This window comes from Anas acuta, chromosome 2 (genome assembly GCF_963932015.1).
Source record: "Anas acuta chromosome 2, bAnaAcu1.1, whole genome shotgun sequence".
Lineage (NCBI taxonomy): Eukaryota > Metazoa > Chordata > Aves > Anseriformes > Anatidae > Anas > Anas acuta.
In genome coordinates this window covers 9,626,891-10,780,323 of record NC_088980.1, presented here as the reverse complement: position 1 = coordinate 10,780,323, position 1,153,433 = coordinate 9,626,891, and the positions used below count along the sequence as shown (strand labels likewise).

The following is a 1,153,433-nucleotide window of genomic DNA, read 5'->3' as shown; positions in this document are numbered from 1 at the left end:
TGCAATTATTTAACCTTGGAATAAAATACTGAATATAGTATACAGGTATATTCAAAACTATTCTGTTGGTGCACTAATAACAATACTTCACTTACAATTTTTAATATGTTTGTAATTTTGAAATACTATGGGCCTGCCATTTTAAGCAATAGTGTATTTTAAATTCAAATTATATGTCTCTATACTTTCACAGCAGAAACTTTTGTACTTCAGTGTGGAGGGGAAAATGAGAGATCGGAAAAAAAAAAAAATCGAAGAGTCTTTTGTATACAAAACTCTCAATAACAACGCTTTGGATTTATCTGCGTGGTAGAGCTATAGGTCAAGCTCTGACGGGATGTTACCAAAGCTGTGTGGCCTAAAATTAGATGCCATGAGCTTTAGCTTGGGTTCATGGACGTGTCACAGTGCCTCACCAGTGTGCCTGCTGTCATCTGCCAACAAGACTAAAAGATCCTGTTTGTCTCAGGGGGAAAGAAAACAAAACAGGGACATAAAAAACAATATGAATGAAATATTATTAAAACGTAAGAAACGTCAGCCCCAAGGACTGTACAGTTCTATGATTCAAATAAGTTCCCCCTTTAATAACTTGTATATTTAAAGAAATTGATTGCAGCCATCTTGTATCGATGCATATCAAATCAACTGCAACTGCATGTGTTATGACTTTAGATACTCGATGAAACAGCATAGCTAGAACAAGTAGCTATTTACTCTTCCTGAAACACGAATAACACTAGAAATCCACTATGCAGTTATTTAGTCACCACTAAAACACATCTCTTCGCATGAATTCAATATTCATGGCTTAGTTAATAAATAAATAATAAAACAAACAGAGTTCAGACTTGCCCAATTAGCTCAATGACAGACAGTGGTTTAAACAGATAATAAAGCTATGTTTAAAGCCCAGAATTGGATATACTGAAAAAAAAAGAAATGGCCCAACACAGCCCTGCTCTCCAAGAGCGATGCACGCAGACAGGCCTCTGAAATCAAAGAGCTCTGTGTGCCATAAGGGTTCACACGTTCAGCCAGAGGCCACAGTGTTTATTATACCATGCATGGCCACTCCAGCACCTATCAGCCCACTTCCAGTTACATACATTACATTTAGAAAGTAAGGCTTTTTGGGGAAACATTTCTTTTCCATGGTTTGAAGACAGATGTGAGTTGTACAAAAAAAAAAAAAAAAAAAAGTTTGAAACATTTATTCTTCACTTTGTATAGATTGCAAGATACAATTTCACCACTACTGAATCTGCATCTTTGTAATGCACTGAAAATTATTTAAAACTTATTTTCAGGAACGTAAGGGTTAACTTATTAAGAAATTCCTGCAAAACAGAATCATGACCTCATCTTATAAACTACCTATTTTGCAAGCTGTATTCTCCCAACTGGCAGATTAAACCTTAGAACAATAACCCAATTATGAGCTAAATTTACATTCAACTGATCGAAAATCATCCAGAACCTGACAAGAACAATCTTTGTTCACAACATTTACCACAAGCGACTCTGACAGACCAAAATGTACGAGCTACATAAAAGATGACGTAGGCTGCACTGCCCAGCTACCAAGGGCACCACGCTCCAAGTACTATGTAAGTACTATGGGAGTGCTCACCACATCCTGAGACTTTTAAAAAGTAAACGTACACACATATGGCCAGTGATTTTAAACAGCTCAGCATTTTGTGAACCGGGTTTATCAGTGGTATGTGAGCCACACATACTTTGGATAGATTAATTTTGTTTATAGTTCGACTTAGTACTTGTAACAACCTACATCAGGGATAAAAGACTTATTTTGCTTATATTTACGCTGCTCTGAATGTAGCTAAAAACCCTTCAACTAGTTCAAAAAGAAAATCAGAAGTCCCCATAACACATCTGCTATTAGAACACTGTTCCTCTTTCAGGACTTTTATCCTGAAGAGATTTCACTGTCTGAAGTCCTTACAAACTTTGAGAGCTAAACGCTCTGTGAAACCGTGGAAGGCAGTAACTAGGAAAACTAGTTAGTTGTATCCAAGATTCGTGAACTCACAACTGGAGTTGGATAGCCAATTCCAAAACAATTCTGATTCTGGAATTCTCCCTGATTTTCAAGTTGTGTGGAACACTGGAATTTTGTAACAAATTAGACAATGCAGACAATTACAGATAGGTTTAGATACCTAAAATTAAGAAAACATCTTCAAATTTTGTCTTTTATCTACTTGAGCATTTCATCCTAATTCAGAGACAGCAGCTAGCACAGTTCAGAGGTCCCCATGATACAATTCACTGATAGAAATGCAGAACAGCCTAAGTGAAGCCCACACCACTTCCAGGTGAGTTTCAGGCCAGTTTCATTGTCCATTCACCTCATTTTCTTTTCCAGAAGCACCATGCCCGCACCCAGCAGGCTGCACATCTCAGCAAAGTGGAAATACTGAACACATTTCACAGCCTTTCACTGGCTCATTTGCTCTTGAGACGATGTTAGGCTGAAAAGATGAGCCAGGCTTTTTTCCCCACGGAAACCTCAAGTTCTCCCTAAAAGTTCTTTCTTCTTTCTGCTCCAAGGGCAATTGGGATCTGCAGACCTGAACACTAGCTGCATACAGACCTTCTCCTACCTCCAAACAGAATGGACACAGCACCAGACCACAGCAAACAACCCAGCAGTTATGTATGTTGTCAGCATAGTGATTACAGCCATGAAATTCTTGTTATTTCATTAGTGTTCAATTTTTCCTGAAGCGTTAGGAAATATTGCTTTAGCTCACAATACGTAAGACAAACCACTAAGAACTTTGGTTTATGGGAACCAAACTTTTTATTTTTTAAATTTGCATTTAAAAATAGTATCTGTAAATGCTTGTTTAGATAAGAAAAAAAATACACCAGTTTAACTGCAATGGAGGACATTTCTAGCCCCCTGCACTTCTTGTTCACAATGGCATCAAAGTGATCACACTCCAACTTACTACACTCAGTAGTGTAGTACATTAACAAACAGTGTGTGAAGGTAGAAAAACTCAACCAGGTGTAATTTTGTTAGCAGGGCTAAACTCCTGTATTCTGATACGTGAAGTACATCCATAAACTAGAATGAATGAGCCAATTTAAATTGGCTTACTAACACAGAGAAAAAAAAATCATGGACAGAATTAGCTTGATTCTTTTCACTTCTTCACAGAAAGCACTTCTCTGTCAAATTAGCGTGACAAAGCTCCGAAGTGTGGAATGGGAACATTCTCCTAGCTCACCAGCAAAATCTTAAGACCCTCACCCAACATCCACACACTCAGAATTCCCCTTATTGCTGACTTCATCACTAGGTAACTTCCATCACGCTATCCGGCTCATTAGAAAACTCATTTTTCTATGGGTAAAGGAGTTTTCCAGGAGACCCCCTCTGTCCTTTAGGGGCTAAAACTGACACCAAGTATAAGTTGCAGGTGCCTCTCCATGACTGTAGAGACTACTGACCCATGGGACAGTCAATCAAGATAGCAACTCGTTTCCCCATTCATAAAACCAAACTCAATCAGAAAGATGAGGTGATCTCTGCAGTACTACCTACCCCTATCCTGTTCTCCATTAAAATATCTGGTCAAGACAGAAAAGGGTTGTTTAGGAATGGGAAAGCTGGCATTAACCAAAAATCCACAACAGGAATTATTGGGAGAATACGCCGCTCACTTTTATATAAAACAGCAGTCAGCAAGCAGTCTACTTCCCTAAAGGCTTTCTGTAGCATGCTCAGAATGGTTGATAAGAGAATTATGAGGAAAAAAAAAAAAAAAGGCGTGGAGAGATGCCAGGTCCTTCATGCTGAAGGATGAGGGACTAGAAGTACCCAAGGGACTGCAACCCGAACCATGCACTGGCATTTCCACTCCCACTCTACCCCCCCACACCTGTCTCAGTGATCACCCTGAAGAATTAAACGATTCCCTACAAAGAATAGCAACGAAATTGGGGAAATAAAAGAAAAACAAAAACAAACAAAGACAAAACCCACTATCACTAAGACAAAAAAGCATTTTCTGCATTTGTCCCCTTCCACTGCATAAGATCTTTCAAAACTACTTTACAACAAACAGCATTGCTCCTACAATACAAAGATTGTGGTAAATGATCCCAAGACATTAAAATACCAAATTATGCAATTATGAAACCAACCAGCACCAAATTAAAGAGTTTTCCAGCCCTTTTCCTCTCTTCGAGCCACCCCTCGCTCCAGTTCTTCCAGCTTGCAAAGTTCTGCTTGCCACATTTGCAGAAATAAATAAATAAATAAAACAAATTCCAAAATTAAGCTCGCCGTTTTCAGGGTAAGCCCCGAAAGATGTGCAAAGTTTCTCCAGTCTGTAACATCAATATTTTAGGGGAGGATTTTTTTTTCTGAAACGTAGGGAAGGTGAGGGAGGCACAGAAAGGCTCCCCGTCATCCCTACCAGAGGAAACTCCCCCCCATGTATGCTTTTATCCTTTCTTCGTGAAAGAAAGGAGCTAAGATAGGCCTCTGGGCAATCCCTGAGGTTGGAGATGATGAAGGACAACGCCTCAGAAAGTGCACAGACCGGAGTTATGTGCGGAGACACGGCTTGGAGGGGCGGGGAGCGGGGGGGAAAGTAAGACAAAAAAAAATTAATAATAATAAAAAAACACATCGCCGAAAGGCTCAGCAGTCTGGGCTTTCCTAAAACCCGACCTCCGAGCCCCGGAGGTCCCTTTCATGCGAGGGGGGAGCGAGTCAACTATTCCTGGAGGGTGCAGGAGGCGCCCCCCGCACGACCCCTTCCTCACCCCGGCCCCGGGCAGCCCGAGGGCCGGCACGGCCGAGGACAGAGGACGAAGCCCCCCCGCAGCTGGGGAAGCCGGAGGCCACCCCCAACCTGCCCTCCCGGCGGGGCAGAGCCGGGCTTTAAGGCCGTCCCCGCCGCGGGGGTGGCGCAGCCCGGCCGGGGGCGGAGGGCCGGGCCCGGGAGCTCGCCCCCCAGCCCCGTCCCTCTCGCTGCCCGCCGCGGGGAAGGGGAGTTATGGCCCCGCTCCCGGCCTGCGGGGAGCCGCCGTCTCCCCTCTGCGGAGGAGGCTCGGCGCTGTCGAGCAGCTGCCATTACTCGGGCCGAGACCCAAGCAGACATTCCCCCCCCCCCCCCATACACACACACACACACCCCACCAAACCCCAGCGAGGAAACGCGGGGGCGGCGGGGGAGAAGCGAGAGAAAGGAAAAAAAAAAAAAAAAAAAAGGAGGAGGGGGAGAAAAGCGGGGAGCAAAGCTTGTTGAGAACACAGCCGGGGGGGCGGCGGGGCCGAGGCCGGGCTGCGCCACACCCCGCTCGGCCTCGCCTCTCACGCGAGTCCCCGGCTCCCCCGCGCCCTGCAGGCCCGGCGGAGCGCTGAGGGCAGCGTCTCCCCCCGGGGGGCCCCTTGGCCACCCCACCGCCTCCTCACGCCCCGACCCGATCCCGGCCCGTGCTGAAAGTCTGGCGAAACCGCCGCGGCTTTTTTTTTTTTTTTTCCAAGCCGAAAGCCGGCCGGGGAAGGCGTGTAGGGACAAAAATAATCGCCGTTAATAATCACACGCGCCCCGCCGCCGGCCCCCCTCTTCTCGATTTCCAAGCGGGCTGCGAGATGATCCTTCCCACTCCAAAAAAATAATATATATATATACATATATATAAAAATCCCGCCTTCCGTCCCCGTCGCCCCCCCCACGCTCCCCCCCCCCGCAGCCCCACACATTTTATTATTAAGTATAATTGCTCCCCCCTCCCCATATGCTCCCCCACGGGGCAGGATTGCCCCCTCCCCTCGTGCCCAGCCCTTCCCCTGTCCCCTCTCCCCCATCTCCTTGGAACAGTGTGTACATGATTTTGTAGTTTTTTTAAGGCGCCATGTTTATAATCCTCCATCATATTAAAAAAAAATCCACCCAGCATGAGACACGGTGTCTCTCGCACCCCAAAGCCAGGGAGGCAGACAGAGAAATATCCACAGGGCTGTAAATTCAACCCCCCCTCCCGCACACACACCCCTCCTCCCCAGACTTAAAAGTCTCTCTCACCTTGTGCTGCTGCCGCTGCTTCTGCTGCTGCAGGGGGGGAGAAGTTAAGCCAGGGGAAACTTTTCAATCCCTTCCCCAGGCCGCTGCTGCCTCCTCCTTCCACATATTTTTCCCCTCAGAGTTTTATTGTGTCTGAATTTTCTCTCTCTCTCTCCTCTTCTGTCTGTCCACAGTTCAGGTTTCTGGGGTAAACAGGGTTTAGGATGGTGCTAGGGATATTTGGGAGAAGGAGAACTCTAGTGGTGTCTGCTGGAGTTGCTGTTTGTTTCTTTTATTATTTTTTTTTAATAATACATTTGAAACGGATCTTTAACTATTTATTATATATGTATTTTATCACACTCTTAGATCTGGATCCTCTCTTATTGCAGAAGAAAAAATTACCAGTTATCTGACCTCTTAACGTGAAATCCAGTTTGGAGAAATACCATAAAATATTTTTAAAAGTGGATACACACCTTGGGCAGCAGAAACTAAAGCATATAGAAGCAGTGTTCTGTCCCAGAATTGGCTATGTGTTCCAATTATGGGTCCACACTTTCACTGCAGGATTAGAAAATCTAGGTAATACGAAACTGTAGAGGCATATATATATATATATATATATATATATGTATGTATGTAAGTAGCAGGAAAACATGTACTTTCAATCCTATTTTTACATAGACTATGAGATAAATATTAATTATTCATAAATGTCTAAGCAAATGAATTCTAAAGTTTCTGAAATACTCAAGGAATTAAATAATGGAACAGTAACATATTTTATAATTGATTAAACTCGACTAGCACTGTGACATACTTTATTAAAATACACTATAAGTTTAATCCTGTAAAATTTATGCATGCAAATAATTTTACTCACCTGAGTAGTCACTAGTATTGTTAAAATAATTTTGGAATACTAATAATGAAAAAGTTGCATCCATTCTGCCTGTTCAGTCAAATAATTTAACAAAATTTACACTCTGAACAGTGAAGGTTTCTCTAGTGTGTTTAGTAAATAAAATTTTTAGTAGTGTCTAAAACCACATTTTGTTTGAGACTGCTACATCAGGACTTCACCTCCACTTTAAAAAAATAAAATGCAAATAAGAGCTTGTTGAATGGCAGTGATAAAGCTTTACTTATGTTGTGTATTTAAATATGAAAGAACATTTTACATTATCTAAAATAAATAGGAAAGAAAGTGCTGGTAATTGTTTTCAAAGGGTACTTGAGGGGTTGGGCAGATACCAAACGGTGATACTATAGTTTATTAACTGCATGATATTGCTTTCATTAATAAAAAGTAAATTAGATTTACAGGCAATTTTTTAAGTAAGAAGGACACTCAGGAAGAGATTTAGTGTCAGTGTAATTACAAAAAGGCTACCTTACGTTAAGCATTTAGTTGTGATGTTTGGCTCAGATTTTGTTAAGACTTGTAATTTTCAAAAGACGCTTGATTGAAATATATGCCAAGTTTCCATGGGATATTGGTGGCTTGGCCGCCTTAAGTTCCTTTGAAACCTGCTCTACACAAATAGTATCTGAGCTATATTTATATACGAAGAAAAATGTTTGGGTCCTTATCATTTCTACAGTTTCCACCATTCAGTCAAGCTGGCAGGTCTGCTCAAGCGGGTGTGTTTTAGGCATTCCAATTTTTGCAACCAGAAGCAAAGAGGAGAGAAGCCTACCCAGCAGCATACAGAACCGTCTTTAATTCTTCAGCTAAACCAGCCAGATACCCCATACAACTGGGTTGGCTGGGGGGATTCTTTGGCATACATCCAAGACAAAGCTCCAATTCCACTCTCTGGTTCTTTAGTGAGAAGATTTATTACTCTGACACAGTGCCTTCTCCTTACCTATGCAAATATTTACTTAAGGCAGAAGTTCAGCTATCTTCAGTATAAAAAGGTTTTAGCCCTTTATCTCTCAGGTCCCATAGAGAGCTGTCAAATAAATATTTAGGCCGCAGTTTCATGAATGCGGAAGCATATGCAGGATTGAATCCTTATGGTTTGCCTTACCTTACAGTGTTTTTTTTTTTTTTTTTTTCCTGGAATCCACTGCTTGCCAACAATTTGTTGTAGTTAACGTATTTGTAAAGGGTAGTCTGGACCGTCTCCAAATATTTGTTTCAGGATACAAATATTTGATTTTGTAAAGAACAAGGTATCCTAAAGCAAACATTTAGGGAGTGTCTACAACCATAACTACTTTACCTTGTGTGAGCTGATGGGCAGTGAATTAAATCGACTGGAGAGAAACAGGCATGTAGTTTATATACGGGTGTTGGTGGGCCTTGTTTTGAAATGCTTTGACATCCTCTTTAGATCCCCCAGCTAACCATTTTCATTATATCACCTTTGTGATGCATATTGAAGGATAAAAATGAGGCATTTTCCAATTGTTTTCTTTTTCACTGCATTGGAAAGACTTTTTTATGCTCATTAAGATAAAGAATTGAAGTCGCTCCAGCTGGTCTTGGTTAGCTTCAGTTCTTGCATTTATCAGCGTTTAGTTTGCTATCTCCTACCCACGCTTCGCAGAGCCCTTTTGGCCATTAACTTTCCATCGGCAAAGCGAGCGAAGAGCTTTAAACAGTTAACGCGCAACTCCACCACGAAGCCGTGCAGGCTGAGACAGGCAGACAATAGGAAGGAAATCCCACCCTCCCACAGCACTGGGCAGCAGCATGTTTCCTCATAGGCGCTGGGAAATGTTTGTTAATACAAACGCTGGATTGGGGCCGTCTCCAGCCCCCCCTCCCCAGGGCGAGGATTGGCTGCTGAAGCGGGTGAGAGGCGAAGGGAGGCTGGGGGAAATTCAGGCATTTCCTTCCCTCCTCAGCCTCGAAGGTCCCTGGAAAGGACGAACGCGGAGCTGGGTGTCTGAAGCTGGACAGGCTCGTCTCAGGCTGAAGGAGCTCAGTTTGGGAACGAGTTTACCCATCAAAACCCAATAGCTCGTAGTGTAATCGTAAGGAGTCCAGACATCAATCTCTTTTCTTACTTGGTTGTGGGAAAAGAAAATGCACCACTACTGCAGTGTTAGAAAGCAAACACAATAAAGTTGCTTCCTTTCAAGTAAAAGTGCATACAATAGAAATATATCAGGCTGCACGTGTGCTATACACTTTTGCCAGTTAAATGCTGGTCAGGTCTTCTGTAGTGTCATTGTCGGTATTGTTTCACTCGTAGGCAGTATTGGAGGGTAGGAGAAGAAGCCGAGGAAAGCAGCAGCACAGTTTTGCCAGCACGTGTGTCCAGCCTAAGAGTGTCATTTGCTGCAGTGAGTTAAAGGGGTCCTTGGACAGGTTCATGGAAAAGAAATTCACTGCAGGTTGGAGCCACACAATCCACATGGCTTGGGATGTTCCTGAGCTGAAAGCCGTTGGAAGCTACTCTTGTGGGCACAAATACGTATGTGCCTGGCTGGTGCTTGTGTTCCCAAGGTCTCTTCTTATGGCTAGTACATGTTCTGGGCACAAGAAGACTGCTGCTGCCCGCAGTTTCCTTTTAAACACTACTATTCCTTTTCAAGAGATCATTTTGCTTTCAGTGTTAGTACTGGACAATGCTACCATGTGTGGATAGGACCTTTTATTCATACCTCACTTCTTTTTTTTGCCATGCTCTTTGTTCAGTGATACAACAAACGTGAGTGAAAAGAAGTCGACCATAGCTGGAGGGTTCCAGACACCAGGCTCGGCACTGTGAAAATGTTGAATGCTGCACTTGATAGAGCAGGGGGTGTTGTGTCCTGCCAGCACAGGACCTCTGCTAGGCTAATGAATGCGCAGCCCAACCTTCTCCTCCAGCACTTTCTACCATCTTCCTGAACCAAAGCCACCCATTAGGTGCTCAGATCTTTGTAGGAGAGCTGCCTCTTGCAGATGGTGCCAGCCCACTTTAGTGTGTGCTCAGCTCCCAGCCACACTCAAACAAACAGAGCTTAAATGTGTTTCCGGAGAGGCAGGTCTGTGCTGTGTTGTGATCGGAGAAGTATTAATGCAGCAAATTAGTGTAAATTTTTCATCAGAACAAAGCTTAGCAACATAGTTTTCTTTGCAGTAAAAATCTCAGCAATGCATTTTATTTAGGAAGTTGGGGGGAAGGGAACAAAACCTTAATAACAACAGACTCAGGAAATCCACTGAGCTGAAAACAGTTGGAGGATGGGAGAGTCATAGGGAGAAGCTTATGCTGTTCCTTTTTTCTCCCTGGGCATCAAAAAGAAAAGAGCAGCCTCCGGAGGAGGACACAGAGAAGAGGACCCCCAGCAATGTCTGCTGTCCTCTGAAGCTATCCCAGGATAACGCATGGTGCTGGCCTTGCAAAATTGATATGATGAAGAATGAAGTGGACCCTGCAGCAGCCAGGATCCTCTCTTTTTGGCTTCCTTTTCCTGGCTTTGCCCTTGGCCATGCAGACTGGCTGTCCAATGCTTTCTAGGTGTGACTCTTGGAGCTTGATGAGGAATTCTGTGACTCAGTGGGACACAAGAAAGGAAGAGTGTTAATATAAAGGTGGGGGGGGAGGGGGAAGTACAGGAATAATTTCAAAAAGATCTTCTGGAGGAGTGAGAACCTAGGGTGTTTGTTGATGACAGTACTTGATGGAGAGGTGAACCTTAGTCTGACTTTGTATGGCCAGTCTTTTATTCGTATGAGAACCTTGTAGGTATTATCACTGGTAATAATTCAGAGAGAAAAGCCTGGCAAGTGTAGATGTAGATTAAGATACAAAATGCATTTTTTTTTTCACTGTGTTCACTCCTTAGATTTTCATGCACAGCTGGGAATAGTGGTTTATCCTAAAAAGTTTACCTGTGAGTAAACTGACATATGTTTATGACATATGACACGACACGTGTTTATGCCAGCATTATGCTTCATGAAAACTGCATGCCTGATTCAGCATACAGTCTGCCAAAGGAAACTTATCTCAATATTTTTTCACTAATTCAAAACAACAGAGTGAGTTTGTACTGGTTTCATACTTTGTGTCATCTGGCTACTGTATTTTAGATTCAGGAGCAGGTGCTATAACATGTGACATGAAAAAAAGCTTTAATGTATGCCTCAAAGTGTATACTGAATTTATCTCACACAGGTTTGTCTATTCTTGGTGTAATATCTAACATAATTTATTTATGTGCAAAATAAGTGCACAAAAATGAAATTTGATATTAGAGTGAAAAGGAGTCAAATAGGATCTACTCTTATTTTATGAGGATGCAGTGACTGGAGATGTAGCATGCCAGAAAAACAGCTATCACTATGAGGAAATACGTGATATATTTTGTTACTAAAAGAAATTATAAACCTGGAGTTTTTAAGGAAGGAGACACGAGTGTTGCAACTGCAGAGAAATTAGAATTTCATTGTGCATCAAATTAAATGCCAACATTGCCAATAATAAAAAAAAATATCTTCTATTCTAGGTAAGTGGGGTCTCCCATTGCCAGACAGTGAAAAAACCTGTGTACAGGAGCTATTACAGCGTGCATTAGGAGCATGCAGAGACTGCAAAGTGCCCACAAGAGTCAGTTCATGACAAGCCAGGCTTGATCGAGTTTGGTCCAGCACTGGCTTTGAGCTAATTATTGCAGGGTTACTCTGTCTCTACCCCGTGCTTCAAAGCCTTCCCTGTTCAAAGTTGGCTTGTTAGCCCCGACACAGTGCTGGACCCAAGCTGGTGCATCCTTGCATGTGGCACTTCACTGGGATTAACAAGCCTTTCCAGTAAACACAATTCTGCGGTGTATAGAGCTGAGACATCCAAATGTTTCTGAAAGAGATAATGTGTTATCACTAGTACTGAACTGAAGCTAATAAGCCTTCTTGGACCCAAGCTGATCATATGCAGAGCTACCCAGCTGTGGCTCTGTACAGCTTTTTCCCAAGCTCCAATTTCCAGGAACTCAGTGTTTTGCATGGCATTAGCTCCAGCCTCAGACAGCTTATTAGCCACTTGTGATGCTACGCAAAAGTGGTAAAATTGTTTCTGGAACAGAACCGTTCTCGAATCTAACACATTGCCTGAGCTAAAGATCCCTTCCAGACTGAAGCTGGCCTGGCATGGAGCCATGATGATGTGTTTGCAGCTTTGATGTAGCCTGATGTCATCTGCAGCTTGAATAAACCTCCTTGAGATATCACTGATTGGCTGTATGGGATAGTCATAATTAATAGCAACATTTGTGTTGGTTTTGAACCATTATGATCAAGATGAAAGCTAATGTAGGGAAATAAATAATTAAATAACACACAGACAAAACTACATTTGTCATTCTGTGGTTCTGACTCCTTATTTGAAAGCATCTTTTATAATCCAGAGTTTAAGATAATATGATGGGTAAGATAAATTAGTTCTGATCCACTATCACCAATTTAATTTGCAAGAAAGAAGCAAGAATTTGCCAGGAAGAAGCTCAATAATTTGAGCAGGTGCGAGGAAATGCTTGCTCAAAACCAATCATAATATTCAAGTCTAATTTTCCTATTACTAACAACCTTCTTACACTGACAGAATTGAAAGAGAATGTCATGACAAGTAACCAAAGTGGAACTTAAAATGCGACTCTTTGAAAAGATAGGATTTGAAAAGAGTGCTGGGACAAATAGATTATATATTGTTTGATCTTAAATGCAATGCAGGGCAAGTAATATGTACAAGAATTAATAGATACTATTTATGTACTTTCCTATTTATCTTACCCAATAGCTGCATTACATTCAGCAGATGCCACTGCAATCACTAAGAAGAAATATTAAAACAGGAATTTAATAACATCCTATTAACTTTAATAACAAGAATGTGTTTTTTTAACTTATCTCCTATATTAACCAGGCATAGTATACAAAAGTCATGGTTAGCTATTAAGAGGTTATATAGAGAACAGTTACCATTGAACCGGTGACTTCGAATATCCCCAATTGCTGAATTTAAAAAGTTCCATTTTCTCTATCTTGAAAACATAAATTAAAAACAAAAACAAAACAAAAACAAACAAACAAAAACAGAGATTTTGCCATGCTGAACAAAAGATTGTGTGTATCACATAAAAAGTGTGTGTCACTCATGGTAATCTTGATAATCCATTTTGTGTTCTATACCTGCAAGTAATAAATCCTTCATGCTGAGAAATTACCCCACATATTTTATTTCCAGTATTTGCATGTTTTATAGCCTCTGCTTACTACTGGACTACTGCCACTTTTGTTTATTTGTTCACATAAAAGGATAGATTTATCTCTAGCCCTAACCCATTACAGTCCTTGGCTGTAGGTTATAATACTTTTCATCTCAATTATTTATGTGGATGTCATAGATGACAACTTTTAGATGACAATGATTATCACATTCATTTAGGAAATAATTGCCTTTGTTAAACTTTCTCAAGTTGCCTTTGAGAAGCTTAACACAGCATCAAGGTATTGGCACAGGCATACAGCCATCTGTGTCTCCTTCTTTCTCTCAGATGTCTCTAAAGGTCTAAAGAATCCTGCTAAGGTGCAAGTTATTTTTTTTTTAATTTTATTTTTATTTTTTAATCAACAACAATAGCAACATTTCAAGTTAGGAAATATGTACTATACTTCTCTGAAGACTGTGGCTCAAAAGCAGAATACTGAATCCAACATATTTGTCTCCCTGGACTATCTCTACCATTTAATATTTCCCTCATCAAATATAGATGGATTGTTCCAAGGGAACAAGCTGTAGCCACCAATCCTGCAAGCACTTTTTTTCATGCTTCTAACTTAAAAAACATATTTAAAACTATTTAGTTTTGTGTGTACAAAATGCTCCCATTTCCTTCATTCAAGCTTTGAAGCTTATCATTATATGCAAAATTGCTAATGGAGGAGCAGAGCCTATGGAGCCCACTGAAGTCTCTGGAAAGACTCCCACTGAATTCAGTAGCCCTGGGATCAGGACTTGGATAACTTTTTTTTTATTCTGGACCAAGAAGGATTTCCAAATCGCTGGAATCCGAAATAATTTTTCTTCTGATTCCTTCCCATTTCCCCTGTATCTCTGTTGTATGTGATATAGTTGTACAGCTCTTAAGACATTTTTTGTCTCATCTCAGCTCCTCTCAAAATTGCAGAAACACTACTGTTAGACTAGTAGAAATACTTTGCATTGCATAAGATCAAACTAAACATGAAGTGCTGGTACCATATTTGAGTCTAAGCAAATTCTGTTACTTTTTAAGCAAGAATAAAACACAGTGGTAGTTCTGAAATCTCTGGATGACACAAACACAAAAATTGTGGAATGACAATAACAGAATTGTGTTTGAAAACTGTCCTCTTATGTAACATTCTGTATTTTAAAATTAAATTCATAGTGCTTGAGAACAGGGCAAATCTACACACAGCAAAGCTTATGGTTATATATATATTTTATTTATTTATTTATTTATTTATTTATTTATTTATTTATTTTTTTCTGGACCAATTTATTCCTCGTGTCCATAAGAAAATTTTGCAGAGATTTTAAACAAAACATTGTATCACATATTTTCCTGAACAGGTGACAATTTACTTACAAAGTTGTATTTGCTTCCTAGTACTGCACACTGATCATGTAAGGTGGGAGTGAACACCTTATATATGAGGAAGAAACAAGGTAGTGCATGTCTTCTGGAAATCAAGGACAGTGATGAACAGGTAATGGAAAATATTAGGAGAGGAAAAAACAAACAAACACACAGAAACACCAAGAACTCTTAAGACCAAAACAAAAGTTTTTTTTTTTATTATTATTTTTATTATTATTTTTTTGTTTGTTTGTTTTTTCAAACAGCCAAAAGACTTTTTTCCACAAACTTTATATAGATGTAGGGATACACGAAGAAACAAATTAACACTTTGTGTCAAGTGGGAAGTACCATCCGATGTATATGAATATCATGTTCAATCAAGAGTTACAAGAGTAAAATATTTCTTCTCATGGGAGTTTCAGTGACTAGAGGATGAACTCAAAGTATTTTTCTGGTAGTGGCATGGCTGCTATGTGCTTTAATATATGTGAATTCTGAGGTAAAGTATCCCAAATTTGTAAATTTGTGTCCACATTTGTGTAGTAAGTCCACCCAGATGGACAGAGTGCTAACTTCTCTTGCCTTTTCATTACAACAGTGGAAGCATTCAAGTCTTCCCGATGGTAAAAAAAAAAAAAAAAAAAAAGATAAAATATAACAGAGTTATGCATCCAGTTCATCCAGTTCTAAAATGTGAAGTCCAGGAGGAAAAAGATATAATCTGCAGAACTCCTACAGAATATTAATTGTATTGTAAAATTGTGCTATTTGCAATCATTTTCATATTTTCATTCAGTCCCTGTGGAATTCCCAGGCTCAAGGAAAGTGGGGAGGTGTGAGCAATTGCCTTGCCATGAAGTAATGGTGGCAGTTTGTCTGAACGTCTTCCCAGAAACAAAGTATAATGAGAAGATGTACCTTCTGAGGTTTGGGTAATATTACTAGATCACTTGACGCAATACAGACTGACAAAATTCTGCTCTTGAATTCTAGCTTAGTGTTCCTGGGAGTGTGAAAGTCAAACCTGAGCACAATTTGTATGACAGCAATGTAATTCATTATCCTTCTAGGAATAGCTGATCAAGTATGATACTGAAAATTATATATATATAAAAAAAAAAAAAAATTAAAACGGGGAAGCTCACAAGCTCACCAGAAGTGTTGTAAAAAGATTCTTCCAACTTTCCTGACAGGTGACCTCATATTATTTAAAAAAATAAAATAAATAATTCTTCCTTTCAGACCCAAGGAATACAGATCACAGTAATAAGGCTAGAGAATCTATGTTGTGGCTCAATAGTTTAGTAACTCCAAAAGGACCTGGCATTCGTGGATAACTAGTTGAACATGAACTTGTGTAGTTAATGAAAGAGAATATTATTGCAATAAATACAGTAAAATGGATTAGAGGAAGAGTAAGAAGATGAAATTAGAAACTAAAACCCTTTACTGTATTTGAGTTGGAAGTCTATAGAAATGCTGTTACACTATTGACTTAAGGTTTAGATGGTGTCCGTAGTCACTGATGAGAAACTAAATGAATTTGTTGTAGCTGAGGCTTCAAAAAGAGGTAGTGAAAAGCAGAATGCCTTCTACAAAATCTTTGATAAAAGCTGGGGTTACTATTTTGATCATACCAAAAACATTATGTCTGTGTTAGTAAATAAAATTATTTCCCAGTTTTCTAGCCCTGAAACCAACTGACACATCATGGCTTACATTCAGATTCCTAAACTGTGTCACCTCCAAAAAACGATGTTCTCATCTGAACAGCCCACTAGGAATTTTGTCTGGCTTGTACTGTTCCTGAGTTCTGCTTTTCCTTTTTTCCTTTTTCCTTTTTTCCCTTTTTTCCTTTTTTCCTTTTTTTCCTTTTTTCCTTTTTTCCTTTTTTCCTTTTTTCCTTTTTTCCTTTTTTCTTTTTCTCTCTTCTCTTCTCTTCTCTTCTCTTCTCTTCTCTTCTCTTCTCTTCTCTTCTCTTCTCTTCTCTTCTCTTCTCTTCTCTTCTCTTCTCTTCTCTTCTCTTCTCTTCTCTTCTCTTCTCTTCTCTTCTCTTCTCTTCTCTTCTCTTCTCTTCTCTTCTCTTCTCTTCTCTTCTCTTCTCTTCTCTTCTCTTCTCTTCTCTTCTCTTCTCTTCTCTTCTCTTCTCTCTTCTCTTCTCTTCTCTTCTCTTCTCTTCTCTTCTCTTCTCTTCTCTTCTCATGTTAACCATTTAAAAAAATTAGTGACCATGTACTTGGACCTTAGCACTTAGTTTGTCAATATATAGACATTGTTTCTTATTTATATATAAGTATATATAATATTCTGATTTATGCAATTTTATGTGAGCTCAATTCTTAATCCAGAATAAGTTGATTCACAGACCACCCTGAAATCAAAGCAAATTTCCTGTAACTATTGCCTTAAACAACTAAGCTTGTTACTGCTAACGCTAGCGAACTACAAAGCAACTACAAATAGAGCAAGCAATAAGAGGGTGATCTGAATGTACTAGTAGGAACTACTTAAACAAGTTTTCTTAACTTGTCAAGACATGTTTAAGTTAGCAAGAAACAATGATATCTGAAAAATTTATTTAAGCATAATTATACAGCCTTCCTTCATTAACAACATTAGAGATGTTAAAATATAAAATTAAGTTTCATAAGTGAGAAAAGTTGATATAACCTAAAGTTCCTTAAACCTCTTTTTTTTTTTTTTTTTTTCCTTTAGAAGAACATTATCATAAAAACTGGAAAAAAAATCTGGTCTGTAGTAATAACAACCTCTATCACATATTTATTTTTGTCCCTGTCAGATGTTAAAAAGGGCTAGATAGAATTGTTTAAACTTTCTTTTTTTTTTTTTTTTTAGAACTGCACTGGAAAGGAAGCAGGTATGACAGATTTCATGCAAGAAGCTAGAGATTTTTAAATTGAGGCTTATGATAAAAATACTTGCTGTGATTATGTAGTATTCCTCCTGTGGTCCTATGAAATAGAGAGTAATAGCGAAACTGTACTGCTGTTTGTCGTATTCAAACTGTAATAACCACTAACACCCACTGAAAGATTACTGTAAGCCACATCATGCATGTGGCTTACAAGAACATATTTATGAATTTTTCAGTTTAACAATAGAAGACAGATCATATTGATTATTTCTTTACACAGAAGTATTACTCATCGCTTCCTATTCCACAGTTTCTTTTGGGAAAAATATTTTTTTGTCACTGTCTAAATACTCAGTGAGAAGGCACAACAAATTAATATTACTGGATTTCATGATCAGGGCAATGGGAAAATCTGATCCCCAACAACTCGGTCTGAACATATCACATAAGTGTATATCCATCTGACATTTATTAAATTCATAAAGGCTGTACTACTTAGGTGTCTAAATAAAGGTATAAAATTTGAATTTAAGAAATCACAGATAAATTTTGTCCAGGAACTAAGATGTCAAGCCCCTAAACATGATATATAGGTAGAGACTAAGAAAATTCAAGTGACAATGAGTTTCTAAAATGTTTTCTACTACCTGATGAGAACCACGGGTAAATGTTTAGAATTTTGAAAGCTCTTTGCAAAATGTAGTAAGAGTCCCTGCCATGCCAAAATTTGTAAGCATAACTCTGAGAGTCAAAAAAAAAAAAGAATCATGTATGATTCCTTATGCTTTCATATTCCCATGTCATCTGTAGTGTTGGACCCTCTGTGAAGCTGCATTCTATATCCCTGAATTCAGAGGGACTTTGAAGCCACTTTGAAGTTAAGAAAATTTAGGTTGAGTGAGGCCTTTAGAAAGGCTGTTCTATTTCTTTTGTTTACATTGAAACCTAGCAAAATGCTGTCATAGTTTTGCAGGAATTTTTTACAGGAATGCATACGAAAGAGAAATAGGAGCCCACTTTTAATATTTTATAGAAGTGATTTAACACAGCAGAACAGGAAACTTCTTTTTTTCTTTCTTGCAGACCCAATAAATCATTCCAGTTCTCCTAAGCTCCAAAGTTTGTTGAATTTCTGAGTTGTAAATGAGCTGGGGCCTACTTCTTACCTTTGGAAGTTTTTGTAACTGCTTGAATGAATGTGAGAAGCAATAAACCACTCTATGCCATAGTAAGAGCCTAATCTGTATTCCAGTGAAGCTGTGTGGAGAGAGTCCTCTGACTCACACAGTGGGAGAAGAGATCACAAGGCATATACAGAACTTAGCCCATGAGGTATGAGAACAGGGGAGTGAGTATTTAAGAAGAAAACATAGATATGCCAATGTTTAGACATAATAGCATTCATTTTCAATCTGCTATGGAGTGATATTGGTGGCAGCCAGGAAGGTGAGGACAAAAAAGTCCTGAAAGCCTGCTCAGCTATAGATCAGCAACTGCAGAGTAGACAGAAGTACACAAGGAAAAAGAAAGATCAGTAGAGTAACGTGTGCTTTTTTTATATTTTTTTTTCTCCCAACAACTTACTTCCCTTAATATATACTTATTCCATTTCATTTCTTATCGTTATTACTATTCAAAGTGTTCCTTTAACTTCATTGACCATGTGAGTCTTCCATCACACAGGCCTTAGGTGGACAATCAGTTCTGGGGGTCTAGATCTTTTACAGAAAACACTGTATATTTGTGAGAAATGTAAAACAGATGCCTTGCAGGCAAACAAATATGATTCACCAAACCTCTTTGCTTGAGTTTGATAGGAAGAAAATCACAAGACTTTCACTCAAGAACAGCTAAAAGTAAACTTTTTTTTTTTTTTTTTTTTTTTAAGAAGCTCTTTAAAAAGAAGGAGCACTTCAGAGAATAAGGACAAACAGAGCTCATTGCCATAGTTATGTCCTTAAAGCACGGGGTGCTCCTAGTGAATGTCGTCTAAGATATCCTCCTAGCTGGCTCTGAAGTATGACTAACTGTCACCAGGTCTACATTTGAAACAAATGTTTGGTATGTCCTCTTGAGTCACTGAAAATAGAAATCTGGCCTGATTATGCTCTCTGTGAATGGCTGCATACTTTTCTATCACAATGAGTAGGGTTTTTTTTTTCATTTTAAGATGTTGTGGTTTAGCCCCAGCAGGCAGCTGAGCACCACAGAACTGTTTTCTCACTCCCCTGCACTGGGGTGGGGAAGAGAACCAGAATGGTAGATGTGAGGAAACTCCTGCGTTGAGATAAAGACAATTTAACAGGTAAAGCAAAAACTGCTCCCACAAGCAAAGCAAAGCAAGGAATTTATTGACTACTTCTCAGCAGCAGCAGATGTTTAGCTATTTCTAGGAAAGCAGGGTCCATCACATGTAAGTTACTTGGGAAGACAAGTACCATCACTCCGAACATTCCCCCTTCCTCCTTCTCTCCTCACAGATTTTGTTGCTGATCATAACATGCTACAACATGCCAGCTTCCTTGCTGGCAGGGCAGTGTGAGAGGCATAGAAGGCCTTGACACTGTAAATGAAGGCCTTGACACTGCTCAGCAACCACTAAAACATCCCTGTGTTCTCAGTGCTGTTTTTCATCATAAATCCAAACTACAGCACCATGCAAGCTACTGTGAAGAAAATTAATTTTATTCCAGCCAAAGCCAGTACATGAGATTATGCTATTATAATTCACCATACAACTCAAATCCATTAAAAATGGTATTCAGCAGCATCTTCACTACCTGGGCTATTTGCAGTGAGGATCAGACACCAGTGGCTTCTCTGATATCCTTGGCAAAGACCAGAGCGTGACTCCTCCATCTGTGTTACAGCTCAGTGTGGGACTAGGTTGCTAACCAAGGAGAGCAGCTCCTAGTGATGTTCTCTGTTTAAAGGCCTTTTGAATTAATTCTTTAAAAAATCTTTGTTGAAAAGTTCTTTAGAAGTTCGTTAAATTTGTTGCCACCCAGGGCATACTCAACATTTTCTTCTTCAGCCACCATTCACCTTGGGAACATGAAGGTGAGAACAATGTGATTTAATTTTGCTGGTTGGAGATTTAAATATTGAAGAAAATTGCTGCTCCTCCAGTATTGAAATAGCTTCAACTGATGGCAATATATTCATTTTGAAGTAGATTCTATTTTAAATGTTCTTATCTAAAATAAATTTAACTATTCCAGAAAGACAGCAGGAAAAAAAAAAAAAAAGGAAAAAGAAGAAAAACCACCAGCAACGCGAATTTGTATTTTTGAAAGAGTGAAGTTTTCTGTAGCAATACTTATATAAAAACTAATACATAATAAGAGATTGCAGGAGGTGATGAAGGGGGACTTTAGGAGGAGATAAGAAAGGAGACACTCAGAATTGCAGTTATGAAAGCTTTGCAATAGAGAAGGACTTCAGACTTCAAAGATGGAAACAGAACATAAAGTTTTTAAACAGCCTGAGATATTGCCGAATGTATACTCCATCCACTTAATAGACATATCTAAATGTAAATGAGAAGGAAATCAATTCTTGATATGGATACTAACACATGCACATCAGGATATATGAGTTTACCATCTATGAATGCATCATTTAACATGCATCATTCAATGCAAAAGAAAGAAAGAAAGAAACAAACAAACAAAACCCTAGCTGCACCTTAATTGCATGGGCATCTTCAAAAACTACTCATTTTTCCTATTGATTTTCATTACAACTGAAGTTATAAAAATAAGATGGTCACTATGTGGTTTGAATATTTGTTTCTTATACCTCATAGAGATGTACAGTCTCTGTAAGATTATTTTTCCTGTCTTTGAAAGAACATAGAAGAGTTAAGGACTATTTGAAATTTCTTCTCAGGCCAACAGACTGCTTATCCTGCAAGCTACTATTAACTACAGTGCAATGATCTTACCCTCTGTCTTGAAAATGTGGCTTGTTTTTTTTTTTTCTTTTTCTTTTTTTTTTTTTTTCAGTTTCTTCCATACTAGATGTACTAGGTCAGTTGATGGTACAGATGGGAGTCAAGTAATCAAGGGCAATCCAGATACAATGACAATGTGGCTGAGAATGTGAAAGCACCTATTGAACTTGCCAGTGTGGCTTACAGACTCCGAATTGTCTCAGGTCTGGTGATCTGAAAGATCATTGCTCATCTTGTGTTCCTTCATGGCATTTTCTTCTGCCTACTTTGCTGGAGCAGCATGTTTCCAGCGTTACACCTCACAGAAAAGAATTCAGAACTTGCTCAGCAGAGGAGTCCGGTTTCTGCAGCCTGCTGCTGATGGACTGAAAAATACAAGTTTTTGAAAGCATGTTGCAATGTAAGAATTTCTTTGTATATGATTATTTGGAGATGGAATGGGGCATATACTGAGGGTTCATTCAAATCATTTATTTGCTAATAACTACGGTTTAATTATTTAGCTTCCCACATGCCAAACAATGGGCATACTAGTATATTTCAAATAAATGTTTTCTATTTTTAAATAGTCATTTGGAAAATATTAAGAAGCAAGAGAAAGCAAAGTACAAAATGGATAAATGATTCAAACACTGTGTTTTCCAGCTTGAGATAAATATCAGATAACAAACCCAGGCCCAAAGGGGATGTGTTGGCAATCAATTCTTCTGCTCAGCCAGACATTCATAAATATGATTTATTTCAATTATGTGCTCTTCAATAAATGTCTGAATCTTTGTTTATAACTCTTGATTTGCCAAAATGTTTTGCTAGGAATTTAGAGGATGAGAATATATGGTAAGAACTACTTTGACCATCTGCTAAAGGAGAAAACTTGACATTTTTTTGAAGAAACATGCATTTCTTTCTGAAAAAATATTGTGAAAGACTGCTTATGGCATGGTCAAGGATCAAAAGAAACCTAAAACATATTTTAGCCTACTCTATATGTAGGCGAGTAGATAAAATAGTTTTTTGTTTTTTTTTTTAAAATTATTAGTAATACTATTATTTTAATAGCATAACAAGATTATAGGGAAGTAACAGTGAGTTTCAGTAATCTTCCACTACCTTTACTTAGACAAGTGATACAGTTGGAAGAAAGTCTTCCTGACATTTCATTTCTTTACCACAGTAGTTTGTTATCACAAAAGCAGGCTGGTTTGTGCACAAAAGAGACACGTCATTTCAGAACTTTTTGGAAAAAAAAAAAAAAATGGAAGTTATTTTATGTTAAGCAAATTATAAACAAGCAGGAACATGAATTTTTGGCACATATTAGCAAGTCGAACTCCAAGAAACTTGCCGATTCCTATTCACAACGGTCCCTGTAAATATTCTTGTCTTTTCGTTGGCTTCAGTTCATTTTACTACAGTGACAGCTAGGAGTTATGTGTTATTTTAAATCTCCAAAACCATAAAGGGATTAGGCCCACATTGTACTAAATTCTTTGAGGATATATAGAAAAATGCTCTTCCTCCCTGAAGATCTTACTCTATTGTCTTTAGGGTCAGACACAGGAAAGGCAGAGAGAAAAGGTTTAATATGTACATAGAAATATTAATTAAGCAACTTTTGTATTAGATTTTAATTGGATTATGCTGAATTATATTTGAAGTATTCTTATCATTTCATTATTTTGTTACACAATGGTTTCTTTTCCAACTGCTTTTTGGGTACTTCCTCCCCTTTTTCACTCTTGCTTTCCCTTACAAATACAAAATCCTAACTGTTCTTTTCACCCTTGTTTCCTACGGAAATGAGACATGATCCCATTTAGTTTGTGTGAGAGAGAGGACAGGAGAGAAATAAATCATTGTTACAAGTTTTGTGTAAGTATATGGTAAAATGGGTAGAGCCTAATAAAGGGAGTACAGTACCCTTTATTACACGTTGGAGCAATGTTTTTACAAAAGGCCACAGGAAGCAGCTCTGCTGAACGTCAAACTGCTTGTGCATACTGATAAACTTCTACTCTTCTGGCACTTTGTTTCAGCATATAATATATATTTGTAGTTTTAATGATCATTTATACATCTATCTAGCTGTTTAAAGATGCAGTTTACTACTCTGCACAAAGAACTATGACATCTAAATATGCAGTAGGACAGAATTATTATAATTCTCTGTTCCTTAAAATTTAGAACACCCTATTTTCCTTAGCAAATAGTTCAACAAGAGATTAATCAGAAATGAAGGACAAAGAATAATATTTGATAAATATTACTTGTAGAAAATCACCAAAAGTGGTAAAAAAAACCACATAATTGCATGCAATCCAAATAATTGTAACAGGTATATTGCCAGGGCTATTACTGATACTTAATTGTGATTGCATACAGGCATATATTACACCTTTCTGTGTCACCTTTGATTGTTCAATCTGTTGTGTCTGCAAACAATACCATCCCCGTTGTTCTACAGAGATAAGAATCTACAAAGCACCCTTCTGTTGGCACTTCAGTGAGCTTGGAAACAATAATAGCTTTTGAGAAGACACATCTATCATGACTATTTTGTACATGTTTGACTGTCCAGACTGCAAAAAAATATTGAAAATATTGAAAGTTAACTACAGATTTTATAGGAAAAATTATGTGTTATGTATTATATATATAATGCCTGACTTGGCTTAGCTTAGAGGAATTATAATCAATTTTCCGGTGAAGACATTTCAGTGTTACACTTTTGAGAAGCTTTTATTAATCAGAAGCCCTTAGGCACATCCTATATGAAGTTCTGGCATGAAATGGTATGCTTTCAGCTACACTTCTGCTATTCAGCTGAGTCTAGTATGTAATGCTTTTCTCATCTCACTCTCATATAATTATGTTTATAGAACTGAAAGCACAATGGGAGAGCAATAAAGCTTGGATGTTGATGGAAGTGGAGCACAACCACTTGACATCTTTCTTCCTGAGAAGCTACAATGCATGGACAAACATATCAACCAGCACCTTTGGTATGGTTAGTGTATGAAATGCTTTTGTCTCAAAGAATATCTAATAGTGATCAATTTTTACTTAGCCTCTTATCCATAGGATGAACAAGGCATATACAGTCGGTGTTTTGCTGGTAGATAGATGGACTCTTCTTTCTGGTGACTTCAAATAATGGCACCTTGAGATTTTTATTGACTAAACTCTCTGAACATTAAATCCCTTCTAAGTGTCATAAAAGGGACATCTGAAAATTAGGATAGCCCTGTCAGTGTGCTGACATGTATGTTCTGAAATAATGAAGTTGCCCAGTTGAAAACCTGCCTTTGTTCCCATTTAAATCAATGGTAAAAATCTTACTGATTTAAATAGGAACAACAACAACAAGAAAATTGATGTATTTTTCATCTGAGATTTGCAAGAGTTTTGCTTGTTCAGCATTTTGAACTATTCTCTACTTGAGTTATGCTCACAGGAATTATTTTTTAAATATAGGAAAATACAAAATCCAAAGCTTTCTTTCAAGCCTTAGTCCGCATATTCCCAGGGATTTTAATGCTCTCTCTTTTTAGCAAGTTACATGTATAAATCTGTAAGAAACTGAACATTAAAAAATTCAGGATATTTATATGTTGTCTGATATGAGACAGCTATGCATATATAGAAAATGGAGACATACCACGTTTGTTATTTATAATTTAAGTCCTGTGAGCAATTTTTCAGAGGAACCTCATTATTTCTATGAAGAAAGGCTCAGCTGGCATCGAATCTCTATTGGTTATTAGGATTAAGAACAAAATTAAAACAGTGAATCCTCTTATAATAGGGCCAGATCCTCAGAAAGTATAAATGATAAGAGCTCAATGTAAGTAAAGCAGGCTATGATGGTTTACATCAGTTTTGGATTCGACCTTCTCCCCAGAAAATTATTTCTCTGAAGATCATACTTCCTATATTTGTCTTACTTTGTGCCTGGCAGAGAATTAATTAACACATAATTGCTTTGGTGAACTCAGGATAAAACTTCTCTGTTCAAGAACTCTATTCATTTACTGATTAACTTGCTTCATGGCTGAGTTAGTCCTGCAGGGTCATGCTGTACTAATGACCAGAGCACAGGAACATTGTCAAGCCAATGAGGACGAGGTAGGCTTGGCGGCATTTCAGGTTCTGTTCAATTAATCACTGAAATTTCAGGAGCTTTGGGGACAGAGTTGAAAAGTAAGTGGAAGAGCAAGTACGTGAAGAATTAGATTCATATCCCAGACGGAGGGAGTGGGAGGGAGACCTTACTGGATGAGGCTCAAAGAGGCATCAAACAGAAATGTGGGGAAATATATATATTTTTTTTTTAAATGCAAAAAAAATAAATATGTTACTGATGATTTTTCAGAGGATTGTGATTTTTTAACTGTTATTTAATTTTATTATTTTTCTTCCCGATCTTTGCTTGACTGTGCAATCTTTATGTTTGTGTGGCTACTTGCATACATACAGACCATGCATACATAAAAACTGGTAAGATCTAGCTTAGATCTCTTTTAAAAATTTCCACTTTCTTTTCACAGTCCAGATTTTCTGCCACAACATGCTATTATATGTGACTGAAAAATTGCTGTGTTTACGACCCCAAACTTGATAATTCTTGGTAAGGGCATTGAGAATTGCAGATGTTTAATAGCTCACATTCTCAAAGAAAGATACGTTCTCTGTGATTCCAACTCCCATTAGCACTATTGAGATAATGGCATGTGCAATGGAAGGAAAACAGGCTGCTCAAGGATTACAGGAGACCATGTTTTTTTCATAATCTCTTCAGTTATTGATTTTTTTTTTTATTTTTATTTTTTTAAAGTAACACTTCAGCTAAAACCTTTCAGCAGGTGGTGTAACATGCCAGATTCAGGTAGTTTAAGGCAAAAGCTGGATTTCGTGAAATTAGACAGAATCTTCCTAATCTTGTATTTCTGACTAACCATTTTAGACTGCTAAGCACTGTTGTTTCACGTGAATTGAAACTGAATTACAGATATCTTTTTTTTTTTTTTCCCTGAAAAATCCAGGTGATATTTTTCCCAGGGGAAAAATATTTTAGCTTTAGTTAATTAAGTCAACTAAGATGCAATTAAATTCTATTGAAAGCTGAACTCTATTTTTGTTTTTCACATCAATTAATAGATCGGGTAAAAGCTGCACCTAGGAACTTATGTTGACCTGCAAAGTCATGTCAAGGTTGCAGACTGTCTGAACTTGAGTTACACCTTATGTTATTTAGCTTGACTTCATAACTTATTATGAGAAGTTATTCTATAAGTTATTTTATTCTTGCAAAGATGAGACATTAGTGCTTCAGTTTTTCAGTCTCTAGAATCTGCTTAGTATTTCGATTTAATTTTGAAAGTGAGAAGTGAGACTAAATTAATTATGTTTGCTCAGCTTTCAGAGTGCTGGTCAAAAGGTTCCACAGAGAAAATCAATAAAGGTAGGAGTTGCTAATAAACTGAAATTCGGCACTGGATATCAAATACTATAAGGACAGTACAATTACGATTGTGCTGTACAAATTGTGAGGACAATTTTGATCATTTTTAAAATGAGAATATTGCAACAGTGTTAGATTATATATAATGGCAGATGAAGGGATTTTATTTAAAATAGAGTAAGTTTTCAGGAAAAAAAAAAGAAAGAAAGAAAGAAGAAAAAAAGGAAACTAAAGGAAATGAAGGGAAGGGAAGGGAAGGGAAGGGAAGGGAAGGGAAGGCAAGGCAAGGCAAGGCAAGGCAAGGCAAGGCAAGGCAAGGCAAGGCAAAGGCAAAGGCAGGCTGTTTTTTTGTTTTTGTTTTTGTTTGTTTGTTTGTGTGTTTGTTTTGTATTTTTTGACCATTTGCTAAAGTCTAAGCCTCATATTCCAGAGACAAAAATTCCACTATACTGCACATCTGGACTCTGATATTCTGTATATTATCGCAGAACATTTCTGCAGGAATTTCTCAATATTTCTCTGTGAACTGGTTACTATGGTTTAAAATCCTACCAAATTCCATCTAACAATACTAAAAACATACATGAGATCAAAAGTTGAAGACTATTTCTTCAACTATTTATCTTCTTGAACATCTTTTTCCCAAATAATGAGGAGATATGCTCTCTTACCCATAGGAGACAGAGTTCTCCATTAAGAAATACAAGTCTTTGTTAGATTTTTAACCTACCAAAGCAGATAACACATCATGTAAAAAACTCCTCTCTGTTTCTGAGTTAGCTGAAATGCAGTCAAATGTTGTAAGACATTTGTTGTAAGACCATGCATTGATTCTAGTTAACATTTATAGATTACAAAATTAAGTTTTTGAAAAAGATTCAGATATGTGGCTGTGCTGTCTATCAGACAAACTAATTTAGGTAGTATAAACCTTGCAACAAGCCTTGAGAAAAATGACTGATGTTACAGTGATACAATATTGACTAAAAAGATGTCTGAGAGTTGTTCTTTAATTTGCTACATCATTAATGCATTGTTGTCTTTGCACAGTGAGGATGGCATTCATCTAACTAAAGGCTGGTTTACTTTGAGCTAGTTACCTCAGTCTGTGGAGAAGTAATTACTTTTGTCAGTATGGTCTAGGTAGAAATTAATCTTTTTCTCCAGGTAGATAGCTGAAATATATCAGAAGAATGGCATCCCACAGTACCCTTTAACCTATAAAGAGACTCTGGAGTGACTAGTTTAGTTATGAGTGGCTACGCTATTGATGTCTGAAGTTGGGTAAGATGAATACCATACATCAATCTTGAATATTATTTTCTTATTTTGAGGTATTCTCTACTGAAAGTATAGGACTTTGTATGTGACTATATGTTCCTTATTTTACAGCCAAATGACATCAAGAGACCAATGGTTTTCTAGATTTCTGGGAAAGTGGGAAAAGACAAATCCCAAACTCTGCCATAGCAGATATTAGCCTACCTTTTTATAGTGCTGCAATGAAGAGTCACACAACTCAGGTCTGCAAAAATTTACATCAGGAAAAGGTGGACACTGTATGTACAACCAGTAAAAGTATAGTTGATTTTACAAATTAATTATATCAATATAGCTGGAAATTTTATAGCCACATACATGTACGAAGTATAGTTAAGATCAGTAGAAAAGTCTTTTTTTCTTTCTTCATTTTAAAGGTATGTTTTCCACCATTTTAGGTCTCAAAATAAAGATATCACAAATCATTAAAATAAAGAGGAAATAATTTTCTATTTGCAACTCATTAAGGGAGGGAGACTTCTGTATTAATTATCCAGACTGACCTTCCAAATGGGACTGTGAAGAAGCAATAAATGGTCAGTCCTCTGCTATTCACCCACCCTTCCCTCCCCAGTTCTGTTTAGCAATCTGCCATCCCTCCACTTGAGTTTCTGGGATGGGACAGTACATACTGCTGACTGTCTTACGGCAGAGCACCTCTAGGTCTTTCTGGCAATGGAAAAAAAGAAGTTATTCAGAGAAAGCAGCAGCAGCTGTAGAACAGCTGCTTACACCAGCACAGCAAGTTACATATATAATAACTTGGAGAACTCCAGGTGAACAGATGAAAGAATCTGATTTTTGAGTGTATCAGTTTGCCCTTGCAGGTAATTTGGCTGATTCAGAATAGAGGCATACAGTCCTGTGGAGTGAAATAGCTTGGAAGTTAGCAGCTGCTGCAATAGGCTATAGATTTTTGGCTTGAGTAATCTCATAAACTGGTTTTATCTTTGCCGTTAGAATTATTATTATTATTATTATTATTAATTTTATTTTATCTAAAGCGTCTCAAATCCCAGATGTGCTGAGGTTTTGCTGAAAAATTTGAAACAGGTTACTATTATTTGAATCTGAATGAGAAGTTGATAGAGAGCCTTTCCCATGGCTTACGTTACAGTAAGAATAGTAGCCTCAGGTTATACTCCCTCTCCTGGCTTCCAGCCAACACCACTTTAAGGTTTTAGTGGTACTTTTCAAAACAGTCTAAGACTCAGGCCCCTCACCTTCATTAAGAAGGAAGTTATTATATTTCAAACTATTAAATTAGAAATGTGCCATTAGAACAATACAGAGCGTGAGACTAGCATCAGAGAGCTGGAAGTAAAGCATTTGCAGCTAGAAAAGTCCAAAGAAACTTCCAAGAGATCTGTTGAACATAGGGGCCTGATCTTTTATGAGAAAAGCAGCACTCTGAAAGATCCTTTTCAGCAAATGAAAGGCATTTAAGTCTTCAAATTCTGCCAGCTTTGCCCTGTCAAAAGACAAAACAAACCAAAAAGTTAAATGGCTTTTTTTTTTTTTCTTTTAATTGGCATGGCTTTTTAAAAATTAATTTACTGTTCCCAGACTGGACCCTTGTCTGAAATGGGATATGGAGACCTGTGAAGACTATGTGACAGTTATTGTTATTGAATTTCTTTGAGAAATGTTCAAAATTGCAGTGATTCATGAAGTTCCAAAATTCCAGAGGAATAAATTAAAAGTAATGAAGGACATGTGGCTAATTAGCAGGCTGACCACAGGAAGTAATTTTCAGAAGCATGTTACTGGAAATTGCTTGTAAGCAATATTTAAAAATACTTTTCTATTTAAAATACCAACACTTTTCTATATAAAATACTAACACTTTACTAATACTTACTATTTAAAATACTCCATCTGTTACATTTAACAATCTGGAGTGCACAAATTTTACCTTTGTCTGTCACAAGATGGCACTGTATGAACATACATTGTATTTGCACACTGCCTGTTTCCCTTGCCACACAATGCTCCACAAACCCATCCTTCAGCTCCTGACAGTGTCATCGCTGTCTCCCTGAGGGGTTTTTGTCCACGGATGTGCATTCTGGCTGAGAGCAGGCTGCCAAGGCCTCCCTTGGAATTAATGCTGAACAAGGTGTGGGGAGCTCTGCTCCATGCTCACAACATGTCCAATGTGAGTACAGGGTCTCACCAACTGCCCATACGATTGAGGGATGGCGTAATGGATGTACACAAAGTCTGTATGAAATTCAGTGTTCTTGCAATAAAGACTCTGCCCAGCACATCATCCCACATTTCTAGAGTCCAGATCTTTAGGAAGCTCTCTGGAGCTCTCCAGATCTTTAGGAAGCTCCAGATCTTTAGGAAGTTCTCTGGTAACAGATAATCTGTTACCTGCTGAGAAGTGTCTTCATTTCATGGTAGGGATGGCCATGGCACAGGGTACCTTAGCATCCTGAGCCTGCTAATGAGTTGTAAAACAGGCAGTTGAAAAGAGCATGGCCAAGTGAAAAGTGCTGTGTGAAAGCCCCCATGCTGCACAGAGTCCATTTACATTCTCCCATCATGTTACTAAGGGGCAATGGTGAAACCCTAAAAGACAGCTCCTCTAGAAGTTTTAATGGTCAAGGAGGTTGAAAGCTTCTGACACCACCAGCCTGAAATGACAGTAGGTCTGCTTTGGAGGCAGTGGAGTGTTCTAACACAAGGTACAAACATGTCTTGGGGTACACCAGAGCCTTGCCAATGGGTATGCTTTGGAGTCCGTGGAGTGGCATGAGGTACAGATGTGTCACCAGATCATGTCTGGGCATACCAGGCTTTCTTAAAGGCCACTTTTTAATCTCTGGAATTTTAAGCAGCATTGAGAGTGGCTTTTAAATGGCTTGGTGCTGGAGCCATGTTCGATGGCACTAAGCTGTTGTGCTATCCTATAGTAGCTGCAATGCTCCTGTGTGCCAGGGGCAGCCTCCTTATCTTGGGGGTGAAGTGGATTTGCCCACAGGCTTTTGTGAGGGATCCAACCTTAGAGGATGACTCTACCCCTGTGTTAATGATGATAGCAATTTTTTTTGTCTCAACATCTGAGCAGCTCAGGGTGCCTGTACATCAGGAATAGTGGGACCTTTGTGGTGGTGCCAGAGGAATGTGGTGGCCACATGTGAATATGCTCACTCTGGACGACAGCACAGACTGTTTTGTAACCAGCATGCAGGTTTCCTTTTGGGAATATCTAGCTCAATATCCAGATATGTTATGTAGCATTGTTAACAATGACCCAGGTGCCAGGGAAAAAAGGGTGGTAAGTCAAACTGATAGCATAGCTGCACCGTGACACTGAGTGTACTCATGCAAGCAATATATCTCATTTGAGACAGCACAAACATTCTTTTTGTTTAATTTCCCATCCTTCCTTTGACTAATTAAACTGAGAATTTTACACTCTACATATTTATTAAATAACTTTATAACATCTACTCTATATGCTAATATTTATTTTGTTTTAAAAGTGCTTTTGTAGTGCAAAGAATTATCATTTTATGCTAATTGTGCCTTGTATGGACAATGTTTAGTTGCTGGCCCATGTGCAGTGGAATAAGTGCTTGTTTACTCCTATGCTTTTTGTACTTTTAGGCTGTAAATCTTAGTTTGCCCAGGAATGTTTCTGGGCCCTGGACAACCATTATCTATCACATAAGCTGTCTTCACGTTCTCTAGCAGGAGCTTTGCCTGTCACTGTAGCATTTTCCTTACTCAGACCTTGCACAAGGACCATTTGTGGTGAGGACCAGACAGGGACCAGCTCAGATAAACATTTTCTAGCAGCCATTTATTTTGGAGAGTAGGACAGTTTGCTACATGGCTCCTTGCCCCTGGGCTCCATGCTCAGCTGGGCTCAGCTGGGATAGACACTGCCTAGTGACTACTATTTCTAGACCCTCACCCCAGTGAGGGGTGAATATCTTTCCTTGACTTCTGAAGAACATCTGTTGTCTGAACCTTATGGACATAATTTATTCATCTTATTTCTCATTTTATTAGAGGAAGGGACCTCTAGAGACCATCTTATCCATCCACCAGCCAAAAGCCAGGCCATAGATTAGGTTTACCAGAGCACTGTCTAGCCAAGGAATATTTCCAGCAAAGGAGATTCCACCACTTCTCTGGGCTGCCTATACCAGTGTTTAATTCTTCTCAGGATGATTTTTTTTTTCTCCTTAAATCCACATGAAATTTCCCATGGAACAACTTGTGCTTGTTGTCTGTTGTCCTGTTACTGTGCATCCTAGAGAAGATCTAGGATGAGCTTTTATCTTAGGAAGGATGAGAAGCTTCTCTACAACTACCTGTAAGGTATTGGAAGAGGGCAGCAAGGTAGAAGCTCAATTTCGGAGGGAGGTGGACACCCACCACTTCCAACAGATTTCTGTGTGGCACCCTGTTAGCTCTCTATACATATAAATATGTCTTTCTCTATATATAAATGCTCTGTATTTCATAAAGGTTTTCCGAATCCATTACATTCTGTTAAGATGCATGTCAGAGGATGTTAGAAATGCCTGAAAATGACAGACTCAGAGCCCACACCTATTGATGGGAGCTGAACCTGATTTAAATTCTGCATCTTTTTAAGTCTGAGTGTCTATCACAATTTCAAAAGAGCTTGGCGTTTGAGTCACTCCTCTCTCTTTCTGAGGTTTGAAATCCTAATATGAGCTGTAAACAGTATGCAACGTTTCATTGTGAGCACTCAAATATTATTTAATTGCATTTGGTTATCCTGTCAATGCTGGTCCTGCATGTTCTGAATTTTTCCAGTGTATCACTGAGATCAGCAGTTAATCACAAAAATAAATCAGACCTTACTGTTTAGCTTTTTTCTGTGTTCCTCTGCTTTCTGTGGGAAATCGTTGTCACCAAGCTAGTTATTCTTTTGCAGTTACTTTTCAATGATTAGCTGCACTGAATTCTTCATAAAATCCTTTTCAAGTGAAGAATCATGTAAAACTAATAATGCACTTAAATAGTATAACAAATCTTAAGCACAGAAGCAACAAGGTCAATACATTTCTCCCATAATTCTCTTTTTGTTTCCCTCTTCTTGGAGCTGAGGTCATCAGGATAAAGCATTTATATCCTTGTTGCAATCTAGGAGCTCTGCAATAGAGGCAGGAGTGATACCATCAGATTTTCCAAGGAGCTTCATTGTGGCCATTTATCACAGTCAGATCTTTGAGTCAAGTGCAAAAAATGTAGGAAACTAAGGTTATATCAGTTCTCCAAGAAGGATTAAAAGAATCCCAAATAGAAAGAAAAAAAGCAGAAAAAGAAAAACACATTATTTTCCTCTAGCATGCTGAAACTTTATCTAAGTTTGCAGCCAAGATGAGAATATTTTCCATGGAGAAAAAGGATAAAAAGCAGAATGAAAAATGCAATATATGCTGAATCTTTTTTCCCTGAAAATGTGCAATCCAGTTTCCTGGTAGTGATGTTATGAAGTTTGTAGCTGACATTAACTTAATTTCCACACTCTTTTGGGAAGATGTTGCAAAGGAGGAGGGTTGTTTGGGAAAGTAGTCTAAAGCATTTGGGGCCCCTATGCTATTCCTGCGTGCTCTAATTTTTTTATTTATTTTTTATTTTTCTAGATTTTTTAGAGCCTCAAGACAAAATATCCCACTAACCCCAAATTTAGAGCAAGCATTACTATGACACAAACGAGTTATTTCTACAGCTTAATGCTTACTGATAGCCACGTCACATATTAAAAAAATGTTATTATAACCCTGAAGTCAAACCAACTCTAAGAACAAAACATGCTCTGTATACGGGGGTCCTCAGTGTCAGGCTCCTTGTTTGAAGGGCTAACAGGTGCATCTCATATGATTAAGAAGACTTTTTATTCCCCAGCTATTTACAACACAAATCTTGGTTGTGGAGAACACTTGGTGAAAGCCTTACAAGAACGAAGACCATGCTGCAAGTAAGCATGACGTTTATTATCATTGAATTTTGTGTACAGATCTGCTTAGGTATTTCCCTTGCTAACCGTCAAGACAGAGCTATTGTCTCATAGATGAAGTGTTGACACAGTAAAAAATCACCTTCACTTACCTGTAGGTTTTTCTGAGATACAGAGATGCTGAAGAGGGCAGGCAGTACATTTTGGGACACCCAAAGTCCTCAAGTTTTCATGTAGCTCTCAGAACAGTTTATTTATTTATTTATTTATTTATCTTTTCTTCCCTCCTGCTGAAAACTGCCTATTTTTTCTGCTGAAGAAACTCCGCAAAGGTGTTTGGAAAAATAGAGCAACACTTAATATCATTTAGTTCACATGAAATAAAATCTAAGCTCAAATTTGTTTGTTTCACTTACTACATATTCAAATAAAATTCCCAAAACAGAATAAATTACACTTGTGTATACTTTCACTGTGAAAATAGAAAGTACCTTTGCAGGAGCCAAGTCCTTATAAGTTAAACCTTTGCTTTTATGAAGGCTGTAGAGTTAAGCTCTAACCACACAGAGACCTGATCAGTACAAGTGCTAACAGTTTAAATACTTTTTCTTTTTGCAGATATCCCTTCAGTTAACAGGGTTGAAATTCTGGCCTTGCTCAAATCAGTGAAAAAACTGTTAACACCTGTGGGCCCAGAAGATTGTTCAAAGAATTTTTTTCATACTAGCAAACTCTTTCCAAGTTGAAGAAACTTTTAGAATATGACTATGTGGTGGATTTCTGTAAACCCAGGGAGGGTTTAAAACAAGAAAAATGTCTGCAAGATGCATGCTGTTAAGTGTGCAGCAGGAGTGCTCAGCACGCAGCAGTGGCATTCATCATAGTCAGACACACTCTTTGAAATCATATGCTCCCAGCAGATTAGTGAGAGTTTTAATCTCAAAAGACAAATCTGGCCCACAATTGAATTCACAGGGCATTGCATTCCTCACGCATGAGTATATGAAAACCCTGTAAGCTCACAGCTGCACTGCAAAGGACTTCACAGCGGTATCTGTGTGTCCTCCTTGCACAGACATTGTGCCAAACCCTGGATTTCACCCCTTGTACTTTCAGAATATATTTACTGGTTTTGGTCCTGAATGTTCGGGCTTACCCAGCAATAATAGACAAGTACCAGATTTCTTTTAGAGGGGAAAAGTGGCAACAGGTGATAATCACTGTTGAGGTAAAGATTTCCACCAATGCTCAGCTCCTAGGAGCATAAACACAGTTTTGAAAAACAGTCCTTGTTCTGTCCTGATGACTGGCAAGACAAATACACTGCTTTCTATAAAATGTTTTGCTCTGATTTGCTTCTACGTAAATCTGAGGTTACTTGGTAGAAACACTCCACCAGTGTGAAGTATGAACACCGATGAATTAGTGAATGTTTGAAAAGGTAAAATTCCTAACATTGTTGTTGCAGTGATTTTGTGTACCATATATCTTTTATTTATTACCCCCCCCCCTTTTTTTTTTTTTGTGTGTGTGTGTGTGTGTGTGTGTGTGTGTGCAGCCTGGAGAAATGCAATGTTAATGGCACGCTTATGTCAGACTTATTTTTCTAAATGAATACTAAGAATGTTTAAGAGTTCACATAATCCATCTCTAAAAAGGACATTTAACTAATCTTTCTCATTTAATATATATACAGAAACTAGACAGGTTTTCACCCATAAACCTCCTTGGCATAAAACTAGCAACAGCAACTTTGCCAGCAATCCATTTTATAAATATTCTGCTCAAACATCTTAGACATGTTCTTTTTCTGGAACTTTAATATTCTGGAGGTAATAAGCTTACACCTTGGAAGCAGCTGACAGTTTGTAAACCCAAGCGATCATGAGTGCAGAAGCCAAAATATTTCTTGTCATAATACATCAGGTCAACTTGTAAGAAGATATTGTTTGTTTGTGTTTCAAACAGTTGCTACTTGGGTGATTTATTCCAGCTGCTTCAGAAACCAGGATACAAACAATGTCCTGTCTGACAATGAGCTGATGTTGGTTAAAACACGGCTTTATTAGTATAAGTTTATTTGCTCATATCTTTGGGTTTGGGTTTGGTTGGAAGAAGTTTAGTGATTTTTTTTTTCCCTTTGGTTTCTTCATAATTATTTTCTTGCTTTCCTGGGCAGTGCAAACAGCACAGTTTTAGAGAGGACATTGAAACAGCTATTTTTGTGGTATTCCTGCCCTGATAGTCCTCATTATCATTAAGTTTCATGAGTGAAAATAAATGATTCTAATAACTGTGGACTTCTCCCAGCCATACTGCTTCTTCAGAAGATAATGGCTGTCTTTTTCAAACTGTCTCCCTGGCAGAATAATGATCTGCTGGGCAGAAGAATGATGGGGCTACATCTCCTCCCTCACCTCCCTCCACACCATGCATCAATTCCTTTACAAAAAATCTCATGTATGTGCTGTCTCAAAGCACATTGCCTTTTGCTGTTTCTGCAAACTTTGGTGCACTGCAGGCCTTCCTAGAAACAACAGTAGCTGAAAAATTATTATTATTATTATTTTAAGTTTAGTTACAATTCTAAAACAAGAAGTAACAAAGAAAAAAGGTTTAAAAGCAAAAGTATGGTATTAACTAGATATAAATATATCTGCTGATAATGGCACTTTTAAGGGTGTTTTCCAGTCTATTGCTTGCTGGAATATTCTGGAAGATTGCTGCTGGAGCATTCAAAGAGACCAGGAGAACTCTCTGAAATGTACCTACACCTTTGGACTCAGACTCTTATAGTCTGTTAGGCTATAGACAATCTATTATATATTTTGTAGCAATCATCATACCTATAGCTGTGTTTACACACAATCTGGGAAAACCAAAGCCGTATAAACAGATGTGAGAGCAACACATAGCAAATAATAACATACACGCTCTGATCCTTCCATTTATTCCCTCCTGGTCCTCAGTGAGTCCTACAGCCGCTAAGCCATGTGAGGGGAAGGAGCACTCACGTTGCATGGGGAGGGAGCAGCTGTTCTCATGGCTTTCAGCAGGCGAACGCATATGTCTTGAATTACCCTTCTGGAACACAGGGGACATGAAAAAAGAGCCTGGATTTGTCCCCGAGCCTGGGATCTGGTGGGACCTCTTGGGATGAGGAGTCTAAATTTGTAGCCAAAGCATTCGCTGTTTCCCATCACATCGGCAAGCAAGTTTACAAGTAGAAGAGTGCAGCACTGCCTGGCTGCTCCAGGGAGGTAGCGGCGAGCCTGACACAGGCTGACAGTGAGCCCTGCACTGAAAAAAGAGCCCTGCATCACCCGAAAAACAGGGGAATGCAGATCTGGATGTAAATGTTATGACTTCGGCTCATTTTTCAGATAAATAGTGCATTTAGCAGCTGTGTTCCTTTTTGTGTTAGCGCACATGTATTGCAGTTTTAGGGCACTGAATTATTCAATTAACATGCAGATGGCAAACAATACGAGTTATGCAATAGAGAATCTTAGTTTAAATGTAAAGCCTAATAAAAAAATCTAGTAAAGCTATTTGCAGATTCAGAGCGCTATATTATTATGTCCTCCAGCAAAGTGTATACAAATCCAGGCACTGAAAATAAACTAAAACAAGCAGAGCCTGAGAGCTACAAATTCATATGTTGTGACATGTGCGAAGGATGTATATTATACTTCAGCGCTCTAATACCTTAACACTGCCAAATTTGTTCTAAGCCAGAGTATCTATAGATAGAAATAGAAATACTGTATACAGAGACAAAAAAGCACTGGTATCTAGAAAATGAAGCAAAACTCTTTTTTCTTGAAATGCCAAATCAAAGATAAAGTGTTTTTTGAAAGGAATTACTCAATATCTTGATAACACAAGAGGACAGAGGAATATGGAAATATACTTCCCTGTAAGGAAACCTTTTGATTAACCCTGGTCATGTGTAGAGCTTGCTAAAGGGAAAGCTGAAGTAGTAGATGCCTTTTCAAAAATGTTTCTAGATTTTTTTGAAGTTGTGGCCTGGATAGACAGAATTTACCCCTTTCATTACGTATGAAGAAAAACAAACCTCTTTGTTTTGAAGACTTGTATCCTACCACAAAGACTTGTGTTTTGGCCATCCAGTATTCCTGGGCCATCTGTTTCATCGCATTTGCAGGACCTATGTTTTTGTTAACCCTCTTTTTGCTCTTTCTGATACAGATAAACACACAAGATAAGGTCTAGAGGTTCCTAAAGTAGTTCCTATGGTTTTGGTGCTTTGCCATGCTGCATTGCTGCATTTAGGCTCTCTGCTCAGTTGTATTGAGACTATTAAATGATGAAATAAATTTTGATGAAGTCAATTGATTGTTACTGAGGTAGATACCCATTGTGCGTAGAGTTGATTATCTTTTGCTATAGTGTACAACAGTGTTTGTTTCTTCACTTCTGCAGACAATTTTTTTGCAACCTCATTGTGGGTGCGTACCAGAAGGCAGGCCCTATCACAAAGAACTGAACTGGATGTATTTTATTTCTGCCTGCAGTTTGAACCCTCCAGCAGCATTTAATACCTTCTCATACATATCCATTCAATTTTTGTCATCTGCCTGAAGGCAATCCATCTAATACCTGATAATTGCTTTGCTCATTTGTGGTATCTGTGCTAAAAAATTTACTTTTGGCAGTTGTGAGGTCTACCTCTGTCCAATGGGTTCATGTTCTTCCCTTGCCCAAAGGAATACTTATGCAATTTTAAAAAGAAAGATGTGAAGCTTTATAAAGCTTTAGTCCCGTCATTGAACCATACTTCTGGGTCCTTGGTCTCTGTTAGTTTGGTATAGAAGAAATTAATATCCACAGTGTTGTTAATTCAAGCAACTCCTCAGTTGCCTTTCAAGAATGCAGCCTTTCTAGCAAACAGACTTTTTTGACAGTTAGTTACTATAACATTTATCCTTCATTTCAAGTACAAATAAATGAATTATTTCCAGGAACCCAGAAGAAGTACTTTTCCTTTTAAAAAATTTCAAAATGTTTGGGAAGATAAAATTCCATTAAATGTGTGAGTCTTTGAAGACAAACCAGGGCACATAATCTTTCCAGGGCATGCTGTACTCCTACGGTTTATGATAACAGTGTTGAAGTAAGCTCTCAGAGCCAAATTCTTGCTTGTGTGCTGAAGTTTGGAAATGCTAGTCTGACAGAGAAAACCCTGGAAAGGGGACTTTGAATGTCTGGGTATGCAGTGGTGGTAGTGACAGCTGCTGTGGGAGCCCTAATTATGGCTCAAGCACTGCAGAAAGCCAAAGTAAAAATGTTGTCATCCCCTCACAGTAGGGAAAATGCAAAATACAAGACACAAAAGGCTGATTCAGAGCTAACTACTAAATGGAATTACCCCTAGGAAAGGTTAACTGTCTTGTCTTGTGAGGTTTTTCTGCAAGGACATTCCTAGTTTGAACTGCTTTACAATCATCCTTTCCTAACATAGAAACAACAAGGTGTCAGCTTTCACTTTCTCTTTTTTTGAAAATAAATTGTGGTTGTCACATTTCTGGTAAAATGTTTGCTCTGCTAGGTATAATTCCTTGTGATAACTTAAGCCTTTTTCTATCTTTGGGGAAAAATAAGGTGTTGCTGGGATGCTAATTCAAGTACTTGGTTGGAATTTAAGAACACCTTGAAATAAAATGACCAGCCATGGTTAGAAAAATCACTGGTATTTAGTTCTTGGCTACCTGGGGAAATATAGCTCCATATCCATTCCTACTGGCATATGCTAACTTGTTTTAGTTTTAAACTGTTATCATTAGATGAAATAGAGTGTGTCAGGCCTTAAACATTCCTGATAATAGGACATGGCAGTTTGTCATTTAGGACAGAAATAACTACTGCTTCACAGTCAGAATTCATTACTGTCAGAGTAGATCCTGGTTTTAGTTACCATGTACATGACTGACCACATGCTATGTCCTCTTTGTTTTTGTGAAGGGTTGTATGTATGTAATAAACACACTTAAGGTAAGAACTTCATGCTCAGTCCTTACAGGGGTTACCACGCATGGTGAAAAGGCATGAGAACTCTGACAAGTTTATGAATGAAAGCCAAAACGTTCATAGTTGCCAGTCTAAAGTCAGATTGAATCTTTTTTTAATCTGTATAGTTAGTGAAATGACTGAGGTCATTGCTTTTCCAGATATTTAATAAATTGAAGAGTTAGGTTCAGAATCTGTAGTTGAACTTGGCCTGTTTATATTTCTGAACCTTCACTGAGATCCTTAGTGATTTTCAGATACGGGAGATGACCTTAACTCTTAACTTAACCTATATTTTTCCTGACTTTTGGTTGTAAATTTATTATCAGTGGAACTGAAAATACCAAATCAACAGCTAGAACTGCATAAGTTAATTGTTAATTTATTTCTTTACCAACCAAATTCATGAATACAATGTACAAGCCTAATATGCTTGGATGTCCAGGACCAGAACAGCAGCCCACAAATATGTCAACATTACATTGTAAGGAACCAAAACACTTGTTGAGATCTGATGAGAAATTTTCTAATTAGTGTATTATATTGGAAGATAACTACTAACAGCCCTGTGCTCTGCATGAGCTGTCAGAAGGTCCCATAGCTCTGGGAGCTGGAGAAATAATAATAATGTAACATTACCAAGTTCCACTTATTTATTCAGTCCTGGAAGGAGCAGATCAGCAGAACAGCTTCCTCACAATCTGTTGACATCATGGAAAACTAAACTTGAGCAAGAAAAATGAAGAGGGTACCTAGCCTAGTAAGCAAAGGATCATAATGAAATTCGGGAGAGAGCCAAACACAACGCCAACTCCTACGGACAAGAACAAATCTCTCAAAGTGGGAACAAAAGGCTGCCCGCAGTAGTTTTTGTTCAAAATCTGCAAAAGGCTCTGGTAAACTGTGCTTCAGAGATCCTCAAATGTCCTGTGTGCTAAAATTTTGGCCTGACATTTCAGTTATTGCAGAAATAGTCCTCTAGGTAAACAGATGCCTTGGTCCTGCTGTGATCCACACCAGCAGGTGCCTACATTTATCCATCAAAGACCAGGTCTTTAAAGTTTTCTTCTAGCATCCCAATACACAGCAGTGTGCCTGAACCCAGCACAACACATGGATGCTGCCTCTGTATTCTCTTCAGAAGAGGGGCAGAGGATACACCACCATCTGCCTTTTCATAATGACCTTGTTGGTTCCACAGACTAACCAAGAAACCTTGGATGCTGTGTGGTAGGGATTGCCCATAGCCTGCCCAAATCACCAGGCCATGGGAAAAACTTCACAACACAACTTTCCCCTTAAAATTGACCCATGGTATAATCTCAAACACCAGAAATGCACAATAAAAGGAAAACAAAATGAGTAAACTGACTCTAGCCTCCTTTTGAGGGAATGTTTGGCCTTACGGTTCTTTTTGCAGTAGTTATTTTTGTGTTTCCTAGTCACCGTATTTTTTATATAGTGCTGATTGCATGTAAAATGCATGAGCTAAGATGCTGGCAGTGAGTAGCGCCAAAGTGTTTGCTCTCTGGTGAGGCTGCTTCTGGCTTCCTATTGATTTTTACATTCTGCTGAGATTATATAGGGATTAATTAACCCTTATTAATATTTCTTGGTTTGTCTCACCAAACTGAGACGAAAGGAAGTTACAACCTTACTTAGAAAATGTGCAGTAGACTGAGCATTATTTATTTCTAAAACAGGCAAAGCATTTTTTGCTAAGCAAACCTTGGCAGCAGTTACCATCCTTTAAAGCATTCCACCTATTTGGCAGAACAAGACAAGGAACAGATGTAAAACCTACCAGTTTGGTGAAAGCTCTAAGGGAAAAAAAAAAAATAAAAACCAACAAGTCAAACCTGTTTTTAATCCAAATCTTTTAATGTATATATTTGTATATATTGCATGGTACACACAAATAGTTTTGCTTTTCATTTCTATGTGCATTTTGATAGATTTCTAACATCATGTAAGTCTTGAAGAGCTTACAAACTTCTGGGGGTTTGATATCTTTTCAAAATTGTTCGCTCTAACAAAATCTTCCTTAAACTCCCTGATCACTCAAATTAAGGTATTACGGGACATGATCTCATTCTAATGAACTATTTTAGCATTGTTAAAAGCAATTCCTACTTCTGTTACGCATTTCTAGACCTCCCAGAAGCCAAATTATTTCCAAGTTGTGCTTCTTTATTCAACACAATCTTTGCACTCTCTATACCTCTTTCCTTCTGATTTCTTTCAATAATTTCCTATTGTCTAGCTCTAAGCACTGTTTGTGGAACACCCTCCAAGGGACTTAATTCTTCTCAGTCACTGAACATCGACCTTTAGGAAGGTTCCACTCTTCCCATTGACTGTGCAGACCAGCCTCTGGCTCTCTTAAACCATCCTCTGACTCCAGCCACCTAATTTTTAGGCACTGCAAGACCTAAATTGGAAGCACACAAGCTCCAGAGTTTCTCCTTGTCCATAGTATTTGTAAGATGGCAATCATTTACCTGTGTTATTTTAAGGGGTGTTAAAGTGTTAACGCTGATAATGTTAATGTGTTGTTTGTGAAGTGCTTGCAGATGTGTAAGACTAGATCTAGAGGGCTCTGCTACACACCATGAAAATTTTGTGGCCAATTATTTAGCGTTAAACTATGTGATGATTATATTGGACAATCCAGGTTGTGGAAAGCAGTCTGTGTAACAGAGGGAGCTTTGAGTGCAAATTGTATTTACCACCTTGAATAAAAGTTGCATATTTTCTGCTGCTTACTTCGGACACTCAGCAAAGGAGTAAAAATCTGAATATGGAGTGTTTACTACTGGAGTGAAACACTGATGAGAAATTCGCTTCTAGAAGCTAGGCTAGTATGGTTTCATGGTTTACACTTGGCTGAAGCATGTAAGCAGAAGCCATTTAGTCCTGAGTAATGCACATATATCTCTGTGATTCTGGTGTCATTTTTTGCTTTGTAACTATGCAGAAGATTTAGTTATGTGGGAAGTTATGAGAGAAAACAGCTGTCTGGCACACATGATGGCTTATCTTAAAGTGGGAGAATCAAAGTAAAACTTGCGGTGTTTGACATTCAGATGTATTAAGCCTGCTGTTATCCAGAGGTCAAAAAGATATTTATAGATTAACTGGTGTTAAAGAAAATATTAACTATTTACAAACTTAGGATACATTCAGGAAAAAAGGAAAAAAACACTTCTGTAGCCTATTTCTAAGGCATTATTTTATCCCTTGTTTAATGAAAAGACATAAGTTTACTTTTTCCTCTTTTGTTAGTTTCAATAGAAAGACAAAATGCGCACTTAACCAGAATACTAGTGTTTATGTGAGGGTGAAATCCCCACACGCTGACTCTTCAAATGCAGGATTTACAAGTGCCTATATAGTACATTATCAATCCTTCAGCATTATCCAAGGTTAATCAGTTTTTTTGTTTTGTTTTTTTTTTGTTTTGTTTTTCCTGCTAGTTATGTGGAAAACTGTAGCGACTTGAATGCCACTGTACAGGAATTCATGAGAGATGGTGACTTTTAAACAATATTTAATGGATAAAATTTTAATAAGTTATCATCCTTTTTAGGATTACTAGAGGAGTGCAAAGGTGCAGAACATCCTTGAGACAGGAGCTCAATAGAAAATTCCCTGTTCAGCTAGTTAGTTGTAAAGACAAAAGATCTTGCATTTGAAGTAGCTGTGTTGTATACATCTTCTATTTGATATATTTTGTCAGTAGCATAATCACAAGGAGATAGGATTAAATATTCTAAACTGAGTGGAGCATGTTCAGAGCATATTTATATAACAGCCCTTAGTTTCTGGTGAAATGGAGCTCTGGAGACATGGATGGAACGTGCAAGGCCCTGGAGGGATTCAGGTCCCGGGATGCTTTAGAAGAAACACCCTGAATTTCAGTTATCCCAAATGGCATTGTATTCCAATAAGACACTTCTGCAGAAAAGTTGCTGGCTTTTTTTTTTTTTAATTATTATTTATATTTTTAGAAATGCATTGAACTTTTAGATAATAAAAGAGCTGAAGGTATGGAAAAGCATTACAGATTTCATGCATATTGCCAGATAGTTCTGAAATGAAAAGGCAGCTACAGCTGTTTGCCCAGGATACCCAAAAGGTGCGGGTTACCTCTTTTATGGCTGCTCTAACTATGCACTTCAATAATAGCCGCATGATGGCAGAAGAGAACAGACATCTGCAGACACAACTTGACAGCCTGACTTATGAGAAGCGGCAAGTTTTGATATTTCTGTAAAGTATTTTCTATATTTATCTACTAAAATATATAAACATCTGGAAGTATTTAAATATGTAGCATAAAATATATGTCCATAGTGAATGTGTATATATATGTATAGTATGCATTTAGAAATATATATTTCTGGTAAGTATGAGGAAAATTGATTTGGTTTTAAATTTTGATTGGCCCTACTAGAAACCTGAGAAAGGCAGATATATAAAAATAATTGACTCATATTTACCTCTCATTTCTACAATGCTAAAGATTGAAGAAACTACTTACATTAATAAGTTGGCAGCGGTTTCTTCAGTCTTTAGTATGGTACAGATAGAAAGCTGTGATTAAGTGAGTCTAGGAAAACTATGAAATGTGGAAAAGTATGTAATTTTAAGAGCTTCCATGGTAAGGGAAACTCCAATTTCACTAACTTTTGTCATCTTGTATTAAGTAACTGGAAGAAGCAACAAGTTCCAGTCACTTCAAGCAAGAGTAAAAAATTAACTTTGTTGTTAACAATCTACATAGTTATGCTGAATACATTATGCATACCAATCTTTAAAATCTCCCAGCCTCTCTAATTCAAAACGATCTCAGACATGTGATGTATTTTTATAGTCAGCCTTGTAAAAATTACTTTTCTTGGTTGTATGTCTGGAAAGTGTCAACAACATTGTAGGCACTAAACCAGCTGATAGTAATTACTGGGAAAAAAAAAAAAAAAAGAAATGGGAGCAAAATTAACAAATGAATTATATGAGGAAAATTAAAAGAAACTTAATTGAGGAAAAGGCTACGAACCACTTCCCCAGAAATCCTACTGCCAGCTTGCCATCTCATTCATTGTACAACACCAAGTAAATCTAATGTTTCTGTTTCTCATTGTCATGAGGATTAATTAGTGAGTGGTTGCACAACACTTGGAAGAAAACCAGGAAATACTGAGCATTGTTATGATGAAGTTGAAGCTCCTTGATTTGACGTGGGTGCATAAGTGGATGGTCTCTTCAGTGCAAACTGCAGAGAAGTGATACTTTCACAGTGGCTGATTTCTGATTGCAGCTGCATATTTAAACTAAGTAAAAAAATGTAATTAGTGTTTTAATTAGATCGTTATTAAATGTAAGACACAGGTTGAATCAGGTAGCTATCTTCTGTTGCTTTGTGGGGTGTGCTGTTGGTCTAGAGCAAGACAGCTGTAATAGAAACAGCAAGAACTCATCTGTGTAGTTTCAATGCTGTGGTACCTGCACTGCAGGGTAAGTAATAACGGCTGCATCCCCACAGGTGCTTAATTACACACAGGAAGGAGGGAAAATATGGTGCAAATATCAGCAACCTGAGGCTAAGCTCTGTTTTCTGCAGTGCTGTTTGAAAGTGAGAATAACTCGATACGTATGTGCCCATATCCCGTTCTCAGCCTCCAGCCTGGAGGTCATGTTGGGGTGCAGTGTGCTGCCCCAGCCCTGTGTTGTTAACAATCCCTGTCCTCTGCTTTCCACAGGGAGAAAGCCAGCCCTTCTGGCAGGCTCCAGTGACATACAGAGCAGGGGACTAGGTTTGCAGGGGGTACCCTCAAATATCTCCACTCAGAAGCTTGATGTAGCCCACAGTTTTCAAAGCAATCCACCAAGCAGTTCACTTTTCCCTTTTTTTCCAAGCTCCACTGTTCAGAAGAAGCACAGATGAAACACTGTTTGAGCCAGCTTTGCCTGAGACAACAGAGGCATTTCTTTCTCTTTTTCTCCCTCTTTCTGTACCCAGTGCTCTCCCATGTTCATATGCTCATCTGATGCTACTTTCAGGAGCAAATTTGCACGCTTTAATACTGGGAACTTGTGTACAACTTAATATGGGGATTTCTTTCTGAATCCCTGACCCCACCTAGAGATGGAGGGAGTTGAGTCAAATTTCTTTACTGCAAGTGTTGTGCAGCATTGGAATAGGCTGCCCAGTGAAGTGGTTGAGTCACCATCCCTGGAAGTCTTCAAGAAATGTGTGGATGTAGAAGTCAGTAGCATGATTTAGTGGTGGACTTTAGTACTAGGTTAAAGTTTGGACTAGATGATCTTAGAGGTCTTTTCCAACCTGAATGATTCTGACTTGTTTTGGAAGATCCATGTGGTTTCTCACACTGGGGCTCATGGCAAAGGTTTTCTAAAAAGGGCTTTTTTGTTCATGTCTCCAAGTTTCTCTGCATCAGACATCTGACCTCCACCTGCCACGATAAGTCTGCTACATTACAGTGGGACTCACAAAATTATGTCTAAGCCAGTGCTGCCATTCCTTCTTTCTGCACCCCAGCCCCAGAAATTCTAGTGAGATAAATGAGTGAAACCTCGTGCAAGTGGCTCTACCAGCACCTGCACAATTATGTCTGTGAATAAATGGCCACCCTTGTTAGAAGCTCACAATCTGCTCTCTCTGCCAATTCTGTATTGTGGTATAGTATTACTACTGTTGTGGCTTTGATTTCCTCTGTAGTCTTTCATGCAAGCAATTGAAACAGGAAAAAAAAAAAAAAAGAAAAGAAAATCCAGAAATGACTAAAATCAATTGCCATGCAACCCTCGTCTAGATTAATCCCTTGCAAACTAACCAGATCTCCTGACTACAATACCAGTATAAACGCTGTCACTTCATTAAAAAAAAATCCATAATAAATACTAATTTTCAAACTTTAATTTGTCATTAGAGAATGAAGTGATTACTTACACTCTGGCTTCATTAAAGCTTAATTTTGTGGTTCCAGCTGCCTGCCCACCACCACCTCATCCATGGCTAAGTAGATTTGCCTTGGTGGAATTAGGAACAAGAGTAATTTTGTAATCTGGTTGTTTAACACTAGCTGAAAAGGATTATCCAGCCGGATTTTTATTTTTAAAGAATCTGATTCCCAGGGCAAATCTAATCACCTGAGGGGGGAAACCTACATCATTTAGTTGCCTGACATTTGGCCTTTCAACCAGCAAATAGCAGCTACCTGTGGCGACACTGGCAAACTTGACACAGCGTCTCCTTTCTGCAGATGGATCCTTTTTTTCTGGAATTCAGTCAATGAGATTGAATTATTTTAATTTGATGCAGCAAGAACTGTTCTGTGCCAAAGTCTGTGCCAAGTTCTACCATCACCTGAGGTTTTAACAATCTTAGTGACAAAAATGTTTGTGTTTGTAATCTAAGAGCTGTTAATGAAACATGATTGTAATGTGTAGTCTTAATGAGTTTCTTAAAAAACACAGGATAAGGGAAACCAGGGTGTTGGAAGAATATTTAAGTTCATGGAGGAAGCATATGGAAACCCATTTTGTTTGGTAAGCACAATCATATCAAAATATAATTAAAAAGGTACTGGAAACCTTTTTAAAGAATTGTATTAACTTCAGAGTTAATCAGTTACATGAGCTTGGGCAGGCCCCAGCTCGGGAGCCTGAGTCAGTGGTTAGGGGAGCTAGGGATGCTTAAGTCAGGCAATGACCAAGCAGGCAAGAGGATTTGGGTTGTAAGTCTGCCTTAACTTTTGTGCTTGAAGACATACAGCAAGCCTGGTTAGGAAAGATCAATTTGTCTCTAAAATTAATTATAAGTAATTAATTAATTTCTTCCTAAAAGAAAATATGTTGTGAGTCAAAACACATTGCTTGGTTCTTTGCTTCTTTGTTTAAAAAATAATCATACTTCTGACTGTCATCAGTACAGCAATATTCATAATCGAAAGTGACGGTCTGAATTCATTCGTGGGTCATATGAATATACTGTGCACATCGACGAAAATTATGAAAGAAATAATCTGGATAGAAGTGGTTTTCTGAAATTTGATGGCAGCAATCACACTTAATCTGGACAGCTGCTGCTTTGCTGCTGCCATGGGATGTGGTAGTTGCTTCCCTTCTGAGGGCACAAGATAAAAGAAAGCATTCAGTATCACTGATCAAAATGTTAAGTTTGACAGCTTCTGTAAAGATGCCCTGTCAGAGCCTGTCAGTAACAGGGTAAGATAATCTGGGGCACAAGCCAATAAGACAAAAATGGAAAAGAGAAGACGAAAAGCAGGCTCAGTCCTGATATCTAGGAGACTATTTGGTTCTATATACATTACCACAGTGATGTCTGCACACAATTTATCTGTTAAAGCAGGCATTGTTTTTTTTTTTTGACAACTTTAATATCTAAACAGATATTCAGATTAAGCTGTGTCTTTTAAATTTCCGATGAATTATTTATCAGATTTAGCTGCTTTTCACTGTCTCTATGCATTTATTTTCTTCTATTACTAAAACTGTTACAGTCTCTGAATCTAATATGATTTTATAGTTTTTCCACCTTTCAGTTAATGGCAACTTTTTTTTTTTTTTCTTTAATAAATCCAAATTTGGTTCAGAGGAGCCTTTTTTAGTTTGAAATTGATGTTTAATCTAAATGTGCTGTGAAACAGAATCCACAATGATCTTGAAAAACTCACAGTCATACTCTTGCTAGAGGTATCCTGCAGAGACAGGAAAGCCAAAAGAACAGAATATTTATTTATGTATGTATTTATTTTATTGTCTATGCTTCTGGATTTGTGTTCAATTTAGGAGAGTGAAGTGTTTCTCTAGGTGTTTCTCTAGGTGTATAGGCTTCTAGCTTCCATTGGACTGGACCTTTGAAAGCATCCAACAGTGTGTTATCATACCAACTTGCATGTTCAAAATATAATCAAATTCAACTTTCCCAGTAGTCAACCTGGAAATCTAAAGTGGGGTTTAAGACCTGGACAAAATACAGTTCTTGAACCACATGTGCCTGGGTTCACATAAGGCAATGGTTCCCTGCTATTTAAAATCCTCGTGGGGTCTTGGGGGTGACAATGGAGGTTCTTCTGCTCTTCTTCTGGCAGCTGGAGGAGCCCTTCACAGGGCAGATGTCCCAGATGGTGATGTGGCAAGGCTCTGTCTTGTCGCTGCTGCTTGTCTCCCTTCCCCACCCCTGCAAAGGCAGAGGGGAGACTCCTACATGTAGTCACCCTCCTGGAGAGCAGATTAATTGCACTCTTGGTTGCAATTAAGAATTAGGTAACCTGCTTTGTGAGGCTAGTGGAGTTGTTCCAAATTCACAGTTTATAAGGGATACCAGAAGTTGGACCTCTAATTTTCAAAAAAAATAGTTATTTGAACTGTAGTCTGCATGTTACTGCATTGGCATGACAGCTTGATACTGGTAAAGCTGGTATTTTTTTTGCAAAGGTGTCATGAGAACAACAACTGACTGAAATTCAGATATTCACTGTTAGGCTATAAATTTGTGGGATTTTTTAGTGTTACTTTGTATTACCTTTTGCTTGAACAAACACTTGCACATGATGAATTTTGACAGAATCTGTGAGGATATTATGAAAAGCAAAAATTATTTACCTCTCACGGCCGACAGAGTAATGATCCTTCTCTCTGTGCTGAATTCAGCACTGTGAATTCAGTCTCTTGTGCTTCTGTTCTAGCTGGGAATCAAAACAACACAGTGGCTTTCCAGCCCAAGCAGTTCTGGCAGGGAGCTCTTCGCAGGGTTTTCTGTGGGAAATCCGTGGGAATCCGTGCAATCTCAGCAAGCATTTGGCAGATGTGAAGTCAGTGCCATGCTCTGCTCCTTCTGCTGTTCCACCACGCTCTGAAAGGTGGGTGTCAGGAGTGGAAATTTAGAAGATGATATGTCTGCAATCTTAATAAAAAGTAGGGTAATGTTTTACTGCTGTTTTTAAGATATAATATACCAGTATTTTCATATAAAGAGAATACATGTGCTAAGCTGGAAACCTCAGTATCCAGGTCAGTGAAGTTATATAAATGAGTGTCTGGTGTTGCTGGTTCTTGACAAGATAACTGTGGAGACCAGTAGTAGAGAGTCACCTTTGTTGCCAGTAGTTTCTTAGTGAGGTAGTCATCCTGGCCTGGAAGATGCTACTTATTCTATTGCCTTTTCATGCCTTAAGTAACCTTCTTGTGCCTCTGCAGGGAAGTAATTTAGAGGAGACACAGAGCAGAACATTTTAACTTTGCAAGGTGAGTTTAATCAACAAAGAGAGATTTAAAAAAACAAGGGGGGGGATGTCTTCTTTTGATCATTCCATATAAAGTTTGTTGACATTTAAAATTGAAAGTTAGTCCTCTAAAAGCAACCACTATGAACCTCCCTGAAGTCTTACTGGGACTTCTCACTTCCTCCAGCTCAGTAATACACTGGCAGGTACCTGGCACTGTTACTCACAGGGCAGAATCAAATCTGGCTGCCATGGAAAAGTATTGATATAGCAAGAGAGAATGACTTTTACATTGCCTCTAATAGCCAATAATAGCTACTTAATTGTCTTATCTATTTTTAAATACAAAAGCACATCTACCTAAGAAAGAAAAACAGCTGACGTTCCTCCTGTACATCCATTACTGTATGCTCTGAGTTGCCTTTATTCATAGCAACCTGAGATCACACTGCCTATGATTTAAATGAAAAGAAATGCCTAAATGTAGCCCTTGGAGTCATTTCAGACTGACCTCTTTCTGTGTGGTGAGGACATCATTTTGTGATCCAGATTTATGTGAGGTGTGATTGCAGCCAGAAAACAGCAGCTTGGCCACAAGTTTTCAAAAGCAGTCAGTGATGGGAGATTTTTTAGAGCCTGAGCAAATTCAAGCTGCTTTAATGGGACCTGCTTTTCCAGAGCTCACATTTGTTTGTCTTCAGTGATGTGAAGGTGCCCAGCTTCACACTCCCAAAATTCACAGGGTGGTTGAGGTTGAAAGGCACCTCTGGAGGTCATCTGGTCCAACCCCAGTTTGAAGCACTCCTCAACAATTTTCAGACTGTTGAGATGATAGAAATTGGACCTTGTTTTCATATCTTAAGTTGCCTTGAAGGTGCAACTTTGGCTCCTAAGCTACACAGTAATTTTGAACATTTTCATGCCCTGCTCTCCTGCGAGGAGGTGGAACAGCAAAGGCACGTCACCGTGGATCAGAATGTATCTCCCTACAGAGGAACACGTGCATCTGAGTCTCACTTGGGCTGAACTGGTCTGTGCTAAAGACTGCTTCCAAATGACTGCTGTAAATAGCTCTTAGTTACTGGGGCCAAAGAGGACCTCCATATGGCATTTCCGAGTTGCATCATTTCCTTGTGCTCCACTTGCTGTTGGGATGTAGCAGCACGGCAGCTCCTAGGTGATGCTCCAGACTTTTAATGGCACTCAGCACCATGCACAGTGTTGTCTTCATGTTTCTTATTTGTTTCAGCTTGTCAAACCCCCGCAGGAAGAAACTGGAAGAAAAAAAGCTTTTGACACTTGGGTCTAATGCACTTTGTTTCTCCTTCTGAAAAGTAAATATTTGTGTAACAATCTACAGAACTCAACCATCTACAGAAAACAACCATCAAAATCTTGTCTACTCTACTTTGACAATACTCCAAACTAGAATTATGGATAAAACATCTGTCCAGGAAAATACCACCAAAAATTCAAGCCTGAAATATAGCTGTAGAGTACATAGCTGTACCTGTTGTGCTGCTGGTGAGAAAGTTTCAGGGGACACAGCAACCACAGTGGTGCTGGGCAGCTGTCGCTGTCCCTCCTGTGAGCAGCATGTTCCCGATGCCACACTGTGCTCCTGTGTTTACTCCAGTTCAACTCCTTAGTTTGCAGAGCCTGGCTTTTTCCCAGCCTCGTCCCTGCCCTTGGAAGGCTCCAGCAGGTCTCTGACCTCCAACTACCTTTTCTGGGCTATTTATAGCACGCCACCTAGGGAACATAAATGCAACAGATATGTACATCAATATTTTGAAGAATGACTTTGATTTTTATTTACATTCATGGTAGTTCAGTAAGTCATCTGGCATCAGTTGGACTCTTCTAATCAGGCTCCCTTTGCACCACATTTATCATATTGCCTACTCCAGTTCTGTTTTCCTTTTTCTTTTCCTTGCCATTCCTGATTCACTCTGTGCTCCAGTTTTCCATTCAGCTGTCTCCTTTGTTTGGAAAAAATGTAGCCCAGGGTATATTCTTTCTTCAGAGTCATTTGTTACTAGGAAATATGCATACAGATCAGTTGGAAAGTAGACCCCAGGTCTGTCTTAGTATGCTCATTTGACTTCTTTCAATGTCCTGTGTACAGGATGTCTTTCTTGTAGATGCTGTATGGTCTTTTGTTTCAACACCTCGATTGTTGTGCACTTTGCTCATCCTCAGTTCATTTCCAGCCTTGCCGTTCTGCTTTGTTTCATGTGTCTGCACTTCTTGCCCTTTCATCTGCCCTTCCAGATACAAATTTTCGGTTATATCTGACTTCGTTTTTTGACTATTCCAACTTCTCAGACAGTCTCCTCTAGTTTGATTCCAGACTCTGAATACTGCATGTGTAAAAATGAGGAAATACTCAAAGGAGTAGATGCAAAGGGAGCGAAGGACCCTTTACTGTTATTTTTTATTTTTTTTACTGCCTAGTAATAAAAAGTGAAAAATAATACTGTACATATATATAGCATTAATAACAGTATGTCATCATTATCTCAAATTTTACTGTGCCCTTATAAAAAAGTATATGCTTCCACTGTGCTGTGAGGCACTATAATAGACTCCATATTCAGTTCTTGTTTTTTATAGCCTGTGAATAGTACATAATGCCTCTCTTCACAGATAGATGCATTCTGCAAGCATTTAAGTGCTTAACTGGTGGATTCACTTGTACCATGCTCAGCCAGTATCCTGTTTGTACAGAAGTAAAGCTCAGTGATGCATTCGCCAGTATTTAGAAAGTCACCAGAGAATAATATTTAACCACTCTGACTGGCTTCATTTCTACAGCTGGAACTCCTTGATATTGAAAAAATAATATTTTTCTTCCTTCAGCTAACAACTAATTTATGAAACTCTAAGTTGTGGTTCTTGCGCTGACACAAAGAATCTGCTACCAGCTACTGCAGCCGCTGAAATAGGGGATACACGTCAGGCGCCTACTCTGTTCTCCTCTCCAGAATTCCAAATGCCCTAAAACTCTAAACATAAAGATTTGTCATTTCAGATGCTCATGCATGACATAAGGGATTATGATTTATTCTCCTACTGTCGATTAGGTAGGTTTTAAGTATTTTTGGCTACTATTCAGTGGAAATGTTTAAATAATGAAGAAATTAGGATGGCAAGTACCCGAAGCTCTGTGTTCTTTATACAGCCTCACAAACTGCTGTATCACACCTCATTTTGATCTGCAGAAATTAGATATTGCACCATGGGTACTCCACAAATGTCTCACAGAGATGGCAACATTTAACACAAAAAACATAATAAACAGCCAGGGTATCTGACTAAGCTAAATCTACTACAGTCAATTGGAATAGTAAAGCTAACTATTTGGCAACTTGCTGGTGGTTGGATGTAACACCAAATCTACTGTTTTGGGCTAAAAAGAAAAAAAGAAAAAAAAAGAAAGAAAGAAAGAAAAAAGGCATAAATAATACAGAACCCAAAGGAATCAAAGGACTGGATTTTCTTAAGTGTCATAGTACAGTGCTTATGGCTTTCTTCTTTCCAAAATATCAAAATAACATACTAAAATTCTGTTTCACCTGTGTAATCTATGTTTTAAAATGTTAAAAAGACACTAATAAGGTATGGAAAGAATTCTATAGGCTATGTTGACACCTGCAAGTAGTGTAGACACTGAGAGCAGATAAGTAACGTAAACTTATACCACACACACTTCACTAGGTTTTGAGTTGGGCTGAACTGCCCCTGTGGTTTGGAGCCCAAAAGTGTGCTTGGAGTCACCTTCTGGTTTCATTGAAAGGAAAGTCTTTATGCTCTCAGAGATCTTCGTGTGAAGTGAATAGAATTACAGGAAGTGGTAACAAAGCACCATTCTGATCTGGATTAAAATACTAACATGTGTGTGATCTTAGTCATAGAAATTCACTGGACCTTCTTGTAAAATAAACCATCATAGACTATTCTTGCTGTAATTGGACCTATTTTCTCTCTAAATGTAGTATCTTGCTATTCAGTGGCTTGAGCAGAAACTTGTACCTTTGTGAATTTAAATTGCTGTTTTGTAGAAGGTGTAAAATGTACATGCTTTGCTTCATCCCATGTCAGCCCTCAGAATAAGTTTAAAATGTCTACTTATGCAGGATGAATGCTTCCCTAGGAGCAACTGTAAAAAATGTGTGTTTTTGAAAGTTTGTGGAGCCTGTATAGTCAGTCCGATCTTGCAGTGATCTCTGAGCCATCCAGGAAGTCCAAGCTTGTGCACCTGCTTTACCTGCATTAGCACATTATTAGACCCTGACAATGGGTGGCACATCCTGGCCCATACTGGTCCATACTGCTAACTGGAACCAGTCTTTCCTGTCCTTGGACCTGCATCTACACCTTGCCTAGGAGAGTGCTGAGCCAAAACCATGCTGCTAATTTAACGCCCTAGCCTTGTTAGCTATGTCTCTATTGCTAATGAAGCAGGGCCAGGGGATAGGACCCCAGCACTGCATTTCTCCCAAACACTGTGCTGTAAAGATTGGCCTGGCATGACTACAGCTTCTCACAACTATTTCCATGCACTGTGTAGGATGTAATTCAGACCAGAGCAACTCCCTACTAAGGGGACTGGATGCAGCTCGTAGTAGCTCTCTGATAGGTGGCAGAGAACTGAACTGGTCCCTCAGAGCCAGAAATGTGCTGTGCTATTTACTGCTGTAGATGTACCAGTTATTTTACACACATAGACATAACCTCAGTGACCTGTTCTATTTAGTGCTTTCTGCTAGGCTGCTGTGAGTAGCAGCCCTCATGCAAATGGAAATTCGTCAAAATGAGAAAGCATCCTGCTCCCCAGTCAGGCCAGAAGAACACAATAAGGTACGGTACATCCACATTTGTTTTCCTTTAACCACCTCTTCCCTAGCCCAGCACTCACTCTCCCCTTCAGATTTCAAGCCTTCACAGGAATGTTCTTCCATCATTGCGACCAGCATTTTGGGGATAGCTAACCTCAACTTTAGCTCTCCTGCATGGGACAGCCATGGTCCAGGGATAAAGGTGGTTGTGTGCTGGTGGAGAGGAGCACATGGGGGGAGCTGGAATACTCTGGAATACTGAGGGAGCTCCTTCAACTGGCAGGGCTACCACGACACACTGCCTTAAATTGTTGCCCTGGAACATCCCATAATTACTGTCTGCAATGTTGATGTCCACTGGGGAACTTTGTTTTCTAGCCAGCAGTTCATTTGCAAAGAGGGGATATGGGACAGGAGGAGGGAGAACATGTGCTTGCACCTGCAGCAGCAGTGATACCTCTTCTACCTTCTCCCACTGGTAGGAGACTGAACTGCTGCAAGCTTTTATTAGCAGACCTTAATCTTCTTTCAGTTTTCTAATAGTTCCCACAGTGGTTGTACCTCAGGGCATAGCACACACTGATCTGCACTGGTTTTATTTAGAAGAACAACCTTTTCTTCCCCTGTGGAGTCCCTCTTTTCCCTCTTATCTCCGTTCAGAAAGAAACAGGGACCAGGAAAATGCAGGAAAACAAAGTGTGACTGAAATTAATGCTCAGAGTTGCTGAGAAAAACAAATACTTCCAGACTCTATTAAATGCATTATTTATTTCTCTAGAAAGCTGAATTTGATGAAGTCTCAAGTTCCATCATCTTTAAAGTGTTTTGCTCAATTCCCCAGCGAGGACAGAAAATGGCCAGAACACGAGGCTGGTTTGAAAAGCTAGCAGAGCATGTCTGCTGCTCAGAGCACAAGTTCCCACTTCTCCCCTGCTTCAGAGGGAAGAGACCAGCGTCCTTTCCAGCCATGTCACAGCCCTGACTCGCTGGAAGTTTCTTGGAAAGCAAGTCCCAGTTCTGTTTGTTCGTACAAGTGACCATTGCGCAATGCTCTGGCAATAGAGTTAATAATGCATTTCTTTACTATTTTTTCTCATTGTGCTGTTTTCTCTATTATCCTTTTGTCAGCTGTTTTGCTTTTTAGTCATCCTTCAAAATCTGGACATATTGTTCTTAGTTTTCCTGTGAGTGCATGTTTTAGGTTCTCCTTACGGGAAACGTGACTGTTACTCCAATTTGTTTTCCTGACAAACTGAAGTAGTGTCTCTGCACATCTTCACTGCTATAAATTAAAATCACTGGCTGCATTAAAATCATTTTATTCTATTTTATGCCTTTTGTTTCTGATCTAACACTAGACCATACTTTTATCTCATTATAAGACTTATGCACCTTCAATCAAACCTGATTCTAATGACTAAATTGCAGTTTTAAATCTAAATGTTAGTTAAATTCAAACTGATTTTTCCTCTTCATTTTCTTCTTCCATTTAGTTCAACACATGCCCTGCAATTGGCCTGTGGGATCTGTTATTCCTCTATGTGCCTCAGCTGAGCAGAGGTGACAGGTACTCCCAAATGGTAGTTTTACCTTATAGGGAAATACAGTCTAGAAAAACATTTTATATTTTATTTTATTTTATTTTATTTTATTTTATTTTATTTTATTTTATTTTATTTTATTTTATTTTATTTTATTTTATTTTATTTTATTTTATTTTATTTTATTTTATTTTATTTTATTTTATTTTATTTTATTTTATTTTCACCTCTGCTTGAAACCTAAATTGGATTCATAGAGATCACCAACAAGTTCCAAGGCTACCAATATGAGATGTAGCTACCCCACAAGGTTTATTTTACTATTTTAATTCTTTGCCTCTGGAAAAAGAAATATGTTTCTGTAAATCTGAAATATTTTATCTGATTGGTTGTTTGTTTTTTATCCCCCAGCAAGCCCGGGTGGTTGGTCACTTTGGCTGAAGGACTGAGACTCTGGTGTTTGGGACTGATTCACTGAGTCAAATGTTCTTGACAAACTCTTTGGGGTAGTGTCAGGCCAATTTACAATCAATTGCTACAGACAGTAAGAAGCAGCTGCTTCCCATCCTCTTCTTTTCATTCACCGTTCAAGACAATTTTGGCTAAAGCAGGAAAAATTGTAGGATGCCCATTAACATGCATTACTTTATTTAGCATCTGTATTTTACTCCTCTTTCATTTGTTTCTAAACTCATCTTCATCTGCTGAGCCAAGAACAAATGTAAAAAGTACAAAATCTGGTGAGGCAGCAATGACTGGCAAGTGACTGAAGGGGACAAGTGAAAGAATTTGTTTCACAGATTTTCATCTCATCACTGACATCAGACAAACCATCCATGACTCTCCGTGCACCACTTAGAAGAAGAATGTTTTGAAACCATGTTTCTAAAAATTATTTTAATTTTCCATTGTGTCTAAAACAGTGACAGTCAATGTTCAATTCAGTTGCCTTCACTTAGGTGTGTAGTGACATCTGGGATGCCCTGGACCCGCTTGGCTCCAGAAGGGCATGGTTATCCCCACAGGTCTTCCCAGCCCCGTGCAGGTGACTTGGGTGTCCAAAACCCATAATAGAGTGACTGCTGGGCAACTGAATTGAATGCTGAGAGATTTGTACCTAGGGACAGAACCTGACCACCTGTTGAGAATGCAGTATGAATGTAATATTCAGACACTTAACATTGTTTAATCTGAAAATAAAGTGAACAATAATTATTTTTTAATTTATAGTTCACTGTTTTTTAATCTTAAGATGAGATTTAGGCATAGTCTTGTGATGACTTTGATGGCTTGTTGGATGACTTCTCCTTGCCCTGTCTTCCCCATGTTTCCAGCCAACAGCTGACGCTAGAGTCAGCTACTAGATGTTTTCCTGATTTTGGAAGATTTGGTGTGATGCTGGTGCTGCTCAGGAGCATTCTGCCCCAGAGACTGTTAAACCGAATTGTTGCGTTCAGCTGAAGGTGTCCTGTGGGCCATAAAGCCTGCTGTGTCAATGTGCTCCTCTGCATAAAGCAGCATGGTCCCTCCTGCAGGTCTTTCTCTGGGACAGCGGTCATCAGCACCTCCCTGATGGATGTGGTGAATTTCCTGAAGAAAATCACCCTGCTGTTCCCACATCCCTCACCATTTCTGAATTAACTGTGCTGATCGGGATGTTAGGAAGGATCTGACTGTGTCCTAGGAAAAAACATATGAAGGTTACTTTTACTTGCACAGTAAATAGGAAGTGAAAAGATTAAAAAATTGTGCCCTCTTTCTGTCACAAACATCTGAAGTTTAAGCATCGTTTCTTCTGAGTTTGTACGTTCTGCAAAGCTAAGGCAGGATTTTAAAAGAAGGTCCCAAGCCCTCATCATGAACCAAACACTCTTCCTCTTTCTGTCTGATGAGAAGGTAAATTTGCTCATTCTTCCACAATGATCTTATGTATGGAGAAGCAAAACAAAACAAAACAACAACAAAACAAAAGACCACCTGTGAATTACTCAAGGCCTTCACCTTTCTTGTGGGTGCCAAAATGCTGCTCTCAAATCTATATTTTACACAGAATGAGATTCTTTTCCAAAGAACATGTCAATACTGACCTATGGCACTTGAAATTGTTAGCATTCTTTCCAAAGAAGTCTAGATCTATGAATGATTTCTTGTAATAACACACAGAAATAGCTACATCTCTTTTGAAGCTAACAAGGAGCCCCCCCAAACTGCAAAGTGAATCCCACTCCAAAGTATTCAAATAACAAACGTCCCATTTTCAGCTGGAGCCCAAGATATACATACATTATGTTGCCTATTTTCTAGACCACACATTTTTATCACTGATCAAAGCTTAGTATCTAGGTTTATTTTAGTCTTTCACAGAAACAGGATGAAAGCTCTAGATCATTACTTCTTTCTGCTTTTATTTACTGGAAAATATTTCATAACACTTTTAGAGATTAAGGTTTGGTAACACTTTATTTTAGCTGTCTTATTATTTTAATTTATATGGTGTTCTCAGTACTAACAGAGATCATAACAAATACCTTTGGAGCTGAAGTGGGTGGTATATGCACACTAATGGAGAGCCAGCTATAGATATTTCTATTACTTTCCTGTTTAAACTTTTACACTGATTTTGAAGGCTCAAATAAATGAATCTGGAGATGTTTATATTTTTGGTGATCGGTCAAACTGGCCATGGAAAAATGGCAGTGTAAGAAAATTTAACAAAGGCTGAAATGGGAGGAACATGAGGTCTAGCTGTAAATAAAATATTGATAGGGTGGTGATTCTTCAGCTATCTTGAGAAATACAGGTCATGTATATTTATTGGATGACTTGTCATTTTCTTTGCTTTCCATGTTCTTTTTATAGGCTAGCAATGCAGCTGTATCTGAGCCTGTATAGTAAGTGTGCAGTAGGAAGAATGACCTCAGCACAGTGTGATGTTTAGAACAGTTGTACACTCTGTTTTTTTTTTTTTTTTTTTTGTTTTTAATTATAATTTTATTATTATTTTTATTTTTAAGAAGGCTGTGGGAATGAGATGTTCAATTTTCAAGGAATTTCAACTATATTTGTCATAAGCAAAATGCCTTAGCTGTGAGCAGGTCTTCAAGGGCTTTAAAAGTCTCCCATTTTGCTGAGAACATATCCTATCAACAGGAACGGTTCAACAGGCAGGAGGGAAAAAAGAAAGGCAAATGTTCTTATTTAAAGGAGAAAGACATGTGGAGGAAACCTATCCAGAGGAAAAAAACAGAAGGAGTTCTGAATCTCTGACCTCAAAGAAGGAGAAAAAAAAAATGAGGGGAAAAAAAAAAAAGCTAAAAATATCACAGGAATCCTTGTTTAAGCAACCTAAGGTCTATTACATAACTGTAAATCCTGGCAATGAGTAGTGTGCAGGCACAAAGTACTCCTCCAGCACTGCAATCCATCTGAGTTTAAAGAGTATTCTATTTCCATTTATGTCCAGGTGTAGTAGTGTTATCCCTGACACCAGAAACTGAGATTAAATAAGTGTATACCGCATTGACTTGGACTTCCGTGGGTGAAAGGCAGTTCACAGAAACAGAGGGAATTTCTCTAGAAATCATTAATTCCTATAATTGTTCCTACTAAACATTCCTAAGAGAAACTTTATCCTCGATATATTTTGGAAAATGTGATGTTCTAGAGATTGATATCTTTTCTGGGACAGTGAATATGGTATATGGTAAGTGGATTGCTGGAAGGTGATTGAAGTAACCTGAGATGTCCCTGCATGATGGGACACTCTGGGAGACAAAAGCTCTAGTGAAGTAGACAGCATTACATCAGATTAAAGATATTTTTTTTTTAGAGATGATTTTTTAGAGAAGTTTTTTAACGCTTTTGCAGGTTTCTGGAAGAAATTATTCAATGCAGGGGAGTGAAGATTATCTGTGAAAGCCACTGAAAGTCGTCTGCTCTCTTTCTTCCCAGCTCTTGGGGAGAGCAGAACTGTCCTGTTCTGCCAGAAATGTTCTCCTGAGGTTTCCAGTTCTTTAAAACATTAATTTCCTGCTGTGGAGTGGCAGATGCATGAGATAGGAGACTATCTCTGCCCTAAGGCCCAGTTGGCAAGATTTGAAATTGTCTCTCCCTCCCATAATTACAGATCTCTGTTCACTCAAGATCAGTCTGGATGTGAGCATCATTTTTTCCTGTCCTCACCATGAGGTGTAAAGGCCTGCAGGATCAATTAAGGAGATCTGACCCAGCCGGTTCTCTGCCACTGTGGTAGCCAGAGGTATTTTGGTGTCTCCTGTTACCTTTGTTGCATGTCTCTTAATTAAGAAGAGAATTTCAATCCTTAATATATTCAAAACTTCAGTGAAAAGTGCTATACAAGTAGTCAGACTAACAGATAGAACAGCTACTTGTAGTCTGAAGTTGCATAAAATTTTATGAGTTTTTGAAGATTAACTGAGGGATAAGCAGCACAGTTCGTCCTCCCTGAGACCTCACCCGCTCTGCAGAAAAGGACAGATAACAATCAGGCATAACTCAGCATCATGTAAGACAGGGAGTTCACTGTGGATTAAAACTTAATCCTTTTAATAGAAGCTTTAAGTCCCTGTCTCAAACTTTAAGTTGTAAGTAAGAAGTTTTTAGTTTTCATTGAATAACTTTTCCTCTTAGCCATGGGTTAGTCAAGTCTATCCCAAGGTGGTAAGAACAGACAAAAAAACACACATCAACAACAAAAAAAGGGAGCTCCTCATCCATATTTAGGCAGCTAATAAGTGTCCTTGCTCGGAGCTGTGCTGCACACTTGAAGATGTGCCCAGTAGTGTAGGACCCACAACAGATGCTGATGATTATTGACATTCACTTTTAGCCAAACACGAACCACCCAGCTGACAGCTGCACCGGTAATTTGCTGGTAGCCTCAGAGAGGTCGAGGAGCTGTACAGAATTTAGTAACCACCCCTTCTCTTGGTATGGCACACAGCCAGGGGAAGTTGTAGAGTCCAATATGCAATCATCATAGAGAGAGCAGTAGGATCACAGAATCAAAACGGATGATTAAAGGCTCAAGCAGACAATTTAGTTAGGTCGTATTTATGCATTAGAGGAGCTGACAACTGTAGGGGGACTAATTACGGGACTCCTGGTCACAGCATCCTTTAGGAAAACTAAGATTTCTCTTGGGAAAGGAATCAAAAACCCAATGAAATATTCAGTGCTGCATCTCCTAATGTTTGCTGTCTGGCAACAAAATTTCACAATGTTTTGATGGACACCTAAATTGCTATGCCTTAAGTAAATATTAAGTGGGACAAATAAAGGGATTTAGAGCCACTGCAAGCTTTATCAGCCAAACTTAGAGCGTCAGATGAAATTATTTCTCTGTTGCACACAGGTGCTCAATTCAAGACTTTTCTCAGTTGCCTCTGAGAATTTTTATGTTGCACAGTACATATTTACCTTCTGCTGTCCAAAGTGTGGACTTCCCATACCTAGTGTCCTGAATCAGTTCCATAGACAAATTTTTGGACCTGTGATGACTCAGACTCCAATAAATTTTATTTACAGACATTCTCAGCAGGACAACTGGAGTCCAGAGTGTGCTACAAGGAGAAACATTTTTAGAACACCTTACAAACTTTGCTTGGGACTGATACACCACAGTATGTTTTATATATACAGATATACATCTTAGCGGTAAATTCAGTTATCTAGGCAGAGATAAAATACTTTTATTTCAAAGGTGATCTGAATTTTGATGCTTTGTTAATGGGTGGCATATAATACCAGACCAATGCAAGACTACCTTTTTTTCACTCAGGGCCTAGAAAAATTCCAATGTTAGCTCCATTTGCAATGCTACCACAATGCACAGTGTGATCTTTCCACTCCTTTGAGAAATAATTTAATGGGTTCAGCTTCGTAAGGATCATGATGCCATTTCCAGTCATTTATGTAGCTACCTAGAAACTAATTATATCATACGTCAAAAATGGAGAGGTTACTTGGCTAAAGTGGCAAGGTTTGGTAATGTAGTAGGTAACTAGACAGAGTGACTGCAATGCACTGGAAATTCAGGAATTTTGAATTGCTTTGGAAACGACAATGAGAAGTAAATAATTCTGATTAAAAAAAATGTGAGTGAGTAATAATTAATGAAAGCTGGTAGAAGCATAGCATGGGTAGGAGCTACAGACCTGTTTTTTCTCAACCTTCAAAGTCACTACTTGGAAAACTGCAGAGGTGACCTGTGAAGGTTTTGTGTATGCACTATGGCATACATGTAGCAAACAGGTTGTATTTTCACCATTAAAAGATAAATGGTTTAAGTAATCCCTTTGGCAATCACGTATTGTATTAATGAAGTCATAGATGAAAGAAAAACATGAAAATGTCTGCAGCCAGTGGAATGGGCCAAACCCACTGCTTTAGAAACAGCATGTGGATAGATATTTCTTGACACTTCAGTTCTCTTATCTCTATTCTGGGAAATTCATCTACTGATGTATTGGGAGCACTACTTTCTGGTGTTTATATTAGCAGGTAAGTACATTTTATTCCAGTCATGCATTCCAAGATACAGTATTAGAGTCGTTCATACTAATCTTATGTTTAGAGGCAGAATTTTCTTCATCCTGCCTAGAGTGTTCCCATATTGAGACTCAGAATCATGATAATAATCAAAAACAAACAAATAAACAAAGAAAATAACCTACTTGTTAGGCCAAAATAGACATAATGGAAGAGAAGGAACTGCAAACAGCTTTAGGAACAGATGCATGTGGCTGCTTAACAGAGTAACCCCAGTTAATAGTTTGTGTTATGGTTTGTGAAGTGCTTTAGAATCCTTCAAAACTTGAATAATGGCAAATTGCCATTAAACACAGTTATGACAAAGCTAACAAGTTGCCTTCATAAAACATTATGAAATGGATAGCTTAGCTTCCGTGGCTAGAAGGGGCTTAAATAATAGAGGCAGAGGGCATGTAGTTCAGAGGAGGGGAATTTCTTGGCTTTTTTTTCTGCATCTGAATTGAAGATTTGAGCATTTCCTTTATTCAGAGTATTGGCAGGTGTGTAGTGCCTTTTGTTGCTCTGCATGACCTAAATAATGCTGGGCATTGCTTTTGCATGGCTGGCTCTAATGCACAAACACTCAAGTGTACAAAAGTTTTCATGAAAGGGCTAAAATATAACCTGACACTTGTACAACAAAAACTGTAATGCCTGTAGTCCTCAGTGGGAACATACCACTAAAACTTCAGCAAACTAATCAACCAAGAGCAGCGTTATTGAAAAAAATGAATCTGCTTGCTGGGTCTTGCCAGTCATGTTGACAGAGGAGAGAGGCAGGAGCAGTTTGTCTTTGAGAGAGAATGAAAATAAAAGTGACTGTTGGATTTGTTTGCACATGTTGTTAGCAGAACAACTTAGCAGTAAAAAGTACTTAGCAGGAAAAAAAATGCTTTTCATGTCTATTTTATCATTTATTAGTGTTTTTATATAGAAAACCTCTTAAGCTCCATAAGATAACACTAATGAATTAAAATAAATACGTGCAAGTTTCACAGTTTGTTCTCGTCCAATGTATATTTTTGCTTTCTGATGAGAAAACAGTGTAATTCTCCCTGAGAGCCGCAGACGTGGTCACTTCATACAGCTGACAGTGTTTGTTATACAATATGAAGAATCACTGTGCTACTACATGAATGTGATGAACTTCCCCAGCACTGAAGTGTGTTCTAGTGTGGTGATTATCAGAAGTTTTATTTTGTGGGCTTGACTGTATCAATTTTCTCTTTTGCCCTCCTTCTTTCACCACCTCTCCCTATCCCATCCTCTTCTTTGGAAGGCTGTTCATCTTGCTAATGTTCTCGTGTTTGGGAGTCACTGTGCACCATACTGCTGGGCACACCAAAATCATAGGTCCTTGTGACTACCGAGGGAGAAACTCAAAGATAGTGAAATTTTGGTATTTTGGTGCAAACTGACCTAGGAAAAGCATCCACAGGCAGACAAATGATTTTGTGAAAAATATTCTGGGTGCAAATACTAAAGAAATAAGGTTAAAAGAGAAAGGAAAAGGAAAGACTACATTGAAAAATAAAATAATCAGGCTTGGAATCTACAGAAGGATCCATCTACCTGCTTAAGTAATCAATTTTCTCCTGCACTGAGACTTCTCATGAACATAAATAAAATATGCAAATTCTCTATATAGTCAATAGAGAGAGAAAGATGATGCTAAGGTTTGATGACAGAAGGAGACCCCATGTTGCCTATGGAAGGCATCTGCATCCCCTCCCTGTGCTGTCAGCCTGAGCCTCCTTGGGGCTCACCCACCACACTGTTCTGGGACTGCTTTAGGTTTGTTGTGGTGCTCAAAGCAGTGAGGGTACTGAGTTACAGCCCACCTAAACAAAAGTCTCACCCTTTTTTTCCTCAAAAGGTCACGTTAAACTGACCACATTATGCTGATGATTTTTTATGCTGATGATTTAGGTGATAACAATGTTGTTATCACCTAAAATACTATACAAAATATATCATCACATGCTTAAGAGAAGAAACTAATTTCTCACTGTTAAAGTTTTTAAAACATACCTTTATGCTTCACCCTTCTTAACATTACACCTGTAAAACTCAACAGGTGTACTGATGTGAAACAAACACCTCTGAGTTTTAAAAAATACCTTATTTAGGAAGCTGAAATTCTTGTGTAGCCACCTGTGTGTAGACACACTACTTCTGCTAACACAGACAGAGCTAAAGCTAGCAAAGGCTTCAGAGACAAGATGCAATGATATAGGGATATATATTATTTAAAAATTGCATGGTTGTTATTTCAGTGGGGATATACCACAACTCATACTGGCTTGATCTAGTAAATACTAGCAAACACTCTTTGTAGAGTGAAAGTGTTAGCAGCGTTTTACTTCATTTCTCATGGTGCTTGTAATTCTCCTTTCAAAGAAGGAAAAAAGAAAAAAGCAAGCAAAGTCTTATGAAAAAAAGGTATGAAAGAAAGATATTCTGTCTTATGCTATTAAATAAGTTCCTGCAAACCCATGAGCTCAATTCTTGTTCAGCTTTCAAATAGATGTTATCTTCTTTAAAAATGATCATATCCCAAATGCAGTAATTTTAAGTGCACATTCACTGTGTAGTCCAACACTTCTTGGGTTTAAAGTCACATTTTATTACAAGCCAGAACAACAGCATCTTGAAACAACATGTGGATATTCTTTGGAATGGGGACAGAATAACAGATATCCTTGGTCCCAGATGAACAGCAAGGAAGAAAAGTAATTTTCCTTTTCTCTCTTTCTGCTTTTCCTTATCATATGTGTGAATGCATATCTAATTTTCCCATGCAACAAAGCACTTCTTCCACAGGACAGGTCACAATTCTCGTCTATCTTCTGACCTAGTGATTTAGGGCTCTATGGAAGAAGTGGGTTCAGATGTCCTGTCAGAGAAGTGTTCCTTCACCTCCCACCCTGCAGTATGGACACTCCTTCCCCACAGCTGAGTATTGCACGAGTCCAGCTGGGTTGGGGTTTTCACAGCAGGACTTCCAGATCAGACCTCAGGAGGGATTTGGGATGTTTTCAAGGCTTTGTGATCAGCTAAACGCCTAATTGCTCAGCACTTGAGACATATTGTTCTGGGCATGGACAAAGCACATATGGGCTTTCTGGCCACGCAGGTTTTGGAAACTAGGCAATTTAGTTCCAAAAATTTCCTTGGTTAGAACTAGGAAATTTAAGGGTTATGTTGCCTCAAAGGGGATGTGGCATCTGAACTGAGACATAGACGTATTCCATTTTAGCAAGGGGACTGGTCCTTTATATAGACCTGTCTGAGAGGCTTCTGTATGGCATTTTAATTTAAATTGTGTGTAGGGCTTGCAAATAACAGTAAGTCCCTCCTGGAAATGCCCTGCCACACTGCCTCTGGCACAGGTGAAGTGAGCCACACCGTGAAATAATTTGGTTGAGCTGTATATACGGAGAGAAGCCAGGTCTCCTTCTCTTTCTCTCTCTTACCCTATTTTGCCTCTGCTCTCTCATTTTGTCATTCATGACTGATAAATCTGGCAGACAGGGAAGAAACTGAATTTTTGTTATTATCAGCTTGAAAGAATATAAACTTTCGCAATTCTCTTGTGTAAATGCTGTGCAGCTGTTTGACGGTCTGACTGTCAAGGACCAAAAAGATATTTTAAAGCTTGGACTTTTGCAAACAATGTACTTCTGATTGCTTTTCAGTCAGCTCAGAGGCAGCCTGGTTGTCGAGATGGGCTGACTCTGCCATTCAGGCTGCTTTAAACAGAGAAGCAATGATCAGAGCAAAATGGAAGCCGGTGTTCAGTGAGGAACCCAAATGCAAGGAGAGGATGCAGAAGCACCTCAAGGTTTACCTCCATGCTGTGGGGTGCTAGAAAGCAAGTAGGACAATGGAGTAACACTTTTCAGAGTCTGTACTTTGGTAGTTTAGTCGTTCTATAGGGTTGGAGACTTCTAAATTCATATATAACAGATAAATGTTGTTGAAGCCTTTTTTATATAAAATATGGTGACACTGTGAAAAGAGATGAATGGGGAAGAAAATCAGGTACTCCAGTCTGGAATAGCAAGGGAGAGAAAAGTCACACCTCACTGGGTTAAGAAACACATTTTAAATAGGTTTTTCAGGCTTTAATATGGAGTTAGAGGAATTTCTGGAAATGATCCTGGATGAACTTACCCCGATCCTTTTTCATCCTTCATGAATATGCTGGTAGGCTTTGCTACCCTTGTGTTTCCTAGCTGGTACTCCGGGGTTTTCCCAGTCCTAAGACTGAGCCAGGTAGGCAGCCCTTGCCTGATTCCCACCCAAATGATCTGAAGAGTCCAGTTCATGTTTCCGCAACGAACTTTTCTCTCAGATCATAGAGCAATTGTCTGCTTTCCCACTCATACTGCTGATCTCAGCATCAGCTGAAGAGTTTTTGGAGTGCTAGAGAAAGTGCTGATAAGCAAATGGGGGCATGTTGATGTGAGTAGAGAGAATGACATTTGTTTTAAGAGGATATGATTTGTTTAAGTGGATTTACCTCTTGAGGTCATCTGTCAGATTTTAAAAATACCATTTGCAAATTCTTCAAATGATACTTTTAAAGCATAAATACCGTTGCACTGAGTTTATGACCACAGTGCTGGGAATTAAACAAGCCCTTTGATTTCCATCAGTTTGGCTGGCCTGATCTTTCTCTAAACCCTTTCCCTGACACAGAGAGAAATGCTGGAATTCTTACATTAAAAATTAAACAAAAATCCTATTATATTTTATTTATTTTGAATTGGAGGTGAGAGGATGGGGACTATTGCATATTATGGTTCATGCTTCCAGTGTCAGAAAAATTATGTCACTTTTCAGCAAAGCAGAATTCTTTGGCTTCAAAATGCCAGTTGTAATTAGACCTTTCCTTTTAAAAGAAATTCCCAGTGTGTGTAGGCAAGATCAGCTGCTTTCTTTGTGTGAATTCTCAGATTGCAGAGCCACTTTCCCTCTGTCTGATTTCCTTTGAAAAGGCCTATTTCTTTAGACTGAATTCATCCATTTCCATTGTAAATGTGGTACAAAACATAATTACTTTATAAGAGCTGAAAACTTGGAATGGCTATATTTAGAAGGCAGAAGCCTTAGGATCATTGTCAGCTTGTGAAAGGTTATGACTATGTTACTGTGATGTCAGACAAACACAAAGGAATATTGTCATGTACTTTAAAAAACAACTGTGAATCTAATCCTGCATTACGGTAGCACTCGTGGGTCCCAAATTAAATCAGTAAAAGTGGCTTAATATTTTCCTCTTCGTTTTCAAAAGTTAGAAAGATACTTAAAAGGTTTCTATCTATCAGTTCTCAGTTGTGGAGCATAATCTGAGGCAGATGAGGTAAAAGGAGTTTTTTGTTTGTTGGTTTGAATTAGCAGGAATGGCAAGAAAAGATGATAGAAATAGCAGTGGGGACCCTTGAAAGAGAAGAAAGAAGAGAAATCAGAGGGTGGTCTGAGGGACTAGAGGCAGAGGGGAAAACACAGGCACAGCAGTGAGAAGAAAACTGGGGATGCAGCCTGAGCGGTGGAATATAATTAGAGGCAAAGAATTAGGGACTTTCGTAAGCTGTCACAACAGATAGAAAAGCACTAAAATATTTGGAAAAGGGGGGAGAAAAATGTAAATCAAAATGTGAAGGAGGTAAATCAGAGGGGTAATGGGGGGATCCCGCAGAGAGCAAACAGTTTTGTCAGTGGAAGGGACCTGAACCTGCTGGCAGAAAAGCTGCAAAGGTGAGAGCAGCTACAGAATAAAAGGAGGAATGCTGGGAGCTGAATACAGAGCTGAGCGATGGCTGGCGTGGGCTTGGCAAGAAAAAATAATGTCAGACGTTTCAAACTTCCTTCTGCAGCTCTGTGAATGAGTGAGAAGCAGAAGATTCCCTGTCTGTGCCTGTAATAATGCTTTTGACAATGCTTTATAGAACATTTTCACAAGCATGCTTTGAAAATAAGTTTCTAAATAGAACTTCGATAGGCTGAGGTGTAAAACAGTCTGAGAATAAGTACTCTGCACTGATAATCAAGGGAGATGCTTCAGAGCCTGTCCTTGTTAGCTGTGGCAGGATGGAAAGCAAGAATACTAATTAAACATACAGAGGATGTGAAGCTGTGAGGAGCTACCAGGAGGTTATGTAATATGATCCGAATTATGGAAGAAGAAAGGAGAGAAAAAAACATCATAGGAAAAAAAAAGCCCCCAAATTAGGACACGTTTTAATGAGAATAAATCCTGGTGCGCACATTTTAGGTAGGTATAATGAGCTACCATGCAGGAAAGAACAGATCTAGAGATCTAGAGATTCAGCCAGTTTTCTTCTCTCCTTTTCTTCAAATTGACTTTTACTCCTTGATTTTTCCCAGCGCTGACTGAGCACGATGGTTTCACCATCCACTGACGTGACCTGATACCACCGTCTTCCGATTACGGTACTAGAGGTAGAAGGTCTAAAAGTCAGTTTCAACCATTTTCTCTTGCAAAATTCACTTCCTCTGGAAAACAAGGCAATGAAAGAATTATTAGAAATCCCAGAAGCAAAGTCAGAATTGTGAAGCTTCACTAAGCATACTCTTACGAACATGCATTTAATAGTCTAAGTTTTTTGGTAAATCAATCTGACAGCTTTACTCAGCAGTGCAGTTTTTCTTAAAAGTTGAGTTACAATTTTTGAGTCTTTGTTTCTATGTAAAAGTTCAATTGTTCTAATGATCAGAAGATACCTCACCCTCTTTCACCTGACAGAGATTAGCAATGCCCCTCTAACACCTCTTCAAGTCCTGTTGATGTGGGTTGAAAAAATGTGTTTGCCTGGTGGCAGTTTAACTTAAATTCATGTGTAAGGATGGGCTTCACTCTCCAAGGACAAGATTTCTCTTTAGATGCTATCTTTCCGCGGCAAATCTCTGTGCCTAGAAGCCCTGAGAAGCACTGCAGATTCCTCCCGAGGCAGCTCAGTCCCCAGGATTTCTCATCTTGCTGCCAAGATAAGGTTTGACTTGGATTGAAAATGACCTCATGCCACTAACCTCATGCAGTCTTGACAAGGTTTTATATGCCAACCTGAATGGGGATCCAGGTGCCAGAGCCAGACCCCATCCTGATAGGTATTTGCATTGAAGAACAACAAAACCAAATCATTTTAAACCACCGAAAATCATAAAGTTCTGCACATAACAACCCATGCACATAACATCCCTCTGCAGTGCTTTTGTCATCTATAGAAATCATTGTTCTGAAATTTAATACCTAATCCTTTAAGAGTGAATCTTAATTATTGTACCCTATGCCCAGAGGACAATTGTCTCCAAAGTCCATCCACTGCCTGCTGCTTGTCTTTAACCTACAAACTTTGCCTTGCGCCCCTGGGAAGTTTCTGAACATTTTCCTATAGGTCAATGAAGGGTGTAAGTAAATTAGTATTTCCCTGACAGTTGGTTATACCACCAAAAACAACAACAAAATCAATAAAATAAAATAATAAGAAGAAAACAATAATTAAGTGGCTTGGGTTTTTATGCAAGTTTTTGGCATTTGTCTCCGGAAGAGACAGGAGAGTATGTCTATGAACCACTACTCTTAGTTGATAGATATTATTAGCTCTTATGTATCCTTTTCTCCATGAATGAAACCAGGGAACAAAGATTGAAATACAAAACAAACAAACAAACAAACAAAATACAGGGAATAAAGCACTTGACACTAACAGGACACCTTCCTACTGACAGTTCTGTAAAACCACTGACGTGTTTTTTTTTTTCTTTCTTTTTTTTTTTTTTTTCTTGAATGTTGACAGACAGGTCTAGTTATCTTTTAAATAAAACTTAAAAATAGATGTGTTAATGTATACACTCAGAAATGCAAATTTCATTAGGAAAATGGAAGTATGAATTCTTCAAATAATCTACTTATTTATTTGTAAAAACCTTTGCATGCTGTGTTCCCCTTAATGACTACTAAAGACTTTTTTTTTTTTTTTTTTTTTTTTTTTTTTTTTTAAGCAAAAACAGTAGGGGAAGGTGGATGAGCTCCCATATGTAGATTGCACATTCCTCATATGGGCAATTTACAGTTTACAAAGAAGAGTGCAAAAAGCACCACTGGGTACAGATGCATGTGTATTAAATCCAAATTCTATGTTAACAAAATGACTATTTAAAGCCCTTTATTTCTGCTGGGCTTTTACCGAGCAAAAAGCAGTTGACAACTGTGGACAAAAGCCCTGAGCGCTTTGTGTTTGTCTAACTGCCTCTTTAGTGGATGTATTAGGAAATCAGAAGCACAAGAAAAATTCAAGTTGCTTCAGGCTTTTGTGTTGAAAATTCTTTAACCAGAGACCTTATCCGACCTTCACAACACATGCATCTTTCATTAACCTGATAATAATACTGTCAGGTTTGTTTTAGGACAAAGAAACAATAAGAGGAAGGACTTAAGAGCAAGTAACTCATTAAGACTCATTCCTTATTAGACCCCTCATCTCCACAGGCAACATTTACCAAGTTCTGTAGTGACTCATCCCCAATATTTTCACAATTGTGAAGAGATATTCTCTGCTTAACTTTATTTTAGCATCTGTATAGATTACTTTTTTCTTCTGATTGTTCTTTATTTTCTCATAGTCCATTATCTTTATTAGTTAAACTTAAAATAATTGCTTTATTGATATCATATGTAGGGGTAAGTCAATAGTACCATCAGCTGAATTCCAGGTTACTGTTGAAGTCTGTACGTGAAATGGATGTGATTGAAAAATCTGTAGTGAATAACCCCTTTCCTATTTATTCTTTGGGAATTCACTTGTCATTCATAAGAGTCACAGATGGCTCTTTGACTAGAGTCAATGGTCTAAATAAGGTGTGTTGGAAAGAAAAATTAATAGGTAAAAGAAAAGCACTTCGCTAAACAAATTAATTGTGCATCAGCGATGAAATCTGTTTTTTTTTTTTTTTTTTTCCAGCTCCTGCAGAAAAAAACAAGCCTCTTAATTTGGATGATGATCTCCAGGTTATGATGGACCAAGAGTCTAGAAATGTTAGTTCGTTTTTCCCCTGTATGAATGAGAGTTGGAGGAGTGAACAGATGCTGACCTCTACTCCTCCCTCCATTGTCAGGAGACATTTTTAACCAAATATCTTTAATGTTACAGGTGAGAGGTGGAAAGTTCATAGTCAGCCTTGAGAAAGACAAGTACTAAGACAATAGTAAATTGCATATGATACTGGACTATGAATAATATTTTATGATACAGATGTTATGCACTACATATAAACTGAAAAGTTCTCTTGTTTGATCTAAAGAACTTACATTGTTTTTCATCATACAAATGAATGAATGTATGGAAAACAAGAGTTTTCCATTATGAATGAATGGTTTTCCATACATCGTTCCAACCTATTTTTTTTTTCCATAGGTAGGTGTGAACAAAAGCCTTGTAATTAGTGGATTTTAAAGGGAAACCTTAAAGCTTTTAGAAAAACTACAAATCAAGAAGGGATGTTACTGCAGTTTTTGTCTTCTTCAGGTTTATTCCTGAGAATTTGCAGCTGTTGAGGTGTTTTGTCATTTGAGCTCTAGTTTTTGCATGTGGATATTCCCTGCCTGAAAAGGCAGGGAAATGTGAGGATTATGTTCAGATCTGTGGAATGGTCCCAGTGTAAGAAAAAAAGTAAAAGAACTGGGGCTGGTCAGTACGGAAAAACATTTCTAAAAAAGCATATGAAATCAGGAAGGGCATGTAGAAAAATAGGAAATTGGTTTTTAGTTGCATTAATGCCCCTTAATTCATGTACTATGAGATGACAGATTCAGCATGTACAAAGAAGTGCTGTGGATTTTTTTTTTCTACATAATATGACTGTCACAAAGCTACAAATGCCTAAAGAGCAAAAATCAGTGAGACAAACGTCTCAAATGCAAGCCATGCCTTTTGATGGCACAGAAAAATCTGAGTCAACAAGTTCCAAAACCGCAACATGTTTTGAAGGCAGGAGAGCACAACACTGGAGCATGCACTTTATGCCTGCCCCTGTTCCCACAGTCATTCCTTGGCATGTGCTGTCAATAGCAACTGGCCTCAAGGTGCTGAGCTAGATGAGTCATGGAGGCATTATAGGATCATAGAATATCATAAGGATATCATGAGGATATCAAGTCCAACTCCTGGCACCACACAGGTCTACCCAAAAATTCTCATGTTCTTACTGTGTGCACTGTGTGACATATAATTTACATCTGCATCCAGATGTATGAATGTATGAATCCAGACTATAGATACCTTCTGTTCTGAAGTTGGTAAGGCATGTCTGGAGCATACACAGATTTCCAGAGAAAAACCTCAAATCTCGGCAGACTGTAGAGCCCAAAGAAGTGGAGTCTCTGCCCCATAAGGGTGACAGGCAGTTCCCTCTGTCCCCTTTCCTGTCTCTCTTCTTTCCTTTCAAGTTGATTTCAAGACTTTAGAAGGATCACAGAGACTGAAGAAGTAAACTATTTTCTGAGCCATTACTGGAGCTTTGCAGTAAATCACATTCTCCACGACAGAACTTTTAATGTCAGGATTTATTAACTTGGAGGTCTTTTACCTGACACACAGATCATCCAGTGTCAGGAGCTCTTGAAGAAGGTCATTAGTTGTAAATAATAAGTTATTTTATTGAGATGCCACAAAAACACCTCAGTTAAAGTATGTTTAAAGTTAATTAACATTTAAAATCTAAAACAGAATAAAGTATCCAGCTTCTCATGCAGGCCATGTGGGAACGGCAAAAAAGGCAGCTGGCTGATCTCTGGACCAGAGGAAGAGAACATGAACATCCACAGCATTGCTCTGAACCATACTGTGGCAATTTCCAAACCAGCACCGTTTGAGGCTGAGAAGAAAGGCATCCAGCATTCGCCTCTCTCAGTGTGACTGCCTTTCACATGGGGCCTTGAAAGGAACAGGAAGGCTGTGTTCCAAAACAGAGCCCTTCCTACAAGGCAGATGGCTAGAGGGATCACATGCATTTGTATTGTCCCTGTGGGTTGCTTAGTTCTGTGCCTAGAGCAAGTCAGTTTCAAGAAAAAAAAAAAAAAAAAAGAAAAAATATAGAAAGAAAGTGACCTGGTGGTTACCTGTCTTGGGGCTTCTCTCAGTCTCCTGGCAGCTATGTACCACTATATCCTGTGATATAGTCCAGGTGATAATAGAGCTGTATTCTTCTTGAAAACCGTTATTTACCATAATTTAAAACACAATTGAAAGTCCAATAAAAAACATTTCTGTAGAAAGAAGATAAACAAGCAATCTCCTTTTTCAAGGCTGCATCTTAAACTTTTTGTCCATCTATTTTCTCTTTAAACAGCTGCATGTGACCTGAAGGAAACCCTGCTCATCTGGGGTGGCTGCACCTGTGGTGGAGAAAGCAAGGAACCTCCAGGGCAAGCTGGGGTGGGGGCTGCAGTGCTGAAACCAGAGACTGCCTCTCTGCTTTGTGAGATGAGGGCAGAGAGCAGACAGAGAGTAGAGAGATGCTGCCAAATGGTGAGGAGCATGCCGGGTCCCATGCAGCCAAGGCAGTCTCCATCACCACCTCACAGCTCTTAGAGACAGCCTCGTTGGGGTGCTTTGGTGAGAAGCACGCTGGTGCAAATGAAGGACTACACATACTTCCTCAGCTAGTTTTTTAGAACCATCTTGTGTCAGGATGTTGGTACCTGAGGGTGGGTCATCCCAAGCACGTGCAGAGGTGCCTTGGGGCTGGCTCCCTTTAATGCCATGCCTCTCCTGGGGCAGCAGCCCTGATGCAGCCCTCTCCTCTTGGAGCCGCATCCAGCCATCCTTGGTGTGGGGATCGGGGGTCAGGGCTCACAGGTGCTCCTGGGAGGGGAAAGGGGGATGCTGCAGCTTTGCAGATGCCTCTTTGCTTTTTAGGATTAACAGAGTAGAAAAACACTATAACAGATCATGAAAACCATTACAGGAAAATTAATCTTTTTCCTCTCTATCGCAGATGTAATCATGTAAAGTGCCATCTATCTAGATTAAATTCACCAAAAAAAACCCTGTGCTTTTAAAATGCAGCAATATCCCCAGTTGCTATACCCTGAAATCAACTCCTTCAGATAGGGCAGGCACTTAACATTGGGAGCTGTGTTACCTCTCCTCACAGCAAACTCCTCCAAGTTCTGCTTTCTTCTAGGAGGGTTCCCAGCACAACAGATGATTTCTTCGTGTGCTTCACACAGGTTTGAATCATGGTAAAAACAGCAAAATGGTCAGATTACACTTACCAGGTGGTTTATAATGTATGTCTTTTGCTACTCTGTGGGATTGCATTTTGCTTTTTTTGTGCTCATAAGGGAAAGAGTGGAAAAGAAAAAGGGAAGTTGTGATTTCTTTGGAGGTTTTTGTCACTTTTTTTCCCCCAAAAAAACTAAAGTTAATAGTGTTATCATTAGGTGGCATTTGGCAGGGGTACTGTACAAACCTTGTTTCAGACGTTAGATGACTGAACAATTTACAGCATCCTTACCATGGGTCCAAGATGCTGAATTCCTCATGCAAGGTGCCACATTGGACAGCTCATGGTTGCAGGGATTTCTTGGCAGCACCTCTCAGAAACAACCCCTCTCATTCTTCCAGACCCTCATCTCCTGCTACACAAATGCTCTTGGAAAGTAACTCCAGCAGCCTGCTACAGTTGTGATACAGCATTATGTATGGCGCTCTGGGTTTTGACAGCAGAAAAGATCTCCTTTAACAGAAACCAGACGTGCCAGTATCAGTCCACAGATGTAACACAAATATGATTATCTGAGGATTCCCACAGTACTGAAAAGTGACTGCTTCCCATGCTACCCCAGAAAAGACTTCCTTACTTTCCATGCTGACAAAATCCTGGAATGCAACGCCTACTCTGCTGAGATGAGCAATCACATGAATTTGCTCTGAAAATTAAGTTATACAGCAACTCCTAAGCATGATCTTGTGCCTAGTGTAAAATTTGTGGGCTTGTTACATCTCTTGTAAACTCAAATATTCCATATAAAAAATATGCTAATTTATACTTCTATTTATTAAAGTCATGCTCATCTTTTTAGACAACGAAAGTTTAAGAGCAGCTATTTAATTTAGCCTTGGTGGAAGTTTTTTGTGGATCAGACAGTAATATTCAACCTCTTTGTAAAGGGTTTTCCATGTGGGTATTTGTATAATTTTACTGAAAAAGTACGTATTTTTCAGGATTCTCTAAACCAAAGGCGTGTGTGACTTAAGGAAGCATTTCTGACTGCAGTGGGGCTGTGACCACTTACCATGGCAAGGGGCTGGTCCTCAGTCCCCAGGTTGGAGTCAGAACCCTTGTGAAGACTCCATCAGAGGCAGTTTAGTAATGGGGAGGTTGAAAATAATGTTAGGCATAGCTCCTATAGTTACAGCCTGCATCCTGATCTAAGGGACACTCCATTTTCTCTTTTTCAGGATGCATATTTTTGTGATGCTATCAGAACAGCAGATAAGCCACACCTCTTTTACCTGCTGGAAAACAACCCACGAGAAATAGATATCACCTCTATGCAAACTTGCAGCAGGTTTTCTGTTGTAATTCTTAAAGGAAGCCAAATCTTCATTGCCAGACTTATTTCTGCAGAGCTGACAAATGAAAATAGAATGCAAGGAAACCACAATCTGTATGATATCTGCTTTTTATCAACCTCTCTTCCCTTTAGCTCCTTTTCTGAATGGGAAACAGCAGAATGGAAATCAAATGTAAAAGAAAATACATAAATGCAACATGGGAAAAATATCTTTTACAAATATTTAGAATAGTGTTTATTTTATGGCTTCAATTCTTGGTAAAAATAGCCCCCAAAACTGAGTGCATGTGGAAAAAATGCAAACTGTGCTCTGTGTCTTCAAAATATAATTGTGTTAATGCCACATACAAAGTCAAAGCAGCACACTTTGAGGGGAAAAAAAAAAAAAAAGGATTTCCTGGTGGAAATATAATGGGTAGCACAAGCCTAAAACAGAGTAAATGCTTTCACGTCAGGTCCCATTTTCATACAGTCCTGATACCACAACGGGTTCAACAGTTGCCTGTCATATTTGCCTACTGATACTGTTTTCACAATTGCAGATTGCTTGCCACTTCTGCAAACACCAGGTTAAGGTATTTTGTGAAATCTGCCCTAGATGCTCCATCAAGGCCTCCACGTAGAGGCAAGCACCCACTTAGCTGGTTTCAGTCTCTCAGGACATGGGGGGATGCGCTGCACGTTCAGCCTCTGGCTGTAATGAGAGCAGTGGTTGTCTGTCACTCCGGTAGGAAATACCTTTTTTCTCTTTGGTTCTAATTCTGAATGCACAAAGAAGTCCTCAGAAATGAAAAAAGCTATCTTCAAATCCATTTGCAAAATAAGTACATCTGCGTATAGTGGGAAGGGGGTGCCCTCAGGAGGGTGGGCTCTCCCCAGCATATCCTGCTTGCCTGTCCTAAGATATGCAACAATTGACACACAAAACATTTTTAAAACATGCCACTGCTTACTGAAATATTGGTTATGTTCTGTTTAATCCTTTCAGCATTCTTTTTTTGGCCTTTCTTTTTTTCCTTTGCTGCCTTTCCATGGAAACATAACACAGCCTATTGTTTTGTTTAATTTTTGTCATTTGCTTTTCTTCTATTGACCTCCTCTAATATGTGTCTGATTCTATTTTTTTTCAGACAAGCTAATGATTCAGGAAGAGGAAAGACATTTTCAGGGCGGCTCGAATATAAATGATAAACTGTAAGTCACATTTGTTTGCACATGGATAGTATTTGTGGTTTCACACTGTTCCAAAGCAGGGGCTCTGCTTCCAAGATCTGGCTGGGTAGTTGGCCTGTTATTTATCAATGTCCCAAGCAGATGATTTCTGGATGATTTACAGGGCCGTCATCACACTCTTACATGCAGGCCGAACTGATCCTGCTGCTTGTGAAATACTTAAAGTTGTTAGAAATAAATAAAAAAGACAAGAAATTTTCATCAAATAAAACTGTTGTTAAATGCCTTTCAATGTTAGCCATAAATTGTCTGTAATTAAAGCCCAGATTAATTTTCCCAGCCTTCCCATTCTACATGGTTTGCATGCAGCTGCAATCCCAACCTGTCCTCAAATCACAGTGAGGTGATTACTCCAATGATTGTCGACTTCTCAGAGTGAGAAAAGATCTGCAGAGATAATAACATCTTCCAAGGTGTACAGGACAGCTTAACTTCATTATTCCAATGGGATTAATCCAGACAGTAGCCTAAACTCCAAAATATTCCAGGAGCCTATTCCTCCTTTGGTTTAGAAACTAGGTTAGCAGAGCCCCAAGGTAGGGATGACACTACCAGGGAAGAGCTTTCTGTATCTCAGGAAGCCTCTCCAGGGTTCTCCTCTTTGGTTTACGGAAGTGAATGGCCTAATCTGATGCTGTGCTTGGAAACACAAATTGATCCTAAAAACCACAGAGCTGTCTGCCTTCTTACTTCATGTGCTTAAAAAATCCGAATTGCATCTCTGTAGTATGGTGGGGAAGTTATCTGTGGTCTATTTAGGAACATTTTATGATTAAAGGATAGGAAATGATTATTTTTACTTCGATCAGTTAAACCGCTCACATTGCACTGCGGTCACAAAGTCTGTGACCTGAGAAAGTTTGCCAAGTTCCATGACATATCTTTCAGTACAACCAAATCATATATTAACCAGTCTTGGGTTACTTTATTTTCCTTTTCTGAGCTGTGGGAAGCTAAAAGAGAATCTGTGAGTGTTATTATTACTGCTACATTCACTTATTTCATTCACTGAGCCTGGGCATCAGCCCTGTGTTAACAAGAGTCAATAAATATTCTTTAAATCCCTTGCCAGGGTTTCTAAGCTGTATTTACTGCTATATTTACTGTTTATTTATGTGATTAATTTATATAGATATTTCAGAGAGGATTCAATCCTAGAATATGTTGAGAAGTACGTTCAAATATATTTGTTGGTAAAGATGAAGTGGAAACATGGTGGATTATTCAAAAGCAAATAAGCTGCTTTTCTACCAATTTCTTCATGGCTTTTATTGTCTGTAAGTAATGTAGGTGTTATCTGAAGGGAGCATGGTAAAGAAAAAAGGTCTAATTTTACTAAGAGGTGAACTGGCCAAGGTCAGCCATCTGCCCCTGCAGTAGGAGGCTTTTGTCAAGCTGAAAATTGCTCCTTTTAACTATGTCTTTGAATATCTCATATGCAGTCATCAACACAAAACAGAGGAAAAAAGACAATTCTTTTTGACTCTTGATTACATTTGAAACCTAGTTCTTTCAGTAAATTATTTAATCTAGTTTTTGATAAACAGAAAACTAAAACCAGTAATCTCCTCTTTCTTTACCTAAATATAGCAGTGGCTTAAAAAATGTAGGGAATGAAACTTCATTGTACTTCTTCTGTGATACATCCAGATGGAGGGCTACGTTGATTCAATTTTCATAAGGACAAGACTCCTAACCAGACCTGCCGCATTTTTTTCTCCTTTCTTGCTCTGTTTTCCAGATGCTATATTCTACCCTGGCAGTATGGCCATTTCCTGTCAGACAAGCACAGCAAAAGGAGGAAAACAAATGCAAAATTTCCTATTGAGTGATTCAATTCACCTGGAATAACATTTGAAATAATAAGAGCAGTCTTCCATTAACAAAGTCCTGTGCACACTATTTAAAATGTGTGCTGTGGAATTGCAGCCCTGTCTGCTTGGAAAGGTAAATGAAAACTTTCCAGAAAAATAATGGTTATCCTACCTAGAGGGCACTGACTTAAAAAAGAAAAAAAAAAAAAAAAAAAAAAGCTCAAGTTAAAATACCCCAGGGACTTATAGCAGTCATATCTAATATCAAAAAGGACTAATTTACAGGTTATTTACCACAAACAAATTAACAAACAAAAACAACAATTGTTTCAGTGCCCACTGTTACTGCATTATGCAGTGTCCTGTTTCCCAGGGTCCTGTCAGCTATGCCTAGAGGATAATAAACGTTGATTCTTTCATAAAGTTGCATAGAATTCTGTGCTTTCCATTTGTTTGAAAATTTCTGAGTAAAAAAATAAATCAGATAAGTTCTGGTATTAAGCTCTTAAAAATAAATGTCCTGAATCAGGTCTCACTGAATATTCTGTTTCTGACTGAAACACTGATTCATGTTAAAAAAAATTGATCATTAAAGAGCACATTATTTGGTCAAATGCTACAAGGTCAAACTGTTATATGTGCTATTACTGCCTGTATAAAAGGTAGCAAAGAAGGTGAATACGCATTCATTCCTTTTGGTGTTTTTTGTTTGTTTTATTGTTGTTTGTTTATTTTCCTGTAAATGGTCTCAAATAGTAATTTTCATAGGTTTAGTTCAGCCAATACTCCCATTGTAACCACTGCAATAACTGGTTTAATATGGGCATGTGTATGGGTGTGTGAGCAACCAAACATACTGAACCATACCTCTTGTATTCCCAACGATTTCCACTTTACTTTTTAACACAAATAATGGCAAACATCTCCCATGAGGCCTAAAGAAGGGACTCAGCACAGCAAGCCAAATAATGACACGTCTTTTTTTTTTTTTTCTTTTCTTTTTTTTCCATGAAAACTGGGCAGTGTTTTTCTGGCCATGAAGTCTGACTGAAATAGACAATATGTTTCTGGATTCACATATAATCTGCTACAACCGTGGGGTGCCAACTCGGGCTCTACTCAGAGGCTAATTACAAATGTGTTTGTAAAAAGAAACACCCCCATTAAATACAGGATGACTATAGATAAGAACAATTGAATGAATGGGGCACAACAAACCAAGACTTGCCACTTGCCTCATCTTATTGTTGTAGTTTGGTGTATTCTTATAGTTTTGGGGTCTGTTTTTGCATGGTGGGAAGGTTTCCAGTGCTTGGATCTGGGACTGGGGACTTGAAAATCATCGTTTAATCCAGGCCCAATTTTTTCTGGTTCCTTGCTTCAGTGATGGTATATCATGCAAAGGAGCTTAGGTGCAATTCAGGTGTCTATGAGTTCCTGAGAGGGCTACCAAGAAACCACCTAACTCCTGAGATCTTTTGGTTGCTGAAGGCATCCTCAAGTTTTGCCCAGTGGAGCCCTCACATGTAAAAGTGTTTTTGCCACTGGAGAGATAAAAGGTCTTTCCCTACTAGATGTCAGTCTAATATTTATTCAATTGGCACATAACATCCAAGCACCAGAGGGCTTTTGTAGATAGCTCCCTATCTGAAATTAATGTGAACTCAGTCCTGACCTGCAGGAATAAGCTATTAATGATTCAAAGCAGAATTGGGGCTCAAGCTCAAATTCAAATCCCTTCAGTCTCCTGGGCACTATTTTTTCCAAGGGGTTGCAGTGCTGATACACAAGAGAAGAAACAGTAATCACCAAGCAGCATTTCTGAAGGAGGTTAAAATTATCTAAGGTATGTTTTCTCTTCATAACTGATGTCCTCAGGTTACTGCTACACTAGGAGGTTCTTCACAGTACGTCCATGTATCCACTTGAGGACATTTCCCCAGCTAACCTGGCAGCTCAACTCAGTGTTGGGCTAATTTCTCTGGATTCAAACTGGTTCTCAGCATCCAGGGAACTTAATCAGATTTCAATACCTGTACACGAATAATAAGATCAACAAAAAGTATAACAAGAGTATGGGATAGTAATTACACTATAAAAATTACATTTAATCTTAGTTGGGTTTTTTTGTTTGTTTGTTTGTTTTTTTTTTTTTTCAGAGCTACTAGATTCACAAGGTTGTTTTCAATTTCAAATAATCATAATTGATTTCCCTCTTTGAAAATTATTGTTTGTCTTATCAGAACCAAATTAACCTTTAAATTCTTTGACATTATGCACATTTCTACACCTCTTAAAGCACTGATATTCACATTATTGCCCACACCCACTGAATATAATGCTAAATTTGAGAACGTGGAGTTTGTATTTGTGATTAAAAAACAACAACAACAACAACAAAAGGAGAAAAAATATCAAAACAACAACAAAAACACCAAACCTTTGTAGAATCCTAGAATCCTAGAATGGTTTAAGTTGGAAAGAACCTTTAAGCCCATCCAGTTCTAACCCCCTTGCTATGGGCAGGGACACTTCCCACTAGACCAAGATGCCCAAAGCCCCATTCAGCCCGGCCTTGGGCACTGCCAGGGGTGGGGCAGCCACAGCTCCTCTGGGCAGCCTGTGTCAGTGTACTGATAGTAAACTCTTTACTCATAGTAAAGAGTTTCTTAAAGCTAACCTAAACCTACTCTCTTTCAGTTTAAAGTCATCACTCCTTGTCCTATCACCACACCCCCTGACACAGAGTCCCTCCCCAGCTTTTCCTGTAGGCCCCCTTTAGGCCCTGTCAGGCCACTGTGAGGTCTCCCCAGAGCCTTCTTTTCTCCAGGTTGAACAACCCCAGCTCCCTCAGCCTGTCTTTGTAGGAGAAGCCTCCAGACACCTGATGATCCTCATGGACCTCCTTTGGACTTGCTCCAAGTGCATGTCCTACTTGTGTTGGGATCCCCAGAGCTGAACACAGCACTCTAGGTTATCATTACTTACCTCCACTTAAGGGCTCAGAAAGGTTACTGTAAGGAAAAATCTAAACAAGTTAAATCTGAAAATGGCATCCAGTGTACTAGGGCAACTGTAAACCTACTCTACCATGAAAACATGCAATGGCCCTATTATCATGACAGGAGCATTTTATTATTCTTACTTTTTAGCTTATGTATTTCAGAAGAAGTGAATATTTCCTCTTTGTGAGTTTCCTTCCAGGAAAACACATGGTTATTTTAGTTCTATATTTTTCTGCCTTACATTTGTTGCCTTAATATGTTTCAGTTTCTTTTAAAATTAATTTTATTTAATTTCTTCTTTATAGCAGCCTTCATCTTATAACCACTTCAGTTTATCATCTCTGCTTCATTTGTAGAGGAGAACAGGACACCTCATTGTTTTGAATTCATCTTGTTTTCAAGAGTAAGTCTTGAGATAAAGTGGAAATAACAAGGTTGAAAGCATCATTACACCTGTATGCATTGCAGAACTAAAGGAAAGAGAAATAACTATAGGAAAGAGAAATAACTACTGTCTACTTGGTAATCAGACCTTTCCAAGTAGCACAGGTGGAGAAATAAAACAGATTTAGCAAGGCATAGAAATTTTGAAGTAGACAGAGGGAGGAGTGTTCTTGAGCACTCAGTCTAAGTCTTACTCTGTCTTTTTCCTTTTACTCTATTACTAATCTTTTTTGATTAGTTGAACTAGCACTTGGAACAGTTGGAGCTAGCTAAGATTTATTTTTTTTTCCATCATCCAGTTCACCTTCAATTAGCTCATTTTACTAGCCGTGTTCAGCTTTTGTTCACCACGGAAGTAGCACCTTAATGATCATGTGTGAGGATCGCTTTATATTCTTCAGAACCTGCTGCTGCCCAGAATTTGTAACACAAGAGGGAATTGAAACTCCAGCTCCCCCAGCTAAGGTTGGATGACAGCTTTTGCACAGATTTTACGAAATAACACTTAGAGACTCTACTGTGTAACAAAGGCCATTTGTCCACTTAAGAAACACTTTAAAAGCATCTGTCACTACCTTTGTTTTGCCTCAATGCACTATGCACTAAAAGCTTTATTTCCACAAGGGAAATTATTTTAGAAAATCCACCTGCAAAATGTCCTTATACCTCCAAGATAACTGGAGAATATTCACAGGAGCTTTTTGTTGTTATTGGATTTAGTTAATTAAGAATGCAATATAAACCCAAGTAAAAATAATTAAATAAACAAGCGGGGTTTCCTTTCCTTCCCTTGTGCCTGACAGTCATATTAATACATAAATATCCTTTCCCTTATTGCCTATTGTCTTACAACAAATCATTTATACTTTTAAAACTGTTCTGTAAATTGACAGTCTCTTATGCTCTGCAAGGGCAAGTTGTTTTCTGCTGGGAAAAGAAATAAGTATAAATAAATCAATTACGGCATAATATAGATGCTTCATGAACATGTTGGTCAAAATCTTCATGTCTGATGGATATTTCTAGTAGAAAAATTCTCTGCAATCTGACATATTTGCTGAGCTGGAGGAGCTAATGTCTACTAGAATGCACATGCTGATGTTGTAGGCTCTATACAGAAAAATAAATAAATAAATAAATAAATAAATAAATAAAATCAGAAACATGGTTAAAGCCCTGAAAACTTGGAATCTAACCAAGAGGCAGCAGATCAATAAAATTCAGATAAGTACATGACAACAAGGGTTAGGATGGTGATTCCATAAAATTACCAAAATAACCAAAGGGCTGTTGAATCATAGTGGAAAAGGAAAGTTTAGGAAAGAGTTTGAAGATAAATTGATACGTTTTGCACATATTTGTAAGAGGCTGCTCTCAAACATAAGCTGCAGCTGGAAAGAAAGCACAAAGCTGCTATTTGAAAATCTGGCCAGGTACAGGCTAGCTACATCCTCTGAACAATGACTGAAGTTGTCTTCAGAGGCAAACCAGAGGAAAAAAAAAAAAAAAAAATATATATATATATATATATATATTACTGGCTGGGAAGGTTCTCAAATGCCTTTCTTAGATATGACAGAGACAAGGAACTGCACAGAGAGACAGAAAGAGACTAGTGGCATTGATAAACAGACTTGAAAAATTATCCTTGCAGAGGTGTTCTGGGTATATATGCAAGACAAGGGACTTATTCAGGCCCAAGAAAAGCATGTTATATTCATGAGATAAGAACATGATGACAATCACAGAATTATCACAGATTATCACAGAATCATAGAATGGCTTGGGTTGGAAGGGATCTCAAATATCATCTAGTTCCAATCACCCTGCCGTAGGCAGGGATGCCACCCACTAGGTCAGGTTGTTCAGGGCCTCATCTTACCTGGTCTTGAACACCTTTAGGGATGGGCATCCATAGCTTCTCTGGGCAACCTGTACCAGTGCCTCACCACTCTCTGAGTGAAAAATTTACTCCTAAAATCTAGTCTAAATCTCCTCTCTTTGAGTTTAAAACAGATCCCCCTCATCCTGTCATTATCTGATTAAGCAAAGAGTTGCTCCCCATCTTTTTTATAAGTCCCCTTCAAGTACTGAAATATTAGCTGAGTGAATGAATCAGAAATGGTGTATTTAGAGATGTCTGACAGAAAGACACTGTAAGACTTAGACTGAGTGCTCAAGAACATGAAGGTCAGGCTATGGTCTTGTGTAACCAAATGCTTGAAATGTCTGTCCACAAGAACAAGCAGAAAAATACCAGAGAGAATATTAGTTTTAAATTAGCTATGTTGAACCTAAGCATCTACAAAGTGTTAGAGATAGGCTAGGATTTTAGTCTGGAAAAAAAGAGTAAATTTAATCTCACCTACATTTATATAGCTACAATGCAGATATTACCCTTTACAGTAAACAAAAACAAGGAGATTTAGGATATCATTCAGGTGTCTTATCTTAAGAGATTCTTTTTAGCAGTAGGATGATGTGAATCCTACAGGTCCTTGAATATTATTGGCTTGATTTTCAGGCTACACAGAGAGCCTGCGTTTGTTGATTCAGAAATATCTACATTTATAGATATGAATCCCATCTATAGGGACAGAATACAGGCGTAGAAGTCAGGCATAGGAAGAAGGGAAGAATTTATGTTTGTAGATGACATTTACTTAGATAAGATGTACACAGAAAATACAGCTGTAGGGAATCCCCAGAAGGGGATGGAAAAGGACAAGGATTCACAGAAGAACTTAACTGAATGAACAGTTAGAAAGGTAGGAGGGTTTATTTACTGAAGTCAGTAACTAGAGATTAAGGAAAAACACAGGAAAGAGGACAAGATGTGGTGAGATGAGCATAAAGGGAAAAACATATCAGAATTTGTCAGCTTTCTCTTGGAATGTATAAATGAGGATAAGGAAGCATAAGGAAGATTTGAGGAATGGGTCAAGTTTCTGAGCAAATTCTTTAGGTTTTCCAGAGCTCAGTCTCCATACCTGTAAAATGGGACCACAGCAAATACTGTATCCTGAATCATATTGCAGAGCATGGAGATACTCTTCCTGGAGGCGACAGACAGCAGCAGCCAGAGCCATTCTGGGTCCTTAGCAGAACTTTCTAATTCATTTTGCTTCTTATTGCACTGCCCCAGCTGCTCTGTCACGATGAACCAATGTACTCTGTTTCCTTCAAGGCCACATTTTGTAGCGTGCGATGCTTCTTGATGAAATATAATATGGCAAGGCAAAATTTGATTCATTCACTTTATGCCATAGTTCACATATGGTGCACATGAGCAATCATGTTTCCATGAAGGTTCTCCTCATTTTGTTTCTTTTCCATCCTTCCTGTCTCTCATGTCTTCTATCTCTGCCTTTAGGGCAACAGCCTAAAAAGGAAAAATTGCTTAACTGTTCACTGGATGGAGTTAAAAAAGCCTGAAAAGGATGAGCTGGATGATATTACAGTTACACAAGGAATAAAACCGGTTAGGGCAAATTGTTGCCCATATATTACTATTCTGGAACGTAGACGTCACAAGCAATGAGGAAAGATTTTCCAGTAGGAAAAACTAAGCTACTGAGCTTGAAACAAGCAGCGCAGATTAGGAATCAGGATTCTCTTCTTTTCAGCATAATTGATATATTGAAATGAGGTTTTATAGCAATGACAGTTGCTGTTTCAAATGCGTATCCCACCATTCATTTCTGAATTTCCTGGGTGGGAGGCATTGATGGTTTTGTTCCATTTTTAACACACAGCACTATTATTTAGTAACAGTGTCATTCTCACTGCAAGATGATAAAAACTTTCAGTTTCAGTCTGATCCAGGCACTTAAGCAAACAGGTCTTTCTGTATTATGGGAGGAATGAAAAATTCAGAGCAAAACTACAGGTACGCCTCAAATTTGTGAAATCTCAGACTTTAAGTAGAAGTCTGATGTTGGTTCTTCTCTGCTAAAAATAACATGCTGTTGGCTGTAAGCCTGCTTGGCAGGGGACCTTTGAGGGCCTTCAGTTTTGAAACTCTCTTCAGGTGTTGATCGTCACCTTCTACCCTTTTGGCAAAAAAATATGCAGGGAAATTGAAGTTTAGGCTAAAAAGATTCAAAGAATTTCAGTAAGTTTATTCATATATGCAGCTTCATTAAAACTTCAGAAAACAATTTAAAAGAATCCTTGTAACTTCAGGGGTTACATTTGCAGTGTATTTTAATTCCAACAAGGTTCATGAGTCTCTTAAAATAGAAATCCTAGTTTTCCTTCTTTAGTTCAACAGTGAAAGTTCTGGTTGGATTACGGCTGGTAACATAGGCACTGATAAGAGAGTTTTCAGGCAATGTTAAGACTCAGAGGTTTAGATTTTCTCCTAAAATGGACTACTCAGGATACAAATACTTCCAAGCTTTTTGAAAATGTCAGTGAAAACAATAATATTTTTTGAAATTAAACCTGTTTCTGCCATGCTGGATACACATACCTCAGAGAATCACACAAATGCATGAGAACTACAGACTGACCTACATCAATTTGTGCTCTAAGATGAGGGCATAATTTGCTTTGAAAGCCAAAATGCATTTCTTTTCATACTCACAACTACTCATGCCATAAAGCAAGCTAATTTCAAAATGTTTTCCTAATTATAAAGCAACATCACAATAGCACTTTCCTCCAGATTTTTTCTGTATTATATTATACAACACTGGATTATTTACATTTCTACATAAAATATCCAAACACCTTTGAATCCAGGGGTGCGGAAATGGAATGCTAATATTTAGTACATTTAACTTTTTTTTTTTTTTCCCTAATACTTTATAGTTCATTTGCATTAATGCACCTTTGTGAGATTATAAATAAACGATGTTATTACACGCACATTGTTATTGTATGTACAATAATGTGTGGCATAGGAGGATAAAATACCACAATAAACTACACTTTGCTATAAATAAGATTCCTTTCTTTTGTGTAGCCTTTGCCTTCTTTGGATTTTTGTGTAGGTTGGTTGCAGTGGTCCTGAGGTTTTTAACCGCTCTTTCAGTGCAGAAGTAGCATGTTTGGGAGCAGAGCTGAACATGCACTGTACAGGGATAATATGGATAATAAAAACTAGTTCACTGGCTATTGTTTACCTCCTCTTTGCATTGCAATATAAAGAAATCTGTCTGAATTAGTTGATTATAGAATGACTTTGATCTGTTGTTACGGTGCACCCATCAGAAATGAAAGGCAGTGGTAGGATTGCTGTATGCTGTGTACTTTCTTTAGAAACAGAGTAGCTTTAAAGACATTGTGCAGGTTGTGGCTGCTGGAGTATTGCATGCAAATCTGCCCCCCTATGTACTGGCATCAAACCCTATGAGATTGATTCAGTGCAATGGAATTTAAAGCTTCAGAGCTACTAGGAAAAACAAACCCCTTCTTCATGCAAGGTGGGTTTGGAGGAGCGTGTACTGAGCAGCATGCTCCTTGCCCACTTGCCTGCAGTAGAGAGATGGATGGGCCCCTGTCCTCCAGGAGACAGGGGCTTAATGCAGAGGCTGTGCATTGGGTAGCTCTGTGTCCTGATAACCGACTCACCTCCCAGATTTAATTTGAAATAGATTTTGTTTGCATCATTCAGTTCCTTAACTTATTTGATCTCAGGGGAATCAACTATTGATTCATATATAAAATATCTCCAAGAAATGGATTATTGAGCAGTAGGGTAATAACTCAATAATATTCTCATTAAGATGGCAGTTTTAATTCACAAATATAAATTTTGTCTTCGGCCTAAGGTTCTATAGGTCAATTTGTGGGAGAACCTGGTCTTGGCACAGCCAGTCTGGTTTCATAACAACAACAATGAAAAAAGTTATTGCCAAATAAAATGTAACTTGAAAGCTCTGAGTATCTTATAAATAGTATAGATGGTTTTTGCATCTAAGAAAGATCATAATACTAGATATATTAAGCCTCTAGGTTCACTAATACCTGTGATTAGATGCAAATATCTACTTATAATTGGATTTAACTGGAAAGAGTGGAAAGAGTGTTTTTCCAGATGCACAACAGTTTAAATAATTCAAGGACAGAGGAAGATGCAGTTACGTGAATAATAGATAAATCAGCAGACTATGAGGAAAAGATCTAAAATAAAACTGGCTATCTGGAAAACCCTGTTCAGTGACAGGGGAGACAATTTTGATGACTCAGAGGTTGCCTATCTTAAAAAATTAAGTGAAATAGCTGTTTAAGAAAATAGTGCTTTGTGGGTTTACATTGAAATAGCTATTCTGACTATTCCACCACATTTTCAAATATAAACAAGTCTTGACTCCTGAAGTATTTATACGTTTGGCTGCTGGTGCTTATTTTAAGTTGATGTTTGCAAAAGTTGGATGACTTCAATGATTAATAATAGTGTAAGAGTCTGGAAAACTATAGCCATCCCAAATATTTCTGTGTAGTACATTTACCTTATTAGCACTGTGCTCTCTGCAGTAAAGGTGTCAGTACAGGAGATCAGACAATAACAATATTCTTGTTATTAAGAAGGTAAAATAAAATAATTACTTTTTATGTTATAGACATTCCTAGCAGGAGTCTAGCTTAATCATGCATGTTCACACCTCTGAATAATGTTGCTGTTACATACTGAGATACCTGATAATAGAGAGGAGGTTTGTGTGTTCTGTAATGTTGCTGGATACCAGCTTGGGGACCTGCTAGTGCTGGCCTACTGTTATGCTGCTACTCAATATGGTTGATATTGAAGGAAATGCTGGGAAATGTAGGTATGAATATGAGAAAAATGTGAGTGAAGGATTTTTTTGATTCTCCATCCAATAAAACTAAAGTTCTTTGAACTATTATCCCAATTCTGCTGGAAGGAGCCATGTAAAATAAGGCTTACCTGCATAAAGGTTGCACTGGCAGGCAAAAGCCCGAAGTGTTTGGGTTGGAAAGGCCGGAAAATTTGGTCATGCATTTTCATCAGTCTCCCCCCAACACACACTACTCACAGCAATTAGTATGGTGATTCATATTAGTTAGTCACTACTTTAGTGAATCAGTCCAAATTGTTCTCTCCTCTAAGTGTGTCTCGGAAAACTCCTTATTCTTTATGTAGTTTTGTAGGTATATTTATCCAGACATCAATCAGGTAGCCGAATACCGATTCTTGTGGGACATTACCAGTCAATTTCTCTCTCCTTAATGAATTATTTATAATTTTCCATTGTCAATAGTTCACAAACCAGTTTCTGATTGGGCTAATTGTGTTGTTGTCTAAGCCAAATTGATTTAATTTTCTCCCTAGACTATCATATGCTAACTTATCAAATGCTTGTTTGAAATCCAAGTATATCCATGGCACTACCTCACTTTGGTTTTCTGCCTAAAAAACTATCAAGCTTGTCTGGCCAGCTTTATTTTTAGTGTTTCCATGTAGTTTTGTTTCCATAACAAATGTCCCATCTATAGACTAGATAGTGAGTGTCACACAGGGCCTGCGAGGGCTCTGGGACACCTTGTTATGTTACCAAGCTTTGCTTAGACGTTCACCCAGGCCATGAGAGGGGGTGCAAGGACTGCTCTCCTGAAAGTCCTCTGAAAGGGAAGGACAAAGAATAAAGAAAAAGCAGGGCTGGCTATGGTCCATACTCAAGCTAGCAAACCTAAATAGACAATAAATGATTCTATAGAAACAGGAACAGAAAGACATTCCCACTGCACAATGGGAAGGCAGCAAGAAAATTAGGATTGAGAATATCAGAGGCACACCAAACCGTTACAGGGTATGGTGGTTATGACACACTGCCAATTGCTATGAATGAAGACATCATTCAAGACAGGATCTATTCCTCTTGTTTCCTAAATTCACAACACCACACAATTTCAGCTGGCTCACCAGAGGGGCAGGTAGCACTTGCATCCATCCAGACAAGCTTCCCACTCTGCACACTCACATTCACTGATGTAGATCCTGGTGGCACACCACTGCCAGCAGGCGCTACAGGATCCCCTGGAGACTGGACACAACCCCTGGCAAGGCAAGTTGTATTAGCTCTGCTGTGGTCCAAGCCCACATGATGTGATGTTTACTTCAAGATAACCTGAAACTTCAACTGAACCAAGAATGAATGCTGAGGCTGGATGGCTTCAACTTGGTCTATCAAAAAATTCAGGTTTCACTTGAGGTAAAGCAAAGGTTTCCTTCATGAAACTTTATGCTTTTGGGAAAAATAGTATATACACAGTGACTTTTGCTACTACAAGTGCACAATACAATAAACTGGCACTCTAAAGTAAGGGAGGGTTTTGTTATCAGATCGGTAGAAAGTAATTTAAAACTGTATTCCAGTACAATCCTGGGTTCCATATCTGACTAAGTCTTTCTGACAAACCCTTTAAATAGGAACCAAACACCATATGAATTATGTTCAAAGAATGCTTTGTGTATTGAAGAATGTTACAGTTGTCATAGATCATAGAATCACAGAATGGTTTGGGTTGGAAGGGACTTTAAAGATCATCTAATCCCACCCCCCTGCCATGGGCAGGGACCCGTCCCACCAGCCCAGGCTGCCATAGCCCCATCCAGCCTGGCCTTGGGCACTGCCAGGAATGGGGCATCCACAGCTTCTCTGGGCAGCCTGGGCCTGGACCTTACCACGATCATGGTAAAGAGTTTCTTCCTTAAGTCTAACCTAAACATACCCTATTTTTGTTTAAAGCCATCACTCCTTGTCCTATCACTACACCCACTGACAAAGAGTCCCTCCTCAACTTTCCTGGCCCCCTTTATGTACTGGAGGGCTGCCATCAGATGAGGGTCTGTCTTACAAGAAAGGATCTGAATAAATACAGGTGGTTAACTGCAGGAGACAGGTCCCAGTTGGGAATCCCAAAGTAGCTGTTGGGGATCACACTGTTGGGGAACAGCAAAAGTTAACTGCTCCACATGAACTTCATGTGTTGTGAAGGGGATCCTGAATTTTGAATTCCTCTAGAGTTGGGGTCATTTCCAGCTTAATTCTCTTTCAATTTTTTTCATAGCTGAATAGTGGATAAACAAACAAAATTGGTTTTGTTACCTACGTTATAACTTGCCATATACTTCCACATTGTTGTTTGTTCCACTCTACTTCATCATCTTTACATTTTAGAAGAAGTCAATGTTTGTACTGAAAAAGATATGCTGTGATTATGTCTAAGCAGTAACATTGAGCATTCTTACGTGACTACCAGTAGAATGCTTCAACCGGACAACTGTTTTCTGCTGCCTTCCAAGGATGTGCTCTCTTAATGTTTCAGCTACCCCATAATTTTTTCCCATAGTTGTAATACTTGAGCAGAGACAAAGGTGAATCACAATTTTCAGACACAGAAACACCTGTGACACCTCAGACATTTATGTAAATGAAAATTTCAATGTGCAGAATTATCTAGCAGGAGTTAACATCTATGATATGCTTACAAGAACTATTTCAAGTGAAGAGTAATCAAGCATGGTTTTGTAATCCTCCTCTAACTCAGCTTCTGTTTAACAAAATTTGTACTGTCCAAGCTGTGCCTTTATATCTGTACTTTCTGTTATTAGCTCTTCTTGCTATGACTTCTACCTTTTATTATGTTTGAAAGCTACTTTTTTCAGACTGCTAGTGAGAAGCCATGGGTCAGACACATTTATATACAAAAGCACCACGTGTGGGATGGATAACGGCAATGAAATTAGCATGAAAATCGTTTAGTCTGAAAGAGTAAAATTACATCTATTGTGCTCTCAAGGAGACAATGCATGAAGTACTAAGGGAAGGGTTATAATCAGATACTTTGATTAGGCTTGTGAAGAGAAATACAAAATGCCTCTATTATGAGTACCCATTCCCACAGTCATAGGCAATTTTCATATTTAAGTTTTCAAACAAACAAACAAAACAAAATAACAACCCCTCCCCACCTTCCTCTTCTAGATTATGAGAACGAGTAGTACCAACTCAGGTCGTGCTTTTTTTCCAATACTTGTAGCAAGCTAAGGATCAACATTTTGGCAGTAAATTTTGGCTTAGACTAAACATACAAAATCTTGGTGGCTTTACTGGAATTCTTCAGTCTTTAAAGCAGATCTGGAAAGACTAAAAAGTAGAAAACGAATGTAATTTTTTTTCAGATATGCAATTCTATCTGTCTGTAGTCAAGCTGAGAATTTAGATATGTCAAATAAATTTATGCAATTATTTGGCTATCCATTCCTTTGCCCTCCCCCCCACCACTTTTTTTTTTTATTTTATTTTGACACGAAAGACCTTTCTATTCCCAACCTGCCCTGAAGTACCACTGAGTTATTTCAAAAACAAAACCCCTTTTTCCAGAAAACTGCTTTCCCTCAAAATGTATGAAGCTGTGCTATCTCTTGGGTCCATTAAATCTCTTTCTGGGTGAAAGCTCAGCAACTAACTCAAGACAGACTCTGCATTTTTTCAACATGTCCAGAGGCTGACTACAACTTGAAGGTTCCAGTGAAAGTGACAGTACTCAATTCTGGAGCACTACTGGCTCTCTTCTGAACATTGCAGAACATGGAAAACCATTGCTTTGCAAAGAAAAATCAAATTTACCTTGAAACTGAAAAGTTGGAGCTAAGCAGCCATGACCAAATTGGGAGTTATATTCTGAATTTTCTAGTTTTGAGACTCATTAGAAATGCTTATTACAAACAGATTGCATTTCCCTTCTAAATAATACTTTGGTGTCTGGCTGCTAAATAAAAATCTGTGTAATTTCTCTGATAATCTACTCTTAAAATACCCCCTAGTTTGGAAAATTCAAGTGCTCCAGGTCTTGAATATCTTGAAGATAAAATGAGAAAATACAAGCTTTCTAGTAACTTCTAATATTGTATTTTTCATGCTTTTTTTTTATTATTTTTTTTTATAAGTTAGAAAAGTGGACTTTTCTTGTTTTGTGCTGTATAGAATAAAACCATTTGCCAGTTTATTGCAGGGCTGATTCAAACATAATCTATAATTAGGATTATTATTATTTTTTTAACTTTATTTCTTCTGTGAATAATACCCAGCTGATCCAGCTTGCCAGGTAATTCAAATAAAAAGTAGTGCCCCTTGTTCTGCCATTTAGAAGAATGAAACTACCTAAGCAACTGTTAGGTATAATTGCATTGAACAGCTTGATTGCAAAGAATGTTAGTCCACTGCTTTCTGTTTTGTTAAACCTCATTGCTAGGGGCCTACAACCAGATTTACATGCTTACAATGATGGATGGACAGCAGATGAAATTTCAGCAGCCATGGCCTTGTCCTTCCTTTGTAGGACTCTACAACTGGAAAAATCACATTGGGAATGTATAGATAACATTCTTACATACATTATGTTAAAACTAAAGCTTGCTTGGCTGAAATGTTTGATGCAAAGCTTGGTTTGGCTTAATATAGAACTAATCAAGGCTTCATCTTGATCTGACCTAAAAAAAATAATAATAATAAATCACTATCTTTTTCACAATCAGCTCTACTGGCAGTAGACAATTATGCTTTCTTTCACTTGCAAAAATGTGTATTTATAGTGTACCAGATAACTGTGCACTGGATATATTCTTGGAAGCAAAGATAAAGTCCTCACTTTTCTGCACAAATAATCTGGTTTTGAAAAGCTTATTATGCAAAAATGATGTTAACAAGTATGCTGCAGTAATTTCCATCAGCAATACCATTGTAACTTATCAGGTAAACAGGAGTTTACAATGCCACTGACATCTTCATCTTTGTGGTTTTCAAAAGGTCCATTTTGACCTCAAAGTGTTACTCTTGACTAAAACAACAACCTATCTTTGGGTTTTGAAAAGTCTTCAGAAACTGAAGAAAATTTTCCTCTAAACCAAGACATCCTTCTCAAGTCATGAGTCTGTTTTTTTTTTTCTGTCCATTCACTATAAACAGATAATCTCCTTCAAATGTGGTTGATTGGACTGGAAAACAAAGTCTTTGCAGGCTCTGCAATTGTTAATTTCAACTGCCAGGGGAGCAAAAGAACTGAAAGGTTTGCTGCTTTGAGAGTTTTATTTCTTTTGAAGCTTCTTTACACAATAAACCATCACTAAATTTTCTTGCTGGCAGAAAAAAAACATTTAAACTACAAAATGATTTTTTGTCCTATATTATACTGCAGCAGTCAGGAGCTAACTGTGCTTATATATGCTACTAAGCACTCATTCATATGGACAGCATAGTATTCAAAACTATGAAATATTTTATAATAACATAGTTATGGCAATGGTTTTGTTTTTCTTTCTGACAGTGGAACTATTCTCTGCTTAAAAGCTTTAATTTCTTATGCAGGAGGGAATTTCTCCAGGGAAAATCACACACATTAGTTAGAGGGAAGGAAAAACTTGTACTCATAAATTTTAATGTGTAATTTATTTGCTTGTTTCTGTGGATTAGTCGGAAGAAAAATGTGAAGGGCAAAAGCCAGTATGGTTTGATTAATGGTCAAAAAGGCATTTCAGGGATTAGGAATCTGGATGAATTTTTTAAAGGCATTTGGAGTTCTAGGAAGGCTTTTCTAAATGTTTTATCTTAAAACAATACTTTACCTTTGTAAATTGCATAATTATCATTCTTACCATACGGTGAACATAACTGAATTTAAGAAGCCTCATTCCAGTTTTACTTTCTCTCATTTAACTCTATTCAGTCTATGGCAATGTATGCTTATCATGTACTGGAGTAGATGAAAACTGATCACTTAGAGATAAGAAAAACAAAAACATGTACTACTAACCCCTAGTTCATATCAACAATATAGTACTAAAAAAAGTTATAAAATATTTGAAAATAACATGGTTATGGGAATGGTACTTCTGCCATCTACCTCTGTTTATAACAACTAGCTAGGTCTCTAGCTAGAAGGAAAGTAAGATTTACCTCTAAATTCAAACTAAAGCATATGTTTTAATATAGAATTGGAAACATTGGTTATTCCTGTGAAGTAGAGATTAATGTTTACTTTGCAGGCTTAAGCACAACTTGACAGTGAGGATATGCAGTAAGGCTCTACTGGAAACTAAATCCTGATTGTTAGTACACCAGGCATGTCACCTCTTACCGGCACACACTCCTGTTTACAAAAGTTATATTTTTAATATTGTTAAAGATAAGTAAAAATGTACTTTCAAGGACATTGAAAGAATAATTAAAGAAATATTTAATGTCTTACTGTGTCTCATTCCTTCCTATAATAGCATCTAAGTCTAAATCTGTGTGAAACTTTTTGAGGACTTGAAAAAGTAAAATAAAATAAAAAGAAACAAAGAAATAAAAAGCAAGAAAAAGTAAATCTGAACTAAACAAAAAATAAAGGCAAGAAATTTTCCAGTTTTCAAATAAACTTCGACCTCATCTTGTTTAGATAAGCCTACAGCAAACTGGCTAATGAGGAACTTCAAACCCAGTGGCTGGGAAAACAACCAGAAATACATGTACAAATATAGCATGAGTTTCCAAAACAGAATGATGCATAGATGTCTGAATTGTTTCTGGTAGAGGCCCATGAATTATATCTGTTTTCTCATGAAGATATTCATAAAGTAAATTTGGACTTCTCCCAACAGAACTATCAGGTACCATATACATATAGGAAAAAATGGACATGAATATCTGGATATCCAGATCATTGGAACTAAATATAACAAGCTATATGTGGTAAGGAGATAAAATAAAAGAAAAAAAAATCCCCAAAAGTAAAACAGAACTGACCACAATGGACCAAGAATAGTGCCATTTATTGCAGCAATTTCAAACTGAAGCAAAAATTTGAGATGCAGAAAGTCTTTACTTATCACAAGATATCATCTTGAAGCCTTTCCTCTATGACAGTATCATAAATTCTAGAAAAAATACCGTCTAAATACAAGAGTAATCCCCTCATGTATGTAAATGAGAATATACAGACCTTTATCAACAGAACTAGCCAATATAACCATTCATTTCTCAAAAACGTTTTCAAAAACTTCAACAAAACCACAACTCTTCAATGTGAAGCAAAATCAATAAAAAACACATAAATAGAAGCAGTACAGAAAAATCCAAGAGGATTTACATGAGTTATAAGGAAATTGATACAACTGTTGGAAGAGATGGTAGTAAATAACAAGATTTGCTATATTCATCTATACTATTCTAAGTTATAATGGCTAAATAAATTATGAAGCTCAAACTGTGAAAAGATCAACAAGAGAATTAATAAACCAAATATGCTATGAAAACATCTTTAAGAGAATAAAGACAAAGCTTATCAAGAACAGGGTAGATTTTAACCTGTTTTCAAACACATTTTCAGCCGTAGAACACAAATCAAAGATTCATCAAATAGGAGTGAATATTTAAAATGCACACTGCAGATTTTAATATCAGAGACATTCTCTCAACATAGTGTTTAGCATTGAATTTGTAAGATTTGGAGATGAAGTCAAGACAGATAAAATGTGAACAGAATAGTCTGACAGCAGAACATTGCTTGTGTTTTGCTAATGATACAGTTCTTTTATAAGACAATCAGCTAGCAGACAAACAAAATAGAAGTTTTAATCATTAAAAAAAAAAAAAAAGATGGTCTAATAAGCAGTCATAAAAAAGCAATACTGAGCATACTGAGCACCCAATATTTTCTAATTTTGGCTTTCCATTAGAGGGCAATGAATATTAAGAGAACTTGCTTTCATGTACCTTATTTGTAACACGCAGATGCAAAGAATAATCAGATAACCATGATATTATGAATTGGGAAGTCAGATGCATTATTCATTAAATCAAATGAAATTTTGTCTCTGCAAATTTAGGAACTCAAGATCGCACTAATCTTTGTTTCAAATATATTATTTCAACATTTATGTATGATTGACTCCACAAATTTAAAAGTAAATGCCTCAGGAAAATAGTAAATACTGAACATAAATGAATTTGCAACAGAAGTGTAGACTTATCCAAAAGCACTAATTTCAGTATGTGCTAAGAATTAGGCACTGGAGATATTATAACAAGTGTATCAATACCTGACAGAAAATATGGAGAAGAGCAAAGCAATTTGTGGTACAGCAATGTGCAGGGGAAACTTACAGAATATCAAGGGGATGAAGAAATGGGAATAGAAAAGCTGTTTATTTCTAGCTCTCATCTGATTGTATGGGAGAATCAAGATGGAGACAAACCATTGACAATTTTGACACTCAGATCTTTGCACTGTTTTTGTTACATTTCATGCCACAGGGAAAACTAATTTCTGAAAGAAACTATTACTTCTCACAAAATCTCTCATTATATATTTGAAGTTGTTGTTGTTTTTCATGAATGTAGTTTCCTTTCACTTTTCTATCAGAAATACTGACCTTGGGTATTTCAAACCTGCATTTATAAGGCTGATGATGCTGGCAGAATGAATCACACATGCTTACATTTCCAATTTCATTCATATGTCTTTTGAATTGTGTCTTTTTTACACATCATATCCTGAATTTAGACCTTGGAAAATTGAATTGCTGGTTGAATTATAGTGCTAAGTAGCACTTTAGAATGCCCACAGAAAGTTCTTAGCCTCTTCTATTGGCAATATGCAGTACTAATTTTTGAAAGTCATTAGGATTAGATTATCCTTCTGAGGAACTATTTTTTGAAATGAAGAGCTCATTCTTCCTCCCTTCTACCTGCAGATATTCATACGCAACCCAGAAGACTTGCTTTTGTTGCCAACCACTAGTGTCCAAGCCCCACAATCACACTCAGCTAGTGGGTGGAAATCAGTTAGGGTATGCAGATGCCATTGCAGAATTGGCCTTGCAGGTAACATACTGGGCAGGGTAATTTCTAGGCACAAATTCTCTAAAACTGCCATGGGTCCACAACTTACTTCTGCCCTAAAGCCCTGAAAAAAAAATACAGTCATTGCTGCATTGACCATTGGGTATGTGGCAGGAGGTAGGGGTTCTGGTAACCCCTTCTCCTTTCCCCAGAAGCAGTAGTAACCTTTTCTGTTACTGGCAGGGAGCTCTCCATTTCTGCATTTTATCAGTCCCTTGGTCTGACTTGGATTATCTCATGCTTTCTTCCCTTTCTTTTTCAGCAGAAATGGCCAGGTCTGAGAGTCCCTCAGTTTGGGAGCAGGAGAATGAAAATGAAGTGGTGTCTACACTCTGGAGAGGCTCTGATCTGGTACTACAGACTGAAAGTATGTCTGTACATATAGTGTGGATGAGCTGAAGACCTGGGTTTCGTCAGTATGGGTTTCATCAGTATGGGTTTCGCCAGCCACATTAAAAGCCTGCTGGAGTATGCCCTTCTAAAATGATTTCCAGCCTGGAGAAAGTTTATGTCCAGACAGGTCAGAGAAGTAACAGAAGAGCTTCAGAAAGTCCCATCAATCTATAAGAACATAGCACCCAGGATAATTTTCTCCGTAATTTCCAGGGGCTGAGACTGGACTAACAGATCTGTAGTTTCCTGGGTCTTGTTTTTGTACACTTCTCGTAGATCAACAGGCTAGCTTCCAGGCAGCAGGAATCTCCACAGATTCCCATGATTTTTGGTAAATTGTTGAAAGGGGTTCATATAACATCCACTAATTCCTTCAGTACTCTGGGGTTAACCCCATCAGGCACCATAGATTTATGAACATTCATCTGATAAAATTGGCCCGTTACAATTTTGGTGACCACAAATAGAAAATCACTTCTCCTCCATGGTCATGGTCCTCCAAATCAGAGGAAGATCTATCATTGATATTAAAAGTTGAGGCAAAAAAAGGCATTATATGCCACTGTTTTTTCCTCATCCCTACTTGTTTGGTGACCATCTTCATCAAGTATCACTCTAATATTTTCCTTAGATCTCCTCTTGCTGTTGACATGCTTTAAAAAGCCTTTTTTGTTGTTGTTGTTGTTGTCTGTCTGATACCACAATGGCTACCATCAACTCAAGTTGAGCTTTGGCTTTTCTTGTTTTCTCCCTACAAATGTGAACTGCAGCTCTGTGATCTCATTGAGGCCTGACCTTGCTTCCAGAGATCATATGTCTTTTTTTTCTGCCCAAGTTTCAATAGGAGTTCCCTGTTCAGCCAAGCTGGTCCTCTGCCCTGCTTGCTTATGCAGGAGTAAATCCAAGGTGGTATCACTGCCTCTGCTGCAGTCACTCAAACATTATATGTGAATAAGCCCTGAGTCTAGAGCTGAGACAGAATCAGTTGAACACACTGACTGGCATGCCAAAGAGATTGTTTCCACTTTCTTTCAGGGGTTTTGTGTCTTTACATTACTGTTATCGGCCCTAAGTGCATCAGTTCTTGCTCTGCTAATGAAGAAAGTAGTCTAGTGTTTTACTTTGTGCTGGAAAAGTCTATGGAATAACTATAAATATATACTCTGCTCCAAGGCTAAGTTCCTTCTGAATGTAATTAGTCTTGAAAAATGTGGAAATTCCTGTGGTTTTAGACCGTAAATATGTCAGGATACATCCTTTATTTCACTTTGTTCCATGTGGCTTGAATATGAATGGATTGTTTTTTGATTCTTCCTTTTTCCAATCTGGAAAGACATGATATTAATTAATTTATTTATTTGACTGAAAATTCATTTTCACATTCTTGATATTTCAGTGTTTATGATTGAGGTCATCATAAAGGGCACCTTTGAGATGTTCTTCTTTCATCCTAATAGCTTTTATTTATTTATTTATTTATTTTAATTTTGATGTGAAAACATCCCTTTTAGTTGAGTGAATTCCATTATTTCTATTGTCTTTTCTGTTAGGCTTCTTTAAAGTGAAGTGAGGGAGAAGGAATTGAAAAGAAGAAATGGCCACAATTCAGCTGGAAAAAAAATATTTACAACAGTATTGTTGAGCTACCATGACTGTATCTACCATATTTCTATCATAATGTGTTTATAATTTCCTGAATGGCCTGTGCAGTTCTCACAAAGATTGTGGCCTATGTCACTTATGGTCCTAAGAGATAAACAAGTCAATCTTTTTCCCTCAACTGCAACCTTTTCTTTCATGTATTATTTTAGATATTATAGATTAGGAAAAGGAGAAAGGAAATAGCTTGTTTCAGATACATTACTTTTAAGAACAAATCTGGATCTAAGTTACAATTCCAGAAAAGAAAATCTTACATCAGAGCACATATTCTAGATCTGTATGAGGTAATTAAAATAAGAATAAGGTCTTACATTTTTTTTTTTTTAACGAGATTATTTCATCCAAAGTAAGATTCTTATTTAAAATAAGAATATCTCATCCAAAACTTTGTTACATGCTCCAGAACTGAACGTTCACAGAAGATTAGAAACAAATTTGTGTTCACATTGCTTTGGAAATCAAATCATGTAGATTTGGGCCATTTCTTATGACCATCATATGGAACTTCCTTTTTTTTAGCAAAAAATCTGCAAAAGGACTGTCTTAAAAATTAACATCCTTGCTTTTCAGAAAAAAAATAATCTATTACATTGATTACATAGATTACAATATTTTTAATTACAGACTTGAGTTCATAGGGTCAAAGGAGTCTAGAAAACATTCTGCTCTACTAAGAAAAACTATGAGGTCCTAGTCAAGAAAGCAAACCTGCTGGTAGGACCTCATTGACATTTAGATGTTTTTTGCTTGTACAGAATCATGTGCAGGAACTGGGCCTTGATAAGTATAGGATGGCGTTCAAGAATGCTCTCACATCTAAGTAGATAAATACTACATTCAGGACCAAAAAATAAACAATAAAATTCAGTACACTAAATATCTGTTTCTGAGAGTGCTGAGTAGATGTGCTTTAAGCATATTCCCATATCAATCTTATACTTCAGCGGGGAGACTATCTCTTGTGTGTAATATGACTTTGACAATAATAGAGGAGACTAAACAATAACAAAAGAAAAGGGGAAGTAATTTTTTTCAGAGGTGCCAGCTCTGGAGCCAGCATGGAGCATTTCTCATGATGAATCGGTTAGCTGGGCACAAACAAGCAACTAAACAAGCTAAAGTTAGTAATAGGCAGCCACAGGCTGAAAGCTTGCCCAGTTTCTGAAGAGTGGGAAGATGAAAGACAGCAGAAACTTTATTCATGCTCTGTGTGTTTGTGTTTCCCTCAGAGTGGGTTGTGAAGAGTGTTAAGAGGAAGAAATCTATTCATACATCCTATATTGTCTGCAATCTTGTAGTCATTCTGTTTACAGTCTGGACAGTTGGCCACAGTCAAGAGCTGTAGCGGTTTCTTTTGTCTCCTGTGTGTCCCAGAACTCTGACTTTCTGCATTTGCATCAACATGCCAAGTTCTGTGATCTTCTTGTAAACCTTCTTCAAACAAAATTTTTGTTATGCAACTCAAAGCATAGCACCCAAATGTTGTTTACTTGCTGGAAGTGCAAGAAAACTCTGTGCATGTTCTCTTCAGTTTATATCACGGTAATTCAGAATAAAATTCAGCCCATGTTTTTGGTACTTCTTGTGCTTATTTTTTCGTGCTTTTGGCGAGGTACATCATATTTTGTTTAGATAATGCAGTCTTGGTAACAGAAGATGTTGCTTCATCTCTTTGCTGTTAAAAGTTGGTGGTGTATGGGGATTTGAATATTGCAGGATTTACTATGAAGCATTACTGGATTTGTAGAGAACTGGCTACATTGCTTCTCTAATAATGATTGCCAAGAGTTTTAACATCCTCTTCAAAAGTATTGAAATTTCACTGTAGTGGTCCCTCCCTAAGAGCAAAGGTCTGAGTTATATAATTTCTTGCCTGGTCAGAGATTTTGTGAGTCCTGAGGCACAGAGCCCCATGTGCTGGAAGAAAACAGCCCAAGGGGAGTGTAACAACACCAGATGCCCATGGTCTTTATACTCACAGGATAGGAAAGAAAAAAAATATTGAGAATTTGCTTCAATCTTTCTTCCTTACACACAGGACATAAGTAGCAGTATAGCTGTGGTTGGGTGCATGGACATCTGAGTTATTTGTATTAATGCCATTGTTGCAGTTTGTGAATCCTTTTCCTTCTTTTTCTTTTGCAGATGGGAAGTGTGCTCCCCTAAACGTAACTTAACGAGAAGATGAAAATCTTCTTTCCCATGCAACACAGTCAGTATAAGATAGAGAATCCAGTCCTTTTCTCACTGCAGAACTACTCAGATTTACATTAGCATTGTCCCTGGAAAAGATTTTGGAGTGGTTAGAGAATCCCTGATTTTTTAGTCAAATTTTAGTCAAATATAGATCCAGATATGCCTAACACATCATATTTTCTTTATTTTCCACTGTCAGAAATGGAATTTTGCTTCATTTACTTGTATGTCTGCTCCTTCTTGCTGTGTTTCTCATTTGAGGTAACATTCCCATATAGAAAAAAAATCTGTTTTTATCCAAAGTACCTAGATTTATGTATAGGCTTTTTTTATATATATTTAAAAATAGGAGAATAGCACACACAAATCCTCTGACTGCACTATAAATGGGAATTGTCCACAAGTAATGTCAGAACCACAACCTAGATACCAACTGCATAGACCATTGGTGTTCTTAGTATAGTTTTGTGCAACTAAACTAAAATTTCTGCATGAAACCATTATTTTCATTATCTCTGTAACTGACGCAACTTATTTCTTTCTTCATATTAAAATATTTTTGTTACAAAAACTCTTTGAGTCTTCAGATTGAAGATTTCTTCTCAGAAAGAATAGGTTAAATCTTTGTAATCAGGCAGTATAGGTATTTCTTTTTAAATCCATCAAAATATTACCCAGAATGTGTGAAGTATTTTTAAAATAAGCAGTGTAAAATTAAATTCATTTAGTAATCACCATTTGAAATGTATGTAGCACGTCTAAACACCATCTACCAATAATGATGAAACAAAAACAAGTCCTGAAGAGGACTTCTTTCACTTAAATATCCCAGACAGCTGGAATGAATTCTTTCTTCCCAAGTCCCTGTTACTATAAACTGCTGGTAGAAGGGGACCAATAGCTCTGTTCTGATACTTCCTTCTTAGGTGAAGTGACTCCAATTTAAGAATTATAAATTCAAAGAAATATTGGAGGAAAAAACAACAACAACACAAGCAAAAAACAACAACAACAAAAAACAGAAGTTCTGTAACTCCTGGCATTTGTGTGCCTTCCCACAAGTAAAATTATGCTTTGGATAATAAATGTGCCTATAAATATCAGGTAGTTATGGGAATTTTTAAAGTTTGTATGCTGCTGGAAGGGTAAACAGAGACTGCCAGTGCTAACAGGATGGTCCTCTTCTCCTTAAAAAAAAATAAAAAAATAAATTAGTCTATTCACACACAAAACATTGTAGGGGACAACATTTAAGAATTAAATAAAATAGAAATTGGATCAAAGTGATATGCTTAACACATTGGGTAGATTTTAGTAGTGAACAAAAACTGTAGCCCACCAGACCCTGTGAAATCCTGAATGCTCTACACTGAAGTTCCTTCTCACCATATAGCAAAATATAACAACCTTCAATGGAAATTAAATTTTTACCTCAGTTTCAAATGGCTATTTTTTTTACCCAACTGGCCTGTTGGAATTATTTCTTCACAGCTTCCAGGATAAGTTAACTTTCAGAAACTTAAGCTTACATCTAAAGATTTAGGAACTTAAGAGTTACATGCTTTATCTGATTTGGTGCTGTTAGATGCTTCAGACTGCTAAAGCCTTGCCTTGAACATGGACCACTACACTTACCCTTGCTCTGCACCCGAGGTTACCCTGCTCTTGTCATACTCATCAGACACCTCTAGCAAACTAAAAGCAAAATGAGGCTACATGAGAAACACAACCCACCTTGCAGTACTTTTCTCTGAGCTGTACAAAGGCTCCACTATATTCCCAAGTTCTATGGTCTGTAACCATCCATTGAAGAGGAATGTGTTGTTTTCTCTTTTTTGGACTCAGTAAAACATTTTTTCCTCTCTAAACATAAGCATGATTTCCCTATTTTTACACTATTGTACTTAAGACCACAGAGTTCTAAGTGAGAAAAGGAAATTAATGTATGTCTTAAGCTTAACAGCTCTGCACCCATCTCTTCAGAGAACTCCCTCAGCACAAAGCTTCAAATTGTTCTGGAGATGGGCTGTGCTCAAAACTGTTCCAGTTGTACCTATTCCAACATGCAGAAAACAGGATGCAAGAAAATAACATACTTTTATTTGACCAAAATGACCTGGAAAAAATGACAGACTATGGGATCAAGGTGACACTGTCAAAACGGGTCACTGTAGCAAGGACATTTACATTTCACCTGTTTGGTACAGTTTAATCATATAATCAGTTAAGTTTGAACCAGGACAGTGTTGTGATGGCATTTAAAAGCTTGTGAAAAGAAGGCAAAAAAGAATACTTGCCTGTAGTTTTTGTTCTGGCTGACATCTCTGGGACTGGGTCATCGAAAGGCCTCAAGGTCTCCCACGGGATTGCTTTCAGGGAAGGAAAAGCTGAGTATGGAGTATGGTCTGCTGGAGAAACGTCTATGCTACATGTGAAGGGATGGACAGTCGATATAGGGTACAAAAAACAGGAGAGAGAACAGAGGTGGGAGATAGCAAAAGATGCAGGGAGCAAATGCGTTCAGAAATGTATTGCAGAAATTGTAATTGTAACAAGGCTTTCCCAGGGACCAAGGGAGATTTTGAAGTGTTTGTTGCTATCCAGTAGCAACTAAACTTTCCAGACTCAGTAAAAGCTTGGAGGAAAAAAACCTGTACTGCAGGTATAGGAGGGAAAACTGGTTTCAATACATTTTTATTACCATTTTATACTATCTTCCAAATCAGAATTCAAACCATTTAATGTCACCTTGTTTTAGTTTGTATTCTATTAAAAGTTTATATTTGTCTGTAAAACTCCCTAAATTATTATTAGCATAGTCATAGCTTTCAGGACCAAGGACTCGCAGTTCTACCTCCAAAACCTGAAGAACTTTGAATGCCACCAAATCAACCATTACTACATATTTTGTTATGAGAAGACTGAGAAAATACCATCAGATGTCAAGGAATTTCCTCAACAATTACTTAACTATTAGAAACAAATAGGAACAATTCCTATCACTCTCCGAATTTGTCTAGTCTAGTGTGACTTAGAAATCCTTATGCCAAGTCATCTTTTCTCTTTGTTTAACAGAAAACATCTTCATTTTCACAGAGACCAGCAAAGATAAATAGCATTTTCACTCACCTTCCTCGGTGAACACGAATCTTATCCAGGGATCAGGGGAAATATTAAAAGAAGTCTATTGTCTCAGTGTTTGCTATGTGTAATTGGCAGCTAAATAAGGGAAACTGGAGTAATCTGACACTCTGCTCAAGGCATATATTCAAGAGGATTGCTCCTCTCCAAGAAGGATTACACAAACATACACACATACATTTTTTCCATTCACATTCCTTGGTTCATAAGATGATGAGGGTAGGGCTGTCATACGACATCGAAGTTACTGAGGGCAAGCACTAGGTTCAGTGAGATGATTTCTTTTTGTCTTCTCTCAGATCCATGACATGTATGTGCAATACCAAGGGTATGGCTCTAAATTTTCACTTACACAAAATCAATCTGCATACCTGCAGCCAAGAAACATCATCTCTGCAGCATGAATGCACTGCCATTTGCTGGTATCCAGTGTTTAACTCTTACAGAGTAAGAGTATAGTCTTCATTGACAGCTTAATAAAAAATAGAAAAAATAGTGCTAAAAATAGTGCTTTTTAATAGAAATATATATATATATTCTGATATATTATGAGATATTATGAAATAGGTATTTGAATGGAGAAATATTGTTTTACTCCTGCGCTATCTGCAGAAACTTCCCTAATGTAGGGATGGGTCCTGTTCTTGTAGCATTGCAACAAAAAGAATATCCCTTATGCCAAGGAAAAGGTGGGATAAATGTTGCCAACAATGATAATCTAGGGTATCCTCTTTTTGATGGCAAATTAGTAAACTGAGCTCCTGTGCACAAAAAGTAGGAGGATGCCAGACTTCACATGTTTTTCAAAATCCTGGAGTTGGAGATGAGTTTTCTTCTCAGCTTTTGACTTGTTTTTCACTCACAGTGACTACAGGTGTGACTACTACCCTGAAAGTGGTAGTAGTCCTCTGGCTGTATCAGGCTTCATTAAAGTTAAATCCAATTTCTAATTGAAGTATAACTGATGTATTTAAATATGACTCACTACATTTGGGCAGAATTAGCATGGAAATCAGCTTATTTGCATTTTCCAGACTACATGAAAGTCAGTAGACAAGAACGCTATTTCCACAGAGATTCTTAAGCTAAATGAACATTTTAGTCAGCATCTTCATTAATATAGTATTCAAAATGTTATTTCTTAGACTGTCTTTCAGTTATTACACAATATTCTGATTTCATTTATATGTGTAGTGACACAAATTCTGTTAATGTCAGTTGTAGTTCACTCATTACAATTATCGTATAATACTCTTCTCATATTCAACACAAAGAAGTGGAGGAACTATTAATTTTTCTAAAATAATTAAATTGCTATTAAAATATAATAAAGATAAGAAAATTAAACAAATTTTCTTATGAGTCTGACTGAAAATTAAACTCAAAAAAATAAATGACTACCAACATCTGTGTTTTTTTTTTTTTTTTTTTTTTTTTTTTCTGTTGTTGCTGTTTGTTTTTTAAAATAAACTTATTTTAAAAATAAAGCATTTTGCTGGTGCCATGACAATTTTGTACATCTGTCACATTAGGAGCAACTCCAAGCACTTAAAGAAATGAATAATTAAGGATATAATAATTTTTATGCCACCCACATAATTGTCACTTTGTAACAGAACGCTGCATAAAACAATAGACTTGGAATGGATTCCTCTGCTGCGGAAATATCAGTGCTGACTTCCACCTCAAGGCTACCTTTGCCTCCCATCAACCCTTCTCATGAGCCTAAAATCAGTAGATTTCACACTAAAACCAATGGGAAAACTCTTAGTGATTCTAAAATGGCTCAAAAATAAAGATCTCTTCATAGACAAAAGATGGGATCTAGCCTGTAATTTATATCCATTCCTTTTCGAAGTTTGAAGTAGCAATTTTAAGTCTTGATTAAAAGCAAAGCAAACCAAAAATCTAGTGGGCTAGTTCAAAATGCTATTGCAGTTAAAAAAAAAAAAAATAAAAAAAAGAAATTATGAAAGTAGATAAAATAATTCTCAAGAAGCACATAAGAACCAGCATGGTCAATACATCCCAAAAGCTTCTACTGCTCATTTGTTTTAATGTTTTGCCAAACTGCTTTGGTAAAACTGTACTTTAGGAGAAAATTTAAGGGTTAACCCAAGACTAAGCCACAGACACTTTGCTATATTCAAGCCTCTTGGAGGATTGAAGAATATCTGTTTTGTAGAAAAGAATCTGAAAAAAAATTTCTTCAAAATATATTCTGCCTCCTTCCCCTACCCCAATTTTCAAAAAAAAACACATTAGTTTTCATTGTTAAAGAAGACCAACTTTGTATCTTTTGGCACGACCAAAGGGATGGTTACATCTTGCACATAACATCTCTGAGAGCTGCCAAACCTTGTAAGGACAGAAAATCCAATGACTGGGAGCATTATTTGTTTGACTGACTTTGAAGAACTCAATGATCCGTGAGCAGACAGAGACAAAAGATTCATTTGCAAGGTAGAGCCGTGGGTATGTGGGGCTCTTCTGAGTACTTCGCTGCAGGCCCAGCTAGCCCAGCACATACAGCTGAGAATCTGCAGCCTATTTTCCAGCTTCTAAATAGGGAGAGACTTGGGACCTGATCCAAATCTCAGTGAAGTCAATGGGCATCTTTCCACTGATTCCAATGGACTTTGAACTGGGCTCTTTGTTCTGAACACTGCTAGTAAGCAAAGCTCTGAGAACATATTATGAGTGCTTGCTTTACTGAGCCTCTTTAGGGAAAAAACTCGTTTGTAAGATGTAGCTATGTGCATGTGAGTGTGGTTGTGTATATAAATTATATAGAAACAGGAAAATAGCATTTTCATAAGCAAACCGCTTTCCTTAAATGACTCCCTCCTGCCCAGCTATTTTTGACTGAAAGTGCTATAAACAGAGCAGGACAGATATTTGTGTCATTCAGACACGGATTTCTCTTGGGCCAGTGTGAGATCAAACAGAATTAAGTCTCCTCTTGAGTGAGACATGGGAGATGTCTTGGTCTCACCACATGTGCACGCAGCCTAAGCTTTCCTTGACTCTGTTATTTCTGTTGCCATCCTTTCACATCTATTTGACATCACCCTTATTGGCCCTGCATTCCCTCCCCACTTCCAAATGGCCTGTGGGTCTTTGTCCTTCCTCCCTCTCCTCCACTGCTGCACCCAAATCCCACCCATCCTTCATAAAATACTGCCTATATCCTGAATAAACTGTCTCTGTTACTCTAGGGCAAACCTTAATGATTTGGAAGAGGAAAAAAAAAAAAATCCAATGAGAATTTGCTGTTAATTCTCAATTAATTTCCATTGAATCTGACCATGACTCTGTTTTAGCTGTATCTGCAGTGGAAGAACTTTGCAAATGCGGGCTTAACCTTGGACACACAGACAACTCTTCCTTTCACTGCGACGCCCCCTTGATTCTCTTCTTGTCTAATCAATTTTTGCTCAACTATGCAAAGGGACAGTTTGAGGATTTTGCACCAGCTTTGCTCAGAAAATCATTTTACTATGCCATAAAAAAGGAAGAGAAACACAGGCAATGTATGATGAGAACAGGTCCCCAGATCTGCTGCTGTGCAAGCAGTGCTAGCCTGCTCGTGTTTGGCATGGTAGGACACACTTAGCTAGTGGGCAGCTACAATGTTAGCTGCAAATAGGCAAGTTCTGAGTTGTAACTTAAAAGGAGAAGATTGTGTTTTAGCATGAGTTTTAGCTGTAGAAAATCATGCAGTGCTCTCCATCAAGCTGTTTCCCATTCTATCATGACATTTTGGCTTGCTAAACTGTTTTTCTTTCGGGCCTGGACAGAGCAGTGATGAATGACACAGGGCCTCATTTATTAAAACCTTGTCCTTGACACTTTAGCATTACACAAGTGACTAAAAAGAGAGGGCAGAGCTACAGACTGCTGTCATACTGTTCGTGGTCCATTCTGTTCTTCTTGATAATCAGTTGTAGATACATGACTGAGTGTGATAGGTATGACTATATTGCAGACTGATTCTCAGTATTAGAAGCCTTTGTTAAGGTCTTCCATACCAGAATTAACTCAAGCAAGAGTACCACAACTCTACTGATTAGGCAGCCACTCACCTGCTCAAAATGTGGGAGCAAAAGCTCACTTTTGTACTAGATTCAGGGATTTAGGGTTTATTTTCAGGTTGGGGTAGAGGAGAGGTGGAAGTGGGCTGGACTTTCCTTATAACCATGTCAGTCATTTCTGTAATATAAATTTTGTTTGTTCTTTAAAGCCACCTCACGGAAAAAGCTCTTTATTGACAACATTACCTGAGAGAAACCTGGATCCAGCTAAAGGCAATGGGAGTTTTTCCATTAAAGTTATTGTGACCAGTGTTGCACTTCAAGGATTGTAGATGTCTTACAACACTGTTGGATCTGTTCTTGCTCTATCTGATCAGCCTTTTCCTGCTAGGGAAAATATATGAGCTAAAGCACTGACCTCTTCAGTACCAGTGCCTTTTCAGCTTTCAAGCAAGACATGAAATACAAAAAAGATCTAATTTCTCACCTTCTGGACGACCTCTCAGCCCTGTCTGAAAAGTAATGATATAGAAGATTGAAGAATTTTCTTTTTTTTCCATTTTTTTTTTTGTTCTTCACAGGTAGCTTTGCTTATTGCCTGAAAAACAATTTTCAGTTGTTGAATGAAACCACAGCATGGACACTCTCAATGGTGACTTCGAGACTTCTGCTTTGGGGCAAGAATTTTCTTACATTAAGGCTCACAGGAATATTCAACATTGATTCTTAGCAGGTGACTAAATAATAAGCATAAGTCCAATGTGTCATCTCTGGTGGCTCTAGAAATGCATGCAGTGCACACGAATTAGGCAGCTATCATATCAGGACTGAGAACCACAAAAAATTCTGAATAGTTCTCAAAACTATTCAAATCCCTTTTATCTGCTAAATTGGGTTGGACAGTCTTGTGAGAACTGTTATTTTTTATGATTTTTTTTTTTTTAGTCCTTTCTGCTTCTCTATAAGCTGTAAATAGCCTGAGAAAAGGCTTTCTCATAGTATTTCAGTTATTCCCATTCTAGTCCCAAGAGACCTGGGCCAGTGTGAAAACAAAAATGGAAAATAATTTTTAAAATTGCCTAAAATCTTGAAGTTGAAAGAGAGGCTCATGATGAATGGGTTGAGGAAAGAGGACTCAAGTAGATGGTGAAGCCAGTAATTTGATCTGAGATGACTTCCTAAACATAGGAAATTAGCGTGACTGTTGACAAGACCATAAAAATGCAAGAACAGCTCTGCTCAGACCAAAGACTTGTCTAGCCTGGTATCTGACCAGCAGCAGATGCCAAGTTAAGAGTACAAGAACAACACAAGCACATATTCATACTTCCCTAGGGCTGCTTCCAGTGGCTCATGTTTTACGGCTTTCTCAAACTGGTGATGGCACCCCAGTGCTGAGCACTGATTGTTCAGGAGATTGTTTGTGCAGTCCCTTCCCATGGGGTGCAGGGAGACTACAATTGCTACATATCTTCTTTCTACCTCCAAATTCACCACCCACCTACCAGCAGCTTTCCTGCTTTTCAGCAAGCAACACCTCCTAGTCTGGACTTTTCTTTCCACGTACAGCAGACCGTTCACAGGGCATGAGCATCTTATCAGCAAAGTACTTACACCCAGGTAGGAAACAATTTCAAAACTACTGATGGGAGGGAGGGAAGGGTGGATGGAAAAATGGGAGATCAACCTCCCTCCTGGTGACTGCTACTGTTAACTACAGCTAATTTCTCCCTGTATTCAGGTCCCATCTCCTGTGAACAAAAGCAGAGTAGAGCTCCGTCTCCCAGGAGACAGGCACCAACACAGAAAGAGGCAGCTTCTGCAATCCAGAGGCAGGTTTACCTGTCAGGAAAGTATTTAGTCAGGCACATGTGTGTGTTTCCCATGAACACACTGTCCCCCTCGGTGTCTGTCAGCACAGATCCTGGGGCGAGGAAACATCACCCGAGGACAGCAGTGCATCTGTGCCCAGGGCTGAGGGCCACATGCTAAGTGGAAAATGGCAGAGAGCATCATGTTAATAACAAATCCCAATGTCACAAGAAGCAATTACAGTCTTTTAAATCAGGATTAAGCTTCATAAGGCAGAGAGGAAGGGAGGAGACCACTTGATCTCGATCCATTTTTTTATTATTGAAACATGTTTATGACCATGTAATATATCTGCATATTCTAAAAGGTTCTGCTACCACTAAAACAGAAATCACAGAATGTCCTGTCATTTAAAAGGAGGCAACATTTAACTCACTAGGGTCAGAAGTGTACTTTCTACTCTGATAGGTCAAGTGGTCCCCTTGCAAATAATGGTATGGGAAAGGGCTCCGTTCGTTTTAGCATTAAAGTGGATGAAAGAGAATATATAGCCATAAGAGGTACTACTTCTGACTTTGCATAGCTGACTGAAGAAGGTAAGGCCAGCAGTATTAAGAAACTGAATAAACCCCATGGCATTTATAAAATCCTGCTCAGCAACACAGCAGGGTGTAGGAATATTCTCCTTACAGACAAATTGTCCTTCCTTTAATGGCTAGGCAGCTGGCCAGCAGGGATTACTAACCTCATTAATATCTCATGTTTAGTTCTAGCTTATAAATAGAGCTGCAATTATGCATGTACATGGTCTATGCAACTAAGTGTTCTTATCATTGTTTCCCTTCTGTCCTCTTCTCCAGTCTCTCCATTTATTTTATTTGTTTATTGTGTCTGAATTTAGACTGTAAGCTCTACAGGTCAGAAACATTTGTTTGTACAGTTAGCGTGATAAGATGATCCTGTTCTGACTGGAGTTGTTGTAATGTGAATATAATACAAATGCTGCTAATTTGTTAATGTTGTTAATTTGTATGACAAAATCCTTTTACAGATATTTTTCCAGCAAAGGAATAAGTATTCTGTTTAGCATTATCTGGATTAGAGCACTGGAGACTCAGGCCAGAAGCTACAGCACACTCTCTTTTTTCCTCTTACATTAATACAATAAAAGTTATTAATAACTTTTAATAATATATAGCAATTGCATATTAAGTAATAATTTCCATTATCAACTTTTCTCTGAATTTGATCTGCAATTGCAGATGATTGGGGTTGTTCAAAAGAACACTTCCTAATGAGTAAATGACTTGCAGAAAGAAATAATCCAATGCTAACAGTAGCTACAGATGAACATAATTCTCCCTGTTTACAGACTGTTGTTGGACTCTTCATCATTTCATGTTGTAGATGAAATATTATGATGACTGTGCTGCAGAAAAGTAGTTACATAAACATCTTGTAGCTGTGAATTTATAACAGGAAAAAATTTACACTGGTCGGTAAAGCTCAGCTGCCTTGATTTCCATTATAGTATCATAATGCAACCCCGAGATTTTGCAGAAATTTCTTGATATATTCCATATTAATATTTCACAGCATCTGAAAATGTCTTTTCTTTTTTTCTTCTTACAAAATGGTATTCAAGACATAGTCTGCAATTACTGAAGCAGCAACCAACAACCTCTACCAGCCAGTAATCCAGCAAATCAGTTTTTTTTTTTTTTGAAAGATGGATTAATACAGCCTGATGTTGTGATAATTAGTCTTGCAACAAACCCATCTCATGTTACTTAACAATAGCTATTTAGTTCTCCTTTTGCCAGCTTGTCTTTTTCCTACATCCCTACTTTTGATTTCAGACAGGCTGTGTGAGTGAAATTTTGGGTCCAGCTAACACGTCTTCATATTAACCTTCACTTAGGAAAAAAAAAAAAAAAAAAAGAAAGAAAACACATCAGCTGTGTCTGTACAAATAGCTTGGTCTATTCTTGAACTCCAGAAAGTGTTTTAAAATTATTTTGTATCACAGAATCACACAGAATCACAGAATTGTCTAGGTTGGAAAAGACCTCAAGATCATCGAGTCCAACCTCTGACCTAACACTAACAAGTCCTCCACTAAACCATATCGCTAAGTTCAACATATCCTTTCATATAAGTCAGCAGTTCACTTAAAACTTGAGTCCATCACTTCAGCTCTCCTCTCTGGTATTAATGAGCCAGTGATGAAGACTGGAGGCTTAGCTGGCCACATGGATGTGAAAAGCAGTCAGCATGGGAAGTGCCCATTTGTGATTGACACCATGTGCATGTAGTCCTGCTCCTCTGCATCCTCCTTCCCTTCCATCCCTGACTGCACATTCACTCCAGGGCTCAGGACTATGACAGGCAGTGAGAAAAAGCACTTGAAATCCTGTTGGTTTGCACCTGGAGCTGAAAAAGGAGCATAGCTGGAGGTATGTGCCTGGCAAACTGAGTTCACTGCCATAGCACAGATTTGATGACAATGGTTTGAATCCCAGAAAATATCAACTAGAAAAGAGTGAAAACAAAGGAGAGCTCTCTGTGCAAGACCCCTGAAACAGCAAAATGCCTGCTTTCTTGAAGGCCTTAAGGATGTTGGTTTTCCAGATTCAATATGGAAAACCCTATTTTGCTCATTTTTTTAGCTGCCATCTAGTCTGGGTTCACTACCACAATCTTCAAAAGCCACTGACCTTGTTCTATCATTTAATTAATAAATTTATGCATAACTTTAAAGCTCATAATATCTAGACTGCAATATTTTTGTGTTATTTTATTCTTTTTAAACAAGGTGCTTACTGTTTCCAGTTCTCTGCAACTCACTAATATCAAATGAAACAAGAGTACCTGCAAAGTAAATAAAGCAACTATTGTTTTGTAATACTCTCAGGACAGTACCAGCACTTTCCATGGTCTGCAATTATTAGCTGTTTAATAAAAAGTCCAAATATACTGCAACTTTGCTTGTTAAAAGCCGACCAATGTCATGATAATAAGGCTAATGTGGCATTAAAAAAAATAAATAAAAAAAAAGCCCACAACTATATATTATTCCAGAAGAGATTAATGCAGTCAGAATTGACCAATGTTGACTAGCATTTTCCATTTAATACTCTGTCTGAGGTTCCCTGCAACATTTTGCTTATAATAATTTCACATTAAAACAATCCTCTGCTGAGAAGTTAGGGAACTCCTGTGGTTTGGAGGATTGTCCTGGCTTCATTCCTAAGTAAATCTTCCAAAATTTGAGCACGTTGCAAAGTTCTGAAAAATCATTCAGCAGAAGAAGCTTGCAAGTATTTCATAGCTAGGTAACTCTCCCGAGATTTTATTTGTACTCAGAATGCTGTACAGCTTGAGTTCCGCCTGCACAGCTTGAGTTCTTCTTTCTTTGCAATTGCTCTTTTCTCTTGATGGTGCTGAAACCATTATGAAAGTTTCACTGCTCTCTCAATATGCCTGCTATAGGGATGAAAAAGTAATGGCACGGGAGCAGGGGACAGAGGGTCTGTATGAGAGAGGAAACTGGAGAAACAGAGGAAAAATTGTTCAGGGCATAATATAAATATGATTCATTGTTAGCAAAAACTGGAATCCTGAATATATGCCAGAAGAGCATGCTGAAACCCATGACAAGCACTTATCAGCAGGATATCTCCCTATGGCATATGCAAGGATGTTATTTTCCCTTTGTGACAACTTGCAATGACATCCAAAATTAATCTAAGTAATGTAATGGTTGAAAAAATAAGCTTTTAAAAGAAGAAATACAACAAGATGTGCATAGGTGTCACGTGCATAAGTGTTATGGTGAGGTCCAGGAGATCTACATCTTGGTGATCTTCCACATCACTAGTCTGGGAGCACGTACCCATGCACCTGTGGTGGCTGTAGAGCATAGTGGACACAGAGGAGAGGTCAAGAATATCTGTCTTTTGGTCTGGTTATATCCTGTTTATAACTCTGTCCACAAAGTTCCCTTCCCCTGATCTTTTTAAATCATTATTATCACGGATAGCTCTGTCTTGGGGCTTCCCAGGCTCATCATGCTAAAGAGGGAAAGATCCTCTTATCATACAACATTTATGTTGGTTTCTTCTCAATTTGACTGCTTACGTTCTGATAAGACAAGGTCTACAGATCATTCAGGGATTATTTGTTATATTTATCACAGGAACATTTTGGCCAAAAGGTCCTCCCAGACCTTTCTTATGCCACCTGTGAAGCCAGAGCCCTGTGAACTGAACAAGGACAATCAAGGAAGGGCTTTTGTAACAAACTACTTGCTGAGGGTGCCAGCTGTAAAACGACTGCTGTACACTGGAGGTGTGGGTCTGCCAACATCTATTTGCTATTTTTCTCCTTGATAGTGGGTTGTCTTGTCTTTCTCTGTCCAGTTCAGTTTCATGTGAGGAAACAAGCCATTGTTTTGAGCTGAAGGCTGAACTAGAAGCAAAAGGAGGCTTGAGCTAGGACCGAGGAGATCTGTCCTAGATAGTATAGCAAAGGTTTATCTCCCAGATATACACCCCACATACATAAAAAGCTCATGGAGAGTTGTCTGACTGCTGTCACCAGGGGGGCATGCAAGGTGCTGATGTGTTTTGTTGTCTTTAGCCTGGCATAGAGGCATCCTGCAGGAGGTGGCATCCAGTACCTAGAAGATGATAGCCATTAGTCATGCTGGTAGTCTTGGCCTGAGGACATTGTGTGTGAGAGGAGTTTTTGCCATGCTTTCTTTCAAAAGAGCTGAGACTCTAGTTGTGGACAGGCACTTGGAAGTAGAAGGGAAAATAAGTATCACAGAGGCTGAAGTTCAGCCAGGCTTCCCTCTCTCTTTGCTACAAAAGACTGGATGATCACGCCAAATGCAAAGTTGATTTCACTGGCACTGCTTGGAGCACTGTCACCAAAGTGTCTTAAAATTGCAATATGTAGGCTGCTAGGAAGTACTGAAAGAAGTCCTAAGCAATTAGACCCCAAACATTTCAGCCTGGAACACGAAATTAGGTAGTTAGCTTTTGGCCTTCATCTCTAGGTTCCTACAAAGGGCTAATAATAATTCCTCTCACCTCAGCTGGGTGCTATGAAAATTAATCCATTACATTTGTGAAGTATCCAAATACTCTGAGTGCACAGAACAGCTGTTGAGAAAATTGACAAATCTCTGTTCTGAGTAGGGTTTGGATAGCGCGAATTAAGTAAGATCTCTAAGGTCACATACTGAATAAAAATAAAAGGAAATGTTATATATCCATGCACTGAATGAGGCAGAGATCTGGGGAAAAATATAATCACATAATAATAGTCTGAATTGCAGTGCACACACCAGAAGGCCAAAAACAAGTTACAGACAAACTCAAGTCTTCCATTTAGAAAGTTCTGAATACTTGCCTTTACCACTGTGGTGCATCCATCTTCTTCCTTCCTTCCTTCCTCCCTCCCTTCCTCCCTTCCTCCCTTCCTTTCTCCCATTTCTTTCCCTTTTTCATTCTCTTTTAGAATATCATTTTTGAATGCAATACATTTTCTGTCACCATGAAAGTGACTTTTAGAGAGAAAATACTTCCAGGCATCTCAAATTCACTGGATTTTTCCCAGCCTTTTAGATCCTGATAGCATCCAGATCTTGTATAGCATTCAAAGACAGCTAATTAAAAAATCAGTATCTTCAGATGTTTCTGCTCTAATGCACCGAGCATGTGACTCTCATCCTTAATGTGTGCTGGGATCCAGCAGAACTTGGATCAAGGACTCAGAGAACAATAAACCAAAGTGACAGTTAAAGTTTGTTGGTTTATGTTTGTAAGAGGAATAAAATTCCTAAACCAACAAGAGATTTTGGGTAAGTGATCCATACAGCTACATTTAATGGCTTAGAGAATGTTTTAAAATTATAGTTGCAAATCATTGCACAGTGCTGATGGGCAAGGTGAGGAAAGACTTAGATAATACTGAGGTATGGGATGAAAACCAAGCTTGTAGGTTCTCTGCCCTGCAGCAACACAGGCAAAGAACATCTCATCCCTCATCTCAGGGACCTGAGCAGCAAAAACACTGCCTGCCCTTAGTGTTAACAGGTATATACACAGTGTGTACTTGGCTTGTGATCTTGGACAAGTCATTTCTTTTTGCCCGCAGTTCTTGAAAGTACATGTTTGAGCAGCACCTAACAGCATGGAGCCCAGGGCTAGAGCTGTCCCTGAAGGTGCCACAGTAACACAACTCCTTATTAACACTCGGGCTGTGCTGAATCTTTACAAATGTTTGGCAGCATTTGCAAAACACTAGTTATGCTTCCTACATATTGAAGGTTTCCATGTGTTTTAAAGTCACAGCAGAGGAAGAACCACACACTGAAGGAGCTGGTGGGAGCTTAGCAGTTCTGCAAATCTGATTGCTTTTATTTCAATGATTACAAGCTCGCCTTGTCCCGTCTTCTTCCTACGTATTTTTGTGAGCACTTTGTGAGAAAATTAATGTTGGCACCATAACTAAAAGTCAGGTTAATATGTTATAAAAACAGAATGGAATATTATTACTGTGCAGTCTGACCTCCTGTATAGGCAACTAAAATTCTCTGTCTGATTCCTTTACCAAGTCTCAGCTCAGCTACAGCAGTTATTTCAGGAAAAAAAAAAAAAAGAAATCTCATCAGTTCAACATCTGTCTTTGTTTAAGGATATCTACCCTATTGCTAAATAAGCTACTTAGTAGATGGCTATTAGTATAGGTCAGAAAATACTTTTTCCAGCAACAAAGGAATTTGAGAGTGGGGGTAGTATCCAACTTGGAAAAGCCAGCAAAAAGTTATCAAGGAAATGCATTTCAAGTAAATTTAACTTTCATTTTTTTTCTGTAAGCACCTGGTTGAATTACAACGTCCTCACTCAACTCACAGAAAAAAAAAAATGCGAATTGCAACAAAAATCCAGTTTCAGGCTGGTAATTTGATGATTATACCAAAGGTAAAATATTTTCTATGTGAACATTTATATTCAAAATTTTGTGAAAAACAGAAACATGGTGAAAAAAAAAAAATATATAGTATATAACTATCCAAGGTAGATGCTCAAAATAAAGTTGAAGGCGTATATTCTTAGAGCAGTATAAATTAATTGTCTCATTCTAAAAAGGTGGTATCTGGAAAATTATTTTTGGTCTATTTAATTTTTCCTTTTTTTTTTTTTTTTTTTTGAAGTGGACTTTTGTATGCAATAAAGTATACTGAGGACAGAGATTTTTGCATTCAAGTATGAACCCCCAAAATTCATGCCACCTTATTTAACACAGAAAGATACTAAGTTCCCAGAAGTTTTATGAAAATGAAAGCTGGATCAAACAAGGAAAAGCTCTATCAAACCATCAGTCCCCACATAGGAGAAGAATGCAATCATACTTCAGGCCTTGCTACAAAGAGGACAGAAATGTTAGAAATGTTTTAACCATGGGAAAATTGTCAGTGGGAACCTTACCTTATTAGGCACTGATGAATTCGCTCCTCCCTCAAGATTTTTCTTCCATGGGAGTTCCCTGCACTCATGTTCTCACTTAAAGCTAAACACAAATCCTTAAAAAATAAATAAAATAAAATAAAATAAAATAAAATAAAATAAAATAAAATAAAATAAAATAAAATAAAATAAAATCTATATCTCTTTTATTCTAATATGGGCAGACTGTAAAGTCTGCCTAGAAAAATGAGTAGAATAGTGACATTCCCCAGATCAGAAGTGACACCTCAAGGACTAAAGCAGTGAAATCTGAGTTATTCAGAATAGAAAGGACTTGCTCTCAGGCTAACTAAAATGTTTGGGGTTTTCATGCCTCTTTATTATTCCCTATTTAACTTCCAAAACTGACTAACCCTTTTAAATTTGTTTGGCGTCCCATTTAAAAAGAAGGTATTAAGAACGTACATTAAACACCTCTAATTCCCCAAAATATGATCCAACAAAATAAGGTAAGGGTTGATATTTATGGGGGTTTCTAAAGTAACAGGAAAAGAAAGACAGACAAACAAAATCACCCATCAGCCTTCTATTGAAATACCTATTTTTACAAATGACAGATAACAGATCTATATCAGCAGTGTGATCACAAAGGGCTCACAGACTTAGGAAACCATATATATATATATATATACACATATATATATATATTTTTTTTTTTTCCCAGACTGACTTTAAATGAGAGGGCTTCAAATTTTCAGACAAGTATCTCCAAATAAAACTCTTCATCTTAAATCTTAGTATGCACATTCATGAGAGATGATAAATTTTCTTACTTTAATGTCTGAGACCCAGCTGACATACAATTTACAGGCTATAACCAAACAGATGTTTTTCTCCATGGTCAGTAAATGAAAAAATATTATAAAGAAAAGTGTATACAAATGTTACCCTAAAATGAAAATGTCAAAGTAATGCTCTAAGAATTGGAACTATGAAAACAATTTTATTATTATTTTGAGGCCAATTGATGTGAAACTGAAAGCACCTTAACCAAAATTATGTTGACACAGTATTGCAACAAATTTATGTCATCTTCTTGACCTACTAGTTTTAATTCACCTTGTTTTCCTATGTTTATGCATCTTGGGACAGCACATTTGGGAAAGCGGTGGAGAATACTTTACAAGCTGGAGTGGGAAGTGGAGAATATCTTATGCACCAAGTTCATTCCCTTGTGTGTCTATGTATATGCAATGAAGTAAAGAAATAAAAGGCTGGACATGAGAAATACTATGGTCTCATTTTGGAAGATGCTAAAAAAAAAGTTTACTTTTTGCTTGATTAGCAATTGGAGTAGACAAAGAGAAGAATTGACTATTTCCTGCCCTAGTGGTTGGAATTACAGTAATTATGTTTGGTCATATTTTCCTCAGTATTTTGAGCATATGCCACAATTTAGTCTCAAGGAAATTTCAAGACCATCTCTTCATTTTATTCAGCCTTGGAGACTGAAGTCTTAAGGCTCTGGAGAGTGGAATTCACCCCCTGGCCTACAGACTGACCTCATGAAAGCTGCATCATCTCCCAGTGACTTTTAACATGGGAAATGACAAATGTTCACTCCCTAAAAATACACTTTTTCTGAGAGTTGGGCTTAAACCCCATCAGGTAAAGAAAGACTGTGCTAGCCTGCAAGCTAACTTGATACTGTAATTGCAAGGCTCTGGAGCTAAATGATAATTGTTCTTCTCGGTGGACTTTATGAAGGTGGCTATGTCCGAGGGAGGTCCAAGAGATGAAACCTCACAATGTGCTGGCCTGAGCCACAGAGCCCCATTGCATGGGATGGGGAGACAGGGAAGCCTTTGCTCACAGATCTGTCTTCAGTGTTTTTCATAGGTTGGTTTGGGCTGCCCCCACTCACAGTGTTTGTGGTTGCATTTCTGAGATGTGAAAAAATCCCACATTCACTTTTCAGGCTCTGGGGATAAGAGGCTATTAATACATAATAATACTGATTAATGGATAGAGACAGGTCATGCACAAGTCTCTGAGAAACTACCAGACAGATGTTTGTAACTGGGAACAAAGAACTCATGAGGCAAGGTTTGACTCAGGATGAATAGGAACATCTACAAGAAGAAAGAACCTTATAGAGGTCTGTAAATAGTATGAAAGCTTGGATTTGATATAATAGAAGACGTTGCATTGGAGGTATTTAGAAATTAGAATGACTTGATCAAAACTTTTGGCATGGCAGCAAAGACCTGTGCTAACACTCAGGAATGTATTTAATTTTCTTTGACCTGATACATAATTATATGTTTTTAAATCTGGGGGAGAAATTCTCCATCTTCTGTTTGTGGATGGAACTGGTTTACAGCTGTTTATCTGATTTGTTTATAATTCAGTAGGAAGGATTTGGAAATTAGATTTATCTTTCAGAGAAAGTTATTATAGAGGAATGAAGCAGTTTGGAACAGAAATAATAAACAAGGATATGTATTCATCTCAGCAATACTGACCTTGCAGGAAATTAATTTTTATTTCTGTTTCTGGGTAATTCCAGAGAAAACTTTGCTAAATAATACACAGTTTGTTACTGAAGTACATTTTAAAAGTATAAATATTTGGAGCTAACTAAACAGTTTGACCATTTGTATTAGGACCAAGTCCAGCTTTGTGGTGTTAAGGCTGCTTCACCTTGTAGCACCTTTTTAGGATGGAGTCCTAAAGCATAGCCAAAGTCTAGAAACACTGTCAAAAGCTTTTTCAAACCACAGTCTTCCAGGAACATGAACACGAGCTGGAAATATACCAATTCTTCTCATCTAGCAGTCTGCTAGTACCAGGATTGAGCCCAGAGTTTTCAAAACACATTTTTCTTTTGTCCATTAGCAATTGGGGTTGAGTCTTACAGCACTCTTCCTTTTTAAAACATTTGTTTTAGCCATTCCTTGGACAATATTTTTTTAAAAAATATTTTTAAATATTTTTGCAAGTTTGTTTTTAATTTAAATAATAAATAAAATAAAATAAAATAAAATAAAATAAAATAAAATAAAATAAAATAAAATAAAATAAAATAAAATAACTTGTGGGAGAAATCTGGATAGTCTTTAGAGAGAATCCAATCAAAACTAGCCATACTATCATAGTGAATATAAAAAAAAATAATAAATGAAATAACGTATTTTCATATATCTTAAGATGACCCTGACATACAGTGCTTCTATAGGAACAGTTAGCACCTTACTCATATTTACCTAACAAGATTCAAGTAAATAGCCCTTCCTGTGTGCACACAAACTTTTCTAAAACACCCCATACCCCACTTTTCTGCATTAGCCATATCAGCTCAAACTTGTGTGCAATGTTAAGGTCTGTGAAGAAGTATCCCAAGTTCCCACACCAATATGGAAGTGATTGGCTCATTCTGTCAAGCTACTTATTAATCACTGTAGGAAACTACATGTTCCCAAGTAACTCGTTTGGTCTTGCTAACCAGTAACTTCCCAGTTATTAGTAGAGTAACAACAAGCTCTCTAAGGATGACATTCACAGACTGTTCTAAATCACCGTTGACATTCATTTGAGGATAGCTCTCCTTTGGGAGACAACTTTTATGGATATGTTTACATAGACACTCATGTTCTTAAGCCAGAGGCTTTTCAGTCCTAGCAGTACCTGTAAAAGATGTTCCTCTTTTGAATGTCCTACACCTGAGCTGGGAGGAAACCTAAGCGTGCTTCTGACTGCAGCATTACGCATCAGAGACTCATGGAAATTTATTACTTTTTCCCTTTGTAGCTTTGCAAAACAGTGTATTGGTTTCCCCTTCAAGAGTCATATTGCTTTTTTTTTTTTCTTTATGTTCCGCTTGTTTTTTGTTCCATGATTTTGCAATGTTCAGCCTGTGTAAGGTGTTGTGTTAAAGGGAAATTCCGTGTGATTATTTTGCTTAGGAGAACATGATATAGTACATAAATACCACATTCATGCTGCTGAGAACTAATAAAAGCATCTTGGAAGATCTTTCGGTTCTGCTTCTTGACAGAGGTGAGCCATGCTGCAGACACTAACTGATTGCTAATGCAAATTTTGTTTTGGGAGCAGTGAGTTATTGTGGTCATTACTGATATGTTACAAGTCTTTGGAGCTCCTGTTCTGAAATATTACGTTAAACATCAAGCATAAGACTCCTAGACTTTTTGAGGTATATTTTACCTGATTCATTTATGGAATAAGTGGTGTAAGAATCAATTTATTTGCCAAATAAAATATCAACTAAAATGGATCTTTCTCTGCTTGCTAGGTTGGGAACACAGTGTACCATGGGTTTGGCTAATACATATTGGTAGTTGCTGTTTCTGCCCTTTAAAAAATACTTTGAGGTCAATATGATTGCAGCTTTCAATTTCTTACAATTATGTGGACACCAGAAATTCATTAAAAAATAAAATAAAATGGCAAATATAATATCATTAAAATATGAATAATTTTGACTGCCAACACAAAACAAATGTGCACTTCGAACTAGTAAGCAAGGTGATTATTAATGGGCGCACACTTACACAGCATGTGAAAATCCAAAGAGAAAATTAAAACTAAAACAAAAATGAAAAAATAATAAAAAAATAAAAGGTTGAGTTCTGATGTTGGCTGCCCTTCTGTTCTTTGTTTCTTTATCTGTTTTCAGTTTCTTCCTACATATTTTGGGCAGAGCTGTAGAGGAGTTAAAAATACAGGGATTAATTCCATCACTTGTTCAGCTCCCAGGAAATCACAGCTAATCCCAGATCCTGTACAGCTGCAGGTTACCAAGGAGGATTCTGGAGAAGGAATTTTGTCCTTCTCTTACTGTTTCCTACTTGCCAAAAAACTACTTGCAAAAGATACATTTGCTAATTCAAAATGCTAGAAAACGAAATCTAATGCCAATAGGACTTCCATACTAATCCAACACCCTGTCCAGAACAGTGGATAACAGCGGGGAATGTAAGGAAGAATGTCAGAACAGGACAAAGACGGTTGGTATTTCGTAAGTATTCCCTCAGAATCAAGTGATTTGTGTTTCCTAATCTGAAGGAAACATCTTTGTATTTAACCTTCTGTGGGTTGTTCTTCTATTATTTCTTTTTAATGTTTAATCTGTATAAACATTTACCAACCCTAACATCATCTTTAAGGGTCCATTCATTGTCTATGTACTGTGTGGGGAAAAAAAAAAAAATCCCCCTTGCTTGTCTATAGCTTGATAGTTTAATTTCATGCCCCCTAGTCTTGTATTGAGAGAGAGTACCAGCAATCTTTCAGTATTTGTCTTCATGCCACCTGTTTTTCTCCCCTGGAATATTGTTTAAAATTTGTGCCATATTAACTTACTGCTAATCTTCCACATCAAAGAAGGTTTAAGTGAGAAATTGCATGCTATTGTTAGCAGCTCAGTTCTTTCACTTGCAAATTTCTTTAGGATCCTTTGGGGATAATGTCAGCCCTGGCAGTTATGGTTCTTTTTATGTATTTGTTCCATAACTTCTACCAAATTTTTACTGAATCATTGCTTACAAGCAAGGCTCTGCTAAGGGCTCTCTAGACTCATCTGGTGAGATCACAGGTGTAAAAAATCTATTCGATTTTTCTTTTATAGCTTATCTTTTTAAAAATGTTGATGTACTTTGATCCTCTATTTGTTATACTGATGCTCTGGCAGGCTTGCTGCTTCTGAAGTGTTTGGAAAAGATTTTAACTATTAGTGTTGATACAATTTTCTGAGTGATAGAGAAGAACCAGAGAACACCAACACTTTAGGAAGCAACAGGGAAATATCTGTGAATTGTCCCAAAGGAATTAGAGAGGGCTGTTCTAAAAAGGTGATGAGGCCAACAGACCAGCTGAAGTTCTTCTACACCAATTCAGGCAGTTTGGGAAACAATGGGAGGAGCTGGAAACCACCACAGTTGGAAACTATGACTTAATTGCTATCACAGAAATGTGGTGGGATGAAACACATGCTGGAATATTGCAATCACAAGCAACAAGTTTTTCAAAAAAGACAGGCAGTGAAGGAGGGGCAGGGATTTTGCCCTCTATTTTAAGAACTGGATAGATTGTGAAGAGCTGCCTCTGAGAAACAGACACAAACAGGCCCAGAGCTTGTGGGTAAAAATTAAGGATCAAACCAACCACTTAGTGGTTGGGGTCTACTACAGGCCACCTGATCAAGGGGAGCCTGTTGACAAGGCCTTCTGGCATCACCTACAAGAAGCATCACACTCACACTCTCATTGTGACGGGGTATTTCAACCACCTGGATGTCTGCTGAGAAAGCCACATAGCAAACTGTAGGCCAGGTTGGACAGGGCGTTGGTCAACTTAATCTAGTCAGTGGCATCCCTGCCCATGGCAGGGAGGTATGAACTAGATGATCTTTAAGGTCCCTTCCAACCCAAGCCATTCTATGATGCCATGTCTCTGATTCATTTGGAAGTTCATCTTCAGTTCTATTCTGCTTTTTCAAGTGCAATCTGCCAATAGGTTTTCCTCATTTGGGCACAGTTTCAGCTTTTGGGAGGTTCTATTTTTTTTCTTCTAATAACCTCCCCAACTCTTCTGTACAGCCATACCAGATTTCTTTTTGTCTTTCTATAATTGAACACTTGCCCTATAGAGAGTCTTTATATATTTTCCTTGTTGCTTGCCACAGTTTTGCCCTTTGACCACCCCTTTTATTGAGCTTCCTCCCCTGTATGTAATTTTTATTGTTTAAAACAAGAATAACAAGAGTGGCATTTTTGATTATGTAGCTCCTGTCACAATTCAAAATGACACCAACATCTAGGACTTTCCCAGAGTCATCACTAATCTTTTAACTCCTGAGGCTTAAGGGCAACATACTCCATAGAAACTGTATGACTGTTGAGAATACTAAAAATATTTTCATACTTTGTCAGTCCATAAACATTTAATGCAACTCATCATTCTATGACCAATCATCTATTTCTTCAACTTTGTGTTAACTCCGTGAATTTGATTTTTCCCTAATGCATCCTTTCTGCAGTGTCATGTCTGCATCTTTTTTTCCCAACAACATTAACATAATCAATGCACTCAGACCTTGGCAGAATGGCAAACCCTTCATATCCAAGAGTAGCTACAGAAAAGTAGAACATACAATTCATTTTCAGAAAAACTTTTTTTTTTTTTTTTTTTCTCTCTCCAGAAATAGCAGAAAGGAACTTGAAATTAAGGGTTTCAAATTTAATTAGGTAAGTGACCTCTATGAGCAATATATTCAAAATGAAATAGTATTAAACTGACTGTGGCTACTGTGGTCAAATTGTAGCTGCTGGGCATTTTGAAATCCAGATATTCACCATATATTGCATTCCCCTGGTAAGTTAGCATCATGGCTTGACAAGTTGAAGTTGGTTAATGACCTTAACAAGCTGCTGAGGAAAACAAGAGTGAAATTACTACCATATGCTATCTAGTGTTCAGTTAGAACAAGGTGGATAGAGAGCAGTGCAGAAAGGCCGGAAGACAAAACAATAAACAGTGAGAACACGAGTAGATGATACTTTGAATCTGAGCCCTGTAATTCATCGTCATATTGCAACCAAAATGCAAGTCAATGACACAGGGCAATGAATAGTAGTTAAGGCACAGAATTGTACCAAAGACTTACAGGATGTGAAAGCTGGGAGCTCTTTCACTAACACAAAAGAGGTAAAATAAATAACATCAACATGTAAGCTTAACATTGCATGAAAGCTGGTGTTAGCATTTGATCTTACAGTCTTTCATGTCTTCCTGTGCCGCTGTGGACTGAGATACTTCTAGTGAGTAGATGCAGTTATTTCAAGCATAATGTAATTTGGAGCTCATTTACTTTAGAGCAGTCCATGCAATCAAAGCTTTGCGATGAAAGCTGTTTTTCAAATAAAAAATATCAACATTAAGGGTTTCTTACTAGTTGGCATATGCAAATGCATTAAGAAAAAGGGGAAAAATGTGGAATGACTAGGAAGGGAATGCATGCACTGTGTATGTGATTGCTCTGCTCTGTTTGGACAGAACTTTAACATCACAATCCAGCCTTAAAAAGAAACAAACAAACAAACAAAAAAAAAAAAACAACTTGAAAATCTCCCCAATTTTTCATAATCATCATCTAGGACATTCTGAGCTTGTTCCTTTGTTTTGGTTTCTTGTCTCAACTGCTTTGTGCCCCGTGTCATCTCTAACAATTGTGCAAGGAATATGTTAAATACCGTCAAATTTGGAAAAACAGCTCATTACATCCACTCCAGTCATTTTGCTAAAACGTAAATCACCACATAAGGTGCAAAGCAATAAAGTCTGAGCTCCATTGTACTTCCATAGCCTGACCTTAATATTAAGTCCTGAGACTGGTGAGTCAGTTTCTGTCTGGTATTTTGACATTTGCCTCTCACTAATCATTCTGCACAATTCCATTAAAAACAGTATATATTAAAGCATGAAAATTGCATCTCTTAGGATTAATTTATAAGTTTCCAACCCAAAACACCATTGTGATTGGGGAAAAACTGAACTGACATTTCAGTTCTGGAGATTCGGTCAGCTAATTGCTGACATATATAGTTAATGCATATCATTGCTCAATATAGAAGATGTCCCACACTACAGCAGTCAAAAGATACTTTAAAAAGGAGGAGAGTGTTTGCCATTATTTCTCTGATGATCATAAAGCCACTCAACTCAAAAAGAGCAGGGTGGTTTATAGAATTTTTAGGTTTGAGCAGAATTTACATGGTTCCATAGCCAAGTGCTTGGTTTTGCTCCCAGATGAAGTCAATGGGATTGCTGCCATCGATCTCAAGGTAAACAGGATTGGGCCTCAAATGCGGGGCTAAAGGGAGCAGGACGAGGCTTGGTTTCTCCTGAGGGTTCAATGATTCCAGTCTGAGCTTCCTCAATACCCATTGCAGCTACCCAATCCCAAGGACATTCAGAGTCAGAGCAAGAGATTTTGAAGTTAGATTCTCAGGTTTTCATTGGCATTTGGTGAAGAAAGATTCAGGGAATATGGGGCAAGATTCAGCTCATGTACGTACATTTCTCAAGCAAAATGTAAGCATCTAGGGCTTACACACACTTCATTAAATTTACTGAAAGCCGTATTTTATGTAATATCTACATTTTGTGTAATACTTCTGTAATAAATGCATTTTCCCAAGAAGTGAAAAATGTGTGTGTCCGGGGCCATGTAAACCTAGACTCAACAACTAGATGTCCAGTCCACCAGGCTCTGCTGACTGATGTCCTCCACGTGTCCTGAAGCCGGGCCATTATGCAGCCACAAATGTGGCCAGGAAAAGACCAGATAAAAAGGGTTGCCGTCACCTGGGTGTCAGGAAGTCCTGGTCCCTGTTTCTGTTTTCTTAAACTAGTGCTGTAATAAAATCAGGACTATCAGTGGGCACATATTTGTGGGGGTGGCTGTTATTTTCTATCCATCTGTTTTTAACAACTTTAAAACCAGTTAGCCTGTCTCAGCCTGAGAGAAAGTATCAAAGATGTAATTTTCATGGAAACAGATGACCAAATAGGAAAGAGGCTTATCTGTCACCACCACCGAGTGACAGAGAATAGCACAATCTCAACCCTTCTCCAGCCACACTCTTAGTCACAACAATAGCCTTGATTCAAGTTGGACCAAGTTGGACCAAGTTGGACATGGAAACGAAGTCTTCAGCAAACCTTACACTGCTACACCACAACAGTTCATATCTACTTCTTCCTACTTTAATGTTATTTTCTGTTTTTCAGGGTGTTTTTTTGTTATTATTTTTATTTTTTATTTTTTTTAGGAATGAGTTCTGTTCAAGTAGGCCTTTGTTCTTCACAAAGCCTTCTAGATCCTGAATGGACAAAGGCACGCAATCTCTACAGAATGACAGAGCACACATCTGCTCCTAATATTTCATTTTGTGGACAGATCCCTGCTTACCTGAATGCCTATCTTTCTTCACCCACTAACACTGGCAGTCTGTGTCACAAATACCCTGACTCTTCCTGCTTTTTAGATGCTTACTGTTTAACTTGGACACCTGAAGTGGGTGGTATTGATTTTGTCTGTAGAACATTCCTGTGGATTACAAGGGTTTGCTTTGTCAACATATATTTCTCTCATCCTCATATTACATGGGAAAATTTCTCATATGACCTTCATTAATCCATTCCTGATTAGAATGTCATTCAACTCATACTGCTCTGGACTATTAGGCTGTGCTTACTACCATATGCTATTGAATTTTTCTCTTAATGGAGACTGCAATTTTAGACTTTTTAAAAGTTTGGTTACACTAAAGATGAAATTTCTCCTTTTATATCTCCTGGGTAGACTTGAGCTAAGCATTAGAAATCACAAACCATATTGATGATGACACTGAAATCTCATATCTCTTCTTTCTAAAATTCTTGCTTTTTGTATTAGGCTGATGGTTAGTTGAAATTTTTGACAGAATGGTGTTCTGAATTCCTAAAGCATGCTGAGCTTCAGTTTTCTTCCTGGAGTAAGAGAAAAAAAAAAAAATAAATTCATGTCCTAAACAACGTTCTTTCTCTATTCTAAAGATACAAAAAAAAAAAAAAACAAACAAACAAAAAAAAAAAAACAAGAATCAAAACAACCTCAAACTGTAACTTACTCTAACTGAATATTCACTACATAGTTGTATGGTTCTATTCCAAGATTTTAAAGTCATGCAAAATAGCACTCAATCTTTTAACTATACCAATGTTATTTCTTCCCTTCTTCCTTTACCAAGATTAAGGATGGCCTGGATTTTTCATCCTTTTTCTATCATCCTTTAGTACATTTTCCCTCTTGCTGGAGAAGAGCCCAGTATAAGGTTCCTGTTACAAATACACCCAGATTAACAAAAAATGAAAATCCAGATCCAACTCTTGTCAACTGACCTTAAATTTGCTTTGTTTTGAAGGTGACAAAGAATAAAATTCCTCAGAAGGTAGAGGTTGGTACACTTCTTTTCCTCTCTAGCAAAATTTATGCTGCTTTTGAAAAACTCCAAAAGGAAAATTTTATCCCAATGCTTAATATTTGCATTTCTGCCCAAAATAGTCATCATATTTTATATTTGTGATGGAAAATAGAAATTTTCCACAAAGGCAGACGCTTTATATAGAAAATCAATTTGTCTCTGCAAAAAGCCAAAGAATCCAGCAGTCAATTTTCAAAACATTTGGGGAGGGTTTGCTTACCACAGAATAGCACAGGGGCTTAGGAAAGACCTCTAGAAAAGCTTGATCTACTGATGCACAGAGCTTACAAAGTCCTTTTCACTGGCTGATCAAGTTCTATCCTACAAACCGATTTCTTTCTTTGCCATTGCTGTTAAAATATTTGTACTGAACAGCTACCTGGATATAAATCCCTACGTTTACTCTCACCTAGGTTAATCCACCTGCTTTTCTGCCATATTTTCTTTAGCCTATATAATTCATTTTATTTCCTTTTATCTCAGTTTATATTTTAGCAGTTTACTGAACCAAGCTTTCTCTAAAATTCTTGTCTTAATTTCTTTGCTCTGCACCTGCTGAATTCATCTGCCTTGACCATGGATTGCTAAAATTACACACAACACTCTTGACGAGATATGAACGGTCCTTTGTGTGTCAACTAGCTTCATTACTTTTCTAACTCTACAGCAATTATCACTCCTATATGTCCTAAGATCACATTTATTTTTCACAGCCATGTCACACTAATACTCATATTTGCCACACACGGACTTGTACATTTGTGTACATTTGTACACACACAAATGCACTTTAGCTTGTAGAGGAAACACTTGTTCATTGTTCTTTAGCACATGACCTTCCATTCTGCTCTATTAAATTTCCAACTTTTTTGTAGTACTTCATTTTCAGGTGATCCAGTTCCATAAGATACCCAGATCCTGCTTTCTATTTCTTGAATCACTAGAGATTTATTTTTTTTTGTCAGAATGAAAATCATTACTGTTATTAACAAAATAGGACCCCTGCCTGATCTCTGAGGAAATTCACTGCTATTTCTTTTTATCCACCTATTTACGTATCTGCATTATTTGCCAGGTTCATTTTACCCCATTTAAGCCATATAACAAATTTTAAAGCTCCATCATTTCAGTTTTAACTAGCTATTTCTATGACACTGTATCAAATGATTCACTGACAGCTATTGAGACTAAGTCTGATGCATTTTCTTTGCATAGATTATATGTCTTAGTAAAGTATGTGATTCTGTTTTTCATTTGTCTTCCCTTCTGTACTTACTCTTCTTTACAGTTCTATAGCCATGTTTGCCATTTTATCAGTTCTTTTTTCCTGCAGTTTTTGAGTTTTTTTAGGTTTGTCTGTAGGGCTTGCTGGCATTAAAACAACCCTAAAACCAAGAGGGGCAATTTTCCTTTCATTGTATTAGTATATAAAATACTTGTAATTTTCAGAAATATAAATACTTAATTACTTCATGTCCAACAGAGGGCTCAAAAATCATTGATCAAACCTGAAACTTTGTAGTAAATCACAGCTGATATGGCATTAGTCAAGAATTTTCTAGCCATATATATATGTCATATAATCAAATTATTTATATTTAATTCATAAATTTAAAATATCAGATTCTCTGTTTTTTCTCTGTCCATGTTAATGAACAGAATATGCATTAATTTAATGCATTCAATAGGTATTTATGAAAGGACCTGCCTATAAGGGAAATAGGAAAATCTGAATACCCTGGTCACAAAATTGGAAAATCTTCTGAAGAGACCTTCTCTCGTTCTTTTGAAATCACAGAAGACTTGAGAGTCTTACAAATTCTAGGGAGAGAGGATGAAATTGCATACTTTACACTAACTATTATAGATGACACTCTAAGTCTTCCGTGAACAGTGTCCCTGTCTTCAGACTGAAGACTTCATTGTTACAGACATCTTAATCAAGCCAATTTAAAGTATATGAGTTCTTAACGTAGCAAAAAGAAAAGGCTTATATATATATATATATATATATATATATATATATATATATATATATATATATATGTAACTTCTCTGTCTTCTCTGTCTTTAGGAATATATTTTTAGTAGCCAAGATACTTGCAAATTATAGCAAGATTACTCTGAAGACTTCTTTATATCATTATTTTGCTGGTTAGTTATTTGCACTGTTTGGATATATTTGGCATGTATTGGACAGTTGGTAAACTGTCATTTTGCAGGCCATTGATAAAATAAAAAATCAGTTCATGGAGGTATTTGAACATTACCACTAACAGGCACAATCCCAGCTATAGCCTTAAGCTACTCTTCATGCCTAGAAACAGAAGGGCACTGTTGGTGATATTGAACTGGAAGACAATTAAAAAGCTGAAATTACACTTAAGCCTTTCCTTAGAAAACTTCCTCTCTAAATCATGCTGCTCCTTTGTCTAAGAAACAAGAGTAGAGTTCAAGAGATTAGGTAGACAGAAGATGACCAGTAATGACGGCAAAAGTTCAAAATAGCTAGGATGACTTTTTGAACATGAACATCTGCTGGAGGTGTAGATGAAACTCACTGATTAATGTTTCTTCTGTTCATTCAGAGAATTTGTACATCACATTCACCTCTGAATGCAACTGAATGCATTTGGTACTGATGGGTCATCTGAAGCAACACTGATGCTTCTCATAAGATGGCTTTTTAGCCAACAGTCCCCTGGAGCTTGGCAAGGTTTGAATTCCCACTGGCACAAGCTGAACACAAATCGCTTGACCCACTCAGGCATACATACATAGAAAAGGCACCTTTTCTGTTGTGCTTTGATCTGATCATTGAACCAGGCTCAATAATAGCATACATTAACAGTTCAAGAAAAATTACCAAGGTTAAAAATTGGGGGAACTTTCATTTTCTTCAATACGACAGATCCAAACAGCATGTACATTAAAGGCAGAAGCAAACCTCCCCTTTTTCATGGAAACCCTCTCTAAAGTCTATTTCTATTGCTGATGAAATTTTCCTGTAAACATCTGGATTGCATAAAAACAAGCAAACAAACAAAAATAATAATAAAAAAAAGCAAGATAACTGTAGAGTGAATCTTTGGGAGATTAGAAATATCTCATGAAGGCTTAGTGTTAAGAGCACTCCTTTTGCACTTTGACTTAGTACTGTGTTCTGCACGAAGTGAAAGAAAAAGATCTCTTTAAGGTCTAGAAAGGACTGGAAACATGTAAAATAACTTGAGCAACTAAAGAGATAACCAGCTCTGAAAGTGGCATGTTATCTAAGACAGCTTGTATACATGCCTTGAGGAAAATCCTTCTAAGTTTTTCATGCTGTATTTCTGGCAACTGTGTGTTATGAATTCGGTAAACAATAATTGTTAGATGATTGAAGAAAATAAAAACTTTTAAACAATGGAAGCAACGGTTTTTAGTCTTTATACACATGACAAGAGCATGATTTGTGGATAGAATGGAAACTGTCAAAACATCTTGAACTCCACAAACAACATAAATAAAGATTCAGCTCAATGGGGCTGATGTCATTGCTTCAATATGGAAAGCTGTCAGCTTCTCCATGTGCCTGACAAAAATCAGCTACTTGTTGCCTACACCATGTATTAGAGGTTTCTGAAGAAACAGCTGGCCAGGCAGAACAGAAAGTACTTGTCATGGATAACTACTGACATGGATCTTTCCTATAAAGTTATACTTTTCCAACATCTGGAACTGGAGCAAACCTTTCAGCTCCTCCAAGTGTTAGGGGAGCATAGAGCTTGCAGGAACTTGGCATTGCTTGTCAATGGGTCTGTTACCTGATGCTGAACTTTCCATTATCACTTCACTGCCCCCTCTGTAACACCTGTGCCCTGCTGATTCCAAGGAATAACCATTTCAGTCAAACTTCTCCACAAACTCTTTTGTAAATTCTCTCCCCTTTTTTTGGAATTCATACTTTTCCTCCACGTCTGTGCAGTCTGTGCCTAGAGGATACCTCCACAACCTCCACAGAATATCTCTTTATTCTTTCCTCCAAATTCACTAGTTCATTCTTGGAAATGATATCAAATCTACACCAACTATCTAAATTTATATGCCCCCTTGCTTCCGTCATAATGCTCTCCAGTCTTTGTTGCATAAGTGTATCAGACTAATTTTTATATATCTCCATACACAAGTTTAAGTTTCTTTTTGTTCTTTATTTTTTCCTTCAACAACTGGCACTGAATGGTGCTATGTTTAAGTAAAAAGAATTCTAACCATATTTTCTGGGCTTCATCTGTGAATGATTTATATTCTCTTCAGGAAAAAAAAAAAAAAAAGGCACTCATCTGTATCTAAACAAAATCTTAGTATTTGATGCATCTCTTTCATCTGTTGTCTCTTTCATGTCAAAGAGTCATCATTAGGAATAGTGACAGAAGTAATAACCATCATTATGGTTGTTGTTGTTGATGGTTGGGAAATATCTGATAATTTTTCTTTTTGTCCAAAAACGCTGATTCTTTGAAAACAAAACATGACAAAAGTCTTACTCCGGAAAACCTTCTGACAGAATGTATATAAGTTCCAAAAATTCTTTGCTAGTTCTGGGACATGGGGACTGCCTTATACCCAAGATATGAGTTTCTGTCATTCAACAAAAGGAGTAATGATGACAGTTCCCAAGACTGTTTCTACACAGAACGTTAACACTAATTTGTTAATTGGTTTCCCAGGCTACTCAGCTTCAGCAGCCTAATGAATCATTTGCTCAAAGAATCAAACACTGGGATTTGGTGTCTGGCATCCCTTGTGTCCTCAGCTGCTGGGGGAGTCCAGCTGGTGGACAGTCTGCCTGATAGCTCCTCTACACAGGGACTGCCGTTGGGTTTACTGCTGTACGTGAAGTATCTGAAGAGCCTTGACACACAGAAAATTCAGAGTGACTGCATTTAATGACTGCTTTCTTAGCCATTCATCGCAAAGTTCAAGAAATAACTTCTAAAGAAAGAGGTAGTAAGGATTTTCCAAAACCTTGAAATAATAAGACATCAGATTCCTGTGACAGGGAAAAAAATGGAGAAATTGTTTTGAGATTGCTATTTTGGAAAGCCCTATAGATCTTAAGAAAGTGCTAAGAGCATCCCCAGTCAGCATGTGTCAGCAACCAGGAGCCCAAAGGGGAACCCTGGACACCGGTCTCAGGAACTGAGGGGATGCAACGTGCAATTCTTCATTTCCAAGAGGTTTGATCTAAGAGTCTGCCCTGGAGTCTGAGAGTTAGCGGCATACCCGGGTTCTCCTCCGACCCAGCTGTTTAGGAGTAGGTGCAATCTGACATATCAGTTCATCTGTCTCGTACAGAACAAAGTCAATCTGAAGGGGTACAATTTTCTGCTATAATGAAAATATTTTCATTACTTGATCTTACGCCATCCTAGAAGAAGTTTTTATTTCTACATTAATATGTCCCTCTGCTCTCAGCATGCGGGTCATAACACTGCTCATTACAGTTTGTAGTGTTTCTTTTTAATGATATCGCAGAGGTTATAATCAGATCTTTGTTCTTAAAATATGAAGGGAATTTTCTCAAATACATTAAAAAAATATGAAAATTCTCTTCAGGTTTGTCCCAGGAGTGTCTTTGTCTTTTCTTATAGCTGATTATTTTGGGTGGCATAAGACTATTTAGAAGTCTTATGTTGCCTACTCAGTCCCTTTCAATATACACCACTGAAATTACAGCACATGTGAGACAGCAGAAAGATAAATCTAATTTATTCTCATTCTCAGCTAAAAGCCAGCGCATGAACTCTGCTTTTTCTGTGACAATAGACAGGGATTAACACGATTCTCACTTCATTATATATTGCAAATGCCTTGTGAGGCAAAAGCAAGATCTACACCCAGTACAAACCGCCCGGCAATCTTACAAAGTTGCCTTAAAACATTGTGCCTCGAAAAAAAAACAGCTAGGTGGCACGAAAGGTTTTGCTGATCTGCCCAGGGGTCTCTTGTCCGACCCCACCCCACCGTGTAGGCTTGTGTGTGCGTGTCTCCTCCGGGGGCACCGCGCCCGATCGCCTCGGTGCTTTGACAGGCAGCAGGGACCCCAAAATCCCAAAGCTGGCACCGGTGCCCCGGCACACCGTCGGGACGGGCACCCGGGAGCCTCAAAAAGAAGCCTGAGAGGGCTTCTCGGGCTCCTGGAGGCTGGCAGCGAGGGCCGAGCGCTGCCCACAGCCCCACGGCGGCGACCTGAGGGGCGGCGGGGGCGACCCGCACCTCATGGGGGGGAGCGGGAGCGGCGGCGAGGGGGAGGAGGAGAAAAGGCAGCGGCGGAGAGGGGCTGAGGAGAGAAGCGGGAGGGAAGCGAGCCGGGGCGTAGAGGAGGAGCTGAGAAGAGACGGGCAGGGACTCGGCGGGGCCGGGAGCTGACGGCCGCCGGAGCGGGCGGCGGCGGGGGCAGGTGCGGGAGCTGCCTTCAGCCGCAGGGCGGCGGCCGCCCGCGGGGCGGGGGGCTCGGCTCGGCGCCCCCGGGCAGCGGCGGCCCCCGGGCCCTATGGTGCCGCGGCGGGACCCGGCTCCTGCTCGCCGCCTTCCGAGGGGGCAAGCGGAGCCCAACGGCGCTTGGCTGGCATGAGGAACCTGCCGATCCTCCTCCTCCTCCTCCTCTGCTGGAGCCTGGGGCCGGTAAGTCACCCTGCGGCGGGAGGGCAACGCTCGCCCCTCGCTCCGCACCTCCAGCCCCGTCTGCCCCGCTCCTGTCCCGGAGCCGCCCGTGGCGGTTCCCTCGCAGCTTCCCCCCGTCCCCCCGAGGGGGGCTCCGAGGCAGCCGTAGCAGGTGCGAGAGACCTCGGCTGGGCAAACTGTCTCCGGGCGGGAGATACGCGACTTGTCCCGCTGTAACTGCAGAACGGCGAGCGTCCCCCACTTCTCAACAGGGATTTGGGGCTCCTCAGCCCCGCCGGCACCCCGGCAGGTGGCGGTGCCGGGGGGACCCCGCGCCCCCGGCCGCTCCTCAGGGGCCGGGACGGCTCCGCCCCGGCCGAGCGGGGCTGAGGGGAGCGGGCGGCGGCGGCTGGGGCTTGTTCCCGGGGGTTGGGGCTTGTTCCTGGTTATTGGGGCTTGTTCCCGGTGGCTGTGGGTTGTTCACGGTTTTTTTTTGTTACTTCGGCTGTCCCTGAAAACTGTTTCACTGAGAGTTTCCACAGACACCGCAGAGCATTGCCGTGGTACGGTCTGGAGGGTCATTAGCAATTGTAATACGTGCACGGATAATTCCTCTGTGATAGTAACATAAAAAAAGCATTCAGAATATTAAAATAGTTTCTTTTAAGGTATCTTCCTTCCACATCTGTATATTTTTAAGTGTTTCTTCAGTTGTAAGAAACTTCAGTTTCTTTCAGTCTTTAAAAGTACAATGTCTCCAAAAACATGACCTCAAACAATAAAAATCTACCCTCTGAATCTAACCGCTTTGTTACTGTAAATTTAAAATCTGAGACCATTTCCAACAAGAGTTGGGAAAACATGCTGAAGGTAAATGTAAACTACTTGTCAAACGAAATGTTTTTGCCGACCAATTGCTATTCTGGGTGCCTTAAAGGTTTTTCATCCACTAAGAATGCTGAGAGACTCTTCAGCTGGATTTCCAAGTCCCTGTGTACCTTTATAGTGCACACTACAGTGCACACAGGTCAGTAATCACTACTTACAAAGAATAACCTACACTTGGTAAAGCAGAAGGAAAGACAGAGACGCGTATCTGGCCGGCCCTGAAGGGTGGTGAGTGCCCTCAAAATTCACTTTGGGGTTCTTGATGTGTTTTGGGACACCATCAGTGCCACACAGTCTTGAGCCCTAAATCTTTTTAGCTGAAGAAAACTGGGCTGTGTATTGGAACAAAGTATGTTACAGTTTGGCATGCATCCCGTGTCTGAAAAGTAATGTTGCATTACCTTAGGGTACTACCAAATTTATGTTCTTGAAGTAATCTTCAATATTAGATCACCAGTAGTGGGAAAGTTGTGGTTCTTTTCTAAGTACTTATTTTGTAAATTTCATTCAGGGCAGTAGCTGCTTTGATTTACTCCTCATTTATTTAACATTGCCATTAACTGGAATCCACCCTTCCAACACCCATTAATTCTCATACTTTTTGATGAGTAAGAGGTCTACAGTCAGCTAGTGAATGCTTGCAATTGACAAAATAACATTTTTTTAAATTATTATTTTATTTATTTATTTATTTATTTTACAAAATCTGTTATGTGGAAGGAAAATGCAGTAAAAGTCATTATGTTTACATTTATTCTAAGTAGGAGCTATCTGTAAAGCACATAATACATAACAATATGCTGTTATTTTCAGTTTAACTCTGAACTTTCTATGGTAACAGCTAGGAATCCTAATTTAAGTTAAGGATTTGTAAAAATTCCTTTAAAAAAATACCTGTCCAGCTTATAATTTAAATGGTCAAAATACGGGAAATGGAAGTAAGGTTCTGTTTTCATAGATGATGAAATGACAAATTCTGAGGAGAAGAGACAGATTTTTGGAGTTTCTGTAGCATCTTCTGCTGTTATCTTACGGTTAAGCTATGTTGTGCTTATGGTTATCATGGTGTATTTTTAAAAGCTGTGCAACTGGCTTGCCCACAGGGAGCCTGTGGAGTAACCTGGCTGTCAGTCCTAACTCCGAATTCCAGGTTCCCAATCACAGCTTCGTTAAGTATTGCAATTTTGAAAAATAGTGTCTGATGAACCAGAGACTACTAGCAGATCCTGCTATTAAATGTCTCCCCGAAAAAATAAGAGACGTCACCCTTTTCTTTGTAACTTAAAGTGTGAGAATGACTGAAGAATAGCATATTAATGTTTTATTTCATTATGATCTCTGTGAATCCCACTGATATCAGCACAGCTTCCTAGTGTCTTGTTTCTCTCCCCATCTATATCCCTGTCTCTTCCCGTGGACATAAGTAAATGGGGGCAGGGCCGTAAGTGAGTAAAGGCAATATTGTGTTCATTTAAATTTTTTATTTTTTTTTTCTCCTGTGTAGGACTTGCTTGAATCAAATAATCATGTTCTGAGGCCTTCATGATATAAAATATACATGGTGGAAAAGGGATGAAAATCAAAATTTACCACGTCAAAGATAATGCAGTTTGATTTGTTTTTATGTTCTGTGTTTACTTTGTTGCTTCAGTTTAACTCATTGTTTTGTTGGAGGAAGAAAGTATTGGCAAATGCACTACAAAGTTAAATATTTTCTTGTAAATGACAGTTAGCCTTAGAATGCTGCAGGCAGGAATTAGTGTATGCTCTAGTGCATTATTTTAACCTTTTGTTTTGAAAAGTCAGTGCGTGAGAAGCTAAAATGGGCACCGTTTGTGTGCATAAAATGTTGAGCACATACTTAGGCAAAAATAGTATCAGTTTAACTTGTGGATTTTGTTATTGGTAGTTGGATTCTTTATAAAGCATTTTAATTCATGTCTCAAGACTCTGGCCCATTTGTTAATTTGACACAGGTGAATGGTGTCCATCCAGAATGCAGATTTCATTTGGAGATTCACAAGGAGGAAACAAGGTGCATGGAACTTCTAAAGAATGCCAAACCAGTGGACTACAAAGGTAAGAAAAGATGAGCTGTAACGTCGAGACAACTGAGTACTGAGGTTTTTTTCCCTTTACCTTCTTTGCTAGCTCAATTGCAGTTGTCATATTTCTTTGTATTGTGCTTATAATTTCTATGTATTTTAAAATGCATTAAAAAAAAAAAAGCTTTAAAAAGCTTTTTGCCTTAAAATTACAGCCACAGCAAACATGTGGTGAGAGGTGTGCTGGGCTAGGCATGCTAGATGGGAGAAAATTCGCACTGATGTTTTAGGGTGTTGCTGCTACTATTTTTCACAGACAGAGAAGCTGCAGGGTGGTGATGATAGGGCCAGCAGAAAGAGCAAGTCTGAGAAAAGTTGAAAGCCTTGGATCCAAGTGTCTCATTCCAAGTGTCTTACTGGTTGAAAGTAAAATACTTGTGGCAGGAATGATCTCTGAGCAATGTTTTAGACATGAGATCAGATTCACCTGCATAAGGCCACAGTCATGCAAAGGAAAAATTGGACACTAGTGTTACATTCAGAAAATTAATTTACTCTGTTACGGTAGCATTTTTATCTTCTGTCTAGATAGAAAGAAATATACAGGTGCAGATACAGCTGACAGGAATTTGACAGAGGAAAAAAAAAGAGAGAGAAGAGGAGAATGTATGTATATATGTATTATTATTTTTTTTAATTTTATTTTAAATTTTCCTAGATTTCCCTGCTACAGTTTCATGTGAGTACAATATAATCTTGTCAAAAACAAACAAATGGAAAAGTATGACAGTTTTCTTTTAAGCTGGTGCTGTGGATAAAGCCATTTGTTCAGCAAGAAAAATGTGAAGGTGACAGATAAATCCAGCTAGAAAATGAAAAGCAAATCTGTAACATTAGTGTATGTAGGATGCCAGGAACTTGGTTAAGTTGGTCTTTTTAGGAAAGTTAGAATCTGTATTTATTACATTTGTGTATTAGTGGTTTTTGTTTGTTTGTTTGTTTGTTTTTTGTTTTTGTTTTAACTGCCAAAGGTACTAATGTTTTGTAATTAGTTATATTTTGTAAGCCATATGCCAGAATTTGTGAGCAGACAGCAGTCTCTATGTCCCTCCCAGTGAAAAGGTAAAAGTGCTTCTTGGAGTGCTTCATTTGTATATGTTACTTGCCCAACACTCCTCTGGTAACATGCAGAATATTGAAGGAAAGGTGGATTCTCAGTGAGATGTACAAAAAATGGAACGAAAATTTAGACCTAAGGGCACATTTTGGGATTCAGAAGAAAATATTGATTCTTGCAGAGTAATGTCACATCTGAAACTAATCATTAACTTTCTGTTGTCAAATGCTTTTCAAGTGGTTGGAAGGATTTCACTTCAAATTAGTTGAAATTTCTCATTGCTGTCCTGCATTTTGCTGTTGTAGTGCTGTTACATATCATCTCAGAATAACTTGGTTCCTTGCAAGACCGCAACTCTTGCAGTGCAGTATTTTTTCCTTGGCTGAATTAAGTGATATGTAGTATATTTGCTTTTCCATAATCTATCCATTTTGAATAGTCTCTGAAGATGATTGTGATACATCAAGGACCTGCCATCTGCAGTGCCCTTTGAGCATAAACAAAAGTCCCAAATCATAATCCCTTCTCCACCTCTTTTCTTGATTTGAATTTGTAAATCCCTCAGTGCACATTCTAATACCAATCTGTATGCAATGATTAAAAGGATCATCATCAGTTTGTATTTTACTATCATTTCTCATTTTGATTAATCCAGATCAGTAATTAGAAAGATGATAATAAGTGATTCTCTTCCAAGCAAATTCTTAATGGAATAATTTATTTACATTTAGATTTTTTTATTTATATGAGTGATAAGAGAGATGTCTGTCACATAGATAATACCAGTGTGAAGCCATATGGAGAAATAATTACTAGCCTAGCTTAATGAATTAAATTATGAATTAGTAAATTCACTATTAGCTATTACCAGGCTTTGAAAGTGAAGTTTTCTTCAAGATGTGTTTTTGTGATTCAGATGCTGGGCTGCTCTAAGGATATCTTTGTCATGCATGCCAGTTTTATTTTGGGTTTCCTTGGTGAAGAGGTTTTCTGGCAATATTTCCTTCAAAGCCTCTTCTCACTGGAAGAGTGGGGTTTCCTGAAGACAAAATGCTGTGTAAGAACTTTATAACCTGGAAGCAGACAGTGTCTTTGATGCTGTTGATTTAGCCGTGCAGGTAGAGATAAAAGAGCAGTGGAAGAATTTATGAATTTAACTGAATGCATGACTGAAACAAACGGAATATTCCATTTTGTAGGAGACTGTAATAAAGCCTGTATGGTAATAAACTTTATGTTTAATGTTACAGGAGAATTTATCCTATGCTTCATGTTATAGATACCTTTACCAACAACCTGTCCAGAAGAGCCTGTGTTAAAAATATTTTTACTAAAATATTAATGTGTCCTTATTTTCCAAATAAAATCTCTGAATTCATACTAAGATATAAGGAGTATTTTGAACAGAGACATGCAGATTTTCACAGCGATACTCTGGCTGCTAATAAAGAAGAGTTACTAATGAAAATTGGCAAGCTGGAACTAGTCCAAGCTCTAGCTGCACACCTAAAACTTGTATTGCTCTTGAAACATAATTCATTACAATAAATCCACAAAACCCACTTCACTTTTTCCTGAACAGGAAAGACAGTTATACAACCCTTGTCACACTTTTCTGACTTCAGTATATGATACCTGCCTGACAAAAGTTACAGTGAAATCCAAGATCCTGTCTAGAATTTGGAAATGCAGGTTTACTGGAGATGTTATCAAAATCAGTGGGAATTTTTCCATTAACTTCTTGAGAACCCATGAAGCCTTCACATCTCTGTGTAACATGCTCCAGAATTTGACTGTCATGCACAGTTAATGAGTTTTGGATGGTCCGAAGTTCATAGGACAGGAAGTTTGTCCCTTTGGCCTAAATAGCAACTACATGTGGAATACTGTATGTGTACTAATACTTCGCATCTCTGTGCTAGGAATACATAAAGGAAAGATTTAATGATGACTGTGGGTTGTTGTTTTTTGTGTTTTTTTTTGACACCATAAAACAATGTTATAGTCATCATGAGCTGCTTTATAAAGTGCTGAAGAGTTACTTCACTGCATAATTTCCGTAGTGTGCCTAAAATGATTGGTGATGAAGTCCATGGAGGACCTGCTTGCTTCATGGTTTAATAAAGCAATAGTGGGTTTTGCAAGGAAACACTGCATAAATACTGTGTAAAAATCCTCTGAACAATGTTAAGGATGTATTAAAAGCACATGACTTTCTCATTTGCACCCTTTGGGGGAATTTCAGGCATTAGCCTTACTTCCATAGTGGAGAGTATTACACTCCATTTAAGGAAAAAGACACTCTCCAAGGATCCATGGCAGTGCCTTCGTTTGTGTAGTGATCGTGATCTTAGCAAATCTAGTTGTTTATTTTATGTAGACAGCATTAGCTTCCATCCACATTTGTTTTCTCCTTCTATAATTTGACATGAAAGGTATGGATGCACCTGAGCTTGAAGCCTAAGAGGCCTCTGGGTGTTGCTGTCCTGCTTTTGAAGGGCAGAATAATTCCATTCTAAGTTGCCCATAACTTATGGGCTTTGAGGTTCATATGAGAAAACACTATTTCATATTTTACATTCTACCCATGACTTATGTTCTCACACACACACACACAAAAAGATCCCAATACAAATGATTACAAATGCACAAAAATACTCTGTCAGTTTCTGTCTTTGCTCAGTATTTATAATTTTACCTTTATAGAACAATTGATTAATTTCTGTTCACCTTTAAATGAAAACTGAAATCTTATAATCAACAATGTTGAAACTCAGTTATTAGGCTTTATGAAAGAGTTTTACAATAAAAAGTTATAAAATGATTTCAGTATGAACAAATGAAGTCAATTAAAAAAAAAATAAAACATTTTGGCTTGAGTGGCTACACAGTTAAATAAATCTTTTCATTTCTTGCTTTCCAAAATATTTTTTGTGAGACCCATATGCCAGACAATGTATTTATTTTTACATATGACATCTTAACTTTGGGGAAAGGATGTAGATGGAAAGAAAAATGTCTTTGGAAAGAATTTCATAAACCTTTCAAAGAGCAGCTTCTTAATGCCCCTAGTAATGGGACATTAAAATGGACAGGACTACCAAAATGATATGTTCACTTATTCATAAATTTAAAGCAAGAGGAAGCAATGTTACTGTATAATCTAATCTCCTGAATTACACTGCCAGAATTTCCCTCAGTGATTGCAGCACCAAATTTCTCTGAAGGCTGTTCACAATGATGGGATTCAAATATTGGTTAAAAATTAGTTTGTCTAACAAATCTCTGCTGTTAAGGTTATTTCTACAGTTAGGTGCCTATCGTGTATTCCAAACCCACACATATACACACATACATATGTCTGAAGGACTAACTGTGAGTGTAAGTATAGCAGCCTGAAGATCACTTTCTCCTCCACATCAGCAAATGAGAGATGTACACAAAGCTGGATGAGGTCTTTCTTCTGCTGCATGAAAAGGAACCTCCTCAAGGTTCCCTCTTTCTTAATCCTCCCAATCTCATCAAGGTCTTTAATCAGTTAATGTTTTTTTTTTGCAGCTGTTCTCTCTGTAAGATGAGTCAATAGTTTAGACTGCAGCACTGCTTAGAGTTATCTGAGGTGGCATTAAAAGTGGAGTTTAAAGATAGGGGGACCAAGGAACTTCCTTTCACACAGCACCAGTAAGCTCTTGTCAGGACAACTTTTATGAGCTGTGTTGCTGCTTTTCTAGCTGTGGAAAAGGCATGCTGCTAAATTTTGGTTCATGCCTTTTTTTTTTTTTTCTTTTTTAAATATTTAAGAAGCTGAGGGGACTGTTTTCAATGTTTGGTTATTTGTGGCTTCCTTTAATCAGAGTGTTAATGAAACCATATAAAACACTGTCAACATGTGGGCTTTGGTGTAAGATCTTAATTATCTGAGAGCAGAAGACGGAGTGAGCTGGCTAGTCTTTTAAGGAGCTGGGCCACAGGTGAGAAAGCACCTTGAATGAAATGAGGTATGGGAAGTGTAGTTGCCTATGGAAAACTAATCAACGTGAAAAAAATGGTGAAGACCAAGAAAATGTCCTGGTCAGCCTCATTTCAAATCTCACATCATGAAGCTACTAAGAGTGATATTCTACAATTTTGAAGGTCTAAAATTTCTATGCCTCCAAAAGGTTATTAAAGAAATTAATCAGTGTATATTAACAAACAGCATTTGGAACCCTGAAGAAATTACTTATATAACCATAAAATAAGTTATTATAGCTTTTGGAAGATTCTGAAAGAAACACCAGACACACATTGTTTTGAATTCAAGTCTTGATAGAGACAGCTTTGACCATGACAGTCTACTCTCCATGACATCCAAAGTTTAAATGCCATGAAGAAACAGTCCTGAATGCACTAAAAAAATGCCAACTAATAAAGAAAATAGCACATGAGAAGTAATCCACAGAAATGTATAGTAACAGCACCTTACACAGACTTTTAATTTTTTGTGAATTCTGTAAGAAAAGGGGACTGATATTTAATGATATTTTCTTAAGAATGGACAGCATGTCTGAATTGGGGCAAGACAAAGGAGAACATAGCTCTTACAGTTTTGCCTATACATGTGAGTATTTTTTTAGTATAGGACAATATTCATACAAAAACACATGCTGTTGTCTCCAAGAAACATTTTAAGTAATTAGACAGCAAGATTTACTTGGTAGAAAATTTGAATGGAAATGTATTTTCTTTTTCAGAGCTTTTTTTTTTTTTTTTTAAAAAAAAACGTTTAGCTCAAAATTTCTGTATTTCATTACAGTATGAATTACAATATGTAAATTACCTTAAAACTAAAATTGACTTACATACTTTTGATATTCTGGTGGGAAACTGTTCTTCAGAAAGGAGCTATTGTATTTCTGAAATTTCTTAATTTAGTGAAACCCAGTAATCCCCCAGAAGCCCCAGTAGCAACATTTTTGCCATTCCTAGTAATAGGACTGGCTTTTAAAAATCTATAAACAGAAAACATTTTAGTTGGATATGAAATAAAGCCTATTGTATTTTTCATTTTGTTTGACTAGTTAAATCTGGTGTATACTGTATAACATCCATAAATTCTACTTGGTGTGTGTGAGTCATTTTAGTTGGTCAATAATTAAAAAATGTTTATATTCATGTTTCCTCAGTGTTTGTGCCTGATCAGAGGCTGTATACACTCTGCATGGTTTCACAACAGTGCTATAGTTCAGCATAGGCATTATGGGGCTACTTCTGGACAGTTTTGCAGCTCCTGTCCTCATGTACACAGGAGCACAGGCCACCAGCTCCTGGGGCCTGTCCCACCCACAGCCAGGGAGCAGAGCAGGCTGGGGCCATTGGGCACCTCCTTGGGGCATCAGCCGTTGGGTGAGGGTCAGGTTCAAGCCTTTTACAGAGAATCAGGGTTGGACACAGCCACAGGATGGCTGGGCAGGACCATAGGGGTGGATCAGAGCCCAGGCTAAGGCAGGCACAGGCATTGGTGAGGAAGCTGAAGACAGACCATAGCGCAGCTGAAGGTGAGCCCAGAACTGAGGTTAGATGGGAAGGGGGAGCAGGGCAGTCCCCAGGTGATGCTGGTCAGGGACATTAAGGCCTATTGGAGTGTTCAGGGTCTGGACAAACAGATGCAAATAACTTCAGCAAAGTAGCTCGGAGCAGTGGTACTTTTGTACCTTGTCTTATTATTACCACTTTAAGCAGTTCTGCTGTGTTTTCTTTGCCCAATTTGCTAACTCATTTTTTCTTGAGCTCCTCCTTTTCCTTTCTTTCTTATGTGAAATTGCAGAAAAAACGTCTGTAGTTTCTATATATTCATAATGTTTCAGTCTTGCAGTTTCTATATGTTCATAAATTCTCATGCAGCCTAAATTACATGCTGCAGTGTTCAGACCTACAGTCTAGAAAAGATTGCCCGTAAGAGGTGAGTTTGCTTTTGCTTTGTCAAGTTAAGTACAAAAATCAAAATGTTTCCTGTTTGCAAAATAAACCATAGACTACCTGACAACTTCCTGGCAGATTTTCTTTCATTTTGTTTCATGTATCACGCACGCTTAGTTTAAAAAAATGGTAAACTTCTCCTTGAATTGGCATTTTTTAAATACAAATGCAAAGTGCCACCTAGTGGTCAATATATGGGTAAGGTGCGTATATAAACAAAATTTTCCAGTATAAACCCTCTGTTACGTATTTTTACAAGTGAAGAAGCAGACATAGGTGAGCAAACTTGTAGCTCACAGACTGGATGTCAGCAGGATGATGAATGTGGTGGCGATACATAAGCTGAAAAAGAAAAGAGAAACAAAATGATGCTTATAGTCTGTTATATTTCCTTTCGCTATGAATTATCTGCAAATACATCACAAGCACTAAAGACCAAACATTCAAATAAGTAAGTAATCTCTTTTCAACTAACTAAGAATATCATCTGGAGGAACAGGGGCGAGCATCAGTGTAGCCAAGCTTATGAGCGAGTCATTGAACAAAGATTTTCTGGGAAGATGGATTGTTTGCTTGGATAGAGTGACTCACCAGGGAAGTAACTGATGGACATGAAGAGGATGAAAAGAGTTTATGTGTAGGGTGCAGAAGAGTTCTTCTAGGCGTCACAGAAATAGGGATGAAGAACCCTTTTTTTACCCTTTTTTTTTCTTTTTCCTTTGCTAGCCTTATTAATAGGTAAAGTAGGAGGTAAAGAGAATGGCAGTAGAGATACTCAGAAAAGTTAGGGAGCCATGGTAGAGCAGCAAGCTGAGTTGATTTTTCTATGTGTAAATATCAAGGTGAAAGTACAAAAACATTCAAGGCTTGAGAATTTATTACAGCTGTATACAAACACAGAGACTAAATCCATGAATGAGCATAATTATTATTTTTTTTAAATGAACGTAAATATAATTTTGGATACTTAGAATAAAATAAACATTTTTGGTTAAATGTGTTAAATATAGAAAATTGCAGGGACTATATGAAATAAACATTGGAACATTTTACTTTTTGACATTTTCTAATAAGCTTTTAAAAATATTACAGCAATTATTGATAGAATACTTATTATAACTAAGGCATAATACCTTACTTAAAGATATTCATTTAAATGTTTTGTATAAGAATTACTTAATATCCTTTGAAGGCAGTAGGAATCAGGTTTATGTATGTGGGAGATAGGTGAAACTTCCAGAGAATGAGCGTACCGAATGATTTTCTGAAATGTCGAAGTGATGAATAACAGTCCAGAAATCCTAACACTGACTGAATAAATGTCTTGACAGAGTAGTACAGAGTGAGTATAGAAAGCAATCAATCAAGCTAGATATTCTATGTACAGAGACACATTAAACCTAGACCTTATCTCGCCTTCATTTTCCAACAGTATAGATATTTGCAGCACTCTAGGGAGCTCTACAGCCACTGGGGAAAACCAGTCAATTGTAGGGAGCGATCAATCTGGCCTATTTTCATGTGTCTCAGAACAGGGTGAATTGTGTTTTGTCACCTTCTGACAATATTTTATGTTTTTGTGTTAACTGTAAAAGGAGACCATGGTGGCTAAAGAGCAGTATCTGCTTGAAGTCTTGTGAATCCCACCTAGGTCTCCAGGTGTGACACATCTTGAATTTCCAAGATCAGTGGGAAACTAATTGCTATTTTCAATTGTGCATGGTTAAGCTTATGCTATACAGTAGATGGATGTTGTTGGGGTGGAAGAGACAAACTCATGCAAGTGTATGAACTTGTTAATCGTATCCCACCTCTGCAGAACAGGTACATTTTGCTAAGAGAAGAAAATGATATATGACTGCAATCTTGTCAAAACTATGTAGTAATAGGAGGGGGAAATGAGGAAAAGTGTAAGCTGAGAGACCATAAAAGTGCATATTGTTTAACAGTTGTACTTTCAGCAGTCTCTGTCAGCACAGAGTTCAGTAACACCAGAATTTCAGCTTTCATCCATAGACCAGTTTTCAGAAACACACTGTAGTCATTCAGTAAATATAAATGCCTCCAGGACATTTCAGCAGTTTTCTCGGATTTCCTGTACAATAATAAATAAGCCAGTAAATATGCATAAATCGAGACCTAATGTTCTTGGAATTCTGATGACAGCCACTCAGGTTTCACTTTCATGATTGCTGATGAATTTGAATGTAGGGTGGGTTTTTTTGTTGTTGTTGTTGTTGTTTTTTTTTTCAGAAATACATCTTTTGTGTTATTTCATCTATTTGATTTAAGGAGTATGAAAATGTCATTCTTTTCTCTGGGGTATATACCTGTAAAGTCCTAGGATACTGGGGAAAAAACGGGGTAAAAAGTATCTTCCCTGGAAATTTTTTGTGACTTGTAATGTTTTGAACATCAAAAACTTGTATATCATTTTATTTCCTTCAAGGTAGCTTCAAGATCTGTTGCAAATTGTATTGATGATTTTGGTTGGAATAGGACTTGGACTTCCATATTTCTATATGATATTTTATGTAAGTGAGCTTGAATAAGAATTGGGGTGCAAGGCAGATACTAATGGAGCTCTGAAGTCCACATTGTTCAGCTGCCTTTTTAGCAAAGCCTTAATCCAGTCCATATAGTCGCATGGCATCAATTTGTAAAGGCTTCTGAACAGTTTGCAGGTTGCTGTATCAAATTCACCATCTTACAGAGTATGTGGTAAATAGAAGAGAAAATTTGTGAAAGTCATCAGCTTTTATGGCCGGCATGAACACTTCATGACTCATCTCAGCTCTCACTTGTTACTGAAAATGGGGATGAACTAAAAAGGTCTGAAGTCGCACAAGATGCTAATTATTCTTGTGTACTCCAGGATTTGTTTATGCTGGCTCAAGCAGTGCATCCATCCAAGCCAAACGAGTTTCATTTTGCCACTATAGTTCTGAGTGCTGGCAGACGAAGAAAATAGTTTCTTTGTCTTTCTGATTACTTCTGTGTGATGTTGTCGACATTATTTCTGGCTTAAAATCAATTGGAAAGGAAGCATGACCTGAATTGGCTAGGGTTAGCATTCTTTTACTTTGCATAAGCCCTGGTGTTACATCATAGAGAGTATGACTTAATTTTAAACTCAGAAAGCACCTAAGCATGTTTAAGTCCCATTGACTTCAAAGGGTATCAAGATGACTTGCTCAGATTTAAAGTTCATATTTTAAATTACATACAGACGGCCAAGTCAGCATGGCCTCAGAGCCATGTGTTAGTGTATTACTAACACTAAAAAAAAAAAAAAAAAAAAAAAGGCTACAAGTGCCAGAGGGAGTTTAAGGTAAACAGATAAAACACAGGATAGATAAAACTCATGAGCCAATTCTTAATGAAATGTGTGAATGAACTGTAGGGGGCAGATACACTAAAAAGCACACATGCTTCGTGCTTATGAAGAGAAAAAGAAGGTGATTTTGGAGTTCAAAGAATCAGGTTGCACTGTCAGTCAGTTGTTAAAAACGCTCATTCAAGAGGTAAGAGTGAGTTGTCCACAGGAACAGGAACTTCTCAGCAGACTTTGGAATACAGATGGAATACTCTTACAGTTCCTAGTCCTAAGTCCTTACCCTAAGGTAAGGTTAAAAGAAGTCAGATATATTGGCCTAGGAGTCCAGAGTTACTAAAGGAACCAAAGCAATTAGTCCATTTTGAAGAAACTGGAAAACTTGACAAACCAAGGTTAGACACAAAGAATTAAGCGGACAAGGGATCAGTTAGAACAAATGCAAATACTTAGGGTCTGGATTCTGCAACTGAATTAATAACTTCAGAATCTCTTGGGAAGAAATAAACATTTTTAGGATTAAATTGCTATGAACTCTATTAGGTATCTGTTTTAGAAATATATAAATTTAAACATGGGTCAGCAGTGCACCCTTAGGAAGATGAGGTTTACTTGTATACAGTGCTGCATTAGCAACCTAGTAGATCAATGGAAACAACTATTTGGCAGTTTTGAGGCCAAATACGTCTGGGCTCCATTTCTGGGGTCCTGTGTACAGGAAAGACATAAATTGGTTCAGCAGAGGGCACACAGATGACACCGAAATATGTGGCATATGAGGACTGACTGAAAGCTGTCAGTTTGGAGAAGAGTTATCTAATTGCTGTTTTCGTCTATGTAACGGGCTTACAGGGAAAATGGAACCAGGTTCCAGGTTCTTCTTGGAGGTGCACAGAAAAAAAAAAAAAGAAAAGAAACCCAAACATCAATGAAAACAATCTGTAGCAAGGGAAATCCTAGTTAGATGCATGGCAAAATTCTTCACAGAGTAGTCAAACACTGGGCTGGGTTACCCAGACAGGTTGTGATATCTCCATCTTTGGAGATTTTTGACACTTAACTGGAAACACCACTGACTAATCTGATACAAGTTTAAAGTTGGCCCAGTTTCATATTGACCTTGACTAAAGGTCAATTATTCCGTGATTCAATGAGTTATACCTTAGGTTCCACTAATTATATTCACTGAATCACCACTAATAATAAAGAGAGCCTGAGGTGGCTAGTGTATTGCAGATGTCTGCATTTAGTGAAGTAAATCTTAATATTCAATGTGCTGACAAATGGGAAAACTGCTATTGTGAAGGGGCCCAAAAGTCCAGGTGGCAGTATAAGTCATAATGTTTGGTTAATAAGTTGAGAATAATCATATGGAAATTTGTGTCCTGAAATTCTTGTTCAGTAACTTTCCACACCTTGAAAAGGAGGTGTGATATTGAGCCGGGAGCCTCAAGTGGTTTTGTTCACCAGCTATAAGTAATGTGGGAAGAACAGTGCAAAAGTGTCAGTTGTGTGAAACACAGCCAGTGGGAACTGCGTGACTGTGAAAGGCCTTTCTCAAATATTGAGATGCCTTTTGACAACCACAGCCTAATTTAGTAGAGCATACTATTAATCTTCTACTACTACATCTTCTTTTAATAATGAAGAATGAGGATAACCTAAACTCCTTTTTTTTTCCAAGCTGTGAAGAGTTTTCTTGCTCTTTTAACTGTAAGGAAGAAGCAAAGTTTAGTGTACCTGCCCAAGTGAAGTTTACTCAGAGATTGACTTAGAAAATAGCCCCATCTCCTGGAGCTCACTTCATAAATATTCATGCATAATACGCAGAGACACAGAAGGACCTGGCCTAAGCAATTGTCATTGCTTGGATCTTCTGGTCTTACTAACATGGGTATATGGGATGTTGAGAAAAGCTTTGCTATTTCTGAGGTTGCATCAGAACAAGGATTCCTCCTGTTGTCTAACAAGGACGAGGATTGTTTCTTGACCTCTTTCCACTTCCTGTAATTAAAAGAAGCCTCCTATCAGGACAGTTTTCCCAATATAATAAAACATAAAATAAAGTCATGGAGAGGAAGAGGTGGAGAGAGTGAAAGAGCATGTACTTCCAGGAAGAAAACAGTGGGCATGTCTGGCCAGTTGAACATACTTCAGGACCAGACCTACTCTAAGGACAGTGGATGAATCTGTATGCTCAGCTCCATATACTACTGGAGGACATCCTGGGTGCTCAGTGCCATCCTGCAGCCTACTGCATAAGCAAAAACACGTAGTAAAGCTGCCTACAAGTAGTCTGTAGCAGTGAGGCAATACAGAAGGTGGGAGGTGGCATAATCGAGAAACATTTCTTCCCCGTCCTCTTACCTGCCCATCAGCTGCCACTAACAACACTTAGTCAATAATGCTATTTGACTATGACAAGTATTAATGCATTATAAAAGAGAGAAATAGCATCTTCTTTATTACAAATTGCATAAAAGGTGACAGTGGCAGGATGTAGGGGAGGACCTAACTTAGAAAGGAAACTTACCTGTGTTTCTGGACCCTCAGCTGAAATAAATACACAAAAGCATTCTTTGTTTGATTCTCTGTTACTTAGTTTTGGAGAGATGATTTTGTGAGTCCATACACATTGTTCCAAGAATTCTCCAGTAATGATGTAGTCATGATATCTGTGTTGCTGAGTTCAACAAATTACTTAAATATTTCTTTGTGATTATCAGTTTGTCTGTTAATGCAAATTAAAAAGTTCATTAAACAGTGATTAAGAGAGTCTCAAAATTTTGGATTGCCTGTAAACTATATTAATACTCAGAAGTTGCTTGTTACATTTTTTTATCGTATCTTAGCATTATGCCATCAAAATAACATAGTTTTGATGAGACATTTTGCAAACAAGTATATTAACTGACTTAAAAGAAGCTGGTTAATCAGCAGACTTATGATTCCCTTGAAAATCTCATAGAAAATATTATCTTTGCCTATTTCTTTAAATAGTCTAAACTTTCTTGAGCTATTTATCCAAAGCTTCTACCAAGTCTTACCTATATACAGGATATATACAGTAGGGTGGTTTGAACCAAACTGAGCTTTCATGTCTGTTATTAATGTTTTTGTTACAGGATGTGTTGGAGTTTGGGATAACATCACTTGTTGGCGTCCTGCAAAGATTGGAGAGACTGTCACTGTCCCTTGCCCAAAAGTATTTAGTTTTTATTCTGGAAAACCAGGTATTTCGTTTTAAGGTTTACTCTCATGCTTACTCTCTATGTAAAGTTTGGACATTTGATATTTAACAACTCTTAGTATCTTGTATTACAATAACATTTTCTTTTTCTTATCTAAACTCTTCACAATGTTTTAAACTCTATCTCACTTGGGCATCAGGACAGAAAGGTCATTTCCTTTTTATCATTTGCCATAATTTGTCTTATACACAGCTTTTTTTTTCATAGCCACCTGTTTACTGCTTGCTTGTGGAACTAATAGGGTGATTTTTTTAGAGGTGCCTGTTCAATTAAGAGGTCTTTTAAAATCTTGTAATTCTGTAATTTCAGAGAAGGAAGACAGCAAACATCTTGCATGGGTGATTCAATTATGGCCTAATTAAGTATCTCAGCACCTTTATAATTTTCTTATGTTCTACAATATATTGTTTATTTAATTTGTATACAGAACATTGCAACTTCACTTGATTCTTATGACAGGAAATTATCAAAATATCTTTAAATGAGAAATCTAAATCTTTTTATTTATCTAGACTACTGAGATGTATTTTTTTTTTCCTGGGAGGAAATTTAAATTCTTCTACAAAAATATCTGGAGTACTTTATTATTCATAGAATTCTTCCAAGTTACGTGTAGACTTTTTTAATACCATCAATTCTTTATATGATTTCGTAATTTAAACTGGGAATTTAAAAAAGTAGTTGTCATCTTTACAGCTCTTGGAGAACCAGCTCTTAATTTCTTCTGTGATGATCAGAATTATAGTTTAAGCATATCACACAATTCTCTACTGAACATTTAATGACTTCACCTTGAATGACTGTTTGCTATAAAAGCAGTCATATTATCGTATAGTGCTTCTGTATTACATAACAATGTACATATATGAATATCAGGTAGTTATTCAGTGAAGTTTCATATTAAAATGTATGTGTCAAGTAACATCATAGGCTTTAAGTTTGGTTGTTGTCTGAAATATTAATTGCATAGAAAGATGGTACAGAAATACCCAATGCCTTCCATAGAACTTGGCCTAACTATTTAAGTTAGATGGCCTTAAAATACTTACAGAAGAAAATACTATAGCATATTGCATACATAGTCTTTTTCTTGCAAAAATAGCTTTGACATAGTTTGTGGTTCTGTTAACGTGTTCCCCTGCTCTGCCTGATCAGAGAATCTTCATGTACTTTTAAAATGAAAACTCTTCAGAATGTATAAATAGGTTACATTTTCTTTAAAAAATGTCATGTCTATGCCAAACTGCAGAAGTGGTTCTGTAGTTTGAGAAGATACTGTGGGTTGAGGTCAAGGTCTAGTTACAAGCTAGAGAGATTTTGTAGTTTGTTGGTCAACCCTTTGGTAGGATATTTACAACTTTCTGCTGAAGACTTTATACAAAGAAGAAATTCCAGTAACCAATGAGCAAGATAAAAATCACAAAGGTTTTAGTTTGGAGTGTATATAAACACATTTAGTTATTTTTGGACAAAGCTGATCTGTGACACATAAAATTGTTCCTGGGTGATGGAAAACAGACTTCTCTATATCAGTTAAAGACCAGTAGTAACCTCCAAACCATAGCAATATGTTGTTATAAATTCAAGCATCATAGATATAAAAATTTCTCTAGGAAAGGTGAAGGGAAGTAGCTCAAGATTTAACATTGTAAGGATGTTATAATAATTTTAATGACTGTTCTGTACTTTGACATCAGACTCTTCAGTTTTCTATTTAAGCTGTTCCATACTATATACACATTAGCACATATTTGTTAGAGTAAGGAGTAGTATCATGGGTTGTCCCAATTTCATTTGAGTGATTTTACAGGGGAAAAGAGTCAACTTCTCAGTTCCAATCAAAAGCTTGGTTTGAAATAAACTGTTCAAAATTACTTTCTAACTATACTTGCACATTTCCTGTACCTTCCATAACTACATTGTTTCAGTGTTTGCTTCAAAGGATGAGATTCAAGATATGTATTTATTTCATTGTTCTTCAACGTATCACCAAATTTGGCATTTAGAATGCATTACCAACTCTACCAAAATTTGCTGTAGCAGTAATTTTTCACCTTAATATTTAAGAACTTTAATAACTCATAAGTTCATTTGTTACTGCCTTCTCAAGAAAGCTTAAATAGGAGTTCAGAACAATTTTCTACCAGATTACCTCATCTACAAATTAGCCCTTCTATAGAGTGAGCTGAAAGCCTTCATTCAGTATACTTTAGACAAAATAAATTTCAGAGTTTTGCAGATGTCATAGAAATAGCTATTATACCAGAGCAGAAGCCTGCAATCACAGCTTGGAATTGCTTTTGTTTTTCTTCAGTGCAAAGGCAACTCAGAATAACATTAAAAGCCAAAGTAAAATTAATGAAGAGTACATGAGAGGAAATGGCTGAGTATGCAGGGGAGCTAGGAAATAGAGCACGTTAGCTCTATTCTGTTATTTACAGAAGATGACAACATTAGATTGATTAACAGTTGACAATGAGCAGACTTTTGAGTCCTCCTGATTTAAACTCTCGAATTTTGCTTTTCAGGAAATATTAGCAAAAATTGTACGAGTAATGGATGGTCAGATATTTTTCCTGACATCTTCAGTACTTGTGGATATAATGACTATGAGGATGAGTATAAGGTAGGAAAAACATTCTTTCTATTCATTTAGATGCTGGTGTTCAAAAGAAACATAGTCTGCTTCCAAATAATTCACATTTTGCTCTATCAGAATTAATGGAATTCTGTAGATGTTTTTGGTAACATCAGTTGCCATATGCTTGGATTTCAAAGACAAAGACAAAAACAGAAATGTAGAACTCATTGACCGCTTGAAACTCAAGACTATAAACAGGTGTTAATTTCAGTAACACCTGTATCTGTAACACCATGGGTCTGTATTTCTGTTACTGCAGTGTTACTGGGCTTGTGAAGAGTGTATTTTGCATTGTGTTATTTCTAGATATTTCTATTAAAACCCTAATAAAGTAATAATCTGTTGATAATATATGTACCACTTGATCACTTGTGTGAGTTTAAGTTATCAGATTTACGTTGGACTTCAGATTGCGTTAGTGAATAGAAATGGTTCAAAAAGCTATTGAGATATCATAAATACAGCAAAAATGGAAACCTTAATTTGTTCAATTTGTAAAACTATTCCTTGTTTTCTGTTGTTGAGGGTAGTGCTTTTTCCATCTTACCTACCTTCTATTGGTTTGTCTGGTGAGACTAGCAGTGCAAGATTTTGTTTACAGGCATGAGCTCACAGTAGAACTTTTGTTATCATGAACAGATGAAGTCATCTCATGAATACTTTGCTAGTTGTTTTTTTCTGAATTGTAGTATGTGTGAAACAACTCTAGCAGACCTCTTCCAGCTGTTTTGCAGAGGTGTTCTGGTTTCTAGCTAAGATATGCAGTTCTTGTCATCTCTTTCTGTATTTAAAAGCCCTTCCAGCACTATAGTTGAAAACAGGTAATAAAGAAAATAGTTAGAATATGTTGCTTTACTGTCCTTTCTGTAGACACGTTCCAAAACATCAGTGTCATCTGATAGCAGTTACGTGTTACAAGCAAAAACTGCTGTTTTAAAACACTATAATCATCTGAAACATTGTCATATGGTGGCAAAATTGGTCAAGACGTAAAAAAATCAAATTAACAAATGATATTATTTCAAGTGGTGAGATTTACTTAATTAGCAGAAGAAGGAAGTAGTATGAATTGAAAAACAGTTTTTGTTTTACGTATTTGTTGGTAATTTGAAGTAGTAATTTGAAATGCAAGTACTGAAAATTTGAATGAAAATTGAAATGCAAGTCATTTGAAATGACTGTACTTGCAGGAATTAACCTAGAGAAACCGGAAATAGGAATTAGTAGTGACATTTGAATAAGCCTGATAAAGAGCAAATAATAAACCAACAAGGAAGAAAAAAAGAAGAAATATGGAAAGCAGGTACAGAAAAAAAAAACAAAACATTAGCAACAGCACAATGGAGAGAATATCCTAGACATCTACCATACATACTATATGACATGAGCACATAGCATGTTGCAGGGATGGAAAGTGGAAAATGCATTTCAAGCAACATGGCCTGAGGGTCTTTGTCCTCTTTTTTCACATACCGGTGTCATTGCTCTGAGAATATTCTTTCCTGACTATCATAAGCTGGTTATTTCGGTGAGACATGGCAATAACTCTTTTTCAACCTCAATTTGACAAGTCAAAAGTAAATATTTATATAATGGTGCTGGCTTGCCACAGGGCAGGTTGTTCCTGTGCAAATACTATATTTTAATGCAAATATGCAACTGTCATAGGGCTGTTTGGTTGGTTTTGGTAGCTAAAGAAAGGATGAAATTATCAGAATATAATCTGAAAAGGGAAACAGGAAAGCATATGTTTAAATCCATCTCGTTGTGGGAGGAAATATAAATAATGATAGTATCTTTCAGTAGATTTCAGAGATTTCAGGAGGCATTCAAATGCCAACTGTTACACAAAAAGGAGATATTTTCTTCTATTTGAGTCTTAGAGCTCAGTGGTAGCACCTCAAAACAAAATGTTTTTCCTCAACATTAGTCATTTGCATTTGAACTGCATAACATTTCATTTGCATTTGACCTAGAATTTCAACAAAAAGAGTTAAAAATTAAATCCTAAGTCTTCAGGTACAAAATACTTTGGACAAAAAAATTTTACGTGACAATATGCTTTGCAGGCAATGTATGAGGTTACTCTCAGAGTTACAGTAACTAAGGCCATAATGTTTTAGGAAAGGTGGCAAAATACTTCTCTTATTGTTTTATTTAATTATTGTATTTAATTGTCTTAAATTTTATTTTGTATGCTTTCTCTGAAGAAAATGTTTGGAGAGGAGATAGAAACTCTCTTTGCAGGTTGCTGCCTGTAACTTCACTGCTGAATGAATTTCCATTAGATATCCAATTAAGTATTTATTCTGGTCTTTTACATATTTTAACTATTTATTCTGTATTTTTATGGTCTTTTAGGATACGGAGTTATATCTCTAACTTCAAAATATATATGTATATTTCTATAAATATGTGTGTAAAGTATGTATAGTTCCATACATATTTTATATTTATTTAAATATATGTGCATGTATGCACACACACATGTATATGTATCTCCAGATACACCCCTGTTTCAAGCAATTTTGAATATTATGGAAGAGGTTGAGAGAAAGACATTGGCAAACAAATATTGAAGAGGTGATTAATTCATAGGTACTGAATTTTCAGACTGAAAGTGCACTGAAATGAGAAAGTTTAAATAAGATACTGAAAGCAGGTCACCCATTATTTCTCTGCCAAGGTCACCGGTACTGTTCAGGGTATGAAAAATATCACTGTTTCCACAGTTCTCATTGATTTTAGTCAGAGTTAAAGCATTCAATTTTTATTCCATGTCAAATGGTATTTTAGCAGATTCTATAAAAAGAAAATATTTGCATAACATTTTGAAATTAACAATAAGTTGCTGATGCAGAATCCTTAAATAGAATGTTTTATTTGATATTAGATCTTAGTTTAGTAGTCTTCAGTGCTTGTCTGTATTTATAGACTACTTTGGCAAGTGTGACTGAACAATTGTCATCACATAAGATCGTGTATTTAAACCTTTATTATATACTTCCAATCTCGTTCCTATAAGAAAATTAAATGCTGCTAACCTTCAAGATCATGTTTTAGCTTCATCCCAGTCGTTTGAATAAGTATCTTCTTTTTTTCCTTGTGTATTTCTGTTGAGCTCGTGGCTCCACAATGGCAAAATGAGTGAATTGATTTGACCATGCTAGAAAAATATGTCAAGGTGTGTTAACCCAACCTAAGTCTTGTTGCAACCTTTTTTTTTTTCATGTGAACATATTTTGACATCTTTTATCTATGAGTATTAGCTGTCCTCATAGGGTATTAGACTCTCTGCATTACTAAAACAAGGCAAGATGCATGGTGAATGTAAAGGACTGAAATATGTACACTTTATTTAAAGTACTGAGTGGGTCGGTCAATACAGTTTATCTAATTTTAGTCTAAATTGGCCCAAGGTTTATTAAATCACACACCATACAATAAATACAATTCACAGGCTGTGTGATTTGAATACTTGGGTCATATGAAGAGAAAGATCCTCAGTGCTATTACACATGAGGATACTGTTGCGGCTTGAGTATAAGTGGAAGCATTGTTGCTGAAAGAAATATCCTCCTGTTTGGCAAGTTGCCTGAAGCAACCACTCTTAGGCTGCTGTCATAATATCCTAGGTGTGTTCCTCGAGGTACACAACCCAAGACAGTTGGAGTCATGGCAGCGAGGTCAGGTTTGTCTGACTTGGACAAACTCTGTCTTGAATTTCTGTAGCTACCTTTAGAAAACAGATCAATTACTACTATCCATGAAGTGCATCATTGCCCTAGATCATTTGTCCCAAATCTAAATTGAATGCTTCCCTCTCAAGAAAATGTAATGCAGGTTGCTGTCTATCAATGCTATTTTGTGTGCTTGTGAGTCATGCTATTGTTATTTACATCACATTCTGCATTTTTCATTACTTTTTCATAAGATGCAATTAAGAGATCAGTATACCTTAAAATAAATACAAAATCTTCTTCTACTGGCTCAAAGTGAGAAGGACTGGGCTTGAATATAATCTGATATTCTCTTCTGTGGGAGTACAGTGGAAATTTAATTTATTAATTGCAGATTGCCCACAGACTCTGCAAAATGTCTGTACATACTGAGAATGTTCACATACACAGGTATACATATACTGGTATATATTTACACAGGACAGTAATGAGGTTTTTGTGTTGTTAAAATTGTCATCTCCTTTATGATTTGAACTTTGAATGAGATGAAATTCTTATTAAACAGCTAAAATTAATCTCTATTTTTAATAGGTACTTTAAGCATTGCTGGTCTCTTCTTTTCTTGGATGATATTTAGGCTTAAAGTGAACTGAAAGAGAACCATGTTGAAAAAGGGATATCATTAATTTGTTATATAAAGATGGTTAAATACTGAGGAATACAAATTTTATTAGATATATTTTTAGTAAATTCTGTTCCGTGCCATGTCAACTAAAAATGTGTGCCTAATAATAAGTAAGTAAATTGTACATAACATATCATCAATTTCTTTATTTCAGTATATATTTGCACTCTCATATTATGTGCTACAAGTGTTTAGAAATGGCTACTGTGTTGTTGAAGTTAATTTTACAAAAGGAAGGAACTTTTTTTTTTTTTGGTAATATTTATATTTACATTTGCTTGTTTCAGTATTTCTAATGCACTGAACTAATTTACGAGGCCCAAATAATTTTATATTGATTGTGCAGTTTAAGGTTTTCTGATACATTCTTCCAATATCAATATTTGAATACTGTGGAATGTACTCTGACACCTATATTATAAAAATGTGAGAGCTCATATTTTATTATAATTGCAAAAATCACATTTTTGAATACTAGACTATTACGTACAGTATTACAGGAATACACTGGACCCCAGAATAAACAAAATAGCATAATCTGTGATGATAATGATCATACTTCAGTAGTGATATTTTAGTAGTTGTATATTTTAGTAGTTACAATTTTTGATGAAATAAATAGGGAGGTTTGTGTTCATCTTTTATGTCAATAGTAATATCTGGTCAATAGTGAAACTCCTTTGGACAAAGAATCCAGTCCTATACCTCACTTCATTCGACACGTTTTTAGCACACCTCTCACCCCTAGAGGTCCTTCCAAACCAAGGCTGACGTGGAAAGATCCCCTGGGTAACTGTAACCTTTACTAGGAAGTTTCTGCACTGTGTCTGTTCTATAAGCAAAGAGTACTTCTGTCTCCTAAACTTAATAAAAATAACATGAAACTAACTTTGAAGGATGCATTAGCAGAAAAAGTTGTCCATTCTAAGTAAACAAGAGTGTATAAGAACAAATCTTACCAAAAATGTATGGCAAGTTACACAAATTACACAAATTTGTAATAAACCAAGTTATTTTTATGTGTAGTGTTTTCATATACTTGTAAAACCTATTAAAATTAGTTAGCCAAAAAAAAAAAAAAAGTCTAAACTTCTTAGTATTAGGTCTTTATTGTCTCGAAAATTGTTAGACATAATGTAAATGTTTCCATACAATTGTGAAAATCATAAGCTACTGTTTTTTGTAGTGCCTAACCACCAACTGAGTTGGTTTACTGGTTGTAATTTGAGTATTTTCCTCAAAACACAAAAATTAAATTGCTGAATTTCAGTTTTAGAATCAGTATTGCTCAAATAACCATGTGAATATTTTGCATGGCCACCTATTCTTAATCACATTACAAAAATGCTATTTTTGTTACACATGCAGAAATTTTCATGTCATTTCAATTTCATAATTGTCATTTCAATTTCATATGCATGCTTTAAATCAGTTTATGATTTGAATGGAGTTACAAATTCTGAAGAGGGGTTGATATTTTATCTTTGTTAATATCTTTCAAAAATATATATATAATTTAGTTTTAAATCCTGGATTGGTCAGTGTATACCTTTGTACTCATTTTACTTCTGTAAGTCTAATTTTTTTAATTAAGTGTAGAGGTTAAGCTGAAGTTTAACTATGGCAGACTATGGCTGACACAAAATAGTGAATAAGGAATAAAATATGCCCAGATTACATGAAAGAGATTAATTTTCCCTTGCTATCAGATTTTGTATTATTTTGTCTGTTTGTTTTGCAATAATACAATATGAAGAGTCTGTTTCTAAATTGTACAATGTAAAATATAGAGTAGTGACAAATATTTAATAGTTATATCTAGGTCAGTAATTTATTTTTCTGTATTTTGACTGCCACAACACAATGTGGATTTTCATCTTTTTTTAAAAATATATATTAAATTCATAATTTCAGAACATCATTTCCTTTTTTTTCTGAGTCTGTAAGAGTTACATAGGTCTTACAGGCATAGTAAGACACTTCTATTTACTCTCATACAGAAAATTTAAGGAGTAAGATTACATCCATTCTGATATTGAACCTGGTAAAGTACTTCATGCTAATCAGCTAAATATTTTACTTGTTTTTGCAAATCTTAACACACAAATTCAAATAATTATAAATTTTGAAATAACAGATTCAAGATCTATTTGCATTAGCTTAGCTTTGTAATAGTTTGAGAAGCAAGCATATCTTTTGATCAGTAGAAAATCATATAATACTTGACCAGTAAAATGACCTGAAAGAAGGAATGTGCTCATTCACCACATTTTCAAGTGTAGAATAGATTTACCTAAAAATCTGTGCATTGTGTGCTAGTATGTTGTATGATAAAATTATTTCTATTGTGTAATCGTTCTTTATTTGCTTGTACTTAGTTTGAACAAAATGGCCATGGTCAGTGTTATGGTAATGTGAAAGTACTGATTAGCTGTCTGCTCCTTCAATGTTGACTTATACCTCCATGTAGCTATTTCGTATTTGTTCATTTGGCAGGTGGATGGCCAGCAGATAGATTCAGTCCTACTGGCACTGAAAACTAAACTAAAAGTACACAGGATTCTTGTTTTAGTTTTAGTCAGAGTTTTTGTTGTAGGGGTCATGTGTGTGTACAGAATGCCAGAAACGTTATTTTGAATAATGTATGTTTTTTTCTTCTGCAGGAAGACATCCTCTTCCTACTGGGTAGAAGTGACAGGAGTCATTTTACATCCAAACTGCCTGACAGTTACTGTCAAGCTGAGTATGTACCTAGAGGTTAAATTAGAGGCACTATTACATCAGTGTGGCTGGATATCTGATGTTTTGTTAGAAAGTTCATGTGGGGTTTCATCCTTTCTTCATTTAATAATTCTGAACTCAGATAAAAGTAAGATAAGTCCAATTTCAAAAGATTTGGTCAAAGGATTTTCTCTGAAATATATTAAGATTTTTCAAGACAGTACAGAGGTAACTTCTATCAGAGAAATTCTGATAGAAGAATGAAACAAGTCCAGCTTTGTCTTTGGGCATGTTTCAATCAACCAAACACTATTTAGATTGGATAGAAGGAAAAAATCCTTTACCACAAGAGTGGTGAAACACAGGAACAGGCTGCCCAGAGAAGCTGTGGATGAACCATCATGGGAAGTGTTCAAAGTCAGGTTGGACTGGGTGTTGAGAAACCTGTTCTAGTGAAAGCTATCTGTGCCCATGGAAGGGGAGTTGGACTTGGTGATTTTTAAGGTCCCCTCCAACCATTCTAAGACTCTTTGATTCTATGATTCAAACCACAACTACTTTCTTTACACCAAATTAAAAACACTCTCTTATTATAGTCTAATGGCTGAAAAATATTTAAAGTAACATTTTCAGTTCTGTATTCTCAAAACCTGTCATGTAAGTTTGTTCATAGACTGCAAAGACTTTTGTAAGCTTATGCGGCTGAATGCAATTTATATACATACATGTACATCCACAGTTGGTGTTATTATACAATAAACCAGCTCCCAGCTTGAATTATGGGGTTTTACAATGTCTTCAAAATCTGACAAGATGAAGGACCTTTCCATTTTCAAATCCTATGAATACAGTGAATATAACTGATATAATTCCATCTGCTTCAATAGGTGACTTGTAGTGTATAAATGGAGGGTGTGAGGAGAATGTTAATGTAATGGCTCAGATGTTTCTTACTATAGAATCACCCACCAAATTTCGTAGAATCATTTACTTTGGAAAAGACCTCTAAGCTCATCCAGTCCAGCTGTTAACCTAGCACTGCCAAGTCTACCACTGAACCATGTCCCTAAGCACCAGATATACACGTCTTTTGAATACCTCCAGGGATTGTGTCTCAACTGGGCAACCTGTCCCAGTGGCTCACAACTCTTTCAGTGCAGAATATTTCCTCATATCCAATCTAAACCTTCCTTGGCACAACTCAAGGCCATTTCTTCTTGTCCTATCACTTGTTGCCTTGGAGAAGAGTCCAATCCCACCCCACTACAACCTCCTTTGAGGTAGTTGTAGAGGGCAGTAAGGTCTCCTCTGAGTCTCCTTTCTCTAGTCTAAATAACTCCAGTTCCCTCATCTGCCCCTTGTAAGACTTATCCTCTAGACCCTTCATTAGCTTCCTTGCCTTTCTTTGGACACACTCCAGCACCTCGATGTCCTTTGCGTAATGAGGGGTCCAAAACTGAGCAGAGTATTCACGGTGTGGCCTCACCAGAGCTGAGTACAGGGGGACAAACTCTTCCTGAGTGATGCTGCTGGCCACACCATTTCTGATACAAGCTAGTATGCTGTTGGCCTTCTTGGCCACCTGAGCACACTGCTGGCTGTTGACCAATACCCCCAGGTTCTTCGATGCAGCTTTCCAGACACTCTGTCCCAGCCTGCAGCGTTGCATGGGGTTGTTGTGCCCCAAGTACAGGACCTAACACTTAGCCTTGTTGAACCTCATACAGTTGGCCTTGGCCCATTGATACTTTTGTAGAGGCTTCTTGCCCTCAAGAAGATCAGCACTCCAATGTAACTTGGTTTCATCTGCGAACCTATCCCTATCTTCCAGTTCAGAGGGCTGAGTTCAGAGAACAACTGGTCTTACTACTAAAGTCTGAGGGCAAAGAAGGCATTAAGTAGCTCAGCCTTTTCCTCATCTCTCGTCACTGTGTTTCCCCCCACATCCAATAATTGACTGAGATTCTCCTTAGTCCTCCTTTTCTCATTTATGTATTTATAAAAATGTGTTTTTTTTATTGTCCTTAGCAGCAGAAGTCAGATTGTGTTTAAGCTTGGCCTTTGCTGCTTCTAATTTTCTCTCTGCACAGCCTGGTGACCTCTTTGTAGTCCTCCTGAGTAGTCCTCTCCTTCTTCCACATTTCATAAATATTCTGTTCTTTTCTTTTCTTTTCTTCCCAAGCTCTAGCCAAAGATCTCTGTTCAGCCAGGCTGTTCTTCTTCCCTTCTGGCTCATCTTTCAGCACATGGGGACAGCGTGCTCCTGTGCTGTTAGGAGTTCATCCTTTAAGAGTGTCCAGCTTTCCTGGACTCCTCTGCCCTTCAGGAGTGCCTTCCAAGGTATTCTCCTTCCCCCCTCCCAATTTTCCAAGAAATTTCTAAGGACTGAGATCACCTCGGTAACAAGTTGATAATAGCTGAGCCAGGAGAGAACCGGAGTAAAGGACATGGGAATCCCGTTTTTCCTTCAGGGGTTTTCTTGACCATTCACCATTTGCTTTAGCAGATTATTTACTACTGATTTTGGAAATTCACTATATAAATAACAGTAGTGTCAGAAATGCTGTTAGACAAATTTGTATTGAATTCTGAGACAGCCTGTAAATCTGTTTAAACTGCTTTCATTCTCTTTCAGTGTTCGTGAACAATCTTAATAGGAATATCCTTCATTTTTTTCTTACTATATTATTGCTATTGCCCATTCATTTAATGCCTTTGCAAAATTGCAGCAGCCAAAGTTGGGTAACGTGGCAACATGATAGATCATAGTCTGGACCAGCCAGCTGAAAGCAGACCTGAAAGGAACAATTTGTCCATTTAACCAAGAGCACGCAGGGGTTATGAATTAGATATCAACTCTCCAGGAAATTATGGAAATATTACTGTGGACAGCTCAGTCAAGAACTCCATACAGTGGAGTTTACTTCATTGGTAAAAACAGCAGATAGTATTTTATTCCTAAGGTATGGAGGCCATGAGGTAAAAAATATCTTTCAATGACATTATTCTCTCACTATCTACCTATTTAAGTTTAGATTCACAGCTCAGGAAATAGAGGGCACAAGTCAGAAAGGCAAGTTATATGGTGAGTTAATAAGAGGCAACATAGCTCTAAGACATTGATTGTAAGGTAAAAAATGTGTTAGAGAAGGGATTTTAACTTTTGTAGAAGTTTTCATCAAAACTTTTATTTACACAAATGTAACATAGGGATGCTATTAAGAAGGAACAAATTTGAAATGGACATCCTGTTTGGTTTTTTTTGACACGCTCTAAAATCATTCTGCAGTATTGTCTTCTGCAAGAAGCTCTTTAAGAGAAAAGGACAGGATATGTTGAACAAAAATAACATCTGAAGATTATAATATCTAGAATTGGGATGTGTTCATGTTCTCTGTGTGAAGAACTCTGCTCATTGTAGATCTGTTGCGAATGACAAGTCCTTTCACCGATGTCTTACTCTGAATAAATGTAAATAGTAACAGAAGAAAGGAATTAAAAATATGGAGTCTCAAACTCTGGCTATGCTTTCATCAGTTAAACTTTGGTTTTGAACTAAGTTGAATTGAAGAACATTGTCTGATTTGATTTAAATCAGGTTTACTTGAACTACTTTAGCATCTAACTGATTTATAAAATATACATAGTATATGTGCATACACAGCTTTATATACATATTAAAATTCTTATATATTGTAAGAATGGTGCAACAGAATATAAAAATCCATAATTTTTATATATTTCTATTTCAAAAGATTATTTATTTAAAGCACACCTTAATCAGTAGCTACTGACACCTGATCTGTAGGTAAATTTCATTTAAAAAAAAGTCTCCTCTCTTACTTCTCTGTAATATCTCTGTACCAAACACTACTGTTTTCTCTTTCATTATTTTTCAGTAACTTTGAGATACATGCTCATTGTGTTACATGCTGGTATTGCTATAGGATTGTGTGTAGTTACCAACAATAATAATATTGGTAACATAAGGACACATCACAAAACTGATATTTCTGAATAGTAAACAAAAAAATACACACTTTTATGTGACTAAGATTTAAAACTGACAAACTTCATCTGACTACATTGTACAATGTACGCACCTGCATTTATTCCAGACAGCCCATGCCTGTCAAAATAGACCAAGTCTTTGGAGCCTGGATGCAAATCATCTCCTCCTAATTTCTTTGAATCATCATGAGCACAGTGAAGAACATGAATCATAGCATAGAAGAGTTTGTTCTCCTCCACTGACTCCCTCTCTCTGAGGAGAGAGAATGACTAGTTCTGTTGAGCTGCCTACCCTTTAGAAGGATTAGATACCATCATTATATGGATTAAGCTAAAGGAGAGCTACATTATTCATTTCACCTAGTCACTGGTAGTTACTTGAAAATTTTTCAAAGAATATATTAGGGTTGTTGCTTTCATGATATTATTACTGAGAAAACGTATCTGAAATTCTGTGGGAGTTGAACCTCAGTTGCTAAAACTTCCAAACAGAAGAAAAACAAATGCTAAACTTCAAATGTTTGCATTTAAAACAAGATAGGGAAAAAATATATCTATATGTATATAAAGGAAAAAAAATCTTAAATAAAGAGCCAAAGTTGTGTAATATTTTAGTGCCTGATGGAAGGCCAACAATGTCAATGGCGAAACTCCTGAGACAGTCATATTGACTAAATGTAGACACCTATCATCTGCATCTGCTCTAGTCTTTCTAGGTTCCCTTTGTACTTAATGAAGAAGTAGGTGTTTTTATCTCACTATCCCTCTAAATTATTTTAGATGTCTCTTGTAGGACAAGATGAATAACACTGCTGCTTCTATGCCTAGCTTATAATGAGAAAATTGGTACCTAGTTCAGATGAACTAACCTTTGCAAAATTCAGCAGCTTAAGTGCGTCTGTTGCATTCAACAGATGTAACAGTAGCAGATGCATTACTGCATCTGTTATTTCACTGTACTATCCAGCACTTTATTCTAACTTATTTTGAGGAAGTAAACAGAAACTGTACATTCCTGGGCATGGAAAATACTTACAGGGAAGTGAAATTGCTTTTCCTAAGATCGATTTTATAGGGATCTCCAAAAAATTATGCCATAAGAAAAAAAAATCTTAGTTGAATTGCATAAAGCAGATAAATGTCAGTGCTTTTACTCAGTGTAATGGAATCCCTTGTGATTCCAAGAACAGGGAAAGGAAAAGATATATTGAGTTCAAATTGTTCTCGACATGGAGTAACTCAGAACATATAAGCAGAATTGAAGGTTTCCCATGGGAACAGTGGTCTGACTACAATTTCCCAATAATGAGTTCTGGTCCAGAATCATTCCTATAAACTTCTTGGTGCATGCCATCTAAGGAATGGAGTGACCTTGGGTCATTCGTGTCTGTAAATCAGTCGATTATGTGTTCTTTATTTATGTAAGTATACAAGGTTCTGTGTCTAGGGTGGCAATGAAGGGAAGAAACGAATGTAGGAGCAGTGCAAGTCATTCTGAAGTGAAGATGGGCAAAGATATGGAAAAAGTGAGCAAAGGCACTGCAGACTAAACATAGATATAAATGTGATATACTTGGCACCAAACAATTTACATATTTCCCAAGCAAATACTTCCAAGCCAAGACAAAAATTAAGGAGAATATACTATCTCTCTCTAGATCTGGTATGCTTAGGCCTTTTAAAATATTATTAACATCATAAAAATGCAATACACAGATGAGATTTAAATGATAACAGAAGTGGTGTCTGTTTTGCAAGCAATGGGCTTGTTGAATAGCAAATATTGCATCAGGAGAAATGATCCAAAGACAAGAGATCTGTTCTTTTCCATTCAAAATAGAACCCAAATGTGAAAACTTTCACTGTATATGGTAGCTTTTTTTTTTTTTTTTTTTTTTTTTTTTTTTTTATAAATCTGGTGGAAACTGACTATGTTCAGAACATCAGGTCTTGTGCTGGAAAAAGTTTCTTGTGTCTTTCAGTCTTGTCCATATCTGCCACATTGAATTCTTTCCAGTCATTTACATAAGCTTACTTTCCATGTATTTTAAAAACTGGAAGGCTGAAATCCAACTTGCAAATCAGAATTCCTAAAGTTAGATATTTATTTGAGATGTAGCTGACTAATCACTAGTGTGTGGAAACAGGGCTTAATGTGTTTGCCTAAACATCTAGCGTCATTTTATACACCACTTCCATTCCAGCAAAGAGGCCCTTTGTCATATCTACCATGCAGATGTCTTAGATGCCATGGGGCATTTCAAGCGGTACTAGTTGACTACATTTAGGCAAGTACATACGTAATTACATTAGTGGGATTGTGCTGACCAGAAGGTAATGTCTACTTAAGAATGAACTGAATGTCTCTCTTGGCTGCATTTTTTTTTCAGGTCTTGTTTCTGTAATCAGTATCTCTGGCTGCAGAAGGAGAGCTAGTATGTGTGTTGCTATGCAAGTCAGAAAAGCCGGGTAAACATGATGACATTAAATATTGCAAGTGGGACTGTGGCAGATGAGAGTAGATCTCCATCCTGTCTCACTTGGTAATAAATTATCCATGATTACTGACAAAGCTGTTCTTATCTCGTACTGATCTGAAATCAGCTAGTGCTAGATCTGGCATGCTCGTTTCAGTGTAAATAATTTTGGCATTTTATTTATTCTGACCAGCAAAAATGTAATTTAATAATGGTTTTCTTATTGCTTAGATATTTCATAGCTAGAAGATTGTTATTCTCTATTTGTTTTTCCTTTATGAATTTGAAAGGAGACTGATTATCAATGAACTGTGGTATTCTGAACTGGTCAGTAAAGTGCATACTTCTGACTAAATATGATTTAAGACATTAAACATTAAGGTGCTGATATAGCTTACCAGAATTTTCTTACATCATTCTGTGTGATAGTAAGACGTAGTATGCTTGTGTCTGTGTCTGTTATGAAGCCTGGATTAGTCACTCAGAACAATAAAGATGTGTACCCAAAGAACAGTCTTTGAAATCCACTCCCTGTAGAAGTGATAATCCTTTGTGTCAATTAATAGTAAAAGATGTTATGACTCATTTTTGAGAAATTAATGTTATATTCAGTGTCAAGCAAAAGCCAAATACCTGAGTAATGGGTTCTCAAAAAAAGTGAAACATTCAAGAATAGCTACATCCTACTATTGAAAGGAAATGCGTAAGATGAAATTACTTAGAGTTGCTGGACTATTTGATCACTCAAGTAAACGTTGGATAAGTAGTCATTAGCAACAGAATTATATAAACAAAATTGCTAGTATCTTTATTGCAAATACATGTATTTAATTAATTTAAATATTCTTATGGCTCCTTACATCAAAATAGCAATGAAAAGTGCATGCTGTGTACCTAGGCTTTAGTAAAGCTTTTGACAGTTCCTCACATCATTCTCCCAGAGTAACTGGCTGCTCATGGCTTGGACAGGTGTATACTTTGCTGGGTAAAGAACTTTGGCCAGGTTCAGAGAGTGAATGGAGTTAAATCTAGTTGCAGACCCTTCACAACTGGTGTGCCCCAAGGCTCAGTATTAGGCCCAGTTCTCTCCAAGGCATCCTATCCAGAAGGATCTGGATAGGATGGATCGATGGGACGAGGCCAACTGTATGAGGTTCAACAAGACATCGAGGTGCTGGAGCATGTCTAAAGCAGGACAACGATGCTTATGAAGGGTCTAGAGAGCAAGTCTTACAAGGGGCAGATGAGGGAACTGGGGTCATTCATTAGCCTAGAGAAAAGGAGGCTCAGGAGAGACCTTATTGCCCTCTACAACTACCTCAAAGGAGGTTGTAGTGGGGTGGGATTGGACTCTTCTCCAAGGCAACAAGTGATAGGACAAGAAGAAATGGCCTTGAGTTGTGCCAAGGAAGGTTTAGATTGGATATGAGGAAATATTCTGCACTGAAAGAGTTGTGAGCCACTGGGACAGGTTGCCCAGTTGAGACACAATCCCTGGAGGTATTCAAAAGACGTGTATATCTGGTGCTTAGGGACATGGTTCAGTGGTAGACTTGGCAGTGCTAGGTTAACAGCTGGACTGGATGAGCTTAGAGGTCTTTGCCAACCTAACTTATTCTAGGATTCTCTATATTTGCAGAGTTGTTCACAGAATCTGCAGAAAAGGGGTTCAAGGCCTAATATAAATATCAGCAATGAGAAAGTCAACACGAGAGTTTTTGAATCAAGTGAGGAGGTAAAGGAAGGTTCTAGAGAGAACTAATCTTAAGTCTGGACAGTAGAGACCATGGTACTTAGAGAGGTATACATTTGAGTCAGCTGAGTCATCTGTTTAACAGCAAATGCATGAGCTGGCACATATCAAACTCACAAACTTATCTTGGAGTTATTTCTACTGCTTAGCCAGGCAGACCTAAGACTGTCTTTGGAGCAGTTCTTATAACCAATTCACAGAACTACTCCACTACTGTGCAGCAGAAAGGGACCTTACAGCTTTTTTAAGATTTTCTAGCACAGTGAAAAACCTGAATGAGAGTGAAGAAGACATTTTCACTGGGCCAGGACACAATTTACATCAGAAGTCCTGGTTTATGTGATTACCTTTTGAAGACTATTAGCAAATACCATTTACAGGAAGACAATGTTTGTTTGTTTTAAAGCTACTTGGTTAAGCATTGGTTAAGCTACTTGGTAGTTCCCAGTACAAGAAGAGAGCATTTTAAAGTTGTCCCTATGTCCACTCTTACCAGATTTTTCATGCATGCCTTTAGCACACCTGGAGAGACCCTGACTCTACTATTAAAGCACTCCTGTTTAGCTGAACATCATTGTTAGTAAAAGGGTATCTCTGCTATATTTTTTTTTCCTGAGAAAGAGAACAATAAAAATTTCCAGTCAGTATTTAAATAACACAGATTTATTGTCATTGCAACTTCTTTTGCAAATGACATTTATCTCCCTCAAATTACCAATATTTACATAGTGGACGTTAAGTTTTGATTTAGAGACCCTTCTGATTTCTGTTTGTACATTCTGTAGAAATGTGTTTTAATGGGGCCTCCAAATGCCAACAAGATGATAACAAATAGAACATATTGTGGTTCTGCTGTGCATTGTTTCCAAACTTCACAGACTACATTTGCAACTCCTGATCTGCACAAGATCAGGATTTTTATTTTTTTCCCAGAATACTGACGACGGGGATATAAGGCTGCCAAATTAAGTAATTTATTGAAACATCCTTTCTTTGTGATTTTGCAGAGCAGGTCAGGTTGAATAGGTGAAATAGGGTGCCCAATGTGTTTGTAACATTCCTGCTGCCATGATCTGTAGTAGTTGCTGCTGAGAAACTATTACATGATTACCATAAAATTGCCTGGAGATTGTCTGATGTTCCTTTTCCTATGATAAAAGTCGAATTAAAGAAGCACAGCAGTGCTCATGAGTAGTTGTCTCTAGGCATAGTTTTCAGAGCTGTCCAAAAATGAGCCAAATTGGAGAATATAATACTGCCGTTTTAGCAGGGAATTGAAGGGCAGTTCAGAACTGATTTTGTGTGAAATCATGTTGATTTTGGAAAAAACAAACAAACAAACAAACAAAAAAAACCACAGACACAAATTTAGAATTATCCTAGAGAACTACCTTAGAAATAACTTCAAGAAACACTGAAGTCCTATTTAGCAAACATGGGATTCATGTCGAAAGAAAGGAACTTTTTCAGGCATCCATCTAAGTGCGAGCTGGTAGTCTGTGAGTAGCTACACTAGAATTAGTCATTGTGGGGCTTCTCAGTAGAAATATATCCAGTGAAGTCCATATTGACTGCTTATATGGTTAAAGTAAGAGCTTCATAGAAAGCTTTTGAGACACTACACCATCTTAAATGTTAATGTTTGCAGTATTGACGCCTAATGTTAGGTGAAATTGAGCCTATATTTTATGCCTGCGGAGTCCATAGGAAGTCAGTGGGGCTCTCCATATATGCTGCAGACTTGTTATAGGGTCAAGTCCTAGAGAGAGCAATAAAATAATACTTTATCTTTTACTATTTTAACCAGTCAGGGACCCTCTCCCCCTATTCCCCTATTCCCCTCTCTCTCCCCCCCCCTTTTATAGCAATATTTATTGTTCAGGATTTTAACTGAAAAACTTTATTATGGTCATTCTAGTTACACTGGAATCTTCAGTAAGTCTCTATTTTTGTATTTACTGTGCAGTAAATGAATATTACATAAAGCATACAAAGCGTTATAATGTCAGGAATGCTGTCAAAAAGGTCATTATCTTCCTTCTCTAATTTAAAAAAGAGATTTTTGTTTTCTGTGGTACCTTGCATACCACTTCTAGCTCCTAACAAGCGTGACAGTTGCAATGAACAGTCTTCAGAACTACTGCAGTTAATCTGTTTTCCTTGTTTTTGTCCTTTAACCACAACTTGTAGTTCCAAGTTTCTTAATTTCATTTAACACATTTCATTTAGTCTTGTTCACGATCTGTATAATATTTGTTAAATGAATGTCCAGCTAATTTCAGCATGAATCGAAGTTGCTGAAGTTGCCTCTTCACTCAGCCTTTTAAATTTTATAAAAATAAATATATTAAGTGATTTACTTTTACTTTTGCTAACTCAGTTTATTTAAAGGTATTGCTTTCTCGCTGCTTTTTACAGACATTGCTTTAGAAGCTGGATGTTATAACTGTGTGCAATAAATATTGAAATTCTGTCTGTTTTACACAGCACGTTCTACACTGCTATTAAAAACAATTTCAGAATAATAAAGAACTCAACAGTTTTAATATTTTATTTAGCTTCAGTTGAAAACAATCTCAGTCTAATGACTTCATTGTAGGCACAAATGAAGTAGCTGCTTAATTCTGAGGTATTTAACATTACGTGATGTTGTCATTCAGAATGGGATTTAATATAGTATGTAGCTGGCAAATTTACACATAACTTCAGTTAATCAACAGACTGTGCTTCACTCTGCTTTTCCTCAGTTGAAAGAATTCCTTTCCAGGTTATAGCAAAGAACTTAACTAAATAAGGAAAGGGTTGTTTGGGTGACAAGTATTTGAACATATGGATTACAAAATTAATGGGATTTAGACCTGTCTTTAAAATTAAGCTCATGTATAAATGCATTACTAAGCACACTGGAGCAGAAGGACAGAGAGATTGTCTTTTTGGAGATGATACATTCCTTCAAACTGTGGCTCATTCTTCATTTCAGTTGTTTATGGAAGTTTTAAAATCTCATACTTTCTTTGACCTCACTGACATGGAATAATCAGCTGAAATTGCACCAGTTTGTGCGTCTGAGTTCCTGAGGCTGAATTTTCTGCAGATGTCAATTGGCTTGTTCTGCTGGATTGCAAAAATATGATGGAATAATGTAAGACATTCTCATCACATTCTGTAGAGCAAAGAATGAAAACAATGCTATTTATTTAGTCTCCAGGTGTATTTAATGGCAAATTATATAATTTCAGTCAATTCTGCATGTCAGTAAGTACTTTCTGCATATATGTATTTCTGTGCAGGTCAACTTCTATGTAAGGGTGAAGGCAATTTATACCCTTGGACACAGCGTATCTCTGATTGCTCTTACAACAGGAAGTATAATTCTTTGCCTTTTCAGGTATGTATTTTTCATGAGCAAATATGAACAATGGTAAGGCAGTTTTAATTGTCATTTGATAACTGATTGCTCTGATTTTTAGAAAATGCATTTTTACATTTTTTCTCAAACAGCTGACAGTAATGTGATGCTAACGTGATTTTTGCTAGCATATTAATCACATTAAAAATGTCAAAGCACTTAACAAATGCACAGACATCACAGCCTATGTAAAAAAAGAATATTCATTTAGGAGTGGGCTTATGAAGTATTTTTTCTTTGATTTTAAAAATTTATACCACAAATTGGTCTTGAAAATTAGGAGGTTGCTAGTCTTAACACCAGACAAGTGGGCAGCCATCCTTTTCAGAAGCTTCTGAGTTATCTCCAGGGGTACTGTAACTGAAGGTAATCATTAATTTGTCCAAGAGAAGTTGCAAGGGTGTGGGTGATTGTGCTGAAGGATAGTGTTGAGTGTACAATGTTTTCTTTTGACAGTGTTGGGAAAGGCAGTTGTTTGTATTGTTTTTGCCTTATTTCTGGGAGTTTTCTGAGATGGAAAGGAATCCCCAAGTGGCAAAATAAAGAGCAAAATCTTATTATTGATATCATAGCTGTTCTCACTTTCTCTGCCTTCATGCCTCTATGTTTCACTTCTGTCTAGTAGAATAACTTTTATATTCTCCATTATTAACCTCATACAACTTTTCAGTTCCACTCTGCACTAAGAAGAACAAGCAAATACGTCTCTCAGATTAGCAGGAAAAAAAGTGAATGTAATTTGTAGATGGCTTAATGTTTGTTTGACAGAGCCTCAGTCCTCCAATAAACTGTTCCTATGCCATGTTCTGTAAATCTTTCAAGCTAACATAAAATTTTTTCAATATTTAAATATTCAGAGATGATTACGAGTGGATACATGACCTATGATTATCTTTTGGAATATCTTTAAAAAAAAAAAAAAAAAAGAGTCATTCATAGTTATCTTTGGTTTCTACTACCAAACACCACAGGCAAATCATGCATTTTCAAAACTGCTAAAACCTAATAACACATTGAAGACATTATATTATAGGCATATGAATGTTGCCCATCTCCAGAAGTCAGTTGTAACAAATAGATCAAGAATTTCACAGGTTCACTCATGACTGCAACTTTACAATTTAAATATTCAAGCTGAGATCTCCCAATCTCTCTGTTGGGTCAGTGGAAAGACAGTTTTTTTCAGGGCTTCATAAGGTCTTCTAAGTCTCACCCTGAAGTTGTCTGTTTCTTTTGATTACCTGCATGGAATCTAGGGGTATTAGACTCCTAATCCATCTAGACTCCTAGATAATTAGGAACCCAAATAAACTGTAAAAATACCCCTGTTTTGGTTTACCAAGCAAGTAGCGGAGGGACAGTTCTTGTGTAAGACTGCAGCTAAAGCAATTGTAAAGTAACAATGAGAGAAATGAATGCAAGGGGCTACGTGTGTATGTCTGTGCACATCTCTGACACATTTTAGGATATCCCACACATTTTCTTTTTTTTTCTAGGGACAGAGACTGGAAAATTTGGATGTTTCTCTAAGGTTTAACTTTTTACTACTCAGCTATTTACACCTCCAACCCAAAAAGCATACTTTACCCTGACAGGTCCCAGGGTTCTTTATAGACAACGTCAATATTGAGTTTGTTAAGATCGTTCACTCACTGCTGAGATATATTCACCTCTGAATGTAACCTGCAAACTTTCACCTTGCTATGTGTAAAAAGCAGACCAAAGAACAACTTCTCTAAGTGAAACTATCTAAAGGAGATTTGGTAGTTAAGTAGTGAGTTAAAAAGTTGTTAAAGCAGTAAAGTTGTAAAAATCCTGACTTCTTGCAGCAGGATTAGGATTTGAACTCTGGATATTACCAAACCTAGAGATAATGAAAATTGTGCATTGCTGGATTTGTATGTGTGTGCTTCAAATTATACTGCATGTAATCCCAAATATGTGCAGTATTATTTTGTGAAAGAACATGGAGTGATGTGGAATTTAATTTAATTGTAGGCTGTGTGTTCATGACAAAGAAGTGGAAATTCTTTTTTAGGTATTACTGCTTTACTTCTGCACTCCACTATAAATTGCTATGTGTTGTCTGGCAAAGCAGATTCAGCCTTAGGGCTTTGCGGTTTAGAGCATCAGCTTAAAGTACCAGCTATTTTAAACACATGAAAGGCAGAACTGTTAGGTGTTGAAAGGTGTTTGTGGTTTTTTTTTGGTGGAAGTTTCCATGCGGTTGTAATATCCTGTTTTACATTTATTCGAAAGATGGTTGCCACTTTACTAGATTTTAATTTTTATAGAAATGGTATATAGGCTCCCATTATTAATATAAAGGACAGGTTTAGAAGCATTGTAAAAGAAAAGGATCTTATCTCTGGCTGATCTTCTAATCTCAGAACAAAGACATACTATCTGAATATCTCAGAATACCTTGCTTGACTAAACTGGCAGCATTTTTCAAGTTACCACAGTGTCACTCCCCACATAATCCTCTGTGTACTTACTATGATTAAAGCTAACTGTAAATTTTCTGGCACAATACTTTTCTCTTGGAGGTTGCCAATTTGTCAGGCACACTCTCATTTCTATAAATATGTTATGAATATCAAAAGTAATAATTTTGATTGAGTCAAGGGAAGTGCCTTTACCATTCTTAGAATGCATGTTTCTTCATTTTGAATGTCTGAATTTTAACATGTCATAAAGTTTTAGAAAAGTGGAAACAAAACAATTGATTTGAAAAGAAGTATTTTTCAGATATTTTAAAACATTGGTTTGTTTCAACTCAGAGTGAAAACAAATTGTAGAATAGCATATTTCTGCCTAACACTGAAATTCTGGTTACCTTAATATACTTTCTTCAGGGTAACTCCTGTATAGCAAAACCTTACCAAAAGCGTGTCAGTTTTTCTAATATGTGTTTATTAGCAAGGAGAAAAATATCAATCTCAGTCATTTTTATAAGATGTGCTCCCATGCATTAACTGTCAGCATTCCTCACATGACATTTTTCTATCATAACTCAGCCTTATCACAGGAAAAGAGGATAGCACCTTTTGTTTCACTGCTAAAAAACAGCATTTTTTTGTTATTCTGAATCATAATACCTAACCCTAATTAAAGAAACTTTCTTGCCCACTGCCTCCAAAATGTTGACAGCCTTTTATAGATCTAACATTTATAATTTCCTGTACTGAAAGGGATGAAGAACTAATAATCTAAGTTAGTCATTCATGAGAAGTACTTTCTCCCACTCGCATCTTGCACATATCTTTGAGTCCTATAGGAACATGTGATACAGTCCAGAGTAATAGTGGTATTTCAGTTTTTCTCAGAACCATTTTCAGCAAAGGATACATACAGCCACAGAAATCACTGATTTTTTAACAACTGATATAAATTTAGCCTGGTATTATGTCCTTTGCCAAAACGTAGGCTAGCAAGATGGATCTATTATTTATTTCCCAATGCTCATTGTAACTGTGCTTCCTTTAGTCATTTCAGAATGCATTATTCAGTGTTCTGTACAAATCAAAACCTGAAGACTGCTTGGAAGCTGACATCACACACCACAATGACTAGCCATAGCATCCTATTGCATCTGCATTACAGAATCACACAGAATTACAGAATTTTCTAGGTTGGAAGAGACCTCAAGATCATCGAGTCCAACCTATGACCTAACACTAACAGTCCCCACTAAACCATATCCCTAAGCTCTACATCTAAACGTCTTTTGAAGACTTCCAGGGATGGTGACTCCACCACCTCCCTGGGCAGCCCGTTCCAATGCCTCACAACCCTTTCAGTAAAGAAATTCTTCCTAACATCTAACCTAAAACTCCCCTGGCGTAACTTTAGCCCATTCCCCCTCGTCCTGTCACCAGGCACATGGGAGAACAGGCCAACCCCCACCTCTCCACAGCCTCCTTTAATGTACTTATACAGAGCAATAAGGTCACCCCTGAGCCTCCTCTTCTCTAGGCTGAACAGGCCCAGCTCCTTCAGCCGCTCCTCGTAGGACTTGCTCTCCAGGCCCCTCACCAGCTTCGTCGCCCTTCTTTGGACCCGCTCAAGCACCTCGATGTCCTTCTTGTAGCGAGGGGCCCAAAACTGAACATTCTTTCATTTGTGACTTTCTTTCATTCTTTCATTCTTTCATTTTCATTCACATTGTGAACATTCTTTCATTGTTCGTACTTGCTAAAATGCCCTGGCTTTATTACTGATGTAGTTCAAGGCTCTGGTTTTGACCAAAAAAAAAAAAAATCTTAGCAGTTTGGTTTCTGGCCATTTGCTAAAACAAATATCTGTAAAATGGGAAGATCTTGAAAGGAGTGTGTCTTAAGTGAAATGCCCTTGGCTTCTAACTCACTCCTCCTGAGCACCCATTCACTTACTTGGAAGGTTTAATTTGTCATTTGTTTGTAAGGCTTTTGCATGGCTGCTGGACTAAAGAAGCAAAGCTTTATGTCTCACTGGACAGGAAGGATAGGCCATCTAACGCTTTGCATGTATTTTTAATTGTTCTGCATAGACTCACATAGTAGGATAAAAAAAAAAGCATTATATAGTGAAATAAAAGAGTTAAAAAAAGTAAAAAATTAAACCAGAAGAAAATAGAAGGGAGCACTTCTGAAATGTTTCCAGGCCAGTCAATGTTTCATTTGCAAGAAAGCGAGTGCACACACAGAAGGATATGATAACCTATGTCTACTGTCAACTTACGTTAAAACACCACAGTGATCTTTTGGTCTGTGATACTGAAAAGGTGTAAGAGAAACTTTATTTGTATATTTTGGACAGCACATAATGATGATGGTGATGATAAAAGAAAACAACAAGGCAGTACTGACAATATGACAAAGAAAGAAAGGGTAGGCTCTTAAGGTTCCTATATACTAAGAAACAACCAGAGAGTAACACAAGCGTGTTCAAGAGCCTTTCTGTCTTGAAATCTAAAATGCCTGTTTTTGAATTTCTTAGGAAACTTCACTGTACTCGGAACTACATCCATCTGAACCTGTTCCTCTCCTTCATTCTAAGAGCAATCTCTGTTTTAGTCAAGGATGATATTCTCTATTCCAGCTCCAACACTGCTCCCTGTGCAGAGGATCAAACCTCATGGGTAATAAACCTTATTTACTACCTGGTATAATACTGTTGTGTCGCTAAATTTTCCTCCTGGGTCCTTGTAAATATTCAGAAATACTGAGTTGTCTGTGTAGACAGTTCTGCGGAGGATATAATGACCAGTCAAGAGGTCTATTAGAAGTAACCAGAGAAATAAGAAGTTATTGTTGGTTTGCATGTCCATGTACGGACAGCAGGTCAATCTGCCAAAAAAAAGTCACAACCTGCTATAGCTGAGAATAAATATAACCACTGCATTAATCCTGGGAGATTTTAAGATTAAGAGTGCCATCAGATGGGAAGGGTGAAAGGCAGCTTGTCTGGAAGTGTTCCTGCAGCTATATCAGGCATCCAGCAACTGGGCAAATATCAGTGGAGGTAAAGAAAAAGGAAGGAGGAGTTTTCTTTATACTTTATTTGCAGGAGTTACCTTTAACAAGTCCTTTGTACTTTCTGAATAAGACAGAATTGCTGTGGCCTGCATTCCCAAGTGTACTGGGTCTGGATGGGATGGAGTTAACTTTCCCCACAGGAGCCCACACAGGACTGTGCTTTGCACTTGCAGCTGGAAAGGTGTTGATACAGCACCACTCTTTGGGCTGTCGCTGAGCTGTGCTGGTACAGCATCAAGGCTGTTTCTCCAAACCCTGGCCACAAAGGCCAGTAAGACAGGGCTTACTTAAGAGGTGGAGAGGGGACATATCAGGGACAGCTGGCCTAAACTGACTGACAGGATATTCCATATGATGTCAGGGTCAGCAATAAAAGCTGTGGGAAAAGGAGAAGGGGGAGCTCTTGCCAGGAAAGCATTTGTCTTCCCCAGGCTACCACTATGCGTATTGAGGCCCTACCTCCCAAGAAGTGGCTGAATATCACTCACTGATGGGAAGTAGAGAATATGTTTTTTTCTGCTTTTGCATCCATGTGGCCTTTTTTTCCCCCATTAAACTACTCCTATCTCAAACTCACAAATTGGTCTCAACCCCATCCAGAGGAGCAGGAGCAAGAGAGTGTCTGTGTGGTAATGAGCTGCTTGTCAGTGTTAAACCACAACAGCAAGATAGTGTGTTTACTGCGTTTTCATGCACAAGGGTTAGTGTGTTTCACACACAACGGCAAATCGGAGGTCTTGCTGCTAAAAGACTGGCGACCATATAATATTCCCCATTCTTTACCTCCTTTGTTTCAGCAAAAGAACCCTACACATATTGCTGAATAACTTCAAAATTAATTTACTAGAGTTTAAGCTTTTGAAAATAAAATGGATGGAAGATGTTTTATACCGATGAAACCACATTATCCCAAAGAGTAAAGTCCTTAGCAGTGACTACCAAGCTGTATGTATGAATCAGTAATCTGGGAGCTTTCCAGTGAAGAAGAAACTGCTTTGGATTAGTAGGCCCAAAGTGGGCAATGTAGTTAGGCAGACTGCCAGGGGGAGTAAACCATTGTTAGGTTATCTCTCTTCAATGAGAGATAGACTGTTCAGCATCTAGAAATGTGCCTGATACAGGATTAACTGCAGGAGGAAGGGAAAATATTTTAACACAGGGTTCTGGTATGTAAGTCAAGTATATAATACAGGAGAGTATGTGTGGTAAATCTGTAGTGGAATTTTGAAGGGATTTACAAAAAATTTAGACATTCACTGCCAATCTGTTGGCAAGCAGCCATAAACATCGAAACAAATTTTAACTTGCATTTTAAAATGCTTAATGTTCTCCGTGTTATATTTTCTGGCCCAATACTGGTCTGCAATGGATATCCCTTCCATGCATACAAAGTCTGGAGCTAAAGTTACTTTTACCAAACAAGATGACCGAACTAAGCTGTTTCTCTGGGTTTCTGTCTTTCTCACTGGGCAACTTATCTCAGGAGAGCTTTCTCAGGACATACCTGTCTCTATAAGCTGTAGAAGGGGCAAGTAGGTGTCTAGCTTACACCAGAAGCCTTACTTTTAGGCAGCTAACATTGGGTGAGATGAATTCAAGACTTTGGACTCCTCTTTAGTTGTCTGAATATGGACATATATACAGGCACATAGTGTTACTGGGGATGCAGTGAGTTGTCCAAGACACCACACGGGGCTGATGGATACAAAGAAGTCTCTGGGAGACCCATGCCATTGTGGACCAGTAGCTGGAGGCTGGGGTACCTGAGAGCATTTCACTCAACAGACACCTGTTTAGACAGTGGAATCAATCACTAAAGGAGCATGTTACTTAGGTATTTGATGTACTTGGAATTTTAACAGAAACAGTGCAGGTATGAAGGGTATTTAAAGTGGGGAAAAGAATAAAGCAGGCAGAAAATAGAAGAAAATAAAAAATTTATTTAGTCCATTTTGTTTAGTCTGTTACATTCACCATATCATCACATTTCTCAGCTCAGTCTCAGCAGGAGCATTTTTATGTTCAATTCACACATCCCAGATTCCTGCTGGGAAGTGCCAAAGTAGCAGCAGCCAGCACTGTGGAACATCAGCAGAGCAGAAATCTGAAAATTAATTCTGAAGAGCAGCACAGAGACTATTAAGTATGGTGGGACTTCATTTTATGATACATGTTTATGTGTCTTGTTAATTAAGAAACACTAAAGCATTTTATAAAGAGAAAATTTTTAAAAGTCCATTCAGATTTTTTTTTCTAAGTCTGCTTAGAGGATTCAGCATATGAAATTATTCTTTGCACTCAGTTTTCAGTTTAGCCTTTAAAAACTAATAAAGCAATTGCTTTGTTAATTTTTACTGTTAGGAAGACAGATGAAATTTTAATGTATTTATTAGCCACCTGGTGGACAATCACTTAATCTAATAGCCATTTATTAACTATTGAAAATGTGTGCTTTTTTTTCCTTAGAATTCAATTTCTTTTTATATATATACTGTAACACTTAAAATGTCTCAATTTGCTTGACTGAGGGAAAATAATTTCTACTGAACCTGGGACTAGCTTTACACAGAGAGTTAAGATGTGTAGGATATATTAATAACAGAATTACACAGCATCTTTCCTGCAAAAACTTTTACACCCTGTTTTCACGTTTCAGGTGGGCTGCAAGGCTATTTTGGTATTTTTTCAGTATGGCGTTATGGCAAACTTTTACTGGCTATTAGTTGAAGGACTTTACCTCCACATCCTCCTTGTGCTAATATTCTCCCCTAACAGACACTTCACAGTCTATCTGCTGATTGGATGGGGTAAGAACTTAAGCATCTTCCAATTATATATATATATAATGTGTGTATTAGTCAAATTCAGTATTTCATACCAAGCATTCATGCAGTTTCTGTTGGATGACTTTGGTCTGTGGGCATGAGCTCTTGGGTACATTAGTTCTTCTGTTCAGCTCCAGTGTAGGTACAGCCACTGTGGCATGGAGGAGAGTGGGCACAAAACCTCCATGCTCATCCCTCTAGTTTCTGCAGACCTGTAAATGCTAGCTTGCTTCTTGACTGGCTCCGACCTCTGCCAATCTGCACTCCCTGACAACACTCATGGGTTGTTCAGGGTGTAGGACTACCACCACATAACATTATGATTCAGGCTGTCCTAATTTAGCAGGGGGGAGAGGAAGTTTAGTTGCACAGCAACAGGCTACTTGCCTTTTACAAAAGCACAATAATATTTTCCATCTGTTTCTAAATACATGTTCCATTCACTTACAGAAAGTGCAATGATATATATATGGAGCAGTTTAAAGCTTCCAGTAATAAGTGGTCATAAAACATTAGGTATTGCTTGGAAATGAGAATAAACCAGTGTGGGAATGGTTATTTATGAAATGATTTACTCTTTGGTTTTATATTGTAGTCCTTGCAAATACATTGGGAATGTCTAATTTGTATCTATATCCTTATAGGTCACTTGGACACCTTGAAAGAAATCTAAGATACATGCTTTGTGTATTAGTGGTTATAGCTACATTTTTATAAGAAATATGCTCACTTCCCCACAGTATTTGAAACACATTGCTTACATCATATAGCTCATCAGATGGGCCTCTCCCTCCATTCACTAAACTGTTTTCTATATGCTGCGTATTTGGGAAATAGATGCTTACTAGCAAGATGGACTTACTTTCTTATGATTGTTCTCTAAACCTCTTTTTTTCTTTTTTCTTTTTTTTTTCTTTAGGAATTCCTACCATATTCATTATTACATGGACAGTGACACGGATTATTTTAGAGGACACTGGGTAAGTATGTCAGGGAGGGAAAGCTTACAGCCTCCATCAAGACTAGACCATGTTAGTCTTGCCTTGGATCTGGTGCTGTTCATCCTAAAGTAGTTTGCTGTTCTGAAGGAGACAAACACAGAACTTGAAATTTCAAAAATGACAGTAAAGGGACAGGTGTTTAGGAGCTCTTTGACATGTAGCCTATACTTCCTGTTTATTTGGAAATGCTAAGGGCGGGAGTGGGCAGAGAAGGTTATTACTAATGTTACCCCTTGAAACCCACATGTAGAGCTATCTGCCTTGGAGGTCAAACTACTTAAAATAGCAGTGGGGGTCCTTGAGTTCAGTGCTGTCATACAGTGTCGTAAGTTGCTGGGCATCCTAATTTGCTAACTAGCAATGCAAAAGATTGAAATCTAGGGTTTTTTTGGTATATCTAAAATATATTCCCAGAAAAGAAGCAATGTAATGTAAAAGTGTATGTAATGTAATGTAATTGTAAAGCAATGTAATGTAAGATGCATGTATTCAGGTAAAACTGTCACTAACTAGAGCTAAGCCTGGCTCTCGGCATGTGAAGGCAAGCTGAGATACGAGTTTTGTAGGAAGATCAGACTTCCTTCTTCTAGCCCCAAAGAATGGGAGAGCTTTCTTAGTTAGTGGTGCAAATGGTTTTCACTCTCACGTTTTTTGGATTTGTATTATATTTTTCAATTGATTTTTTTTTTTTTATACTGAAAAATCATGTCCTAAATAATTTCTAAGTTTTCCTTGCAAGACCATGTAGACTGTAGGCTAACTCCTTTCTCCTTCATTGTTACTATCATAGTTAGAGGAACTCTGAAGGGTATTGCTGTTGCTTCTAATTAGTCTTTAAGAGTATTTATTCTCAGAGTACTCAGACCAAAATTGTTGAGCTGACAGGGAAAATTAATTTTTCATTTTTTCAAACAAAGTTTCAGGTTCAGTCTCATATTTTCCTAAACCAGTTCCAGCCATCTGCAACCTAAATATCCCACGAGGAAATTATGTCATTTAAATTGTATCTGTCAGTTGCTTTAGATCTTCCTGCTACCTAGAGGCTATTGTTAAGTGCTTACTGTAGAAGTATCCTGACTCAAAGTGAAACTAAGCTTACTTTCCCTAAAGGCCAATGATCTCCATAATTTCTAATGGCTCATGGTGTTTCAGCTGATTTGAATATGTGTATTGAAAACAGGGAAACAAAAAGTAAACACAGAAAAAAAAATACCAAATTCTAGGCTAGAACATTTTTTAGTGCTCTTTGATTTGTATATACCAAATACTTCTCTTCATAGGTCATGCTTGCCAGATGTTATTAGTGTCAACACCATTCTCCCTCTTTTTTTTTGTAGTTGCTGGGATACAAATGAGCATGGTGGTCCCTGGTGGGTTATACGAATACCAATTTTAATTTCTATTATAGTAAGTAAACTTTGAAGCATGAATTATATATCAGTTCAGCATTGTGCAGCACATATAGCCATTATTCTTTACTGCTGGTTACAGACAGGCCAGAATTCTGTTTTAATGAAAAGAAATTGCACTGTAGGAGACAAGTTAAACAGATGCCAGGGCCATTAAAATTTGTTGCCTTCAAAATTTATCTGCCTCCTATTAAATGCTTTTATTTGTATGTTGTTCTTTCTTTAACATCCCTTCTGTTTATGAGCCTGGGGGAAGCAAAAATCTAATTACACTTTTCAATGAAATGCAGATTTGATTTTGCTTGTAAATAGATAGCCCTGCAACTAAGAATCTGATATTATTGCAGCCATAAAAAAATATAGCTGTATATATCTTTCTTTAATTGGTAGTCTACTGAAATACATAATGAACATGAAATATTTGCAAAAGAATACTATCTGAGAATGTTTCATGGAGCTTTTCATATGTGGAGCTCATTAGAATTACTGGAGTAGCATAACAAAATTCCTGTTCATTGTGATGATTGTGTGATTAAATTTGGGCATAATAATCTATTGTTTATGTCCATTTCTGAAAATAGTCACAGTGCAAATTAATTCATTTCAGATACACATGCTTTGTTTTTAACATTTCAGTCAGAAAGTTAAGGCGTTATTAGATTATACAAGATTTCAAGAGTCCAAACTAGTCCAGCGTTTATACTTGGGCTTTCCTTTCAGTCTGGTCCTTTTGAAATAATTTTGGGAGAACTTCCTAGAATTTTCATCAGAGTGAATTCTACAGTCTTTAAAGAGAAACAGAGTACATATATGTGTAAAATGGCATGAGGTAAGGACTCCTAGAAAAGACGTTTTATTATACAGGTAATAGGTGTGCAACAGAATTACAGCATGAAAAGGATACGTGTACCTCAGAGGAGCTGGAGGATGGGGTATGATGCAGAGAAAAGAAAATATACTCAAAGATGAAAGCAAAACAAACCACCTGGTGTTTACAGAAAGATAAAAGCCTGTTCTCTGGAGGTTCTATTTAAACAGCTATCTGGTAGACAAGATGAGACTTCATGTGCCAGAAAGCAGCGCATTTCCAAAGAAATACTAGATCAAGAGACATAAGTTATCCAAGTCTTCATTGGCAGACTTGAACTCCAGCTGAATCTTAGCATAGACTAGTAAACGCATCAGGCGTTAAGAAAATGGAGTACTAACTGGTCAGTCAGCAAAAGTCCAGTGTATCATAAAACATGGACCCTAATCACGGAGGTGAAGGAACAGCCTTGCTCCATTTTTATACTGATTCTCTTACTGCTATCATACAATGGGATTGTATGCAGAATGCATACAACATGCAGAAACATTTTGCAAATGACCTTTTCTGGTTTGCCAGATGCACATGTTTAGAATCTGCTGTTGCCTTCCAGAGATGTCTTTTGTCTTAAGTGGAATGTTTTAGGGATGAGAGCAGCTAAAGATGGCCAAGTGATTCTGCAACATTATGTACTATGTGAAACCACTTAGTTCTCTGATTAGATGAGTCTCCAGAAGATATGATAATTTTCACATTTTGCTTTTAGGAAGTTAAGCTGTGAAAGGAGAATTCAGAAGTACAGGGAGTTATATAAAGTAGTGACACTCACCCTTTCCTGCTGGATAAGTAACATATCTTGTTGGAGCATCAACCTGCAGACATCACATTTGTTGTGGCATCTAGGATGCCTTGCAAGTTTACTGTTGTACTGCTGTGCAGAGTGCATTCATAGAGTAAAAGTAGCTAGTGAAATGTCATGTAAAATTAGTCATTGATGAATGAAAATACTGCATACATGGGAAAATTGTATTCATTATATATAAGTGTTTTCAGTTACAGAATCACAGAATTGAAGGGGTTGGAAGGGACCTCGAAAGATCGTCGGGTCCAACTCCCCTTTACCTTTAAGAAAAAATAAAATATGAAGATAAAAGTATTTGAATCGGTGCTGCCTCCCATTCAAAAATTAAAATAGATCATTGCAAGTTCTTTGAATAGGAGTTGTGAAAGTCATGACATTTCTGAAAGTATGATGTGCCAATGTCATGCTCACACAGAGCCTTCAGTCTGTTCTTGAGAATGTAGAAGGATTGGAAAACTTAGCATAGTGAAAAGAATGATGAGTAACAAATGGTTTCATTATTAGAAAGGACAAAGACTTGTAATTAGTCAATTAGATGGACAAAGCAGGATTCTGAGAGAAGCTGGATTTCAGGAAAATAAAGGAGAGTAGAACACAGGAGTTGAAAACCGTTACAGATTGTCTTGTGCAATGGCATGGAAGAAAAACACAGAGAATGGGTGATCCTGAAAATCTTTAAGATAGGAAAAAGGGTAAAGAAAAAACAGTAGAACAGAGCCTTTTTGTGAAGATAATGCCATGAATATACTTTTGAAAGGAGGAGGAAATCAAATAGGGAGCAGTATGTTAACTGCATTTGATTTACCTGGAAGTCCACTTTGTCTTCATGCCATATTCACTCTTTTCCATTGACTTCTCTGTTACCTTCAAACATTTTCACTGGTTAGAAGACTGTATTATATCTATACTGTTATCACCCTACAATAAATAGTTTGGTGAGAGCGAGTTCTGAAGTCAGTTCTCAAAGTGGGAATGGCTTCAGTTAATGCAGTGTGTCAGAAGCCTTCCCTGGCATCTCATTCTGACAATATTGGCTTGAGAAAAGTTAGCTGGCAGGTTTCCATGCATCATGCTGTACACATTTCAAAGTTGTTTAATTGGAGATGACTATTCCAGACAGTTAATTTGGAGTACCACCCATTTGGCAAATGCTTCCACAGCTGCCTTCTCCATACTTCTACTACAATAAACTTCTTTCATTTGAGAAAGAGTGGTGTTCAGGTGGAAACAGTACTTACTCAGGTGGAAACATTACTTCAAAGTATCTGAAAAATGTTCATCTCACATTGCAGCTAGTGTGATAGACTAAATATCAAGAGCAATATGAAGATAGTTTAAATGATGCATGCTCAGGTCATGTTTTTAGACTCAAAAACTCGCAAGTCAGCAAGTAAAAAAGGGAATCAGCAGCATCTTGGTGTTATTCCAACAAAGAGGCATCATTTTTCATCACTCTTGCAGTTTCTCTGCATTCACATTATTTTCTTTTATACTGGTCTTAGATACTCATTTAACAATATACATATTATATTCTAGTTAAAGATGTCATGCTCAGAGGATCTTCACAAAATCACAGAATGGCTGAGGTTGGAAGGGACCTCTGGAAGTCCTCTGGTCCAACCCCCTGCTCAAGCAGGGCCACCCAAAGCTGCTTGCCCATGTCCAGGTGGCTTTTGAAGATCTCCTCTCTGGGAAACTTGTGTCAGTGCTTGGTTACCCTCAGTAAAAACAAGTTAAAACGTTTTCTGATACTAGGGTGGAACCTCCTGTGTTTCAGTCTGTACCCACGGTCTCTTGTCTTGTCGTTTTACAGGGCTGAAAAGCTGCAATACTAAAAGTGAAACTTTAGGGCGCTGCTTGTTTCATATTTCATTGAAACATATTATTCTAGATCAGATGTATATTTCAAAGGATTTTAACAAATGATTTATTCAATGATAATCTTACATAAATTAAATTGCTGCACTGCAGTAAGGCAGTGGCAGTTGCAACTTTTAGATCCCAAAACCCAGTGTCCTCTGGCTGGATTTACAAGGTCATTAGTGTCAAGGAGTCTTACAAACTCCAAACAAGAACGCATGTTTTTCATTAATCCAAAACCGTGTTTACAGAGAGAAAGAGACATATTTGAAAACAGATGTAAAGGTAGTACATAAATGACAGTCAAGAATGTGAGTCACCTGTGTCTAGTTTGGCAGCTGATGTGATGCCTCAGAATCCAAAGGAATAACAGTTGTACTCGGATGACTATTTCAGTAGAAAATAGGGAGACCTGTCAAGAACAATAAGTTATTCTGCTTCTGTGCAAATGCAGAGTAAAGATTTTTTTTCCTATTTTCTCCTATTTTGTGGCTAACATATATACAATGAAGTGGAAGCTCTCTCCTTGTTCATAAATACTAGCTCCAGTGCAAGTACCATACCAAATGTATCTCCACTGATCTGTACACTATGCTGTGATATGTAATTATGTAGATAAAATCAGCAAGAATACTGGCTGCTACCTATTACTTTTATAAGAGACTTTAATCAAGTACAACTTGAAATTTGTCTTCCTCCTGAATAAGGTGTGTTTACTTCATTAAAGGCCTTCATTAAAGGCCTATATTTTCTAACGTCTTCTTTTTTATTTTTCTTTTTCGAAAATACTGAAGTTTCCCAGCTTTTTATTTAATCCCTGTCAGTTTCTGTCACTTCACATTACCTGTCATTTCAAACAAAGTATAAAGTACAGGGGGATATGCAGTTGTTACTATCACAGTTCATTTATTAACATCACAAATTGTACTGGGTATTTCAGAGAAGACACAAAAAGTCATTCAACTTGAAAACTTGGTGAACACAAGATGCAAGAAGCCAACAAAGATACTATGGGAATGAGATTTAGGATTTACTGAATTTGTATCTTGAATGTTCTAGACTGATCAGGACTTGGTCATAATGTTTATAATGAAATGCCTCCGTTCTCCTTCTATGAAAGAAGACAATACTACTGTTCCATCTCAGAGAACTGTTATGAGACTAAAATCTTCAACAGCAAGGATTCAGTTTCTTCATTCATCAGTGATCATCAGTACCCAAGGCAGACAGATATGTGAGAAGCCCTCTCCATGATTGATGGGAGTGGGCAGATCACTTATGCAGCGAACTTCTCTTCCCCTAATCCAGACAGAAAATAATAAAAATTAAGATGAGAGGCAAGAGAGGGTCAAAACTATATAGGACTTGTGTTGTCCTTTGGGCTTCCAGTTGTGAATCCACATGAAAATTTAGGGCAATGCTTGATGGCACCAGATCACATCCCACATCCCATCCTGCCAAGAAATCTGTTTTGAGACTAACTGAGATTTTGGAAGAAGGTCACTGCTGACAACTAGGTCTTTGAAAGGCTTTAGCCAGCCAGACCGGAACTGGTAGCCATGTAGAGGTGCACTGGACATAACAAAGCTAGTGAGGCAGAAAACAGACAATAGGTTTGACAGTGTAGAGCTTAACATGTTCTGGCAGGAGGTATAAAACACTCACTGCTGAGTTGATTAGTCTGACTTGATAAGCATTTCTTTGTGCTGCGTATGGAATGGAGAAGTCAGAAATCACTGTTCTATTTGTTTTCTTTGCAGTTGAATTTTATACTTTTCATCAGTATTATAAGAATCTTACTGCAGAAGTTAAGATCTCCAGATGTTGGAGGAAATGACCAGTCACAGTACAAGTGAGTCATATTTTTAGACATTACATACAGAACCAAAATAATCTCGGTAAGATTTACCTGTTAGCAGCCATTGCCATGATACTACAACTACATTTAATTCAGGAGTAACTACTTTTAAATGTGGTTTAATAAAAATCTTAACATTATGTTGAAGTAGAGTTTAATTTTTTTTCAAATACCAAATTCAGTAAAAAAAAAAAAAAATGCAATTTCATGAAGGCCAAGAAACTACTCTTGAATTTGAGTTTAATTCCATGAATAATATGCTTATGCAAGAAATATGAGGAGTATTATCTTTCATTTAATGTATATCTGTTATATTTCAAGATCAAAAAAAGTTTTTGGAAGATCAGAATTTATTGCTTCAATCTAATTTAAAACATATTTTTTTTTCCATTTCCAAAATACATTTTAATACTTACATATATTTTAAGAGCTGGAAGGAAGTTATGTTGTTCTCAGAAATAAAAAAAAAAAAAAGAAATAGCGTCTTTGATTTAAAATAGTGTCTTTGTTTTTCCAGAGTTAACAAAAAAAGAAAAAACACTTTCTGATTTAGATCGACATGATTTCTGTTTAGGCTTTCTTTTTTTGTGTTCTGATTTCATCATTTAATCCTAACATCTATTATTTCCACAGCTTTAGAATCACAGAATTTTGGGGGGTAGTTTAAATACATTGCTAAAATTGGATTTTTTCTTTGTTATATTACCATATCAGCTATTATTATTTATTATAGTAGCTGCTGAATACTGTAACCTGTAATTGAGATTCTGTTTTACTAGGTCTTACTTGAAAGCCCAGATATAGACTCCGAATTGGCACTTTTTGACACTAATATGATGTTTCAGTGACAAAAAGTAAGATGAATGCTGAAAATTCAAAACCATACAAGTATCATTTAGAAATGGGCTCCTGGATAATACCTCTCCTCTTTAGTTAAAAAATACTGAATCCCTGTTCTAAAACAGCAAAGATCATAGTGTGCTACAGTAAAGGATAACTTTAAAGCCAAGAGGACATTTTTTGTTTTACAATGTGTGACACATTTAAATGTAAAAAGAATTTTAATGCATCAAGAAGATGCTACTAGATAGGCAGAAGGCTGTGCTTCACGGATCTACACAGTTCCTTTTTTTGTGTGTTTGTTGATTGAATTAATTGAACATCTGGGAGAGTTAAATCAACCTAAAGGAAATTATGCAGTCACCACAGCATTATTTAACACAATGACATATATACATATATACATATATACATACAGGCAGGAAATCTACTCAAGTTTACTTTTTGTGACACAAACTTTTCTTTGTTTCCCTGTGGTATTTACGAATTTTACGAAAATGAGGCATTTTCTAGCTATCATTATCATTGTGTCCCATTATTTTTGACAGTTTACTGTAGTGCGTGTAATAGCAACCTTGTCCTTCATTGTTAGGCCTGTGAATTCTTTGCTTTTAGCAATTGATTGCCTGATTAAGTTTGGATTGGATGGTCTTTAGCAGATACCCATGGGAACAGTAGATTAACCTCCTCAAGAAATAGTGCTTCTACAGATCAAATTAAAGGTCGAGGAGGCTCATTTTTCAAAATGCAAATGCACTTTCTAAAATATAAAGAAGAATAATGCTATTTTTGCCTGGTTCTTTCCTTCACTAAAATGTAAATGAAGTATACAGGAAGTTATATCACCTAGACAAAAATTATTTAAATAAGAATGAATCAGAAGTGAAAGATGAGTTTAAAACAAATACTACTCATTTCAAGTTTTTCTTCCCTTTCTGTGTCCCATTTCCTTATACCTGGTTCTGTCCTTTTCATTGCTTATTTTACTTTTGCAGTGGGATGGGTTAAGTTGAAATAAAATCAGGAAAATCAGGGAAAACAGGAAAATTGGTGACATCATCATCTTCAGTTGTAAATGAATTTCTTCTGCCACAGAAACCCTGTTGGTCCCACTTACTGGTATCTCCTTTAAGTGTGAGGGTTTTACTATTCTTGAGAAACTTTGCTGTCAGAACTGATTATTTCCACATAAACAGATGCATTCTGGGACACTTTATGCAAAGGAAGTAAAAAAAATAAAATAAATAAATAAATAAAACTGCTTGTGACACTGTGACTTTTTTCTATTAAAATAGGTGAAATCACAGCAGCTTCCTTTATTTGTTGAATCTGGTTATATTCATAAAAACAGTGATGAATTCTGGGACTCAACATTACAATTTCTTGAATTTCATCCGATACCAGACATCCGTAATCATGCATGACTGGTCCTGTATAATCTATAAAACTGATGTTATTAGAGTGAATTGAGTGACAGATAAGGGATAATTAGCAACTCAGCATCTCAGTGGATTCACAGGCAGTTTGTCAAAACTGCCCAGTTTAATAATTTAAAGTTCTTAACTTCAGTAGTGTCTCGTGTTAAATTGTATTACAGAATTGATGACGTTACAATGATTCATGGGTATATGCTTCATACCATCAGTATAGTTATGAGGTTTTAGAAATTGGGGATAAATCTGAAATTTCTGATGAAAATTTCACAGCTGAGATTATTCTGGATTGCATCTTTGAGGTATTGTTTCCATATTGTTCATATGAAATGTACAGGCAAACCTTACAGTCGCAAATGTAAAGGAAATAAAAATATTAATTTCAAATAACCCTTTATGCCAAATAGAAAATGTCCCAAAAGGCCTAATCACAGCTCATGATGCTTTGTCAAACATGGTCCTAAGGAACAGAATCATAGAATCATAGAGTCACAGAATGGTTTGGGTTGGAAGGGACCTTAAAGACCATCTAAATGCAAGCCCAGAGGCTGTCCAGAGGTCAACAGAAAAAGGGTCTTCTGGTTTAGAAAGGCCTTGCAGCTTTTTACCAGCTTTTGGAAGACTGCAAGATTCGCAAGATCAAATATGGCATGGAACTGCACACATTAATTTATAATGTTACTGTGTGGCTAATCTCATAGTAAGCTTGAAAGGAAAAAAAAATCAATAAATGACACTAACTCATAAGTGTCATTTTGTTTATAAAACTGAAGTTATATGAGGTTTATTGAAACGACATTGCATCAGCTTCTTATGTTAGTAAAATAACAATTTATCACTAAACTCGTTTTCTTTCTTTATTTATTTTTCTGTTTTATTTAACCAGGAGACTTGCAAAATCCACATTGTTGCTTATTCCATTATTTGGAGTTCACTACACAGTGTTTGCTCTGTTTCCTGAACGCACTTCCGGCACTTACAAAATAATCTTTGAGTTGTGTTTGGGATCTTTTCAGGTAAATTTTAAGGTTTTTATTCAAGATTTATTGACTTAGGTTAATACTGCATACTAACTAATTGTCTGTTTCCAGGGATTGATTGTTGCAGTCCTGTATTGTTTTTTGAACAGTGAGGTAAGTCTCACCTTTCCTACTGAGGATATAAGCTATTTTTTTCAATAAATGTGTAAGTGTCCCAACAATTACATTCTATATAACATGAAGCTGATTTAGCAGATGTTTGCATTCCTGTTTATAGAATATACGTTTCTGTGCAATGGGAGAAATTAGTGTGTTTGGGTGGAGACTTAAGAGCCATTTGAAATCTAATTCCTTGCAAATTGAGGTATTAGTGAGGGCATCTTTATTTGGTGTGAACTAATTCTAGCCTTTGTACAAGTAATGTGTATTGTGCAAGTGAGGTGCAACAAGACTAGAAAATCATCCAAAACCAGAAATATCTTTTAGTAGGTATTTAGGGGTAATTTGAGAGAATCTAACTCCAGCACAGCAGCAGGTTTTCAGATGTGCTCGGCATGTAGCAGCTTTTCTCATCTTGACTAAGGAAGACGGAAGGAATTCCTGTTGATTCCTTCCTTGTTCCAGCCACTTTTTAAGGTACAATATATATTAAACAGCATTCAGTTTATGACAGGAGGAATCTGTCTGAATAAAGACACTTGCTTGCACAGGGAATTGACATACAGGTCTCCTGAGCACTAGTTTGGTCTTTGGTATTCATGAGATGCCTGATTTGGGCCTAATAACTTGATTTGGTTTTAAGTACAAGTGATTAATAACTAGCTAGTATTTTAATAAAAGCCACTGTGGCAGCACAAGTGATGCAAATCTGATTTTGAAAGTGGCCCTGGGGCTTCTCACAGACAGTGTAGGCACAGCCTTCTCAATTTTGTAAAACCTGTTTAGAAGCTGTTCCCAGAGCTCCCCATCTGATAGCCAATAAACGTGCAAAAGTTCCTCACATAGAAAGGATGTTTTCAGCCCATCTTGTGCATTGACTTTTTAACACAGGTACAAGGAGAGCTGAAAAGAAAATGGCGGAGTTTGTGCTGGAAGCAGACAGCAGGCAGAGATTACAGACTCCACAGCTCTTCAATTTCTCGAAATGGATCAGAAAGTGTATCTCAGCTCCACCGGAATTCAAGGGCTCAGTCATTTATGCAGACAGAGACCACCATGATCTAAGTCAACTACGTCCCCCCAAACATGCAAAAACCGTGGGTTATATCATTTGTTATATGCAGCTTGATGTGGTATTTTCTAAAATGTAAAATTTAGTGCTTTGCTTTTCTACATGTTGGTATTTGGGAAATTGGTTTGTGCAGCCAACCAGGTAATAACATAAACACCTGCCCCATGCATGTTTCCTGCTTTTTTTTTCTTTTCTTTTCTTTTTTTTTTTATGACTTTCACATTAATTCTGATGTTCTCTTGCCATTTACTAGCCATAACTATACAAAAACTCATTTGCTGTAATGGTCCCTTTTCCCTCCAACCAGTCTATGAGACAGATGTGTGGGATCCCATTCAATGCAGACTACTTTGGTACATGTTGAAAAGGTTATGATGGGAAGCAGGAAAATTTCTTACATTATATTTATACTTGCGGTAGCATTTATTTCCTTAAGGACCAGGAAATTCCTTCCTAATTATGGAAAACAAAAGAAAAATGTAAGGCTATAATTAACTACACTGAGACTTTAATGTGCTAATCTAGGAAATAATTAACATCATACAGAAAGGAAAAAAAAAAAAAAGAAAGAAAAAAAAAAAGAAGAGCAGTGCTTCTTGGCTAATTGTATGAATTTCAAAGATGATGTTCCACAGAGTTTGATTCCTATCCTGTTGTCCCTTCTGAAAGTGGCTGGTTTTTATGTTTTGGTGCAGAAAGTAGGACTACCTTTACAGTCCACACAGAAATGGCTACTGTAATAGTTTTGATTAAAACATCAGCATTTGCCAATAGTGCTGTTGTAATCACCAGTTGTACTCTTCTGTTTAAAATCAAAGAGATTTGTGTTGATCTTTTATTAAACAATTTTCTGAAGAGGTGCTTTATTGCTAGAGCAGTCTGGCATAGGACAAATAGCCTTGGATCACATTACCCATTGGAAGTATCATTTTTATATAATAGTTTCATTGAAGTATATCTCTAGAACTACATACTTGGCAGCTAAAACAAGGAATATTGTAATAAAGATATAACTCCCATTTAAGGAATAATACAAGTTTTTTAAGCTTAATACTATTCTTTATCTATCTAAGCTGATTCAGTCCTGCCCATGACTCCAGCAAAAATAAATAAATAAATAATCACAATCCATAAAAAATACTATAAAGGGCATAAATAGAAGGAATTCTTAACAACACCAAACCTCTTATGTTGCCACTTTCTAAAAGAAGGTGTAGAACTGATAAGTTCTTAGAAATACACATGGAACATTTGCAGTCTTAAAAGAAATAAACCCAGTGATGTTTACTTCTCATGTCACGCTTCACCATGTCCACTCTAAGTAACAAGTGGGAATAATGTACATTTGCATGAGTACCTCTGATTGATAAAAGCAATTCCACTGATATTTCGGATAATGGATCATAGGGAGCCAGCAGAATCCAAGGTCAATAATATTGCCAGGGAAGGGGAAGAATGACAGCAAGAGTATGTCTTGGCAGTCATACACGTACACTCCTGAACATACTAACAAGACTGAGAATATTGTTGGCAGCCATTAAAATGTCTGTACACCTCTTGCTCTGATTTAATTTAGCTATTTATCTGTCAAACACAATTTATTTTTGATGGGGTTACCCTGGAGTGATACATTGTTATGTCAGATCAAGGAGAGTAAATGCTCCGTGACTGTCCCATGGGCTGCACTCATGAGTGTTGCATGACACCAACCTCCATGTAATAGGTATTGTCTGGTATTCTAGGTATATCTAGGTATTGTTACACAATAATCAGTAGATGAGTTGTTACTTTGCCAAATTTGACTTTAAAGAAGCTAGCAATCACCTTCAGTTAATCAGAGTGTTATAGACTGTCACTTGGTGAGATATGAAATTCTGGAGTGAATTAGGCTGCCTAATGGCAATCCTACAGAGTCAAAAGATCCCCTTCACCTGTATTCAAACCACATATATTCATATTCCCAAACGCTTTAGTCTCAGAAACAGCTACTAACCTTTAGGCTTTCTTCCTGGATCTCTAAAGAACTTTATCAACAAACTCCGCAAGTATATGAAGACATGTTTGATCTCTGGGGACTGCTCTTGTACCTCAATCTACACACTTCAGGCTTCTTTGAATGAAGTGTCATTGGGACTGCTCAGCTCCCTGAGATTTGAAACGCACATTGTACTTTTTTTTTTTCCTGGAATTCCTAGAGTGGACAGGTGCACCCACCTGACAAGCATTCAAACACACTTATTGTTACGTTCAAAGGAGGTTCTTTGTGTTGACACAGAGAAAGAAAAACATTATAGATATAGGGACTTAAAGCATCAGTTCCATCAGTCTATACTGCAAGATGCATCACCAATGATATGTATTTAGAATTCATTGTATCCTAGAGAGAACTATCTCTATAAAAGCCCAGAAGGCGCTGTGCTTACTTCACTTTACTTCCAGAAAATTCTGATCTGCAAATAACCTTATGCAAAGTTCCAGCATCAACCCAATCATTATGGGATCTGCTTGACTTCCAGCTGCCTTTTCACACACATGTACACAGTATATTAAAATTTATGCACAAACTGAAAACCAGTTGATGAATCTAGTACTTGATCAGTGTTTTGCATCTTTACAATGCAAAGAAACAAGATAGATTCTCATGGCTTCATTTTTCATTTGATGTTGCACAAAACTGGAGTTAAATGGTCCTGCTTTGTGCTGTGGTACTCTGAGGTCAAAAGGAAAATACCATTCAGCCCTCTGTCATCCCTAAACATAATTCTTAGGCAGGTATGTGTTTTGCTCACATGGCCTTGTCACTTAGTTCTCCTGCTCATCATTATTCCTTTATTGCCTTTCTCCCTTTGGTGGAAGGGTCCAAACTGAGTCATAAAGTCTTCAGAGCAGGAAAACTATTTGTTTGTTTGTTTGTGCCCATTAAAAAGCCATTGACCGGCTTTGAATGGTGGCACCATTCATTCTAAGTGATTTGTATCAGCATTATCTGCTGATGATCCATGAGGAACAGTGACAGATTACTCTTCAGTTGCTAACCGTGAACAAAATCCAAATATACAGAGAGTTGACCTAAATTTTCCTTTTCAGAATCGACGATTTCATCTAGGTGCTTGATAAACTCAGGTGAGATTCATCTGTCCTGGTTTAGGTATCTAAAAGGTATATATCTTTTTCTGAGCTAAAGACTCTTTTTTAAAGTGCCTTCTGTAGTCTTCATAGAGAAATAGGCACTAGTTGTAAATGCTTCATCCTTTGTTCAGTTGCTCAAGCACGTAAACTAAACCACCTTTTTCTCTGTACTTACTATACAATGAGAATAGAATAGAATAGAATAGAATAGAATAGAATAGAATAGAATAGAATAGAATAGAATAGAATAGAATAGAATAGAACAGAACAGAACAGAACAGAACAGAACTTATATTTCTCACTTCACATCTACAGTTAGGTTAAACAGAGCTCTCCAGAAGAGGCCATTCAGTTACGTTGATAGTAGATGATACCTAAATACTGATTTTTAAGCTAAATAACTTGGTTGGTCAAAGTTATCTTTCAAAAATGTGATTCTAAAGTTCAAGCAATGGAGGATCCCTCAGTTCATTTGGTGGGATGTCCCTGTGGTTGACTGCCTTACATGATAAAACCAATGGCCTTCTGTCTTGTTTTGATTTGCCTGGCTTCAACTTTCAGTTGTTTCCTGTATTATGTTAGGTGTTTGGCTTTTTGTCTTTTGTAGAGGGGTCATACACCAAAACAAAGTGCTCTTGAATACCAGAAATTTTCTTTAAGTGAAGTCTTTTGAATCATTGCTGAAATCAAGTCTTAATTCCCCAAGAAACTAAACATGTAAAATCTCTAAAACCCTGACTGCAAGGCATTTTCTCATTTTTTTCCTGTTTCTCTTCTGTGCCACATTCAATTTGTCATGGTTTCAGCCACAAGAAGGTGGAAGTATTGCAGTATATCCCTTCAGGAGTGCACACACCATTGACCACATTTCTCGCTCCCACTTGCAGTTCACCTGGTCATACCATTACAATCTGTGTATAGTCATTTCAGCTGCTGACCAGGAACCGGTTAATGGTATAAAGTGAAAACATTACTGGCCATTTTTTTTTTTTTTCTGTATATAGTAATAACTTGTTTAAAATATGTTGACCTTGGAGTCTGGCTTAGGTGCAGTAATGTGCTTTGCAAAATAAGCTTAGGATTGTGGAAAGCATCCTTTTAGCCACTGAGAGCTGTGATGGCTTTCATGACATTTTGAGTTAGACATATTTAAGTAAGTACTCCATTCTGGAGTTCACATGAGCCCAACAGATTGCACCCGACCAGGGTGGTGATGAGTGCTGCACATAGCCAGCTGAGGAACTGCTCAGTTTAAGCATATGTTGGAACTGTACTTTAGTGGCAGTAACTTACTGATGGCAAAAGGTGAGAAAACACTTTACAAAAATCATTCTAGAGTCAAGTCAGAGGCAGCCTGCCCATCTGAGCATTGACTCCACATCCTGATACACCCCAAGACTGGCTTCCCTCTGCCTTTAACATGATGAAGGGGAAAGAAAGAATCAGAGCCTCAGCAAACTGGAGAATGTCTGACTGCTTATGAAATAAGGCATTGCTGAGTGCACGGGTCTCACACTCCAAGTGTTCAGAATGAGATGAGTCATTGCCATTATTTGTCTCCTATTTTTGTGAGTCCTAAAAAACTTTTCCTGTTGACTTTCGATTTGTCCATTTTAGCAGTGATCGTGAGTAAAGTCCAACTCACTTTCCACAGGTTTTGTTCAGACATCTTTAAAAAAAAATAAGCATTAAATATGCCTGATTAAAAAGTACAACTGGCAAGTAACCTGCAGAGAAGGCTTCTGTGTATGTAAGGGTTATTGCCTGAGCAATTGCTGTCTGCGATAACAGGAAGACCTTTTACTAATGAAGTACCTTCACACTACCATGAGTGCCTATATAAGCTGTGGGCTGTCAGTACGACCCTGATATAACCAAATAGCAGAAGTTAGTACACAGTGCTATTCTGTTGAGTAAAAAAAAAAAAAAAAAGTATTGAATAAAAAAAGTATGGAATTAATGATGATGATAATAAATTCTGATCTGTTATAGGATTACATCAACACAACATTTAAAAGAGCATTTTTTTATATGGTTTAACCATTCTGTGTTGAACCTGGTTCTGCCCAGCATGTAGTTAAATCTAAGTTGGTAACACTTCCATTGTCAGCTAAACCAGTGACTGAAATGTCCCAAACACCTTTATTTCCCAAAGCACTGTAGTAAATTTCTTATAACCTGCAGCTTTTTTTCTCCTGGAGCATCAATATGAGCATTGTTTTGAAATTCTCTTTTGTTGTCTTCATAACTTTTTATCTGTCAAGTTCAGTAAAAATTAAAGATGATGTAAATGAATGTGATTATTTTTTACAAATTGTACAGACTATGATGTTGTATAGATTAATGTGTGTAAATAGATTTCATACTGTAATTCACCATACATTTCCTCTGATTTTGCTTTTTTGTTCTTTTTTGTTTTCGGTTTTTAATGTCACATACCTAACAGCCTTTTCTGTGATGTTGTATATAAAGCTGTGAACAAATAAGCGTTTACATCTTTATGCTATCAGTGATAACAGTAGTTAATAACACATAATGGACTGAAGAGGAATCAGAGAATAAAAATTTTAAAGGTTTTGCACAGAACTTCTCTTATTTCTTTCAAGGCATATAATGATGCAGTTTTCTCCCTGATTCAGAGGGTCAGGGCCATGCTGAAAGATGTGCATTTAAAAAAAAAATCAGTCCCTACCCAAGATACACCACTGAAGAATACATAGCTTCATGGAACATGGGTGTGCTTACATGGATGTCAGAATGTCACACGCATACAGCATAGGTGAATGTCAACACCTGGATGGCTGGCAGCTATTCTTACCCTACTCCATCTTGCTTAAATGCATTGTCCAGATATCTTTCAGAAGTACGGCTTAATGGACCTAGAACAAACATAAAGCTGGGAATTTCTTCTATAGGAATGCTATGTATCATGTATTTCTTCCCTAGAAGACATGTATCCATATATCTACAATGTGTAATTTTTTTGGAAACTAGATGTGCTCAGAAACCATGTTTTCACAGCTGAAAATGGTGTTCTGCCCTTGGTAGCCAAGGGTTCCTCAGCAATATATTTGAAACTGATATATATATATATATATATATATATATTTTTTTTTTTTTTTTTTTTTTTTTTGCATGGGAAATGAAATGCCAAGGCAGCTCCTGCCATGGGAACGAGATGCATAGAAGGGGTTCACAGGAGCGAGACTCACAGTGGTGTGGGCCAGGAAGGGAGGTGAGCACACACCGAAGAAGCTGTGCCATGGGAGAAGCAGGGTGCCCCACAGGACAGTGCATCCCTTGGGGCAGCAATGCCCAGCAGGGACAAACAATGGAGAGCTGGTTTGCTGTCCCTGATGGATCAGGGAGTCTGGCTCCTTCTATGTGTATCTATAGGCATCGCAGAAGTTATGTCACCAGTAGGGGTCTTCCAACACTTTGAGAGAGCTAAGATCTCTCTATCCCAGCTCATGTGTGTGCCTTTGTGTGCTGAGTGTCAGTTTGAACCTTTTTACACTCAATTACATGACTGCAAAGTACTTCAGTGCCCTTGCTCACACGTCCTCTCTCCCCAGCTGCTAAATCAGGTGGCCCCAGAGCCACATCACCTTGATGTCTACAGGTGAGCTACTTTTAGGGCTGATGAGCCTGGATGGGCAGGAGAGCCAGGGTGCTGGTGAGCAGAGGCGGCCAGCAACAAGACATCATTTTCCTACCAGTGTAGGCAAGCTTTCCATGGCAGGCCAGAGTCCTGTCAGATGCAAAACCTGAAAGTTTTTACACTTTTGATGTTGTCAGACCCCCATAGCTAGAGAAATGGATGTCCCCAGAAAATAATTATTCTCCCTTATTCTCCCTTTTTCTGTATCAGCATATCAGGGAGAGAATAAGGGAGACTTCACTCAAGAAGCAGCTCCAAGAATCAAGCACTTCTGTTACAACTTCTACGTGCTCATGAAAGGCAGTACTAGCTGCAGGAGTCCTTACCAGTTTTGTAACCAACCACTGCCTTGCAGGCAGGCTTGGATAAAGCACAAAGCTCCCACTTTCAGCTGATTGTACTAAGCAGCTTCTAACTGGGGCTTTTGAAAAGCTAGAGGAGGTCAGTGCCTGGGATGGTGAAGCAGTAAGAAAGTCTGGCTGCCTTTCTCTCCTCCCCATCAAGCAGCTGAACCTCAGAACCACAGCAGACAACCCCAGGAGCCCTGACGGCCTGTGCTCAGGAAAAGCAGTGTTCTATCCCCAAAGCTGCTGGTTTCTGTACAAGGGCAGGGCCCATGTATTACCTCCCTACAACACTGCGCTCCAAGTGGAGGCTGGGGGGAAGTTCCTGGCAGAGGAGAGGTCATCCCGGTATCCAAGGGGGAATGAAATAAAATGGTTCCTAATAATTAAGTTCTATTATGCATTTTAACACCCTCATCTTCCCCTACTAATGTAGGCTGGGATGTGTAGTGAGCTAGCTGACATGCAATTTAGGTTGAACAATCATCTCAAATAATAATAGGGAAGTATATATTGTACCAAACTGGTTATAGATTTTTCACACAGGCAAAATAAATATTTTTCTAGAGATATCCTAGAGAATATAATCAATGCCCTGGGTTATTCAATTTAATATGAATATGGGATTTGGAAAACAAAATTGAAATGAAGAGCCAAGCTCTATGTTGAAGTCCTTCTGCATTTCTGAGCTGGTGTCTTTGTAATTGAGACTGCTTTTCAACTGAAGCCTGCTGAGCTGTGAAATTCTCTGTTCATAAAGGCTTTATTTAGCAATAGCCCCCAGCCACTGCTTATCCCTGGTTTCCTGCTTACATTCTTCACCTGCTCTTAATTATTGCCTTGGGCTTTGGCTGCCTGTCTCTGTGGGATATGAAAAATACTTCACAAATAATGAAGGAATCAATAATCATGTTTATAACAATATAATTAATAATGGATTGTGAATACGGGGTATATTTTGTTATGTAGAGCTGTATTCATGAGAAGTAATTTGAAAATTAAAATATAATCTAAGTATTATAGAAAATGGTGCTGTAGAGAGTGATTGTGTCTTAGCCAGGTGATGAATTAGACATTTTAATCATTCCTGCAGATTCTAGCTTCTGTTGTTCAGGTAAGTATCCAAACCATATGGCCTCTGTTAAAAAACACTTAACTTGACCTTATTACTCAACAATAAAAACATGACGAAAAATACTCTTTTCCTCAAAAACACAACATCTTTAAAGAATCATTTTCATGATTTTTCCTGTAAAGACCATAACATCCTGTTTCTTGAATAGGGACAACAATTTATCAACTTAGATGCCTGAACATACCCTTTTGAGTTGTAACATATGGAATTAATATTGTTAAAATAAGTTCAAAACAATCCTTTAAAAGCCCAACATGTACATTGTTCAGTCTGTAGCTCTGGTTACTTGTCCTGATGCCCCTAGTATGAGCTGATTCTAGCTTGGAAGACACAGACAGTAGTGACTTTTTATCATGTAGGTCTAATTCGTTTCTATCTAACTTTAAATATCTCAGTTAAGCATTCTATTTATAAATCTAAATTTTTGCTGAATGCAAAGCCAAAAATCCCGTGGTCCTGCCTCTGGGATAGCACAGGTCTTGCCCCAAGGCAGGGCTGCATGAAGGACCTGCCTGATGCCTGCAGTGGGGAGAGTCCTGTCCCCATGATGTGTTCAGCAAACTCTGGCACTGATCCTGCCCCTCAGACACACATTTCACTTTCTTTGGCAGTCTGACAGGGCTGTGCTATAGATATGTTGAGGTTTTCCAATTCTTCCAGCTGCGTGTAAAATCTGAGTTTTAATTTAAGCTGAATGATCGCTAGTTTTATTGTCATACTCCCATGACATCCAGTTTTTTACTTTGCAACCCTCTCTAGCTTCACTGCAGTGAAATATTGAATTTACAGTAATGCTTTGAAACAACTCAGTGAGAAGGGGGAGGGGTTTATTTAGAATGATTAATACTGAATTGTTCTTGGATGCACAAATGCAGGAGGATCTTTTGGTTTGTTTTTGGTTCTGCTACCTATGCAAAGTTCCCTAGAAAGTTAGCTGTTGACTGGCATCCCATAACCTGGGCTTGGAAATTAGAAAAGTATTTGCAATCACCATAAGACAGGCTTTGGAAAAGCATAGTGGCATCTAAGAAAAAATCCACTTTTAGTTATCTATTTATATGACTTAGAGGAATAATGTGGTATGAGTCTAAAATGGTGGAGCATTCAACCGCATGACCCATGCACATATACTTCCCCTTATATGACTACAGGATCTTAACTGCATGAATATGTGTGATATTTTGGAAAGAAATCAGAGAAGTTAGAAAAAAGTTACAAACTTTTCCAAATCACAGAAAAAATACTTTTTTTTTTTTTTTTTTTAATACTTTGTCATTTGCTGTAAGATGCTATTTCAGACCCTGGTTTCAGCTGTAGATTCAGTCTGACATGGCTCCATCGTGCCTGGGTGAACAGACAGCACTGTTGATGTAGATAATTTGGAAGAAAATGTGAGTACTATAAAGAGATTTTTAGTCTTAGATCATCTTCTCCCTCTATTGTGCTCTATATTCATCCCTAGCTTAGAAAAGTTCTTCCAATTACCTATTCATATACTGATCCATGAATAGTACAACTGCACTTCTATATATGTTCCCAAAATGTCTGTGATGAATAGTTTATTTCCTCTGAGTTGCAATTATTCCTCTCAGCATTTGTCAATGTTTTTGAGTAGTTTTTAACTTTTCTCATCTAATGTGTCATCAGGTTTAAAATTAAAAAAAATAAATAGCGGTTTCTTTGGACAATCTGGATACTTGAGTGTTTGGTTGGCTTATAAGTTGGAAAGGGGCTTCTGACTTTCAAAACTAACTTGCAGTTGACTGCTTAAGGACATTTTTAAAATTTAGATCCACTCCAAACAATAAATTAAAAGAAAAACATACAGATTGGTTTTTGAGAGTTTGAGAAAAAAAAAGAAAAAAGATATGAATATGTGGAATGAATGGGGTCAAAACTAGGTTCTTACCTAATGGCAATAAGATTTTATGGTAGGAAGATGGAAGAACTAACGGAAGCCTGGTATGGGGGACCACATGTAGTAGGAGATGGATGGAAAAGGGGTTGTGATAGGAAGTCAAGAGTTTTGCTGAAGAACATATTTGAGTCAATCCTATTTGAAGAATTATGTTTTCTGTGAATCCCATCAGTCAGTTTGTCTAACTTAAAGACTTTAATAAATTACCCATTGGAATGAAACCAAAAGAACATGTGCCCCATGGACCATAAGGTTTTATCACTTTAAGTCTTCAATTTTGAACTACTGCTCTACTGTATCTGCTGGAGGTGTATAGGTGACAGCATGGTACCAGTTAGGAATTTTTTCCTACAAAAGAACATTTTCTTAAACCCATTCAAATATCTAGTCTAGCATATTTCTAGCTTTAAACCTACATTTAAAAAAAACTCCCAACACATCAGTGGATCCTAAGGAGCTCAGCCAGGGTATTGCTGATCATGAGTTTAGAGCAACGGTGCATTTTCTTCCCATACTTATGTTTCATGGTTTCAGCTATACAAATTACATATGATCTTGAGAATCCATTCCTAATAGTAACCTATCATATAGCATGTTTGTAATTCTGTTTTTGCACTTTCACATGACACAGTTTATTCTTTTGCAATACTATGAATATTTTATGAAGTTTTGCAATTTTCCCTTGACCTTATACTAGTTATATATTAGTTATTTGCCAGCATTAGTTTGCACCTTGTTACTGTCTCTGGATACAGTTTTCAGAATCATTATGGCAGGAGAACAAGAACAGAGCTACAGCTGAGATGACACAGTCATGAGACCTCTCAGAGAAGGAAGCGGATGAACATTAAACTAGAGGCCCAATACCAAGGCTGGAAGACCAACATCTATGACCATGCTGCCAGGAAGAGCCTTGAGCACCCATATGGCCATGGCCAGAGACAGGTGGATATGAGCAGAGCTTCCCACAGAGGTGTCTGAACCCCCTTCCCAATATTCTCGGTGTTGAAATAAATCAACATCCCACTAGAAGAACATAAGGGGATGGCTTGGATCAGCTGCAGCAGTGTTGTCTAAGGGAGTTATTTGGTAGGCTTCAGTTTACTTATTTCAGTGGATGACTTTAAGGGACAGCAATATTATCTGGGGCCGTTGTACAGCAGTGAAGACAGCTCTGACCTTGCAGGATGACCTCCAGTGTGGATTCCAGCGAGGTCTCTGGCTCATACATCAGAAGGTCTCACTATCATAGCTCAAGATTTCTGTTTATTTTTTCAGATATCTTCTTGCAAATGTTTGTTTTGACTCCTGACATGGTGTGTCAAGTACTGAGGTCACTGTTAATTATGGATCTGATGTATGTTTTGAGAATATGACAGGAGTTACTCAAATCAAGATAGCTTTTATCATAGTTAATTAATAAGAACTTGACAGATTTGCTGTAGCACTACTTGGAACAGTTTGAAATAGATGGAAATAGATTCTAGCAGGCCAATAAACCATGTTTCAGTGGAAGGAGAAAGTTTGAATAAACTAACAGTGTCAGATGTTGAAGACATAGGACGCAGTGCTATTCATGAGACATAAGAATGACCAGCCAATTGCACAGGGGCCAGTAGGCCAGATTTTGTTTCTTCTTGTCTTCATGAAAAATAACTCTGCATTCTCTTCTAACTGAAATTCAACTCACATTGAACAAGCAAACAGTTATGAAGGTCCATCATTGCACCGAGCCTGTCTGAATTTAAGAAGAGATTGGACTGTGCACTTAGTCACATGGTCTGAACTTTTGGGTAGACCTGTGCGGTGTCAAGAGTTGGACTGATGATCCTTAAGGGTCCCTTCCAACTCAGGATATTCTATGATTCTATGATCTAGGTCGCAGTATCACTTACCTTTCTCTAAAATTCATCCATTGCAATGTAGATGAGGAATTCAGGCAAGTGGAGACATAAGCCCACTAGATTTTCCTTGTAAACCCAAATGAAAACCTATTTTTAATATTTTGTTGTTGTTGTTCTGAATGGATTATAAGAACAGCAGACTATGTAACTACTTGAACAGCTGAGTAATTCTGAATGACATTTACAGTGATTCCTGTTTCTTCCTACAGCCTTGTTTTTCATACACACTTTCTTTCATCTTTTCTCCCCCACATTGCAATATTGTTTCTGATTTATTACACACTGTTTTAGTAGCAAATTAATGAAACACAGAGATGATGACTAGACTTTAAAAAAAGATAGGATGGTGATCTCTGTTATAGAATTAGCACAGAAGTTTCTGTGCAATTAATGATTATACTGGAGAATTGTAAAGCATATTTAAAGTACTTAAGGATTTCTAGCACATCTCACACCATCCAAATGAGATAATTATTGTTAAAGTCATGTCACTGACTGGGAAAAGTAAAAAAGCTAAAACTTGGACTTTTCCAAACTCAACTACAATAACAATGATTGAAAAACAAAGGTTGCCTACAGAAAAAAAATAATGTTCCATAAATAGACACAAAGACAACTATGTGGATTTACATGATAGGGCTGACATTCTATTTGTCTGCATAATGTCAGATTCTCATAAACTTACTTCAAATACCCTCTGACTCCAAGAGTCATTCAATTGGATTCTATGAGATGACCCTGCAAAGGGAAGTAATCAATATAAAGTGATAATACAGACTGCAAATATCTGTTATAAACTGAGTTACAATGTATATGCCTGCTAGTTTTCAATACTTCTGGTCTCACTATTGCTCTGCATTGCTCCATGCTGCTTTGCTGCACACCAAGAGATTTTCTTGCTGTTGCTGATCATCGGAGGATGATTCTTACCCTCCCCCAGCCCCTAAAGTAGCAATTTCCAGGCAGCTTATGCAGTTGAAAGCACTGTGATACACCAATGCTTCCCCTCCTCCCCTTAACACCCCCCTCCCCAGGATTTCCACTGCCAGAGGAATGGAAAGCTTCCTTGCACATCAAATTTCTCAGACTCTACTGTTTCCTAAACATTACAGGTTTGCAAAAATGGACAGAATTACAAAATAGTAGTAGATATTATTTAATAATAAAATCTTCCTTGGTTGTTTTCATCCCGCTTTCCACCAAAGTGGAATTAATTCTGTGATGTTAGGATGAATTTTTCCTTGTTATTTTTGTCCAAAGCAGCAGCTGCTTACCACCTCCCTTTGCTTTTCTCCCTCTGTAAGGACTGAACACCAAAGCAAATATTCTCCTCGGTTGCCCACCCAAACTATAAAGCCTTGCTGTGCCCATTTGTCGGCTACAGAACCTTGCTTTTGTGTTTCTTGCAGTTGCATATGAACACCTTATGATACTTCTTTTTCTGTAAGGGAAAAATTTCTCCTTGTAATTTTGTAATATTGCCTGTTTTATACTTTTATTCACATATTTCTGCTTTCATCTGTCATGTCCTTCTGAACAAGCTCTAGTAAAACCTTATGCATCATCTTGTGATAATTTTAAATGTGTTTTTTTTTTTTTTTTCAGGTTTTTTTTTTTTTTTCTTCCCCAGATTCAAAGCATTTTTCTCCCTGTTCTCCCTGTGAGTCTGTAAAAAGATCTAAGGTGGTGGAAGTGGAACAAAGCTACATAATTTGACTAATATCCCCTTCCCTAATACACAGTGTTTAGGAGCCCGTTCCATTCATATACCATTCCATTCATTAATAAACCATGAAGCATATTGCCAGTACTTGTGGGTTCCAATTCACAGTATTTACTTCTGAGGGTGATTTGCAGAATTTAAATAATGCAGCATGTACCTTGCATAGCAAGCTCTGTGTGACTTTGTACAAGGAAGAGCAGTTTAATTCTGCATGATTTTCTGTGAAGAAGCATAGCTTGCTTCTGAATGTAGCTGGAAACAGCAACTGAACTGTTTTTGTTGGAAAGTTGTGATCAGGCAGTAAATTAAGCAATCAAACTGTTTTAATTTTGTTACTTCAGGGGTTTTCAATTCACATCATTTGCTAGATTATTTTCACTGAAATGCAGCTTACACCTAAGGGATTGGTTTCTTTCTCTCTCCTGGAAACCAGCAGCAGATAACTGGTGCAGAGCAATCTTATTTTTCAGGTCCTGGTCCAGCAGGCAAGGGAAGGGGATCTAACTATTTTAGCATAGACACAAGGTGTGCTGGTTAAGTGGTCTGGCCTTCTGTCTCTGATCTTCTGCCTCCCTGCATAATTATCCCAAAAGAAAATCAGCCTGCAAAATATGCTGATTTTTAGCATAGAGAAGTTTCCCAGCTCTGTTTCACCATGCCACCCCACAAACGGTTTTTTTGGCACACTGAGAGTTGGTGCAGGCAAAGAAATAGGGATGGAAGTGGGAAAAATGGGTCAGAGGCTGCTTAAACCAGAAAGAAACACTTGTCAGGCTGCACTCATGCATGGGAAGGTCTACAGCCTTTCAGAAGTGTTAGAGGTTGAGTTTTATTACAGCAGGAGCAATCAGTAAAGTGTGAATCACAGAATCACAGACTATTTGAGGTTGGAAGGGACCTCTGGAGGCCATCTGGTCCAACCTCCCAGCTCCAGCAAGGCCATCTAGAGCAAGGCACTCAGGTCCTTATCCAGATGGCATTTGAGTGTCTCCAAGGAAGGAGACTCCACAGCCTCTCTGTGTGACCTGTGCCACACAGTAAAGTGCTTTCTGATGTTCAGATGGAACCTTCTGTGTTCCAGGTTGTGCCCATTGATTCTTTCCCTGGCACTGGGCACCACTGAAAAGAGCTTGGCTCCATTCTCTTTGCATCCTCCTTTCACGTATTTATAGACATTGATGAGATCCCCCCTGAGCCTCCTCTTGTCCAGCCTGAACAGCACCAGCTCTCTCAGCCTCTCCCCACAGGAGAGACGCTCCAGCCCCTGCATCATCTTTGTGGCCCTTTGTCGGACTCTTTCCAGTGTGTCCTCATGGTAGGGAGCCCAGAACTGGACACAGGATTGCAAGTGCAGCCTCACCAGTGCTGAGTAGAAGGGATCACCTCTCTCGACCTTCTTGCCATCTTTTGCCTAACACAGTCCAGGATACCAGTGGCCTTCTTTCTAGTTCAACTTCATGCCCACCAGGAACCAGAGGTTCTTCTCTGCCAGGCTGCCTTCCACCAGGGTGGCTACCAACCTGTGCTGGAACATGGTGCTTTCCTCCCTAGGTGCAGGACTTTGCACTTCCCCTTGCTGAAGTTCATGGGGTTCCTTTCAGCCCTTTTGTCCAGCCTGCCCAGGTCCCTCTGGACGCCACCATGACACTGGTGTTTCAGACACTCCTCCCAGTCTTGTGTCATCTACAGCCTTGCTGCGAGTACGCTCTGCTCCACTGATCAGATCATTAATGAAGATGTTAAACAGGACTGGATCCAGCATTGACCCCTCGGGTACACTGCTGGTTACCGGCTTCCAACTAGATTTTGTGCCACTGATCCTCACCCTCTAAGCTCAGCCATTTTAGCCAGTTTTCCTGACATGAACATAGGGAAATTTTAGGACTGAAGAGTGAATGAAAAGAGAACTCAAATAAAATTAATTTTACCAGGTGAAAGATAAGATTATGCCAATATGTCATGTTTAAAAATCTGCAGTGCATGAATCATTTAGACTCCTACCAAGAAACAGATTAAGCTCCAAGTGTAGACACCCTGCTACACACGGCAATGAAATATAATTTATATTAATCTTTTGCAGCTCTATACTATCTCAAATAAATGTGTCAAAGTCCTTGAAAGATTTCAGTTAATAAATTCTCCCAGTTTATTAGCTTGATAGAACAAATCGTGTTTTTCCTCGGAGGAAAATTGAATATTTCAAGTCTGCTCAGTTGATACAGGAAGCCTGTGGCAGTCCAGGATACAATCCAGACCTTCTGAATCCCAGCCCTGCTATGTAGCTATGAATTCAGCTTTCCTTAGACTTGGCTTCCTTTGGGTCACATCCCTTAGTCTGAAAAAATGTCCCTGTCCCTCCCCTCCCTCCAAAAGAGCTTTAATCCAAAAAAAAGATAAAGGGTATGATTTTGGTGTGCATTTAGGCACTTTTGGTGAAAATTTACATGGAGACAACTCTCAAATTTACCAGCAGATATCCTGGATTGGCACTGATAAAGAAGAGAACACAAAAACTTCAAGAACAGACATTTTGTAAAGTTTGAAGTCGTCATGTTGTAGGGTTGAATGTAAAGTGCACTAGAATGAATCAGACTGTCACTAACACAATCTACTGTCTTTCTGGATCACAACAAAGTCAAACCAGACATTTTTCTGCCAATTCTTTCCTCTTTTAGAAATATGTGCAAGTTTGCTAGACACTTTAGAGACTGCCCTGGGCTATTCCTATGATATCATTCTGGAGAAGATAGTCTTTGCAATGTGATTTTCTTGAGTTAAAACTTCTTATTCCCTGTTCCCCCCTTATCTGCTATCAGAGTATCAGTATGACTGACTATCTCAAACCCTGCATTATTCAGAGCTTGGAAAAAAAAGCATGACAGTAACATTGATATGTATCCTGCAGTCCAGACAGCAGCCACTCCAGGGTATTCTCCATATTAGGTTTCTTGATATTTATATTTCATTTTACTTATTTATTTTTAAAATGTTAATTGGTCTAGCTTATCTTCTACTAAAGCTTGATTTTGTGTTTAAGATTTAGTATTTTCATGACATGGTTCTTTTAAATAAAAGGTCTAGGCAGATCCTGGGTGACTCATAGTCCTACTGTGCTTTGTCAACACCTTTTAAAGTTAAAATGAATCTTTAAAACAGATTACTACGGTCGTATAATCACCTCTTATTTCTACCAAAAACACGTTACCAAACACTTTCTGGGGCTGCAGGTTCTTCTTCAGAGTAACAATGGCAGTTCATGGTCTGTGGTGTGACTATTACAGCACAGTCTTTATTACTTTTTCATTTTCATACAAAAATAGAAAAGTGGTTGGAAAAGATCTCTGTGCTACTGGCCCAGTGTTCCTCTCAGGGGTAAACTGTTGCCACCCTGGCTGATGACAGCTTAGGCTTTGTTCAGCCAAGCTTTGAAGCCTCCAAGGAAGGTAAAATATTTGATAGCAGCCCTTTGCTCAACAGGCATCCATTTCACATCATTACATTTAACTTATTTCTAACATTTCGGTTCCCAAGGGCCCTGTAAGTATATTTCCATTACACAACAAATCTCTGTATAAGGATGTTTTTTCTTGATTTTGTGCCATCAGCAGGTTCCATCAGTAAAATCCTATATTTTTGGACAAAAGTTGAGACTTTTATGTCTCTCACTGCTAAAAAGATCAGCCTCAAGACTGATTACCAAGGAATTCCTCTGGTATCTCCCTCTACCCCAAGAAGTATTGCCTGACATTTCATCTTGTTTTCTACACAGCTTAGTCTAATCCTCATCTTTTCTTTTTCTCTGTCTAACTAACATTTTTAAAGGGTCACATACTAAATGCTTTGAATTAATTGAAGTATATATAGCTCTCTTTTTGCCTAAGATATCAGCTTCTATCAAACAGGGATAAGAGATTTTCCAACACAGTTAACTGTGGCAAACTCATATCTGATTTCCTCCCATTTTCTATTTAGTCTGCTTTTTTCTTAAAAAAAGTTGTTTAAAGCTATTCTCCAGACATATGAAACGGATTTGGTGCTATGGACTATTGACATCTTGTTAGAGAACTAAAAGACCCGAGTGCCAGTGAGTGATATGAACTGATAGCTGGCATCTTTAATGGTGAGTAACACCCTGACAGTGAACTGACTCCTGTGCAACCAGTTTAATGCAGCCCAAATCTATTTCTCAGAAACTTCTGTCCTAGGTACCGGTAACTATTCAAATGACTGGAAATTAATTTCTGAGTTTCTTTTCTGGCCAGAAAGGAGTTGTTCAGGGGATTTATAGCCCCAAGTTATTGTTTACAGAAACCAGCAAACAAGTCCCTGAAATGTATTATTGTGAATGAGAGCAGAGTTGTTTTACCATTTCTCATGCAGCTATGGCAACAGGAGCATTTTGCTGGAATACTTGAAGCGTGTCAATACATCTGACCCTGTGAGCTGTGCACCAGTTATTTCATATGGTCAAGAGCCATGAGTAATATTCCACATATGCTGGATAACTAAAAAGAAGAGGATCTCAAAAATTATATATAAAAGACCCCTCTGAAACCATGGATCTTCCTTCAGGGTCCCGTGACAACATCATGATGCAGCTGGCTCATTTTCACCCCAAAGGCACCCCAAAGGCTGATTTATCTACCAGCCCTCCAGGCAGTCCCATGGGACCCATCTCCCAGGACCTCCTTTGTCTTACTGGACCTAGCGCCTTTTTTCCTGTTGGCCACAGCTGACCTTTGCAGTTGTACTGGACTGGAAGCACGGTACAGAAGACCTGGCAAGCTGTCTGTGAAAGTGATGCGTTGCAGCCTGGGGAAAGCAGGAACTCATCATTAAATACGTGGTAAATAATGACCTATTAATAAAGAACAAGGATGGAAGCAGAATAGCTTGAAAATTCATGAGCATTTTGAAATAGCAGGAGCCAGGTTACCCAGCATCTGAAGTACATTTAAATTCCTGTAAATGTTGTGGATCAATGATAACTAAACTGCACACTGGAAGGAAACTGATGATATAAAAAGTAATGTGAAAAGCCAGAAATGAACATTAGTAATTTTCTTCATAAAAAGCAAGTTTCCATGACTCATTCGTATACTATCAATTACATGTGTTTAGAGGCTGAGTTTTAAGATTAAAATAGTCAACTAAATTTAACTATGCCATTATCTTTATGTTCTTACAGAAATGTTTTGCCCTGACAATTGCAGAATACAGCCAACTGATTGTAAGAATAGGTTATGACGGCATTTACTGCTTATATAAATGTGTGGACAGGGTTGAGAGATTTTTTCCATTCTTTTAAATATTTGTTTGTCAAGGTGAAACTGTTTAATTCACATCTCATAAGGGTTTTATTTTTGCAGATGCATTTCAATTTATTCATAACGATGCTACGAATGTGCAATGTGAACTAACTTTCCTAATATCCTGGATGGCAATATATTTACAGGTATTTACCTGCTCATGTTAGGCCTGATGATTTTTACCTCTTCAGCCTTAGCCTACGTTCACATGGAAGTAATTTCTTTGAGAATAAGAACACAAATGCCATAATCTATCAGTCCAGAGATAAGTCTACACGATTAGTCTGTCTGGCAGGAACTTGTGGTGGCTGTAGGGGGACTGTGATAGGAAAGAAAATAAAAACTATAGATAAAGTAACTCTTTCCTGCTTGTGTTCTCACAGTTTGCTATTAGTAGCCTGGCAATATTCTAAGCCATAACTTAATATTCATTGCTAGGTCTGTCCTCCATGAATTAGTCTCAACACAACTGTATATTTTTGATTTCTACAGCATCCTCTAAGATCAAATTCTAGAATTTGTTTATGTGTCTCAAAAAAAAAAATCTTTTTATTTTAATGTTGTAACCAAATAATTTAATTCAGTATTCCTTAAGTTTACTATTATAAAGAAATTATGAATAATGCTTCCTTTGTTTTCTTATTTGTGAGCTTACTCTTTGGTACCTCTCTACAGACATCACTATTCTAAATGAGAAAGTGCTGGGCCGTTTAATCTGTCCTGATATGAAAAATGTTTTGTCCCTCTGATCATGTTCTTCTCTCTTTTAATCTTCTATTTTCTGTCTCTGCTACAGACAGCTGCACATAACAATAAAGAAGTGGGTGTACCATTGATTTCTACAGTGTGATAATATGTTAAGAAATACATATAAATGGATCTTAAAGATCCTTATTTAATATTGTCTTTTACTTCTGATGACCTTTGAGCACCAAGCCACCATTTCCACAAAACCATATAAAGGAAGCTTTCTGAGTGGATATAACTCACATTCATGTGGTTATAGCTATGTATACATACACCTACGGGTTTTATTCTCCATCTGCATTACTTTGTCAGGAGTAGCTGACAAAAATCACTTCCCAAACAAAACTGTCTTAAAACAAAATGAAGCTCAAAAAATAAATTTCTGAATCCCATCTGTAATTTATTTGATTTCTTCTTTTCAGAATACTCTACCTTGAAAGCCTCCTATCACGGAAATCCTATGGATTTACCTGAAATATTTGAGCAAAAAAGAATTGCTGAACACGAACGTGAATCCTTCTCATAGCAGAATTTTCTTTCCTGTAACTTTTAGTCTCTCTTTTCCTCATATGGCACAGCAGGAGTATTTTGAGTTGATTATAATCAGTTGAAAACAGAACATTAAAAAAAAAAAAAAAAAGAATTTAATATCCATTTCTTCCCATTTCTATCTGTAGATGAGCCTCTAGCTTTTTTTCCTCACATGGTTCTACCTGTCTTAGGAAATACTGCAATTACACTCAAGTAAAATCAAAGCAGCCCTTAATTAAACTAATTTGATACCTAAGGAAATGGAAAAAGAAAAACCCAGTAACTAAAAAGTTACTTCAAATTTTTGGTATGGCTGTACCAAAAAAAACACTTGTAACAGAATGTCTCTTCCTTCAACAGAAATGTTTTTCTCTAAATGAATAAAACCACATAAATATTAATTCTCAAATATTAGCCGTAAATTCTTTTCACTAATAGTCAAGATCAGAAACAGTTGAGAGATAGTGAGAGGAATTTCAGCTAAAAGCAAATATTACTTATTAGTTTATCATGCACTATCTAAACAGTTTATAAAATGGGAAAAGGTGAACAGTATCATGGAATTTAAGTTAATTAATTAAGTTAGATGAATAAAAATAATCTAAGGAAGGAATTTGTGAGTGAGATGCATATTAAATGGTTAGGTATTTAAAACCTAACAGAAATACTACTATTTTCCTCTTTATGTGATTATTAACAATAGGTAATAACAGAAGGTTAATATGTCTTCTCTTCAGGAACATATCAGAGCCTCAGTCAAGATTTCCCCATCTTAGCATAATTGAATACCGCAGTTGCTTCCCTCCTCTGCCAAGTCCTGGAGTGTTCTGGGCAGTAGCTACCTTTGGAACCATTGAACTGCAAGAGCCAGCACAGATGTGGGTGAGGAGATACCTCTTTAATCACTGTTTTCTCTAGCCAGTATCCATCTTGCCAAGTCCTCCCCATGTCTGCTTTAATAATGAAAATGTGTTCATAGAATAGCTTGGGTTGGAAGGGACCTTAAAGACTATTCATTTCTAACCCCCTGCCATGGGCAGGGATGCTATACACTAGATCAGGTTTCTCAGGGCCTCATCCAGCCTGGCCTTGGACACCTTCAGGAATGGGGTATCCACAGCTTCTCTAGGCAACCTGTTCCAGTGCCTCACCACCCTCTGAGTGAAGAATTTCCTCCTAACTTCTGATCTAAATCTCCTCTCTTTTAGTTTAAAAACATTCTCACTTGTCCTCTCCTTGTCTGATTGAGCAAAAAGTTGCTTTCCATATATAAAAAAGTTTATAACCCCCCCCTTTAAGTACTGAAAGGCTTCAATGAGGTCTTCCCAGAGCCTTCTCTTCTCCAGGCTGAACATCTCCAGATCTCTCAGCCTGTCTTCATAGGAGAGGTACTCTAGCCCTTTGATCAACTTCACAGCCCTCCTCTGGACTCGCTCTAACAGCCCCACATCCTTCTTGTGCTGGGAGCCCCAGATCTGGAAGCAGAACTCCAAGTGGGGCCTCACAAGGGCAGAGCAGAGGGGGATAATCACCTCCCTTGACCTCCTACCCGCTCCTCAGAATGCAGTTGGCCTTCTGGGTTGCAAAATGCACGCTGCTGGCTCATGTCATGCTTACCAGAACCCCCAAGTCCTTCTCTTCAGGGCTGCTCTCAATGAGTTCTTCTTCCAGTCTGTACTTGTGTCTGGGATTGCCCTGACCCAGGTGCAACACCTTGCACTTGGGCTTGTTGAAACTCATTAGGTTCACATGGGCCCACTTATCTAGCTTGTCCATGTGTTTTTTGTTTTGTTTTGTTTTGTTTTTATGTAAAGGCTGTCTTTGCCCTTTCTTAAAAACTGTAGGTACTTTCCTAGCTATTTTTTCCTGTATCTAATATTGATTTGATGGTCATTCCAACATGTACTTCATATGGCTACTCTGACTTTGGCTTTTTCATAATTGCTGTGCACCTGTAATTGTGATACTTTATGTTTTCAGAACTCATGAAAAACAAACCTGGAAGGATAAAAATGCTATTTTTTCAACAGGAGAACTAGAGGAAGAGGGAATACAAATTTTACTTTCACTTTATTATATAGTTGGTTTAACAGTTTATAGAACTTTATTGGTGGGCACTTCCATCATTTTTTGCTTGTGTTTAACTTTTTGCTCCCTATTTTGCCATTGCACCTAAAGCAATCTGACTTTTAACAAGACAAGATTTTAGTACTATATACTCAAATGACTCCAAATTCTCTGACACAAAACATTCTATTTCATTTTCTGTGTTCTTACAATAAACATTTATTTCAAAAGCCACAATTTAAGAAGAAAATGAGTTGTTTTTCTCTAGAGTATTCTCCAGTCTATAGTCATGCAAAATGCTGTGCATACACAGACTTTGTCTTCCTGCCAGTGTTATGACTAAAGGTTTCTTTTGCACATTCCCCAGTCTAATTTCTTTTTCAAGTTTCATTATAATTCAGATCTTTAACTCAATCCATTCTATGCTTATAAAGCACTTCCCCTAGGTGTGAGAGAGGGAGAAGGTTATTTGCACCATATCATGGCAACAGCTATACTGCTTTATTTTCACTGGGTCTTCACTAACTTGTAATGGCTTTTTACAAGGAAGGTTGAATCAGAATAAAACCTTTATTAAGAAAGGAAAATGATGTACAATAATGAGTTAACGTGCTTCTTAAAGATAGTATGCATGGCACTTGGGCCAGCATCTCCCACAGGCAGCATATCTTCTGTGCACTCCCTGAAGGATCTGAGTTTATATCACAATATTTTCATGGAATTGTTTTGTTATTAGGTTCATCTCAAAAAGAAATGATTTGCTACTATCCATGATGCACATCTGTGATTTTCTCTACACTAGATGATTCTATTCTGCCTTTTCCAGAGTGATAGAAAATCCTCAAAGCAACTTGAAAATGGCAGATTTAATTTCTCTTTTAGTCACTTGACTTTCTGAGCTACTTCTTCCATTCCTGCGGGGTTCTGCAGTGGCTGATTTATTTGTGAAACAAATCTGACTGTTGCACAGATGTCTTAGATAAAATGTGGTTGTCTGGAATTTATCTGGCACACTTGACGGTCTTGTTCATGTTTAATTTTATTTTATTTTATTTTTTTTTTAAGAAAAGGGAAGAAAAGAAAAAGAAAAGAAAAAGAAAATAGAAAAAGAAAAAAGTCTTTAAATCTTGAAAAATGTCATGGAAACACACTGCCTCTTCCCACCTGCCCCTGCAGGCCTGGGCTGCAGGCAGGGCCAGGGCAGTGCAGAATGGCGGCTCCCTTTTGGGCCATAGGCCATGGAGGCTGTCCACAAGGCAACAGGGCCTGGCCTGGAAGCCAGAGCCCCCATCCAGGAGCAAAGCAGCCAAGGGGCACCAGGGGCAGCCCTAGCTTCAGACATCCCCCTCCCTAGGGACGGGGAGGGCCCAGGGAAAGGACTGCCTGCAGCACTAAGCCGTGGCAGCCAAAATATTAATATGGGGACACCCTCAGGGCCATGACAGCCTGTTTTTACAGGATTTACTAAAGGATTACACTTGAACAATGCCAGATAATAAATTTCACTCTTAATATAAATTATTTGTAGCTTTCTTCATTAAGAACCACTCACATCATTCAAGGCCCATTCTCACTTGCCCGTTAATCATGCATTATGCACAGAGCAACAGTTCCCATGCACGGGTTTGCTTGATGAAGGTTTCCATCAAAATGCAACAAGCTTGTGAATGTATTCTCAGCAGAGGCTTGTCTATGAACATTAGTATGCGGTTACTCCAAAGCAAATCTATGAAATACCTCATCTGCTAAGTACTTCAGTGAACTGAGTCAAGGCATAAATTGTCACAGTAAATAAATCCATTCAGATAAATCCAAATCTGCCTGCTCTGACAATTTTTAAACAAAGCCTGTATTTGTGCAGTGTCTTGCAGTCTGTGGTTTTGCTTGGCGTGTACCATTTGTAGAGTAGGCAATTAAATTGCTTCACAGAGTCTCAAAATCTGCCCAACGAGTTTCAAACAAAGCTTAGTTTTATGATCATTTCATATCTCAGCATTAATAAAATTACTGTGAGGTTAAACACCAAGAAAAAAAAAAAAAAAAACATGTAATTTTTCAAAATTATTTAATCATCTGCCTGAGGAAAACAACCAGAATATATGGATTGTTAATCTCACATTCAATAGCTCATACTTAAACTGATGCATCCTCAGCAATAAAAGTCCACGTGAAACATATCAGTCTGTAGGGACACCAGTGATAACCAATGACGACGATCTATGCAATGCCAGCTGAGTTGCTGCCGGGTTGCTACAAACCTCTTTAAGTTAATTTAATGGCCCAATATTCCTGGTTCAGTGTTTTCAGTGAATTAGTATTGAATTAGTTCAAGTTACAAGGAAGTGCTTCAGAAGCCAAGCAGCGTAAGATAATTACCATTATGTGCTGACAGGATAATCTTATTTTTTTCATAGGCCTTGACTAAGCAAATCACTTATTTGCCTGCTTATCTGGCAAAACATTTATATTCGACTGAGAATCCCATACAGATGCAGCATGTGCCTGAGATACAGTATGACCGGTCATCACCTGTTTTTCATGAGATTTAAATAGACTTTGGATCAAGTCCCAGACTGCAGTGGTCTAGTTCCATACAACACTCTCTTAACTGATAAGAACCTGAAAAGGTCCTGAAACTTTATTTTATAAGCAATACGTTATTCAACAGAGTGAAGGGAGGGCATACAACACAGGTTAAATATTATTGAGTTACTTCTTGGTCCTGCAAAATATTATATTACTAAAAATGTTATCGGCTATTGATTCTCTTTACCACTTCTTTGGGCTCACAGTTTGATACTAAATGCAATACTCAAAAAACATGTGAAATGTTCTTTGGGCACAAATGTTCAGTGTACATGTCACTCAAGCTGTGATTTTTTCAAGCCAACTAAGTCAGCTCATAGCTATAATACACACTCATGTGTGCTAGTGCACAGTTTACATATGCAAATATCCACTTGCATAGCTTACATGACTTAAGGTTGAGGGCCTTTGAGAATGTCACCTTCAGGGAGTCTAAAATGAGAGAAAATTCAGAGAGCTGCAGAGTGACATCTAGAGCTTTTCACTAATAGCAACTGTGCTCTCATGTTACTACTACAGTCAACGCAAGAGTTATTTCCTTTATTATTCCTCATAAGATATATTGCTCACACAATACCGAATATGCGTGAAAGAAACAAAGTCATTTCACACAGCAGTTGTTTAAGTGTCCTTTTATTTAATCTTGATAAGAAATATAACCCACATGCTATTGCTGCTGAATTCAATTGATTTTGTTTATTTGTCTGTTCATTTTGCTGCTTTTATGTTTGAGGTTTTTGACATAACAGAGAGAGGTGAGATGTGCCATTGAGTGTTCTTTGATAAAACAGCACTGACCTACATATATTGTAAGGATCACTATACAAAGAATATCAGAAGCTCATTTCCTCCAAGTTTTGTTTAATAAGTTATTTGAAAATATTTGATATATTGTGGGTAAGGGTTTATATGTATGTGAAATGATTCTTTATTCAGTTCCGATCATTTGTATCCACTCTCTGAGGCTGTTTGTCAGCTTATATTAACATCTACACTAGTGTTTTTTTATATCTTAGTTTTTTGTTTTTTTTTTTTAATAATAATTTGATATAAATTATAATCGTATTTAATTAATAATTTGGGGGGAAAACAGACCTTTTTATATTAGTTTCTGCAGAATGGACTTCGACCAAATAAGATGGGCAGTATAGTTTAATGCACTGTACTTATACCTAATGTTAAATGCCTTTTGGTTAATATGCTAACAAGCACTCCATGTAGCCTTAAAACAGTGACAAAGATAAGAACCTTGTATCCATAGCAGCAATTCACAGTAACCAGTCTCTATTTCTACATATTGTCTGTTGTAAGGAAACTGCTTAAAAGGTTCTGATCATCAGGGGGGAAAGAAACTAATATCCCACTTGCTGCTTTTGTTAATAGAAAAGTGGACTGATTAATCATTAAAGAAGGACAAAATGTAATATATTTTGTGGGAACAATGGTGCTATCAGTAAGAACAACACAAAGGGCACCTACACAAGTAAAAAATCCATGCTAAAGTGTATTTGGGATAAAATTCAAGACTGAATTCCTAACAGTTTTCAAATATATGAACGTTTTTCAGTTTTCTATCTTCCGTGTATGTGTTTTGAGGTAAAAAGAACATATTCTACTGACTCTTAAACCAAATTTCTTTAACTTTGAGTGATATTTATTCTCTCATTAAAGGAGTGTTTTTGCCCTGCAAAGTGACTGTGTTTTAATTACTTTATTCAGCTTTCCATCTTACTCAACTGTTCAGTCCCAGAAGCACATTTCAATATCATACTATTAATCATAGAATCATAGAATCATTCAGGTTGGAAAAGACCTTTAAGATCATCTAGATCATCCAACCTTTAACCTAGTTCTGACAAAGTAGGTTAAAGCCTAGTACTGTGTCTTTTGGTTTTGTCTTTTCATTATTTCTTGCAATTAGATACAGTGTTCTATGACTATCTCTACAATGGCAGACAAAGCACACAAAAACCGCAGGCACCAAGAGAAGAAGCAGAAGGTATGCCGAGGTAGTGACTGATAGCACAAGTATCTGTGTTGTTGATTTAGTTCTTAAGGTCAGAATCATGAAGATAGGTCAATATTCCCTTTATTCTTTAATCTAAAATACAGATTAGGGTGTCAGTCACCTTCGAACAACTACTTTCAAAGAGCCATCTAGAGACACAGAGAATCAGCTTTTCTTGTTCTCTACAAGGGAATTTCATCATTTCCTTTTGCAAGGCATTAGCAAAGTAATTAAAATTATTAATTTAATAATTTATAATGAATGATTAATTGTTATTCATTATTTAATCCAGTCTCCAGTCCCAATTCCTGCTGGTACTCATGTTTTTCATGCTAAAGACCACTGAGTGAGGATGGTGGTTGTAACCATACCCCAGAGAGACTACTCATCAACAAGAAACACTGGTTCAAGACCCCCTCTTTCCATTTCAGTGTAATGGCTCAGCATCACTAGGAAGGATAAAGGGTTGCCTAAATTTGTAGTCTGGCATTAACCTTTAAGCGAGAGAATGACAGCATTTAGGTACATGTATGTGGCTGAATTATCTAAATAATTGTTTAAAGGAAAACAAGTCAATGCTGTACTGTCCTGGTTTCAGTTAGGACAGAGAAGCAGTGTTTAGCTGCCGGCTGGGTTAAACTACAACATGTACAAAATAGGTTCTCGGTGTTGTGTAGTTAGAGCTCTTTTTGTAGTTGGCCAGCAACAGAAATGACAGAAATATTATGCCTGCAGGACTGTCTCCTTTTTGTTGTCCTCATGAAAACAGGAAGCCATGGGACCATCTTTGTTTTCATGGGACATTATAGATCTTCAAGAAATTCCATGTTTATCAGTTCCTTGGACAATTACATCCTTGTTGAGTACTTCTACACTGAGGACCAACATGTTCTTGAGCAATGACATCTGCAGTTGGATAGAATAGCCACTGGAGCAAGTCACTGGATTTAGAGTAGGTACTAGCTTGATACATTCACCTTCTTTCCTAGAAACCTTAGGATCTGGAGTCTGTAAAGCATGGAAGCAGGTCAGGGATACCTATTCCTTATACTGATCTGGTTCATGCTTATGGGATGTGTTTAAATCCTAGCAGCCTGGGAAAAGTTCAAATTATCTATGTGAAAAGATAATGTCAGTAAGTTTACAATGGAATAGATATATCTCAGTTGCAATATTCTCTGGGAAAGCACTTCAAAGAGCTAATTCCTGGAAGAAGCATGAAGTCATAGGCGATAAATCCAGCTAATGTTTATAAAATATGTAGAGTTTTGAAACTACTGAATAAAATACACTCACAGAAAATCATACAGAAAGAAGACCTTTTGTCCTTGGCCTTATAGGTTTTTGGCAGTCAAAATAAAACACAGGGTGAGAGACACTCCTACTGTACCAAAGGCAGGAGGTGAACATTTCAGCAGTGTGGGAGTGGGCTGTCCAGAGTCATGGCTATGATACAGAGCAAGGAGATTAATTGTTTGTTTATTCTGAAGCTCATAGAACTTTTCACTGGTCCTAAGTGGCTCATTATGTACCAGGTCCTTGCTGAAGATGAAGATATGTTTCTTAATATCCTGAAAATGACAGTCCAGTTTCATCACCAAGCAAGTCATGTCTGCCAGTGAAGTGTAACTTCTCAGCAACTTTGTTGATCAAGCCCTTTGGCAAGGCAAGGAGTCTGGCACTGTGATCATGAAGAGACATAAATATCTCATATCTCAGATGCCAGAAGATGACTGGAACCCCAGAGAAAAACTCATCCTTATGGATACATAGGTATCACTGATGACATGAAGACACTTCAGAGAAGAGAGCAGCTGAGAAGATGTATACTAAATCACATAAATAAATAAATAGATAAGAAGACTGATGGAATGTTACTTGCAGCATACCATCAGTGACTTTGTTTCACTGGACTCCAATCTGTGTGTACAGTGGGTTGCGCCACTCCCAACCCTGGCACTTTTTTTCCCAAAGGACAACGAACAGCCAATTCATGCTCTTTGTGATTCAGGACGCTCCACACTTAGCTGCAAAGTTGTAGCCCATATGCTAGAGTGATGTGATAAAGTCTAGTATCCGTACTAAAGTAACAATATTTCAAATATTGTTTCCATGAGCAGCTACAGAAGCACCAACCTTTAAGTTCCTGATGCAGAATGTTGTTCTACTTCTAGTTACATATGTGTGTATATATATGTATTCATACATATGTGTGTGTATAGTATATATGTGTATTCAAAATATCCAATTTACAAACTGCCGTGGAAAAACACTGCATACAACAGCTGGTTTCTTAATTTCTTTTTGTTTGGTAAAATATCTATTTAAATAGAGTAAAGCCTCTTTAGTTGCAATTTATTCAAGATAAAAACAAGTTGCAGCATCGTCTCAATTATGGAAATATTCATAAAATAATGCAGCATCTTCAGCTGGAAAAGAGTTGAAACTAATAATTAATTGTATTTAAGTGAAGGGCCACATAGAGGATTTTACTTTGGACTTTTACATAGAAAAGAGGAAAAATAAACAAAAAAAATCGAAGGAAAGGGAAACTCAGTATACAGCTCACAGTTCAAGAATATTTTCTGCAGTAATCAGTGATAAATGCTTCTTCAGAGATATCTACCTCTGCAGGAGGGAAAAATCTAATGAAATATATGCTGCTGTACAGAAAATTAACCAGTGAGATAATTCATCGAGAAGAGAACACGGTGTATATAAAAATGAGTCAGCATACAGATACATCAACGCTGTGATGTTGGAATTAGCATAAATATGCAAGAAGAGAAAGAGATTTTTTCGGTGATAGCCACACTGAACTTAAAACAAAACAAAATAAAAATTGAAACAAATCTGGAAGATCAGGACTTTTGTTCTAGTTCTAGAGGGTACTGCCTTGTCATATTTTAATCTTAATTTGTCCTACTTAATTTGAATGTTTTTGTAAATAAATCATAGAATCAGGGTGTCAATAGAAGAGAACCCCAGCCTGCTGTAAGAAACCTCAAGAAATCTACTGCTTTGCAACCTCTGTTCTCAAGGATTATCTGAGTCTAAACTGTTACTTCAGCATTGTTGTGGCAGGAAGACTGAAGGACCCCTCCTGATAAACCTTGATAAACCATTTTTTGAGGCATATTACCTCATCTCTACTAAAAATCTTCCATTAACACAGTTAGGTTCACACAGTCATCTGGCAACATGCTTAGCAGCTAGAAATTTTTTCTTTTTATTTGGTGGTGGTCAAGATCTTTCAGACTATCAGTCACCTGATAAACTATTTTCTGGTATAATGGAGATAGGAGTTTACACTCAGACATGTCTATTTGCCATTAAATTACATTTAAAGACTCCAGTGTACAGTTCATTTGTTCTGCATTTTGAATTTTTATAGAAATTCCATGCAGCAACTGCAGTAGAAGAAATGGAAAATACTTCTTAAATCATGCCATATTCTCATCTCATAATATTTCCAAGGACATCAGAGTTCTACTTGCTTTTTAACATCTTACAAAGAGAGGAAAAAAGAGAACAAGTGATATAATCTTAAATTCCTCTCTGCTTAATTACTTTCACTGACATTTACATGGCAATATTTTTCACATATTTCAGTTTCCTAAATAAAGGAGTGTTCGAGAAAAATGGTTAAATAATCATTAGATCATTATTACCATCCAAAGAAAAAGCATTTAAAATGTCATTGAACTTCATATCCCATAAATAAAGCACTCAGAGATGGAGTACAGTTTTATGAGGGCCAAGCAGTATTTTGCATTAGTATGCTTTTCTCACAAAGAAATGTAAAAGGATAGCCCTGCTGCAGTCAGAGAGATAGCCTCATCTTTTGTAGGAATATGTTCTGTATCACTGCCATGACTTGACTACTCCCTAATTTAAACTAAACTACTGTCAGTGCCTTCTTAATGGCTGGTCTCTATTTGTTATACTTTATAGCTTGCTCTTGGATGTAGCAAACATAGCATATATCTCCCAGCACAGCTGAAGTAATACAACACTTAACAGACAGTCTTCCAGAGCACATAATGCAAAGTATACAGTTCTGTAGCCATGAGATGGGAACACATTTCGTCTTTTGGTTGCTTTACTGACTTCGGAGGATTTCTCTTCCGAGTTAGAGCTCAGCACCACCAACCCATGCACTGGCTTCTCTGCTCCAAAGATGCTCTGTGCATGTGCTCTTTCATGCTCATGTGGAGATTGTTTACAGTCACGTTGATTATCAAGTCAGCAGATTATACTCTTTTGTAAGGAGTTGCTCCATTGGGTAGCATTCACTATCATTTCACAGAATCACAGAATTGTAATGTTAAACTCTAATTTCTATATTGCACTCTTCCTCTGCTTTTTCTGTCATATACTTACTTAAAGAGATGGTACAGGAAAAAGAAAAAGCATTTAAAATGCTTTTGAGGAGATGATAGTTTACAACATTTTTCATGGTTGGTGGTAGAAAGCAATGAGAAATTCAAGTTTATGTATTCTGCACACCAGAGAGCACTAAGGTGCTTCTGCATTACCAGTGAGAGCAGAGCAAATTTCCGTGCTCTGTCTCTGCCACTGTCCCCTTGTGTTGCTGGCTGCTCTCCCTGATGCAGGGTCTATGCTGGGATCACTTTGCTCCATACTCAGGCTTGCTCTCAGTGGTTTTGGCAAACTCAGCTGTGAGCTTCTCCTTCCAGCTCTGAGTGCATAAACCCAAGCCCAACCTGCCAAGAAGAACATGCAGAAGTATCCTTCAGGATGCCCTGGGTCTCAGGTGCCCAGGACCCTGGGCCTGAACCTGATTGTGTTTTTGCATGGTCATAGTGTGAATGGCAAATGAAGCTGAATTTTAAACTGGCTTTTCAACCATACTCTTAACCAATAGTGTAAATATATGGGAGAGAAAAGGAGCGTAGAGGTCTGAGTAATGTGATGTCCACAAGATTTATTCAGTTTGGAATGAGACAGCATTTAAGAAAGCTTTTTCAGAATTATCCTAATTTCCCTGAAAAGTTTTAAATTTTATTTGCCCTTCATCCACTGACACGATAATTACTTGGGATGGACTATCAAAAGTTGAGCACTGAATTTTAGAGTGCTCCTTCCTCATGAACATCACTGCATCAATCCTAACAGCACGCTCCGGTGTCATTAAGGACAACTGGCTGAGCAAGAAGTGACTGTTCTGCCTAGTAGCAAATCTTCCATTTCCTTTGTTATCCAGACAGCTTCTTTCCACAGTGGCCAAGAACTGTGTGTTCAGTCACTCTGTTCAGTCATGAGCACACAGTGCAGGCCTGCAGGAAGGGGAAGATGCATATTTTATGCTGCAAGCCAGCACAATGTCTCACACACTTTAAAACAAGCACTTCCTATTTCATAACTTCGGCCAATTCCACAGCTGGAGAGTGCTTCTGTCCCATTACACATAAGCCTCTTTCGCATATTTCAAAGTCTCAGTCCTACAGCAGTATTTCTGTACTTAAAGGGAAATGAAAATTTCCTTCATGCTATCAGCAATCTCAAACTAAATGTCTTTCTTGGCAGGCAGCTGTGGAGACTAAGTGCTAATCCAGAGAGGGAAGGATATATCTCTTGCTCCAGTTACATATTCTAATAATCAGAGAAAATCTGCCCTCATCTTGAACAGCAATTACTCTTTGGGAGGACGCTGTGTTTGTGTTCAATTTTCCTCGCTGCTTTGTTATACCAGGTGTCACATCAGCTCCCAGCTGCCCAGTGAAGCTAGGTACAGATGTGAGCCCAGTCACCCTGTGGACTATTGGAAGACATTCAGATATTAAAATGGAGAGATGTTGCATTTCAGTCTGTCTTTGAAGCCTATGATACCTGAAAGATATTTAGGGTAGAAAATAAATCAGGATTAAATGGTCGCCAACGAGACTGGTCCTTTTTCCAAAGCAGGAGCCGAATAATACCACCGGGCCAAACTAATGCCAGGGAAGCTTCTTGCTGGACTGGAACAGTAAGAAGACAAAGGAAAAAACAGGATAGGTATTTTAGTAATCATCTTTTAAATTATAATAAATTAAGTGGTACTGGCAGTGGATCTATCTGTGACAGATTTGCTTTGGTCTGTACTCAGTGAGAGTAGTGATGGGAATAAATAATGGCATTTTGAAATAATTTTATTTTCAGTGCAAGTCATTCTGCTTTTCATTCCCTTTATACAGCTTAATTTATGTAATGGATTTGTTGCTGTAGAACAGCACTTTGTTCTGGACATTTCACTTAATGCCCTAGACGAATGGGAAAATGTTTAGAGGAGAGAAATAAAATAACAAAATATATAACATTCATTAACATCTTCGAAAAAGCTGGAAAAATTACCTTTATTTGTTGTAGCATAATAGTCTTCATACACATGCAGGGGTTGTTACAGAGTAAGATAATTCACAGTTTCCCATTTCCAACAATGTAGAACCAGATGGAATCAATTTCATTTGCAGTCATAGGAGATTGGTTTAGGAAAGCATGTGTGCTGCAGGAACTGATAAAGCCTAGAGCAGATCACCAAGGGAGATGAAAGAATCTCCAACACGTGAATATACATTAAGATACATGTCTTGGATTATACGTTATGTGTATCTTTTAGATATACATCTGCTAAAGATGTGCTTCTTACAGAAGCAGAGCGGGGTAATGGAAGAGCAGGCCTTTCCCATTCTTTCTATTCATAATTTATTTGAATTTATAACAGGGTATCTCAGAAGAGAGTCCAGCCCACTCAGCAGGTAACATGATAAGTAAATAATAAAACCTCTAGGGAAGATCACTAGCTCTCACTCTCGAGCAGTACCAGTGTCTAGACAGATGTTGAGAAATCCTCTTGCTTTTCTTCAAGCAAGTTTAAGGAGACATGAAAAGGTTGCCTATTCTGTATCTCCCTGAAACTAAAATTTACTCTAATCACAGCCCACTCCTTCAGTTCCTATGAAATTAGTGCTGATAGATGGGTTGAGAAGGGCTCTTCCTAAGCTGATGGGACTGACACATCCCTTGGTATCCCAGCTGAAGACGCCAGCTTGGACAGCAGTGGTCATGTCATGGAGTAGAAATGCACCTTCAGGGTAACGACTCTTCTTTAGATGGTGTGAGGTTATCTCACAAATTTCAAATTGAAATCTTACCATCATTGGCCTTGATGGGAAATTTTCCACTATCTTCAGCAGAAACAAGGTTTTCTTCTCACATCTGGGCTGGATACCTTTCAGACTGGAGAATGTTTAGCTGTGAACCATCTGCAATAACTCCAACATTTTCAGCTGTGGGAACACAACCTTGCGTTAAACTAATTGGATAATCTGAAATTCTGGAGTCTGTAAAAGCTTATCTGACTAGACATGGTACTTATGAAGTACTTTCATTGCTTGAGAAAAACAATACTGGGCCCTTACACCATACCACCAGGTTCTTGTTTTGAACGTAGCCAGATACCAACTTTTGCAAGTAGTGACTGAATTTGGAATAACTTCAGGAAGTTAGCAAGAGCTAAAAAGCCCTGGAGATCTGCCTTAGCTCCCTTATTAGCCCATCATGTGCTCATGAAAATTATGCAGTAGCTCCATGCAGGTCTTTGTACTTCTCACATCTCCTCCCCTTTTTAGCACCTGCAGCTCTGCACTGTTGGATCACTGCTGCCAAAATACTCAGCCTGAGGCTTATCCACCCCTATATCCAGCCAAGATGCATCTGCTGAAATAGTAATGCAAGGTACCACACTTACCATCACCACACAACTGTCTGCCTTATATACGTGAACTGATGGTTCATGGCAGTTTCCCTCAGGTATGATGTTTGATCAACCCTCAGTGCAAAACGTGCTGCCTGGCACTAAGTATGCCATTATCCTTTAATTCTTTACCAGGCTGCCTTTTCAGGATTTTTCAGGATTTTTACATACAGTGGTACAAACCTTAATCACTCTCCTTTTCCATTACTTACCCTCATGTATTGAGATCTTCATAGCCTTTAGACTTTAAAGAGAGATGTTCAAGAGGTTAGTGTATCTATCTCCACTTCAATTGCTACAGACAATGTAACAAGAGTCCCCATATACTATTTACAAATTACTGTTTTAAAAATTTGAGGCACAGACATTGTTTTTGAGGTATGAGATGCTATTTTTGTAATTAAATATTATAAATCTTCAGAGGTCAGCTTGGCAAGATAGTGCCTGGATGATGTAAATCACTAAAAGTAATACATGAAATCAAGTTAAGCAAATTAAGGTGAAATTGTAAACATCTCTTCGACAGACAAAAACAACTATCAAGGGCTCTAGTAGATATTCCCATGCTGGAACAACGTAGCAGGAGCAGAAATTGAGCAAATTTAATAGGAAGTATTGCTGCTGATGTCAGTTAGCAACAATAAATCTAAGAAACCTTGATAAAAGTATTTTGAAAATAGCCAAACACAATAGAGTACTACAGAATGGATTTTTAATTTAAAAAACAATTACTGCACTTTTGAATTGTAAAGGAAAAAATAAAAATAAAATAAAATAAGGTCCTAAAGAAATATCTTGATATCTTTCAGGACATATACAAAGTATGAGGTCACCTGGTTCTTAATCAAAAGCTGAGAAGACCTGAAAAAAATGCAAACCTACACAGCAAAATTTAAACTAGCCTCCCTCTCTCTTTGCTGTAACAAGAAAAAAAAATAGAATCGGCAAAAGGAAAATTTATTGCAACTGTACACCCCATGGTTTCACATTTCTCTGCTTGACCTTGCTGTATTTTCCTCTGGGATGTCCTGTAATCATCAGAAGCTGGGCTACAACCACTTTGTGCTGCTCCATCTCCAAAGAGCTGCTGAGCCAGCACTTGCTTTTTGCTTATGTTAATTGCAAGATAAAATGAATTAGCTGAAACCACCTGACTTGTCTCAGCACATTTGGGACAGTCCAAGAGTATGTAAACAATCAGTTAAAGGAGCTGAAACTTGCTTTGCTGCTTGCAGTTGGGGATGTAATGTGAACAGTTCCTCCGATGCGAGGGCGCCCACATGCTCAGTGTTTATGACTAGCTGTACTTGTTTGAAAAGAGACAAATGCTTAGGTTATTTTTCATCTGTAAGCTGCTTTGTTTTTAAGTGGTATTTTTAACCCTGAGTACTGCCCATCTGTGAGAGCTGAGCAGTATTGTTTCTTCTGGGAACAGTCCATGCAAACTGCCACCACAGCTCCTAGCAGTAGTACAATGAGAGGCTTACCAGAAGACTTTAGCTTGGTCAGAATTATACAGATTTGCTGACCCTGATCTGTTTTGTTATGCTGAAAGAGCCAGATTTGCACCAAGACTGTGGTCTCCTTACTGTCCATGCAAAGTATCTTCTGGCTCATGCTCAGGCTCCTCTCTGGCACAGGCCAGAGAGCCCAAGGAGGGGAAATGCAGCTGGAACTGGAGGCTGGAGCTGTCAGCAATTCCTGCTCTACGTGTGGGATGGATATGATCAGTGACCAATGTACAAAAGCAGCTATACTCTCTTGAGGGGAGAGAACAACCAAGGCCATCTAGCAGAGATCCCGGAGAGCAGCTCTTGAGCAGTGGAGAACAAGCAACTGTTCAGCCATGTCCTGCAGCACAGATTTGTTTTCAAGCGTATGCTTAAATCCACCCTTAGTCAACTAAGTTTACATTTACCAAGGGTTTGGTGAATCTTTATCTGGATTCATGCCAAGAGAGGCAGCTTGCCTCTGAGGGCTCAGAAGGAGTTGGAGAAAAATGTGTTCTGCCTTCCTTCTACCCAAACGACTTTTTATGCAGACTGATGCACTGTGCTTTAAAAATGTGACTGAAGTGCAGCGCAGAGCAAGCCTAGCCAAGCACTGATTGTGACACCCTAGTACTAATGTGCAGACATTCAGGATTTAGTAATTTTTCAAATTGTAATGATAATCAGTTGTTACAACAACAAAAAAAATACCTGAAATGGTATTTGTGTTCAACTTGGCATTTGCACAGTGGACATCATTGTATATATATATATATATATATATATATATATTTGTGCGTATGTATGTGCATCTGTTGTGTGTAAACCACACACAGAACTGACAGCCAAAGCAAATGAGGCTTAACTTCACTCCCTGACTCTACAATGATTTCATCCTCAGTAGCTTGTGTTGAGCTCCTTCATTTTTTCTTCCTCCTATAGTATTGCTAGTCTTCAAAGACAGCTGATGGGATGATGATCTTTGCTTGCATATTTTGGGTATTTCTGTTCTTCCATAGGAGCACACAGCATCATGTGCCAGTTACCTGGTCCCTGGGAGTGTGTATGATGGAGGAAGAAGATGGACAGATTGTGCAGATACCAGTGAGGAGCAGGAGCACCATAGTGTGTTTGTAATAGAAAATGTCAAAAGACATTTAAAAGGATGCTTCATTTCAGCTTGTACTGCAGGGTGGTTAAAGAGACAGAGCTGAAAAGGAGTGGGCTGGTCTATGCCTTGTTTTCAGCAGAGGGAAGAATTTCAGCTCTCGGCAGCATATCATGCATCATTAAGGCTGTGTGATAGGTAGGTGCAGCAAAACTGTGGCCAGGATGGTGATGACATGAGCAAAATCATTTCATTTATGACTTCAGGCTGTCAGCAAGTACCATCCCCAGAGAGATGAGCAAATGCCACGTTCACCAGCAGCAAATCATGTACTTTCATCTGAACTTACAAAGCACTCACTCTGTTTAACCCCATTTTCCCAAAGGAAAAAAAACATTTCTGAGTTTTGATGGGCCTAAATTCTGACCCACACACATGAGTAACCCACATGACCAGGATTTGTATGTGAGAAGTGAGGCTAGCTGAAATTTAGCAACCACTCTGTAAAAGTGACTTCATTTCCCTTGATCAGCTCCAGAAATGGTCCCCCATCAGCAATCACCAAGTGCAGGCCCTGTCTCTGTGGGACACCACTCTCTGTCCCTTACACAGAAGTTTTAGAGAAAGGCATAAATCATGATCTCACTGATGTAGATGAAAATCTTTGGAACTGACTTCAAATTGTACTTCTGGATTTCAGAAGTCTTTCCAGTGTGACCTATACAGTCACTCTCTCTGCTGCATTAGCAGAAAAAAAAAAAAAAAAAAAAAAAAAAAAAAAGACTCCCTTTCATCCATCTCTCAGAAATCTTGTACCCAAATTAGTCTGAATTTGGGATAACACATATTTCCTAGGAGCTTTGTGGAGTAGAGGGTACATTAACCTCTGTGCAACAACCATATGCTAGTCCCGACTTTTAGTTTCTCTCCATGTTGATGTTCACTGAGACAATTATTATCTCTGTTTTCCAGCCTGTCCAAAGCTGTTAAGTAGAATTCTGACAATTTAGGGCCACATCCTCATTATTCTTGGTGTTATCTTGTCCTTTTGGTTTCCATTAAGGTATTGAAAAATGCAATAAATGTAATTTGTTATTAAAATATTGTCCATGTTTATTAGAGTTTCACAAATGCAACCTGGCCTCTGGATTGGGGACTCTGATTTTACCCATCCTAAGATGAGAGAGCTTTCCATGGTGAAGAGACGTGAGGGGACAGTTCATCCTCTCTTAAAAGAGGTGTTGAAGATACCTCCTTCTTCCTTGCTCCATTTAACAGGATCAGGATTTCTGCAGGATCTTCTGTAAAGATCATTTTTGCAGTGCTTTGTTCCACCTGGGAGAGGAATGGCTCCAAGTGGCAGGGTTCCACCTATGAGCAAGTGAGAGAAACCAAGGGAATTGTGTTATGCTACTCTAATATTACCAAAAAAATAGGCTTTTTGCTGACAGATGAAGTTAGAAGCCAGCTGTCTAGTCCTGTGTGTCTTCCCTGTAGCAGTGTTTTTAAAAGGGAGAGATTTATAGAACTAATAACGCGAAGCAAGGCTTTAAATTTTATTGTGTAGATATGAATTTATTTCACTCTTCTGCAAAACTTTGGAAAGCTGTGAGCTGATTTTAGCCTTGCTAAAAAGGGGAAAAAAAGAGAACAGTCTTTTCCTGCATGCAGAGAGATGAGCTGCAGCCTCAGCACACCTCCTCTCAGGGGCCAGGGACCTTGGACCCCTCTCCCAAAATGAGCCCTTCCTCTGCCAAATCCAACAGAGACACCAGACACTTTGCAAGGATCATAAGCTAAAAAGGACTGCTTCAGTCAATGCAAGTGTAACTGCTACTGCTTTTCACCCTCCGGACCCATCTGGAAATGTGCGCATAGCTGTAAATAATGCCGTTGTTGCTGGAAAGAGCCTGTGCTGGAGGCAGTCACCGTCACTCAGGCACAACTTGCAGTAGCCTGGCAGCAGTCCAGCATCGTCATCTGGGACTCACACCTCACATGGACTGGGAGCCAGGCAGACCTCCAGCTTACACCCTGCACTGTTTGCCTGAACACATTTATTTTTAGAAAAAGCCATAAAGAGACTGGCTTGTTATTAAAAGAATAAGATTTAAAAAAAAAAATAGAAGAGCTAGAGCATTTCAATCTGTATATTTTCCAAGCTAAAATTCTCTTCTCAGGTCCTGACCCCTTCCTATTCTATACTGGATGGCAGGCAAGCGATTCTTAGCTTATTCTATTTACTTAGCTGAAGGAGCAGTGCATTATAAAGAGAACAGTAATTTTTACCCTATCAGAATATCAGCAACATATATTTTAGAATATTATTATTTATTGAAGAATATTACCACTTATGCATGCACTTTACCTGTATTTTTCATAATTTGCTGCATAATTCCTCCTCGACGGGTCTAGTTAATAGAGGATGATTTCCACCTCCTCCTCAGGAAGGGCACTACCCTGAAAAGCCTCATATCTTTTCCAGCAGCGAAGACACACAGGCAGAGCTAGTGCTGTCCAAAATCCGAGGATGCCCCACGGGGCAGTGTAGTACCAGACGGTACCTTCCATGCCGATTGAATGAGAAAAGGTCTATAAGATCTGCTGTAATGACAGCCATTGGACTCTGGCTCTGCATTACATTTTTACAGCTATGTCAATGCTTTTGATCTTTTATCAACATTTTAACAAATGGGAATGCTGCAAACAGAGCCAAATTCATAGAATCGTAGGACCATTAAGGTTGGAAAAGACCTCCAAGATCATCTGGCTCAACCATCCCCCTACCACCAATGTCACACACTAAGCCATGTCCCTCAGCACTATGCTCAACCTTTCCTTCAACACCCCCGGGGACGGTGATGCCACCACCTCCCTGGGCAACCTGTCCCAATGCCTGACTGCTCTTTCTGAGAAGAAATGTCTCCTCATTTCCAACCTGGACCTCTCTTGGTGCAGCTTGAGGCTATTCCCTCTGGTCCTATTGCTAGTTACCTGTGAGAAGAGGCCAACCCTCAGCTCCCCACAGATTTCTTTCAGGTATTTGTAAATAGCAATAAGGTCTCCCCTGAGCCTCCTCTTCTCCAGATGAACCCACCCCAGTTCCTTCAGCCGCTAGAATTATTCCTTAGTCCCATTAAGTGCCTAGGCCTGATATCTGTGTCGTCTCCATAACGTACGCATCTCCTGAGGCTGTGAGGCTGAGCGGACAACATCCAGTCTCTCACGAGGCACCTACTGCTTACTGTTCAAGCTGAAAGGAGCACAGCAGGAGCACTCCTGTGGTCCAGCAGTAGTCTGTACCAGCCTTCATGCAGTGCCACTAGGCATTTGTTGGTGAAAAACGAGCAAGAGTACGTTCTGAACTTCAGACTTCCAAGCTTTGTTCAGTGCCCCATGTGCAAAAGACCTTAGCTAGCTGTAGTTTCAGGCATGAGGCACTGCCAAGTCACAGCAGACTGATGTGGGACATAGCTCCTGCTCCAGAGCCGGGTGCTTGGGAGTTTGATTTGGGCCTAGAGTTGGGTGCCTGCAGCCTGCAGGCAAAGCAGGCAGGTCCGGGGGGCCTGAAAGAGACCATTGAGTGATACCAGACTCTGGGTGGAGGTAGGTGAGTCTCAGGCTCCAAGTATTTTTTCTCTTGACCAAAGGACCAGCGATATCTCAGGTTCCTAATTTGTTGGTAAGTTCATCAGCATCAGAGCTAAAACTCAAAGGGATGAAACACCCCATGTGCTTCACACAGCAAGAAAGCTCCAGATTCCCACTCCAGCCTGCCTGCCTTCCCCGCCAGCCCACTATATAAGGATCACACCCCATCACTGGTCCTTCTCTTGTCACCACTTATGTCCAGGTAAACAAGTGTCACTTTGATGAACAGCACAATTCTTATCACCGTTACTTTTCTAACTACTGCCAACTACCCAGCGAATGTAGCAGGCAGGCTGTTACAGCGCTGTCATTTATGGCACTATTATTCTTCTCTGAAGATTGTTTTCAGCACCCTCAGCATAAATCTTTGTAGCCAACACTTTTAGACTGAGCTCTAATAAAATGCTGGAGACCTCAAGGCTTGACAAACAGTGTCTCTGCCAGGGATTTTATTTTCTTATGAACTGACTCTCTTTAAAAATAAAAATGTGTTTTATGGCCTGATTTCAGGGAGAAGTGAGTATCAACCACACTCTACTAACTGGAATAAAGGCTGTTGTCTTGAGACATTGCTGATGTCTCCATGGCTAGCATGCATTACATTATCAGTGCTGAGAAGGAGAAGACTATGAGATATTGTATTTGTGGTTGTGAAAATGGCAGAAAACTAAAACACACACAAAAAAAAATATTGGGCATCGTCAGCTTAACATTTAGAAAATTCTGGAATTGATGGTGATTCATAGTGAGACATGGATTTGTTATCTTTGGAGTTGAGTATTGAAAAAATACTGATTTTCTTTTGTGGAATTTGGCAGCAGGCTGAAAGCCCCAGCTTTACACCTAGGTGGACAAAACCCACAGAACCATCCATGTGTCACTGGCATATCAGAAATGTAAGCTCAGAGAGAGATTGCTTTATTTGTCTCTTTTTATATCATCATAAAGGTTTTACCTCAAAAATGTTGCATCATCCAGATTCTCGGTAATAGTTTTTCTGGGTAACATATTTATTTACATATTTTTATGGAGGCCAAAGAAACAGGCATTGAAATAACCAAGATCCAAAATAGTGCCAGCATGGATTATTGTCACTGTTGCTGTATGGGAGAGGAAGCCCTCTAATACCCTTGTTGTAGAGGGTTTCAGACAGTCTGCTTGTGAGCTTGTTTGGAGGATTCTGTGGAAAGGCACCTGCCAGATTTTGGGCCAGCCTGATGGGTAGGGTGGTGGTATCCAAGGTGCTGGCACAACGAGGTGGCAGGGGGAGAGAATGATAGGATGAAACTAAAAAAAATGTTGTAAGACTATGAGTGTGAACAATGAGGACTGCTGTCCAGTTGAGAGCATGACAGCCCAAAATGATATGCTGAGGAATTAGACATAATTTCCCATGCTGCTGGAGCAAACAAATATATGAAATATATTTGAAATATATAAAATTACAATGCATGCTCCAGAGAGGAACGGTGAACAGCCAGTCTGCCTGCAGAAAGAGGGGTCAGAAAAGGTTAATGTGATGATGTAAGAGGTTTCTTCTTTTGCTGTGTCCCTCATCTTGCACACTGCCTATCAAGACAAATCTTGCCCAGATCCCAGCCCTTTCCTGAGCTCCTGCCTTTTCAAGGCTACCAACATCCATCCATGCATCCTGATGCATCAGTGCCTCACACTTTGATTCATCCCCAGCATTCATACAGAACTACAGCAGGATAGAGCTGCTAGAATTTTATACTTATCTTCATTTATCTGTAAGTATTTTATAGTTATCTTCTGTAGATACACAAGTATTTACACTACTGGTGTACATCCATGCAGCGGCATAGCTGTGTTGCTCTAAAATGTCTAGTTAATTATTTTCACAGGATCATAACTGTGTGGTCAACATGAAAATGTTGATTCAATCAGCAGGGATGACTGTGGTGTTCCGTATAAAGCATTTTTAAGGCAGCTGTTTCTGTGCTGTTTGAGCATTAAATACAGTACATGAAATTTCAGCAGCCCCTTGCAAGGCTGCTGAGCAGTCATGGCAGTTAGGGGTTGAAAACATAGTCAGTACTTTCATTCAAACGATGCTCAAAACTTTACAAGACAAATGGAAAACAAATGCTAGTAAATCCATGTTTTTTAATGCAAGAACCACCACTGCAGTCTGTTTAGTCTACACATATGTCAAGACAAATTTCAGTAAACTCCAAAGCTCTCCATGGGCAGCTTTTCACATTTGGATATATTTGCCTATTCTTTATGTAACGGGCATCAAATATTTACCCTTTCCTTCCATCCTTTCTTTCTTCCTTCCTTCCTTCATTCCTTCCTGTTGATGATTTTATTCTATACTAGAAACGTATGTTTAAACAAAATGTTAGGTGATGCTATTGCTACTATTGCAAATTGATATATAAATGTGCTATAATGCAAACAGCCTTTGTAACAATCATGGTACTTTTGACTACATTTTTAAGGTGTCACAGTGATTGCTAAGTAGGCCATTATGGATGTTCAAGTTTTAAGAATTTATTGATTTAAATTATGTATGTTAATGTACCTATCAAAGTTACAAATGTAGTTTGCAGCAAACTACTTATAAGATATGAATGATAAGCCATAAATAATAACTGTCTGTAAATTAAATTACTCGATTATGCTGCAAAGATGCACTTTAATTTGGAACAGAAAATTACTTTAAAGTGATTTCAGCAGTTAATTCTTTTAGGATAGAAGAGCTTTATGAGGAATAGTCTTAAGTCAAGCATCAAACTTTCTGACAGTGCCCACTAACCTGGTTCATTGGGTGTTGCTGTGACCAGAATACAATGGATGTGACAGACTGACAAAATAATCAGTGAGGACATTTAGGCCAAAATACAGAAGTGCTTTAAATCAAAGTCAATAATGTTTTTGTGATGGGAACAACTGTGGGTATCAGCTAGTGCTAAGCTGATGAAGAGGTGAAATGAGTTAATTTTGGAAGAAGATGAAGACCTGTTTTCTCTAAAGGAGTTACAAATACCTTGGAATTTTAGAACGTGCACACAAAAAAATGTATTAAAAAAAAAAAAACACACAACACTATAGTAGGATTTAACTCGAGTCTCTGAAATACAAGCTGAGCAGAAATGCAATGCTTAAGCACTATTCCCATCATGTCTTACATTGCTAGCATAGTAGATTGGATTCTGGATGAATTTCAGTAGATGGAATAACCAAAAATAACTTACCAAACATGGACTTCTGTACTTGAAAATTGCATTGGTAGTTTGTATGTACCTAAATGGAAAGGGAAGAGGTTATGGAAAAGTATTGGAGAGCTAGTGTTCAAGGGTCAGAGAGCCTTTTCTGTATGCTCCAAGTAAATTACTGCATCTGCCTTAACATCAGAGCGTAAACCTCAGGGCTGTTAAGGCACAAAGTAACTGCTCAAGGCTTATCTGGAGCTCAAGGCAACAGTAGCAGTGCTGTATATCCATAAGTAAACTCCTTCTCAAACCTTCTTGGCCCAAAGGACTCTTAAATACTTGCTGGGGCTTGTTGATCCTTTGGGGATTGTTGTTTCACTCAGCTTTATCTGTCCAGTGTGACAACATTCACCACATTCGTGAGCTTCTCCTTTAGAGTCGCCGTTAACACTCACTAAGCAAGGGCAAAACATTGCAATGATTCATTTCAGCTGGATGGGTAATCAGATTTCTAGTTACAGAATGACAGCAAAGAGGCACATAAATAAAATATATTTTAAAAATCCCATTTTATGTCTAAGATCAGAGTATATTTCTAGTTGTTCAGTGCTTTGTTGTTGTTGTTGTTGTTTTAATCCAGTATCTCTAAGCGTCCCAGCTATTATAACTATGTTTCAGAGCCATTTCAGGGCCAATCTGTACTGAAGCCCTGCTGCTCTGATTATTATGCCCTTTTTGATTTTTCTTTTTCCCTCTGCTCTTGTCAATGCAAATGCTGGAAGATGATGTGATGGTGCATCAGAAGATGCTGAAGTATTTAACAGCATTTCAAGTAAAAGCACTGTCCTTTGATCACTCGGTCTGATACTATAAAAAATCGTTCAACATTAAGAATTTTTTAGTACATTTTGATTTCTCTTCTACAGGATCCAGTTGGGAGACATCACTTCTGCAGAGGAACTAATCTGGAGTTTGGAAAGCTTCACCAAGTTTTGCTGGGTGTCTGAATGGAGATGCTCAGTCTTGGCACCCCCAGGGTGCAATCCTCAGGCCACCAGTTAAAACGTCTTCCAGAGTGATTTTGATGCAAACACCCCCAATCTGTGTCTGCTTTTTATTCTGTTCCTGGGACACAGTAACACCAGTTCCCTCCCCTCTCACACCGCACAGAATCCATGTATCATAATGCAGTCTGTCAGAGGCATGATGGAGGTAAGGTAAAAAAGATTTCAAATACACTCACACAAGCGAAGATCTTTATGAAATATATGTACCTCCTAGTCTTGCCTTGCTGTTTCATTTCATTTGGATCATGTCACTTCTAGCCAAAATTTTACACAGCCATCCTTGAAGATCAGACATTAATGATCCTCAGGGAGAGCATGCACCACATCCTCACTCAGTTGCTGAAAGATGCAAGTTATAGAAATATTACAGATAACTCCGATATCAAGAACTGCATAAACCTGACACTGCAGATTTTCCCCCTGTCAGCTGCCAGCTTTTTCAACCCAATTAAGACCTATTTGCTAGATATGCCTGTAGAGTTTTGGTACCAGTTTCAGCACAAGCTGGGGTACAGCTGAAGGGCAGAGCAGCAGAGTTGCGCAGCCCTTTCTGAGGCAGTGCCGATTGTGCTGCACTGCAGGATTACATATTTTGTCTCTAATTGTGCTCTGCAGCTTTCCACAACTAACTTTTTTATTGCAAAGCTGGTGCCTTGCATCTGTCATTTGAGAGCTGGAGATAAAATATAGCTATAATGAGCATCCTAGTCTGTCACACTCATGATGGGTTTGGGAGAGAGGATTCTAGATCTCCATTGACATAGATGAAGGCATTTATGAGATTTACAGAGACTAATCTTCCTTCAGTATCTCTTCATTACAGCTGAAACATGTCAATTGGATCATGTCATAAAAAGCTCTGAGAAACATCATGGAGGAACATTTTTCTCCCTCTTTGAAATACATCACCATAAAGTCCATTATGTTGGGGCACTGTAGGAGCATGCTGAGTCCTAAATCTGTCTCATCTCACTGTTACATGTATGGGACATCTCTCACTTGGCAGACTCCAACAGTCACTGACCCTGGTCCAGGACTCAGGTAAGGGCAAGCTTGTCCATGGCAGGAGGTAATGACGACCACACAGCAGGTGCAGCTGATGTTTACAAAGCAGCTCTTCAGAATTAGGACCTGATTTTTTCAATAATAAATAAATAAATAAATAAGTATTAAAAAAAAAAAAAAAAAGAGAAAAAAGAGAGAGAGAGAGGTGATATATAAGCAGAGTGCAGGTATAGAGGTTTTAGATCTCTAAATTTGATCTCCAGTTTACTTAAATTTAGATATAAGCTATCTAAGTTTTAGATACAGGAAAGTGTGTGTGTGTGTGTATAAAAATATATTATTTAGTTACCATTTATATTTAACTTCCATTGATCAGTATTTCCCATATTCCTTTCTCACTTCAGTATTTCAGCAGTATATTTGAAAGTGAGTCTTAAAAAGATAACTATATCTTGTCTTTGGTTCTCTCATAGGAATTGCATGATGTCACTGTTCTTCATTATTTTCACTTTCAAAGATCAATGCTGATCAATACCAATCAATAAACTGTGTTTTTTCTAACAATTTCCCAGTAATTTCCCAGTGCCAGTTTAATCCAATAGTTGCCAGCTGCTAAAATATTACTTTTACTTGCTCTGATATTGTAATTTCCATCTGAAAAGATTTAAAAATGGTCATATTATGGAATAAATAAATATCATTTACATGAAAAAGATGCCTGCTGAGGCATGATTAATAAAAACTGAATTACTGTCTTCTATGAAGTCAAAGATAATCTGTTCCTTTCCACAGCATCATAGCTTTTCCACTGCATAATACAGAGGACTGATTCCCATCACAGGCTCTACCAACCCTCCTCTAACTAGCTCAGGCTTGGATATCCGTTTGTTTTTATTTTTGCACTTTGAAATGGAACATCTCTCTGGAGACATTCAAAACCAAAACACTAAAAGGGCACACACTTATTGTTGTCAAAATGACAAATCTGTGTAAAGTCAGTCAAGCAGCCAGCAGCTCAAAGACAGCCCATCCTCTGACAGATGAGGCTTACCGAGTACACCAACAGCTATGCCAAAGGAGTGATTGATAGGAGTCACAAGAACCTGGAGCTTGTCTCTTCCTGAGTTTTGCGCGGATTTGTATCCTGTAACTTGCAAGCCCATAGTTTCCACTGGATTACTGGGCATTTGCTCTTTTTCAGGTTCTCTGTAAGGATGGTAACCCCTTCACTCACCTCAGTTTGTCCTGCCCTACCTGTAACACTCCTTTGTTACTGCTCTGCTTTGGAAATCTTCAGTTCTAAAGGAAAGGTACCTTCCGCGTGTCTTTGGGGAGATCAAACATGGATTGCTATTGCCATGTCAGCTACAGCCTGGTTGACCTACCATATCACTTGCCTTATTCCAAACCTAAATATGGAATCTGTATTTTAAAGGGTAACAATATATTCCTTCACTGACCTTTCCTGCAGTCAAATAGACTACAATGACACTGTGCCAGTGTCGAAACTCTCAGGCTCTTCTTGAGGCTAATTTCTACACACATCTGTTTCCTTATCTAAACAAGTGTCCTTGCAGCAGGGTCAGATGCAATTCATTGGTATTCCCAGGTGTGACCATCACAGAAAGCACCATTGTACTACTGGGCAAGTTGAAAGTGAGCCAATGTTTGAGCCTAAATTCTGCTCTAAATACAACTAATCTCAACATAAAGATGGATGATGAGAATTTGGAAGAGTTTCTCTATGAGGAGTCATTAATACACAGGGACAGTATGGGAAATAAACCTTTCTCTATTTACCTGCCAGCCAGTTTCCCATTTCAGATCACACAAGGTCTAGGACACAATGAATGAAATGATCACAGAATCACAGATTCACAGAACTGTAGGGGTTGGAAGAGACCTCAAAAGATCATTGGGTCCAACCCCCCTGCCAAAGCAGGTTCCTCAGAGCAGGCTGCCCAGGTAGGCGTCCAGACAGGCCTTGAATATCTCCAGAGAAGGAGACTCCACAACCTCCCTAAGCAGCCTGTCCCAATGCTTTGTCACCCTCACCGTGAAGTTCTTTTGCATGTCAGTGCAGAACTCCCTGTGCTCTAACTTGCAGCCATTGCCCCTTGTCCTATCCCCACAAACCACTGAGAAGAGGTTGGCTACATCCTTCTGTCCCCCACCCCTCAGATATTTATATACATTGAGGAGATCCCCTCTCAGTCTTCTCTTCTCCAGAATGATCAGAAGATCAAATGATCAGCCAGTAGGCTTAAAAGAGTGGTGTTTATTTATACAGTGTAATTATTTGGTGGAATACATTACCACATTTTTTTGGAGGCCAAAAAAAAAAAAAAGTTTTAAAAAAGCTATTAGATGAATTAATGGGAAAAAATGCCTTCCTTTCACTTAAACACTGTGATCTGTTACCATCTGAGTCAGAAAATTCCTATGCCATGGATTGCCAGAAGCTTGGAAGACACACCATACTTGGAAGAAAAATATCATAGTGTGCTTCCTGTGTTATTCTGTATTTCTTTCTTCAGCACTTGCTATTGGCACATGTGGACGGGATGAGACTGATCTGTTGTCTAAATATGGCAACTTTCATATATGGATAGGTTTTAAAAAGACCTTAAACTTCATGGACCAATGAAGACACTAAACAGCTGGGGTGTTTGGCTGATTTTTTTCTTTTTTTTTTTTTAAGACAGGGATGAAAGGATATGAAATGTAGAACACTGTGCAATCCCTATCTTTGTAAAATATGAAATGAATGTGAATTGGAGCTTTAACAAATGTAAACTACTAGTCTTTGAAATTGTGGGTAGGTGGTTTTCATTTCTGTTTGCACAACAGGGACTCCATGCAGTCCTGATGTTAGTAGTGATGTCTTTGTTTAATGAAATGACCTCTCTGAACAGCCAAAATGCTAAGTATTGAGCAGGTAAACTGAAAGCCAAGGAAACTCAGGGAATATACAGTACTGCAGAGTCTTTCTGTAACCTAGGTTCTAGGCTCGAACCCCAACAATTCCAGCAAAGGAATTTCATTATACTCAGTGCAAATTCTATCTTTTTGGATGAATTAATCTTTAAATGAGGCCCTTTGACACTGTCCTCTAATGTGAAAAATAGTTGGATATCTAAAGTAACCTTAGTAATCATTAATCTTCCAAGTGAGGGTTCGAAGGGTGGTTTCACATTTATTTTTTGTCATTATTCTACTTCTCTGGAATTAATCAGTCTGCCCTTTGGCTCAACTGCATGGGCTTGAAGAGTATCGTGTTACCCTTGCAAATAAATGCAGCAATCAACAAAAATCCCTTCCACCCAAATCACATAAGCTCTGTGGGACAGGGTGTTTTCCTGGTCGCTTATTTCAACAGCACAACAGAACTTGACTCCTGACTGGTTGTCAAAGATGATTTTAGATGAGGAAAGTTTATTAACTTTTTCTCTTAATTCTTTCCCTTTAAGGTACAGCATTTGAAGTCTGCAGTACCAAGCAGGGTCACGGTAATTTAAGTCTTTAAGTAGCTCAGTGTAAGAGTTCATTGTTTGACTTTGCTCTTTGAAGACAATAGCAAATACCTGATTATGGACTATCCTTTCTCTAAGCCTCTGGAAGAGTTTCTCTGTGTCTCTAAACAGCACAGACATTTTACTTAGGCCTCCATTCTTCTGTCTCTTAGAAGACCCAAGTGAATTAAAGATGTGGCTTTTAAAATACACATCTAACCAGCTGCTGTGTTACATCTTTTTTCTGTAACAGACACACACACACACACACACACACACACACACACAAAAAAAAAAAAAAAAAAAAAAAAAAAACAAAACAAAACAAAAAAACCTGCAGTTTGAATTTGAAGCAAGTTATGAAACCCCTGATGTGCAACAACTGTGGTTTGGACGAGCTGAATGGTTTCGCCTAGTCACAAGACAAGCAACAGAAAAGAGAAATGGCAGTGAAATTATCAGCTGGTGAGCTCCTGGCAGAACTCCTGGCTATGAGGAAAGACCTCTTAAGAAAACTGTAGCCATGCTGCATTAGAAAACTAATAATATATGCTAACTGCTCTTAATTTATTGCAGTAAACCTAGTCAGCAGCAACAGATTGTCTGTCCTGTGCATGGGATTAATTTCCAATGAGGCTGTTATATTTCAGACTCCAAAAAGCAAAAACCACTTGACATCTGGGAGGAAAAAGGCAACAAATATATTATAAAATTTAATGAATCCAATAGAAGTAAGGGTTCAGCTAAAGGTGAAAAATAATCATGCTATAAATGTCAATGGGTAGTATGGACTATTACAAAATTACTTTATTCCTGCTTTTACTAGGATATCATCACTATTTTCAACTGGGTTGCACCAGCACAAAATGCAAAGAGAGCACTTAGGCCTCTTTAATTTATAAATATGATATAAATTATTTTAAGCTCAGATTCAGTCAGTTTAAAGGCACAATGTCAAAAAGTTTCAACTAGATCTACGACCCATATATATTTTTCTAAACATGTACAAGTGTTGGTGCTTTTATTAGTCTGCATGTGACACTGTCAGTAACCCATATGAAGACAAAAGTTCAGATTTCTTTGCACTCAAATGAAACCCCTTGATTTTACTGAAGAATCACACTGAAGAATACCTCTGCCTGTCTGGTCTGATCCCTTCATATCTATCTAAAGCCAGTTTAACTCAGAACCACGTTGCACTAAGCCACCGAGATTGATAAACCATATTTTGAGAAGAAAATATGTTTCTGGTTACAAATGAAAAATGTGTACACAGCGCAGGCCCCCGAGTGCCTGAATTAGCATCATCACAGAGGACAAGAAGGCACAATTACATCTGTGTTTCATATGTTCCCTTGTCGTCCCAAAAGCGGATTTGATGGAAAGCAGGACACTCGGAGCTGGCCTTATCTTGCTGCAAACGCTCGGGCGCACCGAGGTCGCGCTGAACGGCAGCCAGGCAGGAGCAGCTGTGGATAACCTCTTCCCTCCCTGGCTGGGGCCAGTGCTCCTCAGAACATGGGAAATGCTGAGGGGTGGAAATGAAATCCAGATCTTTTAGACCTCCTCATTCCTCATACGCGTTAAATATCTTAATAACATAGGTATGTGACAGTTCTCAGTGTTTACCATAACCCCCTCACATCCAGGGCAGAGAAGGATCTCCAGGTGCAGATGCAGTACCTCAGCAGTGAGGTGGGGAGAGACCAACCAGAGTCCCAGGTTAGCAGAGACCGACCTCACACACACCAGTCCTTTTCATGTTGTGCAGCTCAATTCATTCTGAGCATTTTACTGGATTTACAAACTATTTTCTTCAACACTTGTTCAGAGATTTTTTTTCCACCTAAAACACCTTTAAATTACAGAAAAATGATTGAGTGCTTTTACCTCTCTCGAGTGTTACAGTCACCAGCATCCAACCGTATTACTGTTGGCTGTCCAGGAGAAAATAATTTAGCTTCTGAAAGCAAACAGAGAGGAAAGAGCATGTGTCTGGGAATGCAGGAGAGCAATCAGTGCCTATAAACACATGTATATGAAAACAGGAAAAATAAAGACCTGCTGGGAGAAATTTACTTCGTATTACTTTCCACAGTCTTTATAGAAGAAATATAATCTATGTATAGAAAAAATTCCATTGATTTCTACTGGCTTCAATTAAGTCTATGTGGTGTATAAAAATAAATAAATAAATTCATTATGGACTGGTTCACTATTGCATCTTGTCAGACACGGAGGAAGTCTGCATTGCAGCTGCCAATGCACTATCTGCTCTGGAGGTAAAAATCCCCAGCTCCTGGGGTACCAGCTATTAAAACCCTTCCAACAGTCCAAGATCTCAGGTGATCTGATTGATGGGCATCTTTTCATTACCGGTACAGTGGGCATGTTACCAGTGGCTGTAGAACATAGAAAAGAAAAGCTGGATGAATCACAGCATTTGTGGGGAGGGAAAGGCTGTGAAAAACCTTACAAGGAAGGAAGGGGACATCTCTTCCTCTCCCTAGCCATAGTCAATTTCTATTTGCATAAATGCATTTGCTGACTTCTTGAAAAATAAATAATGCTGGACAGGACTTGTATTTAAATAGCTCCAGTGTCCAGCTCCAGACATTTCATGTAGCACTAAATATAGAAAAAGATGAATAACTCCGCATGCTACTTGGTTTTCACATAGTGGCACCCAAATCACCACTTACCATGTTGTAACATCAAGATGTAGGGCCTTCCACACCAGTTTGAATAATATGACATCAGGAATTAGGGTGATATATTTTCCAACAATATACTTTCTGAAACCTTTAGGAACTGCTGGTAGAAGAGAAGTTAGCTGATTTTTTTTGCCTTCTTCCTTTTTATGACCTAGCAGGCTCAGAAACACACGGACAAAGAAGCATTTGTATGTAAATAGATAACTGAAAAGGTTGATTGGAAATTAAGTTAGCAATGAAAATATGGCTCATTAGCTATTTTCCGGACCCAGTATCTTGGTAAATTTTCCTTGTTTGCATGCCACTGCACATGCTACTGATGGCCAAACTCTGGTCACTTCCTGACTATGTGAATCCTACAGATAGGCCTATTCCAACAGCCTGTGTCATTCAATGAACCTTTAGATTTGCCTGCTTTAACCCAGACAATTTCTACACCTAGAATAAACATAGATTTCCATCTCCCTCTGGAAAATAAATAAACAAATAAATAAATAAAAACAATAAATCTGCCTCTAAAAAGAATAACTATTTTTATGATTTATCTGTGTTCTGATGAAATTTTTCCAGCTATTAGAATATTTTGCCTTTGCTATGGAAGCTGCAATGCTCCTGTGACTTTCAACACAACTCAGCTAAATGACAGCCACGATTAATTAAAGCAAAATTGCATTTGGTAGGATGGTCACCTTCGGTACAATTAAAAATAAGTGTTCTGGTACAAAAGAAGAGCCATTCTATTTCTGTTCTCCCAAGCTCTACTGCAAATATAGGCTGACAGATTAATAAAAGCATTTCTCAACAGTTGTAAAAAATCAGCCATCTGATTCAGGAATTTTGTTCCTCAGCTAACTTCTTATTTAGCTACTGAAAACTTCATTTTCCCATCTGTGAGATGACAAAATCCAATGAAAACAATATTAATATTTATGTTCTAAATAGAAAAGGCTTTCAAAGCATGTTCATAAAGTGGAAAATAAGAGCAGAAGTTTATCCAAAACTTTCTGGCATCTTGCATATTTAAAATTTTTCAGCCTTGCTGCCAAGATTTGCTGGCGTAAGATCAAGATGTGATATTTTATAAAAGTTATTAATATGGGTGGATAGTGATTCAGCTTTTATATCATTAAAATGATAAGTTTCTATTATATGGGTCAGTTAATTTTAACCATGCTTGATTCTGTAAAAAACACATATTCCAAAATTGCCCAAAGGTGATATATATATTATTAAGACTACTTTAAATGCTTCCCAATACCAGTTTTTACCTCCTAAATCAAGGTCATAGAATCACAGAATGGTTTGGGTTGGAAGGGACCTTACATATCACTTAAAGACCATACGGTCCCAAACCCCTGCCACGGGCAGGGCCCCCTCCCACCAGCCCAGGCTGCCCCCAGCCCCATCCAGCCTGGCCTTGGGCACTGCCAGGGATGAGGCAGCCACAGCTCCTTTGGGCAGCCTGGGCAGCCTCACTACCTTCATAGTAAAGAATTTCTTCCTAATATCTAATCTAAATCTTCCCCCTTTTAGTTTAAAGCCATTCCCCCTTGTCCTATCCACTCCCTGGCAGAGTCCCTCCCCAGCTCTCCTGCAGCCCCCTTTAGGCCCTGGCAAGCCGCTGTGAGGTCGTCCTGGGGCCTTCTCTCCAGGCTGAACAACCCCAACTCCCCCAGCCTGGCTCCACAGCAGAGGTGCTCCAGACACCAGATCATCCTGGTGGCCTCCTCTGGACCCACTCCAACCAGTACACGTTCTTCTGGTGCCCCAGAGATGAGCACAGGCTCCAGGTGGGGTCTCACAAGAGCAGAGCAGTGGGGGACAATCCCCTCCCTCGCCCTGCTGCCCACACTGCTGTTGGCGCAGCCCAGGACACGGTTGGCTTTCTGGGCTGCAGGCACACATCGCTGGCTTGTGTTGAGCTTCTCATGAACCCCTGGTCCTTTCTCCTCTGGGCTGCTGTCAATCCATTTTCTGCCCAGCCTGGATCTGAGCTTGGATCATTCAGTAGAATGTGTACACATATGTACACATATCAGAGCTGCCAGGAAAAACGCTGTAAATGTAAAAACACTTTGGAATCAACAGTGGATGTGTTTTCTTTCATATACAGCTTTTCATTTTTAATTAATCACTTTTTTACTTGCTTCTGAAACACAAGAAAAATCCAATACCTTGTGCTAGCAATATTTATTTCACAATCATTCAAAGTAGGTGATGGAAAATTAAGTGGTTTTCTGTTTGAAACAAATAGTAGGTGCTTACGCATGGAATACTTTCATTCTCTTACAGCATAACAGTACTTCCTACTTTTCTGATCATATTCATGGTCAAAAATGCTTGCATCAATAAGCCCCATTGCTAGGTTACATGCAGTGCCAGTCTAATGGTCTGCATTTACTCAGTGGGAAAATGAGCAAAAAAGCAGCAACTTCCATACATTTTTTCTCACGTTCTCAAGACATTGGCCAATAATATGACTGTATCCTGTGTTGGCCATTGCCAGCACAGGATACAGTCATATTATTACTTCAGTTTGAAGTTTAAGGGAGAAATATGGTCTTTTAGGCAAGAAACATTGGCTCAGTGTGGGAACTGACTTGCACTCAAGTCTCCGGCATAAACTATTTGGATCTTCTAGCATACCTACGAACTGTTCGGAGCTAGTGCCAGATACTTCTGTATGAAGGTAACCACTGTTCTTTCCTTTTTGCATACAGGAGAAGGAAAAGGAAGAGGGAGAGGATGACTGCTTACATCACAGGACAGAAGAAAACCCAACCCATTGTTTACATTTTCCATGAACAGAAGACTCTTCAGTACAAAAAATCAGGATGGTAAGCACTGAAAGTGATGAAATGATAACAAGTAACAGTTTCTCTCAGAAGACCAGTATAATTTCAACGCTTTATTTTGACCTTAAATTGGGTGGGTGGGAGAAGGGCAGTGGTTCCATGCATGTGGGTATGAGAGCGAGATGGAGAGAGATTTGTGTATGGGTCCTAGTAGTCATGTTCTGATACCCTATTGCAAAAAATACCTACCATTTGCTCTCATTTGCTCGCTGAATTATTAAAGTTATTCTAGTTTAACTTTTAGTGCCACTGATCCACACATATACTGCAGCTGTGAAGACAGACCTATCCACCTGAAAGCACCAAACCTAAAACTGAGAACATGATACCTTCCACACTGCAACTGTTGAGGTTACTTCAATAAGATATTTGAAAGGAAGCAATATAAACATATTATATACAGGCATTTAAAAATATTCCCCATCATCTCTCTCCAACATATTTTAGGGGTTGATGAAGCAGTACTTCATCTGGCCCTCTGGATTGTGGCTGCTGCTTTTGAGAGGGGAATGTGCAAAAGAACACAATTTAATTCCCTAAGTGATGTGCACTGTTTATGTAAGGCACTCTTCCTTTACTGCAGTGACTTGGCACCATCATGTGGCCACTCTGAGTCTACTCACTTTAAGTAACATTTTACATAGAAAACACTTTGCTAGGAATCAATTAAAATATACAAATGATTTCAGTCTACTTTAGAAGGAGAAAGTACATAGCTTAAGTATACATACACTAAATTCTGAATGCATTAGAACATTTTTTTCCCATTTGTCCTTTTTTTAAATTGGAAGTTGTTAGGCTACAAAACTTAAAGGTATTTTCTGTGCTTGTTCAAATGATGTTCAAAACTTAGAATAACATTACAGACAACTATCCTCTGCCTCAGTACAAGAGCTTTGAAATGATTTACAGCATTAAACAGGTCAGTGTTTTCTGTTTTACATCAGAAATCACATTAGAATTTCAGTAAGTGTCATAAGCACATTACTTCTAGTGTTTGATCCAAACTATATATCAGGACAACTTGAGCTTTCAGGTATTCCTTTTGTAGTGCCCCAGGGACAAAATCAGGAGTCAAATCATTTTTTTCATGAAATGGAAATTTGTTTACCTGATGTTTCAAGGTAGATATAAGAAATCTTTACCAAGCATTAGTGTTGTAAAGGCCCAGAGATACAAGTTGCAATACATTCATGTTGCTTACACAGGAGCACAGTTTTATGCTAACCAGAGAAAGGTTCGCTATTATTTATTTCTGAGTAGAATAATGAAAAACAGTAGTATAATTTATAGGAATATATTTCCAATATTTTTTTTTGAAAATATACATATTTAGAATTCTTTCAATAAGGAAAGAATTTCATCATTTTTTTGAGCACTATAAGCAAAATTTGGTTCTGTCATTTTTTAAGATAAAATATATTTTTTCATCTGAAACAATATACAGATTTTCTTTAAAATATATACAAGTTATATACAAATACAAAACTATACTACAAATCTTTTAATTGCGGTAAAAAAAATCATAAATATTTTGCAGTAATAAACCCACACAGATATCCTGCTTCTAAAAGGACTGCAACAAAATCAAATCTAGCTTTTCAGATTCCTCAGGCTGAGGTAATGCCCACTTCTTCTTTACACATTGAACATCTATCTGTCCAGAGTCCTTGGCCAGCACAACTCCTAACAATCCATTTGTTTTTTCTGGTTCTCCAAGCAGAGCCATAGTTACAACTCTGAAATCAAAAGAAGGGAGGAGGGTAAGTGGGTTGAGACAAAATTAATAGAAAATGGTCTTTTCAAATGTGTTTTTAGCAAGTTACTTATAGTTAACTGATTCTTCCTTTTCTGCTTATCATCATAGTGTACTTCTCCCTTTCAAGTCCCAGCATTTAGCTTTTAACCAGTCACAACCATTTAATGTTTTAATAAGAGGAAGTTCTGCCCCTGTTCACAGATTCCATCATCATTTTCTAATCATGACTCAAAGTTATTTCAAGCTTGTAAAAATGAACTGGATACTTTTTATGGTATTTCCTAAACTGTACAGTATAACAACTTAAAAAATGTATTACTTTCTCCCAAAACTAGCAACACTTCGCTATAGCTTGCAAAACTGCAACGACAATTTTTACTTAGAAGGATTGTCACCAAGACTAACTTAAGCCTAGGGAAGACAGACGCTCCCAGCAAGGCACCCAGCAGGGAGAAAGGAAAATCCTCAATTCAGAAAGGTTAATTCAGAAACTTCAATTCTCAATCGATCTACAGGATACTCAGTTTTCTACACTGACTACAGGAACAGCATTGTGTGACTGCCATGTTGTTAGTCTTGGTGAATATATGCTAGCCAAAAATGTTGTTTACTTTGTGACAATAAACATATTTATATTGGTAAACACATGGTAATATGGGCATTTTAAAATATTCTCCAACATATCTTGAACATTTATGGGGTTGATCCTGATTCAGAAAAGTTATCTTTGAGCTTAAGCAGTCCAGTGATTTTAGTGGGAACAAAATTTTTCTCTACAGATAAACAGCAAGTTGTCCACATACAGACATCCATCCATCCATCCCGCTGATAACACCATTTCTGAGTTCGATTTATACTAACATTATTTCTTGTCAGATTATATAATACATAATCTGAAATTACACTTGCTGTGGTGTCTCTGTCAAGCAATTAAAAAAATACAGTTAGAAAAGCAAATTGTAATTCACATTTTATGTTAAGCAAAAAATTCCCCACCCCAAATGCTAACCAAAATGTCAATGATAATATTATTAATATTTTGTTAAAAATACAGTAGTGTAATGTACTCACTTCTCTGATGGAATAGTTTGCTTTGCCACAGGCAACAGATCATTTTCCAGGAGATCCCAAATATAAATATTAGACAATGCATCCAGGACAAAAAACACTGCGGGTCTTGTTAAAGCCCACTGCAGGGCAATAATTGGCTGGCCATTTGTGCTGTCATTCCACTGCATGAGGGGATACTCTGATGTCATTTGGTGTAATCTAATACTTCCATCTGAACAGCCAACCTGTATCATAGGGAAAAAAAAAAATATTTCCTGGGAGGAAGACAAACTAAGCAGGATAGAAACTACAAATCAATTATTGAAAACACCAGGCAGAAAAATACTAAAAATACTAACCTGTAGGAGTCAGTATCATACTAAATAAATGCATTTGGAAAAAAGGAAAGAACTTCCACAGTGTAAGTGAAAGTTCAGACTCCGCACATGGTGACACAAAATACATATCCAATAGCCAAACACGTTTATTTTATACCTCAGGCAATCCCAATGTAAACCATAGCATATTTAGACATTATTTAAGAGAGGATCAAGTACAAGCATATGCAGGTCTAGGTGTTTAGAAAATCCTACCAGAGCTAGAGCCAATTTATGTTGAATTAACTTTGAAAAGGCAGACAATTAAAATACTGTGTGTCAATTTGAACTGCAGAGGCTAGATGTGAAGATAACTGTTCACATGTAGGATGCATATGCTGCCAGGCATACACCGAGAGCTTGTCAGCAGGCTGGCTGCAAAACCATGAAGTGGAGAGGGAAGTATGGCATGGAATACCCACAGCTGCTCCACAGACATTTCTTTCACAGATATCTTGTCTCCAAAATGATTATGTCACTAAGAGATATGTGATAAGAGTGAGAAACAGCTGAAGTTTAACTCACAGCAGAAAACCTGCTAGCAATGCTGAATTTCAGTAAATCGGAGTAAGTTACAAAGTTAATGGCTGCAGCAAGACTAACATTTGTTTCTGTGAGCCAGATCCTCCATCTTTCACATATCCAAAGTCACATCAGGACATAATATGTTTGTTACCCTTCATTTCAGTTTGGAATTAGTGTGGTAAATCAACGATCACATCTAGTTAAATACATCAAATTGGAAAATTTTCCTCCATAGGTGGAGGATTCCATAAAAATGAAACTTATATTAATTTAAAGTGTTTTCATACCAAAAAAAGTGACTTTCCAAAAGGGAAGAAATCAATTGCATTGACACATATTGATCTTATTCCACTCTTCTGGGGTCTGAATAGCTTTGGAAGAACTTTTAAATCATGTCTTGTACCATGGCCTATTAGACCCTACAAAAAACACAAGGAAAAAGAATTAAAACAAACAAACAAAAAACACAACTACATTATCAATATTAGAAATTCATAATTCAAAAGTTAAAACTTAAATATTTCACACAGCAGCTACCTTAAAAGGTCCTTAATAGCTAATAAAAGACTGTAGCAATATTTTCAAATTACAAATTTTACATATAGTTTTCTGGTAAAAATCCAAGTAAATGGGACAGCATTCGGAAAAAAATAATGAGATGAATTGTAGCATATTACTCACAATGTTTGTTCCAACAATGAAATGATTAGGATCAGAAGACAGAAATTTAATAGTCAGTGCTTGGGGTGTTCTCAGGCGCACATCTTTTGGGAAAAGGCTATGAAAAACATAAAGGTAAAAGGAAACAAAAATGTACAGGAATTTTCTCCTGAAGACATGCAACTACATTACAGAAACTCTTAATAGTTCTAGGAAAAGCGTGCATTAAAAAAAAAATATATATATATATATATATATATATATATATCATTAAATAGATAACAGTAACTTAACAAAGTATAGGAAAAATTAGCTTTATAAGATACACGTATATCACATGTGTAAAATAAAAATTAACTTTATGAGATACACAAGCCCAAAGGCTTGTTTTCTTACCTGCTATTCAATTCCATAGTAGAACTATGTACTAACTTCACTTTCCCTCCAGGAATTAAACCTAAAATTGTATAAAATAATTATTTAAATTGAATTAAGAACTTTGCATTAAGAAAGCACTATCAGCAAATTAAAACCTAAGCTAATAAATGTAAGGATACTGCACAGTAAAATTGCTTCTTGCAGAAATAGCTTTGATACATAAGAATCCTAAATCATTTGAACTCTTTATTTCAGAATTCAAATCTAAAGAGTTGAAATATTTGAAAGAAATCAAAGAAAGAGGACAGAAAAAGTGAAATATGTGAACTCAATTATGTTTCAGTTCTTCAGTATGCACATAAGATCATGCAATATCACTATATAAAACCTAATTCTATCAATGGTGAAAATGCACATTTATGTCACTTGGATCCTTAACCATGAACTATGGTAATAAGAAATGGTAATAATGCTTCCATAAAGTTATTCCATGCTACTTGTTAGTAGAGAATAGCGTAATGATTAAAATTATGAAAACCCAAGAACTTTTTGCAGATGAAAAGAAAACGAATGCTAGCAAAAGCAAAGTTGTGTCCAACACATCACCACAGCCTAGCTTTAAAATACACCTCTCCGCAGACGTACATATCCAAATCTGGTAACTCAACATAGACAGACAAGGCACAGGAGATTATAAAATATAAAACTGATCAATAATTCTATTTTTTTAGCATTGCTTCATTGTTTATATTTGCATTCAAAAATGGATCTGGATTTTATTGACAGCCTTTTCCAGCTAAGTAGGTCTAAGTTTGTTCCAAGAAAAAAGAACAAAAGTTATTCAGATGACTCAACAAAGATTGAGTGGACTTGCTTCTTACCATTTTGACAGAATCTTTTTTCTAATAACGTACCTTGATCAGAAGAGAATTTCCAGGATAATTATCAAAATGGAGATGTATGTAACAAAAACATTATAAGAAATTTGGTTAAAACTGAAAAAAAGAACAAGTGTACCAAGTATGACATAAAATCTTGTACTCCTTAAAAAAAAAAAAAAAAAAAAAAAAAAAAGCTGTTGAGCATACAGGTATCTGCTTTGATGTTCTAAGAAATGTGGTTGCCTGTGGTAGGCAGCAATTGCCAGTGCAGAATTAGCAGATAAGATTCAGATTGCAGCGAAGACAAGGCTCATGATACCTAACCTACAACCCAAAATAGGAGATATATGTCCTATTCAGGATGGATCTTTTTCTCAACAATTTTGTCCTCTTCTAGACCATTTGATGTCAACACTAATTCTTCCTCCTCCTTAGGAACTTCATCATCTCAAAATCCATGCACTTTATCCTATCTCTACTATACAGTACTTACCTAAATCAGTTTGTGAACCAGATAAATCCACTTTCTTTAATTCTACAACTACCTGAAAAGTCAATAATCAACATTAATAAAAAAATAAGTATTTACCAGACTTTAAAGTTTTTTTTAACTACCTGTAATAATGTATGACATACCCATCTAAATATTCCTTTAGAGTTAAGTCTAACATTACAATGATTGCAGGTAGACTCTCTATCCTCTGTCAACGTCTGCAATGCTAAAAACAGTTGCATGTGCCTGCTGGAAATTCCCTACTGGAAGCAGAAAATGGGAAGTCACCCTCTATACTTAATTGCTCGCTGACAAATTTTTGGTTTGATTGGCAACCAAAAAAAAAAAACAGCCTAAATCCGCCAAGTAAGGAATTATAACATATTTCCTGTGTTTTTCACCACCTTTCCATGAACTCCAATTGAAAGTCTGTTTGGCTCAAACCCACTGCTACTAAAGTTACTTAGAGCTTTAAGGGACTTAACTAGTGCTACAGAAGGGAAATACTTTTATCCCCTTAATATTCACGTATCTATTCAGTTCCTCAAGCAAGATAACTTGTATGTGAAAAACAGGTTCGGGGGTACCTGGGCCAAAGCTTCATTAGAAAAACAGAAGACTGAAAACACCTGATAGAAAGAAGAGCTGTCAGGACAGTATTTAAGAGCAGGTGACCTGGTGCTTACCTGCCTGTCATATTTTAGGCAGGGTTATCTTATCCACAGATTTTCACATTTTGCCTCTTGAACATTTATTTAATATAATTACAAATATGACTTCTCACAGTACAGTCTCTGAAACCACTGTGATTCAAATAAAATGAAGTAGATGGGTGGAAGAGGACCGTGGTCTGTTATTTAATTATTAGAAATATTTGAACATGCTGAACTACCATTTGCATGTTTTCATGAATTCATGCACCTGTTAACAGTTTCACCTAAAGAAAACATCCTGGCATTAGGGAGTCAGGTCAAAGATTTTGAAGAGAATTCCAATAATATGGCTAGCATTGCTGTACTTTTCAGGGAGGAAATTCTCATCGGAAATCCAAGATTTGTGCTGCTGTATTTCAAGTAGTATTTTATTATTCCAACATGTAACACCCTCTTTTCATACATATATTACTCACCCACATATTGAGGATTCCATTTTCATCCATTGAAGCTATCTGAAATGGAGGGCCTGACATTTCTATGGAAGGAACAGTAACAGTAACAACTCATATTCATACACTGACCTTCATCCTGAGCGATATCAAAGGTTTTTAAACATTTGCTAGATTAATATGTTCTCTAAAAGTTTTGTGTTCCTCTTAGCTACATAAAGCACCCTAATTCTACCAAATAAGAAAAAGGCATGAAACTAGTGTGTTCAGTTTCACCTACAGGAAAGGCAGATGATCTGTCCATGTCTTTTAAAGTATCTAGATTTTGCTTGGACTTCGGAACAGAACTTAAGATGTAATACATGTAAATGAAATCTAGTAAAACCTGCAACGTGTAGAACATTTCTTTGGACAATTATGGTTTTCAAAATGAAAATCTGCAATGGCATTAATGACCTTACCTCTAGCACACTGACTAAGAATTTGGAGGCATGAGTATGAAAGTTTCTTTGCAAAGGTTGGTCATAAGAAAATTTAGGCAAAAGACACGGCAAGACCCATCAATGACAGTCACACATTTTATGTGCTGTCAGATACACACAAATTGCTGCACAGATAACAGATAGGGTTTCTGGACATTACAGTAAGACTAGGACTTTTCTAAAGGTAGTTTTTGAGTGGTAACTTATTTTATCACGGAAGAAGAAAATATCTTAAAAAGAGACATTTTAACAAACAAGAACACTTATCAGATGTGAAATTGCACTGAATGAACATTTAATGAAAATGAGAACAGTAAGTAAATGTGAATGTTTTTTGTAATTGATACTACATAGAACTTAGAAGCCAGAATGCAACTATAAACTGGAATTTGGCTATGATATATTTGTTTTACTGGATACTAAAGAAAGATTGAGACTGATCCTTGCACAGCAGTTTACATACCCTCCTGATAAGAAAGGCTTGAGAGTCCATACTTCTGATCAGTGCAGAGAGAGGTTGAGACAGGTTCCACTGCTACTATAGGAGAGGTGTGGTTTACTGAGTTTAGAACACCATCTGCAATAAAGAATAATTAAAAGTAAACAGTATAGTATTTTCATGAAAAACAACAAAACCCTACTCACTTACTAGCTTATAGGAGAATGATGATTACAAAAATGTGCAAGTAATGAACTTCACGAGTTTGTTTGTAAAAGTCTCAAGTATATATTGCAAACTCTTTCCTAAATTAACAAACCACTACTAGACAAATCAATGTTTCACCTTCTGTTTCTACTTTTCATTTTCCAAATTACTGCCGCATCATTTATGCCACTGTACAATGTATTTCATTAAAATTTGCCATTTCAGAGCTAGCATGAAGACAGCTATGTTAATTTCATGCTCCACCAGTAACAGAGGAAAAACTAAATCACTGCTTAATAAACAGGAAAGACAAAATTGAAGGAAAATGGCTTTTATAAAGTGTTATTTAACAGACAGTAGTTATCCTGAAACAAACAGTTCACCATGAAAAAGTATGCATTTACCCTTTAATAACATTTTAAAATAAATGTGTATTTAGAGCTATTTCAATATGTATTCTTTGTCAGTTACTCCTGACTTCTGGATTTGCACACTGAGGTTAATCTTATTTAAGCCTAAAGGAATAACGCTTCCTAAGAATACAGCATTAAAATCTGCTTACTTATTTAAGCAACTACATGATATTGTAAACATGCATATGACAACTAGCCCACTGTGCAACACAAGACCAAATGTCTTCAATCTACTAAAAGAAATTTAATGTCCATCAACAATCAGCTAATGTTTGCTTTAACATGACTACTGCAATTAAATATGTTTGTGAACAGAAGTTTTGTGCATGTACGTGTTTGTGTGTCCTTGTGTCCCATGTGTACTCTTTTGTCTCCTCAACCAAAGAAAAGGAAACTTAAATAAATAGAGGGTCTCATTTTGCAATCATAAAATTATTTAAAAAAAAAAAAAAAAAGGAAGAGAAAAAACACACCTTTATTGTTACGTGTAATTCTTCATTCAAGGGCACAAGTAAAATGGCACCAATTTACAAATAAGATTGAGATGAATCAAGGGTCAAATTGGTGGAATGTACACCTCGTTCCCAGTCTCTCAACATACAACTACATATATATTGAAAACTTCAGTAAGATTAATGACTTGCTCCTCTATTTAAATTTGCACTGAAAAGCAATGATAATAAGCATAAAGACCCATTTATTTCCATCAGATTCATAAACTGAGAATCTCATACACCAATTCCATGCAGAGTTAAGTATTTAGGATTGGGTCTACTAGCATGTCAGTCACATGCTGTAAATAAAGTTATGTAGCTTTTGAATTTGTCACCTACGGATTATAAAGAAAAAGTTTAGAAAAACTTTTGGATCATAGACTATGGGACCAAAGGTGTAGAAAAAAGGAAATACAATAACAAGAAAATGTCAAGAGATGAAAAGTCACCCACAAACACTTCTGAAAAATAAGTTTTCTTCTGGCTTCCCAATATGTAAGTAACTCTAACTTAGCTTGTATCTAAATAATGAAACAAATGACTACCACATTATTTTTTCTTTCTGTGGTGCTATATTAGGAACCTTGAAGGAGCATGCCATGACTCTCGATTGGCACCAATGTTAGAGATTTTACTCATATGACAAGTCAGATGACAGAAAAGCGTATGGCAAAGTTTTGGTCCAACATGAGATTAATACCAGAGAGCTACCAGGCCACAAAGTTTAGTCACAGCTTCAGAATCCCTTCAACAGAAGACTAGAAGTAATGGACTTTTGACTATAGGAGTTAGAATTCAACTTAGTCCATTACATAAGTTACCTCTGACACTCAGCCTACACTACTTGTTTGCAATGGTGTGATTCCCCAGAATTACTTGTACATGTATATCCTAAACAAATACTGGGTTATACATAGCTGCAATAATTGATAAACTGCCAATAAACAAGCGTAAACCCGATTCAACATTTAGATTATCTACATAGAATTCAGAAGTGATAAAGTTACATGGGTAATTTTCAGAAATGCACAAGGGTTAGCTTCAAAGCAAAGATTGAGATAATGGTATCTACATATAAATCAGCTGTAAAAGATCTGTAAGCGAACTAAATCTAATCTATACGATCTATCCAGTTAATCATACATAGATATCTACATTAGGGTGAGATGAATAGCTTTCTAGATCCTATGGAGTAGTATTGCACTGATTTTAACAGAAGTTATGCATGTATATGCTTTACATATCTCACATGAAGAAACATCAACGTTAAGGTGACAATTTGCACAGATTGTGACCTTTAAATGGTGTTTGAAAAAACTATGTGTTTTACAGTCTTAAATTACTTTGATTTTTTTAAATCAAAATTAATATGTAGGTTTAAATGTAGACTAAAAAAAGAAACAGACTATATTAAGGCAAATAATGATGAAAATTGGTATATCTAGTGGTTTCGGATGAGGTAGTAGATGAGTATTGCATTTTAACATTACAACACCCATTGGGTTCTATATCTGGTTCATCTCCCAATTCTCATTGCTCGATGCATATTTTAACTGGCTAACATTTCTTTACAGCTATTATTGATTAGTATCTTTTACTAGACTAAATATCATATCTGAACTGCCTAAACTAGACTACTGAGAATCAGTGTTAGTAGAATTTGTAGTGGAATTGTTTCACTGCCCACAAAGTGACTAATCAGAATGCATTCAGTCTCAGAATGATACTAACCAGTGGAAAAAGTCGGAACTCTAAATGTCCAGTCAGTTTCACCAAATGTCATATGAGGGTGAATTCTTGAGTCTTCTCGAAGATCCCACACCAACAATGAACCATCTATTGTTCCAGCAAAAACTAATGTTGTTCTACTGGGGCTAAAGCAGCAACATGACACCTGTTGAGTAGGAAAAATATACATGGTTGATATTATGAAAAAGACTAATTTTTGATAAGCTTGAAATATGTTCTTCCTAGGCATGCCAAACCAGGAAAAAAAAAAACAGATTTCAGGTGTTTGCTGCAGAAGGACGATTTACTCAAAAGAGTAGCAAGAAGTCCTGACAACATCTGATCCGTGAAATGGAGTCAACATTAAAACAACAACAAAAATAAAACTTTCTCTAAATTCTAGTGTTAGAGCATAAAATTGAATGAGGTTAGTACTCTGCACACTAGGCTTAAATGTGTTTTTAGAAGATGCCATATCTTACAGCAAGACAAATATATATGTATGTGTATATACATGCATACACACACAAATAATAAAGTAATTTACTCAATAATGGGTGACTACACAATGTTTTTAAGACATACCTCTGAGTCACATATTAAAACTTTCTGAGGGCTGGATGGCTGCCAGACATTCCAAACACATATGATGCTCTTTCTTTTCAGTAAAGCAACATCTGCTTTTTCAGGTAATCCATGAACAGAAAGTAGTGCCTGCCTCTGAACCTGAGACACATATAGGCAGGATATTTTCCGGTCTAAACCATTGAAAAAAAAAAATCAAGAAAACAAATAAAAAATTAAATTCATTGCAGATGAAAAACCATAATTAGCTGCTATAGCAACAAACAAAGAACCTAATACATAATTATGAAGAATATTTCTGTTAACAGTAGATTGCTTTTGAAGCTATACAAGAAAAGAGGAGGGACTACAGAATGAATCCAACAAAATTAGAAGTAAAGTAGAAAGTAAAAAGGAATAGATTCAGGAAGTGAATAGTCTGATTATTCTGGGCATAAGCAAGCCAATAAAGAAGTCTGACCTGATGTCACTATATACACAGAAAATTAAGCTAAGTCTCCAATAGGAAACAGCACAGGCCAGGCTTCTGGTTCATCTCATGTGTTCATGTTAGGATATGTATGTTTTCGTATTATAATAGATCTTCCTCACACAATTACAGATGTGTTATTTTTCGTTTCTCTTTTCATCTGAACTGCCACTGTTTATATGGGAAAGATACAGCTGCGGTTCAGATATATCAGGCGATATTCAAAGCCCCATTCGATGGCCTTGCTTTATTTGTAACTTTGGCCCTATTTTCAGCCTGAGAAACCTAGGTGATACTTTGTGGGATGGATCTTCAGCAACCAGGGCAAGAAAATATATGCAGGACACCCTGATATCATGCTAATCACTGGCTATACTTCTGATTCCACAACAGCTAGGATGCTCTGATGTAACCCATTTGAAACCATTCTGCACCAAGTTACAGCAAGATTAGAACAATTAAAACAGAAGTGAGCTTTATGTCATATACCCTGATATGTGCTGTTTGCAGTTCAGTTATGACAAAGAGCATGGTAGTTAGTGTAAGGAAGAGTTCACACTATATACTAAAAGGTGTATAATAAAGTTCCCTTACCATGGAGGAATGGCTGGTTAGTATTTAACTGGAAACAGCTATCACTAATAGACAGACTGGTTTGTCGAGATCTTAGTTTCCACCTGGGCTGTGTTGCAACTTGATCTTCCTCTAGCAAAACAGCAATCACCTTTCAAACATAATTACATTTACAGAAGTAAAAGGGTCGTCTTATCTTTCAGCTTTGCTACTTCTAGCTTTCAAAAGTATGTGGATGAATTTAATAAACCTTTATCAACTTTTTTTTTTTATTAATTTTATACTTTTGCAAATACAGCTTAACACAGACATAAAAGTTGCATAGCTCTGGTTCCATGCCTTTGAAGAGATATAAATCTCACTGATAATGAGTATTATTTAAGTAATTTATTTAAATTAGTCAGAACAACTACTGGGAGTGATCTATCACATGGTATAGTACACTTGCACACAACTCACAAAAGATATAAAGTACATAAGTGTACCTGGCCAGCAGACCGAAGGAAATTTGCTAATCTTTGTGAATCAATTTTAGGTGTCAGAGCTCCATTGGCTGACATCTCCTGGCTTTTTATGGGACCTAAGAAAAAACACAACAAAAAACAAACTTGAAGCTTGATTCAAAATGGAATCGATTAAGAAAACCATGAGAAAAATGTAATTTTTAAACAAGAGGAGAGTGAAGGAATCAACCCCTCTTCAGTAATTACAGTACTGAATAACATGTTCTGATGGGGAATCATACCCACTGCCAACAGAAACAGAAATCCAGGAGGAGGAAACTATTTCTGCCACTTATTCCCCACCCTCTTCCACCAGGGGTTTCAGAATGCCAAACTGCAAGCTGATACAACACAGCCTGCCATGATACAAATTCTGACATTAGGAGGATTCAAAAGAGAAAGCTTAAGTGCATACATCCATAATTGACTAAGATTAAAACATTCTTTACCTCCAGATACAAGGGCACCTTCTCCTGGATGCTGTGTCCACTTCTCCAATGTCTCAACTTCCTCAGTCTGAACGTCTCTCTCAAGATTGTCCTCATTACACTGAACATATGCCTAAAATATAAAGACATAACAATATGGGTAAAGACAAAGTGATATGGGTAACACAGTGAAGAATGACAGCACATAATTGAACAGAATTTAAATACTTATTTTAAAATTGATGTGCTCAACCTCTTCTATTTGTAAATTCAGACCTAAGCATGCTGACACAGTGTATCCATTCTGTGAATGCATATTTAACCACATTTTGCACAAGAGTACTAGCCCTACTGAAAAAATACACAACTTCTCCCATTACATGTAAAGACAAAACCTAGAGTACCAGGGACAGTGAGCCACAAACATACAGAAACTTCTTTATAAAATGGGGAAGGCAAACAAGAAATTCCTTTTCTAATACAGAAAGGAAATGGTGTATCTAGCCCAAAAAACTTTGATATTATTGCTTTATTGAAATGATTTCACATGAAACATAACTATTTATTAATAAGCTATCCTATTAGTTTAGTAGCTTTGTTTTGCAAAGAAAACTGTTTTCCAAAACAATAAAAAGCACTTATGGGATTTAAATATTACTATGTATGTTACTCACTTGTTTAGTGTTCATTTTACCATAATTTCTAATATACATGTCATACTCATTTACAGGAGGCAAATCCAATAATGAAAAAGTAACTGAGAAGTCCAGATCAATTAGTGGGAGAAGTTCTGCGATCCGTTTTCTGTAGAAAGCATTATAAGAAAGAAACACAAAGATAGTTAAGACCAAGTATGTTTTATTCCACAGGAAAAACAACTTGATATTGTACAGTACCGCCTATTTAAAAATCCATTGATCTATCTGAAATACTATTGTTCCACTTGTATGGATGTGTGGATAATGAAAAAATAATCAATCTCTGTCACAATTTCCACAATAAATTATCAATTTTAATGTCATAAAACTGTTGAAGATAATATTTCAAGAGTTGAATTATAGATGTCTGTTTACAAGTTAATCCTGTGCTCTTGCCATAATACAGACATCTAGCCAATGCGGAAATTTTTCTTGACTTCTGTCTCTCTCTTCCACTTTCAGATTTTTCTAATACACTTAGTACAAATACAATCCAAACACAATTATAGGTCTGTACCAAATACATATCTAAACAGTCTTTCAGATGCATATTTTAATTGCAATTTCTTCTCAGTAAGACAAGTCCTTAAAAAGGGAATAGACTAGAGCAACGTGAACTGGAATTGCTCCTCCAGTGGTTTAGGCTGGATTTCTCTGTATACATACAGGAAATTTTCCCATCTCCTTTTTGGTACTAAACTATATATATTGCATTGTCTTATCCATGTTATTATTTTTACTTCTTCACACCATTCATACACTTCATACACTACTTTTTCACAACTATTGTGGGAACAGATTGCTGAGATATAATTCAGACTCATGCATGTTGCTTCCTAGTTACAAATCTTAATGACACATTCAGACAAATTCATACATTAAAGGAATAAGCCTTATAATTATACTTACAAGTACAGAGTGCCACAGCTCATTTATGGGATCTTTTCAGTCTATTAATTGGTAGCAATGTATTAGCACAGTATTAAACTCCACAAACCCTTCACAAGCTATGTTGTTAGCATGTAGAGAAAGTTATATACATAGTTATCTAAGATAGGTTCTATACAGTGGTGCTCTATACATTCGTGTGAAAGGCATTTGAATCAGACTATGATTGGTGGATTCACTCTATTGAACTTCAGTAGTCTGAAGTTATTTATCTGAACTGCTTGCCCATATTTCCTCCACAATCAGGAGAGGGAGTGACAAACATTTCAGAAGGCAATTCTTCACAGAGAGGTCTTCCTGAATTTCCTAATCTTTATCCACTATGTAAAGAGAAAGCCTAGGCAATGAACTCGCATAAAATCTAGGCATATAAATTTAAGCAAGATGAGTTAGCCTAGACAATAACATTTCCCTTATGTGAAGATCAGCCACTGATGAACAGCCACAAAGCAATGAAATCTAGTATTAACAATAAAACTGAATGTTCTTGGTTTTATGCATCCATTTGATTTAACTGAAAATCAGAGAGACATATGAAGCTCCATATAAATCAGGAACTCCTGGAAAGTTCCAGAAGAAACAGGCATCAATTTGTTTCTTTAAAACAGATATGTCTTAGAAGTCTGAAATCTAGATCAATTTTAAATCAGTAATAACATGTTTTTACACCAACTGGTGTTATCCCTAAAAGGGAATATGCTATTTTGGCAACAGTATATACCTATCTTGAATATTTCAAGAAATTGTAGTTCTGCAGAGTCCCAAGAACAGCTAAAAGGCTCTTTAGTATTGCAAATCGGTATCTAATTAAGTGACTGATGAAACATACAGAGAAACAACAATGCTAGCAACTCATTCTGTAATGAAATGCTACACAAACTAATATGCAGATAAATCTCCATTGTAAAATGACATATAGAAAGCCTACTTAACTAATTACTTTTAGGTTATAAAATTATATTTTGACTCTAAAACCCACAAGTTTGGAAACTTCATATATTTCAAATATGAAAAAATGACAAATCACATATTGAGGTGACATTTTATATGGATTATTTAAAACACACTTACTTCTGCTTACTAGCCACACTTCTGCTACTTTGTCGCTGATTTGCCTTTTCAAAATCCATGAATATTCCACAAAACGGGTTTCTGGCAGGAGGATATTGCCCTTCTGTGATATTATAAAATGTTGTTAGTGTTATAATTCACACTTTACACTGCACTAAAATGTAAAGAAGCAAGTACAAAAAGCAACAGATTTATTACCACAAAGCTACCAAAAAATTTACTTTGCACATTACACAACCTCTAGCACACTATCAGTACAGTAAGCTTTTTAACTTTAATGATGAGACAGTCTTTTTCCCTTATTTTGGTCCTTTAGCAGTCAATCAAGATGATTGACAACTGTAATTTTCATTTTTAGAAGACTTTGATGCAGAAAGTGACTCTTCCTTTCTTCTGTCATTAGCAGGTCGCTTGTTACCCTGTATACAGTAAAATGCCCTACGACCAATTTAAAAATTGTATTAAATTCACACACACTACACCAGGTACATACGACACCTGAAGTCATCTCTACAGCTACCAGAGAACCTCATCAACAGAAATATAACTGATGCCCTTGAATGAATAAGCAAAACATTGGAAACTGTTGTTTTAAAAGCAGCAGTTAATAGAGTAAGTCCAGCATCTGATGTTGTCTTGATTTTACTTGCTGTCCTGGCTAGATCGTAGCCAATTGACCTTAATATCTAACTTCCATCCAGGACTGATGATGTTTCACTACCTTTGAGGAAGATTGCTTTTATTAGGTAGCATTTTTAAAGTGCTCTTAACCTTCCAAAATCATTATTAGAATGATCAATAAACATTTTCACTAAAACAAATCAAAACTTTGTCAAAAAAAATTGTTGTGTAATTTGCAGTACAGCAGTAAGTGCTATAGCTCAGAATATATATTCTCTCTATATATTCTAATATATTATTTATTAGAATTCTATACTGTTTATTAGATCTAGAGTTTCAACTCTGTTACTGATTCCACATGTTTATTAGAAAAATAATAAGAATAGAGAAATCTGCAAGAAAAAATCCATATTGCAATAGAGTGGTTCTGACTTGCAATGACAACTTAACTGAAAATGTATTAATGTTGTAAAGACTTAGAGAAACTCCATGCTATATTCTTCCATCACTGTGTTAGTTCTGCTTTACTATATAATAACTGGAGTACAAACCTAAGATTCTTTTTGCACAATTTGTACTGCCATTCACATGAATAGAGAGTGCAAAGGGGAACCAGAGACGCAATTCATTTAATAAACAGAATGGGCACTCAGCGGTATCAGATCAACTGAATGTAAAACTGCAATTTCACAGTCACTTTTCAGAGAAAAACCCTGCATCTTAAAAGTAACATAAAACTACACATTTAAGTAGTAGATATATTTTTCTCACTTTCACAACCAGAGCAGTGGCTTCAACCTTGCTTAAAAGAAGGCCAATTAACGTCACCAGAAGACCCAAACTGCCTAGCACTCCTCCAGTTTTCAAAATCCAAACTCTCTCATTCTCCTTTTAACCAAAGTAAGACATATGAAACGTTAGTCTGTAAATTTTTATACTTCACATTTTAAACGATTAGTAATGCCTCTGAATCATTCTTTAGCAATGTGAAAAGTTACAGCACTTACCCACAAACCCAAGTGACTCATCCAAAGGACCAGATTTCTGCATTTGAGCAGACTTCCAGAAGAAGGGGCATGTTTACTCATAAGTTTTATATGTTATTCATACATTTGATAAAAAAAAAAAGACTGGTGCCTAGTCACATACCCGTGATTGGTTCCTCTTTTTCATTTTTGATTTTCTTTGGCAGCGAAATAGAAATTCTATCATTTTCTGCATTAATTGCTCTTTGAATTTCTTCAATTTCTGATGTTTTGGAAAAAGGAATCTCTTCTAGTTTTTCTTTTGCGTCTCCTTCTTCACCACTTTTGTCTTCATCATCATCATCAAAATCATCTTCATAATCCTTTAGAAGCAATAGTACTAATAAACATGGATTGCAGATATTGTATTTTTCAGAATCTTTTTAACAAATTATGAAATGCACTAAAAGTAAAACAAAAGTATCATACAGATGGCTACAAACCCTCTGACTGAAAGGCACTTGAAAATAACCATTTGATATAAAAACAATAATGTGTTGATTGTGTGGCAATTTTAACTGAGAAAAGAAAATCCCCCAACGTTGCCCTTCACTGCCCAAAATAGACATTTTTTTTTTTAGTATCCTAAAGTAGGAACTATATGTTCAGGTGAGTTACGTGTTCTTTAAAGAAAGAACATAATGGTGTTCAGCAGAATAAATGATTCAGAGACATATAAAGTTATTTGCTAGTTTAAATTCAAGTTGCCCTTCAACGGCACTCTCAAATTTACATAACTTCCATTCTACCTGCTTGCAAGTGCATGCTTAGACACATGCTTTAATAATTCTCTGGAGCACAGCTAAGACAATCCGTCTCATGCTGAAGTAAGCATCTGACAAATGAAAAGAAGAAGCCTAAAAGTGCTTTCTTCTCTCCACTGAATGCAAAGGGAATGTAATTAATGTCTCAATGGCAGACATCACACATAACCAAAGTGGAGATGAATTCTACTTTGGCTGAACAAAAATGACAATGTCATTGGTTCAGCTAGCAATGAAAGCTCACTCTGCAAACTCTTCTATCTCAACTTTAAAGTAAACAAAAGAGAGCTAAAAATGGGAATCCAATTAAACAAATTAGTGAAGGGATTGCCATGCATCAATACCTTTTCCAAAGTTTTTTTTTCAATGAAAAGTAATGAGGCTTTTTCTCTCTAATTAAATTGATAATTTGATGCCATTATTTAAAATACTCAGCATTTTTCACAGTAAACTATTTAAATAATTTAAATCCGGCAAGATAGAAAAAGAATTTTATGAAGACTTCAACAAAAGAGAAAGTTCCCAATCTTCAATGAAATCTAAGTATATAGCAGAGAGTTTCAACATAACAGTGTATTTACATATTATTTAGTTAGACACGTTAAGGTCACTGTTATCCAGAAAATAAAACTAAAAACCATGCAACAACCTGTAGTTTTCATTTCTATTAATAAAATTAACCATTATTTTGATTCCTAAGAATTATTTTAAAAAGGACAATTGTATGTTTTTACTTACTTCAAAATCATCTTCATAATTTTCTGAGAAGTTATCAAATCCTGTGTCTGATTTATAGATGTGTGTATCTTTAATTTCCTAAACAAAAGTAATAAATGAAACTGTTATATAATCTTATCAAGAATTAGGTTTTTAATCTCCTAAATCTTAGCATATAGACTAATAGTTGTTCTATTTCTGAAATATATTTCTACATTTTCACAAAAATATGCAACAAATTCAGTTTAGAAATACAAAAAAGGTGTATTAGTGATTATTACTGATGTAAAATAATAATTTAAGATGACAACGGAGAACTCAGCTCTACACTGGGAGGAACAACTGCTTTCCCCACCTGTAATTTTATCAGAAAAGACACAAAAACTGATTTGTTGCCTATAAATTCAATAGTATACAGCAGCTTTCACGATAGTGTAACAGCAAAATAATACTGTTGAATTTTTGAGGGGATTACACCAAAATATCTATCTCTACACCTAAATAATACCAAGGGACTCTATCTGATAATAAAAGAGTGCAGATGTTGGAACCAGGAAAACAGATACATGGATGCAATGAGAAAATAAGTTTTATACATAAATAAATTTGTTAACATTGAATTATCTACTACTATTTTCTTGCAATACGATTTATGGCATCCCTGAAATAACTTCAAAGAAGCTGTCTTTCACTAACTTATTGATTAAAATAACATCAGGTAATTACCCTAACATGATCAAAAAATAAAGAGCTTAAACAATACACAATAAATAAAGAGCTTAAACAATATCAAATCCTTACTCATCCTTTTCCTTCAATAGTCTCCTCCAAGTAATAAATTAAATTATCTACATGCAAGTGATTTCAACAGACTTCAAAACAAAAATAAATGTGAGGTTTTATGAAAATTATCCAGAAGCACCTATTATTTCCTTCTTCATTTATAATCCAAGGATAGCAGCTAGTTGTCAAACACCAAGTTAGGCACACATTTGATCCTTTCGTGACTGTTCAAGAGCTTTCTGTCTCAGATAATAGGCTTCAGTCTAGAAATCCATTATCTTTCCACTCCCTGCCAGGACCAGAAATCAGAAACTCATGAAATTCATTGTGGTTATTTCAGCAATTTGACTAGCTCAACACCTGCAATCCTATTCTATCAACTGCAACTACAGCATGATAATAGCCATCTACTTTTCACAGAATGTAGTGCCTTCCTCTCCTAAGCAACAGAGACATTATGCAAGTGTAAGCAGCTAACATGGATATCTTGTTTTTCAGAATCTGATATCAGACTCCTAGCACTACAGTACTTCAGTCATTCTGGTTGCCACTTTGAGTCATTTCCCAGATCAGTCTTGGGATCAAGAATAGATTATATTTGTCAGGTTGACCATCTGGGCAAAACTGGCCAAAATTGGGCAAGATTTCCCCAATTACTTTTGTCTGTGAGGTTGCAGGTACCCAGCAGTAACTAGCTTATATGGAAATGTTTTTTTTCCTTACTCCATTTAGTGAAAATAAACGTAGTAATACACATATAAATATATTTATATTCTTTGTTACACTAACATCTCTGAATCTTTGTATACAGAGCTTTCATGTTTATTAACGCATATGTTTATAACACTGCATCTTTTGCACATGTAGTTTTTAAATAGCAGAAGCCTCCAACTGTCAGTAGTTGTCAAAATACTACTGTCCTCCTAAGAACCTCTTAAGTTCCCATAGGAAATCAGAATCACCCTACCACAGCTAGGTTCCTACTTTAAAAGGCCTGTGGAGAATATACTGTCAACACAAAGCAAGATGAGGAAGACAAGCTGGACTACCTAAATGACTCTGGCATTTGGAGTAACAAATAGTTTAAAAAAAAAAAAAAAAAAAAAAAAAAAAGGGCAAACCCATAGAATTTGACAATTATTCCTTTTGAGTTAGCTCCCAAGTAAGCATCTCATCCTCCTGGTTTGCCTCCCATTGGCAATGAAGAAACAGAAGTTAACAGAAAAGAAATCCAAACTCCTTATTTTTCCCCACAAATTACAGAGGCAATTTAGGGAAATTTAGGTTCTCAGCAGACAACTCATGCCTAAAGGTGAGCTGAATCTGGACCTCAGCTGTTGGAAGCAACAGAGGAAGAGAACAGTTTGAATGTATTAGTCACCACAGGGATAAGAGCCAAGCCATTCAAATTAAGTCAAAGAATACATCAGAAGGCTTCTTTTAGGAACATGTAAGTATTTATGTCACGTACAGTATTACGTGAAGCACTGATGAAAAGTCAGAGTTCAAGTCTGGCCACCCATATTCAAGAAAAATCAATGCAAATTGAAATAAGGAGCTGCTACGATGATGAAAGGAATAAAGAATTTGGCTTGTAAAGGTCAGCAAAATTAAGTCGGAGAAAGAACAAACTTGCTTCCTACAAACTCATAGGGGAAGAAAACCCTAAAAAAGTATTTGAACTAATGCTAGCCCTAAAGTAATAATACTAGAAACATATTGGAAATTAGAAGGAAAGAATAACAGAGGTCTTAGATCAGCCTTGAAATAGACATATTCATGGCATGAAAGCTAATACAAGTTAGTATGTTTTTGAAAGATAAATGGCTGGAGGATATATGAAAGATAACTGCCCACAGCACAAGAATACAGAAAAATATGTCTTCAGTAGGTACTAAGGCATTTTCTAAGATCAGGACCACAATCCTACAACATTCCAAGAGAATTTGGGCTTTTTGAGGATGGTTACAAACAGTTCAAAATACATATTTTTAATTTTTTTTTTTTATAATAAAGTTAGGTTGTGTCTGCACAGACTAGTCCAAATTAACACAAATCTTGCCTTCTACACTTGCTGAAAACCTAGGTAAGTAACAATTTTTAATAACTTTCCATTTACAAAAATACTTTCCTCTCTTTTGGCAACTGTTTTAAGTAACAGATACAAACTACATTGTAACTGCATTTTATTTGGCTTGCACTACATTTTATTTGCCTATGTCAGCTGTTTATAAAAATAAATGATATAATATAGGTATGTGTACATCTTTTATATTACTTATGTCTGAACTCTTCCCACCTACTGAGAATTACTTTTCATGTGTAGAAGATACTGAAATAAAGTTGAGTAGATAGCTACCTTTAATGCTTGGCAAATTTATACAGAATAAATTTGTTTTCTAATGCTGTATCCATAAAGAGAGACTAATAGATATCTGAAGCTCAATCAATACACATAAACATTATTTTATCTTAGAATATCATCGTATTGAAATACTTATTGTAACTGTCATTAATTGCAAGAAAATCACAACATTCTAAGATTGAAAAAAACAAATAGTTTTACCTCTTGCCTTGTGTCCCTTCTCTCTTTTTCACTGATTTTTCCTTTATCTTTTGCAGTCCTATTGAAAAAGATAATGTAAATTTCATTTGTTAACTCAGAAGAAAGCACTGGGGCTATTTTGTTTGCTTTCTTTAAGAAAAAAATGTTGTTTTTTCCTGAAAATTAAAAAAAATGAAAATTTCAAAAAACATCTGTTTCTACAAATAATTTTTATAGATCTGTTTATGGTATAAAATGATAATGAAAAAAGCAAGTGATTAATCAGCCAAGAATCAAAAAAAAAAACTTGTTCAAGTGTAACGCCTATAATTGCATCAATACAAAAGAAAAATTAAAGAGAAAAAAATTTGAAACCTACACATCATTGAGTTTTATCAATATCTGCAGCCAACTGTAGATCAAGATCAGACTGGTGTAATATGCTCTAAAGTTGTAAATCAGACTGACATTCAAACCTGGTGTTTCATTGAGGGGTTCTATTTATGAGGACAATGCAATCAGGGCCAGAGAGGAGGAGCAAATCAGCAACCACCTCTGCTCTGTAGCGATTTGTTTGATTATTTCAGAAGCTGAGTATCAGACTTCAAGAAGGGAGCATTCTGAGTTCTTAAGAAGTGAGTGAGAGGTCATATATACTGGTGTTTGGACAGATGATTGAACATGAAAAAGCAACAATAAAAATTTGCTGGACACTGAACTGGGAGTTAGGAACATTCCTATATGCTATAATGCCATTCAGAAATAGCTAACTCCTTTTTACCAGCTATGCACAGCCAGTGTCTACCCCACAGCACCCCATCAGCAACAGCTGCAAAATACAACCTTCTGTAGTCTATGCTGCTTGACACAGCTGAGTGTTGCTGCTAGGAAGCATCCCAACGTAGAGGGTTTATTTCGGTTTTCTTTTTACAGGAATATACTTCCACAACGTAAACTGACTAACACTGAAGTGATTTGTCCCATTCTTAAGAAACTGTAATTATACTTAGCCAACAGCAGTAGGGACTTCACTGTCTCTGTCAGTGTCCCCAGACACCAGCATGGCTGTCTTCTATTGAGCTAGGAAGCTAAACTAGGATTCAGGAACAAGAATTGTGACTGATGAAATACAGAGAGTTATACTTCAGAAAGCTGTATAGGAATTTCACAAGGCCGAAACATTAAAGAATGCAAAGAGAACTAGAATGTACAGAAAACTTTTAAAAGAGATTTTCCATTTGCTAATTAAAAAAATGGAAACATTACCCTAAAATTTACTCTTCCTAATCAGGACAACCTCAACCTTCGCCTTTTACAACAACTAGATATCATCCAGTGGAGCAGCTAAGTAGAGATACTCAAATTGAAGTAAACAGTTGAAGAGGGTCCTACACAGCTTGTCATGAACCATACATTTGTCCACATGACTGCATAATGAATTTCACATGGTAGAGCATTGCATTTCTATCTCCCAAACTAAGTGCCTAAATAAACATACCTGTAGTTTGCAAGAACTGCAAAATATCTAGTACCACCCTGGTGTAGAAAAAAAAAAAAAGGAATAAAAATATACACATTTTTAAATAAATCCTCTTGGAGGAAAAGCCATTATGAGGTTATTATGAGATATTATGAGTTCATGCTTAATGTTTCAGTTGTGACTGTATCTTAGTAGATTGCCATATAATACACATTTATTTTAAATCTCTTTACCTTACATGCTGATGGCTCATTTTTTCTTTTTGTTGATTCTCCTCCTCTTTTTTGTAGTCACTGTTCTGTAAAAGAAGTCACACATTCACAATTTTTATAGGATATCTTCATGTCACTGTATTAGTAACAATGGCTAAAGAATGCTCTGGGCCCACTGTAAACTGCTTGTCCACACATGAATTGTTAGCCCAGTTACTGGTCCAGTTTTGCCACAGGCCAAATTTCCTCTCTCATTCTAATACAATGAGAACTTACAGAAAACAGTAACATTTCCAAGTTTCTGATTAAATCTCTATGATACATTGTAATGCTCTGTATTTATATATAAAATATATTTAATGGCTTCAGAAGTCAAGACAACAAACAAATATAAAGGGCTCTACACTCATGTGCCTAATTGTGAGTTAGACGTACGTGTTCCCTTTATAAGAAACATCAAAATAGCCTTTAAAAAAATCCTTATTTTTTTCAGGCAGTCACTACATTTTAATGGACCTTTAGCCTAATCTCTACTTCACAGTGTTAATGAAAATTTTCAAAGTCATAGCAATCAAGAATTTTATGAAAAAATAAACTTCTAACATACATAAGTTTCCCATTTAGATTTCACAGGTGGAATCAGCTCTGGTTTAGGACACTTAAATGCATATGTAGTATGTTCACCTACAACCTTAGCCTCAAATTTCAGAAAATGTTGACATACGATCCCAGTATTTTCATTAATAACAATATATCAACAATTAGAGTGATAAGTTAATGTATTTTAGCGTTAAAAAACTAACCCTAAGATCATGCTTCTTTCTTTCATTTTCTCCACTTTTTACTCTTTTATTAGCTTCTGTTGGATGTCGTCTGTCTCCATGGGAATATCCTTCTTTAGCTCCTTTTGACTTGTACTTTTCTTCCTCTTCCTTGTCATAAGGTTTATGACTTCTCTCTTTTGAAAGCCTCTCTTTTCCTGACCTAAAATAATGTTCTTGTTTTTCCCTGTATCTCCTCTTTTCTTCTTTATCCAGCTCTTGATCTTTCTGCAACTTGTGTCCCCGTTCACCTTCTTCAACTTCAATTGCTAAAAATTTGTCAATGCCCTTTTTGGTATTGTTATCCTGCAATGAGAAAAATAACATTAAAGAGTTAGAAAGTTCTACAAGACTGTTTTACAAATCCATCATTTTAATGGTCAAAAATAGACAGATTTGTTAAATACCAAATCTCTTTCTGACAGCGTGGATCTTCCAGCCAAATTTTTTATCAAATATAATAGCGAAGCAACTAACAACTTATCACATCACTTGAGATTCTGAATAGTTCTTCAGAAACACTGCTCAGTCGGCTACAGAAAAGTCTTTGGATTACATAATCTTTACACACTAATTTAATTCTTTATTTACTAGGTGATCTATCATAAAATGGGATGCATACTTACCAATATCCTTGTAATATATATAGCAGAAGGAAAAATTTGATGAAGCTATACAAAAATAAAGCTGTTTGCTATCCAAATTTCATTTTACTTTTTTTTTTTTTTTAAAAAAAAAGGGAGTAAATATTTCCTTAAATCAGAATGGTTCAGATATATTTTGTTATGTATTTTGTACACTTGTGAGAACCTTACTATACATGGCAATCTTGAATTTCTAGACTGGGGTCTGATTTCTTCATTATTTTGCAATTTTATCTCATTTCATTACAAAACACTTAATTCCTTTCTCTTTCTTTACCTTCTTTTCTGCATGTCTTCTTTCTCGCTCTTCATCTCTTATTTTCTCCTCTTCTGAAAAATATATATAAAAATTAATGAGCAGACTTTATTATATTCAAACTCTGTACGTAATTAGCTCCAGACTAGAAAAGAGCATTTCAGGGATATTGATTTCTAAAACATAATAGCTTTCTACAATAACAGATTGTTCATTTGAAATTCTCTCTCCAAAACTGGCTATTCCTGTTTCCTTCCTGGTGAACCCATCTGCTTTAAATTGTCTTTTGTAATGGTAAGAGAAATGACACATGCTACTAACTTCAGCAATAACCCTGCAACTTTGGGATTCAAACTGATCACTCAGTAGACAACGCCTGGGCAGAAAGGTACTTATTCTTTTCAAGTCAACTGACCAACAATAGCAGTGAAATTCACTATCTCTTCAGAGGAAAGGAAACCAGCATCAACATTCAAAAAAGCACCAAAATAAAACTAAGTTATGACAGGATTCTGTAAGGATTTATATTTCAGTAGTTACTCCAACCTGCCTGTGTTCATCCTCTCTGTACAGCTGCACAGTACTTCTACCTAAATATCAAATATTTCAAAGTAAAAGAGCAACACAAAGCAACATACCCAAACGATGTCTGCTTTTTTCTCTTTTTCTATAATGTTCTTTCTCTCCTCCTTCAGATGGTTTCAGATTATTTTGCAGGTCTGTTTGCTTTATCTCATGTCTTTTATGCTTTTTATCATGTTCTCTATCACTCTCCCTGTCTTTATCTTTCGGTACACTGTATCTTTCCTTATCCAAACTTGGCTCTCGAAGCTTATCTCGGTGTCTCTCTCTGTCACGTTCTCTGTGATGTTCTTTTCCCCTTTCTCTCTCTCTCATTTTATCTTTGTCTCTTTCAACAGATTTAAATATCTCTCTCTCTCTTGTTCTTTCCTTGCTCTTCCCTCTGTCTTTGCGTTCATCTTTATGAGTGCCTGTGTCATCAACAGCCTTCTCTTTCTGCAGTTGCTTTTCTCTGTGCTTTTTGTCTTCATTTTGACCCTTCAGTTGTGATGCCTGGAGTACAAATAATAATAATAATAATAATAATAATATATTAATTTAGCAATCTATTTAGATATAACATATACACGTGAAAAAAAATCAATTTCTGGGTTGCTAACTGAATTTAATTTCCTTAGCTGTATTAAAATACTGATATATCTCTAGGCTTACTTTGTACATAAAATTGCTAACACCATGTCTGTAATTCATTGTAAAGAGAACTAGTAAGTGAGATTCATAAGCTGCATTTTCAATGTCTGTGGAAAGAATTTGGTAAAACAAATAGTGTAGAACTGTGCATCCCGCTTAGAGTTAGGTCAAAAAATTACTATCTTAAAGCTGTTAGCTCATGTAGACAGAAACTATGCCATCTTGTAAAATACGTAACAGAAATAAAGAGCAATGATAGATAACTGGGCATCCCATAACTGCCTTTAGAATAGAAGATTTGCTTTTACTTGAAGAGAAGGAAAAAAACAGCATATAAAAGTTGTGAAAGAAAATTTTTGGCCTAGATCCCATGATGATGCTACTATTCCTATCTTTATTTTTATTTTTAACATTATAACAGATTATATTTGAACCTTCTTGAATCAAGTACCAAAACTCCCACTAGTTTCACTACATCCATGATTTCAGCTATTTTTTTAATGCAGAACAAACAGAACTTTCTTTGATTGCAGTCAACGAGTACACTGAATTAAACTTTATCCATCTGTTTCACAGAAATGAAAGCCCAACCACACTACTTCAGTTGGAACCAAAACATTGTCTCAAATTTGTTTGCTCTACCCTATTTGGAAGTAGAAGAAATGTTACTGAGTATCTAAAAAGTACAAAGTACTTATACTGTAGCACTGGCATTGAAGCAATGGGGAGCTTTGAAATGTAATTGGCAGAAAGCTAGGTAGACAAGATGAACAAGTAGAGTATCTTTTATCAAAGAATTAACGGGGATCTGCATACGACACAGAAAGAAATATATATGTTGGAAAACACCTCTTAAAAAATGCAGCACAAAATGAATATGAATGGTGTTACTAACTGGTGACTGAATGCATATTTGGCCAGATGCCTTTGGAGAAAGCAATTAACCAGTTTAAAAGCATGTGACAAACATAACAGATAATAACAGCAATTACAATATATAATATGCATGTAGGAAACTGAGTAAGTACAGCTTAGATTTGGGCAGTGGGCAAGTCAGATACCACTGTTTTATTTGGCCACTCTTTCTGAGAAGAAACGTCTCCTCATTTCCAACCTGAACCTCCCCTGGCACAACTTGAGGCCATTCCCTCTAGTCCTATCAACAGTTATCTGCGAGAAGAGGCCGACCCCCAGCTCCCACAACTTCCTTTCAGGTAGTTGTAGAGAGCAATGAGGTCTCCCCTGAGCCTCCTCTTCCCCAACCTAAACACCCCCAGTTCCCTCAGCCGTTCCTCACAGGACTTGTGCTCCAGGCCCTTCACCAGCTTCGTGTCCCTTCTCTGGACATGCTCAAGGGCCTTGATGTCCTTCTTGTATAGAGGGGCCCAAAGCTGAACACAGCACTCGAGATGCGGTCTCACCAAAGCACAGTATAGGGGGACAATCACCTCCCTGGTCCTGCTGGCCACACTATATCTGACACAAGCCAGGATGCCATTCTTGGCCACCTGGGCACCCTGCCAGCTCATGTTCACGCGAGCATCAGTCAGCACCCCCTGATCCTTTCCCTCTGCACAGCTTTCCAGACACTCTGCCCCAAGCCTGTAGCACTGCGTGGTATTGTTGTGGCCAAAGTGCAGGACCCAGCACTTAGCCATGTTAAACCTCATTCCACTGGCCTCTGCCCGCTGACACAACCCATCCAGGTCCCTCTGCAGGGCCTCTCTACTCTCCAGCAGATAGACACTTATCCCCAACTTGGTGTCATCTGCAAACTTACTTAGGATACACTCAATTCCCTCATCCAAATCATCAATAAAGATATTAAAGAGGATGGACAAGGCATAGTGTCTGGTGGAACAAGTCTTCATGTTTGCTAATCTTCTCTGTTTAGACTGTCAATAAGTGACAGTTGCGCCAAGGGAGATTTAGGTTGGAAATTAGGAGACATTTCTTCTCAGAAAGAGTAGATAGGCATTAAAATGGGTTGGCCAGGGAGGTGGTGGCATCACAGTCCCTGGGAGTGATCAAGGAAAGGTTGGGCATGGTGCTTAGGGACATGGTTTAGTGGGTGACATTGGTAGTAGGGTGATGGTTGGACCAGATGATCTTGGAGGTCTTTTCCAGCCATAATGATTCTGTGATTTCTGTAAGGTAACTTAGCATCAAACATAATAAATATAAAATAAAATTACCCTAAGATGTTTCTTAAGTTCTTCTGATTTCCAAGTATCTTCTTTGGTTCTTCTCTAGAACAGAAAAGACAGCAGAAGGCAGTAATCAATTTGCAGTGAAAAATCATTTAACAAAGAATATTTTTTCAAAGGAAAGGATCAAGCTATATATGGCAAGTAGTACGGTATCCTATATAAAATCCCAAACATATAATGCATGATTGTTATTTTTTTTAGGTACATATCAGAAAACAAAGTAAGAACATTAATGATGCTAATAGCCTAAAAAGAGCATAGTCAGTAGATATTAGATAAGGCAGTTTGAGATTTATTTTAAAACAGAACAAAAAAAATGTAGCCAACATTTAGACTTGATTTTCCAGTGCCCAAAAAGGTACATCTGCCACTTTTCTGAGGTCAACAATTTTCATCTCACTACCACCACCAGAATATGATGCTTTTTATATATGATGATTTCCTACTTCATTCCTTGCTTTTGCAGAAGACTAACAAATAGAGAGGGACCCTTTTTAAAGTTTGAAGAAATGTAATACCTTTGAGAGCACTGTCCCTCCGTCAGTAAGTACAAAAGTGTCAGAGGAATTGCTGTACATACAGAAATAAATGTTTAGGACAAACTTTAAAAAGATTTATCTAAATTGCTCACCTGGCTACTAACTTAAAAGTCCCCATACACTCATTTAAATCCAAAATAAGATTAGTTATTTAAGCCACACTGAGGTTTAACTCAATTCATGCACCTGAGAACACAGGGAGCTCATTAGCAGATATTAAGTGCCACAATTTTGTGAACTCAAGAAGTTCTATGAAACAATTTGACTTTTAAACATCTGTCCCCTAAACTAAAGATCAAGCCTTATGAAGTCAGCAAACTAAGCATCCTCACTACCTCAGAGAACCTCTTTAAGACACCAAGAGGGGGCTCTTCACTCATAACCTAGAAAGACTAGAGTTTTTCAGAACTTAATCTTACATTCTGTTTAAAATGTTATTCTTATCATTGTTAAGAATGTATGATTCTCTTTAACTATGATTCTAAAGAAAAAGAAACAAAAGCAGTATGATGTATTTCTGCAGTCTTAAAGCCAGAGAAAAGTGCTTTATTCTTCACATGTAAATATTTCTCTCTCTCATTTCCAATTTGAGTTACCTATCTGAGAGCTCTCAAATTGGTAAACAGCATGAGTGAGAGCCTTGATTTGACAGAATAGAAACTACAGAAGGAGGCTTTCTCAAACAGTGTGGCTGTACAAATGCCTCTGGATCTTTGGGGGTCTTAAAACATGCCAGCACACCTGAAACAACATTAGATCAAAGTTTAGCATTCCATCACAATTCACTAACCCATCTCTTTTCAATAAAGAGGTTTGTGATGCACCACAGGTAGTGAAACGGTGTCAAAATGAAAGCCTTTAGAGTGCATCCAATGTAATGAAGCGTCACAAACTTTGCCATGCTTTTTTTCACAGCACTTTGTTCTGTAGGCTCACTAATTAATTAACTGTAAAATCCAGACTGAAAATAATAGTAATAATAAAAGTGATTTTCTAAATTATCTTTTCTAAAAATTATACCATGATTTATATATTTGTTTACTTTTTTTTTTGTAAAAATGTTCATGATTTTTCCAAAAAAAGTGATACGATACCATTGCTGTTCCAAGGGAAGATGTAACATAATTGCACACCAATACAATGTAGCAGTTGTTTTTTGTTTGTTTGTTTTTTTCTTTCCTTTTATTTTGGAGCTCTATGAACTTTTCACAACACAACAGCACCATGCAAAAGTTATGTGAGTCCCTAAAGCACCAAACCTCAGCAGTTACAGAAGTAGCGGCTACCTAAGGTTTTTCGTCTACGATCTGAATCAGGAACAGCTTTGGGAGTTTTCATCAACAACCAGATCCCTTCAGCAGGGAGGTCTGTGCCTGATGCAGCCACCCCAACGAGAAGAGTTATTCCCCTAATGGAATAACCCTTATTCCTCAGGGCATGCACGGAATAAGGGCTTCCTCATGCCACGTAGGTGACAGTTTCATCGTTGCGGTGACAAAACCGGGAGACTTGAGCCCCAGGGCAGCAGCAGAAGAGCTGAGGCCGCCAGCTGGCTGCACCCCTTCACCCTCAGGGCCGAGCCGGACGAGGAACGGCCTCGACCAGCAGCGGAGGATCCCGGCTGCCGCCCCCGCCTCCTCCCCTCAGGCTGCGGGCCCTCCTGAGGGGCACGGGGGCGAGGCGGGACGGCCCCACCGCGGTCCCCTCACGCCGCTCCCGCAGCCCCGCTGGCCGGCCGCTCACCTTATCGCCCTCCATGGCGAGGGGGAGCCGCGTCCCACCGCCACCGGGAGGGCACGAAACGGCAGCGGGAGGGCGTCCGGGCTCGCCTAGCGACCGGCGGCGGTGGGCTGGGCGGGGAGGGAGCGGGGAGCCCGCCCCGGAGCGGGCGGTGCTACGGCCGCACGGCGTAAAGGGAAAGGAAAGGGAGGGCGGTGTAAAATGGCGGCCGGTGCGCCCCTCAGCCTCGGCGTGAGGAGAAACGGTGGCACCGCAGCGGCACGTGTAAAGAGCTGCAAATGTAAAATGATAATAATCGTATAAATAGCTTCGGAGTTGTTTTCTGCAGCAGGGAGTAAGGGACGGCCTGCGGGGAAGGCGGGCGCTGCTTGCACGGCGAATATTTGTACCCTGTCAACGTGCTGCTCGATTTAACGGGCTGACTAAAAACTCCCCTGGGCGCTTGAAGTTTGTTTGTTTGTTTTCTTTTTAGTGGGACAAAAAAATAAAGTTGTAATTGCATGAAAAGGGGGAGTGAGTTTACTGAAGTATTTGCTATTAACATTTGTAGAAAGCTGCTTACCGAGGGGAAAAAGAAAAGGCATTTTGGCATGTGAGAAACAATCGTGAAGTTCAACAGGAGTTGTCATTAGACTTCAGAGATAAAATTTAACCCTGAGTTCTTGACCTTAAATAGTCACTTGGCAAGTATATACAGTGCGGTACATCCTTGTATGCAGATTTCTCCTATCCATGCTTCCTTGCTTCATAACATAAATTAAAAAGGCTGTAAAGTTATCTCTCTGTCTGGAATATGAAGTATTTTCCTTTATCATGTATCACTAAAGCAAATTAAGCAATTAGGATAAAAACAATGATATTTAAAAAGAAAATAAAAGACATTATGGCTTTTAAGAGCTATATTGCACTAAGCGTCTATGAATACTAAACTATTTATAAACATTCATATGAATAATTTAGCTGTCTGGCAGAACAATAATAACCCATAAGCATTTTTTATATCTTTTTCCCTGAAAAAGCAGAAATGTGTGTACAAATCATCCTGGATTAATTCCAAGAGCTTTTTAGCCAAGGTGGTGAAGTGTTACAAGTGCATGGAACTATGCATCTGCTGAGTAAAGCATATTCTGCACATGTGATGTCCTCCATACAGAAGCTGAAGGACAAAAACTACCTACAAGTACTCTAATTCAACTTATTTTTAATAACAATACAGCAAGCACATATTAATAAAACTAGTAAATGTGACAGCAATACCAAAGACTGGACAGAACAAAATACCTTTTTTTTTTTTTTTTTTTTTTTTCAAATTCTGGATGTACCATCTACTTCTTTAGAGTGTGCATATGTGTTAGATACCAAAACAAACAAACAAACAAAATAACAGTTTTGGCTGCCAGTAGCTTTTTATTCCCCCTACCAGAGTATACTAGTCAAGTAGCTCTATGACAAGAAAAATCACAGATGTGGGAAGGCACCACTAGAGGGACTGTGCAGAATTTTCCAAAGCTTAAAGCCAGTGATCAAACAAGCTTAACTGCTGCATGAGAACGCAAGTTGGAGGAACACCTGTGGAACAACAGAGCTAAAATTTGTGCATGTCTTTGTTTTTCCATCATTTATCAAAATAAATGATATTTTATCACCAATCTAGTGAGGAAAAAAAAAAAAGAAAAATATGAATATGTCAGTAGTTCTACTGTTTTTCTAAAAATGGGTATTAGAGTCATGTGAACACATGCAAAAAAAAAAAAAAAAAAAAAAAAAAAGAAAGACATGCATCTGTTCTATCACTATATAGCATAAAAGGATGCCCTACTTTCTCTTGGAAAGAAAAAGGTGTTGTAAGCTAGGCCTTTGGTAGCCCTGAGAATTTTAGTAAGATTGTAGGTAGTACATGCTTTTGTATTTTGTGGCTTGTTCTTCACCTGCATTATCTGAAAAACAGGAATACATAATAACAGCTTTTAATACTTCATAATAATGCGTTATTATTTGTCTTGGATGTTCCTCTAATCCTATGATGCAATATCGCTTTTTTCTCCATCTGTGTATGAACTTACATACCACAGAATTACAACAAAAAAAAATATGAGAAATATGTACTCTCATGGGGAAAACATGTCAACCCTACACTGTATTTAAAAATGATCATTCCTTTACTTAAAAATAATTAATTAAATAAATAAATGTTTTGTATGAAGAAAGAGACTTACCAGGATCTAGGCTTTGTAGCTTTCCCCCCTCCCCCCCCCCCCCCTTTTCTGTTGAATTCTGAATTTCTGGTGAATTCTGAGATTCACCAATTTCTGCTGAAGATAAGAAGAAAACTCAAATACTATCATCAGTATAGGCGCATAAGTGATCTCTCACAAAGTGTTCAAAATGGTTTTGGTAGTCATTCCTCCAGACCCATAAACAGAAACAGCAAAAACGCAGATCTCTGAAGTGACCTATGTGCCTTGAGTTTTGAGCCATAATTTGTAAGAGGCCTGTTAGGGGGACAACAACAACAACAACCACAAACAAAAAAACAAATGATGATTAAGGTGAAAACTTAAGAACATATACGTCTAACAATAAATATTTGAGCATCTTATCATTAGTAGAATTCATGCATTCAGTGAAAATGAAGGCAGATTGGGTTATATCAGAGATACATGGGTTTGTTCCAAACAACAGAAGCTCTATATACTGATGGTAGAGTCTTCTAACTCATTCTCTGCTACATATTAGATAATTTGAAGCAGGTAGAGAATATTCATGCTATATGCTAGATGATCTGAAGCAGGTTGAGACAGCAGGACAAAATCAAACCCAGAAGTACACTTAAATAAAAATATGTTTTCCATTAATAATTCCTTTTTATTTTTTTTAAAGCTAAAACTCCTATCTGTGTAAACATTCTCATATTTCTATTCATAGTTAAAGATTTCTATTCGGTAGTTAAAAATCTGTAGAGAAAAGCTGCATACTGAAACAAAGCTGTTGACTAAAATAAGGTCAAATCAAGTAAGTATCAAATACTGGTCTTCAGGAAGAATAAGTGTTAATCTGGAAGCAACAATTAAAATTGCTTCCAAAACATATTTTGTTGTGTGAAATCCAAAGAAGTTGGGGGAAACCTAGATTTTTCTTTTTCACCATATGAACTAAAATTTGCCAATTTTTCTCATTCCTACCATTCCCCCCCCCAAATAAATAAATAAATAAATAAATAAAGATTTATAAACAAGATCTTTCTAGGAAGCTGTTTTCAAATATAGTATTGGTACTTACTGGTTAAAAGGCATCACAGCAAACTACTGTAATCCCAGGTTTTACTCCAATGGAAGCTATTGAGTTTTAACGAAATAAAGAAGGAATCCTACAAAAAGGGGGAACAAACAAAAATGACTAAGAATGTGTGTAAAGGAACATTGTAATCAAAAAGTATTAATTAAAATTCTAAGGAGGCAACGGGCCTACAAAGCAGGATATGAAAAGAATAAATATTATCTGAGATAAACGTGATCAGCTCTGTAGCTGATATAATTCACTATAGGATACTTAAGGAAAAGCCAGAGTGATCTCTGTGGTATAAGTACTACAAGTGTTCTTGACATGTTCAAGAAGACAGCTATTGTAAGTATCAAAAAACCAGCAGGATCAGGAAATATGTGAATTAGCTTAACAAACTGAAGTTTCTGGATCAAATTATTCAGCAATTTGCCAACACCAACAAAAATAAAAATAAAAATAAAAAAATAAATAAAAGAATAAACAAATAACTTCTGTTGATAACATTGTATCAAGTACTCTAAGAGAGTGACTTTAACTTAACCCTCAAGCAGCAGATTTTGTATCTTAACAAGACTCTTTTGTCTCTATTATAATAATGGTATGCTAATTTTATACCACCCAGTTTCTTCACCAAAATACTGCGTGAGGCCAAGTTGGTTATCTACAGTTCTAAGAAGTCAGCTGTAACCTCTTTATCAGAACTTTCTCTTGATGTTACAGATAAATGCTTTCAAATCAATATCACAAGATCTCGCTTTTGTTTTCCTATTTGACTGGCGCTGTATCACTCACCTTTAATTCTAATTAATCAGACTTCTGTATCGACTAATTCATCAGTCTGGCCAGGATCAATGCTAGGTTGTCAGGCCTACAATTATGTGTTCGTCATACCAAATGCTACTACAAGATTCATTTTTTTTTTTTTCTACTGTGCTTCTCTGATATATTATTATTGACTGTATGGGGTACTCTACCAGTTCTATATCCAGCTCATTTGCAGAACGCACACCGAGACGTAAAGGACAGCAGAATAAAATGTTGCATATGGTGAAGTGTTAGTTGGCATAACATCATGTTAATTCAATCACTTTTTTTTTCTCATATTTTGAATTTTAATTTTGGTTTGTGGTACAGTAATATCCTGATTCTGATACTGTGAAGCTAAATAGGGAAGTAAAATGGAGCAATGGAGTCCAAAACCTATAATGAAGGGATTGAAAAAATGAGAAAATCATGACAGTATTTGCAGTAATTGAAGGAGCCATCAAAGAATATGACCACTTGTACTAGGTGTTACTCAACCTTAGAACTGAAAAATTCACAAGAAAGTTTATATCAGCAAAACACGTATTTAGGAATCGAGTAAATGCAAACAGACAACACAAAACCACACAGACAAACAACCCACAGCCACATTTACAGTAGTTTGATATTATTGGGATCCAAATGGGTCACAGTCATACTCGATATCCCCAGTTTAAAAAAAAAAAAAAAAAAGCTTTTATAGAGTATTATGCTGCCCTGCAGTTTCCTAGCCATTTGGGAGGTGTTGCCAGCAGGTCAAGGGAGGTGATCCTCCCCCTCTACTCAGCCCTGGTGGTGCCACACCTGGAGTCTTGTGTCCAGTTCTGGGCTCCCCAGTACCAGCGGGACATAGAACTACTGGAGCAAGTCCAGAGGAGGGCTTCGAAGATCAGAGGATTGGAGCACCTGACGTACAAGGACAGGCTGAGAGAACTGGGCCTGGTTAGCCTGGAAAAGAGAAGACTGAGGGAAGATCTCATTGATATATATAAATATCTGAGGAGAGGGTGTTGAGAGGTTGGAGCTGGTCTCTCTTCAGTTGTGCCCAGCAACAGGACAGGAGGCAACGGGCACAAACTGAAGCACAGGAGGTTCTGGCTCAATGTGAGGGAGCACTTCAGAGGTCCCTTCCAACCTCACCCACTCTGGATTCTGTGTATCTATGGCCATTTATTTTTCCTCGAGTCATCCATTGTGTTTAAGTGCAGGCATGAAGGGAATTTGGAAAGATGATACAAGAACAACGCAATCAGGTACCAAGATCTGGACTGTTTCCAGTTTTGCTGTACAATACTGGCCAAACAGCTTTATCTTTTGTGCCATTTCCTTTCTGACTTTCCATTTCTCTTGATAATTGAGATGAGATTGTTTTCATTTTTTAAGGATGTGAAACTAACATAGCTTCCCTGTTTGTCATTTATTTTTTTCATAACTTTTTAGCCTATGGACTAAATTTGCTCTCCCCTGCCTGTCTCAGAGCTCTGCAACTTTTGTGAAAGTTGGCTGAAGAAAGGAGAAAGAGCCCTGACTGCCCCACTGAGTGGAAGGTTGGGCACTTATGTCCAGATGAATAATACTGATAATACTCAGCACATAAATGCTGAGATTAATCAACAAGGGTGTACCAGCAAACTGATAAGCAAGGAGAAGCAACAGCTGCCCCTCCCAAAATTGGTGGGGTTATGTTATTGACAAGATAAAGGAATGATAGGAGGAAGGTGTGTGAAGCAAGCATATCTATAAAGGGACATAGGATGCAAACCTGTGGAAAATCAGGATTTATTAGTTCTGCAGAGCAGGACTTGTGTAATCCCAAGAGTCTGGATTGTCGGTACCACCCCGGGTACTCCTATATATTGACAAAATGACAAAGGAAGCAGCTTTATCTAAGGATGTGTGAGTAAAACTTCAGGCGGCACCTGTTGTAACTCAGGCGTGGAGTGACCAACCCCTGGCTCTCCCAAGCCGTGTATCAGCCCATCTTTTAATAACATCCCTCAACAGCAAGCAAAGGAAAATGTGAAGCTTTCCACGGAAGGGTGTAACAGGTGGAAACCTGTCAACCACACGCGTGGCTACAGAGAGAGGGGAGAAGCCGCGGCGTGTCTGTGAGGAGGCACGAAGCAGCGCCCAGGTGCCCGCCATCGCCTGCCCCCTCACAGAGCTCCGCCACCGAGCGGGAGCCGGGAAGCGACGGGGGAGTCCCCTCACGGCCCGGCTCTTCCTCGGGCAGGCCCGGGGCGGTGGAGAGGGAACCTCGGGGCCGCCCGGGATTGCGGGAGGCGGCGGCCACAGGAGTGGAAGGGGGCGGCCGGCGCCTCCCCGCGGCTGGGGCCGGGCCGGGCCGAACGCGGAAGCGGGCGGCGGCTGGTGTCGGTGCGCGGCCAGCGGGGCCGGGCGCAGGATGCGAGGAGGAGGAGGAGGAGGAGGAGGAGCAGCGGGAGGAGCGGCAGCAGTCGGAGGAACCGCCGCTGCGGCAGCATGAGCGGGGCCGCGGCGAAGCAGCCCCCCGGAGCGGGGTCCGCGGACAAGGCGACGGCGGCCGCCGGGGACTCGGTGCCGGAGCCGCCGCCGCCGTCGCTGCTGAGCGTGGACGTGACGGGTTTGGTGTCGCAGTTCGCCAGGAGCTTCGTGCTCATCTTCCCCGTCTACGTGCTGGGCTACCTGGGGCTGAGCTTCAGCTGGGTGCTCATCGCCCTGTGCGGGCTCTTCTGGATCCGCAGGCACCGCGGCGGCAAAACCTCCCGCCTGGGCCGGGCTCTCGCCTTCCTGGAGGACGAGGAGGAGGCGGTGCGGCTCAGCGTCTCCTCGGCGGATCTGCCCGCCTGGGTGAGTGCCCAACAACGCCCTTCGGCGCTTCCGAGGGAGCAGCCGAGCCCCGCGGCCGGCCTGGGGCCCGCCGGTGGCCGCCTCCTCCTCCTCCCCGGGCCGCTGCAGGCCCGTAGCTGGAAGGGAGGAGGCGAGGAGATGCCGGCGTTGGGGTGCCCGGCCCCGCTCCGCCAGCCTCCCTCGGGACCCGGGACCGTCCCTCCGCCGCGGTGGCCTGGCCCCGCCGCCGCCTCCCGGCCCGTTAGCGCCTGAGGCGGCCGCCCTGCCGTGCCCTGACCGCCGCCGCGGCCCGGGTTTCCCTGGCAGAAATAAACTTTACCTCAGGCTTTGGGTTGCCTTTTTAATTATTTTGTATTTTTTTTCCCCCTCGGATGTCAGCGACGCCCGCCTTTGGGACGTCCCGAGGTCTCTGCGATGTCTTGTGACTGGGGAGAAAGGTTTTCTTTTTTTTTCTTGAAAAGTTGAGAGCAAAGGCTGACAAAACCAGCGTCTTAACGGCTTTAAATAAAGTGTTACTTAATAGGCAATGACAGAAAAATGAGGTGGGATTCTTGGCTGGTTTCAGTGTGAGGGGAGGACTAAGGTGAGGGCGCTCAGGTGGCCGTATTTGAGCATCGCTGTGGTTGGCTTTAAAAGGTTTTCTTCGAAAGTGGAACATTCCTGTGAAAGTTTGGGGCTTTCTAATAAATATTTACAGCTAGCTGAAGCTCAGCTTCACAGCTGGCTACTAGCTCTTTGTAATTTTTACCTGTGGCGTTAAATTTCTTTAAACACAGCTAACAGCCAGCCACCCAGCAGCGCTCATCAAGGCCTCGGGTGTCCTGTTCTGCTGGGGTAATCGGCTGTGAGGAGCTTGGTGCTGTCTTAGTCTCCACATCAGAAGTCTTGGGGATTTCTGCTGAATCTTTCCATGGGATTTTGTTGCTGCCTGTTCTCTGCTCGGTGATAGCCATGCATGTCTCTGCAGGGTGCTCTGTGTGCCTGTGCACTAGGCAGGCTTGCAATGTTCAGTATGTAAGTTGCGGTCTTCTTGTCATCAAATTGTACCTGATGTGACCCATCCCAGCTCTAACAAGGAAGTTATGTGAGTTGAAGACATTCAGAGTGAATATAGGGTATAGGTGTGAAATGGGAGGTTTCTTACTTCTGTTTTCTTGTGTCTTTTATCCTAGTTCTTTTTTTTACAAGATCGTGGTAAACATGGGAACTGTGTATAAAAGAGATAAGGTGATTTTACAGCTTGAAGCTGAGATGCGAGTCTTAAATAAAGTGTCCAATAGCTCTTACGTTAGCTCTATGGTTTCTTTTTTTTCCTGTTACCATGCAGTCATATAATGGAAACGTTCTGATTTGACGCATTTAAAATAAATTAATTGAACCTGGGTTTGTTGTGAGGGTTGTGTAAGTAACTATGTGCCAGTAACTAGGCAGTGGATACTCCAGCTTAGTGCTGTGTGTAAACTCTAAATTGTAATTAGTTACCTTTGATAAAATAGCAATTAATTCTTGCATGGAATTGGCCAAATACCTACAAATTTAGAAAGGGGCCTCTCGACTTGAATGTATGCTGTGGGCAGAAATTCATAGAGAGAAATGAGTGCTGGCTGCAAGCACCTGCATATCATAGTGCTGTCAGAAAGCAATTGATCAGTATGCAGTGTTTCCCTGAAGGTGTGACTGTCTGATACATCAGTTGGCAGTTGTATTGTAAATCACTCTTTCCTTTTTCTTTTTTGCCCCCCTCTTTAATCATATTGTTAAATCTTAAAGGTCTTGTTTCTTTTCCTTCTGCTAACTGTTTTCTATATTCTGGAAGTATCATGCATCCAAATAAATGTAGCTTCCAGACTGAATGCAGCCTGGAAAACAGAAGTCCAATCAAAAGTGTTTTTTGTCTGCTCTTATAGTCATTAAGCTTCTAATTATTCTTTTTGCTATCTGTGTAACTTGTCTCGGACAATGGCTATTCTCTTTCCTTCTCTTTTCTATTTGTTATCCTAGAGTATCACAAATTTCAATCATTTTGTGTAAGACAGTGTATGGAGCCTGATATCTCTTACTATTGATTTGTTACTGTTGTTCCAGTTTATCTGTCTAATATGAGCTCCAAACTAGTGTGTGCTCTTTTGGTTTCTGATCATGGAAATAGAGTTAAAATGCAGCACTGTCCTACTCAAGTAAGTTAAAATATAGGGCATTTTATATTCTTCAGGGACTGAAATTGAGATGTAGTGAGCTGTTTTTTTCAATTAATATTACCTAACATCCCAAACACTTGCTGCTTCTTTTTTTTTTTCTATTGTTATTGGAAAAGAATCTCAGGTGAGCAGCAATGTATGTAAGGTGTGATTTTTATTAGTTTTTCATTTTATTTTTTCTCATACCTGCATTAGGAGTGATTACTGCATAAGCCATTTATCTCAGTAATATTTCACTGACTTACTTATTTTTAAGAAAGTGGTTATTGCAGGAGTAATGTGTTAAGATTTGTCCTGTGACTATGCTTAGTAATGATTTGCAAGTAATACTGTTGTGCTATCACACTACAGTTAGTAATGTTAATTATTAGTTTCCTAAAAAGATTTAATTTTTCCATAACCAGATGGTTATATGATAAGAACATTCTGTTCTGTGAAAGGAATGAATTCAACATGAATATAAGTCATTTGAAATGTAAATACTCCGTTATTTAAAATATTATGCTTAAAGATCACATGCTAGAACACAGAAACTGCGGGAAGCAATTTTTCTTCTCTGTTCCTTGCACTTTGTATTACTAATACAAGTGGATGGGGTCAAGAAATAGTTTGTTCACTGTCGTAATAAGATCTGTACTCATAGGCCTGCTAACGTGTAGTTATAGCTCTGCTGCATGTTTGGGAGCTGTCACTGGTTGTATGGGGTAGGAGGGAGGAGAGTTGGGCGCTTTTCCAAGTCATTTGAATTAGGCAACAGAATTTACAATGCAAAATGACTGGAGATCAAAATGGTCTTTAAATAAAGTCAGTGTTTCCCCTGTCTTAGCAACGTTTCATACACTATATGTATTTTATACTGGAATAAATGTAAGTAAGATGCAAACATATATAAGGAAAGCAGCAATTAAGAATCCTTACTTTGAATAGCGAAGGTAGGAAACCAGCACTGAAACTTTAAAGGCAAGGAAGGCATCATGTTGCTTTAGATGATGAAATTCCATTGCTGTTTTAGAAATAGAAGTGGAGTAACCAATTTACTTCATTCTTTCTCAAAACAACCAAAAAAGTTACCTCATTTTGCCATTTTAGGGGATTTGGGGTTGTTTTATGTTACTTTCCTGATATATTTGCAGTTACTGTTCAGTGTTGTTTTGGATAAGTAAAATTTACTCCTCTTTTCTTCAAAGTAGAGATAAAAGGCCATGCTGACTTTTTTCCCCCGGATTAATTGTAAATTTGGCCTTGTACCAGGGCCTGTATCTGTGCAGTCTGTCAGCAGTCAGCAGGAGACCAAAATAGGAACAAATCTTAGCGGTTTTAGATAATTGATTCTGAAAACATGTTTGGACATTTTTTTTGTTTCTATTTCCATTTATTATATTATACAGAAACTGAAGTAGTGTACATCTTTGTAGTAAAATTAGTGTCATATTAATATATTGATTACAAATTTGTGATAGTATTTTGTGTCCTATAGACGTGAGCTTCTGCTGTAGTTTGGGGTGATTTTTATGGTGGCATTACTGATTTTCTTATCTACCTTAAGGTAAAGGAAAAAACCTGCCCAAACTGAGATAAACGTGTGACTAGTCACCTGTTCAACTAAGGTGATATACAGTGGTAAAGGAACTTGATACTTACTCCTCTTGGGAAGTGGTATGAAATTCTTGTGCTCAGGTAGTATTTTGAATTGCTGTACCATCGCTACACCTGTAGGGAAGATACTTGTGTGTACTGTTTCTGGTAGATGCTGATGTACAGCTCCAGTAATCCATGAATTACCAACCCAGGATTAGATGAGTGTTTTTGCAGTGGTCCAGCAAAGTATGGCTTCTGTGGTAATTGCATACTTGTTAGCTGAGTGTTGGATTGAATGTTGAACAAACCCCTAGTGTTTAAAGGATCACAGACTGTTCTGGGTAAAAGTAGGCTTTGGAACATGTTTGAGAAAGGAAACTATGATTTGTAACTATGAGATGATTTGTATTTAATCATGTGTATACTTTTTTTTTTTAAAACCCTTCTATGAGCTTCTTGTAAAATACTGCAGTTATGTGGTTAGGGGAATGAAGATTCTAGTAGTTACTGATATTAGGAAGGCGGACCCAGTATGTTCGTGGAAGAAGAACAGTTAAGCAGGTCTAAGTGCAGAGTCATATCCTGTACTGAGTTGCATCTGCAGTGTATAGAGGATCGAGGTGGTGGTGCTCTTACATGTATTTGATATGACAGCTTGAGTGTTGTAAAATCAAACCTGTGAACTGGATCTTAGAGTGATAATTGAAGACAGGAAGCTTCAAAGACTCTGTACTGATGGCTGCTGAATATGTACTCAGTAACCCTGATAAGCAAAAGGACTTCTGCAATGCTAACTTGTTTTTTAATTTCCATAGAACAAAAAGAGCTTGCTCTCAACTTATAACTTCAGTTAATGCTGTTAGCTATGTGAATTATAGGTATGTTTTAGTATGCTGCATAAAAACTCAAAATGGAGGATATGAGACATTGTTACACATCTCATCCTTTCCCCAAACATTAGTTGAGAAAGTTAGATCCAATAGAAAAATGACTTCCATGTCTATCTCCTTAATGCTAAGCTGCATCTAATCAGTTTCGATGGTGAGTGCTGCAGATGGCCATATCCTTTGGGCTGCCAGCCTGCATCTGGAAAGCATGAAACAGCGTGAGTGAGGATGGAGTAATAACTTGTGAGTACTGAACAACTGAAGTCCACATCCTTCTGCCTGACGCATGCTTGTGACAACTGCCTTCTGTTCTAGATGCCTGATAGTGTATGTATACACACATGTACTGTATGGTTTAGTGGTTGTGGATTTTCTTTTTTTTTTTTTTTTTTTGGAAGAAGTTTAATTTGGTTCAGTATTACTTCTTGTACCTCAGAAGGTAACCTGGGTGACTTTCTAAGAGTACACCATAGATAAGAGGCATGTGTACGATGGTGCTAGGAATGGAGAACCAGTGTGGGGTGGGGAGGGGACGGGACACTTCTGTTTGACATTGATGATATCTTCTGTTTCTCAAATAAAGTTTTCAAATTTACTGTATGAAAATGATGCTGAACTGGTTTCTGTCTCATACTGCTTTCTGTCACGTAGTAATGGGGTAAGCATCATTGTATGATTCATGCAGAAAGATCCTTTTCCAGAGTGTTTATGGTAGAAAACCATGTGATGAGCTGATGTTTATCAACATATCAAATTACTGTAGAAGAAAAATATTGACCTGAAAATATTAGTATGCTTTTGAACTGTTTTTAGGTACAACAGACATTCTAACTGTCTGTGTATAATGGAATTTTTTTCAATATAACAAGGTGATGCTATCCAACAATTATCAGTGACTTTTGTGATGTGCTGTTTGTCTGAGTAACTGAAGTTCTGTGCCTTTTTATTTTGTTTAAATTTTACTTTCACTTTGGTCTGCCAGGGTTGTTTCCATGCCAGAATAGTCTTTGAATACAGGGGTGGGGCCACCTTGAGCCATATTTGAATAGGTAGGAGTCATAAAGATCTTGTCAGTAAAGACTGAAGCTTTGGGGGGGGGGGGGGAGGGGGGGAAGGAAGGCTAGAGTAACAGTCATCCTTTTCTGCCTCTTCCACAAGCTGCTTCTGGCTTTAGAGAAGAATTTACTGCTTCTCAAGACTGTTGGCACATCACAGAGTGTAGCTGGATATGCATTCTAAATTATATTTTTATTTTTATCTTTTTGCATGTGAGAGCCTGCTGGAAAATAGGAAGATGAATCAAGGTTATTATCAAAACATTTTCATAGTAGTTTACAGTAATGACAGCCTGCTGTAGAAATTTTAAGCATTCAAAACAATTCTTTGGAGTCTTGTTCTTGTATTTTAAAATGAAAGAACAGGTAGCATTTTGTTTTTAGTAAGATAAAAATCTTTGTCTTAAATAATTTGCTTTATATTGCAGTTTATTTTCCATTTATCCAGCTGTTGCTAATTATAGCACAGAAAAAGCTTTCTAATTGCTGAAATTGCCTCGAGTGTAACTTTTTGTAGCTTTGCAGCAATTTCTTGCTGACCATATGCCTGAATATGAGGTATGGGTTTATGGAAGCTGTTCTCAAAATGTGTTTTGAAATGAGGTTTTAAAAGAATGCTGCTTTTTAAATATCCCCTGTAGTGTCTGAAAGGTGGTTTGGTAGAGCTTTAAGTAGTGTATCAGATTCTGAAAGCAATGGTTAATGATTATAAACTGACCTGTGTCACTGATTTGGTGCGTTTCAGCATGTAAACTCAAAGGAATCAATAACAAAAAAAGAGTATGGTCCTTCTGGAAGAGTTACATAAACAAGAGATTTTTGTATTAGACTGATAATGTAGGTAGAGAGTTGTTCCGAACATTTTCAGTCTATGAAGTCTCATCTTTCTCTTTATTTTTTTTTATTCTCAGACAATATAAATTAAATCTGATACTCTTCTTTCCTGTGGAATATGGGAATGGTCACCCCAACAGCCAAACTTAAATCCTTGTCTTTGGGTGGTGTGTGTGAGCACTTAATGAAAATAAAAGATGAGGTACTCAAGTGTGAGTAAGAACAGTGGGAAGGAGTATTTTGGTAAGAAGGGGGTGTGTCTTAGCTTTAAACAGCTGTTTGAATTAAGTAGGTTATGAAACTGAACTACTTAGGTCTAACATCATTTGTATAACTTTCGGATTGTATGGCACTTTGATATTTCTGGTTAAGATTTCTATGAGGTGAATAAGGGAAGTATTCTTTAAAGTAAAGAAAGAAGATGTTAGATGGGGAAGAATCAAATCAAGAATTTGCTAAAAGTGGCCACCTGTGCAATGGTTGAAGCTGGTTGCCAGCGTGGTGTGATTGACAGTCTATGTGGTTTTCCAGGATGGCTTGAACTCACCCAGGACCCTTTTCAGTCCCCTGTGCCATACGCTAAATGCTTTTCTCATTTTGCAGCAAAAGACGAGAGGATCAAGACAGCAGTCGCTTTTCTTATGCAGTCTTAATACCTTTTGTGAGGAAGATTTGATTTCTCACTGGATGGGAGTAAAGTTCTGTTGGGGCAAGCAGGGAAGGATGACAGTGTGACTGAAGATGTACGTGACGTTTTGTTTTGGAAAATAAGGATGCAATTTAATTTTTTCTTTCTGGCATTTCCCAACTTTTCTGTGTTCTGATTCCATGAATGTCATTTTCTGTCACTTCTTCACTATGCTTCTAATGTAAAATTTGTGACTAAAACGATCCAGTCGCAAAACGGATCATTGTTGTGGCTGGATATTGGGGCTGTTCAAACTTGTCGCATGAGCTAATGGAGTAACTGGTAGCACTAATAGATTTCCTCTCCATTGACTTCAATTAGTCCAGATTAAACTTGCTTTGTAAGGAAGCTTCATTACAAAGGTGAGTTTCAAGAATCAGAATTGTAGAATCACAGAACAGTTTGGGTTGGAAGGGACCTTACAGATCACCCAGTTCCAGCCCCCTGCCATGGGCAGGGACACCTCCCACCAGGTCAGGTTGCCCAAAGCCCACTGTGTCCCTTACTGGTTTTTGAGGGCCTGCGTTCAGCATGTATGTCGTGCTAAATCCATTCCATTTGCCTCATCTCAAGATACTTTGCATCGATCTTTTTCTTGTTTTCAGGTGAGCTGTGTCCTGTCTCTTCTTGAGTCCCATTGGGGTGTTGTTTTAGGAGGGGAGATGCTCCTCAGCCTTTTTGCAGTCATTTGATCCCCATGCCCAGCCCAATTTTTATTCCCACATAGCTTCTACCAAGCTCCATGTACCAGTCTTTGTTGGACTTGCAGAGCTCTTGTTTTCTTTGCAGTTTAAATGGTGCAGCCTCTTGACAGTTCTGTTCCATTTATGTGTTCCCTGTGATCTTAAAAGAAGAAAGTGAGAATTTTCAAGCTTCTTCCCATTAAAGATTTATATATGTTCTTATGAGAAAGGAACCAGCATCATGAAGTCTTATTTGTAAGCAAAGTCCTGCTTTCCTCCGTGTTTCGATAAGCTTACTGCAGAGAGAATCAGGGAGACCAGTAGTTAAAGTGAATGATGCTGCAGTTTCCAAAGTAAAAGTGCGCTCCTGCCAAAATTTTAGCTGTTTTACACCCAGGTGCGTTTCCCCCTGCCTTCCTGTGCCATCATTAGCATTTACCTGGCCAGCTAATCACAGGCTTTGTCAGGTTGGATGGACCTTTGAGCAACCTGGGCTGGTGGGAGGTGTCCCTGCCCATGGCAAGGGGGTGGAACTGGGTGGGCTTTCAGGTCCCTCCCAACCCAAACCATTCTGTGATTCTACAAAGCCTGTGGTCAGTTTTGATGTGAAATGAAGCAATGCCTTTCGTGAGAAGACCCTCAGCAGGGAGTGGCAAGTAACCCTGCTGAGATACCTTTGATGGGAAGCACAGTGTGAACCTGAGCAGTTTATAATGCCGAGCTGCACATCCAGCTTCTCTGATAACATTGAAACAGGCCTGTTAACATACCTAATTATCAAACATATAAACCCTAAGTACTTTGAGCCAACTTCAAAGCCAGCCCCGTTTTTAGTGGGTGGTTGGATCAGATGAGCTCCAGAGGTCCTTTCCAACATGTTATTCTCTGATTGTTTTTGTTTTAAGCTATCATTTAATTAGCTTTCAGTCTCCAGCTGCGGCTTACAACTAGTAAGAAACCTTTTCTGCATAAAGCACCAGTATTTACTTAACTATTAAGTGTACCAGCAACAAAAGTAGATGATGGCTATCTTTAGAGAGAGGTTCTGTGGGAGGCAGTGAGACTTTTGAAGTCATTCAGATGCCTGTCAGCTAAATAGCTAGAATTAAGGCTCTGTGCAGCAAATTGCTAAAACACAGCATTTTCCACTGGAACTCCAGTTATATAAATAACCTTTCAGAGAGGAGCGTTCCTGCGTGAGTCACTGCACCAAGTTTTGTCTGCTACACTCTGATGTGACTACAGGACTCTCGTCAGCGCTTGGAAACCTGAAGCAGGGCTAACGGTTTTCAGCCGAAGCAGCCCAGGATTCTGCCTCAGGAAGTTGTTACTAGAAATACGAAACTAGATTTACTTGGCTGAAAATAGCCGTCACATGATGGACGGGCATTACATTGTCATTTGGCTGTCCTTATCATATAGCAGCCTGGGTCAAGTTTACGTTAGGTCAAAAGCAGGCTCTTTCTCCTGAGAGGTTTGTGTTTGTGAGTTAAATTGCACACCTTTTTTATGTCTGTTTTAATGAAGACTTGAATTAGAGAGTTCAGTACAGGCTCAAGCCCTGTTGTTTTCATAACCTTTGTTTGCATTCCTTCTGATAGATACCGGCTCACGTGAATTATCCAGATGGACTGAAATAGCTGCTTTGGGGAAGGTTTGGAAGATTAACATGTGAAATTCAAAATGTATTCCCAGCCTGTTGTCTGTCAGTATCCCATCACTGTCTGTTTTAAAGGGCAGGTGGGAGGAAAGCAGGTGAAACTGCCTAGAAGTGCAGTGCCTTCCTGCTTTGTTTTTAAAAGTAACCACAGGATATGCTTAAGTGTGAAGGTGCCCATAAATCCTGAAGTGTTCTGGTTTGAATTAACCCTGCAGTATTACCATCCACTCTTCTGTTCTTAAAAGTTGTACGTGTTCAGTTAGGAATAGCTTACTGGGAAAAAATGGCTCGTGGGAAGGAAGAAAACTCAGGTGGAGCTTAGCAGCTGAGGAACCTCTTAGTTTGGTATTTATGCACTGTTACTTCTTTGTATTACGTCGTTCTTTAAACCTTATTTCAGCTCTGCGTACCTCAGTATAAAACAATGTGTGCTTTCCCGGCTGCCGTTTCTCACACAGCATACTCTGCGGGCTGCTAAGCCTTGAAATCCAACAGTGAGTAAGTTTACAACTTTACATCCAAAATCCCAACGAGAACTGGTGTGGCATTCCTCTGCAGGGAAGAGTTTTACGAGACAGGCTCTGAGGTGTTTGTGCAGCCTTACAGAGCGAGCCCTCGGGGCTTGTTGGGAGTTAGCACGTTTCACCCGTTTGCATGTTTCCAAGCAGACTGTCATTACCGCAGTGAATATATATTTCATTTGAAGAAATACCTTCTAATTTCTTTCCTTTCCCTCCACCCAGGCTGTTGATGGATCCGGTTAGTCGTTGAACTAGGATGCTAACTGCTCTTGTGTGCGTGGCTAGGAAGTTGTCTTAGCCTAGTAATCAGGTTTATGGTGCTGACTAACTATATATATTTTAAACTACCGTGTTCCTCACCCAATTACTTTCCTCCTAAAATACTTGGAACTGGAAAGAGAACGCTTTTCCACCCACCCACCCTCTGCCAGTTAAATGTCAAATAGCAGCCAGGAAATAAGGGAATTTTTCCATGCGGTAGGGAGGTGGGGGGGGGGGGGGGGAATCAGGGCTCTGGCTTTTGAGCTGTATGTGGTACAAGAATATCTGATAGCGATAAATCAGGTGATTGATTAGGTATGGCTGATAAATTAGATTAAAATGTAGTTGTTTCTCTGTCTCTATTTGCTCGTGGTAGTCTTCATCCCAGTTTATCTTTTAGGGAAAGTATTTGAGCTTTGGAATGTGTCTTTTTTTCCCCCCTCGTCTTTGTACGGTGTGTTAGGTATGAGCACTGTGGTGATGTGAACGTGCTTCAATTGTCCGTGCTGCTTTGATAACATCACTCTTCTTACTTCTGTCTTGATCATTTAAGTCTTTATTGTGATAATTAGCTCCCTGCTAGATTTGGCTATGCATAAAGCATTTTAAAGAGCTGTGCATAGTAAGTGTTTGTGTTATTTTTGGTCTTACAGACGTATGGTAATTGAAAACTTCTGCCAACAGTTGTGTTTTTCCAGTTCCTTTGTGTTAGGTTGAACTTGTCTGCGAATTTTTTTCCAGTACGTGTCCTACCTTTTACGAGTTCTCCAAAGTGTATTTGTGAATAACAAAATGTTACCAAGCTGTTCACTTGGTTACTTTGATGTACTGAAAACCTCCCCAATGAATTATTTTTCCTTTCTAGTTCGCTAGAGCAATCCATAGAACCATGGATTTGTTTTGGAAAATAGCGTTTTGTTTGTTTGCTTGTTTACAAATCATTTTCTCATATAAGAACAAAAACCTCAATCAACAACCTTAATTTTAATGTATGAGAGATGAAAAACTACAAAAATGTTATTTTAAAGCAGGGATTCAGGATTTCCCTTCCAGCACACGTGTGTTGTTTTTAGTGTACCTGCTTCCTATGTACTAAGCTTTCTGGTTTTGTGGTGCTGCTGGAAGGGAAGTCTGTACTAGTAACACCACAACAGTGCTTCTGACAAAGCTGTCGGTGGAAGTGGAGATACCTGAAAGTAGGTATCTTTATTATTTTTTTTGTTTCCCGCTTCTTCCTAGGGCTTTTTATGTGATGTCTGGGGAGAGCCTGCACATATCATTCCATTATGCAGAACTGGGGAGGGATTGTAGTGGGCAGTGAGCGGCTATAGGACCTGCTGGACAATTTTTAAAGATTTACCCTGGAAATGGGTAACAGGAAACCTGTTATGCGATACCAGGGAGCAGTGGTTGTTCTTCCTTGAAGACATCCAGACTTTCATCTTCATTTCAAGTGAATCTGGTATTTGAGATGTAGAATATTTGGCAGCTTTTTTCTTCCGGTGAGAAGTGGAGGCGTTTCTGCTTGAAGCGAAGCTCTCCTGAAGGGATGGAGATGATGGTAGCTTTTCCTTGAAGTTGCTCTAAAGCACTTATCCTTGACTGTAATGACATTGATTCACATCTGTGTCCTCACAGTGCAAACAAGAAAACTGTAGAACACCACTTCAACTTTGACTCCTTGAAAAGCAATAGAAATGTATCCACTTGCCAGAGAGAGATTATTCCTTATTCCTAAAATTAATAGGTTTTAAGTTCTTGACAAATCACTTTGGAATTTCTTCTCTGAAGTTCTGGTTCTTGATTCCAACGGAGTTCTGAGATTCCAACGGAGCTCTGAGATTAGGTGTAACCCTGGAGAAGTTAGAAGGTTGCTTACTTCTTTGCTTGAGGCTTGCGCTGCTTGGGGCAATGATCTTCCTTTTTTGTCAGTCTGTCATTTTGTGGGTTTTGCTGTTCCAGTCTCTTCCAACATTTGAAGTGATGAACTCCAGCTCCACTTTCTGCTGCTGTGATTGTTTGCATTCCCGTCTGTCCTACTGTAGCAAACGCAATGTCTAAGGAAGACAGTTATGCTGCAGTGTCCCACTGAGTAAGAGAAATGGAAAAAATCTCTGAGTTGGGGTAGCTCAGATCAGTTAACGACATAGGATTTGGCATGTCACTATTTTAACAGAAAGTAACTTTATTGAGCTTCTGAGGACAAAAAAGAACATTGAGACATGGAAATACATATCTCAAAGATGGTGTTAATTTTTTCCACTGTCCTTTACAAGACACTTGATTGAGGACTTCTACATAGGTCTACATAGGCAAACAAATCTTAACAATGTAGTTAAGAGGAAAAAAAAATCAACTTAGTTGAAACAAAAATCATCTGTAGGTGAATGGTAAGCTGGCTGACTATTTGATGTCCTAATAATTTTTCAAATATAGTGATCAGAGTCTGGGCTGTATTGGATGCAACAAATCATCTGGCAACTGGAATGGTGCATTTTGATTGAGCATCCCTTTTAGAGTGAAAAGAAATACAATATTTGCCTTTTTTTTTTTTTGGCTACTTGGAAAAGTCTATCAAATTCTTCAAGATAACTTTTTCAAGTTGAAATGGTATAGCTGCAAATTAACTACTATTTATGCAGATATCTGAAAGTAACTGTGGTATTTTACTCGGGGTTTGAAGCTGTTTTAACTGTCATCGCTGCATTCTAAATTCAAGTGGTATCTTGTGCAAGAAAGCTATTACATGCGATTAAGAGCTGGATACAGCCCATAAACTGCTGAAAATACCTATTAATCATACGGGGCTGGGATTCAGGCCTAAAACAACACAATCAGCAGTAAAAGCTGTAAAAAAAAACAATTGATTAGTACAAATAATGACGTTTGCTATTGCAGAGTGAAATGTAGGTTCATCCTGCTGAATTTGGGCACCAAATCTGAGAGGTGCAAGCCTTTTTCTGCCATCTGTCTTCAGTCAGTGGGAAGGAGTGAGTTGAATTTTTTGCACAAGGTCCCTTTTCTCTGTATAATGAGAATCTCTGTAAAACAAAAATGTAGAGTAACGAGGTCAAAACTCCATTGCTACTTTTTACCTGCCTAAAATTAGGAAAGAGTGCTGTGGGCCACAGTTATTAGATTTTAATTAATATATAAAGTAAATATTCTACAACAGAACTTTTTTTTTAAAAAAAAAAAAAGATTGGTATGGTACAGAAGCCTCTGTTGTAAATCTGCTGAGAGTTTAGGAGATAAGAATGGTTGGGCTGCGGATAGATACTACTCCCTGCACATGCACAAACGTAACCTCCTTCAAGAAAAGCCCAGATTAAGGAATGTTCTGCTTAGGGGCAATCCAATTAAGTGCTGTAGTTATTCTGTCACTGTCATGTGCATGATTCCCTGAAGCTAGATTTTAGTGAACTGATGGGCTAGGTGGTTGATTCTTGTCAGCTCCGACTGTTGTCTTTAACTGATAGAAACTTCTTCCCACTCATAGAACTGAAATTCACTTTGGTTTTAGGCATTAGACATTTGGTTTCCATTCAGAACTAGAATTTGTTTAACCGAAATTTAGACATAAATCAGTATTCATTTGAGATTTTCTTTATGATCAATACAGGCATCTCCAGAGGACTCTATCTGCCCCTGGGGGAAGTGTTTCAAGATGCCAGGTGTGTATCTCCAGAGGTCCTTCTCTCTGTTAATGATAAAGCAGGTGTAGGTTGACTAGATGTCTGTTGGACATCTAAAAGATAGAAATCTTAAAAAATTAGCGCAGAATAAATCATCCTAGTGATCACCAATATTTGAATCTTTAAAATTGGAAACCTTTGAAATTGCTGTGAGCTGTACTTAGGAGAAACGTTGCCGAGAGGTAAAAGGAGTCTTCCTGGCACGGAGCTGCAACCAGGATCTAGTGGGCGCGATCTGATTACCGCATTGTAGCCGTACAACGTGCAAACATCCAAGGTGGGACCACAGATAGAGATCGAAATGCAGAAATGGAGAGCTTAAGTGTCAGTTAGAAGTGACTCAGTCTTTAAAAATCCCATTGTGTGCCTCTTGTTATGATTCAATTGCAGTCGGTGTGCTTACAAAGTGACTTGCTGCTGTCACCAAGTAAAGCAGTAGTAGTTTATGTTGACCACTTTTACTGCCAAATTGTGAAGCGGAAGATTACAGACTGTTTGTAGCGGTAGAGCTTAGGATAAAGGGTATTCAAGAGATCCCTGAATGCTTGGGTTATCTGAAGGATTGATGATAATCAGCAGTATGAGGGAAGAGCTAACAGCTCTGTGCTGCGTTCATATAAGGAAAAACGTATCCAACTTTTTTTTTTCCTCCACTCTCTTGCTTCCTCTCCCTGCTGTCTGAACACCCAACAACTCCAGCAGTCTAATGCCAGAATGTCCCCTCTCTGTGTCCAAGACAACACCAAATCTTAGTCACTCCCCTGCTTGCTACCCAGGGTTTGTTTGGAGGGCAGGAACTGCCTTTAGACCAGTGCTGGTTACCTGGGGTATACCCGCAGCTGTAAGCACTTGCTGTGCAGGAGCCGTGGCTGTGTGTACAGAAACAACTTTCTGTGGTTCACGTCAGTGCTCATGCTTGATTGGGCCTGGTACCTGGAAGTAAACCAGTGTTGTTCTTGAAAATCTTGGCTGTATACTCAAGAGGGCAGTTATTTCACAGTTTAAAGTTCCACTGAAGGCTGGTTCTGTAACAGCTTCAGTAAATCTACAGCCTATTCTCTCTAAAAATTGATGTCTTACTCTCTAAATACATGCAAATAAAATAAGCATCATGAATTTATATTAAAACTAGAGAAATGAAAATGAAGTATCCTTCAAGAAATACATTTCTAAATGTTAAGCTTCCTGAACAGGAGGAGGCAGATTCTTTTTTTTTTTTTTTGCATTTTTTAATATCTTTTTTTTTTTAGTATTGCTTTAAAAATAGCCGGGCTTAGAAAGAACACTTGCATTATTATTTATTTTTTTTAGATTTTTGTGATTACTTTCTTCCCCTGTTTTTGTGATGGAGGAATTCATAACAGAGGCTGAAGAATGTTTTGGCAGAGAGCGTTGCAAGACAACTGTTTTGAAAGATGGCATCGCTGCTGGTTTGCAGCCATGAGAGAGAGCATCTGTGTCCACGGGAAGCTGGAATCTCAGGGGATGTTATCTGGAACCAGGGCCCGCAGGAATTTAGTAGGGTAAAGCATTGCCAGCTGACGACTGGGGTTTTTGCTTTATTTAGTCATTTATACATGTATTTTTGTGTTTTCTACTGATTCCTTAAAAGATGTTGTCATCTTGGAATCTACTTGCGAATAATTTAAAAAAAAAAAAAAAAATGTCAAATGTTGATTTTTAAACTCCAAATTTCCTACCCGTAGCAATATTTTGTTCTCCTTGGTTTTGTTGACTTGTAAAGACTTGCAGGGAAGGTCAAGTGACTGGAGAAATGCTGCTGTGTACACAAGTCAAAGGATCAACGGGACATTCGAATACTTAGGAGTGTTTTAACTATAATATTGCAACACGCTGTAGTGCCTTGGAGAAAAGGTACTGTGTGCCCATTGGTGTCCATGTACTAGAAGGGCTTGGTCAGCTGTTTGGTAAGTGACAGACTGAAAGCAAGCTTTGCCCTCCTGCTTATTCTGTGTGTGGTCTGGAACAGCAGCTCTTAGAAGGCTTAAACCCTGTTTATTTCAAATTGTACTTCAATGAAAATTGAGTTTGGTGTCAAAGTTAACAAACTTAAGTCTCAGTGCTGGCTGTCAGTCTGTTTTTGTCTATTTTTAATGTAATTATTTGTCATAGACAGTCTCCCCATTCCATGCCCATGCCTTGTTCCCACCTGCAGAAGGATTCTTCCCGCAGCAGTTTTTGCAGCGTAGAAATTGCAGAATTCCTAGAATTTGTATGAGTTGGGTGGCTTCCTTCCTTTGGTTCAGGATTTTACTTATTTTCCTAATGCCACAGTAATGAAATTTAATTGCGTTTAGATCTGAAAACCCTACTGCTTCTGACCTTCCCACACTATCTTTCTGTTGGATGCTGTGTGACTGACTATGGGTCTTGTGGCAGACGTGCAGCTTGGTGGGTGTAAATGTGCAGATGCCACATGCACCGGTTCAGTGTGCAAAACCAGTGTGGTGCTTTTCACCAGTGGATGTGTTTTTCAGTGGTTTCACCTAGAGCCAAAACAGTAAGGCTGGTGTATGAGGATAACAGTTAATCATCTGGGTGGCAGGCTGGGTTTTGGCTCCACCGTGCAGCTCAGACACACGATGTCACACACCTGAGCTTAGAAAAACTTGGTCTGGCAGGGCATGCTTCAGTCTTTCCTTAGCAACCCGAGCTACCCAAACCACACCGAGGCTGTTGTTCCTCCTCTGTGCTGAGCAATGGCAGCAAACCCCATGGTGTTGGGGTGGGGTTTATAACCAGAAATAGCACAGTGATGCCTGCGATTGCACTGAGTTGGAATTCAATGGTCAGAGCGTCTTCCAGTTGCGTATTTCATTGGTTTCCTGTTTTCAGCACGGTCCTGCCACGAGGGTTACTCAGCCCCTGCAGAATCTGTGAGTATATTCAGGGAGGGGTAGCATCACAGTGCTGCTTTTGTTCCTTTCCCTTGAACATCAGTTGTGGTCGCTGGGTGAGCTGGGCCTTTGATCTCACCTGGTGCAGGAGTCCTTATGTTAAGTGGTGCCAGGGAAGCGTGGGATGTGTTTTGAGTGTCTTTTTCTAAGAAATAGCAGTGTGTTGTGCTGAAATACAGTCTGCTGGGGTGGGAGGTTGGGGACACAACACAAAATAGGGAGAACTGATGTTAGGAATTGTAGTGCATCCGCTTTTAGGTAATCTGACATGAAAACGGTTGAGCTTTCTATAAGACCCAGTACAGAAATATGCAAATAACACTTCCTTTCTGTGTCTGTGACTTTCTAAAGAAATTTGCTTGGACTTCCGAATGTTTCAGAACTTGTTTGGGCAAGCTTTTTGCCCTTTCTGGATCAAATGGTAGTGTTACCAGTGAGCATGTTGTAACTGATTTGTGGAGTGGGTGGTGTACTTAAAGCAATGAAGGAAAGAAAGGAACACAGACAGCAAAGAGCCCGCTAAGTGTCAGAGGGCTCTGGTGGGTGGCTGATGAAGTGCTTGAACCCAAGAGCAAGAAAGATACACGTATCCATGTAAGCTGGCAATGCCACGCCTGGTGCTGTCAAGTTATCTCAGGTTTTCCTCCCTGCTAATTTTTATTGCTATGTTAACTGAGACCCAAATAATGTGTTCACGTTGTTATAATGTTCTGCTTTCTGTCACTTCCTTAGTATAGCTTTAGAGTTTTGGAGAGTTTATCACAGAGTATTTGCAGGTTCAACAACACTGCCACACATCGCCTATAAAGTAAAAGGCATACGGACAGATTTTATGTCGTAAGCTTGTAGTGGTGCAGGTAAAAATGATACAGGGGGATTTCAAAATGTCCATTATACTTTGAATGACTGTTAAAAAATATGCTTTAATACGAAGAATAAACTGGCTAGATGTACTGGATGAAGTACAGGATGTAGGATGTTGCACACTTTTGCTTCTGTTATGAGTCAGTCAAAACATGAGTTTGCATTTATACCTTTTTTTTTTCCAGTTTAAAAACTGAATAATTAGCATATTCTACAGACTTGTTTGACTTCTCAGGATGCAGGTTAACCCAGCTTGAATTTGCATGCTCTGATACTGTTTAGCTTGAATACTGCACAAAAATGGAAGTTCTCCCTTTTGCTCGTTTGTTTGTTGCAAACCCAGGTTTGCAGTTTGCTCATCCACAAACCAGTAACATTGAAGTGGTCAATATTTGTCAGAGTTCACTTAGTTTTTTTTTTTTTTGAGGTTTCATGCCAAGATGTGCACATTGAGTCAAGAAGATAATTGTACTCTTCAGTAATTAGCAGCTGGTAAGCCAGTTAAATAACAGGAAAGGAAATTAAATTTCCGTGCCAAGGAGGGCACTGGGTCTTGCGGAAGATGGTCAGTAATTCTTGAACACTTTTTTCTGAAAATTGTTGTCCATATTAATCTGCACGGAAGGCCTGCACGGTCTCATTAGAGATCAGCTGTATAATTTACTGAGTGTTAACGGGGTAAGTTCTCCCTTGCGAAGGAACCTTAAGTGTAATGAGTCAGAGCTCCTGACTGCAGGGGTTAGTTAGGAAGGTGGGTGGTGTGTCAGTGAAGTAAGACAAAATTTTCACTGCTTTAGTCTGTTAAGAGTGGTTGGCAATTTGGTGCAGAGCCCAGCGCTTCTTTTCGTAGCTGTAGACAACTCAAAGGACATGAAGTTGTGCTGCCACACTGGTTGTATAAGGCAGTTTGAAAGCTAATATTTAGCAATCCGAAGAGGAAAATTTTTCTTCCGTTGCTCATTAAGGCAGCAAAACACTCTGGTATGCAGCAGCATCCTTGGGAACATGTCTGGATTCCCTAGGGAACTGAAAAGGCATTTGTCATGTAGGCTTAGACATACAAAAGATGTTCCTGAAATGTGACAAGTTGAAAAGAAGGTGTTAATACCTTTATAAAACTTACAAAGCCTGAAAGCTAAAATTTCAAGGTAATTAAGCTTGCTAGGGAAAGGAGGAAGAGGAGTGAAATGACATCTAACAGGATAAAGTAGGCAACATGTCAAGATGTAGGACTGTGCAGCGCTTCAGGTAGCAGAATTCAACAAGAGCCCTTACAGCTGCTGTTCATGCTGCACCCTTCTCAGCCTCACCTTTTAAAACCTGGGTTTCTGCTGCTAGCAGTGATTGCAAAGCTTGTGGGAATCCGGAGATGTGCTAACGGGGGCTGTCGTGCAATGCCCTGCCCTGTAACTACTGCTTACGCCAGATGTCTGTAACCTGGTGTGACAGCAAGGCTTGGAGTGTAAATCCAGCTTTTGGTGGTTTTGTTCATGTGGAGGGTCGTGCTGTTCAGTTCTTTATTTAACTGTGCTTGTCCTGGACTGTCACTGGACATTGGCATCTAAAATATAACTTAGAGAGGTGAATGTTCCATGCAGGTGAGATGGGCAAAAGGCACTGTGTTGTTCTAGCAGCTGAGAACAAGCTCTGGCTTTCTGACCACTTAAGCAGTGGAGGTCACAGCTCTGCTGTAAATGTGTCTAGGAAGTGATCAAGATGGCAAACCCAAGAGCTGGTGTTGCCTCCCTTTATTAAGAAGTGCTCGATATCACTTCTGTAGCAAGTGGCAGTTTCCAAGAACAGTAAATGTTTTGTTTCAACCACTAGATGATGGATGCCTTGAACTGTTCTTGTTACGAATCTTCTGCTCTCCCTAAACTTGGGGATTGATTTTGGTGAGTCCTTGTTCTTGATGGTTTTTGATTAAGGGGTGTAATGGGAGGGTTGGCTCTTGGCAGGTCTGCAGGCCAGGTGTCAGGGGGGTGAACACACGGGGTCTGTTAGGTCTCTGTGCATATTGAACCTAACCAGGCTTCTAGCCCATGCTTTGTGACTGTATCCAGTGATTTCCTGAGTGCTTTTAAATTGAAATCCCTTTACATGAATATAATGGAATTTTTATTATTAGATTAGATTTTTAAAATGAAAATAAAATGCTTGCCGTCTAACTATGAGAAGTATAACTTAATTTTCCCAGTCTGTTTTTATTCTGATGGTTTTTGTTCATTTGGCTGGTTTTTGGCCTTCCTGGCCCAGTCCAAATAGATCACTGCAAACTTAGGATCCTTTTCCAGCTGAAAGTAGAAAAGAAATTTGAATACAGCGAAAGTGAAAAGTGATACGAGGTCCTCTGAAATTACAGTGGGAATGAAACAGTTAGCTGGTGGTCTTCATCTCGATATTGAAGTCTGATTTCTGGTACCTGGTACTGTCTGCTGGCACTAGAAGGTGCTTCTGAAATGAGGCTGCAGTAGATCAGTCGGTGCTGGAGGACTGACGGCTCAAAGCTTTCTATCTGTAAAGAGGTGCACTGCAACTGGGGATGAACAGGCGGAGGGAAGCTGCGTGGCTCCTCTGGCAGCAGCAGTCTGCTCTGTGGGTTGGGTGGCTTTTGCACGCAGATATGACAGACCCATGCTGTTTGAAAGGAAATTGTGTTAAAAAGAGCGGCACAGCAAGGGTATAGCATTTGCTTTGTGTGTTCTGGAAGCTACTGAGGCTGAGTTTTTAGGCTGAACGGCGTTCCTCCACTTGGGCTTGCAGAGGCTGAGTGTCAGGCTAGAAGTAGGATTTCCCAGTTTCCTTGCTAGCAGACTACTGTTCTGTCATTTTTCCAGAGCAGCTGCTTAGAATGCTTATCCCGGAGGATTTTATTATGGCAAGCTGCTGCTAAATAGGAGGGCTCTGGGTAACTTTGTCTTGCAGCACGCTCGCTCCATCCCTTTGTACTTGAATGCAAAAATAGCAGCACTTAAGCAAATTTTATTTAGTTTTCATGCTGGTGAGTCAAATTGATGAAAAGTTATGTAGTTCTCAACAAGCCTTGCTGCCAGTATGAGTGAAGCATGTTTAATAGATGCTGAAGTGAGAGGTATGCGTGATGAAAACTGAACTTGGGCTTTGTGCTGCCTCAGCGTCCTTCAGTTCTCAATTGTAAGACCGGCTTCTAGGCGACCATATCAGTTGTATCAGGGCACCAGAGCTTTTCTTTGCAAATAACAGCATCATTTTGAGTTTTCAAAGACAGCGTTTGTCGTTGCAGCTAGGTGGAACATCCAGATAGCAAAGAGCTGCAGGATTGTCAGCTTTCTGAGTGTGATTCCCACTGCCTTCAGCAATGAGAGGGGCTGGGCTGGGGAAACAGGACGGCATTCTCAATTAGTCAGATGCTCATAATTGGTATTTTTTTAATATTGAAACAAACTGGAATCCTTGTACTACTTAAATGAGAAGATTGTGTACTTTTGTAATCGCTGAGGAAAAAAGAATATACATGTAGGCACTTTGTGCATTTAAAGACATTAAGTATTTTCAATTTAATTTAATGTTCTAATTCTAGCACAGCAGAAAGTTTGGGTGTGCGACCCCTCTCTATAGTTTGGGCCTCAGTGAAATTCAGCAGTGTGTGTATAGGTAGCAACAACTGTGCTGCAGCCTCTTGCAGCATTTTAGGAAGACTTGTTTTATGCCACAAAACCAGCCTATACACTGCTAATCGTTTTCCTTGTTTTCCAGATATAATACGCAGAAATAAATGTCAGAAAGTTTCCATTAGGAACTATCAGGATATTTATCCCATCTCTGTGAGCTACTGTTAATTTCAATCTTAAGCGGGCCAACATTAGGACTTTATTTAGACATTAAGAAGAAGAGGAGAGGAGCAAAGGTGACAGGAGGCTGCAGTGCAATGCAACTTTCTTACACCATTTAAGGTATAAGTTCAGTTCCAATATTTGAGGGATATCACTTTTGTTATAGTAGCTTTACCGTGTTACTATTTAAATCCAAAAGCGTTGAAAATCTGTTTCAGCCTTTCTACTAGAGCCAACCTCTTTTGTGTGTAATTGCCACGTTGTTGAAAGGATTACTTCTTCACCTTGGTGCTCACAGGGACTCCAGGGAACAACACAGCAGGCGTTGCACTGGAAAGCTTGTGCTGAGCAGAGCTCTGTAGCTTGTTGTGGCAGCTCCTAGGACTTGCTGAACTGACAGCAGCAGCTCACGTGGGATGACGATGTTTGTGCCGGTAGGACGTGGTAGGAACATTTGATGTGATACCAAGTATGTGTGTCTAATCCCGCTCTCATCTCATAGGTGCAGAGCTGACTCAAAGGGCATGTAATTCTTTTTTTTTTTTTAATAGGTTTATTTTGTTTTCCAACTTGTTGTCCAAGCATTTCAATGGCTCACATTCCAGTTTATAAATAAATACAATCCTTAACCTTGCTTGGCATTGTGACTGCTTCCTCCATTTAGATAAGTTTCCATTTTTCTAATATTTCCACTTTACTTTCAGGTTTTTACAATGCTCAGAGAGCCATAGCAATCGATCCTAGGGCCCTTCCCCCACTCCTTTAGATTTTCAGATGTTTGAGTTTTGGGTACAGGCAATTACTGTCAAAACCTGTGCTGCTTACTTTACATAGGTTTTAGTTTTAGGATGTGGTTAGTCTTACTGATTTACATAGGCCTTTTTAATTAGAGTTCTGAGGAGTACCCTGTGGGCTGTGACAGTGTATATGACAGAACTGATTTCCTATATTCAGCCGGCTTCTGGATCTCCCAGATGTTTCTGTTGAAAGCCTTTCCATATGCAACACACGCCCAATGATTCTCAATAAAGTTGTTTCAAGGGTCCTTGCCTAATTCCCAGACTGACAGCTTACAGCATTTATAATACTGAATATGAATTTTGCTGTGCAAAGGCTAGTAATTTTGATATATTTAAGACTGCAAACACAGAATCCATGCCAAAGCATGCTGAACAGCAACAAACTGTGATTGCCAGAAAGTAATGGAAACAGCAGTTGTTTGTTAATTTAGTCAGCAAGTGCCTGTGGTTAATTGCAGTGCTTTCAAGAACACTAATTATTAACTATTTCAGCTTCTTTCAGGAATACTGACTCCAGCAGTTCTGCAACAGCGGATGTTTAGTGAGGTTTTTTTTCCTTGTAATTCAGAAGATAAGGGAGCTGCAGCATTTCTGGGGTTGAAAAAGATAAAATTTCCAGAATAACAGTGGAGGTGAATTACTGGGAAGAGAAGATGGAGACAGACAGTGTCAGAGGAGGCAGACCTGGCTGCTCTGCCTTCCAGCTCACCCTCATTTTACTTTAAATTTACTTAGAATTACTTTACTTCTCATTGGAAAAGAGTGGTTGTTCCCAGTCTATGTTTGAGGAGCAGCAGTATTTTCATGTTGTGTGGAGCAGCAGCAGATTATATTATATTATATTATATATTATACTTTTAATTCTCTCGGTGCTGGGATTCCTTTTCTTTGATTCTTTTACCAAATTTCTCCAGTGAATTTGAGTTGAAAGTGCAATGAGCTTAGACAAACTAATCTGACAGTTATAATTCAAAGGTTCACATAATTTTAGTATTTTTTCCATGCAATTTAGCTTTAGGCTAAGTTTAAGTAACTGCTTATGCTGTACTTTCAGGAGGTGTTTTAAAGCAGCAAAGTTGCACTTCTGTTCTGAGCATCCTTTAGGATGCTCTCCCTCCACTGATGATGCATGAAGGACCTATGAAGACAAGTTGGGATACTTTTTAAGTTTTAATGTTTAATCTGGACAGCCATGGTTTTGATACAGAAGGGTTTTTGTTTGCAGTTTAACTTTCCAAAGTAAGCAGAAGGGATGGGTATCTCATTGGAGAGACATTTTTTTTTTAAGTAACTGGAAAGCTGTTCAAGAATACTTAGTTATATTGAAACTATATAAAGGATCTTGGTTATGTTGTGTGACCAGGTAATAAAACTAAATGTGACTAGGCAAGCGTCTTTTGGATCTTCAGCTGGAGCAACAAATAATTAAGTGCTGTACAGATGGAAGGAACCAGATATAAATGAAGTAATGTGGACTCAGACAGGCATCTTTTAAATGTAGCTAATACAACACATTATTTTTACTGGAGTCTAAATTTCTACCTGTAATCCTTGAGGTAAAATACAAGGAGGGAAAAAATAGCTACAACATCATAGGATAGTTTTTTTAAAACAAAAAACAAAACAAAACAAAAAAACACACCACAATTCTGAATTGCTTTTATTGCTCTTTTTTTTTTCTACGTTGCTGTAATACGCTGTTCATGGAAAAAAATGATTGGTTTATGTTGATATTCTCTGGCTTAGAACTAAGAATTATATCTAAGGCATCAATATTATTCTTTGTGCTTTAAAACTCAGTTTGTTCCCCTTTAACTTGTGCAGCTGTAGGAGTAAACTGGGTTTATGTAGTCCTAACCTAAGCAGTAGGAGCACAATGGGTGTTGCATGCTAAAGGACAAGTAACTATTAATATGTCAAAAATTAAGAGTTGAGCCTTGTTAAGGTGTAACAAAGCCTGTAACGTAGATAAAGAAAATTCCAAAATAATAAATTTGTGTCAGTGGCCTCTTGGTTCCTTCCAAAACTGTTATTTTGTGTAATTCAGGACAGAAAGGGAAGGGTGCTTGGTGGGTACAAGAGGAAGATGCTGCTGCCTCTATCGCAGGTGCGTTGAGTGTCAGCTGTGTGCGTAGCATCCTTTGTGTGGCCTGTGCTTTAACCTTAAATCTGGGCAGCAAATTGGAATGAATTACATGTGGGGGTCCAACATCATGCTTCAGAGATGAGTAATTACTGCAAATTAGCACATTTGCTGTCCGCAGATTCAGCAGGCAAATGTTTTAGGAAAGACACCAAAATGTTGCTTATTAGCAGTAGGACTGGTGCAGTGTTGGTTCTTTTTCTTCCTTTGACTTTTTGACCACTGGAAGCAACTCGAGAATCCTGGGAGACAAAAGTTGGGCATAATCTTCATTCAACTGTAATTTCATGTACATATGGTAACCAAGTCATTGAAAATGTGAAAATGTAAAGTACTTTTCTAAGAAAGCAAGAAACATCCTCTAAATACAGACATCTGACATCCTACTCACCATAATTTTCTAGGAATTTAATTCTAAATAAAAAGAAGTGATAATACGGTTCTGAAACCACTCAACTTTTAATAATTGTTTGTTTTTTTTGCTATCACTAAGGGATAGAATTTCTTATAAAAATAAATCCTGCTGATGAGGGTTGTTGCAGTCAGAAGCAGATGCTGTTGATCATTCTTGTGCCACTTGTAGTGGGTTTGGTAGATCTGTGATACACTTGTAAAAAGTTGTTTAGAGAAATAACTGACAATATTGATTCAGGGTCTAATCCTCCAGCAGAGCTAAAACGCGTGTGGTTAGTAGAAATTAAGGAGTGCTCTGAAGATACCTTGAGCATACTCAAGAATATGGTGGTGCTCATCATTAATGCAAGAATTCAATAAAAATTTAACTCAAATTATTAAGGGGGCTTGCTTTCAAATTCTGGTACTTCAAACTTTAGTTGTAGAAGTGTGTATCTAACTTACTGTTCTCATTTGAGATGTGTATGTAATAAAAATAACCAGTAGGCATTGCTGTTAAAACCAGTAGTACAGTCTGCTGTGCTATGAAGAGATGAAGACTTTGCAGATCAGTTAAGCAGAGACATTGCTTCGCAAAAGTTGGTAGATGTAGGTCACAGTTTTTTCGTGTGCTCAGAGGCTTTTTGTGCTTCACAAGTGTGATCTGCATCCTGTCATTGAAGCTGTTCACAGCTTAAAAAAAAAAAAGCATAGGTCTGCTTCAGCTGAACTACTTCAATTTTTTACCTCTCTTTTGTATGTGGAGTATGTAAGGCTACTAACCATGCTTTCCTTCTGTGTCTAGAAAGCTGCAGTTGTTTTTCCAGCTTTTAATTGGCATTTTATGTTGTGATGGGTGCTTTCATCCACTATATCTCATCATTCTCTTTTCTCTCGCTGACTTCTGCAGTTGCTTAAAAAAATAAATTAGTGAAAATGGAGGGCTGTTGGTAGAACTTCCATCCGTATACCTGAGCTTCAGCTTCACTGAATAAATATTTCTAACCATAATTTATTGATATTGCAAAAGATCTGGAACAAATGGAAGAAGTGCAGTCAAAAACTTTGCAGTCATGTATGTAATCTTAGAAACCCTTGAAACATGAGAGGTAAATTTTGTTGACATCTTGGACTAGCTGTGTCAGCTATGCTTATTTTTTTTAGTTTGTTTCTAGTGTTAAAGCAATACGTTATTCCAGATGTCACTATTAAATATATTCTTGGACTTGCGCTTATGTAGTTCAAAAATGAACTCATATTTTATTTCCTTGAATTCTAATATTCTTGTCAAGAATGCTGAGTACTTAATGTGTTGTTTGCTAGTATATACCGCTCATATGAAGATCAATAAACTTTTCTGTATTATAAATGACTGGACATGATTAACTAAAACATGTTTTATATTTGTATTAATTTTTCATTTTTTTAGGTCCATTTTCCAGATACAGAGAGAGCAGAATGGCTTAACAAGGTAAGGGTAGTAATTAGCACTGCATTCAAAAAAAAAAAACAAAAAAAAACACATAGTGGAGGAGATAGGAGGATCTGAGTTAAAATAAATAAATAAATAAAACAGTGGGGAAGAATCTGAGAACAGGATTGTTTTAACTTTTATGCTCTGTATACATTTGAAGTTTCTACTTGTTGATTCAGTCAGCCATGAGACGTAATTATCATGATTCTATTTTCATGATGTTGAGATTGCGTGTGATTTTTGGACAATGACTTTAGATGACATTAAAATAATGACAGCTATAATTGCATGGAAGTCATACCAGCTGTAAACACAGTTTTTTATATTCTCTTTATCTGGGATGCTTTCCAGTTACTGTAGGTTCCTGACCTACAATCTAAAAATAAACCAATTTTGCAGTTTTGATTTGTAACTGTAATAATAGAAGGTACAGATCTATGTAGCTTGGGTATTTTAAAATACTTTTCATTCAAAGAGCAAAGAAGAACAAGTTAGAAAATAACAAATAATGCAAATAGACGTAACCCTCATCACCCTTCTTTCTAGTGTTCAGCATGTGCAGACTGCATTGAATTAATGTGATAAAAGGCAAGATTTCTCAATATTACGTTCTTTCCTCTTCCTGTGGTTGGCTTGTGCAGGTGTGTAAAACACACAATAATTGAGATAAGTCCAGATAGCTTTTTTGTATGTTAAGTATATGTAAATGTATGTTAAAAGTTAGTACTTCTTATGTCTGTAATGAACTGTCTAGAGATCTGGTGTGTTCAAAACATTTCTTAACATCAGCCTTTAAAAATATTTTTGATTATGTTTGAAGTTGTGTTCAATGTAGAGTTTTCCTTTTTTTTTTTTTTTGTTTCCTTAGACTGTAAAACAGATGTGGCCTTTTATCTGCCAATTTATTGAGAAGCTCTTCCGGGAGACCATAGAACCAGCAGTAAGAGGAGCAAACAACCACCTCAGCACCTTTAGTTTTACAAAGATTGATATTGGTCATCAGGTCAGTTTCTGCTGAAGTTTAAGAGGCTCTACTTTATGTACCATTTTCATGTATCTTGTTTAAATCTACAAAAAAACATTTCTCAATGACACTTGGTGGTAAGCCTGATTCTGGTTTCTGTTGTAACATTAAAATAAAAATGTGTTAGGCTTTTTTTAACACTGTTTGGGGTTCTTTTCCCTGCTGTGTCTTCCGTAGAAATCTGCTGGAGAATAAGAGGGAAGACTCAAAGTAAAGTAATTCCTAGTCATGTGAAGAGCACATAGCAATGTGATTTTAATACTGTTCATTAAGTGAGCAGGAAACACTATATCCTTTTCTTATCAGAAGATCCAAGTGCAGTTACTTTGTCTTTTAACAAAATTGCTTTTCAGCATGTGATGTATGGAGTCCAGTCACAAGGCTGCTGGCTCAGCTTTTTCCAGGGCTGCATATAAGAATTTCAGGGGACAGATAGGTGTGTTCACCTGCTGTTCATTCCCATGAAAGAAAGGGTCGTGGTATATAACTCTCACATGCCTGTAGAAGAGCCTGTTTGACCAGTCCAAGCTAAGAATAAGTTCACGTTATTTGCAATAGGTTGGGCAGTACTTATTCTTACTTGTGTGAACCAAAATTTTACTTTTTGAGATTATTTTTTTAAAAAGTCGCACAAAGTACTTCACTTTTTTTTTTCTTTTTTTTTTTTTTGTGGAGATTATGGACTATTTTCCATCCATTCTGACCAAATTCCCCCAAGGAGTAGTTGTTTAGTTGCACAGGGAGGTGACAGATTGCTTTGTCTGAGTGTCAGATGTGCTCTAGTATAGAGAAATCAGATGTGTATTGACTGGGGGGGAAGGAAGGAGAATAGAAGCTTGATAATAAATCTTTGGTAAATCTTGAAATCTAGCAGTCTAAACCCAGTCTAAATTGCCAGAAGGGTTGTGATTGAGTGGATGCTTTTGATTGTTTAGAGCTGAACTGATAGAGTTGCTTCTTTAATAATGCTTAATGCCTTTTAATAATGCTTATAATAAATGTCTAACTTGTTTACCTTTGGACATGAATATTTGTTTATTCGCCTTTATTTCTAATTTAAGAGTTTGATATGATGTATACAGCAGAAGCATCCAACTTTAATTTGCTTCATTTTTTTCAGCCGCTGAGGATAAATGGTGTAAAAGTGTACACTGAAAATGTGGACAAAAGGCAGATCATTTTGGATCTTCAAATCAGGTAGTCTTTATTTTCATATTGCAGCTGCGTCCACACTTTAGAATACGTGCCTTGTTTGATTGGGCAGTTATGCTGGGGTGAGAGGAAAATAATTGTTTTGGTGCACAAATATAGTTACCTCTAATTGATTGCATATGAATGGAGGAAGGAACTGCATGCTGTAAATAGAATTAATTTGGGGGAAGTAGTGTATCAACTCAGTGTGTGACTGTACCATTAAACTAACATTTTTTAATTAAAAACAAAAACTTCCTAGAGCTAAAGCATGACCTTTTTGTGTTTTTTTTTTTTTTTGTATATTTTTAATGCAATAAAACTTTGCCATCGGGTTTAGTCTAATCTAAAATTTCAGATATAAGATGTTCAGGTATTTTTGTCTTTTCTGAGTTACTTAGATTCTTCATAAACACACTCTGATAAACAGAATGATAGCTGCTGAAGTAACTTGTGCTCATACCACCAACTGAAGTAAATCTATGTATTATATAATGCTCAGCAGCTTCAGGTTTCTTTGCCCTTTCCTCGTGACCCCTTTTATATAGGTTTATAAATAGATCTAGCCAGTGCTTGCCAAAGTCTTTCTCAACACTGTATCTGCAGTTACAGAGTTTTTTTGAAAGCATACCCCGTGAATCCAGCAGCATTTGTGTATTTAGCAGTCATAGATATATCTTACAGTGACTACTTTTGCCTTTTTGTAGCTTGTGGAAAGACTATGTTTGTCAGTCAGTTGATAATCCATCCAACTGCCTTCTGCATTTCTTTCTGCTTCCCTGGCAGTAACCAGCAGGATGATTGGTCCTCTCAGCCCGTTTTCCAAAATCAGTTCTGAACTTTGAACTTGGTTATTCTTAATTTTGATTTATCTAAATCCCAACTATGTTGAAGATTATAGGCTTCTTTATCTAAGATGGGCCTCAGAGCGCTAAGATCTAAATTGGCTGCTGCATACTTTCCTGGATTTTAGAGCTGGGAGGCTGATGACCTCTGCAAGCAGGGGCCAATGTCTTTGAGTTGAATCACTTTGTATCTGTAGGAAGAAGAGAGCTATCCACATCAGGGCTAGGTGGTGTTGGGCAAAATACAAGCAGGATTTTTTCTAGAGAGTGTTTCATTGGACGGATGCTGTTAGTAGTACTGAAAGAAAAAATTCTTCAGTTTTCTCTTTCCTAAAAATTTGTAAAAATTAAATATCAGGATCACATTTGCAAAAAAGTTTAACCATTTAAAAACTATTTAGTTAGAATTTAACTAAACTAACTATTAAATAATATGGAGACCTTCTAAAAAACAAATGGAGACCTTCTAAAAATAATGAAGATAGTCCCAAATACAGAATCACAGATCACCGTAATCTGGGAAATAGTGCTATTCTTAGTTATTTTATTTTTTTTCTCTGGATATCTCCTGTTGGCTACATTGACCACATGCTTCTGGTCTGATTGAATACAGCTGTTCCTGTATTCATACAATACTGTCCTCATTAAATAGTAATCTATCTCTGTGATCTGTACAGGGGTCACACACATTTCTCAGATATTATGATCTGAATGTACAGAATTTGCTTACTAAATGAGTCTTCAAGTTGTATGTTATGTTACAGTGGAATATTCTGTACTACATTGACTGTTGATGGACCCAGCCAAGTATCTTAGCAGATAATGTCATCTTTAACTTTATTACAGGGTTGAAAGTTGTTGACTTTGTATCCTCAACTGCAGTTTATTATTCTTTTACTTCAGTTGGTAGCCATGTTATTGTGGATTTTTCAAATGAACGTATTAATACCCAGTGTTCATTACACAAATAACTTGAGTTAACCTTTCTGCTCTCATTATCATGTTGTCATATAATTTTATATAGATAGAAAGATATAGATAGAAATTACATTGTTTTAAATTGTGAATTAAAAAATTTAAACCTATTTTTAAACTGTACAGTCACTCTACATTCTTTCCAGAGAAAGCAGTAGTCACTTTCCTTTCATATAGACCTCTGTCATTATGTCATCTACCAGTTCCCCAAACTGGACACTTAAAATAGTCTGAAATAAATCCCAATGTTGCACATTACAAGAATGTTTTGGAACTATTGTTTACTTCTGTTTAAAGGCTTGATAAGATTTGCATTTGTTTGACTTCACATAGATGGCATCATCACACATGGAGCGCAGGAGACTGCAGATGCTTTGAATAAAGGATGTCATGAATGCAGTAACTCTTCGTTTTGTTTTCTTTTGATTGCACCTGTTGGTTGTTGGGGGAAAGGGGCGGGGTCCTACCCTCCTGCTTATGTTGTGAGAGTAATTTATTTTATCTTGAGTTGATCTTTAAGCCATGAGAAGAGCAACTCCATCTTTTTGTTATTTCCCAGACATTTCCATAATAAGATTTCACCAGACTCCTAAAAATGTCTGAACAGTTTTTCACTGTACAAGTTACTGGAAAATAAGAAGCCTTTTGAGAATTCAAAATTAATACAGTTCTGCAACTAGCATACCTTACATGACAATCAATAGTAAGGAAAAGATTTCAAACTTGAAAATGTAATTCAGCAGAGCTATTCGGCATATGAAGTCCCACCAGTATCAATTTGTAACCTCTGCAAATATTATTTAAAACAAAAGAAGTTTCCACAGTTAGGTTATAAAACTAACCAATTCAGCTTTCAGGACTGAAGTGTATCAGTTCTAGGATTTCTCAAGCAATTGATCTTGATGCAGCTTTTAATAACACAACACTGTTCTCATGCTTTTGTTTATAGCTGTTTGGGCTTCTAAGGATAAGCTTGGAAGAACAGTAAACTACCTACCTGTTTTTATTAGCAGATAGCAGATTAAAAATATAAAAATAAAAATTCACCCAACTACTACAAGAAATTGAGGAATAGTAGTGCTAGATGATTGAATTAAAGCTCAAAAGGGAATAGGAAATCTTGCAGTTGCTCCAAGAGACAGAAGTTTAACTTGCAGAAGCCTTGCTTCTACTGCAGGATCTGGAAAAAGATCCCCTGTAGAGGAAAAATCTCTTTTCAACAGCGTCTGGCCTCACTTAAGCTGCTTTATCTCCTCTCTTAGTTCCTTATTTCATTTTCTTTAATTAGGCAGCCTATTCAGGAAGCTTTTCAGATTTCATTTGTCCTTTCCTTATAACCCATATCTTCATAGGTAGCCTTCTTCTCCAGCCAGTAGGTACAGCTCCTAGTTTGTTCTCGTCTCTCATTCTGTAGAATCATTGACAATACTAATTTCCTTGTGAAATGTCACAAGCTGTCATCCTACGTTCCTTGTTAAATCTCAGAATTAGTTTGTTTCTAGACGTAATATACCTCACTGTGGTGGTTTTACCTGGCTGGGCAGCTGAACTCCACCACAACCTCTCACTCCCCTTCCTCACAGGGAAAGGGGGAGAAAATATTATGAAAAATGGGGTCAAGGGTTGAGATAAGGACAGGGAGATCACTCAATAATTATTGTCACAGGCAGAATAGACTTGTGTAGGGAAAATAATGTAATGTATTGCCTATAACTAGCAGACTATGGAACAGTGAGAACTAGAAGAAAACTAAAAACACGTAACCCCATCCACCTTGTTTGCCTTGCTCTGCCCTGGCTGGTGGCCCAGGGGCTGTGGTCAGTCCCTGAGGCTTAGTCCTGCTTCTCCCTCATGGTCCCTCTCTGCCCCTGCTCCACACGAGGTCCCTCCTACGGGATGCCATCCTTCCTGAACTGAGCCGGTGGGGGCTGCCTACAGGCAGCAGCTCTTCAAGAACTGCTTCCACACAGCTCTGTACCATGGGGTCCATCCCCCAGGAGCAAACTGCTCCAGCAGGGGTCCCCCACAGGTGGCAGCTCCCCCCAGACCCCTGCTCCTGTGTGGGCTCCTCTTCATGAGCTGCAGCTCCAGCCCAGGGCCTGCTCCTGCGGGGGCTCTCCATGGGCTGCAGCCTCCTCCAGGCCACATCCACCTGCTCCACCGGGGGCTCCTCCACCCATGGGGGGGCTGCAGCGTGGAGATCTGCTCCATGTAGGACCCATGGGCTGCAGAGGGACAGCCTGCTCCACCAGGGGCCTCTCCACAGGTCGCAGGGGAACTGCTGCTGCCTGGAGCACCTCCTGCCCTCCTTCTGCACTTGGGGTCTGCAGGGCTGCTTCTCACCCCTCTCTCCCAGCTGCTGTTGTACAGTTTTTTTTCCCTTTCTTAAATCTGCTCTCACAGAGGTGCAAACAACGTTGCTTACTGGCTCAGCTCTAGCCTAGCCACTGACAGGTCCCTTTGGAGTGGGTTGAAACTGGCTCTGATCTGACATGGGGCAGCTGCTGGGCTCTGCTCAGAGGCTACCCCTGCAGCCTCATGCTCCCAAACCCTTGCCATGTAAACCCAATACACTCGCAGCATCTGCAGTTCTAGGAGAAGATTCACTCAGCTCTCTGCTGATATGCATTTGACCTGTATGGAGCTTCAGGGAATGCAGCAGCTAAAACCTGAGTCTGTGTTCTGTGCAGTTAATTTTTGAGCCTTATCACATGCGCCAAATAGTTGGGGATTTTATGATCTTCTACAAATCTCTCCCTGATATGTAGGCCAGCATGTGCACAATCTTAATCCTCTGACCCAGTAAGGGGTGCTGCCCAAAATGGGATGCAAGAACTCTTCAAGGGAGAACTTTAATTGTTTTAATATGTTGTTTTCTTGTTTCCTTCCCTCTCCCTTCAGAAGGGGCTTGATTCTGTTTTGGTTTAAGCCTTGCTCAGTGAATTCATCCAGGTCAGCATGTCCAGCTTATTGAGTTTCTAAATATGACTGTTATAGCAAGTCTTTGAATAATTCAGACAACTTTCGATTTGTAGCAAAATAACAGCCTCTGTATAGTGCTTCTCATGGTTACACTAGGTGAAAGTGGGTTTAGGAGCACATAGTGTCGATGAGACTTGAATAATAGTTTTCCTGAAATGGAATATGAATTGCGTGTCCATTATTTCCCTCAAATAAGGCTACACCTGTGTTTTGTCTTATGCATACTTCTGGAGATAACATACTTTTTTGTATTAATTTCTGAGTGTTTTGATGATAGTGGTGATATCTTGAGGGGCATGTCTTTTTTTTTTTTTTAAACTATCTTGACTTTATGTTTTAATGTTGGCATGCATTTTTATATGTAGACAGATGCAAAGTATTGCCATATGCAGAGTAAAACTAACACTATTGCAGTTTAGTCTATAAAAATGAAATATTCTCCATGTTTGTTTTTTTTTAGTTTTGTTGGAAACTGTGAAATTGACTTGGAGATCAAGAGATACTTCTGCAGAGCTGGTGTGAAAAGTATACAGGTGAAGTTCACTATTTTTCCTTTTTTATTTTGATAGCCAGTCATCACTGAATTGTCATTTGCTGATGAAATCATTGCCAAACTACACCAGTAATTTTGTAATTTTGTTACTTGCTGTTTTTTTTCACAATTGCATAATATTGATATTATGTAAACTTCAGTGACATGACTTAACTGAAAGGGTACATTTTTAAATCAGAACCATTTTCTGCTGGAGAAGATAGACATCATTTCACATCAAGCCAGTGCAAGCGTATGTGTGAGATGTAGGTTCATGAGGGGAATCGTGGACCTTAAAATGCTTTTTTATTTAATATCCCAGTGTTAGATGCGATTACTAGTTTTAGGTAGTGGCGCTCTTACCTTTTGGTAATGTTTCACAAGTTTCCTTGAATTTCTGGTGACAGATCTATCTAACATGGAGAAAAAATGTATGTTTTTTTTTTTTGTCTTGAGATGCCTATAAGCATGTACCTACTTTTCTTCTAATACGTATGGATTCTACTGTTTTGTTTGGTACCATATTTGTTTATGTTGAACTATGTAATTAATCTACTTTGTATTTTTAGCAAAATTACTACTGATGTGACATAGTATCATGTAGATGAATGAAATGAGTTTGTAAGTCCAATTGTTTAGAACCTGTGTAATTTTTTTTTGATTTGGATGGTGTGATGATATAAACAGATATCAAAAATTCTTCCATACTCAGGAACTTCATGAATTAGTAGTGTGAGGATTGCCAGTGAAAAGATTTTGTTTAAAACTCAAACTAAAGTAAATTCTATTGCCTTTTTTCTTTCCTCTCCTTCTCTAGATCCATGGTACTATGAGAGTTATCCTGGAACCACTGATTGGAGACATGCCTCTAATTGGAGCACTATCACTTTTTTTCCTTAGGAAACCTGTAAGTACGATTATCTCTGTTTTTGGTCATTTTAGATTGTTGATGATAATAGTCACTAAATGATGGAGTAAGAATTAAGCAGCAAAAGGAAAGAACTTGGGAAATCACTATTATTTGGTTGAGCTTAATTTCTCAGAAAAATAGTGGAACACATTTTATGAATGCTAGAAGAAAACAAGGTGAATAATAATTACGTTGAAATTATGAAGTGTGTTGTCAGAGCTGTCAAATTTTCCTTACAAGACTTATGATTAAGAGAAGAGCAATAGGTACTGTCTAGGTGATTTGTAAGAAAGCTTTTGATGCTGTTCCCCCTGACAGTCTGCTAGGTAGCATGGTCTGTGTTAAAATTCCACAAGATCTGTGCAGTTGTTTGGAAAACTGTGACAGCACTACTCACCACAAATTAAAGTCAGAGTGGATGTATTGAGATTACCTACTCTACTGGTTAAAGTTTTTATCTTAGATAGCAGGTAGGTGATTTCCATTACATTTACCAGAGACCAAAGTATGAAAACAGGTGAAGCCCAGAGATGGAATTGGCATTCAAGTCAATTGTGACAGTAGCAGAAGTTGGAGGGGGAGAATACGTCACGTAATTCAGTTGGAAGAAGTGCTGGGCCAAAGTGCCTGTTTGAGCAGGAATAATAGCCAAGGCTGAGCCAGCAGTGTCTTGCTAGTTATAAAATGCCATAGCTAGACCAGGATGTGTAAACAAGAGGAGAGCCTGCAAGACATGTTCTGTTTCAAGTATGGCATTTCAGCAAAGATATTAACCAACTGGAGAGTATCCAAAGTAGGGAGGTGAGAATTAAGTTGATCGTCAAGGACAGACCAAAAGAATGGGAATTGTTTAGTTTAGAGAAGACTGAGGAGAACATATTCTTAAAAGATGTGAAGGGCTGTTACAGAAAAGCAGCACACAATGTTTTCTGCATATCCATGGCAGATAGGATAACAAATAATCGCAGCAAGGAAGATTCAGGATGGACAAGTGGAGTAAGGGAAAGCCTGAGTGGTAGTGCTAGTGAGGGACTGCAGTAGGCTGCCTAGAGACATTTTGAATCTCTGATGTCTTTTAAGAACAGATTGGATTTGCATCCATTAGGACTTACACATACGTATAACCCTTAACACTTCACAAGGTTCTGATAAGGATGTTGTCCCCCAGCCTGTTGGCAATACTTTGCCTAATGCAGCCCAGAATACCGTTAGCCTTCTTTGTTGCAAGGGCATGGTGTCCACCCTGTGTCCAACAGGAACCACAGGTCCTTTTCTGCCAGGCTGCTTTTGTAGTCCCCAGCAGGGTGCATAGGGCTGTTGCTCCCCAGGTTCCGGACTTTGTACTTTTTTGAACTTCATGAGATTCCTGTCAGCCTGTTTCTCCAGCCCATCAAATACCCTCTGGGTAGCAACACAACACTCTGGTGTATCCGCCACTCTCCCCAGTTTTGTGTCATCTGCAAAACTTGTTGAGCATACACTCTGCCCCATTATCCAGGTTGCTAATGAGAATGTTAAACAGGGCTAAACCCAGGTACCAGTAAGAGGGGTTAACAGCAATTAGGAACATAATGGAAATTCTTATTATATGCAGACTTCTTTAAAGAAAAGAATTGTTTCCATCTATGATTCAGAAGTATACATTCCATTGTATACATTCCATGTGTCTCAGATATGTTCTAATTACACTGTAAAAATCATGTCAACATTTAACAATTTCAGACTATGCCAGGTCATACATTGCAAGTATATGGGTTTAGGCACTTTGAAACAGTCTCAGACTGATCACCTTGGTTTCCTCATCAGTCTGCAACTTTGAAACGTTGATCTAGTTTTGAAGGTGTTAAGGGATGTGCGTGTATTCTTTACTTGAATAACATCAGAAATCATGCTTTATTCCCATTCTTTCAACAATTATTTTGAGCAAAAGTCCTCTGGTAACTTTTTGCTGACTTAATGGAAAGATGGGCTTCTGAGAGTGTTCAGGTATGGTATAACAAAACCTTTCTAGTGCTGGTTTCTTCTTTCATGTGGCTTGTTTCATCTCTGTAGCGAAACCATGTTTGCTTGGGTAGGGGGAATATAGACTGAAGTCTCAGTAAAACGTGTATGAGATAGGAAGTGGTTTGCAGATAATTTAGTGAGCTCTTTCGTAGAAGTGAAGTACTTCATGCCAAACTGATAAAAACATCATTGCTCTTATTTGGAGAGAATTGGGCACCAAATTTCAATTTCCACACGTTTCTTTGAAGTGGGTCTAAACATTAGGGAGACGTCTGCTTAGTTTTGTCTCATTTTTATCCTCTGACATGAGCAGTATGGGTTTAGGGCATCTGTTAATGTTCATGTTTACATTGGCAAAATAAGCAGGGCCATGAAAAGGATTTGAACAATGCATTACAACAGTCTGCACTTTGTAGTCCTTAGCATTTTTATTCCCCTGCTCTTATTTCGCTGCTCCCTGCTTTTATTTTGCTGTTTAGTGCTCTCCCAAACAACTTCCAGACTCAGTACAGCACACAGTTTGTTACAGGGACTATGCAATGGGCAAGTTAAATACAAACAATCTTTTCTGGGGGAGCAGGGAGAAGAGTTTAGCTGTGTGATCACAGGCTTTATTTCTTATCTATGGGGTTAAGAATGATCCATGACCTGTTCTTAATGTTGTCAGTGTGGCTTGTGTCATCTCTCTGTTCTGTTTTGACTTCACCAAGATGGAAGCCAGCATGTGCTCCTCCTGCAGACAGAAGCCTTTCTCCTGGCACACTCCGTGCCTGAGCCATGACAATATTATTATGTATTATGTCTGGACTGCTTCCTTAAAGTATGCCCTGCAGCTATTGCTTCTTTATTGCTTTCTAGGGGAGAGGTAGGAAAACTCACACAGTAGCATAGCCCTAAAGGAAGAGACCAACAACTGGCGTGCTTGTTGTCCCAAATATTTCCTCTGTTTCCCCCTCTCAGCATCATCCTCCAATAGCTTTTGTCCTAACCTTTCATTCTTGGTACTTTCAGGACCTCTCCAGTTGCATTTTAGCTGCAGTAAATGTTTCCATCCCTCACCCATTCTAAGGTCTACACAACTGTGAAGTGCTCATCTCAATCAACCTGCAACTTAGCTAGTAAACTGAAAGTATAGCAAATGAAACACCTCTCATTTGTAGTCAGTAGCTTGCTGAACAAGTGACTTCGGGAAAAACTTTGTCCAGAGTAATTTCGGTTTTAGTCCTACCCCTGTGCCATCTTAATACGGGTCTGGTTGACTTAGTGGTACAAAAAAGGATGAGAAATAGACTAAACTACTAAAATTAAAAAGCACCTCCCCGCCCCCCACCCCCCACCCCCCCCAAAAAAAAAAAAAAAGTTACAAAATTATTGGAAGTATTTTCACCCTACTTCTGTTTAAAAACTAAGCTTGGTGGTCAAGTTTCAAGCAAACCTAAAGTACAGAAAATGTATCTGGAAGCAACTTATTCCATGGTTTTAGGTTATACACAGCTCTTCAGGTTTTTTTCCCAAGCAGATTTCTTTCCACCCTCCAGTGTACTTTCTTGGTATTTGTTTTTCTGACTTCTGTAGAAAAATGTAAAATAGGGCTTATTATAGCAGTACCCAAATTCTGTCACCTTACTAGAGAGCAAGTGGCTGCAGCCAAGAAAAGCTTTTCTTCAGTTTTTCTGTTAGCAGGGATGAGGAATTAGTTGGCAGCTAGCCGGAGATTTTGTCCGCATATTTTCCAGTCTAAAGTAACTGGCAACAATTCCACTTGCTCTGTATCATCTGTTTGCTGGCCTTAATGACTATATAAGGCAACACTGCCTAAATTAATAGTTCTGAACGTGCTTGTTTAATGAGTTTGCCAGTATCATATTTCCAAGTAATTCATGGGGCTTTTGATGCTGCGAGATTTATTTATTACTTTGCATAAACTTTTAAAATGCTGTATTTTGCTCTTGTTTTTGTGAAGGTATTAAAAATTTCATCAGCTTATAAAGTATGCCCAAATTTGTAAGACATCTCAAGAGAGAGAAATATGTGCATTCCTAACGTTTTTAAGTTTTCTTTTAAATCCATGAGCTTCCATGCTAGAGAAGTTAGTGCTGTGTAAATGGCTAAGGTCTTTCACAAGGTCTTTTTCATGACTTCTCATTATGTTAGTACAATGTATATTTAGCATATGTTCTCTTTCTCAAAGTGTAGTTATCTTTCAGCTTTAGAACAAATTATCACATAGTTAATGAATCTGATTTTTTTTTTTCATTTATAGAAAAGTATATGGCTTTTACAGCTGTACTGTGAATTGGTAATTTTCAAAAGCTTGTTTAGTGACATACTTAATATTGAAAACCAGTTCTAACCCAGTCCTTTTCTCTTTAAAAAAACAAAAAAAACACCTTCTAGCCACACCCCACCCTCTCCTTTCCCCCAAAAAACACTACCACCACCAAAAAAAAAAAAAAGCACAGCAAATCATAATACTATTGTTCTAAAAAAAGGATGGAAAGTAAGATGCCTTCCAGGAAAAGTGGGCAATTATTCCAAAGCACTTATTTTTATATTCACACTTTGCCCTTCACTTGCCAAATCAAGCTGTGCTCTGCACTCTTTACAGATTGATTCTGTCCTGTCGTTGTGCTTGATGTAATATTGTTTTATTGTTTCATTTATTATTGGCTGTCTTTGGAAAATTCACTGCTGGATGTGAGTTTCAAAATCATTAGTAATGATGAAAGTTAGACTCTAAAGGAATCCTTGCACCAAAAAGTACTCTGTAGTGAGATGCCTGAAAAAAATAATTATGAAGTGGTTATGTAGAATAAAGAAAAATATTGTTTGGTTTGCTCTCAGTTGATCAAAAAAGCCTTCAGGATGTTTAGGACTATGGGTATTTTCACTTCTTAACCTCTTTAAAGGGCCTTGTGGAACACCTGGATAAATTGTGGAGTGTAGGTACTGCTACAATATGTATATATTTAAATTACTCATGTTACTCTTGATTATAAAGTGAAAATCATTTGCCCTGTTACACTGAATGCGTATAATTTGCTCTAACATTTATTTATTTATCTATTTATTTATTTATTTTTAATTTTAAAGGCAGTGGGATGGTTTCATGACTGTTTTAAATAATTCAATGTTGCTGCGTCCACAATACCTTAGTCTCCTCTCCCTATGCCCTCCTTCCTTTCATTATTAGTGTCTTCCTTTTACCAGTATTGAAACTTCAGATCCTGAAGGAAGCTGGCTCAGGGAGGTGAGCACACAGAATATTAAACACAGCAAGAAGTGACTAGTTTCTTGTTTTGTGTCTTTTAGCACCTTGACCTGTCTCGCTAAGGAGTCAGTGTGCCCATACTAGTGTGAGGGTTTGAGCAAAAATGCAGGAGTGGTAGAAGGATAGAAAACAGTAGAAAGTAGAGGCAATCAGCTTGAATTGTAACTTCAAGTAGATGACACTAAGAAGAATAGCAAGGTGTGTAGGATTCTTGTAGGACGAACCATGAAACTTCTTTTGGTCACTTTCATTCAAACGTTCTGCCGTCTTCCCCCCAATGTACACCTTATCTGTGTAGCTATTCTCTTGCTTAAATCTTTAGATAGTTACAACTGAAAAACCTACTGCTGGTAAACACAGTTCCTGTGCAAAGATAGACATCTGTTTCTTAGAACAGTGATGAAAACCAGTGTAATTTCCACTTTGTGACATTGTATGATCTAGCCATGCTTGAGAGACTGAGTTTATCGTCTGTTTACTGGGGAAATGCACTGGGGAATGTCATTTATTAAATTATTACAGTAATATTGCAGTTTTGCAGTACAGTGGTAGTGGGCTGTGTTCTGCTAATGCAGACAAATTTTACTGTATTCCTGCATTAATTATTAACAAATAATAGAAGAGGGCATGTTACTTTCCTTCTTATAATAAATTTCTGAGAAAAAATACAACTTAGCACTGGAGTTGTATCACTGGCGGGGCTGAAATTTGCTCTGTGGAAACCTTCCACTTCCATAATGTGACTAGCAGGAAGCTTTCCATCAGCATTTTAAAATACTTCGTGGCTTTTCTTCTGAGAATTAGTAGAGCTTTTGGCAGCCAGTAAAGCCACAACTCTGGCAGTGTTTAGAGGCTGCCTTTTGTATGTGATGAGCTATTGCAGTGGCACTGTATATTATGTATTCCACTGTATTCTGTATTCTAGTACATTTGTTTCGATTTGTAAAGGCTGTTGATCTTCACTTTATTTTAGGAGGATTGTCCTATTACCATTGGTTTAAACATCTATGAATATCAGAACTATTCTTGTCTATTACTTACCCTGTCTGTTACCCTGGTACTTGTTCTCTGTTGCATACAACACATTTAGGGATTTATCAAACTTGTTAATGTAGTAGCAGATTGATGTAGAGCTTTATGTGGTTACTGTGACATCTGCAAGGTTTTTTTTTTTTTTTTTTTTTTTTTTTTTTTAACAGAATTTAGATAACACCTGTTTATTCATTTGCGTTGTTTTGCTTCATCCACACTTAGGTATGCACCTTGCACATTAGATGCTCTTGAACTCCTTCACAGTCTCCTGAAATAGCAAAAGTAGCAAATTCCTTTGTTGTTTTTCTGGTTCTTTTTACTGTCACTTTTCCAGATGATTAATAAGCATTATGTGTAACCAATTCATCCCATCTCTCACATGTAGAGAATATCTGGGAACTTTCCATTTCTGTTTTCTAAAGCTGTCTCTGGAGTAGGCTTTAGAAGCTTTCCACTTTTCGTGGTGCTTCTGCCCCTGTGTTGTCTAGGTGAATTCCCAAACCAGTGGGTTTGAGGACTCCTCACCCCCACACCAGGCATGCTTTAAAGCCTCAAATACTGCAGATAGATGTCAGGAAGGAAAACAAAGGAAATTTCAGTAAGTATTTAGAACTCAGCTTATGATGGATTTTCTACTCTTATTATATGGTATATGGCATGGTTATGCATGATGTCCAATCTTGCTTGAATGTTCGATTAATAAACTCTAAAGTTATATAACCAATTGATCACACCTTAAGTCAGCCAGGGTTTTAAGGTACCCCAAAAACAGTTTTAACCCTTGAGTTTTCTTAAAACACAAAATAGGTGGGGTACTTTTCAAACAGATCCCAGCTTTAATATTGAGTCAGTCAAATAGTAAAGTTTAAAAACTTGCTAGGAGTGTTTTTCCATTTGGGGTCCTTGCCACCTTGCACGAAGGGAGGAGAAGCTGTCAGATCACTGCCCTGGCCGTGTAGCATCCTGCCTCTGCAGGCCTTCCACTGCTCCTTGTGTGAGTCCGTCGAGCAGGGAGATGTCATTTCTGACTACTGACTTAGTGCTGCCTTGATTGGACATCCAGGGACCTTTCTTTCCTTTGTCTCATCTACCCTCCTGGGCAGATGCACTGCAAGGTCATCACATAAATAGGCCTTTGTGTGTGGTACGAAAATTTGGTTGGACCAAATGTTTAAACATAGACATTTTTTGTTAAGGAAATACCGATTGCAATAACAAAGTCACCTAACCCTGTGAGTACAAGTACATCTAATCAGTTTGTTGAATGTCTGTTGGACAATCACTGGCTCCCCACATAAGGATTTTATGTTCCTTTTTCTTTCCTCCAGCTTGTGTAATAAAACATTTACAGGAAAAAGAAGGATTTGTGTCCTGGTACGAGTGTACTTTCAGGTGTATTGCATTAGTCTTCCGTATAGCCTAGATAAGACACAGATTTCTTGGTTTTCATGGAAGAAACATTTTCTCCCCACTGCTGTGAGCTGAGGAAGAATTGAAAGAAGTTTGAGTAACATGATAAATGTACTAATTAATTGGGAACCTGAACGGCTGTCTGAAATCCTGCCCTAGGCTGGTTTGCTGTCTGGTAGCAGTCTGTCTGTTTGCAACGCATCTCACCTCTCTGTTGCAGTGAGTTATGGAAAGACACCACGCTGTTTCTGGCTCCTGGCAGAGTTTCACCCGGTGACAAATTCTGCATGCAGTCTTTCCAGTGCCCTGCTCGTTCTGCTGCAGCGAACCAGCTGGCATCCCTTGAATCTAGCTAAACCAAGAGAATTATGCATTGCTTAAAGTACTGACAGAGAAGGAAATGATATTGCTCAGCTATTTTGGATGCTTAGAGGCCAGACGTTTTTCTGATTGTTTAAGTATGGATTTTTCTGTATGCAGTACTTCATAAAACAATTGATTAACTGGCAGTCTTCCTTGTTCCCTTTTCCTCTGTAGGGCACTTTAGGTTAGCGATGATCCTTTAGCTTGCTATTAAAACCACAAGTTTTAGGGGTTCTTCTTCCTCTCCCACAAGTTATGGGATGTAGAATGAAAAGCCTTGTTACTTGGCTGTGACTGGCAGGCCTTCATCGTGCATACCAAGCAGTGCTGTAAATTTGACTACTTTCTTCTTTCTTCATTGGGTGTTTCTGTTGTCAGTGCTCATCCATGTAGTACTGCAGATAAAAGCTTCTCTGCCTGAATTTGGTGTTGCTTTTTGGAAAACTCTTCTTTTTGTGCATTACAAAATGTGTATCTTATGCTGGAGAGTGATTGTGTTTGGAAGGCAAAAGTGTAAACCAAGGTTTTAAGAGGAATTAACATGAAGGAAAAACAAACAAAGTGCATCTGTCACTAACAGCTGTAGATTAAGATCAGAGAGCAGCTTGTTTTACTACAGTGATGTCAGGTGTATTTCCAATTACTGCTGGTCTCTTCAGGTAGAACTGGAAAGGACGCACAGTACCGGGAAATGTAGCAAGTCTTGTCCAGAAGTGGAGTTTACCTTCAAAGCCCAAATAGTTAAAGCTTGATTTATGCCAGGAGTTCGAAGGCTTATATCCCTTCCAAAACATTTCATGGCTTAAGATTTATTTGCAAAGCTCTTCTATTAATCCTATAAAGTGCTTAACCTTAGTAATGTTTTTGACTTTCCTAGCTCCAGCTTTGAATGGAAAAGGAATTGTCTTCAACAGTTCGGAAATTGACCTGATTTTTGCTTTTTGTAATTGTTCCTGTACAATGAAAGGATGATTAGAAGTTTCTGATTAATACTTACTGCTTTTCTTCTCTAAATGCCCACTATTATTAGCAAACGTTTTTCAGTTTCTTTGAATGTGTAAATTTCACATGCTTTGTGGCTTAATGGAGGCTAAGAACCAATGACATTGAACTGGTTGCAGTGCTTTTGAGAAGAGGTGTGTAATAATCAAACTATTGATAATGAGGTTGTACCATAGGAATGATTGTGTTTTATATGCTATGATGAAACCCTACAGAATGCTTTTTAGTCAAACTAATTGAAAATCTCTCCATTCTCAATGATATCTCTTAGGTTCTTTACTTTGTTCTGAGCAGTGGCTGTTAATACAGAGAGCACTATTATAAATGTTTCAGCCTAATGTAGGAGATGTTTCTCAATGCTGAATTTCAGCATGCATTATGTTGCTCAATTCAGTTAAGCCTCTTTAGGTGACAGTGAGGGACTTTGCCTTGTTAACTGCTGTACGCAAATGCCAAATGAAACATGAAAAAAATCAAAAGGAAATGCAAAGAATTTCTATTTATTCTGAAAATATCAGTAAGTAAAGCTGTTAAATACAGGTATGTGTGATGCAGGTATGCTTTAGAATAAAGGACTACTTTATGGAGTATATTTTCCTTCTACTTTGCTTATGAATAATGAAGAAAAGAAAAGGAATGAATCTTGCAACAAAATGGATTCCTTGTCTTAAAACAGTATAACATCGCTTCTTCCAGAGTCTTGCTACACTGCATAAATTTTCTAAGTGAGACATAATGTAATGTTAAATAATTAAGGAGTAGCCATCTAACACTAATTGCTTATACCATGGAGATGAGCAAATAGATGATAACTGATTACCCTGTGTTTATAAAAGTTGGGATTTTAGAGGTATTCCAACCTATAAGTAATGACACTTGTAATTACAATTTCTAGTGTCCAAAAATTAATTACTTTATCACAGAACTTGTTTTTGGAAAGCTACCCTTTACCATCTGCTCATGCAATTTGGTCAGTAGAGTTTGTATTACATTCAGACAATATCTTTCCTCATAATGTTATTTCATTTACCTCTACTGTTGGTGTGCATCTGGAAGCACGAACTTGGAAGTTCAGGTTTATATTAGATAATATCTGATATTATGTTTCTGCTTTGTCCTGCAAGGTAATTACCATACACAGAAGCAAGTAAATAAGTGAGAGGATGTCTTTGGAGCATACTAGTTATAAAGACAAAAATAACTTAATTATGAAATGTAATTACCACCAGGCAAATAAAAGTTTTCAGATTCAATTTCTCCAACTGTGTATTTCTCTAGTGATGTAACAGCTAAAAAATAAGTGATACTGGCAAATAATGCATATTTTTTTAATTTTACTTTTTAGTACAATATCTTTTTGATGAAACTTGCAAAATGTGGCTTTAGAAATTTCTTAAAAATGGACCTAAGCTTTTATAGTAGCACTGATTCTGTAGTATCTTATTGGAAAGCTACTGCTATTTCTAAAGGTAAAGGAAGAATGTTATTCATAGTTAAGAGGTGTCTAAAACTTTACATTTCTGTACTGCTTCTATTTTGCTGTGGACACTTTGGGAAAGTGTTATTGGGGTTTGAGGCAGAACAATAAAACTGGTTTTTTTTGGTTGTTGTTTTTTGTTTTTTGTTTTTTTTTTAATTGCTGTCTCACTTTCGTAATTTTTGTATCTGTTGAGATACTGAACATAGCTCCTGGGCAAAAATCACTATAGGAAATGGATGGATAAAGGAAATACTTCATAATTGGGAAGGGAAAAAGGGAGGACAGAAAGGCCCATTTTTCTTCTCTTACCCTATAATTAAATACATACATCTGGCTGAAATTTCTTGTTTACTGCATTTCAACCCACACAATATAAAATTATGTGAAGAAACAAAATGAATTGAATAGAACTTAATAATGAAATTTTGCTGTCATTTTGAGAGCTGTTCCCTTCTGTCTGATTATGTAATGACAGAATGAAAAATGGATTTGACATTCATTCTTTTGCAGTCTGGGAAACTTCAAGGGTTTAGAAAAATTGCATTTAATGGAAGCAAATAGATAAATTGCAATGATCTGGATAACCTTGTAGTTATTTAGTCCTAAGTGCCTCAGTTTCTAAATGTTAAACTAAGTCACATTTTAGTTGATGGAGGTGGAGTGAAAGCTGCTTTGGATCATTCTCCAGAGATTAAGGTAGATGTCTGTATTAGAGAAGACGTTCTTGCATCTCTGTGTAGTCAGAAGAGAGACAGAGTTTTAATATGGTAAAAGGAGGTTAAAACAAATTTGAAGGCATTTTCTGAATGGCTACCAGTAGAGCAAGTGCTAAATATTAAGCATATATTGGAACCTGTGGGTTTATTCACCCTTCTCAACAGCATAGTTTGGAAGGCACTAATCTTATAGCCTGGGTGTTACCAGATGCAATTTTTTCTCTTGTAGTAGGTTTGTGGAATCACAGAATGTCTGGAGGTCACCCTCTCCAATCTCCCTGCTTGAGCAAAGCCACCTCGAGGTAGTTGCCCAGGGCCATGTCCAGGTGGGTTTTGAAGCTCCCAAGGATGGAGACTTGACAACCTCTCTGGGCAACACTGCCAGTGCTCTTGTCAGCCAGTAAAAAAGTGCTTCCTGATGCTTAGAGGGAACCTCCTGTGTTCCAGTTTCTGCCCATTGCCTCTTGTCCTGTCACTGGGCACTGCTGGAAAAAGCCTGGCTCTGTCCTCTCTGCACGCTTCAGGCATTGATATTGATAAGGTCCCCTCTAAGCCTCCTCTAAGCTCAACAGTCCCAGCTATCTCAGCTTTTCCAAATCCCTTTTCAAGTCCCTTAATCATCTTCTTGGTCCCCTGTTGGACTCTTTCCAGCATGTTCATAGAATCCTAGAATGGTTTGGGTTGGAAGGGACCTTAAAGGACATCTAATTCCAACCACCTGGCCATGGTCAGGGACACCTCCCACTAGACCAGTTTGCTCAAAACCCCATCCAGCCTGGCCTTGAACACCTCCAGGAATGGGGCATCCACAGCTTCTCTGAGCAAACTGTGCCAGTGCCTCACCACCCTCTGAGTGAAGAATTTCCTCCTAATACCTAATCTAAATCTACTCTTCTTTAGCTTAAAACTGTTACTCCGTGTCCTATCAGTACACCCCCTGACAAAGACTCCCTCCCCAACTTTCTTGTAGGCCTGTAGGCCACCTTTAGGTATTGGAAGGCCACTGTAGGGTCTCCCTGGAGCCTTCTACAGGCTGAACAACCCCAGCTCCCTCAGCCTGACTTAGCAGGAGAGGGGCTCCAGCCCCTTGATAATCGTTGTGGCTGTCCTCTGGACTCAACCCACCAGATCCATGTCATTCATGTGCTGTGGGCGCCAGAGCTGAATGCAGCACTCCCAGTGGGGTCTCACGAGAGCAGAGCAGAGGGGGACAATCCCCTCCCTCACCCTGCTGTCCACATTGCTTTTGATACAGCCCAGGACACAGTTGGCTGTTGGGTCTGCAAGTGGACATTGCCAGCTCATGTTGAGCTTCTTATCCACCAACACCCCTAGGACTTTCTCCTCAGGGCTGCTCTCAATCCATTCCCCACCCAGCCTGTATTTCTGTTTGGGATTACCCCAGCCCAGGTGCAGGACCTTGCACTTGGCCTTGTTGAACCTCATGAGGTTCTCACAGGCCTTTCTCAAGCTAGTCCAGTTCCTTCTGGAAAATGTCTCTCATGTACTGGGGAACCCAGAACTGGGCACAGTGCTTGGGGTGTGGTGTGACTGAATAGAAGGGAGGGATCACCACCATGACCTGCTGGCAATATGGCATCTAATGTGGCCCAGGATACCATTACCCTTCATTGCAGCAATGGCACATCGCTGGCTCATGTAGGTTCTTGCAGTACATCCCATGATATAGCTTGTCTTTTACTGTGGAATATTCAGGCATTAAATCTTAATACTTTTCCATTAAAGAGAGGATAATGATTATGAGCAAATGTATTTTTTTTTCTCCCAAATTATCTGTTACAGGTAGGCTAAGTGCTTCATAGATAACATTGTTGAAATATTTGGCCACTATTACAAAAGTACATTAAGTAACAGTGCACCTTATGTAAGTAAGCGTATTATGTGTTATCTTTAGTCTAAGTATTCATAAACTATTAATAGATCCTTTATGAAGAATGGTATGTGCTGGTTTTTAAGTAGAAAAAGAATGTGAGGAGATTCTTTTTGCTAGTTTATAGAAAGATGAAACATAATTTCTTGCAGAAATCTGTTTTGTTTCAGCATTTAACTGGACCACCATGATTACTTTCTCAACTGAGGAATATCAAAATACTTTTTTTTTTTTTTTTCATGCAACCTTTCATTGTTCTTCTGGGTTACTTGGATTTGGAAGCATGGTGTTAGTTAAATGGGTTCGGCTTTGTTGCATATATTCAATTAAATTTTATGCAATTAATATAAAGCTTTTAGTGAAAAAGAAAAGAAGCAAGCTTGGTTCTATTAGTTTTCTTATCTAGAATGAGAAGATTATAGGACTGAAAAGGATATTAGAATTTAGTTGTTAATGCCAACAGCACTGAAACAGAGTAAGTACCTTTACAGCGTTTTTATGTCTAACATTTAGATAAAGATCTTCACTGAAGGAAGTGTATATGATGTAGCAATGAATTATGCCTAGTAATTATTTTTGAGGACTTTTCTCACTTCAATATCTAATCATTTTGATACTTTTCTATACTGCGCTAATGGTAGAATGGATTTGTCTTTTTGTCATTGATAACAGCCTCCTTTGTGATTGCAAACTATTGTCAGGTCCTCGTTTGGCCTTCTTAATCACAGTCCTTCATTCTTTCTGTTGCTCATGTCTTCTAGATCTCTTTATGCTTCTTTTGATGCAGCCCAGGATATGGTTGGCTTTCTGGGCTGCAGGCACGCGCTGCTGGCTCGTATTCAGTTTTTTGACAACCAGTACCCCAAATCCTTCTCCACAGGGCTGTTCTCAATCCACATACCACCTAGGCTGTATTCATGTTAGTAACTGCTCATCTATACCAGATCTGTGGTGAATACACTCTTGAACAGAATCACATTTCATCATTTGATGTTTGCATAAAGTAGTTAACTACATACTTATGTATGTTGGAGTGTGCATGTGTATATTTATTTATTTACATTGAAGAACAAGGATGGATTAGAGGATGGTGGGTTGTCTTCCTTATCCTATTTTAAAAACTATCACAAATTATTTGGAGTGGAAGAGGTTTTAGGTTGCTGTTTAAAAAATTCCTGGAAACTGGTTATTAGCCTTCCACTGATCAGAATCTTTAGTCATCAGATTCATTTCCTCAGTGTTGTGAATTCGTGAATTCTAAGTTGCTTTTCTGTTTCTTTTTCTTTTCCTTTTTTTTTTTTTTATTTTTTATTTTTCCTCTGTAATTCACAGCTTTTAGAAATTAACTGGACTGGACTGACCAATCTTCTGGATGTTCCAGGGCTGAAGTGAGTATATGTAAAGCAGTATTTGATACTTCATTCCCCCCATCCCCAACCCCCATAAAGCCATAATAAAACCAAGCTAAATCATTTTAGGTTGAATGTCTCGGATCAGTTATCTTTTAATTTAGAAATAAGCAAGATTGTTCAATATGGAAAAGGTAATGATTATGTGTGTAAGTAAATGTATGTCAAAAGTATATCTAGCAGATCTTCCTAAAAATATTTTGAAAAGATAGTTTTTAATCTGCTTTTTTTAGTGTTCTCAGCCTTTGCAGATTTCCAGATTCTTGTGAATATCCTATGTGCCATCTAGGACAGCAGAAAGATAAAGAGCCTTATTTTTCAGGCTGGAGTGTTCGTAATATCTTGGCTTATGACTTTGTATGCCAATAAATCTCTAGTTGCTTGTGTAAAGATAGTAAGAAATACCTTAAGAGTATGATAAAGTTAAATAAACTTTCTAATCTTTTTGTGTGCTTAAAGATTTCAATTTATTATGTGAGGATCAAATGGAGTAGCAGAAACATTGACCATATATAGTTAGGGAAAATGCTTGGCTTATTCAGAGCTTTTCAAAATACTAAATGGTAAAACCACAAATGAAATAGCAGAAGTACAGGGGAAAACATTCTTTTTAAATTATTTTTTAGCATTGCAGTGCTGAAAAGATTAGATCCATGAGTATCTAAATAATTGTCAAAGTTGTAATAGTTACTCGAGGGCTTTTTAATATTGAGGCAGTGGCTAAGGGGATAATAAATGGATCTGATACACACTTGGGTTTTGCGACTAGCCCTTTTATTCGATCCCAGACTCTCAAGAGTTAGTAGATTCCAGATTTATTTTGATCGTCTCAAACCAAGAGATGGAATTTAGGTATTAAATTAATCTTGCAGTGCTCAGTTGCATGACTGAAGTGGTTCCTGCTTTGCTGAGACATGGGAGGTCGTTGCATGGAATCCCAGTTGAGCAGCTTGAAATTAGAACTTATATGAAGTAGGTTAATGGCTGCAAGAATCGCTTATGTTTCAAGCCTGCTTAACACTGTCTCTGAGGAAAGAGGTTTTCTTGACGAGTGAGAAAATGGCTTCCAAAATACAGCTCCTGAGTAATAATTTGCTCTTTTGAGGTAACACTAATAAATTTACATTTAGTACTTAAGCTTACAAGGCTCTTGAGATTCATACCATGCCTGACAGGAAACACCAAAACCTCAAATGTAAACAAAGTCTCATTAAGTGTCTCAAGTTTACGGTTTCCACAGCAACTAAGCTTGGCCACATATGTGTATAATAGGGCCGTCTAGATGTGGTATGGTTCCTATAGTAACCGTAACTGGGGTGACTCATGCTCTGCCTTGCCACTAGATTTCTTCAGTGCTGTATTTGTTTTTCTTATCTGTATGGATAGGCTATATATTTGGGTATGACAACTTGACATACTGTTGTTATAAACAGTGATGAACACGAGATGGCTGCTGCCACGGGTACCTTTCACGGCCTGTGGCTGCTGGCTACACATTACTTACTTGTACTTTGTAAATGTCTCCTACTAAATGAATTTGATGCAGTTGCTGCTGGAAGCTTGGTAACAACTTCCATTGTTCTTTCTATACAACTCCATGAGGAAAAGGACAAGAATATAATTCATATTCTGTTGTTAGTATAGCTCACAAGAGGAGTCAAATTCAAGTCTCTGTACGAGGAGGATCCAGGTTGTGTAAATACTCAAGTCACATCAGGAGGGGATGTGGAGGACAGGAAGATGAATTCTATTATGGCTGGTTGAGATATACTAAAAGTGCTCTGTGCAGTCAGATCTGTGCCATTTCTGCACTATGAGTAGAAGACAATACAGTAAGAAAATACACAGCTGCCTTTTCTGCCCCTAAAAATTAGAGAGCTCTAACTAGAGAGTAGTATAACTGAGTAGGTAACTGCTTGTTATTTTTCTGCAGTGAAGTTGTGTTTTTGAAGACACTGTAATAAACTGCCTCAAGCATTTTACTTTTCTATCGTTTTCATGAACTGAAAAAATAATTGTACTGGATACCAACAAGTGAAACAGCTTAAGACTACGTAATTAACCAAGAACTTTTACATCAACATAAAGATTTAAATAGATACCACTGTCACTATTGCTTGACCATTTATTTGCCTATCTTTTCCATAGGTCACACTTCTTGGTTTAAGTAATAAAATAATAATAATAAAAAAAATATTTTTACCTTGTATTTATAAAGAATAATTTTCAGCTGAGAGTACCCCACTTGGCTAATATTTGGTTAGATAAGTTTTAGACATCTGGAAGGTGTCATGTTGTTATTTAAAATTCACTTAATTCATAATTTACAAGCTTCAGTGTTCTTTTCCAGGATGTTCCGTGTTTTTAAAGAGTGAGTATCTACTACCTCGTATGAATCCAGTTTCTCTCTGTAAAATTCTGTGGAATTCCTTGAATGCCAGTTCATTTTTCATATTAATTTCTCTGATGTTTTAGCAAAATTCAAGTGTTCGTGTTGGCACAACATGACTGACCTTCAGAATCCCAGAGTGGGATTTTGGTCCTAGCAGAAATGATTGTGAATCCTCCAAGTGGCTGGATTGTGTTGCTTCAGGCTGTTTTTGTCTTATTTAGGGAGGCCTTCAGTAGCTCCCTTTGAATGTGAATTAATCTCTGATCCTTTTGCTAGGCTGGGATAGGTATATTTATGTCAGTAGCTTATTTCATAATGTATGTGATAACTATTTACAAGAACACAATAACTTTTCTTTCAAGGTAGCTTTGGTACCTTTGCCTGCTTGTTGTTCTCTGACCTGGGTCATGTAGAATGATTAATCGAAAACACTGTCTTCGAGCATGCACTTTACTGAATGTAAAGGCAGAGCTTTCTCTTCTTATTGGGTAGGCAAACTAACAAAAGCAGGAACAAAGTTTCTGATGTTTGATAGCTATCTGTTGGAGACTTGTAATCAGATTTGTATTTTGAAAAGTATGCTTGTTGCTGGTATAGCTATTAGCACCTCAGCTTTTCCTTTTTTCTTTTTTTTTTTATCTTCTTTCAGTTTTTCAAGACTGTTTGAGATGTTTATCTTAAAGCTTTGATTCAACCCTAAAAAAATAATGGGAGCTGTCTTCTCGGCTCATGTCAGAGAATGTTTGGCATTCATAACTTGAAAACAAGACATTCGGCAAAACTGAACTGAGGAAGTTTGAAAAGCACCATGTGTTACAGTGATAACTAAAGGAAGCTATTTATTTTCAAAAATATGATTATCTTGTGGTAGTTGTTTTAAGAAGTACTGAAACTGTAAATCTGTAGGGATTAGCATTCCTGTAGAATAAAAATCTTTGTAAATATGACCGGATAAACTCTGCAAGAAGGGAAAGGGAATGAAGACTCCTATCTAGGACAAATTTAAACAAATTAAATTTAACAAATTAACTTGAGAAGAAACTTTGCCTATATGTAATGTGTTAGCATAATCCACTGACACTTTCAGAGAATAAACATGTGCCTGGGTAGCCCTGTCTTGATGTAACCTTGAGTTTCCTCTGTTCCTGTTGTATTGGATGCCATTAAAAGCTAGCAAATGGTTTTACAGTAGATGTGTTTAAGAAAACTAGTGTCACAGATCTAAGCGACCAGTAAATGTTTTTTATGAAAACTCTTGCTCCCCTCTACCTCCCCCCAAATCAACTTTTTATACAACCTAAAGATTTGTAAGCAAATAAATTAAGTAGTCTGTTATAGTCAATTCACTGAATGTAAAGCGACTGTCTATAGGAGTTGACCAAATGACATACTGGCTCTTCTAAAAGACATTGGTACTGGCAGTTGCATCAGTAGAGTTGTTTTTTTCCAGTCAGCAGTAATGTTACATTTTGAGGTCAATAGCAAGTTTTCTTCCCTTCAGGCTGTACTATTCTTTCCTTTTTCCTTCAGGCTGTACTATTCTTTCCTTTTTTTTTTTTTTTTTTTGAGTAATATTCCTAGCAAATCCTGTTCTGTTACAGTTTAGCACTCAGAGCTAAGATGGTAAGTATTTGAGGTTAACTGGTAATACTCCACCCATTACAGTTCAGTCTGTAATCACAGGCTCCAGTTGTTGTCACACCATTATGCCTTTACTTTGCTATGTTTTGTTTGAAGGCTGAAACCTCTCATTATGGGCAAAAATTGCTCAAGAATCTTTTTTTCATCTTTTTTTTTTTTTTTGGTAGAAATTCTGCATAGCACATCTCAGATCTTTTGTTTAGCTCGTGACCAACCATCTAACGAAGATAAATTTTCACTTAGGAGTTTGAACTGCTTCACTGCTGCAGAAGTTTCAGTGAAGTATTTTAGTGAGAGAGATTTCATGCAGACAGCTCCCTTGCGTGTTTACCCGTATAAACTAGAGACCAGGCTGCTGCGTATGAGTTAAGTGAAAAGTGCAGCTTCACAGGCTGTAATCCTGAGTTGTCCTCGCCCATTCTAGTGGGTACATTTGTGGTGAAGAAGGACCACCAAGGGGAGGCAGGCTCTACAGGCTGCAAGTCTCTGACATGAAAAAAATATAAAATGGGCCAGGTTGTATTTAATGGGTTAATTCTGTTACCCTTCTCTACCATAATGTTTTTATTAAATGAAAATGTAACATATATTACTTATAATGTAATGTAAATTTATTATATATATACTGTATAAATATGCTAGCTGCTTGAGTCAGATCTACTCTCAGCTGCAGATTCAGTCATAGAAAAGCTTCACAAGGTGATTACTTACAAGTGCTTAATCTGAAAAAATGCATGCAGTAATCAAACATATTATCTGCATCTGAATTTCATAAAGACTGTAAAAGGAGAATCTTAAAGGAAGTGTACTTAGGTGGAGAACTCATTTATCCCTGGAATGTTTTCACCAGCTTTAGCAAGAGTGCACCTGCAGTTCAGAACACCTCGAGTACTTTTCATCATTTTCTCTCTGAGCCTTTCTAGATACTGCCAACCTCTCCCTGGATCCTCATCTTCAGTGAATTATTCCACTCCTATTCTGTCTTCTGCCAGTGTGTTTGTCTGACAGTGTCCTGATCTGTTCTCAGTTCAGACCCAAACTGGGTGAACCCTTAGCTTAGGAAATGTTAGGAGGTTGGGTTATTTAGTGATTCATTACCACTATGATTGTACCGCCACTCCCTTTTTACGAGCACAAAACCTGTTTTACTTCCCTAGGCTATATTTTACTCGTCCACAGAGCATGCTTCCTTTGTGTTTCTGTTTAAATGACAGTTCTTCTAGCTCCAGAGGACAACTTGCTTCATAACAATACAGCAGCAGTTAGCCAAACTTTCAGGGACAGTTAAGTCATTACTGAAATATAAAAGTAGGTTAACAGTTAACATCTGCTTGGTTATATGCAATGCAGGCAAGAAGACTTATGCAATAGCCCTTTACCCTGGGTGGCTTTGAAAAGGCGAGGGGGAACTTGGGAGAACTTTTATATTCCCGTCCTTGGTTTGTGTTATTCACATATCAGCTGCTTCCACCTGGTGGCCATTTTGGCAAGAATCCTTTATTAAAAAAATAAAAAAGTTAAAAAAAAAAAAGTTTTTAAGAATAGATTTGGTTTCTACACCCCTCAAGAAAGGCAAATGTTTGTCCATTTAGGTTGTTAAGCAGCAAAAGATGTAAGTGGTAGCTGTTAACAAATAGCAGTGCTATGAGAATGTAGACATTTGTTTTCTGTTCTGCATTGTTTTCCCTCAAGACATGTTTACCTTATTCTAAAAGTGGCAATAAATACTCTTAGCTTCTAAATGTGATTGGAAAATCTACATTAATACTTAGATTTATTTCAGTGGGATTTTTATGTTTTAGAAAAAGGGATCTCAAGTGTTAATATGGTTTTCCATAAAGTTTCATGCTTGAGCTGCCTCAGTATGTTAGTGTGACATAATGTGTTTATTTCCCATGAAGTAACTGAGTATTGTTTTCTCTAACAGTGGCTTATCGGATACAATAATATTGGATATAATATCCAACTACCTGGTCCTCCCAAATAGAATTACTGTTCCCCTTGTCAGTGAAGTGCAGATTGCTCAGTTGCGGTTTCCTATACCAAAGGTATGTGTGTTTCTGTTAATAGTAAAAGTTTGGCATTTAATTTTGTTGTTGTAGTAATTGTCTGAGGTATGCACATCTGTATGAATTTCTAAATATAGCTATTGCAGTAGTAGAGGTTACAATGAAACTGTTCGCTTTAAATAACCCCATTTATAAATAATTTTATGGAGTTTGATAATAACACTGAGAAGGACTTTTTTTGTTTTGTTATAATCTTTCACATATTACCTGTAAAGCATAGTTCAACTGTATGTATTAAAAATTATGTAACATGTTTTATATTATTACTGCAAAACATGCTGTTTACTTGAAAGTTGTTACTACTTAGTGCTACTTTGTTCCAGTAGCATGGCATTTCTTGATATAACTAGTATGTTTCTGATTACTGATGACTATTTTTTCTTCAAGAATTTCTCTGAGTCTTGGGTGTTTTGTGTGATATCTCTTGATCCACTGTGTGTCAAAACCAAGTTTCATCTTAAGGAAACTGCAGTGGAAATTATAAAACATATATTACATGAACTGTCATGGCATGGAAACTTTCAGATTACTACATAAACTCATTCTTTCCTTTTTCAGGGTGTTCTAAGGATACACTTTATTGAAGCTCAGGACCTGGAGGGTAAAGATACCTACCTAAAAGGGATTGTTAAAGGAAAGTCAGATCCTTATGGAATCATCCGTGTAGGCAACCAGATTTTCCAAAGCAAGGTCATCAAAGAAAATCTCAATCCAAAATGGAATGAAGTTTATGAGGTATAATCAATAGAAACGTGTTTTGCATTTTGTAGTGTGGTCATCTAGAATTTATTTTCCTCAAGAAAGTCTCCAGAGTATTTTCTTTAGTAACTTTTTGATATTTCCCTCTGGAAGTCCAAAGGTCTGTAACAAACAGCAATTCTCCATTGATGTATGTGACTTTGTTTAGACATAGCAACAGTAATTCTGAAAAGTTGTCTCTTAATACCGACATGAACAGAAAAAAAAAAAAAACTGAAAAGCTTTTATGCTTGCTCAACTCATAAAATCACATGTTTTTGCTTGCTGATATGTGTTAATACACAAAGACACTGCTGTTTCAGTGTTTTATTGTTACTGTGCCATTTGACAAAGCCAGTCAGTTTTACCATAGACAATGCTGTCTTACTCTACTTCCAGGCCTTAGTATATGAACATCCAGGACAGGAGCTAGAGATTGAGCTGTTTGATGAAGACCCAGATAAAGATGACTTCCTTGGAAGGTAAATGTTACGGAGAAAATGTGTGTAGATAGTGAAAAGAGATTAAATATTTTGATGTAACTTTTTAATTTAATTTAATTTAATTTTATTTTATTACACTTGTATTTCTGCTGTGTTACTGCATTTATAAATTACTTTTCAAATTTTGCTATTAAGTAGTTTCCTAATTCCTTGGACTCTACATGTATGAAAACAAATTTGTATTAAAATGTGCTGTATGTATTTATACACATGTATGTTTTCATATTCATTAAAAAAAATAAGGTAAGTGTTGTGGATACCCAGAAAAGGGTGTTTTAATTTTTTATGAATTGCACTGTACCTGCTTTAATATTCTTAAGCTAGCATTGAATCTTAAAGATACATTAACTTCATCTGAAGAAATAATTATAAATGTGTATTTTCCTCATGAGAGTATTTTTTTTAACTGGTTAGCTCAGTTTATTTTTCCTCTACGAGGTGATCTTAGCAATCTGGTTAAAGAAAAAGTATTGCTATAATGCTTTCGCAAACATTACTCACTCTTAGATTCCATAGGCCTACCTTTAGTGTTTACCCATAAGCATTTCAGGGTTTTAGTCAGCTTCTTTCACCAGTAATTTGTCACCTTTATTTCTTGCAGAGTTTGGAGCTTCCCATTGTTGCTTTCCATACAGAGTAGAACTCCCTTATCTTTCCAGCTCCTTCTCTCTTAACAGGAGCAACAGTACCTACTTCTCTTCTCATTTAAATAAAGAAGTAGGTAGTACTAAGGCTTCTTTTCTTTGCACTTCCCTAATCTTATATTGAAGTGGTGGGGGGGAAGAGTGGCAACTTGATCATAATATGTATACTAGTACTAGTAAAACAAAGGCAAGACAAATGTTCATACACCAGCATGCATTTGTCTGCAGTATTTAATTTTTAGCAGATTCCCTGGTACACTTTTGGTTTGTGCAAACTAGTGCTCTGTCAGACAATTCTAAAGCATGAATTTGGTCATAACATATGTCCAGGGGCTAATTCCAGTGGGTAGTTTGGATGTGGTCATGGTTTTGAGAGCTTAGTCATATGTGTAAGAGCTGTATTTTGCCAGTTGCCCTCATAGCTACAAAATGGGCACTAGTACAGGCATATTTTCTATCATCCTGCGTTCCACCCTGGCTCAGACATTTTCTCTCTACTTCTTTCTCACTTAGGGGCTAAAAGAATAGTATTGTTTTGCTCTTTTGCTATCAGTGGAAACGTGGATACCAGCAAGCACAGGGTGGGATTTGAGCTCTGTGTTTGGCTTTTCGCTTCCTGTCTAAAGCACTTTTTTTTTGTTTTGTTTTGTTGTTGTTTGTTTTGTTTTCTTTTTTTCCTAGTTTGATGATAGATTTAATTGAAGTTGAAAAGGAACGACTTCTAGATGAGGTAAGCGTTGGGTAAGTTCTGGTTTAAAAAGCAAAACAAAACAAAAAGCAAACCAAAAAATGCAACAAAACATGATGTACATTTAGTTGTTCTCACATTTTTTCCTGAAGATAGTTCCTGAATAATCTTAACGATAGTGAAATAGATCCCTTGATGAATAATGCAGTGGTTTAAAGGATAGCTGAACTGTTGAATGAAGCCATTCTTCTTCTGCCATTGGGTTTTAAGCTCACTAGTATGTGAATGCAAAAAATGGTGACTTAAGTATTTGGTAAGGGATTTTTCTTCCATGAGAATAGTTATTTGCCTGGATTAACTACTTTTAGACTTTAATTAAACTAATGTAGAGGAAAGTGGAAGTTTTATCCTACATAAAACAGCAATGTTATTAGTGATGTTATGTATTAGTTTGATGTATTAGTAATGTATTAGTTTGTATTTGCAGAACAGCTTTAAAGAACTCAAAGAATTCTCTTGATGTTTTAAAAATGCCTTCACAGGACAACATAGAGGTCTGCATCGGTGGTTTTGTATGACAGAACTGAATAGTTATACATTGTTGTAAAATTTAGTGTGATACAGGACATTTCAAACAATAAATTAGATCTCTTTAGTTTATACAAATTCCAGCTCTAATAGATCTCTAGTGTGTTCTAAAATTTCCTAAATTTCCTGAAGAGCCGATTGCGGTTATGTATTTCTCTGATGTCAGATTATTTCACACTACTTTGCTTAACTTTTAGTGGTTTACTTTGGATGAAGTGTCCAAAGGAAAATTGCATTTAAAACTGGAGTGGCTCACATTGATGCCAACGGCAGAAAACCTAGACAAGGTATTGAAAGAACACATTAATTTTCTCCTAATCTTCCCCCCCCCCCTTTTTTTTTTTTTGTGTGTGTGCACATTTTAAAATGTAAGTGATTTAATTCTTTAGCTGTAGTGAATTTGGATAAACCTCTAACTTTATTCCAAGCTGTCTGTCTTTAGAAATCTCAAATGAGCCATACCTGTCAACGTACTTCTGTGGCATGGGATTTTTAAAATGCTTTTTCCTTCTTTTTCTTTTCTCATAATGTTATGGTTTGAGAATATCAGCCAACATTTCTCAGTATGGTTACTCACAATATGGTTTTTATTTAGGTGCTAACTAGCATTAGAGCTGATAAAGACCAAGCCAATGATGGACTTTCTTCTGCATTACTTATTCTCTATTTGGACTCAGCAAGAAACCTGCCTGTAAGTTATATTCTCATGGATGCCCTTTTCTCATAGGTATCTCTTGCTTACTTCCAGCATGTCTTGCTTGGTAGTATGGCACACTGCTTCACTAACACACCTTAAGCCATGTGTTCTATTCTTTCTCTTTTTTTCAAAATGTGTAATGTAAGGTCCATATTTCTAGTAGTATGGTAATATATTTATATAATTAATAAAACATTACTCTTAAATCAGTGTGATTTTTTCTTTAAAGAATGCTCCTTTCCTGGACTTGAAAGGCTGCATGTTTTTATTATGCAGTGTTTTCCATAAATAGTATGGGATCAGCATGGGGAATTATAAGAACTAACTGGGAAAAGGCCTACTTCCTTGAATTCAGGTAAACTTGCTTGCTTTGGTTTAGGATATCTGTGGTAGATTTGAAGGAAATGAAGTCCTCAACATGAAATTTATGGCGTGCGGTTGATGTTACAGTGGCAGAATATTTGTATGAGATTTCTGTCAGGTTGGCGTTTGGAGTAATGTTTATTTGCCTGTGTAAAACGCACATAAAACATGTTTCTGTCGTTATATGGATTATACTATGGCAGTGTGAAGTAATTTGTCTGTGGTGAGCACAAACTGTATTTAGTTTATTTCAGCTTAGCAGTGTTCTGTTCATGGTTGAAATTATGGCAGTAATAAAGTAAACCCCACCATAAATAGATAGGGGAAGCATTGAATTTTTCCATTTTTTAGCATTGCTATTAGGTGAGAAATTCTGGGAGTGATGGCTAAGATACTAATCAAAGATGGAAGTTTTCAGGCCTCATATTTTTTTGCATTTTGCAAATTTGTCCACTCACCTTAAATTTCAGTTAAAATAAAATACTGCATTGAAGTGTAACAAATCGAATCACAGTAGCCTGAACAATTTACATCACCAACTAGTGATTTCATTTAGTAAATAGTCTGTTCTAGCATGTACAGAGCAGTGCTTGAAAGAAGTATTATGGGAGATTTTAAAAGCTAAAGAGATGTACCTCATTTGGAATAGTCTTTTATTATCTTCTTAACCTCACTCTATTGAATTTGGGGGAACTCTGTAAATTAGCAGAGAGAGTAAAATTACTCTAATACAGAGTAAACATAAATAGAATAGAATTATGGCATGCTTAATATTAGTTTCATAATACTGCAACACACAAAAATGTGTCTGCCTTCTGTTTTGTGTGCTAGATTAAATTGAACTCACGTCTTTATTTTTTTGTTAAACTACTGGATTTTACTTAAATGAAGCTCTAAAAGTTTGTTAAAATATACTGAAGCCTCTTAATTAAAAAAGGAATAATTTATACTTCTCTCATCCACCATCTCCTAACAATCCCCTAAGTTTTTCCTTGCAATCTTGCTTTTCTGTTTTACAATAGTTTATCTAGGAAATATGTAGAGGCTTTGTCATAAGTTTTAGTTTGTTCCCTTCCTATTTTAAATATTCTTTAGCATTGTCTCCCTCCCTTACAGAGGTTAAGCTGCAAACTTTTTTTTTTACCTACTTTTGGAGATGGTATTTTTGTTTCAGTGTTTCAGTCAGTACTTCTGATCAGTAGATCTCTAAACTGTAGGGCCTGGAAAGGGGAAGGAAGTTCCTTGCCCAAAGCTGACTACTTAGCTACAGAATCCCAAATTTCTTATTGCTATTTTGTTTACGGTATAGCATTGCATGCGTAGTGTTGGGGAATAAGGATGGTCACAGCATGGAACCCGTTTATCCCTTTGTTTTTCTTGTTCTGCCAGCCCATAAAAGTAGTTGCTACAAATAACTCAGTATTTAATTGCAAGTCATTCTCTGTCCGGTAATGTGCTAAAGAATATGATAGAAACTAGCATTGAACACTTGAAAATTCCAAGCTTACAACAATAATAAATACAATACTGTTTTAAATTCAAATTGTCCAGGAACAGATAGGAAAAGGCATTACAATTGGGTTGGAGGGAAAATACCATGGGAGGACAGCTTCTTGTGGCAGGACTGAAAGGATTTTTATAGATTCTGTAATGACAATAATTAGATCCTGTAAGGGAATTCCTACACAAAATACAGAAAATTATAGTGAATATAGCTCTTTTTATGTCCATTTGGTTGTGATATGGAACAACAATTACAAGATTAAACATAGGCTAAACAGGCTAGCTTCTCAAGTTGTGTTCATATTCACTGATAGGGTTGCTGTAGTGTAATAGTAAAATTAATTACTTTTTTTGGATTGTTTATATTTATGGGGAACAAAAGGTTAAAAGACAACAAAGTCTCACTTAGAATTATGCTATTTATTAATAGTTTTTGAAGACTTGTCCACTGCTTTTATGTTAAAACTGAAATATTTTCTGGATGAATAAGAACTTTTTATTGCCTTCAAAATGGATTTTTTTTTTAAGTTATTGCTGATCACTGATACATTTTAGATTTAGCATCGGCCTTATTTTGTTTGAGTTACAGTGGATAGCCCTATCAGACTTTTTTTTTTTTTTTTCACAAATGCATTGTAGTTGTGAGCTTGTGAGCATTAGCATGATTTATCAGAAATATGTTTTATGTGAAATAGAAATGGTTTAGAAGTCAGGTCTCTAAACTTAGTTGGAACTGCCATATAAATCCGAACTACCAAGAATAAACCAGGAAAGTTGTGTTAATATATTTCAATAATTAATTAATAAAAAAGCAAAAAAAAAAATCAAGTTGCCGTGCTACAGAAAGTTGTTTAACTGTTGGAACTGTTCATAATGACAAATATTTTTGTTATCTGCTGTTTTCTCTGGAATCCTTTGACTGTCTTCTTTAACTTTCTTGTGTAGTAAAGCTGCTTATGCATTCATTCTGCCACAATCCCATCACTCTGCTTTCTCCTTCCATTTCCATCTTCCTAAGAGTATCTACGAGGGAAACTTTGGGTGTGGATACTTAAAAGAGAGGAGAGCATCGGGACTAGTCTTTTGTGAAAACACTACCTCACTCTATAGAGCACTATTTGTGAGTTCTCTGGTGTTATTTGTATTGTACCTTTTATCTGCCAGAGTGTGGATTAGTGCTACTAAAGCCACTCACTCTAGTGGATTGAGAGCATGCAATTTGTTTTGCTGCATGGTTTCAACAAGTGTGCATTGTTTTTTTGTGCTATTTTTCTTGCATTTTAAAGGCTATTTAAATTTCATTGATCAGCATATCATTGGGTAAGTAATTAACCTTTCATGATAAAAACCCAAGATAAGTTTGTTGTAAAAGCTCTTACATTTAACTTAAATTGGTGATTCATTGAGAAACAAAATGAATACTATACTGGCACCCTGGGTGCTGGCAATTGTTGGCTTTTATTGCAAAGGAAAGAAAATGTAATAAATACTACAGCCAGCATCTCAGAATCTTTAATGGTGATGCACTCAACATTTCTAAGAACTTGCAACCTTTCCACACAGGTTCAAGTATTGAGCTAAAAATGGGTGTGATTCTTTGTGCATCCCAAACTATAAATTCCCTTGTAAATTCTGTTTCACTCCATGATGCTCCTTGTTTTGCAAATTCCCAAGCTCCTTTTTTTTTTCTTTTCTTTTTTTTTTCTCCAAATTAGTCTGTAGTCAGGAAAATCCAGGCTAAGGATCAAAAAGTTATAAAAAGTTAATATTTTTGCTTTAAGTTAGTGATAGGAGATTATTGCAAACTAATGAGCCTCTGAATACTTACACCTAAGTCTGTAAACACAACCTTGGTATTCCCAGAAAGAATAGGAGTCTGTTCAGAATAAGAACTCTTTTGCCAGGGAGGTTGTTATGCCAGTGCAGATTGTGCAGATTTAATTTGTAGCTGGCTGCTTTTCATTTGTATCATAAACCTTGATTTGAAAACACTCTTCCTCCTTCTCCCTCCAATAAACCAACAAAACTAAATCATTTTCTTGGTCTTTTCAGTTAGTTTCTTTGTAGGGATTCATTTTCCAGTATCAAAAAACTTTGCATCTACTAACTGAATCGAATAAAATTTAATGACTAAGATACACAGTTCTTAATCATAGATACTTATATTTTTGGAGAAACTGCATGGTTTAGTTCTCTTGGTGCTAAAACTGATAAGTAGTTGCTGTTTTAATTATAAAAACTATAGATATATCATTTAACAAAAAAAAAGTTTGATAAAAGTGTAGACTTGATGTCATTGTTAGAACATTTAATCTAGATATGACAGCACCTAATGAGACACAAAACAAAACTTTCCAAATCCATGAAGCTATTTGCAAGTCAGGGTGGAACTGTTTTAAGATAGCCATGTTTGGGTTTCCTTCAACAACACTGTCAGCTGGCTTGTTCTGCAGTTGCTGTTGGGTACCAGTCTTGCAGCAAGCAAAGGGACAATTTATGGCTGGAAGGTAGGAGAGAGGAGAGGACTGTCATAGCCTAGAGATAACAGTTGTAGAACTGCCCATCATTTTAAATGTCTTATGCACACACCTCTAAGTTCAGGTATCTAACTGACATGTCTGAGTTCTTTTGGGGGTTTGTGGATGTGTTTGGTGGCTGTTAAAAAGGGCTTTTACTTCATTTGCAGGAGAGGAACAAACAAAGCCCTGAATGCTCAGATTCTTTCTGGTTGTTTGTATTGACTGCTGGAAACCTAGATTCATGGCACCTAATTCAGACATTTACCCATCTAAATCTGATTTATCTTAAGGATTATGAACTGTGCTCTTAGTATAATTTCTAGAAGTACATAATACTAGTTTTATGATATATTGTCATATATATACATATTAATTTAGTGTGTATATATATATATATAACATCTAAATTATCTGTATTTTAAATCAGCTCTTCCAGGTCAGTCACTGTCTTCTGGTTATCAGCTGAGAGATTTAGAAACTTCTAAAGCACCATTTGAAGCCCAAGAAAAAAGTTAGTGAGTTAACATAAGTAATGAGTTGCACACCACAGCGTATCAAAATAGCATTTGGCTTAATAATAAAACAGCTTGTTAGGTGCCATATAACTTATGGCCTTGCTATACTAGGATTTACTGCAAAAGTCATTAGCGAGTACTAACCAGAAGTTGGATTTATTTCATTGTGTTAGTTGTCGGTATTACTCTTGGATAACTGTCCCCTTTTCATGTAACTCAGAGATGCTCAGAACCATAGCAAGACAACTCTGTAATCCAAGACAAGACCTTTTCTTTTTTTTTATTGAATACTCCAATTTCTTCTCCTAGTGTCCTCCCTCCCAGCCTTTCAGCCACCTTCCTCATGGACCTGCAGCTCCTTCCCTTGAAACCTGAAGTCTGGCTTAAACATATTTGCCCCAGCTGGTATCCCTGTTGGCCTTCCTTGCTATGATTCCAGAGGAATTGAAACTTGTGCAATAGCCAGGAATCATTGGTTGCCTACCTTTATAATTGATGACAGAGGTTTGTTTTGGGCTTTTAAAACCCCTTGAAACAATAACACAGGGGAAAAATTGTGTATTGAATTTGCAGGTAAAATGCAAGGGAAGGATGGCCAGTAAGTTTGAGGGGCAGTTTATAAATTAAAATGATCCTGATGATCTGCACGTATGATCTGAAAAATTAGGTGCTTTTCAAAAGAGGACATGTTATCCCATATTAACATGGGGTAAGAAGAGCTGTCTGACAGGAATAGATCTGTAGTCATGCTGTATGTTACAAAACATAAATACCAATTTGAGTATAGAAAGGAGTGTAGCCTCTAAGATGTGTGGACTAATCCGCCTGTTCTGCTTTGACATTAGTAAGGCCCTGATTTTGGACACAGCTATTGAGGATGGAGACCAACTATAATGAATCTGGAGGGCAGCAGTGATGATAATGAGTAAGCTAGAAAACATGACCGGCAGAGAAAGAGTAACAACAACGCGCTGAGCGTTAGGAGAAAAAAATGAGGAAGGAACGGACACAAGACTGCTGCAAAGAGTTTTTCATGTTCATCAGAGAACAAAAAGCTTAAATTCCAGCAAGGAACATACCAGTAGGGCTTTAAAAAGCCTTTGAATGATAAGGAGAGTTAAACGTTTTCATCAATGTGTCTGGGGATATTGTGCAGTCTCTGTGTTTGAAGGTCTTAAGTACAATAATCTTAGACCTTAACATATCTAAATAAGTACTTTTGGAAGACTGCTTAATTTTATTTTACAAAAAAATATATATACATATTTATTTATTTAAAAAAGCCAAGCTTCTTCCTCTCTCCCAATTTCATTATATTGTATGTTCCTTCTGAAACAGGAATGTCAAAACTTAACGCTAGGGATCTTGTCACACAGGCTGGCCAATATATGGATGTGACATCCCCAAAGAAAATGTAAAAAAAAGTATTTCTGCATGAAGCTTAAAATCTTTTTTAAATTTTTAGTCCCTTCTGAGTTTATTTCATTAAAGCATTTCTTTTGGCAGAGCATTAATTATCTTGTTTTCTGTTCATCATCCAGCATGTTTACAAAAGCCACTATGCAATTATTTTTTTGCCATATATTACAGCTTTTAAAGCAAAATTCTCCCTTTAAATAGAAATATGTGCTTGTAAAAAAGCCAGACATAAGTATACTGCTTTGAAATAGGTTTTATGTCAAAAATATATTTCCTGAAATTACCTCTTTTGCCTTGAATGCCATCAAAAATTTTCCATGGTATTTTTGTAATTAACGCGTGTCACTTAAAGAACAATCTATTGTTAGTAAAATAAAATGCAAAACTTTGCTTAGTTAATGGAAAATAGGTGTTTTGTTTTGTTTGAACTATATCAGTTCAAACTCCTCCTGTTAGTTTACTTGCATGTCTTTAACTGAGTAAAGTATATTTATTTCTAGACAGCATGCAGTCTTTTATATCATTCATCTGGTTAAGAGTCTCAAACAACTAAAATTTTTATAATAATCTATGTCTTGTTAATGCTTCGAGCATAGTAATTCCTCCTACAAAAGTGTTCCTTCACATAACCATTTGATTTACCACAGAAGCTTCTATGTTGGGAAAATATATGCAGCCAAATTTTAAAAAGGTTAATATAGAAGGTAGTGCTTAGGACAGCAAGCTCTCAATACAACCTGTTTTATGAAGGTTCTTTATTACTATAAAAGAGCTGATAAGGAGAGCTGATAAGAGTATTGAAAGGGTGTACCTCAGTTTAAAAGCAGAATACAAACATTCAGAGAGGATATGGGGGAAAAAAAGCTTTGTCCATTTTTATTTATTTATTTTTGTTTGTTTGTTTTAGTGATCCCATCATTGTTTTGTTTGAAAGATTTGTGTGGTCTTTTTTTTTTTTTTTTTGGTCCTACGTTTTCATGTAAAAATTAATTAACCTAATGAAATTGCTTCATTGCATGACTTTACTAACCCTTCCTGTGTTCATTCTCTCCTGACTTAAAAGCATAATCCATTAGAATTTAACCCTGATGGCTTGAAGAAGGCTGCTGTTCAGAAAGCCCTAAAGGTAAAACTAATATAGTTGTCCATTTAAGGTCACAACAGTAATTGGAAGTGCACAAATGCCTGCAACACTTTCCTTGCAACAGTGAATGGAATTTCTTATGCCAGATCTATATTTAGTGCAATTCAGTTTTATTTACCATCTGATTTCAAGAAATGGTCAAGATGCTGGTAAAATTCCATGGTGTGTGGTAATCTGAATTTTAAATCAGTCAAGTAGAGCATTGGCTGCTTTAGAAGTCCAAAATAAATTAATCCTGAGAACTAGTGTGAAGAAGTATTTAAAGAACAAAGCCGACATGAAAGCTAAGACATCTTTTACATACTGATACTTTACTGCTCAACTCTGAATGACTAGCCAACAAATTCAATGTCTTACGTATTTTTGAATTAATCATTTTTCTGTTAGATGTTTTTGGAAGCTTTTACATCTTTTATATGAAAGCTGAATAAATTCAGCCCAGCCTTTTGATACAGAAGACTTCAAGTTGACTGGCAAACTTGGAAGGCATAAACCAAGTTCTCAGCTGGAGGAACTTGGACAATAGGCAGGCTATAGTAGACTGAATATCCTGTCAACAGCAAAGTGGCAGATGTTAGGGGTGTGTTACTGTCTATTTAGCATGAATTATTATTATTTATATTTATGTATGAGAATAAGCAACAGGGTCTTTTTGCAAACTAGTGAAGTTTCTTCATTTTATGAAAAAAGGGAGCTTTAGACACCTTTTTATGGGTGAAGAAAAAATGAAACAAATTTCTCTTACCATTTTTCCCACCATCAGCTGGAATGTAATCTGACTTTCTTTGTATTCCTTAGACCTTGTAGGCTGTTGTCTTTGATTAAGGCTATATACCTTTTATTAGAAATCACAAAAGAAAGGCAGCATTCATCCAAGAAAGGAGTGATTTCTACCAGCTTTTTTTTCTAGAGGAAACTATTGTTAATAAGCAGTGTGTCACAGTGTCACATTAAAATCAACTAATATTAGTAGAAGTATGATGTCAAAAACATAAGTTCAGATCCAAAATTACCTTAAAATACACTCATTCTTAATTTAAAAAAAAAAAAATTATTTGAATTATTTGTGACCTTACATGCATAAAGTAGATTTTAACTAACTTTCTGTTTACAGTTTCCTACAGGTAGAACTCAAAGTATATTAACTATGCATACTGTACTGTCTAGGCCTTTTAAACTGCATTAACACCTACTTGAGATGATTAACTTTCATGTCTAACTTTTCTTTCTGACAATTTTTTTAGTTAATTTAAAATTTTTGAAAAAATATGTTATTGGGAATGTTCCTTTGTGTATGTAATTTGTTTCTAAACTGATGTTTATTTTCACAGTTTGATGTAATGCTATACAGCTGGTGAGCAAGGCTCAGATATGGCAGATGGTTGATTCTCTAGTAAAGAGTATTTGTTAAACTGTAGAAATATACATCAGGTACATCATAGTGAATCTTCTTTCTCCCCAGACTGAAAGTGGGGAATATCAATGTTCTGTTATTACATCTAGCTTAATAATAATACTGCCATGTAAATAAAGTGAACTTTCTGAGTTTGTGTTTTTTCCATATCTTCCATCTATATGCCTTACTCATTTTGCAATTTTAACTATGCTTCATAGCTTTGGGCGTTGTTGTATACTCATTAAAGGATTTGCACCTTTTCAGTTTCATCCAAAGAAAACAGAAAGGAGTCTAAAATTCCTGCTTATTTCTAATGTTTTGTTTTAGTTTACATAGGGAAGTTGGACACCTTCACGTTAATGTGTTCACCAGCCACTAGCCAGTCTGCCATTCCAGCCTGTTGAATAAAATGCTGAGAATAATAGATAGTCATACAGTAGAATGCAAATTAATTGTATTTTTAAGATGCAGACATTTAAGTTTCAGAGGAGACATTTAGGAGAAGAGTTTAGTCTGAAGACAAAGTTTTTGCTTTTTCTTTACCAGTCAGGAAAGAAAATAAACAGCAATCCCAACCCACTTGTTTTGCTGTCAGTTGGACACAAGGCACAGGAAAGTAAGGTAAGTTCCTGCTCTCTGTACCTGTCTCTGTCTACAGACATTTGGTAGCACTTTGTGGTTGGTATTGGCTATGAAGCCCTTGAGCACATCCACTGCTCTAAAAGTTATCACCAGAACTGAAATTTCCAGTGAGGACCCAAGTATTGAATGGGTTCTTAATTCAAGATGTCTGTGAGTAGAGACCAGATTTGTAAATGTCCTTTCATAGTAGGTTCTGATCTGCAGCTGGGATTCCTGCCACAGTGGTTGTGTAACACTGTGAGCAAAACACAGGCTTCAAAACACTGATCAGGATTTGAAAATGCATAGACAGAAATGTCTAGGTTGGAGAAGCTCATCTGGTTCAACCTTCAGTTTAAAGTAGGACCTTTGATTAACCAAAGTGCTTTGTAACTGTCATGGGTATTTCCAGCAGAGGAAATTCTACCACTTCTACAGGCATCCTATTTCAATGTTTTATTGTTTTCATGGTGAAGAATTTTATGTATATGAAAAATAAGAATTTCCCCTGAAGCAGCTGGTGGCTATTGCCTCTTGTCCTGCCATTATGTATCCTTGTCAATGGGTACCTCCACCTGGTCTATAACTACTTTTCAGATATTAGATTAGATCCCCCCTCCACTGCCTTGACAAGAGCTTTATTAGACAAACATATTTTACAATTTGTCTGCTTCCTGTTCTTTCTGTTCTCTGACTTCAGATTCGATACAAGACCAATGAACCAGTATGGGAGGAAAACTTTACTTTCTTTGTACACAACCCCAAAAGACAAGATCTTGAAGTTGAGGTACACTGTCTCACTCTTTAGATACCTTTCTTTTTTAAGACATTTCAGTAGCAATGTTTAGATGTTATAGGCTGTTATGACATAACTATTATATTGTGGACACCATTACAGTTATACTTAAATTGTTTTTTAATACTAGGCTATGAAATGTTATTAAAAGTAAAAAAAAAAAAAATTATATCCAGTCTTTCAGTAGAACATGCTTGATGACTTATATTTAAATACATAAACTATGAGAAGAAAAGTAATTTTTGATGTCTGTTTTGAATCTTAAGTCTTCTCAATTGCTAGCAGAAATACCATTACGTATGGCTGATTTTGTTACCTTTCTCATACTGAGGAAGTCTTTGCTTTGTCCAAATACCATATCCCCTTACACTGCTGAAATGTTATCCATGTAGTAAATGAGGGCTGTCCTAGTTGCTATTTCTCTAACAGTTATGGGAACTCATTTTTGCACAGGCCATTCGGAAACCACAGATATTTTGATCAGGGATCAACTAGATATATATTGTAGATGTCGGTGTAGTTGGTTAGTTGTCTTGCTGTGGTTGTCTTGTTAGTATGTCTTGCTGTAGAGGATAGGGATGAAGAAAGTAGGCATGAACTATATTTGCTATTTTCTCCTTCAGTGTAAAGTAGTTTTATGATCAGGGAAGCTTGATTGAAGAACTATCTATGTTCCTTGTGCTTTTGTGTTTTTCTTTTTAAATAAAACTGTCATTTCATTTTCTTTCTGTGAATTTTTACAAAGTAGATGACAACAACATTACTTATTTTCTGTGTTCCTTCAGGTGAGGGATGAACAGCACCAGTGTTCTCTGGGGAACCTCAAACTGCCTCTAAGTCAGTTGCTAGAGAGTGAAGATTTAACTATGCATCAGCGGTTCCACCTGAGCAACTCTGGTCCAAACAGCACTATATACATGAAGATTGCACTCAGGGTACTCTTAAAACATTCCACATTGTAAACACATGAAAGTGTATTTAAGACTATTATGATTTCTGGTCCTTTGTCTTTATGAAGAAGATGGTACCTTTCCTTGGCTGTCTGTCACAATGCCTGGTGTCCTTAGGCCAGCAGTGCTACCAAGTACACAAAGATATTCTCTAATTCAAATACATTCTATTTCAAAACCAGAAATTCTTGGAACAAAATAGTAATCTGCTTTAATTAAGACTGAGTTTCCCCTTGTTTTTAGGCTTGGAAACTGTATTGAATCTGAATTCCTGCTAGTCTTTTATGAATTAATCTTGATTTTACAGTCACTGTAAGATCACTGAAATCATTACCTTGCAGAAATGGAACAGAGGTCATCATGGTCAAAAAAAAAAAAAAAAAGGTTTACGCAGAAAGGAAGTACCTTCATAGTACTAGAAAAATTCAGACCAACTTTCAAGTACATTGGAGACTTCATCAAAAACCTTGCATGCTTGAAAGTTGGTTTTTGTTTTCCCCCAGGTAATTTCTTTGGCATAATACATCAGGGCACCTCTTTGGAACACTTCTGTTAATTTCTGTTATTTGTTCTTTTCTATGGCACTTTATGTAATATATTTGTAATATGAAACTATTTCCTATTGTAAATGAGTGTGACCAAAATTTTTGGTCCTGGTTTACTGTCTTAATTTAACAACTTGTCACTAAGTACTCTCTGTGAAAACAAATATATTCCTCTTTTTTGTAGTATAGTAATATTGTATGTATTTTAACTGTATCTAGGTCCTTTCTCTTGAAAAGCAAGCAAGATCTCCAGATCATCAACACTCAGCCCAAGTAAAAAGGCCGTCTGTTTCCAAAGATGCGAGAAAATCATCTTTCAAGCCTCAGGTTCCTGTCTCGCCACCACTTGATTCAAACAAACCTGTTCCATCCTCCCCAGTGACTGACAGTGATAAAAAGACAGATGTGGCTGAAAAAAGTCAGCCTCCCAATGCCAGTCCTCAGTGGCCAACAGATCTCAGCCGAAGTTCTTCGAGTCTTCATGCCTCTAACTTCAATTATTCTCCCAGCCACCTCTCAGTCAAGGAACCAACTCCTAGCATAGCCTCAGACATATCTCTGCCCATTGCTACACAGGAGCTACGGCAAAGACTACGACAACTTGAAAAGTATGATGTTAATTACTTGTTTTGCAATGCATCTAAGTTCCTTTATAACAAATGTTATGCAGCCAAAGAAATAGCTCAATTTGCATTTCAGTAATATTTTTCCTGTTGCAGATTGAGCCTGGAATTAGAAAATCAGCCTTTGAACTTTCTGCTTCCTCTTGGTACCTCAGTTAGACAGATTTTGCAATTAGAAGTTACTACACCATTGTTGTGATCTTCAAGATAAAGTCCACCTTGCTCTCATTACTGCACTGACTATGTAGTGCTGAAAAGAGTGGAATGGTGAGAAGGAAGGATTTGTGTTGGTAAAACATTAGTCACACTCATGCCAGTAGTTGCTTGTTTCACCACTGAATCATATTAGCATTAAGCCAATTTAAGCTGACTATAGCTGGTCTTCTTCATAAATTACACAGAGGGATAGTTGACTATAAAGAATGCCAAGTGACTGGTCAGTTGTTATTCAATTAATGAGGATTGCTGCAACTATGATTTCTTAAATTCTCTATTTTTTTTTACTTACCTCAAAGGGCAGCTATAATTACCAGTAAAGGTAGCAGAGCAGCTATCCTACTCTGAATAGGAGAACAGAAGCCATTAGATCCCTGTTTAAGTTGGAAGCTTCTCTATGAATCTAAGTAGATTCATAGAGAAAGACAGAGAGTACTTTGAGGAGTATGACTCAGTCTTTTATATAACGTTTGTTTTAAGGAATTAAAGACCATGGTTTAATCTGCTGTTGACTGTCTCTTCAATCTATACAAACCTATCTGCTTCTGTGCTCCAGTTCCCTATTTATATTTAGGGTACTTTGTTGGTTTGTCTTCATTTTGTCAGTCTCTCTTTTAGCCCAAAACTGGGTTAGACTTAATTATGATAAATGTTGAAATACTACTTATTATTTAACACACAAATTTAATACTTCATTATTTGCCAAGAGTGGTAAAGCTATGGCTAAGGAGGTCCTTTATTGCAAGCCCCATGTATTTAGGTACTCTGACCTTTATTCTTCTTATTTTTTTTAGTAAGAAAATACTGAACAGAAATATTTCATTCTAGCCTATTGATCAATGGCCTAAACTATGAGAAACTGATGAAGATTTGAAACTGATGTGAAGATTTCACATTTGTGTTCTCTCTTCTTTCACGTTGGTGCAGTGACAGTTGAAATAGATAATACAATATTTCTGGAAATACTGTTCTGAAATACTTAATGAATTTCAGTTGGATCTTACTGTAAACATGTTATTTAAAAGCGTATAATATTCTGCTTTTTCACCACAGCGGAACAACTTTGGGGCAGTCTCCATTAGGACAGATACAGCTAACAATTCGTCATAGTTCACAAAGAAACAAACTGATTGTGGTAGTGCATTCCTGCAGGTGAGGATAAGACACCAAATTTTATTTTTAGTTCTTGATATATGACTTTGTCATATCTTGACATACCCTCTTAAACTGTTTGATTGCATGGATGGTCTTCATTACTTTTAAAATGACTGTAATTATTTGTAAATACAAAATCATACAGAGCTAGACTTACAACAGAATCGGTTAAAACTGAAGATTTCGCTGTGTTTTTTCCTTTGCCTATATCAGATTTTAGATTGAAATGGTATGTAGATTTCTATCAGAAGGGTCTAAAATCTTTATCTAAGAGCCTGACTTTTTCATGGAATGACAAAAAGCATGATTTTTGGAAAGCCACATGCAAGCATTGAATTGGAATTCAAGAAACATTAAGTTTCCAGCTCTGCTGTCTACTTACCATTTATCTGACCTTGTACAAGTTACTCCTTAGAAGTTTTTAGATTTTTTTCCACTGTTTTATGTATTAGAATGTAGCCAATATGTAGCCATACTTTGTGCAGGATATCCCACAACTGATTTATGTAAGGATTCTAAAATACAGTTGTCACAAAGATGCAGATGATTCTCAAACGGGTGTTATGTTTCTAGAAATATTTTTCAACAAGTTTGATACTTCATGCATGGGAAACATCAAAGATATGTATGTGGTGATGAAGTGAACTTTGTTTAAATATAGAGTGCTAAATTAAGGGATAGTAGTGTGGACGCATGCTTAGCAATGTCTCATTTATTTTCTAAAAATGTTTTTCCTTGTTCTTCACTGGTCACAGAAATCTAATAGCATTTTCTGAAGAAGGATCCGATCCATATGTTCGAATGTATTTATTGCCTGATAAGAGAAGATCAGGAAGAAGAAAAACACATGTATCAAAGAAGACCTTAAACCCAGTGTTTGATCAAATGTATGTTCTAAACTGTGTGTAGTAGTTCTATATCATGTAATTATAAAGCTGCCAAACCAAGGTTTCTCAGCTTACCTGAATGGGTGAGTTGTTGAAACTCCCAGTTGTCACCACCAGACTTGCTCATACCTTTCTCTTCCTCTACAAATAGCTCTTTCCATCCTTCTGTTACCTGTTTTCACTATAACCCTTCTTACTCTGTCACCAGCCACTCCTCTCTTCTGCCTTATCCCATGTTGCATTGTGTTTGTGTGAGTAGCTAAGAAGCAGCATGCACTTCTGGGGCAGCTGGTTGGAACATGAGTGCCTTTTGGTTGGCCAGCGTGGCTGGTATTGCCAATGTAGCCTTCTTGACAAGAAGCATGTAGATGTAGATTCTGACTGGCCAGTTTGTTGGCTTGTCTCCTCTGTAGGACTGGCCAGACAGTGTTTGTACATGATCAAATTGCTCCGTCAATCTACTTTGTGGTACTTCTCAGCATCCAGTGAGTCAGGAACTTTCCATGTGGATTAAATCTTGACCAACAGGTTGGGATTTGTGCAAGCTTGTGCAGAATTTCATTGCATACAGATCCTTATCTTTGTACTCAGCTTTCTGATGATGGTTTCACTCAGATGCATACCTCTTCCTCCCTTACCCATCACTTCTCAATAACAAAGAGCATTCTCTATAGATAGGAAATTAGTTTGGGGAAAAAAAAAAAAAACACTTCAGAACATTCTGTCCAAGGAAATCTGTAAATTGTTAGTTAGAGGCTCTGGTAGATACACGTGGTAGTGCAGCTCGCTCCTGTTTATCCCAGGATTTGTTCTTCTGTGCAAAGCAGTAAAGCTGGTTAAGAACTGTAGTGACAAACAGATGTAGGTTGTGGTGCAATCCTGCCCTTACTTTCTGTAAGTTTCAGATCTAGCAAACAAAATTAATTCTTTTTTAAATGTTGATAGTTTCCTTGGTGTGAAAATGAGCTCTGGTTCTAGAGGAATGAAGATCAAGACTGATCAGTCTTTCCCTTCTTGAGAATAGTGGTGCTGAGCTGTCAAGATAGTAGGATTCTTCACTCTCTTCTCTGTAGAGTCACTGATTGGCCTTTTCTTTGTTTTGTTTGTTTGTTGTCTTTAGCAATGGGACAGAAGTATCAAATGTTTGATGTTGATTTGGTATTAACATTGATCAAAGTATAGAAGAAAAATTTTAGGCAAAACTTTGGGATTTTTTCTCTCATCATTTATCTCAAGGCTTTTCGGATTTGTTTGGGGAGGGGCATAATTTGGTTTAGATTTGAATTGCTGTTTTGCTGTAGGAACTGAACTTGCACTTCAGGTACAACATTCTCCCTAAAGCTTCACTTTTTTTCTGTCAGATTTGATTTCAGTGTTTCCCTCCCTGAAGTACAGAGAAGAACACTAGATGTAGCAGTAAAGAACAGTGGTGGTTTCTTGTCCAAAGATAAAGGGCTGCTTGGCAAAGTAAGTTGAAAATAAGCAAATTCCTTTTGTACTGTATGTTGTTATATAAAGATTAAAATTCACTTGTGATATGAGCTTGTTAGTGTTGACTGACATAGCTGATTCAGGTAGGAAGCTTTCAAAAATTATAGATGGCTTAGATGTCAGGCTTCAGTAAAGGAAGGAATGAAGTGCTAAGGATGAGAGGACCTATATCAGACTGTGAGGTAGTAATCTTTTCTAAAGAATGGTAAGTTCTGAGGCTGGCAGTAAAAAAAAAAAAAAAGGTAATAATAACCCTGCATGTCTGATTTATTAATTATACAGTCAGAGAAACTAAACAACAGCCAGTAGAAAACTACTGGTATCTCAGGAAATGGTCTGGCAAAATTGCTGGTCTTAAACACAGGTGGTTCAGACATCTTATTTGCAGCAGCAGCGAGAGCTTTTGCATTATGTCAAACCTAAAGGACAAGAAAAATTACACATTTATGCTTAGTAATTAAAATTCAAGAAAATCCACGAAAAATAACTACTGGAGGCATTCCTAATGCCAGAACCAGCTACTGTGTTTATACCTTCACTGTTCAACAGGCACTCATTAAATCACTCTGTTTCCTACACGTAGGAACAGTGTATTCTTACACCCATGCAGATTGCCATATTCAAACTCTGTAAAGAGGATGACCATGGTTCTAATCTCTCTCAGTTTATGGCAAATGGTGTGTTCTTAATTTTCCTGTTTACAAGGACATCTGTTAGCATAAATACATCATTTGACTGCCATATCCTTTGTTCAGAAGTTATGCTTGTGACTGCACCAGTTTAAGGGTGCAGATTTTTAGGTTAAAACTAGCAGTTTGAAACTGTATTACAAGCCTACGGATAGAAGTTAGCTATGATGGCAGGATTGTAAAACATGTTGTTTATTAATAGTATTATTTATCCTGTAGTTGACAGGATTGTCAAATTTAGTCTTTAAAAGACGTTGAATGAAAGAAACAAGGTGTTAATCACTAATTTCAACTTTCCACAGGTATTGATACCTCTGGCATCTGAAGAACTTGCTAAAGGCTGGACCCAGTGGTAAGTATATTTCCTTTATTAATAATAATATTGCATACTAATAACTTGTATGTTATTAGTGTTAATAATATATGCTAAATGTAAAAACGTTTTCCTTTGTTCTCTTTGTTTTCAGGTATGACTTAACAGAGGATGGTACAAGACCACATGGTGCAAGCTAGGCCCATGGAAACTGGGAATTCCTGACACATACCTTTGCCAACCTTTATATATTTTTTAAGCATTGTTCTCACAGATGTACCAATATTATTTTTATAGCTTTACCAATTTAGTTGTTAGACACATCCCCAATAATTTTATAACACTTGGTCATTTTATGTAGACATACAGTTTCTCATTGTTAAATTTTGTATTTTAATTTGCTCAACAATTTTCCATGTTACTGTCATGTGCAATCGTAAAGTAACCTTTTGTGTTTAAGTTCATCTTTATGGTGGTTATACTTATTAGAAAGTGAAAAGATGTTTCCTGCCTTGTTTTATATCTCACCAAGCTATACTGTACCATGTAAATATATACTATTTTTTTATATAATTCTTTCATGCCGGTTTGAATTAAGAAGAAAATTAGATAAAGGATATAGATATTTTCTTCTAAATGCATGTTAATTTCTTCAAATGAATCTCTTTTGTCTTTGCAGCACAATGGTCTTAATGTTAATCATTTTGTGATATTCTTCAAAAACAAACTGCAGAAAAATGTTTTTACTTTATTGTGCTTCTGGCCCAGTGTGGCAACTTTAAAATGTACAAAACATTAACATTTTAGTATTTATATATAAATGTATTATTGGAAAATCATGCTATAGAATATTATAAACAGAAATGAGAATTCTATAAATATTGTATAAAGAGAGGTCCATGAATCACAATTTATAAATTTGAGTTTTCATTTAATGGAGTAAACATTACAAACAGTACAGTTTGTTATGCAGGTTCACTTGGGTTTTGTTATTTATTCCTGTACTCTACAGTACTGAACACGTGACCCTTTGAAGGCACGAGGACATGGATTTTACTGTATTATAAACAAATCTCTATTTAGAACTGTCCTGTCTGCCTTGTTTCACCGATAAGGAATACAAATCGGCTTGCAATGTAAGTTCATACAGTAGGCATACATACAAAACATACGTTCTTTTTATTATAGAATACTGTGCTAAATAGTTTATTATTCTATACCTTCCGTAATACTACAATGGAACACCAATATGTAAGAAAGTGTGAAACTGAGTTGAAAGTGACTGTCTTTACAGTTGCCTCATTGCTACTTAGCATGTTTGGTGCATGAAGAAAATGCACATCAGTGATCCACACAGCTTTCTTGAGAAATAATGGCGTTCTACTGAAGCATTGCCATAGTCTGCTGCAAGATCAGTAGTGATACTCAAACTGATAAAAGTAGACAGTTGCAAGTTGAAGGGAGAGTATCAGCCTCAACAGCTGAGCTCACAGCTCTAGTTTTATGAATTATGGGGTGTTTTTGTATCCTGAACTGATTTTTCTTTTGCTGGTAAGTTTTCTCAGACTGTTATTAAAAAATAAATAAAAATGTGCATTATGAATCCAAGAGAACAGTTGAGCTCTTTCAGAGCCAACAGCCTCATTCTTGGATAAGTATGCAATTAGACAGAAGAAGTACATTATTTAGCTAAGATTCTAGAATGATCTCTCAGCCAAGAACGAATTTTAAAGCATAACAATAAACTCCTGAAATTAGCTTTATTGTAAAATTACTGACGGAACCTTAATTCTAGATGTAGAATATGCCTACATTACTAGATGTACCAAAGTGCCTACCATAGATGTAGCTTTTTGTCTTTTTCAAGTTTAAGAATTGACTTATTTCAGTTTGTCAAAATTCAATTTAACATTTCTCACACAGATGTGACACACACATACACCTCTATACAGTGATAGCCTTCTTATTGCCACATTTTGTATGAGACAATCTTTGCAAACAAACCTATGTTGAAGATTTTGCTGCTGTTTTTCTGTGGGACTGGGCAATAGAGAGGGGTTCTTTGTAAGAAATGTTTCTGTTTGAAGGCTTCACTTTATATCAGATTGTATGAGTGTCTATATACATATACACTCATCTGTTCATCTAAAATATATATATTATGAAACAGATTTTCTTTGCTAGATCTCTGTTAAAATGCTAGGAATGAAAAAACAATTATTGTTAATGCAGTGGAAATACAAAAAGCAAAAGGTGTTTTAAGAAAGAGGTGTGCATGCAGTAGTTCAGCACTTTTGAACCAAGGTCTTTTGCCTTGGTTCAGCCAGAGATGGAAGGACTTTTGCACTACATCTTAGCCAGTGACTCAGCAGAATCTGATCCCAAGCATGCAGATAAGCAGTTAGACTGATACAGTGCTTCAAGTCTTAAGTGAGGTCTGGGGACTGATGTTGGAAGTCTGCACTTGAACAAAAAGAGCGCATATTTTGTCTTCTGAAGTCTCCAGAGGAAAAGATGCTGTGTTTGGGTAAACACAAGATGATACCACAAAGTGAGGAACTGAATAAATTGTATTGGACAGGTTTTGAAAAAAGCTCAGGACCCCCCATTAGGGATAGATTCTTAAGAGAAGTGCAGTTCCTATTTAGGAATCTGAAATGGAGAGAATGTAATTCAGCAACAATGCAAATTCCATAATTCCAATTGGCAGGTAGCAGTCATGGATGCCACACTATTTAGAAATGTTTAGGAGAGTGAATCTGGATCAGAATAAGATTGCCTATTGTTGGTAGTGGAAGCAAACCTTTGTATCGTAGTTACCAGGTTCTGAGTGTTCTGTTTGTATGGAAGTAGCAAGGACAAACACCACTTTTCCTCTGGGCAAAAATTGCACTTCATTATCAAGTCAATGTATTCAGTATCAACTGATAGCTTTTCATGTAGTTCTTGTTTATCCTGTGCCTTAAAATACGAACATATGAAGATGTTTAAGAAATGGCTAAAATGAGCTTTGTTACTTGTATGTATCAACCACAGTCTCTAGTATTGAAACTGTTTTTAGGATTACTCTGCTTCACTGACATGAAAACCAGCTCTCTTTTACCGCAGTGATCCAGCCCAAACTCAAATCAGCATGCATATCAATCAAGTTTGGGTTAAAAGAATTTTAGTTTTGTCTTGAATCCTTTATCAGAGCTGCAGCTAATGGTGAGAGTTGAAATGAGAACAAAGGGTAATCAATTTTGTACAGATTGCCTTTTTTGCTCATGTAATTCTACATTATGATGCATGTATTCAATAAATGGTTCATATGGAAGTCAGTGTCTTGCTTCCCTCTACACACACCCTGTTTTTTTCTCTTTTGTATTTCCTGTCTGAATTTGTAATCTAAGCGAATTTTATCCTGTTAAAATAGCCACATGTTCCAACTACTGCAACCTAGGTGGCCTTGCTGTGAGGTGTACAGGCAGATTTTGGGGTTTTATGTGAGAGAAAGTGGAGTGAGAAGTACAGGATGAATCCCTGAACTGGGGAATTCCATGCTTGTTGGTTTGGAACAGGTTCACACATAAATTGAACAAAGAGCATATTAAATCTTTTTTCTTTTTTTTTTTTTTCTCTTAAAATAATCAATTGAACAATTTCTTACAATTCTAGCACATGCTAATTGTAATGAAATATGTTTTCAAATGCACCTGGAACTTAAATACTTATAATACCCCTTCCCTTAAACAGCTAAAACATGTCTATCCATAGATAAAAACTGCAGATGTCCGTAACCTGGGCACTGTTGTATTTTGAAGGAACCCCACAGGATACACGTTATTGGTGCTAACTACAAAATTACAAGGTTTGTGTTGTAGAAGGGTGTTTTGGAGGAGGTATCTTCCTTTGTAGCAGAATAAATGGCTTCTGTTGATCAAAGGGAGGACGAATTTAGATCCAAATCAAACCTTCCCTTCAGGTGGTAACTGGACCCGCACTTGCAAAGTGTGCTGCCTGTGTTCATGAGAACTTGTCAGTGTACAACAGTCCAAATGGGCTTGGTTACTGACCTGATGGGCTCAGCCATACCTAGACTTTTTCTTAATATTGGTTGCAATGTGTAAACCGTTTTGGACCATCCTCTAGTTTCCATCTTGTCAATATTGTTACCAATACAGTTATTTCAGCTAAGAGCTGAACAAAAAATTAGTTTGTGATTAGTGTGATTTCTGCTTTAATTATTTTAATTATGTGTATTTCCACCCCCAGACAAACTCTGAATGTTGGATGGCAACTTGGACATTTGGTAGAAAGAACCAAAACTTCAGATGGTCCCCAGACCTATTTGTGGCTGTAGCTGGCTGCTGAGGGATTTGAGCTATTTCATGACAAGTATTGTTTTTATACACCTTAACAAAGTGTCTACCTTTATCATTGTGCGCTCTTCTGCTAATTTCTAAGGCTTATTGTCAGGCTTTCATCAATATTCTCTGCCATCTTCTGAAATACATTATCTGCAAATTGCAAAGCAGCTGAAGTAAGAAACCCACTTGTATTTCTATAAGTGCTATGTCGTGAGCTTAGCTGCCAGATTAGATGGCAGCTCTGGGAGCAAAGTTCGCTCATCTGTATTCATGTGGTAGGGGTGATGCTCTCTGTTCTCACCATCTGCAGGGAATACTGCTTGCCAGTCACCTACAGTGGGATCCAATTTGAGCAGACTGCTGCATATCTGTTTCCTTAGATGCAACTGAAGTGAAGCCAACCTGTCTCCTTTTGTTCCTGTGAGCGCTCAGTAGCCATACACTTCACTGCAAAGGAGTTAAGAGCTAACAGGGACCATTCTTCCCTTTAACTTCCATACAGAAACAGGTATGAGGACGCAAAGCCAGTCAAGATGCCATCCTTATACTGGGGCTGTACATGCCCACATCCCAGGGGACCACAGCTGGGGTGATTCTTGGCATGGGGACAATGGGACCGTGGGACCCACTCCTGCCAGAACCTGATAACCCAACTGCCCCCACTGATGGCTGTGCAGCCTGAGAGGTGACGTACATAAGAAAGTCACGAAGTCCCAGCATCCTGGCTGTCCTGTGACTTCATTTACCAGTGCGTAGTGAGAACCTGTTGTGTAACTGTGTGGATCAACTTGTGTTTTATTTATTTATTTATTTATTTATTTATTTTGTTTTGTTTAATGGAATTGTTGTAAGCAGAAGTTTGAACTAGATGACATGTGGAGGTCCCTTCCAGCATGAATTATTCTATAACTCTTGAGTATATTTTTTCATGTTAAGTAAATGCATTTTTGGTCCCATGCAGCATATCCTCATGGGCATTTTGCTGCCTGACCCCAAGCTCTCAGAGATGGGCTTGGAACAACACTGGCTGAGCACAAAAACAGGGAAAAGTTGCAATCTTTGATAATTGAGTGTGTAAAAATTATTTAGTAATTAAAAATGTTATGTATAGAATTTGAGCTATAACATAGATAATTCTAGCAAAATGACAGTTGTCTCTGGGTACTGAATGAAAATTACTGATTTTACTGGTTAACTGGGGAGAGATCCCTAAAATAAAGAAAAAAAGAAAAGAAAAAAAAGTGCTCACATTTAATGGTCATTGTTTCCAACACTGAATTTCAGAAGTGCTTTTTTTGTTTTGTTTTTAATTCAAGTGGATTTGAAAGCTAACGTGTTATTCGACAGACACTCAGAGACTGATAACTGGAGCTTTGTGCAGATTAATAATTTAATAAATACTCTGCAAGTCAGTTCCATGCAGCATTCAGCATGGGAGAAATACTTTCACCAACACTCCAGGTATTTTGTGTGCTTTTCAGTTGCTATCTAGAAGTTTAGTTCAAGTTACCAGGTTTCAGTGTTTTCAACCTAGAATTGATAAGGCTCTTTATCTGGTTTGGCTTGAATCAAACTATTCTCTAAGCTAAAGTAAACATGATAACCAGTGAGCAGGTGCTCTGTTGTGACTTTCAATTCAGAGCTTAGTTGGATAAATGTGACAGACTCTGACAGCAGCATCCAAATGAAGAACTTTTTTTTTTAAGGCATGTCGCTCATACAGGTGATGAAAAATGAAATAAAATGTAATTAAGTGAAAATGAGTTCATGGAAATGGTTGTGACTCATGGACTGGTATTTGTGGCAATGCTAAATCTTCATGTTTCATTAGGTAAATCATTAATATGCAGGTAAAGTGAGTTGGAATTGAAGCCTTAAGATACTAAGAGAGATTTCTGAAACGGTTGTAAATCCTCAGAGTCTTATGTAACTTTGCTCTACATCATAGCTTTCATTGTATTTAACATGCTCTTTCTAGTTCAGATTATTGGGAATGAAAATAATACTTATTTTTTAACATTGAATTTGCTTATAAAACATTTTAGTTTTGCTTGACTTTCACAATGAGACACTAAAGTTTTGGGATTTATGCACATAGTGCATTTTTTTTTCTTTCTTTTTTTTCTCCTGTAGACACCTTTATATTCCACTAGATGGTAGTGCAGATCCTATTCTGAAATCTGCTGCCTGTTCACTTTGTTTCTTGCACAGCAGTTAAGTGGTGTGGATCCCTGGTATCTTTGGAAGTGGAGCCTGAAGTCAACGTTGCTGAAAAGCAGTGAAAAATGGGCATACACCCCAATGTGCTCTGCTTTCCTTCTTTACTCTGAGGCACAGAACTGAGTTTCATAATGGGGTTAATAGCATGGGCATTCATTTTGCCAAAACATTTTTATAAAGGCATCTGCTCATCAGGCACTTGGAAATAAAACAACTGGTCCATGATTTGAGGAAGCATGAAACTTCTGGAAGATTCAGGTTCTACATTCTCCAAAATCTAGTATACATCTGTGTCAGCAATTCAGATAGGTGTTTCATGCCCTGTAAATTTAGCTGCCCTGTAAAATTGGAGTTGATTATATTACTCCCTAGAGGAGTTGACACAACTCTAAAGGGAGACAGAAGTCAAATTACAGTTTAAGACATGGGAAAGGTTCTTGACCAGCATATTTAAACATTATTACACTTTAAGTATGTATTTCTACTGTTAGCTCAAGAATGAGGCTAGGAACTCAGGATGTCCAACAGTAAAATCCATCATGCAATAATACCATAAACAGGGAAAAATGGGCAAAGACAAGGCTGTACTAGAAAAATATTATGAAACAATTTTCCTTTGCTTAAGGACACGATCAGAAAATACATGCCAAATGACATAGTCACCAGGTCTTGTGATGCTAGATCTGTCTGATACACAGACCAGGAATAATTGACAGGTATGTCTAAATCTGTGAGCACTTCCAAGAGCCTGACTCCAAACATAACCCCAGATAACACTGCACTGAGCAAGTATTACCCTCCCTTAATTCCCTATTTATTTGTTTGTGAATGAAGGAAACTGGGCATGCAGTCTGCAAGAAAAATAGTACAATGGGCTTTGGTTAGGTTCCTGATCTGGATCAGGAACACGGGCAATAGTTGTGTCTCAGCCTTGACAAAGCCAACAATTATGTGAGAGACAAATAAATGCTGGTGGGTTCTACAGCCAAGGTAAAGTAGTTTGCCACAATAATACCTACACACACATATTTGCACATATATGTATATATATTTATAAAAGCAACTATAAACAAATCATGTCCATTCTGATATACAATGTACTCATGTTTCATACTAGACAGATGGAACAGAGAGAATCTCCTATCTCTGATGCCTCTCTATACAGTATTTTTATACTTCTGAAACAGTTCTTTTCTTTATCCATAAAGTCTAAAATAGCTGAAAGGAGACGGAACCCTTACAAGAGCTGTAGGTCTCTTATAATTCAGAATGTTGCATTTCATAGGGTTAAAGTAGTCTAGACATGGCAGATGTGACTGGTGACTGGAGTGTTTTGCATCTGAAACAAGTGACTAAGTGTACTCATCGATACATAATATTCTGAAGATGCTCATGACTTTATGCTATAAAATTCTGTAGTTATGAATACTAATACTTCTTTTGTTTACAGCAAGATGGATATAGCCACACAAATACTGACATGATAGTTTCTTTTTGTGGGCGTTTAATAGCATTTCAGAAATCTCTTTTAATTTTGATGGTACTAATATTTAATGGAGTAAAATTATCATGATTTAAAACACTGCCTTTAATGAAACAGGTCTAAAAGTAAGAGCATAATAATAACTATTTGATCATAACGCATCATAATAAAGCAAAATAAATAAAGTTGCACTGTTTTCACAGCTGAAACTCATCTTGGTGTGAACGTGCAAGTCACCCAGCAGTACCAGTAAGATCCCACAGGGTGGCACTTCAGTACTTAAAGAGCATCGCGAGCTACTCCAGGGAGTGGCTTTTAAGAAAAGCTTTTGCATTCCCTGGGCGCATTTTATTTCCGTATTTTTGTTCCAGTTAACAAGTATCTTTTTTTTTTATTTTTTATTATCTGTAGTGAATGTTTTCTTATTTTTTTTCTACTTAATCTCTTAAACTCACAAATTGTTCCATGTTAATATTAATAATTTAAGGTAAATAAGCAGTTTCATGGTCTAATCACGCCACCGTTGAAAACTGTCAGTTGCCCCCGAATAAAGGTTGGGATGATTGGCAGTATTACCTTCAGGCAAGGGGAGATCTGGAGAAGTGGAATAGTGTGAAACTTCATCTCTCTCCCATGCTGTTCAGATTATTTATCAAAGTATGAGAAGATCAAAAAAAAAAAAAAAAAAAGGAAATGAATGCATGTAAATTATTAACAGTGTGCCCCAGAGGATAAGCAGATTCATGGATACTGTATTAACTATAACAAATTATATATTCAAATGGAAAGAAACAGAAGTGAATTGTAAAAGGTTAGTAGATAATGTGTACAATAATCTCATCAGAAATTATCATCTAGAAAAAATGTTGCAAATAGGAAAAAATAAATAAATAAATGCCAAGAAAGCATCTGACACTCAGGGCACTGCCTGTTTGTTTATTTTTACAAGTATTTATAGTGTAGACTCATACAGGTTAAAATGGAATATTTGATACAGTCCAACCTATGATATTCTTGTGAGAGACATTTGTAATTGAGATCTCTCATACAGGCTACCAACAAGAATAAAGACTAGTTTATGAAGTGGTAGCACAAAAGCAAATCTTTATTTGCTGTTGCTCAGCAACCATGTGTGGAAGGCCCATTTTTCATTTTTGCCTTAACTTGACTTGACAGGAAAATGATAATAAATACGAGATTATTATCAAAGGGTATAGATTATTTTGAACAGATGAACAGACATGTCAGAAAGAGGCATGTTATTTGGTACTTGTGAACGGGGGAACATTAGAGAAACTGAAAATAGGGTTATAGCTTCATTACTAGCTTGCAGTTCATGCACGATTCTTGAAGAAAAAAAAAACAAAAAAAAAAAACTACAAAACCCTATTCTGCCTCTCTTAGTTTCTCCACCTAGTTCTTTAAAATGAATCATACAGTGTTATTCAGTCTGTTGTTACCTATGTTAACTTTTAGTTTCAATACTATGAAAAAATCCTTCTGTGGTTGCTATGCAACACAAATTATAAGCTAAAATATGTTTTAGTTCATTTGCTAAATGGATATGTGCCTGACTAAATAAATAGTAGCCAGGTGATTAACGTAGCATCTAATTAAAAGACTAATCAAGGTATTAATGAAATATTCAGACCACACAAGAAACATGATAAACAAATCCATCAGTTTGGATCTAAAATGTCAAAGATTCTTAATATATGCAAAAAGAGTAGACATTAGCACAATGTAGAAATGTCAGTTTTCATACTTTTCTATTTGCTTTTGCTATTCTCCAAGTGTGATAATTGCTCATACAACTTATTTCGAGCAAACCACTTCACAATCTTTTTGCAGTTAGCTGAATCTTAAGAAAAAAAAAAAGTCAGGTCTTTGGGATCTGAAACAAACCTAATCCTTGAACCTTCTCTATAGTAGAGCAGCAAAATGCTTCCTTCTTTTGGTATTCTGTCCCTGGGAGGCAATGTTTTCACAGGGTGGGGATTAAGGTTGGGCACAGATTTGTCTCTCCAGGGACCCTTCTCTGTGGCTGCCAGGAGGTTGGTTGATGTTGGTAATTTGCTGGATTGCCTCTTCCACACTTCAAAGGAGACAGGCCTTTGTACAGATGCAAAACGATGTGAAGAGGTACGTGCTTCTTCGGATTCAGGTAGAGACAAAGAGTGGCACTGAACTGCCTGTGCACAAAAGACAGGTTATTTTTGTTGCTCAAGAAAATGAATTTCTTGGCTTCTAACTCCTTCTGCTTTATTGTTCCTTGGGTACACGATCATCTTGATTACCACTTGTAAGTAACACAACCCATTCGCCAACTCCTAGAGCAATTTCTATGTGGCAAATATTTGGGTTAAAATCAAGTTATTCCAAAAGTTTCTCATATTAGTCACCTGTTAAATTTTTTAACCAATACAAAATAGCAGTAACTATGGGATAATCCTATAATAACCTATTTTTTCATCCTATAGTCTTCAAACTATGTAAAAACAAACATATAGTTTACTTTAAAAATGTAACAGGAAAAGTCTGTAATTCAAATATATACGGCATAAAATGTTCCAGTCTTAATTTTGAATATAAACTAATACCGCGAGAGAGAGTAATATCAAAGAAAATTCCATGTTAAAAATTAAATATTAACAGAATACATAAACACTACTTTTAAAAAGGGAATTTGTGCATATAATATTAAATTTGAACAGAATTAGATCACATAAAAAACAAACAAAAACACAACAACAATCCAGGAAAGTCCAGTGAGATGTAAGAATTTATATGGAAATTGTTGGGTTTTTGTTTGTGAAGAAAAGCAGCATATGCTGTACTACTGTCAGACAGAAAGTAAACAATTTCAGGCAAGCATCTCCTCCGAACAGCTAACAACACTGAAAAATATTGAGAAGTGTTATGCTACTGCAAATGCAAAATTGAAAGATAGAAGTTAAGCCCTTAACAAGACATATTGACTCTTCTTGGTTTGTAGAGGAGCTCAAGCAAATGGAACAGGGAATTTTACAAAATTTGAAACCTGCTTATGTTTAATTCAAGAAATTGAGTCCAACTATTTCTGCTCACTATAAAAAAAAAAAAAGTTATCAAAGTGTAAATATCATCTAGCCTACACAGTTTCCTGTGGCAAGCAGCTTGGTTAGGTCTTCATCATTTTGGATGAAGAATATGTAATGCATGTATTGTTTGCCGTGACTGAGATTAAATGTGTAGCTGTCAACACTAGCAACAGGAACATTCTTGGGGGAAAAAGTCACCAAAGTAATCAGCTGGCTGTTGCAGGCTTTGTGTGTTGACAGAATTTTTTTTTTTTTGCAAGAACACTATATCTGTGTTACCAGAGATCCATGGATGAAGACATGCTGTTTCTTGGGCACGTTTCTTACTTAGGCTCCATTTTGTATTTAGGCTGTTTCTTATACATGAACTTAACTCAATGTGTACTGTCCCAGTCTGAAGTCATCAAGACTTAAGAGCTACAGGAAGACAGAAGTGTCTTCTGTATGTAGATTTACTCCATTTGCCCCTTCCAGGTAATTGGCTGGACAGTAATTGACTGGATGAGCTCATAGAATCATAGATTGGCTGAGATTGGAAGGGATCTTAAGGATCATCTAGTTCCAACCCCCTGCCATGGGCAGGGATCCCACCCACTGGATGCTCAGGGGCCATCCAACCTGGTCTTAGACACCTCCAGGGATGGGGCATCCACAGCTTCTCTGGGCAGCCTGTGCCAGTGCCTCACCACCCTCTGAGTGAAGAATTTCCTCCTAACCTCTAATCTAAATCTTGCCTCTTCTAGTTTAAAACCATTCCCTCTTGTTCTGTCATTACCTGATTGAGCAAAAAGTTGCTCTCCAACTTTTTTATATCACCCCATTAAGTATTGAAAAACTGCAATGAGGTCACCCCAGACCCTTCTCCAGGCTGAACACCCCCAGCTCTAACATCTCTTTATAGAAGTGCTCCAGCCCCTTGATAAACTTTGTGGCCCTCCTCTGGACCCGCTCCACAGCCCCACATCCTTCTTGTGCTGAGGGGCCCCAAACCTGGACGCAGCACACCAAGTGGGGCCTCACAAGGGCAGAGCAGAGGGGGACAATCACCTCCCTCCCCTGCTGGCCATCCCTCTGTCAATGCAGCCCAGGATGCAGTTGGCAAGCACAGACTGCTGGCTCATGTTGAGCTTTTTGTTCAGCAGCACCCCCTAAGACCTTCTCTTCAGGGCTGCTCAATGAGTTCTTCTCCCAGTCTTTGCTCATGTCTGGGATTGCCCTGACCCAGGTGCAGCACCTTGCATTTAGATGTCTTGAACCTCATTAGGTTCACACAGGCCCACTTTTCTGGCTTGTCCAGCTCCTTCTGGATGGCATCCCTTCCTTCTGGTGTATCAACTGCACCACTTAACTTGGTGTCATCTGCAAACTTGCTGAGGGTGCACTCGATCCCACTGTCTATATCATTGATAAAGATATTAAACAGCAGGTCTCAAGACAAGTGAGCATTTATTGTAAGGTGAAAACAGTATAGCACCATTTCTGCGTAGCCAAGTTTAAAACAGAGCAGAGTAGCCTATATTGGGCTGTCCAGCCGCGTCCATTAGCAGGACTGTGTAACCCAGCTCATCTCCCCACCTCCCCTGATCCCACCATGACCCCAGCCCCGCCGCCACATTCCTCAGCCTCCAAAACCCCACCCAGGAACGAGAAAGAAGCCAAACACGCATATTTCGTTTCTCTTTTTGCTTTAATCTCCTGGATTTCACACACACAACCCCCCTTCCACAACAGGGCAGTGCCCCTGCCCGCCATGGCAGCGCAGACTCTCAGCCCGCCCTGACGGGCGTGAGGGGGAGAAGGAAGCGGCGCTGCTCTCGCGAGACGCGAGCTCGGCACCGCCCGCCCGCCCGCGCCCAACGGCCGCCGCGGGACGATTCGAACCCGGCAGCGGAGCGCGCGCGGCGGGGCCCGGCCCGGCGGCGCCTCAGCGTGAGCGGGGCCGTGCCCGGTGTCCCCCGGCCCCGTGTCCCCCATCCCCTGCCCCTCTGGCCCCACAACCTGCCCTGCGTGGGACAGCGGAACCGGTAAGGGCGAAGCGGGGCTGTCAGGAGCAGGGGGAGCGCTGAGGGGAGGAGGTGGAGTCCCTGGTGCCAGCCCGTCTCCCGGGGTCGTCGCTTGACAAGGGAAAAGGGGAGAAAGTTGTGGTGGTTTGGTGCCCGTCAGAGCTCTTCGGGCGGGTGGACGTTGCCGGCTGGAGTTTCGGCCATGTAGATGCCCTGCTTAGCAATGCTCGTGGTGGGAACGCTGTCCTTGTTAAAAAGTGGAAGTGTCAACCAAAACATTCTTCTAAATCTGCTTTTCACGCTTTCTCAGTCAATCTAAAGTGAATTAACACATACAGGTAAGGCAGCCTAGTACAGTTACAAATCTAAATATTGATTTTGGTAATTGTAATGATCTCGGGGGACATATTTTGCTCACAACCACGTAGATAAAGCTGTACATAAATATATGCTTATGTACCATTCACTGAGACCATAAGTAATTATGTTTTGAGACATAATACTTTTCTCTAACTTCATATGTTTCTTTTTCTTTTCTTTATAAAGCAAGGTGAAACAAGACCACAATGAAACGTGAAGAGTTTTTGCAAGTTGTGTCTAAAGAGTCGATTGAAGACTTCTTGCGTTTTACTCAGACTCCCGTAAGTCAGCCATGGTACACATACCTGACTAATAAGATCTAAAGTCTGCTGTCAGTGCACAGGTTTTTGTGGCATGGGGACAGAAACTATTTTTCTGGTATCTGCAAAGGTGCAAGAATAATTGTCATAGGAAAGAACTTCCTATGACACTTAATGGAACATATAAAAAGGTGTGGAATCTGAAATTTCGCTGTGACAGCCCAGTTGATATTCCTAAGAGTTGGTTGTTCCATGTGCAGTTTGCATTTTTAAGATAATGATTTATACTATGGTAATACTAAAAAAAAAAAAAAAAAAAAAAGTTAACCTTTGAAAGTGTCACTGGAAAGTGTCACTGTCTTGCTGTGTAAGGAATATGAGCTAATACACAAACACAGCAGAGGAATGCTTCGCTAGTGCTTATTCATTCATCTGATAGTTTAGGTTGTATACTTGTTCTTTAGTCCATGTGTAATCGTACTTGGTAGTTCTTGCTACCATTGAACGTCTTAGAGATGTGAGCGATTGCTGGCTGTAAATGCAACGTGGAGAGAAGCATGAGGAAGAAGAAAACAAATACACTGAAATTCACTAATTAAAAGTTCAGCGTCACTTCTTTTATATGATATTTCACTTAAAAAATTGCATTGTGGTGTTTGCTGCTAAGCTTCGATCTGCTGTGAAGACAACCTGTTTCTCCTAATCATCTTCTGCTAGCCTTAGTAAATGGTATTGTCAGGTTAGTTTCTTAAGCTTTCTCTGTAGCAGCCTTTCTATTCTTTTATTATAAACCAGGTATTACAAAGAGGGTGTCTTCAGGTTAGTTCTGCTTTGCTATATTGAAAGCTAGAGATGTGGGATGTTTTTGTTTTTAAGAATTAATTTTAGTTTCACACCTTTGAGGATCTTGTCATATAATGTCTCTACTTTTTTATTTTTTATTTTTTTAAGCTGGGAATCTTTTTCTTATTCTGTTTTTCTTGTCTTCATTTTCTCAGCATCTGTACCTAGCTACCTACCTTTTATCATCCTAATTTAGATGTTAAAAAAGATCTGTGTTATTTTATTAGTAAGACTATTCCGTTTCAATTGATGTCACTTGGTTTGGGTTTTTGCCAATCTAATCAGTATTTTGTTAATGTTACCTGTATCAGGATAGAGTAAGTTGATCAATTCATCTCTGTGTACATAGAGATGCAACGAATATACTAATATAGCCTAGATATTAAATCTCTCATTTCTATAGTAGAGGTCATGTACCATGTAATGAGCCTAGGCTTGTTTGTTTCCCAAACATCACTGAACCTATTTTTCTAAGTAATTTGCTGTTTTTTTATTTGCACTCTTGTGTGTAATTATAGATGACAGCAATATGACAGATTGCCATCATTTGAAATCTCCTTCCCATTTTTTCCCAAATCTAAACACTTTATTAAGAAACTGTTCCATGTAGGATAACATACAGTACTTCCAAGGTTTTGTTTTTGTTGACTTTGGTGATCTTGTTTCTGCCACCTTCATCTCATCCACTGATCTATCTTAATATATCTTCATCTTTTTAGATTTAAAAATGTATTATTTCATCCTTAGGTTTTTCATCACTAATGCATAGGAGTTATCTTGCAAGAGATTTCAGCTGCATGTCTTTATGAAACTTGATGCCTTTACCAAAGGAGGGCCAACCCTTTCTTATTTTATAGAAGTTCCTGGTTGGCTTATTTCTTTGCCACAATTTACTAGTCTGTATCCTTTTTGTTTCTAGACTGCAGTTCCACTCCCATCAGCCTAACTCTTGCCAGTATTTCTGGAAACTGTGTATCAGCAGCTGTAGTGAGTAGATTGGTTAAAACTGTCTTCGTGATTTCATAGCGTAAGGAAATTTGACTTTCCAGATTACTTTTTGATTGTTAAAGAGACCTGGGTTACACTGTTCATTTTCCTTCCAAACCTTTGGTGATGAAGGGTGTTTAACCACATCTTATCTTAGGATGAGGACCCTCACTTTAGGATCTTTGTTGAGAAATTCTTGACTGATTTTCTGAAGGAGGCTGTGGTAGTATATTCTGTCCTTTGGAAGTGTATGTGTATGGCATGCTTTTTATAGTTTTCATGTTATATTATGCTTTGCTTTTTCTATCTATTTAGTGCTGTAGCCTCAGAATTTACCTTTTAAAGGTTTTTTTCACGTTCTGTTCTTAGCGTTGCTACTTCTTCAAATGTCTCTCATTTCTCCCCTCTCCTGCTTTAATTTTCCTTTTCCATCTTCTCATTGCTTTGTTTCATTCAAAGCTTTCAAAGCCAGGGTTTTGATACTTTCCCTTTGTGATTTCCTTTGAACTTTTCACACTTCTTTGTTTTTAGAAGATTGCTATTCTATATTATGGTGCTATTTATCAAAGTCGTTATCAGGCGCTGTTAAATTTCTCCACTAAGTCCTGTTCCAATTCAAGAAAGCACAGTATTTCTTAGAGAGGAGAGCATGAATCACAGATATGACTAGCATACAATGGCATCCTTTTCCCTCAAAGGTTTTGTAATAATTCTATCATATCATCCCAGAGAAAGATCAGAAAGCTCTAGTCTTATTATGGATCTGTTCTTTTTGTTCAAAACGGTACAATCTTAATATCCTGTCTTCTGGGTTTGTTTGAAGTGGAGGGCTGAAGAACTCCCTGTGCAGCCTTTGGTTTATTGTATTTGTTTCCAACTGTAGAATAGAATAGAAATTCTGCTATAAATATGTAAAAGGATCTTTTTTCTCATGGCCTTCTGGGAACCTTCTAATACTCACTGCTGCTTCTTTCATTATTTCCAATTTTTCTTTTTACCTTCAACATTTTTCTTTCTGAATCTTCTTTTTTAATGCATCTGCAAACTAAAAATATTTTTATTACTGGATCATGGCCATTTTGCCTCTTTTCTCCAAAGCATTCTTAATCCTATAAACCTTCACTTCAGTATTGCAAATTACATTTCAAAAATTACCAGTACTTCCTTTTGGCTGTGTCTGCTTATTTTTCTAGTCTGTTTTTCCTTCTTGCCTTTTCTCTGCGTGTTCCCTTTCCTAGCAGGCTGCCCACCCTTTTTTCATGCTAACAAGCTCTTTGCATCTCTAAGGTGGATTCTTCCAGTTTCTTTCACTGAAATCATTCAGATCAGTCTCCTAGTAAAATGGATTTTTCCATGTAAAACATCCTTAAAGTAATTAAGTACATCATTTAAGTAAGTCCAAAGAGTCCTGTATCTCAGAAAAACTCCCTCCCACCCTCTGAATGGATCTACAAGGCTAAAGAAGAGAGTTTGATATGGTGACCACTGACTCAACTGACTAAATTCCAGACTTGTCTCTTACTAATCATGGCTTCCCGTTCAGTAGAGCTTAAGAGGCTGGGAACTGTAGGGTTGATGTTACTTTTGATAGAGGGGATTTAAAATAGTGCAGTATGCACAGCACTGCTTTATGCAGTTTGTGCTCCAAAATCTGTAGTGCTGCCCTCCTGACTCTTACGTTTCAAGTCCTTGCATGAGGTTTTCCTTTCAACAGCTGTCATCAAACTATATTTAAGATAGCAAAGATGTGATCAGTGAATGTAATTTCATGTGGTTGTTAGCTTCTTACCTGAGGATATGGAGTTGTCTTCATTAGGAAAGAAGTGTTTGGAACATGAGAGACAGAATTGGTGTTGCAGAGGGATGATTTATGCTTAGTAATGTTGCTATGAAGAGCTAAGGACTAAAGTCTTTAAAAAGCCACCCTTGTATCATGATAAAGTTAAGCAGCAGAAATTTCACGTGCTATTTTTAAAGAAATAAATCTTATGGAAGGCTTTTTGTCTCTGTAACTGCGAAGGAATGGGAAGTAATCCTTTATGTCAAGAAAGGTGTTAATTTTAGGAAATGAAATAATGAAAAATAAGCTTCAACACTGATGTGGAATTGTGATATCTTCTGACCACAGAAAAATACGCTCGAACCTTTCGACTTGAATGAACTACTTCAAGAATTGCCAAGAAAACAAAAAGAAGTACTATGGGAGAAGCTGACACACCTATTGAAAGAGACCCTGGTGGAGAAACCTGTGGAAACATGGCAGATGACTGGAGATGATGAAAATAATGATTGCATGGATGTTGACATAGTTCCAGAAATGGTAACAATATTGTAAAACAGCAATATGATAGCTATTTCATATTCCCTTGGGAAATAAAATGGAATATTTTCATAGCATCTCGAAACATGGAAAGGTTATCAAAGTCACTTCCAGACATCTCCTTACCATGTTCATAACAGACCTTTTAATTACTGTGCATGGATTAAGCTGAAGTTATGATTGGACTACACTATAAGAGATTATATCTGCTGATGATTTTGATTATAAAAGATGGGTCATGGTTTGGTCAAAACTTGAGTGGTTGTTTTGTATGTTTTATTTCAGTAAACAAATGCTGATCTCCGATGTGCCTTAAATATCTGGCATATACTATAAAAAATCACTACCTGTTTTAATATGTCAGTTTATTGAATTAAGACTGTGAAATCTAGCTTTCAGTGCTCCTCCCCCAGATTATATTTGGTTTATACAGAATTATCCTAACTCTGACCCTCATTTACTGCTTCTGCACTGCAGTTCATGAACTCTCTAGAATACTGTTGGGAAAGGTTTATTTAATTTTGGAAGGAAAAAAAGAAGTTCAGTGTGGAAATAATTTGGGAGACCTAGAGGCTTGTAGGAAATCATCATTTGTGCAGAGACCTCACCTACAAGTAGACACATTTACCCTGGATTTAAAGGAATCAGGAAATCTTGCATTTACACAAGACCCTTTCTAGCTCTGGAATGGGTGTCTGTCTGAGTTGTTTTGTTGCAGATGAAGTTTTTTTTATGGAGGAGTGGATAAATATATACAGTCAGAAAGTTACCGACTGGCTAGACCTGAAAGCTTTTCTAAAATTTTTTGTAAAGGATGTACTTTAAAAACTGTGCTTTGCCTCTTCTTGATAGACTTTAGGTGCCAGTATACTCTTTGTTCAAAATAGAAGCTTAATAGCAACTCGGCTTTGCTCTCTGTTGCTAAGGTTGATTTCTTGTCATAATTTTCTTCTGAATATAAATAAACCACAGAATTGTTTCCTCGACATTGCTTTCTTTCAGAAACAAACTGTAGCTGTGATCCAAGGAGTGACAGCTGTCGTTACTGCTTCCATACCCGTAGTGGATGAAACTGTAAACTACAAAGTTCTTTTAGAATGTGCTTTCATATTGAATGGTGCGTACTTGTCTGTTATACTGTACATCATTACACTGGCTTTTAGCAGATGGGTGTACTAGGCTTTTTGTTTGACCTGAGTGGTCTATGGAAAAGAAATTTCAAGGACAGAGCTGCTACTGATGTAAGTTCTAATTTATGAAACAAACTTAAGGGAGCATTAAAAATCAGTTACACAACCTAAAACTTGGAACTTAAATAGTTTTCCTTCCCCCCATCTGTTCAACCAACTTTACTTATTCTGTGGCTTATAGAATTTTGAAGGCAAAATGAGATTCTACTGCTACTGATCCAAAAACTCGGCCAAAACCTTAAAATTAACAAAGCTGCCTAAATACCCACAGTAAGAATAAGCTGTTAAGACGTGTAAATGTGACAACAGCTGGTATAGACTGAGAGATACACTTAGTGTACTAAGAGACTAGCATTTTACATGGATAATATCATTCATTGCAATAAATAATTACTTTATTCCTGTTGTAGGTATTCTTCCTGCATTACCTGAATCTGAAAAAAACCTACAGGGTGCCATCCAACATATGTGTGAAATGTGGTGGGAAAAAGGACTGGAAGGGAAGGAGCAGCTAGGGAAAACTGTATTTATTATGTTGCTAAGAAAAAGCCTGAATAAAGCTGCTACGGTATGTGAAGATATATTGAATTTTAAATTATTAGTGAATATTCTCAGGAAGAATCTCTCCACAATACACTTCTTTCAATTTATTTTCACTGTCTTAGTGCTTCCCAGTTAATGAAACCTATGATACCATATTTGTTACAAGTTGTCTTTTTGGGCTTGCTTGCATAAACCACATTACTTTCCCTGGAATGAACTTTAAAGATTTTTTTGGCATCAGTTTTACAAGAGAACAGTTTGTTTTACAACCATTTATTTTTCTTCACTCATTTGTAAAGGCCAGTGACAAAGGTTTGAGTAGCAATTGGCTGTTTTTTAATTCAGGTTTTAAGTAGTATGCTCAGTGACTCATAAGAGACTTCTTAAGTGGAAAGCGTCCTTTTCTGTTCCTCTTTATTTGTCTACAAATATTATTTCTAGCTTATTTCTCAATTGATGGACTGATTTTTTTTTCATGTCTTTTGCACTAACCCAATAAGTATCTCCCTTACTTGTTCCTTCCCTTTGTTTTTCCCTGTTAACTGCTTTCATCGTTTAAAGATTTAGAAGTAGAATGATGCAGTTTGCATCTGTTTTGCATGAAATACCAGCTTTCTGTATTTGAGCATGTCTTCCATTGCTGGAAGTCAGTATTTCTGCAGTTACACATTTTTGAAATCTTTTCCCAATTATAGTGGTGAAAATCAATTAATGTTCATAATTTTGCAGTCTGAAAACCTTCTATCTGTAACAGTGAATTTCAAATTCATCATTTTAAATTCTTTAAATAATTCTTCACATTAAAGGTATATCACTATAACATGTTTTTTTTTTTTTTCCTCTGTCAGGGTGCAGATGTAGTTCGTCTCTGGAATCTACATCAGACGCTATTGTACTTTGATTATGATTCAGAGGACAGTAATGAAGTCAAGGACTTGTTACTTGAGTGCTTTATGAGTGTAAGACACATTAAAAAAGAAGAGGTAAGCAAATTTTTTGTTCTTTGCTTTTCTTCTGTCAGTGGGCTTTTATTACTCTTAACAGTTTTGCATTAAGCCTTTTGACTGATAAGTTCTGACATACAGTCAACGATGCTGGGGCTGTTATCAGACTTCTTGCTATTTTTTCTGTCTCCGAATAGGAATGCTTTTGATTATTGAAAATCAAATGTTTTTGATTTTGGAGTGGTTTATTTTGTTTTTCAAAAGTTTAATGCAGGAGGGAGGTGAAATATCATTTGCTCTTCCTAATTTTTCTTCTGACTTGTCCTAAGTAAGTAATGTTGCTAAGCATTAATTACAGATTTACTGAGTTTGAGGTTGGACAGCACCCCGGAGATCATCTTGTGTAATACCCCTGCTCAAGGCAGTCAGCTCAAGAAGGTTGCTTAGGGTCATATCCAGTTGCATTTCTGAACATCTTCAAGGATGGAGACCTTATAGTCTCTCTGGCAACTTGTTACAGTATTAACAAAAACCTATTTAAAATAATTTCCTGTATTTCATCTTGTGCCTTTTGCATCTTATCCTGTCACTGAATACCACTAAGAACACACTCAATCTGGTGTGCTAGCTGGTTGTTTTACCACAGTGCTTTGTGGTTTTGAATCACCTGCAAAATTGCTGAGCATGTACTTTTATGTCACTAATGAATATGTTAAACAGTGTTATTCCAGTATTGTAGAGCAGTTTGGGTTGGAAGGGATCTTACAGATGATCTAATTTCACACCCCTGCCATAGGCAGGGATGCTACCCACTAGATCAGGTTGCTGAAAGCCCCATCCAGCCTGACCTTGAACACCTCCAGGGATGGGGCAGCCACAGCTTCTCTGGGCAACCTGTGCCTCACCACCCTCTGAGTGAAGAATTTTGTCCTTATATGTAATCTAAACCTTTGTCAACTCTTTGTCAACCGCACCACACAGCTTGGTGTCATCAGCAAACTTGCTGAGGGTGCACTCACTCCCCCTGTCCCTGTCACCAACAAAGATGTTAAGCAGCGCCAGTCCCAGTACTGACCCTTGAGGAACACCACTGTTACTGATCTCCACCTGGACATTGAGCCATTGACTGCAACTCTTTGAGTGTGACCATCCATCCAGTTGATGCTCTGGGGTACACTACTTGTGTCTATTTGCCCAGAGGACTTCATGTTCTGACCTAAAGTTCAAACATGTGCAGAGTAATGCATGTGTCATCTTCTGAAAATGCTACTGCAGGACAGGTTTTTCTGTTTTTTTTTTTTTTTTTTTTTTTTTCTGTCCTCATCTTCCATTTGGAAAATGTCTAACCAGCCTTAGTGCTGTGGTTAAGTGTTGCTACATTCAGGGAAGCTTTTTTATTTTTTTAATCATCCCAGGAGCCTTTTCTGGTCAGTGCAGTATTTTGCCATCACTTATTTCACCTTTGCAATTTCTTCAGTGATCAGTCTAATGGGAGTCTTACTTTGGTAGAAAGCTAATTCTTATTCCTCTATATGCCTCGCAGGTCGCTTTCCATGCTTGAGGAACCTACTTTCTAGTCCACAATACAAGGGGAAGCAAAACCCATCCTGGAAGACTCTGAGATAGAGTTCAGTTAAATTGTGTCTGCAACCAATTTAGGCATCTATGTGGGAGCCAAATCACTTCAAGTCCTGGGAAGGATTTAATTGTTTAAGCATAAGTAAACAACCAATGCTACATTAAATGACCTAAGTTCTTTCAGACATCCATGTGGGGCTGTCATGTAAAACATCTGTCATAGATCTCTGCTTTCTGGAAAACCACCTGAATGTTTAAAATTGTTTTGTATTTAGGCAGTACCAAACTGCCCCAGTCAATGGAGTCAACAGAACATTTCATCTTCATAAAGCAGTTACTTGACAACCGATCACCTGAATCGCTCTTCAGGCAATTAATATTCTGGAGACTTAAACATCCAAATTTAGATGTCTCAGTTTGTCAGCTGCAGCTCAATTACGATATGTGAACTGCCTATATAGTTTTAGAACAGTGACTGGGTTTTCTGTAGCTCTGCAGACAGAAGATTTAGTGTCTTGAAATTCACAGTACAAAAAACATTTTAATGTTGCTGTGAAACTACTGTGCTTCAGTTGCAAATCCTTCTGTTTCGGGATTTTGCATCCTGAGTACGGTTTTAGTGCCACCCCAGCTCATGCATATTCACTAGTCGTCCTGTCTGGTCACTTTGCTAATGATAGGTTTCTTGTAGCAACACATCTAACACACCCTCAGCATCTCTGCCGTACCTTTTTCTTAACTTCTGTGTCTAAAATGCTAATAGTGGTAGCTAATATCAGCATGATGTCTGAATTGCCTATCAGGGCTCATGTTCCCTTAAAGATTTATCACTTGCAGGCTTGTTCTACAGTTCATAACATAAGTATTCCTCGTTCTTTTTGGAGTGTGCATCTATGGGTATAACTCCATCGCAGCTTAATGAGATGTAATTCCAGTTGCAATGATCCCGTGTTACCATGGGCTAGCATTCCTATTTTCCTCTCTGCAGCATGAATGCTCATGCAGCTATGTGATGAGTTCATTCAAAGAGGTAGCTGATCAGTTTTCTTCCTAGGAAGATTGTCAGCTAGATAAATTGCTTTGAGTGGTTTATCATATGCAAAGATGAAGAGAATGGGAGGGCCAGGAATATGGTATCCTGACTTTTAGACCAGACTAGACTGATACAGAATTGCACATTTATGCTTCATTGCAAGATCAGGGAGTTTAGTTTTTCTGCCTTCCATGACCGTGCTTTTCACCGCGAAGTAATATTTCTTGAAGGCTTATTTTAAGACTGCATTACTGGAGTGAGCCTCTGAATTTATCTCTGTGCAATTTATGAAGCCGTTCTTGTTCAGGTGAGATTTCCAATCAACTGGAGAGCCCTGCATAGCATCTATTACTTTGTTTTAAAGGTAGGCCTGTTCTCTTGTCTTCATTGCTAGCCACGTGTGTGTAAATGCAAGTGCCAAAGTCACAAAGTATATTATGGCTGCAAGCACAGCAGTATGAGTTGCTCTGCACCATGTTGATGGGCTAACCCCAAAGATGGCAAGTTCACAGTCTTATCGCCTACCACTGGTTTACCTCTCAGGATACCGAGGATGCTGATGGCGCTAATCAATTCAGATCCGTTGATCACAAGTGGCAGGTTTGATTAGAGTCATTCGCTATTGTTCTCATGATCAGGGTCAATCTGTTGAGATCAAAGGAAAAAGGAATTGGACAGAGTTGAATACAAATTTCTATTGGATGCTTTCCTTGCTTCAGGAGGTTCAAAGGTGCCTTTTCTTTATCTTTTGAGAAGAGTTTGAATATGGCCTAACCTTTGCCTTGTTGAGGTAGGAGCTGTAGGTCATGACTCCCTTGACTTTTCAGTTTGACAAGGATGTTGATGGGAGAGTGTACCACTGGGACTCCAGTATATGTGTTAGACCACCAAAGCTGGAGATGAGTGGCTCTTTTTATTTTTATCTGGTGTTTTTCATTCTTGGTAGCATCTCGTTTGACAACAGAAAGGATTCTATCAGACTTGTCAACAAGAATCATGACACTGTATTTAGCTTTTTAGGTCTTGATTTTAATGATCGTCTGTATTTACTTCTTGACTTGCAGGCATTTAACTCATCATTTCCACTAAAGCAGTTTCTGCCTATATACTTCCTTCCCTCTGTCTTTAATCTATAATGTTGTAGGTGCCTGGCATTATCAGCCTTGTTCAAGCCTCTGTTTTCTCATTGGTCTCGACATAACTGTTAGTTATGCTCTGAGTGGAAGAGTCTTTGAGCTTTGTTACTTCATCTTATGAGTGTTCCTGCTTTATTTTGTCTAGAAAAGTACAAAGGACCTTTGCAATTGTCTGACTTGCTCTTATGTATGATCAGACTTCTCAGAGTCTCAGAAGCTGGGTACTTTCACTCCAGGATGGCACAGAGCTAGGCTGCCTGTACAGATATACTATGAGGTTCTAGCTCCATTGGCAGCTCTTGCTGAGTCCAGAAGAGCAAGATTTTATTTCCTATCTCCACAACCTTCCACTCCCTTTTCTTGCAAAATGTTTTCTTATTTAGTAAAGTTGTTGTTACTACTTCTAATTTGCTAAAAGGAAAGAAAACCTAATTCAGAAAAAAAAAAATTATTCTGCTTTTACGAATTAAGGCATCTCCGGGAGGCTGGCAATATTACCTTCAATGAGACAATATGAAAGGAATTGTCCTCGCTAATCACAGCATTTATTTTCCTCAGTGGCCCAGCTGTTCTGTGCTTTTGTTCAAAATTATTTCTGCATCTAATGCTGGAAGAGTCGTGTTATTTTAGCTGTAGCTTCACCAGCAGTACAGTGTCATCCCAAAATGATGCTGCACTTGACAGAGCTCTGATGACCCTTGATGTGAGGGTCCTGAGCTGCACAGTCCCTTATCATTATAGAATACTAGCTGAAGTCAGTCCAGAACAGATTGGACACTGGAAAAGAAGACAGGCAGATACACAATCCAGCAGAGTAACAGCAATACTTGAACTAGGTTTAAAAATTAAGAATCTATATTTACTGCTGAAGTGGCTCTTAAACTGGGTGTTCCTCTAGGGTCTGAATTCCATTTTGTATTGCTTTGTTTACTTTTTTGTTTTTACTCCCTCTCCCTCTACCAACAGGGAAGAAGATTCTTGAGCTTTTTGTTCAGCTGGAATGTCAACTTCATTAAAATGATACATGGAACTGTTAAAAACCAATTACAGTTTTTTCCAAGGTATGCATCACAGCTACAGTTCTTAATGATCTTTAGGAGCTTGGCTAAAATTTTTTTTGTCTCAAGCTAAAAAACCTAGTATGTTGATTAAAAAATATATCAGCATCCAGAGACCTTCAAATCTGCTGAATATAAGTACCGTATTGTTTCAACAATTTCATTTAATTGTCGCTTTGTACATGCCTGTATATACAATTATAGGTGTAGCAAAGTGCTTTTTTAGCAATAGCTAAAGCAAATGATTTTTACTTAAAATGCACTGCATTACTTGCAAAGTTGGTGTTAGAGAACTGCAGGTCTGTTCCTGCTTCTGCAAGATGTTGTTATTTTTCCTGTTAACAACCTCTGATTTAGTATGGTAAGATTCTAACGAGAGATGGTCTAAATAAGAAATAACTTGTAGGATCATAGCCTGAGAACTTGATTGATGGGTGAAAAGCATGGATTTTTTTCCTTTGATTATTCAGAGAAATGTTACATAGGTTATTCTTTGAATTAAAATCAGAGGTTTTCTAATGCTTTCAGTTAAAATAATTTGTGTATGCATTTGTAAACAAGTTAAGGCATTCATTAAGAGATTAAATTATCTGTGCTGAATTTTGACTTTCCTACTGTAAGCAATTTTTTTATGAGTGTTTGAGTTCGTTAATTGACAATTAACTTTGTTTTTCTGTAATTATCAGTGTAGACTTTCAAGATATTTACTTCCTCTAAAAGTAATGTTCATTCACAGAATTAAGAATAGTAATGGTACTAAGCAAAAACTTTGTTATTACTTTTATGAGGTGTACGTAGGATGCTTGTTTGACAGTGTTTCCCATATGTTAATGCAGGTCCTTAATGGAATACATTTCAGAAGTTTACTTCAGAGCATGGAAGAAGGTGTCAGGAGAAGCTTTAAAGGTATTACTGTGCTTGAAATTTTGTTTGGATAACTCTATTTTAACATGGGGAGATTATATGAATTTTCAACCTAGGAAAGGTTCCTAAGCAAGCCTTGAGGAGTACTTTCCATAAGGAAATGGCCTCTTCTACATTGCCAAGGAATAAGCAAGTCATGCTATGAATGTTTGGCCACTGTGATTGGCTTGGTTGTACTTAAGCTTCTTTAATTCTGCTGCTGAAATGTTGTTTTATACAACTGTGCACGTTAATGTATTTTTTTTTGTAAATGCAGGAGTTACCTGAGTTACTGAAGCATTTACTCAGTGTGTGCTGGGCTACATATTTGATATCTTAAATATTTACCAAGTTTTTGTAGATTTCCATGGGAATGATCAAAAGTGTAATTACAGCACCACAGCAAAGCCCCAGTCAAATTTCCACTCCACTGCTTATTACTGTTTTCTTGTGTGTTAACAGTAGCATGTATGTGTTTTTACTGTAGATACTTGAACATAATTGTATTCAGGATTTCATGCATCATGGAATTCATCTTCCCAGGAGCTCTTCTGTTCATTCTAAAGTTAGAGAGGTAAGATCCTGTAAAGCATGACATGATCTAGTAGCATCAAACTCAGATCATAAGCATAAAGTAGAAATTTTCCATTTCCTACTGAAATACTGTACCGGATCTGTCTGGGATGGAAATAATTTTGTTCATAGCAGCCATAGCTATGAACAGCCACATATGCACAGCCACATATGATGCTGTGGTTTGGTTGTTCTAAAACAGTGAACACACACCCAAGTTTTAGCTGTTGCTGAGCAGTGCTTGCATGCTGTCCAGGCTGTCTTTTTTCCCAACTCTGTCTCCCTAGCAAGTAGGCTGAGGGTGAGCAAGAAGTTGGAAGGGGACACAGCTGACCCAAATTGACCAGAGGTCTATTACATTCCCTGTAGTGCCGTGCTCAGCAATAAGAACTGAGGGAAGGGGGATTTTGAGGAGGTAGTAGCCATTGCTTGGAGACTGGCAGGGCATTGGTCTGGTAGTGGAAAGTGAGTGATCGCATTGGCATCACTTTTTTTCTTTTCTGAATCCCTCTTTCATTCACTTATTAAACTGTCTTTATCTCGACCCACAAGTGTTCTTACGTTTGTTCTTTTCCTCATTGCACCAGGAGGGGAGTGAGTGGGCAGTTGTGTAGTGCTTAGCTGGAGACTGGGTCAACCCACAGTACTTACCTGAAAAGTAGTATCTGTCTTTCAGAATATTATTAGAACAAATTTTAAGAGGAATTTGCTTATAGTTTGGCAACAGATTTCCCTGTGAAAGTTGAATAAGTAGCTTTTAAAGACAAGGCACTCATATCTGATCTATACCTTCTCACTTCCTGTGCTTTCCCCCAAATATGTAGAAGCTAGAGTGTACAGTATGTGCAGTAAACAGCTTGATATACCAGTATATTTATCCTATCTCATATCTAGTGGGTTCCCTTGTCCTCTGACCCAATGTATTTCAGGTAAATATAGCAAGCTAGCATAAGCATCCGATGTTTTATCATTACAAGACATGTTCAGCTGTTAAGGCACAGAAGTGTAGGCGTTAACTAACGTATCTGTTACCAACTATTGGTAGCATTGTATCAAGAAAACATACAAGTCTGTGTGCCACAGTTTTTTTCCCCTACTGTTGGTTAGCATTATGCTAGTGATGTTGTGTAAAAAGGCAAAAAGGGACTAAGTATGTGGTCCAGCAAGCGTAACCAGTTTTGGTTGCCCCCAGGGAAATGAAATGCCTAATAATTTGAGAGCAAAAACTGTTTTAAACAGTTTTACAGACTGTGTAAGGTCTTTCATTCACAGTAAGCTGTGACTATACCTTCCATGAATTTGACTTGTTGATGCTCTTGTTTCAAAATTATTTACAGAACGTGCTTTTTTTTTTTTTTTTAAACTTCACGTTTTTATTATTAGCCACTACTTGGAATACAGTGCTCAGAATCACTGTATTTGTTTTTTGCTTTTGATCTAAACTAAAACATTACAGAAACAACAGACTATTTTATATATATGTAACTATATATATAAATAACAGAGATTATTATTTAAAAATAACAACAGAGAATGAGTGACCATTCAGCAACTTCATAGTCTGTTGGTGAGTAGGAGCTCAGTGAGTATTTTTTAGGAACTTAAGCCAGAATGCTTACTTTTATCTAAGGTTATCAATGTTCAGTGGTAACACCAAATCCACATACGAGCAGGGGGAAGTCCTGTTTCCCTACCGTGTTTAGTCATGGCTACACAGCTCTGCCCAGAATTGCTTCTTTTGCAATGTTGATGCAGTGAAAATAGTTTTTCATTTTCTAGTATAAGTTCCAGATTTTTCCAAGAATATGAAAATAAAGTCATGTCAAAAGCTATATTGGGAATGTATGGTATTAAACAAACAGGTTTTACAAAGTTCAAGGTTAGAATTTTGATGGAGTAGGATTTTGACAGGGTGTTTCATTTTATTGAGAATCAGAGAAGCATATGATCTGGAAAGAGGACGGTGATGTAAATAAATGCCTTGAATTGTAGGGGTGGTCATGAGTCTTGGAATAAATTTGTAATGATGCCCATTCTTTTTCAGTATGCAAGAATTTAATTTAAAATGATCCCGTTAGAGTACAGTAGTTCCTGTAACAAATAATAGCACCAACAAAATACAGTTATTTGCTTGAACAATGTTTAGGCTACGTTATTGAAAGAACAGTAGATTTACAAAAAAAACAAAAAGGGGGGGGGCAACAGGTCCAACCCTCCATCATGAATTTAAATTTCTGATTATAAAAAGTCTGTCAAATACCTGACGTTCGCTGTTCTCCTAATGAAATCTATTGCAATACAGTAGTGATTTGCCATTAATTCTGGCATGATTAGATTAGTCTTTCTTGAATACAAATTATAGTCACGTAGCCTCTTGTAAATAACATCATGTCTTTACTTAAATTCATCTGAAAGTCAGGAAAAAGTATTCTTCCACTATAGCATTGTTTCTGTAAAACCGATTCACAGACTTCCCAGTCTAGCTGTAGTTGGGATTACCTGAATTAGTCAGGCTTGACACTGAAAGGGCCTTCTTTTCAAAACGCCCAGTGTATGCATATCATACAAACATACCAAACTACATGATGTCCTTTTTCCCTGGTCTGCTACTTTACTTCTTTGCCTGCATAGTTTAGGTATAGTAGCGGTTTAGGTAACTAAGCACTGTGGTACTTCTTGATTTTCATCAGTGCCTATATGTTTATTACATCTGTAGATTTTTATTTGGATAATTCTATTTAACAAATAGCATTTCTTAACATAGAAATGGGTTTGTTTATTTGCAGTTGATAATTACATTGTTGCAACGTATTTCTGCCAGTTAGTTTAAACAAATTACAAGTTTTTTACTTTAATAAAAAAAAAGGTTGCAGCAAAGTTGACTCTGTAGCCATGCTTGCCATTCTTATGTGTAGATCTCTATACAGGCTTATTGAATCAATAAATAATGGTGTTTACTAGATTCATTTTTTTATGATTTTTGTGACTAATAAAATATAGGGTCAGTTGATGTGTCTAGTTATATCATGTCCCTTACTTAGTATGGAAAATTCATTGGTCTTAAGTAAACGATGAGGTAACTCCTCACCACTGCACACTCCCTTTCTTAAATGTATATAGCAGTGTACAAAATATTTGTGGTCTTTTTGTTTTTGTCAGATGCTGAGTTACTTTCATAAACAAAGTAAAGTTCGCCAAGGAGTTGAAGAAATGCTCTATCGATTGTACCAACCTATTCTTTGGAGAGCACTGAGGGTAATTATCCTTTTCAGAATATAAGGCTACCTTTCTCCAGCTATCAAGTTTTGGATCCCTCCCATGTGTCTTTTTTTAATATTATACGTGTGTGTGTATATATTTTATATATATATATATATATATAATATATATTAATGTTATATGTGTGTGTATATATATATATATATACACACATACATAATTTTCATACTACTAATGGTTCCATCACTAGAACAAAGGCTTTTTAGTTTGTTTGTCTTTTTTTGTCGTTATTTTTTTCCCTGTTGTGTTTTACATTGACAGCTTCTATGTAAGGAATAAAGAACTTTTAACTGAGAAGTTAACAGACGTATCAAGTAGGTCATAGAGAATTTGCTTTAATATGGCAAAATAGTCCAACTATTGTGAACATAGACTTCAAAAAGGTACAGGGAGGATCTTCAAAAATTGAATACAGCAATTATATGAATCATGTAATGATTCAGTACAAGGAAAGATTCTGCATTCCAGATGATTCAATACCGTACTTGTGATAGGTGAAAGGAAATATTATGTGACTGAACATCAAAATTTGGGTGTTGATTTTTGGTTAGGCCTCTGTCTTGCTTTTGTATAGCTAATATTTCTCATAGTGCTGCCGAAGTATTTACCATTTTTAGAGAACCATTGCTGTGACTCAGAAACACCAGTGCTTTAAGATACAGAACTTAGACTGGAAGCTTATAGTTGTTCCTAGCAGTGTGGATTCCTCTCCCAAGCTTGAAATGTCAGTTTAATTTTAGATAACCAGTTTGATGCTCCTATTTTAGCCAGTGTATAAACCCCTAATTTAATATAGTGAGGAACAAATCTTGTTCTGGAACACTGGTTATATAAAAGAAAGAACTCATAAAGGGGCCTCTTTACCACTCCTTCTTGCAAAAAGAACTTCAGTTGTAACAATAAGTGTTCTAGAGCTGTTCATTTTGAAACTACTTGTATTCCTCTCTAAGCCTTTAAACTGAGAATGGATGTTTGTTATACATATTTCTGTTTTTCCTAATTGTTTGTTTTGCAGATACTTAGGACAAGCTTACTTTGTGGCTTTTATTTACACGCATTTATAGCCTTTATGCAACCTTAATCTTAATATACCTTTTTGTAATATAAACCCTTATGTAACTTCTTCATTTGTATTCACATGTTTATTATGAAAAGTAATCCTTACGTGCTAAGATAGCAGAAACAGTTGTGCAGTGGTTGGTTGTTCTTTAACTAGAAAGTGTATGTTTATTGTGAGATAAGTAGTGATCAAGCTATTTTGTAACAAACTCAAAAAATCAAGAACTGTTCCTCCAGGAAGTCAAGCTGTTCAAGAAAGTGATTTCTTTAAAGGGGTGTTTTTAATTTTTTTTTTTATCATCATACACTTTAAAACTAACTAACTGGTGAAAAATACTGTTTTAAATAATGGGAAGTGAATTTCAGGAGTTGTAACATCAGATGAAACTCACAAGAAAGCTCTGAAAACAAACTGAACAAAAAATGAAAATGCTGCTTAAAAAGATTCTGTCAGTTCTTCAAAGTAGTACGGGCATAGACGTAAAGATTTAAAAAAAAAAATCACTTGAATAACTGAAGGCTCCTCTTAAGTTGAAGAGTCACTGTGACATAAAATAGTCCTAGGTTCTACCCAGGATCTACACTATTAAATTGAAGGCATTTTTTCTATTAAGAACTTGAATATGCAAGGACATTAGGGATAAATTCCAATTAATTGAAGGAAGGAATTTAAAATGTGGATACCCAGTTCAGAATTAAAATGAGCTTAATGGAATTCAGTGTGATGTAGTTTATCAAAACTTACTTTTTGGAATGGTCATGGTAGACAATATCTAGCTTTTTTTTTTTTTTTTTTTTTTTTTTTTTTTAAAAAAAAGGAGGGTTTAAGTTCAGTTTCATATGAAATATTAGGGTAAAGAACTATTTCACCCTTAATTCACATACTAACTTGTTCCTCACCAGAAACCCTCAATACAGACAAGCTTGTAGTTGAAAGATTTTCTGCATCTTTATAGGACTTTATTAAGATTTATCATCTTTCCACTTTTAGCCTGTTTATATTATCCATGATAAAATCAAGTAAAGCACAAATCCTTAACTAAATAATGTATAGATGGACTTTACTTGGACAGTATTAAATTTAGAATTGCTCTTAATTTTGTTGGCCTTTTAAAACTTTGTTGGCTTTTTTCTTTTTTTTCTACCTGGAGATGAGACAACTCCCTCTGCACCCCCAATGAGGATCAATTCAGAAGAGAAATAGAAAATAAATTATAAATAAAGTAATTGTGATTTCCTGGTTTTACGTGGCATTAACTTCTTTAGTTCTAAATATTACATGGTTATACTTTTTTTTTTCTCATCCCTGCCTTTTGTCTGAATATTCTTATGACAAGGGAGGAAGAAAATTGAATAATTATAGCAGGACGTTCCCTGAACTATCTAGTATCTTGTTCCAAAGATTAAGCCTACTTTGCTTGTTTCATAAGATTCTATGTATGCTTTTTTTTTTTTTAATTGGACCCAAAATCTGAACAGAATTTTTCCTTCTCTCTTGCTTCTAAGAGAAGTGAGCACAGGCTTTTATCAAAGACTACTGTCTTTGATAAATAAAATATTCTCTTGTAGTTATATTTCAGGTTTCTTCCTGAGATGCACTGAGTTTCATCTTTTTCTTCATTTCCTTGACTGCTTGGTGTTTACTACTCTTTATGAGCCCACAGGGCCAATTATTTTTCACCAGTTGTCTAAATATACAGTTATTTCATTTTTCTTTACATTTGGGGCTCTACAGCCAGCAAAACGTGTAGTGTAACACCCTGAAAATGGTTACAAATGGTAAAACGTCTGAGAGTTATGAGGCTTGCTTTAGAATTTTGATGAGCTGACTGCAACTCAAAAAACACAGTCCTACTACTTACGTGCATAGATGCAGAACTGAATATATTTACATTGTATAAGTTATCATCTAGGCTTGTTGGTACTTAGTTTCTGAATGCTGTTTTCTTGAAGAAATAGGCTTGAGCTTTTCAATTAAATTACCTTTCTCTGTGTAAACTTAATAGTTAAAGCTTTGCTTGAATTGCAGATTCCTGTATTCCAAAGAGCAGCTTTAAGTATGCCCAAGTATGTGTGTCAGGTGACCAAGAGAAATCCTAACTGCTTTTAATTTATTCAGCGTTACAGAAAGCAGAAGGGCTCATGACTCTTCAGGATCATTAAAGTTGATAATGTTTTGAGAGCTTATTGTACTACTAGCTTGGGATTTACTGAATGGGTAGAAATGTAAAGTGCAAAAAAATCATGTTACTATAACTTCTTCCATATATATAAAAGCTAATCTCTTCCGCCTACTTCATTAGAAATATGTGATTGCCAGAAGTGTTTAGAGAGCCATATTTCCTAGGGTATGCTTTTTAATACTAATAATTTGGTAATACTGTACTTACCAAAAATATACTTTTTCCTTCATTCTAACAGGCTAGAAACCCAGAAGTTCGATCAAATGCAGCATTTTTGTTTATTGATGCTTTTCCTATTCGTGATCCTAGTTTTAATGTTGAAGAGATGGACAACGAAATACAGAAACAATTTGAAGAACTTTTTGTAAGTTTTAATTAAGCTGAAATGCTGAAAACTAACTAAAATTAAGCATTGATAAAATTAAAATGTATGGAATTTTAGGATAGTATTCACAGGGAAATACTGAGATGCAGAAAATACAAAATTAGGCTAATATTTTAATTTTCTGTAATATGTTGACAACAGACAACGTTGTACCATTTTTGACTCTGAAAAGGAAATATTTGACGTTGTTACTCATTAACCTGTGAATGAAGAATGCTCTTGAAAGACTAGATGCATAAGTAATGATGGTGATCCTTACTTAACCTAGGATTGGTGGAGAGTGCTTTACATTTATTTAATAAGGATTCAATAGAAGTTTAGTACTGTATTAATAAATATTTCTGAAAAGAAGTAAAGAAAAATAATCTGTCATATAGCAGCGGATTTGCAATAATGCATGTACTCACATTTTTCTTTTGTTTGTTACAGAATCTCTTAGAAGATCCTTATCCAGTTGTCCGTTCTACAGGGATACTTGGAGTTAGTCAGATAACATCCAAATACTGGGAGATGATTCCTCCACCAATTGTTGCTGATCTTTTAAAAAAAATAATTATAGAGCTGGCATGTGATGTAACATCTGCTGATGTTCGATGCTCTGTTTTTAAAGTAAGTCTTTTTTCTAAATGTAAAATCATGATTATCGTTTCTAGATTTCACCTGGAGCAAAGGTTTCTAGGATAGGCCACTTTTAGTCAAGGATGCTGCTTATTCAAGCAAAATGACAGAAGCAATAAAGTTCCTAGTACAAGCAAATTCTGCGCACGTTTTTATAAGTCACATAAGACCAAACAAAATGTTTTCTAGAATGGTGACTGGCTTTATGAATCCCAATCACTTTGCATTTCTAGTCTGATATTCTTTGTATGTTGTTTGGACCTGGTAACTTCATCGTTTTAGCTATTAGAAGTTATGCTTAGTATGCAGGTCGGTTCTGGTACATTTCTGCGTCACTAGTTTTAACATATCCCTAGAGAAACTCCCAAAGTTGTATTTCCACTTAAAATTTTGTGCATGTGTCAATTAATTGTTAATTTGGAGCTATCTTTGTGTTAATCCACACTTACTCCACTACAGCGGAGCTTTATACTGAATAAACAGAAAGTGCTGAGTCAAAAGGAGCTCAGCAAATAAAGACTAATTATTAATCTGAAATCAGCAGAGTTTAGGGAGCTATTATTGCTGCCACAGAAAGTATTTGACATTGTGTCCTTAGAAGGCAAGACTATGGCCTCAGCATAGATCTGAAGCTGCTTCACCTGAAATGAGCTCACAGAACATGGTTCGCTGGAAATTTGATGTACCTTTTGTTAAAGAATACAACAGGAAAAATATGCATGCACAGGATGCCCCTGCATAATTTAACCTTAGAAGTGTCATGGTCCGGTTCAGCAATTTTTAGCTACATCTTTTTTGTAAATCTACTCTTTAAAATTTGTATTTAGCATAATGATTTTTTCTTGCAGTGCCTACCGATAACTTTGGACAACAAACTAAGTCACCCATTACTGGAGCAGCTCTTGCCAGCACTTAAACTCAGCCTTCATGACAATTCAGAGAAAGTGCGAGTGGCCTTTGTTGATATGCTGCTGAAAATCAAAGCTACTAAGGCAGCTAAGGTAGGATAAGTGTTGCTTCATAGGTAGCAGACAGGAAATAAAATCAAAGTATTTATTTTAATAATAACTGTACCTTTGAGACTACTGCAGTCATCATTGAAAGAAAAAAAATACATATTTAATGTAGTAACACTCTTAATTTCAGGTTTTCCCTTCCTTATATCATTAAGCATGTAACTGATAGTTTATTTCTAAGACTTGTGGATTCTGTTGCTATTAATCTGTCTTAAAGCATCCATTTTAAAGATTGTGATCCAAATGTAAGTGGTAGTATGGAAGTACTTCTTATTAATGATTTTGTGAATTCTACTGAAATTATGGTGTTCATGAAGAATCCTTTAAAAATGATATATCGATTTTTTTTATTTTTTTTACTTTTTTTTTTAATTGAGGCTGCTCCTGATGAACTTGCAAGCTCTCTACAGTTGTTCCTCTAGGATGAGATAACCATAGGTGATAATGCTGTGTCTGGATATCGCTGTGGCAAAGATTTTGTAGACATAGTGGAAAAGTTGGCTTCTTGATTGAGCCAAATAAACTCTTGTTCTCTTCTGTCCCACATTTTTTCGCTTGTTCTGGATTATTATTATTTGGAGTAGGTCCAGCAGACTTCTCTGTGCTTACTACTTTTTACTCAGTGGTGGTATCGCAACAATTCCACAATATTGTTTTCTCAGGGAGTTTGTCTTCCCTGCCCTCTTGTGGCCGTGCCATGGTAGGACAGTCAGAACAGCCACAGCTGCTTAGCTCAAGGCAGGACTCTTTCACCTAAAATGCTTGATGCCTTTACTGAATTGCTTTCTTACTTTTTATTTACCTATTTTTATAATTTTTATTTGCCTTTTGTGGGTGGGCATGTCCTCCAGCATTTTGTTTCCTTTCATAGAGATTTTAAACAACTGTGTTCTGCCGTGGACTCTTATTATATAGGGCAATAATCTCTGCTGTTAATGGTTTACTAGCGTCAATTTTATATTTTATTTTAATCATGGTTTTGTCTCTCGTTGAGCCTAGTTATTAGGAAGTGCCTCTCTTGTTCTATGCAAATGCATGCTGTAGTCATGTGTATGAATCTCGGTTGTTCGTGACAGAATTAACCTTTGAATAAATGCTCCGTCTGTCAGAATTTTAAGGCTTCAATACTCCAGAAACACATCCCCCCAGAACATGAGAATTACCTACTTGCCAAATGTGTGCATTCCAGCTTTGATCACAAGACCTCAGAGACATTATATTAAGACGAGACCACCTCAGTACCTTCCAAATTTCCCCAAATAGGCCCAAAACACAGGATAAAGGGGAGGCCATTTCAGAATAGAGGGTTTTCAGCTTTTTGTTTGCTGGCTTTGGTTTACAATAAGGATGTAAATGCACAGCGGCAGATAGTGAATTTTAAGTCTGCAGACTTTGCTTTTATAATGTCAGCTTGCTGATCCAAGTAGGATTTAAAGGACTGACATCTACAGTCACAATTTGATCCATTAGTATCAGTTATCAGATCAAAAGATCAGATTCTATTTTTATAGTAAAATAGTATTTTTTTAACCTGCATAGTAAAATATGAACAAGCTTAATTTTAAGTTATATTCAATCTCAAAGATGCGCTAAATAAAATTTTTATGTTGTTGATTTGTGTATAGTCTTTTCAAAACACAGAAAGGAAGTCTTGTGCTTCTGTTAAATGTATAAGAAATTCTTGTTTAAAAGTTATTTCTCATTCAGTGTGAAAGTTCAAGCAAACAATTTTTTTGGCTTTCCTGAATTATTATGAATATACCATAAAACACAGAGGAAAAATATAATTTGCAACTGCAGGTGTAAAATTATTAGGGACTTTTTCTTAGTTGTTATTTGTTCTTCAGGCATATTGGAAAACTTCCATCCACTCTGCTTTGTTTTTACATAGTAAAAGACTTGTGTCTTCTAAAAAAGAAAAAGGGATCAGGTTTATGTATTAAAAAAATTACAGTAAATGTTTGTTTTGTCACTAACTTACTATTTATTTAAAACCTGTAATGTACATCTCTCTGAAGTCCTGAGATTACTTCAGTGTGTATTCCAAACACTTTCTTTTTATGGTAATTTTAGTAGAAATGCCCATAGTTAGGAATCCCAAGGGAATTAGCTGCTGCAGCTATTTTTACTCAAGAGTATAATAATATTTTTCAATGCCAAGAAATCCTAAATTGTGGTTTTAGGGAGTTTTTTGGGTCGCTTTTTTTTTTATGTGGAAGTGCACAGTATAACTAATTCAAGATATTTTCACAAAAGTGGCAAATGTGAGTAGTGTTATGGCTCGCATAACAAGTTGTTTGTTCTTTTTGAATTTCATAGCCTTCAATTACTGCTTTACAAATAAGCTAGAACTCTGCTAATGGTGGGGATGCAATGAACATTTGGGATACCTTTTGGAAAGGGTCTTGCTTTATACAGGTTTCTAGGACATACTAGCATGACATACTTTTAAGTCCTTTGGTCCTACTTTGTTCCATGCTGAAAATACAAAACATGACATATAACAACAAACAATTATCTTTTGTGGTGATATCTTTTTAGAATAAATAATTCCTTCCCATATATGTGAAATTCAATTAGCTTTTCAGTTGTGTTGAGCTGGAATTGCCTGAACTAGGATTTTACCTGTCTATCAGAGGTACCAGGAGTTTTAGAGGAGCATCAGAACAAGAAAGTAGCATTGTTAAAGCACTACACGACTTGAAGTATATCCTGGTATTTTGGTAAAATTAAAAATACTTACGCTTTTCAGGTAAATGCTATTCATATTTGTTGAGAATTTTGATGCAAACTACAGTAAATGTGACTGTTTTCCTTTTTCTTTTTCCAGTTACTTTAATGTATTTTCTCATTTTTTAAAGTTTTGGAAAATCTGTCCTATGGAGCATCTTCTGGCTCGCCTTGAAGTTGATTCACGGCCTGTGTCACGACGCATAGTGAACCTCTTATTCAACTCTTTCTTCCCCATTAACCAGCCTGAGTATGTGTGGTGTGAGCGCTGTGTTACTTTAATCCAGATGAATTCGGCAGCAGCTAGAAAGTTCTATCAGTATGCTTATGAATATACTGCCCCCACCAATATAGGTAAGGCACAAACCATTTGGAAATACCAAAACCACACAATGTAATTGCTTTTCAAAATTTCTTACCTCACACTGACGCATTGTTGGTAGCTCTTTTGGGGTTTAGTATATTACTTCATATGTTTTTGTGTTTTTGACACCAGCAATAAACTCTGACAACTGTCATAAGCCTTTTCTACAGTAAACTTTTTGTTTTTGCTCTTCGATGTTGTACTGTGTGCATAACCAATATTGTTATTTGGTGTCTCTTTCCATTTCTCCTTCCATGTACTGTAAAACTGTCTAAATCAATATATATTTATCATGCAAAAACAGTGAAGTAAAATAGCTGATGTCTCGGGGGATTTGAGATCTCTATGTAGAAGTTTCTATAAGAAGTGAGAAATATTTATGTCTGATAATCTGATACTCTTAAGGCTTTCAGTGACAAATATATGTACTGTAGAGATTTTATAAAAGTGTTATTGAACCAAGTAAGATTGGGAAAAAAGATGTTTCAGATGAATTTTGGTGCTATAAAAACAAAGTAGTCAGCATGGGGTGACTTGGGTAAAATAAAGCCATTGCCCCTTGACTGATCATATTACTGTAGTAGGGTACTTTTGAAATACCCTGTTATGGTATTTCAGCTTGTCATACTTTCACCAGAGTAAGCATAACCTTTTCACTTAGATCTAAAGATGAGATCCGCATTAAGCAGTGCAATCGTTTGGCTACTGTGTCTTTTATAAATAATTGGAATGTACATTGGAAGAAATGGGGTTTTAGACATCATTCATTAAATTAATAGCTCTGCCAGATGAACGTAGGAGTTGTGGGAGCTTCCTCTGATCCTGATTTGACTTTTTTTTGAGTAGACATTTTTAACAATGAAATTAAAGAACCTTGTGATAATGTTGCCATTTCTTTATATTTGAGTATATAAAATATTTGTCCATTTTTCCGTTTTTGTTTACCAGGAAATTTGACATCTTTTTTTCCAGCTCTTTCTGGTTCTGTTACCTGCTTTTCAGAACCTAGCATTGTACTTAGAAGCATTTACTAACAATGTTCTTCAGGAATAGTAGAGATCTCATTTATTCTTCTTATACTTAAATGTAGCTAAACTGATGCTAACAATTCGGCGCTGCTTAAATGCCTGCATCCAGAAAGCAACAAAAGAGAGTCTTCATGATGATGATGATGAAGATGAAGAAACTGAGAAGGAGAGCATAAGTGTAAGAAAGTCCACTTTATGATAAGTTTTGGTATCTTTGTGGTGCTTAATTTCAGATATAGGCAGTTAATGATATAACAGAAATCTGAAGAAAAGCAATTGAACATCTGTGTAATTAGAAGGGGAAAACCACTATCATGGGGTTTTCATGCCCTGCAAAAACAGAAACTTGGTGAAGTGTGTAGAATAAGATAGACAGAATGTGGCGTATACTCGAATATTTCTTTAATTCCACTATTTAAAATAAGTTTGCTAGATTTTGCAATTAAATATTTTCCCCAAAAATAATGTAGTAAGATGAATGGAGTTAGAGGTTATGAATGAATCATGGAGTTGCTATTTTTGCAATAAACACCACACCTTTTTGAAATGAATGCAAATTTTCAATGTTTTTGAAACCTTATTTTAACAAATTTGTGTTTTAGTATATAATAGGTAACATCATTTGAGTGTTTTTATTTCAGATGTTCAATGATGTGTTATCAGTAAATGATGTGGCAAGCATGGCCAGTTTATTGGAGATTGTAGTAATTCTCTGGAGAAGTATTCGCAAAGCACTAGATCACAATGAAGGTGCCAAAGATTATGCCATCAGAAAATTTGCTTCGGTACTTCCTGAGTATTTAAAAGTATTTAAGGCAAGTCTCCTTGATGGATTTAATTGTTCTTGTGTTATTCTTAAGATTGGGATATTTTGACATTGGCTAATATCATCATCCTGTAGTGCATTTGGAAGCCTGGTCTAGTGGAAGTGTTTGTTTTTTTTTGCTTACAGCTTTTGCAGTGAAGTTTACTGAGTTATGCTGGTTGTTATACTTAGCAACATTCAAGTCAGTTTTAGATAATCAGGGAGTGGAAAACAGTTCAGTTCTACATAATATTCTGCAGTACAGATAGACCAAATATCTTTCTACCCTGAAAGCATTTGGAAGTTGTCAAATCTTTTCTGCTGGAGGATGTAACATCCCTCTTGATAGGTACTGATGAGCAGACAAGATATCCAGCTTTAGCAAGTGACTTCTTGACTTTGATGTGAGTAAGCAGCTTGGATCCAAAAAGACTCGTCATCAGGGGCTTATTTTCTAAAAGACTACAGATTGAGGCAAAAATTCTTTCCTGAAAAGCTAGATATTTTTTTTAAACACATTATTTTTAAAAATAATCTTTAAAAGGTTTCAGCTCTTCAAATGTCTAAATAGGTAATAATTTCATTTGATTGTATTCATAAAGCTTGGACAACAGATACACTATTTTTATTTTGAAAAGTTTCTCACATAGACTGGCTTTTATGTAATGTAATTGAGACTATGTAGTGGTCTATACTTTGTATTATGATGTGCTGTAACAACCTGTAGTGTATTTCTACGTTACTATTACTATTTAAGCACCTTTTTTTTTTTTTTTTTTTTTTTTTTTACAGTTGCCTTTAAAAAAAATTCTGATTTGAATGAATACTTGTTTGAGGCACTAGTTACTTGAGAAGAGTTAGGTGGTGTCATAATTGTGAAATTAAATAACAGCTGCTTCTTGGAAAAGTGTAAGCTAGAGCTGTTATTTCTTTTGCAATGGTTTATTATCTAATGGAGCCATAATTTTTGGTGGTTGTTCTGATAGTTTGTTGGAAAGCTAAATGATAAAATAGTTGATAATTGATCTCCAACAATATGAATCAGAAGTTTCAGACTGTGAGCCATGTGTTGTTAGGATTTTTTTTCCACTTCCATTTATAATGAAAAGAATAAAATCTTCAGTTTGAGATAATTTAATCATAATGAGTACTCTCTTTAATTTTCCATGTATGACAGTACACATACATCATATCATGCACTTTTTTGTATTGTAGGATGACCGTTGCATGACTCCGTTGGTTATTCTTGCATCCTTTATGCCCCCTGCTGCTATTCCTACTTTCAGGTACTATCTTTCAATCCAAAATGTGAATGACAAAAACTCTCTTGCTGACTGTTTTTGTTAATTTTTCACAAGCTGACATGTGGAATGACCGTGTTTATAAATTAATCCACTAAATAAATTTGCAGAGTTAGTTAGTAAAATCTATGTGGTATGTTTTTTTGGTATTATATTGATTGATTATCTTTGGGTTATTTCTGCACTAATGGCTGTCAAGCTAACATATCTTTTTCCTTTTTTTTTTTTTTTTTTCCTTTCCTTCTTCTAAGCTGTGGTGTGATCTCCAAACTCAGAAATGTTGACAGTGGAGCTGACGAAAGCAAATACTCTACCCTGATAGACTGCGTGTGTCACTGGGGACAAGTAGGACACATTATGGAATTAGCCGGTGATTGGTTGTCAGACATGTTAACCCCAAGAAAGGTGTGCATACATCAAGGAGTTATAAGAATACATAAATTTATTGTGCTTTTTTTTTCTTAAGAAAGAGCTTCTTCAATGCTATGTTTTCCTCCTTCAGAATTAAAATACTAACATCATTGTACTGGTTTTGTGCTTCATCCTCATTTAGAGTCTTAAAACATCTGAACGACGAGTACGTATCCATGTAACACAGGAATCAAAGCCAGAATTAGCGCTTGATTACATTGAATATTTACTGACTCATCCTGTTAATCGTGGTTGCCTACTCTCTGCACCTAAAAAGAAGCTGAGCCAGCTTTTCAAAATTTTGAGAGCTGCAAAGGTATTGTACCTTTAAAGAATGCTTATAAAAGAGTGCTTCATATCATAACATATATTGTCTTAATCAAGTTAAACTTCTGCAACAATAAATAAATAAGCTTCACTTCTACCTTCTCCTTTATAAAAAGGTTTTCCTTTTTATTTGTACTTCAGACAAATATTTGAATCTAGAAGTACATTAGTTCAAAATTGTTTATAGGTGGCAGATTTTAACTGCCTTATTGTTTTTAGGTGTCTTCAACTTTTGTGATCTAGTGTTGAGCATTTTTAAGAGACCTGACTTTTGCAATGTACGGAATAGTCTGAAAATCCATTCTAGTGTTGCAAAATGAAAGTGAAACTATTCCTTTTCATTTTATTGTGTTTTTTTTTTTCTTACTTTAAAATATTTTGTTTAAAGTTGTTGAGAAAAAGAGAATAAACGTTTGAAAGGAATTTCTGGAAAATCTAATGTAAACTGTAATATTTCAGGAAGTTCTTGACTCAATTCTGAAAGCAACCGATGCAAGTTCTGTTGGCTGCAATCAAACAACTGCCTTAAGAGCCTTCAGCCTATGTTGCAGGTTGAGTATTCATCTTCAAAACCAGGTATGGTTATATCTTTTCAGAATAACGTTTCGCAGTAGCTGGAGTTACAGCTGGCAGTATAAGGAAATACCAAAAGAATTGAAATTAGAAAAATTATAAACTTCTATTGTGTTTTGTTTATTTTTTTTCAGTTTTCTGAAGACGGAAAAGATTACCTGTCAATTCTGAAGGAGACAGGTGATTGGATAGAAAGTCAAGTTGTACCTTGTTTGCTAGCAACTGATCAAGAGGACAGCATTTCAAAACAGAGTAATGTTTCTCAATTAATTATCCAGGTTAGAGGTCTCTTATTGGATTGACTACAGCTTGATTTATAAGTTGTATATGTGGCAATTTTATGTGGCATAATAAAGTGGAGCTTTTGGATCACAACAGAAGATGACTTAAAGGGCAAGGAAAGTGGTGTGATTGTGAGAGACAGGATTTAGATCTAATAATATTTGCTTGCTTGTTTCTTTCCTTCCTTCCTAAATTTTGCACTTGCTGTCATGGGCAGGGACTCATTGGAGGGTCACTGTATTTAGACTGCTCGTTTGTTGAGACCATATCATGACATTCCAGCATGTCTCTTCGTGTCATGTGGGATTACCAAAGCATTGTAACTCGGTTATTCTTGGTGCCAAGATTTTCCTTTTTCCTTTAGTACAGCCATCAGAGTGTTCCTTCAGTTCCTAGGGACAAAGAAAGGGTTTTGGATCATCCCACAGGCTTTTTGTCTCTTGACAATATTGTTCTGTATTCCTTATCTTCAATTACCCTTCACAGAAAACATTTGATTAGATAATGCTTAAGCTAGTTTTGAATAGTCTTCTGTTATATTTCCCTGATGTATTACTTAACCCAGTGTGGATTTTACCATTGAGCTATGGTTCTTTTCAGATTTTGATCAAGGGAAAGATTTGGACTAACTTTAATTGCAATCCGTGTCCTTGAGTGACTCAACTAACCTGAACATAGGCTGGTTAGAAATTCCCTATCCTGTCTGCATTAGTATTCTAGTCTTACCATGTAACGTGTGTGTCTGTGCAGGAAAATGCTCTTTTGCTATGCCCTTTTTAATTTTGCAATTCAAGATTGTTAGAGAGGTCATAATGTGCCTGGGTAAATGCTCAGTGTCAGTGCCTCTGATCTAGAGCCTGAGTGAAAAAGACAGAGGATTTACTGCTTTTTGAGAAATATTTTTCTTTGGAAGAAAGAGCAAAGTGTTTGGAACAGTCTTTGGGACTCCTGCTTATCAAAGGTTGAGAACATATCTGGTGCACCTACTCTGAGTTACTTTCAAATTTAGTCGAGAACACAGGATTGTGTTAAAAATGGAAACAAGAAACAAAGGGATGTATTCTTTAACAATAACACTGGTCTGCTCTTATACACTGCATTTGACCTTTTACATGTTATAGCTGGTGTCAAAAATGAAAATGATGCTACTTCTGTATTCCTGTCCATACATAGGAGTGTCCCAGAACATAAAAATATATATCAGGATTTTTATACCTATATAATAACCTTGTGCGGTAGCGCATTTACCACTGGATCCCATCATTTGCATTTTTAAGTACATTTGTCCACTAAGTAATATTTTTACCTTCAAGAAAGGATAGACAGATGCTTATTCTGCTGGACTGTGGAGCTATGAACTACCTCTGTCGAGGAAAAGCTGATGTCCTGTGAGGCAGGAATTCCTAATACACGTATTACTTTTTCTCTTCTGCAATGTGAAAGTGAAAATGGATAAACACCTATGAGTTTATACGTATTAATCTCTCGTAATAATGTCTTACAAAATGCTAGTACTGTGAAGCTTTCTTTGAAGACTTTCCCCCATCCCATCCCTTATCTAATTTCAATATGTAAAAGATAATTAAACGATTCCTTTGATTTGATATTTTTACTACTTTTAACTACTACTGAACTGTTGCTTTAAACATATATATATTTTTTCTTTCCTGATATATTTTTGCATCTCTTTTCCAGGACTACCTGACAGTGTGTAAAGATCTAATAATGGTTGGCCTTGGAAATCTTAAATTTCAAGCATACCTTTTAGATATAGCACTGGCAGTTATACAAACAGGTATGGTATTTTGTGCTAATGTTAGCACCTCTATACATGCTTAGATTACTTTTTTTGTATTAACAGAACTGTTGCTATTTGCATTTTGGAGTCTGTTTCTCAAAACATGGTATTTACAGATTATGTTAGCATCAATAATCAATGTCAGAAGTAACAGCAGCTTTTCAGAAAATGGAAAACTGCAAGCAGAGAAGCAGTCCAGAGTCAGGGCACTCTTGATAACTAACGTTTCTTACTTACTGTTACATTTTAGTTACTGCTGTTTGATATACAAATTATATACATATACACATTATAGATATATATATATATGTTAATAATAAAGGCCAGGCTGGATGGGGCTTTTGGCAGCCTGGTCTGGTGAGATGTGTCCCTGCCTATGGCAGGGGTGTTGGAATTAGATGATCTTTAATATCCCTTCAAACCCAAACCACTCTGTGATTCTGTGTGTAGAACAAAAATTATTATCAGTATGCCTTTGGAGACAACATTGTAGCACTATTTAAGTAGTGCTCCTGAAGAAATCTACAATCTTAATTTCTATGCTTCAATAATTTTTGGAAGGGACACTGGGTTTATACTTGAAATATTGATTGAACTGTATGAAAATTTCAGCTAAAGGTGCTCAGAAACTAAATGTGTTGTCGAGGCTTGGAAACTATAGCTGTTTATGGTATATAGCAGAGTTTTCATTCTGAGCTTGTACCTGGAGAATCTCTCATAACAATTTTCATACTGTGGTATTCATCTCTTTCTCTAGAGAGAGGTGGCTTTTGTACTCCAGTGTTACTCTGTGTTCTAAAAGAAATTACTGAAGCTTCTTTGACTCAAAACACTGAGACACATGAAGTGGAAAGTCTTCTCCATGCTGTACAGACTGTCTTCCAGAAAATTTTAGAATGTGTCTCATGCAGACTCAAGAAACAGCCGGAAGAAGGGATTCAGGTATTATGCTTAAAATTTTCTACCTACCTCTAGATGAATTCATACTTTTTACTCAAATGTGAAGTGGTGTTACACTTGGGTACTTTGAGGTTATTGTCCCATTCAACATATAATTAGATTTTTGGTTATTTTTTCTAATATTATTCTATGTTTTCTCATTTCCAGTGTGTTTTTTTTTTTTTTTTCTTAAAACTGTTATTGGTCTTGTAGCAACAGAAAAACTAGTAAAATAAAGAACAAGGCATTCTCTTGCAACTGTTCTTGAACTACCCTAGTACTCGTAGATTATTAACCTTATCTGCAATGAAAATGAATTTTCTCATTCCAGAGCAAAGAATTTAATTGTATATGTTATGATCTTGGCAGAGGGAAAAAAAAAAAAACTATATTAAAAACCTATATTATTTATATTATTTATTTGTTTCAGTTTCAGCTTCAATATACGGGTCATGTCCCAGAGTTCTTCTGACTGCCCTATCTTCTCAGAAAAGTTAGCTTGTATTTTTTAACAGAGACTATATAGTAGTGAGACAGGTGGATAACTGGCAAATACGATTATCTGCTTTCCAGGACTTCTGAAAAAAAGTTCTTTTTTGGTTCAACTGTTGTTTTGTTTGTTTCTTTCAAACTTATGAGCAAACTTTCCATGCATTGCTGATTTCCTCTCTGATCCCTGGTGAATGAAATACCACAATAGCTTTCAAGGCGTGATCTGCACTTTGCAGAAAACGGTTTGCTGAATATTTTAATTATACTCAAGCAATCTCAAACAGCAGTTTTTCTTCTGTTTTAGTTAATTCGCTCTATTCAAATGCCTCTTGGAGAATTCATATATGCAGTCCAGTACTGGCGTTCATCTTGCCCAGCAGTTCACCAAGGTGTGCTCTCTACTCTCCTAGATGCAATAATAGTGGAGATAAATTATGCGTTACAAAAGGTAAAGTTAATGCTGACTCTTTTTTACACTGACTTCTTAAACTTAATGTTAGAATAACAGAACTGCATTCAGAAAGTGTGTTTTTTCTACTGCAGATGATGATTTTGTGTGTTTTGGCATGGAACAAACAGGAAACTTTACCATTGCCATACTATTCAGAACCTGATACCAAAAAGACCTAACACAGGGAATCAGGGAATTGCTGTTATCTAGGTTATATTTAGAAATGATGTATGCATACTTAAACTTGGAGACAAAAAAGACATTAATTTCTGTGTAGTGTGCTATGCCTTTACAAATAGTAACTAGTAATAAATATTTCCCTTGGTACAAATGCTATTTATTTGTTTTAGTTTTAGCCTTTCTAATTTAAAATCGTTTTGTTAATTTGGACTACGCATTTTTTGGTTTAAGGGTGCTCAAAGAATATGTGTGAATGTTTCTTTAATTATTTAAGGATATGTCTTGGTTAGCATAATCACTGAAGTATAGATTTGCCAGGATATTTTCTGCAAACGTATAGTTCTTAATTTGCAGAAGTTGATTGGTTTCTTTTTTTTAGGCTTCCAGTGAAGGAGACTTAACTATACCAAAGACTGTTTCAGACCTTCCACCTCTTTCAAGCAGTTTAATGACCATAATTATGAAGACAGTTAATGTGGTCAGGTAAATGTTTCTCCATTAATTTGTCCAATGCAAAAGCCTTTGACATTACAGAATCCGATGCAAACTTGTAATTTGTGGACAAGCAATTGTTTTGCACCAGATTCTGCAGTGTCTGTTATGTTTTCAGTTACTAATGACTCAGTCTTGTGTACTTTTAATTTCACTTACTTTTAATTTTAATTTTAAATTTTAATTTAAAACTTTTAATTTCAGTCCCCCTACCAGTGATAATATTGTCACTTAGCAGTATCTGACAGTTCAGCAAATGTCCTTTTCTTTAGTAGGAAACTATCTGTGTAGGAACCAATTACTTACCTCTCTTATATATGTGTATTCCGAAATAGCTTCTTGTTCTGAAATATTCTTATTTTATCTCTGCTTGTAGGCTCTTGTGACTCCTGTGGTGGTAGGCAGCTTGTGATTCCTGTGCTGGGGAGGCAGCTGTGCTGTCTCTGCAGTGAGTCTTATTACAGGTTAATACTATTACAAAGTTCCTTCATGGAACTAAAGACTGTGCTTACTAAAGTAAGTAGTGTGGTAACAAAGTGAAAACTCCAGGCAGAATACTATCAGTCAGCAATTTAAGGGTGATATGAAATGGAATTGACACTTGGTCAGTTTATTCCACAATGATACAATAAAGCTATACAATACACCAGCAGCTTCATGAATACTGATTTCAGAGCTTAAAGTGGTGTCATCGTTCTCTGATCTTTGTAGAAGCTCAAACTTTGCTTCAAAATTTTATTCACTGAATCATTAGTGGAGATTGGTTATTTTGTTAATGACATACTTAAGGGCTCTATTGTGCTGAAATACTAAAAGGAAGAGCCATTAAATTTGAAACTGTCTTGAAAATGTTCACCCTTGCATTTGACTAGAGAAACAGACCACTTTCTTGACTCCGTTCTTTCATTTCTCTTAATATATTCTCCTCAAATATTTATGAAGTTCCCTGGTAATACTATCGTCTCTTGCTAAAAGTGAAGATCTTAAGACGCGTTTTTGCATCTTAACATTTGATTGTATTGTTAGTGTTTATCTCAAGGTTCACAATGAAAAGTTGTTAGTGTGTCCATGCTTTTGATATCTAAAATGTAGTTGGAAAGTGTTTCAGGGCTATATTCAGCTATAAATGTTCTTCAGTGCTGCTTCTGAAATTGGAAACGTTTCCATTTTGTTTCTATGACATACATGTTTTAGACTAAAATATCAACTTAACTCCAGGTTCTAATTAAGCTACAAATAGAAATAGATTTAAGGGCATGAGTTGTTACTAATAATACACTGGAGTCATATAAATATATTTTAAACTTCAGTAGCAATTGAAATTAGAAACTTCACTACAAATTGCATAAGTTAAATTCCAGTAAATCTAGTACCTTTTTCAGATTATCCTTCCTAAAGTACTCCACAAGCTCTTCATTTCTCATAAAAACTTATTCTGTGTACAAATTTTTTCTTCCCAAACAATTTACCATTCTACTAACTCAAATGTTCTTATAGTTCTAGGGGAAGCATGCAATTTTCAGCCACCCTGTAACTATCCTTTATCCTGCATGGTATCTTTAAAGCTATGGTGGCAGGGTAACATAGTCACAAGCTTGTTGTTTTCTGTTCTGTTTTGGGGGAAATATTATTTATTAAGTATATTTCCTTTGTTTTTTCTTTAGGTCATTTTTAAATGAATTAATGGAATGCATTCTCTCCAAAGAAGTTGAAGAGATTTTTAGTCTTACAGCTATGGTCTGCATTGTGATTATAATTAAAGGTCAGTCAAACTCTTTTTGTACGATAATTTTTCTTTTTTTGCTATGCTGCTCTTTAAAAGCCAAGTTCTTATACAATTCAACAGGCACTTTTCCTCATCCTGTTAAGTTACCATTTTTCTAAAGAATTTAAGGACATATCACTTGTACATGATGTTGTTAAGCTTAGGAGTTTCAGTCTTTGCAGTGAATTTAAAAATACATCTATCTGCTAATTCATATGGTCCATCTCCTTATTCTGCTTTGCTGAAACACGCAGTAATTAATCCAGGGCAGTGAAAATCTGATGTCATATATGTCATATCTAATCTTTAATTGAAGAATCTTTAGTGTTAAAAAGATAGTCTATGAAAATACACAAGTTTATTTTTTGATAAAGCATTATTTTTGTCCAACTTTTCAACGTAATCATATTTCAAATAGGTAAGCACAGAGCTTCACTTCTAAAGGATATTGCACCTGTCATTCAAAGAAAGCTGATAACATACAAGGAAACTGCCACAGAAGAATCTAGCAATACAGAAAGGTAAATGTGCTACGGGAAATGAACACTAAACTCCCCTATACCCTCTCTGCAGTAAATGGCTGTGTTCTATACTTAGGTAATACAGTTGGAGCATTCTGAATGATTGCAAGGTTTAAAATAGTGAGTAAAAATCTTGAGATATTGAGCTCAGCACAGTATTAAATTTCCTGCCAGTACATTTGCTGTGATTGTAATCTTTACATATTTTGGGGTGGATTTTTTTTGCATTTAATTTGAATGCATTATGACTTCATCCTGTTGTATCGTGGATCTCAAACTCAGTTTTGTTTGCAGCAGGTGTAGGACAAACCAAGTAGTCTATTTAAGGTTTCTTATAAGTAGAAGATTTTTCTCATGGCTCTTGGTAGTAGGTGTATCGATGAACACATGCAGATGTTAAACATTTAAGTGAATATAACAGTGACTTTCAAACCTTTCCACAGTTGATTTTATTTTGGTCATTTTTAAAATTTCTGTTTTACATGTGGTTGACTTTTAGATTTTTTGGGATGATTTTTTTGGGTGGTTTCTTGAATGTTACTGACTAAGTTGCATTTGCAAGCATTTATTGCAGACCCGCCTCAGGCAGACAGTTATGAATGATTTAGCCTCAAGTGTTTCAGAATTGTTCAAGTCTAAAATAAAATTTTAACATTTGATCTCTGCCTTGTTTATTGAACTGCCTGTGGAAATAGAAAACATGCGGTGTAGACCTTAAGAAGCACAAACAGACTGAAGAAAAGACTACTGGAATTTAAATAATGTAACACATTTTTAAGTACTTCAGAAACTAAGTTACAGTTCCCTATGTCTCCTGGTTGGTAGGGTTAGTAACTGAGAAGGGTAGGCACGCTGCAGGAAGGATAACTGATTTCTTTACATAATGTTTTTTTCTCTCTCTCCTACTCTTGAATAACAAAACAGATAACTTATTTTGTGGAAAATAGTTCTCCAAGATATTCAACAAATTGGTATAGGGATAACTAGATAAAGAACCAATTGGTTATGGACACTCATCCATACCTAAAGGAGCTAGCAATGCACCACGTCCTGAACAGGAGGAGGCTGTTGAAATCAATCAATAAATAATTCATAATTTTATTTAACCATTTCATGAATGGCCCTTCAAACATAAACACACCACATTCTTCTGGTGGATCATTGGCCTGAGGCACGTTGCTTTGTGACAAGACAGAGACCTTCCTCAGCTCTGCTGTGACTGAACTGGTGTCCCTCATTTAAAGTTAATACTAAACTTATGAGAAGCTACTGTATGAAAAAGCAGGTGATTTATCGAGGGGACCACATAGGCTCTATTTCTTTCTATTCAAATCCTTAGAATTTGCACTTGAGTTCTGTCAAGAAGCCCAACAGCTACACTACCTTGTTCTGGCAGTGGTAGAACTTTTAAAGGGCTGTGCAGTAAATATACATTTAGATGTGATTCAGAAGTGCAGGAAGTACAGCAGTAGCTTTTTTGCTAACAAAACACTTGCTCATTTAAATCTGCTATTATATCAGAGCCTAAGGGGTGTTATGTAGTTCTTTAAATGATATATATAATCTTAAGGAGTAGACCAGAAAGTTTTGTGATATGATCTACCTCAGTTATATGCAATCAAAACAAACAAATTTAATAAAAAAAAAAAGAAGTAAAAATAAATAAATAAATAAAATTCAACCCATTATTCCCTATTCTGTTTGACCTAAGTAACCAGAAAACAGAAATATTGCTATCCAGATTTTAAGAGTGACTTCTGCAGAGGACATTGTGTTTGTGTAACATAAAATTGATAAAAACAAAAATAAATAAGTAGATAAATAATCACTGCATAGTTAGATTTCTAAACCTTCATCAAAGTGACTCTGCTTCCTGGGTGGCTTGTTGTAATTAGTTACTGGGCTGTCAACAAAGCTCTTTTGGTTGGGACTTAGCTTAGAAACAAAATCAAGCAAAAATAAACTATTTTTTTCATTGAGTCATTTAGTGCTGCGTTGCCAAGTGTTCTACCAGAATATTTTTAAAAATGATAATTATGATCTGGAAAAGAAAGGTGAACAGCAGAGTATCATGATTCGGTTATGCAATTCTTTTAATCAAGACAGTGGCTGAGAATTTAAAGCAAATCTTAACATGATTAAATAAATAGGTGCATTAAAATGAATAATTGCTACCACTTGAGTGCACTACTGACTATAAATTCCAGTAAGAACACAGATAATTGCTTTGTGGATCTATATGAACATCTCTGCCCAGTGAACAGGGACAAATCATCCTACAAGCTGGGACAGATGAAGAGCATAAGATGCTACACAGTGCTTTAATTCTGTGATATATGAATGACTCCCTTTGTATCATACAAAAACAAGAGATAGCTGTAGATAAAATTAAAAGGTTAGGAATATGAGCATGATGGTGAGAAGTATTTGTAACCCAAATTAGAATTACAGTATGCTAACAAAACTCTGCAGAGCTGTGTGATTGTTTCTGATCTTGGGAGGATTATAGAATTCAAGAACTCCCACAAATATGTTGTGAGGTTAGTGGGTTTTTTCCTCCCTTCTCGCCCCAATTCATGTAGGAAAAGGTTAAGAGGAAGTTCTTTAATGATTAGATTTTCCTTGATTAATTATTAGTGTATTTGTGTTAAATTTGATTACTTATTAGTGCCTTTCTCAGATAGGTGTTCTGCTGGGACAGGCTGGGCTGCTACTGTCTGAAGACACTTATTTTTAGTGCTCTAGTACTAGCGTGCTAATGTATAGCTAAAAGGTGATTATATACAGTCTGAAATGTGCACTGTTGTTTGTAAATGATTTTATCATTGTCTTTTTCCACTCTACTTAGCAAGCCCCTAAATGTTAATTATGGTATGCTGCAAGTTAGATGTCAGATAATTGCTTTGACCATAATCTTGAAAGGCACAATGTTGCACTGATGCATGCTAAAACATATTACTGTGTTTTTAATTCATACTTTAAGGTATTATTGCTGCTTACTTCTGAATACATTACCTCACAGCAACTCTGATGGATTATTTCTTTTTAATACCCAGGTATACCACGAAACAGTGATATTCTTTAATTTCCCAAGAGACTTGGCATTCTGTGCCAGCATCTTAAATTTAACGTAGCAGTCATCTATTACATATTAGCAACGAAATAAATAAGTAAAACTCCCATCCGGTGGAGTACTTAAAATGCTGCCATTAAACAAGGAGTTGTTATACTAATTTAGAAGCAAAATTTTTCATTGTAATTTAGACTTTCCTCTTCAAGCTGAGCTAGCAGTTTAAAAAGGCCCTGTGGGTCTAAAGTTGCTGCTCATCGCACTTTAAAATTCTGGACAGCATATTGTATATTGAGAGAATTTCCTCAAGAGTAATGCCACAGACATTAATTTAGTTTATAAAATGCAAGTATTTATTTCTAGAAAAAAAAAAAAGCTACTAAAGCTTCCAGTGCAGTGATTTGGAGGCTAGAGAAGTATTCCATGGTCTGTGAAACAAACGTGCTATAAAATAACACCTTTTAACACCTTGATATTCTGTATTTAATTAGCATCTTAGTAGGTAGTCACTAGAATTTAAACTGAGCTACTGGATGTGCTGAAAGATATTTCTTAATATTATCATTTAAGTAGCTTCCAAAACTCTTTATTGCGCTCTCATTGCATCTATAAATACTGATTCTTGCATTGTTTTGGGACATAACTTTGTGTATGGCTTGTCTGCCTCCTATCAGCACGTTTACTATAGTGGTACCTAGTAAAATTAACTTAAATTTGTTTGGGGAGGCTTACGGTTATGTTGAATCATAGCTTACTGTCTGCAGCTTGACCAGTGTGGTGTTGATAAATGGATCAACTTTACAGAAGTATTATTCTGTTAGCCTTAGATTGTAATAAAATAAAAATTATACAAAGTAACATTGTATATATGACCACTGTGGTCATATACAATTATTAATTATGACAATAATTAACTAATTATTAAAATGAGATACAAAATTAGGACACTAGGTTATTTTGTCTGTAGAGATTCATTATGTCTTGAAGACTGTTAGCATTATAGAGGAAGAGTATGTGACACAACTGTGGCAGTCTGAATTCAGGAAGACCTGGCATCAAATACACTGTTAAGAAAATATGGCTTCTTGTTGTATTTATAGTCTTGGTGTCTCCTTGATGAATGCCCTAACTCAGCATGATTAATGTCTGACTAACCTTGCTTATTCCAGGCCATCGGTATAGGACTGTAATTAAAAAAAAAAAAAAAAAAAAAAAAAAAAAAAAAAAAAAAAAAAAAGAGCGAGAGAGAAATACAGGTGGCAGAATCTTTTACAAAAATAACATGAAGAATAAACTTTATAGTGCTTTACGATGAAATAATAAAATAATATTTTGGCAGAAGACCACAGTCGTTCTGTCTTTTGAGGATGTCTTAGAGCAGTATTAGGAGAAGTTGTGTGAGAATGCACCTGCAAAGGCTCGGTGAGTGACAATTTCTGGGAGTGCAAGAAAATAAAAAGGGCCTTCCAAATGGAAATTTCAAAGCTGACCTTTGAGACCATTTAGGGAGTAATGTGAAACAAAAGAGTAAGAAAGTGACTAAGATGGATCTAGAAGCAGCTGAAGCATGTAGTTAATAAGGATAAGACAGAAAGCTCAGGCTTGGAAAAAAATTACTGAGTTGAGAAGAAAAATTATGAAGACCGAAGAATGAGGGTGAAAGAAAAAAAGTAGAAGACTGAAAAACAGCTTATTATAAACTAGCAGTAAAGGATTTGACCATGTTTTAAAAGATGTAAAATGTTGTGAAAATGCCGTGAAGAAAATGAGTTGTGCTTTTAAATACACATGAAATACAGATGATTAAATATTTGAAAATGTGCTTGAATTCACGTAGTAAATTGAACTGATTTTCTCTAGATTTCAGGAGAGCTAGAAATGGTCAGTAGAAAAATGGGTAAGTTGAAGAAAAACAACTATTTCAAAACTAACTTTGTAAAGGCAGATATGGAATAACTTGTCAAAGAAATCTCTTAGATTTCTCTTAGACTCAAATAGCTGAGGATTGATCTTAGTATGAGCATGTCTAATCCTGTTTTGCATTCTTTTATGCAGTTTCAGAATCCTTTATGAATCATCTCTGAAAATTTTGGATGAACTTTTGAATCCTTGACCACATGGAAGCTTTTGTCATGAAAATTAAAGGAAGGAAGATGAACTGTGTTAAAAAGCATAATATTATCTTGTAAATTTATTAAGAGTTCTATTTTCTGTTACTCTGTACATTTAAAGCAGGCAAAATGTACAAAAGTGTGTATAGAAATCATGTAGTAAAGATTCTCAAAGACTCATAAGGAGGTTGTTTTGTATCAAACTGTCATATATGGGGGGAAGTAAAAAAAAAAAAAGTATTTTTGTTTTTATAAAACAAATAATAATTGTATATTCTCATTCCTTGAGGTAGCACATAGCCTCAGACATGGAGAAAATTATAAAGCCTATTCCTAGATGTTACAGAAGTCATTTTGAGACACATGAAGGACAAAATAGCAATTGGGTATTGCCAACATGTATTCACTCGGAGCGAATTCTTCCTGACCAACCTCATTTCATTTCCTGCTGTGAACAAAGGGAGAGCAGAGGATGTCACCTTTTCTGTTCTTCGCAGGACTTTTCACCAAGGCTTACGTAGTATTTTTGTAACCAAATTGGAGGGAGATGGGCTGTATGGATGATCTACAAGAAGGGTGGAAAACTGGTTGGACAATCAGACTTGAAGAATAAGTGTGCTACAGTGTCATACTGATGATTAGTGGCATTCTTTAGGGCAGATGCTGTTGCCAGTGCTATTTAACATCTTAATTAAATGCCTGGGCAATGGAATGAAATGCTGCCTCAGTCGGTTGGCAGATGACACCCGTGTGGGGGCAGTGGTTGATATTTTTGAGGGGAAGGGTTGTCTGATTCAGTGGAATCCTGACAAGCTGGACATAAGGAACAACAAATCTCAACGTTCAACTTAGACATGCACAAAGTCCTTCACCTGTAGTGGACTAATTCTATATATCAGCATCAGCAAGTGCAGAAGAGCAACATTACTGTTTTCCTCTACATGAGGAGGATTAAGAAAAGACTGCTTAGAGGTACGCATCAAGAAAACATGAGGCAGCAGACACACTGCAGCAAGAAAAGTACTTCTTGGACATATGAAAGAAAAAAGGATGAAAGCGAACAGAAACTGAAAGTGGAACAGGTTTACCAGAAAGACTGTGGAAGATCCTTCCTTGGAGATGAGGAGAACTTGACTGACAAGGCCTTGACGAGCATGACAGAATTTTGAAATTACCCTGTCTGATCTGGAGGTTGGACTATATTATCTTCTGAGCTTCCTTCCAGTTTAATTGCTGTACATTTGGCTATTTTTATAAATTAATACTGCAGGTAGCATAGACATGTAGGCCAGTTACCTAACTTTTTAATGTGAACAGACGCTTTCCTAAAACTAGTCATACAATGCTGATTGCAGAATGTTATTTTGCCTTAACTGAGGCATCTATAAATTACATGTCTAAGTTCATAATGCTGTTTGCTTTTTTACCTATTTTAGAAGTGGATCTAGTAGGTGTCCCCAGGAAAATGAGTCAACCAAAGACCATAAAGGTAGTATACAAGGACTAGCTTAAACTTGGATATCTAACGCTTAATTATCTTCAAAATGGGGCAGGATGCTTTGCATTTAGTATCTATATAAATGGCTCATTGAGATCTCCAATGTTACAGAGTGGCACTGACACAGAAATTAGCAAATTTAGCTAAATTAAGACAGGCTCTTTATTCTTGATTAGGATCTGTGCATAGTGCTGTACCCCCATCTATCAGGCATCTTTCTGTGGTAGGAGTTGGTAACCTTTTTAGTGCATAAAATTTCACTCCTAGACAGAAGCTTATTTAGCTGAAATGTTGATATTTAAAAATAATCAAATCCTGAATAAACAACTGTCAGGCTTTACAACAGGCAAGTCAGTATGGATATGTGAATTCCAGAAGATTTACTTTATCCATGATGGTAGCCTGAGCCAAAAAGTCTAATGCTGCCCCAGCAGGTAGCTGTAGATCTGCCAACTGTTTATCTATCAACATCTTTCTAAAAACTGTGTTCTTTGGCCTTCAGTCTTCTACATCTGTTAACAGGCAGGTGTTCCGGTAATGACCTTTTAAATCTTCTGATTATACAAATTAGTTAATGAATATGTAAATCACTTTCGTTTTTTTCTGCTTCTCAATCTTTCATTGTTTTCTCATATTAAATTAGAAGAGAATTTAAGTTACTGCCTTTTTTCCCTTGGTCTATAGCGCTGCTTTTTCAGTTTCCACTTTTTATGGAGTACCTGTTACAGACCCAATATCCCAGAGCCTGAAAGAAATAAAGGTAACTACCAACATCAGAAATAGACTGATTTCTTCTGAAGAACTTAAGAGGTGACATTGTAAGGGAAGGTAAGAAAACTTAGAGATTAACTTTTGTCCGTATTCTATCATGGCTGATACTCAAGTGGTTCTCAAGGGTGTTGAAATTGTTCTGTGGTGGCAGTGGAGCTGGTGTAGAGATCTCAGCCCGAGATCCAGTCCGGCTGTATTATAACTCCTCTGATAGATGAAAAACCACGGGCTTTCTGCAACACAATCAATGATGTTCTTTCTTTGAATTCTGTGAGCCAAAGTCTGTCAAGTGCTTTCTCCTTGGGTCTTTCTGGTAAATCTCGCAACAATATAAGAAGGTTTTACTTGGTGTTCTCATTGCAAACTAAGTCTTGCCAAAATGTTGAATCCTTGTATTTATCTTTTATATATATATATATATATATATATAAATAAATAAATAGTATATTTCTTAAGCTGAATTACCTTTTTGAAGCCTGTAAATCAGATTTGTTTTATCTTACTGATTAAAAGTGCCTTTGAAGTGCTGTTGGGGGAGAAGGATTGGTCTTTGCTTCTTGTTATGGAACAACTGATAATCAGAGTAGATTTGGTTCGCTGTGCTCTCCAACCTGTATGTCAGAGAAGTTCCCACAGTTTTGGAACAGACCCACTGAGATCTGTTCCAAGTTGAACTTAACTAATAAAACTGTTTGAAATATGAACAAGATAAAACCTTTCTAAGACAACCTTTTAGCAATTTGCACTGGCAATCACTGTTAATGTATATGTATAACTGCCTGAAGAATAAATTTTCTAGTCAAAGTTGTACCTGTAAATGGCATGTCTGGAGCTCTCCTCTTCATGCACATATATCCGGTTTAAATATTACTGAAGAAACCAATAGCTTTAGACTAATTGTGTCTGTTTTAAGCTCAATCTCTTTTTGTAAAGGGTCTGGTCCCTTTTTTGATGACAAGGTTCTTTTGCTGTTTTCTGACTGGGAAGCAAAGTCCAGCAGTCTTACATCTATGACAGCTTCAAATCGTGAGCTAAAGAAATGCCAGGAGAAGTCCTCTCGCTTCTTCCTTAGCTAAGAAATGTCTGCAAGTTCGGATCCAACTACACAAACTTTGTGGCTTGCCAAGGAAAAGGAAAAAATTCTGCCTTGGCCTCTTGATGTTTACTCAGCTGTACATCACTGTGCATTCAAACTCACGTATGCTGCTGCTACCAAGTGCTACATGATTTTAATTATGTTCTAATTGTAGCTTCAATTTACTTAGAAGTCAGTGGGATTTTTTTTTACTAAGTCATGCTGTTCGGCATAGATTTGTCCCTAGTCCTCCAGTACCAGTGTGTCGTTTGTCTACTTGCACATCAAGGTCCTAGAAAAGCTGCACCAATTACACATCCATTAGCACTGAGGAAGCTCTAATGGTGGAAATTCACCTTCTGCTCTGTTAGTCAGCATTTTTTCAAAGCAGTGTCACAGTGGTAGTTCTGGCACGTTCTTACTGCTTATGACTGTAGGAAGTAGAAGCTGTTACCAACTTTTTTCTCCACTATGATTTACCAGAGGACCACCGTAGTCTGTTTGTTTGTTTGTTTGTTTGTTTGTTTGTTTGTTTGTTTATTTTTTAGTACTTTTCGCCTCTTCTGTTCAATCACTTTCTCACCCGCCTTACTATTCCTGGAATAATCCTTGTTCTGGTTTTAATAATTTTTACATGCTGCAGTAACAGATGCTTTGCTGTAAAGCCTAACGTTTTAAGTATGTATATCTTTGCTGGAAAGGTACATGAATTCTGTATGGCCGTATGCCTACATCCAAGAACACAGAGGACAGAGCCAGCCCAGCCTCCTTTCGTGCTCTTTGCATATGTACTGCCATGTGCTTCTCTGTCTTTTGGGGCACTTATTAAACACCCAACTGTTTGTGCTGTTCATGTGAATGAAGAATATTAATTTGGCATTTTTTTTCCCTTTGTTTCTTAATATAAAAATCCGTACTTACTAATTGCCTAAATTGGTACCTGAGTACCAGCTGACTATCAAGAAATGTCAGCTTCCTGCGCTGACCTTTTGGCAATCTTGCTGTGCTTATTAAAAAAGGCACGTATTAGCAACTTCATTTTCTCAGAATAGCAGCTGAAGTAAAAATGCAGCATCTGTAAGAAGGTACAAATCCAATTAGACCAATCTAAGAGTACTTAAAAAAAAAAAAAAAAAAAAAAAAAAAGAAAAGAAAAAAGTGACTCTGGTTCCTGCACCAGGCTATCTAAGGCCAGCATGCCCCAAGTCACCCACTGACTGCTCCACGAAGGGAAAAGCTCCTTTTGCTGTGGGGGCTCTTTTTGCTCCCCGAATGACAAAAGCAGTGCCCTTTCTTACACTGTTCTCTGGGATCGCACGCTCCTAGTACACAGTATATAGAAAATGATTTTGCTTGTGGTATTTCTTCACACCAAAAGAAGTTCCAAGGGTTGTCGTTTATTTAGTAAGTGACCATCTTTAGTAACAAAACTAGTTCCCTTTCTCTCTTCTTCTGTCCCTGGGTTCCTTTTGATGGACTGCTGCTCTTGACCTGCAGGACGGCTGTTTTTGTGGGGCTGTAAAATTCTTCTTTTACAGTGAACGCTGTTTCCATCAGCTGCTTTTAGTCAGTCACCAGGCCTAGCAGTTGAATTAGCCCATGTACAAGAGCTATAAGGGGAACGTTCAGTTTGATGACCACACATTTCAGTCCATCCACACTGGATCCTTGCAACAACATCCAAATTTAAGGACAGTAGCAAGAACATCTGAGACTTATGCTGCATGGCATACTAGAGGTATATGACCCAATAATCTCATTTTTAAACAAAAAAGCAACAACAAAAAAAGTGGGGGTATTAACTTTTGGTGCTTATAGGGCTTTGTTTGTTTGTTTACTTGTTCAGATGTCTGCTCTTGTCAGAATTTAGAAAGTTTAGGTTATGTGAAGACTGAAAAGGAAGAAATGTAAAACCAGTCAGTTCGCAAGGAAATCAAGACCTGTTTGATGCAAGGAACTGAGAGAGCTCACGGAGGGATCTGATTACAGCCCTCCCAGTTCCCTGATTTGATCTGCGCGGGCATAGACAGCAATATTTGGCTCCCGAGCCATCCATCACAAGTCAGCCTGCCTCGGGGTAATTCTTATCTTCCTGGTGAAGATCACAGCCTTCAACTGCCCTGAGCAGCATGCTGAGAGCCGGGAACCCAGCTTGCAGTTTTTAATTTACCAGTGTATCACGATCCGTTGATTGAATGCTTGAAAGCGAACTCGTTTCAATGGGATCAAATATTAGAAAGCGCTGCTCTATCTGATGGGGTTCTCCTATGCAATTAGCACAGTGGAACAGGCGTCATGCTTTTGGCTCCTGAAATATGTTAAATTTGTGGAACTATATATATTATGGAAACAATTTTATTTATTTTTAACAGTGTTGAAGGGGAAGAGGAGAATTCTTTCTTCACAAACCTACAACAAAGACCATCTTCTTCCCTTTACCTCTTACACTTCCTGCGGCAGTTCCAGTTTAGGATATCTCTTTTACTTCTAATTTTATTCACCTCCTAAGGAAAATAGCAGTTACAAGTTAATTTTTGTCTTAGTATCCTTTCAAACCATGTTTAACCCTTGCTAGTGGCATATTGTACCTCTGCCACCTTTTCACTGTGATATTCCATTCTTCATCAGTAGTATAGGGGATTTTATGACAGAATACTAAAATATCTGTCAGAAAACTCAAAGCAGGAACCTTTTTCATCTGCCTCGTGAATCAGTTGGAGAAATTCCCCTGCTGCAAGGTGGCATTCCCCTTTCTGCTCCAGGCTTCTTTCCAGCACAGTGGGCCCAGGCCAGGTCAGGACTCGACGTGGTTCTTAGTGCTGTGCCCAGGGCCCTGTGAGGGAGAAATTCACCCCCAAAATCCTACCTCTGAGCCTTCCCTGCCCCTCTGCGTGGCTGCCAGTGCTCAGCCCCAGCTCTGGGCCCCTGTTTTTCAATAAGCGAGGAGCTGCCAACCCCTCCATAAATTTCTCACTGAATGTTAGGATGGCACAAGAAAACACAAAGTTTAAATATTATGATTTTTGCCATAGTGGCCTGCTTTTTCAAAGTTTGTTGTGACTCCTTGGCTTTACTGAGAGCAATGGATCAACGTTTATTAACATTGCATTAGAAAATAAATCTGTATGATTCAACCTGCCCAGTCATACGCAGTGGAAGCTCCATTATACAGAGCAGGAAAGTTCATGAGAAATGCTCAGCCTAGGAGGAAGATTCCCTTGAGAAGTCAAGTAAGTGTTTTTGTTTGGTCTGTGATGCTCCACCAGAACACTCTGAACCATAACAGAGAGCAAAGGGAAGGCTTTTTAGAGCAGTGATTCAGAACAGGAAAAGAGCATCCTGTCTCTTCTATTATTCAACTTATAATAGTTGCACCAAAACCTATGAATATTCTTAACGTAATCTTGTGCTTACAAAGACACGATGTAATTTCAGTGGAGCCCAAACAATGTTCCTTTACCCAGCTGCCATTACCATGAACTTTCCCTACTTTTTTTTTCAGGTCACAGCAAATCCTCAGTAGCCTTCCTTTAAAAGAAACACCTCATAAGCAATGGGCTTGTGCTTTGAGACACCAGAATGCCCTGAGCAAGAATTTCTAACATTTTTACACTAGAAACTATGCACTTTATTCATTTATTTATTTATGCTACTCAAAATAACCCATCTTAGCAAGAATTAAGCTATAAAACCAAAGTGAAAATGAGCTGAGTTCAGTCCTTGCTCCATTCTAAGTTGCTATCAAACACACTCAATTCTAGATTTGCTCCCAGAAATTTTCTCAGTAATACTCTGTGTTTATAGCTGTACAACAGCTATAGCAAATATTTTGGTCTTTAGCAGAGGAATATTTTACAGATAGGACAGAGAGATGAGCTTAGCCCAATGAGTCTTCAGCAATGAGCAGCCCAAGAGGGAGATGCTGAAGAAAGAAGTGGAGAGGAGCACAAGTGGCTTTGTTTGCTGTCCCTCGCTTCCTCATCATCACAGCACAGGGCTGGAAAATGCAAGCACCACGCTGGGTGCTTTGTGAAACCAGATCCTGCTATGCAGTACCTGACAGCACAGCGTGGAGCTCTCCTAGAAATGAAAAGTCAGGCACTCAACAGTCAGGAGACACCAAAATGAAGATGTGCCTGGCTTTAACCTCACCTTTGAGTGAGATTATGTTGGAAGTCATTGTATTTTTAGTTACAATAAGACAAGCTACTTATTCTACATGAACTTCCCTCCTCAGATCTCACTCTGTCTCTGCTCTGTGGATGATTCAAACCCCTCACTGTTGACAACAGGGTAAAGGTGCTTTTTCTCCCCTCATTGTTCAACACACAGCTCTACACCTAACCTGCTGCATGCCATCCGTACCAGCACTGAGGACAAAGCTGTTAACTTCCACGGTGACATTACTCTGGCACTTTGCACCGCAGCCCCAGATTTTCACAATGATTCATTTGCTTTGCCAGCTCCCCGTAGGTTTCCTTGTTGCCATTTTACAAATGTATAGTGAGACTAAGTTAATTTTTTTTCTGTGAATTTTGGGAACTCAGTATGAGATGCCACATTGTATAGCACTTCCTACCTTAAAGCACAGCTCTCACCTGCCTTCAGCAGCAGCTGAGCACTAAGCACCCTCTGAATCAGGCCGCGGTCAGACAACGTGAGGTGCACGCAACCACAGATGCCCAGGGGGAGCACAGCAATTCCTTGGGGCACCAGGCCCCTGTGCTAATGATTCAGCCACGATTTTCTCCTCATGCTCTTACTTTCCCCCGAACTATATGTCTCTAATTTCAACTGATGTGGCAAAGACAGCCATCCTGTTTAGCAAGCCACCCAAATTCCCCAAAGCTGGAAGCTGGAGGAGTGCCATGGCTAAAAAATATAGGAATTAGTAGCTGAACAGGAGAGAACTTCATAGCTGTGTGGTTGTCCAAGATGTCCTGTTCCTTCATACTCCACTGATCTTCTTCCTCCTGCTAAGGGAGGTCATTAACTGAGGGAGGGTATGGGATGCGCTCAAGGGGGAAGCACAGGTAGACTCCAACGATGCTGTCAGCCAAAAGAAGCCTACAGGACATAGGTCCCGCATTTATCACGTAAGTCATCTTGTCATGCAACACAGGAATTAAGAGGTCTGAAAACAACAATACTGTAAGAACAAGCCCTGTGGATTGCAGCACAGATACTGAACAAAGCGACATTACACAGTCTTTATCTCTCCAGTTGTCAGGACCCTTTGGTTAATTTCCAAGTAATTCTTATTTTTCTTGCAGCTGTTGACATCTTACAATAGGCTGCTATTTTCCTTCAGCCAAAATAACCAATTCTTGTTATTCAGCTGATTTTTCAGCAACTGGAAACTTGTTTTTGCCCTTCAGAAATAGGATGCGTCTCTGTAAGAGTTATACATATTTGGATTAATATTGCCTAACACCGTCAGGTTATAGATGCGCGTATGTTCATTCATAACTTAAATCTTAAAAAAAATCTAGCAGTTACTAGAAAATGAGTGGCAGTCACATTTTCTCAAATTTGGAGGCTATTTCTGAATACATATATCCTACACAACAACTATTTTTAGGTTGTGACTTCAACAGTCATAACTGAATGTCTTTCCTTTCTTTCTTAATTTACATTTTGATAATACACCCATCTTAATTTACCTGGTGATTGATGAATCAGGAAAGCAAAACTTTACATAATCTTAACTATGCTAACAAAATCTCAGATCATTTCAAGATGAAAGTTCCTTATCCTTCCATCACTGCCTTGCTTTGAGAAGCATCTCAGTCCCATAGGCTTCTTTTATGATTTTTTTTTTATAAAGTTTTTTTTTTGTTATTATTATTATTTTATTTTGTTATTATTATTTTTTATAAAGTTTTCTCCTGTTCAGCTACCCACTCATGTATTTTTAGCCACAGTACTCCTCCAGCTTCCACCTTGGTAGAGCTACGGGTCTATTCTTTCAGGATGACGAGGTGCATTAATCTCATTCATCTTTTAATTTAGCACCTGAGGAATAGATTTCTCAGGGGATTAGTTATAGGTTGTAAAATCCATTCACCAAATTTCATACTTTACAGATCACAGTGCAGATGGGTAAAAACAGATTTTTTTTTTTTTTACTGTTTCTGACCTCCCTCCCATGGAGCATCTCAGAGCTCCTAATGCATTTAAAAATGTGGCTCCCTCTTGACATTTGAAATCTGTTCGGAGCAATGGCAACCAAATGTAATCCTGGATCACACACCTAGGGGTTTCAACCTGTTCTTCAAGGAACAAGAATCCATTCACAGAGAAACATCTGAAGTCTAATCATTTAATCTGGATATACCATCTTGATATGCTCAGATGGTAATTTTTTCAGATGTGCTAAGTGCTCTACACACCCATGGAAATCATTAGGAATTCAGGTGGGTTTAACTTGGAAATTTGTCTCCACTGACTTCTGGACAGGCCAGCCATGGCGTTTAGCCTCTGTATTGATTTGAGCTGATGGTGGGCATTAGCAAGAGCCAAAGCTTTTCTGATTTAAGGAGTTTTGGCTCTAGTGCATGTCTGTGACCTGTGCTGGTGCTCACCGAGGCCGTCCCTCCCCCAGTGAAGCACAAGATCCTTTCACAGCCTGACACTGGATGCACAGATTTCAGAGTCTGGATTCATGTTTTTGTAGCCCCACCTTGAGACACCGGAGGGCTGCTCTGCACCGGGTTGGGATATCCATACACTGCTGCTTGCAGGTGCTTCGTTCTACCTTTTCCTTCATTCCCACCACATGGATATCAGGTGCTGCCACAGCACCCCATTTGATGTAGATACTGGCAGAAGTGCTATTTGAACAAGTCAGCTAGAATTGTAAATGTACATCAAATAAATTTGGGTTCAGTCCAGACCTACCTTTACAGAATCTGCTCTCTGCTGCCTCCCTAGCAAACAACATTGTGGATTTTTTTCACACAGACCCAAAGTACCACGCACACTGAAGTGGCTGGGCTGGTACCAAGAGTTCCTACAGTTTTAGAAACCAACTCAAAATGCACTAACCTAAGCAAGCACTCACAGAAATGTTTAGGGCTTCAGTTAATGTAAGTCACATTTATAGTTTTCAGTTAATGTAAGTCACATCTCCTGCTATTCTCACAGGTAATTTCAATTTTCTCTCTAGCTGCATTTCCTCTCTCGGGCCCTGAAGACTCCATTTTAGGCTCCTTTCCAGCTGCTCTTTCCAGCAGCACATAAAAACCATTATCATTCTGTTACAGCACAGGGAATAAAAGACCAGCTCACAGCTTCCCAGTCATAACTAAAATCAACCTACTTTTTTTTTCTTCCTTTTCCAAAAAAACTCTGTCAGTCATCCAGTTGCACAGTTCTTGAAGATTTTTCCTTCTGGCTCCGTATTGAACTCCTGTTTCTCAGTGATGCAGAAATACCTCGAGTAAAACTTCTAACGTGCTCCAGAGTAAAGCCATTTTCTAATACTGTTTTAGAAGCAAGGAAAGCTTTAAAATAGCTGAAATCAACAGTACATTAAAACATTGTTCCTAGATACAACTGAATTGCTGTGATATTTATAAAATGAATCCCACCACAATCTTCTGTCAATGGAGACTATTTTATCTAACTACATACAATATGCAGAAAGAGCATTCATTTAGTATTATTCATTGGGTGATACCACTGCATTTTTTTCCTTACTGTCTTTAAAAAAGTTTTCCATTCTTCCCAAACATGAGGGAAAATGTGGTTTGGGTTTGTAATTATATAACAAATACTTGGTCACCCTGTCCCAGACTGCTCAGAGGTATCCCAGAGCCAAATGACCTGCAATAAGGTACAGAGTAAGTATAGAAACCACTGTGTACTCATCTGATGGCAATATCTGACATCTTCTACACCCTGCAAGTGCTGGATTCAGTGAGAATTCATTTAAAAATCTCTCAGACTTTGCTAGTTTTATAGATATGAAATCAATCTAACACTGATGATCAGTGATCTCTGTACTGGATGCTAAGATCCTTTCAAGTACTTTTAGTAATACCATGAAATATTCAGTACCTGAGAAACAGAGACCACAATCACTGCTGATATGACCTGAGGCAGGATTTGCAGGATAAAGTTCTTCGTTCTTAACTGTTTTAAAATATTCAAAATAAATGCTACATATTAAATACTAGCCTGCTTGAATCCAGTATTTTTAAAATGTGTATGTGGAACAAATACGTGAGACACAGCTAGATAAACATGCACAGACTTTTTCGACATCCCTGAATAAAAAAAGCTACTTGTAAGCGCATGGTGCAACATTACTGGTTATTTTCTGGATACTTTCAGTCCCAAGAGCTATTACAGCCTCCACAATACAGTTGCAATAAAATGAAAACACTATATATATATATTTAATCTGGTCTGTTTCAACTTTCCATCAATAACATTGAATAATTAAAATGTCAATTGCAAGGATTTGAACGTGTGACCAGTACCTCAGTCACTGTCCAAATAATGTCTTTGTCAGATTGTCCTGAACAGGGTCCAGAGCTTGTCAGCCTCCTAAAGCAGTTTATGGATGCTCACACCCTTAATATGCCAAGTGGCAATTGTACCATTTCTCTTGTATTACTCATGGTCCTCCAAGTTGTGGCTCCATTGATGGTTTTTCTATTTTCATTTTTCACAGGTCTCTGAAAGAAGTTCTTAAGTCACAACAAGATGCAGGAGGATTACTGCAGCTCAACCAGCTCTCTAAGCCCTGAAACCAGTACAGAAGGTATCCGAGAATACATGTGCAGTGCCAAGCCTCTAAAGAGCTCCATTTGGGTCCATACAGAAGATCTGCAATGAAATCTGTGCACAGACACCATTAAGACTCTTGTATGACAAAGGGTTAAATAACTGTCTTTATAGAAGATGTTATTCAGCTAAATCATCTCACTGCACTTATTTCTGACGTTAATAGTATTTAACATTTTTCATGTAAAGTCTGAGAATATTTTACCTACATTCTCAAGAAGCATTAAATGTACACAGTAAAAGAGTCTAAATGCTGTCTTGTCTGGGCATGGATATAGCATAAGCCTTTCTATCTCCTTCTCTCCTCATTCGCCGCCAAGACATCTTAAAGCTGTGCCAAGATATCTAGGTTACTGAATCTTAGATAAACTGCCTGATAGATATTGTTCCCTGTGGATTTTGGACCCATTAACAGGACAAATGATCTGCAATTAACCCACTCAGAGGCCTTGATGGGGCGGGGGGAAGAGAGGGGAAGGGGCGGCAAGGGGAAGAAAAAATTAATAAGGTAATTTTAATGTCTTTCTTTTAAAAAAAAAAAAAAAAAAAGGTGTGTTTTTCTATGCAGGTCTTAAGCGTAGCTGGAATTGACCTTTTGTTCAGGCTCTTTATACTTGGATAAACTGACAAACAGCTCTGTGATCCTGAGACAGAGCATGCAGTTGTACCGTGCACAAATACATGTGTACTATTCCTATGATCCCACAGATATATCTGTGCTTGTGTATACATAATTCCTGGCTGTAAATAAAAAACAGGTCTGCAAAAGTTCACAGACATGACCTCACTACCTGAGTACATGGAGAAATTCAGATGCTACCTTTGTGTTTTCTATTCCTCATACTTAGCTTTTATTATTTTAATCCTGTTTACTACATTTTACTCACATCACTTAATTGCTTATAAGCATGTAGAGAGGGTGGTCAGGCACTGGAACAGGCTCCCCAGGGAAGTGGTCATGGCACCAAGCTGCAGGAGTTCAAGAAGCATTTGGACAATGTTTTCAGACATTCAGGTCTGGGATCTGATTTTATTTTTAATTTTATTTTTTTGGGGTGGTCCTTTGGGGACTCAGGAGTTGGACTCAGTGATCCTTGTGGATCCTTTCCAACTCAGATATGCTATGAATCTATGTAACTATTATGAGTATTTTTTCTTTGTGTATTTTTTTATACCCAAATCATTCTCTGGCAGTGCTCTACTTTAAATGAATCATGTATTTATCTACATTTATCTACCACCATCCAGTTTTTTGTTCATGTAATCTTGGTACCGTTTCTTCTTACATTTCTAAAAGCTCTATCATTAACTCAGCTTCTTCCATGCTAAACCACCTCTGCTACCAACGGCCTTTCTAACCTGTTTGCTTTTAATAACAGCATTGAATGGCCCAGTGAAAGAGAGAGACAGGGAAAAAGCGAGAGAGTGACCTTCTTAGTGTTAGGTCACCTCTTTGAATCAAACAGAGAAAACGTGAACATTTAAGATCTCATGCCGGGCAGGTGTCCTGGCTACCAGGCAATTTGTCATTCTGGGATCATTCTCAGAAAAATCCCCTTCCGAGTGGAAGTTTGCTTAAACCACATATGTTTCTCATGAAAAGCCTTAGTCAGACAACACAGCATTTTCAACCAGCAAAGTGTTGAAAACCTTCTGTTCAGCTGTGGTTACCATGGATAAGGATGCAAATCTCTCATATGTATAAAACCATATAGATTACCCAGCTCTCCTTTCACTTTGCCTGCCACATTTTTTTTTTTTTTTTACACCTGTAAGGGAATAATAGACTCAGCTCCAGCAATTAAGGACATGATAAACTTTAATGTTATTCACTGTGCTGAAATTTTCAGAGCTGTAATTCCCAACACCATCCTCCCATATAGTCTCTCATTCACCTCCAGACACATTGCCAATGGAGAGCTGACACTCTCACCTCCTAGTGACCATTCAGTGTCTTTACCAGTTTAGAACCCCTTACCAAATAAATATAAATATGTCCTTACAGAAATAACTTACTGATGCACTCTTCTATTCCTTTTTCAAAACTGTCAAGTCCTGAAGTTTTATTAGAGCCCCACAGCATCCCTGACTTCAAGAATGGAGTTTCATTTTTTCCTAGTCTTTCTAGTAATTTTCCCAAATGACTTACACCCTTCAGGATTTCTTCTTCCACAGTTCTGAAACCCATGGAAAACACCAGAATAAAAACCACAATCAAAACAACCTCATAAAGCCTGTTAGGCCTAAGCTCAGATGCTTAATTTATTATACAGGCTATTAAAAACCTTGGCACTGAGAAATGTCTTGAGAAAAAGATTGTGAACCGGCAAGTAACCTGCATGTGTCATAACATATTTACGCTGTAATTCTGTTATTCATCTAATTTACACAGAGACTGAAGGCTTGCAGTTTTTACCCATGTCATTAATCAAACTCATTTTATGTAATCCTACTGACTTCAATCTGTCTGTTCCCAGAGCTTTAAAACAGGACTGTGTATCCTTCCTAGGTGCAGCCTACTATAAAACCATAAAATACAGCCAGGCAGGGAATACTTCAGACTTGCCAGTCCTGAGAACTGCTACTTGAGTTATTTCCAAATGCCCCATTCACCTACCAATTGACTCTTTACTCTTTTCTTGACACCTTGCTCCTGCCTTTCCTAACCTCGTGTACTCAAGGATTTCTTCCTGGCTTTACCGAATGCCCTTTCTCTCTTAATTTTTCACATTGCTTCACATGCATTTGAACAAATGTTATTATTTTGCTAATCCCCTGTACAAAGTGGCTACGAGTATTTTAATTTCCTTTTAAAATCCGCATAGTATTTGACCATAAATTCACAGGAGCTATGCAAATCGTTTGATGCAGAGCTGCAATGACTTCCAATAATACCACTATTTTGTATTTTGATGAACAACTTGTTCTCTCGGTGTGCCTGCCATTTGCTCCTTTCTTACCTTCAGTTGTTTTGCAGTTCTCTGCTAATTCAAATGACCTTTTTCCTTGTTCCTACTACTAGCTTTTAAAGCCAGATGGTTTGCATAACCCATGAGAATATACTAATTTATGTTTCAGCGCTTTCATTTCTCATCTTGTCCTTTCCATATAATGCTTTTCCCCCCTTTTTTTGCCTCTACCCTTTCAGTGCTCAGATTTCTTTTGGAATCGTTTAAATTGATTTCCTGAGGTAAAGAACATTTGGCTTAAAGGGACCTTTTGGGTTCATGAAACCACCCCCAGGCAAGGTGTAAGCAAGCATGTAACAGACCTCAAGGACAGAAATGCTTCAAAACATCACCCATCCCTTTTGAAAACCTTGGGCCAGCACCCAGCAACTAGCGTCCATATATTTTTTTTGAAATTTCTGTTTTCTGAATCAAATATTGTTCTTGATTGAAGCCAAGATGCTAGCCTTACCCACCCAGCAAAGGAGGGGACTTTGCACTAAGCTCTAGAAACCATGGCTCTTCCCTAGCATAGAGGTTCATGCTATTCCCTGAGTAAAACAGGAGTCTGCAACTGTTCATCAGGGCACCAAGAGCTGTAAAAGCCCTGTTTGGGCCCTGCAGACCTCCATGCAACCCTGTACCCAGAGCCTGGGGCAAGGCTTGCCCCTGGGCCACCAGCTTTGGCCTAACCACCTCATGGTCCCAGCTGTGGTGGCTGGATGCCATGTGTTGATCCAGGTCCAGCTGCCACTTTTGTGAGCAAGGAAGAAGAGCTGGTGGGAAAGTGGCCGCAGAAAGCCCTTCAGCCACCCCATGCTTTTCCAGGATCGGTTTGTACTGTAGGCTTTCTTAATTTTCTGGTCTTTGGCAAAGTCGTTTCATGTATTACAAATTTTAATCCTTTAAAGTACCTTTGTGTGTGTCTGTCATGACTCTGACTAAAGTCACGGATGAAGTTTGTCAGAGAGTAAAGAGCTGTTTACCTCAAGTATGAAGACGTTTGGAAGAATCTGAACTTCAGCAGCAAGAGAGGAATTAGGCAGATGGATGTTGGGGTGACGGAGGGGGCTGGGACCCAGTCATCCCTCACAGCAACACAGAGCTGGGTGTCCTGTCCAAACACAGATCTCCTGCCAGCAAACACAGCAGCTGCACTGGGGACTGCAAATTGCTGCGTTGAAGACTCAGTATGTGACACTGAGAGTTTGTGAATGAAGAGGCGGTCAATCACAGAAAAATTATAGAATCAGTAAGGTTGGAAGAGACCTCCACGATCATCTGGTCCAACCATCCCCCTGCCACCAATGTCACCACTAAACGATGTCCCCAAGCACCACGTCCTTGATCACCCCCAGGGACGGTGACTCCACCACCTCCCTGGGCAACCTGTCCCAATGCCTGACTGCTCTTTCTGAGAAGAAATGTCTCCTCATTTCCAACCTGAACCTTCCCTGGCACAACTTGAGCCCATTCCCTCTGGTCCTGTCACTGTCTACCTGTGAGAAGAGGCTGACCCCCAGCTCCCCACACCTTCCTTTCAGGTAATTGTAGAGGGCAATAAGGTCTCCCTGAGCCTCCTCTGCTCCAGACTAAAAACCCCAGCTCCCTCAGTTCTGTGTTTGTGCCTGAGCCTGCTGCTCCCTCCCAGAGGTGGACCCAGTGCTCCCAGTCCCAGAGAGGCTGGGGATGGCGACAGGAGGTGGAGGATGAGGGGACCATAAGTGCCTCAGGTGCTGGAGATGCTGGCCTGATGCCTCACAACGTCCTGCAGCAAGGCAAGTACTTTTCTGTGGAAAAACCCTAACGTAAATAAAAGACTATTGGGGAGGCCACAAGGGGAATCCACCCAGCTAGCGCATTTTCTAGGACAAAACTTTGACACGGGCTGCACTGGGTTTATGTGAGGCAGTCGCACTGAACAACCCCCACCGCCGTCCTCCAACGCCCCATTCTCGGCCATCTTCGTGTGGGGGCTTTAAGCGGGAAGGCTCCGGCGCCTCACACCCGGGGCAGGCTCAGAGCCCCCCGGGGCTCGGGGGCAGCCCCCGGCCTCGTCCCCGGTTCTCCCCGCGGGTCCGGGCGCCCCCGGGCGGGGAAGGAGGGAGCCGGGAGCCTTCAGCAGGCAGCGGGGAGGCGGCGCCGCCGAGCGGGAAGGGGCAGCCCCCCGCCTCCGCCGGGCGGGCCGGGGCGGAGCGGAGCGGAGCGGAGCCGGCTCGGCGGCGGTCGCTGTCCTGGGTGTTGAACCGGCTGCGGGAGAAGGCGAAAGGGAAAGCGGGCGGCATGGAGTGAGGGGGGCCGGCGGCGGCGGGCAAGGGAGCGGCGGGGAGGCAGCCTGCGATGGGCCAGGCATGATGGGGGCGCTCGGCTCCGTCGTCCCTCTGCTGCTGCTGCTGCCGGCGGTGCTGCTGCTTCTGCTGCTGCAGGTCGTCGCCGCCGCCGCCCCGCGCAGCCAGCCGCCCTCCGCCGGCGAGGCGCGGATCGGTGAGTGGGGAGCGGGGTGGGGGGCCCAGGGGGGCTGGCGGGCAGCGGGGCCGAGCTGTTCCCCTCCTGCCCTCCCTCGGGAGCTGCCGGCCTCACACGGGCGGCCGCGCCCGTCCTCCGCTCACCTCACGGCCACCGGCATCCTCAGCTCGCCACCGGGCTCCCCGGCTCCCTCCCGGCTCGCCCGCCCGTCCCAGGGGGGATGCACCGGGGGGGGACGAGGCTCTTGGGCTCCCCTCAGCGCTGCGAAGTTGCACCGAGGCCCCTGAAGTCGGGGTGGTGCAGTGGGGAGGCAGCCAGCCTCGAAGCGTTTGCCCCTCGCCCCAGCTGAGGGGTTTCAGCCATCATCATTGGAAAATGCAGGACCCTAGGCCACAGACCCCCGGCTTTTGGGGGTGACCACCCCTCAGTCGTTCTGCTGGAGGTGGGAATCAGCAGGGCTGAGGTGGTTAAGGGTGGTTTAGAGGCGTTTAAAAATACCCAGTCCAACCCCACGAAGACCATTAAGCAGCCTCCTTCTGCTGAGATGTGCCCAGACAAACCCCCTCCTCTTTTAGAGGACACCTTCTGGATTTGACATCTAGAGGAGAACTCCCCACCTACTAAAATCCTCCTCATGAGCAAGGAGGGGTCCTGAAAACAAACTCTGTGCGCTCAGGGTCGATGCTGTTCTCCCCTGTGACCCTCCCAGGCAGTCAGTCCTCCCCTTGCACTGAGGCTCACCAGAATTGTCTCCAACGATACGTGTTAACACAGTCAGTCTCACTTCACTTGCAGTATCTTCCCCAAACTCACCTTAAACCAAGAAGGTCGAAACTTGTTTTTTGTCCCAGTTTAAGAGCTACCTAGAGTGGTTATGGGGATCAGAGAGTGAAAGCTAAACTAGCTGTCTCTAAGAAACCTTTTCTTCGGAAGACAAAATATAAAATGACTTTCAGTAACAAAGCAAGCCTTTCACAAAAGTATCCTCATGTATGCTCTGTTTATTAAGGAAGAATTAAAATCAGCTGACTTTTTTTTTTTTTTTTTTTTTAATGAGGCTTGAGTCAAGTGGCAATAAAAATGATCTATTAAATGCTTGCTCTAGTGAAGGTGGTGATGCAAGGTTTTAAGGAGAAACATTTTGGACTGGATATACCCCTCCCTTCCTTCTCTCTCTCCTGGTTGCTATAGATATAGACTGTTTCTCCTAATCTTCTGGGGAGAAAGCTTGCATAAAAATACTGAAAGTAAGAGCTGCAATTTTTATGTTTAATAATAATGTGCTGGGTTATGCATTGTGCTTTCAAACTAGCCAGATTTTGATTCACTCTCCCTAAACATGAACTGCCAATCAATCTGGGTCACAAAATATTTTTCAGTGTGTTGTAGCTACAAAGCAATGTTTGTGTGTTTGTCACTTCCCTGTAGCTTCCCTGTGCTTCTGCCTCAGCAAGGATGCCTGCCAGCCTGTAAAGGCTGTCCTTGGAAAGGAGTGGGGGCAGAGCAGGCTGCATTTACACAGTGAATCCAGTGGTCTAGGAGGTATGGTTCAGAGATCTGTCAATAGCAGCGAAGCAAGTTCAACCTTTCTACTTCTGTCTGGGATGGGGAAATATCTGATATCTCACAGTTCTGAAAGAGGGGGAAGGGTTTATTGCATTTGACAAGATGCAGGAAAATGTTTGCATTGCTGAAACTGAAACAGTTTTAGCTGTCCCTTCTTTTAGAGTTCCCTTCTTTCTTTTATCGACCAGTGTTACCAATCTTAGTAATCTCGAGTTCGGACTATCTATTATAGTAGATTCCATACAACTGTAGACTGCAATTTTTAGGCACAAAGAGGAGATGCAAATGTAATTTTACAAGGTATCTGAGTCTGGGGATTCTTTATGATTATAGGTGGAAGATACCCATTTAGTTTCTTCTTGGACAGTCCCATTATCTTTAACTGAAAATTAAACACATGCATTATAAAACCTCTGTAACACATGCTGGAAACTGCTTTAAAAGCCATGTAATTACAGAAACAGTTTTTTTTTTTTTTTTGTATTAATTTGTTTCTATTAAGTGTTTCAGAAAGTCTTCCTAAAAGCTGATTCTGAAGTAGAAGTTTATGACCTTTATTATTTTATGGGGTGTTTTCATCTTATTTTGTTCTTTTTGTCTTTTTTTTTCCTCAACTTTTCTCTGTGCTTTCCATCATGGTAGTCATCTCCAAATGGTGATCTGTTTCTTTTGTCACATACTTACAAACTTGTTTAGGAAGTTGGAAGTTTTAAAGTCATAATTAAATAAAATAATGTATCTTTGGATTTGTGCTTCTTCTGCCTGTATAATTCATGAGGCTTTGTAGATTGTTCCTGTGGGGAGGTGTTTTTATAAGATGCTATTCTCAACAAGAGCACATATTGTCTTCTGCTTCTTCCATTTCTTGACATTTATAGTAGTTTTTAAAATGTGAACAAACAAGGAAAAGTACGGCCCTTCTCTCTCTGCCTCTTTCCCAGGTTTAGCCCAGGAAAGATATTATCTTTCCACAACAAAAAATACACTGAGTACATTTTAGTGTTCATTAGTCTTTGGTGAAACAGCAGGACTGGGAATTTAATATTCTAAATTAATCTTTATTTGTTTATAAAACACAATCCATTTGAGATTGTGGAACTTTTTAAAAAGTGTTTTACAAAGTAATCTCCTGTAAACAATCTATCCCAATTATGCCTGCTAAATTCTTCAGACTTGGATTGTTCTGCTCCTGTAATGATGGCTGTATAGTTTTTTTTTTATAATTAACTTTTTTTTTTTTATTAGCAAATGATTATGCTGAGGAATAAGTTAATCTTAAAATTTTCATATTTAAACTTCATAGTTAAACTTCTAATTTTCGTAGTAGATATGCTGGGTGAAGTAGAGACCAAAGTAAACTGTGAACATTGATTATCAAATTATTTCATTAGTCCTAAAATAATTTATAGTAGAAGTCATTCCAATATATACTGGTATATACCATATATATAGTCATTCTGATATATACTGGTAAAGAGAGTAAGTCTGGGCATGCTGCAGTGCCTTCGCATTGACCTCTAATGTGTAAAATGATGCATATAACCTTCAGTGAATGAGAGTATAATTTGGGAATAGAAATTAATCCTTTGTGCTGCTCATCATCCTGATTTTTTTTTTTTTTTTAATCTGAAGTTTCTTCTTAAATGTGTACTGCTGTGGAAATTTCTAGAAGCAGTTGTTCCATGCACCATGTAAGAAGTTCCTTCAAAGTTGTATTCAAATCATCATTTGCAAATTTCTGCCGGTTGCATGCCTATGGTTTTAATTTTTAACTAACAAAAAGACAAGTTGGTCAAATTTCAACTTATAAACATGTAAGATTCTTTCAAGCCATAGCTGTGATCGTGTTACATTTCGTTAGCATTTAAATGTGGTTGACTTTACTCAAAGACTTTTATATAACGTTGCATGTAAATTGTAGGGTAAATTGTAGGACTTTCAAAAAGTGCAGTGTGAATGTTTAGTGGTGGAAAGAAATAATTTCAGCATAGGTTAGGAATTTCCTTTGATTGTAGTTGAACAGAAGTAAGAAATAAGAACAGGGATTTCATTTACCATTGTTGGAAAGAATTTCTTCAGTGCGGATTCTTACATTACAAGAGGATGAAGTAAATAGTAGGACAAATAACAAAATAGAAAACCTTTGGCTTTGAGTCAGTGCTTCACATATGATGCAAAGGATGTCGTGATAGAGAGCCTTTGCCTGTGGCTGTTGCATGGGGAATGGCAAAAATGTGGATCTTGTTTTAGTTCTTGTTGGGTGGATGTTACCATGACAAAATTAACTATTGTTCTCATTTCTCATTGTCAACCATCTTGGAGAGCCATGACTGAAACTAGACTTAAATTTTGCTTCCTGCCATGACTTTGAGCTGAGCTGTAGCTCACTGAAGTCAATGTCAGCCTTCCCATTGACTTCCACAGCATTTGGATCAAAATTCCAGTTGAGTCTTGCAGCAACTGGCTGAGAAAGTAGGGGAATTAGTGTTACCATCTGTTCAGCAGATAGAATTGCTTGACTTTGCCATGACAGAGTAATTTGGGACTTCTTATAGGCACGGAGTTATTTTGGTATCGTATTGCTTTGATGTAATTATTAATGATATGTAATTTATGGTACAATGGTAGCAAAGAAACCTAACAAGACAATAATTTAAGTAAGGCAGTGCTATGTACTCATAAAGTGAAGGATTCAATGCAAGAATTTTCGCTTCATCAAAAGTATTTACTTGCTTTCTTGTATTCTAGACATGTTTCTAAGTAAGCAGTCATGTCAAAAAGCAATGCTAATGTCTAGCTTGATATCAAGGTATGTGTATCTGCTAGTTCCATTGAAAAGGAGGTAAGAATATGCATGGATTTTTTTGGCATCAGGTCATGACTGTTCTACACTATCCTTTTCAACTTGAAATGTATTGTCCACACCTTCTTTTACTGTCATCTGACTTGTATTTGTTGAGAGGTTCAAACAGACAGGAAGTGAATTAATTCATTTATAGGTAAAAGGAAGTCATTGCAGGGTGTTCTGGAGGTTGTCCATAGGATGGGATTTCTAGAGAGGTTTTCTTCTTTTATCTGATTACCTGATTGAGAGAAAACAGATGAAGTTCTGGAAATACAAGCTCCTTTCTGCTTTGCACCTGAGCATACTTCAACATTTCTCATTGTTGTTTGGTGAAGTAAAATAGTATTTCTAGTTGTCTTACTTCTTTTTTTGTTACCGAGGAAGAATACCAGACCCCAAAACTTCATCATACTGCACCATCATCATGCCATGCCATCAGTCAGTCTACCAAGAGGAAATGAGGCTACTCCTCGCTGTTAGATCCTGGAATACTTGGGTAGTTCTGCTAACAGCAAAGGGTATTTGATGTTGACACGTTGATGATAAATAATCAGTTGCCTGTGAACAGCAATGAACTTTGCCACAGTGAACAGCAATGTTTTTAAACATCAGTGTGGAGAGACTGCCCTCAGTGAGAAAAGGGCAACTGCAGTCCCTGAAGGCAGTGGAGGCCACTGATAAGTGGGGAGCTGAGGTTCGTTGATCAGGTTTACATTGTCTGGTAAGAGAGCATAAGAATATGATCTTACATTTAGGTGATTGGCTTTGGTCATATATATCCAAATCCACAGGAAGGAAGCCCAAAATAGTATATATGCCAGCTTCCTCAAAACAATAAATGTTTTGACCTCACTGTAAGCCTAAAATTTTGAAAAACCTCTGAAGCTATTCTTACAAGAACCGGATATTTAAGGTCTTGCTAAAATCCGTGTTAGTGTTTACAAGCAGATTTAGGAGGGCATCCAATGAAGACTGAAGGCAAGATCAACCTGGTCCTGGTGATAAAGCTGGAAAAGGATGGAAAGCATCCAAGAGGGAAAGGCCACTGCTAATCTCCGTTGAAGACAGGATGCTGAGCTGGATGTGCCTTTGGTCAGGCTCAGCATGGTCATTCTTGATAAGTTTAGGAAGTTAAGTAATATTTTTGCTGGTGAAATGGCTTTATGTTTGCAGATAAAGAACAAGCAGGTGAAGATGCAGAAGAAGAAGAGACAAACAGCGTGTTTTCAGGGGAACAATCAGAAGAGAGGCCAAGGAGTAGAGGCATTTGGGGAATGTGGATGTTTAAAAAAGGAAATGAGAAATGAGGTGTTAAAGTAAATGCATTGCAATTGAAGGTCATGAATGAAGATTAATGTGTTGTATAGGCTCTACAAATATGTAAACTGATGACTCGATGGGGTTACTCATTCTCATAGAGGAGCCAGTCAAACGCAGCAGCAAAATTGAGATGTTCAATGGGCCTGGTGGAGGCATGAGAAAATGAGGCAAGGTGACAGGAAGGAAAAGCAGAAACATCAGTTCATTCATTTAGGCCAAAACTATGGCCACAGGGGAGTCAGGTAATGTGTGTAGACTGTGAAAAGTTGTCTGGGGATAGAAAAGAAGGATGAAGTTCTCCTAACGTGAGAGCTGGGATTCATCTAACTAAATGTGATTATTTGAGCTAATCACTCCAGGTACCTTTTAACCTAGATCTAGTTTATACATTTCAATTTTTCTTTCCCAAATGTACATAGCTAACACAGGTCAGATAAATATCTCCCAGAATGCAGCTATTCCTTTCCACTTGGTATTGTCTTCTGTTGTGTAAGATTCCCAGGACAGGGAGACTATCTCTCTGGCTATAAATATCTACGTGGTTGGTATTGCATCATAACAATGCAAAAATCAGACGCTCAGGTTATGCTTGGGGAAAGGCAAGCACACCTGGGGAGTCATTCACCTTTCTTCCCCCACTGAAGAGAGCCTAATGACATAGCTTAAAGTGAAGGTAGGTTGGTTGAAGATCACCTCCTGTATTACTTCAAAACCACAGGCACGACTTTGATATGTGTAGGTCTCACTAGTAAGCTGGTTAGGAAGATCCTGTGGTTTGTCAAGCATGTTTGTCACATAAGGGGCTGAAATGAGTAATGCTGCTGAAGGACTCCACTAGACCTGGAAAAATTTTTCCTTGAGACAGTCACCTCTGGTAATTGCAAACAGATAAAAGTGACCTCCAAATGAGATGGAAGAAATGCACAGACTGGAGTGAGTGAGTAAAGGAAATAAAGCAGGTAAATGAGCAGGTAAATGGTCTGCAGGTAAGATGATAGACAAACGTGGGGGAGTCTGGTGGTGGGAGAGCTGAAGGAAGGCACCGTGGGACTTCCTGGTTTTGGACAGTCAAGAGAGAGCATGAAGGGCACGGAGGTTAATGTGTCTGTAGGATTACTGAGTTTTCCTATGTGAGTTTTAGGGCCTTTGCTTTGAGGGGGGTTGGGATGACTCTATTTTTATCTCAACAATTTCACAGTGTCAATAATACACTATAACATTCCCAGTAACAGTAGGGCATTCAGAACAGCTGTGCTCATCAAAAACTTAAAAAACTTTTTTTCTGAAAAGATTAGCAAGGCTTAGCTTTATAGAATTTATTCCTTTTGAGAAGGAATTTTTGAGAAGTAAAGTAGCTTAGGAAATTACTGCATCCTATTTTTTTCTAGAGTTTCTTTCAGTGCAACATACTTGACAAGTACTAAACAGTCTGCTGATGCACAGCCTTTCTCAACCGGTAGTTAGCACATAACATTGCATACCTACTTTGCCTCAAACTAATAAGTTGATAAAACAAGCTATTTTAAGGCGTAAAAATCAGTGACTAGAAGTTTTATGGGAAGTACAGCTGGTTGTAGTGGGTGTAAGGTCTTTTCTTTCAGTCATAGCTTAACAGCACGCAATGATGGTTACATAAGCTTGAAATCAGAGCCAACAAGTACAAGGTAAAGCAGAAGGATGTACATGCCTCCCAAAATGTAATATACTTCCAGATGCCCTCAGAGAAAATAATGCAAGTGAGACCAAGCACTCATTACATAATGAGCTTACAAAATTCAGCAAAAGGCAGGAACACCCAGACACATGAAAAAACTTGTTTACCCTCCTCCCCATTTGTCTTTGATCTCTCAGGCTTGCACCTCAACACATTCTACAAAATACCTTACCAAAATCAATCTTTGGTGCTGAAAGATAGATACTCGGGATTTCTGGCACATCAACATTTTCTGTTCCCATTATTCTGCAGGAGATAATTACCTGTCTATCTCTTGCTGTCCTAAAAGGGCTAAAGATATTCTTCCTTATTAACATTCTGGTCTGCACCGAAGGGCTATCTTTCCCCTAAAACTTTCTAAGGGTGGTTAATACAATTCAGCTGAACTCAGAGCAGTTCTTTCTGACAGTTGCTTTACTTGGAAGGCGAAGGTCTCATCCTCAGGCCTGATGACGAGTTTGTGTGCTAAGAAATGGTCTGTGTTTTTTCAACTATTACCAGGCAGCAGCTTTGCAATACAGAATGTTTGGCAGTAGCAACTGTTTATGGTATTCCTGCCAGGAAATGCTTGATCTTGCCTTTGGACAGGGTATTGGTTTTGCTGAAATGAAAAAAGAAAAAAAAAAGAAAAAAAAGAAAAAAAAGTCACAGCTTCTTTCACGAGTTATAGCAGGACTGATGTTAGTGCTGGTATCCCTGAAATGGCAACAGGGAGGTGCGTTTGGGGATAGAACTGTTTTATGCTGATAGTGCCCCTGAATTCTCCACAGCATGAAACTTTGACTTGGGTTGTCCTTATAAAAGAGAGTCTCCTATTAACCTGAACTTTCTGTTAGAAAGGATTTGGAAGTCAGATTTCATATTCTATTTACTCTTCAGATGTGAATTATAAACACAGCAGCAAGGATGATAATCTGTGATTAATGGAGATAAGACACCACTAAAGAATGTGAATGTTAATTCTATTTTTAAAGAATATGGACATCATGGTGTATTTCTCTTGCAGAATGATTTGTTATAATTTATAATTTGGAATGTGGAATGCTTTATTTGCTATCTGATATGATAAATGTTAGGCTATCAAACATCTTCAGTGAGCTATTGCTCTTTTCATGCCCATTCCTTTTCTAGATTTGAGCACAGCTTAGTATTCCAGTATGGAGTTAGTGCAATGTTTCTTACACTGGCAAAATATTGTACCCAGCTTCTTCTGTGTCCCGTCCTCATGTCTTCTCAGCTAAGCACTGTTTTCTACAGTCATGGCATCTCCGCATGGATTATAGCAACTGCTCCCATTTGTTGGAGAAGGCTGTAGTCACCAGGCACTATCCTACTTCTTACTTTGTCCTCAAAGAAGAAAGAAAGGAGGAAGGAGGGGAAGTTGGGAATTAGGCATCTCTCGTGGGTTTCTGGAAATAGACGAATGTTAATGAAGACAAGATCCCAAAGTAAATATCAGGCAAATGAATGAAGGTGAACACATCTTGGAGTTAGTGACATGGCTGACAGCGATAAACCCCAAAAATTCTTCAGCAGAGTGTTTTCCTTTTAGATTTTTGATTTCATTTGATCCATATTTAAGAAACATCTTTTTAGTTTATTTATTTTTTGTAACACTTAAAATCTGGGGTCCAGTTCTGCAATGTTCCCTTTCCTTGAACTGAATGAAATTTCCGTGTGAACTGAAATTCCAAAGATTTTAAAATACTCTTGTTAGCACTACCTATCTGAAGGTTTATTTTGGTTAACTAGGTCAGCTCTTAGCTATGATTTACCAACATGCATTACATTCAGGGGATGACTTCCATGGTCAAATTGCAGCAATAAAAGTTGCTTATTCAAAATGAATGCAACAATAGTAAAAACAAATGTTGAAGAAAAAAACCCCACAAAGTTAACTACAATCTTCTGTGCTATCTGTTATTTTCCATCTTCAGAGTGACAGAAAAATGAAACGATGTTCTTCGGAAGCAATTACACTTTTAGGCAGGATAAAATTTATAATGCTATAATCAAACAGCATTTAAAAAGCAGAATGGGAAGGCTGTTTTAGTACTCTGCGTGTTTGGTTTTATGCCACCCTACCAGACAAAGATCTACAGTTGAGGGCTTCTTTTTTTTTTTCCCTGTCCATTTGCTTTTGTTTCTCTGGGTAACACCTGCTCTATAGAGTTGGTAATCTGAAAGTAAATAACTGGGAAGGGAGGAGGAAATGGACACAGCACACAAGCTTGAGAATAAACAGCTGTCAAATGGCTGACATTTTAGAAAGCAGAGCACAGCTTTTATGAAGGATCCGATCCAGCTTGAATGGAGGATCTGATCACACCCAGTTGTCAAATTTTCCTAATTAAATAATTACCTGAGAGGATTTTAGAACAATACATTATCATCTTCAGGTTGTGGAACTGTTTTTCTAGTTCAGCAGATAGGAAGGAGCTCTGAAATTTTCAGCTCCCCAGTGCCAGGCTGGCTGTGCAGGTGGCTACTGGGAGCGTAGTTGTGCTGCTTTCTCTGAGCTTGCAATTTAGGGAGGTTTATGTCATGCAGCATGAATTTTATAGAGAGAGAAACTAAATTAAATAGGGGTGTGTGTAAACAGAGGGAGGGACTCACTTAAGCCTCAGTATGGAGGTGCCAGAATGTGAACCGAGGTATATGTGTGTTTGGCCACCTATTACTTGTTTAACAGGGTGGACATCTTTTCCTTATCTTTCTTTTTACCCATCCTGTATTAGGGCAATATTAACTGGTTCATCACTGCATGAGAAGACTCTGCTCCCAACAGAAGTGTAACATCCAGCCTTTCATGAAGTTCCAGCAGTTTTCCTGGAACTGTTCAGTGTTTGGTGTAAATGAGAAATGTTGCAGGTCCAGTTCCTTCTGACGTTGCTGGTTTTAGTCCAGAGTTCCTGGATTTAAGGTGATTTAAGACATCAAATGTTTGAACAGGGCTTGTCTACAGCTGTTTTTATAGAATACGATTAGCTCTATTTAAGATAGGGTATTAGCAAATAAATATTTGAACATTGTCTTTCTAGCCAACTTTCCATCATCTCTTTTCCAGTCTGGAAGACAGCCTTCCCTCAGGAGCTCCCATATTTTCCAGCAGGTGAAGAATGTATCTACTGTGGTTTCAGTTGAGTGAAGAGTCATTCTTACCTTTTTTATTTTTTTCCACCTTTGGGTCCCTTCAGCTCTTGTCAGCTGTGCTAACAGAACTCTGTTTGACCAGCTTCACCATTGCTGTGTAACCTTTGGAAAGTCCTTCCTGGTTTGTAAAAAAAAAAAAAAAAAAAGAAACCATTTGCTCATTTGCTGCCTGCAAATGTGACACTTCCTGAATACACATTAGATAAAGTACATAACTTGCTTGTAAAGTAGAGCTTCAGAAGTTAATTATACAAATGTGTATAAATGAAAGCAATGAATTCTGATAGAAACATGTGGGAAACACGAAAACAGAAAAAAAGGGGAAGAGAGAGTGTTAGGAATAAATAGCCTTTAAATGTGACACGGTGGAAGTTGGCATAGTGTCCTCTTTCTGTTCTGCTGGAGTCCGTACATAACATCTCCTCTTCCGAGTCTTCGAAAGTAAACAATCAGTAAACTAGCGGCTCTGTTGTAAAGAGATTAATTTCATTATGTACTTTCTCAACACTAGTTCATTCCACTGTATTTTACACGCTGTTTATGCACACCTATTTTTAGTCACATTTCATTTGTGAATAATGCATCAGGTATTACGATGATAGTTTTTTTCGTGTCATAAATCACTAGAGAGCTGTTTCTATAATAGTTTGTTACCTGAAATCTATGATTAAGCCTGCCTGTTTAATTTTGGTTCTGATTGCCTATGCAAATACTTAGGCATATGCTTAACTATAGGGAAGTGCTCTTGTCACTTAGGAAATGGGACTGCTCCCCCCTTTTGCTTTCACTGTAGGTTACAAAGCAGTTTTGATTATACCTTGAATTTGTATATAATCAGGACTTTGTTTCATTTGTATTTGAGAACTTTAACAACATCCAGATTTCACACACTGGAAGAGTCTGTAATAACAAATTTCACAGTACTGTCACCCGTGTGCATCTTTAGGGTTACTTAAAGAATTTGTGGTATTGCCAGATAAGATAATTAGAGCAGGGTTTTTAAATTGAGAATAGATACGAATTCCTCAAATTGCTTTGAATCTGCTATTTGGAATGCCTTCTGCAATAACAATACTTTGTCTGTCATTTACTTTGTTCTTAATTGATATGGCACACCACTTTAGGATGAGTTAGAAGCTTTGGTTTTCATTCTCCTCTGATGGGTAGGTATCTGGTGACATCTGGGATGGGCTGTAAAAACCTACATTTGAGAAGATGCAAATTAACCGAACATATCTCTGAAGGAGGATTAGTGCCAAAACTGATGCTTTACAACTGCAAGAAACCTGGAGGAGTTTGTTTCTCCTCTTCCAAAGCTGATCCCCAGTATGCACATTGCTAGCTCTCCCTCAAAAGAATAACTTTAACTGGACCTTAAAGATCAAGGAGAGAACACCAGGTATCTTGTAGTTAGAGAGCAAATAAATATACATTCCTGTGATAATCTCCAGATGAATGAATTTTGTATTCACTCTGCAATTTCTCAGTTCATATATTATCTATGTGTAGTTATTCTCCATATGTGAGAAATTGGAAATAGCTTTTTATTCTTGGTCTCATCTCAGGAGGTGCAAAGTTAAATCTGCAAATACATCTTTTTGCAAATGTAAGCTTTTTTTTTTTTTTTTTTTTTTTTTTTATGAAAATTGTACGTTGCTATAGAATTAAAAATTATTAGGAATTTTCCCTTTGAGGCAATTGAGAATTTTCTCCACAGAAGAGAGACCACTGGGTAGCTGTGGGGAAAGAAAGTAGGACAGAATGCAGCAAGTGAGAAGTCATTATGGAAATTGCTAAAAACTTCAGTCACCTTTTCCGCTGCATTCTTATCCATGCTGAATATAAACTTGAGTCCTCCGAGGAGCTTTCCTGTGCTTTTAACTTGACCCAGAACTCTCTTAAGCCAGTGTTTAAGTTTAAAGAGCTTGTTAGGAAGATGATAATGTAGTGACAATAAAGCGATAGTTTTTAGGTTTGATAAAATACCTGTATATTTTCCAGATTTTACAATAAGAATTTTGTCAATGTCACATGGTATTTGTGGGATGAATTATCAAAAAACAGTCAAGTGGGGCAAAAAGGAAAGGGATGATTTCAGATAATCACTCTTGCTTTAAAAAAGCTTATCTACAGTAACATTTTGGCATTTTGACTAAAGGCAGAACAATCCTGAAGCAGGTAAATAGTCTAGATGTGGCTAAACACAAACTCTCCTCAAAAAAAACAAACAAGATTTAGTCCCAGAAACTGAATTGGAAATGATGCCAGAATTTGCTCATTACCCCATGAAACACTAATATTTTATAAGAAATAAAATTAAGTCAGTTTTTAGTAGTAACTGTTAGCATAGTGCTAAGTATTTCTTGCCACTGTGGGCAGAAAATACACGAGGTTAAATGTTGTGCTTGCAGAACTGTTCCAGCCAGAAGTCTCTGTCTCTATCAAAGTGCTCCCAGTGGCTTCCCATAGCCATGGGAAGTATAAATATAAATTTGGCTGTACAAAAAATGCCATGCCTTTGTATTGTGCTTTGGATTCCAGTACACGTGTGAATGAAAAATACATTACATTAAGACAGAAGACAGATTTCACATATTGAGCTGGATTTTTCTATACACTGAAGCGATCCCATCACTAAAGCCTTCTGCTTGATGCAGAAGGAGGCAGTATAAAAATCTGTAGCAGTTCTGTATGATAGCATGTGAAAGCTATTGAAATGACTTTAAGTGGACTTTAGAGTAAGCAAAATATAGGATTTGCATATACCCTTCAGCTGATTTGTTTGCCCTTAGAATTAGAAAGGAATAGGTCAAGGATTTGTTTTATTTCTTGTTTTAAAGACTATCTTTTATTAGACCCTCTGTCTAAGTTTGGAGCAATATTCCACTGCTCTTCTACGAAGATGCACTCCATTCATAAAATTATGGTTATGAATTCTGCTTTCTGCAATGCTTTTGTAATGTAGCGGTTTTGAGTGAACACCGGTGAGGTCCATCCCTGTTCAGTTTGTAAGAATTTGTCAGCTGCTAGTCCAGGGTACTGGATTTTGCACATAGAAAAAAAAAATGTAATTAACAGCAGAATCTTTTTATTTTTCTTAACTCTGTTAGCTTAATTTTTCCCTCAAATTAGTGTGAAATAATAAAAGTGAACAATCATGCATAAAATTTGTATGTAAATATGAAATATATAATAGCACAGTGGAGATATGTAACTGAATAAGGTAGAAATGAGGTGCAGTAGGTGTATATTTTACTGATTTACCATGATCTTACACCAGATTGGAGGATATTGTAACCTTGGCTGAACCCATTTTTCATTGCCTTGGTTTATTTTCACAGATGAACCAAGTCTGAAAAAATAGTCAGGTGTGGAAATAAGCAAGCAAAAGATGATAATATTAACAGAAAGTCAAGACAGCTTCACGAAGATCCATTACTGTTGTGTAACCTCAAAGACAGTTTAAAAAAGCAGAACATTTTAAGGCTTCTTTAAAGAATGAAGGTGTGAGATTTTTAACTAAACAAGAGCATCTTTGTTCTGTGTAATAGTGCTGTGAGTTATCTGAGCAGGCAATTTAAGACAGAAAAATTCCTTGAATCTTCTGGCTGTCAGAACAGGATTGTTCAGCTAAAATAAACCTACAAATATTGCTTTCTTTAGAATAAATACAATGCAACAGAACAAATACATTTAAATCCTCACCCAAAATTACTAATATCAGAAAGTCTGTTGTCTTTCTTATCTTTGGCTGTTGTGTAGAGGTTATTTGAGCAATGACTGAGTTTTTGCTTGAAGAGCTAGAGATTTCAAATTGCCCCCAGTGCTATCACATACCGCAGAGCTGCTACTTTTAACTTTTTGAGCCATTAGATTTGTGTGATCCTTGGATTAAAAATGCAGTGTAGGTACTGAAGTTATGTTTTACAGGAGCAAACAGAACAAGGAAATAAATGTTATTTTGTGATGATTTTTACTCTTTCTATATATTTGCTTTCAGTCCTTAATTGCAGCTGTGAGTGTTGTTTGGAGAGGTTTAAATTTTATATGTTCAACATTTGGAATTTTTTTCTTAATGGGACGTTCTCATATGTCAGCACTTGGGTTTGCTCCATATCAAGACAAAAATGTAGAATGAGTATGTTTTAGTAGAATAAGACATTTAAAAATATTATTATTGGAGAAGGCAAAGTACTGAAACATTAAAAAAATACATTTTTTAAGGTAACATTGAACCTTGCCAGCCTGAACCGCCAGCTTTGGCAGCCTGAGGGCAGAGAGAAAGTTTTGTATTCCTGGTGATAGAAGCTGTAGCAAGCTGTACCTGCAATTCCTCCTATGGCTGGGCTGGGCAGGGTGGAAATTGCTGAGATACCACTGTGCATCAGCCAGCCCCAGGCTTGACACGGGGCCAGGCTTCTGTGTTCAGCCCATCCATGGTGCACTGACACACCTTAGGAGGGGGATTTCAAACACCTGAAATCAAAGTCTCACCAGTCATATCTGATCCAGTGTTAAATTAATCCCAGGTTAAATATTTTGATTTGATTAACTGAAAAAGCTTTTTATTATTTTATTTTTTTTTAGTTTATGCAGTGAAAATTTTTACCAGAAGTATCTTGTATAACTTCAATTTTCTGGAAACTCCATTGTTAATTGAAAGACTTGGTGACAGTCTCCAAACAGCTTTAGTTTACTTAAGAATCAGAATATTCAGAGAAGTTGGGAGGATTATTTTTTACAAAGCAAAACAATCTGATAATCTTGCTTACCAAAGAGCAGAATGTGAGTGGAATTGTCTTAGGAAGTGATATTTCTAAGATATCACAACTCCTTCCTAAGCTATCAGCTGCCTGATCTATTTTGTAGGAGGAAAACAACCTAATGCCTTTTCTCCAACTGTCTTCAAAGGATATGATTTCAATGAAAATGGTGTTTCTGTATGAACTTTTAAAAGTTCCAGCTTTTCCAAAAGTGGTGAAATGTGTAGATATTGTCCTGTAGTGGGAATCACAACAAAAATGGGTTCTGCTAAATTTTTTAATTATTTAGTATTAGTAATTACGAATAATTTACTGGAAATCATACTTATTAACACAGACACTATGAGAAATTACAACATGCAACAAATTCTTTTTCAGCTCTAGCAATTTAGTACTTTCTCAGATATCTTTCTCAGATATTAGAATAGAAATTTAAAATTTTGTCAATTTTTTATAACATCCTTTTGGTAAGAAACACATCACCCTTATTTTGTTGAGAAAACTTCAGCAGGATGGTTAGTTGTGTGTGCAGGATTCATTTCAGGTAATGTCAGATGTCTGTAGTTGAGGCAGTCACTCTGTGGCCCATTTATAGTCCCTGAAGAGAACAAGACACTTATAGGGCATAATTGATCTGACCTATTTTACGTGTCTGCTTCAGGGTGAGATGAATGGTACTCCAGAAACATTTGTCTAAATACTACCTAGCTTTCCATCACCTACTGAAGAAGCACAGGGTGGGTGGAGGCTGTATTAAAGACAAAGTGTAAACTCCCATCCAAACTTTCTAATACATCTCCATTATTTTTTTTTTAAGATATTAAGAACTTCTTTACTGAGAGGGTTGTGAGGCATTGGAATGGGCTGCCCAGGGAAGTGGTGGAGTCACCATCCTGGAGGTCTTTAAAAGACGTTTGGATGTTGAACTTAGCAATATGGTTTAGTGGAGGACTTGTTAGTGTTAGGTCAGAGGTTGGACTCGATGATCTTGAGGTCTCTTTCAACCTAGACAATTCTGTGATTCTGTAAATAGTATTTTTGAAAAATCAATTCTTTTGATTTCTTTAAGTGATCTTTTTGATTTTTGTATATATATATATAACATATATACAAATATATACCAAATCATATATATACAAATATCACATATATATATAAATCAATACAGATATATAAATAAACAATTAAAAAATGGTTTCATGAGAAAATTCTATTTATTAACTCTAAACTGAAAAGATATATAGAAATACCAGTTTGTTTCTAACCTCAAAAAATCATATTGGCCATGAAAAAATGATCATGAAAATGTACCAGTGCAGACACGCTTGACTGAAAATATATTCCTTCCTTCTCATTCTACTGTACAACAGACTTCATGATTTTATAATAAAGCTTATTTATTTTACATTGCCACTGAGTATTGGCAGTATCAGGAATTTTAAAGACCTCTGGAAAGATGTACTTCCAGCCTGAAGGGATTGACAGATTAGGTCAAAAATGTAATAAATGCAAGGATTCAGAAATTGCTTAAATGAATAGTAGTATAAAGATGGTTAACAACATGCTGTTTGCATTAATTTATTTTGAAGTCATGACAGTGAATGCTCTTCTGTAGTAAGAGGAGGTTTTTTTCAGCTCATTGGAGAAAGGCGACTTGTTGTTTAGTTGTGTGTTGGCAACTCAACTGCACTAGGCGAGATAGGCTGCAAAACTCTTTGTAGATATGGGTAAGGACTGAACATTGGCCATGACAGTCACAAAGGAGCGTGTTTTAAGCTACGCACTAACAGATAGAGGAGAAGCTATGTCTTGTCTTAGAGAAGAAAGTCCAGATGTATTAGCTGCATGAAAGGAAAGAGTGAACAGGGTGATAAAAGCAAAAATACAAGAAATTGGAGGACTCAAGTTGGGTATTCGAGGAGGGGTTGAAAAGATAGGAGAGGAATATTAGGAAGCAGATAATGAAGAGCTTTGAATGTCAAGTGGTCATAGAACAGGATTTGATTTTTGTCTCCTGCTATGTGACATTAGGCAAATCATGAAATTTCTATTTTTTTTATTTTTTTTTTTTAAGAGCAGATGATGTGGATAATGCTTGCATACCAAGTAGAGGAGCTGTGGTGCCAACTCTGTTAGTGATGCAATGTAAATGAAATATTTATACTAATTTCAAAAATACTTGAATGAACTTAGTAAATGAGTTAGATTTACAATTTCCTTGACCTTGTGCTCTGTTTTTCAGTAGCACCAGTTTACATATTATGCCATAATCAAGATTTCTGCAGAGCTTGACTTCTGTATGTAAAGCTTTTTATTTATGGAAGGCAAGTTTCTGCAAGGTGCATTTCTGTATAATCTGTAGGCATACGGAAGAGGTAACGAGAAAGACTGCATCTTTTTGGACTTTACAATCTTAATTTTTTTCTTGACATACATAGGTATGAGATTATTACTAATGCGTAAATTTAGCATCCCTATTCATTTCATTACGTTAGAGAAACATGCAAAATAGTATTGTCAGCTGATGGAAGCATCAGTTGATGTATTGATCTTTTTCCCAAATAAGATCCAAACCTCAGTGTCTTGCCACTAAGATGTGCTTGTAGTGGCACATTTTGTAAAAGCAGAATAAAATATGGCAGAGAGAATGCATCATTCTGGTGGGAACTGCTAGGTTACGTAGACCATTTTTGTGACAAATGAGGAAGTTGTAATGATTCAGGTTTGCCAAAGACAGGAGGAAATCAACTACTTTTTGATAAATTGCATAAAAGCAGTAATTTACTTAAGGTTTCACTGTAGAGGTTGAGCCTAAGTCTCCTGAATGCAGCTTTGGAAGAGGAAAATACTCAAACAGTTCAGGAAGACAATGAATTCTACCAATGTCCTTCTTACCCGTTTCTCATGTGCCATTTTGCAGTGCTACTTGGTACCCTTTTTTAATTTACTTGGAACATATTCTTCCATGGTTGTATGAAATTCTAATCTGCACCACAGACAGAGCCCATAAATTGAAACTGCACGGGGAGTTTCAGCAAGAGAATGCAGTTCCTTTTGTTGAAGGCAGAAAATAGCAAAGAATTAAATCTGGTTGTGAGCAGTGTGTGAAGAATGGTTGTGAGCAAGGTCCTCGAGGATTTCACACAGCAGTATCTCTAAGCACTGCTGTTTATGGTTTCCATCTGCCTACCATACAGTGTCTTGTGCTGGTAGATGATGATCAGACCTGGGTTTCATGCACTTTTTTTTGCCTCTCATCTGGATTACAGTGGGGTAATACACTTTGGTTTAAACTTACTGTTTCCTAATAGAGAGCAGGTAACACAGAACGTGATGCTGTACGTATTCATTTACAGTCTGAGGTAAGTTCATGCAGGTTGTTTTCTGCTTTGAACACCGGTCTCCTACAGACCAAGCTCAAAGCCTGTATCTTTGTTTACCAGTCACTCACCAGCCAGTTTCCTGATTCTCTAATAACCCAAGATATGCAATGGTTCCACCACAGATGTAGGATGAGGACTGCTGGTAGAAAACTCGGCTTCTCAAAGACAAATCTTGTCTGTACAGTGGAGAGAAACTTTGCGTAGTTTGAGACTTATACAGGAAATGTGAAGGAAGAATGAGAACCCTCTGAGAACTGTCACATGCTCTTCTTACGTAGGTTGCACTCTTTTATTTTCTATCCATTAATACAGATGCACAGCTCAGTGTGCTCGTCATTTCTGAAAGACAAATAAGCAAAAATCCACCAAAACAAATATCTCAGGAAGTGAATGAGCAAGAGTTAGAGACATTTATGAAGAAAAAATGAGAGAGAAGCAGAGAGAAAACAATTTCCAGAAGTTATATGTTAGTCACGTCACTTGACATGCACTGGAAAGCAATTGGACATGACAGCAAACCAGAACAGATAATGATATAGAGTTCTTCATAAAAATAGGATGGAGCTCATATTTGAAGATGATAATCACTTGAAAAAACTTACATTGTATTTTCTGAATATAATATTTTATGCAGAATGAGTGCACGATTTAGGAAAAACCTGTATCTGAATGCATGAAAATGTGGGACTGTTGTTTGGCTTAGTAAATTCAAATGAAAATGGTTATAACTGGGTTTGTTCTGTTTCTCTCATCTATAATGAACAACTTGCAATTAATATTCCTGGTATATTTATTACAATTATCATGACTAATGATTATGAACCAAAATACAATTATAAGAGGCAGTGCAATAAAAATCCTCTCTATACTTGTGCAAAAAATGGGTTTTGAAACACGGAAGTTTGAGCTGAAGAGAGTTTGGGGGCTTTCCTTGACTGCAGCTATAGAGTTCTGGTAAAAGGAGGAAATTGTTAAATTTGTCAGGAAAAAGCCATAGTGAGTTGAGGAAACTGAAAGCTGAAGCTAAAGAAATTCATCGTTAAAGATGAGTGTTTTTTAATCACTGGGTTGACAAACCATTGAACTGATTCAAATGGAGCATATGATGCAAGAGTTGTACTCACACAGAAATCGTGGACTGATTGCAGAGGGCACCTGATGACACTTGATGACATTCTCCGGTGTTTTTGATGTGTTCACCACGGTCTTTTCTGACCTTGAAATCTCTAAATCACGCTTCTGTTTATCATTAGGGAGCATTACATGTCACATATCCCTGTGAAATGTATTCTGTATAGATCTTCCCCTCTTTGCTGTTCCCGCACTGTTGGTACAATGTGAGTGGTGGGACCTAATAATTCTTCCACAGCCAAGCGATTTCACGGTGCTTTTATGATTTAAGCAAAGTAATTTGTGCTTGTTCTAAGTAATGGGTTCTAAGAAAATCTGGCCAACCTTACGAGCAAAACAAAGACAGGAATGCTGATCAGTTTCAGTCAAAGTCTTCTTTGGTTGCAAAGTGCTGTTTTGTTTTGATGTCTTCTGTAATGGGATGATGTGTAGGAAGTTGGTTCTGGTGACCTAGTTTGTATTCATAATTTTTGCATTGACTGCTTCCAGTCTTATATCTAAATGTTACTGTTTGTGTACAAATTGCAGAAGAATATTCTGTAATAGTGAGTGCTAACCAAAAGCATTTTTTTATTTGTTCCCTTTGTGCTATTTTTAAATTGGTGTTTGAGGACTTGATCCTAAAACAGTCAAGTCAATAGGAAGAAGATAAATTCTGAAGGAATAAACCAGAAATAATTCTTTAAATGAACAGTCATCAGACTTCTTCCTAGCTCTTGCTTTTCATCTGTCCCTGGATTCTTCCAAGGACAGATCTTGTGTGGAGGACTGTGGTTTTCATCTCTGCTAGAACTTTATACACCTTACTAAAATCTGTCTTTGATGCTCTGTCTTAAGTAACATGCAGCAGCCACATTATGCATTGGAGTTTCAAGTAAGCAATATGTCACATGAATCCAAACTGGTGTGAGCTACATGTTGGAAAGGCAGTGCTAAGATGAGAACATTTAGTAGTTTAATGTTGAAAAACAGAATCAATGAGGATTACCTTCTAGTGGTCTCTCATGTCACTTGCAGTGCTCAGTCTAGGTTGCCACATTTTGGGACAGACAGTGAAATCCTCAACATGTAGCAGTTTTCCATGTAGGTAGGTGTACGTATGTGTGTGTTACTTATACTGAAACCCACTCCAAGTTCTCATGCATTCAAGCACTGGCTCAGTAGTGCTCACAGCTGCTCACTGTTCTCTTAAACACCCTTTGTGTCACACACATATGTACGCTTACGGCTTCTTCAGTTTCATGTTGAGATTCACCACCAGCACTAGAAACATTCTAGCCACCACTGGATTCTTCTACATTTGTCTATTGAGTTCCCTCTGCAGGGTTTGGGGTTGCATAATCCAAGTATGGCTGCCTGGTCTTATGGTAACTGGGATCGAAGTCACACAGAGAAAAATTAGACTTATCTGAATTTGAAATATCACAGTAATATCTTTCGACCCTAAAGCACTAAATGGATTTTGAATTTTTTTTTTTTTTTCAACAGAAGAGGGATCATTATTCTTTTTGGCCTGCTTTTTTTTTACTGCAGTGCAGCTTTTTATGCCTTTTTCTGCAGCTTTCCCTGATGCGTTGCTCACTGATAAAGCCAAACGTATCCCATGACACCCGATCAGTGCAGGATCAGGCCCCTCATCTTTCTTGTGCTTAGAAAGGTCTCCTCATAGCTCACCCTTGCTGTTCAAAGCCTCTTAGTCTCTTAGACTTGACATTGGCATTTCTAAGGCTCTTAGAAATGACAGGGAAAATAACAGGTAGACAATGCAGTAATAATAACAATAACCATGCCCAAAGAAATGTGAAAAGATGTTCCCTGCCCTTAGCTTGTTTGCATTAGAAACATGTTACATGTAGCAACAGCAACAATACATATTTATTTATATATATATGTAACGTATGCCTTTTAAGTCATTTTCAGTGAAAGTATCTGTGCTATCAAGACAAATGGGCTATAAGTCATTAGGAGGTGTGGTCTAATTTACATGCAGCTCATGTCACGTTTTACAAGAATAGATTAAATGCTTTCCAGCAGCACTAAACTTTTCTTGTTGACAGCAGGAGCAATTGTGGTTCGCATAATAAAACTGGTTATATAAAATAATTTAACCGTATCTTCCTTCCATTTTACAATGCGAGAGTTTGTGTAACTGAAAATGTCAATAAGGAGATAAATGACTGGCTTTCACAGTGAAAAAATCATAGTATAATTTTCTCATGCCAGAAGATATAGCAGATATCTGTAAAAAAGTGAGACAAGAACAGCTATTTTTGGAGCAGCAGAGGTTTCTTTTGTTCCGTATTCTTTGGCATTTTTTAAATATAATAAAAACTTTTTTTTTTTCTTTTTTTCTTTTTTCTTTTTTTTTTCTAAATATTGAAGTAATGAAACTACTGAAGATTTTCTATGCTTTTGAAATTATTAGGAGATCTCTGTGATAGTGAGGAGGTCCTTCAAAATGATGTGCTGTTCTAATACATCATCCCAAAGGGATGTCTTTGTAGACAGAGAATTTTAATGTATGGCCATCTTCAGCCTGTTTGAGCTCATGATGCATAAGTGTCACGGCTGTTTTGCTAAATGACAGGAAATGTTGAAAGCGAGCCAGAAAATTTTAGATAGTAAAAATGGGAAAGAAAGAATATATTCAATGATCATTAAAGAAGGCTGCTAGCTGATATCTGTAAGTGCATGAGAGAAACCTTGGAGAATGCTGCTGTGTGTCTGGACTTCTGATCAGTGTTGTCTCTTCAGGCAGTAAGGAGCTGGGACGTGTCTGTGGCAGCCCAGGTAATCCAATAAGTACCACCACAGCCATAATCAGACCGGGAGGATGATCAGCCTGCCCCAAACGTGTTGTGTGACCAACAGCCAGGAGGCACACGGGGTCGTTCCAGCAGAGTGGGGGCTTTTGTTTCTTCCATATAACTCCACACTGTAGGTACCTGGGATGATAAGTGACACAAATGATAGTTAAAAAGGTTTGGAATTGTCACACCCATTATGTACGGAATCTACTTAAATTTAAGATATTGTTTTTAAACTGCTTTAATTGAACCATAATAAAAGGGATAGAGCAACGTAAATTATTAGTAACTGAGGCATGACGAATTTATGTTGACCTGAAATTAAAATGTTTGATTTTCAAACATGCTTTGTTAGGCTAATTTTTAAGAAAAAAATACAAACATTTCATAGGTAAAAATAAAGAAAGCTGGAAATGAAGAATTGGGAGTTTGGGTTGTTGAAGGCAATTAGTGCAGGTCTTTTCTCTCAAAGTGTTTGTAAAAGGGTGTTTTTAACCAAATTCCTCCCATTGTCTTTGGTAGGCCTAATTGCTAAGATGGGGCATAGCAGAAAGCACTAAACACACTGTGATTCCTCCATCAGGACAACAAACAAAATTCAGCTCAAATAACTGTACTAGAGGTGGATTTATGAAATCGAGGTTGCCTTGAAGTAATTTGGTGAATTAATGCTTCCGTGAACTAGTGATCTTGTAACAACAAGCTTGTATTGTTTTATTTTGCTTTGCTAATTTTAAATTGTGTAAGAAATCCATGCTTTGTGTATGGATGATATTTGTGCCATGCAGCGCCAGAATGAGATTCCAGGATCACTGCTCGGAGTTCTCCTCGGAGAAGACAATCACATTTCATTCTGTCCAGGAGGGAGAATTACGAGCAGCTATCAGTACTGGAGGCACATACTTCCATTTGAGTGGTAACTATTTTTAATTGCTGACAGTTAACAATTCCCTGGAAAGAAGAAACACCTATAACCGGTAATTACAGCCTCTTCTCACCCTGCAGCCCTGGAGGATTCTAGCTCCCGCCAACAATTATGAAATCTGGCACTGCTGGACCACGCTGCGTATTAGGTTAAACCTGAGTAGCTGTCAGGAAGGGGAGAGATCATGCCCAAGACAGACAACCAAAGTAGGGTTACCTTTCCAAAAAGCCTGAGAATTGCTGCTTTACAGAATCCTAGAGGCGCAGATTGGAATGAGCTGTCAAATCCAGTTTTTCACAGGCTATTGTTGAGTTTATAATTATGAGGTAAAGCCTACCTGCAAAACAGGGTGAAGAAAGAGAAGATTAAAAGAGACATTGAGCTCCACTGACTGAACTGGAGGGCAGCAAGAAAAAAGCTGAGTGAAGTTTTTATACACTTAGCTAAAAACTCTGTATCCAGCTATTATCCGGCTAATAGTAAATGTTTGAGGTCGATTTTCTTCCTTTCCTTTTTTTTTTTTTTTTTTTTCTTTTCCCCAGAGCCTTATATAATAAAGGCAGAAACCCAATAATGGATTACTTGAGGTGGCCCTTACAGAACAAATTCCATCTTCTGTAGATACAGTTCATTGATGGGCTGGCACTATGGACATATCAATTTGAGTGTGATGCCCAAGCTTGATGTTAAAATAGATTTGCTTTATAGTAAAGAGCAGGAAATTAATTGCATGAAAATAGCCTCTGCATTTTGCTTCCAGTAAGCATGGCTGTTTCAGCTTCAGAGCAAATTTTTGCTACTGTTACAGATCTACACTCACACTTAGTTGCAATGCAAATAGTGGTTCACCATGCCTGGAAAACAGATGCCAGTTTTCCAAGTGTAAACAGCGCAGAAAGAAATCCAAATGAAGGAGGCAAATGGATGTACAGTGCCTGCCTGGCTGGGGGAGTTATATCAGGTTGACTGGATCATGAACACAGACTGAAAGAATTTAATACGTGGCAGTCTGAATCAGTGATTTGGAAGAGATGGCAGATGTAGCCAGAGACACCTTGGTATCTGAAGGACTGAACGTAATGTTTCTGACCATCTGAAAGTGCTCTCAGAAATGGTAACTACAGGCTATGTTTTCCTTCTGTTGCAGACAGTATGTACTTGTCTATTATTCAAATTTGGATAAAATTGCAAGTGTCTATGTGCATTTTCTTCTGCCTTCATCTTCCTACAGGAAATATACACTTAATTTAAATATTTCTGTCTGCTTGGAGTGAAGGACAGTGATAAAACGCCGAAAGGCAGGAACAGCAGTTTATACTATCAGCTCTCTTTGTTTTGCTCAAGGAAGGACTTTATCAGATGGCTTTTGATACAGATTTATTTTATTTTATTTTATTTTTTTAAAGAGAATAGAAAAAAATGCAAAATACAGTCTGTTGAGGTGTGAAACCTAATACAAAAGCAAAGTGAGACAGACGGTTTTGCATAGATTTTAGATTCTTACTTGACTGGCAAAAATCCCCTGAAAGTCTCCAGTGATTTAGTTCTAACTAGTTGACAGATGTTGAATGATCTCAGCAAGTGTCTTTGTTGCTGTTCCATAGTAAATATGTAGCAGACTGACTGTTTATAATCTCTGTAATAGGGGATTTGTCGGTCTTTCTTTATTACCTCTGAAATGGATTAGGAGAATAGTAAGATTGCACTGGTTCTTTTACAAACCTAAGAGAGTTAGATGCTCATCCTTACGGGGAATTTTCATGAATAAATATGTCTTCGGTGATTATGTTGAAAATATGAAGACTACTGGCTTTGCCTCAGCCTTCTCTCTTTCTCCTCACCCTGCTAGATCACAGTTTCCACTCTTTCTAGAATTACTGGGAATTACATTCATCCTTGGACAGAATGTGCTAGCATCTTGCTAGAGCCAATTTACGATTTTAAGTCCGCTCTCAGTGAGGCAGTAGTAATGAAGGTGCAGATCTGGCTGGCTGCATAGCAGAGGTCTATATTTCCACAGATGTGTGTTTTTCCATCTTTTATCTTTACATGTTTTTTATCTTTTCATGCTTTATTAGAAACGAGTTGAAAAGATCAACATTGACACACAATGTAACGCAATTCCAAACTGGAAACCATTTCTGTCTTCCTTGCTGTAGAAGCACATTGCTGTTCAGCTGAAAACCTTCAGCTAAATCTAGTCAAATATAAAGCAGAGGCATGAGAAAATGTACATTTTAAGGAATTAATTTGAAAGCATTACATAGGAACTGGGAAAAAATAAAATAAAAACAAACCCCACAAAGAGCCATTAGGCATATCTGATCAGTTAGAAGGCAAATGTGCTGTTTGACCTACATCATAAACATGTAGGGTAACAATAAACAACCCCATAGACTAGCCTGGTTAAACCACAGTGAACTGTAAAAGGGATGCTCAAGATTCAGGTTATTATTTGAAAGTGAATGAATGATCCTGCGGTTCTCCTAAGGAATACAAACCTGTTTGTCTTTCTTACCCACTAATGGGAAAAAGTTGTGCGGGTTTGTTTTTGTGGTATGGTAAGGGAGCAGAAGGCAGTCAAAATAATTTATTACAATGAGAATAGGCTGTTTTGCTCAGGAGATAGACAGCTCACAGCGAAACACAGAAGTGAAAGCAGTGTTAAGACCATCACAGGAGTAAGGTCTCCCTGATTAACTGTTTATCTGAAGAGACATTCGCAGCCTCAGCTCTTCCAAAGTAGCAGCTAGAAGTTATTGCTGATGGATTGGTTCAGTGCTGTTTGGGAACATGGAAGATGGCTGAAAGCCAGAATGAAGCAGCAAGTAAAACTGTTTTATTTACTGATGTATTAAGCGAACTTCAGCAACTGTTGTTAAAAGCTTTGGATGATATCCAAGGCTGAAGACAGGAGTGCTGTTGGCTCAGGAGAATAAGGAAGCTTACTGGAAAATAGGAAGGTTAATGAAAAGACGACTTATCTTACGCACCAGGACCTGAGCAAAAGACTAGAGCTTCAGATAAAAGTTCAGTGGCTTTTTACTGAGAGCTTCTTTTACTGAATTCTTTTGGAATAAGACAACATCAGACCAGGCCCATATTTTCACACTTCACGTATTAAATATGTAAATAGATGAGGACCTTTAAGTGTGCTCGAATGGGTGTATAAAAAAAATGAAATACATCTAAAAGGCAAATATGTCCTAGACATATCCCCAGCTTGATTGACATTTTTGATTGACATTACAATCGCTACGATTCAAATCAAGTTAGGGACCAAAACTCTTGTGAAAATGTTGGGAATCTCCTATCTTTTCCAGCAGCCCAGAGTGCTGAGAGACTTTGAGGGAAAAGATAAGATTTATACCTTTATGTGCCCTGAAGTCACTGAAATGATCTGTGCAAAACGTTTGTGTGTGGATGCTGGATAGAAGGCAGCTCAGGAAAACAATTTTGTTGCTAGGTTAAAGACTTCTCTAGTTGTTTCTGAAGTGCTTCTGTACTACAGGGAGATCATATACCATTAATTTGACTTATAGATGGTTCAGTAAAACTGGACTGGTTTAAAATTTCATTTGATTTTACCCAGTCACCACAGGAACACCTGAAATGCATTTTATATTCTATTTAAATTATTTGTCATCCTCTTCAGTAAACAGACCTCTACAAAATTCCCTAGCTTCCAGAGATTCAAAAAACATAATTGCTACATGGTGAATCCTGAGATCTTAGCAAAGTAAATGTGTGTGAAGATACTGCTAGTAAGAACAGAGTAATACCTGAACTACAATTCCCAAAGGAACTTTCATCATAGCCCTTTATTATTTTTAAGAATGTTTTTGCTTGCTTTCCAGATGTTGTCAGTATGTTGCTTTTATTGTATTACCTTTTTTTTTTTTTTTTTTTTTTCCTGTTCAGGATTTCTGTAATACTATCAGGTGCAGATTTACTTGAAGGGATCAAGGAGTCTGTACCCTCCTCTACTAAGTCAAGCCACTTCCATGTGATGTGGGGATACCCATGTGCTGCTAGGCACGTATACCACTAATTTAACTTATTTAACTAATTTTAATTTTAAATTAAAACTTAATTTTATCTAATTTAACTAATCTAACTCCTCGTTCAGATGGATTGCATTTGTTCCTGAAAACGAAAGAGATATTGTTCCCATATGTTGCTCTCTTTCCTTTAAAAGTTTAATCTACACTAAAGGACTTAGAAAAATTCTGTTTTATATCTATAGTTTAAAATTTGGATAATAGCTGTGATTTAAAATATTCTTCATTTAAAACTATTACAAGCTTAGCTGGCCACTTTCTGATGAAACTACTTTATATGGCTATGTACTATTATCAAGATTGCTATAATCAACCTTAAGTAATGCAAGTTTTGAAAGGATTGGCCAAAAAATGAGGAGACGGCAAGCTTAGAACAGCAACAGTATGACAAAGGAGCATATAGGTAGAGGGGCAACAGTAGGACTGAAAAGAACATAATAAAACAAACCAAGCAACCAAAGATTGCCATGATATTGGAAAACAAATAGAAAAATCTACAAGTATTTAGGAAGATAAGAGAAATGTTGATGTGTACTACCACGTCTCATTAAAATTGATACAGAATATTTTTGCCTATGCGTTACTTCCTGAAAAAAAGTTCTCCCCCCCCCTTTTTTTTTTTTTCTTTTCTAACAGTAATATTGTTGCTAACATATTTCTTTCAGCTGCATGCGATGACATTTATTCTTAGCTGGAGGGCATAGTCATTTATTTTTCTTTGACCGTACTGCTCCATAACAAGCTATCTCCTGAGTAAAAAGAAAATGCCCAATTCACTAAAAATTAGCATGGTATTTAATATTAAAATATTTGTGGTAGTGAAGTAGGTGTCAAATTAAGTGTTTTATTTATTTATTTATTTTTATTTCATTTCTGCAGTAAGATCAGAAGTGCAATTTGACAGAAAATAAGGGTTAGCAGTAATTATCTGCTAATGATGAGAGTCTGTGCAAAACCTGCACCCAAATGGAGTCACAGAATCATCAATATATATTAAAGGTCTTCTGTAGCTTATTAAACACAAAAATAAAAATGCAATGAGATGCTGGTTCTCAAATATGCAGCAAAACATGATTAGTCTATGCTAATAAACCTAATGTCTGACCCACAGTCTGACCCACAGTGACAGAACAGAGACAATTAAAACAGAGTTTATTAACTTCTGTAATTTGCACAAACTGCCATTCATATTTTCAAAAGTAGCACAGATTGATCACTTCATTGTGGAAAAAATCCCCTATCAAATCAAACTCTGAATAATTTATGACATTAAATTTATATTTAAGTCCTCCAAAGGCCAGAGAAAAGTAATGTATCTTACTTCTTCAGTTTAGTCAAGGTCTTCAGTGTATATCCAAAGAATATCACTCTCTTTATTTTGCTGTTGTTAAAATGCCATGGTCTATCAAAATTTCTCTCAGTTCCTTCTCTCCTTATTGTATTTTGGTAAGAAAAATAAAAATATTTCTTCTTGGAGCTGGCAAAAAGGTGGAAATCCCATGTTAGAGGATGTTAACACATCGTATTTAATATGCAGAACCTTGTATAAAATGGAAATGTCAGAAGGGAAATGAGGAAGAAGGGTAGAAGATGAAGATCCTGCGTTCTCTGTTAGTTTCGCTCATCAAGAAAACCTCTCATTTATCCCTAGGTTTGTTCATTGCTTTGAAAAATAGATTAAGGCTTTCAGTTAACATCACCAAGGAATGTAATAATAATTCTGGTGTTCAAGATTAGATGTCCGTGATTTCAAGACTAGATTTTTTCTAAATTGGATCCCAACTGCTTTCAGAAAACTCAAGAAGATCTTAAACTTTTTGTGCCATGTGTCACCCAGTTGTTGAGTTCTTCTGGAATTCTGCTGCACTGAACACATATATTTAATGTCTCTTTTACGATAATACATTTTAAGAGCCAAAAGTAATATACAGTCCTTAAATCCATTATTCAAAACTTACATTTTTGTCACTGCAGTAGATTTGTGGTGAGTAATTCCAGCATTTTGGAAAGTAGCCATCAGCTGAATGACTCACAGCAAAGGATTTTACACAAATGCAGATCATAACAGCATAAATTCTTTCATAAAAAGATTGAATCATTGACAGTAAATGTTCTCAATAAAGACATATTCCAAGGGCACAATTAGTAGTTTGTTTTTTTTTCTTTTCCTTCAGCTTTTGTGCTGTAAAAGAAAGAACTTCTATTAAAAATATAGTTACACATACTTTCTAATTTAATATCAGCTTTGAGTAAGTATTCTACTTTCTCCATATTAAGCTTAGATATGAAGAATAACATTTTCTAGTATGTGAAAGGGTAGGATATGCTTTAGAGAATACTTGAAGTTTTCAGGTGAATACAACAATAAGATTCTTGCTAATGTTGCATGGAATTCCATTTTATTTGTAGTGTCTGATAAAAAAATGGATAAGAACCACAGAAGGGCATGGCAATGGAAGTTTTGCAAACAAAACAAGTTGGTGGCTTCAGTCATTTGAAGGGGTGTTCAAAGGGAATAGATGTTGAGGTAAAACAGTAATGGTTAAAATATGAAAAAAAGGTAGAAAGCAAGAGTCAAAACCATATTTCTAGAAGTGTTAAAAGACTGGTCAGTAGGTAGAAAGCTGATACAGACTAGATCTCCCAGTACAAATTGATTTTTGGATTATAAGGGGCATGTAGGCGGATAGAAAGTGACTTGTAAGTAGTAGTAAAGAAAGGTAACAGCTGGGGAAGACTAGGATTTTCCTTGTCTATATTTCTGTGCAGTTGTTTGTCTCTATGGAGTCAATAGAATTAAATTGAGAAGTAGTAGTAAAGATAATGGAGAAATACTGGACAGGCATGTCTTCAAGAATAGAAACAGAAGGTTTGAAGAAGAAAGCCTTTTAAGAAAGGAATGTGAAAGAAAGAAAGCACTAGAAAGTGGTAAGGAGGAAATTATCAGACTCTTGGGAGACACATATTAATAATATAAGGAGATTATAATCCCCCAATTTCCTGAAAGGTTGCTAAAATAGGAGAAAAAAATGATTTCATGATTACTAAATAGAAACCTGCTTCTATCATGAAAAATAAGATTGATACTTACCATCTAAATAAAGTAGTTAAGAACAATAATCAAAAAAGCGAGAGCTGTTTGGATGTGTTTGTCTCTCAGACGCCAAGTGCTATTTCGGCAGAAGTAAATATCTGAATGGAAAATGGCTCAGAAGAAATCTGAGAGGGAGCAGCAAAGGCAGGCTGCTCCCTGAGGGGAAGCCAGAAGCTGGGCATGGTAACACAGCTGCTGGAGGAGGCCGTAGCCTCACCAAGGGTCCAGTCCCACTGCGCCTGAGCTAGGCAAGTGGGGAAGATCTGGTGACCCTGCCCAGGCCACTGAGCAACCTCTAGTGATGAGAAAGTCCTGAGGTCAGGCCAGGATATTAAGTCTGTAGGTCTGGGTCTGGATCAATAGGGTATGTGTCTAGGCATTGATATGGTTACCAACACAGCTGCAGAGCAGTTCAGGCTGGGCCCAAGGTCTCGATTTAACAGCAGCAGCTCCCAAAGGCAGAGCACGGAGCCCCCTGAGCCTTTCTCCAGGGATTTGGTTTGCGTCAGCTCCTGTCAGCAAGCTGGCCTCAAGCTGCCTTCCTGCAGTGCCCTGAGAGCATCACAGTAACGTGGTGGTTCGCATAAGGAAGAACTCACATACAAAATACATAACTTGGGCATCCAGAAGAAGATTGGGTGAAGGATAAAAGCAGAATAGAACTTTTAAAACTGTTTTGGATTTCCAAACATGTACTCTTTCAGACTCTACAAGGATTTGGGTTATATTATGGGCCAAAGACATCTCCAAAGAGGCAGGTAGGATGCAGATGGTCTGTTTTGGAGGGCAGAGAGATAGGAGTAGAGTGAGAGAAGTCAGCCAAATGGATGTGAGCCATCCTGTGCTAATCATTATCAGGGGCAGAGAACTACTGCTGGCCCATTGCATTTATTTTTAGAAGCAGCCTGGAAGAACTAGTAACAGCATCCCAGAGTTATTTGAAGTTAGGTGTTTAAGGAACCCTAAGACAGGCTGTAAGGATATAGTTTTGGTTGTGGTAAGGTAAGTAGCTCCTTGACTTGAAACCAGCCCTTTGAGCCATGCATCGTGTCCATAATTACATTCTCTATGTATTGAGTAAGAGCTTCAGAATGTGAAAGCTTATAATGTGAGTAAGATAAGGAGTTTCAAAAGAGTTAAAAGCCCAGTTCCCAGCAACTGCTAATGAGAGCTGAGAAGTCTAATCCTTCAGGTCTCTCTGAAAATCCTATCCAAAAATAAAAAGTGGATAAAGTGTGGGATTTATTGGCTCTGACTAAAAAAATGAATAGTAGCAGCAAGTCTTCAGACAAGCTGCAGACTAGAATAACAGAAGAGAAGTGATATGAATTTTCTAACAAGACTTGTCAGTTTTCCTGTCCTTATTAAGGAGAACAGAACATCTGCAAATGGGGCAGACATGATCTTGAAAATAAGACCTGAATCAATCATTTCAGCAAAGAACAATCTGTACACATGATTTCGGTTTTGGCAAATCATCAAGCAGCTATTAACTGGGAAGCTAAATGGGGTCAGCAATCAAAGCCTGGCTGGAAGATAATAAAATCATAAAAGTATTATAATATTCATTACTTAAATATGAATAGTCAAGGCATATTTGAATTATGTGTGGCAGGATTCAGCTACAGATTAAGACACCTGTGTTTAGATGTCTCCATTTAGGTACCCATACATGAATTAGTTATCTAAGCTTCTCTTATAGTCAGTATAATCTGAAATGTCTGCAGAGCTTTTCAGTTGATCAAATATGGGTAATTAAGTTAAAGGGAGCTGAATAGTTATTGGCTTTTGTGTCTGCTAGTTACCTATTGCAGATACTTAATTTTTCAGAAGCAATATGCCTTTAGTCAGATTCATCATGAACTTCTGCAGTGTTTGCATTTTAAACAAACAATTATTTCCAAAATGCTTTGGTCACTCCATCGACTGTTTCAAGTTAAAACTTGTTTCTTTGCTGTAATATCTGTATCTAACCGAACACCCAGAAATGTATGTTACAAAGAAATAATACTTGGAATTGAATATCACGTGGGACTCCCATATCCTTCATCTATTTTTGGCTTCTATTTACTTCGGTGTAACCTTGGTCCTATTTTTAATCGGGGAACATCGCTACCTGCCAGTGAACCTGGTAAGAGCTGTTCTAGGTCATGCTCAGGGTCCATCCAGCCCTGTACTCTCTCTTTGCCTGTTGTCTATAGTGCTTATCTAAAAGAGCACAAAAGAGCAGGACAAGTATATAGTCACGTTTCTCTGGTTGTGTGTTGCCAGCCTTCAGAAATTTTGAGCTCAAGGACTCCCAAATCAAAGGTCACATCACTATGTTTAGCTGCTTTTGACAGACTTCTGCTCCATGAGTTCATCTCACTGGTTTCTGGACTCTTGCAAACTTGTGTCTGTCATAACATCCTTGGGCACTAATTTCTAGTGTTTTAAAATAATTTAGTTGAAAAGTGTGCTGTCACTTTATTTGATGTCCTGTGATTATTGTGTTAGAAGGGGCCATGTACTTAATACATGTACTTTCTATTTCCTTTTTTTTTCATGCTATGTATGAATTTTTAAGTCTTCTTTCATACCCACTCCCTCAGCTAGGGAACCAGCCAAAACCTTTTAGTGATTTTTCTGATTTTATTTATTCAGCCACAACTGCCTAAAGTGATGTTTTCATGGAGCCTTGTATTATAACTCTAAGATCTTGTCCCTTGGTTATAATAGTGAGAAAAAGAAGTGTTCATCTAAGCTCTACGCTGGCAACCACTGTTTACATCCTAAGTGTTAGCCTAATCTGAGCTTGCACTGATGTCAAATACACTTCCTTCATAGGGAGCAGGTAAGTAAAAGCATTCATTCACAATAATTGTGGTTTTACCTTTTGGACTTTGCTAAATTGAGAAATATTTTATAATCAAAGCTTTTCAAGGGGAAAGAAAATTAAGGTTAATCACAGCTTTCTAAATCAATAAGAAACTGATTTGGTTCCCTAGCAAACTCTTGCATTCAAGCTTCTTTACTGTTATGTTCATAATATTAAAGTACATCAGGTCAAAAATAAACAATAACGTGCAGCAAAGGATATCCATGAACTACCTGAATTTGGGGAGTTGTTCTACTCAAGTACAAAAACAAAGAAACAAGCAAAAACTTGAAATCACATCATTAGGTAATCTCCATATCACCAGTATTTGAGAAAGTCCTTGTTAGAAACATTAACTCCAGTTTTGTAGGTATCAAGAGGAACAGAAAATCAGAATAAAAGAAAATTATTTAGAATGTCTTAAAACATATTTTCTAAATATAAAAGATATTTCTCAGCCTACTCAGGCTGAAAACTGAATATCAATAGAAACAAGAAATGTTTGCAGTTTATTTGCCCTATAGCAATATATACCCAAATATGTAAATATATAACAAAATATATCCAAATATTTTCCTGTTAAAAATATTTATGCAAATTGAGAATGTTATTCCATGTTTTAGTATTGATTTTTTTTCTTGCTTAACTTCCATATTAAAGCTTAACAAAAGAGCAGTTGTTCATGCCATTACATATAGATATGCATTCCAGCTAGAAAACCATAAATAAGGTAGACTTTGAAAAGTTAAATTAGAAATTAATTAATTGCAAAGATGCTGTTGCCCAAACTACTTAATACCTAGTTCTAATTATGTTGAAAAGTGTAAAAATTAGAAAACGGTGTGTGTGCTATTTGAAGAGATTTATAGTAATTATAATAGCTTGGAAAAGTCTAACAGAGAATGGTTGAGGTAAAAAGGATCCTATAATTTGTGAAGCATTTGGATGGAAGTGAATGGTAATACAGTTCTAGTGAATCTTTGGTCATAAATAAACTAGCTTTTTAAGTGCAAAGAAACAACATCAGTATGAAAGTTATATTTTGCTTTAGAGATGACAATTTTTTTTTTTTTCATGCTTATAATTACTATTAATAATCAATATCAGGTCAATAATGTTAATTAAAATTGATTAACATTTTACATTTATATTACTTTTTTTTTCTTATATGACAAAATCCAGAAGAGTTTTAGAATGAAAATGTCAATTTCCTGTTTGGATGGAATTGCCAGAATTTTTTACATCTCTTCATCTCTTTGAACTATATATTAAGATTAATTCATCCTTTTTTTTTTTTTTTTTTTTTTTTTTTGCCTTAGTAGCTAATTTTGCACATAGCCTGGCGCAGAGCTGGCAGCTCTGGAAATGCAGGTTTTAGCTCTGATGATACATACCAGTTGCTTTTGAAGTGAGGTCAGCTGGGATTTTCTGCCTCTCACTTTGAGCCCTGGAATGAAGTTGGCTGGCTTCAGAGAGCGTCACTGGGGAAGGAGATGCCAGGTGCTGTCTGTCCTCCTCACCTGCCCCATCCCCAAAGCTTCAGCTGTCTGCCAGGTTCTGTTTCACCATCTCAGGGCCCGAGTGACTACGTTGGCCATCTTTCTGCATACTGTATATTGTGATAGAATTTGACCAATATTATTTATTTCCACTGAGCTACTTTGCCAAGTAAATCTGCATCAAAGAGAAAACTGCATTAAATATAAAGTACTATGAATTTTATATTTAGGGACTTTTTTTCAAAGTGGAGATGCATCACAGTGACAAGTAAGAGCAGCTAAAATGTAGCAGTGTGGAATACCAGATTATTTATTGGCAGGCAGAGCAGTGATTTACTTGTGAGAAAAAATCCTCTTCTGTTCTTCTGACAATCACCAATAAATTACTGTATCTTTTCCTTAACTGTGAATATTTACAAACAGGCCAGGAGAAAAAAAAAGCAAAAACAAAAAACTATTCTTCATTCTCCGTAGATATTTTCTGTGTCTTATATTATGACTTATTAAAGGTATTATGACACTGTTATTTACTGTCCCTTGGAATCTGCAGCTTTAAGACTTCTCTCTCCATCTTCTGTTTAGACATATAATAAGGGAAGTGACATGTTTCTGTCTCCCTTTAAATATGTCCTGTGGATGTGTTAAATTTAGTTGTTGAATTTAATGGAAGCCCCGAGATGAGTTAAAGTGGTGACCTCCTGCAGCAAGCAGTTATCATTCATCTTGCAGGTTTGGGCATGTCACGTTCACTTATTGAACTGCTTTTAAAGCAAACATGTAACTGCTCTGGACTCTTCACTGATATAAATCAGAGCAGACGAAAGGTAATTATTTTGATCTATCCCCTAGATTTGTAGAGATTCTTCAATGAGTTAATACTTCTACTCTAACTTGATTACTCAGGTTTCTAGATTTGGAGTAATGTTTAATTTTGTAAGAACCTATGTGAGCATTTTAACATTTAATTTAGTATTTTAGCCAAATTTGAGGCCTAGGTTATAATTTACGCTAACATTCCGTTTCATACTAAGCTTGTTCTTATTTTGGATTCTTTTGATATTGCTGTACATTTTCCACATATGGTTGCTTTTGTTGTTGCTTGTACATCTTAGAGTATTTTAATTTTAAAAATTCCATTCAAATACATTTTTAAAGCATTATTTAATTTTCTCTGAAATAGTTTTAATGATAATTTCCAAATAGAAGTTGAGCTAGAGATAGCTGTGCCATTATGTGTTTATAAATTTCTTTCTAATAAGTACAGAAGTAGAAATGATGAAACACTTTGAAAGATTTGAATAGTTAAAGCAACTCAGTATGCAAAAATGAAAAAAACATGAGATGCCTTCTAGAATCAGGATTGTTTTTTTATGTCCTCTAGAAGATTTTTTATACCTCAAAAAGTCTTCAGTTGTGAAACTTGTGACAAGTTATGTTTGAGCCAGGGAACGTGCAGGGAGTCCTAGATATTTTTTTTTTTTTCAAGAAGCCAGATTTTTCCTCAGTTAATTGCAACTACAAAGTTAATATTAATTTACAGAACATATGTACATTGGCTTTGATGTGAATGCTTATGAGCTTTATATATACCAGTGAACTTGACAAAGCTAAACAGAGTATTGAAAAAAGTTTTACCATCTCTGAAAGACTTTCTGCGATTGCTCATCCTCCTTGTGGATTGTTGTTGTCATTCAAGGGTAACAATGGCAGATAGGGTAATTCTAGACATTATTCTGCTGCAAAAACGATGACCTTGATTTGGAAGTGGAAGTTCATTCAGCATTGCTTGCTAGCAGTAATTAAGCATTAGAGTAAGGGATCTTTCCATGGGAGCTAAGGTGAGTTTGGGCAAGCAACAGGAAGGCTTTGGTTAGAGAGGGGATGTAGTCTGGAAGGAATACAGATGCTGAGCTGGGCTTCAGTTTAGGATTGGCCACAACTGCGAGTTGAGCACTTGAAGTGATACTTCTGAATACTCTTTTGGTCTACAAAATACACAACGAAGTAGTTCTGGTGACAATGTAATAAATACTTACAGAGTAGTTCCACGCATGTTTTAAGCTAGCACAAAGTTACCCTGCTGCCATACAAGCTGTCCTGCTCCTCTGCCTTCTCCTGTGCTGGCAGTCATTTCCCACAGCCTTTCCACTGCCCCTGTCCTCTGCTGGCTGGGAGAAGGGATCCCAGTGAAAACTAGTTGGGGGTGAAGCAGGCAGGAACAAATAACCAGGGCTGCGGTCATGCTGCTTTATGCTCATGGAGTTGTTATTTTCCAGAGCTTCTTTTCTTCCATCTATCTCTGCAGATAATTATGTCCTCTCCTCCCTGAAGCAGAGCCACAGTAAAATCCTTGCTTATCATCAACCAGCTACTATATTCTGGTGTCATGGAAAGATTTGCTCCAGGACAGGTATTTTTTCTTAGCAAATGAAACTAGCTGCAGCTGGTAATGGGTTGCAAATGACTCAATTAACTTGTCAGATGTCAGAAGTTCAAGATGGTTGTCAGATGAAATTTCTACCAGCTATGAGGATTTTCTGCCACAAATGCTTTAAAATCCTTAATGAAATATCCTGTTTCAGGATTATTTTTATTTTGCCCTGTTCCTTTTATCACTTTTTACTCCTTTATCCCAGTTAGGTTGCTGCAGTTACTCACAACTCCAGGGCTGTTTTCAGTTACTTTTCAGGTCAATAAGTCATCAGAATTTGCTAACATACATTCATAAAGCTAATTCAAATACTCTTTTTGAGTACAAGAATGCAGACTGAAGAGAACAATCTAGCAAGCAGCACCAGTATTTTAGCAGAGGCTTATTTTCCTTTAGCCCAGTTCCTACACCTGGGGGAACTCAGCGATGTGCTACTTGACTTCAGAGGCCGGGATGCAGGAAATATAGCAACACTACCCTGGCATGAGAAAACTAAGAAAGCCAGTGTTAAAACAGTCTCCTAGTGAGAAACAGCGAGTCAATGAACTTGGATATCTTCTGAAAGCATTTTTGTTTTGAAAGTGGGGCTACATACTCCTGATGAATCATGCTGCATCTGTAGTATATCCACGTCCCGATGTGTCACATCGATAGGGGATTCAAAGAGAATGACAAGTAAAAGCAAGGAGTAACAGTGTGATGGAATGTAAGTAACATTAGAGTGTCTCTTTTTTTTTCCCAACATGCTATTTAAGAGGTCTGTGCTTTGATGTATAATACAAAAGGGCACTGGTGGAGTGAAATGTGAAGGATGGGTAGGCGTTAGTGATGTGCAAAATAGCAAGCTTGCTTTTAAATGCTTTGGCAAAGACCTAGCTGTGAAAAATAAGGCACTGTTGACAACTTGGAATCTCCCTAAGCGTGATGTCCCTTCTCCTTGAGTGGTCTTAATGTTAAAATAGTGATAGAGTTTTAGTTAGGAAATTTCTTATTAACTTATATAAGGAAAAGCTCAAGAAATGCTTTCAACTTGAAAACAATGTTTCAATTTTTAAATAATAAAGATATTTTATTTGCATATATACTCATTCTAAATAAAAAAGGACAGCAAATAAAGAGTATTTTATGCTATTTGCTGTTATTTTATTTTATTCTTGTTGCAACGTTCTGTGACAAACCAGGTTAATGTCTTTGCTCACGATCTTCACTTTCTATCATTTGCCTTTCATGTTGCTTTTCCTTAAATTCTCATATTAGTTTTCTTCAGGTAGAAAATGTTTTAAAGAAATACATGTACATCTAATCATGTGCTATTCTGTATTTTAAACATAAACTGGTCTGCTATATGAACTTGTGGAATAAATATTTTTTATGCAGTTAGAAATTTGATTAAACTTATGGCAGGAAATGTTTTGTTGTGCTTTGATCTGAAAATGTTCTTTGTACTTTTATTGCCAAAATCGAATAACACGATGAACCACCCTGAGTTCACCGTCTTTGCAGAAATAACAGTCCTTGCAGAAGGAAAGCCTGAAATCTACAAATATACAGGGAAAGGGTGGACTCCTGAAAATGAATTTCCAGATCAAGGTCAGCTTGATGCAGTGCCAGTCTCACAATCTTCTTCTCCTTTTAGCAAAGGTGTAGTACTATGGGTTAGGTGGTAAGGACCTCTTCTACAGAGTAGACTGCTGCTGATGTGCAGGGTTTGCTGAAGTTGTATATAATTAGAATTGATAATTTTTTTTTCCCCATTAAAACAAAAAAGGAAAGAAAAAAGTACGAAAAGATTGCTGCTTAGAGTTTTTCTGCATGTGCACACATAAACAAGATAACTTGAATCTATTAAATGTGTGAATTGCAAGGGGATTTGTTGTACTACATCTGTTACACGCCCACTCTGTGTGGGCGCTCAGAAGTAAAGTGCTTTAGCACTTTTCGTTTGAGTTCAGCTTATCTGGTTAGCTAGCTTTTCCCACAGAATCACAGGATGACTGAAGTTGGAAGACACCTCTGGAGGTCATCAGGTCCAATCCCCTGCTCCAGCAGGGCCACCCAGAGCAAGGGCCCAGGCCCATGGCCAGGTGGGTTTTGAAGCTCTCCAAGGAGGAGACCCGACAACCTGTCTGGGCAGCCTGGGCCAGGGCTCTGCCACCCACGCCGTAAAGAAGTGCTGCCTGGTGTTCAGACAGAATCTCTCCTAGTTTAGTTTGTGCCCATTACCTCTTGTCAGTTTACCAGGCACTGCAGTGAAGAGCCTGGCGCCATCTTTGCACCTTCCCTTCAGAGAACACATTGATAAGATCCTTGGAGTCTTCCCTGGGCTGAACAGTCCCAGCTGTCTCAGCCTCTCCTCATAGGAGAGATGCTCCAGTCCCTTCACCACCTTCATGGCCCTTCACTGGACTTTACCCAGCATGTCCATGTCTCTCTTGTACTGGGGAGCCCAGAACTTGGCCCAGTATTCCAGGTGAGGCCTCACCAGGGCTGAGCAGAAGGAAGGGATCATCTCTCTCCACCTGCTGGCAGCATGCCTCAGCAGCCCAGGATACCATTGGCCTTCTTTTCAGCAAGGCTTTCTTCTTTGTGGCTGAGTCTTTGGCATTTTAAGCTGGAAAACACCTGTTTTAACTCTCTCCTCTTGCATGAGGACATTTTTTTTAGTGTGTACTCAGAGACCATTTTCCCACAGATCTCTCTTGTAGTCAACCTCCATACAGCAAATAAATCTTGGTTTGAGGTTGCCTGGCCACACTTGCCATCCCTTAATTTTCAGAAGTTTGATTTAATGAATACATAGAACTTAAAGGTACACAAAAGCTAAAAGATAATTAAGGTATATATTCCCTGAGGCATGCCTGGAAAAGGCATGTTATCTGGAATTTTTAATTGTTACTTTATTGCTTATAATATGTTCTTCAGAAGGCTTCCTTTGCTCAAGTTCCACACCTCATTCTTTTCTGGCTTTGGGATTAGCCATCTGGTCTTCAGAAAAGTGCTGACTTCAGCCAGGCTGTCGGAACAGTAGGAGAATATGCCATTCATGTCTGAATTGAAACAATTGCAAGAATATTGCAAGGCATTGCTGATAGTTCAGTGCAATTTCTCTCGCTGGCTAGCCCAGTTAGTAATTAGTAATTAGCAATGCAAGTCAGAGGGCTGAGACCGTAGGGCCCCTAATGACCCATGGTCTTCATTCTGAGAGGAAGCACCATTTCAGGTACTCCTGTTTATCCCTAGAAGCACAAATGTCTGAGGAGACTGTGCTTTCCTCTATTGCAGAGCAGCCCATGGGATGATCCTGAACCATGTTCATTGTCGGTGGGTCATAAAAACTGAGCTGTTCATAAGGTCTTTATTATTTTAAGAAAAGTGCCCCTGCTGCTGTCTGACCTGTATTTGTTTATAGAAATGTAGATGTTTTCTCTCTAGGGAGTGGATAGTGTTTGTTTGCAGAAGACCTTGGTATACAGTCTGCCATCATGTTTCTGTCCAAGAAATGTAAGTGTAGGAGTTGCATGTGATGGCTCTGGTTATTTTGAGCGGTGCCATGACAACTCCGGGGCTTGCTGGTAGACAAAATTTCCTCCCTAATCCAACCAGACTGTCTATAATGTGTTTAGTCCATACCTACTCTGTTTCTTCTGTGCTCCATCTTTTTGGGAGTTAACCTTTGGTAATTTAAATATTTTGAATATTCTTCACTCTGAGTAAAGTGAGAACAGACAATTCAGCTTAAGAATATAGAGACAGGGACTTGGAAAACCTCTCAATCTCTTGGAAGGCCTGCTGTCTCTTTAAGCTGTCATCTCGACCCTTGTTACCTATGGATAAAGACTGCTATACTCAAATGTTAGCACTGCACTAGCATGGTGCAGTGGCTGGGGTAATTTCTCAGGGTTCTGATACACAATCTAGCACCAAAGAAATTTTAAAATCTTTCCCAGGAAAGTAAGATGCTGTTGTTAAATGACAGATGGCAAATATGCCCTCTGCATCCCAGTTCCTGGAGAAAATGATGTATGCAACCAGAGATACGTTACCACCTGGCAATTTAAGAACTTAATAGGGTGACTGGTGAATGTTTATTTAGGATGTAAATATTTTAAATAGCCTTGGATTCATTAAGCATTTCTTTCTCTAGCAGTAGCAGAGATATTATCTCTTTATTTATTTATAGATTAATTTTTGCTGTTAGCGTGGAAAAGTAATTGAATGTATCATAGCTTACTTCTTGCACCCTAGAAAACTATATGGATTAATTAAATCAGGGTAGGCTTTAAACATTTTGTTTACAAATAAATCAGTGGTAGGAACTTTTTTCTGCTTTTCTTTCTGATTGGTCTCCTTTCATGCTAAGATTACTAGAAAATGTACAGTGCAAATTCAGTTTAAATATAGAAGCCTACGATAATAACTGTCTGACTTGTGCTGAGTATGTGTATTATTTATCATCCTCAGTGTTTTGTTTCTGCTATTCTTAGCATGTGGCTTTGTTTCATTCAAGCAGTATATTGTCTGGGAGGACTCTTTCGGAGCAAAGCATGCAAGGTTATGAAAACCTCTTTTAATTTTTATTTTAGAAATCAAACATTGTATGAGAAATATTGAAAAGTTAGAGGAATGCCAAGTACAAAATTGCTTGCATTTCAGTTAGGTATTTCTGAAGAAAAGAATTACTAGAAAGGTGAGTTTAGATAAAATATTCATTTTTTCTATTGTGTATTTACCTCTGTAAAGGTGCAGATACTATGCGCCATGAAATGCAGTCAGTGTGCCAGAAAGTCTGAACGTAATACATCTGTAGGATGGAGACTAGACCTTTGCTAAAGGCTTTTAACTGATAATGAACTGATTTTTATCTATTTATTTATTTATTTGTCTGTCTGTTTGCTAGGGAGTAAAAACAAATCCATTTAGTAAGCATTTCTTTAAAATCATAAGCTGCTGTAGCACTTGGGCTTCTTAAATGTTGACAGATTCTTGGTTTCAAATTTCTGTGTGCTTACGCTTTCTTCCAATGCACTTGCTTTAATTTAGCTGAATATTACACTTGCTTCAATTTAGCACTCCTCCAGACTCCATTTTTTTATTTGTTAATTCTGACTCTCAAATAATCTTTTCTACTTTGGCTTCTGATCCCTTGGACAGAATTGGTACAGGGAAGTTGACCATCAGAAAGTTGGTGTTCTGCTTTACTTGTAAAGCAAGGTTCTCACATGGTCTGTTTTGTTTCCTCTACTACAGCTGTCACCTTCAGTTTGCTCACACAGTATTTTCTGTTCCATTTCTTGTTTGTCAAGCATCAGGAACCTGCTCTTGCTATCATAATGCGAATCTGTGCTGCTGATTAATAGCACAAGCCGCTAAAAATAGGACTTCTAACAGGTCACATTTACTAGTAGTAAATTGTTCTGCCTTTTATCCAGCGTTCTCAAATGTAATTTGGGTGATAAAATGACCTCTAATAGTCAGAAAATGAATGAACCTTTATATTGTTTTCTTAAAGCCGTCCTCTGAAGAATGAGAGTTTCTTGTATACATAATGGAGAAGGCACCAACATATTAAGCAGCTTAAATGTTATCCGCTGTTATTTTTCTGCCATCAGTGAGGGAGGCTATTGGGACCATTGTGAAAGGCACCAGTTGCAAACATTTTCTTTAGTCCTTTTTCAAAGTTGGAGGCTTGCTTTCCTGTCTAACAAAATATGATGATTTGTTGTTTCATTTGCAATTCTGAATGCTGTTGAGCAAATGTATGTGTAAGAAGTACACAAGGTGTTTTGTTGCCTACCTGGGATTATACATTCTGATAATTTTTTTTTTTTTTTCCCTCTACATCTGTATATAAAGTGTAATTATTCTTGCAATGAAGCTTTACAGTTATGCTTGTCATTAACTGTCACATGGAAAGCTGAATACAAGCAACTGCAGGCAAATATCATACCCCCTGGCACTTTTGTAGAGTACTTCTGCACAGTTAGGTACACTGAGCTGTTTTGTAGGGTAAATGGTCTTCCAAAAAGTGTTAGGCCTGTACTGCGCAATTATAAATATTATAATTTTCTTTAGACCTAAACTGCCAGTATCAATTAATCCTCAGATGTATCAAAAATGTTGTACCTACATAAAATTTTCAGAGCAATGCAGAAGCAAACTGAGCACTTTCATAGAAGAACAGGTGGCACAGATCACACAGTGAGTATAAAAAGTTGCCGTTCTTGACCTTTTTTTACCACATGTGGATACATTTACAGAAGTTTCATCTTCAGGGCTTAAATTCTCAAAGTTTTGTTCTTCTCAAAGGATTCATGTACTTGGGAAATCTGTGGCAAGTTTTAAATAATTTAATTAGATGTATTTGCCCAGTGGAAAGAAAAAGTCAGAAATTTTACAGTAGCTGAAAGAGCTGTAAAACTCTAATATATGAACATTAGCATTTGTATTTTCCTTTGGATACACATTACTGCTTGGATAAATGAAATAAAATTCTTTTCTTAAAATACTCAGCTTGAAAATATTGCTCAGTGCATAAAGGAAGAACATTTCATTAGCATGAAAAATGCTGTTAGTTATATACAATCTGTGCATGTTTGCATAACTCTCCTTATAGGGACACAAAATACCCTACCCTACCTAAATCTCCTTGGCATTTAGTTCCCAGAAGTCTATGCCTGACTTTAAATAAAGTAAAAATTGCTGCTTAGAGTAATGAAGTACATTAAAACCTGATTTCCACTCTAGCCCGAATTCTAGTATTTGAATCTTTTACACCGTACAACTTATTTTAGGGTGAAGAATAGGAAAACACTATTATCTTCACCTTACTGATGGTCCAGTTGGACTGTAATGAACATGGTAATGCTTCTGGCCTGTAAAGCACTCTATCTTCTGATGGCTTAAAAAAGAGTTCAAATTTGGTACGTGGAAAAAGTAATGTACTGAGAAGGTAAGAGAAAAACAGGGAAGCTTTAACAGTGTAGTGTTGTATTAGATATTGGGAACCAGAAAGCTTAATGTACTGATCTAGGAGAAAAAAAAATACCAAAAAACAGCAGTCACCCACTCCTATATTTAAACATGATAATAATAACTTGACAAAGTGTCAGTCTAGAAACTTTTCCTTTTATACTGGACTATTTTATGCCATCTGTCTAGGCTGTAAGATCTTTAAGGCGAAAAGAGATGCATAAGTGGCACACAGACCACTGCTAGGACTGCTAATTGCTTACTTTTCACAACATCTGGCAAACATGATTTAACACATTTTTTTTTTTTTTTCTGCCTGCTAAAAGTAGATAATATTTGTTTACCTGCCTGTCACAAGGCCTTTGAAGAGTCTTATGGAAACCCAAGGAATAAACGAGCCCTGAAGGAGAATCAGTGCTTCTCAAACAACACAGCCCAGGTACTGCTGCTAACTCAAAGTTTTTAAACCATGCATTGCCTCACACTGGAAAGGATGTTCTCTCCCTGAACATCTGCCACTGGCCACTTTTGGAGCCAGGGTGCAGGTCTGGACACAGCTCCCCTGATGCAAATCAGGCCCTGATGTTCTGAAAATTTGCACGCTGCTATGGGGAAGCATTAAGATTCAGGCTGGTGATTTTATTGTGCTATCAGTGCCACCTCAGTCGACCGAATGGCTGCTGTCATAAAAAGGGAAGCAAAACATTACATCTCCTGTCGCCTGGGTTTCCTTCTGCTGAGCCAAGGAGACATAAAAGAGCCCTTGGAGTATGGAAATTGAAAAGGTCTCTTCTGTAAATGGTCAGCAGTGCTGCCTTCTACCGAGTGGAAGAACAGAAACAAAATAGGAGCACAAAGCTCACTGTGCAGGAATAGCGTACGTAAGTGAAGCTTGAACTGGGTCACATAGCAGGAATTTATTCTTTTTTCTTTTCTCATTATTTTTCCCGGCTTTGAATGATTTCCATTAAAAATGAAACCTCTTCAGTCAGTCATCATAAATTAGTCATCAGCTCATGTTTGAGGTATTGGCCCCAAGTGAACCAGCTTACTACAGTTAAATACAATTCAGAGCCTGCGTAGCCTTTCTTTGTGAACTGGGCAAATGAGCCTGGATGTGTTCGCTGTTTCTTTGTGCTTAGATTCCAGCTGCTGCAACTAGTTATGGAGGGCTCCTACATTGCTCTTCTCCATAAGGACTTGTACCTTCCTGCAGAAAATAACCTGCTGGTGCTGTTCCTTTCATCTTTTTGACTGCATGAAACATCCAGATCGCTTCTAGCCTTTTTTTATCTGCATGGAGCTGTAGAATCTATAGAGTTATCCCACAGCATTTTAGCATATGTTGAAAAATGAAATACTGTCAAACTCCTACAGTACTTGAAATAGACTTGAAATAGCCTTACATTTTTGCTCCTTCACACTTTTTTCTGTTGGAATCATTCAGGGATTCAGATGCAGTGGGGTACAGAAATAGAGAATGAACCTCTCACTTGTCAGCTAAAAATTAACCTCTGAACTAAGGCAGCTTTGGATAACTAGAATCTCTCTTCATGCCCACTTTCTGTGTTGCACAGTATTAGAGCCGCTTGCTCTGTGCTGAACACGTAATGCAATAAGTGATACCTAAGCTTGCAGGTATGAAATGTAGCTTGATTTCTAGCAGCATAGACGATGGTCTAGAAATATGCCCTTTGTTATTCTGTCATACCTATTCACTGTATCCAGAAATGAAATTTTATATCCTGATCAGTAATATAAATCTGGAGAGAAACATTCAGAGCCAGTTGTAACAAGTGGGAGTTTGCTGATAATTTTAAGATGGCATGATTTCACTATTTCCATGTGCAAATAACTTTAGAAATAGGAGAAAAAATTAATTTTAGTACCTTATCATAAACATCTATGAAGGCTTGAGGAAGGTGAGTACTTACACACACGAGCATATAGATGCCTGTATGATGACAGCCTTTGGTTCTGTGGGCGTAGAACCCCACAGTTCTACACCGATTAAATAGTGATGCAAGAAGGATGGAAGTATTCGTTTCCTTTACGCTACTGTCCTTTAAGTAAGCCACCAGCACAAAGTAAGGTGAACCCCATTAACCAATTTCAGCTCTAATACTGACTGCAGAAGCACAGGATTCTATGTTCCCATTGAGCTGAAAGCAGAAAAAGCTGAGCTGAAGCATCTAAATCATTGCCTTATGTCCACAGACACACATTCCTAAGTTCACAGATGAACGTTTCTGGAATGAGAAATCCTTGTGCTTCCAGAGGTGTTGCTTTGTTAGCTTCCCGAACTGCCTTTTAAATGCTGTTTAACACCATTAAAAATGGTGTTAAAAAATACATAACACGTGCACAGAAAATAAATAAAAAAAAAATCCCAAATATGTAGGCTAGAGACAGACCTGTGAGGAATATTCTGGATTTTTTCATTTCTGCAAAGATTATTTGAAAACATTCCTGGCTATGTTCAGTGGATGATTTTGGGCTGCAGCTGTCTTGCTGAATATTCATTATGAAATGAATGTATTTAAAAATAAACCCATTAGGTTTGTTTTAATCGCACAAACTTGTCTTTCAGTATGTGCCAGTGACCTGGCATGGTGACTGAAGCTCTTAGCCTTAGGTCTCCATGGAAAATCTTCATGTCTTAGTCTTTATCTTCTAAGAATATTCAACAATATTTAGATAATACAAAACATTTTTAGGGACAGATGCTGAAAATAGATTCCATATTATTTAGCTGTTTACTACTTTCTGCTTTAAAAGCCAAAGTGGGTCTGCGTTTTCTTGTGCTAGCCCTACATCTTTAACATAATACTTCCAGGAAAAACTGTATGCTTGGCAGGGTGGAGTTATTTTGGATTAACAAAGAGCTGCTTATAAATAACGTAAGGCTTTCTGTGGGACTAAAGCAAAATGAAGGGAAGGAGAAGCGTATTTCTCCTTTGTGAAGTAGAAAGAAAGGTTAATTTATTTTCTGTTGTTCCTAGTTTGGTTGAAGAGTCTCTTCTGTAAGACAGCAAGAGTACTCCTCCAGCCTGCTTTAACTCTCATTCCTGTTCTGAACATCCAAGATCCTGACTTTTTCTGTAAAGTCAGTGGTTTGCCAATGAACAGGAACAAGATTATTCCTTTGAGGGCAGTGGCACTCTACTGTGGAAGTATCGCCACCCGCAATGCCATAAGATGAGGCATGTAGAAGCAGGCAGGCCAAGCTGACAATGCCAACAGAGCTATTATGGACTGGAAACTTTGAACAAACTTTAAAGCCTCATGAAAAAGGTAAATATGCTGTACAGTGCCTCCTTTTTAGTTCTTTCTTCTTGAGTCTTTGTATCACAAAATTTCATCCTTATTATAGCATGCAAAGAATCAGAAAAAAAATCCTACACATTTAAGTACGTGTGCATTAGATGTAATATGCATATCTGTACATTTAAAATATGGATATATTCGTGTAGTTTCCAAAGGCAGCCATTGATTCTGTTTTGTCAAAGTGGATGGCACTGGCTGAAAGTGGGAAAACCAACACGTAGCAATTATTGAGATTAGCAGTCATGTTTGATCTGTAATTGCAACTGTGTGGTTAGTGCTTTTTATCTGCTGTGCCTCCTGCTGCTACAGGTGGCTTGCAGTCAGGAGCTTCTCAAGTAAAGGCATAATGTACGTTATTATTCTTACAAAAAGGGAAGGTAGTAATGAAGCAGAAAATAACAAGAAACAAAAGCAGAGTAGTTTTAGTCTGCCTTCGTCATAAAGGGAAAAAAACACATGGAGAAAATAGCTTCCATATTTTTAGGCATTTGTGAGTCACCTTAAATCTCTTAGGGTATTTTAGTAAAAATTATATAAAAACCTTCTATGAAGTAATGGACTAGTAAGTCACTCCTTTTTATTTATTTCCCTTCTTTTAGAAAAGAAAAAACTTCAGCGTGTAGTCATTTTTCCATCTGGGAATGTAAATATTGTGAAGTGAGCTATGTGCATTGGAAAAGGAAAGAAGCCTGGGATATGTTTCCTGAGGTTCTTTGTTAGCTTTCCTAGTCATACACTATGCTAGTGTGAGCAATGAGTTCACACAGCTGGAAAGGTAAGGAGCTGGGGGGGAAATCCATGGCCTAAACTTGTCTGTAAGGTCTGTGTAAGTAAACTGTAGAGGCTGTTATATTAGGCTGGTGATGGAGCTGTGGCAGAGAGGTGGTGAAGATCTCTGAAGAGATCAGATTAGTCAGAGAGCATTAACAAAAGAATCATGTCCCTAAAAAATGGTTGTATGCATAGTGCAAACAAGTTTGGGACTTCTGGAGTGACAAAAGGCTCTAGCACCTAGCGGTTGTCTTTTTTTTTTCTTTTTTTTTCTTTTTTCCCCAAACTTATAATGTCCAAACACTTTCATACCTTTGTAAATAAAGCAGTACAACTAAAACCAGGAGTAAATATGTAGTAATTATATATTATACACGTACTCTACCTTTAACCCATAAATACATAAATTGGATGCTATTAAATCATCCTATGACAATGGACAGCGATGCCAAGGATGAGGAAAGCCAGGATTTTCTGGGAGTGAAAGGGCACGCAGGTACGTTCACATATGGTCTGCCAGGAGCTGCTCTCTGCCCATCCGTCACAGCTGTGCTATGTCCCCATGCCTTGTTTAACCTGGGAGGATGGAGAGCTGGGTTAACCTGGTGTAAGACTCCAGCAGATGTGCCTGCTCCAAGGGCTGTTGTTTTGTTTAAGCTATGTGCCTTAACTTCATGTTTTTAGCTGTGTGAATTTGTTAAAACTGTTTGTGGTGATTACACAGAAAGCAATGCAAAATAATTTTTGTTCTAGTTGTTTTGATACTCAATTAATAAATAGCAAAAGGGAAGTTGAATTAATAGATAAAACCTTTTAGCAGTAAAAATCCTGAACCAAATTTGAGCCAAGTCTGCCAAGGGCATGCTTTTTTTTCTTACAGCAACACAGCAATACAGCTCATCTTCTGTGAACTCCATTTTTTTTTTCCATGTGCCCCTCTGTGAAACTGTTCCAGGAAATTGCACCAAAGCAGAACTGCAGCTACGCTGGCTGTTGTTCTGGTCCTTGACCTGGTACTCTTCAGCTGTCTGCAGGAAACTGAAGCCAGTTTCTCCAAAAGGCTGGGACCTGATGTGAATGTGATAGCTAAGCTTTGTTCTTGGCAGAGCCAGATGAAGGGAAGAAGCAGTGTGTTGTGTCCTTGTACAGGCTAGCACATGATAACAGCCTGCTCTGCCATGCTTTGCATTAATTGACATAAATTCTATGAAGCAATCTCAGAGCCGACAACTTTCAGAGATTTTCACTGCAATTGTATGTTTGAAAGAACACCTCAAATCAGGTGGCACTAAAAAAAAAAAAAAAAAGTTATTTCTGCATTTGGGATTTTTAAAAAAATGTTGTTCCTGTACTTCTACATGATGTATGCTTTGTAGAACAGAGGATAAAAGTCAAAAAGCTTTCCTTCCTTCATTCCTTTCTTCCTTTCCTCCTTTTTTATTTTTCTCTTTCTCATACATTTGTTTTTTAACAGTGTTATAATTAAGAATTTTTGTAAACACTACATTGATGTACAGAGCACTGTACACATCGGTCTTTGCTGTCTGCAGAGTATTAAATTCAGAAATAGCACAAGATCATATTTGTAAGATATTCATCAAATAGGAAGTTTCCAAGTATGCTGTTAAAGACTCTGGTTTAGTGTTTTGGCTGGAATTCAACTCCTGAAGGAAAAAAAATATTTTTTGAATAATACTGGTTCATTAAAATAATTTAAGAATTCTTAAGAAGGCTCACATATGAGGTGCCAGACTGACTCTAAACCTCACTGAATATCACGTCTCTCAGAATTATGCAAATGCCACTCAACTTACAGTCAACTGTGGACTGAAGACTCATGACTAGAACTTCATGAAATATTATCACTAAGAATTTTCGGAAGAAATCCCGGTCTTGAATAAATGAAACTTCAGAATAGGCTTGCAAACTGTCCATAGAATTGTTGTGAAATAACTTCTGTTCTCAGGATGCCTGTGAGAACTGAGAGAGCCCCCTTTGCCACACTGAAATCTGAAGGCAGCACTACTGTAAAGTCAGTGCAGTGTGCCATCAGGAGAGCTTAGGTCTGTTCTTATCTCTGCTACTGGCTAATCTCTGCACTTCAGACTTTTTATCACTTTAGTCTCATTATGCTTTACACACATTTTTGCAAAGGTTATTTTCCTTCACTTCCTTTCTCAGACTCTTATTTTCCCATTTCCTCTTTTCTTGCACATTCCTCTTCCATATCACAGTGAAGTGTGTGCCATCATCTCTCTGCAGTGTTTTCTTTCAAATTTTTTTTCTCATTTTTTCCAAGTTTCTGAGTTTCCTCATCTATCTCCATTCTCCGTGTTTCCTAAAATAAAATAAATTTATCTGAAGTAAGTTTGATAATCCCTCTGTGGAGTTAATTTGCCCTGTTCCTTTTTGTTGCACAGATTTTGGGCTATCATTACCAGTGAGAGCCCAGATCCTGCAAGCACAGACAGTTCTGGAGTTCAGAGCAGCCTCGTGAGGCATTGGAGGAAGCTGGGAGGTAGTTTCCCATTGGTAAATACTGATGCAAAAATCTCTGTTCCCTTCTCTTTTCCACTATTTGCCTAGTAACTCAGGAGAAGAAGGAGCACAGGGAATGGGCACAGAGGAAGCTCTTATGACGGTTGTAAAGATTTCTACAAAAGTGTAAGAAGAAGTCCAAGATGTTCGGTATTTTATAGGTTGTATTGTCAAGATGAGATGCGCAGAAGTTCAGTGAAATAAGAATTTTGGGGGATATTCTGCTTTCTGTTTGGAATTTATCTTTGACAAATATACTTTGGAGACTTTGAGTGATTATTTCCTCAGCTTCAATCTTCAGCTCAAGTTTAGGTGGGAATATGCAAGACTAACATTCAGCTGTTTTCAGAAATGAATTATGATTAAGTTTGTCATGACCTTGAACAGCAGTGTGCTGTATATAACATGCATTGTACAGTTGTTTTTTAATTGTGACTGCATGTAATCATGCTGATTGCAGTTCCTGATCTTTCAAAAGGAATACGATCAAGGATGAACAGATAATTCGGACATGTATTTATATATGTTGTATTTTCTCTTCCATTAAAATCAAACTTATAGAAAAGTCAACCTTTGAGTAGAAAGAAGCAATCCAGGCAGAGACTTGAAAACACTCTATCCCTTCATTAGACATATCTAATCAATATGTCAAGTCAACAAGAATGGCAGATAATGCTCCTGAAGCCATACAGATGTGTACAGCTTGCCTCCTGAGGCATGGAGGTCTCCTTGGCTATCTGCTACCCAGCCCCTTCAGGGTAATAATGAGAATTCTTGTCCCAGAGATACTTTTCCTTCCCCTGCCATTCCCTTCCTTGCTTCTTATGGAATAAAAATCAAAAGCTTATGTGCTCTAGAGTTCCCTGGCTGGCAAGGAGCTGATTTACATTTTCTGTTGAAACTCCAGCACTTCCATCTCCAGAAGAGATGGAAGGCATTGGCTTTACTTAAATCACCCTTTAAAAATACTCTTTGGGAGATGCTTGTTTGCGTTGCACCAAATGCTTCCTGGTACCTTTATGCAGCTGCTTATTTTTTCTTTAAGGTTCAAAAGGTTTCTGTGATGTGGAGAAGTTAAATAAGGGTATACAAAGGTTATTATTTATACTACGATGATCAATAGCAGTCCAAACATGACCACGCTTCCATTCTTTTCTCACCTGTTCTATCAAAGCTCGTAAGTTTTTTCCTCCTACTGCCGACATTTCACACACACATTGGAGGTTATTATGTACAGAGGGAAAAATAACAAAGAAAATAAACAACATCAACAAAAAAAAGAGAGGCATTTGGTCCCTGATTCACAAAGCTGCTCAGATGCATTAATTCTAACAAAATCAATAGGCGTTAGATGCTAAGTTAATGAGAGTTGGGGACTATATTGTTATAATATAGTAATGACTTATGGCTATTCTTAAAATTGAAAAGCACCTACATAAACTCTTCAAGACATCCAGACTTCAGGTTTTTTCTTCCCATTTAAATGAATTTTCTCAAGGGCAGTGTTTTCTTGTTAAAAGGATTTTAATGGCTAGATAAACTTCAAAGTCTTCTAATTTATTTTATTCATTTATTATTATTATTTTTTTTTCCCTAGAGAGAGTAAAACTGTCTTCTGTACTTTTTAGGAAGGAACCAGAGTATGAATTCTGATGCTACTTAGCGTGCGTCAGATTTTTCAAGTTTCAGATTTATCTCTGATTTTCTTGTCTTCCTCCACAAATTGCTTTAATCAAATTGCTTTAAGCCTTTTTCTTAACTAGTTCTCTGATATATGTCATTACGGTGCCTGCCTCTCTACAGCTAGCCTAGAGAAAAAGACATCTCACTGGTATTACAGGGTAGGCAGAGCTACTTCACAGAGACACCAGCACCATGGATGCTGGGACAGCTGCTTCTAATGCCAGCCTCATATACATCAGGGTGATTCAGGAGTAATTAGAGCACAATTAGTGGTCAAAATCAGGACCATTCTCTTGCAGGGCCAGTTTTTGTTTGAAATTGGTGTAATTTCAAAACAAGTAAGTAGAAGTGAATCATTTTACCCTGTAATGAATATAAACTACTGTCTGGAATGATTTTTGAATCAATATAGGAGAGATTGTTATGCTATGTTATCAGCATAACAAAATGGTCCCAGGTCTGCCCCTTAACGTCAATCCCAGACAAGAATAAGGAGCGATGCCCAGATTCACAGTGCCTTACAAAACCACCAGGACTTGAACAAAGCCACATGGTGCTGCACATTGATTATATGTCAAGGGATAATTTGTATTGATTGGAACAGCTTAGTTCTTAGAAACTTTGCAGGAATTTCTACTACACAAACGTTTATGAGATTCTTGTATTTTTTCTGTGGAAAAGTTTTAGGCATCTTCACTGAGTACTCAGTTTTGGTGGGCTACCAGTATTCCTGTATGATTTATTTCCCATAACTGTCTCCTGATAGATAGTGCTGCAGCTTCATTCACAATTCAAATTCCCAGGGTAAACTATAGATAAATCTTGGTGCCACAGTCCATTGCATTTTACCTAATATTATTCTTTTTTTCCTTTGAGAACTTTGAGACTATGACTTTCTTCATTGACTTTCATTATTCTTCTCTGGCACATGAATATTTAATACGCATTACCCTGGGCTGTTTAAACTCTTTATTAAAGAAATTACCAAATGTATATAGCAGTGTCTCTTTCATGAGACGAATGTGGGTGTTTTCATCACTGTAAATAAACATTGTGATTCAAAATTGCACAATAAAGTTCTGAGGCTGTTTTTTCACACACTTCCAATAATATCAGTTTAAAACGTTTTCAATATCTAGGAGACTTCAATATGGGTATGCAGAAATAAACAGATTTAGAGTCCTAGTTGGTTCTTGTGTCCCTGTTTGGAGCTCATCTGTAAAGTGTATCTCCCAAAGTGTATTTCTCTGCTGTTTTCTCTAGTTTGGAATTCTTTCTAGCAGTAAATGACTTTGGACTTGCTCTTCAGGCTCAAATGAGCTATGAACTGCATTTTTTTTTCTTCCGAAGAAGTTGTTTTTACCACATCTGCATGATAATTTACCATGGTATAATTAGCTGTGCAACAGGAATTGAACAAAAAGGTGAGTGATTTTCTAAGTAGGAAGAGAAAGGGAAGAAGAAAAAAATTATATGTGACAGATACTGGTCGTACTGCCGCTGTCCACACAGACATCATCAGCTAAAAGATGCTGTACTGTTTGCTAATTAGAACAGAAAAGCCAATCATTCCAGAGCAGTCCTCTGCTACAAATTATTTCTGCTTTTGACGTCTGCTCAAGACAGCACTGGGAGAGGCGTCTTAAACTTAAATATTGGGTAATTACTTTTGGAGGCGATATGACTGTATGAGAATTGTGAATTCTGGTTATCTTTTTTTTTTCTTCTCTATTTTCAAGCACCAAACAGATACTCATTAAGATTCTCTGACACATAATGAAAACAAAATTTTGGTGCTTATTAGAGGAAAATGATAAACATACCTCTTTTCCTTCCTTTGATCATGTGAATACTGGAAGTTTTCCCAAAGCATGAGGAGCAACTTTAAAGAACTATTTAAAAAAAAACAAAACAAAACAAAATGTCACTGGATGTGGAGACTAATTAACGCCAGATGATAGGTCATAAGCTTCTTCCCCATGTAAGTGTTCTGGAAAATTTTATCTTAAGAACTATCTTCCAAAAATCATGACCCCCAGACAGACAGTTCCTAGTTCCTCTATCTAATAGTTCATTACTTCTTCAACCCAGCTCGTCTTAACCCAGAGAGTGGAAGAAGGCTATAATTGAGTTATAATTAGGACTTCGAATCCATTCCATTCCGCTGTTTTGTAAAACAAGTTTACATGATGAGACTGACAGTTACTGATGGGTAAAACAAGATTGACAGATATAATGATGGCAGGAGATCTTTCATAGAATAAATGTGACAGAGGCCACTGAACTGCGATGTTTGCTGGTCTACGTGCAATCATACCAGATGAAGGCTTTGCTGCCTAACATCATTCTCTGCCTTACGTAAGCCTCAGTTTTAAGTTTTCAGTACCTTATGGCTATGAAAAACACTAGAAGGCCTTGCTGCACACAGATTTTAGGGGGCAGGATATCATGCAGGCAACAGCAGCTAAAAAATTCAGGCTGCTTTTAGATGTATTTCAACAGCAACATGGAATTCTTCATTTAGGTTCAGTGATGTTCAGCCCTCAACTTCTCTGCTAAGTGCACAAAAAAGTTTTTTGCTTAGGTCAGAGTTGTGATTTCAATGGCTGATGGCAGTTTAGTGGCCAGTGAGGAAATTTCTTTTAGCAGCTGGTAACAAGTAGAAAATACTGTATCATAGTTATTAAAGGACAGGTCTGGATTTTTATGAGATACTCTATACAGCTTGTAAGAACTGCACTAAACATTTCCTCATTTTGAAAGAACAGGTCATGTGCTTTATATGGTAGAGGTGCTAATTTCTTCCCAATATGGGCTAGCAACATGATTCTTCATGGTGGAGACAATGCAAGTTCTTTTAATATTTACTATGAAAAAAAAAAAAAAAGACTAAATCATACATTGCCTGTATCAGTCTATGACATGTCATGTCCTTCTGAGCCCTGGGCAAAACGCAAATGCTATTCTGGAGCTTTTCTAGTGATGGCCTTTCCCTGTCACCTCCCCCCATGAACAGTTATTACAGATCGCATCTTCAATTATTCTTAATAGTGACCTTTCCTTGGTGCTTTCCAGCAGCAAAGAACTACATCATTGCAATCATGACATTAGTGATCAGATAAGTTAATAGTATTTTCACCATAAAGCAATTCCCTTCTGTAGTGGTGGACAGGCTCAGGACTAATTACATGCAAAAGAAAAAATGTAATTTTTTTCCCCTCTAAACACAGAAAAGACACAATAGCCCCACTGCACGGAGGGAAATAGCATCCTACATCACAGCATTTTTGTACAATTTTGCTTACATAGTGCATCAATCCGCACATGCTGAATAGTAGGTGATATAAAGGAGGCAAGTGAAGCACTAATATGAACTGTGATTGAGGCTTCGGGGCAAGTCTTGGCTATAAGCTTAGTACTGACATTTTTCCTTTTTGAATGAGAACTCTTCATTCCGTGGTGAATTATCCTGGCTAGGATCATATTTCAATATACAGTGTGCATGAAAAATGATTGAAAGAAGCAATAATTCAGAGTTAGGGAAGTGTTAACGCCATATGTTAACACTTATGGGAAATCTTTTCTTACTTTGGAAACTTTTCATATAAGAGACTACACTATCTTCCAGTTAACCACTGCAGGGATTTCATATGTCATCTTTCTAATTGTTAATTTGGATTGCAGGAAGGCCTGGATTCTTTCACCAGGGATCAGAGCTTTGTTGTACTAGGCTTTGTACACATGCACATGATTAAAAATAATAAAAACATCTCTACTCTCAAGAGCTTACAGTATTACAAAAAACATCAGACACCTGTTACATTCAAAAAACATCAAAGATTGAGTAAGGGCAGGAGATCAAAACTCAGTACTTACTATGCTGTCACATATTTTTCTTATTTTCTCTCCTGGGAGAAAAGATCCTTTAGTATTCTGTGCTCCTTTAATATTGTTTTGACCAGTGCCTAAAATACTATTTTAAGCAGTTGTTGATAAAATGTCATAGGTTCTGACATTTTCATGAAATGCCTATTTCAATGAGGACTATTCTAGATATCCTGAGAACACATGAAAAATAAAAGAGAATGCATCAAAACATATTCCACTCCTGAGGAGCACCAAGCAGAGGGAGCAGGATGGAACAAGTTCTGCCCCTCTCATTCATTTCTTGGCCTACTCAGCACATTCACCATCAGGGTGACAGATGAGGAATGCTTGAGAATGCTGGAAGAAGGGAAATGGAGGGCACCTGAGTGGAAAGCATGAGTGGAGATCCAGTAGTTCCCAGCAATTGAAACTGATGAAGAGGTGACAGGTGGGCTATTTGTAGGGCTAGTGAAGACAGGGGAAAGGGTAGGAAGGGTAATGCCTAAGTACTCTATGCCAATGCTTGGGAGGGACAGAAAGAATAGAACAAAGTTTTTTTTTGGAGAGTAGAAGAGAACAAGTAAAAGGTAGAAAATATACTTCTAGGAAAGACAGTGAAGGAGTTTAGAACAGAATAAAAAGAGGGACAGGAAAAAAAAAAGCAAAGAAAAATGGGATAAAGAGGAAAGTTGAAGAAATAGGGAATATCTATATATATTATCAGAGAGAATGCCAAAATAAAGCTGAACAAAATGAGCAGTAGCTGATTTTCCATGTGCAATTTCTGAGTAAGGAATAATACATTACACCTATAGTGCCTATGTAACCACACAGAGTAGAGTAACCATATACAGTAGAGTAAGGAAAACAAGAGGAACCCATGATCAGCTTAAAGTATACTCTTCCTTACTATGCTTGCAATTTTGTGTAATTCTGGACTTGTTAAGTATAAGTGTGCAGTAGACAAATGAGGATGTATTGGATAAATCACAGCTTCAGCAGGCTGGACAACATTATCTTTCACCTCCACCAGTGAGAAGAGCATCTCTCTCTCTGTCAGTCAACCTTTCCTCTCAGTTTTATGTAGAATGTGATACTTGATACTTCCTTCCAATCAATTTGTTGCTCGTTGTTGTTATACACTATCTTGTTTTTCTGTTGGTTCAAAGTTATATAAGCTCAATACTTGTAAAATATAATTCTTAAGCCCTATTTCATAATGCTGTTGTAGGAAAAAAACAAACAAAAAAAAAAAACAACTCTATTTAGAGCCATTCACAGGTGGTGCTAATGAACTAGTGAAGTCCATAAGGCATGCCCAGAGTTGTCACAGCCAGGTGTTTCCTTTTTGGTTTCCATCACCAGTGCTTTGCAGAATTTACGCTTCAAGGTCTCCTTACCAGAAAGCAAGTAAACCTGAAAGAAGCAGATAAATGAGGAGTGAATTTTCATTCCAAGTAATTAAAAAAAAAAAAAAAAAATACATTTTTTTAATTGAAGAAACTTCTATTGATTAAAATCTTGTGATGACATTTGATCATTATGGTCTGCAAATGTCAAGAGACATTGGGTGGTTACGCAGCTATTGAATGAAGATCACAGAAAGAAGAGACAGGAAAGCCCCAACAACAGTAAGGATTTTGGAGATTTTTATTTTCCTAAACTGTGATTGACAAGCATAGGAGAAATCTAGCTTTCATTGTATATTATTTGTTTTCTTATTTTGATAATATAAGATAATTTCTGATAAAGTAAGTCCAAGGCCTCTTTTTTGCTGTAGCTGGTAAGGCTGCTTACAAACTTTGAGCATTTTCATATGAGATGTATTTAATGTAAAATCAACACAGGTTGGTTAACGGAAAAGGATAGAAAAATGAATGCAATACAGTTTATTTGATCAGTGGATTCAATAAAATAGTTTTCTCAATGGATAAATTAATACAGCTTTTTTTTCTAGAGTAAGCTCAGATGACTTCAGCTCATGCCTGACTATTACAATCTTCAGATGTGTCTCCTGTAAACCAAAAAAAAAAAAACAAAAATCCAGTATGGTCTAACGGTCTAATCTCTTAAACAAGCCTAACTTGTCTTTGAATTGAGAAAAGCAAAGCTGCTGTAAGCCTGATGAAAAGAGGAGGGGAATAGTTTTGATAGTGTCTTGTGATAAAAGTATCTTGACAAAGAAGTTTAAACTTTTGGATCCTATGGTATAATATTTTGGGTTTGCAACAACATTTTTTTCCCCAATTATATTGTACTATTGGTTGTCTGAAAACCTATTTGAGAAGGTGGAAGACTTTGATAAGCTCTATGAAATGTACTTTCTTGTCTAGTTAAAAAAGACTATTCCATGCAAGTGTAATGTACCTTATAGCATAGCTACCCACCCTTATTTAGGCAGTTATAAAGCTTTAAAAAAATGAAAAAAGGTGTATATGTAAGTGGGTCTAACACAAATGGTCCTGCTACATGACGCAGTCTAATAGTAAGCAACTGAGTTATGTTGCTAGAAATTAGTGGGTGCATGACATACCTTTGCAAAATTTTATGCTTAAGAATATGTAAAGCATATATTTACATAAGTGTATAGGGTAATCCTTAAGGTTCTGCTACTTGGAGTTTAAACAACTTCTGTATGCGTAAAGGAAAAACTCTCCCTATGTTATAAGTCATGCAATGTAGACTTGGTTACATGGGGAGTTGATGATGAAGCTTACAATTGAACTTGTTTATATGGATGCTGGTTCACCTGTGTGCCACTATGGCATTGTTCCAGCCATCTTTGTCACCACTAAGATATGGGATTTATCACTAGGGCCATATAAGTGTTAGTGAAAAAGTGAACTGTTAATGCAGGTCAAGTAACAAACCTGTGTTCTAGATTAAGCAAAGTAATAATAAACACAGTGCTAAAATAATTTCATCAGGTGACAAAATCTTGACTATCCCTTTGATGTGTGATAATTAATGCTAAAAAGATCTCTTCTTGAGAGGACATACGGGGCTAGCAGAATTGGGCTTATAAAATAGTCTTGGTGCTGCAATGCCAGGTCCTTGTATTCACATTTTATTGCATAAATGACATATCTGAATCTACTGCTGCCTGCACTGAATTCTTGGAAAACTTAATTTGGCATACTTAGGTATATAATCAAAGGAGTGCATTTGCGTACCTTTATCTTATTGAAGATATATGGAGAATTTATTTAAGGATTGCTGTATGAAGTAAATTTGGGGGGTGGGTTTGTGTTTTTTTGGGGGATCAGGAGGGTGTTGAGGTGTATTGCGTCAGGCTTATGTATTTTGGGAGAAGATCACTGGTAGAGGATTTGTTTTATAGAAAACAAAATTTTATTTTAATCCCATGAGGCATGAACTGATTTAAGTGCTGACTGGAGACAACGCCTCTTCACTCTTCAGTGGTGACTTATTGCCATCATTACTATTAGTTGGTAGATGATATTTTAAATGAAATACGATGCTTCTTAATGTCACAGTAATAACAACAAAAGATAAATTAGTAGTTAAATTAGCACATTGACTGGGTGAAATATACATAATAATTAACACTAGTAATAACTTGAAATACACTTTATTTTATTTTCCAAGGAATTTAGAGGTCCTTGTAGTATATTTTAGGGTAATCATAGACGGATATAGTTTTCTATGCATTGACTTTATTAATTTGCTCTCCAAGACATAAATTTTCAAGGCTAACGGCATCAAATGCCTAGTTGCAGTCAGCATCTGATAAGCAACTACTATCAAAAGAGGAACTAAAACATGACAAAATCAGTTTTCTTTTGTGCTTTTCATGGAAATGTATTAGGTGACAATGCAAAGTTTATCTAGCAAAAGCAGAGTGCATTTGAGTCAGAATTCTGTACTCATGTAGCCTGTCTTTTCATGTCTTTGTATCACATAATCATGGTGTTCCTCTTCAATCTGAAAAGCAGAAAAATCCAGATTTTCAGTATACTGTGGGATAGCCTATCTCTAACAGGTGGCTTTTGGCAGCAGGCGGCTGTGGACCTCATTAGCAGCTGCCAGGTGTTTTGAAATCAGAAGGGTCTGCATGAACCAGTCACTGCTTTAGCTTGACTCCACTGGAAACACTTCTGGTTCAAACTCATCTGATGCCCTTAGGATCCTACAGCAGAGCCACGGTGGAGTGAGAAATCAACCACAAGACTTCTGTTCTTCCTTGGGCACAGGACACCTTCTGTAGTGCTTCGCAGGAAAAGGCCATTTCAGGCTTCTGGTTTTAACCCCTTTGAGATCTAATCAGAAAATCAAGGCAGACAGGTTTTGCTAGGGATTTTTTCCTAACCATAAGAACTTTTCTTTTAGAAGAAAAACAACCTCAAAAACCAACCTTTTATTTTAGAAGAAAAACAACCTTTAGGCAACCTCAAATCTCTGAAAAAGGAAATATTGAAGTACACCTGTCATTTATCTAGTAGTACACAAAGTTGTTTTTTTTTTTTTCTTGCAAGATTTTAGTTTTTTGAAGTGATCATTACTGTACTTTTAATTACAGCTTCTGTGCTGTGTAGCCTGTGCTGATGTGTTTTGGCCACTGCCTGCCACTGTTCTTCTCTAAGGTTCTTTATGAGTCAATACCCAGTCAAGGCATCCTTCTGCTCTGCTGGGTTGGCACCAAGGCTGCAATCAGATATCTGCAGGGAGTTTTCAGATGCTGTTTCAGGTCAAGCAGCTGCTACAGTAGACTTGTCTGGAACAAAACTATACATGTCTCCGAAATGTCACAAACTGGAATTTGTGGACTGTTTAGACACATGCTGTTCTGCTGTGCTCTGCTTGCAGAATCCTTTCTGAACCTGAAGCTTTCTCCACCTTTCATAACCTACCGAAGGAATACTCACAGTTCCTTGGTGCATGGGTAAAAGGACAAGAGAACACTTTTATCAACATGCATATTGTAGGCTGTCATCTTTGTTAAGTTGTGTTTGTGGTCTTTGTGGGTAGGTGTGGGTGTAGATATAAGTGGTTCTGCCAGTGCACCAATGTGACTTGAATTTGTGTAGATGCTTAGCTCAGACCTAGCGCTGTGCTAATAAATCCCGCTGAGAGACATAATTTATTAGTTTAGGCTTAATGATGTGCTAATACAGTTACCTGCTGAAAGGCTGTGCAGGCATACATAAGTCACTCCCTCCTCCTGAACTTTTCTTCTGGCAGGGTTAAGACTTGGGTACTTCATAGACAGAGTCTTGAGCCTTTTGTTTTTTTCTTGGTTAAATCAACCTACTTAATCAGTTTGACTCTGAATAGAGATCCTTGTACTCTGCTTCTGGGAAGAGAGGATGTGCTCTAGTGTTTAGGTGTGGTGAAGCAGTGTGGAACCACTCAAGACCACTTGATTTCTATAACTCCATGTTATTTATCAACTTAAGGTACTTCCCAGAGATGTTAAAAAGCTTAATTGTAGAAATGTATTCTCTAGGGCAGTGTCTGTGCACAAAATAAAGCCTCATTCCTTGGAGTTTATCCAGTCCTAGTTGTTTATCTTTGTGAGAACACAAAGTAAAGAAACTAGCGGTTGGATTAATAGAGCAGATGCCCTTGCCAGTAGAGTGATACTTCATTTTGCTTCTGCTCTCAGTCCTAGTCCTTGTCCCTGTCCCCCAGTGTGGAGTGACCAGACCAGACAGCATCCTGCCTGCCTCTCTGCTCTCAGGAATATCAGCAGGAGCTCATTTCAGCTGCAGACAGGGGGGGTAATAACAAATGTCTCTACCTCATTTGGTGCTATCAGCCACAGGTGGACTGTGGCTGCCACCTGTGAAGATGTGTCCAAGTGGATGAGCTGGGTTTGCCAACCTGGGTGCAGCTTCTAGGGTGAGGGGTGGGCTGGCATAGCAGGGAGCTGCAAAGGAGCCAGACTGGAAACAGATTTCCTGCTTCAAATATGGGGCGTGCCACAATGCTGGGAACAGCACTGGTCTGTCAGTTGTCTGTGAAGGTATCATGGTGTTTGTTGGTAAGGATGGCTTCATTTTTAAGCCTCTCTCCAAAGAGTAAGTGTTCTTGAGGATCTAGGCATGGTCTGTGGTTGCAGTTACTAAATCAAAGCCTGCAGCTTTTTAACCTATTTCAAGCATTTTATATCTATTTTCCTAATCTTGTCTCGCTGCAATGTAAATAGCTTGAGGAAACTCCTGATTTCTGGCAGTGTGTAGCACCATTACTCTGCTGTCGTGTGTGTTGTGTTCAAAGTCAGGGAATGTAAAGTTCCTCAAATTACTAAATAAGAGGAGCACTGAGAAAACCAAAGCCTCAGTAGAGGAATAATGGGAAAAAAAACAGCAAAGGTTATTCTGGATGTAACCAGTTAGAAAGATGTGCTGTCTAACCAGCTTTGTTACTGTGTTCTTAACTTTCTGTACTGCCCAATTTAGACTCCTAAGGGCAACCAAATGCCTGACTCTTGCTGAGGATTTAATAGCCTGAGGGGACTTCAGTCTGTGCTAATTATCCACAGTTTGATACTGGTATTAATTTTTACCTTTCTATTGTGTTTTTAGGTTGCCTGTTTGAAGATGACCTTTGCAAATCTTATGAAATCTGTGTAAATGGTAAGTCTTGAATGTTTTGTTTGCTGACTACTCTGTCCTCTGCAGTGTAATTGCTGTGTGGTCAATTTAATAAGCCAAATCTATATATGAATAGGGTGTAGGACGGACATCAACAACTAGACATGACTGTTCTGGTCAGCAGGTGGGGAAAATTTAATAGACTTTAAAAAAAAGTCAACCTTGAACAACATCTCCTTTCATGAGAAATAGATAGTAATTAAATTAAACACACTGAAATATGCTAACGTTTAATTTGTCTTAATACAGGATGAAAATAACTTCAGGTTGTTCATCTTTTAAGAGGATGATGTTGAGTAATTACCAGTCTCCTTTTATTCAAAAGGTTATTATTTATTATAATAAGATAGAAGGTCTCAAAGAAAGACTACCATTGTTCTTGATTATACTGCTTCCTTTTTCTGTGATTTCACTTGAACTAGATTTGCAGAAGCAGATTTCTTCTGCTCTCTTTCAATTTCCTTTGAGTAAGTAAAAAAAAAAAAAGCCAAAGCAAACGTATGAATAAGACTAATGGAAGATTAGGAATGACTCTTTGGACAATACTGTAAAATCATTAATGTGCTATATGAAATCATTTAAGTCTTGATGAAAAAACTTGTTTAAAGAGATCTTTTGAAGCAATTACTGTCATAAAGTATGTAGATCCATAATTATGGATTTTTAAAAATTATTAAATATAAAGTTTCTGTTGGTGAGTGTCTGACATTAAGCAGATGTATTTATTTCCATCAAACACAGAAGCCAATAATGTGTCTACTTATAAATGAAATTTATTAAAATCCTAATTTAATGAATATCTAAGATGAATTTGATGTTAAACTCCCAGTATTGTTTATCGTCAGTTAAATACACAGAAAGGAGGGAATGAAAGACAGAAATATTTTCTCCCAATTCCTCAACCATAAAACTGGTAGACAGAAACAGTAGATTTGTTAACATCTATAAAGAAAATTCTTTTACAGGATTATAATTTGAGGTTGTTTCTATACTATGCTAAAACTGAGGATTTCTGTGCTCAACGGGGGGAGGGCAGTTCTCTGCAGTGGTGTGTTTTGCTGATAGCAATGATCTCAAGCACCTAGCTGAGGTCTTCCCAATGCTATGGCTAACAGGGTTTTATTATAGGCAACAACTATGTGTAATGGAAGATTTATGCAAGAGATGATGATAGGAAAAATATATATTTCTTTTGACAGTAGGAATCTTCAATAAAGATGTTCCTATGAAGGTTGCTTCTTAGTTCCTTGCTCTAAACCTGTTTGCTTAGTTTGAAACACGATTTCTAACGACTCAGTGTGACTTTCATTAGAGCACAAACTTTAACTGTGGAAACTGTCTCTGAATTCACAGTGGATGCCTTCTGTAGATCCACTATTAGTTTGGTGTAACTGTAACTTAAAGAGATGTCACTAATGAGTAAGACAATCAATCAATGATATGTTGTAATGTCTGACCTTAATTAAAAAAAGGAAAATGTTCTGGGATTCTGTCACTGTATTTAAGGTTATGGCAAAACGTTTGGTTCGTTCTTCCCCAATTGGACATGTGGTGTCTAGAGTAGATTTTAAATGCTGTCCTTGATGCAAATAAAAATATATCATAGTTGGGAAAATCAACAGAATATTTCAAAGATCATACTTTGAAAAACTAAAATACTTTCAGAACTTCCTATATGTAAGATAAAACACGTTTGCTTCTGCGTATTCCTCCCAGTTTTTCCTGCCCAAACTCCTCCTTATTCAAGCGCATGCCTGAAGTTCACCAGAAATCCTGATATATTGAAATGAGAATACTTTGCTGACTTGAAAGCTCAGAAGCTTAAGTCTTTGGGAGTCTCTGTGCTTGGGAGCAGAGCTTACTTTGTGTATTGCAAGGTCACAGAAAAGTTTGTCTCCTTCATGGTTGCACAAGTGTATATTTCTAAGTACAGTGCCAATGTGGGTAAGAAACAGGACCTACTTTTAGGCAACATGTTTAAAGGATCTGTGATCTGCAGGTCTGAGTCTGGCTCCTGCAGGAAGGCTGGTAGTTTTGATCTTTTCTTGGCCTCCAGCAAAGATGGCTGAACTGAGCATGCTTTCAAAAATAAAACTGGGCTTGCTTACTGAAAACATCAGCCACAATCTTTGTTGTTATCTCATACAGTTTTATCATCTGGAGACCTTGAGTACTAGTCATGCATCAGGCTTGTAAAAGAATAACCAAAACATCAGTAACTGAGCTGTTCCATGCTGTTATACGATTTCAAAAGAAATGAAAACAAAACAAACAAAAAACACCCCACCTTTTTAAAGATTTTTTTTTTAATTCTGAAAGCTTTTAATAAGTCGTAACTAGTATGAATAAAAAAAAAAAGGATATTAGAAGTAGCTTATTTAATTGTCAAAAGCAATTTAATCCAGTTGTAAGATCTGGTACAAACAACAACTGTATCAGTTGCATCACTACATCTGTTTAGGTCATATGCCATTTTTGTAGGGCAAAGAACCTGCTGTAATAATGATTGTTGACTTCTCTGCAATTTTCTCTTATCATATAAAGGTCTCTTGGCTTCAGTGATGGGTTCTCACTTATGTTTGTTTAATAGCTCCAGCAGTGTTCATGCAATATTAATTTATTTCCATAAACCTTTTATCAGTTTCCTGAGCTGCACTGACTCATCAAGTGGTTAAAAAGGAACATATTGTTTCATGTTTATTTTAATGGCATGAGGATAAGCCAAGCAAAAGGACTGAGTTTTCCTGGATTTTTTTTTTTTTTCTTTTTTTGCCAAGCTAGAGCTTTTAGGGGTGAAACAGCTTAGGTGTCATTTATTTCACTTCTAGTAAATCATTACTTCTCATTTACAGTGGGAGGAACTGATATTTTCACCTGTACCAAATGCTTGAAGGTTGAAAATGTGAAGCTAAAAAACTTGAAATGAAAGGTGGATGTGCTTATGAGCTGCAGACACTAATAGAAACTAATCTGGCAACTGTAAGTTTGGAAATGCTTGCTCCCCAGTAAATGCTGATAAGCTGTTACAGATGCCAATGACAGCAAGTAACAAAATGTCTTAATTAAACAAGATCTATAGAAGGGGAAAGAATAAGGAATAAGAGATGAAGTGAAGGCAGGTGTAGTGACAGCTGTGGTTAAGGAGCATTATAGCACTCACATTCACACACACCTCACTGCCTGTGATAGAAGTTTAAGTAAATGAGCTAGCCCATGTGTTGCATGTGGCATTCTTTTTAACCATTATGCCTAGAATGTGCTTGTAGGGAAAGAAAAAGAAACATCAGGAAGGAATTCTTGATGGTCTCTGAAACAGAACTCCCTCATTTATCCTTGAACACTCCCTGCTCTTATATATATTAAATGTATATATTAACCCTAGTGCAGTTGGCTAAGTGGAAATATGTCATAGTCATGTTCCATTTTGCATTTTAAGTGACAGGTAAAGCAGTTCATGTAAAGTGTCAGCTTAAATGGCTTCCTAGCTGGAAGTCTTAAACAAACAGGCTGCTGAAAGCAGCACAGTGAAGACTAGCGCTTATCCTTTCTTATGAAACCACACTATTGAATTCTGGTAGTGCCACTGGGAAAGATGCCATGTGGTGTAGATAAAGGCGTTCATTTCAAAACAGCCATTCCTTATTGTCCTGGATCCTCTCTTTATTAAACTGTTGGAACTGCTCATTTAGAAGGATAGCATTTTCTCCTTTAGGCTTGCTCTCCAGATATTTTGCCTCAGAAAGAAGCTTTGTGCTGTGTTTTATCTGTTTGTGAATACCACAATATCTTTGCTTCTTATCAGCACAGCCTTTATAAATTGAGGTAGTTTTATTTATGAAAATGTTGTGGCTGCGAGTCTCCTTCCAGCACACAATTGTAGCAGGGTTCATGCAGACAAGATCAGATTGTAGAAAACAGCTCTGTGAGGCCAACCAAGAAAGTTAATTAAATACAGTGGTTGGCGTAGTGTGCATCATTAAGTCAAACCTTGCTGACAGCCACTAAACCTCTTCTAGGAAGCCATGGTCTAATGTCTGCAGTAAAGCTTGAAGATGCCATGTCTCTGAAAGGCTTTATAAACAGTTATGCACAGCTGAATCAATATTGCTTTATGTATGCAAGCTGTACTTGTTAGGAAAGACTTAAGCTAGTGACGTGTGTCAAAGGCTTCCGAGCATGGCAGTACAAAGTCATGAGCCCTTCCAAGTTTGGATGGCTCCAAACAGTTCAGAATATTAATGGCCTTTCTTCCTAAACCATTGAGCTTCTCGAACATTTGGAATATGAGTGATTGCATGTGCTGGTGATGAGCCATAAATGGTAAACATGTGCTACAGATGATAAGGGGAAGAGTTAGGATCCCTGAAATGGCTTCTTGAACTTAATGTGTTCCGCTTTGAGGTTTTCCAGATCATTGCCTACTAGGACGGAATTACAGAGGGAGATGCACCTCAGCATTGTTTAGCTAACAGATGTCTCCAGCAACATCTGCATTTGCAAGGCACTGCTCTTACAAAAGCTATCAAATTTTTGTCAAATATCTCTACAAATCTGTGCCTAAGCTTTTCAGTAAGCAACAGTGCTTGTTATAACTAAATTCAGACTTCTGAGGAGTAATGCCAAGTGTTACCTCTATGTACTGCTGCTATATTATGTATAGACAGAATGTCTGTGCTTTCCAGAGGTGTGAGGGCTCTTCACAAATAACATCTGAGGTAAATGGAAATATGTGTATGTTTAGAGTAAAAATTGAACTCATTGAATTAATTAAATACAGTGATTTATTAACAATGGTTCCTCTACACTGTTTTAAAGACACCGTGGGATTTTTTTTTTGTCACACACTGATTTTTTTTTAAATATAAGTATGTTGGAAGGATGTCAGAATCTGGTATGATACTCAAAGATAATATTTAAAAATCTACCATTGTACCATGGTATTCTGAAAACTGAAAAATACAAATGTTCAGAAATATTTACACAGTTCATTCAACTGAAATCAAGGGCAAATCAACACTTAAATATTCCCAAGTATTGTTTGCAAAAATGATGCCTTAGTTGATAAAATAATTCACATTTCTTAGAGTTCAAATCTCTTGAAATAATTCTGCACTTGCAGTCGTGGAAGTAAAAACCAAGATCAAAAGTTGCTCACTTTATCCCCACGCTTGTCCCCCATTAGATTATGTAACAGTCATGTTATAAGATGAATGAGGCCCTGAGCAACCTGATCTAGTGGGTGATGTCCTTGCCTATGGCAGGGGGGTTGGAACTAGATGATCTCTAAGGTACCTTCCAACCCGAGCCATTCTATGATAGTGAAGAGCAAGAATATAGCATACAGTTTGTTTGGCATGAAGGCTCGTATTTCCCATCAGCCTGGGCAGTCCTTCTCCCTTTGCATTAGCTCTTCCTTCCCCTTGTCTTACGAAGCTCCAAGGGCACCTTGGATGGTGTCAGAGATCCTCTGGGTCTGGAAGAGAATTTAAGTTGCAGCACCTAACGAGGAGCATGACTGGTGATAATCCAGCAGTCGTTGCCTGGAGGAATCTGAGGCTTTCTCAGCTCTCCTCCACCCTACTATGCTGCTGCCTCACAAATTGTATCAGCTGAGTTCCTAAACTTGGAGTGTATGCAGCCCAGCTTTCACAAACAAGAACATTCTTAACGTTGCTGAAAATTTCTGAGCTATCTGAGGTGAAATCGTGGGGCGGGGGGACAGAAATAACAGTTTTACCATGAGGTTAAGAACGCCAGCGCAGGGATGACTTCTGCTACAGAGTACCTCTTTTTCTTCTCTTTAATGCTGAAGAAAAGGTCCATCTATCTTCCAGTCAATCTGTTTGTCTTCTGTTTATCTCACTGTGATGCTAAAATAGCTGCCAATGTGATAGCGGGGTAGAAGTGTCAAGCACAACTGGCATTAAAACTGGAGTAGTGATGACAGGTCAAGTTATGATCTTTTCCTTAGGAAAAGGAGCTTAGTATCATAATGCCGCTATGTTTGTCCGCAATCCCAGCTGTTGCTAAAAGATCTGTTGTGGGTTTTTGTGAAGAATCTCAAGTTGGAGATCCTGCAGGGCAAAAGCCATTGTTCAGGCTTCTCTGATGGCCTGCTGTCTGGCAGCAGGCATGAGGTAAGTATGTGCACCCATAAATTTGCCAGCAGCCATCGCAAATCCTTTATGTTCCTGTGTCCTGGTAAGGCTTAGTGCTGCTGAGTGTTGCACAGTGTTACTTCAATAAACAGGCGTTGTTTTTTTCTTTCAACTCAGGAAAGACCATTGGTGTGTTGTCATCTGGAAAGTTAGTGTTATGGCTTACAATAGTGTATTTTCTCTCTCCAAATATCAGTACTGAGCTTCACAGAACAAGGGCAAGCACTGCAAGTAAAATGGTTCAACCATTTTAAATGATTGTAGGGGATAGGAATGGAGTTTGGTGTTTAATTCATGGTGATTTGGTAAAAGATTCTGCCTCGCCACCCATACAGGGTTTTTGAGGAGGGTGGGGTGGGCATAGGTCACCGGTGAATAAATGTACTTATCTAATACCTCTTCCTTTTACCCAAATTTGTGTATTTGGAATTATAATGTGGATGCATGTCCAAAGTTCTGAAATTCTTTGACTTGCTATTTCTTGAAAATACTTAGTATTTATTCATTGAATAATTTAGTTGATATGAAGTCTTTATTTTTACAAGATTTGTGTGTGTGTTTTATAACAAAAAGCAAACAAAATCACATCCTATTTCCTTGGTTTTTGAAACTTCTATTAGGATGCATATAATCTATGGTAACTTAGAAAATGTATGTTCCACTACCTTTTTTTTTTTTTTTTCATTAAGTGTATTTGAGATGCTGTTTGTACATGTATCTTTTATGAGCATGTGGTAGACACCTTCATTAACTCTTTTTGGTAAGCAATGTCGCAGCTGGTGGCCCATTTACTGGAGATGTTCAGAGATGTTCTCTATTTCATTACTCTTTTTTTGTGTGTGTGCAATAAAATAATTGTAAATTGACATCTGGGAGACTACAGAAAAGTACAGACAGTTTGATAAAGGCATTAGGGAGTCTCAATAAAATCTGTGCCTGATGAATCATGAAACATGAGAGCCTGAAAAGGACAGTGTGGTCTGTAGAGAAGAAGAGAACACCAAGGGATAATGTGCTGGCAATGAGGTGGAAAGAAAATGAATTCTGTTTTGGAGTGACACTGCAGCAGTGTGGCTCGGCGGAAAGTCCATCACGCTTTCTCCCTTGTTGGTGTCAAGGGGGCATATGGAAGAGTTACAGTTTACTTCTTGATTAAGGTGTTTGGATTGTGGCTCCTGAACAAAATAAAATAGGCATTTTCTTTCTTTGAACTGTTCACCTCTACTAAAACCCTGCATAAATATAATTATGAATAAAGAATAATAATAAAAAGAAATACAAAACAAAGTAGAGGTGGAGTTGGTGAGTTGGCAGTATTAGCTATGTAGTTACATTGCAATTATTAGGCGACTTCACATTTGAATGAGAGGGTTACTCTTTTTAATCCCAGGAAAAAAAAAAAAAAGTAGTCTTCTAGTTAGCATGGTGACTACTTAAAACATATCTGCAAAACTTCAAATCTATTTGCTTATTTTGGTCTTTGGTATTCTTTGCCTAATCTCTGTTAGATGTGAATCTGTGGTCTTTGCCTTTATTCTTCTGAATGTCAATAAGTGAATACTGTCTCAATGCAGCAGTAGTTAACTGGGTGAGTCAGACTAATTATTATCATTGATTATCAAGCTACTTGGATAATTAACAATGTCATTGACAAGAGTATCCGAACTAAGATGGACTAGAAAACTTTGAACATGTTTTCTGCCCGAGAAAATCTTTTTCATCATACTGTTTGTATCTTTTTGAAAACATCTGTAAACCTGTCTAGTAGTACATATGCTTAAAATATGGGATAATGAATCAGATCATATTTTCAAAAACATACCATTTTTGCAAGGCCATTAATGACTGACTGTTCACTCAATATGTTTTGTTGTTGGGTGTGTGGGAAGCAAATCTGTAGACTTCTCAAATGTCTCCTGAATAGGATTCTTTTGAATGTTTCTTGACAACTACAAGATTCTCCATGTTGAAGGTGTCATAGCCATTATTCCTCCCCCCTGCCCCAAATAAATATTTCTTCAGAAGTTCTGTCAAAAATCCTCCTTGTTTCCTATCCAGACTGTGCATCGGTTGACTGCTGTTGCATTAATAATCACTTTTGGTTGCAGACTTCATAGCATTTGATAACCACTAATGGATTTTTGGCTCCTTGGTCTGAAGATAGCCTGTATGTGAAAATACATTCAATAATAAATAACACGATGTCACATAATGAGCTATGGAGGAGGGGATTACTTTAATCTATAATAATCTAAATATGAGATGCAAGCTGATGTGCATATGAAAACGAAATTTAATACATATGAAAATAGCTTTAGATAAATGTGCTAGTTCTGAACAGATCAACTAAACAGATGGAAGGTTCATTTTTATTTTTCATTTTTATTTAAAAGAATGTAGGTTTGTCTTAAATTGTGGATCTATTACAGGAAGTCCTTATTTTGGGTTGGATTGGGTCCCAAGCAGATCATTCATCCAGAAAGAACTAGAAAATATACACCTTCTCTTTGTTCTAATGCTTAAAACTCTGTAATAAATAAGTGGCAAGCTTTCATGGTGTCTGTCCTCATTTAATAAATAGGAACATTCTGAAAGTGAACTAATTGGAGTACTGGTGATTAATAGGTAAAGACCTGTTAATGAAAAGTCTCGCTCCATTGTAAGCCATTCAAAGCCTTTAATTTAAACAGATTTTTTTTTAATGCCCTGCAGCCTCCATGGCAACAGCAACAGAAGTTGCTCTAGAGGTAGAAAGAATAATAAATATATTTTATGTTCCCAAACTATTTGTTGCGTTGTAGTCCTTTACTTAAATAGCTTTGGCTGCTGCTGTGCATAAGTTGAGAAATACTTGGTTGCTTTAGCTGCTGCATCAGCACGTTCCTGTATTGGCTCTCAGGTAGGATCAGCATGATTTAAGAAGGTTGGTAAAAGCAGTGGGTGTTAAGGGGGAGGTAGCACGGAATACAACACTTAGCTGCAAAGAACTGCAGGTCATTGCCTACACTTTGGACTGTAAATGCTTCAAAGGGAAGGTGTCTATCAAGATGAAATTATCTATTTTTCTTAGTGTAATGGATCTAATACTTATATAGATACCAAGCTTGCACTATTTTTATAGTGAAACTCCTAACTTAATCTATTCTATTTATTTTTAGTCCTCTAAATACTTTTATTTAGCCTTCAAATTCATCATCTCATTGACTCGTTGTAAGATTATGAGACTGTACCATTATAGTTGTTTTCTGGAAGTAGCAGGATAGGTATGATTGTGAGCAGTTGCTCACACTGCAATTTTCAATGGTAAGAATCTCTTTTGTTAGCTTTCTCGGTCTGTTACCTGTAATTGATCTTTTCTCTCTGAACTTTAGAATAGATGAGAGGTGAATTATCCATCCAAAAACTTTATTATGTGCTGATGTGGGGTGGTGGTGGAACTGAGGGTGGAGTTAAAATCTGAAGTAAGGTTTCAGTTTCTTTCTTTGATTTCTTTTCCTTTTTCTCGATTCTGTCTTGCTGCTGTATCTCTGTTTCTCTGAAATTTGGATGAAAAAGTTATTGGGGTAGATTGACAGGTAGGTAAATGGACATTTGGACAGCAGGCTTGCCAACAGTTTCATATTTTATTGGACACTTAGAAATAATGAACTGTAATACACAATCACAGTGGAAGAAGTAGCTTAAATTTGCAGATTTGCAAAACTAAATTAATTCACCTCCAAAAGATGTTTTCTGCTTGTTTTGATTTTTACATTTTCTCACTTTAAGTAATAAACTTAGCTGTTTCTGATGTCTGTAATGACATTAGAGTTTGGAAAGCATTTGCTTTGTAATAGTCACCTAGTAGTAATATGATTTCCTCTCTTAAAATGTTCCCTTACCTTCACAGTTCCAGATGTAAAGATTTACTAGACTTATGCAAGAAAGTTCCTATTTTTCTTTGAATGTGTTCTAAATGTTTGATTCCTAAAGAAAGTAATCTTATTTTTTTAACCCATTTTTTTCTGATTTCAACAAGTTTTGTGAAAATTGGTTGAATAAAAATGGGCCACTAATATAATATGATGCTGACATACATTTAAGAAATATCAATCCTATCCTGTGTCCTGAATAATTATTATTTTTTTTTTTTATTTTTCACTTTGGTTTAATTATGGCAAATTTAACTTTGGATGCCAAAGTTCCACTTAATGGTTTTGTTAAAAATTTTTTGAAGTTGAGTCTAACAGTAAGATTTTCTTTTCTATTAGATCAGTTACTGGTCAGTACTGTTATCGCCTTTGCCTTGGAATCCCAACTGGTAATCTTTCTCCTCTGTTAGAGCTTACCCATACAAACACTTAACTCAGAAAATTGTTATGACTGAAGAAATGAAAATCTCTGAAACATGTTTTGGTAGTAAAGAACCCGTTTCAGCACTGCGGTCACAGAAGGGTAGAGTGCTCAGTGGCAAAGTGTTGATGGGCCTGTTTAACATTGCAGTACAAATTATAAATCCGTGCTCATTGAAAAGGTAATCAGCCATTTGGAGCCCATTTCACTTCCATAGATTTAATGTGTTGTGAGTTAGAAGTCACTCCTTCTTGTTGGGCTTTATTTCAACTTGTTTAAGAGATTTATAATAGCCCCCCCAAAGTCTTTTTTTTTCCTAAGGATTTAGGTCATTGGTAATGATGCTTGGCATGTCATTAAAAATTATCCTCCACAAACGATGCAAAAAAAGACTTACAGGTTTTAATTTATAGTTTAGCATTGACATGGTAATTGAAAATAAATTATGACTGGAAGAGAGGTTAACATCGTATTTTAGAACGCAAGGCATCTGCAGCTTCAAACAATCTGCAGAAAGAATCTGAGAACCAAATCAACCAGAACAACAAAAGAAAAAAACCCAACAACCAAACAAAAACAAACACACTTTTTCTATCTCAGAGCATGAATTGGCCAACATATTTTGACTGAGACTGTGAACTCTGGAGATGCCATACTTTCTCAGGGCTGCAATGTCTTGTGAAGTAATTGTAGTGGTTCCATCCCATGTTGCTTAAACAAATAACCCATAAATGCAGATCAGTGTGGTCAAATAATACCTTATGATATTTTTTTTCCCAGTTATGTTTCATACACTTCTGGTTTTGTTCCATCATTCTTGCTTTTTTACTTTTTATGTTTATGGCTATAATATTAGCTATTCCTGTGTTTGATTAGCACTTGATGTTAGTTGTTCAAAAATTACAATTCTGTACCTGTTAGTCTGTTGAAGACCAGATCTTAGATCCTCCTGGATTTTCACTAATCAGGCAAGATGGGAATTTGTTTATTTCAAGATTTTTATTTAAAAATGTATTTTAGTATTGATTTACAATATTGCATCACAGACCAAAGGAAATGGTAGTTCAGAGTTCCAGGATAAAGTGTTTTTCATCATACACTTTATCCGCATACAGTAGTCCATGAGTAAATATTTCCCTTTTTAATTTGAAAGTCTCTACATGAGATATAAACGGGAAATGGGCGTTTGTTAATTAAGCTGCAGTAAGTGCAAATTTCAGTGTCATTACAAGCTGCCTTTTTAGAAACCATGACAATGACATTAAGAATTTGCTAAACAAAATCTGCTCCTGTATGTCATGCAGTTTACATCCTATTTACTATTAAAAAATTGTTGGCACAGACAGAAGACATTTCGTTAAAAACAGAATAAATAAACAGAATTTTCTTGGTCTGTAATCAGCTACTTTCAGAAGTGTAGTTTTAGATTGAAAAAGAGGAGGAGTCATAAATTCTTTTTACCTTTTCATGCTTGTTTTTAATGAACTGGTGCTTGTAACATCAGGTGTTACAATTTCATGGAGCAGCAGCTCTTGTTATGTGAACATACATCTTCATCAGAGAGCTACTTCCTAACCACATGAAAATACAGATCCGTTCATGAAGGAACACTTAAGAAGCCACTCATAAAGGTCTCCCCCAAGAGCATGGGGGATCTTGGTTTTGGTTCCATGTCTCTCAGAGTTGGAAATTTTAATTTTTGCTCAGCAGGGGAGTGACCTGGGGTAATCTCCACCCTTGGTACAGCAGCTGGTCATCCTTCAGTAAATAACACAGTGAGGAAGCATGCAGCCAGAAGAGCAGGAGCTGTTTTGATCCTGTTGCATGGAGTTTGGGACACTTACCTGGATGGCTGTACATGTACGTATCCTATAGAAAAGGTGTTTGGATTAAAAAGTAAGAATAAAATAAAATTCAGAGACAATACCAAATCCCCAAAGGCTGAAAATTGCACATTACTAATCAGTTATGAACAGCTTCTTGTTTTCAAGCTGAGGTAAAACTTCCCATACTTAATCCATATCCCCTAGGCTGTTCATTATGTTATTTCAGCTATGTGTTAGTTTTATACCAGGAATTCTTCTGCAGTCTTTCAACCCCAAGCTGACTTTTTTTCTGAAAAAAAAAAAAAAAAAAACAAAAAAAAAAACAAAAAAAACAACACGCATGTTACAGTTATCTAATCAATGACATAGTCTAAAACCACTCCATTAAGGGAAGAAAAAATGCAAACAACGTGAGAAATCTCATTTATCTCTTGTACAGAAAGATGATTATGATGATATGTGAGGTTTTCTCGATGGAAAATACAAATTAATGCAGGTCATTGATTTTAAAAACCATTATCCTTTGCTATACAAGGAGATTTTGTAGGCAGTCTAACATATTCGCGGAGGAGCAGAGCCATATGTCACTGCAGCAGGGTTGTCCTTTGGCTTGAATAAAATGAGAATATGAAAGATTTTATTGCTGGTCGTAATCAAGATGAAACCGAATCACCCACAATATCAGTGTGGGAGATGCTGCAGATCAAGTGGCAAAAATTTTATGGGGGAAAAGATTGATTGATTTCTACTTGTTTACCGGCTGTGCCCATGTGTGCGCTGGGTGAACCCGTGCTCTGCAGAGGTGTCTGGGTGTTGGGAGATGAACGGCTCACTGAGAGGAGTCTTGGAAATGTCTTACACCACTGCACTTGAAGAAATGGTGAATAGTACTAATTAGCAGCCATTTTTATGGAAGGTGGAAGAGAATCAGAGTAGGGGTTTATCTACTCATGATTTCATGGTTTGCTGTTAATGTCCGTGCCGGGGGAAGGGGATGGGATAGGGTCCCCAAAAGCCAGCAGCATGCTCTTTTTTCAGATGGACTGCAGAAAACTGTTCTCCAGACCTCCTTGGCTCATTGTTGTTTTTCCAAGTCCTGCCATGCTGTCCTCATGGTATCAGAGCAGAGTCTGTGACCAGACACCTTTTCTCCTTGATGTGGCCTGAGATGTTCTGGAATGTGAAGGGAATGCAATTATATGGTTCTAAACCGAAAGAGGGGAGATTCAGATTAGAGGTTAGGAGGAAATTCTTCACTCAGAGGGTGGTGAGACACTGGAAGAGGTTGACTGAAGTAGCTGTGGATGCCCTAGCCATGGAGGTGTTTAAGGCCAGGCTGGATGAGGCCAAGTGTAAGGTGTCCCTGCCCATGGCAGGGGGTTGAGACTAGATGGTCTTTAAGGTCCCTTCCAACCCAAGCCATTCTGTAATTCTTTTTTTCAAATTGAGTATGGGAATACTGAAAGGATACTGCATGGGGAGATGTCTCAGGACTGCAGACTAGAGAAGGACCCAAATAAGTGTAAGAGAGGGAGAAGGAAGCGAGGGATTCATGAAGGTAGCAGCAGACTGTGGAAGGTGGGGGTTCACCTGACTGGGTAAATAATTCATTTCTCTTGGCTCTTGGAATAGTTTGTATATCATCTCTTGCAGCAGCCAGTTGGGTCAAAAGCACAGAAATAGCTTAGTCTGCCAGGTACCTCCATAGAAACCTTGGACATTGTTTCTATTGATACCCCTTATACCTCATCTTCCATTCCCCAAGCTGTGGCTAATCAAAATTAATATTCATCTCAAATATTTGTTCTTTAGGTTCATAGGAGTCATCCACACGTCCTACAGTGATGTTTTCTAGCAGAGTCAGGTGTCAGAGTATATTTGTAGTTCAGCAGTTTCTAAAAGTTTATGTATGACTAAGAGATGTGTAATGTTTTAGTAAAAGTACAACTCACTGATTTCTAATCTAAATTTGTTAGTAAAAGTTATTAGTTAATGAAACTAAATTAATGGAATTTACATGTTATTTCTAAATACATACTATTTTCTGTAGGCATTCTTTGATTTTTATACTATTTGAATCAATCTATAGTAGTTTATATAGAATATGACTTTATATTTTCAAAATAATACTTATTCTTAAAATGGGCAATGCTGGGGGGTGGGGAGGGGATTGCAATGCTCTTGGGAAAGGATAAAATTAGTGACTCTGTAATTACTCATGGAATAAGTTACCAGCTTGTTTGCATCCGGGGTGCTTGTATAAGGAAGAGACTAAAAGTCTTGGTTTACTTGAACAGTGAGGTTAGCTTCAGTGCCAGAGCTCTGGAAGGTCATATCCAGGATGGAGAGACATAAGGGGAAGAAGGATTATTTTCCTGAATCTTTTTTTTGGATGTCTGATAATCTTAATTTCAGAGAATATGAAGCATGAAAAAAACAGTGAACTAAATTCATTTGGTCTGAAGTGAGTTTATGAGAGAATGTGTCAAAAAGGGCTGTAAGATGCAACACCTCGGTGGACATCCCTTTTGGTCTGCGGGCATTCTTTACTGGGCTGATGTGTTTTGTTTTTTTTTTTTGTTTGTTTGTTTTTTGTTTTAAATATATTTTAATAACCCTCACCTGATGTTTCTGAGTAGTTGAGTTTGTCACCAGTGCCTGAATAAAGCAGGCACAGTGGGTTAAAATGCCTGGCTACCTCTGTTAATCACCGTGCCTGCTTAAACAGGTTTAGCGTGTTACCACCTTGCCCTAACCAGCAGTGGTTCAGCAGTAACTGGATGAATTAGCTAATCTCTAAATCCTATTAGTGTTTGTTTCGTTCATGCAGTTGCTGGGATGCTGAGGTGCTGGTGGTGCAGAGCTGTCAGCCGGACAGGCTCGCTTTACAGCCCTGTGATGTTGGGGCTGTGATAGAAGCTACTGCAAAGGGCAGCAGAAGTGGAGCAATGGAATCAGTGATTCTGAAAAAAAAAATAAAAATCGTTACTTAAGCAGCAGTGTGCTCTGTCAGGAGTTGATGCCAATGCAATGTGTTGCACTGTGGATGGATGCCGTAGCGGCAACTCTATCTATATTATAGGGCAATTCCTAATGAATAGATAAAGCCAGATGCCATGTTCTGCTCCAGAACTATCTAATAACCTTCTTCCTATTTCCATCGTTATTTCAGTGGCAGACAATGTGAAGCTGGTAAGCAAGGACATTAGAGGTGAATTCAGTATGTTAAGTTTAGTCTCTTAAAACCACCTGTTACTCAGGTGAGCCTGAGTAACAAAAACATGGCTTAGAAAGTAGCTTTTGGTAGTGGATTTCAAATACTTGATGTATGTTCTTTTTGTGTTCATGTGAGATAAATGAATTATCAGATACAGCAGCATTGTGTATGATACAAAGGAAATCCAAAGAAATTGTCATGTCTGAGCTCAGTCTGAGGGAACTAGAAATACTAGTTAAATTGCCTTATATTCAACCATGTACTTTTCCTTCTGAAATTAGTTGTCATAGAATGAAAGAGAATCATTGAAATCGGTGTGCAGTAACACAATGGGATGTGGAGGTCTGATGGATTCAGGACTGCTTTTTGGAAACAGATAATAGAGGTGGTAAGGAATTTCACAGCTGCAGAAAATTCAGAGAATTTGATAGAGATGGCAGATACAAAGGAGAAAAAAAGAAAAGAAATATTAAGATTTATGGAAGTAATTCAGATGGCAAAGTTTTGCAGTACTTATGCGAACACTTTGAACTTTGCAAATCTTTGCTGTTTAGAATGATTCATTGTCAGCTGCAAGTAGCAGCAGTGACTGATATTTTATCATTTATCATTACCGTTTTATCATAGTAAGTGTTCTCTTAGTAAGACCACTGTTCTGTCAGGAAAATGTTTATTAATTTTCTAATGTCTTATCAGTAAGATGTTGAAACGCGTTTTTTTTTTTTTTTTTGGTGACATGCCACCTGTCTTACAAAAGCAGTTCACGTGTACCTACCTGTAAGCAACATAAACGTGGTCAAATGTGATATGTAGCCTTGAACAAAATTTGTATTGAGATGTTCTCCTGCTACATGAAAGGAGTTTAAAATGATGTTTGTGTTTTGCATACCTGTGACATAATTTATTTGAGTTTTGAAAACTCTTATGCTGTTGCAGCATAAAACTCTGTTGCATAAGAGTTTTCCTGCAGGAGATGCAGCTCATGCAGGTCATTCTTTGTGCTGTTGTGGCCAGTATTTCCTTTCCCAATTGTAAGCCCCCTTTGAGACTCTTGGCTGTGCTTTCCAGCTTCCAGACACTCCCTCCCTACTATCTTTGGTGTCTTCATGAACACAAGCAGACAGTCTGGCCGTTCGGATGAGTCTCTGCCTTTCTCCCTTCCTTTCTCTGTTCAGATGTACTGCTGATGTGTAAATAGCACTTGCTATTCTCTGAGCAGTGTGGATAGATTGTCTGGGCTCAGTGTGTCAGGAGCTGATGCCAAGAAGGATAATGTGGGCTCACCTTTCTACTAAGACCCCCATGAGGGTTGTGTCCGTCATGGCTGGGGAAGCCTGGTGAGTGTTGGGATGGAGAGCTGGCAGGCTGCCTGTGAGGCTGTATTTGCTTTGCTTATTTGTCAGATGTGATGGGCCTTCTGTGAAAAGAGGCTGCTGAAGCTGGTAGTGGAGCCCAGACTCTGTGGTCATTAGGGATGTGCAGTGTTGCCAGAGGTCTCTAGTGCCCTGATACTCTTCCTTTCCATCAGTATGGAAAGGGCTGGTTGCTGAGCTAGGCGTTCCTTATAGAAATGTCTTGTCCTTGGCATGTACCTCTGCTTTCATGCCAGGAATACCCTGGGTCCAGCTGAAGTAATCTTCTTGTTGGCATTGGGAAGACCTGGGTGTATTCCAGAACCAGTGTCTCCTCTGCCACTTAGAACTGCTGGCAGGGTGGCAAGAGGGAGGAAGATGTTCACCCAGGCTTTCAGCTCTTGGACTGAAAAGAGAGAAGGCGGAATAAGATTGATCTATTGCAATGCATTATGTCTTCTGCTTGGCCAGAGGCTTGGCAATGTTGACCAGACACAGTTTGCATGTGACCTTTGTGCAAATGGAAAGTGGTGTGCCAGAGGCTACATTGCAAGCATGTTCTATATCCTAACCTCAAAAGTCTGTAAGCTAAGATGATATTGGCATTTAAACCTGAATTAGAGTGTATCCAGTCCATTATGCAGTTTCCTACCCACTAAGGGTCTTTTCTCCAATGATCAGAAAATTCAGAAGCAGAAGTGCAGTCCCCATCTTCGCTCCTACTCAGCAAAATAGTGTCAGGGAAGGTTCTCCTGAGACCCCACCTGAAGTCCTGTGTTCAGCTCTGGGGCCCTCAGCACAAGAAGGACAGGGACCTGTTGGAGTGGGTCCAGAGGAGGGCCACTAGCAGAGATGCTCAGAGGGCTGGAGCATCTCTGCTATGAAGACATCCTGAGGGAGTTGGGGTTGTTCAGACTGGAGAAGAGAAGGCCTCAGGGTGAACTTACAGTGCGGCCTGCCAGGGCATAAAGGGAGCTACAGGAAAGCTGGGGAAGGACTCTTTGTCAGGGAATATAGTGATAGGACCGGGGGGAATGGCTTAAACTGAAAGAGGGGAGATATAGATTAGACATTAGGAGGAAGCTCTTTGCTATGAGGCAGGTGAGGCCCTATCCCAGGCTGCCCAGAGGAGCTGTGGCTGCCCCATCCCTGGCAGTGCCCAAGGCCAGGCTGGATGGGGCTGGGGGCAGCATGTGCTGGTGGGAGGTCTTTAACCCTTCCAACCCAAACCATTTTACTGTTCTTCTCCTGACCTGGTAGAGGCCCAGGCTCAGAGCTCACTTCAGAGTAAAATAGTCTGACTGCCAGGTAGAACAGGGTATGTATTGGTTGTATATGGTGGCTGAAAGCATGGATTCGGGCAGTGGGGTTCCCTTGTGCTGTGACCGTGCTGCTGGAGCGAGGCATCTCCTAACCATGGGCGATCCCTGCCAGGCTTTGTGAAATCCTCCTCTGACTGGGGGTGTGCCCATAGCATGAGGCTAATGCAGCCCTGTGGATATTTCTCCAAGCCCTTTCACCAGAAGTGACATTTATATATATATATATATATATATATATATATATATATATATATATATATGAAACAAACTAAAACCCTCATGAAATTACTTCTGTTGAATGTGATTTGGGAACATAATTTGGACCAAACCTCTTAATTACTGATAACATCTGTGAATCATCATGTCCCTTTTGGCCAGTTCTGATCCTTCTTCCTTTCTCCCACACATATACAGGTTTATTTTGCTGTGCTAATCACAGATGTGGAAATAAGGAAGGTTCCATTTTTAGACAGTCCAGGGGAATACAGCGTTCACATCCAGGAGTATAGCTTTAACAGCCAAATTTATTTTTAAAGGAGAAATTACAGCAGTATGCGCTATCTGGAAAATGCACAATTAAAATGACTTATTCTGTAATAAACGTGTATATAGCATAATAGTTATCTCGTATGCAATGAGAGTATTGTCTGGGGAGTAGTTGCAGTGGCAGAACTACCCTGTTTGCTTTGCAGTTCTCTTCTGACCTGCTTATTAGATGACATTCTTATTAAACAAGATGAATTTATATGCAAGGTGTTTAGGGGGAATATTGTTGTTGAGGGTCTGTCAGCACTTTTGTTTTAAATGTTTTATGAATGTAGGCAAACTGTATTTTAAGCAAGTGCTCATCCTTAGTCAGTAATATGATCAACATGATGTGTTTAATTTGCAATTTTATATGAGAAATTGTTACAGATAAAACCAGGAAAAACCCTAAAAGTGCTAGAATACATCAATTTTATCTATAATTAAAATATTTTACTTTTCAATTATGCATGACTTCAGTTTATAATATTTTTCTATGTAGTAGTAGTAGGGGGAAATGAAATATTTCAGCACAATGCAATGTTTTGCATTATGACATAATGACTTGGTGTGTTTAATTTCAATTTTTTATAATACTACATTTGTTGAAAGGAAATCATTTTAGCAGTACTGTTGTATTGAAGAAATCTTTTAATGTGGAGAGAAAAGTCTTAACTTCCTATGAAATTTAAATAGCTGAGTCAATTCTCCCTCAGAATGAATTTCCCTCTCCTCCTGTTCCCTTTTTTAGTCCCTCCTTGAGTTCTCTGACCTTTTATTTTCCTGCATTAATGCAGCTCGCTCTCTTGACTCCCCATCGGCTTTTTTCTCTTGTACCGTACTGAGGCAGGCATCCTTCAGAAGCAAACACAGGAGTGTATTGTGCAGGAGCCCCAGCTAAATATCCAAATTCACCCAGTGAATGTCACCAAAGGGAGATGACAGGGCCAGTCTGAAAGTAACATTAATAGGCTGGGACATTGTGGTAAATCTTGAAACTTTGCAAGGAAAAGGAATTTTAAAGCTTAAGTTTTATAAAACACATTTTTATTATTATTATTTTTTATTTTAAATAGAATACCAGCCTGTTAGAAGGCTGTGGAGCTGAGCCCTTAAAGCCAGGATTGCTGTGCAGTGCAACTAGGCTTAAGTGTTATCATAGCAGTGGTAGGTTCTTGTATTACATGAAGTGCTTGGTGGTTATGCATAGAGTATAGCTAGGGAAGTCTGTCACTAATGCTTGCACACCTTAGGAAGCCTGTACATGGTTTCATCTTAGTACTGATGTGTTATTTATCGGTAAGTCAGTGTGAATAGGTGTAAATTACTTTGATGTAACATAGTGCTGACCCTGCTTATATCATAGATGAGCAGATGGTGTGGCAAACATTTTGTACATATGCCAGAGAGAGGCTGTGAGACTGAAAAGTAAACCTTAGGCTGAAAGTCCTGGGTGTGATGAGCTCACTGCTACCATCTCTGGGTGAGCCGGCTGGAGAACAGCCCAGGTATTGTGACTGTGTGGTGCCTTTCCTCGGGGCTGGGGTGGGCATAGGAATCCTGGAGAAAGACACAGGCTTCCAGGCTTGCCGAAGGAGTTGGACTACAAAGCTGATGTTGAGCCATGGCTGCTGTGTACCGTGGAGAGGAGGATATTAATGACCTCCTCATCACAGGGTTGCAACTGCAACAGGAGGATTGGATTTCAGAGGGTTACAGGTTATTTCAGCTCTGCTCTCTTTTAGCACCATTTTCCTTGTGTCTGCATTAAGTTGGATTTAGGAAAGCCAGGGAACGTGCTGCTGCATGGGGAAGGCTCGTTCATCTTGCTGCCCTGTTGCAGCAATTGGCTGTTCAGGTTTCTGGGTAAGGATTCAAGCTGGTGCTTTTTGGTAGCAGTGTGCAGTACAAAATGTCAGAATGTAGTAGTTTGACGAGCAGTCACTTGCTACCAGAGCACAGATGTAATACAGAAGTAGGAAATTTAATTTGTAGTGGCACAGTTGTGTAATGGAACAGGTTTCTGGAGTACCTCTGTATGTTTATAAAAAAAAATAGAAAATTGTTCGGATATATGTCAGCATGAAGTTATAGCAGGTATGTGTTGTATAAATACAGCATGTGCTATAATCATCAGGGGCCCAATTCAATCACATACAGAACTGCAGGAGAATATTTCTGCTAAGGCTATGGGAACTGTAATGACAGCTTATACCTGCTCATTTGTGGCCGGGTCTAACTCTATAGCTTAGATACTGTAGTGAAAGCCCATAAGGAAATACTCTTGAATTCTGAGAAGTTTTGAGCCTGAAATCAGTTTGCAACCTCACAGCCACAGACTGTGATGCCCAGTGGTGAACTTCAACTGCAGTCTGGTTGTGAAAGTGTTCTATAGGGATAAGATAATCTTATCTATAGGGATAAGGTGCTCTGTCATAACATAGAGGAACAAAGGACTGGTTTAAGGTGGTAACCTATATAATTTTCATTCTTTCAGTGCATGACTTTACACACAGACTTCTTAGGGTCAATGCTTTGTTTCTGCAAGATGCTTTGAAAAGCAACAGCAATCAAATTACCCTCTATATAGTAAATGCTTTAATTTGCAGTGCTTGTTCTTTTGGCAAAATAGCACTTTTGAACTACATGTAAATGCCTCCAAGGTGTTGTTTCTATCTTAGTTCCTGACTTGCTGCATAAATGTCCATGCCCCCAAGGGTTATAACTCAGTTAATCACTGAAGCATGTGGTTTCTGTTTGATGGAAAGAGTGGTAAGGAGCATGCTGAGAAGCGAACACCTCTGTTTTGATTTATCAGAATTCCTTGGGCTGCCGCTGAAGATACCAATTGGAACTGCAATGCTTTCCATGCCATGGTCCACATATTAAATACAGATTCTAGCACTGCTTGTTTTTGTTTCCTTGCCTATGTTGTTAATACATTAATTAAAATAGATTCATCTCAATGTGGAATAATTACTTAGTAGCACATCTTCTTTTGTGCCTTTTATCAATTCTCATGCAGGTATTTCCCTTTTGAAGTCAAATAATTTCAATTGAGGAGACTATATTGTCAGTTAATCATTCAGCCAGTGATAATTAACGCAGGTGGTAAAATTAGATGTTGGTGAAAGTATTCATACTGTCACAGCTGCACAATACATGTAAAATCAGAGTTTTAAGTATAATAATTTGATTAGTTCCTGTTACTGGTTCACAATAAAATAATAAAAAAGCAATACAATAGTTGTGGGAATATGCCTCTCACATGTTGCATGTTGTAAATTTGTACTACCCAATATCATCAATTATGTAGTTTGAAAAATTTGTATTGAAATGTCTTCCAGGTGATCTCACATATGAAATAAAATGGATGCATACACACAAAAATATGACATGATCTGTTAGATGTGGCACAGACTGTAAGAGATGAACATAGATTTATATTCCCAGAATCAGAAAATGGTTGCGGTTGAAAGGGACCTCTTGAAGACACCTGGTCCAACTCTGCTGCTCATGGAGGCCACCTAGGAACATGCCTAGATGGCTTTTGAACATCTCCAAGGAGTTTCTTGCCCTCTCTGGGCAACCTGTGCCAGTGCTCAGTCACCTGCACAGTATAGAACTGCTTCCTGGTGTTCAGATGGAGCCTCATGTGCTTCAATTTGTGCCCATTGCCTCTTGTCCTGACACTGGGTGCCAATAAGGAGAGCCTGGCTCCATCCTCTCTTCACCCTCGCTTCAGGTATTTATAGACTTTGATAAGATCGTTCCTAAGCCTCCTCTTGTCCAGGCTGGACAGTCCCAGCTCTCTCATCCTTTCCCCATAAGAGAGGCGTTTCTTCCCCTGCATCACCTTTGTGGCCCTTTGCTAGACTCTCTCCAGTGTGTCTATGCCTCACTCATACTGAGGAGCCCAGAACTGGACGTAGTACTCCAGATGCAGTCTCACAAGGAAATCATTCATTAAATGATTTTCTTTAATTTTATCTCTTCTTCTTGGTATTCAGCTAGTGATGTATAATTTCCTTTCTGTATCTTTAATCTCCTTGGTGCCTTAATAGCTGCTCTGATTTGGACCAAGTCTACAGTAATAACTGTAAAAAAAATAAAAATAAATTACTCTTCTGCAGTGGAGAGTGGCAGTGTTTTTCTTCTCATTGATCTCCTACCATTTAGACCCTAATGAGACGTGTGGTACTAATGATTGTTGAATGCTTTTCTTAATGTTCAGAAGCTCATAGTTTGAAGCAAAAACACCATGTAAGAGGATGTGTTTTTTTTTTTTTTAAGATGAAAAAGTGTATAATGTTTAGAAGTGGTTTGACATGAGATTATTGCATTGTATACGAATGACAAAACTGTAGAGTAGGAACGAGTTGCACTTTCACTGTGAATAATCTATCTTTGTGCAGTATGGTAAATACCTTAACTGAAAAAGTCCATTGGACCAGTCCATCTGGTCCATTTAATTTAAGATGGAGAAAGAAATTGTGCTAAGGATACAGCTACACATATGACAAATGCAGATGTACATTTTTTTTACTTTTTTTATTTTTTAAAGGGGAGTTAGAGTAATAATTTTCTTAGAACCATATAAACAATTCCCTGTCCATTTCATTTTTAAGTGATACAACTTTGACCTAATGAAATAATATACAGTGTACGTGTGTGTGTGTGTGTGAAATTTCACCTTTTGTGGAATACACCTTCAGCAAAGACTCAGATCAAGCAGTTTGTCAAAATTCTGGGAATACTGGGAACACTAATTTCAGACTTTCCTTTAAATTTCACTCCCTATTTTCCTTTGCAAAATGAATGCCCTAAGTGAGGTTTGCAATATGTAAAACTTATTATTTTAATTTGTTTTTTTAGAAGAATGAAGCTAACCATACAGGTCTTGAAATCAGAGCCTGTGCAGCTGCATAATGCTTGACCTAACGTGGTCTTCTCAGAGGTGAATTTTAGGGTGCAATTTGCTATGGTTGAACCAAACAGGTCCCTGTTGGGGTGATTCTTATCTCTTCTTCCTTCTCAGCCAGGAGCCCCCGCAGCTTTCCCTGTGTCAGATCTGGGGGTTTCTCTTGTTCTAGAACCCTCGTTTCAGATCTGCTTGGGTTTCACAAAGTCTTCATGGTGGACAACACCCTCCATGGGGAAGGTGGGCATCCATAGCAGACTGTTCAAGTGGGTGCCAGAAAAGACTTCAGAGATGTTTCAGTTTGTCTGGCTCTCACTGAAGTGTCTCTGTGCCTTAGTCTCTGCTTCTACAATTTTGCAACCTAATATGCAATAATGGAGTTCAATGAATTTACCTGTCATGTGCATTGTGGTCCAAGTGTTGCTAGGGGAAAGGTGAGCTTTTGAAGTGATCTATTTTCTCTCTTTAGAAACAAACTGGTGTAGAATCAAAATTGAATAATTCCATTTTATTCAAAGGGTGTAATTAAAAGAGACTTGAGTAATAAATCAAGTGTCTGCTATCTTTTATTAAATAGCTTTTGCACTGGATTACAGATTCTTCAGAGTAAATTAGTCTTTTTAGTGATAGCATTAAGGAATAATTAGCTGCAATATTAAAAAAAAGTCTTGATATTTTCTATAGCTAAAGATAAATTTTTCTAAACGTAAAACTGATTTTATGAATTCAAATGGAAGACATGCATAAAAATAGGCTCTGCTCTGAAAAACTTTTATTGAGAAAGTTTTTTTTTTTTTTTTTTGATTTGTGGTTTTGATTGAGGCACCCAAAAAGGAAGATATCAGAAATTCTTCAGCCTATAAGGCTTCCCAGGACTAGAAAATGACTGTGCAATGTGTGCTAGCTATGTAATGAGTGCTGGACTTATGGCATTGCTTTGAAGGCTTCACAGGGCTTCCAATCTCCAAAAGCCTAACCTGATTTTAAAGATATTATCCAAAGGTGTAATTAAATTGTGAAACTGTGTTGGTGTGGTTGCCTTGCTGTGAAGTATGCTGGGTAGGAGGTATGCAGCTACTTCACAGAACACTTCCATTTTGTTATGAAAACTGCAAGTTTCAAGGGAGAGGGTTGCTTCTTGGCAGTTGAAGGAAGCACAGGTGCACAATATCATAATTAAATTTAACAAGCTTTGCATAGTGAATGACCAGGTGTGGGGAAAAAATGAACAAATACATAATCTCCAGATAGATACATAATAATAGATATAGATAATCTCCACATAGATACAAAATAATGTTATATGATGTTATATGTATATAATATATATATAAAAAAGAAATTCTCATTAAGGTAAAAGCTTAAATTATAAAATCCTCCATAATTTCTTGTCCTGCCTTTTCCCATGTTGTGGCTTTTTTTCTTTCCAAACATAAAGCAAAAAGCTCAGTTTCATGTAGAACTCAAGAGGGCAGGAATGACGCTGAGCCAGAGCTTAGTTCTGCTTTACTGATAATAGAGCTGAGATTTAAAAACAAATCTACAAAATGTAATTGCAAAATCTTTAACCAAGCAGCATGCAGAACATCTGCAATGGAATTGGCACCTAAATTAAAGTTAAGCATTAGTTTAAGTTCTCAGGAAACAAATTAGGAAGCTAACTAGTTCTGTAATTGCAAGAGGGATTATAATGAACAGAAAGCTGGACATGGGAGGGTTTTTCATGTTTTTTTTTTTTTTTTTTTTTTAATCAATTGTCAACAATTGTAAATATGCTAACTTTCAGGTATGTGTTTATGTAAATGAAGTTAAAACATTTTGCACACTCCTACACTCCTATGTTTTCACTATTCACACTGCAGCAAGGAGCTTCAGTCATGTAGTAGATGCAATCCAAGCAGAAGAGAAATGAACTTTCTTGCATGCTTCCAGTGGACACAAAAAATGGAGGCAGGAAGGAGCTATGATGATACAGAAAGTATGAACAAAACAGTAATAACCTAACATTAAAATATTGAATACATTGATATGAATATACAACTATTAACAACAAAATGTGGGTCTCTACAGCTTTTGCTGATTCTTTTAATGCTTCCTTAATATATTTATATTAAATTTTAATTAAATTAGCTTAAGTTAAAATACTAATTACATTATTTAAACGTATTAATAAAATTAAATACGTTTTTCTATTTGTGCTGATTGTGATTATCCGTTCATGCTCTGCTTCCTTCCCAGATCACCTCTGAAGGGAATAAAGCATCTGTAATGTCATCATTATTATTAGGGGAATAATAAGAATTTCTTAAGAGATTTAAGGGCATGAATCTAGTATTACCATTGAAAAAAATTTAGCCATGGTGTAAGTTCATTAACAGGTGGATGAGTATTGTTTAAATAATAGCAGAAAACCAAAAGGTTTTAAGTAAAGTTAGCAAAGCAAGTAGGAGTATGTCTTGGTTTACTTAATCTTGATCTCAGTCAGCATTAATGCAAAGCCGGAGTAGGGTATCATTAAAAAAAGTTTTAAAACAAAAAACATAACATGCTAAATGCTAGTTGATATAGCTATGTGTGAAGAAGGTCTTTCATAACAACAAAGAAGTTAATCTTTGAAAGTAATTACATTTAGCTGATAAAGTCGAATTGCATTTGGAGGGTACTGAGTTTTGTTGATACTTTGAACTCTATAACGCTTTGAACAAAAATTTAGTGGTAAACGTGTTTATTACATATTAATGGAATAAAAACTGGATGGTTGACCAATGTTAACCCTGACCGATGTTAGTCCTGAACTGGATTTTAAAGTAGGGTTCAGTTCTATTCAGTTTTACAAATGATTAGGAAAAACTTATATAATTGCTATCCTAAAAATATATTATTGCAAATCCCATGAGGGGTGGGAGGAATGGTTTGTGACAAGGGCATGACTGCTTTTGTGCTTGCTAGTAAAAATAGTTCTGTTCCATCCAAATGTAAACTTGCACTTCCAGAACAGAGGAACAGGTGCCATGCAAAACAGGGAGGGATCGCCTCCCGAGCAGTAACTCAGTAGTAGATATTACTGAAAAACAACTCAACATGGGTTTTCACTCTTTTATTATGGAAAAAAAAAAAAAAAGTTAATGTAATTCATGCCATGAGAGCAAAGTGTAACTGGGGGTGTGTGTTTTTTCTTTTTTTCTTTAACTTTCATCAAGTCTAATGATAAGGTCAGCATGAGAGTACTGCATCAAACTGTCATGCCAAGTGTACAAAATTATTACCCAAAATTGAATGGGAAAATAAGAGAGGTACTGAAATGATTTTTAAGTTTGAGAAAATGTTAAGGCACACAAGACTCAATTTGTTCAATTTTCAAAGAATATTGTGAGATTGCATGACTACAGTGTGATGGTATTTTAACTCTTGGCAAATATTGTGCGCTAGGACCTCTTCAGACATGAAGACATTCCTAATGTGAATTGGTGGGCAAAATTAGAAAGTGTGTATTAATGTTGTTTGTCATTTTCACTTGTCTTCAAATAAGTCTTTTTAAAATTACTTTTTTTTTTAATATGCTTTTTTTTTTTTTAGTTGTTTTTCTGCAGCACTGAGTAGTTGTTACAAACAGAGGGTTGAAGCAGAAGACTGAGAAGCATGAAGAGTTCAATTAAATGCCCTGATGTGCTATCTTTTGGCCTCAACTCTAGTTGTTCAACTTTTATAGAGCAAAGGAGCAGTTTGGGTCACTTGCTAGATCAATGGATAGGACCACACAGACAGCAATTCAGGAGTGGAGGTTACTCTAAATGCACTAAGGGACAGTTGGAATATAATTTGGGAACTAGAAAAATTGTGCTCTGCACTGTTTTCTGGCCTGCAAACTACTGTGGGTATGCAGCTTATTATGATGATGGAGTTACAGCAATTGCTAACATTTTTAGCATGGTATTAAGCAGCTCTGACCAGCTCAGATCTAACCAACCCAGCTCCTAGGGTAGGGACTCTTACATTAATCAGAAGGTAGCTATTACTAGCAGTGCTTCACTTAATAATAACAGTGACAAAATTTTCATTAAAATGTCCCGAGCAGAGAAGGTCTGAGAGAGAGAATTTAATCCTGGGTCACTTTCTAAATGAATCCTTAGTTCACTGTTTGCTTTGTAGGGGATGTTTCTTTCATGGTCAAGAGTCTATTGCCTCACTTCTGGAGGCGTTCTAGTCAGGCTTCTTAATTAATCTTTTCTCATTTAATTTTGTCTCAGAATAATTTCAGCTTTTTTTTTTTTTAGACCTCTTACCATGTGTGTTTTATATGATATGATAACTATTCATTGTCTGGTCTATCCAATTACACTTCTTTTTGAAAAGATATTGGCCCTGAAGAGAAAGTTCTTCCAGAATACCCATGTTATCAGCAAGGTGCAATCTGACATTCAAATGTGAAAAACATCTTTTCTACCAGTTAATGGTGGTGTCCCTATGCTTAGTTCCACTGTAAAGCTACTGACTGACTTGTTGGCATTTTTCCATTACGTCTAATGGGTGAACTGTGCTCTTTTTTTCCTTTTGAGTACTGTATGTGGATTTAAGATTGATTGTACTGCAAATTTGATGACAATTATGCCAATTTACTATGTAAATTACTGAGAGTTGAAGAGAGAACAAGATACAGAAAGAGAACCTCTAAGTTATTGAGATCTGTCCCAGTCCTCAATCAAATTGGAACCTACCCAAACCACTAAAAAAAGACACAGTATATCTTTGGGATTACTTGACTTCTCCTTCAGCCCAAAGCAGGATTGTGGTCAGTATCTTTATGTCAGTGTACAGAGTCCAATGGATGAAGTCAGTACTCTTCCTCAAAGAAGTACAGAGGGAGTTTCATCAGGCTTAGCCATCGGTATGTTCAACTTGGGTGTCAGTCTCTGAGCTGGTTGCCCAAAGTTCCCCTTATGCTTGAAAGTAAAATAGGCATTTTTGGGTGGCAGCTGATTGGACACATTTTAGATCTTTGCTGTAGGCAAAGGTGAATTTCCCTTGACTCCATCGCTACAAAAGCTGTGGATAAGATGTCTAGGTCAGCTCTATATATGAAACCTACTGTAACCAGACAAATCCCATCCATTCTGTCTCAAACAACGGCCAGTTTCTGGTACTGGCAGGCAAGCCAAAAGTGGCAGGGTACAAAGTAGCTAGTGCAGTCAGCACTCTCCAGGATAACCATTATCTCCTTCCTTTGATTGCCTGAAAATGAAGTAAGTACATGTAGCTGTTGCCTTGCACCTTTCCCTTCTTACCAAACTTCTGCTGATGAGGCTCTTTAAAGAAAGTGTCAGCAGGAGCACCCACAAGTACAGCCAAGGATCTTATTAACTCCTTGGGGTGGCACACTAATTACTGCACCATGAAGACACACTTTCCCTTTTTCTAAAGACATTGTATAGGAAAGAAGATTTACACAGCTGGGAAAAGAGGACGAGGGAACAGAACTGTATCCTGGTGGATAAATTGTGATTGAGTCCCGTTCTCAAGATTATGTCAAATTTTCACTGAATAGCTGCTTAAGGTACAATGTATGAACTATCTTGGGAGCAGAAGCTGGAATTGATAATTGTGCTCTGCAATCTAATTGGATATTCAACTGGAGAGAGTCATGCTTTTTCTTTTGTTCTCTTCCTGGCTTCATGCAGCTTTTCTATTCATTGGCATGGCTTCAACAAAAAGGAGAGCTGTCCCAGCCCCTCTTCAAGCCTAATAGATTGGGTCTCTCCTATGACATAGCAGATGCGGGACTGAACCCTCTTCAGATTGAAGAACTTTTGATTTCTCACTGCCTGAGCAGAAGTGCTTCTCAGTAGGCTGTATATTTGTGTATTTGTATGGATCCATACATACCTGTAATTCCCTCAAATTTCCTACTAGCCAAGAGCTGCTTTTTAGAAAGATACCAAGTATGGTATCTTCCATCTCACCTCACTTTGTATTTGGTTCAGTTGATGCTTTCAACACGTGCTGTGGACTAGTCTCCTGGCTCGTTCTGAGATTGTTCCAGTTTGTTACCAAGATCAATAAGAGTGGGAATCATATTTTTCAAACAGAAAAATAAAGGGATTTACTGGTATTTTTTGGATATTGGCTGGACTTTCATTTGTAGCCTGGCTCCTGGTGACTTAATATTGAGGATTTATGCCAGCCTTCAGAAGCAGAGCTGCAATCACTTGTAGCCTTCAGGTCAATCTGGGAAACACTTGTGCTGAGTCTACATAAGGATGTGTGTTGTGGTTTTGATTATTTGGTTTTTCGTATGGGGTATGCTGCAATCCTCAACCTGACAAGATAAAGAAAATAAGTTTTGTATGGTTTTTCCTAATGCATCCATGAGATGTGGATATTTAGTCTGAGCATTGCTGCTATGGGGCAAGTCGCTGTTGTAGACTTCTGTAAGCATTCTGCAGTCTATTGGAAGACTTATTTTCTTAAATCAGGTTTGAACTGGGGCACATAATTTCGTCACTATACCTAGAATATTCTATAGTGTAATACTGATTTCTGTACTAATGAAAGGTTAGAACAATTTAACAATTAAAATAGTTTCCATAAGGAGAGGATTAGACTGTGTTTTTCTCCTCTTAATCCTGAGATTATTGATACCTTTTGCAATACACTTTGCATTTTAACAGAAATACCACTGATTTTTTTTTCCTGCTATGCTATCCTGCTTGACATGTAAATGCACAGTGCACCAAGTGATCGTTTTTAATGAACTATGTATAGATATAAAATTGAATGTTTTTCCTTTTAATAACAATACACAATGCTTCTATGACGTTTTCATTTGTTCCCATGTGACTGTTTTTGATCTGAGATGGTAAGTCAGAGGGCATCTGGCGATACAGGAAGGAGTCATGTTCTATATACTGTGCTAAAGTCAGTTCTGAGCAAAGCAGTGTCTTATCCGGAGATTGTTCAACAGGTTGATTTGGTTATTGGTGAATGTACATGTACATAGCTGATTCAGAAGGCTTCTCTTAACTGAGTTTAAGGGCAGCAATTAAGACACCTAGTAGCACATTTGTTTATGAATCATTGGGCTTTATCATCAGTGAATACACTGGCATCAGTATTCTGGGAGTTGCAGCTATTTGTAGGTGGGTTTGTTGCAAAACTTGTGCAAATACAGAACTATTTTTTGGAAAGCTATTTGATATTTCTGGCTAACTCAAATGATGATGTGTTTTGAAAATGGCTAGGTTTCACTTTAAGTACTACAACAACTATTATCTGTAGAGCTTGCTGTCATAGCTCTCTGTAGCTCTTTACCACAACATTAGCCAAAGCTTCTGTTTATTTTTCATGTGCTTCTTCCCTCTACTGCACTCTCCCACCCTTTTTCAAAGGCTGTGAGGTAGTATTTCTAGTACTGTTGCTGGGGTTCACAAAACGCTGCCTTATAAAACATTTCCCTTTGCTTTAGCAGCAGTAATTGATAGAAAGTCAGACTCCATTATGCTCCGGGTTTATTGATTTAGATGAATGAGGTCTACTTCTTATTTTAAGGTGTGACTTCAGTTTGATTTTTCACAATACTTTGTGCATCAGTAATGCTCTTCCATCTGTTGCCTGAAAGCATCTGAGAAACTGTATTATGTGAAGGTTAAAACGAGTGCTGGCCACTGTCCTAGAAGTCCAGCAAACATTCTCGGATAAGTCCAAGCAGGAGAAAAATGAACTATTCCTCTTGTGGTCTTCTACTGAGAACCTGCTTCTCTGCCACATGAACACAAAGATTTTCTTGCTTGTGAAATGGTGGAGTAAAGCAAAAATAACTCTCATAATGAGAAAAAACTTGTACTGAAACCATTGCATTAGTCAAAGCTTCATAAGCACTGTACTTAGATCTGTTCAGAAACCTGTGACAATTCCTGTTTTTTTTTTTTTTTTTTTTTTTTTTTTTAAATCACTCTCACTGTATTTTAAAGCCATGGCATATCCTACTTCATTTGCTCTAGTTGATAGTGCTTTGCTTGTAAACCACCTGAGGATGTGGCTGCTTTAAGCCACTGAACAAAACCCCACAGTCCTGCATTTGCAACTTGAGTGCAAGGCCACGTGAAGCCACAAGAGCTGTAATCACACCAGGATGAGACAGAGCTAGCTCCTGTAGCTTGGGGATTGCAGATGACTATATCCCAATGACCCGTAGGGAGGCAGGATTAAGTAGTCACAAATTATGTTAATCTCTTACTGGAAGGAGGAAGGGAGCTCAATCACAAGCAGTTCGGTGATGGTTGCCATCCTGTCCAACACGAGAGTTGGGAACTGGCTGTGAGACATCCCACAGCTGGGGCCGGCAAGCCCATGTGTGTGGCTGGCTGTAATAGATTTGTATCCTTTTGAAGATGCTTTACATAAGAAACGAGGGGCATCCTTGCTTAATTTCCTAAATTGTAGAAGTATATTGAAGTGTGTGCTCAGTAGCAGGTAACACAGCTTTCTTTATATACACCATGGGAACGTGTCTCAGATCTAGAGCTGTATTTCTATAGTAATTCAATTTGTGCTCTTAAATTTTACATGAGCTTAATGTACTTACAAGTTAATAAAAAATGTATTGCAAAGTTATATTAAGTTACACTGGGGGCAGTTAAATTACAAGTTTAGTTCCTCTTGTTAGAAGTGATCAGAACACCCTTTCAGACAAAAAAACAACACCACCACAACAACAATAAAAACCATTTCCAACTTGATTAATTACATTACAAAACTGTTTCTGTTTTCTACAGAAAGATGTTCAATTCAAAAATAACTGAATGTCTAAAACTGGAATAGTTAAATAAATAAATAAAAAATCAAAAAACAGAAGTGGGATTTCAATTTATGCTGCCGCTGTTGATTGATATGATTGTGGTTGAAATACGATACACAGGAATATAATGCTTCTGATGGAAAATTGTGAAAGTGATTCAGTATGGCCTCTTAACATTTTTGAGCATTTTTATCCAGCTAGCTGAGAAAAATTAAGATCCAGCAGAAAGTTAAAACAAACAAACAGAGCAAAAATGTTTAGTCCAAGTGGTATATTGTCTCAGAAATGGGGCATTTCTAGTAAAATTTAAACTTAGCATCATTTGAAGTTTTATGGTCTTAATCAGGTTGTTACCACAACTGTAACAGACCACTGCAATTTGGATGCTTTGTTCTACTGGGACATTGTTTCTTGTGCTCAACACAACCCGCGTTTCAAGTGACGGAGTCTCTTTCCTTGGGAATGGACGTCATGGGTGTTACTCAGTTATCAAACAGCAGTAATTTGGACATAGGTCTGTGTGTAGGTCGGGTATCTTTAAACTTCTGTTGGTGAAAAATTCTTTTATATACAGATGAACACTATGCATGTTCAAGATATCAAATACTATATCTTGAGAATAAATGATTGTAAGTACTTCATAAGCAATGTTTGTTACTTCCCTGAGGAAAGGGCTGCTTGAACGGTTGAGTATGTGAAGTAATATTATTAACAAACGTACAAATTATTTAGCAATTGCTATTGAAATTAATATCCTGGAAAGCATGCATGTATATTTAGTGATATTATCAACTTGTGAAATGTGCAGAGAATGCCTGATAAGATTACTGTTATTAATAAGACCATAAATTAAATTGCATGGACAAACAAACAGAATTTCCAAAGGGGAACCATTTAATTTGGCGTTCACCATCCGATACTTCAGCTACGTGACATCTTTGCTGATAGGTAGTTTTTACATATTGACATACATTTTTATTTCACTTTACCTGGAAACGTCAGAAGGAGAGTTCAGGGAAAACAGAACAGAGACTTTTAATTAATATTGCTCACGGCGGGACGCAAGCATTGTTTCAGTTTGAAATTAGAGCAGTGCTCACTCAGGCATGCACTGCTAATATGTTATAATTAAGGACTCATAGAGCAAAGAAAATTTAATGTACAGCATCTCTGATAATGATGCTGCACTTCACTCCTGAGTTGCATTACAGCAGAGGGAATCAATATGGCTTTGTGGTTCAGTTATCATTTCCTTTTGCTTCTGACTGCTGCACAGATGCACACGCCTGTGCAAAAATTATTTCTTCTATTTTATGGGTTGATTAGAAGTCATCAAAGCCAGAAGTTATAAAAGCTATGGAGATATGTTGTATTTTCACAGCATCAAAAGCTGCTTTTGAAATTCTAGGTGTGTGTATGTGTATATATATATATATATATTTCGGTATTAGGAAATTTAGTGTGTTTCTAAAGATATTGTTGTCTTGTTTTTCCAGGTTCAATAATACACTATGACATTCCGCACAAAAGCCTTATGTAAAGAATCCTTTGTATTAAAATTTTGCAGGTGGACAACAGGAAGGAATATTGGCTCTAGGAACTGATGTGAGGAGGTCTAGTTTTACCGCTTTTGCACCCCATTTGGTCTGTCATGAGTCAAACCCAAAACCATTGCTTCACAGGTATATACATAAAATTGTAAACATTAGCTACTTTACAGAAATAATAAAAAAAAAAATACAGTTGAGAAAATAGTTAATGTAAGAGATGTTTCATGGAAGTCATGGCAATGACTTATAAATACAGTATGACAACTGAAACAACAAGAAGGGCCCACTTTGACTTTCTTGTCATGAGGAAGGTTATTTATATTTTTTATCTCATTTCTCTCTTTTTTTTTTTCTGGTTCAACATTTTAAAGATAGTAGCTAATGAGCTGGAACCATTTCTTCTCATTTAAAGAGACTGCCACAAGAAATATGCTCCTCTTCTGTTTCTGTTATGGATCTGAGAATGGCATTGTTGCTATGAGGGTGGGAAACTGAGTTTTGTATTTGCTTTGAATTATCAACTGAACATCTGAAATTGTTGCATCCAGATGGATGCATCTCTTTCTCCATCTACTTGTGAAAAGAGATCATCAGACCTTGTTTTGGTGATGATTCATCCCCAACTGATAGCTTTACATAATTACATGATTCTCTACCCAACATGAAACTCATATTTTATATAGTGGTACAAATTTCATTAAAATATTTTAATATAAACTTGCAATTTTATTTCCACCCAAGGATTTCCAAGCATTTCACAAATCTAAATACATTAGGTCTTATAATGGTTTATCTTTTAAGGAAAATAAAGTAGATATTCAGTAAGACACGCAAGGCTGAAAAGAGTCTGTATCAACCATACAGACTGAATTTTGAAAATGTATTGCTTTCTGATATGTGCTTGTGAAGAACACTTCACAGAAAACCTAAGTATTAGGAAAAAAAAAGCAGAAGACTAATAGGTAAAGAAAACTTTCAGTGACATTAATTTTTATAACTTTTACTTCTAACGATCACTTTTACATATATACAACAAGAAGGTTGAATGGTTTGGCTGGCATTAGAGACTATAGGGAGTAATAGATTCCTTCTTACAGTAATGTAAAGTCTTAATCCTGTGAGTGGGACTATCAGAATATCAATGACTAGATTCTGCTAGCATGTCAGGCGTATCAGTTGATAGCTCTGTTGAAATAATCAGAGATATCCCAATTTAGGCCATGGCTAAGGAGGAAGAGATTCTCACCATTGAGAATTCTCTAGGCATTTTACATGGTAGTGACGTGATGAAATGTGATTTTGGGGAACTTTTCTGGAAATAATAAATATGCATAAAGCTACTTTCACTGCAAGATACGAATAACCTCAGTTATTCTGAAAGAGTTGTCACAGTGCAAACAGTCCAGGTATCTCTCCACATTTACTGTTTCACTTCCACCCCACCCTCCACAAAAGATGCGCTATGATAAAGCTGCCTCTAAGAATATGAATGATATTAAAACTAGTATTTTGGGTGTGGCTACCAAATCTCAAATGTAGCACAGCATTAAATGACAAATGAAGTACTTTATTTGCTCAAATGCAACAAAAAGAGTTTGTACAATTCAGATCCCCATTGTAGAAACTCAGTTGTCTCCTGCATTTTCAGTTGATTTGGTATTCAGTCCTACTTTGATTTTGTCTTCAATCCTACCTTGTAAATGGAACAAATTATTTACCCTACCAATTCTGATTATCAGTTTTTACCATGTTTGTTTGTTTCATTGCCTGCATTGCCTGACATGAGTCTCATAGGACACTTTTTTTCTAAGGGTCTTGAGATAGTATAGTGCACCAGAGTTGCCTTTTGAAACTTCTTTGATTGTACAAATATTTATTTATTTGGTAAGTGAAGAGAATTCAGTAAGAAACTGTTTGAACAACTTTAATGTCTGTCTTTTCATTAAAGACAATGTTTGATTTTTGATTTATTAAAGTCACTCAAGTTTGAGGACACATCTTTAGTTGAGAATATTTCTGATGTGCCATCTTTCGTAGCTATCTCTTCTAGTAACGTGATTGTGGTGCTTCGGGAATTTGATGCTAGCATCGTTGGAGCAGAAAGTTCAGATGTTTTTGTTCTGCCTACTGTCTGCTGTTGAACTGGAATGTGAGCTTGTATTTGAACTCAATGGAGCCTTACAAACTGTATATATTTTACGAAAACTCATACTGTGTAATGGTATGCCATGCTGAATCATGTAGGTAACCCTTTACAGTCCCCTAATTTCTCATCAGGAAGTGTCATCCAAGCCACCTATCCCGTATCTTGTACCATACAGCTGATTATTTCTACCTAGGTATAGGTATAGCATGTCACGTTTCTCCCTACTGAATCATGTAACTCTTCTATGCCATTTTTCCAATCTGTTAAGATCATTTTGATTCCAGTTTTGTTCTCCAGGAGCTTCAGAGAAGCTGCGGGCCCTGTATCGTGTGTACACAAATGTCACATTTAATAAGCATTCATTCCATTCCATCATCTAAATGATTAATGAAATTACTGAATGCTATTAGACCCAGGACAGACCCTTTGCAGAATCCTACTTGATGCATCCTTTTCTGGCATCCTGTTTTGACAGTTATCCATTGATAGGTCTAAATATGGTTTTCAAAATGTTTTTTTTTGCCATTGTTAAGAGGTTTCATCTAGGCTTGAAATGAAAATAATGAAAATGTCATATGGGACAGTACCAGAAGCCCTGCTGAGGTTAACATCTACTGATTTTTCCCCTCACACAAGTGGTTTTATCCTGTCATGAAGAAAATCAATGTGGTTTGGCTGTCTGTTCTTTAAATATCCATATTGGCAAGACTTGTGTAACCTGCCCTATCTTAGGTGTTTTTCACTGGCTCCAGTGCTTTTCTGGGACTTCAGTTTAGGCTGAATTGTCCACATTTCCCAAATGCTTATATCTTCTCTTACTCTGATCTCTGAAGATAAGAATTTTGGTTTGCATTTTCCAGCATTCTTAAACCACACGTTTCCCTTGAGTTTTCTTATAGGGCAAGCTACCAAGTGCTCTAAATATTCTTTAGTATGCTTTCTAAGAATGAGTTTCACCGGGACTATGATTTGAAAGTGTAGAATTTGGTTAAATGCTCACTTACCTCATCCTTGCTTTCTTCTTCCATTTCCTAGTGTGTTGTGATTAATTGCCTGAAAACTGTTCTCTTTCTAATGAAAAATGATGCTGAAGTAATTTGAATATTTTCTCATGGTCATCTGTTCTCCTGAGTAACAGGCAGTTGCAGTTTTCAATTTACTTATTTTTGTGGGAATAAAAACATACAGCTCCATGCCCAATTATTTTAAAACAATCCATGTATTTTTCGTACAATGCAGTTGCAAGGACTTTTATTTGTGAGCCAATTGTAGGATTTTATTACCTTTTCTTTCCTCCATATTTTTCATCTAAATTCTGCAGAAAATTGATGAAATATCTTCAAAGCGTATGAGTGTCTTTTCCGTTACTTTTCTGCTATTATGTGGTCCATCATCTGATGGACCACAGGCAATCTACCAACCATAGATGAGTGAAACCATGAAGGATTAAATAACCTATTTTCTGACTGTTTTCATTATTCCTGTGTCCTCAGAACATGTTCTTTTTACCCGTTCATTTTGTATACTATACCTTCATCTTTCCAACTTCTGTCCCACTGTGCTCTTGGTATTTTTTATATGCTTACAAATTTGACTTCCAAAGTGATTTCTTTTGAAGAATTTGCAGTTTATCTGCTTATCAGATCTCTCTGTGAATCCAATCCAGAATCCAATTTTTACTTCATTATTTTTTTCCTTATGAAAACTTCATGACCTTTGCAATTTCACCATCTTTTGCACCCACAGCTCCTTTGAGGGGTCTTCAAAAGCCCTTCTGTTTTGCAAGAACAATCTGCTGTTCAGGTCTTTATCTCTTTCACGTGCTTTTATGTAAATAAATAGCACATAATGTCCTGCTGCATTCTGCTTCCAGCGAGCATTTGGTAACTCTACTCTTCTACTTTACATTTAGTGTCCTTGTCTTTTTTTCTTATGTAGTTGATGAAAACATCAGAAACCTATAAATGCTGTTCAGTAGCATACATAAATGTGTAAGTTGATGCCTACAGAAATATGTATTTCTATACAAAGAGCAATCTGGAGTGAAAATGTTGTTGATTTACTTTTGTAAATGTTTTGCCAAAGGTTGGTTGGTACCTACTTCTCAGTGCTCATGGTGTTACCTGGGGACTGCACTTTCATGATGTCTAGCCAAGCTTTATTGTTTATAATTAATTTAAAATGTGATATTTGTGAAGATTGCTCTAGCACCCACTTGGATCTGTTACACCACGTAAATACCTCCATAGACCCAGCATTGAGTTGTGTTAGCATTAGAGTGGTCCTAAGACTATTCACTACTCTTTTACTGTTTCAATTTTTCCACAACCATTCTCACAGTTTCCCAGAAACATTTTATGTGACATGATCAGTCTTTGTCACCGAAGATTCAGTCTTGGCAAAGATTTACTAAGGAAGAGACACTGCCTTCCTTTGTCCTTGGAAAACAGCTGACTCATCTGAACTGCTGCTTCATCACTGGCTCAATTTTTTTTTTTTTTTATTACAATGCTAAAATCTTAAGTCTAGAAACTCCATGACAGCACGAGTTCTGTATGTCCTGGGATGGTGCCACTGATGTACATTTACCAGTGTGGTTGCAGTTGGTACAGATCAGAAACACGTGTGGAGTTTAGCATTAGTGCAAAGTATTCTTCAGGGGCTTGTATTTAGGGAGCTGTAGAAGAGGCTCAAATCCTAATTTAGACAAATCCTAATATTTCTGATATTTTGTAATTTTTATTATAGCATGTTACACTTTTCCTTATTTTAAAACTTTTTTTTGTGTGTGTGTGTAGGAAGGTACCTGCCACTTTGCCTTCCTGAGTGTTTCATTTGGCTTGAATTTTCAATATAGTATACTTCTATATATATAGTATATTTCTATAGTATATTTCTTTACAGTGAAGTGAGATATAAACTCATATTTGAAAATAAAAACTGAGATTCTTATTCTGAAATGTTACAGGGCCTGGTCTTTTTGAAAGCACCAAAATATTTGGGGACTTATGGTAAAATTATAATTTACAAACAATTTCATAATATGGGGAAAATCACATAACAAATGTATTTTTTTTAACAGCTAGAACCGATAACTTGTCTAGGACACATTATGCAGACAAATTTTGCCTCTGTCTTCGAGAATCTCCCCGTGTTGCTTCCTTGTTTCTGCCTCACTAGCTACATGTATAGCAGTGACTCTACATTTACACTGTTTAGACATTTATCTGTTATTACTTTGTGGCAAAAATAATGTAATTTCAGTTGTTGTCTACTGTACTGAAAATTTTTAAGTCATTTGCATTTCAAAAAAACATTAGCACAGGGGAAATTGGATAGTTAGAGCTCTCTAAAGCTGCTATGAAGCCTCAAAGAAACGTAATATTGAATATCAGACAAAAACAATACTCTTGTAAATAAGATTCCTATTTGTTTTTCAAAGCCATACCTTGCAGCTTTATGATCAGTATTAGAAATAATAAAATATGTCTAAAAGTAATGATCTTCAGGAAAGATTTGTTTCTCCAGAAATTACCTTCTATGTGCATTTTTTTTTCTTCTGTGCATTGTGTGTATCCCAGCAAAGCTATCAGGATGGACGCATCAGCGCTGGGCACATGTGGCTTTTCATTAACAGACAGAAGAGTTTAGCACTTACCAGGCTGATGGGAAGCTTGGCCTTAAGTAATCTGATGTTTTAGACAGATTTTTGTCAGAAGGTCCCATGGCTTCCTGCCAAACACAGGTTGGTGTTCTTTCCCCATGCATCCTTCAGATGGCAAAAAGAGAGGAATTAAGTTCAGGAAGTGTTCAGGAAGCGATTAGACAGCTTCCCCCATTTGACTTCTTGCTGTGTGAGATCAGCACCTTTCAGTACAGGTAAATGGGTTTATCTGTACCTGTCTTAAGGCCTATTTTGAGGTAGAGTGGGCAGAAGCTCCCTCTCTCCAGTACTGGCGTCAGGTGCTGTGCTAATGAGAGGTTCCACTTGGGTTCTCTAGGTTTCTCCCAAGAACTCCAACAAATGTTGCTGAGGATGCCAATGTCACTTTGTATTACTGCATTTCTTGTTTTTCTTCTCTAAGTGAAGGCAAGGACCTTAACTGTTCAGTTTTCTTCTTACTCTTCTAGTCACCTATAGAAGAGATAATTAGAAGAAGTGATGCAAATAAAGATGTCAAGGACAGAGGCTTTATTTCACTTCCATTGATAATGCTTACCTATGTTACTTCTGTTCATTTAATCCCTTTGTATTAGCATTTGGATTTATGTGTACATCCTCTACATCAGCTGCCAGTTGCTCTGTTTGTATAGAATAAATGCCTTTTTTTTTTTTTTTTTTTTTTCTGCAGCAGAGCCTCTTCTGTCCCCTTCATTTTATTTTCTTGCTGTTTTGAAGTTGAACACATTTCTGAGGTACCAGATGGCCAGGTATTAAATGCATAAAGTGCCTTATTTCCTCTTTCCTCCCTTGCAGCAGTCTGTTTCTGTCTAGCTCTGCAAACAGGAGTGGTTGAGATAAAAAAAAAAAAAAAAAAGCAGAAGCTGCAACTGATATAAAGCCCAATAAAATCAGGGGGCATCAAATATGTCTGAAAAGTGACCAATGTTTAGCAGTCTTAAACTGCTTAGGGTAGTGTTAAATAAACTTGTTGGCCGAAGATACTATTCATTTGCTGTGTGTTTCATGCTGAGAGTGGTGAGAGGGGAATTTGAAGGTAGGGCTCTTCCTTGGATGTTAATAGCATCTGCTGTGGACACACTGGGGTTACACACTAGGATTCCTCAGTGCTGAGGTGGTAGGTTGTGTTTGTTTTTGTAATAGTTTGCAGCTGCCAATGAGTTGAGGTGATTTTTAGCACAAAAGTGAAGAGGTATATAGGGAGCTCATGTACTTGACCCTGTTGTTGTGGACTCAAGGTGATAAAGCTACAGTAAGGTACTGTTGTTCTTCTATGTTGATTTAGAAATCTTGTGAAATATGGGTAAAACCTCTAGCTCTTCACTGCCTATCTTACCTAATATCGAGAATTAAGTCTTGTATAAATTAGGCATGTCTGAATGACAGGTTGGTATAGATAACATATAGATTTCTGGTGCTTCATAACACCGATTTCTCAATAGCATAGATTAGTAGAGAACAACAGAATAGTAGAGTATTTTTGCAGACACTTTGAGTTTTCCCAGTAGGCAGTGGAGGAAAATGTTCCAGCTTTGCCAGTTAGTCTGTATATTCAGGCCCCTTTGCTTCACTGGGTTAAAGTTGGAGATGACTTTTCAGATTTTAAGATTTTGCAGCTTAGATGATATTCTATGGAGCCAGAAATTGTAACTTCAAGATTTTTAAGATGTCTTCATCTTTCCTAAGAAAACATGGAGTACTATTTTTTAGGGTTTTGGACATTTGAATGTAGTTGCGTCACAGCTTTATGTATGTTATTACTGTTTGCAAAATATTTTATTTCATCTCAGGGAAGTACTCCTGTAAGATGTGAAGTTTCGTTTCCAGAGCTGTGGAGGCTGTAGTATGGAGGACTACCGAAATTACTTGTGACCTTGCCTGTCACTCATTAGTGAATGTAGCAGCAACATTAATCAAAGTGTACTTATTGGAGAATTTTCATCTATAATATACTGCTCTCATAACTCTTCTGTGTTTTTCCTTGTGTCAGCAAGATCTGACGTTTTTAGAGCAGATGTGTAATTTCTGCAAATATGCGTAATTCACTTTACAGGGCATATATATCATATAAGAGATGCTGTGATGTTCAGGCTTTAACATGTACAACGTTTTACGGTTCTTGTGGGCTCGACCTCAATTTGTGTAAGATTTTTTTCAAATCCTAGTGCGGAAGCTTCAGATAATACAATGTATTCCTGTCTCCCATACAAAGTTTGGCTGGTGATCTGTCCTAAAATACATTTTAATCCATGAGAATAACCCATGGAAATGCTGTAGCACAGCATTGTGAATTAAAACCATGCATAAATTCTACTGATTTCAACAACATCAAAACTTCACCTGCTGTCTTTCTCACTCTAAAACCTGTCATGCTTGGCTGTGAGAACTCAAGCATCATCGTCCTTCTGACTCTGGTACAGATGATAATGTGACCCAGTTGGTGGCTTATTGCTTCTCATCCTGTGTGCCTGTTCCATTAACTCTTCTCTGTACACTAAAGTATTGGATATTTCGTTCTTATTCTTTGACAAAAGTAGGTCAAGAGGTAGGTACATCCCTATTGTCATCCACAGTTCACACTGATGGAAGGAAATCTGTTAACATCTCTCTGCTATCTTGTTATTTTCAGTCTTACCTCTTGTGCTCTGTTTCTCTGACCCTGTTCTCTGCAAAGAAGTGTCTGAAATTTCTAATATGGGGCACTACTTAGGAAGAATGCAAGAATTCAGTTATTTGGGAATTTATCCAGGAAATTAGGAGTATTTGTTACTCTACTAGAACTCCTCGTGAGGATAGCTTTGTGATAGGAGATGTGAATGGGAAACCATCTGGTCTGTGCCGCTACCCTGAGGATGTGTCTGTGCAGATGGGAGCGACTGTTGTGGAAGCAGCGTACTTGTAGCTGTCGTGCTGGGTTCTTCCTCCATGTATCCTGCCCATTCTTTGACTGCAAGCCTGGGGCACCCTGTGTGAAACAGGGCTGGAAACCTTATCTCTTAGTTGTCATGTTGCCACTTCAGTTCCTTTGAAACATGAACAAACAGAAAATTACTGTGAAGTTGAGCTTATTGCTCTCAGTTGTGTGTGTGTATGCATTGCATGTGTCTCCAATCATACATTGTGAAAAGGAGCATTAGGTTCAAATATTATTTTGTGGTCTCTCATGTAGTCTCAGTCCTTCTCCCACAAGAGGGAGACACAAAACATTAGAGTATTGAGGAAGGAAAGCATCTGGTAAAAGAAGACCCTAATTAGCAAGCGACTTTACCATTCCTGAGAGAAAGAAACTCGCAGAACAAGTAAATATCAATAGTGTGGGAACATTTGGTATGACAGAATGTTTTCTTGTAAAAGAGAGAGGAAGAGACTGTGTAAATGTGATTATAGGTTTTGAAGGATGGCAAAATGTTTCTCAGCTAGATTCTGGCTGTGTTGATGTTAGCACATAATGTGGTACAATTGGAGAAGGCCTACCAAGCAAAACACTCGATTTGCAAACCTGAAATCAAAACTTGCACGGATTGCAGGAAGTGCTTTCCCTTGGAAAACCTCTAGTCTGGTCCCAGGTCTAGATGTGTTCAGTTGCATTGAAAGGATGAACGCATGTGCTCTGGTATCGAAACCAAAGTGTGTTCAGTGAGGAGGATGAAGGGATTTGCTACAAAAACACATTTCTCCTGTGAAATAAAACACTACTGTAAATACACCATCCTTCCATTTTTATAAGTCGTCATGCCAAGGATTGTGTTTGACATGCAAAATTTCATATGGAAACCCTGTCCAAACTCAGGTTTTGGCAGAAACACGTTTTCTAGCATAAAATCAAAAGGAATCGTGTATTTTCCTAGAGAGAAAAGCAATGTAGCTGGTAGCGTTATACCAACATCATTTTCCATTACCAAAATGCTTACCAGCCTCTGCAAGATAGGAGTTAATGTAAGACTATTTTGTTGAAAGGGAGGGCAGAAAAGGTGAAGTCCAGTATTTTATTTTATTTTTTCTTAAATGATGTTTACATAGGGACCATGCTGACAGTCTCCCCTAAAACAGAACAATCCTATTCATCCATTCATCTACAGAGCTGCTCTCAAAACCAAGTTAGTATTGATGGTCACTGTTATTTTATTTTATTTTTCCTTTGGTTGCTGATGTGGTTTTCAGCAGTTGTCTTCCTTCTCAGGAATATTGATTGGTTCCTGCAATCAGAGCTGCAGTGCTTTCTGAAATGTTATTCTTCAACTTTGGATTCTGTCTGCTTTTTCTTCCCTGTGTATTTGTACATGAACAGCCTCGTTTAACTTTAACCTTTATCTTCCTTTGTGAACAGCATGTGCAGGCACTGCACTAGATGGGACCCAAGATTCTCATGTATCATCCAGAGCCTTTTTGTTATTATTGTTATTTTTTATTTTTGTTTAAACTTGTTTATGGGCACTCTGTCATTCTGAATAAAATCAGAACTAAACAAACAAAACCCCCCTTTCCATTGCAATAAAATGGTGAATAAGAAAAAAAAGAGATGATAAGAATATTTATTTCCTCTTCATACTCCTTCCATTGCTGCGTGTGCTAATGACGAAGTCGTTTCATTACCAAGTGGAAAGATAACAGAAGATTATGGGAATGGCAAATGTTTTGTGTTTTGTCCTCCCTTCTTCAATATTAAGTCTGCAAAAAAATAAATAAATGGTTCGCTCTGCATAGTTAACAAAAGCAGTAGTCACAGCTTTGCTGGAACAGGGAAGAAGCAAAAGTCAGAAACCAAATGAAATTTATTCAGTCCAGTTTTACAGCAGTAATCCCAGAGAAGTCACAGAAAGGGTCTGGTGTTCCAGTAAAATAAAAGGTAATGTAGAGCTAACTTAAAAAAGAAGGATGCGAGATGGAGAGGATACATTCTCAGCTTATCTTAAATTTCTGGGAAAAGGCTGGAATAAGTATACTTCACAACCTAATTTAATCCTGTGACAGCATAATAATCAACAGGGCTAAGCATGCACAATAAACCTGACTAAATCTTGACTTCTGGGGGGGTTTTGACACTTGCTTCCTCACTAGAAAGTTGTACAAATATTGTCCAGGTGAAAGCCCTAACCATGGTGCATGCCTCACTGATGGAATAAATCCCACTCCAGGGTGGGGTATGGTATGGGCGGAGGCCTGGGGACAGCAGCATTGCTGGGATTTTAGCCCATCCCCTGTGATTCTGGTGAATGCCTCCCTGGAGGTGGTCACAGATTGGCTGGCTGCCTGTTCGGAGATGCTTATTTGGTAATTTGCAGTGTTTTCATAATGACTTGCATGATGCAGCTGAGAGTGTGCTTATGAAATCTGCTGGTGATGTACAAGCCAGGAGGGCCTGTCAGCATATCCAATGACAAGCTTGAAATTCATAATGATTTAGGGAGAAAAAAAAAAGAAGGATAAATGGTCTGAAATAAATGCGGTGCAATCCTGTAAAACATAAAGTGCTGCACTTTTCTGTAGTACTGCATGCATGGAGAAGGGAGAGCTAGCTAAGAAGCAGAAAACGCTGGGATGTAATGTACATCACAAGCTGTCCCTATTCAGTCCCATCATCGTATGGCCAAATAATCAAGTGTCCTACTGGTATGTTTAAGCAGGAATGTTGTGTCAAACGTCTGGGAGATAATCCTACTCCAGTCTGCACTGGTGAGATTTATTCTGGAGGAAGGCCCAGTTCTGATGCTGGAAGGCATCCATTTGTCATGACGCAGAGATGATGTAAAGGAAGACTGGTGAAAGGATTGGTGTTTAGACTTTAAAAAAAAAATAAAAAAAATAAAAATAAAAATGGCTGTGAGGGGAGAGAAAAGGTCTCCCTGCACCAAAAACAACTACAGAATGGGATATCAAGAGAAAACATGAGGTAAAATGTCCAGAACCTAAAGATAAGGAGTACTGAAGTAGGTTCCTAGTGAGATGTAGCCTACAGGAAAGGTTCAGGGAGTTTTGATCCTGCTCAGAGGTGGGTGATGGGCTGTCTGATCTCACAAAGTCTGAATACACATCCTATTTTCCCTGTGATGCCAGCTTGCTTAGGTGGAGACCTCAGAGAATCGAGAGCCAGAGGAACTGTGTGGTACAGACAAAAAATGGAAGCAAAATATGTTCAGCTTCCCAGGACTTTAATCTTTGAGTAGAGAAAGACACAGGTGCAACCAAATGATAGGCAGTAACTGAAATGTGCCAGAATACAAGGGTGTGCTGTGCTCTACCATCTGTTATATTAGTTACGATTCTCATTGCAGCATCCTTCAGGCCTTGCTCTTGTAAAGGATTTTGCCTGCCTACACACTTGTCTTGTATGCCAGCCTCAAGCTTTAAATTGTCTTTAAACTTTGTGAGACATCAAAGTTTTTGTCACTTTGGTCTTTTTTATTACAAATCATTTGAGGTATCACATGGCTTGTGGGGAAGTATTTGGATGGTATAGAAACCATAGAGATAAAATGGTTATCATATGTTGCCTATTGTTACTGAAGCATGTCTGTTGTCTGTTCTTGAACTTATTTACATAAGTTAATGAAAATGTTAAGTAAATGAATACTTAATAAAAATATTAAGTAAATGATGTGAAACTAATTTTCCAGTCACAGACACTTTTATTCACTGGTGCCAATGCAGGTCCTATTCATCTGATGCTTCAGCTTTGAATATGGGAAAAAAAAAATGCCTAATTTTAGCAATTTAGGGGTTTAGGTATGTAGCCTAAACAATCTAGGCTTCTCTTCTAGGAGGTGGACGGCAATAGGTGCAAGGGTTTTTATTGGTAAAGTTGAAGGAAAGGACTTTGCATCTGGAAGGAAAGGGAAGTGAAAGCTTTGATTACAAAAGGAATGGGAAGCATGATTTATCTTTGATGTGGAAAGCATCTATTTTTTGTTAGCTGTTAGGTTAATAATTTTTTGGTGTACTGGTTTTCTAGCATTAGAATATATTTGCTTAAAAAGGTGAAAAACAATGGAACTATTTCAGATGATTTTGTTTTGATTTAGTCATGTCAGCTGCATTTTGATTTAGTCATGTCAGCTGCATTTAGCTGAGGCAGGGGAAGTTTAGGCTTGACATTAGGAGGGGGTTCTTCACAGAGAGAGTGGTTGCACACTGGAACAGGCTCCCCAGGGAAGTGGTCACTGCACCGAGCCTGTCTGAATTTAAGAAGAGATTGGACTGTGCTCTTAGTCACATGGTCTGAACTTTTGGGTAGACCTGTGCGGTGTCAAGAGTTGGACTTGATGATCCTTAAGGGTCCCTTCCAACTCAGGATATTCTATGATTCTATGATTCTATGTGTATTTTAAAGGTATTTTGACTTATTAAGACAATTAAATCCTCATTATGATTGTGATGTGAATACAGATGGAATGGCATTGAACGGAACAGACATTTTGTTGTGGGTTCATGTATACAAGCTATGATAGTTGTTACTATACAAATAAACTGGTTTGAAGGGGAAGGCAATGTCAAAACATATCCTTTCAGGTTCTCTTTCCCCAGTTTCCTTCTGACAGCTGTAGTTAATTTTTTTCCTCTGCTGCATGAAAGTCTGGAAGAGTTTGTCTGGATTTTGTAGGTAGGAATTACATAAGATGAATCCCATCCATGAAGTTGTATGTCTGTTTGCCTGCAAACAATTTGCATGTTATTTAAGGAGGAAAGTAAACTGTGCTAGGTCTCTACTTTGCATGGTGCGTAGCATACTTAACACAGTCTCACGTAACCGGCAATGTCAGTGAAGCTTACTGAGGATTAATATGATCCAGTGTTTGTTACTGAGATCTGTCTTCTGGCTGCTCCACTGTAAATCACAATATAGCCATGCACATAAAACATATGGTCATTTATGGGAAGAAAGTTTCATTTCATTGATTTTTGCAAGGTAAAGATAAAACTAGTTCTTGGATGATCTTATATATTGTGCCCTTGTAAATTTTACTTATAAATTTTAGTTTTGAAATAGCAATCTGTCTTTTCATCTTTGGAAACAAAAACTTTTGAGAAATCATACAGAGAAATATGTTAAATATTTCCCATAAACTACTTAGAATATGCTTTTTTCCCTTAATGAATTACAAACCTAAGAAATACTTAAGGAGATGTAGTTCTTTTTTGGCTTCTATTCATGATTTCTGTGATTAATCCTTATGAAAAATATGGTCAACCTTTTAAACGCTTGCTGTCCAAACATAATGTCATTATTAAAAGGTCTGTGAATACTGTTTGAAGTTCTTGGAAGCAATTTGGGACAAATTCCTATTCCCTTTTGGAGGCTGCCATCTTGTGTTCTAAAATCAAAATTTACATCACTGTTCTCTCACTGGCCACTGTAGTTATGAAAATGACTTTTAAATTGTGAACACAGTCTGGTATTTACCCAAATGTGCAGACAGTCAGATATAGTCATCCTCTTGTATTAAAACACTGTGCTCCTAATAATCTTTAAAAACTGCTTACTCGGAAACCCGCTGTTGGTCATTGAGAAGACAACTGCGATACGAAGAGCTTTGCAACCAACTGTTGGTTTTGATACTGAGTATGTTTTTGGGTTGCCTCTCCCAACCTGCTCCTGAAATTGTCTTTTTTTTTTTTTTTTTTAAATAAAAATATAAATTCAGATGCAGACTCAAATTTCACAAAGGTTATTCTATTTTCCTCTGTTTTATAGTTCTAGATTTTCTTCTAGTTTTTGGTTAATTTTATCTTCTGCAGTATTTTCTTGTTGTCTAAGAAGCTGACTGAGCAACCCAAAGTATATCTCAAGTTGATGAGTAGATTACCAACTAAGGGTATTTCAGAGATTTGAGGGTTGAGGGGGGAACCATGAAAAGGCCCTCAGTATAAGAATACAGCAAACCTGTGCCTTTCAGCTGTAAAGGTGATGAGCAATCTTCTCTACTTTATAGCCTGAAGTGCGTTGCACTCAGAACAAATCTAATGTGGGGAGAACGTTTAGGAGAGTTTTCAGTTTCTCTCATACATAAATAAATGAGAGCTGGAGCTGGACTTCTGAAAGTTGATATGAATGGCATTTTTTTTTTCCTTTTTTCATACCTCAGGACTGACAGGTGTTGTACTTCTTTATAACAGTAGTATATTTTCCTAACCTCTTTTTGGTGTGAGTTAGGCAGAACTTGCTAAAACATCTACTGTCTGTCTTTCTGAAATGAAATTCAGTGATATTTGGAAATTCACTTCAAAGTGATAGTTTCTCCACCCGTCAAGATGTAAGTACTGTGAATTATTTTTTATTCGCATACGAAGGAAAACGAATGTATATGTGATACACTTGACGAAGAGGTGCTGCAACTGCTCGTGGTTCATCCACGCTCAAGATACAGTTATCATCTCCATCTGCTCTGGAGTATGACATACTCTTAATGACGTTTCGCTTGTTATGTAAAGCCTTTCATGTTTATTTTTAGCATGAATTTGCACTGGGCTGGACATGAAAACATATTTAATATTACGGTATGTATTCTCAATCATAAAATAAATGCTTGAAAGAAATGAATGGCAGGTAACAGAAAAGCAGGGCATTTAAACTGTAAAACCAAGTATTTTTTCACTGAAAGGGTTGTGAGGCATTGGACAAGGCTGCCCAGGGAAATTGTTGAGTCACCATCACTGGAGGTCTTCCAAAGACGTGTAGTGCTAGGTTAATGGTGGGACTTGATGATCTTAGAGGTCTTTTCCAACCTAAGTGATTCTGTGTGAGATTGCTCAAATGCAAATGTAAACCAATCACTGAATTATGAATAAAAATATAACTGAAAAGCAGTTAGAAAAGATGCTGTTTCTAAGGCTAAAATGTAGACTGTACACTTGCTTTATGGGTAATCTGTGCAGTTGCTAAGGTTCACTAATGGAAACATGGAGAAAAAGGTCACAGTTGTCAATATGTGGATATCCATAATCCGGCAAAGCAAAACAGACTTTTTTTTGGAGAAAGACTAGTAAGATGCACTATCATTTATTTCCAAAGCACTGAACAGGGACAGGGTGTATGTTCTAGAAATGACTCTGCCATTGGAGGTCTGCAAGTTCCTTTGTGGCTAAAATCTGGGATGCATTTGTTTATCCACAAGCAGCAACTTTCAAGTATAGTTAGAGAAGAAAGCTAGGACTCACCACGCTGAAAAATCGATAGTTTCTCAATGGTGCATTGGGCTGTGTAAAATGAATAGACAGCTGTAGACACAAATGCAGAGCAGGTCAAAATCTGTCACTTTCCTGAACACCTTCAATACCGTTGTACGTGTTAAAGGTGCAAAGCTGTTATCATCAAAAGTACCAGAAACAACACAAAGTCCCCAGGCTTGCTGCTGTGCTGGCAGTCCTAGCAGATGAAGAAAATTGCAGCCATGTATCACTTCTAAAGATGATGCTAAAGGAGAAGCTGCTGTGAGGTGCCATCTTCAGATGTCAGGGGAAGGGATGGATGACACTGTAATTAATTTAAGACTACTGTTGTGCTGCTTCAACTTGGTTAAGCTGGTGCCTTAATAAAGCAGAGAGCAGTGTGTGGTGCTTTCCAAGGAAGAAACAAGAGGAAACAGGTAGTAGTCTGGGAAAATAAAAGCTTCTCTTGAGGCTATTGGCTTCCATTAATTCCAGTTGGATAAAACCAGAAATCACAAGTTCCACTGGGAAAGAAGATTCTTACTGCTAACAGAAAACATCTAGTGAGCCTGCTGCTAAAGGACTAGAAAGGTGTTACGTTACAAATGCCATATGGAGGACTGGGCCAGGGGCATGGTAAACATTTTTCTCAAATTTAGCAGTAAAGCAGCACTTATGTTTATTTGGATTAACTAAAATATATGTTTTGTTCAACTGACTAAATCCTTGTATCCTTATTTGTGTCCAAAACCTGGAAAAATCAATTTATTTTTTTGTTCTTACTATTCAGAACTTCTGAAGTTTTCTTTCTGTATTTTTTTTTTTAACAGCTAAAGCAAAGAGGCCTTGCCTACAGTGTCAGTTACTTTTTCATCTTTTTTTTTTTTTTTCTTTCAGCTACAAGGAGATGCAATAATTTAATGCAAAATATCTTCATTTTCATAGGAAGAGAACAAGGGAAAAAGGAAGAAATTAAACCCAGTTCAGGCTATTACTTGATGCAGCAAGAAAGAGGGGTGCATGAAAATGGTGTTTCAACAGAAATGCTAAAATTACCTAGCCTAATAAAAAGCGGAGGCTTTATGTTTTGAGGGAAGATCAAAAGCATTGAGATGAAATCCTGTAATATTCCCATCTAGGGAGGAAAAATGTCTCTAAAATCCGTTGTGGAATCTGTGATCAAGATTGATTGCAACACCAAAAAGATTTAAATACAGTACAGTAAGCTTTAGTTAAAGGATCAAAGTTCTGGTTGCTTTTTCTGAGCTTATAAAGTTCAGAAATTTCCCACAGATTCCCCAAATTTCCCAGCTGCGGAACATCAGGTTGCTGTGGCAGGAAAGGAGAGCAGTGGGGAGGAATGGAGACATCATGTGCAGCTTCCTGGGGTCTTCCCTTCTCAGGGCTGTAGGCAAGCACAAGTCACTTGCTGACCAAACAGCTGAATGAACAAGCACGAAGGATTTCTGAAGCTGCATCCAGGTAAGCTGGTAAACAGACATTTCTTGTCATTTCCTGGCTGCTGCTAATGCTATGACTGCAGGAAGAACACACACATGCAAGGTTGTAGGACCAAAGAAGTCGAGTGTCCCATGTAGACAAGCTCTTATTTTGGGATATGCTGTGCCATAGTTCAGTTACTCATTCAGTGACAGTCTCCCAGTTACTCTGCATCTCTCAGATGCTCGTTAGTGGTACTACACAGCTTGAAAAAGCAAAATAAAAGATCTTTGGGGATGACTTCCTGTCAGAGGGCCTGATGCGCTCCATGGTGCAAATGTGCTGCCGGTTCATTCTGTTCTGCTTTTCCTATGAGCTGTGCACAGACAACACATTCCTTGGACAGGAAGCCTGAAGGTTTGTCTGGCAGTGCTTTCCATCTGAGACTGCGTGCTCTGAGGCACATCACACAAAGCTTGTCACAAGCCTGGCACAAGGGGATGCCCCACCTGCCATGAACCAGTTGTTTAAAAATTCAGCGGATGCTTATTTTTTCCAGCAAGGCATAAACTGCAACTATTTCTTGTAGCTGTTAGGAGATTATAACGTGGAAATGAGTAGCACTAAAACTACTCAATTTTATTTTTATCTTTTTTATGGTGTTTATGGCTTTTCAGTGCTTTGTAAACTTCTGCATGTCCTTGGCACTTGTTCTGCAACTGCAACAGAGTGCAGGCAGCAGCAAAATTCATCTGGTTATTGCCTTTCCCTGGCATCTTGGGAATTTGTGAAGCCAGTGAAAATTTCAGGTGTTGTTTCTGCCATCCTGTGGCAGTCCTGATACACTGCAAAGGGCTGATCTCGGCAAGCTTTCCTTAAACGTGGACTCTGCCGTGTGATGCTGGGGCTGTGATCAGTCGTGCCCCGGTCCTTGTTCTGTTTGAATGGAGTTCGTGTTCCTCGTCTGTATCCGTGTGGCACATGACTCAAAGGTACGACAGGAACAATTTAGATTTTCTTCCATACGTGCACTTGAGTATACCCTGCAGCAAGCTGCAATTGTTGTTTGTTAGCAAACAACGAAGTTTATTTTTCTCACAGGAAGCATAATACAGAGGGAAATTCTTTTGAATGCTGCTCTTTGGATAATTATAGATTCTTGACATGTTTTTGAAATGAAAAGAAGCAATATCAACTAAGAATGTTAAAATTAGAAAACAAACAAACAAAAAAAAACACACAAAAACAAACAAACAAAAACAAAAAACACCACAAAACCACAACTAGTTGTTCATACAGCAGAAGCGATTAGTCTTTAGTTTTACTTTAAAGCAATATTTTTAATGGAAATCCTGGAAAGGAATTCTGTTCTTGTATTCACATATAAGCCATCATTATTGTTATTGCAGTGTTCTTGTCTCTCTGGCATGGAATGGCTAGTTTCTGCATGTGATCTTCATGACAGCTAGATAAAATTTGAATTTTTACTGAAATTTAGTGCATAATGATAATAAAACTTAAATTAATCCCAAGACTTTATATTCTTAACATCTCTATGGATTAAACCCCAAACATATATAATGAGAACATGAGATACAGATGAGTTTATTCCGCAATTACTATTTTCTTAAATACATTTCTGTGAGTTGAAGTTGTACCAGTGGAAGAGCCTGGGGCAGGGTGGGGAGATATAAACAGAAGCAGGTTTGGGAACTATCTGAATGCTCCCCCCGTATATATATTTCCCCGATAATATTAATCTCCATCTTTAAAAAGTAACTTCTTATCAGAGAGGTAAGAAAGACAGGTTCTGCCTGTCTTTTGCTGCATGCTCCACCTAGAAGTGTTCAGCTTTCTGGGGGAGGAGGAAGCTGTGCACTCTGGATGTTAAAACCAGATTTATGACAAACTTTTGATAAATATGGAGAGGTCATTTCATATTCTTTGGAGCAGGGACTCTGTGACATGCATGGCATGTAGATAGTACTCCAGGAGTTCACGTACTGCAAGTCTGTCTGGTTTTATTTGGGACAGCCTGTTCATTCTAGTCTATTCAGCACAACTGTTTCAGTTTGTTCCAGACATGGTCTCCTGAATGGCTTTGCTTTTCAGAGGTTCTATATACAGCTGGGATTACATCATTTCTAAATGGAAAATTTAGCTTGAAACATTTCTCCAGACCATCAGAAAATTTAAGCTTTTCAGTCCTTACCCATCTTACTATTTCTCAGGTAGGCATGATGAAACTATATGTAGAGAGCATTTTTGAGTGAGGGTAAATTCTGGTTATGCAATCGTAGCAGTAAAACACAAAACAAAATTATGGCAAAATTAATTCCTTCATTCCATATTCCTTATATAAAGATACTTGTATTTTGACCTTTCTATCTCTAAACTGGGCACTTGAGTCTTTATTTTCTAATACTCACTACAAATTGAACTGAAACATTTAGGAACATTATGGTCTTTGAATTTGGGGCACCTGCTATATGTTTATACCTTAGGATAGGATAGTTACCCTGTTCATTTGAACTAAGTCACAAATAACTTTATATTTGGTGCATACAAATGATACTTCTATTTTCAGAAAAAAATATGGAAGATTGAATTCTTTGTCTATTTTATAAAACCTATCTATACACATGACCTTTCTATAGTTTAAATATGTTTCTGTGTGCACTGGGCTTTATGTAACGGTGTGCATTGTACAGCAGAGGGAGTATTTTGTCAGGAATCAAGAAGGCTATTTGTCACTGCATCACCGAGTGCTTGACACATCCCCAGCTTTAGCAAGATATACCATATCTGTTTATCAGAAACAATCAGGCATTAGCACATTAAACAGTATACAAGTGCAGAGGTTGGATGGGATAAGCTTTGAGTTACTAAAACGTTTCTTTTTGTCAGCTTGTACTGAATAGATAACGATATTTCTGAAAATGGAGTGGAAAATGGATATGCATGTTAAAGATGAAATGTTCAGTTGCTATCAGCATTTCTCTGTTCTTCAGACTTTTTTTTTTTTTGTGTGTGTGTGTCATTTACGAATTAGTTTTGAGCAAGATTTCCCTTCTTTCTCTTCCCTAAATCACTATTTCCTCACGTCTAAGGTTTTATGCTCTTTATGTCCAGGTGTGTAAATTTTCAGTAGTCGAATACCTAGTGGGCTTCATAGCTTTTGCCTCTTGTTTTGAAGATAAAATGCAGTGTTTTGGGTCTGTATGGGGTCTGTGTGATGAGAGAAGATGTGGGCTATGATCTGAATGTTCTTGTTCTAGCACATGAATATATATACATATATGATTTACAATGGACAGGTTGTGCAGCAGGAAGGAATGGGACCAAATAAATACATATATTCTTGTTACTTATTTTACTACCATATTGCCCAGGATTTCAGAATTTGGATCTGTAAGTTTTGTGTAAGGTAGGTATTAGGCAACCCACCGCCAAGAAATCTCTGCTTATGCTATTACAGAAGAGGTGTTCATTTACAGCTTGGTAACCACAAAGGTAAATTGACTTTTAAATTGATGATGTCTTTCTGCCTTGTCCCTGTGCTCCCCTCATCAAAACTGATTGTTTAATTCTATTGGAATTACAAGGAACAAGCTGTCATTGAATCTCTCTCTCTTTCTTTCTTTCTTTTTCTCTTTCTTTTTTTCTTATTCCATTTTCATTAGAAGCAATTATTTGTACTTTCAAATCTTTACACTGCTAACAACTAGCAGTTATTTTTAGTAGTTAGAAAAAAAAGAGAAGTGGTTACTATATGCTAATGGCCTAAAATGTTAGCGTCTATTTCTGTTATTTCACATTTCCTGTTAGATTTTGTTTTGAAAACTAGATTTATTATTACCTGGATGGTAACAAGACCTGGACAGAAACACTGTCCTGAATGGGAGGCTCTTGGCAATTCAGTCTCATCACAGGAGCGTGTCAGCAGTGCAGGGTTCAAACCCTAGCAGAGTGTATGATGGCTTCATTCTTGCAGGCTAGGCTGCTGGGTAGAGATGTGTAGAAACAAGCTGCATTCAGTTCAGTGGTGATGTTAAAGACCTCACCTTGCCATTTTGTTTTAAAGGCTGTTTTCATAGCTGAATTAAAGGCACAAAGACAACTTCTCCGCTGAATAAACAGGAAGCTTCCTGGCCTTCTTATGCAGTGCTCTTGGTAATTTTTATGTCTTCTCCATCTGCACAAGCTCTGCTTTATGTAAAAGCCCTGCTTCCTTTTTATGTGGAATGTCAGTTCCTCCTTCCCTATCTGGTGCTGATTACTCTGCTGCCTGGTTGAATCCACCCAGTGCAGGGGTCTGCACCTGCACCCAGACTCAGGACCTGGTGTGCTTCCAGGGCAGCTGGCCCTGGTCACAGCCCAGCTGCTGGTTCCAGTTTGGGCTCTGTAAGGTCACTTGTCAACACAGACGTGCTATTTCTTTTTGCATCTGAAACAACAACTCTCCTAAGCCTTGAAAGTTGTGGTAAGACATTGCAAGATTTCTCTGTTAACTGTGCCCAATGCTTCAGCACAGAACGGGAACTCTGCTTTACACTTCAAATCTTTTGAGACCTTCTTTGCCAACAGAATAAGAAACCTTTGTTTTACACTAGCTTTGACTTAAAGCTTATCTTTAAGAAAAACTACGGTAGGCTTTAGCCTCTCTCTAGCCTCTACTTACCTTTTCTTTCTCAGAAACTACTGAATATGGCATGTGCCTGGTGAGATGCTCCAGTCCTGGGCAATTTGTTCCCTTCAGCCCAACTTTTCTCTGTAGCACAACTGTTGGTCTAGTGGTGGAATTTCTCATTTAAAAGACAATTTCAGTGCATAGACATGTTAATCCTTCATTTTGATGTCGTTGATAGATGAAGCGAGACAGTACAGTGCATCATGCAGCTATCTCAGAATAATACTTCCATTTCTCACCATTTTGTTTACCATATTGAATACAGCGTGGGGCAGAGATCCCTGAGCTACTGCTGAATAGTTGAGCTCCAGAACCCAGAAGCAGCAGAGAGATATCAGTGTGGTGCTGTACTGGGAATAATTAGCCTTGCTTGAGAGGCAGGCCTAATTAGCCCATGCACAATGTTGCCCTAACGATGTTATATTCTCTCTGAGACCTCAGCTAATATCCCTGCATGGTGCTGTATAAATGTGCTAGTTTGGCTAGCACTGACCTGGCGTTCATTGCAAATGGGTAAATACACACTTGAAAGGGTAAATGGGCATCCAGAAAGAACTTTTCCTTTTCCTTTTTTTTTTTTTTTTTTTTTTTTTTCCTGTTTGTTTGTTTTTGCTTGCTTGTTTATCATTTGCAAGGGTATGGCATGTAGGGTACAGCTCTGTAAGCCTTGCCCAGTTGGAGCATCCTACTGAAATCTGTGAAGCCACTTGCATACATCAGAACACAAGCTTATAATTCACTCAGAAAAGAACTATGTCATTCAAGAGCTTAGAGTTTGAGACTTATGAACATGTTACTTCTCACAAAAATACTTACAAAAATGACTGGCTTATAATCATGCAAATTACCAGATTTGTATCAACATGCCTCAGTGGCAGCAACAGACTTTACTTTTCATTGTTAATTCTGTCAAAATGTTAGACAGATGTGGTTTAGCCAATTAAGAAACTTCCATTACTTTTTCTTGTGCCAAGTTGAAGAGTATTGCTTATGACCTAGTCTCAGTGCAGTCTGTCTTTCATCATTGCTTTCAATTTTTAGTCCTGTGGAGTCCTCCTGTTCTCCATAACTTTCTGGCACAGGCTTGTGGAAAATTTGTCTGCTTAAGTGCCTATTGATTATGGGATTTAATCTTTCTTTCTTTCTCAGCATTGTCAAGGCTGATTCAGTTTTAGCTTTGAGTTGGTGAATTTGTCTCTATGTTGCTAATACATGTCTAAAATATTTACAATAGAACATAAATACGTGAAATGCAGTGCCCTGAAATATGTGATGACCCAAGTAATCCCCAGATATTTACTTCGTGAATTTCTAAGGCTTTGATTGGGCAAAGTGAGACATTTGGTACTAGAACGCTGTTATGCCCCGAGGCTGAAAACTTCCCATGCAACAAACAGCACAGGCACGGCACCAGCCTGTGTTCTGGGCATCTTCCAGGTGGTGGGTGCTCAGCTTCACACCAAGCCATCCTGTGATTGCCACTCAGATAACTGACTGTGAAAGCAGCACCAGCAAAATGATTTTGGACGGGTAGGGGGGAAGGTAATGCTCCTCCATACCTTTGTAGATCTCTGAATGCATTTAATGGATATACTGTGAAAGCTGTGACTTCCATAGGCACACAGGTTGTGCTGAGCTGGTCTCCTCTCACCAGTGGGGAACTGGTGGGAAACCAGTGGAAACAGCAGTGGGCTGCTGGCCCCAGGGCTTGGAGAACCATGTCTCTGTTTTTAAGGTCGTCTAGGCTGAATTGTATAAACTAAGGCTTTAGACGATACAATGGGAACTCTCTGGGACTGTATGTTCCATGACCAAGATACAAATACAAATAGAAATACTCTGTGAGAATGGGCTTTAAAGAATATAGCACTGCAAATTAATGCTGAATGATGTGATCTCTTTGGTGATTTGTGTGTGGAAGTGTTTGCTTACTATTAAGCTAACAGTCAGAAAAATTGATTCCACGTTCTCCATTGTAATTCTTGCTTTAACATTGAAGGAATCTTATAATATATCTATATGAAATGTTATAATCCTTTGTGTATAGATGCAATAGGAAAGTATGAGTTACTTTATCATATAATGGGCATAGGTGCGATCTTTAGGTTTCTCCTGTCACATTTATTGCATATTTTCAGTGTTGCTCTTCCAGTACATATTCTTGTAAATTCTTACTGGTTTCACTGGGGATCACTGAAAGGAAGAAGCATGGACTCTGAAGCACAAAAATATTGCTCCTGTTCAGTATCTCTCTCTATTGTTATTCAACTGCATTTTTTTCTATATCCAAAGTTATTTTATGTCTTTTATCCCAAATACTTAAACCCTTCTGAGATTTTCTTTTATTCTTTTCTTGGTCCATTTGATTATGTTTTATGTCTGTTTTCAATGATAATTTTCATCTGAAAAAAAGCCATGATGTCTTAGTATGAAACATGATTTATTTTTATTGTCGATGGTATCATTTGTGAATTCAGTCACACACTGAGTGCACCTTGCCAGAATATTAATTTCCTACAAAAACAAGAGCAAATACTAGGATGCACTGTACATTTTGATCACGAGGTTAAGTGAACTCAGCTTACTACAGAATAGAATATTGCTCTACAATTGTAATTTTATTTCTTCCTGTTGATTACATGTTTAGATTTAGAAGCTTTTTGGGGAAAAAAAGCTGGAGAAACTATCAAAGAGAGTTTTCAGAGTTGGAGGAAGGAGGGGAATTGTGCAGTAATTTTCTTATATGGGAGCTAAGCATGTTAAATATTTCAATATTCACTTTTAAAGCAAATTAGATCAAACAAATCACTCTACTTTTGATCTTTTTCAAAGGCTTCAGACATTTTTGTCGTAGCATTTTTGTCATTTCTGGTGTTGTTGATGCCTTGACTTTTAATAGTAACAAATCACAACCCCAAACAGTTCTATTTCTAAGCAGAATACATAACTGAAAACTATGACTCTACTGACACCTATGCTATGAAACAAATAAATTTACATTTTAAAGAGAAGCAAACTAATTTATCCACAGTATTACTGAGTTTCACTACACGGTTAATGTGGACTCTTATTCAATGTGTGCCCCAACCTGTTCATCATCCAGGTACTAATGCCTCTAAATTTGGGCTTGAAGGCTTTTAGAAGTCAAAGTTTAGTCTTGCTGGCTGACTTCCATGTGGTAGGTAAATGACGTAGGTTGCAGTATACAATATATACTGAGTCTGCATATAACTGCATTCCCATTGCCTGAAAAGAAATGTCGTATTGCAAATTGTTTTGATAGGGAGTCAAATGAATGGTTGGATGCTGGGTTTCCAGAAGAGCTCACTATGAACGGTAACTGGGAATGCCATACTGGTGAACTGGGAGAAGAAATTCGCCCAGCAGAGCCTAGTTTAAAGAGCTGCCTTTATGAAAACAAGTTGCTGCAGGGCTGTAGAAATCAGAGGTTAAAAAAAAAAAGAAAAAAAAAAGAAAAAAAAAAAAGTAATAACAAATAGCAGATGACCTGATTGTGCTCATCCATAATTCTGTCACCAAGAAGGAGGCACAGGCTCCTGAAACAAATAGTCATAGGTCACTTCCCTCATTAAGAAGTTCTCCTTTCACTGCAGTCATTGGGCAGTTGTGGTCCTGCTCCAAAACCTCCAGGTTATCTGCAACTTTATTCTTCCACAGGTATTCTCTGTCAGGTCACTGTAGGATATCCTTAGAATATGCTGTCCTGTTCTTGGAGAGGAAATGAAGCTGTGCTATTGCCATGTGCTCCTTGTGTTTCCAGCCCTAGAACAGCCTCCTCTTGAAGGGATATTTGTGTTATTAGTAGACATTTTATGGAAAAGATCATAATTCTTGGTGGAAAGCTAAAATTCAGCTCAGGGAAAGACAGGCTACCATGTTTCTATAGACTATTCTTAGGCCACTTTAAGGTGAAAATCGTTAACTGAATTGGTGAAATAAAATTCTGAATATAGCCAAGAGGATTAAACGAGATTTCTAGTAGTACACAGTATTTAATAGTTATGTAGTTGGTACCAGTGACCTCAGGATAATTCAAGAAAACCTTTGTGCACTGAACAGTAGTAGGGTGTAGATCTGGACTGGATATGAGCTGTCTCCAGCTGTGCATTTTCACCAGGTGAAGACTAAACTGGATGCCACTAAGTTTAACCCTAGAATGAAAGTGCTACTTAGAAAATTGCATATGAGTTTGGTAATTGAAAAAGGGAGTCAATCTAGAATGTGTGAATCATGGAACTAAATTAAGAAACATAATAATAAACTTTGAAACTCAACTAAATATTTATAGTTTGATTCCCCCTGCTTTCTCCTTTGTCATTTCTGTTTCTTATTTTGCTTGTGCTTTTTGCTTTTGGAGCAAAAAAAAAAAAAAAAAAAAAGTGTCAAATTCATGGCAACACTATTGTAGAGTATCTCAGCCAGCTGAAGGGAAGCAGATCCCCCAGACTTGCATCCTGCTAAACATTTTTAAATTTCTTTTCTTCTAGACCTAGTAATAAAACTGAAGGAAGCTAGAAAAAAATACCAACAGTGTCTTTTGAATTTTGCCTTGTAGTTACCTGATGATTTTTGAACAGAGTTAATGATTTCTCCAATATATGTCATTCTTCTTTTTCATGGGAAACATTTTTAAAAATAAGCAATAAATAGAGTAATTGTTTGGAGAATGCCTGTTCTTCATGGCAGTCCATATATGTTACAATTCATTTAATGACGAAACTCTAAATAGAAATCCTAATTCAATCTTCCAGATGTTCTGTAGTTCTGGTATCTAGACTTTAAGCTCAGCTAAAGAAATTGAAGAAAATTAACATAGATTCTATTCACAATACTTTTAGTATTGCATGATCTTATTTTGAACTACAGGACTACTTTTATAAATAATGTATGTACCACAATGATATAAAAATAGATAATTTTATAAAGTATATAGCCAGAAGGGTGGTCTCATGGTGGGATGAAGGAATGTCTCATAATTCAGATCAAATTTGTGACCTGTCACATTACTTAATATCTTAAAAATTTAAGAAGTTCCACAGTCTGGTGTTCTCCATTTTTCAACCAGAGAATTAATTGAACTGACAAGGTATGAAGAAAGTACTATAAATCTTTTTCTAATGAACCTACATGTCTGAAGCTTAAACCAAAAGCTATACACAGTTTTAGTCCAAGCTAGGTTTGACTTAATCTTGGCAATGAAGTCACTAAGTATTCTCCTGCTGCCATTTTTTCAAGTTGATATTTTGAAAGTAGTATCTTTTATATGTATAGACCACAAGGACAACTATACCATGCCAATCATTTCGCTCTATAGAGGGAGTACATATAAATCCAAGGCAGTAGAATAAATCTTTCACAAAATTGTTGCCAAGTAGAATTCCAACAAGAATAAATTTGCTTTCTTCTGCTAATGGTATTTTATGTATGCTCAAAACAAATAATTTTTTATTTTTCTCTCAGAAAATAGTGGTCTTAGCATTTTTACTGATAAAATTTAGGCATGTTTTAAAAGAAAGCATCCCAGGCTGACATGATGAATGTTTTGTTCTTCTTTTCTGTGAATAGCAGATGTCATAAATTACTGGCTATACCCGGGTCAGTTATCGTCAGTTTGACTAGCACTATATAGTTATCTGAAAACGTTTGCAGCTACTGAATGAAAACAGCTTATATTTTTATCGTATGGATTTTGAAGAAAATAGAGAAACATAACTGTATAACTCATGAGCTTTTGGCTTTGTATGGAGTTAATTACTTTTTTTTAAATGTAATATATTGCATTTTTTTGCCAAAGTCTTCTTGATGCCAACAGTCTAAAAATTCCATTTACGATTTAAGAATTATGTTGTTCACTGCTGATGCCTTAAAATCTACTGGAAGCTATATCCCTATTTGAATTTTAGTACTGAAATGGAAAATTTAATTTGTTCAAGAAAGAAAGTAGACATATTAGATTTTCCACCTGTGTCCTCAAAGTTTTTTATGCTATTATGTGAAATGAATAAAATTATGCTGAATGTAATTTTTTGGGGGAGGATAGCGGAGGATGCAAAAAAGGCAATGGAAACCTGTTAAATACCCAATAACACTACTTAAGTGTATGCTAAATTTTTGGTGAATTCTTTACAGTGGAATTCTATACCTTTTAAGCTGTATTTGGTTTTAAAAAGTCAAACATTGTATTAAGTGCCTATAGAAATGAATGATAACATCCTGATTTTCATCCTGAATCTTAATAGAGATTCAGAGAGTTTTGGGAGCTTGTACTGCTCTGTCCAGCCCACCTCTATCTTACCTCTGTGGAAATCTTCCGCAAGTGAAGAACCCTATCTTCTGCATAGGGTTGTCCTTACCAGCTCCGAGCAGCTGAAGAAATGCAGATACTTTATATATGCTTTGTGAAACCATTAATAGCTAAGAAGACCCCAAGCTGATTATACTTTACAAAGAACAAATTAAAGAATAGTCAGAGACACAGGAGGATTAATTCAGGTGAACATTCATAAGTGGGTTTGCAGAAAGTAGAGGTGGGGAAAAGAATTTTGATATTTCCACACCAGTTTGCTATCAGTAAAGAAAAATCAAAGGCAACCTGTAACTTCATAGGCCAGAAAAGTCATGGGAAAAATATAAAACTTATTCTCAGATCTTTTCTCTTCCAGATTTCTTTTCCTTTTTCAATTTACAAAAGTTTTCAGGGTACTTAATATATTTCTTCTGTCTTTTTCATGATTTCTGAGCTGGCTTTTCTCAAAGCAGTTGGGCCAGTGTTATGAGATTTCTTGTCTGGTATTGCTGCTTCTTGTTGGAAATGTTTCCTTTCTTTTGTGCATGTTAATCTCACAGTGTCTGTGCACCTTTTATTTCTTGTTCTATTTGTCTTTCCATTCCTTTTTCCTCACCCTCACTGGGAAGAAACAACAACCCTATGTGCACTTGTTTATTTTCTAGTTTATGAAATTACTTGCTCACTGGAAGTGGACAGTTGCCCAACAATGTCCATTGGAAATTTAAGATATTCGTTCACTGACAATGAGTATGGTGAAGGGTATAGAGGAAAGAAGAGTCTCAGTAGCATGTGGACTCATTTCTGTTGAGTTACAATACTGACACTTCTACCTACCAATAAGAGTGGTTGAAATTTAGGAGTATTGTTTTGATAACCAGAGAGCTCTTCTAATTTGCAGAGCTTAATTCTGATAATTAAGGTCAAATTCATTGAACAAACAAAACAAAACAGAACAAACAAAACAACAACAACAACAAAATTCAACTGAATACCCTGCTGCTTAAACTCTAAAATATAGGATTTTCAAAATTCTGCTTCATGCTCATATGCAATGTTATGAAAATCGGTGACTTTTCTTCTGTGCTTCCTCCCTACTAATATAGATTGGGCTGAACAGAACAGTTTCCTTCTGAAACCATTTAAAAAGCTAGTCTCTGTCAAAGTGATTTCATATGCTGAGCTACTGTGACTGTTTGGTGTCAAGACCAAAACCCACAAGCATTTCAATACTTTGTATTGTTTAACTTTAACTCAGCTCCTGCATTCTTACTGAATGTGAGCACCACTCTCCTGTGAATTTGGTTGGAGGGTTAGTTCTGTACCTTCTAGTTGTCAAGGTCTAAAATTTTCAGGAGAGGAAATCACAATAAACAATGTAAAGTCAAATAGATGCCCTAGGTGCTTTGCTGTAATGAATATAGAGGAGAAACATAGTTAAACAGTTCTCAAATCCACTTTATGCACTGGTGACCTGCTTTTTTCCTCAGAGATGCTTACTTACTAGGCATACACCATGATCTGAATCCATTTATCTGCCAACATAAATAAAGCTGCAAAGCCTATTTAAATTAAAAGGTAATAGTAATCACATTTTTTGTTTCAAAACCACAGAGAGTTTTAGAAATTAAATTTTTATATTGCTGACTTTCAAACCACTTTAGTAGCTTTATTTTCTTACATTTAAAATATATACATATATATATATATATATATATTGCTTTCAAATCCGTTTATATTGCTGATGAAACCAAGGAATTTGCCCTTTTGAAAGATGATCAGGTGTGCAAATTGAGTTACCCAACACAAATGTTAGCAGATGTGTATGTTGATATCAGTTGGGCTTCAAGAAAATATCTTTCAGACAAATTTTCTGTTAATATTAGAGTTTTGGTTTTCACATGAAGACATTTAGCATATTCCCATAGGTCATATTTGTCCTCTATGTCTATTCATATAAATACAAATCACTTCTTACCCTTTAGGATGATGTCACAAGTGGTATTTATTATCTATCGTTCAGAAATGACTTATTTTGGGCATGAGTGGGATAGGGAACTGCCATTTGGTTTCATCACCTGGAAGAGGTTGTGAGTCAGTGGACTAGATTCACAAAAACACTTATGTAACAAGACCTGGACTTATGCAAGTCTGCATTTAAACAACTGTTTGATTGTAAGCATCTGAGAGGGTCTCTTTGTGCTGAACGAATAGTACATATTCTGTATTTATTTTTATTTTCATCAGTTTGTCTATACAGTGCACTGTACCCACACTGTATGCTGAATACATAATTATTAATTTATTCTTGAGTGTTTCAGTGTCAATCACTACTGTACCATATAAATGTTTCAGAAAGATTAATGAGTTTGCTCAATGGGGAAAAATGATATTTCACCAATTGGGAAATTGGAAACCAGGGAGAGTAAGGCTGAAACTGTCAACACTGAGCATGTATAAAGTTGTTTTTTTCACCCCCTGAGGCTTATAGGTACATTACATATTAGTGGATTTACACAAAACCAACTAATGGTATCTCCTGGAGTCAAGAATGATCATCTATTAAATTCTAATCTCTCCCTAAAGTATAGATATTTTTTGTGGGGGATGGGGGAAGGTATTTAACCATGAAGATGCACATGGAACTGAATTGCTAAATCAGCTGCTTACAAGGCACTCTCCCATGTAAGGGGTTGCCAATGGACCCAGAAGTACTGTTGAGGATGATATGGGACTGCACTGTCACTGCTGTGATGTGCCCCACACTGCAGGTGCTGGACCAACCACCCTGGCACGTCACAGAGGAGCTCCAGATGGAGGCTGTGGCTGTCCAGGCCGAGGTTATAAGCTGTCCCAAACCCCACATTGAAGGGAAGAAGGGATGGCTAGAGGCTGCATGTTAATGTATGGAGGCTGGAGACTCCTAAGGTAGGGGTGGATGGGAAATCATGATAGCCAGGAGAAGGGAGGCTCTGTACCTGTTTGCAGTGGTGCCTTACAGAATAGATATAGGGCCATGGTAACAGGAGGGGGAATAAGTTTCATCTGGTGACACATAACTGATCCTGAACTGCTCAGAAGCACTAATAAGAAATGAATCCCTTCTTGTCACCACCAAGATCCTTAAAGTTGGTTGGATGCCTGTGGTGCTCAGACTCCTACACAAGCTGCACACAAGGATGACCGTATTTCTTCGTGTGGTTTTGAAACCTCACTTTGCTTGCTTCTGCCTTGCTGGTGAGGACCATGGTATAGAGGAGAAAGCAAATGGAAAAGTTATGGTCAGAAATCATCATTGGACGGGTCACTTCACAGATCTGCTTCATTCAGTGTCTCTCTGCTCACTCCATCACTGAGTACAACCTGGACATCTATATCATATCTGGATTTTCAAAGCAGACTTCCATATTTCTTCTTTATTAGTAAAGTTATCTGTTTGAACTGTACACACTTTATGATGCAAAATATGTAACAGAATATTTAAAATGGATGTAGCTAAACTCTGACTGAGCTCCATAAGTATGTTCAGGTCCTTTTTTTTTTTTTTTTTCCTTGTTTTATGCCTTTTGAGCTATCCTTGAAGAATCAAGAGTTCATTTATCCATTTGCACTGAAGTGATTACATCATTGTTCCTATCTTTCTTATCTTATTACTGATGCTTATTTGAGAAGTTTTCAGGCAAAATAGCAGATTTGATGTCCTTTATCCTGAAGAATAAGCAATATTTTCTGCAAAGGTTACACGTATTTGTAAGGTATACTAACACTGCAGGACCAAAGGGCATCATCTTAGAAAGTCATCTGTGGCAAGTGAACATTTTGTTTTTATTGCATATGCACACTATCTTCATTTTGTGAAGATTTTATAACTCAAATCCTCAGTGCATCAACTTGTTTGTTCTGTGTTGTCTTATAGACCTGTGTTTTGCCTGTTCTTCCAACATCAGTGCCACTGCAAGCATCCTTCCTCATTTATTTTGTTATTGAATAAAATATCCTATGGCAAATCTATGCTTAATACATATTGTAGCTAGTGCATGACTCTACAAGGTTTCTCATGGTGATATTCATTCTTATTAAGTTACTTTTGAGACTTAACAGTTATATGTTTAACTATAAATGTTGCTGCAGTCTAGTTGAACTCAACCATTAACCTTTGGCTTATTTATCACATCTTCTGCCCTGTGCCCGGCAAAAATAGATACAGTGATTATATAATCACCTGTTGGTAACGTGTGTAGGGGAGTCAGCGTGACTTCCCTCGTAGCAGCATGGCCTGGATAACCACAGAGAGGAATGCAAGCATAAACTGTGTGTGAACAGAATATCCAAAACTGCCTGAGAGGATGTTTGCCCCTGAACTTATTGCACTAAGGGAGAAATTAAAAAGAAGAAATTTTACTTAACAGGACTATCAGCTGGATTGAATGGTATCCAGGGGATTACCTGGAGACATTCAGGAGCTAAAAACAAACAAACAAATAAAATGAAAAGTGACAACAAACAAACAAACAAAAACACACAACCAAAAAAAGTGCATAGCTTGAAAAGAAGAATAATAGAAGCATGATAACTTCCTACAGCAGGGAGAGAGAAATGAAAAGATAGGAGTCAAAATGGGCATCGCTGCCCTAGCAGTATCCCAGCGTGCAGCCAGGAGGGACGGCACATCCCTGCTGAAAGTTGGGGTACCCAGCACTGCCAGGACCCACCTCATTGTCTTGTACCTGGATTTGTGAGGCCTTGTTCACTCCTGCAACTTGCTGGACTGAAGGAAACAGGACAGGTAGGCACAGAGCTGGAGGCCTTCCATCTCCAAAAGGAGGTGCATGTGCCTGGGAGATGGTTGTGTGTGTGCACATAACTGAACATTACCATGGAGATTAGGGATTTTGAAGTTAGCAGTAAGGGTGTTTAGAAAATTATAAGCATTTACTGTCATTTTGTAAGTGCCTCCTATTGCGGTTTGTCTGTTTTACTGATATTGATCCTGAATGTATAGTTCAGTGATTGCCAGTTAATTACATACCATTAATAAATCAATGAACCACTTCAATCTTGATTTCATTTAAGCCATGTGACCTGGCCAATTTTTTTCCCATGAAGACTTTGTATGTAAAATTGAGGAAAAGGAAGATAAAAACTCCAGAAAATACATAATGCACGTCAACTTTATTTAGCACCTCAATTTATGTCATGGGTATCGTTAGCATTGTTAGTTCAGGAGATCCTGTTGTTTTGGTATGTGGCGCTGGCTCTGAGAGCTCCCTCAGTGTGGCTATTTTAATAAAACCAATATGAAATATCTCTAATCTTTTGTTCCAGTTAGAAGTATTGATCTTTAATCAAAAGCATAATCTTTGGTAGCATTTCAGCATTTGTTGTCTTGTGCTTCCACCAAATTTCCATTGAAACTTCTAGTGCCTCTTTGAATTGGAAAGCATGCTTGGGAACATGCCATTCAGATGGCACTGCTTCGATAGGCACAATCACTTTCGGCGACATCTCAGCCTGAGCCATCCACTAGCAATCACTATATTTTGTCTGGAAGTGGCTGATTTAAAACAACAACAACAACAAAACCATACTGGTACTTCTCGTACCTTATGATAGACATTGCTGTTTTTTTCCAGATGCATTAGAATGTTCCACCCCCATTGTGTCCGTCTCTGTTTGCGCATCATATGTTAATAAAAATGAGAAGTGTGTTATCAGTCAAGGTTCTATATAAAGGCCAAAGAATCAGGAAGGCATCCAAAATGTATTTATTCTTTGAGCATATATGCTTTTTTCAAATAGCCATGGCCTGGAAGTTGAGAATTAATGGCTGATTTGAACTTTTACTGCTGTTAATGACATTGTGTTTTGTGTTTCTGCTATGATACTCTTTGTTCCTGCTAGAAACTCTTTCTCCAGTGGGCTCCAGTTCAGAGACCTCAGAACTGCATTGAGAACTGCTTCATTAAATTTGCCAGTTCTGGCTCTAAGTGAGTGTCTCAGAAATGAATTCTGAGAAGTAAATGCTTTGAGACATGTAGTTCATAAAGACTATTTTTGCAGGTGAGCTAAGGAGGAGGAATTGACACATGCATCTTTTGCTGTACCTGGCTAATAACTTATAAAAGATGAGAATATGGAGTTCTAACATTCATTTCTAGCTGTAAATTATGCCCACTAAATAATTCTGAGAAAGTGTTTCGACTTTATGTAAAACCTCTAACAAAAAACAGCAACAACAACAAAAAGCATAATTTTTAGTTTGTAAGAGGCTCATGTTGCTCATTTTCAGGCTGTGACTTCCACCTAAACTAATGGATTAATCAGAGGCAAGGTCTAGAAGGAGAAACAGGTTTTGATACTTGATCGAAGAATATATCCCCACTAAAAATATATATGCAGTCACGGGAATGCTTGTTGACACAGTTTTATAGAACAAAACATTTAGAGCTGAAATATTATTTAGAGGTAAGCTGGAATTGTACCAATACAGGTGCTGTCATTTTGCTTAACGTTTGTGTCTTAGCTACTGGTAGCTATCTTCCTAAAAAAAAAAAAAAAAAAAAAAAAAAAAAAAAAGTGGCAGGTTATTTTGAAAGTTGAGAACAATGCATGCAATTGAAATTTTTGTGAGCAGAATGGTTTTGCTACTTCAAACTTCCAGACTTGATTCAATAACAGTCTGCTCAGAAAGTCAGCGTCACTCTGCATGTTGGTTTTCAGAGAGAAAAGGAAGTCTGCCTTTTAAAATTTTATGACCATTAATAGCCTATTGCTTATACATTGATCTATAATCAGGAGTACTTACAAGTGCTTTCCATTATTGGGTGTTTAGCAACCACAGTGGTGACCACTGCATTCTTACATCCCACATCAGAAATTCAGCACAACCTTTTACGCTAATTGTCAGAAAGATCCAGAGCTTCACAGGTTATGAAAGCAGAACTGCCCTTCTGTGACACCGGGAATAAATTCAGGCTTGAGGCCAGCTGGCTGGATAGATGTACAAAGAGGACTTTCTTTGGCTGCGTAGAAAACTGGAAGTTTGTAGCCAGGTCTGTCCAGTAATTTCTGAAGCACTTCACAGAGCTGCAGCTTTTGCATCCTGCCATGCAGACGTGGAAGATGGTTTCTGGGGAATGTATAGAGAACTGTGCATCGATAGGTGTGGTATTTATCTTGGCAGGAGCTATTAAGACTCAGCTGTCTGTATAAACTGTGGGCTCTTTCTATAAAGCTAATAAGTGGTTCTTGTGGCTCACTATGGATGGCATCAGTACGTGTTTTTGGGCTTATGAAATGCATATATGTATTTCAATAGGTAACATTTCTCAGAGTTTAACAAACTATTCGAAAGAGCACTATGGAAGATTTGTATGCTGTGTACATATTTCTGAGACCTGAGTTCTGCCCTTGGGGAATTGACACTGCTACTGCTCAAAGGAGAAGCTATCAAGGGAAAAAATATTGAAAATCCAAACATGAGCAAATAAGAGATGTTTTATTTCCCCTTCCCCTTTTTCCATTTGCAAAAGATTGGAAAATAACTGATATTGCAACCGTAGTGGCAGAAGCCACTGAGAAGGAAAAAAGGATCTGAAAAAAAAACAAATAATATTAGTGCTTTGCTTTATATTATGTCTTCATCATAACCTGCTAGAATTACAGTTTTATCCTGGCTCTGACAATGGCAGGGTTGTTTTTTTCCCACTAGATTAATGCTATTTTTCTTCTAGTTGTTGTTACAGGCTATAAATTGCATACGTTTGTAAATTTTCTGTAAGATACTGTCAGAGCAACTAGAAATCTATTTTTATATTGCATGTAATTGCTGTTATTTTGAATTTCCTCAGCCTATAGCCTGAGCAGATTCTAGATCCCATATATGAATATTTCTAATATTTAGAGCTTCATTCTTGTTGTGTCCCTAGAAGACAGATGAAGACCATACAAGTGAAGAATCATTTACAACATATCCAACTGGATGAGAACTTCCAGTTTTTTTGAGAATAATTCTCCCCAGTTCAAGCATTATATCAAAAGGTCTCAGTCCTGCACATATGTCATTTGGTCAGTACAGATTAGTTCCCATTCTGAATTTTTGTGTGTTGAGAACTTGTATTTTGTGTTATCAGATCCACAGATTGCTTTGATCGTCATTACTTGGTGCTTTGCAATATTAGTACGTGGTCAATGTGCTAACTTACTGCAAGTTAAAGATGTTGCCAGAGGAGATGTACAATAAATGGATTTTGTGGCAGGACCTTGGCATTTCTTATTGCACGGAGCAATGTTTCTTATTGTCACACATAGTATGCTGTTTGCTAGTTTGAAATTAGTCAGAGCCTTGTCAAAGCCTTGATTCAGCAATCACCAGTGTGAATCTGTGTGGTGCTTGGTTTTAAAAGACCTTTGCACAGATTCACAAATTTATCAAGACAAACTGGCTAGGAGATTCAGGACATCAGAAAAAAATCAAATATCTGATGTAGAAAGGAAATACCCAAGAAAAGAAACTGTGATTGGGGTAATTTTAAGCACATTTCTTATTAGTTTAGTTACAGAAAATAAAACCGTTTGCTGGCAGCCTTGTCAGCTTCCATGCTAAGGAACCCTCCAGTACTCTCTTCCCATTGCACCCTGTAGACTGAAACCTGGTGTGAACAAATACATGTAAATGGCAAGTCAGATGATATCTGGTTTAATCCAGGGCACTAGAAATAGAGACATGACTTTTAATGCAGGGGCAGGCACAGCCCCTGGCCATAAAGCCTGTATCAACTCCCGCTGCTGCTTTTTTCCTTCTCACTTTTTTGCCATGAATAGAGTCATGATGGAAATTGTGCCACAGCTACATCTTCACCTTGGTGATTTGTCCTCTTCTGGCTGCTACTGAGTAATTCTGGGGTGCATGCAGAAAGCTCATATCAAATGACTGTTGCTGAAGTTACATGTTATGCCACATGCTCAGAAAACATGTGCAAAATGTTATTAGGGAATTACTGTAGGCCTTGAATTTATTGGAAGTCTAACGTTGAATCTTTAGGGACTATATTCTACACTCAAAGGCTCAGAATCATTAAAATATTCAAAAGTGCCTCGAATCTTTGTTTAAAAATATTGCAACTTGAAGATCTGGTATCTATCTTCTGTGTAGGTCAGTGTCTCTTCTTTTGGGTGGTGGGTATTTCCAGCATCCAGCTTAGCAGGTCCACCAAAAAGCCGATTTAAAAGCATTTTATTTTTGCATGTAGACTACAGTTGCTGATGCTGGACTGATATTTCTAAAACTGTAGTCTTCTGAATGTTAGGTTTGCATTATGATAAAGGTATTTGTGGCTATTACATGCAATCCATAATATATGTTTGTATAGACAGTACCACATCTTGTTAATACATACTTAATATATTCTACATTTACTTTGCTGTAGCAGGTGCCTTGGGAAGGTTAAGCCTCTTCATAAAACTTACATGTACATATTTTGATTCTGAATATATCACAGTACTATAGGAAAGAGCATAGAAGGATCCGGGATCCAATGAGTGTATAGAATGGCAGTGTCCTTGGCAAAGTACAAAATTAGTTCTTGAGATTCCTGGAAGTGAACGACCCAGCCAGTGTTTCTGAATGCCAGAACTACACAAGAATAACTACACAAGAAACACCCAGAAGGCCAGACATTAGAAAATCTCTTTTATCCAAGAAAGCAACCTTCAATTCTTATAAGTCTTATCTCACGCATGCTAGTGTGAGCAGAAGCAGAGATGGAACTGGACCGCTGATGAAAAACAGATTTAAAGGACTAACAGGAGGCAAACGAAACACTTATCTTCCAGGGGGGTGATGGATTTTGTTTTATTATTATTATTTATTTTTTTTTGCTACCCCTTTCCTTTGTAGGTATAGAAGTCATTCAGAAATAGGTGGTAGTTGAGGTGAGAGTGTGTTTATGTGCTGTCCTTTGCTGGGCTTTGCTTGTGGTCTTGAGTCCCAGCTGCTTCCCCAGACCCTTCCTATCCAAGGGCAGCTGAGTCCGAAGTCTCTACAGCTTTGCTGATCAGCTTTGGCTCAGCAATGCTGTGCATGTAATGGATTTAGGGTCATCGGGAGCTCCTTATTAAACTAGACTATACCAGCTGCATTGCTGTGAGTAGTTAGCTGGAGGAAAAAAGTTTTTATGAGCTCTTGCTTTAATATTTTCCTCTCTTGGTATGAGGTCTCAGTCCTCACCCTGGCTGTGCCTGTGTTTTCAAGTCCCAGACTTTTTCAGCATTTTGGGCTCGAAATCTGAGGAGCACGCGGAGCAGCACATCCTGTGTATTCACATATGTGATGAAAATAGATTTTTAAGTTAATTAGCAGATGGCTTTTCAATTCCTCTCGAGTGCCTGATTTAGCAACTTTGTATTCGTGCGAGCGAACCTATTGACTGCAGTGGGAGGCTGTATGAAAGGCTGGGTGCTCACCAGCCTGCTGCCAGCAGCTGGCAGGATTTAGAAGGGTGTCTCCTCCAGTCTGTTCTGTGGATAGGAGAGTAAAAAGGTATCTGTATCCAAGAGGCTAGGCGCTAGAAATCTCTACACCTTCCTGAGCTCGGTGTCTCTGTCAGCCTATTATCTGCTGTTAAGAATGAGACTGCTGGTATTAGAAAAACACAAAAAAGCAGCATAACACTTGTGGGCTCTACCAGCGGTAGACCTGTGAATTAGGGCAGGATGTTGACTCCGGTATCTGTTTCTTTTTCTTCTTCAGAAGCCTCAGGCCCCCTTTGGGAGTGCTGTCTATATGCTATTAAGCAGTAAAAGCATATGTTAATAGCATCTTACATTTTGATCCTCAGAGAGATTGACAAGTTCCATCTGGTGTATGCAGAAGCACTGTAGTGTGGGAGAAACTGGAAATGGAAAGGCAAGGGAAAGGGGGAAGAGGGGAAGGGGGTGGCTCCTTTAGACTCCTTGCATCCTGAGACCTGCCAGAGTGGCCATCTTCGTCTTTGTGGGCTCCAGCCTGAGAAGCATCTGCCTAAACTTGCAGAATCTCTCCTCTCCCTCAACATCACAGACACAATGCTGCCTGTGTCAGAGCTGGAGGCGAACTTAAATAGCTGTAGATATAGAGAGGAACAAAGTGAAGGAGTCTTTTGAAGCCCAGAAACCACTTTGAATAATTTAGGGATCTTCCTTATCATCCTACTGGTTTTGCTGGCAGTTTAGATGTACGGATTCAGTGCCTTAGTTTGTCAGAAGAAAGGCAGAGGTTGGGGGAATGAAACAGCTCACGTTGAGTTTTGTCTGAACTTCACTGTGCACAGCCTCCTTCTCCCCCTGTTAGCCTCTTTCTCCCCGTGTTGGAAATAACCATCTTTTTTTCTGAAGATTTCATTTAATTATTTGTTATAATTATAAAGAACACCTAACGGAAAGGTGTATTTTTTTTTTTTGTTTGTTTCCCCGTGAACATGTTTATTATAGTGGTGCTGAGCTCCCAGCAAGTAGGTTTATTATTGTAGATAAGAACTTTGAAATCTCATGCAAATATCTTATTTCTTGCAAAATTACCTCTACTTAAAATTGGTAATCAATCTGTCCTTTACATATACAAAGTGAGAATGCTTTTGGAAAAAAAGGTGCACAGAGGCTTGAAATATTCATGAAGGTTTAAAAGTGACTACTGACTTTTGTTTACTATAGGTTGTTTTGGCTTTCATGTAGAGGAGAATTGGCTTTTAAAGGAGAAACCCAAATCTCTTCGAATGCTTGGTTTTGGGAAGGAGGGGGAGAACCGACACTGTCTGATGATTTGTTTTCATGAGATGTCTGCATTAGCTCTGAAATTACAGAGCTGATTCGATGGCAAATTGCAAGAGGCTGCTCATTTGTGACTGACCCTGCCATCTAACAAGAAGATAGACCTTAGGCATAATTGGGTTGATGCTGATTTGATCGCACAAACACACACACGCACACACACAAAAAAGCTTAAAATAAGTCTTAGATCTGCAGAAGCAAGGCAATGCTCCATCCTTAAATTGCCCCTTTTGTTGGTTATCACAGGATTTTGCTACACTGGATGACTGCCTATTAGAAATCATATGCCTATTTCAATGGATTGAGAATAAAGTTATTTTTTATCACTGTTTTACGCAAGTACCTTTTTTGTATGTTTTTGTAGAAAGATGTATTTGCCCAACATCCCACCCCAAGAAATACCACACACCTTACACTGTAATTTGGGTGGAAGCAAGAAATCTAGTGAGATTATACTCCCTAAAAGCTGGTTATGAGCACGGGTTTTAAATTGCCTTGGATTAAGAACAGGAAGAATACCAGATTTGGCTGAGGAAAGTGGAATGAGTCTTGACTAGTCTATGGAGAATTAATATTATGGATTTGTTTCCACTTTCTTTGTAAATCCAAGAATACATGAGCCTGTGGACAGAGAGTTTGTCTGGAAAGAAGACACAGGGCTGCTTTCCCTGAGTGTCTGTGTGCATCTTGGCAGACAAATCTGTGTGTTCAATGCCACCGCACATACACGAAGCCGGCCAGCATAACCTCGGATATCTGGAAGATGTCGGGGCAGAGCTGGTTTCATAAAGCAGGGAATGAGTAAGGGCTGGGAAACCTGTGAGATGTGTTAATTCAGCACCTCTCCGATCTGGTCTTCACTGCTTCCCCGGGGTGCGGCCAGGCAATTACCCTGCCCTGCTCAGCCGCCGGTTCCTGCTCGGACGCCTGCACAGATGCAGAGGATTGCAATTTGCAGCTGCCTATACAGGTGAAAATTTTATCCAAACACCCTGCTGCTTAAGGACCTTGATTTTGTGCTTCCGAAAAGGTTCTTAATTATTTGGGAGGCTTACCACTTCTGCTAATAATGGGCTTGCTGAAAGACGTTTTGTGTAAGGTTGAGTATTTTGTTCAGAGATCTCATAAGAGATGTATACAAACAAAACATGCCCATAAATATAAACTGATATTTTAAACAGCTGTTCTGAGGCCATATTGCTATGAAGAAGTGTTTTTAGGCTTATTCTAACATCTTCAATGATGCTGCGAAGAGGTTCCAACTATTTTTTAGCATGGTTGCAGCAAGCATTACTGTGTTCATGACAGACTCCTCCCTTTGATAAGGGAGTAAATTTGCATGGCTGAGTGAAGCCCTCTGAAAATAAGGATTTACAATGAATAAAACACCAATGTACAGTACCCCTTTAATTACCATAGTTCTAAGACAGCATAGTTATAACATGTAATTAAATTTCATTGTATAAATGGAACATGGGCTGTAGTAGGCACATCTTTCATCTTTTGATGTATAATGACATTCAAAATATTCTCTAGTACTCAGCTGATAAACAACTTGAAGAGTCAGGGTCTACAGAGTTGCTTGTTTGATTTTAAATTTGTAAGATTGGCACGTGGTCCCTTTTGACGCTACCGCATTCTGATGTGATCCATTTATCTAATGTCATTAACAGTACAGGCTGAATGTACAATTAAGCTTGAAACTGTCACTGTCAGTGGCTGTTAAAAAAGGGTTGATAAAAATGAGAAGAGGAACCGCTGTTTTGTAATAAGCATCTGTGTTGCTTTTAAGTCAAGAAAAAAAATCAATGAATTTCAATATATTGCTGTCTTCATTGCCAATGTAATTCAATAAATATGTTAATTCACTGTTCTGAGCACTGAAGAGAGTTGAGAGCTTTTTGTGTCATTTATTTTTGTCAGTCCTGGTTTTCATGGTATTATTTTTTGTTTTAGTTAGACTTCCAGCTTAAGTCTAATAATAAAAATGCTATTAAATTGAAATAGAGAGGAAATATTCTATATCTCAGATTTTTAACAAACTATGGCATTTTTCTGTATATTATTTTGTTATCTCTGAAATAGTAAACCAGCAAAGAATGAGTGTATGCTTTTATCATTAAAAATTCTCTTGGTGCAAGAACAGAAAAGGAACAATTTTAGGTTCAACAAAAGAATACAGTTTTCAACCCCCATGCAAATTTCAGAGCAGGAATGTCTTTGTGACTGTATTGCTACTCTTTGCCATGAAACATGATAGATAGACTTCATATATTTTAATCCTATTTAGGAATTTGCATGTTGTGTTGCATGAATCAAATCTGAAATATTTCTTTAAAATCTCTTTGACATAATACCATTATTTGGTAGTGAATTATATAAACTGATATGAGAAACACCTGTATTAATATTTCTTTACAAGTGTTCTCTGATTTTGAAATAACTACATTTGTTTTCTAAAGGAAGTATTAAAATATTGTTACATACAAACATTTAGGAAAGTCATGCTAACTGTTGTAATAACACCTGCTATTGTGTTTTCCAGCAAAACTACTGGAAAGGAGAGCTACTTGTGAGCATGCAGAACTGTGTGTCTTGCCATCACCTCAGGTGCTATGTTTTGGAAAAGACTGAGGGGTGATTGCTGAATGAATACAAAAGAGTGCCTGTGCCAGAGGCACTGAGTACCTTTGAGGGCATCTACTTATTAGACTTTTTGTTTAACACGAAATCTGTCTAGAGACACCATTGTTATTGCCTCAGGCCTCTTCTCATACTTCTCCCTTAATGCTTTCCTGATTAATCTTCTAAATAAGAGCCAAGAAACTTAATCTAATAATCACAACATATATATATGTGTGTATATATACATATATATATATATATATAACTTTTTTGGGGGGGTCTAGTTAATGTCTTTGGCTGCTTGGACCACTGATGTATGTCTGGAAGTGGTTATTTTAAATGTGACCTTGTAAATGGTCAGTGGAAACACCAACAAAGCTACAGTTCAATAAACTATCCGTTAGCAGTTAATATTTAAAGTAATAACGTAGCAACAGATTTGAAAGCTGAACTACTTTCATGCCAATGAAGGTTTTCAAAGGAGACAATCCTATGGCTCTGTTAACACTTGGCCTCAATTTTTGTAAGATTGATGTTAACCAAGATGACTAATCATTAGCAGAAATGGAAATTACTGTAACTAAAGGAAAACCCATTTAAGGAACTTGATGCTGGAGTTCGTGGTGAACAGAATAACCTCCATCCCAGTTTTTTGGGGCACACAGAACGGGAGGTCTGCCAGTAAATGTTGTAAATGCAGCAAGGGAGAGTGGAGAAAAGATCATTTTGCTTATGGTTAAGAAGGCAAGGAGTGTGAGGCAGGGAAATGAAAGCCTGTAAATCTGCTCTGTGTTGAATGGGAAGATGACAGTATAAATCTAGCCAAGATACATCATACCAGACTGACCTGAAGAGGTTTGCTTTGTTTTGTTCTGGTTCATATTTGAAGGTGAACTAACTTTTTAGATGAAGGAAATGAAAGCAATGGCATCAAGTGGACTTCAGTAAAGCTCTTAAGATTGTTCCAAATAAGAAACTTTTATTTAAATTTCAGAGTGTGCAGACTAAGAAAGGAATTGTAAAGTGAAAAAAAAAAACGTTAGGATAGAACATGGAAGTGGGTAGTATTAGTGAGAAAAGTACTTTGGACTGAGCTTAGTGAAAGAATTTCTGACAAATTGATTTTGGAAAAGATCTCACTTTATATTTTTATTAGTGACTTTAGAAAAAAATATTAAGATAGTACTAATGGAAGCTGAGAAACTTTTTTGATAAAAAGAGGTGAGGAATTTTACACTGCAAAGAGCTGTGAGAAGTAGAGTTAGAGGGTCATGTGAATAGTACAAAGTGAAAGGCCATACAGTTGAGAACTAAAAGCTCAACTGTTGGAAAATTGTCAGTTGGAGATAGCAGAAGAGAAGGGCCTGAACATATTTGTAAACTGCAGGATGCAGTTACCTTGATGCTATTCTGAAGAACCACAGACAATTTTAATACGCATCTATCTATGGCATGGAGGCAGAGTAGAAGGGGATAGCCTCAACGAGCCACCGCCTACAGTACTCGTATGGACATTGCCTTTCAGCTGGATTGAAGAAAGTTTAGTTGAAACTGGAATTGCACGCAAAAGGAAGGCTGGTAACAAGATTAGAGAATGAAGTCTCTTCTCAGTGAGGATGCTAGAGCAGCACATTTTATTTAGCCCTGCAGATTAAGCCTGAGAGATGTACAGATGATACCTGATGATACAGCTGATCTCTCTTTTATCAATAAATATCAGGGAGAGAAATTGGCTATGTAAGCTAAAGGCCAGAATTAGCATGAGAATGGATAGGTACTAATGAGTCTTGGGTAAATTTGGATGCAGAGGATCTTTCCAAGCCTTTAGTCTCTGGAGCAGCCTTTCAAATAGGAACTTAGAAGGAAAAAGTGAGAAATGTCTTGAAGATAAAGTATGATATATTTTTTACAGAGGTATTGTGATGTGCAGCACACATTAGAGGAAGTTCCTTTTGTTCTTCTCATCCTATGCTTAGCTTTAAATTCTGTTTCTGTGCTGTCCATTACACAAAATTACACTTCTGTTAATGGTCTCAGATGCTTGTGAGATGCACGTGTGCTTCAAAAGAAAAAAAGACATCTTAAAAGAATCAATATCCACTGCTGTTTATGGTGTGTGCTTAAAAATATGTGGATATATGGGTTACAAACAGGACCAGGGCCCATTGTCTGTCCCTGAATCTGAATGGCATGGGATCTCTGGTCAACATCTCTGGTCAACAGCCAGCCAGGTACGCACTATATTCAAGTGCTCCATGAAATGTTATAGCTCGTGAGCTATGTGTATGGTTACTGGAAAGAGTTTCAGCTGGGATAAAACCATGCCAGAGACCATTCTGATTTTTAACAATACAGGGCTGTTCCTAGTGCCCAGGGTTGTTCTGTAGCATGATTTAATTTACCTGTGCATACACAGGCCTTGTGCTCTCCTTTGTAATTTGGCTTGATGTGTATATGAAATGCAACGTTTATAAATTTTTGTTATTTCTACTCTAAAACAATGGATCAAATATCGTTCTGTTGCAGAATGAGATGAAAAACTACATATTTAAAAATTTTTTAAGCCTCTGCTGATTAATTTTCTTAGAAATCATGTATTTCTGAAATTTTTTCCTTGCATGTTCTTTATTCCACCTTACTAAAAATAATAAATATACTGAACAGTAAGATTTTGTAACAGGTTGCTAATTTATTTATTTTTTTTAATTTGTTTGGTAAAATACATAGGAAATTTAGAATCTGTGTGTGCAAATATTTGAGAATTTTTCTCATCTTGAATACAGGCTCAGAATGTATTAAGCTTATTTCTTATAAATAATACAGTTTTGAATTCTTTTTTTTTTTTTTTTTCTGTTTTACCAGTTACATCAGGATTTATCTTCTGTGTATTCATTTTTAAATAAGCACCTTTGCCCTTCTTCCTTATATCCCCTATGTTTGACAGAAGCTGTTTGTAACCATTCGTAAGCCAACTTAAAGCTGTCCTTCAGATTCCTTCTTGAAATTCTCCTCTGTCAAGAATACAAAGTATGTTCAGGGAGCTGGACTGGTTTTAGTATTGGTTGTTATTCTGCCTTGTATTGCCAACATCTTGCTTGTGTATCCAAATATGAATGACACAAACTCATTTCTCAATCTCTTTGGGGGAGAATTGCTTTATTATTTTATTCTGGTTTCATATTTGTTTTTATTTTTATTTTATTTTTATATTTTTATTTTATTTTTTGGGTATATATGCAATAATATATACATGTATACATATATATAGATACATATATTGCTTTCTTGTCATGCTTTCATTTCAAACATATTATCTGAACAATCATTGAGGATACTAGGTACTAATATGGTATCAAAAATAACTCCTGCTGTAAAAGACATGGTGGAAAACTAGCAGAACTTATAGCCCATATTCCTTTCCTTTGGTTCTTGGTGCTACTTAATATATACCAGCTACTTTTGAGGACAGTACTGTATGGAAACGTTTGACTTTCCATATTGTATGATCTATCTGTGCCTTCTGCTTTGTTTTGATTTATTTCAGTTCTGACTTATGCCATATTATGACATTTTCCTGTTCCCTGAAATGGATGCACTGATGGCCATTATTAAGAGTTTCATGAAGCTCATAATTTTAGCTTTTTTTTTTTTTCTTTCTTTTTTCTAAAAGACATTATATATATATTTTTTTTCCATCATTTGAAGGTGATCCGATTATTTGAAGGAATGTCCTTATGTTCTGTATTTCACATTCAGTGTTAGTATCAAATGCTCAGACCATTGCATCCTATTAAATCAAGAATAAACACTTGATACGTAAGTATGGTGCATCCAACTGATTCAGCTGTAGCAGGTACTTCAATCTGAAGTGATTTAAAAATTAACTCTCAGAAATTGACTGTGATAGAAATCACAGAAAACCAGTTCTCTTTTTCTAAGAATAAAAATAAGACTTGAAAATGTATTTGAATACACTTAAATAACTATATTTAAGAACATCCAGCTTAATGCTAGGAAATTAACAGTCATTTTATTCATTTGGAGTAGAAATGCCTTCAACCTTTTAGGGAAAGCAAGAACAAATTACAGCCAAATTTTCATTTCACAAGTCATCTTCATCCAGGATAAGCCAGGGCCCCAAGGTCAATTCTTCAATTTGGTATCCTATTTCCATAATGTTATTCTGCAGTGTACTTTCATTATTACTGGAGCAGTGCTCGCTTTCCTATTAGTTTTATAAATGGCTATGTTAATGCCTTTTTGCAGACAAAACCACCTTTTGTTAATATCCCAGTGGATTTCTTAAGGATTAAAATATATTTTTAAGCAGTCATTGGTTCTATTTATATTTTTTTCATTGATGATTAGCCCTTGTCACCTACCCAAAAGTGGCATTGTTCAGACAGAGATTGAAACAGTTTTTAAGAAGATCTGTTGACTGATTGTATTGACTGATAGAAAAAAAAATAACTAGAAGCTGAAAATGTTAAGAATCCTTGTAAAATTTAGTAAGAGCCAAAGCTGTGCAACAGTGTGTGTGTGTGTGTGTGTCGGGGGGGAAGACAGGATATTCTGGCCTGGGAGTAGTCTTTTGTTAAGGCAGATAAAACTGTTTTCTTTGTCTTTACTATGCTGTTAACGGTAAGGAGTTAGGCTCAACTGAGGTACAGTTATTAGCTCTAAATTCTTGCCGGTTGTGCCCTAGGTAATTAGATATTTACATCTGCAGTTGTAATGCATAGGTACAGTAGATAATTAAGACAAAAATGGATGGAAGACGTCTGCTGTTCCAATAGCATATATCCTCACTAGTTACAAGAATCACTTTAGTTATGGCATTATTATGCCAAGTTTGGAGGAGCTATCCAAATAGCTATGTTTAATTTCTGAAATTAGACTGATAAATGATTGGTACCTGCTCCTGACCGGCTTGCAGCTGGAGCAAAACAGGTGGGTTTAGCACCATCAGGACAGAGTGGACCTTTGCTTTTGTTCACCATAGTTCTCTCTTGCTTCCATTTAATCAGGTCTGTCAAGGAATGTTTTTTTAAAACAGATAGACCATTTTCAGTGACGTTTTTTTTTTGGTACATCCTGACATATATGTAGGTCTGGGGCTGTATGGTTTAGCAATTTGTCATGGAGCTCAGGTATCTCTGACATACTGCCTTTGATGAATACACTTAGGTTGAAATTTTCAAACATGAACATTTAAATATGAGTGGATCTGACAACTTAATAGCATTCTGCTGAGAACGGTTAGCTCTTGCATCAACAGAAACTTGGAGTAAGCAGTCACTCTTTAAAACACATATACGGGGGAGGGAGGGACGTTTTTATTTGGAGAAGGGTGCAGAGGTCCTTGAAGTGATGGAGACTTGAACTAGTGGCCTGCATTGTATGGATGGAGCCAGTCTAGATCCTAAACATATTTGCATGGTCTCATTAAAACATGCTTATTAACACATGTGAAGATGTGAAGGAGAAAGGAGAGTTTTTTTTTTTTTTTTTTTTTTTTTTTTTTTATAATAGCTTCTGCCTTTGTGTAGCTAACTCCAGTGCACCTGATTTTTGGGCTTTCCCAGAGAGTCTTGCTCCCAGTGATGGTGCTGGCATGAGCACCTGCTGTTGGAGATATGTTTTCGGTTCACCTGACCTCAGTGCAGGCACACTGCCAAATATAAGTTTAGAACAGAATCTATCCAGAGTCAATGTAGAGAGGCACTTCTGGAGAGTGTAATTCATCCTACCTAAAGTTTGAAGTATCTTCTAAATGTCCTCCCTTTCCTCTTGGAGTGTCTCTTCTCGGAGACTTTGTAGTGTTCTTCATCGCATCTAAAAATCTCCATAGGTCTTTTGACTTCCAGTGTATACATGCTGCCCATTAGTTAAGTTACTTTATATTAAAAGCTGTCAAAGAAAGGAAAGCAATTTCATACACTTCCCAAATTAATGACAGTCTGCTTGCACATTGGTTGCTTTCTGTTGGCATCTGGGTCCTAGTACAGACTGCCATTCTTAATCATATTTTAATTTTCAAATAAATTGCTTTCATTATCCTTTCATTTACAATACCATGTGTGCATTACTGCTCATTAATGTTTGTCATCCACTTTGCTGAGGCTGGATTTTTAAATAGCCATGGTTGCAATGCAGTAATTAAAGATGATCCATGTTGGTTTTGTAGAAATTATTCTGAAGCCTTCTTACACACACAAAAAAGGAAACCCAAACTCAGAGTGTTGTTGAAAGCAATTCCTCAAATGTATGGAAGCAGCTTAGCAAAAGTGCTTTGGCTATAGGTAAATGCAGGGCACTTCTAATGGTTGTACTAAAATACCTAAGCCTAATGATGGATTTGTATGGGAACTGTATTCCTGTAATTATTGACAAGCCTCTTGCTTTTGAGTATAAAATCTTGTTTTGTATATAAAAGTAAAGTAAAGTAATATTTGTTCACATTTCTTCACAAAACTTTTCTTCCAACATCTGTTCAGTATTGTTGGCCGAACTGTGGATTTAATTAAGCCACTTTCTTTCCCCTTTCTTTCACTCCAGACAGTAGAAACATGAAAGGACAGAAACAACATGACAGGGATTTTAAAATTACAGTTTTCAAACGGTATCCCCATGGAAAAGAAGTCAATATAGTAACAGAAGACTTTGCTCTCATTTTGGCCTATCCATGTTCCCCAGATTGTACATCATAGGATGGAAATGCTTCCCATCTCGGTACTTGCAGTTAGTATTTGCTTCTCTATGACACAGTCTGTATGACTGATACAAAATATGGATCTCCATACCCATGCCTATCTGGTATTTTTATTCCTTTGTTTCTTACGTGTACGTGCTCAGCTTTGAAAATCTGGCCCTTAGGAATCCTGATGTGAATGTTTGAAAGTAATGTCACTACTGCTATGGCACAGGAGTAAAGGAACAGTTACACTTTACTGATTGAGAAATTGAAACGGATTTTTTTAAATATGATACCCTTTATGAATGGCAAAATAATTAATTGTTTTCTTGAACTAGTATTTTAAGAAGCACCTTTAGTGATGCACACAACCTAATGTAACAGGGCTTGGCCCCAAAATGTGGTGCAGTCTTATTGATGGGACTGGAAACTTTAGTGCTATGGTCACCTCTGTGTGTTTCTACATGACAATAAGTGTTCATGGATGAATAGGCCTCTCATATATATCAGGATGTATTTGCTTCTGAGATGAAAAGATGAAGTACATTCTGCCTCTTTCAGTCTATGCTATCATTTCCTTTTAATGAACCTTGTCACCTCTCCATGACTAAGATCTTAACATTCTGTCCCTGGCTCAGAGCAAAAAGCAAAAGTCTTAAGAACCAAAATTACTGATGTTCCTAGTTACTTTTTTTTCCCCTACAATATATTTTTATTTATTTAAATATTTATTTTATTTTTTAATTTTTATTTTCTAAAATTTCTGTTTCATAGAAGTGTAGTGAAGGGAATATGTTTGGAAATATATGGTGTCACACTCAAGTTAAAATAATTTTCCATATTTTTTTAAAATTAAAATGATATTTTTTCTATAGTTATTTATTGCAATTTTTATTATAAAATTGATACATGGTTATGAGTATTTAAAATGGACATGTCAGGTCTCTAGAAGCTTGAACCTTGGTCCTGGTTTTGTTTTCTTTTGGATTGTGTTGGGAGATTCAAATTAGTAGTAAGTTTATAAATTTACTTAATTGAGCAGTAGAAGAAAACTCAACACTGCTCTTTTGAACCATCTCTTAATTAGGTTATTATTGTACTCAAGCAATCTGAAATAAATATAAGACCTCTTAGTGTTTATTAGCCAGAAAATGAAGTTACCTGAAAACTGAGAGTAGCACCTTCAGCTAAGGTTGAATTCACAGATTTTTACAGTTTGTTCTTCATTCTGGCTATTCCATTCATCAAAGCCTTGTGACTTTATTCATACCAAAACATGTATCTGTTCAATTTCATGATTAGATATTAATTTAGATGAATCACCTTCAGCATGTGCTCTCTGTTGGTTCTGGAGGAAACTTGTAGTGACTCCTAATTTACCTGTCCAGTCTCATATGTAGGGTTTAATGGGCTGAATCAAATTTAAGAACACTTTTCCCTAAAGCTCTGGTCATTAAATATGAAAAGAAACATTGCTTTTATTTATTTGTTAGAAATAGTACTTTCTCTTATTATTTCCCTATTCTTGTTAATCGTGAAAAATGGAAGGATATAAGTAGGTGGAGAATTTGGCAACATTGCTCCCAGTTATCTAAACACATTGTCTAGATAGAACTGCAGGTTTACTAGTGAGAGTGTGGTGAGTCTTGTATTATATCTTAGAAGTCCAATTACATCTTTGTGAAATTACTTCATCAATCCCATTCTAAATCTAGAGAAAGCCAGTAGGCACATCACACTGTATTGTGATCACGTAAAACATTCCAATGAAAGCTCAATCAGTATTTGGAGGTCATATCTTTGTCATAAAGTTCAGCAACAGAGAAAGGTGTATTTATGCTTCAGTAGATCATATGGGCTACATATTAGAACAAAGTTTTTAAATTTCCTGAGCAATATCTTATGCTTATTGGCTTGGCTGTAGCCAGCGGCGGGTCCCTTTTGGAGCTGGCTGGAACTGGCTCTGATCTGACATGGGGCAGCTGCTGGGCCACCCCTGAAGCCCCCTGCTACCAAAACTTTGTAAACCCAAAACAGTATTATATGTTGCTTTCAGAATTTTGCAACTACTTCTTTTTTTTTTTTTTTTTTTTTTTTTTAGATTTTCTAAAATTTTAGAATGTAATACAGCCATAGATCACTGAGGATGCATTAGAGACAATTGCTTAAGTGAATAGCTATCTTTGACCGTGGAAATGTTCCCAGTAACATCTCAGAGATTTGCAATGAATTTAAACTTAGTTGTGTGCTTAACAGTAGCTGAATTAATTGGAGTTTGTGAGAAGGAGAATGGGCAGCATGACATCCTTTGGTAGTACTAGCAAACTCACATGCTTAAAAATATTTGCCTGAAATCCAAACCTCAACTTTGTATGAAAGACAGAGAATTCCATGAATGTAAAATTCATTGCAGGATATTCCTCCCATTTTCTGGGCTTATGTTAATATATGAAAGACAAAACTTGGAGGGGCCAGAGCTCTCTGCATATGGTGACTTTGGGATGATACAATGACAAACAAATATATTTTTGAATTTTTAAATTTATTTTCTAATATCATTGCTTTGTGATACAGTGAATATATCTAGGTACATTCTCTTACTTAATTACAACACTGCCTTTGGTGAGTAATGATAATATCCTGTTCGTGCTGTTTAAAACATGCAAATACAGCAACAGTTATAATTCATGATGATTCCAAATGGGCCCAGATTTAAGTTTTCATAAGCAGCTATTCTGTAAGGTGTTTATACTAAAAATCAGAATCAGAAGAGATGCAATAAGGTTTTACTACTCCCGTGCATGAAGAATATGAAGATTTGAACTGAAAATCAGAATCTGTGCAGGGATAAAGACAGGAGCGAGAAGTAGTAACACTGGTAAAGAAATGTAATATTGTCAGTTTTGCATAGATTGTCTTATTCTGGTCATGGTTATCACGGTTTGAAGAAGATCCCACCTACTGTGAGAAGACATCCCTCAACACATTGCAGCTGCTCGCAATAGCTTTAGAATAAGCAGTGAAGGCTCACTTTGCAGTAATGTAATAGGGATCTGTGCAACCCTGGTCTCTCTGTGTAAGAAGTATCAGTAATGTCAGGGAATTGCTGAGGACCTGCCAACACCATTAAAAAAAAAATCTTGTTTATGTAGATATATTTTTCTGTTTGTTTTGTGATATTAAAATAAGCAGAGCAGAAAATGATAGATGACTCTTTTTTTTTTTTTTTTTTTTTGGAGTAACAGTCACTGTCCAGATAAGGTGAGGGCTAAAAGATTTCTCTTCTTCCTACCACATAATATGCCATTTTCATTTTGTGCTGCTCATAACCCTGAGTGTCACAGCTTTCTATTCTAGTCTGAATAGTCAATGAAACATTATGAAGCCGATAAGAAAAGCTGCTCCTCGTTCCTTGGCAACGGCTGTTAAGCAGAGCTGAGTGCTGTTGATTGAGGAGATTAGCTGCCAGAGATAAACCTCCTCTTTCTGCTGCCCTGCTGCTTATCTTTCCACCCATAACAAGTTGCACCGAATATGACAGCAGTCAGCGGCTGAGGCAGAATATGAACTTTGCAGCAAATGAAGTTTGTACAAAAGACTTAGGGTGCTGCCTTTAAAATCTGGAATTTATTAAAATGTGCGGGTTGTTTGCTGGGCTGCCCTTCCTTGAATTCAGGGTGAGCGTTTTTATTTGAAAGGGTGATGCCCCAGATGTGACAGAAATAGGAAGCTCTGTTCCTACCTTGTCCATTCATAAACACCGAAAACAGGAACAAATATTTTTTACACTTTTCTAAAGCTCCTGTTTTCAGTGACATAAAAGAAAGAACTGAAATATACCATAAAACTGCTATAGGTGCTGAATATGTAGAAGTTGGATTAGAGGATTTTGGTTGATGCTTTTGAGAGAAAATTCTGTTGTAGATTAAACAAAGACATACGGTTACATTGAAAATTACATCTATACATACATGTACATGGCATCTTTCTGGTTTTGGTACAGCATTTTGTTGACTGGAAAGTCAAGGCTAGGATATGGTGAGGAATAGAAGCTGGTAGGTTTTTTATCTCCTCAAGAATCTTATTTTTCCTCTAGATTTTTAAAATGTCATTTTATCCCTTCGCTTTCATTAGTCTGTGTAAAGTTCTGTTTACATGACCCTTGGAGAGGTCTCTAGTGAGGCCCGTATCATCACCCTCTAGTGGGTCCCTTGGCCAACCTTATTCTGGACAGAACAAAAGGTAGGCTTGGCTGTGGCTGAATACCTGGAGGATGGCAAAACACAGGCAGAAGAGTGGAACTCCAAGCAGTCTTTGTGCAGAGACCTCGGTGAATAGTCAATATACATCATAAGTGCAGCAATATTCTTGAAATGTGTGTGACTAGTTTCTTGAGTCCAGCAGAAACTTCAGAATAAAAGATTTTGGGCAGAGGCATCTTCATTTACGATTGAAATCCTTTCAGTGAGCTCTGTTGCAATGTGCTGAAAAAAGTGCTGGTTTCTACCTGGAAGAGCACATGGGTGAATTATTAGCAGAGGCAACAGGCGGAACATCTCCTGTATTCTGTACAGTTTTGTTGTCCCAACCAAGCATGTTGATAAGCAATATAGTGATAATAATAATGAGGGAGAAATTTAGATGGCACTCATTAGTGATATACTGTTCCAGTGTGTGTGTTTTTGTTTTTTTTTTTCCTGATCCTGTAGTCTGGGCTTCCAATTTTTTTATTTTGCATTTTTGATGAACTGCTACTTCCTCCTTTGGTAGCATAGGTGCTTTGTTCAAAATGAATCTTTTATATTCTGTCTTTTAAGAAGTCTTTATACTGAATATACAATTCCTGCATTTAACCACTAAATTCCAGGAAAATCTGAAGCTTAACTTGAAGCTTAAATTCTCCCCCTCAATTCCAGTTTAATAATGGATTTTAGTTTTATACACTATTTTTAAAAAGCACATTACTATTTATAAGTATCCTCAAATGTTAGCAATTTCCTGTGAGTTGTATGCATTCTATGAATAAAATAGGAAGCAATTTGGTGTTGCACAATCCACATGCATTGAGGGGTCTTTGCACCCATTGCAAAAGCAGAAAAATGTGGCTTTTCAGATGCATTCTTACCATTACTCCAGACATTGCAAATCTTAGAAGAAGTTATGTGCATCAGTAAAGCTGAGGAGAATAAAATACTTTGCAGTCCTATTGCACATCTCCATTCCCATATCATTTCATCTGTCTGTGGGCTTACTTAGAGATACAAAAGATCATCCTCTGTGCTGAAGGCAGACTTTTGCACTGGAAAAGGCTTTTCACTGTAGGGCTTTTTCCATCCCATAGATAATCTCTTTTGCTTCTCTCAGTGTCCTTTCCAAAATTTATCACTCATTTTAAAACTTGGAGACCAGAACTCTGTATTCCCATACTGACCTCATCAATGCTGCACAGTGAATGACATCACCTCCTTATTCCAACTTATTGCTGTCACGTTCATCTATTCACAAACCTTATGAGTGTTTTTGTCCTGGAACTGTCTCTGACTGAACTCTGAGGTCTGAACCAAGCAACGAGGACTGTGATTTTGTCATTCCTGTCACCTCTTGCCATTAGCGAAGCTGCTTCTGAAATAGCTGCTGGATACAGCTTCTGATAGGCGGTCCTAGGTATGTAATATATTTAGCTGTCTTAAAACATATTTTGTTTGAGAAATGTCAGATTATTCATTGTCTTGTCAGAAGAAGCAGAAGCAGTTAGCATTTCTCTGTCTAAGCTTGAGGTGAGGTTCCTGGCTGTCCCAGTGCCTGTTTGTAGGCTTGCTTGGTGGTCTGGCTTCTATAGGCATGCTGATATTTCATACTAAAGCAAGTATGATGTTCAAGGTAGCTCCAAAAAGTTTTAATCAGTCCACTGGATGCGCTGTGTGCAGTTACCCTAATTTCAAAGAGTTTCTCCTCCCCTTTGTAAAGGAATGCATTTAGAATTTCTGCTGATGTGTTCAGGTGGGCATAACATAATTTTCCATAATTTTTGTAATACTTTGCAGCTAGGGAACAAGATGGAGATCTTTATTACTATAATTTCATGCATATTTGAAGTCAATTCCATTTAGGAATAAATTCAGTAGCTCAGATTACAAAAGTCATCTGCTGTCTCAATAAATATTGTTCTGCAAAGGTCTAGGAAGCTTCAAGTTTGGCAAAGGTCAGCAAGGAAATTTGACCTAACTAGTAGATATTGCCAGTAATGAATATGAATGCAATGGTCAGTAGTCATGTTTTCATGAGAACACTGTCTCCTGCAAACCCATAATAAATAACTCTTCAAATACGAGTTCTTGGCACTTAGCTCTTGGACTCCAGTTAAAACCTTCACTACTTTGTTTTTAATACCAAATGAAAATTAATGCAGAAATCCATTTTGCTGAACATGTTTTCTTGCAGAGTTATTTTTGCCTTGGGAATACAGATGCAAGAGCAGCTCTAGTCTGATCACAAACTGAAGACATTGCCAGCACCAAAGTGGTTCTTGGCACCAACCGAAAATGTAATGGGGATCCTTGAAGTGACTGAAGTACATCTCAGTGATACTTGGAAAATTAGTGTGCATAAATAAGCATTAGTATATTTGCATGTCATTGCTTCCATAAATAAATCCTTAGTCCCTCCAGTAACCTCTGTTCCTAATTGCATATTCAGTAAAAAAAAGAATTGTTCCTGTTTCATCATTCCCCACTGCGCTGGCTCAATAGTAAACAGTCCAAGCAAAAGGGAGCTGCATTGCTCTTTCAGGAAGCTGTTGAACAGCTTCAAAATACTTTCTCCCTGCTTGAAACTTGTTCTGATTCAGTTTGTTCACTTTTGTCTTTTCACTCCATTTCTCCCAAGAATGTCATAAATAATTAATCAACCAGGTTGCATAGACTTCCAGTCTTTTTCCCATAAAGAACCATAGAATCAGAGAACAGTTTGGGTTGGAAGGGACCTTTAAGCCCACCCAGTTCCAACCCCCTGCCATGGGCAGGGCCCCCTCCCAGCAGCCCAGGCTGCCCCCAGCCCCATCCAGCCTGGCCTTGGGCACTGCCAGGGATGGGGCAGCCACAGCTCGTCTGGGCAGCCTGGGACAGGGCCTCACCACCCTCAGTCAGATAGCTCAGTGTTTAAGGATCTATGTGGCTATCACCTTTCTTTCCATTTTCTCTGTATCTGTTCTGTAGTTTATCCATATTTTCACAATAATGATCTGGTCAGAATTTAGTGCAGTATTTTCTCTGTACACTGGAAAAAGCTTTTTCTAGTTGGGGGGTGGTACATTGCTCAAATTTATCTGTAACGAGATAGCAATGTAAAGTAAAAACTTCCATGTTAATCCTGCAGTCCAGTGACTAAATGTGCTAAAGAGATAGCTTTAATGTAAGTCTATTAATACTTGACTTATACTTGAATTTAAGGTATCTTTCCAGTTGGAGAAGGATTTATATGTTTGAGCCTTTCCTCTCTTTTCTCTTTAGTACCATTACTGTCAAAAAAAGAAGTTGCTATTCAGATAATTTGGATTGAAAGCTCCTTTTTTTTATTTTTTATATTTTTTTCTTAAAGACATCATGGTTAATATTGAGCATGTAGTTTTGCTTAGAAATGCCTCTTAATATATTACAATTAGAGTTTGGGTATTTTCTCAAAGGTTGCCTCAAATCTGGGTTGGTCTCTGTGATGAAAAGTAGATGCAGCTGGATTTGTGGCTTGCAGTCTGCAGTGATCACCTGGATGTGGAAAATGTCACAGAGCAAGACAGTCAGAGCTCTGTCATCCTCTCTCTTCTTAATCATGGAGACAAAACCCACAGTTTTCACAGTTTTTATTCCACATAGTTACCTAGATTGTGGAAAACTTGAGTTTGGATCTCTAAGAAATGCTAAGTTATTCAAGCATTATTGCACATTATTATTGGAACATCATCTCAAGCAGCAAAAAAAATAAGACTTGCTCTCTTTACACCTCTGCTTTTTCCTTTTCTTGAACTCCCTCCTGCCCTTTCCTGCCCAGGAATAGCCATTGTTGCTCTGGTTGGGAGACCGATGGAGGACCCATTAAGACTGATGTTTGCTTCTGTGCTGTGAATCACAGAAAGTAGACATTGAAATTTGGACAGCTTGTACTCCTGGCTGATTTTTTTTTTTTTTTTTGGGGGGGGGAGGGGAAGTAGGCAGCACTTATTTTCATAGCTAGACTGCTCTTGCTTTGTTAAACTGTAGATAGCTTTGTCACAATCCTTTCCTTCCCTCTTTTTGTTGTACTCAACTGAGAGTAGCATTTTTTTTTAGTTACTTTCTCTACAGTTTATATATTTTAGTTGTAACAAAAAAATTCTCAAGGGAAAGTGTGCATTATATTTTGGGACCATGCAATCCACCACTTAAATTACAGGTTAGCACAGAAACACTTCCTGGAATGACATCTCCCTTCTGTTGAAGGTTATATCTGTTTTCTGATGAAGGAAGAACAGAGTCCTCCAGAACTTGCTCGCAGAATTGCTCCTCGAGGAGACTGCAAACCTCAGAGGAGCTTTCATTAGTGCCTCAGGAGAATCTGGAGCTTTGCAAATCCCAGCCCTATCACAGCATTTGCATAAGAGTTAACTAATACTGCTGTTATTGTGAAATTTTAGCATTTAATACGAGCACTTTCATAATTGCTAGCATACCATCAAATTGTTTCCATAATCAGAAATCTTCCAGATGTTCAATCAGATTTGGGGTTTCTTGGTTGAAAACCAGCCATGCAGTTTTATCCCTAAATGTCTGTGTCCAACGAGGTGAAGAAAGGTGTTAAATCTTGTTAGATTTCACAGGACTGTTAAGTGATCTGGCTTTCAGCAGAATTTATAAGTTACCTTTGACTTTCAGGCAGCAGTTTATGTAGTTGCTGATGAGGAGTGTATTCATGGACCATTGTTAATATACAGTACATGGCGGTTTTTTGTTGGGTATTTTTTCTCAAGTTTAGAACTCCTAACTTTATCATTTTCTGTTTCTAATGGTGTCTCTATTAAATCTAAACCATAAATCTACAAAAATATTATTTGTGTTTTATTTACAGTTGAGGATTTACTTTTATTATGTAATGTATTATGCCCTAAGTGCTAGCAAAAGCAGAATACCACTACCTACTCTTTTAAAAACAATGCGTGCATTTTGTTTGCTTTCTTAATAATGTGTTAATTCTAGAAATAAATAGCCATAACTATATTTTTAGGTATTGTATTTCTTAATTTTAACTAACTGCCCTAAAAATTTCCACACACCTATTAACCATTTCGATGGGGAAGGCTGAGGGAGGCTGTAACTTCATAGCTGTGTATTCCAGATGAAGTCAAATGCATCTGAAAGCAATAAATTTAGCAGGTGAATAGCAATTGCTTCAGGACTGATCCCGGAGCATGAAACTGTCCACTAGATGCCACTCTTACTGCTCTGAAATGGAAATAACCAAGGACTACTGAGGCTGCGCCTAGATAAGCAAAATAAAATGGTAAAAAGGTTTTAAAAGTTTAACGGGGGGGGGGTGGGGGGTGGGGTTGGGATGGGGAAGAGATTGCCTCCTATGAAGGCAGCATTCTCCATGGAGCACTGCAGATTTGCAATGCAGTTAACCATGCTTGCAGGCAGCAGCTTTGCTGAACTGCTGCAGTGAGACTTGTAAGCATTTGCTGTTTGAAAGCACTGAAGTAATATTTTCAAAACATTACATGAGAAATGACACTGTGGAAGCCACTGCTGCTCTTTGTGATCTCTACTTTGCTCATAAAGAGAATTTTAAGGGAAACATCTAAAGTATGAACATTTTTTTTTAAGTGAATATTAAAAATACGTTGTTTGCTGAAGAGCTTCCTTATAAATGAGTGTAGATTTGTGGGCTATGTCTTCTGAAATAAACTTCCCAAAATGCAGCTTAATGTACTCTTCAAGGAATGGTACCTTTTTGTCTTTTTTGCAAAAGGATTTTGGAAACAAAGACCTTACTAGACAGAAACAGCAGGGAGAGAAAAGTAAAATACTTCAACACTCTCCTTCATACTTTCTAGAACATTTAATGTCTGTAACCATGAAGTCCAGTATCATGGGACTTTTGAGATGTAGATATAATGCTTTTCATCGGAATATGGTTTGTTCTTTCCAGTCGGAAAATGGGGCTCTAAGCTTGACACTAAGTATTGGCATTCTCATTAGTCCTGGACTACTCTTGGAGCTAACAGCTCCTTAAACCCAAAGCCAGGGGAAGGTGAGTGAAGTGTCCATGCTCAGTGAAAAGAAAGAATGTTCTTCCAGAAGGTTTGGTTGCTGAAGGCTGGTGCCCACTGAAATCTGTAAAGAGGCATTAGGGGAAGTCCTCTGATGATAACTGCATGAGCACAAATGAGACAGAGGTGGCAGCAGATGCAATTTCATCTACTGCTGGATCTTTCATCTACTGTTCATCTACTGTGGGCTTTCTTGTTCACATTACAGCACAGGAACAAAACACAATGCCTACAATATGGGGCAAAACTTTTTAGACAAAGCTTTACTTCATAATTCTTCAACAATTGTCAGGTAATTATAGTAAGGAATCTGAAGTGTTGGTTGGTGTCTGTATGCAAATACTGTTTCTATCTGCTTCCTTCCCTGCTGCTGCAGGAAACTTGGGCAGCAGCAAGACTGGGTGCTCCAAATCAGCAGCTTGGAGGCTCTTCTGCAAAGGTCACTTGTCAGCGCCATGCAAAAATTTCACTGCATGTAGATCTAAATAATTAATTACTGCAGAACACAATCTTTTAATTTCCATCTATTAAGCTTTCATCTGCCTGCAGATAAACTCCAATGCCTCTACCAGTCCTCATAGCTTTGCTCAGCAGCAAAATTCATTCAACAAGTACTCAGTCTTTTTTTTTTTTTTCTTCCTGGTGTTTAAAACTAGGCCAAATCTTGTATACATCTTTGGATTCTCAGATTAGTCATACACCAAGTATGGTTTCAGGATGGGATATGTTTCTGTAGCCATGGACAGCTTATTAGACTCTAATATTATTTTTGTTTGTTTGTTTTTCTTTTGTAGTAAACACTACAAATGAATGAATCAGCTGCCCACAAATAACCTTGCCTTCAAGGTAAAGGTGGTCACTACATAAGTTTCTAAAGACTTTTGACCACCTGCTCAGCATGATGCCTGCTTACCTTACCAACTGAACATGTTGACACAATAAACTTCCAAAAAATCTGTTTTAAACTATAGATTTTCATGGCCTCCTTTTACATAATTCAGTACCTAGATGTCATTCATGAATGCAGTGTGTGTGGTGCTTCCTTCCTCAGTAGGTGGCATAAATATCCACTAATTCATGTAAATAATGTACCATGGTCCATAGCATTGTCTCTAATAGAAGAGATTCATCTGAGAGGTTCATTTGAGATTTTGTTGGGCATCTGGGTAAGGTTAAATTTCTGTATTTTAGTATTAGCATCTAACTATGTAATATGTCTTTGTCAAAATGCAAGCTTTTAAAGAGGAGTCCCTAAAAAATACGTTTGGAATATTAAACACGGTAACAAAGTAGCTAAATACATAAGGAAGTATCTCACCATCTCCCTGGGTATATTATTCCTGTGTTTTAGTCTCTTCTTTGGAAACAAATGGAGAAGCTATCTAAAAGTCAACATTACAATGCTGCCAGCGCAGATGTTCCCAGATCTAAGTATAACTTACACGGTATTACTATGGAAATTTCAGATACTACTTTTTGCTAACTGTTAGCAAATGATAGCACTTTAATAGCAACCATATGTGTATATTGATCGGTTGTCTCAACCTTCCCTCATTCTGGGCATGTGTAAAGAGCAGATGTCTCTCGCATATTACTGTCTTTCTTGGAATACTATTTTAATCAAAGTTCAGTGCGAACACACTCTTAATGGCTGTGGGCCTACAGTGCTTTTCCTTGGATGGTGGTTATTAAAGCATCAGTCATGCTTTGAACTTCCTTCGCTGTATGATATCTTCTGTAAAATCTGGAAGCTTTTCTAGTTTTTTTTTTTTTTTTTTTTTTTTTTTTTTTTTTTCCAGTGAAATAGACATACTGCAGGCTTCTGGGGTCCTGTCCACTGCAGTGGCCCTGCATCACCGTCCTCTGGAGGTGGGGGCTGCTCATCTGGAAGGGTGCACCATGTAGTCATTCCTTGTAAAGACTGCAATATTTTTAGATAGGTTGTAGCAGGGTAAGCTGGCATTCTGTGTCCTGGGGTGCATCAAGCAAAGCATGGTTAGCCATCAAGGGAAGGGATTGTCCCATTCTGCTCTGTGCTGCATAGTACCTTAAGTACATGCAGTTTTGGGCACCACAGTATAAGAAGGCCATAAAACTGTTAGGGAGTATCCAAAGGAGGGCTATGAGAAGGGTCTAGAGGGGAATATGTATGAGGAGCAGCTCAGGTCCCTTGGTTTGTTCAGCCTAGGGCAAAGCAGGCTGAGGGGAGGCCTCATGGCAGCCTGCAGCTCCCTCACAAGGGAAGCGGAGGGGCAGGCGCTGAGCTCTGCTCTCTGGGGACAGCGACAGGACCCGAGGGGACAGCATGGAGCTGGGACAGGGGAGGGTCAGGATGGGGGTTAGGGAAAGGGTCTGCACCCAGAGGTGGTTGGGCACTGGACAGGCTGCCCAGGGCAGTGGGCACATCACAGAGCCTGCTGGAGTTCAAGAAGCACCTGGACACTTCTCTCAGACATAGGGGCTGATTTTTAGTTACCTTTTGTGGAGCCAGGAGTTGGACTTGATGATCCTTGCGGGTCCCCTCCAGCTTGGGATATTCCGTGATTCTGTAATTCTATTAAAACAAGGTTTGTGCTGGACCAATGCCATTTATGACTTTGGGCCAAATCTGCCAAATAGTGTTCTTGGAAAGAAAGAAGGCGAAGCATTTACTTATTATTATTATTATTATTTATTATTATTATATTTTTAAATGTCTCTTGCTTGTTCCCCCCCCCCCCCCCCCCCCCCCCAGTAATCTATGTAACTTTTAGCAGGTCTAATGGAGAGGTACCCTGAAAATTGAACGTTCAACCTCAAATTAATTATTTAGTCTTTAAATCTTGCCACAGAAGCCTTGCAATCAAATAAAAATCTAACAGAACAACCTAGGAAGATTACTGTTTTTATTTTATTTTATTTTATTTTATTTTATTTTATTTTATTTTATTTTATTTTATTTTATTTTATTTTATTTTATTTTATTTTATTATTATTTTTTACTGCACTTAACTATGAAATCCACTGTTTACACAACTCCAGTCCAACTGTAATCCCCACTGTAAAGACCCTCCTATTTTACCGATGGTATTTACCAACCGCTCCATGGGGCATATTTCTCTTCCTCAACCCTCCTGGTGCTGCAGATAGCAGAGCAGAGCATTGTTTAGGATTGCAGCTCTTTAAAGCTTGTTGTGCCCATATTTCAAGTACAAAAGCCAAAATAATTTGCAGTTTCTTCCTAAGAAGCCCTATGGTGTTTGGGTTGCCCAAGCTCATATGATAATTGTTAATTTTAGAATTTAAATACTTTTTCCTGTATTCAACAGCAGTGGGCTAAAGGTTTCTGAAAACTGGTTTTTGGCCTCTTCGATTTTGTGGATGAATTAGCTTTTATGTCTATTAAAATGTTTTTAAATGGTACTAATATGAACATTTTTAGTCTATATTTAAGAATGAATGCTTCTCTGGACTGAGAAATAAATTTATAATTATGTTTAATATATATTATTTTTTAAAAAATCAAATAATATTAAGTGCTTCTTGTCCTAATTGTTTATATCCAGTAATGGTGGTATTTCAAATCATGGTTCTTTAAGAACAGTCCTGTCCTTAAATTGAAATGTTCTGTTCTTTTTTGAATCAAGACCTTATTTATTCCCATTATCCACCCACTTACGAGTGACTGATATTTATATACTTTGCTCATTTCCAACAGCAACAGGTTCTTAAGCAGAGGTGAATATTCCACCCATAATATTTTAATCTGCTGTTATGCTGCTTTATACATCATATGGCAGAAAAATAAACCAGATCTGTAAATGTGGTTTCTAAACCTAGTTTCCCATAAAAAAAAATAGACTGAGAAGTAATTTTTTTAATTTGGATTAACTTAATTTAGCTGTTGTAACTGGCTGGAGGATTGGAAAGGTGAAGAAAGCAGAAGTTGGCTAATTTCAATGGGGTATTTGTATTTAACAGTGAAGGCTAATAATGCCTATTTTTTTTTCTGCATCCTGGATTGGTTTATTTTCTTTTATGCCATTATTTGTGTTTAGTGAACAGCTGTGTCTGTAGTTTCCATTTGTAGTCTTTTAGCTCTGTGAAGTAGCAGAGAAAGTAATGGACATTTGCAAATTAATACTTACCGTTATTTTCTGCTAATCTGATGTAGCTCTCCTCTTTGAGCATAGATGTAATATCAGAGCAGAAGTAATTACTATGTTAAAACTAGTACTGCAGCAGAATATTTTGCTAATTAAACTTGTTGCATTTAAATTGCTTCCTTTGGATCACTGTATGGAACTGAACTGTTTTGAACAATAAATGAACCCACTTTCTTTCTCAGAGGCCTAGGATTGCAGATGGTCAGATTGCATGTGAAGCACCTAGGCTCTGAATTAGTCTTTTGTGTGAAAGAGAGAAAGGTAATTTGAATGTTTGAACTCTCTGTTCCTCCCACACATACACAGGAAGCTTGTCTCAAAATGAACAATTCTCTAAATAAAGACTAATAAGAAGCTAAATTAATTAGAAGGTGTGATTTGAAAAGACATTGATGAGAAGAGTCTGTCATTTTAGACAAATGGAACGGAGCTAAATAAATTAGGCCACATTAATATCTCATTGTTCTGTGAGCAGCTTTCTTTTATTGCATTCATTAGAGGGTACTTCTTGAAATGAGCCTTTGCTAGCCATTATGGATTCAGTTCTCATTTACCAATGCCTAACACACAGCTCTTGCATTAAAAATGTTTCAGCAAATCCTCATAGTTTCTGCAAATTAATATTTATATTTCTGGATGCTGTGCTTTTCATCTGCAACATAGTAGGCTCTGAACACCAATTTTTTCCTACTGAATTGGCAGTAAAGAAGTCTTACATCAAAAGATTTGGGAGGCAGAAGTCTGAAATAACTTTATAAAGAAAACTGCAGTCATAACTTATACAGTAGACTCTTCCCCCAAATAATATTCTTTCCAGTATTTATTTATTTTGATAGAAAATACCATGCCTCATGACTTCAGTAGTCCTTTGATAACTTTTTAAAGTGTCTTTTAAAAGGTCCCTTGAGTATATAATTAGGATACATTGGAAATGCGCATCTCATCACACATTTCTTACTCTCAGAAAATGAAATGTATGTTTTTCCTTTTCTTTTTCTCTCTCCTGCAGATGGAATATTTGGGAGATGTCAGCAAGTGCCAGTAATAGACATATACAAATACGACATTTCACCCCCTGTTCTTCAGCGCCTAAGGATCATCCTGGAGAAGCTCTCACACAGAGGTATAGTGAAAACCCAGGACTGAGAGTTAGTTGCACTGGGGGTTACAATTATTTTGTGCTCCCTCTGTGGGGATGTCTTCAGAAGCTGTCGAGCGCAGTGTGTTCCAGGGCCGGTGGTGCAGACTTTATGAAAGTAAAAAGCCTTCTGACTCACTGAATCTGCAACGAGGGCTTGGCAAAGCAATTTCAGGAGAGGTGCTTCCTCCTTGCACAGTGCGTATCTGTGACTGACACTCTGTATACAGTAAAATGTTGGCATCCGTGAATGCCGGTGTCATATAAATAAATCAGCAGGAAAGAAAAATTATTTTCTGTGTATATTTTTGCACCACAGCATATTTCAGGGTGCATGTGTAGGAAACACAATAGTTAGCTAGAAAAAGTTCTTAACTTTCTGATGAATTGAGATGCATCCAGCTTCTCTGATTTCACTACAAGCTGCATTTACTGTGTTCCTTTTAATTTTTGTTCAGCTTTCCAAGGTTTATCTCTTTGCTCTTTCCAAAGATGAAAAGGATGTTCTAGCCTCTGAATGGCATTAACTTGAACTAACAAATCAAAACTTGGATAAAGTGAAAGATGATAAGGTCAACAAACATTTTAGGTACTAATACATGTAATATACCTCTGTTGGAGACAGCTGCAGAACCATGAAATCATTTTAATCTAAATTATTCCTAAAGCATTGTTGGAATGGTTAATTTTGCACTTGCATCATCTGTGTGGGTGTTTGTTCCTAAACAGATTCCAGTTACAATCTCATTTACAAACTAGTCATATTTTATTAATATAATGCAAGTGTGATTATGAGAAAAAAGTGGATTTCTCAGAAGTTCATGACTATACTTGGGATTGGACTTCCAGTTTGGAAAACACTGGTTTAGGTGATTCAGAAATTTTCCAGGGATTTATTTCCTGTTCAGTGGCCCATCCAAATAAAAAAAACTTTTGATGAAACTTGATTGTAGTATCTCCTGGCTGATTAACAGTTATATGTATATAGTACTTGAGGCATTTCACATCTATTTGTCTAAAGGATGACTTAAGCAAATTTATGAAAATACTATTTTGTCAGGGCAATATGGTATGGCTGGAAAATCTCTGAATATGGTGAAGAAGGGATTACAAACTTATCTCAGACAGCTAAACTGATGTCAGCTCTCATTTACATTGCCTGAATATTGTTGATAAGTCACATGTAAAGCTTCCTCCACAGGGATGTCAGAGCTGAGGAAAAACCTGCAGGACTCCCACACCCTTCTTGAGGGCATGTATAGGCCAATGGGATACCCCAGGCGATTTCAAATAATGCTCACCTGCCTCCATCTCCTTGCCTACCATAAGATTTTGGACAGTTCAACTGAACTGAGGTGGCCCCTGCTACTTTGTGCTTATCCGATTAATAAAACCTGTTTAAGGAAACTGAGGTGTTGAAATTTGGACTTGTCTCATATATATATATATAATAGAAAGAGAATGACAATGAATACACAGATTGAAATTGTGGTAGAGAATGACAGTTTTGCTTTTATCTTTCCTCACTCATGCCATTTAGAGGTGCATACACAAACACATATATGCTTTGAACTGATATAAAACTTTTGCAGGCTGTTTTTGTGGCCTGTGGGTATCCTAATGATGAGAATCTTAAATACATCTGTAAAAGATAGTAGAATGTCCTTGTTCAAAGTGATTGATGTGATAAAATCACTTTTTTTTTTTTTTTTTTTTTTTTAATTCTCAGTATCCTTGGCAAATTCTGAAGTGTTTAGTGAGGGCAGAAATATGGCAGGAGCAGAATCAATACAGGCTATCGCATTAATGGATTACTGACATCAGTTGCTCAGGGAAGACTCTGCTGTTTTCTGGTACTATCAGATGTTATACATCCAGCCCTTAGGAAATATACACTGGCCGTGATGGTCACTTGCACAGTTACACAGGAACGCTTGCAGGTGTTCCCCTGCAAATAGTGTGCAAAACATCATGACCATGTCTGCAGCATAGATGAACAAGATGTCAAACCCATTTCAGTGTTTTAGCTAGCCTCCAGGAAGGGCTTCATTTTTTTTTCTGAAGTCTTATTTTCTTTATCAATGTAGTACCCAGCTCTTGTCCTTTCCGAAAGAGCACTGCCTAGCTCCACTTAGTGATGCCCAAGTTCCCTGGAAGAGATAAGTACAGCATCTGTTCTCTCCTTTTTGTGAAGAGTGGGACACATTTCTTTTGGAAGGCTATGTTGTAGGTCCCAAGACAAGTAAATCTTTTAACAATGTCTGTATCAAACATTTTCTGGTTTTATTAGTCATATTTACTTAACTGTACCAGATACTTTGGAGATAACTAAGTGGTTTTCTAGTTTATTTATTTAATTATTTATTTATTAATGTGCCTTACATTATATTTTGTTTGGTTTGTTTTTTCCTTCATAATGACTTCTTGCAACATTACTCTCCCTCTCTCTTTTTTTTTTTTTTTTTTTTCTCGTAACAATGGTCTGCTGGCATCTATTTCCCTAGAGTTAAAAAAAAAAGATCAAAAATCTCATAGAATTTACATCCTCATATTTTCATATTTGCACATCACTTCTAAATGTTTCCCATATTTGGATCAAAGTCCAAATGGAAGATTATGTGTTCAGATGCTATAATACAATAGACAACATGATGGGAATAGCAAATACCGTTTGTGATTCTGCTATCTCAGAATGTTTACTACAATAAGGAACCATATGACAGAAACTCAGACGAGTGACACACTTGATGATAATCTCTTTAATAAAGGACTTTGACTAAGATTGAATTCAGGTTTCATAATGATATAGTTTTTATGTCTTCATTACACATTGAGTGTAATGTGTCCAAACTATCTACTAGTAGATTGATGATAGAAATTAATTCCTTAGAATATAATCCTTGGAATATTCCTATGAAGGAATTATCTGTTAGCATTCAAATATCCTTGTTCACAGCATTTTCATTCATACTGTCCTTGATTCTGTAAATTTTTTTTCAAAATACTCCTCGAGAATAAGAGTTTCTAAAGATACCATTTTTATAAATGTATCTATATGGGAAAAGCCTTTCTTACAGTTGCTGAAACATCATGATGAATCACTTTTTGCAATCAGTGGTGCTATAGTTTATAATATATGAGGAACTGAAACATTTCTCATTGTCTGATAAACAGAACAATCAAAAGAATGCTGTTTAGATAGGACTAAAACATTAGAAAAGGGAATTGAAAGAATTACCAGCACAGAGGTGTGATTGAGTAGTGCCTGAAGGAACTGGAAATACTTATCGCTGTGGTTGGTCTTTTGCATCCTCCTTGTCCAATCTGGGAAATGATACTGCTTGGAATACGCCTGGAATGATAAATCATCCATATACTTTCCTGCTTGAGTTTAAATATACAACATATCTTTTTACTGGAATGGATTAAATATGTTATAAAATGTTTTGTGTTCCTCTTGTCCCAACAATGCTACTATGAAGGCAAAGTGATCAAATTAATAAGATTCTTAGCAAGACTGTGGAAACATTTTATTTCATACTAATGGTTGATCTATACGACTAGAAGCAATGGAATGTGAGATAGGAGGTCTAATCATGGTACATTATAACTCAAGTGTCAGTGCATAAATAGTACTTGAAATCTCAGCAAAAGCAATAATAAAAGAGGATATTAGTATTGTTCAACTTGCTTGTTCCTAGAGGGAATTATATTTGTTTCACAGAATGGTTTCTAACCAGTGATTCAGGAGACTAGCTAATAACATGGGACTAACTATGTGAAAGTGCAACTGCCATAGCAATAAACATTGGTAGAATAAAGAGTTCAGAGATGGAGCCTGGAAGACACTCTGCCTTAAAGACACCTTAAAGAGCTCAGGGTCAGGTATTTGCTCAGGGACATGACAAGTGTCTATCTTAGGATTCTGCCTCTGGGAGGGGCCCCTGTGCCTGTTTAGGGGAAGAATGTAAGGAAAGTTCAAGCGTACAGAAGCATTTCACATGATAAACCCTCTCAGTATTGGTGATATATGGTTCTTCTGAGCCAGAAGTCCTCTTTTTGTGTTCTTTGTATGTCCTGTGGACACCGTTTCTAGCACAAATCTACAGGACACTGTCCATTAGAAACAAAGCATGTTACAGTAAAAATCAGTCTTTCAGCTTACGTCTTCTGTTTCACTTAGATTTTAATTAAATTTAGAATCTATGATTCAAATTGCCAATGTTATCCCTTTACTGCAGGAGCCATGCAAGCATGACTATTTGAAAAAAACAATCACATTAATGCTTTTGTTTGCTTGTCTAAGCTGGAGCCATTACTAAATGTTCCCGAGCATGCTTGTCACTACGTACTTTTTTGCTTTAACACCTTGTTCCCAACTTTACTTGCAAGGAAAACAATTTCTTTCACACTACTTGGAAATGAGTCCAGCTTGAGGTATTTGACTATCAACAGTCCTAATACAAGAACCAAAAAGAGGCTCGTGGGCTGTGGAAGTAGACAATAGATTTACTGAACATTTGAAAAAAGTACCACTTTTTTCCTCTTGTTTGTCTTCTTTGTAACCCAGGAAGCTCTTGGTGGGGAGTAAAAAGTATTTGTGCTAAGTTTTTTAGCCAGTTAAATGTAAGGTAATTAATATAACTTTGCTAGAAGTAATCTTATACTCTTATAGCAAATTCATTTTGAAAACTGAAATGATGTATGATCAGTTAACTTGAAAATTGAAATGAATGTGGCTTGTCACATGAAGCTTGTGAATTACAAAATGGTTGCTAAATATTTCAGTTGGGACTATTTTTCAGGGAAAATTAGAAAAAATGTATAATTTGTTACTGCAACAAAGGTGACGGACTTGAAAGTGAATTTTTAATGTTCAGTTTTGAAATAAACTTAAAGGGTATAATGCAATTCTTGCACTTATTTGCAAGGCGATTATTTACATTATGGAGGTATTACCTACATTATGGAGGTATATAGAAAGCTGAATGAGGTAGGAGAAAACAGGTTTTTCTTTAGGTTCAAATATTGATGTAAAGGAACGCAAACTCTTCTGTTAGCCTTAGGGGCTTTACTTGAATAGAGCAGTGTGTTTACATCAAATTTCCTGGGCATCAGCTTGCTCCAGACATCAGTATACTTAGCAAATTCTTCTCCTAAATGGTTGCTGAAGCCAGGAATTGAAGCATAACCCCCCATGACATGCTACACTGGAGGAACAGTGCTGGGACTGGATGTATTTACCTTCTCCTGGTATCGCTGTCACACTGCCTTAACTTTTTGGCTCAGTGGATAATAACACTGAAAAAGTTGCAAAGAATTCCTGCCTTTAAGTGCTAAAGCACCACTGATATTTTTCAGGTCTTCAAAAGTGTAAGTAGAACTTCCAAAAATTTAGAATGAGTTTCTAAGCAGCAAAAAGTAGACATTTTGAAAACCTTTTGTGAATGTGTTTTGCATAGCGCAGAACTTTTGCATAGCGCATGTGTTTTGCATAGCGCAGAACTGAAAATGCAGACAACTTCCATTTGGTTCCCTGAATAGCTGCTCTGCTCACCTGACATAATCTGAAATGGCATTGACTTGCTCTTTACCATATAACACATTTGTGAAATATGTTCTTCTCAGGAATTTGGTCTTTATGAAGAATGTGCTGTCATTACAGAAATTGATTGTATGAGCAAAACAGATCTTATGTATTCCAGCAAATATATTAGAAAATACAGAAGAAAACTTTATATAGACATAAATTTAATTTACAACATATACAACATTTACATGTATATAAATTTAATATACAACATTTTTTGATTTTGCATCATTTGAATATTCCTCTTTGGAAGATATGTATGTCATATCTATAGCATTATATATATATTGTTTAAAATTATGATCAATCAGAGCTTTGACTTATGTTTTTGATAAAATAGCACATTAACTAATATGTTTTATAGAAAGGAGAAAAGGTCTGCATGTCTCCTTTGTGTCATGTTTCTGTCAACCAGCAGTGACAATTGCTGACTGGGATCAGAATTCTTTGTGGCCCAGATAACTTTACAGCTCTTCTTCTGAAGGAAACATAGAAATTAGCGATAATATAATGCAAATATCAAAGACTGTCAATCAATTCCTGTCTTGCCTTCTTTGTTTTGAAGATCTCTGCAGCACCTCTTGGATTTTAACCTCTGAATTAATGCTTGGTCTTTTCCATGAAGCTCTCTGTATTGCCTCTTATACAGTTTGTTCTATTTCTGATCTTTGAAATTTGGAATCCATCTGTGTTTCCTCCTTCTGTGGAAGAAACCAAAGATGTCTTTTCTTGTTCCTGCTGGAATTCACTAAGCAAGCTCAACAGGCTTCTTTCGGATGGCCTTGTTCTCAACATTGGACTGAACAACAGCTCAACAGCAGAAAGTCTTTGTATTCAGGTTATTCATTAACATGCTGCCCTATTAATGATGTCATATGCGGCTCTGATCTTCATTCTTATTCTCTTAGATCATTCTTTTTAAAAAAATAATACCTTCCAGAGGATATATGAATGCACTGGGCTTGAAGTGGTATAGGTACATGATGTTTTAAAAACACCGTTAAAAACACAGTAATCAAATTGCAGTTCTTATCGGTTGTTCCCACACTTGGAATGTCAGCTAATACCAATTGAAGCATGAGATTACTTCTTTATGTGCTTTATTCTCTAATAATACTACTTTTGGAAATATTTGTGAATAACAATCTAGGATATCCAAACTAATTATGCGATTTTAGTTCATCTATAATTCTATATAGCACATTTACACATTCAATGTAAGTCTGATTTTTATCATTGTGCCACTACTGGTGATTTCTTCCTTGCTTTATATGTTTAATATTAAGGAATTTATTTTCCTCATCTATTTCTAAATTCACTGCATTTCTTTTTTATCTACAGCTTTCATCCCTGTCTACATGGCCTAACGTTCTATTGTTATCAACTCTTAATGACACCCAGTGTTTGACATTTTTAGCTTTAAAATATGTTCTAAATTCTGAAACATTTAGGCTTACCTTTTCAAAATTGTTTTACTTTTTAAACTTACTCATATAAAACTTCAGTAGGTAGATCAGATCCCCCTTTTACACCATTGTATGATTTAAACTTTGGCTTGTTTTAGCCATCAGTACAAATTCTCACAAAAGATTTTTTTTTTTCACTTTGCTATACAGAATGCATATATATATATATATTTATATATACTTTTTTCACTTTGGATATTTTTATTCTTTATCTTATGGCTTTTGCAGAATGGATCTAACAAATGTAGCAGTTTTCTGCAAAGACTGGGTGATATTAAGTCTCTTTTTTTAATCTACTTCTGTTATCTTTCCTGCTGATTCTTAGCACATACTTACTGTATTTCACACATTTCTCCTGTTTTGTTTTGCTTGTACATATGTGTATGGTCCTGGTTATACAGTGCAGCTCACAATAATAAAGTCATACTTTCCCTCCAACACTTGTCCATTGCTCAGTTTCTCTTTTGAAGCCTTGCACAGCCTCAAAATTGTGTAACAGACTTTCACCTCATTTTGAGTCTTTGATTCCTGTTGCTGTCTGCTGTCTGGTTTCTAATTAAGCATTGCACAGACCCACATTGCATGCTTAACTAAACTCTCTTCAGTCATTTAGGAATTCTTTGACAATTTTTCTGGTTAACTTGCCATATTTCAAACATACAGTTATAAAACTACTTCCCTGCCCTGGTTTTGTTTTTGTTGTTGGGTGTTTTATTAATTGATTAATTAATCAATTAATTTATTTTTGATGCACTATTTTTCACTTTCCTTTAGCATGGTTAGATAATAGATTTTCTTTCCCTTATTTTACCTACAGGTTTCCCAACAATGCAGAACCTCTGACTCACAATGTTGACTCCTTAATGTTTTAGAAACACATCTTTTTGTTCCTTTTAGCTTCTGTATCTCCACTGGCTCTGGTGAAGAAGTCAAATTCCTGCCTGAACAGCTGCTAACTGTTTGATCCTAGAAAGCTGTGTTTTCTTTAAATGCTCCTTCATATTCACTACTCTTTTTAATTTTGTTAAAAAAAAATCTGTCAGAGGTGGAAGGACTCTCTGTCTATCTATCTAGTATTTTTTCCTCTTCTAGTATTTTTTCACCTGTTCCCAGCTTCAACGTTATTGGACCAAGCTTGAAGTTCTTGTGTGTAATAAATACCATTTGTGTGCTGTTACCCATTTGTTTAGAAGCAGCTGGCTGTCACATACATATGTTACAGCCAATATAGTTTTTGGGGGTATATTGTATTTCATCATCCCCAGCCTGTGTTTTACCCAGCTGACACACCGAAAAGGTTATCTGAGACACATGGAGAGGAGCCACAAGCAGAGCAGGAAACTGTAGGGGGGCAAAGTCCGACAGGGGATGGCACGTGGGAAACTGGAATAAGGTAGAACTGAGCTGGGAGGATCATATCAGACTCATGAGTGGAAACCCATGGTACTGACAAACCCTTTTTGTAATTTAAAAGCAGTTGACTAAAAAGGCTTCTGGGTGGAGGGATAGGCCAGCTGGCAACCAGCAAGAGATCTAAGAGTGTCCTGGGTCTGGCCCCTGAGAGAGTCACTTACCCTTGTAGACAGCATAACACTGCTTCACGTAATTGATGGTGCAAGTGAAGTGTTAAAAATATAAAAATATCTAAAAATGGTAAAGATATGTTCATCATCACCACAAATTCAATTCCATAATCATTCCGTTTTACTTAATCATGTTTTTTTTTTTTTTTTTTCCCCTGTGTTGTAAATGCCTGATCAGTAAGCCATCAGAATAACTTTGCTGTACTTGAATGTTAAGAAATGACCTTGATGAACAAAAGTCTGTTTAAGCTAGGGCATTAAATGAATAAGATGAAGGTCACCCACAGTGACAGATGGCACCTGTGCTTGTTTCTGTACAAACCCAACTGCACAACTTGAAACTGGCCCCAACTTTTTATGTCTTGACTACCCAACTTTCTGAGTTTCTCTGCATTTCCAGGTGGTTTGTAATTGCTGAGCTATCCCTTAGCTGAGACCAGTATAGATTTTGCAAAAGGTTTTTCTCCTCTTCCTTGAAGTGGCTGCTTCCATTTATTGCTGTATTTGCAAGGTGAGATCTTTTGACAGGGTGTTTTTCACAGACTTTAAATTCCACATCGGTCCTTGTTGGGAGCTGTCAGTTGGGAGCTGTCAGACCTTCATGGTAAATGTCCAATATCTAGTATTACATATCTATGCATAGTGAAAAAGACCACGTGAGAAATTACTAGGGTGTGTTACTGTATAATTTCCTCTGGTGTTATCCTTATATGAAATGTTTAACAACTGTAATTCAAATAATTAATGTTAAATAGTGAAACAAGTTAAATGTTAAATCACACAAGTGCTAGTTTGAGGGTCCTCTGGAGGTTGTCTAGTTTAGTCTCTGGCTAAAAGCAGGACAGCTGGCAACTATATCAGAAGTCCTGCAGGAGTCTTGAAAACCTCCAAGGTTTTCCTCCAAGGATAGGGATTTAAAACCTCTTTGGGTGACCTTTTTGGCCAGCCCCAAATAGAAGAGGTCCTTCCCATATCCACTGTAAGCCTCCCAAACTTGTGACTTCTGCCCTTTGTTTTACTGTCAGCCAAAAGCAGGAAGAATTTGTAGTCTTTCTTCTAAAAAAGGCAACATTTTGAAGCTTTGGGCTTTTTCTTTTTAAAGAATAACACTTAGATACTTCACGCAATACTTGATGTTCATCATTCATTAGTTTCTAACCTGATATGCCTATTGTGGTTACCCTCATTCCAGAAAAAATCCCTACATATACTAACTTAAATGAGGTATCATCATGTGCTTAAAATATTTGCTAAGGTCAATTCTGTGTGACTAAAGCCAAACACTCCCAATGGGAAAAGAAACAGAGATTAAAAAAATCATTATGTTTAAAATTGTTCACCTAAACACTTCATAAAATACATATGAATAATGAATACATTTTCAGAAGTAAGAAATGAATTGGAAACAATTTATAAATAGAAGAAGGGTTAAACTTACCATTTAATGAAATCCTAATGAATAAGTCAATCAGCCCAAAATAGGAAGGAAAATACATTATCATATGTTTTGAGTTTTATCTCTGTCATTACCCCCAGTCTTCAGTGGAAAATCTCTGCAAGATTGGGCACTATCTTGTGTTTGCATCTATGTAGGTGATAATGCATTCTTCCCTTTGCTTACATCAAAATGAACTTTCAGGCTTGAGCAGAGGGCAGAGATGTTCATAGAGTGATATGTTGATTTGAAATTTTGGAAAATTTTGGAATATGTTAATCAGAAGTAGAAAATATCTAGTACCAACTTATTAACCTGTGAGCTAATTCAACCACTCAATATATACAAATGGAATGTGGCCCTCAGTGTGAGTTTTTCAAAATGGGAGATTTATTTATTTATTTATTTATTTATTTTTAAGCAGAGAATAATATTAGAAAGGCTGGATACCAAATTCAATTCAGAAATGTGGAAAAAAGCCTGAACCCATCTTGGTGGAACACAGACTTTTCTCCCTTGTGGGCAATGTGAAACCTGTCTGCTTTTAAATTTTAATTAAAACTTAGATTAGTTATGATCATCTAATCTTTCCTTTGCACTGCAGTGTCTGATCACTATGTATAAGTATCTAAAGTTTAATCTACTTCTGGTCCTCCTAGATTTGACAGTCTAATTAAGTGCTCAACTTTAGCACTTAGTATATAAGAAATCCCACTTCATGTTTCAGTAAGATTTTAGATAAAATTGGTCACTACCTATTCTGTTGACATCTTTCAGAATAATTGGATTGCTTCATCTTCACTACTGCATTCGTCTCTTTTAGGAACCAACAGATTTCCTTCTTGCATTATGCTATAAAAGTTATTTGAAGGCCAAATATTGATAGTAAAGCATTACTGACATGGTTCTGGTTGAACTTAAATACATACCTTCAGCACACAATAAACATGCAAAGAGAGATTCTAAAAGTAGTAGCTTATTTTAATAAAATCCACTCTGTTTTTCTCTCTGGGGAGTAGTGCCTTAACAACAGATGTGAGTATCTCTCCAGTATTTCTTACAAAAGGCCTTGTGCATCCCTCTCTTGGTCTTCTCTTCAATTTTCTTCTCTTTGGGGCTCTGCCCTTCACCGCGTCTGATGTTCCTTGTGATGAATTTTTGTCCTTTGAACCTTGGGAAGAAATGGCATTCACATCTTATTGTTAGGCTAGCATTGTATCACAGAAAAACCATGCACAAGTCTACCATCTCCCCTTACACATGTAGATCTTTTTCCTTATGCCACTTGCCTCAATGAGTACAAAGGCAGGGTGATCCAAGTTCCGGTAATGCCAGCATGTACTGTACAGATGAAGATGTTAAATCAATTGCTCTTAGCAGCTCTGTGGCTTACATTCACTCAATGGGTGTGCATCTCAGCAGTAAATGTTTTTAAAGGGGCTGGAAATTTGCAGAGCCATAAACCCTGCCACCTTCACCTCCTCCTGGCCCTGTCCATACTCAGTGACAGGCAGTCTCCAGGCTGCATTTTGCCTGAAGCTTCTCCACTACTGGGGTTGACTCGGTGCACTGAAGGTGTGTGCTCTGCTTGTGGGGATGGCCTTCATCTCACACAGCCATTGTCTACGGTCTGCATCTGCTGGGGCTCTCCATAAACAGAAAAGAGGCGCTTTCAGGATGTGATTCATCTGTGTAATTTTAGACGACTGTAGGATGAAGTGAATCACATCCTAGATTTCTCTGACCATATTGCTCTGGTCTCCAATGGCTAGGGAGTCCTAGGCTGATTACCTCTGCTGTTTCATTTAGTTGCATGAATTTTGTCCTTTGTGCCTCACTGAATGTGATATTCAAATTCTGCCGTGTTTCAGGCCCTGTGGAGAGGTGTTTAGAGGAATTAAGTTGTACTTTAAGGATAAGCAGCTCTGGTGCAGCTTTAATGCAGTATTATATAGGCTGAACAGAACGTGAGAAACAATTTCAAATTCCCAGTGCCAGGGTCACTGAAAAAAAATACAAAACAACTTTGCTGTAGTTTGCCCTGGCCTGTACTCTTGCAACATTTTAATTATTTTGCTGAAATCCTCTGGGTACTCATCAGTTATCCGTGTAGAAGCATAAACTAATCAGTGCTCAAATTCTGACCTTTGTTGAATAGCAGGTGCTTAGGCCGTCTCTAATCCTGCTGTGCTATTTTGGCATAAACTTTTTTGTGCAACTCATGCTAGAATACATCCTGGATTTATCTTGAACTTTAGTTTGACAGGTCATGGTGCAGGGCGTTTCCTGACAACTGATTCTATGAACTTTTCTCATTGGAAACAAGTTCAGTTCTTAGCGTTGAAAATATTTTATAGTCTTAATATTTCCTTTACTTTATACTTCATCAATTTTCTTTAAGCTAGGGATAAGATAAACCTGCTAATGTGTCTTTTATTTTCCAGTGACTCCATGTTACCTGGTATTATTTTCCATTATTTTCCTTAAAACAATTTTATAAATCATGCAGTAGGTTGAGATAATGAGTGGATTGACTTGGATTTTTCAGAACATTCTATGTCTCCTCTGAAAATTATTAAAAAAATAGACTATCTTTGTAATTTTCTCAAATGCTGTAGTAATGGATCCGTTGGAACAATCAAACTGCAATAAGCAAATTTTCCATGTAACAAAGAAAGTAGGCCTGGAACTTCCGTATTTGAAAATGTTTCATTAATTTCAAAATACAGTACCAGTTTCTGTGTTTTTGTGTTAGTCACTCTTCACTTAAGCTACTGAAAGCATCAATTTTTATAATAAAACCTTCCATTTTGGAGCCTTTCACCTCCCTGCTGTTTTACTGAGCAAGTTGCTGCTGAGGGTGGGTGTTGCTGAGAAGGAAATGGCATTGATTTTCTGCATTTTGTCATACAGGAGCATTTTGGGATGTTTCTCTTTATTTTCCTTTTCCTTTAAAGGAAAAAAAAATCTATAAAAAAAGTGTTACACAGTGTAATATCTTTTTATTTATTTTTGCTGCTATTTTATCCACTGTTAAATTTTTTTTTTTCAACCTGTTTTCTCTTTTAAGTTTTCCACCTAATAATTTCATGAATATATCTGTGCAAATGTCTGGTTAGCTGACTGTATGTCGTCTTGAACAAGGTGAGCTAATGAAGTGCTGTTACAGGTAACTCTAGATACTGACTTTCATAATGACAGAAGCCAGCTGAAACCTCATATAAGAGAGCCTTTCTAACCTTTTATGAGAGTTTCCAAAACATTCAACATCACCCTGTGTAGATGCTGCAACTTCAGCAGTGCAATAAAGAGTGAGCAGCAGGTGGAGCATGCATATTGATTTAAAAGACTTTTGCACTGCAGGACATTGAATCCCAGAAAGCTGGGTTTAAACAAAATCTGAGAACCCTGAGAGTAGTGCCACCAGTCCTGAGATGGAAGAAAATATCCTGTGGTTATTATGCACCTTATAATTGGTAGTAAGACAGAACTTTCTTTATGGTGGTGCTTGCTGTATTGTTCAGTACTTTGGATAATGAATCTTACATTTTCCACGTGCTCTTTCCAGTTCTGTAAGGTTCTTTAGGTATCCGTGTCTACTTGTGAAACAGTTGTTGATCTGGGGTTGAATGTATGGAGAATAATCAATGATCAGGCTCCTTACCTGCTCTGCTGTGATGCTGATTAATGGATTTAAGTTCAGTACTTCTAGGTTGAGCTCTCATAATAAGTACAGTACAAGTGATGCTTACTTTCTTGAAGATTTGTGAAATACTTGCTACAACTCCTATAAATAAGAGATTTAAGGAACTTAAGATCAAAATAAAGTGGATCATTTGTCTCAAGGCTGCAGAATTGCTTAGCTTGCTTTCCTTGAGTTGGGTAGGCAACAAGTCAGTCATTGCAGATTGTGTGTATTTTTATAGGACACAGTGTTGGAAGGAAGCGATTTTTTATCAGTGGATTTATTGTAGTAGGACCAAGTACAGTAACATCGAATTCTGTGTATTCATTTCATCTGAGCTTATGCATCACCGGTTAAGGTTGCATAGCTTCTGTGCAAGTAATTGCTTTGTAACTCCTACATTTAGAATTGTGAAAATGACATTATCAACCCCAGTAATAATTTTCATTAACCTCTGTATCTATTCACTTTGTTTACAAGTTAAAGATGAAGGGCCATTGAGACCTGGGCTATTTGCTTCAATTGTCACTGTTGCATCCCATGTTTCTAATATTGAACAGTGTGAACTTAACCTGCAATGGGAGTATCCAAAGAGAGTCTTTAAGCTGTGCAAATTACTTGTTTCTGTTTTGCTTCCTTACTTAGCACAGACGGGAAGCAGAATAAAGCCCAACATCTTTTCACGTATTGGCAAAGCAGGCTGAAAACTTTGTCAGAAGATACCTGGAAGACACAAAAGTATTTAACTGCTGGAATGTGCAGTCCTATCATAGAGCTAGATCTTCTAGTTGTAGCCAAGCTTTGTCTGAAATAAATATTGTTATTACCCTGTGGCAGCAAACTGCTCTTTTGAATTTTTACTGTTGGTCCTGGTCTCTCCTTTAAGGCATTAAGTCTACTGACATATTTCTGCAAACTGAAAGAAAGAATCCAGAAGCGATCATTTGTTTTAACCATCTAGCAGGTCTGGATAGGCTTAAAACCCTACCGCTCTGGGCTGGTAAATGATAAAGAAGTGCAATATTAGCTCACTTCAATGATTTGTCTAGCTGAACATCCTTTTCTGATAGTTATCAGTGGCAGATATTTAGGGAAGAAGGGGAAGAGAGACAGTGAGTACAGAAGCTTTACAAAGCATACAAGCTTTTCTCTTGTATGACTTTTGACATTCTGTGGCTTAAGGACTTCACAATTCTTGTATATTAGTAAGGAAAACTATTTATGATACATAGAGGCAACTAAAATACTAATGCTAAAGCAAAGAAGTCATGACCTATGATGAAATAGGAGAAAAAATGAGCAATAATTGCAGCTAGTCAGAACAAATAGTGCTCCCGTAAATGTCCTTTGTAGATCAGTGAGATTCACTCTCTCTCTCAAATTCAGTGTATAAATAATAGAAACATTTTTTTTGGAATATTGTCTTTCCATAAGCAAAAAATCTTTATTATTCATAAGGACTTTTGAGTTCTCTCAAGAAAACCATATAGTATATCCTAGGATATCTGTCCTGTTTTTCATTAAAATAACTCCTACAGTAGTTAATAGTTTCTTCTTTTATCCAGGATTTCCAAAGCCCTTTGTGAGCAGAACACCTCTTGGCATCCCTCAAAACAATCTGAGTTATTCTGAAGCAGAGCCACAGTCAGAAAAAGTTCTGCATTTCCAAGGGCAAGCATTGCACTTGTGCCAGAGCCTGCGGAGAGCACACTGCTCCCCTGCCTGCTCCACCAGAGGACTCTTTCTCCTTGATTCTCATTAATGTGGAGTGGTGTAAATGAAGCCTGGGTGTAGTATTTTCATCCTAATGCTATTTAGCCTATCAGCAGTAAATGTATTCCTTTATAAATGAAGCTAAATGGTTTCTTGAAGTCCTATTTAAAACTGAATATTCTTACTAGGGATGCATTTCATAGGAGACTTGTTTTCAGTTTTCATGATAACAGGCCATCAGGCCACTGTCACTTCCTCATTTTTCAGGGTATCACAGAGAGATTTCCATGGCGTCTTCTGTTTTCTTACTTTGGCCATACCACCGCTGATTCTTATTATGAATTTTTCATACATCATGTGTTCGTGCTTTTGATGGGAAAGGAAAACATCAGCACCTTCTGGTTTGGGCTGTGAAACAGATGGACAGATTTTGCTGAAAATGATGCTGTGGAAAAAGTACACAAAAGTTTAAAAGCAAAATGGAATCTGCCATGGATCCCTTTCAAAACTTATTTTGGCTAGAGATTAGCTGTGATCCAGCTGTGGAAAGGAACCAGTTATATACCCCTTAGTCTTCTGCAAGCTGAGCTCCTGGAAGCTGCATTCCATCTGCCTCGAAATCTGTGTGTTGGCTGATTTTTCACTAAGAAATGCTGCAGCCTCTGAAGATGGACAGCTTTGGGACTCAGAGTGGCTGTGCCATATGATACATCATTTGACTGTTAGACACACTGTTTCTTTACGGGCAGTATGCTTAGTAGATAATCTATTAGGTCCATTTACCCTTTGATTTCTGATATTGCTGTTAATTAGTATGAATTCTGGCCCCATTGAAATGATGTTGTAGGCCATATCTCCCACTGCTTTCTCTGGGATCAAGTTTAATTTTTAAAGTTCTTTAATGAATTTTCATTACTCAAAAAGAAAACCCCAAAAAACAACCAGCCAAAAAAAAAAAAAAACCTTTTAATTTTTCTCTACTTTTTTTTTTTTTTTTTTTTTCTGTATGGAATCAATGTCAAGGCTGCTGCTTAGGGAGAATTTTGTTTGAAATTTAATATTCGCAGAAAAGCAGTGTTATGATCCTGCCAGAAAACAAAACAAAAAAAACAAAAAAACAAAAACAAAAACGTGCCAGCATACTTTAGAAGCTGCCCCAAAGCAGTCTACCTGGATCTGGGGTTGCTGTGTCTTCCTTCTGTTGCAGCCATTGCTATGGATTAATATTTGGACAAGATGTTTTTTTAAGTTCCTGTTGGGTTAGTCACTAACTCTGTAGAAGCTGCTTACATGTAGAGGTATGCAAACATAAATTTTAACAGGTGCTCTTCAGAAACTATGTTCATCAGATTTTTGTTCTGTGAGTTTGTGAAGATGTTGAGCTCACTGGTGTCATATCAATTCTTCAAAGAGAAATGTTGGAATAAGTGGTTTCAATTCACTTGATTGCTGTCCACAGAAGAGCATAAACATCATAATGGAAGATGCCTGAGTATCTCTTTGGGCTCAGGAGGAGTGTTAAGACTATTCCCGTGTTCTGATGGACCTCAAAAAATGTTCTAGCACCCCTAAAAACACTATGCCAGCATGCTGGACAAATAACTGCTTTGATTATTTTGTTTCTGTGTTCCTGCTGAAGGAGCAGACATCCAAATGAGGCAGCATAAACATGAAACAGAATGGTTGGGCTTAGTGTTACAACTTATGTAAAAATCATAACTGTCAAAGACTTAAAAGATTCATCATCTGCTGTATCATACACTGCCTGCCTCTGCGGCAGCACATCCAAGGCAGCAATCAGATAAAGGCAGTATTGAAGCTAGAATCTTTTCTGTGTGTCTCAGAAGGTTTACACTGGAGACTAATACATCACTGAGTCCATCTATGTTTCTCTGCCTTTCCAAAGTTTTAAAGCTTTATCCCATTTAACATTTATTTGTTTATCTATTTATTTATTTTTCTGTTACAGTGAAATCCAAGCACCTTTTACTTTTCAGTATTTCTGTTCTCACTCTGTCTCTGGCAGATGAAGAATTAACGTTATCCTGATTTAACAGGTGGGACAGGGGAGGACTAAAGGATCAGGTTCACAGAGATATGTAAATGTTTATATTTCCATTGATTTCAGTGGCAAGTCTCCCACCTGTATAAGATGCTTAAATATGTTTCTTGGACATGGACCATAGTGATTAGCTGAGATTTTACAGGAAATCAGTAGTGGCACAGGGATCTAAACCCTTCAGTGTTCTTTGAGTTCATCTTTTTATTTTGTGCTTGCTGGGATTATGTGAAGTCTAAGCCTTCCATTCTCACCAAGCTGATTTTAACACAATGGGACAGAGGTGGGGAAAGCTGCTTTGATAGCTGTTTGTGTTGGGCATTATAAATGATTTCAAAAAGGCAGAAATGACTTTAAAAAGGCATTTACAAGTGACCTGGTACTTGCTGGGAGATGGCCACTGCTGTTGGATCAGAAGCTATACATGTAGGAGAGACAGAAGTAAAATCTCTCTGTACTGTTAAAAGGATCAATATCAGAAGAAATGTTGGGTAGTGGGGGAAATGGGAACGCTGAGAAGGTAACTGTGATAGTTTCTGAATATTTATAACCTCATTTGTAATATGACACAACTGAAAACAAAGGAGATGGAGTCTGTATTCAGAATTAAACTCTAATTCTCTGGGTTAAAGGGTGAGATGACCTGTTTGTGCTATCTGCTTTTCAGGACAACATATGGTGTGGTTGATACCGGCTCTAAAGAGTGGTGCTCATATAGCTGTAATGATGGGTATGTGAATATGGTATCAGTTCTCTGGGGAAAGCTATAAATTCAACACAGGGGGATAAAATGAATGCAGTATCAATAAAAAGATATTGCTGCTATTTTTGTCACTTGTGCGCTGACACTCACAGTATTGGCAATAACATGCAGGTCAAAATATCTTCCAAAATGCGATGAAAAACAGTTACTCTGCTCTTCAGTTTCAGCAACTGGGAACACAGATCTGATTTTAAAATAAATAAATATGGTCTCTTGCTTCCACTTTGATGTAAGAGCTGTTGCTACAGTAGCAAAGGTTATGGGAACTAATTCTGGAGAGGAATGTAAATATCAAAATGTAGGATAACAGGGTAATTATATTGATTGTTATAGTAAGGGCATTTTCTTTCCCTGCATGCAACAAAGTAGTCTTTTTTCTGTGTTAAATATAAAAAGAAAGAATAAAGGAAAGGCTGCTTAAAAAAAAACAGTTTAGAAAAAAAATACTGCAAAAATACTTTAAAAAGCTTCCTGCCTTCAAATATGTGGTCTCCGAGTTCAAGAAGGTAATAAACGATTTGATCTTACTGAATTAGGCTGAGGTTGGCTTGCTCTTAGAAACAGGATTTTTTAGTCTCTTTGGTCATGAAGGATAAAATTAAGGATAATTACTAATTCAGTATCTATATCTGTATAGTACTTCCCTTTCTGTGGTGAACACAGTTGTGAAAAGTGAAGCAGCCTTTTCTTATGTACATACAGGTTAGCCAGATTCTTTTTTTAAACTATGAGCCCCAAATTAAATAAATTCTGAAGCATGGAGTTGTGATTCATTTACCTATGATCTACAATATTATCACAGTGCTTAGATGCTCTTATGGACTTTACTGGGGTTAATACAGTACAGAATCAGTACAGAGAGCTTCTGGGGAACCTGTAAGTTAAGAGACAGCACATCAGCACTCGAAGACCACTGGCGCAGCTTAGGAAAGCTCTGAAACAATATTGGTCAGTATATAGGCAGTAATTTTGCTACAGCAAGAGTCCTGTGGAGTTGAGGAAAGGCTAATATGTCTTTGCACAAACAATTCACTCTATCAAGACTTGAACTTACAGCTTTAGGCAAGAATATTAGATACCTCAAGTCTGATATATACAAAGACATTTTTTTTTCCAGTTCAGTTGTTTCTGTACCTTCAAAATAATGGGTGAAAGGAAATGAGGAGGTTATTCCTGTGTGTTATGACATATTTTTCCTTCAGTTGAAAGTCTGGGAGAAAACTGAAAACTTAGCTGTGGATTTTAATAGTGAAAATTCAATACTGCAGCCTCATTACTGTTCTGCTATGGATTCTGTTCATTCGATATCTTGATATTAGCACTTATGGCAGTAAAATTGTTTCACTTTATTAAACTAAGTGTCTAATAATATTTAGTTGGAGAAAATCAAAAGTGCATGCTAATGTCACTCTATTGACAACCCTTCATCCTCGCAGCTGAACTGCCTGCGTTTATGCTACCGTTCAACAGGAGGTTCTCTAAATGTTTGAGGCTGAAGTGGCAGTGAAGACATTTCTTTCAGGTCACTGCTGCTTAATTAGGCAGTGTTGCTTTCAACACTTCTGCCCAATAGTTGTACTTTTAAAATAACAGGCTTTACCAGTCACTTGTGTATAAATATATATGATTTGCAGAACATAGTCTCCAGTTTGAGTATTACTAAAAATTCATTATAGAGATATTCAGAATGATTTTAAAAGTCTTTTGTAGTTAGAAAACTGGCACTATAAAGAACAGCTTTGGTTTGTCTAATTTCATAACATGCTTGTACATATTTTTAAAAATGAAATTTATATGTTGCTAATTGGCTGAGGCTTGATTGACACACTAAAATATTTTTAACTGCAAAGCCTAGATCTAATCTAAATCTAATTTCATCTAGTCTAAAGAAGCTTGACTGATTAAAGGCATTTCATTTCATTGCCATGCAATAAATGTGATCTTAGTGCCACCTTTTTTTAGCAGGCTTTTCAAGGCCAGAAGTAGAATTGAAGCCTATAGTCATGAAGAGAGACAGGGAGTTACATCGTCTTCTAAGGAAAAAAACTTCAGTGTCTCATACGCAAATATCAAAGATAAAATATGAAGAGTAAGACAACTCAGTGCCCGGTCTTGTTTAAAATATAACTTGAAACTAACTAAATAAAAGTTATCATCATTGTAAGGGTGGGCATCAGGATAACATCTATCAGAATATTTGAGAGTGATGATGATAAAAATGCAAGTCTTTCTTCTCTGGACTAACCAGCTGAGCTTTACTGCAGGTGGTATGAAGTCACTTGCTCTCATATGGTTCAGCTATGTGAAAGAAGTTAAAGTTAAATTACTATCAGCTTGAGTGATGTGTACTTTGCAGGAAGAGGTAATATGATTTCTGTAATAGCTGATATTCTTGGGGAAAAAAAATGGTCAAGTTTCTGACCTGTCAGCCCTTTTCTAAAATATAAAGGGCAGGCATTGAACAGGCATAGCAGCTGAACTGATGTACTCCTGGGTGGGGGCATGTTGTCAAGGCATTTAAGGAGTTATGCTTTGCCTTTTCCTGTGCCCTACTTGTTCTCTGGGTGAGAGATTTTAGCCTCTGATGTTGACAGCGTTTTAGAAGTCACATGAAGCTTTCTAGGGGAGAAAGAATGGCTCTGTGTGTAAGTTTTGGGGAAAAAAAAATCTGTACATGGAATAATGAAAATTGCAGATGGATCAGAGAAATGTACTGATCCAAGTAAATCTGTGCATTTTGGTTGTCTAGGAAGGAGGGAAAATTCCTATTCCATATTGGTCTGTGTAAGTCAGTATCCTATTGCTGTCAGTGCCGGAACAAGATATATGAAGAGATATTGGAGATTCAGTGGTTCTGTAATTTGGACGTTTCCCTCCTGTGTTAACTAGCAGTGGAACTGCTATGGAGTAGCTCTCTCCTGAATTACAAAGGAAATCTCTTTCTCCTGCCTGATATGCCTTTGTATATCTTTATATTTACTCATACAAATGCCTTTTTCTGTCCTACTAGGATTTCCATGATGTCACATATGAGACCCTCTCAATTATTTACATGACGTGATTTTGCTTTTTAAATCTCTTCTAACGATGGGCATTGTTTGCCCACTAAATCTGTTCAGCTCAGTCCTTCCGTAATTTTTTTTGTCCTTCAATAAAGTTTTGAATTTAACCAATTTGTCAGGAAGGCAAAATCTGAAATGTATTCAATGTCTGTGAGCTTTGTGAAAATTGGTAGTTGGATAATGGGAAGATTCCTAAATAAATACCCTTACTGTGGGAGAGGCTACAGGAGCTGTCAGTGATTTGGGTGATGTGTTTGGCTAGGTGATACACAGATGTTTAAACCACCCACAAAAATCAGAGAGGCATCTGGAAAAGAGTGAACATTTTAAAGTGATGAGAGAAGTAAATAAAGGTGAAAAATATAGAAACTGGGATAGGAACTCTGCTGACATAAGGAGAACGGAGCAGAACTTCAGAAGGCAGCAGAGAAAACTGAAAGGTATTTCTATGGAGGTGGGGCATGTCTGAAAGATAAAGACTCATTTGTCTTTATTCTTACTTGAAGAATAACTTATAAAATATGCTGTTACATGTATGATCATATTCTTGAATTCTGAGTTTGCTTCCCCTTTGTAACTGGTACCTTTTTCTAACATTTCCTTTTACTTCTCTTCTGTCCACCAAGCTAAGAAGAGCCATTCCAATCTTTCTCTGTAAACATGGTTTCTATTTTATTTATTTATTTATTTTTTTTATCATTCTCACTGTCTGATTTTGAGCCATTTCTTCCTTTAAGATAATTTTACACTCAAAATTGCTCAGAGTATTTTAGTGAGGGAAGGAATTCAGACATTCTAATGTTTCAGTAATAGTAGCAGCCTTCCTGTGTTTCTCAGCAGTTTTTCACTGTCCACAGTTGCACATAGAGAAGATTTTCATTTATTTTTCTGCCCTAGCAGAACAGAATTAAGTTGGTTCCCAGCAGCATATAGACATAGATTATTCTGTCCCATGTATACAAATTTGCATTTTTCTGCAGTTAACTTTCTGTTTTCTCACATTCCCACACATTGTCAAGAACCTAATTCTTCACAGTGTTGTAGATTTTGCTTAATCTGAGGATACTTATTAGCCTGTGAATATGTTGGTACCACCTGTCACACCTCCTTCATACATTATTAAATAATCCAAGGTTCTTAAGGGACCTTATATGTAAGCAAGAACACTGATACAGAATTGTTATTTATATCATTATAATTGCAGGAGGAAAAGAGAATTCTCCTTACTGGTATTTTTAGCTTAAATAGAAACATTTTACATAACATGAGTGTTTACTGGTAGCAAGCAGAAAATACATTGACGGAAATGTTTAAGATAAACAGTGGGGAGGAAATGCTCACATGTGACTCAATGTAATTAGAGTATTTTTTTGGATGATTCTCTCTTTCATTTGCTCACTGAAAATCAAAATCATGACTACATACAAGGAAATGGGTGGGTTGCAGGCATGTAGCAGTTATAACTGAGTGCTGGCAAGTGGTGGAGGACCCTCTCCCCAAATCAGCCTTTTCTTGCCTCTGCTTAAACTGTCCTGCATGTTGGCAACCTCTTGGAAATGGATATTGGTACAAGTTTCCCAACCAGTAGAGATCCACTGTGCCAGCAGAATAGCTGAATTTTACCCCTCTTCATATAGCTCTTTTCTTACCAAATGAAGATGTGCTTTGAGAAATAGAATACATTTGACACTGTATTTACCATTCATGTCTACTATGAACAGAATTATTTTATAGACAGACACATTGTTCTCTCACATATTAATTTTTTTAAATGCATTTCACTTCTGCTGACAAGCCATTAAAATTCAGCATTTAAATGTCACACTTTGGCATGTAATTTGCTGTCATGAAAACAACTATGGATTTATTTTCTGGTGGGATTCTTGTTAAGTATTGAGCAATATGTCAAAGCCAAAAAGTGTCATAATTTCTTAAAGGGGGGAAAACAGAAATCCCAAAACAGAGTGGATATTAAAAATTACCTGCACCAATAGGAAGAGATTCAACAGCATTGGGTTATATTTTCAGTATGGAAAAGGCTATATATTTGTTTTCGTGGATTGGAGTTTTGATATAATTCAGACCTAATATATGACAGACTGATAAAGGATGTAAGAGTTAATTATTGAAGCTGAGTTCTGTCAGTTTTTGAATCGGAGACCACCAGTGCTAAACTGAAAATGCTGTACAAAGTAGTTGTTGTTTTGTTTCATTTAATCTTTTCTTTCTGCATCTGTTTAAACATTAAACCAATAATGTAGCATGGCTGTAAAGAGAAGTGTAGATGCCACTGAGGAATACATATACAACGCCTCGATCCCCTCTGGATTTTAAAGATGATAGACACTTTTTGCAAGAAGAAGAATATAAATTTCAGTGACTGACACGAACTTAATTTGGACAATTTTCTTTCCTAAATTCCTCCCACACCCGTATAAAATCCATTATACTTATTTAATCGTTGTCCTCATCAGCTGTTCAGTTTTGCTTTATGCTATCAGACAGGCGCTGTATTTTAGCCCACATAGGGCAACATATTAATCTCAGTTGGAAAAAAAAAAAAAAAAGCTATAATTTTCCAGTTCTTTCATGTTAAAAGTTGTTGGTAGCCATAATAAAAATTATTTTATGCTTAGTACTTTTTGATTTGGCAATATTTTGAAAGTCCAGCTAACAGCTTATTTTTCATTCCCCCATTATCCTGTAGAAATTGCTTTATTCCCTTCATTTTCTTAACACTAAAATATATATGAAATGAAACTAAGTAGCATATTTTTTACTTCAAAATATTTTCACTGCAAACTATTTTCCATGATGTGCAGTAACGCATTTAATAACTGAGAATGTGATTACTTTCTTAGATAAATGTTATATTATCTTTGGGGCTTCTGTAAACTTTCCTTCCCCGAGTGATTTCTCATTTTTTCTTCCTGCATTTTTTTTTTTGTTTTTACCAGAAGCAGTAATAGTATGCACAGATTTGGTGTGGCTACACAACAGATTTTCACATGGAAGGTAGTTTGAAAGATTTTTACTAACATTTTCTTCCTGTCAGGTTACCCTTTCTTTCAAAGAGCCCTTTTAGAAATTCTGTTAAAATGTGTGTCTGGTGTCAAGTGCATCAGATATAGGCAGGGATGGGCAAGCGTTCAAAATGGCTTGTCATCGCAAGAGGTGAATGATAAAGAACATTATGCTACTTTGAAAAAAAAATCTATCTGTGCTAAAGACTATAAGAGCTCCTGGACTGCCTGGAAAAGGTTTGTATATCTGGAAAATTTTTATATATAACAATTTTATTTTTTTTGGATATAGAATAATTATTTTTTTAGAAATAAAATTGACACAATGGCAATGGTTGCTAGAGGAAACTCCCAACCTGGATTAAAGTTCTTCTGTCCTCTGCTACAGAAATCAAATATTAAACAAAGAACAAAACCCTTCTCATATGTAAGGAAAGATGCCTGCATTTTCCAGGCACGTCAGCTGTTGGTTGAGATGGGGCCCAGGGATTCGGCACCAAGGGCACTAACCTCGTTACTGCAGGCAAAGAGGTAATCATGTAGCTCTACAAAGTAGTTATAATTGCTACAGGAGTTAATGAACAAAGCCTCTTCCCAAGGCCTCATTGGCATCAGGTTGCTTTTACAACAAAATTGAGTTGCAATTCTAGCAAAGCTCATATTCTTCCAGAGCCAGGAATAGTGCCAGTTACATGGAGCCAAAGATAAATGAAAAAGAAAGTGTCATACTCTGCTGCTAACTAAGGAAGGGATGGGTGATTAACTGAAACTGAGAGCTGGAAGGCCCCTGGCCTCCTTTTCTATCAAACCTCAGGTTGGGGCAGGCTCATCTGGAGCAATGACTGGGAAGGTGAGAAGCAGACGGGGCTATATGAGATCTTCCTGTGACTACAATGGGGCTGTGATGTTTATGGGATGAGTTCTGCAGTTACACTTACTCCTGGTTATCCTACTCAAAGCAGCTTAGGGTGCTGGCTTACACCTGGGGACTTGATGGAAAAGTGATCTGGATGATGGCCTCTATTTACAGGTCAGAGATCAAACTGTACTTTGGCAAGTAGGAACAGCAGTGTAAGAAAATAATTTAATAGCATAAATAGCAAATAAAAATAGCACAATAAAATAAATAGTTGTCATATAGTTGTATTCTGATTTACCCTGTCTTTATTGTTGCTGCTACTGGAGAAAGGCATAGTTCGGACTTTTGTTCTATTACTTTTCCCTTCTGGTTTTCCTCATTTTGAAAGAAGTAAGCTTAGTGTATGAAGGAAAAAAATTCTGTGCCTTCTGATGATGCTTGCTCTAAACTGTAAATAACCTGTAAGCATAAACAGCACCCAGAACACTGAATCAAGTCTCATTTCTCCTCTTACATCTGGTTCCTGATTTTCCTTCCCCATAATGCCCCAGAGATGAATACACAAATATTTTTATTAATAGGTCCCCAGGTTCAGCTTTTAGAATGCTCATCCTCTTCCAGTGAGTGAAGATGGGTAGACATTGTAATGCTAAAATAATTAGTTAAAATTTCCAGGTGTATTTGTCTTTGTTAGAGATGCAGATTATGCTTTTATGTCTTTGAATCTTGGTTAGCACTGAACAAGATAGCTTGGATAGGATTCAATATAACCGTGTCAGCACAGTGCTCTTCCTGGGTTAATTAGCCGTACTAAGCTATACAGTGCTTTGTTTTGTACACATTATAGCTTTGTCAGTTCCAGCTAAGTAGCTCTTTATGTTCATCCATTTGCTGTGTAGATATACTCTTTATGGTCAGTTTTAGAGTCTTACTTTTTTGGCATTACAAATACCCAACCCTTATGTTAAGGCGGGTGGGTCAGATATTTCAGGTTTCAGGTTTGTGCTTACTCTATTTATTATATTTACTTAAGTTTAGTTATTTTTAGTGATTTCATCACATTCATTATTACAAATAGAGTAGGTTGTGCATAATTGCTTAAGTAGATTTCTGGACAAGTCTTGTGTGGGTGGACTTCCTTCATTTAAATAGCTTACAGAGTAGAAGGCTTTCCAAGCTTGGTGCTTTTCTTCTCCTTTCAGAAATAAAAGATTTTGATTTTATTGATAACTTAGCATTTGAATCTTACCACTTATGGTAAAATTTGTTCTGTATGCAGGGAACCTTTACAAAGCAAATATCTTCATATTTTTACCATAAGCATCGGTAGTCTGGTCCTTCTCCCTGGGGGATTACTTCATTTGGAGTGATAGTGAGTTTACATGTACGAGTTTTCTTTTCCTTTTATTTGCTACAAGATTTATGGGCTTTAAGACTTGTGATCCAGTTGAGTATGGACTGTCCAATTTACAAAAAAATATATCTACCAAAATTTCTGCCTTTGCATCTGGTCTTAGTAGAGAAGCCAGAGCATGAACAGGCCCAAGACTAAATGATGAGTGGTTGAATTCAATGTTCTCCAAATTAGTGAATCAATGCTTTTGTATTTTGGGTGAAGCACATAATCCTCCTACATCTCTGGTGAGCAGATAATTCAAGGCTCCCCTACTTTGCCACCCCCTTGTATTAATAAATAAATACGGGTGTTGAGCGCTTCCCCATGAATGCCCTTTAAATGGGAAATGAGTGATAAATTAGTTTTATATCAGCCTGCACACAAGGAGGAATTTCACCTAGTAGATTTGGAAGGAATTAAACTGTGAAAAAAAGATAAAGATTTTTTTTTTAAAGAGTGATGAAAAAGAAGTTTTGCCACTCCTCTGTGTTCTTCTGCCTAGATCTCCGAGGAGTATAATGTTATTACTAGATAATTGGTCCAAGCCTTTGCACTGCCATAGTGGATCTGAAGTGCTCACTGGGGAGAGGCTGTGATTAGAGGCATAGCCCTTTTACTTTTTACAGAACGTTCTGCATCCCAAAACGCAACCTCTTTCTTCCCATTTACATGGCATAGACTGATAGTTAGTGCTGTCTGAATGCTGCAAATGAGCTTCTTGCTACACTAGCAGTTTCTAGGAGTCATAGATTATATTCCCAGGCCTAAAGCTATTTACTACATCCATCATCAATACCATTAAATGGTAGTTCATCTAATCTGCCTTAAGGGACACAAGTGAATTTTGTCAAGGTACTCTTAGACAAATGATTGTACAATATGCAGCTATTTATAAATACATTTTAAGAAAAAAAGTACTGTGTGAAAACCAGTTGACTTCACAGGAAGTAACAAATGAACATTGCATTAGAGGCAAAACATTGCATTCATTCAACAGCTGTGCAGGCAATGCCAATATGAATGTCAAGTTCAAATTTTACTTTTACAGCCATGTGTATCTAAATGCATGCATGATAGCATCTTTGACTGCATGAAAACATAGAAAATTGCAGTATTTTACAGTCTTAATTCAAAAATAGACATCAATACTCATTTATTTCCTCAGCTGAGAAGTCACGGCCAATTCAGATGACTTGGAATTGAGTAAGACCTTGGGTAACTCCAGTCAGAACAAAAAACGCCATCTCCCTTCAGAAGCAGCTTTTCATTTTGCAGCAGGGAGCCTCAATGCCTTGTACTGAATTATAGAAGTCTGTGGCAGGAAAAAAGGCTCTCTTCTCCCATGGGCAGGGCAATAAAGTAAATATATCTAAACAAGTTCTTTGAAACATTCCACAGACTTTTCTGCAAGATCATACATTGTTAGATGAAAGAACTGCTCAGTGCCAGTTTTTTTTCAAAGATTACTAGTAAGATCAAATCCGAAAACAAATTGCTTTCAATACGAGATAGTGTGATGGACTATTTTCTGGCTTACTTTCTGTTTTCAGACCTCAGTTTTTCAGCTTTAGTACTGTTCCAAAGAGCGAAGTATGCATATAAAAGGAAAGGTGGGATTTTGACTTTCACTCGAAATGCCAATTAAGGCACTGAAATCCTTTTTACAAAAGAAAATGAAAATAGTTTTAGAGCCCCAAACCTAGAAAACATTATTCCAAAAGGAACTGAAGTCATGTGAAATGGGATAAGGGAAAGGCCCAGAATAGAAATTATTATGTAATGGAATGTGTGTGGTTCTGTTTCCTGCTGAATTTTTTAACATTTATTTATATATATATATTTAGATAGTTTTTTGAAGGTTTGGCACAAGGGAAGGAAAGGAAGAAAACCAGAGAAAGACAGTAAGAGTCTGACAGCGATTTAAGCTTCACTTTGGTCATTATTTAAAATTGAGTCTACTTTGAAATTATTTTTCCTGAAATGGATTGTGCCACTGTCATATTGGAATATCCTGTGCAGTTGCATTGCCATTCACTGGAAGGCTGTTACAATTCCATTAATATGTTTAGCTGCGTTCTTAAATTTTGAGTAATGTGGGCAAAATGAACCATAGTAACTTGGAATAAATGAATCCAGGAGTGTCATAATAGCAGTACTGAGACAGAACAAATTGCAGAACAACAGATGTAGAGTTAAACTGAAAAATAAGGAAGGGAAGGGAAAGGCAAAAAATAACTAAATCAGAATTTCTCATCTGTAAGAAATTCTAACATTTGAAAGACAAGTTATCTTGGGAGATATGGATTGATGTATGGCAGTAAATTTGGATAATTCCTAAATAAATTGTATATAACTAATTGTTTTAGAACTCCCAGAGGTTTGAGAAGCACCATCTACTTGAAGTTCTCAGAGCTTCAAGTCATGTGGACTGAAGAATTGCCAGGATTGCCTGGCTCTCTGCTGGCAGGCTGGAGCTCCAAGGGCTTTTTGTACAGCTTTTCTTTCTAGGCTAATGGGTAGGAAAACAGATTTCTGTGAAATATTTTCCAGAATGTTTTCTAAACAGAGCCACTTCTTCTGAAAAGTTCTAAACTAATGTAAGATTCAAATTATGCCTCCTTTTGAATAGTCACAGTTGTCTACTCAAAGCTAACAGCAGTACAACAAAGCCATAGGCTTTACTTTGGAAAAGATTTTTTTCTCAATATCTGAAATTGTATCATTAGGCATCGTACAGGCCTAAAGCTGAAATATTCTCCAGTAGTGCTGAGAAGGTATAACCCCAGGTGTGTTATTCCTCCTTGATAGAAAATCACTGCTTCAAATGAGATGGAAAGAAGAGATTGTTGATTGTTGGAGTGGGAAGAGAATGCATTTGTGTGAGGGAGCATTAAACTCTAAATTGCATTAATATTGGTTAAACTATTTTGTCTGGAAATTGTGCTAAACAGATAACGTCCTGTATGTCTTAGGGATGTCATTAGAGAGAATATACTCTAGTATGGGCAGTGATCACCTGGTGATTGCTCTTGTGATTTTCTGGTAAATTTGATGCAGTGCAATTAGATTTGCAGTGACCTGGGTGTGGGTCATGTCTCTTCCATTATTTGCATAGAGTTACTCTTATATGGCAGTATTTGACAACAGTTAAACTAGTGCCGTGAACCACTATGATTGCTTTCTGCCTTTGATTAGCAGCAGGAAAGCCATCTTGTGACAATATTCAGACATCTGTCTGAATTCTGTCTGATATCTGCATTCTTCTGTATCTGTATTCTTCACCAGTGAAAAGATATTATAATCCCAATTGAAACAACACCAATTCCAAAGTAAATTTTTCATAATTTAATGTATTGAAAATGAGAAAATGAAAAATCAACTGTCATTATTCAGTATATAAAGTTTTCATGAAGCTACATCAATGAAAAATATGGTTGTGAATTTATTATTTTTTGAAAGTCAAAAAAACAACAGGACTAAATAAGATTAAAATCCTACATTAATTTAGAATAATTCTTGCCAGTCTTATCTTTTTTTTTTTTTTTTTTTTTCCTATTGAGATGGCTAAGATAATGCTCATAACTTTGCAAAGAGTAAAATGAAATAAGCACACTAGATGTTGAAGGAAGATATATCTTCTTTTCTACCAGTGTTTTAGCTTCTAATATAAACTGTTTTATTTTTTACATGAAGTTAACCCTCCCCCACACTCCCCATGTTAAGCATTGTACAAACACATCATGAGAGATCATTCCTCTACGATTGATTGAATTTAAGAAAACAATATAGCAAATAATGACAGAAGTCATAACAGTGATGTTACAAAAGCCCCCAGATACTCAGTGGTGCTATCAGACACACTGCCCAGGTCACTAACACAGTCAGTGCCCAGCAGTGTCCCTCCTGTTAGTCCCAGTTTGAGATCTCAATCAGCTGTGCCAGGAAAAAAAAACACCTGATAACAACCCTGATTTTTTACTTTGTGCAAGGTGATGATGCCAACTAATAATAGGATGTTCTTTTGATTCCCTAAAGGATAATTGTCATGGAGTTCAAGTTGTCAAAACATATTATTAGGATTGTTGGAGGAAGAATGTAAAACTTTGAATAATCATTAGGCAGAGCTGGAAAAGATAGATGCATGAATGCACCTGGCTTAGTGCAGAATGACGATGAAGATGGGACCTTTGAGAATGACTGCTTGCTGTATAGCCTTTTGTAGGGATGCTGTGAGTCAACTTAACACACAGTGAGCTCTGATCCTGTAACTTCTCTCAGCCATCACTGTGTGCTGTTGGCCACTTCAGGGAGCCAGACAGGAATACTGTGACTGACGGAAATATAGAAGGCACTACTCAGTTCAGTAAAAGCAGAAAGAAAAAAACTTATTACCTGCAAATGGAAATTGGAGAGACACTGCTTTTGAATTGGTCAGTGGAAGGAATTAGGATTGCAGTGGGATGAATCACTGTGAGTTTACCATTTACACGGCTAAGGTGGCCTGCTTTGTACTGTCAATGTGCAGAAGATATTGCTGAACCTGAGGCTGGCTAGCTGTTGTCTTGACAGTTTGCCTTTTTGCAATCACTCTGGAATCAATGGACTTCTTCAAGTACCGCTACATGCTTGAGTTTCACTCAGACATTGGTAATTATTACAGCTCCTCTTCTGATTATCAGTAGTTTTCTTCTGTTGGCTGTTTCCTTTTTGAATGAACTTCTTTGTTGCCATTGAACCAATCAATACCGCAGAGACTTAGAAAAGGAGAAGAGGAACTGAACATAATGCCCATAATCAGAAGGGTTGTTGTATACAAAGAGGATGAAAAATAGGTCTTTCTCCATGATCCATCCGATAGAATCCTCCTTTGTGTTCCTCTGCTTTGATCTTACTACGAAGTGGGGAGTTGGAGGGGAGAAGTTAGTGACGAGCATGCTGAGCTACCACACACTGTCCATTACCTCACTGAAGGAAAAGAAAGCCAAAAAAGCTTTGACCCAAAACTGTAAGACACATTTTAAGACCTACGAGGCTTTTCTGTTCCGCATTGTTGGGATCATTTCCTACTGAGGCAGATACAGCCAGAGAAAAGAACAAGTGTTTTCAAATATGTTACATGGCCTTTATTACGGCTTCTGTGCCTTGAGGTGACTGTTTGGAGGAAATCGTTGGTAAGTTGAGAAACTTTTACAGGTCTCTTGCTGGGATATGTAAGGTTCAGTTCCCCTGATCTCCCTGCTTCAAGGCAGCCAGGAAAATAATGCAAAAAAAATATAGGGTTATTCAAAGGCACAGAGGGGTGACAACTTCAGAAAAGTAATTGAAGCGAACAAGACTATAGTCAGGATTTCATAGTGATACGTGATTCTGGTATACAGACTTCAGTGTGTGCAAACAAGGCAGTTACATAAAGGTCATTAACATTTACTCTGCAGGATAAGCACTGTTTAGCAACAGAAGATCCGAGCTGCTTACCACAGAAAAGTCACTGACAATAAGGAAAATGGAGAAACAAAACAGGATCTAGAAATTGTTAACACCGAGTCAGAGAAGGACTGACTGCTCTTCTGAGCAGAGTCATGCCATGTGCAGAGAAGAAAGCAGGGTCTGAGGTCATGCAGACCTCAGGCCTTGCAGATCTGTGGGAAGGAACCTGCAAGATGGGCTGAGGAGAAGACGATAAAATTTCCTGTGATGTGGGAACAGTGGATTCTGGGCCTTAGGTATCGGGGAGGAGAGGGAAGGTTATTTCTTGGGAAATTCTCAATTAAGTGGGATTTGAGTAAATTACCAGGCCCTGTTGAACCTCTTCACACCAGCCTTAGACAGAACTGACATCCAACCAACCAAAGTAAAGGCAATCTGTGCAGTAACAAAGTCAAGAATATAAATATGGGGGAGGGAGAGATAAGATATTTCAAACTCTTTAACAATTACCCTGAAACTAGATTAGAGTGGAATCCAAAGAGAGATCTTTTATCCTCTGAGGAGTAGTATGAGTAATTCTTGTTTTCATTAAAAGTTATCATTTTTTTAATGATGTTACATTTGCATTTTTTTTCCCTTAAAAGATAAGAGTTGATTAATAGTGCAGTGAATTGTATTTCTGTCTTACAAAAGTTTGTTTTGGAAGTTTTGTGGAATTGCCTCTTCAAGCCACATTTGACTGTCTCAAAGGCCAGGAGCTGTGTTCAGGTTGAAAAAGAGGGGAAAGAGTAATGTGCTGAAGGTAATTTCATGTCTGGACGTTTATGCCAGCTGCGTATTGACATCTTTCTTTGTCTGTGGAGTAGTTCAGAATAGCCTCAGATCTACCCCTAATTGTGTTCAGATGATGACATTTCCCAAAGGACTGGGTGTTAGCTGAGTGCTATCAGGGCACTTCCTACAGTGTTTTTGCATCCTTTTTCCTTAACGTACTATCTGGGAGGTTTCTGCCAACTGGAAGGAGTCAGAACCCAGAAGAGAATTTGTCAGAGAATCTTCGGTAGCTTTGCATCAGATTGGATGAACCATCCTGTTTGTTCTTTCATCATCTTGCTCACCCACAATTTAATTTACTCTCTAGAACATAAAAGCTAACACAAATTGGGAAATAAGAATGAACCAAACAGTTTTGATCTTCACCTTGCTTCCTTTCAACCTTTTTGTCCCAGTAGGTGCCATTTGGAGTTTGAGAACAGACTGGATAACCTTGCTTGCAGCATTAGCAAATATATCAGCAAGTTGTTGTGACATTATGTACTTTACTGTCCCTTCAGAAATTAAGTTCAAGTGAAACAAATGTTAGAAAGACATATGGCTTATGGGGACAGGTTTACTCTCTAGTGAAAAGTAAAGTTATTAAATGAGCAGTGCCTGCCAATTGCAGAAAAGTTGGCAGGGATATGTTGGCACTGTGTTTGTTTTTTTTGTTTGTTTGTTTGTTTTTTATTATTTATTTATTTATTATTTACAAGGCCTCTTGCAAGACTTCTGGATACAACATTGAAAGTGGTAGGTAGCGTATAAATATGCAGGGTCAATGCCCAAACTATGTGTTGCATTATGAGCAGGAAGAATATGATATTCCAAAAACAACCTCAGAAAAATCAATAGATGCAGGTAGGAAATATTTCACCAAAATAGGAAGCCCCCTTTTTTAAAGATTAGACCTGTGTACAAGGAAAGAACTACTCATTTAATCTTTTCTGAAGTCAAAGCAAAAGAGCATTCCTTATTTTTCACCACAGAGTTATTATATAAAAGTTGGTTGATCAGCTAAAAAAAAAAAACAAGGCAATTGCAATTTTTTTAATATATTTTCTTTTCATAAGAACGCTTGTCCCAAAAATCCAGAATAATTAGGTTAATTTGGAAATGTTTTTATGGATCTTAGAACAGTAAAGAAATTCATTGTGTTTTCAAAGTATGATCTAGCTGCTAGTGCGAAGGAATCCCAAAATGCATGACAGCAGGCACTTCAGTAAGGACTCCTAGCTTATTGTTAGTAAGAGTGGGATGTAAATATTAATCCCAGGGAGCTCTTACTTACCAAGATCCAGAAAGCTTTCAGACAAATGCACCTGAAGTAATGCTTAATGTGAATCTCAGAATAAAGCCAACAGAACAAAACCAAAAATTCTTTCCAAAAATTAAATGGTTATATAGAAACACACTCTCTACTTTATTAATGATATAATCTATTTTTTATTGTAATAGTTCACTGAAACTACCTTGTCTCCTTCAAAAGCAATTTTCAAGCAGGCTAAAATGCAGCTGGGATCACATGCAGAAACTGCCAAGGGTTCAGGTCTGTGAGGCTGCAGGGCACATTCAGTACCACTGAATAAGCAAAACCCCGGCCTGCAGTCACCTGCAGGGACAACAGGAATCACTTTCTTGGCATCAGGCTTGCACAGCTTAGGAGCTGAAGTGATTACGGGGATCTGCATATGGCCCTCATACTATTTTTTTTTTTTTTAAATCAGTTGAAAATACTAAACCCTGTAATTTAATTTATTATTTTTTTTTCCCCCAAAGTCTTTTTAATTTATTTTAACTTCTGGAACACTATTCTCTCATATTTTTGCATCTCATGAAATATGTATTTTATTTATGATTTTTCTATGCAAAAAGTTTGTGTTTTTTTTTTTCTTTCTTTTTTTTTTTTTTTTTCCTTTTTTAAATGCTAGTGTTGAGCTGTGTAAAAATAATGTGATCATATGGTTTGTACTTTACTTCTAACTGAGTTGGAAAGGGTTGCCTTTGTACAGGGAAAGCTTCAGCTCTTTTGCAAAGCCGGAGCCTTCACTTTCAGTGGAACGAAATGTATCAACATTGGAAGAAACCGAGTCCTATTTAAAGCTGAAAGCCTACTAGATGGGACAAAAACCCTGCATTTTTAAGGGGGAAGAAGGGGGGAGAAAGCCATTCATGAGAAGTATAAAATGTAATTTTGTTTTAAAGCTCACTAAAAGCTATATAGGTCATGAAGACAATCAGTCTTTTATTCTTTGAAATAATTCACATTACAGCCCTATGTATTACCACCCTTATCACAGAAAAGCCTTTAGATTTGTGTTGGCAGATAATTACAAATTGATTTCTGGACCCTCATTTTGACAATGGTTTTGAAAACCTTTTCTTTTTTTCCCTTTTTAAAAGCCTCTTATGATTTCTCCTGCATCATACTGAAGAAGTACTGTCATGATGAGCTGGCCAGGTGTACTAAACCATTTATACAAAAGAGCCATAGAGTACAAGACCCAAAATATTCTGGAAATGAACTGTGAATGCTGCAGGTAACTGCAGTATACTGAATTTATGTCTATCTTCATCTTTCGTATCATTCAAACTTGAAATAATTTTACAAATAGATGGTAATTTAACAAATGGGTAGTCTAAAATTTTACAACCTGCAGCTTGCTCCTTTCAGTAGCATACCAAATCCTGGTTTCCTTTCATTTTTTCAGCATTTAACATTGTCAAAAAAGTCTTCAGGAGACAAAAGGCTTAACCCTTCATTGTTCATATTTAACCTCATGGAGTCAAGTCTGTCTCTGAAGATGGCGCTAAGTCATTGCCAAAGTTTGGGACTGAAAATTCTGTTCACAGTCTAAGGCTTGTCCTACAGGTAGTAGCCAAGTTTAGAGTAATAATCCCTGCCTTTAGGAGCGTACAGTTTAGAACTCAGCATGTTGCAGCTGAAAAACCCGTTTAGGTAAAGTTGATGAGTAGGAAGAGATGATGAGTAACAAAAATAACTGGATATCTTGGCATAGATTTGCTGTGTGCACAATCTGCAGTCAACTGGTGACAGCAATCGCAGTAATCACTGCTCACCACCTGCTTAACCAAGCTATTTTTAAAGCATAACTGAACGACAGCATTAGTGTTTTTTTGTATTATTATTATTATTGTTATTTCAGAGAATTAAATAACATTATCTCAGCATTTATGGAACATCCAAGGGATTCTCGACACTAAGAATTAGGCATGTAGGTACGTGTATGACGTGAAGTAAACACTGACATGGAGTAACTGGAGGCTAAATTGAAATTTTTGAGTATTACAAACTTTATTGATTTGTTTTTGAGTTATTTTCCTTTATAACTGAGACTTTATGTATTATTAAAATGTTTGCAGAACATCAAATATCATGTAATTTTTCTTAGGTTTATTTTTCTTTCAGGGAAAAAATAATCTGTCAGATATAGGGGAATTGTGACCATTATCTTTAGCTAATAACCCACATGCATGCCTTTAAAGTACAATTTCTTTTTCCTTCTACTCCCAGAAGGATGTAATTTGTAAACAGTATTAAGGAAAGCATATGAAGTGCCACTATCTTCAGTAATCTGTAACTCTCAGGGGAGGATGCATTTTGATCATGCTTCTTGTTGAGCTCAAACCTGAATCTGAATAGTGCAAAATTTACCTTCTTTTTCCTGTTCTTTTTTTTTTTTTCTTCCCCCCATGTATTTCTTCTAAGTCATTTCTTCCATTAACCATTTCACCTTTCTTTTGTATTCAACTTTCTTTTTCTCTAGCCTCTTTTGGATTAATATATTCCAGGTTAAAACAAAACAGAAAATAATGAAATCTTTAAAATGGCCAATGGAATACATAAAATGGTATGAAATAATAACAAAAAAGACTAACTTTTTGTGTAATTAAAGTCGTTCAGGAAAACAGGATGTGAGCAGGTTGAGAGGCACTTTTCATTTCTCAGGGGCAGATCCTTAGCTGAAATTAATTATCAGAGTTCCATTTATTTCAATGGGCATTTAACAATTCACACAGCTTGGAATCTGCCTCCTCATTTCCTCCGTTTTTTTAAGAGTCTCTCTCTCTCTCTCTCTCTCTCTCTCCCTCTTTTTTTTTTCTTTTTTTTTTTTTTTCTGTCCTTCTTTCTTTGCTGTGCCAGAATTTGTTTGTGTGCATGTTTATATATGTATGAATATATAAGTGCTATAGGTACTCTTTATTTTTTTCTAGACAAGGCAGTTTAGTATTCTCCTGGAGAATCCTCACTAATTTGTCCCTTTGAGGGTGTTGTCCCATTGCTGACATGAATTGTTTCTATAGACATGCCAGCCAAAGGCAGGAATTTATGCCTGCATTTAAAGTATTTAGAATGGGAGAAAAAAATGAGAGAATGGTTGAGAATGGGGGAGAGAGCAGTTAGGAATGTGTTCTTCCCTTGAGCTCCAAATTGGATCAGAGAAGAGATGTCATAAGTGACATGGCTTTTTTTAATTAAGGAATATCACTTGAAATGAATAGGATTCCCATTTAATGAATTTTGATTGTGTGTTCTGCTGTGGACACATATCAGTAGCAGAGGAATTGGATGAACTGCCTAATCCTGCTCAAGTCTCCCTGTCTCTCAGTCAGAGAGAAGCGAGCAGTGTAGCTCAGCTGTGCACAGCAATATTCTTTTGGACCAGTTTCTACGCTCTGGTGATGCAAATGCAAAGATTCATTTCTTCCCTGTAAAGCCAATGCTCAGACAATATTGTAGAACAAACCTTTCCTTACACAAAGGTTATTTTCTCTCTGGAGCATTCCCTTTTTTACCGAGAGGCATTGTAGACTAGAAATTCTCTGAGAGTTCATGACACCCTGAGAGCCTTCCTTTCAGAGACAACTGTATAATAATACCGCGTTGACAGAAAAATCGAGGAGAGGTGGCTTTCTCTGATAGAGAATTTGCCTTTAATTCTACCCTGAAGAGATTGCAATGGAGCACCAACCTTTGTTCTTACTGTAGTGCTTCACGGCTATACCAACCATTTGTTAAATGGGAAGTAATTGAGGTTGAAAAAGAATTGAATGAATAAAGCTTTTGGCAGGGAAGGGGAGGAGGCAAAGTATGGGTTAAAGGTTATTCCTTGCAGAAATTTCATAAAATGAGAGGTAATGCAGCTTTTGAGCTGGAATTGTTGGTGCCTCTGGAGGGGACTTGCAGAAGAAAGGGAGGAAAGCAGGTTGCAGAGGGAGACTGAACCTGCAGAAGCACAACGAGAATAATAAACTAGCATCAAATATTCAGCTGTGTGCCATCTTATTGATTATATTAGAAATTTCGCTCTGAGATGTGCAGCCTTGGCCATCTAACTGAGAGTAGAGAGCAAAGGAGGAGCGACTGAGGAGGAGCCAGGCAGCAGTAACACAGGTGCCCTTTAGAAGCTTTCCTATTCATGAAATATTTTAGCATGGCTGTCAGTTGTATTTGCTGCTTCCAGAGGAACACATGTGCTGTGCATTTCAATGCTTTACTGGTTTTTGGGGTACAGGTAGTTTGAAAAATAATTAAGATGATTTTTTTTTTTCTGTTTTGAATTTGTATCTGCTTTTAGACCCTCTCCTTCACACTGACATGTTTTTTCCCTCTGCCTCCACATACCTTCCCCAAAGGAAAAAAAAAAGTCTGTCATGAGAGTTAATCTGGTCTTATTTTGGGCCTGGGGACTTGGGGGATAGGTTTTATATCCTTGACAGAGTCTGTGTCGACTAAAATACCAATATTATGTAAGCATTAATGTGCTTCCATCTAGCCTGCGTTCTACACTGCTTTGTAGCTATGTGATTTATTTATTTTTTTTTGGTTAATTCTTGTCTTTGAGGTCCAAACGTGTATAAACATATACATTCTTTACCTTTTTTTTTTTTTGTAGTATAATTTTGTGTTCTTCCAATGCACATTTATTGTGCAAAACACAAGGTTTAAGTATTATTGCCCAAAAGAAACAGATTTTTAAGGACCGCTGTTTTTGCTACACACATATTATTTTCATATATGGCCTTTATGTTTCTACACAGTGAAGCCCATCATTTTCTATGCCTTTGGAAGTCTGGCTTTGCATATCTTTGAATATGAATACCATTATTAATTAATACCATTAATTAATATGAATACCATTCCTTATTTGTATAGAAGGATGCTTTCCACTCCCAAAATAATAATGGGATTTAAATAAGATTGTTTTTAGTGAAATTCCATAGGGGTCAATGCTGGATCAGTTCTTGTCTACAGCCTTGTCAGTGAGTTGGAGATACACATGTACTGGCTGCCAGTGGGAAGAAAAACAAACACCTTCCAGATGACTTAAAGACTATTGGAATTGTGAAGAGTAATTAAGGCCTAACACAAAATTTAGGATGCCTGCCAACATGGGCCATTCAAACAAAACGCATAAGGAGAGTGTGGGCTGGGGGTTGCAATGAGGTTATCCATATTGCTCAGAGATTGCACTTCAAAAGGATCTTAGGGCCAGGGTGGACATGGAACTCCTCAGGGTTTTCTGTGAGAGCTGGGGCAAAGAAGGCATGCTCCTGGACGTACAAATTAGAATAGTGACTTATAGGGATGGAAGTGATTTATCTATTGCATTAGTCAGGCAGATACTGGAATATCGTGTTCAGTTTGGTGTCTGTGTTTGTTTAAATTATGTTGGCAAACTGAAGAAGGTACAGGAATGGGCCAAAAAATAGTTTTGAGAGAATGTCTTACAGTGAGAAGCTTACAGCTCCATCTGTTCTGCTTTTCTCAAAGAAAGAGAGATGATTTGTTTACAGTGCAGAAGTGCCTTAATGTGTGGAAAATATTGGTTACCAGAAACCTCTATAATATAGCAGAGAAAGACAAGAATTGGCTGAGTAGGCTGGAAGCAGAATCCAGATGAATTCAAATGGGAAATTAGAAACAAATAAACAAACAACAGAAGAAACAACCTTAATTATGCTTGATACTCTATGAAAAATGAAAGTCTAGATACTAATTTCTTCCTTGAATAAGGCAGCCCTAAGCACAGTATTACTATTGCCAAGCTTGCTAAATAAATGGAGAAGAAAAGTTCAAAGGATTATTCCATGTTGTTGGAATATCATCACTGGCAAATTTTGAGAAGATCTAGATTCAAATTTTGAATTTTGCTGTAATCAGTCATAATGTCAGACTAGCCACTAACACTGGTAAATGCTTTGTTTCATACAAGCAGTATTATAGCAGCCAGAATGAACGGTTTTCTTGATACCGTTGGAGCTTTTCTGTTGTCTTCAGCAGGAGATGGCCTTTGTATTTAACCACTTGGGACTGCTTGGGAAAATTATATTGTCAAAGAAACATATGTTGCCTGGGAATGGTGTCTGTGTTTGCCCAGAGATGCTGTGGATGCCCCAACCCTGGAGATATTCAAGGCCAGGTTGGATGAGGCCCTGGGCAACCTGATCTAGTGGGTGGCATCCCTGCCCATGGCAGGGGGTTGGAACTGGCTGGGCTTTAAGGTCCCTTCCAACCCAAGCCTATCTATGTTTCTTGCAGTGAGGGTAGTGCTGCAGATAGCATCCAGCACTGCAGTTTAATCAAGGTAAACAGGAAAGTAGAAATTACTGTAATATCTGCAAGATACTGAGATAAAAATTACCTTTTGCTTTTTAACTCCTTATTTTATTTTCTTTTTAATCTATAATGCAATCTATAATATATTTTTTAACATTTTACACATGAATCCAGGCAGTTGGTTATGTTCCTGCTTGACGATACCATAATTGCCTGTAATTGCTTCCTGCTACTTCTAGGAAGGCTGAACTCAGAGGAATTATTATTCAAAAAAAAAAAAAAAAAAAAGTTATGAATCATTTGCAGCTGAAATAACTTTTAAAATCAGGATTAGTAGATAGTTATAAAACATGTTAATTCTGTAAGTAATGTGTTACAATTAGAAATCATCATTAATTAAACGCATTTACAGAATGAGGTATTTCCTTTGTGGCATGTCGGGGTGTTCTCTTTACTTATATTTTTATTACTTGCAATTACAATTCATTACTTTCCATAAAAATGATCATTTTCAGGCATCCTAAGTTAAATGAATCATTCAATAATTAAAAACTAGTAAGTATTTGTTATCACTGAGGGCAGCGAAAATGAATTGCATGTTCTTGAATGTGAAATGCCAGTTGTGTGGAGGAATCAGTCCCTGGGGAGCTTGTGAGCAGCACTGGCATTCAGAGGGAAGTGGGGAGGTTACAGGGTACAGATATTTACTTCTCTTATATTTATGGCCTGGTAGTCAGAGAGGCTGAGCGTTTGAAGATGCAACTGAAGTGAATCGAGTTGAAGGTGCTTCCCCAAAATCAAATCTTCATATATGTTCGCAGTTGACTGGAGGGAAAGAAAAGTTAAAGCAGAGAAATATGGGCAGAGAAGAGACTCAGGCATGAGAGGGATCTGAGTTGTGTGAAGTTAAATGTGGGCTGCTCTTTCATACCTAGAGAGATCAGAGATTCCCTTTTTTACCAAGTGGAAAACTTCATGCATTTTTTTGGAGAGAAACGATCAGCTGTCCTGGTCCAGAGTCAGAGCCAGGGCCTGGGCCACGCTTGGACCTCACCCTGCTTGGATGACTTCTGCAAGAGGTCCAGGTGTGTTAGCATTCATGGTGGGGCCAGCACTATGTAAATGTAGGGTACTGAGTCTTTAGCAGCAATATCACTTCAGCTAATGATTTGCAAGGATTTCCCCCACTCCTGGCCATTCTGGGATAATTTTAGGAGGTGGGTTAATTGGGGTGGATGTAGAACATGTGACAGTTTCATCAAATTCATTGAAAAGAGAATCAGTTCAGTATAATTTCTGCAAATTCCTTTGGCTGCTGCTGCTATTTCTTCTCAAACCCTTGAACTGACCCAAAACATTACAAATCATATTCTTCATCATTATGTTTCATGTAAAAATCAGTAATCATGTATCAGGGACAATTGTGAAGATGTTTTAGCACGATGATACACGAGCTATTATTTTTTGGTGATTTAAACACAGGTGCACACACACATGTATTTAATATCTGTCTTGTTTCTAAGTTCCGGAACGCATATTCTGGGTTTTTACTTTTATCTTCAAGAAAAGAGGAAAGCTGAGGCTTTTGGCAAGGGCTGAGAAGGTAGCAAAACTAATAATTGAGGGGCTTGAATATGAAAACTAGCCTTGTGTCTCCACCTTTGTCTGGAAGAGGAAGTAAGAAGATATTTATCATACATGGATACTGTCATCTGCTTTGTTGAAAAGAGAATAAATATCCTGCCTAAATTCTTAAAAAAATGACTTCAGCTTTATCTGAAAAATAGACTTTATTCCTTTTCAAATTAGTCATTTCTGCTATGCATGGCATCTCCTGCTTTTCAGTACATTAATTGAAACTGTAATAATTGATGCTGCCTTTACATATTTATTTCCTGTAGAAATAGTTTACACAGAGTCACAGATTCAGGAGATAAAAATAGCATTCTGGTCATGGGCTTCGCTCCTCGACTGGCTGTGATGATAAAAGTGATTTCCTGTTCAGCAGGCAGTCTGGGACTGCAGTCGTGCGTGCATGAAGCTGCTGATTTACAGGGGTGCTTAGCACCCTGAACTCCAGTTTAATTCAGTGGGAGCTTTAGCACCGATAAATTAAAGTCAAGTATGTGTTTGAACATATTTTATGTACTGTGTGACAGGTTCTGATTACTTTCATTGTTGGATAAACTCAAGCCTGCTTTTCCCCCCTTTACTAAGTGCTTTGAGGTGTTTCTTATGCTTCTTTCTAATGTTTCTTACATTTCTTATGTTTCTTAAGCTATTAGAAAACAAACAAACAAACAAACAAAAACAACATTTTCCCTTCTCCAAAGCTCCTGCCCTTATTCTATAAGTGCTTTAGCTTTTGTTCTAATGCAAACAGTAGCACAAGGTACAGAAAATTGTTGAAACTGGTTCAGCAGTGTTTATCTATGATGCATCAGGCTTAGCGAAGTGGCACAGGTTTACTCTATTGTGGCCAGGCTCAGAAATTGCTTAGAGACCTATGCCTGTTTTCAAGGCCACAGATCTTGGAGTCACAGAAAATTCTTGAGACATCAGTGTTTATGATAATTAGATTAAACAGTGTATGTGAGGCAATCAAGTGGTCATATGCTTGAGTGAACTCATATACAGAGGATATAATATCATTAACCACTGAAATACCCATGTCCTAGGAAGGAAAATACCAGGACAGTTAAGAGGCAGGAGCAGCACACAAGGTGTGGTCACATTTTTGAGGTAAGAATGAGGTCTCATTTTTACCCAGTCATATTCTGTGTGTGTGTTGTACACAATAGTTAAGATTAATTAAAAAAAAGCAAAAAAACACACACAAAACCGCAACACAACAAGCTCTTCTGAGGGCTGCCAATCAAACATTCAGAAGGTGGACAAATGTAATTCTGGCATTGCCTGTACTGCCTGAATTCAGCATCTTTCTGTTTTTGCGTTACAGTGCAGTGTCTGATGACATGATCACATACTATATTTCTCTCCATAATCCATGCACCGTTTAGTGCAGGAGGAGAACCTCTTCTTTGGATCACCTGGGATCTGAAATAGCTCCATTTGCAAGCTGATAGTTTAAATTCCTAGCAACCCAGACATGCCTACATAACCACTGAGCTTATCTAAGGTCTTCTTTCTCAGAAAATAAATTAACTATTCAATCCCAAGAGCTAACCATGAAAAAGAAGAAAAATCAAGTCATGCACAATTTTTTATTTAAAAGCATTGCAGTTATTTATTGTTTTTCTACAATTTGAAGTCTCATTAATCTCTTATTATTTATTGACAATATGGTATGAGCATGAGTGAATAGGATATTATCATAAATACATTGCTGTCTATTTTGTTTCTTTTGAAAACTGCAGTTTTTATTTACTGTCATGAAAAAGAAACAATTTCATGTCCAATGTGGACTGCCGAATAGAATACAAGAGCACGACCGCCTCGCTGGGAACATGTTAAATCAAAGTGGAGTATATTCCTGAATCGAGATTTCTAATAGGAAATTTAAATTGTTTTGAAACCCTAGTTACTGCGGATGCTGGAGGGAAGGAATGTGTTACTGTATCTACTTCTGAGCTGTATTTTGAGAGAGTCTGCATGAGTCGTCAAAGGTGCCTGTGTGAGATGTGACCTTTTCAGTTCGTATTTATTATGTCTTCCCAAATACACACAGTAGCTGTACAGTGCCTGTCAACATTACATTTGGTGAAACTGGTTCTCTGAAGGGACGAGTTCTCTTTCAATCCTTAAATACTCACCTTCCAAAGCTGGTTCTGATAAAGGGGAAAAAAATGTGAAGAAAATTGTGAGGAGAGGAAGAAACTTAAACTTTCTTTTTCTCCTTTCTTTTCTAAAATCCACCTATTATCCCATACATCTCCCTGTGATCTATTCTTTGTTATTTCACTTTGTTATTCCGAGGGCTTTTGCTATTAGTGAAGTGCAATTATCCCATCTCCAATAACACACAGTGCCTTTATGCTATGTTGTACATACAATGTGTAGGGCACCACCCTTTCCAGAAGTGTCTCAGCACCAGCACCTGGTTGTTGCTGCCTGTGCTGATCATGGAAGAAAGCATCAAAACATTTTCAGCCTTTCCAACACTTCTGCCTCTTCCTCCTTCCAAGGCTCTAATTAACATCCCGTTGTTCCCCCAAGCTCTCTCACTGGTTTGGGTCTACAGCAGGGTGAACATAGGGAAGCGGGATTGGAGCCAAGGACAAGAAACAATGAAATGTTTAGTAAACCCATTAATAAAAAAAAAAAAAAGAAAATATTCTGTAGAATAGCCCAGTTACTGGACTCAGGAGGTCCTCTAACTTACTAGTCATTACATTTCATTGTTACATTTGAGAACCCTTGTGTCATACATGGGTTGAGTGAAGAATTGTTTCAAAGCTGAATTAAACAGCCCCTTCTAAAACATGTGGGGTGTTCCTGTGAAACTCTATGAACAATTAAAAAAATAACACTGTTAAGTGTAAATATAGGATATGAGTAGTGTGTAGATAGGAATGGCTTGGTTTTGATTCCAGGCAGGAAGATTTTGGAAGATTTTGGAAACAATCTTTTAACAAATGCTAGTCAGTAGTGTGAAAGCTTAGTACACTTACCCAAATGGCTGAAGGGAATCCTGTTGGACGAGGTCTGGTCCGTAAATCATTGCAACTTCTCATATCTTTCAGTTACGTCATGCTATCAAAATCTTCAGCAAACGTGCAGTTGGTCTTAATACTAATATAAGTCCTTCCTAAATCCACACTGAAAATATGGTTGCACTCACGTATGCTGGATCTCATCTCGTCTAGCGCAAGCTCATCCATCTTACTGCTTTGCAGTACTGCAGACAGGGGGAAGAGCTCTGAGCACAAGTGGACTGTGATCCAGGCCTTTGGGCAATCCCATAATGTTTGCAATAAATCAAAATAAACTGGCCAGCTGCTCTGTTATGTCCTCCCATTGCCCTGTATGTCTTGTTTTGAAATGGGAGAAAGTCTTCTATGGATTGAGGGTTTTGGTAGGGAAACAAAAACAGCCTTCAGACCCCTCAGGTAGCCAGACCGTATGATGGGAAAGCAGCTGGCTGGGGCTTGTCGAAGGCTGGAGTAGCTACACAAGTGCTGCAGGAAGGAGAAAATGTAGAGGAACACAAATCCTTGATTTTGTGATTGAAGAGTGCAGCCTGTCCAGTGTGGTGTCAACTGGAGGGCTAGACCTACCTCTTTTAATGTAACCCTTTCTGCTCTCCAGGAACATCACAGGAAAATGGGGACAGTAATGCACAGGCCAACATTGACAGCCCCATGACTTTCATCTTTATATTTATCTTTTATTTATCCATGAAAGAGTGAAAATTGACCTGGGACACCTGAGACATCCTTCATAGTCCTCATAGGGGTGTTTCAAATGGGATGTTGGTGCAGATAAGTAAGCATCATCATCTGCACATTGAATGCTTGTGTGGGCCTCACTGGTCTTTGTGCTTCAGGGACTTTACATCATTGTGGCTATATGGGGTGGCAAAACCAGACTGCTCTTATTTTCTCATTTATGAATCAGCAGATAGCCCCATTTTCTCTCTCGTTGAGTAACTGGAAAAAATAAATAAGCTTGAAAGTAAACATTCCCAGACTTCTTTTTTTTTGGTGTGTGTTCTGACTTTCTGCAAAAATTTCTGCAGGTGTAACAGCTGTATAATGTATAAATCATTATAAACAAGGCTTGAAAGGAACTTCACTGTTTATACTATAGCTTCCCTGCCTTTTAGCAGTGATGAAAACTGAAAATACCAGTGCATCTTGAATTCAAAGGATAAAAAAAAAATAGATGAGAGATCATAAAGGGGTAACGCGGTTCAGCTAGACTCAGCGTTTGGAATATTAAGCAGATTTGACCCATGCTGAGAAGAGTCTGAAGAGCAAATTCTTCGCAGCACCATCTCTTATGTCAGGACCCTGATTAACAAAGACATTTAAATAATGTCACTGCACTTCATACAATTTGAGCCTATTTTCTCTTTTGTATAGCTTGTGAATATAATTTTTTTTTTACTTGCCATATTTGACCTCTGTCTCCTAATAGTGGCAGGGAATGATACTTTGAATTATTATGCTGAATATAAATGTAAGCTTCAAAAAATAACAAAGCTTTTGTTCCTTTCCTGATGAAAGCACAATTTTGCAGTTGCTTTAAATATTACAGCTCTAAGTCTGCCGTTGCTACTTCTACTAAGGATTTCTCAGTGAATTCATTAAAAATGTCTGTTTTCATAGCCTGGCTTGTACAAATAAGAAGCAGGGATTTGAAAGTTCAGCGTAGATCTTGCTGTGCTTAAGCTGCTGCAGTGTTACATATGCTGAACCTGTTTTTATGTTACTGGTGGGTAATAATGCAAGCTGAACTCTGAATTCCCTCATTAGAGGTTTAAGTCTCTAAGGCTAAAACTGAGGCTAAGTTTTGATATTTGTTAACAGAATCCTGGGTGAATTAATATTTTCCTGGGAGCACACAGAATTTTGAAAGAACAATTCTAGAAAGATAAAGGTAAGTAAAAGCCACATGTGTTTTCCAGGCATGTGAAAATAATTTCAAGGGTCACTGGCTTCACAGTTGGAATTAACTACAGGGTAACAGAAAGAGGAAGAGGAGAAGGTGCCTGCTCTTCCATTTTCTTGTGCGGTGGGGAGAACAATGATGCTGGGAAAACATCCCTAATGAAATGATGTTTCTGGAAATACTGCCTTTTTCTCTTAGTCATGTGATTTTATTTTTTCTTTTATTTTTTGAAAACCATCTTAATTAGATCTATTTCTAGACAGAAAAGTTACAGAGAAGAAATGAATGGACTAAACCTGTCTGCTTGTCACACTGAATTGAGGGATTCAGGGAACAATAAATTTACCGTGATTATAATTTCAGCTTTCAAGTGGTTTTCTTCCTTTTTGTTTTTGGAAAAATGGAAATAAAACCACTGTTCATTTGATTAGTATACCTAGAAGTAATTTTAGTAAGAACTTGTTCTTTCCTTACTAAGTATCTAAATCAGAGTTCACCAAAGTCTCTGTGCTATGTTTTGAGGTAGCCTGAGCTGCTGTGAGTGACTGCCAACTGTCCAGATGGAAACTGTAAATCAGGCAGCAGATGAATGTGGGATTGTCTCTGCAGAAAATAACATTTTTCAATTGTTTTGCAGATTAGGGACCTGTCATACTTCATCTCCATTATACAATCCTAAACATTTTGTAGGGAGACACAATGAGGAGAAGGAAGAACTAAACAGGAAATTGTATCTTACTTAGATTTCATTGAATTCCATACTATAAACAGGTCACATTTTTTTTCCTCAAGCCTTGTTCTAACCCTTATTAATTCATTGCACTTAGGGAACATTAAAAAGTCACCCAAATTATTACAAATCATGGCCATCAGTTAAAGATATGGGATTAGAGCCACAAAGACTGAAAAGATAGTTACAGAGAATCATTTGTTGCTTCCAGCAGCTTCTCACTTCATTGTCATAAAGCCAGAAGAATTGGCAAAAGGGCAACTTTCCAGCACCTTCACACCTGGCTTTCAGCAAGTTTCAAACAAGAGGGCTGGAATCTTTCCTTCTATTAATTGAGATATCTTCAGGGTTGGTGGTTGAAAAGAAAGACTCTCTGCATTACAAGTTTGGAAATGTTCTGTAATGTGTGATGCTTTTGCTGCTATTTAATGGCTGCCATGTAATCCATCTCTTCTGCAAAGATCCAAAATATCTGCTTTTGTTTCATTAAAATAACTATTTAACAAGGTGTACAGGAAATAGAAGAAAAAGAAGAGTGCATGCTTAAGAGTTTTTATAAGCTTTACATATCAATGCATGTAGATAAGAATTTAAATTATAAAAGAAGTGCCTTTATTTTTTATTTATAATAAAAATATGCAGTAATGTAATAATCACATTTTCTAAATTCTCATAGAGCACAATAAACATCTTCATACCAGCTACCACACACTGTCCTGAGGGATTTTACTAAATAGAGTAAAATTGCTGACTTAGGTTATTCATTTGACCTGAGTGTCTTTCAAATATAAGTATAAAGGATTAGAACTAGATTTATATTTGGGGGGGGGGGATGGGTATTATTTTGTTTATTTATTTATTTTGGTGAATGTGCTTTTTTCAACAAGGGAATAAAAAGTAACAACGTATCTCATAATTCTTTTGTCCTGTTTTCCTGAATGTGTGCTTGGGCAGTCATTTTTTGCACACTGTCACTATTTGGCTGTTTTTTCTTGTTTGCTTTTTAACTATTCACATTTCAAAGCCAGTTTTCTATTCTAGGACAGTTAGTAGCTTGGCAGCTGTCAATAGGTGGAGACTAATTTATTTTTTTGACTATGATGACTTTTTCTAACAATAACCAGAAGATCTTTACTTGAATCGATGTGTGTTCTTTTTTTTTGTTTTCAATTTCATTTTATATTTTATCAATATCTCCCCAAGATTTCATCTACCATTAAAACGTCATTTCTGTAGCAAACTTTGCTGACTAATTTCTGTTTAATTAACATGTCCAGCAACATTTGGGAGTGAAACAAGTATAGGTTTTTCAAGAAAATGGCTGCTACAAAAACTGCTGGAAAATGAAGAAGCTGCAATGCTTTCCATAGAAAAACATTTCTCTAGGTTGTGCTATATACCTAGGTGAAAGGTCTTGATATTTATTAGGTGCCTTTCAGGAGGTACCTAGTATGATCATAAAAACACGTCAGAAACAGCTGTTTGCTTTTGCATGTGGAAGACCACAGGAAAATATTTCGGTGCCAAAGGGAAATAAGCAAATGGCTCTTGTAGGCTACTTTGTAGGGATTGTGGAAGAAAAACAATAGACAAGCTTTTCTGTTTGGATTCAGCCTATTCATTTAGAGTAACTTTTCCTTTCTTTCTTCAACACTTCTGGTACATTGCATGTGTGTTTACACCACGTATTTCTGAACAAGGAATTTAGAATTTGGACTGAGATCCAAACACACGAATTCTTCAAGGGCAAAGACAGCATCACTTGTCATTGATTCTGCCGAGCATTTAAGAAGAAGTGACATTTACTAGGGCTTGTTTTGAAGATTTATAAATGCAATATAGATTTGTCTAGAATAGTTGCTTCAATAAATGTTGTGCTGTAGCATGTAAGCATGGGCTTTACCACCAGCGGATTCACTAGCGGTTTGTCATCCAAGTAAAAATAAATATTCAATAAACAATTTATTAGGGATGTGAGTTCACTTCTGCTTCATTCCACTTGGAAGGACTTGACATCTGCTGCCTACATAGTGTTATTAAGGACACAAGGAAATGAAGACAAATTAAACATGGAATTGTCAAAACTGTATAAGGGAAACTTTCCCTGGCTAACAAAAATAATGCAAAGAGTAATAGGAGAGGGATGTATGCATGAGGATGTTTGAGTAGTAGCAAGAGACAACTGAATCATAATTCTTCAACAGAAGTTGAAGTAGACTCTTTCCTGAGTCTAACTTTTGTTTTAACAAAAGTGCTTTGCAATGCTTCAGTGGCATTTGAAGAACTTACACTGGAAGGAAATACAATTTACAACTATTAGGATTCTCATTTGCACTGCCACATTTGTGTAACTTGACTTTAATGCAAATGATCACAGGAGTAATAGAAACATTTCATATGGCTTCCCAATCCTGTTAACAACACAAGGCCAGGTAGTGTGGGAAAAGCTGGAAAGGGCCAGATTTGGCTTTGTCAGTAATTACACGAGTTTCCATCTATCCCCCTGTGAAGCCCCATGCCACCCAAGGCTGTGCAGTGGCTGAGTGGTGGCTATGCTGGGTCCCTCTGGCTGAATGTCCCCAGCAGTGCTGGAGAAGAAGCTCCCGTGTCCATCCATTGCTCTGTGCTATGGAGGTGCCTCGGCAGTGGTGATATTTGCTGAGTGCTGCCTGCGCTGCAGCACTTCTACTGGACCAGCTGGGAGACGATCTTACATAGCTTTGGCTGTAAGGCGAGATCACAGTAAATACAAAACATCGCACACACACAAGGTATAGAAACTTTGCTGTCACCCTGGCAGCAGTTTTTAAATACAGAATGGGTGAGGAAAGAGAAACTTGATTGTTTGTGACTACATATCAATTCAACATAGGAGTATCTTTGCTGTAGTCTTTGAATTTTGACCAATTTTAATGTACTTTCAAGTAAATAAGATGATCAAAAATTATCTTTCTGAGAAACACTGAATACATTTAGATCTGAATGCATCTTTTACAAATGTAAAAGATTCAAGGGCATGCCCTGATACTGTGTATAGAAAAAAGAATCAAACCCGACATACTGCTAAGTATAATGTGATGTGCAAAAGACAGTCTTATGTGGTCGCCAGGACAGAATTATTCTGTTTTTATGTTTGAACCTTTGGCATTTAGTTAAGAAGTAATTGACAGAAGGAAGTATGTTCTTTCCTATGTCATCTAACAGTAGTAGAGTAAAATCTATAAATGTAGTTTATCATACATATATAGAGAGAGAAGTCAATGGAAAGTAGGAATAGCAAATTAACAGTAGCTTGTTGAATTTGTGATGCCCCATGTTTATATTTTATTGGCTGTAGTAAGTAAAACAAATCAATCCCAGATTCTGGTTTACTCTTTGAAATAAGTAGTCATGAAGTGTAAAATAAAACAGTTGTTTCCTAAGAAAAGAGAATATTCTGTTTGCAGCTGCTAGCACAGTGTGAGGTGCTGAGAACAGGGAACATGAGTTGAAGGCTAGGTTTGTAGCAAGTAAATGAGTGAAACAGGACACTTTCAGCTGTTTATTCACTCGTTGCACTTTCCTTTCCAACATTTGTTCCTTTGGGGGCGGTGATAACAAACATTTTCTAGGCAGTTTTTCTGGGCTACAAACCACAAGCATTTTGGAATGAGAGAAGGGCAATTCTTTGTGTTTCCAGTGTTGTACTGGGAACAGCTAAGGAGGACTTCATGGAGCTCTTGGACACCTCAACTCTCAAATACCTTTGCAGGGACATTTGTTCATAATTTCATTACTAAGGAGCAGTGATCTGGTCAATAAAACACAGGTCTTACATTAAATAACAATATGTTTTTAAAATATGTGCAATAGCTTGCTTTTTACTTTGCATCTTTTGTTGTGAATTAGCTTAAACTGCTATCACAGCAATCAGATTAATTGCTGCAAGTTTCATCTGTCATGACTTATAAACAGAGGGTAGCACTGTTGATAATTAAGGGTGCATTACATTTTCCAGTATTATTTATATGTGCCTGTTGGAGTAGTTTGTAGACGAATAATCAATATTCCCTTCTTATTACGTTTACACCTCTCTTAAAAAAAGAATTAATATGCAGGCTTTGTTTTCTTAATGTGGGAGAAAAATGCATGTGACATTTAGCCAGGATACCCTGAGGAAGTGGAAAACAAGGCGCATGAATGTTCCACCACATCAAAAGTATGGTAATAGGTAGTACTCAATTATCTAGAAACATATCACTATTTCTTAATGCTAGCAGCCACTGATCAGAAGACTTATCTTCTGTAACAATACTAAGTGAAAGAGATAAATATAAGCTACACCACCAATGTTTTTGAAATGCTTTAATGTTATTGCTGTTTCACTTCATTGTTTGCTCCAAAGGAGGTTTGCTGCTTTGTATGCCATTCAGAACTACTGATGGACAAATTTCTGGAATTAATGGTATTTTTGAAAATGCATTCACTTTCTTGATTGTAGTTGCTAGTCCTTAAGTAGTGGAAACACATCGAAGTGAAGAAAAAAGCAACTACCTGCTGCTCAGTTAATGACACATCGCCACAGCTCCTGGTGGACCCCATTTTTCACACCACTTCTTGTTTACGCCAGTGCAGCTCTGTGGTACCTGAAAGAGCTTGCAATGCACAGTACAATGTTAACCCCTGAAATTGTGCTGTGGTATATTCATTTTGCAAACAGAGAAGTGAGTCACTGGGTTGGTGTCATGTTGCAAGTTAAAGGGTGGATTGGGAAGAAGGCAAAGGCTATCAGTCCCCTGATGTCCATGCTGTTGGTCTCTGGTGTGGGTGCTAGCACCATGTGGCTCCCTGCAGCTCCAGGCTCTGTCTCAAAGCCCAGTCCTTGCCCAGAGCAAGTTCTCTCTAGTTCTTCTTGAGCACAGTGCAGTTAATGATAGACCTTGGTGGTATAATCATGGAGCTATTTCAGGATATCCAGGTTGAGCATAGAACACACAAAAGAAAACCTAAAAATTGGTGGGGTAAAATGTCTCTCAAGAAAGTTAAGATTGTTATATTCCCTTCATATGTTTCAAGTTAGCGTTATTTCATTGTGGCATGTTTGAGGTGTTTTTTTAATATCAAAGTTTCCGTAAATGCCATTTAAATTTAGATTTATATAGTTGTATATATAATTAATGCATAAGATTGTTACAAGAAAAAAAAATGATGACACTTTTTGAAGGGATGTATTGTGAATGGACATTAGCTAGAACTGTGCTCACAAAGATTGAAATTTTAGTTCATGTCTTTATGGTCTAGCTCTTCCACTGTAAATATTTTAGTTAATAGAAAAACTTATTCATAAGCACCACACATTTTAAGTATTCAGAGATCATCCCAAAAGGCAGGAAAGGAGCTAGAATGAGCCAGAAATCAGACTATATGCATCTGACAGAACACTGGTGTGAATCTGTGAATCAGCACTACATGAATTGTCCAAAAATATTATTAAAGCTCATTGAGGTATTAACTGTGTGAAACAAGGGAGGGAAAATGTACATCAGGTAGTAAACCATGTTGGTCAGAGCTTCTTATCCTAAACTTTTTTCATTGTTGGCTAAAATAAGTTAAGTAATCTCATTTTTACCTGTGGACATCAGCTAGATACATGTGCAGAGACTGCTCCTTAGCTGCCATGTGGTACAGTAATTTGTTAAAAGTAACTGGCTTGTAAATCAGAGACCTGAAGTGCTCAGGCCAAAAATGCCTAAATAAAAACATTCCTGACATCCCATGTGCAGTAAAGTGTATTGTATCCTGCGGTTCATTTGTTGGAAGGTCTAAACCCACAAAGCTTACGTGCACAAGAGAATAGAAAAGAAGATAATTCGAATAGTCTTCAGGCTGAAATGCCACATTGCCTTCCTGAGTTTCATAAACCCACATAGGGTTCATTTCTATACATGGGGTGAATTCAAAATGAAACCTGAGGAACATTAATCAGCTTTTTTTGGGGGAGCAGTGTTACCTGCAGATTGCTTGTCTTTGCTTCAGGCAAGCCAACTTGGCTAACACACTGTCCTGGAAACCCCCCCAGCTTTCAGCCACCAAGGTCTTTGCAGGGTTCCTGAGGGAACCCTAACTTCTTCAACTGCTGTGTTTTTATTAATAATAATACCAACACTAACAATTATTGTTATTGCTGTTGTTATTGCTGTAGCAAGAGACTGTACAAATGCATGCAATATATGACCTCCTCCTGGAGGAATTTGCAGTCCAGGAGAAATGACGTAAAAGTGAAAAACGGAGGATAAAGTTTCACACAAACTACATAGAGTTATGGAAGTTTCATCTGCCTGTCATTTAAAATTATCAAAGATTTATCTTTTTCTCCTTTAATTTGCATTGGTTTTGATACAGGATAGTGTACGGTGAGTAGGAGACTGAAGGCTTCTGCTAGAGAAATTGTTTCAAGTATGTCAGGCGTTACTGTTACAGACCACGATTATACTGCAGAAGTCTTCAGTCTGGTTCATGCTAACATTCCCTCTATACTGTTGTACAACGATCTGTACGTTGGTCTTAAAGACATGTCAGAACCAAATGCCAAGATGCATTTGCAGCTGCAGACATTGCTGTAGTGCCCAGTGTTGCAATCCCGTATATTGACTTTATATATGTGCAATTGCAAGCCAAAAACTGATTTTTCACAGACATCAGTGAGCGTTCAGCAGCTACGTGAAATGGGGGTGAGAACCACTATAAGGATCTGAAAGAACAGTTCTGCTCTGAGGCATTTAAAAATACATGAAGAACTGCAGATCTGAGATGAATTTGCTAATATATGTGTAACCTGTATAGCCACATAATTTTATATACTTATTTAAGTGCCAGGACATTTCTGACCAATTTTGCCTTGTTACAAGTGATGTTTTAATTCCCAGATTGAAGGCACTTCAAAAGTCCTTCCCCAGGAACTGTATTTTTCATGACAGTAAGGCTGTCATCCTACTGCTAGCATGAAATGAAATGGGAAAAATGAAATGGGAAATAAGGCTGCTGACTTTATATGCATTGTTAACTACTATTTGGACAATATCTCCATTCTTAACTTTGTATGGTCTAGTATTACCACCAATTTCCACATATGAAAAAGATCTTCCATTATGAGGTGGGTGAATCGAAGTTTAGAGTGGTGTAAGGTGTCTTGGAAAGGAATAATAAGAAAGAAAAAGGAAGGAGAAAGGACTAAACAAAAAAAAAAAAAAAGAAAACAATATTTTAACAGAAAAAGGAAAGATCACCACTCTGTAATTTAATAGCAGACTGCAGAGGATGAATGTGGTAAAGGCAGCTGTTTCACAGTGTAGGGCTAGAGCCAAGCTTTTGGGGATAAATCTGGAATACTCACATGCTCTTTGATGTGTTCGTCAGCTGGCCCAGGTGGGTTCAAAGCTCACTGAAACAAGCAAAGCAGGCTCATCTTTATTTTAGTATCATTACTTTGGATACATTTGAATGTTTCAAGGAGTAACAGCATTGAGGAAATGACAGCATAGTCCAGGGGCAGAAGGGAATGGAGGAATAGAAGATGCACCTTTACTCACCCTATATTAATTCACTTGTTTTTTGATAAGTATGTCACAGCCTAGACATCACGGAGAGCCATTCAAGTTAGAGATGTAGCTGACCATGAATTAATTCTAGGCTGAACTTTAATATAAAATTGTAACCATGAAAGAAGTTCCCTTTTGCATATCTTCCTAAAATTATTTCCTGTGAACAGAACCATCTGCTTTCAAAGTTGAGGGTCATCAGTTTGCGAAGAGGATTATATGACATAGTGGATAGCATGGGATTTATGTCAAGGATCGCAAAATCCTTTTCATGTATCCACTCTGTTCTAGTTTTTGGAAAGTAGCCTATTCTAGTTGAAAGTTAGATGACATATTTTACATTATCATATTATTCTTTTATTACTATCAGCTCTAGTGGCAGAAAAATCTTATGTAACACTTAGAAACTTTATCTTGTATAAACCAATTATTTGTAGCTGTCTACAAGAGATGAAATAAAGGTAAGGAAACATTGCATACTGAGTCCTGTGAGAGTATTTTATAATCTTCTTGGCAAATGAAGCACTCATTTGGCTTTTTCAAATAATAGAAATTCCAAAAAACTGAAGAGAAAAGCCTTCCCTCTACCTTCTGGGATAGTTACTTAGAGTAAATTAAAATCAGGGCTGTAAGAAGATCATGCTAGTAATTTAATTCTATGGAGATTATCACTTTTATGTATAATAAAACAATATATGAAAATTTGAAACTGTAATCCTTAGGCAGCCCTTTCATCTGTTCTTTCAAGTGGAAGCTTTTTGCCTTGTGAGTGTGAGCGAATTGCTGCTGAATTCAGCGACTGAAATTCTTGCATATTATAGAGAAGCTCCCACTAGAAGCTCCAAAAGAGGGCAAAAAACTCAGCAGTGTGAATGTGGTACTCGGCACTACTGCAAAGGAATGGAAGGGGAAAGGGAAAGATACAACAACAACAAAAAATAGCTTATAGTGAAAGCTGGTAGTGACCTTTACTGTGCAGAAGTGGGTTTAACTTCTCTATTATTATTTTTGCCATTAATCTACTGTTGCAACTTGTATCTCAAAATTGCTTTGAGAAGTATTTCTATTTTTCATTTACTGTAATGGCATACATCAAGATTTTATCTGTGGTCTGCATCCTTAGTTAGAAAAAACAGTAATTGAAAGAATGAATTTTAATACACACACCAACCTCAGTATTAAAGCTGCAATTTTGTCTTAGCCCTGAAATGTGAACATTACTGGCCATGTCCTTGAGATCTGAAAATGGAGGTCTGGGATGAGAACAAGTGCAGATCCTCTAGAGGATGTGGAAAGACAGCTTGCAGAAAGCCATGTCTATACGTTGACCTGTCTGTTGTGAAAGCAAGGAAGAAAGCCAATCATTCCCAATTCTGCAGACATTCTGACAGCTCAAGTAGGCATTAACAATTTGCAACACATGGCATGGGGGGTGAAACTCTCTGAGCTCTACAACTGAGAGTTTCTTGGCTGAAATGAAGTAGCAGTTGAAGGTAGCTCAGAGAAAAACCTATTTTATCATATGCTGCACAAGGACAAAATGGATAATAAAACCAAAAAGTGGAAAAAAATTAATGTCACAATTGAAAAATAATAATATGTTCTGGCTTCAAGTGTGAATACTTCTGAGGTTTTTTGGCCTTTTATACGGGGATTTTCCTGACAAAGAAGGATCAGGTTTGAGTATATAGGTTTCTGCCAATATATAATAATCTCCTGTCACTTTGAATGGACTTGATATGTAAAAAATCATTTTGTTGCCAAAATATTGATGCAGAACTAATCATTTTGGATTTGAAGTGGCACGAGAGCTGGAAGAGCCTCATCACGTCAGGCTGTCAGGCACAGGTCTCATTGAAAGTGCCCGCAGATCCCTGAGCAGCCTGAGCATCCTTACCCAGGCTGGCTGCTTGGGACTACAAGCAGGAAGATTTGCATGGCCAAATCCTCAGGTGCTGAGAGCTGTTAGTGCTGCAAAGGAGTTAAATCAAATTATACTGATTTACACCAGAATGGCTTTGCTAAGTTAAAAAGCTGTCATTTTCTTGCCTAGGCATTCAGATTAATAAAGATTTTTTTGTATCAGTAATTTTGTTTGTATCAATAACTCTGAGTTAGATTAAGTTAAGAGGGAGAAGTAGCAGATGAGTGTTTTCAACAGTTGCTAATTAATTTGCAGGCACTAAAGATGTGGTCAGGTACATAAGCAGAGGCATCAAGTTGCTCTAAGATGAAAAACAGACTCAAAACCACAGGAAAGGAAGCCATTATGTAGAAAAATTGAACAGCCAAGAAAAGTAAAGACATTTGAATGTTGATTATTTTTATATATTTCTCTGTAATTGATATAGTGGCAAAACCAGTGAAGCGAGTTAAAAATGAATTGTATGATACATGTGAAAAAAACTTTGACTTTACTTTTGGAGGCAGAAGCTAGTATTATCTTTGCCACTGTGAATTTGTAAAAACTGTTTTCTTCACTATCTTGCTTTCAATTTCATTTCAATTAATAAAATGATTATTAGACTCTCCATTGACATGGCGTTGAACATAATGGGGACCTAGACAATGCTAATTTCATTATTATTTTTAAACTTTTGGTAATTACAGTCATTGTGCAGTGGAAAGAAAAGATCCAGGGAGATCCCTGATGATAATAATATCTGGAGTACTTTCATTGTCTTTGATGTGCAGGTTGGGATTTATAAAGGTATTAATGTCTTGTATTTGCTGCCTCTACATGATCACAAATTTTTCACTTAACCCAATAGGAGTTACGGAATTTCAATTTAAAAACCAAGAAAATAATTCGACTTTGGGTTATGTTACCAAGAAGGGTAACTACTTGTGGGTAAGGTTTCTACCTATAGCTTTTTTTTTTTTTTTTTCATGGGGACTCACAACTATCAGTGCTGTTGAGCTGAGAGCAATTTTGTATCTGCGTCATTTCAGTGGCCACCAGTCTCCTTCTCTTGCTCACGCATCAGCATTGTCTGCTTGTGAGAACTCACAGGTAGGACGTGCAGGTGTGGGTGTCCCCCCGTACCGCTCCCCGTTAGTGACATGGAAGTAATGTGTGTACAAGAGCACCACTGTGATCCTGCTCAGCCAGTGGAGACAAATTGTTATAACTGGGTGATGAGCTGGGAGTGGGCACTAGGTGTGATGCTGAAGACAAAGGGGACAGGAAATCGCCGCATGGCATCATGTGCCTCTTCCCAACCTTAATTTTGATTGCAGCTGTCAGCGTGGTATTAGAATTCTTGAATGTGCTATTCTATTGAGTTCAGTGTGTGGGAGAGATGTTTTTTTGTAACTGAAACAATGCTGGAAAATGATTGGCAGAAGGCTGGCTTTAGAAGCAGTTCTGGAGATAGTTGCATAAGGAGCAGCAATGCTCACCAATTGCAGAGGGGAGATTTTCTTGATGATTTTGCATGCATTTTTCATCCATGTGTTGTTCTGACTCTTATCTGAGCTAGAAGTGCTGGGAGATACAGTTGAGAAGGCATAATCCCTTAATTCTAGTTTCTTAAACTCTATAATAAATACTCTGTTTTTCTTTCATCTGTTTGCTCTTTTAATGCTACAGTTATGTTCTCTTTCAGTGTTAAGTACTGTTTGCTTGTACTGGTTGGAAATACATTTTGAGAAAATGTTAAAATTGTGCGTCAGGAGAAAGAAAGTACACCCAAGTTAACAAAAGACAGTTATGACTAGTGAGAATTGGGAGTGCAATGCTTTGCTGTTCTTTTTTACCAAAAACATTCTTTCATGGAGGCATAAAGACCTACCTAGCTATTGACACCTCCGTCTGCTCCTAAATATATTGCTCAGGACTGAGAGAGATTAATTTCTTATCTTTATGAAGATACTGCAGATGAATTCTTTCATGCTTTAATTTCAACAAAACACTTGAGAGTGGCTCTGTGTGTTTTTCTTCAATCTTTTCAGTAATTACTGAATAATCTTTAACGTTTAAAAAGGCTAGCATTGGCTTAGAGTTGCAAAGTGAAACTGTAGTGATTTTGGAAACACAGAATAGTGGGTTTATAGCTATATATATATATATATGTACTTTATCTGAACTTATTCGTTGTACTTCTAAATTTGAATGTTATCACATTTCTTCTCCTGGATGAATTTTTAACATTAGTAAAAATGTGTAATGCTAGGCAACAGAGAAGTAAAGTGAAACATATATATATATATATATATATATAAATATATATATAAAAACCTCCATATATATATAAACCTCCAAAATAAATTTAATAACACTGCGCCAAAATAATCATAGGTGCGTGGTGACTCATTTTTGTGTATTCACATAAGAACTTGTTCTGAGCAGGCTTAGATTGAGATTTGTGAACTGATTTGAATCCATCTACTTACATGGCACATTTGAAAAGGTGAGATTTGCATTTGAAAAGGATGAATCAGATCTAAAAATATCTTGGAGATTCTTCACCCTCCCAAGGGTCTGGAATCATCTACTGTAGCCGTTAACATCTGACATGATTTCAGATGAAGTGTTTCCTCAATAAACTTGAGTAATATTTTTATTTAAGAAAACAATGAAAAGGAACAAAAAGCAGGTGTCAAAGAACTTTTTGGTTTGTTAAATCCCATGCATGCTTACATTGTTTCTAGATTGTGTATTATTATTTTCATTACTGGAAAAAAAATGAATTTTGTGTTGCAGTATACTTATATCTTTCCAAAATGGGAACTTTTTTCCCTAAAACTGCACAGTCTGAATATTTCCTCAGCCTGTTTAATCTTACACCCAACTTCATAGAATCATAGAATCATTAAGGTTGGAAAAGGCCTTCACTGAGGCTGAAAATCTAATAAATTTTGAAGTTATTTTACTTCTGCATGCTCCCAACTGTCTCCTTTGGCAGAACGGACAAATTTCCTGTTTAAGCTTCTTTTTTAAAATCCAGGCTTAAGTAAACAGAGAATGAACACCACCTTAATACCCTGGAAAAAAAAAGAAAAAAAAAAGAAAAAAGAATATAACCCTTTTTTTAATAGCCCTCTGGATAAAGCACTCAGGCAAGGAGTGAAATGGCCAAGTTCTGGGTTCTGCTGAGACTGATGATGCTTTAGCAGCATCCTAAGAGAGTGCCTATACCAACACTTCTGTTCTGTTCTGTTCTGTGAATGGCGCTGAAGTTTATAGCATGTGCATGAAATAGTGACTGAGCCAGAAATTCCTCTTCTGAGGCTGGTTCTAACAACCAGATGCATCCCTTCCCATCTGCAGCTAGAGAGGATTTTTCTTTAGGCAGTTTCTTACAGTAAGATATTAGCAGGATCACCAAATCTGGAACTTTTATTAATATTCATTCGGGGGTTTTGTGGTGGTTTATTGCACGTGGCATAAAAGCAGAAATTCTCTGCAATTATGTGATATTTAGTTATTAGATAATTACAGAGAATTGCATGGGCAAGTTCTATGAACTAAAGAGTTACTGCAACATCTAAAATCTACAAATCAGATAACAATTATGTTTGGAGTTATATCATTATTATAAGTGTAATTACCATGAGATTGGCAGTGCATGTAATTAATAAGTAATCACTGGAATTTGCCTTCATAGTTGCACTTCCCCCTTGCTGTAAAGTTCTTTGTCACAACATTAAGAATAAAGATAACATAAATTGACCTCCACATGGTTTAGATTAAAACTCAAAGTACTTATTTCTTCTGCAATACTAGCTCCTTAATAGTGTAAAAGTGTAATTTTATATATAGAGAGAAGAGAAGGGGCAATGTGGTGTGAATGAGGGAGAAGTGATGGAACCACCTGTAGGAAGCAACTATTCAATGAGTACTAGCATCCAGTTTTAAAGCCCTCTGCCTTTTAATAGCTAGCTAGTGAGATAACTCTTCTCCATAGGTATTTCCAAATATATTTTTTTAACATACAAATATATATATAAAAGCTTATTTGTAACTAGCTAAAATTCTATTAAGAATCAGAATCTTTTAAAATCTCATCATGTCTTCTATTCCTTCCATTTTAGGAAAAGTTTGATTAATAAAATTTCTTACAGTAGAGAGGAACCTGTTGTTCACTGCTGGATTCACATTGAATAAAGCTTTTTTTTTTTTCTTTTTTTAATTTTATTTTTATATTGTTAATATAGGACATATTATTGCCAAACTTTAAAGTTACTAAGCAGTGTTTTGCTTCTTTGTTTATTTGTTTGTCTTTTTCATTATTTATCAGGTTTTACCTGGAAAGATGATTATACGCAGCATGTTATTGGTCAGGAACTGTCAAACATTCACAAAATCCACAACAGACACCCTGATATATTTGTATCTGAAGCATCTGATACAGGAAGGTAAGTGTTCAACAGTGTTTTTGCATGGTAGGTTTTGGGGAGGTTTTGGAAATGATGAGAAACAGATTGGTTCAGAAGCTGAGTTAAATACATCACTAAAATACTGTGTAGGTGACAAAAGGAAACAAGTTGTACAACAGTACTGAAAACATGATTAGGAAAACAGCAGATAGAATGAAATAAAATACTCAGTCCTGTTCTTATGATTATCATCAGATTAAGAAAATATGTCTTCTATTGTTAACTTAGGTGTCAGAAAACCAAACGTCAGGTCTTTTATCCTGTTCATGCAGTATCTAGTCACAGTTCAGCCAGCTGTACTTACGAATGGCTTAAAAAGGCAGGCTTGTACAGTAAACATTTTAATCTCGAATAAGCCAACAAAAAGAAACAAAGGGAATAAAAATTAGATTCTGGGCATCCATTTATATCTTCAAAATCTTATTCTTCCAATACACAGTTGTAACTGAAGGAGGACTCTTGCAGGATTTTATGGCAGAAAAGGCTGGGACCTTTCTACCTGTACTTTACATTATAGAAACCATTTTTCTTGTGGCTTGATAGATACTGAGGGGCAGTTTAACAGTTATTGATGGCAAGAGACACAACATCTTTAATTGTATAGAATGATATGGATGTCTTGGATGTAATGTCATCTTCATACACAGACATGTATGAATTTACTTTTACCTGTTATATTATGCCCCTACAGTCTTCAAGTGCAACCCAATCACGCAAACCCCCAAAAGGAAATTTTAAAAGGTGTAAATTTTTAGAAAATGTTAAAAATGGGGAAATTGGCTTTCTCATACATGGTTTTATGAAAAACAATCTCAAAATCAGTGAAATTCATAGCAACTCTTTTTTGCTAGAAAACTTTCTTAATAGTGGAACAAAGCTCAAGCTTCTAGCCTCAATGGCAATACATTGATTGTTGGATCTTCATATACTGCAAAGAAGATGAAAACATTTCTGTTCTCTTTTTATGGAAAAAAAAAAAAAAAAAAAAAAAACACAGCTCTGTAATTGAAAATGCCCAGCAGCTTCATCTGTGTTTATGTCAGTTTGTTTTGATTTAGTTCACAGAATTTGACCCTGTATTTTGCATGTATGATGATTCTTTTAATGTAAAAGAAACAAAAGCATACCTTAAAGTTACAGTGCCGTATACTTTGGGAGAGCAGTAAGGTATAAGCGTAACTTCTAAAAGAGACAGTAATCCATAATTTATCACAAAGCAGATAACAACACATGGTAGAATCCATAAATCTGTTCTCACTGCATAGAGGCACTAAATGCCATTACTGCATGGATTACTCTCTGTACATGGTATGAGAAATGATTTTGAATATCTTGAGGATTTTTTTTTAATGATTGTACCTATAACGTTTATTCATGGAAATAAGATAAAATAGGCCAGATTTCCACAAGAAAAAAAAAATAATGTATAAGAAGATACGAAAAATAATTTAGGTTTTATACTGAAAACAGATGATCACTTTTAGGAGTTCCTGCTGAGATCAGGTTTGAACTGGTTTGCATTTTTAACTAGAACTATACTTTAAAAAAAACACAACATTTTGTGTATTGGCACTTTAGGAACATCAGACTTTCAAATGTGTTCCACTTATAGCTGTTCCCATTGTCGATAGATTTTCTGAAGTTACCAAGCTGTGCCTCTGAAAGCATTATCTTATGTGCCAACAGTTTAAAACATTAATTGATTTTTCTGGTTGTCCATTTGCAATGTATTCTGTAGGTCAGGGAACAGTAGGAACTTTTTTCATGGCTTCTTATAGATTCTAATAAAAAGTGCTGTATGCTTAGTGTGTTCAGTACACTTGCTAAAGTATTATCAGACAATAATTAAATAATTAAAAAAGCAACTTAGTGTAGGTATCTCATTATCAAAGAAACATTATGGCAGGGAGACCTTTTATTAAGGATAAAGTGTGTAATAAGACAATATGAAGTCATATTAATGAGTCATTAATCCCCACAGAGTTAGTGAGAGCAAGAAAATAGACTCAGACACTTGAAAGGTAAATTGACTTAGGCTAAATTAGTGCGTATGAAATCTGATGGAACAGAAGACATGGATTTCATCTTAAAAAAAAAAAAAAAAAAAAAAAGGAAACTGGGAGCTTGATTTCAAGATGAAAGTTCTTTCTTTGGTGGCTAACTGGAGTGTACATGGTATTTCCTGGGCCCTTATTAAATTTCAAAAAAAAAACGTTCTTGAAAGAGGATCCAAGATAAAGGAAAAAAATCCATTCTGCACACTGGGAATAAATGTCAGTTGTGTTCATTGGTGCAATTAGGCAAAACCACAAACGTTTCCAGCAAGCTTCAATGTATAAAGTGGGGTATAGCATTATTTCTATAATAAAACCATCATTAAGTCAGTAATAAGATTCTCACAGTATTAAAAGGGAGAAACTCTTTATTCTAAAAAGTGTGGTATCTCTTAATAGAGAACATTCTAGAAAAGCATTATATCTGAGGTGCAGAGATTCAGATATTTCCATGTAAAAGCTTCCAACGCCCTGTTTTTGGTAGGATAGTATAATTATTTCTATGGATAAATAAGTAAGTATATTATTGTCTTTATACACTGTAGTTCTTTGTATGCAAAGTCCTTTTTTTCTGAATAAAATAATACTGAAAATGCTTCCAAATAAGTGCACAACAAGAACTCAGATGACAGTCATTTCTTGTACTCACCAGGTGTTTTAACATAGTCCTCTTTCATCCATTTTCTACTATCACTTTGTCAAATTTAAAGGAAATATTTTAATTCAGTTACAATAATAGCTCATTTAATGCATTTTACCTTCTGTGTTAACAAGGTGAACAACAGTGATATACTGGTGAACTACAAAGATTTTAACAAATCTTTCAGAGGTATTTGAAGGATTTTACTAAAGTTGCCATCAATTGAAATGTATGCTTTATCAGTCTTTTACATTTTAATTGTTATTTTTGCAGTTTATAGGATAAAATATTATATCTAATATGGAATTTAAACACAATTTTGAGACAAATTGCTATCTTCTTAAGAAAAAATGAGAAATCATACACCTCAGATTTTGCTTCTACCACCAGTGCAAGTGATTATACACTGTAAATAATGGCTTGAAAAGCTAACCTAAATACTGTCTTTTATCTGTGCATTCAGTTCCCATTAGCTCCAGTGGAAATCCTCAGGGCAGAATTTGGTCTGGTATTTCTGTTTTTCCTTTCTTTTCAAAGTTAGTGAAGAAAGGCAAAGATAGATGTTGGAATTAATTGATAAATGAAAGATGAGTGCATGAAACTGGGATGCCTTCTATGATGAGAGCCTCTTTGGATTAGTTCATCTCTATTGAAGCAGAAAGCATACTGCCCGTCTCTTTCTAAAAGTGCAGAACAGTTTTAGCCTGGCTTTAAGTTGAAAAGGAGGTGGATAACGTTACGTGCACATCCACCCTCCATAGAAAGGCAGAATTTAGAACTCTGCAATAAGAGAATAATATGAACTGCAATAAGAGAATAATATGAACAGCATGAGAAGGAAGCAGAGTTGCCAAGTTCTCTATAGTTTTCTGTGCAGAAAACTTTATTTTCCTAGATTTTGTTTACCTGTTTGGTAACTGGTGGTTCTCCTGGAATTGCACATGGTTGCTTTGGAGGCCCTCAGCATGGGAATGTAAGAAGAGCAGTCTGGGCTGTCCTTCCTTGCATTAAACTTAAGTATATTCTGGGCAGAGAAAGTGATGCAGTAGAGTGTGATGGTTCACAGGGTTAAGTCCCATTTGTGCCAGTTGTCCTGTGTGTGAGGAAACAAGTCTGGACTGAGGAGATGGAAGGGTGTGATGAAGCTTTCACAGCTGCCCTTCCCTGTGGGCTGCAAAGGCCAGGCCATGGCTCTACCCTGAGGCAGGCTGAGTTCTTGACTTTCACCTCCTGAGGAGACCAAGCTGCGCCAGCTGGGGTGGCAGGCCTGATCCAGGTCTCCTGTCCTGCTGCCTTAGCTCCATGATGCATTTGTTTCTACATCCAAAGCTGTCAAGTTCCTTGCTAAAGCAGAAAAACTAAATTTTCCCCACTCACAAGCTGCCTCTTGGTGGGGGTGGATGCTTTTTTCTGGTTCTTCAAAGTGAGCAACCCTGCGAGCACTATTGGTTGCGGTGCCACCACAGCAAATTAGATTATTAATTACATTTATCAGTATTAAATTAGTCAGGACACGCATTTGATACAGCTGTGAACATTGAAGGAAGTCTAATACTTTGTGCATAAAGTAATATAATTAAACCCAAGATTTGGAAAATAAGATAAAGATACTCTCAAGCTGTGCTCCCAAATGAGCACCATGATGTGAACTAGTGGAATAAAAGTTTGCTTACAGTAGTGTGGAGGTGTTGAAAGTGAAGTGATGCCTTGTCTTCCTAAGCTGGAAGGCTCCTCCACATGGAATTGTTCTTCACTGAAGTGTGTGGGCACATAGGTGGGAAATGGTGACAATGGGAAAAAGGTGAGGTGACCCTTTTCTGCATCCCTCAATATGATGTGACACTCGCAGGCAATGAAACAGATTGGGGACCCTCCCTCTGCTGTCTTGCATGAGGAATGAAGTAGCTGCTGGTGTTGACATTTGAATTATCATCATCATTGACATGTTGTTGAGATAGATGAGGAGAGCTGGTAATAATTCAGATTCATTGCACACAACATTCTGAATCTCATATAAAAGCTTCTACACTGCTGTTGGTTAATCACCTTTTTAGCTTTTCTTTGCAAATGTCACCTAGATCTGTTTAAAACAGTCAGGAAACACTGCTATTCTATGATTCCCAAGCACATGAGAAGATCAGAAGAGATACTTTTACCTCATTATTCCCTCATTAAGCTTCTTGCCGGAGCTGACTTGCTCAGTTATTTCACCATGTTCAGGAGTCTTACCATATTCTGTAAATTGCTGTGGGGCCCAAATGGTGTTGATTTCCGTCATCATCCAGCAATTTTTTGAAGCATAAGAACTATCTTGTATCTTTTTTTGGGGTGTAATTTAATCATGCATAGTTTCTTTTTACAAATGTTTTCTTCTGAATATGACTTGGCCTCAAAGTAGGCATTTTATTTGATTTATTGTTGGATCATTAACTTTGATTCATGAAATAAATTGTTAACAGTGATTTTTTTTTTACACTTTCTGCTGAAACATTGAATTTTCTGTACTTTTGTGGTTGTTAAGCTTTTGAATGCCTTTTTTTTGTTTTGTTTTGTTTTGTTAAGAACTGCTGAATAGAAGTAACTTCAATGTTTTGCAGTGTAAAACATTACCTTTTATGTTGTGCGGGCTGGTAATGTTCTTTCCTTTGCTTTTGCTGTACAGGATTTTGGAACAGAATGCAGATAATGAAAGAAATTCTGATCTGGAAAATGATGTAAACTTGGCCAAGTCACTTCAGCAATATCTTAAATATCTAAATATTCTCTCCCAGTCTGCAGCTACAAATTTATATCCAAGGAAGAAGAACAACAAAGCTTCTGTCAAGGTTGTATTTTTAATATAGTTCCTACATTCTGTGATTTCTGGCTTTCTTTTCTTGTGAACTTTGCTTATTTTTCAATTTTCCCTTCTGTCCTGACACCAGACATTGTTTCTTATTGCCTCCTCCAACTGATTATCATAACTGCACTAACCAAGTTCTCCTCAAATGAGTTGAGTCAGCTTCAACACTGTAAACCACAGATCTCTTCTAATCTGGATCATTTTACCTAAATTAGGGACTGATTCTATGTTAGGAAAGAAAGAGAGTAGGATAAAAGCTGTAGCATATTCACTGGCTGATCTGAACCCCGCCCCGTTACAGCACCTGTAATGCTCCTCTCCGAAGAGCTGACAGAACTACCCTGTGAATTCTTGGTGTTTATTCCTACTTCTTATTGATCATGAAGGAAGCTTATGGTGACCAATTTAGGTGCAGATTGTGTACATAATAAATAAAGCTAGGAAGATAAATCACACCTATTAAATCTTGGGTATTGGCTATGATTTTTTTTAATTATTATTATTTTTTAAATAATGCCTATTTGAGAACTACAACAATGCTTTCCTTTCCTAGAGAAAATCTATCTGGTTCCAAATGGAGCTTGATAAATTTGTAAAATGATTGGATGATGTGGATGCATATGACAGGCCCTCACAGTCCTACATCTTCTGCTCAAAAAAAGTACGTTTGTAAAAAAAAAAAAAAAAAAAAAAGGCATTGATTTAAAGAAATAAACTGCTGTTATGGGAATTCTTTCAAAAAATTGGTATGTGCTGTTTGCATGAATACAGTGTAAATGCAACAACCTTATCTAAAAAGTACACTTAAGATTTAGGAAAAAAACAGGTGAAGAAATTATGTCCAAGCCATACTGCTAGCTTTTTCCAAGAACTAACTCAGAAATGTAGAACTTCTGCAGTGTTTCTGCATCAGCAGCTCCCAACAGCAGTGTAAGTTGTATCAACGATTTAATCATGGCACATCTGAAGTGTTGTTCTGTTGAGAAGCTGCAACTTTCCAGTTTCACTGGTTGGGATGTATAACTAAGCTACGATTCATAGCGTATGTCAATGGGTACTCAGCTGGGGCAGAAGAAACCTGCAGGCAGTGGCAAGGCATCTTTGGGGATGGATGGCTGACCACCTTTGTGGTGCTTTGCCTCAGCTCTTTACTTGTGGGCACTGACTGCAGTGAAGATGCCCCGCTTTATATCACTGGCTTTCAGAGAAGAGAAAACTTGCCCAAGTATTTCAGTGGGTCTGGTGCTGTCATGCAAGTTCATAAATAATCCATATGGCTGAGACCTTCTGTGGGGAAGCCTGCTGTGATAACACCACCCACCAACCTTATCGAGTGTTGCCATGGAGATGGGTACTCTGAAGCCTGGGGGAGTGGGATAAAGACGAGGAAATCTGGAAATGAAGCACGTATAGAAGCAAACCATACGCTTCTATTTACTAAGGAGCATTCTAAAGCAGCAGACATTGAGCCAGACATGTTACCTATAATTTAAATTTAAAAAAAGAAGAGAGAGAGAGACAGAGAGGAAAAATATCTTAAAAATCAGCAATAAATCATGAATTTTACATGATCCTGGAGATGTTTTCTTGTCCTTTGCAAATCAAATGTGACTGCTGTTCTTTAAAAAGAAACAAGAGGGACACTGTGTTTGTACCTTGATTCATTGGGTCATTAATGGAATAAGTTTAAACAAAATAGAAGACAAAATGTGTTCTACTCCAGGGAACAGGAAAAAAAAATAATAAAAAATGGCTAGAAAAGAGTATGAAGGAAAGTAATTGCAAGAACTGTATTTGATATGGTCATACCACTTGAAGTCGTAAATGACTATCATAAGCATGTTCAACAAAATCTTGATGTCTTGTTTTGTAGTTCAAAATGAACCTATGTTACACAGTTGTAGCAAGTTCTTATCTTTTTTAGCTTTCTTGACATATTCTAATTAAAAATAAGGGTAAGACAAAGGTACTTTACCCTACTTAGAATTGCAGCTTTTGGGCTGTTGCCCTTCTTAAAAAATCATTTTCTTTCAAGTATATATATGTACCTCTGTTACTTCAGCCTTGCTGTCGGGGAGCAGGAGATGTAACGCTGCTCTGGTTGCTTTGATACCTTACCTTCTATGAAGTATAGCTGAATCTTGCAGAAATTGAGTGCTTCTAGGCAGACTCCCTGAGTGGGTTTCTGTTTTGTTCTGAAACTGTCATCAGAAGACTCTGGACAAGAGTAAAAGAAAGGAAGAGAAGAGACTAAGAGAGTTTAAAAGCATCCAAAAGTTTTATTTAGTATCTTAACTTAAAATTTGTAATCAGTCTTTATAAACTTTTGGTATTTTCCTACTGTGTTCCACATGCATGTTACAAGAATTAAAGTACAGAATTCACCATTAACAGGCAGAGCACGCATACAGTTATGTACAAAGCTGAAAGATGAGCCAGAACAAAACTTAAAACAGGAAACTCTCTTCATATTCCTCTTGTTCAAACAACTGTCAGATAGAGGCTTGATACAACAGTGACAGAAATAACACTGTCAAGCTTAAATCATGTGGTGGAACAAAACCTGTAAGTTTGCCATTTATAGCAAGAGCTCCTTTGAGTGGATTTGGAAGCACTAACTTAGATTTTTATTTTTTTTTCTCAGTATTTAGACAGTATCTACTGCAGGCTGTAATCTAGCCAGCTGATAATAACTCTGCCAGTGGATAAATAACAGTAAATTGGAAGATTTGGTGAGTTTGTTTCCTGAGGATTACAGTTGTAAAGAACATTTCACTTCAGTTCAGCTGGAAAGAGTTGTTCAGAAAATGAGCACTTGGTGGCATTTGTTACTTAAGCATTAGCTAGTGGGAATTTGGGTTGTTGTTGTTTCTCTCTCTCTCTCTCTCTCTTTTTTTTTTTTTTTTTTTTTTTTCCCACTCCACTTAATGAAGATTTTACCATTCACAAAATGCTGCATTATCAATCTCTGTGATTCGTTTCTACTAAACCTGGACTTGGTATGAAAAATAGCATATAGCTAGGCACATGCACAGCATGAGAAAGCTTGGCTTCTCTCACCTACTGAGGCAAGAAATGCAAAGGTTTCAGGTGTGTGAATTCTCCTGCTCATCTCCTCTCCAGTTAGAGCAGACCTCTCTTCCATGGAAAACAAACAAATAAACAAAATACACACACACACACCCAAGGACAAAACCGAAATAAAAACAAAAAACAAACAAACAAACAAAAAAACAACACTACATTTTATACATTTCTACTGAAACTGAGAAACAGTTTTGCTGGGCTGTAAGGGATAGCACATAGTTGATATCTCTGAAGCCATCCAGCTGTAAAACCAGAGCTCACTTGCGCTGCTGCTGCTGCTGGTAGCTCTGCTGCTGGGCTCTGCGTGAGCAGAACATAGCAGGGGGTGTGTGTGAAGCCTTGAGGAGAACTTAAGTAAAGTAGTTGGAAAAGGAAAAAAAACAATAAGGAAAAAAAAAAAGTTGCCATGTCCACCGTGGCTGTTACAAAAGAGCAAAAAGAGGGGCAGCAAAAACAATCAGGATGGAAACAAATGCTGCTGTTGCCTACTTTTCAGCAACCATTAGCTCAGGCAGTAGGCAGTAATCTCATGTTATATATATATATTTAAAAGTCCAAATGCCTGAATAATTGCATGTGATTTCAATTATACTGCTTTCATCTGATTACAAATAATTTTTTGGTCATCATAGAAAGAGAAAAGATTTGAAATGTGATCCAAGTGTATTTAAAAGTCTCAAACCCAGAAAGAGAATACAAATAACTCAGCTGGACTGGCTTTTTATTTTTTTTTTCCTTTTTTCCCTTTTTTCCTCGATCTACAGTTTGTACATATTCTCATGCTTTCTGATAGTCTGGCTTTTTAATTTTTTAATGCCTCAGGCTGATAAAAGTACACTGCTCTGGTGCCATAGCACTGCACAAGCTCGTTTCAAATGCAGCAGCCACATCTACCACCTAAGGACTGTAGGACTAAGAAAGCTGTCTGCTACACTTACACTAATGCTGCATTTCTTGTTGCAGGGATCTCTGTTTTGTGGTTTTGGTTTTTAAGGATGGAAAAAAACAAGTTACTGCTCTTGTTCCTTCAGTCTGACTTAGCTCCGAGGCTTTCAGATGTGGGTCCCACCTGCAGTTTGGGTCTTCCTCAGGCTGCTGTGCTGCTTAGACCCCAGGACATAGTGTGGAGATAAAATTGATTAACTCAGAGTCTTTGGGGAATTTCATTCATTTTCTGGAGTTTCCTCTTTGTTTTTTAATTACATGTATTTATTTTCAAGGCATACATTGTGTATAAATATTGTGTTTGCAGAACTTTCTGAGTCTCAGGTATTCTTCTAAGTTTTAAAGGACAGTTTGGAAAAAACAATCTTTATTTTCATCAAAGAAGGTCTTTGAAGAATCATGAAGGGCAAAATGAGAGGATAAAGAGACTGGTTAGTGGCAGTGAGCTATGGCTGGTTGTTAGATCAGCAGTTCAATGGTGCTGAAAGGAGAAAAGGCACAAGTAAATACTCAAGGCAGTCAGCTTGCTGGAATCTTGAAGCTTATGAAGGTTAGGCAGGGCATTTGGTAAATCTTATATTTTGGTCCTTGGCACAAGGGGAAACTTTCCACTCTCCCCTTTCACATTCAGGGAAGAGTACTCATAGCTTTGCTGGGTTGAAAATCGATTGGGTCTTTGTAATTGATCTTCTGAAAGAACTAAGATGTGTAATAATTATTAAAAAGGATTAGTATTTGTTTTAGAAAATCAGAGTGCACAAATGCTGCAAGATATACTCTGAACTTATCTGCAAACAGTGATTATGCTGATTAACTAGTCAGAAATTATGCAGTCATTGCTTATTTTAATCTGGAGCAGTAATTCAGAAAAGCAGGACCCTTATTTGTCTAACACTGATTAAAATACAGTGCTGAATGAAGATTGTCAGGAATTGATTTGATGGCTGACTGCTGAAAAGCAAAAAACCTTTCTGCAGTGTATACATTTAAATTCTGCTTGTATAAATGGTAAAATTAATATTTCATATATGTTGGATTCTGCAAGAAAAATGTAATTCACCCTGTGCATAAACAGTTTAGTAAAAATATCAGTAATAATTGATAGAGTAACTCCCTGAAGCTACAGAATTGCCTGTCTATTGGCGTATCTACACAACAACCATTAGAGTAATATTTGAATGTCTCAGAACATTGATGTATTTATTTACTTAATGCCCTTACAAAGTAGGGAAGAACTAATATCCCTATTTCACACACAGATTAGATAGCTTTTCTGAGGTCATGCAGGACTATTTTGGTAGAGTGTAGACTTAAAGTTAAGCCTAAAATCCCAAATGAGTACTTCATCTGTTGGATCATTTTCCTCTCCATGGCTCTTTTCAGTTAAATAGAAACATTAAGATCCTCTAACAAACAAACAAACAGATAAAACCCTACAAGAACTGGAGAAGAATTCATTTAACCAAATACTAATGTTTGTGTAAGTGCAAGTCAGCCTAACTTCATTTTATGATCAGTGAAGAGAAAAAGGAATTTCCAAGTTATGCATAACTTGTAATATATATATATATATCATACATTATAATGGTCTTGTATATTATAAATATACAAATATCTAAATATATAAAATAAAACATGGTAAATTCCACATCTGCATGCATCTGTCAAGGATTTCTTTTTTTTTTTTTTTTTTTTTTTTTTTTTTTCTGGGAGGACTGGTACCTGTACTTTCAAGGGTCTAACAGAATCATGGCTAAAAAGCCTAGTAAAATTATATGAAAGCTGTTTGTGCCATAAATACAGACTTTAGTGATCTAATGTAACAAGTGACTTAATTTTTGAGGTTAATGATTTGGCAAGTGAAGATTCTAGTGCCAGAACCATGCTCTTTGAGTCACAAAGTTAACACCTGGCTTTACCTACAATCTATGGGTTTGTGTACAGTGGGGTGACAGAACTTCCATGACTCACACAGAAATCCTAATCCCTTATCACACAGCTGTCTTATAAAGATTAATAGTTTGTTCAATGATTTGAAGGTGCAAGTGCTATAGAAATGGTATTATAAATGGTGTGTGTCAGGTCTGGGGGCTTATTTATAAAGCCAATTCATTACTTTCTAGTAACTAATGGGTGAAGCATTGATTGATGGTTTTAAAATCTCAAATACTGACTGGACAATAAGATTTCCGTCTTTTTCAGACCTCTCCTCACCCTTTCAAAAACAACTCTATTTTTCCAAAATGCCATGTGTTTAAAGTTTTTGCATTTCTTCGGATAAAGGTAGTCTCTACAGTCATATCTCATATGTTGAAGTTATAAATATGTTGAATTGGTGCTAATGTGCTCAACTTTTGGCAGATGAAGATCTTCATGTTTCTATGTAAATCATCTTTAGATAATGAGTTAGCTCAATATACCAGCATATGCCTAGAGAAAATGTGTTTAAACATCTTTCGCTGAAACCTTAAGTAACAGACTTATTGACATATGAGCAAACTGTTCTCATAGAAGGGAGGCTAATAAACCCTGGTATATCTATTGGCACTGATCACCACGCTGCACAATTTCTACCATCCACTAGGGGCTGTTTGTCGCTTTATTGGTTCTTGTTCTAATGTTAGGGAGCTCCTGAATCTGGTAGCCGGAGAGAGGTGAAGGCACTCTGAGGCTGGCCCTCAAACCAGCATGGCACACAGATTAGACAGCTCCTCACCCAATGCTGTAGAAACTTCATTTTATCCAATAGGATGCAGATTTGTCAGAAACAGAGACAACAACCAGCAGTTACTTATGAAGACTAAAGCCAGCAAGTTCCTCAGCAGCACAAGAAATGACAACTAATGATAAGAATAATTCATGCAGGAGAGTCTGCTAGAGAAGGCTGAAGGGTAGGCGTGCAGCTAAGAACATCCCAAAGGAGACCAAGAATGGCTGGGAACATTTGTGACTTAAAAGTGAATTTTTTAAATAGTTACTTATACATGAAAGAACACAGTGTAGTTATCCTATGTTTTCTCTTTTATTTTGGAGGTTGTTTTGTTTAAAAATGGTAGAATACACTGCTCTCAATCAAATCTCTGTCAACTGAAATTGCTGCAATGTAGATTATTGAATGCTATACAGTCAGGCCCCAGACAGTTCTGTTACATTGCAGTTTCACAACCAGAATTAGGAAGCAAAGTCGTCACTTGTTTTGACCAAAGGAGATTCTGAGAAGCCCTTTTGCTTGATCAGGCTTTTGGCATTGCAAACTACAGGATGTTAATTAACAGTCTTTGCCATCTTTTCTTCTCTGATGTAGTCCTTAAATAGTTTCAAAGCTGTTATAATTCTCAGGGAGAAAATATGAGATAGCTACAGAAAATTATTAGTGAAATAATAGATCATATGAGATGGCTGTAATGGCCCCTGTTGTCTTAAGCTTGTGAATCTGTCAGAAGACCATGGGCCTGGTACTGTACCATCGCTGCAGGAGGCACTGGTTTGGCCTCTTTAGTGGAATCTGGATTATATATTCATCTTCCTAGTTCTTTTTATTTTTTTCCCCCCAGTGATTTCTTGCATGATATAATATCACTCTCTACTCTATGCAAAAAGGCCATTATCAGTTGGTAGAAAAGGCTTTTGTTCCACTATTTCTCAGAAAATTGAATTTTTTTATTGGGCTTGCCTGTTATTTTCAGACAAACCTAACAATTAACTTGGTGCAGTGTGTAACATCATGTCTACAGCACACAGAGGTTTGTAAAGCAGAGATTTCCCCTTCAGCTAGCTTGAAGCCTGCTAAGGTATCCTCCTGACAGTGCAGCACTGCCTGGGAACAGTGAAGAATTAAACCTTTTTTAGTGTGGGGCTGTGCAAGACTGGCTGCTTTAGCAGTGATGCTGTAAAGAGATGGCTCTACTGCTTACCCAGCTCCATCCCAAGGACTTTTGCACTGTGGTCCACTCCACAACACTGATACAGCCCTCATATTTAATTGTTGGCTGAATTTCTCTCAAGGCAAAGGTAAATGGAGGTGTATGAATTCGTAGCTCACACTTTGGTCTAGCAATTGGCTGTTTCTGTTGTGCTGCTGGTGAGATTGGGGTTCACATGAGTATGTGCAAGTTCTCATGTAACAGGTTGAAATGAGGCAAGTGTGTGTGGTTTGCAAAGTACTTAGACTGCTTCTGACAGAAAAAGCTAAACTCCTTTCCCTCCACACAGTGAGTTAAACTATGATATCATTTTATTTTTAGTAGCCCTTGGAAACTTTTATTTTAGCTCACTGTTGATGAGGGAAGGCCTGGTGCTAGCGTTTGTTGTGTTTTCTAATTTTAGGGAGCATAATGTTACTATCTTGCATAGACACAGTAAATAAAATAATGTAGGTGGAGTCATAGTCCAACCAAATTTGTGTGGCAGGAAACATGAATTAATAACTGAAAAAAACAAATAAACAAACAAAAAAACCAACCAACCAACCAACAACAACAGAAAACAAAGAGAAAAGGCTAAATGAAATTGAGGGAGGGACATATTTTCCTTCTGCATTCCTATATAGTTTTTGTTAGCCTATTTCCCTGTAACATTGAGCAGATGTATTCTCAAGAAATGAACTATTTTGTCATAAATTTAATTCCATTCCTTCTGTTGTTGGGCCAGACATTCAAATCTGTTTGCTCCTTGGTGGAGAAATTGCATAGTATTTATCTATGCCTTGTGATGTATGTATCTCATCCTTTCCCCTTTTTATTTTTTATTTTTTTGTAAAACAAAAAGTATAGTTCATAGACTTGCAGAATGCATTTGCAAGGTGTAATTTAATGTGCCCTTCTGTGAACTTTCATACAGAAAATGTCAGTTACCTACATACCTAAACTATAGAAGACATTGCCCTAACAATTCTATCTTCAGAAAGGTTAGTCTGTTGGTTTTTTTTGTTTGTTTTTTTTTTTTTTTGATAATGTGTGAATTATTGAGATAACTTATTTGAAAGGTGGTGAACAAGAGGAAAATCTTTTGCAGATGGAGAAATAATTTTTTTTAAATGAGTGTTTTAGCAATTCAGAGTAATTTTTAAAGATGTTATATCAATGACATGAGATAATTGAACAGTACCTTATCTGTTTAAAAAATTGTTCCTCATAATAATAGGGAATTATATACTAACCTTACTCTGTATAAACCAGTTTTATACTTAGTAGAGTATTTTTTAGTAGTTCTGCAATCTCGTAGTTCTACACTCTTGTAGTCTAGGGCTGCAGTTTTCCGTTGCTGTGTTTTTATGTATCTTGCACATTTCTGTTGGCACATACATTTTTGGTGCTGTTTTCTTTGAGATGGTGAGGAGCAAGAAGGAAGGCTTTAAGGAAGTTTTTTTTGTTTGTTTGTTTGTTTGTTTGTTTGTTTTTTGACATCCAAGTTAAGGATTGCCATACAGCTGTGAGAGACCCTTAATTAAGTCAGTCTAAGCTACATCAGATGGGCTGGTAACTGAGTGCACCGGGAAGACAGCTGAGCTGTCGATGCTAGGCTTTAATTAGAATATTTTATCCTTTGCTGCCCGAAGTGTGACCTGTCAAGCTGCCGAGAGGCTGCCCCTTCTTGACAGAGGTGCAGCTCTGAACCCAGGACTGGCTCTTACTTATATGCAATTTGTATACAATCACTTGGTGTTGCATTTTCTTTCTAGATGTGCTTGTCTGCAAGAGCAGAAAATCATAGATCTGTTACTGTTAAAAGGTATTTAGACTTGTTAAATAGCTCATCAAAAGCCAGCCCAAATCACCTGACCCTAATCTTTCAGAAGTGGTTGAGAGTGTCGAGCAGTTATGCTCTCCCTAGGATTTGGTTTATTGTTAAATCCTTAGATGCAAAAGAGGAGGCTGTACATCAGAGAGCGACCCAAATTAGGGTATAGTTACACGAGATAGATCAAACTGATATAATGTCTTTCTCTGGCTGAAGACATCCTCTCCCCCTGTCATGTTTCTATCTTTCCATGTTCTCCCTGCCCTAGTCCCCAAAAGGTCCTCTGAAAGATGGCAAGGTAGGGATCATGGAGGTAGGGAAGGGAGACGGGGTGCACGTGTCTGCAGAGTGCTTGGTGTCTGTGTCTGCTTTGTGTTGTCCTCTGCACTTCCTCCTGGGCGGTGTCATTAAGAGTTAATTACCCCATGCAAAGACCCATGGACACTGAGACAGAAATATGCTTGACTAGTAGTTTTTCACATCCAGGATTTGCCATTAAGTATGTAGATAGCATTCAACTTGTATTCTGACAACTGGCTCCCCCCTTGGTGTTGAGCAGAGCCATGCGTTGCCTGCAGCTGGGGCACTGAACCAGAGCCACAGTGCTGCTGTTTGATACAGGTCCCGGGGGACATCAAAATATTTCACACACAAGGCTGCTTGATCTCTAACGCTATATTCTTTGACACTGTCTTACTCTAGTCCAATTTCTTGGCATTAACAAAACATGCTATGCTATGTTAAAGCAAAAGTCAAAAGCCTTGTGTTGGTGGATCACAGGCCAAAGAAGCCAAATGCCTTTTTTTCCTTTTTTTTTTTTTTTTTTGGTAATAAAAGTTTCATGAGCCATAAATATACAAATTATGATATGGAATCATGGATTGAACCTCTTCAGTCACTTCTCAGGGGGAGGATAACCCTTGAGGGCATTATAAAATCAACTGTCTGTTATCAGAAGAAATGCATTGTTCAGATGGAGAGAAAAATTGCTGTCCATAAATAAGGAACTAGATAAAATATGAAATATTTTATTCATTTCTGGAATAGTTTCATGACCTTATATATTTTGCCTTTAAAAACTCTAATAGGAAATATATAAATAATGAATTTTCAATCTGAATTCTACTAATTTCTCTCCTCTGGTGTGCAGTTTTTGCATTTCTGTGGATGTATATCACAGGTTTCTGTCCCAAACCATTCTGCTGTCAGTGCAGAGACATGAGAGATCTGCTATAACTCATAGAACTGAGAGTTGAAATTATTACTATCTAAAGTTTCCCAGGTTGTCGTGTGGTTTGTATGACCATTTGACCAACCAAAACAAACAAACAAACAAACAACAACAAAAAACACAGCAGAGATGGTAAAACTAGTTTCTTAAAAAGATAAAATCCTGCCTCCAGGCTGCAATCATTAAAAAAATATATGATTTTAGGATTAAATTACAGTATATGTAATGCTAATAAAAGTTTTCTTAAGGTTTAAAGTAGTTATGGGGCATTTATAATTTGTCCTCAAAATTAAATTTCTTCAGCAAAAAGTAGTACATGAAAAAAAAACAGATATTGTCTTGCAATTTTGGATTTTCTTTTGGTACATCTTTGAAAATCTGAAACTGAGTATAGAAAACTTTAGTGGCAGCCCACTCTTACCACTTTTTTTTTTCTTTTCTTTTTTTTTTTTTTTTCCCCAGCATTTATTCAAATTAAAATGTGTCTTTAGGGTAATTGAACCATCTTACACATTTTTGTTTAATTTGCTGAGTTGTTTTACTTAAATATAATCAAGGAGTTCAAAATCTATTTAATGTCTCCTTTTACGTTTCTTTATACTTTCAAAGGACATCCTGATTACAAATTTAATTTAGTGAAAAAATGAACAATTTCATTTAAAATAGAACAAAGTATCTTTTATATACAACATTTTTTTTTACATTTTCTCAGTGTTCTTTAAAAAATGTCATTTTCATTTTTGCTTGCTAGTTTTTGGTAAGTAATTAAGAAAAAAAAAGTTATTCTCTGAAGTCTAGTGAAATACAAAGGAGAATTGCTTTTACTGGATTGTCTTTGTCCAACTGAATACAAAAAGTGGATACACAGTTAACATCAAGTTTGAATATTATCTTTCTCTCTCTAATCTCTGTCTCTTACTTTTTAATAATCTAACAAATTGTTTTGCAAAATTTTTACCAAAGTGATAGTGCCTCTTTGCAAACTTAACAGTTTAAGGGTTGCAATCTGTGTACACATTACAGATTCTAATTCTTGTTTTCCCAGTCAGTAAAACACAAAGGGTTATGCATGTGATTCCTGCATAACAATAACAGTTACAAAGCAATACTGACCCAGGCCTTTATTTCTACCTTCTACTCTCTCTAGAGCTACATCTATAATGATCCTATTAGGTACTACATGATGCAAAAACCCAAAGAAAGAGCACCTCCTTTGGCCCACACATCAACATCCCATCAACAGTACGCTGAAAATCCCCATGGGAGGACCTTCAACCAGCCTCAGCCAGACAAGTTCTCATCAGAGCCAGAAGTGGGGCTTGACCAAAAAACTCTGATGGCTGCGCTGCATACGTACATCACTCAGAACTTGTCTGCACAAAGCAATGATAAAAGCTCTCACAGCAGGACTAAAGGGTCTCACATTTATGCTGGTAGATTCTACTCTTCTCCAGTCAGCCCTTTTGATGGAACTTTTGCCAAAGGAAAAGCAGAAGATTTCAAAATGAAGAAACCATTCCAGACAAAGCCTGCGTCTGGAGTGCTGGGGCCAACCTCTGAGAAGCTGAATCATAAATCTGCTTCCCAGGATGAACCAAAGGACCCTCTGAGTGTAGTGGATGGTAAAGTTGCTATTTATCTATTTTAATGTACCTGATGTTTCCCTCATGTTCACTGAGCATTTTTGAAATATATATATACAGTTATTCAGATACATCTCTTGCTATTGACATATTTATATCTTTCTACCGTAATACTGAGAATACTAATGTTCCCCATCCTAACTACTCTTTTCCTGCAAACATCTACCCACATTCTTCAACCCACCTTCCATATGCATGCAGAAATATATGGCACTTGGTGAGCCGTAGCATTTATGTCACTCATTATATTTTCAAAGCATTTTACAAACAACACATAATTATGGGTATATCTTTGCTGTCACATCTGTTCTTATGCATGCATCCCACACTATATATAGGTAATATAGAAATGCCTAGTTTTGTTAAATTTTTCCGTGTCTAACTAGAAATTCAAGGACCATGGGCAAAATTCAGTTAGACACAGAAATTAACACTGACATAAATTTTGGCACAGAACATAGAACAAAGGGGAGGAATCTCTCAGTTATGTGGCTATGTGGACAAACAGTAGTCCAAATAGGTAGGTTTATAGTAAGATGTGGCTGGACAATCTATAATGACCAACCCATTTGCTGAATTTGCATCTTTTTTATTTTTTGCTAATGCAACTTAACTATGACAACATCCTGATTTCTTTTGTATGTGATAGTTTGACAGATATTTAAATGAACATGGAGCGTAACATCTCATAGGATGCTCTGAAGCATTTTAAGTTCTTCTTTGCAATGCAAGGTGGATTTTCATGTCATGGCTGGGGATCAAGAAGAGTTTAGAAAAAAAACCTCTCATTCACTTCATTTTTTCTCTAAACTAACCTAACTATTGATGTTATTCCAGTGGTCAAAAATGTCTGAAAAATGATAGAATTTTTTCTCAGCGTTTGCCAAGCAGTTACATATGTTACACTGTAGTTAACAGTGCTCCAATGAATTTAGTGATATATGAGTTTTTGTTTTGTTTTGTTTTGTTTTTGAGTTCCCTCTGTAGTTAGTATCCTCCATAAAGTTTAAGGTTCTTTGATTTGTGGGTATGGTTTTCCTTTTCTTTTCTTTTCTTTTCTTTTCTTTTCTTTTCTTTTCTTTTCTTTTCTTTTCTTTTCTTTTCTTTTCTTTTCTTTTCTTTTCTTTTCTTTTCTTTTCTTTTCTTTTCTTTTCTTTTCTTTTCTTTTCTTTTCTTTTTCAGTTTGCTTGTTTTTATTTTTATTTGTTTTAATTTTGAAATCAACAAAACCAGAACACACAAAAACATCAAAGTTGCAGCAGAGAAAAGATAATGCTTGCAATCTAACGGATGCTCAGAAGTGAAAGCATTCTTGGTATGGTGCCCAGAGATAATAGGTTTCAAAGAACGAACTATAATGTAAAATCAAATCCAGGTGGCACTGTAAGTCTCTTGCACAGGTTAGACAATTTTGTTGCTAGACTCAAAACAAACTAGGCACATGCTGGTTTCATTATCCTCCAGCTGTTCCACTTCACCTTTCCTGGTAGGAGCCAACTGGGAAAAAAATGCTTAACACTTAGAGGGAATAACATGTTTCACAATTCATTGGGTTGTGCTGCTTTGACTTCACATACATAACGTGCCCTGTAGGAACTTCTTCCGTTGCATTAGCTTTTAAATGTTGCATAGATATAAAATTCTGATCATTTGAGTAGGAAATAATATGGATTCCTTTGTATTTTTGAGCCACTTAATAGTCTCTGAAGGAAGCAGTGAGGACAGATAACATTGTCTTCATGGTCTGAATTGCTGTCTGTTGGAATGATGATGGTTTGGATTCACATTTGCCAGGCTGACTTTAAGATCACTTTCTGCTTTTAGTCTTTCTCCAGTCTCTCTGGTGCTTCATGATTTTTGTGTATTTGTCGTTTGTTTCTTTCTTACATTATCTAAACCACAGAACTGTTCAAAAACTGGAAAGTATGCAGGGCAGTCACATGAGCTCAGTTCTCTGCTGCATCTAATACAGGATTAGACAAAGTAAATTAACTGGCAGAACAATCCAGAAGGTACTGAGCAGATTAACACTGAGAATCGTGGTGGAACAGTGGCAGGTAAATTAGCTAACAAGGCACCCTGAGGGAGGAATACAAGAGAAGAAAATGTGGAGCTACTTTTTATCAGATTTGGAATCTATTACTTCTAGGAGTAGCGTGATATGTGTGGGTGCTGCCTTTGTAGTCACAGTGCAACAGGGGAATCATTAATATGCTTTCTGCACCAGCAGTATTTAGAATTTGCCTCAGTTTTAAGTGATTTGTTCTAGTCTACTCATTTTCAGTGCATTAAATATTACAGAATATATCTCTCTCCACTGCTTTGTTAAGGTCACAAAATTAGTAATTCAGATGTTTTATGGAACATGAATATTTGTGTATGTTCTCTGTCTTGCAGATCTGTCTTGTCTGGGTGATTCTCAACTGCTGAGGACAGCTGATGTGTGGTGTTATGATGGGTTAGAAAGGGACAGTCCACCATGTGGGACTACTCATCCTGAGGAGGAAGGGATGCATTATGATTTCAGTAAAGTTATTGCTGCCCCACCACTTGTTGTTGAGCAAACTGGCTTTGGCAGTTGCATCAGTGGTGTATGGAGCATGATTTATGTGCTCTACAATAAAAAGCTGTTTTCCCTTGCTAAGCTGCTATTGTTATCTACTAGGGGGAATTCAACTCATGAAACTGATATTAAAATTTATATCATCTATGATATATGTGCTTTTAAGGTCATCACAGTTCCATAGTAACTACAAAACACAGTGTGCCTCCTTCAATTCAGAAGCTGGAGCTAAAGCAGAAATCTGTATTGCAGTATAAGTCCTGTGAAACATGGCTGAGCATTGCTGACTCTTTTTCAAAGTGGTTTGAGGGAGAGTATAAAGGCTGTACGCAGGCATATGTGTAATCAAGTACATGTGCTCTTTAACTGCTGTCCCATTGCAGTATCACACTGCTTTTTGATATTTCTATAACAATATTTTCTGATTTTAGGAAATTCATAATAGTTCTTTTAAATTACCCAAGAGTGTTTTTTAATAGATGCATTTATATTTATTTGTGTATCAGCCTTGTCCAATCATTTGCAAATGATCTGCAAGAATAAACAAATTTTTAAACAAGATTTGTCTTAAAATATTGATATAATGGCCAGAACCTAGCTTGAATAAAACTTGACAGGCAAATGCAGGAGTGAGTTATTTTTCTGAGACTCAAAACTTCCTTTCTGCTTGGAAACCCCACATTGCTGATTTTTCAAATCAGAATTACGAGCTTCTTTATACTTGAATCTCTTACAGAATTCCTGTACTTTGAACTGGCTTGTTTATCTTGAATGAATGTACATAGTTTATACAACTTTTACTCAATGACATTGGCTTTCATTGTGTTCTATTTGCTCAGATTTGCTGGAAACGTCTCCCTATGCATTTTACTAAAAATTTTATAGTATTACTAAACACTGAAGTACTTCAAGTGTTTAAACACATGTAAGTGTTTTTGAAAGTTTTTCATAAATCTAATTTCTAGGTAAGATGTTTACTAATAGCTTGGAAGCCACAGAACCAGATCAACATTTTTCTCAATGTGTTACAGCTAGAAAACAGGGATTCTAATGCAACAGGAAAGAAATGTGGTTTCTGTTCTGAAGCTGAACAAATCAAAAATGCTTCAAAAAGGTGAGGGACCCTAAAGCTGTCAGAATCATTCAATAGTTAGGAAACACATCTGGCTTGTGGGAAACTCACGTATGGAGCTCTAATCAGATGTTTTGGGTATGTTTGTGTATGAAGAAAATGACATGAATGAATGATGGGTTTTCTTAGAAGTCTCTCACTCTTGGCATAGACATTTTGCATGTCCATACCACATTTTCAAAGGAGTACAGAAATACAGAGGTAGATCCTTCATCTGCACTAAATATGGTCATTAACAATTCTAAATATTATTGCAGATGTTTTCAAAAACCTTCAAAATTTAATTCATAGATTTTTAACTGCTGTACATCATGGCTTATTCATATTAATGGATAAATGGATACAAGCTCTTTAAAAACACAGTCACTGAAATCATGGTGGTTTTCATTCTTTTGTAGATGCAGTGATGTCAGGTAATCAAAGAGTGTTCCAAGAATACTTTTTCCTACTGTGATGTGCCCTGCAATGTGTCTTTATACATTTAGTTGAAAAGTTTTAGTTTTGATTTTGAACTGACATGTATTCTGTCTTTTCTTTGCTGACTTTATTAGCTCTGCTTCAATAATTTAGGTTTTTCTGTCATGTTATTGGTCGATAGTTCTATAAAACATAAGAACACAAGTGATACCTAAGCAGAAACAAGACTTCTGTAGTAATCTGGCAGTGCTGGTATATCCTACAGCTTAATTTCCTTCATTTCTGCTATGCACCCTTTCCAAATGACCATCTTCTAGACAGCTGGTGTGCTTCTTGAAAAAGTTTCTTGAATTCAGTTTGACCAGGTCTGGTGAAAACTTTTTTTTTTTTGAAGTTTAGATCAATTTTATCTTGCAGATTGTCTTTCTAAATTAAAGCATTTAGTCATTATATATGTACTGTATTTTGTTATATAGGGGATGGATACAGTACAATGAAAGGTAGAAAGGAAAAGCATTTGCTGTTAGCTTCCACCAAATTTTAGTCCTAAGCATCTTGGCCTGTAGAGTTTGACACAGATTAAGTCTTTGACTCTCATTACTGAATACTTGTTTTCTTGCACAAAATACTCTACTATTTCAGCGCGGTACCATAATCTCTGTTGGCTGTCACAGTCTGACAAAACTTTATTAACAGTCACACTTAGGTGTGTTTAAAACTGGATGATTCTATGATTCTAACACTGTGGGATCAAAACAAAACCAAACCAAACCAAAAAAAACAACCAACCAAACAAAAAAAAAACAGATACATCCAACATCTCATCCTCTTTTCCCAATGACAATTAATCACAGATGTCCTGCTGCCTTTTCCCTGGAGCAGAAGAGCCTTTTACTACTTCTTCTTTCCTAGTGCTATGAGAAGCAAAACGTTTTCTTTAACCCTTCTGATAATATTTTCCCCTTTATCAGGTTGAACTTCAGGAAAAATTTCTTTGCTGTGAGGGTGGTCAGACACTGGAACAGCATTCCTAGAGAGGTGGTTGATGCCCCAAGTTTGTCAGCGTTCAGGATGCATTTGGATAATGTCCTCAATACTATGCTTTAACATTTGGTTAACTTTGGTCAGGCAGTTGAGCCACATGATCTTTGTAGGTCCCTCACAAGTGAACTTTGAAAAAAAAAGACAGTCTTCATTAAGGAAATGATACCTTTCAGAAAAGAATGAAAGATACAGATACAAGCACATATACTTCTTGTATGCAGCTAAATCTTGTGCTTATGTTGTTTTGTGATCCAGAAACACTTATTAAAGGTGTATTGAAGGACCTAGAGAAACACCAGGTGAATGTGGAGAATCTCAGCTCAACAGAACTGGATGAGATTGCTGATACTATTGCCAATGCAATTCAGACTGCTGGCATTCAGGAAGAAACAGAAGAGAGTGCTGGAAAAAATGGAGAAGAAAAAATGGAAGCACAAATGAAGACAGGAGATGCTCAAGGAAGAACAGAAATCCATAATGCATTAACGGAAAACAATGTTAACATACCAGGTATTAATTCTAATAATTAAGTGCAACAAAAGATAGCTATCCTAATTTTCCTTTCATTCATATTAGTGCTAGACTTTTTCTTAATTGTTTTTAAAGAAGACAGAAGGGAACATTTTTGTGTTTTTTCCCCAAAGGCTACAAAATGTTAGCTTTGTTGTTTGCTTTTTACAGTGTATAGTTTATTTACCTAAAATACATCTTTTTTGTGAACCCTTGGCCTTCAAGCTTCACAAACAAGATAAACCTACACACTCAATTATATTGAAAGACAAATTGCTTTATGCTGTGTGTTCTAATTTTCCATTCTTGAAAATGAGATGTTTAAGCAAAATGATAATGAAAAATGATTATATTCCAAGAATGTGTTTCAAAATATGTGGAAAAAAAATAATTGCATTTTACAGATAATAATTCCTTAATATACCACAATTATTTTGCAGAAGAAAGTCTTAGACAGGTACACATAGAAAACAACTTGTTCCTTTTCAAGCTTAGGAAACTAAAAAGGTTATTATGGTTATTTGCTTCTGTCAGAACACATATTTTCATGTTGATACAAATCCAGGAGCCACAGTATTTACCATCCATGAGCAGATTCCAGAATGGTCCTTAAGTTACCATTTATTCATTGTCTACTTTAGGAATGTTACGATATCTACGACACCTAAAAACATATGATATTAGTGACAAACAGTGATTTTAAACTAGTCTTTTTTTTTCCAGTCAGAAGTAGGAGAATTATTACAATGGTGATATATTTAAAGCCTTACTTTTGAGGGATACTCTGGTTATTTTAATTGCCAATTCTGTTTGTAGATTAAAATGAACAGTCTTGAGGGCTTGTCCTGACTCATGCTGGGAGAAATGAATAAGTCTTAGTTCATAAACCAAAGAGCCAGCATTATTTGACTGAGGTTAATGATGTGACCGCATATCATCACTGTAGTTAAACTGTAACACAGTTTTGGTAGAAAATAGTATGTAGAAATAGCTCTTTTTCATGACCAAAATATGTGTGAGGGGTGTATATGTTTCTTTTTTCTTTAATGGCCCATTCAGCCAGCTAAAATAATTATTTTTCTTAGATATTGATAAACTGATATGAAGATCAGACACTTAATTAGCAAAATAACACCATTAGATTGGATCTTGAAGTACCCCGTCTATTGATCTTGCATTAATTGGCTATCAAAGTGGGGTTAGAATAACAATACTGAATTATACAGTGCTCTTTACTTTGCCCTTTCAGCTTTGATGTCTTAATGTTTAAATTGCATGAAAAGGCCACTGCTACAAATAAAACAGCCTATAAGCAGTGTTTGTTTCACATATGATGTTTTCCCTTCATAACTATGTATTTGTGCTTTTCACATCTTACAGACAATGGAGTGCATGAAGCCAGTGCCAGAACTGATCAAGAGGTAGAGTACCAGTATTTTAAAACACAAGTATTCCATGTCAGAATATTAGGTCTATATACATTGAAGGTCAGAAACACACATTTGAATCATAACAATGGTTTTATATCTTGTGCGGGTATAATTCAGTATCACAGCATAAAGAGATTATTGTTGATACATTGAAATATTAGATGAAGATTTGTCTAAACCTTAACCAAGACAGGTGTTGCAGTTTAAAGAAAAAATCAAGTCCTGTTTTGCCTTTCTTTCAGTTGTAAATACTCAGAGTTTATAAGAGATCCCAAAGTTCAGACAAATTCAGACTTCTCCCCTGGTTAGTAAATTCTGAGTATGGAGGTGTTCTATTAAGAACACCCTACTTTCTCCTGTCATTTGGTTTCTGGTTCTGGGGAATGTAAGTGACATTGCTCAGATAATTTCTGGTTTTGAGAGGCAGATGAGTAAACACTGGAGTAAACATGAAGGCACACGTATATGGGAGGGTTCAAAATTCCCTCCCCTTGCGTGGTATCTATCATTCTTCGGTTTTTCACTTTATAATTAATTCTTCCAAATTGTTGAGTATCAGAGATATTTACAAAGGTTTAGGCATTAAAACCAATTCCCCAGGTAGTAACATCGGATTTAGGATAGCTGTGTCCCCTCCCAATCTCTAGTGCACCCCCAGCCTCCTCACTGGCAGGGCAGCACGAGAAACTGAAGAATCCTTGGCTCTGTGTGAGTGCTGCTCTGCAACAACTAAAGTGTTGGTGGGTTATCACCATTATTTTCATTAGAAGTCCAAAGCACAGCATCATACAAGCCTCTACGAAGAAAATTAACTCTGTCCCAAGCCAAAACCATGACAATTCCTCCTGAGCTTTGAATCATACCCTATAGGCTTATGTCCTATAATCAGCCATTTCCAAGGTCTATTTATCTTTCTTTTTCTGGGTTGCACAGAGATCTCAAAGAGACAATTTTAAAAACTGAAGTGAAAGTTTTCCTGCTATATCCTCTATCAAAAATTAAAACTGCAAGAGTCAAAATAGGTAAACCCTCTCCCGTTCACAGTAAAATCTCTTCAATAGCTGTCCATCTACCAAGCAAGGAAAACACACAGGTGGACAAATTGGCAGGAGATTTAACCACCCACATGAAATTATTTGTAGGGATGAAGTGCTGCATTCACCACTGATTTATAGAGGATCCTATGTGTAGATGTCTTGGTGACAGTTTGAATAGTGGATGTGACAGAAAAGAATGTATTGTGACGCAGAGCACAAAGTGCCCATAAACCATCATCTCATCTCAAATGTTTGGCTGCAACAAATTTTTGTGTAATGAAACTAGCTAATGAGTTGTTCCAGGCATGTGTGTTGACATTTACTCATTTGCTTATTGTTTAAGGGTATGAGACAGATTTTCTCAGGGATTATATTTGTAACTTAGTGGATCACTCACAAAGATTTTCTCACAACAGTTTCTGGTTATGAATAAGTGAAATATAATTTGTCACATAATTACATATGTTTTCCTTTATATGTTTATTATATTTCCTTTCCTATGTTATGACTTCTGAGACCCAAAAGAGATATGCATGTTTCCAGTTCCAACACTTTTGCAAATATTCATGGATATTTCTAGTATTTCTCCTTTTCATCAACCTATTTGATAACAAACTTCCACTCTTATCGACACTTAAACACACACTCATGAAAATGAACACTATGAAAAATTTCATCAGCATTTTCTTCTTTGTCTGTTCAAGACAAAGAAAGGGCTATCAAGATTCTGTGATATTTGAAGAAGGAAATAACTATTAATAGAATTTCTTCACCTATTGAACAGTGGCATAATTTAATGTTCTTTTATTATTACTGAATAAATATTGTGTTATTGCATAGTCTTGCAGAATATAGAAATTAAGAAAATGACCATAAGTCATCTGTAAGGATAGACATTATCATATTAGTGTGAATTTGAAGGATTATATCCAGGTTCGGTTCATTATAACATGTGTTTAGTTTTATAAATAATAATATTCTTTTAATACAGGAGAACACTTCAAAACTAGTTAACATATTGAAAGAGAATGCAATACCTGAAAATATGCCTAAAGATGTAATACCTGAAGAATCTACTAAGTCAGAAACCAAAAAATCTGAAGACACTGACTCTGCTTCTTCAGAAGAAATAAATGTGGGTGTGGAAAATGTAAAAAGCGAGACTTTCTCCAGGGAGCTGACATCTGAAAAGAGCACTGAATCTGACTCCAAAGACCCAAGTGATACCCACTACTGGATTAAGAATGCTTTGATGCAGGATGGAAACTCCTATGAACGGCCTCAGAAAAATGCAGGACAAGGTTTACAGCTTGAAGTGAAGTCTACCGAGGAGAAAGAATATGGCTATATTGTGACAATGAAAGAGTAAGTATAGCAGCCAATTTGAATGGCATTTTTAGCTGGATAAAAGATAAAGTCATTGCACCTAATGAAATATGAATGCACAAGCAGAAAATGCCACAGGCTTGATTTTTAATACATCTGAAACTGTTTGCAACCGGTTCTGTACTTTGATGAAAATATAAGAAAACAGTTCTAGTTTTTTACAGTTGCCTTTCTTCCAGTGTGGAAGATATTTAGTTTGTAGGTCTTTTGCTTAGACCTCACTCTATCTTCTCATGTTCCAGTGACCTTCCAATATGTCAGTAAGTGTGCTTATGGTTAGGATGTGGGCTTTAAATATTTGACTTGAAAGTAGCCTAAATATCAAGGCCTTAGTCATTCTTTGAAAAAAAAAAAAAAAGAAAGACACACAATAATAAAGCACAATATTTTCTGTGTGGTTTCATTTTGATCTGAAAATAACACAAATAGGAATCCAAACATCACATATGCAGCTAGTTTAGAAAGAAAGACCTAATGATTTCAGGTCATGTCACTAATGAATTTGACATTTAATACCATACTTTCAAAAGGCATCTTTTTTTTTCCCCTAGTGATACACAGTTTGTTATAGGAGCATTTGGGAGTTTAGAACACTGTGTGCATTTTTACATCCTCATCCCCCTGTAAGAATAATCTTATATTTACTTGATTATCCATCCTAACACTTTGGTGTGTGAGAAATAAGGAATTTCTAGGATGACCTTACAACATCTGCCCAGCATTTCAAGAAACTGAGACAGAAACTTTTGTAGCCTGGATAGATTCTTTTGGCCTATTAAAATTTATTAATGGGATTGAAGGCAACAGGATTGTGGAATGTTCTTGTTTTGACCACACTGTGTTGCTTTGAAATGCTTGTGGCTGGGTACCAGAGAGGGCAGCAGAGAGTACAGCTGCTTTGCCTTTTCCAAGGGGCTACACTTGAAAAAGATGGGATCACACACACACACACATACACACACACACAAAAAAAAACAAACAAACAATCAAACAAACAAAAAAAAAAGATGACGTTTTGGGGAAGAGTTTTTATGTAATGCATGGAGAGACAGACAGTAGAGAGTGAAAGCTGAGGCTCGGCAGCATGCAAACATCAGAGAGAGAGCCAGAGATAGACAGAGGCTTGGCAAAAAGTAGGGAACAAAGACCTGCTCTCAGAGATAACGGAAGGAATATATTTCATAAGGACTCTGAGGTAACCCTTCAGAAAATAAAAGTTATCAGAATTTGAAATCCTGAAGGCAAGGGTTCAACTTACAAGGACACAGAAGGAGGGAGAGTTATGTTAGCAGATGCTTGAATTGCTATTATGTCTCATTCTGACTTTTAGTTTTACCATTTTAGTGTGAAATTTAATTCAATTCCCTTTTAAATAAACCCAATTCTAGAATCTTTTGGGAATTTTGGAGTATGTGCTCTAAGGGAAGTCCCAAATGATTTGTCCTCCTCTCACACTTCTGTTAGTTTTTCTGTGTGTCAATAGCCATTGTTGATCACTTAATCAAGTGCTTTGGATTTAATTAACCAGTGTAAGTTGCTTTTGCAATTACCATTTTCTGTTGTTTTCATGTAACGTGTTCAGCCTCTTTGACTTCTTCCTGCTGGAACCCCTAGCCCCACCAATCATTCTCAAAAACCTCCTTATGGAGAAAGCTTGTTATTAATCACAGAATCACAGAATCATAGGTGATCCTGTTCAGCAGGTGGGTTGGACTAAATGATCTTCAAAGGTCCCTTCCAACCTTGGCTATTCTGTGATTCCGTGAAACATGGAATGGCTGGGGTTAGAAGGGACCTTAAAGACCATCTAAGTCCAACTCCCCTGCCATAGACAGGGATGCCACCTACTAGATCAGGTTTGCCAAGGCTTCATCCAGCCTGGCCTTGAACACCTCCAGGAATGGGGCACCCACAGCTTCTCTGGGCAACCTGTGCTGGTGCCTTACTACCCTTACAGTGAAAAATTTCCTCCTAATGTCTAATCTAAATCTATCCTCTTTTAGTTTAAGACCATCTCCTCTTGTCTTATTATTATTTACCTGTGTAAAGAGCCCTTCTCCATCCTTTTTATAAGACCTCTTTAATTACTGAAAGGCTGCAATGAGGTCTCCCTGGAGCTTTCTTTTCTCCAGGCTGAACATCCCCAGCTATCTCAGCCTTCCTTCACAGGAGAGGTGCTCCAGCCCTCTGATCGTCAATTAACATGTTTATTCAAACTACAGATAATTAATAGATTATACTTCTAGTCTTTTGTTTAGGTCATATCTTGGTCCATCAGGTAGGTTGCCAGTGGGGCACTCAGGAGTCTCCTTCTGAATTTTTGAGACCAGGTTACCAGAAATTGATGGGAGACCCTCGTTTAACCACATCTCTTGTGTCCTGCATATGAATGCTATTTGAAACAGTAGAATTTCTCTCTCTCTCTCTCTTTTTTTTTTTTTTTTTTCTTTTTTTCCCCACCATCTCAGTGCTATTTCTCCCAAGGCCTTTAAACTCACCTCAGTCTGGAAGTTAACTTTGTGTCCAACAGTATTCTGTTAACAACACCTCCCTTGACCATCCTGATGTACATGGCTCATAAATTCTCTAAAAGCTTAGAGCTTTCACAACTATCTGTAAGAGAGATGCTCTGACTTCCAGTCTTCATAGCAGGCAGATTCTCCACTCATTTTACCTGTTATTCTTCCTTGCTAGCACCCAGCTGATTGTCTTCCCCCAACTTGTGTCTAATATTATGCAATTCAACTTGCTAAAGAGGTTCTTTTGTTCAAGGTTTCCTGGTCCTAGAGGACACAAATACAATTTAGTGTAGTTTTATTGTAGTTTTATTCATCTCCTTTACTAATTTTAATACAAGAAAGACAAAAAGACATTTCTTACATACTAGATTATTAGATTTTTTAGTAACTGTCAGGCAAGATGCTTTTAGGTAAATATAAGGATGTGGTTAAAAATTCTCAGGTGCATTTTGTAATGTTAGATGAAGCTACTTCAAATGTTTTGAACCCAAAAGTTCAATTTTTACAAACAATTTTTGTCTATAACATTAACTGGCTTGTTTCACAAAGCACATATGACCAGCATCCAGTTAAATTAACTGTTCACTACATTCTTAGCACTCTGAGAACTACTAGATCTCATCTTCTCCAAAGACACTGTAGAGAAAATGAGAATATATTTTCATGCTTTTTTCAGTTCCTAATCAAGAAATTTTAATTGTTAAAGAGAATTATACGATTAAGATGAACTAAAGTAATTTATTTATTTATTTATTTATTTATTAACCAGAATGAAATTTAATTTCTACAGCAAACTATTGCAGGGTGCTTAGCCAGTGGCTTGTAACTTTTCTGTGATTTTCTGTGACTTTCCTCAGAACTTCAGTTACCAACATACACTTTTTTGTTTTGTTTTGTTTGGGGCGTTCCCCAAACAAAAGGTGGGAGGTTAAACTTACTTGTATTAAATAGGTTTAACTGAAATGTAAGAGTAAAATGAAAACCTCATACTTTTTCAAAATAAGTTTTTATAAATTCTGGAATTTTATAGGGATATATTTTTTTAAGGATAATGAAACCTGTTCAGGAGTTTCTACATGCTAAAAATGGACCTGTCCACCATGCAGGAACAGTGAAATATTTTCTGCAGTGGAAGATGGATCTATTACTTACTAATATTTCCCAGAACCATTTCTTTAGTACATAAAGTGGCCTTAGAGAGCAATTGGGTCACTGTAGCCGAGAGTTTTAGTAAATACTTATTTTCATGAATGTTGCTGCAATTGTACTTTTTCTGGGGGAGAGAGGGTAGAGAGAGTGATAATGTTTGTTAACTATTATTGCACAGAAGGGAAATGTTAATGTTCATTTAATGAACATTTCTTTAGTAAATTTCCTGTATGAGTTTGCTTTTGTACTGAAAATCTTACTGGCTGTCTGCAGTAAATAAGTAACAGTAGTAAATGTCTTTGCAATAAGTGTATGCTACACATTTGTATGTAACTGTACATCTACTCTCAGACAATGAAGTAAGGGGACTGGACCTATTCCTAGTAAATTCTTTAATCTATGTCAGTCTGGAATAACTCCTGCTTGAGAGGTGGTTAAAGTCTGTAAATACTCAGAAAATTGATTTCACAACTGATCTTTGATACTTTGTGTTTAGATACTTATGCTTTTTTAAAAATTCTCTATTTTAAATATGAGGGAAATTATGACTTATATTTGCCTAACAGCCTGAGTTTTAGACAAAGTCATATGTGAAGTATTTTTCTAGCAGTAATGAACACATTTAAGATTATAGATTTAAAATTACGATTTGGGTGTGGCTTATTTCTTTTAGTTGAACCTTAACTTGTGCACATGAAATGAAATCCTGAAATATAACAGCAGAGGTACTTATTTATTGTCCTGTAATAGTGTCTTTGCATGCTTTCTTCTTCCTCCATAAACTAATAGGTCATTGTTCCAATCCATCAATTTTATTGGCCATGATTTTTTTGGAGCCGCAAAGCTTCTTTTTCATGACTGAAACAGTGGTCTTTTGGTGAGAAAGGAAGTAGTCCAGCATATTTGTACACTGAGGATAATAGCTTGAGTTCTTTTCACCTTGTGATCTAAAAATGGAACTGAAAAGATTATACTTGGTGGTATAGTTGACAGATGTCAGGGGTGATCCATTCACTATTAGATTCTCAGGCTTCCATGGCTTTGCGAGTGTGACCCAAGGAGATATTAAGACTGATTCAGTGAACTCCTAAGATGCCAGCTTTTAATTGTGCCACAAAGCAAAGATAAACATTTCCATGTAATACTTGAAGAAAAGATTTGTGATAGTTTAAAGACTTGTCAAAATGGCAGTGTGATTGTCAATGGCAAGAACAATAGGTCACTCCTGCTGTGTTTGTCTAGTGACCTTTCAGATGGTTGGAGCAGTGCAATCCATACCAATCCATAATATCCATCAGCACTAAGCTTCGGAATGAATTGACAGTTTCAGTGTAGAAAATTGTCCAGCAAATCCTCCACCGTGCTGCTTCAGCACTTTATTATGCTGAGAAACCAATCAAATTGAGTGATTTACTTTGTTTACTCTTTTCTCCTTCAGAAAATTGGTATTCTACCACTGTAGGATTTGTGTGAAAGAAGTGTGTTTCTTTCTCAGTGTAACTGCTTTGATCTGTTTCTACTAATTCTAACTCTGAAATTTTAAAGTAATCTTATAAAATACTGATATCCGTAAGGTATTATTTTCACTTGCATGGTGCTTTGGCCATAATTATAAAATATCTGCATATTAAAGTGGGAATATATGAGTGGTAATATACAGTGAGAATAAGTCAGAGAAATGTGGGACCAAAGAACTCTTTGTATTTTCCCATATTCTAGTTCTTCATGTATGGAAAACTTTTTTTCTCTTTTTTTTTTCTCTTTTTTTCTTTCTTTTTTTTTTTTTTTTTACTGGAAAAAATGCCAGCACTTCCATTTTTCTGGCAGGATATGCAGATATGCTCTAAGCTGAGGGCCAGTATCCCATATTCAAAACATTTTAAACAGTGTTTAGGCTCCTGAGTCCCTCATGAGGCAATCCAAAGCCAGAACATGTAGTTCTTACCATCTCAAGAAAAATTAAACAGTAACTTCTGCTTGCTCAACAGTTTAAATAGTTAAGTTTATGTGCAATTTTTAAAATATGAGATGGAGTAGCTAGACTTAAATTCACTAAGGGAAATTCTAATTTGAGAATAGGAAATTCATCTGTTTTCACTGCTTAACAATCATAATCTTTTGGGTTTCAAAGCCAAGTCATACTTTTCTGAAGCCAAGCTTGGACACCCAGTTCCTCCAGTGCAGAGGAACATGCCCTATTTTGTGTTTTATCATAATATCATAGAATCATAGAATGGCTCGGGTTGGAAGGGACCATCTAACTCCACCCCCTCCCCCCCCCCCCCCCCCCCCCCCCCCCCATAGGCAGGAATGACACCCATTAAATTATAAATATAAATGCTTTAAGGCATGGACTGGAAGACATGTTCTATGAGGATAGGCTGAAGAGACCTGGTTTGTCTAGTTTGGAGAAAAAAAAAAAAAAAGCTAAGAGGAACCTCATTGCTCTCTACATCTTCCTGAGGAGGGGAAATGGAGAGGGAGGTGCTGGTCTCTTCTCCCTCATAACCAATGCTAGGATGCAGGGGAATGTCATGAAGCTGTGCCAGGTGAGTTTCAGAGTGGATGCTAGGAAAAAAATATTAACTGTGAGGGTGGTCAAACACTGAAACAGGCTTCCTAAAGAGGTGGTTGATGCCCCAAACTTGTCAGCATTCAAGAGGCATTTTGATAATGCCCTCAGTAATAAACTTTAACTTTTGGTTAACCCTGAAGAGGTTAAGAAGTTAGGCTAGAGAATCTTCTAAGGATCCTTGTAACTGAACTGTTCTAAATTCTAAGATATTTCATCTATATTCTAAGGCTTTTCATGTACATTCAAGATTGCAGACTTCTCATATTGGCTTGTGAACCAACTTCTAGCACCATTGTATTAGTCAATTCCTATATATTTTATGTTTTGTCATATGTTAACTCTCAATTCTGGACTGTCTATATAAAATTATATAGGTTGTAAATCTGTTCACAACATTGTAACTTAATTGGATCATACAATCATTTCTGTGCTTTTAATTTGAGGTAGCTGGAATTCTGTTCAGTTACTCTGAAAAAGCTGAAAATTGATCTACAGTTCATAGTATGAAACTGCTATGAAAGATGATTAGTCTGACCCATTTAATGTGCAAAGGGTTAGGTTAATTCTAAATGCTTGATACTATTTCTGCACCTTTACAAAGGTGCTAAATGATACTGCTTTGCATATAATGATTACTTTCCACAGGATGATGGTCAGGTTAGGACCCTGAAGCTGCATTGTACAGAACTCTTAGTTTATTCACCAAGTTTTCTGTTTTCCTAGGCAAGTCATTAAAGAATTGTATTTTATGGTCTTCATCATTTGTTATCTCAAACAGAGATATGTAGGGCATTTTAATTGCATTTAAAAATGAAATATGAAATAAAAATGAATCACAATATATACAGCAATGAAACAAGAATGATAGTTTTATTCTTTGTTACTGGAAGGTCTTGATGTTTCTTAGAAGCTGAGTTTTTGTATTCCACAAGGCTTTTCAGGTCTCTTTAGAAATAATAACAGAATGTTCTTGTCCTTTAATACACATATACAAACAGAAACACTGATTTGACCTTCTCTGCATATCTCAATGTCTTCTTTGACTCTAGTTTGACTCTCTACAGGTGGTATGATGATGTAAATGATACAAGTGGAAAATACTTATCTATGAATTTATTGACAAGAAACTATTCTGTCATTTTCTCAGCACCATAATCAATAGATAAATGTAAATCTAGAATCTTCCTTGGTTAACTGTTCACATGTAATTATTCACAATCCCTAGTGTTTTTTAGACATAAAATCTTTTTTTTTTTTTTCTTTTCTCTTTGATCCTCCAGTTTCCTTGTGATACTAGTGGCAGAAATCACATCCCCTACATCACTGCTTTAAGGTGTGTTTCACCTTAATTCTGATGATATATATTCCCACAGGAAAATTATATTTTATGCATTTTATTTGTGCACAAGAAAATAACAGAAATGCAGTAGCTATGTGTAACTATGCCGTAGCACAAAATAGAATCATAAAATCATTGAATGGTTTGGGTTGGAAGGGACCTTAAGGATAATCTGATTTCACCCCACTCCCCCAGCTCCCTCTGCCATGGGCAGGGACCCCTCCCACCAGCCCAAGCTGCCCCCAGCCCCATGCAGCCTGGCCTGGGGCACTGCCAGGGGTGGGGCATTCCCCCTTGTCCTATCACCACAACCCCTGAAAAAGAGTCCCTTCCCACCTTTCCTGTAGGCCCCTGGCAGGCCACTGTAAGGCCTCCTTTGAGCCTTCTCCTCTGCAGGCTGAACAACCCCAACCTCCTTAGCCTGTCTTCATAGGAGAGGTGCTCCAGCCCTCTGATCATCCTTGTGGCCTCCTCTGGACTCATTTTACCACATCCATGTCCTTCTTGTGCTGTTGGCCCCAGAGCTGAATGCAGCACTCCAAGTGGGGTCTCAAGAGAGCAGAGCAGAGAGGAAGAATCCCCTCCCTTGACCTGCTGTCCACACTTCCTTTTATAAAATCCAGGACAAAACTGGCTTGCTAGGCTGCAAGACCATATAGCCGGCTCATATACTCTTTTTTTTTTTTTTTTTTTTTTCAGAGGTAATATGATAGTCTGTTCTAATTCTGTTTCCCTTAGCTTTTTTTGCCTCCAAATTGTGTATCCTGGAACATGGTTCTCATCTGCTGAAGTAGATTGCTCTACAAGAGAAGAGTCCTTCTAGGGATCTATCTATCTCTCTTAGCTCTTCACCTCCCCAGATATTTTGCTCCACTTGCTATTGGGTCAAACTTTATATTTTCACTTCTAGAGAAAGATCCGGAGCCAGAGTTTGACTGGACATAACTGGTGATGAACTGATCCATGACTCTGTGTAATGGCACCAAGTCAGTCTGGTCCCTTAAGTTGATGAAATGCGATGGGTAGATTTTGGAGAGCAGCTGGAGTCTCTGGGAGTGCCACAATGACTAGCTCATGTTTTTATCTCTCTGCTTAGCTGAGAAGAGATAGCTGGAAGATGTTCCTTGTTCCACCCTTCTCTCTTTCCATACCTAATGTGCTGCATTAGCAATCTCACTTTGTGTCTCATGCACCTGCAGCCAGTGCAAGGATGCCACAAGCTCTCTGTGAACAGGTTCAGGTCACTATGCTGTCTCCACACTACCAACCCTTAGGTGGTGGGGCTGCATGTTACATATCTCTGAGATAGAAATGGGGTGGTAAGCTGTGTTTTGTTTTTATCAACAGTGGTAGTCATTAAATCGCTGAGATGCTGCAGTATCTCACAATACCATATGGTCAATACTTCTAGTGCATTACAGTGTTTTTCTGGTAATTACCATGTAGTTCATTATAAAAGAGTGATGAATTTTAAGCTTTTGAAATGTGTGAGAAGGAGAAAGACAAAGACTGGGATTCCTGGGAATGCATCAAACTGAATTTTAATGCAGTCGATTATCTCCCAGTACTTTTTCATCAGTGCTGTTCTGCCCAGTTCTGCGAGGTTCAGCTATAAAGATGCAATAATTTAATTTTCATGCCTGATAAATTTTTTGAATTTCCTGACTCAGATAATGTGTATACAATGTAAACATCTGACCACTAGAAATTAGAATGAAGTCATTTTTATCTCACTCTAAATCATTTTTATGACATGCAAAAAACAAACAAATAAAAACTTTTTAAGTAGGAGTTCAATGAAGACTAATTCAGAACACCAAGAATGAATCAGAACAGAGAAAATAACTCAATTTACCTATTAAGTAGATATTTCCATTTGCACTTCTTGGAATAAGGTATGGCACAATCTAAGGACTGTGTGTGTCTGCTTAAGAAATAAATTTGGAGTTAATTTCTTAATAGAATGGAGATTGATTTTATGAAAAGTCCATTTTAAAAATCTTAAATATTTGGATCTGTTACAGAAATGTTTGTGTTTCTTTAATTTCATTATTTTAATGTTATGCTGCTGGACATTCTTGGTCTTCTGTAATTTAAACCATCTGCATTGTGTTGGTCTGAGCTTTACGTTGCCTTGAAGGAAGAGGTTTAAATTTCACTCATTTTTGAGATATTAAGGAAGGGAAGATACGAAAAGTCAGAGGTGCATTAAAATGTGTATCACCACTTGCCCTCAGTCTCATTTATTAATTATTTGTATGATTGAGTAGTTAGATTTGAAAAAACGATTCTGTATTTTCAGGGCTTTTTTGTATCTGAGATTTAGGGCTTGTGACAAGTGAACTTCACCACTGTTTCATGCATCCAGCTTAAAAAAAATCCATTAAGGAGTGCTTTGTTGGGGTCCAGACTCTGAAAGAAAGATATCATTATTATAGCAGAGATTATTGCCATTATTTCCATGTTTCTGCCAGTAACAAAGTGTCTGTATGAATTTGTCACTATTAACATAGCTGGGGGTAGTGCTTACTTGAAGCAATACAAGTACAAGCTGGCACAGGGTCACGCTTCAATTATAACTCTAGAGAGTTGATCCTTCTCGACTTCTCAATCACTCTTGTGTTTCCATGATGCTGTTATCTCTCTGACCTTCATAGCCTTACCACTGCCATCGATTTTTACCAGGTGTCATATGTGTTACAAATTGGTCTGGACTTGAATCTGTCTGTATTAAGGGGTTTAAATTCACACTTATTGGTGGTGGGAAAAGAGGGAAAAATATGAAAAGTGGGAAATTGCTGAGTTGTCAAAATAAAAGTAAGTTTTAAAGTGTTTAAAGGCTAATAAAGCCTCTGGGAAAACAAACATAGGAAAAAAAAATCTGCAGACTAATGCAATAAAACTGCAGTGTCCTTAAAATGATTATGATAACACTGTCATGATGTGAAGCAGCTCTCAAACAATCCAGTGACTCACTCTGTGATCAAAAGTTATTTGGTTACTTTCATGAATCTTGGATAAATGTGAACAATTTACAAAATTCATTATGATATAACTAAATTTAAGGCACAGACTTGAGTTCAAAGCAGACAAAATCTGTTCAGTGCTGAAATACATTTCTTCTCTAAGTATTTACTGGGAATGAGTATTTCAAGATGTGTGAAACTACACTGAAACATGGACAAAGGACACAAACTCAGACAGACAAGGCAGGCTGTTGTAACACTGTGGGCTTGATGAAGCACCAGTGCCCAGGACTTTCATTATAGATTGTCATGTGAGTTACTCTCAGGGGCAATGCCAGACAAGAGAAACAAATACAATTTTGGTGTCTAAATATCTTTTAGGCTTGGTGGGCTCAGGAAGAGTTTAATGGTAACACTATAAATTACTTTGATGTTAAAATGGTCCCAGTAGTCCTTGCTGTACCACTTACTTCTTCTGTGACCTGAAATGAACCCCTCTAATATCTCAGTTTCTTCTCCTTTGTATGGGATCTGTGTTGGGTTGAGTGAGACTCCCTTTGTGTCTAGAAAATGAGAACTAAGAGTTGATGAAGGCAGTTTATACTGGTTGTAGTTTATACTGGCTGTTGCAGACCTAATGAGAATGGGAGAGAGTCATCACCCCTGTGCTGCCATGTCTTCTCTGACTTGCCATGTCACCTAAAGGTGCAGGAGCACATGCTCCACTCTTCTTCTGTGGAGCATGTGTAGCTGACACCATGCACCATTTACTCCCTCTGGAAAACACAACGGCTTTCCTCTGGATCACAAAGCCTGTGTTGGTGGCTAGCAGCTAAATCAGCCAGTTTTTAAGTGACCTCTGGAGTCAGAGAGTAGTTGTGGCATGAGGAAAAGCATCATCAAGCCAGTTTCCTGGAGACAGGAGTCAATGGGAAGATGGGACTGAAGGTCTCTTGAGGAACCTTGTTGAAGCTGTGTCTGCTTATTGTGATGGTATCAGCAGCTCTTCCATAGTTCAGTTACTATTGAAATTTGCACACAAAGAAAAGTTCACATCTTTCTATTTCATACTTCAGTAACTGAATTTCCAATTATGTTGCATGTTAAAATATTTACTAGTCTTAGCAGAACAAAAGTGAAGAAAAAAAGAGAAAAAATGAAAAATGAATAAAAAACGCCGTGTCCTTAAAATAAAAGGTCTTCTAAGGTTTTCAGCTTCTCTGAGCTGCAGATGTGCTGTGATCAGACTCTGAAACCACATCAGTGATAAGCCACTTTCACATCATATGTCTTGGTTATTTATATCTGAAGACCTCTGTGCCTCAGCCTCCAGAAAACCATGCCAGGGACCCTGTTCCTCTGTGGCAGCACCAGGCCTGAGAGCCCCTTGGGAGAAAAGTGCCTTCTGATGGGATGCGTCAGACTCTCCTGGCAGAAAAGCTGCTGCTGCAGCAAAACCACAAGTTGTACCTACCCTCCAAATCAACAGGAGATAAATGGGATGCTCTTCATACCGACTTTAAGGAGTGTGACTCACAGAGCAAGGGCCAGGGTGTCACTGCAGATTAAGGACTGGTTATGAGATAGGAGAGAAAGATTCGTCATGAACTGCTGCTTCTCAGCATGTAAGAGGGATTAGTGGTACCCCATGGGCAAATTGTCTCTGTTAGGAAGAACTATGGAGGATTTAGAAAAATTCCAGATGGATTTAAATACATTGAGGGATTAAGGAGCACAATGGTAGATGAAATTCAGCTCGAATAAGTGTGACAGAATAATAGACATTAACAAAAATAGTCCTTTTGGGAAAAAAAAAATAATAATAATAAAAGATATTCTTAAAACTCCTCATGGTCTGGACTCTGAGGCTCTGAGGCAGTGGAAAATTTTGAAGAGAAGATTTTCTGTGTTTAGATATGTGAATCCATTGGTATTGTGGGACATGTTTCCAGACTTGAAAATTTGAAAGAAGGCATGCAAATCCTGAATTAAGCAGCCCATCTCTAAAACACAAACCTGTCCAATGTATCACTGAGGTCAAGAATTCAGCAGGACATTTTAAAAAAGAGAAAGATTTTAGTAAATAATGAGTACATACATAATCACAATTATTTGTAGAATCCAGCAATAATTGTACTTATTTTTAGAAGGAATAGTTTTGGTGTGGGGTATAAGGCAAGAGGGACCAATTCCTGATCTCTCTCCAGTCTTTCTCTAGGCTGCAGTGTAGTGGGTGTGCATGGTGATAGAGTGCATGGCTGGGATTATCATCCCAATGTGGAAACATGGGATTTGTGCATTTTACAAGGTACAAGCAAGGAAAAATTGTCACTGTTCTTGTGCCTCTGGAGTCAGATACTGGATTGGCTGGAATCTGGCATTTTCTTGTGTAACATTCTCATTTATTAGGTTAGGTGTCCCTGCTAATTCTGAGGTAGGGTGTTCTGCTACTTTTTGAGTGAGTTTTGGAAAACTGCCAGACTACTGACAATTTCATAGCAGTTCCTCTGGGAACTGAGGACAATTTTGAGTACTGTTTCTGGACAGCTAGCTTAACATCTTAGTTCCCTGACTTTTAGCAGCATGAATGAAACAGTACTCAAGAGGAAAACAAACAAACAAAACTAAGTTTCTGTTTGTCACAGCATTGTTTTTCCCAGGGTAGATTGCTCCCTAGATAGTCCTTGCAAAGCTGTGTCTAAAAAAGCACTACTCTCATCTTTCTTCTTTAGAACTTTTCTAGCATTATCTTGGATTTCATTTTATTTCTTGGTTCTTATTTTTGAAATCTCCTGTTCTTACTACTGGATTAAGAAAATCAGGCAGTAGCATGTCCAAGTTGTTTAAAAATAATCTCCCATCTTGTGCTCCTTGCTACTGCTGAGAAGTGCCTCAAGGTCTGGGGTTATTACGTACTACTGGGGATGTGTACCCTGCAGCAATTGATCCTGCAATTGATCAATGTGGGTGGTTAAGAGGGCTGAAGCTACTGTCACTTATTTAAATAGTGCACCTCTACTGGAATTAATCGACTGCATTCACTAGAGAAAATAATAGTAAAAAAAAGAGACAGTTCCTCGTGTATCTGTAAGTCATTTCGTAGAAGCTCTGAAAGACATCCATACATTCAGAGTCTCATCCCTGTGACCAGAATATACCCAACATACCTGCTATTTCCCAGGAACTGAGGAAGGATGGCAGCTTGTGCTGGAGCTGGCCAGGTTGCTGCTGCCAATTACCCATCACCCATCAGCAGGGTGCTTGCTTGCAGCCTAATCAATGCTCATGCTGCTGGCAAGTGGTTTAAGCAGATGGAACAAACTGGTCATCAGCTTTACTCTTTCTAAAGGTGGCCTCTTGAATACTGGACTCTCTAAAGCAGTCCATATGGTATTCCAGACACATATTTCTGAACTTTCCCTTTTATTTATTTATTTATTTATTTATTTTTAAAGATTTACCTTGTATTAAGGAGATTCTGCTGCATATTAAGAAATTGATGCCATTATAGAGCATTGCTCTGTCAATGAAGGGAAGCCTATTTGATGTCAATGCACAGACAGCATTGAAAAATGGCCAGGCTGAACTTTGTTAAGTAGGTATTTTAAACTAAAGAATTCATTTATTTAAAAAAAAAAAAAAAAAAAAAAAAAAAAAAAAACTTCTACCAAGATGTTCCTGTACGTTTCTGCTATGTTAACAACTGCTTAAAAATATCTTAGATACAAATGCTCAAATTCAGAGGTATGCAGGACAAACAAAATTATTTTTGGCAGCTCGAACCTCAGATTAACTTCTAGAGCAAAGTACCAACACTAGAAGATGCTGACATTGGTGAACCCTCCTAGGCAATTGTCAGACAAGATCTTTTGGTAGAATATTCTTTGCTTCACTGAGACATGCCAAAGCATTATTACTGGATCCAGTAATAATATAATAACAGGTTATTATTGGATCCACCATACCCAGCAGGCCTGCGCTGAAAGGTACCTTGTTTGGAGTGTATCCTGACTGCCTTCTGCTTATTACTATAGGGTTAGAAAATGAAGCAGGAGGTGAAAGAAATCTTACGGGACTTACTCTGAGTAGTTTTAACTCATACCTGGGGCACAGTAACCCCAAGCAGAGCTACAGGCTGGGAGAGGAATGGTTGGAAAGCTGCCTGGTGGAGAAGGACCTGGGATTATTGGTTGATAGTCGGCTGAATATGAGCCAGCAGTGTGCTCAGGTGGCCAAGAAGGCCAACAGCATCCTGGCTTGTATAAGAAGCAGTGTGGCCAGCATGGCTAAGGAAGTGATCGTCCCCCTGTACTCAGCTCTGGTGAGGCCGCACCTCGAGTACTGTGTTCAGTTTTGGGCCCCTCGCTACAAGAAGGACATCGAGGTGCTTGAGCGGGTCCAGAGAAGGGCGACGAAGCTGGTGAGGGGCCTGGAGAACAAGTCCTACGAGGAGTGGCTGAGGGAGCTGGGCTTGTTCAGCCTGGAGAAAAGGAGGCTCAGGGGTGACCCTATTGCTCTCTACAGGTACCTTAAAGGAGGCTGTAGCGAGGTGGGGGTTGGCCTGTTCTCCCACGTGCCTGGTGACAGGACGAGGGGGAATGGGCTTAAGTTGTGCCAGGGGAGTTTTAGGTTAGATGTTAGGAAGAACTTCTTTACTGAAAGGGTTGTTAGACACTGGAACAGGCTGCCCAGGGAGGTGGTGGAGTCACCATCCCTGGAGGTCTTTAAAAGATGTTTAGATGTAGAGCTTAGGGATATGGTTTAGTGGGGACTGTTAGTGTTAGGTCAGAGGTTGGACTCGATGATCTTGAGGTCTCTTCCAACCTAGAAATTCTGTGATTCTGTGATTCTGTACATCATCGAGGGTGCTCTGGGAACCAGCCCTAAGGTCCATTATCCTCTTGATGGCACGGTGGTTAATCTTCAAGCATAGAAGTGACAGGGGAAGGTGGGCAAAGTGCAAGAGAGAATATAACTGTAACTCACATCGCTAGGAAGAAAAGCAGCTGTCCCAAACAGTTTTTGAGCATGTGTGTGTTTTCATAAGTAAACATTAGAAAAGTTTTTGAAGTAAACATTAGACTAAATTTAAATCTCTCCTCCCAAAATTACCAGGTGCTAGATTCAGGTTCTGATTTCCTCCAGCTGAGATGCAGATTCAACCTATCTGAACACAGGTGTAACCACACTTTCAAACCTTCTTCAGGGGAAATAGGTGGAGTGGAGCTGCCACTGTGCTTGACTTTGGATAGCAAAAGAGAGGCTGTGTGTGAGAGTGACACTTACTTCTATAGAAAATGCACTTTTTGATACTGTTTGGAGGGCTCTAGTTAAGCACTCAGGCAACTTTCAGGCTGTAGTCATGCCTGGTAATTTGGGTGCAAGGCTCAGCACTTAAAAATAGGTGAACTGGACTTCATTGCTTATGTCCTGATTTAAACAAATTTTAGGTGGATTGAATCCTACCTTAAGATTTCACTGGGGACTAGACTGACATTTGGGTTTAAGGAGTGCAATTCCCTATATCAGGCCTATTTCTGTACTGTAGATTATTCTTCATTTTTACAGAAAATGATTCAATTGAACTAATCTGACAGGGCTGACTGGATGTCCATTATAGTGCTGCATTACAATTGCTAAACAGAATATTGGAAGGGCACTAGGTACAGACTGGTAAAGACAATACATAATTTGAATGATGGCACTGAGGGAGAATTTTAGAGTCTGGTAAGTAGGTTTTTGAAGACACTTGGCAGTTGGGAGGAGGAAAAACAAATGAGAGCAACTGCTTGGGAGACTGACATAACCTCAGCATAACTTTGAGCTACAAGTTGCTCTCCTTGCTGGGAGCAGGCTTGGCAAACGTTAGCAATCAAACCATCTGTATAACTGGATCAGATTTTTCACAACCAAAATTGATCAATTTATGGGATTATTTTGACAAGCATGTTGGGAAATACAGAACATATAGTTTTCATCATTGTTTACTTCTGTTTTTCCTCTTGTTCCCTTTGACATTGCCCACTGGCTTTTATTAGAGTCTGAGCTCCATTTAACTCAGCATGCAGAACTGGACATGCTGCTAGTGTCTGCTCCCTGCAGAACTCCTCCTGATTCCTCATTTACATGTTTCTTCCTTGTTCTTTAACCAGGAGGGGAAGCTTTGAGCCTTGAATGCATAAATCATTAGGTCCAGGTCAAAAATACAGAATTCATTATTCAAAATGGTTGTTCTTGCTCATCAGATTTCTAGTTTATCTTGGGAATTTATTGGAAATGTGGCATCCATCTGTAGCATTGTTTGGATAATTGTGGCATGAAGCTGACCAGGTCTTGAGATCAGCATCCAATATTCAGCCCTACTATTTTTTGGAATGGTCTAATCGGCCATTTGTGATGCACATCTGGTCCGTAAAACTGTTGACTCCTAGTCCATTTACCTACAGCAGCCATTTAGCAAGGCTACCAATTCAGCAGAGAGAGAGAAGTTATTTTCCCCTGGATCCAGGTGCTCTAAATATGCTGTAAAATCAGTCAGATATACTGTAAAGACAGTCAGATCCACTGTGCTGAAAAAGTTTTTTTTTTTTTTTTTTTTTTGTTTGTTTGTTTGTTTGTTTTGTTTTTTGGTAGGAAAATGAGGGAAGTTTTTATTATAGCTAAAAAATATTTTTCAGGTTACTTGGCCTTTGCTACTGTATCTTCTCCTTATTTGGTAGGGAGAAATATGCTTAGCCTTTGGGGACTAATTGTCCCCAGTACTGCAACTCTATTATTCTTGGTTCCAGAAAGCAAGCAAGTCAAATGATAATAGTCTTATATTTAACAATACCAGACATCTGACACAGAAAGTTGGTCTCATTGCCTTCATTTTACAGATGGTGAAATTGAGGGTCACAAAGATGTCTTGACCAGGGTCACCTGATAGGCCTCTTCCAGATGAAAACATGTTTTTTTTCCTCATTCATCCTTTGTTCAACAGCAGATATTCTCACTTATGTGTAAAGTGACCGAAGACAATGGGATTGTTTACATGAGTAAAAAAAAAAAAAAAGGCTAGGAAAATTCATATGTAGCAATGACTGAGAAGGAAATCACTTAATATGATTGTTCTAGGTCATGCCAAATTTTTGGAATGAGATTTTAGAAATGACTTCTCATTCCTGTATTTTTCTGGTAAATTGAGCAAATGAAAAGTGAAATATTTAATAGACAATAGCAGAGGAAGATTATAATCCAATGTTCTATTATTTGAATTACCTCTGTAAGTGGATTGTTCCTTAAAATATTTCTGTTTTCAGTTCCCTCAATGAAGGGGATTTAGGCATGGGAAGATACAGAATATTATTTTCACCAGGCAATCTAATTTCCTGTGTTCAATGTCCAGTACGATTTGTGGAAACATTTTAACAAACAATTACATAAAGTTGGTCTCCCAAATCTTCTCTTGAGCATTTCAGTGGATTACTTAATTTTCGGAAGTGCTCAACAGTTCACATTAAGGTAAAGGGATATTTATTCCTCCCCTTTCATTTAAGATTCATCCCTAAATAAAATAGCTTTATAGCCTCGATCTGCTTTCCTTATTAGACAAAACTCATGATGAATTTAAATGGAGTTGATTGGATCATGAGTATTTTAGCACAGACAAGTAGCTATGTATTGGGCTAGTTGTTTTTCACATGGTGTAAATGGATATGGGAGTTTTCATAGCTATGTCACGATGTCAAATCATGACATCAGAATCTTTCAATGAGCTGAGGAGTCATTTCATCTGAAGACATGATGAAGTGCTACCATATAATGTTGGCCATGTTTAGCGGAAAGCTAAATCATATGGCCTACCAGGTATAACTAGTTCTGTAAAAAAGCTTTTTGCTGCAAAGTTAGATTAAACAAAAGCAGCAGTGAAATATTTTTCAGATGAGGCTATTCCAGACTTTTCCTTTCCTCACTTTAAGGAACTGAAATCGCAAGCTTAATGGTTCAAATAAAGTCATGGGAATCCTACCCCAATCATTCCCCAAAGTCTTTGGTCTTGATAAAATAATTTTGTCATCATGATTGAATCCAAAGAGTCTTTCTACTGCTACAATTTCTGCCTGTCTATTGGTTCCTTACCCAAACCACTTTTTTTTTTTTATCTTTGCTACTTGATTTATGTAACACTTTGCTTCTATTAATTCTGTAGTAGATGAATCCTCACTATCAATAGAAGAATCATATTCATGAATAATGACACTGATACTTCTCAGTTTTTCTCACCTTTGTAATACAGAAACTTCATTCCATGTGGGGCTGAATCAAGCAAGCAGAAAACTGAGCACAGTACACAAAAGATCCCAACTAACAACTGCTCCACATTTACTGTGTTCCTGCACTGGAGTGGGAATGGGAAGACTGTGTGCAGGAGGATGGGAAATGTTTGTAAATTGTGTTCTTTTAACAGTCCTTGAATAAAGTGGGTTAGATGGGCGATGTGGGTGTACAGAGCTGTCACAATGTAGGCTAGTCTGCTTGATGCCATGCTGGTGGGAACAGTGTACTCACTCGGCGTAAACCAAGCTAGAGGCGATCACTGTACAAGCACATACTGTATAACACTGAGCAAAATGCAACATGAATCAAAGCAGGAGGGAAATAAATTGTAGGTAATGATGTTGTGGCGTTTTTAGAGGAAGATTTTGAATATTCAGCTCATCTATAGCAAAACTGTCACAGAACTGTAATAAGCAGAAAAAGTATATGGCAGTGTTTAGAAGTTGGAAAAATAATATTGGAAATTACTCTGTCATAAGTTACTTATTCTTGATGTGAGTCCTCAAATGTGACAGTGTGATCAATAATACTGGTACCAAAGAGGATAATAGATAGCACTATACCTTTGTAAAGTACACAGGTACCAGTTCTGCAGCTCTGCCATGCTGTCATGAATGATGGTTTCTTAGCCTAACATACCCTACGTGAGCTTGTGAACCTGTGTGCCTTAGTTTTCTATTGGATGAAAATTACTAAGACTGCTCAGGCTTCCAAAAGAATGGCTTTCCAGCACCATTTTCTTTCTTATTTTCTCTCCTGTATTCTTGCTGTGTTGTAGCATTCAAATGCTCTGATTGCATCCCACCTTATGGTTACTACATTGGCTTGTAGTGGCATACCTCGTTTTTGAGGTTGGAGCAAGCTTTTGCAGGGGAGGAGGGGGTAAGCAGGGAATGGGAGGTTGAGCTTTTACAAATAAGACTCCCTTGGTTAGAAATGACACCAATGTATGCAGCAGACTTTCCCTGCACCTCTGTGTATACTTGCTATTACAGTAAAAGCCCACTTGCTGACACCAATCATTTCCATAAAATTTAAGCCAACATCTTTGGGAGAAAAGATTTAATTAACACATAAGCCCCTGAGTCACTATGACAATCTGCTTTCATAGTGATGGGAATAATCACATTTCTACCCACTGTCAGTCCTTGAAATATAGGGGTTTTATGAATAATCTATAGTACATTTTTTTTTTCCTTACAGAAACAATCAGATTCTTTTGTTACTTTCAGACAAGAACATTTCTGTCTCAGACATCTAGAAAAACTCTAAATTTATCTGGTGCCTTGAGGGGCTACCTCTGCCTGTGTGACAGGAGGTCTCTTGAGCATTTTGGGTTAGTAGCGTGAAGGGAGGCTGAACAATTCCATCCTAACCAAGATCCACGAGACATCCCATTATTTAAATAGAGGTGCCCTTAGGGCAGGGTATGCAGAACCCAGTGAAAATAAATAAATAAATAAACCATACTCATTGCAGACAATAAATAAATTTGTGGCCATGATTACAGTGCTATAAAATTAGATTCAAAAACTTTCAATGTGAAGCAGAAATAATAACCTAGGTACAGAGCTTTGACAAATCTTTTCCCCCTTAGTCCAGTTGAAAAGATCATGTCTAACAGTACGTACTTTTTTGACACCTCCTTCTCCTACTTGTTATAAACCCTTGAAGGAAAAATACAGAACCTTGTTTCCCCTGGGTTAGCTTCATCTAAGTTGTTTCTGATTTAAAGTGGCATAAGTCAGATAAGTATCAGGCTTGTAAGGTTTAATTCTATGAGAGTTGGGGCTTGAGAATAATTCTATAATCACAATTTAGAGCATGTTGTATCTGTTTTTCTCACTAGACACTGAGATATCATTTTATTTTCTTTTTACTTTCTTAATACTTTTGTATTTGGTTTCACAGTACTGAACAACAGTTAAACAAGTTATGATCTGTCTATTAGGGACAACATTCATAACATCTGTAGAGTGGTAGCAACTCTAATAACCTGATTTTTTATAAATACAAATTTTGCATCTAGATAAGTGCTTTTTTAAATGATAGCAGTCCTCTTGTGTTATGCTTGATTGCAACCTGTTTTCTAAATTAAAAAATGTAAATGCGGCATTGACAAAGGTTAAAAAGATTTACAGTGGGTTCTGTCAGCAGTGCATACACACACCAAACCAAATCCTATGTATCTAATCAGTGTCCTCTGGACTGTGTGCCTTGCTCCATTGTTTACTCTCAAATCCATAATAATTTTGTATCCTTTCACTGGGCAAAGATTCATTTTAAAAACTAATGAATTTAAAAATATGCTTTTCCCTTGTCCATTTGATACTGAGCCGCAATTTGACTTTCATTGTTTGTTTCCCTCCTTGTCTCATCAATCCTTTTCTCTCTTTCTGTCCTTTTACTTTATTACATTTTTTATTGAGGACTGAGATGAACTGGTTGCTGCATCATGGGCCCATTACACTTCCTAACAATTCCATTTACACCTTATTGTTTGTCTTATTGCTGGAAAATTCAGGTGATTCATCATGCCTGAAGAAGCACCTGATCCCAATTCCCTTGATATCACGATCACTATGTGACAGGAATACAGTTAGTAGTGGCTTTCAGGCTCTAAGAGGCCAAGGTGATAACTCTTTTGGGACTTTTAGCCTCTCAAGTATTGATGAGTTCCATTTTCGTAACGGTCTGTTTTCTTGCTCCCTTTCAACAGCCCCCTGAGTGTGGAAAAGGGCTTGGAGTTAATAAAGGATGTGGCAGATCTCCTGAAGCTGCAGATGAGTGCCTTCGATGATGTCAAGTATGTACATGGAATTTGGCCCTTTTTACTTTATTGGCTTTCTTATTGTTTTTGAATGGTTTGTCTTACAAGGAAATATCTACTCTTTAATGTCAAAATTAGTGAGAGCATGTGAGAGAAAAAAAGAATATTGTGATGATTTTTATAATGTCTCCTACACACAGTTAGAAACAAATTATTTAATAAACATTATAAAGACTGAAATAACCCTATGCTCCCACAGGGAAAAACAGTCTATTCAAAGTGCTGTAAAAATATTACTATCTTATTTAACAGGATCTGGGTAAGGCAAGTATTGTGAAGGGTCATCATACCTAGTGTTGCTGACAGGGAAACAACATGGGTTGTTCCCAACAGATGGAGAAGAACTTCAGTCCCTGGATTTCAGTCTGGCATGTGGCACAACAGGTCATGCCTCCTGGACAGCTACTCATTTAACAAGTCACAGGGAGTTCAGCTATGCTGAGAACCCTTTTTTCTTCATATTATCTGTCCTGATAAATGTTCTGCATGTTAATCACCTAAGCTACGAGCTTATGATTTACCATGTCTGGTAAAAAAAATTTAGATTGGGATTTTCTTCAAACATTTTGGTAGGAGCATTTACTTTGCAAAATTTTACTCCTTCCTTCATAAAACAGAAAGTAAAACTAGTTTGATAGAGAAGTAACAGAAAAGAAGGGTCAGCTGTGGGTGGCTTGTGACAGCTTGCTAGAAAAGAAGTCATAACTTGGCTCGCAGAAAATGACCAATGTTTGTGTAACATCCAATTTCTGCCTGTTTCAGAGTGTTTGGGGTTGCTTGCTTTTCCCCATGAGTCGTGTTGCTGAAAGGCATTATCTTTCTCAGCCTTACTTGTGCTTTTGCTTAACCTTCATCTCCAGTTAATATAATTCATCATTTAATGCTATGTTTTAAGCAGTAGTCTGAAGATGTTGCATCTTTGCTGGAAGAGTTTATTATTAATCAGGAAAAAAAAAATCTACCCCTTCTATATCTGAATATATGGTGGGAAATAGATTACTGGTAAGAATCATTTTAGAAATCTGACAAATACAAGGCATATAAAGTCTAGTTGTTTAGAAGGAAAATACCCTTTTTTTTTTTTTTTTTTTTTTTTTTTGAGCTATTCTTTACATCGTTGAATGACTTTTTACTTGTATTTTACGAAATGTACTTTTTATGAAAACTGAGTTTTGTAATTACAAAAAATGACAATATTTTATGGCTTTCCTTATAAAAAGAATTTGCAACCTTGAATTTGAATAGTAGCAGATAAATCAATGTCTGCTGTACATTTAAAGGGATAATTCCATGGAACAAGTTCTCTGCTGGAATCAATGGGTTCTGCTTCATTAACTTCATTCATTTACCATACAAGAGCACTTTCACCTACCTTTCTAATTGTTAGCATAAAGCCTTTTGGTTATTTTTTTTATTTGATAAATCACAACAGCATTGCAATTGGCAAGCTGTAGATTCATTCTCTAATGGAAAATATCCCTCCAGTGAAATAGAAAGCTCTGAAAAATCTTTTTCTTTTCTTTAATATGTGACTTTAGGGAAGCTGCTTATTTTGCATCCATTAACATACAGTCATAAGACAGTACCAAAATTACTGGTATAGTATGGTCAGTATTTTAAAATCGTGTTAAAACGGTGATAATTCCAAACGGGACAGGAGTATTCTGTCTATCAGCACAAAGCTTTCATTGGTTTTTATGTATCTACAAAAGGTTATCTCAAATCCCAAGTAAGGGAAGAATTTGTCCAAAACAAATGGTATTTACTCAAGAAAATTAGGTGCTTTGACTCAGGTTAAACCCCTGAAGTGCTACAGAAACGTGGAGCTAGACAGCAGATAGAGTAGAACTCAAAGTTTTAGAAAAAGGCTTCACCAAGAAAAGAATAAACGCTTTTTGGATTTGTTCTTTCATCATCATCCATTATTGGAAAACTGTATTTACTTGAAGGCTCTGGTTACCTTCTGAATGGCCTCATGTAGAGGGGTTTCAGGAAAGACTTGATGTCATGGTTATTCCTTATCCATCTTTGACATGTTGAAGGATGAGAATGAGACCTCTCAGGAAATATTTTATTTTCTTAGCTTTCTTTTTCTCAGAGATTCATAAAAAAAAAAAAAAAAAAAAAAAAAAAAAAAAAATATATATATATCAATAAGCTTGAGACCAAAGATTTATAGCGGAAATGGGAAAATAAACTATTTTAGTTGGAACTCTGACCTGAGCATGAACTTGGATTAAAATTTTCAACTCTCTTAGTCTTCCAGGAATTCAGGATTCTCAAAAGGAAAAGACAATATAGGGCTGAATATTTTAGACTATTCCAAAGATTTCAGATTAAAGAAATTTTAATGGGAACCAGAGTTCTCATTAATTTCAGAGTACAAACAAAGCAATCAATAGTAATAGTGTACGAAGAACTGAGGGCAGAGGATGAGTTATTTTAAAGTGTTACGTTCTTTTAAGGTTCTTTAAATTCTCAAATAAAATGTTCTTGTCCTTTTCTCTGGAAAAAAAAAAAAAGTGATTTAAAATGTACTGCTTTGCAAATACATTACAGCATTTACTTAGTTTTGTCTGCAAATATCTTTCATTCTTCCCTATATATATATATATTTATTTTTTTTCATTTGCCTTGGAGTTTGGCTAAGTGAACAGTAGCTTTTGCCATGGGTTTCTACCGATTCCCGTGTTAGTTCTTGATTTTAGTTGATGCATGGTAGTAATCAGCTTATCTTATCTTCTCTTTCACAATCCTGCCAACTTTAACCGATGGACTGCAATTCACAGTGTAGCCTCAGGCTTGGCTCCCAGAGCGTTCAGTCCACTTCTACAGTTGGTTTGTTGTCAAGTTTGCATTGACATAAACTTTGCTCACCCTGTGAAGCAGATGATTGGGAATAGATTTGGAGAATACATAATTAGAAATACTTCAACATTGAAGAAAAGATCCAACATGCTAGCTGTCACTTTTGGATACAGCCTGAATCTTTATGGAAGTAATAGTTATGCTTAATATGTTTTGTTAATGGTTATGTAGCTGTCAAATAAATTCCATTATTTCTTATTACATCATTAGAGACCATTAAAAGGATATTAGCATGCTGATGTAATTATGCAAGCAGACGTAAAATGACTATAGTTATGATTTTAAAATCTAATTATGGGTGTCCAATGCCTCTGGTGATTGATTGTTGGACTGGTATCATGGATTGAAGTCAGATGGGTGGTAGTACTAGGAGAGTTTGTATTTATTTAAAAAATAATTTTACCACTGCAATCTGCAACATTGACCTTCTTCCTGTAATTACAGTTCTTCACACATTATAGAATAAACTTACAAACAAAAGAGATTGTCAACAAAAGTCCAAATATAATAAAACTACTGAAATCTGGTAGCTCAACTGTGAAGGTAGTGGAAATCAAAGACACTGGGTTAGAACATATATGACTTCTTTGGGTTCTCTGAGAAATATAAATCATTGTTATGCTCTTATGTAATGTTCTTATACTTGGGATATTTACTGTGAACATTGCTAATGGGAGGGGTTCAGCTCAACTTATCAGAATACCTTTACATAGAAAGAAAGCACATTATTCAGATGTCATAGTATTTCAGAGTGTACATCCTACCATTCTCAGCATTCTCAGCCTCCAGCTAAAAGTGAAATTTTCTGCTGAATATTTCATCCTTTGATGAATGTTGCAGTAATACTGTATTATTTTTCTTTTCCTTATTATTTCTCTCTTTAGACTTATATGATTTTCCCTATTGTTATTGAAGATCTCTTACTGTCCATGTCTCTATTTTCCAATCTTGTTCTACTGCTTTGGCTTCCTCCATCTGTACATCTTAATGGACTCAAAGAACTGTCCTTCCAGGAGAGGTGATAACTTGACAAAGTGTGCCATAATTTTTCAATGGAAAACCTGTAGTAGAACATCCTGTATTCCTTCCATAAAAATATTAATATTTATCTGCTACCATTGTTTTGGAGTGTAACAGTAATTGTCTATATGAGCATATAATCTATGTATGTAATTTTGGGGATGAACAGGATGCTTATGCTAAATTTCAAGCGCTAATGTAAATAGATTTTGAAAGACCATTCTAATTATCTAATATGAACTGGATTGCAAAGTCATAAAATTTAACCAATATATTCCTTATCATGTACAGTTTGCATGTGTGTCAAGGCAAATGTATGTCAATCCATATCCAAGGCGAAGTTAAGAGAACCCCTCACCAAGCTTTTAGTGTCTAAAGCTCAAACTCAGAAGCCTCAAGTTGGTTGTTCGGCTTTCACCTGATTGTTTCCCCCATCCACACTGAGACTAGAGATGAACTCAGTGTTTTAGCTGAATAGTGTATTCCATGACAAATGAAAATTCAGGTTAACTGAAGCTATGTATGAAAACTATATGGAAGCTTAAGCTGACAAACACCTTTCAAAATTTCTAGCAGCCACAGCAGTGTGGTTTGACATTTTGAAAGTAAAATGCTATAATTTTTCAGTTCAAGGTAATGACTCATTTCAAAATTTAATTATGTTTGGCTTATAAGGCAAATGCAAAATAAACAAAAACATTGATTTCGGACTGAACTCAAGTGATTGTTTTGTTTGTTGTGTTTTTGTTTTTTTTTTTCAGCTGACCAAAAATAATACCAGTCTTTCAATAATCACTAATTATGATATAGCCTTAAAATACCTTTTTTTTTTTTTTTTTTTTTTTTTAACAGACCTCTGTCTTACTCCATATGCAGGAAATAAAATGCTCAGTTAATGAGCAGATCTTCAGTGTTCCATTTTATCCTCATTGTTCAATGTGTGGCTTCAGGCTTTATTTACTGCACATTATTCAAATCCTGCTCTGAGGTCAGAAAACCCATTTCTGCTTGTTGTTTTTTTGTTCTGTTTTGGTTGGTTGGTTGGTTTGGTTTGTTTTCCTATGGTGCTTTTTACAAGGCTATCAAAATGTTTGACTAACATAAATTGATACACTTAGCTCACACGAGATATGGTGTATTATAAGGACCATACAGAGCTGGCATTTATGCATGAAAAGATTAATGTCATAGTATCTACTAATTCAAGGTGTCCAGTCCAATGGCTTTGAGTGTGGTTTATACAGCCTCTTCTGTGAAGATCTTCACATGTTGAGACACAAGTCCCGTTGCCTTCAGTTACCATTCTAAGTGCTCAGCAGTCCCAGAAGTCAGCTGTCAATTTAGACAATGCTACCTGCTTCCATAAAAAAAAAAAAAATATGCCTGAAATGACTTGGCTTCAAATGAACTGAATCTGAATCTGAATCTGAAGCAGAACCGGGTGGTACCAGCAGACTTCAAGATAATGATAGACCTTTATGTCCTTGTAGTACCATGCCTGGTTTGCAAAATACTACCTGAGGTCTGCCAGCAATGACATTGAGGCCCCTTGAAATATATATATATATTTTTTTTTTTTCTCTTGCACTTGACCACCATTCATTAGGAATATTACTGGAAAACAACATAGAACAACAACAGCAACGACAACAACAAAACACCACTTTGAAGAGAAAAGCTGCATCTGTAGATACAAAATAAGTCAAGATTGAGCATCTGTAGATACAAAATAAGTCAAGATTGAGTTTTCCTTTTATACTCTGGCATGTCCTTAGCATCAACTATGTTTTTAAGTATTCTATATAAGCAGTGATCTAACAAAAGATTGAATTTGGGTCGTCATCATGAGGGCAGCTGTGAACACATTCTTGATATACTTAAAATCTCTTTCCAAGTAGTGTGATTAGAAACACTTTCCACTATTCAAAGAAAAGGTCTCACATAGCCAAACAGTACCTATCTTTATCTTTGTTCTTAGGAAGGTCTGGAACGGTTGGGCTGGAATAATACAATCTGAAAAGCCAGCGAACCATCCCTGTAAAAAGAACTTGGACTGAGGAAGGTCTTTGAAAATCAAACTAAGTGGTGAAAGTTCGGAAAAGCTTTAAATGTGTTCAAATCAGAAGTGTTGAGTAGTCACACTGATGAGTGGAGATCCCAGCCTCACCTCTTATGAACATGTGCATTGGCTGTAGTGTCCTAATTGTGCTGTATAGGTTTTGTTCATTGTTTGTCATATTTTTCTAACACCTGAAAAACTCAATCAGCCAGTTAATCATATTCAGTCATCCAGAACCTAAACACTGGAACGGTACTTGGTATTTTCACTTCATCATGCTGATGGATTATGACATTTGGTATATGTACACTCTAAATGTGAACATCTCAGGAAATTGTCGGTAGCTCGGTAGCTTAAAAGGCAGGATAGTGTGATGGAGGCTTATTTAACCTGGTGATCTGTAGTGGGACAGGCAGTACAATGTCTTCTTCAGTTTCTTTCTCTTTTGGTATCAACCTGTAACATGTAAACTTCACTCTACTGTGGAAGTGCAATTATTCATTTTTCCATGATTAAGTATGATTAATTTTTTCCTTTTTGTTGGACACCTGTAGGTGAATCTTCTTGCAAAGTTTTTTTTTTGTTGTTGTTTTTTTTTTTTTTTTTTTTTTTGCTAGATTGGCAGATTCTGCCATCTATAACATTTAGATTTACTACTGAGAGAAATTTTCAAAATATTGTGCTTTTAAAGAAAAAACATACAGTCCATGCTGTTCTCCTTATGGTGCTGTAATATACAGCACCATAGCCTAGCAATAGATTGAATTTTTATCTGCATTGCATTGCATTTACTGTCCAGATATTAAGCAACATTTTTATTCCAGTTTGAACTCTACTATGCTTGGTTTCAATAAACAAATACCTTTTAAAAAAGTTGAAAAATATTTGTCATCTATTCCTTGATTTTAAATAGCAAACCAACAGACTAAGGCTATTTGGCATAATCTTGTTTAAAATGTTATAAAAGCATAACTCAGAAATAATGGTACCACTTTTATTCAAACTTGACTTCTTCTACAGATTTAATGAGTCTGGAAAACAAATTGTCTGAAAAATGTACTGCTGTAACTCATTGCATGCAGGCTTTTATAAGAAATTACATTGTGTTTTCTGGTACATATTGTCTTATTTGACAACTAATTTATAATATAAAGATGCATCAATTTTTAAAGAAATGAGGATAAGGAAACAAAAATAAGGTGGAAGTTTCAACTCTGCATTCCTTTACTTAAAAATGAGTGATTTCTCAGCCTTAGCAATACATTAGTCTTGTGGCTTTTTCCCCTGAGGTATAATATATTTTGTGTGCTTTTCTTTAATAAATGTGCATATAACCAAGATCATTTTGCCTTCTCCACTGTAACTTTCCTGCTAGAAAAATATAAAAATATATTAAAATAACAAGAAGGACTTTGGCCTGCAGCATTTTATGAATTCTAGGTGACAAAATAGAAAGACCATAAAAATCTACAGAGACTCTTATAAATAAAAATGTAGGAAGTTTGGCTTTCCATTACAACATTTAATCTAATTAAATCAGAGGATTTGTACCTTTGTAATCAAAAGGAGAATGAAATCCCATGTTATAGATACAGATCCATGTACTCATAGGTCTCTACTCAAGAGAAGTTTTTTTTATGGATAAGTGAGCTTCTAAGGTTTATCAATTTTTAACCTCTTCTTTCTCTGCTTTCTCTCTATATTACTGTCTGTACATCATATCCATTTTTTAAACAAAATTAAATTCCATAATATAATATGCTATGGTGGATAAACTGCTTTGTCTGAAGCAAGACACTGAATATGTGCCATTCCGTTGAATTTCTATAACATTTCACATATTAACATGTAATTATTTCCATTCTACAGATGGGTAAATTGAAACTCAAGACAGTTTTCTTGATATTCCCCCAAATGGTACAGAACTTGGTGACAGATATGAGAATAGAAACATAGAACTGTGATTCTCACTCTTGAACTAAAACTTGCTTTACATATAGCACAACCAATATTAGAAATGGAAAAAGATTATCATGTAGGGAAACTGGTTATATATATTTTAAGAAAAGATTCTTTGAAAGATTTGTTTAAAAGAATAATTCATTAAAAATATACGAAATGAAGAAATATACAAATTATGACTTTCTTGATCCTCTCTCCCTTGGCTTCTTGATCTCCTTTTCTCTCTCCTTTTCTCTCTCTCCATTAACTTATGTATGGGTAGATGAATAAAATAAATATTGCAGACCTGCTGGCCATGCTGAATAGATAAATCATTCTTTTTCACATTTTCTATTTAACACCTAGCCAGTAAATATTTTGTATCCAAACCCATGAGCTGCACCACAACCTACCTAGAAAAAGTTTGTATTCCCTAGAAATCATAAATGCAGTGGGAATGAATGCACTTTTGCAGGTGTGACTGAAAGATCCCAATAATTTCCCCTTAAGTGCCTCCTTTCTAAAGGAATTAGGTTGATGCCAAATGTCTCTCTTTCACAGCTGGTGGAGGAATCCCAAGATCAAATCTTCTAGGTGGTCGTCTCAGAACTAAAGGAGAAGCCAACAGGTTCTTGAGAGGGCAAGCAGTAGGACACAGTAGCACTCTAGCTCAAAGTTTCAAAGATTTTTAAATTGAGGCTGTAGTTAAGTTTGTTTTCTTTGGTCTTCTGTTGTGCTGTCTAATCAATCAAAGAAATTTGTGGCCTCTCAGGCTCCTATTGAAGTTAAAAGGGTCTATTGCTTAAAAGAGTCTTATAAAAAAGATGGAGAAGGACTCTTTATGCGGGTAGATAGTGATGGTACAAGGGGGAATGGTCTTAAACTAAAAGAGGATAGATTTAGATTAGACATTAGGAGGAAGTTCTTCACTGTAAGGGTAGTGAAGCACTGGCACAGGTTTCCCAGAAATGTTGTGGATGCCCCATCCCTGGAGGTGTTCAAGGCCAGGCTGGATGGGGCCCTGGCCAACCTGATCTAATGGGTGGCATCCTTGCCTATGGCAGGGCGTTGGAGATAAATGATCTTTAAGGTCCCTTCTAACCCAAGCCATTCTATGATACTACGAATAAAAGTCACTTGTGCAAACTGAGGGAAGGGAGACTATCAGTACAGAAGACAGATTTTACATGTGAGTTCAAGACACCGTTAACACAGGTGTGCTAAAGATAAGTAGGCCTGATGTCAGCAAAATACATTGAAAACCTAAGACTGCTGCATACTAGCCAGACCACCAAAAGGTATAATGAATGGAAGTATAAATAGAATACAATTATATATATAATTTTTAATGACATAAATTTATTATTATTTAGCTTAACCAATGGAGGGGGAAAAAAAAATCACTGTACATCATTCAAGCAGTATTTTTAGATCATTTTCCCACTCTCCAAGGGTCCAAACAGTCTTTTTCTGTAAAAAAAAAATATAGCACTTGTATGTTTTGTTCCTTTAAATACTGTAATTAAGAACCTTATTTGCATTGCAGGCAAAGCTGGCAACTTTCATGTACTCAGCGTGGTGAAAGTGTCAAATTTCATGGTTTGTGACAGATTAATAGAAAAATTATTTTAAAACTCTGCAAATTATTCATAGATCTTGAGTAATCATCAGAGGTTGCATTTTGTGAAGAATAAAAATAGGAAAAACTGAGTATAGCTTCAATCTCTAAATTGAGTGTTGTCCATTTTTTAAATCATTTAAATTGTCAGCTTAGCAAAAAATCTTCACCTTAGATGAATTGAATTGTAAAATCTTTAAAATACCCCTTCATCGTCTTTTGCATTGTAAATGAGCATTCGTGTATTTAGAAAAAAAAATGATTTGAAAAAATTGAAGTCAGGCAAAAATGCCAGGTGTTCTGCACGGAGGAGCAATGAGCTCCTAGACAAACTCAAACACAAGCAGGAAGCCTCAAGAAGCAAAGAGAGTGTTGTGGTTTAACCCTGGCAGGCAGCTGAGCACCACACAGCAGCTAGCTCACTCTCCCCATGTGTGATGTGGGAGAGAATTGGAAAGGTAGAAGTGTGAGAACGCATGGGTTGAGATAAAGGCATTTTACTAGGTAAAACAAAAGCTGTGTGTGCAATCAAAACAAAACAAGGAATGATCACCACTTGCCATCAGCAGGCAGCATTCAGCCACCTCCAGGAAAGGAGGTCATCATATACAATGATTTCTTGGGAAGACAAATGCCAGCACTCTGAACATCCTCCCCCTTCCTCCTTTTTTCCCCCATCTTTTATTGCTGAACATGATGCCACATGGTATGGGACATCATCTCTTTGCCCAGTTTAGGTCAGCTGTCTTGGCTGTGTCCCCTCACAGTCTCTAGTGCACCCCCAGCCTCCTCGCTGGCAGGGCAACAAGAGAAGCTGAAAAGTCCTTGGCTCTGTGTGAACGCTGCTCTGCAAGAACTAAAAATATCAGTGAATTATCAGTACTGTTTTTATCAAAACTCCAAAACACAGCATGAGAATCAGTGAGATCAGTGCAGCAGGGTGACTTCATGGAGAATAATTTCAGGGGAAGAGAAGAGGGCAGTACAAGGTGTCCAGATAATTACCTGATTTATGATAGCTGTACATGTATATGGAGCTTACAGAGGTAAATCTGAGCTGCAACCATCAAATCCAGCCATAAGTTTGGTTTCCATGTAGTTACATTTGCAAGATGTGATTGCTTGCAAACTGTCAATCTATCTGATCTTTCTAATCTGTCTGCTGAATCCACCACACCCAGCTGCATGGTTTATATTATTCTGCTGAAATGTAATTGATAATAGAAAGTAATCCACTAACTGGTGAATTGGTAAGAACAGCAATTAGTGTCTTTCCTGTAGCAGAGATTTTGCTTTTTCTTCTTTAGTACTTGGCCATTGTCAGGTGTTGATACAACATAATCTTCTTTAACTTTCTCTCTCTATGCTAGCTGCAAGTTGAATACAAGAACATATTTCCATATTTCTGCAGACAGTGTTGCAAATGCATACTTAGAATATGATGATATAAATATGAATAGTTAAGAAAATGTATTTGGGGCAATAATGCAGCATGTTGTGGAGCACTGTGCCATGTTGTGGAGCACTGTGCCATTCTGCAGTTTAAGAGTTTCCATCTCCAAGAACTGGAAAGACACAAGAAGCTCAATTCGCTGTAATAGGAAAAAAATTTTTAATTGATTATTGTCTGTAACACATGTGCATAATATATACATGTAAGCAGAAATGTGAGAATAGATATGGCTGTATATTGACTTTTGATCCATTCAGAAAGAAAATTAGGCAAACTTTTTAAAAGTAAAGGTATTAAAGATGAGGGTTTTCTAATTTTAATTTTTATTTTTTTTTTAGTAATATATCTAGGTGATGATCAATATATGTTAGTCAACAGTTCGGGGAAGTTATTTTGTAGAATACATTCTTCACAGGTTTTAACAATACATTCTTTACAATGCATTCTTCACTGGTTTCTGGAATGTTTGAGTTTTAGTCAGTACATGCTTACATAATATAAATAGAATGTGAAGCAATGATCCACAAAATAAATGTTGGTCAAAAGTTCTGGTCAAAAATATCGGCGAGACCTGAATCAAGTGACTGATGAGTTTATAGCTAGATTGAATAACAGAAGGAGCCCAAAATAGCATGAGTGCACTTTTTAATCCCTCTATGTATTATATAAGGATGACCAGCTGCACTGCTCTGCCTTTGTCTTGCTCTGTAAATCATGTTATTCAAACATACTGTATTACGAAAGTGCCTCTGTTAATCATGAGCTTTTTTCTGTCAATCTGATTTGACATAAATATGTTTATAACCAATACGTGAAGTATGTAACCCACTTACATAAGTGTGACCATTTTAATTTTTCCAAAATTGAGAAGGTGAAAAGGAGGTTTTGGTGCAATATAAACAATGGACATAAAACTTCAAATTCCTAAACACGGGAAGCACAGAAATGTGTACACATTGCAAGTCATTAGTTCAAGCCCACCAAACATTTCCTGAGACAATTACCTTTGCTGCTATAAAATTTACTTTGCACAAGCCTCTGGAGCATTACTAATTGCTTTTCTTAACCCCCAGAGATTAAAGGATTTTGAAATGAACATATAGACAAGTGGTGACTCTAATTTCAAATCTAAGCTTTATTACGGCAAGCTCTGTTTTACGAAATAGGGTCATTAAGAGAATGTTTAATGTTGACAGTATCCAATCCTGATCCCCTCATCTGACTCCAATCTTGAGAAATAGCACTCTGACTGTATTTTTTAAAACTCTGGTGCAATCTCAACTCATTTCCATCTGGCATCAGCTCTATGTCTCATCTTCAAGAATACACATAACCATGTTGGCACTTGTTTCTCAAATCCTTTTCCACTAGGGGGTATGATAGACTGTGACTGTATTTCACAGTAAACCTTTCATATGATATTGTAGTACACACATATGAGGGAGAAGAATGGGCATGCAAAGCGTGGTACATAATTTATGGAGATTCAAACCCTGTCATTCATAAATATAATTATAACCAAAGGCTTGAAAGTAATACGGACCTTGCCATATTGATCATGCTCCAGCTCTGTTTATTCAGATCATTCATTTTCTGACAGACAAAATAGAATAAGAATGTTGTTAGTCTGTAAAACAATTAAATAAAAGAAATACTTCTATTTCACACAAAGAATATTGTTTATTTCTGTACATGTTGTGCACCCTCCCACCTTCAGATGGGAAATATAAACCCAAGGGGAGGGAATATTATTAAATCAGCAATCAACCTTCAAGTCATTTTGGTATAAACACTGTAATTATTTCATCTCTAGTAAACAGAATATAAGACAACAGCACATAAGGGTGACAATTTGCAATATGCTTTGAATGTCTTTGTTAAAAAAAAACTATTATGGCTGAAGGCAACATTATTGAAATTAAAAAAAAAAAAAAGCAGAAGTTGTGACAGCCAACAGAGGGGGTAATTAGTCAGTAAATTTCAAGTAATAAATTTCGCAGGTCATTGCAACAGACATTACGTTTTGCACAGGGAGAAGTCACCATTTATTGGCCTTGGCAACAGAGTTGCTTACCTTTATTCAAAAATACATCATAAAATGGTATTCTGAAAAAAAAAAAAAAAAGGTAGGTACGGTTATAATAATATAGTCCAGATACCTTCTAAACTCACAATCTTATTTAGGTATGTTTCAGTTCATTCATGTCAGTACAGTCAACTACACATTTACATAGGTGTAACTGTAGTAACATACACCTTGTTTGGAAAAAAAAAAAAAAGTTAAACAAAAAATGTAATATAAAATATTGTCTTTCTAGATTAAAGGTGCTGCTACCTAACACTTTTAATCTCTTGGTTAGAGCAGAAGAAACATTACATCACGTGTATTAGATTTAGTTTACGTTTCAGGTGTGTTTTACATTTGCAGTTGCTTTCCTGAGCACGGCTGGCTGAACACTGGCGTGATGTTGCCTGCCACTGAGCAGGGACACACCAGCCTTGATTTGTGGCAGTGGTTTGTTTGCAATTCATCTGGTCATAAACGCTAGTGTGCACTTCAGCAAGCCTCGGTATTTAGAGTGATGTAAAGACAATTGCCATTAATATTAGCTAGGCTGCAGAGGGTTTGACAGCTGCATGAGAAAGCAGTCTTGCCTATCTAACGTAAAGTTTCTGGTTAGGAGGTACCAGGGGTGCGTTTTGTACAGCTTTGAACCCTCTCTCAGGCAGGTTACCATCTTGTTAAAGAGTCTTTTTGAAAAATATTTTGCAGCCAAATAATTACTGGTTTTGTTTAAATGTTCTCGTCCAACACATAATGAACAATGAGGAATTCCCCAGAGGGCATCTATTGTTATTGAAATGTTTATTTATTGAGTGCTTTTGCCAGAAGCCCCCCATGAGAAAAATCTCATTTTATGAGCTCCTCAAGCAGTCAGTTCCCAAAACATCTAGCAGAAATGCAATTTTGGCCAAACAATTTCAAGGTCTTTTGTTTACTTTTAAATAATCATCAGAATGCCAATATGTAAAAAGTTGTGACAGGAGCTGCTTTATTTTCTATATTTTGCAAATATTCTTAGTGAAGTTGGGCTTATGTTGTGCTCGAGTAATTCCTTATATTCAAATATTCAATTATTACAGTGGAGAAAAACAGTATCCCTCTCAAGATTGTAAGAATGGGCATTTAGAATTATTCTGATTCCTTCTTTCCCGCAAAAAAAAGGATGGTTATTAACTAATATCTTCCCTGTCCCATAAGGAATTTTTATCCCACCCTGTTTTTCCTCTCTTTACCTACATTCTCTCCATAAGCACATAAAGAGCATTGCCAGTGCCTGTGGCAGTGCTTACATGGGCAGACTTCAGCTACACTGGGTCCTGGTGTGCTCCCGGCTTACCCAGGTAGAGTTACTGGAGAATTGTAATGGTCCCTGGAGCTGCAGCAACAGGGCTTGCTTGTCCAAAATCCCTGCTGGAGCTGGATATGTGAAAGAATCCAGTTTTAATCTGTATGGTTTTAATGATGCTGCTAAGTGCATAGCTGCAGTGAGCTGCAGTGCACAACTGAGGAATGAATGAGATCTGGACCAGAGACAGAAGCAAAAAACTCAGGCAGTTGGAGGAGTGGAGGAAACATTTTGTGTCTTTGCAGATAAAGCCATCATGCTTGAAAGCTGGCATCAATTCCAGGCTCTTGACTATAATGGAATACGTGGTGTAGCTTTCACACGTTCAGGTTTGGGGCCCTCAGCACTAGAAAGATGTGGACCTGTTTGAGTGGGTCCAGAGGAGGATCACAAAGATGCTCAGAGAGCTGGAGCACCTCTCCTATGAAGACGTGCTGAGGGAGTTGGAGTTGTTCAGCCTGGAGAGGCGAAGGCCCCAGAGAGACCTTACAGTGGCCTGCCAGTACCTGAAGGGGGCCTACAGGAAAGCTGGGAAGGGACTCTTTCTCAGGGGGTGTGGTGACAGGACAAGGAGTAAGAGCTTTAAACTAAAACAGGGTAGGTTTAGATTAGACATTAAGAGGAAATTCTTCACTCAGAGAGTGGTGAGGCCCTGACCCAGGCTGCCCAGAGTAGCTGTGGCTGCCCCATCCCTGGCAGTGCCCAAGGCCAGGTTGGATGGGGCTGGGGGCAGCCTGGGCTGGTGGAAGGGAGCCCTGCCCATGGCAGGGGGTGGGATTTAATGGTCTTTAAGGTCCCTTCCAACCCTAACCATCCTGTGATTTTGTGATTCTATGATAATTTGGAAGGAATATCTGAAGTTGTTTGTTTACACAGTCCTTGTCATGGGACAGCTGTGTACTGGGTTGTTGCCTGCTTTTATTTGAAGCAGATTGCTAATTACACTCTAAGTGTCTGAACAGCCAGAGAGGAATCATCATTTCTCTTGGGCTGGGAATACAGAAAGAAGGACAGTGAAAGGCTGGTTATACTCAGTGCATGGTATCGTAAGACTCCCAGGTGTCTGTTGTGGTTGATTGTCTTAGTTAGATTGTCTTAGATTGTGTTAGTAATGGAATCGGGGAATGGCCTGAATTTTTTAAAGAAGTTTATGTATCTTAAGTAAGATATACATTGCAATTGTTGAGTATTATAGCTGAACGTACTATTTAAATGATGCTGACAAATGCTTTATAATTATCTAACATTATTAAAATACATTTCTTGCACATTAATGACTTGACATCTGGAGTTTCCTTCAGCAATAGAATCTCTACTTTATTTTTCTACCACCCAGAAGAGTATTTAAAGAAAAATGATTGATTAATGACAGTTCCTGTTAACTGTGGAATAGAACGTGCACAGGACAGGCTCTGCCAGTAAAAGATTCAAAGATTCAAAGGATGCTCCTTAGTATTACTTTGAATCCCTCTGTGACCTCAAAGCCAAGTCTTACAATCAATAATAGTTTTCTTCAGCCTAAAATTTAAAAAGTTTAAAGGTATTGCTGTCTAGGATGTATGTGATGCAATTAAATGCACTTCATTAACTGCTCTCAGTTGTATGAGTTCAAAATACAAATGCAGAATGGTAGTAAAAGAATAATTTAATACTTCATTTCAAGCCCTGCAGCAAAAATATTTTTCAACTTCTTCTATGTAGCAATTTTTCAGATTTCATTCTCTCATAAGCCACAGCTATAGTAGGTCAAAGCATTTTACATGTATGGCTCCTGACAATGTGCTTAACCACTGAAACACATGAAGCAGGTATTATTCATAGTATAAATGTAATTCTTCTCACTGATTGTGTGAGTAATAAAAACTTAGGCACTCACACAAAACACGTTATGCATGTAAACATTTATCACATGCCAGTTTTCTTGTTTGTTCAGCCCTTGCACTGTGCTCCTCTGAATTGACATTATATTTTCTACTGTGGCTTATTAACTGGAAATTTTCTTTAAAAGACTTTTACTATAGTTATGTGTTTACATTTTTCTTACGATTTTCATACATATGTACTTTAGCATAATATGACAACTGAAAGTTCTTTATTCCTTTTATCAGATGTGCATATAGGTTGGATATTATTGGGATGGGTGGAGAATGAATGCAACATTACGTATATGGATTTATTTTTCTGCAAAAACACACAATGAATATTTTTTTGAAACCCTGAATACCTTACTATGCCATTCTTCATCTAGTTAATTAGTACTGTGCTCTGTAATGCCTCATAGGTTTTTAAGCCATAAAAGACCATCAGGCTACACCTAAAAAGTTCACCACAGAGTTCCATCACTTCTCTTTATAAGTTGTCCAAAGAGATTATTACGTCTATTGTTATAAGTTAAGTAATTTTTGCCATCTTTCCAAATCAGACAGTTGGATCAGATACATCCAAAATCTTTTCTCCAAATATGTTCTTGCAGAGCATGATCAAGATAAATATTCTGACTCTCTTTATTGTCCCTCTGACTGAGGTTCATAACAAGCTTGAGTGAAGGTTAGGCAAATAAAATTTGAAGCTTTATGTAATCTTCTTTAGGTGTTGAATTCCAGTGGTGTTCTGTGGTGTTCTGGAGAGAATAACAATTTCTGTGCCTCTATTTTGCCATTTTTGTAATGGGAATAGTATTTACAGGAATGTTTTGAAGTTTAGTTAATGTCTCTGAAATTCTTTCAGAAAGCCACAAGACAAGATACACACAAACTTCCACAAGAGGTATATAAATGTATGCAAATGTAGCTAATGAAGCAAAAGGAAGAGGGCTAAATGGTGTCTTAATAGTTTCTCCTTAAAAACCTATTTTGAAAAGGAATATTATGCCATGTCTCTTGATTATGAGTCTTACATTTTTTAATAATCTCTTCTAGCGTGCTGGGACCAGCTGTGACCTTCAGAGTGCACTCAAACCTCCAAAACATTTCAACTGCAGATATTGCCAAAGCAGCAGGTAAGAGTCCTTATCCTCCATTCCCAAACTGGCCTTCCACTCTTCAGTTTAGAGGACTGTAGTCAGACAACATGGATGGAGGCAGCACACTCTCCCAGGAAGATTGGCGTTTAGGGAGAGTGGCTGAGGGGTAAGTGGCACATATGGGAAAATGAAGTGTAATGTCTCTGAGTCAATTAAAACTGCCTGAGACTTCATTGTTTGTAGAGGAAATGGATTAAATACAGACATGGAGACACAGCTTAGCATGGTGAAAAACTCTTCAGTGTTGTCATGACCTCAGAAAAACAGATTAGATATTTGCAAATGAGAATTTAATACCCTTGCTTTTCTTATACTTTGTTTCAGGAAACAAAAACGGTATTACATGTTAGCCTTAATTTCTGGATCAAAGACGGTACCTTTGTTGGTGTGTGGTTTAGGCAATTTCCATGACCCGTTAATCTTGAGAGTAAACATTGTATATCTGGAGCTAAACTGCTTCTGAATAAATACCACTGTTCTATGTACTGCTCTTGGCTTCTTATCAATTTGGCTACTAACAGTATTATGGAGGAGCTGTTGACTGAAAGAAATCATTTCTGCAAAGTAACTGAATTGATAAATGATTTGCTTCCAAATTACCCAATTGATAGGTTTTAAAAATTATGAATAAACAAGTTGCAATGTTGCTTGCAAATAGGAATAAAAGAAGTTCATTTAAATAAACATTGGGAGCCCCAAACTGTCCATTAACAACTCCTGTTTCCTTATGGATGAATTCAGCTGTAGAAAGAACTGGGGTAGTTCCAGTGCCAGAGCCCTTTGTGCAGGGCTCTGGAGGATCTATCTCAAAGTGTTTAGGGGTATGAAATTAGGGTATGAAAAACAGTCAAATGAATGTGTAGAGGTTACCAACACCATAAAGTATCCACTCTGGTTTTAAGTAGCACAAGGACAAAATGGTTAAGCACTGGTAGTGTGAAACCCTTCACTTTGAGATTTCTTGTTAACTGGTGAGTAGAGTAACAAACTCACTTTTAAATAGGTTTAACATAAAAAAAAAAAAAAAAAAAAAAAAAAAAAGAACTGTCAAAACTAGGAAATTACAATAAATTATTGAATTATGGGGCACCTAAATCTGTATGTTTTATCTGGTAAAAATTAATATAGTAGTGTAGTAGTGTCCTACTTTGTAAACCTGTTGACTGTCTCTGAAGAGATCAACAAATATGATACAGCTGGTACAGCCTGCCTGGGTTTCCGAAGACTTTTGACAAGGTCTTTCACTAAAAGTTTCTGAGGAAACTAATTGTTTCTTAGAATACGGAACAAGAAATACACGGATCAGTGACTGGTTAAGAGGCAAATAAAAAACAGAGAGTAAGAATAACTTACTAGTTTTCTCAAAAAAAATAGATCTCTGCTGGGACTGTGTCATCCAACATATAAATGAGCTGAAAAAGAATGGTGAGCAGTGTGATGAGAAAGCCTGCTAAGAGTACTAAATTATTTACAGTATTAAAGGTGAAACTTGATCTTAGAAATGTATAAAAAACATACTAGACTGAGTGACTGGACTCAAAATGGCAGATGAGTTTCATTGGAGATTAATGTAAAAAATTCAAATGGAGAAAAAATAAGCTTTAAATATGAAGTTGTGGGTCTGAATAGACTATTACTGCTCTGAAATAAGATCTTAGTGTAGTAATAGATTAATGAAAACAATTCAGTCATTATCAAACAAGGAAATTGTTGTGGTTTTTTGTTTTTGTTTTTTTTTTTTTTGAAAATTAGTCTTTTGCCTAAATGAATATATAAATAAATAAAATTAGATATATGCCCAGGAGTCAAACATTGTAAATTTAAAAAGTATCAATTTTCTCTTTTCTAACCAGTAAATAAAGTTGCAGTAGCCTATCAATGTACTTGCTAATCAGTTTGTTTTATTTTTAGCAAACTTTTTGTGAACTTGCAGATATCTAAAGCCAAAAATAAAAATAGTAAAATGAGCAACAGCAGTACATACTTACATAAGATTTTTTTTTTCAGGTTTTAGCTGCAATTATAAATGTTAAAAGTCAACAATGTCTTAAAGAAAATCATTCCAAAAATGTAATTTACCAAAGGAAACTGAAGCAGAATAAATTGGTGCATACTTCCAGGCATGGGTAAATGTATTACTCCATGGTGTCCTGCTATTACGTAACAACATTCATCCAGGAAATCTGAAAGCAGTTGTTTATAGACCTAACTGAGTGAAGAATTTCACCATTCATCACATCCTTAGAAACTCAAAGAACTTAGAAATTGAGGTAATCAGATGCCATAGTAATTATGAGAATTTAAATTATCCAGATTTCCAAAAGGAATCTATTTCTGCCTCTGTAATAATGTCCATGTCTCGTTATTATCTGTGGCAACAGGTTCTTTGCAGGAACTTGCTCTCATTATTTTTGTAGTATATATAGTTTTGTAACCAAAATGGATAAATTGCTCCTTTCTTTGCATTATTTAAGTTTCCATATAGGGAACTATATTTAAAGTTTTCCATCCTCCCCTGTGGAGTCTGACAAATGTGCAGATTAGAGAAGGCATGGGACTCCACAGCAGCTTTGCAAATACATGTTTGACTTAGAATATCTACTGAAAAATAGAAATAGGGAAGTACGATAATAAAAATAGTTTACTGTATTCTCCTAGCGTTTGAGATCCATTCTTCTCAGTGTGCACAACAACCACACTGAGCAGAGAAAAAGCTCCCTAAAATCCTTCAGCCATATTCTTGCTGGTAAAACATTTTTTTTTTTTCTAGTAATCCATAGTTCCTATTCTATGTAAATGTTTTGATTACTTTTCTTTTTGCATTTTCTAGGGCTACATAATTCTACAGGGAAACCTGACAACAGAATAATTTAAATTTTTGTACAGCCTGAGAAAGCAGGCTATACAAAATACCGTTAACAATACCTTTATTTCCTCTTTCACTGCAGAGCAGAAGGACTGCCAATGTTTTGCCTGCATTGCACACTTTGATGTTCATAATATAGAACATATCTTGCATGGTGTAGCTGTCCTCTGGCCTATTTCTGTTTAATAAGTCAGGCTCAATGGTGCATCTCAACATTTTGATGAAATAAACTTTCTCTAGACATAGATGACCTGCTCTAGAAGTAATTACACTTGGCACATGACATCATTTAGACAAATGAGTATGGATTTAATTTCTCTTCAGTTTAAAGGTTAGGAGAAATCTAGCAGAGAACAACTATCAGTAAGATAACTCAATTTATCTAAAATTGCAATATAGTCACTATAGTAATAAGCAATGAATTTGAATTTGTACAACTTAATATGTAGTCCAGAATTACACAATTTATTCAAAGACATGTAAAGTAACAATGGTAATTAGAAAATAAGAATCTTCTGAAGTTTCCAAATACAGAATTTTTGGATAGGGTGGCTACAACATATATACTGCTCACATGAAGAGGAGGTGCAGGAGAGAAAAGTCTGTGCACAGTACTCAGCATTGACAAAATGAAATAAAAGCAAGTGCTTATGTGTAGTTGCAGCCTTTAACAAATAAGAATCATACTTGTATTTTATTTACTATTGTATAAAAATGCAACAGATTAGGTGTTAAAAAAAATAATAAGAGAACCGAAGAGCAAAACAATGTATTCATAACATAGGTATATTAGTAAAGTGGGACTGGTAGCACAGAGGAAGGCCATGCAAAACCAGATATTAGCGAATTAGCAGATCTTCTATGCAGCTTCTTGTGTCTATATGTGATATATATAATTACAGCAATTCAAAAATCTTGATTTCATTGTTGTAAATAGGGGGTTTTGAACATATATTAGAATATCTAGATTTTTGTTTTATTTATTATTTTATTTAAATTCCTCTAACTTTTAACTAGGCTATTGATTTATGTTTCTTTAATTTGCTCTTGTCTTGCTGGTAAAACACAGTTTTTCCAAAAGTGCATGGATTGATGGGACCATTAATCATAACTTAAGGAGTGGGTTGCTGAATCATATAAACTTCTTGTCTAAAATTTATTTATCTACCAACTTTCTAACTCTACTGGAGAATTAATTCCCCTTGGGGAAGAAAAAAAAAAGAAAAAAAGAAAAAGAAAAAATCATTATCATTAAAATTAAACTGTATAACAAGTTAATTTGAATACAGATACAGCCTGATAAGTATTAGAATGGATAATAACATGCATATAGAATTCCTATGGAATTTTAAACAACTGCAGATTTAAAAAAAAAAATCTTAATTCTTAAAAATATGAATATGAAAATACTGATGAGAAACCTGCCTCATCAATTGTGATGAGCACACAACCACTGAAGAAACTCCAGTTTATTACTCCCATCTGTAAGGCAGATTCAGCAGAATCACAGTTTTGTCACACATCCAGTCTGAGCCCTGCTAAAAAGGGCTGAGACTCTGACATGAATGTATTTTCATTTTCTTATAAATTCACTGGTACAAACATCCATTACAGATATATTTAAAAGAATTAATTATAAAGTACAAATGATTGGTTTAGATCAATGGCACATTTTTAGCTGTTTGCAGCAAGTGCAGCATAACTGAAAGATATATTTCAACTTTAGCAAATGTAAGTATAAGATATTACAGATACTTTTATATGAATATTCTCTTGTATTCATTCTAGTCATGAATTGTAGTCCTCTTTGTACTGGTGGTGGTGGGGATTATCTTTTCAGTTTACTACAGAATGTGAATAAACATAATGAACTTCATGGTCTGAAATTTAGCAAAATAAAGAACAGAGGGAAGACAATTTACCCTACATCAGAGAATCAATTGGTGAGGATCCAGTATACAGCTTAAATTGTTTAACTTTAATTTCTAGAAACACTCCAGAGGCTCACTCTGCTCTCTAAACAATAACTATGGCCACTGACCATACCACTGTGGACAGAAAAATTATATATACCTTTATTTACCTTTATTTTATTATTCATTATTAGCAACAACAACAACAAAAATTTAGGAAGCTTTCAGGAAGCAAAAAAGAGAGACAACTCTCTTTAGATGTATTTTCATATATTATTGTATCTTCATATAATAACTACATACAATATGTACGTGTAAAGAGAAATGTAGAGGGAGAAATAGCGACAGCATGTCAGTGAGGAATAAATCATCAACAAGAAGATTATGCAAAGTTTGTAGTAGATATACATGTATTTAGTTAAAAGCATGTTTAGAATAATTGATATTACTAACATTTCTTCTAGTCATCAAATTCCAATGTCAAGGAATTTGAGCAAAACCTGGGAAATGTCAATTGATACAAAGAGTTCGTAATATTGTGCCTTTCTCTCATTATTTTTGATTGTGATTAAACACTGTCTGGCCTTTGTCTATTGTTAAACCATTTTTGGTTAATTGGTAGATGTTCTTTGGATAACGTACTTCAGTGGCAACTTGCCACCTTTTTTTTCATGGTGATCATCCATACAAGCAGGAAACACATTTCTATGCTAAAAGTTTTCCTCTTGAAGAGGTCCTTCATGAATTATTTCTGGATTAAGACAATCCAGAAAATGTTGATTTTTAGCACAAGCTTTGCATGTCTCGTGAAAAGATGAACTCTGTGGCTTTTGTCACAGAAATGTACATGGTAGCACACTGTCTTGGTTTCCTTTTTCTATCCTACAACAGTGAGATGGATTGTTTTGAAAATATTCATTGGCAAGTCATTGTCAGACTCATAATTCAGCTGTGATGAAGTGAACAGAGCAAGATGAAAGTCTGCGGTTGAATCCCTTCCTTCTATCTAGATTTTTGTAGATCGTGCAATTAGATATCTTTCTCTCTGAGTTGGTAAGAAGTTGTGTGTCTATGAATAATTTGAAATTGATCTTTGAAGTGAACTGACAGCTTCTGTGTCAGAACCTTTGAACACTGTAGCCAGGAGGCTATGGGGTCCATCTGATTGCATTTGCTGTTGCCCTGGTATAAGAAGGATTATGATTCTTTGGTCTTTAATGTGAAACATATAATTTTGACAGCTCTTTTTCTGTTTCTAGGTCTCTTAAATCTTTTGGTGCAAGTCCTGATTTCTTCCACTCAAGCCTCCTTAGTTCACATTGTCCTTTTTCCCCTTTTGTCCCCTCTGTAGTGGATCAATTGCCTTTCACCTACTGTATTGTCAAATCTATCTGAAGTATTTTCCTCAAATCCTTCCAGTGCTGAATATAGGATGTCATTATATTTTTGAAGTATTATTCAAAATCTGAACTGTCTCCTGCACTATCAAATATCTGTTACTATGATTAACGATTTTTTAGATGGCATTTCCTTCCCACCTTGTTCTTTTACTGAAAAACATTACAACTATGCCAGCCAATATCCTCTTTATCCTGGAATGACTTTTAGCAGTTGTGATGGGTGCTACCAGTTGGTAAATGTGCCTCAGACCTTAACAGAGGAAATGTCTCTGTTCTCTGGAAGTCACTCTTCCCCAGTGACTTCCTTCTGACTGTGATAGGCAGGCCTATAAAGACAGGTAAAATTTGGGTCTTTGTTAAAGTAATTTAAAGATTTAAAGGTTTTAAAAGAAAGTTTAAAGGTTAATCATGATTACAAGGTTGGCTTTGTTTAAGAGCCCTCTGGTAATATAATGCATGGTAGGGTAGAATTTATCTAACTCAGTTGCAGCTGTCTGAAAGTTAGACATTTATTCTAAACTAGTTGTGTAGATTGCTCTACATTCAAGGAAAAAATATTTATTGTTTGGTGCATAGATGCTGATGATAGGACTGCCATATGTAAATACTGCAGATAAATCTAGGGTAATTGTTTGAAGTCAGGATTGTAGAATTTTTCAGGATCTTTCTGTATGGTAACATATTCAAAAATATTTTTTCTGTTTCTAGATCTCTTAAGTCTTCTAGAGCAAACCTTTTATTCTTCTGCTTAAGTCTCCTTTGTTAACAATACCCTTGGGTAACATACTGAAAGCTCTTTAAGAAATCCAAATTAATTTAAGATTGGAAAAATTTACAAAGATTTTGAGTTTGAGAAATATTACCACTTATAGTATTGTTAAACAACCAAATTCCTGCAGTCAGCTTGTTCACACCTACAGCTTGTAATGTGAAACAGTTATGTTTAAGCACGAAATGGTTTTCTTTCAAGTTTGAGAAATCTCACAGTACATTTTTTACTATGGGAATGAAAAGTCTTTTTCCATATTAAACTTGCTACGTATTTCCTTTCACAGATATCTCAAACTGACCTGTAAACTTTAAAAGCACTGTTTCCAGCTGATATGAATCAACGAATAGATGCTCTGGAGCTCTTAGCACTGAGAATGGGTGATTGAAACAATTTTTCATTTTTTTTATTTTTGGTGTAGCATTGGTACTTTATGATCTAACTGTGAAGACAGTATCAAAAAGTCCCTATAATAAAATGTTTGAGAACTAAATTATATTATAATTTACAGCAAAGCAAGCAGAAATCACCAAGTCCAAAACAACCTGCTTAATATCATATTTCATCATATTATTTGGCAAAATTGCTGCTATTATGTTTAACATTTTTAGGATGAGCTACCATTTTTCCAGGAAAATATAAGTATTAGAAATATATATACAATATGTCATAAACAAAAATAACACAATTCCAGACATCTTTAAACATTATATTCCTTCAATAAAATGTTAAGTATTTGCATGTAGTACACTTAAGAGACTATATCTGTTCACAGCAGATCCTAAGCATATTTAAAGAAATTATTTAAAAGTGATACAAGAAGAAATCTGGTGAGAAAAAGACCTCTATCATGCTAGCTTTTCTGTAAAGAATAGGTAGGCTGACCTAATATTTATTTATTTATTTATTTATTTATTTATTTATTGCTAAATATGTACCTTGTTAGGTAAAGATAAACAAGGCAATTGAAGAAAAAGGTCAGATAGTAATATAGCCTAATCTTTGTCTGGAAAAGAACAACCAGTAGATTTTAAACCACCATAATTTTTCAAAATGAGGAAAAAAAGATAAACCTAGTAATTTTAAACTATACATGCAAATAAACAGTGGGCACTATGTGGAACAGAGAACAAGGTCATGCCAGCTACTTTAGTTGGTACAAACAAGAAAATGTTCCTTATCTGATATAACTAAATATCCTACTTTTAATATATAAAATTGGATGATTAGCAATCTTGTAAGTGTTGGCTTTCCTATCAACAAAATAAAATAGGTGGCAGAGCAGTGCTACTTCAGAGACCTATGAAAAATAACTGTTATTTAAAGCACAAGAACAAAAAAAAAATAATCAATTACACAGAGAATAGAATTCTGCTTAGAATCAGACTGTGATCCGTTTTTGTTGGAAAAAAAAAGTAGTAACATTGAAAAGCACTTCTCCCGAAGCACGGTTATTGGTAGCAGTGTGCAGGGGTGGCTGACCTGAATCTGTTTTCTTGGTACAGCACGATTTATTTTTGGATGACATCTTGGGAAGGAGGCACAAATATGACCTGGGATGAAAGGGCAGGTGCAGGATTTTTGCCTGACAAATGCTTTGTTAGGAGGTCCAGAAGATTCATGTGTCATCTGTCTTGAAAATAACCACTTGCATGACCTACTGCTGATAGCTCATGGGGGAATGTATCTGAGAGGGGAAATAATGAGCTCTTGACAGTGGGACAAGGAATTATTTGAGAGCTTTTGGAGAGTTTGTGAAGAGAAGTTTGTTGGGTGCACTCACAAGGGCACACTGGTCAGTAGAATGCAGTCCTGCATTTTAATACTGCCTTCATTTGGAGCAGTCTTTCTCCTCTGGATTGAAGGCTGCTCCAGCAGCTGCTGTTGCTGCCACCTAAGAGCCTGCAAAATTGTTAGGTTATGTCATGACTACAAGGCAAGTGATCTGATGTTCATTAGGTGTTTGTTTTCTGGACTGTTAGTAGTCAAATATAGTTAGTTTCTTTTTTTTTTTTTTTTTTCCCTAACCTTTCTGAACCTCAGGCATCCGTTCTGACATGTAAGATAAGATAGAATCAGATTTATAGACCTTTGATCTTGATTTTATTTGGAGATGATGTTTGCTATTGTCTGACGAAAACTATATGCAGGATTTAGAGATTAATGACCATTGTAATAATCTACAAATACTTAATCTTTCTAGTATTATCTAGTCTTTAGGAAAACATGCTAAATCCATTTGTTCTCTTTAGAAAATGTTTTCTATAAATTTGAATGTTCTAGATTAAGAGATTGTATAGCTTTTTGTTGGCTAAAGTCAGAAGACATGCTAGATTTAATCTAGCTACAGATTTTCAAGAAGTACTTATAAATTCTCTGTGCCTCTATTTTCTTAATTCTGAACCTAAAATGTGTATAGGAAAAAGGCTTTTTTATGAACAAAAGACTGTAACATAATGATTTTTTAAAAGATAATTCAGAGAATTGGCAATATGTTCTTCTGTTGCATAATTATTGTCATTTGTTCCTGTGCTTGCTCTGCTGCTTTTCTGTATTTTTTCCCTGGTTGCATCAGTGTAACAAAATCAGGATGACAGCAATCATAAAATCATTTTGGTTGAAAGATCCATCTAGTAGGTTATTTAGCCTATCCTCCAGAATTGTGATGAGATTGGTTGGCAGAAGATCATATAGCTAATATTTGATAGTCTATTAAATTAAAAAAAAAAAAAAAAAAAAAAATGTGTGTGCCAAAATTTGGAGGGTGCCTCTTGGCAAAGTTTTATAGACATTTTAGATCAGTAACAAGAAAAGGTAGGTAGCTACACCCCATTACTCCTTCCTAAACACCCAGGTAATTACTTTTGGCATTTTGACAAGTGTTTGCTGGAGTGAAGGTCAAAGCTGTCAGTGGAGAAGATCTATGCTAATCTGCTCAGCTGGAGAAGACTCAGGTAGCTAATGTTTTGTAATTAGAAGTTGTGGAAACCAGTTTTCACTGTAGTTAGGTACTGAGTAGAAGTGAACTAATAACACAGAGTAATTTCATTTATCATAGTTTACAAAATTAGCTAAATGGATGTCTAGGAGTAGGCAAACCATGTGAAATTGGAGAACTATGGGAAAACTGATACTGTGGTACAGATGCAATATACATTTGTATGCATATTTATGTATGTATGGTGTTGTATAAATGTATATATATTAGTATGGTATATATACACACATGTATGTGTATATTATATATGTGTGTGTAGCTGAATATACATATAAACAGAGATGCATAATCCTAGTACTTTCAATTTAAATTGAAAAAAAAAAAAGTTGGTCATAAAATAAAGTCAAAGAAAACAAAGAGAAAAAATGTATTTATAGAACTAGACTAGGCTGCTGAATTTTGCTGTAAATTTCATATGCAAAAATTCAGTACATGTGAAAAACTGTTTTTCTTATGAGACATACCAGTCTCCTAATGCACTTAACCCTATGAATGAACTCCTATTATGGATTTTAAACTGATAAAGTACTCTGGGGAAATATAAGAAAATAAGCACCCCCTCAAAATAAAATAAAATAAAATAAAATAAAATAAAATAAAATAAAATAAAATAAAATAAAAAGATCAAAACAACAAAACCAAAAACAAATAAATTCATTAAAATAATTATGAAAATTATGATTTTTATAAAAGGTATAATTTTTTTAGTGTTGACTACCTCTTCAAGGCATTGTATTCCAGTTCTAATTGGGATTAAGTAAAAAAAAAATACCATTCTGTAATATTTTTTTGTGCAGCTGTACTATTCTTTGTGCAACAATAAGTGTGTCTGTGTACGGGTATGTGTGGGTATGACAGAAAGAGATAAATAGGGAGTTTTTCATAGGAGCTCGAGGTGTTCAGCTATGCTTCCAAACTCCAGGTATGACCTCAAGCCTGCAGTGATTTCACACATACTTAATTGTTCATCCCCTCTAATTTTGCTTCTTTAAGTGAAATAGCTAATGTGGTGACCTTGCAAATCTTTAAAAATCTTTGGACAGACTGACATGTACTGTTGGAATTCAGGTCACGATTGGATAGCCTAATCCTTGATCTAAATGTAGGAAGATAAAGTTGTATTATGTTAGAGGCTGCAGTCGGAGCTGGACAGGAACCTTGTACTAGTACCAGACAAAAAGGACCATTTTTTTTTGCCAAGTTGTTAACCTTGATCAGCTCTGCCAGACAAACTGTTGAACTGTCACCAACAAAGCCAGGGATGTCACCAATAATAACAAGGATGCAACACTCATGAAAATATTCCTGTACTTCTTTTTGACTTTACATGTGATTTAAAGCTTGTAGATAAAGAATAAAAATAAGAGATAAAGCTTTACATACATGTCTGAAGAGCAGTAGATTCATCTAAAACATAGACTTTAATTGAGAAAAAAAAAATGCTTATTTATTCTGGATTTCATGATAGGGCTTTTATTGGAGGCAGTTAAGTCTTTTTCAATTGTAAAATCATTGCAGGAAATCCAGAACATACTGGTTTTGGAAGGAGATCAGAGAATGCTTTTTTTTTTTTTTTTTTTTTTTCCTTCTGTCCTTCCTTCTCTGAATGGATTTTGTGTATTATGTTACTCTTTGTGACATTTCTTTCCTTGGCATTTTTCCTCTTCAGAGGAATCACCACATATTCATTCTCGTCTTTCATTGCCATTTAACAACTTGAGGGTATATTCTCTGCCCATGTGCAGGGATATAGCTGTGAAACTCACATTAACATTAATGGGAAATGTGCAGCTCAAATCAACCACACTCAGTGTAGTTACTACCCTTGGCTGTAAAACAGATTGGCATGTTCAAACAAGAATTATTTCCACTTAGGAGCTGAGAATTCGACTGGTTTATTGTATTATTTCATGTTAAATTAAAAGTATTTTAACATTATTTTTAATGCATTTCAAATTGAGAAATCTACCTGCTGTGAAAACAGTTATTTTATATTTCAGCATAATGTTTTCAAAGTTAGGTGACATTTTAGGCATTTCATTAACGTGGCAGCTCCCAATACTCTGCCTTATGTAAGCCTTAGGAAAATACATTAATGATTATTATATGATGGTAAATTCATATTTTGTTATGTTATCAGGTAAAGAACATGAATGAATTCTAACGTTTGTTCCTGTGATTCTGCTTTTCCTTTCTGGTCCCTTTTCCTCTCATATTCTATCCATTGCTCTTTTTCCTGCTAGCAACAGAGCTCTCATAGGATAATTAAACATTTGAAATCAGCTGAGTGGACAAAAAATAAGTGAAAGTTGAGAGATGTTGGAAGCCTAGAATATCAGAGGTACAGGTAACTATTTCCAGAAGTGATGTATGGATGAGGAAGTTGATCATTTTCTCTTGTTATTGAACTGGTAAGGTTAGTGATGAGGCAGAGTTTGCATATTTATCACGTTTTGTTGAACATACTGCTGCAGTTACTCTTTGCCAGAATTAATAAATGCACCCATCTTTTATATTATAGTGGTTTCTTGGTGTGTTGCTTGTTAGGTAAAGACTATCGCAGAATTTAAGAACCCTCATTTGGTCTTTTAGATCTGTAATACTGCAAGCAATCATAAGCATTAGAATTGACATATATTTATGTGTAAAAGCTTATGTATCAAAATTAATTATAAGTTGTCCCAAAGAGTTTTAAACAAACTGAGTGGAGTACTGCCATACTGTTAAATAAACATTTGCTTTAAAAATAAGGCAGTAGGTATCTAAGACTCCTCATTCCAAAAGATGTTTAGATCTCAGATTTCTCCATAAAGAAAATGAAAAAAAAAAAAAGTGGAAAATATCAAGACAGATTGATTAGTAACACAGACAGTCCACGGCTTGCTTTTGCTAGCACATGTTACACACATTCAAGTCCAGATGCTGGTGCCCCTAGGTATAGCTTCTCTTTGGCCCTTAGTACCCATCTGGTAATGGGTATCAGCTTTTCTCAGAATGTACTGTTACTGTTGCTGAGTATCCTTCCTACTTCCTCTTCTGTATAAACATAAGCATTTTACATATGTACATAAAACTACTGTTAGCGGCTGTTATCACAAGTGGCAAATTTGAGTTTGTGTTAGAGATGTGCGAACTTCTGTTGTTTGTCAAACCCTAACCACACCCAGGCAATTAAGTAGGAGAAATTGTCTATGCTGATACTCAGACTTTGGTAGCACAGTTATACCTTTTATATTTATATATACTCTACACTCCTTGACACCTTATTTCATTAAAGAGATAGTATATGGAAAGTAACTTACATATCCAGAAGAGGAAAAAAAAAAAAAAAGTGAAACCAGTTAGATCTGAATTTGCCTGGTATTTTTCTTTTGAACACTGTTGGAGATCAAACAGATGGCTAAAGGAAACAGATATGGCCATTCATATAGAAACCAACTCTAGCAAAACATCACTTTGCATTTTTAAGGGTAATATATCCTTCACTGTATAATTCTCATTTTTTCATGCCTGAACTTCATACAGCAAACAATACAAGGAATTCCATTAGATTGCCTTTGTCCACTGTTATTTTTAAAGAAACAGCTATTATACCTGCTAGAAATTCAAAAATGTTTCATTGAAATGGAATGATCTTGAATTTGGTTATATTTTTAACATATGGAAAATACTTGGCCTTTTGTGCATTCTGCACTTTTAATGTTTCTTCTATTCATGGATCTAAAAGAGTTCTTGAATGTATTACAAAATACAAGGATAGGTTCTGCCCTTGCACTAAGGGTGATGGAAATCACAGGTCTCCTCTGGCATTACGTTGAGCCTATGCTCTTGTATAGGCTCAGTGTAAATTGAGCTCAGTGTATATTGTGATCCTCTCTCAGGATCACTTCTAAGAGGATAGTATTTATTATGGCAAATCAAAATCTCTGTTTTTTGTGAAATAGTTATTTTTAATTCTGAAAGTTGTCCACATTGCTTAAACTATTGGTGTACAGAGTTTCTAGCTGTAAATGTGGTAGCACACAGAGGTAGAACATGCCTGTTTAAAAAAAATCTTTTTATTTCCATGAAGGCTTAAACCTATAAAATTCCATATATCTCTAAAGCTGACAGTTCTTTTTATTTAGGAAGATATCTGGGAAGATTAGATGGAGAAAAATTCACTTTAGTATTTTAGATTCCTGGTAAATCCTGAGTGAGAATTGCCAGATTTAGATATGACATTTATTGTGATTGTTAACTAAATTCTTACGACAGGATTTTGGTGTATAAAAATGAATTTCTCTGCACTTGACATGTCATAAACCAATCAAACTTTGAGAAATATGCTTGGCTAGTTCATCTTTTATCCTAACCCTGGAATATTTCTTTTGAAAGTATCACAAGTAAAAACATGACATTCTAATTTCCTTTTTTATTAATGTTATTATTTTAGTTTATGAACATTCTTTGCTGCTTTCCAAGATCTGCTCCATTTTTAATTTTTTAGGGCATAATTTCCCACATTTTTAATAGAAGACATTTCTTTTTATCTGTAATTAAATCCGTAACTTGTTATTCTCAGAAGGTTATTATGGATTGTGACTTGACTGTTACAAAAAATTAATGACTTAAAGAGGCTCCTAATATCAATTTAGTGTAAGGATTTAATTTATTATTCATTAATTTTGTATTCATTGTAATAGCAGTAATCATTATGAACTCATTGGGTAGGTATGAGAATGTCATGCACGCTATATTTCCATAGGAATTCAGTTCGTTAGTCATCTCTAGCAAAACATAAAATGCCATTCTTGCATTAATGCTGTCACTTGTTTCTCTTTATAATTCTATGCCTGTATTTTACATAAAGATTTTAATATGTATAAGCTGTACTGGTGTTTAAAAGTTTCAATACATGTATAAACTCTCTTGTCTCTCCTTATGGTAACAAAAATTTTGCTGTTTAGAAACAGATATCTTTACACAGCTTATAACACCATGGAATCTAATTTCACATTTTATTTTAAAGAAAAAAAATCAAATATTATGGGTTTACAATGACAAAATGTGTCAATTTTTGAATTCATACAGTCCTGCTTTTCAAAAAAAGTGTTCAGTTTGGCAATTACAAATTCTAGGTTTTATTTCCAAACTAATTCATGTGTTCATCAGAAGATATGTAATTTCCCATTTCAAATGTTTTTAATGAAATGCTACTGTGCTTGTATTTAATGATGTTTATATTTTATATTAAAGAGTGTCCAGAATGGAACTGCAATGTATTTTTCACATAAAAATCTCAGTTGCATCATCCTCATCTGTCCTATATTTCTGAGACTAGCATTATTTGACTGGTAAACAATTCTGCTTGTGTTAAAAATGAGTTGAGTGTATGCCTTAGGGGGAAAAAAAAAAAGTAAAAAAAAAAAAAGTTGTGTTTAGCATTGTGTCAACTAATTACAGTGGCTGCCTTGCAGCTCTGCATTGAATTGGAGTTGTCCTTCTGTGCACGGACCCAATCAGTCATGGTCAGCATTGTGTCAGCTAACTCAATTCTTTGTAATCAAATTTAAACGTAAGAGTGGATTTCATCTTCTCTAACTCAGGTGTCTGTCTTTTAGGTACTTTAAGTGTAAGCTAGTCAACCTCAGCTCCCTTCACAATCAGTTGAATGTAATAAGTGCTTCCAGAGGGTAATTCATTTCATCCCATGAGAGGTGTCTGTTTCATCTGTATCTCCTATATCTCATCTATCTCATACATGTCTATTGCACTTATGATTGGTGTCTAAGATAGGTCGAGTATATCATTCCCTTGAGGATCCTGTTATTCTCCATTGACTACAATGGGAGTCTTGCTTAAATTTAAGGCCAACCAAGATCTCCTAATGAAAGCAAATCCCTTAGATCTGTCTCAAGCACCTTTAGAGCACATTTCAGAATTAATATAGACAAAAATCTGTTGCTGAGGGATAGGTACCATTTTTATGGAGCAAGATATTTCTGCCTTCCTTTGTGCAAAGATGGGATGCAGTTCTCTAAATTCTACAGTCTGGAAGCAGTGTGGGCACTGAGCAATATCCTGTGTTATGCTGTCAAATGCTGCTTCTGAAAAGTGACGGCTTTCACATGGCTTTGTGTTATCTCTGCCAGTCCCATGCTGATACCTGAGGTGCTTGGGCCATCTCCAAGGTCATGTGTGTTTAGTCAACAGAATAGAAAAATGGGGGAAAAGGAGGAAGGGTGTCATTTTGTTAATCATGGCACCTGCTTCACTTTTGCTTCTGTCTATGCACATGAGGTAAGGTTTAGGATGAGTGTAAGGCAGTGAAAATATTCTTCAGTGTCTGTGTAGCCCTATTCACAATGAAAAATTTCTTAGCATCTGAAAAGACTTGTTCTAAGCCTGCTTGAGTCTTAGGAGATTTCCGGCCCTATGTAGTTGAGCTATGACTCTTTCCTTTCAGTTAGAATGTTACTGAATTGGTAATGAAGTTTGTAATTGCAAATTCTCTGGAAGACCTTGACCTTCTAAGCCACCACCACTGGGACATATGTTTTGAATTTTAAACTTATTTTATTTATTTATGGAAGCCCATACTCTTAATTAAGGAGATGTGAGATATTTTCCATCCTTTACAAATTAAAGAAAATGGTCTGAGGATAGAAATAACTAACATAAGTATGTAAGTGAAGATAAATGTTAGTGGTAAGGTAGGTCATAGTGTTCACCTGCATATATCTGCTTTTATGTTAGATCAGTACAGAATTATTTATTTTGGGTGGCTTTTTAATTCTGAGTATCCTGGGTGTTCAAAAGGAGTTGCAGGTCATTTTGTAATGGTTTCTTCTACTTCAATGCACATCTGGCTTCTGCTGAGAACAAACTCCATCCACTTAAAAATAACGAAGTAGTACATATTCTTCCTTTCAAATTCTATGAAAAGCACAAACAAAACCTAAAATGTCCTTACAGAATTGCCTGTTGCAATTCTAGTGCTTCTGTAGCAGTCATTGGCTCTACAATGACTCTACTCCAAGAGAACTGCCATTTTTTTGGCAACAGTTGGCAAAATGTGATAAAAGTTAAGGCACCAGTTTGCACATCAGTGCATGAGAACAGCAGGCATTTTTGAAAGATGTTTTCTGGTAGGTTGCAGTCAATATTGAAATAAATTTATTTTAAAGGCTAGCTTGGTTCTCATATAAAGTGTTACTTCTTTTTACTCTTTTTCCCCTCTGTCTTCTTCAAATCAGGAGCAACTCTTTGCATTGTTGTGGCCTGGATCATCTCCAAGTGTTCTTTCAAATTCCATGGGTTTTATAAAATCTTCTAATATAAATAAGAAATGCAGTTTCCTACACCTAATGCACATATCTCTGTCTCACTTGTTGATAAGAGCAGCAGAACATCATTATTCCATTGAAATTTATTCATTTCTTCCTTGGGAAGGGTGTATCCCTGTTGTGGTCATTTCTGCTAGACCAGCATGTTTTAGCCTTCCCTTGTCTTTTGCTGAAGCCATCACCTCACTGAAGTTTGGATTTGATAACAAAAGAAACAAAAAATGTAGGATATTTGGGTGTTCTACTTGGAAGAGGATGTTTCAGCATATAAAATTCTATCAGCCATTAAATTCATGTTGTTATGCTGCTTGAGCATGCAGTGCCTTCTTCCTCTTATTTGTGCCACTTTCTAATCAAATAAGCTGCTATGTTATTAAACAATCTTTTTATTATTCTGAGAGTAATTCAAATTTTACTTGAGTTATGAATAAAACCTTCATGAATTCCCATTTTGAACGTATTATCTTATTTAGCGGCTTAAGATGCCATTGCTCATACAAAATAAGAAAAAAAATCATATGCTCCTACATGACAGACATTGATTTTATCACTTTTACTCACTGTGATTTTTGATTTTTCTTGTGATTTCTCTTAGCTTGAATAGGAATAATACGTGCATTGTTAGTTGAATTGTGATTTAGTTGTTTCCCTGTTGTAGACAAACAGAATCTGAAAGTAACCATCTGCAAAACTTATACATTCTCTGAAAACTACAAGGTACAAATTTCATAGTGCTGATTGTTAAGAGAAACAAATTACAGAGTTATTAACATGTAAAAGATGTATTTCTCTAATGAAGCTTTTCTGTGGACATTCTTTTTTACATAAAATAAGCTATGTCTTCATTGAAGATAAAGCTGAAATAATATATTTTTAAGCCACAGGATATGTAATTTCACACTGCTTTGAAGACAAATCCCCTCTGGAAAATCATATATATACTTCTTTTCACACAGCATACATACATATTCTTTTAGTCTGTATAATAGTGGATTTTTCTCTTAGTAATCCAAAGCAAAATCTTTTTTTTTTTTTTTCATGAAGTGTAATTACTGATATATTCCACCATTTTTACAATTGTTAATGACACAATCTAAACAAAGATCAAATACTAACTTTCTTTCAAACAATTTTTGTGGGGTATATTATTTTCTCAGAAATTTCCATGTAGGTGAATGCATCTTTAGTTTCTCGTGTGTGTGAATGTAAGCACAGTTTGGCTTATCAGAAGAAAGTGCTTAGATATACTACTGAATAAGTAGTGTTACTAAAAACAATTTCCAACCAAAATGGTTGGAACATGCATTTGAGCATGTTCTATCTTTTATATTTCTGTCTCTTTCCATGGACTTGATCCTGAAGTCCTTTTTGGGAAGAAAGAAGGGGATGGGACTTTTAAGGGGTGTTTTAAATGATATTTGGCTCATAAAGATACCTACTTAGAAGTGGATTTATACCTGTGTCCACATGTGACCTATATGTGTAAGCATTCATTATAGCATCCGTGGGATTCAGTCACCACATGGAAACATCTGGGGCCATTTGAGGTGCTGTAGCAATCCAAGATACCTGTGTGGGGCTTCACCTATGGGATGTTTGCATCTTTCTAGAGGCCAAGCAGGGTAACCAACAACACTTGAAAGAGGACTAGACATTTAGCTCGCTAAGTCCGACTCCATATTTCTCAACAATCTGCAGTGAGTAAAGCAGAGAGCTATTCAGATGGACAAAAGTAGGTGTCTGATTCAGAGAGATCTGAATAGCCCTCAAAACTCTATTAGCTTTGTCTTTTATTAACTACATTGGGAACTTAGGCAACCAGCTAGTATGCAGGCATATCTGTGTAGGCACTGAGGTTTAGATGTCTTAATTTGAGGGCAAAGTTCCACTCATAGCTTCAACTGAATTTGGTGTACCAGAGTTCTTAATATTTCTACTTATTAAGCACCAAAAGAATTGTCAACACTTACTGTGTGGCACAGGCCAAAATTTTCAGTAGAAACCATGTGAGACATCCTTCAGATTTTGTTAGTCATAAACAAAAGTTGGGGAACTAATTTATTTTATTAAGATAAGAGCTTGTCTGTTGATTTCCACTAGTAATGAAAACATTGCTAGTTGCTTTGTGCTGTTAGCGATAACACACTGGTAACACAATGCAAGTGGTAAGTGTTCATGAATGGATATGCTTCATTTTTAGAAGCAGGAAGAAGTGAAAAGGTGATTTTTCTTCTGTGATTGTCCAGTCACAATTCATTGTACTTTTTTAAGCATCTATACCTGGCTTCTAGCAAAGATAAAATAAATGGGTAGGCAGTTGATTTGAATTCACTAAAATAACATTTTTCTCCTTTCTGTATCATTTGAAAATTCGACATCATTTATCACTGTCAGTATTATAACATCATCATCCCTTTGACAGCAATTAGAGCTATAACAATAAATTTCTGTTTTCAGTTTCTTTTAGAACATTCACAATTCAGATTGCTATTAATATAGACTGAAGGTTATAATGTAGATTCAACCTCATTAAAAATATTTCTTCACTTTTGGGATAAAAATTAAACTACATTTAATTCTGCCAATATTAAATCTGGCAAAGAAATATTCTAAATTACCGATTTTAGATACTGGAAAGTGCAGGAATCTGTTCTAAATTTTTGATATATCAAATAAAATAACAGAACCTGTATCTAGATTTAATAACAATCACTGATGCATATCAATTATTTTAGATGAAATGGGACCAGGGCTTTTCATAATGTCAATAAGATGTCATTTCATTGTTCCGATATTTCTATTATTTCAACATGCTACATTTATTTTGAAATGCCCCTCAATCACATCTCTTAATTCATTCTCTTTCTTGAGTTACGTAGTTCATCTTTCCATACTAGTGTGGAATCTTCCATAAAGAAGATTGAGGCACTATAATACTAATATGCATATGCAGTTAGATTCTTTCGCCCTTATGAGACATAACATTACTCTACAGAAAATATCTCCGTGCTGTCTATTTGTCTTCTCATTCCTTTCTGGTTTGTGTGACATCAGAAGCAGATGATATGGGTCAAATTAATTCCATGTTCATTTACATGTGCAACATGATTAAAATCAAAGCTGTGAAGCGGTCTCTGTTTTTTCTGGCATGCTCAGTAATAGCCTAACCAATTTTCTAACAAAGTCATTGAAAAGACTTTTGACTTCACATGGAATGGTTCGCAGCTGTTAAAGTTACCTAGGCATTTACATTGTTTTTTTTTTTTTTTTTTTTTGTCTTGTAAACTACAACCGCTGACTATTTTTTTGACATATTTATTCCTTCTGGTCTGTAATAAAAAACACAGTGTAAATATGTATAATTGGACTCCCTGATTAATTTCTATAGATGAAAGCTCTCAGCTTTCATCTCAGCTTTCATCTCAGAAATGCACTGGGCCAGGATATAGGTATGGGTTCACTGTTTTCATCTGCCTTGGGAGTCTGAAGCTATAGCCTCAATCAACATGCTGGTAAAGTATTGGGAGGAGATTCTCAGACTTTCCTCTAGAAGCTGTCCCACCTTGGATGGAGTAATTAAATGTTCACTGGCCTGGGGTTCATGAGAGCAAAAAGAAGCAATGCACTGTAGCCTGGTATGCAGGTGCTTCCCAGGAGTTTCATTACTCATTTCCAAGTCCTTCCTTCTTTGCATTCTTAATGTAAATTAGTGAACTATTCATTGGAGAAAGGACTGAAACCAAGGTCTTCCTTTTGCTGCTTGAGAACTATAGTAATAACATCCATTTTGTGAATAGTCTTTTTTTAACTGACCTCAATAATTTTTTCAGTTTAGGGGGGATAAGTTTGATCTATCTGACAATGCTGTAATTTCTTCTCTGTTTCATAATATGCTCTTGTATGAATGTGTATTTAGAGGTTTTGGTGTGAACCATATCATCCATGCTTCACAGGGGGTGCACTTCACTTGTTTGTTTTTCAGTTGCCAGGAAGGTCAAAAAGTAATGAATAAATGTCAAGAAAGATCACTTATAAGAAGTGGATGCTATGCATAATAAACATTAGCACATGTTTAACAAAAAATTTCCTCCAGTAGAAGTCATTCCCATATTAATTTAATCCTGCTGTCTAAGATAATACAATCTCTTTGAAACAGTCTCGATTCTTAGTGCATAGGGACCTTTTCTGGATCAGAGGCCAAATTTCCATTACCTGATGAGCTAATCTGACGTGACAGCCTCATATGCAGATGGGGAATCTCTTGTCAATAGTTTTCTTCAGAGACAAAGAGAGACAAATGTCTATATTCATTCTCTCACTTCATGCATGAGTAACATTACCTTTCAGTCTCCCTTTCACTCTATCTTTATTCAGGTAGTCATTGAGAATTTAAATATAAGCCTTTGTGCTTTTCAGTTAGCTTATGCATGCAAAGCTGTTTACAGAAGACTGGCATCCTTGTCTGTTTGTTTAAGTACAGTATGTATTTTGACATGTAAATTTACGTGTGGCATATTTAATCAGTCACAATGATATGCTAATTGGATTCCTGTATGAACTGCATAAAAACAGCATTTGAAAAAAAAATATGAAGGGAACTTATTACCAGCTGAGACGCTTTCTAATCAGCATTATGCATCATAAAAAAGTGCAAAGGTAAAAGTGATAGATTTTCAGGACTTTTGTAACCAATAAGGAAAATATAAAAGAAAAAAAAAAATTCTACAAAGGAGCAAACCGAAAGTTATAAAACAGCAAGAAAGCCATAAATTAGAATGCCAAAAATCTCTGAAATGCCTCTGCAGGTTTTGGATGTTGTTCACTGACATCATTTGTGTTCTGATAAGGTTATAGGTTGATCTTGTCTCCAAAAGAGCAATGACATTTAGACTTCAGCCCTGTCTGCCCTGGGGATTTGCTCAAGTATTTTTAATACATTTTTAAAATATAATGTTATAGGCAAATCTCAAACTTATTCAAGTGCAATGGGTTTACTCTAAAGAGAAAACAACCTATGCTGGTATAAAGCCTCTACAATATAGGTATAAGTATAAACAAACCTGCAAAACTCTTGCATTCCTTTTCTGGTCATTTACCACTGATGCCTGAATTTCACTGTTAAAGGCAGTTTTAAAGATGATACTCTTTATCTGTTTTTTTAAAACATGCTCTGGGATCTGTTCTTTTGTGGCTACTTCTGACTACCTCTTGTTATTTTCTGTTCTATGGATGGCTATGCTTAGTCATCCTCTAATTTGTAAAATTTTGCTTAGATTTCAAACACAAGAAAAAGACAACTATGAGTATAAATAAAGCCATAGGGTCTTTAAATCGTTGGCTTGCCATTGAAGGGATGGGGAAAACTGGTGAAAATTGCTGATACAAATCTATAGATATGTATGTTGTAATTTTTCATTGTGAAATTCTAACTTTCCTGATGTTGCTTTATTTATTTTTTACCTGTATATATTTCAAAGAAAAAAAGAAAAAAGAAAAAAGAAAAAAGAAAAAAAAAAGCTATGTTTGAAACATAAAATAAGGAAGCAATTAGTTTAAATAGTTTAGATGAAATATTTTTAAAGCTGCCTAGTTAAGCTAATGTGTATTTCTTTGTAGACACTGTTATTTTGCTTACTTTAGCTGACTTTCTGGGTTTCTTTTGGGGTAAGGCCAAATGAATTGAGAAGACCAGTGTGTATTAGTCTCTCACAATCTTCTGCGTATTAAACTCAATCAGTTTGAAACACACCTTTAGTTTAACCAGTGCCATTTGTGTGACCCTGGTGAAGTCCCTTCGATCATCTTTTAAGTGGGAAAAATAACAGAAGGCCTAAGCCAGAGAGACAAGTTTCTGAGCTTTGATAAAGTTTGCAAAGGGCTGTGCAACTGTCAAAGGAGAAGAAGTTCTAATGCACAAATTGTGTAACACGTGGAATGATGAAAAACACATCCCTGGTTGCACAGCTGCTGTATACCCAACAGTTATTGGCTTTTATTTCAGATTCCTCGCTGTCTGTGAACAGCAACAGTAAATAGTGACATTTCTTTACTCAGTTGGCCGTATAGTGCTCCTGTGTATCAGCCTGCTTAAGAGGCACGAAAATACACACTTCCTCTGCATGCAACAGAGCATGGGGAAGATTTACAATTTAATCTTTGGTAGTGAAGATTCTGTATCTTCAGCACAGGTGAAGGCAGAACATGTGCGCATTTTTTCCCCTTGAAATGGGAGGAGGCTTAAGGCATGGAAATTTGCATGTCATCTCTGCATGTACAATGTATGGAAAATGTATTTTAGAACTTGGATCTTACTGAGATTTCCAGAGTGGTAATATCAAAAATTGCTCAGGCTTCTATGTATTCAACACCTGAGCTTCAACTTCTGTGTACTTTTTGCCTACCTGCGATGTTATTAAAACCTGTGTGTGTATCATGCCATAGTTTTCTGAATTGTAAAAAGTATTTTATGATGTTTCTGTTGGTGGATTGTGTCTAGATAAATGGCATTGATACGTAACATAACCTTTTAATGATGCTTGCTGTTCTTATTATTCAGTAAATCAATGAATATGTTGTCCATAAATGCTCTTCTGTCTTGCCATTTTACCCTACTAAGAAAAAATGAAGCTTTGTAGTGTTCTTTTACCAAAGCTAATGATTTCTAATAGTTACATCTTCATGCAAGGTCATGAAGTACACACAGAGTGCTTTGAATTGCAGGCTGCTCCAAAAATACAGCACCAGTTCATTTTCCTCTGCCTGTCCAAGGTCTAGACGTGGGTTTAATTCAGATTCTTTGCACCTAGTAACCTAGTCTTATCTCTCTGCAAGAGCAATAGGGATAGAAGGAGTCCCAAGACTCACCCTCAGCTGAAGTGCAAACTGAATACCTAACAATTGACATGAGAAACATACAACAAATTTGGAAGGAAGGCGGTGTTAGGGTACCAAATATGCAAAGGACAGTATGAGTGTTTTGGTGAATTTGGTGGAGTTTCAGTTTCAAGGCTTTTAATGTTGAAGCTGACAATCAGATTAGCACAACATGCAAAGCCATGTCAGCAAGTTATGATTGAAATTTCATGCTCACACAGGAGAAAGAGAGTAAAAAAGAAAAAAATAAATGCTATACACAAATAATAAAATATGTGGTGCAGTAGGGGAACTATGATGTTAGATTTATTATGGATTAGTGGACACAGTAAGACTTGCTGAGTGACCTTAGAAAGTCTTTGTCCTGTCTGGATGAATTGCTATAGATCATTTTGTTGACCCCATTAATGATTGGTTGATGGAACTGGGCAGGCAGGGAACCTGTGTGAAGTAGAAGCTTGGTCATGAACACTAGTGAAAGACTGAAAATGTTCCTGTCAGTGAACTGCTCTGTAACAGAAACCATGTTTTACTTAGTTTCAAATCCCAGCAAAGGCACAAAAATTCACTGTTCCCTCACTTAATTTTGAAGACAGAAAATGCATGAAGTGGGAAGAAATATGGTTAAAAATATACTAAAGAGTTAGTGAAAAATTCTATATATGTTCAAGTTTTATGGCGATTATTTAAAGACATCATACTAGAAACTCAAACCAAACTCTTTTTACCATGTAGTAAAAAAAAAAAACTTGAGAAAGGCCAAAATTGAGCCAATACAGTAAAACAGAATGAGAATGGAAATTATGAGAAGAAACCAAAAGTACATTCATGTGAGAAAAATAGGAAGAATTATAATGGCAAGTTAAATACAAAAACAGTGAAATAGAGACCTCCCCCCCCCCCCCCCACCAAACAAACAAAAAAAAGATTGGAAAAGCAACTTTGAAAATTCATAAAACCCAATAAGAAATCACTTTCAAATGATTCAGGTGCTGGAAGCCATTGACAGAGCCCATAGGATTGAAGGTATTTATTAATAGCCTACAAAAAAAAAAAAAAAAAGACACCATAAGTGAAAAAAAAAAAAGTTAACTTTATAAAGCTATGGTCACTATTCAAGCATTTAGCAAGCTTTCTATGAAATAATTTTTTCTTTATGTAGACAATTTCTGAAATTGAATCTATGGAACAAATAGGCCAGATTCAGAAGTCTAGAAGATACTTGCACAAAGTAATTCAAACAAATCTCCAGTCTGGAGTAGTTGAGGTACTAAGTGTGATGAGAAAGCCTCATCCTAACAGGCCAGAAGATAGCAAATATAATGCCAGTTTTTAGGAGAGACATCAGAGGAGATTCACAGGAACTACAAATTACTAAATGCAGTGTCTACATTGAATAAATTAATATAATTTATTCCAAGTACAAGATTAGTGGACCCATGGGTGTGTATGGTATATTGAGGAGGACTCAGGTTTTGAAAAGGAAAGTCCTGTCTCCCAGCTTTGGGTTGTTGAATTCAATAATGAGTGTGTGGAGGAGGAAGATGCCATTGATGCGGTTCCCATTGAATTCCAAAGGGCTTTTGACAGTATCACTCACCAAAGAAACCAAGTTGCTCTGGGATAATAGAGAGCTCTTCACATGGATAAATAGTCAGGAGAAAGAAAGGAAGCAGAGGGTAAGAATAAACGTGCCGTTTTCACAATGCAATGTTGTCACCAGATGAATTCCACAGAGATTTGTGGTCTTCAACAGACTCACAAATGGTCTGTAAAAAGGCGAGAATCATTTGCTGAGGATGTTGAAATATTCAGGATATTCAAGACTGTGTAATGTTTAAGAAGGGCATATGAGTGACTGGGCAATAAATCAGCAAATTCAGTTTTAAAAAATGTTATGTGATATTTAGGGGTGAAAAAAGCCTCAATCCTAGTGTTACATATACAGTGATGGACACTGAGCTCACTGTAAGTATTCAGGAGTGACATTTGAAGATATAATATATAGTTCTGTGAAAATGCCAGCTCAGTGCTCAACAGCAGCAGTGAAAGAAAATTAGGTGTTAGGGAAATGAAGAGAGGAAAAAAAGAGAAAACATTATTTTGTCATTTTTACAAATCCACATTGTGCCCATGTAAGTGCATGGAGTTCTGCTCCTCCTCTCAGAAAGGTATATTATTATGGGCAAAGGTATAGAGAGGAATGACAAGGAAGATCAAAGGGATGGAACATCTGGTGAACAGGGAATGATTAAATAGAATAGAAGCCTATTTAAAGATATGTGACTGATAGAAAGATATGATAGAGGTCTATAAAATCATGACTGGCATGGAGAAGTTGTGTAGAATTTGAATCTTTTCTTCCAAACAAGAACTAGGGGCCACCATTTTTGATATCTTTTGTATGACAAACAGTCCTTTAAACACTGCATATACAACATCCTTAGTGCTGACTCTTGGGAAACAAGCTGACAAAAAACAAAAAAAGTGTTTGTTTGTTTGTTTGTTTGTTTGTTTGTTTTCAAACAATGCCTAGTATTAATTTGACAAAGTCCTTGCCAAAGTTTGTTGTGAATATGACATTTTATATGGAATCTTAAATTTTTATGGAACAAAAACAAAAACCAAACAAACAAATAAAAAGCAGCTCTGGCTCAGCTGCATTGATTGCAGCACTGTTCTGGACAATACATCTACAGGTCTCCCTTTTTGACTTTTTTGGCCTAGTCTTCCCTAAATACTTAGGGCTGGTTATCATTAGAGACAGGGTTTTAGTCTAAATGGAACTTCATTCTGACTCACTATGACTGCTTTAATATACTGCAGACAGGGAAGGCAAGTTACTTGTGCCATCAACTGTGTCAAGTGACTTACGTATCCTGCCTTGTATTAGCTTTCTGCCACTTCTGTATTGCATTTTGGGCTCTGCATTTACATTTTTCAACTTGATAAACAAGATGTTTACATTTACAGCTTGGTATCATAATAACAATTTAGACTAATTAGGAAATCTTTAAGGGCTGCTAACAGAATAATGCCATTTAGAATCCTGTTGGTCCAGATATATTTCTACTTGAATTTATCTGAAATCAATGAAGTAACAATGGTTATAAAGTCTGCTTTAGGACAATTTTTTTCCTCTATTGGTTTCAAAGACTAAGATGTTATATAGATGTGGCTGGTAAAGATATTTCAAATAGAAAAGCCACAAGGTAGTTACATACTTTCAAATCATCTGACAAGCACATGTGGCAAAAAGAGAGTATGTGAAGAGAACACATTGCAGAATAAACATCAACGAAAATTGGAGAGGAAAGAATTTTGAATCCTTTTGGTTTGTGCTGACAGATGGGGCAGAACATTTGCCTTAGGAGACTTAATACAAAAATAGACATTAAAATTATGCTTCTTTTCCTACTTAAGACAAATCATATGCTATCTTTTTCCAGGAAAAGTGTCATATGTTGAAGATAAAGTAGAAAAAAAAGCAGTATTTGGATATACTTTTGTTAATGTGTGTTTCCTGGGTGTGAAAATTTCATTTACCCTTCTTTAAAAGGATGATAAGGCTTCCTAGGCGTGAAAATTTCATTTACCCTTCTTTAAAAGGATGATAAGGATTCTTGAGTGCCCTAGCCCCCATCTCCTTAAATCAAAACTTCTTTTAGTCCATTTGAATTTTTTTGAGTAATTGGCCCCTCAAATATGGTATTAAGAGAGAAGTGAGATGACAACTGAAAGCAATTGGATACTAGTCAGAAGGTGTAATAGAAACAAAACTGTTAGGATTAATTGCTGCTATTTTATTTTAAAATATTATTTTTGTTTATAATAGATTTTTTTTTGTTTATAATAGATTTTTAGAGTGTTTTGTTTTGTTTTGTTTTTCTGGTTGAAGATTAGGTTTGTTAAGTATAATACAATCTAGTCTGTTGTAAAAGTGTCAAAATTCTTGTTTGACTCATATGGCAACTGTAAATGAAATAATACAGGTGAAAAGCATCTTTCTAAGATCTTTCCTGTTTAAAAAAAAAAAAAAAAAAAAAAAAAAAAAAAAAACAAGCAAACAACAACAACAAAACCACCATAGAGTGACCACTGAAGGCCCTTTCAGGCTGGAGACTGGTGGTTTCTCTGAAGTCATTGCTAGAATACTCACTTCTTTTGGACTATGCTTCTCTGTCTCAGCAGTGGACAAAGAGATCACATCTCTCTTTGACACTAAAATTACAACTTACAAAAATATTCTGTTCTTTGCCATTGACATAAGGGTGCAGAACACAGTTGCCACAGGCAGTGAAAAGGTTGCCCTCAAGCTGCTGAAAAAAGCCACAAGAGGCTTCAAAGTAATGTGAAGTTACATGCTATTTTAACTTCCTGAAAGAAGGCACAAACATACAGAAAATCTTCCATAAAATCAGGAGTGCCAGAGCTCATGTCTTGGGATTTCTCCTAATGAAAACTGACTACCTCTTTGGACTCTAGAGATATGTGATTTGTGTTTGCATGAATCAGTGTACTAGCCATAATTATTAATAACATTTAGAATTCAGGCTTGAAGTGTATTATACATGGATGTAACAGAGAGTTTAATTAAATATAATAAATATTAATTTTGGGGAGAGAAGACAACAGTAAGCATTCTTGTACAGTAAATACTGTAAATCTGAGTTCAGGTTCTGTTTTCAAATGTAGAATGTTAGGGTTTTATTAACTCCCAGATAAATGATTTTGGTTTTGCTCATCTCGGATGAAATGCATTCAAAACACTCATTTCATGTTTTTGAGGCACAGGCCCTCAGAAAACATTGTTCTGGGAGAGAAAACAGGAACAAGGCATTGTCACATCACAGCCACATCCATACATGCAGTAGCAGCTTCTCCATGCTAACTATTGCAGAAGACCATGCCCAGGCTCCTTTATTTCACAGAATCGCAGAAGGGGTTGGAAGGGACCTCCAGAGATCATTGGGTACAACCCCCCTCCCAAAGCAGGTTCCCTAAAGCAGGTTGCCCAGGTAGGCGTCCAGACAGGCCCAGAGAAGGAAAATCAACAACCTCCCTGGGCAGCCTGTCCCAGTGCTCTGTCACCCTCACCATGAAGAAGTTCTTTCGCATATTGGTGCAGAACTTCCTGTGCTCCACTTTTTGGCCATTGCCCCTTGTCCTGTCCCCACAAACCACTGAAAAGAGGTTGGCCAAATCCCTCTGTCTCCCATGCTTAAGATATTTGTAAACACTGATAAGATCCCCTCTCAGCCTTCTCAAGGCTGAATAAACCCAGGTCTCTCAGCCTTCCTTCATAGGGGAGATGCTCCAGGCCCCACATCATCTTTGTTGCCCTATGCTGGACTCTTTCCAGGAGATCTGTCTGTTTTCATACTGGGGAGCCTAGAACTGGACACAGTAAATTATTTTCTTATTTTAAAATTCTTATTTTCTCAGAATAAGGGCAAGACGGGTCCTCCAGGTCTCATCCTGGGGCTTTCCATAACCAGAGGTGCCCTCTGTAACCTGTCCTTTATGGTTAATCCCATTTTGTATGGTTAATCTCATTTAATATGTTCCTATCTATACACAGGTTATTGAGTTCTTGGGAAGCCCTTCCAGGTCCCAGCCTTCAGACTACCTAATTTATATAACTAAATTAGGACAGTTTCCTTATGTAGACCTTGCACTATGGGAAGTTTCCCCAGAGGACAACTCAGAGAATCTAAATTAAGCTGCAACTCTGAATTGCTCTGTGTAGGAGGTTATTTCTTTCCATCTTCATATAAGCACCGCAAGTTAGATGCCTAACATTAATGAGATGCCTAGTGGTGGAATACAGGTTGGTGAGACAGTAATGGCAGTTATTCTCCTCTTTTGGACCTATTTTATGCTAATAGATATTCAAAATTGTTAGCATCTGCTGGCTAATTTTATACAAGAAAATATGAAGTCTTACTGTTCTTTCTGCATCCCTCCAACCATTAGTCCAGTCCTGGCACTGACAGCGATGTTGTGTCACTGTTTCCAGACCATACTGATGGCTACAGGAATGTCTTGGCAGGACAACACAGACTTTTGTGCTGCCCCTTCCTGGATTTCACCTCTTCTGTGGTATTTCATTCTTAAGCCTTTGTAAAAGCAATCAATAAATATACTTGTAAAACTTTTTTTTTTTCTTCTTTTTAACATAAAGCTACTCTGACCGCATTAATGAAGTATTTCCTGAGCATTAAAACTGGAAGACTGAACATTCCCAGCGGTATTGTGCTGTGGCTGGGGCTGGGAACCTGACTTTCCTTCCTTTCATTAAGGTTTAAATTAGAGGCAATGTGAGTCAGTTTATGTAAAAATGTTTTAATTAACAGGACCCAGTTGCAGCATCAGAAGTTCTATTGGAAGTTAAAAAATATATACCTAGTCCTCTACAAAATGCAGCTATGTAAATTCCTCTACTGTAATGCAAGCTAGGCCAGAAGTTGCTTTTTTTTTTTTTTTTAAGTTATGCTGGGCCATGATAAAAGGATGCCAGGGTTTCAATTTGAAACCATGGCAACAGAAGTGGTGATTTGCATGTTTGCATGACAATGTGATGGTGTTATCTCTGGAGATAATGCACGTAGAACACATAGTGGAACTGCTCTACCCAAACCTATAAAGTGGCCTGGAGGAAGAGGTGTAGGGAAATCAACTTTGTTGCTGAAGGGATCGTGTATAAGAAATTAAGGCATTTTTTTCCCCTAGGTGAACTGGAAGGTCAAGAAACCTGTAAGTGTGAATGAGTTCACCTTTTGATTCAATATTTTCAAATACTGACGTCAACAACAGCTGTTAGGAAGATCATATGGAATGAAAAAAACACGCTTAAAACTTCCTTTTCCAGATCTCTGAATTCCTCAATCCTCGCACATGAAGATGGTACCACTAGACAGTGTTGCCTACTGTTGACACGACTTTCTGCTAAACGATTGCCAGAGGAGACAAAATCAAATAATTGAATTTGAAACTGATATTTTTAGCTTCAGTTTTAAGAGCAGGTTTGAAACCAGCCTTGGCTCTAGTGTTGCTACCTCCTTAGTATTACTGAAACAGTACTAGGTGACTTTGATTAATTTATGCAAAAATCTGGCATATATTTGGCACAACTGACTACAGAGTAACCTTCAATAGATTAAATCAGCCTATCCAAATAGGAACCAGAAACTCTCACGGCAGCAGTGAATCTCTCTGCCATGAATTCTAAAGACTGATAGCAAGAGCGGGATATGATTTTTTTTTTTTTCTCATTAATGGTGGTACAAACAGAAAAAGGTCCCTTGAAAGTTAAAGCTTAGCTACTGCAGAGTGTCCTCATGTATTATGAGTGAGAAACAAAGGAAACTGAGAAACTTCAAAGCTTCCTGTGGCATTCAGAGCTTTCCATCTTCAAAGCACCTCTCTCTTTTGTAGTTCTGCTCTGGGTTTAATTAATACATTTTAAATATTGTTACTGTAAACAGCATCATCTTTGTTTTCTACCCAGTTCTGTTTCAGAGTAATTTAAATTATTTTATGAAGCTATCTGTCATCTTTATTTAGTGCCTCTTAACCTCTTTTCTCTTACAAATGAGTAGTCACCTCCAGTTGAGATTAAAACAACATTGGAAAGGGGTGTATGTGCATGTGAAGCAGTCCAGGAAAAAAAAAATGCTTTGCCTTCCTTTTATCTATGTTCTCTAAAGTAAAAATAGACATAACCCTCTCAGTTCATGCAATAGTTCAATATTTTAAGATAGAAAAGAGAGATTTAGAAACAATAATGTATTTTTTTTTCCCTTTGGAAAGCTATTTCTAGACAACTGCATGAGAAAAATATATAGATATGAAATTATTCTTAGAGTCTCACTTTTTTATTCATGCTGTCATTAGATTTTTTTAAAATGTATTTTGGTGACTGGGGGTAGGGGGAGAAAGAAACGAGAGGGAGGCTAGAGAAAACATAACATTCTGCATCTTATTAAGCCATTTTTGTCAGTAGAGACTTAAGAATTATTACCTAATTAGAACACATATTTCCTCTTTTATAAAACATTTTCAATTTTTCTCTAAAATATTCATTGATGAGAAAAGGTAGAACTTAATACTGAAGAAATGTAATTTCACCAATTAGTCAAAATACCATCTTATCGTTAATATTACTTTTATAAGAATCTGAAGGAAGCAATTATTTTATACCACTGAACTAGACATTCTAATATATATATATTTTTCTGTGTTATTTTCACTAACAGTAGGAAGAAGAGGGAAAAATAGCTGGTGAGGTAACTTGAGAAAAAACATGAAAATATTGTCCAGCTTTGATAGGTTATTTGTATGCAGCTGTACTCTTATGGCCAGGGCTCAGTTTCCAGGCTGACTCCTGCCCCAAGACCACGACTGGGATGCTGTGTTGAAGGCAGAGAAGAAGTGTTTTTAAACCTGTATAGCAAGATTTCAATCTCTCACCTTTCCAAAACATGATCCTTCCTGTCCTCCGGGATGTAAAAGAACTCGAGTCAGAGGCCACAGCTGCTAATGAAAGCTTTCTGCCTTACATCCATAGCCCTCATCTCAGGCTTAACGCACACAATGATTGCTGCTACCTTTAATTCCTTTTCAAGTCCTCTCTTCGAATCATGACTCTCATGTCATGATTCAAATCATGACTCATCTGTTCCCTCTCCTATCTGAGTATCCACTGTTATGGCTACATCTTGTCCCACCATAGATGGTTCCCCAGCACCCGATAAACATCAGGATCAAAGTTCAGCTGCACTTTAAAAGTCAGTAGCAGTCCCTTTGCTGGTACTGGCTTACTGTTGTCTTTCTAGTGCAATAATTTATACCATATCAGTATTTGTAGAGTTATTTTTTTGATGTTGTGCAAAAGAAACAAACACATCTTCACTTTACATTTATATGTGTGTGTGGACAATGCATTTTGACTTTACATCAATGTTACTACAAAGAATGGAAGAAGTGCATACCAAAACTATGATTTATAAATATACAAATATCAATCATTGTTTACCAGACTTGTGTCAGACAATTAGTCCTACCTGTTCTTACAGTGTTTTAGGGAAGATATAAATGGATACTAGAAAACTCAACACACCTATCTATTACCAATTGAAAATAAAATAACACATGTATTCTTAGCTGGGCTAGCTTTGTGAATGTCATTTATTTTTCACCATTTGATTATTCTTTCATTCTGGTTAGACAGTGTCTATATGCCTCCCTTAGATTTTACTGCAAATTTCATTCAGGACTTATTCTGTCCTTCCATTTTAATTCTTATAATTCTTTTTTAATTTTTTATTAAATTATGTAGTGCAATGTCGGATTTTCTTTTTCACTTATCTTATTTAAAAATCTTCTTCCTCTAAATATTTTTTACCTCATTTCTATTTTTGCCTCATTTTCTGGTTCTGCAGTATATTTTTGCTGATGTTCTCTGATCCTTCCATTTTTGTAATCCATTTTTTCCTTAGCTTTCTTTCTACTTCCCTGTCTTTTTATGTTCCCTATCTCCACTCATTCCTCTCTTTGGATCTTGTTCTTGTTGTTTTTTTCCTGGCTGACTGTCATTCAAAATACTGCAGTAACATAACAAGAAGATCCCCTGAGACTTCATGAAAAATCCTGTGAAAGCAGCTGGTCTTGTGATGTTTTCAGCAGGAAAAGTGCACAGAAAAGCTAGCTGGACCCAGGCCCCAAATAATGATGCTGGTGAACTGTCCATTCTTGTTGTTTCTATAAGGTCTAAGGGTGGGAAAGGATATTTTGCTAGTCCTGACTTGCCCATCTTCCTAACTGTTATTTACAGCATGATATTCAGGATTTCTTCTTGCTATCAGAAATGTTTTCCAAGTAAATTTTGGAAAAGATACGATTTGGGGTATTTGTGTGTTTGTGTGTGTTTTATTGTGTGTGTGTGTGGGGGGGAGGTATTTTGGTATTTTTCTTAGACAAAATGTGATTAAAATTCCATTTAAATAATAAAATATTGCTTCTTTCTAATTTTAAATGTCATTTTGAAGTTTTGCTGGATATCAGTTCATTAATTTAGCTAAGGCCTTCAAGGGATTTATAAATTAGAAAATAGATAATAGAAAAGAAGCCACTGTAGCAATGTTTTTCACATGCAGTTCCACAGCAAAATATATGCTTTCAGTCTATTTGCACACTTCTATGAAAGGTTATAAATAATAACATTTCTAATAAAGATAGAATCCTAACTTAAAAGATACAAATTTAAATGTGCCCAGAAGGATTCCATGTTTATAAGGTATCATCAGCATTATAAAATGCAATGGCTGGTGTTAATGGCTGTTGGAAACTTTTCTTTTTGATTAAATTATGTTTCTCCTTATACCATGCAATATTGGAGTACTCTATCCACTCTTATTCTTATGATGGTTGTAGGTAATTGTCAGTGTAAAAATCGCCTGCAGTTATAATTTATATTTTTGATGGTATCAGTATTGGGCTTTTTATTATTATTATTTCCTTAATGTTATACTAAATACTATATATATATATACTATATATATAATACTATATATTTATATAACTTTACATTATGGTATGAATTTATGTTATGCAGTTGGTGAAGATGCTTTTGACAGTCATAGCTGGTTTATTTTTGCTTGAAAAAAAGAACTTACATGTCAGGTGAATCATAACCTAAATATTAAAGTTTACTGAATATTTATCTAATATTTTGGTAGAAAGATATAACAGGAGGCAGTTCATTTGTTTATTGTAAAACTACTCATCACTATTAGAGATTTTTACCTCTCATAGGCTAATGTGCAAGAATCATCTGCTCATGTGTGTTTGACTGGAAGTTGATGTTTCTGCACTACTAACTCAAATAAGTGTTTCCATATGAATACATTTATTCACCAGTTTGTTATTAGAGATTGTGCAGTGTTTCAGTCTGGTCTGCAAGTTCTTATTCAAGAATAATTCCTTTCAATAGTAATACTGTTATTTTAGACTTTTTCTGTACAAGTGGCTGGTAGATCAGGATCACATTGAACAGGTAAATATAAAGGTAGTGGCCATCTCTAGCTTTAGTCAATCATTCTAACACGTCCCTATAAAAATAAGTGTGCCAAGTGTTGCAAAATATGGTACTCTAGATATCAAGTGGTATTCAAAATATCTTTCAGTGGTATCTAAGGGTCTCAGCTTTTTCTCATGTTCATTTTTGCCCATGTGAAGTCATAAAATATTGCATAAATTACTGTGATTTCATTTTCAGGTGCAAAATCAGGCCCAATAAAAATGTTATATATATGAAGTAGGGCTGTATAGAGCAAATATATTCATTTGAGTTAAGTTTTGACTCTTTGTCTATTTCAGTAAAATACACGTTAGGAAAATCTGAAAATAGCAGTAAAAAAAATCGAACTTTAATCCAAATAACTAATGTAAATATTATGATCTCTTCTGACCTTTCTATTCTTTCCTACCTTTATTAGCTGAATACATCTTCCTTTTTTTTTTTTTTTTTCCTTTGCCTCTCATTTTCTGTGAATTTTAGCAGGTTTCAATCTTAGAGAAATTCCCAATTAGTTGTCTCATATCAATCATCTGAGATTTCTAGGTATTAGGATCAGCAGAATTTGTATGAGAGAGTTCTCCAGAAAACATGTTTGTGAACCAAGCTGATAAGACTGTAGTTTTCTTTGTTTCTCACAATATGGTGAAACACTTTTTTCCAGGTGTATTTTTCAAGTAGAAACAAAAATAGATCATCACTAAAAGCCACTTTCTTGGTAGCCATAAGAACAAATAAGTCATGTCGTCTGTATCTCCTTAGTTCTGAAGTAATTTGATGTACCTGTATTGAACGCGGTGATACCAATTCTATAATTTTATCTAAATAGGCACTAACTTCAGATGAAACTATGAAAGCTAAATAATGCATACACATCAGAAAGCACACTGTGCCCTTTCTATCTTCCCCAGCCCTCTGGTTTCTATCTAAATCAATATCTGTGTACTGCTGTGATGGCTCACAGCACGACGTGCATTTGGCATACTGAAACTGTTACATGCTTTAAAGCAACATAGGATCTTTTGGAAAGGTATTTTGTCCCTCAAAATGCTACTGCCAATGAAGCCCCATATAAATGGTCAATAACGACCAATTGCTTCCATTACAAAAGTCAGTGAAATGGAAAAGTAACCATACAACAGAAAATAAAATGAAGGGAAATTTTTGTTCTTGATTCATAGCAGGTTTTCTCATAGAATACAATATCCTTAGTTGGAAGGGACCCAGAAAGCTTAACTTTGGTAATATATACTTTAAAAAAAATCTTTATTTGCATTTGTCTCTTGTCTTTATCTCTTTTACTACATGATTTTTTGACAACATACTGCATTTCTTATAGACATAAATGAATTTGGCCTGCTATGTGATTTTAATGCTTGGTTTTTTTTTGTCCTTCTCCTTTTTTTTTTTTTTTTGGTCTCTGTCTTTTTGTTGATGTAATGGAGAAATATTTGTATCCACAGCAGTAATTTAATTTTGAGCCATCATTAAAGTTATAGTTCCATTCCTTTCCCTGTAGCAGTACTGGAAATAAGTGAGAATATTTGAATTATTATTTTGAGTACTATAAATGAAAACAGTGAAATAAAATGTAATGACTGGTGACATGTCTTACAAGATCCTGCAACAGAAATATCAGCCAGTTTCTAAAATTCAGGGATTGATGAGGACTTCCTAACTGTTGTGTGGTTGTATTATTTCAGCCAGGGCTGAAAATGTATGGGAGACAAAACAAGCCTCTGGCAAAATATGATTGTTTTATCATATCACTGGGAAAGGAAATGCTTCCTGGGTAGCAGCTTTGTAGAAGGTGAAGTAGGTTTGTTTCCTCATTTTTAAGTCTTTCTGAGGTGGATTAACAGGGAGCTATTAAATCTCAGAGTATTTCTCAAATAATGACTCAGCAGTCACAATATTTCTCTACTGTTAAAGGACACATTTTTTGCATGTGACATCAGTTGTAGGTACAGGTGCAAAGTTTGTGAACTAGGACAGCCTGTTTTCTGTGATGCAGATTTTGAATAACCTGTCCTGGCTTTTGAAAAGTAGCCTGTCCTGATGATATCTCAAAGAGAACAAAGAGTTTCATCTTTCAAACATGGCCACAGCTGATGTGCAGTTCCCGTGTACTGGGAACACCGTTTTCCTTTGCTCGCATTCATTGCTCTAGAAAATTTAGAATTTAGAATAGTTCAGTTGGATGGGACCTACAAAGAGGGCTGTGTTCCACACTTCTGCCTGGGCTGGGACTCAGAGGAATATGTGGTGGTAACACATTTATCAGTAAGCTTTTCTTCCCAAATTTGAGGGGGCTCTAGGAAACATTAAATTTCATTCAATTTGTGTTTACACTGGAGCAGTGGAACTGTATTTTGGTCTTTACTGTAGTTTGAAAAAGAAACTGAAATCTGTGAGTCCAAATTGCCTTTGTTTTGTTTTGTTTTGTTTTTAAGTAATGGCATTTTTCTGTCATACACAAAGGTCAATCAGTACAGTAAAAGTGCCATACATCTCTTGTTTTTATTTTCAGAATCTCAGGACCATTATTATATACACAAATATACATTTGTAACTCTTGAGCAACCACTCTAGTAATCATGACTGTACACTGTGCTGTTACTTGAGAAGAAATCCTTAAAAAGAGTGAGAAAGATGAAAGAAAATGGTGCAAGGATTTATTTATTTATTTATTTATTTGGGTTTCTTTTTAGTTTCTATCTCTGTTTTCAGTATGCTGTTTAAACATTATATATTTCCATTCTTTCATTCCCATGGCATTAATAATCTTTCATTGATAGGTCTGAGGAGACTAGAATTAAAACGTAATAATAATATTTTTTTTTACATATGTAACATAACAGATTGCTATCTGCGGTCATCCCAAAGAGATTCTCATTCCCACTGAGAATTTCCAGTACATGCATCATATGTATTTTGCTCTTCTAAATCCATATGATGTTATTTAAAATATGTGCAGATTCAGTAGCTACAATTTTATTTAAGCAAGGTATCTTTACTGAATTTATTGCAAATTGTATCGAAATATTTCAGTACACCTAAAATTACTCCAAAGCATTTCTATAAACTTTCAGTACTAACACTTGAACATTTCCAACTTAACTATTGAGATTAGCTGTGGTACCTCTTGCAAGGCCGTTTTTTTTTGTTTTGTATGTTTTGTTTGTTTTGTTTTGTTTTGTTTGTTTTACCTTTGTTATCTTAGCTGTTTGTTTCAGCCCAGTGAATCCATATGGTTGCACACAACCAAATCACCAGCCTTGTCACATGTGATGGCAGTCCCGTATAGTGAGCCTCCAGCTGGACTTGGTGTGTCCTCCTCTGTCCAACAGTGGTTTGCTGCTAGATCCCAATGTTCACAGTGGTGTCTGAATTGGCTACATCTCTTTTCTCAATCATCCCATAACTGCAGGTTGACACTGCAGTTATGTATACAGCTAGGATGGGAGATTAATGTTGCACTCTCCAAAAAATTTATGCCTTTCAGACTTTTGAAAATTGACATGGTCTTTATGTATTATGTGCATGTCAGTTTACTTTTGACTTGATAACCATACCACTTGGAGTAGTGAAAGGCATAATAGTAATAGAGGTCTGGGAACACAGATTAAGGGATGTTCTAGCATCACTTTTTTTCATTTACTTTCAATCCACAAGTGAAAATGTTCTTTTTCCTATTATTTCTCAGAAAACTAAAGCTTTTCTATTCAGCAGGTGAATCTTCCAAACTCCATTTGTGGAAACCTTGCAGGAATAAACCAGAATTTTATTTTCCTGTATTACCTCAAATCTATACAGATTTGAGGTAATTTGGAAATCTAATGAACACTACTGCTTTGTATTGTAAATTATACACTATTCAGACTTATCCTGCACTTTGATTGTTCCTCCTCTCTGTGGAGGTCTCAATGACCTTTAGAGAAGAACAGCTCCTTTTCACTCTATTTTTACAGATACCAGTAGTACACACATATACACAATAACATGGGTCAGATTAAAAATCTAAATACTTTCTGGTTCAAAAAAATATTTCTCAACATATACAGTCTTCAGGTATTCTTAACATTTTTATGTCCAGTAGGTTTTTTACAGAAGCTACATAACTTATCAAATGAGTTACTCTGGTACATATTGTACCTAATCCTATAACTCAGAAAGCACAGGTTTAACCCATGGAATTTGAGAGAAGCAGAGATAGCATGGAAATGAGATTCATCTTAGGCAAGAGCAAATTGTCTAGATATTTTACTTACTAGGTTTGTCATTAATATATTGTTCTATATTTTGTAATCTTAAGAAACTACAACCCCTAGAGCCACTATAGTATCCAGTCTGAGTCAAGAGCAATTATATCAACTGTGTGTAGAAGTTTGTTCAAACTGTCTCAGTTAGTGGAAGGACAGGTATGATTCTACTGACTCATGCTGATGTGGTTCCATCTCTGTGATACTTGCATTTCAAACGCTTGTTGGCAAAATGACAGTGAGTTTTCTTTCCATATCATTTCCGTCCGAACTTCAGTGATTTTATTGGCTGTGGCTTGCAGAATGCCACGTTCATATCTTCATTCATCTCTCTGTAGACAGTGCTTATTTTTAGTGCTGCAGTCGCCATGGTGCCTGGGAGGGAGAAAACATTTCTGTATAATAATAACTTGGAGAAGTTCCCTGTTAACATAGTAAAGATTGTCATCTGTGATATCACATCTTAAAAGTAGCAACACTGAGTAGAAAATAATAAAGAAGCAACAACCCAGATTTCCAGTATACTCAGAATGCATTTCTACTACCTGTTGTGTATAGGCACATTATGCTGGTATTACAAACTTTGGAGCAGGATGAAACATCTGTGTTCCAGCAATAGAAAATAATAGTTTTATTTGATTTATCCATGTCCTAGATAGTATTCTAGTCACATCTTTCTCAGACTTCTTTAAAAGGATGGGGCATCTCTTCCTGGGCTAGATCACTTAAGGTGCATTATTTTCTGGTTTTGAATCCTTTCTACGACACCTGTAAGAGCCAAGCTAACTGACATTAAGAACAAGGAGCAGTGTATCCTCAGGCATGCATTCCCATCCAAGTGCATTCAAGGATAATCAACAGCACCATGAAATCTTGACCAGTTATCATTTTAATGATTTTTATATTTCCCTTCTTACCTTCTTCCTTCTTTCTTGTCTTTTTAGTATCAAACAAATTTCAAGAAAGGCATCATCCGTCCTTCTATGTGTTTGTTGGCCCTATTTTTTTTTTTTTTTATTTATTTCTACATTATAAAATTAAAGGGCTGGGTTTGTATTGTTCTTACATGATATGCAAAACTGTATTTTCCTATTTGCAAAAGGCAAACAAACAACAACAACAAAGTGAAAAGCAACAGAAAACATCTCTGAAAAGAGAGAATTTTGAAAGACTGCAGTTTTAATCTTGGTGATCTTCTGGCCTAAAGTACTTCCTTGACTTTATTACTTGAGTATATGAGTACTTCCCACCTGACCAGTTAAGTGTTGGGAAATGTCCTGCATCTAGCTTATTACAACCATAAACTAATAGTTTGTAATACTCACTTTATGTTCTACCTGTCCTAGTTGCTTTCTGTTGCCAAGTAATCTTATTGAAAGTGGTGAGTTTCATTATACACAGACACTGGGCATGAAGTAATTTTTCATGAAATAATTTTAAAGTGAGATTTCCTTCTCAAAAAATCAGAGGATTTGTTGCTCATCTCTCTACAACTTCAGGGATACAAAGCAGATCATAATTTTATCATTCATTGCAAAGCTATCCTTTCCTAATAGCCTCCACACTTCCAACAATTTCCAGCAATCTGATAGCTTGTTTGCAGAGATAATCAGTCAGATTTTTCAGTGCTTTATAATCCTCAGTAACAATTGTGTTTTGTTATCCATTGATCATTATCTTGATTACTTTAATTTTTCTCTTTCTCTTTTAGCCCAAGATTCAAGGTCTTCAAATTTATACAGTGCAACAATAGAAATCAAAATGATTTCTGGCCACTTTTGAGTAGCTGCTAAGTTCTTGCAAAACAAATTTTACAAATCTTTATCTTTTAACATTAGGGACAATGGAAGTGAGCAGACCTGCAGTAAATTCCTGATTAGAAGAAAACTCTGAACAGAATTCAAACCTTTAGCTATCAGAGGTGTATATGCCAATGGTATTGGATGTCTTTAGTGTCCTATTATTCAACCCAGGAATATGAAAAGCTCAAGTAAATAAATACACAAAAGAACCAAGAGAAGCACGTCATTTAGAAGCAGTTCATTTCTGACATGACCCATCTGTCTCCCAAAGCACACAAAAACTAGTCCTTCCTAATAACCATTTTATCAAGTCTGACAGAGTTTCTCTTGCTGTCTTAATGCTGTACCGATCTGGGCTAAGCACATTCTGGCAGCAGTTGCGATTCAAATTTGTATTTTGTCTTTTGCTGGAAAATAGATGATTGATTGCCTGTGCAGTTCAGAAACACATGGGCCATTCATTCCTGGCTAGTTTTCTTCATGCACTTTCTACAATTGTCACTGTTTCTCTCAGTTCTTATTATAGAGCAAATCATTCCCTTGCCCCTCATCCTGCTGTGCATTCAAGGTTCCCAGCTGTCCTCATTTTCTCTATTCTTTTAGGAAAATCTCTTCAAGAATCTCCTCTTCAATGCCTTTTCCTAATTTTCTGTGGTTTTAGGATCTCTTGTAGTGCAAACCCACATGGGATATGGTCATTTGCATTATTCAACTCTATTATCTTGTTACTTTAAGCCATGCCACTTTCAATTGAAGTTGTCTAGTGTATTACTCCAGTTGTGGTTATTCTTTGCAGCATTTACTTTGATCCTCTTCTCTAAATGCAGCATTTGAAACCCCTCTTTGCCTGATGCTTTTCTTCTTTTACTAAGTGTCATGTACATGTGATTGCTGACCACAAAATACATTAGTTTAACAAATATTTGTGCTTTCCAAATGTTTGTCGTGATGCATGCATTGTCTTCTAAAACACAAAAGTACAGGCATAGGGACAATTTTTTGACAAATCAATTGATGACAGGAAATTTTGGATCTATTTCTAATTCTATGTGACTGAGATAATTAGGGAAAGTGAGGTATGCAAATTATCTGCAGAACAGGAAAGATCTTACTGCTTTTTCTCATAAAGTTTCAGCAAAGAGGAATTGATTTAAGTTTCTTGACCGCTTTGGGACTCTGTGGTCTTTATCAGACCTGAAGACAATTAAGACTACTTATTCAAATGTGCTTGAGCTCTGGTTTTATTTTTCATCATTTTAAGTTGTCACAGCAAACAATTAGCTACGTATCTGTAATGTACTTCATACTTAGCCAAGTGGCTAAGATAGTGGTAGTATTGGTGGCAGTATGTGTGGTTTACTGGTAGAGTTAGGTGTAACAGATTGAGATGATCTTTCTGTCAAATTATTCAAGAGGTGCAATATCAGAAAAGTAATTTAATGGTTTTATCTAATGATTAAACTTCGATGTGTCACATACAGGAGAATAAGGTAGAAAACGAATTTGCTTTGACATTTTCCATACCGAGAAATTTTTGAGGGAGAAATACAATTCAAGTAAGATTTCACTGTTTTTTATTCTAAATACTGCTATACCATCAAAAACTTTATCGAAATATTTCATTTAACTTTTTTTTTCAAAGATATTTCTTATGAAGAGGTCCCCTAACTGAGGTGAGTTTTACTGTTGGAGAGTTTTAACTTATGGGAGGGTCTAGTTACCATATTCATTTGCCTGCCTTTCTTATACTGATTTATACTACTAGAAAATGAATAATATTTCACTTAAAAAAAAAAAATAAAAGCTACATATTCAGACTGGTTAAACCTCTTCATAAGCCACTCTTCAGGTAAGCCTAAATCCTGTCATCAGTGTGGGGCTTTATATATTGGACTTCCCTGCTGTTAGTAAAGTGTCTAGTAAACTTCTCCATAAATATACATTATCTTTTTTTCTGTAGGAGTTTTGATCCAAGCGTCTTCCATCCTCATCCCCAATCTTCTTTTGAACCAATTCATCAAGGAAACTTCTTACTGATTGACATCTTTACCAGTCTCTTTTACCAGGAGGATTTTTATTTGAGATTATACTTCTCTCTGTTTTGTAGCACATGTATCTTTTCTTTAAAAAAAATAAACAAAAAAAAAAAAAAAAAAAAAAAACAAACAAACAGTATGGCATTTATTAACAATAATTTGATTGCTTTCCCTTTTAGCTACATCTAATTTCCCTGATTCCTTATGTCCCCCAAAATTCAGAAGGGTGTACTAAGGTCTGCGTTTTCCTTCGCTGTAAAAATTTATGGGCTATCTTAATACAGATTAGTGAAAGTGCAATACCAAAGCACTGTAGGTGGTAAAACCCAGTTATCATTTGTATGATTAGTTTCACCTTGTAGCTGTGTCTCTGAAAAATGCAATTAACAGTTTCATATTCAGCATAGCTGGCTTTTATTCCTGCTGCATGGTGTGCAACATTTGCATCATAAAAAAAACCCTAATTGGTAAACACAGCCTTGCCAGATTCTCTGCAATTCACCCAATTCTCGTAACGTTAATTGGCTCAGCTTCAACACACATTGGATGGGTTTTCAAAGACAGCCGCAGATTAGAGAGCTTGCAAGCACTTGTGTTTCACAGTACTGACTCCAAGGAGACTGAGGGAGGAAAAAAAAATATTTTAAATTAATGCTGAATGCAGGCGAGCTCTCTTGTCCAATGGTTGCCATGGAAACTGTTTTGTCTGCTAATCTGATAGCAGAGTGCATGTTTATTGGTACACATCTCTAATGACCTTCAGAGACTAAACTCAGCTGGAAAGTAGTATTCTACCACTGTGGTCAGAGACAGCAGCTAAGTGATTACATCCTAAACTCTATTATTGTAGCTTATGCTGTTGTGGTTTTCTTTCCTTCTTTGCTGTTCCCTGCTATGCGTTGCCCCAAAAATTACAATTTGCAGTGCTTAGATGCATATCTTTGGTAACAGATACAGTGTATCAGGTATAGTATGCAAAGTTTTTGTGGTCCTTAAACTGCAAATACTTGTATTGAGCTATGGGAATTTGTCACCGTTTTGGCTGTAATAATGTTTTTTTTTTGAATCTAAATCTGATTAAAAAAGAAAAAAAAAAAGAAAAAAAAAAAAAAAAAAAGAAAAATTAAAGAGAAATTGAATAAGATGTGTTATCCTGGAAAAATAGGGAGAAACCTGACTTTCCACTTCTTTTTAAGCCCATTTAGACTCAGTCTTTTAAACCTGAAGAATGTTGTTTCTGATACAATTAAAAAGATAATTCTCAAAATTCTTACATGCTTTTAAGTCAGAAACAATTGTAGCTGCTTTGCTGACAGTTTTGAATTTCGCAATAGTAGTACACAAATATTATTGGAACACTACAGAAGCATACAAAACCAAACTGTATCCTAATTAACCAAGCAATCTTTCTTTAAATCTGGGGGTGTATAACTGTTGACTCTGCCTTAATTACCAGTACTGCATGCATGGATGCCATATGATAACCAATTAATATAGGAGCTGTCAAACTCATACAGAGGATTGTGGGTTTATTTTCAAATCCTACAGACCAAATGGCACCTCAGTGTTAGGCAGAATATTCATGCTGACCAGGTATAGTTTTGGCCTTTATGTATTAATTGTTAACTAGGAAATATCCTTGGCTTTGAGATGCAGTCTAAGGAAAAAGCATCACCAAGGTGGTGCATCTCCTGCCTCCAAGGTGCGAGGGTCACACAATGTGGAGTGGAAGGGAGATGTGCAGGAGAGGGGCTGGTTTCTGCTTTGGACCATTGCTACTTCCTGAAGTTTGCTGCTTCTTGCCTGGAGGAGAGAACTGGGAAAGCTGCTGCCATGCCTCTTCCCCTGCCCTGCAAGCAGTCCATGAGCAGGCACTTTTGAAAGCATCTCCCATGGGGGAGACAGAGGCTCTGAAGGTAGAGAGACCCCACAGAGAAACACCTGACAAAGAAAGATTGAATAAAGACTGGGAGTTGAGGAGAAAAACAGAAAATGACAAGAAGCAAGGAAAAGAAGCTGAACTCAGGAAAAAAAAAATAAAATTACTCTGCAATAATTTGGAGATGACCTAGCTACCTATATCCACCTCCACCATTCTAGTGAGTGGGGGTGGTGAAGATCATCAAGAATGCCGGGAAGATATTGAAACAGAGGGAATAAGAGGGAATAAAAAGGGACTGCTTTTAATAGGGGAACTATATGAAATGTTTTGTCTACCAGGATGTTCAAATTTTTATTTCCTCACTTAAAAATCTTTGATTTGAAAGTTTGGATCCTTGCCATTAATAAAGAAATGAGATAATTAATATAGAGGGGGCTATGTCCCTATTATAACAAGTCCCTTTTTTTCTTTTATTATTATCACAGTGTAGGAAATATGTCAAAAATACAAAAGATCTACAAGTCTGCTCGGGGGTCAAGTCTTCGAATCTTAAGCAAATCTTAGTGAATGGCACCAGCCTGTGTCTGTGGTCCTGAAGGTGCTCATCTCCTGCAGCACCGCTCCCATGGGGCTATGGCACCAGCTTGCTGGGGAAAAGGGATGAAACCTGTACTGAGATATCAGGTGTTTCCTTAGCTGAGCTGCAGACATGTTTACACCAGATCTTCAAACTGTGTTAGTGCAGAGAATTTATTTTAAACCTTTGCTGAATGAGCTTTCAGTCCCTCCTTGTCATTCCTTTCCAAGCCTCCCTTGACAAAATTTGGTCATTTGGTGCAGTATCAAATCACCTTGCATTCACAATGGATCATTTCTAAGCTTGACCCCCTCCCCATTCCAAGCTTTGTTCTTTAAAATGAAATAAACTGGAGATTAATATAAACCCTTCTTTTATTTTCATCTGTATTAGCTGTTCTTTTCTTTTGAAAATACCAATCCCTGAATTTTATAAATTTGATTTAAATTGTTGGCTGCAGCTTCTTCAGCCTAACAGAACGGTGTGATAACTTAGCAGTGGCTGCAATTCAAAGCTGTTTATTTGTAGAAGGGCTTCAGGAAGAGACCCTGCTATGTGCTATTGGAACAAAACAGGCATTTTCATGCAGGACTTTGATTCTTCTCTCAATGAGATAGAAAAATGCATAAAGTAAAGGCTAGACTGATTTATTTTTTTTTATCCTTTTGAAGTTCTGCTGACCTTCTTTACAAGAGTTGACTTATGTTCACAAAAACGAAAATCTCCTTCAAATCACTGTCAGGTGCTTCTCTTTCACCAATTAAGGTATTTATCTTCATATATATTTCAAAAAAAATAATGGCAATGCCTTCTGTTCTCCTGTGTGAAGAGTGTCTGAGACCCTCGGTTTATCTAGAAATTGATTTTATTTTTTTTTTTATAGGAAGAAAAGCAGTTGCAGTTTTATTCTTTCCTTTCTGTCATTATTCCTTGAATGCAGTCCTCTAGTCTAGTTCTGAAAAGTGCTTGAGAACCCTGATTTTTTTTCCCCTAAATTACCAGCTTATTAATGATCAGCTTTGTATCTGGTCAAGGAGTACAGATAGAGCTACTTAGTAGGCTGTTCAAACCTAATTTCTACATCCTCTTTAAGGCACTAATCCCAATGCCAGTAAAGTCAATTCAAAGTCTTCAGTGAGGAAGCACAAAGTTCTAAATTGTTCCATTTCTCTTAGTTATGGTGTTCTCTGAAAAGGCTCCTTTAAAAACAACAACAGCAACAAAACCCACAATCCATTGGCTGTTTTCTGCTTGAAAAGCATGGTTATAGGAAATGTATTATTTGCACTTTAAAAGAGATAAGGGAGCAGAAATGGAAAGCTGAATTTTGTCCCTCGAACTAGAAAAGGATTTATGTGAATATTGCTGCTATTTACAGTTTTCTAACATGTATATTCTGTCTCAGTAAGACAATCTTTCCTTAGTATCTGACTCTAAAACATATGAATGTACCATGTCTATATTGCTGTACATACTTAGGCTCATGTTAATCAAGCCAACAACAGTTTGACTTTTTTTTTTTTTTTTAGTATATATATATATATATATATGTTTATATATATATATGAAAAGATTCTGGCATCAAAATACATTGAAAATATATTGAAAAACCAATGTTACATTTTTATAGAAAGTAAATAAAATATGTCAGAATGGAAACATAGTCTCTGGTCTGATACAAAATATTTTATTAAAGTTGCTTTTCCAGAACATTTGAAACTTTTTAAGTTTCCATTCTAATTAAAAAAAAAAAAAAAATTTTTCCTTGTTCACATCTGATATATTCACATAAAGAAACATTTCTGTGTAAGAATTTATGTCAAATTTGTTATTCTTGTGCATATATATGTTGACACGTCTGATTTCATTGTTCAAACAGTTCCATTTTTTTAAAGAATTCTACATTATTTTGGGAGGAAAAAAAAAAAAATTCTGGACTGCCTGAATAATTTGTGCTTGATATTGTCTGTCATCTTAATGATATATGAAAAAATTGATCTATTTTTGTTTTATGCTTGATAGACATCATTGAAATTAAGTCATTCCATTTATTATTCACTTTGGTTATAATGATGGTAATTTTTTCTAGAAATCAAATTAGAGCCACTTTTCTATACCTAACTTTCAACCCAGTTTATTTGTAGATATAAACAAAATGTAAAAGGAGTTTAGGTAATTTTTGCTATATTTTATACCTTTTTTTTTTTTTTCCAGCACACATGACACAAAATAATGTATCTTTTTTATTTTTCCCATAGTGAGTGAAAAGGCATTATGACTGCTTTCTTACAGGAGTAGTCAAGTAGTTTTTCATCCCTTGCTACCTTGATAACTTGTGGTGGTGAATCACTGTTGAGTCATTATCGTCATCAGTTACAGAGTGCTTTACTGATTTTGTCCAGCTAATGCACGGGTTTTCTGCTGCCATTCTGTCCAAGTGTGAGTTAGTCAATCATTACAACACCCTGAAAGCAGGTAAATAACACAGGTATCAACCTCGTAATTGTTTCAGAAAAAAGAAAACTGACATGTCCCATAATAATTTGAGACAGATGCAGAAGTTAAACTGAAGGGAATCTTTTTGGAATGTATTCAGTTTAGTCTTGTAGTTATTCAAGTTTGTTATAAGTACCTTGCCAAATATAATAGCTTCTGAAGTAACGGGAAAAGTAAATAAATATTAAACATTTCTTGGTTGCAATATTTAAAGGTACAATTTAATGATAAGGAGGGCTACATTTCCTAAATCCTCATTCTTATACACGTGGTTAACTTCAAGCTATTGAAGTAAATAGCGTACATCCACAGCTAAGTTTCCACAGAGACTTTGGAGGACAATATTACAGAGGAAAAGGAGAAATAATTATTTTATTTCACTTTTCTCCTTGTGCAGGACTGCTATGCTCAGTACCTTCTCCATTATTCTGGAACAGTTCATGTCAGACTGTGTCATGTTCTTCAGTTTGTGCTGATTCCCCTTTGCAGTACAAAGGAGTAGTTAAGGCTCTATCAGTGTAGAATACATCTTCCAACATTTAAACTATATTTTCAGGAATTGAATTGAACACTATAGAGAATTTCAAAAGAAACTCATTTCCAAAACACGCCACCTACATTTTCCTGGCTTTGCAAAAACTCTTAAGATAAAACAAAAATCTCTGTGTTTTCTTGACCTTTATCGAAACCAGGGAAAGCATTTGACATATAAACTGAAATGAAAATTCAGATGAGACCTGAAATTCATTTGTTCTCAGTACAATTCATCTGTACGTAACATCATGTGTGGTTTCAATATAAATTTTGCTTGAGAAGCAAATTCAGTCTCAAGTCTTTGCCTATATAGACACACACACACAAAAGAATAAGTGCAGCATGAGAAAATTGTCCTACCATTTAAAAATTCTATTTAAATATCCTTTTGTTAAACATGTCATTCTCTATAATAGAAAATGGATAAATTAGTGGTGCTTATTTCCAGTGCAACATGGCTAATTATGTCCCTTAATTCTGTAATCTCTATTTTTCAACATAATATGAACAAATGATCACATAAATCCTGCAACATCAGCCATTACATAGAAAACTTACATTGCTTTATGAGTTTTAGAATTTCTAATAGATTAACCCATCCTAAAACAGTCAAAGGGCTGCTTCATGAAAATACTTACAGGTTAAAAACTTCATAAAAAACTTATGCTACCAAATGGCTCAATTCAATGATGTCACTATTTGTGCACTTATTTTCAAAGCTGATCCTCCATTCAAACAAGAGAACTATTTTGAGTTTAAAGTATAAAATATTCCCTTTAAAATTCATGGAATTTGGCTTATCTATACAGTCTGAACATTTGGCATTTTAAATAACATAGTAATGGCCACAGAAGACAAGATAGATGAAGAGTAATGCCAAAATGTCAAGATTATGCTGCTTTTTCCACTCTGTCATTGAGAGAACAAATAGGTAGGCAAGTTATTGCAAAGCTAAATGGCCACACAACTTGAGAATACAACAGAAGTATAAATATATGCAATAACTCAGAATCTATGCTGTTCATATTCTGTTGACATATATATCCATATAGAAACATAATTGGTCACTTACTAATTTTCCGTGGTTAAATTTTACCTTTTATTCACACTATTTCAGATAGCTCCTGAAGTGCACCTCAGAGTGCACCTTAGAGCTCTGAGATGTCAACAGGGGCTTCTGTTGTTGATCTGACTTATTTGCAGACCTTGATGTGTTCCCTTTGAGACACTGGCAGGAACCAAATAATGACTTGAAAGCCATTCATCGTTTATTTAGGAAAAAAGCATATCAGAGCAGAGAGACCTGTGTTTTAACTTAGACTGCATCTAAGTTTTCCCCAGCCTGGATGCAAAAATGAGCAGTACCTTTAGACATGATTTGCAGAGTCCTGGTCCCTTTGTCCCTTTGCTAGCCTGCGAATCTAGACTGCCTTCAGTTGGGTTTCTCCTCTCATTTCAAAGTTCCTCTAATTTCAAATGAAACCTTTTGATATTCAATCTTAACAATGCAGGTTTGCATCCTCCTTGGAGTCAGAGTGCAAAATCTCTCAATTGGCAATTTGGTGTGTAATGCTACAGTCTCTTCTTGCCATTACGTTGTCACCTTCTGGGAGGCTGGGTCTGTAAAACTCAATATACAGGAACTTCTTTCACTGATATGGACAAGTACAGTATTCAAAAAAATTGTTGCATCTAGCATGCATTATGCTATTAGATGTCAGCTCCACTGTCACAGATGTGTTTCTCAATGACGTGTTATAGCGCTCCAGCATTGTACTTTAAAAAGCCTTATTCGGTTTGTAAATATTTATTTAGTGATCAAGGTCTGAAAGTAGCTTTCCTTTCTGATTTTTGGGTTATTTTTTCTCTGTCTAAAGAAGGTTTCACAGTGAAATGCCACCTCTAATCTGATTTTCTGTGTCTACAATATATTTTATTAACCCTTTTTTATTTTCTTCAATGATAGATTAGTAAATTCCAAAGTAGCTTAGAAACATTGCTTAGTGACCTTTTTGTTCTTTGCATTTTTTGAGGAGAAATCAACAAAAGACAACAATAGTAACCTTTCCATATTCATTACCATAAGCTGCACTGACCTTAAGAAACAGCCTTATGATTCCACACTTGTATACAGGGTAAGGCTGCTGTGCTGATTTCAAGAACTTGACAATTTTTCTGTTCTTAGGGCTTTGAGGGACAAAGAAATTAGAAGATATATTATAAAGTCTCTGTGTTCACACAAGACAGAAAGACAGATGAATCTCCCAAACCTTGCATTGTAAAAGCAAGCTTTTGTGAATATTTCCTCAAAAATAAACTTCTGTTTCTAAATATTAAAGTTTTATAGGTGTCTTAGATATCTGGTAAGAACAGGATCATTTTCATGATTAGTTTTGATTTTAGTTAAAAATAAGTTTTTTGTTGTTTGTATGCAATATTTGAGAGAATGAAAAAATTAAAAAAGAAAAAAAAGAAAAAAAAATTAATACTATATTTCCTTTCCTTTGTCAGAAGAAGAGGATAGGTCAAATAAGGGGGATTAGTGTTTAAAGGGCAAAGGAAAAAATAGAAAGAATCGGTAAGTTCAGCATTGATAAATCTACATTATTGGATTAAGCCTGGAGTTTCTGGAGTTTCTTGATATTTGATTTTGATATCTTAATTAGTGTTATTGCTAAACTCTACATTGTTTTCTGGGAGATTTGCTGAAAGAAAAAAGGAGGAGAGAAAATAAAAAATACAACTGATATGTGTAACTTGTAGGCTTATTTGGTGAAATCAAAATATTTTCTAGTTGATAAATAATTACATGATGATAAAATTATTGCATTCTACATTGAGAAGACTGGTGGTTTTTAGTTAGTTTTTAGTTTTTAGACTGATGGTATTAGTTAGTGAAAACTTACTACAGAATAGTCAGAAAACAGCCAAACCTATATTATGTCAAAAACTCTGAACTCCCTGTATTCTCTGTCCTGAATAACCTGAAAAAATACTATGTACCTGTTTTTCTGCCTAACTATGCACCATCCCTTTCTAAATTATTAACAAATCTATTAAATAGCTAGGGACCTAGAAAGTAACCGTGAGATGCCCTGTCATTAACTTTTCACTATGATAAAAATGCACCATTTAATCATGTTCTTTGTTGTTTTTCTCTTCTGGCCACTATAATTATTTATTTGTATTTATTTTATTTTACTTTTGATCTGGGACATTTTTCTTCTTTACTTTATGTCTCTTTACCTATACTTGTATATAAGGGACCTTAAAAATCATTTTGGCAATCTGAATAAAGTATGTCAAAATGTTCTTTTTTTTTCTCACTACTTTATCAACATATAAAGTTTCTAAGACATGTTTTTTTCAGCGCAAAACCAAACTCAAAGAACATCTTGCTTGTTTTTTGTTTTATGCCACTATTACCACTGCCTCTGTAGTGCACACAACAGTTTATGGAGAAGGGTTACATGGGCTGATTTTAAAATTTATTATACAATATCATTTTCAAGTTTTCTTTGTGTGTGTGTTTGGGGGGTGGGGTTCTTTTTATTTCTGATCTAAGTGACATACTAATTCTCTAACAACTGTATTAGTGCAATGGTTAAGGGCATTATAAAACATGTCAAAGGAGTAGAAACCATGGGGGTGGACTATTGAAGATAGCTTTACTAGAAAGTAAAACAGCTATATTCTATCAGACAAGATATGGTGTTTCTTCACAGAAACAGTGCTGATTAGCCCCTTTATTATCATCATCTTCCAAGTGTTTTGTTTTTTTCTGATTTGAACTGTCACATCTACTGGTCAGTAATTGACTGGAGTGATTCTATAGCTCTGGATTGATTTTAAATATAGCTGTGCTGTGCTGCATGCAGCAGAAGCACCAGAGTGCATTTTATAAACATTTCAAATAACTTGTAGATGAGCTCAAAAAAGCTTTTCAAGAGCTTTGGATACTTGCTATTTCTTGCAGAATGCCTGGCACCACCATTTTGACAGTATTTCATCCTAGTTACTGGAAAGGAGCATGAGCCTCCTCTTTCACTGAGGCAAATGATCATTCGGCTTGTCAGGTGGACCTTTCCCTTCCTTCACTGATACATTACATTTTGGTAGTCTTGAGCAAATTTTTTTTTTTTTTATCATTCTCATTCTTATATCCTCCAAGTATCTTTTATTTGGCTTTCAATTCAAAATCATTTTAGGGTCTCAGATTTTCCTCTTTGTGGCTGTAGCTTTCATTGTGTCTCTATCAAACACTTTACTTCCAAATTTTTAATAATTTTCATCCAACTTAACTGACCTATTGAATCTTGTCATTAAGCATTTATTCTCATCTTATGCCTTCTCCATCAGGCCTTTTGATACCCTCGTAATTTTTCTTTAAGCACACCAGTGCTTCCTAGGATTCCCATCTTTAGTATCTCAGACTTACAAGAGAGAATAAACTCTCATTTGCTTTTTATGCCATTACAATGGGAGGGAAAGAAACAAAAATCTGGGACAGAGAATTCAATTTTTACAAAATTATTTTCCATTAAGAACCAAAAGTATTTGGTGTAGCAACAGCAGAAAAATAATGCTAACCCTTGGCTACTGTTCAACTGAGGAAGTCTTGTGTCCTTTATCAATTCCATTAAAATTCAAGCTCTCCTGCATGCTAGAGCAATATAAACAGCCTCTGGTCACCAAAAGATATGATAATAGTGCCATCCCTTGAGGTGCAGGTCATCTGAGTTAACTCTGGTTAGTAACTAGTAGTCCCTCTGTAGTCAGTGCATTGGAAGTACCTCCAAAAAACAATTCAGATACTCTGTTTTACAAGTCATATATTCTGGTTTAGACATTTATTTTAAACTCCACTTCTAGAGCTGCCTGCCTGCCTCCAGCAACTATAGACAGAGCATAAAAAACAGACACACAGGTGGCAAAATTGGGTGTAATCAGTCCTGCTGTTATTAGCATTTGGGGATTCAGTAAAACCTGCATCTCCCAATATCACCACCAGCCCCTTGAGCAGTGCCTCTGTCCCTGGCTTCTCTGGCAGAATGGAAGAGGGGCAGGATTTTCCCCTTAGATGTTTTGTGCTATATATCTAAAAAGGTCATGATGTTATATCTGCTTCTTAAATGTTTTTTGCTAGATATCTATAAAGGTCATGTTTCACCACAGCCTGAGGTGTCTGTCCTAAGCGGGGAACTGTGTTAGCCTGTTTCTATTCCCAATCTGTCATAAAATACATGGTAAAGCATGGGTTGTGTACTTAGCAATACAAATGTAAAGTCTGCCTTCCTGAAACTTAAATGTATCCAACTGTTTCCAAAACAGTGAAAGATAGTCTACATTCATAAAGTACGGCTTTCGCTGTTCTTAGTTTTCACTTTTAAAGTCATGTGATTATGTGATGACTTTCCTTTCCTTTCCTTTCCTTTCCTTTCCTTTCCTTTCCTTTCCTTTCCTTTCCTTTCCTTTCCTTTCCTTTCCTTTCCTTTCCTTTCCTTTCCTTTCCTTTCCTTTCCTTTCCTTTCCTTTCCTTTCCTTTCCTTTCCTTTCCTTTCCTTTCCTTTCCTTTCCTTTCCTTTCCTTTCCTTTCCTTTCCTTTCCTTTCCTTTCCTTTCCTTTCCTTTCCTTTCCTTTCCTTTCCTTTTCTTTCTTTCTTTCCTTCCTTCTTTCCTTCTTTCCTTCTTTCTTTCTTTCCTTCTCTTCTCTCTCTCTTTCTTTCCTTCTCTCTCTCTCTCTCTTTCTCTCTCTCTCTTTCTTCTTTCTCTCCTTCTCTCTCTTTTTTTCTTTCAGGAAAAAAGTCTTTGGTTATTGAGGTTTCTTTCCAATAAACACTTGCAGTGTTTTGCATTTCACAGATGTTGAGACATCGACTTTACCAGGATTTTGTAAAGATTCAGGGTCCATAAAATCAAAATCTCCAGCTGGGGACAGGGTCTTATTTTTCTACCCTTCATGGAAATATTTAATGAACCCATGTTAATGGCACTGTTAGAAAGGCATTGGTGAGGCCTCATGCCTGCTTGCGTTCTGAATCTTGAGAGGTTGCCCCATGAGGCATCTACAAAAAAAGTGAGGAAACTGCTTGTTTCTTGTTATCAGTGACAATCATGGAGGATGTTATCTTTTGCAACACTGCATTTCTAATTTTCATATTTGTTTTGGTTTGTATACATGGCAGGAATGGGGATGAAACCATAATTTCTCAATTGTAAAACCCAGCTTCAACATGAAAGGAAAAAAGCATTACAATTATCTCCTAGTAATAATTCTATCTGAGTTTGCGGCTTTGAGAATATACTTATAAAGCCAGATGAACTCTCACTTGCAAAGGGCCAGTTCTGTAGTTCACTAGCTGAATTTTATCACATGCAAGGAGGAAAAGCATCAAAGTCTGAGAGAGCAATTGCAAACGGTAGATCTTCCCCTTGATTTGATAGTATGGATCGGATAATTTTCCAAATCACTAATTCTTCAGTACAGTGTACGGCACAGGTAGCTGCTGATAACTCAAGCCTGCAAGTTGTCACAAAGCTGACTTGTTCACGGCATTGCTGCCCCTGCCTATGTTGGTATAAAATACACAACAATACTCCTAAGGAGGAGAAAGAATGATAAATGATAACATTAAATCAATAATCTTGATTTGACTCCTTTTATCTTTGTTCAGCTCAGAAGCACAAGAAAATGAAAGCAATGCTTTCTGTGAGAAATTTGGATAACAGAGAGCGCTCAGCCACCATGAAAGTAATTTTGTATCTGGAGATGAGCTGTGAAAGCAGCTTTTCTGTTTATTTGAAGGATAGAGCAGAGGACTGGTGTGGCCAGGAGTTTGAAAACAGCTGAAAGGAGTAGCTGCATGTTTCCCTCTAAGTGTCTTAAATCTCTTTCAGATTAGGAAACCAATCTCATGAGGAGGCATTAAATATGGCACACATCTTCAACCTGCTAAATGGTGGTAGCACTGCCATCATTAGCTATGAGTTTATTTTGGTAGCATGCAGAGATCAGATTGTGTAATTACTGCACTGGCTCTTGCAATATGTTACTGGCTCAGACCTTGGCAGACACATAGTAGCTGAGCAGACTGAGGAGGTTCAGCCCCAGATAGTCTGATTTTTCAGGATACACCAGCCATATGACACATGCACCAAAAAAAAATGTTCTTAAAACTTTTTACAGATATTGGATGCAAAAGGAAAGATTTTTTTTTTTTTGTCCGTCTTCTCTGCCATGGTGCTCTGCTCTCCTTGTTTATTTTAGACCCAATACCTGAGTATTACCACCCCCAGAACAACCATATTTGTTAACAGAATTTGGAGCTCACAGTCCAGGCACGTAATTAGTATCATCTCTACGGTCATCATTAAATGGACGACAGCAGTTTATGGGCTGGATAGGGAAATATTTGCATGTGGATAAGGGCCGCCTGTTGTACTTTTTGACTACTACTTAAAATCTTCCTGCCACAATATGGTCATATATTAGTCTAAAGGGAAGTGGAAAAGACCAAAGCAAAAACTCCTACCAGCTGAGACAATTTAACCTACCATCTGTTTCTGAACTGCCGACTAGCTGCTAGTTACTGAGAAAGCTGCCATCCAGTTAGCCTTACTGCACAGCATATTTCTGGTCTTCTGCTAAAGGAGGCAGAATAGGAAGAAATGCACAGTTTTTATCTTCTGTGCTTCCTTTCATTGAGATCTTGTAATCCTGGGTGCCCTTATGAAGCTAAAATCACAGTTGCAGTACTTCTGAGGTTTTCTCATGGTGCTGGGCCTTGCAGATTTTCTGTACTAAATGTGTAGTATTACTATCAAGCACATGGGAAGACTATACTTCCAAACCAGGTTTGTTCTGAAGTCATAAGATTATTTCTTGTAGTATTAGCAATTTTTTAAAACATTTATTTTCATTTTGCAGCTTTTCTCTTATATTACTTCACTTTCCAGTTAATTTGCTGGTCCTAGGAACACTGCAGCTTGGATTTGAGCTCACAGACAGTGCTAAATAAACATCATAGTAGATGGTCTGAAAGTGGAAAGGGACCTAATGTGTTGAAGGAAATGTTGCTAGTAATTCTGTAGGTGGCACTCTTTGCTCTGCATCAATCTAGCCCTTTATACAGTGCTAGTTGTTTTCTATATGAAATACCAGGACCGGTATCTTTGTTTACTTCCAATTTCAGTAGGCAGAGTTTACGCAAAAGGTACTTGCAGAGTCAACTACATAGTCCCTACTTGCTGCCCTAAATTCTCATATAGCTGTGTGCTCCTAACTCTTAATGGCTGGTGGTGGTGGTGGTGACATTCGCTATTTCTCTTTGATAGTGGACACGTTCACAGTTTTACTGAACGCAGAAGCTGCTAGGTTAATTATTACTGTTGTTATGATTATTAGCAGAGCTCCATGTTAAGTTCTGCTATTTTGGCTCCCAGCAAATTGTACCCGCAGCTGAAATAATCCCACTGATGTCAGTGAGGCAATGCAGAAAGGGAGGTTCAGCCTGGCAAGGAGCAAGGCTGGCTGACTCCGCTCCCGTGCTGGGAGGCTGTCAGCTCTGAGAAGTTAAATCTTGGATGGTTTTCACAGACTTGAGTGGTTTCCTGGGCTGAACATGTAGTGGATGTCTTTTCTCTCAACTGAGGATTGTCAGACCAAACGTGACCAAGTAACAGCTGTATCGTGCTTGATGTTTCCAGGAAAGAATAGACTTTAAAAGAACTTTTGTCTTTTCATCAACACCTTGCTTAGATTATAGGGGTAAGGAGGCTGGAGATGGCATTCACTTTATAAAAAAATTATAGGTGAGTTGGGAATGAGACAATTTTCCCTACAGCTAACAGCTCAGTCCTTGCAACATAAAACTCCCTTGTTTATGAAGTTCCCTGGGAGTGAATTCTGACATTTCAGCCCACTTACTGCATCTGAAATACAAGACCTTAACTATCTAGCCTTAGTTGAAGGGAATGCCTGAAAGGAGAAACCATGGGTGCGTGCCTCCTTGAACTAGTAACAATATTATCAACTCACTGACATCAAGAGATGTGAGACACTGATGCCACCTCAAAGGCTTCCAGCTTGTTAGCCTTTCACACTCCTATTAGGATGCTCCTAGTCTAGCTCATTGGGTAAATTCAGTAATTGTCTTTAAAAGATTTATAGAAATCTAAAATGTGTCTGTCAGCAGAGTGTTAGAAGCTGCACGCTAGTTAGTAAAAGGAGCACAGGGAAACTGAGCAAAGTGAAACCTTTACCTGCAGCCACAAAATTTTTAACTTCAACCCCCCCACACACATACCCCACATCCTGTTTTGGGCAGCTTTTAAAGTCTCTTATTTTGCATTTATGGTAATAATTATGTATACATACTAGTGCAAAAGAACTATCAGAACAACTGTTTCAACAATAAATGCAACACAGATATTTAAATAAAGATTTTTAAAGTTAGATTGTTTATTTCTAAAGAGAGAGATGGAAAAAAAATGGAAAGGCATGGTACTCTGGCCCGAATTATACCTTCATTGAATTGTATTGTGGATGGCCATATTGGGGATTGAAATATTCTTATCAAAGTCCTCTCACTACTGAGGCAATCAGATTAATAACAAAATAGAGAAAAATTATTATTATTATTATTAAGCATACAAATTATTAACATTATAGAAATTCAGAATGGAGATGTAGAGGATACTTGTACTGATCTAACTGGAAAAAAAATATATTTTTTAGAAGATTTTAGAAGGTATGAATTTCTGCTTTATCTTGATGGAGTAGTTTTCCTTCTTAAGTTTTCTGCAGAAATGAAAATTAATGAGTCTTATTTATGTTATATTCTCTAGTTTGCTGCTTTAAAAGTCTTCTGTAATTCGTACAAGCTTTTACTATATGCCAAATATAATAAAAGCAGAGAGCTCAGATGAAAATTACCTAATTGATGTTCTCTTTCTTAAGCAAAGATATTAACAATACATAGAAAAGCTCTGAAGTAAAACACCTGTCATTTTGTAAGTTTTGCCTAATACTACCTATTGGACTGATTCAGTCAGTTCTTTCCACTCTTGCTCACATTATGTAGTATTTTGCTCCTTAACAAGTCATATTGAAATAACTTTTTCTGGAACTCTTCCTGGAAAGGTGGATTTTGGCCCCTGGTATCAAGTTTCAGCTAACCAAGGTTGCAGGCAAGGAATACTGGCTGTATAAGAACATTTATTTGATTGCTTGTCATGAATCCACTTGTATAAGACAAATTTGCCCTCTTAAATGACCTTGAATAACAGTTACTGAATGTGGGCTCCTGAATACACTTAGATCATTGATTCTCTTCCTCCTCTCAAATATGTGTCCATGTTTTTTTGCATGGCAAGGTCTTGCCTTTAATATAACAGGAGAGACCTGGTTGTGCTCATGTTGCTGAGAAAATTCACAAGTATAATGCTCACTGACTCTATTGAGCACAGAGATAATTTTAGAAAATTCTTCCTAAAGTTTCTAGCCTACCTTCTAATCACAGGATTAAAGAACAAGATTAGAGTTAGACCAAATAAGAACTAATGCAAAAGGTTTGGCTAGATATTACCAGGTGGGCTGGGCTCCTGCCGGAAGAATTTCTAAATGCAACCAGGGTAACCATCCCCAGCTTCCTTTGTGCCAGGCTTTGGAGGTCAGGATGCTTTTCTTCCAGGTGATTTCTCTATAAAGCCCATGAGGAGTCACTATCGACCTTCACAGCCACATGAGCCACAGGCAACTTTTTTTTTTTTTTTTTTCCTCCAAGTGGCTCTGTTTTTCCCTCCCAAGAGCCCAATGGGGAGAGCCCAGCTGTGTGCAAGCCAAGACTCCTCTATGGCATTTTGGCTGTGCTGTTTGATCTGAGCTAAGCTGGTTAAAGGTAAAAGTCACAGCAAAACTTCCTGCAGTCTTCTTCATGTTGAGTGTATCAGTTGTTTGTTTTTTTTTTTATGCCAGGCATAAAAACTGTTCCCTTGGGTCTGCAAGCTGATACTGGATGTTGCATAACCATCAGTCTCTGTCTTCTCAGTAAATCACAATGCAATTATGGAAGTATTTTGGGATGAGTTAAGAGGCAGAAGTTTTCTGAACTGTCTTGCCCTGGCCAAACAAGGAAAACCTGCAACACATGCAGTCTGTTTTGAGAAGGACTTTAAGAAACAGTTCATAACCAAAAGAAAGACCTATTAAAGCTTGGTTGACAACACGTACATCATTACTGTATTCCAGTCACTTTGCTCATCTGGAGAAAGACATCTGCTAGGACTTGTGCACTGGGAAAAACTGAGCTTATCAGGCATCAAAAATAGCATACAATTGGAAGGAGAACCAGAGTTGTAAAGTTGATAGGTTCTGTTTACCAAACTACCGCGATATGTACAAAGATTTTTTTTAACTAGGTTTTGTAGGCTGTGTAATATAACATGACATTTCTGTATATGACAGGAGAAGGTTCAGCGCTCAAACTTCTCACAGCATGACTCAACACCTCCTGACAACTCAACAAATAACAACAGCAAAAAAATCTTTAATCAATTCCTTTACCCAGTAATCTCAATTGCAATCATATAGAATTACCCATTAGGCTCAATTGGGATCACACAAAAGTGATTGCTCCAAGTCCTTCATGACTTCATATCCAGCATCTTTCAACAGAAAAAAAAAAAAAATATATATATATATATATATATATATATATACATGTATACGCAGCTAATGAAAAGGCAAACTCCCTGTGTACATATTGACATAAATGTCAAATTTTAATGATTGCCCTCTTTGAACTTCGGACAACTTGTACATACTGTGGGATCCTGCATAAGAAACAGTAAATGTCATCAAGACGGTGCATGGGATGTAATATATTATAATAAAAGGCCAAATGACTTGAAAGTCAGGTTTTTGTGCATTTTTTATGAAAGAAAAATTGACCCATTTTTGTGAAAGATGTCGCTAAGTCATAGTGTAATTTTTGTTCGAAAATTGAAGTCACTGACCGAGACTTGTGTTCCTAGAGACAGCTAGACACTTTTGGAAACGCTTTTCCTAATTAAAAGATACTGGCTGATTCAACCAAAAATGCTTTCATCTTTCATCCTGTAGAAATTGGTACATGGCCATGAAAACTGATTTTTTTTTTCTTCTTTCTCTCTGAGCTTTTGCAGACTTCAGCTGCAGTATGGAAACAGACTATATTTTTGGCTGAGCAGAGACCCTTCTGTTGAAAATAGCTTTGATGTCTAGGAAAGGATAGAAGATGAGTCTTTGCGTTTGACATTTTTCTTGAAATTAAATCAAAGAAAATCTTTATTTCACTGCTTCCAATTTTATATATATATACATATATATACACAACCATATGTATGTAGTTGGCAATAAGGAACTAACAGACAAAGAGATCCTATGATTTTAACTTTTTCCTACCTTTATGATTAGCATTAATTCTCTCTTGTGAAGCACCTCACTGTATGAAAATACATTGTAATTCTTAGTGTAAGGCTAGCAGCTAATTTAACATGTTGCTTATTTTACATTACTGAAAAGATTCACAATTTTAAAATGAGAATTAAGCATAAATAAATCTAAATTCTGCATTGGATCAGCCCCCTGGATATGACTAAATACATTAATTGGTGTTCCCTTTGTAGTAATATCAATTATCATCTTTTTTTTTTTTTTTTTTTCTTCAAGTCAGATGATCGTTATAGCAGGCTTAATTTAATTCACATAAAAATGCATAAGCAGTAACATTTTAGAATTCGGACACCCCCCTGTTTTGTTTCACATATTGTGCAACACAAGCATTGATGGGTACAAGGGAAAAAGGAGGAGGGATCAAATGCAATATTAATACTTTCTGAATTCATTGTTGTGGAATTCACAGCAGAACACAGCAAATTGGCCATGAACATCGGAAAATTGTGTGCAGGATGCTCATTTTTGGAGTTTGCCCTTTGTTTTAGAATGTAATATATATGAAATTGCTGTGGAAGGAGAAGAAGAAAGAATGTGACACAGAACAGCAGGGAGCCTGTTTAAAAACACAGTTCAAGCCTCCCACGGTGGTACGGTTTAGTTGTGCAGGGAGAGGAAACAGTCCTACAGACTTTCCTTGTGAATCCAAGCAACAGAAAGGGCATGACAGAACCGCAGGCTTGATTTCAGTGCCAAGGGCTCGGCAGAAGCAAATCTCTTGGCTTGGCACCCATCTCCTTGACAGGAGCAAATCGAGTTATCCTGACTTCCCTGCGGGGCAGACAAGCTCCAGACCTGCACAGGCTGGTTGTGCAGCAGCAGCTGAGCATTTGGAGGAAATTAGGATGTCGAATTGTACCAGTGACTTCCCTTCATGCCACCAGCCCTTGTGGGGGGACGGAGCACCCAAAGGCCAGGTGCTAGCAGAGGGAAGGAAGAGACGGAGCTTTTCAGGACCAAGAGACAATGAAACCAAAGCACACAAACCAAGATCTCCTCAGGGATGTCTCGATGTGTGATGATCTTCTTCGGTGTCTTGCACCATTCCCTAAACATAATTATTCTTCATCTGCCTCTCTTTGCTTGTTATTTGCTGCTATGGGTAGCATATGGAGAACCAGCAGCAGTTGTGGGACTGGACACACAGGCACACTGGAGATGTCTGTGCAGCGTATGCAATTCTCATAAGCATATATTGATACTCTGTATCATAGGCTCTACTAATGTGCAAGCCAAACTTCACACTAAATAATGGTAAACGATTTTGACAGGGCTGGGAAAACAGATGCTGGTTTCAGAACCAACCCTTATGACTTGTTTCTTTATGTTTTTGTATTGCTGAAAACTTTGCTTTGGACTGAGTTCCTGTAGAAAGGAATGTTTGCAGAAGTAGCAGAATTCTTCTCAATTTTTATTCATTAAAGTTTTCTGGTAATAATTGCCTGTCCATATTATCTGGAAGTAAATTAGCTACCATCAGGCTTGACAAAGTGCTGTGGATTATCTGTAGGTTCATTCTGTTCATGTTCCTGTTCAGGGCCAGTTCAGTTCAGATGGTTTATACAGATGGTACCGTTTACTTTTTTAAGAAACAGCCAACACAAAAGGAGAATGTTAAATAAATTCCAGAAATAAAACTCCCTGCACACTATTTTTTTTTTTCATGTAATACTATTCTGTCCATATTCAGTTTGATAGTCTCACGGTTCTTCCACCAAAATTAAAAACTTATGTTTGGAATGGCTTTTATTGCAAAACAACACTTCCCCAAAATATAGCAAATATATGTAATCAAACACAGAAATATAGGCAAAGAATGTCAAAGGTTCCTATGTTGAAGTGCATTAGGTGTTTAGGAAGATACAGTTAACACTCCACAGTAGTTTAGGAGTTTAGGGAGAGAATTAGGTGTGCAGAATGCAATTAAACCAAATTGGTTCTTCAGAAATTCTGGGGCCTAAGTCTCCAGTATTAGCACAAGTTCCCCGGGGTCATTCTCAACCAAACAGTCAGGAGCTCTTGCACTTCTGTTGATGTACTCTTCATTAGTATCTTCCTGAGGCATTGGCTTCAGGAAAAGTTACCTGTAATTTTTGGCGAGTTTTCATGTTTTTCTTTAAGAAAACTTACGTCCCACTTCAGCTCCTCCATAAATATCAAAAGAAATCTATTTTCAGTCTCTTTTATAGGGAGTAAAATGCATACCTTGGTGTTAATTTCAAAGCTCTAAAAGTTATTGTGCATTTAAGATAAATTGTGAATTAAATAATTCTGCAGTTATATTAAAGTTCCATAGTAATAATTGCTATTTTTTGTAATATTTTACCACTTTAATTGCAGGTAAATGTCTTGGACTAATGCATCTCAGTAAAGAATAGCCTTGTTTTTAAATAGTTTGTTTAAATATTAATGATGATAAGTACACAAAAGCTATTACAAAACATTGAATGAAAAATTCTTCCTTCAACTCCACTTGGTAAAAGCGATCTTTTAAAGATATGCAAAACATACACTCCATCCTCTATATTAAGAATTGCTCCTTAATGTTCCTATGTAAACTTCACATGAAAGGGGAAATCTGCTGTCATTTTGCACTGAGTATCAGCTATAGCATTAAAAGATGTGAAGAGCTGAATTTTCTGATTGTCATGCAGGCTTAATTAATGCATGAAATGACTGTGCTTGCTTGTATTGTAGGAGTACGTGCATAGTGAGATCCTCCTAATGCTGACTACACCCGCACCATGACACACAGCCCTGTGTTTGTATGCCAGCGGCCTCTCATTGCTGCAACCATGGTGGAGCAGAGTGGTGTAGGTAATGGTGGTCCTTCAATTCAGGAGCTTTTGTGTCTAAATAGAAAAGAAAAACAAGAAGCAGGCAAAAATAAATAAATTAATTAATAAATTAATAAATTAATAAAGGCCTCGCTGTTCAGCTGGGAAGCAGAGTTATGTAGAGGCTGTTTCTATAGACTTCAAAGTAGTACAGGTAGCTGCTCCCATACATGCTTTTCATATTTGAGTCATGGCTTGAATATGTGATAGCTCTGTGCTGCTCCAGTTTTGTGTGTTTCCTTCCCTTGCAAATTAATCCATCCTTTTGAGTTGATGAACATCCGTGGCTCATTTCATCAAATAAAATCAAATCTCCTTAATGTGGAGTTTTCACATGTATCTAAAATTATGCGATGACTTGTGTTAAGGAGTACTTGCACATCCGGACTTTCTGCATATCGTGCCAGACATTTGTCAGATTGTACCACTATTCTAGGAAACAAATCTTAAGATATTGCTTTAGTGCAAACAGAAATTAGTTGCTTTCCTGAGATAGGTTGATGATTTCCTGTGTCTTTGAGTACCTCTGGCTGATTTCACAAGTCAAGAAGTTGCCTAAAGAAATGGTTCACAGTGCGTCTTTTTTAAGAGCGATATCCATATGCTGGAATTTGATGTATTTTATATTCGCTCATTGCAAATACCACTGTATCCCTTGCTGACTGCAATGGACATTTCCCAAATGATCTTTCTCCTGCTGTTGGTGAGACTGAAGTCAGAGGTAGGTGTGAGGGACTTCATCCTGCTTACCTGTGGGTTCCCCTCCTTACACCACAAGATTAAGTACCTCTGTTTGAAAGCAGTGGTGGCAGGAGCAGCAAGAGCTTCAGCTTTGCTGCTGCTATTTATTCTCATTGCGGTCATGCATGGTTGCCAGTGTTCTGCTGTGCTGTGCAGTGCATAAACTTGACTGAGCAATGGTTCTCTCAAGTTTTATGGAAATTCACTTTCCTTTTATAGAACCAGTAAGGGGCTGTGGCTCTCCATGCATTAAATAAATGCTACTCTTGGCCTCCAAAGTGTTCAGTGTTCGAAGACAATGTTTTTTCCTGTTATTTTATCTACTATATCTGTGATGAACCCATACAAAACCATTCAGCTCCATTAAAGCTGTTTTTGCTGCATATTTACTACCGTAAGAAATTAGACAGTTTTCTAAAGTTGCTCTGCTTTTTCCTTTTCTCTCTTGCATTTTCCTAAAACCTAGTCGTGTCATGTATTTTGTAAGGTGTTTGACAAATCATCATCATCATTATCATCATTCCTCTTCTGATCTTGGAAGGTCCACGAGGAAGTATCAGGAAAAAAACAAACAAACAAACAAACAAACAAACAAACAAAAAAAACAGAAAAACTAAAATAAATTGCCTTTTTTGTTTCTGCTATATTCCTACAGCGATTGCCAAAACATAAACATAATACTGGTTGAGCAATGTAGTCATTAAAATAATACTAAAAGGTAACAGAAAACATACTAGAAGTTTACATGTATGTCTAAATATATTAATACTCTGTCCAGGAATGTAAAACTGTTTTGTTATGTAGCCAGACAAAAAAATACTGGCTGAAAGAAGCTTCCTGGTGCTTAGATCAAAAATCAAAGAAGCCTATTTACCTGGATCTAACTCTCTGTTAAATAAATATGTTATTTCAATCCTGGAAGGTATTATACCTCTTGTCCATAGATCATTCATTGCTTGCAAGGTGATCAGCCAAATTAACAAAAATAGCCATGTACTTCTGACTTCTTGATACTAAAACAGAAATGAATGAGAAGACTCTTTAAAACATCTATTTGCAATCAGAATGTTACTGAATAGGTAGTTGTCTTAAGAATTAACCTGTTTTATATTTTGGTAACAGTTATTAAGAGGGTAGTCATTGTTTGGTTCTCTTACTGTGCTGTTGTGCTTAAAATTGTGTATGTATGTGAGAAGGAAGAGAAAGGACATCTACTTTTAAATCTGGAATTGTATTTTCTTCCAGATATGAATAAGATGCTAGGTGAGATATATATACTTTGTTGAAGGTTTTCAATTGAGTGCTAAACTATTCCCCTCAGTTTGTTGTCTTACAACCTCAGTACTAAAACACTGTTTTAACTAACGCATGAACATCGGATTACTTCATCAGCTTGAATACTGGTAGCAGAATGCAGACAGGTTTGGTGTGATCCAAGATAAACATAGTCATAAACTTATATAGAGAGGGAAGTAACGCAGGGCTGATTCTTCATATAGTGTAAATACCACAGCTCAAAGGACTTTTATGGGTCTATGATGATTTCTGCCAGATGGAGTTAGAATTAGCAACTTCTTGTCAGTGCTTGGTCCAAAGATCCAACTTATACTTTTTATTCTGCTCTGATACGGAAAGCTTAGAATTAAGATGTGAAAAATTAGGAATATTTAATTTATTCAGCCTGTAGACTTAGGATAGGTAATTTTTATGAATATATTTTTTTAATATTTTTTCCTCTTCTGGCTAGTTTTCTCTAGGCCAAACTTTGGAATTCATCAAGAGAGGATAGTTTGAATCTCTTGTTTGCTTTTCCTTTCTTCTCATGCTCTAGGTAAAAGTTACTTTTATTTCCCATAGTGATTGAAATAATTTTCTTTGCTGTACTAACTAGGTTTTGTGTTTCATAATTTGTATGCAAATCTAGTGAAAATACTTTGACAAAATGTACACCTCATGAATGAAAGTGCTTTAAGTTTTAGAAAAGCAGACATGTTTTCCTGAATCTTTGAAGTTACATATTTGCATTCTCATAGGCAATAAAATTTAAAATGTACCCAAAGGTGTATGTCCTCTCCCTACATAACACCTGAACTTAACATGCAAATGGACTGTTTTAGTTCATTATAGGAAACTTTTAATTTTAACTTGATTCAGTTATTTGCTGATATACGATCTGTATGGCGTCTGATATATTTTGGCGAAGTGAGAATCAGCTATGGGAGATATTAGAAAATAGAAGGCTGCATAGCATGGTAGAAAGTACAACAAGGCATCAGCAGTAATCTTTCTCACAACTTAATATGCAGGTTTTATAAGCAAAGTCATGACCCCGTCACAATATCCATTTCTTTTACGGCTTTCATATAATAGAAAAGTTAGTAACAAGATAGGACTTCCCTGCATTGTGATTTTCTTATCATAACTCCAAGCTTTACTGAATTGCCAAAGTACCTACAAAAATTACCTACTTCTTCCTCTTGAATCTGTTTGTGTTAATAAGAAAGAGCAATTCTCCCTCATTTATTTTTTCATCTACACAAGTAAAAGTGGGAGGCCTAAGTGCAGGTACATTAATCAGACAGAAAATACTTTAAATGTGGTCACACTCCCTGTCCCAGCTATGGCAAACATTGTGGAAGAGTTGCCCAGCTTAGGCATGCTGTGAAGTAAAAGACGAGCCCCATGGCAGATCGCAGCCTGCCTAGCCCATCTTATGGACCAGCTCAGGTTTAACATCCTCGGAGCTCATGAAATAATGACTGGATGTCAGTCTAGGGTGTTTGGCTACTCATCCTTGCTCTACCTGAGGGAATGATGAAGAAAATGAGGTCCAGATACCAAGAGGGTATCTCTTCCCCATAGGATCCTCTAGCTTTTGTAGACCAAGATGAGGCAGACCTGTCTCTGAGAACAAGCTTAGATGCAACCTGCCAAGATGGCAAAGACACAAGAGGGTCTCTTTCCATTCCCAAGGCCAAGGCAACCTTCATCAGACCCGTATGACACCTTCATCAGACACCTCTTTCACACCTGTATGAAACATAGGTTTAGACTCCAGCTCCGTTTCCTGTTTGATCTAGGTTAGAAATGGGAGGGGGGGTAGGTGCCTGGATTCTTCTCTTCTTCACAAAAATCCTACATTATTAATTTGATTGCTTCTTAGAAGCAGACAAGACCACTTGCCACCTGTGTGAATTGAAAAAATCAAGCCCACACAGAAACTATGTAATGTCAGAACCAAGGTTGCTTCTGCAAAAATTAATTTGGCCCCTTTGAGTGCAGGCACCATGACAGTCTTTTAAAAACAAATACTGTTTTTTCCACATGACCCTGCTTTATGGGCAGTTAGCTTGTGTTTCTTTCCATCCTCTTCATGTAGTATGTGACCCCAGGGCTTTTCTTACCACACAACATTCAAAACCTGCAATGAATACAAAATTATTAGTTGCGTCATTATTCTCATGGTTATCGTACCTTAATACCTCACACAGAGTAATGACAGTATCTGCATAACGCCCTGGTCATTCATGGTTTTGTTATCCCCGTTTCACAGGTGATGGACAGAGGCACTGACAGATGAAGAATAAAATAGTTGACAATGTACTAGCTAATTTCTAAATTATTTTTTTTTCATAATTGTAATCAATCTTTATGTGTATATAAGTACAGTTTTAATCTACATCAATTGCATCTGTAAGTGTTCAATAGCGCAGCGCAATTGTCTTGTATAGAGGCCAGAAAATGAGGAACATCAAACTAATAGTCATCTATAGAAAATGTGAAGTGATTTGTCCAACATCACATAGGAACTCTGTGGCAGATCCAGAAATGGAATTCAGGTCTTCAGTGGCAGCTGCCTTAACCATTAAATCTTATTTTCTCATTCTGTAGTCCCTTGCTGGTTCATTATATACCTTCCAGTTCCTGAAACAAATGAGGCAGAGAGAAATGAAAGCCTCATTCACTACATAAACCTGATTCATTCCCAGAATACCATTTCTCAGAATACCGTCCACAGTGCACACAAAAAGAGCTGCAGCTATGCCATGGAAAAATAGTCTGTGATCACATAATTGAAGATGGTTTCATAGTAGATATGTTGAAGAGGTCCAAATTGAGTTGCATAAGCAATTTTAATCTGGTATTTCCTACCTTTTGAATACTTGAATTTGAATGGCATCCTTAGTAATTATTTCTGATACTTTGAAAAGAAACAGTAAAACAGAATTTCCCTTCTGTTGAACAATACTTTACTTCAGCTTAGATAATCAGAATTTATATCTTCATTGTTATAGTGGAGACGACTAGCACCTGAGCTCTTAAAGTAAATGTTATTCATAGACGGCTACTTAACTTTTATAGGAATCAGTCACTAGAGTGAAAATGAAGTGCACGTTCTTTTCAAAAAAAAAAAAAAAAAAAAGAAATCTCTGCCTTTGCATAGAAGTCTAGAGGGAACTTCAGTGTAGACAGGGAAGACCTATCAACTCTGAAGGCTAGGTTATCTTTCTCTCCTTGTGTACCTTGCTTGTCCCTTCACTCTACACAAGTTCTGCCCCTTCTTCACTGATTTTTTGCCATCATACGCTTCAGAACATAATATTTCTCTGTGGACAGGTATATTTGCTGATTAACAGGTTGCAGGAACTGATAAATGGAAAAGAGGTGAAGGCATGACCTATCTAGGTTCTACAAGTGATAACAATGTTTGGAGAATAGGAGTAGTACGTAACTGAGCTGAAATGCTTGTACGTTCTTGAGGACCTTCAGAAAGCTGGAATGCAGAGTAGAGTGCCTGGAGTTGGGAAATCATGTGTTGTCCCACATTTTCCTTTCTGAAGGACTCCAGATTCTCTCTCCCTCCATCAGAAATTCAGAGTTTCTCACTGGGTAATGTCCCAGGCTACATCAGTGTCCTTTGAAGATCAGCTCAGAGCAATGCCTCTGGGTGAAGCTGGCATCAGCCCACCACCAATCCCATACTTCCCATAGGGCAGGGTTTCCTGCCATGCTTAGACTCTTGGCTTTTGGGGGTCACATGTCAACTTTTTATATGTGGGATGGAGGATACTGGTGGGACAAACTTCAATGAATTTCATGTTCTTAACCTACTCCTGGCTATGTGATGAAGCATAACATTTTATATCCTGATTTGTCTGCCATTTTCCACAGTGCTCTATGAACAGTTTTAATGCTGCAGTGCAGAGGCTAAAAGTCAATGAGTCAGGCTTGGGCACAGCTAAATCTATTACTTTCCTAAAGAATTTTGGCTTAGCTTTCTCACTTCGCTTGTTAGTATATTTTTCAGTTTCTGGTTTCTTGGTCAGGAGCCAAAATGTCCTCTCCTGTTACATGCTGCCTTAGGGAAAGGATAATCCCTGTGACTTTGGCAGGTGCCGATAACTTATGAAGAGAAGTAGCTTTTGCAAAGGAGAATTGTGACAGGGAGTGTTGCTCTATAATTTATTCCTATCCCATTTGCCTATCATAATTCAGCTGTGCAGGACCAGCTCATTTGAAATAGCCTCTCGTTTGTTAGCTATTAGTGCATGTCAGATCGCAAAAGAAGCTATGGCTTGCTTGCATATTGTATATTTTCCTTTCAAACTAACCCAGGTTTCTGTTTGCCTACTGCATCTGTGCCTCACATGAAAATAGAATTTCTTTTAAGTTTCCTGGTAACTCTTAAGAACCTTATTGGCATTTTTTTTTCTTAATAAATGAATTATGCTCAAGAATTAAGATCACATTGATCGTGATTTCTGCTGTGACTTTTACATCTGTTTTGTTGGTTGAAATCCATCCCCACGAATTTTTAGAGATGATTTATTTTTTTTAATTTTATACCTTAGCTTTAAAAAGTTATGTAATGTCAAGCATCTTTTTGGCCTTCATTCTGGTCTAATCAGATTATTTGTTTATTTATTTATTTTATTTCATTTTAGGATATGTGCTGTGAAGTGTTTAGAAATTATGAGGATAATTAACAGTTTGCATAGAAATGAGTTCTGTCCCCACCAAGATGTAAAAGGGATGTGAGAATAAGCCACTGACTGAATAAGCCCCCAGTGTTTGTGTCCACTAAAATTCTGTTCTGAAGATTCTGTGAAAAAAAAAAAAAAGTAAACGATGTTCTGCTGATTGTTCAGGAATAAAATTAACCTTATCTAGGAGTAGAGTTTATCAAACTGAGGTCCATAGATCTCTATTGATCTGTGGACAGATTGCAAAAAAAAAAAGAAAGCACACTTTTTCTCACAAGTGAGCAAACGAAAGTAAGAATAGCTACAGATTCAAAATTCAACCTAATTTTTTATTTGTATATAAATGAAAACTCCCATGATTATTCTGTTCAGGGTGAAACAAGATTTTTTCTTTAGAAACTGTTTGAATCATTTCTAAAGATATTAAAATGCATTTTAATTTCAAAGATTATGAACTACTAGCCTAAAGACAGCAGTTGGCCAGATAGGTCACACAAGCACGTTATCATTAGATCTGTGTGAGCTCATGCAGCTGACAACAGAAGCTGTACAGTCAGCCTATTCCCTTGAGATCAGAATCTGGCCCTGAAAGGTCAACAACAGAAATTGCATTCATCAGCTCCAAAATAATGAGTCTTCCCCTGTTTTCATTATTCTACCTTTGTGTGTCTGGCACCCACGATAAAACCTTTCGGCCTTTATAGTAATGGTCACATCAGAGCCTGGTTCTTGCACAAACTTTCTGCTAGTTTGCCATGTTATTATTTATAAAGCCTGTAATCCTTCCTGTTGGATTATTGCAGGTTCTAGTCATTGGTTCTCTGGAGGTTTGGTTAGTTTAGTCTGTCAGCATGTTCAAAACTGTGGGGAGCACACTGTCTTGCAGAAGGTATATCGCTCAAGGCCAAATGCAAATGTTCTGGTTTGCATACACTCCCGAAGGTTTTAATTGCTGGAGCAAGGCCTCGCATTTAATAAACAAGTATTGGTAAGGCTCACATCTGGAATAGCTATTTTTGTTTTGTTTTGTTTTGTTTGGGAATAAAAACAAACAAAAAAAAAATCTCTTTGTTTTTATTTTCAAACTGTGGACCAATTCCTTTGGTTCTTTAGAGCCAGAATTATATTTATTCATTCCTGAAAGAAATCATGTCTGTTCACTGCACATGCTGCACATCTTAAAAGATTTTATCAGATGTTTTATATACCATTAAAAAGCTGTGGGAAATACTTCTCATGGACTGTTTTTTGAAATAATTCAATATTCCTAATGAGGATGAGAACAGTTCAGCAAAATTAGTCATATGTTGGGCTGTCCAAGGCTGTATGCAAATCTGGGTTTGATGCCACCCCTACTTTTTTTGAGCATGTGGTCTCAAGAGACAAGGATGGGAATGCGTATTATTCGTCATTGCAGGGGGAGAGTGAGCTGTTAGCTCAAGGTCATGTGGCTCAATCTGGGGCAGAGCAGGGAATGAGACTCCTGAGAGTTTATGAATCCAGGTCCTCATTTTAACCACCACAAGTCCTTGATATGAAACCATGCTTGTCTGATACATTTTGTCCTGCAATCAAAACAAAGGAATAATTGCTCATTTAGACATCATTTCCTACAATGAAGAAACAAGTGAAATCAAAGAGAAGACATGCAAAAATCCTTAATCCATATCTTGGATTTGAGGAACTCTTTATCCAAGCCATGATGAGTTACAAAAAATGATCAGAAAGCTAATGATAATTCTTATTTGTATTTGAGATGAAAAGCTAGGAGTAAATTTTGTATGTTGCTTAGATGTGGCGTTCTGTTTATAGCCCTGGAAATTTCTTACCAATTAAAGGCGAGCCCAGAAGTGCACAGGGAAGCAAGACCTTCATTCTCAGCGTTCCATTAGGTTGTTAATTAGCCATAATGTTTATGACTTTCTAAAGCAAGTTGCTGAAACAGGCTTAGGTAACACTCACGTTCTTTTGTGTTCTGGCAGCGTATAAATTGCTGTTCACTGTAAGGTATATCAAAGTGTAAGACTTCACAGAAGATTGCAATGAATACACTATTTTGCACAAGAAAATAATAATAATAATTAAAAAAATATATTATAACATTTATTTTGATAAATGTACGTGCCAAATTATGTTTTTCTGCTAACACTTGAGTGGAAAAGGACAGATTTCAGGTTAAATCTACGCAGGGACAACTTCAGCTTCTTGCTGATATTTATGAAATTGTTATTTCTTTTTGTCTCAGATAACTGCAAGTTGGACTACATCTTTTATTTCTCTTGTGGCTTCTCCATATTTCTTAAATAATCCCTTTTTATACTTAGAGAAACACATGTAAGGAGGAGGGGGAGTGTGTGATATTTTTTGTGAAGAGCAAAGCCATTCTTAGTCTTGATAGGTTATGTTTTACATTTTTGAAAGTACATTTATCTTGAAGAATAATGGAGTGAAATAGATTTTTTTATTTGCACAGTTATCTCACAAATTCTGACTTTTAAGCATTGTTAAAAATTTCCCTTTTATTTTTTTTTTCAATGTAAGACTTAGAAAAAAACATATAGCACAAGTTTTATTTAATAAATGAAGCGAGAGCTCCTAGAACAGCTAGGTAGCTATTTTTGGTGATGTTTAGTGAAAAGGTGACAGCACTGACCTTTAGAGTGTTTGTTGAGTACGAGCGAAGTGCTTGAACCATCCACTCTAGTGATGTAAAGCTGCCAAGAATATAACCTATGAGAGTAGGTGCAAGTGCAATAATAATTCTTTATAGACCTAAGGTTTTGTTCTAGCATTTTTAATACTGTGTGTATTTATCCTTTCTTTTCCTATCACATGTCTACTGATGGTGAAGTTCATGTGTGAGCTGCATTGTAGTATGCCAAAATAAAAGCCAGGCTGTGTGGCAGTATACTAATCTGCAGCATGGAGCTAGGCTCATGCAATTTAAATTATGGCCAGAGGTAATAAAAATTCCTATTTCTAGTTTATAAGGGACCAACATGAACCTTAACAGCTGTAGAACTGTTCACAAGAGACAGTTTACCCACAGTTGCACTGAGGCTGGTTTATAATGTATGATGAACTGTCTCAGACTGGACTTCTCATTTTTAGGTTGTACTATATTTTTATTTTTAGTGAAGTTAATGGCAGGACTGTCACTGGTTTCAGATAGGACTAATAAATGTAGTAGGTACCAACCTGAAAATACACTGATAAAATATATACACCTTGAGAAAAAATTAGCCAATCAATATTATGGTTGAATGAAATGTAGATATTTTCACATTTTGCAGTACTGTTAACGTTGGAAAGAATTTTGCTGAAAATTTGTAAAATATGAGAATCTTAAGAAAGATTCTATTTAGATTTGACTGAAAATCAAATAGTGGCCTTCTGAAGGCAGTGATCAAAATTAGACTTCAGAAAGAGGAGGGTAACCATAAATACTTTTCTTTTTCTTTTTTTTCAACATGCAACTGGAACAGATGTCTGAATGGCAAAAATAACTGAAATACTTTCAAGAGAAGATGAGGAGGCCAGGTTAAAATAATTTGAGGCATGAAAGATTAAACTTTTAAAAGGGAGCTTTATAGTTAAGTAATCGAGATGAAATGTTGTTGTTGTTGTTGTTTCCTGGTTGATCTCATCTGTTTTAAGCATTCCACAAAATTCTTGTAAGTTTCATCTTTCCCCTTCCAAATTGAGGTCAGCGTAAAAATTAATTATTTGCAGCAGCAAAACAGCTACAAAAGTCTGTAAAGAAAAGTCTTTCATCCTGTACTCCACAGATCTTTCGCATGAAGATGTCCCTTGACTGATATGCTCTCAGGTGAAAAAATAGTGTTAAAGTGCACAGTAACAACTATCCAGGCCAGAAATGGAAAGTAAATCCCTTTCCTTTTGCTTAGCAGTGAGAATTTTGGTAAGCAGAATGTAATTAGTGAAACTGGAATTTGGCCATAACGCTTGGGATGATGTCCAATACTTTTGCTCTTAGTCTGGACACTGCTGCAAAAAGCATCTTACTATCTTTGATAATGATAAATGGTGAGCACCTAGCTTTAAGGACCTTTTTTTTTTTTTTTCAGTCAAAGTAAATCAGCAAAGGCTTAGCAACTGGTACTAAGTCTCTCTGAAATTATTGTGCCTCAAGAGGTGTGTCCTGAAACTACTGAGGGACTTTGACTCCATCCATGGGGATGCACAGCAGGAGAATATTTATCAAGAATGCAAGTGGGACTAAATCCCAAAGGCCATGTTGACCCAGATCTCTGGTTACCAAGGTGGTAAAAGCTAAAAATGGGAACTGACAGTTGGCTGGACAGTTTAATTCCTTCTGCTAAATTCTTTGCCAACCATGCTTTGCTCTTGGCTAACAAGGTGCCAGTTTCTAAATGGCTGATATGATTCCTTTCAGTTTATGGACTTAAAGATCAGGTAAAGTTTTTGTCTAGTTTAACCATAGCTTACAAATCTGAAGAATGAAGCCATGTCTAAAGTTAGGCAGTGACAATAAACATGAAAAAGCAGTTGTCCAAGTTGGCCTGCTATAACTGCAGTAAATATCTTTACACAACATGCGGGCTTTGCTATCAAGAATTCATCAATATTTTATAAGAGATAGCTGGCCAGTGAACATCTGCCTATGAAATATTGTTCAAGAAAAGGTGTTGTCCCTTGTGAAGGAGAATTAACAACTAGAAAAAGAATAGAGCCATAAAGGCAGCAGTGACAGATCAGGGGGCGACTGAATCTCAAACACTATACATATTTCTTTTCCACCAAGGGATTCTTATGGTGTAACAGTATTTTTCATCTCTAATCACTGGTGCTGCGTGTCAGTATCTCTTATTCCTTTCCCGATTTGAGTGACACAGTGTGATATGTCTAATGACAACTAGAACAAATTTCAGTAATGAGGTCACCTTGGGCCTGTATTACTGTCTGACTGCTGTTTTCCATAGAAATTATTTGTGAAAGCAGACCACATGCTCTGCATAACTTCCTCTGCTTTACTGAGAGTGACGAAAGGGAGATATGTTAAAACTTGCAAGGTGCAGATGGTTAGCATTGATCTATTCCTGATTTTGAGCTGTAAATTGATATGTAATGAGAAAACTGCTACTTTGGTCCTTAGGAAAAAAAAAAAAGTTTATGTTTTTGGTTAAATTGCTTAACTTTTCTTTATAAATGTAAAATCATGCAGATTCTAACTGACGATGGGCAAACATATGCCAGCAAGAAAAATAATAAGTGCTTGAAAGATGAGCTCGAATGAAAATCTAAAGTCAAAAACCTAACTTTGCCTCCAGCTCAAGTTGAATTGAGATTTTGGATGCAAGGAAGTAATGATCCTGAGAGGCTGGGAAATAATAAGGTTCAAGTTACAACTTTTGTAATTCTAGTAAAATTCCACTGTTTGCTAGAACACAATATGAAGGATAGAAAAAGAAATGTTTCTGCTCCTAGTATGTCAAAGAAAATTGGAAATTTTGCACCCAATGCAGACAAAAGAGCTACTGACAAATCCCCTGAGCTATGGTAGTCTCAGGGAAATCATTCTGTTCTCTGTTGTGCAGAAGGAAATTGGGAACACTTTGAGAAGAAATCAAAATCATCTAATTTAGACTAGATTAATTGCAAAGACTATAAGAGATTTGAATTACAGTGATGTGAGGTCCAAATGCATCTACTGGTTACGCACTAGTTTTCACACTGTAAGCATCAGCTCAGTAACAATATTCACCTTAAGAACACAATTTCTGTGGGAGTACTCAATAAATGTGAGCAAGATCAGACTTTAATTATTTTTTTAAGTAGATTCACACAATTTTAGGGAATTGTTAGTGAACAGGAAAACCAATTCAGCACTTCAAAATAGAACCTTACTGAGGTCCAATGAAAACAGAGTATGTATTTAAAAAAAAAATGTGCTAATGGAATATTGGTGTGTACTTAGTGTCCAACATAAAAGAACAATTTCAACTCTACATTTGGCTTCAGCAGGAATTTTCTGCAGATGGATTTTCTTCTAGAGTTAATGATGAATAGCAAGCTTCTGTCCTTTATAATAGTTCTCTCACTATTAAATAAGATGGTGCTGAAGCAGTGGACTATGAAATGTTTGTGCAAGAATCCCAACCAGCAGACTAGCCATTTATCTTGAAAATCTGCACCATTCGTCATGAATTGACTGATCATTGTTTTATTAGTTAATGGATTTCATTACATTAAATGTGTGCATTTCAAATTCACAATACACTTACAGAGCTACATAAAGATGATCACCAGGCCAGGAATCAAATTATAACTAAATCAATACATTGATCAGAAAGAACATTTCTAAATTAGCTTAATTAAGATGTTTTTTCTAGTACATGGGCTTATGAAAACCCATACAAAACTAACACTGACTGCTTAGTGTCTTCCACAGAGAGCTGTAAAATATTGCCTAAATTGAAAGGTTTGTTGGCTCCTTGTGACACTCATGCTCATTGAGACTAATTGGTCCTGTTTGTGTTCTCTGTAGTTAGTCAATGGAACTATACCAGTATGAGATGTTCTGATCTCATATTCAATTCTATGAATGTAAAATCAAGTCCACTGTTTTCTCATCTGTAATTCTATTAACTCAGAAAATCAGCATGATTTTTAATTTGTTGGTGTTTTTACTAGTAATAAGACATTAAAAGGAAAAGCACTTTTTTATTATTATTTTTTTAATGCCATACATTGTTACTGTACTCATTCATTGCCTGTTTATGATTCTTGTATTTTAATGTCAATCTCTGTCTTGGTTTGGAGAGATCAGTTCTGAATCAGATGTATTGATTCAGAATTTTGCATGGAGTAAACTGGCAGTGTTCTGCTGGCAGCTGGTATGGGCTTCGCTTGAACTATTTTATCTTTTTTTTTTTTCCAAGGGATACCCCCTCAGTATTTTCTGGAAAATTTGTGACTGAATTGTAGTATTTAGCATAGGCAGTCTGCATCCCAGAGCTGAGTTTTAAAATAAATAAATAAATAAATAGACTTTTAGAAAGAAAAAAAAAAAGATAAATACATTGAACTTCTCCTCTTCAATTTTGGCCTGTAACTTTTAGAAAATAGACATACATGTATATAACTGCTGGACTAGATATACTGCTGATGGCAACATCTTCCCCATCAACTTGGGAGTCATCTACAATTCTTTTCACTTCTTTTTTCATCTATAGGCTGTACATAAACATATATATACATATATATATATGTATGTATATATATATATATATATGTAGTCTTATATAGTAATGTTGTGTTGCATTCTTTACAGCCTTCCTTATTTGGTTCTCCCTGGCCTGTATGCATTGGTCATTACTCAGTCATGCTTCTTAGTTCTTTATTTTAGTAGTCTTCCAAGTAAGATTTCTAGTTTTCTTACTATAAAGCTATTTGTCTAAAATTAAGCTTCCAAATCCACTTAATGTGGACCTTAATGGTCCACATCTAAAAAAAATCTTTTTCTTCTGAAGAGCTGTGCACTTGTAGTGCCCAAGGAAATCAGGACTGTAATTTTCTCTTGACTTTGTGATAATTGGAAATAAAATATTTCATTGCGGTAAAAATTTACTTACTTGAGAGGGAATTGTGAAGTGTAATACTGGATTAGGAATTATTGGCAATATGACTTTCAAACAGTGATTTGACTTCAGCGTTCTCAGAATCCCAAATATTATATGACTCATAATATGCATTATGTTTGTGTAATCGTCCTTTCCAGGGCCTGGTATGTATGAGAGATAATTGGTGCCAACTGAGGAGTTTCAGCTAAAGCTCTGGACCTATTGAAATAATCATCAGAATGTCTTTAAATTCAGGCTCAATAGACTATTTTCAGACTGCATACTTTAGTTAAGATGTTTTCAGTTCTTATCTCATCTTATCTTTTGGAGGATCCTCCATTCCTTGCAGAAAGATATATGGAAAGGAGATAACAGAGGTAGTGTATGTTCTTATACAGAGGTAGTTCTTCACTGGGACAAGAACTCATTGAGAGCAGCCCTGCAGAGAAGGACTTGGGGGTTCTGCTGGACAAAAAGCTTGACATGAGCCTGCAGTGCGCACATGCAGCTCAGAAGGCCAACTGCATCCTGGGCTGCATCAAAAGAAGAGTGGCCAGCAGATTATTGTCCCCCTCTACTCTGTCCTTCTGAGGCTCCACTTGGAAAACTGCATCCAGATCTGGAGCCCCCAGTACAAGAAAGATGTTGAACTGTTAGAGCGAGTCCAGAGGAAGGCCACAAAGATGATAAGAGGCCAGAGCACCTCTCCTATGAAGGCTGAGATATCTGGAGCTGTTCAGCTTACAGAAGAGAAGGCTATGGGTGACCTCGTTGCAAACTTTCAGTACTTTAAGGGGACTTATAAGAAAGATTTTACTATGTTAATAATTAAACATTAATAATTATGGTCACAGAGGGCCCAGAGGAGACCAAGTGTGGGGTAGAGTTGAAGGGGCCTCAAGATGAGAGCTCAGTCACTGGACATGTTTTATTTAGCTCCAGAGGACTTGCCATGGTTACACGAGCTGGAGGATTAGGATTCTTAGGATTTGTAATAATGTTATTGTATGAAAAGAGATTTGATGGACAAGAGTCAATAAATTGTAGGCTTGAGTCAAAAATAGAGCATAGATGTCAAAATTCTAGATGATACTGTGTGGGGAGTTGGTAAACCACAATGTGAAGATTGGATGAAAGTGTATGTTGCAGGATAAAATAAAAATATTTTGGCTATAAAGCATTGGTATAGAAAGTTTTACCTGTGGATAAAAAAGGGGGAAGTTATAAATGGTTTTCATGTTATAATGAGTGAGGCTGGAACAGTGGCAAATTTAAGCTGTTTTTACCATTATAGTCTTGATGGAAGTGGAAGAGTCGGGGTCCCAGGAGGTCTGTGTTACTGCTGAATAGTCCTGGTAAAAATCAGAAGGCTAAAGAAGGTTGCTGATTCATTAAATCCCCAAAGCTGACTTCCCTTAGTAATATTATAAGGACACAGCTGAAGTACTGGATGATTCTTATATTTTCCCCTGATCACTGAATACAAGCAAGGAACACCTTTGGGGCAAATATTTTTGATTTTTGTTTTAAGGCAGTAAAAGTAAAGTTTAAAAAAAAACAAAACAAAACAAAAAAAAAAAAAAAAACAGCTGACAAGCACAGATATTTCTATTGGAATACAGTTCTTATTTTGAAAAAAAATATTATTTTGAAAAAATTATGAAAATTCAGCATCCTTAGACTATTCCCAGACTATCAAAAGAAAATTATATAATAAATTTGTTGAGAAATTTACTCAGAGATACTGAAGCCATGAATGATTAAAACCATGAGGGAATTGAACAAAAAATTAATAGAAAAAAAAATTATCCCTCAGTGACAAATCATGTTATGGACCGTTTGAATAGCCATGGATGTTATGACATGATATGAATATCAATGGGAATTACAAACACTAACATATAATACTGTACTGTATTCCTAATGATCTTAAAACATACCTACTGTTCTTAGGCTCAACAGAAACAGGAGTTTTTCTTTCTAGTATGTTCACAAGGGTCTATGTTGCTCTTAAATGATTCAATAATCTTTGGTTGAAATTCAGGGTTGGTTTTAACATTTTTTTCAGTGCTGTTCAAAATGTTTCTTGAGTTTCTGACTGTTCTCTCTTGCAGGGAATAACTGAGACAACAATATCTGAAACAGCAGCACCCATAGTATATTTTTCAGTTGTTTTAAAATTCACTAATCAACAGTGGAAGTCTAAGCTCCTTAGCACACTGATCAGGAGTGAGGACTGCATGACATGTCCACATTTCATATCCTTCAAACCTAAAAAGGAATGGCCAGAGAGATCTAATTATAAATGTGTCATTCTGTATTTACTTTAAAAGAAAAGCTCATTGAAGGACTCTTAATGTAGATGACAAGTGAACAAACTGAAATATACCCCAAGCTGATTGCTACCAGAGAGATTACAGGATTAAAGGAGCTGTGTTGCTTTTCTCATTGTCTCTAAAAAAATAAATAAAATAAATAAATAAAATCTTTTTTAAAAAAAATCTACCACATAATATATTCATAATATATTTCTTTAGCCTTTCATGTTGTATATCTAATGATAGAAAGGTATTTAATATTTAAGGGAAGCATTATAGTTTGGGTTAATGAACACAGATAACACAAATCTTCCCCCTTTTCTGTATTATCTTGCTATTGTTATATTAGCATTATTCATTTTGAGGGAAGCCTAGCTAGGCAGTAGCTGCAGGATACATGTTCCCATACATAGTGCATCTCTTCTGAATAGTTCAGGCTGGTGTGAGGAAGTCATTTTGTCCAGCTATTCTGCAATGCAGCACTCTGTTTTCTTAACATAGGTCCTGGCTTTCTCCCAGGGGGAGAATTCTGATTTTTCTCCGTCCTTGTTAAAGTTCTAAAAAATTACTCCTCATTTTCCCTACGACTGAACCCTTGCACAAAAATTGGTAAGGCTTAATCAAAAACACCATCTTCTTCTTAGCTACAGGCACTGGCTTGTATTCTCTCTGGAGTCAGGATACACTATTTCTCAACTGGCTGAAAGAAGTGCTGCTGAGGGGCATGTGGCAATTGCCCCCTGCTCCAGGGCTTTACTGCTGTTACTGCTTTGCACCTCTCCCGGAGGGTTAAACACCCTTGAGAGCTTGAGTCCCTTTGCCATGGTTTCCTTCTTTGCATATTGCCCCTCACTGCATGCCTTCCCAGTGGGAATACTCTAGCATTGTTTATTTGCATTTTCATGTCCTTGAATACTGGTCAGCAATGCTGTGTATCGCACAGTGATTCTGGCTTTCATCTTTTCGAGAGTGGGTATTATTTGTTATATTTCAGGTGCCAGCATGAGTGATTGTCATCCACAGACAGCTGTGCTTTTGAAGTAGCAGGAAAAAAAAAAAAAAAAGATTGACATGACATTTGACATGATTTTTGTCAAGACTTTAGCATGCCATTTGCTGGAATACCTAGTCTAATGAATACCTTTTACTCCTCCGAGATGTGCAATCTAATGTTATGCTATCTTTTTTCCTCTTTGATATCTAAATGTCAATCATCGGTGGGAAAATTATGTTAGTGAATAGGTAGCATGCAATTTATCCCATAGAAATTAAATATCTATCTGGGTTAGTGAAAAGAGTCTTTCCATACCCAAATGAAATTTCTGCATATAATTTTGTGCTTGCCAAAATCTCATTTGCACATATGGAACATTGTTTTTATAAGTTACCTTGGAGTGAGTGCGTAATACATATGATGTTATTTTAAAAATAATTTTGTACATGTGGTGCTAACAAAGGGAAAGTTACTGGCAGCAGTAGAATTAAGGCTTGCTTCCCCAGGGAGTGCTCTGACCATCGAGTTAAACTAGTAGCTATTGTAGCCTCAGGCCAGAAAAACCTTGCTATTTCACCACAGGCTTCTCATAGCAACACAACACTTTTTTTTTTTTTAATTTATTTATTTATTTAGGAGTCGTGTCTTAATGCAGATATGAAATGCATCATCCCTTAGCTGATAGTAAAAATCTCTGTGATACTTTACTCACTTAATGTTGAGTTACAGTGGAAATACTGTGGAGGTATTTGAGAACTTCTAATTTAACATGAATGATTTCATTATGACTAATGCTATTATAAGAAATTCCAGAGAACTAACAATGATGTTTGTAGCTTCAAAGTGCTATAACAATGTAAACAAACAAAAAAACAAGCAAAACTTTATTATTTAATACATACAGCTTTAAATATCAACAATAATTTGTTCTATGTATTTTGTCTTTTGTGCAAAAGAAATGGTGAAACTTTTCAGACTGAATTTTGGCTCATTTTGGAGAGCATGCATGGTGACCAACTTTATCTTAGAAGTGTGCATGAAGATAAACTTTCAATTCATAGTCAGACACATTTGGGGGCTTGTTGATTGTTCTTTATATATATATATATATATATATATATATATACACATATATATATACATATTAATTCCTCAGGATAAATGATATAGATTTGGGCTAAATAAAAGCAGAAGGAAAATTACCCACTGAAGGAGGGAAGTGTTTAACTGTGGAGTTTTATGATTTAAAGGCAAAGAAATGGAGGTGACAGAGTGGTTTGTTTTGTACCAACTGAGCCAGGAGACCTGGCCACAACATGGTCAATAGGTGGCTGAAACTGTGCAAAAGTAGATGTGAAATGTGTAGCTTTCTCCAAACATTATCACTGTCTGCTACCTAAGATAAATCAGCAGTCTGCTGAGGGATTTAGTATTTCCAGGCAAATGGATAGGTTTCATCCATTCATCATCTTGCCTACTCAACAACTTTTCACCTCTTCTGACCAGGAGATCAATCATGTTATAATTAGGCTATTTGACACTGTTATTGCAATATAAGAAGTGCCTAAGACTACAATAAAATTGCATATTAATGTAGAAATCACAGGAGAGAAAATACCCTTGTGATTAAGAAAATGCAGCTGCTTTGGTTATAGCAGATCAATAACACAGGAATAAATTTGGCTTTACCTTCTAATTTATCACTTAGATAGTCAAACTGGGAGGCTTTCCATAAGGGATTTATCTAAAGTATTCTTACGTCATCACAGCTCACAGCTCATTACATTGGATACAAAAGAAGGAGGGAAACATTTACTCAGGGAAGTAACTGTGAAGTCAAAACTTAACAGGGGATGGGGGTAAATGTTTATACAGGAATATGCATGTAAATGAGTTTTAGATTAAAATAATTTTCTCCAACCAGATTCAAATAGCTTAGTTAAAATGCCTTCTTTAAGCAAAAAAGATAATAATATTTATAGACTGCAGGAAATCTATTGGTCATTATGTGTATGTGGAAGCTTCCCATGTGTTTGTTTTATAATTGCAGAACACATTGAACTACTTGTACCAAGGAAGGGGGGGGGGGGGAAGCACTATATACAAAACTATCTAAACTATCTATAATTATTTATGCAATTATTTATACAATTATTATAAATTTCATCAAAAATAAAATTTCTCCTTTGGGAAAATACCAATATTTTAACTTCGTCTCAATCTGCATTGAAATAAAAAGGTGCAATTTACAAAATTCCAATAAGATATCTTGAAATAGATGTATTTTAAAACATCTAGGTCACTCTTGTTAGAAATTTCATTTCAGCAACATCCAAACAGTTAGGCCTGACAATCTCAGCACATTAGAATGTAATATTGAATTATAGGAAATAATATTGCATTATTTAGAAATTACATTTTAAAATAAGTGCAAATAGAAATGGAACAAGATTGTATCAACAGGACAAAATCAGGTAAGAAAGTCCAATGTTCCATTTTTTATTTGAAGCATTTGAATTTTTCTGTCAAATACTATAAAAATCAACATGTTCACTTAAAACTTCCAATTTCAATGAAACAGCATTTTCTGTTGAGGGTTGGTCTTTGGAAAAATGTTTCCAGCTCTATCAGATAAATGCTTTGAGATAGGCACTCCTCTGGAAAGGACCATTAATTTTGAAGGTGACAATTTCTGTGGTGAAGGAATAAGGTAGACAAGCACTGATGTTACTGTGGCAAAAGGAAATCCAGATAACTTATTTCTTTTAAAAGAGAAGGGGATTGTACATTTGTTTGTTTCAGTAAGTTTTATGTTAGCTGCAGCTTCATTTTGGACTGTAAAGAGGAAGAAATGGGATTGAGTGAATGCATGGGAGAGATCAAATGTATGTGTGTGCATGTGTCTCAGTGGTCATAATATCACTGGGGTGAGAGAGGGAGTGTGTGCTTTCTCACTATCATATTATTTGTCTTAGTATTGTAGTGAAGCAGGGTAGGATGCTTTGCATGATCTCAGACAGAGCTGCCTGGCAAACCCAAAGAGCTAATTCCCGGGTCCCTCTGTGGATAAGACTAATCTCTTAAATATGAATGTTCCATATTCCACCCCATTCTGATGAATTAATTTCTATAACTTTTCACTAAAAAAGTGCTTAACAGTGCAATTACAAGAGACATCACACCCCACTCCAACTCCTCCATTCATAAAAACCTGTACCTTTGTAGGTGGACAGATCTTTTCATTCATGCACATGTGGAAGAAGGAAAGTACTTTGAAGAGAAAAGCTAATATGCATAAAAGTGTTCTCCAGAGTATATTTTCGAGGAAGTGCTCAAATTCACACACAACTTTGGTTAATGGAATTTCTGCACCTATCTCCCCTGGAGGGCTTTTGAAATGTACTCTGTTTATGAGCAGCTAATTAAATGTGCTTTCTGGTATGCAGGTAATTAGTTGTTTTTAACAATTATTCAGGTGCTGTAAGTAAAAGGAAACGATGAATTTTAATTTTAAAATGTAGATTCTTTTCCCACACTGAAATATGTATGCTAAAAGGCAGCTGACAACATCTTTCCAATTTGGCAGCCAAATAACCAAAGAAGGAAAATGTGTTTATATTTGTTTAAAATGTCAGTCTTAAGGCTGTGATCCATCATCCAGTGGATTTAGTAGACCTTGGTTTTGTTATAATTGTAGGCACTCATTTTAAAAAATATACATATATATATATATGTATACAAGTGCACGTGCACACACACACGCTGAGCTTGAACTTAATCAAGAAAAATGTTCTTTGGTTTATGAGGTCAGATTAGATGATCGCAGTGGTCCCATCTGTCTCTACAATCCATGAGGTTAATTTATTGATACAACTGAAAAATAATGTATAACTGTGCAAAATTAAATTTGATATATGAAGACTGATAGCTGCTAAATAGAAAAGGTAAATGAAATTTCATTAATAGTGACAGGGAGTCAGAGTTATTTGTTCTTTTAAATTTTATTTTCCTTATCACCAGAAAGAATGAATTCTCTTGGTGATGGTTTGACACCTTTTTTTCCCTTCTATTTGCTTCATTTTCATAATGTTGTAGTTCTTGTTACTTCCATAAAACAACTCCTCATTTTTTTTCAGTCTTTAGAAGGTCAGCATGTGGTCCAATAATTGTGAGGAAGTTTGACAAATATAAAATTTGTTTTGCCTAATTTATGTTGCCTTCTCATGTATATCTAAAAAAGAATTAATACCATCTATGCTGCACAAATTAACATTTATATAAAATAAACATTTGTGTTTCTGTCAGGGTTGCTGAACCATATTGTTCTGGTATTGGAAAGCAAAGGTGAATGACCCTGTGGCATAAATGGTACCAATGGATGCTTTGCTTCAGCCTCACAGTGCAAAGTAACTAGTGTTTTTTGACAATTCCATCCCATTACTCTAATTAGTGCTTTCCGTCCCGTAATTACTCTCTATTTAAAATAGTATTATTTAAGCTGATCAGTGGGTCTTTCTAATTCTGAAACAGCAATATAGTATTTTCACATTCAATTTCAGATATAGTAAATCAAAATAGTCCAGCCTAGAGGAAGTAACACAAATGGCTCATATATATGACTAATACCTTGTCTAGCATGAAGTGACAATCCTTGAAGGCTACAAACGATTTAAAAATATATGTTTAATGCAATCCAAAATTGCATTTTGGAAAGCGATAAAACACAAAGGTTTGCACAGCCCTGGGAAATGGAAGGCCTGCCTTCAGCTGAGGGTAGAGTGAACACATCCCTAGCTCTTCAGAGCTGCTCTTTTTACGTACGATGATTTTTGATGTTGATTCTTGTTGGTATTCTAATGTTATTGTGGTGATGGTCAGTGAAGAACAAAGTTTACAGTTGAATATCATCAGCAACTTCTACTACTTATTCAATGTATATCTTTCCTGGAGCAAGAAAGGAGGAAACAAAAGTATGGTTTTCCACAAATGATGATTTTATATCTTTAATTTTAATATTATTTCATATTTATATTTAATTTGCTATTCATATATTTTTAAAAAATATCTGTATCAATGATCTGGATGAGGGGATAAAGTGTACCTTCAGTAAGCTTGCAGGCAACAACACCAAGTTAGGCATGAGTGTTGATTTGCTCGAGGATAGGAAGGTTCTGCAGAGGGATCTGGATAGGCTGGACCAATTGGCTGAGGAAACTGTATGACGTTCAACAAGGCTAATTGTTGGGTTCTGCACTTGGGGCACAACAACCCCATGCAACGCTACAGGCTGGGGTAGTGTGGCTGGAAAGTTGCCCAGGAGAAAGGGACCTCAGGACATTGGTTGATAGCCATCTGAACATGAGCCAGCAGTGTTCCCAGGTGGCCAAGAAGGCCAACAGCATCCTGGATTGTATCAGAAATAGAGTGGGCAGAATCTCTAGAAAAGCGACTGTCCCCTTGTATTCAGTTCTGGTGAGGCCGCACCTTGAATACTGTGTTCAGTTTTGGGCCCCTCACTGCAGGAAGGGCATTGAGGTGCTGGAAAATGTCCAGGGCAGTGAAGCCGGTGAAGGGTCTAGAGAACAAATCCTGTGACCAGTGGTAGAGTGAACTGGGGTTGTTTAGCCTGGAGAAAATGAGGCTCAGGGGAGACCTTATTGCTCTCTACAACTACCTCAAAGGAGGTTATAGCTGGGTGGGAGTCGCTGTCTTCCCCCAAGTTACAAGTGATAGGACAGGATGAAATGGCCTCAAGTTGCACCAAGGGAGGTTTGGGTTGGATATTGGAAAAAAAGTCTTCACAGAAGGGGCTATGAGTCATTGGAACAGGCTGCCTAGGGAAGTATTTGAGTCACTGTCCCTGAAGGAAATCAAAAAAAGTGTAGATGTAGTGCTTAGCAACATGGTTTGGTAGTAGATTTGACAGTGTTAGGTTAGTAGTGTTAGTAGGTTAACAGTTGGCCTTGATGATCTTAGAGGTTTTTTCCAGCTTAAATGATCCCGTGTTTCTGTGATTTTTGGTAAAGGAAGGAAGAGCAATCCTGGAGAACTCTTTCAGGTTTGATAGAAAGAAGCTATTGGAGTCACTGCATTTTGGGTCCATCAAGTGCTATATGTAGAGTAGTATTTTGGATCTCACCTCATCAAAGGCTTCTGAGGACTAATGGAATCCTGCTTGGCCTCTGACTGTCTCTGAGAAATTAATGATGCTATTTAACTTCACAGTATCGGAGTTCCTCAGTAAAATGCTCATTAAAGGAAAAATAGAGATAGGATTTGGGTTTTCAGAATGAAATGAGCTTTACTGCAATAGCATCATAATTTGATATTCAAGTTTTTGATGTTTTCTGCCATGAAGTAAGGCTTCTTCCTGGTGTCTCAGATATGTTGAAATTTAAATATACATCATGACCTAGAACTGCAAGGTACCTATTATTCCTAAGCATGTTCTCTTTACTGCCAAGAGTGCACTTAAATGAGGGAAACATTTTTGCATGTGCACAAATCCATTTTTTCAGAGAAGGCAGTGAGGTTGATCAGGCATGTTTTACCTTTGGTGAATTCATCCTGACTGTTCCCAGTCACCTTCTCTTCTTTCATATGCCTAAAAATCTATTGCGCGAGGACTGTTAGCATTACTGTGTAATATTTTTTTAATTGGAAGAGTAACTTCTCTCTAGTTAATAGAAATATTTGGAGTGTTTACAGCTTCAAAAGACAACATAAACGTTTTAACATTGTACTTTCCTGTGAGAAATAATATCATAAATTGTACCACATCTCACTCCCACACTGCTCAGTCTGAACCTTTCTTTTCTCTGCTCTGAACTGACCTCATTCTGTTAGGTCATGAATACATTTTTTAATTGATCTGACTGCATAAAATTAGAAAATCCACTTCCCTTGTTCTGATTTCCAGATTTGGTTGTTTTCTTCTTCTTTTTCATTAATGGATGTTACTATAATGTTTGTTGCTTCCGTATCTGTGACATACTTCACAGTGTGACTGAGTCCTCTGATGATCAAATATTTTATAGAGCCACTTGCAAACAGACAGAAGTTCCTATTCACTGTTTGGTTAACTAAACCCAAGATTTATGGGAGGCAGACAGCCCTGGGAAGGTTTCCCAAGTTATTGCAGAAATGACATATCATGTTTAATCTGTGAGGTCAGCTGAGTCTTGATGCCTCACACATTTTCAAATCGATCCTAAGCACCTGTAAGTAGATCTGTAAACCTATTCCTTTGAAGTATATTGCCATGAGAAAGAGCTATATTACTGTGACTTTGGGAGTGCCTTTACTCCCACTGCAGTGCAAAGGATATCCACATGAATACTTAAGTGGGAGGTTGAAATTGGAATTGTATGGTTCACAGCATTTCACTTTAGAGGGACTAAAAAGCGTCCTTCTCTCTCTACAGTTTTTTTAATTTTCTTCTGCTGAGTATCACTTGGCCTTTAGTTAACTGAAGGCTTTTTAGGCTGCTGGAAATAAAATATCAAATTAGGTTCAAATAGCTGCCTTTTTTATCCTGGAAGATGCAGCTGGCTTCCTCTCACCTGGAACCTCTTTTAACTTGACACTGGGGGAAAAAACTCTTCCGCCAAAGCTCACATAATAACTTTTTCCATATTTATCCAATTTTGTGTTCTGTGGGGAATGTCATCACTAGGATGTGAGGTCAGGGGATGAAGCATGAAAATGTATACTGCACTGGAGAGCACAGAAAGTACTGTTCCTCAACACCACTCAGTGCAAGTCACTAAAAAAGAGGAAGATGGCAGCTGGGTGTTGGTGATGGGAACGTCTCATGAGCCACCACAGGTTAAAGCCACCACTGATATTCGTCCCTGGGAGCTGTGACTGGGCACTGCACTTCCAGACTTTGCCCACTGTCCAGGAAATGCTGAAGAACCTTTTTGATGTCCCCTCTATTTTCCAGAAACATCTTTCTGTTCTCAAACAGAATTTGCCCTTTGTCTTTTCTTCAGTTTTCTGTGGGGGAGACAAGAAAGCCCACAACCCAGTATCTTCCATTTCAAGCAGGTGCATAGAATTTGTTCTGAATGTCACTATTTTTGTTTCAGTGCTTCTGTTTTTGTTACGTATTAGATTTCTCACCAAAGTCCCAGCTGTTTTCTCTTGTCCTTTCTCTATGGTTTTACAATAAAGAAGCTGATGATGAAGCACAATCCTATCAGACATGTAGCAATCAGCACACAAGCACGGAAGTGCTGGTTTTCCAGTGTGCTTTACTGGCAAAGCCATTTCTTTCACTTTAATCAGTATTTTTATTGGCTTTTTCTTCTGCACTGAAGCTTATTGGACTCTGTGGTTCTAACAAATGCAGGTTGTTACAAGGGCATGCAGAAATTCATTGTTTTACGTGTCCGGTAGGAAGAAATACAGAAGGGATTGCTCAGTTGATTGCAGAGATAGGGAAGTGGTGCATGACTATTCAGAGTGGATGTTATGATTTGTCCATCTAACTCTGATGCCAGCTGAGATTGCCATGATGAGCAGAGGTGCAACTCCCAGAAGGTCAACCTTCACTAGAGCTATTCCTGTAATGGACTTACAATATATTTTTGTGTTAAGACTTGGCTCAGTTTGAACTCTACACTGATTGAATTACTTGATGAGCACCAACAAATGCAATAATTTCTCTTAGGAGTTTGTGTTTGATAGCACCCCAGTCTCTAATTTACTGTGTGCATGTGCTAGAATGCAAATCGTTCTCACAGGGTTGTATAATCAGTGTTTATCCTGACCTGTTATTTGAATAAGTACATTATGTAATGACTCTGATTTTTTAATTTTCTATTTTTATGGAAATAATAACTCTTTCCTTTACCTAATTTGAGACTTGGAACTCCTAAACCTGTCTTAATAGCCAGTATTTTCTTCTTCAAATTACTCTTAAAAATGTATCTTTACTGTCACTTATTTTCTTTGTATAGTAAAATTTTTACAGTACTGATCCTTAAGGATGTGAGAGAAGGAAGGACTCTAATGGTGAAAATATTTTGGACCCACTGTTATAGCTGTAAAAAAACAAGTAAAATGCATAATCCATTGAATAAAAGATGCCTTCTTTTACAAATCTTGTCTCATAGTAAGTGTCAACATAAATCACTTAGTGGGCATGTTGGGACAGATGAATATAGATGGTGTTTACAATTCTTCTTTTATAATAATAAAAAATTATGATGCATATATTTGATTGTTCTCTGCTCCATCCTTCTAAGTCACTTTTTCTTTCACAGTGTGGAGAGCATTTATCTGCTGTGATCTAAACATCAAAAGTTAGCCATGTAAGTCTGTGTTAGTCACTTATATTCCCTTGTAGTCAGTAGAGAGAGGAAGGTACCTCTGTTTGCCTTATTTCAAGGTAGGTATCCAGGATATAACAGAGATTTTCCTTCTAGATCTGCCTGTGTCATTACACAGGTGATAAAGTGTGGACTTCAACATCTCAGGTTTGAACAGTGAGCTATCACAAATCCATGATTCAGATTTTCTAGTTAGAGGTTTTTTCTTTGCATCACTTAGCACCACAGCAGGTGGATCTGAATGTACTATAAGTAGATGGTGGTGGCAGTATCTTTTCTTTAAGTACGAAACAGAACAGTCAGTAGGAAACATTGAAGTTTAAAATGTCAACCAGCTAATTATTAGTTGTAGACTGGCTTCAAATGTGGTCTCTTTAGCTTAATTCCCTTCTCCTTCACATGAAAGTTGCAATCTGCACATCAGTGTCCTTGCCTTGATCACTGCAGGCTTTCTCCTTCTGCCACTACACATTTTGTTCAGTGCCAGCGTAGTGCCAACGCATTCATAACTCATGCAAAGTCTTGGATCAAAGGTGATCCAGGGAAAGCAGAAACAGAGCCTTAGGCTCTGATGATTCAAAGTTTTCATTGCATCTTGTTCTGAGCTTGAAAAGCAACAATACTGTTACTAATAAGAGTGCATGTATACAAACACTAATAAGTAAAATCACACAAGCTTATCGCTTGAGATGTAAAGCTTGATCTTTGGAACAACATTTAGAAATCCATAGGATTTATATTATGATACCAGAATATTCTTTGAAGCAAAGAATTAAATACTGTGACTGATATAGATCAAATACTATTCCAAGCAACATTGCACTTTGAGTTGAAGCAGTAGCAGTAAAATTACAAAAGCATTTAGGAAGTGTTAGATGACCTGTGATAAGTATGTGTCATCCACATAAATGAAAAGCATGGGCAAGTAAGCAGACTAGTGGGATTTCTAAAACCATGAATGAATACCAAAGTAACCAATATGAAATACGATCAAATTTGGTCATGCAGTGAGTAACTTTGTTCTGACGATGTTCTCAGCAACCTATTGTTTTGAATTTATGATTTTCTTTGACTGTGACAGTAGTTAACATTAATTTAGATCATAGAATCTTACAAGCTCCAACAGTTGTTAAATGAATAAATTTTCATTGTGGAAAATGCAGAAGGAAGCAATAATTCCTGGGCTAGTTAAACATAAGATCAGAACAGGACAACTTCAGCATTCAAGTCCATCTCAAATACTTTGTGTTTCTTCCCCAGCAGTATTAAAGAGGATGCTTACATTTCAGATGTCTTACATTTCAGATGCCCTTGAAACCTGTGACTCTTGCTTTCTTTTGTGCTAATAGAACTAGCAATAGGATTTACTTTATTAGCTGTATTTTTTAAGTTTAGATTAGAATTATTAAGAACTAGATATATCTTTTGTCATGTCGATGTTCTTTACCTCACTGTGATTTCAAAATCAATTGCATCCAGCCTACTATAACACAAAATTTTTATTCCATTTCTGCAATAACTTTCTCCATTTTTTTGGCCAGTTTTCTTTGTAAATTTGAAAACTGCGTCAATGTAAGCCAAGAAAAATTAACATTAATGCTCTGGTCAGAGTAACATTCCAGATCTAATAATTTTCTGGGAAAGATAATTTACATGTCCATGAAATGTGTTCATCAAACTTGTTGCACTACTTTACCTTCATATAAGCCCAAGATTTGAAAATAGGTTTGTCCAGTCAAGGGCTTTGTCCCAGTTATCTATTTCAAAGATAATTATATGTTGGAGAGACTAAATGCAATAGAAAATGGGATTTTGACTTCTTTCTCCACATTCTGGTTAGCTTGCTTCCTTCTGTGTTTTGATGTCTTAGGATATACCACTACATAATAATCCAGAATTGCAGCACCCTGAACAGATACCTAAGAGAGCATTTAGTGAGCCAACTTAGGTACAAAGAGCAGGTTGGTTACATTATGGTGATTTGAACTGATTTACTCATCTTCTCTGCAGGACTAATTAACCCAAGCAAAGTGCCAGATTAAATGGCTTTGCTACCAAGTGTAACAAAACGCTTTTTAAAAGAGAACCTCCTATACCTACTTGGTGTCAAATTTAGTATGAGAAGTCATCTGGGCTACCAGCTATCAGCAAAGTCCTGCTGGGGCCCTAGAGCAGCCATGGAGAGCCAGGATTGCAGAGCTGTGCTGAGATGCTCAGCTATAGCACTCAGGTTTGACCAAACCCCTCTCAGCTTTCTGGGGTTTGTATAGAAGGTAATGTTACATTCTCTGTTCAAACAGATACATACTGTAAAACACCTGCTGATTTTCAGCCTAGTTTTGTATGAAGTATTCTTTTGTATTTGCATGCAGATGTTTTTTTGTTGTTGTTGTTTTGTTTTATTTTGTTTTGTTTGTTTTTTTTTTTCCCCATAGAAGTTATGCTTCTAAAGTGTAGACATTAGTAAGCAACAATGATAAGTCTCAGTGTTTCCATATATGAAATTTTATGCTAATTAAAAATCATGTGTATGTGATATTCTTATGGTTAGTCAAGGATATGAAGTGTTTGAAATACTGGTGTAACAAAATGGCCATATAAGGGCACGACACAGCAGTTTGCTATGGCAGATGTGTAATTTCTGTTGTCAGTGGCAGTTACGTATCTGCCTTAAGAAGAGAAAAGTTCTTTTGGAAATACATTGCTTGCAACGTAACATTGCATATTCTGCACCAAATTACACTTCAAAACTTCAGGTGTTCTTCCATTCAGGAAAAAAATAAAAATAAAAAATCATCAAATCGCAGAAGACATTTTCATTCTGATCTTTACACTCCAAAAGAAAAAAATCAAAACTCTAACTGTCTATAATGTTATAAACACTATGCATTTTGCAATTCTTCTCTTTGGCATCTGTATGAAAGAAAGCAATAAAACCATTCCCACTGGTAAGCAGAATAATAACAAGAAACATAGAATGGGTGATAAAGAGAATATTACCTTTTGCTTTTCTAAACATAGACTGTTTGACACACATGTATAGCAGCAATTTTTTTTAAATGGAAATGCTTGGTGTTGACAGTGTAAATATACTTCCATGTGAAGCATTTCAATGATATAACAGCCTTTCTAACTATCCTTCAGCATTTTGTCCATTTCAATTTTAAATGACCCAAACCATTCACCTCTCACCACTTCCAGCAGGAGCCTGTTTCACAATCTAATAGATCTCACCTTTAGGAATTATTTTTTCCTGAACTTATATTAATGCATCTTATCTGAATTCCACTCCAGTCCTGTGCAAAAATCTCTATGGGCTTTCTGAGAGAATTGCTCTTCTTAGTTATTTATAACCTTCAAATTACTAGCAAGGGTTCTCCTTTCCCAAACCTACCTCAAGTTACCCTTATCTACTGCTTGAGAGGGCCTTTTGCTTCATCCTTCTCTGGCTCATCCATTCAAACACAAATTCAGCACTCAGAACTACAGGGTGGAGGCAAGGTCTGAAGGGGACTGGTGTTGGCAAAATTAAAACAAAGATCAGCATGGAACAAATTCCCATTTGGTTTATAGGAAGGGCTCCATATCATTTCCTCTACTCGGAAACCTTTGCATTCTTGAGATATACAGAATAAAAAAAAAAAAAAAGGAGAGAACCACAAGAGCATCAGGAGTTCAGGAGTCACGTGGTGATAATTTTAATATTCATTCCTCAGTAGTACCTTTTGGTAAATGTCAAGAAAAGAAAGACTAAAGGAGTAATAATTTTCCACTTATCTGGTGTCCATAGGAGAAAAAAAATATTAGTTGTAATAAATAAATAATCACATAGAAAGAGTCATTTGAAATGGGAACCAGCTATCTGATTCTGACCTGCATGTTCTAGTAACAAGGTCTGTCAGCAGAGAAGGAGTTACCAAATCTAAAGCCTTTAAGATTAAGGAAAGACTTAAAGAGTTGAGATCAAAAACCCTGGAGCTTTGGTTTCTGAAGGCAGAAAGTTTTTTTAGATGGGCTGAATACTTGTTTGAAGACTTTGAAATGCTGTGAGATGAGATAATGCCGAGACCACAAGAGCTCTGAGGCCTCAAATATTGTTGCCTTTGCATTTTGGGGTCACCTGTCTGAATTAATTTAGAGTATGCTGCACTTTAAAATGTTAAAATCCTCAAAAAATGTGTCTTTAAGTTCTCTAAAAAATGTAAGTTAGGATGAATAAAGCCCATGATGCCTAAGATAAAGTGGAATACAAATTTTTTAAACCTTTTCAAAAATCAAGACCGAAAAACAATGTGAAGCAGTAAAACTTAGGGTGCCATTCTGGGTGCCCAGCCTCACCAGGACAAAACAGATTTTCCAAAACACAGACAACATCAGTCACGACAGCATTGCTTTTCACTGATTTGATTCTTTCCTGCCTCACATCTTATTTATAGCTGTGCAGCTTGTCTGATTTAGAAGCAAATACCTTGCAGAAATTGTAAATGACAGCATATGGTACCAAGGTATGGACTATTGCAATTTATGAGCCACAACATTGAACCAAAAGGGAATGCAGTCAAAGTCAGAGTGAATTCAGAGTATGGTCATAAGGAGGGTGTTTTTATGGTACAAGGAGACTATCCCAGGCCAGTAACCTTGTACAATGTAGGTGAGTAGCAAGCCTGCTACTACACCCTGATGGTTCTTCCTAGGTTCTCTGAATAAAGTGTAAACACACTTTGAGTCTTGTAGGAAAAGTGAAAATCCTGATAGAATGAGTCAATTTTCTCTACTCATATCAAAATATATAATTGTAGTAAATACATGCTAAGTACTGGCCATGAAATCGAGGAGTTCATGATTTAGAGGGGAATGGAGAAGACATGTAGTAGACCCTAGACTTAAGGAGATAAGACTTATCAGGAAACCACTATGTAGGATTCTGTGGAATAAAACTTTAAAGACAAAACAGTTCAGGGGAGCTGGCAGGTCTCTAGGAACAATAAAGCAGGAGAATGCTCTGTCCTGTTACTCAGGAAAATGACTTCCAGTACAAACAGGTTATATACAGGAAAGAAAGGCAATATAGAAATATAGAAATAATACAGAACCCAGGATGGTGCTAGGAAAGCCAATCTGCACCAGAGTTCAAACTGGCAAGAGACATCAAGTGCAACAAGAAGAGGTTCTACCACTGAATTAGAAAGAAAAAAAAAAAAAAAAAAAGAGGAAAATTATGAGGGCTTTCATGAAGGCTGAAGGAGGCAGGTGATTTAGTGACAGCAAATGCAGATAGGCAGATGTACTCAGTATTGTCTTTGTGACCTCCACCAAAAAGGTCTGCTGGGACTTTACATGCAGAGACAGTTTTCAAGAAGAGAATCTACAACAATAGAAGGTGACTGAGTCAAAGAACTCTTGAGAAATCTTAATACAGAAAAGCCCCTGGGACAAGATGGGATGCATACAAAGGTGCAGAAAAAGGTAGCTGAAATCACCAAAAGGCCACTCTATCCTCTTAAATGGTATTGATATGATAAGATATGCCTCCATAAGATATGGAGGCAAGGCTGGAGAAATGCAAATATTGCACTCATCTTTGAAAAGAGCAAAAAGAATTACCCAGGAAACTAGAGGCCACTTTGGTCTAAAGAATATTATCAACTGTGTTCTCTTGGAAGCTGTTTCTGGGCAAATGAAGGACAAGACGATGACTGGGACTAGCCAGCATGGATTAATCAAGGGCTAATCATGCCTGACCAACCTTACTGCCTTCTGCAATGAAATGACAGTCTCAGTGGATGAACACAGAACAGTGGATTTTATCTACTTTGACCTAAGCAAGGCTATTGACATAGTCTCCTATGTCAGAATTCACATTCAGACATTTCAGTCTCAGTGAGTGGATTAGTACAAGGGTAAAAAACTGCCTGAATTACTGGAATCAAAGGGAACTAATTAATGGTTTGTATGTTATGACTGAAAAAACATTGTGTAACCAGCAATATTTTCTAGAAGCAGAAAATGTGACAGCCAGGAGAGAGCAGTGGAAGTCATGACCAAGATGTGCCCCAATGTCAGTACATTGCTTGGCTGTCTAGATGCTTGCTCGTATTAAAGATGAGATATTTGCTCCCTTTAAGAAGAAATAGGAAATTAAGTTGAGAGACTTATATTTAAATGTTTGCAGAATGCAGGGGTCTTAAATCCACAGGTGTCTGTAGACTCTTCAAATAGTTACTCTGACAGAAGACTGTGAGCCTGTCCTGTGAGGATTCCTTAGGGAGCATATTAGGGTGAGGATGGGAGACGGGTATCAAGGAAAGGAGTTTTGTTGTTGTTGTTGTTTGATTTTTTTTTTCTTTTTGGCAATGTACTAAGGCTCACTTTAGGATGAATCTTTTAAAAGTGTGAATTTCCTCTCAGAAGAATATTATTTCCCCTCCCACTAAACTTCATCATAATGACCTGTGGTATATAGGGTTTTATAACAACCTTATCATCTTTCATGCTCAATAGACCACAATTTGGAATTTGTTGTAATAGGTCCTGCTTCAGATGATGGTGGTCCACAGCATACATCCAAAAATTATCACTACAGGACATATACTTCTGAGTCTACTCTTCCTACTATCCAAGGGTCAGGGATCATGGTTTTAAGTCACATGCTCTGTCCTAAGAGTATGTCTTCATCTAAAATCGAGTTATATGTATATATATGCATACATATATATATATATAAATATATATATGTTTAAGTTTTGATCTCAATGAAGTCCACAGCAAAATTTCTGCTCAACATAATGATGGTGGGATTTGGCCTTCACGTGAGGAAATAAAAGATCAGAAGTATACCAATGTTCCAAAGGTTTTAAACTACTGGGGGTGCTGTTGGCAGTTTAAAGGTGGCACCTTGGACCAGCACCTAACCTTGGCATTCATTCACACTGTTGTGGTGACACGGCAGAGCTGCCAAAGCCCCGGGTTAAACCTGGCTTGGCTGCATTTGCATTACACTCCAGTTTTCATGCTGTCTCTGAAAGGAATATAAATTTTGCATATGTAATTGTGTTTTGCTTTTACAAAAGAGTATTAATTAGAAACTTTAAAGAAAATAAATAGAATTAACAAAATAGGCACAAAGAAAAAGATGAAGAATGAGTATGAAGCTATTTCCCTTGCTACAAGAGCCTTACTTCTACCTTCTGTTAAGGCAGGACAAGTTGAGAACCTGTAATTGTGCTTGCTGACAGCCTGTCTCAAGAAACAAGCATTTGATTGTGATCATCCTTGACAAAGATATAGGGCACAAGCACCCATGGACGCCTAATTTATGGATTTTTATCTTGTTTTATAAACTGTCTGTAGGGTTAAATTGCTGAATAGGAAATGCAAAGTGAGCAGGAGACAAGGTATTTGAAAAGCAGAACTCGAGGAAGACTAATAATGACAATAGACTGGGGAGATCAGAGAGCTAAAAGACTACTTCAGATAAATAAACAAGTAAGCCTCTGACCTCTCTGAAAATAAGTGTGCTGGTTATCAGTCTAAGAAATAGTGTTGCTTTATCAGCTCAATTTTAAACGGGCCCAAAGTACCAAGTACAATGAATTGTTAGATGTATTTATAATAAAGAACCCTTCAGTTAATCTATGATTTTATTATTGTGCATTGATTGCTGCTGTTCTGTCAAAGGTAGCTTCTCCTTTTCCCAGAAGAATTTTATTTATCTTTCTTCAGAAAAATGGCAGTTAGCTGAGGGTAAATACGAGGTATTTAGTCCAGCTTTCTTTAGCTCTATAGTTTTGCTTTACTTTTGCATATATATTTTTTCATTCTGAAATACTCCATGGTAGTGTTTGATTGCAAATTCCAGGCTGGGGTGAACATGTTAAACAATCAATATTTATAGACATTTTTCACTGCTGAACCAAGGGATGTAATGTAGTATCACTAAATCTGGCTTCAGGACAGTGAGGAATTTCCAGTTCTGGTAGTAGGCTGCTGAGTGACTTGGGGCAAATCACTTTTATCTCATTCGTTCACAACCTTCCAATCTCATATCGAAGACGAAGGCTTTAACTGACATAGGTATGATTGTATAAAGGATATATTTCCTTCCAAATCACAAAACAGAAGCAGCTCTGTTTCCTTTTGTGTCCAACTGTAATCAATGCACAACAGTTAAATTTCAAATGAATTGAACTGAACCCCTATGAAAATGTGACCCTGTAAAAGAGGGTAAGTTTCCCATTTGACAGTGCCTCTATGGATCATGGCAGTGAATTCAGTGAGGCACAGAATAGTTATGACCTTACACCAAGATTCATTCCTGAATCAAATTGTGAGTTATGGCATAAAAATTATGCACAAGAAAAGTACTGTTTTTCAAATTAGATCTAACAAAGGCATAATTCCAACCTGTTTGGGGAGAATTTACAAACATGTAAAAGAATTTTGTATAATAAATTCATATTTATTTTTAAATGCTATCATGATAACTGCAAATTATTCAGTCACCTTTGGTCTTATCAGGCAGATAACCAACACTGTGCTCAAACAAAATAGCAAAACAGAAAAAAAAAAAAAAAAAAGCAAGCTCAGTAGGGAAAATGTCTTTTTTTTTTTTTTTTTTTTTTTTTTTTTTTTTTCCAGAGTTGAATTCCTAATAAAGTGAGATTAATTGGGCTGTGCAGAGATGCACACAGGATAGTTTCAGCTACAGGACTCGGCCAGACATGCTCAGATAGCTTTAGCTGCAAAATGTGAAATGTTATGTATGGCTCCTACTCATTTATTCTGCCAAGGGCTATCATTTCCATGGCAGATCAACAGACTGGGGCATGTGTCCAGCCATCCCCTGTCACTGCCAGTCTTTGGGAGGGCAGAGAATTCTGAGATGCAGAATTTCACCTTGGCAGCTTGGGCACACATACTCTGCTCTACAATAGCAATTTGTATGAATGGACTACTAGATGCAATGATTATTTAGCAATGTCTTAGGTTCCCCCAAGTATGTGCTCCAGACTCTGCCAGGGAGCTTGCCTGTGTATGGATCAGATGTGAATTATATGAACAATGGCAAGAATTATATCCATTAAGAAAAGATATTTTAAAATACGCTTAAAGCAAAGGCAATAAAGGAAGATAAAGAGAGTTGTCTACTTGTTTTGTTCTTATTTTCATAAAATCATTTTCTCTGGTTCTTCAAAAAAATTGTTGAACATATGTGCAATGCTTCCTCCCATACTGGTGCATCTTCACTTCATGCAAAGAAAGACAATTTTTTATAATGTCTCAGTTCCAGATAAAGACTGCTCCAAACTGATTCAGTAGAATAGCCAAATCAAATTATAGTTCCTTTATTATGACCTTAAACATGACTCAGAGATGTAGAAAGGGATGGAGAATGGATTATATTTTTCCTGCTAGCCAAAACAGCAAAAGATTGTCTTTAATTTGGTTTAGGTAAAGAGCAATTGTCTCCTTTTCAACATCACCTTGCATGATTTCTATTAGAATTAAATACATGGTTTCAGTTGTGCTTTAATCTCTGTTCTGGCCTTTAAAGTGTTTAGTTCTAGAAAAAAAAATCAAAATAAATGGTGAACAAAGTCAAAATATTGTGTTTTTCAAGTCAAACCTTGCATTTTTATTTTTCTTTATTTATTGCATGTGTGTGTTTGTTTCTATGCTTGTTTCTATAATTTCTTCATTCTACAAGGAAGTCCTGATTTTATTACAAATGAAGTAATGAACATGGTCCTTTTGAAAGTCAATATTTACTAATAAGTAAAATAAATAGTGAGTAGAATGAAAACCAGCAATAAGTGTGAAAAAAGACTCAATGCCAAAGTTCAATCCCCAAATTAATTTAATTTCTTTATAGTTTGTCTAATGCTGAAAACATGACATATAATATTAACCATTGGGGGGAAAAATTGGTTATTTAAGAATTTTAACTATGATGATGTTAAAAAAAAAAAAAGAAGTAACCTCTGCCTACTCCATAAAAGATATTTCAAAATAGTTTATTTTTCATGGTCTAGTGAGGATTGTAAATGTGGGTAACATTTGTAGTTTTTGTAATGTCTGTAGTCCAAAGGCCCAATGTGTCATGTATCTCTCTCTGAATTACTATCTTCTTACTATTATAATTTCTGATAGCAAGCGTAATGATAGAATAACTTGTATGTCCTTCTCAAAGACTGCATTAGTTAAAGCAGGATTTAAACTTACTGGGGTCAGTTCAAACTTTCATTAGATCTGCTAAATACTGAAGGTAAAGGAATCCTTCAGAATCTGAAATCAATACATGTATTTGGTGGCATCAGATGGTTGGTCTTCCTTTGATGCTGTTCTGCTTTTCTATCCCAAGTACTTCATGTTCCACACCAAAGGCGACACTTCACTTTGAACAGCTGGAGTTCAAACTGTGCATAAAAAACATATTTAGATACTCTGAGTGCTTTTCCCTTCAGATGTATTAGGTTTTATAAAAATGCTAACTTCCTTTAGCACTACTGCTGCTGAAATAATAACTTTAAAATGTGGCATAGTGTGTTTTAAGTCGATAGTAAAATTCTACAGGTAATAATAGTTTAACAGAATGGGGTACATGCAGTATTATGATTGATATGATAAAGGAAAATGTATTTATATTTTGTAATTGTCAGATAAGTGGTGGGTTTTGATTCTTTCTGAACTGTCAACAGTGCTTGCTGTTTGATTTAGATAGGTTTATGTTCTTAAGGTATTTGAACTATAACTACTAATATAATTTCCACAAAATATTATAGTCCTATATTTAAAGCTTAATTTTATATTAATTATTATTTAAGTATTAATATGTTTGAATTTAATTTAAAGATTGTAATTGAATGCAAGGTTATAATGCATTATTAATGTCTATTATTTAATGTTATTTATAATATAAAACATCTTGTTGATATTTTTAAATAAGAAAATAGATGGGTAGATCATTATACAGTGTGAAATTAGGAAAATGAAAGAGATGCATCTTCTCCTTGTTATCTCTGTTTCTATTCCTTCCTTTATTGCATTTTGTTTCACAAGATATTGAAGATCTAATGAATATTCAAATATATGCAAATCCTATTCCAGCACCATACATCATATACACAAAACACATACACTTTACATATAATTATATCCTACATATATCTCCATTTTACAAGACCTTGGCACTTTTACCCATTATAGATGAGGTTTTGTGGGAATTAAATTCCTAACTTGACCCAAGGAATTGTCCAGATACAAAATTAACAGAACATCTAATTAAGTTGGCTATCAGAAACAAGAGATGCAGCAACCTGTTAATTATCTTGCGTTCATCTTCTCACCCATCCTAAAAGTGACAAACAAGTCTCCTTTCTCCTTCATAGCTTCACTTGCAAGACAGCAGGAAGTTCAGATTCTCATTCAACATTTGGTGAAACTAATTGCTCAGATTTGCTCGTTTTTTATATGTGGCACAGTGTTACCTGAAGGAGCATCAACTCTTCCTGCTATGTGACAATGTAATATAGAGAGCTGTGCTGTTTTGCTGGTGCCTTCATTTATATAAATTCCCAGAACATCCAAATCCTTTCAGGATAACCCTGCAGGCATTTGTTCCTTGTCATAATTTGTCAACTTTGTTTGTTCAGGAAACTTTTTGGGGGTGGAAGCTTTTGTAGACCTTATCAGAAATTAATCAAAATTGATTCCAATAATACACAAAATGCTGTGTTTTTCAAATCAAAATATAACAACTGTAACATTCCATTAGCTTGAAAATAAGGTGCTGAGTATTGACTGAAACAAGTCATCAAAGTATTTAATGCAGCATAATTGCAACACACACACACACACACACACACACAAAAAAAAAAAAAAAAAAAAAAAAAGATAATTTAATTATTTAGGAAAAAAAAAATAGTCTGTCCCTGGTAAAAACTGTCCTTTATTTCTGAAAATTAATGAAATATTTTGCAAATATAATTTTAACTCTTTCATTTCATTGCTAAATTAAGTCAATCATCAATCTTATTCACTACTACATAATATCATGTATTATGTAAAAAAAGGAAATGCAAGTATATAGATAGAGAAATAATACTGATATTTGTTAGTTATTTCCATACCACACTTGAATGTTTTTCTAAGAAAGGATGAAGTACTGTCTGTAAGAGCCTCTATCTCTCTGTCAGCTGTAGAGAAAGTAGGTAAGAAGCTTTTACTAAATGCCTACTTTCTAGATGTTTAAAAGTGCATTGTGAGTCCATCTTTGGAATACAGAATGCAAAATATAGCCAAAGTTAATCAGAAGTCCTGGGTAATTTTTCCATAACCTTCATCACTCTTTCTTTCCTTGAGTCTGTCTTCATTACCCCTCTATCTTTTTCCCAAAACTCTCTGGTTTTGCTGTCAAAATGTAGCAAACCCAGCTGGGTTTGGGGTCTGTGAGGACCCCAAATATTAGTTTGGTTTGATTTTTTCAAAATTTCTGTGTTTCTCTTCTTCACTTCGCTCTACTGCTTTTGGACCATGACTCATCAGTTGAACATATCTTAAAGTGCTTTGCTGCATGAGAACAGACTGAACCAGAAATAAAAATGCTTTGCTGAACCAGAGTCTGAGCGGTGATGGCACTCTGGAGGACAGCAACCTTTCCTCATAAAAACAAGCAGTGCCCATTTCAAGTAAGGGTTTGTCAGTATTTCAAAAATGACAGGTTGGAATTATAGTCTCTTGTGAAGAATCACTGCCTTTAAAGATGCTATATGTATATTTGTAGTCATAAAAAAATTTAAGTTGGAAAGGACCTCTGGAGGTCATTTGGTCCAACATCCTGTGGAAAGCAATGCCAAATCTGAAGTTAGGCTTCCTGGGGCCCTGCTCCACCTGAATTTTGGAAATATCAAGACATAAATATTCTACAGTCTCTCAGGACAACCTGCCCCAGAGCTTAACCATCACCACCTCACTAAGTGAACAGTTTCTTCCTTTCGCCCAACAAGATTTTCCTACATACCAACTTGTGACGTGAACTTTGCCTTACATCCTTTTGGTATGAGTCTCCGCAAAAGTCTGGCTCTGTCTTTTTATATTCATGCCTAGGTGTCAGATGGCAGCAGTGAAATCACTATGTAGCTTCCTCTTCCCCAGGCTGAACAAACCCATCTGCCTCATCCTCTTCTCATAGTCATGCTCCCACCCCTTCAGTAGCCCTTCTCTGGTCTCTCTCCAGTTTGTTGATGTCTTTAGTTTTCAAGAGGGCAGAACTGAACATTAAGGACCCCAACATATTACATGAATCCGTCACTGAGTAAAAAAAAACAGTAGCTGCAAAACATTGGCTAAATAAAGCTGAATGCTGGTACAGTTCTGCAAAGATGAAGAGGAACGAAACAGAACTGCCCTCCATCCCCACAGTGTACAGCAAAGCAACAGAAGGGCACAGGGGAAATTCAAATTATGAAACATTCTTGATGAAATATTAATAAAACCATACTATGGTCTTAATTGCTATAATTTAACACCCTGTATGGTATAAATATTTTAGAAACATGGTAAAATGGAACATTAAGAAGGGGTCAAGGGATAATAATATACATTCATCTCGATTGGTGGAGATGTATACCTCATACTTAATTTATGTTTATATTGCTGTTCTGTAGTCACTTCTGAAGGGTAGTGGGTAGAATAAGCAATATGTATATATCATATGTTGAGACATATATGTTATGTATGTTACATGCATATGTTTGGATTGGTGTACCACCCTGGTGTATTATACATATAAAATATATATATTATATATGTATGTGTCAGGAATTTAAAATTGCTTTCACAAGAGCATCCTTTCCTTTAGAAATCAGTCATGGATCCAGAAGGCTACAAATGAGGAGTCAGAATATATGCAAACCATTTCCTCACAAAATTATTTCCTAAGGAAGTTGTTGTCTTTACTGGCCTTTTGATAGTTCCTTCACTTCTCCAGTAGCAAATACTTATTGTAAGGTGCATGCAGGGGAAGCTATAGAAACCTGCCTGTGCAGAGGCAGGGGAGGGTGCTGCATGGATGGCTTCGTGCATAGCCCTAGGTGGCCTTAGAACCCGTCCTGGTGGGAGAAAGTCTGCCTGCCCAAATGGAACAAACATCTCACCAAGCTTTTAACTCTCCTATAGATTTTCACCCCATAAGGAAGATATTGTGCTAATTTTTGCAGAAAATGGCATACAGAAATTGCTTGAAATTGCTGACACTCTAATAGTGACCTATGCCCGTGTATGCATAAAGCGGATAGTCATTTCATTTACATTTATCGTAAATTGTATGCAGTAATGATTTCTATGTGTTAAATTGCATAATCCATACAAGTCTGACAGTCTCATAAAGGCTGTGGGCCAATGTCCTCTTCTGAATGCATCAGTGCCAATGAAAGTGGTTTTCGTACCCTTGACAGAGGTTACCTCTGCCTCGTATCTGGTATCAGATGGTGGAACTGCCTCTGCCATTGCTCTGTAAACCATGTCAGTCAAAGTTTACCAGGAAAGCTCGGAAAGTACAAATGGAAGATTTTTTGCTAATGAGGCACATTTTGTCAAAAGGATGAAGGAGTACTCATAAGAGTGCCTAGCTGGCATTTTAAGTGACAGTAAATGTTTTTACCTGCAGGGCTACCTCTTGATAAAGAGTATTAGTCCACAACCTCCCACTCTCAATTAATCTTCTTCAGTTCTAATATTTCTTCAGTTTCTTAATGATTTCTTTTTAAAAATATGACAGAAATGCTTTTCTTTCTGAATGTGCAATTTCCCCACAAAGTGGACAGAGCTCTGAAATACAGAATGGCATTTTGCCCAACGAGAGGTTTATAATCTGACCTATAATCCACTAGGGTTGAACTGAACCTACAGGGAGCAGGGAAACCCAGGTATCCTTTTTAACACTTTGTAAAGAATTCTGAAAAAATGTTTTCAGAGCATTGTTAGAGGAGAGACAATGCCAGCAGAGACTCATGCCAATACGCACTGGGTTAAGCCTACTGCAAAAGAGAGATCTCCCCATCACTCCAATTACAGAAAAGGAAAGCTTTGCCTTTGCTTCCAGCAGTTCTGGGAGAGCTGATCATAGTGCCCTTTCCTGCCATTTCTCCTTATTTTAACCCCTGCCAATAAATCTCTTCTGCTCCTCTAAACATTAAAGCGGGGAAAGTGCTGCAGCTTTTAAAGGATTTATAAGGCTTAACTGATCACATCATTTCCTGTGCCAAAAAAAAAAAAAAAAAAAAAAAAACCATAAGAGAAAGAATGCTGTGTGGATGGATGTTGCTTTGGTATCCTGCGATTTTATTACCTAATATTAATTGTCATTTTATTCCTGTCTGTAGCTATTCACTTTCTCCAGATGTTTGGTAGATTTAAGGCCATTTGCACAGGAACCACCTGTTAGTTTTGTGTTGCACAGTGCTATACTCTTGAGGTTCCTGGCTCTGAGAAGAATAGGTGATACATTAATAACAATTAATAATTAACAATAACAACATTAATACTAATACTAATACTAATACTAATACTAATACTAATACTAATACTAATACTAATACTAATAAATAGTTATTATGTAATAATAATAATAGCGATAGTAATATTTTGAGTATGACTTCAGCAATCCTTTCTGCCTAAAGTAAGGATGGCTGTGGGAAAAAGAAAATGTAGAAACGTTCACTGTTTTTTTTTGTGTACAGGATTTGTACTTCTGATAGCTACTCAACAAACTCCGAAGAAAAGCCTTCTGAGACTGGCAATAAGGACTTTAACCTTTCATTGTAAAGCTGTCCCCATGGCCTGCAAAGTAACAATTCTTCACATACATAGGTCTTTTCCATTAAATCCTTCTCATCATTCTTATCAAATGTGCATACATGTGCACACATGCATATGCAAATTATATAAATGCATTTAGGACTCAGTCATTTCTGTAGACAAGCATTCATCCTCTTTATTTCGTACTTCACCCATCCAACAGTAAACATGATGCTTTTTTATGATGTGATTAAAGTGCTCTTAAAAAAACATTGGGCCGGTATTTTGGAATTTACAATCAGGTTTTCCAGAATCTTCCACTTTTTGCTAATTTGTTTTTTGAAGTAACTCTTTTAAAGTTTACAAAATAGCCTTCCAGATTTTCATTGTAATAGTATTATGAAAAATCATTATGAGTAATGATAGGCAAGTTAACATCATCCCTGTTCACTCCCACCTGAAAGCTTTATTGTGACTCTTGTTACTAGTGGCATCCTTGGTAATAAATATTTTCATTTTATTCTGAGGGCACAGCAAATAGATTTTGTTAGTGAATGACCTTGTGCATTAGCTGTGTTATTCATGATTTAGTGAACCAGTCAGTTGAAATATTGCTAATGTTTTCCCAACTCAGTCTTGTTACATTTGTGCCATGAGGATGACATTAAGTGTAGTTGCAGATGAATAACAAATAGCATGGCTTGTAGTCGTGTTTTGGATCATTAAAGAAATGAACCTAGAGGGTACTGCTTTATTAACTGTGGAAGTTGAAGAAAAAAAATGGGAAAAAAATGACAGTTCTTGCATGTGTATTTATTAAAAATAGAGACAGTTTGGCATGCTGAGAATTAGTAGTATTGCCCCTTAAATTTCTCATATACCAAAGCAAACACGCTACAGCATCTACAGGCTGTAGTGTGCTTTACACACTACCTTTCAGGCTGTTAACATGAGAAGTCTCCAAGTGGTATAAACAGGAATGCTAAAAAAGTATAGCATAATGAAGATGAGGCTTAACGGCTAGAAGCCAATATGTGTACTTTTAAATATTCTGTGTTGTAATACCAAAGAGGGTCAGTGTACTTACCAGGATAGTCGTCAGAGGAGTGGAACCCTACTATAAATGAGCAACAATAGTTCTTAGTTCTCTTTTCCTGAGTCTTTTCATTTGTTTCATATTGAAAAAAAATAATGGAAATGATAGAAAATGTAGCTGGTAGGCTTCTGGAAGGATGGTCCAATCCTTTTCCTTGCCTCAATGACATATCCATTTCAGAGAAACCACATAAGTGCAGTTAAAGTCCAGATAGCTGTAATTCTTTAATTTCTGTGAAGCTGCAACCATCATAAGTAGCAACTTCTGAATCACTTTGCTGGTTCTTTCTGCTTAGAAAACACCACAATTAATATTCTTAGAAAAGAGAGAACATGCAAGAAAATATATTTTAGATATTACTCTCCCCAGACACTAGGTAGTTAGACATTTTTGTTCCCATTAGATGGAGATAGCCATAGAAACTTCTAATTTTTCCACTTTTCCTAAAATGCTGAAAGGACAAGGAACAGATCTTACATAGCAGTTTATATTTTTCAAGAGTACAGACAATGCCTATATGAAAACAATAATACACAGAAAGGAGATGCAGTGGATATCCTGAGGGACTAAAATGAAGTATATGGAAGGAGAAAATATTCAAATAGAAGCAAAAAGCAGATACACAACTCTAGAATATGTAGCTGTCCTTGAAAAGCCAACTAACTGTTATCTCAGTGTTTGATTTTTTGTAGTATTTTCATCACAAGAAAATTAAAACAATCTGTTAAATCCTTAACTATAAATAAAAGAAGGCAGCTAAACTGGTCTTCTATAATGCTATTCCAAAATTCTGTTCATTTAAAAGGAAAAAGAAGCAGCTTTGGCCTTAAGCTCATTTTATGGAGTGTTATTTTCCACAGTGTTGTGAAGGTGAGGAGGCAAAGCCTTCTCCGCACTAGGAAAAGCTGAGAGAGATCCAGATGGTCCTTCTTACCCTCCATCCCCTGGGACCACAAAGCTTGCCTTGTAATTTGTAAATGTTAAGGCTGAACATATGATGGTGAAGTTTAATGTTAAGCTGACTGGGACTTTAAAAAGTACAATTAAAATGTTGGTCTAGACATTAGCAATCAGCCCAGAAAGGAAATCACTGAGAAAAATGGTCTGCACTTGCATCAGTGCTCATGCTGCATTGGTCTACTTGAATATATTCTGCTCTGGCTTCTGCTCAACATGCTGCAGTGTTTTATATGAGTTTTCTGTATGGAGATAACAAATTTTGATGTTTTGACTTCTGATTCCCCATGGTGGAACAACACTCTTGTTGTTTGTTTGTTTGTTCATTTTCTGCTAACACAGGCTGAACTGTAATATTTACCTTTATTTACCTATTTAAAGGTAATATTTATCTTTAGCTGTAAATATTGGATCAATATTTTAAGTATGGAAGCAAATTATTATACATACATACACTGTATAAAGCATAAGGAGTCATGCAACATGTAATTATTACTGATAAAGTGGTTAACAGTATTAAAAGTTGTCATTGTTGAAAAATCATTGAAGTAAGTTCTCTATTGTAGAACATACACTACTAAAACATGGTTATTTTTATTCTTAGAAATATATAGTATATATATATATAATACTCTTCTGTTGATGCATATAGACATATAATTTAGGAGACTATTTTTGAAAATGGGTTTCTGAAGCTCTGCAAGACAGTATCTACAACAGATAAAGGATATGCATTTCTACAATGCTAGTTCATATAAACTGGTATTGTTTATACTTCAGGAACACAACCCTTGCATTGTATTGGGTTTTCTTGGCAAGGGTTTGGTAGCAGTGGGGCTGCAGGGTTGGCGTCTGTGAGAGGAATCCAGAAGCTGCCCCAAGTTGATACTGTGCCTTCAAAGCTCTTCTCTGTAGCTGTTAAGTCTGTAAAGCTGTTTTACTGCTGAAGTATTTTGGAGCTTGTATATATATGTTTCTTACAAGGGTTTGCCTGTGAAAAAAAAAAAATGGATTGGTTGACCCAAGATATTTACGTATGTATCTCATTTATATGATCATATATATTCATCATATATGTTTCTATATGATGAGAAAATGATACCTATCTCAAGATGAGATAAGTCAACCTCCGGTGATACCTGTTTGCTCCTTGTGATTAGTGAGGGAACTTTAACTGACATTTTAATTGAGACAGATAGAGTAAGCAGAGAGGGATCCCACTATTAACATAAGTGCTCCGGGGAAATGCAAGAATATTATTTAATATATACCAAACTCCTTTACTATAATTTAAATATCATATTTTAAAATAGTAGTGTGCTCATTTTAAAGAACAGTTACGAGAAAACATATAATTGAGCAGCTATTTATTAAATCAGTAAAAATAAATCAATACAAGCAGTCAGGCAAAAAGAATATGCTTAAAATACATGTCTAATCTATGCAAACAGATAGCTATGTGAGGTCCTGATATATTAGATCTTTGCAGCTCTCAGCTTCAATATTATCTGTCCATGGGACTTTGGGGACATGGGAGGTAAATGTTTTAGAGAAGAAAAAGTGACGTCATTTTAGTGAAAGGGTTTAAAAAAACATACAGATCTTGCTAGCTACTCAAGTATGCACCAATTTTTCTCTTATGGGAGTATGCAGTGCTATTTACCTGACAAATTGAGTTTTTGTGTATTTTTTAACAGAATTAAAGACAAACAGAGATGGAAAATTCCTTGATTGTGTACATGTAGATTTGTCTATCTTGTACCAAAAACTGTGAGATTCCAAAGGTGCACTGGGAGTGGTGAACACTGCCTGAATTTCCATCTGTTAGTTTTATTGGCTAGAGCAGGTTGTAAAGGATGTGTGCCCTGAAAATTGCTGGAGATGCAAACGATATTTTAAATTACTCCAGGCAGCAAGGTACTGCGTCTGAGCAGATTGAAAGCTGAAATGTTGATATCAGAAATTAAATTAATGCACGTGAGATTGAAACAATATCTAATTAAAATCATTTGAAAAATGACTTGAAAATTGAATATGACATAATATTTAGCAGGCTGTCGCTCGTGCAGATATGTGGCTTTGACTTCTCTGTAACCATTTTCATTCTAGGCCTGGCTGCCAGTTAACTAGAAATTACATATGAAGCTACAATCTCACTTCATCACCCAGTAACAAATGGAGGACAAAATACCTTTTGCCCACAGCCTGTAAACTTACTTGTCCATCACTAACTGAATTGTAAAATTGGGTAAAGGGAACCTTCTTCTCATTGTATCTACTTCAGTTAGTCATTTTTTGTTCCTAGCTGTAGCATTTTGGATTCTTATGTTGTGTTTCATGACTTATTTACTTGCAGCCTGGTTCTACTCCTGCCTAGGGAGAAGAGTTTAGAGGGTGCATCTCCTAGAAGGAGTGCCCAGGGAGGCGCATAGGTGTATGCTGTTCTTCTGAACATGGGGGTACCTAAGTATCTAATTCAAAGTTCATTAAAATGCACTTTAATTACTTCCAACAACAACAAGTACAGCAGGTGGGAAAACCAATATAACATATCCAGATATCCAATATTCTAAAAAACTTAGAGAGTGCTGAACTGCCTGTGTCTTTTTTAAATCTACTTCCTTTCATTTAGTGGTGTGAATGCCTCAGCAGTTTCAGGAGGTGCATCAACCATGCAAAAGCAGGCTTACTCTGGGACTTCTCAACAGAAAGGCTGAGCATTATGGGAATCCGTTTTCATTGAATCACAAGAGACAAAGGCTTTTGTATCTGCCGTGTATGCAAGCCACCCGTGTGCATGGGTCCACCAGGCATAAAGACAGACTTTCTTGTTCACTTTATAAAAAAAAACCTTTCTATATAATCTGAAGGTAGGGCAGGGGGAAGCAAAAACTAACTAACTTGGTGTAAATAAAGGCAACATCTGCTTGTGTTAGATTTGGGAAATGTGTTTAAAAGTTTAAAGCTGTAATAAATACCATCTCCCTGGATTTTCCTTCCTCCTTTTCCCTTTTCTTTCCTCAAAGACAGGAAAACAGATGAAATTGTTCTGAATGTGTCTTTATGAAAGGGGCATTGCAACAAAAATATGGAAAGAGGACGATTGGTATAGAATTCATCAGACAGTAAATCTGAATTAATTGCTCTCTATCGTTTTATTGACTGGAGGTCCAGTCAATATAGTTAGTGAGTCCAGGGCATGAATTGACTTATTCTAAAACGGGCATATAATAGAGGTCAGGGGAATTGTATGTCTGTAAGTACTTTTGTTTTTTGTGTTTAATTAGTTAAAACACACCCTCAAAGTAAGATTCACAGCAGAAAAATAAAGTTTCCTAGTGAGTGACACCATCTTCCCATAAATACTTTTCATTCTTAGGATGGTTTCTTCCCTGGAGTGGGTAAATCCTGCAGCACTGCAGGAGATGGACTGCAAAAGCCTTCTGCAGAAACCCTTCCCTCATCCCAATTGTGCTAGTGTGCACGCCGCTCCCACAAGTACGCCGAAGGGTGCAGTTGTGCTTGGCAACCTGCTTTAAAGCAAAGCTTTGTGAACTACTCATTTCTTAGTACTTTCTTCTTCCAGAAGTGCTGTAATGAGACTGGAGGTCTGCTCAAAGCCATCTGTACCTTGCTTCTCCTAATAACCAACAGGCTCTGAGGTCAAACCTGCCAATGACAAAACTAGGCACTCAAATTCCTGACTATGCCACTGCCAGATAACTTTGCTGAAGGAAATAAATGTTAGCCCTCAGAAAACACATCAGACCTCCCTCCGGTTAGTGAAGACTATGAACAGTGACAATCGCTACCCTTAAACACTCAGTAACACCCTCATCGTGCTCTCTAATAGAGCAAAGCCATTAAGTTGTCCCCATTGTAATTTAGATCACAGAAGAGACTTCCACAGATTTTTTCAGGTTAAAATAACTGGTATACAGAGAGTAGGCAAAATTATTCCACTGTAGCTACGTGCTTAATTATATGGAATACTGCATAAATTGTCAAGTGCAAAGAATTATTCTGATAAATTAAAATACTAATTAAATAGGCTATTGCAGAATTTTGAGAACATTATAGGGCTCCGCTTCTCCAGGTAATTTGCATATCCTTCATCTAGTGAATTTAATTTAAAGGCCTCCTTTTTTGTGTGTTTGGAAGCCCTTTTTGTTTCAGTGGAAGATTAAAAAAAAAAAAGGAGATTTATATGTAGCTAACTGGGTTAGGATTTTTTTTTCTTCTTTCTTTCTTTATTTATTTATTGAGTAGCTATTTTTATTATTCTTCTTTGCTGATGAGTGTGCATGAGTCCTGCATTATTATTTCTGGACCATAAGCCATGGCCATAAAATATCAACTTTTGTGGAATGTGTAATATACCATGTTACCTAGGATTATTGTTTCTAGTTCATGACATTGCAGCAGAAACATTGTCTGCTGAATATTTGTATTGGAGTACAAACTCGTAGGTAGTACACTAAAATACCCTTTAAAATGTAGACCAGTTTTCAAAGGATTAGTAGATTGTTCTAAATATCTGAATCTAATATCCCACCACTCCTTCCTCATCTATTTATAGGCTATTGACTGTGTTTTGTCTTAAATTCTCAACTACAGATAGCAAAAGTTAAGAAGTTCTATTCAATGTTCAGCAGCTTCAAGCAGCATCTCAATATGTGGTTGACGCTTTAGCCTTGGCACCGCTGTTTTTGACAGAATTTGTTGACCTTCCTGAACTGCTTGTGGAGTTCAAGGGTAGCTAAAATATGCTTCTGTACATGCCTGGAGTGAAGATGCTGGAGACAGTTGGCTGTCTCTCTCTCCACAATCTGACAGTGCCTGAGCTTGACCATTTTCAGGTTCTGATTTAATCAGTAACACATCGTGACTTCATGCCTCTTAATTTCAGCAGGGTTTATGTTAGCATGACTGTCAGAGCTGTCCTTTTTCTTTTAGCCAATATCAAGGGGGAAGGGAGTGTTAAATACACTTTATGTAGAAAAGCTTCAGAAAATAAAGTCTGCAGGAAACCCGTGAGAAGAAGGTTGGTCAAATATGTGATAGTAATTACAAAACCCAGTGATTCAGCAGACCTAGTATTTTCTGTCACCTATTCGTGTGATAGAAAATTATACACTGGGTTTTAAGCCTTTTTGTTCACTTGTACATCATTTATTTTGCAGCCACTTTGCTCCGACATTTTATTTATCCCAAACTACTGAAGAATGATTTTTCAGACTCCAGTTTATTTGAAGGATGCCACAGAGCCTCTTGTTTTTATAAATCTTTTAAATTTTTGCATTTGTTAGAAATCTGCCGTTATATGTTGGGTGAGAGACTGTTGGTGTGCTAGATTGGCACATCTTTCAATGACGTAGCACATCCAAAGAGGCAAATGTCAGCATGGCAGGTCATCAGCCATGCATGAAGCAACACAGTCCAGAGTCCATCTCAAGGATGAAAATCAAGCTTGTTTGCAAAGATTTACTTTTTGGAAATTCCTACTGTACAACATATATAACAAAAGAAATACTAAAAGTCTCAAATCATGTGATCCAGGCAGCTCTGCTTGTAGTGCAGTCCCAGTGACTCTGGGTGGGATAAATATGTTTGTGAATGTGTAAAGCATGGTATAACTATTAAGTATATGAGTATTGTGCCTATTTTTTAGGCTCAAATCCAGCAAACCATGTGTTTGGTCTAGGGACTCCATGCTCCCATCAGCTCATCAGATGGGTCAAAAAGCTGGACAGAGCTTTCCTCTCCATTTAAATCATATGAAAAATTCATCCCTTGATGGAAGAAGTCAGGAAAGTTTCTTGGTATTACAATTGCTTGAATTTTTACATTTGATTCTTCGCACATATGAAGCCTTACAAAAATAATTTCACATTTTGGATATATGAGGTGAAAATGAGACCTGATGAAACGACTCACCTCTGATATAAATTTGAGTCATTTGGGTTGCACTTTGGACAAACTAAATAAAACATCAGCTCACAATATTGTTTCTAAGAACTGTCTGCTGCAATGTGAATTGTTCTGAATGTTTCAAGCAGCAGCAATTAAAGCGTATTTTTCCAAAATGAAAACAACAAAAATAATATTTTTTTTCAGCAGTAATTTAACTGTTTATGATATATTCTGACACACTTCTTGTGCTTGCTGGTAGGAATATTTCCCTCAGCCAACATAAACTGAGAAGCTAAGTCTATCCCAATTGTACCAGTAATCAATGGAAAGAGAAGGGTGCCTCCTGATGTGTGTAAGATATGTGGAATGACTCACCGTATTAAATGTCCATCTCTTTCCATTGACTGCAGAGAGAACCTAGATGACTCACTTGGATTAGATAGTCAATGACTAGATGGCTAAAGTGAGGAGAGTTTAATACGGCTGTAAGGTTTCATTGTTATTAGTAAATAAAACAGGCCAGGAGTCTGTTTTTTTGGCCAGGAGTCCAACTGACACAGTGTGCATCTAGATAGTTAACATCTTCCTGTCCAAAACAGGGTGACCTTACCCATACTCTCAGCTGAAAATAATCTCATACGTGTTTAGTATGGGCAATAGTGCTCAAGTCCATGCCCAGGACATTTTTAGGTTACAAATATAGATGTAGTTTTAGTTATTACTATCTCTATTTTATATTTCTATGCTATTTTATGCTTGATTATTTTTGGACGCTTTTACTGATATGGAAGCTGATAAATATGAAAAAATCTCAATTTTAGAAAGAAAAATATTGTGCATCACATTCCAGTGTTGTCAGATAAACTATTTATCTTCCCTGCTAGGTGAGACTGTCATTTATTCTGAAATGTCTTACACAGTGACAGTTCCGTTGTAGTGGTAAGATGCTGCTCTGCTCCTTGCTGCAAGAAAGTGTGAAGCTTCTACAAAAGAGAACTTCCCATATATATTGTGCATGTGTTAAATATGTGATACTCTGTATACAAGGGAGCAAGAATTAATTTGACTTGCTTTTTTATATAACAGTGAACAATTAATGGCACACTTATGTATTCAAAACACTGAATAGATGGAGTTGCTATCAGGGAAAAATATTCCATAGATGGTGTAGGTAGGGACTGTCATGAATTTGATGATGGAGGATAGGAAGGAAGGTTGGTTATATTATAAGTGCTGCAAAAATGTGCATATTTCAGCTTTCCCATAACTCTTTCAATCTTAATTTTCCTTTCAGCCCTGAACAAAGAGAAGCTTGAGAAAACAACTGGGCTGAGAATTTTGCAGACTGGCGTGGGGGAGGTAAGTGGCTTGGGGGCATTTTACACTCTCAAAAACATTTTAATTGTTGTGTTTTTTTTTATGAAATCCTGGAGCTCATGAACGTTTGTGAACTACGAGTCTGATAGTGCTAAGGGCCTTTTTATGATACAGTTGCATCTGTCAAAATACAATCTGCTGCACAAATAGCACTGTATCCCACAGAGAAAAAAATACCATCCTTATGAGGAAAGTGAAGCCGGCTTTCAGAAATGCAGTTTTTTGCTTTGTTGTATCACAGGAACAAAATCCCCAAAGATGAGCACAGCAATTGAAGTCGTTGTATTATTCCCCTTGGTTTTGTTGGAGTGGTAGCTCATCTAGATCAATGAAAGTTTAAATTTGGGGTAAAGTCTCTTCAGCTGTTAGAGGGAATCTGTCAGTGAATGATTTGGTTATTTTGGATGCAACTTGAAACATAAATAAAACGTGTCTGTTATTATGGCGATGTCACTAAGCAAAAACTCCACTAAGCAGTTCATCATTTATTAATAAAGATGATGCTATCTGCTAAGAACCTCGTATGAACTACAGTTGATTGCTAATTCTCGTGCTAATTTTGTGTACACAGTTATCTTTTTTTTTTTTTCCTTTTAAGTAATTTTTCTAGTGGTGAATGCTCATAGGGCTAGACAAATGCCTTTTTCTTGTGATTACATTATTCTAAGTATTGAGAATAATGAATAACTTGTAACATACTGAAGGAATTCAACTGTGTTTTTTTTTCCTACTGATTTTCATTTTCGATATTTCTGTTTTTTATAAGTTCATGCTTAAGAACTTACCTTGCCAGTATTTCTGAGATTCTTTGTATAACTTTATTTTCATTTTGAAAAGACTTGGTCCTGAAGAGGCACCATCAGTAAGACATGCTGAGATTCTTGGGGTCAAAACTGTAGGAATTTGTTCTTCAAAAACAATGTAGGTAAAATCATTAGAAAATGAAAGCCAGCATCTCTCCTTAACTGAAACTGATTTAACTAGTTGAGGGATTCAAGGGTGCCTCAACTCAAGAGTTGGGAGGTGTATCCTGGAGCATGAATGCACACCTCAGGATGTCTTGACTTCAGGCCAAAGTGAAGCTTGTGTTTGTGGTAATCCCAAGCCTTCTTTTCTGGTAAACAACAGGAGAACTACGACTGTTGCTTATACTATGAAAGCCATATCATATTACATTTTGTTACCCAGAATTCAATGGAATTCTGCATGCTGATGAAATACCCCCATGTATTTCACCTAATTCCTATCACTGAATGGATTCCAGCTGGCTTACCATTAAATGAACTGTTATTTTATACATATAATATAACAGTCAATGGAGAAAGAAAGCACTTTCAGACATTTGAAATGCAAGGAATCGCCACCTGTTAAATGCATCATGTTGTAATAATATGGTTGTTGTAACCATGGTAGTCTAAGCATGTACTGGCAACATAGCCTCGAGGAGCTCTAGTAGGACTGAGAAAAAATTAAAGTTTTTAGGCTAGAGATCTCCTTACTCTGGTTCTTGTGCTTGGGCTAGTAAAAGTAGTCACTCGTCACTGCAGAACTCACCTCTCATATATTTAGGTTATCATATTTTTTTAATGGTGACACTACTTGATTTAATAAAGCCTTTTGACAGAAACTTGTGTTTTACACTCTGCCAAATATGTATTTTTAGAATGCAAAAAGTGAAAATGAATTAACAAAAGAGAAGAAGACATTTGAGGCCTAATATATTGCAGATTACATTTGGAAAAATTAAGGTGATGGAAGAGCATTTATTCAGCTGTTTATATATATTTTTTTTCTGTTAGATGTGAATTCTTCCAGCTGTGTATATTCCTGTTTCTAAGTCTTATCACTTATGATTGTGTACAAAATGAATACATTTCTGCAGTCTCACCTACATGAAAAATAATGGAGTGCTGTAACCAAGTTGTTTCTTTGTTGATAGAGTATCAGATTCAGTTTACTTCAGGTTAAATCAAACTATGTTAATCCATTTCTGCAGTTTGTTATTGATTCATCCTGGTGTTTAACAACATCGAAATAGCAAAGTACATATTTTAACACAATGAAAAAAATATATTGAATAAGGATATTTTTAGCTTCACACTGTAAGAATAAATTTATATGTAATACTAACTGTAAATCTCAATCAAGATACTCAGATAAGAAGTACTTAGAATAAACTTCAGTTTCAGAATGAGAAATGGCCTTTTTGTTTGGACAGTAGGTCAGATTCATGACAAAATTAATGGATATAAAATCTTCACATGTGGGACTGTAAAATAAAAGGGATTATTTTGTCTGGCAAGTTTCATATCTGAAATAGCTCAAGAAAAAAATGGCTGAGATACTGGTGGCAAATGGAACAGCTATATAAACAAATACAGAAACTGTTCTAAGCTCAGCAATAATTCATGTGTTGCTCTGGACAGTGGAATCTGGTTTAGGTCTTGGTCTCTTATGAACAGGATTTGTGCTAGAAACATTTAGATGCCAGGCTTTTGGTGAAGGAAACTCTCTCTTATAGTGAGGAGAAATGTTTTGGTAGAAGGAAATGTTCTCTCTCTTATGGAGAGGTGAAATGCTTCTCAGAGCTCCTCAGCCTCTCTCTCAAGAAAAGCATTTCAAAAGCAGCAATACAATTCACGCCAAGTTTACTGAACCATTCAGGCAACTCTGGGAAGGGCTGATGAATTCCTATTATGCCACTGCATAAACATGTGCCATACAGTCATTAACAATATGGGTCTGAAGTTTACCACTGTTACAATGCACTTCATTATCCCTATGTCATACAGAAGATTTCCACAGCCTCAGTGAGTCTTTCGGATACCGCTGAATTTAGCTGCACTGTGTAAGTTTAGAGTAGGTTCTGGCTCTAATTCAGGAGGAATAAAAATGAGTTCATTATCTGCAAGAAAAGCAGTTCATGTGCCAGGACATTAGCTTAAAAGCTCTATACATTTCATGTTAAGGTTTGGATGATATATATATTTCTTCTTCCTCGGGGATCTTCAAAAGCCACCTGGACATGAACCTGGGCACCCTGTTCTAGGTGGCCCTGCTGGAGGAAAGGGTTTGGACCAGGTAACCTCCAGAGGCCTCCTCCAACATCAGCCATTCTGTGATGTAGTGCAAGGCATGGTCTCGTAACTAGTGCAGGTAAGCAGAGCTTTTAGGTCATTGCAGAACAACAGACCCTTACTGCAAACAGACCCTTTTACAGCAAATTTGCTTCAACATCTAACATTTGCTGTCAGAATATTCAGGGTTCTGGAAAGCCATAGAGTTGGACTGGGATTTGAGGTGCTGTGCATCACTCCTAAAGAGCTAATTATTTTGGCACCTATCTCTTTTGTAAGATGGCTATTATACCAGGAAAAACAACAACAACAACAACAACAACAACAACAACAACAACAAACAGTAATAACTGCTGTAGAGAAAACCAGTGCCAATGTAAAAATCCTGAAGATGTGTGCATTGCTATAGTACCAATTACCTATGACATTGTATTTTCCAAGACATCTATTTTCTACTCACAGTTTTCCAGCACCTACAACACTCTGAAACTCCTAAATGGTAGCCCTCCAAGGTTTGCTTGAGTCATTCTCAGACATTGGGATGGGTTGCCCAGGGAGGTGGTGGAGTCACTGTCCCTGGGGGTGTTCAAGGAAAGGTTGGACGTGGTGCTTAGGGACATGGTTTAGTGGTGACATGGGCGGTAGGGGGATGTTTGGACCAGATGATCTTGAAGGTCTCTTCCAACCTTAATGACTCTATGATTGTCATGTATGATGTTTGTGCATCACAAATTCATCATGAGATTTTCACACCTTCCTGGTTATTCAGATAGGATGAAGATGCCTTTGAGGTATTTTCTTTTGATCTCCCCCTCGTGAAGCAAATCTCTGCAGTCCTAAGGTCACCTTTAGTAGTTCAAGAACATCCCATGGTTGAGTGTATGTGAAAGTGTAAGCATAAATATTGTGGTATCTGTGTCCTATTTACAGAATGCGATAAGAGGCTTGGCACTGGTAAGAAGCCTGAATGTCCAAACTGCAGGACTCATTCTCCTGTCTCCCGAAGTGGCAGGGAGTGTTGTGTCCCATGTGGAGGGAGCTGCATGACTCCAGCTGAGTTCAGGGTTCAGCAGGGCTGGGATCCCCATCCCATGCAGAGGTCATCCCGCTGGGCTTGTACCCAGGAGCTTCAGCAGGCACCAAGATCCACGGGCCCACACAGAGTCCACTGGGCGACCTGGAAGTCCTTCCAAAACCTTTAGGAATTTAACCACTTTTTTTTTTTTTTCCTCGCCTTTTAAGCACTTTGAAATTATTACAAAACCATGGTATTTCTCAGTTCAGTGCCACTCTGAGTTTAGCTGTGATCAGCATTTCTCTGGTTCAAGCCCAGTTCCAGTTCAAGAAATATTCAAATGGTTGTTCAAATACATGCAAAAATAACTGCTTAAGCCAGCTTTCAGCTGAAATTTCCACAATTTCAAGTCAGGGTCTCCAATGGCTCAAGAAAGCATGTTTCAAATCAGTTTGGGGGGGCTAGGAGTGTGATTTGAATAATAATGTGTCTGAATTAAGGCCCAAAACAAACCAAGGGAATGGCACAGTCTCCGACCTGGTAAAACAGCACCCACCCTGGAATATATTATTTTAAATTAATACAAAATATACTTATCACTCAACCTGTAAATATGTTTGTAGAATTTGAAACATTTTTCTAACATTATGACCGATATACAAATTTAAAAAGTTTTTCAAACAAAGCAGAATTAATCCAAAATATACGTGAAATGAACATTTCACCATATCTATGGATGTTCTAAAATAGATCAGTGATGTTTTGGTGTTATGGGATATTCACAATTATAGAAATTTTGATAGGCCTAGAATTATATTGATATTGCATAAAGTGATGTTATTACAATAAACAAAATAAAAGTGCATTTAAAAATTCTAGTTTTTTCTTTTGCATTTCCAACTAGAATTTGCATTCTAGTGAGGCTAGAAGATTTGCAATAATAATGTGCAATCTTTGTGAGAGGTCACATTTCTAAATTATTATCTCTCATTCCCAGATTTTGTCATTAATGTCTGTGTATCCAGATGTGATCCAGAATGATATTGGAGTTTAGTTCCTTTAAAAAAATAGAGTGAGTGAAGAACTTGACAAATCATTTGCTATTGCCAAAGAGTAAGGTACCATTTGTTTTCTGATTTTCTCTGACTGCTGAGTAGCATCTCCAAAGGTTGGCTTTTGGCTTGCAAAGCCCAAATTATCCAGGGACCTATTCTAGCTGACTTTCTTACAGTGCCATCTTTGCAATGCTCCTGATGTGCAACAGGTATGTTATCCAGAGGTGGTGCACTGACATAGAAAGGGACATTGGACCCAAGGTCACTTAGCTCTGATATGGACAGCAATGTAGCCACGGGTTGGGGGGGGGAGGGGGGAGGGGGAAGGACAAAAACAAAAAACTAACATAACTAAGGGATCAAAAAATCAGATTCATTTTTTCCTTGTTACTTGCAATGTGTGATCACATATCCTGCAGCAGGCTCTCAGTGTTGGCTGTTGCTAATTGGTGTGGCTGTGTTGTTTAAGAGTTGAACGGGGTTTTCCAGGAGGACAGGGTTTTGGACCAACAAACATTGCTATGGGCAAGGCACGCTTCAGGTCACAGATGGATTCTTTGCCTTATGGCATGTAACTGTAGGGCTACGGAGACAGGAAAAATAATTAAATGAAAAACTTCAAGGAGTACAATCTTTGAAATATTCTTGGCAAAGACAAAATGAGGATGATTTACTTTATTCCCTCTACCCCCACTCACAAATTTAGATTCTAAAGCTGTGTAACCCTTAAAAACTCATAGATTATATATTAAATAGAATGCTACTAGTAATATACATCTTTTATGGAGTCTTACTGACAGTGAATAATATCGCACTCTTACAGTTTTGTGAATATACATGTATTGTAGACTGATACTAATCAGAAGTTGGTCATAAAACAGCATTTAAAAGTAATGCTTCAAGGGCTTTAAGAAATAAAGCTAAACAGAACATTAAATTTCTCCAAAGAGAATGATGGAGCTCTATGGCTCATTTATTTAAGATCTTGTATGTTTTTGCAAAATGCATTTTAGCTAATATTTAGAGATAATGTTAATGCTATTTATTAACTATTCATTATGGTACATAGCCCACTAGAGGGCTGCTTTTCTAATAAATTGCATCCAGAGTGTTAATAAATGGCAAAATAAAAACAAAAAATATGCAGCATAATATATATATATTGTTTTACCCCATTATTTTGTCATATACCTTCTGTGACTGCATGTTGTATGCAGGACATTCTTAAACAGTACAAATCATGGCCAAAACTCTGCAAATATTTTGAATATGCTTAGCTGTAGATGTATCGTTAGACTTCCCTTTTAAGCTACTGATAAGTTTAAAGAGATGCCTGGTTGCTACTGAGACTGTCTTCTGTCACATATCACACCATCTCTGGCTGTGGAGGGGCAAAATTCCAATATTTATCCCCTGTATTTGATTTGAATATTGCATAGCAGAGGTATTTTGACATCTGAGTGACAGGTCACAGCTTCAGTTTGAAAATCAGGTGTCAGTAGTAATTTCTTTTCTTGTGCTCTGATTGTGACAACGCCCTCCACCTTCTTTGCAAATTTGTAGAGAACACGACAAGAAAATGAGGAGATTATAATGTTAAGAAAAGTATAGCAAACCCGATTTTCAGAGACAACACTCAGTGTATATTGATTTATGTTTTCCTCATGAAATATTGTAAAAAAGCACAAGTATTCAAGTGTCATGTTGGTTCATGAATTCCTTTACAGTAGCACTGTGTGATTTAAAGGAGCAGAAGTGCCAAGTGATGTGGCAGTTGCTATGGCAACTACAGCAATTCAATTTTTATTCAGTATCATGTAAAATGAAACAAGATACTGTTTGCCTTGTGGCTTCAGGAACTTATGCATCCTACCCATGTTGTTTCTTTTTGTCTTTTTTAACATTGTTCCTTTAAAAAATAGCATATGTTTGTTTTAAGCATTTGTCTTTTTTTTTTTTTTTTTTTTTTTAGGCCATGTCATGCCACTGTTTTTAAAGCCAAGCACTGCTTAAAAAACATTATAGATCTGCAGAGAAAAAGATTTAGATACTAGCATTGACTACATAAGCAAAATGCAGTGTAATTCTGCTTAAAAATCAATGTTATTATCTACCCTATGATTTAGCAGCCTGCATTTGATATATTCATAGAGAAGATATGTAAGGTCTTTACGTAGGAAGATGTGATTGTTTGTACTAGATATCTTACTGATTCATGAAATTCAGCATCCTCCCTCTACCAGCAGCCAGCTCGTTGTGACTCAAAGGGAAACAAAATTTTCATTGTGATGGGATGGCTGGGGAAGCTGCACATGAAGATTAAATTCTGTTCGATTGTGACAGAGTTGGTCAGAAATTTTGGGAAGGGAGATCCTGCCACCTCCAGGGGGTGGTGCTCGATCCTGGGAGGAACACATGGATTTCAAGCAATCTCAAATACATATTTGGTAATCTAAGGTGGGGAAGAGGTGGCAGTTCCCATTCCTTCCCCATACCTATAGCAATACGTAGGCAACAAATGTTCCCCTGCAAGTGTCTAAGCCTAAGCAAGATCCCAAGATCCAGATCAGGGACCATCAATGACAGGCAGCTTCACTGTGATCTGTTTTGGGCATTATAAACATTAAGGCATCTGTTTTCCTTAGAATTCAAGCCTGAGTTGCAGGTAGTGAATCAGCTTTTTTTTTTTTTTTTTTTTTTTTCCTTGTATCAGCAATGTGTTTACTGAGGAAGTAGTTTAAAGATTTAGTTAGGCAGATGTTTGTGTTGCTTTCACTAAGCATAGTTTTAGTTTTGTTTGTATTTTGACTGATATCAAAGGGGAATGCTGCTTTTTAAATAGGACTGTGAATTTACTGAAATTGTAACTCAAAGTTTTGTGGAAACATTAAGCAAAGTAATGGCTCATGAACTGCAGAATATCAGATAGGGCTCTTTATTTTCACTTTAGCACATGCAGGTATCTCTGATTGGCATTGCTGAACATTAGGCAGAGGCACTGAGAAAGTAACTTACTTTATAGCTATACACTGCTGCTCCAGAAAAACACCCGTATCAGTGAAGAATTGTATGTGCCTAGGTACTGCACACCAAGACCTGTACAGGTAAGTGTGAGCACAGCACTTTGGCATGCAGGAAAACAGCTCCTGGGTCAGTATGACTGCTTTTAGTGCAATGAATGGATCTATCATGGAGCGATTTTTCAATGTGAGCTGAGGATATCAAGTGTTTGAGCATCAGAACTTGTGACAAGGAAAAGGGAGGTGATTCTGTGCCACGGAAAAATGACCTGGTCCATTTATGCCTGAGGATCATTGTGGCAGACAACAGTTCAGTGTGCACTTTGCTCTTGCAAAAGGATGTCATTTTGTGAACAATTTCTTTCTCTGGCTCTTTACCTTTAGCAGGTGGAGTAATGACTTCATTTCACAAATGTCAGTGCTGTTTTTATGATACTGGTTTCACTTGGTTGTTAAACTGTTAATTTACAGATCTTTACTAAGTGAATGCAAACAAATCCTGGTCCTCAAAGCTCTGATAATGCACAATGTTTGAATTTTAATTTCCAGTCCATCTTAGATTATGGTGATGAAAAACAATATTTAATCCCTTGTTAACACATGAATAAGCGGAAACTGTCATTTCCCACCAAACAATAACGGGATTATCTCAAGAACTGTCAGTTTATGTGAAAACATTATGTTGCCCAAATTTTCATAAAAATTAGCAGTGGGTAATATTCAAGATCAGAGCAATGGAAAGAGGGAAATCTGCATTCATGGTAATAAATATTCATATTTGTCTGCTCAGGAGATGAAAATCTAATCAAGGGGCTATTGATGCACTGGCTTTTTTTTCTTCCTTTTTTTTTTCTTTTTTTTTTTTTAAACCAAGATGTTTCATCTAAATTGGGTTTGATATGGAAATTAGTCTCACTCCAAGTCCTCCAGGCCATGAGCATGCTGGGATAACACTGGAGGTGTCCGGTACATCAGATGTTGCTGCTGGCATCTGCTTCTACAGACAACAAACACAATAAAATAAAATAAAAAATTGACAACATCTCAAGGGTCAACCTCCCAGTGGCATAGGGTGTTGGGTTGTTCCCCCTATCCCTCCCCCAGACATTTTAATTTTATCCCAGTTAAATCCTCAGTACTGCAGGATTAAAATTGTCGGCATTTTTTGCTTTTGTTGACAATTACCATAAATCAGAAGACACTCTGCATGAAGCTTAATGAAATATGTATGATCTAAAAATGGGAAGAAGATAAGTGCAGTATGCTGCTTTAGGGTTTTGTGTGTGTATCTATGTAGCTGTGTGTTCATATGCACAACCTGAAGAGCTAACCTTTCTGACTATTTTAGTGTTGTGCACTGAATGGAAGAGTCGGGCAATTAGCAGCTGGAGAACAAAATAGGTTCTTTACAGTAAAAAATGTATTACATGAATAAAATTTATTTTCATTTGTTCAAAAAGTGAGTGTAGTATGCTTTCTGTATCAGTTAATATATTCAATTAATACTGTTAAAATATTCCATTAAAAAATACATCTTGAAACTGTATTTTTTGTCTCCAAACAGAAATCTTTGCCTCGTCTTTTTTTTTCAGATTATTATTTTATTTATTTATTTATTTTATTCTACAACAAGTACACATGGTGTACTGGGAAATGGTCCGAACTGGGAAACCCAGTAGTTGTACATAGCTTCTTGTCCTTCCTTGTACTTTCTGTGATTTTTATGACCTAGTTTTTAAATTAAATATATCATTAAGTTCCTGATATTCCAAAAATTTACACCTGTATGAGAACATCCTTTTATAAGAGGATGTTTTGTTTTCTTAGATCTACTTACTTAGATCTACAAGTGAGTGTTACTGGCCACTTGGCAGTACCATCTGGCACTGATCACTGTGCATACAAAAGTTATGGATGACCAGTCCTTTTAAAACTCCAAACAACACCAGTAAGCTTATTTAATTCCTGGAGACATTGTCCTACATAAGGTATGGTTTTTAGATTTGGAACTGGACAACAGTCATATCAGGAGCATTCAGTTTTATTGCCTGTAGCAGGAAAGAGCAGAAAGGAAAGATAAGCAGAGACTGCTCTGAAAGAAAGGGTATTCTTGCTGACCAAAGGAGGAGAATAGCTAGAATATAAATATTGCTTGTTGAGGAAGTTGCATCCTTTCATTATCAAATCTATAGCAAATAGAAATACAGAGATATGGCTTGTACTATTTCAGTATTCCAATAATTTTGCAGTAAATCATTGATAGGCAAGTATAAGCAGCCTGCAGAGTGTGGTGCGCTTGCACTGGCAGACCCGGTATCTTTTAATGCATAATCTATACTGACATCTTTGTCCAAAATATTTTCCAGAGACTTTATCTTCCTAATCAACTGCTTTACCAATCTTAAAAAAAATAGGGAAAAGAAAAAAAAGTGCATGTGGCATATACGCAGATGGGTATTCAAGAGCATACAGGTGTCTGGCACACAGGTGTAAGAAACTGTAAGGCCATTTAGATATTTTATTGGAAATCCCATTATTTATTCTTAAAAGAAAGAGTCACCTATTTGTCCAGTGCCACCTGCACTAGAAAGACATGTGCCTGAGAGTATTAATGATCTCTTCTGTTACCCATTTGACCAGAAAGGTGCTTAGACCAGAGCTACCTTTTTATGTTTCCACAAGACATTAAATTGGTTCTTTTAAGGTTATTGTCTTCTGCAGCAGAAGAGCAGCAGATGAGGCTGTACAACTTGATTCAAGTTCTTCTTTCACTTCACCATCTTACAGGTTTTGCTACTTATCTTAGTGTAAATAAAACCTGTTTCATCACCGAGAGAATAAGGAATGCTTCATATGTAACTAAGTAACTTTAACTACAATAGATCAATATTTAGGGTAAAAGATCTAATCAGTTATAGTAGCTTCTACTGAAATACTGATTTAAATTTAGCTCAAGTAGAGAGATGATGACGATACATTGTTTAGAGAAGCATTAAGCTGCAATACATCTCAAGCAAGAGGAAAAGCAATACAGTGTTTCCTATAATTAATATATACAACACTGAGTACTCACACCATTAACCTCCATAACCTATTTTAACTGCTTAAGATACTTTGTAGTGAGTAATGTCTTTGGGTTCTCACCACAGGCATGGGAGAGACAACAGGTGCTCCACAGCCCTCAGCCTCCTCAGTTGTCCCAGGCCCCTTTTCTAGCCACCTTCTTGGTGGACAGCTGCTACTCACACTGACTATTAAAGTAACACAGGTAGCTTATATGTGGGTGCTATAATTTTCCCCATAAAAGTACATACACATGTTCAGAAGGACACAGTTCTGTGTGCTGCAGAGCTTTTTCATATTCTGGAGCATTCGTGGTTTCCATTTAAGATGAAATCAAGTCTCTACCTAGTGGTTGGGTTGTTGTTTTTTGTTGTTGTTACTGTTTGTTGTTTTTTTTTTTTTTTGGTGTGTTGTGTGTGCTTGTGTGTTTGTTTGTTGTTGTTGTTTTGTTTTGTTTTGTTTTGTTTTGTTTTGTTTTGTTGTGTGTTTGGTGAAAGCACAATAGCAGAAAGCCAGGCTAGACTGGAATTCTAGGTCCTCATGCAGAAGGAAGAAGGCTCAGATTTTCTGCACTCCTCTTCCTCCAAGTCTCAATTCAATGGAACAACCATCATTAACTGCACTGGGTAGTAGCCTCCTGTGACTGTTTCACTTTATGCAGGTGTTTTAATATTCTGGACTTTTTATGAGAACCTGGGACAAATGGGTATTCAATATAGCTCCTTGTTCACACCAAGATGCTTATTCTGAGTCAAGCATGTGAAGGCTTGAACTTTGATTTCCCACAGGAATGCTCTGACACTAAGCTGTAGATGTAGTAAAGCTGTAGTAAAGCTTTCTGTCACCCAACTTTTAACAAAAAGTCAAATCTTTGGCATGAAAGAAATTCCTTGTTCAAAGTTGCCTTCAACCTGTGTGGATCCAAGAAAAAAATCATTCTGTACCAAACTGATATTTCCTTGTATAAGTCATTTAATTAAAAAATAGGCTGAGTAGATTTGAGTCACAGGGGCATTACGGTAACACTTTCTAAACAGGATTGGGATCTCACTGGGTACATTCCCACACACAGAGTAGTAGAAAAATGCTGCCTTTGAGTGATTACATATAATCACTCGAAAAGTCAAAACTAGAAAAGAAAGGGAATAAAAATTGTCACTGTTCTTGTTTTAGAAATAAGGTTCTGAGTTATATTAAATGAAATTGCCTGAACTTGAAAACAAGTCTGTGAGAAATACCAAAGCCCAATCCAGTGCCTGAACCAGATGCTTACCTTTCCTGTCCATTAGTATGCAATTCCAGGAACATCAGGAAGAAAGCTTATCTTCAGACTTGACTTAACAAAATGTTTTAATAATCCTAGCTGTGAAATGCTAGGAGCTGATCTTGGATTTTACAATAAGAGACAAAGTGGCTGCAGTATGGTATGGTATGTAAATTATATGCAAAGTGCATTGGCATGCAAATTTGAATGCTAAAAGGAAAATCATTCTTTTTTAAATCAGAGAAGAGTGTTTTTCACCTATAAAAGCCAGAATCTGCCAGCAAGTTTTTTAAAACAAATTGTCAGGATTTCATTACATTTTGAAACATATTTGTCTTTCAATGCAAGATAATTTCAGCTCTTTCTAAACAATTTCAATTTCTTTGCTGATACCAGTGTTCCTGTTTGAGCATGAGGATTGGTCTAGATGACTTTCAGAGGACCCTTCCAACCTTTAACCTTTCTGTGATTCCATGATTCTGTGAAGTAGACAAAAATGATAGAAGTTTGTTGGATAAATAAGATCTTATGAAGGTGCCAAAATAAAATAAAATAAAATAAAACAAAATAAAATAAAATAAAATAAAATAAAATAAAATAAAATAAAATAAAATAAAATAAAATAAAATAAAATAAAATAAAATAAAATAAAATAAAATAAAATAAAATAAGAAAAAACATGAATAATTAATGTGTGAAATTTTGAACTGTCATTACACATACATGACACATATATAGGTATTTTGGTTTCAGTTGTCAAAGCTTGGAGCAGATCCAGGTGTGGTTTGTGCCCTCTCTAGTCAGTAGTATCCACAGTGGTTAATGCCACGATGCTATTGCTGTTTTGTATCTAATAGACAACAAAACGTTCATCTGTTCATTGTTGTGAACGTTGGAAACATTAATGGACTGATATAGGACTGATATATTTCAGGAATCAGTAATATTTTTAGGGCATGATGAGATACACCTGTCTCTTTGGCTCTCCAGTAACACAATGGAGCTGCTAAGCATATTTTGTTAGCTGAGACAAGAGAAAGCAGAGCAACAGTAGCTATGGCTGCTGTCTTTTCTGTTTTATCTTTTTCATTTTGAGCCTGAGTTTTGTGCCAGACTAATAGCCTATGGCAATGGGCTGGGGAAATGAAACTTTTGCTAAGATTAAGGAATGTGCAGAAAACAATGTGTGAAATCCTGATTTGACAAGGATGAACAGACTGGTGAGGGCACAGAGACATTTTGTGAAGAGAAACCATATTTGTACCCAATGTGTCTAGAAAAAACCTGTAACAACAGAGGTGGCAAAAGATCCCACCCAGGAGACAATAGACTGATATCCTCATTACACCAGTCAGTGAATGAAGGAGGTGTGGAGTTTATTCTGCCTTTTTCAATTACTGGCAGCTTATATTAATTTATGGTAGTGGAGTGATGTGTGTGTTGTTGTGCTCTGGGGTGATTATTCTTGCGAGACTGTAAGTTCAACAGTTGTCATGCAATTTGGAGTTGCAGACTGGCAATTTTCGTAATTGAATCTCAGGAAATAAACAAAATATGGCAACTTGATACATTTCAAGCAATTAAGTTTCCACGGAAATTTCTGCTTTATCTTGGGGACTCCCAGATTTGCTCAGCCAAATTTTCTCACTGATTCAGAATGTGAATAACCTCCAGGAAACAGAGAAAGGCAGCCACCTTTATGTATACAGTGACACAATGATATATTGTATTGGCACCTGGCCTTGATTTAAAAGATGATCTTAGAAACCTGCCATCAGACCACACATCAGGAGAGCAGACAGAAAAATTGTATCAGCCATGTTTTTTCTGGCTCAGGAGATGTGGCACAACAGAATTCCTCTGTTGTAAAAGTACTAATTTGTAGTGTATGAACTTTTTTCTCCCACCCAGCTCATTCATGATGCATGGCCAATGTCCAATATATTTCTTATTAATTACTATTACGCAGCACCTACAGGGAACTGCCAGACTGGATTCCCTCATGCTAAATACCTGACAGATGAGTGAATACTTGGGTTTCCTGAGAAGATGAATGATAAATGCAAGTTATTTCATTGGTGCAAGTCTGTTCATTTGCAGAAATTGCACTCCAACTCTGTTTCACAGGACACTGGAGGAGCAGGCAGATACAGGCACCCAGTTTCCAGGCTCCCAGTTTCCAGAGCATTGATAATAGTGTAAATACGAACCAAGACTGGTTCGCAGTTTCCAAGCCTTCCCTCCATCCTTACCTGCTCCAGTAAGCTGTGAGCCCACTGATTAGAAAGGTCTATTAGTAGCTACCCTTGTCCCCCCAGCTTAGTTGTACAGACATTTAACTGAATCATCTATGATTGGAGTGTAGTCAACTGAGCTTTATAATCAGCAGAGTCCAGCCATGATTGGAATTGCCTTCTATTTCCCACCTGTGATTACAGGGAAAGACAAAGGTTTAGTTGCATAGTTAAATGGGATTTAGTTTCAAAGCTAAGATTTAATAGGTTTGATCTCCACTGGATCTGAGGTGCCAAGATGAACATGTCATACAAACAACTAGGTAAATTTGAGATATCAGAATCTGCCTGCAATCAGTTCATTGAAGACGTGAATGGTAGAAATCATGTTTGTCTCATTCCATATTGGTCTGCTGAGCTTGTTCTGAGGATTTCCAAGTGTGATCTTTACCCATTTGTGGGCATCCTTGATTATCTGAGCACTGAGGCTGTGTTTTTACTGGACTGTGTGAGCACACCGAGCTGGAAGAGTCAGTTTATCAAAGCCCAGCAGGTCTCCCAGATCCTATACACTTCTGAAAGGCCATAAGAGGCCATTTTCAGGCCTGTCCTAAGCTCCCTATCCCTAAGACTTGGTTGAAGTGATTTCTTGGAATGGGGCTGAAATGGCCCCTGTTGTGGGAGGGATTTCCTTGGGAGAAGAAGGTGAGACTCTGAATGTGAGGGAAGATGAAGACTGACTTCAGGCTGCACCATGCTATTTTGGACCAGGCTGCATCTTGATACCCCAGTGGTTAACTTACCTTCCATGTCAGCCCTGTGAGACACTCTGGCCTTTGCAGCCACTATTCGATAATCTACATCAGTTTCATAGCTGATCCCACTGGAGAAAGTCTCTTCTAGTAACCTGAAGCCCTCTCCTTACAGGCAACAAATTGCCAAATATTGTCTTTGTCTGAAACACAAAGACAATAAAGATTTCATTTATTTTCAGCTGGTGTTGAAAAGTGGCTTGAGGGTGGCCATGCTGACAGGGCACTTTGAGAGGAAAGAGGAAGGCGTCTGCTGTAACTAGGGGATACTTCCTTCTTTTCTTTTCCTTTTTCCTTTGTGTTAAAGATGTATGACTTCCCAGTCAGCACAGCTTGCAGCACGCCTTTGTTTTCCAAATTAGAAAAGCAAAACAAGCTGTTTCTCAATATAGTTGTTGGGCAGTTTGTTGCATCAAGCTGTGAGCAATGTATGGCATGGGAAGAGCTCTGGCAGATGCCAACAGAGGAGATGTGTGATTGGGATACAAAAATAGTCATGCCACTTGTAGTGTATGCAAACAACTGTGTTTCTCTTCAGGTAGTGTAGAAACCCCTAGTGTGTTCCCTAACCTCAAAGCTAACTCACAAGAAAAATATAATTTTGTCATCTTTTATTTTGTTCTTTCTTTCATTGCTTGCTCAGCCCTTCCTAGGGGATGATAGGTAGTGTCATGGTAGAGGACAGAGTGCTATAGCATGAAGAAAATGTGCAGTTGCAAATCCGTACCTGTAGGTAGATACTGGTGTCTGCATAAAAACTCACAGACACGGAGAAGCTGGGCCTGGGCTCTGCTCACACCAAACCTGTAGCCTTACACATCTGAAGGGGAAGCGTTGTAGGTCCCTTAGGGTGTCTGGATGAGCCAGAAGAGGGAGACAACGCACACACATTATAGAAGTCATGAGTTCAGAACGGTGAAATAGCTTTGAAGTTGTCTGAATGCCTTTTAAATAACTTGCTGGAGAAGGTGTGATTTTCCAGGGCACGGAATGGTATTAAAATTCATTCTTAGTGACAGAACAAGTTTATTTGCTAAAAGTTTGTGGAGCACATGTACTATACTGAATACTAGTTGGTTAAAAACATCATAGTATATTCTGCAAGCCATTTCCATGCATTTCTTCATATTGGGGACATCTTTTCCCTGTCTATTTTTTGTTTGTTTGTTTGTTTATTCAGAACAAATCAGACAGTATAATATTCCCTCAAAAACTCTTTACTGAATTGGCTTAGCATTCATTTTCATTTAACATTGCCTTGGTAAGCCAAAATCAAGAAAAAGGTTGCTCAAATAGAATTAAATTTCAGGTTTCTATAAAAAACATAATTGCAGTAGTGTGAAACAGAGAGTATAAAAGTATTTTAAAATTGCGAAAGGGCATTTTTACTCATATATGCCAGTTCCTCATTGATTTTCAGAGTCAGCTTCCAGCCATCTGATGCTTCACATCTTATGAAATATAACAATATATAAAAATAAATCAGTCAGAGATCTCAGGATTCCAGTATGCAGCATGACAATGTCAGGGGTAAATGAACCCCTTGAAAAAGCAACAAATGTACTTCAGCGACTACATTTGTTTAGGTTTTATCAACCAGTATGTAGATTTTGTCTGTCTCAACACAGTGCAGTCAGCATTTATCTCCTATAAAATCAGTCAAAACAGAAAATCCTGTGTAATCAGTTTGAGTCAGAGATGGTTTTGATGGTGGTGGAGAGAATCGCTTCTCTCTAGTACTTCTCAGGCAGCAATGCACGTCTGGTCAAGAGTCACCTAGTGACTGTTTGCTGTCATTAGCTGAAGTATAGTGATTAGTTAATAGTCCATGACTTCACAGGTTACAGATTGTACAATTATATCCAAGTCTTTAGCATTTGGTTTCTCCTGAAAACCCCTTCTCATACAGAAATTAGTATCAGGTCAGATCATGACAGTTGCTTATCTATCCAGTGTGTAGTTACCAGTAAGTGCTTCCTTTCCTTCACCCACGTTTTCTATCATATTTTATGTCTTCCAAGTGATTGCTGCAACTTAAGCACATTATCAAGAGAAAATTATGAAGTCCCAAAAAGATATCAGTGTAATTTTCTGGAACTTTGTTCATATTTTAAATTTTACGTGGGAAGTGTTTAAAGAACTTACTGTCTGCATCTCCCATACCATACTAGGTCTGCGCAAGAGGAGAGGTCTTTCAGATTTAGCAGTCATGACCCACCCTTTGCAGGTTTTATAACATGGCATAAATGGGAGGTGACTGCCACATGCTTAGCTCAAGTAAAAACATGTATTTTTTTTTTTTTGTCTGTAACTGCTTTTGTTTGCAAAAGATCCTTTAGCTTTGAGCATAAGGTTTTTGTCTAATACCTAACAAATCCTCCCTCTTCTGTATGACGACTTTCTGAAATTGGAGGGATGCATTCCCTAGCCTGGCAGGAAAAGCAGACTTTTGTACTGCTTAGCTGAATCAGACATTCGTCAGATGTACAGCATCTGGTTCTGTATGAAGCCTGTAGCCCATAAGAGGGACAGGAGCATCTCTAGTTCCCAGCGTACTGTCAGCTCTGCCTTATTCTTCCCGTAGCCCAAATAACCATGACTGTAATGCCCTTCCTTGGCCACCTGCGAGGATGTTTCAGAGAAGTATGGTCAAATTTGTTCATATTGCTCTCATATTTCACTTTTATTTTTATTTTATTTATTTATTTATTTATTTTAACTCCAGAAAGCATCTAGAGAACCAAAAACAAAATTATGAAAACATTGGCTGAAGGGACCTGGAATCACTTAGTCCCATCTCCTGCTCAAAACAGGGCAGTTGCCAATGCTGTATCAAGCAGATTTCCTTCTTGTACAGGCAGCTTGAGGTTCAGCGTTAGTAAATAAGGACTAACTGTGAAGGCAGAAAGAAAAGAGTGAACTACTACTTTACATGTAAGAAAATGTCATCCTTCAGGTGATCCTAGTACTCACTTGCTGTGCAAACTGGCCTTATGCCTTTTCTGAAGACTTGTTTTCTAGGGTCTTTGAGTTTTGCTGACTTCTGATGACCTTGGTGTGTTCCCAGGATAATGACCTTGAACTTGGCATTGCTATCATTTGACACATGATAAATGACACTGTTCTCTTTGTCTTTCTTAACCTGCTCAAAATCCATACTCAAAGCTATACATCAAAGACTCTGCATGCAATAAAAATATCTGTCACAGGTGTCTTTGGGGTTGTGATCACCAGTGAGCCCTGAAAGCATCCTTTCCATTCCTACCTGGCCAGGGTGGTGGTGGCCCAGTGCTCCTACACAGAGTGAGGAAAGCAGTCATTTTTATGACTCTCTTGTTACCTTGTGGACTGGCTGGTGCAAGCTAGCCTTGACAAACAAATCTAAAGTTCCCTGCAGCTATTTTCCCTCTATCAATTACCAGGGGCTTTGGATGAGTGTGCTGCAGTCTTATTTGGCCCTAGTGAAACTTTTAGAATTGACTGGAATTGTTCTGGACACTGTCACTATTAGAGCTCATTCCCCTGTGCCTGCTGCCAGCTCTGAAGAAGCTCAGTACCGTGAGCCTACAATAGATCTGATTTGAAATGCAGTGAAATCAATGGAAGAATTGCTTTGAATTAGGTGCCACACAAATGCATCAGGGTCATTAGGATACAAGATAAAGCACAGATAGTAGAAAGTCTACTATATCCAACTGTGTCTGCATAAAAGGGAAAGACAAGGAGAATGAGAAGCTTTCCCATATAACCCCACTCCCTCAGGTCCACTTTTCTGGCCTAATTTCAAGCCAAAAACACCACTGGACAAATTTGTTAAATATATATATATATAGTGCTATATATAGTACTATAGTACTCAGCAGAGCTGGCCCCACTGGAAGGAGTGGTGTAGCTGCCTGTTGCATTCTCATGGTTCCTTCAGAGATCCTCCTCAGGTTTCTGGTGTAGGCACACTCCAAACAACCTTAGTCTGACTTTTAAGTACCCACCACATAACCTTTGCAAGCCTTTAAAGGATGGATTGTGTTTTGGATAACTTCAGATTCAAGACTTTTGAAAACTAAAACAAACTGTTATTTGTATCTTATGTACCTTTGCAAGCTGTTCTTACATGCACAGAAAAGACAGAGATTTGTTCTGCTTGTATTTTTTACGGAAGCTTGCTCTAATACTAATGGTGATGAGGACAATATAAGTTGATAAAAAAAGTGAATGTAGAAAATAATTCTTTGTGTGCTGTGAACTCAAGATAAAGATATATGACTCATTTTTATAAACTTTATGCTCCTACTCTAATTCCTAGACCATGATCCCCACCTATGCATCATGTTCCTACCGATACTTTTAAGTTAGTTAAAGAAGAATATATTTATAGTTTAGCAAAATGTGAAGTGCTTTATGGATGCAGGGGTTGCATTTTGGCAATTAGAACAATAATTATCTTTGACTACTATCTAGTCATTTTAAGATTTGCTCTCATTAATAGGGTCAGATTTTGTTACTGTTGGAAAGGACACTTAAAGACAGCTGCTGAGATTTCTAAACAGAGATCACAAGGGTTAGATTCGATTGTCATAATGATTTATGTGGCTTCTGAGATATTTTATTGCACAGTATTAAATATAAACTGCAGATACAACAGATGGATATTGCCATACAATCCATTTATGCTTCATTCTGTAATGTGTGGTTATCACTGCACATATACAAGATGTTTGGCCTTGCAGAGGTTTTTCTATGGGATTGAAGCAGGATTTGTGCTCTCATTTATTAAACAGCAGCCCCAGACCACTACGTGGTGCTACACCACAGGTGCTGTTCTCCACAGAACAGTATTTTTTGTGTTTCTGACTTTCTTTCAGTCAGCTGCACAGCAACTTTAAATCATTCATTTCTTTCTTTGTGTTTTGAGGGGGAAATGTAGCTGGAGATTTACTTAACTACCATTTTAGCATGCTTGGCTTTTTTTAAAAAAACCTACCATGTTCATTTGTAAAGTGGTCGATCTGCCCGGTGAAAGGAGCTGTTGCTACAGCCCTGCCTCATTAACTTTTTAACTGACTGCATTGGATGCAAGCCCTGCCTGAAAGTACAGGGAGGTGGTTTGCTTCTGGTCTCATCAAAAGCAGTTTTCAAGCAGCAGCATGAAGTTACGGGAAGTTATTTGTTAAATTAACCTGATAAAAATGAGATCAAAATTGGGACCAAAGACTCCTGTCCCTCATCCCCGCGTTCAAATATCCTTTTTTATTCTTTCATAATAAATGGTTTTCAAATCCTAGCAGACAGGTTTGGAGTTACTAATGACATTTTGAATGGAGCTTTCCTGTCATCCTCAGGGGAGTGTACACAACACTGTGCCGTGCACTGGAGAAGCACTGCCTTGTTATTTAAGTGACAACTTCACATGCCAGGCTTTTTTGGCACTGGTCATATTTATTTTTCAATTTGACATGAGTATATTATTTAACAATGACTGCGTTAAGGTTTTTTTATCTCCCAGGTTAGTATTCTGCTATGTGTTTATTTCTGTTTTAATGCCATATTTCACAGTCAACAAAAGCATTGAATGTGGGAGCTTCTGCATCCACTGGCTTTGGGTAACAAAAGTTTTAATTCCCTTTTTTTAGACACCTGTTTTACCAGCTTGTGCATACATGTATAAGTGGTTAATATTGAGAGCTGAGCCTTCACATCCAAAATACTTGAAAAAACAAGTCATCCTAGATACAAATAACAGATAAATAATAAGTGGTTTACCTGAAGTCTGTATCACGTACCCTGACACAAATGTGAGCTTGGCAGATGTGAGCAGCATCTGCCCCTGGCATCCACCTCTAACATTCACTGGTGAGCTCTTAGTGGTCTCTCTTTCGAAAATTGTGTTCCCTGTGAAAGGACTTGTCTGAAGTTAAATTATCTGTGAGATCACTAACTCTGTCTCCATCCTAGTGTTAAATTCATAACAATTTCTGTCAACCCTTGGTATCATGTTTAATGAAAATCTTATAGTATTTAAACTACATAGGCTTGGCATTGGTGATGATGAATCAGAAGAAAGCCCTAGACCATGTCATTAACTTATCAAGTAAAGAACTCCAACAGGAGACATCCATTATTGTAGGTGGATTTTTGGTCACTTTATCTATCTATCTATTTATTTATTTATTTATTTATTTATTTTGGTGTTTGTGGTGTTTTGTTTGTTTGTTTGTTTGTTTGTTTTTGTTTGTTTGTTTGTTTGCTTCTTTCTTTCTCTTTATATTTAACCTAAAAGAGTAAACTTAGGGATTGGTCTGAAGTGGTATTCCTGCTGAAATGAAAATGAGTGATTTAACATCCAGGTTGGGAGTTCATTTCTCACAGGGTTGTTACAGGTCGTATGATAAGGCATTTCATACTAGGCTTATGTAAATAGATAATCTTATTTTGCACTTCACAGTACAAATATTTTTCCTCCCGTGGCATTTCTTCTCTATGATAGTTTCATTCTGTTATTGTGTTACTAAATATGTCATTTACATCCATCCAATGTATCCATTTACATCAATCCAGAGAGCTATCTGTAAAAACTGACAGTATTTTAACAGAGGTTTTGTTTCACTAGATGGAAAGTGAAGTAATGCCTGAAGGTTCAAAAATATACACCAGGAAATCAGGAAACTTCTATGAGTAAATGGTTGTTGTGATAAATTTATGTTCATAATTTATGAAGACATGACAGTAGATTCTGTGTACCAGCTTTTAGGCATCTGTTTTCATCCTTGCTTTACAGTATATAATTTCAATACTACATTTTCACCATCAAATGTGCAAAAAACAGTGCAAAACTGATGCACAGCCCAGCAAAATACAAGGTCTCACTACTCTCAATAATATGACATAACCACTATAAGGTACTGACTTACAACAAAGCTATGCTGCAGAACCTAAGATTGAATTTTGGCTTATGGAGCAAGTAGGAGACAAATTTGTCAGTGTTTGCCTGGAAGGCATGCTGAGCAGCAGCCAAACTATGCACAGGAGCTTTATGGTGCAGGTCTGTGAACACAAAAGATCAAAATAAAAACTTTAAATGATAATTGAGGAAATAAGAGTGAAATAAAGCTGTCTGAAGTCTCACCAGTGAGACTTCCTGACCTTTTAATGATGGGGGCACTTCAGTGTACACTGAATTCAGCTTAGCTTCTGTTTTCACCCAACCTGCTAATGGAAAGAGCATGTTTGATTATTGACTCAGGGAGTGGATATTTGCGCTGCTTCCTGCAGTTAGGTAGCTAATGTTTAAAAACACACTATTTTAATGAAACCAAAAAGAAAATAATAATAATAATAATAATAATAATAATAATAATAATAATAATAATAATAATAATAATAATAATAATTATAATGAGTATAAAGAGTATCCAATGGGAATAAACATTATCCCTTAATTTCTAAAAATAATTATAATATGCATCTTAAAATTCAGAAGAGTGTGGCTCATGAATAGGAATGTAATTTCATGATTTAAATGCTGATGGTACAGCTAGCAAGCAACTGAAGTACATTATACACCAACCTAAGATTCTCATATTTTTCTGTAATATCAATTCAGCATTAGCAACGCTAAGCCACCTGCTCTTTCCTTAATAGAGCATGAGTTATTAAGACCAATGTTTTAAATTATGTTTATGCTCTAATAGAAAGGATCTGGTTTCTTAATTTAAGTGGTGATTTAGTTTACCTGCTTTGCTTGGCATATTAATTATTAAGTCACTGTCTGAGTGTCATTTAAGATTAAATCTTGCTGAATTGCTTTGAAAAACACAAACAATCAGGAAAGATTGGTCTAAGGAACAACTCAGCAACAGAAGACATTAGCATTCTCCAAAGCAGATCATGACTTAGAGGTGGCAAGAATAGTCCTGTGGTCATGGCTGAGCAGTGGTAGCTAGGAGGCTCAGAATTTCTTTTATGCTGCCAAAAACTGTATTTTTCTTTCTTGCTGAGGCTCTTACAGATGGAGTTTCAAAAATACTTTTCAATTTTGAGCTCTTTAGACTTTTTAGGAAGACAGGAAAGGTGGTGGTGATTAATTGGGATGCATCAGGAGGTGTGGGACCTGAGTATGTTGATGGTAGAGAATAAAGGGTGGATATTGTCCTGATTTCAGCTGGGATAGAGTTATGGTGCTGTGTTTTGGATTTAGGATGAGAATAATTCTGCTAGAAAACTGAAGTTTCAGTTGTTGCAGAGCAGTGCTTACACTAAGTCAAGGACATTTCAGTTTCTTGTGCTGCCCTGACAGTGAGAAAGCTGCAGGTACAAAAGGAGCTGGGAGGAGACACAGGACAGCTGACCTTAAATGGCTAAAGGGATGTCCCATATCACATAGCATTGTGCTGAACAATAAAACTGGGGTGGAGTTGTTCAGGGGCGCTGCTGGGAGTCTGGCTGGGTGCTGTTCAGAGGATGGTGAACAATTGCATTGTACATCACTTGCTTTTTATTTTCTTTTATCATTATTATTATTATCATTATTATCACCTCTTTGTTTTCTGTCCTATTAAACTGTGTTTATCTCAACCCATGATTTTTTACCTTTTTTTCCCAATTCTCAGTCCCATCCCTCTGCTGGGACTGGGGAGGAGTGAATGAATGGCTGTGTGGTGCTTAGCTGCCTGCTGGGTTAAACCACAATGCTCCTATTTTTAGAATTTCCTTATACAGTAAATGTGGTTTTAGAGTAGAAATTTCTGTAATTTCTAGTTTTCCATCTCATGCATTACCAAGTCCTAATAATTAAAACATCTATTTCCACATTTAGTATTTAAGACTGAGTTCACTAAAACTAATTTGAATTTTCTTTTGAAAAGTTACATCAACTTGAAATGGTAACTTTTCAGATTATATGATATTAAATTGGAAATTTTGAGCATTCAGTACGTGAAAAGGAAAACTGACTGACCTAGCTATTTTAGAGTGAACATGTTGTCAGCGGCTCTGGTGCCTAGAAAAGACATGCTGAAAAATTTCCTGTTGGCTCCAGAAATAGAATTTTCTTGGTGTTGTGTATTTGACAAGGCAGATTCATTAAGATGAAGGAGTTAATTTTTTGTCGGATTTATGGGTGGTCAGAGCAAAGCATAATTCTATCAAATTTCTTGGATTACATTTTGCAGGATATGGTTAAGGAGACAGACAACCACTACAGAACTGTAGGATCAGTTTGTTCAGACTTTCTTTACAGTACTTTCTCATCTCAAGGAATTATTATGTTTGGGAATTAAATGTTGAATTTAAGCTCCACTTGATAAAGCATAGCAGACAAATCTCCATCTACACTGTCATTAAAAAAATCTGAGGTTTTTCTAACTAGGTGAGAGATTTCTGAACTTCAATATATGAAGTCCATATAAACGGGGTGCTCGTACATTGTGAGGTGCAGTAATACACATCCCTCATCTGTTTAGAGGCATGAACGTGTGTGAGCAGGTCATGGAATACCAGAGCATGTTTCATATCAGGTGGTGTCCACAGAAGAGCTCAAGATCCTTCAGCCGCCAACCTAAATCCCACCATGTTGTAGGATGGATACTGGAAAGATCATGAACAATGTGAGAAAGCATTGTGACTTGCCTCTCCAGCTGTTCTTATACTTTTATACAGGTACCCCCTAACACTGCTGCTACAGGTGGTGCTTTGAACTTTATGCATTTTTGCTCTACCTTAGTATGGCCACTTCTACATTTTTAAAGAAGTCTACATCTCAAGTTTCATTTAGTAATTAAGAAAAGATCAGATTCTGCTTTTGTAGACAGATGCTTATATATATCTTCTGTTCAAATGTAGGAAAAGATAAGCCTTGTCCTGCAGTATGCAAAATAGAAAACTGCTGGAGACAGAGAGGCAGAAACCAGTGAACTGGCTTCCCCACTGTAATACAGAATTTCAGTAGCAGGGCATTTACACAAATCCCAGTAATAGGATTTCCAGAGATGTCTCCATGAAAACCAACTTGCACATGATCCTTACCAAGCTGTTTATCATAGCCAGTGATAGGGATATCACAGCAGGAGTAACTGTGGTTTTGATAATCCTGGTGCATTACTCAGTAGTGCTCTATTCCTGGATTTCTTAAGATTATGAGTGGATATAAAAGTTCTAAAATTTCTTCCTAATGATCATCTATGAGAGATACAAGGGTGGTCCTTCTGAATGTCCCCCTTTCCAACCAACCCTCTCCTCCAAATGAGGAAATCCCCAGTAGTTATAGAACAGTGCCTCTCTTTTAAACGACTGCTTATGCTGTGTTTTTTTGTTTTGTTTTGTTTTTGTTTGTTTTTTTTTGTTTGTTTGTTTTGTTGTTGTTTGTTTGTTTGTTCATTTTGTTTTTGTTTTTGTTTTCTGAATAAAATTCAGATGTGCTCTCTTCTAATGGCTAATCCCACCAGAGCTATATAGTTATAGGTAGTTAACTACACTTATGCAAAGTGGGAATAGAGTGCTCCCAAATGTGGATAGTGATGTTGAACATTCACTTTTTATAGCTACAAGCGATAGCAAATGGTGCAAGAAATCATACCTCTGTGCATGCTCCACTGCATCAGTTTTTCATTTTTAAGACAGCTGATTTGGACCTGCCTAGTCAAGTAGTTTCATACCTTTAGTTGAACTTCATTCCTATCTGCAAAGGTGCAGCTGGTTTTGATAGAAATTGATGTGCCAACTTTGCTTATCCCACTTGTTAATATGTAATACAGACATTCTCCTCCTCAAATAACAAACAACAATTTCCTTATTGAAACAATAAATTATGGAAATTCTATTTATTTATGTCTCTGCCAATCAGATGCTGTATTGGGTTTAAATAGCAAGGTTTTGATAGCAGGGGGTCTGCAGGGGTGGCCTCTGTGAGCAGGGCCCAGCAGCCAACTCCAGACAGCCATCCCCAAAAGGACCTGCTGCTAGCCAGAGCCCAGCCATGAGTGACCCTGATTGTGCCCCTGGGAGAGCAAAGTTAAGAAAGGGAAAAAACTGCTGTGCTACAGAAGCTGGGAGAGAGGAGTGAGAAGCAGCCCTGCGGCCCCCAAGGTGAGTGAAGCAGGAGGGCAGGAGGCGCTCCAGGCACGCAGCACAAGTTCCCCTGTGGCCTGTGGAGAGGCTCTTGGTGGAGCAGGCTGTCCCCCTGCAGCCCATAGCAGTACTTCCATCCTGAAAAATTATGTCTTTCTTGTCTGCAACTGTTACCTCTGTCCATGTCCAGCAGATTGATATCCAGAGCTAGACTGGATATTAAACTGGACATGAGGAAAAATCTCTTCATGGGCAGGGTGGTGAAGCATTGGAACAGACTGCCCAGGGAAGTGGTGGAGATCCAGTCCCTGAGGTATTTGAGACATGTGGATGTGGCTCTGTGGGGCATGGTTTAGTGATGGGACTTGGTAGGTCAGTTTGATGGCTGGACTTGATCTTAAAGGTCTTTTCCAATCTAAATGATTCTATGGTTCTAAAACTAAATCCTATTTATGTGACCAAAATTGTGATTTCAAAGGACTGCAGAAGCCCAACTCTATGCAAAAACAAACAAGGTCAGTTACTCTCAGTGGTGAAGTTCAGTGAAGTTGTTAGCATACCAAATGAAAATATGACCCTACCCAGTCCTCCCAGCAGCCTTGTGCCACTTACTTCATCGGGATGACTGGGCAGTCACTGTCTCACATGGTGGCTCACAGACATCCCAGCAACAGCAAAATAGAAGATAAGTTATCTAGAAATATCCAAATATCTGTAAGACTCTTTACCTTTCACAGAAAACAGTCCCAAACTCACTGAAGGAAGAAAATGCCCTGCCAAAAATCACAGCTCTTCATCTTCCTTTTGGATTCTCTTTGGATCAGGTGGTGGCCTTTGGGACCTTGACCCCTGGTCCTGTTCTTTCTGGTGCCTCCCTCCTGCTACATGGAAAACAATGAGGTTGCAGCAACTAGAGGCTGAATCAGGCTTGATTTTGGGATGTAGGGCTTATCAGATCTAGGTGGCTATTTGATATGAAGTGGCTATTGTTATCCAGCCTCACACAAGTTCTTAGCATACAGCTATCTGCAAACATCATTTTCACGTGTGATACTAATTCTGCCTCTCTTATAGCCCCCATTACTGCCATGGTGTGAGTGCTCCCAGACGTTAATGAAGGGATGCTGGGAACCCCTCTGAGGCGCAGTCAAGTATTATAATCACTCCTACAGCTGGGAGCTGGAGCGTAGAAATTCACTGTGAGTGACTAAGCCCACACGGAAAGTCAGCACCAGACCTGAGAATTAGCTTCATTTCTTCTCAGTCTCATTTCTGTACCCTCTTTTTTGTGTTCTTTCTTGTTCTTTTTCCATACTGTGCTCCTACCTCTGACTGAAAGCAATATCTAGGGACTTAGGAAGGAGTTGCTCCTTCCAAGAGCACCATGGTTCACAGGTCTTGTGGGAACCATCCTCTGTCAAACTTCTCATAGAAAGGGCTTTCATTCCTACCAATGGCACATTTCACAAGGACTCATTCATTTTTTAGTTTAAAAAAATCTCTAATTTGTTCGCCAAACTATTTTATCAGTTTGTACCCATGCTACTCAGCTGTGTGCTCTTACTATAGAATCCAGCTACCTAGTAGTGTTGAAAGTATTTGCTTTTTTGACTGTCCATCAAGGTAGGGAAGTACTGCATATCCTTTACTTACAAATGGAGTGATAGAGAGGCTGTGCTAGCCCTAGTCCCAGAGGATGCATTTGCTAATCCAGGTCTTCCCAGTCCTAGACCAGCTCCCTCATCACTGGGCAATCCTCTCTCTGCCCTTCCTTGAAGATTGTTGAATTATGGAATTATGGGATTCTACTCTCAAAAAAATAAAAAAATAAAAAAACATCTTTCATCCTTTCATCCATCCATCCATCCGTCATGCATTGCTATCACATTGAGAAGCAGATGCACACATTTGAACCACATGAAAAGTAAAAAGGAACAAAGACCAATGTTTACCATAGGATGGTTTGAAATCTTTGTAGTTGGCAACTAAATCAAAGGAATACTTATGTTTTGATGTACAGCAGTCTTAAATCATTTGTAATTTTCTATCACCTCCTTTTATCAACAAATTAACATCTTGATATATAAGATCATCAGTAAATTGGCAATCAGCACCAGAACACAAATTTATATTTTAATGTGTGTACAAAACAAAGGGCAATTGTTAATGTGTGGTGTAGCACTTCACATTTTTAAAGGGAAAATAGAAATATTTATGTATGTTAATATATTTGTTAATTTATTCCAGCACCTGCAATTGGTGAATTTCTCTGGGCTTTGTGTCATTTTGATGTATGTGCTGTCCAAACTCTTCCCCTTGCAAAGTGTCTCCTATTTTCATGAACAAGAGGGGAGGAATGGGAGCTATATGAAGGAGAAGGAAACACATCTGCGTCTCTCTCAATGCAAATTTGTAAATCTAATATTAAGAAAAACACTGATTTCAAAGATAAATTCTACATGTAAGGTGAGGGCATTTCCTGTAAACAAAGCAAAGTAATAGTGGATGGATTTAACGCTAACATATAAAATTGCAGATCAAATCCTCCTCCCCCAACAATCATTAATTCATTAATCCTTGAAACCATCACTGCATTGTTTTCTGGTAATTATACACACCTCATATGCTGGCTTTTTAAGACATTAATTGCATGATTAGTTTTATGATTTCTTCTGATTACCAATTAAGTTACCTTTTTCTCTCTTTTTTGTATTTCATACATACCATTAGACTTTATAGTGCTTCTTTTTTAATTTCTCACCTAGCAGGGGTTCTCACACATTCGAAGACTGCATTATCCACTCAATAAACAGAGAGAGAGTTTAATTTTCTGTGTAAAGTATTGGTGTGGACTTGGAAGGATGATGTTTCAGATATTATGCTATCAAGAGTGACATTTAATTTTACAGGGAAAAAAATCTTGTTTTTCCCTGTCATAACAATGTTCACAGAGCATGATTTTAAGGATGTGCAGAGACCAAATCAAGTGATTCTGACTGTTGGCTTAGCTGAAGTTGTCACATCTTCCTTTTTTACCCAACATGTATTGCCAGCTGGTCTTCAATTCTATTAGTGTAATTTCTTATATAGAGTTCTCAGGGCCTGTGCATACATATAAAAGTAGCATCCCATATATCATGCATCAGATGCTCATGCACAATGCTCTCAAAGATTCAGGGGAAAAAAAAAATAGAAAAGATCAGTGGGACTGCTAGTTTCAATGGAACTGAATTTCTAAATCTCCAGTATAACTGCATTTCAATTATCTTTTAGCCTGAGTCCTTTAGATGTGGAGAAATCTCAACTTTTTTCAAGCACCTTTGACTTTTAGCAAATGAGACACCTATTAACTGCAGTAGCAATATGCTAATGCCTATACACATCAGGTGAGCACATAGTTTTGTTTTTAGAAACTTATAGACTAAAATATTGCACAAAACACAGAAATACAAAACTAAATGCAAATAAATGTTTTTTACTCTCCATACTTGGACAAAGGCTGTGCATGTCTGTTTGTATTTCTTTTTTAAAATATGTTGGTGTGCTTGCTATAGCAAATATTTGCATGGGGTTCATATACATATTCCACATCATCTTTGTAGAGTGAAAGCATTAGATTTAACAATCAACACCAGATAAGAGGTCTAAAGAGAAATTAATTGGGGAAAAAAAAAAAAAAAAAAAAAAAAAAAGACCTTACATAAAGGAAACATGGAACTGTCTTACAGACCTTCTCATACAGACTCATAGAGAATAACAGTCTAAAGTGTACTGTATCTGTGTGTGTGTTTAAGACAATCTGGTATCGATTTAAATGAGTACACACTTCCAATTTCCTGACAGCTATGTCAGGTCAGAATGGAAAGACTCTGGGAGTTTCAGGGTAACTCTAATTGGACCAGCACAGAAAATAAACTCCCAGGTTTTCTGTTGATCCTTAAAATGCTTGCTTGCTAAAGCTGTACTACGGTTCTCTAGTAAGGAAAAAAAAATGTCCACAGTGTACCATATGCTGTTCTACAAGCACCCTGTGGACTGCAAGTCAGCATGGAGAAATGCACAAAATTGAAGGTGTTCCTGTAATAACCAGTAAGGACACTTCCAGCTCTATAAAAGCTGCAATTTTTTTTTATAAATTGTAGGAAAAAAAAATATTGGGTTCTCTGATTAACCTTTATTTTTCTATCATGGTTTTCTTTTTTAAGAGATCTTTTAAGTCTATTTCATTCATTGTCCTTCTTGGTATTGAATAATACATGAGGCAGCATCGAAGTCTGTCAGTCTAGAAAATACGAGTAGGGGTGCTGGTTGTCACTGGCCTGACAAGGTCAGGAATGCATTTGGAATGCCCAGAGCTTGCCATCACCTTTAGTTACAAAAAATTTACTAGCCAAGTGCATTTATCTGTGATTACTTTGGAATTTGGAAGTACATTTTAGACAAAATCTGCATATTTGGCTCATCTTTTATATTGAAAAATCAATATGAATTACTTGAAATATTTTTCAAGCTCTCCCCCCAAATTAATGTGTATTTATACTGCTTCTGTCTGCTTTTTAAGCTATGTCAAATTTTATACTCTGATCAAAGCAAAAATATTTCCTTCTAATAGCTGCATTTTTTTATTTTTTTTATTTTTTTGTAATTGCACTCCCCTGCTTTCAGCCATTCATAACAAGTTGTACTTATATGAGGTAATGATGTAAGACCAAATGTAGCTAACTTGAAAAGGAAAAGAAGAAAAGAAGTAGCATAGATTTTCCCATTTCTTTCTCTGGCAAAAATTACTTGGATGCTGTTTTTAAAGAAAGATTTGTAAGAAATCTGGAGGAAAGGCAAAGGGAAAAAAAAGCCATAACTGTGGCTTGCTTTTGTATGAGGCTTTTATCAGCAGAAAGGCAAACAGCATTCCTTTAAAGACATGGTCAACATTTTTCCCAAAAGATGTTTTCAATATATTTTTCTAGTTCTGGTTCTTCTTTCCAGAAGCGTCCAAATCATCATTTATCTTTCAGAAGGCTGAGGCTATGGCAAATACCTACTTTTGCCCTTCCCTTCAGACACTATTTATGCCATTATTCCTAAATTAAGGCATTCAGAAGTCAATAGACCTACTTTCATTACAGAACTCATGGTATGAATTAAATAATCAAATCATGATCCCTCCTGCACCTTTACAGCACTGTTGGCAAATGTGTTCCTAGGCATAAAAGATTAACTCCAAATAAAATCTCCCTCTCTGTATAGGAATAAATTCATAAAAGTTATAATATAGATTAATAACCAGTTTAGTTAGTGTAGAGAAAAAGATATACATCCATTATTGTTACAGCCATTATCCCAAATGGTGTAGAAATCAACAGTCTGAAGAAAGAAATTTTGAAATCAACATACTTCAGAAAGAATATATATATTTTTAAAGGAGATGATTCTGGATGGCACCTGACAGGCATCAAGAAATACCCAAAGACTTGAAATCTGTGAAGCATTTCTATCTGCATCCACATATTTCCTATTCTTATGAGTGCAATGAACTTTTTGCAGCTTGGTTTCGACATGGAAGTGCCACCCTGTGGCATGTCTGGGATGCTTGGCAATACAGGGGCTTGTGTTGTGCTGCCACAGTTCAGAGCCACCACAGCCCCCTCAGCCCTGGCTTTCTTCCTCACTCATTCCATTGCCCAGCTTACATGTGCCTAAGTGCTTCCTTGGCAGACTCCTGGGTCCTTACCACTGACCTGATGTGTGCCCTTGGACAGGTTGCATAATACCTCTTCTTCAGTAAACTGACTGTATGTGCAGACAATATCAGCAGGATGATATAGACTAGGCAGTAATAACAGCTGAATGTGTTTGTTGCCGAGAAAATGAGTTACTGCCCTGAGAGAATGCTAGGGGTTTTAGACTTTTCATTGGTATATCAGAGAAGATGCTTCCAGAGCAATATAACACATCCTGGAAACTAAAAAGTCAAAACAAGCAGCATGGAAATACTGTCAACACACTCCCTGATACCCTCCAGCCTTATTTTAATAGAAGTACGAATAAATGAACCAGATATTTCTTCATCTTCCAGACTGATGTAACCCAAAACTTTAACAAAAGTTTAGTGATATTCAAGTAATTATTTGAACAATACATTTTTATTCTCTTGCATTTCCTGTATCTGTGGGTTTAGTTTCCACTGGATATATGAAGTGCTGAAAGTGTCATAAAGTTTTTCTTTTCCTAAGACCACTCGCAGTTGCATTTTCTATAAGCCCAGGAGGTTTGGATAAGTAATTTTTTTTTTTTTTTCAAACCAAACCACACCTCCAGAATTTCAGTTTGATCACTAATGTTCATTCAAATCCATGTTTGAACTGGGGACAAAACTATATTCAGTTTACAGAAATGTAGCTATCCATAGCAACCCAAGTGGATTAGAACTGCTACATCAGGAAGTCCATTAGTGCAGTGTAAAGTACAGTTACAGTACAAGCCATTTTGAAAAGTATAGCTGCCTCTGAACAACTCAAAAAATCCTCTTATTTCTGAAAACACAACATAGAAATTCACATAAGGCTTTAGGCCAAATATGTCCGGTACATTTCTTTTTAAAAGTAGAGTTTAACCCACAAATGTCATCATTCACTATTTATTTTTGGTTATTCTACTGTCCTTTTTACCAGCACAATTTACATGGGCACTGAAGACCATCACAAACCTCTCATCCACTTCTCTCCCTTGAAGCACCCAAGGAACTTGATGCATTTTTTCTGGCCTCATGACACCAGATAGTGTCCTCACATCAATGAACTGCATGCAAGCATGGCATGTAGCAGGCAAGGTCCAGGTGACAAATGACAGGAACTAAAGACTATAGAAGATCCTGGAGTGCATTATTCAATTCTGGCAATGGGGTATGTTAAAATCAGAATACCAGTATGAAAACCCTGATCTCTTTGGTCATAACAATGGGCAAATTGGCCAACCTGCTTACTCTTCCGACATACTCCTTTATTTTTTTTTGCTGCAGAATTCTTAGTTTTGTTCCAAGGGACAGACCACTAAGGAAGCCAACCTAATCTTTGTAGTTTCTACTTGCATTAGCACCTAAATTTAAAACCCCTAGGCCATGACTAATTGTTCAAGCATAAATAAAGGTGGTTTTGGTATTAGTCCAAGAATATTTGTAGGGCATAAACCACTGTATCCTACAGCCTCTGGAATAGTTGTGAACCCAAGGATTATAATTCCCACCATGTACTCAGGAGCTGAAAGCAAGGTGGTTGAGTTCTGGGGAATACAGGGGCAGCCTTCAAAGTGGTGAGGCTGAAGCGGCACTAAGCCGCTCTAGTTGGGCATCTCATTTGAGATCCTTTGTCACCTTCCTCCATTTTCAATAATGTAGTGTTGAAAACTTGTTTCTGAAGACAGAATTCCTATTTATAGGGAGAGTTGTTGCTTTTTTATATTTTGCAGTAATCTTTCATATTAAAATTTGTTTGATATGGAAATATTGTATACTTGCTGCTTTTAAACCCACATACACACAAAACGAGTTTCTGAATTACCAATAAAAGTCTATAGGCTTTTGTGCACAAACAAAATCAGCTTTTTAGTATGCACCTGCTTAAGCAATTTCTTTGAAAACAGCATACTTGGATTTTTGTTTTTGCCTATAAATAGCCTTGCTTTGTAGAATGCGGCTTATTACAGACTCTTTTAAAAAACATTTCTAAGGAAAAATATGTAGTTGTCCTGATTAAAAATGAATTACATACATCAAAATTAAAGTTGTTTGCAATAACACAACATTCTTCTGCATTTTCTGCTAGCATCAGCACAATCACTGGAAAACATAAAAGGAGAAATCCCACCCCCCATTTAAAATTACCATTGCAATGTTGGGGGAGGAGATCTTTTAAGAAATATATTTTTTTCCTGAGCGCAAGGCTGATTTTCTTAAGGACCTGTGATTCCCACAGACATCTGGCTACAGCATATACCTCTAAATCAACATTGGAGTAGGTGGCTCCAGGAGGAGGAAGCCCTGCCTCACACATAGGGAGATAACACGAGGCTGCTTAAAATAACAAGCTATGCTACAAAGTATTAGAAAAAAAAAAAAATCAGATAAGAAACAGTAATTATATCATTATCTTTGAATCACTTTGAGACACAAAATACCTGTTCCTACTGGCATTAGCTTTTACAGATAAAACTGACTCCTGGGACTATTCAAATAACTCAGTGTGAATGTGGCTTGTTTTTTGATTCAGTCAATCAGGAATTCGTGTTCCAGGAGGCTTTGATAGACCCATGCCATCCTTTGGAATTTCTCACAAAGATTGTTTAAAGTTATGGATTGCTGCTTGGGTAAGATCTGAAGAAGTTAAAAGTTGTGATAATTAGGTTGTATTTTCATAATCTAGTAATTTCGTAATTTTTGAGTAATGATACAGAATTTTGGACTGTCATTCAACTCACATGGTATTCATGATGCAAATAGTAGCCAATAGTTGACAGACTGCTTAGCAACACTGACGTTTAAGGTTCATCTCTGTCTTCGAATGGGTGTTTGAGGTGTACATGAGTACCCTAGAAGAAGGCTTTTATGTAGTGTTATCTTACTGGGACCATACTTTTTTTTTTTTTCTTTAATGTTTTTCTCATTTCTAGACTGTCATTAAAATATTTCAGCTCCCCAGCAGTACTGGATAAGTAAGCCTATGATCTAGTGGTGATAGACACATCAAAGTTAATCACAGCCTTAATTTAAAAGAGGTAACCCAGAAAGCATAACCAATAAATAGAAAGGAAAGGTTGCACCCATTTTGAACCCTATATCATAAATCCATTACGGTATACATTATAAAGACCAGGCTGCTATCAGGCCCCACAAAACTCTTGACCATTCCTTTTTTCATTTGTTTTGGGACTGTCAGCAGTACTTGCTGATGCTTATTCTAATCTCCCTCTAAGCTAGCTGTCTCTGCCATCCTTGAGAGCTTAACAGATAATTATGACAACTGCAATTCCTAAATTAATTCACTTGAATGTGAAACAATGCAGCACAAGAGCTGAGCACTGTAGCTTGTGCACTTATATTGAGTATTTGCTCAGTTTTTGAAGTTGTTCTTGTTTTCTGCTTTGGAAGCAGTACAGACAATACATTTGTATGCTGTGTGTTTCCTCTTTGGAAGATAAAAGACACTTTTGATGGAAGTAGAGACTGTCTTCATTCATGGTAACATACAAAGTACGGTGAAAATATATCCCATCTAGACAAAATGAAATTTCTTCATTAGGTAGTTTGTTTATAGCTTATACCTAGGAGCAGGTTGGACAGGATTACCAACCATTACAGTTTCTTGGTGCTTTCTGCTGCAAGCTTTCATCATTTGGAAATTTCCAGCATCTACTCTCTGTCTATGGCTGAATTTTCTTAGGAAGATTTCAACACAAACAACCCAGAGATTTCAGAATTGCACTAGGGAAAATTAGCCTTAGCCAACTGTGAAAAAGTTATGGTGCTTTTTTCTTTCAAATATTCCAGTGGTCCATCCCTGTTACCTTAGCTCAGAGCTGATTGGCCGTGCAATCCGTGTGACAAGAATTTGCCTTTTACTCTTTCTTTATGGAAACCCAGATAATTTTTTTCAAATTAGTTTTAAATCTGTGTATATGTGTGGTTTGAACATGCCCTAAAGAAACTTGTGGTATTTTAGTGTCTGAATTCACCAGGGAATACATCCCTATGGGTGGACAGGTGGTGATGAACAAAAAGTTGGTTGCGGGTCATGAACTCGGGAGTTTGTTACAGACCACACAATCAGTTGAGGCTGCAGAGGAAACAACCAGGGTAGCTACAACCAAGGCACTACAGAGACACCCTAGCAGAAGGATCTGGGATTGGATAGGCAAGGAACAAGGGGCAAGGAAAAAGAAGTGTTCATATTTAGAAGGCAGTAGTCACAAAAGCTTTGCCTAGAGTACCTTCCTCAACATTCTGGTCTAAAGTCACAGGTTTTGTCTTAGAGTCCTACATCAGCACATGCATACATGGGGGCACTTGTAACACTTCACCTCTTTCACCGTTCTTAGTGTATTCCAGTAACTCAAACAGTGGAGATCTGGATTATGGATATTAAGTTCTGTGATGAGCTGTAAAGGTACATTTATTCAAACTAGAGAGAGGGTATTTGTGTCTGCTTTTGGTTTTTGTTTGCTTGTTTATTGTAATCAAAATTTGGTGGTTGTCTTTGTTTTTTATTTTTCTGAAAGAACATCATTGTGAAGTTAAGCCCTCAAAATTAGAAAACACCTGAATTATATTGTTTATGCACCCTTAATTTGTCCCACTTTTCCATGTATATTAAGATGGAATCTTTAATTACAGACTCCAGCTTCATTTGTATGCAGAAAGCACCAGGTCTGGCAGTGAACTAGGACTTGGTGGTAAAGCAAACGATTAAGAGGCCACTACCTCATTTGTTAAGTAAGTTAGAAAACGCAGAGTGAATGAGATTGGATAGTTAAAACAGCTCTCGGTTAAAACAGCAAAATTATTCTGTTTTTACAAGAGTCTTTATATGTACTTATGTAGTTCCCTTAGCCCAGTTATGTCAGAAAGAGATATTTCTTTCTCATATTCTAGATACAGAAGACACTCTGCACAGGGTCTGAATCATCAGGTTGGTGAGCACTTAACCAAAAAAAAAAATGAATTGGAGAGTGCGTGTGAATGTATGAAGTACTACAGAATACAGAGCTATCTCAAACTGGGTACCCAAAAACTAAGTACTTTTTGACATAAATCTCTCCATGCCTCAGATCCTCTTTTTAAAGAGGGAATAAGGCCCACTCATGTCATAGGCAGGATATTAAAATTCTGAAGTGGTTGTATACTGGAGTAATGAGTACCAAAGAAGGAAATGAAAATATTGAAAATTATTAATCTATCATTACGGCTGATATCTGTCATCAGAGAAGGCTTTGTGTAATGTAAGGTAAATAAGGCCAGTGGATAAACACTAATATAGACATAAAAGCACTGCACAACTCTTCAGGAGTGGTGAACTACTAAAGGCTGTGAGCACAGACAAGTCTTCGAGAAAAAACATAAATTCAAAATATAAGCACAAGACTGAGCTGAATAGGTAACCTCAATCCTGGCTTTTCCTGCCATCTGAGTGCTTGTTTTTCCAACCTCAGCCCAGTAATTAAAAGGTTTCTCAGGAACAGTTTGTTCCGGCAGAGAGCAGCAGGTAAGTCCCACAGGACACTAACAAAACTCTTGTTTTGGGAAGTATCAGCTGACTTTTCCTGCATCCCAGATGCAGAATGAAAAGTCAAATCCCTCCACCCCGCTGCAGCACTTCACCCACGCACTTTCCTCTGGGCTGTGCACTGAACTGAATGCTGTCGTGTCTTTGTTCCAGTAAATACTTCATAGAAAATACTTCAACATTCATCAGAGCAGAGATGGGAATCTCTCCCTGGGGAACATCACAGCTACTAAGCTGCAGTGCAATGCTCACTCTCTGGCCCAATGAATATTTAATTGGGCCAAGCAAAGAGGAAGAGTTTCAGCAGAATGGGCTGAGAGAGACCTCAGTGGGAAACCCCAGCTCTGGTGGCTTCAGCTGCCCAGCAGGAGGAACAAGTCCTGATCCCATAGGTGGAGGAGCTGTTTGATCAAGGTAGGGGCCCACACCAGATAGACAGCTGCTCTAATTACTGAGCTACTAGATGAAAAGGGGCACTATCATCTTGTCCTCGTCCTTTGAAAAGACCAGACCTCCTTTGCTTCTCTAAACAAGGGGTGTAGCTATCTCATTTCAGAATAATGTTTATCTGTGAACCCTAAGTGCAAATAAATGCCCCTGTGCTAGTGACTCCCTGAGTGAGGCAGGGCTGAAGCCATACCTAAATATCTGACATCTTGTTCTGTGATTCTACTCAGTAGGCTGGGTAGTGAGGCGATCCAGTGAGGTGGTAGCTGTGAACCTTTCAGTCTGGCCTTTTGTGTAACCCAAATTGCCTAATTCAGAGTTGGGAAATGATCTCAGCAACAGGGTGTCTGAGAGGTAGTTGTTGCAGTGAAGCTGCCTAACTTCCTTGGGTTACTCTAGCTCAAGGATATATTTAAAAAAAAAAAAAAAGAGGGGGGTGGGGGGATATTTAGGGATGGGGAAGATGTAGTCCACATGTTGATAGGTAGCATCTGCTGGGAAATCTGCATAATCTCAGAGGAAAGCTTTTCATTAATGTAAGATACAAGGTTGTTCCTGAGAAACCTTTTCTGAAGTGTGTTTAAACTATGCACTTCAAAGCACGCTGATGCTTCTGAGAGCCCTTACTTCACAAGAAACTTTCCCATATATACAAAAGAGGAGAAAATCTCCAAAGTAATATATGGAAATCAGAGGAAATGCTCCTCTTGCATGAATGCACCTGACTTTGACACAAGAAAGGAAACAGTAGACAGAAGAAGCACACAGCTCTCAGTTGCAGCCCTTTGGGAGTAATAACACATGGATTTTAGCCTAAACTAGAATTTTCCCATCAATTCAGTCTGCTGTTTTTTGTGGGGTTTTTGTGTTTTGTTGGTTTTTGTGTTTGTTTGTTTGTTAGTTTTTTTTTCTTTTTTTCATGACCTGTCCAGCTTGTATCCTGGAGCATCACACGTGTTAGTACTTTAAGATGCTGCAGATGTAGCCTTCTCAAGATAACAGAGTGCTAACAGTAGGTGGAGATACAATACAATTGTTGTGTAGCATTTCCAATCTGTAGCCAGCCTGATTCTCTATTAATTTTAATTAAGCCTTGCAATAAAAATCAACAGCACAGTGAAAAGTGTGAGCAAAAATAAATGTATAGGTCATGCTTTCAGTTCCCTTTAAGCGGTAATCTGAAATTTTGTAGCAGTAATCTGAAAGGTTGTTTTAGCATTGCAGGTGGAACACACAAAACTAGCTTTAATCTCTGCTGTTTGTTTTTCTCTCTGAAAACATGTCTTCCGCTTTTCATTTCCCTCAGTAAAAGAAAATTCAAATAGAAGGAAGATGGTTCTGAAACCAGTTCAACCATCAGTCTACAAGCTGAATTTTAAAAATTTATTGGTTTATTCTAGGTTCCTAGGTTGTGCACCTTCTTTCTAAAGGAAAGGCAATCAGGAATGCTGACATTCTTTTAATTAAACTTTCACCATAGCCAGGTTTGAAATGATGTCTCTGATATATTCTTCCTGAAAGATAAAGCCAAGCTGTGACCATCTTTTTCTGTGGGACTGAACTTTGGAGAAAAAAGGACACAACCAGTTTCTTGCTCTTGCAGCTACACCCACTTTGCTCCCCAGGCAGTAGGCAGTGGGTATCTATATCTTTCCACTTTGATTGCACAAACTGTCCAGGTTTTCCAATTTTTGCAAGCTTAGTGTTTTAAAATTCACCATTAATTAACATCCTTTTTACTCACAATATACTAATCCAGGTGGATATCAGGGAACTATAGTTTTCTTCTTTTAAAATCAGAATGATATTCTCTTTTTGCTATGGCCCAGCCTCTCCTTCTGATAGCCTCCAGAAAACACAAATACAAGACCAGAAAATCTGACCAGCACTAGACTGAGGGATGACAGAAAGATTTGTGTGGATTAAGGTACAGCGAAGCGCTTTTCTAGGAACAATTCTGTTTCCTGAAGGTAGTTGCTGTTTTGCTTTCTGCTTTTATGCAGATTGTTGTGCACAGCATTTCTCCTGTCTGCTTTTTCATGCTTATCAAAAATCTGATGATAAATAAAACTCAGTTTATCCCTAGATCTCTAGCAGTGTTACAAAGAAGCCCTAACTAGAGGTAAAGATACAAGGGTAATAAAACTATGAAGTTACTAATCACACAACAGACAGAGGAAGATCGTATGGGGGTACCTACAGGCCTTGAAAATTACTTGCTCCTCTCAGTAGCCTCCTTATCCATGGTTTCTTATTCCTATGGCAAAATGGGCAGATATGTCACAAAAGATTATAGTAAGATGACAAAAATGATAGTTAATAGAAAGCTATTTATAAAAGACTCTGTCTTTCATATTGTTACTTTGATGAACTTGATTTTCAAAAAACACCAGAATTTCATAAGGAAATTTAGGGAATATGCAATTATCTATCACGTGAAAAGTAAGTCACATACATTTCACTGGTGTTTTTAAAATCTCACATCAGATAATTGCTACCTCTGGAAAATATCAGTCTTTTAGTGCTGCATATCATGTTCATCCTACCAATAAGACTTCTTTTCATTAATAATTACATTAAAATATCACCCCACTCATGTTCTGAAGCAGCACTCAAAACTTACCAATTACTGAATTTTAATTACATGATTTGCTATTTCTTCACTTTTTCTAATTTTTTTTGGTTATGCCCAGAAAGCTAAGAGATTTAAAAAAAAATAAATAAACATTGAATGAAAGAGCAATGTGTGCTACCTTGTGTGTATTTGCCTGTGTCTCTCTTTCATCAAACAAATCGAATGCTCCTTGAACAAAAACATGTGAAGAGACAGACACATCCAGCCAACAGCAGGCTTCTAGAAATGTAATGACATGGTCTGCCACAACCCCAAATCCTAATATTGAGGAGGGTTACTTCCAACAACTGTGTATGTGTATTGCATGATTTGGTAGCATATTCTGGCAGTAGAACCCCACACTTAGGCAAACATCCTCGGAAAACAAAAAGGAACCTGTTTTTGAATTGAATCGATCTTTGCTGTTTCACATGATTGTGCATTTTCTAGCAACAAATTTGTATTTCTGTGGTATAGCAAATAATGATAATTCATAATACTTCTGTCAATACAAACTCATCCTACCTTCTTCTTTGTCTTCATAGGAAAGTAAGATTATAACCACATAGATATTTTATATCCATATGTTTAAAACAGCACGAGACATTTCAGGATCCTTTAGATCAATTTTATAGGGCCTCATATTTGTTTTAACTTACATATGGGCAAATTCAGTTGAACCAAGAAGCATATAAAATAAGATAAGGGTGCTCAATACACAGATTTCATTAGTTTAATTCCTTCAACCTAGGCTTCTACAATTGGCCACAGATGTTCAGCTTTAGTTTGCAGACCATATCTTATAAAGCAGGGGCTGTAACTTCTGGGATCTGATCCCAGAGTCCTAAAAAGTCTGTTACAGAGAGCAGTAAGCACCAAACCCAAGTCTATCACTTTGGTGAGTCATTTTTGCCTCCTTCATTTATTGTGATGATAACCATCAGTAGCAGGTTTGGTGTATACTGTCTGTGTATCCATCTGAGCCCCTAGCTGCAGATATGTTTATAAATTGCAAGATTTCTGACATGATAGACAGTATTTTAACAGTAATTAAAGTGCATGTGATATTGAATCTTAATAGAAACAACTCTACTGCAAAGACTTCAGTCTGCCAGCAATGGAAATCTGACATTTATGCAGGCTTTGTGTTGTTTGAAGGTACTGGCCATTATAGTTGAATTGCTGCACTGCTCTGCTCAGCCAGTCTGCTTCCCAGAGGTGTTTCAAGAGCGTGAAGCCATTTCTTTTCCTCTTTTTGTTTGTTTGTTTATAAAAAGCCTAGTGAGTTATGTAGCTTTCCCTGGGAAATAAAGACTTTCAAACATAACATTTATTCCTCCCTGACATTTCAAATCTATATGTTGGTGGTTAAACATTTAGTTACATGGCTATTTTTCTAATGAACTGCCTTACTTAAAAATGAACAATAAAATGCCAGCCTGCCTTAACAGCTATATTATGGTCAAATTCCCTGGTGAAGTATGTGTAACTCTTGCTGAATTCAGAGGAAGCAACGTACATCTGAGGGCAAATTTTGTATCTTATGGATTGATTGTCAGATGTTTGGTACTATGTGCCAGATATTCAAAGGCACTTAGCTCCCAGCAACTCCTGTAATGAGGCTTCTGGCTGAATTTTCACAGTTGTTTTGTGAATCTCACATACAATGTGTAAATAAAAATGGGCCTGAGTCCTCATGTTCAATGGGAAGTAATTTATTCTCAGGAGCAGTCCCAATGTGTATCTCAATCCTATTGAGATGATTAAGTACTTATTAACATGAGTAAGAGTTACAGATTACAGCATTCTGTTGACTGTTTAAAAAATCACGAGACACAATTTATATTAAAGTCAATGGGCAGAGTTAGGAGGAGCAGGAAGTATTCATTAGAGAGGCAGACTGCACCAGCGTCCCTGGGAGCCTGTGTTGGTCAAGTTTGAGGTGTGATTTTTAAATTGTGTCTTTGGTTTTGTGGGTACCGCTTCACACTTGCAATGAATTGTGCCCGCAGTTTTGAAATAACAAGGTATCTCACTTTCTCTCAGCTTTTTATCATGGGCAGTAAATCTCACTTGCAGAATTAGAATCCAATTTATAAATTAATTTAAGAGAGGATATTGGCAGAGTGTTTTATTCTATTGTCAAAATCAACTTTTTCTTTGGGCTTCACTGCTCATAAACAGCTATCTACATTTTCCTTTCCCAGGTTTACAGTTTGAGGGATGTATTCCAGAATGTTTGGTACAGGTTTCTAGCTGGTTTTTTGGTGACATTGCTTCTGCCACATTTCAGGAGGGACTCTGAGGAGAATGCTCACGGCTGGAAAAGAATAGTGTAGTGTAGCATAGAATAGGAATAGAATAGTTCAGTTGGAAGGGACCTACAAAGATCATCAAGTCCAACTGCCTGACCACTTCAAGGCTAACCAGAAGTTAAAGCATATTATTAAGGGCTTTATCCAAATGCCTCTTGAACAAGCTTGGGGCATCAACCAGTTCACTAGAAACCCTGTTCCAGTGTCTGACCACCCTCACAGTGAAAACATTTTCCCTAATAGGAAAGTGGGGTTGTGATTCCATGCACCAAGTGCTGGCAATGCGTTTGGAAAATGAGACCCAAGCCTGAGCAGTCTGCTTCAGATTTAACCTAAGAACAATATTCAGGGTTTGTGGTATGAGCTGCATTTTGAAAATGTATCCATACATATTTATGAGTTTAACAGTTGTTTAGAGTAGATCTTTTAAGTTAGAAGCATGCATCAATCAGACCTACCACCCAAATTGAGTACCAGGTTCTTTTTGACATTTTTGGCTTGTAAACTAGTTTGCCTAGTGGATGGTCAACATTTATTGTGTTGTGTTGTTTGTTTGTTTGTTTGTTTGTTTTTATAGAAAACTAGCACATGTTGATTATTAGTTTCATTTTGAGTCTAGTCATCATCCATTTATCAAATGAGATGCTACTTGACGGGTCAATGGTTGATGGACTCATGCAGATTTGTGAGCCAGACAGACTTACACTAGAAACAGTTTACACAAGAGAGAGGGCTATTTCCACATTAGAAGTCATTCATACATTCTCATAAAAGTTTCGCTGATAATCTAAGAAATACTATATGGTTTCTTATCTTGAACTAGAAATAATGTAATCAAAGCTTGTTGAACATGAGATCTTGGATTTATCTGAATAATGTGTTTATGCACACATACACAAGGCTGCTTTATATCCTACAACTCAAAGCTAAGTACCTTGAATTGAGAGGTCATCTAATATTTGTGTATTTTTTTTTTTATCATATCATGTATACATACCCTGTAAAGAACTTCATAAACCTCCAAATCCTGTGTCACACAGTCACAGACCATATTATATTAGTCTCATGTAAGTGTAGCTCAGTTATACTATACATAAAGACGATGGCCTTTGAAAAGGACAACTATACCATGTGGTTGTTAAACTTGAATTAGCCCATTCTAGACATACGGTCAGGGAGAAAGATGCACAGATCTGGGCAACAGCTGAGCATATTATTTCAGAATATAAGCGTAACAAAAGAGGCCACAATGAAACCTTAGAGACCTAACTTCAAAACAAAATTATTAATAGCCAAGAGGGTAAAAGCTTTAGTGAAATTTGGAATCCAGTTCTAAATAGGATCTCCACTTCAAGAATGAATAATAGATGGAGTCCAACTGTTCTGTGGTTGAGCACAAATTAGTGATTCATTGATTGTAATCAAAAGCAGCTGCTTGTAATCAAAGCATAGGTTTTGATAGGTCATTATCAAATGATATGCTAATTTTCTATGTATATAAAGAGCAGAGATAGAGCTTGTCAAGAAAGGTCTTGATGATGCAAAATACTGTTTTTGTGAGAAGTTTACCTCAGTGCTTTCTTTCTTATTTTTTTCCCACTCACTATTTTCTGTCTCCATAATTAGTTTGAGTTTTGTGACAGCTTATTGAAAATGTCACCAGCACCTGGGTTAGGGTAACACAGCACAATAACGCAGTTTAAGGAAGAAGAAAGGTCTTAGCTCTTCCTCTTCCATGTAACCTTAACTCACAATGAATACCCCTTTCTGTGGGCATAAAATTGTGAGTCTGAATTTTGTGAATTGTTTATACAAGTCTTTTCAAAGTCACCTGTCTAAAGTTAAAATATCACCATTTAAATGCTCAAGTTTAAACATTCATATGGAAATACCTGGCCTGTAGGTTTCATAATCTAGTAGCTACTTGAGTCAAAGCTCTATGGAAGATTAATTTCTGTACTGGTATCATAGATCTCATATTTAATTTCAGTAACATCTTTAAAGTTCAAAACCTTCCTGGTTCAAAACCCTTTGGGAAAAAGAGATTATTTTGCCTGTTAATTGCTAGAAAGTGGTTGTTAGTGTCATCTGCTGGTGGGAGATATCTGGTTATCTCCTTGCTTACCCTGAAGCAGTCTGTGAGCCAGAAGGTCATTCCTTGGGTTTGCTTGAGCAAGGGCTGTGGAACTAAAAGAGAGAAAGAGGGAAAGCCCAGAAGGACAGTTGCGATTCTGCAGTCTGACTTCACAACACAGTAGCCATTCCAGTGGAAATCAGGCCAAGCTGAATGGGTTTTTAAAGGACAATGTAGCTACCCCCTTTTACCTTACTTTTCATTTGCTGTTGATCCTAGGGTTTGCAATCTATAGTTACTGTTCATTCCCTACCTGGGTTTAGGTGCTCAAGAGGATTTTTCCATATCATTATAATGAGGATTTTTTCCATATCAATGCAGCCAGGAGATAGGAAACTAACTCTTCCTAGCCTTCAGCCTTGCTTCCAAAAGCCATTCCCTATATCATTGCTAGACTGTGGTTGCAATTTAAATTTAAAGTGCTCTGGCACAGAGAAAGTGGCCAGAGAAACCAAAGGACTTACATTGCCTCTAGCTTTGCCTATGTATAAAATAAAAATGTATAATCCAGTAAAGAATTAATAAGAAACATAAATTCAACTTTAAAAAATCACATCACTTTTCTTTGTTACAAAGTTTTTCTTTGAGAAAAATAACAAAAAAAAAATAGCAACAACAACAACAAAAAAAGGAATGATACCATCTTTTATTTTTCCAGGCTCAGCTTTAAGCCATTATAATTGTTTGAGTGATGGTGCAGAGCAAGCCAAGCCAAGCTGGGAGTTTGGCTTCCTGTACTGCTGACTGATGCATTGTTATTCGAAGTGTTGCATACCTCATTATGTGCAGTTAATAAAGTAGCATTGTGGGCAGATCTGTGGTGCACTCAGGTCTGTGGAGTAGGTTAAAAAGTGGACCAGCACTTAGAGGTTGTGAACAGAGGAAATGATCTGCAAAAATTCACAGTGAATAACAATGCTGGCCTTGGAGCTTTGGACACTGTTGCTTCCCTGTTTTCTGCTCTAAACCACAGCCAAAACAGCTCACTCATTCTCTCTCTCTTTTTTTTTTTTTTTTTTTTTTTTTATCTCTTTATATATTCACCTTGGCATGTTTCTTCATTTATTTATGAAACTGTATTCAAATATCCACACTGGCACAGCAAGGCTAAAATGTCATTTTCGTTTTCTAGGTGAAAATATCTTTGTAATAAACAAGGGAAGCTGAGATTTGCACCTAGCTTCACAGAAAGAGTAAAATGTTTCTTATCAAACTGGAATTTGATAAAAAAATTACTACATTTCTAGAACACAACATTTGTTTAATTGTTGGGGAGGCTGTTGGTGGACAGAGAAATACAGAGAAATTTTAACAAATTTCACACAAGTCTTCAAATAAAGGGGTTTTGCATAACAGTTGTAACAGAAATTTCAGAGCTTTCTGCAACTTCAAAAAGAAATGTCTTAAGAAAGTAGAACAAACAAATAAACCTAATAGGGTTCATAGGATCCCCTGTCTACTGCAGTTGTGACATGCCAGTTCTCAGAGGATTAGGAACGTGGTCTGGAGTTCTAGATGTTAGTTTGCTCTTCTTGGCCACTTCAGTCAACTTTCCTCTTTGTATGTAATATGCCTTTATACCTGCATGCCCTAAGATGTGAAAAGGGCCAAAGATATTCCTGATCTCAGAAGCACTTGAGGTTTGATGCTTACATCCCCTCCGTGCCCCAGTGGCCCTCCCTGGGGGCTCTGACATCCTCTGCCAGTGGAAAGCACAACTTCCCACCAAGGCTGCTGAGTATGGCAGATGAGTTGGAACTTTGCCTCTGTGTTACTGCAGTCCACTTGAGGGAGCACATTTGCTTCTGCTACTCCTACTGGTACATTCACCAGGCAGTAAGTTCCAGGTAGTCCAGATGTTCCCTGACTTTGAACCACCAAGACATGTCTAAAAGAAACAATTTCATATGTGCTGTCACAGATGAAATTATATACTTTACTCATAAGAGAGAAGAAGCAATACATTTGTTGATATAATGCAGTGATCTAACAAAGCAGTAAATAAAACTGCAACTTAACAAGATTCAAGATGGCAAGGTACACTTGATTATTTACTGCGTAGAGGGCAGGGTTAATCAGACATGTCAGGTAGACCCTCCCATTGAGTTGAAAGGCTCATAGTGGACTCCTTGCTTTCCAAACTCCTTGAGTCAAAGAGTTAAGGAGCCCAGGGGCAGCTGAATCCACTCATAGTCCCAGACTTGGTCAGTGGTTTTATGTCTAAAGGTTTGAGGATTACATGTGCAGAATCAATCCAAGATAAAATCTTAGCAAAGTTTATGACGTTTAGAAAGCTATTAATCACTAACCAAGAATCTGTTGCGGCGAGGAATCTCTCAGGAGGAGTAAGGGATCTCTGCAGCAGGTGTGACCTTGAGAAGCATCCCTGCTCAGGGGGAGATCCTGTTGTGCAGCCAGGGACTGTGCAGAGGAGCTCAAAGGGCCCTTGGCCTACTCACTGTTTATGGGGTAGATGATGGGCTAACAGTGGTACTGTTGCATTTTTTCTTTTTTGGTGCTTGTTCCATTGGCCCTCAGGTGCTGAGCAAGACATCTGTCTGTCAGTTCTTCTAGCACCCAGCTGGAGCTGATACTGTGGTCACTATCTGCCTGAGCAAGGCCTTGGGTGCAACAGCCCCTGTTTAGCAAGGCAATGGCCAGACTGAAGGCAAGAAGTTGGGACAGGGAAGGAACACACCATCACATGTGCTATGAGCAATCCAAGTCTTCAAAACTTCAATGGGTTTTTAGGGCAGTGAAAACATTTTAAGAATCCAGGTTGACTAGTTTAAAACCAGCAGTTGGATCCAACAGGCAAAAGGCATACTGTGAGGAAAGGAAGTGTTTGTGGAAGAAGCACATAAACAAAAAGCTCTCGGCCATGATTTTATCTACAGGAAGATGAGCCTGATCTATTGTCTTTACTTCTTGTTTGTCCTACAGGACTCCTTTATATAGCAAAAAATAAGTAAGGCATAGGCAATCTGTTAAAAAGAACTAAATAAAAGTTGTTGACAAAAAATCATAATGTGCATTTGATGATTCAGCTTCGGTGGAACAAATATTTAGGGTAGCATTCAAGCTTTCATTGTTTTTATGACCAGTATGTTTGCTGCCATGAACTCAATCATGGCACAATAGGAGGTGAGACTAAATGGTTTGACACATAACAAGTAATCATGATAAAAGAATTGACACTCTACGCAGTGCAGAGGCTGTTACATTTTTAAATGCAAAATTAATTTCAAGATTGATTGAAGTCTTCTCCCTTTCTTCTAGCAATGGAATTAGCGTATTATTGTGGGTCTCCTGCCTCTCTTTGTCTTGTGTATGGCATCTGCAGTGAGTTCAGCAGTGCTTAAAAATGCATTTAGATTTGAGCTTCACAATAACCTTTGTGAATACTTTTACCCCTTGAAACTTCACAATGAATTTGATACTGGAGATGGAGGAGGAGAAGGAGGAGGGGTTGGCATTAGAGCTTCAGAGGATACTGAAGGGCTCAGGTAAATTGCTGGAGATTTAGCACACAGCTCATGCTATTTGTCTGAACGTGACCTTGAGAGGACACCCTACTCTGGTTTGAGGGGGGTAATTTTGTTTCATGCACTTGTCAATCTTGTGGCTGTTTCTCCAGAAGCAAGCAAGCGTGCTGAGGGAAATGTGTGATAGTGCTGAGAGGTGGCCCACAAAAGTGTAAGGGATGATTATTAATTAAATCTGCAATGCCACAGTGCAATATATATATATATATATATATTATTTTTTTTTTGGGGGGGGGGTATGTTTGCTGTACTAGCACAGTTTGAATTTTACACATACAGCTATTCACATACTAAAGCAATCACTTTTATATGGCAGTCCACACTGTTTTGTGAATGTTCTTCCTAGAGGCGCTGATGAATATATACTTGCTGGAGGGCTGTTAGAACAGATCTGTGTTCAACAAGATGAGTTGTTTTTTTTTTGGCTCTTGGGTATTCCTGTAGTCTTAACTAAATCTGACTTGTAGGGCACTCCTAATTGCTTCACTAGCTTCAATATGCAGCCACAAACGAAAACGGTCTGCCCTAATTCCTATTCTGAATATCAACAAGTTGTGAAGTGTTTGTGTGGGAGAGAGCTGGCATTATCAGGACAGGGGGTGCAAGCAGGAGATTAGCCTGAGGCTGCGGGGGCACAGCTACAAGGGAAGTTTCCTCATCATCGTCTTTGGTATGCTAATGCTCTTGTTCATTACATTAACTCCAGCATTGCAATTAAAAATAATAATAAGAAAGAGAATAGCAATAAATAGTGCAGTGCTTAAAGTACTGAGATAAAATGCATCTGAATCTGCTAACCCTTGTCAAGGAAAATTCAGATTAATCAAAATCTACTAATGTTTACTCATGCTGGGAGAACAGTTTCTCTGGATTTCAAAAATTTTCCTTCATTGTGTATATTTCTTTGTACATCTGTTTGTCTGTAACAGAGCTACATGGAGAATAAAGATCTTACCATCTCAATGATCTTTAAAAGTCCATCCCAACCCAAACCATTCCATCATTCTATGAATGATATGACCAACAGTAGTTATTCTTTAAAATCAGCCTAGTTTAATTTGGCAGTAAGGCCTGAGCACTGGGAAGCCAAGCTCTAGGCAGCTTAGGAAATCACCAGGTCCCAGTTACCTCCTTCTGCTGAAGGCTACAACCTGCACAGAGGACCTGGGAGGAGGAGGCGTGCACTCACATCCCTTGGTGCAAAGTTGGAGGGTTAATATGAACCCTTGCTCCTGGCCATTAAACCTTTGAATTTAGCACCAAGGTGCAGGCACATTTTTTTCTGCCACTTCTGTCACAGCCAGGGAAGCTGGTAGGAGGCCAGAAGAGACCACTGGGAACAGTTGCATTTTTTGCCCCTTGAACTAAATTTCCCTTGCCTTTTGGATCATTCAATTTAGTGGTGAGCAATATCCTTATGGCAAGGAGCACTTTTTTTGATACTTAAGATTCTTGTAAAGGTGATGCACAGATAAGACGGGCTTCTTCAGGCATCTTCCCTTTTGCTAGGAGGCAGGACACGGACATAGATACTGCAGAACTGTTGCACAGCAGTTTGGCACACTGAGAGATGAGACAAGGTCGCAGCCAGGCATTTCTGAATGTTTGCCCAAAATAAATAATGGTAATAAAAATAAAATAAAATGATAAAAAACACTTAGAAATGTTCTTTCCAAGCTCAATAAAAAACTAGAATTAACACCCAGTTTTAAGCACCACATGTGGTTCACTTTATGGGTCTAGTCTGGAATTTTCCTCTTAAATGTTACTAGGAAAAACTACAGTTTTTAAAATTTTCATAGACAATTTAAAAGAATTATACGACCTCAAAAATTGTTTTTAAAAATCAATTTTGAAATGTTGAGGTACGGATTTGGGAATGTTTTCATAACTACAACCATTTTTTTCTGAAATTTTAGAAGCTATTTTAGAACTTGAAAATGGCCAAAACAACAAAACATTGTAAATTATTTAAAGTGTTTATGATGATCCAACTAATTTAGTAATATTTGCAATGTGTCAAAATTGATCCAATTAATACAATTCAGTTTTTGAAATCCCTTAATTTTCTATGAGGCAAGAAAGACTGTTTCCAGCTCAGCTTGGCTGCTTTGTGTGTGATAGAAAAGGAGAAGCTTTTGAGAAGACTTGAAGCAATTTAGGGCACTATTTTTTTCCTTACTAGTAGCATCTTCACTGCAAATCAAGCCAACCATCTGAGCTCCAATGGAGTCCCCTAGTCCTAAATTTTCTTTAGATATTCAGTAATGCTGAAGTGAAATCTGTACCTTTCTAACCACTTTGATGGGAGCAGTACTTCACTCTGACTAAGAGATCCAATGAATCATTGGCATAATCAGTGGCTTATGCTTACTTCAGCAGTAATAATTTCAATAATATATGTATAATTCTTTTGCATTCATAAAGACAGCTCTAAGCTTTCAAAATCATGAAATCTGTATTTACTAGTTTGTAGTGATTTCCATTTTATCTTTCAATTTTGAATTATTTTTATATAATTATCTTTCCCCATGAAAATGTTCTGTGTTCATTGAGCACTGAAGAGCAATGTTTCCGTTTGAAAAGTCTTAACATTCCAGATGAATATAGATCCATTAATTACTGTTTTTTTTCCTAAATTAATTTCGTCTGACTGCCTCTACATAGGGCTTGGCCAGTATTGTACCAATTGGTTTTAATTGTACAGAATAAGTAAAAACAAAAGCTTCAAGAGATTTAATGTGTATGGAGAACTGGAGTCACCACCTACCAATATGATTGCCTAAAACTCTCCAGAGTAAGGTCATCCTTGCATTTTTTCTATAAATAAAGCAATCCTTACTTTGTTACACCTGAACTTTTCCTTAGAAATGATTTTACAGGCTGAATTTCCTCAGTAAGTAGTGTATACATTTGTGTGATACTTTCCAAGAATACAATTAACTGGTTAGGCTACAGCAAAGTTACTACAACCGGGCAACCCAAAAGCACGTTCGTCTGTGTTATGGCAGTTGTTCCTGTGAATACTTGGACTTCATGGATAATGAAGGTTTCCTTCTCTCACTTCTTCCCCAAGGCTCAGGACAAAAAGTGCAGATAAAATATTCAGCAGTTGCTTACTCATGGAGCACCAGCTGAGGACTTTGTGAAAAAGTGGTTTGTGATTGTGTGATTAATGACAGCATCAAGATACATATTCATGAGCTAGACAGATTTTGGTATTTCCTAATTTTTGAGTGCTTGTCTCTGCAATCTTAATATTTGTTTCTTCTGAAAGTGCAGTACATCAGTCAGGGTGGGCATCAGAAGGCATAGATGAGTCCTCTTCTGAACCTGCTGAGACCAAGAGGCTTCCCTGCCTTCTGGGCACTGGATAGGAGCCCAAAGCACCTTATTGTCTCTCCAACGGGGAAGTCAGTCCATGGGGAAAGGTAAGGAGAACAGGGTTTCTTCCTGGTGAAAGGCAAGGAGAAGAGGGTTTCTTTCCATGATCCAATTTTTCCCATTCCAAGGAAGTTTTGAGTCTCTTTCCACTTGCATGCAAGTTATCTGCCAAATACAGGTGAGGTGAGGAAATCGGAGAGAAATTACAAGGAATATTTAGAGCATTTTGAAAACAAATGGGGATGTGTGTCAGTATATTTGTTTTAAATATCAAGCTGTATGGCTTTAAATAACCAATAAAGGTGTTCTCGGGTCTTAACCACCCAAACCCTCTTTATCCATGCTTACATATTCTCTTCACGATGGTTAGTTCAGTTGGAGTAAAGACAGAGACAGAAAACATGCAAATAAAACTCTTGCATGTCCTTCAGAAACTGCCTGTGCAGCCTGCAATTTCTGAGGCAAAGGTTTGTTGTCTGATGCTGCCAGTGAAGTTTGAAACTGAAACAAAACCTGGCTCCTGTGGAGAAGAAAATGTGTTTGAGTAAGTCTGTCCTTTTTAATCAATGCATGTAAGAAAAAGTGTTAGATCTAAAATATATAGGTTTTGTCAGAACAGGCTTCTACAAAATCCAAGCCATAGAATGTTGCTGTGCCTTTTTAATAAGATGTAGATTTGAAAATATGTTTTTATAGAACTCTATCTCAGTCCTGCCATGCTAGGCAGAACAGTCAAGGAACCAGGAAATCAAGATAATTTATAACAGACTAAGTGAAAAATATGATAGATTAGCTTTTTAACTAATGATAAAAGAAATAGAGAAACCCAATATGTACCAAAATAATTATTGAAGAAGTATTCTTATAAAATATTTTATTATTAAAGAGTTTAATTACATTTTACTTAGGAACAATTCCTGCCCTAGTTCTTGTGATTATGTACTAGTATGCTTTAGATATCTCCATCCCTCTACAAGAGTGTAAAGAGGAAACATTTTCAAAAATTCCTAGAGGCAGGGCTCTGATCAGAGCACCTGCCATCAAGTTCCTGTTCTATCATTGGCTTATGATAGAATGTTATGTTGAAAAAAGTACATTGCAAGGGCTTTTTTTTTTTTTTCGCCAGATGATTATATGTTTTGAAGGAAGGACTTCTTCAAGGTAATATAATATGTATTGGATCTATCCCATACACACACACATGCATTTATGAGTGTATGTGTATATATACAGACATAGAAAAAGTTTTCTGGGAAGAGAGCATCTCATTATTGCTCTTAAATCCTAGAGAGATGAGCACATCTCTTTTACACAAAATTTTAATCCAAAAGGAGAGAACTGACTTTACAATAAGAAGCTCTGCAAAGAAAGGGATGCAGACCAGAGCAGTAGCCCTGGAAGTAAAGGTGAACATTTCCATCAGACTCACTAAATGTCCACTCTGGCTGTCGCTTTAGCATATTATGTATTGATTCTATCTGTAAAAGTTTGGAACATGGAAGACATTGTAGAGAAACATGCAAAAAAGAAATCTTGCCTGTGTATGAATCTAAGTCTTTGAGCTTCCTTGAACTCATGGCTGCTAAGATTAGTAATTTTCTCAGCTGTTTCATTATTTGATGCCCAAAGGTAGGCAATTACAATTTGTATTTGAGTTTCAAATATCCTCTGAAAATCAAGTGACTTACTAAGTGCTTAGCTGTGAACTTAGTCCAATTTCTGTTACTCAAGCTTGAATATATTGGCTAGCATACTTTAAAAGATTGTCTCCAAAATTAATAGGCATATGCAAACACAAATCTTGATCTGCTCAGTTTTTGTGTTCCTGCTCCTTTTAATAGGTACTCAAACATCACATATAACCTTTTGTCCATCTCCTTCTCCACAAGGCTATATTTATAAATGGTTTCACCTTTAATATGGCCCTGCTTTGCTATTTTAGAGAACAGAAATGACTTATCAGCTTGGTAGCAGATCCTTATTTTGTCTGCCTCCCACAATCCATCAGGAGAGGGTTAAGAAAAGGACCAGTTATCTCATAGCAGTCAAATTCTTTGTACATCATTGAGTTTTACATTGAACATCTCTGTGTGCTGTCAGCTGCAGAGAAAGAAGATTACACTGTCTGTCTGCTACATGAATACCCTGTAAATACTGCTTCAGTTCAAAAGGCAGATTTCTAATCAGCTATGAAATAAACAGAAACTGCTAGTTGTTTTAGCATTCGAATAGTCAAATTTGGTTGCTTTCGTGCACAACAGCAATTTACTTAATATATTAACAGGCATCTAATAGAACAACAGCCAAAATTTCCAAAGTGGTAATATGAACCCCACAAATGAGGCAGGTTATGACATTATTCAGAAATAGCAAGAGGACATGCAAGATTATTTATGAATTTGTGTTTGTTTGTTTTCCAAGACAGTTTTTAAAACCATCTTTTCAGGTACCACTCAACACAGTTTAAACAAAAGCTTTTGTTTGATTTAATAGGAAACAACTGCTTAAAGGGAAAAATGAAGACATAATTTGGATCTGAGCTTTTTAATACATCAGGTTGCATCTCTGTGGGCATGAATATGTTGCAGGACAGCTGTTTATGGAAATGGCAATGTGGGGTGAAATCGGTAGCTAGTCTTGAATGTATCTGGTTACATAAAGGATGTATCTGTATAAGACCACATAAAGCTCTGATGAATTCTAGAGGAGAAAAAAATCTGAATTAGGGCAGTGTCAGTTTCTTGTAGGATAGCCTTGTATCTCTTGAGAAATGGCAGGGATCTTTATGAAGTGACACAGGAGTTGCAGAATCAGAGCAAATGTGTAGATTGCTCATTCTACAGCTAGTGGGAATCATAATAGTACAGCCTGCATTGGGCTTTGTTTTTGCAGTTAGACACAGAGACAAATACAAACTTCACAATTAAGGCATCCTAGGCTTTTAAAAAACTCTAACTCTGCTGTTCATGATGTTTCCCTGAGGACTCAACACTGACCAATAACTGAACTTTTAATGTTGGCCACAGGAGGCTTTTACAAATAATGGCTCTTGTAACGTCCATAGCACAATGAACAGCCTTGCTGCTAGAGATTTACTGCTTTAGAGACTCCAACCTCTAGAAGCCCCTTTCCTGTGGCACTTGTAAATATGATTGTCTAAAAATTAGTGTAGACCTTTAATAAGGTGCTACAAAGCAGAAGTTTTAAGCTCCGCAGAGAAAATAACAGCTTCTTTAAAAAAAGATAATTTTTTTCAAGTGATATGACAGAGAATAGAGACACAGCCATCGTTGATGGTTTTCTGTCAACTCAGTTTAATACAAAGAAAAATCTGCACATCAGCCACCATCCTTTGACACTTTTTTGTTATTTCCTTGTCTTTCTTCAAAGCTTCCATTTTAATTTCAATACTGAGAATCTTCAAACTTTTTGGATATTCTGGTTGCCTCCATTTCTTATGCAAAACTAGAGGCATTAAAATGGGGCTTACAAATCAGAGAGCTGTGATGCTTAATGAATACAATGAATGCTCTGTTGGGGCACAGGGATTTAGGTTCCCTCCCCAGCTCTGCTACTGGCCTGCTGATGGCCGGAGGTGAGCTGCTTGGTGACTGTGTCCTTGGTAGAAACAGGTGGCTTTAAATCAAATGGATGGGAAATGTAACTTGGTTATTGTGGTTCACTTCCCTAATATCTTAAAAACTCTTTAAAAATTGCAAAAATGCCAGGGACACTGAAGAAATGGATATTTTTCTTACATACCCAGTTTCCCCTACTGTTGACAAACTGAATTCCACATGTGGTTTAAAAATTGTGCTTCTTCAAATCTTGGGCATGGTATTTTATTCCAGCCTAGCTTGTAAGGAAAAAAAAATACTTTGAACTCTTAACCAGGACATTTTAAGAAGGAAAGGGGGGGGGGGGGGGAATCTTTCACTCTTGAAATCTGGTATCCTTTATTTTTTTCTGAGCTTTGAATTACTGGTTTATTTATTTATTATTTCTCTTTTAATGAAAGTGTTGTGGGGAATAAAAAGAGAACCCTTTCTTGTATGTGATATAAAAGAACTAATAAGTAAAACTGAAAATAGCTGGAAGAAATATAAACTCTTTTGGTCCTTGCTTTCTCTTCCTTCAGCTTTATATCAGTGTGACTCTCTAGTCTGGCATGGGCAGTGGCAGTCACATCAGAATTAGTTTGTTTTTTTTAAATGCATTAGGGAAAATACTCACTGCTACAACTAGTATAGAATTAAACTGCACTATTTTCTTCCAGACCTATTCATTTGTTTTCTTCGAGACCTAATTGTCAGAGGTTGAGGTCAGACACAGACATACATTGACTGGATCCAATAATGGCCAGGGTCTTCATGTGAAAATAATTTATAATTTAGAGTAATTTACAATTACCTCCTATTTTCAGGGTAATAAAAACCATATATTTTAGATAACATGGAAGCTAAGATCATGCAATTGACTTTGCAATGTATGCTGGCTGCAGACTTGGAGTCAGTTGCAGACCTAGAGCTTTGTTTTGTGTTTACCAAACAGTAAGCATCCCATTTCCCACAGTAGCATATAGGAACAGTGGCTCCTCTGCTTTGGTGTGTTCAACCACAGATAAGCAAGTCATTCCAATTTTAAACTAAATAAAAAAAAATTGAATTGTTGCAAAAAGATCTGTTAAAAGTACAATAGCAAGTCAAAAAATCAAAATACATCATTCATTCCCTCTGGAATGGATTCCTGATGCTCAAAGGCTTCATTTCAATCCCAAAGTAAATGTGAGCAACTTTGAATAGCTGCGAACCATCTTTTGAAGTTATTTAAAAAAAAAAAAAAATCTAGCAATGCTGTATCCTCAAATCTTATTAATCAATAAAGCTATAAAGTAGCAAGTCAGTCACATCCTCCTGCTAGGGTAAATGATGGTTTGGGTCCTTTCTAAAAATTCCTTCCTTTTTTCCTCTCTTCTCCGTCATAGCATTTGTTTTGTTACAGACTGCAAATGTGCTTTTCTGACTGCACTTTGTCACCCACAGATTCCACTGCACAGTGGGTGGAGAGCTGGGGATTTGTGTTCTGTTTTCATGCAGAGTTGTGCATTAAAAACTGTGCTGCTGCTGTTGTATTGTGAGCGGAACATCTTACCAAACCGGATTAATGACAGTCTTTCCAATCTAAATAAAACGAAGTAAACCAAGACGATTATTCTGTACTCAGAAAATAAGAATTTTTTATTTAAGTGAGAGAGAGGTGGGGAAAAAGAACAAAATGCTTAAATCTGTGGTGATTCCTATGCATGTATATTCTGTTGTGGTTCCATTTATAATAAACTGAAGTCCTTTAATGAGGAGACAAGAAGCATCAATGGTGCCCCTTGTTATTAGTTCTACTTTTCATTATGAGTAATTCTGACCTGTATAATGAAATCAGATTATGCATGAAAAATGAAGCAATGCCATCCTGAAATGCAGTGTGAAGGTCAGCTGTGGATTTTGTAGCTGTGGGAGAGAAATAGACAACTCATTTTTGAATAGACCAAATAAAATATTTCTGATCCTGAAATACAATTCAGGAGGGGGATAAAAGGAATGGGAAAAGAGAGGTATGGCTTGAACACCCAAAAAGAGAACAAGGAACTGGAATATATTGCCCACAAAGGCTTCTGACACAGAGCTTGGTTCCAGTCACTGTCTCCTTCCTCAGTTTTGCTTTGCTTACACAAGGAATCACATCAGGTGTCTGGGTCAGGCTTCCAGTGTTGGGGATGAAAGCATTTCCACTGTCTGTAGCAGTAGCTCACCTTTTAGTGCTTCCAGTTATTTACACTTATTTATAAGCAGATTGGTCTTGAATTAATTTTTATTATTTAGAAGTGAAAAAAAAAAAAATCATATTGATGCTCAAGAAGTGAAATTATACAATGATATTGGCTCTGCATTTAAATCTTTAAATACTGTGTGGCACTCTTAAGGTGAAAAGTAGGCATTCTGAAAATAATTATGGCATCTAATCATACACCATCAGTGTGATGTGTGTAGATTTAATACACTTAAAGCATAGTTTTGTGAGTCTTTTTTTTCCCCACTTTTCCAAAATTTCAATTTCACAAAAGTGCAAGAAACACTGAAAACCTCAGATTTTAATATTCTTGAAGGTAGATGACAATGGTAAAACCGATAAAGAATGAAAACATACATTTCTAAATAACTACTTCAGAATAGAAAAGGTTGCAATACGAAAGTGTTACCAATAATCCTCTAATTATGTAGCTTGCTGTAGAGAATACTCACCCTCTGTGAAACTGACGCTTGTAGTCAAAAAAATAAAATAAAAAAGCACTCATAAGAAAGACCGCAAATCTGTTTAAATTTAGAGAAAAGAAAGATGTAGTTCAGAAATAATTCCAAAAGGATGGCATACACAAAATACAGACTGAAACACTGGGTCTGTGATCCTGCAGCCTACCAACTGCAAGGAACAAGGTTTCAGACCCAAATCTACATCCAGGACCCCAGGAGAGGTCAATCCCCATTTTCATAGAATCACAGAATATCCCAAATTGGAAGGGACCCACAAGGATCATCGAGTCCAACTCCTGGCACCACATAGGTCTAGCCAAAAATTCAGACCACATGACTAAGAGTCCAAACACTTCTTAAACTCCAACATGCTTGGTGCATTGACTATGTCCCTGGGGAGCATGTTCCAGTGTGCAACAACCCTTTCAGTGAAGAAACTCTTCCTGATATCCAACCTGAGCCTCCCCTGCCTCAGCTTGACACCATTTCTGCAGTTCCTATCACTGATGACTAAAGAGAATAGATCGGCACCTGCCCCTCCACTCCTGCTCATGAGGAAGCTGTAGGCTGTGATGAAGCCTCAGCCCTCAGCCTCCTCTTTTCCAGGCTGAACAGGCCAAGTAACCTCAGACGCTCCTCATACATCTTCCCCTCCAGGCCCTTCACCATCTTCATAGCCCTCAATTTGATCATAGCCCTCATTTTGAACTTTGAAAGAGAAAAAATGAGCCATATCCCTCCATACACCCAGCCTTTGACGGGCCTTGCTTTCTTTCACACTGTCAGGGTGAAAGCCATCCTCATTTCAGAAAGGTCCGCAGGGCTGCCACTCTTCTTCCAAGTGCTGCTCATTACAGGCAAGCGTAAACATATGCCAGACTCAGTGGGAGGACACAGGCTCCATATTCATCCCACAGCAGTGTGAAGTTTCTTCTATTTTCCATCTAGATCAGAAGAATGTGACTCTTGCAAGGGGACATAAATTCTCTCAGGTCCAAACGGGTAAAACATCCATGATTGGATTATTTTCTTTTTGCTCGTATTGATGTCTTAATTTATTTCTTATTTTTCAACAGAATTTCATAGATGCTTGCCTTGTACTCTAGCGAGCTCATCTTTTTCTGTTCATTAATGTCTCATTACCTCTTGTAGAAGTAGGTATGAGAAAACATGATTTCATATTTGGCATTGTTAAACAGAAGCTGACTTTCTGGGAGGAATTAATGTTTGTCAGTCTATTTTTTATATTCAGGTTTGTGAAGGACTTTGAGATCTTTTAGATGACAGGAAATACATAAAAGTAAGTTTTATTATGCAGATGAGCAGAACCGATCCTAAAAATGCTTTCACACAATCCCACACAATTTCATGTGTTAATATGAGGAACTTGGAAATTGTCAGCACTAACAATAATTTGCTGAGCTACTGCTTTAGGACAGTTATGTATTTCTGAGATACTTGCTTTTGCTCTATAAATACTGTGTAAAGAAACATCTCTTTCACTAGATATCTCTGCAAAAGTGACATTTCTCTATTGAAATTCTCAGTTTAAAAAGGTGTTCCAGTTTTTAATCTTAAATAAGATCAAACTGAAAAACTCAATAGAGAAATGACTACTAGAGTTGATCATGTTACAGTCCCCAAAGTAAATCGAGATGCAGTTTACTAGGGAAAAATGAATATCATGGATTTGAGGGTATTGGGAGCTTTGCCAATTTTTTAATTAAAGTATGAGAAAACACATATAAGGCTTCTAGAAACAGTGGGAGAAGGTGAGTGCAGGCTGCTCTGTTTTATGAGCCTATGTTCCTTCATGGGGGAATTCTGGTTTCTGGTGAAGACTTCACTTTTGCAAAGGTTTAACTTTCCTCATAAACTTGATCTGAAAAGGAAGACTCTTTATTTTAACATCTGATATATACCATAATGTCTGATTTATCCATTGACTTTAGTTAGCTGTTACCTGTCCAAGGTCGACTAAAACTGAATAGCAAATTTTCATTTAAGCATTTCTGTTAGCTCAAAACAAAATGCTATGCTAAAGAAAGAATCTGAAATTAGTCTTACTGTGGTGAAGGCATAATTAGCAAGTTGCAGACTATACATGTTGTATGCTGTACTGAAAAGAGTTAGTTGAATTGGAAGCTGGAGGACTTCCTCTTGGCTTTGATTTCTCCAGAAAAGGAAGATGATTTCCCTTTCCCCAGGCAAAAAGGAGCACATCAAAATGCCTTCTGGACTTTGGGGTTTTGCATGCAAGGCTCAGGGGCCACTAGAAGGTGCCTACACCAAGCTAGTTTCGGGCAACCTCATTCACGTACTGTGTTATTGTCCCTGTGGTTTTAGGCAGCAGGTTCCAAGCCTAGAAACACACAGGGATGTCTCAGGGCTCAAAAATCCTGGAATCTTGTTTAGGAACAGAAGTTACAGCTGGTTTGAGGTTGATGCCTTGTCTTGGAGATACAGATGTTCCATATTGGAGCTTACTATGAATTGAACAAGTGTACACTAGGTGTTCTAAAGTGTGATTAAATGCATATATGTTTAGTACTGTTTTTATTTATTTTACAAGAACAGAATGAGAATCCCATGATGACTGTTCCTGTTTGCCCTGAAAATAGCCCAAACATCTCCATTTTATTGATTCATACTCAGCAGTGCAAGGTCCACGTTTATGGAGTCTTGGCAGCTCTTGGAAAGGCTGACCCTTATTGTCATTTCCATAACATTAGCTATCCTAATTGGCAAGGTTTATACAGCATACCTAATCCTGCATTTTTGAGATTACTTAACGTCAGAACCACTGCTCTATGAAAGCTTCTGAGACTGAAAATTGTTAATCTTGCATGACATGCTAGAATATCACTGTTCTTTGTGAAGTCCTAATCCAGTGCTTCTTGGATGGTGATCCTAACTGAGGAATAATGGAGTGGGAAAGGGGCTATAGAGTGAAGGCTCTTTTACTGAATGCAGAATCCTCTCTCAGAAGTCATGTTTCCTAAATTCAGAACCATCAAAATGTTTCTTGGAGGTTTTGTTTTGTTTTGTTTTGTTTTGTTTTTAATCAGGCATCAGTTGGTGTTTAAATGATTACTAGCATGTTATGAAAATTGATCTATGCCCGAGACTTGCTTTATAGTTAGAACTAAATCATTATTGATTTTGTATTTTTGTATTAAATTATATATCATGGCTTTAAAGTGCCAAATGCATGAATAAAAATGACCCGTTATTAAAGCAGATTTAAAGCAGATTTTAAAGCAGATGTTATTCTCCCAGAAGGTGGCAGCTGGAAAGCCCATACTACTACATAGCGTACATCTTACTACAGTGTGAACACTTTGTGTAGGGGAAATAAGGTTATGACAGAGTAGAAAGGGGGAAGTAAACACTATTCCACACAACACCATTCACATCATGAGGCTTCAACAGGGAGCCAGAATGTTATCCTGAATGTTTTTAATGGAATTAATATCTCTTTTTTCCCCCACAGGAAAACAAACAAACAAACAAACAAACAAACAAAAAAGATCAAGTAGAATTTTGTAGATAGTCTTAACCTTTCATGTTCCTAAAAACTTCATAAAGCTGATTTCTGATTTACAGGAAGAATTTACACAGTTTGTTACAAGAAAAAATAAACTAACAACAAAAAGAAAAATAGAATTTTCTATATATTCTATTTTTTCTACAAAATATCTATATATATATGTGTGCTTGTATGTATATTTGTATGTATGTAGGAAAGAAACAAAAGGTCTTTAAAAAGGGAAGAGATGGGAGCCAAGTCACAGTAGTGAGGGGTAAGTGGCAAGAGGGGTAAGGGTCCAAGTGGCAGAAGTCCAAGGAGAACACAAATGTAGCTGTTCAGTCTGGGCTGATAGACTCTAGTGGAAGATCATAAGACATTATGTCAGATGGAAAAAGATGCATGGTGGTCCAAAATGATCAGAACAAACTGGGAAATTAATGCCAGTGGTGAGGAAGCCTGTGATGGTGATGGATGCAAATTCCTGCAGAATTTTTAAAATGATAGAATTTTTTGGACCAAGTCATGAGACTAAAGGAACATTTGTTTGATGTGATTATGTGGTACATATGAGAAGGTGGGTGGCAGCTGCCAAAATCTGAAAAGCCAGGGCTTGCTCAGGTCAGAAGAAGAATTTTGCAGCTGTTAAGTCTGCAAGCAGCCTGGTGATTATATAGCAGGAATAGTCTGACTTGGCCTTGTGTGGATTTTTTAGTTCAGCAGTGAAACAGTTGCCACTTTATGGGGATGGCTGTACAAAATGTCCTTTGCTGAAGTAACACCTGATCACATTGTCTTAAGTTAAAAAAAAAAAAAAAAAGCATCTGAAAAAAATGGAAATGCAAATAATTTATGTTTTGTCAGAGGAATTTCTTAAAACAGAATAAGGTGTTTTGTGTTTTTATATATATATATAATTAAAAATAGAAATTACAACTTTTTAGCTTTTAAAGCAGTAAGCTATGTGTTTAGCAATTTAAGTTAAACTTTGTTAGCTCAGTTTCTTGAACACTTAACAATGTGGGCACTTGAAAGCATTCCTGTTTGAGAATTAATTCTGAGAATTAATATCCAGCAGAATGTTCTTTGCATCCAAATAGGAAAAATACATTTTAACAGGCATTTCAAGCCCCTTAATGAGTATCTTATGAAACAGAAAGTTATGACAGAAATGTTGAAATTAAATAAATAAAAAATTAACGCATTCTTGCAGACTGAAAATCAAAAAATTAGCTTGCTTGTGATGAGCAGTTTTGGTGTTGCTGGAATATTAGCTTGAGTTTTGAGAACAGATTTCATACATGAATCCTTATTAAAAGATCTGCTAAATCAGCAGCAATAGTTTCAGATTCTGGCTTCATTTTTGCTCCCTCTTTATTAAGAACAATTATAATTAACAGCTTCTGTTGGTGACACTCAATTTTATCTTGAAACCTTCACAGGAATCTCCATAAGAGCACAACTGTTTTCTGTTCAATGAAATTTAATTGGCTTTAACACGGTTTCTGCTAATAAAATAGAAACTAATATATCAGTAGGTGTCCTCCCTTGTTGCTTTCTCCTGTTACAGCATACCCACACTGGACCGCAAGTGCAATTTGATTCACAACTAAATCAGGAACAGTTTCTTAGAGGGCGATTTGTGAGGCACACCACTGCTGCACAAAGTAGTTTTGATTAGCAAGCGGTTGACATCCTTTTGTGGAAAACCTTGTGTTACAGAGAGCATTTTGCAGCACTTCAGGTGGAGAAATTAAAAGACTATTGATCTCTTGTTCATTAACAATCTCATTGCACTTTTGCCAGACTGGCTGCCTAACGCACTGTCAAAATTCACTCTTGGCTGCCTGTCATGCATCTGCATACTTTCCAGCATCAGCTTTGCTGGATAATATGACGTTTTTTACTTTTTGCCTTAAAGTCTTCTGCAGTCTTGTTCTGTGATATTTACACTGATCTGGGAGCAGTTGCATATCAGCACTTAGTGAGAGAATCCCTAGGCACACTTGAGTTGTACAAATGTTAAGGCCCCACACTTACAATAAATATTCTAACACTCATACAGTATTAATAATACAAATTCATAATATTTAGAATACATCCCAGGGGAGAGCAAGGGAGGTTCAGCTGAGTGTATTACACATCATTTCAAAAAGATTTGGAAACAGCTGCTTTCTTTCCTGGCTCATGGCAGCTGATGGATGTTGCTGCCGTTGGAGACGGTGCTGTCTGACATCAGGTTATGTATGTGCTGCCGAGGAGCTAGAGCATCCCTCGGGATACAGGGAGCCTCATGGTACGGTTGTTCAGTGTGATCCAGCACAAGTGGAAGTCATTAGTGCTGCTATAATAGCAGTTGTAGGAAAACCAGTGCATCCATTGCCAAATCTGATGATAATTTTGCCTGTAAAAGTTTGTTCGAGGAAAATGGTTAGTCACATCTGTTGAAAAACACAGTCATTTTTATTTCCCTTAGGAAGATAAATTGCACTTCAATCAATGACAAATCAGAAACATCAGTCACTTTTGAGAGCAAAATCTCTGTGACCAGATGCTGTATTTTTTTTCCAGGTTCTTATAGATAGACCCAAACCTCAGCTCTGCTGCCTTTGCATTTTAAAAATAGTAAAGATACAGCAGTCAGTGAAAGATCCCATTGAGTAATTAGGATTAGGGTTTAAAGAAAAGATGCTAAATGGAGTTAGGGCATCAATCCTTTGAAAATCCTCTTCTAAGTCTACATAAAGTAGACATAAGACCTATATAAGGCCTTCATTAGAAAGGCCTTATATAGGCCTTATATGAAAGACGCTAAGGTGAAGACAGTGGTATGTTGGTATGTGTAAGCACAAGTACAGAACAAATTCATGTACTTTACCATTTCAAAATACCTGCCCCTTTCAGTTTGTAGGAAGGGTTTGTAGTCAGGACAGTATACTTCTTCTGGCCTTCTCCAACTCTTGACTGAACAAACTAATTATAATTAAAACTAATTATCAGATTCCCAAAATATTTTAAATAAAAGGTATTCTGCTAACTACACTTGAATTGGTTTCAGGCTATTTCTTCTTGGCCTTAGGTCAGGCCATACTTCAAGGTTGCCTTTTTCATCCACCTGCAAGTACTTTGAGACCTTTTAGCTCACTTGTGTTGGGACCTCCTGTTTCTCCTAATCCCTGTATTATGTAAGAAGATGTTGGATTGTTTTTAGCTAAGCTAATATGGCCCAGGTGTGGATTTTATTTGGTAACAATTGGGATGCAGCAGGTGAGTGACTTTGTCAAACAGGTGTTTTAAATAACATCAAAATGCAGTCTGTGATATTCGATTACTTGGAAAAAAATCTATAGACACCCATCAAAAGCTTCTGGGATATCAATAAAATTATAACCCGATGAATATATATTTATATATAAACATTGCAGGTAAAAACTAAACCAACGACTTTTCAATATCTTAAAAACCTTGCTCACGTGAGTTGCATCAGAGTCACAATGGCTTAGTCTTTTGTACTTAAATTGTAGCTACACATTGGTAGGGACTTATAAAATATATTTCTTATATATATAGTTATATATATATAGCTTGTATATATATATACTTATATATATATATAAGTATATATATATATACTTGCTTATATATAACTATAGCAAGTTATATATATATAACTTGGTTTTGTGTAACTATTTGTCAGTAATGAGCAGAGACAACTAACTCTGAAGCATCATAGATCAATTTGGCTGTTGGGGAAAGCTGGATATTTCTGGGGGAGCCACAATATGCAGAGATCTTCCCAAAACATCAATGAATTTACAACCTACCAACTGAAGTGACTGAATTTAAGCAGAGGGGTTAAGTTGGTTTGACTTCATAGCTAAGGTTCTGCAAAGTCCTGTCTCAAAAAGACTTTGGACAGGGGAGAAAAGGGTGACAAATAGTCTCCCCTGGTAAAGAAGAGGATGTTGAAGTTTCTTTTGCTGCTTCTACTATATTGCAGAAGGGGGAATCCTTACTTAGCTGGAAAGAACTGAGACATCAAATTGATATTTCTCCGTTGAAAAGCATTTAAAAAAACTGTTTCTGCTCTGTTTGAAAGACAGGTTTTAGAGGAAATGCTCCACCACTGTGGAGACTGGGAGCCACGCATGCAAATGCCAGAAGCAGGAGCGCAGCAGATGCTGTTCCTGCAAACTGTAACTTGGATGTTCTCTTCTTGTCTGTGCTAGCTGGGGATGAGAGGATAACAATGATGAGATCATTCAATTTTTTCTTTATTTTTTTCCAAACATGAAAAAATGTGGAAAGGTGATATTATTTGTAAGAATTACCACATACATGTCTATGTATGTGTGCTACCAGTGGTCATCAAAAAGATTATTTGATCGGACAGTTGAAAAGGGAAAACCCTGAACCTGGCTTTCATCGTGGTGGTCATCCTGGAAATGCCTTTATAACTCCTCAAATTTATGGCTGGAGAAAGTCCCATTGTGCTCATTTTGAGCTAGTCTCAGGGCTCAGATCTTAATGCAGTTCTATAAAAACACAAACCTGTAATACATGCCTGATTTCAGCTGTAAAAGGCTTTTGTTCCTACAGTGGCCTCCCTTTGCTGGAAATCTGCTCTGCATGAGCTCTCTCAGTATGTAATTACTTGAGGATCTATAGGTAAGACTTTTCAGTACTTAAATAACTGGTATATGAAAACTCCGTGGTGAGGCCTTTCATAAGTCAGAGGAGGCTTTGGTGCAATTGATTTGATGATGCAGTTCACTCTAGGGGCTGGGACTGGTGGTGTCTAATGAAGAATATTGAAAAGGTTACAGAACTTTCTCTTGCTTTTTGTGCTTTTTGTCTTGAATAGTAGAAACAGCTGAGTTCTTAAAACCCGCATTTTTCACTTCGATTTAAAATAAGAATCTCTTCATATTCTGTTTGTTTCAAAACACATGCTTGTCTGCTTTTTTATTTTCTTCTGGCAGTACAAAAATGACTATTTGTGGTTAACAATTACTGGTACAATTCCCATGTAATTAATGCTTTTCATTTGTTTGTTTGTTTCCTCATGTTTTTACTGCAAAAATATACAAAAGTACAATTTAGGAAGGTGTTGTGCTAAAGGTGTTAGTAAGAGATCATACTCCTCAGGAAGACATTGGTGGCTGTTTCTTATTTGTAATGTCTTCCTTCCATCTTCCCTCACTTGCAGGGAGTTATCACGGCTTGCAGGAGCACTGCATTGCATTGTAAGGGCAACGTCTAAGCCCTGTCAGGGATGCAGCCCAAAACAATGGCTAATGGTACACAACAATTTTCAATATGGCATTTTAGCATGAAATTCTCTGAAGGAGGCTGTTCCCTGTGGTGAGAGAGCAAGCCCAGCATTACCCTAGGTCAGGCCACCATTCACAATAGGTGTCAGTGAAGCCGTTTCTGTGGAGGACTTGGCGAGCAAGTGTTTTCAGTCTCTGGAATTATATATTTGCAATTAAATAAGATATATAGTAATATTATGGTTTTTTTTTTTTTTTTTTTTTCAATTAGTCAAAAATAGTAATATCTCCTCCTGTCTTCTTTCCTTCAATTTTTATTTATTTATTTATTTTAGGATAGCAGAAAAGGCTAAGGCTGTTTTATTCTGATTTGGTTCAAGAAATCTTTAGATAGCGGCCTTAATCTTATGGCACAAAGGCAAATGCCATTGCATTTGTACTGCTTTTATATTAGCAATCACATCATGGCAGAAATAATAATCTCTTGCTAAGCTAATTTCAAAATGATGATAATGACATTGATCTCCTTTCTAAAGTGCTTTGAGATTTACTGATGAATGTCTCGATGCAAGAAATAGATAAAAATTATCATCAAAAGTGTTCATGTACAGAAATTCCAAGGAAAATTATCAGAAAATTTAGGTTGCAGAGTTTAGTACTGAGATGGAAAGTCTCTGTTCTGCCATTACCAGCAGCAAAGTGTGAAAATGAACATGAAAATATACATGGCCGAAGTAACCCTGTGTGTGAGCCCCCCCTGCTGCCTGTGACTGCTATTACCAATAGCAGCACTGAGCTCATGTATGAGGTTCAAGGAGAAGCAAAGAAGCTGTGAGAGATGCCAAACTAGGAAGGGATACTCTTCCCAAAGCCCCATTCTCCCCCCAAAAAATACCTCTAAGATTTTTTTTCTAAGAAAACAAGCGTTTTTCAAACTTTATTAAAGATAATAACACTGTTTATTTTCTAAGTTGTAACTATCATTTTCTAAATTTCAGCACAGGTTAAAACAAATAGGGCCTCTGGGCAACAAATAGGGTTGCATTTGTGCAACTTGAGCAGGAAAAAAAAAAAATGATAATTTTGCTTTCTTTAAAAAATATTCTCTTCTCTCCTAGGTTTTAAATGCTGTGATTCCAATAGCAAAGATTTGGTGATGAAAGAGCAGGTGTAAGGATTTATACTCTGCAGCCTTGCAGCTTGTGTGCTCATTTTCACCTGCTCAGCAGGAGAGGAAGGCAGGAGTGAGTGCTGCCACAAGAAGTGCAGCATGTAATGGCTTTTGTGCAGAACTGTAGATATCTAGGCAAGGCAGCGAAGGATCAGGTCCCTTGGGAGGTGTGCAAGAAAACAGACACACCAAAAGTGGGTTTCCTTCAGTTGAAGTCAATATTGGTAGCAGGAGGTTGGTTGCTCATGAAAATTATCTTTCAGACTAGATGCATATTTAGCATCCATTGTTGGAAATGAGACCACGACACATTTCAGTGCTTGGATATGCTGTTCTGTAACTGGTGCCAATATGAGCGACAGTATGAATGTAAGTTCTCTGTTTTGGTAATTCTGTAGAATTACTATCAGTCTCTATTTCTGCTTTCACGTTTTAATTCCCAGTATATACTGTGGGGAAAAAATAATTTCTTATTTTGACCTAGACGTGAAGGAAATGGGAAGGAATCCCAATTATAATTACATCTGTGTGTCTGTCTATCTGCCCATGTATCTAACATCTGTCCTCTGAGCTGGTATGAGTGAATTGCAGTAGAATTGTGAAGGTATAGACATCGCTGAAGACAGGAAAAAAATATATATTTGAACAATGGAAAACTGATGGAAAGAGGAAAATACAGAGCTAGGTTGCCCACTACTGCAACAAATCAGCTGCAGTGTTAACAACGTAGGAATACTGATGGCAGATCAGGGGTGGGAAGATGAAACTGGAAGGACCGCAGGGACTGAAGCAGACAAGGCAGACATACTCCAGCAAACTGCAGGTGCTGGCTTTCATGGGAAGCCTGTCCTGACCTGCTGTGCAGTTTCCTGAAGGCTAGAGACCTCACCTGGAGGTTAGGGACTGTGGGGTAGACTGAAAGAGCCATGAGAGAACAGGGTAAAGCTATAGGGATCGGTTTTAAAATAACAACAACAAAAAACAACACAAGGTCAAATGAGGTTACATTCTCAGAGGGACTACCTAGAGATTCAAGGCAAAGCATACGCTGCTAAAATATGTCAGTGGCTACACAAAACCTACCTAAGGGGAAAAAAAATCGCATTTTCTTCCAAGTAGTGTGGGTTTGCTCTACGCTGTGAAACGGTTGCTTGCTCTGTATCAATTTTGAAAGCTGCAGAACTTCAGGAGTGTATCAACGTGTGGAATGTGTGCATGTCCTTCAGGATGAAAAGGACACTGGGTTTTATCTGAAACTCAATGGTAATATTTGCCAAGAATTCTGTGGGCTTTTGCTTAGAATAAACAGGTTTTTATAAGTACTCAAAGTAAGGAAATGAGTGTCATTGCTTAGCAATTTTTAGCACTCCTGTATGTTTTGGGAACTTTTTCATGAACTAACTAACATAGGTACCAAACACGAGGTTGAGGGGCTATAATCTCCTTCAGATGTATCTGCTGTTAGCTGAAAGCCTTGAAATTTTCATGCTGTGGAACTTGTGGCAATAAAGTGTCAAGCTGTCTTACGTAAGACTTTCAGCAAATTGTGAATCCGTCACAACTGCTTAAGAAAGCTCTTTCAAGGCAACTGTTGACCTTGGATTTATAACTGTCATGTTTTTGACATTCCCTTTCTTATTTAAGGTGTATATTCACTTTGCACTGTCTTCATCACAAATACAAGCTGAGATTGATGAGACTCATCCTTTAATTCTAGCTTTTTTTCATGACACATGTCTAACCCATCTCCTTTCCCATCCTCCAGCATGTGCTTTTCATGTTAAGTAAGTCTGAACTTTTGTAAAAGAAAAGTACTTGCAGAGATACAAGGAGAATTAGGTCTTTCTAGATCACATAGTTTAATTGCTTGACTTATTATTTTTTTTAATGTGATTCCTTTCAGGGATGCAAAATGATGATATTTCTATTTTCCTTGGTGAAAGTCATGGGAATTCATGCTAAATTTAAAGCAGTGGCTAATTCCTTTGAAGGGGTGGGCTCGGTGTCCTGATTGCCTTGCCAAAGTCTCCAATAATCTGTGACTTGGCTCCCGTCTTGTTTTGAACCTAGATAAAAGTATTGAATTCAGCATTGTTATTCTTCTGAACTTGTCTCAAACATCTGTCCTGAAGTCTCAGTAATTGGATAAGGTTATTGAGCTGAAGCAAGGGTCCTTCTTCTATCGTACCCACTGCAGGACACACCGCAGTACATGCCCATAACGAAGACCTGGTTACTTCTTAATCTGGAAACAATGTAAAAAAGGGGAGCAAAGCAAAAACCTTAAAGAAATTAACATAGCAGTCAAAAAGACAAGGTATCTTCCTTATTTTAGACAAATCCTGATACTTAAATAAATAAATAAATAAATAAATAAGCCATATACTGACACCCTCATCTTAATCACACTGTAGAAACTGAAGGACACTTCTAGGATAGGTTTAGTAAAGGATTAGAGTTACAGTTGCTGTAGGTATACTGAATCTGCCATTTTTGCTCTCTGACCTGTCAATAAATTGTCTTTTACAAAAGCTGATGGGCAGCAACCAGGTCGCTGTTATTGAGCCAGACATGCTGATAGTGACACAACCTGTTAGCATGCTGGGCAAACAAAATGTGGGTTTAGAGATGCATTGCTCTATTTTCTCTTATGTGAAATAAGGAAATCCTGGCTGACCAGAGCACAAAAAAGATGGGTGTAGGGAAATTGCTTTTATGTCATCTTGGTTGACCTGTTTGGTATTTTTCAGCAAAGAGTTAAACAAGGCTTTTGGAGAAGGGAAAGGGGAAGTGGGACAAGGGGAATGGAGCACAGCCCGGGAAGGGTCACTTGATAACAACAGGGTTGCTGTTAATTGGGGAAGCCCTCTAGCTTGGGTCCAGCTAGCCTGGCAAATTGTAATCTTACCAGGCCAAACCTCTAATCGCATAAAATACTGACCCATGTAATTGTCTGTTAGTGGCAGGAGACGGAGGGCTTATGGAGTTGCAGAAGTGGCCAGTCCTTAGCAAAAGGGAACCTGAGAGCAGGTTGCAGTGCTGTGTCTCGCAGATTAGAAAACTGTAGGGAGGGCTGGATGAGGAGGAAACCTGTTTATTGTGTTTATTTACCCCCTTTATTGTGTTTTTTACCCCCTTAACATGCTATGCACTGTTAATGAGTACATTACTATGTTCACATAAGTGTTTTGGTTTTTGCTGTTGGTTTGTTTTGTTTTGTTTTGTTTTGTTTTTGGTTTGGTTTGGTTTTTACTCATTAAGGAGGTTTTAGAAGTGTCAAATAATCGTGATCCATGCTAGCATAAGAGAGAGCCAGTGCTGGCTGTTCTAACACCCAGGCCAGAGCCACTGGCTGTGGAAAGCAAGCTTGTAAATGGGGACATGCAAAAGGCTAGTGTGGGCTCACTATGATATCAGCACAATTTAGGGGGCTTTTTTCGCTAAGCATGTTCCTATGGATACTTGAGGTACATTTAATTTAAGGAATCTCACAATAATTTTATCTATTTATTTATGATGAGGAATGATTATTGTCCTGCCTCTGCTTTTTTTTAGGTTGCCACCAAAAAAAAAAAAAAAAAAAAAAAAAAAAATTTAAAAGAATGTTTTACTCAGCAAAGCTATGAAATGACCTTATAGATGCTGTTAATTTTGTTTCTTAAAGTATATTTTTCAAAGTTTTTGGACATCTTTAAGTAGTTTAAAAGGAAGGAGAGGAGGCAGGTGGCAGGAAAGGGAGAATTAAGAGGAAAGTGTATATCCATTAAGTACATAATACCATAGCACTAATCCTGACATTGGATATTTGTGCAGGACCCAAGGGCTGTGGCTGATCAGAACCACAGGATAAGAGTAAAAAAGTATTGTGTTTTGTCATGTTTGCAGACTGAACCTGACAGATTTTATTCAGATTTTATATTATTTATTTTTTCCTCTAATTTGAACTTCTTATCTCAGGGCTGTTGGCTTTGGTGAGCCAGCCGAGCTGAATGCTGGGTGTTGCATGTGTGCATAAGCACGCAGCAAAAGCTTAGTTATTGTCTATATTATCTCTGTGCACTGGGCTGTGATTTTTCATTTCGTAGCTCTGTCACAAATTGGTGTGCTTGAACTGGTGACACAAAGGAAAGGATTTGGACACATACTGGCAAGGGTTTCATTAGCCACTGCACTGCCCTGGTCTGAGCTGCTTTTACAGATAAATCCCCCACTCTTACCCTAGAAGTAAGCAACAGAATAATTTTTTAGAGGTATAGTTTGTGTAATCTCCATATGGCAACACTCACATCTTATTTCATTTTACAACAAGCGCTTTGTTCTGCTAAATGCTTCCCTTTCCTGGTAGGTGAGAGGGGAGACATAGCTTTTCTTTGTTTTTTTTTTTAACCTGTGCTATGCATCTATGTCACATTACAGGATCACTAAATAGATTTTCAACCTGCAAGCAGACAAAATCCTGCTTTGGTTTAGCTGCAACTTCACCAGCCACCATTTTGGTGCCCTTCAGCTTCCAAAATTTCAGCGAAGGAGAAGGCTCTTAATGCCTTGCAGGATTTTGGGGGATGAGCTGAGTGTCATGAAAGGAGGCTTTCCAGCGTGGGGCAGGTCAGAGAATCTGTACATCTTGATAGAAGGAGAAGAACATAGGAAAAAGCATCGTGAAATCATTGACATGCCTTCCCAGAATCTGAAGTGCTTTGGATGTTCATCACATCTCATCTCTTAGCTATTTTTATCCCTTCTGGTCATTGTTATTATTATCATTATTTTTAGCACAGAGGCCATATTTGCTATGTTTTCACAGATATTAACATGCTTCCAGAGACATCACACACTGGGAGTTCTGAGGCTGCATTTCTGCAGACATCGCTCTTGGCATCAAAGGCAGCATGAGCTGTTCCCACTCTCCTCCTTTTCATCCCCATCTGTTTATTCCATTCATCCCCAACTGTTCCCTCCAAGGGTGGCACCTCAGTTGTGCCGTGGCCACTTTTTGCAGGGCTGCAGCTGAACTGGGTGACCTCAGCTGAATTAAAAAGATACTCAGTCCTTTTTTTTTTTAATTCTTTAACAGACTTAGTGGTGAGGTGAGTTTTTGATCTAGTTCACCACAAGACCCTACAGACAAATGGATCAGCAGTGCTGAGGGATGTGGTCAGGGAGGGAGAACCATGCTGCCTTGTTTTGCCTCCTAGAAAAAAGTCCCTGAGACTATGACCTGAAGCACAGCCAAGGGTCAGAACTAGGACAGTCATTGTGAGCCTGGTGTCTGAGATCTCCGTTTCCCTTATCAGAATGATTAGAAATCAATATGGAAACAAACTGTGCTTTTAGATGCATTCTTAACAGAGAAGGTGAATGAGTATTTAAGGCTGGAGCTTGACGTATCGATAGATTTGGCTTTCCAACTGCCTTCTGTCCTTCTGTGCAACATATTCTAATGCCTCCTTAGCCATATCCAGTGAGGTTGCCTTTATCATCCAATTGTTATCCCTTTCCCAGTCATGCAGGAACAAATTTTGGCTTTCTTTGCTGGCTCACCTTTTAACTTCTCTTGTTCCAGTGCTGTTTGTCTTCTTCACACTGAATGCTGATGAGATGCTATTGGGTCTGTCTTCAGCAGTCATTTTCTGGGTAATTTCTTTAAGCAGCAAACACTAATTCCTCCCACTCTTTAAAGTGCCATATGGGATCAGATTACCAGATTAAACATGAATCCATTTTTGGATGGTATTTCTGTCCCATGCTAATTCTATTAAAATTATTGGCTATCTGGCCAAAAATACTGCCTTCTAAACACTGACATGTAGCTATTTTCAGGCCAGAACAAGAAGGGCAAAGGGCCATTTTCAAATGTTGTTTCTAACATCTTTATCACAAAGTTTGCACTTTATGTGAGCATATTGCCAACTGGATTGCATTTGTTCATGTTAATAGGCGCTGAGACAAATGCAAAAATATGCTTTTAGCAGTTATCCTGCTAAGAAGTATTTCCAATCCCAGCTGACACAAGCAGTAATTCTGGAAGATCTTGTGGTGGCCTCAGCAAGAAAATGTGGCCCTAGAGATTATTTTCATTGTTCAGACAGTAAAGTTGCACACATTTTAGGAGGAGATGATAGTTCACAGGCTGATATTTGATAGCCTTAATGGAGCTGGGTGTTTATTTGTTAAAGGAACTGGCATGAGGAACATGTTTAAAAGAATAACACTCTTCCCCTGGATGAGTATTTCTGATGCGTTAATACACAGTGGGTGGACAGGGTTTGGTAGTCAGGTGGAGACCAGTAGTAACTGTGTGTGTTATGTTATTCTCTATTGCCAATTTTATCTTTTTTTTGGTAAGGGTGAGTAATGCATGGCTCAATAGCATAGCTCCTGCTCTGGAAAGGAAGAAGGATGTCCTATATTTAAACTGTGGCTTAAAAGGAGCCACATAGTTTCCATACCCAACCCATTGGTTCTCCTCTCCTCATCCAAAGAGGTGTCATAGTGAAGTGTATGGGAATTCCTTCACACCAGAGGCTTCTGGGAGATGAGGGACTACTCCATCAGCCAAAAATGGTATAAATGAGATTTAAAATCATTAGCATGGCTTCTGCCATTACGCTCTCAGCAGATATTGTAAACTTGCAGGATTTGATTCATCATTTCTATTGGTGCAAAATTGGCCGTGACTGCCAAAAAACAATTGGCTGTTCCTTCGCAGCTGTTTTCTAATTACATTAGAATACTGCGGCATCTAATGCAGCCGCTCAGCCGTGGTGTGACCCGCCTTCTCCCAGAGGGACCTTTCCAGAGCAGCAACACTTGCTTTCAGGCGAAATCAATAGCAGGGGTGCCTTATGCACTGGTAGCTGTGGCTCTTCCGTTGTGGCCAATTTGTTTCTTTCCCAGGAAGCCATCCTGCAGCATGGCCAACTGCAGAGAGGCCGGGGCTTAGAAAAATTACACAGAAAACTGTCAAGTCATCTCACATCATGCTGGCATACAGCCCAGAAGTGTGTAGAAATGCAACCTCATCAAATGAAAAGGAGCTATTGGAAAATAGTACAGAATATGTACAGAATAGTACAGAAAATGCCTTTGTGGCTCTAACATGTGATGCGTGTCTGGTTTGTGTGCTGTGTGCAGCTTCTGCTAGCCTCTCTCCAGCAGGACGTTATGGAACTGGAAGGTGAATGCTTGAGCAGAGGAATTAAGCTTCTCTGCAAGGTGAGACTGCACAAAATCTCTTCATTCTGGGGAAGGAGTAATCTCTTGAAATGCACGAGACAGTGGACCTCAATGGTGTTTAAAGGTGTACAAAAGTATTAATGATCCAGAGGGTGCAGAGAAGAGATGAACATTTTAAAGGGGTTTAAGAAATTACTAGACAAATTCAAGACAGAAAGATGCATCAAAGGTTATTAAATGCAGTATTCTGGATACAACTCCAGTTCAGGGAAAACTCAAAGTCTTTGACTGACAGAAGCTAGAAGATTACATTAGGGAAATACCATCTTACAACTTCCAGCTAAATGAAGATGGATTACTAAATAGATGAATTTTCAGCTTTCTTCAGTTTTTCTGGATATCTTAGAAGCTTTCTTTCTGGAGAATGGACCACTGAGAATTGAGCTTGGAAAACTGTATTTGTATACTTTTTCCATGTCTCTGAAGGGAAAAGGTTCTTACAGTAACATTTCCTGCACCCACACCCTGCTTCAGTGTGTGCTTCTGGTTAACCTCAGGAAACACAAACTCATTTTCCCTCTCTCCATTCTTCCAGCTCCCCACAGATGCAGCTCTGCATCTTCTTTCTACCATGATCCCTTAGACTCTTTCTGTTCATCTGAGACTTTTTGGAAGACAACTTGGGGCAGGGATAGGCAGATCCTTAAGCAAGAGCTAAAAATCAGTTGAACAGCTTGAGTAGCAAATTGTAAGGGTGCAGACTCTAAAGTTTCTTTGAGGGAAGACTTGCTTTTTGCAGTAACCCCGGTGCCTTTGCCTTAGGATGAATGAGAAATGTCCATACTTTTTTTTTATTTATTTATTTTTAAGCAGAGAAAATTAACACATCTTAAACCAGAGAGGTTTTGTCTGCAGGGAAAATTTGGTTATGTCCTGAGTCTCTGTTTAAGTAACAAAGAAGTCATCATCTTTTTATGGTTGAAAAGATAATGATGAGGTAAATTAAGTGTAAACAGACCAGACTGAGTCAGAAGATGGTCTAAAACAAGAGAGAAGCAGGCTGCCTTCATCGCAGTGATGAATTACCTGATGTCCAGTTAGGATGATATTGTTTCTTTCACTGCTAAGGAGAACTTTCAAGGAGAGAGGTAGATAATATGTATTTTAAAATGTTATATATTAATAAAATAATGTACTCATGTTCAGTGCAAGTGCTTGCTACCATCCTGTTTCTGATATCACACAGCTGGGAAAAAACAAAGCACAAAGATATCCTCCATGGCCTTTAAGCACTGAAGTCCCCTTGGGATTATGAGCTGGGCACCTCCGAAAGAGCTACGTGTCTAAATCCCTTTGGGGCTCTGACCAAGAGCCCAGCAGGCTGTCCAAGCCCTTAGCAGGGCTTAATGTCTGGTCTGGATAAGCTTTTTGTTTTTCCCTGACCTTTTTGCAGTTCAAGCCTCTAAAATAAAGGCTGACTAATACATTCATTTTGGTGCTTCACAATAATCATTCCCTAGCATCACTAAAGCTGCTTTAAACATGTATATCTGTTGCATCTCTAGTTATTTATTGAATCATGTGAGATATGAAACAGGGAGCCTAAAGATTGCTTGTACATGTACTTATTTCTCCTTTTTACCTGTCTATAAATAACGTATTTGAGAAAAATCAGATCTCTTCTTATTTGAAGAACATGGTTAAGAAGCTTAATATCATTTTCCCCAAAAATATTTGACAGAGCATGATTTAAAGAACTCTTGACATGCTTAATGATGTGATAGAAACAGTAACCTGTGTTAGTTTTTATAAAGGCTTTCAATATCCTCTGGGTTATGTTGACAAAGATGATTCATATGTCCTACTAAAAATAATTTGAAATGGAAGGTGGGTGTTTGTTTTTCTTCCTGTCCTACAGAGATTATTGTAGAGGATGGCACAGTACATATAATGTGAGAGAGAGAATTAAATACTAGGGGCAGGTAAAATGTCTTAGTCCGTTATTTCAACTGAAGTGGGTAAGCTGCTCAAAATTAAGGAATTTTGATATTTTTCTCACCTTCACATTATTTTTATATATAAATGTGTATATATCCTTTTGGAAGGATTTATTTGTAATCTCATAGTGTCCTGTGCCTAACATAATAGTGCTTCACGGGGATAGGTGTTTCCTTAATAGTTTTAGGAGAGACCTTTCCTGCTTTTTGTCATTTCTGTAGCTCATTGGCTAAATGTGGCAGCCTGCTAAATTAGAGGCTGCAGGCTGGTGAGCTTATAAGGCTGCAAACCTCAGTTGTGGACCACACAAATATGGCACCTGCAGCTAGTGACACCCCAAAAAGTCCCTCAGAGTGAATACAAAGTATTGCCACAGCGATAGGAAAAAGACTGCAGACATCCAGAGATGCTTCTGTTTTGTATGAAAAGGTTTTAAAAGGGAGAAATGCTGTGCAGAAGGGCTTTGGATAATCCAAAACAATTTACATCTGGGCTTGTCAGTGCTGCATTTCCAACTCTGCAGAGGTTCTGAGCATGCACCTTAAGCTGTTATTGCCATTAATGATGATGACGAACCTATTTCTCTCTAGCAGTGGAAAGTACTTGGGTGTTTCACCCTCTCAGTGTCTAAAAGCAAAGTGGGACTCTGAAATTTTGCCTGGTGAGGTAGAACATAGTAACAGACACTTAACATATGATAAGACCAGATTCAAAGAGGACACAGGATCCAGTGTGGTATAAATATCTATACTGATAGCTAAAACCAGTATCAGTTAAGCATATGAGCTAATAAAATGAGCTTAGCCCTCCAAAGAAATAAAATGGTAATTTATACATACAGAAAATGGGAAAGATTAGCAAGATCTGCCATTTTTATTCTACTCTTAAGTTTTGGGGTTTTCTTTTCAGACCAACACTTTTTTATCCACTGTACATTTGAATTACATCAAAATTTTCCAACCCAGACATTTTACTTACTTGAAATAAGACCTAAACCTGGCTGGTTAATTCATAATACAGTTCTTGTTTATTTTTCTGTGTAAGAGAATTGCAAATGTGAGTAGGGTTATTTCCTTCTGGAGGAATTACGTGGTGGAAACAGCAGGTGTACATCTAAAACTTTTCTAAATTATTTAAACTATCAAATGAGAGAAAAATGTAATTCAGATATACTGCTGATGTGTTTAGGTTTGCTTCATTTGGAATTTCATGAGGTTAAGGGAAAAGTTACAAGCACTCTTTGTTTATTATTATTACGTATTCTTATTTTTAGGATTTCAAAGATATGTAAGGTTTCTTATAAGATAGGAAAAAAACTAGTTTCTTGTCCAGGTAACTGCATTAGTTACAACAGAGAAACTAAGACTCACAGGAAGACATTGAAGGGGAGATTCCTAAGAAGGATATATCCAAATGACTGTGACATTTTTAAACATTTTTTGCATTCTTTTGCTTTTTGCAGATGAGATAGTGTCATCTTTTTGAGAAAATTGCTGCAATAAGGAAAGTGTCTGGGAATACAAGTAGGTAGGATGTTGTGCAGATGCTCCGGAGAGAACCTGTGAGAAAGTACAGTGAGGAAAAGAGGTTGCTTTTAGCAGTAGAGTAAAAAGTATGGGAGTAGCTGCAAAGCAGTTACAGGTTCAAGACAGGAACAAACACTGATTAAACTCATTTTGCTGTATCATGATTCACAGTCATCTTTCTCAGTGGTAAAAGACTGGGAGGTAGGAGGAGGGAGGTAGTTCCCTGAATCTAGGAAGATTATTCACTGAAAATATCCTGTGTTTTTGAATTCTCACCATTATCCTGCACACACTTCATAATTTACAGACAGCATAAAATGTAGTAACAACATGACCCCTGGGGTCTACTGAATAGCAAGAAATAAAAGTTGAGATATTAAACCTCATACAGTACTTTAAGGAAATCAAAGTAGAAGATCATAAAATCATAATTTTTAAGTAGCAGTAGTGATATCCTAAAAATGGAAGCATGTTACAAAAGAAATATAAATGTCTTTGTCATTTTTATATCCTAGATTCAAAATGTAGATGTTGAGTCTAAGAAGCAGTTATTTACAGAATTCATGGTTTAAGTTTTAAGTGAACGATGTGTGTTTTGTCCCCTCCCTTTATTCATTTGCATTAAAAGAAAGTCTGCAATTTCCACTGACTCCCAGAACTCTTGTAGAGATCCTGACCTCTGTGTTTTGTTTGGTGGAAACAAACCTGTTAACAAACCTGTTATGCTATTCTTTAATAACTGTGAATAAGCTGTTCCAGCACTGTTTCAGTACATCTTTAGATTCCTGTTTATGATTAAGGATAGCTAAAAAATGAAAAACAATTGGCCGGATATCATCACTTAAAGAGGCTCCTGGTTTTGGGGTACATCTGTCTTTGCATCCTCAAATGGCATGCCATCAAGGGCATTTACTTTTGGAATGTGCTGAGCCCCGATATATGAAAATCAGTCCCTTTTGTAGTATTTCTTTTTCTTTTGTCTTTTGTCTTTGTGCATACAGAAGTAATTATTCTTCAGAATAATTTTGAAGACTAGCCTAAAAGATTGTACTTTGAATATTTTAGCAATTAAAACACAAGAATATGCTAGCTTTTGTTTGCTATAGCAAGTTTTCAACTAGCCAGTGAAACCGCATGAATACTGAGTGCTTCCATTTATGCTCATGACTGCTAAAGTATATATGGCTCTACAGAACAATGTTTGGTATCAATATTGTATGCCTTTTCACTTTCTGTTAAGGAGTGGATAATTTAGGTCTAACTTGAAAGAGCACTTGGCTCCAATGATTCTAATAATTGAAATGTATGAGAATTCTGTTTAAATACAAATCTAATCAGGATATCGCTGGTTGCCCAAGTGGAATTCAGAGCGCTCTAATACTTTGATCTATGAAGGTCTTTTCTAACAGGAAAGGGAATTAGTCTTGGTTGCTAAACAAACCAAGTTTGGTTTCTTTTATTTTCCTTTGCCTCTGACGTTTCTTTCTTTTTGAAGATCTCTCTAAAAAAAAATTCATTTTGTTTTTCTCTCTTTGTGTTTGCTTCAAACACCATCTCTTCTGTTTCTTTCATACATGTATGATTCCTCAGATTCCTTCATTCCATGGCAGTGACCTGCCACTGCTATCTCACTCTTGTTTTGGAGGAGAGAGGAAAAAAAAAAAACAAACATAAGAAACATTCTTTTAGAATAATAGAAGGCAGTTGCTTTAGTACAGCATAAAAATTGAACCAGTTCAATCTGTACAAGAAGTGAGGTCTCAATAGCTCTGGGTCTGGCCACTTGGAAAATCTCTGAGAAATTTCTTTTTGAGGGAGAGTACCAGGATGCCACAACCACAGCTAGCCATAGACGATGACTTCTACAAATTCACAACACCCAGAAGGAAATTAGCTCAGGTTTCTTGCCAGTCTGTTCTTTTGTTTGCATTGCTTCCATGCAACTAATGTGTCCTTGCATTGTATTTTAGAAGCCTTTGCTCATTATTATGTTTCCTTTGTCATGGGGTCCATCAAATCACATTTTACTAAAATATTTTACATTTGCTAATGACATCTCTTATTTGATGACTATCACTTCAGAGACAAAAAAAAAAAAAAAAAAAAAAAAAGAGCTTTACATTTGTGCCACCAAATCCCATTTATAGGAAAAGGAGGATGACTCAATAGCTGTGATATTCTCCATTATTCAGAAAAACATTAGATTAGTCCTTTGCTATACTGCAGCTTTTCAATGTAACTTGCTCTCTTTGACCCAAATTTACAAAGCCTCAATTTTGCCAAAGTCTTTGCGTCTGCTGCCTACTCTTGACTGACAACTTCTTATCAGCCTAGACCTCCTGATGGATATTAAATAAAAGGGGAACACCAATGAGAGTAGATATTTCAATTCAAATATTACAATTGAGAGTGGATATTTGCTTGCCTTCTCTGTTGGGATGCCTCTTTATGGACAACCCACTCAAATAATACAGGGGCTTAAGTGGAATTCAAGTTATTCAATTCCCATTTATAGTTGTATGCTTTTTTTTTTTTTTTCCCTCATCTTTCTTCCTTCACTTTCACCTGGTGTACTGATGTAGTTTGTGGAGTTTTCTAGTGAACCCAATAAGGGAATTCAGCCTTACATAGATCAGCCATTCTATTTGAAGATCTTGAGATTTGAATAATTTAACAATTAAAGGGCTTGAGATCTTCTGTGTAGCATTAGTCTGATTAGTCTGGTGACTCCAGAATACATTCTTGCCATATGGCTTGAGAAAAAGAATACTTTCTTGCCATATAGAACAACTGTAGGTTAGAATATCAGGGAATTATAACTCTTTAGTATGCAGTTTGAAATTTCCAATTCTGTGCATTACATTTTTTTTTCTTTTTTTTTTTTTTCTTTTTTTTCCCCACTTTACACCAACACTTCCCAGTTCCTCAGCTAGCTAAGACAGATGAATATCAAGCAGGTGTACCAATAGAGACAAGCAAGATCTTAAGCTGCGTTTTTTCTTCTCCTTTTCCTTGTTACCACTTGGGCCTCATAGTTATACCATCTTACTGTCATTGCCAGCAGACTTCTAGTTCAGGTTCCCTGAGCTGTTGTGGACAGGGAGTTTTTCTGTAAGGTTTATGGCATAGTTTGACTAGCGGCATTTTAATGTCTGTGTCAACAGGGCCTTAATCACACTGAAATCTCTGGATCTCTTAGATTTACCAGGAGTTCTCCAAGGAAATCAGAATTGCAAAGGCTGAAGAAAGCCCCAGAGGCCTTCCAACTTAATTAGGAGTGAACTCCTTCCCTGTAAATGAAGTGGTTCTTTAAAATGACTTGGATTCTCCATTGGCATCTCCTGACAGTGCTATGATGAAGTACAAAATATTATTAGAATGATGTTTCCCTCTTGTGACACTCGCTCTCTCATATATCTTATGGAAATAGCCATGTTTTGTGAGTACCCATAACATTATTTCTCTTGTGATAAAAGACAGGTAAGACAGGTTTAGAAACACTGCGAAATAACATCTCTGAAGCATTGCAGTCTGGTCTTTTCTATTTTTAAATACAATATTGTGAATGTGAAAATGATCACTGAATGAACAGTTCTTGAATGAATGGATGAGATAAAATGATTTATAATAGACTTAATCCTGTAAAGTGACATTGTCTAGCTATATTGCACATTTAAATTGACACTGCTGTAAAAAGCAAATGGTACACTCTAATATTTATTGTTTTATTAAACACCTTTATCTGCAAAGACGAAATGGTTTTTCCACTCTGGTCCAGTATTCCAGGTGCACACAAAATTCTTAAAAAGCTATTTTCCCTCAGGTTAACTGAACAACACCAAATATTAGTTAATGACAGACAAATCTGGAGATAAGAACCAGACAAGCAGTTCACATTCTTCAAAATTTGCTCAAAAGCCTTTAATTTATGGCTGATTTATCTATCATTCTTCATTCTGTGTCATTTAACAAGCAAAATACTGCCTAACCTCCTATTTATATATCATAAATTACACACAGTGGCACTAAAACACAGTTTTTCTGCTTAATTCGAAATTGGCCAGAGTTTGCTTATGGCTCACCAGAGTAAATATGAAATAGTTCTATGAGGGTTGCCTGAAATATGTAAGATTTACAAGGATTTTGGGGCCCTTGTTTGTAATACATGACTATCTGTTTGGTTAAACATTAACATGTAAAAGGTTTTATACATTGATCAAGTCATTTCAGGGTAGTTAGGTAAATATTTTAAACAGAGGTTCTGCTCTGAGGAAGAAAATGGACAATTAAAATTTATCTGAAGGAACTCGTGACACAGCCTATGGATGGGCAGAAAGATGGATATGGGGCCTGGATCTTTTTATTTTCCTGGTTACTCATGGTTTTTGTGCTGGTATGAAGGAGAAGAATCAGTCCTGAAGATTTTTTCTAGACTTTTCTTCATCTATTTCAGCAATAGGAGAAAAGTTCGGGAAAACAGAGAATGTTCAAGTCACTGCCTTTGGATGATGGTGACGGAGGGCACCATTCATTTCACAGGGTAGATTGTTACCCAGTTTTACAACTAGCTCCTTTTGCAGTAAAACCCTTTCTGAATATTCTAGGTTTTCTTCACTGGGCTGTCATAGATACTTTCATGTTCCACATAATTCAGTGACATCCAGTTGTAAAAATCAAGGAGGTCTCTGTCCCAAATTTGGCCCATGGTGACACGGTAGATGCTCTGCAGTCAAGCTAGTGATCCCTTAATGAGTCGTCCTAGTGATTCTTCCAGCTATCGATTCACTTAGTGAATCAAAGCTGCTTAGAAACTAACATTAAACAGGGTTTTAAGTGTAAAATATAAAGGAATCTTATGGTCTCCTTTTGGAATAACACAAAATCATACATCAGACCTGTCTGTTCTCACACTGCAGTTGTGCAGAGAGGGAGAAATTACTTGCTTATTTCAGGGCAGGGGTGGTTTAATAAAAAGAGAAGAATGAAACAGGGTGAGTTTAGCCATTATTGCTTTGATTGCTGCTGGCTCATTAGCATTGGCCACGCTCCTTCAGATTAGCAGTAATTAAACTGTGAAATCAGACCGATTGCCTTAAGCTGAGACACCATACCAGGCTGTCAAGAGAAATCACAGGGGATAAATCAAGGGCCCTGTGCATCTCGGATCACCCTTGGCATGGGTGAGAGTGTGAGAAGCGGAATAATGAGGACATTCAGTTTTTTGTATCTGCTGGACTCTCGGCAGACAAGCTTTGGAAGCGTTGTCATGACGATGACAACAGCAAGGATAAACTCTTACTCCCACTAGCTGTGGTTAATGAAGATGATAATGAAAAATTATGCCAACATTACTGCAATTTTTTTATTCCAACTGGCACTTGTAACCTTACGCCTAATGACACAACACAATAGTGACAGTAATTGTGCATTGATAAATGGGGTAAAGATGCTGAAAAAATGTCTGACTCAAAGATATACAAGTTTAGTTAGCTGAGTAATTTCTTCCAATAAGCATTTGCTTTGTTCTTTGAACTCTCACTAGGTGGTTTTGGACTGTGCATGCCAAAAAACATCTCTAATCACTTTTCATTGTTTACTAAAGAATAGGCCCAGCAATTAAAGCAAAGAGTGCCTGTGTTTTATTTCTTCTAAGCAGAACAAACGCGATCAAGATAAATAACTGTAATAAAACAACAATACTTTTTACAAATTCTGAATGGGTTTTACAAATTTGGTGTTTGTTTAACTGCTGGTTTCTAGGACATCCAGTTTGTCCCACTCAAGATGTAAATCTTTGGTGGATAAATCTCCAATTATATTATGTAATGGCTGTCTCCCCTCCCCATTGCCCCTGCCTAAATGCCACCATTTATTCAGATTGCATTAGCACTTACGTAAGTGTCTTTTACAACCACAGCTCCTAAAGCATTGTGTTCAGGAAGGACCTTTACTCCTATTTACTGATGGATAAACTGAGGGTGTGGTTTAACAATATAATTAAACTGGTGTGAAAACTCTCTTCTGTCTTACCCCAGCCACGTGCTACTACTTCCTTTCTTCCACTAAGCTGGTGGTCACCCATGGTGAGCCAGCTCAGACTGCTAAATGGGTGAAAATTTGTTAATTTCATATTTTCATAATCTTTTACCAGTTCAGCTCCCTGATCCAGTGCTGGAGGAGAAGTAGAAAAAGCACATAGGCAGAAATGGCAGTGAAAGCTAGGCTGACCAAAAACTCAAGCCCCACCTTGAGGCATGAAGGGTGTGCTTGACTTTGGGAAGGGATTGGCACTTGAAACTCAAACTGCCTTCCAGTCTCCACTACAAGCACTACAGGACCATAATCCCGAAGAGGCTTATGGAGGCTGTTCAAAATGTGCTCACAGCAAGAACAGTGGCAGCCACCAGAGCTTTTGCAAACACATCTCTCAGCGATTCCCAAGGAGCCACGCGGCATGTCAGGAATCCCTCCTGCTCCCCAGGGCCACCCGATTCCCACTGCTGAAAGGTTGTTTTTTCAACAAGCAAGCATGATACGGACAATACAGAATAGCAAACTCTTTAATTTATGTAGTGGATTCCAACTCTGCTGAAATCCAGCATCCATGCTCCCACTTAAGAAGCCACAGCACTTGGCTTTAAAGAATAGCCTGATTGAATGTGTGAGTATGCTGCAGCACAATAACCTCTCTGGGATTAGACAAATAAATGCAAATGAATCATTTAATGCAAACAAATCACTTAAAGGAGTAAGTGTTGTTTTATTTACTCCAAAACTAACTAAAATAATAGCTCTTTTGATAGCCTTCGTAAAGTGTTTGGATTTTTTTCTATGTAAAGTTGTACTATTGCTTACCAATGGTCTCATTCCATCAAAGCTTTAGAAACCTAGCTTGTTGGATGTAGGGTTTTTTGTTCAACTGGTGTTTGTTTTGTTTTGTTTGTTTTTAAGAAAAAAGATTAATCACAGAGCATTTGGAGGTATATCAGATATATGAGGGTTTCTCCTTGTCTAAATGGTATTTGTCTCTTCAGTTCTTGAAAAGCGGTATTAAGACAGCACGGTAGTGTTTGTGATTCATGGTTGCAATTCTCTTTTTATTGCTGAACACCAGCAGTGAATAGGAGCTGCAGAAGGACACATTTCCAATTACTCTATCTCAGAGTTCTCCATCGCTTCTTAACAGAGATTTCTCTATCTCTGAAAGTGAGTGCAATGCAAAAGTTTATTTAAAATATATTTTCTTACATGTATAACAGAAGTTTATATATATATAAACAGAAGTTGCAATTCAGCCAGAGGAAGATTTCTTTACTCTTTTGGCTCTGTTCTGTTTCAGAGTTGGCTCAGTCTCTCCAACCTTGTTGTCACTCTTCTAAATAGATGAATAAAGACAATTTAGCCATTAGAGGAAAGTATTACATGAAGAATGTTGTTTGGAAACAGCTGAGATGACTCCTGAATCCTGAGTAGCAGTCTCTTTGCAGAATGTGACACAAAGGGTTTATGGTGAGATTGCAATTCCTCCGGCTTGTAATATTCCGGACAGAGGATTTCCAAGTGGGAAACTAAGAGAATGATTTATGCTTCTAGAGGAGGAACGAAATCCTTATTTCTTCACTACATTCATAGAATCATAGAATATCCTGAGTTGGAAGGGACCCTTAAGGATCATCAAGTCCAACTCTTGACACCGCACAGGTCTACCCAAAAGTTCAGACCATGTGACTAAGTGCACAGTCCAATCTCTTCTTAAATTCAGTCAGGCTCGGTGCAGTGACCACTTCCCTGGGGAGCCTGTTCCAGTGTGCAACCACTCTCTCTGTGAAGAACCCCCTCCTGATGTCAAGCCTAAACTTCCCCTGCCTCAGCTTAACCCCGTTCCCGTGGGTCCTGTCACTGGTGTTAATGGAGAAAAGGTCTCCTGCCTCTCGACACCCCCTTACGAGGAAGTTGTAGACTGCGATGAGGTCTCCCCTCAGCCTCCTCTTCTCCAGGCTGAACAGGCCCAGTGCCCTCAGCCGTTCCTCGTACGTCTTCCCCTCCAGGCCTTTCACCATCTTCGCAGCCCTCCTCTGGACACTCTCCAACAGTTTCATGTCCTTTTTATACTGTGGTGCCCAGAACTGCACACAGTACTCGAGGTGAGGCCGCACCAGCGCAGAGTAGAGCGGGACAATCACCTCCCTCGACCTACTAGCGATGCCGTGCTTGATGCACCCCAGGACACGGTTGGCCCTCCTGGCTGCCAGGGCACACTGCTGGCTCATATTCAACCTGCTGTCTACCACGACCCCCAGATCCCTCTCTTCTAGGCTGCTCTCCAGCGTCTCATCGCCCAGTCTGTATGTGCAGCCAGGGTTTCCCCGTCCCAGGTGCAGGACCCGGCACTTGCTCTTATTGAACTTCATGCGGTTGGTGATGGCCCAGCTCTCCAACCTATCCAGATCCCTCTGCAAGGCCTTTCCACCCTCATTCGAGTCCACAACTCCTCCATTCTTCATACCTTGATAAGTTTAGGCCCTTATTCTATAGTAGAATGGACCAAAGCCTGATTCATGTCTATGTAGGTGCAGAGACTGACAAACCCAAATGCAGTTTTTGGCTCACCTGAAGTAGCTTGGCTGGTCCTTCAAGTAATGGTGGGGATGGGGAGGCTGAACAAAAACCTCAATCACATTATCCTTGAGCTTCTTTAACCTTTATCAGCACTGATATTAAAAGAGATTAAAAAAAAAAAAAAAAAAAAAGAGAGAGAGAAAGGAAAAACATCAAAATATGCTATCTAAACATTAACACAGAGCACAGCTCCCAAATTGACAGAGAAAATCAGTGCTGAGAAGAAGTCTGGAATAAAGGATCAAAAGCAGACATACTCTCTGAAGAAAGGAGGATAACAGTACAGAGCACCATGCACTGAGTGATTTTGATTTAAAGAAAGTCTTTTAAAAGAAAACTCCATTTACTTTGGAGACTGACAAAAGTTTATACATTCATGAATGAGTTCTTTATGTATTTAAGAGGGATGACAACAGACAAAGGGAATATTTGATGAATGTTCAGGCAAGATTCTGAAAGTCAGAGATCATTGAGAGAGGACAGAAGGTTTTGGCTTTTTCTTACAAATAGCTGAATCTGTTTGGCACTTTGTATTTCCATTCTGTGTGCTAGAATTGTGATAGAACCAGAAAATATATTTGGAAGCTGACTGGGGAAAATATATTTGGAAGCTGACTTTGGGAAGCTGACTTAAAAAATATGAAAGGTTTAGGAAAGCTATGGATCCCATACTTACATAGTTTCCTTTTCATCATGCTCTGTAACAGAGGACCCTGGATAAAATTAGCAGCTGGCAGAGACAGGACAGCTGTAGAGAGTAGGGCTATAACTTGAATTCATTGGGAGAACAAGTGGGACAGAAAACAGGTAGTTCTGAGACATTTCTATTTTACCAGCTTTTGTTTTTAAGGCTTTTACTGAAGGTATTTCTTTTAACCCTGCCCTGTAGAAGGGTGAACAAAAAGGACTGGGCTCTTGTACTTCAAGGGCATCACTTTGCAGACTGATATCCCAGTGGTTTGAAGGGGCTGTGCAATACAAGCCCACATTGTGGTTTGCTCTTCTGTCCAGGGATAGTAACTTTGGCAGAAGGCTTGAAAAAAATCACTGAGAGCAGTAATATCTAAATCACTTCAACAAAATTTGCTAGATTTCATCTTTTACAGCCCATCTCTTCTGATAAATCAGCATATCTTGAGGTTTCAGGGAAAGTTCTTAATTATTTGTGATGCAGTTTAGCTTGTAGAAGAATTGGAGACCGTGCATTGAAATATTGTAGGTAGTTTTTTAATCTGAAGACTAATATTCTAAGGTGGTCAGGTGCCTTCTTGGTTTGCAAAGTGATTATCATTTTAAAACTTTGGTTGTTACTTCAAATACATAGAAGACAGAGCTGCTGCTGAATGAATTAAGCAAATGAAACATCACGTCACTGATAGGATCAGGTTACCAGACTGTAGCTGAAATCTTCCAAGATCTCTAAAGTAGCTTGAGAACAGAAGACTGTAGCTGGACAGTAAGCAAAAGGACTTTTGGTGTTCTGCTGGAGGAAAAAAAAATAATAATAATAATGATTAAAATAAAATAAACAAGACACAAATCATTAATTGCTCTAAACCACAATGCACCGGTTCAGAATTGCTAACATGGAAACAGATCATACTGCTGGCTGGGCTTATGCCAGCAGACCTTATGCCAGACTAAAGAACACTTGCCTGTGCCCATTTACTTCATCTCCTGCAGTTTCCATACAGGCCTTTTCCATTCTCACAACTTAATCACTAGAGTCCCTGCACAAAGATTTTCATGTCTGTCTTTCAATGCATGTTCAATGTGTGTCATTCTGTGTGGTGCTGTAGCATCATCTGGTAGTTTTTTCACCGAAGTGTTTTCTCTACCTTGCGCAACAAAGTACCAGTCTTCCTTTGGCTTTTTCTGTGTTGGGCTGTCAAGAGTAGTTGGGTATCAATGCATGGGATACCTGTAAAACAAGGAAGATATGATTATCAAGGAATTTTACTTCTTGTGCTTCTACTTTGAGTGGTGTGGACTCGCAGCTGGTAATAGGGCAAGTTGTCCCTGTGTCCCATCCTGAGCCAGGACAGTGAAGGGTAGACAGAAGTCATGAAGAAAGAAGTGCATTGAGGTTGTAAAAGGCTTCATACAAGCTGCACATGGAGGAGGTGCCATATCAGTAGCCAAACTGGAAATCTGGAGTACATCATCATCCTCCACCTTAGGCCTCATTAGGGAGCACGATGTAGCCCTAATACCTTCTCTGCATGCCTGTGGTATGTCAAGGGGGAGAGGTGGCAGCAGTGTGTCCTGTGCATGCTGTTCTATGGCTTGTAAAAAACACAGCTTTTCATTATCAGTCAGAGATCACAGCGGTGAGGAACCGCTGTAACCTCCCCAACTATCTAGAGTGACCTTTGCTTTGGCAGACAAAGCTCTGTGCTCCCGCTGCTGCAAATGAGGAAGTTCAGGGCTGCTCTCATGGTGCTTCAATGCTGTTGCCAACATGGCAGCACCTCGTTTCAGACACAGCAGGCAGAAATTGCTGGGATCCACTCAAAACTGCTCATGGCTGGCACCAGGTGATCCACAGGGAAGGCAAGTGGTGGCCAAGCTGGCAAGCAAGCTCAGATGTCAGCACCATGCCTGAGGCTTGTGGCACTGTGTAAAACTTTCATGCAGATCCTCACATTTGGCAGTGGCCATTCAGAGTGTGATTGTGCTACCAGAGCCACGAGCTGTCTCTGGCCTCATCCTGCACCAGGCTGCTTGCCTGCTGTCAGCTCTGGCTTCAGACTTAGGGAACCAAACAAAACAGTACCTTTCAGTGAGCCTTAATCTTTGCTTACATTTCAGAATTCTTCATCTTAAAATAAAAAAGGCAGCTCTTTAGGGCTTGGATGCATCTGTTTTAGTAGGAAAGTTTGGACAGGAATTGCTTACTCCTTCCCTTGTGATTCCAGGATGTTTACCCTCTGTTTCTTTCACTTCTATCACTCGCTCCATTTTATACCTAGCATGTGAAAGATGCTTTTCTGATTACATAGTCATTCTTAATTTAAGATATATTTCATTTTGAAGTGATTTTATTGATTTAACTTTCCAGCACTCGTGGTCTCTCCATCATGTGTCTTATGTGATCCTAATGGACTTACTTGTCAAAATTTCTGTAACAGTGGATATGCCCAAATGAACCTAGCAAGTCCTTGTCACCACATAGAAATTGTTCAATTGTGTTACACATCTGAAAAGTAATCTTGAAGATGTACAGCAAATCGCAATTAAAATTATAGGCTATCATTTTTATATTCATTGACTCCAATAATAATATCTTTACCGAACTGATTTCTGTTTTTCTTCTATCTCAAATCTCTTCCTTCTTCTATCAGTAGCAGTTGTTCAGAGCCATTACAATGACGTGTTGTTATTTCATATTCTGGAACCCCCCGTAGGTTTTCAGTTGCTATAAATGCTGAGGGATTGGAGTAATGAATCAATTTAAGTCAGCGATAGCTTAGCTGTTAACTTCATGCATATCAGGATTTTGCCTAGCTGTTCCAATTCATTTGGGGCTGGATCTTCTGTATTATTTATGCTGTTATATATTTAGGAATATCACAAAAGAAGAAAATTTGGACATAAAGGCAAGTAATAACTGATCCCTATGTCATTTGAACATGTATCAGATGTTCCATTCAAGTTTCCCTTAAGTATCTTAACTCCCAGAGGAAAAGAACCTTCCAAGGTTTCTCTAAAGTGACTCACGTCAATATCAGCAACTCACCTACTGCAGAGCACCAAAAAGGAGGTATATCAATATATGTACCGATACAAAAAGCTTGCGATGCCCTCTCTGTTTTGTTTACCACTATTAAAACTGCCCCATCCTTATGGTAGAACTGAGCTCCCTTGTACTAGACCCTTGTACTACAGAGTGCAGATCTTTGCCCACTGGTAACCAACAACTTCATTAAAATGGTGTCTGGATCTCCTCTATGGGACAATTTTTTGCAAGAATTAAGCAGAAGTACAAGTGTATATAAGGTTCAATCCTTCAGAACAGTTTTCCTCAGTTTTAGCTGTTTGGTTTGTTATAATGCCTTCTAAGAGGAGCTGAAGTTTCTTTTGTAAAGGATTTTGTTGATTTCTGAGGTGACCAGCATGTTGCATATAGAAGCCACTTTCTAGTACTAATAGTAATTACCTATCAGGTGTAAGTGGGTAAATATATATATATATATATAATTGTATCATTGTTTAGTTGATGTTATTGGCAGAAAAAGATCAAAACTACACATTGCATTGTAGCTTTCTACCTCTGAATTAATCACTTCTGGCTTCCTTTACAGTCAGTGGAGGAAAATAGGCATTTTTCAGATGTGATTTTTCTGGTCTATTTTAGATATCTAGTTTAGGACAAGATGAACTGCAGCCTAGAAGTGTCTATTTCTCATAGCTGATTATAAAAGGAGTCTAGACATCTCCCAGAAAAGTAGTCAGCCAGATTGCAGATGTTTTTATTTGGCATTGTGTGTCTTCATGTGGCATGGGTAACTAAAAAGGCTTCTGAGCTCTATTTTGTTAGAATTATTCCAGCACAGTAAATTTAAGCCTCACAACTGAAAATGAGAGATCTTTTTATAGGTTATTATTTTGTAGATAGCAATTAACCACTCAGAAGAGCTGCTAGTTTTGCCACGCACACACTCAGCCACTTCATGCTTTAATGTTAAATTATATTTGACATTTAATTTAAGCTCATATTGCCTTCATTCAAAAATAAACCCTACTGCATTAGTAGTGAGAAGGTGGAAGCATAATTTTTCTCCCCAAATTCACACTCAGTGAAATTTAAACTGATTCTTTATGCTTAGTTTTTCGAGTATATTATGTGCATTCTTCTGAATATAAGTCTGTGCAATTACTTCTCAGATGTGGGGGAAAGAAATCAATGCATCTATCTTAGTAAAAAATTACAACATAAAAATGTATTTTTAATAGGCGCTTTGAAGGCTGCGCATACTGTGAGGTGTGTTGCCTCCTTGAACCGATTGTAATCGGAAGCGACATAGACCATTATTTATTGGGTAAAACAGCCCTGATTTTGCAGTTGCACCCATGTGATCCCTTTAGCTCTTACAAACTAAGCAGGATAAAGACATAGCTGATGGACATGTGTAATAGAAAGGCACGGAAGGAGGTTCTGCCTCGTATCATGTCCATGATACTTATCCTACCTGAGTGAGAACAGAGATCCATCCTGCCAGGTCCCTACTGCAGCATTAGACCTGGAAGGAGGCTGAGGAGAGATTGCTTCTGCCTTAGTTCAGTCTTGTGGGTGTGAGCCATAACTCAGTCCTTCACTTCGCAGACTCTGTTTCCGTCCTTGGGTTCATCCCTCTTGCTCTTAAAAGCGTCAGGCCACTCTTTACACTTTTTTACACCTTTTACTTCATAGCTATGTGCATCACCAAAAAAAAATGTTGTGATTCCAGGCAATCTCTTTCCTCTGAAATTCTGCAGTACAACTAAGTGGAGTTTGAAGTTGGTATCCTGAACACTGGTTCCTGCGAAAGACCACGTAGAACACTTAATAAAAGCAGTTTATTGAGACAGATTAGAAATAGGCCATGTACATTCTCTTCATTGTTTAGCTCTTCAGCACATCTTGACTGCTTCTGGCTTTCCATGCACATCACAAACAAGACCTGGGAAACAGAAGTATTTGGCAGTGGATGAAATATTTACAAGGCTTGCAGTCATGGGAAGTGGGCGGTGACTTTCTAGGGAGCTGCCCATCCCTGCGTACGGCTATCCTCAAACCTTTTCAGTGATCAAGAGTCTCAGAGTCTCAGGATCTTCTAGATACAAACAATCACCCACCTACCCCCCAGAAAACAAAGTTACAACCCCCCAATGTCAAATAAGCCAGTGTAACTACAGCTCCTCTATACATTTGTCTTTGCTGTTAAATTGAGTGATTTATCCACCTTGCAAAAGACATTAGCATTAAGGGACATAGTCTTTCTCAGATGTAATTCATTATTAATCTTAATGGGATTATGCTTCAAAGACCACTAAATGCACATCTTCAAAGTACTTAAATTACTCCCTATTATTACTTCTGACAATAAAATAAATAAAGCTTAGTTAAATTCTACATGCTAAACCCAAATTAGTTTTTTCTTTTCACAGTGCCAACCAAAGCAAAACAGACCATTCAAAATTAAAAACAATTAAAAAAAAAAAAAATCCAAAACCTCCACTCAAAACCTTAAGGTTTTTAATGAATTGTGATTAACAAATAATCATAAAACCAGGTTGCAGACATTTGAAATGCATTTTTTCATTGTAAATGTATGCAGCATCAAAAGTATGATTACAGTGAGAGAAGAATAAATATTTAACATCAAACAAATTTCTTTATTAATATAATTATATAGTGCAAAATGCATTTCCTAATATTGCTTGAAAATATTTTTTTAAAATTCATATTGCAAAGCTAACATTATCAACAACAGAATCTAGATAATAGGTAAATAGCTCTTTAGCTGACATTTGCTTTTAAAACAGCAGCAAAAGCCAAAATTTCCATTTGTCTCTGTTTTCTAATGCAAATTCTTCGTAAGCTTCACACAGAATAAACACATCTAAGCTCTGTCCTGGCTATAGGGAGCTGTGTGACAGGGAGACATTTTCCGATGTTTGTGCTAATTGCATTGGATCTGGGCTCTTCCTAGGTTGCTGCACAAGAGTCATGAGAAGGAAGAAATGAGAATATCTTGGACAAATGGTGTAGAACATTGCTGCAAATGGACTTGCCAGCTGTTGGGGCTATCTCCAGACAGCCCCGGGCTGGGGCACATGTCAGTCCATGCAGTGGTGTAGCTCAGCTGCCATGTGCCTCTCCAGCAACCAGAGCTCTCCACCTGTAGGTCTTGGTCTCCTGTCAACTCCTTTCTTTGATCTGTGTTACTCTTTTAGCAAGACTCCAAAATGTGTTATTTAATTCTGCTTTCCCCTGATAGGGAGGCTTCAAGATACACCATATAATGGGAGGGTTGCTTGTATTGGGGATTCTGTCATCCAAGGTTATTGCCCAGCTCAGGGATTGTACTTTCTGGCCTCCTTTGCTTATGGAGGCCATAAAACGAGCTTTCTCTCTATGCCTGGGGCATTGCTTGCTTGTATTTCCTCTAACCTGTGCTAAAGACTGGCTGGGGCGAGGGAATTGTTGCAGTCTGGCTGACCGCTTTTGTTCTCCCTTCAGTTCCCCTGCTGAGATCTGCAGGTCCTCTGCTGCCTTCCCTTTAACAGACTGCTTGAGCATAGATACCTGTCCCAACCACCATCCTTATTTCTGGCTAGGAGGCAGGTCCCCTTAAACTTTATGGGGAGATCTTCATTTAGGGATACTATTGTTTTGAAAGATGTCTGTTGGTACCATCAGTCAGTTCTTTGGCATTCAAGCAATTGCAGAGGTACCTGAGGCAGTGACTGTACTAAGCGGATGGTAGGAGCCACACTTTCATTTTTCTGGGTTTCCCCCAGTAAACACAATTGATTATAAATATTGGTGATAATTTTCCCCTGGTTACCTGAGAACAGAAGAGCATCTTGGGCTGTGTAAGACTGTGTCCAACTGCAGGCAACCTCAGGATGGAGTAGGTCCAGTGTGCAGTGAAACTTCACTTATATACATGTATTTCCCCAGCTTTAGGTGATTTGCAGTCAAGGGACTTCCAGAACCACAGATGGTATCTTTGTGTTAATAGCCTTTGATACATTTTTCTTTCTTCAACTTGCTTCAAACTTTCCCCTTGAAATGGTGGAGGAGAGCAGATGTGCTGTTCCCTAAATTTACCGTGTTACATTCAACAGAAAATATTACACTGAGCAGAGTGTAGAGTCTTCCAGTCCCCACAAGTTGTTTTTATTATATATTTACGGTAGTCGGGGCTCTCAAACTTGGTAGAAGCAAGTACTCATTGATTTAGTTTGTCACAACTACAAGTGACAAACTACTATTTGTGTTCCTACCTGTTGGTTAACCTCAGTTGAATCAGAGTGAAAGAAGTCGGGATAAATCTTAACAAACAAAACCAAGAATCTGAGAGGTCATGAAAGAGTCAAACCAAGGGTCAAGGAAGGAGCCTTTTTTGAAGTGAGGATTTCAGATACCAGCAAGCTAGGATGAGGCCTCTCTACAAAATTTGGTAGAAAGCAACTGGCTGCTTGGAAAGAGCTGTTGGCCGCAACTGGGCAATAGCTTGTTGCACACCATCCATAGTAGAGGGGTTGGAATTAAATGATATTTAAGGTCCCATCCAAGCCAACCATTCTGTGATTCTATGATTGGAGTGCAGTTTTGTCTTTGGCGTCTTTTTAGGGGGTCTTTTTGTCTTTAGGGGCTCTGACTTCACCAGGCATGGGCAATGGGGTTTCCAGCATTTGTAACCATGGCGGTCAAGTTAGGCAGCAAGGCTCATGTTTAGACATTAAAATAAGTGTAATTCTCAAAGTACTCATTACCTGAAGCCTCAAATTAGAATGACTTCTGAGTGCCAACAGGATAGATCAGGATATTCAGAAATTTTTGTGTATTTTGTTGCTGAGCTAAAACTGCTCACAATGAATATTTTAAGTATGGTACAGGAGACTTGCTTGTGTTTACATAGATTTTATCTGAACCAAGTGACTTATGATGTTTCGTAAATGTATAAACTATCCAATGCATCTTTTAAGTGTTGCTGTGTCAAGGTTCAACAGAAGTATTTTTAAATTTCATGAATGCCTGGGGAGACTTACGAACACGGTTTCAGAGTAACAGCGAAACAGAGCTTGTCAAACTGTACCCAATATAGGCTACATGTTTTTGAAAAAGACACTTTGCAATTCTACTTCATTAACTTAAAAAAAAAAAATCTATTTTTATTGTACATTTATTTATTTATTTTGCAATATTTAATCATTTTGGTCTGCTGTACAAGCTTTGGCTTTATGATATGAAAAGAGGTTCCTGGGAGAGAAGCGAGTCCCACACAAACATCAAAACTGGATTATTTAGTGCCAAAACCTCTAAGAATTTTCATTTTACAGCACAGAGAAAGTATAACTTAGGTGTCAAAATCACAGAAAGAAAAATTGCTCTTATAAAGCTTCACTGAAATGTTTGCATTTATTTTAGGCAAATGGAAACATCCACAATGACTGCATAAAGTGTTCCACTGCATAAAGTGGAGCAGCTCTTGGACACAGGATTGTTAACAAGTTTGAAAAAAAAAAAAAAACTGCATCATTAGGAAGAGAAGAACGAGGAAATAAAGATCTAGCTTTCTTACTTCTTGATATTTATGACTTGTATAAATGTCAGAGGCCAGATAACTGACTTTTATTCGTAATGGCCTTAACTGTATTACAATGCATATACGTAGTTATTACTTACAACGATATATCAGCAAGCTGCCACACCAGGTCAGACCTGGTTATATAATATCACGGGGTAATACACAGGCTTGGGAGTTCTCTCCTGACAGGACCTTTGTGTCCTTCTCTTATAAAACATTTAGATATATATAGTCTACTGCTGTAACAAGGAAGCATAAAACATCTAATACAGCAAGGCATTTATCATCTTCAATGTCCATGCAATCACTATTTAACAAGTAGAAATTAGAAAAGAGAAACGCAAGAATTTTATACAGCTTAGTTAAAATCGTGCCATATTGTGGTCTACACTATAGATTTTCCAGTATTGTGAGGGACAGGGCAATTAAGTTTGCTCACCTCTCTGTCAAAAGACTACTCCACTCAATGGAGTAGTACTCAACTCCAACAATGGTTAAAGACAGCATACTCCAGTAAAGCCTGCCATACTCTGAGTTTTTTCTGTATCAGTTCTTTCCACATTAATATTTCCAGTGTTCATTTGAATATTTCTGATGAGACAATGCACATATATTTCTTAGTGCTTCAAGACCTGTGGTTCTGGTGCCATTATTAGTATTTTAGCACTGCATCACTTCTTTGATTTGTTACTTCTAAGATCTTCCACTACATAATGCCAGGGAGTCTTACCCACTGGAGCTTGCGGCCTTTTCTTAGAAATGTTTTCTCAAGCACAGATTCTCTTTGTATATTAGTATTTCATGCTTTTGGGGTATAGGAGATGAATACTTCCATTTTTAAAAATCCTTGGTCTACATCAGCATGCTTTCATAGCAAATCAGTTTATAAACCTATATGATCAGACACATACAGTTTCTACAGAATGGAAGGGAAATTCCACAGGTGCATGGGAAGAGCAGGACTTCCAGTGCATTGTACCTGTGGGTAAATTCATGAGAAGCTAATGTAGCCTTTGTGTTTAGAGTTTAATACCAGAGCCCATGCAATGGGAACTGTTGAGAGAAAAGAATAGAGTATGCAATAGGAGGAGAATTCCTCTATTTCTGTTTGCTTTGATACCTTTGGAATTGAGGTTAGATCTGGCAGACCCAGCTGATGGATGATTGTGACTGAAAAAAATAAAATAAAAAAAAAAAAAAGAGAGAAAAAGGAAAAAAAAAGAGAGAAGCAAACCATTTTATTACAAAGCAATACTTTCTCTCTGGTCTTAAGCTGCACTCAGTGCAACTGTCAGTCTTGGGGGAAAAAAAATCAGCTCCTGATCTAGAGCAATCTAGACTTCTCATTTCTAATTATGTATTTATGTATGTTCTAAGTATGCTGTATCTATACAGTTTAAAGCTAAGATGTATTTTAAATCTAAAAATAAAGATGAGATTTTGAATAGTCTCAGAAAAGAACAAGTTATTTCCAGAGCTCATTCAACTTTTATGATCACTTCCATGTAATAAATGAAAGTTCTCCTAAAAATACTGATGTACCATTACCTAATTAAACTATTCCATGCAGTACTACCTCAGAAGCCTGGATGCTTCTAGATTCAATCTCTAGTAAAATGTCCTTCCTACAGATAGGGCAGGAAGTTAGGAAAACACTCGATTTTAATAAGAGCTGCACCTGAAATTATGCTGTTTCTCATGCTAATGTAGATCAGTCAGTATGGATGAAAATATAAAAGGTCAACTCAGAAAAAGAGGGAATTCATCTTCTTGCCAAAGGCCTTCATTTGCATCCCATTTAACCTATTTTGAAGATTTTTTTGTGGATCTAATGAACTCATGTATGGACCTGTGTACAAGTTTGAATTTTAGAAATGTACCCAAAGGTGTCAGTAAAGGAACTGTGGAATAACGAGAACATCTTTCCTGGGGACAGAATTTAACTTCTCTGGAGGACTAGGCAGAGAAGAGAGACTGTGTCTAATTGTAAATCCCTATGCCCCGCTGCATTTTGGGTCAGGTTGCCCTGTGATCCTTTGGGCTGTTTGCAGATAGGCCAAGTATGGGCCCAAATTCTCCCAGGACAGAAAATAAGCTACAACTTGATGAGAGGGTTAACTGACTGGTTTCTGCTAAACTTTGCCCTCATAACCACAACCTGCAAGAACACTACTATAGTTATTTTAATTTTAATTTATATTGTGTTTATAAATAGTCAATGGAAGACAAAGATTAATGCTCAAAACAGCGTATTCTGGTTGATTGTTAGGAGTAACACTATTAAAAAGTGATAGTGCTCAAGCTATAAATGGATGCAATTTAATGGATAGTATTAACAGCAGAGCTGTTCAGTTGAAGCCAAGGCTAAAGGGACTCAGGTTTAATAACTTTCTAATTACATCTGTATAAGCTGGGTCACTTAGCAATAAACTGACAGATTTACATTTCCTTGTATACTAGGCATTGCTCTGTGTATTAGCCCTACAGTAGCATTGCAAATAGAAAACAATTGGGTTGCTTTTTAGTCTCCCCAAATGGTTTAAATTAATGGCAGTGCAGATCAACAAAACGCCTTCATGTGTGTGAGTTTAACCTTCATTGATTTTCTCTGTTTCAGGGCAGCATGACATTGGCTAGAAAGCCATGCCGATGTGATGCCTGTAAAGCTGAGTGGTGAAAGGAGGCTTGCACAATATTAAATTAGTTCCTGGTATTCAAGAGCACACATCATAGAAAACTGAAGGCTCTGTTCTCCAAATTATAAGTGTTTGGTATTATTCCTTAGGGCTAAGAAATTTAGCATTATTCTGTTTATACAATCTGGCATTAGGTTTGCACAAAGGTTTGAAATGTCCTGAGAAAATCTAATGCCCGGCTGAGATGCATCAGGCGAGTTTTCACATAGGGAAAGGTGGGAGTGGCTTTAAACAAACAGGCTGATGGAGATTTCTACTGAACCTCTTCCACATCTCCAAAGATAGCACACTTTAAATTTTATTAATTGCTGTAGCGCCTGTTACCATGACAGCTAGGTGCTGCAATTACCTCACACCTCGGGGAATTTTATGCTTAGTGCAGCATTTGAAGTCTTCTTCCTTACATTTTGTTTTTATTTTGCTACTTTTTTTTTTTTTTTTTTTTTTTTCTTTTGAGGGAAAGTATTGTACGAAGCATAGATGCACCATGAAATAAAAAAGTATCTTTATAGTCCCAAGGCACCACAAGCCATATTTAGCTGTGTTCTAATGATCAATGTGGGGATCAAATACAGTGGCTGCAGTTGATATTTTTTAAATTTTTTTTAGTAACTGCCCAGGATGGCCAGGATGCACTGAGAAGAGCTCCTAGATAAAATGAACATGCTGCACTGCAAACTAACATTGACAATGAGCTTTAGTGAGTGAAAGCCACATCACCCTCATCCAGAGGGATTAGCCTGAGGTCTAGCCGTGAGCTTCCACGTAATCCCGGCATTCCAGCTTTGGGGAAATGCCACAGAGCAAAAACTGCATTTAGGAAGGATGTCCTTTTCCATCGGGATGCCGTTGAACTGGACATCTGTAAGCAGGCATGTGGGGTGTCAGAGCAGGGCAGAGGCCACACTGCTGTCCTGAGACAGAGGTGGAGGAGAAAGAAGGAAGGAGACACAGTGCTTAAGAAAATACAGCTGTTAATCCCTTCTTTAAGGTGTTAAGCAGTCTCAGCTGTCATGCAAGCCTTGTGCTGGTGATCCACTACAGCATACTTTTTCTGGAAGTAGCTGATTTGAAGCTCACCTAAGGTACAATATTACTTTAAAGAGTATTTGAAAATTAATGCCCCCTGTGCAAACCTCAACCCTTAGGACTGAAACTATGGATAGTTATTTAGACATTTACACCCAACCAATAACAGTTCATGGATCAAGTTACCCACCTGATGTAGCAGCAGTGCCATTTTATTTGATTTTGTCAGCATTTTCACATCATAAACCTCAATGCTGCAGTATATCTCAGCTGTTTCTAACCCCTGAGAGCTGAGACCTGGCATATAAATCGCTAACCTATATATTAATATCAATAGCAGAAGATAAAGCTATGTCTAAGTTATGCAACAAATTATATTGATTTTTATTTCAGTTACAGAAGCACTTGCTGCCAAACTCTGGTAAAATACAGCTTTCGCCACAAAGAATGGCACGTTCATTATGTTTTACATGAACCAGTATCTTTTATATTTTTTTAAATGTTTTTGAAATAGACATTAGAATGGAATCCGTAAACCAAATGTAGGTCCCTTGGCTTTGGTCTTGTGCTTAATTTATGTAAAGGTATGCTACAAGATTTTTTTATTTAGGTTTGGTTTTGTTTTGTTTTTTCTTTTGAACAGTAAAGCCATATATTACAGTATTTGCTGACAAAAATGCACGTCTCACTGAGAGGTAGAAAGATTATTATTGTTCAAATGTCACAGCATTCAAATGTTGAAGAGATTTCAAACAGCATTAATAGAAATATGTTTATTTTAATCTTGCGTATTTACAGGAGAATGTTGGTTATGTTTTTGACCTTAATCCTATTGCTAGTGCAAAGGTATTTACCTGTGTGCTGGGAGAAGAGGGGACGTGATTGATTCTGTCTTTAAAAAGGGGGAAAAAAATCCCTGGCAGCTAGAAAATAGCCTCCAGCAAACAGAAATGATGTACCTAGGATATGCAAAACATAAGTGCACTTCATTCTCTGTGTAATACCACACTCACATGATAGCTTGACAAAATCAAATTTACTTCAGCTGCCTTCTAATGAATTTTGAACATTCTAAAGAGATAGTGCTATTGTAGTTGGAGTGAATAATGTTTGGCATACTAGTATATCCCAGTCTAGAAGTCAATGAGTTTTCTCATAACTAGGGAGTTTTTACTGAGATGTTAATTCAAACTTCAAAATTGTGAGAGAAAGTCATATTCTCTGGTGATGTAAATTAAGCTGGTGCTTTCTCCCTCTCCCTCAACCCCTACTGCCCAAACAGACTATCAGGAAATATTGATGTTCAGCCAATAAAACACAAGCCATTTTGGAGATGAGTTGTCCAGTGGTTAGTGATCCTGAGTTCAGGGCACTGTTTCTTAGCAAATTTTGAGAATGGATTAACCTTCTGTGCGCATTCCTTGCACTGCATGTACAACAAGACTGTTTCTTATGCTCATTCAAACAGTCAGATATGTGTCCTACAGATCTATCAGAGTTTCCTGAAAGAAATATAAATGTTGCATTGCACGTGCTGTGAGCTGGGTGCATTTGGGATACACCAAGCAGCAGTTAAATCACTGCATAGTCGATCTGTCCATGTGCAATAACACAGACAGGCCTCAAACACCTTTCTTGTGGATATATCAACTCTACAATGCATAATCCAGGTTTTCACTACTATAATAAATTGCAGCTCAATGTGTTTCAACGTATGTGATAATATGTTTAATATAGCATATAAAACAGAACTGACTGGCACACGTGCAGTGACTTTTTCTATGAGATTTCTAGGCAAAGCTTTGGTCAATACCACAGCTGTTTAAAAGTTGTCAACAATAAGACAAATTACCCTTTCTTCTGCACAAAAGACAGTAAACTTTGGAAAGTCGAAATACTTGGGAAACTTTGTTAGACAGTAGAGTGCAGTGTGGAGACTGCTTTTGAAATGACACTCATCTGTAGGTGAGTGTTGTCTATTATTTTGTGATCTGTTCTTCTGATGTAAATAGAAAATCCTTATGAATATTAATAGTAGATTCCTGTGAATTGTCTAAACAGGAAAGAACAGACAGTATTAAAACCAAATTATTTGACATGACTGGTTAAAAAGCCTTATACCATAGTAAATTGTCAGCACCATTCTTTATACTTCTGAACTAAATTAATGCTTTCACAATTGCCATTCTTGTTGTTATCTTTTGTGTAAATAGGTATATTTTCCAAGTTAACTTTTCTACTTAGCATTATATAAAGCCACAGAAATGGTGATTGGAAAGGACATGAGCAGGTCTAGGCCAACTTCCAGCTCAAACTGCAGATATCACCAGCATGCTCTTGGGTCAGTCATGGTACGGTCCTCTTGAGTCTTCAAAACCACAAAGAGTGGAGATTTCACAGCCCCTGTGGGCTGCTTTCTTCATCTAGTCACCACCTTCATCACCTCAGCTGCTGACCATTGTCCTCAGTATGTGGTCTAGCACTGCCACAAAGAGTTTGGTTCTTCCATCTTTGTAGCTAACCCTTTCAACTCCCCTTCTCCTCCTGCACAATTAACTTAGAATGTGTGTTTTTGCCTAATGTGCTTTCTGTTTGTGTTATTTCTAGCCTGTCCTATTGCTGTTTATGCTTAACTCAAACACTAAGGGTGAATTATCTTTTAGTACATCTTGTTCCCACAGTATCCTGTACTACATCTTTTCAAGTCCACTAGGGTAGGATAAGTCTAAAAGCATCTGTACTATGAAAAGCTTCCTCTATCTTCTGATGACTGATTTCAGCAGGTGGAGATAAAGATTTCAGCGGTAGCAAGGAGTGAAAGTAGGACCAGGTTGTAAATGATCTGCAAGTTAAGAAGATAACCACAGTAAGAGTTTGCTCATCTGTGTTGGCACAGAAACAATCAAGAAAGTTGAGGTTCAAAGGCTTTGTGCATTTATTTTTCCCCCACTTTCATTAACCTGGGATGTCCAGCAGGTGATAGCAATTTATGCAAATCCTTCTCTCTATAAGACATTTTAGCTTTTGACAATAGGCAACCAAGCAGATGACACAGCTACAGACAAGAGGGTTTTGAAGACCCAATTTAAAAACTGAGCTAACATATTTTTTTTCAAAAGCTTTTCTAAGGATAAGATAAGAGTGTAATCCCTTAGTTTGGTGCAACTGTTTTAAGACTGTGTGTTTCTAAAATCCAGTTTGAATTAGCCTTGAACTTTAAAGCTGTTTATGTCTACTGAACCAGAAGATACCATGTGATGCATATAATAGAAAGTATTGTACAGTTGCTCTTTTACTCCTCCCCTTCTGACACTCATCTATAGTATTTGCCAAGAAAATCATCCAAAGGCAAAATGTCATAGCTTCAGAAAAAGAAAATGCTAGTCCCTTTGCAGCAAAGGGCTTACTAAGCTTCCTTTTCCTTATACTTCTCTAGCCTTACAATTTGTTAGGAACTCATGCTACCAAATATGCTTAGGGTGAACTTGATGTTGTATGTGAAATTATTTCCAATAGCATGTTGTATGATTCTTAAAAAGGCTTGGACAAAAGGTTTGCTGCATCTTTGTGAATCAATACTTTGGGAATCTACATGCTGATGTAACTTATGAGAGGAAGGTACATCAGGTGATGATATGTTGGCTTGCTCTCATTTTTAATCATGTATTATTTCTGAAATTAGAGGAAGATGTTGGTCTAACTCTAGTGAGTTCACTTGCTACTCCTAATATAAGCCTGCCTAGATCTGTTCTACCTTGCTTTCACCTGAAATAGGCATCTTTATCAACTTTTGCATACTTTCAGAATTTATCAATTCTTTTCAAGTGTGAAGTCATCATACTTTGGTCCTTGGAATAGGTTACCAGTTGTGACTTAGATTACTCCTTTAGATGCAACATGGATTTCATTAGATGTATCCTCTTTTAGCCTTACCTTATCGGTGTGGTTACAATAATGGGGATGTGATACATAAGCACTCTTTTTGAAAATAACTTTCTCCATTTAGTGGTTAAAAATCTCACGATTATGCCAACTAGTTTATTTAACAAGCCTGAATGTGTTGGTAGGAAACTTCTAAAGGACAAGGAAGGATAGTCCTTTGCTTATGACAGTAGCACGGTGCTCACAAGGTTGATTCAAAATGTTGCTCTGAGTCAGGGAAGTCAGTTAAAACTAATCCCACAGAAGGACATAAGACTCCTGTTCTAAGTGTTTTAGCACCTGCGCTTCTGGGTGTCCACTCTCTCAGAAGAATTCAGAGTCCAGGTTACCCATTCCGTAAGAGGACTTACATATACAAGAGATCTATAAAATCAGCATGCTGAGCAGGGATCTGTTTAAGTGGTGCAAAGAGGATTAAAACTACGTAGCTCTCAGGAAACAGAAAATCAGGAGATCTGGATGGGAATTAAAAACCTGAACTTTCTTCTAGTAGTAGATTTTTACCCATCAGACTGTTTTCAAGGAAAAATATAACAGCAGCAGTTGGAGACAACAGCCGATGCTTTATCTTCTGTCCTGTAGGTCACCAGTTTCCACTCAGTCTTAATTTTCATGCTTTGAGATTATACATGCCCTATCTCCTGGAAATGTTTTAACTTACCAGACCTATTCTTTGAAGCTGTCCTATTCAAGTTGCATTGTACATTGAAGAATTAATGGGCTAGAAGGTCACCATCATAGTTAGGATGCTCTCTACAGTGAAGCATAGAGACCTTCTGCCTATGAAAGTCCATTTCATTTTAAGTATTTGTGAGAGCAGGGACCTACCAAACTGGCAGAGGGATTGCTGGTTTGCAGATTCCAGTAGATTTCATCATCCACCTTCCTAGCACCACTAGGATTAGAACAGACCCAATAACAGCCCTTTACATGGTTATGAAAAGAGTGGTTATCTTCTCTGATAACCTGACAGCTTACGGTTCTTTGAGACCTCTAGAGACAGGCAGCAAATATAAAGAAATCTTTGAAAACCATATGTATACTCTAAATGACTAGAGAATAAGTTACATAGAACTTAGATCTCTGATCTTCAAGGGGACACATGCCAACATAGGCAACCACTGTAGAGCTTTCCTTCTTCTTCTTTGCTTCTTCTTTTATTCTCTTCTCAGACTGAGAGAATCAAACCTGTATGTGTCCATTGGTAAACAGGCATACATATGCCTAGACCACTGTAAGGTAACTGGCAGCAGTGCCTTTGGCAGCCTTAACAGTGGGATTGCTCTCAGTACTTAGGTTGTCCCAAAGCCAATTTAATTTATGCTATCATTAATAACAATGATGGCCCTACCCTAGGTTGCACCAAATCCCTTTCAAAAGGTGCAAAGACCCTCACAGCAGAGTACAATGAACACACCTGCTGTCTGCTTTCTACATCTGTAGGTGATGCTTATATTCAAGTGCTAGTACCTGTTACAGCTATTTTGGATTAAACTACAGAGATGACCTAAATATGGTGTTTTAACAAAAGAGACATTTAAAGCAAATGAATAATCGACAAAGCTTTATTTACAGTGTGTCAGGCCATTATACTAATGTTTTAAATATCTTGCTTTTTGTCTCATTCATCTGTGCCTGAGTGGAAGAAAATCCATAACAAGTGTAGCTTCCTAATGAAAGTAATATGCGCAAGAAAAATCTTCTTAGCTTTAAAAGTAAATGTCACGTTCTATGTAAAAGTTAGTCTTTTGATACTGTTTGCGAGACCAACATCTTATTGAATTACCTTTGTGCTACTTTTCCACTCTCTAAACCCCACTCTTCAAAGCTTTATGGCTGCACATTGGTGTGTGAATAGGCTTATGGATGCTATGAACTCTTAACAAAAAAAAATCCATTATAATGATACTTTACTGTTTCAGCGATATTCACTGTATAACAATCCTAATGGTTCTGGTGAAGTAATAGGTATGGAAATACTGGGTAGGAAAGAGCCTCTCCCCACTTGAGTTTCTGTATGAAAGGTTCTGGCTCTAGTTATCAACGATCTAACCACCTGCAGCACTTAAACTTGCATTTTATTTTTGTCCCCAGCAGTAGTCCCATTGCATTGAGTAGGACTGCGTGCATGATTAATGTGAACGAGGTCTAATTAGTGAATGAAGTACAGCCATCAGTGCTGCAGACAGAAGGCTATGCCCTGAGCCTGTCCTCCAGTGCCATTTTTAACTCCTGTACCCTTACCCGTGCACCTGCACAAGCAGGAGCTTGGATGTGTCTGCACACATAATGTTGTTCTGAACAAATATTTCAATCCAGATGTAAACTAGTTTCATATTTTGAGTCCCCTAGAGAATCTGACTAGAATTATTCATTTTGATTCCAGACTATATCAGAACTATTTTGGGAACACTTGGTGAATGCAGTGATCTCTTTTAAGGGGAAAAGTAGCAAGTGAATATTTATCTGTCCTAGTTTTGAAAGAACAGGAACATGTCCAGTGGCAGTTAAGGGCTCAGTTTCCCTATGAAAAAGCATAGCTGCTCTGGCTCTGTGAAGTCACTGGAGGAAGAATGAGGTGTGCCTCTACAAAACGTTTCACCCCACAGCCAGAACTGCCTTGTAGAGCAAATTTGCTTCTTTCTGTGGCCCCCATAGCCTACAGAAACTAATTACGCAGTTTAACTGGCCAGGGAAGGTGCCTCAGGTTGTATAATACGACTCTTTAAGGTCTTTTGCTGCTAAGCTCCATTACAAATGCACACTGATGGCAATGGTTATCTGCAATGTTTAGCAATGCATGTTTTACAGAACAAAAAGCAGTTATTGATTTTTGGGATCTTTTGTGTGTGTGAAGACAGCCAACACCTGATGTGTCAAAGATGGCTTTATCGCATTTCCTAATGTGGCAGGTTTATGAATGGCATTTAAGGTCTTGGGGAATGGTGGAATGAATATGATAAAAGTATATTTTTTCTGTAAATGATGTTATTGTTTATATATATATATATATATATATATATATATATATATATACATGCATATATATATATATATATATTAATCATCAAATCCCAAATAATCATGCAGGTATTAGTTAACAGAAGTAGGGTAAGCACTGGGACAAAATTGAAGAACTGGCTAAGGGAAAAGATGAGAGGTAGGCAAATTGGTTGGTAAAGTCAAATTGTACCAGTGCATGTGCTGTGAATAAATGCACTGACTCCACAAATCATGTTTGTGAAAATGCTAGTGAATCTGCAGAGCACTGTGAGTTTTTGTGGGCACCAAAAAGTCACAAAGCGAATATTCATGATTTGCCGTTGACAGTGACATTTTTTTCTAACATTCAAAAAATTTCATTCATTGATTCAGGATAAATGAAATAATACCATGTTAATTAGATGGAAAACTAAATGACACAAATAGTGAATATGTAATAATTAAAAGAAAAGGTTCGTATAATAGTTCAGATAAAAAAATTCAGATTGTGAATATTTGGCAAATATTTATGAATTATAAATGAACAGCTAGAAAATTAATTATTGACTTGTGAATTATTTACTAACCAGAACAGATGTTAAACTTGTGCATTATTTATTATGATGCATTTATTTCAGTGCTGAATATAATCTATGAAGATAATAGTGATATTATAACTGTACTTAACAGTTAAACAGGTTGATCGGTTGAAATTATTAGTCTTACTTAACAGGGGAGTCAACTATAAAACACAGGATGGGAGATTTTTGAAGGACCCAAAGGGTGGAGTTGCACAAATCTATTGAAAATTAATGAGACATGTTTCTGAATCCCTCTGGTGTATATGAAAAATCTTTCATAGGGAGGTTAAATTGCATGCCCAGGAGATGTCAAGAGCTAGCAATAGATCCTGGGAGTTCTGGCCTCAAAATAAATTTGCTACTGATTGTATGCAACATTTCCTCTGTGTGGGGGTGGATATTTGGTTGGTTCGTTGATTGTTGTTATTTTTTCACATTACTAGAATGTGAGAGTCTTATTACATATCACGCTTTCCTAGGTACAGCAAGCACTCCATTCCATTGGCCAGCCCACATTAACAAATTCATTGTCCAGATATTTTTATATTTAGGTTTTGCAATTTCTCTTTATTATTTCCTATCTCTTTATTTTTTCCTCTTTCACTCCAAGACTACATTGAAACAACAGGTTGTTCTTGTTGTTGAATGAAACTATCTGTCCTTTAGCAGACACCTCATTAAATTGAGGATATGTTGTATGTTATATTTTATGGGTGGAGGTGACATAGGTTGTCTGACGTCTTGTATCCATAGCATATTATAAGATACCAGCAGGATCATGAAATTGCAGTGTTGGCACTATAATAATATGAGTGAACTTTGAATTATTCTGAAGTCCAGTTATACTTTTTTTAAATTAAAAAAAAAAAAAAGTAAAATATAATATTTTAAATAAAATAAAAGGATTCCTCTTTGTCCCTTGTCATTCTGCTCTTGGCATTTCTCACAAAGCCACCTTTGTTTATTCCTGCTTTATGGCACTTGTTACAGGAATCTGTCTGAACATCTGTCCATCAGCTGTGATATTTAAATTAACTGCAAGGTGTCCATCTTGCTTATTTTTAAGCCAGGATAAAAATACTTGGACATCTTGTTTAATTTAATTGTATTTTTTTCAGTGCCCATTCTTATATACTCAATTTCTTGTTAGTGGTATTGTGTCAAACTTTTGCAGCAAGCTCAGAGATTTGACGCCACAGACAGTGAGTTCATGATTCTTGTTTGCTAGAAATCCACACAATCTAGAGACAGGTCTCTTTTGGTGGTCCTAAAGGGGAGTCGCATCTTGTTCAAAAAGAACGTGCCACTTGTGAATACCTATAACTTTTCAGCTCGGGCAATAGAGAAACAGATAGAAGATGGTTGTGGTAGTACAAGAAAACCTGTACACACTTTTTTTTTTTTCTTCTAGTTTGTATTCTGCTGTGTAGGGAAACAGATGTTTCAAGATTTGATGGTGAGGCTTTGCAATTTATACAGCAACTTTTGGCAAAAAACTCGAATGCATCTTATAAATTTTAATGAATTGAACTCTGCAACAGGCTTGTGAGGGACAGAAGTTCTTTTGTGTCCATTTCACAAATAAGAAAATACAGGAGCTGAGAAATGTAACGATTTGCAGAAGGTTATACCATGTGTCATGGACAGACATAGGAATCAAACTAGAAACTCTATGACCACTTACCACTTCACCTTCCCAGGTTCCAAAAATGTATGGAAATCTGTAGAACAAAATGCCTTCCAGTCATTGTTAACTCTGGGGGGCTTTGTATGCTGCTCTGATGAGATCTGGCATCAGTCTGAAGATGGAGATCACCATAGTATCTGCCCCCCAAATTACTTTAGTTTGAAAAGGAGATTATTATTTCAAAAAATGCATTGTTTAGTTTGGGGATGGGCACTTTGGGGGATTCAGAGCAGGCTAATAAGCCCTGCAAGTAACATTAGGAATTTGTTGTTACGGAAGTTTTCAGTTGTGTCCTTAGCCTGGAGTAGGTGTACTGATACCAGTTTCCACTGAGGATTTATTGGTCCACCTTGTGAGATGGTTTTATGTTGATGCTGATTTTTCTTGAGTACACAGGCCAGGAGAGGTTGAACAGGACTCTCCATAAAGGTATCTTGACTTTTCCCCAGACAAGCGTCTTAATTTCTCCTCCAAGTGGCCCCATCAGCTCATAATATCTGCAGTCCCCCTCCCATCTGCCCAAATCCTCCCTGGCCATTCTAGCCTACACCTGCCATTAAAAGCCTACAATACCGTGTTAAAAAAAATCCTCCAGGCCTCCAATTTGTTGTTGTTATTGTTGTGCTGACAATCCTATTAGGCAAATGTAAGGAAATAAATAAAATGTTTTCATCTCTTATTTTAATCCTCTTTTACTTCAGTTGTTTAAAAAAAAAAATCCAGTTTTTCCTTTAAAATCAAATTGAGTCCTATTCTTATTGAAATGAGATGCATAAATCATTCTGCCAGGACAAGTTGTTCAGATATGATCATCGCAAAAATAATAATAATAAGCTGGTACATAGAAATTAGTGTGAGAACACATTTTCTACTAGAAGGGGCAAAAAGTGATCTGTAACAAGAAAAAGTACTCTACTGGGATCCTTTTTAATAAAGAAAAGCAGCAAGCCGCTGGAAAGGTGTTAGAGTCAAAGCACATCTTAGTCACGGAGTTTATAGCTGAATTCCAACAAAAGAGATGTTAAAGTATGCTTTGGTGTTCCTGTAAGTAAAAACTGCTGCACCACACATACTTTATAACCATTTAGAGTTTTGCTGACAAATAGATTCATATTAATATTTTAAATTTATGTATCAGTAAGAGTGCTTGATTTGCTTCAATGATAAATAATCCAGCAGTTCTGTAGATGATGAATACGTTCTCCCTGCTCTTAGAAGCTTGAGAGCTGACACTAAGGGAAAATATGTAGTGCCAGCAGCTGCTGCCCCTGAAATTGTGGCTAAATTCACTACAGGATTTAGGAGCCTGAAGTGAGAAATGCCAACATCCAAAGTGGCAGTCCAGCTGCCCCCACTTCACTTTCCTCCAGTTATTGCCTGTCATTATACCCAAGATGCTCTGAATCTGTGCGTTTGTAAGAGAGTGTGAACTTTTATAACTCATCTAGCTGCAGTGTCCATGCTGGTTTTTGTGATCCACATCAGGTCTCTCTGTGAGGAAGCCTGGCTGGCCTACTTGCCCCATGATGGCCATGGGATGTTTCTGTGATGAGGTGGTAAAGGTCTCTGGTGTTCAGGCATGGGCAGTTCTGTGTGTCAGAGCCTGGCGATGTGCTGAGGGCTACAAAAAAAAAAAAAAAAAAAAAAAAAAAAAAAAAACACACACAAAAAAAAAAAGTCTCTTTTAGAGGCATGAGGGATGGTGTGGAAGTGATCTTTTGCTTCTCTGCTCCAAGTGTCATGTGTGCTGGGGAGAAAAAGCAGGCCCTGAGCTCTGGACCTGCCTTCTGACCTGCTGTCTCCCATGTTCAGTGCCACATTTATCTCAGGTGTTTGAGTTCCTGGAAGCTGTGACCCTCCTCCCTTCAAGTACTATCATGTCTGCTTCCAGCAATGTTCTCTCTCTTCTGCAAAAAAGCATGGCTCAAATCTATAAGAAGCCTTCCCTCAGCCAAATACTGCATGGAGAGGGGAAAGGAACAAGTGCCCAGCTCTGAGCATGCCAGAGAGTAGACACTGCATTGCTCTGAACATCTGCAGCTAGCAGTGACCTGCTGATGCAGGGGAGCTATGGCAGCTGCTGTGTCAATGCTGTCAGTCCAGGCACGATTCCTTAGCGTGCAGCTGAGGGACATGGTTACTCAGCCTGTTTTCTCCATTCAGGTAGCTCACCCTTGAAAATGATGATCTGTAATTGTAGCCCTAAACCACACACTGTAACTGTGAAATAGTACAGTTGCCTGATTTCTTCTCCTGTGAAAAGGACTTTAGATTTATTTCCTTTCCCAGTGACTGGAAAGTAATTTATAGCATGGTTGTTCTCTAGCTCTTCATAAAAATTAGGTCCAGCTTTCTGGACAAATGTAGAGTTTATTTTGTTTAACATCTATTTTGTTAAACATGTTAACATGTTAACAAAATTGCAATCAAAACCATATTTTGTTAGTACTTAACACTCAAGAATTTCTCTTATCCCCCTTACCACATGTCAACAACAAGGCTTGCACAGCCAGGACTAAAGCCAAACTTTAGGATCCCTTCATGCAGTATTGTAATGGGATGTAAAGCAACAGAACCTTAATTTTAGATCCTTGGTCTTCTCCTTCTGTTGTTGGGTGAGTTTGTGTGTTTGTTTGTTTGCTTTTTAGCAGCAGGGAGCAAAAGTTAGAACTTGGTGGGAAACCCACAGAAATTAAACATTAAAAACAAATAACAGTCTTGAAGGTTTTGTTGTTGTTTTCTTTGTTGTTGTTGTTGTTGTTGTTGTTGTTCTTTTTGTTTTGCTTTGCTTTGCTTTCTTTCCTGCTTATTAGCCTTCAGGAAGATGAATCACCTTTTATTATCCAAAGTGGCATGTAGAGATTGTTTCATAGGTGGTATAAATGGTGAGACAGAATAGGCACTGCAAAGAGAAATCCAAAGTTGGTCAGATATTGGGAAATAAGGTATAGCTTGTTCCTAAGCTTATCCCCTGTATTTCTTCATCAGCTGAAGGAATCAAAATGCTATCAAGACAGCTGGATAATCTGCTGTATTTTAGCCCCACCATGCATTTATTGCAGGCAGCCTAGTGCACAGGGGAACTTTCCTGTAGAATAGTTCCATTTGAGCTAGGAATCTCATTGAAAAAAGTGCCAACTCCAATGGCAAAGATGAGAAGTAATTTGGGGCCTTCCTCCATCTCTTATTTCCATGTGCATGAATGCTCGAGCTTGTGAAGAGCATGCTGGATTTGTCATCCCACACGGATAAGATAGAAGAAGAATTTGGTCATCTTTCTGAGACATTTCCCCTTTCAAGGGACCAGTCACCCAGCATCACCCTAATTACAAGTGAAAGGGGGCTCACTAAAAAAAGAAGCATGATGTTTTAATGCACCCGTGCTGTACTTCTACCCTGAAGGAGTAACCTTTATATAGTGGCTGGAAGGAATCGATACGCAGCCACTCTTCTGCCTCTTTCATGCAGGAGGGTGCTCAGGGACCTGCCTAAGCCAGCCCTGCAGTTGCTTTAGAAATGCAGAGTATCACAAAGCAATTCGAGTGGGCCAAGATCCAACCCTCATCCAAGTACAAGAGAAACCGATGTAGAAAGATATCATTTTTCTTTGTCATACATATGATAGTCATGTTTCCAAACCCTGCAATTTCAAAATTGTTTAATTTTCATATAATGTTAATCATAGTTATTACGCTACTCTATGTTATGTCTAGGGGGAAAAATGAGTGGGAAATTTGTTCTGCATGAAACTAACAGATTGAGGTATACAGCAGTCACATGAGCTTGTGTCTACAGTAATTTACCCATTGACTGCATCTTAAATTTCATATTTATTCTATCATACTCTTAATTAAGCTCTAAGCAGTTTAAAGCTTTGAGGTGGACTACTGCTTTATTTCTATCTGTGGTGTATGGAAGTGTGATTCATCCATGTGAATAAAAATAGATGAGGACAGATCTTCCCTAGTGTAAACTGTCGCAGCTCCAGCAACTTGTGTTTTGGAGAGAAGACCAGAGAAGTGGCACGGAGAATTTTGTCGAGCTGTGTTACTCATACATGGCAAAGCTACAGAAAAACTCAGGGTTTCAGGGCTGAACCTCAGGCCTTCACGTTGGTCCCTATTTGCATTTTTTCTCCTGTCTGAAGGCAGTTGACTGAAGAGGAGAACATGGAAAAACTCTCCCAAAGAAAGAGAAAGTTAATACCTCCTGTTGAAAAAACAAGGTGAGGAGGTCTGCTGAAGAAACCAGCACCTCCGTTTAGCAGTTCTCACACTTCACCTAAAACTAGTCCATGCTCACATGTGGTCAGCAAGGAGCTCTCTGTCAGGGCAATTTCAACATGTTAATCACCTAAATTTGATATTGAAATTCAAGATATGTCTTTCACAAGGACCACGTGATTTTGTGGCATTGAGTCCCTGAACCAGTAACTGTATTTTGCTGATCCAGACAAGGTGGAACACCTGTGTTTTAAAGCAAAGTAATCTATTTCTATGTGAAACTTCTTGTACGGCACTGAATATAAACATAATTACTAAAGATTTAAAATTGGCTTCCAACTGAAAACTTGCCAAGATATGCCTGTGTATCATATCTCAGCCTTTCCTTGCTGGGAGCTGTACCCTTCTGCCTCTTGCTAGATGCCTATGGAGCAAAGCCTTGGATCGGTGCAGCTGAGGCACAATCTGGGCTAAATATGGGAATGCAACTCTTCATGACACCAGTGATGTGAAGTGCTGATGAAAAAAAGATACCTAAATATTTCTCAAATGTGGTCTTTCCTTTTAGAAATTAGATCAGAAGCATGATATCAAAGATTACTCAGCTACAGCTGTACTACTGTGCATGGCCCTTCCTGGTTTGAGGAGGAAGAACACTACAAATGCTTATCTTTCTGATTGGCAGAATATATAATCAAAGAAATATATAATCAAAATCTAAAACTTAATTTAAAATGTGTTGCCACTGACGAAACTTTTTTTTCTGTTGGTGTCTCCAGCCTTACATATACCTTTCCTGATACCGCACCTCTCCTTATCTTCGCTCAATCTCAGATTCATTCCTTGGGTTTATTCTTCTTTGTCCATGCCCTATAGTTGAGGTGGGAATAAAAAAGACAATTCTGACAGCAAAGAACAAAAGGTATATTGTAACTATAATAATATGATGATTATGTAAGTTAAAAATTAGCTAAAATTGCAATAAAATACTTCATTTCAGATTTCTCTTTAATGTGGGAAAAGGTTAAAGTACCTTTGATAATTCAAATAGCTATTTGGACTGGATTATTGGAAGAAAAACAAATAATTTTGTTTGCCATTTTTTAAAGTGCCTGGCCTTCAGAGTTTACTTCTCTCTCTGAGCAAACAATAAACAGGAGGTAAAATGGGGGAAACAGGAAAAAAAAAAGTGGGGAGGGGACAAAGAAGGAATGGGAAGGCTACTACTACTAAAACTTCAGAAGCAAACTTCTGAAGAATTCTTGCATTAAGAAAATGAAAGAAATGAAACATTTCTATAAGAGCCCGCAGAACAAAAATTAGTTCAATTTTGTTGTTTTTCCTCACTTTCAGGTTGGCTCTACTACAAAGAAAATGAGAAAACTATCTTTATTATCATTAATCTGGTTCCATTCAGCCATGCTATTTATCTACAGCAGAGCCAGTAATGCAAAGGAAAGACACAATGCCTTATATTATTATCTTCTCTAAATATGCAAGAGTTTATGAATAAAATATTTATCCACTTTCTTTGTGACCAACTCTGAATTTTCTTTACATTTGCATTATTATTACCGGGGGAGTACCTTACACTTTGACTCTGGCACATTTTCTTCCTCTTACATATGATCAGTGTCTTATGTAGATGGACATTCTTCTACTTCATCAGAATCTGTGAGAGTTTGCCAGTGATCCCATAGACAAATGATGGAGTAGAAAAGTAAGATTAATGTTATACTACATATTGGCACAAAGAAATTGAAATTATCTGCTATAGGACAGAAAATGAGTATCATAGCCTCGATTAGCTTAAATTAGGAAATTTCTCAATTTGAAAATTTCTTATTTCAAGACACCACATTGAAATTCTCTGTTTGTGGAGGTTGTCTGCACTGTCTCATTTCAGACATTTTTCTTTCCATTCATCTTGTTGACTTCTATGTACATATCTATTCAAAATTATTCTTTCTCTCTGACTAGCTTTTGCTGGTGTTTCTCATATTCTGTGCATTTTGTCATTCTTGATTTTTGTCCTTTCCTTCCTCAATCAGGTGTCTGAATGAGGGATGACAGTGTTCAAGTTTTCTCTAGGGATGCAAAATGGAACGAGATAAAATCAAAAGTTGGGTCATGTAATACATATTTACTGAGTCAAAAATGTCTCTATCTTTGAAAGAGTGTGTATTTATGTATATATTTTTAAACTAATGACTCACTGGATATGTTGCAGTTTTTAATGGTGCATGAGTAATGCCTGAGAGTTCATATTTAAATGTGAGGGAAATCTTGACATTTTTAAAGGGAATTCTCTGGTGTTGTTTCTATGGTAACTTTTCTAAAAAGACGGTATTTGTTTCAGTTGGTTTTTAATTGCGATCAACAGTAGAGTAATGACTATATTTAATGTAAATGAGAATAAATTTTATTTGTTATGAGCCCTTTTGGACCAGCAGGATGCCAAGGGACGGGCTGCTCCTCACTTAAGCCCTTAACTAGGGGTTTAAAGGGCTTTCTGTGTTTCTTGGACTTGATTTGTGTGTTGGAAAGCAAGAAAACAGGGTGAAAGAAATAGGCATACAACTGGGAACATGGTTAGGAGGTATGGATATACAAGGACATGGGCGTACAAGTAGTCCCCAGCAATGCAGGGTCAAATATTTGGCTTAGCGAAATAGAAAACAGGGTAATCATTCCCAAGAATTAACTTAGCTAAAGGAACATTATTAAACATAGTGAATTAAAGAGAATGACTTAGGAAAATCAAGACCCTAAAGAGTGCCTTTGTCTGTTCTTTTCTCTATGGCATCTTCTCCATTTGCTCAAAGAGCTGAGCTGCAGAATATTTCTATTAACCATAAGGTTATAATATTAAAAACTTTCAGTAAATTTACATTTTAAACAATGGAATACTTTCAGATTCAATTTCCTTTCTACTGTGCCCTAATGTGTTTTTGTCCCATAAGCAGTGCTAAGTAGTAGGAGAAGGTCTGAGCTTCAGCTGTGGCCTGCGTTTACAGGCTCTGTCGTGCTTGGTGTAGATTTATGCTCTCATTCACAAAATGTTTGATCCAGGCACCAAACCTGCAACTCTTTCCTGGGTGTGCTTAAAGTCCACCTAGAGATCTCCACAGGAGCACAGAGAACAGGATCAAGGATTCTGGAAAGACATCCAAAGGAAGGTTTTCCACATGTACTGTTTCATTAATTCCTTTGAATTCTCACAGAAATGTAATACATAAAGCTTAGGAGCAGCTATGTTGGAGAATATGTAATCCATTTTGGAAACTAAATTCCATATGTAGTTAGAGATCATGCAAGAACCCCTACATTTTCCTGAGTTCTGCATTTGAAAAGGTTGTAACATTAATATTATTCACAATTTAGAATTTTATATTTATTTAAGAGGAATCTTTGAGATTTGTTAGAAAGATTTTTGAACAAAGTAATCACATATAGAATGGGTAACTAAAAGGAGGGATGAGGAAAGATTATATTTTCTTTCAAAAGCCTGAGAAATCCATCACCCAGTTGCATGTCGTTCCCAGTGAAGTCAGCTGGAGTTTCATCAACCACCCAGCTACAAGCCTACAGCAAGAACATAAATGAGAAAATTTCTTATATTCTTGTCATACAATCTTATAGTAGTAAATAGGAGAACTACAGCTGATTCTATTTCAAATATTATGTTTAAAAAGAAAGTTCATGCTCAGCCTTTAATTTCTTCAATTATTATCATATATGCCTTATCTATTAGGGCAGGTATTGTGCAGGAAAGTGATAAACAGAAGATCTTTTCAGAAGCTCTGACTTTCCCTCTGTAATTAGCTTTGCATGAGAGACTTGTCAGTGCATGTCTTACCAAGCTCTGGCATGATCCATGTGTCCTTTGCCCTTTGGAAACTCCTGATGAAGTTACGGGAATCCAGTGACAGGCATGTGGACATAGCTCTCGGTGCCTCTTCTAAAACCACTGTTTAAGGATAAAAGCTCCTGCTTGTGTAAATCACCAGTGTTTCTCTTCTTCCATTTAACACAAGAAGCCTTTGGTGCTAATCATTTCAAACACCAAGTGACTGAGTGTAGGTGAAAGCCTGGGGAGCACAGCTACATTTAGTGTATATTGACATGCCTGAATCAGTAAAGCAATAACTCTAAAATCTCACTGGTTTAAGTAGGATTTTAAAGCTATAGAATTTTGTTTTGAAATTAATAGAAAAAAATATAATAAATGTGTATGTGTATGCCTCATTACATGCAAAATGAAAAACACAAAACATAGGATAAGTACTTTTTTAATCATCTTCGTGACTCCATATGTAATCTGAAGGCATACATTTAAAGCACATATTTTTTAAATGACTGTGTGATGTATTTATTTTAGCGTCCTGCCACACGTGATTATTTTTCTAGGTTTATAGCTTCTGGTTGCATAAACCAATGTAGTCATTTTTCCATTCCTATAGCCAGAAAAGGTGAAATGTTATAATGCTCCTCAAAGCTTGTGTGACTCAGAGAAGAAAAGGGCTCTTCTGAAAGTTATCCAGTCTATCTCCCTTCCTTTCTCCTTTTGGCAAGTTTTTGTACTTTCAGGAGTGTACTTATATGAAAAATGACACAGAACACATGCCTGCTTTCTGTACTGCCCAAGGGCCAGTACACCAGTTGAAATCAAGGGGCATTTTGTCATTTGATTCAGCAGGAGGAGAAAATTAAAAAAAAAAAAAAAAATCTGGAAATAAGTTGGATTCTAAAATATGGAACTAGGGGTGTGGGGTGAGGTGTGGGGTGAGACGATGACTTCATTAGAAGTAGTGCAAGTATATGAAGGATTTTACTGGGTCTCTGGCACCTTTGCGAAATTACCAGTTAAAGCCCAGGACCACTATGACAGGAAGACCCTGTTAAAGGACCTTAAAATAATGGTAACCAAGCAGAAATCTTAAATTCAGTAGAGTACCTACTGGTGCATAAACTGGAGTTGGCCTAACAGTGCTCATTAAATCTGACAATCATTAAAACAACTTCATATACCAATTAAAATGCTGTCTGAATGCATTCTCATGAAAGGCATTGCTGTGTTTTCTACAAATATGGTCTTTTTCTGCATGCAGAAAGGGAAGGTCATTGCAAAAAGAAACTCAATGGGAGAACATCAAACATAAAAACTTTGAAAAACATCTGCTTTAGAACTTTAAACTATTTATAAAAATATTTAGTTATTTTAAATATATAATGTAAACAATTTAAAACTAATAAAAATGTTCTAACATTAGATTCAGGCAGGTTGGAGGTGATTTTCGATCAATATAATGAAGAACAATTTTCTAACATAATCTGTGTTTGTCCTGAGGCTATCAGTATTAGAAGATAAGATAGAGCAATATTTGTGTCAAAGGCAGAAAAAAACACGTCTTGATTTCAGATCTCATATGGATTTGCAGCAGTGGCTACTATTCTGGAAATACTTTTTCTCATGTAAAAGGTGCTAGTTGGTTTTCATCTCAGGAAAGAGAAAATAAATATCCTTTTGACTACAATATTAAAATAGCACTTTAACAAAACTAATCTGCTTATGTTACAGAAGAAAAAAAATGATACCTAACAGTTCTCTGAATTCTTGGCATGTACAGTGCTGATGCGTAAAGTTCAGCATTGCCACGTTTAGTTAGAACAAGATCACTGTATAAAAACATGCATTTCTCATAATGTTTTACCATTAAACAGGTTTTGAGTTGGCATTTTTATAGAAGCTTCTTAATCAGGCTTTCATAATGACAGTATTTAATCTCTCGTGTTAAAACTTCAATTAATATTTTTATATTCTCTGAATATAAACCTAATCATAATGCAATTAGGGTTTCGGTATTGCAGGCATTTTGGTGAAATATTGATTTACACAAAGCCTGACCCCCAAAACATTTAGTGTTGTGTTCCAGTTGCTATTCTGATTAGTACTGTTGGTTTATAAAGAAGCTCTCAGACTGGGTTTGGCAGGATTGGGCCCTGAATTACAAAGGCACGCAGACTGTTCTGAAATAGATGAAGGACATGTTTCAAAACGCCTGCTGTAACTCCCCAGGTATTTTGAAACTTTTTCTCCAATATTTAGTTTTCCTTCAACTGCTGCTGCTCAAATATTTGAAGGATAGAATTATTACAGAATTATGTAGAATGACACTTTTTTTTTTTTTTTTTTTTGATCTAACTACTAATAAGGCTGCCTCCATCTTGTCCTGTGGTTTATCTCGAGAAAGAGGTTCACCTGCAAATCTAAAACATGCCAACTTTAATTTAATTGAAAATTCACAATTCAGTTCATCTACTTGCTTTGTGATGTTTTGTCTGTGGATCACTATCTGTAGCAGACAAATGGATCACAAGGATCTATTTTTTGTCTTAACTTGGAAAAGTGTAATAAAACAAAATCTTAGTCTGTTTAAAAATGTATATAAAGGTATCCTTTTTTTTTTTTTTAATCACTGATTATCTCTACAAGCAATACCTTATTAGAGTGACGCTTTTATAGGATTGTATCAACCAACTAAAGGGCTTAGTTGATCTCCTTAGAAAGTTGGACATCATTTCACAAACAGGAACCCTAAAACATTTCTGCATTACTTTCCTGTATAAAAATAAAAGTCAAAAGGGCCAGTGTGAACAGAGGAATGATCAATAGAAAAATTTGCATTCAAGTTTGTTTGATTTGATGAAGCATAGAACTATTTTATTTATTGAAACTGTATTAATGTAATTAAAATAAATGGAAAATGCACTCTTTATGTAATTAATATTTTAAGCTGTCTCTGAAGAATTGTATGCAGCTTAAATTCAGTTGATCATTTTAAAAATGCAAGGCATTAATTAGATTCAAATCTTAGCCAGAATGAAATCATTTTCTTAATAAAGCTAAGAGCTCTAGAATTTGCTTGGAAGTAGAAAGTGGCTGGTGTTGATCTTCATAGATGAGCATGAGAAGGTAAGACAGAAAACTCAGTGAAGTTTAGAGGTTAGAATACTACTAGGTCCATTTAGAGCTCTCTCTCTTCCTTAATACATGGGTTCCCAAAGTTAAGTTAATTTAAAAACGTGTGTTTAGGAAGTGAATATTTCGAAAATATTTTTCTTCATAAGAGTGAAGGAAATTCAACTTTGATTTTAAGATCCTTGTGGACAGAAAAATCTGTGGAAAATCCTCTGCAACGTTCTTGGATTGGTATTTAAATAGCAGGGCTGCAAGGGATGTTAGATAAAACTTTTCAGCAAGAAAATAACAAAACAACAAATCTGATTAAATAGTGTTTTAGCTTTACCATACATCCTTTAAAAGTGAAAATCTATTTCATGCTGTACAGTATGTATGCATTTGCAGAAAGATGTAACTGAAAATAAGGAATTGCAGGCAGATTTCTGAGAGAAAATTAGTGAGAAATCCAGGCAAAAAGGTCAGAGTGGTTTTTAGTATCCCGTTATGAAGGACAGACTTTTAGGAAGTCCAAACAGATATTGCTTGTTCTCAGACAAGAGGTTTGTTCTGTTCAAACTGGAATTATGTTGCCGAATCATTCCCATTCAAATAGTAAGATCTAGAAAAATTTGAGTTTAGGCATAGTTCAAATGCAGCTCTTTATTTTGGATGAATGTTGCTCTGAATCTTCAAAATACTGGTAATTTAGATGTGCTGAAAACAGACAAAGTGTCTCAAAGTCGTTTTTAGTTTTGATTTCAAGTATTTTCCAAAGAAAAAAAAAAGCATGAAAAATTGTAGAAATTCTTTACTGAAACGGTGCTGATATCAGGGTTTTTGTTTTCCCATTTACAAATGCATTAAATCATATGAAAAGATGTACTTAGATAGCCTAAATGTATGTTATTCAATGGAAAATGAGTTGTTATCAAGTACCAGTAAGCTGATTCACAAATGAGGGCTGTGAGTAGCAGTTCTATGAGGACTTTAAAAACATTTTAGAAGTTTTAAATTAGTAAAATATTCAAAATTATTTCTAACTGGCAACACATCCTAGGTTTTAATGAATAGCACATTAACTAATCTGTTAAAATAATTTCTTCCCTGTGATTTTACTCTCAAATATATTTGCCATCCTTTCAAATGTTGTATTTAGCAAGTGATGACAGTAATGAAAAGTACATGAAAATGAAAAGTATTTTAAATTTCACTTGAAATTCCTCAAAATTTCACTGTTTGAAAAAAAAAAAATCGTGCATTTTAAGTAGTATTTTTCTGTCTCTTGAGTCTTTTGGCCAGTCTATTTCCTGTGCAAGCAGTTTGTCCCCAAACAGTTCTGGGAAGATGCAATATTTGCCCAGGAAATGATAATTGCAATATTTGTAAATAAGAAGTATAAACTACAAAGCTAATGGAAGTATTTATCAGTTTTAGACAGTTCATTAAAAGGATCAATATGCAAACACACGTGTCCTTTTAATGAAATGTCTTGGCGGGTTCATTTGTCTTTCAACTTAAGTAATACAGGTTAGTGAGCAAATTATGTATGCTGCATCTCTTCCTGGGGCAGGAAGATGTTGGAAGAAGAGCAGTGCTATCAGGCTGACAGACTGACAAAGTAATAAGTTGGTACCGTGCACTGAAAATGGAGCTGATTAAATGTTTGGAGAAGCCAAGTTGGCATTAATCTGGGGGGAGGCTAAAGGATTTTTGTGAGCAGAAGCTGTGAGCGCCAGGAGTACCTGTTCTCCCCCAAAACTCTGTTGCCAAAACTCATGTTTTGCTGATGCAAAGAGCATCATCCTAAATCTGAAACGGGAAGGGTCCAAGCGTGGTTTTCAGGGCTGAGCCTATGGCACAACAACTCCTCACTCTTGGAGTGTGGTAGAACGACCCCATAAAGCCAGTGGTGATGCCATTTTCTGTGCTGTCCTCTAGGGTTAAGTGTCACTCCGGGGCAGGGTGGACTCTGGGGCCACCTCACCATGGCTATCAGGACAGGCCCCTTGTCCTCACAGGGACAGTGGGGGGAGTATCACTGGGGAAGGGGAAAAAAAAAAATGAATAGGGAAAAAAAGGGAGAAAAGGGAAAGCTACCCATGGGGTTGCTGCAGTGTCACCAGGGAAGCCATAAAAAGGCTGCCAAGAAGGCACAAAGCCCTCTTGGCTGTATCCTGACAGGAAGGGGGGACCTCGGGGTGGGAGGTGGCAGCTCCCCTCCCAGATCCTCCAGTGATTTGGGGCTCTCTCAGCTTAGGAGGGTGAGGAGTGCAGGGACTGCTGCCCCTCAGTCCGGGGGGCTTGGGAGGGGAAGGGGAAGGGGAAGGGGAAGGGGAAGGGGAAGGGGAAGGGGAAGGGGAAGGGGAAGGGGAAGGGGAAGGGGAAGGGGAAGGGGAAGGGGAAGGGGAAGGGGAAGGGGAAGGGGAAGGGGAAGGGGAAGGGGAAGGGGACCTCCCCGCCCGTGGACAGCGGAGTGCCGGCTGTGCCCTGCCGGCCACCTCCAGCTGTCGTGGCAAGGGGAAACAATGGGGAGAGAGAAGCGAGGGGGGGAATTCACGGGAGGGGGGTGTGCTAAAGGAGCCTCCCAAGGACTTGTCCCCTGCACCCAGCAGCCCCCCATTCCTTCTCCCTCGTCCCGCTCCCGCAGCCGGGGATGCTTCGGGGGCGCCCCCGCAGCGTGCTTGGAGGCGTCGTGCTACAATCTGGGGGGGACGGGCAGGGACCGGGGGGGGGTCGGTTTCCTTCTGGGGGGTGGTGCTGCCCTGGCACCTGCGCGGAAAGCGCCGTGAGCGCGGCCCCGCGTGTGCAGCGCCGGGCACAGCGCGGCCCCGCTCGCCGAGTCCCTGCCATGATTTCTCCCCGCTCCTTCGGCGGGCTCTTTGGGGAACCTGGGCGGGAGGGGGAAAAGTTTGCACCTCCTTTCCTCCTTACTGTGATTTTTTTTAATTATTTTATTTATTATTTTTTTAATGGAGGAAAGTCTTTGCAGGAAGAAACGTTGCGGGATTTTTTTTTTTCCTTTATTGTCATGCAAATGATCTTTGGGTTTTCCTTGCTGTCCTGCTTTGATTCTTTGATTTTATTTATTTATTTATTTTTGGCTCCTCCGTCATTGTTCTAGCCCCGCTTCCATCTTGCAAGAGTGACACCCAAAAAAAAAAAAAAAAAAAAAAAAAAAGATGGGAGGGGGGACAACACGTAGGGGAAAAAAAAAAATAAAAAAATCCCGCATCCACAACAGAAACCCCAACCAGCTTTTCCAAATGAGTGACACAGCCCGTGTCCATTCATCGCCTCACTCCGGCGAAGGCTTTCTGAACAGCCCAGACCTCCTTAGCCAATTGCTGCCAGCAACATGTGGAGGGGAGGCATCGCTATAGCAACCGGTGGATGGGCCATGTGCGGCAGCCGGCAGGGGCTGCGAGCCGCCCGATATAAGGAGGGCAGAGCCGGGGCGCGCCGGCATCCTCCGCCCGCGCCCCCCGGGGCCGCCCGGGACCGCCGGTCCCCCCGGCCGGCCCCCGCCACCGCCCGGGGAGCGCCTGTGCCTGCCGCCGCCTTTGTCTCCGCCGAGGAGGGGAGAGGGGAAGGGGAGAGGGAGGGGGAAAGGGGGAAGTTTTGGCACCGGAGGAGGATTGCTGGAGCCCGCTGAGGTGCGCCGAGCCCTCCGAGGGAGGAGCCGTGTGGGTCGCAGCGCCATGGCAGCAAGGTAAATGCGGTGCTGATGGGGGGGGGGGGGGGAAGAGGTGAGGGGGAGAGAGGTTTGGGAGCGGGGGGGGGCGTGGAGGAGGGGGAAGGATGAGGGGGCGCAAGGGGAACGGCCGGCCGCCCCGTCGGGTCGGGTCGCATCGGGTCGGGGGTGCGGTGCGGAGCCCGCTCAGCGCCCGCCCCCCCCCTCTCCCCCCCCGCAACCTCCTCCTGGACCCCCCCGAAGCCTCCTCCCGGACCCCAAAACCCGGACGCCTCCGGCCGAGCGGTACCCGGGTGGGGGGCATCAAACCGTCGAGGGGCGGGCAGGGGGCACCCGGCGGGGCCGGGACGCTGCCTTCCCCCCCGGACCCCCTCTAGGTCCGGGGAGGGGGGGTCTCAGAGGCCGCCTCCGGAGCCCCAACCTGGTCCCGGTGAGACGGGGCAGCCGCGGGGGGGCCTCTCGTTCTCCCGACGTGGTTCCAAGGGGCGGCTCGCCCGCTGGCACTGGGCTTTGAGGGTGCTTTATCTAATCCCGAAATTCTGGATGTGCCTTCAGCATCAGCATGAGGTCAGCGCTGGCACAGCGGCTTGGGTTGCTCTTGCTGAAGACGCTTGGTTACGCTCAGCTCTGGCTGGCCGTCCTCTTGGCGCTTGGGCGCTGACACTTTGTGGCTTGGACTTGCTCTGTCCCTCTGTTTATGTTTCACTTGGGGCCAAGGAGGAAATCTGCTTCCTGGTGTTCCCCTTCCTCCGCTTTCCCGTAACCGCTGCTGAGCCCCTAGGGCTGGGAATGGAAGTTTCTCCACCGTGGTGCCTTCTCTTCTTGCTGCCACCCCAGAGGCGCTGCGCGGCTTCGGGCAGGACGGGCTGTGCTCTGGCATCTCCGTCTCACCTACCTCCTCCGCGGGCAAGGATGCGGCCGTCCGGTTCCCTGAGCCGTGCGGTATCCCCAGTGTCTCAGTGATGCTGTAGGCTCTCGTGCGGTGCTTTGCCTAAATCCCGACTCGATCCTCAGGAAAGTCTTGAAGCTCTCTGATTTTCCTCTTTCGTAGCCGTGTGCCTTCCACACCACAAACTTGTTTGGGGCTCTCGGATATTTTGGCGTTTCAGCATCACCTTGTAGTGGGATTCAGGACAATGGCTATCGTTTCTTGTAACTCTAACCAGAAACTTCACTTCTGTTTGCCTTTAGGAAGCCAGAGGAAAATATCTACCACTGAGCAATGGATCTTTGAACTCGCTGAATTCTTGATTGTATTCAGTCATTGTTCGTGGTATTAATCCTACTAAAAGGTATAGAGATGCTCCAGAGTGCTTTGTGGTGTTGAAGGTTGCGGAAAGATCATTGTACCCCTACAGATGAATAGATCTGTGGCTCTTGCAGTGACCTTTCTCAGCGATTTGAATAAGCTGCAGTTCCCAGAAACCCATCTGCCTTTTGTGTTGGTCGATTTGTCTAATCTTCCCGACCCCTGGAAGATGCAAAAAGTACCTTCCCGTCCGATTTCACCCTCCCGAGTAAAAGCCTTAAATTGACCTCATTTCAGGTGACAAACTGACATCTGCTGAAAGTGATCCTGGCATCAGGCGAGCTTTCTGGGGAGGGGTGAAGAGGGAGGCAGAGGACAGCAGCCCCAGAAACCCCATACTAACTCTAAAAATCATGCCTTAAAACACCAACAAGTAGCCTGGACCATGTAGCTCGGGTGCACAGTGCTGACCCTCAAAATCCCAGTGTGCTCTTGAGATGAGCACCCCCAGGCCCTGCTGCCCCACGCTGACCCAAGGGGGAGTGTAAGGCAGGCGAGGAGAAGCAGGGACCAAGACTGATGGAAGTGCTGCTTTCCTCTCCTTTCTTTTTGCATTCCTATTTTACTGAAGGAAAATCCTGCCTGTAGGACAGGCAGTCCTGAGGACAGATGGGGGTAGCCAGGTTTGTCCTGATGTAAAGTGTTTCTCGGGTTTTCCAGTAACCTATCAAAACTTAGGCAGCACAGTGCATCCCAACCTCTATCCCCAGTAACCTCTTAGCGGGAATTTGCTAGAAGTGAATTTAAGTTTAGATTTATTTCAGCAAGCAGCCAAAATGGGTATATATGAATACATGTTGTATGTACATCCATACACACCCACACACATCCCTTTCTTCATGTTTTCTGTATTAAGGAAATAACACACACATCCTTTTAGTACCAGTGGCCGAGACTTGGCAAAGGGTCCTTTTAGAAAAAAAAAAAAAATGGTGAACTAAAACTTATTTTACTGAAGTTTATTTTCAAGAAAAACGATTTTCTTGTAGAATTCTTTTCTTCTGCCTAGGCACTTTTTTCCCTCCTTGAATGGCAGATTTGCAAGTACAATTTCATCTGCACAGAGGAACAATAGCTTTCAGTTGCACAAAGGATTTCTCCCACCCTGAATCCAAACCACAATGCCTCTTGCTCTGATAATAGCTTCTGAAAAGATTTTGTAATGCACAGAATTAATACATGATTATTTCCGCCTCACTTCTCTCATTTATTAGATTCTATAGTGAATTCCAAATTAAAAATAGCACCTCTCGAGTTTTTTAACGTTCTAATATTTTGAAACAAATCATATTCTGAAGTTCCTCTTTTTGCCCATGTTTACTAAGAAATCCATTTTTTTTATTATTGCTCAGAAACTAAACTGTCTAATATCAATGTAAAAATCAAGCTATGCAAAAAATCCTAAAAATATACCATCGGGTTATTTTTAAATGAATCGTAGGGATTTTTCCTTTACTAACTGGAAGAAAGGTTGGGCGCAGTAACTGGCAAGCTGGGCTTTGACTCAGAAATACCCTTTTAAATTTACGAAGGGGAATAAAACCTTAACTTCAGTTAGAGTTTTGTTTTGGCAAGGACCAGAATCAGGCCCTGTGACCTAGAGGAGATAACGAAGTGTAATTCTGCTGAGGCATCTGGAAGGTGAGCTTCCACATCACTGCACGGGAGCTCTTACAAAGTGTGTTTCCTCCACACTTTCCAACATAGGTGTGAGAACTTATTTACATGAAAGCGTGCATTAAATATTTACTGACATTTGCCTGGAATTTGTTTGAAATGTCGGCTGTTGTGCTGCATCACGGGATGACACCGCGGATCGGGACGCTGCTCTTTGATTAGAGCAGTGATTTGTGGCTCCGGCGGCACGGCTGCTTCTATTTACTGATGCACTTTTTGGTGTGCATCAAGCGCGTTCTGTCAAGGGACCGGGAAAGCCTCCGTGAGATCAGATCCCATGCATTTTTTTTCCCCTCTTGAACAACAGCAACAACAGAACAACCTCAGAGGAGCGGTGTAGCTCAAGCAAGCACTGTTGGGTGGAAGTGGTAGGTGTGATGTTGGGCTGAGGCAGGGCGAAGCTTTGCCTTCGAGCATTTCAGCATGGACCGGGCTGTTTGAAAGGAAGCAAAGCCTCGCTGAATCTCCAAAGCCTGTGTATTCAGAGTCACTTCCTAAGCCGCCCGATTAGGAATTAGCTGTTTTCCCTTCCCTGGGACTCTGTGGTGCTACCCATTTTTCCAAAAAGGCAATCTTTCAGGGGGATGTCAATATATGCTGTTACATAAAGTTGAGAAAACGCATAGCTACATGGAGCTGGGTTTAATATTTAATTACGTGTAATTTATGTGGTCTATTTATTTGTTAAGCCTTAGGGGGAAGAAAAAAAAAGGTGATTTGTTTTTCTTGTTATGCAACAGCTATTGTTCCCCTTCCACCCCAGGCACACACACCATGGCAGCCTGGACGAGCGCAGGGAGAGGTGTTCTGCCTTAAAAGACATCCGACTGTAAATGTCAAATTCATAAATATTTAAACATTTTTCTTTCAATTTCGAGTCAAGTCTGACAGGACGCCTCTAATTAACCCTGGGCTCCGTTTCAGGCTGGGGCCTTATTGCAGGGAGGAACCCGGGGTTCAGGCGAGGTGGGGAAATCTCTGCTCCTGCCTGGGAGGGGGGAGGGAGGGACGGAGGGAGGGAGCTTGCGGCGAGCCGCCTCGGTTCGTTTTTACCCCTTTCAGACTTTGATGCTTGGTCGGACACAAGCCGGGTGAGGGGGCAGCGGGTTTATCGGGCTGACCTGGGAGCAGTGGGGGCCGTTTCTCCTGCCGGGACCCGTCGCGGGGGGGGGGGCCGGGCGTCGCTGCAGCCCCACGCCCGGTGCCGGAGCGTGACCCGACGGCGGAGCGGGATCGGGGAGCAGGGCTGCCCCGATCCCCGTGTATGTGTGTGTGACCCTAAACACCGACCCTCGGCGGCAGGGAGGGGAGAGGGGGAACCTCCGCGCCCCGACGGCAGCGGGGAGCAGGGCAGGGAGCCCCGCGGCCGAGCCCCCGACGGGGCGGTGATGCGGGGGCTGCTGCCCCAATCCCCCAAACGTGATTTATTATTTTTTTTATATAGTATTATTATTAATTTTTATTTTTGCAAGCCTTTGCCTGCCTCGGCAGCCCGATGCCCGGCACTAGGGACACGGCTACGTGGGCTCCCCGTGGAAAATGCCTCCCGACGTTGTGTGAACGAGGCTAAAGACCCCCCTGCAGCCTCCCCCAATGGGCAGGTTTCGAGCTCTTTCCCCAATTTCTGGCTCCCAGCGGGGCTCTGGGGCCGTGCGGGTCTCCACCAGCGCCTTTGTCCCGGGGCCAGCCTCTTCCCGCAGCCCGGCTCTGCGGGGAAAAAGTGCGTGGCCGAGCTGGCGAGCAGCATCCCGGGTCACTATAACTACGGCAGGGGAAGGCGAAGCACGCTCTTTCTCTCCCCTGTGTTTACCCAGGGCGCTTGACAGCACTTTGCTCCCGTCCTTCGCATTGTTTCCCTCGTGCAGCCCTTTCCACCCCTTGGCGTTTGCGAGGCTCTTTCTCACACGGCGACGGGGGAAGGAAAATCGTTAAAAATCGCCGTGGGGGGAGCAGAGGAAGGGGGGAGCCGCGAGCGGTGTCCCCCAGCCTCTTCCTCACTGTCCCTGCTCCGGGGAGCGGGGATGGAGCGGCCCGGAGGGGGGGAGGTGGGGCGCGCCCCCGGGGCTGGGAGCGTAGGGGAGGGTAAGGGGGGGGTCTGAAGGGGTCGTGGGCACCGCGGGGGGCCCGGGCTGGGGGTCAGCATCCCCCCGCCTCGCTGATGGGAGGCCAAACACAGCGCCGAGGCGGATTAACGTCCCGGGGCGCAGCCGTCGATGGGGCGGGGGGGGTCTCCGGCACTTTTTTTTTTTTTTTTTGCGGGGGCTGCCTATTGAGATGCAGATCGCGACCCCTGGCCCCGAGGGGACGGCGGCCTTTCACCGAAATGCTAATGGCAAAGCGCGGCGGCCCTTCACCTCCCCGGGCCCCCGGGGCCGAAGCGGCGGCTGCTGCCGTCGGTGATGCCCCCCCGCCCCGGCTGTTTGCGAGCCCCCTTTTCCCCCACCCGGGGCCGGGGAGCCGGGGCAGGTGCCGGTCATAGTAGAAAGGGGGGGAACACACAAGGAGGTGCCCCGATACCCTGGAGCCCCGCGGGACAGGGACGACGGAGGATGGGGAAGAGCCGGGGGGGGGCAGCCCCATCCTCCTGGAGGCTGTTGGGATTTGGAGGAGGGGCCGTTACGGGGTGGGGAGGGGGGCGGGGAGGCGGCGGATCCGGGCTTGGGGGGGGGGCTGCGCAAAGCCTCGCCTCGCCCCGTCGAGCCCCGCTCCCGCCCCCCGCCGCCCGGGGGCTGCCGAAGGCGGCCGCCCTCCTGCGCTGGGCTCGGGCAGCGAGGAAAAGCCGGGAGGGCTGCGTGAACCCCGCATTGCCATTAACTCAGCCTCAGCCCCGGCTAATCCGCGGCACTGAAGGCAAGGAGGCTAATTAATGACAAGCTTTTACAGTCAAGACCGGCGATAATTGCTTTGGTGGCCTTTATGATTACAAGATAAAAATGGACCGGGCCTGACATAAGAGCCACTGTGTACACTGCAAGACAGGAGGAAATTAAGAGCTGGCTAGCTGAATGCGGAGCAGAAAATTACTAATAGAGGAGAGATAATGAATAGGCCGGCTAGGCATTCATGGGGAAAAATCCATTTTGTTACCACGCGAAATGAGGTGGTGGAAAGGAGTTTGCTAATTGTTCTCATCTTGTAGCAACCAGGACTGAGGCAGGGGCGTGCTTTTCAATTCATTTCCCCGGTAATTGTGAGAGGGGGAACGCGGGCCAAATGAGTCTTGCTGCAATTTGCGCGCCTGGTCTTTTCATTTTCATGTTGCGTTTTTAATTGTTGCTAATATAGCTTATAATGAAGCTAATGAGGGGAAATTATCGTACAACTTTTTAGCGCATGGAGACAAGTGAAATGCACGAGAAGGATCCTCTCCTATTGCTGCAAAAAAAATAATAGTAATCCGGAGGAGTTTGGAACTATCGGGCTTTTTTTTCAATCCTTTCCTTCTACATCAGACAAAAGGAAGGACCGCCACCTACTATTTTTATTGTGTGTGTTTTCGTATTTTATTTTTCACTGTAGGAAAAAAAAATAAAATCTGATTTAACTTCGTTGCCCCCTCTCTGGGGGCCTGGGGTGGGGGGTGGACTTGGGGCTGCGGACTTTGCGCGCATCCAATGCGCCCCCCCCCAACCCCCCGCCTGCCGCTTGTCGCTGCTTAAATACCGCGGGAGGGGACGGGAGGGGCCAAGAGAGGGGAAGGACAAGCGATGCTGTCTCTGCCCGTCCCCTCGGCTCCATCCCCGGCGGAAAGTTGGCGCTGCCGGGGGCTTCCCCCGACGGGTCCCCCCCCGCCCTCCTCGCCACTCAGGCGCTGCCTCTCTCTCCTCCCCTGCAGAAGAGCCACGTCCCGCCGCTCCCACAGCGCGGGGAAGAGGCAGAGTCCGCCAAGTTCTTCCTCCTCACCCTCCTCTCCCTCGCCTGCATCGCCGGGGTCCTGGCGGCGTCGGGGGTCGTCTACTGCCTCCGGCACCGCGCCCACCACCGCCTCAAGGAGAAGCTCTCGGCCCTGGGGGCAGACGCCGGCTCCGACGCCACCGCTGCTTATCAGGTAAGCAGCTGCCTTTCTCCTCTTCCTCCTCCTCCTCCTTCCCGGACCCCTCTCTCGGTCGGGCTTGTTTTGTTTTCCACGCTGCCACCCCCCCCTCCCCTTTCTCCCATGAATATCCCCACAGATTCACCGGACCGGCTTCTTACTGCCGGGGATTAATCTCGGCTATTCTGGTGGTTGCTGTAAATTTGTGGCTAATTAGAAACATTAAAAGGGGAAAAAAAAAAAAAAGCCCTCGCCACTGGAATTCTCTGAAAAAAATAACATTAATATCCATAATCTGTCACCCCTGCCACTATTAATAACGAAAAATCTTTACCGTTTATGAGGAATGGATTGCACGGTTATCTGAAGATGTCTCTCTTTTTGAGTAATCGACTTCTTCAGGGTCTGATATGAAAAGAGCCTTTGACCCGATCTGTTGCCACCTTCTGCCATTATTCAGATAAAATGAAACCTAATGCTGATAGATGGGGAGGTAAAGCGGGGCCGTTTCCAGGAGAACAATGGTAGCAGCTGTGTCCCCGGTAGTGCGGGAGCGCTGCGCTGAGGTTTGCTGAAATAAATCAGGAACCTCAGGGTTTCTCTTTCGCTTTCAAAAGTGTGGGGTGGAGAGAGAGGCTGCAGCTTCCTGAAGTTTGCTTTAGGTACCGGTACAGGTCTGGTGTGTGCAGTGGTGAGGCAGTGAGGCGGAGGTGTTGTGGTCCTGTGCCATGCAGCCCTGATCTGCTTTCCCAAAATATTTGGAGCGTGGCTAGAAGAAGAATTCGAAAATGTGTAAACATCATTGCTGGAGTATCCGTGTCTGCTCTGCACTGATAGGGTCCCGCTAATGGCACTTTTTTATCAAGTTTTGTTTTACCTTCTTGCCCTGCTCAGCATCAGACCTTATGGCCTTTCGGTATTCCGGGGCTCAGATGGATTCAAATCGGCAGCAGGGAGTCATATGGGAGGAAACTCCTATTTCCTTGCAAAGTTTGTGTCTCTCTGGACCTCTCCTGGGTCAAAATTGAGCATGTTCAGTGCCTCTCCATAGTTCAGGGAGGTTTGAGTAATGAATGTTAAATACAAATGTTTCCGTAACAAATAGCATTCTCAGGAATGGCTTTGCTTTTCAGTTTAAATTGAATGCTTACTGTAAAAAAAAAAAAATAAATAAAAATCTTTAAATTACTTTAAATCTTCAAATCTACTTTCATCTACAAATCTCCTTTAAATCTTTCAATTTAATGACTTCCAAAGCAAAAGAGAGGTAGATCAAAGGCATTTCTAGGGGAAAAATGGAGTGTCCTACAGGACAAAGTGTGAATAAACCATCAGTTTGTCAGGTTAGTTTTGTTGGCCGAGGAGACCTTGGCTATAAATAATTTTGGTTTTAATAAGGAACATGCTGTTGACTTATTCAAACCACACAAGTAATAGGTAGTCTTTTTTTTTTCATTAAACATAAATACAAGAATTCTTAATTTCGAAAAAAAAAAAAAAAGCCCTCCAGGTTCCAAAATCACACTTGAAACTGAATTTGTGATAATTAACAGGACAATCTTCCTAGTGACAGCTCTAATTAATAGTATCTGTAATTAAAATCGTGCCCTTCCAGCAGGAAAATTGTTTGAATTTCTTGGAGTGACCTTTTTTGCCGTTTCTCTGGGGAGTATAGTGGTTAAGTTGATATTGATTTTATAATGAGCTCTGGTTTGTTTAATAAGAATCTGTAATCCAGACACTAAATGAAATGTGTGCTTCATTTCTTCTTCCCGGATTTATATATATTTTAAAATCTCCCTCCTTAGATCTGAGAGAGTAATTTTCTGTTTGAAAACCAAAACAGGCGATGTTTTGAGGATGCTCAGTGTTCCCATGGCAGGACTGCTTTAATATTCTTTGTTCCTGACCTTTGGGCCCAGTCCTAACCACCTGACTTCTTAAACATTTCCATTGGTTTTTCAGGAGAACTGTGGTCATGAGGAGGAGGAAAAATGTTTTTCCTTAAATACAAAGGTTTCCAAGGGCCTGGCTCTCCTCCCGTGGAAGTAGATGGGAATTTTGCCATTTGTTTCAATGGCAGCAGTGGGAGGCCCCAGTACAGGCAGACAAAATACTTGAGCAGTTTTGATGCTGCTAAGTAGCGTTTTATCAAAATGAATCACCAGGCCTCATTTTGTATATAATAAACTATTCACGTGGATTTGAAGAGAAATCAGGACTGAGCCCTGTTCACACAGTCAACATCACCGTGTGCTGAGCTGTGATTTAAATGTAATGGGTATCTGGTGTGGTGCATGTTTTGGATAACATCAATTAGGTCTCAGAAAAGCATCAATTATCCTTTTCCTCATCTTCTCTGATATTCATAGGGCTATAATGTGACCTGTATTCATATGGGGAAAGAAAAAAGCAGATAGCTTTGAAAATTGCACCTACTTGGTTCTCTTCTGTATCAGTTAAAGGCTTCACAAGTATCTACTCAGTTAACTTGGTATATTTTAAAAATATGAAATATTTCAGCAGCTGCTGCCACTAGACTTTAAAGCATGATACTCCCAATATGTTGCTGGTTACAGCTTAAGTGACAATTCAGATTTATTTTTTTTAATTTGAAGGGGGGGTGTGGAATTGGTCGGTATAAAAGGGCCTAGTGGCCCAGTGTGATTCAGAGAGAGCACTGAAACATCACATTGGTTCATGTGCTTCTCAAAATGTCAGTGGTTTATATCTTCACTTAAACACGACTGACCTAAATTTTTAAGATTTAGCCGAGACATTTTTCATCCTAACCCAGTTCAGCCAGGAGAGTTCACTCAGGGTTTTACTCATTTCTTCCTCACCCTGTGAACTTGGAGGAGGTTTTTCCCACAGCTATTTGGCTGGTGGTTTCTTTTTTTTGGTTGGTTGCGTTTTGTTTGTTTGTTTCATTTTGTGGTGTGGTTGTTTTTTTTTGTTTTGTTTTCCTTGCAGTTTACACAGTGAAATACCAGATTAAAAAGGGAAAAACAGACAAATCGTATTTCAGGGAAATAGCAGGTTGGCTGCTAAGTCTCCTAAGATGCTGCTGGCGAGAGCTGGGAGCCAGCCCAAACTGCTGCTCTGCACCAGGGACCCTGTGCCTGCGCCGTGTGGGCGTCCAGCGTCACCCCACGTCACTGTCCAAGTGTTTCTTGTGCGAGAGCACCTACATACCAGCACAAGGGTTTTTGGTGTAGAGGCAGACCGGGTTTAGGCAGAATGCCCAACACCACTTAGAAGCTGAAGCAGGCAAATAAGACTCCAGGGGTGCCTTCGCTAACCAGGCAGGTGGACCAAGACTGATGGAGTTGAGGTCTGGAGGTTTCTTTGGAGGTTTCCTGAGGCAAGCAGCTGGCTTTGAAAGCGTTAAAATAAGGTCTGCGATACTAACCCTATTTGAAGAATAACATTAGGAAGGATAGATACACAACTGCAACTTCATTTATCTTTGAATCACTAAGCAAACGGCAAATTATAGCCTGGTTTAATTAGACTGTGGCTAAGGAGCTTTTCAGAATGAATGGCAGCAGTGTATCTCGTAAAACACTACATGTGCATGAAACACAGCTTACACAAAGGCAGACACTTTTTGTGTACCTTTTAAACACGTCTCCTGTCCTTTCAAATCACATGTGTAACGATTAGATAAGTCAGCGTCAGCGTTCGTGGATGACTAAAAAGAGGTTCGAGCCACCCTCTCTGCGCCTGTGCACATGCGCACACCTACGCTCGTGTTGTTAATTGTTGCTCGTGTCGCTTTGATCTTCTCTGAAAAGCAAGTTTAGTATGCTGCAAGTCCCCTCTCTGGTCCAGGAGATTAGGGCAGAAGCGTTTTAGGAATTTTCAGCAGAGCCCCTTTGATTTATTTCACAGCGCCGAGCAGATTTTTCCTCCCGCACTTTGAAGCCTTTCGAACATCACCCAGAGAAAAACAGGCATTCAGACATGGGGGGCAGGCTGTGAGCAGGGCCACTAAGTGCACATCTTACTTGTCACCGCTCCCATTAGCGAGCAATTTATTAACGTAATGAGTGTATATTAGCGGCTGCTGCTATTTAGAGATGCTCCGTTGGATTCAGGGTGATGTATTTGTGAGTCCAGCTGAACCCTGGCTTTTGACCCCTGTGTGGAGAGTGCTGGGTTGTGCAAGATGTTAAATCATCAGCATATTTTATACGTCGAGCTGCAGAACTTTCCTGTGAGCATAATCTTCTGCATCACTGCTAATGCTCTACAAAACGTTGGCCATAATGGAATTTAAAGGCAAAAGTTGAAATGCGTTGAAGCTAGCTTCAGAGAGCCTCCCTGTTAATATTTTATGTCAATAATGTGCTTTTTAATTTTCCTTGATCTCAGCCAAAAGAACCTCCTTTAGAAAGCGAGGGGGCAAAGACCAAACAGTTTACAATGAAGTCCTTCTGCAGCTGCCTGAGGTATTCAAGGTTACATGAGCCGTGCACCATCAATGCAGCTGGGTTACATCATCCGCTGTTTTAAAACTTGTTCAAATAACTTGATTTGGCAGGCATATAATTGTAAATTATATGTTAAATTCCATATTATTACATGTATTATGTTATATATAAATTATATACTCCTTTGTCAAATTCAGACTTATTAATTACATGATCCTTCTGGATTCAAAGCCACTAAAAACTCTGTGCTTTTAAAGATTTGATCCTGCTGGTATTTTTGGTTAGACAGAGACTTTAAGAAAACAGTATTCACAACAGTTACAATAGGGATTTTGCTACAAATATTTTTAAAGGCTCCATCAGAAAGAATCTGCTTAGCCATCATGCCTATTTGGTGTATTTAAATACAGATAATTCATTGCATCTAATATGGCTTCAGGTTTTAGACTCTAGACTGACTTTCATAAGCAAATATGTTATTATCGTATTAGATCTTAACATTAGAGCAATATTATATATCAAGTCCTTGGAAAATTGAATTTTGTGATCTAAGTGAAATGAAAAAAAAAAAAGGAAAAATGAGCTGCTATTTCTCAAGTTCTCGGTAATATTCAAATTAACATCAGGACCGAGAGCAAAGTAAGCTGGCAAACTGGGAATGATCAGTGCCCTAAAGCAGTGCCTCGCATCTATGTTAAGACTGCTTCTTTTTCAAGGACCCTCACTACACTTCAGCAAAAAAGCTATCACTGAGGATTGAAGCATTCACTACACGAGTATTTAGTAAACGTCAGTAAGGAATACATTTAGTAAGGATTTTGGAAAATTTTGCCTTAAGGCTGAATGCTGCGAAGGGCTTGTTTGTGTTTTCTTCAGGGAAAACAAGGGACATAACACATTTTTAATCCTTTCCTGTCCTTATTAAAAGAGAAAAAAAGTCATCTCACATGACTGTGTAAAATGACTAATTGTTTGCTATAAAACATGGGAGGTATATGTATCAGAAGAGTTGTCCTTGTCCATTTAAGGCTGTTTACTGTGAACTTTAATTAGAATTTGGTCTTAAAATAAATTCCCAGTAACTTGCAAATGCACTGTATGTAATGTTGCTACATAAAGCACTGAACTTTAAGCTGAGACAGTTTTTAGAATCTTCCAAACAGTTTGCACAGAAGTATACGTAGCAATAATGGGGGAAGAGAAAGAGCTGGGAAGTGTTTAAAGGTGGCTAGAAGAGAGTTTACCTTTTGTTAAAATATTTTGTTGGTGTCAGACGGTGGACAGCCAAAGCACAATGAGGCAAAACGAGAGGTGTATGCATGCAGATCCAACTTACTTATTAACATTTTTATGATTTTAAGCTCCCAGCAGCAGGGAGCTGCAAGGAACCCCTTCCTATGGGTGGAAGATATTTCTTGTGCTCATTACAAATAGCTGTCTTCCAAGAAGAAGAATATAACTGAAGAATATATTGAGGAATACAACTTTTGTCAGCGACTGCGTGCTAGAGAAGGGGGCTTGTCCCAGCCAGGTGCTGCAGCAGGGGCAGTGCAGCAATACTTCTTGGTGAAATGCTCTTTTCCTTAGAGAGGGCAGGTGGAGAGAGAGGGTTTTTTTTGAAAGGCAAATGTGTACGCACACAACTCCTGGAAGAGCATGGGTGAGGAGGTGCCATGTGGGTTTAGGTTTGAAGGATGCAATCCATCTTTATCAAGCAGTCAGCTGTTGGTTTGCACAGAGAGAACATGAAGTAGCAGAGAGCAGGTGACGGTCGGCCTCTCCCCTTGCCACACTTGCTTCATTTTTCCCTGTCTAAAGGAAGAAAAGGGCTTGGTGTATTGTGGAGCAAGAAAAGAAAGGCTCCATGCATCTCACAGTATCGTTTGGGGGTATTTTGGATGTAGAAAAGTGCAAAGAAAAACGAATAGTCAGAGGGGAAATGAAGTTAGTGACTCATTTTTAATTACTGGGAAATTCAGAGTCCTTACCCAAGCAGGTCTTTCTTAGAAAATGTGCTGGAGGTGCTCTGGCCTGGCAGGCTGCATCTCGCCTGGTAAATTAAACCAGTAAATTGCTCAAACAGTCCTGGCATGGCTTCAGGCCAAGCCGCCCAGCTTTTTCCCAAACAATCTCTTGCACACAGTTAGCATAGGCCAAGAAAAAGACATATATCCATTCTCTCTAGTTTGGCTGTGCCCAGCCTGTTTAGAGGGTGAATTTTATTACTGCTTTACCAGCCGTGAGCCCCGAGCATCCAGCCCCTGCTGCAGAGCCCCTGCGCTGCTCCTGGCCATGCCGCGGGGCTTGGTTTGCACAATGGATCGTCTCCCTCCCATAAATCGATTATGTCCCAGGGCCTGGACCTTTGAGAGAAGCCAAAGATAACCACAGCCTTGCCTAATGGGCTGGAGAGTATTTGATCTGCAGTCCCAGGCAGTACATCATTTCAAGTGTCCTGATTTCTTTCTGGAATGACTGTAGTGTCTTCAGTGGCATTTTTCCTGATGTTATGCAGAGGATAATCAGGCCTGTCTTTCCAACATATCCCTGCCCTTTTTTCTGTTTTCAGATTTATTTATTTATTTTGAGCAGCTATGTTACTGTGTTTCATATTTGACACATTTGTCTATTGTGTACTCTCTCAACACTCAGCAGCTAATGCTGTGATCTGGCTTTCTGAGCCCTTCCTATTATTTCCTTCAAGTGCTATGCTGGAAGGAAAAAAAAAGGAGGGGGGGGGATGGGGAGGAAAAAAAAATATTCTTAAAAGTTTTTAACTGGGAAGGTTTTTATTTTGCAGAATAAATCTTGTATTGGGGTCGCATTCCCTGGAAGAAAGCAGAGGTTAATTTTGCCTACATAAGCAACTGTTGCAGGTGATATCTGTCAGGTCTTGTAGCATCTCCCTGCCTGGGAGCAGGAACAGGTTGCAATGTGTTCTCTGAAGCCTGAGGGTGCAAAAAAAGGTGTTCTTCTTACTGCTTCTGTTCATTCTGCACATCGATCTCACGCAGGGAAGTGGGGAATCTTTTGTCCTCTCTGCTCCGTGTGTTTGTACTCAGCCTTCATGAAGGATTTGAAGCTGACCGTGGCCACCTGAGTTTTTTCCCTGGTAAGCCATGCAGACTTTGCTGCTGGATGGGACAGAGGGGCAGAAGTAGGGGTTGCGTCCTCAGCTTCCCTCTTGGCCTGTAGCCTGCTTGTGCAGCTCTTGGAGGGAAGTGAATGTTGCAAAGCCAAATATTCTGGGTGGGCTGTGACATTTTTGTTGGTTTTCTTGTGATGTAAACCGTAAGAGAAGGAGTTTGGGTAGAGTAGGCTGGAGCTCTGCTGGGGTCGTGCTGCACAATTGCCCCAGTCTTCCCAAAGAGACCGGGTGAGGTGGCGACCTCATGGGATGTGTGGGAGCAGAGGCACCCATGGGTGGGCTTTGTGCAGAGCTGCCAGGAGCTGGAGGTGGAAGGAGGATGTGGTCTGTGCTGGCTGGATAGGAGGCCTCGTCTTGTTCCTATCAGCAGGGGCAAAGCTCAGGGGATGAGGACCTCTTACCCCAGATGTTTTCCATACATTTCCAGGCACAACAGAGCTCTAAATTCATTCTAGTTTAAGGGACGGAGACAATTCATCTGACTTCTTTGTGCTGTGATATTTGCTATTACAGGTCCTAAACTCTCACAGCAGCAGTGAATGCAACTGCTTGGGTATTTCTGCAGTTATTCGTAATCCAGTTCAGGTTCTCAGCTTGCAACATTTAGAGCTTGTGTTCATCACCTGCATTTTTGGAAAATAACCAAGCCAAGATTAAAGAAGAGAGGCTGTAAAAGAGTGTGTCTAGAAGTGAAATCTTTCAAAGAAATAAAATTAACTTGGGGGGTGGGGGGGAGGATGGGAAGGAACAGCTTTTGAATCAGAGAAAATCAAATTTAGTGTAGGTGGTGGCTTGACCGAAGGGGAAAATGCATTAGGTTTTCTCTAAGCCTTCCTGTCCAGTTTCTAGATTTTCTGCAGGACATATCAGTGATGTTTTATTGATGTTTGCTTGGGATGCCAGCATTTTGAACAAGCAGAGATTTTGATCAGGGAAATAGTTTGTTAAATTTTTAATATTTCAGATGGATAAAATCCTATTCATGTTCTGTGCGGTTTTTATTTTTCTGTATTCATACCTAGCTAACTTAGTTCCAGGCTTCCTGATGATTCCTGCTTTTTCATTCTACATCAGAGTGCTGCTGCTTTGCAGAACTGTGTGCAGCAACATGTAGATCTCAGAAGTGGCTGCTCTTATCCTGCAAAGCACGGACAAGCTCATCATTACCATGATAAAACTCACTTTCAGTATTGGGTTTGCATGCTTACCTTGGCTGGTTAAGCATCAAATGTCACCTAACTTGGAGACTTATTCATTTCATGCAGGCACGAAGGCTCTTCCTTGGTCAGGCTGTCTGATAACAGCTGAAATACTTGGTTTGAAGTGGGCAGCAGCAGAGCCATAACTACCAACCCTACCTATTTTCTACTAGGCTGGTTTGAACATCCTACTAATCTTCCAAAATGTATCAGGGAGAATATTCACATGTCAGAGAAATATAGATCTTTCTACTAACTATGAATAGAAGAGCGAGGGAAAGATGAAAAGGAAAAAATCAGTATGCCACTGCTTTTTTTACAGCATGGGGAGCCAAAACTTGGATTTTGCCTTTTTCCAGCTTCTCAGCTGGACTTCATCCTGGCTCACTGTGAAGGGAAAATGCCTGATTCTGAGTGAAAAGGGGGGATCTGCTGGGGGAGGTTTCATTGCAGTGGAACATAGCAGAAGGTGCCAGTGGCTGGCCCTCCACAAAGGGTAGGAGGAATGGTGTGATGAAGCTGAATGAAGTTTCGGGATCAAGAGCAATTTACAAATGTCAGTTCATGTGATATAGTGAAATTATGTCATATAGCATCTCTCCTATACTCTGGGGAAATAGTATATGTAGTAAAATGGGAATGGGAGTGTGTGAAGTCCATATACTGTCACCCACTAGAGTGAAATAAAGAGCTGCAATTCCTAATTAACCTCACTGGAAAGCTCTTGTGTAGGGAATTAAAATATGTAGGAGGGTTGCCTACCAACCTGTTCCAAATTTGAGCTTGTTTTTGAAGGTCTGGGTCAACCCAGTGGCTCTCTAAGCATTGTTGACTAATAATTTTGTTTTTTGTTTGAAGACCTTAGAAGTTAATTAAGTGAAAATCAATGATTGAGGCTTCTGTAGGTGCTGGTCACTCCATCTCAGAAGGAACGCTGCAGAAATAGAGGGAGGGGAGGAAAAGGTGACAAGAATGATTAATGGCAGGGAAAACTCATACAAAGAGAGACTGAAAAGACAGGTTATTTCTTATAAAACAGTAACAAAGTGGCACTGTAGAAAAGTAAGATGTGTGTAAGATGAGGAGCTGAAGAAAAAGCAAAACTCTTACTCTCAATTCTGCATAACACCTAGGGCAAAAACTAGCGATTTAGTGATGCTAAATGCATAAAACCTCTTGGTGCTATTGCTGCTTTTTCTGAATGGGAGGTCTCCCTGTATCTCTGAACATCAGTACTAAGATCTGAGTACAAAATCCCTCTCACTTTTTCCAGTATCTCCTGTAATGCTAATAAAGTGGATGTGTAGAAATATTGACCAACATTTTTAATCCTTGAAGGCTTTTGCTGTGTCTGATAGAAAGAATGTCTGTGCTCAGAGATATGATAGAACTCATACATTTTTATTATTTTTTTTTTCAGAATTTAGGAGGGTTTCAATAAAATACCAAGTTTTTAGCTCCTAATAACCTCTTTAACTTACTAACAACACTGTACTTTATATATTCCTTTTTCCCTGCTGTTTCCTTGTTCGCAAAATTTGCATTTGTTATTCCTAGCAGAGCTAAACCGTGATTTCACTTTTATTTTCAGTGGGGAATGGGTGGAAAGCAATGACGTTAGTTTTCATGTCAGGAGAGGGTAATGACTGGCACCTTCAACTGTCATGATAGATGATGTTATGAAAAACAAATGTCGCTGATGGCCATCTTTGATAAATACTTCCTTATCCCAGCATCATGTCTGCTGTGTATAGCCTCCTTCCATGAAAAAAAAGGATTTGAGTTTTTTGGAAGCTTTTAGGGCTTCTTTTTGTATTTCTCGGCTTGGCTTTAGTGCCTCTGTTACCAGGAATGCAGTTACACAGACTTTAGGAGAAGCAATAATAACCCTTGGAATGGGGTAAAACAGCATTTTTAGACATCAAGTTGTGGCTGTACGTTTGTTTCTTTCGGAGCTAGAAGTGGATGCTGAGTTCTGCCGGCGAGCTGGGAATTCTCACTTCTACCAGAAATGGTCTCCCATTTTCAGTCTTGCAGGACAATAAAAAAGTGGACTTCACAGCCTTAATGTATATTTTTCTTGAGAAACTACAGCTGGCTGGGGACTGCGTTTTTTGCCTGCTTTGGGCCCCAGGCAGCTATAAACGCTGGGAGTGGAAAAGGAAACATTCGTGGCGGTTCTCTTTTAGAGCAGGGGCATCTGCTGGAGGCTGGTCCAGCTTTCGGGGGTGTGAGCTAAAGTCAAAATACGTGAGAAATTTGCACGTGGTTCTGCATGGCCTTGCAGGTTAATTCAGTCATTAATACTGTTTATTTGTGAACCATACTGTGCGGTGAATTTACTGTCCGAATTCGTATTATGCAGCAGCTGGGGCCACGTCAGCAGGCATCAGAGTTAGTTAAATATGAACAAACCATGGAAAAGGTTATGTGTGTTTTACACATAAAGGGCCAGTTGTACTGGTTGTAGGGCCAGTTTTGCAGATTGCTATGGATACAGGACTGCACCAGTGGGGATGCTCGTATCTGGACACTACATCCAAGTTTCTTAGCAGAGCTGAGGGCTGAACTCTTTATTTCTCAATGTCCTCGTTACTCCTTAACATATCTTTCCTCTCCTTGCTTCCCACTTATCATTTACTTTTTACATACCTTATGCATCCACACTTGCAAGGTGGGACATGCAATTCAGGCACCAGGTTTGGTTGAAACCACCAAAAATATATTCCTTTTTTTTTGTTTGTTTGTTTCCTTTTTATCTTCTGTCTGTGAAGTCCTTTACACTGCCCTCATGTTAAGCCAGGCATCTGTTTGATGAAACTCTTCCCTCTTTCAGAAACCAAAGGTGGAACTGTCTTGTTCTCACAGGCCCATTTAGAGTGGTCTCTTGTAATGTTGTGTAGGATGAAAATCCCCAGCATAGTCACCCAAACATGGTCTTGAAATTGCCCTGATCCCCTGGCAAGTAGTATTGTCTGCAAAGAAGCTTACTTTTTCCTGGTGTGGTAAGCAGAGAAAACAATATTTTAGGGCAGTATCATCTGACCTATGCTGCCATATCCTCCTTACTGAGTAACCAGCTGGCTGTTTAGATGTCCACCCCATTGATGAGAGTCACTGAAAGAATTTAAATAAGAATATTTTCCTCAAACTGTATCACTTAATCAGTGTCTCTGGTTGTGTGCAAATCAGAGATGTTCATGACTGCTGGACCTCATAGAGCAAGACCATGACGGAATATGACTGTTTGTTTGATTCGGTGGGATAAGGCAGTGCAAATGATTGAATTTAAAAAGAGGAAATAAATATACAGAAATGAAGGAAGAATCATTTTCCATCTGAGGGATAACTATGTTTTCTTTGCCTTTCCCCTCCCACGTGGCCTTTACTTTCTTTTTCTTTTCTCTTTTTTTCTGATGAAAGGAGAATGATAATTGCGTGAGTTCCTACCAGGAAACACTTAGAATGCTAAAAAAAAAATAAAATTAAAAAAAAAAATAACAACTTTTTAATTTCAGAAGTCATAATCAAAATTGGGGTTTTGTTAGGAAAATGTGTGCTTGACTGCGCTTCTCTCAAAGAGAAACACCAGCCCTGCGTTTTATGCCTCTTAAAATCAAAACAAAGCAAAAGTCCTATTCTGGGGCTCAAGATGTATGGTTAGTGGTGTGGTACAAGAGTATGGGTAGTAAATTGAACACTGCAAACCAAATCTATACTGACAATTAAATATATACATTCTGTGGTCTAATTATTTTTTCCCCACCCTCTGGGATCCATCACATATATGTCTGCATAAATACAAAATGAACAGAGTGTGGCTATGGAACGCTACGTTTGATGCTGTGGCAGAGGTGTGATCTCTCAAAATATGGCTTACAAACATTTTTCCACTATGTCCCTCTGTTCCTTTCTTGAAGGCAAGCTGATCTCAGTAGTTGCCTTTTCTGGCACTGATAGAAAATGCATGTAAATATTCCACACATATAAATAGCTCTTTTACTGCTGGACAAAAAGCATGTTAAAATGAAACTAAAGCTTGAAAGTATGTTTCAATAACTCAAAAATAAATGGTAATAAAGCTGTAATTATCCCCAAAGCTACAAACACAGTAAATAAGTTAAAGTTAAATTTATAACACCTGCAAGCATATTAAGTATGCAAAAGCAAAACAAAGGGAGCCAAATGACTTTAGCTTCACCCTGTAGTAACACTAAGCAAATTTGGTTAGAGAATAATGATGTTTGTAGTCCTAGATTCATTTGTTTAAAAAAAATGAGCTTACTTTGTTTTTTCATTTTTTAAATCTCACTGCATTATAACTACATCTATCGCAAAATGGTTAACTCCATGGTGTAAGTACAGACTTCACTTCATCCAGTGAATGATACATCCTTAATTTAAAGGAAATGAAAGATTAATATTCACTTAAATGTATTAAAACCGAGAAGAATAGAATTCTTAAAGATCTTTTTTTTTCCACACCTCGCTTATAAGAGGTTATGTATATTCTTAGTTTTCATTATTTTGTTAAAAAGCATAGCCTAGGATCTTTTAGAATTAATATTTAGCATTTTTAATTTAAAACTTCTGCAAAACAATTTTGTTTCACATGTAAAGTAAATACAGGGCTTCTGTACATTTATTACTTGTTTGTGCTAGAACATTAGGCAGGTCAAGTTGAAAGGGCTTTGTGTATGCTCATCTACCAGTTTTAATAAACAACATTTTTCTTGGTTTAATTTCTCTGCATTTTCTTAATAATTGTACTATGGAAGTGTTTATTCTTTCTTACATTTTTTAAATTCTGAAAATAATTGTGCCACTCTTGTTTCTGGACTAGGTCAGGTGATATCCATTTGAATTTGTCAAGCAAAAGATTTTGAAAAGACTGGAAATGTCAGGCCTATTTCTTTAACGTTATTTTTGGAATTATGTAAGTCTGGGACTCGGTTTAAAAAAAAAAAACAAACTCATGAATATATAGTAATGAAATTGTGTGTGTGTATATATATATACTTATTTATATGTATATATAAACTAGAAAGTTGGAATTTCCCTCAGATCCCAGGTTCCTGTTGAGCAAGTTTGAGGTGACTGTGACTGGGGAAGGACAACTGTATTTTAGATAGGAAGCTACTTTCATTTACTTTGGACTGAAAATTTTCATTTTATAGTACGCCTGGTACCAGCTGGATGCGAACAATGCACATGCCACAGTTGGTGGCTGAACTAGGGCTGCCTGAAGATTATTGCATGAAATGGGTATTTTAATGAACACCAGTATCCTAACTCCAGGCAGCTTGGAGGTGGAGTGGCTTATCTTTACAAGGAATGAACATAACTCCGAGGTGCATGTTGGCTGTCCCTTAACTGGGATGCCCGGTGTAGGTCCTTTGCCTGTGACTATCTGCCTTGAGGTGGCTGCTTTTTGCCTTAAATTCCACTTTTGCAAATAGTAGCAACAGATGGTGGACATCATGCTTTTGCCTGGGTGAGATAATGATTGTGTCGTGCAGTTGTGTAGGGTTTTATTGGTGTGGAAGACATTTTTGCCCTGTGCACCATCAGCAGAGCCACTCCTGGGAGGCTTTGTCCCCAGCCAGCAGGAGTGAGTCCTTCACCAGTCTGTGCTGGCCCGACAGCAGCCAACTCTCACGCGTGGGGACTCCTTTCCTGAGGCCCCGTGGTGTCTTCTCTGGCAGAGTTCAAAACTCTGCTTCTGTAGAAACTGAATACAAGGGGAAAAGATTCAATACTGACCATCCTCCAGGCTGGTTTTAGTGTCACACTCTCCTATCCTCTTACTCCCTACCAAGGTTTGTACAGTGTTTCCTCTCCAAAAACAAATATTTTGGTAAACCACATGGTAAGGTGTCTGTGGGGTTCATTTCTGAAGAGGCACAATGCCTCCTCGGTCGAGAGGAGAGTTTCTTACTCTTCTCTTCAGGTTCAGAGACCCCATCTAACAAAGCAGCATGGTAAGACTGGCTCTCTGTCCATGAGTTGTTGTCCATTAGGCACAACAACTCTATTGATGCCCTTCATTCAATTTGGATAAACTACATTTATGCCGTGATGTGGTTCATTCACAAGTGGACTGTATGGATCTGAAAATCCATTTCTTGTACCTTAGGAAATAATTGCTGCTTTGTGCTTCTCTGTATCTCTGTGAGGACAACCAAGTATTAGAAACACTTTAAAACCTTGTTGGAAGAGGTCCAGGGTTTTTCTGAGAATACTCTTTATGGTTTGTTTAAGGTTATCAATTATGTTTCAAATAAAAAGCTCTCTACAGATGATCATTGTGCTGTACTTTGAACTCATTTAACTGGACATTATTTACAGAATATTTATCTTGGTTATGGCAGTTTTTGTCACACAGCGATATTACTTTTCCATTATATATTGCATGTGACCGCCACATAAGTTTGATAATAAATGTTGGGAAATAAAAAACAGAGTAAGTGCCTCAGTATGATAGCAATTCCCATGTGATGGGAAATAATGTCATAAACTTCAAATTACCTTTTAAATAAATGTTTACGTCCAACCCATCCATTAGATCATAGCCTGAAGGGTCAGGAGGATCATTTCTTCATATTTCACTGTATGCATTATGATTGCTTTTTTAGGTGTAAATGATGTTTTTAAATGAAGAATGGCACCCGAACTATATACAAACAAAGGCTAGACATTACAGAGTTGCTATATGGCAGAAATAGCCTCAGCCACTCTGCTAAATATAGAAGTGCAGCAGTAAACTGAATTCATTCTTAGAAAATATTTTTAATGGTGCAAGTGCTGAGACGATACAGAAATACGTCTGTTTGTGTCATTCATGCAGTATGCAGCTTTGACATTTTAGTCAAGTCTGAACTCTGATTGTGGTTTGGTAGATGGCTGTTTTGCTAAATGCTTATGAGAGTCAAGATTTCGGAGAAAGGGAAGAGCATACCTGAGCATGCAGAGAGGTGTATAAATTGTTATCTATAACAATAGGTATGGGGGATAGTAATGGGGGTTTTAACCACTCAGGGCTTTGCGTGCCTGTGAAATGGTCCCACCTCAGTGCTCAGGGATGGTGTTTCTTGAGAGCACCAGGAGAGAAACACCCCACGTGTTGAAACCCCACTAGTCCCAAAGCCTTTCACAGGAGAGGGCCAGAACAGCCTGACACAAGGATGAAACAAACCCTACATTTAGATACATACCTGACCTGAGTTGGACATCCCTAGTCCATGTGTCCTGAATGAATCCATTTGAACCCTCAAAACAAAACGTGTTGAAGCTTTTGTAGATGGTGGTGTAGATGGAGCTACATGAAAAACCCCAAGAGGGGGCACGATGGTCAGGCTTAGCAGGGGGGTGGCTTTGATAAAGCTGTAGGTGTCCCTAGCATGTGGGTATAGGCAGGTTCCTCAGCCTGGGCTGGCTGGGCCTGGGGGAAGGAAGAGTTGCCAAAGGCCATTAGACTAATCTAGAGATTAATTAAACAAAAAAATCTGTTTACAGGCAGGGAAAAAACCATTGTCTTGGTGATTTAAAACACCAATCAAGAAACTCAGTGGTGTTTTTGCTGCAACTCTGATTTGACCTTCCTGTTTACATTAAACATTTTTCTGGCAGTGTACAGTGACGTGCTTGCTTTGTTTAAGGTATTTGACAGTTACAACAGTTCTGGGAATAATTGTTCTGGTTGTATATATGTCAGGAAACAAATATGTTAATAAAGTTACTTTTTTCTTTAAACTTAAAATTTGTCATGCTTCTCAACCTTACCGTCCTTCATGAGGACCATTAACGTTGAACTCTGGCTTGAAAACAAATTTTCTCAGTAGCATATTAAATAATTTGTCCAAAGTATTTTTAGTTGGAGGTTAATCTGATCTAGAACCGGTTGGTTATAATATTACTTCTTTTACAGCTTACATTTCCTAATATTAATTTCTTCGAGTTCACTTGTTCCTGATTCTTTTTTGTTAGCAGAGGTCTGTAATCCTTTCCACAGCAACCACTTGTAAAAGCAGAGGATTATGACTTGGGGCAGGATATGAGCAGCAGGAACAGATCAACTTAAAAACAAAGATCCTGTCTGAGTATAAATGCTATTGTTAGTAGAGAGTTGGGGTGAGTCAAGTGGCAGGATGTCTATTAGAATAAGACAAATTCATATTTACGCCACATGGCATGCTAGCCAGAAGACACATCCTTTCAGCAGTTGTGTGATAGAGTACATATTTTTATACCTTTTACTTTTTGTAGTTTTGTCTAGTCCAGTAAACTATTCCCTCTGAGAATGGCTGGTATCTAAACATCTGAATAGCTTTTTGGTTTTCTGCAGATTTATTTTTCTGTCTAAAAAGTTTCCGTACTGTTATGCTTTTCCCAAAATCTGCTAAAATTACACTACTGCAAGGTCATTCCAAGGTTAGCAATAGCCATTTTGTGCTATTGCTGTCTTTTCTGATGACGTGTGTGATCCTTCATAAAAAAGGAGAGATTTTTTTTCCTTGGCCCTATATTAAAAAAAAAAAAAAAAATCATTTTATTAATCATATTTTATGCTGATAGTTTAACTGACCTATTTAACACTGATATTCAAGGTTTGTTGTTGCTGTTTGTGTTTTCTAATACTTGGCCTAAAATAAAGTCGGTACATAACTAAGAAACTAAGGTACCAAGTGACAGAAAGCATTCAAGTGGAAGTGAGGAAAAAACCCTACATTTTGTAAATACAGAAAACTTCTACATAAGCACCTCTAATGGCAAATCAAACAGATGTTCTGGTAAAAGGCAGACAAATGGAAAATGTTTGGATGGGTCTTTAATCATTGCCACATTGAGGCAAGAGAAGTCTCAATGCTTGCTACTGAATGAATTAGGATCCCTCTTCAGTGTCCTAAAGTTTTCAAGGTCAAAAAAAAAATACTCCTAAAGTTACATTTCTAACTCCCATATGAAAAAAAGATTTTATAGCAGTTGATATATGGAGTTTTTTAGATCATCCTACTGATGGCACTTGGGCTGTAACTGTATTATCAGTGAATACGAAAACAAAGGCTCCAGCATTTCAACAGTATGAATTCTTCAGACTGTATTATTTTGTTAGCCTGAGGCAAGAGGCTGTGCTCTTAGGATTCGTCTGTGCAGAATGAGTAATCCGAGACAAATGTGCAGCCACACCGCGTGTGCAATATGTCCAGATCCCATGGACTAGCCGCTCTTGCTGTGCAACACAGGCAGCCAAGTGTCTCTCATGGACAATAGACATATGTTAAAAATGATAATTTTATTATAGTCTCTGAGATTTTACCACACATAAGTGATTCTAAGAGCATTATAACAATCACAGCATAACTGTGGGTCTGTTTATTCCATTAGTCAGAATTTTGTACTGTAGGGAGTTGCTTTTGCCAGTAGGATTTTGTGTTACCTAACCGTAATTCTGTATTTTTAAGTGAATTCTATGCACGGGCACAAGTGAAAATATATATTCACAGTGCAATCCATTTTGGTGTTTTTACATGGCTTGCATTAGAGTGTGTGATAGCTTGAATTTTCTTTCTTTGCCAAAGCTGCTTAAACAATACAATGACAGATTTCTGTTTTTATTCTTCATTAATGTCATTCTTCATCCTCTCTGCCCCACATCAGGGAGGAAGCGTTGTGAGTTTGCTATTTTAATGAAGAGAAATGATGCATCTATCAACTGGAATTTATAGAGTAGGGCACATCAATTCGGTTGCCTTGAGCTTGCTGAGTTTGCATATTCCGGGCCAAGCAGTGCTCTCGATTACTCCTGTGCAACCCCATTAACTTCAGTAGGTTGCACAGTTCAAAAGTGGCTGCGCTGATTGCAGGGCGGTGGTAGGGGGAAAAGGGAGATCTGTTGGGAATGTCAAGCTCCAGAATATTATTTTTTGTTATCATGAAAGGCAATGGGCACACAGTTGTAATTAAACTTCTGAAAGGTTAGGAGAGCCAGCATGTAGTAATTTCATTGAGAATTTAATCTTTGTAGATGTACAGAACAGAACAGACAGCCTCCCAAAAATCACTGCGGTGAGGGGGAAAACACTTCCAGCCCTGGAAACATATTGTAAATCATATGTCTTCAGCAGAGTGTATCCTGTAATTACTCTTAACCGTAGGTTGTTTCTTCCTTTCTCTCTCTAGGAGCTATGCCGTCAGCGCATGGCAGTGAAGACATCTGATCGCCCGGAGCCGCTGCACGCCTCTCGAATCAATAGTGTTTCTTCACAATTTAGCGATGGGCCCATTCCCAGCCCCTCGGCCCGCAGCAGCACCTCGTCCTGGTGCGAGGAGCCTGTCCAGTCCAACATGGACATCTCCACCGGCCACATGATCTTGGTAAGGTGGTTTTTCTTCACGGCACGTGCAATGTTGTCAGAATGTGAGATGCCTGCTCAGCTTATGGCAAGAGCTAACTTTTAAGGGAACGGAAGCTGTCTGTTCACACATCAAAAGTGTTCCTGAGCTTCACTGGTAAGCTTAGCCTTGTATAATTAAAACTAAGAGGATTTTTATTTCCATTTCTTTCTCATTATATTGTTTATTTTTCTCTCTGGGGAATATTCTTTTATCTCAGACATACAAATTATTTGTGTGCTTGCTTTAAAAAAGATAAGTCACGCTTTGTCCTTTTGTGCTATTAATTTATGGTTAACTCAGCTTGGACAACTGAAGAAAACTGCTGAATTTCTGATCAGCTTCTTTTTCTTGTGTGTCGTTATTGTGTGGAGGTATCTAAGCTGAGAATGCAACAGAATATTAGCAATACGGACCGTTTTTTTTTCATTACCGTTTGAATGGAGAGGGACCTGAATTTTGAGACTAGCCTGATTTTAGTTATCCTTATCAGGATTTCTTCTAAGCTGTATCTCTTTTATGTTTGAAATGATACAAATACCTTCTATTAATGGAGTCTGCATTGGAAAACTTGGGTTACTTCCAAACATGACTTGCAGTTGGTATCAGTGTAGAAGATTGACACATGAAGATCTGACTGTATGTATGCAACAGCATTAGCAGCCCAGGACAGAGTCTAGTGGTTGGGACTTGCTATTTGCTTCTGTCTCTCTGTCACTCTTAGCATCCTGCTGGGAGAGCTGGGGAGCAGTCCCCTGGGTTTTGTGCCTTATTTTCCTCCTCCTTTAATTATTTGCTGTCTTTGTAGACTACATTGAAATTGGCTGAGAAGAAGCTAGGTGACGGTGAAGATAATAAGTCAGGTGTTATTTTGCTTTCCATATTTGATTTCTGCAACTTATTAGTAGTACTGACCTCATGTAAGCACCCTTTTCAGTTGGTAGCATTGCCATGCTTTTGGAAACTTCCCTATTGTATTTATGCAATTCTGAAAATTTACAAGTGGTATTTCTGAGAAGGAAGGTTCTCTCCATGATTCCATACTTTTGGATCATACTTCTTCGACTTCTTTCTCTTTTTCTGGATTTATTTTTGGAAGTACAGTTTTCTCAGATACTCTTTGAGTTCTTTTAAGCCACCTCACCTAATGGAAGATGGAATGAAGTCAGGTAAAACCCAAAGAGCTAATTTGACTCCAGCTACATTACTACATTACTGACCTTCTTCAGCCTTGGTCAGGTCAGCTATAAAACTGAGCAAAAGCAGGACAGGTTTGAAAACCAGACTCCATACCAGTGTGTCACCCTGAGTAAATACTTCTTCCCTTGCCCAGTCTTTTCCCCCCAAAGAGTTAATTAAATCTTGTATTAAACACTGATACACAAGCATGTTTTGGAAGGGGAGCTGCCAAGGCAGAAAATTATATGTCACAGTTTCTACTGTCCCACTTTTGCCTAACTAGTACAAAATAAACTTGAGTTTCATTTCATAGTTAACTGAAATGCTTGAGGAAAAAAAAAAAAAAAGTACTCTGGTAATCTAAAAGTACTCTAATTGTCCAACCTGAAAATAAATACAAATTCCTGTGGTAAGGTTCTGAGGCAGTATATTTCTATGAAAATAAAAGCAAAATTTCCTATATAGATGGAAATATGCACTTGATATTTCCAAACAAATCCTACTAGTTTAAATTGAGCAAATTTATTTTTGATTATATTATTATGAAAATCTTTTTAAAAATAACAATATCAAATTTAAAGGAGAGAAAATTGCATATGGGAACCACTTATTCTAGATATATAAATTTCTGCAAAATTTCAAGAAAGAATTTTTTCTTCTGTCTGTGAATAAACTTTAGAAAAGGATGAGGTTGGACAAGATCATTCTTATGGTGTTCAGTGTCCATAATTCAGCCAATCCTATTTAACCCTGAATGAACTCATACATATGTTAGTGATCTAGCAGCATATGTTATTTCTTAGGTGGTGAGGGTTCAGTGAAGGGTAACAGAAACACTGTAGTGTCTTGAGAGTACAAACCACACAGAGAGAATAAAAATAGTTAATTTGTTTAGTCTAAACTGAACAAACAAAAATCAGTGATTCAGGGGAGTCTGCATATTGTGCTTTGAAATATGGGATGGGGAAAAATTGTTCTTAATGGACACAGATGATACAATTAGGAAGAAAATATGGGTTAGAGTCGAAAGGATGCATTTAGCTTGGATATCAGGGCAAGCCTAATAGGAGGGTCAGGCAGGCAGTGGGGTTGTTTACTTAAGGGAAGTAGTTAAACCATAAAATCAAGATTTGATGAAGGCGAAGCTAGGCTAGGTTTACACGGGAAGATCAGCATCATGCAGCTACAGCACTAGGGCAGATGATTGGACTTGATCAGAATTGCTCATGTTTTGTGTCACTGTGGGTCATACTGAAACCGGAGAGCTGACCCAATTTATGTTTTCCTCAAAAATAAAGACATGTATCTGTAATATTTATTTGCCTGAATTTTTCTCCCTCTGGAGACACAGTAGCTTGTTCAACTTCAGCAGTAGAAAAGGCTTGCCAGAGATGAGCTTTTTCTCCCTTTGTCCTGCAGCTACAAGTCAAGGGGAGCGAGGGGTCCCACTTTGCAACTTTTAGATCATTCAGTGCAAGGACTTTTCCAGTTCTTTCTATTTCCTGCTGCCAAAATCCTCTTACCTTTTGAATTTTTATGGATATTTTTCATGAAAGATATCTCAATGCCTAAAAAAAGCAACAAGATATATTAGCAAGGGGCCCAGTAAGAATGGCAAATGCCATCTGCTTTGCAGGGTAAATGCACTTATAGCTCTGTAAATGTGTTTTTCAGCTCCACAGTGTGCAGAGAATCAGCAGTTAGCTGAATTAGGGCTCCTCAGTCTTTATTGTTCATAGGTGCCAAGGCCTCCCCAGAGAACGTGAAACAATGGATTACTGTATAAAGTGGAAGCAGGAAATATTTTATTTTGATATATAAACAGAATAATCCTTTAATGGAAATAACTTGGAAGAAATCTATCTACAACTGCCGAATGACTCCATGTAATCCCTTTCTTGCCCACAGGTACTGTTGGTCAGAAATGCTTCTGTAAAGCTGATTTAGTTTGCTGGAAAGAGCCAGCAGGTTGTACCTGAGATGTCCAAAATGCACGAACCTTTGATTTGTTGGAGTTGGTGGTGGGCCACAGGTACTGTTTTCTTAGAGGACTGGCTACCTTAGGTTAGCCAAACATTTATAGTACTTACGGTCTGGAGAAACCAGCAACCTTCCAAGCCCATGTGCCTGTGGGGCAGTCTCCTCACTTAGACTCAAGTCAGTCTTTCAAAGAAAAAAATCTGCATTTCTGACAGTTTCCTATACAGCAAAGACAATATCTCCGTACTGCTGACAGTAGCATGAGGTAGTTTATACTATTGGCAGTAGAAAGTAGGGAGGACTCAGGAGGCCCAGAAGGACGGTGATAACAACATTCGGAGCTTTTTTTTTCCTTTTTCACGTTCTTTTTCCTCATATTTGCAGCAGGAGGATGGCCCATATGGCACTTTCTGATTCCATCATCTTTCTAAAAGATCCAAGCACTTTGGAAAGAGGAGCATGTTTTATGCAGTCATGTTTGTGGCACTGACTCGCTGGTTTCAGCATCAACAACAGCAAAGATGTGACCTCATTTCAGTCACCATTGGTTTTGCATGAAAATAATTGTTCTTCAGGTCAGAGCAAGGGAAGGAATAGAAACTCAGAATTGGATATCCATCCACTTTATTCCCATATGTACATCTATATTGCAAGTGCCAAGAGAAGCCTAATAACATGCCACACTTCCACTGTAGTCCAGCAAAAGGACCGGGGGGGTTGAAGAGATTAGAAGAGATGTCCAGGAGAGATTTAGTCTACTTGACTTGGGCTCCTAATTGATACCTACAGTTTAGGCACTTTCTGAAGTGGTGTTTTTGACTTGATTCCATAAATTCACTTTATAGTTGGTGAAGAGAGTGGGTGGCTATGAAAGTCTCCAGAGAACTAGGCAGACAGAGGTTTTCTCTTTGGAGGCCTCCAGCTCTGCTTCCACTATCGCACTGACATACACAACTTACAGAATCACAGTGTTTGAGGTTGGAAGGGAACTCTGGAGGTCACCCTTTCCAACCCCCCTACTCAAGCCCGGACACCTAGATCCAGTTGCCCAGGACCATGTCCAGATGGCTTTTCAATGTCTCCAAGGATCTCCAGCTTAGATTGAGGAGTCTCTTTTTTCATGCTCAAGCACAAGTTCAGCACAAGTTAGGGAGGTTGTGTCCCACATCTGCTTGATTCCATGCTTGTTTGCTTGAAATAATTATAATTTTCTTTTCTTTTCTTTTTTTTTTTTTTTTTTTTTTTAATGAAGAGCTGTGCTGCAAAAAGGGAATGCATGCTTTTGGCAACATTCTGAGTTAATTCTCTGAGTACCATATATGAGAGGGAATTTGCAGAAGCAGAACTTATTTCCTGTGTTTTTTCTTCTATTATTTTTCCCTTGTAAAGAAAGACATGCAACATTTGAAACATTGTACATAAACTAGAGTTTCAGAAAGTGTGAATTTCCAAAAGATCCTTTTTGGTAGTAGTTTAAGGTGGAAGTCTGAGGAGTCCTCTCTGAGGGTATGAAGCTGGTAAACTGTCTGCGATAGTTCTTTCATACTCTACTTTTCAGAAGGAGAAGAAAGTACTGTAATGGGGCTGAATGAGGTAGTGGGAGCAAATGAACTAGAGGCTGAAATCAAGGGCCTTGTGTGGAGAAGGTGTAAGGCCACTTGATCCTCTTGCCCTTGGCAATATGCTTACAAAAAAAAAAAAAAAAAACACAAAAGGACCTTCCCCATAGAGCAGGAAAGGATGGCCTCATATAAGAACTTCTTGTCAAAGGAGAGTCACCTTTTGGCCTTTGAGCACATCCTGGGACACAATCCCATCCAGGGGGACATGGGACAGAGACCTGCAGCTGGGAAACCAATCATACCCAAGATGTTGGATTTTGCATCCGGTTCCATTGTTATGCTTAATCAATGGAAGACTTGCTGTGGGACTGAGAAGGATGACAAGGAGGGAATAGTTTCCAAGGTTGCACCTGGGGCTTTTTGATAACATTGGTATCTTAAAGTCTCTGCATGATAACTTTTAGATGGTTAAAAGCAATTTTCCCCTCACTCTCGTTTTTTAAAATAAATCTTGTTTGAAAATGAACTCTGTGGGGTAGCTGCTATAGATTTTCTTTTAATTGAATGTGGAAGAGTGTGGAGTTGTGTGATACAAGATGCATTCTAACAAGAAAAAAGTGCATGTTAAATCCTCCACTACAGTTTGTTGAAATTCCTAGATTTTACTCCTAAAGATGTAATAAAAGCATGAGCAAAAGGCATCTAAGTGCACTTCTCTAAATAAAGAGACAAATTTCAGGATGTGAGCACTATGCTAGATGCAGGTGTACTTTCCACCTTCAATTTAATCCCTATGCACACAAAACATTTCCTGAGTGAAGGAGCATGATGAACAGTATGCAAGCACACTGCACTGCCTGGGGACACGTGCTGCAGGCTTGATTAATGCTAGCAGAGACAAAGGTGAGGAGTACAGGTAGGGAAAACAAGGTCTTTGTCACAATTATGGCATGCTTGATTATTTAGTGTTTTTGTTTGATTGTTTTCTTTTTTTTTTTTCCTTCTACCACCATTATTTTCGCTGTAATTCTTCATGAATTCAAAGACTATAAATACCATATTTAATAAAGCTTCTGACTGAGAAAACAAACAAATAAAAATCCTCCTTCACATGAGAAAAGAGAAAAGTCAGTGGCAAAGTTTAGTTAAAAGCATGAACTCCTTACACATGTGCTAAGTGGATCTGAATCCCAGTTTATTTTTCAATTCCACCAGTATAAATAGTTGTAGTAGTCTCACAAAATGCAAGTCTCAAGAAGGCTTTGGACCTAAAAGCCATTTCATCACGGACAGTCAGACTAGAGAAGCCATGTGGGAAAAAGCTGTTGTGCATATAGCATTACTCAGTGACAAGATAGCCAATATCCCCCAAAGACATAAATACTGTGGATGGGAAAATCTTTACCCCTCACCCTGAGTTGTCATGTTTTTAGGAACAAGCAGAGCTGGTTGCCTCCTGAAAGATTTTTTGCTGATGAAATGGCATTTATCCTTTCATTTCCATTTTTTTCCTCCCTCACTTTTTAAATCATTTGGAGACATTTGCTTCTGTTTGTTTAAAACCAGGACTTGAGATACAGGAACAAAGAAAAGCTACAAAGAAAAGTATAAAAAGTCTTCTTGCATAGAAAAACAGCTTAACTAATAGAACCATAAATCTAATAAATGGATGTATGTTGTACATAGATTTCTTCAATAAAACTCAGAAAACATATTCATGAACATGTTACCCTTTGGTTCTTCCATTTTTATTTGTTTCATGTTCAGTTGCCTCCCTTTTTCTACATTGTTGAATGGTCCTTAGGAAATGACAATTACAGAGTCAGTGTTAAGAAAAACATTAATCTTGAATACTGTACAAAATTAATTTCAAAATCTTTTTTTCCCTAAATTTCTCCCTGTTGGTTATTTTTCCCAAATGTATTCATGATTAGCAATAACTTGCCAAATTTCTGTGAATACATCTTCGTCTGGTGCTTGACAGTGAGGTGTTTATTTCAGCTCTGTACAAGCTGCTTTGGTTGAACACTTTTAGCTATCATGTACCTTCCCGTTCCATAAGGAAAAAAAAAAAAAAGGCTTTTAGTAGAAAGATGAAGAAAGCATCTCTATTAACATTCTAGAGTGCTAATGTTAAAAGTGTGACATTGGGAGAAATATTTGATACTGAACTAGCTTGTGCAGCTGTGTGCACAAAATAAAAGGGGATTGTAGCCACAGCTGACACAAAAATTGGTGGCTGATTTCTTTTTTCTCAGGTTCTCTCGATTTCTAGTGAAGGTCCAACTGGTGTCAAGACAAAACTAGTACCAGTTGTAGCAAGCAGCAAAAGAGGTGATAGGAGGTTGTTGAAAAACATTTGCTTTTTGATTCTTCAGATTGAAAACAAGGGATGTTCCGTGGTCCACAGCTGCTGTTAAAGTCTCACTAGGGATAAAAAACAGAGATGAACACTCGTCAAGGAGGCTACTGGTCTTTTCTTTTGTTTCCAGACTTGTCCAAAGTAACAAAATATTTTTCTCTGTATTTGTCCTATTCTATCAAGTCATTGTTAACACAGTGTAGCAGATATAACAGTTGATCATATTTTGGATCTAACAGGTGGAAATGCCTATTTATAAGGAAAAGGGCACTAAAAAGAAGGTGGCTCAGAAGGATTTCTCAGACAGGAGTCCTGAGATGATAATACAAGTTATATTTCTGAGCTGGTAGCAGAGTTCAGGAATTGAAAGGAAGTGAATTTTGACTCATTGTGGGATAATGAAAGGGCTCATGCAGGTTGCATACATGGTGCACCATTAAGATCAAACAACGTGTGGTAAATGGGACTAAACTTCAGATCTTCTGAAAATACATAACAGTTTGGGATGAAACTGCAGTTAGCATAATGGTACTTATAAGGAAGAGATATCATTTGGGGGAATGGTTTTAAAATGAAAACGGGGAGATTTAGATTAGCAGTTAGGAAGAAATTCTTCACTCAGAGGATAGTGAGGCACTGGAACAGGTTGCTCAGAGAAGCTGTGGATGCCCCATCCCTGGAGGTGTTCAAGGCCAGGCTGGATGAGGCCCTGGGCAATCTGATCTACTGGGTGGCATCCCTGCCCATGGCAGGGGGTTGGAACTCAATGGTCTTTAAGGTCCTTTCCAACCCAAACTGTTCTATGATTCTGTGATATCATATTGGCACTGTGTCTTTGCACTAACATACCAGTTGCGGTTTAAGCTACCCAGGAACTCTCCAGTGGTATCTTGAAGATCTCCTTCTCTTCTTGTGGGCTATACCAGCAGAAGTTATTGGAAATGCTCTGGTTAAGATGCTGCTAAAGACACCTTAATCCATTGACTCAAGATTCTTTTTATGCTCATTTTCAGGGCAAGATTAAAAAAATATATATATGCTTCACTTTATGAAACTCTTTCTGGGATAAAGCCTTCATTTGGCAGTGTTTTGTAAGTGAGGTATCTGAATTTGGGTGATATTTTGAAAATTTAATGTGTAGGACACAGGCAAACTGCTCTTGTGACGATCAAATTTTACATATGCACCCACGACACAGCTGTGGGAAATTTTTTAAATAAGGAGATAAACATTAAAATAATCTGTGAAGTATGGTTATGGATGACATAGTATTTGTGCTTTATAAGAGAGTACTGTGTTATTTTTTGGTCAAAAACAGATAAAGTGGAAGGCTATTACCCTCAAATATTCCATCATCCTTAGCATGTCTTTATAAAACACATACTTTTGCTATAAATTTCTCTCTTTTATGTAAGTCTTTTTGTTTGTTTGTTTCAAGTTGGGTTAATATCTCCTCATTTTATCTAGTTGATAGCTCTCCCTCTATGGTGTCCCATCTCTCTCATCCTCTTGTCCTAAAACTGTGTGCTGGTGCTTCATGAGGTTGCCCAGCTGGCCAAAAGAAAACAAATCAACGATGGGAAGAACTAAGCGTTGCCTCTTGTTTCTGGCTGCTTGCTGTACCATTTCACTGAACTAAGAATAGAAAGGGGGGGGTGAAAAAGCTCTCACAAGCATCACCTCCTTCAAGCGTAACTTGTTACTGCTCTGGGAATTATTCCCTGCCCTTTTCTTACTGGAATAGCTACGAGGGCTGGCACCAAGGTACTAAAATGTTTCTGTCCTCAGTCTGGTTAGTAGTAAATCCGCTGAGGTCTGTTAAAGACGGTTGGTTTCTAGATTCGGCATGTCTTTAAAAAACATTTCTCTGACCATGTATCACAACTGTATTACTTTAATTATGTAAAGGTTTTCCTACTTTTGACCTGGCTGTACTATCAAAAGCATTCCCATGAACATCCAATAACCCTAATGTGCAGAGCAACTAAGCTCCTATAGCTGCTACAGTGCAGTGAACTGAAGTAGGCACCTGTACTTATTTGATTAAATACATGCATATGCAACTCAGTCCTTTAAAGAAAACAATAAAATAAAATAACATAAGTCTCCTTACTGGATGCAATATAGTTAGACTCTGAGATTGAAGAGAATCTGGTCATTACAAAGACATTTTTGCTTTAAAATTAAAAGATTCTGAATGTGAGAATACAAATAGTCAGTTAATTAGTACTGACTAGTTCTTACATTCTTTTCTTATTTAATTTCAGTGGATCTTAGCTAGTTAAAAAAGAAAAAAAAAAAAACACTGAAGGAGCAACAAGACATACCATGAGTTGTGTTGTTGCTGTCATCCAAATTCACAGAAAGAAGAAAACATATTGAAGAAATTTGATAAGACCAGGTGGTCTGAGTGAATAATTTTCCTTTCATTAACATATTCCCCTTATTAACTCTGTAATTAATTGTACATAGCTAAGGAAAGCTATGGAAATTGCATTTTGAGATGTATCAAAGCTGACTTTATGCTTCAGACTTCCATGCAATTTACTATTAATGAAGCAAGAGATGGAGGCCCCAAATCTATAATTATTACTTACTATTTGAATGACAAGCAAAGAATTTTATCAGCACAGTTTCAAATGAAAGGGGATTAACAGCTAATGTTGAAATTGTTAATCTTTCTTATTAAAATAATTTTGACGAGAGTGTTTAGCCTGAAAGAGGTTTCTGGAACATCGTTTACCATTAAAACAGCTATTTTCTGAAGCTCAGTATGAATTTGTCTAAGTTTGACAGCAGGGTGCAAATATTTTTTAAATGAATGAATATTTTATGGGAGCTAAGGCTGTTCATGTGTGAGCTGATGCCGAGCTGCTTGCTGTGTGCATATTCCTGGAATGTGTAGCAGGGTGGTAGTACAATATCCATCTTACAAAAGTAAAGATGTCGACGGAGATAACAATAGAAAAAAAAAAACATAGCACAGCATCTGAGAACTGAAATTGTGCCCCAGGCTGCATCTGCACAGTGCTGATTAGCAGGTGGGAGCTGCGTCAAAATTGGGCCCCAGATCTTGGTGATATTTTAATGTGACAAAAAAAGCCTATAATTATTGTCTGGTAACATAGTTATTTCATGTTTAGATAGGCCCTCTTACTCCTTTGCATTGTGGTATATTTTCAATTTTCATATATTTTTACCATGGTCATGTACCTTAAGATGAGTATTCAGTAGTGGGCACTTGGAACCTACATATATGCTTGTGTACCAATATCATATACAGTAATTATATCCTCATAGAAATATAGATAAATATTCGTGAGCTGAGATATAATACACATAATGTGTATATCTTTAAAATATTAATGAAAACTACTTGACATTTCAAAAATTAAAACTTTTCTGTGAAGTCTGCAATTTTCATCTGTTACAGAAGCACACAGTTGAAGCTGACAAGGTTGTTGTCATTGCTCAGGATGAGGAAATTGTAAATATATAAGGATGTAAATGGTGAAAAGCAAAGGAGTGATTAGTTACAGAGTGTAATTTGCGGTGGTCTAAGCCACACAAGGACTGAAGAAGGTATATGTTAAACAACACTATTCATTTGCTTTCATCTCATTAAAGAAGAGCACTAATGTAAGAGATGTCACATGCATTTGACAGTGATAAATCTTACCAGCTGAACAGATAGAGATCACTTAAATGCTTTGATTAAGACACTATATGTGCAAGTAGATGGACGTTGCATAAAGGTACCATCAACACAACAACCCCCAAGTACCTGCTCTACCAGGAGGCTGCTCTGAGCTGTACCTCTCTGGGGACTTGTGGAACTTCTCTGGGCTCACTCAGAAAATGAAAGGTTACAGAGTGAACCTAGTGTCTGTAGTCCTATGAATGTTCGTTTGCAACATTCTTGCAGTGATATGGTAGCAGGAAGCACTATAGGCTGTATCTACACTTCATTCATCAGGCAAAATCAAAGGGTGTTTAGCTTAAACATAGCAGTTGTTAAACAGCACGCAGTAACATTACCTGAATAAGCACTTTCTTTATAAGAGCATGTTTTGTATATAATATAATTACATGTTGGGTCCAGGACATAAAGATTTCTTCTTAATCTGTAAAAATCCTAACACTCCCTGTAGACCACAATATGTGGTCTTGGTACAGCTTGGTAGGCTGTAGTTAAGAGGCAAAATTTGTCAAGGATGAACTTATTGCCAAATCCTAAATCAAAACCTTCCTAAACACAGGAGTATTTCTGATGCAGGTATTTATCTATTGCTTTCCTTTAGTAGAAAGGCACCCAGAAGAACTGATTTTTTTAACCACAAGTGCCACAGAGAAGCAGGAACATAAAATCCCTGGGCTGATGGCCAATGACCAATGACTTAGTACATGTGTATCTTAACAACTGAATTTTGGGAAACTTTGTCCTTCAGGTAGGATTTGGGAGCCTGAAATGAGAAATTTTGATTAAAGCCACTGGGAGCCTTTCAACTAACTTCAGTAACCAAAATAATAATAAGCTGACTCTTACATAGCACTTTTGATCAGTAGGTTCAAAGCTCTTTTTAAAGGTCAGTATCATTATCCTGTCTCTTTATTCTAGGAAGCACAGGCACGGATAAGGAACTGTCTGACCACGACTAACCTTAAGGTCAGAAGCAGAGCCAGGAGTAGACCACCATTCTCTGGTGTTACAATGCTCTGCTCTCACAGCTAATCACATTGGCTCTAATAAACAAGGGATCATATCGAAGGGTAATGTTTTTGCCCTTTTTTGTCCCTCATTAGTCTTTTTTAAAGACATGAAAGCATGACATAAAAGAATATGGGAGTTCTGCACCTGGGTTTGTCATGTTTGATTCTGCAAGTTTAGTTTTGGCCTCATTATCTAAGAGCAAACTATTCCATATTTGGAGAGCTGGCTGAAAGATATTAAATACACAGTGGAAACCTTATGAAAACCAAACCAATGATGTGCAGTCTATGGTTAGTTATCCCTGTGGTGTAAAAGGATGCCATCTACTCATTTTTGGGTCTCTTCTAAATTTATAAGTGTTCTTGAAGAATGTATTTTCAATCTGCTAGATCATAGCCATTGCAGACATGCACACACATACCACAAGTTTTTGGTTCTTTAATTTGCTTTTTCCTTCTGTTTAGCAGTAAGTAGTACTTGTGTTGTCTACTCAGAACTACTGGTGTCAGTGTTTTTTTCCTTGGTTCAAGAAGCAAAGTGTTCCAATGAAAAGGCACAGAACACAGGGAAATTTGAACTGTTACTGGTTATAAGCCAAATTAGCTTCTTTCCATAGCATTGTTTGTTTGGTTTATGTTTGTTTGTTTTGTTTTTCTGATTTCCTTTCTTACCAGTACAATGCCTTCTTTCTTCTTTTTACATCTTTGTTGGCCTCTACAGCCATCTCTTGGCTTCTTTTTCTGTCCTCTTTCACATTGCATTTCCCTTATTATTTTCTTTTCGCCACTTTAAATATTCTCATTTGTAGATTAGACTAGTGTTCCTCAAACTTCTTTACTGTTTGGTCTCTTACTGGCTCACATGCTGTCAAGTAAACCCAAGAGTCCAAGGAGTAGGTAAGATGTCTTCAGCTTGCATACTTCTAAAGCTTTTCTATCACTACTTCACAGCCCCTTTTGAATGCTGTCATGAGAAAAATGCTTGAAAATCACTGAGCTAGGCCAACCTCAACTGAAAATCTCATGGAGCATAGATTAAAGGTAACCTAAAAGTGGGATATTTCCTGTACATTTGGGAGCTGAGTAGATACCAGCTACATCTTTCTCATGACCAGCATTGATTAGCCTCCTACTGCATGGTGGTTCAACCATAGCCATGAGTGTGACATGGAAAGGGGAGAGCCAGGTGAGTCTTCTCCCACAGTTGTCTCTGAAAGTACTGAAAGTACTTCTGAAGAAAAAAGAGTTTCTTCGGTGCTTATTGTCCTCACTGGCAGTTACTCTAGTTGGGTTGCTTGTCTGCAGGTAGAAACTTTCCCCACACCACAAGAGGAGAGTCTGGGTCGCTGGCTGGTGAATGGCTGAGACTTCATCTGCCAATATAGCTACATGGGCTGAGAAATCTGTGGGTGGGAAAGCTTTGTCCTATGAAGAAAGGCTGAGAGAGCTGGGGATGTTCAACCTAGAGTAGAGAAGGCTCCGGGGAGACCTTGGTGTGGCCTTTCAGTGCTTAAAGGGGTCTTATAGAAAGGATGGAGAAGGACTCTTTGCTTAGGTAGATAATGATAGGACTAGGGGGAATGATCTTAAACTAAAAGAAGATAAATTTAGATTAGACATTAGGAAGAAACTCTTCATAGTAAGGGTAGTGAGGCACTGGCACAGGTTGTCCAGAGAAGCTGTGGCTGCCCCATCCCTGGAGGTGTTCAAGGCCATGATGGATGGTTCCCTGGGCAACCTGCTGTAGTGGGTGGCATCCCTGTCCATGGCAGGGGCTTGGAACTAGGTGATTTTTAAGGTGCCTTCCAACCCAAGCCATTCTATGATTCTAGGACAGCAGTTTGCAAACATGGATCTTCCTAGGTCTGGGATGTAGTTCCAAACTGGTCTTTGAGTGCTAAGATTTGATTATTTGTGGAATTTGAAGTTTCCTGGCTCTGCCTGTTATGTGAGTTTTCTAAGAAAAAAAGCTGATTATCCAGTCTGTTCTTCCGCTGCTTTTTCTCACAGGTGACCATATGTTCACTTGCATTTGTGTATATTCTGCAGCTAGGCTGTGGATATAATATGGGTTGCAAGACTTCTTAGATGTTATATTACAGATTCTCAATTTTCACACAAACCTGTGTGCATTTATATATACAAACTCACATTACCAATTTTTATACCTTAAAAAAAAAAAAAGAAAAAAAAAAAGAAAAAAGAAAGAAAAACTGAAAAGTAGAGGGATTCTCCTTTGTGAGTCATGATAGTCATAATTTGGTCCTGGAGGAATACTGTTTCACTTTTATTCACACATTTAAGAAGGGTATAAGAGTATCGCTCCTTATTCCTTTGCTCTAGAGGGGATGTTATATCCATAGAAATAACATTTTCCTTCCACCCTCGAGATGGCCACTGTCTAGTAGAGTCGTAATTTGCCCAACTGTCTATAAATCACATCATGTGCTATATCACTTTGATGTACTTGGTCATGGTTGCATGGGTTTTCGTACTCTCATTATCTCTGAAGAACTTGACCATGCTTGAAGAAAATATTATTTTTAAACATGACGTTTTCCGAATTCTATATTTATCTCCTGGTAATTTTTATATATAGTAAATGAAGATGACTGTACTAGTGCTCTGAAAAGAAACACAGATTTTAATTCATTAAAATCTAAATTTGCAAATACAGTATCCAACCGGGAACCCAAATTTAGATGCTTAATTGAGTTAGCAGAGCTTGTAGAGGAAGAAGGCAGGGAATTTGGTTTTGTGTTTTCAGCAAGGTAATTAGTATGTGTAGTAATATATTTTTAAAATTTTCTTTTCAGACTTACAACATCATTAGCAGGCATATAAATAAATCAGATATGTCTTGGATTGTGGTATGATGTTCAAACCATTAATAAAAATATATACTGAAGAGATAATCTGAAAAGTAGGTTTAATGTATAAGAAGAAAATTAAAATTTCTTGTGAGATTGGAATTGGACATCCAATATTTATTGTAGTTCAAGGACTTGACTTTTTTGGTGGTGGCGGTGGTGGTTTTGTTTGTTTGTTTGTTTGTTTGGTGCAGTTTTTCTACTACATTTTATTCAACTGTATAGCTTGTGCTTTTGCTGTTTAACAAAACTACCAAAAGCTCTTCTCAAGATGCCCCATTTGAAGAATTCAGCTAACACTGTCCTTGCTGTCAGTTTGTACAGTGAAGAATTGTCTTTAATAGAGAGGTTTGGGTATTTGTTTTGAATTTATTTTTGGTTTTAAGAAATGTTATATCACATGCTGTGAAACAGCAGTATTTGACTATGGTCTAGCCCCCTATTTTTCAAAATAATATTCTTCTTTTATTTAAAGCTTATTAATTATTTAGGAGTTTTATTGTGAAATCTACTCCAAGAAGTACAGAAAGACTGGCAACTGATTTTGGCTAATTCATCTTTTACATTTTTATTACTTAGTTTGGCATGTCTTGTACAAATAGAATCTAATGTGCATAAATTATATTCCTGAATTTGTCAATCACTTAAACCTTCTGCTTCTAAACAAAACAACAAAATAAAATAATATAAAAGAGAACAACAACAACAAAAAATAAACAACTGTCATAATTCCATTAGAATTAGAACATTTGGTATGTTCTAGTTACCAAAATGTTATCAGATATGTATTCGTGAAGGCTGCATAACCTTTAGTTCTTTCTATAAACATGAGCACGAGAAAAGTAAAAACCAGTGGTCGAGACGACTGAGCTCTAAATTTCCCTACAAAGTAGCTGTGTTAGAAGCATATTCTCTGACCCTGGGAAATTCACTTCAATGTTTCTGCCCTTTCATTTTCACATCTGTGAAGCATCGATGATACTTGCCTCCCCTGCAGAAGTAATGTGAGTACTTTCAGACAGCTGGACAGAAGGAGCTATAGAAATACGGAGACTGTAAGGGAGCAAATTATATTCCTTTTATGGTAATCATCTTCTCCTTTTTGTTGAGGTTTATTTAAAGCAAAGTAATTGCAGGGGTGAAACTTCGTAGGCATAATTTAGATTTCAAGAAAGGGTGTAAGGAGGAGGAGATGGAGGTGGTTGTATTTTAAGGCCCAGAAGACACCATTAAGTAGATGATAATCCTTGAGAAGGGTTTCTTTGTAGAGTGAATTTCTTTCCCTTCTGCTATATTTAGGAAAAGCTTCGTCGAGTATTTCATAATTAAGCTATTTTTTAAAATGTTTAATTTCTTAGCTATGTTTCATTTCAAACATATACCTGCTTCCATTATTCCCATCTTGAGCAATGTTTATGTCACATGTATTTTCTAAGGTTTCCTCCAGAGCTGAAAGCCTCCAGCAGTCCACACCAGGTTGTATCCATCCATTTCACTGGGATTTCATTGAGCACCTTTGGCAGCTGGGAGCTGTAAGAAAAGGGATTAGCAAGTGTTTGTCTGACACACAGTGATCCCAGCACCTGCTGATTGGATTGAAGTAATCCTTTTACGAGTTACAAAACTCTATTATCAGAGCATTAACAGAGGGGGAGGCAGTGATATATGCTACATCAAGGGTATATTAATTTAGGTAAACAGAACATAGGTTGCCATTTAATGTACTTGTGAATTACAGTTATTCTCACAAAAGTTGCACAGTAGTCATTTCATGCATAATGTCATACACTGCTCAGGCAAGGATGATATTTCTCTAGAAACCCAAGGGCAATTGTTTTGAATTATTTTAGATGGCATGCCTGAAGCATGACTGTGCGCTCTGCGTACATGCTTAGTTGTTTACAGCAATCTTTACATCTAAAAATACAAAGTTGAAACTTTGTAATGTCATTTTTTATTGTTGGCTGACATCACCATTGAAGGTTATTTATTTCCTAATAATACACCTGATTTGAAACATAATGAAATTTTTCTCAGCCAGACTGAGTAGTTGCCTTGTCAGACAATTGCCTCCCTCTATGTTTTTAGTTTTCCTTCATCACCTACCTTATTATATGTGATGTTAGTAGTGGTTTATGCCAAGCTACAAGTAAAGCTGCATAGTAGCTTTCAATACTTAATTAAAAAGGCTTCAAAATTACTCTTTTCACTGTTGTATTCAGATACTGAGAAATATGAGAAAAAATAGATCAAAATACGTTACTTTAGTAATATGTCTCCAAGCACTGAAGAAGTAGAATATTTTCTCAGCATATTTTATAAAGACAAAAAGCACGCCTCCAGGTTTTTTTTTCCTAGATTTTTTTAATTTGTGGTTACCTTAGACAGTTCTCAATTATAACATCAGGGGATCCAGAATAACATGGTACAAGTGAGAAGAGAAAAAGGGACCTCCATTATGAAAAGAGTTGACAAATCAGATGATGAAATCCTGGCTCCAGTGAAAACAGGAGTATTGCCATTGACATAAGTAGATGCAGAATGTTCCCCAGGATTGAACGTATGTGAGAATGTATAGCCAGATGTTAATTTACTGAAGTTTCTTCCAGGTATGAGTTCTGTGAGATACTGAGAATGAGTTGCCACAACAGAATTTTGATTTTATTTCATAGATATATATTGTGTAAAGTCACAGTTATCTACAGGTAAAATTGAAAACTGGATTTGCCATGTTAGAAGTAAAGTTAGTGCTTTTAACAGTTACAGAGTGAAATCTGATATGTATCATCTCTTGGGAGCAAGTATATACTCTGCATTATTGCAGGTTGGTTGGATCAGATAGTCAAGAACACCTATGTTGTTTTAAAAGAACTGTAACTATTGGAGAAACTGGGATTTTCTTAGTGTATTGGTTGACTGAAGGAACTATATTGATTGAAGTAGTGCTTCCTGTCTTTATGGTCTGCTTTGTTAAGCAGGAAATGTAGGAAAGAAATGGGCATGTATGTATGGTCTGGTTCCATACTTTCTTTCATGGGCCACCACTGTGAATATGGAAGCACACGTGGTGAGCTTGCAGCCATCATCTGCAGGAGCATCACAGTAGCTCAGAAGTAAAGAGCTGACCTTCTGTATACAAGGAAGAGCCCAACGTAACTTCAGTATTTCTATGAAGCTGTGTTAGGAGATAGAGGAAATGCTTATACAATGTGAAAAAATGTCTGTGTGGTCTGAATATGGTTCTTTTGGAATTCTAATAGTGACACATCTTAGGGAGCTTTATTTGAGCAGTACTGGACAAGTGTGGGTGCATGAGAATAGAAGAATAATGTAATCATAATTTTAAAAAAGAGGAATGGGGAGAAGGAAAGAGAAGAGAAATGTTCCTTTCTGTTGCTATTGCATGAGAGCAGACTCCAACCCTTGAATATAATGGGACATATATTAAAAAAGAAATTGGTGATTATCTAGTGAGAGATTTTTCAAGGGCACAAAAGAGAGATAAGTGTGAGGGTCTCATTTAAGATGATGGGGAAGACTGGAGTCTTTCCTTTGTGTGTTTGCTAATCTCCTCCATCCTTTCCATTGAATAACTGCACAATGAGTAAGAATGTGCATAATTTTATAAAGACTAAATCTTGCCTGGACAAACTTGATTACTTTTTATTTAACTAAAATTACAAAACCAGTAGATGAAGTGAAAACAACAGATGTAATATACCTGAATTTTAATAAAGCCTTGAAACTGTCTCATGAGTAGTTAATTGAAAAATTAATGTCAGGTTTTTTTAGAAGACAATTATATAGATTGAAATGTGGCTAAAGGATGATGCACAAAGAGTAATGATTAAAAGCTATATGGTAGTATATTGGCAAAGTACAGGAATTGGTGTTAGATATAGTTCTATTTAACTTTTTAAATAGTGATCTGGAAGTGGATGGAAATGACGAGTGACTTTTACAGATGGTATTGCACTGCAAGGTGCTGCACAGAAGTGATGACAGAGGGATAATCCAGAAGCTTGGAAAACATACACCTGAAAACACGTACAACAAACATGGTTAAATTATCTTTCAAGAAAACAACCAGAAGAGGAGAGGTGTGTAGTTTGCATAGGTACATTTATTCATGGATCAATACAGTGAAGATATTGAAATATATACAAGAGGAAATTATAAAGAACACCAACATATTTTGTAAGCAAACTAGAGCTGTAATGAATGGAAGGGTGACAATCAGTAGCAAATTAAGCTTGCAATAGGAAAGCCATAGTTTTGGGATGCCTTTGAAAAAGCCATCTCTGATAAGGAGCACTATCCATTATTGGAAATATTTGAATGCTTCCAGGAGTAAAATGTATAGTCCAGAACAGTTTGTGTCCCAAGGAATAGTAATGAGCTGTGGTTTAGGTTCCTACTTTAGATATGGGGCACCTAACTGTAGCTAGCAAAGTTTCTTCATGAAGTAGAGAAAACAAGGCCTTGATGCAGGTAACCAGATTGGGCTCTCCAGTCTCTAACTTCTGTAGCAGGCAGGGTGAATGGTATGAGTGGAAAAAGAGAAATTTACTTTGAAGCCACTAGTGGTAAGGCATTAAAAAGAAGGAGAGATTCATGTTCTGTGTTGAAAGTAAATTGGATTTACCTAGAGAAATGAAATACACTTTACATACAGTGATTATATATGGTTAATGAAATACATGGGAGGAGGGCAAAAGTCTAAGCTGAATAATAAAACTGCAGAGAACAACGTAGCCTACAAATTAGCAATAAACAAAGCCCCCCAAAAATTAAAAAACAAACAAACAAAAAACTTTACATAAGTCAATAGGAGAGAATAATAAAAATAATTTTTTCACATATGTTTTTTTGGTGTTTATAGCATTTTTGCTGTTGCTGTATAATAGCTAAGGACAGTTCTCTCCCATCTACATCCCTTCTGAGGAAGCTGGTGAAGCACCATGGTATTGTCCTGTGGTCTTCTCTGTTCCTACCACCTCTACACAGCAAGGCAGGACCAGCTACCACTGTTGAAAGGTTTCATTTCTCCAAAGCCTTCAGCATGTGCTGTGCTGTTCTGGGGGTCTGGTGGAAAAAATGAGAGGAGGAAGGGCAGAGGGTCTCACAGCTTTTGCTGAAGATGCCTGTTTTGGAGGAACTGATCGCTCTGGAAGTTATATGCCCTAGAGGTGTGTAAAACTGCTTTTCCTCTCACCCAATTTTGGGCAGTTCACTTTTTTACTATTGTCCAGGGAGTATATAGCAGGATGAGCAGAGGCTGAGCATGGAAAGTATCCCAGGCCAACTGGGATTTATGATGTAGACTTATTTTTCTTAGTTGGAGAAATAGTACATTATGTACCTGGCAGCAATGCTGTGCTCACCCATGTGCCTGTTCCCTGCTGAAGTACTGAGGCACAGAGCAACAACAGCTTAGATGCTGTCACATCCAATTCTTGCTTTGATTTTCTCTCTGTACCTCCAGAAAAAGCAGCAAGAGTTTCAGAGCAGTGGTTCTCACGTTGTTAGGTGAAGGGTGTGAATTTGAGCAGTCACTGTTCACAAGGATTAGGATAATGTCCCATCCACTTCTTCAGCTGACATTTGAGATTGAATTAGACCTGCCAAGGCCTGTCAGTTTAAGAGTTCCCTATCTTTTCATTAAAGGAGACATCCTCAGTCAGGAAAAGGGTGTCTAATCAAGTACCATATTGGAATATGTTGTCAAAAACAATTGCTTTTTGAAATAGCTGAACATCAGCTAATAAAATAGACATTTTTGAAACAAACAACTTGACAGATACAAACCATAGCATCTCTGAAGAAGGTATTTGGAGTGTACTGGGTCTCATCTAAGGAGGGGGAGTGAGAGAGTGGTTGTGGTGTTTAGCTGCCCAGCACGGTAAAACCACCACATGGAGATAGAATTTAACAGTGATATTTGTTAACCTTAATTTAGCCACAGAGCAAGCATTGGATGCCACTCCTTGAGCAAAGAAAAAAGTAAAAGAAAACAAAGTGGTTTGACACAATATTACAAATTACAATATCAACTGAGAACTCGGGAAGCTTTACCAAATTCAAGCCAGGCTGTTGTAATCTTTGTGCCTATAGACTCATGGTATCATCTAGGTTGGAAAAGACTTTCAAGATCACCAAGTCCAAGATCACCCTGACCTACTGAGCCCCATCAGGCATGTCGAGTCTGTCATAGCATTTGCCACAGGTACTGGTTCTCTTGGCCAGAGATTCATTGACCCTGGGATGTTTTTTCATCTTCTCTCTGAAAGCTAATCTGTTGCATTACAACTGGTATGTCTTACACAACATACAACATACACAAGCTTTTACAGCATGTCCCCTCTCCACATACATTGCTGGGAGAGGGGGTGACTTTGCATCCTCCTTAACGCCATGAAAAGCTGGGTAGTGAGAGTATCTCATCTGTGCATAGAAGAGAAAGTATAAACTGGGATGTCAGTTGTCCTTGCAGTTGAGGCCTTGTGGAAGGAACTTAATGAAAATTAAGATATGTCAAGAGATCTAGCCGAGCAGGCAGTTGTGTTTAAATATCAGCACATGCTTGGGATTACAGGGCATGTCTTGATGTGGGCATCTTGGTGAGACCAGACCTCCACCATTTGCTTTGAGGAGCTTTGTGGAGCATTACAATAATGGTGGTGACAACCTCTATTTATTTTGCCAGCTGCTGTGGGACAGGGAAAATCATGCGCATGTTTGACATGTTGGTAATGAATTTCTTTTGTACCAGGCAAACGCTGCAGAATGTCTCATGAAAACATCCTAATTAAGGAGTGGATCTGAGTAGACACACAATCTCTAAAATATCAGAAGTTCCACTCAATTTAATGTACATCCAGCAGTTCCCACGAGAGCATTTCAAAATCACTAAGCTTCTGTTTAGCAAAATGGGGATGAGAGCAGGGGCTCGGAAGGACTGTAAATGAAAGATTACTTAACTCTGAGGGAATTGTCTGACTTCTGAATGTTTTCGAGCAGGCTTCTTTCTCAGTAGCTATTTAAACATGTGCATAAAGCAGATGTTCATACTGAGCTGAGCCTTCCACAGGTCCGTTCAAATAGTCAAATGCTTTTCAAGATCTGTCAGGAAGTGTTCTGTGAATCTGATCCACACGATGCAGGTGTCGAGACTACATGAAAAGTGGCTGTCTGGTAAAAGTAAAGATTGCAGTGTGTTTTCATTGTACTTTCATTTTTAAAACACTCAGGATTCTCTTAAAAAGGAAGGTAAAAGTAAAAAGTTTTCCTTTTAAAAAAGAGGTGAGTTGTTTAAAAATTCATATCCACTAAAAGCAATCAAAATACCTTAACTATGACATATTTAGCAATTTTATTTTATTTTTAAAACACAGTCCTTGAACTTGTGACACAGACAACTCAGAACCAGCAGAAAGCTGCTTGCTATGTGCAATCCTGCCATAGGAATCAAACATTCCTGAAGCTTTTCCTACAGTTTCATGGACCTCACAGTATTTTGGAAAGGTTTGGTGTTGGCAGACCCATGTATCTTCATAAAATGTCCCTGAAGTCATTGAGACATTGGTGATGGGCATGTCAAAGTGAATCAGATTACAAAACTGTGGTTTAAAATGGGGAAGATCTGGTATCTGCCCCTTGCCTGCCTGATCTCTGCCTGCCACGTGCAGAACTGCTTTCCTGAGGCAAGAGTCCTGGCCCCACGGTACTCTAAGATTTCACCATTTTTCCCCCTTTTCCTCATAAAAAATTCTTATACGCCCATATCTCTGTGTAGGAGGATTATCTTTTTCTGATGACGTTCAGTGTACAGGTCCAGGCACAGATTTACCAGGAGAAAAGAGCAGGATAGAGATCCTTTCCCCAGTAGCAACACTCATTTGGCAAGGACAAGCAAACTGTCAGAGGATGGGATCCTTCCAGCAGCCTGCAGCTTAGGGCTGGGCTCACATTTTCTCACCCACTCCCCTAACATGAAATGGGGCAACGAAGCTCCCTTGGCTCCCTATCAGTCAGGTCAAGGCCCTGTTCCCTGTCATGCTTTTTGCTTCATTTGAGCAACGAAGCAATCACACAGTAGGTGTTTTGATTGTATCTAGGCCACCACTATTTTGTACCTCCTTCAGAAACCCTTCTTCCAACGCAATATGTTTCTGTGTCCTTAAAGAAGCATTCAGGTAGTCTTTCTGGAAGCATCACTTCTTGAGTTGCTTTTCACAAATGGGCACGATTTACGTATCTCATATAAAGATGCACACATCTGACAAACCTTGCACAAGACAAAGCTGTGTCAGAAGCTCTTTTGTAACCAAAAAAAAAATCATTCCAGCAGCCTGCTTCACCTGTTTGGTGGGGAGTGCAGTGAATGACAGCTTTAGCAACGCTCACATTTGGCAGATGAATTTGGAGCTTTCTGCACCTTCTGTTAAACCTGCCAAGAGGGCAGGATAGCCTTCTTTCTTTAAAGCATGTCAGGGAAGGACTCTTTGACATAACAGAGGTGCTCTATGGTTTTCTAAGCAGTTAAACGGCTTTTTATACTTTTTGGTGAATTTTTTACAAGGAGGTTTTCTAGACAGCATCAGTATATGCTCCAGCAGGAATCCCTTGGACCAACATGGGGCCCTGAGGTATCCACAGCTCTGTTCCTGACTCCTCTCCAGATCCTCAGCTCACTCCTAAACAACCTGTTCTGTTTTTGAGTCTGTTTAAGGATGTTAACTTGGGTGTAATCTGCAGTTTTTCTGTTGCTCTGAAAGGTTATTTTGTCTGCATAAGTAGGCTTTAAGTACCAGGTGATAGTTTTCTTTATGTGACTGTTAAAGGGAAGAAACAGTTTCTGTTCTTCCCCACCATTCCTCCTTCTTCCTCTCTTCCTCTTACCTATTTGGAACAATTTTCAGGACCATGAGATGAAGGAGCAGGATTTTATTTCACTATTGGCAAACCACTGGAACTGAACTCCTGATCTGGTTCTGTACTGAACCTCCAGCCTTGTGAGATCTGCAAAACCTACACCAATATGCTCATTCCTGGGACAGCCTGTTAAATTTTCTTTGGAGATGCTTCTCCTAACACTATTGACTTTGCTGAATGCTGGGTACAAGGCACAGTCTGTGACAACATATATTAATATTAATTAACACCACCTTCTTAGTTCAAGACCTGCTCCGTGCCTATCCCTGTGCAGTAGGAGCTCCTCATGACCCAGGACCTGAACTATGACACTTTAGCCTGGCAATTTTTTAATTCTTCTCAGCAGATGTATTGTTGATGATTCAGGTTTCATGTAACTTGCATATGTATGCTTGAACTTTAATTTTATAAACTTCAGTTTGTCTTAAGCTGTTATTGTATGAAGTCATTTTTATCCATGGACTCTTGTTTCTTTTCCACTGTCTGTGTACTGTGTATTTTCTGTGTACTGAAGAAGAAATAGCTTGCTCCCAAAGCTCCATGACTGGGGGTTTCAAGCATTTCTTCTCAGTTAGTGCTGGTGCACTTTAGTGTTCATATTTTGAATAGCACAAATGAGCCTGACATAATCTCTCTTCAGTAAATGAATTAGTAATAAGACTGAGTGTGCTGTGTCCCCAAAGCTCAGGACTCCTGTGCTCTGATTTTTGACTCCTGACCATTCTTCCCTCCATTTAGGATAAAGTCCAAGTTTCTGAACTTTCAACATTTTTGAAACTTGGAAACGAACTCTGATCAAGTACTTGGATAAGCTCTTAATTGTACCTGAAGTCTTCCCATTCTGCTTTCTATCCTGAGATACATCCTTTTAGCTTCGCTTTGAGACCAGATAAGCCAATGCTTAATACAGTATTCTTTTATTTCCAGTCCTACATGGAAGATCATCTGAAAAATAAGAATCGTCTGGAGAAAGAGTGGGAAGCTCTTTGTGCTTACCAGGCTGAACCCAATGCCACCACCACTGCACAGCAGGAGGAGAATATCCAGAAGAATCGCTCACGGGCTGTGGTACCATGTATGTATGCTTTACTTTGCATGGTTACATTTTAAGTTCTCAATACGATTCTCAATACCCTTTGCACAGTGGTTTGAGAGCTACAGATGACAGGCAAACAGAATACAGAGTAGTGTATATGTGTACTAGAATATAATAGCTATAAATATTGGCTGGGTGCATGTCCTGTTCTCATTTCAGATGCTGTTTATCTCCTTAGAAGTTGCATATATGTTACAAAAATGCACAAGCCTGTCACCCAGCACTGCTGCTGCAGCTGTGCTGTCTCATGAAATTCAATAGCCAGGGTGTTTTTCAATGCTGGAATATACTTTCTGTGCAAGAGTGGCATCTGTAACCATTCAAGAGAAAGAAGTTTGGCTTGTGTTTAGACAAGTTGGTATCATGTCCATCCAACAGTAATACCAGCAGTCTATAATCAGAGCTAGATGATCTGTTTATCAGATACTCAGCTGTACTGAATGAGCCCCTTTAGGTTTCAGTGGGTAAGCTTGCAAACTGGCTTCTCTCTCTTCTAGGCTTACGATGAAAAGGAAAAAGAAAAAAAAAAAAGCAGACAGTGTTTATATTCCTAGAATTTGCTTTTTCCTGTAAGCAGCCACTTTTTTTGAGCTTGAAATAAAAGCTCAATTTCTTATGCAAATATATATCTCATAGATTGCATTGGTAGTCCATGGCCACACATTTTATTAAGCAACCAATGAAACAAAACTGAAACTGAGAATATATGCAGAGACCACAGCAACAAAAATGCTCTCAATCAGTGTGCCCACAATCCAGCTGGGTAGCTTGGCAAACACATATAGCTATTTTAAATTTTAAAGTGCCCTGAAAACATTAATTTTCCCTATGAGAGCCTAGAGTAAGTACTATTCCTCCATTAGAAATGGGGAAATGACAGGTAACACATTAAGTAAATGTCAGAGCCAGATTTGGAGTGAAGATTGTTTGGAGCTACATAATTTCACTGAGCCCATCAGTGCCTGCATATTTGTTTCAGCAGGATTTGGCTCTCCTTAGTGTAGACGTTCCTTCTGCTGTACTGTGCTGCTTGGGAGAGGAGTGCAGTAGTTTGGCAATATAAATTCTCCTGAACAATATGGTGCTGGTCAAAAGTCTGCAAGCAACACCTGACTGACTTCATTTGTTTGGGGATCAGATCTATTGGAAAATTCTAAAAACGTACGCAAGAAAGTTAAACGAGTGCAAGACTTCTGTGCTCTTTTGTGTCCCGAAAAAAACAGCATTTAATGGACATAATACAAAGTGAAAATTGTTCCATGATAACGTGTATTGATCCAAATTGATCTTCTTGCTTAAGTTGTTCTTGTCAATGTGAACTTACAGTGTGGACCATCTTAAGCTGTTCCAAGACCCTGTTCCAAAGTTAAGCCAGATTGTTTCTATTTGCTGCCTTGGAGACAGCATGGGAGTCGCAGGTGTTGCCAGAAATTGATGCTGGTTATTCAGATGATGCAGTAAATATGTCTGCATGATACAATGAGCAGTGAGATAGGGACCTTCAGATTAGAACAGTCAAGTCATGAGTCCAGAAGCATTATAGCTGTAGCAGGGCTAAAGAGCAGAAAATTTGAGTTTGGGTGTCATGCCACACTAGAGAGCTGAGCTATTTTCAGAGCTGAGCTGATAGCTTCTTTTCATCGTATTGTACCATGTGGATGAATCAGCCTACAGTGATCAGCCATCAGTTTACAAATCCCTGCCCCTTGCTTCTTCCATGGTGCATTGTATCCCTGTTCTTCTCAGCACTGAGTCCAGGCTGAATCAATACTACTCGTGAAGGTATTTGGACACCAACAGGGTGTCTGAAGTTTATTTAAAGCTTTAATTAGAAGTGTTTTAGTGCACTTAAAGTCTGTTAGTACTTCTACAAGAGGAAAATGCTATTTCGTGGCTTTGTTACAACATGAAAACTTCTGTTCTGGCTATTAGCATACTTGGAAATTTCCATTTTGACTGAGTTGCACAAAATTACCTGCTCTTACTTTCCAAAGTTGCTGTGCACTGGTAAACAGCTGTCATGTTATACCCCTCAAACTACTTTGATGATAGGTGAAAAGCATGGCACATAGCTTAAACAATAATAAATTTTGATAAGATGGTGGTTATTGTACATTCTAGGATTAGACCGACTTGAGAAAGAGCCCAGTTTGCCCAGGTTTTGACTGACATGAAGACTGTAGCAAAAAGTCACAGATTTGCTTCAGAATAAATTAAGAAGCAAAGTTGATATTCTTTTGATATGCTACTAAGTTGTTATGCTATATTCAAAGTATTCTCAGAGTAATGCCTTGTTAGCATTTCCTTACCCTTTTCATATTCATAATCACCTTGACAAGGTAAAACAAGATTGCCAATTCATGCAAAAGATTTCATCTTAGGAAGGCTTCAAAAAAGCTTTAATATCACGTTGTATTTACTTCACTTTTTTCTTTCTCAACCACTCTTAAAATATTGGGATATTATTCTTACTGATTACATAACTGATGTCATTTCTAGATAAACAAGATCTTTAAGCTCACAATTCTATCCTATCTTATTCTTTTACGTGTCTTCTCTCTTTACAGATTCTAAAATATTTGGTGGCAGAAGCATCTCAACACTGCACTTAGTTAATTAATTACTAGTTCAAAATATTCAAAGTGAAGTAACCCAGACCTAAATTAATAAAATTTCATCATTTTATGCAAGCAACAGGAAGGTTGCCATAATTTAGGGTGATGCAGTGCCTCCTTTTCTTTATGAACACATGAACAGCCCCATTTGTTGATGTCAAAAAAAATGGTTTTCGCATTTAATTTTCTCTTCTTGCATCTCTGAAAAACACATCAATAGGATCAATAGTGCATGTTGTTATATATGAGAGTATGTGTGTATACCATAGATATATACATGCATTTTAAACATTTGGGAAATATTCTTTGCAGTGAGCATCTTGTCTATTATCACTCTGTCCACAGGTCGTGGTATATATTAGAGCAAGCTGCTTATTCATGATTCTTCATCATGATTCTTCACAGTCTTCAGACTGTTCCACTTTTGCTCCTCAATAGTTCTTCACTTTCTTACTTCAGTGTAGTTCTGTAGAGTGCTTTTATATCTGCGTGCATGTGGAGGGGAAAATGCCAATCTAAATCTGTACAGAGGAATACAATGGTCCAGGCAAAAGGTGCCATCTTGGTTGTTGGGAGTGATGCCCTGCTATACGATGCCAGGTTTCAGACAACCTAAAGTCTCCCATATGCACTGAAGCATCAAATTAATGATTCACTGTGAGCATGATTCTGTGAAATCATAGATTAAGATGCATAAATTTAAGTAGCTCTATGTAGTTGGCTCCATGTGAACCAAATGTCAAAACTCCCATTACCACCATTGAAGTGCTCAGTCAGTGCAGTGGTACTGAAAGAGCTATGCAATGCCCAAAAATAGGTTTCTGGTTTACAGTGGAATTAATAGCTCTAGGATGATCTTCAGATAGCCTGTGTGAGTTTCAGATGCTGGTCCAATAGGAAAGAAGCCTTTAGGTTTTGTATCATATTTGTTAACCTTGTGCAAACATCTACTCTACAGTTTCTCATATGTTATGGAGTTGATGTTTAGCCAACTAAATCAAGTCCCATTAACTGTGACCTAGTATACATAGATACCATTATGTAAACAACTAAATTTAGGTGTCTCAGTGTATAAGCTGAGTTTTTATATATTGCAAACTCGCGTTTGCTTTATATTTTATCATTTATCTTCTATTCTCTATACTTTATTCTTATGTGTATAAAATACCACATTGTGTTGTATTTCTCCTCAGCTATATATTAGTAGTAGCCTTCTTGTTTAGGAAGCCTCTCTGCCACACACGTCTATCTATACATTTTATTTTTCTCTCAGCTGTGGTTTGGCACGAGCGATAACAAATGCAAAGTAGTGCAGCATTTGTCTGTAGCTATTGTAGATATTTGAAATGATGGCTAGTTGTAGCTTGCCCAGATTGCAGTAGCTAGTAAGAGCATTTGTCTTTTCTCTCACTTCCTTATTATCTTCCCTCTCCCCTCCTATTTCTTCATTCATCTTTCTTGCTTGCTTTTTAGATTGATCTTATATTTCTTACTTTTCTTTCATCCCCTTCCTTTCTCTTTGTATTTCCTCATTTTCCAGCTCCTTTTTCATTGCCTGTAACATAATCAACGTGTAGTTTACAAAACAAAAACAAAAAACCTTGTACATTCGGCATTTCCCCATAGTTGCTTATTGCTTATGTTAACATTGCTAATTGTTAATGTAATTCTTAGCAAATGGGTGTCTGTGGTATTTTTTTTTCCTTTTCTGCCTGTTTCTGGAGAGCTATTATGCTAGTTCCTAGAAGCTTTGAGGTGATAACAGGCATAGACAAGCACAATCTGTTCATTGTCAATATGAACACTTAATGCTGCAACTGAACCACACATGGGTGAAAACTCTTGCTATATGCAGAAAACACATGTCCAACCTTTTTTGCACCTGTTTGTTTTTTTTCTTTTTTCTTTTTTTTTTTTTTTTTCCTGAAAGCAAGTACAAAGTCTCACTACTATGAAAGCATTAACTTGTGTCACCCTCTGATAAACCCTACAAGACAGCAAGATAATGATAAGGTACACTAAAAGGGGGGATCTGGATAAAATATTATGTTTAAGAAAAGAAAAGATTTCCAAAATTACAGATATGATACTTGACTTTTTATTGGAGAACCACACTAACATCTGTTTGCTAAATACCGATGAGTCATAGTCTCTGATGTCTCCCACATCCATTACTTGAAAACACCTCACACATTTTCTTTGGTGATTAGTTCAAACACTTTTGCTGTATAATGGATGCGTCTGTTCTTAAGAGTTTACTTAGCCTAAGATATGTGAGAGGAGAGATTTTATGCATTTAACCTGTGTATCTCCAATAGCCATTTTTGGTTATACATTTTGAAACTTGTTTCAGATCTGTAGATCTTCCTCAAGCACTCTGTGAAAATGCTTACTGTAAAGCATCCTGTAAAAAATCTTGGGTAGTCCCAAGATCTCAGATGTTCATTTTTCTGTTTCATTTTTTGGGGACAGTGGTGCCAAAGTAAAGGTGAACAATATCCATGACCATGCTCCCTTTCTCATCTTTTTGATCTTCATGTTTAAACCTCACCAGAGGAAATAATTTTATGTGAATAGTAATGAATGGTTCTTCATTTATTTGTCATGCTTTATTTGTCACACTTCTAGTCTTATTCCAGGAGAATGTTGTTCACATGTGCCTTTGCCTTTCACATATTGAACTGCCATGAGATTACTGGTGAATAAATATAAGCAGTGCTCAAACCCTGTCTTTACTTTCCTGTGTACTACTTACGATGTTTGATACCCCATTTATTGTTACTTACTATTAACATAAGAGTACTTAATAATTTCAAAAGCCAACTTGTAGTTCTACTATTAAGAATGGTATCATGATGGTCACTAGACAAGATACAAAGGGGTCAAGGTATGTTTATGTACCCTTACTTTGGCTTTTTGAGTAACTGGTGGAAAGATCCTCTCAAAACATCAGTTTCCATGTTCAACTTGGAAACACCCAAAGTAGAAGATTACTGGAAGGGCATCTCCACAACTTCTCTCCACACTACACTGTACAGGGTAGGTTTGCTGAGATGTGTGAACCATGCTGATTATGTATCATATACAAGTTGTTTGGAATTCATATTTAAAGATGTAGACATTTCTTGCATAAATTATCTGTATGTGGTCTGGTCTTCTCTCTGTAGTCAAAAGAAAGAAAAAGGAACTTCTGGTGTGTAATTTGTCTGGCCTGAGACAGCTATATCAAGATGAGATGATTCATCACCTATAAATATTTTTTTCTTTTAACAAAAAGTGAATCTAGATGACTGGAACAGATGCAGACATCTGCATTGTCACTGTATACATACAGACAAATAAATGCCATCCATTATATATACCCTGAAATTTTAAAAAAGGGCTAGAGTTTGAAGGTTAAAGAATTTAAAGGGCAAGGATATCTGCTCTAAGCATAACTGAACTAGCACCAGAAAAATACCAGTTAAAACACAGTAAAAGAATCATGATGATGGACAAACAACATGAGTAAATCTTTTACGTCCAGAGTTGCTGTTTTCTTTACTAGTGGTGCCTGAACTGGCTACATTACTAACAGCGCAGGAACATCTGTATGTGCTCCCATCATACTTTTATTTGTAGCTGTTATCTGATTTTGTCTCTCCTGTGAGCACCGCCAAGTCATATTGTCTCCTCACATCACGTGTAGCACCACGCAGCAATGGTGTTTGATCAGGTCACATTAACTTTCTGTCCAGCTCTAAATTGTACTTCAATGTTCCGGCTGTTCATTTTATAGAGAAACCAGATGGACCAAATCCATCAGCTTACTTCTTGCGTGACCCTGCAAACACAGGAATGTTTTCTGTAATACTGTATTTTTTTTCCTAGTAATTTTCCTAGTTTAAATCTTAAACTCCCTGAACAACACCGTATTATGGTGCATCTCATAGAATCACAGAATCACAGAATAGTCTAGGTTGGAAGAGACCTCCAAGATCACCTAGTCCAACCTCTGACCTAACACTAACAAGGCCTCCTCTAATGAAGACATGCTTTCTCTTACGCATCCTCCGAAATATCATAGAGCTTCATTCCTGAGTCAGGCTGTGACTCGGTGTTTCCATCAATGCTATGCTAGGTTAGGAATCAGAAGGAAATATCCTGTCTGCAATTTACACTGTTTAGCTGTCTTGAAATAACGTATTAATCTGACTTTGCATTGTTTAATTTACAATGAGTAAAATATTTGTATAGAAACTTTCATCTCTTTATTTTTGCCTTTGCAGATGATCATTCCAGGATATGTCTGAAAGCTGAAAATAGCCACGACAATTCAGACTACATTAATGCTAGCCCAATTGTAAGTACAGCAACCTAAGAGAAATAATCCAAATAATCGGTCCCTGTCTTTCCCTGTTGTTAAAATATGATAACCTGAGGTACCGCACTGCCGCACAACACTGATGTCTCAGTGTACTTTCTCTCTGAAGAGAAAGAAATATCCTACAATGCGTTCAAAAAAGTCACTAGATGGTCGTTCTTCTACTTTGTAATAGTGTCAGGTTTTCTGTGCTTGATGTTAGTAATTTACTGATCATAAAATTCAGCAATATACCCTTAGCATGGCTTTCCTTTTCTGAGGAGGTAAAGCTTTCTTGCTTTTCACTCATTTTTTACCTAGTCCTACTGCTGTCAGAGGAGGAATGGTTTCTGCAGGTGCAGACAACTGAGCTCCATGAGCTTCTGAATTTCTGGACATTTCCTCCTAACTTTCCTCATCTACCGCCTTCCCGATGTGTAGCTCTATGTTTCTGTAGCTCTCCTGGTTCTTCTCTGAGCTTGCTGTTTCAAAAGCAAGAACAGGTTCCCTCTCCACTCATGCGTCCATTCAATCTGCAAAATAGGTCTGCCCAGTTTTTGCCTCTGAATACTTCAGCCTGGCCCAGCTGCCCTTTCTCACCCTACGCAAACTGAATATGGATCCTTTCTTGTCAATGAAAAGTGACAAGAAGAGGTCTCCACTATTAGAAACAAAACAGCTATGATGGAGCCAGTAGCATTGCCCTGTCATAGCTTCTCAATGGAAGTGTCAAGATAACATTTGAGGGAGAAAAAGTATGGGAGTCACTTTGCACTTGGTTCTTTTTCACATTACTTAAGTATCTAAATTATTATAGGGAAACTGTGTGAGAAAGAATTTAAGATGGAGAATTAGCTCTCACTGTAGCGGGTTGTGTATGCCATTACTGTCTCATTTTGCTGGGGAGCATCACTCCCCCAGTTAAATCAATTCATGTGGGCAAGGCAGCTGACAATTTGCAACAGCATGAAATTACAGGCTGCTTCCTTCCTTCTAATGTTGTTGAGAATGCTTCTTCCAAAACAGAAAAAAAATATATATATATATAAACTGTTCTGTGAGCTTCATTGTCTTTACTTTCAGTGGAGTTCAAAAGCCTCATTTCCTTGAATATATAAAAATGTTTTATTCACATAAATACGCATTTAAAAACACATAGAACTCAACAGGCATCTTCAGGATGTTTTTGTCTTTGGCTTAGGGTAGAGGGTAGACCAGAGCACCTGCATGTTTCAGGGATTGCCAGCTGTCATTTTAGAAAACAAGGATAGATGCACACAGATTAATGCAGTTTTTAGACTACTTTTAAGTATGTCTCTGCCTAGACCAAGCTCTATCTGGCCCTAGGATTAGAAGATCATCAAAGTAACTTGGAGCTCCAAGGAATATTGGGTGAGTTCAAGCCTTAATTTGGTAGTAAATCTGCGAGGTTTCATAGCAAGTGCAAGGTGTATACAGTAATTAAGATACCATATTCTTTTAAGAGCTCGGTTGTCATTCACATGACTACAGGAAGTGGAATTGCAGCATTTGTAGACATGGGGCTAAGCCAGGTTCAACACTGGCAGCAGCACAGATGGCAGGAGTTTTTACCAAAGACACCAGGATGGGTTTCTGCAACTTGCCCAAAAGTTATTGTGGACACATCCTGGTTTTAGTACACAGATTAGCATGGGTAAGGGGGGAAAACTTGCATGTGTGTATATACCTGTTGCAATTATATTTCTAGATTATACTGTAGTTATTCCCTTAATTACACTGATGAGAAAAGTTTGAGATCGGGTAGTGTTGTGGGTGGAGAAGCAAGACCAAGATATTCCATTGACATAACTGGGAAGTAGTTTGCTTTGTCTGGATGCCCTGTGGTAGTGAAGGGAGAGGATCTCCACTTTCACAGCTTTTAAGTAATGTTTTAACAGGGAGTTGTAGTCTTGCCACTCCATCCAGCACTCAAGGGTATTTTCTTCTGCGAGACTAGAAGATATTTCATTTTTATAGCTTTCTCATACTCAAGAGTTTTGTCCAAATAAGTCACAGTGATGAAGCAAAGTTCCAGTTGTCTCCCTGTCTCTTATGGCAGTATTTGTATACTCAGAGATAAGTGGGCGCACAAGTGTTTCACTGGGTTAAGATGAACACTCAGGGTCTTGCATAGCCATACAAAACTGCCAAGAGAAACTTATGATCTCCTTTACCTCGTGGTAGGATAGGGATCCTGCTGTGTGGGAAGGAGTGCCACAGCCCACATTTACGTAGACGACCTGTTATTCCAAGGAAAGAGATGCTCCAGATGGTTTTGTGCTAACTCAATAGTCATTTCACTATTTTGGAAACCATAGATAAAATGTGTGTTTCCTGAAGGTGATGCAGTGGGAGGTTGGTAGGAGGAAATCACTACTTTGCAAGCCCATAGTTTGGAAAGACTCCCTGCAAACTGTTTCATTTCAAGACAAATGAGATATATTAAAGTTAGTGTCAGTGTAATTGTATTTGTTAATCTGGAATTATTTGTGAACAGTGAGGTAGAATATAGGAGTGATAGAGACTTTATGAGCTGCTTACAACCTCAGATACCTACTGAAATATTATATTGGGCACTTGATTCTGCAGTATTTTCTGCAGCCTGAGATGGACATACTTACTGTTACTACTGCTGTTTATTTGAGACATTTTCTGTTAGCACACACATTTGATCCACTTCTTTGTGAGCAAGTCTGCCTTTATTCACTCTTGAAAAAATACTGCAATTTCTTTCTTTGAGAATGCTGCCTTTCAACTTAAATAACCTCAGTAATTATCATGTCAATATGGTGATGTTGCTTCTGTTTTTGGGTTGGAAGCAAGCGTTGTAGTGGGCTGCAAGATGGGCACTAAAAGCAGAGGACCAGTACAGCCTGAACTGACGAGAAGAGAATTTCTCCTCCCTGCGCGTGTGAGCTGTCTGGCAAGGGAAGAGTGTAAAATAAAGTAATTATATTTGAGCTTCGGGTAGGGAGGCTTCCAGTCGCGTACAAGTCGCAGGGTATCTCCAGCTTCTGGGTCAGTGGTCCAGCCTCCAGCTGGGGCTCACTCAACCTTAACTTAAGTCTAAATGAGTGCAGCAGAACACAGTAAAAAAATCCCCTCGCTAGACAATGGGCTGGCCACCTGCCCACATGTTCCTGCCTTTTAAAAAATGCTACCCCCTCAAGACCTCCTTTCCCTCCAATATGTTGTGAAAACTGGGGTTAGATTGATGGCCTCACCACAGCTGGAGGTCGGTGAGGAGAATCAGCAGAGATTTAGTCCAAGTTCTTCCTGTAGCCATTTAACTTCAATGTAGCATCAGGCCAGGCAAAATGAGTCCTTGGGAGAATTTGCAGGGTAAAAGTGGGGTAGAAATCTGTTTCCCTCCTCTCTGAAATAACATAAAGTACTATGATAATAACTCTGCTATCGGCAGCTGAATGAAAAGCTTGCAATTACAGCACAAGGAGACCCTGACTGTGCAGAATAAAACTGTGATAATTACATCTGTCATATTTGTACTTAGTCCTCATTAAATTTCAGGAAAATCATCCAGTAGTAAATAATGTGCAATCTTTGCTTTTAAATCAGAGGTCATGAAAGTAAATGGGAATTCTGTTTTTCCTCATAGGGTGTCTGAGAGAGAAAAAAAATCCCATCAACTACATTTAAAAACTCAGTTTGCTTATTATTGAAGACACCAGACTGAGGAATGTCATTAACGTGACAGTTTGTTCAAACACAGCATACAAATTTCATCACCAAGAATAGACTCCGAAATTCATAATGGCATTCACAGCCAGATTTACTTCTTTCATTCCATTAGGGGTTTTAAAAGAAGGATTTAAAAATTGTTTTAAATTTTAATTCAAACATGAAAATGAGGACTGGTCTACCTTTTTAGTTTTAATGCTGAAATGTGATTACAAAGTTCACCAGTATCTGCTGGATACAATTTGTTTTACAACAACCTTTTTTTTTTTTTTTTTTTTTTTTTAATTTATAGATTATCTTTACTCTATAGAGTGCATTAAATAGATACATGAAGGTAGATTTTATTGGCATGATAAACACATTGAATCTGGAAACTACTCAGTACCTTGAATCCATACAAATTCTTAAGGCATTAATTAATCAGAGTTCAACTTTCTTTCCATCATGTTTAGTCTCCACTGGATCTCGTTCTGCTCTCATATGATTTAGGAATATTTCAGCCAGACACAGAAGATTTAGATCAAGGCAAATACAGTGTAACTGGGGGCACATCTCACCGAGCATTTTTCTCTGTGGCAAGTAAGGATTGGACAAGCTGATGGGGAAGGTAAAGGGCAGGAATGAATCGATGCATCATTTATGTGAGAGTCCAAAATAGTCATTGATACTCAATGCTTACAATGACACAAAACTGCTTAACAAGAATCTATATGTACAAGGATTTTCTCCCAGTATGTATTGATATTGCTGTATTTCATCAGCATTATCAGTGAAATCATGCAGTGCTAGGAACTCTATGTAAAAACTCACAAAAATTCAGGAGTCTTCAGGGAAACCATGCAAAAATAAAGCAACTGGATATTAGAGCTCTTGTAAGAAAAAATAGAGTAGTTTTGGTCTGTGGTCTGGTATTAATTTAACAAAGTTGCAACTAATTGTGATAGTGTTCTTCCCATATTTTCCTACCTTAAGATACAGCTTTAATTACAAAGAAAAAAAATTACTATAGAAAAATACAAGTTTTTATTAGTTATTTTTAGTTGTTTTGTTTGTTTGTTTGTTTGTTTGTTTTTATATTAGATGCTAACATATCTAATAGTTAGGGACTGTTTTCTGTGGTATTTCTTTTCCAACAATGAACATGAATGCTCATCCTGTTTGTTTCCATCTTTGACGGTGGCAAAATGACCAAAAATGACCACCAAAATGACCACAGTTAATTGCATGGTTAGTTGTAGTAATCCTTGATCCCTTATTCCCCTTAATACAATATTAAGGAAACCTAGATTGAAACATTATCACCAGGCTTGCCTTTGTTGTATCACTGCAGAAAATGAGAATTCATCCGTAATAAAACGGAAGTAATAATTGCACCTTTTTTTCTTGCTAAAAATGGCTGTTCCACCCAGTTCTAATGTTACTCATGTGAATTTTGTTCTTTGATAAAAAGCACATAATAAAACATAAAGGGAAAAATATTGTTATTTTTAAGCAATTGCTAGTAGGGTGATTTCTGATGAATTTTCCTAAGTCAAATATTAACAAACAGTTGATTTTTGTTTTAATAATACTTGATGGTATGGAGCCTGGTGTTCTCTATTCTTCTTGGAGAATACATTTTTTGCTTTATTTTGGTGAAGTGAGAAATCTCAGGGATTCTTGAAAGAAGGTAATGACTACTGACATAAAAAAGCTTTTTACTTGATCCTTGATTAGTTAGTTTAAAACCCATTACTGACTTTATTTCTTTATTCAAACTTTTGTTAACTTTGATAGATTAAGATGCTGTTGGTGTTCTTGGTGACCTTGAGAGAATAGAAAAGAACGTAACAAAAACATTGAAGAACTGTCCTTCACTGTTGCCTGCTCATGTTAATTTGAATGTGATCAGAGTAGTGATTTTTTACATTTTTCTCAAAATACTCAGCCTTAAAACAGTACATATAATAGAAAATTGATGAAACCAGGAATTTCATTTAATTAGTTTAATCTTTGCTCTTACTGTTGTTCAGTTAAAGATCATTTAATAGTGTGATAGGGCTTTCTGCTGCCTTCTATTTGCTCCAAGCAAGAAGAGTTTCTGCTCATGATTGTTTTCTGCACAACACAATGTGCTTGGAATGTAATAATTGTAGTTGTCTTTTGAATTATTGTTAAACTGCTGATACACTTCACTACTCTGTGCTTATTGTAATGTTTGCCACGTTCCAACAGCACCTTTGTGACAGAGGTTGATTAATGCTGAAATGCCAAGATTGTCCTATTCCTGATTTATCAGCTGAATGTTGAGAAGTATTTCTTCCATGACAGCGCAATTTGCATCATCCTTGATTTCTTCTGCCTTTGTTTTCTGGCATGTATATATACAAAAGAATTTATTTTAAGGAGAAATTCAAAGTAAACTATTATTTTTATAAAGTTGGGTGTATTCACTGTTGGTTATGTTTCCAAGTCAGGCTCTTGAGCTCACGAATAGTGAGGTGATGTCATTTTCATGTACATGCAGCTTACAGCAGTTTCTGTGGGGAGTTTTAAGTCCTTCTCAGTGCAGATCACTTTTTCTAAGCTAAGATTTTTAGTTACAGTGCAGGAAAACATTTAAGCAGATGATTAAATCCTATGGATCTCTGTGGGATTCAAAACAAAACAACAGAAATTATTTCATCCATCATAGAGCAAAATAAATTTTAAGTCTGACTTTGCTTAATCGCATTTGTTGTTGCTTTCAGTGTTTAGTTTGGTGCCTCAATTCTAAAAGGAAACAAGCAAAACAAAACAAAACAAAAAGAAAGAAAAAAAAAACATTGCCCGTTTTGAAATAGTTCCTAAGTTTTTTTCTGCTAATACTGCTTTCTGAAGAAAGTTACTTTTTGACTTTTTCCCCAGTGTCAAAATACCTGCAGTATAAAGTGTCCTGCTATCAAATTGCTTTTGTCAAAAGGCAAGGTTGAAATATGTTTTGAGCAATTGCTTGTTGTGCAGAGTTGTTTGCTGATCAGAGGAGCATCTTAATGAAGCTCAGAATAAAATGATGGTATTATAGACATTATGGTCAAGGTTTCTGATAACCATGGTGAATTAGAAGTGTAAGCTTTTATTCCAAATGGACTCAAGTGACTTCATTTTACCTGTGTTGTGTTGTCATGGAGAATTTTAATATTAAGTCTGGTTTAATTATACATCAGAAAATTAGAATCATAAAAGGGTTTTCTTCCTTTTTGCAACATTCATCATATTGTTGTTCTGTTAGAATAACTTACATCTGTTCTTTATGGTTCTTCCCTCTTTTATGTTGCACATAATTATGAGGTGCCTTCTTTTACACTGACATGTACCATCACTGAAAATTTTGATAGGCTATGAATAAATTCAGTAGATTCCTGTTAATGCAAATGTGACTCACATTCATTCTTATTCAGATCTTTACTTATAGAAGAAAATCATGTATTGAGACAAATTTTGCCTTCAGCTACATGGGTATAAGTTAACTCTCGCTGTTGTCAGTGTCACTGAGTCACAACCACACATTTGGGAGCTGAACCAGGTCTTTTTTCTTTATGTTCAAAGTTTTGTATTGCCCAGTTCAGGTTTAGAATGAGTTTGTTTGTTTTTTAATCCCATCAGCAGATCTTCTTTTTCAGCAGAATGGTTCCTATGATTTAGAACCAAGAAAGCCACCCATCACTTCAAAAACATTCATTGTAACACACTAATCCTATTTACTCTTGATGGCTTTGTTTCTTAGATTCTTTATTTTTTCTGCTCAGTGAATTTTCTGCTCCTTGAATTAAATGCTATAATTAAGGCCTTTAAGCAGAACTTCCTCTGTTGAGGCCAAATCCATGCATTTAGACAACTCAGCTAACCAGAAAAAGCCAGAAACTGAATTTGTTCCCCATTTTTGCTTTTTCTGAGTTACATGTGCCCTTGACTGGCACGGTGGAAATGGAGAACATATTTAGTTGTGTGGAGCATTCTTAACAGTCAGTGTAGAAAAATGTTTCAGATGGCTCCTAGGTTGCTATGAAACCACGAGTACTGATCTCAAATAAATGCCTTTGTCAACCACCATGAATGATCTTACGCTGCACACTGAAGACATAGGCTGTTGCTCATCATGTGTGCTGATATTCATGTGGTAGCATCAGTCTTTTGTGGAAAAAGGTCTCCTCTGAGTTTATAAATAGAAATAAAATCCTTTGCTTGCCAATGAAGGATGGAGGGGCAAAACAGTCCTTCAGGAAGTCACTTGTTAGTACCTTGGCATACTTTCTGTCTCTAACACAGCAAGGGATTTTCCTTCAAACAAATCCAGTCTGTGTTCTCTTTCCTTATTCCAGATGGACCATGACCCCCGAAACCCAGCATATATTGCCACCCAGGGCCCTCTCCCTGCTACTGTTGCTGACTTCTGGCAGGTAAGTTAAACATCTCCTTGAAAACTGAGGTTAGGTTATAAGCCATGTGTTTTTCTGTGCTTCTCAAAACATAACGAATGTAAAATCTGTTGTGCTTGAGTCTCAGAATTTGAAAAAAAACTTTGATGAAATGTCTTCCTAAAATTTAGTATTTGGATATTATATTTTATGTATGTGACAAGCCCTGTCAAAGAAGAGTTGATCTGGAAAATATATAGAAAAAAACTCAGGGTAAAGTATTCATATTTTAGTGCCAAACTTAAGGCCAGAGTCCATAATTAAACTGTTGCCAAGAACTGGATGATTTTAGATGGTCTGACCTTCTTAAGGGCATAGTCAGAATTCATTGTCATTCTCCGGATCAAAAAGGACCCAGCACAGTTTGCTGTGGATTTTTGCATGAAAATCTACTTCTCACATGCTTTGGTTCCCCAAAATGCTTAAATTTTTACACATTTTCCCTACCACATATTCTTAAGTGTTGAGTTAAAATCCTGCTGCATAAAGTTAAGTAGATCCACAAATTTTTGCAAGGCTAAAAACACTCATTACCAATGCGCAAATATGGGCTTACTTTGCTCGCAGTCGTTTTATGTGCTCATTCAGCTCTCAGATTTGGACATACACACAGGACCAGGCTAGGTGTGTGCCTACATAACAGGCTGTCTGTTTGCATGATGGGTATCTGCATTCAGTATTCCTTTGTAAGTGTAAAAGTCTGCCTGGAAGCTTATGAAAGCTGTTTATGGAGGAAGTGTTACAGCTAACTATGGCTTATTAACAACACAAGCATATGTTTTTATTTTCTGTTTTGCATTATGAATTTAGAAACTTTTGTTCTGAAGATAGAGAATATCTAAGGAAAAAATTTAGGAAAGCTGTTGTATTTTAGGAGCTTGCATTCAGTTGAAATCGTCGTATTTTGTCATCTGCATCACTTGGTCTGTGATTTTAAACTATCACCTGAGCCCTGTTAAAGACAACTTTATACGCTCTTCATAGCACAATTTCCTACCATTTCTCTGATAAATTTTCAAAAAGTTTGTTTGATTTTGAGTGTCTATATATTTAAATGCTCAATCTGAGATATTTTGGGCCGTGTTTTTAGAAGTGCAGAGCAAATGCATTCTGCTTGAAGTAAGTTGAGCAGTTGTTCCAGCCTAAATTTTCAAGTAACTTGTGATTTTTGTCTTAAATATTTGGCAATTAGACACAGTTGAGAAGACTGGTTTTTTTATTCCCTTGCTGAGTGCGTTCCTTACATCAAGCATGCTACCTGAAAATATATTTTTTAAGTTAAACATGCAAAATCAAATACCATGTTAGCTATTCTGTAATAGCGGATTTTAAATTGTGTATTTTTTCATATTTGTATATTTTTACCTCTAGCTTTTACATCTTTACATGTTGAAAAATTATACATTATCATTTTTAAAGGAAGCATTTAAAGAACAAACTTTTATGAGCATTGCTGCCAACACAGAAATCAGGATTAATCCCACCATAGTATGAAGAATATATTTTATTCTTCTCCCATTCTAATTTGAACAGTTAGGCAACATATTTGCAGAGAGAGTGACTAGAAATGAAAAGTTATTTCTTTGTTCTGTGACCCAAGCTGTTTCTGTCCAACTCCATTGTCAAAAGTCTCTCTCAACTTCTGTTCTTCATGCCATTTGTTACTTGAATTTCTTCATTTTCTTTCACTTTCTTTTTGTTCTCCTTAGCTATTTCTTCTCCCAGTAAAAATCACTCCATTGGCACCAGGTCTGCTGCTTCATGGACACTATTTGGCAATATCAGCTGCTTCCCAAGTGTGGCTATGTGTCCACTCTTCATGTGATATACTTGATATGTGATATTTTACTGGTTCTTCTATTGGTTTCCATTCAAGCGTATTTCTTACATTTATTTTGATGATGTTTGTCACTTCAAAATAACAAGCTTCCTATGTCAGATTTGACCATGACCCACTTTTCTTTGGTTGTTTTTTTTTTAAACTTCCTGCAGATCACATGTCAATATGCTGGTTCAGTTGTTATGGTTAATGTCCAGATGCAGGAGCAAAGTTTATATCCATTTTTCACCAAACAGTAGCTATTTAAGATAAAGAAAGGGAAACTTGAACTTGCTAAGGAGAATAGGGTATTAACTCCTTTCGAGGCAGAATTCTTTGATGTTCACTTGAATACAGTTTTCTGTAGTTTATACACATTGTGGTGCTGCCACCAGGGATTGTTTGAATTCAGTTATTCATTCCTGAAACATCTTCTCAGTGGTTCTCCTCCCTCTCCCTCCTCCACTCAGAACCAGCTGATACTGAGCTGTGCTTCTTTCTTCCCCTTCTGCATGCTCAGTGAAGTAGTTATCCTACTGATAGTAACAACAGCGACCGATTCCAGAGCAGAGACCTGGGATTAATCTGCTGCTCCTTGTCTAAAGGCATCATGTCATGCTTTAGCAAATCAAACAAAGACTCTTGGAGTGTGGCGTACCCTTTGCCAATATTTACTAGATCTATTGCTTTCTCTTTTTGTAGCCTTAGATCCTAGTTGCATGGTGGGCACCATCCAGTCAATTTTTCCTTGTCTGTAAGGCTACCCCAGCAAGAAACAGGTATAATTGTTTCAACTCCTGTAAACAATTCAAGCTGTTTTCTCTAAAACACTTGTCTACAAAGTATTTGTTTAGCATGAAAGCGTAGATGTAAAACAACTTTCCTGGCATTTACAGCACAGCTGATATCCATCACAAAATCTGAACTACTCCTGATCTGTCCTGACTATCTAGTTTTCATGCTAAATTCCAGACACACAGTTTCTAAATGCAGTTTGTCTTAAATTTGCATTGGATTCTTCCACCCATGAGTCATACTGTATTATACTTACTTTGTGGGTTTTACTTTGGACCAATTTTTTGTTGGTCTGATGGACCAAAGGCATGTTGGCAGGAGGTAAGGCTATGGATACTTCTGGATCTCTTTTTCCAATGTATTTGCATGCAAAAGGAACCCAGTTCCTGAGCTCCAACACTGTTCAGCAGTGCCTGCTCTTCTTCATGTCTGTGTTTTCTGCATGATCATGTGGTCACATTCATTATCTCTATTTAAGACCGAACAGATTATTTAGTTTTGGATAGTCTTTTTTCCTGTTTTTATTGGCAGGCCCATCTACAACCAGTTATGTTGATCCAGTGCCCAGTATTTTTGTGCAAGTGCTGTTAGACACTCAGTAATCAAACTCCCATTTACTACTTTCACGTTGCCGGGATCTGAATGAAGATAGTGTCTTCTCTGTCTTCCAGGCAAAAATCTTTCCTAAATCATTGCTGATGCTTTACCCAAGCTCATCCTGTTTAGCATTCTTACTCCTGATGAACAGATCCATACCTAGTACCCCTGTGGGACAGGAGAGGGACCAGTTTCAGTCTTCTCACTAGTGATCACTTCTTGAAAGATAATGTCCTTTTTGGTAATGTGAGGAAGAACAGCAGGTATTGTTCTTCAGTCCCATCTCACTTAGGCCATTAGAGCTGGTGATTAGATTCAACATTTTCTGTACATTTCTCTTCATTTGGGTTTTAATGTTAGTCTGAGAAGGATTAGCTTGCTGGAATTTTTTCTTTCAAAGATGCAGTCTCTGAGCTGGAGATAGTCCAAATTCTTGTACATAGATCATTTTCAAATAGTTTTCAAACCAACTTTATTTATGTTGTAAAAAATAATAGTGCTAAAGAAAAAGACATGGGTCTTAGTGTGGCTTTTACAATGCTTTAAGGCCATTTCCAGGCATCAGACTTGCACAGTTGTCTGCCCCTGTGTTCCAGTTCTCTTCTCCAACCCTTTATATCTTTGCCATAGCTCTTATCAGCCAGCAAGCCCCAAGTTAGTTCCAACTTTTCTGGTTTACCTTTTTCTTTGAAAACTTTCTTGCCTGCAGCAGATGTGTTGTCAGTCACCTCATTGATCTGTTTTGCCACAGGGCTTCCTAATCTGTCTGGTTACTCTGTGTTTGCGGCTCAAGCAGAGATTTCATCTCTGACTGCATGTCATCTCTTAGACTGCTCTGGAAATTTTCCAGCCACTACTTTAATTAATTTTGAAAAGCCTCCAGCTGATTTAGGTCTTCTTTTAATTTCATCTGGTCTTGTTTTCATCTCTTTTTACCAATTACTATTTGTGAGAGATACTTCCTTCATTGATTCTATTTTGGTTCAGTGGGAATTCCACCTCACAGTTCCCTTTCTTGAAAACTGGATGCCTCTTCTCACATGGTATTAATCCATTTTTACCTGAGTGGTTAAACAATTTGCCAGGTCTGTGTGTTGTTTTCTTCTCAGCTGGAAAGAGAATTCATCATCAGGACAGGGTTTTGCTTTGATATAGTTCCATTTTATTTACAAAGAAAGTATGGAGTTTTATTTCCTTGAACAGAAACAGAATCAAATAACAAGCAATGAATTCTTTTTTTTTTTTTCTTCTTTCGCAAACCTCTTTCACCCAGTATTTTACCCCCAACTTCTCTTTCAGCTTTTTTTCTACCATGATCACAATGCTAGGTTGTCGAGCGGTCCTGGTGATTTCTTTATTCCTTTTACATGTTTTTTTTTTTTTCTGCTTATCTTGATTAATCATCTTGCCTTGATTAATGCCTCTCTCTCTGCATTAAGCATATCAGTTTCTAGAAAAACTCATGGGTCCACATGCTTCACATTTCTCTTGTTTTTGATGATAACTTCTGTAATTTCAGTTATCAAGCTCCATAAAAGAGCTTGCTTGTTTCTTGCATTTATCTTGAATGAAAGGTGATGATTTTGTCCAGCAGCTTCAGTGAGATTTCACTGAGCTCTTTCACATAACACTATTAAAATTCAACATCTCTTTGAACATAATTCAAAAGAAAGAGGACGTAGAACATTTCTGATCTATAACAAGTTTTCGCAGCAGGAGTTCCATGTTGTGAATAATTCTGGAGGCATAAAATTTTATTATTTTCCATATGTGCTGGGTTATAATTCCATGAAGTATTTGACATGAAGTACATGCCTTAACTTTTAAAGCATTCTAAGAAGACTAGGGATGATAATATGCAAGAAACGGTTCCTTGGAGTTAGAATATTTAGAGCCAACTGTCCTTACACGAAAGAAATGTTCTTAATTATGCCAGTTTTATAAACTGCATATCTGTTAAAGTTCATTGTCTGAAAATGGAGGTTTCTGTAGGAGTCCATAAGCTTTTCCCGCTGGAAAATACAGTCTTATTCTCCCTTTAGAACTGCTAGTACCCACCTTATGCTTTGCTTTTATTAATCATTTGCCCTTCAGCCTTTTATTAAACATTTGCCCTTCCTCTTCTTGGAGGGAAGCGCAGTTTCACTACTTTTTTTTTTTTTCTTTTTTTTTTTTTATTTTACCATAGTAGGTGAAATAGAGGGAGGGATGAAGCAGTTCCTGCCAAGTGGCCTCGTAATTTCCCTGGAAAATCAAATCAAGTATGATATATATTTACATAAGTATTTGTTGTCTTTCTTTGATTTCCTATGTTCATGACCAACATAATTAACAAAGTATATGAACATCGTATGACTTCTATGGAAGGAACAGAGAAATACAATTCTCCTTATTTGACAGAGAAACAAAAGGGTTCAAAGGACCTACAACAATGAGCCATCGGATTAAATGCAGTCAACAATTATAATTTGGACTAGGAAATCCCCAGCCTTTTTACCTGAAAAGATCTGTAGCTCAGGCTAGATATTTCTCCCAGTGCCTTAATCCCCCTGGAGGGTCCAGTCTGACTGGAGTCTTGGAGCAGGTACCACACGTGAACAGCACTGAATCCATTACAGCACCAGGAGGACAGACTGCAGGTGTTGACCCTTTGAACTTAGGATGCTCTTCCAGGATATGAAAAAGAGCTTCATCTGACATGTTTTGAATCAAATACATGATTTTCATTACCCCATCTTTCCTTCACTACTCACCAATACATGAAATATTCTTGAAATTGAGATCTTCGCTCTTCTTGTTAAAGACACACTATTGCCAACTGCAGCAGAGGTTTGTGCTGTTGTGACTGGGGCCTCCAGCTGGGCATGGTGAGACCTCATCTCTGCTCCTTTGATTATTTTCTATTTTTATTGCAAGACTATTAAATGTAAATTGCAGAAAGAGTCCCAGGAGTAAAGACCAAAGCCCTGATCTGAGCCATGGAATTCCGTTGCCATTTAATTTTCATTGCCCCCTATTCTGCTTTTCTAAATCTAAAACTATTTTATAGTATTTTTTTCTACCCGTATTCAATATATTGTCAGAGTCAGTTCAAAATTTGTCTGTCGTTTTACTCCCAGATCACACCAGCATGTAAAGAACCCAATTCCTGAATTTCAGACTTGAGGACTTGATAAATGTTTGCATGTCTGTTTGGCACCATTTGCTTTTCTTTTCCAATTTTGCAATTCAGAAAAACAAATACAAAATACTGACAGTTGATTGTTTCCTGTGTTAAAAAAGATTAGTCATCAGTGCTCTCCAAAGGCAAATCCCCATGGACAAAAGACCATGTGGCTGTAGCTGAATGAGTCTCCTTGCAAAATTGGTGTTCCAAGCCCATGGGTTGAGTAAGAGCAACTGTACCAAACTCTGCTCTGATTGCTGGTTTCTGTGCTCCCAGTTCAGCATGTTTTGTGAATGCTGAAATTAATTTTCAGACTAGATTATTTTTCTCCATTTTGTTCATCTGTGCAGAACACAAGGCTTTCAAGCAGTCTTGATTCCCAAGTTTTATTTTCCTTGCCTGGAACAGGACTTCCTGCATGTCTAATCAGTTTTCACCTTCAGAAAGAAAAGCAGATGAAAAGAGAAACAGAGCAATTCAATGTGTAAAATATGCATATTTTAATTTAATAAAAGAAAAACAGCAAGGGAGAGGGAGGCACAGAACAGTAGCCCCTAGAGCTCTAGTAACTTATCAAGCCATGTGAAATAAATATTGCATTAGGAATTCCATAGGCGTTCTGTGTAGGAGTGTGCATTTACCATGCTCACTTCTAATTAAGGCTTAGGTCAGAGAAGGTAATTAGAAGTGGTCCTTTTAAAAATATTGTCCCTTTAATTTTGGGGTTCCACCTCTCCAATACTAAAGTGAAAAGCTAATTTATGGAAGTTTTGGTGAGACTGTCCCCTTTTAATGTGGTTTTGTCAGCACTGCAATACTAAACAGAGTATTTAAATTATTTAATAATAAAGCTTGAGTTATCCATCTACTGAGAAGAATAAGAGCAGTTCATGTCTCTCAGAGACAACAGAAGGTACAGCAACACATGCAGTCGTCTTGAGTCTGCCTTCCTCATTGACTTCCAAAGAAGGGTTGTTGCAGCAGCAGGAGCATAATGCATGCAGCCAGCCTGACTGCCACCTGCTTATATATGATCTTCTCTGAAGTCATCACTGCTGCAGTGTGGCTGCTCCTGGCCAGACTGAGGAAAGCTCTGAGTCATAGCTCCTGAATTCAACTTCAACATGGAGTACTGTTTTCATGCGGTGTATGGAATGATTTCCATTCGCTTCATGTTTTAAAATGTCCTTTTAACTGTAATTTCTAATTAAACATAAAATGTATAGCTAATTTTTAAAACTATGGATTTTCTTGGTCGTCTTGCACACATATGACTCTGCAAACAGACACTGATTTTGTCGGATTTGACCCATTTCACATCAAAAGGCTAAGCTATCGTCAACCAAAATATTTTGCAAAAAGCTTGTTTTGCAAGCAACCAAAATTCTAAATCCCCCAAAATATTTTTTTAAGTTAAAAGCTCCCCACTTTTCTTTTAAACTAATTAAAATGTTGAGGTTTATTTTTAAAATATTCCAGAAAATACCATTTTCTGACCGTCTCAATACAACATTTTCTATTTCCAGTGGAAAACTTGAAAGAAATTACAGTTGAGATGTGTAATAGGATGCGTACAATCTGATCCTGTAAGTGGTAATACCTTACTTGTTGCAGTTTTAGGAATTGTGTTTATTTTTGTTGATTTTTGATCGCCATTAGGAATTAGAATTTGTTTGTTTGTTTTCCGCTTTTCCAAACAGTTACATTTACCAACTATTTGGGAAACTTAAAAGACAGAGAAGGTAGATTCTTCAGTTTACTGGAGATCTCTTTCAGAATGCAGCTGGTGTGATTAGCCTGTTATTTTTAGTGAACAGGCTGGATTTAACCGATTTTCCTAGTTATTTTCTACTTTTAAATCATCACATTTTAGAAACTTCTCCACCAGTCCCTGTCAAAAGAACAGCATCTGATTGGAACACATATCTTATCATTTCCCTATCACTAAAACAAAGAAGAAAATGGCTGAAAAGGGGTTTTGGGGTGGATCCGTAATTATAAAAAGAAGTTTCAAAATGATCAAGTGTCTGACAAAAATAAGAGGATTCATATCAACTATTTTATTTACAAGCTAGTAAACAACAGAATTTGTAAATATGCATACAAGCTTTAAAAAATGCTTGTTTTATAGGATTTGTGGCAGTTGTAGCACTGATTCTATTTGTGCCTTTATTTTTTTCCTTATTTGAAAAAGCAGTTCTGTGCTCCTTTACAAGTAATTCATACTAAATTTAATTCTTTCCAATGCAGAAGTCCTTTGTATGGGACTGGCATGCTCGATAGCCACAGCATGAGGTCTCTCCATGTGGTGGGTTTCATCAACAGGGAATCCTGCGGATGTCAAATGCACTGCTCATCTTTGGGTTGCAGGATTCAGCCTTTAATTTGCAATAAATGGAAAGGGATGGTGTTATTCTTGTCTAAGGAATGTTTTGAGAATGATGCATACAGCAGAACCTCATTAAAGATAATTAACATGGCATATAGGCTGAAGGTAGACATGTCACACAATTATACAGTTTTCCCTTTTCCACAAAGCATGCACTGCAAAGCTCTGTAGTTAGCTCTTACGCGTAACTCAGACTTTATCACTTTCATTCAGAAGATTCCATTCCACGTTCTTTTCCTCCAAGTATTGCCATAAATTACAAACATGAAGCTGCCTATGCAAAGTGATCTAGAGAAGTTTAGTTTTATATGGTTATTTGCCTAACAGTAGTTAACGCTTAGAGCCTAAGGCTTAATTTTGATAGGCTCTACACAAATACCTAAAAAGAAAAGCCTCTGCGCAGAGGACCTTACTTTCTATTTAATTTTGTATCATATACAATAGCTTACTTTCAACTGTGGAAGCATATAAAGTTCAGAATTATGTGAATTATTGTGAATTTGTGTCTGAACCTCCTTGTTTCTTCTCTGAGCCCAGACAAAATGTCACTTTGGTAACCAAAGGCACTTCCCCAGAAGCTGTACTGGTGCTGTGCAGACCAAGGCTGTGCTACCTGCTCCTCCAGTACAGGGACGCACTGGCTGAGGCCACCTCCTAGCACACGGCCCTTTCTGCACACTGGGCACAGCAAAGTGTTGGGTGTTGGGACCTGAAGTGCCTGAACCCATCACCAAGTTAAAGATGCGGTGATGAACTGGCCACAGTATAAAACTGTGAGCTGCCTCTGACTTACCCCTCTTCTGCTTTATTTGGCTAGAAATACAGATAACATCCCCATGGTCTAATGCTTAAATTATTAAGGAAACAAATAAGAGTGGTAGTCCTCAAGTCGCAGCCTGTGAGTCTTAGTAAAGATCCCGTCTCAATGGTAAGCACACGAGATGCGGTGACAATTGCTTGTAACAGGGGTGATGCCACTACATTGTATTGCCTTCTTGATTTAGTAGATTTGACTTCTACATTTTCGCGCTATGACCTAAAAGAAATATTATACCCCGGAGTAACTTTGAAATTGTTTGTTTAAATTAACTTTCATTTGGATTTATGCTTAATGAAATCTTCAGAGATGCAGACAGCCCCTCTCTAATGAAATGCTGTATCTTTGAACCAATGAACAGGGCTGCCAAACTGTAAGGATTCCTCTCTAAACGAGTGGGCTTTTATAATGTTACACTTGGGTGGCACAAGCAGAGTGCTAGATGATTAGTTTATGGTCTAGATCATTGTATTTTTATTACACTCATAAAAACTGTGTTTCTCCTCATTTTCGTAATGGCTTCAATGAGCTTCTATACCTTCTAGAGGCACATTAAATCGTTATGTGATGAAAGTACTGATTTAGTGGGGCTAGTTTTAAAGTAAGATACATGTTTTGAATTCTGATCTTAGTCTGATTGCTAACTAAAAAAGGTGAAACTATGATAGAATGAATGAAAACCAATTCATCTTCCTTACATACAAAGAAGGTTGCCAGCTGCGGTCTAAAACAAATGCAAAGACAAAAAAAAAAAGATACAAATGATAAATCTACATCTGTCTTAAAAAATAAATTATCTATCAATTTATAGCATTTTTTGGTGTTTTTGCAGTATTGTCAGTTTTTAACAGGAGGATGGGCGGATTACAGATAGTTTGATTTGAAAAATCTTTTCAAGGGAAAAAAAGAAAAAAAAAGAAGGGTTTTTCTATTCCTTATATCCAACTACAATTTCTTTCCTCAGTTCTATCTATATAAATTATAAATAGCCCTATTCTGTGCAAACCCTAGATTAATTTCTCTAAATAATTCTAAGCTTTTTTAAAAGTTGTTTCAATTATGTTACAAAATGGAAAAGAAAAGAAAAAAAAAAGGCAAAGAAAAATGCTATTTGTTTCTATATATGCAAGCTGTTCTTAAAAGAGAAGACAACATCATTATCCATGAATAGGAAACCTTTTATTTGATATGTAATTAAAAAAAATAATCCTTGAATTGAATGTATCATCTCGTCTTTGCACAGTTTAGACAAAGGCCTTTTTTGTTTACAAAATTTACATGTCAATACAGTTGCTTATAAATATTTCTGTGAAATAAACATAACCCTTCACAAAAAGAGTAGTTTATTCTTCATTCAGTAATTTTATATGCTAGCAAAAAGACAATGAAAGTTGTATGCAAATATAACATCAATGTACAGCATAATAATAACAGTTTTTAGTCATTATGCTGTTTGGTATTAATTCATAGGAGCCTTTTTGTTCAGCCATGGGCTGTGTTTGGAAGGGAGATGCACCAGACCAGAGTATCTCTGCTTGTTCTGCTGTTTGTGTGAGGCATCCACAGATCTTTTAGCTGAGGATGTGTTGGATTCCTGTATCCTGGACCATGGCTAGTCTAAATTGTTAGGCGATTGTGCTGATAGTGAAGATACAAGAGTTTCCTTCTGTTCCTGCTATACCTGTGCTCTTGACAGTGCACAGTCTGCAGCATGGGTTGGACTTCCCTTGTAGCTCCAGAAAATGAGAAAAAAATAAAATGAAAAATAAAAAGAGGGAAGAGGAGTGCGGGAGAGGGAGAAAATGAAAGAAAAAGAATAAAATCAATGAAAAAGAAAAGGGGAAGGAAGGAAGGAAGGAAGGAAGGAAGGAAGGAAGGAAGGAAGGAAGGAAGGAAGGAAGGAAGGAAGGAAGGAAGGAAGGAAGGAAGGAAGGAAGGAAGGAAGGAAGGAAGGAAGGAAGGAAAAGAGAAAGAGAGAGAAAGAAAAAAAAAGAGAGAGAAAGAAAGAGAGAAAGAGAGAGAAGGAAGGAAGGAAGGAAAGAAAGAAAAAAGAGAAAAAAAGAAAGAGAAAAGAGAAAAGAGAAAAGAGAGAAGAGAAAAGAAAGAAAGAAAGAAAGAAAGAAAGAAAGAAAGAAAGAAAGAAAGAAAGAAAGAAAGAAAGAAAGAAAGAAAGAAAGAAAGAAAGAAAGAAAGAAAGAAAGAAAGAAAGAAAAAAAAAAAGCAATGCACATTTGCAGCAAAGCTTTTGTAATTGTGTCTTTGTTGTTCAGGTGCAACTTTTATGATTCTTTCAGCAATGCAGCGGTTTTGTAGCTTTTGCTTTGTGGCACACTGTAAAGAGAAACAAGACTGAAGGTACAAACGGGTTTCAGCAAATGCAACTTTAGCAGGTCAATATGCTCTTAGTGGTGTGTCCATGCTCCTTTAGTGTTTAGTATCAAACACCACATAGCTGTGTGTTTTGCAAGCATTGTTCAGTATTTCCTTTGTGGATCTGAAAGTTTGACAGAAAAGCAGCTGAACAAAGTACCGAGAAAAAGGAGAGATTTTGTAGAAGATACAAATTGAAATTGCTGGAAATTCTTTAATATTTCATGGACGCCTGCAAAATATGGTGCCAGTTTATTCAGGGATTTGAAAGCAGCTGCAGAGTAAAAGTGTCTAATGAAAATGAAATAAATTTCCTGTGAATGGAATAAATTTTGATTGTGTGTCTGAGTGCAGTAATTATACATGTCACGCAGTAATTAGGCAGTCACAATGTGGCCACGGTGTCTTTCTTTGTCTGCAGATGGTCTGGGAGAACGGCTGTGTCGTTATTGTCATGCTGACACCCCTCGCGGAAAACGGAGTCAAGCAGTGCTACCACTATTGGCCAGACGAAGGGTCAAACCTCTACCACATCTACGAGGTACCTAAACAAAACGCCGGGTTGTAAACGTGACAGGAAGGGTATGGCTCGATTTCATACGGGGCAAAATGCTGTTTCAGCTAATCTGAGCTGTACATTGAGTTGAGGTCTCTTAAATCCCCTTGGTGTGTCTTTGAGTAGTTTTAGATTTGTGGGAAATTTGGGCGTCGTTTCCGTTACCCGGTAGTTTGCGCTGGGTAAAATCTAGTAAATAATGAGCCAAGTGGTGCCGGGAAAAAAAAAGACAATGATTTTGTCTTTAAAATGTTTTTGCAAATGGTTGAAATATAAAAGCACATGTTTATATTTTATAGGAAATTAGTATTTTTAAAACTAGTGAATTTTGCCCTAGGAAAGCCATATGCATATGTTTGTGGAAAAGCCTCTGTATAGCTTTAGTAATTAATGCTATTTTTACCTCTTGCCTCAGTCACAACAATAAATACAGATTTTTATTTTCTGCTTTGCATTGCTACCCCAAAATACCATATCATCAGTTTTCTGGAAGTGTAACCTTGAGAATGGCTGTCATGTTTTTCCAGTTGTCTGGCTGACCAGAGGAAGAAAATAACAACACAATGCCAAATATGAGTAGGAAAACGTGAAGAAATATTGTCATTTAAACCAACATGTGAAAAAAATTTTCTATCTGAAAAAACTAACTCTGCAAATAAGCTGCATTTTTATGTTTATTTTTCTATGTGGGTGAAAAATTTGACTTTTAACTTCTCATGTGAATTCCTGTGAGATTTTTAAGATCACTCAGATGTGGCCTGAGCAATGCTTTGTGGGCATCTTCGTGTGAAAAGCACCTGGCAGTCTGATGTATATGATGTTACATGAATACAAAAGGCATGGCCACAGCATCAGGTTTCAATTTAGTGATTTTTTTTTTCTTTTCCATTAAAATTGACAGTAATTTTTTAATATTTTTAATGAAATAGGAGTGGCAGCAAACCCCTTCCTGACAACAACATTCATTGCTAAATAAAAAAAATATTTTCACCTCACTGGCCAATTTGCTAATAAAATTAGCAACTTCCTTCATCCAAAACAACTCACACCTGCAATTCTGAAGATGCAAGCAAAATCCCTGATCCCCATTTATTCTCTGTGGTGTAGGTAAACCTTGTTTCTGAGCACATCTGGTGTGAGGATTTCCTAGTGAGGAGCTTCTACTTGAAGAACCTGCAGACGAATGAGACCCGCACGGTGACACAGTTCCATTTCCTCAGCTGGAACGATCAGAGAGTTCCTGCTTCCACGAGATCACTTCTGGATTTCCGCAGGTAAAGCACAAAGTATGGCAGTTTATTTAAGACGATCCAAATCTGAGGAACTAAACTTGAACTGTCTGTACTTCTAGTAGTGCTTTAAGTAATTCTGTTTTGAAAGAGTGCCCTCAGCCTGTGATGCTGCAATGATAAACTAACATAAAAATCTACAATAGATTGATTTTTGGTGTTGCCTCACAAATAGACACACTCACTTCCTATTTAGAGATTGATGCCTTCTTTCCTTTGTACAGCTCTTCAGTGCTTCTGTATTTCTTTGTTTTCCAAGTATTTAGCCATCTGCAACTTCCAAGCCTTTTCTGTGGCTCCCCTATGATCCTTATCACAGGAATCTCACAAATAAATTATGTAGTATCAACACACTTTAAAAAAAAAGTCACAATGGAGTCATATGGCAATAACGGCATTCCCATGGTAGTGTTTGCTTGTGAGGATCAAGCAGTGAAGCTTCTAGACATTTTTGACTGAAGAAAGGTGGAGATTTGAGAAAGCAGATGAAAATGTTGACAAAGCATGCCCTCTGGAATTTTAAAGGAAGTCAGCGTGGCTCTAAAATAGAAACATACAAAGGCAAAACCTGTGAAAGTCCTTGTCACCTTCTCTAATGTTTGCTGTGTCTATCTAAATTTTAATTTGAAAATTAAAGCCATGCATGATAAATACTGGAGTGAAATAATCTTTTCTTGATTGCAAACCGTGCCCAGTGCATCGCGTGTAGGTGTTAGCATGTACCAGCTAATCCACAGCGATGCGCTTATGACTAATGAAAAGAATCTCCAGGAGGTTTGGGGAGTTGGTTCTCAATCCACAAGCGGCCTCGGGGATCTCCTATTTTCCTCTCCGTGCTACAATATTATCCACAGCCCCCTGAAGTGATTATACAGGGCTCAGTGCTCAAAAGGTCCAAACTTGTTTCTTTCAGTAAGCGCTCGGAGCTCTGGCTGATGCTGGTAGGAGTTACGCATCGGCACCCGAGGGGAGAAGCTGGCTTATGTCCAATGGGAGCTGGCTGCACAGTTGTCTGTTGGCAATATTTTACCCTTAAAAACTGAGGGCTAAATGCCACTCTTTATCCATCAGTGTTCTTGTATGTATAGCAAGGGTTTTTCAGAGCAGAGAATCATCTCATGCATTACAGGTCAAGTGATAGAGTGCAGCAGTCGCTGTGAACTGGGGCAAGGTAAGAACATCTGGACGTGCTCCAGGGTCACACCACAAAAGCAATAGCAGAGGAAGGAAGCAGGGCCATAGGATGGAGGATGAAACTGAATTTACAATGGTTCTCTGGGTTCAAATACAGATTTTAATGTGATTTTTTACGTTGATTTTCCTGTGCTTTTGGCACTGTGGAAGTTGCCTGTAGTGAATTTTTGTGGTGAAAATGCTGAATGAGTTGCACTAAGCCATGCAAGGCTGCAGCACTGGTGCAACCCAGCATCCAATTCTACCCCTTCTGAATTTAGTGGGAAATTTGCTATCATTTCTAACTAGGCTACAAATCAGCTAGGACATCTGAAACTTGGAGCACCAAAGCTCCTATTTGGTTCAATGAGACTCAAGGTCCATGCATGAGCTGCAGGACTAGGTCTAGAGTAGATCATAGTTCACATCACCAGGAACGTGCTGCTTAGTGACACTGTGCGAGCGTGAAATAGCCTCATTGAAGAAGTGTTGTGCGATACTTTGAAAAAGCAAAATTATAACTAGATGAGAAAAGTAGCTGAGCTGCCATTCTTTCCATTTAAAGCAAGTATGGGAATGAACCTGTTAAGATTTAATTGAATTCTGAGTGTTCCTTTAATATGTATTCACAGTCCAGCGTAGGGTACCGTAATCATTTGCTATGTGCAGATTTTGTACGATGAACTCATAATACTGAATGCATAGTAAAATTCCTTCTGAAAAGGAATTTTGGCATGCACTATGGCTGGTCTATGAATCTCAGTTTTCTTGGTCATCTAATTTTGCTGTTTATTTAAGGACAAAAAAAAAAAAAAAGGAATGTATTTGGAATTCATTTATACAATACATCTTTTGCACCTGAAGCTTCCTATTTAAAGTATGAGCTCTGCTGGATTACGACAGCTGAGTCATAAAGCCCCCTGAATGTCTGACAGCACTGCCATACTTGTAGTAAGGTGGTGCTAGGAAGGGGCTGCTCTCATTTCTTTTAATCTATCTATGTTTTTATGTGCATTCAGTGTGTTTGTATATATATATGGATATGTGTGTATATTTATATATTCACATACATATATGAAATTAAGCATATACATAACCAACCCTCTATTTTTTATAATTCATCACCAAGAAAAATTGGATTCCCAAAATTACCTTGCCCAGAGTCTGTGGGAATATGGACCTTATAATTTTTATTCAAGGAAATTTTTCAAGTCTCTTTGAAAACTGAAAGCTTACATTTCTCTTACTGTGTATCAGACAGTGTTTTAGTATTTAGCAGATGCATTAAACCTTGAGGAATAATCTATCACACTTTCATAATGTAGGTATAAATTGCCAAAAAGAGATTATTCTACGTATTTCAAAAATCTGTGCCAAAGCCAGTCCCTGAGAGGTGAGGCTACTACAGAAATCACTGGTCAGTTTTAAATGCTTCTGGAGTCCTAATTTCATTTTGAACAATAGACCAATCATTATTGCTCTGGACTAGCTTGTTAGTCATGCACTGATATGTGTAATTAAATATTTCTTGAGCCCAGAGGGAGCACATTTACACTTTAAAGAGGGACTGCTAAGCTAAAAGATAATTAGCATCACATGTGAGGGCTTTGCTTAAAATATATATCTATTATGCTATCACTTCTTGCTGTGTGCAATGGCATTTACTAACACTGCTCACTTTAAAAATGGACAAATTCTTATTTTGCCAGCTAATTAGCGGTTGCCAGTGTCATTTTTGTGATGTTGCAGCTAGTAATATGAGCCCAGTTGCATAGTCACAAAAGTGATCATTGGAAACTGTGACTCTGCTGCAGGGACAATGTGGGAAACCCCTTTTCTGAGCCTCTAACGACCTCTGACCTTTGCTTGCTGATGGTTTGCATGATGATTTCTTTTTCACTCAATGAGCCAAGGGTTGGTTTGTATTACTAATCATTCTTTCTAAGTTAATTCTTCCTGTATATGTTTATATATATATTATATATATTTTCTTCAACATTCAAGAACTTTGCTTACTGATGAATTTTCAGCTCACTCTCATTAGCCAGAACTAAGAATGACATGAAACGTTGCTGCACTTCTAAATACTTTCATAAACTATATGTAGACAAAACTATGAACCAGCTGTATTGAAACCCTTTGTTTTACTGTTTTCTGAAATGTGTGATAATGAAAATGTTTGAAACTGTTCAATAAAACTGGTAAACATAAGGTGTCTTTCCCTAACATGCGTCTCTGGCTGTCTGATTTTCTGATAGGTTCAGTTCAAGTTTGTCATTGAAAGTACATTAGGACTTTGGTAGGTGGCTAGTCACAACATGCAAGTATAGTAGTGCCATACAGGGAACAAAGGAACCACATAAGCAGAAAAAGAAATGGTAAATACCCCTCTGTAATTATTAGCTTTTAAGTAATACCTTAAGTGCAAAAACTGCTCTTCTCCTAGTGCAGATGGTGGGAGGCAGTTTTGCTTGGTAGTGGCTGTATATGTATTATGGACAAATAATTGTCCCATTTAATTTTCAAAGTCAGGTGCTTCTCAATGGCTTGCCATTTATTTCATAGAAAGGATAAAGTTATTCTATTGCACTACTTACATACGAGGAGTATAAAAAGAGACAGAATGTCTCTGTGGATATGAATTCACATAAATGAGCAGAAGAGAGTAAGGATTGTGAAAAATCCTAAATCCTAGTGTTTAAAGGGAATCATTAAGAGAACTTAATATTGTTATCAAGTTTGGTTAGAATCTTGAATAGTAAAAGGCGGAATGTGAAAACCCAGTTTCATGGGACATCATCAGCATCTCCATAGCCTGCTTGCGTCGACTTCCAAATATCCAGACTCCTTGTCAGATTTAGAAGTTTAGGCATCTTCAGGCTATACTGTAAGCAATGTTTAAAGATATATGCATGCTTTAACAGCACAGATGTTAGTGAATAGATGAAGAGCCAAGAACTAAATGATTCAGGAGGTTAGTTATGCTTTCAAATTCATAATAACATTGTTGCACAGTTGCCAAATTCTGGCAGTTCACTTCATCAGTTTAGCAGTTAGGATCCTCTGCAACACTTGGCAAAGCTGGGGACCATTGGAGTAACTGGGCATCTCATGGAGCTGCCCTAAGAAATGGTTATATAGGAGACCTTCTAGCTCTGATAAACTCAAGCATCTCATCAAGGAAAGTGAAAGGTTTTGATTTCCTGAGCAAATGCTTTCCCAATTAATCCTTTATTCAGCTTGCCTTGTTAACATATGCACACGTATTTGGTGTTTTTTTGGTATGTAACAAACTTCATATGTAAAATACATTCTAGAGCAGAAGAGGGATTTGGGATTTGGGTTTTTGTAGGGCAGTTTAAATAGTTTTAAAACAATTTTGCAAGCTTTATTCTTAGACTGAGCATCTTGGTTTGCTTCAGCACTAGCTAATTCCTTCATTGAACTTACATATTGGCAGACCTGTTCTATAGCTTTGTTTTTATTGTTGCTTCATGAGCAAATTCATGAACTCATAGTTGGCTTTAAAATTAAAGCATCTTGTGATAATCTTAGTTTGGAGCTAACACATGAGACATTTGAGAAAAGAGATTATTTCATTTGCCTAACCAACACTGGTAATGGGATGTTACCAAGGATTTCTACAGCAGCAAAGCAGAAGCAAACTTTAAACAAGATTATGTCTGTAACAACTGCTTGTTATATCAGGAAATTATCAACTGGACTGTTTTTTTAAGGACTGCAATATTTGCTTTTTCTTACTGCTTATTTTTGACGGCTAAAGAAACAGTATGTAATATGCTTAATTAATTTTTTGTGTCTGTTTTATTTCAGAAAAGTAAACAAGTGCTACAGGGGTCGCTCTTGTCCAGTAGTTGTTCATTGCAGGCAAGTACAATTTCTAAAATAGCTTCAGAGAGATTTTTGTGCAAGAATTTCATATAGGTAAATACAAAATGGGTAAATTAAAGCTTTAAATAAATCACTAACAAGACAGTAAGGTAGGCTGAAGGTAGGAAATATAAATCATCTGTTTTTTAATGCTAAATAATTTTTAGGGTCTGTTTTCCTAATAAAATTATCCTTTCCTGTGCTTTTGTAGATGTTGTGTCTTGAACTAAGAATGCATGGCTACCCTTTCAAATATAAGTACTTTGATTCCTTCAATCATCTCCTTCAAAATGATAGTGGTTCCATGCATTCCCTCCCAATTTAGTCTTTATTAGCACTCAGTTAATTTTTTTTCTTCTTCACTTGCTTCCATTGATCATGGTAAGAGGAGGGTGGTGTTGGGGAGTGGAGACCAACCCACAGATTGAGTAATCCTTCAAGCACAGATTATTTTTAGGCCTCAAACTCTGCTAGATGCAATGGAAACCTATTGGGTAGGTCAATGGAAAATTTTGCCATAGTAACATTAATGTTTGATTTTGGACATTGTGAGTTTTAAGGAGAACATTGCAATTAATTATTCAAAATACTCTTGTAGACAAGGAAAACAGAAACAACAAAGCCCTGCTAAGAGGCAGGTTGTTTGACGTGACATTCCACTTTTTGTGGGAGGGAGGAGAGGGAACGTGTTGTGTCACCAGTGGCTCAGCAGTCACCTTCCCCCAGATGCCAGGAGGCATTCTGCAGATGAGAACAGCCTGGAGCAGGCTCTTTTACTTTGCTTAGGAATCCTAAGAAAAGAAACATTTGGCACAGAATGAAGACCCTTGACGTTTCTTGTTCCTCTCTTATGATGATGGATGAAAATGTCTACCATTCGCTCAGTAGTTTTCTGTTGTTGTTTTCTTGTTTTGTTTTGTTTTGTTTGTATTGAGCTTGATCACTGCTTTGTCTCTCACCATTCAGCTTAACTAATGAGATTATGCCTTTGTTCCCTTCACAGCCATAGGAAAAAAAATATATTACCATTACCTCCCTCTCTAAGAAGTCATCTAGTAACTGAAAGAGAAAAGCCTTTCTACAAAGACTTAATAAAAATGAAGTTTCATAGCCTGCCTGCCTATAAACAGAATGAAATAATGTGCCTCACACTGTTCTATTATTTTTCCTTTCATTTATTCTTGTACACAAATTGAGCTATCAATAAAAATAAGGGCTTAATTAATAAAACTATATACAGTCTAATTGGTCACACATGCACCTTTTAAAAATTTGGGGGAAGGGAAAGAAAAAAGCTTTTACTTAAGGTCTTAATTATGTTTGCTAACAGCAGCTCTAAAAGAACATCACACTGGCAATTATATGTTGATGTCTGAAAGGGACACAAGCTGCATTCCCATTAGGGAGCTTTTCCACTCCCAAGGCTTGTTCTCTCATCTCTGAGGCAAGACTGATGGCACACAAAAGTTAAAGCTGTTTCTCAGGAATTGCATAATATTTTTTTCTGATTGTTGCAACTACGGAGGAGTTGAAGCAAACGGTAAAAAAGAAGAATCACTTGTGATATATAGTGAAGAAAGACTGCAGTCCGTCAGTAATCAGATATATCAGTTCTTAGACCAGTGTCTCAATGGTGTCTCTGGCCGCTGTGTTCAAATGCAATCCACAACATTTTGGGACAGTGTTGGATAATGTGCTGGTCTAGCTTATTCTGCAGTTCTTGAACTCAAGTGCAAGTGACTATAAGCACATTATATTTACACTTGAAGAACAAAAATTACATCCTTTTAGGGGTTTAATGTTACTGACTTTTCCAATGTTGCTTAAAATGTTTTTATTGCATAAACACAGCTTGGCTTAAAAAAATCAAAACAAAGCCCTTGTATCCATGCAGGCTAAACTTCCTTGAACAACTTGTGTTAATTCAGGGCAAGCTCTCTCTCCCCTTCTCAGTACCCTACATTTCCCCTCATTCAGTCCTTGTGTAACAGTATAACATAATGGCAGGTGCCTTTATGTTGAATCTAGATGCACATTGATAGGCCTTATTTTTTCTTTTTCCCTTTCTGTTGGCAGTGATGGTGCAGGAAGAAGTGGAACCTACATTCTAATTGACATGGTTCTCAATAAAATGGCTAAAGGTGAGAATCAAAAGGCTTGTTACTTCGTTGGTACTGAAAGATGTGCTTGTGTTGCCATGACAACGTGGGGAGCAATATTCACAGAAAACCTGAGAATAAATTAGAGGCAAATTGTACTTTTTCCTGAATGTTCTTAAGTTTCATTTTCATAGTGATTTCAAACAACAGACCCAAATGCAAATGCTTTGTGAATGAGCAGATGTTCTTGTGCTGTTGAGAACTATTTGAATTTTCTAACTTTACCATTTAAATAGTTAGTACAGTTTTTAGAAGAAGATACTTTGAGGCTGTACAATCCTTATTTAGTGATTTCATTAGTTAGGTCCTGGGCTGCTTCATGACTATTGCCCAGAGTATTGTCACCTACTAAGCCACAATGGTCAAGCACATTTGCTTTTTCTTGTAGCTGGCCATTGGCACCATAGTGCCTAGAAGATCTGGTACCAGACAGGTCCCCATGTACAAGGTGCACAAATTTGCACAAATTTGTCTCTTTGGAAAATTGTAGTGCTCTGTTTGCAGTTCTGCCCCTCTATGTTCAATGCTGAACAACTTATTTAACTTTCCTACACCTTGGTTTCCTTGTCAGTGAAATGTATTTCATGAAATATGAAATGTCTTAATGTTCGTGTTAAAAGTAAAAATCTACAGATCCTCTAGAGATTAGAATCATTATTTTTATTGATCGTTATATGTTTCACAATAAGAAGTGCTTAAGATAGCCTGAAATAATCTCGGTATGATACAATTAAACCAAATTTTTAGTACTGACACAGCCTTCAAAAGGAAGGAGGGTAAAAGTGGGCAAGTAAACCTGACTGTATATTAAAAAGACATAATTGTCAACTTGATATATCATACCCCTTTCCCACACTGTTTATATTACACTGTCATAGAACTGCATTTTAAGAGGAAGAGTAATCTCTGAGGTTGAAAATAAAAAATTGTCATTAGCCTTTCTAATTCTTGTGCTAAGTTCTTAAGCTACCTTGATCTGCCATTGTGTGCAATGTGTTTGTGTTTAAAGAAAAAGGATTAATTGTAATAACATAAATTAATTTATATGAAATAATAGACCTTTGATTTCTAATCACTTTACGGTTGTTTTAAACCTTCTAAAGTAGTCATATTTTTAGATTTATTTTAAAAATACACTCCACACTTTGCAGTCATATATTGCATCCACATATCTCAGTCCTGTGGGACATAATGACCTGGTGCCCCATCAGAAAGAAGAATTTAGCGTTTTTTCCTCTGTATTCTGAATGTTAATGCGTCTGGTCACACATGCACATAAAGAGGTATGTTTTCTGTCCATGAGCATCATAGGGAACTTGCTCCTGATGTTAAAAGAAGTTGGCCTTCTCTTCTCCTGTGTCTGCCTTCTCCTTAGCCCTGTCCTGGAGATTTTCCAGTGGGATGGGATCAGTTTTTCATGCTTACTGGAAAATAGGTTTTCCCTCGGTGAGAGAATATGGAGATATTTGCAGCACTTTTCCACGTGGCAACCTAGTCTTTGAAAATAGAAGCAATGGTATGTAGTAAAATTAATGTACACCTTTGTTAGGTGTTTGTTCAGCTCACTTCAGTCGTCAGCAACAAGAAGCTGTAATGAAAACTAAATTTAAAGTATATGCAATTTACTTGCATAAAGAAGTAAATGAGAAGTATTTTCTAGCTACAGGCTTTCAGGCACTTAAGGGAGGGTTGACTTTGTTGTAAAAGCACTGAAGAATGCCATTTATTGACTCCATTGTAGCATGTAATGTCAAATTCCATTTTAAGTGCGGGCTTAGTGTTTCACAATACGAGACAAGTCATGTGAAACTGGCCAGAGAAAGGCGTCACAGGGCTTTTTGGAGATCGGTCACCCCCATTTTGTTCTTGACCTGCTCCCCTCTGCCGATGGGGGTGTGCAACGCGAAATCCCCTGACCTGGTGCTTTGGCTGGGGTTTAAATGAAAGATCAAAGGGCAGAGCGGGCATCTCAGCCCTGCTGAGGTGGGCCTTTCCCAGGCTGTCACACTGTGCGGCCGCCAAAGGTTTTGTTCGGGCGGGAATCGCGGCCCAGCCTGTGCGGCCGGGGCCCTCTTTGTCTGGCCTGAGAAGCTGGAGGCCCAGGTTGAGGATCCAATGTTCATCAAATGATCAAAGGCCTGAAGCCCTGGACATGAAATCTTTCTTTCCATTTCCTTTTCTTAGAGAATGAATTGCACGAGTGGCAAAGAATGCCGTTTCCAAAGCTTTTATGTGGAGTGCGAGGGCTAACTTCAGAGTCCTTCAGTGCTAAACATAAAAATGTAAGTGCACTTTCAATCTGGGCCCAGCTGCAAGGCCAGCATCTAGTAACATTTCTTTCAAAAAGGCTTTTAAGGATTAAGGCCTTCAGTCTTTCAAAAAAAAAAAAAAAAAAAAAAAAAAAAGACTTTTAAGAATAAACTTAGAATAATTTGAGTTTCTTGTTCCACTGTCTGGTTTATTAGAAAGTAGACAATAATGCATTTTTAAATCAAAGTAAATAGAGGAGTACTTAGTTTCGGCAGTGGGAAAGTAGAAAGCAATCAATAAATGCCTTGGCTCTTTAGTGGGGTTTTTAATGGGGTAGATGGAGAAAAGGAGCTCCTTTTTTCATGTAATGATTTACTTCCCTACATTCTCTTGGACAGTTAACTGTAAATGCTTTTGTCATTAACAATTTTTTCCCCTACCGCTCATTGAATTAGTGCTAATACTTAGTCTATTAAGCATGTTATAAATTGGTATCTTCTACTATCTCGCCTGTTGCTATGTCTCATGTTATTTTATATGCTGAAAACCACCGGGAAGCAACCTGCTCCTAAAGTAGGGAGAAAAAAATTGAGGGCTTTTGTGCTCGACATCTGCCACACCAGTCTGACGGCCCCAAAACAGAAATGGAACTTAAAAAAAAAAAAAGAAAGCACCCTATTTTAGTGCGTGGTAAAGGTTGGGAGGGTGGCAATGTCTCCACAGGGTCCTTGTGTCCCCTGGGCAAGGGTTTGGGTGGCAGGAGGGCACACAGAGTCCCACAAGGATCCTTGTGCCTAGCAAGCCTGGCCTGGCCCCAGCTGCCTCACCGGCCCTTGGGCCTCCCTGAGGCTCTACACGAAGGGTTTCCTGTTGGGCAGGGGTTTTAATGAATTTCTCTGTCCTCTCCACAATAAATATAATGGCTGCATCTGTGTATTCACTCCAAATAGCTACATTAAATAATCTTATTAGGTAACTGGAACAGTTCGAGAACAACGATGTCTATTCAGTCCTGTCATTCCTGTGTCATGTCAGTGGAAAGTTTTAAATGCAAGTGTGTCCTTGTGTTTAGTTGTTCCAGTAACCCAGCAGTGCTATTTATCATGTAGTTTATTACCATAATTATTTTTATTGCTAGATTCATAAGCAGAACGGTTACAAGGCCCTAATCCTGTCCTCATCAAAGTAATAACAAAAACTATATGGTAGAGACAGGCCTTCCAGTAGCATACTATTTTTACATGAATATGAAAATTTTAAGAGCTATCAAAGTTACCTCCAATTTCCCTGACAGACAGCTTAGGGCAAGTTTTATTTTTGAGTGAAAAGTTCAGAAATGATGTATTTCAACTGTATGTGTGCTTTCATGATTTAAATAAGTACAGAAAATGATAATTGATTGTTTTTGTAGATAACAGTGCTTGCTGGATTTTTGACAGGGACTTTTTAAAGGATGATTTCTGCTGAGAATTTTAACATTCTTAATGTACTTACAAATTTTATCTTTTGTTACTAGGGCGGACAAACTGTTTTAGATGAGTCTACTTGATATTCCTTCCTCACCACAAACTCAAAGTAACTCTGAGCTAATCAGTTTGGGGGATTTTTTGTATGTGATTTAGAGAAAAAGTGGGAAATTTCTCATTTATTGTCTTTCCTGCAGGCATGTATTAGTAACTAAAAGTTTGATATATTTAAAAATATTTGTATTAATTGTTTCTGTCATGGAAAAGACAAGAGCAAGATTACGGGTAAAAAAAGATTATTCCTACTTTCATTCTTCTGAACTGAAAGGCTTGGATAGTGTAGATAAAAGTTTGATTTTTAGATATTAATCCAGCTAGCAGCTGTTTGGGGTTTGCTGACCATCCATTTTCTTGTGTTTGAACTAGCTGGAATGAGATGAGTGAAAGGGAAGGTAAATATGAATTTTAAAATCCTTTTAAAGTATTGATTTCAGAATTCTAAAACCCAGCAAAAAGATTTGATTTAATGAAGCTGAACCAATGGTTTCTTCTCTCCCATTCAAAACCCCGGATTATAATTGATGAGCGCACACACTCTGGCCTGGGCTGGCTGTGGAGGTTATCTCTGCAAGTCCTTTCCTTGCCCCCACTACACTATTGTCTGAGGGTCTTGTGAGTCAGCTCCTGAGCAGATGCAGTTTCTACCATGACATTTTAAGGCAAAACAAAAGATTCCCTAGTTCGCCTTCTGACTCATCATGATCAAATGATTTTGGCTAATCTGAACCCTTGCTGAGGTTTTGCTTATCTGCTGTGTGGATTTAACAATCATAATGAAGTTGTAGGGTTGGATCCTCTCTGAAAGGATTTTATGAAAGAAAATACTTGCCCATATTCATGTTAAAATGGATACAATCTGCTTATTCTTCAACCTTTATGCAAAGTCTGAGAATATTATAGTCTTAAGTGTTAGAGATCCAAGTCAAGAGCAGTCTATTTCTGACATACTCTTGGTGAACGAGAAAGTATTTCTTCAGCCCATGATACAGTTTCTCCTGTAAATTTAAAACTTAATATACTACAAGTGTCACACAGTGGTTGAGAGAATATGTAGTGTAAAGGAGAGATTATTTTTTTAAAAATGGTATTTAATGTTAAAAGAGCAAAAAGTGGAATTAGAAATAATTGAAATTCTTGAGAAGAATTTACAGCAGAAGACTTTAGAATGTAATTATTTTCATGTTCTAAGTTTGAATCTATTCCATCACTGCTCTTTGAGGTTTGTGGGAGTTAGATGATTATCTCTAGGAAAAAATGCAGGCCGGTAAAGCCAAAAAAATTAGCTTTTGATTTGTGTGCTATTGTGCTACCCACAAGACTGCCTCAGTTCTTAGCAGTGATGTTAACCATAGAATTCTGAAACGTGGCTATTTCGTTTTCTGAAGGAAGTTCTTAGTGTCCTTGTAAACATATCATATGTTATAAGGCCTGTTTTTCAAGTGAGCTGCATTTATGTATTGTAACTTTTATGTAATGAGTTACCCTGGAAACACAATTAGGCAAATAGTGCTCATTCTTGCAGCGTTTCCCAGCAGATAATTAATCACAATGAGAGCTGGGCCCCCAGCTACATGCAAAAGTGTAAAGGGAATGTATAGGGCAGCTTTTTACAGTCCAGGCTGTGATGCTAAGGGAAACCTCACTATTTAGAAAAAAAATATATATATATTAAAATATTAAAATAGTATTTGTTTCCTCTGCAAAATACATGTTGATGCATAAACTTTTAAAGTCTTCCCACATTATTGACGCTATACTCATTGATTAATAATTCATAAAATTAAGATAAAAACCTAGCACCTTCTACAAGCTCTGGTTATAAAATGAATAAGTGACAATGGGGAAGGTGATGTTGGTTGATGTTTCTTTGTGTATGTTGTGTGGACTGTGTTTTTAGATGGATTCCCAGATGGAATATAGAGATTTCAAACAAAAAGCAAAGACATTATTGATGTAATTTCTTTGTAGGTTGGTTGTTGTTGTTGGTTTTTTTCCTTTTATACAGTTTAGTGGTCAGGCGTTACCCTAAAAGAGCCGTATTTCTGACTTCTTTGCTGTTCTCAGGATTTTATTGAAAAAGAAGTGGGACTAGAAAAGTGTGGTAGAAAGCAAACCTAATTATTCAAGTTTTGGGGCAAATGAATTGTGAAGAAAGACTGATCAGACATGGACTATTCCTTGGGAAAGGGAGCACGAAGGGGGGTCCCCACAGAGTGTTAGGAGACCCTGAAAGGAATGTATTGATGTCAGTAAGCAGCTTGAGATAGTGACTAATTTGAAAACAAGAGGTCATTGACTGAAACTAAGGAGGAGACAAGCAGGTAAGGAATTTGGGCAGCATTTTTTTCACACAAAGTGTAGGTTAGAATATCGAAAAGTGGAAAAGCTGGTCATAGAAGTACAGTACTATCAGTTTGAGAACCAGCTGGGCAAATGTTTGGAAAAGGAGGGTTACACACAGAGTGAAGAACTACTTTGTAGTTAATCTCACGCAAGTAGTCTGTAGATGATTTGAAGAGAAGTGTTTAATTGACCAAGATGGTAGTCTTCTGACTTTAAAGGGTACAATGTATATTACCAAAGTAAAGTGTGATTATTCCACAGCTTCTAAAACTGGACCAGTTTAGTCACTTTTAAGAATACACTCTGTTAAAGAACAAATCCATAGTAGTTGCATCTTTTATACTCAATCCATGTACTGTCGTGAAAGCATTACCACCTACGTGCAACATGAAATGAAAGCAATGTGAAATGTAGTTCTTACAATTTAATAGTTGGACGTGGGCGAGCTGCCTCTGAGTGCCCTGCAAAGTAAATTCTCGTTTTCCAAAGGGGACTCCAAGATTTCTTAGGGCAAACTGAGGCGCGTTTTCAGAAATGTGATTTTTGCAGTCAGCATCTTAACTTTGTTCATGTTTGACTCAGCACATGGAGATGAACTGCTTTTGAGGTAATTAGCTGACATTTTGTAGAAGAGGTGCTGAAGGAAGCAGATTGTTTAGAGCTCTATAGGAGCTGACACGGGGGAACACCTATACACAGGCAGTAGCAGCACATCCTCGATCCTTGCTGACTCATCATCCCCTTTGTGTGTGTGGGTGCACGCGTGCATGCATAAATTAAATTTAGGTGCATGCCATAGTATTTTCTAGAGTGATCATGGGTGATTATAGGATACCTGCCCATATACAGAATACAGCTCATTAACTTCTATTTCTCAAATTTAGTAATTTAGGCATATTCCTATTGCTTTTAGCTTTTGGATAAAATCTAGATGTAACAGAGAAACAATTTCTGTATGGTATAAACTGTGATTTGACTTAATCTCATGCACAGTGGAAGTGAGGATTGGGTCTCACATTAGCACCCATTTGCATGCAGTTACAGTGAGTGGTTTCTGCATGTTTTTTCTGCATTGACAAAGGATATTAGCTTAAAAACTGTCATGTCAGTAGTGAATTTCTCTCCCTGTAAATCACTGAATGCTCAGAAGAATTAGTGTCCTGTAGCAGTTTTTAAAATACCAGGCTGCTCCTTTTTCATTATCGCCTTCCTTTGGATTGCATAAAGCCACATAACTTACATTTGTACATCCAGGTTATGTGCAAATGCAGTTTTAAAATATTAATATAAAATATGCAACCAATAACACATTATGCAATGTATACTCTGTGTGCATGTGCATGAATGTCACAGTATTTTTCTCTTCTTTACTTTTATTACTTTTAGTACTCCCTTCTCCATTTGTATGCTTCCTTTGCCAATTGGGTTTTTGGATGGTGTTTTTTCTTGTTTTGGTTTGTTTTATGGTTTTGTTTGGTTTGGTATTAATAATGGTAGTGAAATTTTAATTTGGGTCATTTTTAGGTATATAGTAGCACTTACATATTTTGACTGAGAGTAAAGACTGTTCGCAGATTCAGGTATGGGTTGGGTCCATCGCTAACTACATATACACATGCACACAGATTTTGTTCATCTCAGAGAGAATAAGTGTTTAATGAAAATGCCAGCCTGAATGCATTTATCTTTTTTGTTATCTTTAAAAGTGAGTCCCTCATTGGTTCTTTAGCTAATGCTTGTCTCTTTCCATGAAAAGCATCAAAAGATCCTCCTGGCCAATAGCAGAACTTCAGCAGCTACAGCAGTAGATGTCTGGATAAGTACAAATAAAAATTGGTTTTGGTTTTGTAGTTTGTAGCTGTTGTTCAGCTCCCCTTCTTAACTCTAATATTTACAGGTGTTTTTACTTACTAGGAACTCAGACAATGAAAGTTGAAGCAAGAAAATACTCTTGTTGTTTTTTTTTGTTTGTTTGTTTGTTTTTGGTTGGTTGGCTTTTGTTTTATATTACAGCAGTTACAAACCAGCAGTTACAACCAGCAATTACTCTTACAAAACATTCTTCACTTCTGTGGTACTCCCTACATTGTACTGCAGATGGTTTATCTTTTGTTTGTGGTTCCTTGGTGCTTTTTCCTTTGCCATTTCTGTTAAGGTTTCCAAACCTTAGGGAGGAAGGGGAAGGCAGCAGCCGCAGAGCACAGATCTCAAACACCATTAGATTTGACAGATCCCAGCATTCATGAGCCTGAAACCACAGTGCAAAAACTCATCTCTTTTCAACCCAGGTTCATTAGAGCTAACTTTAGCCATATAAACCATTTAATGTTAAGCGTCTCCCCTAACCTAGTTGTCTAGGTCTCCTCAGTTGCTGATGGAGAATGATAAACACCTCTGGAGAATAATTCTCAGGCAAATGAATTGCCCATCAGGGCTCTCCCTCTCTCTCTTAGCTGTTGGGAGAGGAGATGACTAACTCAGATTCGAACTTCAGGGATGGCTGGAATAGATAAGATGAGGCTGGGCCTTTGAGACTAAGCTAGTTAGTAAATACTACCAGTGTGCCATTAAAACTAATGGTCAGTGAAGAAGTGGTGTTACACTCCCCCTAGTTATGACCCTTTCTTCTTTAATCAGATTGAGTTTGCCCCTCATATGGTGTGATTAAATGTTTTGCAGCAACATTAGGCACTCAATGGGGCAAACACTGGCTGGAGCAGCTATGCGAGCTGTCCTTTACAAGCTGTCAGTGGGAAGCTGGCGGCATCTAGGGCTTTGGGGGCACTGCAAATCTACAGCATAGCCGTGCTACGTCCAGCTGGCTTGGGCGCTGGAAACACCATAGCTGTGACAGTGTAATAGGCCGTGAGTGCTGATTTACGTTTCTAACTCTCCAGAGAGCCCACTGCTGTTTCCATATACCGTACCGCAGCAAGCAGTATAGATGTGTATTTTTTGTGTATTAGGCTCATGGCAGACCTGGCTCTAGGTAGTGTCTGTCCTTCTTCAGGAGGGGTCTGTCCTTGGGTCTCCACAGTTCAGTGTCTGCCTCCTTGCTAAGGCAAAGCTGAGTGCAGAAAAGGGCCAGAAAATGTTGTGCTAAACCCGAGAAAGCCAATTTGTCAGAATGCTCATGTGGGGAGGGAAGAAAGGCAGCACAAAGCCGCTGTGCACAAACCTGGTTTGGCCATGAAGCATCACTTTTAGGTGTGAGTCTTGCAGTCATCACCCAAACACAAAAACGACTTGTATTCTTCCTAAATGCAGACACACAGTGATGAGACAGCTGCTTGTCCTTGCTGACACCGTATTTTTGCCCTTATTTTTTCTCTCACTTGTATTCTCACTCTTTCGTCCTGTTAGATGCGATTCTTCCCCAGCGTTCTCGACTGCGTGACTCTGAGGCTAAAAGGCTGCCGATCAGCAGCCTCTTGCAAATATTAATTGGATCTTTTTCAGCTTCTAGCAACATCAGTGGAAAGAACGGTATTAGAGACCCTTCCTTCAAGATTTTAACAAGATGCTTTTTAATCTGACCTAACAAGTCTCTTTGCACTTTTAAGCCTAATTCAAAATCTGTGGAATGTAATAAATATCAAAACATGCATTAAGAAGGTAATATCTGACTAGAATGAAACCAAATACTTACTGCCGCATAAATAAAGGCACTTGACTGGTCATTTCTGTATTCCCCCTACTACCCTTTTTTTTTTTTTTTTTCTGTTGGGATAAATGCTTCTTCCCACACAGATCATCATCGTCACCTTAAGAAGAAATGGTACCAGTACTAATAATGCCATATTTACAACTGCTTGCCATGACTCATGCATCATATATTCAGCTTTGGAATCACTTTATGATCAAGGGGATCAGAAAGAGGGCTGAGAAACTTGCAGAGGGTATTGAAAAAACAACAACAAAGAGAGTATTTATCTCAGTCCTCACCTCTCTACTATCCAAGTAGCTTGTAAACGGATTTACCTTTATAACAATTAATTAGGTAGGAAAAAAAATGGATCATTTTATAAATGATGGTGTGAAACATAGGGTGAATTTAATGATTTAACTACAGTGATGTGGGAAGTCAGAGTCTCAGGCTGGGAGAGAAGTCAAATGTATCTAAACATAGCACCCTAATGACCAAGCTACCATGTAGGTTTCACAGTAGCAGATTTATAGCCATTCTGCAGACTTATAATTGTATCTTTTTGAGGATATGTGTCTGTAGATCTGAAAGTTTTTCCCAGCTAGAAAAATCCTTTTTAATGTAATATTTATGAGTGTTACATATTTGTGAAACATTCACAAAGAAACTCCTCAGTTTGGGTAATTTAAAAAGAAACCCCCCACAAATAACTGCTTTGATGAAGTATTTAAGGATCATTTTATTTTTATAAATATACAGAAAATTCAGAGCATCTAGAATCTAAAATATTCCTTTTAATATAGTGCTTTAATATAAAATTCTATCAGTTTCACAGAATCTGTGCTGCACTTCTCATCAGTAATGAATAAAATAGGATTTTTGACTTTGCTTTCAGTGCAAGTATGTTCAAGCTTATTACTTAAAAATAAAATCTTAAAGCTTGCTTCAATTAAGCCAAAATTTTCAATCTTATATTTAACAAATGCTGAATGTTATTTTAACTGGGAAAAAAAAATCATTGTGCTTCCAGGTGCACGATCTCTGTAGTTTGTTAAACTCAATAACACTTTTTAATGATACACCATCATCATTTCTTCCCAGCTGATATGTTAAAACACACTGCACCTCTCTACAAACTTTGCATCATGGTGGCCTCAATGCTGCTGCAATGTGGAAGGGATTATCCTCCACCGAGTGCTTCTCATGTGTCTTGTGCCTTTCAAAACTGGTCCCCTGCCATGTTTAGGGGGAGGAGACATGAGAAAAGATTTCATTATTATAGTAATAAAGCTAACATTAGGTAATTCGTAATAATTTTAAACATTGCGAGCTGCTGCTGATTACCTCATGGAGTTTATCGCAGCAGTATTTGGCTAGCTTGTTATTTATTGCATGAGGAATGGGGAATTCAACTTTTTCCATGTTTTCATGACATGCTGGATACTCCACTCGTGCAACTGTCTAAGGGCAAACACTTTAACCCCTTGAGGTCTGCTAATCGGGAGCACCAGCTGTTAAGTGCCAGTGTGCTTCCTGCATTGGTGCCTGCGGGAAGAGAATGGGTTGAAAAGGATATGACCCTAAACTTCAGAAACCGCTGCTCTCCTTGGGGGCAAAATATAATTCAGCTTGCATCTTCTCTTGCTTTCTCTTCATGTATCCATGTGGTTCTGATGCAGATTGTTGTGCACTCACTGTGAATGCTTAAAGCCTTGAGAAAGATGATAGTTAATTGGTGAAGTTAAAATCTGCCTTGCACTGGTATGGAAGTGTTTTCGGAGGTATTTGCTCAGCTAGCTCACTGAGCTGCTGAGGGCGGGGGGAAGGCTACGGGTATCTTGCTCACAGTGAATTATTGCAAACGTGTTCTGTGTGTTTGTGGGTTTTTGTTTTGTTTTGTTAAAAAATAAAAAAAGGGATTGCATGGATGATTTTTTACATTACTACCTGTACAATGTTACTTCAGCCTCACTCTACATTACAGTCTTCCATTCATTTGAAGCAAGCAATGAAATTCCATGTGAAAAAGGAACCCATCACAAACAGAACTCAAATTTAATCCCTATAGCATAAAATAGAGTTAGAGGTGAAAAGGCAGCTATTATTCTTTAAATGCTCACCCTCTATCCCCCTGTTATTTTCTGAAACAGTAGCATTGTTAAACAGACATACATATTGGAGGGGCAAAAAGATAAAAAATCTTCTGGTTTGGGCACATTTTGTGTTCTCTTACAGTTTTCTGCAGAGCTGTCCAGCCTAGTATTTTTAACTCCTCCTCTAGATTATTTGCTGCGTGATAATAAATTAATGTCTATTAATGAAAGTCTGTCACTAGACTTCACAGTTCAGTAGCCTGAGGAAAACATTTCCAGTAGTGGGATATCCTTGTAATCACTGGGGCAAATTCTTCCGGATATCCTTGTAATCACTGGGGCAAATTCTTCCTGCTTTTACTCTAAAACATTATATCAAATTTAGTTTGTATGTGGGGTTTCCAGATAAGCAATGTTTAAAATACCTTTGTAGCATGTGAATATTTTGGGGCCATCTCAGTAAGAACATGGTTTGACCCTAATGTCCTTAGATGCAATTTCCCTCTCTCCAAGTGTCGTGTAATACATGGTGCATTCTGTCACCTGAAATGGCTTAAAAGCATAAATGAAGTATTATTAGGTACTAGAGAATGAAAACATGTTATACTGTGCTGTTATACTCCCAGATTAAAAGGAAAGCCTCAGCATGGCAAAGATGTTGAATTTGTTGCATATTTCAACAAAACAATTCAAAAGAGGGTTGAAAGCTCCGACTGCAGTCAAACACTGAGCTCCCATCACCTGTGAATGCAGGTTGGGCTCAGGCCTCCCTTTATGCCTCAAAAATATCTTCTTTGTCTGCCTCTTGTCACCAGAGAACTTTCTACAGACTACTGCACACAGTGGAAGGGAGCTGAATTTACATAATATAGCAGCAATCTAACATAAGTTTGAATAGAACAAAAAAAAAAAAAAAGCTGTCATCACAAAATGAGGTTTAATAGTGGACTTGGAATATATACATTTAAACTCATTTGTTTTAGGCACAATAAGGGAATAGATGGAGAACATATAGTTGTGGATGCAGAGGAGGAAGAGAGGTTTGCTCATGTGGAGGGAAAGCAAGTCAGGCTGGCTTCATCCTGTGCTGTTGATTTCATCTTTTTTGCTGTGAAGTTCCTTCTTCCAAGATATTTTTCTTCCAAAACAGCTCACCATGCTTGCAGCACTAGGTTTTGGTGATCAGCTTCTTTAGGGACTCAGGTACTTCCCATCACCAGAGTATCAAAGGCATGCAGAAACATTAAATTAAAAAAAAAAAAGTAGCAAACCAATCTTGGCCTTTGCTTTGCCTTGCCTCTTTGGGCAAAACCATGCTTTGCTCACTTTTTGTTTTCTATTAGCTGTGGCTGTGGACATCAGAAGGGCTTGAGGGTGCCATGCTGATCACAACCCATGGGTTTGGGAACAATGATCAGTAAAAGACGTTGATTCAGATTTGTACTGGCAAAACACTTCAAAGCAAACTTCCCATTAAGCACACTGGCCCACCAGGACTATTCTCATGTTCCAGTGCGAAAGCATATTGCTTTGGTGTTTTGCTAAATCAGGGTTTTATGACCAGGCATTGTTCATACTATTAGGCGTGTCATTCTGTTAATGATGATAAAAAAGTAAGCATCAGTTCACTAGTAAACGCCTGCAATCTGCATCACCGAGATGGAGGAATTAACTCTTTCAAAGGTAGGCTCAGGAGCCTGTCTGGCCAATAAGGAGTGTCATGAGGTCTTGTCATGAACCTTTTCCCAGTTCCTAATGTGTTAATGTGTTGTCCTGAGGCTACAGTAGTTTCAAATAAAGAGCATCCCTCGCTGGAGGGGCGACACAAGTGTCTGCAGCCACAGGGAAGCCCACGTGACATGCGAGCATGCCAGCTCCATTGGGAGAATCTTCTCCAGGTTCATCCTTGCAGCACGCCACGGAGGCTTGTACAAGACCACAATTAACCTTGTCCATGGATGTCAGTGTCTCATATCTTAATTTCTGAGAAAGAGAATTCCTTTTATGTTGAACCATGATGATTTTAATTACTGGGAATTTAATGAGGCCACTAGTAAGGCTGTAAAGCACGTGCGGTACTCATATTGCTCTGCTCCCATGGAAAGCTGTAATGAAACAGGAAATTCTTACCTAATTTGTGCGTGTGTGAGAACAAACACTGAAATGAGCTACTGTGTTACACCAGTGCTAGGGTTTACAAAGGTTCTACCTTTACCGATGATTTCCAGATGAATTGCAACTCTAAAACCCACAACACACTAAAGGTATAATTACTACTACTACCACTGTTTTTAGACTTTAAAGCATATGTTGATATGTATTGTGGTCCGTTGTAAGGATGTGGTTTTTGTTTTGTTTTTACTTAAAAAAAAAAAAAAAAGTTTACTACTTTGTCCAGCACACTTTCCCATAAATTTCTGTACATTGTATGGGGGGGGGGAATGGGGCATGGGCAATGTGTGATGCCTCAAACCATGGCAGTTAGCAAAAATATCTGTATCAGATACCTTTTCTAAGTTGTCACTGTTATATTTACTGAATGAATTCATTCAATTTCTGATACAGCTGAAGAACGTATTTTCAAGGAGGCACTTGCTATTGATTATCCTTCTAGAGCTGCCCTGGAAGAATGTGCAGACAATGGGGGCAGTAGGGGATGGGGGAGTGGATATGGGGCAGTCACACCATGGTCAGGGTGACCCTTTGCCCACCTGCCTGATGCCTTAGCACTGCGAGATGTTCTTGCAAGGCGCAGAAGGGGACCAGTACGAGAGAGCCAAACTCTAACTCCTCAGCAGGGAGGGTTTCCAGCCCTGCTTCTACTCTTGCAGTTCATACAGGGATTGACAGGAGGAACCCAAACTCATTTTTTCTCAGTCCCCTCCAATAGCATGTATCTGGTTAGGCACTCAAGGAAAATGAGGGGGAAGCATCTCAAACTGAAGAGGAAATTGAGGACGAAAATGGCACTGCACTGTCCCCTTTGTTTCTCCGGGTTATGATAAGAAAGATGAGGACTCACTTTGCTCTTCACAAGTGATGTTTTAGAAGAAAGTTCCTCCGTTTGTACTGAGACAAGAAGCCAGTCCCCACAGCAGTTAGGCTCTGCCTGCCTGTTTCCTGCATCCTGGCCTTGCTGTTCAGCACTGGCCAGACACTCAAAGTAAAACCTAAAGAAAATGCCGTGGGTTTTGCCATCTCAAACAGCACTCATGCAGCAAGAGGCTGCCGGGTGCTGAGCTAGGTCTTTAGCTGCAGGTGGCAAAAGTTCACCTAAATCTTGTTTTAACGGCATGAATATTTGCGTGGGTCGGGCCTACTCTTAAAAGTGGCAAAGGGGCACTTGGTGGCACGACCACAGCGGACCCTGAGGTTCTGCTAAATATATTCTGCTCTAGGTACAGGGGGGTTCTTAAGAATTTGTTTTTCTCTGGCTTTTCATGAATTAATGTTAATAAAAACTGCCCCTACGTCTTATTTTTCTATATGAACACAAAAATTGCAGCTGCCTGCCAAGTCTGTTGAGAGATGGATGTAATAATTTTCAATCGGACTGTTAGCCCAAAGGGAACCTGATAGCAAGAGATTGACAGATGCAGCATGGATTATCTTGTGCTCTGAACTCAGCCCAATTTGTGGTTTGTTGCAGGTGCTAAAGAGATTGATATTGCTGCTACCCTGGAGCACTTGAGGGACCAGAGACCAGGCATGGTCCAGACAAAGGTACTGTCAATAAATCCACCGGGATTTTAAATACATTAAAGGTCTTTCACAGTAGTTGTTTTCATGACAGAAGAGAGAGGGTATGACCTAATTTAACACAGGTCGCTTGCTGATTACTCTGTTTGGCTTCCTACCAACTGAGGTTTATTTATGCTGAAGATTTATCTAGGCTACTTTCTTTGGTGTTTACTGCTCTTTCTTGTAACATCTCCAACATCTATCTTGATTACCATATATGAAGGGCAATCAAGACAGCACTGTATAGTCTACTAAGGAAAATGCGTACGTGAAAAAAATGTTCTTGCTTAAATCCTGAATATGGATTGTTTTCTTAGAGCATCTCTGCCTAACTGTGCATGTAATATTTTTAAAAGGCTTCAACTCATTAAAGAAAGTGTAACTGCTGATGCTTTTTTTCTGAAAAGAAAGTTTTGAATTAAAGAAAATACAGTTTTGAGGGATATCAAGTCATTTTTAGTATCACTGAAGGAAAAGCTTATGCCATGCCTAAAGCAATGTCCTTTATGGATGTAGCATGGTGACTGCATTTATACCCCGTGGTGAGTTGAATATCTTACCCTATAATGACTGTCAGTTGTAATAGTCTCGAAATTTTATGTAATTTATAACTTTTAAAGATAGCTGATACTGTGATTGTAGTTCCTTACATCAGGAATGAAACTTTCTATTGTGATTCTCAGTGACGTGTGGAATATTTTGGGTATTTGCTGCAAGTTAAGAGCTTCAAATATGACAGTAAAGAAACCTGTTCATGACATAGAGGCCAAATAAATCTGAATATGACACTGTAAAATACTGAATGAAAGTTATAACCCCAAACTGAGTATCCAGAACGATGTGACAGCACTCTGTCTTGGTCAGGCAGGAACTGATAGGAACATCTGCAGCATTTAGGGAGTTGCAGTTGCTGAGGGACAAAGGTGAAATAAATCTGTTTTGCAGGAATCATTGGCTCATAACTTTTTCTGAATCTCTTCTTAATCATTTTATCTTCCCACTAATATTAGAAGTGATGCTGCAGAACAAGGGAGGGGTGGGGAAGGAAGGATTAATTATTATTTACCAGTTAAGTAAGTGCATGAAAAATTAAGATGAGCCAGCCAAAGCTAGCTAAGCTTTATCAGCAAGCAAGACACAAAATTGCACAAATCTTTCTTCTGCTTTGATTATTCAGACTGAGGAAAAAAAAATGGATATAGCACACAGCATCCAATGTCACATATATTTATTCTGCGGAAAGATGCAAGTCCTGAGCTACTCTGTAAATGCATCCAATTTATATGGCAGCTCTGTAGAAGTACAGAGCTCTGATTCTGATTTGTCTCTCAGTTCAGAGAAATTACAGTTTGTTGCCTTCAACAAAAGAAAAAAAAAGCACAGCTCTGGTACCAAAGAATAAGGTTATGTGAACAACTTCTTTTACTTAGCTCAGAAATAGTTACCGGAGTCCCATGAAAAGCTCACTAAAGACATGTTTCTCCCCTCCAAACATTTATCTGGAAGAGCTCCAGAAAGGGAAATGTATCCAGTGTTTTCACCCAGGATGAAAAATTTTCTCAGGATATTGCTTATCTCTCCTCTTGCTCCTTCTTCCATCATTGTCATTTTCTCAAAACCACCCAAATCACTTATTCAAGCTAATGTCTTGCAAATTATAAATATCTGGTTACATGCTAGCAAGGCACTATCCCCAGAGAATTTTTCTGACGGATTTAAACAAACCCCTGTGCTTTCCCAGCTGAATACAAATGAGGAATATTAGACTCCTGGAGTAATTTAAAACAATGGATTAAAAGTCAGGTTAGAAATGCCAATTACAGAATATCCCTAGGCAAAATAAACACCAACTTACTTTAGCAATGTTATTGTGTTTCCAGCAGGCAGCGCTCCACATTTTCAATAAGCATGTGAAAGATTTGTTTGCAACATTTTGTCTTCTGGTAGGGATCTTTAATTCAAAAGCACTGTATATAATAAATGGTAATGAAATTATCATAACGACATTCTGCATTTCTGAGAAGCATAATAGAAGGTTTGTGGTTTTGTTATTTTTTTGCAGGGGAATCGTAAAATAGAATTGATATGCCACATGTGAGAGGAAAAAATAATGAAGGAGGAAGTGTATTCTCTGTGATGAGAAAAATATTCTTCGTTTTCTTTTTCTCTCTCCTGTATCTTTCCACGTGCAATCTGTAATGTTTAGCTGAGGTTCTTTTTTTTGGCATATATGCTGTATGCACCTAGTGTGTTTTCCAGGGAATTTTTATTTGAAGACTTAATGAAATGCAGCTTTTTTTTTTTTATCTAAATATATTACTTCTAAATATATTCATGTTGCCTCTGCATTATAGGTGGACTGACAATACGATGTGCCTGCCCAGCTCTGTCTTCTAGGCAAAGCCTAGAAATATCTAGATATTTCTATCTGTTTCTGATAGCCTAGATATCTAAGTCAATCTTGTATATGTGAGTAGTGCATGTGAATGAGCTGTACAAAATATCAAACTAAGCCTCTTTAAAATTGCTATTACGTCTATCTATCTGTGGTTGCTCTCATGCAGTGGTGCGGGAGGGGTGTGAAGGCTTTTCTTTGGAGGGTGGGGACACACATCAATGGGAGCTGCACAATCTGCTGCTTGCCTGTGTGTATTGTGCAGAAAGAAGGAGGGGGAAGAGCTCAGCTGCACCATCCCAGAAAGACCAAGTCCTCACCTCGCCTTCTTTGTTGTCCCCTTTATGGCAGTTTCATGGTCAGGTTTGAGCTCTGGCTGTAAAGATGCTCTGATCAGCCTCACTGATTTAGGGTCACGCCTAATGAAAGGTGCTGGACTCCACTGAGCTTGTCTCCAGAATCCATGTCTGAAATTGGGAGTTGCTGTTAATCAGTCCAAGTCCTCATGTGGCATAGCAGCTTCTCCATGGTGTAGTGATGCCCTGTGGGGCACCCATCAGCGAGAGGCAGAGTTGTTTGAGTTCTCAGGTCTCCAGGCTGGCAGCTCTTCACAATGAGGTGGACATGTGTTGGACCAACAGGGCTTAAGGGCAGATTTCCTGAGAGAAAGACTTATTTTCAGCAATGGGACTATTATTAAAGTATTGTAGTCCCTATATTACAAGCTTTTCCTCACAGTAAAACACTCGGATGAAGAGCACGTTAGACAGCCTCACTGCCATGGCATCAGTTTGGTTCCGGCGTGGCATGTCCAGATGAATGCCTCCTCTGCCTCCTCTGCCCTCCAGCTACTCTCACGCATTCGGTGAGAGTATATTTTGATTCTTGCTCAAAATATAACTGCTGCTCCTGGGTGGCCACCAGCATTTCCAGCGTCTCCTCTAATTGCAGAGACCTTGAGGCAGGCACAGGCAAGCGTATACACCATTTTCTGTGCCTAATGAGGGTGAGTCCTACTCTTTAGGGTGAATTGATGTCTGATTAAAAACTGCTGGATGCAGTCCAGCAAATGTGCAAGGATGCCACTTTGACAGCACCAGGCAGAGAGCAAAATCCGTGAATGCTGGTTTCTCTGAGAAATTATTCTCAGTTTTAAACTTCTTTTTCCTCTCTGGAACTGTGCTTAACGTCGCTTCTCTCTGAGGCATCTCCACATGGGAGATTATTCTGCAGTGGGGTAAGACAGGGCAGAGAAGTGTGGTGATGAAATGCAAGAATTAGAAGTCAGCCATTTATGAACTATGAGTTGTTTACTTGTAATTTGTTCTCTCATCCTTGCTGCAGATTTCCACTGTTGCAAGTGAATGCTATTAATCCAGTAATCACCTGTGGGGTTGGCTGCATCCTGCAGCCGCGTGCCACTGCTGCGTCCATACCTGCATTCTTCCTACACAGCCCTGGCAGCTCCTGCTGGAGGCACCTGCTGGACTATTCACTTCCTAATTGGAGGCACAGACAGCATCCCAGCAGCGATCTTTGCAGGGTGTATATCAGACCTCGATTCTCAAAGTTGGTTCTTCCAAAGCTCTTAGCCCCCATTGGCTTAAGCCGCTGGAGCACTTCTAGAAAATCTCAATAGTTTTGCACGGTCCATGAGTGGTATCCTGAAGTTGCTTATACTCCAAGTAAACCGTGCACATTTCTTTTTCCCTCTGATAAGAAACAACCAGAAAATCATCCTGTCAGATATCTCAGTAAGCTAAATTTCTGAGAAGGATTACTTGCTTAGAAAATACACCACCTGTTAACCTCGAGGAAGTAAAGCTCCTTTGTCCTTCTGTAGGACTAGAGAGTTCAGGAGCATGTTAGGGACACACTTAGATGTTGTGGCCATGCCTGCCTGTGTCCTTCACACCTCTGTTAACCCAGCACAGAAATCTGTTAGTAATTTTGGTTTTATGCTTACAGTAAATTTGTAGCAGAAATGTTCCCAAATATTCCCTAAGCAGGAATAAAGTGGACTAAACATTGCTAGGTAATTTGTGGGTGCAGAAGAGTAGTTAAAAAAAGAAGGAGATAAAGAAAAATAACAGGTAAAGGAAAAAGCAGGCATTGTTTTATATGGTAGATATAATGTGAGGAAATAGTTATTTAGCTGATTTCTGCTAGAAATAGTCCTGAGAGAAGCCAAAGGCTCTCTTTTGCAGCATCTCACCTGTTTCATATCTCAACTACGTTAACAAGTTTCCATCTTAGTGTCAGAAGGAAATGGCTGGTGATCAACTACTCCCAAATGCTTCTGACCAAGCAATCGCAATACATCATCGTGTCCCAGTAGCTTAGTTTGTGCTACCAACATTTTTCTCCATTAAAATGACTGGTTTCAAGATGCTGTCAAACGTGTTATATAGCATCAATAATCCCTAAACATTTCACTCCTTTCCGTTGCAGTGTGGAGTTTCCTGCATATTCATATTTTCAGCAATGTCTTGAGGATGCTCGGCTGCAGAACAGTGCGCCAGGCTGTCGGAAATTTTTTTTTGTTTTATTATTCAGTGTATGCGTTTGCTCTCTCCGCAGGAGCAGTTTGAGTTTGCTTTGACAGCAGTTGCAGAAGAAGTGAATGCAATACTCAAGGCACTTCCACAGTGAGCGGCTCGTTCTCCCGGAGGTTCCCGCAGGATCCATTCCTCGTTTCCTCATCCTTGGTCCCTGTGAATGTTCTTGGACACCACGACCTGACCTTAACTGTGTATCTTCTGTTGTAACCACATAGTGATAGGGTCCTAACAAACTCCTTTAGCTGGTAAAAGTTCAACAGTTAGAAATGTGTATTCTGTTTTTTGGGTTTTAAAATAAATTTTAAAAAGTACATTGAAGCCTCGGATTAAGTGACAGAATAGACCATCTAATTCCTTTCACATCCTGGAAGCCCTGAATGTCACTCTCTGAAAGCACACATTCATGTTCTTAATAGCAAATATACAGTATTGTGGGTAATTAGTGCAGTCAATATAGTCTCAGAAAACAGTGTTTTGTTATATTTTGGAACTCCTCAAAGGCTGAACAAGAGTGGGGGGCCTGAAAGGGATGGTGATTGTTCCTACACAATGCCGAGCGAGGGCACGAAGCAGTGCTGAGGGTGTGAGTAAACACAGGTCCAGGCTCTGGCAAAGGGAGCTTGCACCTTCTCATGCTGGGCTTTGGCAAGCAAACATTTTCTTAACTGTTGTTTACTTTTCAGCTTTGTGCTGTGAATGGAAGAAAATCTGAGCTATAAGTAAATAGGCCTTCACAGTTGTTGCAACTGGGGAGAACAAGCTGGTCACATTAATGGGAACCTGGGGGACAGTGAGCACGGCCGCTCTGGCCGGGTACCTACAGAGCGGAGCAGGCGAGCGTAGACACACCTCCAGGCATCAGGTACATGTCCAGAGCTGGTATGGACACAGATTCTTGACTTTATGGGGTTACTGAGGAAGAAAATGGGACTCTCCTCTTTATATTTTTGCATTTCCCTCTGTAAAGCTGTGCTGTGCCATCCTTTTCAGCCAGGGAAGTATATTTCTATAAAAGCCTGGCTGAAGAAAGAATCACAGGTCTGCATTGTATGATCCTCATTGCATTTGTCTGAGCCAGACATTTGTTGCACCTTTCTGCTCTTTCCTTGTTCTGAATGATGCCTACTTTAACTATTAAGGGATAAAGAAGCACACAGGTTGAATTTCAGAGATTCTTGTGTTCTCAAAATCCTAATGCCTACTGTTGTGAAGTAATGCTAAAATATGTCTGTAAATGGCTTGGTTATGCAATTCTGCTTATATGAATTCACAGTTTTAGTTGTGGCACTCTGCTAAAGGGAATGAAACTACTGATGGCAAGTACTCTTATTTGTTTGAATGTAGGTCCAGAGAGTAACATTATCAAATGTTCTTAGGTGATATAGGCTCTGAATTTCATTTTCAAAAGTGAACACTTGGACACTTTTTCATACGCTATCCTACATTTCTGTGATTTAAGAATTTATTTTTTTCCAAAATCTTGACAGTGTTGTATGCTTGAAACTATATTAGGCTAATTGATTTACCTCAGCACTGGAAAATACAGAATTGAATTTAATTTAGGAAGGGGGAAGCCTTTATAAACTTATAATCAGTGAAATGTTAAAAATGCAATATTGGAGAGTTTTGATGGCACAGAGGTAACAGGCATCTATCGGAATCAACCATGTTGCAATTTTGTGTTGTAGGTGTGAATATTGGTGATTTCTTCTTTTTAGCAATTAAAGAGTTATTAAAAAAAAAAAAAAAAAAAAAAAGAAAACTTGTTACTTTTCTCCATACTTTTCTGTATGCTTTTCTTGGTATGTGCTGTTGCTTAATTTGTGCATCCCATTACTACAGCAGTACAGAGCAGTTACTGCAGATGCCATCATCCTCTTAAGTACACATACTGTACATTAAGCCACATGTTTATTTTATGGCCTAAGCATTTTAGAGCTTTCCTAGCAATAACTAAAAAAACTAATGGAGTATGAATGAGAAAATTGCCTTTTTCATTTGATAATTTAGGTTTAACAGGATTCTTTTATTACTTTAGCTAACACAAAATTGCAGATCAGGGCAGATGAGATCCGTTTGAGCAGTATCAGCAAGTGTTTGAAGTAGATTTACTGTGAGCCATGTACTGCATCTTTCTGAAAATACAGGTAGTTATATCCATACAAACAGTCCAAGGACTCAAAATTAGGGCATCCTAAGCCAAGCCCTCCCATTGTCAGATAAAATTATTTCCCAGTGCAAGATGCTGTACCATTACCTACTGCCAATGGGATAATGGGTTTTTAGCACAAATTTCTGCCCTGGGATTCATTAGTGTTCGCCTTCTGACCGTCCCTGTGCATACTACAAACATGGCTGACGAGCCGTTCGTTTGCACTTCAGGAATATTTTTTAATTGTTCTTTTGCAAATATTTGCATTTCATAATAGCAATTTCAGGGTGATCCCTATTAATTCACAAGCAGCTGAGTGTGAGACTAAAATATTGGTCTTCAGGCTTTGGAGTTTATCTAGCGTAAATTAGAGGGCATTAATCTTCCCCAAGGCTAATGGGGCAGGGATGTATTGTTTTATTCATACTGGTAGCCTGGTTTACACAACAGAAGGATGCAGTGTTACTTAGAGGGTTGGGATATCTCCCACTGAATGTCATTGACAATCCTGTTATTTCAGCCATGTTTTGCACAGTTCTTCCACAAAAAGGTGCCAGGCTTATTCTGTTGAATGTAACTTACCTCGCAGATTATTTCATCTGTGCAGGTAGGATATTGTTGATACCTCTCACTAAATGCCCTGCTTCTGGGGGTGAGCCTTTGCTGCAGAGCCTACAAATGAAATGTAGTTTCCGTCGCACCAGGGTGATCCGGAGGGGTTTGACAATCCATTTTCTGGGAGATGCCAAAGCCATGGAAATACAAACCTGATGAAACCCCAGAGATAGATTTCTCATGCGGGGCAGGTATTTCTTTACCCTTCTCACTGCAAATGGGCAAAGGATGTTGTTCAGGCTGCCCCAGGCCAATTAACACTGGAGGTGGGACCTGCCCCATGTTCCCTCGCAAGTGAGGTTGAGCAGAGCTTCTTCCTGGAAGCCAAGATGGTACAAGAGCCCAGGGTCAAATGAGACCCACACCTCTTCCCTGTTCAATATTCTGCTTGATCTTTAGTAAACGGATTGTGATTGAAGCTTGGGCTGGTGCCTGATGCTCAGCCATAAACAGTATGTATTTAATATTGACCGTCCTCGTGTTCTTGATGACGACAAATTGAATCTACAGGTGCTGTTTATGCAATTGAACTTTTTAATGACATTTAAGAGGGGAGCTGCAGGAGGATGATTTAACCCCAGTGCTCAGTTTCCTTCCTCGCTATTCAAAGCAGAGGGAAAATAACTTGTCCCACAAGCATGGCAGTGAGCATGGCTGGTTGGCACCAAGGATGGTGGTGGTGACTGGACCATAAACCCATGCTTACGTAGTCCCAGAAGGTGTCAACATGTTGGATGGGGAGGTGGTTGTCACCAATTGTCCTCTCCAGTCTTCACCCTTCCCACAACATGACCAGAATTTGGAGGGACAGAAGGAAAGGACAGCACAGTTACCCAAAGCCCAGATGTTTGGGGTTTGGCACTTGCCAGGGGGAAAGCAGCGTGGGTTTTGCTGTCAACTGCACTTGTTTCAGGCATGAATTCTAACCATTGCCCTTGACCATCATTTGTGGGGGAACCTGGTGCAGCCTGGGTAACATCCAGTGGAAGTCCTGGGCAATCCTGAGGGCCAAGAATGAATTGAAAATCCCAGAAAATCCCATATCCAAATCTTAATTCAGTAGCAAAACATGCAAGATTATTTTTATAGATGCTACTAATGGTTTAAGACACTTTAAAATATTTTTTAAAATCTACACCAATGCCTAAACCTTGTTCCTGTCTCTAGCACGCATGCAGAACCAATCTCCATCCATCCCCAGGGGAATGACAGTTATAGTACCTGTAAGGAGTTCATGCTTTATTAGTCAAGTGGAACATTAATAAAACCCAGCCCACTCCATAATTTCCAGAATAGTCATTAATTAAAAAAAAATGTTTATTGGAATAGAAAACAAGTATTTGATTAGCTTTGTTACAGAACAATAGCTCTCCTAATTTTTATTCTGCATATTTTATTCTTTGTTTAGAAAATTCTCTTAAGAAGCAGTTGAGATAATTCGCTTTTTAAAATTGTACAGTTTCTATGGTTTTGCTTTTTAAATGAGAGTACACTTTGTAGATTTGATTATTATATTTTTCTGTTAAGATTACATTGGACATTACAAAAGCATTCCCCACCACAGTGAAAAGAAAGCTATCCTGTTGGTTTATTGTAAAAGAAAAAAATAATTAAAACAAAATTGCAGAGCTGTGGCATACTCAATCCAATTAGAGCATGACTCTTTACTACTCTTCATTTACCACATTAGAAATAAATTTACACCAGCAAGATTTCATTTGAAGCTGTTCTTGCATGCTGTTTGTACTGTATTTGATGGCATAATATTGTTTCATTTACAACCTTTTCCTTCTTGTCATTCTATTATATTCTTTCTGTATATAGTTAAAAAAAAAAAAAAAGAGTAAAAAAATGAAAAAGATTATACAAAGTATTTTGTTCTACCTCTGTAAAAATCATATTTGTGAATAAAGTCATATTGTCTGTGGAGTGCAGTATCGTGAATGCAGCATTAGTAGCTGGTGCTTTGCTTTTATTTGGGGGTGGGCGGGCTCCTCCCTCTAGTGCTGGATTCTGAATTCCCAAGATGTCCGGGTGGGGCTGACAAAGAGGGGCTCAGGTGTCCTGTCGACCTCGTAGAGGTCCATGCTTCATCTGCTGTGAGCAAAAGAGGCTGCAGCCACCTCTGGCTGTGGTGTATGGCCTCTTACAGTGCAGCTTCCAACAGTGATGGAGGTGGGGGTCATGGTGCTCCAGACAGGGAGGGGAAAGAATTTGGACTCTACTTCAGTAATCCATGAGTGTGCATCACAGAGCATGCAAGGTAACAAATGGAGTATTTAGTCCCTCTTTCTGTAACATTAAAGGCAGGGAGATGTTTGTTGTCAGGGCAGGCTGATGGGTCAGAACATCGTAAAATGGGTGGTGTGAGCTCTCCAAGGTTTCAGATTTAAAATAGCAGCAGGATTCACTGAAGGATTAGAATGGGTGTTGGAAAATACTCACTAAGGTTCCCGCACAGCATAAAATAACCAGTTTTTCCCTGGGGATAGGAAGTGATTTTCCCATAAACACTGTCCATTATATGAAGGTCTGTATCTTTGCATGAAGTATCTATTGTTAGCTGTTACCAGAGGCAGTCTTTAGGATTAGGCAGCCCTGCTATGGCAATTTGCATGGTGCTGTATTGTGTGCTAAAACTTCACTTGTGTTTTGAAGAAGACTCCAGATAGTTTGCCACTTACCTGAAAATAACTTGAAAAATATAAATAAACAGGAAGGTAGAAACCATCCTGGCCCAGTTCACTCCCTTACCATCAGAAGAATCATATTTTGCATTCTTTAACCTTGTTTATGTAGTTGCATGTTTTTGTATCTGTGCCTTTCTCAGTGTAAGAAGGTGACTTTCATCTTGGAAACAAAATATATGCACCATCATAGCTATTTTCCTGGTGGTGTAATTTAGGAGGCCTTTCATCTGCAAGATAGCCTTCTGAAGCCTCTGGAAACATCAGATGGAGGACTAAATGAGAAATACATTTAACTATGTAACTACTGGAGCATTGTGTATATTCTAGGCAAACACTAAAGCCATCAGTTGTACATACATCAATTTGTGCGGACAACACTTGCTTTTGCTTCATGCTACACAGATAAATGTAGTCTCACTTTTTACAGTGGTCTCAGATGGTAGGTTAGTGTCTCAGATGGTAGGTTAGTGTCTCAGCTGCCGTCAAGGGGCATTGCTTTGTGGCTTTTATGCTTGTTTTCGTATTTATGGCTCTACCTCAGGCAGACTGAGCATTGGCTGTTTGGGCTCAGGAAAGAGCTGGGTTTGAGTTCCAGCTAACACTAGTGAGTGTGAATCCCAGCACACAAGGAGCTGTGGCATGACCCTGCTCCTAATGCCAGCCCATCTTCTCCTCAGCAACCTGGGGGCAGCAGGAAAGAACTGCCCCATCCACTACCCTGCCAGTGCAGCTATTGCTGCCCCTACACAGTAGCTGCAGCTATCTTTAGCTACTGCCATCCCCTATACAGTATGAAAAACAGAGACTTCTCAAGTTATGCAAAGAAAGAACCTTGGGGTTTCATTTTTAGAACTTGCTGTAAAATTTGAGCGCTGATGGGGTTGGTATTTGTGTTTTGCATGCTGAACAAATATAAAGAGCTATGCATCTACAGGGAGGGGTAACCAGTAGGCTGTGTTTATTCTTGGTTTAGTGCTAGTACCAGTACATTGTGTGCTTCAAACAGCTGAATCCTTGGGGAAATTCTTCTTATTGCAGTGAAGTTAAGCCAAAAATTAACTTCTTCCCTTGAGAAAGCACTGGCTATCCCCCACACATGGGTAAATAAATCAGCAATACAGCAAAGAGGCTCTGTGTGGAATACCATCCTGGGAGATACAGATTTAAACTAAGTTTTGGGATATATAGCTGATGTCTCTGCCCTGCACCAGATTTTTCTCTGTAGCAGCTTTGACCATAGTTCTCAAAGATACAGGACTGTGGTACTCCATCATTTCCAGCAGAGGTTAGAGGTGGGCTTCATCTTAACCAACCTTTGTGTATGTTTAGCCGAGACTTCTGCAAACTCATCATAACCATCCTTTGTAGTCAATGGAGGAAAATAACCACTTCTAAGGTGTAATTTATCTAATCTGGTTTGAATGTCTACTTTACCTTAAGGTGAGTCATGCTATTCACTCCATACCCTGAAACAGGGAGTTCCAAAGTTTACTGATGGTTAGATAGAAAAGCATTTTGTTTTGATACTGTAAACCTGTTTCCTTATACATACATCAGATCACTTGTGAGAAAAAGGGAAGTCATTTCTGATTTTTTACACCAGTCATGATTTTATAGACATCCTTAGTTTATTCTTTCTCAGCTTTTCCTGTTCTATACCAAAGACATGTTTCCTCTTACAGAGGTTGTTCCATGCCTGATCAACTTTGCTACCCCTAACCTTACCTTTTCCATTCACAATATAAGAAGGACATAAAACTATTAGGGATTGTCTGAAGGAAGGTTATGAAGATGGTGATGGGTCTAGAGGAGATGAAACATGAGGAGCGGCTGAGGTTCCTGGGTTTGTTCAGCCCAGAGCAGAGCAGGCTGAGGGGAGGCCTCATGGCGGCCTGCAGCTCCCTCACAAGGGGAGCGGAGGGGCAGGCACTGAGCGACATGGAGCTGGGACAGGGGAGGGTCAGGCTGGGGGTTAGGGAAAGGTTCTGCACCCAGAGGTGGTCGGGCACTGGGACAGGCTCCCCAGGGCAGTGGGCACGGCACCAAGCTGCAGGAGTCCAAGGAGTGTTTGGACAGCGCTCTCAGACACAGGGGCTGAGTTTTGACTGGTCCTGTGCGGAGCCAGGAGTTGGACTAGATGATCCTAGTGGGTCCCTTCCAACTCAGATTATTCTATTCTTCCATGAATCTATGATTTCTATTTCTAATATGCTTGCACTGAGGTGCACAGGGCCCAGGCTGCAGTGCATTGTCGTGTAGTGATGTTTATCTTTTTTTTTGGAATTTCATTCATAGCAATAGCATAGCAATACCAAGCTCCCTTGTCTCCCTGGCAATAGCTTGCCCAGAGGTCATCATTGTGTCTTTATTGTTAGGGATGTCTTTCACAATGCACATTTCTTTATGTTTATCAACAGCAACTTCATCTGCCATCTTCACACAGTCATGCATTATCACAAGATCTCTCTATGACACTTCACACTTACTTTTGTTTTTATGATTCTAGATAATATGTGTCATCCACACTCTGTCACCTCACTATCACCTCCTCCTTTTTCACGTTGTTTATACTGGGGAATCACCACCACTTCAAAAACTGCCCATTTCTTCCCAACCTGTTTCTTGTCTTTTAACCACTCATTAATCGACAAAACAACTTCCCGGTAATCCCATGGCAGCTCAGTTTCTGTAAGAACCTTTCATGTGACAGCCTTTGCCAAACACTTTTAGGAAAACCAAATACACAAAATCAACTAAATTACCCATATCAGAGCACTTACTGGTTCCTTCAAAGCCTCTTAGCAGGCTTTTGAGATATGACTTGCCTCTGCAAAAGCTGTGCTGCTTCTACATCCCCTTTATGCCACCAGTTACACAGGATCTAGACACAAGGGGTTGGATGTTGCTTATTGAGTAAGACACTTAAATTAAAATGACTTCAGTATTCTCTTGGAGTTAGTGGAGCGTTGCTGAAAGGACTTGAAAAGTCTTAGGAAGCTTGGCAGTTCAGCTAGTCCAACCTCCCATCCAAAGCAGTGGCAGCACTTAGAACGAGTTGCTCAGGGTTATTTCCCAGTGAGTGTTGAATATGTCCACAGATACAGATTCTCCTGGGTCCATTTGTGAAAAATATCTTTTGAAAACCAACTAGAAATTTACCTTGATGCAAACTGGCAGCTATGCAGCTCCCCAAAAGGAGACACCTATGTTTGGCCAGCCAAATCCCTTTCAGCTCCACCAGCAAGGTTGTCATTCACTGTAGCAGGTACTCAGACATGTAACACACATGGAAGCATTTATATGTAAGTATCTTAATCTGTAGGTTAAATCCCACCCTCTGGGCAGGATTCAGTGCTTGTTTCTAAGTGTGCAATGGCATTGCGGATGCTGTGGGTGTCTTGCTTGGCCTCCAGCACTCATGCCAAACAGCTGAAGGTCTGAAGGCTTGTGTTCTGTTTGCAAACTCTGTGCTGATGGCTTAAATCTCTCTGGGTGCCTCAAATGACACTAGGTGTATCTGTTTAGGGAACTGAATCCCACATCATGTGTCTTCCTGTTGTACTCTGTAGCTCCTACTGAAATTCAAGATATGGGAGGGAATTTGACAGGACAGCAGCTTCCCAAACATAACCCACCATCCCCAATCTTGCAGCAGCTTTTGAAACCCCTCGTTATGCCTGTTTGAACACCTATCAGTACTGGATTAGAGGGAGAGCTATGACTTCTGCAGCAGACAGTATTGTTTGAGTGTACACCAAGCCTGGGTACGAGGTGCTGCAGTGACAGCGGCAGGGCACAACTGGAGAGTAGCCTTTATGCTGGGTAGCACTGAATGGCTTGGTGTACCTCATAGCTGGTGACAGACCTGTGTGGGAGCATAGGCAATGTTCCTTTGCAGAACAAGAGTGGAAAAAAGGGAAAAGTGGCCAAAAATACGGTCAAATATGACTTTTGAGTTCATGTTAAAAAAAAAAAAAAAAAAAAAAAAAGTGAACAGCAGTGTTCTAGTAGTGCTTGTTTCTAAATGTGGCATCCATTTCCTTCATGCAGGAAACCTACTTCATTTTCCAGAAGATTTCATTTGTGTTGTCCAGGTTAGAAATGTTTGTTCCTGCACACGGATATTATCACAACGTGTGAGCATGAGCAAGACCAGTTCTTGCAGCGTTACTGATGTTACATCTAATCTGTTGGGCAGAAGCCAAAGCGGATCCAAATCTTTGCAATCCTGATAAAAGCATTGCCAAGGCTGAAAGGAAAACAGTGCTCTCATGAGTGGCCAAAGGGGGAAAGCAAACCAACACTTTTTCCAGAATTGTTTTTTCATTACGTATAGGTTTGTTTCCATGAGCAGTAATACACCGCTCTTTTTGAAAAGGGTAGCTAAAACATCTGGTGTGTTTAGCCATGGTTGAAGGAGATGGGAGCTACTAGGATTCCTTCGAAATAAAGGACTGTTCTGCCTTTCCCATATATCCCTATTGCAAAGACCAACAAGAAAGACAACCAAACCAAACTGTTCCCAAGCCATTATTAGCTAAAACTCGGCCTTCATTACAGTTTTAACACTAAATGTTGAGCCTTTTAAAGAAACACTTATGTCTGTTATGTTAAATCACCTTCTTTAAAAACATAAAGAAGTCATCTGAAGTTGAAGGAGTAAAGACCTAATAAATCAACCTGATAAGATACTGAGATGACTCTAGAAGTATGCACTACTGGTGTGTGTACTTACAGTTAGTTCACTCTGAAATACTTTGTTACAGTTGTGTCTGCTACCCCAGAGTTTACATCATACCTTGCTGCACTTTCTTATGTCACCACATCTCACCACTAATTCTCCATTGTGTTTTCTCCTTTCCTATCTCACGAGTTCTGCATTCAGAATCCTTGAGACCTTCAGAGGGCAGGTTTCTTTCTTGCCACTTCTTTTTTACCTGTGGGGAAAGCCAACCTGAAGTCTTCCAAGCTCACAAATGAAATAAATTTAAAAATAAATTAAAAAAAAAAAAAAAAAAAGCCTTAAATTTTCCTTGCAAAGCTCTTCAGTGAGAATAGCACTTGGAATCTCAGTCATGCCAAGTTCCTGCCCTGCTGTCCTCTCCTTATGCTTGACTTCCACTTGTGAGATGCCAAGTGGAGTTGGACAAGGCTTGGGCCCCCCTGTCATGTAGGTTTAAGGCATAAGAATAGAAACCTTGAAGATAAGAATGCTGTTAATGTGATCTCTGCAGGAAAAATGTGGGTCCTTGCTCTGCAGTAGGGTTGCATCAGCAAACCCATGCCATGCCATCTGCCAAGGAATGGGATGGAAACCTCTGTTGTGATCTGCCACTGTTGTCTTCTCACCATCTGGGCATGTCCTAGTCTCTAATAATCTTGTTCTTCTCAGTAAAAAGAACACATTTTTTGTCTATGCTGTTGGTTTTTACCCTGGGACACCTTCACAGTTCTGCATCCACCCAAAGTTGCTTTTCTGCAAGTAGGTAACACAACACCTAAAGTGCACAAAACCAGTGTCCATAAAGCTCCTTTTACTCCCTGTAAAAGCAGGTCTTATGAAAATGGCAGGCACCAACAGCCCTGTCACGCATTCCCCCCATCCTAAAGCAGACTCCTACAACTATGTATACAAGTTTGGCTGGGTCTGACCAGCACGAGTCACTAAGATCACCACATTTTAGAGGTTTGTTCTGAATAGATGGCTGATGCTCTTCGTTACACTATTTCTAATGTATATCAATTAATTAACAATTTAATGCTGGCTGAAAATGCTATTATAGCTTTTACTTTTGGCATCAGTGAAAGCTCCTTTAATATTATTAAGGTGTTTTTTGTTGTTGATTTTGGTTTGGTTTGGTTTTTAATCAGGGAAAATTAATTGAATTAGTTTTCTGTGTTTCCTTTTAATGTACAGTGAGATGTGGAGGGATGAGCAGGAGGGAAAGGAAGCACCAGGATCTTGATAAACTCCTCCTGTCTGTACCTGCGATTAGGGAATGCCTGGTGCCTCTGTGCAGGTTAGATGTTCCAGCAGATGATAGATAACAGCACAGAAGAGTCTCACTAATACATATTTTTGGAAACACACCAATATGTATTTGCTGAATGTCTCTCTTGGGCTGTGTTTCTGTGAATCACTGCACCAAGCTCCTCAGGCATTACCTGTCTGAAGCACTTGGTGTTTAGGCATTGCCCACAGCTGCATTGTTTGCTGCATCTCTTATCCACCTTCATTCAGAAACATTAAAAAAAAAAAAATAACACTTAGTCATGCTCTGTCAGGTCATGCACAAAGGACAATTAACGCACCAGTTGTTTGTATTCACTCCCCAAACACCACCCAAACACCACTGTCCAGCTGTGTAAGTGCAGGGGCACACGTACACACGCACACACTCATACTTTCCTCTCCCCATCCCATCTGCTCCCAAACACTTCAGCCTGCAATGTAGGCATGGAGGGTGGGATTTGCTTCCCCTAATCCAGCCAGCTAAAAATTAAGTGATAGTCTTAGCTAATCCTTTCGGCTTCCTCCCAAATCAGCAGACAGATAAGCACTGTTATTTAGCCCAGAATTGTTTGGGGGCTGAAAGTGGAAAAAATACTGTTCCCAGTGGAAAACACAGGCTGGGCGTTAGGTAGGCAGGACTTTACTGAAATAGCCTCTCCTGCAGAAGGAAAGCATCACAAGATGTGGAAAGACATTTCCCTGAAAGCTGCGTCTTTATATCTCCCCAGAAAGCTGCTGTTCGCCAACATGCCTGGGTCTCTGGTCAGCAAAAGATCATCTCTGATGGGAGCATCGTGGTGTAGTTTTGTGCTTCTGGCAACTTTGAACTTAAGTTTACAGGATGTTCATGATAGGAGTGCAGGTGGTAGGCGGTACCTCCAGGACTGTGAACCCAAGCTGAGAAGCTGCCCTGGCATGGTGTGAAATGACTAAGTGGGAATGGAAGACAAACTGTCCTTAATTAAGTTAGGAACCAGATAAAGCTGCCTGAGTGACACTGTGGCCGTGTGTCCACACCAGAGACACAGGGTCACCTCCCAGCCCAACTGAGACAACATTTCAGCCAATATTACACCCATGGTTCAACATTTATATACACAATGGGGTATGTTAGGCCATGGGGGAAGGGAGCCTATTTCACTTGGTTTTCACCCAAGTTGGATCAATGAAGCTTTTTGCACCATATCAGGGTAAAATCTCAGAAAGGTGGTGGGTTATTTTTCATAGCTTGCAGTGGTCCATCCTGACCTCAAAGGCTCTGAGATGGGGCAGCAGTCTTTGAGGAGAGCAGCATCAGAGCCAAATGATAACCTGCCCCCTTACAACCCTAGTACAGGAGGAAGAAGGAGAGACCCTGAAAGTGGAAAACAAATGAAGCAACACAGGGGATTTCTTTCCCTGCCTCCCTTCAGCATCTGATATGCTGATAATGGCACCGTTTCATGAATGACAAGAGCTTTGGCCCCTGGAGAGAGGGACATAAATTCATTAGCCAAATGAAGGGCTCAGAGGTGAGTCATGACAGGCCTGGTAATCTGATAAAAAGGAATGTTTCCTCATTAAAATACAAATGGAAAGCTTTATTATTGTTATTTTTTAAAATCTATCTTCCCCACTGAAAGGCTAGCAGATAAAGGATATTTTTGTTGTCTCTGGGAAAAAAAAAAAAAAAAAAAAAAAAAAAGTATGGAAAGGAGAGGACAGGACAGGTTTGCACTTTTCACCTGGCTGGTCTGGAGATTTTATTGCCCCTATTCCTTATGTCCTTCCTCCTTCCTGTCTGCCAGGCCACTATAATCTGGTCTACTTTCCTTCCGTATTTGACTTAGCATAAATGGCTCTACTGTCTCTAAACACCTCCAGGCACTTAAAGGGCAGCAAAGTGAGTTTGTAAGGTCTAGCTCACTTTTTTTCCTGATATTATCTTCTTTTTTTTTTTTATACTTTGTTTACATTTGAAAATGCATTTTGTTGGGCAATCGCAACTAATGGGACTGCAAATGTTGTTAACTCTTCTGCTAACACAGTGGTTTTGTCCCACTGCAGACCATACCTTGCATACAGATGTTTGCCTCCAGAAATATCTCTGGAGCTATTATATATATCAGAGATATATATACACATAAACAACAACAGAAAAAAATATATGTATATATATATCAAGAGCACAGCTATGTGGATAGCCAACAGATGGATACGTGCACCTCCAGACATTTGTGCTGGATAAAATAGCGTCACAGCACTCCTACCAAGCACATGTTCACTTACTCATGATCGGGCATCTATAGCTTTTGGGTGTAGGAGACGTCCACCCCTTCGCTACCATCTTGGCTCTGCTAGGAGCTGGGAGTAATTTTGCCTGTCCCAGTTGGTGTCTCTGTGCCTGGCTGGCAGCAGTCCCTCTCCCACCAGCTCCCTGTGCTGACTCCACCAACACAAGGTGGTCCTGACTGGTAGGAAACTGCAAACCCAATAACCTCCCAGTAACCTCTCTCATCGTAGCTGTAGTTTTGATGGGTTTAAATTAATAAAAAGCAAGACAGTTAGTTCTAACGTGAAAGTCACTTTCCTAATGGATCTTCAAGGATGAATAAACACTCGCATTCCTCCAGGTATAAAATAGGGATGGTGAGGCTCATCTTTGCTAACTACCCTGAGGTTTGTATATATAGTGACAGGATCTGCAGTTAATTCTTCTCTCTCCCTTGTGTGGGTCAGGATGCAAAATACAAAGTTAAGATACCTTAATTGCTGCAAGTATTCCTGGAGCTAATATAAAAAAACAATTGGAAAATTTTTAATTGGAACATTTTTTAAAAAAAAATGATGCCTGGTTTCCAAGTAGCTTGAGAGTTAGTTGCAAAACTGACCAATGTCTACTGAACAATACAGTATTTGGTGATAAATCGATGGGAAAAAAAAAATAACTGAATATTTGCTCTTCAAAATGCTGAACTTCTTCAAGATTCAAAGGACCCTTCCCTGAGGCTTGGCTATCCCAAACTGAGACTTTAGCCCAGTCCCCACAGCTACTGGTCTACATAAGAAACTCTCCAATTATACTTTCAGCTGCTTAAAAATGCTGTCTACATTCTGCACATGCTGTAGATGGAAGACTGTAGTAGAATGCCATGAAGTTCTGTGGGAAAAAGTTGCCACCTACCATGGCCAGAAATGTTTCATCACAAAATCATTCCAGCTATGGGGAGCTTTGTCCTAATGGCTGCATGAATTGTCACAAGTAGCTTTCCTACTATTAGCCTTAAAAACTAGAAGATAATTTTGGACCCAAATTAATGTTCAGAAGCTGTGGTAGATGTAACTTTAAGTATCCTCACCCTTGGAGCTTCAGTCCTTAATGGTTCCATGCCTAAGACTGACATATGTGCCCTGGCTTCTCCCACCATCCGAGAAGCTTGTGTCACTTGCCACATCCCAGCCGAACCTGCCAGCCGTGGGCATTATACACACTGAGGAGTTGCTCACATTCCTAGGTGGCTGCTGGGAGGACCACAGACCAAACAGGGCTTGCATACATGCACCACCAAGGGTTTTTCTCATTGCATCCTCCACAGGTATGTCCTGGGGACATGGGCCTTGCCATGAACATGCTGAAGCCAGTATCTCCTTTCAGATGTCCTCTCTGAAGGTGCTGGTGCACCCCAGTGCTGCTGGTGTGCTTTCACCATGAACACAAGAGATGGTCAGGGATACTCTTTGCTTCCTTCTTTTCCTTTAAGGGAAGGTTTATGATTCATTGCAGTCCTTGCTGCCTTTGGAGCCAGCAGGAATGAACAGTTTTATTAATCCCAACCCAATACTGAGACCATCTAGTCTTTCAGAAGGGAGGCAGATGCCTTATACTTCAAGAGGGCTGGCCTCTCCTCCCACACAGGCTGGGATATTGGACTCTTTGTCTTGTCAGCCTCTGCCTGACCCAGCCACCTGCTGAAAGCCCCATGTGTGTATGTAGGGTAATCCTTCCCCTCACTCATCTGGACAGCATGTACTTGCACATGCCAACTCCTTGGTGAGTCTGTGCCAGCCCTCTGGCCAGGTGATTGCAGCTTCAGCTGCCTGAGGCCCTCCCTCGGGAGCGTGCTGGGGAGCCTGGCCTCACCAGGGCAAGGCAGGCTGCACTGCTGGGTCATTGGGGTGGAAGAATGAATAATTTTCACAGATCCAGTTAGGAGCTTTCAGATAAATTGCTAAAACACACCGAATGTACGTGACGGAGGACTAAAAGGTAAAGCTCTGACAACAAAAAAATTATTCTTGTTCTTCGCTCCCCTGGGCCTTATCCAGCAAATGCTTGGCTTGACTCCTCCATACAGTGCTCTTGGTTTCAGAAGGAATGTTCACAGCGTGCTCTATGGAACTGGGTCCTTATTTCATCCATCTGCATTTCTCCTCTAATTTATTGACTTCTCCAGTTCTGATGATTAGGTCAGGTGGTGTCACATGCTTCAAGTACCAAGGCCAATTAACACCCTTTCTGGGTGACCAGGATTGCTGATCGATTAAGCTGCTCTGTCCCACTGAGATTCCTCGCTGTTGCAAAGGCAGATGCATGGTCATATAAAACACATTGAAATAGAAATAATGAAAAGCCGGGCCTGAATGACAGCCGAAATGTTTTTTCTTTCTGGAAGCAACCCAAGAAAGGGCTTATTGCACTCCTCTTCTTGGCACTTGGAAAGAAATAACTACTGTTATTAAAAAGAAAAGCTTTTGGGAAGGGGGGAGGAATTCAGTTCAGCAAAATAGATAGAACCTGCTAAAATGACTTCTGAACCAAACATCCCCCTCCCTTCCAGAAAAGGCTGGAAGTGTAAAATAATTGAAATAATAAAACTGAGGCTTCTTCAAAAGGTCTCCACATTGTGCACATTTCCTTCTGCCCTGGAAAAAATGTATTTTTAAGAAATATTCCTAAGCTGTTTGGCTCACTGTCCTCAGTTTTTCAATACCTAAATTGAAATGGAATTAACTGAATATAAGTGCCTACATAACCCTGAGGAGTTGTGCTTGCAGTATTTCTTCCTGGAAACCCAACCCACATCCCAGCTCGCTTCATGCTACAAAGGACAAGAGCCTGCAGGTGCTGGATGCCCTCATAATGGGTGAAGGGGATGGTGGAGACATGGAGAGGAGGTTTTGCCTGCCGAAGGTGACTCTTGGCACCACGCACTGTTGTCCTTTCCAAGAGGGAATCAGACTGGCATGAACCAGCACCAGAGCCATCCCTTGAGCATCAGTCCAGATTTTCTCACTCCTAGCTGGGATAACTAAAAAGCAATCTACAAGCAAACACACATAATTTTCTTGGCTATATACACCTTTAAAAGAACACTGGGCAGTTGAAAAGCCAACCAACACTTCTACACAAGAGAAAGTTGTGTGAATATCCCTGCTAGCTTCTACTCTGAATCAAAACCAGAGTTCATGCATGTTGTAAGATGCCCACGCAAAGCAGGTCCAGAGCCATGGCAGAGAGGAGAGCTGAATCACTGGATGACAGCAGCTTTTACCAGCTTTTTCAGGTAGCCGGAGCCTCAGGCCTCTCAGGGAAGTTCAGCACAGGCACAGTACCGCATTTCACCTTAAATAACGCTCAACTTTCCATTTTCTCTTTTGTAAACTGCCAAGAGATACTTCTCTGACACTAATGCAAGCTGAGCTGGCACTGAGGTTTACAGGCTCTGAAAAAAATAATTGGTGAGAGTGCAGTCAGAAACGGGGCTTGGAAAAGACATAGCAAAGCCGGAGTGAAAGGAGGCAGAGGGTCCTGTTCCCAGAGCAGGGGTCTGGAAGCATCAGGGTGGGAGGACAAGACACAGAAGACATTTGCATTTGCTTTTCAGATGAAAATTCTGATTTATCCAAGGGCAGCCATTATGTCCCTGGCTCAGATTTGCACCCCCTATACCAGGCACAAACCCACCACAGGAGTCTGCTCCAAAGAGGATGATGCCTAACCAGACAAGAGAAATTAAAGTTAAGGATGGCAGCAACCGAATGATTGATTTAGCTGAATATAATGTAGAAAACCTGAATAGGTTCCCAGTTTGACACCCTGGGCTTGCTTGGCAGAAGAGTTTTCTGTGGGACAAAGTCCTGTTCCTAATTTTGAATCCTCATCCTGTGATTTGCTCTAGTGGCAAATTCAGTCCCAGCCTGAAGAGCTGGCAGGGCTCTGCCTGTGCAAAACACCCTGTTAGCAGCACTAAAGATCTGGATATCACAGCTACACGCAGGACATAGGGAAAATGGAATTGCATTGTCCCAAGACTTTCTCTCAGGTATGCAGCCGATTTCCCTTGTGATCTGTAGCTTCTGACGCCTTGGTTTGGATGGTCTCTAATGCCAGTCAACTCATCAGTTTTCTGCAAAAAGAGAGTAATTTTGGAAAGCTGAAACATGGTCTTAATTAACATGCTATTGTGGTTAATCTGTTTTACCAATCCCTTAATAAAGAGAATCAATAGTTACAGACATCAAAGTTGATGAGTTCCCTCACAGGAAAAGAAAAATCTATAAAACATAGATGGCTACACTTCTCAAAGCTGCAAATTAAAACCAATGAGTTCCACTAAACCTTACCCCAAGGTGAACATTACTGGTGTTTTGACCCACTGCACAGCTGGCTCCTGGGCCAAAATTTTTACAGACTTTTGAGAAGCAGGGGTCTTGTGACTACTGCCATCATAACCATGCTAGCCTAAATTACTCCCCAGTGCATAACCTGGTGGATCTGCAAAATTCGTAAGATTTTTCTTAGTACAGACCATCCCGTTGTAGGTGGCTGTGGCAGTTATCTAGATAAAATAGTAGAAACATTTGGTGTTGCAGAGTGGTTGAGAAAAATCTACCAGGCGCAGTATTAACTTGCCTTACCTGACTTTTACTGTGATTGATGAAAGTAAAATGTGAATCATGAGGTACTTAGCTGTCAAAAAATTCTTTTCCATGAAGTATAATGTTTTTCAGTTTCAAAGTATGTGAGAAAGATTTATCCCTGCAATAATTTGGTGACTTCATTAAAACTCTACAGACTAAAAACCACCTGAGACCTGGACAACTTCTTCTTGCTTTTGTGGACTGGAAACACAACCACTGTGGGCTGGAGCTTCATCCATCTTTGCAGTTGGTCTAAACCAATTAGTTCTTGAGTTGATCATCTGCATAGGGGTCACTCTTTCCTCTCTTTTATAGGTATGAGAGACCACACACATCCCTTAGTGAAATGTTCTTAAATGATGTCTTTAGGACATACGTCAACAAGACACTCAGCTGGACACTGCCAACAGGACAATTTTAGGATTGAAGGGGGGAAAAGAATTGCAAGGACTATTTCAATACTGAGGAATTGAGGTGTATTGCTAGCATTCTGATTGTCTTTGTATGTGTCTCATCACATTTAGTGTTAAGCTTACACTTTGTTTTATGATTTTTTTTCTCTACAGTTCTGCTAAAACATGGCTAATAAAATCCTAATATTTCTAAGACAATCTAAATATTGGAACATACACTGTGGGATACAATCAGACCTCTGGCACTGGGAAGACAAAAAGCTATGGACCATCAGTTTGCACTTTCCATGTCAGTTTTACTTCTTTCCCTGTTGCTTCCCTATGCTAAAACCATTTCCACTTGCAGCTGCCAGGAAAGAGGGCTTGATCAAGCAAGCTCATCTATGGACCATGCAACAGGACATAAGGAGTCTGGCAGGCCCTTTCCTTGGATGTTGTCATTAGCATGAACCCTTTCGGCATGAAATGGCTGGATCAGAGCACAATTTGCCATGAAGGTCTAGGTTGTACCAAGTACATGTTCTCCCTTATGCTTGGTACTTCTCATACAGGAATATTGCAAATTTTCTAGCCTTTAAGTTTTTCACAGAATCACAGAATTTTCTAGGTTGGAAGAGACCTCAAGATCATCGAGTCCAACCTCTGACCTAAAACTAACAGTCCCCCAAGGGTTCAGTTTTTGATATTTTTCTTGGAGAATAAATTTTACAGAGGTGCCCAAAAGCCAATCAAGAGTAGACTAAGGAATATTGGTTCACTATAGTAGCCAAATACCATTGTTTAAGCCTTTATTTATAGGCAGAGCTATAGCACAATTTTCAGCCAGGAAGCTGAGCAAACAGCTACTAGCTTGGTGAAGGAAAAGCAGTGTTTGGGGTCTCAGGGCCTTTAAGCAAATAGCTGAGTTGATGGTCAGAATTCTTGTTGCTGCTCACAAGGTGTCCGAGTGACATAGCTTTTCCTGCACATTTCACTGCCTGCCTCAGGGGGACACACGGGGTGGGTAAGGTGCACCACCGTGAATCCAGTTATCAAAGAGGACCCTTCGCTGTACATTTCCTCTTATCTCTACTTCTGTGTCAGAAATGTTCTCTTCCAATTTTCTGATAAATCCTGACTGCTGCCGGCCTGAAGTACTGATGTGACTTTTTACCTCTTGAGTAGGTCCTTCCCAAAGTGATCTTTTTGACTGTATTTGTATAAAGATTCTACTTTTGTGTTTTGTTTTGTGTTTTGTTTTATTTTGTTTTGTGAAGCTTCAGTACTTTGTGCCTTCATCATGTTATTTCCTGTGTTCTTACATAGACTGATGTCATCTTGACTGTGTCTGAACAAAAAATGGGCTAGCTTGCAGGGCTGTGATGTCACTGGGGAAATCATAGATGTCCAAAGTGAAAAAAAAAAAAAAAGGAAAAAAAAAAGAGTTAGGTACCATTCCTCCTGACACCAGGCAACCAAATTCCCATAGGGTTTTTGTAAAGCATCCCCCATAATATCTGTTTCTCTATCTGATTAATATCTGTTCTTTGTTTAAAAATAAATCTCTCATTCTTTCCATGTTTCTAAAAATATTCACACTTCTAGCTGAGATGCTGCTAATTGGTGACATCTTTGTATTCTGAGTCTTACTCACTCCTCATCAAATAGAAGAGTCAGGCTTCAATGATTCTTTGTGTTGGTGTTAAAAGCTTCATGCACTGGATGTCATTCCCCATCCTATGAAAAACAGAGATTGTGGGTTTTTCCTTAAGGTGTATGAGATTTTGAAGGTCATTTTCTTACTATGGCTCTTGCCCTGCCTTATTACTGTTCTCATATCTTCCTATATTCTTTTTATGGCTTCCTCTGTGAGAAGAAACTGCATATTTTAAAGGCTTGTTGGTGAAACAAATCACATCTGTGAATAATTGTCCTAATCCAGTGCTGTAATTTATGTGGGCAGGATGCAGATCCACTAATTCCATTAGGATTCAGTGTGTAGGACATTCCTGTGAATAAACTCAGGGAAATCAATGACTTCTGGAGGGTTAAAAATATTGACAAGAACAAGACTTGCATGTAGGGTGGGAGTAACAGCACATACAGGATGAAATCCTGGCCCTGCTCATGTCAGGGATGGGAGTTTGGAGTTGGTAGTTTAGATTCCCCTCATGGTTCGTTGTTTTCTTCCCTGCAAGTTTTAAAGATGTGTAATTATTTGCACAAAAAGAACAGGACTGGCAAATTCAATAAGGCAAGTTTTTGATAAAGGTCTTTTGTTAATTTAGTACCAGTGTTGGAAAAATATATATAGCCTTAGGCTGTTGAGATTAATGAAGCACATTTTGGAGGTGTCCTGAACTGGATGCATTAGCAAATGTATCTAAGCCAAGAAAGCATCAGCTAAGAGCAGTGCAAGATGCCTGACTTAGGAACTTCACAGCAACTTAAGAGCACACAGAGGAGCCAGAAGTAAATAGAGCCACAGTGCAATGGTGATGCAATGGGCTGTTCATTGCTATGGATTGAGCAGGTACAGATCACCCTACGTGGAAGGAGAAAGAAAATGGTAAATCTCTCTCCAGAAGTTGCCTGGCTGACATTGCCTCCATACAGTAGAGCATGGATGAGCAAGCCACCTCTCATTATCACTTCCATCTCTCATGCTGGGTTCTGTAGTGTGATAAAGAATTAGGTTTAGCAAATTAGGTAAGGGAAAGGGAATTTGGAAATGACACCCCTGATGATTGATGATACTAATAAGTATTGTGTCAAGGAAATCCCCTTCCTCCATCAAGCAGGGCACATGCACACACAGCCCTTGCACACCAAATATAAACATCACTGTATGCAATATATATTGAGGTATTTAGAGAAGGGGAAATAAAAAATGTACATGGCAAACTTTATTCATACAATATCTGCACAATGCTGCTAAATATACATACACTATGCATAGAAGCAGAAACATGCAGAGAAGCACACAATTTATATGCACAGAAATATGTATATTTTAAAAATTCTACTGCACACATATCTCCTTTTGCAAAATAGATAGCAGGACAAAACCATGACAGATGATTGTTAATCTTGTGCTGCAGGAAACTCTAGTTCAGCTCCCTGTTTTTGCTTCATTTGAGGCAAGATTTGAACCTTTCCCCTGGGGGGAAGGAGTTCTGCAGAGGAATTCTTTTTGCTTCAGCCTGTTCATTCAAACAGGGAGAACTGGAAGTAGGTTTATGGTAGGATGTGGGAGGAGGAGGTGTACTTTTCTGCTTCAAATGATTCAGAGTAAATTTTGAACCTGCCTGTCACACATCAGTGCTTTAACCACCAAGCTGCGCTGGGCTAGGATGTATACAGACTGGCACATATAGAAATGAATACATGGACATACTTGTCCTTATGCTGCCTGCTGGGTGAGCCACATCCCATTTAACCATCTTCCCAAGGTGTTTTCAAGGCACTGGAGATTCAAGTGGAGAAATTCTCTCTTTGAGGACCTATCTTCAGGTCCTGTTTTGGCTTGAGCTGAAGCCCCTAGGTGCTGCTTAGCTATAGGCAGCATATTTACTTGGGCACCTTGAGCACACAAAGAAGTGTGTGGCAGCTTAATACGATTTTAGTGACTACAATAGCACCTATCTGGCAGATTTGGGTGCTGAAGGATTCCTAAAAACCCTTTGAAGAGCTGGACCTCTGTTGCTATGGTGATAAAAACTGTATAAAAAGCTACATGGAACAGAATAAAATATTGTGTTTAAATAGATCCGCAGAGATCTACAAGTTTATTTCTTTTTTAGGTTTCATATCCATGCCTACTGATGTGTGCCTACCATAGCTTCAATCTGCTTCTTTGGGTTGATACACGGGATTAGGTGAAATGGCAGCGCGCTCTCTGCTCCCTGTGCAGCAGGCAGCCCATACAGTCAAAGACTTGTCGTGCAGTGAAACCTGGAAATGCTACTTTTGCCCACTCATGGGGAATGTGTTAATCACATAGGAAGCAACTGGTGAGCAGTGCTAGTAGGTATTTGAAAGGTGGTGTAGACGTGTGTGTGTTGACAGCAGACTTCTTTGCTGCAGACTAAATTGGGGGCTATTGCTACATGGATGACTGCAAGTGTGAGACTTCGATATTACTCACTCCCAAACCTGGTAACAGTTAAATGAATGCAGACTTCTTTCCTTAGGGTATTTCCTTCTCTCTTCCTAACATTTTAATCCAGAGCACCACCACTGTCGAGAGTCGGATGGGGCTCCCCTACACAGCAGCTCCTCAGTCTCTATAAGAATCATTTCGGAGCATAAAAAGACTTTGTTCTGCTGACAGCTGAGAGGCAGCTTTTCTCCACTGCAGCACGCAGCATCTCCTTCCAGCAGATTTCCTTCTGAAATTATCCCCAGCTCTTTGTACCATGACGGGAAACTCACAGTCAGTCCATTCATATGTAATGGTGAACATGCAGCCCTTCATTTTATACCATTTTATGGATTAAATTCTTCCAGTCATCTGCTACAGTGATTTTTTAGATAAAACTTTTGCTCTTGGATTTTTTTTTTTCTTTTTGTTCTAGTCTCCTGGTCTGACTCTGTCATTTCAGAAGCCTGGAATTGCATTTGTGCTACAGATAACAGCTACAAAAATTACCAAAATTTTCTTAATCACAGAATCAGAAAAAGTGATTGGAATGGATCTCTGGATGTCTCCAGTCTCCATCTTCCTACTCAGCTGGACACTCGCCCACACAAACAGGTCCATGGCTTTGTGTAGCTGAGACTCACAAATGTCGAATCATGGAGGTTGCACAATCTTGCCACTGAGCTTTGCTGCTGCTGCTGTGCCCTCCTGCTGAAATATGTTTTCTTAATGTCCAAACTCAAATCCCAAATCACAGTGTGTGGTCTTTGTCCTGGCACTACCAAGAAGGATTTACATTTTCCATCTTTGTAGCTGCCCAACAAGACATTTTAGTCATTAGTCTGTCTGCTAGTCTCTTCTCTGCAGAGGACAAACAAGCCCAGCTCCCTCAGCCTCTCCTTGTGAGCCACAAGCTTGCAGCCTCAGGCCATTTTGGCAGCCCTCCATCAGGCCCTCTGCTGCTTCTCTCTGTCCCTCTCCAGCAGGGGACCCAAACCAGGCACAGAATCCCTGGTGGGACCTCACCAGAGCCCAGTACAGAGGCTATCTGCTTCCTTCTTTCTTCAATCTGCTGACCACACTCCTCTTAACATAGCCCAGTAGACTATATTAATACCCCTTATTTGCAGTGAGAGCTCAGCACTGGCACATATTCTGCCAATATTATCTCCCTCCAGCAGGACCTCTCCAGCGGGGTTGTGGCTCAGCTACTCTATTACCAGCCTGCACCTGTGCAAGGCTTAATTCTGCCCAAGATGTAGGACTTCACTCTTCTAATAAAGCTCCCAAGCTTTCTGTTGGCTCCTGACCTCAAGCTGACCAACATCCTTTTGTCTTGAGACTCCTATCCCCTTGTCTTGAGACTCTGACATCTATCGTACCACACTCCCAATTCATTTTTTTTATCTCCTCCAAATCTGCTGTGCAAAAATGTGTCACTGCCTAGGCTGTTGTTGAAGATGCTGAACAACATGTGGTTATTCCTTCCCAGGTGCAAGAAAAAAAAAAATGCTGGGGAGGAGCTCTGCAGAGAAGGATCTAGGGGTCCTGGTGGACGACAGGTTGACCATGAGCCTGGTGTCCAAGAAGGCCAATGGGATCCTGGCATGCATTAAAAGGAGTGTGGCCAGCAGGTCAAGGGAGGTGGTCCTCCCCCTCTACTCTGCCCTGTTCGGGCCTGACCTGGAGTACTGTGTCCACTTCTGGGCTCCCCGGTACAAAAAAAGATAGGGATCTCCTGGAAAGAGTCCAGCAGAGGGCCACAAAGATGATACAGGGCCTGAAGCATCTTCCCTATGAGGAAAGGCTGAGAGACCTGGGTCTGTTCAGCCTGGAGAAGAGAAGACTGAGAGGGGATCTTATCAATGTTTAAAAATATCTTAAGTGTGGGAGACAGAGGGATTTGGCCAACCTCTTTTCAGTGGTCTGTGAGGACAGGACAAGGGGCAATGGCCACAAAATGGATCACAAGAAGTTCTGAAAAAATAAATAAGTAAATAAATAAATTAAGCCCTAGTATCTACCCTGAGGGACTCTGCTCACCAACCAGACATCAAGCCATTAATGATCTGTCTTTGAGCAGTGACAATAAGTTGTTTCCCTGAACTGCGGTAAGGATCCTGTGAAACTCTGCCACTCTCAAAGCTAAGTGCTCCTGCTCTCACTGGGGAGAGCTTCAGGACAGAGTGCATCAACAATGTGGGCAGCTTTATCATTGAAGGACATGAGGGCAAAGGACATCAGGGTGGGATTATGGAGATTATGAAAGATTTTGTAAGCTATCACTGGACAAATGATGAGTGTATAGGCTGCTGTGGCCACATTGGAATCACTTCTGTGTTGACCAAGTGCTAATGTATTTCTGCTTTCCTTCACTAAAAGGGGGTAAAAGGGCTTGCCTTGATTCATAAATTGACTTACAAGCTCACACCACAACTAAACCTCTTTGAAGCTTAAGTTCCCAAGATGTAGTACCCCTAAACCACTGCTTTATGAAACCGTGTGGCACCTTAAAATCTGTTGGCATCACAACCTCAAGCATCAGTTTTTCTGAGGCAACTAATGTTGTATTTTTGGACATTCCCAGAAGTTTCTCAGTTTTAACAAGTCTGAGCAGTTCAGCATCTATTTCAGACATGACTCCTGTTGGTATCCACAAATTAGGCATCTGTCTTGCATGCAGGGGAGCCTAAGCTAGTAATTCAGGAGCAAAAGAGCAGATGATACACAGAGAGAAAGACAGCAAATAACCAAAGAAGTCTACTGTGACAACTCACTGCCAGTCCCCTGTCAGTGTCCCTGCAGACCTTCCCTTTTGCAGGATATTGGCTGCCTGTGACATTTTTTCTTCATCCAGCATTCAAATTAGAGTGATCAGAGGCTGACCCGCAGAGTTTAGTTCATCATGAATTTTTTCCTACTGATTACATAAATAATCACAGGAAGGAAAGTGCCTTTTACATTAATACACAATTGCACAAGCTTCTGCAGGAACATAAGGAGAAATATGTTCAGCAGTCATGCCATGCTTCAATTGTCTTATTAATTTTGTGAGTCTAAAGGCTTGTCATCCACAAAGTGACAAAGTTGTCTGTTTAACTTAAACTCGTCTTGATTTTGTAACCTATCAATTCATTTGGAGTGCATGGATAAACGTCAGCTTTTAGCATTGATGTTCCTCAGGATTCTCATTTCACCAGGTTATGGAAGAGTCTATGAATTTTGTACCTTTTTTTTATTTTTTATTTTTTTGAGGGATTAATGGCAGAGTCATGAGTAAATTCGAGAGACTGACAGAAATTTTTGCTAAAAAAATGTGCAAAAGCAAAGAAATAGGCAACTTGACATGCCAATCAAAACTATGGCATCAAGTAGAAAATGGAAGTAGAATTGCCCAGAGAAATGTGATGAACAGACACAGATTTATGAAAACATGGCAAGGGTTAGGTTCTCAGATGGCCGTGTTCAAGAAAATATGGAGACTGTAGTGTAAGGTCAGAATGATCTAAGACTAAAAAGTCTGCCATTTGGGTTATTTGCCTCATGTTTGGTCTCACAGGACAGATGGGCAAATGCAGCACAGAAGTGTTTTTATCTCTGTTAGCAAAATTTCTGAAACAAACCCTCCCAAATTCATCTTAAAAAGGGGTTTCCCAACAGATGATTGAAGGTCTTATGAAAGAAGATTAGAGCCTTTGTATGGTCATGCAGTCGGGGCAGCAATCAGAACAAATGGGTCAAAATCTCTAATATTCACCATAGATGTCTTTACACTTCCCAAAAATTAGCCTCTACACCTAGACTCTGCAACCACTCAGCCAGCTGGCATGAGAGCCCGAGACACCTTTTGAACACTCTTTCATGTCACTGTGGTAGAAGTTTCCTCTGTTCCCTTCTCTTCTGGCATGGTCATGCAGCCTGCTTATGGCTGGCCAGAGTCTCTTCGAGCTTCAGATCTGTGTTCAGCATCACAGCTGGGCCCTGCTGCTACCACAGCTAGAGTCCTGCAGGTCACTGCCTTCATGAAGATGTTTTTGTTGTTCTGGAGCTGAGTACCCTTTTCCTTTGCTACTGGCACTTACCCTGCTTTCAGCACAGAGCCTTAAAGCTCCAAGACACCAGTGGAGACAGACTCTCAGTACAACAATTAGGCTCAAACACAGAGGGAAAGCAGTCCATGTTCTCCTGACACAGCCAACACCACTTGTTAGGTCTTCTCTCTCCCCATCTCAGATTGCTTTATGGTATATGCAATAGTAGCGTGCTCTCATTAAAGCATTCAGGTCCAGTTTGTTGTATCCCTGCTGGACAGGGAGCTCTGCTGGAAGCAATGACATCTATTCACCTCCAAGGTGAAGTTTCACAGGCAGGTAAAGAAACACCTGGGTTGTCACTCACGGGAGGCACATAAAGGAACATGAACTCTGGTCACTGTGATCTTAACATCTTCATCGTGACGTTTAACATCAAATGCCTGTGAAGATCCAGCCCAACAGGTAAATGTTGTACCCTCCCAGAGAGTGTTTGAGGTATTCTGTTAAGGATATTGCACTTATCTGCTGTATTTTACATCATGAAAATGGACACTGACTGCTGCATTTTGAGAACAGGTTAAATCAGCCAAAGTGTGGCAAGGAAAGAGAAATTCTCTATTTTCCGAGGAGCCTTTAGATCTGCAGTGAACATCCAAAGAGGAAACGTTACAGCAACTGTAAAACAAGAGACTTTCTTCTGTCAGCATATGGATTAGTTTGATGACAATACTGTTATCTGGGTAGGTAAGGAATAAATCCCCTTCTCAAAGAAACACTGTTTTGCTGATCGACCAGTGATACTTATCAAGAGTTTTATTGCTGAAGCATCTAGAATTAGATGCTTTGTGTTTAATTTTCAGGGGAGATAAGAATCTTTCTGAATAATCAAACTATGTGAATATGGATTGCAAATAGTGCCAGAGCCTCTGGAACTAGATTCACCAGGGTGTTGGAGGTGTCCAAGTACTGTTTTGTGTATTAACTTCCAGACCAGCTATCCTCCAAACCTTCTCAGTACCTAAATTACATAGATGCCTGGGCTCTCCCTTCCCCTATAGGAGTCCCTGTGGCACCTGAATTTCTGCTGCTGCTGCTCCCTATCTCAGGCTCACAAATCAAACATTCCCCTGCTTGCTGTGCTCATGGGACCTGAGCTATTCCACGCTGCAATAAAGACATAAATATTCATTAAGTTGGAGGAAACAAGAAGCTGTAAGGAGCCGATTCTGCAGCCTTGGAGGCTGGATCCCTTCATGGGGGGAGAGGCAGCACTGGGGCCTTCATTCTCTGAATGCTGAATTACATGTGCAAAGATATGGGTCCTACAAAATGGGAAAATAACTTTTATAGGATTGATTGAGACTGCTCCATCCTGCCATACCCCACTGGGTAGAAAGTCTCCAGAAAGAGGGGAGATACAACTGTGAGTTTCTGTCCCAGCTCAGGCAGAGCAGGCATTTGACTCGAGGTGTTCTCCTCACCATTGAAAGAAGAACTGGAGGAAGGGTGTGAGAGAAAGGGTGTGAGCACAGAAGGGGGTTTCACTGTGTTTTGTGAGAAGGTGCAGGGAGGCAGAGGAAAGCAGCTCCAAGAATAGTTGCAGGATCCCCTTGGCTAGGTAAGGGAAAATTCATCAGTGAAATGGATGTCAAGCAACTCAGTCATCAGATTGCAGGGGAAGATCTATCTATACAAGCCCAAATGGCAAACTTTACCAACAAAAAGTTTGTCTTTTAGGCAGTTAAGTGCTTTCTGTGAAGGGAAAGGAGGAGGAGAGAAAAAGAGGATTTACATTTGTACTTAGAACATAAAACTGCTATGAGTATCCTAAGCTGTCCTTGTAAATCCAGCCCCAGGTCTGTTGCTTGTTTGTGATTCCAAGTTAATGTTTTTAACCACTTGCTCCTTCTCTCTAGGATTTACCAAAAATAGTAAAAGAATAATAGGGCAAGAAAAACGTAAGATCCAAGCACCCTATGGGGCAGTGTCAGCAGCACACAAATGATCACTCCCTCCCCTGACTGTACTGCAGGCAGTTATCAGTATCAGCCGAATCCCCCGTCTCCCTTAGTGTGATAGCAGCTAAACAAAAGAGACCAAGCGGATCCCATTGCTCGAGGTTGCTCAAGCTACTTCGGGCATGGGCTTGCCCCGTACATTTACCAGAGCAGGAAGCGCTGCTGCGCCTGCATCTCCCCGGGTGAACCTGCAGCTGGTCTGCAGTCCACACCAAGTGTCTGTCTGTCTGTCACTGCCTCTCTCTGCTTCTCTTTTGGATTCATAGGAAATATATTCCTGCCTCTTTTGTCTAACCTTTGTCTTCCAGTTTTTTGTCTGCCTTGTGAATTCTGCCTAATTAGGAACCTTTCAAATTCCCTTGTGGCCTCGAGTTTTCTCATGCAGAATTTGGAATTAGAGCATTTTTATGGCTGGTTTTCATGGCCAGGGCCATGCTTTTAAAGTGATATAATAACAATTAATAATATTTTGCACTTCCATAGAGTTTTATGTTTTTGTTGTTGTTGTTTGGTTGGTTTTGGTGTATTTTTTTTTCTTTTCCTCTGGGGATCTCAAAACACTTTCTAAGTGGCAATTAATTAAGATTCAACGTTGTGAGGGGAGGAATGTGTAGGGACACATTTCTTTTCCACTGTAGGAATGCAGCCATCTCTGTGGTAGACAGCAATAACTGGTTTAAGACAATTAGTGCAATATATTGAATACCAGACAGCAGTTTCTAGGACAGAAAGTAAAGCAATACAATACAGAAGGGATTTATACAATCAGACTGAAATGACACGTTAATTTTAGCCACAATGCCAAGGTTAGTCCTCCTCCCACCCAAGGCCAGAAATGCAGCTTTGCATGTCATAGAGAAAGAAGCAGCCCTGCTAACGGACTGAAGCAGGGCACTTTCAGCCTTCCAGCCTCCACGCAGACCATGCTGGGACTCGGGCTTGGTCCTAAATCAAGAGCAAATAGTGCCACCTACTGCACCCTCAGCTCCACCAGCTCAGGGTTGACTGCCCAGCAGATGCATCACCCACGCCTCACATGTGAAAACCGGCGTGTTTCCTAAGCAATGTATACACAGTACGTATATACACAGAGAGAGACAGACAACAGAAGAGCTGCTATGCCAGAAAAGAAGCAAACTTTGTCTTGTTTACTGATAGCACTTTTTTATTACGGTGACAAGAAAAGACACGAACATGGACCAAAGCACCAGCTGGAAGCTGTGTATTTTGAGGCCCCACGGTAGCTAGCAGTCATGTCTTGCCTCTGCTGCCTTAGTCTTCAGAATATTAATGAAGGAAAGAGTGTTTGTTATTTCCAACACTCCTTCTCCTTACAAGGATAGTATTAATGATATAAGGAAGTAAACAATTCACTGAACCACAGAGCTCTAACAGTTATTAATTTCCGAGGAACTATCCTCACACCAATCTGGGAACTGGAACACTGGAGAATGGTGCGAATAAATATAACACATACACATTCTGCCTTACAAACATCAGGCACTAGTCCAGTTTGTTAAAACTGTTCCTTTGCAACAATCACGGATTTGGGCATTTGACATCTAAAACCAGCCTTGGCAAAAACCATCTAAAAGTCTTGGCAAAACCCAGCACTGCTCTTGTATGCCTGACGAGTGCCTAACCTGGCTGCTGCCTGGTTCTCTCTTGCTTGCATGGCTTGGCATGAAAAGACGAGGTGGTGAATGCTCTCGACCAGGATACAGCGTGGTCTGCTGGTCACAGCACTCTGGAGGTCCTGGAAATGGGAGAACATTTCCACCTCCGGTTGAGGAAAGCAGAGAGATGGAGAGATGGATATTCCCCCTCCTAGTTCAGTGCCCTACTGCCACATCATACACAACATGGGAAGTGGTACCACCAGCACTAGATGCCTGTCTTTAGGATAGGGGAATGGAGTAGATTTCAAAGGCATGAAGACCACTAACATGGCTTTCTCTACTTTCCTTATACCTCACAAGTCAGGCAGACAGAAGCCACCTCTGCAGGTTTTTATAGTTGCTTATGCCTTTGCATTGCCTGGAAAAGAGATTTAGGTGGGTGTTTCCCTCCCTTTTTCTTCATCCCAGGCTCCTAAATTTCAGCCATGTGTGCAAATTAAACCAGTTGGGTTCTGGCTGCTGGCAGTAGTCCTCACTGCCCCTTTGAGATTATCCCAACAGGTCTTTCTGTGCAGTGCCAGGGGGACCAGACCTTAGAAAGCTCTGCAAAATCCAGGCGGAAAAAGTGCATTTGGGGATCAGCTCTCTGATGAGTGCAGAGCCAGCTCAAGGCTGATCCTTACTGCAGGAAAAATTCGGTTCTGCAAAAAGCCAGAGAAAAAAATGCAGATTTTGAGGAGGTTTATAGGAAGGAAAATGGGAGTCACCATCCTGGGGAAAAGATCACTTGTCTAAGTTCTCTTTGAGCTACTGGACCATCTGCCTAAATGTTGTGTGAGTGGAGAACTGGAGATGCTGGACCTTCTGCTGGAGATGCAGAAGGAAGACAGGCCTGGGAAGGAGAGCAGGACTTTCTACTTTGATTGTTGCTGAGGAGGAGGAAAGGGGGGAGCTGACCTCTAAAGTAGTAATTGTTGGCTCCTACAGTCTCTGTAGCTGTGCAGATAGCGACTGGCCAGACTGGGAGCAGGGCAGTGCTATGCCACATGCCTCTCTCTGGTCAGCAGAGCGAGGCAGCCTGCCAGCCCCTGCTGCTGCAGGCACCCACCAGCTGTGCCTGTCCGTAAAGGTGGCCCTGCAGGAATGAAGACTGAGGGGTAAGCTTCTATCTTGGAGCACAGTTTTTCCCAAAAGCTCTGTCCAGGAGCCAAGATTCATCTTGCTGGAGCCCTATGGGGTAAGGGACCTTCCCAAGGAAGCTCCCCAGCACACTGTGGCTTCAACTTCCACCACCTGAGCTTGCGTTATCAACCTGTGGGGAAGGGAATTCATTTTTTCTGAAAGGCAATGGCTGGTTTCATTTTCTTATATATGAATCCACATTTGATTGCAAGATTTGTACACGGTACTGAGCACAGAGGCCCTAATCCTCACCTAAGCCCCTGGGTGTGTCTTTACCACAGGAACAAATAAAAATAGTGATTGCATTAGGTATCCATTCATCAAACTGGGGATGTCTAAGGATGCTGCCTCTTACTGTCCCTCTGTAGTGCATTATCTTCCAAAACAAAAATAATTTCAAATAATAATTTAAGTTTCAGGTTGCTCAAAGCCAGATACTCATAAGGGCAGGCTGTCAACTTTCTAGCACCAATTAATGTATTGATAAAGCTTCTGGAGTAGTGACATTAACAGCATCTTCTTACAAAGATACCTGCAGGTAATATCAACCCAATTACTATTGAATCTGAGGTGGAGGAACTGGCAAGCCTGCCTTAACAGAATTACCAAGATACATTGAATTATTTCTACCAATATGGAAACTAATACAAGAGCGAAGCACTGAGACATATTTGTCTTTGTTGAGCAAAGCTGAAGCACAGATGTTCCCCAGGCCATTCTGGCCCATGTTGGTGATATATTCAGAACTCTTGATGTTTCAAGTAAATACATCCTTAGCCTCACTCCCTCTGCTGTCCTTACTGATATTCATTAAAGAAACAGACTCTTAAAGCGAAGACAGACCCACCAACAGAAAGGTGATTTATAACTGAGACACCACAGCCAGAGACTTAGCACCAAGGTGGAACATCAAAAGAAAATGTTTTTACGGAGATATGAATTTACATAAACCATTCGTCCATTTTCACTCCCGCAGCAAAACCCATGTGACCAAACCAGTGTTTAACATCCTTTGGACTTACTCCAGTCAATTTACAGATTCAGCTTCAGGGTGAGGGGAATGGAGAATGTGATCAGACAGGAACAGTCACAGGGCGTTGTAGTCTGAACAAAAGGAAGGGATGCTGGACGAGAGAAATGTGGAGGCATCCATCTTATGTGGCAAATGGTTCTTCTATCTCAAAATATTAGTGTCCTATTTAAAGAGAGCTTTTAAAGCGCTAATGTGCCCCAACCACTTTCTCAATTAATATAAGTATATACATGCATACATGTGCATATGTGTATATATATCAATGTGTATTTTTTACTATTAAGTGATCCATTAAAGAAACCAAGGAGCTAACAACACGCAGGGTGATCAATCCTACTCCGAGATGTTGCTTTCACTCTTTCTCTTGCTTTGGTAGGTTGTTATATTGTGCAATGATGTCTTCTCACTGTTTTCTCTTAATTATCCCTAATTCTATTAAACAGACAAACATCAACTGCAAATAATTCATGCTTAATTATGCAGTGTTGGTGGTTGATACAGTATTAGCATCAGCTTTTCTTTTAATATTTTGGCAGCACACAAATGAAACTGTTACAGTGTTTAAATAGCCGCTCTCACAGTAATGGTCATGAATCCATCGTACAGTAGCCTCACCTCCAGGCATGGAAGGCCAGCAGGGACGGTGAAAGGAAGCAGTTCCCATCCCAAATGAGCTTCCAGATGCCCTTGCTTGATATGGATGTGATGGCAGGAGGCTAGCAAATGGTTGCCAGGTGACCCTGGAGATACGCAGGAGGCGCCGTCATGTAACACAAAACAATCACTTGCGAAATAAAGCAAAAATTCTCTGGGTTTTGTCATCATTATTATTTGTAATCGCTTCTGAGGATGGAGAAGCCTTGTCAGACCAGATGGGGCCAGCATATATAATGAATGACACACTACACTGCACAGGAACCAGAAGTAGCTGAGAGCAATAGGGTCCCTGGACTGCCAGTATTGCATTAGGGGCAAACAGATCCAATTGGAAGATGGTAAAAGATGTGGCCCTTTTCCTGAAGACGCTGCAAAAGTGCCAGACAATGGGCAGCATTTTTTGCTTGAGAACACAAAAATAAAATCTGGCATAATCTCATATATCAACCACTGGAGCCACAGGGAGCAGCTCTTTACTTGAGCCATGGTAACTCGCATGGGTCCTCCAGGAATCTAAGATCTCAAGTCTGGCATTGTATAGCATATGTGCCACAGAACCCATGATTAAAACCAGAATAATTTGTTCAGTGCTTCCTAGGTGTAAAAAAACTTTGTGAGATGGGATTTATTTTGCTAGGTGCTTTGCTTTGCTTTACTGTCTTTTCTGCCTAGCACATTTTCCTGCCCTGTTACACAGCAGCTAAACCAGATCCACGAGCCATGTCCCCATTTTAGAGGCTAAAGTATACCTCAGGGTGGCCCTAGGCTTCATTCTTTCCCTTGGCAACCTCCCATCATTTACCAATGTCCAGGCAATAAGAGGCACTGAACCGATTCCTAGGCTGGATGACAGTGGGCCCAGAGGATGGTTTGGAAGTAATGAGATAGGACAGGTCTTTTTCGGGGAGTTGGTCAAGCTATTCCAAGCAGATTCATACTTGTGTTAATTTCCAGGAGTAAATGCTGCTTGAAGACATTGCATTTGTTCAGAATAGGACTACGAAGCGGATTTGGTTCTTAACCCATTTGGTTCATAACCCATATACCGTACCAAACGTAACATGCCCATCCAAAATACTTTAAATCGGTGGGGGAAAATAAGCCTCAAGCCAGTCCTGGGCCTGCTTGGAGTGGAAGCTGGGCTAGGCAGTCTCCCATGGCCCATGTCTGTGTGAACGACTCTGGGACTGTGTGGTGAGGGGGTAGAGGCCTGGGCCCTGAGAGGCCCCTTTCAGAGGTTTTGAAGCATCCAAAAGCTCATATGGCCAAAAGTGCCAGGAGTACAGAGACCCTTCTTTGCTGGCTTCACACAGTGGCCAACAAATGAATTGGTGAAGAGCTTAAAACAGCTTCACAGTGCAGAAGCAGCTCCCTGCGTTAACATGGCTGAGTCATAAAGGCCAGCGGCAGCCTTCCGCTAACGCGGGGCTGGCACAAAAGCTGAATAATGAAGGGAAGCTTACGCTGCTGCTGCTGCTGCCTTTACTCAGGGACTTGTTTTATTCTTGCAAGCTCTCAGCCAGTCACTATTCATGCACAGGTGCAACTATAAAGGGGCCAAATGTGGAAGGCAGGGTGTGACTAAGCCCAAAAATGAGCGACACGAATGCATTATTCATGCAGACAGCTTACAATGCTCTGCAATTCCTTTCTTCAGAGCAGATCACTCCGCTATCAACATCAGCTACAAGATTCTTTGTTTCTGACACCTGCCTTTGTGTCTTTTTTACCTCAGAAGCGAGGTGACTGTGTGTTTGCATGAAATGGCTGCTTGGGCCAAATTTCCCAGCAATGCTGGGTGGCTCCCTGGGGCTATAAGGGAGCAGCATGGGCACAAGTGGCAATGGGGTCCAGAAATCCTATGCCACCAGCCCCTCTGAGGACAGGAAGGGGTGTGCTGTCATGAACTTTGTTAGAAATATGTATTAGAGTTACTGGTTAAAAGGGTGGAAATATATTTAAAGGGTAGAACAAGGAGAGAGGAAGAGGGGGCTAGAGAAAGCAAAAAGGGAAGGTTAGGAAGGGGGGGAGAGAGGAACTTCCAATCAAGACAAAAAGAGAGCTTGAAACTTGACTTCGTTGTTGAAAATAATAGGGTTTTTAACAGTTAAAAGGTTTTAAAAGGTCATTATGCATTTAGCAGCAAAAGAGCAATATGAATTTCTAAGCAGCAACATCTGGAAGATCAAAAGAAATCATACTTCAATCAACATGAAAATCTCTGCTCATTACACGCAATCATATTTAGTTATTAATAGACACCGGCTAGACATTGACATTTTACACATTTCATCCTATGATGCGCCAGGGACACTTCTGGCATTTAGTTTATCATTTTCATCAGTGTCATGGAAAGAGTGACCGATATGACCCCAAAAAATCTCACACTGTCAGTCATCGTAAGTGAATTTATCAACACATACGAAATCGGAATCCACATGAGAGTTTTAACTGTTTGCATACTAAATTACTTCATTCTTCACGCTTCAAAAAAAATTCCTTTTTGCATAATAAATAATGATAAGGGGCAGCGGACAATTATATAGGTGGAAACAATATGCAAAATACTTAGAATTCAAATTTGTTGTGTGAATATATCCAGAAGTTGCTTAAGTAATCAGCTCAGCGGCTGTATTACCCATTGTTAGAGGTTAATACAAAAGCTCTTCAGCTTATATTAAAAGCAGACCAACTTAAACTGTAATTGGCACATGTCCTGTTAGTATTTTCTTTTTGTTATACATCTTCCAAATGGTTCAGAAACACAATTAGGTCAATATTAAAATTAGCTGGTCTGTTGTTTTGATTCAAAAAATGAAAAAGTCTTTGGGAGGAAGGAGTCGGTCCCAAAATAGCATTGACATCAACATGAGCACAAAAGAAGAATGTTGTAAGCCAGCAGCACTCGCCTAAACCTCTGCCTTGTGGTGTGAGAGGGAAGGCTCGTAACTGGGAATGGCTTGCTCAACTGGCATATTCGATTTCATGACTGATTTTTGTGTGTAATAATTGCATTAAAAAAATAATGAGAGTGGGTTTCTTTCTAGTTTTACCAATCACTATGGCAAACATGCTGAGACGCTTCAGACAGAAATGTGATTTTACTTCTAATGACAATTATTTTTGGACTGAATTGTAATTTAGTTCGTTAATTAGATCTGTCACTGCATTTTCTAACTCAGTTATTGCATCCTTTGATGATTTTACCAGAATTATACTTCTATTTCTGCCACTTGCATTCTATGCTTTAATAATTCTTCAGACAAATATGCTAGGCGGTTGATTACATTTTGTGGCAGCAGTAATGTAAACCCTCTCCTGTGTTACATTGATTCAAAAATCATGCTGATCACTGAACCAACAAGCCAGGCCAATGCTACTCTGAACAAGTGAACTATTCAGAGGAATTCAGCCAGGAGCAGATTGTGGACATGCTTTTTAGTTATTAAATTGATATAAACATATACAAGCAATCATAAATGAAAACAAGATTTTTTTTTAAAAAAAAAAAGCACTTTGAGTGTTCTAAAATTCATTTGGTTATCAGCTAAATGAGATCTCATCTACTGAATTATTTCAAAGCAAGTTGACATGGGATTACAATTTATTAATGATCTGGGATTTTTTAAGATCTTGGCATTTCTATAGCTTTAAAAATGAGAGTGTTTTTATGTGAACTATAGCTTATTGCTGACCTAGACCTGTGGGTGTAGTTAGAAATTCACTTTTGGAATAAAGACAATGTGATCAAAACAGTCGCTTTAAAAAAATCTTCAGCATTTTCAAGCTACCAATTCCTCAAAGCTTCTCTGCATATCCAGACATCTGCCAGTCAGGTGCTGTGTGACGCGGACTACAACACAAAGTCCTGATTCTGAAAATACCCACCACTAAACATAGCTGTTATGGCAGCAAGCAACCCCACGAGGCTGTGCTAGGCTATAATTTCACTGCCTGCCCTGAACATGGGACAGCCTGTAGCTGCTCTGGAGCAGGGGCAGAACAGGGAATGTTCACGATTTCCCTCTCTTTTTGCTTGCTCAAGGAAGAAATATCTGCTGTACTTCTCTTTGTGGAATTAAGGTGCTTCTTTTTTCACTCTTCTTGAAGAGAGAGATCATCAAGCTAGAACTCAATTTACCTAGTTTGCCTTCTATCTTCTTATCCAGTTAAGCCTGATGTCTAAGAAAATGTATTCAAAACAAGTTTTTTTGGCTTTGTTTGTTTGTTTTTATTAACCATATTCTGTGAGATTTTTAAGATAATTCTCATGTTTATTGTTGGTTTTTATTTTTTATTTTTTCAAAATAACTGTGCAGTGTCCTGTGAAGACATCCTCTGGTATAGCATTCGGCCATTTGGCTCCAGGGATGCTGTGAATTTCCTTGTAGTGCACTGCAGGACTTCGAGGACACAGGGACCAGCTCATCACTTCCCAATATTCTTCCTTCTTCATTTCATTTAATTCTTCCAGTGTGCCCAATTTTCAAACCACTAACTACCAGCACAGGATAAAAATATTTGTAATTATAACAGTTCTGCACAGACTTGTAATTATTTCTCTTAACCTCCATGGACTTCCTTTCTGTAAGTGGATCATTTCTGGAAATGTTGGGCTGTGAAACAGAAATGGTTATTGCTTGAAAAGGCTTTAAAAGACACAGAAAATGGAGCAATGCTCATGAACCAGACCAGTGCTCAGAAAGACCTTGCTGGAGTAGGAAGGAAACACTGAATGAATACAGCCCTGAGAGGAGGCTGTGCATTATTCTAAAATCCAGAGCAAAAAATTATCCTTAAATCCTCTTTCATATGTTTCTCAATGCTAAAAGCACACTTCAAAATAAATAGAACTAATAATAGTAGATAGGAATCTGAATTGTTAAAAATCCCAAGGATCCGATTAAAAATAACCAAGAATTCCTGATAATGGTGCTTCCCAGACTGTGGCATGCAGCCCAAGCAGGAAATGCTGGTGGGGATGAGCTCATGAGCTTGGAAGTGGAGCCCCAAGAGAAGATGTCTGGGAATTTCTGTCTTATCATCCCTGTGGATTTTTGTAATGCCATCATGGTTTAATCTTGGCAATTTACCTCCTCTATTATAAATGTAGTTAAGAAATTAATACAGTGTTCACTTGTGTTTTCGTGGACTAAAGTAGGGTTTTCCAGGGCATAAACCCACCCTACTAAACATGTCATGAAAAATATTGATACCTAATGCCTACTCTGTTGTATGGAGGGGGAGAAGAAGGTGACAGTGGTTAAACAGACACAACAGAGAAAGTTAAAGCACACAGACAAGTGGAAAAGGTGTGCCATTTGGCCAATTATTGCAGAATTAGACACTCTGAAGAAAACAAAGCTGTTAAAAGTATGAAGCTGTAGGAGCACCATATGAGCAGGGCAGGCTGGGGGCGGGTTTGAAGGGAAACATCAAAAAGAGAAATGCTGATCTTATAACTACTACTATTTATACCTACTTGTAACTTTGCAGAAAACAGGTGCAGAACTTTAGGTTTAGGACAGTAAGAGAGCTCTTGGCTTCTAGTGATGCCTGGATGTTCCTTGGTTGTAGTGGCATGCTTGCCTTTGTCCCCATGGTTGCTTTTCTCCTGCATGTTCTGCCCCAGCTACTGGTTGGTGACAGCACCACATTGACCACAATCCAGTAAAAATTGGATGTGGTCTTCTCCGGGAGAGAAAAAGGTTCTGGGAGATCCTGGGGCATGATATCATGCTGGGTCAGTAATTGAGTGGATGAGGGGAGGAGGGGGGCAGGAGCAAGAGGGGTGTCAGGCAAGCAGGAAAGCAAAATGTTTGACTCTTGGCACAGAAACTGCCCAGTGACATGGGTCAGGATGCTTGTGGAGCAGTGGGGTTCGTGCAGGTAAGAATTAAAACCAGGCTAATGGAGGCCTGAAGCAAGGCAAGGTGGGCTAGCTGTGGGAGGACTGTCAGGAGGGATGTAGTCACTCTGAAATAGAGATGCCTCCGCACAAAACTTGGAGCAGCGCAACTCATTCCAAAACAGAGTCATGCTGCTTCCAAAGTGGTTTAATTAAAGCAGAATCAAAATGTCAGCATAAAAAAAAAAAAAAAAAAAAAAAAAAAAAAAAAAACTTTTGTATGAGGACACAAGGCAGCTGATGCCAAAAAAAAAAAAAAAAAAAAAAAGTTACAGGGGGGAGGAAAAAAAAAATCCATGTTGCCAAAGCCCTTTCTCACTGGAGGGAATTTCAGCTGAATGGCTGCCACTGCCAGCAGCTGGAGTCGCAAAGCGAGCAGGGGAGCAGCGGGGTTCTCATTCTCTTGCCTTGCTGGCCGAGGGCTGGGACAATCCAGCTCATTATTTTCAAAGGCACAGCTCAAAGCAGTAGGTCTGGCACTTGCTGGGCCCACATTAGTCCATTTACAGCATTTGTCCTAGCCCGTTACCAGGCTTCTGGCAGGGATGGGGATAAAAACGGTGTCTGAAAGGAGGCTGGGCAAATGGCAGTGCTGAAAAGCACTCCTGTTTTTGCCGTTCGGGGGGAATTCGCAGGGAAATCCAGCACAAGGCAGCATCCAGCTGCAGTGGGGAGGGAGAAGTTCTTTGCTATGTCCCGCGGCAGGAGGGCTGCAGGCCATGAGTTGCATAAAATCTGCTGTTGCTTCGACCCAAGTTGATGCAATTCTGCCACTGAACATTAAGGGTGGGTCTACGGGCATCCACGTGCACTTATGAAGTCAGAGGAAGATTGAGGAAACTGAATTTGTGGTTGCTGTTACCTTACACTTGCGTGGTGATGCGAGTAGTTCCCAAGCTGCAAAGCAGCATCAGCCTTTACTTCCCTCCATCCGTGCCACTACCACAATTCTTGGTAGCAGCTCAGGAGCCGGTTTTAGAAATTGCACCTCAATGATAGACTGAGCCAAGTCAACTGATGGCAAGAAGAAACTCAGAAAACATGCAAAAAAGATGATTACTTTTGTTAGCCATTGGTACAGCATTCCTAGTCCACAAAAAACAATGAACAAAATCTAGCAAAATTTTTTCTTTAGCTGAGAAATTTCACCATGGGGCAAATGTTCCTGGCTAAGTTATAAACCCAGTGAATTGACAATGGTACACGGGAAATGATAGAAAACCTATACTATAACAGTGCTATTGGGAATCCCTTAATTCTGGTAGATGTTTTTCCCTTTGTCCTGTTATGGCTCCTTTCTTCCCAAGCTAGAAATAAATATATAAGCTAAATGGAATAAAAATGCCCACCTAATTGTGCAGATGCATAGTTAATTAATCACTTAATTTAACCCACTTAGCTTCAATGGGAAAGAAATGTAATCTGACAGTCAAGGCAGCAATATTTTTTCTATTTACTCTGGTGTTTGAAAACATCTACATGTTAAAAACAGTGCCTACACACAAAGGATTGATGCTAATCTTTTTGCTTAATTTGGTTTTAAAAAGATTTTATAGCATTTAATAGGTAAAGTATGCACCCTGGGTAAAAATAACAGTCCCATTAAGCGTCTGGTAAATATTAACAAATTTTATTAAAAACAAATACATATATTTGTGGATAGACAGATTAGAGAGCTACTTAGCTGTGAAAATTTGCTTTGGGCTGAAACTTGATCAAAAAATTGTGTGCTTATGGCTCCAGAGTACACACTGCTCCAAAACATTGAACTGTGTGCTTCATTATACTTTAAATCTAAGCTTCCCCGTGTTAATGGCTCTCCGGTACACATTATCATAATGCAGCATTAAACAAGCCATGGTACGCTGCCTCCACAACGCGCTTCTGTCCGGCAGTGGGGAGCCGGCCACTGGGGACTGCTTTGGGGTCCCCTAAGGAACGAGGTGGCACCTGAGCCTTGGCAGAGCCCCGACATCGAGCATAGCCCAGCAGGTTGTGCTTGCATGGCTGTGCCTCCTGCTCAACACAAGCTTTGTAGAGATGGGGGCCAAAAGGCTGCTCAGTCTGTCTCAGGCAGGAAGGTAAAACGGAGATTTTTGCCTTGAGGATGAAGGATCAGGGTCAGGTTGCTGGGTCTGTGCGCACTGGAGGGGATTTGGGGCTGGAATTACTGATGCTGATCCTGCCAAGGGTGGCAGCGAGCACTCCTCCAAGAGCTGTGCTTCTCTCACCCCAAACAGGAGCTGGGACCCTCAATGCCGTGTCTCACCCCAACCAGTAGCCCTGCTGGTCTTGTCTGCTCTTACAAGTGGTCCTGCTCGAGGAAACAGTGGAGAAAAACTGGGATGCACTCAGCACACACAGCACACAGCTGTATGCTGCACATGCTTTGCCCTGGCAGGGTTGGGGTGGTTTACAAAACAGAAGAAAAGGCAGGATATGACTGTTAGGAGGGTTAGCAACAAAACCCCACACTCTATATTCATGGAAGACTTTTAGAAAAGACTTAAGGAAAACTTCCAAGCAAAGCTCTGTGAGATTACCGATGCGCTCAGACATAAGTATGGGCTTAAATCTTGGACTGGGTCCAAAGCTGTAAAGAAATTATATCCTTAACAATGTAGACTGTGTGCCCCTCCACAAGCTATATTGAGCTACTATATTTGGGGAAAAAACTGCCACGGCAAAATCTATTTTTTTGTTTACAGATGTACACTCAGTCATAAATGTATATATATCTAAACATATGTGCATTTATATATGATATATATAAATCTACCGCCTAAAGACCTTAAGATGCTTTCAGCACAACCTTCATGACTGAGACCATCTACTCTGAGCTTTATAGGTAATGGATTTCTATCTCACTGGTAGCTCTGGAAAAATGTCATTGAAGTTATTGTGTCTCACTCCAAATTGGCCTGCCAGTTATCAGCAAACAGGGAGATGTTTTTAGAATCATTGTAGCAGGTAAAACAAAATGCTTCATTTGCCAAAATAATTTATTTTCCTTGTGATATAAGCATTTTAAACTGTTTTGATATTAATTTTCATACCATTTCTAGCTGAAATGTATTTTCTGATAAAAAACAGGGAATATACTACCCTGATGCTGTTAAAAAGAAGCATACTGCCTATGAAATTATAACAAATATCTCAGTGAAATAAGTGTATTCTGTAGACTTAATATCATGAAACCTTCCAGGTTCATCAGAAATTTTAAATAAAGAAGTTCTCACAGCTCTGTATTTTGGGCCCAGGATGTGGTTCCTATCTTAATTTTGAAGTTGTAGACAGACTGGAGGAAGTTTAAGGTATGTCCATAGTCCTCCAATTTTTGTGCATAATTTTCCATCACCAGGTGTGCCGTTGGGATAGGAGACCATCAGGGAGGGAGCACATAAGTAAGGAATGGTATTTAGGCTACAGCAGTCTGGGAGATGAAATATTTACTTTGGCAATGAATGGGAAAACCAACCCAAATTAACCACAGTGGAAAAAAAGTGGAAGGAGAGCCGCTACTTGTCTGCAGTGGAGCAAACTGCTTTGCTGAAAGCGCTTCTGACATTTCTCATGGCCAAGAAATGCCTGTAGGTGTGCTTTATTCAGAGGACAGTTCAGCAAATGAAGCAGGTGAACAAGTCCTCCTGCCCATCCGCTGTCCAGATGAAGAGGCTGGTACCTGTGTGCTGCCTAGGAGCGATACCCGGCTTGCAGGAGGTGGAGCAAATCAAAGAAAGCCTACAAATTGCTATAGCCTAAACATATAGCAAGAGAATTTAATGAACACTGAGCCGAGAAGACAAGCATGAGCATGTAGAAGAAACCCTGGACAGTAAATAGCATAAGCAGAGAGGCCACACTGTGCTATGATTTGTTTAACGGGAAATACGATGGGTGACGGTGGAGGAAAAGGTCTTGATCCTCAGTGAGCTTTGCACTCCAAAAGTCTTCCTTGAGAACTAAATTCATACTGGCTCGAATATGGGCATGGTCACGCAGAGTGACAAGCGGCTGAGTGGCTGTAAATAAAAGGTAATGATAAATGACACAGCACCGGGCCGCCATGTCTGCGTGGCAGTGATGGCCAACGAGATACCATCGCAGAGAGGCTGGAGCTGTCACCGCGATGGCCCGGTTTCATTTTAACATCTCTGCTAATGATCTGGAAAAGGCAGGAGAAACACACGGAATTTCCTGCGTTTGATTTCCAAGGGAAGAGGCAAGGCTCTCACCTGCTCCTGGGAGACCCCTGGTATCAAAGCATTGTCCTCCCCCCAACCCCTGTCTGCAGTGAGATGGATCGCGGTGAGGCTGCGCAGGCGATTGTTTGAGAAAGCGCCCGATGGTGGAGGTGGTGGCAGCAATACAAAAGAATATGTAGCAATTATCTGCCCGGCGAGGGGGCTGTCCGGGAGCAAACCAGCTCTTGACGTAAGCAAAATGCAGTAAAGCCGATAGATAAACCCATGTGTGTTGCGGAAGGGGGTGTTTTCGATAAACCTGCAGGGATTTTTGCTCCAAATTGTTTTAAGTATCCGTGATATTTCTTTGAGGGATTTCTGATTGCCTCCTTTCTGTTGTCACTGGGTTCATTCACCCCACAGAAATGTGAGTAGAGAGAAAGAGGTGAGATGGCATTCATTCCCTGAACATCGAGGTTTTCGGGGACAAGGGGGGAAAGAGCAGCAGGAGGAAGGTCTGAATGGGCAGAGCAAAGGAGGAGCAGAGGCGGAGAAAGGCAGCAGTGTGGCTCAGGCAGAGATCCCACCAAATATGCTGAAGCCAAAGGGAAAAGGATCATTTCCATTTTGCCTTTCCTAAAAAGATGGAGGCAGGAGTGGCTCTGCCACATCCTGTGCACCTCGCGGCCAAAACTGGAGCAAGTCGGTGTAAATGAGAGCGAGAAAACCTCCAAACGGGGAAAACAGAGGAGATGGCAGACAAAAGAAGTCACAAGTAACCCTTCATGCTGGGGGAAGGGATAATCCCTTCACGCCACAACAGGCCCAGGGGGATTGGGATTGCTTTGGTCCACTCCTGTGGCTAGTGGAAAGGGGGGGAGGAAAGCAAGCAAGCTCTGCTGGGTTTCACCTATCCAGTTTCTGACTCCTCTCATTCATAGAGAAGATGGCTTTTAGCAGGCTGCTGGAGAAGCGGATCCTCTAACCACTCCCCTTATTTCTTGATCACTGCTGCTGTATTGCGTAGGTGGTGCTATTGTCAAATGCCGAAAGCCATCAGGATTTGAGGAAGAAAGAGACGGAGCATGGCAAGGAGACTGAAAACAAATGATTAATAATTTCTTTAGGAATTCAGAAAATTGTGCGGGTCTGCACGTCTGCCTGGGTTTTGGCAAAGTGAGCACACTGCTGCCCTTTCTCAATTTTGCCTTATTTCCTTAAAGGTGTTTTCAAAAGTGCTTTTATTTTTCCCCTTTACTGCTGTGCAGTAAGTCAAAGAATAATATCCCCGTACACAGGGGAGTCCTGCCATTTCGTTGTGATGTGCACAGGAGGAATGTCATTGCTGAACATCAGCTGAATGGTGAAGCTGAGAGGTGGGGGGATGTTCCCAACAGCCTGAGTCACATCCTCAGCGTGTCACTGCTGAGGTAACGACGAGGTGAACTGGCACTGTTTCATGGCACTCGGACTAGTTATTCTCACATCTGCCCCAAAACGTGGAAATGATGGACTTGCAAGTAAAGGCAGTTTGTATGTTTGGACGAGATACCTGAATTTGTGGGTGATGTTGGAGTACAAATAATTAATAAAGACAACCAAGAGAATGCCTAGAAACTGCTTCAGCCTTGGAATATCAGGTGTCAGCATGCAAAGGCCTTTTAAACAAATCCTTTCCCATTGCCATCATAAAATAAAATTGGCCCTTGACTCTTTAAAAGCTTGTTTCCCTCAGCTCCGAGTGGTATAAATACAATATGATTTCATGACCGTAGACATGCGGTGCTGTCCAGAGCAGGCTGTTCTGTGTCACTGAGACGCCAAAATTTGGCTAGCAGAAGTGGAAACACAGCAGGTAAGAACCCAGCAGAGGCAGGCTGATGAAACTGCTTTATTCTGTTCTGTGCCATGACCCATGTTACAGCAGAAAAAATATATCAGATTGCCGTTCTCTCCCTACGAGCCAAAAAGAAGGGAGAGTTGTTGTGCCTCCCCGAGACACAGTCATGACCCCAGGTCAAGAATCACTGACACCGTGGCCTAATAAAACTCTTCTCTTTGACTATGGCAATCAGATCACGCTGGGAAACTTCCACCTCTCTTGTCATGAGAGATTCAACAGTCAAAATTCAATCCCATTCCTATTCAAGGGCAAAGATGCCACTGGCATCAATAGGAGCAGCACGGGTATGAAAGAGTTCAGATGTCAAGTGTGTATTTGCAGAAACTGATTCTGCTGAAGACTATGCAGATATTATTATGCTGCTCTCTTCCCCATTGCTCTCCTTTTATATGATCTGAGGCAGAGTGCCCGCAGAGGACACAGATGCACTCCATTAGATGTAGAGTTGAGTATTGTTAAAAATATCCGCTCTAATACCAACTACATATTTACTCCTTTGTAACCTCATCAACTGTGACACTATATAATTACAGATTGTTCAAGAGTCTTGTCTGCCCACTCAGTGCCAAAATGAAAAACAACTAAAGAAAACATAAAAAGCAAACCAGAAAACTGAGCGTGAGCCCTCCACCATGTTCCCAAGAGGCTCAGGAAGCAAATAAGCACTCCACATCTTAAGGGAGATAATGCCACCCTACAGCATTCTCCTCCTCGGCAAGTCTTTCACTACACTAAAGTTGTTAACAGAGGAAAACAGCAAAACGTGGGAAAGTAAAGGTTAAATGGAGTCAGCATGGATGAGTCACTTTTAATGGTAATTCTTATTTCAGTTGCACAAGTTTTCAAAAAATATCTGTTTTATTCGTGTGTGTGTGTAATGATCTCTTCTCTCACGTTGTGCTGGTGCACAGTGTTATGCCAGGACCATGCCTAATGTGCAGTGAAGTGCACGTCCCTGATGTCCCTGATGATGTACCTGCGTGTCCCAGACCTCAGACACTGTCCCATAATCAGACCCACCTGGGCAGAGCATTGCCCATGCAGAGCTCTGCTGAGCTTTGGGAGCTCTGCATGGATGAGGCAATCTTCCTACGCAGATCAAGGGGGGGGCCTGAGAGACAAAATAACAAACAAAAGAATAAAATGCACTGTGAAATACTGGGTAATTTTTTTAAATGTAATTTAGCAGGTGTTTAGTTATTACCCTCAAAATAAGGCACAAACATTTTTGTGACTCATATTTGCGCTTTAGTTAAATTCTCTCTCCATAGCTGTAATTTAAAACATTTACTTCATCCTGGGAGAAAAAAAAAAAAAAAGACGTTTGAAATAAATCACTGCTGCAAAATGTACCCCTGTAGGGTACACACAGAAACTACAACACCAGCAAATGTTGAATTCTGATCATGGCTCCTCCTTGGGGAAGAGCTGTACTCACCTTCTTATTTTGGCTCCCTTGTTCCTTCTACTCTAAATGCTTTGATCTGGTCAGCTATAAATAGTTTATGTTACAGCCCCACAAGCTTTCTGCGGTGGGACAGTGATACGTTTCTGTCCTAATCTAGTGATGTCTTATACTGGCAGCTCTATCTTGATATTTTCATAATGTAAAAGTTAAGCAGTAAATGAATACTTGAATAACTGGATGGGCAGGATGAGAAAAAAACTTACTAACAGAAGATTGATTGTGAAATGTTTATTATTCTTTTATGTTTGATACAGACTTGCTAAATTAAGTGGTTGGGATTTTCTGTGAACATTTTCATGGACGTTTGGCCCCTTTATTTTTGCTGAAGGTAGGAGAGTTAAGGACACCTAACACTGTACAGAATGCTACAGGTTATCACTGCTAAAGCCAATGCTCATTATCAACCACACACCTCTTTATGAAGCACTTTCTACATCTGCAAATGATATAAAGTGTGAGATCTCCACTGGCAGGACATGACCTCACCAGAGCTTAGCTGATTTATGGCAGATGTGGTCTAAGACAGGGGACTGCATTGCAAGCATTACCTCCCAGAATTGTAGAAATGAGCTGACAGGCTGTTTGGGTGAAGGAGAGAGTGTCCAGCAGAGATTTGCTTTTCAAGAGAAAATGTCTCTTTAAAATACACGAACAGTGATCAATCACCAGACAATTCCTTTTGAACCTTTCTTCTTTCTTTCCTAGATAATTTCTTTCCTTTTCCCCATCACTTGCTAGAAGACAGCATTGGTTTCCAACCATGCAGCATGTAGAAGAAAGGAAGCTCTGTCAGGGAGATGTGGGGAGAGCAAGGGTTAGGAAGTGCTTTTTCAGAAGCAGAACCTCAGGTAAGTTATAGAATTACTCTATCAATTTATATAGGTATTTACTTGTGGAAAAGATACCTAATAATGGGCTTTCAATCTTGTTGACAAAAGCTTGAACAAGATTGAATGGCTGGAAGTTGAAGTTAGACAAATTCAGCCTTGAAACAAGACGTAATTTTCTGGTAGACAGGGTAATTAAACACTAAAAGATTATCAGTGAAGGTGGGGATCTCACTGCTGGCTGGAGGTTTTAAGGTGATAGCAGACACCTTCCTAAAAGATGTGGTTCAATTCAGCCTCAGTGGGGGAAAAGGATTCCCATTCTCTCTCATGCACAATTGGCTGGGTGTATATAATTGGGGGGGTTAGGGATATTTTATTTTATTAATTTTATTTTTTATTTTATTTTATTTTATTTTATTTTATTTTATTTTATTTTATTTTATTTTATTTTATTTTATTTTATTTTATTTTATTTTATTTCATTTCATTTTATTTTATTTTATTCAAAATTGCAGACTAGCCATCACAGACAAGAAGGCACCAAACAAACTGGATCTGTATTCTGAACAGATACAAAAAGACGTTCCTAGATACCTGATAAGTATTTCTGGCTTACATGCAGAGAATCATATTGATTGGCAGATTTAAGATTGGAAAGATTTTTTTCGGGTCAAATTGGAAAGAAGTTAGTTAAAAGATGGGAAAAGGTATTACTTTCACTAATTGTGATCAATTAGGCACGTCCCATTTAATAAACTCATTGCTGTGGCCTCGCACATACTTGGCACTACAGCTTGCTCTTTCTGCCCCATGCCTGTAGCACACAACTGTTATCCCTGAAGACATTAGGGCTTTAATCTAAAATCGTGCTGCACTGAGTAGATTGTGTTGTGCAGGAGATCAAGCTAGATGATCAGGTTCTTTCTTATCCTCGAGGAAATTACTCTGAGAAATTAAGGCTCAATGTTGTTTCCATTGATCACAATATGAGTTTTGACACCAGCGTCAACAAAATTCCTATAAATTCAAAGCTAACGTAGGCATGACGCAAACATGCCAACTTACTTTGCTAATGGCTGTGAGTTCAAGACCTTCCTGAGAAGCTCAGACAATACACAATGCAGCAGCCCACTGTGTCACACGGGATTGCTGAAGGGGAATTGGGGCTCTCACTCACAAATAGCATTAACTATTACACATTAATTATCTGTGCCACTTTTATTCACACAACCTGTATCAATGTTTCTGCAACGTGGGCACTTGCTCCTTATGAAACATCCAGAATTCTGCTATTGTGGCCTTGTCTACAGAGGAATCCTATGCACCATGGAACTTTTTTTCCCCAGGCCATTGTGAGATGCATAATGGCAGCTATTTGAAATCCGGCGGAATTATGGGATATGGGGACCATATCCAAAGTCCCATTATCCCTCTTATGTCATTGTTTTATCTCAGTTTGGGATAAATGGCAACATTTTGACCTATTCTATTTGATCATCATTCTATTTGATCATGGACAAAACAGTGTGCTGTGTCACTATGGCAATCGTTGCAAATATGCAGTGGTTTCTGGAGATGCATTAGACATCTCCCTACCGGTTAGTTTCATCTTTCCAAATCACCTACCAGTCCACCGAGCTGCTTTTAAAGCAGTTTTTGTGGCTATGTTTGCAGTGATCCTACCACCAGCTGCTGCAGGAGTGGGAAGGGAAGGCCAGTAACCAGTTGCTTTGGAATAACTTTTTCTGTCTTGTTCAGAAAAAGGCTCTTTCCTGGCTCAGGAAAGCACGGTTGTGCATGGAAGAGGGTTGTGCAGCAGACGGCAAAGATGAGCACGGCCAAGAAGTTTTGAGATGACACACAGCTCTTTTGAAGAAGACAAATGTAAAGACAATGAAAAGAAGGCATTTACATTGAAGACAATGTAAACATTGATAAGATTCTCTTCTCAAGAAGAGAAGACTAAGAAGGGATCTTATCAATGTTTACAAATATCTTCAGTGTGGGAGACAGAGGGATTTGGCCAATCTCTTTTCAGTGGTCTGTGAGGACAGGACAAGGGGCAATGGCCACAAAATGGATCACAGGAAGTTCTGCACCAACATGCGAAAGAACTTCACGGTGAGGGTGATGGAGCTCTGGGACAGGCTGCCCAGGGAGGTTGTGGAGTCTCCTTCTCTGGAGATATTCACGGCCTGTCTGGACGCCTACCTGGGCAACTTGCTCTAAGGAACCTGCTTTGGCAGGGGGGTTGGACCCGATGATCTCTGGAGGTCCCTTCCAACCCCTACAATTCTGTGTTTCTGTGATTCTGTGAAAGTGAGTTTTCTGAAGAACTTTAATGTTTGCAGCCCATCGTGACAGCATGTTGTTTTGGGTCTGGTGATCCCAATGTGCAGCCTTCCAGGACATGGGCTCATCTCAACCTGAGGAAGACAGAATTAAATATAGCAGGTGAATTACGTGCACAAAGGGCTTGTTTATCTCCATTGTCTGGGCTACTAGATCTGCTGTAGATGTCTTATGAGTAAACGTCTAACCTAAGATGAGATAAATCCCATCACCCTGAAGGGGAAGGACTGGCTCCCTATTAGATTGCACTGTAGTGGCTGCACTTCATTTCACTGCTGACACACAGAAGGATGAAACAGGATCAAATGTGAAACATTGCCTTGCTCTAAGAAACAAAAACCTCTGTGGCACCAGCAGGGTCTGAGCCACTCTGATCTATCTTCCCAGTCCGTATCTCCCAATATCCTCCCATCCAAACAGTAAAAGTGTTACAACACTTTTGTATATTATGACAACTTTTAAACGAGCAGGCCTCATCAGCTGGACCAGTCTGGCTAAGCTTCTGGACTTTATACTAGAAGATTTTTTTTTCCTAGAGCTCTATCAGAAATATGTGAGCCATATCCCATCATATGTAAGTGGCATGCACGTTGAGAAGTACAAGGCACAGTTTTACATCAGCATTTTTCCTCCAGTACAAAACATAGCATTCAAGGACTAAATTTTCCTTTTAGGATCTCCTGAAAATCCAAAGAGATAATATAGACATCAGTAACAGAAAGAGTCAAACCATGCCATTAACCTCTAAAATGCTGAACAATCGTTGCAAAATTCCTTGTATTTCACAGCAGACTTGGCGCACATCTACAGGCTATACAAAGGAAATCAAGGTACAGAAAGTGCCATGGCCCTAAAGTTAAGGGGCCAAGTTGCGTTGCCGTCATTCCAGGGAGGATAGTAATGTTACTCTAATTTTGCAGCACCTCACTTGGGGCATTGTCTCAAACTGTATCCATGCATATGGTGTCAGTTCTCTTTAATCAGATCCTCAGCCTCCTAGTCACATGAAATAGCATCCCCTCTGCCATGAAAGGGCTGCCTATAGAAAGGTTTGTGAAGCTGTTAGCATATCTACCTTCTTGTCCTATTTCTTCAGAAGTCTTGCCTGCCAATTTAGCCTTGTAGGAAGAGGTTGGACAAGTGGTAAACAAAGCACACTCACCACCCACCATCTAAAAGCTCCAGCAAGTGCTCCAAGGCAAAGGTGTGCAAGATGGAAATGGGCTTGACACAGGTGCTATTAAATGCTGTTGCAGAAAAATAAGGGGTGAAGGAAGGTCCTTGCTATCCTTTAAAGTTAAAAACGAGCAATTGCCCGCTATTTTCTACACCTTTGACAGTCGTGGCACTGAGCCTATGAGCAGGATTTTCACTGAAATCCCAGTCTTTAGCAAACCTAAAGGAGAACTTTGCTCTTTCTAAAGACGGTATGTTTGGGAAAACTCCCAGCAGCCTCAAAGAGGTGAGCCCAAATGGGATGGGTTTGCGTCTGGGAACCTAGACAGAGGCCCAGGGATAGATTAAAAAAGGACTCACCATATCCCTGTTCATACTAATAACAAGAGCTGCCTGTCTTAGGGTTTGCTAACAGAGTGTTCCCAGTGCCCTTGACCTGAAACTCACTTTGCTTTTGACATTTCCTGAGCAGCTGGCATTAAACAGTGGGTTGCTTTATCTGGGCTGCGGTACTCTACTTTATCCTTTGTTGATTCTCATCAGCTTCATCACACCATACAATGTTTGTGGATTAATGTAAACTCGATGAAGATTATTGACAGTATAAACCAGCTGAAATTACATAAAATGCTTTAAAATACAAAAGCATTGTTGTGAAGAATATGCTTGTGCTAAAGCACTGTTTTAGCATTGTTCTAGTTAAAAAATGCAAAGCTTTTGTGTTTGCAGAGTCCTTAATAGAAAAGGATCCTTAGAAAGTTTTTTTTTTTCAAAGCAAATTGAAAAAAAAAAAAAAAAAAGCCCTGTGATTTTAAAAGTAAGAAACTTCTGCTGAAATAACAGCATTGAAAATTTTCAAAGAGAAAAATAGAACTGATATTTTTAGTGGACATGGATTTGATTTTTTTTTTCAATTAGATGGTACAGATATAAAGAAAATAAAATACAATTCACTTCCTCACTTTCCTTTGTCATAACCACTCCTTCTTTCTGAAGACTGCCTCATGGCCATGGCCACACACCAACCTCCCACTCATCATGCGCCAAAAAGTTCCCTTCCCTCATTCAGCTCCTTCCCTAAGAGCTGCTGCTTTTGTGAAAGCTTCCTGCATCACTTTTCTCCCTGTCGATGGCTCTGGACCTTCTTGCACTTGAACTATTGTCGCTATTGTCTGGTATGTATTGTATCCATTTGAGTCAGATTGTTAGGTCCATACCATAAAGGCCTCCAGACCCTCCTGCACCCCTCAGCAAACAAACACAGCCAGGGAACTATAAAATCTTAACCAGGAAAACTCAGCCAGGTTCCTCCTGAGGAGCCGCTTACAAAATGTCCTGGGGGAGTCACAGGGCTTGCTGGAGTTGAGGTCTCTCTGCTCAGCAGGTTCAGGCACTCTTTAGTGATATTAGGACCAATTCATGAAAGTAGAAGATAGACTGCAGACATCATTATGATGCTTGTTTTTTCTAAGACTTTTCCACAACCTGGCAGCACAGCCTCCAAAAGAGCTAGGCCACATCTGTTTGAATTTCTTGTGCTTCCTCAGTAGAAGTCATGGAGAGATACTAGGGCCATTTATAGCACTGGAAGTATGTATGGGCTTAAATTGCATATGTGCTTAAGTCATTTGCTGCCTCTTTGCTGACTGTTTAAGCTATTCCAATCTCATGGTGCATGCTCCATTTATAAAGGTGTGGGAATAATCATCTTCCAATGGGTTAGGAATAGAATATTACATATAAAAATAAAGATCTCTAAATGAAAACTTTAAAACACAATTATTTGGTTCACAAAAACATGACCTACATTTCCTGCAAATATAAACCGTTAATGTAGTCTTCATTTTAATGTATGTTGCACAGAACCGTTGTCTCTCACATACACACACACACAAAATCAAATTTAATAAATCCATATACACAAATGTTAATGCTCTGTTTTCAGCAAACTGCATCTCTCAGACATTTCTGAGCTTTAAGCACCATTGGGTCTCTAATGGCACATCTATAGCTTGGATTTTTTTTTATTTTAATGGATTTTGATGAATGCCCTGTCAGGAATGGGTGGGATAGGCAATGCAGTTTCTCCTTAAGCATTTTCTTCAGTATAAAACATTTTAATAATAGGAAATAATAAAAGGTAAGGGGCATCACAATTGAAGCTTTTAGACCAGCTGAAGGCCAGAGTTAAATGTGTTTTCTACATCTGTACACGGTGTTTCACAGACTTTCTTCGTTTATTATTTTTTCAGTGCTCATTGGTTTTTACACAACAGAACATTTTGTTTAATAATCCTAGAAATAAGGTATCATTCTACTCTGAATCACAAGAGGGTCAGATATATTTCATTTTCGTCTCAGAACTCTCACTTAAGTCATTTACTTCTCCCTGAGGAAGAACCATGAACCAGTCAGGATCTGAGGTGTAAAAAGCATGAATTCTACAATACAAAAACTGTAGAATTTCATCTAATTGCCTATTCATTTCCTTGCTGAGTAAATTGCTTAGTGTGTGGTCACCTTAAAAGCAGGGCTTTTAGGGGACTGGAGCCAACTCTTCCCTCACATCAGTCATGAACCTTCAAGGTACCAAGAGCCCCTGATGTGGTCAATATTTGGACAGCTGAGGATGCCCACACTTGGCTGAGTCTGGCCTGTGTGCTAATGTATGCCAGAATTACACATGCTTACATCTAACACAAAATAAGGATCGGGCTCATTGTTTTCCCTAAACCAGACAAATAATTTTTCAATTTATATTTGTCCACAGAGGCTTGACACAGAGAGGATTGAAGTCATTTGTCATGAGTAAGGAAAAAAAAAAAATCTAAACTTTGCTTAGGCACAAGAGAGGTGTCTACTTTGATACCAGTATTCATTAGGTATAGAAAAATATAATAATTTCTGTAGCATAACATGCCCCATACTTCGTAATAGATGAAGATTGGGGAAATTAAATGGATGGTAGCAACATGTTTATTCAGGTGTAAAGTGTGAGATGCTTTGTTTGCACAGGGGGTCCAGCTGGGGAGTCATCTGCGGGCAATAACAGTGGCTTTGCAGTGGTGAGGAGCAGGCATGGGGGAGACGGGGCAGTCACAGAGCGCCCCTCTCCAGCCAAGCAGGCAGGAGGTTCTTAAGTTATATTTGGGTAAAGGCGTCGTTCATGAGGCAAGAAAACCCAGGGAACTGCCCAGCCTGGCTGCTCGACTCCTCTGACACCATCGCGCTCCGAGGGGACAATTTCCTCTCCAACTGCTAGAAAATACCACTTCTGCTGTTTGTATCCCATTTGGTCTCTGAACCAAAGGAGGGGGAAAAATAATACCCCAACGGGTCACAGAGTTCAGTGAAAATCCTACAAGCTTTTCCTGAACAAATAACAGACAGTGACCTCTGGCCCCGTCTTTGCATAAGAATTAGCATCAGTATTCAGGAGTCACCGCTGCGACGGGGGACTCCGCAAATGCCAGATTCTGATTTAAAACTCAGATTTTTTTTTATTATTATTTTATTTTATTTTATTTTTTAAGAACCCAGAAGAAGGGGGGTGTCGTGCAGCTCATCTGCATTACAGATCAGGCCTCTTTGAGCGGGCCACGCATCCATAATTCATTACATGTTTCCTGCAGGGCCTGGAGACGGCCCGGGCCCTAGCAACAAGAGGCATAGCAACGGCAGCCGGCCCCAGCCAATCGGCGGGCACCTTTCAGGCGCCGCTCAGCCAATCCCGTGAGGCAACAGAAGCGAAGGAGCCGGCGCCCGACGGGCCCGCGCGGCCGGGCGGGAGCTTGCGCGAGGCGGGGCCGTTAACAGCTCGCCCGGCGCCTGACAGGGCTGGGTTGGGCGGGGTGGAGGCGCGTTTGTTTTGGGGAAAATTGGGTGGTTTTTCAAAGCCTGTCCAACCAAACCCTAACTGTACAGTTAGAGTGCGCCCCAAGTGTGTTGACGCTAAAAAGTGTGGTGACTTTTGATCAGTGGGGCGTGGAATAACGATTGGTTGCCTTTAATTGTAGGCAGGAGCACGTATGCTAAAGCGTTTTTACCTCGAGGATGACTTTTCTGAGGAAAAAAGTTGTGTATATACCTAAGGCAAACCTGTTCTGAGGAGAAAAACTGTATATACCTAACGCAAACCTGTTTTGAGGAGAAAAGCTATGTATATACCTAACGCAAACCTGTTCAAAGCTAATAAACATAAACATTTTCAACTGCAAATACTTGGGTAATGTAAAATGCGTGATTTCGTGCTCTTGAAACAGTTGGTTTCTCGGAAGCAGAAATAACCTGCTACTACTAATACTCCACCACTGCGAGATGTGCTTTTGAAAGGCTCAGCTTAAAAAACAGATTTTTTTTTTCCCCCAAGTTGCACCCTCCAACAATAATTACCGCACAGCGACGTTGCCTTTCCTGCTAATAGCTCCTCTTGCCTCGTGTGACACTGCCATTGTTCTGCGCTGACATACGGGAGAACAAAGCAAAAACGCAGGAAATGGGGACAACGAAGAGTTGCAAAAACAACCAAAAAATAACGGTGTCGTAGAAGCCGTGCTTGGAAACAAAAGTGCAGAAAGTGTTTTGAGCCTTCCCACGTGCAGTGCGTTCACGAAGTTTTGTTAAGTGCTGTAAAGCCGTAGTACTGCTACATGCGTAAAAATGCGTGATTTCCTTTCTTTGAGGGGGAGGAAAGATACTGAGCTTTGTGCAGATTAAGTAAGAATACCAGAAAAACCTTCTTGATCACTGAAGGCACAGGATGGTGGCTTATTGCAGCCATCATGTTCTGTAAAATAATTCAATTTTTTCTCAGAATGACATAGGTAATACTTTTTTTGCAATATTTGTATTTAACAGAAATTTTAAAATACTGCATGTCCGTGTATACGGAGGTACAGAGGTCTATAAAGCCTCGTATAAAACGGTATCTGTTATCGTTTATCTTTGGGGAAAATGAAAAGCAATCATTTATCCAAACCTGAACATGGCACTTGAAGCCACAATACCGCAGGTTATCTAGGCAAGCGTTTCACCCTCAACCTAAAAGCCGATCCCAAATTCCACTCTAATGCATATGTTGCTCAGATAGTGAAAGCTGAGATTAGAAGATTTGCTATGGATGCTTCAAAGCACATTTTGGGACCCAGTGCCCTGTATTGAACTTTAACAGATGATGCATAAATTGACTAAAGCCATGAAGGCTGCCAAGGGAAGATTGAAAAATACATTCCAATCTACCCTCATGTATTTTATAAAATGTTGCAAATGACCTGCTTTGTCAAGGCCATGCCTTTTGAGATTGCACAGTTGAAAAAAATACCTTATCACTAACTTTTGGGGTATAGCAAATGGCTGAGCACTCTTCTTTATCATTCATTTCTTTCAACAAATTAGTAGGACTAATTACGATGCTTTCTGTTTAAAAGTGGCTGGTTTTCCTTTGCTTGAAGAGAAGACATCGAAGATTTTTGCAGCAGTGTCTTGCAGCATTTGAACTTGAAATCAAAATGTTTATTTTACCTTAAGAAAAAAACAACAACAACAATTAGACGCAATGAGTCTGAAAAATAATTACTGGCTGTAAATTAAAATTTATATTTTTTTCCCCTTACAAGAAGGATCAGTTTAGCAATTTCATATTTTACTTGCAATTAGACACAAATGAAGACTTGAACATCAGGCCTATGACTGTTCATTAAAATCATTTAATGAACCCTGTGGTCTGCATAGTTAAAAATAAGAAATCGCCTTCCAGGATGGTTAAGTTGTCCCATACCTTTATCCTTAACTTTGACAGATTCAGTGCAGGGCTGGAGGCTTGCTCCCTCTGAAAGGCAGTGTTCTCTAATGAGCTGTTACAATCACACAACTTAAGCTAATGAATTTCTTATCCTCTTATGCGGATAAAAGTTTCTGGTAGAAGTCAAAAGATCTCAGCTTTTTAAGTGGATTTGTACTTTGCGTTTGGGGAGGGAGGGGAGGAAAGGATACTGCAAAGACTGAAATTTGCTGTTACTCTTAGCAGGCAGCACTGTGTGGCAATGATTTCCTCAATGAAACCATCACAATAAAGGATCCTGGTATCCTCAATTTGAAGCATGGGATGCTCCAAGGCAGAGCCACAGATCCACGGACACGTGTGAGAATAGGAGCTCCAGCGCCCCACTTAGATGCAACAAAGCATGCAGAATAATGCTTCACTTCTCTTTGCAAAGGCTAAGTCCTTCGTTCATTTGGGGTTTCATCTAAAGCACTGATGACTGGCATCTGCCCTCAGCTCCATGGTGCTAGATGTAGAATAATAATACTGCACACTTCCACAGAGATCCTAAAGCATTCTGCAGCCATTCACTGCCCAAACTTCACGGTGTCACGCAGATATATTTCACCTAGGGGATAAAAACTACGTTGTTCCACATTTAAGCGCTGCTACCTCTATGGAGACAATGCATTATCTCAGGGGCTGGATGGGAAAGGCTTGAATGGTTTCAGTGCACTGACATGAGCAAACTGCAATCACACTGCCAGGGGTCAACATCTGCCTTAAAAGAAGCCGTTCAGACTCCACAGAAGTATGAAGGAGAAGAGATAGAGGGGGGAGGAAGAAAGAGGGAGAAGGAGGGGAGAGGGAGAGGGAGGAAGGAAGAAGGGAAAAAAAGAAGAGAAAGAGGAAGAAAAAAGCAAAAGAAGGGAGGAAGGGAAAAAAGGAGGGGGGGAGGGAGGGAGGAAGGAAGGAAGGAAGGAAGGAAGGAAGGAAGGAAGGAAGGAAGGAAGGAAGGAAGGAAGGAAGGAAGGAAGGAAGGAAGGAGACGGAAAAGAAAAAGAAAAGAAAAGAAAAAGAAAAGAAAAGAAAAGAAAAGAAAAGAAAAGAAAAGAAAAGAAAAGAAAAGAAAAGAAAAGAAAAGAAAAGAAAAAAGAAAAGAAAAGAAAAGAAAAGAAAAGAAAAGAAAAGAAAAGAAAAGAAAAGAAAAGAAAAGAAAAGAAAAAAGAAAAGAAAAAGAAAAGAAAAGAAAAGAAAAGAAAAGAAAAGAAAAGAAAAGAAAAGAAAAGAAAAGAAAAGAAAAGAAAAGAAAAGAAAAGAAAAAGAAAAGAAAAAGTCTCGACTCCAACTTATTTTCCCATAAATGATCTTGGACTTCTTCAAGAGGATCTCTGAATCTTGCTAAGCAATTCACATGCAGGATCTGAGTACAAGTTAATTTACACTGACGAATTGGTTTCTCTGCTCAGCCAGTCTTGTAAGCATGTAGAAAGTCTGTGCGTCTTCTGTGAGCAGCTTGCTGTTCCTGTCATTTAAAACAGTGAAGGCTGAAATTTTAGAATGCCTCTATGGTGCGGAAGTGCACTTTCTACCTTAGTCTTAGGGCTCAATTCTTGTTCCAAGGTGAGCATCTACACAGTGCTTATTTCCCATGGCTCTGCTTTAGAGGTGGCAAAGACCAGCTCATGGACTTCAGTGGGAACTGCAAACCCAAATTCTGATTAATTTGGCCCTAGGACGTGAAAGAATCAGATCAACTGCAAAAACATAACTCTTGATGAGGGATCTTAATTCCAGATCAGCTCCTTAAAGGTATTCCAAGAGACTCATTCAAAGATGGAAGCCTGCTCATGGCACAAACCAAAGCGTGTGAAATTCAGCCATAACGCTTGCACTGATTTCAAAAGATTTGGGTCGGGCTCTAAAGGGGTCTCCTGCAGCATCTCAAACCCCAAACATCAGGCAGGAGAGCCATTTTTTATTGTATCCTAGTTCTGCTGTGTACACAGAGGTCAGTAGAAATTTCTCTATGGATTTGCAGCTGCTCTGGGCAGTGCCACCACGACCCCCAAACGACACCAAACCTCCACCGCAGCATTTCCCTTTGATTTGGCTTTTAAAGCTTCGTTCGACCAATGCTACTGTGCCCCGGCAGCCTCCCTGAACATTCCTCAGAAAAGAAAACTGGGAACAGCCCTTTTGTTATTGTTTCTTTCCAAAAGGGGCCCAGGTAGTGACTTGTGAGCTGCCTCTACACAAAGCAGAGAGGGGAAGAAAAAAAAAAAAAAGAAGAAGAAATAATCCCTCCCGCCCCCCGTGCGCGAGAGAAAGCCGGCGTGGCGGAGAGGGCGTGCGTCCGCAGCGAGAGCACGGCTGGGGCAGGGGCTGACCTCCGGCTGCCGACCCGCCACAAAAGGGACCGTGGCATTGACACAGCCTGCCTGCTCTCCTTCGGAGGGCACAGATTGAGAGGAAGTGACCCTTACTGCCCCGCTCCTGCGGGGGACCTTGTGAAATAACTGTTGCTCTTCTCTTCCTTCCTTTCTTCCTCCGGCGGGGCAGAGAAATTAAGGCTGAGAAATCCCTCACTTTTATTTTGTCATTAGAGCCAGGAAAAAAAAAAAAAAAAAAAAAAAAAAAAGGCTTTTTCCTTCAAATGGATGAGCAAGAAGTTTAGAGATGCTGAGTTTTCACTGTTCACTTCTGTCCTGGGAAATGCGGGGTGGTTCCAAAACCAGACTGCGGCGTTCACAGGTGACAGAGGTAGGGGGCATCAATCCTGTCTCTGAGTGCGGCTGTGTGAGTCCCCCTGGCTTTGATTTCCAAGGAGACACATTAAATGATTCCTGCAGCTCCGTTCCCAAGAATTAGGAGCAGGCTCCATTCATTGGGAGGTTCAGAGCTGTTCAGCCCCCCCACCTCATGGCATCTGGTCAGCTCCTTGAGGAACCCAGGCCTGTGTGTAGAAAAAGGAGGACCCTGAGGATGGAGAAGGCTGATTTGGGGAATGGAAAGGAAGCAGGAGCAGTTAGGCCCACTTCTCAGCTGTGTCAGCAACCTCAGCCCATCCCTGCTGAAGTTCAAAGAGTGCCAAACCTCGCAGGCCTAAATAAGTCGGCTCTCTGAGGTGACCATCTCACACCCAGCCCTGGCTCACGTCTCTGTGCCGCTGAGGGGCCGTAGGTGAAGCATATGGACCTGGTTGTGCTGCTCCCTCTTCAAAGCAGTTCGAAATGGCTCTCAGCTGCACTTGGGGTGAGTCGGGGAGGGAGGGAGTGACCTTTGGATTCTGCCTCCAGAGGGAACCTGAGAAAATGACCTTTTGGCCCTTAGCTCTGCAGGGGCTCGGGAGAGGTCGGGAGGAATGACTCTTGGTCCAATCTCGCTCTCCACAGGGGCTAAGGGGAAAAAAGAGAGAGAGAATGAACTCTGGGAATACGCGATCACGGGAATTTTTGTCTCCTTCTGAAAGAGGGGCATGTTTACTTCGTAGCCCCTGTAAGAAAAATAACCTGCCACTGAGAAACAAGCGACTCCATTTAAAGCAAGAATGAGCCTCAACTCGGTGACCTAGAAATCAAGGCAGAAAGTAAAAGCTATTAAATAAATAAATAAGTAAATAAAATAATCAGGGATGTCGTGCAAAATCAAGGGGTGCCCTCTGAAGAGGTGTAATCAAGGCTCTGAGCCATCAGTTATAATGGTTTTGATTAAAGAAAGCTGTGCAGAAGTAATCTATTTTATTTTTAAATGGCCTGATTTTCCCTACTCGCTTGGAGGCTGAACCTAGAACAACTTGAAGGAGGACATGAAATGTTCAGTGAAAAAAAAAAAAAAGGCAGGTGAAAAGGCGTGCATTTAATAAAACAGAAAACTCGCATCTATTTAAGTTACTTCGGGTTTTAATGGCACACATTAAAATTGGCTGAAAATAGCACTGCTCGGGTAAAATAAAAACATGAAAGACCGTCCAAATCCTGGCTGATAAAGCCCCACCGTTCTGCATTCTTCCACAAAACCCGCGGTGTAATTATAGGAGCACTTGTCACGCTGAGACAGGGATGGGGCTCAGCACACGCTGCGTACCTAGAAGCACAGGGGTGTTTATTTGCTCTGTGTATTCTTCACAATGTAAAAACTGAAAATAAAAAAAAAAAAATCCATCCTGGAAACTTCGTATCTATTAACAATTTTGAACTTCTCGTTTCCATTCTAGCCGAAAGCTTCTTTAAGTCTGGAAGCCTTATATAGGGTCAAACGCATTGCCTTTGCTTGATAAATAAGACAAATAGCAGCAAAGGACCTCAAAAGGATCACAGCTGGGGTGGGAGGGGAGGGAGGTTTACATTTTCTTCCTCAAGAAGGTCAGGTGTTTATTCAAGCCTATCCGAGCCTTTTGAACAGAGCACGGGCTATGCTGGAAATCTCATGAGAACAGCATTTCCTGGAGAGCAGAGGGAAGAGCTGTCTTCGGAACAGCTGCAGCGTGCCTGACACTGCACGAGGTGTACCAAAATGCAAGGTGCAGAAACGTAGCCTCTTTCCAAAAAAAAAAAAAAAAAAAAAAGAGATTATGAGTTCTTTTAATGACCTATGTTGTGGCAGCAGGAATAAAGCATGTGTTATTTCCTACCAGTTAGTGTCTGCCCAGAGCCGTGAGTTCTTCCCATGTGATGTATGTATTGGAAATGGGGGCGCTGCGTTTACCAACAGGGTTTGTGGGGGTCAACATGCATTTTTTCATTCACAGTGTTCTTTAGGAGAACTACAAAGCGTTATTATCACTGCTCAACTCTTTCTCATTTGTTTTCACATTAGTTAAAACAACCTGCATAAAATACTGGAGAAGCAAGGGGAGGCCAAAATGTCTACAAAGCGAGCCACTTTGATTTGTAAGTTGTGTGTTTCAGTGGATCAGGTCACTACTTAAAACCAGTTCCTTGTCTTGTCTTAGACAAGAGATGTCTGTTTGCCCTTACTTTCATTTTGACACCTCTTGATGCTTCAGGTTCATGTCTGCTTTATTTCCTCATTCCAAGCTGGACACATAGACTAATATTCACAGAAATAATTACTTCTTTTTTTTTTATGAAAAACCCATTGTGTAACATAGCTCTGTAAAAATGTCGATAGTACATTTGCAACATAGCAGAGCTGCTTAAAAGCTGCGTGTCTGAGCCCTCATTTGGGGAAGATGTTTGTGAGCAAACATCACCCAGGTAAGCAGAGATGTTAGTGCCCACAGCCAGAGCTCCCTATGGAAGGACTGGGAGCTGGAAACACTGCTCTCCCTGTAAAATACCCAAATCCAGACAAATCTACAAAGTGTAAATTTTGCTTGGAAATTATCTGTGGCCTCAGTGAATGGGCAAAAGCTTACTGCATCCTCCAATCCCAGCTCATAATTAACATTTGATTTCCAAAAGCGTGGCAATCTTGTATGTTCTTTTCAGTAACAGCATGTGTTCTATATTCATAGGAAATCAAAGTTGTATGATGTTTACATTCCCGCAGCACGCTTCGGAGAACAAATTTAGCTATTCAAGGCAGAGCTACTTTTAAATAATATTAAGAAAAGAAGAAAGTCATAGAACAGGGGATAAAATGAAGATACAGCCCTCACCTGTTAAAATTACTTTCTCAGTGTGCCATCTGTTGCCTTAGGTTGTAGGGTCCAGAAATGAAATAAGCAATGGTCTGAAATAAAGCTGCTTAACCCTTGCCTGTATCTGGACAGATACTGTATCTACCCTTCCCCAAAGTGGGACCACTCTCCCCCACTATTTGGGAGCACCCTATCCAGCAGTATCCCCTGCTATCATGGAGCATCCTACTCGTGCAGGACTTCTGCTGGGAGTGTGGGCAGGTTTGGTGGTTGTAGACCTCCGGCAGCTCCCTGCAGCCTGGGACATTTTTCTTTTTACATTAGCGGCCGTCAGGGGAGAATTATCGTGGAGTTGGGCTTTGCTTACTGGCCACTGGTTGGTGAGTGGGTGGATTGCTGGGTGACTCCATGCACCGAAGCAAGGGACTGGAAAATCCTGAACAGGAAACTTAAGATACACAAACATAAAACACTTGTGTTCACCCTGGGCTTCCTTTGCTTCACCAAGAATATGGATATTCTTAGGGGGAAAAAAAAAAATAGAAAAAAAAAAAAAAACTGTTTCCCAGTTAAGGCCTCATAAATACGAATGTACGCAAGTAGGAAGCAGAGCAGAGCAAGCACATTTGAATCTAAAAGTGTCCGTGAGAAAACAACATGCATGCATTTAACATCAAAATTACATCCCACTACATCCCTTTGGCATAAACTACATGTTCCCACCTCCCAACTTCTAGGGAGCATGGAAAGGACACTGGAGAGATTTTCTAAGGATCCAGAGCACAGAGTGGATGGATCCTGTCCTGAGCAGGGCTCAAGCTGGGCTGGGCTTCTCATGGCTAACTCTTTCAGGTTAGAAAATCTTAGATCCCTTTAGAAACTTTTTTCTTACAAGATATTTATGCATTGATATGCAACAGTTTAGGATGAAATGCTCCAGTCATCATCTATAAGGCCTGTGGTACCCTGAGGTACTTTGGCGTCCTTCAGAAGAAAACCTGCTACTTTAACCATGAAGATAAAGCTGGATAAAAGTGCATTTGTCCAGAAAAAAAATAGATCCTTTATGTCATTTCCAGGTAGGAGTTGTTTAGGTAGTAGGTAGAGGTCTCCTTTGGAAGATGTGCAAAGCAGGAGAAAAAATAGTCACCCTAAAGGTACAGAGTCACTTGAAACAAGCTGGAACTCCTCACCTGATTTCTCCCACTGACAGTACAAATGCACTGAGCAAATCCCCACATTTATGAAGGACAGAAGAAGAGCCAGGTGTGTCATGTGCAAAGTTAGGACCTGGGCTCAGCAGATGGTTCTCCAAGTGCCCTTGGTCTGTTCATGTGAACTCTTCACAGGTCGCACAGGGCTCCCTGCAGCTCACGTTCCATGTAGGAGAATTGCCGTGAATCAACTGAATTTTTACCATTGAGGAATAAAAAATGCATTTAGTCCATGAAAAATGTATTTGGTCCATTATTATTAAGTGAAAGAGGGCAATGCATGGCTGAAATCCATGCCTTTGAAACCAGAGAAGTTCTTTCTGCTAATTTCAGTGAGTTTTGGTTGTAAATATATGTACATTTGTATGAATGATATGGAAAATAACCAGAAAGATGGCTGGAATCACAGGGGGGTTATGGTTGTATTTTTATCCCTATCCTGCTGTGATACAACTACAACCAATAGTTGTGGTTGTATTTTTATCCCCACAGGGACTGGTTGCCATGCCTTTAGAACGTATTTTTTGTCAAAATACCACAAAGCAACGCATGTGTGCTGAAACTCCAACGTCTTACGTATGTATTATGGCACATATTAACAGAAGAGGGGAGGGGGATCCACTGACACATTCTGATTAATTGGTTAACAGGAGCTCCCGCGTACTCATTACAGCTATTCAGCCATATCACTTTCTAAATCTGAAGACAATTTTATCGGAGAGCCCATATGGCTTATCAGGAAGCTGTGCATATAGAAAAGTACCACAATCCCGAACCGAGATAATATTTATCTAATAGACCATAACAGCTTGGAAAGAGTCAATATGGTCTCTCATTTGAGCATGCATTTTGCTCTGCATTCTACCTATCCAAACACAAGGCATTTACATTGCAAGCTATCTGCCTAGTAAATCCATTTTCAGGTAATTCTTGTAACAGTGGATTATTATTATTTTTTTTAACAGGAGAGATTATAAAGATCACTTGAACGTACTGTAGCCCGGGTACTAATTTGGAAATTACTGAGTATTTGCCTGATAGATTGTAATGGACTCTGATGGAGCTGTTGGCTTTTATCAGCTAACCCCATATTTTGATAGGTAAGCAAATTTGAAAAAAAAAAAAAAAAAAAAAAAAAAAAAAAAGCAAAATATTTGCAGAACAATCAGCTGGGCTGCTGGGTCTGATGTGCAGCATCCTGCCGGCTTTGAGCCACCGGGTGGATGAAAGGAGCAGCCTGTCTGCTGCCAGGGCCCAGGGCTGGCAGGAGCAAGCCATTACTGCAAATTCTCTCTTATCCTTTCGACTCCGAAATCCAGGAGTACGAAGAGTACCTTGCTGGGGGTTAATGGCCGAGTCGGAAGCGAAGAAGTAACCTTGTCACCTCATCCCATGCAACTCCGCAGAGAATATCCTACGGTGAAGTCAGGCTCACCCCGAAAGTCCGGGGTGCATCCCTGGCTTTTTGTTCAGAGATCCTTTAACACTGCGGTTAAATAGGCTTCATCTTTCTCTCCCTCCATATTTTATGTTCTGATTTCTCTCTACTGGAAAAGCAAAGGAAAATAAGGAGAAAAATGGAGAGAAAGGAGGGAGCTTTTGAATATGCAAAAATAAAATCAGCAATAAGACACTGCTTAGCTTTTATTTCAGTGGCTTAATACTGTTCAAAGTGGAGGATCACAACCTTTTCAAAGAACACACAGGTTTTCATGAAAAATACATTTAAAGAGAAACTTTTTGACCATTTATTTTTTTTTCTTTTTCCTTTGGAAGGCTACATTTTGGACAGCCAGAGGACAGCAGAGGAGAAGTAGATCTTCCTGAGGATGGACTGCCCAAAATCAAGGAGTGGATCCTTGACATAACCATCTCTGAGAGCCCACACGAAGAGGGCTGAAGGTGTCTGTCGCTTTCACTGAATGTAGAGGGACCCCAAGTGGCTGGTGTAGACATGTGCCTAATTCCTAAATGCTTCAAGTTACAGATGAAACCAGCTTTTTCCACCAAATCCTCTCACTGAAGAAAAATGGTAAAGCAGCCAGGCAGTACCAGCCTTTTCAGTACCTTTTGATAGGTTATCAAAGCAAATCTCCCCACACACCAATGTTCACAGCCCTTTAAGTAAATTGATTTCCGTGTTGTGTTTCTGCCATCTCCAAGTCATTTGGTGGCATTTCCAGAAGAAGCAGGAGGTGTGGACACTGAGTGGAACAGGGAGAGACTTACTCTGTTGGAACCACACAGAGAGCAAGGACCTCGTGCACTAGAGTTTTGGTAGGTCCTAATGCAACTGTGCTTAAATGGAGTTATTGCACTAATTACAGTCATGGTACATTTATGAAGTCAGCCACAGAGTGATAACATAAGAATTCGGATAAATAATGTAAACTGAAGTGCAAATATCTATCAGATTTCACTTTTCTGGAGGAGTGTCAGTAAAATGGCAGCTGACATAGTGCCAATGAGATGGTATAATGGAAGGTGATACTTAATTTCCTTGAAAATGCATTTAAATTTGATTGTTGAGGGCTTGTCATCAGCTGTTAAGCAGATAGAACAGACATCAAGATCCAAATCCTTCCTACTAGCTAAATAAATAAACACAATCTGGATCCCATTGAAACTATTGACGAAGCAAGTTACAGTGTGCTAGAAATGACAGTGGCAGATTCTGGCAGTAGGTGTTTCACTAATGACTGCAGCTTTGCCTAAATTTTTAAGAGGATTGGAGAGGAACCTACAGAAGAATAATGGACCTATTTCTGCCTTGCTGTGTTTCGCAGATCTTGGAAAGTGAATGAGGGGATAAAGTGGACCTTCCCCCCGTATCCTCTGCTTTTGGTGATGTAGGATGAGGGCACCTAGGAAGCCCTGAGCCTGTTAGTGTGCATTTTGCATGGTGAGTAAGTGTGCTACGTTTAATTTCCATTGACATAGTAACACGGAGTCAACAGTGCATCTCTCTGAGGCTTCCTACATACCTGTATGTCTTGTCTATACCAGCCTCACTCTTTGCTGTTCCTTGATTCCTGCTCTCATCACATCACTGACAGTTGTCTCAACAGTACTCCTATCCCAAGCCTATCTCCCACTGTCTCCTGTTGTGGTCTTCAGCCTCGTGTGTAGCTTTTGTCTCGGTAAAGCATTTTTTAATCATAAAATAAATCTAAATGTAGCCATCACATTATGCCTGTTTTAAAGAGGATACATTTCAGACCAACAGCTGTGAAGTTCAGGAAAGCTGAATGCTTGGCATCAGGGAGAGCTTTCCACATTTGAAGCATGTATTGAAGTGCTTTGCAGAACCAGAGCCCCAGTCGTTTCTGTGCCTCAGTTTCCCCATTATCGCTGGGAGAGATGCCATTTACCCACACCACAGTGGCACGGTGAGATACCACTGATCAGATGCCCATAATGTGCTTGGAAAAAATACCATTAATTTCTCCAAAGGTCTGAATCACCTCACTTTAATTTTAATTGGTTTCATTCGTAACCTCCAATGTGTTGGTTTTTTTCCTTACAGAGTGTGTCTGTGCTTGATTTCTTTATGGGTAAAGTCAAAATGCATCAGGAAAGTTCCCGAATAACAAAATGCAGCACTCCAGCCTCCTGGCGTTTAATTATACTTGTGTGCCCACTCCTGCTTCAGTGACTCTTTCAGAGGTTCCCACTCACATCTGCAGCTAAGTGGGCATGTCTTAAGGTGACAGCTTGAGAATGTATGTTCAAGTACATATATGAGTGTATATACTTTCCCAGTTCTCCTTTGTTTCTGCCACCTGCTCGGTGATGTTAAAATCACACGCTTGCAATTTAATCCCCAACATGCATTGTTAGGGTGTTTCAAAATAAAAGCGTCGCTCACCTGCCTCCCTCACCTCTCACAGATTGTCACACGCTGCTTCCCTGCTTGCTCACCCTCATTCCTGATTTGACAAAGGGCTCTCCTACAGCTGGAGATCCTCTTCTTTGGCCATCTCCTTGTCATCCCAGTGGAAGCATTGCTCCTGCCACAGCATCACAACCTAGCTCTAAGCTGACAGTTGACTAAGAAACCTTTAGATCCAAATCTGTGGATCTGTGGCAAAAACTTTCCTTGTAAGATTTTATGGAGTCGCATGGCTCATAACACTCTTGTATTTACCTGAAAAATTCCGAGTCCCCTCAATACTGTCAGGCTCCTAAAGTCTAGGGCACTGACTCCAGCAGGGCGGGGGGAAGCCCATGTTTCTTGGCGTACATTTTTAAATCTGTTTGCTTCAGCCACACTTGTGCTTCTTTTGTGTTCACTTTCTCTGAATATTCATGTGATTGAATTCTGTTTTCATTAACATTCACAGAAAGTGAACCTCGGAGCTGCACATATATTTGCAGAAGCAGCGTTTTACATTTGCACACTTAGGTATTCATAGCTAAAAGCGCTCACTCAAGGAACAAAATCACTACCGTTTCACCAGCCAGTCCCATGCAAAACTGTTTATTACCCACAAAGAACTGATTTTTGATCCAGCTATAGAGATTTCTGTGCTTGCTCACAAAAAAAAAAAAAAAAAATCATGTGTTTGAGTAATCTAAGAAAATCACTACTTTCTGTAGATTTGTGCAAGCAGAAGAAAAGCTTAGACAGATTATGTGCTATGAAGTATTTGCTCAGAATTTGGATCCTCCTGCCACAAAAGTGCGACCTCTTGTAGACGTTAGCAGTATAGAAACTCTGACACACAGCTGAGCAGAGACAGGCTTTTCAGCAGATACGTTACACATCCACCTGACACAGTTAATTAAAATGTCACTTCTATAGGAGGAAAGGGAGATGAATGTGAGCCAAACAGCTGAGCAGAGAATTTTGTTTTGCCTTTGAGCAATTCACTGTAATTTTGTTTAAACACAGGGTGTGGGTTTTTTTTTTCTTTTCTCTTCCCATTGTATCAATCAATATAAAACTACAAAATTTACCCTTAAAAAATATAAAAAGCTAGCATATTCAAACCTGTTTCTTAACAACTTCCCACTTACTGATCTTGAACTTTTCCATCTATTCAGTGCTGTGGCCTGGCACCCTAACAGCAGTGGAAGACCCCTTTTGATTTCAGGGGGAGTTACAACAGTCTTGCCAGGAGGGTGTTTAGCATCTAGTGCTGTACTAAGTGATGATGCAGGGTTAAGTCATCCTTTGTCGGGGTGTATGAAGTAGCATGTGGTTTGTTGAAAACATAGCCTAGATGCTAATGCTCCATTGGCACAAATGTCAGGAGCATGTTGCTGATGTGTGTTGATGGCGCAGAGCTGGAAGGTGATCCCGAAACAGAGAAGATTTGGTACAGAAGGAATTTCATCAAACTTTAGACTGGAATAGCAGAAGGTGAAATTCATTCAAAGCACAAAATACTGACTGATGTGCCCAAATCACCTGCTGCAAAGTAGGAGCTCATCATTGGGAAAGGACTCGGAGCTCATGAGCTGATGGTGGGGCAGCTGTGAGCCGCCGCCAGCCTGGGGCAGTTGTGAGGCTGTCTTCAGCAATGTCAGGGGTAATATCTCCAGGAGAGCTACGGGTGGATAACCTTGATGTCATGATCTAGCGCACTGACCCAATGACTCAGTGCTGCCTAAAAAGTGGAGACATTACTCTCGTATCCTTTCCCTGGGCACCATTTCTAGTTTTCCTCAGCCCCTTTCCATAGTCTTTGGCCTGTGAATCAAGTCTAAAAAAAAAAAAAAAAATTAATGGGCTGAATGCAATTGCAGAGAGATCCAGAGAGACCCAAATCTCCCCCATGGTAAATGACAGGAGTATGTAGCAAGGAGCAGAGCCTGGGGAAGGGGAAAGGAGCAGGTCCTTCTACTGGGAGCTGCGGGTTAGGTCACTGCATCCCATTTGGGGACAGCTGCTGACATAGTGTCTTTGACTAAGGCTTTGTCTGAGTAGGAGCTCATCTGAAACACTGCATGCACGGTGATGGTCACATAGGGATGATATCTTTCGGTGGTATCTTTGCAGAGCACCCAGGGAAGGTACTGTAGGGTGTTCAGACCTCCTCACTGCCCTTCGTAGAGACTCTTGGGGAAGTCAGAGGCTGGGACTTGCCTGCCTGTTGAAAAATTTATACTGCCAGCTGAGAGCCTTTGTGAGAGACTGATTCCTAGAAAGCAAAAACTAGATCTCTAGTCTGTGATAGCAACTCCTCAGCAAGAAGCCCTACCCTCAGGGATGTCTCAGACTCCCCAGAGTCTGGCCTGACAGCACACAAATGCTGCAAACACCATTATACAGCCCTTTTTGTAAACCTATTACATTGGGTTTGTTTCCCTCTACTGAAAAGCTGGTCCAGAACCCGATTCCTCCACTGGGTAAAAAATCTTCCAATTTCCAGCTAAATGTATTTAAGACCAGTGTACACAGGGGAACAAGTAAACTCAATGGTAAAACAAGAGAAGAGGCAATTTGCAAGATGTATGGCCAGGCTCTTAGTTACAATGTTGAAAGCAAATGCTCACAAGGAAAAGAACAACAAAAAAAAGGCACAAAAGGCAGATCTACTCAGAGATGGCAACCGACCTTCAGCACCTCAACTCCCCAGGAGCCTTTTCAGCTGCCAGACCTGGGAATCAAAAGCCCCAGAGGGACTCTGCCTTCAAAATGACTCCCCAGTTTCCATTTCTACTCCTATACGGGTGTGGTACCAGCTTGAGGAGCTGATGACCTGGTTTTTATCCCGTCACCCTTCCTGGGCATCCCTTCAGCACCTCTCACCCTACAGCCACTTGCCCATCTTCGTCACAGGGGCTTTGGCACGTTACAGAAATGGAAATTACCCTTAGGACTCTCTCAGGACCCAAACCTGGAGCCTTTCATCCTTTCCCATGCAATCACACCGCAGTAGCCGTGCCACGCAGCATTGCCCCCCTGCAGATACTCCTCTACTGCTGTGCCAAAATCTGTGGTCCTCAGCATCCATTAACCCATTATGGCACGGTGGTGAGGAGAGCAGGAGCAGGGGGAGGCCGGGCAAAACATGAAGGACGAGCAGCTTTCTGCCTTCCAGAAAGAGAACGAGGAAATAGGTCTGGAAAACAGAGCTGGAGGTGGAAGAGGAGGGGTATGAGAACCAGATGATTTATGTGCATGTGCACATGAGAGAATGAGAAGCAACGATTCAACCTGGTAATTGGTTTGGGTTTTTTATTGATTATAAATTGAAATTCCAAGCTGTAATTAATATCCTGAGCCTGAACTATACCTGTTGTACAGAGTTGTGAACACATCTCTATAAAATGTCACACGAGGCAGTAGCTAGACATAAATTCTGTGGTGCTCAGGATTTCCAGCATGTTGCTTTCTGTAAAGACCCTCCATTGGTATTAAACATGGCCACAGACATGGCCATGAAATGCCGCTCTGAGACATCTTTCCCAGCACTTTTTTCCTGTGGCCCATTTTCCCCACCTTCTCCTTGGTTCTTGAATAAAGCGGAGCAATCATATGTAAAAGTAGGTTCAAGACCACTGATGCTATTTTAATTTCTTTGCTTTTGTCATAATTCAATGTTTTTGTTTTGCTGATAGATTTTTACCCACAGCTGAGAGTTCAGATCTGGGCTTGGGACCGGGTGATTTGGGCAATTCAGTGTTTTGAGTTTGTGGGTGAGCTTTTTTATAGAAAATTCCTCTGACTTGACAGGCCTAAAAAGGGGGCAAAAGCACCCAAATGCTTTTATCTGTTCTCTTACACATGACTTCAACAATAATATAATAATTTTCATTTGAAAGTGCACTAATGCCATTTTAATCATTTATTGGGCAACTAACATAATACAAAGGAGGGGATGAAATGGAATATTTGTGGCTGCAGAGACAGATATCATTATTCAAGGGTGGAAGCATGTGAAAGGGTAAAGGGGGTTTAAAGAGATACTCTTTTGTTGTACTTAACACTGATAAATGACATACAAGTCAGGATAACAGGGCAGAGCTCCTGTCAGGGAGACAATGATAAATGTGGAGGCTGGGACAGAAAGGTTCACTAAACAGAAATCTGTATATGACACGTTGTACGTGTGATAGACTCGTCTGCATGGTCTGACTAATCCACAAAGCGCTCCTCCCTGCTCGGATTGTGGCCCTCCAGCACATCTTATACAATCACTGGGCTCGGGTTTGTTTTCCCATTTTCATACGGCAGCAGAGATCGATCCCCCTTAATCAGTGCAACACGCAGGGCTAAAAATGAAGAGGAAAAATGTCCTTATACAAATATTATTGATATTTATTTCAAGCTAATCTTTGATGGCATGAAACAAAAAGCAGTCAGACCTTATTTATTATTACTGCTGTCTCAGAAAAAAATCTTCCTTTTAAAAGGATGCCCAGCATCAGCCAGTTAAGAGCAAGACCCATTTAAGAGAAAACAGAATCCCCAACTATTACTTCTTTGTGAATAAACCAGGATGTCTGTGCTTCATGCGTTAAGCTTCACACATCCCCTGCTCCCAAGCGCCATGACCCGTCCTCCTCACATGGCCTCGGCGTCAGAGAGGAAGACGGACAACAGGAGGCAGCTCCAAAAGGCATTCACGTCCTCAAGAAGCAATTTTAGCAGTTCACAAAGCCCAAATTCCAAGAACACGCTCATGTAACATTCACTGCACCCTCTTAACCGATGAGTAAGCCTCGCCCTTTCAATAGGGGGAACGTGAATGAAGGGCTAAGTGTGGTATCAGGTAGGAACACAAAGGAAGATTGAATGAAAGTAATTCAGCAAGATTGGTGGGAGATTGGAGGCTGATGGTCAGTCCCCTTTGGATTTCTTTGAGCAGACAGATGTTTTTACTGGCATGTGCTGGCTCTGACTGCACGCTGTGAGTCTGACAGGCACGGTGTATGACTGCTGAGCCCCAGGTGGGAACACTTCCTCCTTTACAGCAGGTTATGAACATAGCAAGTATCACCTCGTACCTTAGCTGCAGCTACCCTACAGACCCACAAGTCCCAAAATGTGCTGGCACAGCCGAACAAAAGGTGAGGCTCAGGTAGAGCATGGAAACCCAGACTTCAAAACTTTCCTGCTTTAAATCCACGAGTACTGGGGCCTGAGCCACCTGCAGCACTGTGCTGTTCCTTTCCATCTCATGTACAGACAGGAGTGACAGACACATCTGCCCCCCAGCCCACAACAGCCTCCTGCTTGATGAATTTAGGACTGGGAAAGAGGTTGGGATGAACTTCACCTCCCTTCTCTGGCACTGTGCAAAGCAGAGAAAGAGAGGCAGCACCACACGAATATATGTTCACCCTTCTGCTGAAAACACCCTTCTTCCAAAGTCTACTGAGGTTGTGGCAGGGACTGTTTAAAATTGTGCTGTTTAAAATATTTTATAAGGAAAAAATGCTGGAGGCTCTCCATCTAGGGATATGTTGGACTTCCCCTTCCAACCACTCGCTAAGTTCAGGAAAGCACCCTCCAACCTCTTCAGCAGAGGAAAGAGGGCAGAGAGCACTTCTTCAACCCCACAGCTGTGCAGAAATCCCAGGGAAGGATCACTGGATGGGGATGGCCAGCCCCAGACCGCTGCTGTCAGCTCCCAGCATGGCAAGTGCATGACCTGTGGACTTCATCCCAGTGAGAGCCCCATCCTACGTAGCAGGACCAGGCAGCTGGGTGCCTGCAGAAAAGCTGCGGATCTGGGGGAGACACCACCTTTTCATCTTGAGAAGAAACAAGCTCCTTAAGTGGTGGCTTTTTTGGGACCACTGCTTTATAAAATCTATATTTAACATTAATACAACAGGACATCGGTGCCACAATGACGCACTGGCTGGGAGGAAGGAGTGTGCTGGGTTTTAGTGCGGCTTTTCTCCCTGCTGCTGCTCAGTAACGCTGGCCCTTGCAGGGATAAAGGTTGTTTACCCGCCTGTGTTTGCACATTTACCCAGGCTGTTCTGCATCATGTCAGCAAGCCGCGAGGGCCCATACTTTCATGAAATGGTCAGCAAAATACCCCAGCAGGTGTATGGGGTCCCCTCTGAAGCATCCATTTCCGTAAGGTGCTGCCTTGGAGCTGCGGCTAAAACTGGTTCAGTCT

At 37.9% G+C, this 1,153,433-nt stretch overlaps 6 protein-coding genes and 1 long non-coding RNA gene across 17 annotated transcripts in view; 4 read left to right on the top strand and 3 right to left on the bottom strand.

Annotated features, from left to right (window-relative positions):
* ZMYND11 (zinc finger MYND-type containing 11) overlaps nt 1-6,285 on the bottom strand; it is a 105,848-nt gene extending 99,563 nt beyond the window's left edge. For 5 of the 6 annotated variants that reach the window (XM_068673467.1, XM_068673466.1, XM_068673471.1 and 2 more), the window contains exon 1: nt 6,075-6,285. The gene's annotated coding sequence lies outside the window, so the exon portion shown is untranslated. The remainder of the gene's footprint in view (nt 1-6,074) is intronic. The other variant, XM_068673472.1, reaches the window with a different exon arrangement.
* Nucleotides 6,286-137,461: 131,176 nt separating this feature from the next.
* On the top strand, nt 137,462-202,093 carry VIPR2 (vasoactive intestinal peptide receptor 2). Its single transcript, XM_068673465.1, has 13 exons — nt 137,462-137,803; nt 140,647-140,749; nt 154,250-154,357; nt 156,904-157,001; nt 175,634-175,731; nt 180,733-180,874; nt 183,928-184,078; nt 185,016-185,076; nt 186,435-186,504; nt 191,797-191,888; nt 195,054-195,183; nt 195,259-195,300; nt 196,198-202,093. The coding sequence occupies exons 1-13, from the start codon at nt 137,750-137,752 to the stop codon at nt 196,369-196,371; spliced, it is 1,323 nt and encodes a 440-aa protein (XP_068529566.1). The 5' UTR covers nt 137,462-137,749; the 3' UTR covers nt 196,372-202,093.
* A 51,167-nt stretch (nt 202,094-253,260) lies between these two features.
* On the bottom strand, nt 253,261-283,918 carry DYNC2I1 (dynein 2 intermediate chain 1). Of its 2 annotated transcripts, none has more exons than XM_068673464.1 (24): nt 283,616-283,918; nt 281,319-281,372; nt 278,550-278,985; nt 277,933-277,985; nt 276,994-277,317; nt 276,212-276,276; nt 274,520-274,577; nt 271,192-271,269; nt 269,814-270,012; nt 268,044-268,146; nt 266,001-266,130; nt 265,348-265,459; nt 264,881-264,975; nt 264,417-264,546; nt 263,354-263,526; nt 262,772-262,934; nt 259,951-260,064; nt 259,030-259,091; nt 257,901-257,952; nt 256,545-256,605; nt 256,170-256,266; nt 255,776-255,907; nt 254,608-254,831; nt 253,261-253,516 (listed from the first exon to the last, which is right to left on the bottom strand). In XM_068673464.1, the coding sequence occupies exons 1-24, from the start codon at nt 283,628-283,630 to the stop codon at nt 253,345-253,347; spliced, it is 3,102 nt and encodes a 1,033-aa protein (XP_068529565.1). In that variant the 5' UTR covers nt 283,631-283,918; the 3' UTR covers nt 253,261-253,344. The 2 variants fall into 2 exon arrangements, with proteins under 2 accessions (XP_068529565.1, XP_068529564.1); XM_068673463.1 differs by lacking the exon at nt 283,616-283,918 and adding an exon at nt 281,852-281,926.
* Nucleotides 283,919-289,847: 5,929 nt separating this feature from the next.
* ESYT2 (extended synaptotagmin 2) lies at nt 289,848-370,449 on the top strand. 4 transcript variants are annotated; one of them, XM_068673458.1, is made up of 24 exons: nt 289,848-290,527; nt 316,947-316,988; nt 317,860-317,994; nt 319,136-319,212; nt 324,469-324,541; nt 325,358-325,447; nt 339,952-340,007; nt 345,989-346,109; nt 346,689-346,865; nt 347,268-347,350; nt 348,697-348,745; nt 349,489-349,578; nt 349,887-349,982; nt 352,873-352,974; nt 357,371-357,433; nt 359,394-359,468; nt 360,169-360,255; nt 361,050-361,199; nt 361,979-362,367; nt 363,652-363,750; nt 364,509-364,640; nt 366,002-366,107; nt 367,123-367,172; nt 367,288-370,449. In XM_068673458.1, exons 1-24 carry the CDS (start codon nt 290,180-290,182, stop codon nt 367,331-367,333), a joined length of 2,736 nt encoding a protein of 911 aa, XP_068529559.1. In that variant the 5' UTR covers nt 289,848-290,179; the 3' UTR covers nt 367,334-370,449. The 4 variants fall into 4 exon arrangements, with proteins under 4 accessions (XP_068529559.1, XP_068529560.1, XP_068529562.1 ...); XM_068673459.1 differs by lacking the exon at nt 357,371-357,433 and having other exon boundaries at nt 289,856-290,527; XM_068673461.1 differs by lacking the exon at nt 352,873-352,974 and having other exon boundaries at nt 289,860-290,527.
* A 9,655-nt stretch (nt 370,450-380,104) lies between these two features.
* NCAPG2 (non-SMC condensin II complex subunit G2) lies at nt 380,105-425,263 on the top strand. The gene is made up of 28 exons (XM_068673457.1): nt 380,105-380,289; nt 380,815-380,909; nt 384,847-385,038; nt 386,041-386,155; nt 386,639-386,796; nt 387,620-387,754; nt 392,429-392,523; nt 393,357-393,426; nt 393,911-393,997; nt 397,156-397,251; nt 400,756-400,881; nt 401,332-401,511; nt 402,369-402,521; nt 405,398-405,620; nt 406,721-406,836; nt 407,300-407,473; nt 408,679-408,749; nt 409,016-409,169; nt 409,318-409,491; nt 409,962-410,078; nt 410,210-410,353; nt 412,053-412,152; nt 412,913-413,097; nt 413,891-414,034; nt 414,597-414,700; nt 416,374-416,471; nt 416,893-416,995; nt 422,121-425,263. The coding sequence occupies exons 2-28, from the start codon at nt 380,835-380,837 to the stop codon at nt 422,176-422,178; spliced, it is 3,447 nt and encodes a 1,148-aa protein (XP_068529558.1). The 5' UTR covers nt 380,105-380,289; nt 380,815-380,834; the 3' UTR covers nt 422,179-425,263.
* Nucleotides 425,264-439,468: 14,205 nt separating this feature from the next.
* Nucleotides 439,469-1,084,200, top strand: PTPRN2 (protein tyrosine phosphatase receptor type N2). 2 transcript variants are annotated; one of them, XM_068673455.1, is made up of 23 exons: nt 439,469-439,745; nt 502,980-503,030; nt 602,026-602,139; nt 663,736-663,853; nt 669,231-669,393; nt 681,560-682,034; nt 687,467-687,721; nt 689,102-689,142; nt 691,180-691,553; nt 713,161-713,247; nt 730,559-730,638; nt 846,836-846,900; nt 978,747-978,959; nt 997,907-998,101; nt 1,022,644-1,022,791; nt 1,029,696-1,029,769; nt 1,037,830-1,037,907; nt 1,050,300-1,050,419; nt 1,051,542-1,051,708; nt 1,056,731-1,056,784; nt 1,058,864-1,058,928; nt 1,074,454-1,074,527; nt 1,079,521-1,084,200. In XM_068673455.1, exons 1-23 carry the CDS (start codon nt 439,613-439,615, stop codon nt 1,079,590-1,079,592), a joined length of 3,216 nt encoding a protein of 1,071 aa, XP_068529556.1. In that variant the 5' UTR covers nt 439,469-439,612; the 3' UTR covers nt 1,079,593-1,084,200. The 2 variants fall into 2 exon arrangements, with proteins under 2 accessions (XP_068529556.1, XP_068529557.1); XM_068673456.1 differs by lacking the exon at nt 439,469-439,745 and adding an exon at nt 502,408-502,435.
* Nucleotides 909,700-912,259, bottom strand: LOC137852123 (uncharacterized). The gene is made up of 2 exons (XR_011093665.1): nt 911,944-912,259; nt 909,700-911,469 (listed from the first exon to the last, which is right to left on the bottom strand). It is a non-coding gene; the product is annotated as an uncharacterized lncRNA (long non-coding RNA).
* Nucleotides 1,084,201-1,153,433: the final 69,233 nt, after the last annotated feature.

Excerpts from the sequence above, each read along its gene's own strand:
- VIPR2 (XM_068673465.1), top strand. The coding sequence starts at position 137,750 with ATGAGGAACCTGCCGATCCTCCTCCTCCTCCTCCTCTGCTGGAGCCTG. Across the intron at positions 140,750-154,249 it reads CAAACCAGTGGACTACAAAG|GATGTGTTGGAGTTTGGGAT; the intron begins GTAAGAAAAGAT and ends TTTTTGTTACAG. Across the intron at positions 186,505-191,796 it reads CAATTTTAATTTCTATTATA|TTGAATTTTATACTTTTCAT; the intron begins GTAAGTAAACTT and ends TTTTCTTTGCAG.
- DYNC2I1 (XM_068673463.1), bottom strand. The coding sequence starts at position 281,911 with ATGTACAGCAATTCCTCTGACACTTTTGTACTTACTGACGGAGGGACA. Across the intron at positions 274,578-276,211 it reads ATGAGCCATCAGCATGTAAG|GACTGCAAAAGATAAAGGAA; the intron begins GTAAAGAGATTT and ends CTTTTTCAATAG. Across the intron at positions 264,976-265,347 it reads AGGTGCCCTTGTATCTGGAG|GTCCCATAAAAAGCCAGGAG; the intron begins GTAAAGAATGTT and ends GTTTTTTCTTAG.
- ESYT2 (XM_068673458.1), top strand. The coding sequence starts at position 290,180 with ATGAGCGGGGCCGCGGCGAAGCAGCCCCCCGGAGCGGGGTCCGCGGAC. Across the intron at positions 346,110-346,688 it reads TGCGGTTTCCTATACCAAAG|GGTGTTCTAAGGATACACTT; the intron begins GTATGTGTGTTT and ends TTCCTTTTTCAG. Across the intron at positions 349,579-349,886 it reads CGGCAGAAAACCTAGACAAG|GTGCTAACTAGCATTAGAGC; the intron begins GTATTGAAAGAA and ends GTTTTTATTTAG.
- NCAPG2 (XM_068673457.1), top strand. The coding sequence starts at position 380,835 with ATGAAACGTGAAGAGTTTTTGCAAGTTGTGTCTAAAGAGTCGATTGAA. Across the intron at positions 401,512-402,368 it reads TTCGATGCTCTGTTTTTAAA|TGCCTACCGATAACTTTGGA; the intron begins GTAAGTCTTTTT and ends TTTTTCTTGCAG. Across the intron at positions 402,522-405,397 it reads AAGCTACTAAGGCAGCTAAG|TTTTGGAAAATCTGTCCTAT; the intron begins GTAGGATAAGTG and ends CATTTTTTAAAG.
- PTPRN2 (XM_068673455.1), top strand. The coding sequence starts at position 439,613 with ATGATGGGGGCGCTCGGCTCCGTCGTCCCTCTGCTGCTGCTGCTGCCG. Across the intron at positions 846,901-978,746 it reads TGCAGACTGGCGTGGGGGAG|AAGAGCCACGTCCCGCCGCT; the intron begins GTAAGTGGCTTG and ends CCTCCCCTGCAG. Across the intron at positions 1,037,908-1,050,299 it reads CTGTTGCTGACTTCTGGCAG|ATGGTCTGGGAGAACGGCTG; the intron begins GTAAGTTAAACA and ends CTTTGTCTGCAG.